Source organism: Plectropomus leopardus, chromosome 7 (assembly GCF_026936395.1).
Source record: "Plectropomus leopardus strain MGB_pleo_1.0 chromosome 7, ASM2693639v1, whole genome shotgun sequence".
NCBI classification, from domain to species: domain Eukaryota; kingdom Metazoa; phylum Chordata; class Actinopteri; order Perciformes; family Serranidae; genus Plectropomus; species Plectropomus leopardus.
This window is the reverse complement of record NC_142182.1, coordinates 28,090,151-29,243,583: the sequence shown is the minus strand read 5'-3', so window position 1 is coordinate 29,243,583 and position 1,153,433 is coordinate 28,090,151. Positions and strand designations below refer to the sequence as shown.

The 1,153,433-nt window shown below is 39.8% G+C and overlaps 44 protein-coding genes, 5 long non-coding RNA genes and 1 other non-coding gene across 107 annotated transcripts in view; 21 read left to right on the top strand and 29 right to left on the bottom strand.

Moving 5' to 3' along the window:
* LOC121949923 (filamin-C-like) overlaps positions 1-7,747 on the bottom strand; it is a 27,259-nt gene extending 19,512 nt beyond the window's left edge. For both annotated transcript variants that reach the window (XM_088080416.1, XM_042495789.2), the window contains exons 1-8: positions 6,978-7,747; positions 4,174-4,422; positions 2,494-2,591; positions 1,240-1,390; positions 939-1,057; positions 728-805; positions 355-517; positions 1-191 (exon numbers count right to left, since the gene is read on the bottom strand). The exon at positions 1-191 is cut by the window's left edge and continues 10 nt beyond it. In XM_088080416.1, coding sequence (XP_087936542.1) covers positions 1-191; positions 355-517; positions 728-805; positions 939-1,057; positions 1,240-1,390; positions 2,494-2,591; positions 4,174-4,422; positions 6,978-7,353 — 1,425 coding nt within the window. In that variant the 5' untranslated portion in view covers positions 7,354-7,747. The remainder of the gene's footprint in view (positions 192-354; positions 518-727; positions 806-938; positions 1,058-1,239; positions 1,391-2,493; positions 2,592-4,173; positions 4,423-6,977) is intronic.
* A 5,132-nt stretch (positions 7,748-12,879) lies between these two features.
* On the bottom strand, positions 12,880-49,733 carry ccdc136b (coiled-coil domain containing 136b). Of its 10 annotated transcripts, none has more exons than XM_088080414.1 (10): positions 49,600-49,733; positions 47,678-47,827; positions 31,715-32,038; positions 27,865-27,939; positions 25,754-26,056; positions 23,834-23,951; positions 21,403-21,676; positions 21,099-21,230; positions 18,468-18,580; positions 12,880-17,041 (listed from the first exon to the last, which is right to left on the bottom strand). In XM_088080414.1, the coding sequence occupies exons 3-10, from the start codon at positions 31,998-32,000 to the stop codon at positions 17,029-17,031; spliced, it is 1,314 nt and encodes a 437-aa protein (XP_087936540.1). In that variant the 5' UTR covers positions 32,001-32,038; positions 47,678-47,827; positions 49,600-49,733; the 3' UTR covers positions 12,880-17,028. The 10 variants fall into 10 exon arrangements, 9 of the variants coding, with proteins under 9 accessions (XP_087936540.1, XP_087936537.1, XP_087936536.1 ...); XM_088080411.1 differs by lacking the exons at positions 47,678-47,827; positions 49,600-49,733 and adding exons at positions 42,360-42,423; positions 45,665-45,739; XM_088080410.1 differs by lacking the exons at positions 47,678-47,827; positions 49,600-49,733 and adding exons at positions 42,360-42,496; positions 45,665-45,737.
* A 5,841-nt stretch (positions 49,734-55,574) lies between these two features.
* Positions 55,575-74,305, bottom strand: LOC121950449 (transmembrane and coiled-coil domain protein 3-like). Its single transcript, XM_042496447.2, has 4 exons — positions 73,998-74,305; positions 59,889-60,859; positions 59,054-59,189; positions 55,575-58,176 (listed from the first exon to the last, which is right to left on the bottom strand). Exons 1-4 carry the CDS (start codon positions 74,061-74,063, stop codon positions 57,874-57,876), a joined length of 1,476 nt encoding a protein of 491 aa, XP_042352381.2. The 5' UTR covers positions 74,064-74,305; the 3' UTR covers positions 55,575-57,873.
* A 3,931-nt stretch (positions 74,306-78,236) lies between these two features.
* nr2c1 (nuclear receptor subfamily 2, group C, member 1) lies at positions 78,237-89,214 on the bottom strand. Of its 3 annotated transcripts, none has more exons than XM_042495740.2 (14): positions 89,060-89,214; positions 87,298-87,432; positions 86,098-86,331; positions 85,861-85,939; positions 85,581-85,760; positions 85,338-85,488; positions 84,347-84,443; positions 83,907-84,094; positions 82,736-82,889; positions 82,476-82,597; positions 81,081-81,223; positions 80,735-80,872; positions 79,259-79,364; positions 78,237-79,100 (listed from the first exon to the last, which is right to left on the bottom strand). In XM_042495740.2, exons 2-14 carry the CDS (start codon positions 87,367-87,369, stop codon positions 78,929-78,931), a joined length of 1,836 nt encoding a protein of 611 aa, XP_042351674.1. In that variant the 5' UTR covers positions 87,370-87,432; positions 89,060-89,214; the 3' UTR covers positions 78,237-78,928. The 3 variants fall into 3 exon arrangements, with proteins under 3 accessions (XP_042351674.1, XP_042351676.1, XP_042351675.1); XM_042495742.2 differs by having other exon boundaries at positions 83,907-84,091; XM_042495741.2 differs by lacking the exon at positions 89,060-89,214 and adding an exon at positions 88,872-89,026.
* An 836-nt stretch (positions 89,215-90,050) lies between these two features.
* On the bottom strand, positions 90,051-110,083 carry LOC121949903 (FYVE, RhoGEF and PH domain-containing protein 6-like). 2 transcript variants are annotated; one of them, XM_088080406.1, is made up of 21 exons: positions 109,733-110,083; positions 106,065-107,910; positions 101,891-102,029; positions 101,544-101,605; positions 100,476-100,506; positions 97,230-97,381; positions 96,046-96,202; positions 95,855-95,942; positions 95,239-95,289; positions 95,060-95,118; positions 94,897-94,968; positions 94,569-94,637; positions 93,985-94,068; positions 93,799-93,878; positions 93,581-93,683; positions 92,547-92,693; positions 91,653-91,758; positions 91,411-91,505; positions 91,206-91,334; positions 90,955-91,094; positions 90,051-90,866 (listed from the first exon to the last, which is right to left on the bottom strand). In XM_088080406.1, exons 1-21 carry the CDS (start codon positions 109,743-109,745, stop codon positions 90,830-90,832), a joined length of 3,660 nt encoding a protein of 1,219 aa, XP_087936532.1. In that variant the 5' UTR covers positions 109,746-110,083; the 3' UTR covers positions 90,051-90,829. The 2 variants fall into 2 exon arrangements, with proteins under 2 accessions (XP_087936532.1, XP_042351672.2); XM_042495738.2 differs by having other exon boundaries at positions 101,544-101,611; positions 109,733-110,081.
* Positions 110,084-110,957: 874 nt separating this feature from the next.
* LOC148189216 (uncharacterized) lies at positions 110,958-124,855 on the bottom strand. The gene is made up of 18 exons (XM_088080405.1): positions 123,020-124,855; positions 122,851-122,945; positions 122,295-122,773; positions 121,010-121,066; positions 120,815-120,914; positions 119,577-119,789; positions 119,297-119,446; positions 118,906-119,026; positions 118,112-118,237; positions 117,912-118,028; positions 117,509-117,653; positions 116,997-117,219; positions 114,058-114,138; positions 113,589-113,928; positions 113,157-113,273; positions 112,439-112,581; positions 111,644-111,760; positions 110,958-111,452 (listed from the first exon to the last, which is right to left on the bottom strand). The coding sequence occupies exons 1-18, from the start codon at positions 123,077-123,079 to the stop codon at positions 111,347-111,349; spliced, it is 2,790 nt and encodes a 929-aa protein (XP_087936531.1). The 5' UTR covers positions 123,080-124,855; the 3' UTR covers positions 110,958-111,346.
* Positions 124,856-124,989: 134 nt separating this feature from the next.
* LOC121950506 (methionine aminopeptidase 2) lies at positions 124,990-133,208 on the top strand. Its single transcript, XM_042496526.2, has 11 exons — positions 124,990-125,208; positions 125,983-126,096; positions 126,325-126,387; positions 127,284-127,386; positions 127,678-127,839; positions 128,091-128,272; positions 128,493-128,587; positions 129,933-130,029; positions 130,123-130,226; positions 132,192-132,307; positions 132,508-133,208. The coding sequence occupies exons 1-11, from the start codon at positions 125,034-125,036 to the stop codon at positions 132,758-132,760; spliced, it is 1,464 nt and encodes a 487-aa protein (XP_042352460.2). The 5' UTR covers positions 124,990-125,033; the 3' UTR covers positions 132,761-133,208.
* A 951-nt stretch (positions 133,209-134,159) lies between these two features.
* Positions 134,160-148,260, bottom strand: LOC121950301 (netrin-4-like). 3 transcript variants are annotated; one of them, XM_042496250.2, is made up of 11 exons: positions 148,127-148,260; positions 147,911-147,991; positions 146,471-147,027; positions 142,723-142,995; positions 140,860-140,986; positions 140,423-140,611; positions 137,862-138,069; positions 137,615-137,727; positions 137,404-137,472; positions 136,576-136,749; positions 134,160-136,156 (listed from the first exon to the last, which is right to left on the bottom strand). In XM_042496250.2, exons 2-11 carry the CDS (start codon positions 147,969-147,971, stop codon positions 136,014-136,016), a joined length of 1,914 nt encoding a protein of 637 aa, XP_042352184.2. In that variant the 5' UTR covers positions 147,972-147,991; positions 148,127-148,260; the 3' UTR covers positions 134,160-136,013. The 3 variants fall into 3 exon arrangements, with proteins under 3 accessions (XP_042352184.2, XP_042352183.2, XP_087936530.1); XM_042496249.2 differs by having other exon boundaries at positions 147,911-148,254; XM_088080404.1 differs by lacking the exons at positions 147,911-147,991; positions 148,127-148,260 and adding an exon at positions 147,748-147,867.
* A 10,193-nt stretch (positions 148,261-158,453) lies between these two features.
* On the top strand, positions 158,454-158,542 carry trnay-gua (transfer RNA tyrosine (anticodon GUA)). The gene is given in 2 exon segments: positions 158,454-158,490; positions 158,507-158,542. It is a non-coding gene; the product is annotated as a tRNA-Tyr (tRNA).
* Positions 158,543-161,136: 2,594 nt separating this feature from the next.
* Positions 161,137-169,891, bottom strand: hal (histidine ammonia-lyase). Its single transcript, XM_042495733.2, has 20 exons — positions 169,596-169,891; positions 169,346-169,406; positions 169,053-169,080; positions 168,895-168,969; positions 168,734-168,806; positions 168,540-168,606; positions 168,416-168,453; positions 168,204-168,329; positions 167,926-168,065; positions 167,700-167,747; positions 166,557-166,704; positions 166,344-166,439; positions 165,893-165,951; positions 164,952-165,032; positions 164,714-164,779; positions 164,444-164,609; positions 164,023-164,157; positions 162,038-162,146; positions 161,840-161,909; positions 161,137-161,710 (listed from the first exon to the last, which is right to left on the bottom strand). The coding sequence occupies exons 1-20, from the start codon at positions 169,840-169,842 to the stop codon at positions 161,579-161,581; spliced, it is 1,965 nt and encodes a 654-aa protein (XP_042351667.1). The 5' UTR covers positions 169,843-169,891; the 3' UTR covers positions 161,137-161,578.
* On the top strand, positions 166,362-181,809 carry LOC121949900 (ETS domain-containing protein Elk-3-like). 2 transcript variants are annotated; one of them, XM_088080403.1, is made up of 5 exons: positions 166,362-166,498; positions 176,450-176,658; positions 177,035-177,808; positions 179,467-179,589; positions 181,064-181,809. In XM_088080403.1, the coding sequence occupies exons 2-5, from the start codon at positions 176,452-176,454 to the stop codon at positions 181,160-181,162; spliced, it is 1,203 nt and encodes a 400-aa protein (XP_087936529.1). In that variant the 5' UTR covers positions 166,362-166,498; positions 176,450-176,451; the 3' UTR covers positions 181,163-181,809. The 2 variants fall into 2 exon arrangements, with proteins under 2 accessions (XP_087936529.1, XP_042351668.2); XM_042495734.2 differs by lacking the exon at positions 166,362-166,498 and adding an exon at positions 172,850-173,338.
* A 28,978-nt stretch (positions 181,810-210,787) lies between these two features.
* LOC121949861 (cyclin-dependent kinase 17-like) lies at positions 210,788-251,407 on the bottom strand. Of its 4 annotated transcripts, XM_088080401.1 has the most exons (19): positions 251,068-251,407; positions 236,748-236,896; positions 231,585-231,602; positions 229,724-229,888; positions 228,719-228,852; positions 223,416-223,541; positions 219,191-219,247; positions 218,938-219,052; positions 217,534-217,628; positions 217,267-217,329; positions 216,715-216,838; positions 215,464-215,584; positions 214,244-214,341; positions 213,979-214,084; positions 213,770-213,820; positions 213,509-213,551; positions 213,238-213,328; positions 212,989-213,066; positions 210,788-212,058 (listed from the first exon to the last, which is right to left on the bottom strand). In XM_088080401.1, exons 2-19 carry the CDS (start codon positions 236,872-236,874, stop codon positions 212,021-212,023), a joined length of 1,650 nt encoding a protein of 549 aa, XP_087936527.1. In that variant the 5' UTR covers positions 236,875-236,896; positions 251,068-251,407; the 3' UTR covers positions 210,788-212,020. The 4 variants fall into 4 exon arrangements, with proteins under 4 accessions (XP_087936527.1, XP_087936528.1, XP_042351603.1 ...); XM_088080402.1 differs by lacking the exon at positions 231,585-231,602 and having other exon boundaries at positions 251,068-251,404; XM_042495669.2 differs by lacking the exon at positions 213,770-213,820 and having other exon boundaries at positions 251,068-251,403.
* Positions 251,408-253,363: 1,956 nt separating this feature from the next.
* ucmab (upper zone of growth plate and cartilage matrix associated b) lies at positions 253,364-257,918 on the top strand. The gene is made up of 4 exons (XM_088080400.1): positions 253,364-253,696; positions 253,823-253,885; positions 253,978-254,073; positions 257,639-257,918. The coding sequence occupies exons 1-4, from the start codon at positions 253,639-253,641 to the stop codon at positions 257,797-257,799; spliced, it is 378 nt and encodes a 125-aa protein (XP_087936526.1). The 5' UTR covers positions 253,364-253,638; the 3' UTR covers positions 257,800-257,918.
* Positions 257,919-259,577: 1,659 nt separating this feature from the next.
* On the bottom strand, positions 259,578-292,964 carry camk1db (calcium/calmodulin-dependent protein kinase 1Db). Its single transcript, XM_042496170.2, has 11 exons — positions 292,333-292,964; positions 275,926-276,057; positions 274,171-274,245; positions 270,912-271,050; positions 270,402-270,528; positions 270,081-270,156; positions 267,853-267,965; positions 266,502-266,580; positions 264,548-264,635; positions 264,268-264,430; positions 259,578-262,483 (listed from the first exon to the last, which is right to left on the bottom strand). Exons 1-11 carry the CDS (start codon positions 292,425-292,427, stop codon positions 262,329-262,331), a joined length of 1,242 nt encoding a protein of 413 aa, XP_042352104.1. The 5' UTR covers positions 292,428-292,964; the 3' UTR covers positions 259,578-262,328.
* Positions 292,965-294,395: 1,431 nt separating this feature from the next.
* Positions 294,396-309,863, bottom strand: dhtkd1 (dehydrogenase E1 and transketolase domain containing 1). Its single transcript, XM_042495623.2, has 17 exons — positions 309,580-309,863; positions 309,211-309,363; positions 307,756-307,967; positions 307,447-307,641; positions 306,987-307,256; positions 305,389-305,560; positions 305,024-305,222; positions 304,364-304,676; positions 304,191-304,275; positions 303,960-304,099; positions 303,678-303,828; positions 303,462-303,568; positions 301,138-301,302; positions 300,972-301,054; positions 300,050-300,216; positions 295,704-295,789; positions 294,396-295,331 (listed from the first exon to the last, which is right to left on the bottom strand). The coding sequence occupies exons 1-17, from the start codon at positions 309,749-309,751 to the stop codon at positions 295,230-295,232; spliced, it is 2,772 nt and encodes a 923-aa protein (XP_042351557.2). The 5' UTR covers positions 309,752-309,863; the 3' UTR covers positions 294,396-295,229.
* A 2,594-nt stretch (positions 309,864-312,457) lies between these two features.
* LOC121949835 (CUGBP Elav-like family member 2) lies at positions 312,458-345,736 on the bottom strand. Of its 3 annotated transcripts, none has more exons than XR_015777053.1 (14): positions 345,517-345,736; positions 332,097-332,293; positions 328,690-328,772; positions 326,860-326,908; positions 326,184-326,318; positions 325,195-325,274; positions 323,835-323,996; positions 321,777-321,840; positions 320,358-320,495; positions 319,590-319,715; positions 318,881-319,057; positions 318,615-318,758; positions 317,014-317,195; positions 312,458-316,081 (listed from the first exon to the last, which is right to left on the bottom strand). XR_015777053.1 is itself a non-coding variant. In XM_088080399.1 (13 exons), the coding sequence occupies exons 1-13, from the start codon at positions 345,627-345,629 to the stop codon at positions 317,068-317,070; spliced, it is 1,596 nt and encodes a 531-aa protein (XP_087936525.1). In that variant the 5' UTR covers positions 345,630-345,736; the 3' UTR covers positions 312,458-317,067. The 3 variants fall into 3 exon arrangements, 1 of the variants encoding a protein (XP_087936525.1); XR_015777054.1 differs by lacking the exon at positions 345,517-345,736 and adding an exon at positions 342,174-342,510; XM_088080399.1 differs by having other exon boundaries at positions 312,458-317,195.
* Positions 345,737-350,978: 5,242 nt separating this feature from the next.
* taf3 (TAF3 RNA polymerase II, TATA box binding protein (TBP)-associated facto) lies at positions 350,979-359,718 on the bottom strand. Its single transcript, XM_042496531.2, has 7 exons — positions 359,350-359,718; positions 358,659-358,901; positions 355,664-357,492; positions 355,494-355,576; positions 353,760-354,030; positions 353,427-353,533; positions 350,979-351,877 (listed from the first exon to the last, which is right to left on the bottom strand). The coding sequence occupies exons 1-7, from the start codon at positions 359,513-359,515 to the stop codon at positions 351,763-351,765; spliced, it is 2,814 nt and encodes a 937-aa protein (XP_042352465.2). The 5' UTR covers positions 359,516-359,718; the 3' UTR covers positions 350,979-351,762.
* A 1,833-nt stretch (positions 359,719-361,551) lies between these two features.
* On the bottom strand, positions 361,552-382,373 carry tasor2 (transcription activation suppressor family member 2). The gene is made up of 22 exons (XM_042495795.2): positions 381,968-382,373; positions 381,530-381,678; positions 381,130-381,225; positions 380,958-381,030; positions 377,530-377,621; positions 377,285-377,422; positions 376,961-377,094; positions 376,843-376,859; positions 376,582-376,681; positions 376,374-376,468; positions 376,170-376,276; positions 375,664-375,736; positions 375,441-375,512; positions 373,024-375,345; positions 371,865-372,618; positions 371,185-371,650; positions 366,375-370,058; positions 364,819-364,941; positions 364,577-364,730; positions 364,376-364,481; positions 363,847-364,028; positions 361,552-363,546 (listed from the first exon to the last, which is right to left on the bottom strand). Exons 1-22 carry the CDS (start codon positions 381,999-382,001, stop codon positions 363,449-363,451), a joined length of 9,069 nt encoding a protein of 3,022 aa, XP_042351729.2. The 5' UTR covers positions 382,002-382,373; the 3' UTR covers positions 361,552-363,448.
* Positions 380,608-392,683, top strand: LOC121949931 (ankyrin repeat and SOCS box protein 13). Of its 2 annotated transcripts, none has more exons than XM_042495798.2 (6): positions 380,608-380,720; positions 388,656-388,855; positions 388,937-389,087; positions 389,877-390,011; positions 391,147-391,338; positions 391,432-392,683. In XM_042495798.2, the coding sequence occupies exons 1-6, from the start codon at positions 380,687-380,689 to the stop codon at positions 391,680-391,682; spliced, it is 963 nt and encodes a 320-aa protein (XP_042351732.1). In that variant the 5' UTR covers positions 380,608-380,686; the 3' UTR covers positions 391,683-392,683. The 2 variants fall into 2 exon arrangements, with proteins under 2 accessions (XP_042351732.1, XP_042351731.1); XM_042495797.2 differs by lacking the exon at positions 380,608-380,720 and adding an exon at positions 386,408-386,766.
* A 3,978-nt stretch (positions 392,684-396,661) lies between these two features.
* LOC121950300 (neuroepithelial cell-transforming gene 1 protein-like) lies at positions 396,662-409,712 on the bottom strand. Of its 2 annotated transcripts, none has more exons than XM_042496247.2 (12): positions 405,944-409,712; positions 403,376-403,442; positions 403,084-403,143; positions 402,325-402,432; positions 400,887-401,051; positions 400,418-400,480; positions 399,873-399,969; positions 399,701-399,777; positions 399,352-399,609; positions 399,071-399,241; positions 398,785-398,971; positions 396,662-397,655 (listed from the first exon to the last, which is right to left on the bottom strand). In XM_042496247.2, the coding sequence occupies exons 1-12, from the start codon at positions 406,087-406,089 to the stop codon at positions 397,324-397,326; spliced, it is 1,731 nt and encodes a 576-aa protein (XP_042352181.2). In that variant the 5' UTR covers positions 406,090-409,712; the 3' UTR covers positions 396,662-397,323. The 2 variants fall into 2 exon arrangements, with proteins under 2 accessions (XP_042352181.2, XP_042352182.2); XM_042496248.2 differs by having other exon boundaries at positions 398,785-398,968; positions 405,944-409,711.
* A 4,269-nt stretch (positions 409,713-413,981) lies between these two features.
* Positions 413,982-425,540, bottom strand: LOC121949709 (uncharacterized). Its single transcript, XR_015777052.1, has 5 exons — positions 425,243-425,540; positions 424,699-424,824; positions 424,302-424,349; positions 422,176-422,326; positions 413,982-419,476 (listed from the first exon to the last, which is right to left on the bottom strand). It is a non-coding gene; the product is annotated as an uncharacterized LOC121949709 (long non-coding RNA).
* Positions 425,541-426,918: 1,378 nt separating this feature from the next.
* chchd3b (coiled-coil-helix-coiled-coil-helix domain containing 3b) lies at positions 426,919-434,960 on the bottom strand. Of its 2 annotated transcripts, XM_042496026.2 has the most exons (9): positions 434,750-434,960; positions 431,216-432,602; positions 431,017-431,131; positions 429,635-429,815; positions 429,499-429,513; positions 429,198-429,281; positions 428,786-428,856; positions 427,614-427,749; positions 426,919-427,475 (listed from the first exon to the last, which is right to left on the bottom strand). In XM_042496026.2, the coding sequence occupies exons 1-9, from the start codon at positions 434,822-434,824 to the stop codon at positions 427,452-427,454; spliced, it is 2,088 nt and encodes a 695-aa protein (XP_042351960.2). In that variant the 5' UTR covers positions 434,825-434,960; the 3' UTR covers positions 426,919-427,451. The 2 variants fall into 2 exon arrangements, with proteins under 2 accessions (XP_042351960.2, XP_087936524.1); XM_088080398.1 differs by lacking the exon at positions 429,499-429,513.
* Positions 434,961-435,616: 656 nt separating this feature from the next.
* On the bottom strand, positions 435,617-441,644 carry slc35b4 (solute carrier family 35 member B4). The gene is made up of 10 exons (XM_042496017.2): positions 441,369-441,644; positions 440,141-440,254; positions 439,931-440,033; positions 439,775-439,824; positions 439,574-439,655; positions 439,329-439,389; positions 438,087-438,196; positions 437,857-437,932; positions 437,704-437,779; positions 435,617-437,471 (listed from the first exon to the last, which is right to left on the bottom strand). Exons 1-10 carry the CDS (start codon positions 441,443-441,445, stop codon positions 437,222-437,224), a joined length of 999 nt encoding a protein of 332 aa, XP_042351951.1. The 5' UTR covers positions 441,446-441,644; the 3' UTR covers positions 435,617-437,221.
* A 1,429-nt stretch (positions 441,645-443,073) lies between these two features.
* Positions 443,074-447,626, top strand: golt1bb (golgi transport 1Bb). Its single transcript, XM_042496361.2, has 5 exons — positions 443,074-443,233; positions 444,361-444,452; positions 444,542-444,720; positions 444,810-444,891; positions 447,099-447,626. The coding sequence occupies exons 1-5, from the start codon at positions 443,209-443,211 to the stop codon at positions 447,135-447,137; spliced, it is 417 nt and encodes a 138-aa protein (XP_042352295.2). The 5' UTR covers positions 443,074-443,208; the 3' UTR covers positions 447,138-447,626.
* A 132-nt stretch (positions 447,627-447,758) lies between these two features.
* LOC121949984 (spexin prohormone 1-like) lies at positions 447,759-451,236 on the top strand. Of its 2 annotated transcripts, XM_088080397.1 has the most exons (6): positions 447,759-448,345; positions 448,930-449,001; positions 449,110-449,155; positions 449,248-449,307; positions 450,133-450,216; positions 450,311-451,236. In XM_088080397.1, exons 2-6 carry the CDS (start codon positions 448,939-448,941, stop codon positions 450,367-450,369), a joined length of 312 nt encoding a protein of 103 aa, XP_087936523.1. In that variant the 5' UTR covers positions 447,759-448,345; positions 448,930-448,938; the 3' UTR covers positions 450,370-451,236. The 2 variants fall into 2 exon arrangements, with proteins under 2 accessions (XP_087936523.1, XP_042351807.2); XM_042495873.2 differs by lacking the exon at positions 447,759-448,345 and having other exon boundaries at positions 448,473-449,001.
* A 735-nt stretch (positions 451,237-451,971) lies between these two features.
* ldhbb (lactate dehydrogenase Bb) lies at positions 451,972-460,251 on the bottom strand. Of its 3 annotated transcripts, none has more exons than XM_088080395.1 (8): positions 460,100-460,251; positions 457,917-458,053; positions 456,898-457,015; positions 455,439-455,612; positions 455,132-455,305; positions 454,896-455,013; positions 454,027-454,150; positions 451,972-453,126 (listed from the first exon to the last, which is right to left on the bottom strand). In XM_088080395.1, the coding sequence occupies exons 2-8, from the start codon at positions 458,043-458,045 to the stop codon at positions 452,959-452,961; spliced, it is 1,005 nt and encodes a 334-aa protein (XP_087936521.1). In that variant the 5' UTR covers positions 458,046-458,053; positions 460,100-460,251; the 3' UTR covers positions 451,972-452,958. The 3 variants fall into 3 exon arrangements, with proteins under 3 accessions (XP_087936521.1, XP_087936522.1, XP_042351925.1); XM_088080396.1 differs by lacking the exon at positions 460,100-460,251 and adding an exon at positions 458,502-458,649; XM_042495991.2 differs by lacking the exon at positions 460,100-460,251 and adding an exon at positions 458,429-458,580.
* Positions 460,252-461,688: 1,437 nt separating this feature from the next.
* On the bottom strand, positions 461,689-467,066 carry tmpob (thymopoietin b). The gene is made up of 6 exons (XM_042496774.2): positions 466,434-467,066; positions 466,181-466,298; positions 465,621-465,776; positions 465,287-465,396; positions 464,102-464,202; positions 461,689-463,681 (listed from the first exon to the last, which is right to left on the bottom strand). Exons 1-6 carry the CDS (start codon positions 466,665-466,667, stop codon positions 463,294-463,296), a joined length of 1,107 nt encoding a protein of 368 aa, XP_042352708.1. The 5' UTR covers positions 466,668-467,066; the 3' UTR covers positions 461,689-463,293.
* A 922-nt stretch (positions 467,067-467,988) lies between these two features.
* Positions 467,989-508,681, bottom strand: LOC148189215 (uncharacterized). 2 transcript variants are annotated; one of them, XR_015777051.1, is made up of 4 exons: positions 508,549-508,681; positions 482,879-483,018; positions 481,387-481,614; positions 467,989-475,189 (listed from the first exon to the last, which is right to left on the bottom strand). It is a non-coding gene; the product is annotated as an uncharacterized LOC148189215 (long non-coding RNA). The 2 variants fall into 2 exon arrangements; XR_015777050.1 differs by lacking the exon at positions 508,549-508,681 and adding an exon at positions 490,789-490,874.
* On the top strand, positions 497,283-499,574 carry pthlhb (parathyroid hormone-like hormone b). The gene is made up of 3 exons (XM_042495374.2): positions 497,283-497,727; positions 497,948-498,066; positions 498,622-499,574. The coding sequence occupies exons 2-3, from the start codon at positions 497,948-497,950 to the stop codon at positions 499,010-499,012; spliced, it is 510 nt and encodes a 169-aa protein (XP_042351308.2). The 5' UTR covers positions 497,283-497,727; the 3' UTR covers positions 499,013-499,574.
* On the top strand, positions 503,277-504,884 carry LOC121950110 (galanin receptor 2a). The gene has a single exon (XM_042496027.2). The coding sequence runs from the start codon at positions 503,277-503,279 to the stop codon at positions 504,198-504,200; it is 924 nt and encodes a 307-aa protein (XP_042351961.2). The 3' UTR covers positions 504,201-504,884.
* Positions 508,682-511,432: 2,751 nt separating the features above from the next.
* On the bottom strand, positions 511,433-542,419 carry LOC148189214 (uncharacterized). The gene is made up of 3 exons (XR_015776893.1): positions 542,247-542,419; positions 542,090-542,159; positions 511,433-514,949 (listed from the first exon to the last, which is right to left on the bottom strand). It is a non-coding gene; the product is annotated as an uncharacterized LOC148189214 (long non-coding RNA).
* LOC121950046 (shaker-related potassium channel tsha2-like) lies at positions 521,452-526,241 on the top strand. Its single transcript, XM_088080394.1, has 2 exons — positions 521,452-523,512; positions 524,702-526,241. Exon 1 carries the CDS (start codon positions 522,051-522,053, stop codon positions 523,479-523,481), a length of 1,431 nt encoding a protein of 476 aa, XP_087936520.1. The 5' UTR covers positions 521,452-522,050; the 3' UTR covers positions 523,482-523,512; positions 524,702-526,241.
* kcna1a (potassium voltage-gated channel, shaker-related subfamily, member 1a) lies at positions 527,888-534,287 on the top strand. The gene has a single exon (XM_088080393.1). It carries the CDS (start codon positions 527,893-527,895, stop codon positions 529,366-529,368), a length of 1,476 nt encoding a protein of 491 aa, XP_087936519.1. The 5' UTR covers positions 527,888-527,892; the 3' UTR covers positions 529,369-534,287.
* A 5,901-nt stretch (positions 542,420-548,320) lies between the features above and the next one.
* cnot4a (CCR4-NOT transcription complex, subunit 4a) lies at positions 548,321-560,361 on the bottom strand. Its single transcript, XM_042496428.2, has 13 exons — positions 560,118-560,361; positions 557,554-557,776; positions 557,062-557,259; positions 556,656-556,742; positions 556,195-556,296; positions 555,818-555,943; positions 555,589-555,713; positions 555,284-555,490; positions 554,886-554,943; positions 554,514-554,769; positions 552,489-552,998; positions 551,983-552,216; positions 548,321-550,276 (listed from the first exon to the last, which is right to left on the bottom strand). The coding sequence occupies exons 2-13, from the start codon at positions 557,725-557,727 to the stop codon at positions 549,945-549,947; spliced, it is 2,409 nt and encodes an 802-aa protein (XP_042352362.2). The 5' UTR covers positions 557,728-557,776; positions 560,118-560,361; the 3' UTR covers positions 548,321-549,944.
* Positions 560,362-561,282: 921 nt separating this feature from the next.
* On the bottom strand, positions 561,283-568,971 carry LOC121949721 (uncharacterized). The gene is made up of 18 exons (XM_042495448.2): positions 568,869-568,971; positions 568,644-568,758; positions 568,135-568,309; positions 567,912-568,023; positions 567,616-567,722; positions 566,557-566,683; positions 566,332-566,452; positions 565,051-565,136; positions 564,757-564,884; positions 564,617-564,676; positions 564,456-564,519; positions 564,266-564,360; positions 564,035-564,163; positions 562,667-562,781; positions 562,442-562,579; positions 562,108-562,274; positions 561,944-562,026; positions 561,283-561,751 (listed from the first exon to the last, which is right to left on the bottom strand). Exons 1-18 carry the CDS (start codon positions 568,945-568,947, stop codon positions 561,556-561,558), a joined length of 2,097 nt encoding a protein of 698 aa, XP_042351382.2. The 5' UTR covers positions 568,948-568,971; the 3' UTR covers positions 561,283-561,555.
* Positions 568,972-570,711: 1,740 nt separating this feature from the next.
* On the bottom strand, positions 570,712-581,918 carry LOC121950611 (interleukin-17 receptor A). Of its 2 annotated transcripts, XM_088080389.1 has the most exons (13): positions 581,782-581,918; positions 577,134-577,220; positions 576,013-576,046; positions 575,885-575,906; positions 575,143-575,283; positions 574,843-574,967; positions 574,628-574,748; positions 573,931-573,978; positions 573,674-573,831; positions 573,444-573,518; positions 573,264-573,333; positions 572,150-572,245; positions 570,712-572,064 (listed from the first exon to the last, which is right to left on the bottom strand). In XM_088080389.1, exons 5-13 carry the CDS (start codon positions 575,261-575,263, stop codon positions 571,196-571,198), a joined length of 1,683 nt encoding a protein of 560 aa, XP_087936515.1. In that variant the 5' UTR covers positions 575,264-575,283; positions 575,885-575,906; positions 576,013-576,046; positions 577,134-577,220; positions 581,782-581,918; the 3' UTR covers positions 570,712-571,195. The 2 variants fall into 2 exon arrangements, with proteins under 2 accessions (XP_087936515.1, XP_042352598.2); XM_042496664.2 differs by lacking the exons at positions 577,134-577,220; positions 581,782-581,918 and having other exon boundaries at positions 576,013-576,126.
* Positions 581,189-583,182, top strand: LOC121950615 (troponin I, slow skeletal muscle-like). Its single transcript, XM_042496671.2, has 6 exons — positions 581,189-581,348; positions 581,430-581,561; positions 581,638-581,727; positions 581,820-581,990; positions 582,391-582,481; positions 582,582-583,182. Exons 1-5 carry the CDS (start codon positions 581,277-581,279, stop codon positions 582,475-582,477), a joined length of 552 nt encoding a protein of 183 aa, XP_042352605.2. The 5' UTR covers positions 581,189-581,276; the 3' UTR covers positions 582,478-582,481; positions 582,582-583,182.
* Positions 582,992-646,835, bottom strand: LOC121950619 (uncharacterized). The gene is made up of 4 exons (XR_006106331.2): positions 646,367-646,835; positions 598,273-598,679; positions 586,996-587,094; positions 582,992-583,506 (listed from the first exon to the last, which is right to left on the bottom strand). It is a non-coding gene; the product is annotated as an uncharacterized LOC121950619 (long non-coding RNA).
* On the top strand, positions 584,843-587,720 carry LOC121950614 (troponin I, slow skeletal muscle). Its single transcript, XM_042496670.2, has 5 exons — positions 584,843-584,904; positions 584,990-585,121; positions 585,542-585,631; positions 586,944-587,117; positions 587,309-587,720. Exons 2-5 carry the CDS (start codon positions 585,005-585,007, stop codon positions 587,393-587,395), a joined length of 468 nt encoding a protein of 155 aa, XP_042352604.2. The 5' UTR covers positions 584,843-584,904; positions 584,990-585,004; the 3' UTR covers positions 587,396-587,720.
* On the top strand, positions 590,219-600,161 carry LOC121950617 (troponin I, slow skeletal muscle-like). 4 transcript variants are annotated; one of them, XM_088080392.1, is made up of 7 exons: positions 590,219-590,337; positions 591,077-591,111; positions 591,385-591,426; positions 591,633-591,764; positions 591,859-591,948; positions 593,406-593,579; positions 593,681-594,888. In XM_088080392.1, the coding sequence occupies exons 4-7, from the start codon at positions 591,660-591,662 to the stop codon at positions 593,768-593,770; spliced, it is 459 nt and encodes a 152-aa protein (XP_087936518.1). In that variant the 5' UTR covers positions 590,219-590,337; positions 591,077-591,111; positions 591,385-591,426; positions 591,633-591,659; the 3' UTR covers positions 593,771-594,888. The 4 variants fall into 4 exon arrangements, with proteins under 4 accessions (XP_087936518.1, XP_042352607.2, XP_042352606.2 ...); XM_042496673.2 differs by lacking the exons at positions 590,219-590,337; positions 591,077-591,111 and having other exon boundaries at positions 591,369-591,426; XM_042496672.2 differs by lacking the exons at positions 590,219-590,337; positions 591,077-591,111; positions 591,385-591,426; ... (2 more) ...; positions 593,406-593,579; positions 593,681-594,888 and adding exons at positions 596,702-597,247; positions 597,377-597,508; positions 598,288-598,377; positions 598,529-598,702; positions 599,572-600,161.
* Positions 601,416-605,902, top strand: bpgm (2,3-bisphosphoglycerate mutase). Its single transcript, XM_042496668.2, has 3 exons — positions 601,416-601,555; positions 602,030-602,652; positions 603,914-605,902. The coding sequence occupies exons 2-3, from the start codon at positions 602,052-602,054 to the stop codon at positions 604,087-604,089; spliced, it is 777 nt and encodes a 258-aa protein (XP_042352602.1). The 5' UTR covers positions 601,416-601,555; positions 602,030-602,051; the 3' UTR covers positions 604,090-605,902.
* cald1b (caldesmon 1b) lies at positions 607,285-640,836 on the top strand. Of its 4 annotated transcripts, none has more exons than XR_015777048.1 (18): positions 620,602-620,759; positions 621,012-621,115; positions 625,680-625,808; positions 626,673-626,940; positions 627,082-627,123; positions 627,206-627,910; positions 628,325-628,360; positions 628,473-628,540; positions 628,983-629,229; positions 629,399-629,524; positions 630,718-630,761; positions 630,851-630,929; positions 632,085-632,216; positions 632,297-632,431; positions 634,730-634,801; positions 634,906-634,928; positions 636,687-636,721; positions 638,782-640,836. XR_015777048.1 is itself a non-coding variant. In XM_088080388.1 (17 exons), exons 2-16 carry the CDS (start codon positions 621,042-621,044, stop codon positions 636,717-636,719), a joined length of 2,190 nt encoding a protein of 729 aa, XP_087936514.1. In that variant the 5' UTR covers positions 607,285-607,366; positions 621,012-621,041; the 3' UTR covers positions 636,720-636,721; positions 638,782-640,836. The 4 variants fall into 4 exon arrangements, 2 of the variants coding, with proteins under 2 accessions (XP_087936514.1, XP_087936513.1); XR_015777049.1 differs by having other exon boundaries at positions 620,603-620,759; positions 634,903-634,928; XM_088080388.1 differs by lacking the exons at positions 620,602-620,759; positions 634,906-634,928 and adding an exon at positions 607,285-607,366.
* tnnt2d (troponin T2d, cardiac) lies at positions 641,283-647,803 on the top strand. The gene is made up of 13 exons (XM_042496669.2): positions 641,283-641,401; positions 643,016-643,070; positions 643,204-643,214; positions 643,295-643,312; positions 643,441-643,462; positions 643,542-643,599; positions 643,689-643,805; positions 643,880-643,957; positions 644,049-644,159; positions 644,629-644,741; positions 644,891-644,981; positions 645,348-645,385; positions 647,618-647,803. Exons 2-13 carry the CDS (start codon positions 643,033-643,035, stop codon positions 647,661-647,663), a joined length of 741 nt encoding a protein of 246 aa, XP_042352603.1. The 5' UTR covers positions 641,283-641,401; positions 643,016-643,032; the 3' UTR covers positions 647,664-647,803.
* dnm1l (dynamin 1-like) lies at positions 647,373-660,538 on the bottom strand. Of its 4 annotated transcripts, XM_042496660.2 has the most exons (20): positions 660,308-660,538; positions 658,667-658,811; positions 657,668-657,697; positions 656,962-657,008; positions 655,881-655,952; positions 655,682-655,768; positions 655,394-655,556; positions 654,977-655,097; positions 654,249-654,380; positions 653,834-654,040; positions 653,587-653,707; positions 653,351-653,506; positions 653,083-653,172; positions 652,905-652,997; positions 652,192-652,245; positions 651,912-651,983; positions 650,231-650,407; positions 649,775-649,884; positions 649,480-649,639; positions 647,373-648,560 (listed from the first exon to the last, which is right to left on the bottom strand). In XM_042496660.2, exons 1-20 carry the CDS (start codon positions 660,407-660,409, stop codon positions 648,504-648,506), a joined length of 2,196 nt encoding a protein of 731 aa, XP_042352594.1. In that variant the 5' UTR covers positions 660,410-660,538; the 3' UTR covers positions 647,373-648,503. The 4 variants fall into 4 exon arrangements, with proteins under 4 accessions (XP_042352594.1, XP_042352596.1, XP_042352595.1 ...); XM_042496662.2 differs by lacking the exon at positions 651,912-651,983 and having other exon boundaries at positions 660,308-660,537; XM_042496661.2 differs by lacking the exon at positions 657,668-657,697 and having other exon boundaries at positions 660,308-660,537.
* A 735-nt stretch (positions 660,539-661,273) lies between these two features.
* dnajb9a (DnaJ heat shock protein family (Hsp40) member B9a) lies at positions 661,274-665,452 on the bottom strand. The gene is made up of 3 exons (XM_042496200.2): positions 665,268-665,452; positions 663,937-664,167; positions 661,274-663,651 (listed from the first exon to the last, which is right to left on the bottom strand). The coding sequence occupies exons 2-3, from the start codon at positions 664,151-664,153 to the stop codon at positions 663,215-663,217; spliced, it is 654 nt and encodes a 217-aa protein (XP_042352134.1). The 5' UTR covers positions 664,154-664,167; positions 665,268-665,452; the 3' UTR covers positions 661,274-663,214.
* A 507-nt stretch (positions 665,453-665,959) lies between these two features.
* LOC121950056 (calcium-independent phospholipase A2-gamma-like) lies at positions 665,960-699,153 on the top strand. Of its 2 annotated transcripts, none has more exons than XM_088080386.1 (10): positions 665,960-666,120; positions 666,615-667,716; positions 669,196-669,345; positions 670,831-670,982; positions 671,299-671,393; positions 672,970-673,141; positions 674,582-674,639; positions 674,910-675,104; positions 691,313-691,508; positions 695,547-699,153. In XM_088080386.1, the coding sequence occupies exons 2-10, from the start codon at positions 666,808-666,810 to the stop codon at positions 695,822-695,824; spliced, it is 2,205 nt and encodes a 734-aa protein (XP_087936512.1). In that variant the 5' UTR covers positions 665,960-666,120; positions 666,615-666,807; the 3' UTR covers positions 695,825-699,153. The 2 variants fall into 2 exon arrangements, with proteins under 2 accessions (XP_087936512.1, XP_042351906.2); XM_042495972.2 differs by having other exon boundaries at positions 666,441-667,716.
* Positions 699,154-716,320: 17,167 nt separating this feature from the next.
* On the top strand, positions 716,321-818,586 carry LOC121949755 (neuronal cell adhesion molecule-like). Of its 16 annotated transcripts, none has more exons than XM_088080370.1 (32): positions 716,321-716,504; positions 764,239-764,317; positions 787,916-788,091; positions 790,203-790,308; positions 792,286-792,479; positions 792,847-792,969; positions 793,511-793,681; positions 794,313-794,369; positions 796,327-796,438; positions 796,562-796,746; positions 796,944-797,078; positions 797,906-798,049; positions 798,150-798,261; positions 798,340-798,506; positions 799,575-799,722; positions 799,890-800,014; positions 800,331-800,360; positions 801,163-801,264; positions 802,940-803,137; positions 804,041-804,111; positions 804,368-804,593; positions 804,739-804,854; positions 804,960-805,164; positions 806,021-806,143; positions 806,544-806,720; positions 808,360-808,395; positions 808,870-808,929; positions 809,168-809,284; positions 811,260-811,421; positions 812,030-812,161; positions 813,218-813,296; positions 816,399-818,586. In XM_088080370.1, exons 3-32 carry the CDS (start codon positions 788,007-788,009, stop codon positions 816,643-816,645), a joined length of 3,945 nt encoding a protein of 1,314 aa, XP_087936496.1. In that variant the 5' UTR covers positions 716,321-716,504; positions 764,239-764,317; positions 787,916-788,006; the 3' UTR covers positions 816,646-818,586. The 16 variants fall into 16 exon arrangements, with proteins under 16 accessions (XP_087936496.1, XP_087936501.1, XP_087936499.1 ...); XM_088080372.1 differs by lacking the exon at positions 716,321-716,504 and adding an exon at positions 729,513-729,532; XM_088080371.1 differs by lacking the exon at positions 716,321-716,504 and adding an exon at positions 756,226-756,341.
* A 5,694-nt stretch (positions 818,587-824,280) lies between these two features.
* cntn1a (contactin 1a) lies at positions 824,281-923,002 on the top strand. Of its 3 annotated transcripts, XM_042495847.2 has the most exons (25): positions 824,281-824,313; positions 827,077-827,331; positions 868,934-869,068; positions 872,890-872,928; positions 884,993-885,119; positions 887,018-887,196; positions 888,728-888,823; positions 889,902-890,108; positions 894,165-894,264; positions 895,066-895,247; positions 895,556-895,680; positions 897,443-897,560; positions 897,887-898,034; positions 899,895-900,022; positions 904,595-904,767; positions 905,655-905,778; positions 911,709-911,870; positions 912,168-912,317; positions 912,917-912,987; positions 915,226-915,460; positions 916,505-916,608; positions 917,621-917,810; positions 917,943-918,055; positions 918,186-918,342; positions 921,416-923,002. In XM_042495847.2, exons 3-25 carry the CDS (start codon positions 869,014-869,016, stop codon positions 921,490-921,492), a joined length of 3,060 nt encoding a protein of 1,019 aa, XP_042351781.1. In that variant the 5' UTR covers positions 824,281-824,313; positions 827,077-827,331; positions 868,934-869,013; the 3' UTR covers positions 921,493-923,002. The 3 variants fall into 3 exon arrangements, with proteins under 3 accessions (XP_042351781.1, XP_087936494.1, XP_087936495.1); XM_088080368.1 differs by lacking the exons at positions 824,281-824,313; positions 827,077-827,331 and adding an exon at positions 829,382-829,526; XM_088080369.1 differs by lacking the exons at positions 824,281-824,313; positions 827,077-827,331 and adding an exon at positions 859,173-859,311.
* A 4,918-nt stretch (positions 923,003-927,920) lies between these two features.
* LOC121950257 (PDZ domain-containing RING finger protein 4) lies at positions 927,921-1,126,565 on the top strand. 2 transcript variants are annotated; one of them, XM_042496201.2, is made up of 10 exons: positions 927,921-928,692; positions 929,751-929,846; positions 998,556-998,657; positions 1,058,414-1,058,667; positions 1,062,217-1,062,319; positions 1,072,677-1,072,775; positions 1,115,518-1,115,580; positions 1,117,623-1,117,724; positions 1,118,562-1,118,690; positions 1,121,949-1,126,565. In XM_042496201.2, exons 1-10 carry the CDS (start codon positions 928,291-928,293, stop codon positions 1,123,419-1,123,421), a joined length of 2,823 nt encoding a protein of 940 aa, XP_042352135.2. In that variant the 5' UTR covers positions 927,921-928,290; the 3' UTR covers positions 1,123,422-1,126,565. The 2 variants fall into 2 exon arrangements, with proteins under 2 accessions (XP_042352135.2, XP_042352136.2); XM_042496202.2 differs by lacking the exons at positions 927,921-928,692; positions 929,751-929,846; positions 998,556-998,657 and adding an exon at positions 1,019,521-1,019,927.
* LOC148189213 (uncharacterized) lies at positions 1,118,529-1,153,118 on the bottom strand. Its single transcript, XR_015777047.1, has 3 exons — positions 1,153,012-1,153,118; positions 1,152,706-1,152,867; positions 1,118,529-1,118,662 (listed from the first exon to the last, which is right to left on the bottom strand). It is a non-coding gene; the product is annotated as an uncharacterized LOC148189213 (long non-coding RNA).
* Between the last annotated feature and the right edge of the window lie 315 nt (positions 1,153,119-1,153,433).

The window sequence follows — 1,153,433 nt, the reverse complement described above, 5'->3', positions numbered from 1 at the left end:
GTTGACAGTGAAAGGGCTCTTGGGGATCTCCTGGCCTGCAAACAGTACGTGGATGGTGTGAGGCCCTTCCAACATTGGACGATAGGTGCAACGGAAAACGCTGTCGCCTTTATTCTCGAGGATGAGCTCAACTGTGTCCTTTTTGCCCTGAGGATCGACGATTACTACGCTGACATCCCCATTACCGGCACCTTAGTGTGACAGGAAAATTACCAGTTATCAAAGGTCAAAGTAGACGCTGTAGCTTTCGTCTCTCTTTATTTGAAAATACTGCAGGCCTCTCATCAGATCACATTCCTGCTGTCTGCATGTGTACATGTCAGTAAGTAAAGTGGTTGAATTATTCATACTAACCAGCTGTGTAGATGTCAAAGTAGGTGGGTTTGTTCGCCACATTGCCTGTAGCATCCAGACCGGGTCCCCTGGCGTGGACTTTGCTTGGGTCGCCCATATCCTTCGCTACATTCACTGTGTAGGGGCTCTTGTCAATGTCTTGACCAGCAAACAGCACTTTCACCTAAGAAGAAAAAAAGCAAGATAACATTAAGATGCCTTTAAATACAATGGGTTCGTTCACAGTGTGCTGAGATATTGTGTGGACTAGGGGTGGGGCGAAAAAGTCGATCAATAGATGCATCGCAATTCTTAAAAGATTATGTCTTGATGCACCAAAGTCAATTATCGTAAAATTAAAAACCAACGGGAAAAAACTGCAGCTTGGTCTTACCTTGTGAACACCCTCAACTTTAGGAACATAGGTGACAGTGTAAGTTCTGTTTTTGTCTTTGTTAGGTTTAACCTTAGCCTGGAGAATAAGATGACAAAGTAAGAGAGAGTTAGATTAAAGATCAAATGCCACACATTGCAAATCTTTGAAACTTAGAAGGATTGTCTTAGTTGGCTAGCAGGCTTAGTGCTTAGATCCGGGTATAACTTGCCTCCTCTTTGTGTCCTTCAGGATCCTCCACATAGACCAGGACCTCACCACTGCCAGCTTCCAGAGTTTCCACAGTGAACACAGCTGGTTGCAGGACCTTGTTGCCATGAGGCTCAATACCTGTATTGTAAAAACAGAGACACAGGGTGTGATGATGATATTCTGCAACACAGCATTACAAACTAAGCAATCTGCCGAACACCATTGATTTGGTATTCAGGACCGAAAAGGTGAACAGTATTCATTATAGATTCATCTGCTGTGAACAGTGCAGGTGTCCACACTACTGTTGGGCTACCCACCAGGTCCGTAAGCTTTGGCCTTGTTTGGGAAAAGCTGTTTGGGCCTGAGAGGAGCTCCGGGCTTCAGCTTTGCTTTGGGGAATTGGGACAGGTAGGTCATCACTGAGTGCTCATCCACATCTGGGTCCACAATCTCCTCAGGAGCAATCACCTACAGCACACAAAGACAACCAGGAAAACAGAGGTCAGGACTTTGTATGCAGCATCTGCAACTAAAATGAAAATTAAAAAACAATTTATGCTTAAAGTGACAGTATTGTCATTTGTAAGACGGGTATGGTAACTCTTTTTACAACTTTCCCTTATTAAGCAATGGGATTTAACAAGGATTAAACTTATTTATTCCCTCTACCTCTGACTCTTCTCCCCCTTCCAGCACTTGTTTGCCTGTCTATCACACCATGGCACAAAGCCATGCACCACGCTGGTTATATTTAACCCCAGGACAGGGTTAAGGATTGTTGCCCTCAATAAGCCGGCCAGGGGGATTTATCCTGAGCCAGACCTTTCCCACATCTCCTTAACACCACCACACTGTACTGCAGCCCCCCAGGCCTGCAGAGCCATGACATACACCCCCGGCTATCTCACCAATGCTAAGCCTCATGGAGAACAGCTAACCCCGTGCCTGAGACAAACAAGCAAACAACCTGCATAGAGCACATTACAATACGGAGACTCAGAGTCTCACAAACAGGACTGGAAATATTGCACTCTGGCTCTGTTCACATTGTTATTCTGATGAGCGCAGGCATATTTACACCTCTGTTTCAGGGGCTGGCTCGGAAGGTGTTCAGAAATCTCACACCTCCACAAATTCACAAATCTTCTAAATGAAACTCCTACAAACTCACTAACTGAGAGCTACAACAAAGTAAATGGAAATATTAGAAGTGAGATGGGTAATAAATATTTCATGAAACCCTCCAGCATGATCTCCTTGGAAAAACACTGGGCTCTGTGGTATATGCAGACAGTACTACCTTTGCCTCACAGGTGTGTGTGCATGTGGTGAGGCATGTTTTCATTTGCAAATGTGTGTCTCTGTGCTTGTTTTAAGCACAGCTTGGAAAACATCGGTGCTGGTCTATCCACTGAGTATAGACTATGTTGTGAATCATAAAACTGAAAAAAAAAAAACCCATAACACCATGATGCTTATCTTACTGCCCTGTGAGAACAACCCCACCCATGTGAGCTGAGCTAAAGCAAACTAAAAAGCACCTTGTGACTGACATCCATCATGCATCTTACCTGAGGCACTCCCAACCAGTCGTCAGCCTGTTGCATGGCTTCTTTGGCATTCTGCACAGGCTGGTTTGGGTCCCACTCTGCCCAATCAGGACACAAACCTAACAGAATGCAAACAGGACGGTTAGATGAATTCAGCACAGACAAATGCAATCAGTGTTACACCGCTGTTGCAATAATAAGGCCACTTGGGCTGTCACTACTATCTGTCTAACACCTCCAACTACAACATGGCATGACCTTACCCCCACACTGATCCTGTGAATCCACTTTATGTGACAATAAGGTCTCTCTCTCTCTCTCTCTCGATTGTTGAAACGCCTGAGACGCTCTGGCACTTTCACTGTGGCTAAACCTAGCCTCTTCCGCGCTGCTAATGCCTAAATTGGATTAGGGTATTTGATGGAGTGGCCACTCACTCAAAAGGCCCATACAGGCACAACATAGAATACAATCATCCAATTAATATAGACACAGGTCCACACTATTAACAGGGTTGAGTTTACATGTGTCTGCAAGGGAGGGGTGTGCTTTAACAGAAAAAAAAAACAACTCTATAGAGCTGTCAGCTGGGAGGCACCAGGGTGGGACTCCCATCATGTTACAATGGGAAATCAGTGCTTTTCAAAGTGATGTCAGCTCTGGAGTAAATCCATAGCCATGTAGTTCATAATGCAACATCTCTGTAATACCAAAAGAGGCAGATGTATGCTACAATTTTATAAGAAAACACTGGATATACTACCAGGAATTGTAACTATCTGCCTGTAAGATATAAATTAACGATGGTTTCTTCCTGTTCCGGCCAGTTAACTTGTTTTGCACATTTGTGTGTGTATTAAAAGCAGAGCTCCTGTGTTTTAGAACAGAGTGAGTTTCGTCAGTTACCCCGCTGTTTGGTATTAGCTGATGAAACAACAGAACCTTGTATGGTCAGCACTGCAGCACAGTGTTTGAAAGATGTGTCTCTGCAGATCAATGGCTCGTATAAACACTCCTCTTGCTACTTCTCCACCTTTTGCTCTGTGAAAACAGCGAGGAGAGGACTCTCTAATGTTCAGTGTTGGAAGCAGAAGCTCAAACTGGCAGTGACTCAAACTGTGGCCTTGTGGTCCCTGGATCTGTGGCTTAGGCACCTCCCTGTGACAGATAACTCTGCATTTTGATGCGGGGCCAAGCATCCCCCTTGACACAAGAGGAGGAATGGTGCCCAAATTTGGGGGTGTTGTGTAGCAGTGAGGCTATAAACGCCAAAGCTCGGCTTGGGCCTCAGGGCCCGAAACAGTGAGAGTGAAAGCTTCAGTCATTGTGGGACAGCTGGCAGGGACGTCCCCCCGGCTATCAGCAGTCCCTCTATAACCCACTGACACTACCTGCCCTCCAGAGACAGATTACACTGGTTGACATCTGAATCTGTGTGTGTTGGTGAGTGTGTGTGCTGCAGAAATGTGTGACAGATATACAGCCGTCATTTCTAGATGAGGAGCAAAGGAGACAAAATCTCGGGAGAAGGTGATACTGTTTCAGACACTCTGACTGACACATGCCTGACCCCGGCCTCCATAGCAACCAAGGAAAACCACAATATACAGCGAGCCTTTTAACATGCACAGCACGTAATCTGACTCAGCACTAGCTCCGCCTGGCCTGGGGACTCGGCCGACGTCACTACACACTTCTTACCGGGTGCACAATTGTCGACCAGAGCTCCCAGAGCTTTGCCATCACGCCAGTCACGGTTGAAGTTGTTGATGGGCAGCTGGGGCACCTTGTTCTGTATCCAGCCCAACAGGCGCTGTTTGGGAGTGAGCTTCTTAGTCTCCTCATCATCCTCATCGTCCCACATGGGCATGGAGATAGAGTAGTGGAGGATGAGTGTCCAGATAAGACCCAGGATCAGCTTTAGATTCCCATCCACAATGGCTTTGCTATCTGCAGTTGGACAGTAGAGACAAAAGTGTTCATGAGGATTTGTAACTTCCAAAAACTTCACATAATGCACCATGTCTGACAGCATTTGGTGGTTTACTAGTTAACTGCATCGTCCATCTGTATCTTCATTGCTAAGTGTTTATTAGCCCTTCTGGGGAGATTTGTGCAATCTACTATCAAATTGGCTTACATTCAGTATATTGTTATCACTGATTAAAGCACCCCAAAGCTGAACAACCAGAAATGAAGATCTATACATAAGTGCATCATATCAAAAGAGTATTCCTGCAGTGTTCTGCAGAGTTGACCAGAAATATAAACAATGATGATTGACTGCTGAGGAGACAAGAATCTAATGCTCCACGCTGCTCACCCCCCCCCCCCCGAGCCCCTTTCTCTCAGACAGCTGTCTGGCTGAGGACCCCTGACAATCTGTCATCTAGTCACAATGGCACTCTGAAGACAGTGACAGCTGAGGATATGTGGAAGTGGATCCCTCTCTGCATAAACACTGCTTGGATTTCAATTACGTCCAAAACTTGTAGCACCAGAGTGCGATAAATCACATAGGTGGAGATTAGATTTCATTGACAGTGAGCATGCAGCTCATTTCCGCAAGTCCTCTGAGGAAAAGTTTGTCAAATAAGCCATTTCAAATCTACCTTAATTTAGAAATGCAGCCATTTAAGCCAAAAAAACCTCAGAGGAGCGCTTCACTTTAATGTTTCATCGACTAATCTTGTGCGATACACTCCGCTTAATTCAGCAAGGCTTTAATAACTGAGGGACGTTGATGGCAGTTGTTTATCACGAGACTGTTTTATGAGACTATTTATCTCTTCATAGATGAGTGCCTCGTATCAGAGGGTAATGTTTGACTGGCACAGGCAGGTGGCACGACATGGCACAGTGTGTTTTTGATCCCGCCGTGTCCGGATTTAAGGGCAACTGTGTGCTCAAAGAGACATCCATCAAATAGTATCTAGTTACACACTGTGACACATGTGCGACTAAGCCTGTGGGGATTTTTTTAGTGTCTCTGGGTCACTGTAATGAGGCTGAGACATTATCTTAAGAGGGCTGCGTTGACCCACTAGAGCTGAATGTGGGGTGAGGGTGCTAGGAAGTAAAATGCCAGGACTTCTATTATCACGCCCTGTTTCTGTCAAAACAGTCTGACCTGGTGTGTGTCTGCACAGCTGGGACAACTGTGTCAGACACACACTGGCATATTAAGTCCAAGACACATTTTCCTAGACAGACTTTGAGGTGATATCTCTAGTAGTGACCTTTGCCCTCACCAGGACCCCTGGGATTAGATCTGGCCATTGAGACAAACTAAAACATTCAGTGTATATCCAGAAGGACACACTGTGGCCTTCACAGTCCGCCGGCCAAAGCCTCAGCCATGCCGGGAATTTCACTCAAGTGTGTGGCTGCATCATTAGTCACCAAAACAGAAAGAAAAACTGTCAGAGTTTTAATAACTTTCCTCCTGTATGAATTGTGGGTTTGTCTGCAGGTGTATAATTAAGCCATAACTCCCCATTTGACAATACTTGTGCTTGTAATATTAGCACAGGTGTAGATTTTTTTGTTTTTGTTTTGAGGGTGGTTGGGGGGACTGCAAGAAATGAAGTGTTTGATGCTCAAGATTTTCTTGTACAGGACCCCCCGAGTCCACCATTTAAAATGTGTCCCCTAAACTGTTGAAACAAACCTACGTCCTTAAATATTAAGCTACAAGTTTTTCTTCAGTGGTTAAACATTTCACAGAGGTGGCATTCTGGTGGAGTGAAGTCCTCTTCTGGTGACAACAATTTATTGTAACTTCAGCTATCTGTACCACAGTCTGATCCCTAAATCCCTCTGGACTTAATCCTCACCTCACAGGAGTTGCTGATGGCTCTGGGCAGCAATTGGCTGTCAGCGAAGAGCCCCAGTGAGTGGTTCTGACCCCTGACCTGACAGAGATGAGTGTGTGTGCCTGCCTGTGTATAGAGGGCTCTGTGTGTGTGTGTGTGTGTGTGTGTGTGTGTGTGTGTGTGACTGCTGTCCACATGTATAAATCGTGTCATTCTCATTAGCACAGTCGTAGTGAATTTCCAGCCCATAGTTCACCACATTGCTGCAGTGGGGAGTAAGTTTAAGTATACTATGAAGTCCTTGGCCCTGACACAAGTGAATGACCTCAGTGGCACCTCTACAATAACTTTCCAATAAGCTGTTGACCCCCCCAGCTCAATGCGGCTTTCCAGAGGCCTGTGAAACCCTCATCTCACTGCTGGCTGATAACATACCAAGAGCGCAGCTTCACAGTGTGTGTGTGTGTGTCTGTGAAGGTATGACAGATATAAAAATATCAAAAGCATGTGAAATGTTGTTGTCCTTGTTCAGTTTTTACATATCAAAGCACTGCATCTTATTAGGATGCAGGTGTCACCATCAACTATCAGAATCATCCTTTTTCTTATCTTGTTCTAATAATAGCAACTTTTTGTGTTTGCATTTTTATTACTGAATTGTTTCCATGTAAGGAGGCATTAATAACTTACCTATTGAGACCAGCTTGATGTGCTCTCTATCCAAGAACTCCAGCGCCACAGACACATTTTCTAGTTTCATCTGACGGAAGTTGGGTCTGGTGTGGTGCTTTCTGTACATTTTCTTCTGGCTCAAAACTTCCAGGAGTGAAATGAGCTTCAGCCCATCAGTAAAATCCCTCTGCAGGTCGGTGATGCTCTTGTTCACGCACTTGAGGTGCTCGTTGCACCACCTGGTGAAGGTGTTCTGCTGGATCTTCTTCCATGGCGCGTCCTCGGCCAGGTCCTTCTCCGTGGCTGGCATCTCGTCGTCCTCCTCTTCCCCAAAGTCGGTGGCCTGGTAGTACTGCGGAGGCAGCTGGTCCTCGCCGTAGTTATTGCTCATCATGGTGGCTTTTTCCGTGTCCACTTTTATACCTCGGTGACACTTATGTGTTGAATTGTGCGCTCGGCAGCGCAGAAAACTTTAGCAGGTCGATGGCAAAGCGCGCTCCCGCGGAGGAAAGTTCAAACTTGGGGGAGTTTAAAAAGCAGCCCGGAGATTTTTCAGATGCACTTGCGAAGAAACTACTTGTGTCAGGACGCTGATGGATTAAATTATCCGGTTTACAATGTGCAAGGCAGCTGGTCGTCCGCTTTTTTTTAATTGGCACCCTCTTGACAAGTCGTTCCTCACTTGTATGGCCCCGAGAAAAGATGTCGCTTTTTGAAAAATGGAGTTTGGTGGCAGGTGAGCTGGAGCAGCGCTGTGAGAGTTGACTCTGTTAAACTTGACTGCTGAGAGAGGACAGAGTTTGGTATATAAAGGACCCGGGGCCACGTCACCCAGCCCTGTGATCATAGTCTATTTGCTAATCCATAAGGATAACGGGAGTCGGGGTCGGTTTACGGGGAGGATGGGACAGTGATTGGTCAGACCCCAGGCAGTTGCGGCATGCTCCTTATTTTTAGGCGCTCCTATTTGGGCGGCAGGGGGCTGGGGCTTAACGATTGTTGAATGTGTGTCATGCGCAGGATCCAAGTCACTGAACAATTGAGCTAAGAAAAGAAAGTGAGAAGTAAAGTCAGTCCATCTGTCTCAATAACTTGTCTTAAAAAATGTTGAGATTTTGCACATTAAATCCCATCACTGAGGCCCCGGAGAGAAACATCTGAAAGGATGAGGTCACCCTGTTAAAGATGAAGCAACTGCATTACGTGTGTTTCTCAGCTATCTGCCACCCCTGGATGAAATGCATCTCTGTGGCGGAGAAACAAAGGTCAATGCAAGCTCAGGGAGTTTCAAATGCACATTTTACCGATTTTCAATCAGTTTTATGGCATAAAAATGAGGGTAGTTTGTAAAAATGAACTGAACATTACCTCAATTTTACCAGCGCCCAAATCTCCCTGCTCATCCCTCTGGTGACAGCCTCGATGGGCTGTGGCTTGAATCCTGTCCGAACTTAGTTAGTCCTGATTTTCGTTATGGAAACTTTAACAAATTTAACTGTAATTCAGGATTGTTTGTTAATATCCGACAGCGATATTATAAACTATACACTTTTTTCTTTTGTAGACCCCATTTCTGTTGTTTCTGGTCTCCATCTGTAGCATGTTTCCTTAAGGCAGTTGTAAGGTGTCTGAGGCCAGTCGCTACTTTTAACAAAGTTTCCTTGTCAGCACACAAAGCAAGTTGACGTTTTTTTCCCAAAAGAAAGTCATAATTAAATATGTTCTAGGGCGCAAATGTGTTCCTTTGAGTCCCAGTCTTGAGAGAAAACAAAAATAACATACGGCCTTTCATGTTGCCATCTTGGTCAAGCTCCGCCATATTGTTTTCTTTCTTTTTTTCAACTTTCTTTATTGTACACAAGTTCATTTACAGAAATACACACAAATGCATTAAATAAAAATTAATGACGTTTACATTTTTATAATGTCAGGGTTTGTGTTCCATGCATCATATTATATTTTTTTTTATAACTTAGCTATATGTCTTGATAGCTTTTTTGTGCTTCACATGAGATAAGATGGTGCTATATAGTTGAAATTCAGAGTGCAGAGAAGCTAGTTTAGTGTCTGACCTTTTTTTCCCAAAAATAGTAAAAAGTTGTATAATATAGGCCTACAATTTGTTATTTTCAATCTCTAGACTAAAATAAAGCATTACATCAGACTTATTTATTTCAATGTTTTTTTTAGAGTTATTTATTGTTATTATTATTATTATTATTATTATTATTATGAGAGTTTGGAGGGGGTTGTTTGTTTGGGTTTTGTTTTTTTTGTTTTTTTTTTGAAAGTTGCCAACATCAATCCAACATATTTTAGTGTACAGCCTATAGCCTACATAAAAAAACTCAAGAAATACTATCTTTTTTCCAGTCCACAAAAATCACATTTATAATCAAAAGGCTTATCAGTTTAAATCGTACTAATACAAGCTGTCTTAAACAAATAAGATGAAACATCTTGATGGATACTTCCTTAAGTTTGTTATTTATACAGTATTTATCATAGATTTACCATGCTACCTCCCACTACAGGCAACATCATTAAATAAACCAAAAACATTTATTTGAAGGGACGCCATATTATACTGTACATCGCCCACCAACGGGAGTGTTTTTTTTGTGTGGCAAAGTACATTCTGGTACTTGTACTTGGTCATGTAGTACCAACACTTTCATTTTCATAGACAGCCTAATTTTAATTAGGATGTGTGTATATATATATATATATATATGTATAAGCTAATTTTACAGTAGTACTTCTGTAATGGAAGGTTGCTTGATAGTAAAGAAAACACTTTATTTTGTATTAATGTTCCTGCACATCAAGCAAAACCATAGTAATTAAATATATTATAGGAAATAGGTTCAGTTACAAGAACTGAGATTTTGCCTTTCAACTCACTCAATTCAGAATTTTTAGCTTAATTTACACTTATAAATGTCTGTCAAGGCCACATAAAAATACGTTTTTCCACACTAAACAAAGAGGACAAACTGACTTCTTGAATTGACTTAAAACAAATTAGTGTCTTCTCCAACTGTGTCAGCGTGACAGCATCCATTGATCGAAGATGAGGCTGTGCACAGAAATACACTGATACACTGAGACAGTCTGACAGCAAGTGTGCATGGTAAGATTGATCATCCATACACAAAATGAGTCATTTCCAATAAATATTGTGTTTGCTGCAGGTTCGTGGGCCGTCATGGTGCTGTGACTCAGCAGTCAGTGACATGGCAGTGACACCAGATGCCAGCGCCATCCTTGATGAAGTAGTGGGAGGTAAGAATAACTGTGACACATGCAGAAGGCATTCTTAGGATACTCAGCCTGGACACAGCCAGGGGTCCTCATGGTGATCTCCCACCATGAAACAGGAGACTCCAAAGGTTTTTCTTGTTTGTTCTTCAACCATTTTAGCCATGTTATGCACACTTGAAGTATGAGCCAGAATATTCCTATATGTTAAAAAATAGGGAATTAAACTTAATTTCCAGTCTATGTAAATCGTGTTATCTCATGGTGTAACAAAAAATTCAATATGAGCATCTCATCCTAAAATTGTGTTGTTACAAAACTGTCATATTGACATCCACAGGTATCATGTTAAACAACATTCACATTTAAAAAAAAAATGGCAATATGTCAAAGTAAAAAAAATCCACTGCAAGTAAAAAGACATTTTACTAAAGTTACAGCCAGCAAAATTTACTTAAGGAATTAAAAGTAAAGGTAAAACAAGCATAAACTATTTTATTATGTTTTGTGATTCTTTATCAATTCACAAAACGCTGAATTGATTTTTAATTGTTTACTTTTTAAAAATTTCTTGCTCTAAAGAATCCTGCAAGCACTTTAATTACAAATGTATATTTTTTACTGATATGGGAGAATGTTAATTCCTTTGCTCAGATTACACAAAATGTAGTAAAAGTAAACTTTATGCATACATTGGTGTGTTCTTTCATATCACCTTGCTTACACTTAAGCAATATTTTGCAATGTCTTGGATTGTAACCCCTGTATTGTTGTAAGTATTGCATCACCAGATTCTTGTCAATACACAGCCTTATTGTCAAATAAGTGAAGTGGAGTAAAACGTACAATATTTGCCACTTAAATGCAGCAGAGTTCAAGTTTATGAAGTAGCATTATTTAAAAATACTCAAGTGAGCATGAACCTCAAAAGTAAACACCACTGTGGGCAAATTAACGCTAGAAAAGTTCAACTGTAACAAAATTGAAAAGATTAGTTATTATTAGGACACGTTTGCCTCAATGTATGGCACATGTTCAACCTTACAAAGTGGGATTTTGAATATCAATATTGTGTCATAATAATATAATACAATCCTCCCCTTTATAGGATGCATGTAATATTTTCTCTCTTTTTTCAGCTTTATTTTAACAGGCAGCCTCAGTAAGGTTTAAGCTCTCTTTTTCAAGAAAGGTTTGAGAACAAGAAACACAGGAGCACAACAACACAGTAAACAAGGGATTAAAAGAAAAGTTTCAATGTAAAAATAACCCCAAACAAACCCAAACAAACCCAAAACATTACATAATAAAGCTTTAAAATCTCCAGGGGGAATTTAAGACTCAGTTGGCAGTTCATTCCATTTAAAATGTGCATCATACCTGAGGCCAGTTCTGCCAACATTAGGGCTCACATGAGGGATATCTTAAGTAGATATATAAGCTTTATTGTCCACCTCAGTGGAAACGTTGTCTTTGGCTTCTCTCAAACACTGCAAAGGTACATGCAAACACATAACACAATACACCAAGAAACGCACAAATATACAATGTAAAAGATACAATGGTGTAAATAGGCATGCAGGAGCAGTAAGTTATATAAATAATAAAAGAGAGCACATCTTATAAAATAATAGCGTTCTCTTATACAATCATTTTGTGCTTGTATGGCCTGAGGAATAAAGGACGTCTTATATTTGCTCTGGTTGTTTTTCGGGACCTTAAATCGACAGCTAGACGAGTGTAATGGATGTGATGAATCTGTAATTATATGTTTGGCCTTCCTGCGTACAGCACTGTGAAATATATTGCAGAGTGGGTACTGGATGGTATACTCGACTTAAATGACAGAAGAGATTTTCAGTATTTTGGAAGCTTCAGCAGCAGAGATTTATAAATGAATATGAGATTACTGGTTCTACTTGACTGTGCGGAAGTCCATCCGAATCTATGAGTGAATTGAGCCAAAAATCAAACCACGGAGGCTCGTAGTTGACCTGAACACTGACATTATATCGCAAGAGACTGCCCATGGCTGCTCTCACTTTCAGCTGTCTGCCTTTTTTAATTAGCTTTTCCCCCGTTAGTCTGTCAGGTGACTATATTAAATATTTAAGAGGGGATTTGGGGGAGAATTTGCTGGACAGATAGGCCCGAGGCCAAGGCCCGCTTGATTAGATTTCACTGGTGATCTGGATCTGACATTCAGACCATTAAAAACACATTTCTTACCCACACAGAATGAGACAGAAACCTGATTCGGAATCTGCTGGGAATATTTGGGGAAACTTATTTAACTTCAAGTGACAGAAGGTTCCTCAGTGAGGGTTAAGCTAACCTTATGAGTCGGTCTGCACGTCCACGCCACTTTTAGATAATTAGACATACTTGAACTTAGCGAACCGTGAGTCGTGGAGTAATGTGCGTAGTTTATGGGCCTCATCAACAACGTTGACACACCAGTTCCTGCCATCTGTAAAGAATCCGTGTCTGTGAGCTCATGTCACGTCTCTGGAGTGAAGGTTATTAATATCCATATACTACCCGTGTAATGTAATCTCAGCAGGGAGACGGCTCCCACTCAGGTAGTCTGCTGGTGATTTCATGAATGAGACTGACGGTGAGGCCACCTTCCAAGAAAAGAAAGTGCTCAGACATCATGTGGGGCGGGTATATTTATTTTCTCAAGTCATTTACAGTACAAAATAGACCTCCAGGTAACAAAATAGCCACAACTATATTGAAAACAACAACGCTGTCAATATGCAAAGCAACAAGCTGAGAAACACAGTGCAATATAGAAACTTGTGGAACTGTGGTGAAGTTAATAATCATGAAATAATGGAAAAGAATCATCTGAATCAGACAACATGCACCATTGCAGTCAATGGGAATTAAACTTCTACTGCAAACTGATAACTTTTTAACAGACAGTGACAACATCTGCAGTCCAGTGGCACATTGTGTCCTTTGTGTGTTTTCATATGCAGAAACAACATTGGTCAGGCATTGCTTATCAAGGATTTGTTTAATGACAAATGTTTCAGAAAAGATTATAATACATTTCTGAATTTAACGAGTCATATTGCTCTATCTAGCAACTAAGGTCAAATGCAATCTGAGTGCATGCGACAACAAAGAGGTACTGAAAATGATCAGCAATGCTAGCAGTTCCTTCTGAATAACGTCACCATAAATAAACATTTACACATATAATCTGGCTATCAAATATACGATGCTCTTTCAAAATAGATAAACTTTCTACAAAGCTAGTACAAATGGATTTAAGAAATTTCTCTCCCATAGTACTTTGTGTCGTAACTATTTACATGAAATACAAAGAAACAGGATCAACATAAATTATATATTGTGCTTCTATGTTTTCTAGCATGCGTTTTTCACACAAAAAAAATCACAAATGTAAACATTTATCAGAATCCTTCCACATATACATATACATTTTTTTGTAATTAATGCTTAAACTTTTTTCTGACATCTTATTTACATATTTTGGAACAATATTGGTTTTTAAAACACCCTCACAGCTAACTAACCCTGATCTTTAGCTTGAGACGGATCAGTGGCTTAATCAAAGTGTGACCGTATGTCAACCGCTGTTTGTCAGATCTGCAGTTTGTCACATAAAACGTGTCATCAGTAAACAAGGGAACGCTGGCAGTGAACACTCTCGCACTGCGTACCTGGAAAAACCTGCAATCACTGTCAATCTAGGCTAAATAGCACACTTGGCGTTTAAATCCTGCTGGAGAGGAACAAACACCAAATTCTCCACATCGAAATGTTAGAAAATGTAAGAATAAAGCTCCATCATCCTACAATTTTCTTCCAAAGTTGCTGTGATATCTTTACTAACACCTTACAAAGCTACAGCAAACCATATTGTTACAACGTGGGTGTTTAAGATTTCAGATTTTCAAAGTGAGCTGTGGGAAGGCAGGATGAATCAGAAATACTGCGCAGACGTTCTGGCGTCTTGGTTAACTGATAATTAGAGAAGAAGGTGGGAGTTGTTTGATTTCAGAGTCAGACACAAGACGGTCGTGAGGCAGGAGGAAGTGACAGAGCCCGGAGCAAAACACATAACTGAAAAACACTGTGAAAAAGAGCTGGCTGCACCCAGGAGGGGTTAAACATCAGCATTATACGCCGAGCTTAGACTGTTTGGGTTATGATAGCATGTCATCTGTGTTTACAGTGGAGAGGATCAATCTAATATTCCAAAACTGTGTAGGGAAAAAATCTATATTAGCAGGATTGTCGGGAATGGCAGGATGATGTTAATTTATTCGTTTTTTTTTGGACATTTAATCCAGTTTTGCAGGATGGGGTGAAGTCAGGTAATGTGGGAGACTTTTTGCTAGATAACAAAGAAAAACACCTAAAGTTCTGGATACTACCTTAAGTGTTACTTTTAGGAACTTGTTATGGATCTCTGCTATATTCAGGGTTCCCACACATCTTCAGGGAGAACATTTCAAAACTTTTTAATGACTTTTCAAAAAAAATGAAAGTTTTTTTTGTCTTGCCCCCGCTTGTCGGGCAGTATTCAAACATATTAAATTCAATCTCTATTCAAACATAATTTCAGCTCGCTGGCATACATAAAGAGAGAGAGGGGACGCGGAGAGAAAATGAAAAATGTACTTGATGGTAAACAAAGGTTGATTGTCGATAGTTTTACCACAATGAATGGTTGAAACGGTTAACCATAACTGCCACCATTGAGCTCGTCAGCCTACTGATGTGCAAGAGAGATATTAATACAAAGATCGAAGTAGAATCGAAACGTTGTCTTCATTTAACTTGTGTGGTTTAAGTGTGCAGGCGTTACTTTTTCCTGCGTGATGTGTGTACAGTTACCCTCCCTCAAACAAAGGTTGTCACACATCGACGCAGATTAGAGCTACGTTATGTCGACAGCTACAGAAAATAAATTTGCCATTATGTTACATTATGGGAAAGGTTATCCACGAAAGACTGCATGGAACCACGTCATTACACAAAACAAGAGTCCATGACTTTCCCAAAACTTTCAATGATTTTTCCAGAAAATATGTTGCCAAGCAAAATATTATGAACATTCAAACACAACAAAAACCCCAACATCATTCAGATTACACAGTCAGTTAAAATGGGACAATAATGTTTGTTTTTTAATTGGTTAAATCCGTTTATCAGTTCAGTCATTAATTCCTTAAATCATCAGTGTAACCTAACTATTTATCAAAATAGATTTTCCATTTTTTTCTGCCATGATTTCTCTTTTCTTTTGCTGCCTTGGTGTCATATTGTCTACAGTGGACATGCGTGTGTGTTCTTTTAACTTTATTACCAATTTGTTCTGATGGCTATTTTTTTAATATTGTGGCTGACATGAACTCACAATGTCATCTTTAATATATTTTAAATGACAAAAATACTAAAAATGTCTTTAATATTACAAGGTGGCACACAACAGTATAAGTTACGTTGGTAGCTTAAAAAAAAAAAACATGCCAGTTTCACTTCGAAAAAGAAAAGTCTTAATTTTTGTCTATTTTTTCATGAATGCATTTTGTTCACTCAAAACACTTTCCCATAAAAATAAAGTGTATTGTGAAAACATTCCGATTATATATTTTTTTTGATTGCAACATCCTACAACCATTTTTTATTTTATACCCCAGCCAACATTTGTATGTGGGGTCCATGTGGATAGCAAATGGGCTAGAAAAAAAAAGGACCCTATATGGGATTGTCCAATGGTTCCATAATGGCCCCATGATGAAAAGCATGTAGCTCTGAACATCAGATTGGTGGTACTTTAATTAAATATTCATGGAAGCAGAGCCTAGTGTGCTCCCCCTGCCAACTGCACACATGGGTAGGTTTACCCATGGGACCCAGATGAGGTTCACAAACCCCACATACAACGGTTGTATGAGAGAGACCCTTATTGTTTTAGCTGCAGTACTCTTATTACCAAAAAGTTAAAATCAACATGACATATAATTTAACAGGGACGTTCTGGGACCAAATTTGTTTTTAATCTCTGGTGTGCCAATCCTGTTTATCTCAGATCAACCGAAAATGTTTTATGTCAAGCAAACAGGTAGTAACAGTTACGGCTGCTAAATATTTAATCCCTTTCACCAGATGCCACAAATTACCTGATTTCACCCCAGAATGTATTAGCAGTATTTTGGGGGAAACAAAAGAAGTAATTAAAATCAACTTATTAACACAAAATGCAAACTCATAGTTTTCAGTGCCTTAAATGTTCAGACTCCATATTACTTATCAGAGACAACTATGAACAATATTTAAACAAACAAATAAATAAATAATATTCAAATAAACTAAATAACCATTTGGTGCACATTAATAATCTTTTTTTTTTTTTTTATCACATTTTAGCTAAACAAGAGAAAAATAATATTCACAGACACAGAGGAGCAGTGACACAACACCAGCATACATTTAGTGGAGATCAGTCCTCATGTGGGCTCTTTGCAGGTCAACTCATCATCTTCAATCTCAAATGAGACTGAGCGCGTCGCTCTCAGTGCACGTGGTACCTTCTCATTAGCGACAACATTTTACACTACGCAGCTGTCAGCTCTATCACATTTAGAGAATTCCAGTTCGGTCTAAAGACATGGCAGGAGGGAACGAGGGCTGGTCTGAAGCAGACGTCTGTCCCTGTGCGGTTGTTGTCCATCCAATCAACATCGGACGAGAGCTCTCAACAAGCTAGTCATCATTAGTAACACTGCCGCGGCTGCAGTGATCGTCAAAATGGAGTTCCAACCTACCTCACTCCCCTGAAGGAAGACAGGAAAAGAGTGCTGTTAAGAGTCTGTAGAGGCTCTCCGTCAGCCACATAAACCACACCGGGCTTCTAGAGGAATATACTGACATTATAGGAATTATACTTTTTTGCTCTCTTACATACAGTGAGATTAGCTGATACCACGCTCATGTCTCTACATGGAGCTGGAGCCAGTAGGTGATTAGCTTAGCTTAATATTAGCATAAAAAACAAGTTGCCAAATTGAAAACTACATGCACACAAATAAAAGCAAACATTTGTGGTTTAAGGGTAGTTAGTCTACATGCTGTCACTATTTTTGGACAGACAACAGTTTATCTGTCTGCCCAGAATTGAAATGCTGTCTCTGCTAGTTGTGGTAACAAAGACAACAACAATTAGCCTAGCCCTAAATACAGCTCTTAACTCCTCTCAAAGACCACAAATAGGTGTTTTTCAATTTTTTTTTGTTCAAAGATTAAACCAACAACATACAATGTGATAATGACAGAGTTTCACATGGGCTGGCAGAGGTATTTTTTTTAATTTAGACAGAGCCAGGCTAGCTGTTTCCTCCGTTTCAAGATTTTAAGCTGAGCTAGGCTAACTGTCTCCAGGCTGGAGCTTCATATTTCACTCAAGTATGAGATTGGTTTCAATCTCCTCGGATAACTCCTTGCAAGAAAGCAAATAAGCACATTTCCCCAAATGTTCAGCTATTTCTGTGAATGACTTTTTCAGTGGCATTCAAAGAAATATTTCATTCTAATTTGCCAAACTGCCCACCCGTCCCATGTCCACTTACCATAATTAAGTTTTAATATCAGTTTTAATATATCATATCATTATCTACCTTCAATAACTGGAGATTTATCCAGGAGATTTTGGCATTTTTGCAGTTTAGACCCTCCCATAACAACCACCACTTTACGTGAATATTGGGCAGTCATTTATATTAAGGTGTCAGTTCACCCAAATAACACAAAACACTCACTTTTAGTATCGAATCATGCAGTTGCTCAGGTTGGAGATATTTCTGACTCCTTTCAAACAGGATAGATAATAGAAGAAATCCAGCAACACGTTTTCAAAGAAACAGTGCCTTAATTCTACTCTTTTTTTTTTTTTTACATTTTTTATTTTTGAAAGACCTCACTGTTAACATTTTATTAAGGCCAAGGTTACGTATATTTGAGGGCGGGGTCACATGAGTAACAGGCTGTTTATGACAGTAACAGGCTGTTTTTGCAAATCATTCAGAGTAAATAATAGCTGTTTTTTCGGGATGAAACTTAATTTTCTGTCTGCATAGCTACATAGCTAGATACACTTTGAGATTAAGTATGTTTTCATGTTATTTGGGTGAACTGACTCTTTAATCAATGTGTAAGAACTGTATGTAGCATTACACATCAGATAGAGATAAGCTCCTCCCATACCTTGCCCTCTGGGACGCCAGCTCCGACAACCAGCACCAGATCACAGCCAATATTACAATCATTCCTATGAAGGGGATGGAGAGAACAGGGTGCTCAGACGCATGGATGAATATCTGAGGAGGGAATAAAAACAAACACAAGGACCATGGGGATGAAGGGAATGAATGAATGGATGGACTGAAGTATCCAAATAATAAAAACACAGATAAAAAGGGTGTGACAACAGCACAAATGGATCACCACAAATCACGAAATTAAAAGTGTGACATGGTCTATGGCCGTGAAATAAAGGGGGGAGGGTTGTGATGGAGTGATTTACATTTCCTGTTGAACAAAGAATGCATAACTTTAAGGTGACATACACATCAACTCAATGTGAGTATGTGTGAGCGGTCCTGTGTGGCATTTGTGGGCTCCGTGTGATGTTATGGTGACAAAGAAAGAAAGAAAGACATACAGCGTGAATGTTGTGACTAGCATATGGTGGTATTTTTGTCTCTCTATCCTCATTTTATTGTTAATTTGTTTTTATGTTTTGCTAAATTTGTCATCGAACAGGCTGAGAGGTCATGGACATTCAGAGAACAAGGACAGCATCAGAGACAGGCACGGGTAGACAGTTTGACACAACGCAGAGACATCTCATCACGGCTGTTGCAGACAAAACACAGAGTTTTAGTTTGTTTCTGACTATAAAACATAACGGATCACATTCGGTACAGTACTTTGCATTGCTCTCAATCAATTTCCAAAACACAGCATATTTTTTTTGTTTGTTCTCCAAAGATTTTTGGATTATTTTCTTTTTTGCTTACAAATAGCCACCGGCATCCATTCTTTTTAAAACTGTATGAAAATCCACTTGCAGAATACTGAGTCTGTCTTTAAGCAGTTAAAACCACAGATTGTCCTAAGGTTGGTGCATTTAAGGGTCACGCTGCGCTGCGTTCCCAAACTGTGCTGTCAAAAAGCCAAACCCAGAGGACAAACAACAGGCAGATAAAAACCTCGCAGAAAAGGGCAATGAATTTGTTATTGTGTTGTTTTGAATTCAGAAGGTTCAACTTAAGAGTTCTGGATGTTGATTTTTCATAACTATCCATGCTTTCAAACACTTAATATTCAAAAATAAGTAGGCTAATGTGACTAAAGTAAAACTGGGAATGCTGTTAATTGTTTAAATTATCTATTTAGACACGTTTCATTTCACTGCAAGTTGACTTTCACACCGTTTTATGCACCTTTTTAAAATGAACAAGATCCGGTCTTAAAAAGACAGTTTAACCCAAAATCCAGCATTTTCCTTCTTTCTGCAGTGCAGTTTATCAGTCTAGATTGTTTTGGCGTGAGTTGCTGAATGGTGAGGATATCAGCCATAGAGATGTCTGACTTCTCTACAATATATTGGAGTGAGATGGTACTGCCTGAGGTGCTCAAAGTGGCAAAAAAGGAGATTTATAAATTCAACAACTGTGTCTCCAGAAATCATGACCCAATTACTCAAGAAAATCCACAAACCTATTGTAAGCAGTTTCATGAAGGAACTATTTTCTTTCTACCGGTTTACACTCGCTAGTCGTTTCACCACACAGATGGAAGCGTGCACCTTGGTTCAATACTTCCAGCACACTGAGCTAGCTAACATTACAGCTCAGCTGAAGAGAAAGCCATTAATATTTATATCTCGCACTGTAAACGAGTCTCTTCCATGAGTAGATGCGCGTTTTCTTCTACATGGTGATATGGTTGGTGGGTGTAGGATGACAGAAAGAAAATAGAAGTATCCAGGTCATGATTTCGGCAAAGAGACAGTGCTGTTCAGTTTTCAAATGTGTCTTTTTTTTTGGCATTTTGAGCACCACAAGCTGAGTGCCATCTAGTTCAGTTATATTTTAGAATACGCAGACATCTCTATGGCCGATATCTCCAACACTTGACAACTCAAACCAAAACAATCTATACTGATAAACAGCACTACAGCTAAGAGGAAAATGTATATTTTTGATTTTGGGGTGAACTGTCCCTTTGAAAAAAAAAAAAAGAAATCTAAAGGTGCAGGGGTCCTTTAATTATGTTTTCTCAATACATTATTCTACAGCTACATAAGATTTAATGAACAAATAGACATTCTTTGCTTGAATGCCTTTTTGCAGATTTTGTGTTTTTGTCCAACAACAGTACAAAAGCATTACTGTCACAGAGGAGTCAGAAGACAGACACAGTGGGAGGGAAGGTTCCCCGGCCCAAAGCACAAAATAAATACTGATATGCGCTGACAGGCCAGGTCAGTTCATATCAAAACATACATTGCTACAGTATGAGACACATAAAAAGTGGGCTCAACAGACACAGGGTACATTAGGTGTGATGTGAAACGTGTTAGTTGACAGTGTGGGTGCAAAGAAAAGTGTTCTTTAATCATGTGGAAATTCTCAAAACTATTTCTAAAAGTTTACATCCATCAAGAAACAACACAACCTGCTCTACGGATGCTTTGGCAAAACTAAGCACACAATTTAAATGTTTGAAAGCATATCATTAATCACTCGCAGGTATATAGTGTTTAAATCAGTTTTGCTACTTGTTATTCCAACTGTATATTATTGTATTATTCATGTGTGTCCCTCTCACCTGAGCCCCCCCTGACAGCTTCTCCAGCTCTGCCTTGCAGCGCAGCAGCTCCTCCTCCAGCTCCGCTCTCTCCCTCTGACTGCTGTCATAAAGTACCTGCAGCTCCTGCAGCTCTGTCTTCAGACTGTCACACTGGAGGACACAGAGGTCAAATCTCAGTCTTTTCCCTACCGCATGATTGCATTGACTGAAATCCATTTGACTGAAATCAATTTGCTCGTAATGGTTGATCCTAAATCTTTCCATGTTTTATTCACATTATCATAAACTCCAAAGGCGCTTTTTAGACACTAGGGCAGCATACCTCTCTCTGAACCTGTGAGGCCTTCTCCTCCGCCTGTTTGAGCTGGTCCCTCAGGGAAAAGATCTCCCCGACGCCACCGTTCCAGCTGGTTGGTGTCATGGGCTTCCCATCGAATGAAATGTTCTTCTGGATGGAGGCATCCACCAGGCGACAGTTCCCAGACTGAGCCATGGTCATGTAGCTCTCTGTCATGACCTCATCCGGGCCGGTCTCCATCTCCTTCCCCTCTGTGCCCTCTGAGTCCTCCTCTTTCAGTGACAGGTAGACGCTGGAGCTGGACAGAAGGGTTAATGGTGAAGAATACAATACAGGGTTGCAACAGTATGAGATTTTCATGGTATGATAACCAGTTATCACGGTATTACAGAATTATTATTATCAGTTAATATGACCCTTAAAGGAATGAATGAACGGTTAATTTTGGTTGAAAAGATGTTTTTTAAAACCTGGAGCGACGTCACATTCCTTGTGATGCTTTCAGATGCCTTTCACAAGTATTTATACCTTTGGACCTTATGCAAATTGGTGCAATTGGTTATATCAAAACCATGGGGAAAAAAAGAGAAATGATTTGGTAATAAATTCGAATTGCAAGAAATAGTAGATTTAGAAAATTATTTTTGTAAAGCTAGGGAAAAATGTCTAGGGAAAAAAGAAAAATGCAAGGGAACATCTATATATTTATCACAATTACATTCTTTAAAAAATATATATATATGTTTGAAATTACGCCACAAAATAATTATAATTTTAATCACTTTGGATTATTTCTTCTTTTGCTGCCCACTGCCTTCTTCCCATCTTTTTGAAGAAATCAAGCCATTTTGCTCAGGTCTCAAAGGGTTAACGAAAGTAGAAGGAGAAGTCTCTCGTTTCTCATCTCTCGATTCTCCATCGAGTTGCATTTTCTTTCACTATCGTAGACAAGCACATGTACAAGGTATGATAACCTTCAGCTTTCATATCACGGTATACTATACTATATTAAAGCCGGCGTATCGCTGCAGCCCTAATACAGCACTCTTTTCATTTCAGCTGAAATCGCAGAAAGCTCAAAAATGGCCTCCATGGGCTGATTAATTACACAATCAAAGTCTTAACATGGTTGTTATGCTGTTTTCTGTGAATTTGTGTTAACACGATAAGTGTGCAGAGATTTCATCAAGTGCATACACAAAGTCTGACTACTACTGTTGCTGTGTTGTCGATGTGCTGGCTAGCTACTTGAATCTGGCCCGTCTGTCTTCTGGTTTTCCGAACTAAAAACAAATACAGACCACTGTCGCCTGCTGCTATGGAGGCTTATTTTCTCTCACGCAGGCGCAGAATATACGTGGCAGTTGGCAGTAGGCTTTGCTTGTGTTTTCAGGCGCAACTTTTTAGCTGAGACAGAGGCGACATCAGGTAATGCAACAGTCAGCTTCTGTTACCACTTTGATGTTGGTTTGATGTGTCTCGGCCTTTACAGACATGCGGTTATTTGAATCCAGCCAGCCTTGTAATAGGACTGAAAGTAAAGATTATTTTAATTTTTGACAAATAAAACGATTACTTTTTTATTATCAGTTAATTGTTTAGTCTGTAAAATGTCAGGAAATAATGAAAAAGGGCCATCATAATATAATTGCTTGTTCTGTCTGACCAGCAGTCCAAAACACAAACCTATTGTATTTAATTAAATTCAAAAAGATGCAAAACATAGAAAAGCACCATATTTAAGAAGTTGGAACAAGAGGCTGCTTGGTATTTTTTCTTAATTAAAAATGTGATTAATCATATTTTAAAATCCTGTCACAAGGTCCGTTTAGTACCTCTTCTGGTCAGCATGCTCATGCAGTTGTGACTTCTCTGCAACATTTAGAAAATCAAAACTTTGTTTTCTTTTTTTAAATAACTTTTACTTTCTTGATTATTTCTCCATGTTGTGTATATTGTCATTTCTGTCTCTTCTAATTCTTATTTATACATTTTCTTCTTCTTGTTAAGCGTAGTGTAACTTCTGCTTTGAGCAGTGCTATAAATAAAGTTCACTTTGCCTTCGATGCATCAGGAGATCTTTCTCAGCAGATGGAGTATGCCCAGCTTCCCATCTGCTGAGGAAGATCGTGGGATGCGTAAAAAAAAAAAAAATCATCACAGCTACTAAATAGATCTCGTCTGGAGATTATTTTCAAGGTCGAGAATGAACTTTTAGTCTCAAAATTGCTGTCGTTTAATCTACCTTTCAATTAATGAACTAATGGTTTCTGCACTTAAGTGTAATCCCTTGTATGATGTTACAGTTTCACTGCAGTGGTTTAACAGGTGGCCAGCCTTTTTCTAAATGAGACATGACGTGAGTGGCTGTGACGAGGGGTAGTATTCCTAAGGGGAACCCCTCCAGCTGATCCAGTAAGCACCGCTGATGAGTGAGCAGTCGTTGACCTCTCACCATGTCCTCTGTCTCTGCAGCAGCTGCAGCCTCTCAGAGAGACGTCTGTTGTCCTCCTTCAGGGTCTGACACTCCTCCCTCAGCATACGGCACTCCTCCTTCAGCAGGTCCACGTCACCTGGCAGAACAAGGAAGGTCACAGATGAAGATGTTAAGAGGAGGCAGGTCATTTGAGCTCATCTTTAATGTAACTGCTTGAGGCTTTAACATCATTACAACTTGTATTAAACATATTAAAATAATACTTTGATACGTTCAGGAATTCACTTATTCGCTTTCTTACAAGATTGATTTAAGAAGCTTGATATCACTTTAATATCTGTCTGTTCAAGGTCCAGTGTGTAGGACTTAAGGGAAGAAATATTTTTTGTTATCTAGGAATGAGCTGTTTATACCTACATATGTGGCAGGTCTTCTTACTCTATATCCGCCATGTTGTTCTACAGTAGTCCAGAATGGACAAACCAAACGCTGGTTCTTGAAAAGGGCCATTTGCATTTTGTGCGTTTTCGCATCAGCCAACATAGTTTCAGTTTCAACAAGTTTCAGTTCTGCAACCTCACCACTAGATGACACTAAATCCTACACACTGGACCTTTAAATATGGAGCTAGTTAGCTAGTAACCAGCAGCTGGTTAGCTTAGCTCAGCATAAAATCTGGAAACAGCAAGCCTGGATCTCTCAGACAGTTTCATAATCCACCTACAAGTGTCTCTAAAGCTCACTAACAAAAATATTTTTCATTTGCACACAAACTTATATTGTTTTTCATAGGGTTATGTGCTAAACTATTTCTTGGCGTGGACTGTTTGCCAGACAAGCAGTGAAGTCTCCAGGAAGTTACAGTCCAGGCCCCCAGGAAAGCAGCTCAGCCTTGCAGACAACTTTTTGCTGGTGGTCCACAAAGCATTTACTTATAAGCCAACATTATAAAAGAGACGTCCGTAAAATTGTTGACAGGACAAATTATGATGTCTTTTACATGTGTGATGTTTGTAAGGATTGATGAGCTTGCAATGCAAGACAAATTTCCGTGAAAACGGACAATATAGCGTTATCTTATCTTATCCTCCGACTTCAAACAAGGTAAATTATGAATTTCTTTATTCTGAATTTTTGAGCCATGGTGGTTTTGCTTTTCGCTTTTGGAGACAGCCATTTGAGGGACTGTACTTTTTGACAGTGTTTAGTGTTAGTGCAAATAGCTGTTTTTCCCTAAAATGTTAAACTACTTCTTTAAAATGAAAGCCAGCTGTGAGTTAGAACCTAACTTGCATATGAAATACATTTTGTGTGAGGTTTTACTGAAACAACTCAACAGTGAAATAATCTGAACTCCCCTCACTCAGTCCCACCCGAGGCTCAGCTGCAGAGCCCAGCGATGATATCATGTGTGAGAAGTGCATGTCCCTCCCCCATCATGACTTCATGTCCCTGGTATCCTCCATGCACACACAAACACACACACACACACGCACACACACACACCATTCCTCTTGCAACACTCAGTGATCACATTTGTAATATTTATTAAATCCCACAAATGATTTATATTCTTGACTGCGAGACGCTAACATGATGTGAGCGTGGAAGAAGAACATCTATAACATCATGCTTTGTTTTCATAATATTAGCCACAAAGACGGATCATGGGCTATTTGTGATTGTTGTACGCTCGATAGATTCCATAGTGCACACAGAGACAGTCCTCTCACTGATGGCTGTTTACTCAAGGTGTGAAGATGAAGTGTAAAACAGCACCTTATTGTATTTTAACTTTGATGTACTGAAAGTAAAACAATGTTGTAGAGGAGAAGGTATGTGTGAAAACTATGAAACATTCTTCCTTTCTGGCCTCCGCTTATCTTATTTTTTCTCTTCTATTACTACAATCTCCTCCTAATGCTCCTCATCCCTCACCCTCTCTCCTCTCGACCTCCCTGCGCTGGCTCTTCATGCTGATCTCGGCTCTCAGCGTGGTGATCTCCAGTTCGTACTCCTGGGTCTCCTCACTGAGGCGCTGCAGCTCGGCCCGCCGGCGACACAGTTCCTCCTGCAGCGAGGCGATGTCGTTCTCCCTTTCTGCCGCTGCCTCCTCCGCCGCCTGCTGGAGCAGGAGCACCTCCTCCTGGGCGACGCGCAGCTCCTCCTGAGCTTCGGCCAGCTCGCTCTCCTTCTCCTCCTCTAGGCTGTCCATCTCCTCCTGCACAGAACGCAGCTGGGCTGTGGGGAGAGGAGGAGGAGGAAGAGAATGTTTTCTTTATGAGGGATGCGTGGGTGAGACTGCAGCATCAGTATGGTATATGTGTGTGTGTGTGTGTATATGATTTTACCTGAGGTTTTGCAACAGTGGGCCTGCATGTGTTTGTGTGTGTGGGTGGTGTGCTTCTGCGTGTGCATATGACTGTGTGTGTGTGTGTGTGTGTGTGCGCTTGCTGTATGTGTGGGTACTGTTTGAAAGAACAGCTGATGTAACTGATGGTAACAGACCTTTTTCTCAGGGTCACATTCAGATTATTAGCTTAGTGTTTCCAGGAAAGGAGAATCTTCTCCACCTCTCACAAAACCACATTAACAGCAATAACAGGAGATAGTGGCAATAAAACCAGTAAGAAGTCAAAGAAAAAGTTAAGACGTAATTGTTGTGGAAAAGGCATTACTTCAACTGACTGAAAAGTAAGTTGCAGCTTAAAAAAAATGCTCTGCTCCTCCTTTTTTGTATCAAATGCACAATTGCGGAATAGGGGGACAGAGTTGCCTTTAGGCCTGCATCAGAGGCAGTAACAGAGCCAAAATGACTTCTGTATAAACAGGACAGCTGGCAGGACAAGATCATGGGCAGCACAGCTGTGTCATTTTGGTGACGTGTTATGTGTGTGATCCACAGTGGGAGATTTAAAAGGCAGTTAGCAGTAATTAGAAGCTAACTCAAAGAAGAAGAGTGCAGCTGAAAATGTCCGCAAATTGGGAAAACAGTGAGATTCGGGATCTCCTAACCAGCCGCCAGATAACAGAGAAGGTAATTGATTGTTATGGCCATGTTATGTCACTGTTGTTGTTTAGAAAGCACTGCCAATGTGTGTGTTATATGTCACATTAGAGGCTGACACTGTTGTGTTAAAAGTCATGTCTCTCTTGCTTCTGCAATACCAGCATGCTGTCTAAAATCACACACAGAGTGGCATGATGGAGCCATTTTTTTTACTTCTTATTAAAAACACAAAGGGGGCATGAAGAAGGAACTTGGTAGTGGCCCTTTAGTGTAAAAAGGGCTAGTGAGGTAAGAAAAAAATTGACAAGCAGACAAAAGACATTTCAATTAAAGGGGCATGTGACCCCAGTCCCATTTTTCATCTTAACAACACAATAGAACACAACAGGTGTTTCCTTTTAGCCCCTGGCCCGCCGTTAAGTTTTAGTTTTGGCCCTCCAGGGAAAAAGTATGGGCACCTCTGCTCTTTTTTCTTTGTCTCCTTACAGAACTCAGAACCATTATTTTCACTATCCTCATTATCCCCGGTTGTACTTTGTTGGTTCTGAGATGTGTTTTATTGACCCGTCATGATTGAGCACAAATCTCATTTAGGCTTTTTGAAGAATAATTGTTCTCTCTGTGTGAATGATTTCTTGTTTTATGTAAGATGTTATTTAAAAAAAAACAAAACAAAAAGAAGACAATGCCCCTGAATCAATAAGCAAAATGGTTGCAAGCATTTAACATGTTGTAGTCAATCACATCCCAACATATTCAGACACACTATAAAGCCAGACAATAGAAATCCATACAGTGGCATACAAGATGTAGATCCTGTTATTAATGCAACAAATTGTTCTTCATCAGCAGCTTACAGAATAAAAGCGGCATTCACCCTAACAAATGACAAACATAAGAATGAAAAATTCAGTAACTGGATTATTGATTGGTCCTTCCTGTTTCCGTTGTTGATAGACCGAATCAAATACTCACAGTTATTGTCCAGGTTTGTTCAAAGGACAGAACTATGGTGCTGATTGTTTAATGATGTTGATACCTTGTAGATTCTGGATCTGGCGTGTGAAGGCTTCGGCCTGATGGGCACTGGCCAGACGCTCATCCTCCAGCAGACCTGGTGGAGAGGTGAAGTGTGGCAAGGAGTGGGGAGTGGGTAGACAGATAAGAGGAAAATGTCAGCAGACCAATAGAGAGATGACAACTTGATAAGCTGCTCAACCTTGAGGCATGACTGAGTGACACAATCAGTTCTGTGTGTCTGTCTGAGTGTTAAATACAATGTGAGCCGGTACATCGGTGTTAGTCTAAGATTTGTTAGTATATACATTTTATAAAGTACTTGTCTCTTCTTGAACATCATAACTAGGTATAGCAGAGAAAGATGATATTTTTTTTTACAGCTTTCTTGATGCAATTTTGGACCTTCTATTTCTTTTTGGTCCCTATCAGTGTGTGATGCCAAGTCATTTCTGTGGCATACATCAGACACATTTGCTAATGGCTTTAATACAGCAACAGCTGCTCGTTAAATACACAGAAAGGTCAGTTGAATCCGCATATTCTTAAAGGGCCAATGCACTCAAATTACAAAAAAAGAGATTTACCACTACCACAGACGCCATCTGACAACTTTGGCAGGAGTTTATATTTCTGTCTGTCTGTCTGTATGTGGACAGAGTTGTCAATGTGATAATGTTGCAACTATGAAGATAGGGTCACCAACATTTACAAGTATGGACTGGAGATCATAATGAAGGTTGAGTTTGCAAGATGGTCTCTAGTCTTTTTTACCTTTACCCTTAGTACCCTTGTTGTTGCAATACTTTGGCTGTTAAAATGTAAATCTAATTTTAACCCACTAGTGGCCTGGCTCGAGGGATGGCACTGTCCCATGACCTTGATCGAGACTGAAATATCTCAACATCTACAGGATAGGTTGTCATAAAAAAATTTCATAGACAAGTCTGATCCCCAGAGGATGAATTTCCTGACTGAAAACTGGATCTTTTTCTCATGTTTTGTCTTCTTTGGTAATTGATTATTTTACCCACCACTTCCATTGTTAGGAGTTGTGAAAGATGGACTAAAGAAACGCGAAAGCAAGCATTCCCTGCTTTATCTATATGGCTATTTTAGTCTAAGCGGGACCATCATATGCAAAAAAAGAGTTGCATTGTGTTACCTCTGACTGCTACGGTGGCCAAGAAATGGTGTTTGGATTAACTGGTCATGTTTAACAGCTAAAATCATTATGACATAGCAGCTCAAGGCTCAATTACCTTGGTAAGAAGTATTTTGTTTTCGGAGTGCTTAAACTTTTGTAACAAGTTAAGAAGACGCCCCCATTCCACAACACAAGATGTACCTGTATATTATCTATTAAAAAGGACTTAAAAATAGTGACTGGGACCATAAATTCATTAGAAAAAAATGACTGAGGTAATAAATTAAGTGAGAAGTAGGGTCATTTTCTTGTAGACTTCTATACAATCTGACTTCCTTTGCAACTGGTCAAGTTGCCCCCTGCTGACAATTAGAAAGAATGAAGGTTTAAGGCACTTCAGCATTAGCTTTACCTTTTAAACCCAGAGATAACCCCCTTGTACCTGCCATCTGCATTGTGATTGTGAGCATGTAAGCATGCTGATATTACCATTTAGCCTCATTACCGCCTCACAGAGCTCCTAGCATTGCTGTAGACTCTTATTATTTAAATAACATTTAACACTCACTATCAACAGTTTTTATGGCTAATCAGCAACATCCTGATTCAGATTTTTCCACTGCTCACATGAAGTCTCCCCCGCTTTCCCCTGCAGTGTACAACTCATGAGTGTAGTCGGACCGGCAAATGGTATTAATAATTAACCATTAACCCTTGATCTTTACCTACACCTCACCTTATGTCATACTCTGACCCTGTTCGCACAGAGCCCCCACCACCTCCGCCCCCCCAACAGCTGTCAGCCTGAGCAGCTGACTGTTCCCAGTGGGGGTTGACCAACAGTGATTTCTCGTTGTGGTCTAGGACACCCAGTCTGGAAGCTTCGCTCAGCATGCACGCAGTTGTCTGAGGAATGTCTCTACCGCTGCCATACAAACAACTGAGCTCACCACGCCATGTCTTTTAGTATGACACGCAGTCACACACACACACACACACACACACTCATAAATACGCACACACTGAACTCACCGTAGCCCCATACCCAAGGCCTTAGTCACCGCTAGTGTCCCTGAACATTAAGCTCATCATTTCCAAGGTATGATGTGATGCTCCATTTAGTGCCTGTGAGGAACTGACCGTGTCAGGGATCGCGGATAAACATTTACGCTTCTACATGTGCGGTTAGATTGTGATGAACAGCAGACATCTCAGAGGAAAAGTTAAGCTGTTCAGGGGGAGGACACGATGGTGTCTTTTCTTAAAAAAATGTGCATTGTGTATCTGACGTTTTTGTGGGTCCGTCAATGCAGCGCAGCAAGGAGGGTTATTTTTTTTCTCATCGCAGCTTAGAGTATCATAGTATCACTCGTGGGGTGGATAACTGATGTTTTGATACATTCACAACTGATCAGAACGATGGGTGAGAGAAGATATTTGCAGATTTTTGTAAATGTAAGAGAGTTTTAGGCCCAGCAGAATGAAAGGTTTATTTTCACTTTAATGCGCCTGATGTCTGCTGCTTGTCTCTGCCTCTCCTGTGCTATTAATAACCCAACAGTATATATGTTCTATTTTTTTTTTTTTTTATTACGGCGGCCCTGTTGCTCAGTCTCAATATAATAAAGCTTGTCTCAATAAAGCTTGTGTTGATGCTTGGGACACACTGTGTAGATTGCATTAACCTGCCACTATAGGATTTAAAGTACAGTGTGTAGGATTTAGTGTCACGTAGCATTGAGGCTGCAGAAATGAAGCTTCTCCCATGTGTCAAGCGTGTAAGAGAACTATGGTGGCCGATGCAAAAACACTAATGGCCCTGTTGAGAGCCAGTGTTTGGTTTGTCCATTACTGTAGACACAATATGGCAGACTCTGTGGAGGAGGACCTGCTCCGTATGTAGAAATAAACTGCACATTCTGAGGTTCCGGCTGTAGCAAATTGTGCTACATTTGCTATGTAGTTCGTTTTAAGAGCTACAGACATTTCCAGAATGTAGAAGCAGATGTGAGAAGTGAGATGTTTTCTGTTTTTTTTTCGGGGAAAGCTGTAGGTTCTTCGGCTAATTGCCCCAATGACTGATTTTTGGCAAAAACTTGCATTTCAAAAATCTCTATAGCAGAGATGGTGAATAAAAGATCATGACCAGGGTGGTAGCAGTTTTATACCAGTGTACTGGTTTTAAGGTATTTTATGATATGAAAGTTGAAGATGATCATACCGTTGACATTTGCTTACTGACAATATTGACCATTACTGACTATATTAAAAATAGTCTCAAGTTTCAATTACAGTGATAAAGCATGTATTCATATAAAAATACCCATTCTGTTTTCATTCCTTTAAGGGATATTCTGACAGAAAATAATAATAAAAATAATTCTGTAATATTGTGATACGGCAATATTTTCCGAGATGGTACCGTGAAAATCTCATACTGTTGCAACCTTAATCATTACTATTAGTCATAAAAGACAAAAACATAAGAAAAAGACACTCATTTTCCTTTAAAATGCCAGAAAATGTGTCCAGGATGACAAGATTTAAGGTCTGTGGAAGACATCTGTATTTTTTTAACAAACTTTTTTTTGAAGCTCCTGATTTTAGGTCAGATGGCTGTTAGTAAATACTGAATAAAAGATTGTGATAGAGGGACATTAATGATTCACAGCATTAAATAATGAATTCACAGTGTAAAATCCAGTCTTAGTGCTGGAGCTCTCACCTTGCAGCTCATGGAAGCTCTCCTGGTGTTTGTTGGAGGTCTCTCTGGCATCGTCCAGCTCCAGCAGCAGCTGAAGCACCTGGGCCCTCAGCTCCTCCAGCTCCTGCTCCTCCGTCAGCGGCTCCTGCTCCTTCTTCCTCTTCTCCTCCCCTTCACCTTCCTCCTCCTTCACCTTCTTCTCCTCCTCCCCCTCCTCCTCCTCCTGACCTCTCTCCTGGTCCATCTCCTCCTTCTCGTTGTTCTCCTCCAAAACGCCTCTCTCCTTCGCTGTTATCTCGTTGTCCATGGTGGGGCTGCACTCGGCTTTCAGATCGCACGGGTCATCTGATGAAAAGATGAGAGCGATATTAGAAAAGGGATGCTTGACAGGGAAGGAGAGGGAGAGACAGGGAGAGATTTACAGGTGACAAACCTCTCTGTCATCAACCCAAATTCAGCCATGCTTTAAACACAGAGTGTGATTTCTTTTGAATCAACAGCACCATCTTGTGATAAAAGATAAAAGCACTGAATCCTTTGTACGCCAACCTCTATTCCACTCACGCATCTTAATCGAACACACCAATTTAAAAAAACATAATTATTGACAAACTTTTTCTGAGATTGGAGCTGAGATTTTGATAGAAAGTAAGAAAGAAATCCACTCAAGTTGAGGATAAAGGTCAGACTATATTCCTAAAATATACTGATATTATGTATTTAAATGAGACATTATTACTCTGTAAGATGTGATGATGACATCTGATTACAATTTTCAGACACAGATATTTTATATTCATCTATCTGCACATCAAATTTGGATTTCAGACCAGTAGGTGGAGCGAGTTAGCCGGCACAATATGGAGAGAGAGGGAGGGAGGAGGGCCCAAATGCTGAAGCAATCACTATGACTCACCACTCAGCAATGCACTTCCAGGTCCACAATAACACAAGCTACCACTCATAGTAAGAGAGATGTGACAAACACACGTCCCTCTCTTGTATTACAAGGTGTCACATTACACGGTTGTCTGCCGCTTTCCTTTGCTTTTTCTGATTTGTTTTCCTCATTTTTGTAGTTTTTTCCGTCGTTCTTGTTCACGTCAGCCTGTAAAACCCAATGAGACATTGCATATGATGTACTAGTAAACTTGATCTGACATCAGAGCAGCTGTTGCTTGCTAGAGCTGCTGAGACAGATGCACAGCAGGTCAGAAAACTAGAAAGGGAGGGCATCATTTACAGCACAACATCATGAAGGCAAATTCCCATTTGTCCGGGAGGAAAAGTCGTTTCCCATTAGTGAGATGAGGTTTGCCGCGAGGCAGGAAAAGCCGCAGCTAAATGGAGATTATACTCGCAATGTTGGTTTGTTCTCAGGTGTAGTTAAAAAGGTTAAAAGATCACTTGTGCGTCAGTTACTGTCTCATCCCCGGATATTCTGCTTACATCACGCACAGGCTTGCTGTCATTTCTCTCAAAAAACGTGCCCTCTGGGGTCAAGCCCCAATCTCAGAAATAAATTGACGTGCAGCATCACATTCATGTTTAAGAGGCCTCAAAATTGCTGTTTGCACTCAGAAATCAGAGTGAGGATGGGAGAGGGGAATAGACGGGAATAGAGAGATGTGACGAAAGAAAAGGTGCAGCAGGGGACACAGTGAGCATTAACTGAAGATCCACCTAATTAAGAGTGATGCTCACCGGTGTAATCTTCACTCGGGACGCTTCCATCTCTTGTGGTAATTATCTCTCTGCCTTGTTGTTCCTCTCACTAGATGTAACTATTTCCATCATAGCCAAGCAAAACATTTTTTAAATCATATCTGTATGACATTAGCAGCAGGGCTGCATCCTTCCTGTCTCATAATAATGTTCATTTAAACAATGCAGCCCCTGAGAGGCGCCTGAGAGGTTTCATGAGCACTGGGCTATTTTGTCATTAAACTTTGATGCTGGTGTAATGAGTTAGTCATAAAGAACAGAGCTAGAGCCATATGACAGGGAGAGAGCCGGAGTTGATTGCATAGCCAGCGGCTGCGAAAGGCCATCAAGATACAAAAAGGCTCCCCGCTAATATCGCTCACATCCGAACCCACCAGGATGTCTTCAAGATGCTCAGGGTGCGACAACTCAGAAAGCTTTGGCTCAAGTGATTTGGGCTGTATTAGGTTTTGTAGATGTGGCTTTCGGACTGTCAATGGGGCAAACTACTGATGATGGGGCCAAGTCATTGGTTTGTAAGTCATAAGTAATGCTGTGTTTACACTGGCGACAAAGCAACAACCTGCTGGTCATTTTCAATGGTAGTCGGTGACATGAAGCTACATACTGATGCCTGACACTTGTCACTGCTGACAGATGTGGCCTGCTACAAACAAGAGCTGAACTGGCCTCAACTTTTTTTCAACACTCCATTGACGCTATTAAGCATCAAGTAGTCGTATGTTACCGTTTCTAGCTGTGGTACTGCTTTATTTAGCTTAGTTAGCTGATGCTGTGATAGCTTTGTGTGCACTGCGATGCATGAGATGACACGATGGGGCCGTGAAATGTGATGTTAAAATAGGACTCTGCCATTAAACCAGAGCATACTTATTTTTTGGAGCAAATACAAACTTTAGATGACTTTCAGTAATGATAATTTTTGGCCACTGGCAGACACACACAAGCCTTTGATGATGTAACTATATTAACAAGCGCTTTTGCAACACTTCAGCAGCAACTCAGCAATAATGTAGCTGGTCACACTGTTGCTTTGTCATTCATAGAGTGAACACAGCTTTAGTCTAAATTCGTAGATCCCAAGTCAACACTGGCAAGTCACATGTTAAGTCCCAAGTACTAAACTTTGACTTTCAAGTCCAAAACAAAATAACAATGCTGACTTAATCAAAATTCCATTTTAAATCTACAAATATCACGAACGGTGGATTGCCCCCTCTGGGTTGGGACAGGGTTGCTGTCCCAAGTGAAGGAGTTTAAGTATCTCCGGGTCTTGTACATAAGCAAGGGTAAAATGGATCATGAGATGGCCAGGCAGTTTGGCGCGGCGTCAGTGGTGATGCAGGCACTGTGCTGGACAAAGGGAGCTGAGCCAAAAGGCAAATCTTTCAATTTCCTGGTTCATCTATGTTCTGACCCTCACCTGCAGTCATGAGCTTTGGGCAGCAACCGGAACAATGAGGTCATGAATACAAGCGGCTGAAATGAGTTTCCTCAGTAGGGTGGCTGGGCTCAGCTTTAGAGATAGGGAGAAGTGCTCAGACATCTGGGGGAGCTCGGAATAGAGCGACTGCTTCTCTCGAAAAGGGGCCACTTGAGGTGGTTTAAGCATCTGATCAGGATCCTCCTGGGCGCCTCCCTTTGGAGGTGATCTGGCACGTCCAACTGATAGGAGGCCCCACAGGGATTATATATCTCGTCTGGCCTGGGAACGCTGCGGGATCCCCCAGGAGGAGCTGAAAAGCGTTACTGGGGAGAGTGACGTCTGGAGTGCTCTGCTCAGCCTGTTGCCCCCACGACTCAGACCCAGATACGCTGATGAAAATGGGTGGATGGATGGAAATATCATGACTGCTTTTTACAATTAGTATATTTTTTTTTAAAAACAAGTGCAACTGAACTTAATCATAAAAAGTAGTGCTGACATTGCATTTTCATAGCACATAGCACCAGTACCCCAATGAGCTCACATTCCCCAAATTTGCTTGTTAACGACAGTAAAAAATAGCAGTCTCAACGTCTTCCCCTGTTCTCTGTGCAACTTCAAATGTCGAACGAAGTTGGAAGTTGTTGCATCCCCATCTGTAACTTTCAAACCGCATGTTTTGCATACTGCAATTTGATTTTTGATGACCGTTGTGTAGTTTTTGTACAAAACTGCCACTCAGTAACATAATGTAAGTTAGGGTCATAGTTCATAGTTCATAGTTCATAGTTCTCTCCTACAACTTGGATGGATTGGATGCTATACGACTGGTTCAAACGGTAGATGTCAGGAATTAAGTGTCGACTTGCTGGGAACGAATGGTGTTAACGTTACTTGATTCAGGAAATAGAGGGAAAATAATTGATTTGTGGCAGACTTTACTTCGGCACTCTAAGCTTTACTAATCTCACTCCTCTTGCCTAAATCTAACCAACCCAACTAACAAAGGCAACGAGTAGTAGCCTTCGTAAGTTGGGCTCATTCTTCGCTATCCTAGAAAACGCAAATCCACTGGGGGGAAAGGTATCAAGTATTTTCAAGTTAAAAGGCTGAAGTCCAAGAGAAGTGACGAGTCATTACTGTTAAAGTCCAAGTCGAACTGCAAATTTTTCATTTGGTCAAGTCAAGTCTAATGTCATCAATTCTGAGACTTTCGTGCCAAGGTCATGTGACTGTCATGACGATTAAAGTGAACGCACTTTCTTCTATACAGCTGTTGGGCGAAATTAAGATGGGCAGGAAAGTCTTTCTCGGCCTTCTTCAATTTCCTTTGACGGCATCTTTGCAAAGGAGTTAGCCCCTATCTTATTATGCTACTTCTCAACATCTAAGTCTGTGTCCATCAACTCTATAAAACCTCCTCACGGAGCCATCCCATATCTGTCCAGTGTTCCCACAATTCTGCCTTCTTAGCTATTCCCAGCAGCTTGTTAATCAGTCCTGTCCTTAAGGAAGCTTTATCACCTCACCTTGTGAGTGAATGTCAAACACATTGTGCAGCAGAATCAGCTGCAGTGACACCTGTGATCACTCCACCGCATACTTGGCACGGTGCTGGTCTTTAGTCACGCAGGGATTGCATTAGACATGGACGCTGCTTGCATACGAGAGCAGGGATGGCCAGGAGAGTCATCTCAGGAGCAGCGTTACAGCTCAGGGGGAGAGGACGGCTTTATCTAGCCACAGCACATTCCTTTGTAATCACACTGCAGCAAAACACATTGAGTATGTCAGTGCAAACAGTGTGCCACTTTGGAGAGGAGACAACAAGCAAGGCTGAGTGTTTTTTTGTCAGCATCTCAGAGATTAAATTTAAACATTAATGTGGCAACACGAGGCCTTTGTTTTGCTTCTGATTCAGTGTTCAGTGATGGAGTGAGGAGTGTAATGAAATTTGCACTTTGCAAAATTGAGCAGGAGAGGGAGGATTTTAGCAAACGGAGGCATGCTGGCAGAGGCGTGGATGTGGGACAGAGCTGCTTTTTACCTGGCACCACAGGCAGGCATTTCTACACAAAGAACCCTGCAGTTAGATTTAATAGTTCTGTATATTAAATATGCAGCGAAAAATGAAATTTAGTCTTACAATGGGATAGAGTAGATAGCAATACACTGATGTCTGTCATTTTATCTTTTAACATGTCTTGACAATCTTCATCTTCATTTTTCATGCTGCTTTATGTAATCAGGTGCTGCATGATTTAAAGGAACAGTGTGTAAGATTTAGGGGGATTTAGTGGAAGATTACAGAAGAAGATTACAAGCAGCCGAAACTTCTTCCTGTTCGAATTCAATTTTCATTGTTGAGGAGGTTTTTGGTGGTAGCAGAATTATCCGCAGAGGACTCTGCCTCTCCAAAACAAACGGACCCAGTGATTTACACACAGAAGAACACTAAATAAAGAAGTTTCATGTTACAAATTACTGTTTTGTTTCTTTTACACAGCTTAGCTCGTTACAGACAGGCACCTAGCCAACACCTGCTAATGTATTTTCACCTCATTTTGGATTGAGATGTTCAAGAGGTTTGATGTTCAACAGGACCTGAATTATCCACAAAACCAACAAAATGTTAACGACACCTATCATTAATATTCTACACCACACTAACATAGGCAATACACCTTTTCCTGACATTGATTTTTGGTCACCTGATGTAACAACCTTGATTCAACCAAATGTTAACGTCTGTAGACGTTGGACAGGAGCTTACTGTATGCTAATGAAAACACCATGATTCTTAATGATTATAAACTAAAAAAAAACATAATTGCTATATTATGATCCATTTCTGACGACATATGCCTCTAAATCCAAAACACTGGACCTTTAAAATGTGGCAGAAATCAAGAGAACTTCTCTGTGAGTCTCCCTTCTCTCTCTCTGACTGCTGGTTAAAGATCTAAGGCACATCTGGAGTCAAATCAGCTGTAAAAAGACATGACGGCTCACTGAAACAGGAGCTGGCGGCTGTCTACAGGTGTAGTGTGATGGCTGCCTTGTGCTGCACCAACCTTGAAAATGGGATTGAGGAGACAGGTGGTGCTGGCGGTGTTAGCATTTCGTGTGTGTGCAGCATTTTTCTGTTTGAATTTAGTGACTCTGTGAATAAACTGTATGAAAATATGCATGAGGTTACAAGTACCTGTGTGTGTGTGTCTGTATACTGTATACACTACGGTGACATGTGCATGATCTCTTAGGCCCGCTTCTGATGAGCCTACATACACATATATAATCACTCACGCCTGCCAGGTTTAAGCTGCATATGCTCAGTGTGTGTATGCATGCCATGGATCTCTGCAGCTGTGTAGGAGGCCATGCATAATGCACACCACCCCCTCCTACCCCAGCTTTGAAGAAAGCCCAGTACTGATGTTGTAGCTTTCCCCCTGCACTGGCACACTTCCTCAGCAACACATAATCCAGAGCAGGGAGGGGGAGTCGAAAACACGGAGAGAGCAAAACGGGAAAGGTGGAGAAGACAATAAGAGAGATGCAAGTAAGAGGAGTACCGATATGGCCTGAGGGTGCTCACTTCCACATGAAACTACCATGAGTCAGGTGACGCCGTACATCTCCATGGTGACCTCCTCACACCAACAACCAAGGGCCTCTCCATGTGGAAAGTTGCCATGGTAATAAAGCTGTTTTGTCCACACTTTTGCTCAGCATGGAAACCTGTCTGTCTGCTATTTGCTTTTCCCCACGGAGAAGCGATCTTATCAGGTGTCCCTCCACGAGGCCCACATGGTGAAGTCAGCATCATATGAGATTAGCTGGCTTCAAACTGTGTGAGACTCAACAGCTGGAGATGGGGAGCAAGCCACAGGGGCAGAGGTCCCATGAGGTTAATGTGAGTTTATCTCTCTCTGTACTTTGAGCCTGAAAACTCAGAGGAGAGTGAGGAACAACAGCGGCAGGAGACGACAAGAAAAGAAACAGGAACCACGAGCACCAAAGAGCTGGACCGACTTAATGAGCCGCTCTGTTATTTAAATGGAAAATCCATGTTTGCACTTTCAAAGGGAAATAAGAGAAAGTGGGTCAACAGGAGAGAGATGCATTGTGGAATGAGTTATAATTTGGCCTCATTAGATGAGCGTGCACAAAAACTGTGTCAGTGTGTACATTCTGTAGGTGACTGATTCAGGAAAGATGCTTCTTTTTATGTGAATATGTGTGTGTGCACATGTGCTATTCCATTAAGGGATATGAATAGCGAAAGAGAACAAAGCATGAAAACAAGTGATGCAGTAACAATCCATTTGATCACAAATCAGCGCCTCCCACCTGAAAGCAATCTCTCTGGAAGGTTTTATATCACTTCAGAGGAAAGAAGGGGTACCACAGCTCACAACGGAGCTGCCAAATCCCAAAAAAAAAGGATGAAGGCCCAGAAGGGGAGAGAGAGGGCGCGCTAATGATAGGTTGACAGTGCCGAGCATTTCTGCGAGGGAGAAGTTTTTAAAAATCCATAGAATGAGCTGCGGGAAGGAGTTCATGAACCTTCTCTATTCACCCGAAAGTTTTCCATTATGCAATCATGAGAGAATAAAAAAACATGTGGCACACTCAATTTTGTCAGTGACCTGCAGTGGGCCCTGAGAGCCTGCTTTAAAGTCTGATGGGGGAAAATGGAGATAGGGTGGTGCAGGGAGAAGGAGCCCGAGGGTGGAAAAACATGGAAGATTTGTTTTCATTCGACCGGCCATATTAAACACGGATGTGAGAATCTCTCACATTGTTGTTTCTCTCAGAGGCCCCCGCAGCGCTCTACAAAGTTTGTCTACGGCTGCTGTTTATTAGTTCCAGAGAGCTCAGAGAAATAGTGTTTGTGCACCCTTTGGGAGTATCACCGCTGATGTTAGGGTACAACACTGGAAAGGGAAAAGTGGGAGAGGATGGGAGAGGAACGCTGCGTGGGCCGCTGAGGCGCTGGCAGGTGCAAAGGTTTATGTATGTGTGTGCATGTGCGTGCATGTGGGCGTGTTGGAGGGCGTGTGGGCGCTGAAGAGAGCAGAGGAAAGAGGGGGAAGAGATATTGAGTGGGAAAGCAGAGAGATATGGCGACTCGTGCGAGTGGGAGGAACAATATGGTGGCCGACGGTTGGAAGATACACGGATGGCTTGCAAATGTCAAAGCAGCCTCTGATGGTGCTTTATCGATCAGAGGGAGCGCGTGTTTGTGTGAGAGCATGTGTATTCCCTGTTGGTGGATGTGCCAAGTGATTTCAGAAGCACTTCCCTCAGTGCAGCGTGGAATTTATTCCAGACGGGACTGAAAAAGTTTTAAAAATAACAGTCACCTTTTTCTAAGAACCCAGACTGATATCTATCTAAAATTGGCCTCAGCCAGAACAGAGCGAAAGTCCATTTAGATCCCCGAGTGTATGTAAGTCAATAAGATATGAGTTAATATTAGCCATCGCTCAATCCACTTTCCATTTGCTGTATGTCTATCCTTATTATGATCAGGATTCACGCTACATTAAACCTGACACTTGCCATCAGTAGACGCTGAATTTCCGTCTTTAAAAGCCCCAGGCTGTGATGAAAGGAAAGAGGTCTCCAGAGTTATGACAACAGGAACAAGCTTGTTAGGGGGGAAGAATTTCTCCTGAGACAGCATCTAGTGTTGTGATGGCCAAAACAGCATAATAAATGTAATAAAGGAAATTACTCACTTCTTTAAGTTTAAACAACGTTGTGGGTTAATGTGTGGTTAGGTTTAGACACAAAAACCACTTGGTTGTGGTTAGGGTTAGGAAAAGATCATGTTTTTGCTTAAAGTAACTGCTTTTGGTGACACAATTCCCTCTCTCTTTAAATATTAAGTGCTGCATGTGGCACTGTCCCTGCTGAAAATGCAGCAAGGGGTTGCTAAAAAACATACACTTTCGGGGCTAGAAAGGCACTCAAAGTGCTTTGATGACTTGTTTAATGTAGTTGATTTTGGTGGCAAAATCCCCACTGGAAATACATAGATGTTTGACCGCTTTTCATGACACTGATTCTGTGAAGAGGAGCGATCGATTTTTGGAGTTAATAAGGGCAATGAAAATGCTACAATATCTTGCCCAAAATACCTGCTTTTTGTGGCACAATCCCAACAACAAATGCAGCAATGTTTTGATTAAAAAAATGATTGCTTTTCATGACACTGATTCTGTGAAAAAACAGAGATGGGTTACTACAAAACACACACTTTTGGGGCTAATAGGTTTTGGAACTGTGTGTCTGGAACAGAAGTCTGCAGCTTGGCAGTACGTCCCGCCAAGTGTCATGCCATCCACCATCCGCTCCATCTCCAGTCTAAAAAGTCAGCCCGTATATATCATCACTTTAGATACACGAATGTAATCCATATGATTACATGTCAACATATTTGTAGAAACATACAATACCAACAATTTCTTTTGGCGACTGAGCTGGTTTCTTCAAAATAAAAAGAAAAGTAGTGCAAGTATGAGAATAGCATTTTCATTACTCTTTATCAAAACCAGCACTGAACACTTAGAGCAAAGTGGTTTAATAAGTCTTTGAAGAGCAGGGGGTCTTTCAGAGATAATCCGCCAAATATGTGTCATTAAAAGTTCAATTTTAGGACAGTACTACACAGGAAAAGGAAGCCAGAATCTGGCAACGTGGCCACAGGTCAAAGGGCTGCTGACCTGTGTCTCTCGCTAAGCCCCTCCACACCAATAAACATCCTCTGAGCGGTGTCCCGCACAGAGCTGCTCTGTCTGCACGCCCATTGAAAACATGAAGAAAACACTCTTCTCCCTCATTGGGACACAAGAAAACATTCCCCACATTCTTTCATTCTGAACGCAATCACACAGCGACTGATTGTGCGATTGTGCCAACTGTCACACAACAACATTCAGTGGTATGAAGTTACTAAACAAGCTTAACAAGCAGCTGTTCAACACAACCATTACATGCAAAGAATTAAGTTTGTGAGCTGAAAACAATCTGAGAGCAAGAAGAAGTCAAATCAAAACGACTCCACATTGCATCAACTCTCCATCAGCCTCAGAATAACATATGCACATCTAACACAGCCCAGACTAATGACTACATTATTGCCTCTGGTTGCCAGCCATCTATTATTACCTGGCAGCATGTCGCCTCCATCAAAATGTCCACAGATGCCATGGCTGACAGTAACGACCACTGTCTGTCAGCTCGACTACAGCTCCTAATAAAGACAGGCTTCCACAATCATCTCCCCACCTCCTACCACCTGACCACCTCTCTCCAGCTCCTCCGCCTCCTCAGTTCACCACCCCATCCCTCACTTTGGGAGTAAACACTCTTTCTCGGCACAGATAAACATCGACCCCGCTACCTTTTCTTGCTGATCGTATCTGATCCGTAGTGCCGTGCTAAAAATAGCCGACTGCACAGAAACGCGGACGCAAACACACTGACAAAAACAGCTGCACAGACCTGTAGAGTCCAAAGCCTCCTCGATGAGTGGAGGTAAACGCAGTCCATCCATAGCCCCCTGTAGCTGCAGCAAAGAGGGAGAGACAGAGAAAGAGAGTGGGCGAGAGAGGGTCAGAGGCTCCACACGCCCACCTCAGCTGCAGGGAGAGAGAGAGAGAGAGAGAGAGAGAAAAACACACGGAAAGTACTGAGCACAGCGTCAAGTACTTGCACACACACGCAGGCTTCGATGCACATTTACACACAGGCACACACACACACACACACACACGCACACACACACACACAAACAGGCTGTACCTCGGGAGAATTTGGGAGGATCCGGGGAGCTGAAGGCTGAGCTCTGGAGCGTGGGAGAGATGCCGAGAGGGAAGAGGGGAGGAGCAGAGTGGAGGGAAAGATGCTGTTTTCCAGACGGCAAGCTCCGTCTCTCTGCGCAGACCTCACACACGCACGCATGCACACACACACACGTGCGCACACACACACACACACACAAGCACGCAAGCACACACACTCTCTCTCTCACTCACAAACACATACACACACAAACATAATCGCTCTCTCTGTCTCTCTCCCTCGAGATTGGTTTACACTTTAGTAACTATTTTTGCACTCTTCTTTCAACTTCTTCCGTCTTTCTCAGAGCCTCTTTCCTCTTTTTTCCCCCACTTTGAACTAATGCAGAGTCAATGCTTAATCATCATTACACTTACATGACAAGGGACCCCGGAGATGGATACATACAAAAAAAACAACATATGCATAGATACACAACAAATTGTGTTGAGAATAAGATCTGCATAATAAAGGAGCGGCGTGTAGGATTTAGGAGGATTCAGTGGCATCTAGCAGTGAGGTTTGCAGATTGCAACCAGCTGAAAGTTCTCCCAGTTGGAATTCCTTCAGTGTCCAGGACATTTTTACTGTGAGCAGATTTTCCACAGAAGTCTCATCCTCTCAAAAACAAATGAACTTTAAAAAAACTGAAGAAAGCAGTTTCATGTTACAAATCTGTGTTACCCCAATGGCACCTGCTAATCATGGATGTATTCAGAGACTTGTATACAGCATCTGAGGCAGGGCTCAATCCTTTAAAAATTGCTCAGTGGCACATGAAGCCAAAATAGCTCTATTTCCATGGTATAAAATTACCTGGATGATTGCTGCTGATTCAGTGTTATGGGTGCAATAAAACAAGCACTATGGAGACTTGCACTGGCCGAGCCGGCTACTTCCGCTTCAGCGCTTTGCTGACTTGAATAGGGATAAACTTATTTAATTTTGCATCTCTTCTAGACTTTCCAAATGTTATCAGACTGAAAGTTTAAATCCTGATAAGGAAACGTCTCATTTTGGAGGGGCTGTGATGCTCAAAACAACTTATCCAATAATTTATATACACCTCTTTTCCAATGTAAGTTTGTGGGGAAAACTATTTTTGGGCATCACGTGACAGACTCTGCAGTTGTAATACCATTGTTTTGCCTGCAGACACACAGAGGTCTCTTACTCTCCTAAAGAAACTGAGTCAGTGATTTAAGCTGGTAAAAACACAGAATAAAGATGTTTTACCTTTAAAAATAAATAAATTAGTGTTTTTTAAACACTTTCATCGTTGAAAAGCTGCTAATTACGGTTTCTGATGTGAAAACAAAACAGAGCCAGTGTTTAGTTTGTCTGTTCTGGGCTTCAGTAGAAACAAGGCTTGGGTATTGTTTCTGATTAAAAAAAACAAACAAAAGATACTTTTACAATGATACAGGTGCCTAAACAATGCCTACACCGATACTTTAAAAAAGCACAAAACTGAAAATGATGCTAAAGAGTAGCTTTTTTTTTATTGCAAAAGAAAGTTTTAACTTGAAATTGTTACAGTATAGTTATAGAAATATGGATAAATACAGAGCATTATTAACAAATTCACCAAAACCGAACCTAACTACCATAATTTAACCCCTACTAACCTAATAACTAATAACAGTTACAGGACTACAAACAGTAAATGAATTTTGATTTGGTATCTGTAATTGGCTCACTAACTCAGGAGAGACTCAGCAGCCAGACCTTTCTTTATTTTCTGTTTAGGAGTGGCTGAGACTGTCACTACAGTGAGAACAGCTGGTCCACCTTAACATCCCTGGGAAGCTAAATGCTTGCTAACTTCAGTGCTAACCCTTTAACACTTTAATCAGCAGGTGACAAGCATAACATTGGGGCTTGTCCTGGGTGTTGAAGAGCTGTAGAATTTAGTCACTGACAAACAGCCTAAACTGTGCGCACGCTGCACTGCTACAACTTCAAACTCTCTGCTCCGGCCGCTGCATCCTCGCCATCGCTGTCAACAGCACACACCAGCAGACATACACGCTCGCTCAGTTTTTCTTGATTGCACATTCTTATGCCATATGATTCAGTCTGCTAAGTACTGGTCATTTAGCAACTGTTGCCATATCGGTACTGGGATTCGGTACCCAACACTAGTAGAAACATTGCAGTAAAACATGGCAATCTCCTTTGATAAGGACCCGCTCCCTATGTAGATATAAACAGCTCACTCTTAGGTAACAAAAACCCAACAATTCTTAAAGAAAACATACTTACTACATTATATCACAATATATCCCCCTAAAATCCTACAGTCTGGACCTCTAGGATATTAATCTAATTTTGAAATAGTTTCTAAATGTTTCCAAAAATCAAATTTTACATGAAAATCTTTTTTCCAATCAATATCACAGTAGACTTTATCAAGTGTTAAATTCTGGAGCTCAATCTACCAGTGTGAAAGACTTGGCAAAACAGTAGATCTCCAGTGAATGGCAATGCATTTAGCTGCCAAATATCTGTATATTTTGTTATTCAGATTCCAAACAAAGACAACAAACAGCAAACAGGTTTCCAAAAGAAGCTAGAGGAAGAGGAACACAACACCAAAACATATGCACACTTGCAGCCATTCAGCTGTCTTTTTCTGGTCACACACACACACACGCACAGAGAGACGCGCTTCCTCAAACACTCGTGCACATTCGGCCTCGGCCCCTAAGCTAAATGAATTTACCTATAATGAGCTCCAGACAGGCTGTTGCAGTGCAGGCTGACAGCTAACACTACCGATTACTGACCATTTCCCCTCCATTGTTCATTTCCCCACCTCGCTGACTCTCTTTCTCTCTCTCTGTTTACTGCTAATGGCTCTTGCGCTATGAACAGCATCCGAAACACATACAGTCATACCCCTCCCTCCATTTTCATCACTACCCATCACACACTGTCTTTTTCTGTCTCTGTCTGCCTCTCACCTCTTTCTCTCCCTCTCCTCAGCCGCCATCACATCTGGCAACTTCTGTGCAGTAAATAAGGAGCCAGAAATGTGAGATGTGCCGTAAAACAGTCTGAAAATATGTTAGTGTAGAGAGAGAGAGAGAGAGGGGAAAGGAGGGCCTGGCTTAACCGCTCGCTGGCCCAGTTGGAGGATATTCCTATCACAGCGCCGTCAGAGAGCAGGAAGTGCACACAGATGTACACACAAACAACACAGCCACACACACGCTCAAGTGGAAGCTGTCGACATCTAAAAGAGGAAATGTAAAAAAAAAACCCTAAGAAGTCAGTGCAGCAGAAATATGGTCTCTACGTGTGGTTGTTTAAACCTGTGACAAACCAGAGGTGGTACAAAATCATTGTTTTACAAGTTACAAGTAAGCCTCGAGTCTTTGCTCTCAAGTTAAGACAGGCAAGTCTCAAGTTAAGACAGGCAAGTCTCAAGTTAAGTGCTAAAGTTCCACGTCATGAACAAGTCATAAAGCACTCTGTACCAAACACCATGCCCTTTAAACATGTTAAATTTACTTTATTTACATTTTCTCCGTCTGTAATTTTCGACCCCTTGCATGCTGAAAGTCATAATTTCTTGACCGCTGCAGTTTTTGTATGCAAATGAAACTATCTTTGGCATCATTTTTTCCAAATGGCCCTTGGTTACGCAACTTAAATTCTTCATGGTTCTTCCCTTCAGCTTGATTGGATGCTTTCATACTGGTTTAAACTAAGTAGATCGGAGGAATTAAAGACATATTTCACTGCTGAAAAGATGTTATTTTGTAAATCTAGGCTGTGTATGCAGCAGATAGACACAAATACTTTTAAAATTGGTGCCAAATGACCAGAGGTAGAAAAATCCACAACCACCAGAATTCACTGCGCCACACCAAACAATCCCAAATCATAGTTAAACGGTGAGCTAAAACGTGTCTCTGAAAACATTCGAGGCAACTCAGTAACAAATTTTGGTTTCATATTTGATCAGTGCTGCTTAGTTTTACTGTTTAATATCAGTATTTTCACATTTTCCATTTTCTCTGTGTAGAAAACAGTATGGTACCCACTTCCTGTTGACAAACTTTTGCTATTTCAGCTAAACAGAGCACTAAAATCTGTTCCTGAAAACATCATAGGACAGAATTAGGCTGTTCACTGTTTAAAACAACTGTTAAAATGTGCTTTGGCAATACTGTTTGATTATAGTCAATATTTTTAATATAGCACCTTTCAAACAAATCAAATGCAAACCAAAGTGCTTTACAGTTTGACTGAATGGATCTTAGAAAAAATATGTAGAGAATAAGTAAAAAACATCAAATTTAATAAGTAAAACCCTTATAAGATAATAAGTAAGAACCATGACATTTTGATTTTCCTACACTGAACTGAATTGAGAGAGAGAGAGAGAGAGAGAGAGAGAGAGAGAGAGAGAGAGAGAGAGAGAGAGAGTAAAGAGAGAGGGGATGTGTGGGTCAGTCTCTTAATCTGCTTTTATGCTCTTTTTGTCCGTGATGGCTGCATGGGTGGTGGGCAATACAAACATGCGGATGTACAGCCTGTAGTTTGAAGCAACAGTCCTAGAGCTAGCCAAACTCCACCAAATCACACCCTTTGCATCACCCAGCAGAGTCCACTTGGACAAGAGTGAAGACATCAGGGCAGTGGTTTGATGGAGGTGAGTTTAACACAGATCCATTACACATACTACCCACATCATTGTGATACAAAGGTGGTTGAAAATCAGCAGTGCCCCTTTAAGCAGTCCAGTCAAAAGGCTCAAGTACAAGTGAAGTGACAAGTCACTGGTGTTAAAGACCAAGTAGAGTTGCAATTTGTTTTTGTTTTTGTCAAGTCCATTGTCATGTGACTCATGCTGGACCTGAGTCCAAGTCCCCACCTCTGTTACAAACAGCAAGTGATTTCTCGGGGACAGACTACAAGTAACAAGTGCTAAAAGGTATCAGACTGAAAAGATTGATGCACGCTTATACCTTCACTTCCATGCGGCTCTGCACAGCTTTCCTCAGGCAGCTATAATCCCCAGACGAGGAGGCCGAGCATGGAGGCATCTTTCAACTGGAAGTCGTCCCACAGTCTCCTTAACACACACAATAACAGCCCCCACACACAGGAAGCCAGAGCTGCAGAGAGAGTTGGCGGACAAGGTGTTAATAATGAGCTGACATATCTGGCTTCAATCCACCCGTGTCACTCTACTGTGGCAGGAGGCTGGCGTTGCAGAGCAGGACGGGCACAGAAGGAATGCAGACATCATCAAACCATGGTTAAAATAATTCTCACTGTTTGTTTCTAACTGCTTGCTGAACCAGCTGGGTAGGATGGAGAGATACTTGCCAAAGTACACTAAGATGATTGTTGGGCTGTTGGAAGCTACACTTTGTTACAATCCGGCCAGTTTTTTTTTTTTTACAGCAAACTCCTCCCATATTGTTGCTTTCCTTTGCAAAAGTATCTACGTGTGACATTTAACCACCGTCAGATGGCTGTGCATTAGGAGAGTGTTAGAGATGAGCTGTTTGTTCTGTAACAGAGAGCTGTCCCACAGAGCGTGAGGTCACACGCAGGGAATCTCTGCAGTCATACTGCAGTCTTTGTTTTGTCCAGATTCAACAAGTCATACGCGAGGCGCCCACAGCGACAGTATAGACCTCAGGAATGTGAGCCTGTAATTGACATGTAACACAAATGAACACACACACAGGCAAAACACACGAGGCCACACAGTTTCAAGTATCTGAAATTCTGCGGTTTTACATTCACCATCCTCAATCCATGTAATCTTGAGTGGAATGATGGTTTCAGTGAGAGTGTTTAAAAAGGATTTGCACAAAAATGTGCATCATGAATATGATTATGTGTGGAATTCATGTGTGTGAGACATGGCTCTATGGCAAGGTCAGTCTGTCAGTCAGTCCGCCACTTTGGTCTGAGTCGACATATCTCAAACGCTATCAAATTGATTGCTGAAAAAGTTTGCGCAGATATCCATAGTCCCACAGAGGATGAATCATACTGAATTTGTTGAGCGGTTGCTTTTTATTTATATTTTTATTTAAACCTCTGAACCCTTAGCAAAAGGGTGCAATTTCTTTCGAAACACAGTGGAAAACTTAAGCAACTTCGTAAGAAACATTCCACAAATTGCATGAAATTAGTACATTTTTAAAATTATCTTGAAAAAGCAAGGGAAAATGTCTAGGTAATGCAGAAAAAAATGGAATTCTAAATGGAATCTAATTATCATCATGAAGTATTTAAATATTATTTAATTAAATAAAAATTATAATTTTTATTCACATTCCAAGATAGTTTCCTGTTCCCTTTCTTCCCGTGTTGAGTATGTGGCCAATTTGCTCAGGGTTTAAAGGGTTAATAGATGAAGCATTGCGGTGCCAAGACCAACAAAATCATATTCCACAGTCTGGAATACAGACATGAGAACATGCTTGTTTGGTACAGACCCAAACTAAAATCACATTATCATCATATTACCACCCATATCTGCCAAAGTAATTGCAATATGATTCTTTTCATATTGTGCAGCCCTACCATGAAATTTGGGACAGATATCCTAATTAGGGTGACCAAAAAAAGGAAGGCTTTCGGCCTCAGCAGAGCTTCCTGTTTATTTAGTGCTACATAGCAAATGTTAGCATGTTGGCGTTAGCATTTAGCTCAAAGCATTATAGAAATGCATCACAGAGCAGCTCTCATGGCTGCAGAATCTTGCCGTAATTATGTCTTTGGGTCTGTCAAGGAGCTCTTGTGGTTGACAAAACGGTTTAATTGCCTGTTTCATGCCGTCGTTGACAGCTGACCTCTCTCTCCTTAACGGCCGGTAGAGGCCGCAAGTTTAACGGAAATCGTCTTGGCTAAAATCAACAAGTCTTACCGTCTGCCACATTTAGGCCTTCACTGAGGCTCCACACTGACGACCGAAGAAACGTTTGGCCCCATTGTGACCCGGAGAATCTGCACATTGATCCCATAACCGATATGTGATTGTCCATGAAAGCTGGGCACGTCCCAAGATGAATTAATACGTAATTTTCTCCGCCATCTTGACTGAAAGGGGTTGGAGGGTACATTTCCACCGCGCGCGTCGAAGGAATGGCCCGCCCCACTCGGCCTCTGATTGGCCAGAACTCCTGATATTCGCGTTTTTACCGAATAAGTACGTAAAAAGTTCATAAAAATCCAGCTATGCAGTGGTGGAATGTATCTAAGTAAATCTACTCTAGTACTGCACTAAAGTACCATTTTTTTTGTACTTCTTTTGTACTTTACTGGAGTATTTTTATTTTCATGTCACTTCATACTTTTACACAAAATTTCAGAGGAAAATATTGATAAAATATTGAACTTTTTTTCTTCACTACATTTATCTGACAGCTTTGGTTACCTCACAGATTAAGGTTTTCATATAAAAAAACGTTAGAAGAGTTTACAAAATATGTTTTTTCATAAATTAAATTACCAAACAGACAGAAAAACATTGCTAACTATTTTGATAAACATTTATTTTAAATAATTTTTAGTTTTGACAGTGGTTTTTGATTGACCATTGATTTGAATAAGTTTGAGTCATTTGGGTGTGGGTTTTATCAAAACTTCTAATAATTTAGAATTAGTAGTTTTTAGGGTGTTTTTTCTACTATTTAAAAATAAACAAAAAAGGTTTTTTCCTTTCTTTTTTCTTCTTTTTTTTGGATGGTTTTGTTTGTTTGGGTTATTGTCTGCATTTTGGTACTTTTACTTTTAATACTTGATGTACTTCTCCCTGAATACTTTACTTACTTTTACTTAAGTAAAGTTTTTAATGCAGTGCTTAAACTTTTTACAGAGTATTTATACAGTGTGGTGTCAGTACTTTAACTCCAATAAAGGACCTGAATATTTCTAAAAATGTGCCAAGAGAAAGTATTCCTGTATATCAAAAAAAGGATATAAAAATAACTAATTTGTAATCACTAACATTTTGATTAGTAACTGTATTTTAAGTACGCTAGTTTTTTTTCAATAACTGTAACTGATTGTAATTACTATTAATTATTAATTTTGTTATTTAATTACAGTAACTAGTTACATGTAACTGGTTACTCATAATTACATCATAGGCTATACTGTGCCTGTTAGCAGGAGAACTCGATCTGCTCTGTGCAACCTGCTGTGGAGCCATCAAAAATAGAGTAGGCCTGTATTTTTATCAGTCTCAAGGCCACAAAAATTGTCTACTGTGGCTGTGATCCAGTTTTTTGTTTTGTTTTTCTTTTAATAAAATCAAATTGCAAATTTTCATCTGCAGTCTGTGGGAAGGAGGTTGATGTTGAGAATTTAAAAAAAAATTTAAAAAAATAAAAAACAACATGCAGGCACATATAATACAATCAAAGCTGAATTACCAAACAGGTAGCACTGGCAACTGCCTCAGGGCCCCTAATGTTTTATTTAATTGTGTTTGCATCATGCATAACCCTAAATGAAATTGTGAGAAAACCAAGCACGGGTAGTACTTGTTGATTACTCTGCAGGTGAAATACAATGCTGTCTGCACTATGCTTTTAGTTGGTGACAAATTAAATGTCAGGAGAGAAGGAGAAACAGGGGGTCACAAGCGGTCCAAAATCTAAGTTTTCTACCAGGAACCCATAGTGGGTTAATCAGACCCTGAGTAGAGAACAGCTTTAAAGAAATGAGACCCAAATAGAGATACAGATCAATATTAAACATAACACATGGCATGCAGACTTTAAATAGATTTCATAGGCACTGATGGACAGGGGGAAATAAAGATATCAAATATTATGCTGGCACTGAAAAATAAATTACCATATGTTGTTTGATCTCTTTGGAATATAATGATCTTTAAGTACTTGTCCATTGGTAGTGGACAAATAGTACAAGGCCCACTGCAACCATTCGATTAACATAATTTGCTTGTGGATGCAGCAGAGGGACCAGCAGTCTGTGTAATTACTCTCCGGTGATAGTGTATCATTGTTGCCGTCAGCTGGCCATGTAATGGAACCTCAGAGCTATAAAAGACAGTGATTCACCCAACAATCCTCTTTACACCACTGGGCTGCCAGCCTTTAACTCTGAGCATCGCTGTGGCGCTCTGCGGTTGCCTAGCAACTAAGGGAAATTGGAGGTGCCTTTGAATTAGGGCATTTTAGGAGGTGATTTATACGAGAACCTTGATGATAAATGTTGCTATAAATCTGTAATTTTCCGCCGGCCGTCTCTGTGTATTCGTCATTGAAGGTTCTAATTCTGGTCTCAGACGACACAGCGTCACAGCTGCAGATCTGGTGCCTGCTGAGGTATGAGACTGTGGCTCTGTGCGAGATGCTGGGTACATTTTTTATGTTATGGTGCAAAAGCAGAGGAAGGGAGTATGGCCTGTTTCCATGACACCATAAACAGGAAATGGGAAGGGCCCGGCACTGCCAGAGGAGTCTAAATCAGCATGGAAGTTGCAAGAGAGGTCAGAACTTTCCCATAATGTGAGTTCATGCAGTCAGAGTGAAACAGCACTCATGAGTTTCACTGACCAACACCATGATGATACAGAGTTAGTTTAATGCATATGGTGGATTACCAGTCTACAGGAAAGGATGAGGGTTAATGGGTGAATGGATGAGGGTTAATGGGTGAATGGATGAGGGTTAATGGGTGAAAGGATGAGTGCTGAAGGGATGAAGGTAGAGGGATGAGTGGATGAAGGTGAGGAATGAAAGGAGGAGGGTCAAGGGATGAATGGATGAGCATTGAAGGGATGAAGGAAGAGGGATGAATGGATGAAGGGTGAGAAGTGAAAGGATGAGGATTTAGGGCAGAGGGATGTAGGCTGAGGTATAAAGGGTTGTAGGGTCCAGGGTCAAAGGGATGAGGGATGAAGTTTAAATGATGACTGGATGACGGGTGAGGGATGAAAGGATGAGGGTAGAGGGACAGAGAATGAAGAAATTAGGGTCAAGAAATAATTAGATGAAGGGTGAGGGGTGAAAGGATGAGGACTGAGGGATGAATGGTTGATAGTTGAGTGATGAGTGGATCTAGGGTGAGAGATGAAGGGTGGAAAATGAAAGGATGAGGGTGAAGGGATGAGGGTCAAGGAGTGAGGGATGAGGGATGAAAGGATTTGGGTTGAAGGGATAAAAGCTGTGTCTCTGGGTCATGGACAGATGTAATAATGGACATGTCGGTCAAACATACGAGGGAACCAGCCATCATACAGTTAATTTCCCCCCACTCTTCTCTCTCTCTTTGTCCTTTGGTGAGTGAAAAAAAAAAGTCCCTCTCACTCCCCCTCAGCAGGAGTGAAGCTGCTGCAGTCCTTTTGGTGGCCTCCTCCATGCAGGTCCCATCCCCTACGGTCACCATGCCAACCTGTGTGAGGAGGAGGCTCAGCCGCGGAGCCCAAAGAGACTTGACGAGGTCCTGGGATAATTAGCAGCTAATTACGGAGCCCAGTGAATAGGGCCAACAAGCTCCAGGAGCCACAAGAGAGAGCGCAATGGAAAACACACAGGATCACATCAAAGGAAAGCGCTCACTTTTCAGATCACATAAAACAGAGGAGAGAGAGAGACTGCATGGAGAAGAAATTATTGCTCTCCATTCACACCTACAAATATAGCTCATAATCCCCATTTTTAAGCCTCTATGTGTGTGTGTGTGTGTGTGTGTGTGTGTGTGTGTGTGTGTGGGCGGCTGTGTGCGTGTGTGTGAGCCAGGATCTCTGCGTCACACCAATCTGAGTATTTCTTCTCCCCCAGAGGACCTTAGTTGCTCCACAAATGCACACACAGACACGACACACACGCACGCGCACACAATTCCACTCTCAAACTTAAGTACTCATAAAGTGCAGGAACACTGTGTGAGAGCCAGAGATCTCCAGTTAAGCTATCTCTCTGTCAATCCTGCTCCTGTATCTCACCGTGTGTCTGTGCCTCTGTTTGGCATGCAGGCAGGCACTAGTCACGCAGACTAAACCGTGCACGCCGCTGTGCCAGGTGACCCATATTGCAGTGCGGCTGAGTTTAATCGTGCATGAGCTTCATTTTGTCTGGATGGGTGTGTTTGTGTGTGGCTCCCTGACAGTGATGTGCAGCTGTAATGTTGATGCTGTTCAGTAAGTGTTATGTGAGGTGATATTTCAAACTATTTGTCCTTTTTTTGTTGTTGTTGTTATTTTGGCTGAGTGATGTTGTTGCTCGAGCTGTTATACCACTTTGGTTGAGTGATCATTAAAGTGTAATTTAACTTAATCCATCTCTGTCTAATAGTCAGCATCCTGGGTACCAAAAGCCACCCTGATGGGAACCACTTTAGACATAGTTACAGCACACAGGAAGCATTCCTGCTCACAGCATGTAATGTATTATAGCCTAGAATTAATATCAATAAAAATTTATGAAAATATGGAGCTCTGCACAGTCAAAAATTGCAGAAATATACAGAATAACTGGGGTTTCTATGTTGATTTGTTACATCAGCAGAGGGCGCCGCTCTAACACATTCCTTGTGATATTGCTACCACAAGAAAGCCTCTGTATTCTGTGATATTGCAGTCTTAATTTTAATAATAATTTGTGAGAAGCAGCAGCAGCATTTATTTTATATTGCAAATGAATAATTTAGATATAAAACAAAGATAAAGCCTGGTTGGTACCATGAGGGTCGTTGAAAATGCTGCAGCCTTTCAATATGTTGCTTGGGCTCTGTTGGGTCAACAGTGCAGCGCCTACACCCTCTAGTGGTGGTGAAAGAGAGAGTGTTTAGTAGTAAGAGAACAGCAAATATTTGTGGTATCCATAGTAATAGGGTGTAACTTATTAGAAACTGTATGCGTGTCAAGTTTTTCTTCTTTTTACCTCTGCAAATGCCCTAAAGCAGAAAAACAGTGCAGTTTTATTAATGAAGAGTGTACACAATATCTTCTTTGAATGTTAGTTTCAGGGAGTTTCAGTGAGTTAACTTCCATTGTTTTTTTTTACATGACTGACACGTGGTGAAATGTCCACACTACTGAGACTCTACTAGAATATGTAAAAAAAAAAAAAAAACCCTTCCATTACTGCCTTGCCATTATATGCCTCTGCCTACTAGTCAAGTTTAAGTTTACATCCACCTCCGTCCAGACTTTAATGTAGACAATGCCTTAAATTAGGATGTTTCTGCAAATAAGCTACATACTCTAAAATATGAATGCTACACACATATCTTCACGCACAGAAGATCTACACATTTAGCAAAGTTTGAGGGTAGACACTGAAGATAGTGTAACCAATCCAGTACCTAATCAAATGTCTCCCCTTCTGGTCCTGAGTTATGGCGTTGAACAACTGCATTATAATTGTTTTTGCAGAACATCATGATGTTACAGTGATTTTGACCTTTGGCCTTTTGGATATAATATCACATTATCATCATGATTATATCCTATTGGACATTTGTGCAAATTCTGTCATAATTGGCATATGAATTCTTGAGTTATAGCCAAAAATATGTTTTGTGAGATCACAGTGATCTTGATCTTCGACCTTCAACCACCAAATTCTCATCAGGTCATGCTTGAGTTCAAGTGGACATTTGTGCCACATTTGAAGAAATTCCCCCAAGGGGTTCTTGAGATACTGTGTTCATGCAAGGTCTCAGTGACCTGTGACCACCATAACTGAATCAGGTGAACGTTCGTGCCAAATTTAAGGAAACTCCCTCAGGGCATTCCTATGGTATCACGTTCCCAAGAATGGGACGAATGGTTAGACAGACAACTCAAAAACAATAAAAAACAATCCCATACCAAACACAATGATAAATTACCAAACAATTCGAATTCCAAACATCAGTCCCAAGTCGATTAAAAAGGCTTGTTTAATTTAACAGAAAGTGTCAGACAAAGGCACGTAATGCATGAAAATACAACTGATTGATCACGTAGTGCACCAGAGATGAATAGAGAATGTAAACCACATCTGTAGTTCTGTAAAAGGTAAAACTTCCTCAAATATGTCAAAACAGGAACAAAAAAAATATGATACAGTGAGACAACAACAAACATCAACACAAACATGTTAATTATGGCAGACAAACATTAAAAAGTGGTCCGTAGCTCATGAGAGTGAGATCATGATAGGCAATGTTCATAAGACAAACATGAAATAACATATCAATCAGTCCCAAAAAATTGGCTCATAGATCACTCAGAGCCTGTAACATGCTCCTCCGTCATCATTGGAGAACTGAAGGCTGTTTGTTGCTTCTTTAAAAAAAGGGAAATGCTTTTTTCTTTAGAAAAAGGCCTTTTATCACAGTATAACCCATCGCCTCTCCATCACATTATTAGTAAAAGTCAGACATCAGACCCATAAGACATAATAAAGAGAGCCAAGTGACAAACTCATGTATGTGTTGTTTGGATGCGTGTGCCTGGCGTGTGTTGATATCACCACACTACCAGCGCGGTAATGCAGTGGGATTGATTTTTTGGCCCTTGAGAGAGGAGACAGCTGGCCTTATCAGAGCCCAGCAGTGGCTTCAGTGGTTATGGATCTCTCATGCCAACATTAATGACACTTCCTCACCCAACCCCCCCCCCACAGCACCCTGTCATTGTAAAACATCGATGTAAATATATCACTCCTAAAAGAAACATTTTAAATACAATGCTTTTAGAAATCAAATATATTGCACTTTAAACATCAGGAACCGTAAACTGAAGAAACTTTAAGAGATGACTGACCACACAGGGCAGACAAGGCGAAAAATTAAATAAAAACTGATGTCAGTTTCTTCTGTGCTTTAGTTTGTAGATTCTTCATTTAATGGAATAGTTCAAATTTGGGTAAATATGCCCCCATACCCCGCATAGATTTAGGAAAAAACAATTGCTACCACTCTCAGGGCTGTACACTGAATATGTAGCTACATTCAGTAGCTAGTAAGCTTAGCTTAGCATCAAGACTAAAAATGGCAAAATAACTAACTGTTTCCCTCTTTTCAGAGTTTATGCTAAACTAAGCTGACTGATTACTGGCAGAAGCCTCAGATTTACCATGCAGATATGAGCGATATTGATCTTCTCATTTAACTTTTGGCACAGCCTAATCACCAGAAGAAAATGTTGCCATTGTACGTTTCTGCAAACCACAGATACATTCGATTTTCACATTTCATACGCATCACATCAACATTTCTAAAGTGATGTAGTTCCGACTACATGTATATGAGCTGACTATGTCACCGGGAGGGGAGAGGATGGTGCATAGCTTGACACTTTTGGTGAGATGGCTGCTAAGCTGCGGATCATTGCAGACCACTGTTCGAGACAACAAACAACAAAACTGGCTGCTTTTTAGCGAGACATTGCACATTTCCCGCCATGATTGTGCCAAAGAAACCGCGTGTTTTAAGTCAAAACATGATTTTTTTCTAACCATAACCAAGTGTTTTTTTATACCTGAAATTAACCACACGTTAACCACAGCATTGTTGAAACTTAAAGTTTCAACATATCTGCTACATAATAACCCAGAGATTTTACATATCCGTGGTTTGCATAAATGCACAATGCCAACACTTACTCTGGCAATTGGGTTATTTGGTAAGAGAACAAATCAGCATATTTACCAAAATGTGCAACTATCCCTCTGAGGGTGACTTTAGCATTTCATAACTGTGGCCGGCAAGATGCCAAGCTTGAGGTTTTGTTTGTGTGTGCAGATTTTCAACAGTCTGAGGGATGTTTAAATTGAGCTGAAGCAAAATGAGAGAGAATAATCATTTTCCAAATTTCACCTTATCTACTGATTATTTTCCCCAAAAACATGGGGAAAGATTAGTCTTGTGTGCACTTCTGTCCACCCTTCTTGATCCTCGTCTTGTGATGATTTCATAGCAATCCTTAAAGAGCTAACAAAATTTACTGTTATATAAATATTATTTTAAAGGTTAAACAAAAAAATGTTAGCAACACACATTCAAGTTCTAGACGAGAAAAAAATCATTTCGGTTGGACCTTAAAAAAACAGTGACCTGTGTAAATGCAAGGTGATCGTGTCTTCTGACGATTGTACAACCAATCCTCACAGACAGTCCTATCCTGACAGCGTCCATGTTTCTGCAGTGTTACTTTCAGTGTGCACTCTTTTTACTTTCAGGCAGGCACCAGCAACCTGTCTATGGTGTACTGTAAACGGTCCCAGTTCTTCCAAAAAATGGTCAAAAAACAAACTCCCAGGAAGGTAGCTACCACATGGTGCCGGCTCCTCATCAGTGGAGCGGCAAACTTGGCAGCGGTGGAGACGCACACCAGGATGACGGTAATGATGGCCAGCATGATGTTGATGCTCTTTCCCAGCAGAACTCGGGCGTCACGGCTCTCGAGCTGGACCGTCTGCTGCTGCTGCTGTTGGAGCTCAAGCTTGGACACTCGCGTCTGACACGACTCCAGAGCCTCCTGAAATAGACGGAGAGAGAGACTTTGAGGGTCTGGATGTTTTCTAAATGGCTAAAGGGCATTTTGCTGACCTTTTACTCCTCAATTATTCAAATTCCCCTTGAAGATTAATTAGGTATCAGCAGAGAGACACAAGGACAGACAGGATAAATGTCAAACAACAAAACAGACTTTGATTTTTTTTTTTGTGTAATCAGAGGAAGGGATTCATTACAAACACTCACCTCTATATGATAATGCCCTCACCCCTTGGAGCGATGACAAATTGCCTTATTAACAGAAGTCAGATAAGCTCCAGACATGTTTTTTTGCCTTAAAGGAATACTTCATTCCCTAAATGACCATTTGCACATCAATTATTCACCCTGGGTTAAATTGAATTCATGAAGGAAATTTTTTTGCATGTCTTCAGTGAACAAAAAATGTAAAAACGGGGTTGGGTTCAACAACAGCAAAACTATATCAAAACATCTGTTTACAAACTATCTTACAGCTCATGCAGTATAATCCAAGTCTCATTTATCCGCTTGTGTGCTCAGCACTTTCTAAAACAAAACTCTTTCTGATGGGAATTGGAACTGGAAGTGAAACTTATTTATACTCTCTTCTAAGCCAGACTCCACTGACAAGAACAGGGATTTAACATCACTGAACAAGGGAGCTGCTTGTCTACTGCTGCCTTGATCAGGACATTTCTTTATGTTATTGTGTGACTTGGCGTTTTAAAGGGTTAGTTCGGATTCACCAAAATCGCACAATAACACAAACTGTCTGACCTGTCTGCTGATCTCACCCTAATAACAACAGGGAAACAACATGGTCTACAGTTTTGAAGTCAAGCAGCACTACGTACAATGACAGATTCACTTTTACATACCTGTATGTCCCGGGCCCTTTCGTGAGCCTGGTAGGCCACCCTCTCTTCGATGCTGGCCAGTTCCTGCTTCAGATTAGTCATCTCATGCTGGTGAAGCTCTGTCAAGTCATTTAGTTGGTCTTCCAAACGCTCGTACCTGGTTGACAATGCAGAAACATTGACGTTATTATTATTGTTATTATTATTATTATTATTGTATTATTGTGATTATATCTGCCAATCTAGTAAATATTTACCTCCAAATTCTCTACTTACCATGACATGCCAGATGACAGAACATGACAAAATGGTGCTGTATTATGTTAGGTCAATGAAGTACTAAAAGGAGCCTTAAATGATATTCAAAGCATTACTATAGCAGCAAAGAACTTTTTGCCATGTAAAGATATAGTGGGGTAATGGCGTACCGAGCAGAGAATGAAGTCAAACTCCCTGTGTGTGCTAATCTGAGCTTCTCTGTTATTTGTTGCAGTAGCTGGTCCGGCTGCACATGTATGTTAGAGCACTGAGTCCCTGTGTGTGTATCCCAACGGCTAGCTCATCAACGTTACCGTGCACTTTGCACACCGATTACCCTTGATAACACCATCCGGATGCATGACATTGTCCTGGAAGCATAGCGCCCACCCTTCTGTCCCCTCTTAGGTTAACACCGCCTGCACATTTGTCCTTTTAGTGGTTGTTAGTACTGCTTATTAAGGTAGCATCGTTAGCTGGTAGCTGCAGACTCAGCCGCCTCCATGTTGAGAACCATGTGCAGTAACCCTGAATCACATTTTGACTCACAGATATGCTCTGCATGTTGTATACAGCTCCTAAAAGTACATAAACATACCTGTATCTCTCCTCCTGCAGTGTTTGGCTGATGATGCCATACTCTCTCTTGAACTGAGCCTTTATCTCCTCCATATCCTCCTCCAGCTGGCTCTGGGCTTCTTTGATCTCCCTCACCTCCTCCAGGGTCAGAGCCAGTCTGCTCTGGGCGTCCCCCCCGGCCTGCTGGCCCGGCGTCTGCCCGGCTGACACTCCTCCTCCCGCTGGGTGCCCATTACTGTCTGCTGATATGGAGGCACTCCCTGAGGAGCACTCGTCATCACTGGGATACTTGGGCTTGCCCACCAGAGAGGTGCTGCTACTCAGCCCCTTTCCTGCACTGTCAGTGGGCAGCGGCGAGGAAGCATCCAGAGTGGTCTTGAGGTGGGCGATGTTGTCAGCACTGCCAAACTTGTTCCTGATAAGGTTGGCGAACTCTCGGGGCTTGCTGAAGAAGAAAGGAGGGGAGAGGGACACGCCTGGGCCGATGGTCTTGATCTTGTCCATGGTAGGGTGTCGTCCACTGCCGGTCATGTCCCTCAGCAGCTCTCTGGGAGACTCCCTGGGTATGGTGCTGTGTTTGTGTGTAGTTGACGGGTGAGGCAATGGGCTGTGGTGGATTTCACTGTCTTTCATCTTTCGATGGTACTGCTCCAGCTTCTTTTGCATCTGGGCGATGTTTTGAGCCGACTTCTGGTTCTTCTTCTCAAACACCTGCTTGATGCGTCCCACTTGAAGCTTGTCCGCGCTGTTTACCAGCTTAAGGTACTCGGCTACGTTCTCGTCCCTGACCGTCTGCTCAATCTTCAGCTGTTCCGTGACTTTCAGTATCTTCTGCTGGAGGTTGTCCAAGCAAGAACGACTACGCTGGACCTCGAAGGCCAGAGCAGGACCAGGACTTCCATCACTCAGATCAAGGTCCAGATTGTTCTCTGAGGAACCCCGACGCATCGACCCAGAGATGCTCAGGAAACTGCCCTCAGTACTCCGGTCCTATGAGTAGGACAAACAAAGATCAGATACAGATTTCGTATTAAATATGGAGCATTTGCAATGTTGATCTTGTACTATGAAAGTCTGTCTGATTAGCGAAACAAGTCATCTTAAAAAATGAAACTACATTTCCAATTTAATTTCCAAATACAAATCAAATCCTAAAGAAAAATGTCACTGTTTTAAATTTGACTATATTTTAAAGTTCTGACTATCATCAAACCAGCTATAAAGTTAAAATGAAAGTGAATATCTTAATCTGTCCCTTACAACCTACAACTGCACTGCAAATCTGTGTGCACAACTATAGGTGGTGTACTATTAAGTAGCTCAGTATATAAAACATTTTATTTTCAGTCTCATTTTCCAATGGATGGTTTTAATGATGGGGTTAAACTGGAGGGATATTTCTATAATTATATATCATATTTTTATAATTATTATGCCTCCCTGCCAGCAATAACCATGGCTGCAGGCATTATGTTTTCAAGTTGTCCGTCCGTCTCATTCTCGGTAAGCAATATCTTAAGAACTCCTTGAGAGGATTTCTTCGAATTTGGAACAAACGTCCTCTTTTACACAACAATGAACTGATTAGATTTGCTGATCATAGTTCAAGGTCAATCTGACCTCGCGTCTGCCCCATTATCATCACAGCAATTTCCCCCTGGGTGAACAATAAATTATTTCTGATTCTAACACAGTGTCTAAGGGAGGCCTTGAGGGAATTTCCTCAAATTTTGCACGACTGATTAGATTTCGATTTTCAAAAGGTCATTCTGACCTCAAAAATATGTTTTTGGACATAACTCAAGAATTAGTAAACTAATTATGACTTAATTTCACACAAAGTCTAATAGGATATAATGATGAAGTGATGACATTTTATACCCCAAAGGTCAACTTCACTGTAACATCATGATGTTCTGCAAAAACTAACTGAAACTAAACTTGAGTTTCCATCTTGAGACTGGGCTGACTGTATAGCTGTTTTGAGCTGCCGGGGTTAAGATGTGTATGAGGCATCTATGTTTTAAAATTTGTAGCTTCTTTGCAGCAACATCCATATTTGAAGCATTGTCGGTTGTCATTTCTACATATAAGTCTGGACAGACATGGATGTGAGTTATAACTGCAACGTAACTGGTTTGCAGAGGCATACAAACTGGAGGCAAAAAATCTAGTTCAAACCCGATCTGCTAGTGTCACTATCCCCCACGGACTCCACTGTGGCTGGGTCTAGTTGCTGCTGCCACATGTCTCCAAACAGCAGCTGGTGCGTAAAATGTTCTAAACTATGACCGAAAAATGAAACTAAGGTCAAAGAAAGTTTTCCCTTAATATTGTTTTTGATGATTCAGGATTTTTGTTCATATACTGCAATTTTACATAGCCTTGCCTCCTCTCATTCAGCTTTCCTACTCTTGCCACAGTGTGACCATCTGGGTGTGTATGTAATGCTCTTATTTGGCACATCTGTTATGTTTTTGGAGCCAGAATTTAATCCCGTTTGTTCACAGTATAGCACACAGATGAGACGGATGACAAAATTCAGATAACAGTTATTAATGTGTGTGAAAGAAGTGGAGCGTGCACATCTAATGTAGGTCAGTGATAATGTCACACAAGGCCACAAGACTCAGGAAATCCCTTTTACAGACATTGTCCCCTATTTTTACAGTAAATTACCATTTTCCTAATAGAGGCTCAACATCACAGTCAGTTTCTGCCTGACGTGTCAATAGTTCACTATCGAGCACAGAAGTCTGCTGTAGACTGTAGAGGAAGTGAAACAGAGTGAATATGGCCCAAGCAAGGAAGTTTAACTACGGCAGGAAACCTGAAGACGTGACATAAAGAGGAAACTGAGGACAGCTGTGAAGACACAATTTAATTAAGTTCAGGGCAGCATTTTCTGGAACAGAGGTTTCACTTCAAGTGTAATGATTCTGCAATGTAACTGTGGCCTAACAAGCCACCAAAAATAACAAGTTGATCACAGTACAACAGTATGTAATGACAGGAGGTGTAAGCTGATCAAGTCTAGAACAAAGTGTTGTACAACAAGCACTATGGGCTGTGCAAAGCTGCACTAATCCTTAACAAATGTAACACGGCTAGTTTCACGCAAATAAACAGATCACAGCTAAGGCAGGCAGACTTAGGGCTGAATCCTGCTTAGCATTTCCACATCACTACGTAACAGCTACATATCGCAAGGGACTAAGTACCTTCACAATTGACCAATGCATCCAAAGTTTACCACAGACTGACAGACTCGACACATGACTGTCAGGTGGAACTCAAAACAGGGTTTAACAACGACATGGTGATTAAGTATGACAAGGCGATCGCTGGTGCGCACACATTGAATAACAGATACTAAAACAGAGACACATTCTCACTCAGGGCTACTTTTCCTTCCTCCAAACCAGTTGGATTCAAGTTATCTAATTACACAATCCCATTTACTTGCTGTTTACACCGTGACCTCACACTCATTCAACTTGTCAAACTTGTTTATGAGGTAGATACAGTCATCGCTCATATTCATTTATTACTAGACTGTGGTTTCACTTTAATATGGACACAGAAACTAAGGGATGGACTGTTATTGTGCAACGGGTTGTAATTTCGCACAGACATTCATGTTCTCTGAAGGATGCAACCTAATAATTGTGGTGGCCCCTGAGTTTTCCTGTAACACCATCACATCATCAAACTTTAAAATTGTCCGCGAATTTGCTTTAATACCTGCAAATGTAATGCAATTCACACTAGCCTCAGTTGTATCAAATATCGGGCACTGTGGAAGCAGAAAAAAGACAGTGTTTGTGTCTGAATACCTGCAGTTATGGTGCTAGCAGCTTTTAAGGACAACCAGAAGGAAAAACTGGGTCTGGGATAACAATCCACCAATCTTCAGACGACTGTAAAAATGGCCAAATACATACAAATCTCTCTCTAGTCATTTCTGTGAATCTGTCGTCTTGCTACAGTATGCAACTACAAGTTTAGTTTGCACGTCCCAGGTACTCAGAGGAACCATGGCAATGCAGTGAAATACCCCATCCACAAACACACATTTCCCATAGACCACCACTGTAAAAGAGAAGTGTGCAAAACAGTACACGTCAAACTGCTACGTCAATTATGACTCTATATTATGTACTTTTAAACCATCGTGGTTCATATTACATTATATAAAACTTCTTTGAGGAGCCTGAAAAGACTAAAAATCTGTTACATCATCACAACATTTTGAGTGGGAACTTGGGGGCGGGGCCAGTGAGAGAAGCGTTACCGCACATGTTCAGGTTGCCACACCTCCAAAGTAATATGTATGTGTGTATGTGTATGCATCTGGCAAACAGTTCGATTAGACTGAAGAGTTGCCATTTAGTCCAGTATCCAGTTATTATACATCAGGGACTGAAGAAGACTTGAAACTGGCTTTTGAGACCATAAACTCAGTATGAAAATATTTACTGATAAGATAATGAAGTGAAAAGTTAGTTCATTTTCTCATAAACTTGTATACAATTGGGCTTCTTTTTTAAATTAGTGAAGTATCCCCTTTGGGCCAATAAACCTCCACACAGACCTGTCTCACAGCAGCCATTGTGACCTGTCATTGTCGGGAAAGCACAGGTGTTACTAACGATGACTCTGTAGTGTTCCAGTAAGACTGACAGTGCCAACATGCACTATGCCAGGAAGCTCAAATCAAAGCTATTGGGCATTTAATTCACTATTTACACCTGTGCGTTTCATACTGTGACAAGTCAAAATGTCTTCTGCAAAAGAAAAAAGAAGCCTACTGGCCACACTTTTCAGTCCCTTAGGTAACCTATTGTGATAAACAATACACCTGTTAAACATCAGCATGTTACCATGCTAGCACTTGCATATGCCTCAAAGCACCACTGTGCCTTAGTACAGCTTCAACCAGCAGCTAGCACCACTGTGAACTCTAGTCATGTTTGTACATGTATTTAAAAAAATGTAGTTTAATATGGTGTGTATAATTATACTGTACATACATACTTATTTACGTAAAGTGTGTAACCAGAGAATGCCATGCTTCTTTCTACGAGCATGCCTGGGGTATTTCAGCCTCTGTCCTCGTCCCACTCTCTCCCCCTCTCTGGCATCTGTCCTTCTTGAACACAGGACTCTTTGTCTAGGCAGAGAAAAGCACACTTTGTCATGTCCTACCTCTGCTCTGTCCAGGACTCTGATGAGCGAGCCACTGCATATGGATTCACTGGCCTGACGTATAGCCCGAGGAGCCCCGCGCCCAATCACAATCCTGCTCTTTACAGAGTACGTGCAATAGCTCCGCAAAACTATCAGGTTCGCACATAAGCTGCTCTTTTGTCTAACCGGTTTGTCATACAACAGAAAAAAAAGGAGCCTAATGAACTCCTTCTTAAAGAGGAAGTGTAGTGCAGGCTTATATGTAGGTTGCTAGTATTACCCAGCCTTTTTAGTTTTCAAACAACAAACACAAAGAGCTGCCTGTTTGACCAGACAGCTTAGGCTCACTGCATGCTATTTATGCAGCACTGGAACTAAGCTCACTCCTCAGGCACTCTCCCACCACCAGCCCTCACTTTGAAATGTTCAATATTCTCTAAGCATGTGGAAAACACAGAACACAGTGGTGTTGGTTTATTACTTCAAGCGGCTGTGATACCATAGATACAGATGAGAGTGAAATAGATCACGTTGTGACCTGGCAACCATTGATGGATTGCTGCTGAGGCCTGCAGCAAAAGCAGAGTGGGAGATGTTTGGAAAGCGCATTGATGCAACTTCCATATTCATGCTTGTGCACCTGGAGCAGTGAATGTCAAGCCAACGTTGTGCTGCACTGCTGGAATGAGGGGCCAATGCTTATAAAAACAAGATGGCCTTTGGCAGGATGAGGCCTCATTCATGAGAGCAGCTCAGATATCACGAATAACTAAACCCAGATGTTTTACACACACTCAAACCCAAAAACGAACATGACATCTGACTGTTTTTTTGATAAGGAATTTAATGAGCCCATTTCCAGCGCGGCTATTCAAGATTTCTACCCACGCTGACTAACTGCTAGAGAAATCTGAGGGTCTCTCTGGATGAGTGGCTGCGCTAAATGAATTAGCCTCACGCTGATGAAAATGTCCTCCCAAATCTGCTGAGGAGCTGCCCTACTTTTCACTCCATTTCTCCCGAACGCTTATGCAGGCGTTCTCCAGGGGTTGTTGAGGTAGGAGGGTGAAACAGGGCCAGGACTGAAGGTCTTTGGGGATGGCTGGAGACGAAGGGAGGAGTGAGAGCTCAGTAACTAGCAGGGAAAAGCTGCTACAACATGACAGATGGCAGCGGTACAGTCTGACAGTTAGGTGGACGGTCCTTAACTGAGAGGTCACAGATTCATCACGGGGTAGAGTTTGATGAGATGGAGTTTCTGTCACCAGCCAAGTGACCTGTAAGTCCTTGAGTAACAGGATGAACTCCTCCTTGCGCTCACTGACTGTGTTACTCTGGAATATAAAGGAGGGGTGTGTGAGATTTAGGGGGATTTAGCGGCATGTAGCTGTGAGGACTGCAGATAGCAAAGGGCTAAAACTCCTCCCCGGTTATAATTCCTTCATTTTTACATTGTTAAAGAGGTTTTGAGCGGGAGCTGAATTATCCACAGTGGTCTCTTCCTCAAAACAAACAGATGATTAAAACAGGTAAAAACACTACATAAATCGATTTCACGGTACAAATCAGTGTTTCTCCGACGCAGAACCCGCAGAACCCGCAGAACCTGCTAACATGTGCTCACCTTTTTTCTCTAAGATCCAGATGTTCAGGAGTATTTTACCAGGAACCTAATCATCAGCAGATGTCTCGGTCTCTCTAAAACAGTTAAATTTAGATTTAATTTAAACCAGTGAAAACACTGAATTAAGTCATTTCATTTTATAAAAATCCATGTTTTTACGACGCGGCTCACGGCGGAGGGACTGGTAACTACAGCGAAGCAAATGCAATAGCCCTATTTAAAGCCACTATTTGGTTTGTCCTTCCTAAGCTACTGTACAAACACAGAAGTTCTACCAAGCCCTTAGGAACAGCGCCAGGCTTTAAAGCCAATATTACAAAGTGATGCCCTGTGGACCTAAAAGACTTTTTACCGCAGACTTACATTGACAAAAAGAGACATCTGTAAATCAGTGGATACAATTTTGTGAGCGTCAAAACCCAGTGAAACGACTCATTTCACTATCTGGATTTGATCCACTCGGTCCGATAACATTTGGAAAGTCTCAAACAGCCACAAGATTAAGTCACTTCATCCTCATTCAAGTTCGTGAAGCACTAAACCAGAAATTAACAGTTTGTGTAGAAGTTAGCCGCTTGGCAGCACTTGGGCGCTGTAAGTCTCAAGTGTGTATGCCCTATGGGCCCCATGATGTGGAAGTTCCAGATAATATTCATACCGCCCCTGAGCAACTTTCCCAGGAAAGAATGGGTCCCTGCCTTGAATGCATGGCTGATTCTGAGGAAAGTAAGACACAACAATTCTTATTTTCAGGTGATTATACACAAAAGAAAACAAACATATATTACATTCCATTTCTGCCAATATATCCAACTGAAACCAAACGCTGGACCTTTAAAAGCTGAGCTGTGTGAGACCCATCTGTCTGATCATATGTTTAAATCTGCTTTATCATTATCAATGTGAGAAAATGTTGTCTTTGAAATTAACGAGCCAGGCAAACGCCTACTGCGGTTTGAATCACACATCGATATTAAGTGTGTCAGTAGAGCAAAGGAGAAGACAGACACAAAGTGGGAGACAAAATAGAGGGAGAGATCTACAGAAACAGATAAGAGGACAGGAATAGAACAAAGGGAGGATGCTCCCAAAACAACACAACTGTGCACATCATCCCAATCATCATCATCTCAACAAACAGGATCTGCAGGAGGCTCTGTGTGCCCCCAGGGTGCCTCCCCTACACCTCAGCCCTGGATGAGCCTCCTGTTCCCCCACGCTGCCCTACATAGCACTCAGCGTCTGTCCAAAACCATGACCCATTTAATATGACCTCGCTAGACAGCATAACATAAAGATCCAACTGCATTAGCCTCAATCTTAACCCAACAACAGAGAGGCATGTGTTGTTCTGTTTGAGAAATCAAATCGTTGCTACATTTTGGGAGCAAAGTCGGGGGGGGTGGGAGTCAAGAGAAACTGCAGATGCTGCTTATCTTGCACTGCAGTGTGCTCTCTCTTGGATCAATGATCTAGTTAGAGATTCAATTTTTCATGCAAAAACAGACCTTGCGCTCATCTGCCCACTGCAGCACCAAAAGATGGAGGCAAAGCAGCGATGCAGCATTAGGAGGTCCAGTGTGTATGATGTAGGGAAATATGAATTTAATATGATAAGTATGTTTTATTTTATAACCACCTGAAAATAATAATCACTATGTTTTCATTACCGTAGAATGAGCTGTTTTACATCTGCATAGGAAGCAAGTTGTCATCCTCAAAGGTTGCCATGTTGCCAAGTTTCTGCAGTAGCCCGGAACGGACAACCCAACCACCGGCTAAGACCATTCATGTTTTCAGCAATCATGGTTAGCAGCCCCTCCACAATGAAAGTATCTTAAAATTCTGATTTTTAATGTGACAGTGCTTTATTCAGTGTTTAGATCACTGGGTCTGTTTATTTTCGAGAGGAGGAGACCTCTGCTGATAAAACAGCTCCTGGTAAAAACCTCTGAACAATAAACACTATAAGAATCCTAACCGGGAGACGTTTCAGCTGGTTGCAATCTGCAGTCCTTACCACTAGATGCCTCTATGTTTCCCTAAATCTAAGTCTGTTCTGATGCGCTGTTTGTATGTTTGCTATGAAAAATAATGCGCCAAAATTTGTGTAAATCCTATAGATTCATGAGCTAGTAAATTGTGTATAATCCAAGTATCTGGGAAGGCTGCAATCACTCAACTAATGTGCTGACAGGAGCAAAGAATAAAGAAGGAAGCGTTCCCAAAAGGTTCGAGCGAAAAGTGGGTTATAAAACACAGGACTTTCCTCAATAAACCGGCGTTCAGAACCACAGAACACCGAGTCATTGTAAGGTATGTTGTCAACACATTTTGTCTCCTAAACTTAACTACAGTAACTTTTCTTGCCTTAACCTAAGCTCTGTAACTTTATGGTAAATGCATAACTTTACTTTAGAAGGACAGGAAGGCTTGGGGTGCCCAGTAGCTCAGTTGGTAGAGCGGGTGCCCCATGTACAGACACTATGTCCTTGCTGCAGTGCCCATGGGTTCAATTCCAGCCTTGGCCCTTTGCTGCATGTCATCCCCTCTCTCTCTCTCCTCCTTTAACTGTCCTATCACCAATAAAGGCAAAAACACTGAAAGACAGCAACAGCAACAGTCTGTTCACCCTGCTGCCATCTGGGAAAAGATACAGAAGTATCCGCTGCCGAACCACCAGACTACAGAACAGTTTTGTTACCCAGACTGTAAGAATCCGTAACTCCTTTTTTGACACCAAAAAAAGGTAGCAGGATTTAAGGGCAAACTTTAATTGAATTTTTTTAACATTGTTTAAAAAACGACTAATAAACCTTGTACTTTAAGTACAAAACATCATTCATGGGGGGCTAATTCATATAATTTCACATCAAATGCTGTACTAGAATATGTTGAAATCGCACACACTGTCCCTTCAAAGTCCTGAAGGGAAGCAAGGTAAAAGCACACAGATTATTGGGTGGGTTTGCAGTGGGTGTGAGCTAAATTCTGAGCAGAATCAGTGAAATAAATATTGGTTCAGATAAGCAGGACGTGCAGAAGCTGAGCCTGTTTCTTGCTAAACTCGCTGTCCCTCCCTGTTTTGGCTGGGTGGGGGGGACTTCATTAAAAAAAAAACACTGACATTTTCTTATGCAAACAGGAAGGCATTGTCTCTGTTACGAGGAAGCAATGTTTGCAAGTGCTGCAGTCGCAGCTCTAATCTGGTGGAACCATCAGTTAAAGTAGGGTCAGGTCATGCAGGCACACATGCAACTACAAGCACAGGTGTTTGAGGTGATCTGCGGAGAGCTGGGTCAGGATGATGCGGCTGTGGTGCTTGATGCATAGAGTGGCATTTATTTAGCATTGCCTCTGTGCACCCCAAATAAATAACACACACACACACACACGGGGCAATAGAGCTGGCACACTCATTGAGATGGAACAAAACCGTCCCTTCAGCAGAGAACAGAGCCACAGAGGGGAAGAAGCCTGCGGTGCTTATTGGTATTCCCTCCAGCTGATCCTCATGGACACAGACGCTCTCCCACTCAGAGCTCACACAGGGAAACGGGAAGAAAACCAGAGCGGGAGAGCTACAGGGAGCACATCTTTGATTGTAGCCAAATAGCTGACCCAACATCTCCTCCTCCCTCTCTCATCTGCATCACGCAGCTGCATCTGCGGCCGCACTTTGATTGCAAAATCTTTCTTTAGAGGCCAAAATAGCATGCATCATCATACTAACAGAGGAAATAAAACTTGCAGCAGAGTTTGAAGTTTCCTGGATGACTAATCCTCTGGAGGTCAGCGGAGTGAATTGCTTAAGACGTATTCGCTATTATCTCATAGACAAGTTGGACAGGGGCTAAATCAATAGCCCATTAACACTTGCTGCGTCTGCTTGCACCCGTGGACTGAGAGTATTGAATGGGATTCAATTAAGATAAATATGCAGCTATATTCAATGCACTGATTCAAAATGAGAGCGTGAACAGAGCCAGTGACGTTGCAAGGTTGGTGAAAAAGTCAAGCAGCTCAATAGGCATGAAAAACATAATAGACGTTAAAAAAGAGAGAATAAAAAAAGGGGACAAGATAATGATTCACAATGTGGAGAACATGGCACATTAGAAGGCTGCTAGTTATACTGTTGTGATGGCTGATGTGTTTGTCTGGTGACAGGTGAAGGTTCACGTGAGGACAGTCGCTGAGAAATGGCACGCACATCTCCGCAGAGCCACCATCCAGCGAGGGTTAAAGACTCATGCTGAGGTGTTGCATCATCTTTGGCCTCTAACCCACTATATCTGCTGCACAATGGCTTTTTGAGGAACAAAACTGGAATGTCATTGGCGGCCAACAAATGGAGGAAAAGCATAATTACACAGTCCAGTGATAACAAACCAGCCAAATTGTCAGATATGCTGTTCTATTATACTGTGTTGATGGTTACACCACAACCGCCCGATTGTTTACTTGAGAAGCTGGCTTGTGTTTTTTTGTGTCGAAGCTCTACTCCACAGAGAAATGTTACTGATTTCATTCATTTAGAAGGGTTAGTGTTACATTTTAATCCAAAGTACCTGCAACTGCTCACATGGCAGTTTTAATAAGAGCTAAACAAGCTGAAGAAAAGCTGCTGGAGCGCCCCCGAGGATGCATGATCCCTTTGACGACTACAGGTGACAGGGGCAGTACGACACCTGACTGACTTTCTGGTTGCACAAGACTCTCACTTGACCGAGCATTCCTCTTTTCAGTATCACTGCGACTGAGAGCACCTGGCTTTAAATGCATACTGCGGTTAATCTGTCACAGCACATTAGGGGATTTTTCTGAGCACCATGCATCAACATTACCACATGGTTGAATGGTGTTCCCCAGTTTTCCCCTAAAGCTTGTTGGCATAATATTGAGGGTTTTTTAGAGGGTTATTTTTCCTTAAGGGCTGCTGATGGTGTGTAGGGCAAAAACTAAACAAGGAGAAGCAGTTTTTAGTCATTATGCACCCAGTAATGGAGCCGATTGCCTGATGGTCTTAGGAGCCTTTGCAGTTATTAAATCCAAACTGAAAATCTTATTATTCTCAAGCACTTTGTCTTATTATCATCACATTATTTTAACTTTAAAATGTTATTTTTAATTATTTTTGCTCATTCTTTTATGTTTTTTGAATTGAGTTATTCTAACATTGAGTTAAATTGTTCTGTTGTATTGTGTTGTTTTTAGTTTCTCTGAACAGCACCTTAAACCTACCACTGTGTATGAAAGGTGCTTTATAAATAAAACTGCTTTGCCTTGCCTTATCTGAATCAGTGTTTTAAGGTAAGAGGAGGTCATAATGTTGTAAAGCAGATGCAGGCAAATTTGTCATTTGAGCACCATACATAAAAATGACTGACTTGACTGCACTTATGCGTGAGAATAATAAATAAGATATACTCTGACCGTGATCAGGGCGTTTCTCTGTGTTTTCAATTTCCTCTTTGCTGCAGTCTTAGAATTACTGTATACATAACATTCACACTATTTACACATTTTACTCATTACGGATTTCTCACACAATTAATATAGTGTGTCAAGTGTATGATATTGTAAGAATCTATGTAGTGGTAAATAAAAAGCATGGGATCACTATGATTAAGTTAATTATATTTTCAGAAAACAAAAAGAAGATCCTTCTACATCTGCTGTAAATGTCAGGATGTACAAAAATATGAGCCACCGCTGCACGTCAAATTAGGCGAGGTCAGGTCTAATGTCTTTTTTTCTTTAAAAACTAGGCCAGGCATTGAGTCATTAAGTGGCCACAAAATAGAAACGCCTTTAAGATGGAGTGCAAAACAGCTGCAACTAATATTTTACTTAATGATTTCAGTTTCTTTTGCATTGTATTGTACTGGAGGAGAAATACTGTGACTATCAGTTTTGATTTGAGGAGGACAAATATCAGAAACGGCTGCAATGCAATACAACATAGCTACAAACTACAGCAAAAAAAGAAAATCACCATACGCATGAATTTACATCCATCGAAATCACAAAACAAAACAATTATTCATGGATTTGGATTGGGACTGGGTTACTGTACTCAGTTACTCTGTGGCACAACAACAGTCAAACAATACCTGCAAAATTCAGCTAAAGACAAAACGTTTAGTAGATCAATCAAATAGTCAGATGACAACAAAGTAATGACATCATATTCGCATGATGGTTGAACAAAACATTTCAAGTATCAGCCTAGGCTCTGAGAACTTTTAGTGTTCATTTTTCACTATTTTATGACATTCTACAGACAAAACAACGAATAATTGATTATGAGGAGAATTTTTTAAAGACTTTTTAATTCCATTCAGTATAAATTCAAGAACAATTTTAGGGAAACCCAAACTGAGGGAAAAATAACATAAACTGACATCAATCAATAAAGGTTAGCTCAAATCTTTATGGGAACATAAACCATGACTTTTTGGTGACCTAATAAGAAAGGAATTTGGTAAATTACTGTTTATTTTTTTTAAGTTACCATTTACTTTTAGATTTTACAATATAACGTCAGAAGAAATATTCATATAAAACCCCAGCCCCAATTTCTCAGTATTTATACAACTTGAAAGATGGATTTGAGACATTTTAACACCAATTTAGGCCTTATTTTTAGATTAATGAATTCAATGCCTTTTAAGACTTTTTAAGGATCTGCGGGAACCCTGTTTTAAAAAGTTTTCTTAAATGTTATGTTTAAATACGCAAATAGACATTGTCTAATTAAATAGGCGCTTTCTTCATGAATTTCCAGAACAGAAATATGAAGTAAAATGAACCTTCAAGTTTATTCGCGGCAGTTTCTTTCCCTTAGTCAAAAAAGAAGACATGTTTTAGAAACAAAATAGCCCCAAATCCCCAAACTGTCCAGTGCATGATTAAGCTATGTTTTCACCTGGGGTGCCTCGCCTTTAATTGTCGATATGGAAAATAACCGTTTGACCGACTTTCGATATACGACGACAAAAAAGTCCCGTTTGAATGTCGTCAAATATGTGGACAAAGCCATCATGTCTCAACCAGGATTTTGAAGTCACAGTTTACAGTGACAGACACTTTAAGACATCCTTGTAGCACCACCACGTCTCCACAAAGACACGCTGTTTCAGTAGCCGGGTTAAAGGCTCTTTGTTCGGCAGAAATGTGCAGCTTTAACCGGCGCAGCTGCTGGCTTCACATGACGTGGAGATGAACAGACAACAATGTATCGCTGGTACAGTGAGGGACCTGCCGTTTATGACACAACGACGCCACAAAACACACTCACATGACACTCACCATCCGGCTGCTGAGGTATTTCTCCACTTCAGATAAACTTCGCACGGACACGTTGGCGCTGGGCATAATAATCCCGTGTTGGTGGTCAGTTAGGAGCTGCTGGTGCTTCAGTTCAAGTCCCGGACTAGTTTACAACTCACGCCTAGTCTCGTTTCCATGTTGAGTCCCGTTTCTCTGCCTCTTTCTTACACACACTCCCGTAAACACACTCACACACACACATTTTGAGTGCCCTCTTCAACATACAAAAGTGTGAACCCAAACTCCGCCTATTTCTCTGTGCAGGGTGGCTGCGCGAGGAGGGGTTAACTCTTTCAACGCACGTGCCTCTCACAGAGATAAAGAAAACAGCCTGGTCATTAGTCTCTGCACTGTTTGTGATGAAGAGGAACTTCCTTCTCAATGATATGCCCACAGCATGTCCATAATGGTTTAAAGTGTGGTTTGAATTTTGGATCAAAAGTGTCACATTTTGGAGAGTTAAAATAAATTCCATCAAAGCATCAAAAGTCTAAAGCAAAACTTAACTGTTAAGTCATTTGGTGTTGGTACCGCGGATCTTTTACTTAAAGGGATAGTTCACCCCCCCAAATCAAAAATACACATTTTTCCTTTCACTTGAAGTGGTGGATGAAGTACTTAACAGTCGTACTTGAATAAAAATACAGATACCTTACCACAAACTGTATCTGGTAGAGGTTAAAGTCACCTATTATTATATTACTGGAGTAAAAATCTTGAAGTATGTGATGTTTACTGTACTTAAAAACTAATTTATGATATTAATGTACTGAAGTATTAAAAGTACAAGTATACGCTGTCAATAAAAAGCATGCAATCGGAATTTTTGGAATGATATTGTTAATTTATTTGTAACATACACCACCTTAAAAGTGTATATATATATATATATATATATATATATATATATATATATATATATATATATATATATATATATTACACTTGAAGAAAAACAGTCTTCTTTACAATTCAAGGGATGTAAAGAAGAAAATCCAGTTATTCTTTCCATTCCTTCATTTGTACATATATCCCCTCCTCCCTTCCTTCCCTATTTTGTCATAAGTACACCTGATTAAAATGCTTGAGTGAAATGTTGTGGAGTAAAAGTAAAAGTTGACAGAAGTATAAAACCTAAAGTTAAGTACAGATACTCCTAAAAATACTCCAGAAATCATGACCTGGTTAGTCAAGATAATCCACAGACCTTGTTGTGAGCCGTTTCATGGAGGAACTATTTTTGTTTTGCCAAAACTACACTCGCTCATCTAGCACCACTCTGTTACAAGCAGTATCAAAATATGTAATTAAATATCAAATAAAACGGTTAATTGGATTCTAATTACTAATGCATTAAGGTGAGCAGCATTTGAACCTAAATCCTGCATTGACTTAAATCTGGGTTCTGCCATGTAAAGCACATTGTAAATTTGTTTTGAAAAGCAATAAATAAAATGTATTATTATTGATATTGTTGTTGATGTTGCTGTTTTGCTGGTGCTTGTGTTTTTTTTTTGTTTGTTTTTTGAGGGAAATTACTCATAATTTATTGACTTGTATGCATGATATAACTGATAACAACACCGGACATGGCTTCGATGTCATTTGCTGGTATTTTTATTTTATTTTTTAGAATTATTATTTTCAAGATTAAATTAAAAGCAAGAGACACCTTGTTTTGCAGCACTTTTCGCAATTTCTCTCAAGCAGTCAACCATAGAGCCCCAAGAGGCTATGGAAACGGTCCAACTGGCCTTTTCATTCACATTCATTCAGCCTGGAATGAGTTAATCCACCTAGCTGTAAACACAAAAGCCCACGTTGCATCACAAATGGCTTAACCTTTTTACAGTTACACACAATAAGTTTTTGTTTTTGCCGTTGCAAATTGTTTGGGCTGTCCCCTTTTGTTTGCAAAGACCATACCACACAGTGACATGCATCAACCCCGGGTTCAAACAGGGTGAGTCGAGTGGAGCAGTGATAGGAAAGGACTGCAGAGAATCACATAAAGAAGCTGCAGGATACACTTGACAATGGATTTCTAAAAACAGCAGCAGACAAGATAATTCATCTGGTCATCAAGTTTTAATGCTCCCATCAGTGATTTTAATTAGCTGGACACATTCACTGGGTATCTGCAACAAAAGAAAGCGTACAGGTGCTCTCCTCTGTTCACCTATATCCACAGAGCACTAATGAAAAATTGATCGGCTAATAACACACGCTGAAAGTCTAGTCCCTTCCACAGCAGCCTGCGATGTCTTCCACCTCCACGTCACTTGACACGAAGTGCAACAGTCAGTCACTGGGGTAGGATACAGATTTTGCATTATTTATTCAGGAGGAACACGTAAACAATCTGCTGTTTCTAGAGACAGGGGAACGCTCCAATAAGCATCCAATGAGCAGATTTTACTTTGCAAATTTGTCCAGCGAAAATGCTTCTAGAACAAGGATAATTAACTTGTTTTTCATTGTTTTTTAATTTTTGCAAAATACTAGGAGGCCAGGGGTCTTTTAATAAATAAACCAACATTAACAATATTTATCAGTACATATAATAAATGAATGACATGTTTTCAACCTTTTGACGTTTGTGGTTCTCGCTCATCTGTACCAGGAGGACAATCCAGTTGCAGCAACTCTGCTTAGGTCAGGTGTACACGGGCCAGGAGCCTTTCTAGGATTTAAGGACATTCGGGACCTAAAGCCCAGACACCAAACTGACATCAAAGAATTAGCAGTTTCAAAGGCTAACTGTTGCATTGAATCTTATTGCCTGTTTTTCTGCCTAAAAGTTGAACTTGAACACCATAAAGACTACAGTTAGATGGCAACTAACACTTGCACAGCCTGTTAGTGCTTTAACACAACCAATATTTAAAGAACAAATTATATTTACCATGCGCCTGCAGCAATAACACTTTAACAAACTATTTTTGCTAAAAAGCTCAAAGACTAAAAAAGAAATATTTGTACGGCTTCCCTGATACTACTGAGGAACTGGAGGCAAAACACCCACCTCCATATGAAGAATGGACTACGACAAAGGCTCAGCTGGCTGCTTATGAAAAGGTGACATACTTTCTATTGAACAAACTTGATCAGCTTACATGGGGCCCTTTCACTGACTGGCTACGTGCAGCTTAAGGGTCAATGCAATAGCCTGATGTAAGTGAAAGCTGGCTGGGTTAAACCTCGGAGATGATGTTAGTGTGTGAGTGTATGTGTCAGTATTATTATTTTTGTTTCATGTATTCTTCTCGTTGTGTTTGTTCCCTTTTTTCCCCAATTTGTAAAATGCACTCGGAAATATTTAAGTATATATGACACTTAGTTGTGATCGATGTTTGATTTGTTGTATAAACTTCCAATAAAAAGAAAATGTGCATCATAAAAAAATAGAATAAAATAAAATAACCGTACCTCAGGGATTCAACTTGCTGAACTGCATGAAAAGGTGACAGGGGTTGACAAGCGATGCTAGTCAGTGGTGTAGAACACACTGCAGAACTAGAGCGGTGAATGTTATAAAAATTATTTAAAAATTAATTAAATTTCAGAATCTCTGTTTGATCTGGCCCATGGGCAAATAGGCCAGTAAACACACGTGAGAAGCTGTGAAATTGTGGTTTAAAACACTGGAGGAAGCAAAAGACAATATGTAGGTCTCCAGTAAATCACCCCAGAATCAAATATTTGTGCGTATAAGCTCAGTTTAACTGGTATCTGGTAACTTTACAAACTTGGGGGGGAAAGGTCAAAGGTCGATTAGCTTGATGTACTTGTCAACTGAGGAATGTTTATCCCTTTTAATAGTTTGAATACTCTGTGAATAGTCTGAATGCTTAACAAACTGATTAGCTGTCACAGAATTTATGTTGCATTCAGAGGATTTTTGCAGTTATGACATGTGTGACAAAATCACTACTGCCTTTTTAATTAGAAGAAAAAACAAAACAAAACCCTTCCCTCTATTTATCCCCACTGAAAGCCTATTATAATGCACTGTTGACCACCTAATTTATCCCAGCATGCCTGGATAATTGTGTAAAAAAAAGCACAGAGCCCAAAATGCTGCACTTGATTCTTGCAAATGTCAGCAGGGCATACAGGGAAGAATCTGGTGAGACAGACATTACGAGTCAGCTCCATCTGTTCTTTGATGACACTCAATTAAAACGAATGCTTGATTTTGTAAATAACAGAGAAACATGGCTGAAATGTGTTTTTATTTTTAAATGACTTAACCATTTTCCATCCACATTAATATGTCCAAAAGATGGAATTCATGATTTACCAAGTGCTGCCCATTTTTAGCCTTCTTGGTGCATTCTATATACAAATCTATATACACAACGACTTCAAGATGTCAAATATTTGACAAGTGATGCTGCACGATCCTTTGGATTGGCAAACAAATAAGAAATAAAGGTTAGAACCTTTTGCGATAACATCTCACAAATCAATTCACATTATGACAAGTTTTTTTTCCTCATAATTTTTAGAAAATAAAAAAAAAAGCAGTGAAAAACAAACCCTCCTGATTCCATCAAAGTAGAAACAGGAACTGCAGAAAAAGGAAAGGCCTGGAGGCGATGAAGCATAAAATACTATGTACAATAAAAAGCGCGATCTAAGATGCAGGTTTCAAGGGTTTGTTCCTGAATGGGCAGATATTGGCAGGCTCACTCGCCACTGGAGTTTATTTTGTGAGTCGTGCTCGACTGACTGGTTACTGAGGAGTCACACGTAGGAGCGAGGGACGAGTGAAAGCAGAATTTCCTCAGGACGCTGTGTCATAAATAAAGTATGTTGTGACCACTTAGTGATCGGTGGATCTGCGGAGCACTCTGATTGGCCGGCTGTCCAGTTTTCACAGTGCAATGTCGCGGTGGCACAGTGTGTCAGACCCCAGAGGCCGCCTGGCTATTATAATCGGTCGACTCCATTTTGAGGATGTAAGGGATGATGCTGTCGATCTGCACGTTGCCGATGAGCCCGGCGAAGAACAGCTCCTCTGTGACAGCTGCACTTATCAGCCTGAGGGCAGGGAGACGCAGCAACAGCTTGGATAACCTGAGAGCGATGAGGGGGAAATGAGACATAAAATTTAAATGTGTGTAGTGCAGCAAGTACATCGTTGGTATCGTCATAAACCTGTCTTGAGCAATTTTGCATATTTATATTATAACCACTTTGTCAGTGAGCTAGCACTATGAGGTAAAGCTACTCACCGGTACGAGTCTTCTGGGTAGGTCCTGGTTACGTAGTCCTGCAGCTCCATATAGGCTTTCTCCTGAAACCGCTCTATCTGTGGAGTATTATCTATGCCTGGGTGATCTGGTACAAAAAAAAGCATATGCACATAATCAGAACATGCACATTTGACCCTATGTTAAGTTTTAGTTCAAGATTTTCCTCTACTGCCCAGTTCAGACCAAAGATACCCGACAAGATGAATAGAACAATGCACAGAAAAGTTGCAGGGGAATAAACTGGCTCGTTTTAGCGACACTCTGGCTGATGGTGTCACCTGTGACAATAGATTCTTTAAATAATGGACGTAACTACTGTGACGTCACCCACTGGTTTGTGGACTCCCGTTTTGGAGCCTCAAGAGCCATCCTGGGTTATTTAGAGTGAAAAGTGACCATAATTGGATGACAGGGTGGAGCTGTGGAGGAGGGTTTCAGGTAGCTGGCATACATGGAAAGAGAGCTGTAACGGTAAAATGGAGAAACCTACGTGACAGTAAGCCGAACTTTACGGCGACAGCTACTGAAAATAAACTTGCAGCTCTGTTACATTATGTGGAAGTTTATCCCCGGAAAATTATTGTAATAATTTCATTAAACACAACAAAATTTTCATGACTTTTCCAAAACTTTCGATGACTTTTACTAATTCCATAACTTTTCCAGGCCTGTAAAATGTGATTGTGAAATTCCATAACTTTTCCAGGTTTTCCATGGCCTCCGAGGATGCCTCTTGCCTGTGACTCAGTTTGTCAAGTTGCCAGATGCTGCTTTTTGAAGATAATGCACATCAACTGTTTCAGCAGCCGATTGGCTTGTAGCAAAGTCCGCTGTTAGCAGACAGCGTGTTTGCTTGATGTGGCGTTCTCTCACAATGGCCCTCTGTTCCCGCCAAACCCGTGGCGATTTGCACATATGTCAGTCTCCGTTCTCACTGTGTGTTGATGTCAGACGTTGGGTCGCTGCTGGTGCTCACTGTATGTGCGTATGTCACACTCACATACTCACTGACTGATTAATCTGTGCTGGTAATTTTATCATTGTGGCATATTTATTATGAATATGGTCCGTCTAAGGCTCCAGTCATTTTGTTCATGTTTTTGCTGTTTCATCACTACTAGAAATGCAAATGCAGCAAGTATCTCACTATCACTCTCCCCATTGATATTTTAATGAGCTACAAATTATATTCAGCGACAAAATAAGCCTGAAAAGCAAGTCAGAATGGAAGTAGAGGGTTGTTGCTATAGAGATGATACACAGTCTCGTCTGTTTGCATTGGTGTAAGCTGGCAGGTTTTCAGAATAGACCAGCACACTGCAAGTAGTTGCAGGTTTCAAGTCTTCTCGTTGTGAATCTTTGGTCTGAACTGGAGTTTGGTATTCTGAGCTAACAGGAGGACAAGAACTCAAGTATGTAATTTTCCTTGAGTAAACTGGCCAGTCGTCTACGCACCAGGACTAAAGAGAACGATGGCTTTGAGGTAGGCATATTCGTAAGAGTCTGGGGACAGCTTGGTCATGCTGTTACAGAACTCCTGCATCCTCCAGATGTGCTCCATTACCAGTTTTACTCGCTCTGGGGACAGCTTATCTGAAAGGGATGTAAAACAAAAAAAGAGGGATGTAAGGGGCAGATCATTAGTGTAGCTTCTTTCAAACTCAAGACAAACTGCGCTACAAAAATTAACATGACAGATCTCAAATTCTACATGGCATAATTTTTCTCCCCTCTGCATCACCGTTTGAAGTTGGATTCGTGTTTTAAAGCTTGTAGGTTACAAACAGCAGAGCCCTCCTACCTTCCTGTAAGCTGGTCTGCAGATGGTTGATAATGGCACTTAGGATGGTACCAACATTCATAACGTTGGAGCACTGTGCCAGACCCAGGGCGAACAGCTCATTCCAGCAGGCTTTCATTAAGTTAATGTCATTGTCCTGACCACTGTGACACAAAATAAGATTCATGTAAGTTCATCACAGAGAACTGTGTGGCCAACAGGGCTGTACCAAATGGCTGTTTTTGACATTCAAAGCTCCTATTTAGTTTTTTTTTTTAAAATGGTGATTCAAAGGTCTGTTATCATATTTTATAACATCATAATTTTATCATGAACAAAACAAAAAACAAACAAACCATGAACAAAATCCTCATTTGAACTGATTCATGAGATTGACTGAGTTAGTCTTTTTTTGTTTTAATTTAATCAGCTTTCTTTGATGAATGAATGTTATTTATGCTGCTTAGATTGCTACTGGACCACCTTGTAAATACAGATGTGTGCCTCCCTTTGTGTGGAGCAGTTTTCTGACCGCAGAAGAAATATTTTTTAAAAGCTGAATGCCGACTGATATGGATTAAAGCTGAACTTTCCCTTTTTATAAAAACATGTTGTGAATTTTGGAAATGATTACATCTAACTTTTTTAAAATAAATTCTGACTTTTGCAGTTTGCAAGTGTGCAGAACTGTGGCGCCGTGGTTAGCACTATCGCCTCAGAGCAAACGGGCTCCAAGTTCGAAACCGCTGGCCAGCTTGGGCCCTACTTTGTGGAGTTTGCATGTTTTCCTTGTGTCAGCGTGGGTTTTCTGCGGCTTCCTCTCACAGTCCAAAGACGTGCAGGTTAGGTTAGTTTGTGACTTTAAATTGGCCGTAGGTGTGTATGTGTACGTGAATGGTTGTCTGTCTGGATGTGTGTCAGCCCTGTGACAGTCTGACGCCCTGTCCAAGGTGTACCCCGCCCGACTCGCCAAATGTCAGCTGGGATATCCTCCAGCAACTCTATATCACGATAAGCAGTTAAGGGAAATAAGTGGATGAATAGTTTACAAGTTCTGGAATTTTGCGGATCACAAGAGTCTGAAACAATCCTACGCAGCCACCACTAAAATCTAATTCCACAAATATTACATACTTATAACATTAACGTAGTCTAATCTTGATCTGAAAATCTGCAAAAATACTGTGTTTAAACAGAATGAAAACACATGCAAAAAATAAATAAAAGCTGCTTAGCATTTGGATTTTGATTTATAAATTGAATGTCAGCACTATGACTGAAGCTTCAAACTATTTGGCACAGCCGCGGTGACCACATAAGGGATTTATAACTGATATATCATGACACAATCTAATGCAACTATTAAAAATCTGTTTTTATTAAACAATTTAAAAAAATCTTGTGACAAAAGCTTACCCAAGGGTTTGAAAGGCAGGGATTGAGCGAGCCCAGTGCATAGAGAGAAAAAGAAGCCGGGAAGCTGACTCACAGATGTAGTTGACATTGAGGTACTCTGGCACAGGCAAAGGCATCATAAGCTGTGGGAACACGGTGAAGTAAAGAGGGAAACGTGACCGCAGTGTTCATCAGAAAAATGTGGAACTCAGTAAAACATAAGCAGGGGTTTTGGTCTCAGCTTTCAGCGCGAGAGTAGGGATCAGGGACAGTGCTTTTACCTTGAAAGGGATATGGCTGTCAGAGAGTATAGGTCCCTCTAACTCCACCACAGGACCTGACTGGTCCCCTGACATCAGCTGCATTGTGGCCTCCAAGGAATCTCCCGCTGGGCCATCATTAGGGTGCAGGACTTTGGCAAGGGTGTCAAAAGCTCTAATTGTAAGTAAAATATGGACAGAAAAAAAGAACATTAAATGATCCACGTTTTGGGTTATTTTTAATAGATACATTTAATAGATTGTAGCTTAAACAAAAAGTCAAATAGGTTTTGTCCACACTGTCATGAAAAAAATAGGTAGAAAAAATTACCTAAATATTTTTTAAAAATACAAAAGCCAATTTTAAAAAAACATCAATAATTATATATATATATATATATATATATGTATGTATGTATGTATGTATGTATGTATGTATATATATATATATATATATATATATATATATATATATATATATATATATATATATATATATATATATATATATATATATATATATATATATATATATATATGTGTATATATATATATATATATATATATCTCAAAGGCATGTTTCCTTTCAAAATCTGCAGTAAAATGAATAGAAGCAGCCAAAAGCCAAAAGGACTTAAAAAATTATTTGACATGCCAAGTGGGCAGACATGAAGAGACAGATTGAACAGAAAATCAAGAAATGCACACTATTAACAAATCAACAGAAACATATTAAAACTTTGTCAGCTACAGAAAATAAATTAACCATTATGTTTCATTGATGTAATCAAATTTATGACACACAAGACATTTTCAATGATTTCTAGTTAGTTCCATGACTTTTTCAGGCCTGGAAGATATGATTATGAAATTCTAAGACTTTTTCAGGTTTTCCATGAAAGCAGGAACCCTGGAGAAAAAACAGGACGCAACTCAAAGTAGCACTGCAGTGCACCCGCGACTTATGGTTCATTTTTCATTGACTTCGGGTGAATCTAATTAAGTCCTTAAGAGCGGAGTCAGAAACCACATGGCCCTGCAGGAAATTCTATTAAAGCGTCGTGACAAACAGAGAAGACAACAGCCCCTGGGTTTCTTTCGAGTGCTTCTGTTGATCTCTAGTATATGTATCAGCAGAAACAACTACCAGTTAGTTTCAAAGCCTCTTGATTCTTAAAGACATCTCCCTCACCGAGTGATATCACTTGCAGTTTGCTCATCCCCTTGGATGTCTGTCATTGAGCTGTCCCCGTTGCTGAGTGTTTCAACTCCCATCAGATCATTGTCGCCGTCGATTGCCTCCCTGGCCTTGTTGAGGTGGGCGAGGGACGTCACTACATTGGCCAGCGTGCCGAGGTCACCTTGAGATGGATCATCCTGCTGAAAAGGCAGCAGTCATTATTGAGTTTCATAAACATGGAAGACTGAATTAGTTTGCAGTTGAAAAAAACTGAAAAAAAAAAGAAACACAAAAACAGAACTGGTCCGTGTTAAACAAGAAATGAGTCATTTCTTAAATATAAGTTATCAATCTAATGTATTTAAAACCCTTATATTTTCAGGGGCTTTAAAATTTAAGAAGCAACAATATGTCAAACTTCTTTAAATATCATTTGACTGTATCAGTGTTACCTTGTCAGGGGATGCTGGAATCAGGATGGTGTTTTCCAGCTTAGAGAAGGGTTGTTGAATGTTGAGCAACATGTTTGACTCGAGCAAACTTGTAGACCTGAAGTAAGAGATTTAACATTTCACGTATATAACTGCATTATGTAACATAGGACCATGCAATAGGATTAAGTCATTACTCAAAGTCTAACTTGTTTATTAGTTACACATGTACAGTCTAATTCAATTCTGTCCAAAGCAACAAATCCCATCTTTATTATACTGGGTAGATAAAGACAATATGTCCAAAAGATGCTCAGACAACTGTGTGGTCATTTTTGAGGCTGTAGTTCAAAGTGGTGTTGTACTGGACTCCATTACATTGAGAGGTGTTTCTAGTTCCACTTCTGAGGTCAGACAGGTCTGCTTTGTGTCCCCAGAGTTAGAACTAAACACGGAGAAGTGGCATTTGGTTTTTATGCACCATACAGTATATCTGGAACAAACTCCCAGAAAACTTCTGGTCTGCTGCAGCTCTGAAGACTTTTCTATTTGCTGCTGCCTCTTATTAAATCAAATAATTGTCCATTGCTAAAACTGCACTGTAACCATTATTCTTGTATTGTGTATGCGTCTTATTATATTTTAGCTTGTTTTATTCTCTGCTCTCTTGCTCTTTAATGACTGTTTTCATTGTATTTAAATGTCCTTTTATAATGTGTTGCTTTGGCACTTATTATTTTCTCTGTGTAATGTAGAGCCATACAAATTGCTTTGTTGCTGAAATGTGCAATAAATATAAACAAGCCATTCCTAGTTTCCATTTTCCCCAAGATTGTCAATAGGAAGGACGAAATTTGTGAAACAACTTTCAATATAATGCAGTCCAATAAAACAGAGAATTATTAGAAATTTCATATTATGTAAAGATGTTTATTGTGTTGCATTAGACTATATTGATGTATGCAACAAACTAGTAAAATAAAGTATATTTTATTGTGTACAGTGGCTGTACCTTGCAGTTTCTTTGTCTGACACAAAAGTGGGTGTGGCAGCCAGAGGGCTGCACAGGTTCTTGCGGATGTAGATCTTCTCAGTGGAAGCGGCACAGTTGACAGATTTCTCTCTGGTGGTCACTTCGACAGGCTTCCTCTCACACTGCACCGCTAAAGACAAAACAAAGACATCAGACTTTAATCTGTGTGAGCCCTTGATAACATACACACCACTGTTTATATAGAATATTACAGTCTCTTACAATCCTGTTTCATGCCCAGAGCGATGCAGCGCTGCAGTCGACAGTACTGGCAGCGGTTTCGGTGGAGCTTGTTGATGGCACACTCTCCGGAGCCCCTGCATGTGTACACCAGATTCTTCCTAATGCTGCGCTTGAAGAAGCCCTTACAGCCCTCACAGCTGACAGCTCCGTAATGACGCCCTGAGAGAGGAAAAGAGACAGCAGGGTCAGGTTGGCCACTGCTTACACGTGTGTTACGGAAAAATAATAAAGTTAAAGTAAAATTAAACTTAATTCCTACCTGAGGCCTTGTCCCCACAGACAACGCAGTACTCCACAACCGGCTTCACAATGGACTGGTCTGACCCTTCAGTCACAAACTGACAAACAAGACCCAAGACAATGGAATAATTTAATACAGCAAACACTGCAATAAGTTTAGACTGACTAAACATATTCGTGCTTCAGTCATAAGACCTTTCAGTAACTTGTTTATCACTACTGGCTGCAAGAAGCCTCTAATATCCTGTGGCGATACCTGAATCTGCTGCCCAGCCAGATCAGGGGAGGCAAACAACAGCTGGTTAACCCCAGAGCCGTCTGGAGTGGTGAGGATGACCTTGTTTGGTGAGCCCTCCTGCTTGGCCAGGATCACCTTCCCAGCAGGGGAATAGTCAGCGTTTGCTAAGATAAACTGCTGCTTTCCAGGGGAAGATGGCTCGAGTGCTGTGACGATCTGGATCTTCTGGCCAGTCTGCTGATCAGTTACAATCTATAAAATAAAAAAAAACCAAAAAAAACACAAAACATAAGTGAGTGCTGACCATATATGCAGAAAAAAGTTGAGCAAGTGAAGCAAAGGAGAAGTTGAGCTAATACTATTAGGGATGCATTACATAAGATTTTATGCTGATATCTGATGTGCCGATATAAAAACAAACCTTCTGGCTGATAACAAATACAGATTGTGATATATTCAGTTCTTTCCCCACCTAAATTTAGTGATCATCAAGTCTCTTCTGTAGTGGAATTAATATCATAAAATGCATACTCTTATCGTGATGGCCCACCAGCAGATGGAGTCATGAAAGCCACTGTTTTTCAGTGTATGTAATATTCATTCATTGTGCAAAATATGAAATATACTTCAACTTGACTTCAATCTTTAATCTAATTTCGACAAAACTGTGTGCCAAATTGTGAGTTTATTTATGGATGCACAATTATATCAGCACGCCATCAATATCAACAGATAGCCCAAAATGACCATGTCTGCCAATATGATGTTTTAATTATGCAACTTTAATTGTTGAAATGGGTCAATTTGCCCTGGTTTTGGCTAATGTCAGGATTCTCTCAGGCGAAGTATCACCCGTACCTGTTAAAGAAGGATGAAATTACATTTTTTTTTAAATGTTACATAAACAAAAATGGCATGTTTTACATAAAACCTAAGTTGCAGTAGTTTTCTGATTTTGCACAGTGAATATATACATTTTGAGAAAAAAAATGTATTTCATGCCAGAGGGCGGTCACAATAAGAGCAGGCATAATAATATACAAATCCCATTACAGGAGAGACTTGATGTTCTCTGCAATTAAATGGGAAGAAGTGCATGTGTTGGTATCTATCAGCATATCTGATATTGTCAAAAACCCCATCCAGTGCACAACTAGGTTAATCACACACATTGAAAAAAGAAGAGAATTTCTGTTTGTTGAAAGGCTGCCACATCACCTGGATTCGGTGTCCTAATGCCATGTTGCTGTCTGCTGACACAAGTTGAATCCTTTGAGTCTGTCCATCCATTCTGATACTGCATGCACCTTCTTCTACTGCTCTTCACATCAGTACCCCATGAGGCTTGAGCACCTGTAGAGTGAGCATATGTTTTACTTTATGTCCTATTAAAACAAACTTTGGGTCAAGTAAAAAAAAAAAGAAAAGTAGAAAAATCCTTTGAGGAAAAGGGTGACTTTGTTCTGTTATTTTCTTTCTACCATCAAGTACCATGAAGAATGCCTTTCGATACATCCTATTTTTTAAAGGCTAAGCAATATCTTAAAACATTCAAATGCTGTAGATTTTTGCAAATGTGTGTGTTCTGGCTGGGGACTACTTTTTAGCAGATATGTAAACATTAGGTGTTCTGGCAGGTATTTACAGAAGTTGACTGTGTGTGGGATTGGTGCAAAATAATTTACAGTGTCCATGTTCAGCGTAATGCAGGAACATGTCACCCAGTGCAACAGCTGGGTTAAATTAAGTGTTTTTAATGCTTCTGGACAACACTGAAGGGTTATTATGAGGAGGAATAAGCTGGGTCGGGCTCACTGTCATTAGGGTTAATTAACTGTTGAGTTACGTGTGTAATGAAGGCCCCTGAAAACATTTCACAAAATTTTTACCATGTTTGACACACTGTACCATAGCTCAGAGATGTAATTAAGACGGCCAGTTACAGCGAGTCATTCTTAATAATTAATATTACAACCATTCCTATCACTCCCATTTATTAGTTTAACGTCTCCTCTCCCTTTCTCTACAAGATATTTATGGCCTAAACAAAGTCGTTATTTCTACATGATGCTAAGACCTAGCTACGCCAAAACGAGCTTGAAATTATCTGTAATGAACCAACTGTTAAAATGCAAACATCTGATTCATGTTATTGCGTGCCACTAACTACTGTTAGGTTGTGGCCTATGCTAACCAATGTAGCCGGCGCTAGCTCGAAACTGTACTATTGGTGGCCTTCATATAAAATACGACTTAATATCGCTGTAAAGTGACAATGAATGAGCGGTAGAGCTGCAGTAGCAACACAAACAAGCTGTTGACAGCCATCTATTCAAAATCGATACGGAAGATAAAGGTATTTCTTTTCCTGTGGGTGAAAGGTCAACATTGAAGGGTTAAAGCATGCTAGGGTTCAGGGCCCATGATGCCGTATCGCAGAGCGAGCGGCGGGACTTCGGTTATGACAACTGGGCAAAAATCGCATTAATTCTCGCAATGGACTTCCACATCAATCGACAATTTAACAAGACAAGTGATGGTTTAACACTACGACGTGCCGCTGTCACATTCCGACTTAGATTAGTGATGTGGCTTTATAGTTTGCGGAGGCTAGTTAGCACCGCTAGCACAGCAGCTAACGGTAACACAGTTAGCTGACGGGGCTAAGCTTGTTAGCTAATTAGCATGTCGGTTAACAATATTACCGCTACTGAATAGCTACACGTAAACACATAACGTTAGATACAGAAATAGGCATACAGTCGCATACACATACCACCATCATTGCATACCTGCCAAATGTATTTTTTTAAGCGCTGAGCTCCGGACGACAGTGCTAACGGGCTAGGCTAGCTGCTGGCTAGCTGGTAATGGTTGCTTCCCTGCTGTAGACTGAACACTCCCTCCCTTCCTGTGTTACTGTCCGCTCGTGTCTCGTCCACGAACCTCTTGTGCGTCCATATCAGTAAATATCTCTTACCTGCCAGTGAGCCGTTGGGTCGATAATGTATAGCCTCCAATAAATTAATATTTTAACAGTTTGTTTCAGTTGGTGGGAGGGTCAGAGTTCGTGACCTTTTTTCATCAATAAACGGCTCACGCACATGCGCAGTGAGAGGGCCGCGGTTCACAGACTGCCCCAGTGCGTGTGTGTGTGCGTGTGTGTGTGTGTGTGTGTGTGTGTCAACCTGACAAACTGTGATGTCTACTTGACTTCAGTTTTTCTTTTTGCATATGAGTTATAGCTTATCTGTAAGATCATACAGTGTATAACTAAGTCACACACTTACACAACAATATTATGACCACAAAGAGGACGGCTATTGGCACTGGTCTTTAAAGGACCCCTTTTCAATAATTGTTGACCCCTGACTAAGTGATAATTTATGGATAATTCATATTATAGTTAAAACAAAGCAGTAACAGTACAGAACAAGTGATAAACTATACAATTAATCCAAATAGTGTACACAATAATTGCAGGATTTAAAAAAAAAAAAAGCTATTGAGACTGATTTTGAGCAGGTTATATCCTGTGAATATGGCATCAGAGATAATTGTTTTTGGCATTTTAAGTACTTTAATTTTCAACAATCAAGCATACTTAATTGGCTTCTTTTCCGACAAATTCGTTGTTTTCTTCTCCCCGTCTCTTGGCTATGGTTCTAGTAGCTCTTTGATTGTTTCAACTGTGTTCCTCTCTAAAGCAAGAGGCGTTTGTTGAGCAGAGTGAATGCTCTGTGATTAGAGCTTATGTTGTGCAATAGAAGTTACATTTTTACACTGAAGTGGATGTGATATCAAAGTCTAGTAAAAATATGATTTATTCAAAATGCAATTCAGTTACAGTACATGTTTATGTAATTTATTTCCCTATCTGCTGACTATTAAACACATTGCTTTTCCATCATTTTAATGTGCAGCCAAATTGTTTGTTGTCCCTACAGCTGACAGATGATGATGACAAAAAGCACAGTAAAACAAACGTTTATTACAGTGAGAGAATTTAAATAACAAAACTGAGATTTGTGGTATTTTGATTACAGTTCATTTACAATCCTCTATATTTACATTTAAGGTATGAGTCTAAGGATATCATCTATCTACAGTTATTTGAGTTACTTAAATAATACACATTATGGTACAGTTCTGTCCAAATAGTGAGCATTCCCCTGATACACCATTACACTCCAGATTAGACTCAGGTTTACAGAAAGGCTTAATAATAGAAAGTGAAAGTTTCTTACAAAAGCATGAAGAGAATGTGTTCTACAGCCAGCTGCATGGGTGTGAAAATTATTTTAACCAAATAAAAAGATCTACATGATTTGTTTTTACCTCTACAGGTGTGTCAAAATGTTATTACAATATTCATTACAAATCTATTTACAATGGGTTTTTATTAACAAGTCTATGCTACAGAGATCCAAGCAGATTACTAAAAACTTGAATTAATATGTAACAAAAAAAGTCTAAAAGAGCTACATATTTTGGCATATGATTCTAAAATTGCAGCCAAGCTGCATACATCCTGATGGAAAAGATTCATGTTCACATACAAATATAACATGACTAATCCTTTTAAAAGAATGAAAAAAGTACAGTATGTCCGATAAAGGCAATAAAATAACATATTTGGATGTTTCAGTGCAATTAACATGAGGTCTCTAGATGCTTTTAACAGAATTCAGAGAGCACTGAGGTAAAAAAAAATGTGTGCTGAACAGCTCCACGCCGCTGTGTACCGATACTAAAGCACCGTGGCTTCTTTGAATGAGTTAATCCACCTGAAAGAAAAACAAAAAATATTATTATTAGTGTTATTATTGCTGTCACCATATGCACCAATATGTGGCACCTTTCTTTATACTGTACCTCTGTGCTGTTTGGACGTCATCAGCCTTAAAAATGTAGTACGGCGTGTTTTTGTGAAAAAGCTTAAACTGTAACTTCTGCGATGAATCAACTTTCAACATGAACCCTAACAGGGGCTGACTCTCTAAGGCTGCAACATCCTGCAGGAAGACACAATGATAGACTTATGTTATACGGACATAGGTCAAATCCCCTTTGGTGTAATTCTAACGCAACACTCGGCTTTTACTGATACAAGTAGGAGATCTTACCTCACTTGCAGCGTATGTGTACAGGACCTTGTCTTTGATAACGAACCACAGCCTCTTCCCCTGCTTTTTGTTGCCCTTTGATCTCTGCAGATAACCACTCATGGAGGAGTTGTCTGTGCTTGCCGACACCTAAAACAGACATTCGATTAGTTATCCGGTCACAATAGCCAACAGCGCATGTCGATCGTGACAGAATATCTGTCACCTCTTTGAGGGCTGCAGGTATCTTCTTCTGCTTCCTGGAGAAAGCAAATGTCGCTCTGCTTCCAGGAGATACTGCTGCTGATAGGACCTGCTCACCTGTTGAACACAGGAACATGCAGTTATTGAATGCACTGAATACCAATCTGTGGAGTCTAATCCACACTGATGTTTCAGGCAAGGAAAACAAAAAAATATGATGATGACTGTGTTTGGATCAGATGTTTAGAGGAAAGCCAGACGTACTTTTCTGCTGCTGAAGAACAGTGAAGCACTGGTCACACACTCGTGCTAACTGGTTCTTTAGGTATTCAAGACAGTATTTGTTGGAGGAACACGACTGGCACACAACCTGATGGCATAAAATATGTTATTTTGTGACAACTGTTTTATTTTACAACAGTTAATTTGCAACTCTGTTCGTACAGTTTAAGCCACCTTTTTTGCATCACACATTTGTTGCTGATTTTTTGACAAACAAAAATTTAAATGCAGCATTTCTGTTTTTGTACCCACTTTTCACAGGTTTAAGTTAAAGATCTAAGACTTTTCTATGCACACTAAATACTTATTTCTCTCACATTTTGGTGGCAAATTTGTTAAAATCAGTGTCAGTGAGCACTTCTATCCACCTGACAGATGTGGCATATCAAGATGCTGATTAAACAGCGTCATTACTACACTGGTGTGTCTTGGGATAGTCACAATTAAAGAACCACTCCTCTTGAACGGCTGTGTGAAGCTGCTGGATATTGGCAGGAATTGAAACACGCCGTCATGAACGCTAAGCATCCCAAACATGCTCACTGGGTGACGTGGGGTGAGCATGCATGTCATGTTGTGCAAACCAATCTGGAGACAGTTTATGGTAGTGAACTTAACATTCAATTCATGGGCAACAGCTTCGGTGGACATTCCTGCAGTCAGCATGCCAATGGCACGAGTGGCCTTTTACTGTGACCATCCCATGTCCCACTGTGCAGAAATTATGTATTTTTATATGCCGCACCTGTTGGGAGGATAGATTATCTTGGAAAAGGAGAAGTGCACACTAACACTTAAACCTGCTAGAAAGGGAAGCAAAAACAATAGTGTTGCATTTCAGTGTACATTTGTTTTTTGCGCTTTTTGTCACTTTACCTTTCCACATGCGCGGCAGTGGTGTCGCCTCCACGTCAGGGTGAACTCACAGGTGCAGATCATACACATAGTGGTCCGAGGGTCAGGGATCCATATGGGAGCTTTGGATCCCAAAGGAGCACCATCATCACAATTTCTCAGCTCAATCTGAATATAAATTGAAAAAAAAAAACAACAGAAACACAGGAGTTAGCAGTGATCACTCACACCAGGGTTCCTATGCATTTTACATTTCAAAATTCTACAGTTTCCAGACCCAAACTTTCACACTTCTTGGTAGGTTTGTCAGACCATTTTTTGGTATCTGATTACAAATAGCTAGCCTTTGGAAAACTTCACTACATTTACCAACTGTGGCCATTCAGTCCAAATTTCTACGCGTAAATTTGTATGACTTTCCACTGTCAAATATCTCTGCCCAAAAAGAAGTAAACGAACCAGTGCTACCTATGCTCTTATTATTTTCCCTTAACATATTGAATAAAAAATATATTACTATTCCCCCATACTTTTTAGTCTGTTACAACTAAGAATGGAAAATGACTTGAAAAGGTTATAATATGTCATTTTCATAGTGTCTGTACAGCCTCGTTTATTCACTGTGTTCATGGAAATGACAATGAGTGCAACCGTAAAGTTAAGGTTTTCTTAAGCAAAAAAGACAGTCTGTTTTCTTTTCTGGTAACAACATCACAGCATAACTCATAAACGTTCAAACGAGCCTAACTTTTGGTTATTTGTGGTGCTTTGTATTTGCAGTTGATGCAATGGACAGATATTGCTGCATTTTCATTCAAAATTGGTTATCAGGCAGGAGTGTGTGGTCAACCGCACGTCATGCTTCTTGTTTTGCCTTTGACGGAATCAAGCTCGCTCTGAGTCACACTTTGGTTATGCTGAATGCTCCAAATAACATGAAAAAAATAAAAATAAATAAAAAATAGACTTGTTTGTTTTCATCACTAGAGCAGCGGCTCATACACACTGTGAACAGGAAATGTTTGAAGTTCGTTTTCTTGAGGTTGCTATCGTACCTCTTCTGGAGGCTTGCCAGATATAAAACTGATCTTCTTCCTAGTGTAGTCACTGATCGCCGTGGAAATGGCCTCGAGCCATTCATCTCGCTCTGTGGCTGAGCTGCAGAGAGAAAACAGTGTGAATACACACCTACACAGTATTCACTGACCTGTGCACTGCAAGGAAAAACACAGGACGACTGCCATGAAACAGGAGATATCTTTTGTTTGATTACCTTGCTGAGAGAATGAAGGAGCGCTCCACGCTCTCAATCTTCAGCTCATTCTGATAGGCCTCCTGGCTTGGTTTGCTCACCTGTAATTATTCTCATGGTTAGCTGTAATGGCAGCGTATAACATATCCTGGGTTTATAAGATATGCATGTGAAAAGATGACAAGTGTGAGGGAGCAAAGTACTCACCTTCATCCCAGCCAGAGACAACATGTTGTTTAACTTGTACTGGCCTGACTGGACAGGAGTCGTGTACAGCAAAGTGTCGTTAAACTATAGAAGAAACAACAAAGGAGCATGAATTACTTTCTCTCCCTTCTGTCTTTTCTGAAAACATCACATAGCGGCTCAGAATGAGATTAAGAAAATACTGTTATAAACAAACTGATTTAAATTTTTTTGGCTTCAGTAACCACCATAATGCATTGATATGAGGTGCTACAAAGTTTGAGGTCGTATCATCAAGGGGCTCGATCACATTTGAGCCTTTATCAGGACAATCAGTAAGTCTCTGATCTATAACCCCCTGAGGATCTTCACAGCAGCAGTAGAAAGCAGCAATTCTGTTTGATACAAGAATAAAAAAGCTTTATCTGAAAGCCAGAAAGAGCTTCTCTCTGATCACAATCAAAGCTTCACACAACACACTCTGGACTAACTTCAGGTAGGAGAGCGTGTAGTGGTTTGTCGTGGGTAGATCACACAGTCACTGCAGAATTATCCTGATTATGTTGTTTGAGAATGAAATAAGAGAAGGAAATGTTTTACTGTACCAAGAAGAACATTCTGGGCTGCATGACCTTCCTGGACAGCTTCTTCAGGATGCCCTCTTTCAAAAAGATCTGCAACAGGAAAATGTTGTACGATCACATCATGTCTTTTGTTTTACATGTGTTTAGTTTGATGAGCATGATGGGTATTTTCTGACTTTTACCTTTCGTGCTTGGGGAAAAAAATTGCATGAAAAAATAATATTTATAAAAATAACTTTTTGTCATATGTGCTTAAATTAAAAAAATAAAATAATACTACTGTGGCTTTCATGTAGAAACAATCTACTTTAGGTAGATTTACAAATGGTTAATATTTAAATGGTCTTACCCGCCCAGGTTGGACTATCTCGTGGTGACCATTCAGACTGCACTGCACCTGAATCAGTTTCTGGAAGTTATCCTTAGAAGAAAAAAAGTGGATATCAGCATCCCATATGGAGCATTTCATCAGCGCATTAATAGAATATGTCTGATCTCTTCTTGATTCTTACCCCTTGTTTCATGATGTCATTGGCATGATTGGCGACCTCTTTGACTATTACAAGGGCAGCTGAGTGGATAGAAATGTGAAAAGTTGTATATCACATTCATGACAGACAATGTTTCCAGTCCACTGACACCATGAGGTGAGTTTACAGGGTGTGGATATTAAAATGCCCTCTTGGTTTACCTTGTGTGTCTTTGTAATCATCTGAGTCTTCAGACAGGTTTTTCAGATAATCTGAAACACAGTGAGAAATATGTAAGTGTCAGCGCCAGCAGTGAAACTACTTTGTCCACTGGGTTACAAGTGATCACTGTTGGACTGTAAATTCCCGGAACATAATCTGAAATTAAAATCCCAGATAAAAAGGTCTGCAGGTGCTTACATAATGCATTTACACAACAGTGACGTGACAAACATTCCTCACATTTTGGTCCTGAGGGATCGACCCTGATCCATTAGACTCATGAAACGCTAAGCTCACTCATGTTAAAGCTTGTGTTATGTCACCAAATCTGATTTGGGCAGCACTTCAAAAATCTTATTATATGAGGATTGAAGGAGCAAGACAGAAATGCCAAACTATTTTTGCTTTGTGTGGACACCAGAGGGCAGCATGATGCCAGTAATGAGACATCGGTCACACACGCAAAGTTTAGGAGCCCACAACGACAATAAAATGATTTTGGAGTTACATAAAACTTGACTTTGACTTATAGACAATGTCAAAAAAATGAAATTGAATATTAACGTGATATGTGATTAATGTAATGCGGTGATAATGTCTCTTTTGCAGATGTACCTGTGAGCAGCAGCTGATACTGAGGAATCCTCTGAACAGGCTTCAGGAGATAATGCTTCAGAGCCAAGTTGGCACAGCGTGGACTGGCCTTGTGCAAAAAAAAAAAAAAAAGACATATTACAAATAACACAACCTCTAGGAACAAAATCACCAATCAAGACACAGAAAACAGGAAAAGCAAGCCTCATTACCTCAAACTCCCGTACCACTGCGCCAAATGCCGGGTTCTTCTTACTCTGCTCTTCCAGTAGAGCCACATTCTTGTCAAACTCGCGGATGTATGTGGAGTACATCTTCAGATAGGGCCCTTTCTTTACGAAAATGTCTGCCAGCCGGGCATTCTCATCCCTGTACACAGTGACAGGATAAAGCAGAATGAAATAAACTAGACACTCTGGCACCTCAGTGATAATGTATGCATAATTAAGCTGTGCAATAACCCATGGTACATTATTCCTGTAGGAGTAATAATAAAGTATACAAATAGTATACACACATACATAAACAGTGTTTACACAGTTATATACTTAACACATTAAGATTTATCTTAAAACCATAGAAAACAGCCTCTAACTAAAGGAGACCGTGCTTTTGTCATTAGAGCCCCTCGACTTTGGAACGACCTGCCTGAGGAGATAAGGCTGGCAGAATCAGAGACATCTATTAAATCACTTTTTTAAACTCACTTTTACATACTTGCTTTTATGTTATGTCACCTTTATTTTTTAAGTAAACCTGGCTTTACTAAACCAAGATTAATCTTTAAGGGTGCGGCAGGGCTCTGCTTAATTTTAAACCTGAATTTTCTCATTATGAACCTAGTTTTACTAAACTCTGATTCAAGCTAATGTTAGATTAAATAATTCCATGTTGGTGCAACCCAGCCATGAAGTCATTGTGTTTCTTAGTGTCTATGTTTTGTCACTATTAAACTCTACTACCATCTTTTGGATTTTATGATGTATGGTATTTATGCATGTGTCAAATGCCCTATCTCGCAATGTAAACAAAGTATAAAATAATTTGTGTTTCCACTCCAAAATTTAACAGGCTCTCCTTTGGCCGCTGCTATGACCTTCAACCATGTATATGTATGTCTAAAAATAGGGACAGGTGTGTCCATATACCTTTGGCTACATTATAGGTAATATCATTTTTTCCCCCCGTTATAGGGTTTTGGGGGGAGTTTTTCGTAGTCGAGGTGAGGATCTAAGGATAGAGGGATGTCGTATGCTGTAAAGCCCTCTGAGGCAAATTGTGATTTGTGATAATGGGCTTAATAAATAAAACTGACTTGATTTGAATACATTGCTAGCAGTAGCACTGATCAAAACACACCAAAGTAAAAACTCTTTTTAATTATTTTTTTTTTTACCATTTGGCCACTCTCTGCTTCAGCTCTCTGAGCAGGTCCTGGTTGAGTTCATAGAGCTGTGGCAGGTAGTACAGAATCTGGTTGAGAAGACGCTCCTCAATCACCGGCTTCCCACTCTGACGAGACGCTGTGGACGCTGCATCACGGAAGTCCTGTGGGTCAGAGAGTCACACAGATAAAGAGTCACATGATCAAATACAGGAACTCAGGCACACAGGGGGGAAACCCAGAGTGTGTCAAGTGTTGAACCTGTTCTCTTTAGGCTTTTGTGAAAATGCAGTACATCAGTATATCAATAGTTAACCTTACTGAAACTCAATAAAGAACAAAACATTAAGCTTTCAAAAATGTCTGATCATGTTTACCAAAACAGCACTACAATGAGTTAAGCTCCAGAAACACTACAGCAAGAGAAGTGGCATTAAACATTTGTAAATTTCCACAATATTGTGAATCAGGACTAAAAGATGAAGAGCCTGAAGGTGCTGTTTCTGCTAGTTTTTCTGATGATGTGGAGTTTTTTTGTGGTTTATGAGGACACATGGCAAATAAAACTGCTGGCAGACTGCGGCGCCCAGTAGAGAGCTCCTGTGGTTAACATGTGTGATCTGATGGTGGAGGAGGTGCGTCATGTGGAAGAGGATTTGGCAGGGAATTAGAAACAAATTGGGATGATTCACAAGATAAGAAAAGATTACAATGCAGACATGGCTGAATCAGCAGTGAGAGGTGATTTTTTTTTCTATATATAAGAGCGAAGTGGACAATAACAACAAGAAGCTGTGGTACTAGTTTGGCTGCTTTTTATGTTGAAATGAAAAGGTTACATATCATTATATGGATTGAAAGTACTTAGACTGTGTAGCAAGTAGATGAAACAACACATTTTCATCATGCTAAAAGCTATCAAAGCTTTTCTTATCTTTCTGTTTGGAAAATGGCCCTTTTGGAGACACTATGTTTTCACCTGACAGCCACAGCACACAGAGCAGCGCTGGAAATATGGGCCGACTGATAACTCAAATAAAAACACACAACAAATGGCATGTGGAGTTATTATCAATCAGTGGGTGGAAAGCTGGCTGAATGCCCAGCAAAGATGGAGAATGAACAAATACTAAGTCACCTCTATATTCTTTTGAACTTGACTGATCCTCATTACTGGACTCCATTCCTCTACAGCCTACAGAGACCTGAGCACTTCCTGTCTGAGCTCTGCAACGAGGAGTCAGTGTTTATGAGTCAGTCCCTCTACAATCTAGTTTAGAGACCTTTGTCTCTCTAAACATCTGGTCACACTCATCCTTTTTTGTGGAAATAAAAAGGCTTAAAAATACCAAAACAAGGCTTTAACTTTCAAGTAAAGGAGTTATACTTTGAAGTAAAGCAACACTGCAGCCATAAAAGGTGGGACACAGCCCCCTCAACAATAAGAACGTGTGTTGGTTTCCTTCTATAAAAGCATTAAAGTAGCAATGGACCTTTATTTTGACATGGTTTGAGACATTTACACCATAAATTGATGCTGAAAAGAAACAAATTGGTGCATAAAAAGTCACCAAAATGCAGAGCATTAAGTTTCTGACACTCAAAATTTCATGCCACAGCAGCCCCAAACCCCTGGTTCATATGTACTCTCCCAAATGTTAAATTGAAACCTATGCTCTTGATATAAGGTTACGTGACAGTCAGCAGTATGTCTGCTCTCTATGTATTAGATATGTCTAATCCCTGTTGGCTGTGATTAAATTACATAAGCTATATTATCATTTTCTCATAAACTGCCTTTTTTTGTGAGCGAACATTTTTGTGCTGTGCTTCGGTCTGTGTGTTTGAAAAACATCAGAAAGTACATTGCAGCGTAACAAAAGTATTTGTATCTATTGTCAGATTAGTATGACTCTAACTGACTTTTAAAGGGACACTTTATTCCAAAATCAAAAACATGTATTTTTCCTTTTCTTGTAGTGCTAATTATCAATCTAGATTGCTTTTGAGTGAGTTGCAGAGTTTTGGACATATCGACCATCAAGATGTCTGCTTTCTCTCCAAAATAATGTAACTGGATCGCACTTGGCTTGTGGTGCTTTAAACAATAAAAAAAAAATACATTTGAAAAAGTCAACAGTAAGGTCTCTTTCAGGAAATCATTACCCAGTTACTAAAGATAATCCACAGACCTTACTGTGAGCAGTTTCATGTTGAAACTACATTTTTTTACCAAATGACATCAACCATGTCACTGTGCAGAGGAAGTATGCATCTGCTGCTAGTTAGCCTAGCACCAATGAGCTAGCTAACGTTATAGCCATTAATGTTTACATATCACGCTGCTACCGTCTGCATGGTGATATGGTTGATGGGTGTAGTTTTGTAGGAAGAAAACAATTCCTACATGAAACTGCTCACGACAAGTTCTGTGGATTATCTTATGCAACTGGGTCATAATTTCTAGATTTCTAGATTGATAAATAGCACTACACGAGGAAAAATATGTATTTTTTTGATATTGGGGTAAACTGTCCCTTTAAAGTTGGTTAGAGTCATACTGATCTGACAATAGATACAAATACTTTGGTTACTCTACAGTGTATCTTCTGACATTGTTTCTCAAATTTATTTTGAGGGAAGTACAGCTTTTCATTTCAGTGGCTTGGATTCATTACAGATTAAATGTCTCAAAACATCACAAAGAGACAACATGAGTCCACTGAAGTCTAGAGGTGTAGTGTTACCGTCAGATCGCACCAGAAAGTCTGGGGGAAACCGTGAGGAATGTGAGCTGTGTGGTCGAAACCGATGGGAGTTAGGTTGTACACGCAGTCTTCTCCTGCATGGGGTGTGTCCCAGTGGCTAACATAATGAAACACATATGAAGAATGTGGGCTCACCCAGTACACTAGCACTAGATAAAACATACGGGGAGCTGAAGTTCAACTTTTTTAACTGTATGTCGTGTGGCTTGCTGCATATGTTTAGATAAGGATGGTATTTTTTGAAAAACAATCATATATTGTTGCCTGTTTAATATTTGTGGTTTTCAGGCCTTAAACCATCACCAGTTCACATGTGGACAATTTCTGAACACTAAATAATACGTTTAAAGTTATCTACCTGTAAAAATATGGAATTTGATTTCTCATTACACTTTCCCCCCTTTTTAGGAGGTTTAAAATATCTGTTTTCTTTCACAGCAAACATAAAGGTGTAAAATGACATTAAGTGGTGATGTTTCAGGGTACTCACAACATGAAGCAGCTTCAGGACATCAACAAACCTAGAAAAACAAATAATAGGGAGCATTAAAGTGATTATAACATATGAGTATCGTTATAGAAAAGAAAGACTCTCTTACCTAAAAACAAACATTTTTGAGATATCTGTCTCCACTCTATACAATGGGTGTGAATTGAATCTTGTCTGTTGCTCACATCATAAAAATATAGAATTTAAACATTCAAGAGCTACGTTTAACCAAAATCAGTGTTATTCTAATGATATGCACACCTTTTTCATGAGTTTTCATGTAACATGAGAGAAAAAGTCCCTGTGAACCTTGTTGATAGCAATGCATGTTTATTATCCAGAGCAGTGTTGTCGTCAAGACGACCTTATCGCGACCAAGTCTTGACTAAGACCAGAGTGTATTGAGATTGAGACCAGACCAGTGTGAGCCCACATACTGCATGACACACTTAAAAGAAAATGTGGACAATGCAAAACCATGGGCACTCATCAAATTGACCTGAAAGATCCACATTCCCATAAAAAACACCCACAGAAAACCAATAAAGATTACTCTCCATTCACCTCTTTTATCACCATACTTTATATAAAAAACGTCTTGATAAAATAATAAAAGGCAAAGCAGAGGTGAATTTTATGTACAGGAAATTTTCTTCATTTTCTGTGAGAAAACAATAAAAACACCAAGGAGCTGAAATTAAAGGAACAGGCTTACACTACACTTGTCTTGAAATAAAATTTGAAGTTCTCTTTGTGTGAGACCAAGACAAGATTGAGCAAACGTGGGTCAATTCCAAGACAAGACCTTCAAAAAGTGGTCTTGAAATCAATCTTGAGTACTACAACACTGATCCAAAGTAGAGAGAACAAAATGAGATGTTAAACTCTATTTTTCTAACATTGTGAGCACCACAAACAACATTCCTTCCACTACAAATGTTCAGGGTGGAGGCAAAAACCTCAAAACCTGGGCAACTAAAGCCAAAACGATACCACACCCCCAAAATGTGAGTGTTTCTTTTTTCATGTTTTGACCGAACATCGTGAAAAACAAATGAAGACTCTTACACACTCTCAGAGCTCATAATTTCTGTGGCGATGTGGTGAATCTTGCTCTTCTTCTGTCCACTCTGTGTCTGACAAAAAAAGGTGCAAAGACACAGACTCAGAATTACAATGCACTATAATAAATCACAGCAAAAGCTCTCACAGCAGATACACACTGTGAATCACAATAAGAGGTCACTGAAAACAAGTCAACGCAGAGTCAAAAGGAAGAAAAGTTCTTCCCCCCGCGACCAAATTAAAAAGTTACCTATAAAACCTTGCAACAAAGGACAAAGACTGAGAGGTGGAAGTATTTCTGAGCACTTCCAGGGACTGAGGTCATAAATCTAACCGGGTCTGTTTCTCACCGTGCTCTCCTCTGGCTGCTCAGGGTCTCCTTTACTTGAGATGGAGCTGCTATCGCCCTCGTCCTCTGAGGTGTTGGCCATGATGTCATCATCGGAGTGGCCACCATCCAGGGGTGTCACCTCCTCATCGACAGAGCTTCTGTCAAAAGGGGCAGAATGCTAAGGTCAGAGGAGAACACAGGCAGATGCAAACTGTACAGCTGTTTTGGAGGAAGCTGTAGTCATTTATTACCTGGAATTAACGCCTTATATGTCGTCACGACAGTTATTAATGCTTCAAATGTTGCTCCAAGGAAGTTACATATTCTAAAATATGGATGCTTTGCACTATTTTAAACCTGGCAGCACAGAAGATCTACACAATCAGCATAATTTCAATCACTGACCAAATGTCTCCCCTTCTGTCCCTCAGTTGTGACATTGAATGAAGACTGGAAAACTGCTTTTGTAGAACATTATGATTTTGCAGTGAAGTAGACCTTTCACCTTTTGGAAATCATATGTTATCACTTTAACAATTTATCCTACTGGATACTGGTGTGAAATTATGACATAATTAGCATGTATTCTGTTTGAAAAACATTCAAAACATGTTTTGTGAGGTCACAGTGACCTTTGACCTTTTAACACCAAATTCTAATCAGTTCATCTGTGACTCAAAGTGGACATTTGTGATAAATTTGAAGAAATTCCCCCAAGGTGTTCATGGGAAAATATGTTAACAAGAATGAGACAGATGAAAGATCACCAAAATCTAATCAGTTCATCCTTGAGTCAGAGTGGAATGTTTGTGCCAAAAATTCAGAACTTCCCTAGAGGTGTTCTTGAGATATCACATTCACAAGAAAGAAAGTGATGGATGGGTGAATGGAGGGATGGACAGCCCACAGACATAATGCCTGTGGCTGGTGTGGGGGCATAAAAACGAAGTCATATGTTATTTATAGAGGAGGTGGAAGAAGATGAGGTTTAAAATAAAAGCACCAGTGTCAGCACAGAATCTGAAGGAGAATGTGTTTTTGAAAGAAAAACTGTCAGTCCAGCAATGTTTGAATCCTGCTCTGATTCAGTGGGAGTCATAAAAAAAAGAACTCGCAGGAAAGGGAGCACTTGACACAACCGGAATAAACATTTAATGATAACCATCAACACGGTCACATGACACGGTCCAGCTGCTTGCTTCGAGTCAGGTCACAAAGCACAAACGACAAACAACTGTAAACCACTAACCATCACACACACACACAGCTTTAATATGACTACAAGTGAGCTGCTAAAATGGAACTGCACCACAGAGAAACTACATATCTAAAATGCCTCTATTCCCAGTGGGAGCAGTACATGTGAAACAACAGCTCCTCCCTGTACAAAACTGCAAAAAAGAAATGGGCCAAGGCCGAGCAGCAAATGCAATAATCCAGAGTCTGTGGGTCTGACACACTGTGGCATGTTTACAATAGCTGCTGCATTCAGCTGTGACTGTTCTCTGTTTGTGAGCCGCTCTTTTAAACATGTGATTGTTGCACAGTTTGAGCTAAAGAGGGGCGACACACTAAGCTGCACAAGGCCGAGCGTACAGTTACACAAACTCTAATCCTATTTTCCAACTGACTTCTGCTCACTGCTCATTCATAATGCAACATATGGCTTCTTTGCATTAAAGGACCATTAAAGACATTACTACCAAAAATGAATGCTGCGGCTTCTCATAGTATTCTAGAGGTTATATTGAGCAAATAAATTAAGCACTAAGCTGAAAACCCTAGCCAAATTTTATAAAATTAGTTAGCCCAAAGGCATAATTTCTCACCTTCCCAAGAGCAACTGTGTATTTGCGCATGTGGCCATCTTAGATTTTGTAAAATTTCTGGCTTGCAGCGTTTAAAAGAATACTTCACTCAAAAAAAAATTATCATTTGTATTTAAATTATTTGTTTTGTTTTATGTTGAACTCCTTAAGAAATGTAAGAGAGGGCCGCGTTCAACAACAGCAAAACTATATCAAAACATCCATTTATAAACTCTCACACAACTTGTGGACTATGATCCAATTATCCAAAACACACACATTTTCACTAAAATCTCACAGCTTAAAACACTTATGCATAACAGTCTCAGCGACAGACGAGCAGCGCACCTAGGAAAGCGTGTACATTGTAACTCTGTGCAGGTATGCTACTCGTATACAAAGCGTTTTGAATAATAATGTTTTAACATTAATGCATGTGTATGGGAAGCACTGAGCATACGACTGTATAAACGAGACTTGGATTATAATGATTATTTTGCAGGAGTTGTGTGATTCGTCAAGAATCTTCTCCGTTTTTGGATTCTTCGTTCACCATGGAGGCATGCCATAAAGACAAAGTTTCCTCGTGAATTTAAGCGACTACTTTGTGAGTAACTGATAAAAGAATGGTCATTTATTTGTGAAGTATTGCTTTCAATATCTAATAAGGAAAGAAACAGCAGTATCTTCATTCACAAAGCTAACTGTTTTGTAGTGACCATTTCTTTGAGTTCATCTAAAACTGCGGACACTGGGTTTTGTGGCTTATGCAAAGTAGCATGGTTTCTAGAAAGACACACTGCTGTTTAAAAGTACTTTGAGCAACATAAACCTGAACAAATAAAACAACATTATCTGCATGGATAGATAACATTAGAGATAATTGAGAAAAAGTGTCTTTTTGTACTTTTAAATGAACTGACCCTTTAAGAATTGCAACATTTTAAGTGCCCTCTATCCTCAACATTAAAAAGACAAAAACAATCCTGGCTTTTAGGCTAAAGGTTGTGCAGTGTTGCCTCTGATTATGACTTCTGGCATGAAAACAATTCTAGATTTATCTTAATCATGAGGTCAACCCACAATCCATCAGCACCTGAACGGCTAAGCACGTGTGCCGTCGTACCAGTATCACCACATTAAACTCACCTGACTGGAATCTGGAACAAAAGACACAGTGACAAGCTTCTCTATGTTCCTCCCTTTTTACAAATGGTACACAGTCACCCTCTGTAATTAGATCTGTTTTTGAGCTTAACATGGCGGCGCGACTGACATTTGCAGCGCCTTGTACTAGTGTCCATTATGCAGTGCAAGACAAGACAAGCACTTCTTCTCTAAATGCTGTTTAATGCATTTTGCTCCAAAGTGTCATTTTCTTCTGTACTAACATATTTTTAGTTGTATTGTTCTTATGTAAAATTTTAGAGAAAACTTGTATCCTGTCTTGTTACACTGCTTTGGGTTGGGAGGGACAGCCTTTTATTTTCATGCCTCCATTATGGCGATAGCCATTGCTGGAGGCAATATATTAGTGGGTTGTCCCATTTTCATTAATGGGATATCTCAAGAAAACCTGGATGGAGTTTTTTTTTCAATTTGGCACAAACATCCACTTGTACTCAAGGATGAACTGATATGAATTTGGTGTTCAAAGGTCAAGGTCACTATGACCTCATAAAACATGTTTTTGTCCATAACTCAAGAATCTATATGCTAATTATGACCAAATGTTATGCAAATTTCTAATAGGTTAAAATGATAAATTGATGACATTTTATATCACAGAGGTCAAAAGTCAACGTCACTGTCACGTCATAATCTTCTGCAAAAACTCCTGCACAAAACAAGAACTAACTGTACAGAGTTGTTAAAGTGGAACGCAAGATAACCGGACCAATGAGCAGTATTACTCAGCAGATCACAGCAGATCCACTGCACCCTTTATGGCCTGAGTATGTGCTCTTACCTTCAGGGCACAGGTACAGCATGGCCAGAATGCAGACTAAAAGAGGCATCCCATCATTTGTCCCACGCAGAATTCAGCTGCTTAACAAGCTCTAATCACAGGGCTGGAACTGTACTTTTGTAACTCAACTTAACAAAACTAGACTTAATTTAATTTACTTAACTTAACATTGACTTAAAATTGACTAAAATTAACTTAATGTCCTAATTATGTTCTTAGTGTCATTATATATCTGGTGATGATGCTTTTTTTATGTCTAATTATGTTGTTTTGTTATGTTTTTATGTTATATTACATTCATACAGCATTTTCTTGTTCCCCTTTAGAAAATAAGGGAAATCCCCCAATATATTCATAGATGAGATCAAATATGAGGTTCTAAGGGAAACTTGACAAAGACATAGAAATAAATCTACCTCTCATAGTCCGTTGGGGTCTGACATTGTTGGCTTCCAGGGTTTTTCTCAAAGGACATGTATGGCTCCTGCTCCTCATATATGCCCTCGTCGTTATACAGTGAGCTCTGCCAGGGTGTAGGCTGTGCGATGGAGGTCCGAGGGGATGCCACATGTACATTCATGTAGTCTGGTATCTCCTCATAGTGAGGCATGTTCTCATAGTAAACAGCAGAGAACTCCTCTCCGTCCACGTTTTGCTCCACTCCGATCAGCGGACAGGAGAATTTACGTGGCGCTCTGAGATGCTCGGGGAAGTCCTGACATCCGTCCACACTTTGCTCGTTCTCATTCGCCGTGCAGTCTGAGTTCTGGCCTCCTTTCACTATCAGCTTGGGAAGCATCTTCACAGAGAGCTTCAAATCCAGCAGTTTCCGGAAAGAGTTCCTCTTCTGTCCATCAGAGCGTTGGAGGTCGGCACCGGAGAAAGATTTGGCCCTCTGTTTGCTGGACCGAGAAGGCTTGGTAATTCCAGGTGTTGAGAGTTTACTTCTCGTTTCCTCATCAGGAGGCAAAGGAAGCTCCTTCATCACTCTCTCCTTCAAAACACAGTCCCGTATCGGAGGGTCCTGCCTTTTTTCATCATCTCCTAACTCTTCTTTCTCCTCAGAGGATTCCTTCCTCTGCATAAACGCCATCGGGCTGCTGTGTCTCTGGGGCTTCTTGGGAGTGACCTTGACCACCCTGTCCTCTGCTGCCACGGTGACGGCAGGAGGCTCCGGTTGATCGAGTAAACTGCAAGAAGGAGGACTATGTGTGAAATCACTGTAGACTCCCTCCCGATTATCCGTTCCCTCTTTCTCCACCTCTTCATCCTCCTTGTCAACCGATACCTCCATCTCCTGGATGCTGCTGTCCCACCCCAGGTCTTCCTCCTCCACATCCTTTGGGAGCGTCAGAGGAGCAGAGGTTGGTGCTTTCTCAGGTGCACACAGTAAAGGCTTTTTCCTGGGCGGAGGCGCCGGCTGAGCGCAGGCTTTCCTCACAGACAGAAAACTTGACTGCTTGTTTCCAGCAGGTACACTGACAGACACTGATGAGCTGCCCTTCCCCTCCACCTTCACCTCTGTGACGTTCACATCCTGGCTCGCAATCTCCGCACTCTCCTCCTCCACCTTTTCCTGGCGGACTATCCTGGGTTTCCGTGGTACAGGGACAGGGATGGGCTTCCTCCAGGCTGCTGGGACTGGTTTGGGCACACAAGATATTTTCTTCGAGCCAAGAGCATCTTCCTCCGGAGCTGCTTCAGGTACGCTCTGAGGGAGGACGTTACCATTTGCCTCATCGCTCCACGTTCTGTGAGGAAGGGACGGCCTAACAGCGCTTGCTGTGTTGATGTCTGTGTTGAGATTTCTGTCCAAAGTTTCTTGAAGAGGTTTTTGGTTTGTGAGTTGAGTAGAAGAGATCATAACTTTGCACTTTTTCTCTCCGCTGTTATCCAAAGTACCTCGGACAAGCTTTCTGTTTGTGTTCCTGATGCACATGCAGTTTTCTTGGCTACACAGACAAATAGGAATGATATAATCCCAGTCTGGCTTTTTGTTCTCTTGCTGCTTTGCATTTTGGGAGTTAAGAAGACCTTCGATTCGCGGGGTTTCTTGGCTCTTTGAAGCTGGTGGTTTGGATTCCACAGAAGTAGTGAGTTTGGAGAGGCAGGGTTTGGGGGCCAGAGCTGGTTTAACCCTCCTCTGTGTGCCAGGAGAAGGGAGCGAGAGGCAGGAGTCTCTTCTGGGGGTTGAGGGGGACATCCCTGGCCTCTGAGGCTGGGCCAGCTTTGGTTTTGGGGCCACAGGTGGCTTTTGCATGCCTGATGAGTGATAAAAAACAAAAGATGTGAACTTGTAATTTAGACTGTCTACTATGAATCAAAGCCTCATGTAACAGGCTCAAAAATCAGATTCAAATCCAAAACACATAAAAAAAAGATTATGGCTATAATCTGACACATTAAAAAAGCACATTCTGAATATCCAGATGGTATATTTGATGCAATTTCAGTAGAGGGGCAGATGTTTCCCTCCTGATCATTCACTCCTCAACTCTTTTGCTTCGCACTGATCCTAACGTAGTGACAGCTTAGTGAAAAAGTGCTGTAAAGTACTGAACCACCTCTCCAGGGGGTTCAAATATCACATGGCTTATGTATGCCACTCCACACAACAGCACTGTAATCCGGCTAATGGTGCGTGTTAACAGGCAGAGAAAGCAGAGGAGGAGCAGATGGGAGGTGATGAGAGGGAGAGAAATGGAGGAGGGGGCGCAGGGACTGGTCATGCAAACTGGTACATCTGGCTGAACTGGTGTCCTAGAATCTTTTGTGGTGGACAAAACAATAACACTCTGACCTGCTGACAGGGACGGATGTTGTTTTTTTCCCTCAGCACATATTTCCTCAGTGAGCAAGCCACAGGTTTGACAACAAACACATCTACAAGGCTATGAAAGTAAATCAAATGAATTTTGATTTTGGAGGTTTTAGGCAAAATCAACTGCTCGCTGACTGATGGGGAAATATGTGGGGCATGTCCAAAATATTATAATAAAAAATTGCATTGAGAGTCATTTACCTTTACAACAAACAGGCTTTTATAGGTACTTTCACTTTACTTAAATACTTTAATCTCATGCCACTTACTAATTCCTCTCCTGTACATTTCAGAGGTAAATATTGTACCTCTACTCCATATTTGATAACTGTTTCTCTTACAAAATATCGGCTGTATTCTTTCAAAAACATGGGAAGCGAAAATCACCCCAAAATCAACATGAAATGAGTAAACCAAAACAAACAAAAAACACAAAAATAACCACAAAATAGCAAAAAAAAAGGAAGGAAAAGAAGAAAAAAGGAAAAAAAAAGAGGAAATTCAAAAACAAATGAGAGAATTATCTAAAAAGTATGTACTATGTATATAATTTTCTAAATCTACTAATTTGTTACCAAGCTGCTCATTGCCTTTTCCCAATGTTTTTGAAAGATCAAATCAAAACAATTTGCTCAGTGTCCAAAGGTTTAAATACTTGTAAAAGGCATCTGAACTGAGCAGTGATGTCAATCCAGGTTTTGAAGGGTTAAACATGAGGACTTGCTGCTTTTCCTTTGCATTATTTTGATTGATTGATTGATTGATTGATTACAATTTATTCGAATGTTTCTTCATTGAGTACTTTTACTTATGAATACTTTATTTCCCTGATTTTTCTTACCTACTTTTACATTACTATGACTTTTTAGTAGTAAGAGATGTTTGTACTTTTACTAAGGGATCTGAATACTTAAATGCTGCATGCACACAGTTTATCTATGTCTCCCGATGTTTGTTTGTTTTTTTCAATCTAGAAAATGTTATTATACTAACTTTTTTGGCTGTTTTAACTCAAACATAGAAAAACATAAGCAGTGGCAGCAGATTAGCTTCAGCTGGACGCCCTACAGTCATAAATCTGTTGCGTCTTCCTGATCTTTATCTGCACTGCCCCTAGGAAATAAATAATTAACCAAAACACACATAAATACATACTTCTCGTCATTATGCTTCCTGATTTGCCATTTATTTGGTCTGTAGAAATGTTGTATTCACTACAAAAAAACAAAAACTTTGTCAATCACCGAGTTTGCAGTCACTTACCTGAGTTCATCATCGCTTCTGTCACTTCGCTTCTGTTTTTGTTACTTCAGTGCCGCGGAAACAAACCAGATTTTGTGTCCGGATGCATCACAATCCATCTACTCCTATCCAAATAAGTTATCCATCCAAAAATATATAATTTCTCCGCTTTTGTTCGAAGCAACACATGTGATCCTGCTGCTGCTCTCAGGTCACTCTCCGCACTGACTGGCTGCCAGCTTCATCAACCAATCAGCTTCCTCTGTGTTTCCGCAAACAATCCACTAGGGGTCCTCAGGGGCCACAAGCTACCAAGACAACCAAAACAAAACCCCAGAGCATAATTAAGTGTAACACTAACGAAGTCAAAACAGCGTAAGAGAAAATATTGAACGCTCTGAAGAAAGGTTATTGATGTGATTAACATCTACCAACTGCATTTAGACTGCACCATCTTTACTCAGAACTCCCCACCCACACATTCAGTATCTTTCCACCTACATCATCATCATTGACAATATTAATATCACAAGTGTGACTAAGAGACTAAACATGAATGGCAGCCAGCTGATGCTTTGTAAGCTAAATTTGATACAGTTGAGGAAGTAAAACAAACAAAAACCCCCGCATCATTTCTGGGTGGTGCTTTCATCATGCTGTAACTGTGTCACCAGGTTGATTCATTAGTCACTGTTACAGGAAACAGCTCTGGATAACAGGAGGGAGTAAAGAAACCGTTTTTTAAAATATATAGAGCATCAATGTGTAAATGACGTATTTCTCAATTAAATAATAGGTTATATATTAGGGTTGGGGTTAAAAATGATACAGCATAGTATCTTGCATTGCAACACTGATACACAAATGCCAAGTATCTATTTTTTTATTTGTGATTTGATTTACTTCAAACATGTAAAAAAGAAAATAAAGAAATGTTTGTACGAACATGCAAACAGACAAAAATGTAATATTTACAGACAATAAAAAAACATAAAGCAAAAGCAATGGTCTATGATACAAATTTATTTAATCCCATCCCTTTTCTAGTCTTTGAATTCTAATTCACCAGCTTACTTATTAATTTAAATCTAACTCTATCTAAACAAACATTTACATTTAAATCTAACTAACTAAACATATATGCATACACCCACATACAAAAAAACAAATTTTTACATTTTATATGTCCAGACATACATATATAAATCTTAAATATGTCTTTATATGTAAAGTTGTATTTTCCAGTATTTAAAATGTATGTGCACCTATTGCACATATATCCAATTTTTGAAATGGGGGAGGAAGGTGAATAGCAGCTTGTCAAGATCCAGAGATATTAGATAATCATAATAAACAAAAAAAATCAGTACTGGATAGTCTGGCGTTTTTATTAAATACACTCATGAAATATTACAGTGAAAACAGATATTTTATGTGAGTAAAGGCTCAAATGAAACGTCAGTGATTGTTCCGCATGCTCCTCAGGATGTCAAAAATCATTTTGCATATCAGGTACAGATTAGACTAATCAGCAGTGCCAACCCACAAAGTCAACAAACAAGATATTTGCATTCTGGTAACACATAAACCTAAAGTACAGTGGACTGATACGGATATAATCCCGTCCTTGCATATTCAGCGTGTGATTACAGGAACACGGGGGAGTGCTGGGTTCTTCTTCGGTTTCATACTAAAGTCTCTCTGATGTTTTTGTGAAAGCTCATGGACCCGACTGTACTTCCTGTTCAGGAAGAAGACACTGAGCTGCTAATTCGACTGCATTCATTAACAACATGGACAGAATCAAATATGGTAAAGGTACATAAGAAGACAACACAGGAATTAAAGAGAAAATATGTGTTGCAAACCACAAAGATACATTTCAGGAGTTTGCAGTTTGAATCTTTTTAAAGTATGAGTTTGGTCACAAACCTCTGATTGACCTTTTCCGTTTCCACTGAGGCAGTCAGCGTTGTGTCATCTCCTCCTTTCAGTCTTGCTACTTGTGAGTTGTGTGCATCTGTGGCTGCAGTGATGTTGTCTGTATCACTGCAATAAAATGACAGAACACTTTGTACACCAGTAGTGTAAAGTACATTTACTCATGTGCAATACTTAAATGAAAGTTTTGAGGTTCTTGTATTTTTCTTGAGCATTTCTGTTTTAAGACATTTTATATTTTTTAATGTGGACTTGTTGGAGCAGTTTATAAAATATGATTACTATTAAACTACCCAACAGTATGAAGCAGATAAAACTGGCTCCGCCTTGACCATCTACTACTACATCATTAATAATAATCCAATGATATAACACTGACAGGGGTGACTGTAATATTTGATGTTTAAGTACAATTTGTTGTTGATACTTCCATACCTTTACTGCAGTAAAACTCTGAATAAAGGACTTCTACTTGTAATGGAGCATTTTAACAGTGAGGTATTGGTACTTGTACTTCGGTAAATTGTTTGAATTCTTCTTACACCACCTTTGGGTTAGGGTTAGGGTTAGGGTTAGGGTTAGCAGTAAACTTAGTTTAAGGACTACCTCACTCACAAAAGGATCATTTGTAAGTCAGTTAGTCGTGCCATTTTACTTTGAATTTCATACTGATCACTGACAGCAGTTTTAAGCTAATCCCCTTATATTCACACAGTATCACTGTGTTACTGACTGTAATGATTGAGTTTCTCACAGTAAATCAGATTCACACTGGTGCAGCAGTACCTGAACTTGTAGTCTGAAGGGAGACTCAGACCTAATCTGTAGTCTCCCCTGGTTCTGGAGATTTGCTTTTGAAGGTCCCTGACTGAGCAGCTGTGACGGCTGAATATGTAGCCCACAAACAGCAGCTTCCCTCTGACGTACATCTATCACATGAACAAACAAAATTTACATTAGATGTGAGAAAATGGAAACTAAAGCTGCATACACTGCAGTTTTCACAATGATATTTAAAAACCATTAGTTCACTCAATTTGGATAATAGAGAAGTGGTTGCACCATTATGTCGATTCAATGTTTTCACAACATCAGTCACGTCAGTCATGTGGATATTTTTAGATTTCACAATTTATGATCCTACAGTGTGTGAGTGCAGTGTGAGAAAGACGTCTGCTTGATTTATGGACTGAAGGATGGATTCTTATCTTACAGCAAAAATCAGTGGAGCAGCTGTCATGACTTTGGGCTAATAATTAGAGCACCCTTTCATAATTAAGAGTGCCATCCCTCACTGCTTGTCAGCCTACAGTACTTTACAGTAAACGTCAGGGTTTCTTGGAAAGGACAGCACCTTACTAGTCCTCCCAACCCCACCCCCTCCATACTATCACCCCCTCTGCTTCAGGGAAGTACTGCTGCTGCCACCCAGTGGGATTCATGAAAACCTGCACCGAGTAGAGCCTGCAGCCTTTTTATCAGAGCCTGCAGTGGATTTACTGACCAGGAGCATCCCGGGAGCTGCGTTGTGCCGCTGCTGCAGCAGGATGTTCTTCCCTCCACAGCTGGGCTCCCCTGTTGACATCTCATACCTCACCAGGCGAAATGAATCCATCTGGCACTAGATTACAAAAAACTATTCCTGAGTTTCCAGAAATACATAGTGCACAATATCAAACTGTAGGATGTCCTTCACTGACCCCTTGTTTTTTAGTCTGTGCAAGTGCAAATTTAAGTACACAGTTAGTGTACTTGCTGATTATGTAAACTGGACGCTATTTTAAATACTAAAAAATGATGCCTACACTGTGAATTTGAGGCTGCAAGGACACCTGGCTGGATGCAGTATATTACAACTAACCAAAATAGTAGAAAATTGCTGCTTATTGTGTTTTTATAATTTTGTCCACCCCTGTATATAAGACAGCATCCACACCTGAGTACACGGCCTTGTTCTGTGCTTGTTCCTGCTCTTGTAAAGCTGCTCCAGCACATCCTGGCCGGGCTGTGTGTTGACGGGAAGAGTCACGCACACCACCAGGATCTGTTGACTGTGTGGAGGCTGGCCCATAACGAAGGCATCGTACTCCAGGTCTGTCACCACTGGCATCAGCGTAGCGCTGCAGCAGCACCGCCTGCGCCCTCCCTCCCCCAGCAGGGCAGCTCTCAGCAGAGCTGGGCACGCTGTGAGAGGGGCGGAGGGGGTGAACGATAGCTGGGCTGGACGGGTGACAGCAGAGGGCTGCAAATCTGCACTGTTTGGAATTATCACTGACCTGGCATAGTAGGGGTAATAGTGAAGCTGTCATTGTAAATATACTCTTGCTCTCATAAACTTCAGTAAATGTCATTTTCTAGCATTTGATTGTGTTTCTGTGCCTGTCAGTGATAAAAGTGGCTCTTACTCAGGACTGATGTTTCCATAAATTTTAAGGGGTCCTATCTGTGTGACACGGGGCTCCTCCTCTGTTCGTTTTTTTCGTGTCCTGGCAACATACAGTAAAACAGTAAAATATATCAATATAAATAACACAAAGCAGTATACATCTGTTCAAAGTCTATCAGAGTTCAAGCACTTGAAACTAATCAATAAAAAGTGTTTGGTACACAATCAATCACTGGCTCCTGTTTAAAGGTTCTGTATGTAACTTTCAAAATCCTTGACAGTGAGACCTCTCTGTGAGGCCGCTGAGTGAACTGAGTCAGCCGACAGCATGTCCATGCAGCATGGCTTTACAGATAGCTGGCTAACCTTAGCTTAGGTTACGGTTAGCTCACAAGAGCCCATGAACAGCGCCAGGCTTTTGAGCCAATTTTCGCAGTGGCGAAAAATAGGATTACACCCTCACATGACGCCATGAGGCGCAGAGAAACGGGTTTCCATAGATTTACCAGGATTGAGTCCTAAAACCTGGAAATCTGTTAGCATTTCAGCACGTCCAGTTTCCTCGTCCAAAAGCTAATGGGCATTTTTAATGTTTTTTTTTTTTGCTTGGAAGCCTTACATACGGTCTGTGGTTAACACAAGCTGAAGGGACTTTCACATCTTGTTTTACAACATAAATATATCAGAAAATACCACACTAGCAAAGTTTGAAGCTTTAAATGTCTTAAAACAGGCGGTAACTGACAAGTGGCCAAATGAGACTACATAACGTCATCATACCGAACTGCACTGAACACAGCCTTGCAGCCTTGCAGCCTTGCAGCCTTACAGCCTTACAGCCTTGCAGCCTTACAGCCTTACAGCCTTGCAGCCTTGCAGCAGTGGCGACATGACGTAGTGTAGTTCGTGTTAGCTTAGTAATAGCTTTTTTACTTCTGGCGTTTACATTCAGCTTAAAAAATCCTGAAAGTGGTTCATTTGTGAATATTATCTTGCTGTGAAAAATGTGTGAGCATCATGAACGTTTGTTTACCACAGAGTTTATTTTCTGCAATAATCCAAAACGAGGGAATCTGGGGGACGTTAGTTTACGGGTCGGCCCGCTCTATTACAAAGCAACTGACAGTATATCCATGCCACGCAGGTTTATGATTACGGTTATGATTACGATTAGCTCATGAGTGCCCATGAAAAGGACTTCGGAGCCAATTTTCGCAGTGGCCAAAAACTGAATTACGCGTGATACTATTGTGCCATGAGAGTGTTTCACTAAAAAGACATACATTTTGAAAGAGACATTTGTAAATCAGTAGATAACCTTTTTTTGCCATCTTTTCTCAGAACTTCCCATCCACACATTCAGTATCTTACTACCTACATTATTTGAAAGAGACATATGACAAATGACTCATATTACAGTGAGGATTTTACTCGTCCGATAACATTTGAAAGTCTGGAAGAGCTGCAAGTTATATCATTTTATCCAATTCAGAGCGCCAAACCATTAATTAGAGTGTATTCTTTATATGACCACAAAAGAGACAAAAAGTTACATATATAACTTTGCCTGGAGCGGAGCATACTGCAGCACCAGAGACAGACCTTCAGTCAACAGCTGTAAACTCGAATTCAGAAAGCGCAAAACCTCAACAGTAAGTGCATCTCTGGCCTGCTGCTGAAAATCTCACCTGTTATATAACAGGTACACAGCATGTGTGGACACCGTGTTTTGGTGGCTGCTTGTCGTTTGTTGACAATAGCAGACTCCCATTTCTTAGCTAAGGTTAGCTGCCGTTGCACACTGTAGAGGAGCTGAAGAGAGATGCAGCATGTTGTTGGGGAGAAGTTTGCCTTGAGGGGTTTCTGCCAGAAATGGATTTTTATTTATAAAATGTGCAAATACCTGGGGGCCAGATTCTTCTCACATCCTGTGGATTATTAAAAAATCCTGCACAAATGAAGCAGACACTATTTCATCTCTCAGTTTAAAGGAATCTGCTGTTTTTAACACTTCTTTGCTGTAGGACTCAGTATTGGCAATAATTTGGAGATACAATACGTACCACAACACAGTATACGATTTAATATATTGGAGTTGCAATGCTTTTAGCAAGGCGATACGTTGTGGTATTTTTAAAATCTAATTTTAAGGAAAACTGTCATAAACACCTCTCTGCTATTTAAAATGGATGTTTACTTTTTAATGCAGTCAGAACATTAGGGATCTGTATTTATCACGGCCTCTGTAACACACTACGATTATGCTGTTTGGTTGGTATGGCAGACTTGTGACTAAAGACATATTATAGCACAGCTATTTGCAATCGGGTGTATAAACTGTATTGATTCTGACACCCCCCCTCTTACACACACACTTTATCACAATCAATTTAAGCATGATACTCAAGTTTATCAATATTGTCCTACGCTTCTGCTTTGCTGTGGCCATGTCTGCTAACTAACAGGAAATGTCTGCTGTTTGATTCGTGGTTTTTTGCTTCTTTGTTGTCTGTTCATGAAAACCCATTTGCCTGCCTGTAGTTCCTACTTGGTGCATGTCTAGAAACTGTGATACTGCCATTGTGAAGTGAACCAAAAAAAGCAAAGTGATTTGGCTTTATTAACCAATAAAGTATCAGGTCTCATATAGTATATCTTGATCAACAAGCCGCGTTCAATATTTGTCTGAGGGCCACGACTGGCCCCAGCTCCGGACTTTGGACATGCCTACTTTAGATTATACTGGAAAGTCCCGAGTCCTTTACATAGCCATCATCTCAAAGGCTGGCAACCGAGCGAGGCAGGAGAGGTAATAATTTTTTTTTTTTTAATGCATGTGTAAAGTTACATACAGTACCTTTAAGGATAGTTTTTATTCATGATTAGTCAATTTACTTTAAAATTATTGGAGTTGCCCACTGGACTCTTTGCTCCTGTGTATGGGTGTAAAGTGTGCACCTTGGCAGCTTGACGCAGGAGTCCAGAGGTCTTTCTGCTGGTGCTGCTGACAGATGTCTGTGCAACTCCTGTAACTCACTCCTGCCCTCTCCAGGCTGGACTGGTTTAGCATCTGCCCGCTCAGGTGGGTTCAGAGAGGGCAGAGCAGCTGACTGTACCTCTCTCCTCAGCCTGGTCCTCAGTGGGGCATCTGGCATCCGCTTCGTGTTGGGACACTTGATACCTGAAGGAGAGGAAGAGGTCACTCAGAAATGCACACAGATACCGAGTGACAGGAGTGACCGTGAACAAGATCCTGATGGAACTATTCAATAATGTTGAGTTTGCAGGATGAGGTGATACTGTAACTTTTTGCTTTACTGAATCACTCTGAAACAACCTTACTGGGTCAGATTGTCTCAATGTTACTTTTATGTGGACCACGTACTTTAATAACTCATGGTGTACAGTACATCACACCCACTGGTTGCTGTGTGATCCCAGCTGGGAAGCGCGCAAAGATAGGTACGTACCGATAGCCGTACGATAATAATCCAGCCAGCCATCCATGATGTTTCGTACTCTTTGCTGAAGCCTCTTCAGCTCCCTGCCAGCATGCCCTCCTCTTCTCCACGGTACTAACGGCTCCTCCACCTCTCTGAACATCTGGAGGACCTCCTGGGAACGCACAGACACCTGCCGTACATCATCACTTGCATGGCAGATTATATGATATAGATCAACAAAAGGCATTTAGCAAGCTGTTTTATACAACATGACTCAGTCAAGGCATCTGCAGAACTTTTAGAGGTTTAAAAAGAAACCAAATGCACTATTGTATTTTTTTTATTTATTGGTAAAATAAATTAGCTTTCAATTGGAACTTTATGTCATGACTTCATGAGGGATGTCATGTAGTGATAAAAAGTCTCTTACAGGTCTTGGTGTCAGGTTCCTGTTGCTCTCTAGGACCACAGATGGATATTTTGTCTTTGCCAGCAGGAGGTCTTGAGCAGAGTCAGAGGTAAAGTTTCCTTCAGTCTGCAAACAAGGCTGTCAATGCAGACATTATTAGAATTGTTTATCAAAAATCGTCTACTTTTTTAATCATCTACATCTTCTAATTTTAATCTCACCGTTTCCTTTGATTGGTTAATGTGCGACAGGGCAGAAAGAGGAAGTTGAACAGTTTCGTTGTTGCACCTGAAGATGAGCATGGCAGAGGTACCACTAAGCAGCCACACGGAGATTAAATCTGACAACTGCAGGAGACAAACAAAACCACATTAACAGCTTTCTTTAAAATAACAACAAAAAAACAGCTCAGTATCGTGACCTCTCATAAATTGTGATGAATTCAGCCACCTGCCAAACCAATCTCCAGAATAAAGCTTGGCATTTTATGTTATTTGCAAACCACGGACATGTTAAATTTGTACATTTCAAATGTATGGGATATGTTAAATGTGGTTAACGTGTGGTTAGGTTTAGGGCACTAGAACACATGGTAATGGTTAGGCAAACATGTTTTTGGCTCAAAATACCCCTTTCTGTTGCTACAAACATGTTCCAAACTCTAGCGACTGGGCTGACTCTGCACACTGTGGATCTGTTATTAAACCTCTCTACGTCCTGTCAGACAGTTAGCGTTCATCTATCAATAGGTCATGCGTCATACACATACACGTCATCACATGCCTTGCTTTGTTTCCCCTAAATGTGACATTTCTCATGTACACATCTCATAGTTATCACACATGACAGATTCCTCTAATATCCCTTACCACTAAATATTTTTCATGTCTGAAGATGACCTGTGGCCTGCAACATGCTGACTCTGTTTATTTCACAAAATCCTTTCATTATCATCAAAATCATCATTTTTGAATAACAGTAAATATGTCACAGGTGATCTGAAAAGTGGCTGCACCTGTATGACAATCTTCCCCCTCACTGTGTGGTCTTTCTGCCAGCTCCACTCCTTAGTTACGTTCCCATGATGGTCATATATGAATCCACCGTCCTGGTCCCACACTGATGTGATGGCAGAACTGGAAGAACATTTAAATTTCAATAATACACACACACACACACACACACACACACACACACACAATTATAGAAAGGTTTTTAAAGGCAAGAAACATTTGGTTATGAGATATCATGGCTTTGTGTCCCCTAATATCAGTCAAGCTCCAAACATATAGAACAAACTCTAGAAAGCTCTCTCCACAGCCACAGTAGACATTATCCTGGTATATTTTCAGTGGAGCACCTCTTTCATTTAGGCAGACTTTGACACATATGTGCAATGAACTCACCTAAGAGAATGTGTAACGGCCCCATGCCCAAATGCTGTGATAGTTGCCAGAATAACGGGACGCTCTGTGTCACTGAACACGTTGGTGTAGAAGCCTCCACAGGGCAGACCTGAATGGCTCTGGCATACTGCGATACAACCAGACAGGTAGCTAAGAGTGCAGGGTCAAAGGTCAAAGGTCAAAGGGTGACACATTAGTAATATGCCGCACACTGTACTTGCTTCTTGTACAGCTACTAGAATTAAAGTAGTCATGAATAAACATAAGAAGAGAAGGATACTATATGAAGGAAGAGCCGTCATTGATCCCGTAGTGTAGTTTCTGCTGTGTCGGATCCTTCTGCTTCACTTGTGGTAGCTGGGGCATCCCGTTGACTATAGTAGCTGCTGGGGCCTTTCTCCTAGGTCTCCTGTCTTTCAGTCTTGCCTTTGCATCACCGTAGTGACGGAGTATGAGGGGCTTGTTTAGGGCCTGTCCAGCTATTTGTGGTTTTCTATGTGAAGATAAAGTAATTATTTTTATGTTTAGTCTAATTAACTGATCTCTCATTTAGCATTTATGAAGAGTTATGTAGATTACAAAATTAAACATACAATTTTTAATAAAAAATGACCACATTTAAAATCCGGTAAGAACTTTTTATGCATACTGAAGCGAGCTTCAGTCATTAAAAACCATTCACTGTGTAGTGTGTATTAAATAGTGCACTATATAGGGAATAAGAAACAAGATTTTGGACACTATGTTGGCATGTAAAAACAACTAACTAAACTAAACTAACTAAAATAACAAACTAACAATTGTGTAAATGACACTACAGAACGTTAACTCACCGCACATGGCTTTAGAGCCTTATTGTGATGGTGACCTTGAGTCATGTAAAAATAATGTCATTCATTTATAGACTAAGATTAGCTTTTTACTTCTTGTGATTGCATTTAAACATCAAAAAATCTAAAAGTGGCATTCATTTGTGAGGATGAAGAAAATGTGTACATAAGTATCATAAACGTTTGTTTGCCACAGAGCTTATTTTCTTCAATTATCCAAAGTCCAGTGGAAAAATCCCATAGGCTTTTTGTTGAAGCAACCAGGGCGACACTAACTTCCATGTTGGCCTACAGAAAAATATCATCTCTGGAGCAGTCTATTCAATTAGGAAAAATAGTAATTCTCATACTAAAACTAACCTCAGTAATTCAAAATAAAACAAGACTAAAAGTCTACAGAAAGCAAGCAGTTAAGTGATACCAAATATTATCGCATTCAATCCAATGACTGTCGAGATATTTCAATCAAAACTGCAAGGCGGTGCCACAGGAAAAGTCTGAATATCACCATAGTCACTAGGATTCATTACCTGGGTACTATACATTTCTGTATCAAATCCATCCAATCAAAGAGTTCTTCAAAGAGATCTAATCATCAGGTTACAAATTTAGGTATGCTTTGCAGTCCCTTATGTGACAAACACTTGCCTCAAGATAAATGCAGCAGCAAAGGTTAATAGCTACGCACTTAAGATTTCTTTCGACCTGGAGTCGCTCCACCACCCACTGACACAAACTGATCTGCTGAGGCTCATCACAGGAGGGCTGCTTTGGCTGGATGATCCAACCTGGACACAAATCACACATCCAGCTGAGGCAGCAGGGCCACAGCAGTGAGACACAGTGGCCACCATCAACACAATGCTTCAGCTCCATGTCTTACCTGGATGACTGTAGCTGTTGGATGAGAGGGTGAGACTGACAGTGGTGGAGTTATGAGCTGTTGGAGAAAGACAATCAATCAATATGGCACGTGACGTCTTATATATTCACATTTTTATTCAATCTGTCGGACAATGCTGGCCACACATCAGTCACCAACAGTGGCATCAGGGAACTTAATAATGTAACTAAATAGCTCTGTAACTGATTAACAGACAGCAGTACATCTGTGCCCAGCGACCAGCTACCTTGTCCTGTCTTGTAAATTAATCCTCTTACTTCCGCAAGCTTGCAACCAAAGCTGTCCTCGTGTTCACTCTTAAAAGGTCACAAGAAATAACATAATAGGTTTTCACTTTTGTCAATCTATACCTACATTAACTATGGCATAGCCTATAGTCAAAATATAGTTCTCACTGTCCTGCCTTACTCTCAGTTTTACATATTCGATGGCCTGCAGTGCAACACATGCATTTTGTAATAATGCATATTTTATAAAGGGTTTGTGCTATAACTGGAGGCTTGATTAATGGTTAATAAATAATTAATTTATACTTTATAAGCCATTTGTAAAACCTACTCCTAGGTTGCAGGTTGTTAAAAAAACAACCTCTTATAGTACTCTTGGAGCATAGTTATATCTTATTGATGTAGCAATTGTCTTAACATCTACAATCTGATGGGTTATTGTAGCAGAAAAAAACCTTTATTAATGACTTAGGCAACTAATGCTTATACCTGCAGACTTGATGACTTCTAAAGTGAGAATTATGTTGAATTTCCAACAAATGATTTTATAACCCTTGACTACTATTAGTTACAACTTATTTAACCTTAGATGATAAGTTTTGCATGTTAAAAAGATAAAATATCCCCAAGTTGAGTGACTTTAGAAGACAATAATAATGATAACTCTCGTTTTTCTGAATTAATTAGATTATCTTGTTTGTTTAGAAAAACGTACATTTTTTTCCCATGAAAACTTTTCTTATGTGTAATTCTGAGATAATACTCTAGGGTATTTCAGACAAACTGAGCAGTTTTTCTAAAGTAAATGAAACAAGCTTCTGTAGTTATAAGGTATAAATTCATTTTTTAATTTAATAACATAATTTGTTTGGTAGTGAGTTAGTAACAGATTTTTAGTAACCTATTTCCCAATTTGGATTTATTATGTCAAAGCCTCCTTCTGACATATGAGTATTTTTCATATTTCAACTCATTAAGTTATTTTTTTTCTGGCATTGATGAGCTTCCACAGAAATGTGACCCAGCGGCTTATTTACCTCTGTTGAAATTGTGTTTGCGCTTTTTCATGCATGGATTTGAGCTGAGTTGTGTTTTTCTCACAGAGGGGCCAACATTTTCCACAGCACACGAGATTGTCTCTCCTGTCTCCCTCTTGTCGTTGGCGGACACCTGACGGGATTCATCCAACTTCACGGAACCTTTGGACTTTCGTCGTTTGTCATTTCGCTCCGGACTCCTCAAGTGCACACATCCTGCAGTCAGATCCTGCCAGGAGTAATTCAGAATATTTACAATCCCGTGAGGAACGCGCCCCTCCTCCGTCCATTTATATTGTGAAAGTAGGCGAGCCAAGTCATTTAATAACTGCGGGGCTGCTCGCTTGTATGCATCCAGCGGATCCTGCATGTTGAGTGCAGCACCGACAGCAGAGGATGGATCAGGTTTACTATCTCCACATGTTTCACCTGACAGCCTCTGAGTGAGCTCATCACTTTCTTTGTCGTCATCTCGATTACTGGGAGAAAAAGGAGCAAATGTATTAGTCGCATAAGAAAAATATAAAAAAGGAATTTGTAACCATAAGGAAATTACCTTTGTGTTGTATCCTTTAATTTCTCTTTTTCATTTGCAACCTTAAATTGTAAAAGGCTGCTTCGTGCACCTCTAATTCTGGTTCGTTTTGTTGGCTGCAGAGAGATTGATAAAATGTTAATGTCTTGCTTTTTCTACAGTCATCAGGCTAAATGAGTGTTACTCCCACCTGGTCAAAGAAATACAAAGGGCCAATTCTGAAGTCCATTAGCGCGGCAGAAGAAGCCATTATTCCTTATAAAAAATCCACTTGAAATTCCTCTGAAGACTATCCACAGGCAGATAACACGCAGTACACATCCTTGCAACAAAATATCAACAAACCCGAACTATATGTGCGTTAAAATCCACCTTTCACTTCTGTAAGTGTGCCTCTATCCACTCGGTGTGCTGGGCTTGTTGCTTGGATACACAGTTCTGCGCCCGTCTCCAAATACTCGCGTTACGCACCAGTAATGATCGACTCCACGCATCAAACTGAGAGGGTATCAAACAACAAAACATTGTTCACAATAGCAGATAAGGTGTTTTCCAATGTGGGCACGCAGGATAAATGACACACAAGTCTCACTGAGGAGCTGCAGTCACAGGTGCGCACAGTAACCTAAAACTCAGCTACGGGATGTTCAGGCAAAGTGGTGATTCTAGCCTGCAGTGCAGCTTTTACAGGCCATTTATTATGGAGATAGATCAGTGACAGTAGGTTTTGGCATTGCAAAAGGAAACACTGGCACTGAAAAGGCTCAGCTGAAATTCATCGACATTTAAATTATTTTTATTACATTTTGATCCTTTTTGCGTTCTGATGTATTTTTCTATCATAACCTTTAGATTTTTTCTTCATGTTACTTTTGAAGATCTGTCCCAGGTAGCCAAAATGACCTGGCCCAACATCAGCCACTGCCTTTACTGGGCTGTTATCAAAAATGACCTGGCTCAATATCGGCCTGAACTTGACAAGCTGAAAGAAATAAGTCAGGCCACATCTAGTTTCCTAACTCGGCTGAGACTAGGGGTGAGAACTGGGCGCCCCAGAATTGGGCACAGCAAACTGGCCCGGTTCCAGCTGCCAACACTGCAATCACTTGGCAGTTGTCAAAAATGACCTGGCCCAACACTTGGCACGGCGGAAGACATAAGTCAGGCCACGTCTAATTGCCCAACTTGGCTGGAACTTGTGATGAACGACACCCCAGAATCAGGCAAAACAAACTGGGCCGATTCCAGCTGCTGATGCTGGCATCACTGGGCTGTTACAAAAATGACCTGGCCCAGCATCGGGCCAAACTTGGCACGCTGGAGAAAATAAGTCGAGCAATGCATGGTTGCCCAACTCAGTTAAGACTCTAGGTGAATAAGGCCCCGCAATCGGGCCAAATAAACTGGCCCAGTTCCAGCTGCCAACACTGCTACACACTGGCTGTTACAAAAATGACCTGGCCCAGCATCGGGCCAAACTTGGCATGCCGGAAGAAATGAGTCGGGCCACGTCTGGTTGCCCGACTTGGCTGGGACTTGCGATGAATGGCACCGCAGAATAGGTCAAAATAAACTGGGCCGATTCCGGCTGCATTTATGGTAGAGTTCCCAAGAGACATTCTGTCCTTAGTATGCAGGTTTATGTAGATTATGGTGTCCTTGCCCCCCCCTTCAAGAACCTCCTATCCATGCAAAAACAGGGACAGAATTAAAACAACAAAAACTGAGTAGAAAAAAACTGTAATATAAAAAAAAGAAAGAAAGAAAAGAAAGAAATAAAAAGATTATTATTGAAAAATATCAATGCAAAAAAATAAGAAAATTAAAATATAATAATTCAAAATGAATGTTTTATTTTTCAGGGGAACCTTTTTTTCAGTTCTAATGTTATTTCCAATGCCAAAACATACTATTCTAACTCCATAACTTATCAGGACATGATGGCCACATAACTAAGCATTTCAGCCTCCACAAATAGACACTGGGATTGTGTTGCCGTCTTATTATAGTTTGTCCCAAAATGTAATTTTCCCTGCAGAAAAAAAGTGATGAGAAATGAAAGTTTGTGCTCCTCAGGACAGAGCAGGATCGTCTTCCTCCACTCGGGTCAAGTAGTTGCACAGAGATTGTCTAATAGCTCATTATTGGCTCAGCTTCCTCCAGCACACTTTTCTGCTTTGACCACTGGAGGCTCTCAGCAGCTTATGCGTCACTTCACCTCTCAGTCGCTGATCATGGCGGAGCTACAGCTACAGCATGAAGTGGAGCCTCAACTTCTCAATGGGGACGACTTGAACGAGGAGAGAGAAGATGCGGACACCTCAGAATCAGTGAAGAAAAAGAGAAGAAAGAAGAAGAGGAGTAAGACCACCGCACCAGGTAAGGGGCATCACTTTGCGGTTTGAGAATCGCTTGAGAGAAAATAGCGCAAAATTGTCTCCTCGTGTGCCACTCGGTGTAGAGCACGAGTATCAAATATGCGGGACAGGAGACTTTTCAACCTGTCAGATGGCATTCCTGTGCAGCTGTCCCAACTCTGAGCGGCTGCCGCTGGAGATAAGGGCGCTCGTATGGAAACGGGACACTCTCTGAAAATCGCAATTTACCATCAAAACTGATGGAAAGCTGTCATTTGAAGATGGAATAAAATTTAATTTTACTCCAGATTAAATATGTTCAAGCCTATAAATCCCCCTAAGCTGCATGAAATTATGTAATAGAAGTATCCACAGTTTTAGTGCAATAAGATGACAACCACTCTAATGCAAAAAGGCATGATGATAATTGCAGCCTCACTGTCTCATAATGGGGAAAAATAACATCCTGAGTTGTTGAACCTGCTATAAGTCAAGTGGTTCACACAGCTCTGCCTATGAAGGGCTAAATGTCATAATGCTGCAAGGTACATATGCCCTTGAGGGTATTGACTCCCAAGGTATAGGAAGAAATTATGCACAGACCCTGCCAAGTTGAGATCGTAGTGGATGCACTTTCTTGAAATGACTGTACCACAAATGATTTACTTCCTCTGTGTGTGCGTGCGTGTGTGTGTGTGTGTGTGTGTGTGTGTGTGTGTGTGTGCATGGCATGTGCATTGGCGTACACGTGCGTGTTCACCTGCACATGCATGCACGAGGGTGTGTGACTTTGCAGCAGGGACAAATGAAGCTGAGGGGGATGGAGAAGCCGGAGGTGTTGGTGATGTGACAAAACAGTTGGAGCAGCAAACACTGGCAGACAAAGAGAGGGAGGAGGATGGAGAAGAAGGTAACTCCTCACCACCATCATCATCATCACCACCATCCTCATCCTCATCATCTGCAGTGGTGATTGTGTTGAACTTTAAAAGCCCCCTGAAAGTGCTCAGTGAAATTCAGCTGGTCATATCTGCAATGTGATATCTGATTTTCAGTAGCACACTGGGAATCGTGCCCGAGCGCCTGTCGATATTTCTCACTTTACAAACTGTATTGAAACTAATGATGCTTTCAACAGATGGAGACGAAGGAGAGAACTCAGCTGGAAAAAAGAAGAAGAAGAAGAAAAAGAAGAAAGGATGTAAGCTGTTTTTTTCTCAGTGCAGCAAATGTGTCTTTACAGTCTGCAACAGATTACCTTTTGACTAAGGTGTAATTTTACAGTGGACAGGGGAGGCATTTTCTGAACCCTTTTCCAAGTCCTGTCTCGGCCCCCTATCCACACTCACTTTAAAAAAACGTATTTTTTTAACCACAAAAATTGTGTGTAATAGGCTGCTGTTTGGTTAGTTGCCATATTCTGACTGAATATGGCCCCCAGACAACTGGTCTTGCTTGAGTTTCTTGAAGATATTTCACCTCTCATCCAAGAGGCTTCTTCAGCTCTAAACTGACTGGTGGGGAGTAGCCGCAGCCTTTAAACCCTCTGTAGGTGTAGACCTTTAAACTACCATTTACATCACAGTGGCAGAATATATACAGTCAAAGAGTCACATCAGATTTTATATATGCACTCACTGTAAGAAGTCTGCATCATTAGGTAAATACAACAGGTGCACAAAAGCAGGTTGACCTTGGTAATTAGTGTCATGAGAGTTACATTATGAAGGACTGAAACAGGAGACGTGGGACAAATTGCTACAGGACCTTACATGCCGTGCAGACAGAACAAAATTAATGACATCATACTCAGTAATGTTACATTGTCAGGGGAGAGAACTGAAAGTGAGTCATACTAAAGGTCCACTATATGATACAAGTGCTTTCATATTGCCACATATTTCTCTAGCAATGTAATTCATTGAGTTTCTTTTACTTGAAGGTGTCTTACTTAATTAGATCTGTAAGTCAGGAGCTGCACTGTGTTCTTCAGCCGGGTTAAAATGTTAATGTCATGGACACGGGGAGGATAACTTGTTTTCTTTTCTCTTTGCTTTCCACTGCTTCTCCTTCTCCTCCTCACTATCTGGGCCACAGTGAAGGGACAGACTGACCCTCCCTCAATCCCTATTTGTGAGCTCTATCCCAGCGGAGACTTTCCAAAGGGAGAGGAGTGTGAATATCCACCATCGAAAGACGGGTGTGTGACCTCCACATCGTCCCTCACACTCAGCAGTTAGTCTTCCACTGCGTGATAGTTTTTATTTAGGTCTCTCTGCTTTGCACTTGTGTGTTCAGATAGCATAATGAGGTGCAATGTTTGGTTTAATTGCTTGTTCAGGAGCAAATTAATTTGGTCATATGTGAAAAAGTAGAAACACGACTTTCACCTGTGCAGAGTTACTATAAGAGTGCGTCTTTACAAGTATTTGTGTAATGAGAAAATGATGAGTTCCTCCTCTCTGTGGTGTGCCTGTCCACCTCCCACTAGGCGCAGTGCAGCGTGGCGGACCACCAGCGAAGAGAAGCGGGCGCTGGACAGGGCCAACGAGGAGATGTGGAGTGATTTCAGGGAGGCGGCAGAGGCACATCGGCAGGTCCGCTCGTATGTCAGGAGCTGGATCAAACCAGGAATGACCATGATTGACATCTGGTGAGACAAGCACTGAAATATTTCCCTTGAGCCCCTTTTAATAGACTTAAATTCTGGCTGCTCGTACCTGCCTGAGCTCATTTGAGGCTGAAATTGATATCAGCACTTCTTTGTCCTCGCCTGCAAGAGAGTGTTTTAAAATTATCAAAGAGAGCAGAAGTGCTTTGTGCTGGATGCATTATCTGTGCTGACAACAGTCTCATTGTTGCTGTCATCCTTTGGCCCTTTGTGCTGCTCTCTGTCTCTGGCAGTGAGAAGCTGGAGGACTGCTCTAGGAGGCTCATCAAAGAGAACGGGCTAAAGGCAGGCCTGGCCTTCCCTACCGGCTGCTCCATCAACCACTGTGCTGCCCACTACACCCCAAACGCAGGAGACCCCACTGTGCTGCGCTATGACGACGTCTGCAAAATTGACTTTGGGACGCACATCAACGGTGAGAGCTCGCCAACAACTTTATAAGTGCTTCTGCTCTGCTATTTCACACTTGGCATTTATTATGAAAGGAATACATTACAATTCTTAGTGCCTGGAATAAACTGTTCTCCAAGATTAATTAACTTTCACTTTTTTTAGATTAATACACGCTGAATGTTTCTGCAGAATGATAACCTCAGAGAAACTTTTGTGAGTGACCAAACTTTCGGGTCTTTCAGGTCGAATTATAGACTGTGCCTTCACCGTTACTTTCAATCCAAAGTACGACAGGCTGCTGGAGGCTGTGAGAGATGCAACTAACACCGGTATTAAGGTAACACATGAATGGGGCTTCTTTGCACTATTGGTTACACTGACGAAAAATCCTGACTACTTACAAAAAAAAGAGAATCATCATATTCTCAGCACATTTCCATTAATGTTCATGTCTAGTTTGCAATTTATTAAAATCAAGTTTGTGTAAGGAGGGTGGTTGAATGGGGAAAACAAACACAGGGCTTTTCCCCAGGAGACAAGTGTTCAGAACTGTGTGAGACAAAGTGAACTTCAAGTTAATTTCATGTGCATCCATTTCTTCTCCTAAACTGAACCTACATAATTGTATGTTGAGTATGTTACTTTCATGTTAGACAGTGATGTCATCCATGGGTGCTAATTCATTAAATATCATACATGCCAATATCACACAGTATTGCAATATATTGAATATTAACTCCCGTATTGTGAAATGTACCTTATCACGAGATTCTTGCCAATTCACATCTCTAATTCTTACATAATTAGGGAGTAATGATAAGGATAAGAAAATTGGAGAATAGAAGTGTCAGCAAAAAGAAGGTATAAGTCAAATGCAAAAAAAGTTAATTTAAAATCCTAAAGTCCAAAAATATAGGCATTTAATGGTATGAAGAATACAGAAAAGATTATTTATATCTTGTAAAATCAGTGACTCCCCTAGCATAAATGAAAAAACTCAAAACCATTTACACAAAAGTATAAAAGATAAATTATATCACTCAGAAAATTTGTAACTACAACGTCTATTGAGAATGTAATAAAGAGTAGAAAATGAAGCTGCAAGAAATGATGAAATACAAAATTGCACTTGATTAGATTTAAGTTTTGTGCCTGTAAGTAACTGGTTCAGGAACGATTCACTGAAGACAACTATTGTCAACTATTCCATTATTTCACACTAATTTGATAATTAATAAATCAGTTTGAGATATTTTTTTGAGGAAAATTTGTGAAAAATCTCTGATTCCATCTTCTTAAATGTGAATATTTTCTGGTGTCTGCACTCTTCTATGACACTAAACTGAATAACTTTTGGTTGTGGACAAAACAAGACATTTGAGGACATTATCTGGGGCTTTCGGAAACACTGATAAACATTTTTCACAATTTTCTGACATTTTATACACCAAAGAACTCGATTGATTGAGAAAATAGTCAACACATAAATTGACTATGAAAATAAAGGTTATTTGTCCTCAATTTAAAGTTATTCAGGAACTGCTGTTTGTGTTTGTGCAGTTTGTTTGTTGGTAACTACTGAGGACTTTGTGTACTTTATAAAATCAGATACGTCACATTAATGTCAAGACTGTGTGTGTGAGCGATGCAATGATGTGAGTGTAAACACCTCTCTGTACCAGTTTGCAGGAATTGATGTGCGCCTGTGCGATGTTGGAGAGACCATTCAGGAGGTCATGGAGTCCTATGAAGTGGAGATAGATGGGAAAACATATCAAGGTAATATGAGGTCATTAATCTCTTTTTTCTGTCATGCACAGGTTCTGCGCTTATACTGATGTATTTAACCTCTGTGTGGCGTTCTCTCTCTAGTGAAGCCAATCAGGAACCTCAACGGCCACTCTATTGGACCGTACAGGATACACTCAGGGAAGACAGTCCCTATTGTTAAAGGCGGAGAAGCAACGAGGATGGAGGTTTGTACAAACAGCTTTCTCCAAATATTATTTCATGCTGGCCAAATGTGGATGTGACTAGATGCTGGAGCACAAACCAACACTTTAGCCTCTTTTTTCTGAAGTGCCTGAAATTAAACCTTTATTAGCTGCTTGACCTTGCATATAAATAAACCCTTTTTAATTCTTAAGTGTAATTGGAAGAACATGTGGCTGGTTAGGGTTACGACGAGGTGTGGAGAAATGTTCCAGTCCGCTGCACTAACAGCTTCTTAGTCACCCTCGTCAGCACTTTAATTACACCTTTAATGGAATTACCAGCCGCATCGAGGCGCAACACGTGTTAAAACTCCAGCCCCTCATTTCACCGTAAGAGCACTGAATTGTGGGCATCCAGAGTTCATTAACAGGCCGGTGCTTCACCAAGGAGGAACATGGCTTTGCACTATCTTACATTTCTGAGATCCACGGCTGCCTCACACTCACACAGCTGCAGTACATGACTGTATTTGGACAGAACTGAGCATTTTAATTGGCAAGTTGCTGAGTGAGGCATTTTACCTGATGGTTCCAGGAGGGTTGGGGGGGTGTTGCTGCTGAGGTGGCAGCTTTGCGTGTTGTATTTTTAGCTGAAGTGTGTTGGTGTAACACGGCCATTACCCTCTTTGTGATCAGAGAGTGCGCGGCTGGAGTGGCAGCTGGGTGTGCCACAGGGCTGCTAGCACTTTGACTGATTATCGGTGCAGCGAGAGAGGGTGTCGCAGTGTTATCAGCTAATACCACAGGGACTCCAACAACAGCCACGCGCTGATAGAGACACAAAACGCCAATGAAACCCAGGCAATCGACTCGCACGAGGCGCTGCTCCACAAAGGACACTAGTCTTTGATAGACTACACACGAATATGTCAGCCCCTGGCTTTTAGAGGTTTTAATTTACTCTCAGTCCCCCTGGAGTGTTTTTGTCCTTTCAGTAACATCATACCCAGAAAAGCATAGTGCTGCATAGAGGTGTATAGATACAGATATGTAGACAGTGGTGGATCTATAGGTGACATAGGCAGCCACCATGGGGGTCACCCAGTGGGGAGTTGGGGGGAGGAGCACTGAGATCCCCCCTATCCCCACCTACCTTTTTTGGGCATTCAAATGCTTGCTCACAAGGGAATTAGTGGGTTGTATGTGGAGAGGATTAGAGTAATAGAAAGTGAAAAGGCAAAAAGGTGCAATTGAAAAACAAAAGACAAATTTACACATAAAAATTATTGTTTATTTCTTATTGTTTGTTAATAAAGTTGTTTATTTGTGTTGATTTCTCAGGCAGTTTTCATGCACCGTTTGTACGTTTTCCTGCAATAGTACTGCACAGAAATTTGTAACACATGTATTTGGGAAGACATTAATGATGTGACCTCCAGTAAGGAGGCAGGTCAGGGTGGTGGATAGCTTGCAAAAATGCAGACTTTCACCAGAAGACTGGTGTTCAGAACCGTGTGGACTTTGAGTTATTTTGAGGTTCATCCTCATGAACTGTTTCTTTTCCTAAACCAAACCCCAGTAATTTTACCTGCCTTGGAGAGGGGCCGGCGGTAGGGGAGGTGGATGGGTCTAACAAACCATGGACTTTTACGCGGGAGCCTGCTGTTAGCTTCTAGTGCTTCTAGTGTGGTTTTAAGCCAAACCACGTTTTTTTCTAAACCTAACCATGTCATTTTGTTGCCTAAACTTAAGGATATAAACGTAAAAAAGGGTTTTACCTGCATTATAAGTTTATTGTGAAGGAGACTGTATGCATGTAACGAGCAGAAACTTGGATGGGTGTTTGTTATGAAAAGACACAATGCAGATAACAAGTGTTACTTAGTGTACTTAGTACTTCATAAAGTCTTTATATAGTATGTATATAGTACATTGTATATAGATACACACTGTCTTAAAAATACTACCTTTTTACATGAAGTGTTTTCGTTTTTTGATGCTTCTCAGGAAGGCGAAGCCTATGCAATTGAGACATTTGGCAGCACAGGGAGAGGTGCCGTCCACGATGACATGGAGTGCTCACATTACATGAAAAACTTCCATGTTGGACACGTACCAATAAGGTTCTGCTGTTTTCATCTCATCTCTATATTGAATTTCAAAATAATGATTCAGAAAAATGAATTATAGTTAGACATTTACCTTATATCCTGCCTTTTAGTCCATAATTCCAATAAAGGAGGTTGCGATTATAATACACTTTTGTTTACTTCTATATAGTCAATGTCCAGTTTGTCTCACTTTTGACTCTACTGTGCTGTAGACTTCCAAGGGCTAAACATCTACTGAATGTGATCAATGAGAACTTTGGCACTTTGGCGTTCTGCCGCCGCTGGCTGGACCGCCTCGGCGAGAGCAAGTACCTGATGGCGTTGAAGAATCTGTGTGACCTTGGCATCGTAGACCCATACCCACCTCTCTGCGACATCAAGGGCAGCTACACCGCCCAGTACGAGCACACCATCCTACTCAGGCCCACCTGCAAGGAGGTAGTGAGCCGGGGAGAAGACTACTAAGCATGCGCCCAAAACTCAAGACGGAGCATGACAACTCAAAGACAACAAACCTCTGCAGACTGATAGCAATTATGCAATATTTCTCTGATCTAAATTTCCACTGCTTGAGCACCTTTAGGTAGTTATTCTAGCAAGAGCAAAGTGTCATGGCAGTAGCTTACTAGTATTTATTTTTCCAAAGGATCGAGACAATAGACAAAGGGCATATCTTTAAGAAATGTAGTGTCGTCATTTTAGTCATATTTTAACATGCTGCTTTTAGGAAATATGCAAAAAATGTATATGCAAAGGAAAAATGCAAAAAAGGTTTTGGCGAATACCTCGTCTAAAAAATGCTTTGCTTCATTGCATTGTTAAGACCTTGTGGGGAAACTGCAATGAAATATTTATATTTATATATTTCTTTGCTTGAGGCAGTTTTATAAGAAATAAATTGTTATAAATCTTGCATCGATTACTGTGCATTTTGATAAAATCCCAAAGGAGCATTGTGTAAGATTTAGAGGTATTTAGTGGCATCTAGTGATAAGGATTGCAGATTGCAACTAGCTAAAGGTTCTCCTGGTTAAAATTCCTTCAGCATTCATTGTTTAGGAGGTTATAACCTGGAGCTGAATTATCCGCAGAGGTCTCTTCCTCTACAAAACAAACGGATTAGGTGATTCAAAGCAGTAAAAACACTGAATAAAGCAGTTTCATTTTACAAAACAGTGAGGAGACCTCTGCAGGTAACACGGCTCCAAGTAAAAGCCTCCTGACCGTCTGGATCAGAAATAAGGTAGGCACACATTGGCCTTCATTTACAACGTACAAACCAACGTAGAAGTGCAAAAATTATCGAACAATAGTGTTTGTGTGCAATTCCGTGATCACAAACAAGATTGAAGGGGTGTTAATAAATGTGTCATTTACATATCCTGCACCAGTATATTCTGGGTTTAGAGACTTCATCCTGAGTGTATGACATGCAGAGACACAATATGGCCAAGAAGAGAAATTTCTCTGAGCTAGAAATTGAAACGCTGATATTCCAGGTCCAATTTAAAAACCACTCATTCTAAGGTAACAAAAACACGATGATTCTTATTTTCAGGGTATTATACACTAAACATACTTATTATAGTATATTCAGTTTCTGACAACATATCCCCCTTAAATTCTACACACTGTATATTAAAGAGTTTAGCATGCTTATTTACACTGCCAATACCTGTTGATGTACAGATGTATTTCTCTCTTTAAACCAAAGGAGGGCAGTACTAAAGCATGGGTCAAATATCAGTCATCAGCATGAGTAGAGATGTTACAGTAAGACACATCAGGTTGCGTGCCTCAGCATTAAATCATCAAGGACGGAAACAGACTTTTTCCAGAAGCATTAAGAATGATTGCACTGATGTGTAGTTAATGCAGTTTATATGAAAAAAAAAACCCAAAACAACATACAGGACACACAACTTTACAGATATCACATTGGTAGCAGAGTACATCCATGCACCCGAAATCACCACTTTGTCCTTTACAAGAAAACTGTTCAGCCCATTTCTCTTATTTTGGTAAAGTCTTTGGGACAAGGACATGGGCGGTGATGTCATGTTTGAGGAATGCATCGTGTCTCCTCATAGAGTTTGTCCTTCTCCTTGGAGACAGCGGACCAGACCTATTCTTAACTGGGCCTGGCTCAAAAATGGCCTGTGGACCCTAGATCTGATGCACTGTGATGTCAGTGAATGCCCAGGCCTTTAATACATATTTATTTTGGGGCCGCTGGAGTCACAGGCCAAAAAGAGGAGCATGTGTTTAGAGAGTGTGTGCTCTTTTTCTCACAGTCACACACACACACACACACACACACACACACACACACACACACACACACACACACACACACACACACACACACACACACACACACACACACACAGGCTCCCACAGGGTTGAGTTCATAGAGTCCCTCTCAAGTAAATCCTCCTCATGTGGAAGCAGAGCGAACGAGGACAGCAGAAAATCCTCACAGAATCAAGTCTGACAGAAGCAACCCGACAATGACCCACTCTTGTAACTGAACCAGCCGTGAGAGCAAACTCAATCCCGAGTGTTTGAGCCGGTTGCATGTACTCCAGAGTGGAGAGGGCGGAGTGTGTTTTGCTCTTGTCAGACAGCAGGCGGGCGAGTTTGCCGGCTCAGAGCAGAGCTGTTCAGATTAAGCCGCCTGATTCCTTTAATGTTTTTTTCATCCTCTCCCCTCATCCAGGAGTTACTTGTTCTGACCTGCACAGTCCCAGACTCCCTGCCAAGGACATCATGCAAACACACACATCCTCGCTCATACACGCTCTGATGTTGACTTCATTCATGATTTATCGCCAATATCTGTGAGACGACAAGGATAATTCAGTCTATGCCTTTGCAAAAATTCAAAGTAAACAGCTCTCAGTGAAATTGATACAGTAGGACGTGACTGGCTCATCAACTCTGATAGCAACGTAGTGTATTTAAAGGGACAGCTCATCCCCAAATCCAAAATGTATATTTTTCCTCTTACCTGTAGTGCTATTTATCAGTCAGTTAGATTGCTTTAGTTGGAGCTACAGAGTGTTGGAGATGTCAGCTGTAGAGATGTCTGCCTTCTCTCTAATATAATGGAACTATGTGGCACTTGGCTTGTGGTGCTCAACATGCCAAAATCTGAAAAACTCAATACGATTGGCAGGTGTAGTTCGGTAGAAAGAAAATAGTTCCTACATGAAACTGCTCACAACAAGGTCTGTGGATTATCTTGAGTGACCAGGTCATGATTTGATATCTCCAACACTCGGCAACTCACCAAAACAATCTAGACTGACAAATAGCACTACAGATAAGAGGAAAATATGCATTTATGATTTTGCAGTGAACTGTCCCTTTAATGTGCATCGTTTTATAAATAATCTTGGAAATAATATACAGTAACAAAGGAATTAACATCAGTTTTGTCTTTGTTTTAGTCTTTATGGCTTTGCTCTCCTTGTATCTTAGGTGGCTGTAGTGTGGTGAGGTATGTGCTTCTTTCTACCACAGCACTGCAGCGTTACAGCTGTGCCTTGGGCTGTGGACTCCACTTTAGAAACAGTGAAATCCTTGTAGTAGACATGGACTTTCATTTTAGTGTCCAAGCAGTGCCTCATTCAAAAAGTCCCTATGACCATTCTGCACATGCATGTATGTCACAGATCATCCTTCATCCCCCTTTCCACTGCAGTCCCGCGCTGCCCTACCGGCGGCCGCAGTCTTTTCTGAGGATGTGGAGGATTTTGCGTCCCAGGTTTGACTTCCATGGTTTAACGAGGCTCTTGGTGTTGATCATCAGTCGGCCAGTCTTCCAGTCCTCATGACCAGCAACTACATACTCAGATCCTGAAGAAGAGAGAGCAGATCATGAACCGTACTGAATGTCAAGTATATAGAGAAAATACAAGAAACAGGAGAAAAATCACTTTATCTAAAAATAGAGTCATTATATGACTATAACAAACCAGTTAAATAGTGCGCTGTTATCACTGGTTTGGATGAATGTTGCCAGAAATGATTATTGTGAAAGTGTTAGGTGTGAAATAGTCTCATAACAGAGAGGTGGCTCTAATCTTTTAGCTGTAAATGTCCAATCTAAATGAGTGATGCTAGGATGCTGGCATTCACTAAAAAGCCTCCGTGAGCAGCGACAAATATCCTGTGTTCAGCACAAAGCTGGCAGATTGTTCACTCGAGAGTCAGTAATTAATAAACTTTTGCATCGGGAGCAGTAAAGTTTCTCTTCTGAGGCGGCTGCAGCTGACCTGGGTTAAGGATGGGACAGGTACAGCCTTGTGTGGTCCAGGACTCTGGGTAAAGGGTGATGCTTCCTCTGTGGATCTTCATCTGAGGGTTCTGGTACAAGACTTTTTTGACCTTGACCTCCACCTCTGCATGGGAGCCTTTATCATGAGCTGACATTACCTTCAACACCAGCACTGCCAAGGCAACACAGTAATTCAACAAATTAGCAGCCGAAAAACCACAACATACAATTTCTACCTCTCAAACATCTGTTTTTTTGCACCACAGATTTGTAAAGATTTGTAAAAATAAAGGGGAATGTCACCAATTTTACACATCCAAATCAGTTTACTAGTCATGAGGAGAACAACCAATACTCTGAAAACAGTTGCATAATGTCTTCTGTGGCCCTGGAGGAGCTAACTGGAGTGATGCCATTGAGACTTTATGGGGGGAATTCAGAGATTGCAATTTTTTTGACGGGCAGCCTGCATTTTACACTGAAGGCATGGAATTTGAAAGATGTGGGCTTGACTAGGCAGAGAGAGGCTATCGAGATTTACGAGATAGACATACAAAAAAAAAAAAGGAAAGAAACCAAAACAACATAAAAGGGGGGTGTACAGTACATTACCTCATAATTTGATTATTCATTTCATTATCATAATTTGTACTTGCCCTGTTCAGAGGCGAACAAGGTTTTGAGACAGACCCACACAGAGCTACTCAGCACTGGTCAATATTATTTGCAAATACACAAGGCTGGATCCCATTCCCAAACTTATCATAGATAAATCTGATGGGTTTTAAAGAGCCACAATCAATTTCCTCTGTCAAACAGCACTTACCGTAGTCATACTCTGCAGCACAGAAGAGTTTAGGGCTGCCGAGGGTCACTTCTACACACTCGCATTTCTCTGCAAAATGAAACATGATGAATAGGATTCATATGAATGCCTTCATCATGATGTATAGATTTCAAGATCAAAACAGCTGCATTTTATCTGTGTGGGCTGATGCGCGTGCAGCGTACTACGTGTGATGTGACCTGTGACTCACCAGAGTGGTGCAGTGCAGAGAAAAGCTCCTCTACCCTAAAGAGTGCCGTCTCACTATTATTGCTGCTGTGTCCCATGTGGCCGGTGGCTGTATAGAAGACCTCCACATCTGAGCTGTGCCGCAGAGGTAAAAGCAGTCAGCGGCAGGGCTCCACTCAGTGTTAATCATCCAGAATGCATTCCACCTCCACACCACACATCACTTAATCCAAGCACAAATACATATGGTACTAAGTGTTGGCTCTCACCCAGAGATGCAGTCACCAGTGTAGGGGTCACAGTCCCCTGTGCAGTCACACGGACGGCAGCCGTATTCATGCAATCCCCAGTATCCTGCCATGCAGCTGTCACAGTGGGGGCCTCCGACACCGGGCTTACAAGTGCACTCCCCACTGCTAGGGTTACAGAGAGGGTTACCTCCTGAGAGGATGGAGCCAACAGGGTGGCAGGAACAGGCTGCAGAGGAAAGGGGTGACGGAGCAAAAGAACTGCATGTTAACATTTCTGTTTGTAGGTCAAATGATGTGTCTCCTTTTTCTGGCACAGAAGCACTCAGTATACATTATCAGCCTGCATGTATGCAAAGGACAAACACACCTGTAGAAGCGCAAACAAACACATTTAGAGTGTACACAGTGAACTCCCGTGGCAATATAAAAATTAATTGTATTTTATCATCCTCCTGTAACAGGCAACAAGCTGGGAGTAGGTACTCTACGTGCTCTGAGCAGCTTCAGCAAAAACAAACAGTTACTCTCTCCCTCTCTGCTCTGGCCCATCGCCTGATGGTCCCTTGTGATGACAGATGATTTTTGTCACAGACTCATTTCATCTGTTTCCAAAAACGGCATGTTTGTTCTTAAAAATGCTTCAGTGTGCCTGACGGGGGGGAAAGGGCAAGAATGGGAAAAATGTGCTCGGATGGTCCATGGGAAATTCCTCCATTGTTTGCAATTACAGTCACATTCCAAAACAGTGTGGCCTCCGTCATTCCTGCTAAGGAGAGGACGAGAGTCATTTAAGGGTCTCATCACTGGGGAAGCAGCAGGGTTGGGGAGTAACAGAATACAAGTAATTAAGTTACGTATTTTAAATACAAAATATGAGTGACTGTATTCTGTTACATTTACACCTTACCTTGGTGGTATTGAAAAGTACTGTATTTAAAAACAGATTTCTTGAGGTGATTGCTTATTTGCTCCATACTAACTGAATGCAACATGAGTGTGCGTAAGTATGAATGTATTGTTCTCTATTGAGATTTTCTCACTGGCTGTGGGCGATGCAGTGCTGCCATTTTGAGCTTAAAGTTTGTGGGATGTCATGTTTCTGTCGCTTGCTTTGGAAGCGCTGCAGTGGACAAGGAACTGCAGATTCATGAAGTTATCATGAAGAGTTACCTACAAGATAACAACTCATTTAACTGCAAAAACCTAAATAAGGTGTCAGCTGGCTGGAGGGAGATTGTAAGGGAGCAGAAAATTTCTGGTAAATGACCATCATTAATTAACAACGTACCTGCTGTTGGCAATATTGTATGACATTTCCAGTAAATATCACAATATGAAACTTGAGTTTTCTGTTTAAAATGTACAAATGTAAGAAGATAGAAAGTACTCAATGATATTTTAAGTGGTTAAATCTCCAGTTGAGCGCAGAGCTGATTGGTGGTCTATGAGGTTTGTTTATATGACGTAACAGAAATGCATATTTATTGGATTCATTGTGGACAGAAAGTGTGTACAGTGCACCTGCCACACAATAATAGCAGATGAGATGCACAGCTAGGACACTATTGTGTTTTTGGCATGAGAACATACGATGCAGGCAAAAGGAGCTCTGCAAGATGATTGTGAATTATTCCTAAGTAATCCAAAGAATTTCGAATGGGTTACTTGGTTTATTGAAATATGTAGCAATTACACTTTACGGCATGTATTTAGTAATCTGTTGTGGAATATGATTTAAAAGTAACCCTTCCAACACTGGTGATGCTGGGGGAAAATGTCATGGCCCTGGCCGTGACGTTTTGTAGTTTTGTAGTTTTGTTCTTTGTTCTTTGTCTGTGTTTGTTCCTGCATGCTGTGTTTTCCCCTCCCCTTTTTCCTTGCTCTCTCTATGTATGTGTGTGTGTGTGTGTGTGTGTGTGTGTGTGTGTGTGTGTGTGTGTGTGGAGATGTGGCCATCTTTGGACCCAGAGGAGCACACCTGTTCTGCATTTCACTGAAATCACAGCTGCTTCATATACCCGGTCTTCCCCCTGCTCCAATGCCAGATTGTTCCCCTCACTAGTGTAATCACTGGCCACAGTGCTCAGCATTCCTAGTGTTTTCACTCGAATGTTTTTTGCCCTTTGTGACTTTTTTGCCTCAGATTCATCATTGCATCTCTGCTTCTCCAGATCGCTCCCTGTGTGCTCCCTGCCATTCTCCTCATCGTCATCTCCACTCATCACCTTCACCTGCTCTGGCTGGCTCATTCCCATACTCGAGATCCCTGCTTCCCCTCTGTGCCATTGTGTCCGCTCCATCTCATAGCTTTTTTGTGTGGCTAATAAATTCTTGGTACTGCTTCGAGTCCGGCTTTCGGCTTCTTTGGGTCCCGCCAAAACACATAACCTAACAGAAAAACCCTTATCAAAGAGATCAATTTGCTTTAATCTAGAGGGTCAAAAGAAAAATCATATCTCCATTACTGTCCTCAAATATCAAACGCTCCCCCTCTTAATTGGAATCCTCTGCTAGCATTCATCCAGACAGTTAGAGTTTAAAAGAAATTCACTCAGCAGTAAAAGATTTACGGGCTTTACCTTTGCAGGAGTCGGGGGCCGTTTTTGGTCGGCTGGGGTCTCTGAAGAAGCCCTTCTTACAGTTCTGGCAATGACGGCCCTCAGTGTTGTGCTGGCAGTCATCACACACGCCACCACTCCGCCGTCCGGTCGCTAACCACAGTCCACGACTGAAGTGACAGCTCTTGGCATGACCGTTACACTTGCACTCTAGGTTTAAATGGACATGTACAATCATACAGACTTTTCTCTTTGCTCGGCTGAATGTTTAAAGCCCTGGTGATGGCAGTGATAACTCTGACAGCAGCCGACGTAAAAGAAGAGGAACTGCTTTGTTATTCATCATGCACAGGCGTCTAAAAGGTTACGTGTGATTTATGAGGCTAAATTCATTTTCGAGATTCGTCTACATGCTGTGTGTCCTACTCTGCATTTGACTCTCTTGCCCCATCACTCACTCTGGCACTCATGCGGAGTCCCTATGATGCCATTGGCTGCCTGCCAGGGTTGGTCATTGTAGAGAGGTGCACAGCGCTCGCAGTGGTCACCGGCTGTGTTGTGTCTGCAGACACACTTGCCGTGGACCTGCCAGGCAATCAGAGAGAAAACTGCTTAGTATTTTGTGTTGCTGCAGACATCTTTTATTTGTTGATTGACTGCCTTTTGTTGTGCTTTAGAACATTGCAAACCTTGCACCATTTTGACAGAAAATGTACAAAATGGTGCAAAAAAAACACCAGAATGTAATAAATTTAGTGTTTCATGCTCTAAATTTTCTGGTGGAGGACCATGAAACCCTTTGTACCATATAGCTATTTCCCACCCAGTACTGAAGGAAACGTGCACCCTTGGCTTAGCGAGTACTGCAGCATGCTATATATTGCATCATATCATACTGTGCACCCCAACTCTTTGTATTTTTGGAGAATTTTCCTTGTGTTCGTCTAGAACTGTTTATTGTTTGGAGATGTTTATTAGCCCGCGCACGTTATATGATTAACAACCCCTGTTGTCAGCTGATAGGATTGGTGAGGGAAAGAGTCCTAAAATGTGGAAATGAAGTAACATTTTACACTTCAGGTTCCCTCGTCTTGAAGTCAATGGCTTTTTTGAACGAGTTTTTGGTTAGGTGCCTGATATAAGGTCTAACAGACTTTAATGTTTTTTTTTATACAACATAAAATACATCAGGAAAGACCCTACTTGTGAAAATTTTAAGCATTAATGCATCTTAAAAAGGCAGTTGCTAACAAGTGGCTAAATGAGACTATATAACATCATCACACCGCACATGGCTTAACAGCCTCACTGTGGCAGGAACGTCTAAGTCAGGTTACCATGATGTAGTTCATTTATAGCCTAACATTAGCTTTTTACCTCTGGCAATTGGATTTAAGCTTCCAAAATCCTAAAAGTGATTTGTGAATATTATTTTGCTGAACAAAACTTGAAAGTACCATAAATGTTTGTTTTCCACAGAGCCTATTTTCTGCAATAACTCAAAATCCAATGGATAAATCCCAATGGCTTTTTGAGGGAACCGGGACAATGCTAACTTCCGGGTAAGCCTATCAAAAAAAAAAAAAAAATGTCATCCCTAAAGCACTCTATTGGTGAATATATGGGTGTGATGATAATTTTAAAATATTTTGTCTTGACAAAGATCAGACTGAGATCCCAACATCATCCATTTAAATTAATTTGTTGTCTGTAGTCAGTCTGCAGGCTCTTTTCATTGAGGCTTGTTTCCAGTGGTCTTACACCTACATGATTTAGGTGTGTACCTGATGCATGTAGTACTTCATAAGTATTACAACATACCACCATCTACATTCACAATCACAGTGGTGACACATTTTGCAGTGTATAGCTGCCTGTGTAACAATCTACACCCTCTCAGACCATGTTGGAGTGACAACAGTGCTCCTATTCTCCATTTACAGTAAAGAGAATAACATGACGGAGACTATGGGTTGTTAAAGCATTAGCTTGAATACCATAATTAAGGTTTCCACATCCTTAAATCCATGTAATGGTAGGTAAAGCTGGGGCCTGATATCCAGTCTTCACTGCAGCCTTCAGCTTCAGTGGCACATACCAGCACACAGCTGCGTAATGAGGGAGTGGTGGGAACAAAACCCTAACCTCGCTACTCCCCATCTCACCACGTAAACAAATACAAACAGAGACAAAATGAAGCCTCCTGCAGACTTCAGCGTGACACAACATCTCAGAAAGTTTTCACAACAAAAGAGCTTTTCTTTGGTGGAGTATCATGCACCTGCAAGCTGTGTGTTAACAAAAGCTAAAAAATCACTCACCATGTTGTTGGTCTTCTGTTGGCTGGGCTGAAAGCCCCCGGCTGGCACACAGTGGTCAGCATGTCCGTTACAAAGGCAACTGCCTTTGACAATGAAATCATAGATGGCGTAGTGATCTGTGGGGAGGTCAGCGGCACCAGGATGTTTGGCCTGGCAGGGACACTGCTGGCGCTGCAGCAGACGGACTCTGAGGTTGGTGATCATAAGCTGGTCCTGAGCGGCTGGTCCGTACGGATCCACTGAGTGCCAGGGAGACAAGGCTCGATAGATCACCTGGAGAATGAAGTAGAGGAGTGTTGCAGAAAAATTATGCTTTCATGGTGTTTAATGTAAGACAAGTGGTTCTCAACTGGTCCAGCCACAGGGTCCAGATTTATCCTTAGTCATTAGTTCAAGGTCCACACATTAGATGAATTGACACATATTCAATTTCATTTCACAAAATGAAAAGAACATGTTAGCTTGCAAGAATGAACAGAAACTGCACTTCAACTAAACAACCAAACTGCAGTTGTGCACCTGAAATTCAATGTACTTCAAATTATTTACTTTTGAATGCAAACTTGACACATTCACAAGTCACTTGTGGTCCATTCAGAATTGGCCCATGACCCACTTTTGGACCATGACCCACCAGTTGGGAACCACTGACCTATGAGGCCTTTTTAAAGTTCTTCACTCTTGTTTTATGTTGGGAGCCTGTGCTCTGGGTGTCTGGAGGTTAAGTTTAGATGTTGCAGATGTTTCTGACTCCCATGGTAAGAATTCTGGACCGGGTTACAAAACACTGTTTAACCTCCTCCAAGGTGGCGTGACTGTACTTGATTCTGTATGTCATGGGATACACTATATGACGGTGAGCCTAATTGAGTTTCTTAAATTCAGAAAAGTAAGTTTTCCACATCAAGAAGAAAATGTCTCAAAATCTTTTGTTATTCTGTTTGTAAAAGGCCACTTTAACAAGTGAAAAAAAACTCACCTTTGAGACATTAACAGACCGTAACGAAAACATAAATTATGTCAGTTTCTCTTTTATCTTGATCAGCAGAATAAGAAACAGGCATCAATCTGTTTCGCTTTTCATGCTCCTCAAATAGCTTTTATTCTAGGAAAATGAGACCAGCTCCAATGTAAACATGGACAAATGGTTCTTGGTCCACCTGGTTAAGTTTAGCTGAATGTTGATCTCTCAGATATACTGATTTAAAATACGCACAGATATCACAACATCAAGAATAAACACATACAATAAACATGGACACAAAATAATGATTATGTTAGGATTTTTATGGAAATCAAACGAAAAAGCAGGAAGCCTGAGAAAATAAGTTCTAAACCCAAAAATGTATAAATATGTACACTCATTCTCAGTGAAATCTTTTATTTTTTATAAGAAAAAATATTGCCATTTTGTGTCATTTTTTGTGCCATTTCTTTAAAAAGAAAATCTTGAATATGACTGAATCTAAAAAATTTAAATGAATTGTGACATTATTTACTATTTTTAAGTCATTACCCCAAGAACCCATATGTAATCTTTACTGAAATACAAAAAAGAAGAAAAGTTTTCTACAATCTGTACAATCAGTCTGTTTGTACTGTCTATCCACGCATGAAAGATTTAATGCTGTAACATCATGAATATATTTTGCACTACAAAAACATGTGGTGAGTGATACAATACATATGTCAATGTTTTACAGTATAATCATTGCACTTGAAAAATAAGCTAATTTTGATTTGCAATACGAAAAAATTCACTTGTGGTGACCATATGTTTACTTTATCTCATTACTGTAAACAGAAACTTTAAAGGGACAGTTAACCCCCAAATCAATTTTTTTCTTATTACCTGTAGTGCTATTTATCAGTCTAAATTGTTTTTGCGGGAGTTGCTGATTGTTGGAGATATCGACTGTAGAGATGTCTGCCTTCTCCCTCAAATATAATGGAACTGGATGGCACTCGGCTTATGCCACAAAATAAATCTGAAAAAATCAACAGCAATGTCTCTTTTAGAAATCACAATGCAGTTACTCAAGATTATCCACACACCTTGTTGTGAGCAGTTTCATTAATTTCCTTTCTACTGCACAACACCTGCCAACCGTATCACTGCACATACATATCCTGCTAGCTCACCTATGGCACCACTGAGCTAGCTAACGTTACAGCTCAGCCAAGGGGAACGCCATTAATGTTTACATCTCGCGCAGTCACAAGTACAAACATCTCGTCCATGAGAAGACGCACACTTCCTTCTGCGTAGTGATACAGTCTGTGGTTGCAGTTTGGTTGAAAGAAAATAGTTCCTACATCTCCATGGCCGATATCTCCAACACTCTGCAACTTGCAACAAAACTATCTAGACTTATAAATAGCACTACAAATGAAATGTCCCTTTAAGAATATGATGTCTGTTACTTTATTACTGAAACTCTACATTTTCACACAACATTTTGGGAATGTCTTTGCATGTTGAACAACAGAGACACTAATTATAAAGGGTGAGGGGCTTACACTAGAGAGCTGACATACTGCAGCAAGACACATACTTGTTGTGAATACACTGCAATTATGAGATCAGACAAAGCCATAAATTCATTCAGACGTTCAACCAGAACCTCCCATCGTGGTCTGAGGCACTTTGGAGCAAAAAAAACCCAAAAAAGAACTACTATCCAGTGAGAGTCTCTCTTTTACACCATCTGTGTGAATGAATAAACACACTGCTCATGAATTAACCATAGCTGGATCTGGCTAAAACCTCCCTGTGATGATACAGCAGCTCCAAAAAAAATGCTTTTGGGGGGAAGCATCAGAGGTAAAAGTGAACATTGATATTCTAGCTGTGCATGTCAAAGCAGTCAGCAGCTTAGAAGGCTGGCCTGACAGAAAAAGGTCTCCCGCAGCTCGTCAGAGGAGGTCATTTTACAAAGCGACTGTTTGTTCAGTGGGTTGTGTGATATCAGCTTATAGTGCATCCTGGTGCCAATAAATGGACAACAAGAGCAGAGCAGATGGTGAGTGTTACTGCTGTGAAGTGGTGGGGGAATGTCTGGCAGGGTGTTTTGATGTGGTCACTCTCAGATCTCACAAATAAAATCACAATCTAATATTGAAATGTTTTCTCTAAGCTGCAGCCCCTCACACATTACTGATTATTGAACTACAATTTTTACAATAAAGTTTTAACACTATAAATTTCACAAGGGCTGGGTGGTCATCTATATTACTGTCCACAAACTCTCCGTTGAATCATTGTGTGAAAATATTATCATAACCTATGATATTGACCTTATGGTTCACGGACTAAATTGGCTCCTATAGGGTGCAAAGTGACCCAAAAGGACCTCAAAGAGACCATGAAAAGCGGTATAAAAACTACAAAGAGATGCAGAAAACCACCACAAAGTCTGTGTTTCTTGCTCCTGTGTAGGAAAGGTGGTGGGGCTCTCTGCATATGTGTGCCCAGGGGCCTTTTGTCTCATAATCCGCCCATGCCTCTATGTCCCTGAACTGTCAAAGGCACTGGCTTAGGCAAGATATAGATTTTAAAAAAATGTATAATTGATAGTGCTCTCCTCAAATGTTTCGAGTGTAGTAATTAACCCTTTCATTTAGTAAAACATGTTTTTATTATCTTCTCTTATCTATCATTTGGCTCCCAACCACAGCCCTCTCATGCTGCACTGTCAAAACCCCTTTCCACCCCTGTTCATTTTTCTAGACCAGCTACTGTACTCACCTCTCCTCTGGTGCAAGGGAAAGCTCCTGAATACTTAGAGGTGCAAGTTGCTCCGCTCTCTCCATCTGGTGACCCCTCTGCCAGGCCAAACAGCTCCTCACAGTCCCTGGCAAAATACCTGAGGGCCCTCCATGTGTGCCCATGGTCCTGTGAGCGCTCCAGCACCATGGCAGCGGGGCGGGGGGAGCGGAACACCAGGATGAGATGGGTGAGGAGGAACTCTGTCTCCAGGTCAAGCTGGAGTATCTCCTCCTTCACCCCTTCTGTAGACTGCCACCAAGTGTCCGGGTAGCGGAAAGAGGAGTCGCTCATGGCAGAGGGAGGGTGTGCCTGGCTGGGGACAGCAGAGTTGCATTTGCTGCATTTTGCAGGAGAGCAGGACTCCCTGCTGCGGGGGGAAGCTGTCTCTTTGTAGACACAGTAGAGCTCCGAGGAGTTGGAGCCGCAGACCGACTGGGTGCTCAGCACTCTGCCCTGGGCTAGGTTACCCATGCGGGGGTTGCAGGCTCGGCCGGAGCAGCGGCTCTCCACAGCTGGAAGTTTGGATTTGGACGTTTCTGGAAAAAAATATTTAGTACAATGTGGATGAAGGTGAGAGAATGACAGCAGTTTTACATTGGGCATTAAACCTTTAAAATCTGAGCAAACTGGCTTGATTTCATTCAAAAACATGGGAAGAAGGCCATGAGCAATGAAAAAAGAAATGATCCAAACATTAGCGAGAAATTAGTTAAAAGTACAAAAAAACAAACAAACAAACAAACAAACAAACAAGGAAATAAAAAAATAAAGTTTAAAAGATGAAAAAAAAAAACAAACACACAAAAAACACCATGCCAAACAAGAGTTGGAAAAAACATTAACTGGAAATTAGTAAAAAGTACAAGAAAATTACCTGAAATTAATAAAAAAAACAGACAAGCAAACAAAAAATGAAAAAGAAAGTTGAAAAATAAAAACACAGCAAAAGTGGCTTAAAACGTGCTTAAAGAAAATTAGAATAATAATTCTGTAACATAATTTTGAAAATATGATTATAATAAGTATTGATATTTTTCTTTCCTAGCTTTATTCTTTTTAACCTAGATTTTTTTGACTAACTTTTTAAAATATATGTTTCGAAATCTACTCGTTTTTTTGCAATTTGTGGAGCATTTCTCACCAAGTTGCCCATTGCCTTTTATTTTGACAGAAATCAAACCGACTTGCTCAGGGTTCAGAGGTTTAAATACTTGTGAGAGGCGTCTGAAAGCAGCACAAGAAAAGTGATGTCGCACCAGGTTTCAAAGGGTTAATATACTTCAAATGTTGTGAATTCAGTTCCTTTTCTTCAAATGTGTGTGACGCTGTGAGGCACGTGGATAAATTACCCAGAATAGCACGCGCAGTGATTGATTTAGTCATTCGTTATGAAGTGCGTCTCACCAAGTTCATACTCACCTGCGGACAGAGGAGAGGATGCGCACACCGGAAAAATGACAAGTAAAGTCCACAGTCTCATCCTGAAGCAGTTTGTTGCACCTGTCGTATGTTCCGCAGAAACAGAAACTCTCAACAGTTTAATTCAAGGATAACCAGACGTTAATAATCCCAAGATCCTTTCCGATATAAATAACTTTTTATAAAATGTTACAGAAAAAGAGAAACTCAAAAGACTTGAGCTTTTTTTTCATGGTGCAGTAACGCCTCGTTAGTCTTCCGTCGTTTTATCTGAGCGCTCTGCAGTCCTCATCCTTGTATTATAACAGCCCACGCACTTCAGAGTTCAACTTGCTGTGGAGAGTTCATTGACATTTGGGAATATGAAGAGGTTAGCACCGCCCTCCTCTTCTTGTCTTCTCCCAGACCCCGCCCACGCTCCTTCCTAAAATCAGGAGCAATATCAAACCCATCTCTGGAAGTCTTGTTGGCATACTGTCTTTTAGAGGGGATGTTCTGATCATTACAGTGACTTTTTGTCATCATCCTTATATATTTTAATCATTAATGAACAATCATCTACCTTACACATCAGACCATTTTTTATCAGCTTCAGACTAATAAATGCATATGTTATGGTATTAAAGGAGCAGTGTGTAACATTTAGATGGCTTTAGTGACATGTAGCAGCAAAGATCGCAGATTGCACCCAGCTTCTCCTGGTTAGAATCCCTTCAGTGTTCATCATTCAAGAAGTTTTTACCAGGAGGGAAATTACCTACAGAGATCTCTCCCTCTCCAAAACACACAGAATTTCAACAGATAAACACACAGAATAATGCCGTGTCACGTTACATATCAGCGTTCCTCCAATGCTGTTCTGCTTGTTGCAGACGGGCCCCTAGCTCAGCACCTGCTAATGTGTGTTCACCTTTTTTCTCTGATAACTTGAGATCCAGACAAGAGGTTTTTACTGGGAGCTGAATTATCCAGTGGAGATATTCTTCTCCCCAAAACGAACAGGGTCAGTGACTTAGAGGTCGAGAGTGGAAGTTTAGGGACGTCTATTGGTAGAAATGGAATATAATAGAATAAGTATATTTTCATTAGTGTATGGTCACCTGAAAATAATAATCATGTTTTTGTTACCTTAGAAAAAGCTTTTTCTTTTTAAATCTACATACAGAGTGGGTCTTTGTCCAAGGAGATCACCACACTGCCATGTTTCTACAGCAGCCCAGAATGGACAAACCAAACACTGGCTCCAGATAGGGCCATTCGCACTGTAGTTAGCAGTCCCTCTGCAATTTAATGTAAAACTGCTTTATTTGGTGTTTTTTTTTCTTGTGTTTTCTGTTTGTTTTGGAGAAAGAGACCTACGTGCTGAATTTGGCTCCCTGTAAAAACTTCCTGAATGTCTGGATCTTATGTCATTGGAGAAGATAGGTAAGCACACGTGCAGGTGCTGGGCCAACGGTCTGTCTACAATGAGTTGAACAGTGTTAAAGACACGTTGATTTGTAACATGAAACTGCTTTATTCTGTGTTTTTGCTGGTTTAAATAACCCGGTCCATTTGTTTTGGAGAGCAAGAGACTTCTGCTGATAATTCGGCTGCCGGTAAAAACCTCCTGAAAAATGAACGCTGAAGGAATTCTAACCTGGAGAAGTTTCCGCTGGTTTTAATCTGCAATCCTCACCACCAGATGCTACCAAATCCCCCTAAATCTGTTTCTTAAATGAGCAATCACCTATCTTATGTATAAGACCGTTTTCATCAGACTCAGACGAACATGTGTCCTCGCGACGAAAGAAGTTGGTTATTATCATTTTTTGAGTAGAAAAGCGCTGGTCTAAAAAAATAAGTGAGACATTTAGATTGCCTCCACAAACAACCCAGGCACTCAAGTGCTGACCGACAAGTATGCCATTGTGTTGCATTCCTTTCATACATCACCACTTATTTCTAACTGCCACTCATTAACCATTTTTTACCTGCCTCATCAGACAGACAACAGCCCAGGACCTGAGGGGTCACACAACCCTTGACCCCAATAATCACCCAGTTGCGTGCCATTTTTAAAAATCTTTAGCCATGACATCAACCTCCGTGAGTCAAAGAGACAAGGGGGAAAAAAAAGGTCATTTGATGCTACAGGTAGCTTTGCCATTGGCTAACATAATTTATCATGATCATTTGATACCATGTGAAAGCTTTAAAGTGTGCGGGACAGGCTGATGAGAGAAGATGAAAAGGGAACAGTGTCACTAAGAACATGCTTCATACCTGTGAATACATGAGGTCATCTGTTCTCACTGTGAATATGGCCTGTCATATGAATCATCCTCTCATTTATGTGCCCGTGTATGTTAAAGGAAAAGAAGGGGGAGGTTATAAGCATTCTCAGTCTTTTCCCTGAAGGCATCCCGGATCAGGACATTCCTTGAATACTGCTACTCTCGTCACAGTGACGGCCTCTCCAGTTTAAAGGGGGACAGGGTTCATGTCTGTGTGTTTTTAGATTTGCATGGGTTATTTCGGTTGTTTCCAGATGATCCGTCGGGGCAAGGGGTGATGCACCTTGAGCTGTTCTCTTTGTACGTCGCTTGCATGTTTTTCGATCCTCAAATCCCAGGAGCCACCGTGAAAAATGCAGCAGAGGAAGGATGTCTAATCTCGGCCAGTCTGTGGTGTTTTCCCCTGGCAGGATGAAAGCAACGCACATGACAAACAATTCCTTTACTCTCTTTAACTCCAGCTGTTTGTTGTTTTCCTCTGTTACACAACTTGAATTCTCCTGGGACAAACGATTAAAGGAACAGTGGGACATTTTTTGGAACGCTGGAGCTAAATCCAGGAGCCAGTTATCTTAGCTTATGAGATAGACTTGAAACAAGGAAACAAAACCAGCCTACGAACACCTCTAAAACTCACAGATTGACATGATATATCTTGTAAAGTAAATAAAGTATAAAATTTGCAGATCTTTGCAGAAGTCACATGATGACCATGGGGCAAAGTTAACTTTGTCCCATATACTTACAATCTGTAAATCATAAAACTTTTTTTCTTTAGCATCACAACTCCTGCAAAATGACTTGTTTCACCACAGAATTTGATCCATTTGATCAGAAAACATTACAAAAGTCTTGAATAGCCACACAACTAAACAATTTTATCCCAATTTAAGTTAGTGGAGAATTAACCCTTTAAAACCTGAGCCAAATGGTTTGATTTCTCTCTAAAACATAGGGCAAAATGCAATGACCAACTTGGCAAGAAACTGCCCACAAATTGCAAGAAGTTAGTAAAAGGTGACAAAGAAAATGACTTGAAAATTATTTTCAAAAAGGGGATTGCAATTATATAAAAAAGCAAGCACACTGGAAACTTCTGCCGCCTGAGCAGCTAACTTACATTTTAAAGGGTTAAAAAGCTCAACCCAGTAATGAGCCTAGTTTCATTTTATGATTAAACAACTACATGCTCATGTTTCTATGCAGGAAAACCACAGGTTAGTGCAGTTATGAATAATATCAGACATTAGAGTACAGTCAGAGGGGTTAGTTCAATAACTCATGAAACATATTGGGATGAAATCCTCCTCTGGTGTTAAGTGACCTCCCTGCCTGTTTCGGTCTGGCTCTGGACCTCCACAGCCGGTGGTGCTGCTGCGGCCTCGTCATCTAATGGCCCAATAAGATGACAGACGTGGGGCCGTTCCACCGCTGCTGGCCTGCTTTATTTCCAGACTGTAAAAGGATATGGTTCCCTTCCCCCCCTCATGGTGCCATGTCACCTAGTACCTTCAGCTCACTGAACTGTCTCAACCCTTGCAAGTAATCTGTCTACTCTCCTGTAAAAGCCAGACGAAAAGCCAGACATGCTCCAGGCAAGAAGGGTAGGTGCCTTGCCCAAAGGTTATAGGCATTAAACACCTTCTGTTGCTGGTCTCTTTGCTCTACGCCTCCATTTTTATGACGTTTATCGCTGTTATCTGTCTGCTTTCTTCCTAGCCATAACATCCCCCTCACCCACATTTTATCAGATGCTTTAAATGACACAAAAATAAAACAGAGTCCGCGTTATGTAAATATTAGTCCTGAAATGCAGCTCCTCCCATGATGTAACTCATCTGGCATTAACACTATTCATATTATGCTATGACTGATAGTACTCAGCACAGCAAAGGAGTCCACACACATTCCCCTCACCCCTCTCCATCCAGACACTTCTGGAAGTTTATACTCTATATTTTACATCACCTTTTGACATGCTCTCTTATTGCACAGGAAAGACTCAACAGATGACCGAGCACAAGCCTGTTTTTTAGTGGACACAGAAACAGAGGGAACTGTGGGAGTTTCACCTTCATAAAAAAAGCCAGGCAGGCGGATGTGTCCCAGTTTTATTTTTTAGTGTTATGGGAGGGGAACGGAAAGCCCACAGAGGGCTGAAGTGTACCTGTGTCATGTCATCTGCCACATGGCATGAATAAAAGCAAGAAAAAAACCCAACATAAAGTGTCATTAACAGTAGGAGAGGAAACAGTGACACATTTTAACATTGTACAGACCACAGGAGTGAGTTCTTCTCCTGTGTAAAGGTGGGGAATACTAATATAGGCAAAACTATAAATGTAGATTATAAAAAGAACAAAAATGACTCTGATGAAAACCACAAAATGAAACATGTTGTTAATTTTGCTACAAGTGTTGCTGGGGTTTTGACCTCTTTAGACCTCTTGCTCCTCTTTATATGGAAATTCCTAATATCACAGATCATGTTTGCATGTGACATGATGTTATAGAGGATGGGACATATGCTAAGTAAGGGTCACCAGTGTATCTCTGTTGAATATCACATACTAATTGTAAGCATTTTAAAGGTTTGCCATGAACAGAAACACTGGAAAATATCAAAAAGCGTACAATTTGAAAACACATTTCCTATTTGCCTCGGCTATATACTATACTGTAGTATTTATGAGAAGCAAGTACAGCTATGCAGTATACTATACAATTATGCGATAAATTAAAGCTACCATTGTCTACATAAATGACACATAATGCACTCATCATACATCCAGTTTTCTGTTTTAAATACCTTTGAAAGTAATGTTTGACATTACTTGTACCTACCCTACATTGTATAAAATAATGGATGTAGCTACTGTGACATTGTGCACTCTAGTTTTCTTTGCAGAAATGACCAAATTTGTACAAGAAGGTGGAGCTATGTAGAGCGTGGGGCGGATCTGACTTATAGACTGTAGCGATGCCTCGCGGACAGCCTATCACTCACAGTCAACCTGCCCTTAATTATCTGTAATTTTAAAACTATTAAAATGTAATTGGGTGAATTATATGAACATTCATGCTGTATTGTTGTTATTATGTTGTCATGTTTAAATTAGCTACAGAGACCTTTACTGTGGTATGGCAATACAACTTAGACAAATTACATGCAATTCTCCAATACACTGTAACACTAGAGCTGGTAGTACTGACAGAGACATTTTGTTTAATTGATTTATGATTGTGATCACATTTTCTATAGATTTTTTTCAGATGGCAGTGCGTGGTTGGCTGTTGTGGCATATGACATTATATAGCATATTGGCATTTTCTTTTAGTATTTATATATTTTATCTATATGTTTTGAGCATATTTGTATATTGGATGTGATGTCCCCCCCTCTACATATTATTATTACTGCCTTTCTTTCACTCCACATGCGGTTGGAATTTTGAAAGTAGTTTTTGGTTGTTTTCTTTTCTTTTTTTTCTATTTTTTCATTAATTAAATATCACTTGTATCATCGCTCACACTATTAGTGGGGAGCTCACATGTTTTACATCAGTAATAATTTTATGTAGCTTTTAAAAAATCATTGGTGTTGTTGTTTTATGTCTAAATGTTGTTTTCTGTTAGGATGTAGTCAAACCCACTGTTGTGTACAATAATAAGCTTGTGGAAAACACATAGAGTTGTTTGGGAAAAGACATTTTAATTGCTATTTGTGAAACTTTAAAATATGAAATTGGCTGCAGTGTCCCACAGTGACAGCTCAATTTACATTCACTGTCACACACATAGTTCTGTCATTTCCCGTCAACATTTAAGTGCACAGTAAATAAATCTTTTGTACACTAATCTCCAAAACAATGCACTATAAAAAATTACTACTCACTGCACACTTTATAGTATTGGCATGCTGTGTGGAAATGGGACACAGAGATGTGGTTGGCACAGAGTGTTATGAGTGTTTGAGCTTCACTGTGCAAGGCTCATTAGGAAATGCCCATGCAACGCAGCCCATTGTATATGGTGCATAGCAAACCACTGTAAGTGTAAGTCTTTCCAAAAAGCCTCATGGGTCACATGGGATAGCCCATGAGGATGTGTTGGACATCGTGACCTTGGAAAGCAGATGGAAAACCGTTGGCTGTTGTTAATCATGAGGATGCCTTTTGGCTGTTTGGAGCTAAAACTCTGCTGAGAGAAAATAGCTCCATTACTTACAGAAAGTTGCACCGACTGTGTCATTTAGTTGTAGTATTTACTGCTTCTAAACACACTTTAATGAAGAAGAAAACCATAAAACATTTGAAAGATGGCGCTACATTGAGGATAACCATAGTGTTTGTGTTCTGAAGCCGTCTATTAGCAGTTATGATTGACAGTCATATGTTCTGAAGATCCACCCTTCAGGTTTTTAACCTCAGGCGGATGAGGTTAAGTAGCTCCCAGTGGATTCTCAGTTGGGGGGCAGACAGGATGATAATCTCTGTAAGGGAGTGCCTGTGTTATGAAAGGAATGTCTGCTGCCTCACAAGCGTGACCTTGCTTTAGGCTCCTCGTCTGTCACCATATTATCGTAATGTACTGTACGTCCGAGCCACTATGCATGTAAAGCGTTGCCTTTCTATCAGACAGGTCAGGATGAGATTAATATGTCTTCATTTTAGGTGAATGGAGATGTTCAGAGAGCACCCTGACCGCAGGCGTTGCTATTTATCATTACAGCCCTTTAATAAACCTCGCTGAATGCAATTATTGTCTTCACTTTGCTGCTCAACAGACTCATTGATTTTTGGTTTACATCTCAAGGACGCGCTCCCAGTGACGGAGGAAGTATTCAGATCCTTTACAAGGTCAAAGTTGCAGTACCAAAATGTAAAATACCACAAGTAAAGACACAAATACAAAAGTGTTATCAGGAAATATACATTAAAACCACTGACAGGTGAAGTGACTAACATCGATCATCTTGTTACAATGCAGTGGTCTCCTGGGAAACCCTCTGAGTCCTGGCATGCATGTGGATGCCACTTGTTTGCAACAGCACTCCCTGATGGCAGGTGCTGCATGTCAAGTGGGATGCCAAGACCAGGGGTGTGCCTACGATTTAAGGACATTGGAGGCTTAGCATAGACCTCTGCAGGAGGGTCCGGGGGAATCATTTCCCCAACAAAAGTTTTTTTTTTTTTTTTGAAGAACAAACTCTATTTTAACACTTTATTATGCACTCTGGGATTTTATTTATCCTTTTTTCCCTTTCCAGAATAACAATGAATATTGATGTTAAGAATATTAGTGGTTGGTAATTACTATTGAGCAAAAAACACAATACTTTACAGCTGCTATAATAAAATATTTATTGACTGGAGTTGGCAATTTATGTTAATGTATTTAAATGTAACTAAATACATTTATTCAAGTACAAGTATGACCGAACAACAGATTATTATATCCAGGGCTTTCTAAAACTATTATGCCTATTCATTTTTTTCGAAGCATATATACATATATATATACATATATACATACATACACACACACACACACACACACACACACACACACACACACACACATACATATACACATACATAGCCTTTATATTTAGATGCAGTTCTTTTTACAAAACATTCTGGGCTGAAGCCTCAGACGCCAAAGCTTTACCATACAACGCTACCTGCCACGACCGAAGGCTTCCTGGCAGGTCATTGCAATGTGAGGAGGTGATCAATGTTATTCACTTCCTCTGTCAGTGGTTTAAATGTTGTGGCTGATGTGGTGTATATGTTAAGTATCAAAAAGTAAAAGTAATTATGATAGCAAATAGCGCTTATTCATAATATTATATTATTGTATGTATTTTTTTTAGATTGCATTATTTACACATCAACTTGTAAACAACATTTTAGTGTAGCTGTTGGACCCATTTCAGCTGTTTAATAAACTGATGGGTGCTACTGTGAAAACGCATGTCACTTTATAAAATGATTCATTGTCTGCAAAACAGCAAGGAACTTAAGCTTTCAAATAAATGTCCTGGAGTAAAAAAGTAATTATTTCCCTCTGAAATATAGTGAAGTAGAGCATAAAATAGAAATACTCACATAAAGTGCTGTTCCTGTGCTGCTGTGCTGTCAGAAGAAGTATTTTTCTGTCACTGATATTCATATCTTCTCTATATTCTATATTTTCCCTTTCTTGTGAATGTACAATGGGTTTAGTGAGTCTGGCTAAGGCCTAATTCTGCAGGTGGCATATCCTTTCCATGATGCTGGCATGTAACAATATGTGAAATCGCAGTTTGTCTCAGTTTATTAATATGGCGAATCATGATGCACCGAACAACAATCACATTACTGGCACGCTGTGGAGGCTGATCTGTCAATGTGACAAGAACATTAGCGGATTGTGATAAAACACCTGGAAAATCCTCATTAGAAAAGGTCCTGTAGTAAAGCATTTACAACATGTAAATGAAATGGAGTTTATTGTTTATTCACACAGTCTGAAAAAATGTAAACACAAACATGATTTTATGTAAAATTAGATGTGTGAAATGGGACACCCTGATAAGCTATTCAAAGCTTGTAAATAGGAGCCCAGACATTTAAAGACATACCAGTTTACAAATATAAATTTCATCCTGCAACTTAACTCTAATCAAAACAGATAATGATTTGACATGACCCAAAATATGAATTTTCTCAGGAAAATTATCATCCCTTGGCATGTGGTTTTAAGGGAACATGGTTAATTTCTTAAAATTGGGGTGATACTGCCACCCAGTGGTTACTACTGGATGTAATAATTTAAAAGACGGGTGTATAGATTTTTAAAAAAAAATGCTATTAGACAATGGAATAATTTGAGCAAAAAATGGCATTATCTAAGAATACAATTTGATTGTATTTTAGACAAATTTAAGGAATACAATTCATCCTCAAACTCCTCAATGCTCGTCCTCTAATATGGAAATAAATCTGTGATGTTTTGTCTCATGTCTCCAATTGCGATTAAACACTTTAAGAATATAGTAGTAGTAAGTTCAGAAGCAGGTTAAAATGATTTAAGTCAGTAAAATTTTAGAATAATAATAGTAAAATATACCATTTTTATGGCAGATTTAGGAAGAGGACACTTTTGTTCCCTATTGACACCAGAGGAACTTTATTAAAGGGGAGCACATGTCTATATTTTCTTTCTTTCTATTGCCCGAATATTTAATTTATGTACCTATAGATTTTAAGCTTTTTTTTTTCTTTTTGCTTTTCTGTTCTCCTTTTGTACTTTTACTATTTGCACCGTGGACATGGAGAGAAACGCTAACTCAATTCATGTATGTCTAATAAACATGTCAGAAGTGACAATAAAGATGACTCACAATGGTTAAATTGTTTTATAGTAGCTGTCAAAACACCAGTGTGCTGAGATGGTTTGTGTGCCCCCGCACCAGCAGGAAACACTGAACTGGGAAAAAGGAAAGAGAAACCCATCCATGATTACAGCTGCGGTGCAGCTGGAGCACGCTCTCAAACTTGTCAAACAGCGTTAGGTTTGTCAATGAAGCGGACGAGGTTTCACTTTTTGACACCTTTAATCACCGCGAGTTGGATCACACCTGTGTGTGCCTCTGTCTTCGTGTACAGAGCAACAAAGGACCGTTGCGTATTTATTGGTTTTCCCATCTGTAGTTCAATTTGTGTCACTTTCTTGAAAATTAGGACGAGTAACGATTTATATTTGTGCCATTCAACCAAATATGTTAAACTGGGATCTTTTCATCTTAGTTTTTACTACAAAAAAAAGCTGGGTTGCGTCGTTTTTACCGCAAGTGGAAACTACGATGGATGGATCACAAAAAACAGGTAAACCAGGCAACATATAATCACCAGGTAGCTAACGTTAGCTTTAGCTGCTTCAGATATAACCGCTAACTTTGGCCCCGTGTTCACCAGACTAATGTATTTTTAAGAGGTTTGCTTGTAACCTCTGCAAAAGGCTGTGAGTTAAACGTTATGTCCTCTAGCGTTTCAGTCGACGCAGTGCAAACTTTTCTTTCACTGAAAGCTAATTCACGACATTAGCTAGCTAGTTAGCAAATATACGCTAATTGACATTAGCTTGCTGCCGCACTTTCGTCATGTGGTAGTTAGCTGTTCAGTTAAAGAGTTCATATCATGTAGACTATAAATATTTGCCATGAATTAATATGTCGTGTGGTGAGATTTATATATCGTAGCGTTACGACTTCTTACAACGTCCCTTCGATAGCTCAGTTGGTAGAGCGGAGGACTGTAGTGGCATTACAGCTGAAATCCTTAGGTCGCTGGTTCGAATCCGGCTCGAAGGAGACACGTTTTCTTTCCTTTTCTCCTGAGACATTAAACCTTTTTACCATTGTGCCATCTCTATAGCGCCATCTAATTGACATCACGTAAAAACGGTTGTTTCTGTAATTAGCGCCAGTTAGCTGTTTTTGCGTATTTCTTTGCCAGCAGTAACATTTTTGAACCTAGTGTTGGTTAAAAAGTTGCTTCTTTTGTGAATAACTATACATTAATGAGACTGCAAGGCTAATATGGTTTATGTATTGACATTGAATGTTAAGAATTTGTTAAGTCATAGCTAAAATGTAGTTCAGGCCTACATCAATGTAACGTTTGTATGATGTGCTTCCAGACATCTAAAACCCTATGATTATTAGTTTGTTTATATTGATTAGATAGATGAATGAAAGATTGTTTTGAAACGATGACATGCTTGGTATGCAATCATTGAGATGTAAGTAATGTTTTGCTCATAAACTCTTTAAACATTGCCCTTAAACAGCTGGAAATAATGTCAATGTTTTTGTTCTGCTGTCCTTTAACAGAGATTTTTTTTCTGCTAATCAGGAAGTTCTAGACTTTAGCCCCTGTTTGTGTAGGCTTCTGTGATTGTGGCTTGCAGAGAAACAATTTTTTGCCTTTTATTCAATTATCAGCATTTGTAAAGTCAAGTTATTGCAGGTTATTGTTATTCGGCTGCTAAGTTTGTGGCTGGATTTGGAAAAGGATGCAACTGCAGTGACACTGGTTTTCTTGTTCAGCAAAGCACACAATGACAAAGTCTTTATTGTAAGGTTAAACTATTGCTGTGCACAACAGGCTTCTGTTCCTCGTGCTCATATCCGTGATGAGTTGTTTGTGTAACCTTTGAAATTGTTGACCAGAAAAAGCTGCCTTTGCGGGTCTGTGACATACCACTTTATCTTCCTCAGGTTTTTCATCACAGCACCTCAAGCATAGACTGTGTATAGTCATTGACCTCAAGGTGGCAGAGTGGCCTCTCAGCCTAAACAGGTAGGTGCTGTTTAAGTGGACCAGGGAGCTTCTGTTAAACTTACTTCCCTAAATATGAGCACACAGAACAAAAGCAGTGTGGATGTAAACCTAAGAACACGTTCTGCTCTGTTTATACTGAGTGATACTGGACTGAGAGACAATGAAATGGTTTTGGGTAAAACATGCTTTGAAAAGACAGGTGAAGCTGTTGTGATCACAGACTGATATTGTTTGATTTTTTTTTTCTCATGGTTTGCTCACCCGTAACTAATTTATTTATAAATGTATACATCACAGATAATAAGTCAACAGAAAATCAGCAGGTGATTATTATTATTATTAATTATTTCCAAGCAAAAGTGCCAAATATTTTGGTGGTTACAGCATCTAGAATGTGAAGGCTGATTCTTTTCTGTGCTGTACATTATGGTAAAATCAATATCTTTGAGTTTTAATCTGATTGTCTGGTATAATAACCTCTGGCACAGGTAAATTCTAACTGTAACGTTTCTAGTCATTTCTGAAATCTAAAGACAAAACAGTTATATTGGAAGTGTATCAACAGATTAAATGAAAATTTAAAGAATTATTAGCGGGAGCCGTATTGATGTAACACTGCACCTATTTTCTAATACCTGTAACTATGCATATGTATATTTAGAAAGTAAATAGTGTTATGATCTATGGTCATAAACCTAATTTCCTAAATGATATTCATCCTAGTCTTCAGCCAGACACCATGAGGAGCTTCAGGTCAAATCAGTTGACGGATAAACCTTCTGACATACAATAGTTCACTTACATTAGGTAAAGATTCATACAATACTTGCTGTGCTTTTGATTCCTGTATTAACAGGCTTTTGTTTGCAACCACTTGTCTGTCATGTAGCTGCCTGTAGTTTTACATTGTACTTTGTACTTTTTTAATGGTTTTCTGTAATTTAAAGCGTGATGATTTTATATCACTTAGGTTTCCAATGGTAGTATTACCCAGTGTTGAAAGAAATACTCATATCCTTTACTTAAGTAAAAGCAGCAGTATTGCTCTGTGAAAGTATGTTGAAGTGTGTTGAAAGTAAGTCCTACGTTCAAGATTTTACTTAAGTAAAAGTACAGAAATTAGGCCTACTTAAAATATTACAGCAACAGCAAAACTATTTTACTACCTAAATACTGTTGGATAGTTAAACATATTGCACACAGTATCCTTTTTAACAGACTTATGTTTTGTTTATAAAATTTGAATCTGCAAATAAGCTTGTTCTTTTAGCTGTAAGATGTAGTGGATAAAAAAATATATTTTTCTCAAATGAAATGGAGTAGAAGTTTAAAGTATGACAAAAACAGTGATAGGAGATATACCACTGCTGTTATTGTAACTACTATTACTACTTCAGTACCTCTGCCACTGCTACTATTAAAGTAATCTCTACATACTGTAATTATAAAACTAGAAATAAGCAGGTGTTACATAACTTCTGTCAACCACAAACATGCTCTAAATGTACAGACATAGTACCAGGAATAGTGAGTAGACAGCAGATTACATAATCATGCAAACCTTTAAAGAATGCAGCTTAAAAAACTTTTGTTGTTGTCTTAGACAGAAAGATGACAATCATTTAAGATTTCATATAATTACGCCAGAAAAAACAAAACAAAATGTTAAATCATAGTTTGCTCTACATCATTACAAGCTTTTTTTTATGTAAATAGTACAGTGGCTGAGGTAGTCATGTGGCAATAAAAACTAAATTAGGCACATTTTATAGGGAAAACAAAAGTTTTGATAAATACTACTCTAGTGCACAGTGGTGTGAGGCAAGTTGTATGCAAGTTCATCCCCCATTAATTACAAGAGAAATACCCAGTATTAAGTTACCACGATATCCTCAAGGATTAAAAATGTCAAATGTTACACTATGATTTTGGTCTACAAAAGTCTAAAACATCAAATCAGTCACTGATCTTTGGGGTAGTTTTCATGCAAATCCACTAAAGTCTCAATAAATGATGCTTTCAATTATAGTTAATCCAAATTAAAAGAAAAGTAGGACGTGTGTTCACTCATGGCGAACACGTTTCCTTGGTGATGCTGGAGACTCCAGAGAGAAGGCAGTAGGGGAGATGGGACGGGACTCTGGGATGTACTCTGTCTGATACTTGTCGATGTAAGGTTTGGCCACATTCCACACCTGAGTTGAAAATAGAAACATATCAAACGTAAACTTTTATCCTTTAAATTCCATCCCTGAGGAGATTGGGAACAGTTTGCATCCACAGTAATATGGCGCGTTCCTTCCTCCATAGGATTTGTCACTTGCCTTCTGGTCAAGTAGAAGACGGTGAACAGCTTCAATGTCTGGGGACATGAATCTGTCTTTAATCCACGGTCTGTTAATGACAGAATAGTTTAGGGTTTTAGAGAGTCAGTAGTGGAACAGTGGATAAATATTAACTATCTTGTACATCATTTCTGTGGACTGAAAGTGGTGTACCTTGGCCACATCTGTTTGACTTACTTGACCACACTGCGCACAAGTTCGTAGACCTTTTCCAATGGAGTGGTGGTACGAAGTGGGCGGAGGAACTCGATACCCTGACAGGCCGCCAGCAGCTCTATCGCAAGAACTTGTAACAGAAAACATGCATTAGATTTGACATAATGCATAACCACTTTTTGAGTTAATTTGCTAAAGGATAGTATTTTTTTAAAAATGTCTACTTCAGGTTAGTCATCTTTTTAGCAGTAGTAATTTCAGTCACCAAGTTGAAGCATTACACAATAGCTGATGTCACTACTTTTGACATGTCAAATGACAATCCTGAGTTTGCAGTAAGGCTTCAGCGCTGCATACTGAACACATCAGAGTGATTAATGATATGTTTGAGGGACTGAACCAAAATTAAGGTGCAACATCACACTGATTAATGTAGGATTATTAAATCACAACTGTGGCTTTAAAAAGGCTTCAGCACTCCTTTGGTTTCCTACATGCATGTTCTGAAACATGTTTTCATGAAAGGTCCGGTGTGTAGGATTTAGGAGGATATATTGACAGAAATGGAATATAATACAATAAGATTGTTTCTTTACTGTACAATCACCTGAAAATGATAATCGTGTTTTCATTACTTTCAATAAGCCATTTATATCAGCTCAAAACGGACAAACACTGGCTCTAGATACGGCCGTCTGCGTTTTCACACCAGCCACCGTTGTTGGCAGCTTCTTGGCAACAACAGTGTCGGAAAAACAGATTTTTAAAAAATAATTCTGTTTGTTTTTAATCAACATGTAACTGCTTTATTCTGTGTTTTTACCAGTTTTAATTACTGTGTTTGTGATGGAGAGCAAGAGACCTCTGCAGATGATTAAAACCACTTAACAAAGAACACTGAAGGAATTCAAGCCAGGAGAAGTTTCAGCAGCTTGCAATCTGCAGTCCTCACTGCTAGATGCCACTAAATCAACCTAAATCTTACACACTAGACCTTTTAAGGAGAGACTGTGGAGCCCATTGAAGATGTGCCACTTCATCTAATCCTTAAATTAGTTTTGCAGCATTATGATTGTACTTACATATTCAAAAACTAAACAAACAAGGGAATATCACATAAATTAGATATTACATGTACAAAACTTGTGAGACTCTTCTAATACAATGAAAAAAATACTTCAAGTTTTAACAGTCAGAAACAGAAATAGTATGTTGAAGGCCCCCTGTACTCTTTATAGCTATTATTGTATCCTTTCTTGTGAATATTTTCCACCAAAAATGAAGAGAAATTTAGCTAGAGAGGCAGGAAGTTATTTATTTTAACATGCAGTTTTATGGATAACCATTATATCCACTCAGCATGCTTTAATCTATTACCATGCAGATGTTTGCTGATGCACTTTTGTCCACATTTGGGGTACACTGGCATGATTTTCAATGCTTTTACCTTTGCACTTTTTTTGTGGCAGAGTCAACAGGAACTGGACGTTGCTGCCTGTTGCTTTCAACGCTTACTAAAAATAAGATGGTTATCAGATCTTTTTAAATAATTGTTGATACAAATGACCATTATACTGAACCAAGTAGCAGCTTGTCTAACTGTGATCTTGTTGTTGCTTTGAAGTTAGCCAATTTTCCATTGGTTAGCCTCTTGTCCACGAGTAGATGCCTGCTTCCTTCTGCACGGTCATGCAGCTGTTAGGTGTAGTTCAGTAGAAAGAAAATTGTTCATAACAAGGTCTTTGGATTATCTTGAGTAACCGGGTCATGATTTCTAGAAAGAAACATTTATGTTTTCTTTTTCAAATGTATGTTTTTGGCACTTTGAGCACCACAAGCCGAGTGCCATATAGTTTTATTGCATTTGAGCGAAGGCTGACATCTCTATGGCAACACTCCAACACTCTGCAGCTCACACCAAAATAATTTATGTTTTTGATTGTTGAATGTACTATCCCTTTTAATAGTTACAAAAAAGTCATACCTGGATCTTTAAAGAGCCTTACCTTGCTCCACATGCTCTATGACCCTCAGGGCCTTCCTAGCAGCCCAGCCTCCCATGGACACGTGGTCCTCTGTGGCAGCACTTGTGGACAAAGAGTCCACAGATGATGGATGACACAAAACTTTATTCTCTGAAACTAGACGTTACAAAAATGGAGATTGGAGTTAAGTTTGATGCTACAACATGAAGTAAAAAAAAAAGTAAATACATATAAATATAATTATTAAATGCAATTTTAATTTATAACACCATTTCTTACTCATAAAAACATTGCACCTAAAATTCATCATTCAGTAATAAACCCATATAATGCCACCAACAAACAAAATCTATTTAATGTAATATTAAAGTAGTAGTAACACATATAATTTAATTTTACTGATATCAATGCTTTATTCAATGTGAGTTTCTTGCACACTGACCCAAGGCAGCAGCGGTGCAATGAGCAATCATGAAGCCTGAGTTGAGTCCCCCCTCGTTGACGAGGAAGGCTGGTAGCTCACTCAGAGACGGGTTACACAACCTTTCGATCCTCCTCTCACTGATGGAGGCCAGCTCATGGACTGCAATGGCTAAAAAGTCCAGAGCCTAATAGAAAGGGAAGAGCAATGAAATAGAGGAGAACAAAATCTATACAGCAGAAGAGCAGCAGCAGAAAATATGTTTTATTAGGTACAAACATACATACATACCTTGGCTGGGTATTCACCATGAAAATTCCCACCTGAAATGGTCTCACCTCTTTCTGCAAATACCATCTGGTGTGTTTGTTAAAAAAAGAGAAAAAGATCTCTGACTTCTAGTACAGAATTTATGGCAAACCTAGAATTGGTGATTGAACCAACTTACAGTTTTGATAGCAGAGACATTAGTGTTGCACCTAGAATTACTAACAGTCTAGTTTTATTATTTTATTCCATGGAAGGATACAGGATTGTCAGTGGCACTGTTGATTTCTGTATTGATGATGTTCTGGACAAACTTTATTGTGTCATTGGCGACTCCATGAACCTGTGTACCGAAACAAAAAGGTATACTCAGGAACAGTTGAACAACACTTGGAGCACAGCTCTACTTCAGTTCCAGAAATCTGAATGCTCTGCCTCAGGACCATCACTCATATGGGATTTATCACAAGAAAATCCAGCACAGAGATTTTTCTTTTCATATTGAGCATAAAGTTCATGGTTGTACAGACTGTAAAGTCCTGGGGCCAAATTCATAAAACTGCAGGTTTATGACTAAAATTGTATGTATGCATATATACATACACATTCTTTTCATCAGATTTGTAAAACTGTGTGTACATCTGATTCTGTTTTGTAATTCTTGATCATAATGGGGCTGGGTGCACATGCACATACCTAATTTCAACTCCCACAGTTTGCCATAAATGGGTGTAAATATGCCATTAACATCTGTTGACATATCAATACTTGTGCCCATCCAGCAGTCATTAGACCAGTCAATGAGCAAGATGGCAAAGTAAGAGCACTTTCAATGACGTTATGGCATCAGCAAGGTTCTCCAACAGTGTTTGAGCAGCTGTCATTACACACAGAGGTCGATATTTTTAAATCAAATTATAACAATAATTACTCAAATTTCCACAAGCCATCATGACTGTAAAATTCCAATCAGCATTATTAAAAAGTGTCAGAGGGACGATCAGTTATTCATTCATGGCGTTCAAGTTGAAACTTACTGTACAAAGTGCTTCACAGGATCAAATCAGTTGATAATTAGGTGAATTAGGGAGGTGAATTTATAACTGCAGTTGTGATTGACATTTTACAGAGAGCTGTGTAGCCTTACTCTGAGGGAGTAACTTGGAATTTGAGGATGCATAAATAAACTTGACTTGAGGTTACCTGAGGACAGCATCGCATGGTGTAGGCATCCTGGACTCTGTCACAGAACCGGTGGCTCTCTGGAAAAACATACCAACAGCAGACGACAATTATTAAGTACTATGTGTTTAAGGGTGCAATGCCGGCTTAATGTTACCAAAATGCTATACTTTATTAATCTGTTTGGGAAGATACACCCTCTGCATCTGAACCGCTATAACTATTTATGAGCTGTGGGCAGCCACAGTGCTGCAGCTCTGAAACCAGTACCTTGATCAAGCGCAGTGCTAAAAATATTCCTGTATGTGTTTTAGTTGGGAGGAAATGCCCACAAACATGGCAGAACTGTAACTCTACACACTGTGGCCCTATGAGCCATATGTTTGAACACAGGACAGCAAAAGCGCTGTGTGATTATGATGATATAATGTTAAGTTACTTGTGTGTTTAGAATATGGATCTGTCCTCTGACCTGCAATCTGGGATGAATGGTGATCAGAATCCAGCAGTGAGCGGAAGCGGAGGGCCACCTCTATCTGTCCCGGGTGGGGCCGCAGTGCATGGATGTCTGCAGGATGAAACCAAAAAACAAAAAATGGAGGAGAAGCAGAATCTTTGACGTTTGAGGTAAATGTTTTCATCTAGTTTTGTGAATGTTTTATTTTTATGTTTTGCTGCTGCTTACCACTGTCAAAGGCCTTGGTGGTTCCCTTAAGTACCTCCAGGGTCAGAGCAGCAATGATGTCTGCCTGCTGAGCAATCGCCTGGGCTCGCTCCACGGCCTCCGCCCCCAGAGAGGTGATCATTTGGGTCCCATTGATCAGAGCAAGACCCTGTGAGGGAAAGGCAGAGTGAGAGGGATGTACTTTCCACAGTGTGCACTACATTGTGATGCATAATTGTAAATATAAACAGTATCATTGTTCTCATCATCTTTTATTTTTTACCACGTTTTCACCTGTCATCTACATGCAAAGAGAGTTCGAGGTCATCAAAACATATTTTTTAAAATGCCTACTAAGTTGCGGATTTTTCAAAATTCAGGTTACCGTGTATTTATACAGTCTGTGATATGGACATGTAAAATGAAGGCGTTTGGTAAACAATGATTTTCAATTCGTGCATGTCAGTTGTTGCTTTGTATAATGAGCTTGTGACAGAAACAACACTACCAACAGCAGACTGCTGGTTTGTAAACATCTTGTCAGCATTGCTTGGTCCAACAAATACTTTACACTTATACTTAGTAATACTGCACCACTTCCTGGAAGAATGTCTACACCACCCGTGTTATTTGGTCCGCCAGAAATTACGGTTTTGGATCGGGCCAGGTTTAACCAGCAGATGATGGGACAATTTTGAGAGCAGGATTGCTGTAGATGAGGAGTGGAAGGACAACTTTTGCATGTCAAGAGCATCACTTATATCGTTGAGAGAGTTTCTTGCCCCTTATATTGAAGGGGCATGAAACTCACAATGTCAATGTCTCACAATGTCAGTCATTGTTTTGATAAAGGTAACGTAAGCATGTGCACTTGGCACCGTGCACTACCTTTACAACAAGAGGAGACTGTAGATGACGGCTGCTGGCGAGCGTTTGGAGTAGTATGAAGATATTTTGAAAAACAATAGTAGTGTAGACCAAAATTAATTTAAAATGGGGGAGGTGGGAGGGGATATCTGTTTTTAAAAATATCTATATGTTTAGATAGAGCCTAAATTCTTTAATTTGGGAGAATTCACAATGTGTCCCTAGTGAACCTTGGGTCACGTTCTTTAGTGCAAGCAAATCAAATATTGGGGAGCATGATTGGTTTCTAAACATTACCTCTTTGGGCTGTAGTGATATTGGCTTCAGTCCATGGGCCTCCAGGACCTGGCCAGAGATGAAAGCAAAAAAAACATGTAAAAGGTCAAGGGTCATCAAAAACCAAACATGTTTTCCTACTGGACCCTGCGACCTGTCACTCTAAAAAGCAAAAAGGCACACTTCCTGCAGCACTGAGCAAGTTATTATTGTTCACCCATGGAAAGCTGTATCTATGAGGTCTTACATATTTGGCATCTGCCCATCCGCTCTTAGGAGACCACATTTTCCCCTCTCCCATCAGCCCTAGGGCCAGGTGAGAGAGTGGAGCGAGGTCCCCACTAGCACCCACTGTTCCCTTCTCTGGGACGAAGGAGAGGCAGGAAGCTGCAGGAATAAAGTGAGTTAGAGATGAAGATTAGTCTTTTGACAGTCGGCTTTCCCAATACTGATCCCTAAAGGAAGTTATCAGCAGTGAGCACAAACCGACAGGTTAGATAAGGTAAAGTGAGACTGGTGGCTCACCATTGAAGGCTTGGATCATGGCATGAAGCGTTTCCAGAGAAATCCCGCTGTGGCCTTTGGCCAGAACATTGATCCTGAGAGCGAGCAGCATGCGGGTCCTTTCTGGGCTGAGTGGGTTTCCCACACCTACACACCAGGGCATAACATTTATAATATTGATACAAATAAAACCTAAAAAAAGACTAATAAAGCTTTGCAAAGAGCTTTACTACCTGCTGAGTGTGACCGCACCAAATTCTCTTGCAGCTCTCTGTAGAATAAGCACACATCAGCACATAAAAACAACTCATTTTCTGACAGAAAATCTAGCAAAATACAGTTAAATATTGTCTTTACTTGAGCTTGCTGACAGGAATGACTGTTCGGGCAAATTTGCCAAAACCAGTTGTGATTCCATAGACAACTGTGGGGAACAGAGAGTGAGAGATGAAGAGAACTTAAAAACTGGATCGCTGATTTCGGAAACTGTATTTTTGCAGTAGCTGGTTAAGATCAGTGCCTTTGAGGTCTTAATCATTAAATATCCAAACCTTTGTTTTCTTTGACAATGGTGTCCAAAAGTTCTCTGGCTTGCACAACTTTTTTTTCCGCCTCCTGATTCAGCTAAAAATGTTGGTGAGAGAAGAGATTGTATTCAGTCAAATATTACACAGACCAGTTGTGACAACAAATACCATTTGTCGATCATTACCTTTATCTTGTAGAGTCCCCTTCCTAAGTTGACCAGATCTGTCGATGTCAGGCTGTTGCCATCCAGGGAAATGTACTGCAGAATGTGAGCCGTGTTACACATAAACAGTCAGTACAATTTGTTTTTTTTAAGTTTAACTGAGAAACACTAACACTTACCTCTCCAGGTTCTTTGTATGCTGCTGTGCTATTTCACATAGTAAGATTAAGGATAACAGTCACCAAAATGCTTAAAATTTTATTAAAGAAATTATTCATTTAAAAAATGTTATCAAATATATGATTTAAGTTCAATTTGTTTTTAAAAGTTGGTGTCATTCACGATTAAAAACAATGTTATGGGGAAAAAAACAAATTTATAAAATGATTTAATATATAGTACTCAATACCAACAGTGCCCACCTACCCTCTATAATTAATATGTAACAAATACTTAATAAATGAAAGGATACAGGTGAGAAACTCCAGGCTCATATGGGATGAAGTCAGGAGACATTGTGTCGCCTTCAATAGCTGTCAGTGCGGGATAATACAAATTGAACAAGTTTTATCCTACTAATCATATTTACCGTCTTGCAGTTTTGGTACACACGCGCAATTACGCACAACCAGTGGCAAAACATTCTCCCAAATGTAATGCATAAAAGCATAATCAACATAAAGTAAAATGAACATTCCTCATATTTTAAATGCACACATTACCGAGCTCGACAAAGTCATTATCCTCCAATACATCGTCGATGCTGTCATCCGCGTCCAGTAAACCCAGACCCTGACACCTGCGCACAACAAAACACGTGTCCTTTAAAGACTTGATGCCACCGTTGTCCGGTTTGTTCTTCATGTAACGTTTAAGGGCTTCGAGCCCGAGCCACTGGATGGTGTTGGTGGTATCCCGGCAGGGCACTGCCAGCCACTCATCTCGGATGTGGACAGTAAAACAAGGCATTGCGCTTCAGTGAGACTCTGCTGCAGTGAGCGCTGCTCTCTGCTCCACAGGGTACCACCTTCAGTCGCCTAAAGTTCAGCCGCCAATCAGACGCACCGCTCGGGAGCCACGCCTCGCCGGTGTCGCACCTCTGGGGACCATTGACCTCCACAGGTCGGTCACTTAGATGTTTGGACACATTGACCCAAAGGAGTTCACGTGATATTACCACAGAGATTTTCCGGCGGTGACAAAAATGGATATGTTCAGGAGTATGAAGGAGCCAAATGTGATTTGTCTGCCGACTTTTTGTATAAGCTGACATACAGCCAATACTCTCCCAAAAAATCAATTATTGTTTAAAAAGTCTTTTGAATCGGATTCATAAAATGTCATAAATTTAAAAACAAACAAAACGTGTATCCAGTTACTACTAGTGCTGTCTTGCTCTCAGACATTTTGAGTGCATGAAATTATATAGAAGGTGGACACAATATTATGAACATTTGCAGCTCCATTTGTTGATTCAGCATTAGGTAGTAGGAATGCAACAATTTAATCGATGGTGTGTTTTTTTCTATAAAGATTTAATGCATCATCACAATCTCACTTTTTTATTTATTTTCTATTTATTTATTTTCATTTATTTATTTTACAATCCATCCATCCATCCATTTTCTTCCGCTTATCCGGGGTCGGGTCGCGGGGGCAGCAGCCTAAGCAGGGAAACCCAGACTTCCCTCTCCCCGGCCACTTCGTCCAGCTCTTCCCGGGGGACCCCGAGGCGTTCCCAGGCCAGCTGTGAGATGTAGTCTCTCCAGCGTGTCCTGGGTCTTCCCCGGGGCCTCCTACCGGTGGGACGTGCCCTGAACACCTCACCAGGGAGGCGTCGTTATTTTACAATTTAATTTAATTTAACCAGATTAGAATACTGAATTATTCTGAAATGTGCCCAGCAATGTAAGGTGTAAAATAATTCAAGTAATACTTACTAAACATATGTCCTTATTCTAAGGCACTCTAAGAATGAAATGTATTTACATGTATTTATCTTATTTTCTAAAAGTCAAAAGGCTTCTGCAGCGTTTTTCATTTGTGTTAATTGCGTGAAACATTGCAATTTGATGCAGTATACCTCAAGTCAACATAGTGTTTTGGACACCACTGTTGGGTTGTGATTGAAGGCTTGCATGTGTCGATAATACCTGAGCAGATTCCACTTCATTTATAAGCATAAAATGGCCTCATTACCCAGAATGGCTTTAACCACATCCCAAATTTTTCAGTAAATTACTCTTTCAGATTAGATTTTGCTTCGTCAGATTTTTGTGAAATGCATCTTGCATCACAGAGTAAACACTAAACAACTAAACAAAGCATACATTACAAAGCAATCAATTTCATCACAGGCTTGCTTGTTCACTGCTTGACTGCAGGCTTTAAACACACTATCTGGGTGTATTACATCAGATCCTTGGTGTAACATTACCTCTGGCCTCCTGAGAGCCCACATTCGGATTTAACCAACAAACAGATTTAGGAACAAATAGTTTATCTGTTCAGTTTAAATTGACAAGAAATCTTAAATGGAAAATTGGTTTTCATATATATATAATAATATAGGATAATATAGGATCTGACGGAATACTAGCAAAGCTTTTTTTAAACTGAAAAATAAATAAATAGATAAATTCTGCCTAAATGTAACCATTGCTTAGTGTCCCCTCTAAATGTAGCCATTGCCTAGTGTTGCCTTGGGCCAAGTGGTCAAAGGTGCATACCATGCATTTGCACTGGTTCAGTGACAGTGGAGGACCTCTTGTTGCATGTCATCCCCTCTTGTCATCACATGCCTAATTAAATAAACACAAAAATGCCTGGAAAAAAACCCTAACTTAAAATATAAATGTAACCATCTAACAGCCTCTACCAAACGAGATTAACGTGTTATGGGCCAATCAAAGTGCTTCGTTCCTGTCATTAAGTACAATTGTGAGGTACTTGTACTTTATTTGAGTTTATAATATGTTATATGTTATATTATATGTTGCCCTCTACTCCACTATGTTTTGGATGTCAATATTATACTAGTGTTGCAATTCTTACTTACCGTACTTAAGTATATTTTGATGCGAAACTTTTGTGTTTATTTATTTGAGAACTGGGGATGCAGGACATTTACTTGTAGGAGAGTATTTCTACAATGTAGCATTACTACTTTTACTGATGGTTCTTAAGTATAGGCCTATTTTGATTCCAATACATTGTTTTTTTTTGAGTACTTAATTATTTCAGGATTGTTAATGCAGGACTATTACTTGTAACAAAGTACATTTACAATGTAGTATTGTTACTTTTACTTATGGCACTTGAGTATATTTTGTTTCCAATACTTTGATTTACTGGTATTTGAGTAATTTGTTTTTGAGAATTTTAAATGTAGGACTATTACTTGTAACAGGGTACTTTTACAATGTGATATTGCTATTTTTACTTATGGTAGGCTATATATATTTCAAACTATTATTTAATACATACATACATACATACATACATACATACATACATATATATATATATATATATATATATATATGAGAGAGAGAGAAAAATTTTAATGCAGAACTTTTAATAAAGTACGTTTACAATGTATTATTGTTACTTTACTTATGTTCCTTGAGTATATTTTGATTCTAATACTATTTTACTGGTATATGAGTATTTGGAGAATCTTGAAGGCAAGGCTATTATTTGTAGCAAAGTACTTTTAAAATATAGTAGTTTTACAATGTAGTATTTTTGTATAGCAACACTACACTAAAGTAAAGAATCGGAATAATTATTCACTGCGGCGGATCACGAAAACAACAACAATAATAATAATGATAATAATAATAATAACAACAACAATACCGAAAATCACGTGACTTCGGGGCTGTGAAAGAAAGTTTCAGGACTGGGGCGCTGGTAGAGCGTGCGCCTCATGTGCAGAGGCTATGTGTCCTCGCTGCAGCGGCCTCGGGTTCGAATCCGACTGGCGGCCCTTTGCTGCATATCATCCCCACTTTCTCATCCCCATTTCCTGTCATCTCTCCAGCTTTTCTATCTAATGAAGGCCAAAAAAGTGTCAGAACTAACCAGGCGCCCCTGAACGCATCACGGCGGCCTGCGGACTGATGATGTCAGTTTACGGGCTGTAGGAGTTTCTTTATCACCATGTGTGCCGACACAAAGTAGGCCCACTGCTGGCCGTCAGCGGGCAGGCAGAGGAGAAGAGGAGGGGAGGAAAAGTGTGTTTACACAGACGGCAAACTGCCTGGGGAATCGTCGGGGAGAGGAAGTCAGCCGGCTCTGTGTCTGCCTGCTCCAACTTCCTGCTCAGAAAAAGAAAAAGCCCAGGATCCTATTTCAGTCCAGCACAACTGTGTAGACCAGAAGCAAGCATGGAAAAACAAGGAATCACACGAGCTTCACCGTAAAGTTTCACGGAGGGAAAACACCGAGTCGGAGATCGCAGGTAACTTAAAAAAATAAACGGACATCTTTCTATGAACAGCGCTTTGTTGTCTTGTAGAGAGAAATAACGCATGATTAGTCCTCTTAGCCATTGTATTTAGCCTTCACGTGAATTATCTTTGTTGAGAGGTTTTCGCATTGTGTAAAACTTTTCAGAGCGCGTGTATATTTAAGTTTTAAGTAAGAATAGTAAAGCACAGATGCGGACACGGTTGTGCCTTCTTCCGGTCCGAGCAACATCTTGAAAATGAGTCAGTGGGGCAGAATAGTGATCCAGACCTCCGTGCGTAACACTGCAACTTCTAACTCCCGAAGACAGCTGTAGCCTTCCCAGAAAAAGAAGCAAACAAAAGACGAGCAATGCACAAACACTCTGCTGTCTAGAGATGCGTCTTTTACGGGCCCCCGTTGAATTTTCCACCGTCTGCGAACAGGAAGAGAGTAGATTTAGTCATGGCTAAGTAATGTCTGCACACACCATCTAATCTCATTAGCAGTTTCCGTTCAGCCAACACTGGATGGCTTTGTGCGTACAGCGAGACTTCTCAGTCCGAGCATCCGCAGCAGGGCTCCCGATTCCCGACCAAAACCACCACAATGCCCCTGTAATACGCCTAGAAGGAGTCGTACCATGTCTGCGGTTCTCACTGACTTTTGGTTGCATTGGATTTTTATCTGTGTGGTATGGATATCACTCTTAATATTCAAATATAAGTAGTGAGGTTACTGATATGTGAAGGAGGTATGTCTGACCTGCAGTGGCTGCTCCATACTTTAAACAGTCTCTGTGCTATTTGCAGCATCTTGCAAAGGTGAATGTTTATAAGTCACATTGGCCTAATTGTAGACCTGACAGGCAAGCTCTGCTTCTTCTTCAAAGTGTTTAAAAGCCAAACCAAAGTATGGGCTCAGATTGGTTAAAAGGGTGGAGCTGTGGAAAAGGGGACAATGATTTGATCTTTTGACCTGCTCCCTTTGGGATTTTGGTGGGAAGTGTGGCCGGAGTGGGGAAACGGTCCCCTGCTGTGGGATCCCCTCTCTTCAACATTTGTCCTTGGAAGTAGAATAGGAGGAAGTCCTGACTTTGACAGGTTTGTAGTTTCGCATGGCAGATAGAAAGCTCAGGGGATAGCTTGTGTCGGAAATGAGTTCAGCCCTCCCGCTGTCGTCTGGACGGAGTCTGTTATCATTGTTTCTGAGCATCAGTCACTAATCGCTCCTCACATCCAGAGATAAGACAGCAGAGAATGCCAGATCAGGTCCATCAGTATGGAATCACTATACTTGTGCCAAAACAGTACCTCAGTGATGCCCTAATGACCCTATTTTTGATACTTTGAGAACTATTATTTCTTTTTAATTTCTATTGAAGAAAAGAAGTCAAACTTATCTCACAGACAGCCAGAAAGTACATTGATAAATACAATTGAGTCTAAATTGGAAAAACTGTCTTAAACACTTAGTGTCTGATTAAAAAATAAGTGAAGATGTCAAATCAGCTACAAACCCCATCAGAGATTTAATCCAAACTTTTAGTATACTATAGTTTTTGATACTTTGTGCTACAGACTCGTTGCACTTGGACTTGGCACAAAAAATTATTGAAGTTTGAGCCCTGTCTATATGCATCTCTCTGGTATTTTTGCCTCTAACTAATGATTACTGTCACTGATTTGTATCTTAAATGTTCAGTGTGTAGGATTCAGTTGCATTTATTGGTAGAAATGGTAAATCATTTTTATAACTATGTATTCTTTGGTGTATAATTACTTGATAATAAGAATTGTTGTGTTTTCGGTACCTTAGAATAAGCTGTTTATATTTCCATAACAAGTGGGTCTTCATCCATTACGTCTGCCATGTTATTCTACTGTAACCCAGAATGGACAAACCAAACACAGACTCTAGATAGGGCATTTGATTACCCTACTTTTCGGATACACTTGGCATACGAGAGAAGTCCTGCAACCTCACTGCTAAATGCCATTAAATCCTACACATTAGACCTTTCAAACATTTCTCCACATCTAAAATGCCAGAAAAGAAAAACACATGGCTACCACAGTTTCTCTGAGCCGGAGGCAATACTTTTAAATTGCTTGCTTTATCTTATCAAAAGTCAAAAACTCAAACATTCAATTCAAAATGATACAAAAAAAGAACAAATTCTTAAATTTTAGATGGTGAAAAACCTCATGTTTTGCCATTTTAACTTAATAAATGACTTAAAGATGAACTGATTTTCAAAATTTTTGCCAACTCCTTACTCATCATTAATCGATTAATAAATCCTTTCAGTACTACTGTGGTGTTGCTGTCTGTGGTGACAGAAACACCCCCCCCTCCACTATTAATACATGGAGCTCCTAGCAGGCAGACAGGAGCTTGGAGGCTGCACATTCCTCTATTAAAGGAATAACCCACCCTGGGCCCGTCATACTTCCTGTGGAGAGAGGGCCAGGTTGAACCGCAGCATATTTCTGGCTTGAGCTGTTGTTCCTCCTTATATTTTTTCTCTTCTGCTGCTGCTGCTACATTACACTACACTCTTTAAAACACACTGTTCTATTCATCAGCAGTCTACTTGTCCTTACACCACATGTTATAGGCCATTCCCTCTTCAGCCAGTAACCTAATTTAGTCTGTATGCAGTAAAGCACACCAGCAAGACAGAAATACTGCAAAAAGAACCTTTAATTAAGATGAATCATCAGCTCTTCTTGTCCTAAACAGTCCTTAAATACACAAAAATTGTTTCATCAGCAGTTATTTGGCACAGGTCTTGACTAAAAAGTAATGAGCTCAAAGTACAAAGAACTACCAGGCGTGTTTCCCTCAGAGGTTTGAGTTTTGTACTTATTCTGTCATTGTAGCATCTGGCAGGTAGTGCATGTGTAGGTAGTTTTGGTGCTTTTTCTGTCAGCTGACACCTCCGGGGGACGATGTTCCATTTTTATCTCGAAGGCAATAAAAAGCCACAGGAGGACAATCTTAGATGACATCATATGATTTTATTATTTTTTTTAAATTAACCAGTTAGGGCTTTGATGTTGAGTCCTTTCCTCTGTCCCAGTTAAATGTTTTCTCTCACACCGATCATGTCTCGCTGCAGGTATGGATAGTGCCATTACTCTGTGGCAGTTCCTGCTGCAGCTGCTGCTGGACCAAAGTCACAAGCACCTCATATGCTGGACGTCCACAGATGGAGAGTTCAAGCTCCTGAAGTCAGAGGAAGTGGCAAAGCTGTGGGGGCTACGCAAGAACAAGACCAACATGAACTACGACAAGCTGAGCAGAGCACTGCGTTACTACTATGACAAGGTTAATATAACCGGCTATGGTTAATGTACAGGAGCTGCTTCTGTGTAACAGTCCAACCAGTCATCTCATTACAGCTTTTGTAACTGATAAGACCTAAAGGCATGTGTGAGGAGTGAAGCACCACGTTGCATTCTTTGTCGCACTTCTCTTAAAACCACAATCTCCCCTGATAGACACTTCCACTTCCTCTTTCTCAGCAAACACACAGTAGAAATCCGGCTTTGATGCAGCACTCTGCCTCAGTGTGGCATTTAGCCTTTGCTGGACTAACAAGCCCCCCCCGTGATGATTGACACAGATTCTGCTTTTATTTTCTCGGTTTATATCCAATAGTGTACAGAGTTCTGCTTATTAATGGTGTTTGTTTATTTTACAGAATATCATCAAGAAGGTGATCGGCCAGAAGTTTGTCTATAAGTTTGTGTCCTTCCCTGAGATCCTGAAGATGGACCCGCAGGCAGTGGAGATGGGCCTGGCTTCTGGAAGGTTTCCCTTCCAAGAGGGAGAGGCCTCTGAACTGGAGGTAGAGGAGGAGGAGGAGGAAGAAGGGGAGGAGGAGGCCCAGAGGAGGACCCTGGCAGCCCTGGGGGCGCAGCAGTGTCGGAATGACTACCTTCGCTCAGGTCTCTACTCCTCCTTCACCATCAGCTCCCTGCAGAACCAGCCCGAGCTGCTCCGTGCTCTGCGGGAGCGCCAGGAGGAGCCACGCTCCGTCATCCGCTTTGGCACCAATGGCAACGAAAGGAGCTCCCCTCCCTCTGCCAAGCCAGACTCCTACATCTCCCCCAGGCCACCTAAACTCCGCTCCCCGTCCTCTCCCTCAACCCAGCCCAGCCGAAGCTGGAGCCCCACAGCCAAGGAGGAAGAGGAGGACTCTGACCAGAGCGCTCAGCCCCTCAACCTCTCCTCTGGGCACAGGGAGCGAGCGCTGCAGCCTCCTGAGAAGAGGAGCAGCAGCAGTGGTAGAAGTAGTTCTACGAGTAGTAGTAGTAACCAAGGAGATGGACTCCCACCAAAAAGCAAAAAGCCCAAAGCTCTGGAGATTTCATCCCCGTCCATGCTGCTCGCAGGGAGCGATATCGGCTCCATCGCCCTCAACAGCCCGGCGCTGCCATCTGGGTCACTCACTCCTGCCTTCTTCACTGCACAGGTGAGAGGATTTATCTCAGTGATACATAGTGGCACTCTGTGTCCTGTGGTCAAGAGACTCTAAGATTGTCAGCACTTTGGGGAACTGGTGACCCATTCAAGGTGTGTTCTGAACACACCTCCTCTAAAACCTCTCTCTGTCTAGTCCAGACGTGTTTACACACCCCAATGCCACCGTTTGACTCATTGTCAAGCTCTCTTATTTCTGCTCCCAATTGTTTAAGGTAGACTAGCAATCATTTTGCTGTGTGCCAGCCAGAGCTGGAGTACAGTGAGCCCAAAAATAATCAAATCTCAGAAAGAAAGAGAATAATTTTGTGATGCTATCTGTGTGTGGTGGCCTGGCTGGCCACAGGGATATGATGGGATCTATCCAGAGTATGATGTCAGTGTGCCTAAAGTGGTCAGAGAGACATCTGACACAGCCTGGCATGTGTTGGTGGAAACTGTACTGCTATATTTATTTACGTAGTCACTTGAGCCAATATTTCCTTCAGAAATAAACAGGGAAAAGGTCTGAAAAAGAGAAATTGGTGTGATTTTGAAGGTAAAATGTGCACAGATACTTTCATGTTGGAAGGCAATTTTATAGTTTTGCACAAATGCAAATTTAGAGTCATTTAATGAGTCATTGTCTGTGTTTGGTTTGGGATTAAACCTTTCAAAATAAACAGCTCTGTGGGGTAAAAGCCAAAATTACTGCCAGCTTGTTTCTGTGCTGCAAATAACAGGCCTTATAGAAGCATGTCTATACTCAAATTTAAGTGCTGGTCAAATGTAAATTTGTTTGGTTAACTGTGGTAAATTCAGTACGAATTGACTGCTGTAAGGTTGATTCAGGTTTTACAGTACAAGTTTTTAGAGTATGTTCTGCTACAAATTTAGAGCCAAATTAATCCCGCTGTGACTTTTTGGTTCATTTTGGTCTTTGTGATAACGCTACAGGCTCTGCTACAAGCATCAACTGGTCTTTAATAATCTGTTTCAGTTATTAATGTGTTTACATTGGAGCTGTTACAAAGTCAAATAACTCCGCCACATCAGGGGTTTTATCCACACGTTGAGAGAGCCATTAATACTACACTCACACCGTCTGTTTATGAGGGCGCAAAAAGTGAGATCAGAGGAAAACAAGCAATTTACAGGAATCTTCTGCAAGTCCAAGCTATGAGAGAGGGGAAGAGGCCCTAAGTGATGCCATATGCTCCAATAATTCCATTAATAATGGGAGCAGGGCTGGGTCCCTCCGCAACACTGGCTCACTTCTCTGAGGTGACACAGGGGGAAAGTCGGGGGAGGGGGAGAGAAGACCAGGGGAGAGAAGGAGAAATTGATTTCATATGTTTTCTCTCTAGTTAGCGTTCCAACAAGTGCTTGAGGACACCCCCCTCCCCCAATCAACAACCCCCACCTCCTCCTCACGTCACCCCTGTATTCTGGGGAGAAACCACAGACTTCCTTCCGGCTCCGTCAGTTTGTTTTTCCAAACGCCAATACACGTCCATTTATCATTTCAGCATGTTTCACATTACTGAAGCCCTCACAGCAACGCTCTCCAACCAGTAGGTCTCTGTGTTTGTATTTTAAAATATGTTGTCTTCACTGGTTCCTCTTATTTACTCGTAGGCTCCCTCCCTCTGTGTTTCTCCCCCCTCGTAGACTCCCTCTGGTTTGCTGCTGGCTCACAGTCCGCTGTTGTCAGGCATCCACTTCTGGAGCAGTTTGAGCCCCGTCGCTCCGCTCAGCCCCGCCCGGCTGCAGGGCCACAGCTCCCTCTTCCAGGTGAGAATCAAACACATGTATAGACACATAAAAATAGCAGATGACAACAAACAGTGTGCTCAAACGATTATTATTTATTGGTAGTGTTTAAAAGCCAAAGAGGAAGTTGGGAGGCTGCAGGTGAAATTTGCACTGCAGCAAAATTTTTGTCCTTCCCAGCAGTAGTTAAAATCAGGTGGCAAACATTATGGCAGGTGACTAAGATGGCAGAATTTGCAAATATTTGCAACAAGTAATAAAAAGATCGGCTCCAGTTTTTACAGCATGAACATATATGAAACAACTTGTTTCTTTAACGCATCGAGTACATTAAAGGTGTACTACCCAGTAGTTTGTGTTCATTGACAAACAGACCAATCTTAGTTACGGCCTCAGTAAGTGAGTGGACACCACTGGTGTCTGAGGCCTGTAATGTAAGTTTTTAACCCCATATTTATCATGCTTAGTCTGAGTCACTGCCCTTCCCAAAACTTCACAAAAGCTGCACTGTTTATTTCTTTGCAAATTATTTGTTTTGATCATTTTGTTGCATCTTTAATGCATTTAAAATTTGCCATTCATTTATTACTCTTAAAGTGTACATGCTCAGTGTTTCACCTTGCTATATTTGCATGCTTTAGGCACTGTGCCTCTTTAATGCCTCCCACTTTAGGTCGGGCACCTGTCCAAACCCAACCTCACCTGATCACTATGGGTGCACACGCCCATAAACAGTTTATGACCTTTTTCAACTGTAAATCCAACCCGAAAGGAAAACATGCTCAGCATCTGTTTTATCTAAGAAGCTAACATTTCTTATTTTAATCATTTTCATTTCATCAAATGTATCTAATGGAGTAGAAAAGCAATTGAATTTCTGTTTTTCTAACAGGCTACCAAAAGTTTAATTTGTAATGCAAATTGCATGTCTTCTGTGTATTAATATTTGTATGAAAATCCTGCATCTTTAAATTTGCAAGTATTTACTTGACAGAAAGCATGTATAACACTTGAAAACAATATGTTTTTGAGTTCTGCAAAATAACAGATACCGGCGGTTGTGAAACTAGTTGAGACTTAGTAAGCAGGTCCAGCAGAGGTGTCCTGTTTCAGCGCTCATGAGAGGGAGAGGAAATCCTGTGAATACTTCCTGTTTGAGCCCAGGGGAGCCAGTCTGAACAGGGTGGACTGGTTCGAGAGCTGCTCCTCATTTGTGAAACACACACAGGCACACACACACACACACACACACACCAGTCACACCCACACAGTCGCGCACACACATACCATACCGGATCCTTTGTGCACAAGTAATGTTGACTTCTCCTTCTGTTGTGGAGGTACAGGGGACAGAGACGAAAAGGAAGAGGCACAATGAATAAAAAAACAGGAAACCAGAGCAGTGACAATGCTGCAGTTCCTCACCGGAAAGCAGCTTTCATAGAGCCTCCGTCCCCTCCTCTCTAACTCTCAGCCCCTTTCTCTTCCTCCACAGTTCCCCAGCCTAATCAACGGACACATGCCTGTCCCCCTGCCAAACCTGGAAGGAACACCCTCCTCCCTGCTCCTGTCCCCCACCACCCACAAATCCTGATCCAGGGTCTGTAAAAAATCTTCATTCATCTTTTGTTCTTACCATCACTATCATCATCATCAGCAGCGATCTTTTGTCCGTCTTGTTAAATTTTACTTCAGAAAAGTCAGACGAGACAGTATGTGACCTCACTTTTTTGCACTTGAGTTGCTTCAGATTCCAGTGGTTGAAAGCACTTGGTAAAAGCCATACGCCGCGATGTCTGTGAGACGTCTGGCTCTTGATAAAGTACAGCACATTTCCACATGACCCTGTCCACGATGGACAGTAGTGACGTTTAGCTAGCGACAAAAGGCTAGCCAGCCGCTCAACCTGCGCAGTTGTTTTAATCTTGTAAAAAAAAAAAAAACAAATCTTTTTTTAGTAAGTGTTCATCACAATGTGAAACTGGTTGTTTCTCTTGTGTGGTATTGTATGTATTGTATGCACTATGCTTCTCAGATAGTACCGGCTGTGCCTTGTTGTTCTATTTTACTTTTCTAAATTCTTTTAATGAAGACGAGATTACAAATCAATGAAAAATCTTTGTAACACTTGTAATGTTCCTTTTTTTATACTGGACTTGGTATACAGTTTGTATTCTGTATAATTTTGTATTGTGAAGAATGTCTTGTCATTTTCAATAAACAAAGCATTGAATGCGTGAACACAGTGCTTTAAACTTTTTACAGTATCTAAAACGAAATACCATACTGACCCTTTTTATGATTTACTGTCTTTTTTGTGAAAAACTATTTTTTTGACGTACAATATTATCACATCTCTTATGACACAACCTATAACATATTTTTGATATACGTTTTATAACATACTATACATGATTTAATGACAAACTGACAATTTTTTGGCACACTATATTTAACTATAACATATTTCTTATAACATAGTATACTATGTCATGGTTATGACTTCACTATTTTATTATTATGCTAATGGATATACTATACAACTTTTTTGACAAACTACACTATAATTTTTTTTTACATGGCTCCACTATAAAATATTATTGAATTACTATGCTATGAATTATTATTTTTTTGCATAGGATACTGTACAATCTTTGACATGTTATACTTTGACTTTTTGACATAATATAATGACTTTCTTTTGATATACCATACTTTGACATTCTGTCTGGCATACTGTATATACAATGACAGTTTTAGACATCCTACTCTATTAAAAAAAAGTCATAATGAAGTTTAGCAGTATAGGGGATAAAAAATACATGATAACATGTAATCTAAAACAGCATAAAAAAGGTATAGTATAGCACGTTGTTCAAAAATTCATAAAAACTTAATTGGATATATCAAAGCATCGCATGTCATCAAAAAAATTATAAAAACATCATAGTAAAGTATGTTGTCCCAATAAATTATCAAAACATACTACAGTAATTCTTCCAAAAATTGTATATTTTATAGTATGTTGTCCAAAAATCAGCTAAAGGTCATTGTATAGAATGTTGGCCAAAAATTCATAAAAACATCATAGTATAGTATATCATCCAAAAATAAATGAAACCGTTATATTTAAGTATGTCATCAAAAAAGGTGTGTTCTCAAAAATTCCTAAAAACGTCAGAGTATAGTATGTTGTCCAAAAAATCCTGAAAAGGTCATAGTAGAGAATGTCATCCGAAAAAAAAATCATAAAATGTCATAGTATAGTAAGTCGTTCATAAATTCATAAAAACGTCATGGTTTATTGTCCAAATAGACATAAAAATATCATAGTATATTATGTCATCCAAAAATTCATAAAATGCCATTGTATAGTCTGTTGTCCAAAAATGTATAAAAATGTCATAGCATAGTTTAAAAAATGTGTAAAATGTATATAATGTATATAAAAAAACCCTCATAGAATCATATGTTGTCTAAAAATTCATAAAAATGAATAGAATAGATTGTCATCCAAAAAATCGTAAAAACCTCATTCACTCATAAAAACGTTATAGTACAGTATGTTGCAGAAAAAAATATGAAAATGTCAATTCATAAAATCATCATCATAACGTATGTTCTCCAAAAATAACAATAAAACATCATAGTAAAGCTTAGTAGGTCATGCAAAAATTCATAAAAACGTTATAGGTGAAGTTAATGGCGACCACAGGAGAATACTTAAGTGTAAGTAGGTTTGCACAGTCAGGCTGGCTGCTCAACACACGCTATGGGAAGCAGTGAATGGAAGTAAAACTTAGCTTTTAAGCAGACTGACGTATATAGACAATCATAAGGCTCAAATAGCCTACAATCTTTAATAAATGCGCTGAATGAACACATTGCTGAAGTTCAAACCAGTGTCAGTGCCACCGAGAATAATATTGTGGATATGCGGTCAAGAATATCACGGGGCTACTCAAAACAGTGGATGATTTGGGAGCAAAGGAGGATTACATGGAAAACAAAAGCTGCAATCTGCTTTGTTTTTTGGCGTAGCCTACTGGCGGGTGCAGAGAAGAATGATACAATTGCGTTTTTGCGACGCTTTTTGCCGTAGGAGATTCTGAGCTTCCAGGACAAGACCTGTCGTCGTGAAGCTCGGGAATTAGCAATAGAAAACTAAAGTGATGAACTGTGCTGGGGAGCGAGGACAGCTTCTTTTCGACTGGAGATGGAAAAAAATCTTAAACAAGTCATAGTATAGCATTTTTTTCAAAAATTAAAATGTCAAAGTGTAGTATGTCATCCGAAATTTCACAAAAGCGTCAAACTAGTATGTTGTCCTAAAATTCATAAAAATGTCATGGTACAGTATGCGCTCCGCAAAATCATTACAAAAAACATAATTGTGTAGTATGTCTTAAAAATCATAAAAGAATCATACTGTAGTATGGCGTCCGAAAAAAGTATCATAGAACACTATGTTGTCCGCAAAATTCACAAAAACATCTTACTATAGTTTGTCATCCGAAATTCGTAGCAGGTTGAAAACAGGACCAAAAATGGCCAAAATGTCATAATATCGCATGTCAAAAAAATGGCAGAAAATCGCAGTGTATTGAAAAATTTCAAATTCTGACATGTGAGAAAATGGCTGAAAACAGCTTATTAAAGCTCGCTGCGATGCCCCTGTGGTGTCATCATGAGGATTCCTGGTAGGAGTAGGGGTGTCTAACCTGTGCTTCCCTTGCAGCTCCATGATTAGTAACTTCAGCACACCTGGGCCCGGTGTGCTGAAGTTACTTATGCTCCTGCAGCCAGCTCTCTTTCCTTCCCCTGGCTGACTCCACAGGGACACCTTGGTTTTGGTTTGGTAATGTTGGTCTGAGTTTTCCCTTTAGTTATGTTTGCACTCTACAACACCAACACACACACACACACACACACACACACACACACACATATATTCCACTCATGCACACCATACACCACTGACTTAACCGATTTTCAATCCCATCATGCAGTTGGGTATTTTGCTTTTTAATTTGGTTTAATTTGATTTAGTTGCTTTAATAAAGTATTGTTTGAACATTTAACATGGTGTGTTCTCCCTTTTTGTTGTGACTGCTTGAGCCAGGTCATGACAAGTGGGTGCTCGTCCATCTCTGTTATGTTACGGCACTTTTCCACTACATACGACAGGCTCTGCTCTACTGGCCTTTTTTTGGTTTTCCATTAGGAAAAAGTACCTGGTACCTGTTTGCATTTAACTTCCATGTTTATTCCTGTTGCAGCCATCTGTGCGTCAAGCTGTGCTGCGCTCAACTTCCTACATTTACATAGTCACCTGAACTCCTCATCATCTGATAAAAGGGACAGAGAGAGAGGAAATGTTACCGTCGAGTATTAGTAGAATCTTTTTCACAGTAATCCTGTTATTAACCGTGTGCTGCTGCACACTTGAATGTTACATGTTGTATTAGTGGTTTACACCGGAAAATGGGGCTCCCCTGAAGTGGGAGTGTCCTATGGCCTCGCTATGATGACTAGCTACACTGAGCCGGTACTATCTTCTAATGGAAAAGGACCCCCAGAAAAGTACCCCATACCTAAGGCGAGTAGTGTAGAGTAGAGTCGAGCCGGTACCATGTAGCGGAAAAGCGCCATTAGTTGTGAGTTGTTTTTGTGCCTTAGGTAACAGACCTCAGGTAGTATGGTTTGGTTTGATTATTAGTTTAAGTTATAAGCTGGTCCAACTATTGGTTGGATTTGGTTGTGCTGAGTTGCCAGGGTTGTTTCTGCCTCGGGAGCTCTCTGGTGTTTCCTTTGGGGAGATATGCCATGTGTTTCTGGAAGCCTTGGTTGGTGAAGTAATTTTGGTTTGTGTGCCATTCAGAAAATAGTTGTTGCTGTTTTTGCACTGAACAGAGATCTCTCCATTGTAGGGCACCTTTCTTTAGGATTTGTGTCCATTTGTTTTCTTCTACTAGTGTGGGGGGAAAGTGGTAAGAACTGTTGTCTTGGGGGGCACATCCGCTGCTGCCGCTGCGGGGTCACATTTTTTATGGTTGCTCTCCTGGGCTGTCATCCTGTAGTCATTGAGTGCATATAATGGTGAATATATATGCCGTGCATAAATACCCACCGTAAGTACCACACAAAGCCTAGGTTGAGTTTTAGCTAGCTTTTGGGTAGGCAGTTAGGAGGAGGTTCTCTGTCAAGGGCTGTCAATTTCCCAGGTGTGAGTCTGACAGCTAACAAATTATATTCTGTATTGGTTTTTGTGATGGCTTCTGTATCTGACTTTTTTGTGACGCCTGCTTTGGCATTTGTGAATACTTGTAAAAAGGCTCAGTTAATGGACATAACTGACCATTTTGGTATTGTTGTTGCTGAGAAGAGTTGTAAAGCTGAGCTTAGAGACACTGTTTTGTTGTCTTTGTTAGAGTGCGGTGTACTGCATAGAGCAGAGCTTAGGGTGGAATCACTACCCATGTCAGTGTCTGCCCCAGTGACTGTGCAGGCGGTGAGTTATACCTTTTGAGAAAAAAAGGAGCTGTTGATGTTGCAGTTTCAGCAGGAGAAGCTTGAGTTAGAGAAACTGGGGCAGGACACTGAGAGGATGAAGTTGGAGGTGGAACAGGCCAGGTTGCAGTTAATCGGAGAAGACAAGCTTTTCCCTGTGGGCTCTGGTATGGAGGATGGTGCCTTTAATAGTGCTGCACCGGGTGGTTTTGATGTTGCTGCTAATTATGTTTAGTGCCAAAATTTAATGAACGTGACCCTGATGCCTTTTTCACTCTTTTTGAACATGCTACAGATGCTAAAAGTTGGCCAGATTCGGATAGGGTGCTCATGCTTCAGTGCGTCCTCACTGTTAGGGCTCAGGAACTGATTCAGTTGAGTTGGGTCCTGAGGCTTATTGCCAGAAGTTCAGAAGTTGAGTAAAGGGTGATAAGCAAACCAATGTTGAGTTTGTTCATGACTCAACGTCTCATTTTCAGCGTTGGTGCTCTGCTGCTAAAGTAGATTCTTTTGTTGATCTCAGTGAGCTCCTCATTTTGGAGCTGTATAAGAATGTCATCCCTTAGCGTATTGCTGCATATGTAAACGAGCAGAAGCCCTCTGCTGCGTCGAAAGCAGCAGAGTTGGCTGATGACTTTGTCTTGATGCATAAGGCCAGTTTTGTGGAGGCATGTTTTGGAGATGGTAAAGGTGCTGATGGCTTGCGTGGTGGTGCCGAGGTTGCAAAGCCAGGTCTCTCACGAAAGCCTGCTTGGACAGGGGGACATGAGTACCAGGGTGTGCAACTACTGCCATAGCGAGGGTCATCAGAAGGACCAGTGTCTGCTGCTAAAGTCAAAAGCAAAGCACAATTTGCCATTACATGCCCCAGCTATGCTTTGTTCCACAGTATCGGAGAATCCTGCTTGTGTGGCTCCTTGTATGAGCTTGAGTGAAGATGAGATGGCTGTTTGAGTAGACCCTAGTGTTAGGTCAGGGGAAGTGTCACGTAAGAAATCTGTTTGTTTGAGTCCTGGCATTGACTCGAGTGAGCTGTCAGGTAAGACACCTGTTTTTGCAGACCCCAACAGGGATTCTGGTTTTGAGCCGTTCATTGCTGATATTGTTGAGTCGTTGGTCGGAAGTGACGACCGTGTTCTGATCAAGCTGCTACATGATACTGGTGCAAAGGACTGTTTTATTTTGGACTCTGTGTTGCCCTTTTCGCCTGATTCAGCAGCAGCACCCACCTGATCTCCCCCCATGTGTGCCAAGAGAAGTTGGTGGCCAGGGAGGTTGTTCAGGAGAGCATGGGGTTTAGCCCCAATGACTTGGTGTTTGGCCATTCTGTGCGTGGTCCTCTGGCCGTGCTGCAGAATGGGATGGTCCAAGGTTAGGCACCTAAAAACGTGGTAGACTATGTTAATGGGTTTTGTTGTTGTTTACATGTTGCTATTTAGGTGGCAAGAAAAAACTTGGAGGGTGCTCAAGTAAATCAGAAGAGAATGTACAACTGCAAAGCTGAGCAACATCAGTTTAGCCCGGGAGATCAGGTGCTAGCTCTCTTGCCGCTCCAGGCATTACCCTTTCAGGCGAAGTTTGCTGGTCTCTATACAGTTGAGAAGCAGGTCTCTGATCAGAACTACTTGATTTCTTCCACAAATCGGAGGAAGTCATCTCAGCTGGGCCATGTAAACTTGCTTAAGTTGTACTATGCTTGTGATGTTTCTGTTACTAGTGACTCAGTTGCCCAGAAAGTGGTTGTTGACCCTAAATTAACTGACAACTCTGTACTTTCAGGTCCTGATGTACCAGGATTGGCGTTGGGCAGTGAGAGGGATGTAGTAGGGCCAGATGATCCCGTCATGTGTGGTAGGCTAAAGAATTCTGCATCATTAAGTCAGTTGGACAGTTTGTTGTGCCATTTGCCTGTGTAACAGAGAACTGAGCCGAACTGAATGGAATTGATCAGAAAGTTCCCAATGTTGTTTGGCGATACACTGACACGTACAGCTCTTGTCGAACATGATATTGCAGTTGGTACCAGTCCTCCTATATGTAATATGTTGGATAACCACATTGCAGTGCCATCTTCTTCCAGCTGGGCCTCAGCCATCTTACTGGTTGGTAAGTCAGATGAGTCCCCACTGCTTTGTAATGACTACCGTGTGGTTAATAAGGTCGCTAAGGCAGATTCCTACCCCTTGCCCCACATGGAGGACAGCATTGATCTGGTTGGTTCTGCTAAGTTTGTTAGCAAGTTTGACTTACTGAAAAGGTACTGGCAGGTTCCTTTGACTTTAACAAGAAATATCTGCCTTTGTGAACCCATTTAGCTTGTTTGAGTACACTGTAACGAGTTTTGGCCTTCGCAATGCCCCTGCAACGTTGCAGCGCTTCATGAACCTAAAGATTGCTGGTCTTGAGGGTTGCACTGTTTACCTGGATGACGTTTTGGTGTTTAGTGACACATGGGTCATGATCATATCCAACGCATCAGTGCTTTGTTCGGCTGCCTGGCTGAGGTGCATCTCACAGTCAACCTGGCCAAATGTGAGTTCGCCAGGGCGACACTGACATACCTTGGTCGGGTGATTGGAGAGGGACAGGCACGTCAGTGGACGCAAAAGTTCAGGCCGTCATGCAGTATTTGGTACCCACAACTAAGAAGGAACTCATTCGGTTCCTGGGGTTGGTCGGGTTCTATCGTGCTTTTTTAAAGAACTTTTCCACAGTGGTTGCACCCCTGACAGATTTGCCAAAGTTTGTATGGTCTGCCAAATGTCAGCTGGTATTTGAGAATGTTAAGACCCTGTTGTGTGCTGCTCCTGTTTTCTGTCCTTTCCCTGGCTGACTCCACAGGGACACCTTGGTTTTTGGTTTGGTAATGTTGGTCTGAGTGCTCCCTTTAGTTATGTTTGCACTCTACAAAACAGGGCCAAAACTGGCCAAAAAGTCACAATATAGCATGTCCAAAAAAAATGTCTGGAAACCGGTTATTATAGCTTGTAGAGAAACATCATAGTAAAGCATGTTGAAAATGTCATGTCAAAAAGTCATAATATAGCATGTCTGTATAGTATGGCGAAAAATCTCAAATTTTGACCTGGCAGAAAAATGGCTGAAAACAGCTTATTATATCTCGTAGAGACGTGTCATAATATAGCATGTTGAAAACGGGGTCAAAAAAGACCAAAAAGGCATAATATTGCATTTAGAAAAGAAGGCACAAAAATGCATAGTATAGTATTATGAAAAATATCAAATTTTGACATGTCCAAAAAACTGCTGAAAACTGCTTGTTATAGCTTGTAGACACGTGTCATAGTATAGCATGTTGAAAACAGGGCCAATAATGGCCAAAAAGGAAGAAAAAATGGCAGAAAAACGCATTGTATAGTATTGCCAAAAATATCTAATTTTGACATGTCAAAAAAATGGCTGAAAACTGCTTACAATAACTTGTAAAGACATGCCACAGTATAGGATGTCTGAAAAAAGTCATAATATAGCAAGTCGAAAAAATGGCCAAAAATCGCATAGTATAGTATGGTGACAAAAAGGGCAAAAAAGGCCAAGGGCAAAAGTCATAAAATAGCATGTCAAAAAAATAGTATGGCGAAAAATCGGTCCCAAAAATGGCTGAAAACCACTTATTATAATAATAGCATATTATTAGCAATAGCATAGCATGTTAAAAAAGGGCCCCAAAAAAAGCAAAAAAGGTCAAAATTTAGCATGTTGAAAAAATGGCGAAAAACCACATACTATAGCATTGGTAAATGTCTCAAATTTTGACATGTCCAAAAAATTGTTGAAAACCACTTATTATAGGTCAGAGAGACGTACAATAGCATAGCATGTTGAAAAAAGGGCCCCAAAAGGGCCAAAAAGTCATAATTTAGCATGTTGAAAAAATGGCGAAAAACAGCATACTATAGCATTGGTAAAAATCTCAAATGTTGACATGTCCCAAAAATGGCTGAAAACCACTTATTATAGCTCACAGAGTTGCACAATAGCATAGCATGTTGAAAAAGGGCCCAAAAAAAGCCAAAAAGTCAAAATTTAGCATGGTGAAAAAATGGCGAAAAACCGCATTGGTAAAAGTCTTGAATTTTGACATGTCCAAAAAATAATTGAAAACAACTTATTATAGTTCATAGAGATGCGCAATAGCATAGCATGTTGAAAAAAGTGCCCAAAAAATGTCAAAAAGTCATAATTTGGCACGTTGAAAAAAATGGCCAGAAACCGCTTACTATAGCATTGGTAAAAATGTCAAATTTTGACATGTCCAAAAAATCATTGAAAACAACTTTTTATAGCTCATAGACTTGCGCAATAGCATAGCATGTTGAAAAAGGGCCCAAAAGAAGGGCGAAAGTCATAATTTAGCATGTTGAAAAAATGGCCAAAAACCGCATACTATAGCATTGGTGAAAATGTCAAATTTTGACATGTCCAAAAAATTGTTGAAAACCACTCATTATAGCTCAGATAGACACGCAATAGCATAGCATGTTATGCTATTTCCCAAAAATAGCTGAAAAGCCCTTAATGTAGCACATAAAGTTGCACAATAGCATAGCATGTTGAAACAAGGGCCCAAAAAACGTCAAAAAGTCATAATTTAGCACGTTGAAAAAATGGCCAGAAACCGCATACTATAGCACTGGTAAAAATGTCAAATTTTGACATGTCCCAAAAATGGCTGAAAACCACTTATTATAGCTCAAAGAGTTGCGCAATAGCATAGCATGTTGAAAAAGGGCCCAAAAAAAGGCCAAAAAGTCAAAATTTAGCATGGTGAAAAAATGGCGAAAAAACGCATACTATAGCATTGGCAAAAATCTCAAATTTTGACATTTTTAAAAAATCGCTGAAAAACCCTTATTATAGCTGATAGAGCTTTGCAATAGCATAGCATGCTGAAAAAGGGCCCAAAAAAGGCCAAAAAGTCATAATTTAGCATGGTGAAAAATGGCTAAAAAACGCATACTATAGCATTGGTAAATGTCTCAAATTTTGACATGTCCAAAAAATTGTTGAAAACCACTTATTATAGGTCAGAGAGACGTACAATAGCATAGCATGTTGAAAAAAGGGCCCAAAAAAAGACCAAAAAGTCATAATTTAGCATGTTGAAAAAATGGCGAAAAACAGCATACTATAGCATTGGTAAAAATCTCAAATGTTGACATGTCCCAAAAATCATTGAAAACCACTTATTATAGCTCACAGAGTTGCGCAATCGCATAGCATGTTGAAAAAAGGGCCCAAAAAGGGCCAAAAAGTCATAATTTAGCATGGTGAAAAAATGGCGAAAAAACGCATACTATAGCATTGGTAAAAATGTCAAATTTTGACATGTCCCAAAAATGGCTGAAAACCACTTATTATAGCTCAGATAGACGCACCATAGCATAGCATGTTGAAAAAAGGGCCCAAAAAAAGGCCAAAAAGTCAAAATTTAGCATGGTGAAAAAATGGCGAAAAAACGCATACTATAGCATTGGTAAAAATGTCAAATTTTGACATTCCCAAAAAATCATTGAAAACAACTTATTATAGTTCATCGAGATGCGCAATAGCATAGCATGTTGAAAAAAGGGCCCAAAAAGGGCCAAAAAGTCATAATTTAGCATGGTGAAAAAATGGCGAAAAATCGCATACTATAGCATTGGTAAAAATGTCAAATTTTGACATTTCCAAAAAATCATTGAAAACCACTTATTATAGCTCAGATAGACGCATAACAGCATAGCATGTTGAAAAAAGGGCCCCAAAAAAGGCCAAAAAGTCAAAATTTAACATGGTGAAAAAATGGTGAAAAAACGCATACTATAGCATTGGTAAAAATCTCAAATTTTGACATTTCCAAAAAATCACTGAAAACAACTTATTATAGTTCATAGAGATGCGCAATAGCATAGCATGTTGACAAAAGGGCCCAAAAAAGGCCAAAAAGTCATAATTTAGCATGGTGAAAATATGGCGAAAAAACGCATACTATAGCATTGGTAAAAATGTCAAATTTTGACATGTCCAAAAAATTGTTGAGAACCCCTTTTTATAGCTCATAGAGTTGCGCAATAGCATAGCATGTTGAAAAAAGTGCCCAAAAAGGGCAAAAAATTCATAATTTAGCATGTTGAAAAAATGGCGAAAAAACGCATACTATAGCATTGGTAAAAATGTCAAATTTTGACATTTCCAAAAAATCATTGAAAACCACTTATTATAGCTCAGATAGACGCATAATAGCATAGCATGTTGAAAAAAGGGCCCAAAAAAGGCCAAAAAGTCATAATTTAGCATGGTGAAAAAATGACGAAAAAACGCATACTATAGCATTGGTAAAAATGTCAAATTTTGACATTTCCAAAAAATCATTGAAAACCACTTATTATAGTTCATAGAGATGCGCAATAGCATAGCATGTTGACAAAAGGGCCCAAAAAGGGCCAAAAATTCATAATTTAGCATGGTGAAAAAATGACGAAAAAACGCATACTATAGCATTGGTAAAAATGTCAAATTTTGACATGTCCAAAAAATCATTGAAAACAACTTATTATAGTTCATAGAGATGCGCAATAGCATAGCATGTTGAAAAAAGGGCCCAAAAAGGGCCAAAAATTCATAATTTAGCATGTTGAAAAAATGGCGAAAAACCGCATACTATAGCATTGGTAAAAATGTCAAATTTTGACATGTCCAAAAAATTGTTGAAAACCACTTATTATAGCTCAGATAGATGCACAATAGCATAGCATGTTGAAAAAAGGGCCCAAAAAAAGGCCAAAAAGTCAAAATTTAGCATGGTGAAAAAATGGCGAAAAAACGCATACTATAGCATTGGTAAAAATGTCAAATTTTGACATGTCCCAAAAATTGTTGAAAACCACTTATTATAGCTCAGATAGGCGCACAATAGCATAGCATGTTGAAAAAAGGGCCCCAAAAAAGGCCAAAAAGTCCAAATTTAGCATGGTGAAAAAATGGCGAAAAAACGCATACTATAGCATTGGTAAAAATGTCAAATTTTGACATTTCCAAAAAATCATTGAAAACAACTTATTATAGTTCATAGAGATGCGCAATAGCATAGCATGTTGAAAAAAGGGCCCAAAAAGGGCCAAAAATTCATAATTTAGCATGTTGAAAAAATGGCGAAAAAACGCATACTATAGCATTGGTAAAAATGTCAAATTTTGACATGTCCAAAAAATTGTTGAAAACCACTTATTATAGCTCAGATAGACGCACAATAGTATAGCATGTTGAAAAAAGGGCCCAAAAAAAGGCCAAAAAGTCACAATTTAGCATGGTGAAAAAATGGCGAAAAAACGCATACTATAGCATTGGTAAAAATGTCAAATTTTGACATTTCCAGAAAATCATTGAAAACCATTTATTATAGCTCAGATAGACGCATAATAGCATAGCATGTTGAAAAAAGGGCCCAAAAAAAGGCCAAAAAGTCAAAATTTAGCATGGTGAAAAAATGGCGAAAAAACGCATACTATAGCATTGGTAAAAATGTCAAATTTGGACATGTCCAAAAAATCATTGAAAACCACTTATTATAGCTCACAGAGTTGCGCAATCGCATAGCATGTTGAAAAAAGGGCACAAAAAGGGCCAAAAAGTCATAATTTAGCATGTTGAAAAAATGGCGAAAAACCGCATGCTATAGCATTGGTAAAAATGTCAAATTTGACATATCCCAAAAATTGTTGAAAACCACTTATTATAGCTCAGATAGGCGTACAATAGCATAGCATGTTGAAAAAAGGGCCCAAAAAAAGGCCAAAAAGTCAAAATTTAGCATGTTGAAAAAATGGCGAAAAACCGCATACTATAGCATTGGTAAAAATGTCAAATTTTGACATTTCCAAAAAATCATTGAAAACCATTTATTATATCTCAGATAGACGCATAATAGCATAGCATGTTGAAAAAAGGGCCCAAAAAAAGGCCAAAAAGTCAAAATTTTGCATGGTGAAAAAATGGCGAAAAAACGCATACTATAGCATTGGTAAAAATGTCAAATTTGGACATGTCCAAAAAATCATTGAAAACAACTTATTATAGTTCATAGAGATGCAATAGCATAGCATGTTGACAAAAGGGCCCAAAAAGGCCAAAAGTCATAATTTAGCATGGTGAAAAAATGGCGAAAAAACGCATACTATAGCATTGGTAAAAATCTCAAATTTTGACATGTCCCAAAAATCATTGAAAACCACTTATTATAGCTCACAGAGTTGCGCAATCGCATAGCATGTTGAAAAAAGGGCCCAAAAAGGGCAAAAAAGTCATAATTTAGCATGTTGAAAAATGGCGAAAAAACGCATACTATAGCATTGGTAAAAATGTCAAATTTTGACATGTCCCAAAAATGGCTGAAAACCACTTATTATAGCTCAGGTAGACGCATAATAGCATAGCATGTTGAAAAAAGGCCCAAAAAAAGGCCAAAAAGTCAAAATTTAGCATGGTGAAAAAATGGCGAAAAAACGCATACTATAGCATTGGTAAAAATGTCAAATTTTGACATTTCCAAAAAATCATTGAAAACCACTTATTATAGCTCACAGAGTTGTGCAATAGCATAGCATGTTGAAAAAAGGGCCCAAAAAAAGGCCAAAAAGTCATAATTTAGCATGGTGAAAAAATGGCGAAAAAACGCATACTATAGCATTGGTAAAAATGTCAAATTTTGACATGTCCCAAAAATGGCTGAAAACCACTTTTTATAGCTCACAGAGTTTTGCAATAGCATAGCATGTTGAAAAAGGGCCCAAAAAAAGGCCAAAAAGTCATAATTTAGCATGGTGAAAAAACTCATGCTATAGCATTGGTAAAAATGTCAAATTTTGACATGTCCAAAAAATCATTGAAAACCACTTATTATAGCTCACAGAGTTGCGCAATCGCATAGCATGTTGAAAAAAGGGCCCAAAAAGGGCCAAAAAGTCATAATTTAGCATGTTGAAAAAATGGCGAAAAAACGCATACTATAGCATTGGTAAAAATGTCAAATTTTGACATTTCCAAAAATGGCTGAAAACCACTTATTATAGCTCACAGAGTTGCGCAATCGCATAGCATGTTGAAAAAAGGGCCCAAAAAAAGGCCAAAAAGTCAAAATTTAGCATGGTGAAAAAATGGCGAAAAAACGCATACTATAGCATTGGTAAAAATGTCAAATTTTGACATTTCCAAAAAATCATTGAAAACAACTTATTATAGTTCATAGAGATGCAATAGCATAGCATGTTGACAAAAGGGCCCAAAAAACGTCAAAAAGTCAAAATTTAGCATGGTGAAAAAATGGCGAAAAAACGCATACTATAGCATTGGTAAAAATGTCAAATTTTGACATATCCCAAAAATCATTGAAAACCACTTATTATAGCTCACAGAGTTGCGCAATCGCATAGCATGTTGAAAAAAGGGCCCAAAAAGGGCAAAAAAGTAATAATTTAGCATGTTGAAAAATGGCGAAAAATCGCATACTATAGCATTGGTAAAAATGTCAAATTTTGACATGTCCCAAAAATGGCTGAAAACCACTTATTATAGCTCAGATAGACGCATAATAGCATAGCATGTTGAAAAAAGGGCCCAAAAAAAGGCCAAAAAGTCAAAATTTAGCATGGTGAAAAAATGGCGAAAAAACGCATACTATAGCATTGGTAAAAATGTCAAATTTTGACATTTCCAAAAAATCATTGAAAACCACTTATTATAGCTCACAGAGTTGCGCAATAGCATAGCATGTTGACAAAAGGGCCCAAAAAACGTCAAAAAGTCATAATTTAGCATGGTGAAAAAATGGCGAAAAAACGCATACTATAGCATTGGTAAAAATGTCAAATTTTGACATGTCCAAAAAATCATTGAAAACCACTTATTATAGCTCACAGAGTTGCGCAATCGCATAGCATGTTGAAAAAAGGGCCCAAAAAGGGCCAAAAAGTCATAATTTAGCATGTTGAAAAAATGGCTAAAAACCGCATGCTATAGCATTGGTAAAAATGTCAAATTTGACATATCCCAAAAATTGTTGAAAACCACTTATTATAGCTCAGATAGGCGCACAATAGCATAGCATGTTGAAAAAAGGGCCCCAAAAAAGGCCAAAAAGTCCAAATTTAGCATGGTGAAAAAATGGCGAAAAAACGCATACTATAGCATTGGTAAAATGTCAAATTTTGACTTTTCCCAAAAATCTCTGAAAACCACTTATTATAGCTCAGATAGACGCATAATAGCATAGCATGTTGAAAAAAGGGCCCAAAAAAAGGCCAAAAAGTCAAAATTTAGCATGGTGAAAAAATGGCGAAAAAACGCATACTATAGCATTGGTAAAAATCTCAAATTTTGACATGTCCCAAAATCATTGAAAACAACTTATTATAGTTCATAGAGATGCGCAATAGCATAGCATGTTGAAAAAAGGGCCCAAAAAGGGCCAAAAGTCATAATTTAGCATGTTGAAAAAATGGCGAAAAACCGCATGCTATAGCATTGGTAAAAATGTCAAATTTGACATATCCCAAAAATTGTTGAAAACCACTTATTATAGCTCAGATAGGCGCACAATAGCATAACATGTTGAAAAAAGGGCCCCAAAAAAGGCCAAAAAGTCCAAATTTAGCATGGTGAAAAACTGGCGAAAAAACGCATACTATAGCATTGGTAAAAATGTCAAATTTTGACATTTCCAAAAAATCATTGAAAACCATTTATTATAGCTCAGATAGACGCATAATAGCATAGCATGTTGAAAAAAGGGCCCAAAAAAAGGCCAAAAAGTCAAAATTTTGCATGGTGAAAAAATGGCGAAAAAACGCATACTATAGCATTGGTAAAAATGTCAAATTTGGACATGTCCAAAAAATCATTGAAAACAACTTATTATAGTTCATAGAGATGCGCAATAGCATAGCATGTTGACAAAAGGGCCCAAAAAGGGCCAAAAATTCATAATTTAGCATGTTGAAAAAATGGCGAAAAACCGCATACTATAGTATTGGTAAAAATGTAAAATTTTGACATGTCCAAAAAATCATTGAAAACCACTTATTATAGCTCACAGAGTTGCGCAATCGCATAGCATGTTGAAAAAAGGGCCCAAAAAGGGCCAAAAAGTCATAATTTAGCATGTTGAAAAAATGGCGAAAAAACGCATACTATAGCATTGGTAAAAATGTCAAATTTTGACATTTCCAAAAAATCATTGAAAACCACTTATTATAGCTCAGATAGACGCATAATAGCATAGCATGTTGAAAAAAGGGCCCAAAAAAGGCCAAAAAGTCAAAATTTAGCATGGTGAAAAAATGGCGAAAAACCGCATACTATAGCATTGGTAAAAATGTCAAATTTTGACATATCCCAAAAATTGTTGAAAACCACTTATTATAGCTCAGATTGGCGCACAATAGCATAGCATGTTGAAAAAAGGGCCCAAAAAAAGGCCAAAAAGTCCAAATTTAGCATGGTGAAAAAATGGCGAAAAAACGCATACTATAGCATTGGTAAAAATTTCAAATTTTGACATTCCCAAAAAATCATTGAAAACCACTTATTATAGCTCAGATAGACGCATAATAGCATAGCATGTTGAAAAAAGGGCCCAAAAAACGTCAAAAAGTCATAATTTAGCATGTTGAAAAAATGGCGAAAAAACGCATACTATAGCATTGGTAAAAATGTCAAATTTTGACATTTCCAAAAAATCATTGAAAACAACTTATTATAGTTCATAGAGATGCGCAATAGCATAGCATGTTGAAAAAAGGGCCCAAAAAGGGCCAAAAAGTCATAATTTAGCATGTTGAAAAAATGGCGAAAAACTGCATACTATAGCATTGGTAAAAATCTCAAATTTTGACATTTCCAAAAAATCATTGAAAACCACTTATTACAGCTCAGATAGACGCATAATAGCATAGCATGTTGAAAAAAGGGCCCAAAAAACGTCAAAAAGTCATAATTTAGCATGGTGAAAAAATGGCGAAAAAACGCATACTATAGCATTGGTAAAAATCTCAAATTTTGACATGTCCCAAAAATGGCTGAAAACCACTTATTATAGCTCAAAGAGTTGCGCAATAGCATAGCATGTTGAAAAAGGGCCCAAAAAAAGGCCAAAAAGTCATAATTTAGCATGTTGAAAAAATGGCGAAAAATCGCATACTATAGCATTGGTAAAAATGTCAAATTTTGACATATCCCAAAAATTGTTGAAAACCACTTATTATCGCTCAGATAGGCGCACAATAACATAGCATGTTGAAAAAAGGGCCCAAAAAATGGCCAAAAAGTCAAAATTTAGCATGTTGAAAAAATGGCGAAAAAACGCATACTATAGCATTGGTAAAAATGTCAAATTTTGACATGTCCAAAAAATCATTGAAAACCACTTATTATAGCTCACAGAGTTGCGCAATCGCATAGCATGTTGAAAAAAGGGCCCAAAAAGGGCCAAAAATTCATAATTTAGCATGTTGAAAAATGGCGAAAAATCGCATACTATAGCATTGGTAAAAATGTCAAATTTTGACATGTCCCAAAAATGGCTGAAAACCACTTATTATAGCTCAGATAGACGCATAATAGCATAGCATGTTGAAAAAAGGGCCCAAAAAAAGGCCAAAAAGTCAAAATTTAGCATGGTGAAAAAATGGCGAAAAAACGCATACTATAGCATTGGTAAAAATCTCAAATTTTGACATTTCCAAAAACTCATTGAAAACCACCTATTATAGCTCACAGAGTTGCGCAATCGCATAGCATGTTGAAAAAAGGGCCCAAAAAGGGCCAAAAAGTCATAATTTAGCATGTTGAAAAAATGGCGAAAAAACGCATACTATAGCATTGGTAAAAATCTCAAATTTTGACATGTCCCAAAAATGGCTGAAAACCACTTATTATAGCTCAGATAGACGCATAATAGCATAGCATGTTGAAAAAAGGGCCCCAAAAAAGGCCAAAAAGTCAAAATTTAGCATGGTGAAAAAATGGCGAAAAAACGCATACTATAGCATTGGTAAAAATGTCAAATTTTGACATGTCCAAAAAATCATTGAAAACAACTTATTATAGTTCATAGAGATGCGCAATAGCATAGCATGTTGAAAAAAGGGCCCAAAAAGGGCCAAAAATTCATAATTTAGCATGTTGAAAAAATGGCGAAAAACCGCATACTATAGTATTGGTAAAAATGTAAAATTTTGACATGTCCAAAAAATCATTGAAAACCACTTATTATAGCTCACAGAGTTGCGCAATCGCATAGCATGTTGAAAAAAGGGCCCAAAAAGGGCCAAAAAGTCATAATTTAGCATGTTGAAAAAATGGCGAAAAAACGCATACTATAGCATTGGTAAAAATGTCAAATTTTGACATTTCCAAAAAAATCATTGAAAACCACTTATTATAGCTCAGATAGACGCATAATAGCATAGCATGTTGAAAAAAGGGCCCAAAAAAAGGCCAAAAAGTCAAAATTTAGCATGGTGAAAAAATGGCGAAAAAACGCATACTATAGCATTGGTAAAAATGTCAAATTTTGACATTTCCAAAAAATCACTGAAACCAACTTATTATAGTTCATAGAGATGCGCAATAGCATAGCATGTTGAAAAAAGGGCCCAAAAAGGGCCAAAAATTCATAATTTAGCATGTTGAAAAAATGGCGAAAAACCGCATACTATAGCATTGGTAAAAATGTCAAATTTTGACATATCCCAAAAATTGTTGAAAACCACTTATTATAGCTCAGATTGGCGCACAATAGCATAGCATGTTGAAAAAAGGGCCCAAAAAAAGGCCAAAAAGTCCAAATTTAGCATGGTGAAAAAATGGCGAAAAAACGCATACTATAGCATTGGTAAAAATTTCAAATTTTGACATTCCCAAAAAATCATTGAAAACCACTTATTACAGCTCAGATAGACGCATAATAGCATAGCATGTTGAAAAAAGGGCCCAAAAAGGGCCAAAAAATCATAATTTAGCATGTTGAAAAAATGGCGAAAAATCGCATACTATAGCATTGGTAAAAATGTCAAATTTTGACATTTCCAAAAAATCATTGAAAACCACCTATTATAGCTCACAGAGTTGCGCAATCGCATAGCATGTTGAAAAAAGGGCCCAAAAAGGGCCAAAAAGTCATAATTTAGCATGTTGAAAAAATGGCGAAAAATCGCATACTATAGCATTGGTAAAAATCTCAAATTTTGACATAATCCAAAAATGGCTGAAAACCGCTTAATATAGCTCACAGAGACAGACAATAACATAGCATGTTGAAAAAAGGGCCCAAAAAATGGCCAAAAAGTCAAAATTTAGCATGGTGAAAAAATGGCGAAAAAACGCATACTATAGCATTGGTAAAAATGTCAAATTTTGACATTTCCAAAAAATCATTGAAAACCACTTATTATAGCTCAGATAGACGCATAATAGCATAGCATGTTGAAAAAAGGGCCCAAAAAAAGGCCAAAAAGTCAAAACTTAGCATGGTGAAAAAATGGCGAAAAAACGCATTGGTAAAAATCTCAAATTTTGACATGTCCCAAAAATCATTGAAAACCACTTATTATAGTTCATAGAGATGTGCAATAGCATAGCATGTTGAAAAAAGGGCCCAAAAAGGGCCAAAAAGTCATAATTTAGCATGTTGAAAAAATGGCGAAAAATCGCATACTATAGCATTGGTAAAAATGTCAAATTTTGACATTTCCAAAAAATCAGTGAAAAGAACTTATTATAGTTCATAGAGATGCGCAATAGCATAGCATGTTGAAAAAAGGGCCCAAAAAGGGCCAAAAAGTCATAATTTAGCATGTTGAAAAATGGCGAAAAACGCATACTATAGCATTGGTAAAAATGTCAAATTTTGACATTTCCAAAAAATCATTGAAAACCACTTATTATAGCTCAGATAGACGCACAATAGCATAGCATGTTGAAAAAAGGGCCCAAAAAGGGCCAAAAAGTCATAATTTAGCATGTTGAAAAAATGGCGAAAAATCGCATACTATAGCATTGGTAAAAATGTCAAATTTTGACATGTCCCAAAAATGGCTGAAAACCACTTATTATAGCTCAGATAGACGCATAATAGCATAGCATGTTGAAAAAAGGGCCCAAAAAAAGGCCAAAAAGTCAAAATTTTGCATGGTGAAAAAATGGCGAAAAAACGCATACTATAGCATTGGTAAAAATGTCAAATTTTGACATGTCCAAAAAAATCATTGAAAACCACTTATTATAGCTCACAGAGTTGCGCAATCGCATAGCATGTTGAAAAAAGGGCCCAAAAAATGCCAAAAAGTCATAATTTAGCATGTTGAAAAAATGGCGAAAAATCGCATACTATAGCATTGGTAAAAATGTCAAATTTTGACATGTCCCAAAAATGGCTGAAAACCACTTATTATAGCTCAGATAGACGCATAATAGCATAGTATGTTGAAAAAAGGGCCCAAAAAGGGCCAAAAAGTCAAAATTTTGCATGGTGAAAAAATGGCGAAAAAACGCATACTATAGCATTGGTAAAAATGTCAAATTTTGACATTTCCAAAAAATCATTGAAAACAACTTATTATAGTTCATAGAGATGTGCAATAGCATAGCATGTTGACAAAAGGGCCCAAAAAACGTCAAAAAGTCATAATTTAGCATGTTGAAAAAATGGCGAAAAAACGCATACTATAGCATTGGTAAAAATGTCAAATTTTGACATTTCCAAAAAATGGCTGAAAACCACTTATTATAGCTCAGATCGACGCATAATAGCATAACATGTTGAAAAAGGGCCCAAAAAAGGCCAAAAAGTCAAAATTTAGCATGGTGAAAAAATGGCGAAAAAACACATACGATAGCATTGGTAAAAATGTCAAATTTTGGCATTTCCAAAAAATCATTGAAAACAACTTATTATAGTTCATAGAGATGCGCAATAGCATAGCATGTTGAAAAAAGGGCCCAAAAAAGGCCAAAAAGTCATAATTTAGCATGTTGAAAAAATGGCGAAAAAACGCATGCTATAGCATTGGTAAAAATCTCAAATTTTGACATGTCCAAAAAATTGTTGAGAACCCCTTTTTATAGCTCATAGAGTTGCGCAATAGCATAGCACGTTGAAAAAGTGCCCAAAAAAGGCCAAAAAGTCCAAATTTAGCATGGTGAAAATATGGCAAAAAAACGCATGCTATAGCATTGGTAAAAATCTCAAATTTTGACATGTCCAAAAAATCATTGAAAACCACTTATTATAGCTCACAGAGTTGCGCAATCGCATAGCATGTTGAAAAAAGGGCCCAAACAGGGCCAAAAAGTCATAATTTAGCATGTTGAAAAATGGCGAAAAATCGCATACTATAGCATTGGTAAAAATCTCAAATTTTGACATGTCCCAAAAATGGCTGAAAACCACTTATTATAGCTGATAGAGCTTTGCAATCGCATAACATGTTGAAAAAGGGCCCAAAAAAAGGCAAAAAAGTCATAATTTAGCATGGTGAAAATATGGCGAAAAAACGCATGCTATAGCATTGGTAAAAATCTCAAATTTTGACATGTCCAAAAATGGCTGAAAACCACTTATTATAGCTGATAGAGCTTTGCAATCGCATAACATGTTGAAAAAAGGGCCCAAAAAGGGCCAAAAAGTCCAAATTTAGCATGGTGAAAAAATGGCGAAAAACAGCATACTATAGCATTGGTAAAAATGTCAAATTTTGACATTTCCAAAAAATCATTGAAAACAACTTATTATAGTTCATAGAGATGCGCAATAGCATAGCATGTTGACAAAAGGGCCCAAAAAACGTCAAAAAGTCATAATTTAGCATGTTGAAAAAATGGCGAAAAAACGCATACTATAGCATTGGTAAAAATGTCAAATTTTGACATTTCCAAAAAATGGCTGAAAACCACTTATTATAGCTCAGATCGACGCATAATAGCATAGCATGTTGAAAAAAGGGCCCAAAAAAAGGCCAAAAAGTCAAAATTTAGCATGGTGAAAAAATGGCGAAAAAACGCATACTATAGCATTGGTAAAAATGTCAAATTTTGACATTTCCAAAAAATCATTGAAAACAACTTATTATAGTTCATAGAGATGCGCAATAGCATAGCATGTTGAAAAAAGGGCCCAAAAAAGGCCAAAAAGTCATAATTTAGCATGTTGAAAAAATGGCGAAAAACCGCATACTATAGCATTGGTAAAAATCTCAAATTTTGACATATCCCAAAAATTGTTGAAAACCACTTATTATAGCTCAGATAGGCGCACAATAGCATAGCATGTTGATAAAAGGGCCCAAAAAAAGGCCAAAAAGTCAAAATTTAGCATGGTGAAAAAATGGCGAAAAAACGCATACTATAGCATTGGTAAAAATGTCAAATTTTGACATGTCCAAAAAATCATTGAAAACCACTTATTATAGCTCACAGAGTTGCGCAATCGCATAGCATGTTGAAAAAAGGGCCCAAACAGGGCCAAAAAGTCATAATTTAGCATGTTGAAAAATGGCGAAAAATCGCATACTATAGCATTGGTAAAAATCTCAAATTTTGACATGTCCCAAAAATGGCTGAAAACCACTTATTATAGCTGATAGAGCTTTGCAATCGCATAACATGTTGAAAAAGGGCCCAAAAAAAGGCCAAAAAGTCATAATTTAGCATGGTGAAAAAATGGCAAAAAAACGCATACTATAGCATTGGTAAAAATCTCAAATTTTGACATGTCCAAAAATGGCTGAAAACCACTTATTATAGCTGATAGAGCTTTGCAATCGCATAACATGTTGAAAAAAGGGCCCAAAAAGGGCCAAAAAGTCATAATTTAGCATGTTGAAAAAATGGCGAAAAACAGCATACTATAGCATTGGTAAAAATGTCAAATTTTGACATGTCCAAAAAATCATTGAAAACAACTTATTATAGTTCATAGAGATGCGCAATAGCATAGCATGTTGAAAAAAGGGCCCAAAAAGGGCCAAAAAGTCATAATTTAGCATGTTGAAAAAATGGCAAAAAAACGCATACTATAGCATTGGTAAAAATCTCAAATTTTGACATATCCCAAAAATTGTTGAAAACCACTTATTATAGCTCAGATAGGCGCACAATAGTATAGCATGTTGAAAAAAGGGCCCAAAAAGGGCCAAAAAGTCAAAATTTAGCATGGTGAAAAAATGGCGAAAAAACGCATACTATAGCATTGGTAAAAATGTCAAATTTTGACATGTCCAAAAAATCATTGAAAACCACTTATTATAGCTCACAGAGTTGTGCAATCGCATAGCATGTTGAAAAAAGGGCCCAAAAAGGGCCAAAAAGTCATAATTTAGCATGTTGAAAAAATGGCGAAAAATTGCATACTATAGCATTGGTAAAAATCACAAATTTTGACATTTCCAAAAAATCATTGAAAACCACTTATTATAGCTCAGATAGACGCATAATAGCATAGCATGTTGAAAAAAGGGCCCAAAAAAGGCCAAAAAGTCAAAATTTAGCATGGTGAAAAAATGGCGAAAAAACGCATACTATAGCATTGGTAAAAATGTCAAATTTTGACATGTCCAAAAAATTGTTGAAAACCACTTATTATAGTTCATAGAGATGCGCAATAGCATAGCATGTTGACAAAAGGGCCCAAAAAAAGGCCAAAAAGTCATAATTTAGCATGGTGAAAAAATGACGAAAAAACGCATACTATAGCATTGGTAAAAATGTCAAATTTTGACATTTCCAAAAAATGACTGAAAACCACTTATTATAGTTCATAGAGATGCTAATAGCATAGCATGTTGACAAAAGGGCCCAAAAAGGCCAAAATTCATAATTTAGCATGGTGAAAAATGACGAAAAACGCATACTATAGCATTGGTAAAAATGTCAAATTTGGACATGTCAAAAATCATTGAAAACAACTTATTATAGTTCATAGAGATGCATAATAGCATAGCATGTTGAAAAAGGGCCCAAAAAGGCCAAAATTCATAATTTAGCATGGTGAAAAAATGGCGAAAAACAGCATACTATAGCATTGGTAAAAATGTCAAATTTTGACATGTCCAAAAAATTGTTGAAAACCACTTATTATAGCTCAGATAGACGCACAAAAGCATAGCATGTTGAAAAAAGGGCCCAAAAAGGGCCAAAAAGTCATAATTTAGCATGGTGAAAAAATGGCGTAAAAACGCATACTATAGCATTGGTAAAAATGTCAAATTTTGACATGTCAAAAAAATTGTTAAAACCACTTATTATAGCTCAGGTAGACGCATAATAGCATAGCATGTTGAAAAAAGGGCCCAAAAAAGGCCAAAAAGTCATAATTTAGCATGGTGAAAAAATGGCGAAAAAACGCATACTATAGCATTGGTAAAAATCTCAAATTTTGACATTTCCAAAAACTCATTGAAAACAACTTATTATAGTTCATAGAGATGCACAGCAGCATAGCATGTTGAAAAAAGTCCCCAAAAAGGGCCAAAAAGTCATAATTTAGCATGGTGAAAAAACTCATGCTATAGCATTGGTAAAAATGTCAAATTTTGACATGTCCAAAAAATTGTTGAAAACCACTTATTATAGCTCAGATAGACGCATAATAGCATAGCATGTTGAAAAAAGGGCCCAAAAAAGGCCAAAAAGTCATAATTTAGCATGGTGAAAAAATGGCGAAAAAACGCATACTATAGCATTGGTAAAAATGTCAAATTTTGACATGTCCAGAAAATCATTGAAAACCACTTATTATAGCTCAGATAGACGCATAATAGCATAGCATGTTGAAAAAAGGGCCCAAAAAAAGGCCAAAAAGTCAAAATTTAGCATGGTGAAAAATGGCGAAAAAAATGCATACTATAGCATTGGTAAAAATCTCAAATTTGACATGTCCCAAAAATGGCTGAAAACCACTTATTATAGCTCAAAGAGTTGCGCAATAGCATAGCATGTTGAAAAAGGGCCCAAAAAAAGGCCAAAAAGTCATAATTTAGCATGGTGAAAATATGGCGAAAAAACGCATACTATAGCATTGGTAAAAATCTCAAATTTTGACATGTCCCAAAAATGGCTGAAAACCACTTATTATAGCTGATAGAGCTTTGCAATTGCATAGCACGTTGAAAAAGTGCCCAAAAAAAGGCCAAAAAGTCAAAATTTAGCATGGTGAAAAAATGGCGAAAAAACGCATACTATAGCATTGGTAAAAATCTCAAATTTTGACATGTCCCAAAAATGGCTGAAAACCCCTTATTATAGCTGACAGAGTTGTGCAATAGCATAGCATGTTGAAAAAGTACCCAAAAAAAGGCCAAAAAGTCATAATTTAGCATGGTGAAAAAACTCATGCTATAGCATTGGTAAAAATATCAAATTTTGACATGTCCAACAACTCATTGAAAACAACTTATTATAGTTCATAGAGATGCGCAATAGCATAGCATGTTGACAAAAGGGCCCAAAAAACGTCAAAAAGTCATAATTTAGCATGGTGAAAAAATGGCGAAAAAACGCATGCTATAGCATTGGTAAAAATGTCAAATTTTGACATTTCCAAAAAATCATTGAAAACCACTTATTATAGCTCAGATAGACGCATAATAGCATAGCATGATGAAAAAAGGGCCCAAAAAACGTCAAAAAGTCATAATTTAGCATGGTGAAAAAATGACGAAAAAACGCATACTATAGCATTGGTAAAAATGTCAAATTTTGACATTTCCAAAAAATCTTTGAAAGCCACTTATTATAGCTCAGATAGACACATAATAGCATAGTATGTTGAAAAAAGGGCCCAAAAAAGGCCAAAAAGTCAAAATTTAGCATGGTGAAAAAATGGCGAAAAACAGCATACTATAGCATTGGTAAAAATGTCAAATTTTGACATGTCCAAAAAATTGTTGAAAACCACTTATTATAGCTCAAAGAGTTGCGCAATAGCATAGCATGTTGAAAAAGGGCCCAAAAAAGGCCAAAAAGTCATAATTTAGCATGGTGAAAAAATGGCGAAAAAACGCATACTATAGCATTGGTAAAAATCTCAAATTTTGACATGTCCCAAAAATGGCTGAAAACCACTTATTATAGCTGATAGAGCTTTGCAATCGCATAGCATGTTGAAAAAAGGGCCCAAAAAGGGCCAAAAAGTCATAATTTAGCATGGTGAAAAAATGGCGAAAAAAACGCATACTATAGCATTGTTAAAAATGTCAAATTTTGACATGTCCAAAAAATCATTGAAAACAACTTATTATAGTTCATAGAGATGCGCAATAGCATAGCATGTTGAAAGAAGGGCCCAAAAAACGTCAAAAAGTCATAATTTAGCAAGTTGAAAAAATTGCCAGAAACTGCATATTATCGCATTGGTAAAAATCTTGAATTTTGACATTTCTAAAGAATATTTGAAAAGCCACTTATTACAGTTCACAGAGATGTTGCACAATAGCATAGCATGTTGAAAAAAGGGCCGAAAATAGCTAAAAAAAAGTCATAATTTAGCATGATGAAAAAATGGCCAAAATCCGCATACTATAGCATTCGTGAAAATCTCAAATTTTGACATGTCTAAAGAATATTTGAAATCCACTTATTACAGTTCACAGAGATGTGCAATCGCATAGCATGTTGAAAAAAGGGCCCAAAAAGGGCCAAAAAGTCAAAATTTAGCATGGTGAAAAAATGGCGAAAAAACGCATACTATAGCATTGGTAAAAATCTCAAATTTTGACATGTCCCAAAAATGGCTGAAAACCACTTATTATAGCTCACAGAGTTGCGCAATAGCATAGCATGTTGAAAAAGGGCCCCAAAAAGGCCAAAAAGTCGAAATTTACCATGTTTAAAAAATGGCAAAAAAAAACCCCAGCACACTATATCATTGGTAAAAATCTCAAATTTTGACGTCCAAAAAATATTTGAAAACCATTTATTATAGCTGACAGAGACGCGCAATAGCATAGCATGTTGAAAAAATGGCCCAAAAAGGGCCAAAAAGTCATAATTTAGCAAAATGAAAAAATCATCATAATTTAGCAAAATGTAAAAAAAAAAGGCCAAAATCTGCATACTATAGCATTGGTAAAAATCTCAAATTTTGACATGTCCAAAAAATGGCTGAAAAGCACTTATTATAGCTCATAGAGTCACACCATAGCATGTATGTTGAAAAAAGGGCCCAAAAAAACGTCAAAAAGTCAAAAGACATCATGTTGAAAAAATGGCCAAAAACCACACTCAATAGCATAGGTAAAAATCTCAAATTTTGACATGTCCAAAAAATGGCTGAAAACAGCCTATTATATGTGTCAGACATGAGTCATAGTATAGCATATTCAAATCGTCAAAAAAGGCCAAAAAGTCATACTATAGCATGTCGAAAAAATGGCACAACACCGCATCGTGTAGTATTGTAGTAAAAATCAAATTTTGAAATGTTCGAAAAATAGCTGAAAACTGCTTATTAAAGATAGTGGAGATGCGCAATAGTATAGCACATCTTAAAGAAATGACAAAAAGGGCCAAACACTCATAATATCCATTGTCGAAAACATGGCCAAAAACTGCATAGTACAGTATGGCAAAAAATTACTAAATTTGACATGTCCAAAAAATGGCTTAAAAATGCTTATTATAACTCGTAGACATGTGTCATTGTATAGCATATTTAAAACGGGGTCAAAAAAGGCCAGAAAGTCATAATACAGTATGTCAAAAAAAAATGGCACAAAACTGCATAGTATAGAACGGCGAAAAATGACGTCCAAAAAATCGCTTATTATACCTCGTAGAAATGCCTCATAGCATAGCATGTTGTAAAAATGGCCAAAAAGTCATAGTATAGGATGTCAATAAAAAGGCCTAAACATCATATAATAGCATGTTGAAAAAATGGCCGCAAACTGCATAGTAGAGTATGCTGAAAAATCTCAAATTTTGACATGTCCCAAAAATGGCTGAACAGCATACTATAGTATAACTTTTTATTTATATTTTGGACAACACAGTGTAGTGACGTTTTTTCTACTACTTTGCGATGACACTATAGTATCATTTTTTGTGCTATTTTGGATGACACCCTTTAGTATCAATCAGTTTGGGGTTTTTTTTGTTATTGTTTTTTATTTTTGCGGCAGCATCCAATCATCTGACTTTTTTGTGCCATTTTTGACATATTTTAATATGACTTTTTTTTATCCCATTTTGATGAAATAACTAGTTTGTCTTTCAAAATAGCATAAAAAAGTCACAGTATAGTATTTCATCCCAAATAGCACAATAAGTCATAGTATACTATGACATCAGAAATTGTATCATAAAAAACATCAATATAATGGGTCATAAAAAAGTCATATTGTGTCATAAAAATGACATGTAAAGTAATGTAAATTATGTCCAAAGACAATGTCATAGTATACAGTATGGTTTGTCAAAAAATGTCAGCATTGTGTGTCATAAAAAATGTACTAGTGTAGTTAGTCAAAAAAATTATTTCATAAAAAGTCATAGTATGGGATGTCATTTAAGATGATAGTAGTTTATAATAAGGAAAGTCTTTAGTGTATTATGCCATGATATTGACAGTAAAGTACATGATAAAACATGACATAGAATGCCATAACCCGAATTACTACCTCACAGTTGTATGCCTTCGTGCACCAGTCAAGTACAACTTACTTTACATCCATGTCTGTGAAAACATGGATGCTTCACACACACACACACACACACACACACACACATACACAAAATTAGCGTCACAAATTTAGAATCTGACCAAATGTGTCCCCGTCCGTTCCTGTATGTTTGACACTGAGTAAGGGCCAGAAAAGTGTTTTGGGTTTTTTCATAATATTATGATGTCACAGTTGACCTTTGACATTGTGGATATAAAATGATTAGACATTTGTGTGAAAATATAGGCATAGAAATTCTTGAGTTATAGCTGAAAACATGCTTTATCGTGACCTTGACCTTTGACCACCAGATTTGAATCAGTTTATTCTTGAGTCCAATTGAATGTTTGAGTCAAATTTGAAGTAAGTTCCATAAAGTCTTGTAATGATCACCTCTCTGTGTACTGCAACGCACGCCGGCGTGAGGACGTAACCTGGACACACTGGGTCAGACAGGAGTCACCCCCTAGATCGACATGCTGCTGTTGCTACATCTGGGACTCTAAACTTTATATCTGTTTCTGCTTTTACAAAAGTATGACCTGTGAAGAATATCTGAGCTTCCCTGCAAACATTAAACGAGCAGTGTGACGTCAACAAGCTGTTTGAGTCATATTTCACTGTCACACTGTCTCTACAGTGTTCTTGAGATATTGCGTTTACAAGAGCGAGAAATACTTGGCCACAGCCACCTTGAACTTCGACCACCAAAAAAAAATAGTTCATCCTTGAGTCCAAATGGATGTTTGTGCTAACTTTGAAGAAAATATTAAGATGTTGTGTACACTATAATGGGTGAACATACTTACAGACAACCCGTAAACATAATGCCTCCAGTCTTATCTCAGTCAGCTGTGATAATCTGCTGACCTGTCTGCCCAATGCCCAGTGGGATGGGCTCCAACGCCTACGAACCTTAATAGGATAAACTATCCAAATAATGAATGAAACAGAATGCTTAGACAACAGGAAAAAAAACAAACCAATAAACATGATTTCCTTTTTAAACTTTAAATTTAATTTTCTTTACTTTGGGGGAAAAAAGCTCAAATATGGGAGGGCATCTTCAACAAAATCCCACACCAATAACAATTATCAACAAATAAAGTTAAAGAATATCATACAAAACATCTCTTGTAACACTGTTAAATAGGCTGTGTCTCATTATCCACTAGGGGCAGGACTATAGCTAATGCTCCCTGATACAGGAGTTCAGTGGCTGTGTGCTTCCTCATACAACAGAGCAGCAGGCATGCAACACAATGATGGAGGCAATCCAGAAGAAAAAAAAATCTTTTTCTTTTTTTTCCTTTTTTCTTTTTTTTTTTACAGTTGATGGAGATGGGAATGGCAGAGAGGAAAACACATTTGTGATGCACAAAGGCAGCAGATTCAAACACCTGGGATACACTTTGCACCTCCTCTTTGTAAAAAAAAAACTGGAGAAGATGAAGTGTCAGGATGAGAAGGTTGTACACTGTAGTTACATATTGGTTTTCTGAAGAATTTAGGAGACGTAACTAATCCGGTAATGCCCTTGTTAATAATCCTATGCTGCCTTTTTCCCTCTTGCATTTGTTCATTGGTCACGACAGAGACCGCAGCATCCTGGAATGATATGCCAGCATCTGACAAGAATGTGATCTATTTTGCACACAGCTTGACAGCACTGCTCTCGTCTTAGCCTCCAGTTAGGATAAAATTATCAGTTATATCAAAGCTGGTTGCAAAAACCTTCAAAGTAAACGGTCACATACAAGTTGCTACAGAAACATCTGTCTGTTTGTATGTGCGCCTTACACACCTACACACACTGAGGAGCTTTGAGGTGGAGATTTTATGCATTAAAATGGAAATAATGACAAAAATATTACTTAAAATACCATCACTTCAAAAAAAACAAAAAAACTTAATCTATACACATTGCATGTACTCATTAAAGTGACTGAGCCAGTTAGAATTCTAGACAGTAGTTAGATTTAGCAGCAAATTCTCTTCTCAATAAATATAGATGTACAGTATATAAATGTCTCTTATAGGTCAGGTTCAGGCCAGACCTTGAAAGGGGGTCGGTCGCACTGTGGACGAGTTTCCCAAGTAGCTTGGGGGGAGTGATGATGATGGGGATGCTCAACGCCAACATCCATCTCGGGTTACTGATCCATTTTGCATGACTGTACAGCTGGGAGATGCTTCCCAAATAAAAAAAGAAATACAGTCCAGAGAATCTAAAACAGCATGCTTTGTCTTCTGCTCTTTCCGTTACCTGAGGGGAGAGAAAAGAAAGGTTATTATTGTGTCATGGTATGCATGTCATTTTTTGACATACTATACCGACATTATATGACATACTGTGCTATGACATTTTTGACACCCTATAACTATAACTTTTTATGACACAATATACTTAACTTTTTTTTCTTTGAAGGTTTTTGCAGCAAACTTTGATATAACTGATAATTTTATCCTAACTGAAGGCTAATAAGAGAGCAGTGCAAAAGAGATCACATTCTTGTCAGATGCAGGCATATCATTCCAGGATGCTGCAGTCTAAGACATTTTTTATTACATACAATACTGTTTTTGACAGTAGTACGATAAGTCATGAAAATATAGTATAGCATGTTTAATTTTTTAAAAAATCATCATATAGTAGACCCTAGAACATGTCATCGTATATGTCATAAAAAGTCATGGTGTGTTCACTTCTCCCCTGTAGGCCTCAATCACAAGCTGACTCCTTAAAATGGCACTCAGTCAACACAAATTTTAAAAAGCCAACCAAACCAAACCAATTATTCATTAATTAAATTGTTTTTAAATGGTGAGTTCAGCTGTTAAGTTTCAGAGAATACCTCCTGAGGGAAAAAACACCAAACCCACCTGGCATGTTGGATCCTAAAGAATACATACATTAAAAACACAAAATGCATATTTACAGCAATATGGTTAAAGTCACCTCAGTGGGCTCAATGAGCTGTGTCATGCTGCTGCTGACCGTGAATGGGCCCAAAAACAATAATTAACATCCTGTTGTTTTTATAACGCTAGCATCAGCTGTCAATTTCACCTCCTGCAGAATCTTTGCCCCATGTCTCCTTTGCCCCCCTGGGAGGAACGACTAACGGTTTGAAAATGTCTGATTCACAGTGAAAACACAAGCAATCACAGCATTCACACGTTCATCATTCCTCACCTGACTCCGGGTACGACGAGTTCCGGTAGCCAGGATCTCTTTGCAACTGGACCTCCTTCAGTGTGAATATGGATATGCCTGCCAGACATAAAGAGCCAGTCAGTGCAACAGAAATCACATCTTGCCAGGAGAATAGTGTCTTTGTTATGAGCCTGTAACTGATCCTCACTGTACGCTGCAATATCCTTCAACTTGCACCTTAGGGAGCCTGCCAAGTCTGCATTACTGCGTTGCCATTTCATTACTCACTCTCTGGCAGTGTGTGCACACGTGGCCCCAGGCTCCTGAAGTACGGCTGTCTCATTGCTTCATCAGCAGAGATCCTCTTTTTTGACTCATACTGAAATTTGGGGCAGGAAGAAAAACATGGTCATTAAAGAACAACAACAAAATGGAGTCAGCAATGTGTGATTGCGCCTTGATGCACTTCTCTCCAAAAATATATTCTTAATATAGCTGCAAAATGTGTCACACTGCTTTTAACATGCCAGTAATGCCTGGCAGATATCGTGAGACTCACTTTTAGGAATGACATCAGCAGGTCGATGCCATCAGTGTCCAACCTAAAAGAGGGGAGATAGAGGGGCAGGCAGAGAGGTCAGGAGAGGTGGGGTGACTCACAGATGCTGGCGAGTATAAGGAAGGAAACACAGTCAACTATTCCACAGGATTTCCTTACAGGAAGGGACAAAGAGCACACACTCTTAACTAAACAAACCAATAATACTAATGTCTAACTCTGAAATCTACAAAGCTCTACATACACTGACTTCTCTTGTACCTGGGCCTGTTTAGAAACATTTGGTCATTTCCATCTTCAATGATAAAAAGACTACAAGAGAGTGGATGGGGGGAGAGTTGAAAACTGTCATTGCCAAATAAAATATCTGAAATAACCTCATTTGATAAGTTGCAGCACACTGTATCTGATGTGATATAAAAAACAATGTAGAGGAGAAGCTGTTCAAGAAAGAAGTTTGCCAGTCTCACCTGGGCGCGTGGTTAATGAGCGGCTGGACCTTGTACTTGGGGAACTTGTAGGACTTGAACTCGTCGATGGAGGATATTCCAGGCCAGCTGTCTTCTGTGGGAGTGCCTATGGAGGGACATTCAATCGACCCTGTTAGTCAGGCTGTACCGTGGCAGCTGGAGGGGCTTTTCACGCTGCCACAGGGGCTACATGCCAGGGTTAATGCGATTAAAGGCTCATATTAAAAGTGTGGGTGCTCCCCTGTCAGCAGGGGGCAGCACTGACCTAACAGCCTGAAGATGAGGTGCAGCTCGTCCTCCACTGTGGAGCCTGGGAACAGGGGCCTGCCGGCAGCCATCTCGTAGAATATACAGCCGACACCCCTGACAGGAAGACACAGACAAGAGGGATTAGATCGTATACAAATGTTTGACTGAAGCTTGATCACTTATTCAAATAAAATAGTATGTGTGTTACCCCTTTGTGGATCAAAACTCTTTTATTTTTCTTTTAAATTGGATTAAACAAACAGAACCAATTCTGAAGTTTTTTTATCTTCTGATTGACGTGAGTTTGCCCTTTCAGTGACAGGCCTCCATGTCGTGTGGCAAGATGAGCCTCCAACACCCAAAATATTATCAATTTGTAATTACAAAAGCAGCCTCCATAATTCACGACCTGGATAGAGACAGAATCAAGGCACTGACAAAACAGAAATCCCAAATACAACCCCAAATCTCAGAGATGCCGAATTACACGAGATTAATATTGACACATAACCTCTGTGTTTGGCGAAATGTGTAAGGTAATTGGCGGTGGAATTTTACTTGACAAATTACGGGCATGGCAGATTGGCACGGGACTAAGATCATTGACTACTTCTGCAATTATTACAAATTACCAGAGGTCCCGAGGTTTACCCGTCCCGTGCAAATAAAGCCTTGCAACAACAGTTTTTGAAATTGGTCCAGTATTGAGAGAGATTGCTGCAGACAGCAGGAGCACAAATGGCTACCAGGTAACAACTTGAGGCAGGTGTGCACTGTCCATTTCTGTTCATTAACAATGCTTGGTTTTGCTGCTAAAACGTTAAGATTATGTTATGTTATATCTTAAAAATAACAAAAAAGGTCTCTATAGAGACTTTTAATACTATTTGCTGATCCAATCTGTTTTGTGCCAAAGTCTTGCAAAAAGAAAACCAACATTCTGAAATCTCACAGATTTTTTTACTGCATCCTTTAGCACACCTGTCTGCTGCTGCACTTCATAAATTGCTCAGCATAAAAGCATCAAAGAAGCTCCAAACATCTGCACTTATTTCACAAATTACTGAAGCAGCAAGAGACTTCAAATAAACAGACAAAAATTAAAAACACTTTCATGGGGGCTATTGCTACTGCACCTTCATTGCGCTCACATGGACATAAATAGAGAGAAGCCAGGAGTCTAATGAGTGTTTTCTAACAGTAGTAATCCCCCCCTGTTGAGCGAGGCCCACTCACCACATGTCTATCTGAGTGGAGTACTCAGAGGAGCCCAGGAGCACGTCAGGAGGCCGATACCAAAGTGTTACCACCTCATTAGAGTATGTTTTAGTGGGCACGGATTTTGCCCTTGCCAGCCCTGTGGAGCAGAAATGAGCAATAAAAACACATCCAATGGGCACGTTTAGGAGAAACTTCATATGAAGGGCTTTAACTTAAATGCCAAATATTCATCCAGTTTTTACATGACTTCCCTGTAGGAAACAGTGCTTGTAATATAGATAAAAATAGCTTCAGAAATGTAATAACAGGTGTCATCTTTCATCCAAGCGGAAGATAATTCATGTCACAGAAGTATCTTAGGGCCCTATCTTACACCCGGCGCAAAGTGGCTCACAGCGCAGTACAACTGTCACTGCTAGTGACAACACAGTGGTCATTTTATCGGCCATGCCCACACTGGATACGTAGTGAACGTACTTGCGCCCACCTTTGTGCACATGGGCATGTACGTTAAATGAAGTGTGGTCAGGCACATTGTTGGGGCATTGCTACTTTTCGCACCACTGACCCAAACAAACAAACAAACCAACCCTGGTCTTAAGTCAGAATGTCACAGTATTTTCCTGCTATTTAAACGAAATCGCATTGTGGATTCATCATATTGGTGAGCAATACTGGCAATACAAAGTGAGAGGTTTTTGCTGAGCGCCCAGACATCATAGCAGTGATCCCACTGTAGCAAATATTGAGAGACATTTTAGCAGCAGAACTAAACACTGCTGTTATAAACTTTACTTTTAGCTTCTGAAGTAATTGAAGTTAAGCTGTTCCTTTTAAAACTTAAAACTGCACACTCTTAAAACAGGAATTGGCAGCAGCTCTGCTCTGCTCTGTTCACATTTTAGAGAATACAATTAATATTTTTGTCATTAAAGATGTATAATTTCACCAACCAGCATCCTACCTACGCCTACCTACTTTCTGAATAATGCGCACATAAAGAGAATGGGACATGACACTGATTGGTGGAATTCATGTAACACCCAAAACAAACCTATGAATAATCACAGGACTAAATCCTGCACTTGCACCTTTTTTTGCATCCAGATTATGCACACTTTATCTTGTAAAAGTAAAGTTGGACATGCCTTAAATTAACTTGTATCATGCACTCTACATTATGCATTATAAACTGTTTAACTAGGACTCTTCAACTTTATATAGATTAATAATTGATGAAAACACTCTTTTTAGTTTTTGTTTTACCAAAATCAGCCAGTTTGAGTTCTCCTCTGTCATTGATGAGCAGATTCTGGGGCTTCAGGTCTCTGTGGAGAACTTTCCGTCTGTGACAGTACGCCAGGCCTCGCAGGATCTGGAAGAGAAAAATCTGGGAAAAGATATCTTTTTCATTAGAAACTATCATCATATCGGCAACATCAGTTTCAGGTAGTGGTGCTTAATAAATGCTGTTGCATCATCACATGCAGTTTATCGATATCTTATTTAGCAGAATAAAATCATTGAGTTTGAAATTATGCTTACAGAAACATAATATTTACATGCACTTTTCAAACAGCCTAAGATGAGTTTAACACGCAGTATTTTCTTTTTCAAAGTGACAACGAATCCAGTTTGGACAAAATAGATCTTTGTGAAATAGTAAGGTCAGGAAAAGTACGTTCCACTTTTCCTGCCACTGTCTACCCTCTACCACCAGGGGGCACACTAACAGTGTTTCTTGCACTGACAGTAACCACAAAGTCATGGCAGTTGATGTGGTTGGCGGTGCCAGCAGGGCCGCCTGCAGAGGCTCACCTTGACATTCTGCATGCTCAGGATGTTCCCACAATCGTCCATGTACTGCTTGAGGTCTTTGTCCTAGACAAAAGGGAGAGAGAGAGACGCTGTTAGGTGAATGGAAAGGCTACAGGCACAGCAACAGTTGTGCTCCTGTATTGTCATCCTCAACTCTGCAGAGGGTCATGAATAATAATTATGTAAAATAAATTCATTTTAGCATCCGTGCACAGAATAACATGTGAGTCACTGAGGAAGTGAAGGTCGAGGTTTTGTTGGTCTCACCAGGTACTCGAAGACCAGTGTGAGCGACTTGTCTGTGTGGATGATATCGTGCAGTGTAACAATGTTGGCGTGTTTCAGGTCCTTCAGTAACGACACTAGAGGAAGAGAAAGAGGTGACAGCTGTAAAAGTGAGGATGTGATGACACTCATTGTCTTTAATGAGATGCGTAAAGTTGACTTTGTCTTATATCTGACTCTGATGTCTCTGGGTTTACACTCATGTCTCAGACTCGTAGATTTAAACAATCAACACAGTCTTAAAACAAAAATATAAAATACAGTATTCAAAGAAAAACAAAACAAAGGACAAAGAGGCCACAAGATACAAACATTGCTCTCGTAATTTTGCAGAACTTCTTTTCTACAATTGGTCTTACATTCTGACTCTAAATTAACTAACTAACTAGCTAACAATGCATTTCTACTAGAAACCTGTCTCAGTTTCAGGCACTTCAGCGATTTATTGAATGTCAGTTTACATTTATTGAACAAAACCTCATTAACACTTTCATGTAACTCTTGTAGATAAAAGTGGAGCATTATGTCCGGATAATTGTTCATAGAACAATGTCCCTTTCCCTCTTTTATGAATAAAATATGTGGAAATGCGTGGGTATGTCAGTGACCCAAGCGTGTCTGCATGTTTGTTTTTTTTATATGCCAAATAAATCAAATCAACATGACAAACTGCCTGCATGAAATACTTTCTTCCTAAGCTGTTGAGAGAAACAAAGAGTGAGACAGCATACTTTTAAAGCCTTTGTTGTTCTACTAGTTGAAAAAGAAATGAGTACAGTATAGAATCATGATATTCTGGTGGCAATGTTGTATTGATACATGGATGCCAAGCATCAATATCTTTATATATAAATTACTAATATTGCAGACAGAAATTAAACTTAACTAAACTATAAAATAAACTGCTTTTTCAGGCCACTATATTCAGTTTACTTTAATAAAAAATGACTGAAGTGAGATGAAATGACTTTTAACTTGTAATAGATGTGAAAAATGTTTTATTTTGGGACCATAATTTGCAGTTGAAAAAAGTAACAATTACCAATATATTTGAATATGTTATCCCAAAACTCATATTCCAAAACGTTTAAAATTGGAATAATATTATGGTGTGACTTGAGTATTGTGATAATATCGTATCATGGTCCTCTGGTGAGTCCCGCCGCTGTATCCTACCGCCACAAAATGTAATATAAAAGAATACCATCAGTAAATGACAATAAAGCTTAATGATTAATTATCTAGAGTTCTGTTTTTCTGTTATGGCAAGAAACTTCTTTTATGCTGTGAAATAAGTGATATATTCCTGGTAAGTTAACATTTTAAAACTGAAGGCGGCTGAGGGACAGGTATGAGGTTCATGGTGCAACAGTGAACCATTATTACCTTCTCTGATTGCTGTGCATGGCGCCCCCTCTTCGTGCTCCAGTCTGATCTCCTTCAGCGCCACAAGGTTGTCCGTCAGCTTACTCCTCCCCTTGAAGACTGTAGCGTACGTGCCCTGGAGGATAAAGGTGAGATAGGCTGTCAGGGGTTAAAAGTAAACTCTATAACTGTGTCTGTATGTGTTGTATCTCAATGAGAACATCAACACCTGTGAAGAAGTGAAGGTCAACAGTGAACACACACTCTTACGTACCTCCCCTAGTTTGTCCAGTTTGATGTAGGTTTCCAGCTTCCCGAATCCTATTTCTGACTGGAGGAGAGAAAAGGACAAACAGCATTAATGAGGGCAGCGTCTTTATTAGCACTGACAAGCTTACAGACACTACGGCAAATCCTTATGACGGCCTCGCAGCGACAGAGGGGGGATGTAAGGAGGTCATACACACCCAACCACCATCATAGCTAATCTGTTGTGACAAAGGACCGTTGGCTTTTGGCTTTTACAATGTGTTTGTTTATAGGGAAGCCAAGGCAAACATTATCTATAAAGCATGCTTAATACACAATGAAAACTCGAATGTGCTTTAGAGCTCCGACAATTATTTAAAGGGCAGCTCCATCATTTAAAAAAAAATGTATATCATCTGTAGCTGAACAATAGTGTTCCTCGTCATCTGAAAATTCAAATTGTGTGTACGTGTTAGCATCAAAATGCTTTTTTCACAAGCACTTTTTTCACAAGCATGCTGTTTCTGCATGATGTTGTTGCCACATGTAAACCCAATTAAAGCTGTGGAGCAACGTTAGTTCAGTTCAGAGTCACACAATAACACAAACAAAACAACTGAGGCGGCAGTACACCAGCAGCTCCTGTGTGTTGTGAGGTAAAATTACGAGTCTAGATGCATTAAAGACAATATAACTGCTTCAGTTCCCTGATGGGGCTGTCTGCTGGCAAGGTAAAGCAGTAAAATACCCTACATTTAGTGTACACTGAAACTGATTTAGATTTTTTTCAGACGTCCTTTCTTTTGGCGGCTAAAATACGTTTTGATTCTGCCCTCGTCCAAAGCCACCAGACTCCTTTGACAGAAACAGTACTTTTACCTCACAGCATACAAGGAGTTGCTGGTCCACCAGTGCAAGGTTTTCCACACATTTATTTGCCGCAGCCTGTCACAATTAAACATCTGCTGCCATGTATTGATTTTACATTTTTGGAATTGAACCGTAAATTAGGAGTGCTACTGGAATATATATATACAGTTTGGTTATCTATTGCACCACACCGTCATCCTTTGATCAGTTAGCTTGTGTTACTGTGTGACTTTTGGAGCCGACCTAATGTGGCGTCCACACCTGTGGGCTACATTGCGCCCTTTAATCAACTATCTAAGACTCATTTTAAACATGAATGGGAACATTTTGCTTGTTCCAGCTTCTTTAATGTTTGAGTTGATGCTTTTATTTGTCATTCGTGATTGTAAACTGGACACATTTAAACAAAAACGACAACTATTTTATCCATCCTATAGAGCAAGACACAACAGAGTTTCTTTTGTGTCTGACTACAATACTATCTCTGGAAGGGTAAAGAACATTACTTAAAAATCCTGGGGTCTTTTTTTAAATGTGATCCTTGTGTGCAGCATATCTCTGCCTCTATGCCAAGGTTTCATTATAAAAGGGGTAAGGATATAAGGGACTTTATTGTGACATCTATGCATAGGGATCCCAACATGAAAACTACCTGGCTTGCTTAAGATGTAATGGGAATTATAGATGTGGTCGATGTAAACATAGCTTTAACACTTGTGATACCAGAGACTTTAAAAAGTAAAAAATCAGAGCATTTATTAAATGTATGTTTACACATTTTAATGTAAGCTGTCAATAAAATGAGTGTGTGTATCCCGATGTGCACTTGAACTTTGAACTTTAAACAAGCTATCTAAATCTATCACCTTGGCATTTGTCACTGTTTTCTGACATGTTACAGCTAAAATAATGACTTGATAAATCAAGACAATACAGCAAATTCACTAATAATGGAAATAATCACTAGTTGCAGTCTTGATGTGATTTAGAAATTAGAAAAAAGTTACACTTTGTAACTGATCAGCTACAAAAAGCCCACATACAAAGTATTTCACAACTAAGATGCTTGGTATGAAAGACAGACTGAGAATCAAAGGAAAGCCAACAACTAGGAGCATGGAAACTAACTTTAAAAACAAACTGGCCCTCTGTACAGCTTGAAGACCAGATGAGCCGAGAGGTCTCGGTGCAACGCGAAGTCTCTTTGCACTTTATAAACAACTCTGCAGGGGAGCGTGTATGCAAATGCAGTGGACTGGGTGAGGCACAGTGTTCTTACTTTTCCTTCGTTCTGCTTTTGACATTCAAAGTAAAACCACAAGCCAATTATTGAAGTTGTTAACAAAGTGAATGCTTGGGTGAAATGTAAAGACTTGACAACAGGCTGAGTGGAGGAGATAAGACAGGACAAGGTGTGAGCTCTCACTCTCTCACTTCTGTTTCTAGCTGCCTTTAAATAAAACACAACTATCTTTATGTGTTGCAGCCTCTCCCTGACAGCCTCTGTGTGTCTATTTCTCTCTGTTTCCGCCTGATTCTCCTCCGCTGCTGATTCTCAAATCAGCACTGCTCACTCTCAGACGTGGGCAGCAAATACTGTGCATTTACATAAGCACAGTTGAGAGGTACCAGTGCTAGAGTTTTTTGAAATATAACATTTCACAGGAAAATATTGAACTTTGTATTCCACTAAATTTATCTGACAATTCAGGCTAAGAACTGCCCTGCAGAATCCGATTTTAGATCCAAAATGTTAGATAAGACTATGGTTGGGAGAAGCGATGTGCCATGAAATGTTGAATGTATTTGTCAAACGTCAGAGTCTTTGAGTTTCTGAGACCATTGCAGGCAACGCTGAAAATCAATGAGACTGAACGAATGTGATGAACTATATTGATATGTCAGATTAATATGAGTTATTAGCCAAAAGCAGACCTATTTGGTCCTCAATTGATAGAGGCATAAGGCATATAGGGCTGCAACTTACCATTGTTATACTGTCAATTACTTTCTCAATAAATCATTTAGTTGTTTGCTCTGTAAAACTGCAGAAAATGGTAAAAAAAAAAAAAGTCAGTGTTTCCCAAGGCCTAAGATAACATCTTCAAATGTCTTGTTCTGTCCACAAACCAAATATATTCAGTTTATTGTCATATAGGAGAAAAGAAACCAGAAAATATTAATATTTAAGAAGCTAAAATCAATGAATTTCTCCCTAAAAATAGCTTAAATCGATTATAAGCTAGCTGGGATTTAATGTAATAGTTGACAACTTATTAACTCATCTTTGCAGCTCTGGGTGAAGACACTGTATGAGTTGAGAGGGGCAGTATGCCAAGTGTATAACAACAGGAAGATAGTTATTGTACTGCATTTTGGCCCACTGATTTCACCTTTTTACCAAAATGGTCAACATCAGCAGCAGCACCAACAGAACAAAGAGGCAGTTAAAAGAGCTGCACTGCCACATATTGCGTAAAAAAAGCACTCATCCTCTGATTCATTACTCAATTAAATCTGAACGATAAGATGTTCATTATATACATATTTTTTAGATTCAGTGTGATTTACACTTTCCATGGCATATAAAAGTTAATAAATCCACTTAGATGTCATAGAAAAAGCTTGAAACTCCTGATCTTGCCTGTTAATCATCAGATTTCTTCATTATCAAAATAATAGAATGACAGCTGTCTGTACATCCATTGGAAACAGGAACTGCTAATAGCTCATGTATTATACTTCAAGTCAAAATTCGTTTTCCACCAACTCCTGACAAAATATCCGGCTCTTTAGCAGCTAAACACTCCACTGTGTTCACCAGCTAGTCATATATTTTGTCTATCATGTGTTTGGCGATTACCATTTGACTTAAGGTTGAGTAGTAAAAACCCAGTGCCAGTGCTGGAAACTGACCGGGGCTCCCTGTCAAGGTGGACCAGCTATTATTGTAATGACAAAATCACCTGCTTCTAAACAGATAATGGAGAAACGTCTGGCTGCTGAGTGTCTCAAAAGTTAAGCAGACAATTATTGATCCCAACTCAGAATTTATTTTGCTGTTAATAGCACTGTAGCTGTTATTTAGTGTTCAATTATTGTGGTTTCGTTAGGTTTTATTGATTATGTGAATGTGTTATGGGAATTTGTATTTGTTTATATCTATACAGTTAAGTATACTGTTAAGAGGTAATATATTGCTCAATTTCAAGTTCAAATTTGCCTTTGTGATTGAAAAAAGGGCAGTTCTTTCATATTTTCATTTTTATCAGGCACTGTTAGACACCAGCATTGCAAAAATCCCAAACTTGACCCAACCCTTTGTTTTTACCACCACTTTGTATCTCCATCCCTCTGTCCCTGTCCTCTCTCTGACTCACCAGCGATGCTCTGCGGGAGCGTCGGCTCAGCGGCTGGTCAAAGGGCGGGCTGCTCAGTTGCAGCTTTTCTAGGTAACCGTCAGGTATCCGGATGTCGGCCGGTAGGGACAGACGTTTGTTCAGGTCCTGCACACACACGCACACACAAATGGATGAAAACAACAGACAAGCTCATTTAAAAAACAGTGTCAACATGATGTAAAACCGTGAAATAACAAGAGCAAACCCTCAGAATACAGTGTAAGCTCTAAATAAACACCAGTGATTGACAACAAAATGGCGTTAACCCAGAGTAAACAAGTAGATTCTGTAAGAACCGGCCAGCTTCAGGCCTCACTGGTCAACAGAGAGGGCAGTGTGTGTCTATATGTGTGTTTGTAAATACATGTGCAGCGTGCGTCTATACTGGCTAGTGTACATAATAAAGGCAGCCTGTGGAGCCCTTTAAGAGTTCGGGGTAAAGTCTTTCCCAGAGCAACAAAGTACTAAAGCATGATCCTAATAACTTGTTATATAAAATCAAACACACTCACAATGCAACGGCTGGATTCTTCCCATCATGCATTTCCTCTATTTGTTAGATTACTGTTAATCCGCCCCTCTCTCTCTCTCTCTCTGTAACTGCTTTCAATCTTTCACTCCCTCTGAGGTAACACTGGACACTTAGTAATGCCCCCTTCCTCACCAAGATTCAACAATATGCAACTCTCCGCATTCCAACAACAAGCTCATTGATTAATCTGTAACTGAAGGTGACTTGTGAACGGGTGAACTGACCCTTCAGCCTTTCACTCAAATCCAACAGTGACCCAGTTTTATGCCTGTGTGTTTGCCTACAGCTGACAGATTCAGACACCAGGTCAGGGTTCCTACAGCTGAAGAAAAGTTAGATTTCACACCTTTAAATATGTTTTTGAAGCAATTTGAGACCGCTTTCGTTGTCTTATTCATGTATTTGTGGCAGCCCAATACAATTAAAACATCAGCTTCGACAAAAAGATTTTCTTCTTTTGGACCTGGGCCTTTCATTAAGAGCACTATTATAAATATATAAATGAGTTATTCGTTTTTTCAGTGCACCACATTCTCGGAGCGGATAGAGAACTCTGGGCACAGATGGAGCAGTAGAACGTCAGGTGCAATTAAAGTGAAATCTAATTGTTCATTCTGCTAGGTCTAAACATTTACATTTGCATCTGCTACTCTCATCCATGGATCTGATCAGCTCTGAACAGATCAACAGATCAATCATCCACCCCTGAGTTACAAACTGCTGCAGAGAGGAAAAAAAATCATGAAGAGCGCCACCTACACTGCATTCACAGACTTGCAAAAACATTTCAGAAATTAAAGCTGCAAGCAGCGATGAAAGGGCCCTTGCTGCCCCACCTATGTTGGGGTACTGGCGAACTCCAGCTAAAGCGGCAATTAATTTCTGTGAAAGTCAGATAATGCACGCAGAGAGGTTGGACCCTGGAGTGAAATATTTCACGTGATGTACTTCCAGTGCCCCCTAGATGGCACTGGAGGGCACATAAATGTACATGTACATCATTTGTGGAACAAACCATACATTTTTTATGTAAATTAATTAATTAATTAACATTTAAACAAAAAACCTCTTTGGAATGTTGAGTTTGAACCTTATCCAGGGCAGGCACGTTTTACAGGCTGCTTGGGGGTGGGTCCAAGGGGCTTCTCTGTGCGTCTGGGCATGATACATAAGTGTACAAAGTTTTGTAATTGTAGGTGAAACTGGACATTGGCGCTACACGTTAGGGGGCGCTGTGGAACGCTTCTGCCACACCCGTTTCCAAAACAACCAGAATACAAAATTTTTCGGGTTGGAGGTCGGGTACCAATTTTCATGAGTTTTTTGGCATGGTGCAACTTCCAAAAATTCGGAAAATGCACAGTTTGGTGCTCAGGCCCTAAATATGGGAATGTTTCTGTTGTAAATTCCCAGAACCCAAGCTGACATCCACAAATTGCTTAATTCGTCTGACCAACAGTCTAAGACGCAAAGATAATCCAGTTTATTGTCATTTAAGAAAAACAAAAGCAGATGATTCTCATATTAGAGAAACAATAAATCTATCATAATAATAGACGCAACATAATTTTCTGTTGATCACCTAATTGTTTCAGCTCTCCATATTTTGTAAAAATGCATAAATAAAGGCATGTAAATAACTGCCAGGCTGCTTTGAAGCCCACCCTGTTTTTTGTTTCTGGATCAGGATTGCTGGTTCGTCCCCAGAGCAAGCGATGCCATCCATCACCTGACCTTTGCATCCTCCTCCACCCCTCCAGTTGTCCAATCAACCCGTCCTAATCTGTTACAACAGGGGCCCATCTGGACCGTATTACAGTAATCCTTGTGATGTAATCCCAAAACAGCACTGCTTCCTCTGCACTGAGAAACGTACAATCCTCTACCTGACCACAGACAGAGGGATTTCCTCACTCTTCTTCTACTGTCCCTCACACGGTGATTTCGCTGTTGGATCACTTCATCAACAACAGCCTTTCAGTCAATCACGCTGTTAGTACCAGCACAAACAATACACACAGTGTTTGGTGGGCTGTGAGAAAGAATCTTTAATATAAATGTGTGCTTGTGTACAACGTGCTTCGGTCCACATAAACGTCCTGTGATTGTGAAACAGTGACAGGAAGTGTGTGGTGCACTGCTTGCACACTCTGTTGATGCACAGCGAGAGGTGATGTGTCATGTCTCTGTGTGTGGGTAGCCCCACATGGAGTAAGCTGCTTAACAACACGTTTAAGGGGTTTTTTTTCTATTCGTGCAGTCTTGCATGTTTGGTTCGTCTGTTTAGCAACTGGTATCTGCTCGTAAATCCCCAGAGGTCCTGCAATCAAACCCACCAATAAACACTGTCAAAGGGCGGAAAGTGTGTTTTCTTCAATCACAAGGCGTTTCCTCGCATGATCACCCAGCAGGTTCTGTGCAACATGTGGTTCACTGGCAAGATGTCAACATCAACCACAGAGCAAAACACACATAACACCATAACACTAAAGTGTATAACCGCTCTTTGTGTTTGTAATATTGTATATTTCTTACATTAAAGTAGCTTAAGTTCTTTTCAGATGTTTTACAGCTACCCATGGAAACCTGCTACTACTGCAGTATTTGGAGTAGCACAAGATAGACATCTCACTTGATTTAATTTTACAGTGTGTGTTTGTGTGTGTGTGTGTGTGTGTGTGTGTGTGTTTACACAAAGCAAAGCATAAGAATAGAGATTATTGAAGGCTCAAAACGACAATGCTAAAAACAGACAACTGAAATAAGAAACCATCCAAATCATAAAATAGGGCACATTTATTTCACAAACAAATCTGTTCTACTGTAAGTTTGAGAATATTCAGCTTTATTTATTTAATATACAACTTATTTATTTATTCAACAGAATTGCGGAAGGCAAGAAGTCACGTCCTTGTATACTTTCACTATGAAACTGGACAGTCAACTGTACACCCTGAAATCCCATTAGAAGACTTTAGGATGGATTGAAAGAATCAGTCTTAGCTTTTGAAGAGAGGAGGAGATAAGCACACAGTTTCAGATATTGTTCAAAGTTCTAAAATACAATCCAAAAGTCATGTAAGAACTTTTTTATTATGTAGATCACTCAACAAATCAAAGAGGCATCAAAAACAGATTTAATTTTGTTCATCTGATTCTGATTAATCACTACTGAAACCTACAAAATAATCTGATGTAAACTGAAGTAAGAAATTATAGAAAATATTGCTAAGTCGATTTTATCTGTTTCCTATATAACAAAGCAGTGTGCTTTCTCCTCTTACTTCACGCTGCCTTTCTTGTGTCCCTATGAGCCGGCAGGATTAAAGCTTTCACTCTTGATCTAGTTCTACATTTGTGTGCACGTCTGTCCTTCCATATGCTCTACTGAATAAAACACTGTAACAACTTTATCTCTGCAGTAACTTGCTTTTATTGCAAAGGCTTGTTGTTAGTTTGCAAATACTTAAACATTATTAATTTGGGATAATAACACTGTGCTGTATTAAATACATACAAAATCACACACCCTGGATTCAAAAGATATTTGTGGTCAAATAAAATTCCTCTTAGACAACAACAAAAATACTAATCATAGTGACAAGTCTTTCCATAATGTGTTGACATTATGAAACCACCAGAGGAACGTCAAAATCTGTCTTTCGTTTATTGACTCTGTGTGTGTGTGTGTGTGTGTGTGTGTGTGTGTGTGTGTGTGTGTGTGTGTGTGTGTGTGTGTCTACATGAGTAAAGAGAGAAGGTGAGGGTGGGTGATGTTGGTAGCGGCTGTGAAACCTTTAAAGAACAGATTTCACACGTATGTTCAGCAGTACAGTTTGTGAAGTCACTGTGTGCATATGTATGTGTTTGTGTGTGTGTCCCCTGCAGAGATTTTGTGGGAAGCTGAGGACTTCAGCGTGTTCATGACACACAACGAGAACACGCCTACGGTGAGTAACAGCATGGTGCCATATCCACCATTCAAAGCGATACTCTGCTGACTTTCAACCAGCATAACAATGTGGGTAGTTTGTGTAAATGAATTGTGGTTAACTTCCCTCCATCTAACCAGTCTCTCCTCCCACAGTGTCGTTAACTCTCGCGCTGTTACTTGAATGACGGGCAATATATCCGCATTTTTATATGCCCATGCCTCCACTGCAGACACAAAGAGTATAGACGTGCTTAAAGAGACAGACCTGCCCCTCTCAGACCCGCCCCTTTTTGGCTTATAGTGCTGATCGACTATAAGCCAAAAATATGTTACTGCACTGCCTGTTTCTCGCCCAGATGTTTCCAGAAACATATTTTAGTTCCCTGTTTAAGTTTAATAGCAAAAATTTGTGAACAGGAAGTGAGCGCCATACTTGATTTGGCACAGTGAAAACAGAGGCCGAACAGTAAAACTAAGCAGCAGCCAAAAAAATATAAACCAAAATTCTGTTACTGAGTTGCCTATTTCTCGCCTGAATTGTTTTAAGAAACAAATTCATTTGCAATTCATTTTTTGTCTGTCGCAACACGATGCATTCTGGTTGTTTAAGGATTTTTACTTCTTGAGCAAAAGTGAATGCCACAGCATTTTTTTCTGTTTTCTCTGGTCATGTTGCACCAGTTTCTAAAGTATTTTTCTTTCTGCTGTGAGACAGCTTAGTTTTATGAAAATACCATCTTTCCAGCAGTGAAATACTTCTTTTAAAGAGAATGCAAGGAAAACAAAGGTCTGAAAACTCAAAGAAAGAATCCCCACCTCTGCAGAGATGCGTCTGTTCCCTCTGTTCCTCAGACATACACCCGTTGGCGACTGCACCTCATCAGAGGAAGTTCCCGACGCCTGGTCGCTCTCCCCATCCGACCCCATCTTCAGGTTCTCATGGACAATATCTGGAGTGGAGAAAGAAAGAAAAATGGGATAAGAGGTTGGAGTTGGAGCAGGTCTGTGGAAACAGGGCAGGGCTTGATGCTGGCTGATGACTTCAACAGGAAAGAAAAACACAACTGTTGGATTTCTTACGAGCCTCTCTGTTCTTATCAAGCTCCTGGCTGTGTCGAGCAGGAGACAAGAAGTGTATTACCTTTAATAAGTTAGACTGATAGATTTAATTTATTTCATTGCCGAGGGGCCTTACTGCACAGGACAAATCCATACATCACATTTTCCCATGCCTAAACAAATCCATACATATAGAGCACATTTCCTCCAGGCTTTATGCTGATATTAGGGAGCGTTGAGAATTTAAATATTGTATCTAGGCTGGGAATCCAAGATGCTGGTTTGCATCTTTTCAAACTCATTATTTTCTGTCTCATTTGTTTTTTTTTAACAAATGGCTTACTGTGTAACTGAATGTAACACGGGAAATACTGTGCTGACATTGATGTGTTTGCACTAATATGCCTCGAGCAGTGGTTTGTTGAGCACATAATATATGTGTGTGTTTGTGTGTGCGCTCAGCTGACGGAAGAAATGTGATGTAAAAGGATTTTACATTTAGTTTTTAAGGATATCCTTCATGAGGACTTCTAATCTAATATCTGGAATACAATCAGCCGCTGCTGCAGGTTCTAGACAGATTTAACCTGGTGACACAAGAGAAATCTCCTGTACTGAACTTCTGTTTAAAGTCACAGAAAAAAAAATTTGCAAAATTTATTTTGGCCTGTGTGACTGTGTGTGTGTGTGTGTGTGTGTGTGTGTGTGTGTGTGTGTGTGTGTGTGTGTGTGTGTGTGTGTGTGTGTGTGTGTGTATCTCACCGAGGCGACTGCCATTGCGAGGCATGACCATGAGAGAGCCCAGGCCTCCTCCAATGACACTCTGAGGCCGTCGCAGTGGAGGCTTTTTAAAGGAGCCTGTGTACTGGTGGAGGAAGGAGTGGACACTGTGGGCCGTCGGAGGACGACCATTCCTCACGATAGGCTCTGTAGAAGAAGATACACAACATGTATTTTTTAAACGATGACAAAAATCTGACAAAAAGTTAGTGAGAAAGCTTATGAGCCTGCCAATGAATTAATGCAACTGGTAACAGAAACCCTAAATCCTAAAAAAACAAAAACAAGGGCTGCCAGCTTAAAGTCAAGGATTCAAAGTATCAGCTGGAAACCCCTCAGTCGACTGAGCCTTCTGCTTAGAAATGGTGAAGTTACAGCTATTGTTTTATTTCTATAGTCTACAAAAAAAGGTGCACTTCTGATTTCTGATGCATTTCTGATCCACTGTTAGTGTAGTTAGCACACATTAGCTTGGAGGGCTAGCTTGGCTTGTTTACTTTTTCGGGGCGGCAGTAGCTCAGTCTGTGGGGACTTGTCTTGGGATCCTGATTTCAAGCTAGCTAATGGCTTAAAAGCTTCCTGATTTAACTAACTACACATTACTGGTTACATAGCATAAAACCATACTGAATACAATAATCACTGTTACATAAGAGGTTTTAACTAGTAATCTACTGATGCATAGTTTGGCATGCTATCAGTTCACTGCAGTGACATAGTGAGATAGTCAAATGCATGCTGAACAAATACAACTCAAGATAAAGCATGTTTGAACAAGGATACTGAATTTAGAGAAAGTTGAGAAAAAAAGGTAGAGTGAGAAACGGAAGAAAACAGCATGTCTTAGAACAAAGAGCTGTGCCAACATCAATGAAAAAAGAAAACCAGAAATAGAGATGATTAAAGAAAAGGACTGATGACTGAAACTGATGAGTTATTATAAGTTATTAAGCCTGTACCATATATTAACAGTTTATAGCGTACTGAAATGTATTTACTTTTTACATTGTCATATTTTAAATCGTCATACAAAAAAATGCAACCCCTGCAAACAGTACTTGTCCAAGTTATTAAAAACACTTTAATGAAACAGTGGCATTTGGCACAGTCTAACTTATATGTGCTATGATTTTCCCATAATATCACATTCCTGTAGCCTCCCACTGAAACACAGGCCTAATGTGTAAACAGAGCTAGGGTGATTACAATGTGGGCTGTTCTCTCATCCAGTTTGACCCTTATACTGTAAATAGCCAACATTATAAGTGAGAAGTTAGACGGTCAAGGATGAAAACAGAATATCTTGTAGTCTCAGCAGTGTATTTTGGTTGGAAAAAAGGCTCTAAAACTGCCTGACAGAGGAGCATTTGTCCAAAAGCAAGAATGGAGCTGACAGAGGTGAAAGATTTATTATGTATAGAGCAGTACCAACTAAAACACCAACTGTGAAAGTGAGGAGAAAATTGAGCCTCAGAGAAGCTGTTTAGCAGTCAGACATGGCTCAGACAGAGGGATACTTAGAGTTCACACACTTTTTCTAAAATCAAATTCAAGCACATTTGCAGCATTTTCAAGTTTTTTTCAGCACCTTACAGCTGTGATAAATTACATATTTATATGCAGTACATCTACCCAATGGCCACTTTAGTATGTGCACCAGTACAGTTTAGTACAATCTGACTTACTTTGTTTTATTTTTCAAATCTCGATAGTCAGAGAGGGATTATGAAAGTAATGCAATGCATGCATGTTCAAGCACTTTTTTCAAAATCCAAGCACTTTCAAAAACCCTAAAAAACACCACATTAAAATGCATGCAAGTGTTTTCAAGGATTTCCAGTACCTGTACGAACCCTGGATACTGTAGGACGACACATACAAAAAGGGCAGGGAAGATTAGGATGAGACAAAAGGCAACAGTTATAGAGAAACAGAAAAGAAAGATAGTAATGAAACAAAAACATTAGTTTGTCTGTAAAAACAGGATCAGAGAATTTTTATGTACTTGATCAAAATAAGGAGCACCTGAGTGTCTAAATTTACCGAAAACGGAAAATAAGAAAATACAGAAGGCGGTATCCAGCAAAATCCAGCAAAGTATATGTATGATATGATGAACCCTCCACCCAAACACAAAAACAGAGGTGGAGAGAGTAGAGTAAGTGTGCAGAGGTTTATCATATCATGTTTGAAGCAGCAGTGGGAACACGTCAAAGGTAACCATGGTACCTATCCCTTTAATATCTCTGGTTTAATTAGATCTTGTGAGCAATGTTTCAATTCAACAGGCAGAACTGACTGATGGCAATATTGAATTTCTGATGCTATTCTTTGCATCGCTATTATGAAATAATTAATTTAGTAAGTTGTCTAATCAAATGATAATTTCTCCATTAGTTTTCCAAAAAGCACTATGTTACAATATATAATTACTGATATTTTATTCATACCTGATCTACTACCCTTATAACAAATCGGTGAATCTGACAAAATTAATCATGCAGACTGAGGACAGGTGTATGCTCGAGCTGGGCAATTTATCAAAATTAATTTTTATTTAAGATTTTGGCTCCCAACGATTATGAAAACAAGGTAATGAAGATAAAATTATTATTTTTTTACATATTCTTTTTTACATATTTTTTTTTATATTCTTCATTCAGTTTCTCAATGATATTCACATATTTTCTTGGGGTAAAAATCCAGCACATTTTACACATTTTATTTGTTAAAAAGTGAATAACAAAAAATTTTGCAACTTCTTTAGACCATCATATAAAAACATACTGTAATTAATTCACATGCATGTTGCTCATGCTTACCAATTTACTTTATTTATCTTTGTTTTTTTTTTACTTTTTCTGGTAAATTACATTTAAAGTTCAATAAAATCCACTATTAAAAAGACAATGTTTCCAAAGTCAATGACTCATGTATATATAGTATATACTATACTTATATACTTACTCATAGTTATTCAATAATGGTAATTTTTAGTTGCAGGTTTTGTAGGTTGGTTTTAGATCCCACATTTCTTTGCATTTTTTATTAACAGACAAATTTAACCCCATACACGTACCTTTAAAGTGTTGTGAGGTCTGAAGGTCATAACAAAAGTAATAAGGTTTTAATGTTTTCCATTAAGAGGTAAAATTACAAAGCCAACACTAATATTTAGTTTCAGTCACTATGGTCTTGCTGGCCTCAATGGGTATTTGTTTTGGGCTGTATAACAGATGACTGAATGTGCTCTCCTTCACTAGAGACATCACAGCAAGCCTTCCCACACCCGATTAGATAAATGCACCCCTGCCTGGGCTGTCATCAACCATTGGCTCTGATTCTCAAGCTGGAAAAACAGGCCGACTGTTCTGTCAAATGTATCTTAAACTTGAATAAAACCGGGGCAGGAAATCAGAGATGTAGTTGCAGAGTCATGCTTCAAATTATTTCTAAATACTTAACAAGATTTGAGGGAAAGCTATACACGTCACTATCTAAACCACCCCCTGTGGCTCTCTGATTTGTCTGGCTTCTTGTTTTCGCGGTCAACTTATTCTCAGTGCAATTTTTAGGCTTCAATCTTATTGATAAAATTGAGCTAAAAAGGTTCAGGCTGCCACTGACGCTGATTAAGAGTAAAGTGGGCGAGCAGGTCATGTTAAGCTTAAAAAACAGATTTCGCTACCTAACAGTTCTTTAAAGATGGCCGTTGAAACTCTGAAACATCCAGTGTGTCCTATATTATAAGCCATGTCATCCAAGGTTTCTCACACATTCATTTATTTTTGGTGACCCATCACAATGAAAACACACATAACACGTCGTCAAAGCACACTCATGCCGCTAATGTTCCCATCCTGCCGGCTCTCTGGTTATACAGACACAGTTTCCACACTCTTTCTACCTCCTGTGACAGCTTTAGGGTGAGACAACTCTATCCCCAAACTCTGTCCCCCCGAAAAGTTTGTATCAACAGATAGACTTTGCGGCTGAGGACCATAGGCAGGATGGGTGTGACAATTTGACCATGGGATGTTTAAGAAGCAGCTGTTAGTAGTTAGCGGCTAACTTAAACAAAAGTCCAGCAATTGCGAAAACAATGACATCCCAGAGCTCCTGTCCTCTGAGCAGACGACCAGATCAGTCACCAGATGACTGAGACGGTAAATTATTATTTCCTTGTTATACCATTGTTATTGTTATGAAAGCACTGCCAACTCGTATGTTATGTGCAACACTAGAGTCTGACGCTGTTGTGTTACACATCCGTCGCACCTCTTTTGATTGTAGGATTCCAGAATACCGTCTAATACTCGTACATTGGAGCGGCATGAGACCACCGTCATTTGATTCTGTGTAAAAATGTAAAAGAGACATAAAAAAGGGAATTTGTAGTAGCTCTATTGCCCGATCTCCGTGTGAAAAGGGCTGTATACAGAATGGCGAGGCAGCACGACAGCGCAATATTCCCGCCCTGAACAGGCAGTATAAAAAGAACTACTATCATCAATTTGCTATTTCATGTTGTATTTTTGTTGCAAACATCAACATTCCTTTTTCACCAATGAGGCTTTTCACAGATTTCCCATAAAAACCAAAATATACAGCCTCGGCATGTAATATCCAGGCCCTTATACCACCTCTCCCTTATCTCTGTGCAGCTGCTGCAGCCGCTGGCCTGAGTTATCAGTGTTACATAATCAGATCAGGACCAGAACGCTTTCCCCAATCACAGAGTTCAGATCACATCTCATCTGGCTACTCCGATCTGTCTCCTCTCTCCCCTACTTACTGTTACAGAGGCTGCTGAAATCCCCTCTCACACAAACACAACATGATTCTGTGCCCCCACTCACCAAGCACAGAACACTCTGGCCAAACCTGGTGTTAATCACTGTACAAAAAGCTCTTTACAAAGCCCAGTTAGTTCTCAGAGGGAGGTGGGGAGAGGGGGGCGGACTTGGACGATCTGATTGATTGAAGAAGGGGAAAAAACTTCTCATTTGGACAAAAGACGAGAGGAAAACTGAGGACAGGCCTGAAAGAAGTCTGGGGGGTGGAGGGGAGGGGGGCTCTGGGTGGTCAAAAGAGAGGAAGAGGAGCAAATAAAAAAAAAAAGAGGGAAAAGTGCATCAAGATGCCTGACTGGTTTCACCACGTCATCCAAGTTGCCGTGGCAATGTCATGGAAACTCTCAAATGTTTCCAGATCCTGAGTGCCATGGCAACGATGTGGTAGCACACCAAGTCACGCTCCCTCCGTCGCTCCCTGCAGATTTTGTGAATATCGGCAGAGATAAGCCGCTGTGCCACTCTGCTTTTATTTTGACGCCTTGAAGGCCGCAACCTTCAGTGGGATCCAGATGAATGTGATGTAACCGACTAAAGTATCTGAGAGCGGAACAGAGTGTCTACGGGAACATAAATAAAGAGTCGTGACGGACAATATAGATTTGTGAAGTTGTTTCTGTTAGTCCTTTTAAAGAAGTAGTTCACTGCTGGAAACATGGTCTCTGAATAAAATCAGGCTGTGTATGCACTAGAAAGACGCAAATACTTTTGAAATTGGTGCTACATGACCAGAGAAAACAGAAAAGGGACACGTATGCACAAGAAGTATAAAACCTACAACTACCAGAATGCGCTGCGTCGTACCTGACCAACAAACGCTCGCACTGGTGGGTGCCATAATGTGTACTCATCCGTTTGAGACAATGGGGACTGGCACCAGCAAGCTAAAACTCTCTGAAAACATTTGAGGTGAGAAACCAGCAACGCAACAGAATCTTGGTTTCCATTTGATCATTTGAGCCTAGTTTTTACATTTGATGTCAGTTTTTTTGGCCTCTCTAAAGGGAAGTTTACCACATTTCATTCGCATATACTACCCATATTTCTTTGATACAAAGCTGGTTGAAAATTGGCAAAGGGTCCCTCTAGGTGACTAAAAGAGGATTCCCAAGGTTTGGACACAGGTGACAGCTGAAGGACAAAATAAACCACGACTCACAAGGTGCAAACATCAAGCTTAAAATTCTGTTGGAGTATCATTAATGGCGAGCTGAAGCTTCCCTTTGTAGAAATCTGATGACATATTCAGCAGTTTAACTCTTGTCCTCTTTCAGATTCTAAGTGTTAGATAAAATTTGGATTTGGCTTTGGATAGGAGTGCTACATAAATATAGTCCATTAAATTCAGCAACTAAATCCCATTTTAGACACGCAGTTCATTACGTAAACCTGCTGGAAAGTTGACACGTCAGTGTGGTGTTTAAATAAATCCCTAAAATCATGGAGGCAATCTTGGTTGCTAATGTTGGTTAGACTGCAGTGTCCATTATACACTTAGAAATGGAGATAAGAAGTTATTCAACTGCAGTTAAAGTTTTAAAATTCATAACTGACGTAGTCTGTCAAAACACTTCTCGGCTTTCATATCATTACTTTTCCAAATCTGTGTAACAGGGGCAAAACATGACCTGAGCAATGCATATGTATCCCCAAATTAGCACCCTGTCATTTTTTGTTTAAATAAAAAACATTTACATAACAAAGACCTATTTTTAGTAGTGGATGATATGTATATAATCCTTCATCGCTGTATATGTCATGTTATGTCGATTAGCAACCACTGAAATTTGAACCGATACCTGTACCTGGAATTTGGTACAAGAAACCAATGTTACCTTTTTTTCTGTACTTTAAAGGGAGACTTTTTACAAATACTTCCATTTTAAAAAAATGGGTTCAAGTCCTAATTATGGTAAAAATAAACTAAAGCCAACCATTTTGTTTTCATTTCTTTAAGGGGTATTCTGACTGATAATACTATGATACCGTGAAACCGATGGTTATTGTACCATGAAAATATAATACCGTTGCAGCCCTAGGCGTAATGCAGGGTCTTTGTTGCAACCCTATCGTGCAATATCGGTATAAAAAGGACTTCTCTTGCTTGGAAACTCAAGACATATCAACTTTTATAAATTACTTCTAAAACTCACCGCTGTCCTTCAGACCGTTCTCCTCGATGGTCATCTGCTCTGCCAGCTCAGACAGCGACTCGTCGATGGTGTGACTGCCTCGTAACGTCTGAGAAAGACGCCTCTTGAATCGCTTCATTTTCTCCATGGAGCTCTCAGGAAGGGGAGGCCTGAAGACGATAAATACAACAGCACATATGTAAGTTGTGGTTGTAAGACGACGATAAGAAAAGATACAGCTTGTTTTAGTTTCAGAAGAACATTTCCACTATCTGTAAGCTGCAGTGTTGATGCGGGCCTTGACATTTCACTGATATAATCTGAAATGTAACCTGCCTTTAATTAAGAAGAATACACCTCATGCGCCTGCAGCCATGTTTCACAATCCCACACCAAGAGTCAAACTGAAATCAAAGGAGCTGTTAGTTCACCAGGTATCTTACTGGGCGAACAATGGCACGGACAAATCAGCACTCTGACGTTAATTATGACTCAGCTCATTCAGGCATATTACTTTACATTCCTCCCCCTGGGAAAACATGACAAGTTGGTGAGAGATTCTTACGGGTGAGTTTAGAGTACGGTCTCTGGCACACCGGACTGTAAAAGCAAATCCTAAACCAGGGGGATTTGCTGCTGAATGGAGCAGGACGAGCCCGGGCCACATCGAGTCCACATCACACATTCCAGCCGCATTTACTGTGTACATGAGAGTGAATGATTGTGAGAGCTAGAGACAGTATGTGTGTGAGAGACAATCTGTGTGACGTGAGAGAAAAAGAGCTGAAATCAAGACATCAGGATATTTGGAAATGTTTGTCAGGAGCAGATTACAAGCAGCCTCTCCCTGTGACCTCAATGCAGAGATCATGACTCTGCTACGACTGCAGATCTGGACATGTGTCTGTCTGTGACGATGATGAGTAAAGTCAGACATGAAAACACATGAGTAGTGCAGCCCCTCAGGGCTCGCTGCCTGTCACCTATTCCCCACTGACAGCCTTGTGTCTCCCAAATATCACTCATAACCTGATTTGTGCCCAGAGATGCAACAACTTACTCACACAGCCAGAGCCAAATAATGAGAACATGGCAGCGGAGCGGTATGCGGCTGAAACTAAAGCTGCCGTTTAAATGTTGATAATTTAAATCATCAGTTCAAGGACAGGCTCTTTCTTAAAACAATACTAACAATGCTACACATACACTGTAAATGTTTTATTCCTTGTCGTGTCCGTACTAGATGCAAAGATGTGAAGTGAGAGACAGAATCCACAGTCCTAAATCTGTGTAAAAATGCATTCAAAGTTCAGTAAAGTAAATATGTGACAAATCCAGTGGGGATTTCCAAAGTAATGGTATTTATATAAAATAAAAATCCCTTTGTGCTTCCCTGGACAGCATTTTTGACAGCAAAATGTTTGGAAAATACCAGATTTCTGTAACTAGGACTGTGGAAGCCTCATATTATCTTCAGCTAAATGTAAGGAATGTATTTTTGCACAAAACAAAGACTGTTTCCCATCATTTCCATTGGAACTACAGCGGGTAGGGATCTCTTCTGCAGTAAATATGGGCAGTATCCCACTGGCTAGCTCATTGCCACTGCTTTACCCCTGTGCTCACACAGCTATGACTGCTGATATCAGGAGAGTGTCACTGCAGAAGCACAGCGACCACCCCCTGGTTTCCCCTTGGTTAACACCATTAGCTCTGTCAGCGTTGTTGAACTTGTTAAGTGCTCTTTATGTAGTTAGCACCATTAGCTGCTAGCTGTCGGCTCAGAGTTATGTCTCCAAATTGCTTACTTTGTCCAAACTAGTAGCTCACAATCTAAAAAGATTCAATTTACAAAAATATGAAACAGAGTAAAGCAGCAAATCCTCACATCTGAGAAGCTGGAAATAAAAAATGTTTGGCCTCTGTGCTTAATAACTGAATACAATGATTAAAAGATTGTTGGTGATTATTGCAGTGGAGATTACACACAACTGCCCAAACTGGAAAATCAGATTTAATTTGGGAAAAAAAGAGTTAAAAAATGGTTAAAGAATTACAACAGATTCGGAAAAAAACATGACAACAGTCCCAGTCAATCAGTGAATAAAACTGGTTTTCAAACATGGCAAGTTGATTTAAAACTTAAATTTCATGTAAACAGCCTACAAAAATCAGTTTGTGAAGATACAGATTCAGCAGCTGTATGGCCTATTTCTCACCTGAGATACTGCAAGTTTGGAGTCGCAGCAGCTGGCTTAAAAAGTTTGTACACATGTACGCAGAGTTTTAAGAGGCAGTGAGCCTGCCCCCGTTCCCCTCCACACAGTGGACAGCAGCACCCGTCTGTCTGACCTGGGCTTAAGGCCAAAGCAAACTGGGACAGTGCAAAGACGAAATATTAAACTGCAGATCATGAGCACTTAAACTGCACAGGGAAACTTCATATATTCACAGCTTCAGATAGCAGTGAGGTAACTGAAAAGTCTTCATACCAAAAAGTAGTCACAAACAGGGCTATCCTGTTGGTCGAGTAGTTAAGTACCATGTAGACGTGATGTTCTTGGTTTGATTCTGGCCAGCGATCTTTATCACGACATGAAAGATTCATTTTCATTCATTTTGGCGAAAAAGGCAATGCCGTGGAGGGTCACAGATTGACTGTTACTAGCAACTACAGCCCTTTTGTTGTGTGTGTATATATATATATATATATATATATATATATATATATATATATATGATATTAATATATATGATAATCTTGTCTTGCCCACATTTATATACACTACACTTCTGTGCTCTTTGTCAAGCAACAATCAGTGTAATTATTTCGGGACCAAGATGAGGCAGGACGTAAACTCGACTGTCATAACAGCTTCACATCAGTCTGCTTCATGACACATCAGCTCCAGCACGGGCAAGCAGCCTGTCGTCTCCTGAACAGCTCGCTGCATTACCCTTACGACATCATGGGCACTACATAGAAAAAGTACACTCATTACACTGATGGAAAACTATTTATTCACCACTGCTGAAGGCTTTCCTGAAGGCTGTTTCGAAGGAGACAACTTCAGAGTTCAGAGTTAAGACTTGGCAGCAACGGTTTTCCAACATTTTTTCCCCACTGCAACTCACTAAAACACAGTCATATACAATTACTACACACAAAATTAATCTTCAACAATTTTGATAACTGAGTCATTGTTTCCGTCAGGCAAGAATGCCAAATATTTTGGGTTTTTGTTATTGTTGGTCAGACAAAGCAAGTTGTTTGAAAAAAAAATCACCTTGGGTTCTAGGAACTTGAAATGGATATTTGCAGTATTTGATAATTAACAAATTAACACAATTATTATTTGCAGGGCTGCAACTAACATTTATTTTTATTACTGGTTAATCTGTCCATTATTTTCTAGAATATTTAACAAAACTAGTAATTATTATATGTCAAAAATGGTGAAAAATGTCAATCAGCTACCCCAAGATGCATCCTCAAATGTCTTGTTTCCTTTATCGCCTCATTTTGCTGACTCGGTATTCCCTATAAAAAGTATGATTACAAAATAGGGGGACAAAGTTTTCTCGTCTTTAAGCTGACAATGGAGGTAGTAACAGCGTTGAAGAGCATCAATGCAAAAGGGACAAGGGTAAGAAAGGTGGAATAATTTGAAGATGCGTTAAAAGGTAAATAAAGTAAAAAGAACAGCAGCCTGTGATGTCTGCATATCGGCAAAACAATAAGGTCCAGGAGCTCCTAACAATCCAAGCAAAGGACGAGATCAGCCGCTGTGTAACAGACAGTAAATGATTGTTATTCCCATGTTATGCCATCGTTATTGTTTAGAAAACCCTGCTGGCACATATGCTATACATCACGTACGAGGCCAAGGCTGTTGTGTGTAAATGTCATACTCCTTACAGCTCTTTTGCTTCTGCGATGCTGGCAGAAAATCACACACTTGAGCGGCATCATGCTGCCGTTGTTTGGTTCTATGTAAAAATGCAAAGGCAGCACAAAGAAGGGACTTTGTAACAGCCCGACAACACAATCTGTGTAAAAAGGGCTTATCTTAGATGAGTAAAGAAACCAGAAAATATTCTCATTAAGAAGCTGAAATATTGACTGCTGTTCTTGAAAATAACTCAAACTGATTAATCGTTTATCAAATTAGTCTGTGATTGAATAAACAGATGATGAATAATCAACTTATTGATTTATCAATTAATCTTTGCAGCTCTAATAGGTTGTAGCCCTGATATTATTCTGGAAAAACAAAATCACCGTGATGTGTTTACAATCATTGGGATAAACTCAAATCAGGATTATCTGGCACCAAAGTTGGGATAAACTGACAGGCCATTCAATGTTGCTTTTCACAGTAAATCTCTCTTCAGTTTCCATGGTAATATTCAGAGGCCCCTCTTAATTTATGAATGTATATGACGGGGATATGAGGGGGCGCATTAACATCTCGTAAATAACCAGGATATGACCTAATATCCAGCAGAGTCTGTGGATACAAATCACTTTCTGAGTGCTCAGTGGAAAGTTAATGGCAGCAATAGAGAGGAGGAGGAGGAGGGGAGGAGGAGGAGGAGGAGGAGGAGGGGGGGGTTGGTCTACTGTGCACCCATATCCGCTGGCCCACGTTCCTGCTCTGGGATCGAGTGCGGAGCTTTGGACATGATCCCTGTTCCAAGCCTTATCCCTGCTCCCCTAAGTAGGCCGGTCTGAGGTCTGAGCTCCAGATCTGCTGGGAGGTGGCCAGAGTGGAGGAGGAGAACAGGGGGTGTAGTAGAGGGGTCCGAGCGCTGCGCTGATTCTGGATTTGTTGCCACAGCAACCCCACTGCTTTTTCCATGTCGAAAATGCAGAGCACGGCAGGAGACTGCATGCATGCTGATTTTCCATTGCACCCTATAGCAACCCCCACCCCACCCCCCTCTCTACTCCTCCAGCTCGCCGTCTGACTACGTCTGCATTTTCATCCCCTAAACCAGCCATCAATACCCACCATAACATCGCCTCAAAGACAATCTGACATCTCTTGCTGTATGCTAAATTGCATTTTCCACCTCTGTCTTCCTGGCAGTACAGTCTGCAGCAAGCAGTGAGGCGGAGATGCAACGAAACAGCGGCGGCGAGGGGGGCGGGGGGTTATGGATGCTGCAGTGGTGACAATAAACATATGCTTCATATGGATTCTGTCCTTTTCCTGCTGCAGCCGCCAGCGAGCAGGGACTGTGCTGATGATGAGCACTTAAAGGGTAGGAGTTCCCGCTGTGAGAAACCACCACCCCCCACGGTATCCCTATAATGCCAGACTAGAGCTCCACAAGCCACCATCACTGCAGAGGTCTGTGCAATTGTCCCACTTGTGCTAGATAGACCAATCACGCCACAGCCACCAACACTGCCACAGGGTGCCTGCTGACCGGGCCACCCACAGAATAAGGAAAAGCAAGGTCGCAACCCCCTGTGACCCCTACAGGGTTCAGTTAACCACCTAACATCACTGCTTTCAGGAAAGCAGGGGTCCTAGAAAATGCCTGCCTCTCCTCCCCTGGCTGCCTCGCACACAGGAGACGACAGAGAACAAGCGTGACTGTTGGCATGATTCACGGGTGAGCTCAGCGTTGCTTTTCTAAAGAGCAGCCTTTTCTCATCCTGGCCAAGACAATGAGGACATGAGTGAAGGAGCTGGCTCCATTATGGGGTCTTATATAAAGGCTGCATTGTGCACAGTAAAAAGTAGGCTGTTTCAGAAGACGCAGGAGGTCGTGGTGTGCTGCGTGGTGCGGAGCTGAGCTGAGCATTAAAACCAGGCAGGCATGCTTCCCCCACACACTGCAGCAGGTGAGGTTTCACTTCAACAGTGTTTGAACTCATCCAAAAGCCAAGCACACCACAAAGTCTCATCAAATTTTCATCTTTCCGTTTGCTCTTTTCCATTCTCACACTGACACACTCTCTCTTCTCAACCTGCTTTCACACTTGTCACATGTGTCACCTGTGTCTGCAGGGCTGAGCGGCGCTGACAGACAGGTCAGTGCTGATGTGTGTGTGTGTGTGTGTGTGTGGGAAATACAACAGACGCCTCGGCCAGAGCCTGTGGACGAAGGAGGCCAGAGAGGTGACGCACAGCCGCAGATCTTACTGGCAATAAGATTCAACACTAGCTGATTAAGACTGCTGCTATGGTTACAACAGCTTGAGTGACAGGCGTGCTCCTCTCTAAGCTTCCCCTGTGGCCCGATACTGCCTGCAGTCAGACAGCACGTGAACAAGTTCAATATTGCAGGTTTGTTGCTGCAGTTTAATAGTTTATTGAGCTATAATATAGTTTTGCAGACTCCAAGAACAGATTTTACTGATTAGCAGCCAACAAATTCTGAATCTGTGTTGTGAAGGCCATGTATGTAGAAATAACAGTCACTTTTACTATTATTATCAATATTCTAGATTAGGGACGTTCAGAACGACTAATGAACAAACTCCCTGGCGTTTAAATGGAAGTTTAACTTGGAAAAAAATACAAAAATTGAGCACAATTTATAGGGTGAAAAATGTCTTAATCATGCAGTTTTTACGGCATCAATTATAGGGCCTAAAAAGCGGAGGGGGGACTCAGAAAGCCTTGAGTGAAAATTATTGTTTTGATTTACCTTTTTATTGCTAAGTAATCTGTGCAAACTAAATTGAAATTGGCTAAATGAATCGATTGAAGGCCTGAACTTTGAATAAAAAATAGTGGAAGCTGTCTGAGGCCCCTCTCACCCCTTAAACGTGCAAATGGTTTAGTCCGCCCCTGCAATGGGTACTGTCTCTAAATGCAGCTAGGGTCGAGTGACACTTGTTCAGCTGCTGGAGCAAAAACATGCACCTCCATGTCTTTCCACCCAAAAAGGAGAAATCAGGGTCCCAAAAATGAAAAGAAATACAACAGAAAAGAAAAGGAAAGAAAGCAAAATGACTTATGCATGGGGCCCAGAATTTGGCGCTACACCCTGACTGGAGCAGTCTTGGAATTGCATAAATTGGGTAAGACTGGAAAGCTGAGACTCTTTTTGATTCAACAAGCCCAAATTTATTCATGTGTGATGATCTCAGTCACCATAGTTGCCATTTCAATGTCGTGAGACCATTTCTTAAAATCAGACATCACTACATAAAATGACCTATTGTGACCTCTAGGATAGTCACAGCTTTGTGTAACTTTGCAGCTAGAAACTAGAGGGAGGGTTTAATGCGGCTAAAATGTGTGTCACCGTGTGCTATGATACTGCACATAATTATACAAAACATGACAACAACTTACACTGTTAAAATTTAATAAAAAAACATTTATCAGAAACAATATTATTAAGGAAAATAAATCTTTAGGAAGTGTGCCTTGTTAACAGCATTTTCATCAGGTAACGCAATCACTTGGCAAAGAGCCTATCATACGTTAAAAAAGGATAAATATCTGTCATTAGAATATATTTGAATATGTAATTGAAATGTGCTCAATAATAAAACAATAATTTAAATATGTTTAACCAACTAATATAAAATTTAACCAACTTTTAATCGACTAGTCTGCTGATCCCGCACATCCTTTTTCCATATTAGGTCAGCTCACATATTTACACAACGTGGGCTCTACTTTGAATACACAATTTCACCAAGTAACACCTAAGTATACCCAAGTAAAACTAATTTAGATTAATTTCCCTTTATAAATACATCATGCATGACTAAACCATGACTTTTAATTTAAACACTCCATTCATATGAAAAATGATACATCTAAAGTACCACTTACACTTCACATGATAGCATAGTTTATGAATGGGATTAAAGGCCCACATGAATTGTGACAGATAAGCCTTGTGGACCCAGCTGAGATCAACAGATAGGGCCTGATTTCATCTGGCAGGCGGCAGACTTGTGTCACTCCAATATAATACATTTTTTCCCCCTTTTTTTTGAGAGACAGACAAAGTTCTGTGGCCTTAAATAAAAAACACTTTATTCTGGACTGTGAAAGTTTTACAGGTATAATATGTAAGGTTTTAGTTTCTCCTCACATTTGCTTAGATATGTTGATACTCTTCATTTATTCTTGGTGAAAGGCAGAATGATAATCACAGGCTTCTGTTTGGCTCATCAGGAGATAATCGCCCAGGCGCGGACTCATCTGATCTGAGCCTGAGTCAAGTCACCTGGCGTCCGTTTGTGAGCAGAGCATTAGCATCAGAGAGAGCGACAATTAGCCTCCCCCTCCCTGCTCGTCTGCGCTCATCGTCACACCAGCAGCAGCCCCAGCAGGTCCTGATATCCTTTCATGGCTGTTAAAAGGGAACAACAGGCCAGGCTGCTATCTAAGTAAGGGCAGACGGCAGGACGGGGGTTATCAGAATATCAGTTTCCATATGATACTGCAAACACAAACAGCTCTCAGCAGCCTTTATAGCATTTTCAGACAGCCTGCACGCTAAGTACAGTTGTGTGTTGCACTCGAGGGACACTCTGCAGAAAGATAAGCTGGTATCTTGTTCATAAACTTTTTTCTGTCTGTGTTAGAGCTGCATGAAACACAGTTATTTTTAGTTAAGCATTTAAAGGGCTGCAACTACCAAATATTTTCATTATCCATTAAACTGCCCATTATTTTCTCAAGCATTCATTTGGAGTCTAAAGTGTGGTCTTCAAATAGCCAACCAACAGTCAAACATCTAATGACACTCAGTCGTCTCTCAGACATGATAAAGAAAAGCAGCAAATCCCCACATTTGGGGAGCTGTTACCAGAGAATGCTTAATGTGTTTGGTTGAAAAACTTCAGAAATAATTACATGATTATCAAAATAGGTGGATACATCTCCTGCCAAATAATTGTTTCGACTCTAATCAGTTTTATCTTGTAAAATGTCAGAAGAGATTTAAAAAAAATACATTCATTTATTTGAGGCAGCCCACCACAATTAAAACATCCACTGCCACAAAGGTATTTTCCATTTTCTGAGCTGGATTGTTCATTAGGGGTGCTGTTGGAAAACATTTGCTTTTTGGTCAGTTATCACAACACAGTTTCAGAGTGCAGAGCATACTGGAGCAGCAGAACGCAGCGTGCATTGAAAGTGAAACTTAACCGTTGATTCTGCTGGGTCTAAAATTTTGCTTTCACTTGCAGCAGCTGCTCTTCTCATCCCTCAATCTTATCTGATCGGCTCTGTATGGATCAACAGATCAATTATCCTCCCCACAATTCACAAACTACTGCTGAGGAAAAAAAGAACTCATAGAGAGCTCCGCCTGCATTGTGCTCAGGGACCAACAAAAACCTCTGAGTTTAGAGAAAGGACAGAGAATGATACAGAGGGACACTAATTTAAAAGACAAGAGCACAATAACACGTTTTCTGTCATCGTCGTTCGTGTATTTTTCTGTAGAGTCTGTGCCCTCTGCCCTTACTTTTCTTATTTTCTTCTTACTTTCTGTGTTCTGGATGCTTTTGGGCACATACCCAACAGTGCTCAGGTGAGGTCAGAGCTTTAAAAAGGCAACGACCAGGTGGCAAACTGTAGGCAGCAGGCATCGAGAGACACCACACAGAAAAAACATAAATATAGTGAGGCCAAATGAGAGTGATCCTGGGGTTGGCTTTTACTTCCACTGGCTAGCGTGTTTACAGACAATAACCGACAATACCGCAAAGTGCACCTTTCACCTTTTGAAAGATGGAGTGACATCGTTTTTCTTGAGCTGCTTTCAGACTCCTTTTACAAGTATATAAAACCTTTAAACTCTGAGCAAGCTGGTGCCATTTTTTTCAAAAACATGAAAAAAAGGCAATGAGCAACTTGGTAAGAAATGTTCCACATACTGCAAGTTTGGTTTTTTAAAAAAAAAAGCTAGGGAAAATGTAAGTTAAAAAAAAAAGCTAGGGGAAAGCCTATATTTATATTCATTATAACTACATATTTTAAAAAGTGTTGCAGAATCATTAGAATTCTTAAGCAACTTTTCCAAGTCTTGTTTTTTTTTACTGTTTTTCAGGTAATTTTCTTGTAGTCTTGTACTAATTTCCAACCAATTTTTGGGTCATTTATTCTTTCATTGCTCATTGCCCTCTTCCCATGTTTTTGTAAAACAAATCAGACAGATTTGCTCAGGTTTCAAAGCGTTGATAAAAAGAAAATATTGTGGCACGGCTTGTTCATCATGCTTCTTTTTCTGTCCCACTTCTAAGTTGTGAGAAACTCACTAAGCTTTGGATTAAATGGAAAATTGATAATTTTATTAAGAAGGGACTTATTTTTAGCCGCTGAACATTGGTCTACTTTCTCAATCCCTGATTAGAAACCTACTGAGCCAAGGTAGAGTGGGCCTGGGGGTTTCTAAATTCAGCTAATTAAATAACCAAACCCATGGATTTAACATGGTCTTTTATTAAACCAGTGAGAACTTAATTATGAACACCTCAGCACATCTCAAATATGTGAAGCTCTGCTGGCTGTAATAACGTTGGTTTGGATAAAGTGTGTGTGTGTGTGTGTGTGTGTGTGTGTGTGTGCGTGCGTGCGTGTGTGCGTGCCTGCGTGCGTGCGCATGCATGCGCTTCCAAATAAAGACCAGACAAGTGTTGAGACAGCTCCTGCAAATCCTGCCAAGAGTGACGGGAAAAACGGCAATATTTGTCCCTCACCTGTTTCAGACATTAATACTTCAGATGACGACCCAGATATGCGGCGTAAGGTATTACAGTATAACTCGATCAAACAGGTTCTCAGCCAGCTGGCTCAGAGGTTGCCGCAGGGTCCTCCCTACCACCAGACACTTCCAAGACTCAGACTGAGATAGAGAATCAGGGAGTGGAGGCGGCCAGACTTGCAAGCAGCAGCATTTGTCATGTGGGGGCAACTGCATGTGAGAGGCCGGAGCTGCATGCCAGTGCCAGAGTTCTTGTGTTAATGCAGCAAAGAAAAGAGGAAGAGTTTGTATTCTTGGCTATCTATAGACAGGAGTGGTGCCTGTGACATAGCAGCTGCTCCCCAGAGAACGGTGACACATTAACCTTCAGCCAGCTGTCTTGGCCTGCCGCTTAAACATGAGCTCACAAACACACACTCAGAGAGACTCAACACTTGTATACCCAAAACCAGAACTAAAATCAGCCAAAAGGTCTATGAAGTTTGGTTTGAAGTCATTCTGCGTATCACTGCACGTTCAACAGTAGAGAATAAATCTCTGGCAAAAACACATCACATTCATGTGTATGCTCCGGTACACACACATACTCACACACACCCATACACATACTGGACCATCATCTGATCTGCACTGGGACTCGAGGGATCAGCACCGCGTGGCTACAGCTGTTTCACAGCGGGTCAGGTTACCCTGCCACAACCATCCCCAAGGCCCTCACCAAGGGAACGACACCACGTCAAACCAACACACACGGGTACACTGTGCCCCAACTGCCCCCTGCCCTCCTGCAGGTAGCGGGCTCAACACCAAGTATTTTGAGCCCAAAAAATGACACACCTCCTGAAGCTTCTGAATGACATACGTCTTTCAAGGAAGCTCTGCAGCTTGCAACTATCAAACTGAAACCTGCTCATAGGAAATGAGAGAAAGTGCTTCACCAGCTTTTTCATTCAGCAAAACCATGTAAACTGTTAAGACTGACAGGTACGGCTGAACCTCAGTACTTTTTTTTTGGTACTGAACAAAATGTTTCTCTAGGACAGTATGAAAAACTGTCAAAAATGTTCACTGAATGCTTGTTTCTTTACCTTTTTTTTTATTTAAATCAGAGAGTTTGTGGTTCTTGATTCTTGGTCAGAAGCTAAACAAAATTTAACATTTGAGAAGTTCAGAAAGGAGAAATATAGCTCTGTAGAAAAACAGACTTTCCTCAAAATATGGTATTGTTTTGGTATCAGTTTGAATATCAGAAAGCAAAACCCAGCCATAATAGTGTCAAAAATATTAACTGTCAACACATACCAACTCTGAATATTTGAAACAGTTTCAATACTCATTTTCCAAAGTATGAAGTGGTATACATCGATTCCAGCTGAGTTTTCTTGCTCTCTTATTGTTAATGTTTACTGAAGTCATTCTGCTCTTCTCTACTTACCAAGAAAATAAATGTCATTTTTGTGATTTCATAGCCTCATTTTATTTATTTTACAGTAAAAAAAAATATTAAATGTCATGCTGTAAATGTCAAAGTTTTCTCTGTGGTATTGAAAATCATATATCATTTCAATATTTTTCAAGACATGATATCGAAAGTAAGAAACTATCGAAGTAAGTATCATCAAGTGACATCATTGGGTCCTATATAAGTAATAACATTTGCTTTCTATGATATGATCTTATGTTACTATTAGTTGCTAAATCAAATAGTCAATCAGCAGAAAATTAATCAGGAACTAATTTGATAATGGTAATGTTTTTAAGTTAAAGTCCCAAAAATCCCCAGATTCTAACTTCTCAGATGTGAACATATGCTGGTTTTCTAACTCCTCTGTGATTGTAAATGGAATATTTTGGATTTTGGACTGTTGATATATATAATTAATCAATAAATTGAGAAGCTAAATACCGAATTAACTGATAGTGAAAAAAAATCATTAGTTGCAGCCCTTAAGTTAATGACATTTTTGTTTTCTGAGCTGCATAATTAATCGAAATATTGTCAAAACTGAAATTTGGCCAAGTGTAATATCCAGGTAAAATGTTTTACAACATTATAAATCATGCACTGTGGTGCTACAGAGATACCCCTGCCTACAAATCATACTCCAGATATAAGGGACATGCTTGTTTGGTACAGACTCAAGCAAAAATCTAATTATCAACAGTATGACGCAATAAATTACCATTGCCACAAAAAAATCTCACGTCACAATTGCGATATCTAAGAATAATTGCAATGTAATTTATTCCAATGTGGTACAGCCCTAACTAAAAACTTACAAACATAGTTATTAAAGTTTCTGTTCTACACATATGGAGGGTTTTCTATGCATAATAGTGGAACATAGTTACATAAACATTACATTTCCCTTATTTGCCCCAAGTCAGTGGACTTAGTATAAGGCAGTTAACAACACAAGTACAATAAATGTGGCAATAAATACGTAACCACGTAGGCTCCTGGGTGTTTTCACACCAAATGAACTTCCTCATCACTTTGCCATGAGCATCCCTCCCCTTCTCCAGAACAATGATGTCTTCCTTTTGGACATCCTGCTAACTGCACATTCATCTCTCACCCACACACATACAGTACACAACCACACAGGTTAACTCCATAAGTGCAGGAATTCATTGAAAGCTTGCTCTTGTGGGCAAGATTCCTAGAAAAAGCATTCTCAAACAGAGATCCATGCAGGCTCCTGTCTTTACCTCCTGGCCTTCCCATAAACAGCTGAGAGAGCTTAGAGACTGTTTGCTATTTATGATAGGGTGGTGCATAAAGGGGATGCATGTCAAATGTGTTTATAAGCACTGGAGAATTCTTGAGTTTAAATTTGTGATCTTTCGTCCAAATCACTTTATTCTATGTCTCATTAAAAATTTGGTCAAAATTAAGACTGTTCGCATGGGGAAGACAAGTGTGAAAGCCTGAGGTGCTTTTTTAAGTCCAGGATTTCATTTTCAACTTTTAACTTTCAAACATCAGGATAAATTTTAAAAGTCTAATATAATTAATGTATGGTTGACATTTTCCACCAGTCACTCTGGGAAGCTCAATAAAAAAAGGAAGCCCCCCCTGTGATAAATAAAGAACAGTCCCTTCGAGCTGATGACTGTGTGTGTGTTTGAGCTCAAAGGCTGGTGCAGTTTTCACGGTGCTTTCCAAGTAGTTTGAGAAAAAATGGACCAGAGAGACATCTTTAAAATGTGGGTCAGTGAATGTTTTGGTGGCAAGTATACAAGACGATACACGCAGAGCAGCTAGCAGAGCCCTCCTCCCTCTTACAAGCAAACCTCGTACAATTTAGTGACAACTAAACCAGCCAACTGCTTGTGCTAATGTGCGTTTAACAACACACACATGTTTAAGGGCAGACACGGTGAAGCATTAGCAACTCTGAACTTAGTTTCATTTATGCTGCATGTAGCTCAGCTCGCAGTTTGTTTTAGTTAAACGCGGCCATTCACCGGTGAATGGGACAAACAGCTCACACACAACAAACGGCTGCACTGAGGGCTGTGAAGTAAACATTGTCAAGCCCGTTTGGTGTCAAAGCAGTGCGGTGTGAATGTGTGTCACCGCCGTGGTTCAACATTTGGTAATTTCACAGAAACTACACCGAAAACGTGTGTGACTCACCAGAAACGATGAGCGTTGCTCCGACCGGAGTCCCCGACCTCGGAGCTTCTTCTCAGGCCGGATGCCGTCTTTCCCTCCGAGCGTAAAAAAAACGAAAAAACAGCTTCTTCTTCTTCTTTGTGGTTTCGGTGTTGTGGTACTTCTGCTCTTCACTGTCGCTTATATCCGCAGGGTTGTAGCGTCCAGCAACATGTTTGTAATGGGCTTTAAAGTTTCACTCTCGGTAAAAAATAGGAAGCACTGTTGTTGGGTTTTCGACCATGGCAGTGTGAGAGACGGTGGTGATTACTGGTTGATCTGAGCGTGTCCTCTGCCTGCTGACGCTGCCTGCTGCCGCCACACAGCTGTGTCATCAACGTGTCAGCGGCGAAACAGCGACACCCATCTGTCGGGACTAGGAACTGCAGGGACTCTGTCAGCGCGGCACCACAGCGGGCCCTAGTGGAGGAAATGCTGCATTCATACTTTTCTTTTCTTTTCTTTTCTTTTCTTTTCTTTTCTTTTCTTTTCTTTTCTTTTTTAATAAAAATATACACCATACAAAGACATCATCACAGTGGTGAATGAAGTACCTACAGGCAATATGTAAGTAAAAGTACAGATATCTTGCCAGAAAATTACTGACACTTTTTTCCCTTTTTATGTCACACTTTTTTCAGTCACACAAAGTTTTTTTTCCCATTCTTTATTTTACTTTCTGTGACTTTTTTTTTACATGGGTAGGGATTGCTTGAGGGAAGGGGTATTTAATCTGCATACAAGGCAGGGAGTATCTCTTTCGGCCTGCAGGTCATCAATAGTGACGTGATTTTTTAAAAAAAAATCAGGAGATTGTAATTGAAACAAACATCAGAGTGCAAAAAATATAATATATTTCATGAAATATTTTTTTGATGCCTGTGTTTTTAATAGGAAAATTACCCAAATTCAAAGCCAAATTTGGTTTCAATTCCATAACTTACTGTCACTATTCTAGCTCCAGTTCAAGTGGGTTTTTCTTGTAATATGATTTAAAATATATAATTATAATCTTATGAAAATAGTTTTGAGGGCATTTTTCCAATTTTTTTAAATGTTCTCTTTAAGAAATGGTTTTCAGGTCTTTTCTTTTTTCCTTATACCAGTTTCTTGCAGTCTGTGGGATATTTCTTGCCAAGTTGCTTACTGCCTTTTAACCCATGTTTTCGAAAGAAACCTTGGTTTAAACATCTTGTAATGTGTGTCTGAATGCAGCAGTTAAACTGATGTTGATCCAGGTTTCAAAGGGTTAACCTGTTAATTAACACACAGACAAACACTTTCAGTTGACTTCAGTGTACTAATCCATTTCTTGTAAGCTATCCAAATGGTACAAATTAGAATGGTTTTCCTTCCACCTACATGTCCTCATCATTCACCTGAAACAAACTTACAACATATATTCTGAAACCCTCCCTCCGACTTCCTCTCTCTTCCCTGAGCAACAATCCCTCCTCCCTGAATTGCCCCACAAAACAATTTAAACATTCAGACTTTTCTGGGGCACAGCCAGAATTCAGGTGGGGAAGAAGAAAAAAAAACCCTAGCAAACAGAGGCCTGCATACTTTACGGCCTGCAGCACTTTATGCAGGAAGCGGAGAGAGAGCGGCCTTGTTGAGGGGCCTCTTTCAGCTGCATCTGCAAAGGAGACATTTGGAAAGGAAAAAAAACAGAGTTTGCTTTATTTATTTATTTTTTTGTCACAGTTTTTAAGCAACATCTGTGTTTTTGCTGTCTACCAACCTATGTGGGTATTAACCAAGCAGGTGGTGCATATTTACTCTTTAAGTTTTCCCTTCTATGGCTGAGCCAGGCCCTCAAGTAGGTAATTCTTTAAAACGTGAGTAAATTGATTTGCTTTCTTTCAAAAGCATGGGGAAAAAGGTAATGAGTATCTAAACAAGATGTGGCCAAAACACTGAATTAAAAAAACAACATAACAACAACAACAACATGAGAATGTACTAGAAAAAGTACTGATGAAAATGGTTTTTTTTTTCCATAACAAAATTTTAATTATAAAATTGTTATAATTATAAATATAGTTTTCAGGACATTTTTCATTTTTTGGATAATTTACTTACAATTCTCCCCTTCCCTTTTAAATCTAATACACTGGTCATTTTCTTGTCACCTTTCACTACGTTTTTTTACAGTTTGTGGGACATTTCTTGCTTGGTTAGCCGTTGCCTTTTTTCTCCATGTTTGCGAAAGAAATCAAACCAATTGCTCAGGTTTCAAGGATCAAATGGCTTGTGAAAGGTGTCTAAACACAGCTCAAGAAAAGTTGTATTGATTCAGGTTTCAAAGGGTGAAAGGACCACAATATCAAGTCAAAATGGAATCATAAGCACCTTCCTGTCACTTAGAAACCCTCTCTGCTGTTTGTGGGATTCAGCCTCTTATGAGATCTGAACTGTCACTCCCCCCTTTCCTCTGACAAGCAGTCAATATTCCTTCAGGCTCCCACCCTACCTTTCACATACTCACCTCTCCCTCCTGGTCGTCCACATTACTCATATCTCTGAACACATTCAAACACAAAGCTGAAGATGTCCTGGACGTATGCAACCATCCTGGCTCTCCTCGGTGTGCTCCTGGCACTTTCCTGTGAGTCTAATGGAGGAGAATATACATCAGGAGTCTTTGAAGGGAAAAAAGTGTTGTTTGTGTTCTTTATTATTCATGCAAAGGTAAGCACCGGAAGCCTAATTCATGTTTTGTCCTCTGACCCAGTGTCTCCAGAGGCCGACTCGGCAGCTGTGCCCAGCAGCTCAGGCAGAGCTAAAAATCCTCAAGGTGAGGACAGAGCTGCATCAGCTGTACCTTCACATCCCCTCTTTTTATCACTTAATGTTGTGAGCTGAACCTCCTCCTGCTCCCCACTGCAGGTCCACAGAGGAAGATCTTCCTGAAGGAGGCAGATGCCTTAAACTTCTTCAGAAGACGCAACAGACGAGGCGCAAAATCCCAGGATGAGATTAACGGTGAGTTCACTCTGGGTTTGTTTGTGACAGTTTGAAGTCAGGTCAGGTCAGCTGAGGTGGTGTGTGTTTGTGGTCATTGTTGGCACCTGGGTCTAATTATGCAGGACATTTTGGCGGCAGAGGTACACTCACACTAACTTCTTCACTGTTACGCATTGACTGACCTCATTATGTTGCAACCAAATTGGTGAAAATATTAACAATTTATTATAAAACTATTTATCCTTAAAAATCAGTTTTTCTCATTTTCAGAGTTATCCTGCTGTTACACTGTTCATTACTTGCACTCACTTTATTTATTTATTAGTGAAATATAATTCTGAAGAAGGACGCAGGGGACATGTGCCCCTCAGTATTAAGAACATGTGCATTTATCTTGTCCTATATGAATATAAAAGTTGCAGAGAACTTTTAAGCAAAATGACAAACATTGACAAAATGTAAGACATTTACATCATAAAGTTGTGCACAAAAACTCACCAACATGCAGGAAATTAAGTGTTTGGTGTTTGAAATGTTCTTGCAAAAGACCCTCGGATCCCCCATTTAATATGTGTCACCCTCAATGTCGGAATGAAACCTACTTCTTCAAGTTGTTTATTTGATCAGTGCTTTGAAAAACAAATGGAAATAAAAATTTGTGTGCAGGTGAGGAAGACCAAAGACGGGCTTACCTAAAATCTCACCTAAAAGAGAAAAACCCCACAAATAAATGACAAAATAAATAAATAAATTATGCAAAATAACATGTTGATTGACATGAATATCATTTATCACATTCTAAATTATAATTAGCTATCAAAGAAGAGACAGCACTATGTTGAAAAAAGAACCCAGATGATTTATTTCTTGATTCTCAATGTAGATATGGACAGGCTGCTATAGATAACTGCAGTAAAGGTGGAAGACAGTATCAAAATTATTCTATCAAAGTAGAGTAAAGAGTAATTTTTGTGTATTTTTTTTGTGTATATAGACAAACACAATAATTCCTGAAACTAGATTTTTTTTTTTAAATGCAGTTTGAATAAACAGTGAGAGCGCGTTATTGACAGCCTGAGTGTTTGTATGACTGCCAGCAGCTGCTAACTGTTCTGTGAACCCTGACTGACCAGAAACCACCTCAGACCTGTCTGATCACACAAGCAGCTCTGCCTCCTCTGCTGGAGGCTGCAGCAGGAGCCACAGGGCAGCATGGAGATCACACACACACACACACACACACACACACACACACACACCTCACAAGAAACTCAGCGAATAGTAACAAGCGTTGAGAAAATTCACATACTGTACACTGTTTGACATTCTCAAGTGATTTACCAGCACTGGTTATGTACAGTTCTGCCAACAGGAAGGTGAGAGCACACACTGCTGCTCTGAGCTTGAGTTGTGTAACATGTCGTGGGTCTGTGTGTGTGTAACAACAACAAAAAGACACTTTGTGCAGTTAAAAGCAGGGATAAAGTGAACACAAAGCAGTAAACACAGTGAAAAGACCGAGATGGACTGAGAGTGAGTGGGTGAGCGGCTGGTTGGGAGTTGAATGTGGAATGTGCCGACACACAGGCAGAAAGGGGTCAGAGAAAAACCAAGTTTAAAAAGTGAGACAGATAAATTGTGCTCACTTTGAAGAGCCTCTCCTGCTGCATAATGACATAAAAGCACAACATCTCGTTGGCAGGCAAATTAAATTTGCAAAGGAAAATATTTGATAAATGTATTACATGTTTCAGTAGGTGGATAAAGTGAATTTGAAAGTATTGACATCAAAATATAGACATCAGTGTCTAAATGCTGGTGTTTGACTTGTTGCGGGAGCTGGTGAGCAATAAGATCTGCTGTGGTGTATCAGGTCAAGAAAATGATGAATAACGCTGCTGTGCAGAGAGAGATAAACTAAAAATAAGGTGCCCTTAAATGTTTTCATCTGCAAGTCAGGATACTGATCTGCAGTTCATCTTCCAATCTGATAAACATTAAATCTTGTAATATGAAACTTAGTGGCTTGAATTCTCAGCACGAGTTTCGGCTCCTACATGCACAAACTTGTGCTGGGAATCCTGGTAAAAGGTCAAAGGTTGTGACTGGACTTTGGAAAGGTTAGCGAGGCTATCCCAAACCTTTCTTATCTTAGCTAATGGCTCTCTGATGTTACTGCAGTCAGTGTGTGAGTTTCACTAACATGACAGATGATTAATGTGCTGGACTTCTTCATATACCCGGTCCTGCTGGCCAGAGGTAACACGCAGGTCACTTGTTCTGTGTCTATATTAGTACCAACTTGGAAACGGATCCAAAATGGAATCCATCTCTACGAAAGAGACTGTCATGTTGGAAAATACACACTTGACTGACTAACAGACTGATGAAGTCTCATAATAGCTTCTGATGAACCCATGACTTCTTTGTGCATACTGTACATGCTTGTGATTTTTGCATTAAAGGAATATTTCACCCCCAAATGAAAGTTTGTATATCATCTTTTTGGGAAGTACTGAGCATGCAACTAAATAAATGAGACTTGGATTAGAATTAATTGGATTATATTTAGGATTATCATTAGTTTTGTGAGAGTTTCTAAATGGTTATTTTGATATGGTTTTGCTGTTGTTAAATGGAGACCACTTTAATTCAATAAGAATTTTCTCATTTTTTTCTCATTTTGTGAGTAAAATATTCCTTTAAGATTGACTTGAAAATTGTAAACTTATTGTTTAATTTTGCTTTCTACCCACGTGTATATTTCTGGATCTGGTAAGAAGGGTGAGATTTTACTCACTAGACTTCTTTCTCTCACGTAGGGGTCCAGGTTTTTGTGTTTATGAGTGTCGGCCTTGGCAACAAGCAGCTTCTGTGAATCACAGCTTCACCACAATGACAGCTTTATGAAGTTCACAAAAAGCAGCTTTTGTTCAGACACAGTGATTCAGTTCTGTGGTATTTTTTGAGATTGTAGTTTTGTGATGTTTAACCGTCATTGTGTTGAGTGTGTGTCTATTCTTGTAGGTGAAAGTGTGCTTCCTCTTTAAATGATGCAGTTTAATTTTCAGATTATGTCATATTAATCGTCCTCTCTTTGATAGAGCATATTCAGAGAAAATTGTTGTACTTTTTTCTGTGTTGTACTTAACACAGAATTTTATCCAGTTACTGAGCTAGATGATATAAATAATAACCCTCCAAAAAAGTCAGGTGATTGTAAGTCATTTTCTCTAAACTTGCTCAACCAGCTCGTTCAGTTTAGATGCCTATTAAGCAAAACCTATTAGAGAACACAAAGTTTTCTGATTGTAAATTTTTGTTAATATGATAAATCCAATCCAAAATCCAATAATTCCACAATATATTTGTTATAAATATTATATCAGCATAATTTTTGAACATCTAGATGTTTTCAATGTAAGTAAAGTCACTTATACAGGTAATTCAAAGGTGATACTGCTAATAACAACAACAATGAATCAATATGTATTAAAAAAATATGACCATAAATAACTGAATCTGAGATTTTTATCATTCTACACTCAGTCAATTCATCCTCCTCCTCCTCCTGTGCTTGCAGTTGAGCAGAGGCTGACTCTGGCTGCGGATGAACGAAAGAGAGAGTTTCACGAGGAGAAGAGGAACGAATTTGAGAGCTACGCTGAAGAGGAGCATGATGGTATATCTGATGTAGATGAGAGCGACGAGCTCATTCACTCGACCTACTCATTCATCTACTAAAATTCTCATGATCTTCCCAGAACAAAACGAGAGGAGCAGAGAGAGCACCGAGCAGTGGAGGGAGTTTCACTACGACGGGATGCATCCTCCTCAAGAGTACAACCGTCAGTCCATCTGAGACAGAGGAGAGTAAGAAAGGAGAGGTGGTGCTGTGAGCTTTTAAAGAAACTTCTACACAATGAGGCTTTTCTCCTCTGACACTGACAGTAAACACATCAGCTACAGAATGAGATATTCAGCTTGTTTTTAACCCTTGTGTTGTTCCTCCTCATTGTTTGGGAGCTGGCAAATCCCACTGCTGTGTGGGTTTTTTTCCCGCCAAACCTTTACCTTTCTTTGAAAATTCTGAGTTTAAACTCAGCATGAAGAAAGGTGTTTAAATGCCTCTCTTTGTCACAAACTGTGCTTACACATTTAATAGAGGTGGCACAGTACAGAAATAAGCATAAAACGTTATTAAATATATATCCATTTTATATAGGGCTGCAACTAACAATGTCATTATCAATGAATCTGCATTTTGCTTTTTAATATTATTTGTCTAGTCTACAAAATGTGCCACAATTTCCCCAAAACCTAAACTGACTTAATTAAACAGCCAAAAACCAAAAATAGTCAACTCTACAATATAGTGGACTAAGAAAAATAGATAATGTCAGAAGGAGGTGACTGTTGCCACTGAAAGCCACCAAGTGATAGCTAGACTAAGAGAAACTAGTCTGGATGTGTAAACTCAACACAGACATCTTCTAGCTTGTAAGCATGTTAATTCTACTACCACGAATACAACAAACATTACTGTGCATGGCGACACGAGCAAGACTCTGTGCTCATCTTCATTTCTCATCACTCTCACCTACCACCTAGACCACCTTCCAGCACCCAGTGTTCAAAATATGATTACAAAAAACCCCAAGAATAATAATGAATACATATATAATGACTGCAACAGAGAAATTGGAACCAGTTAATAATTGGCAGTTTTGCTTAAAAAAAGCAAAAATAACCTAAAAGGATATTCACAGACAAAGATACTGTATGTACTTATGTTATCCTTGATAGGGAAGGTAATAATGTTTGGGAGGAATTAGAGCCCATAAAAGTTCCTGATTAGAACACACTTTTACAAAACAGAAATCCAAAAACACTTTTTCCAGGACTATTGAGGAGTAATGCTGCATAAAAACATCCTGTCAGCTCCAATCATAGATAGAAAACAGATGAAAATCCACTGTATTTAGCAGTTGGAGTCTCTGAAACTCCAAACAGAAGCCTGTGGCCAACTCCTGAAATAGAGTTAGGAAAAGTCATTAAGTGCTGAGAAGATTAAATTTTGTTAAGTATGTTTTTAAGCTGTTAAGGAGGCCTGGGTTAAAAAGATGTGCAATGAGTTTATTCTATACACCAGAAGAAGAATACATGTGAATAAACTGTATTTACTTAAATACACACTGTGTTTACTCTACATTTACTAACTTGTGAAGAGATTAGTTAAATCTTCTAACACTTAATGTTTAGAAATGTGTCCAAACTGTAACTAACCTGATATTTACCTCCTTTCAAGAGGTGACAACTTGTGTAAAAAAATAAAATAAAAAATTGAAAAAAGCCTCTTTTTGTTACATGAATCTCTGAAGCACATTTCTGCAACAACTTTATATACATGCAAACTGAGTGACTTTAAATGCTTCATATTTTTGCTTTCTGTTGATGTTTTTTGTAAAGCCATGGTTGGGGGAAAGGGAAGACCAAAATAAACACTCAAGACCCAAGCTAACTGTGTTGTTTAGATTTGTATTTACAGTAAATATTCAATATTCACCACAACATTTCTAGATAATTCAAGATGGCAGAGCCCTCAATACTGGGCATGTTCTGGTGGAGTGTCATTTATTCCCCATTCATGTTCAAAATCAAATAGAGGTACCACAGAGAAAATACAAAGACAGATCCGTGCTCTTCTCTGTGTGAGAGTCTTTGGAGAGCGAGCGGGAGAGAGAGTGAGAAAGAGTCTTTCTGCTAAATTCAACAGGCTGGTATGAAAGCACAGTGATTAAACACAGAGTGAGTCAGCTGTTCTCAGACCAGCCACTTCATGAGCAGAAGCAGAGCATGATATTACCACTGCTGAAACTGTACACTACTGATTTCACTGATTCTGCAATAGGTATTGAGATACATTTTACATTTTTACTGGAGACATGAATGCACACTTCACTGATAAACACTTTCTTTTAATCCGAATATAATTCAAGGTTTATAAAAAACAGTGTGTAAGATTTAGAGGGATTTAGGGGCATATGAGGATTGCAGATTGCAATCAGTGCAAACTTCTCCCGGTAAGGATTCCTTCAGTGTTCACTATCCAGGAGGTTTTTATCGGTAGCCGAATTATCCATTGAGGTCCCTTCTTCTCCAAAACAAACGTACTAGGTGATTAAAACTGGTAAAAACACCAAATAAAGCAATTTCACGTGATGTTTTTTTTTCATTTCTTCCATTGCTTGTGGAGGGGCTACTTATTGTGGCTGCCGTGAAAACATGAATGACCAGCCCGTTCTCACTCCCAGAGTGTCAAGTACCACCACTTTGTTAGTGGACCCCCAGTGTCAGACACCGATGCACAGAGGCACCCTTCACATCGGAATGATACACATCTGGCATGTGACACCACCATTAACTACCTTAATATGAATAGTAAGAAAGTCAACATAGGGAGGGTGGGAATGGAGGTGTATGGGTCAAACAACCTCGGGACTTTCACTTGGGAGCCCTCGGTTTGTTTTCTGCGTGAAACCAAAAGTCAGTGGCGCTATTTTAATTTTAATAACAACGTATTGTGTTAGTATGTGTAGCATGCAGCAATAGTGAGGTATATCATATGACGTTACATGACGTTTATGGTTACGTTTTTTTTTTTTGTAAACCAAACCACATGTTTTTGTTTCCCAAACCTAAGGAAGTAAACAAGGTTTTTTTTTTTTACCTACCTTCTAAGTTAATTGTTAAAAGACTATATGATTATAACAGAAGTGTATTTTGAAGAGACACAATGCATGTAACAAGCTTGAACATCCAAAATTACTGCATATTTTGACAAGTAGATCCACAGACAAAGCATCAGGATTTGACAAGTTGGGATAAGACTGTGTTGGAATGGAGCCCTATCTAGAGCCAGTGTTTGGTTAGTCTGTCCTGGGCTTCTGTAGAAATAATGGCAGTGCAAGATGACAGACTCCATGTAGGAGGACCTGCTCACTATGTAGATATAAACAGCTCATTCTAAGGTAACAAAAACATGACAATTCTTATTTTCAGATGATTTTACACTAAAGAAAACATACGTGTTATACTATATTCCATTTTTGCCAGTATATCCCCCTAAATCCAACACTCTGGACCTTTAAGGGAAAAACAATCCATTCAGTGTGAGTTACAGTACACTCATACCGTCAGTAATGATGGATTTAAAGAAAGAAAGCATCCGTCAAACTTTCCCAGTGGCACATTACAATAATATGCACAGTTTGGAGGTTTTACCTTTCAGCTATTGCCCTATCAGAGTCCTCATCAGCAGTGAGAGGGGTTTTGTTGGCTTCATGATGGAGCATTTCCCTGAGAACTGGTCACACAGCAACAACACATTGTTGCCCTCCTGTGGTCAAGGAGAACTTCACAGTCACGTCAAAAAAATGAACAGCAATTACAAAGTAACAACTATTAGATACCCTATTTTATCACTTAATAGACAGCTCTTCAGTCCAGTCTAACAACACATTTACACATCCCTTACAAAAGTCAGAATATATTGTAAGAAAATAAATAATCCAATACACTTAGTGCAAAGCACTGGCTCTCTCACCTATCACAGCCATGATTGAAGCCCGCCGTCCAGCTCGTATTTCCTGTCGACACACTTTAAAACAAAGAGATAACACATACTGTCACACTGTTGGGAGCCATTGTAGCAAATACTACAGCAAATTAACAAGAGCTGTTAAAGAAACTACAAGAAGAAGTTCAGAGTGCAGGTGATGTCACATTTTTTTTTACCACAGCTTGAAGCTTAAATTTCACTTGTAAAACACGACTCCACTCAGCAGTTCCAGGCAGGATATTTACACAAGGCATAAAACGGAGTGTCCATCTCTCAACACGCTCGCAATCCAAACTGATAGCAGCTTCAATAAAGAGTTCCCTTTGTGTGGCACTTCCCAGCTGCTTGTTTATCTGCCACTCAATCATGATCCAGCATTAACATGGCTTCCACAACAACAACTTCTGCTGAGCATCATCCCTGCTGTACTTCCAGGTCTGATAAGACGGTGGGGAGGGAAGCAGCCAGGGTGCCATGCTGAGCCATGGTAAATGGAGCTAAGCCAACGCTCCTCAAATTCCTCCCGTGGTTAGCAGAAACAGATGGGAGGATGCGGGATGGGAAAACTGGGCGACGGCGTTGAGGCCTGGGATGGTTGAATCCCGTCTCAAAGCTCGGTGGTCTCCCAGCTTACCTCCCGCGGAACCTGGCGTCATTTAGTCCCAGTGTGGATGACCGTAACAGTGGAGGGTCGGGGCCGTGATGGCTCGGCCACCACAGACGGTTCCTCTCGTGTAGGAGAGGAGGCATCTTCAGAGTCATGATTGTACACTTTAACAGCAGAGGGCAAAGGTGCTATCGGGGGACCTGTGGAAAACATAGTTTCAGCAAAGAGTTTCATGTTGTTAACTTTGTTTTATTTGACAAGCAGGAAAAATTCGAGTTCAAAGGTAGGTTTGGAAATGTTCTGTGCTTTGATTATTGTCAACAAATTGTCCTGAAAAGACCACAACCATCAATGTGTTTTTATTTTATCAGGCCATACTAGAGAGCATAGTCAGATATGTGTTGTCACTGTACATCTAAAAACTAAGCTTGCTCATCTACATACACACCGCCATGAAGGTGATGGGAAGAAGTGAATACCAGCCCCTCCAGTCGATGTCTGAGCAGTCTGTTCTTGCAGTCTAACTCTTGCCCTCTGCCAGATGATACAAATTTCCCCACTGCAAACTCAACCATTTTAAAAACTGATTTGTTCCTACCTCCATCAAACTTTTAAACAAGGCTGCTTAAGACTGGAGGGATTGTGCAATAATGTTATGTGCAGCGGGGTGTGTGCAATATGAGTTCAGTGCAATGTATGTGCAATAGTTTGTATGTGCAATTTGGACTATTTGCTTGATTTGGTACATCTAGTGCTGGTCCTTTCATATGTGTTTTTTTTTTTTTATTGTGACTTTGAATGTATTTATAGGTGCATAATAAAAATTCAAGACAAATTTCCCTATGGGGACAATAAAGTACATCGTATCGTATCATATCATATGGTATCGAGTTAAAGGCACCCATATACGGCTTTAAAAGTGCTCGTTATGGTCAAATAGCTTCAGAGACCCGCTCACTCTGCAGACATTTAATTACATTTGCACCCACTTCATGCTGTCATTGGCCAGCTGTGCAAAGGTGAGAAAGGAGCTAGGGTTTGAACTTCTCTCTCTATGCTCACTTTCTAAAAATGAGTTACATAACTATTTCACTTACTTTTTCTATAAACTATATATACAGATATCTTCAGGCAAAGGTTATGCTATTGGAAGCACTCTGGTGTTCATTTGTAGTCCAAGTAGTATTAAAATTCATTACCAATCACGTTTGATTGATTAAAGAGGGCAAAAGAGGCAAAACGCATTGGCAGAAATGTAATCTTGTGAACCATAATAATGAATGGCCTTTTCATTGATTTAATGAATATGAGAAAAATAGAGCAAAGCACCACACTTTTTCTTTAATTTTCTTAGTTTCATTCTTGACCTTGGAAATAGAATAATACTGAGCTATTTTAATGACAACTGAGCAAACTATTTGCTGACAAAAACCATGAAGTTAAGTTAAGATAAATTACTCAAACACCCCTGTTCATTCACAGCATATGGCACCGACTTTCACCATTAAAATATATAAAACCCAATATACTATAGCAATATACAAAAGCTGATGGGCACATTAAGTCTGCAAATAGTAAAGTCTACTTATTGATTTAACATTTTCTCAAATCTGAGTGTGACTTCTAAACCAAGAGTCCAAAATCCAGTTATTTAATGTAGAATTATTAAACAAAGAACAACAGAAAATCTTCATCGGCCTATTTCAAAAACTGCAACCAACAAACGTTTGCTGGCTGCTAAAGAAACTGACAAAGATGTGTTACTGTAACAGATTAAATTTGATAAATTAAATGGCAACAGAAATGCTGTGACCCCATGGCTCATGTCAAATCACTTTGGCTTGTTTAAAAAGGTCTTGAGGCTTTATTTTTAACTAAATCATTTCCAATCGCCTCAATAAAAAAGGGCAACAGAGCTCGGCTGAGTGCGGCACTTAAAGTTGGACATGTTTGTGTCTGCAGAGACATCTGAAGTGTCACTCACAGTCCGTCAGGGAGAGTGGGGCGCAGTCCACAGACTGGCTCTTGGCCGGCGCGCGGCTCTGAGGGTTGGACACGGAGTTGCTGTTGTGAATGTTGCTGCCAAAGCTGGTGCCCAGCTGCAGGCGCCTCATGTGGCGGATCACAGCCGTCGCATTGAAGGCTTGCTGTGAAGAGAGAGTATAAACAGAGAAATTTAATACCAACGACAGGCACGCCACTGTATGTTTTTGCTATTGAAAAAGATGGATAATATTGTGTTTTTATTTGTCTTGTGTGCTCACCCTCCATTTGCTTTTGGCAAAGTTTTTCCGTATCTGTCGGCTGACCGATTCGTGGATGTTCTTGCAAAGAGCTGTGTCTCCCGCAATCCTGAAAATTAAAGTCAAGTTCTCTCAGATCATATCAATAAAAAATGCACCGTTCAGCCTTGCTTGCAATTTTCCCCGGTGGTCATTCGCGACATTGTGCTAAATATTGCAAACTTGATAAATAGATTGTTGCTTAATCAATTAAGGGCAAATGCAAACAACAGCTTTCAAATGATATCAGACTACATTTAACTCAAAAATGAGACCAGGCTAGAAACTTTTTTGCAAACCTCAAAGAAGCCAGGCTTTGTAGCCAGTTTCATAGTGGCCGCACAGTATAATTACACCATCATGTGATGACCTGCAGGCCAAAAAGGCTTTTTCCCCATTGACTTACATGGTGAAAGAAACCCCCTGCAAAATGACTCAATTCATTCCTATAACATTTTGAAAGCCTAGAACAGCTGCCAGATTGAATCATTTTATCCCTATTCAAGCGTATGGAGCACTAAACTGGAAGCAGTGCAATTCATCCACTAATTTTATATGCAGCAGTTAAATCATTTTGACTTTATGCGCCACTGAGCAACTCTCTGTGAATGAACCAGGCCACGCCCTCAGTGCTGTACCTGAGTCTCTTTTTGGCAGCAAGCAATTCCATTGAAAACCATCAGGAAGCGCACTGGGCACTAAAGACAATTTTCATCGTGGCCAAACAGCAGTACTGCAATGTCTGGGATAGACTGGGGACTCACATTGGGGAAGAGACATCTGAGAATCATAGGATACATTTTTTTGAGTCCCCCCGCCCCCCTCCCAACCCCCCCAAAAGGACTCATTTTTATATCAAGATTTCATTAATTTGATATGACAACCAATGTAAAGTTTGGAAGAGCTGCAAAATTAAATAACTTTATCCCAGTTCAAGTTAGCTGAGTGCTGAACTGAAAGCCACTTCGCCAGTGGATGTAGGCCGCTCTGCTGCACTCAGCCATGCTTGGAGTCTCTAGTGCTCTTGCTCTATGGGCCCCAAAATGCAGAGGATCCAGGTTCCTTTTATAATATGGAAATTGAGCATTTTTGGCTTCATTCACCACTGAGCAACTTTCACAGAAAAGAACAGGGTCCCCCCTTCAATGCTGTATCCAGGTATCGTAATACATCCCAGACTGAAACAAATAGGCACCATCTTGGAATCCATTATCTACTTATGATTATACATCTTTACAATTCACACACACTGCTCTACCCTGAATGGTTTATATTAGTATCTGTAATACATCTGGGAGTTGTCCTCATGCTGTTTTCCTGTGCGCTTGGATGATTTATTTTTATTCTGCAAAACATCTTTGACTGATGAGGCGATGTTTCTGCAGGAGCTCACACACATGCATCACTTTCTGTCACATTCATCATAATATATCTGTATGAAACCTTGTCAATGAAAGCCATTTCTCTCTGTCATGACACCTGTTAGCGCTGTCACAAACCACATATTTGTATCTGCGGGACCACCTGCCCGGGACCCAAAAGGCCCATTAATGGCTAACAGGCCGATTCATATTGGCCACCTCAGCCGGAGACAGCAGCCCACGCCGGCTCGCTCTCGTTAGCACTGGCTTAGGCCTGGGAAGACATCCTAATTGTTCATTAAAGCTTCCACATTCTTCAAGGATCCTTCAGGACGCCAGCCACTAATTGGCAGCCATTTATTCAGCAGATTTCTCTCTGAGGACTGGCGGTGCCAAGCAGAGGTGGGTTCGCGGCTCGGAGCCATGGCGACAGATGACAGTGGGAGGACATGCTCTCCATGAAAATGCGTAAGCCTGGCAATCTGCATCATACTGCTGTTTGATCACAGCAAGATGTGTGTGGCTCCCTGTGATTGTCTGTTTGTGGTGCAGTGTGACAGCGGTAAGTTTCTCACCAAGGGTGCTGAAGAGCCTGGTCGCATTCGAATCTCTTCTCTGGGTCCTTCTCCATTAGGCAGCTGATGAAGTCTTTGGCTGCGGAGAGAATGAACAAGGTCAAGAACATGTCCAGATGAGAACATGTATATTCTTCAACAGTGAAGGGTTCTGGATGGAACTGTGTAATTAAGTTGTAATTATAAAGAAAACAACGAGGCAGCTGAGGTAGCACGCATATTAAATACCAATGTTCCATTAGGCTTGTTTTTAAAGAGGACCCTGGAAACAACAGCTGTGAAACATTCATAAGATGAAGAATTTCTTTCTTTTTTTTTTTAGATTTTTTTGGGGGCATTTTTTGCCTTTATTTGAGAGATGACAGTGAAGAGGCAGACTGTAAACAGGGGGTCAGAGAGTGAGGGGTATGATTCGCAACAAAGGTCTCCAGGCTTGAATTGACCCCAGGACATTGCAGTTATGTGGCATGCACTATAACTTGCAGCCTGCCAGGACTCCTCGATACATTTTCTCAGACAAGGATCTATTTAAACCTAAGAAAATACTAAGGTAATATCAATACAAGGGCTGCACGCAGGCATGTTTCCAGGCTTGGCCATCTGATGCCTCAGCCCTGAGCGTTTTACATATTTTAGGAATAGGCCTAATAATAAAAAAGGCCACAGATCTGATAATCTGTCATCTGTCTCAAAAATAATATATCATTAATCAAAATCTCAACTTTAACCATTTTTGCAACACTAGTCAATACATTTTTGATAATAGCAGTTGTATCATGTTTCTATAAGTACTACTAATTACAAACAACCACTGATGTTTTTAACATCACAATTTGTAGTTAATTGGAAAGTAAAAAGAAAACAAACCATTTTTAAAAGGTAAATAAGATGCCAGAGTGCATAAAAAGGCATATAAAATGGAGCTTGTTCATAAAAAATTGCCAGCCAATAGGATACACACAGGCACTAACATGCAAGCATGGCTGGGCCGGGTAAACACAGCAAACCACAGAGAAGCTCTAATAACAACACACATGGGAAACATGACTTCATTGTCAGGGCACCATTATTCCACTATAGGTTTATACAGCAAATCATGGTTTGCAGCTATATTACTGCTCTGAATGTCACATACTGAACCTTTAACCACCTGCATTTTTTAGGAATGTATTAAATGTATTTCTTTACTGATTTTGCTTATTTTTGGAGCATCACACATCAGTTCCCATTTTGAAAACGGTTAGAAAACAATGGGGCCCCCTAAAAATACTGTGCTTCGAATAATAGTCTCAGAACACAATGTACACATACACACACTTACAGAGATATGGACACACAAATAACTGCTCACCGGAGTCTGATATGTCGTCCCAGTACGGTGCGTCAAACTCATAGTCTGCTTTGAGAATCTGCTCAAAGAGCTTCGAATCATTCTCATCATAGAAAGGAGGGTAACCGCACAGCCTGGGAAGATGAAGATGGAGGATTACACAACAACAGTCTGTGCGAGTGCCGTCATCCAGCTGATGTTAGAAACTTTAACCCAAATCTAAAAAGGATTTGCTGCAGCCTAATCTCATTTACTGGCAGTTAGATTTTTCATATAGCATGCAACAAGAGACGGTTCAGAGGGATTTCAGAGACGACATGAATGCTAAAAGGGGAAAATGGGACATAAACAGTCACATTTTTGTATGATATGGGGGAAATAAATGACATGCAATTCTATAACAAAGTCATGCTTTATATTTAAACTGTAATCTTAATTATGAAACAGTCTGAATCATTCCATAACAACCACCAAGCAGAAAACTCATTTGAGAGGGCTTCCAGTTAATTACCTCAAAATTCCTCACACCAGACAAATGGATAACAAAACGGGGGATTTTCTCTTTGCTAACAGGCAACAGCAATTACTTATTTTGCAGCTTCTTTTAACTGAAAGCTGAAAGCTGAACTGTGGCTTCGGGAATCACTCTGACTACAAAGAGTTGTTCCACATTAAATGGTGTTTGATTCAGGATTTATTTCAGGTTTGATGGTTTTAGACTGATTTAGGTTGTCTTTAATGTAAAACATTGTGTTGTTTTTCATATGAGATCTTTTCATGATCCTTATTGATGGTTTTATATATTTTAGCATTTCAGTCACACTATGGTGTAACTCTGTGGGTGACCTTATCAGTCTGTCAGTCTATCGGTCCGGTCCAGACTGAAATATCTTAACAACCATCATGATGGTTCCCATGACATGTTTTAAAGACATTTATGGTCCCCAGAGGATGAATCCAAATTAATTTAATGACTGTCTGACTTTACAACTAGCACGATTCAGATTCACATTTTTGGTTTTTAGCAAAATAACATTTGCCATGAAATTTGGCACAGGTATTCACGGTCCCTAGATGAAGAATCCTAATTACTGGCAGAGAAGGGCAGATCATGCCTTCACCACATAGAAAAAATAAATGTGTGCCCCCAGAGGCTAATCATCACTGGACGCCTGGCAGATATATAGCCTACTTAACTATTTACAATTAACAGGAAATAATGCAATACGTGTGAAGTCAGCTGTCGATCAAACTGCCAAAAAAACCTCACAAAAATCTTTTTTTCCCGAAAATGTAATAGTACCGTGAATGCACTAATTACTAAAACCTGCTTAAAATCAATATATAGTAGTAGTAGTGTGGATTTGTAATATGGCATATAATAATGAACATGGTACCTGCTTAAAGAGTAACTAAACCACCAAACTGCTTTTTTTCAGTTGAAAAGCAATGTGTATATATATGTATATATATATATATATATATATATATATATATATATATATATATATATATATATATATATATATATATATATATATATATATATATGTATGTATTGTTTTTTGATTCAGGTCCTTACCCTGTCATTTAAGTCATTTACCCTGTCATTTAAGTTTTAAGTACAAAGTATTAAAATTCTACATATTGTGCCCTCTAAAGGTTGAACCCTGACTATGTAATTGAATTGTGCTATTGGCTGATCCTGGCAATAAGAGCCTGCTTTCATCACCGACTGAGCCCCCATCACCGCCCTCTCACCAACAGACTATTTTGTGTGTGTGTGTGTGTGGGCGGCAGGGAGGTGCTGTGGATTGAGAGGTGGCATGGTTGGGTTACTGGGTGTGTCTTAGCCCCCCTCCCTGCCCTGTCCATTTAAGAGACGTTTTTAAATACTCCAGGGAGGAGTCACTCAAGCCAGAAGTGGAGGTTTTAGTTACTTAATAACATCAGCACATTAGCAATGACACTGCTTAAGTACAGCCTTATAGATCTAGCACGGCTATAGACTCTAGTCAATTTTTCAGCTCTAATCTTGTTATCTGTTTCATGATGTTTGTAGCTCTAACTTTCTTGGTAAGGGAACTTTGATTAAAAGATTTTAAATCGCAGTGCGGTTTTCCTTGGTGGTTTTCAGGTTTCCTGTTTAATAATGAAAAAAAAAATTCAAAATCAAGTCAACACAAACACACACATACACTATATAGGCTTCAGTAATTGATCTTGCATATTTAAAGGTGTGCACTTACAGGATATAAGCGATGACCCCAATAGACCAGCAGTCCACAGCTTTACTGTACGGCTTCTGAGCTAAAACCTCAGGGGCTGGAACAATGAAATTCTTATTTTTAAATTGGACAGAAAATACAGTATTCATCGAATGGAACAATGCAGACAGTTTTCAGTGTGACACAGAGCAGGAGAAGAACGTAAATGTTTTGTGTGTTTGCCTGAAGCAGATGGCTAAGGTTGACCTGCAGCTCCTGGCAGATTAGATTAGATCATGTTTAGCCAACTAGTGGATCTAATTATCTCAGAGGAAGTTTCCAGAGCTAAGAGGACGTCCTCACCCACGTATCCTGGAGTCCCACAGGCAGTGGCCATCACGTCACCTGTCCCCTCCATCTTTGACAAGCCAAAGTCACTGATCATGATCTTTGATTCATCGTGGGGACTGAAGTACAGCAGGTTCTCTGGCTGGAAAGAAGAGGAAAACAGTTTAAAAATAACTGTCTGTGTTCAGATGACCTCATGGACTGTCTGTGTGGATTAATTTCTGTCATCCAGGCAGGAAGATATCAGACAAAATATGAGACTAAATCCCCTGGATTTGTCAGTCAAGAGTTAGGGGGGAGTTTTTGTGGCTCATCCAAGAGGCTTCATCAGTTTTACCGAGAAGGAAAATCCCCAACCTTTGACCTCTGCGGGTGATCCTCATGAAGCGTTCACGTAATATCATGCACACAGGTTAAAAAGCGGGGATTTCCCCTTACAGTGCCACTGACGAGATGAGTGGCAAACAAACAACAGAGCTGTAAATTTTGTGAGGAATGTTTCATGAATATTAAATACTGCTGTACCTTGAGGTCTCTGTGCACGATGCCCATAGAGTGCAGATAGTTGACTGCATCCAAAACCTGTCGAATGAGCCGACTGGCGTCCATCTCTGTGTAGAAACCTTTTTCCACGATGCGGTCAAACAGCTCGCCTCCAGACACCCTGTATGCACATAAGACTGGTATATTTTATGGTATTCATCAAGAAATCACTAAATATTTTATATCGAAACACTGGGAATACAAATGATTGATTGGCTGACTGGTATTTAGCATTTGTAGTTGCCAGGTTAACCTACATGGGCTTTTAAGCAAACCATACCTCACTTGCCTTTATTACTGTATCAGTTTTACTTTTGGCAACCAAATTCTAATCAGTTCATTGCTGAGTCTTAATTTAAAGAAATTCTCTCAAGGTGTTCTTGAGCTATCACATTAATGAGAATGAGACGGATGTATTATCACAGTGACCTTGACTTCTGACCACCAAAATCCATTCAATTTATCCTTGAGTCAAAATGGACGTTTGTGCCAAAAAAGAAAAAAATCCCTAGAGTTATCACCGACAAAGAGGCATAAATATTCATTTTTACACACCTGCATTTCTGCAGTAAGTGGTCTTTCATGATTTGTCTGTTCTAATTTATTTGATCAAAGTTAATTGATCAAAACATTTGCAAATTCTCCAAATTTATTTAGCTACTTATTGTTATTTATTGTATGTATTTACTTATTCTTTCTTATTTTTTGACTGAAGCACTTTGTACATTTTTTTTGCAAAATTTTACACAAATAAAGGATTAAATTATTAGTGGGACACAAAAATGAAACTGGTGCATGTACAGTACCAAAAAAAGAAATACCTTATTTAGTTTAGTGCAGTGTTTCTTAAACTGATGCTGTAACACTGAACTTTATTTCACTCAAATTCAACATGGATCCTTTTTATTAGTTTCTTCTGCAGTTATTGTTAATGGTTGATAAAAATAGTGGGATGTGGGCCAAGAAGTTTTTTCAGCTTCTGAACAGGGGCGTGATAGAAAAAAGTTTGATGTCCGCTGGCTTAGTGCAACACCTGATAGAGGATTAAACGTGATCATCATTTTGCAGCTGTAGTTAGGTCAGTCAGTACTGCTAACAAACTTCATTGTTCCAAATGCTTTTTTCTAGGATTCATCACGTCATCTTGACTTAGAGACTTGTCCCTTTGTCACATTATGTAACTCTGAAGTGCAGCTGATGCACCAGCAAAAGGCAAAAAGACTCATAATAAGTTGAGCATTGGTTACAGTGTGCTCCCACTTTCAAGGAAGACTGACTTCTTTTTATAATTGAGACTTCAAGGCAACAGTACCCATCTTACAGAGGTACAGTGAGGGCAGATAATTGTGACTTAATTGCAGGTGCATTAGTCACAAACACTGTGAAATGATGTTGGGGGGGACACACAGGATAACAACTCTGAGGTTTTCATACATAGACCTTCGCAAAAGCTGAAAAACATTTAGCAACGAGACATTTGCCACAAAGTTCAACACTTTGAACTATAGTCTCAAAATGACCATTAAGTGGACTCAACAGCTCTTAATAAAAGCTAAAACTTTAAGGGTTCATAGAAAATATGCTTATTGTCTTTGTTGCTCTCTTGTCTGTGCAGTGATGTAAAGCTGTGGCCAGGAGACAGTTATTTTAGCTTAGGGGCGAGGGAAACTGCCAGCCGAGCCTGAAGTGTAAAAATAACAAGTTGCGGTTTTACTGAGCGTCAGGTGTCAGATAGTGTCCTGTCGAGATGCAGTGACTTTCTCGAGTCTCTGCTAGTCAAGTGATGACAGCGTGGTAGCTTGAAATCATGTGTGCTTTCTGAATTTGAAAATAATTCTCGAGGATATTAATGTAACTTTCTATTAGTTTATATTTCAACAAAAAAATAATGTGTTCATGTATTCCTTGTGTCATAAAAATGTGCAAGCATAGGAAGCAATGTCTGCATTGTAATAGTCGTTTAACATGCCCTTGTTGATTTCTCTTATGCAGAATTCCCACCGTCATCATAAGTGATGTTCCATTTGTCTGAAAAACTACAGCAAACTTGCTGAGATTGACCATCGGTTTGCTAAGGTAGTGAGATAACAACAATAATGGTCACTCCAGAAGTTTGTATCACCCACAATGCACTGCAGTTAATCATTTGACGCAAGAAAATACATTTGTGGTTTGGTGGCGATGATGCATGTAAAACACCAGTTAGATTCTTACCCTATTCAGCTGGTGGGATTTCATGATACAGAATAGTGCTGCACAATTAATCCTACTATCAAAATAGCAATATGAGCAGTGTCATATAGCAAAAATTCACATCATCATCATATCTCATCATCTTCTCTTTTTTCAGAGAAAATGAAATGCAAAAACTTCGCAATATCCATCAAGATAATTGCAATGTGACTTGTTTTGCATATCATACAGCCTTAATCATTTATAACCTAAGAAAATTGTTATGATTTTTTTCAAAATCATGGGAAACAGGGATGAGCAACTACAATAATATAATGTAATACTAATAATTCTTTCTGGACTTTTTTAAATATAATTTCTAATAATGTGCCCCAGCTAATTTTTAGATCATTACCTTGCCACCTTTCACTATTTTTTGCAATTTGAGGGACATTTCTTGCCAAGTTGTTCATGATATTTTTCCTGTTTTCCTTTCCTGTTTAAGAAATAAACCCAACCCCCACCCACTTTCGTTCTGCATGCAACGTACGCTGTTACGTATTACCACGAGCTGATGGTGAGTCAATGAGAGGAAATATATAAGGCAGCAGATGGAATATCATTACATTCAGAAGAGCCTGTAATAATCCTGGAAACACCTCCAGAACAGCAAAAGGTGATTTTAAATGACCTTCTGGGTTTTTCCAAGATCACCATTTTTTTTTTTTTTTTAAAAAAACAGATGCTTAGCTCTGTGACTCTCATCTAATAACAATAATACCTAAGAGGAACAAACTGGGACTAGTACGCCACATGACTCCCGCCACACAGATATGAGAGTGGCATCAATCTTCTTATCTAACCCTCGGATAAACATGCCTCTCACATCCCGTTTGTCTTTAAAGCATTACTGTGTCTCGCTCAGACATTCAGCTGAGGGCAAAAATGCCGCAAGGACATTACAGACGCTTATTCAAGCAAAAAACCACAACACATTATCCAAATGACGAGCCGAATGGGAGACAAAGAGCTGACCTCAACAAACGGTGTGGTGGGCTGATGTACTCACAGCTGCATTATGAGGTACAGGTGGTTTGAGCTCTCGTAGATGTCCTCCAGAGCCACAATGTTCTCATGCTTTATCCTGCAGAGACAGATAGAGAGAAAATTCACTTTGCTTGTCAGGCTCTGTTCATTTCAGCACAGGCCACTAATGAGGTGCAATTAGCCTTTTCCTTTGTTGAAATGAAGCCCTGCCAGCTGAAAATGGACCTTTTTTTGTTTCTACTGCAGCACTTTGTAATTACACTGTGTGTGTGTGTGTGTGTGTGTGTGTGTGTGTGTGTGTGTGTGTGTATGTGTGTGTGTGTGTGTGTGTGTGCGTGCACATGTTTGTTCATGCTTGTCAAAAATAAAAGTGTATCCTCCACACAAGGGAGAAACCTTTTGTGTGTGACGGAGGGACACTAATCAATGAGTCATGAGGGGGAAACCCCAGTCAGCTGGAGCACCTGAAGAAAAGCATACCAGACAGATCAAGATGCTAGGTTTCTGAGCTCAGGCAACCAGAGGAGGAATAAATCTTCTGCAAGGAGATATGCAGATGACAGAGTGTGTTCACAAGGGCAGGTGGCTGAAAAGGAAGAGATGGGGGTGGAGGAGGAGGCGGCAGCGGGGAGAGTCTCAAAGGACTAAACAACCTTCACAACTTCCTTTCAGAGCGAAGTCCAGAAGGAAAATGAGGTTGCAGTTTGAGGGCCGTTAGACTACCGGAGGCGAGTGAAGAGTATGAAGAGAGGGCGACTAAAGGTTGAGGAATAAAAAACAGAGAGAAGAAAAATAAAGGAGGAAGTCAACTGTAACCAGGCGACTACACCCAACAACTGGCGTGCTCACTTCGAGAGTGACTGATAACTGAGCTTCTCAGGGGATTTACCCATCAGGCCCTGAAGGAGGATGGAGTGTCACCTGGTGTGAGTGCAATCCTATCATGAAGGCGTGCAAGTGTGTGTTACACCACAAACACCCAAAATGGTGTATAGAGGGGATTAACAAAGAAATCACTTAAAGGGATACTTTGCCAATTTTTAACCAGCTTTGTATCAAAATAATGTGGGTAGTATATGTAGATGGACAGTGGTAAACTTAAAATTTTTGGTTAGATATCAGAAAAAAAGGTCTGTGGTTAACACGAGCTGAAGAGACATTCACATATGGCTCTGCAATATCAAAAATGTCCATAAATACCCCACCCTTAAGTTTTAAAGCTTTTATGCTTTTAAAAGAAGTGGCTCGCCAAACACGGTTTTATAGTCTTGTTGTGGTGGTGACATTAAGTCATGAAACCATAGTTCGTTTATAGCCTGACATTAGCTCCATTTACTTCTGGCAATTGCATTGTTTCACACATACGAGTTCACATCATGTCACCAACATGCGTGTTAAACATGTGTTTATTGGTCCGGGGTGGCGCAGTGCATTCTGGTAGTTGCAGGTTTTCTACTTCTTGAGCAAAAGAAAATGCCACAGCCCTTTTTCTCTGATATCTCTGGTCATCAGGCTTATTTTTCAAAAATATTTGCGTCTTTCTACTGCATCGATAGGTCTGTTTTATTAAATGGCCATCTTTCCAGCACTGAAAAACTTCATTAAGCCTGACAATGGCTGTTAAATAAACTGAGTGGCACCAGCATCCCCACTCTGAGTCATTACTCAGAGAGACACACACACGAGCTTCCCGGAGGACGCCGCGAGGTGGTGACCCTCTCTAAAGTGGTGTTTTTCTTCTACAAACTCCCCCACGGCTCACTCATGCAGTACCTACTTCCTCAGTACAGCAATTTCATTCTCAATGCTTGACTCCTTCCCCTTCAGCGCTTTTTTCGGGATGCACTTGATTGCGACCATCTTTCCTGTGGCCTTCTCCCGAGCCATCACCACCTCAGAGAATGCACCACTGCAACACAGAGAGAGAAAGAGAAATATGTTAGTGCTGCCTAATATGCGCTCGGCCAATATTGACACAGAAAACCTATCGTCAGAGAGTAGATAGAGGGCACTCACAGGCAGACAGGCCAGAGTACACAAACAGCATATTGTGAGTATTTACTGAGAACTGACAAAGTCCCTCACTGTGGCCAACAGCCGTCTGTGTTGGCTTACGCTCACTGCTTGTGTGCAGCCAAAAGCACGGCAAACACTTTTAAAACCTCTAAAAAACACCCATTTAGGACGGCGGGTAGCGTGTCTTCCTCGGACCATCTGTCTCCATACATGAGAGCCTTTAAAAACAAATACAGAATTAAGGAAATATTTGCTCAAGCAATCTGTATCTGTTGCTATGATACCACAGTCAGTCCACCTTAATAAATCTCGCAGAGCAGGCAGCAAGATTACTTTTTTTCCCCTCTACCCTTCATGTTTTCATTACACACCTTCACAGGCACCGTCTTCCTTCATGCACCCTTCAGCAGAACGCTCAACTTGAAGATGTTTTAAAAAGGATTGTTGGAATTGAACTAATATGATCTAAAATTACGAATATAATCCTCAATCCCCTGACAAACTGGGGTTGTGATAAAGGCTTGTTTGCCACTTGTATTAGAGATAAAATAGTAAACTAAAGCCAAAGTAATGAGATTTTTTTTAGGTTTTATTTTTTTATTTTGTCAGAGTGCTTGAGTCCTAACAAAATTTATGAATTCTTGTTCAACTCTTGCAATGTTCCAATATTATATTTTCCACTGAGGCTATGTAGTTTTGAATTTTCTTTTACTTTATGTCCCTCAGTATTTTTAATCTTCAACACCTGACATAAAGGTTTTCTTTTCTGCAATTTTATCTTTATGAATATTTTCAGGCTAAATGAGTTGACAACATCGGATACACAATACTTACAGCAAAATGGTCTTTAAAAAACATACAGTTATGGATGTATAACGAGAACTACAGCGTTAGAGGCGGAGGCTTATTCACTCCTGTAATAGCTGCTCAGTGGCGCATAAAGCCAGAAATATTAGCCTTTCGCTAACTTTACAATGGATAAAATGGTGAATTTTAGCGGCTCCTTTGATCTTCCAAAATGTCATTTCACAAATGGTGTGTACAAATCATGGAGTTTAAATTATTGAGTTATAAGAGAGTTCACTCCTTGTACAATTACATACAAGAGCTAAAAATGTGCACATCCATAAAACATTGAAGAAGGTGCTGGAACCACATTAAAGTGCAAACACTGAAAAGAGGAACGGAGGGTGAAGTTTGCGGACGTTCCTCTGTTCAGTGTTTCCCCTTGTGTAGTTGTAATGAACAGGTAAAAAGATATATGCTATAGAGACAAAAACCATTCTTTTTACCAGGCTGTAACGGTGTGTACCCACCAAACGCGATGAAAAATGATCGCGCCTCAAGATTACATACAAAGTCAATGCAAAGATGCGATTTGACGCGTCATTTTGCCGGGCGATGTGATGGACGCGCGATTGGCTGGCGCGTTGACGAAATTGCGCGCTGGCCCAATGCCTCGCGTCCAATGCTCGAGTTGAAATAATTGAACTTTTGCGGCGGCGTTGCGTGAAGACGTGCCGCGACAGCCTATCAGCGTTGAGATCGTCATCGACGTGCTGACGTATGGACGTCCTGGTGTTCCCTCGCAAAATCTAATCAAACCGCCAGAAACAATGGAGGAGCAGCTTATCATCGCCGTCACCGCTCACCCAGAGCTGTACGACAGTTGCTGTCCCAGGAACAGGTACAGGGACAGGAACAAGAAAGACCAGGCCGCCTCCGTAGGGTAGCATGCACCCAGAACCGACGTAGACGACGCTGGGAACTTCTCCAGAGCAGGTACAGTGCAGCGATCGTGGTTATCTCAGGCATGGTCAACGAGAGAATGAAATGGCGGAAGAAATGTTGTTGTTTGGGCAGGCTCGACGCGCAGCGCGATTTCATCGCGCGTCGAGTCCCATTTTGGGGTTTTTGTACAGGCGTCAAAACTGGAGCGTCCGGCGCGACGCGATTTCATTTGAGGCGCGATGAAATAATTTTCATCGCGTTTGGTGGGTACACGCCGTGAACATGTTTATTTCTGCTGTAAAGTTGGACATTTCTATACGAGGGTCTCTGGGGATTTACTCTGTTTTGGAGCCAGCCTCTAGTGGCCATTACAGGAAGCGTAGTTTTGGCACTTCTGCATTGGCTTCACTTTTCACACCAGAAGGTTGCAGCTCGTTATTGATGCTTAAAAAAAAAATGTATCCATGGATTAACAGGCATCTCTTTTGCTATGCAAGTCTGGCATATGTAAACAAAAAAAATTAAATAGAAATTAATAAAAAAAGTCATAATTAAAAAATAATTATGACAATTAGCTATAAGTATAGTTTTTCCCTAGCTTTTACTTTTTATCCCTAACATTTACCCTAACGATTTTTTGTAAAATTCTAAATCTACTACTTTGTGGAGCATTTCTAACCAAGTTCATCATTTCCTTTTTTTCCCCATGTTTTTGAAAGAAATTGCACCAATTTGCTCACGGTTCAGTGGTTTAAATACTTGTGAAAGGCGTCTGAAAGCAGCACAAGAATGTTGATCCAGGTTTCAAATAATTAAACACCCTTTTTGTTCAGTGCGACTTTAGGAACAGTTAGTAGGAATAAGCCCTGGGAATGAAGATGATAACTTTTCATGCTTTTTCACAGAATGTAGATCTGTCGTTAAAAAGGAAGCATTTAGAGCTATATATTCATACTGGTATATAGTCATTTTCCCCCAGTATTTTACATTCAAATCACATCACAGTCTTGGAATAAAAGTCAACTTCTGTTTATTTAAATCCAGTCATACTTGTTGGAGCATTTTCCACAAGCATTTATGTGTGATGGCTTTAGCTAGCAGCCAAAATGTATTTTAAGGAAATATTTACACTGTGCCATGAACGTGTCTGTGATGTTGCTAAGGGTATAATATAACAAAAGAGCAATCATCTTCTAATCCATCGTTATCTCTTGAGTAATCTCCTGCCAAAATGAAAAATGACAATCCCGGAGAATATAAAAATGGCAGCCATCTGCCTCCTCATTTGTTTCTTTGCTTTCTGACAAAATGTTTAGTTACTGAAATAAGTCTCTCCCTGGTTCATCATCAGTTATACAAAAGTGAAAGCAATGTAGAGAAATACACCTCAAGTGATGCACCACCTTAAAAAAGCAGAGACGGTCAGCATCAAGAGGTGCATTATGTTGTCAAAGTGTAATCAGTTCCTCCCAGCAGGTTCTAAACTCAGAGCCGATCGCCACACTAAGTCCCACCGAAGCCATCAAATCCACGCTAATCCCTCACTTCACCATCACACAACAGGGGGGGGAGGGTCAGTCAGAGGCACGACACATAAACACTGTGCACAAACACACTACCTGGTCATACACCCCAGGAGTGATGAGGTGGAACACACTCATACAAACAGAGCTGATAGGCCTTGGAGCATACGCCCTTCTGACTTTGACCTCATTGTGACACATGATGTGGGACAATATGTAAATTCAAGGGCTTGTGTAAGTGACGGAGCTCGTGCACCACTTGCTGCCACTATCTTCCCTCCACAGCTGTTGCCGTGAGGACAATGAGCATCATTTCTATTCAGCGCATGCGACCGATTTCCCCAGCTGTGTGGACATTCGGAGAAAATTCCTCCACCAGCACGCTGAGCCTGTCAAACGACTCAGTTGCACGTTTTTCTTTTCAGAGCACGCTTTCTGCTCTCTGCAGCAGGCGACACACAATGATGAAAACCACAGGAAACCTGTGAGCTCACTGAGAGGGTGTTTAGAGCGAGTAGCACCATTTCGGTCCCCCTGCTCACCGCATTGACAAGCAGCAGCATCACTTCCTGTGAGTGACAATGTGACAGGATCCAAGCCTGTGACTTCCATCGCTCTGTTAGTGCATGAAGCATGACAAACTGTGCTGCGAGCATTCAATCTATAAATGCCTAATTCACAGGAAAGGAGAAGGTGCGATGTCTGTTAGAGACATATGGTGATGCTACTGACTGCCCACATGCTGTGTCTGCACATAGGTATACACAGAGATACAGTGACACATCCACCACAATCACACATAATTCTCTAGAGATGAAACATTCAGGCAATCAAAAGGTAATTATTTCGATAATTAACTGAGAGAGTTGTTTTTCAAGAGAAATGCTAAACATACAACAACAACAAAACAAACAAACAACAAAGGTTCCAGCTTTAAGAGCGTAGGTTTCGCTTTAACATTTGTGGAGACACATACTGAGTGGGGAGTTTGGGAGTCCTCTGCAAAAACATTTTTCTTCATTTTGCTGCATTCTGGTGAATGTTTATGCATCAGTTTGTGTATTTTCTGCATAAGTTTATGCTGGAAATGTCTTTGATCCCTCAAAATAAAAGCTCTACTTTCTTTCTGCGCTCTTGTGTTTGTGGATGGGACAAATTCACATTCTCAGTGTTGAGGGACACAAAAATCTACACCTATATCCAGCTTTTCAGATGTAAGAAGTTGGTGTTTTTCTTCATCATATATGATGGTAAATAAAATCTTGAGTTTTTAGACTGTTATACAGTCAAATAAAGAAATATGCTGATGACACTTTTGGCTGTTTTTAATTACTTTTTCATTTTTCATGAACTAACCTAGAATTTCACGATATAATCATTGCAATGTCAACTTGCTTTATAAACACTTCACAAAAGACTGCTATATTGCACTCAGGGAGGATTTTTTTTCTTTTGAGTTAGTTGAAAGAGAGCATCAGTTGATAACTGCACTTTAAAGTGTTACTATCACTCTTTTTTTAATGGGGCCTTGGGTCTTCAGTTTAGTGTTCATTTTTTTCGTTTATATTTTCGCAGTGAACTGAGGGAAGCAGAGAGGCAGTACTGGGCATACTTTGGGGGGACACTTTGGCATTATTCAACCTGGACCCTATTTTCACATATTTTTATGTCTATGTGGCTTGTGGGAAATACCTTTTTTTAAAACTGGCCCAGTATTGAGAGAATGTAACCACTCACAGGGCAGGTGCGCTCCGTTAATTTGCATCCATTAAAAGTGCTTGTTTTTGCCACTGACAGTTATTAGAAGTGTCTGAAAACATTACAGAAAGGATCCTAGAGAGACATTTCCTGTACCTTTAGATTATTTCCAATTATTTATTTCAGATCCAAGTTTCACTAAGGAGAAGTGTCATTCTGAAATCTCACAAGAGGTGACTTGTGAAATGGTGGTAATGCAAGTGAGAGTTGGAGAAAACAAAAACAAGAACTTTTAATGGACGTAAATTGTCAGGGCACACCTGCCCTGAGTGGATAAAAGAACAATTAAAAAAATAGATGTTTCCACAAGTCATTTAGAAACAAAAACATGGGAAAATAAGGCTGACATCGGAAAATAATAGAATTCCCCTTTAATATCTGGTTATTTATCACAAGTGATATAGTCAAGGCAACATTCAACAACTTTATCATGCTTCGCATATATTCCTCATATCAGACAGACCTAAACTAAACAAACAATTCAGAAAATGATCAGCAGCTTGATGAATAATAAAATAATGGTTAGTTGCAGAGTTACATAACTCAACAACCTTGTCTCTAGAATAATCCCAGAGGTGATGTGGTGATGAGCATTTAATAATGAAAGAGAGCTCAGTCTTAGCCAGACCCTATACTAAAACTAATCTCAATCTATTACACAAGATATATACGAGTATGGCTGCAAAATGTTTCTGACCCAGAGTCACACAGACTGCACAATCAACTCAACACTCTGACTCACTTGGTTGAATAATAATATTTGAATTTTTAAGTTCTTCCCAGAGCCACACAGCCTCTTCACAGCTTTTGGATGATGTAATGTGTGTGTGTGTGTGAGTGTGTGTGTGAGCTTGCATTCACACAACACCACCACCGTATGTGCAGGACAGCCAAGCCAAAGCGGCTGACTAATGTGAAAAATGAATGTGGGCTGCACTCTGTGTGAAACTTGCGGCTGATGCAGATGCAAAGTGAAGCCGTGTATCAAACAATCATCTAGAAAACTTTTTAAAGTCGCGACCTCCACTAGTCCGTCTGGTATTATGAAAATGAAGGGTCACTGTTGATGGGAGAGGTTTTTTGATGGAAGTGGTGGTGGGGGTCCCGACGACTGAGGCCGGCTTATTGACATTCACTGTGCTGCAGTGCTGCTGAGTAATCACACTGAACCTTCTTGTGTAAGATGAATTACAGTGGCCCGTTATGCAACATATGGGATGGAAAAGTCAGCCTTGATAATCCAGGTGGAGCGATCACCGGTGTGACCTGCTGCATTCAAAGTCAGCTTTAAACTGTGCAAGACAGCTTTGACCACAAACATGACAGAGGGTATAAACTATGCTTTAAAAAAAAAGTGTTTCGGGGAATTATAATATAGGGAGAGAATGCAGAAACAGGATGTTTTTTTAATTGTATACATTGCATCTAACATGTCTCAATTTTGGAAATAAAAGTTTTGCTGGTAGCAAATAGTTTCGACAGTTACACAAAATACTTCTTATTTTTTAACAGACTTCACACCATCTGCTCAGCTGTGATATGCAACTCTGTCTACTCAGAGTTTTGTAAACTGTATAGTGTCAGCCGGATGAACTATGTGATGACACTGTTTTTAATGTTTCTGCAATATGAATCATCATTCTCATCATTAGCTGGAACATACCAGCACATACCAGGAGCAGTTTTGTTTGCAGAAAATAATTATCATGTGGAGTAAGTGGTGGATCCTGATACTGATACAACAATGTATACTAAAAATGCTACATTATGGTAACCAATTCTGGACTTTTGAGGTCACAATCAAAATTTGGAGTTTAAGAGTTTAAAACTACTGGATAGTAATACATTTTAGCCGATTAGAGTGTCTCAGGGATGATGTTTTCTTGAAGGCACACAGAAGTTAGTGCCATGCTGGTTCCCCTGTCAGAAAGCCAATGGGATTTTTCCATTGGATTTAGGATTTTTGCAGAAATTAAGCTCTGTGTCGAACAAAAGTTTATGACACTTATACATTTTGTTCAGCAAGATATTCTCCACAGATGAACACTACTTTAAGGATTCTTGAAGCGTATACGCAAACACTAGAAGTAAAAAGCTCAAGTTGGGCTGTAAAAAAACTAAATCGTGGTTGCATGACTTATCGTCACCATCACAACAAGGCTGTAATTATGTTAGCCACTTGTTAGCAACCACATTTTTTAAGAGTCTCCTTTGTTGCAGAATTAATATATTATGTATACTCTTATCAAGACAGCCCAACAGCAGATAGAGACAATGCTTTTCAGTTTATGTAACATTCATTAATTTAAAAAAAAAAACAACTTAAACTAAGGGTTGATGTTTTGTATATGTTCACTCTGTCAAAAAAGTAAAAAGTTTGTGATATTGGCAGAAATCAACATGTTGGCTGATTCTTATATTTCATTTTATATCAGCCAACACCGATCAATATTATCATGAAACCCTACTTGAGTTTCTACCACTGCACATGAGTAATAACATCCATTCAGTTGTGGTTTTCATCTCTGCTCCTCACTGCCAGACTAGCCAACTCTTGTTTTGTTCTCTTGTTTTCAATAATACGACTAGAATGAAATCCAGAAACTCTCACAGTCCAAATGACAAAGCTGGAAACCATTACCCACCAACTCATGCCTGGACCCGTGGCTACTTTCCAGGAATGTTGATCAAACAGAGAGACATGGTCAGTTCACAGAGCGATAACAGCTAATGTCGCTCACAATCCACTGAAAAGCAGGAATATCTACAGCTGGAGGGAAACCTGTCTGAAGCCGCAGATCAGCCTGTTGGAAAGAAGCTGAATTATTTTAATGAGGGTGATTATCACGTCCTGTGCTTTGATACAGGGCAGTCTGGTGCACTTCAGCTCCCTGAGTGCAGAGGATAGTACACTGTGGCTTATTCGACATTCAGTGTGGTGAGACGGACAAGAATACAGATGGAAACTCAGTAGCAGAGAACATACTGCACATATTTGACTCTCCGTCGTTATGGTCAATGACAAAGTATCTCCACCCACAGTAAATGTAGCTGGAGGACAGTGGTGGTGGTACATAGTGTCGTCTTCAGGGGGAGCAACCAAGGACTTCCATCATCCTTGTTGCCTAGCTGCCATTTTCACTGCATCAGGGACCCAACGAGTCTCTACATGAGCTGTGTTTCAGAAAATGATCAATGCAGGGAGGCAGTCATTTTAACGCATCGCAGACGGCTTTGTCAAGGTTTAATATCTAACATAGAGGCCTTTTTATTTATCAATATCAACATAAGAAAAGGGTCCTTTTCCTCTTTGATGGCAGAAAGAATCACAAACTGGTGGCTTTATGGGGGCAAATAAGTGACTTGAATGATTCAGCTCAGCTCTGATCACAGAGGACAACACCAATCTCAAAGATGTGGGATTCTGGAAAAAACATGAAAAAGAACTGAGAGGGGATGCAACTGGAAAAGATCATCTTTGGACTGCGCTAGCAATGACATTTATATCAATGAAATATGTGCATTCATTAAACCTTTGAACCCCAGCCAAAGAGGTCTTTCAAAAACATGTGAAAAAGGCAAAGAGCAACTTGGAAAGAAATGTCTTGCAAACTGTAATAAATTAGTATATTAAGAAAATTATTTTTAGAAAGCTAGAGAAAAATGTCCAGAGAAGTATATATCTTTAATTGTCATTATTATATATTTAAAATTTCTATCTTATTATCTTTGGTTTCCTTTTTCTTAACTTTCCTTTTTATGTTTCTTTGTTTTTTTGTATTTTTTGTTTAGTGTTTTGCTAATTTTCAGGTGATTTTCTTGTACTTTTCAGTAATTTCAACAAAGAAAGACTGTAACAGACGTGAAAAATCCAGCACAGAGCCTATTTGTTTGTACAGACAACAGAGTTAGCATTAGCACAAAAAAAAGTTTGACAGCAAACATGGTAGAGTGGGCAGTTTTTGAATGTAAACCAGACCCTTTAGCTTCCTTCCACTATTTACCAAAAATCCCATCATAGCAGATATCATTGTACGTTTCACAACCACTAATGCTGTTTCAGCCACTGCCTAAAAGCTAACAAACAAAATAGCCTAAGTAGGCTAAAAGCTAACTACATTTGCTATCGATGCATCTGATGGTCACTGGCTTTGGTGCACAGCAGACCCCTTACCTAAGTCTGTGTCTGACACCAGCAGCAACTTCAAGGGCTGAAAAATGAAAAATGAAGTCAATGCGAAAGTGTCAAAAACTAAAGTTCACCAAATGGCCACTTAAGGCTGGCTCCAAAGTTAAGTAATTCCCCACATACCTCAAAATGACCAACTTTACAGCAGAAATAACCATGTTTACAGATTGGTACAAAAAAAACAACAACAAAAAAACAGCTTTGGTCTCTGTAGCTAATTTCAACATTCACAACAATCGTGTGGGGGTGAATTTTTTACAACTCACCCATTTACATTTTTTAAAGGCTCAAAGGTACGCATATAAGAGCTCCAGTCTCTGGACCAAATATGGTTATTACTGGCTCCAAAAAAAATGAGATGGCGATGGCCAATATGCTAAACTCAAGGCTTCAAAATGGGATTTCACCAAAATGGTGATGTCACTGTAGCTTACATTTTCATTTATTTGTACAGTCTATAGTCTGACAGAGGCTCACACATGTAAATCTTTCCTTTGTTTCCTCGGTACGCTTCGAGATGGCTAGCATTAGAGAGAACAGAGATTCAGCAGAAGTGCACAGATATCGACCCCTTCATTATGGAGATATGAAAATGCCTCTCTAGTAACAAATTTTGCACAGATACCAGACAGTGGTGACAAGGTCAGACATTTAAGGGGACATCAAAACAATAAACAACAAATGTCCTGATAGAACTAGATTTGAACTATATAATCAGGACATTGTTTCTAAATTGCAGCAAACTTTTTTGGCATTTTTTGTCTGAATTTCTTTTAGTTATTTTCTGGCCAAAATACACATTAATTATGACAATACTGATTTTATATATATATTGATTATATCTTCAACAGCTTTGAAGCACAGTATTGGCCATGATGTGACTCATCCACATTAAAAGGAGTTTCTTTGTTTCTGCCAATGCAGATTTAAGTGGAACAGCCCTTATCTTACCTGGCATAAAATGATGGTAATGAGTGCCACAAATAGTGAAGAACATACATTTTAAATTTATTAAAAACTGGAATCGGAGCAGTGCAGTATTAGCTTTTACTTAATTGGTGCGTCCTGAGTAATCAGTTAGCTCTAGTATGTTGGTAAAACAACACCCTCACTGTGAGTAGCAACCAGTCTTCCCCTGCACATTTCCAACACCTGCCCACTGGGATCTCAGAAGGTGCTTGTGGTCAGGCTACTTAATTTGCTCCCACAGAGCAGCTTAAGGCTCTGAAATTAGCCACAAGGCAAAGTGGCGCTGAGGTAGGAAGACCAGCTTCAGTAGCGAAGATCTCATTAGCTCACAACAGCTACTGCAAGAAAACCCAGGGAAAAAGTGCTGGCAAATGCTTTACGGACACCGCCGCAGGCTTCCTGCTTCCAAAAACTCCTATCACTATCTTATCAGTCATAACGCTCACACACAAAGAGGGTCCGGCCCACAGCTGCTGCTGAAATCAAATCTCTGTGCAGCAGCGGTGGAAAATGTATCCATAACCTGAGCAAAAGTAGCAGTAGCACAATTTAAAAATACCCTGTTACATGTAAAAGTCCTGCATTTAAAATCTATGCCTAAATAACAGCAAAAAGTGCTTAAAGTAAATTGAAATGTAGGATATGTTGGTAAAAATGTACATAAAGAGACAGTTCATCCTCAAATCAAAAATACATATTTTCCTCTTACCTATAGTACTATTTATCAGTCTAGATTATTTTGGTGTGAGTTGGAGTGTTGGAGATATCAGCCATAGAAACGTCTGCTTTTACTCCAATACAATGGAACTAGTTGGTGCTCAGCTTGTGGTGCTCAAAGTACCAAAAAATACATTTGAACTCAGCAGCAGTGTCCCTTTAGAGAAACTATGACCCGGTTACTCAAGATAATCCACAGACCTTGCTGTGTGCAGTTTCATGTTGAAACAATTTTCCTCCAACCGAAATGCAACCACTAACCTTATCATCGTGCAGATGGAAGCACAGGCTGTTCTGATAATTGCAGTACCGCAATACTGTGCTATTGACCAGCTAACTGCAGGAGACAGCAAGCAACTGCCACAGCCGCTATGTTCACCTTTTTATTTTAATTCATGGGAGCGCCACAGATTCACATGCTGCTACAAATGCCAGTAGCATGACAAGGCACTAAGCAGGTTTTTTTCTGATAGCAGAGATTTGAAAAAAACTCTTAAAAGCTGCAGCCGCTCATCATTGTCACTTTTTACACAGCAGATCAATCATAGAGAAGGAGGTCATACACCACAAAAAGTGTGTGTCAGCCTTCCTGTCATCCAGAATAAGTACTCTACCCAGAGCCGACATTTTCACTTCCACGAATATTCCGTATCATAGCAACCAGACGCAACCAAAACGCTCAACTGAAAAAACACTGAGCCTCATTGTCATTTTGTGTTCTGCATTTACCAGCAAACAAGTAATTCATTTGGTTTAAAATAGTTATTTTTGTCACTTAAAAACAGCATTATATACCTAATAATACCCTAGCAATAAAGCTTATATATAAAGCATTAAAATCAGGATAAGTGAAGTAATTTGCAAAAACAACAAAAAATGGCTGAGTCACACTTAATTGCCGCAGGGGAAATTCTATCAGCGCGAAAGCCTGAGAGCGTGCATCTACTGCTAGCTCACCTAGCTCCGCTGAGCTGGATAATGTTTCAGCTCAGCCGAGGAGGAAGCCAGTAGAGATGCAAGATAATATTGGCATGTTATCGGTATCGGTCGATATTAGCTTTAAAATTAAATATTGGAATCAGCCAACAAGCTGATATCTACCAATATTATTGACCGATATATATTTTGTGATAAAGTGAACATGTACAAAACTTCAACACTAAGTCGAAGTATTTTTCTTATTTTGCACATTAAATGAATATTACATACACTGAAAAGCATTGTGTTTCATGTCTCCATCTGCCGGTAGGACGTCATGATAAGAGCATAACAAGATGTTAATTCCACTACAAAAGAAACTTTATGATCACTACAATTAGTTGAGGAAAAAAAGTGTATATAATGATGTCAGTATTGATTACCGGCCAAATGACTTGTTATCCATCAGATAATTGCAAAAAAGCCAATATCCTGCATCCCTAGAAACCATTAATGTTTACATCTCAGACTGTTACAAACACAAACCTCTCGTCCATGAGATGACGCACGCTTCCTTCTGTGTGGTAAAGTGGCAGCTAAGAGGCCGATGTCAGTTTTGTATTGTTTAATATTCCATTATTGTGACTAATTGTATTCTTGCAAGGGGTACAGGTGAGGCTAATTTAAACTCCCTCGGAATATTGGGTACATATAACAATGCATTATATTTCATAAATGACTGCTTCAAATCTCGCTCTGCAAATAGCTGTCAGACAAATGTAGTGCAGAACAACATTTTCCTCTCTGAAATGTAGCGCAGTAGAATGACTAGAAGAATGTCATAAAATAGAAATACTTCAGTAAAGTACCTCAAATTTTTACTTAAATTTAAGTAAAGGTACTTCCACTCCTGGTGTTTCGAGACTAATGAATGAGGACGCTGCAGAGGGATGATCCCTCTTGGACGCTGATGGGGAAACCTGATGAGGAGGCAACAGGTGAAAGGTGGCGCAGCAGGAGGAGGAGGAGGAGGATAATCTGTGTCTCTTCCTCTGACCAACATTCTTTCCTCGTCAATTTTTAATCCTCAGACAAAGCCGCAGGGCCTGTCCGCCCCAGGTGGCCTATTGTGAACCCTGCTGTGAAGCAACAAGGCTTTCCCTGATTAGGACACACAGGAAGCAGTAAATGGGACGTTCCTGAAGTCGACCAGGACGAGTACAGGCTGTGCAATATGCAACATAAGGGCCGAACACTTTGTGGGCGAGGGATGTGTGTTCCTCCAACCTGGCCATTGTGTGGACAGTAAATCACGATGATTCACTCGTGTTATTCAGAGGCGCTTCACACATAGATGAAAGCCTTGGGGAAATCAGAACAGCCTCCAGGTAGGAACGTCTGACTGTTTAGTACAACAGATGAAGTGCAGAGTGCGCTTTATGAATCACCGATCTGTATGAGAATTTTCTGATGCTGCTCCTCAGGAAAAAACAGGTCTGCGGTCATGCCAGGCAGCGCGAAATGAGAAGATGATGAAGAAAACAGATTATTTCACAAGATGAGGCTGCGTGTATTACAACAGCAAACCACAGAGTCCGTTCTATCAAAGGTATAGATGTCAAAGAGGGGACGCAGGTGATATGTCTCCCTCAACTGTCCCCCCAATACCACATTAAAGGTAGCAGAGGACTTTTATTTTGTCAAAATGTAAGATATTTACACCATAAATTGGTACATAAAAATTTCCCAGAAAGCAGAGAAATAGAGTGATACTTTGCTGATTTTTAACAGACTTTGTATCATAACAATGTGGACAGTGTGTCCACTGAACTGCACCCACCAAGCATATCACTGTGCAGAAGGAAGCGTGCGTCTACTGTTCGCTCACTGAGAACCACTGAGCTAGCTGACGTTACTGGCATAACTATATTTCGACAAAATGTGTCCGTCTTACCAGCAGCCAGATCTCCCTGAAATGAGTCACCCAGTGGATTTTTGCATGCTCTTGGGCTGTTTGTCGAACTACTTACGCATTTTTGTAAGCATGCCATGATGGACACAAAGAGTATTAAAGTGGAATGAGAGAGACACCTACCCCCCTCTTTCTCTCAAACTGAGATCAAACGGTAACACTGAGCACTGCTGATCAAATGTAAATCAAGATTCTGTCACTGGGTTGTCTATTTTTCACCTAAAATGTCTTCAGAAACATATTTTGAAATGAGGCTGAGACACGCTCTTTGACCCCATGGAGCAATGGGGTATGACACATGCCTAATGTAACTGGAGTTGCAATGTTGGAGGGTTACAGAAAGCAATGCTACAAATAAAGGGAAGGTGTCCGCACAGTTGCTTCGGGTGTCTTCGGGTACACTATTTTTAGCTTCCTTGGGTGCACTGGGCCTGACAGAACTTATAGCGTACACTCAAATGGATGGCGGCCAAATGCTTTCACACAGAAATTATTGTTCATGGTATTTTATTAAGGCTCTTTTTTTATATAATTGCAGAATTGTAATTTTCACTCAAATCTTTCTGAAAATGTTTTGAACTAAGGTCAACTGCAGACGCCTCAGTGACCCAAATCAATCATCCTCCATGTTCTATGATCATGCGTCAGCCTTTCAGAAAGCGGAGACCAGATTTTACTACGCGTGTTGAACTCCAATGATATGACACAATTTAATGCCATGACTTCTCCTCTTTTCAGCCTCCTTGATTTAAGTGCACTGTTTGGCTGTAATATGAATTTGTAAACAGGAAATGGGCACCATACTGTTTTTGGTACAGTTAAAACAGAGGCTGAAGAAGCTGAGATCAAATGGTAAAACTAGGCGGCAATGATCTAATATGAACCAAGATTCTTTCGCCCGTTTATCACCCAAAATGTTTTCAGAAACAAGTCTTAGTGCACTGTTTAACTGTAATTCAATAACATGTGTCACTCCCCGGCAGTCATATTATTTCCTGTGTAAAAACTTACAAGCTCAAGTTGCCACACCCACCAGCGAGAACAATTATTGGCCCGTTGCGGCACATTGCATTCTGGTAGTTGCAGGTTTTCTACCTTCTGCACTAAAGTGAATGCCAAAGCTCTAGTCCTCTTTTGTCTCTGGTCATGTTGCACCAGTTTGAGAAGTATTCGCATCTTTCTTCAGCACAGACAGCCTAGTTTTGTGAAGAGACCATATTTCCAGCAGTGAAATACTTCTTTAAGTGTTCAATGCTCTAAATTTTCTTTTAGGGGACTCCAAAAATCCCTGTTTCATAAGTGTCCCCCTCTCAACGTTGAAATGAAACCTACGCCCTTGTGTTTTATCATCTGTGAATGACCGAGTGTTCTAGTTAAGCTATAAACACAGTGACAAGAGGCCTTTTTTTTTGCTCAGCTTAACATCAGTTTCTGGGTACGGATAAAAAAAATAAAAAAACATATTTCCCCAGGGAGACCCCTTCCTCCCTGGCCTTCTCCAACAATACAAACACCACCTCATTAAATCCCTCTCACTCAAGGGAGGAAGGACATGTCTTCAGGGGACAAAGACCAGCAGGAAATAAGAGAGAAATATACAGTGTGATGGCACAAGATTGACTGCCGGAGACCTTTAGCAGTTTGGGGGTCATCCATTCAGGGGAACACTTACTCTGTCTGCAGCATAACTTATTCAACATGAAGTCAAGCAGCACTAACAGCAGACCAAAATAAACTCTGGAATTTGTCTGCGCTGTGATCCAAGGGCTAGAGAGTGACTTCAACCCAAAGTGGTCCCTAAACGAGTCTCATCATCAGAGTGTTTCACTGTACAAACAAGTCAGTAAACCCAGACATAATGTTCCTCAGCTGAAGCCTGCCCCTGTGTTTGAAGAAGAGAGATTGAGCACAAGAACATAAAGTCACCACAGATGGTCCAATTAATTTAAGAGCTGGTTTCATCACTTGTGTGTGCAAATAGGCCCTGCTGTCTTTGTCAGAGTTGTATCACGTTGTACAAAAAAAATAAATGGCTGCCTGCTCTGTGGACCTGATCTGTGGGGAGAATAAAAAACACGCTGCAGCTTTTTTTTTTTTTGAATGAACTGTGACATAACAAGAGGGCATCACGCGTGTATGACTTCACACATTATTATTGTGTCTCTCATGCAGCATTATTTCCACTCCCTGCACAATTAACATTTAAAAACATGCCTCTTTTCGGTGTATGTTCAAAAGGCCCTTTCCTCTCTCTGTTCGGCGAATATTCAACAGCTGTCAGTCTGCTTCTCATTTCCGTTCAATCGCAACAATGTGTGATTGTTGTCTGACGCTAATTTGCAACAGCTGGACACAAAGTTTGTGCAGGGCTGCGTTATCTTTGTTACTTACGTCCCGAGGACTTCCTTGAAGTCAAAGATCTTCTTGATATCATCGACATGCTTTTTCCAAGATCCATCGCTGGACTCGCCGTTTTCTTTCGCCATTTCGCACCAGGGGTGGGGAGAGGAGAAGAAGAAGAAGACACGCTGCTGGAGGATCACCACAGCCGTCTCACCCAGACACTCACACACACACACACACACACACACACACACACACAAAAAGAAAAAGTAGTGCACTTCTGTATTTCGTCTCCCCGGCTATTTGTCTAGCTTCCTCAGCCCGTGCATGCAGCCAGGCAGGAAAGCCCAAGGAGGGGAGGTATGTCCTACCCCGAGAGGTTATTTGACTAATCTGTTTGACGTAGCGGATCCCGAGTCTGAGCTTCCCCACTGTTCAGATCACTGTGACGGGGAAACACAGGCTGCCCTCCTCCTCCCCCTTCTCCTCCTCCCACGGGCGGGATTCAGTCAGTCAAAGCGGCGATGAGATGAGCTGAGGTCGGGCTGCTTGCGGGAGGATGACACTTGGCAGTCGCATCCGAGCCGCTGTGTGCCATCGAGTCGCACCGACCGCCCTGTGGTTGTTATAGCAATGAGAGGAGTGGGAGGCTGCTGCTCCCGCCTATCTATCTGACAGCGTGCAACACGGAGCGATTTAAGTGTTCGCATTGCACCAAATCACCGGCCCGGTGGAAACTCCGCCGGACTCAATAGAGTTTCTGCCAAAAAAAAAAACCAACAAAAAAAAAAAACACAGGTGAATGAAGTCTCGTGTTTGTGTCTGGTTGTTACGCAAAGAGATGGATTCATTTAAATATGAGTTGAAATAAAAAGGCAGGGGTGCAGCTAGGAGTATAATAATAAGGGCCCCATGCACAGCAGGTGACCCTTGGCCACCTTAAACTTTCCTCCAAGTTCATAATAATAATTATTATTACTATTATTATTATTATTATTATTATTCCTCAGTCAATGGGATAATGTAAAAAAAAACAAAAAAAACAACAGAGCAAGTCACCTCAAATGAGGGACAACAATAAAGGAGAGCACACCCAAAATGACAATAGTTTTCTTAAACTAATATTACAGCTCAGCTTTGTGTATATGTGTTTAAACAAATCCAGAGACAGCAAGAGAGATGAGAGCTTTCACTGATGTCATGACTATGCATCATCACCCTTTTGCTGAATCTTTTACCATTGCACTTAGTAGTTGCATTTACTTATGATCTTTACACAACTTTTCCATCTTTTCCCCAAGTGTCAAAACTTTTTTTGTAATATTTTGACACTATGGCATTCTCACTCAGTTTTTTTATGCAAACTGAAAATATACATAAGTGTCAGATAATGTACTTGTAGGGAAACAAGATCTCCTCTTCCAGGGAGTCCTGGTTTCACATAAAACACTTATGTGTGAGATCACAAACAATAGCTACATGAAAGCAACAAGGGAAATAGTGAAAGAAGATAGGCGCACAGTCTGTGCAACATGGAAGGAGAGTGTGTGGAAAAAAACATATCTCTCTCTCTATCTCTGGTCCTGCTGCATCAATTTTTTAATTAAAAGAAATTGAGAACTTTTTAAAAACTCTCATGAATCAGATAATGTTGTAGGAGTGTAAAGCTAAATCAGTGGAGACAATGCAACATAACTTGCACTAATTTAACAATATATTTAAAATGATGTACACTTTGTATACAAGCTGTGAATGGACAGTTTACTATTTCCAGTTTGTCCCTGATTCTACTAGTCTTTATGAATAGTCAAAATAAGAAAAACTTAAACATTGTTACACCTTTCTTTGGTTTGTTTGTTTGGTTTTGGTTTTTTTTACAAGTCAATTTTAAGCTTCTCTTTCCAACAGCAACAGATCTTTGAGTCCTTTCACAGCTGTAGACTGGCTTTAACAGCGGAGTTCATGTAGAGTGATATTATGATCTCAAATTGATCATTAAGAAAACAGTTACCAAAAAGTATTTGAAAAAGAAACTTGTATAACATCAAGTCCAATTTAATAGGCTTATATACAAGCATGAAATTTTGGAGAACAAAACAAAACATGATGCGTAAACGTGAAGACAGATTTATTTGAAAATATTTCCATTTCAAATCTACTTGACATGATTTATTTACATTAGCCCTTAAATGCCTTTCCTTTTTTTCATTAAAGTTATAGTGTGAACAATCATTACATAATGACAATAATCCAGCACTTATTAGCCCAAATTTGTACTACGTCATGTTTGGATGCAACATTCAAAATGGTAACAAACCTTTTTTTTTGTTTCTTCAGAAATCTCGTTCTTACATAAGTATTTCAAGGGTATTTCTAAAAATGGACAGCATGTGCAGACTGAGTGCATGAGACAATTTAACAGTTTTGATTCCAAAAATGTGGAGTTCGTACCAGTTTCACAGATACAGTACCCAGCGTTACAAATACCATGGTCAGCCGACAGCGCGTCTTAACGTCACTCCCATTGTAAACATCGTTTCTAAGGCCTCGATTCAGATCCCAACTGCATTAGCAATTATCCTTTTTCTAACAACAGCGCTTTGTAGCTGAACTCATGAAGAAAACACGCACAGTAAATGAGAAAAAAGGGGAAAAAACAAGCAGACTAGAATTCAAACATTTTCTTTAAACCACAAACATAATAATTAAAAACTTGTGTTTCGCTGTAAGAGATAAAAATAATTAACAATACTTTCAACTCTCTCTTTCATCTGTTCTTTATGTTAGTCAGCAATTTATCTTTTGAACCGCACATCTTGTAAAGGTCCCGTGTATCTGCCGTGCAGCACATTAGCAGCGATGGTTTGGCACAGCATATACCAGTACGTTGTGAAGTGCTAATGCTTTCATACTGGTTATTTTAGTTCCCAGTCCAGTTGAGTGTTTCAGGAGAAGGTCGCAGTGAGGATGGCCTCTTGCTGCTGGTGATGGAGGGTCCCGATTCCCACAGCAGGGGCGGGCAGCGCAGGTCGGCTCACTAACCGGAGCTGAGAAAGACAAAAGGGACGGTCTAGTATGTGAAATTTTAAAGGGACAGTTCACCCTAAAATCAAAAATACATTTTTTTTCTTCGTCCCTGTTGTGCTATTTATCAGTTTTTCACATCTGTTTCTTTGGTGCTTTGAGCACCACGAGCCGAGTGCCATCTCGTTTAATTATATTAGAGATAAGGCAGACATCTCTATGGCTGATGTCTCCAACACTCAACACTCAGCAACTCACACCAAAACAATCTACACTGATAAACAGCACAACGTATGAGAGGAAAATTATGTCTTTTTGCTTTTGGGGGTGAATTGTCCTTTTAAGAATGAATTTTCAGAAACAGCTGGCTTTATGTAGTTTGACACCGTGCTTACCTTGCAGGCCAGCTGCTTCTCAAACCTGGGTGCTACAAAAGACCAGGGACCCATGTTCTGCGGCTCCTCCTGACTCCAAACAAACTCTGTGGAGGAATTTATTAAAGGTCAATAACACTGAAAGCAAAAGAGGACATGACTCATCAAACATGTGACTTTTTCATGCAGCTTGGAGAGTTTTGCTCTTTTGCCCTTTGACCACAGAGGGTTTGATCCAGATCCAACTGAAACTGGATTTGCTTCAGTGAGTTTTTGGAGGTGAGAACAATGGAATAGAGAGAGCGGAAGTGAAACCTGAACTTTCCAATGTCATTTTTCAATGACATTTGTATTAATGCAAATGGTAAAAAATCCAGCCTTGGAACACAGAGTACCTTCAGTTAACAGAATACCAAGTGATTCACTCTGTTTATCTAGACAAGGATCACAGTTTTGTTTTTAAAGGATGTAATATAATTGTTTAAATTTTTTTTAATGGTATAATGATTACAGGATTAATTAATTAATTAATTGGTAGTTTTACAGAAAGCATCAACAGCAATTTTCTAAGATATGAATATAAATTTTCTTTTTACTCTTGTATTAAAATTAACTAAATATCTTTGGTTGTTGGAGAGCTGGTCCGATGATATAATATGTCACCTGTAAAATTGTGATGGTCGTTTTAAAGATTTTCTGTCATTGTAGTAGCAAAATTATTAATTGATTGATTCAGAAAGCAGTCAGCAGGCTAATTAGCAATGATAATATAGTGTTGGCGCTCTGTTATTTTGTTTTTTGTCTGCCTCTGACAAACACTGCTTTCGATTAGCTGTAGACTGACATGGACAAAATGTAAAAGGCGAGATATGTGACTGAGCGAGGAGGGCCAGAGAGCACTGATGATTTTTAGACAGACAGATTACACTATAGCTAAAAGGTTGAAAAATGACATCAAAAGAGCGTACTGATGGATATCATGGATGAGGACGAAACATTTACAGTGTAAGTACATGCAGTGTTGTGCTGGTAAAACTTAATTGGAGAAGTTTTTGTGAATGCCAGGAAATATACTGTTAAACTAAATCATGTAACATTCAAACTGCAGTATTAAATGCTGCAGTAGATATGCAAGTCTCTTAGAATATGGATAGTGTGGTAGAACAAAACATTAGACACGAGGGCATGTGAACATCATCAATGTATGATTTGTGTACTGTGTTTTCAGAGGCCTCTGAGTCCTTCACACTTACATTACGTGAGGAGACTCGGTGTGTCTGGAGGTTAGGATAAAAGCAGAAGATAAGACGTTGACGCAACTCCCAATGTGATCTATACCAAGATCTCCTCTGGCCAGATTTATGTCGTGTTAAACTTACACATTAAAGTCAGAGTTATTATAGTTTTCAGTTCAGTTTAGTTTCATTTAGCTTCTAGAGTGGGTTTGCTCATTTCAGTTTAGTTTTTATTGCTGAAACATGTTTTTTCCCCTGTTTTTATTAGTTTCTGTATTAGTTTTACTTTTTTTTAGTTATAATATGGTGGATATTTGTCAGGGGGCAACATTTAAGAAGTTTAGAATAGATATTACAACACAAACACAGCACTATTAAAGACAACTGACTCACAGTGATGTAGACATCCCAGTGTCACAAACATATGCACCAGTGCCTTCTCATGCTGGTTATGTAGACAGACTTGACAAAATTAACAAGCCAAAAATAAATAAATAAATAAATAGATATTCTAAATTTTTTATTCTATTTTAGTACGTTATATTATTAACGTTTGATTTTGTTTGTTTTTTAAGTCTAGATGTTGTTTTTGTTTTCAGTTAATTATTTTTTTTAGTTATTAGTTTAGTTTTAGTAAAGTTTTATATCCTTAATTCAAGTAAAAACAACTGAGGCTCATTGAGTTATTAATCTTGGTGAAGATGGTGAAGTTTTCTACATCAGATAGTAAACCCCAGAAACACATTTCACCTTTTCTAGACTGGTGTCAGAAACCCTCAAAGATTAGACTGAGTTTCAAAACCTCGATGAAACAGCAGCAAACCCAGAAGTGATTTTTCTCTCTTTATGTAAAAGTGCATCCTCCTCATTTGATGTGCAGACGCTGTACAGCAGTTCATTAGAGGAGCTTTAATCCTTTTTTCTTATACAGTCAACAACCCACGACTGCAAAGATGTATGTTTAAAGAGAAGGATGTTGACACTGAAAGCCTTTAGTTCCTCTTGCTCAACAAAGTGAAGCAATCACAGCTGCAGTCTGGATTGACACTCATTCAGCAACAGAGGGTGGACAAAATAACAGAGACACTTTATACAAAAGCCCTGCAGTGAAAACAAGTCTGATGAGATTTTTGTTTGACAGAAACGCTGATTAACCGGCATTTCGGGTTTCTTTTATAAGTTGTCTAATGTTTTCTTTGGGACTGTTTCAAAGTGGCAACTGTCAGACCTCTATTGAAGTTGCCGCTCGCTGCTGAGTAGCATTTAACATACTGTGACTCACTTAAATAGCTGCTTTTGTAATTGTTATTCTGCCCGACACTCAAAAAAGATGGCTGTGTCATAAAGTGGTCCTAAGTTTATTAAAGAAAAATCTCTTTCCTCCAGGTATACAATGACCAAAGTCAAATTATTTTTTGTTGACAATAAAAGGTCGAAGGCCGGTGCTCACTTTGAATCACTTTCACTGAAGACTGAAAGCAAAAGCATCTGAGCCTCATCAGGAAAAGTGCAGGATGAGTGTATTACCTTGAAAATAAAGCGAGGACTTAAGGACATACAGTTTGTCTCAGCACGACCTAAAACTCTTCAGCATATGTATTTTTAATGGGCAAGCCTATTGCTAAGGTGTCTGAGTAGATTTCTAAAGAAAAATTATAAAGGAGGAAGATTAAGAGGATTAAAATAACACAGGGGGAGCTTTTAGTTTTTCTGCACAACATTCTTATCTTAAACAAACTTCCTGAAGATCTGAGTTCGCTTTAGGATCCATTTTTGGGTTCTATTTTTGTCCTGTAAGTGCAAAATAAAACATATTTAGTTGTCCTTTATCTTGTCTTAAAGTGTTATTTCATTTCAATGTTTTAATGCATTTTTTAGGTTAAGCTAAAAAAAACTACACATTGCCACTGTGTGTGAAAAGTACTATATAAATAAACTTGCCTCTTGTGCATCATAAAGACTGCAGTATGATGTAACGTGCACACACAAAGGGAAATACCTCAGAAATCACGACATTATGCAAAACACAGCAAGCATGTCAGCAAAGAGGAACCGTGGACACAAAGAGACTCCAGATTATATTACACACTACCATCTAAAGGAATTACCATCCAGATGACTAAACACCTTTGACTGCTGAAATGAAAATCACAGATATTGTGGACTTACAATCTATCTTACATAATTCATTTTAATGCGTCTTGAAAACGTCCCTTTGGCCTTTGACACTTTTTAGGCGAAAATGTACTGAACTGAGGCAAATAAAAACAGATGAAATTATTCTGTAAATACGTGATGATACAAACAATTGCAGCTCCAAATCAAATTTTATGAGCTTCAGCATATTTGTATTTACTGTGGGGTTATTGTAGTGGCTGTGAATTTGTTCTCTTCTATGGAGCACAAAAAATGACTTTTGTATCAATATATATATAAAAAAAGCCTTATTTATTCATGCATTTCTATGTCTATGTTATTGAGGTTGAAAGTCTTCACATCTGCATTTATTTAAGCATTTTTTTCAGTATTAATTTGAGCTATTGTTTATTCCTAAATTAATTTATTTCTTAAATTATTTATTTATTATAGCATTTTTTTAATTCTTTTTCTTTTTTTCCTGAACTATTGTATTTATTTCTATATATATTTGTGCAATTACTTATTATTTTATTCATTTATTTCTTTACTAGATTGTGATTTCTTTCCATATTCATATATCCCTGTATCTATTTATTTACATATTTGTTTTTGCAATTGTTCATTCTTTTATTCATTTCTGTCTGTGTACATTTATATATTATTAATTTATTCATTGATGGTCATATTTCATGTTTTATTCTCTGCTGTGTTTCTTCTTTGGCTTTTAATTGAAATAAAGGCCAGAGATGGTATCGTATGTTAGGAGCACAGTCTAATACTTCACTCTGAAATTTTCACAACAACAGTGTTGTCACAGTGTTAATTGGTCCACAAAGCGAGCTCTGGTCTGCAGCACAAGGACAAACCTGAATAAAACATACAGTAATGAACTTTTCCTCGCCTACTGGACTGGAATCAAACAATCGGTTGTTCTGATGGCACTTAAACAGTCAGTGTGACTGCCTTCAGTGAGGGTGGAGGTCCCACACATACCTTTGGCGGCGGGATATTTTTTGAGCTCCTGCTGCAGAGCGTCCAGTGGGAACGGACACAGCTCCTCCACTCGGATGAGCGCTGTGTTCTGGTTGGCTGCTGAGGTCTCCTTGTGTTTCAGCAGGGCATAGTAATGCTTCCCAGAGCACAGCACCACCTTCTGGACACTGCGGGGAATAACAGAAAAAAAATTACCGAACGTATGGGTGAAGCTTCTGGAGTTTTTTCAACACTTCAGCAAGTTTTTTTAAAAGGGCTATTCAAAACACCCACTAGAAAAACTTTTTTTAGAAAACAAAAATAAATTACAAAATAACTCTTTAAACAGGCCTTGTAATTGCACCGTTGACTTTTTTGTGACCAAATTGCTTTAATATAAAGTTGGCAAAACCCAATTTACTTTTATATGGATGTTTTTATACAATGTATTTTAGAGTTTTGATTATAAAGCAGTTCTATTAAATTCTATTTTTACTATATAATAATACCATATTTTTTTTTACTAGATTCATTATTATTAGTGTTTATTTTTTATATTTACTTTGTCTATATTTATCCAAATTTTCATTATATTACACTGACAATTTGTTGTTGTTGTTGTTTTTTACCATATATTGTATACAGATTATTTTTACTCTATTAATATTTATTTGTATCTATTTATTTTGTTTGTTTATTGTGTGAATTTACTTTTATTTTCAGATTTCTTATATATATGTTTTTTTTTTTATTCTTATTATATTACATTGACTTTTGCAGTTTTTGAAATCCATCATACCAGGAAAACAATTTTCTTGAGAAATGAATGCATTTTGTTAACATATTCTGCAGTCTATACATTTTTTGCAGAGGTATTTCTTAGTGTGGCTGTTAAAGGGTTAAGAAATCTCAAAGATCCATCAAAATGTTGTGACTTTGTTACCTTTCTGCTGAGACTGAGGTGTCACCCAGCACCGGTCTGAAAGATGTTCCTGGTGCCATGTCAGTCAGACTGGACGCCGCGCCCTGTGAAAACACATTATTCAGCCGCTTGTATGGAAATATCTGAGAAAAGCAGTCGAAATGTTACATGCTTGTATGACGCTTACAGAAAACCTGAGCAGTGTCTTGGGCCCAACCACGATGAGAGGTTTACGGAAGTTACGGATCATTTGTCTCCGCAGCAGGTGGAAGTACTGAGCAGACGTGGTGGGGTTGACCACAGCCATGTTCACATTGTCACCGTCCACACCCTCTTCTTTACTGTCACACATCTGACACACAAAAGACGTGTTAGCAATCATTTACAGACACGCTCTGAACATCATATGGAGCTCCTTTAACATATTCAAACAATAAACACATAATGGACCATAATCTAAACAGTCAACGGTTTCAGACAAACACCATGTCTGTATCACTGCTTACCTTAATAAACAGTTCACTATATTTACCCTCCACCATTTTATTTAAGTGTCCTAATGCTGAGTGTGAAAATTATGTGCCATATAGTGTCTTCAAAAATGACCATAATGGAATAAAAAAAGTAGAGCATATTGCATTTATATTTCTTAAGCTAAAAGTCCCACATTCTTGTGTCACACTTACAGATTAAAAAAAACACAGCTGTGAGTCACTAAAGCTGAGATTACGTAAAATAACGATGATTCCTCAGAGCCTGACGTCTCAATTTACTGCTCACTACAGTGTAATCTACAGGGTGCCTATTATGTTGGGAGTAATGAGTGAGTAAACAAGGAAGTGATGTAGACACAATCTGACGCTGTTTGCTAATGGACAATTAAGAGAGATTATCTCTGTTGATTTGTTATTGATTGACTCCTGTTGGTTGCCTGGTGATTGTATCCTCTGTGGTGAATCACATCCCTTTGTACTGATGAAAGACGACACGTTGTATTCTGCACTAGTGTCAGGTTGTATTTTATTTAAATATGATATGACTTAAGTTTTTTCCCCCCTGTATGCATGTGTCATGTTGCTTATTTAGATTTATGTACCAGCACATGAACACACAGTTTGTCTAAAATAATCAAGAGACAGGGACACGTTTTAGCTAAAATGTTATAAGCAGTAATACACCTCAAAGCTACAAATGGACAGAAGTGAACAGGTAACCTCTGCTCTGGCTGCAGTAAAACATTAAACCTCCATGAAAACTTCCAAGGTTTTTTCAGTGTATCATTAAGCTACGGTGCTCATGTAACATGGGATGCATGACAGAGATGAGAAACATCATGACTTGCGATCGTTCACATCATCTGACTTCTTAAGACGGTTGTATGATGGCAGAGTTGGTTGTATGAGGGATAAGAATACTGTGTGCTGACAGCAAAGCACTGAATTTGTTCAATGTGGATTTCATTTCTGTAAATGACTCTGGCTGACCTGAAGCGTCCATGTTTGTTTGGTTTTCAGGCAGTAACATAATATTAAAAGGGTGATTTAATTTTTTTGAAACCTATTTTCCCATTTTTTGTGACTAATGGGAACAACAGTTTCATCCAGTATTGACAGAGAAGGCTACAGCCAGCAGCCGTAAAACAACCTGCAATGTGACCACTCGGGGAATTTTGTTCTCCCTCAGTGTGCCATAAAAGTGCTTGTTTTTGCCACTTACAGGTTCAGATTGTAATTCTTAGTGTCTCACATTTTGGAAAGGATCCCGCAGAGATATAACTGTTTGTTTAAAATACGACTCTTTTTGTTTAACCATAAACAGCCACAAATGGTCACTGCCAAACACACCAGACTCCTTTTAAATAAAGAGTCATTTTAGCGTGTATAGGTTCCGACTGTTTTTACATCTAACTGGTCGAATTAAGGATTTATTTCAACCAAATCTGAGTTGATGATTGTTGGAACCGTGGAAAGATAAAACCAAGGTGGTTTTTGTAAGTTTTATTTTGTTTTTTGTTGACTTTGAATGGAGTGTGTGTTGAGCTAAAATTTCTGTTTTTTTTGAATGGGGTCTGGTGGGTTTGGCAATAGCAATTTCGAGGCTGGTTAGACAAAAAGGATCTTCCTCTTGAAAAAAAAGGTCTAATCTCTCAGACACTCAGAATAACAATCTGCACATTTCAGTGGCAAATACAAGCGCATTTAGTGGACATAAATTGACGGTGTACAAATGTTCAGAGAGGTTACATTGCCGCTTGTTTTGCAGCTCTTGTCTGCAGTCCTCTCTCTCTCAATACTGGACCAATTTCAGAAATTGCTGTTCCTATCAGTCACTTAGCCAAACCACAAGAAAACACAATCCAGGTTGAAAAATTCAGAAGTTTCCCTTTAAGTGCCAAGTTGGATATATCGCTTCCCATTTTTTAATAAAACTGGGATGTTGATATGAACGCTTTTTACAAAATGAGAAACTGGTAATATACTTTGACATGTATAATATTTCAGCGCCACAGACCTGGAGGAAGCGCTCCATACGGCAGGATGAGTGTTCAGGTCCGGCTCCATCGTAGCCGTGAGGCAGCAAGATCACCAGCCCACTCTGGAGCAGCCACTTGGCTTCACCTGGGGACACAGCAGTTTCACATCTGATGTGTGAAGATTTTTCCATAAATATAAGACAATTAGAGCCGTTGTAAATCTGCTGATGGCGCCAGTGGGGTCAGACGTTTACCTCCAGAGAGGAAAGTGTCAAAGATGATCTGCGCTCCGTTGAAGAAATCTCCAAACTGAGCCTCCCAGATGGGCAGGAGCTTCGGCTGTGCGATACTCATACCGTACTCAAATCCAAGCACCGCCTCCTCAGACAGCGGGCTGTTACACACCTAAACACACACAGACATCACAATATGGAGCAGGAAAGGAGGACGTTGTTTGATATTCAAGAATTGAAGTTACAAATATGAGTTAGACAGATTATGTTCTGAATGTTTCATCTGGTTTGTAAGGATTTTACCTCGAGGAAACCTGTCTGCTGAGGGCTGATGTGGTTCAGAGGGATGTGCATGTCATTAGTGTCTTGACACACCACCATAGCGTGTCTCTGACTGAAAGTGCCTCTTCCAACGTCCTGTCCACTGATTCGAATATTAAAGCCTGAAACAACAACAATTTGAAATCTCTGAATCAACTTCATGACAGCAAAAAAAATTCAATGGCTTTAAAGTTTAATCTGGTGTATTTTGACCTTGGGAGAGGAGGGAGCCGAAAGCCAAAGCCTCCGCGGTAGACCAGTCCAATTTGGTCCCTTCTTCCAACTTGTTCAGTCGAGCCTGAGCTCACACAAGAAGAAAAAAAATCATCAAGCTGCAGCCATGTCAACAGACAATCCAACAGAAAGGACAGAGACGATGGTTGTACCTGTGCGTGGGTTTTTCCGAGGTGGCTGTGCAGCTGGATTTGCTCGGGGATGTCCACAGATTTTGCTCCTACAAACTGCAGCAGGGGAATGGGGACGCCCGTGTCCCAGGTTGTGATTTTGGCCTGGGGTTCCACCAGATCCCCCCAGCGGCCCTGCAGGTTGGTGGGCGGAGGGCTGTACAGGGTCATGTTGGCCAGCTTGTCGTTGAGCATGCCGTAGTGTTTGGACTTGATCTCGTCACGCTCGACGTCGGTCATCAGACCCTCAGAGATCAGCTGTTCTGAGTAGGAATCAGGGACGCTCTTTCTGGATCTGTGAGGACACAACGATGTGAAAATGTTTGTTTCATATACCAGAACACAATATTCACAATATATTTATACAGGAATAACAGTTTTGTTAATGCAGACAAATTATTCACACACAAGTCTCTTTTTTCATGATGTTTTCAGACACTTAGAACAATAATATGAACCTTTCAGAGGCTATAACAAATTGATGGTCACTCTGACACAAAAACTTAGGAAAACAGGAACCTGGTTGAAGAATATCAAAGTTTACTCTCCAAGAATCCTGAGGAATATGCTGAAAATGTTATGGTAACTTTTGAAGTGAAAATGCATTTTAAATAAAAAGTGAACCAGGGAAATTGAACTGACCGGATGATCTTGTACATGGCCGGGTTGGTGAAGAAAGGCTCATCCAGCTCGTTGTGGCCCCACTGACGGTAGCAGATCAGGTCCAGGATGACGTCTTTCCTGAAGAGCCGCTGGTATTCCACAGCCAGCCGAGTGGCCCGCATCACCTCCTCTGCATCATCGCCGTTCACATGGATCACAGCACAGTTCACCATCTTACCTGTGGTGCAAATCACCATTAGTTTCTGATTAGAACAGGATACAGGACGGTTCGGGGTTTACCTCATTTTGGCAGTGCAGACATAAGCACAGAAGCAGAACAATTTGACAGAGTTTTTTCTGCTTTATAAGAAGGCGTCAAATTTTGGATCATTTGTTTGACTGACCGACATCACTACAGTACAGAGAGGATCTCCCTCTCTCGGATGGAGTGGTGTAACCCACTTGGTTGTTCACGATGAGGTGGATGCTCCCTCCGACTCTGTAGTGAGGGAGGTTTGAAATGGTCAAAGTTTCTGGGACGATCCCTTGGCCAGTGAAAGAGCCATCACCGTGGACCTGTGGAGAAGACAACAGAGATCATTTTGCAGTTTTGGCAACACTGCAGGACGGTTTGATAATTACTTCTTAAAAAACCCCGGAGAGGTTTAGTGTGTCATTACCTACTGCAGACCACAAACCCTGGATCAGAAAAGAAGACATTCAGATGTCTTTTATTGGGAATCTATACAAATGGTGGCTTTGGACACATTTGTTTCTTAGTGGATCGAGTTAATGTCTGTGCTGTTTTTGACTGCACGTTCTGTTTCAACTGTTGTTACATCTGATAAGTTTGTGTTCATACGGGCACCTGACAATTGTTTTAAGACAGAAAGCGTTTCGAAAGTACCAAGCATACGACTGGATAAATGAGAACTGCATCATACTGCACGAGCTGTGTGAGAGTTTGTAAACAGGTGTAGTTTTTACTGTTGATTATGGATTCTCTGTCCACTGGCAACATGCAAGAAAAATAAACTTTTCTTTACAAATTCAACATTACACAGGGTGGCTAATGGGTATATAAATGGTGATTTGGGGGTGTGAAGAATTCCTTTAACATAACAAAGTGTATGCCTCACCAAGGCTGCACTATCTTTAAGATGTGTTATTTTAATAAGAAATTTGCTATGTGGATCTGAATCTGCATTAAAAAACACACTTAGTGATGGACAATTATGGAATTAGTGTGCTAAATGTTCTTTACTCTAGTAAGAGCATTGGTTAATAAGAAGACAAAAAGTAAAATGTATCTATGGACAGTGAGGGGGAGATTTACAGATTGGAGAAACAAGGAAGAGCTCCTCTGGGGCAGCTAGTTACTGCATTTACTGTATAAATAACCACACATATGAAAAGAAAGTAATACTAAAAGAAGAACGCTTTATATGCAGTTGTAAATGTATATGCACGCATGACTGATGATTGACAGTGTCTCAGAATCGCTGAATACAATTGCTTCAAAACTTCAAAACCGAAAATTAATACACTGTTTGTTTGTTTGTTTTTTACCAAATTCCCTTCAAATTTAAGATTATTTAGAATTTATATGTAAATTTCAGATTTAAGTCTGTCTGGTCATCCCTATTGGATTTTTTGGGGACCTTTAGGTTTAGGGCACTTGCAGGAATTGAATTTGAACTTGAATTGCAGGCTCTTCCAGTGCTCTCAATGTTGTATGAGAAGAGACTGTTGAGATTTGGTCCAAAGTATACTGGAGCACACAGACTCGAGGCAATAAACCTAATCAGATTGTGATTCTGATAAAGACTGACTTGGCATCAAAACATTACATCTAGATTTGCGCGTCATAGTCCTCTCTTTCTCTCCCCATGTTCCCTGTCAGTCTTTCTACCACCCTTAGCAAAAAAAAGCATTAATCATCCCTTCCTCTTCTTGTAAACTTAAACTTCTTGGCTGCATGTGTGCATCAGGTGTTTCGTACCTGCAGACAGATGACTTGGTCCCCGGGCTGAGCGCTGTCTTCAGGTGAATAGTCTCCTTCCTGCCTGAGCTGCTGCCTGGCTCGGGTTTTGCCCTGAGCCACGGGATTGATGGCCTCGAGGTGAGATGGGTTGGGCAGCATGGTCACATGAAGAGGGTGCTCGGCTCCGAAATCCAGCTCCACTGAGGAGGTGAGGTGGGAGAGGACGTCACCGATGGCAGGTGAGGTCTCGGGGAACTCGCTGAGGCCACGCATCTTACGGAACATGAGCTGGCGAGGAAAAACGATGGGTGAACAGTGTTGGCTGATGGTATCGGCCTTGTTTACAATCTGGCGACTGGCTCAGACTTTCTGTTTACTTGTGCTGCTGATTACAGTCATGCAACATAACAATCTAATCCCATCTGGCCATGGACAATTTCAGGGTGTGTATATGTCTCATTAAATACGGCTGATTCACCTCTGGTGGGAACTTCAGCAGGCCTGTGAGGAGGTTGAGTCGGCCTCTGTGGGGCATGCCGATAACAATGTCAGTGACTCCACTGTGGGCCGCGTGGTGAAAAAGCTCGTAGAAGAAGCCCATCATGCTCTCTGCTCCTTCTCCTCCGTAACGTTTCACAGTGGCAAACTTAGTGGCCAGAAAATGGTCAAATTCCTTCAGGTGGTGAGACACAAAAAAGTAAAGAAACATTAAAAAATACATGACAATACCAAACGTAACATGATAAGATGTGTCAAATATTACAATAGATTTCCTTGTTGGGTCTACCTGAGACTCCAGCATGATCTTGGCCAGCTGCCTCCTCTCCTCAGTGGAGAAACTATTCTTCTTGAGCTCCTCAAAGCGGTCGGCGAACCATTCCCTCTCCTCCAGGCTGCTCAGCTGGCTGGTCTCCACAGACAGGTGGCCACAGTAGGCTCCTTCCAGGTAAGCCTGAACCTCCTCCACAGAGGCCTCTGCTTTGCCGAAGTGTCGTAGTCCTGCAGGAGCACATTAAATGAGCTGTGATATTACTGACAAATGACAAGTGAACAGAGGAAAGAATCGCTTTGGTGTTTTTCATGTTCATGTTTGTAGATTTCCGAGGTTTACTCCTCAGGACTGAGAGCACCAGTGTCTTTGATTCTTATCTCATCTGATCAAGGACTATTTTATCCCCGGTGTGAATGGTTAACACAATTAACTAACTGACCTTTTGTAAACTCATCTACACTTTTTCATCTCAATTGGTAAACCATTCTGCAACTATTTTCATCCTTAGGTTTGTAACCAATCAAATGTAGAACGCAGTAAAATCAGTTCTTTGTAAAGAACTTTGCAAAATACACAGTTACTTGTTTTCTTTTTAGATTTTTTTGGTTTATACCTTTATTTTTTAGAACAGCTCAAGAGTGAAAGACAAGAAGAGAGGGGGTGACATGCAGCAAAGGGGCTGCAGTCTGGAGTCAAACCCGCAGCCGGAGCGGCAGAGATACAGCCTCTGTGCACGGGGGGCCACTCTAGCAGCTGAGCCCTACACAGGCAGGATTAAAGGATCTAAATACAACTTACTCTGCAATCAGTGAATCAATGTTCGTTTTTTTACAGCAATCAATAAACAAAAATGCAAACATAAAAAATTTAAGTTACACGATGTTGCACGTACACAAGTAATAAAACATGATTTGGACGAGACATAGTTATTAACCCGTTGAAACCTAAGCAAATTGGTTTGATTTCTTTACACAAAAACATAGGGGAAAAAGGCAATTATCCACCTTGCAAGAAATTCACTACTAATTTTAATACATTAGTAAAAAAGGGATGACCTGAAAATTATTACCATGGTTATATTTATCATATTTTAGAAAGGGAGGGGTATATGAAAACTATAAACAAGATTTGTTTCCCAGAAAAATATACATACACGTATTATAATTACTCTAATTTTGTATATTTTGAATCGTGTTACACACAAAAAATATACAGCTTTATTAATTTATTTATTATTTTGAGCATTTTGGGGGTTATTTTGTTTTTGTTGCTGTTTTTTGGGTTTTTTTTTTAAACCCCCCCTATTTGTGGGTAATTTTCTTGTAACTTTTTTATTGCTATCTTTTAGGCCATGTCTTGTTAGGCTGCTTATGCCTTCTCGCCACGTTTTTGACAAAAATCAAATCAATTGTGTTCAGGTTTCACAGGGTTAACCAAACTTGTGCTGCACGCTCTCCGCAGCTCATGTACCTGAGGTGTTGAGCAGTCCAGTGATGGTGCCGGTCAGCACGGTAATCTCCGCGACGCTGTCAACAACAGGCTTTTGGGGCAGTAAGGGGTTAATTTTAGCAGCCTTGTGGCCATGTGCTCTGTACGCCTCCACCAGACGGGCCAAACCATGATCTGCAAAGCAACAGGCAGCTGTCAGGGCGAGCTGTCCCGAAAACACACCCCGGTCAGAGGCAGCCTCGGGGCGCACAAACACAAACACCCTGTATCTGAATCAACAATGAGCGGACAGACAGCGTCACGCACGGCCACGCTGCAGTGGCGCTGCCGCTCCTCTCACACGGTGATGTGAAGATGTCCATACAGTGAGTTAACCCCATGTTTACTGACCTTGGTTCAGCGCTGCGATGCGGTCGCTGTGTAACTTGTGCTGTCTCTCGGTCTGTTTGGGTCGGTAACCGTAAACTCCTTTCTCGGTGTGATAACAGCAGCCGACCACCTGCCGAGCGACACTCGGGGGCAGTCTGCTCAGAGACTTGCTCAGTGAAAGTAAAGCCGACATTGTTTGAAAGTTTAAAGCTATAATCTTGAATCTGCACTCACTCACGGCTACAGGACGGCGGCCATACTGGCGTGAGAGGGGCGGTGAGGGCGGAGACGCCGCACCGGGAGCCCATTGGCTGAGCTTTACTGGTTTCACAACACTGTTGCTGCAGGAAGTCATTCATGTTTAATGTTTTGTTACTTTAATCTCACATTTATTAAAACGCCGGGTCTATATTTATGTAGTTAACGGCGATACATTTGGAGGTTCCTCGTGGTTAAGCTAGTTTAAAAAAAAAAATATCCGAAGTACCTGAAGTGGCCCTCGTGACATAGCGCAACCATAAGCGCAACAAGTGTCAAGATCAGTGCGGCGTTCACGAGCTCCTGTGAAGACCAGACTCCGGATTTGAATGATTGAAGGGAGGAGTTCAGGTGGTTAAGTGAATGACCTTTTTCTAATTTTCTCTCAGTATATATATATTTTTTGTATTGCCGTAGTTTTCTCCCGTCTTTTAGATAGCATACAGATGACGACTTTAAGTGATTAAAATGAAGTGGATCATATGCTATGGACACGGGCGCAGCATATTCTGGGCCCTTTGCACAAGTCTTGGGGGCACTTTTAGATAATGTACCTGAAAGCCATACTTGAGTGAAAGTAGGCCAACAGATTTCTTACCAGAAAATAATTTGGTAGAAGTTTAAGCCACCAATAAGAATATTACTTAAGGTCTTAAAGTTGTCCTATATATTATATGATGCTGAAGTACAGTAAATATTATTAATATTTACTGTACTTAAGCATCAAAAGTAATTTTAATATATTAAATGTACTTAAGTATGGAAAGTAAACGTACAAGTAAATACTGTTAATATTTAAAAAAAAAAACAAAAAACAAAAAAAACAAGCAGCCAGAATTTGAGGAATATGAAAAGTTTTATTTTGTTACATTTCAAAACTGCTCTGTGGGCCCCCCGCCTTTCCGCCCATGATCGATCCATATCTCCTTCATACATCTTTTTCATTTTTTAAAAAGTTAGTTTTTTCTTTCTTTCTTTCTCACTCACTCACTTGACTCAAGACAAATAGTGCAGAGACAGACCAAACTATTTTGTGCCTTTAAGGGGTAAGAGGTGCCACAGAGAGCTTCTACTGTTTTTATACAAAGTTCAGTCTTTCAACTGATTTATTCAGCCAATTTTAATTTATCTATGGCACTAAGTCCATAGAAATAAAAAAAAATGCAAACAGTTTCATTCCAGGCTTTTCATTCCCACAGAGGCCCTGAGATTCAGTCTCACTGCCCCCCTGACATCGCTCCACAGTTCTCAGATCTCAGCCAAACTTAACTAACTTACTACTTACTACACTCATTAACGGTTTTTTAGACCAATTTGCTAAAAAGCTCTTTCCACAAACCATCATTAAAATACAAAATGAGGTAATATGTTTTGAAGAAATTGTTTTTTTTTATTCCTAAAGGTACAGAGAATGGGAGAACTCACACAGACACTTAAGACGCTTATTTCTGAACTGAAAATCACTTTTTATTTTCTACAAGACTTTTCTCAAGGACCTTAAAAGATAATCATCTGTTAAAGTAAGTGTATTAGTTTGCCTTATGCTGCTATAATTTGCACAATTTGCTCTAAAACAGCTATATTGTAGATATTTTTATAGTATAAAGTATCTTTATTCTTTTTGTCCTTTTTTGTAATTTTTCTATTTTATTTCTATGTTCTGGACTTTTTCAGTACTTTGCCTTTATATTTATTTCCTCTTAAATTTTTTATTCATTAATCTATTAATCAAATGCCAAGGCATATTCATGTAAGTGAAAACTTGCCAATACTTTTTTCTGATTCTTTGTTCCTTGTACCCAAAAAGCCCTCGAATCTTTTAATGCTTCCACATTATGCTAAGATATGAAGTAAGTCGACCTAAAAAAAGTCTCTCCTATTTTCTGATATAATATAGGATATTTGAAAATATTTCCTTGTAGAAGCATTCATAAAGTCCTAAGTTATGTTATGTTGCTTTCAGATGCTATAGTTAGAATTAGGGGGATGAAACTTCAGCTGTGTGAAGTTGTATGAAAAGAGGAAAAACTGATGAGGAATAACATTTTTGCATCTCCCCCAGATTATAATGCTGTAAATGGGCACTCCTTCATCTTCAAATTACTTGCTTACTTGTGGTAATTAGGACCTCACACATTCAAATTTAAGAATATTTAAGAACATTTAAGGCCCAATATTCATAAAATTAAAGATATTTTGATGACTTTTTACAGACCTGCTGACACCCTGTAAAAGCATTAATTTTCCAGTTTAAACTCAAGGTGTTTACAGCTATTAATTCATCTTTATACTGGCAGGTTATATTTTTATAATGTTCCTTTATTTGTGGAAACACCTTCAGGTGCAGCTTCACAGGATGTATAAGAACCCCCAAGTTAACTCAAGAATGGGGTTTTGTAATTGAAACCCCAAATAATCACACCTAACCCCCCTCAGCCCATCAGACACCTGAAAGTTTCACATTAAGATTGAAATAAACCTAAAATAACCTTCATCTGCCACCGCTCAGAAATAAGCAAAGAGAAGCACAACAAAGAGAAACAAGTTAGCGAGACATGACACACAGGGGAGGGAGGGGTGGTTTGTAAAATGCCTTTACAACACTGGACGAGCACAAACACACAAAGACACACAGTCCATATTAGGGGAAATGGTTTAATTTGGAGACAGAGGCAAAGAAACACACCACACATGAACAAACATTGACCAAAAAAGAACACAGAGTCTTTCGGCTACACACTCCGCTATGGGAAAAAACAGAAAACTCTACACAGGTAAAAAGCAAGGCTCAAACTAAACAGATAGTTAACTCTTCAACTAAGACAATTATCCACACAAGTTGTCGAAATCCTGATGACCATTAAACTATGTGGACAGCACAAATACTAACATGAAACTTACCACGATTTAGAGGATCCCAACCCCCCCGAAACTGAAATTAACGAAGTGAGGAACATGTAGAGATCCAAGTAAAATCAAAATCAGGCATCTTTTAGAGACAAAAAAAACAAACAAAAAAAAAATTGCTTGACACCACCAAGAGGCCAAACTCAAGACCTGGTCAAGGCGAGGCCACATTGAGAGGCCAGACAATTTTTTTCCAATATAGATTTTTTTTCTTTAATTTCCAATATAAAAAGCTTCACTGGTACAAAATACATATGAACAACCAGTTGTAGAAATTGGAAAGCCTGTGTATGTCTTTTTTTTTCTTTTTTTCTTTTTCAAATCCCACCCAGTTTCAAAAAATTGATATTGACTCAACAGAAAGAAAATCTACTGTATGTATAATACAGATCACATCAAGATGCACCCACTTTGGCTTTCATCAAGACAAAACATCTATTAAATTATTGGTGGAACATGAACAAAGTCCTACCGATTATCAGACAAGAAAATAACACAGGAAAAGATTTTTTTTTCCTTCTTTTCTTTTGGATCAAGACAATATCTATAGAGATGCAAAGCTACCACACTTGTCAAAAAATAGCACTTCAGAATATGAAAACAACAGAACAGAGAAAGTGATTGTTAGAGCTTGAACGGGATTTGTGATGGAAGCCCCTGAAGTGAGTCAAGTTCCTGTTCGGACCGCTGTGGACTGTACATTGTGCTTTTTTTTAAAAAAAAATATTCATTCACAGTAACACTTCACCATACACTGCAAACCAACCACAGATCTGCATTTCAGTGTTTGACACACATCATGTAAAGATTTCACTAACATGGCAACCATGTCGTTTTTTTGTTTTTCAACTTGAGTTTTAGCTTCTTTTTTTTTTTTTTTTTAAATTGATTTTTAAAATAAATTCCCCGACACATCCTGGTCTCCAGTTGTATTGCGAAGTGTTACGGTACATGTGTTCACACTCACTAAGAAAGAGGTTTAACCTTCAAATGTATAGGGAAGTTTATTGTTTATCTACAACTTGTTTTAACCAACTGTTCAAATTGAGTACATCACAATACACATTTACCAATAACTCAACACACAGAGTGGGGGGAGGAGAAGGGTGGGGACATGAGCAGGTGAAAAGAGCGTTCATGACACTGGCATAAATAGACAAAAAAGGCGAACTGCAGCAATCTCTAAACCAAGGCCTGATAAGGATGTGTAGGCAGTTTCTATAGACGTATATATGGCACTTTGAATATTGTATTGCATTTGGATAGAAAAAACACACTGTAAAAAGCACATGCCCATATTAAAAAGTGAAATCAGTGGTACCTTGAAAATTTTGGATATTATAATCACACACACAACATTCTGCAAAAGTGATTAGCTCCCACAATTGTGCTTAACGTTTCCTTTACAAAAACAACACTTTCCTCGAGCACTGTTTCAAATTTGGTACCTCTTTTTACACATTTTTTTTTTTTTGGAATATTTATGCATTTTGAGAGAGAAAAAAAAAAAGAAAAATCCAAACCGAAAAGGTCAAATGGTGATAACTGTGCATTTTGTGTCGTAATCCTGTGTGAGTGTCTCGTTTTCACACACAAAAAAAGCCCCTGAGTTGACTACTCTTCAGCGCCATCAGGTACGCAGCTTTAGGGAACCCTTCTTTGGGGGTGAAGTGGTTGTTATTTTACCAGGGTTGTCTCCACAACGTGTACAACAGACAAAATACCACCCCGGTAAAAAAAACGTGTAAACTTTGTGCTGAAAAAATGGAATGTATTTATAAACCAACACTATTTTGTGGTGGATTTAGTTAGAAATGTGCTGTGCATCGACTGAAACGTGCTTCTGAAAGTCACTTAAAAGAATTAACTAAAATAAAAAAAGCAAGAGTGTGTGTGTGTGTGTGTGTGTGTGTATAAAATGTGCAGAGACCCACAGGTCGTGTGTCATGTGATCTCTTCTTCAGGGGCTCCCACATTTTGCAACCACAGAAAGTGTTTTGTGTTTGTGTACATGTGTGTGTAAAGAAAACTAGGTAATATTACAGGAAAAAATGTGTGAATTCAAAAACACTGAGTTTGACACATGGGCACTTTAACAACAACTTAAAACAAAAAGACATTGTCTGGCATCTGTATGATTAACAGACATTGTAAATCACCATCTTTCACCAATATGAGGCATCCAAACTAAACCAAAGTGAAACATCCATCAATTAATTAATGAAAAAATTCACAGAAAGTCAACAAGACGTACCGTGGAAGTTGAACACTAACTTTATCTTGAACGCAGGAGAAAAAAAAAAGTCTACATACTGTGACCCTCAAGGAAAAAAAAAAGTACTTTTCCGCAGAAATTACAATTAATGCAGAGGAATTTTTTGACTTAAAGTGTTTTTAATTTACTAGAAATGACCCTCAAACTGTCACGCTGATCAAACTGATTTTTAGTCCTCTTTAAAAATGTAATACACTGAAGACCCCCCCGACACAGATGACATTACAACATAATCTACAAAAAACCCAAAGTTTTGCCTGGGTTCTGTTAGTTAAACTTCTATAGATTCAATGGTATAAAATATAGGTAATCTAAGTGTGCATTTAAACCACAGATTGTCTATTTGTGAATCAGTTCTAAAAAAGTTGACTCATGTAGGTAGTCATTTCTCTAAACAGAGCAAATGTACCTTTTTATTGTGCCATCATTAGTTCAAAAAAAGGTAAATACACTGGATATTTTTTTTGTAAATGAAAAGAAAATATAGTTTTAAATAGCCTTGGTGTAAATCTTCACACTGCCCGCAAAATGTAGAAATCATTACAGAGCACTGAGAGGGGTTTTACTGGTCAGACTTTTAAAAGTGTTGGAAAGTGGTCTGTAGCATTTTTTTAAGAAGCCAACATATTGCTAATGGCACCAAATAGCACAGCTGTGTGCCAATCCCTGTATTCAACTTTCAAGTGAACTTTACTGAGAGAGGTAAAAAGAAAGAAACATAAAAAAAGCTAAATAAAAAATTAGAAATCCCACAGGTTTTTAAAACATTCGCAAAAAAAAAGGAAAAAAAAAGGTCTCTTAAATGAATTCAACGCAGGTAAGTTTTCACATTGATTTGCTTGACCTCTCTCCCACCTGTCACATTTCTATACAGAAAAAAACCCAAAAACAAAATGAATACACATGCAGAAAAATCAGGTTGAGCTAAGGTCAGGGGTCAGTGGGTGGCCAGGTATTGGTCAGGCGAGCTTAGAGAGACATCACAGACAATGGTGGGATGATGAGGCCAGGAGTTTGGCTTGGCTTTCAACATCATGAAGACATGCTAGGCTAATGATGAGCAAACAGGCATGGAGATTTGTTCTAAAAAAGGAACAAAAACACGAAAGGAAGAGAGAGAGAGAGAGAGAGAGAGAGAGAGAAGACACAGAGGAGAGAAAGTTAGGGGCACAGCACAAGAATCGTTTAGCCGTGAGGCACAAAAAAAAACAACAAAAACAATGCCAATCACCACATACAGTAAGGACAGTGCGGTAAACATTTCCCCCCCCCTCTCTCCCCCGACACACAAAAAAACACAGATTTAAGGAGGTGACACCACCAGGACATATGGCAGAGACTCCAACATGCACAAACTGTATACTTGGCACCCAAGAGATCCATCTAGAGCCAGCCCCCCTGGTGGGAGACTTGGAGGATGGATGGAATGACTGGAAGAGGTTGTTAATAGAGAAAGAGAGAGGTAGCCTAGCTCAACATGGCTTAGATAATGAGGGGAGGAGGAGTGGGTGACAGAAGGAGGAAAGATCGGGGGAGGGGGAGCAAAGATTGGAGAGTGCAAAAGATTTTCACATAAAGAATGACAAACGAACGAGACAGACTACACGTGTAAAGCCAAACGCAGGTTGAAGCTCGGGGCTCGGGGTCTACTGGCTTCAGCCCTTCAACTGATCCTTAGTCAACCTGTCTAGCTTGACCTGAAGGCAATGAAATGGCATGGAAACACACCTGATGCTCTCCACTAATTACAGTGACACAAAATACCTCCAGCGAACACTGACTCCAGTGATAGTCATAAATAATCATATACATTAAAATATTTAATCCGACTCAAAGTACATGATAAAACCGCAGGAATGAAACACAGTAAAATGTGGAAAGATCATTGCAACCATGTTTTTTTTGTTATTTTTTTTGTTTTAGGAATAGAGTGAGTCTCCCTCCTGTGGTGGGCTCCTTTCCCCCTGCCCCACTGAGTCTCTGCTGTGGTGACCTTGGCTGGAGGGTGAACTTACCCTAGCAGTGCTAGCATTAGAGCTGGGGAGGGGGGGAAGGCCCCGGGGCTAGGATCAGTAGGGTTTGCTGTCGTTCTTGGAGCGCTTCAGCTGGACCTTCAGCCTCTTCATTCCGATCTGGAAACCATTCATGGCCTGGATGGCAGCTTGCGCAGACACCGGATTGTCATAGCTGACGAACCCTGAGAATCAAAAAGGGTGGAGGAGACATGTCACATACATTTACATAGCAATTTAACAGCCTCGCTTCAAATATTAAACTGCATTCAGCCCAACTACTGTCTGTCACACGCTATCAATCTCTTTCCCAGATACTGCCCTGTATTTAAAGAGCGTGGTGTATGATTTTTTTTTTTGTCTTAAAGACAGAATTACTGAATATCCTCTGGAAAAGGAAAGCTATTACAATTTAAGAGAAAGTCAACCCCCAAATCAAATATCAATTTCTTCCTCTTCCCCATAGTGCTATTTCTCAAATTAGATTGTTTTGGTGTGAGTAATAAGAGTGTTGGAGATATCAGCCATAAAGATGTCTGCCCTCTCTCCAATATAATGGACCTAGAAGGCGCTCGGCTTGTGGCGCTCAAAGCGCAAACTCAAGATAATCCACAAACCTCGAACTATTTTCACTGTACGTCTTAAATTTGAGAATTTGCTCATTTATTTGTCATCTATGATAGTAAATCTTCTTTGGGAGTCTTTGGGATCTGAACTGTAGGATGGACAAAAAAAGCCAATTGAAGACTTCAATTGATTCGGGGGATTTGAAATCAGTTACAGCCCTAACTACAGGTGAGAGGAAAAATATGCATTAATTTGACTTGAACTGTCCTTTTAAGACTAAGACCAAAAAAATGAGACTACAATGAAGCAACTGAACATATAATTTCATAACACAAGAGTATTTCATGCTCCTAAACACCAGTTAATTTACAGTTTTAGAATATACATGAAATTTACATGGTGCTGATGCACCCGGTCTGCCTAAAGTCTCACTACTGGCTCAGCAGTAAAAAAAAATCCAATACATAATATAAATTGATGAGCGTTTTAAAAAGCTGGTTATGACATCTATTAAGAATAAAAAACTGAAAGCCCCTGAAGCAGCTGGAGTTCTCTATCATATAATCTATATATAAGTTCAAGCCACAATACTGCACTCAATTCAAATTACATACATAACAAATAAAAAAAACACTTATAACTTAAATGGTAACAAAAACAATCCTGGAATCTGTGGTCAATTAAATGAAATATATAATAAATCTGTTTAAACAGAAAATATTTCTGTGTCAACATTCTTGTTTTTACATGAGTATTAAATTAGAGCTGCAAAGATTAAACAAAGTTATGTGCAAACATAAATACACTGCATTTTTAAGTAACATTATTTGGGAAGGCAATGCCTCAAAATGAGCAAAATAAATGAGGAGAAAGGTTTACCGTGCTGCTTTTTTGAGAGAAAATAAGATGTGTGCATGGATATGGTTTACTGTAGGTCTATACGGGTCAGCTTTATTTCAGCGGGATGCTGGGTGGCACCGTAACAGCGTAATATCCACAACACAATGTATCAGGTACATCAGATATAACACACTTACCAAAGCACTTGCTCAGATTGGTCTGTTTGTCAATGAAGACTTTGGCAGAGACCACATTTCCAAAAGGCATAAACATCTGAAGAAGATCCTGGTCCCCAAACTCCTGGGGCAGGTGGTAGATGAACAGGTTGGCGCCCTCTGGCCCTACTCCCATTGGATCAGACAATTAGACACTCAAGTTAAATTTGTTTTAACATTCACACACAGACACAACTACATAATCATGGGAACGGTTTAACGTGGGAAACAAAAGCGATCATGATCACCTTCCTTCTGGCTGCCTGCCATGCTCTGCTGCAGGAGAGACTGGCCGTAGAGGGAGGGCAGGGCTGAGGCTGTGTACTGCTGCATCCCTGAGTAGGCCTGGGTCAGAGCGTCCATGGAGCTGGCTGCTGACCCGTTGGCCATGGAGGCTCCAAGTCCTCCATTCATGCCCCCCATACCTGTAAAACAGAAATAAACAAACACATTGTACACTCAGATTTCAAACCTTTTACTAGTTGTAGGAAATCATTTTGAGGAGTTACATGTTTTTGGCCACCAGGAGGCAGAAAAATAAACTTTTACAATAATTTATTACTATGGTTGTAAGTAGTGGTGGTGCTTTACTGGACTGAATTCATTTCCTATATGCTTCCTCCTTCATGTTTTTTCCCCACTGCAAACTACAACCTCAATAATAAACATACAGCCAAATTAATACCTCTCATAATTCTACATTATTATCTTTGTCAAAGAGGAATTCATGGCTAAGTTGTTATACTGAATTTCAAAACATTTTACAGGTATACCTGACAAAATGGCCACTAAGTTTATGTGCAACACGCAGCAGCACCACAGCAGCATGAGCTTTTTAAGTCTTTCTGCTCTCTAGTAGTAAAAATATCTTAATGCGACATAGACCTTAGTATGCAACTGTTAGCAACTAGCTTTCTTTGATCTTTTATGCAGCCATTAACAAAATGACAGCCTTACCACTGACGCTGTTGGTGAGAGCGTTGAGGTTGAGGCCCACAGAGGTCCCAGCAAGACCCTGCAGGGTTCCAAGAGATGCCAAGGTGTTCATGGCAGCACCCGCACTGGACGCTGCAGTAGAGCCGGCTGTTAAGAGACACAATTAAAAAATAAAACATTAGTAAAAAAGGACATAAAGAAAATCACAAGGTGACTAGCTCATGTTCAAAACACCTCCTATCACTCTAAACGTCTGGCATCTTTGCCACAAATTGTTACGGTTATGAGAGGATGACACAGCAGTGAGGAGGCCAGTTAAAAATCTGTCTCTTAATGAGGAGAGGTCATTAACACAGCAGCAATATGCTAAACTCAGACAGATGGAGCCAATGTATATTTACACAGATTAAAGGGAAATGGGGGCTCTCATAAAATTTTATATGTGGCTGATTAACTCCCATAAAATAAATGAGGAATGGCTGTGGGCCGTTAGGCAAATAGCAGATGAGGGAGGTTTGCAGAGCAGTTTGCTGATACTATCACAGCAGCCACAGGGCGAACATGCATGTTCATCTGAGTGGATCAGGGATTTTTATTTACACTTAGATTTACATGTTATGTGCGAAGAAATTAAGATAACAGACAGCTGAATTTAGCAAACAACACTCAGCAAGCATCAACAGGAACTGTAACTGAACTAAAATAACCACAATCAAAGGATTTAGTCACACTGGGTGCTTTACACTGTATATACAGTACATACACATACTACAGATTGTGCTTAATTACCTGGACTGGCCAGGGCTCCCAGGGCTGCACTGTTTGCAGACAGGGCGCTGGTGGAGGTCGGGCTGCCAGAACTCTGGGCTGCCGCGGCAGCGGCAGCTAATGTGGCCAAGTTCTGCAGCTGAAGGGGGTTTACACCTGCTGCGAGAGCAAAGAAACTCATGTGATTATCAAAGACTTCCAAAGATGTGCTCAAGTTCTCCTAACAGGCACCTTTGCAGAAAGTCTTACAGAGACAAACTTCTAGGAATTGCGAACCAGTTCCAGTTGAGAACTGGTTCCAAACTGTCCAATCCATCAGAATCGTGCGCTCCTGAGCTCATTAATTCCTTTATCAATGCCAGCATGTTTTCTCACAGCAGGACTTTGCAAAATAATGACGTCAAACTTGGGTGTCTGAGCTGCTGGAAACTTAGAACAAGAAGTCGTGGTGGAGAGGAAGAAATGGTGCAAAGTGTAGCTTCATTTCATAAAGAAAGATGACAACAGTGCTGTTTAAACTGTCGTTTAACAAGGGTAAATATCCTGTTATAATAACATTAGCACTGCGCAGGCACCTTAGCAGGTTTTTCATTTGACTAGGAAAACCTAAATGAAAACAGATGCCACACAAATATTTTCTCATTATGTCTTTACTGTGCTCAGACTCTACTCAGAGATACTGAGACAGTTGCGCTGAAGTTGCACCAACACTGAAAACCTGTGTAGGCCTATATTTTGATCAGGAATCAAGAAGGGAATTAATAAAAAAAAAGTAGGAATAAAATCACATCAATTCCCATTAGAGAGTACATATTTGCAGAAGGGATGCCACTTTGGGATTATGTTATCAATTGAAAACACATTCCCTCTCTCAGTCTCTTCTAGCTGCCTGAATATTATGTGGTAATCAGTCTCACTGCTTTCCATCTATTCTTGTTAGTCAAGTTATCATCTAACCCATCCACAGAAAGATATTTTTTTATCATCTATTAATGTTTTGTTCGTAAAATCAGTCATTACATGTGTTCAGTTTAACATTGCTGTACCAAAAACCCCCAAACATTGTGTTTATTCAGTTTCTGTGTTGTATTAAAAAAATGTACTTTTTAAAATACCAATGGGAAAATGGCATATTGGTTTTAGTATTAGACCTGAATTTATATTTCAACATGGAAAACCAGCCCCACTATGGCTATGGTGTGTGCTGTTGCTCACTTTGAACAATTTTCCTCACTGGTCAATTGCTTTTTAATTTGTCTGTTTGTCTTAAAGCAGCCTGCAAAGGCCTGGAATAACAGAGTCATGTGGTTTATGGCAGTTAAAACCATGTGGGCGTCAGGTACTGAGTCACAAGGCTGTCGGCATGAAAAGTGTCGGCTTGTTCATTTACAGAGGGCGACTTAAGAGCAGCGTTCTCGACATCTGAGAGGGTGAACTTACCTCCTAGCCTCTGCATATTATTGAAACTGCCTTGGTTACTGGTAGACGTGGCCTGCTGGAGCAGCTGTTGAGGACACAGAAAGAAAGAAAGACTGAATTCAAGAATTAACAATAAAGGGAACACAGAGTAGTAGCATAATCACAACTCCTTTTGTACTGCCAATAGATATAAGATTGGATGTTGTAATTTTGACCTACATACACTCATTTTTTAGTAAGTGATGCGTAGGTCTGTTTATGGGATGATTATGAAACAGAATTTATTGGCAATTTAGGCTTCATTTTTACTTCCAGTGTCTTGTATCCTGATTAGATCCCAGTAAGATTTAAGACACTTTCATTCACACGTAGCCACATGTAAGCATCTCTCATCGCAATCCATCTTGTTTTTAGTGGGTGACATGCAAATCAGTTCTGATCCAGCCCAGGATGAGGTGAAAATGTACCTGAAGCTGTTGGGTTACAGCCACAGACACCAGAGGAATAACATATGCACTTTGGCAGTTATGTTACACAGTTAACAGTTTAGCTAACTTTAGTTGAAAACTATCCATGAGACAACACAAGCACATGAATAAAATCATATTTATGAAGAAACTAAGTGTAAATAGGGTCTAAGTTTGAGGTGCAGTTACAAAGCAGGGACAAGGTTTATAGAGCAACTCAAACCATCTTGTTAAGAAAACATTACCAAATGTCATGTTTGCTAACTTGCTTTTGATGCTACAACGTCCTTACTGTTTGGATAGACAGATCAAATAGAAGTTCATTTAGTTCAATCCTGTTTTGCCTGTCACTACCTCCAGTTATTCAGCCAGGGACACAAACAGCTCAGCTGTTCATGTTATGTCCATGTTCGAGTCACATGCTCTTTGGCTCCGAATCGGAGTAAGCACATGCTAGTCACATGCCGGTGTCCTTCAGCCAGAACACAAACTGAGTGAAACAAGATATTCCTATTCTGAGCCGTAGAGAATCAGTTAAAGTGTAAAAGCCAGAGCATATGCCGCGTCTTTACCCAACTGGAAAACGCGAGGTTGGACATTTGGTGCTACCGTTGTGCCTACTCTGTGCCAACTTGCAAGGGTGTGGAGGCAGGTTGTGTCTGAAGGGCCCATAACCAGCACCATATCATATCCTTGTTACCAGAAATCTTGAGTTTCAAACTAGTCTTCCTCCAGGTGTTCAAATGTGAATGAGGCCTAAAATACCGTCCACCAGACAGATATAAAATGATCAACTTCTACATATTTATCATAGCATTTCCATAAGAAAGGGAAGATTATCTAGCTGCAATTTTTGGCTGTTCATTAGCATGACATGGGGTGCAGATTTCTGCTTTCCAAAACATTTTCAATCTCCCACCCCCAAAAAAGGCATTTGGGGACTCTTTTGAGCACACCCTCTGCCCTTCTGCATTGAAAACAATTGATTAGAGGGTGCAAAAAACGCAGCATGTGTACGGGCACTAAAGCTTTACTTTATTTATATTCTGCACCATCATACTGTTTATATGCATCAGACATATGATGAGCTTATCTTTTTGATCACTTAACAGTTTGTGCACAGGTTTTAGAGCACCGAGGCAGTCTATATTGTAGACAAAATGGCTGCTGCATTTCCATCCAGAACGGTAACAGTCACGGTTAATAAAACAGCATCACCTGATGATATAATTCCATACAACATATCCCTGAGAAAAAGCCTTCCTTTTTATTAGTTAGTATTGAGACTGTGTGAACATAAACCTAAACACCTCCAATACAACAACCAATACAGCTCCACAAACTACACCCCCAAAATCTCTCTTCTATCTGACTCCAATAACAAAAATTAATTTATTACAAAATTAACTTTTAATGTATTGCCTTTTATATACCTGTTTATATTGTCAGGTAGTTCTGTTATCTTTCTACACTTGAACATTGCAAGTCAAGAGGTCCATATGTCAAACACATGTCTAAACTATAAATACATATTGAAACTGAAACTGTGCCATGTGATATTACATGAGTAATTGTGCAGCTCTGCAGTTTTGCGTGTTTGAGCAGTACTTACTGCCAGGTACTGTGGTGTGAGGCTCCCCAGGCCGGCCAGGTTTCCCCAGGTGGAGGCGCTGTTGAGCTGCTGGATCTGCTGTACTAGCTGCTGCTGCAGGCGCCGCTGCTCCTTATCTCTCTGTGTGTCGGCAAACTTCACCACCAAAGGTGAGGAACAGCCCTGAAGCAGTGAAGAGGTCAGAGGCGTTAGATCGACTCAGCAGCACACTGAAGAATCCGCAGTTTATTCATCAATGCAAAGACACAGTCGTTCCAAGGAATCTCTCAAAAAAAGGGGGGGGGGGTAATCATCTATGCCTCAAGACATTTTTTTATGCCTGTTGCATTCATATCAAAGCTAAAACACAGAGGACATCTGCCATGCATAGCTGGGCCAGGGCACATTCCAAAAAGGGGTACAGGACAATGCTGCAGACAGTGGATTTTTTTTAACACTCTGAGGAACTGATTTGAGTCTACAGACAAGCAAATGACAGATGGAGACGACATTTAAAAAACAGACATTCAAACAAAGATATGTCAGCAGACATTAACAAGAAAAATGCATTACAATACACGCAATCTCACAAACAGACAGTCCCACACTGTTCAGACGAACGCATGGACACGAAGCATGCGGTGCTCAGGTATTTTTGAGAGTTCAGAGCCAGACAGGGACCAGGCTGGACAGGGAAAATGGCTTCTGCACCAGCAGCACCTCCCGTGGCAGCTGAGAAGTGGGGAGGTTATGATATGGGGGAAAGTAGGTGGCAGCACCACTGGAGCCTGCGTTTAATCCGGTAGGAGGAGTGTTATGTTTGGTTGGGCTCCTAATTAGACTTGGTCTGCTGCTTCACTGGGGAGCCTCTGACCTGCTAGCTGTCAAATTACTGCTGCTCCACTTCCACAAAGATAGCATTGGCTACATGATGACATGGACCCAGTTTTTGAAGAAATCTAATAGTGTAGCTGCTCCAATCTGGGTAAATTCTTTGTTAACCTACATCTGATGGTGTGGGCTCTTCTCCCTGTGGTCCAAAATATTGATTTAATTTCGGCAGACTGTGATAGCTAGGCTCAAAAATATGTTCAGAATCGATGAATGAGATGCATTTAGTTCAGCCCAAAATTAGAGATGGTCTTGTTAGCTCCAGATTCAGCAGCTATTGCGAGAGGTAATGTTTCAAGTTTTATTCAATTATTTTGCAGACGACAATGTAATTCTGTAATTAGCAAGAGTGGCTTTGGAAATGACTCATGCTCTGTGATGAATGGACGCCATCTGCTTGGACATGTTCATCTTTCCAACACAAGGGGGCAGCAGAATGTATGAGGGGGGAAGGGGGGAAATGAGAAATAGGTGCTAAGGGGTACAGTACCTCCATAGTCTGAGAGTGATGCATGGTTTTGATTGCATTCTGTGCCATTGCCCTGGTAGCAAATGTGACAAACGCACAGCCTGTAGGGGGGGAACAATAGGAGAGGGGGGGAGGGAGGGAGGGACAAGAAGAAACAAAACAAGACAAAAGGTTTGGACAACTCGTTATGAACCCCAAAAAACACATTACAGTACAGAGAATGGCAACTCCCAAGCACACAGAACCACCCTCACTGGTTAGCACACAGAGAAAGAACACAACAAGGAGAACAGTAACACGTGTCACATGAGCACAGTGATCGACGGATTAAATTGCCACCCAACGAGGCTTGACTATGTGGTGTCATGGTGAAACAGTCAAGGTGATTATAAACACAGAAAATGCACACATAAATACACCCTGAAAGGCTTTGATTCGCTAAAATATGGAAGATCTGCGAACATCAAAGGGTATTTAAGGCATTTCAAACTGTGGTTGCATTTAGTACATTTATTTTTTTTTAAATGTACAACCGTCTCTGCTGTGAGGTTTTATCGCAGAGCCTCGTGCTGCCTGCTATCACAGGCTTTATGCAGTTGAGAGCTATGTAGGAGATGCGACGACAAGCTAATTCCTGCCTTTGTAGAGTGTGATGAAGGAGGCGGTAAAGAAGGAGCTGAGCTGAGCCGAGCCGCCTGCCAGCTGAGCCCACGAACACCAGCAGCCAGCGGTTGCCAAGGCGACGGGCCATTGTGCCGGGCAGCGAGAGCAGTGGCCCTTCACTGTGAGATGTGGAGGCTGAGTGTAACAGTGACGGGAGGATAGACTGTGGGGACTAGAATGGGTGCCACTGTAGGTGAATAGCACTTAATTTTGGAGGTGGAGGGCATTGAAATGAAGAACTAGGGAGGGGCCTGTGTAAATACTCGATGAGAATATGTGCTCGGCTATGCTGAAGGTGGCGGCTGTGAGGCAAAGGAACACTGTGCCAACGCCAAAAGCACGCCTACCTCTGCTCTGACCATCTGGTCCCCGGAGAATCCGACACTCTTCGATCTGTCCGAAAGACGAGAACATCATTCTGATCTCGTTCTCGCCATATTTCTTTGAAACCATGCCGATGAAGAGTTTTCTGTCTTCTACCGCTGCAGAAGAGGATGAAAAGAGGAAAGCTATTCAGACAAACAATTATGGAGCTATGAAAGCGGCAGTTACATCAGGCGTTAAATCTTGCACTTCTCTTTTTCTAGCTCTTTTCCTGTCATGCTGCCACATTTTCTGCTTCTCACTGAAGGTGCCAGCCTCTTGTACAAATCTCTGCAACTTGCAGCTTTGTTTTCCCTCAGTGTCTACTTCTCCAGACAGATGACTGTATCATCCATTTGCGCTCTTGCCCAGATCCTCTGTACCTGCTCTACTCTTCTCCCCTTGGTGCCTTTTAAAGCCCTTAATCCTCCTAACCCCTGACACTATATAGAAATTGTGTATTGCTGCACACTCCCTGAACTAAGTCCCTCTCTGGCCTTCATTTTGGCACTAAACAGTCACAATCCAGTCCCCGCCTTCATTTAAAATCTCATCCCCTATTCATCTTGGTTAAAAGAGTTTTCCTCAACAGAAATCATCTCTGCAACCCCCCCAAACTTGTGGGTGATGTCACCCTACATTTCACACGCATCCACTTACCACTTGTTTTCTCACTGTCAGCGGGTTTCATCTGGATAGGATGATGCATCTGGAAGTAAAAAGGGGGAAGAGAAATGGTTAACAGCGCACCTGTCAATGTTATAAAGTATGCGGGTGCTTGGCCTCATATCTTCACACTCATCCCCTCCATCTTCAAGCATTCCTCTCTGCCTCGTGTTTTGTTCTCTCACTCAAAACACCATCATCCCTCACCACTGCCACATTCAGGAGGAAGCGTCTATGAGCTGATGGCGGGGATCAAATCCTCTGGTATCCAATTTCACTTCTCGCTGTAGCGTAGGCTTGTGATTGAACTTATCGATTCTTCCTGTCAGTATCCCTCATCTTCTTTAGAACAATCTTACAGAAATGGTTGACAAACAAGTCAACTCTGTATTTGCTTTAAATGTAAACTGAATTTTAGTTTTTGAGATTTTTTTCACCGCCCTATACATAATCATATATATATATATATATATATATATATATATATATATATATATATATATATATATATATATATATATATATATATATATATATATATATATATATATACACAAACAGAACAAGGTGTGGCAAACCAGAGCTGTGAAAAATCTCATTTGACTCAGCCTAACATCTCTGAACATGACGCTGTTTCACACACTGTGTTCGTTATGTGAGAAAGCGCTTTAGGATCTGTCACTTCACGCCATTTAATGAAGATGTTTGTGTGAGGTGACTCGCAGAACTTTGAGCGAATGTATTTTTAGCACATTTTACCTGCCATGTGACATGAAAGCGAGGAGATAAATCTAGCCGCGAGATGCCTGAGCAGGTTGTACTTATGAAAAGTGGTGGTTTGTTTTTGACAAGCACTAAAGAGAAGCGGACAGATGGCCTGCTCAGTATGGGTACTGGCTAGCGTCACTGACCAAGGAGAGCGAGGCACAGAAGGGAGAGAAAACAGGAACAGAAACAAGCTTTTCCCACTGTCACGCAAACCAAACTCAGTCACCTGCAGTCAGTGCCAGTAACAGTATGATCAGGGACTGGGATTCGAGAGCTGAGCCGTTAGACCACACTTTATTTGAAATGTCTGGCTGATTGATTGTCCTCCAGTGAAGAGAGCTGCTACAGCCTGCTACACTCATTTATCAACCCAGTCCAATATTTACCTATAACCTCACTGACATTTCCAATAGACTGGGCTATTGATTTAATCGACGGCTGCAGTTGTTTGTTAAAGATTTAATTGATTGGAAGGAAAGTCATTTAGAACGGTGTATAGGCGGGGCAGATTTGTAGAGGTTTAACGAGCAACTGCACTTATTCCAGTTGACTGGGCTTTAATCTCTAGATAAATCAGGTGAGGAATTAAGGGACCACACTCTCTCACCAAGCTTCTTTGTTAAAAAGACTTCACCTCTTTTTATACCTCCAACTTTGGGAAATAAAAATGTAGATGTGCGTCAATGATTCATGAAGACAAGCATTAATAATTTGTTCCACTTTGTGGCGATCGGGTCCTGTGCCTCAGTGAATAACCTGCTGCCTGGTCAAGCACACTTTGCCTGATACCTGCATATGTATGTGTGTGTGTGTGTGTGTGTGTGTGTGTGTGTGTGTGTGTGTGTAGGGTCAGCTGGCTTATCAGTTCAGTGTGTTGAGGTTCAGGGCAGTCCTCTGTGTGGTGTTAGTGCATAGTGGGGGCTGAGATATTTTTCAGGCCAGACAGGCGTTCAGTGAGCCGAGAGCTCATTATCGGCCGGCGCACAGCTCACAGCCTGCACCAGGGATGTAGAGGGTCTCAAGCAGCTAAAAGCAGCCCATACTGTGCTTACTCACCCCACTTAAAGTCTTTATGTTGTGCAGTGCATTCTGGGCCTCCAGTGCAGCTTTTCTTGTATAAAAAGTTACAAAACAGCATCCTGCAGAGAGAGAAAAACAGGGACAAACAATGGGCGGGGGGAAGGAGACAAAAACAGCATTAAAAACGCAGCGCGTACAGACAGTAAATGTGATACCACGACTGCTGCAGAGCAGGAAAGAAGCTAAACGGATGAGTGTATGTTCAGATCACATGTTAGAAACATGTGACAGGATATTCTTAGCACCAACTGTTTGATGGTGCAACACAGCTCATGAAGGAGCTTGAAGCGAGGACACTGAAGTAATGAGATAGCTGAAGGCTGCTGTGTGACATGGCCATAGAGATGACCACAGGGTTAGAGAGCTGTCAGGAGGCACTGATGCACAGTCCATGGGTCAACAGTGCCTGGGCTCGCCAGGGCACTGTACCAACACATTAACAAATCAGAGAGAGTGGTGCCTGGTTACATAAGAATCCAATCACATACAAGCATACATACAGGAGGCATGAAAACAGCACAAAGAACAAGAGGGAGCAGAAGTGAAAGCAAGGAAGAGGAATCATGGGAGGGGAGAGGAGGTGGGGGAGGGGGATGGAGAAAAGAAGAGCGGGGGAGGGAAAAAAAAAGCCTCTCATCCTTCCGTCCCAGCAGACCGCCAGTGGCGTTCCAGCCTGTCAGTTTCACTGGGCTGGGGAAGTGGAGCACTGCAGCGTCTCTGACCTACATAGTGTGTATTATGCTGTTACTGGAGCTCCCAGGCCGCGGGGAGGGCTGTTGAACTCTAATATGCATCGAGCTGCTCTCTTCTCTCTCTCACAACCAGCTGAGCTCTCTCTTTCTCTGCTGCTTAGCCCTGCCTCCAATTTACTGGAGCTAAATAAACCATCCAGAGAGGCGTGATAGTTATCAGATGATTTTTTCATGACCTGCGGTAGATGTGACCTAAAAAAAAGCAGCGAATCTGATGGCTCCTCAATAGATCGGTGGCAAAGTAAACAACCAAAATGGAAGTGGGATTACAGCAATTTCGATGAACAAATCAAACAAAAGCAAGATTGATGACAGAGGAAGGGGTGGAGAGCGTTTAATCTGCTATGCAAATAAACATAAGCCATATATCATCAGGCCACTGTGTTTTCTTAAACTGCCCCCATTTCTCCCAGTAGGAGTAGGACTACTGGGAAGGAGGACGACAGTGAAATTGATGGGCGCAGGGGTGCTGCTGCAACATATTCACCTCACACAAGCTGAGAGAGCCGAAGACCGCTGTGATCAGGCCAGATTATCTATTAGAATACATTAACATTGCATTAACATGTCAATAGGCCATCACAGCTGACACTCCACATAGAACAGGGGAGGGCTCTGCTAAAAAAAAGGGGCTTTGAACTCTTCAGCCTCCCAATGAACTGCAGTGTTGGCTGTGTGTCTGTGTACACGCTGAATATTAAGTACCCTGGAGATTTTCTTGTATACCTTTGATCACACTTACTTTGGTGAGATGTGCGTATATTTTTGTAACAACAATCATGTGAAACAAGTGATGTCCTGGTCACATGGTGTGTTGCCATTAGCGCCCTGACACAGTGAAGGCTCTTTTTGACCAAATAGTCTCTGTGAAGTGAGGAGTACTGGGAACTTAATCAAGATCTAAATCTGGACTCGCAAATTATAAAGCTAATATTCAGGTAAAAGGTAATCGATTTATTATGATGAGAGAAGTAGTGATTTACTGCTGCAAGACTGATGTTTGGATGAATGCAATAAAAAATACACAGAGAAGGGAGAGTATAAGCACTTGAAAAGCAACATGTCGATCTTCAAGTAGCAGCGGCATTGTCAGCATGTCTTCTACTTGTAAAAGAAGAAAGGGCAGAAGCAAAAAATGGAAGGGTAGACTGAGCTAAATGGTTAAAATCACTGATTCACTCGGCTGAACAGCCAGTCGGGCAACACTTTCTCTCAGACTGCCTCGACCAACAACTTTGCAGACTCAATCAGCAGAACAGTGGCTTATAAGGGACGAATAATTCAAATGGTTTTGGACACACCTCAAAACACTACGGGTATCTGTTGGCCAGAGAACCTTTAATGACATCCAAACGGCTTGGTAAGTCAGGGTCGAGAAACCACAGGAAGCCCGAAACTGGCTCCATTTAGACGCAGAGTCCAGCATCAAACACGGTCCCACTGCATTAAAACCCCAGAGTAGATTAATGCCCTTAGCCATAGTGAGTCATCCAACCATCAAGGGAATTGAAATTTGGGTGATGTCGTAAACCCAGGACAGTTACATCAGGAAAGCTGTCGTTTACTTTATTCACCTGCAGTTAGTTACGGGAGACTGAGCACTTCCAGTGGCACTTTGCAGCTCTCTGCAGACAGCAGGCTTCCACTTCACCGTCTCCTCTAATTGGAACCTAAACTGAATCGCTCAGCTCGAGCACCATTTCTAAGGTGAACGCGTCGATAGATGTCTTAATGGAAAATTGCAGTTGAATAACACTTCCTCCATACAATGTTGCTTTTAAGCCAGCAAGGCAAAGTAAAGGAAATGAAATATTCCTATAATGCAGGGTTATGGAAAAAAGGTGGTACTTTTTAACCCTGAAACAAAAGACTATTGAATCATCTAGTCTGTAAGCACAAACATAACTGCATTGCGTGTGCAGACAAGCAATGCTGTGCACTGCCTAAGGCAATTGTGCTGAAATGTGACGGTGGATGACGTGGCAATAACAGGGTTTGTGTATAGTGCTTGACCACCAAAAGCCGGGCAAATACAGGTAGAGGACAACTGCAGCAATATAAAGGTCCGTGTTTCTTTGCGCTTTGAAAGGTAACTAAACAGTATTGTGATGAGCTGATTTATTATGGTTGAAACAAATTAAATCGGTAACATTTAATTTGAGTATTTATAGTTTTAAATGAAACAGAAGATCATTATAGAATGTAAAGAATATTGACGTTCCAGACCCTAAAATCCCTTAAAACTGCTGACATACGAAAACAACCATTCTCTCTTCCTTAAGTGTGAAATGATAAGAGGCTCTGTTCGACCAATCAACATACACTTACGTCTAGTCCAATTACTGTACACTTAATCATTGTCTTATAGTGGGAGAGTACCTACCTGAAATGGGAGCTAAAAATTCCCTCAGAGCAGGATTCTTAATACTACGATCATTCCTAGTTCTTGCAGTGCGAATAAAACAATAAACAGGAGTTGTTATAACTGTGATTTTAAAACTATGAAAGCATTACTTTGGTCTGAAAACATGTATTATATAAAAAACTGTTCCAAGAGACTAGCATTCATTAACCTCTGCGGTATGGTAGAGCTAACGATCACTAAATACAATTTTCGTGTCCTGACCGTACCTTTGCTCTGAGGGGGGTTCTGGGTGCGATCACGGAGGATGTTGATCTGGTGCACAGCTCCGAAGGGCTCAAAAAGCTCTTTAAGTTCTGTTTCTGACCAGGACCGCGGGATCTGGCCCACAAACATCTTGATAGAGTCTGGGTCTGGCTGGTCCAAGTGCTCCAACGATCCGTTCATCTTGCTGCCGTTGCCGTTGCTAAAAGAAACAGAAGAAAACTGTTATTAGTATGCTGGGGTCTGGAGTTCACAGATTTTGTTATTCACCAATCAATTTTAACAGACGGTACAGTTTCCTCCACATGCTGTCAAATATTTTGCGAGTGACATGCTGTTCAGAATCACTGTCATTGTAATGCATTTGACAGCTAAATAAAAACATTTTATTTTAGAAGGCAGTTTTTGAGCCATTTTGAAACCTACTGTGATTCTGGATGGTAGCATTGTCATGATAACATCATTTGTAACTGAGCTGCTGATTAACAGTGTAACAGACTGTGGAAAATGATTTTTGAGACAGTTTCAAATATTCAAAATCAACATATATATAGATAAATTCATGGTTTTGACAACTCTAATGGACAGTAAGAGCAGTGTTATGTGTTATGAATTATTATATTATCAGTTACACGAATAAAATTCTTTTAATCAGACAGATTAGTTGGGCTCCATATTATCCTTTTTAAAACACAAATACTTCTAAATAGCTGATGCAACTTTTCTCATCAATTCTTTCTGACAGTTTTAATGAGACTTTTGTTTCCTAATTGGCCTCTTCAGAGAATGAATGGTCTTTGTCACAATGCAAGCAGACTGTATGTATGGAAACCAATAGTCCACTGTGAAATCAGGCTAAACTGTGATTCATTAGATACGCTAGAGTTTGTGTCTTTATGGAAATCCAGTGTGATATAGTAGTTTTTCTATATTTCAACTTTATTACCAATGAGTCAAATGGGTTTATAGAGCATTAAATCCTTTGCAATGTGACCATTAAAACATACTGAGGTGGTTGCTGAAACAATATATTGTTTAGGACAATGGATGTTGCAACAACTCTGAATTTCATAGTCAACAGCATATCGAGTAACAATCTGGGTGTCATGGGGTGGTAGAGCAATGATGGAGTTGAGTGAAATACTAAATCGTGGCATTTTCCTTGGAGGCAAGCCTTAGGGACAGAGAATCAATACCCACCAGTGTACCTACGACTACAACACCTTTGTCTCACTCACACACACAAAATCAAGCACAAACATTTCCAGACATGTTGAGATGCTGGTAACCAGGACTGATGCAAGAGCTAGAGCCACACGAGTGTCGAGGCAGAGGAATCATGTTAAGCATAAAGCATCACTCCAAATACACAAAGTAGGACCACAGAGGATGAAGAAATGCAATGTGATCTATGCATGGCACACACAGTACCACAATTCTTAAAACAACATTGTAAAAGTGGGACGGACAGAAAGATACACTCATGTAAAAACAATATCGCACACAGACCTTTGGACGCGAGCCATCCATCTTTTACAAATTGAGCCCAGCCGCTCTGCAGAAACACCAAACTCCTTGAGGGACCTAAACGACATGCTAACAAATCACACTTCTGCTTGTCGTCCTCTGAAATCCAACTCCACACCTCAGTATAAATGTTGTTATTCCTTGGGGCTGTCAATACATTCGAACGATGACATATAAACAGTAGAAAAAAAAAAAAAAAAAAAAGAAGAAGCTCCAGTGAAACAAAAGCCTCTCCACCAAAAAGGGGTAAGTGCCCCCCTCCCACCAGCTCCAACAGCTAAAGGAAAACAGCACTGCAGAGGTCTAAACCTACAAGAATCGCTGGTTAGCAGACAGCGATTTTGCGGTACATCTCCTCCTCAGGCGCTTTGGCGATGGTACAGAGAGTAACCTACAGCTTCTTCACCACAGCAGGGGAACAATCACATATTGTTCGCCCATGCTGGAGAACACTATTCACCGTTCCTCTACAGCACAATGGGCCAAGTCAGAGAGATGCTTTGGAACACATCGAAGGCTACGTCTGCTAAGGCCACAGCACTGGTGGGTGACACCATTATCCAGTTTTACCAGTGGCACTCCGACGCCATTTTGCTGAGGGCCCTTTTATGAAATTGCGCCGTACAAACAGGAAACCTCACTTGAAAAAAAAAATGGATTTGTGTCACAGCATTCAAAAACACGACGGCTCAAAATCAACTCCCTTTGACAGTGTCTCCTTAACATTCATTAAGCGCTCGAGCCCCCTGCAGCTGTGCATTGTCTCCTCAGCTTAAGAGACTGCTGAAGAGAAGTGTAACTGCAATAATACATTCTTTGGCCTTCCCACACACCCACACAAAAATGACAGATCTAATTACTGCAACAATGTCTATATAACATACATTTATATTATTCTAGTAACAGAAAGCATTGGATTAAATTGTCTGCCTCAAAGTGTTGTTACATCATGGAATTATAATGTAAAGTGGACGAGTGCATAGAGAGAAAGCACAGTCACATTAAAAGCTGTATCGACCGAGCAAGAACAGACAGTAAGGTGACAATTAAAGTTTTGGAAGCACTTCAAGTCAAAAATGCCCATGATGCTGCGCTAGCCTTAACCAATCATTTGACGTGCTGAGAAATACTCTTCTCTTTCATTTTTTTATGGTTTATGGTAGGGTTTCTGCACTACTGTTTTGAATTTCTGTATAGGGCTGCGTAGTTTGATTGATTAAAAACACACCTAAAACATGACTTCACAGTAACAGTATTAAACACAAATATAAAATTCAGCTCCATTGTAACTCACAAGGTTCACAGACAAAATACTTATCTTTTGCTGGAAATGTTTTCCCTGTAAATACAACATGCTAACATTATTAGCACATTACATTTTACCCTGCATAAAATTGCCTAACAGCTAGCTGACATTCCTCTACTCATATGAAGCCAGGATAATTCACACAAACTTAAAATTCTATTTTGTGGAGCCTTTATCGTTTTCACAATTTCTTGTTTCTTATCTTCGTAATTAAAGTAGATAAAAACTTCATTTCAACAAATGTTTTTTCCTTTATAAGAATAAACAGGAGGTCTGCGTCACTGCAATGTTAGTTACATTTCTGAGGAGGTGCACATCAGGCGACAGTGTGGGGTACCCCCTAAGCAAAGCCTACGCCATAGGTACTGTGTCGATTCATTTCACAAGTATTAATGCCGCTCTAGATGCAAGGACTGACACCACTCTCCTTATCTGTGGGGTAAATATGACGCCGAAACAAGCCAATTAACTTAGCACAAAGCTCATTCAGCACCTCTAAACCACAGGCCAAGAAATAGGCCAGCTCCTCAAATAACTCCTATTAAGAAAACAAATAACACATTTCCCAAAACCTTAAGCCATTTCTTTATATGGGGCTTGTAATAAACTATGGCTAGCCCTGATAACTTAACTACCAGAAGGTGACAGCTGCCCACTAGGATCAGTATCTGCCAGTAGCATATCAGTTTTAAACAACACCTGCTGACATTAAGCACTAACCATCATGGAACTAGACCACCAAGCCTTTCAAGCTGCATGATGTTAAGTCAATACAGAAGTGACATTATGCCAATACAAAGCTGCTGGAATACGCCTTAAACAACACTCAGTTTTCACAGGGGTTGTAAATTTGTTTAAGTGAAAACTGATCACAATAGGTTCAGTGAGGTATGGGGAACCAGGACATTGTTTCAGTAAAGACACAATACTGTTGGAACCAGGGTTGGAAATAACCACCGGCAAAATGAGCCAAATGCTGGTAAAATATAATAGTGGCTGCTAGATTTGCCTCACTCACCTGCCAAAAAAAATTGAGTAGCTATTGAGTGGCTGGTACATTTTTGAGTCCACCAGCCACAGTGGAAAGTGGACCAAAAAGTTCATTTCCAGCCCTGTTTGGGACTTTCTGAAATGCATTTTTATGCAGAATGAATGAAATTTCATTCAGCTCTCTTGTATGGCAGCAACACCAGAAACCTCGAGAGGAACACTGTACCTCAAAAACGAAGCAAACTTTATTTACATGATCTGATACCACTGGGGGTGAGAAATGTTATTTGGGTTAACTAACCCCTTTACATTATTTTAACATAAAGCCTCCATTACAGTTGTGTTGCAACACTGTAACTATTCTACTACTTCAGGATACATGTTATGTAAAAAGCCCAAAGACATACAAAAAATGTTGGCGCATCTGGACAAGGGCAGTGACTTAAAAATACTATAATTGATTTGGCCCTAAGTGCCAAGCTCTGCTTCCTTCACCATCCAGCAGTGTGCTTGCAGACAGGAGTGATGAAGTCTTTTGCTGAGCTTCCACAAAAAAACAACCCTGGGATGTGGCAGCTCATCGAGCTCCGAGACGCCCTGCAGCAGCTGACGAGACATTCACAGCCACGACAGATGCATGCTTACTGCTGCACCACCCATAAAAACAGGTGATTTATTTGGACCAAGTGTCTGTCCTGTTGGTGAGCTCTGACCGGGCAAGTATGCCAGCGACACCTTTGCTGTGCCCATATTAGAAAGCCGGCCAATTTGCCTAGTAATACACAAGATTTTGAAAGCTCAGCATTGTGCTTTTGGACATTACTCATCACTAAACCATCGGGGGTCACAGCAGCAACACATGTCACATGGTTTTGTTTTGTCACCACTGCTAATGGAGAGCAATATTTGTGGTCAGTAAATTATTAAATTCCCATTCTATAATTGCATTTTTATCATGATATGCTATTTGTTATTAATATTATTTGGTACAATGTCAATTAAACTATCACAGTGTTGCTTTAATTAAAATATTGATCAAACAAGTCTTGGTAGGGCAGTGTTACACATAATTCTGAGTGTGTTTCTGCTTTGAGTACTATACTAAAACTCTTTTGCCTTGGGCTGTTTTGGAAACCAGCAGCACACTGCTGTCATTCTTTTATTGGGGATAGAAAAAAAGTCAAAGATCACATGGACACATGTAATGCTTCTGAGAAAAAGAGGAAAATCAGTTGACTGAAACAGCTGTTTGCTAGTAATACCCTCAAAAAAATCATGAGTTGCTTTTTCTTTCAGGAAACCAGTGGCCTTATAAGCTGATTCAACGAGACACAGGATGCCTCTAATGCCTTGGTAATATCTTCGACAGCTGTCAAGCTGAACATGAAGGCTCTCTCTTCTAGCTCAATCTATTTTCTCCACTACTACAAAAAGAGGCAGAATATTCTTTGACAGGTTGAATAGGGTTTCACAAGCTTGGCATATAAATATCCTCCTGACAGGCTTGGAGTTGTAACTTAAAAACTGGTCAAAGAAAACAGCAGCAGGATTTACATAACATTTGTCATAGCACCCCAGAGGAAGAGACGCTCAAGACTCATGGCCCAGGTTTGGAGGAACAGATGAAGACCAAGGATCGATGGCGCTTGAGGCCAGAAAGCAGAAACAGGAGGGCTGTGCGTTATTTGATTTCCATACCAAGTGGTCGACCCTAATCAGCACATTGTGGTCATGATGAGAAGTTATTAAGATATTTTCCTCCTGGCATTGACTCCAATTCAGCTCAATATGGCCTGATTTCATTGTTGCATTTCCCCTGATGAAGACAGACATGTTCAATCAGCCTCTGAATGGGCTGCATGTTAACAGACGGCCAGCATCTGATGACAAGGCCCGCCCCATTAGCTCCATAATCACACCAAGCGTCCCTGGCGGTTATGGATGACGTTGCTAAAGCAAAGCTTGTGTGAACAAACAGTCACACATCTTTTTTAATAAACTCTGCTCACACCTCTTGGCATCAGGTGGAGCATGAATTTAAAACTTCAGGTGGAGCTCACCGGATAGGCAGCAGCCTTACCAATGCATCTTAAATGAAGAGACAAACAACCTTCTAAAAGCAGCAATTATACTTGATTGCTTTGACAGTGTGTGCTTACTGCCCTGACTTACTTAGTCATCCATTATCCTAACCTGTGAAAGGCAAGAGAACATCTTTAATTAATACAAAACTCTCCTTACTTAACATGCAATTTTTTTTTTCTTTTAGTTTATGCTTGCAAATACCACATACAATTTTTAATCACGGTTGTGTCTGAAATCCCTACTTCATTCACTGCTTCCTATTTTATAGACCATTGACTGTATATAAGAACAGACAGTGCATCTCCAGCTCCTTCCCCTGTACAAAAAAGGCTAAATATCCTGGATTCAGCTGCCAACATGCTGCCTTCTTGCGCCAGTGACATCATTTGGCGCTACGAACTTGCAGTAGCAATCTCCACGGTATCAAGTTTCCTGCTGTACACCCATCTGACCAATCCTGAGCAGCGACATTGATCGCGAACATAGTGCATCATACACACAGCTGTCAATCATGATATCACATCCCTTACTGATTGCATCTAATAACTGATTAAAACAGACCTAATCAACCAAAATGAACACTTGAACATACATGAAAGTGATAAGAACTATCTAACATGACAGAAACCATCTTTGGGAAAAATATACTTGATGTGTTCTTTGAGGTTTTGGCCGCTAACATGAACGAGGCGGGGTTTTTAGCATATATTGCAGCCAGCCACCAGGGTCAACAACATGTTTTGGTGTCACATTTGGGGAGCTGTCACATTGTTCATCTTTATATGTAATCTATGATATAGACCCTGAGAAGGTTACTCTATAGTTAGAAAGCAAAGCGGGCGATGAGATTTTAGTCACTTATTGTGTCTCACAACAGCAACTGACACAATTAATTGGGTTATTTTAAGCTGCAAGTACAGTACATGCTACGGAGACTGCTTTTTTTCTTCCATTGCTGCTATTGTTGAGGATTACCTGTAATGCATGAAATACATGTTCAGGCTTTGGTCAGTCAAATACAATGGCGTACATTTATACTAGTAGCCTAAATTATTGCTGATTTCTGATACAATCTACAACTGTGCATAGAAGCTTTCTGCCCCCACAACGCCATCGGTCCAGAAGAGAGGTTCTCTTGTTGTCACATCCTTTCAGTCCAATCCATTACTGCAATCCTTGACTTGTCCCACTCAGAAAGTACTTCTACATGTGTCTACATGTGAACTGCAGACACTGACTTCTAGGTCACAAGGGCTTATTGATATCCAATTTTACTCACACACTAAGTCACCCAAGATTTTATTTTGTAGATTTAACATGCCTTTTGTGTCATCTCTGTTATTAATTAAACAGCCGCACAGTACTGACAATTTCATGGACATAGTGGGTGCATCTGCTCTTATGTAACCCAGTCCCACAATATCTGTTGTTTGCGAAGCTTGCAGAGGAATTTGCTCAACCTTCGATCACACCGCCCCACGGAGGACGTGATTATGAGCGTTCCAAGCGGTGCATGAAGCTCCAGGACGTGTAATTATTGCAGCGCCAAGCTAGCAGCAGGAGCAGACAAACAGGTGACAGGCCAGATCTGAGCCCTCCTACTCTTGGCCTTCAACATCTGGCTGCATGGCGCTCTCCCACTGCCACCGCCGCCATCCTCACAGTGAGCAGAACAGCTGGCCAGGGTAGCGCCCCCCCCCCTCCCAGACCATGTGCCAAGATCTTACACTTTGCACAGATCAACAGCTCCCCAACCACAACAAAAGGGATCACTGTGACGCTTAGCTTACTGACATTGCACTACGGTTGTGTAGGCTGCCAAAGGATCTCGCTTAAGATCTCATAGTCACTCTCACTGTCAACAGTCAGGGGGATAAATCAATCAAGCACAGCTGGGACTAGATCTAATCACCAGCTCAGTATCTCAAAGTCAAACAGATGAGATACTCTCATAAAAATATCCTGTCAGTGCGAAATACTGTAAAAAAAAAAATAAATAAAATTGGATTACTCGTTATACACAAACACCCAGTAATTTCCCCAAACATTTAAATTTGGGGTTATCACCAGAAGGTAGGACTAAAACTAATTATTTATAAACAATTGATGTGCCCCTTTTTTTCTCAATTAGCTGACAAACTGTTAAAAATAGTGACAAGCATCCATCACAATTTCCTTTAGCCCATCTTCAAATTGCTTGTTTTGTCTAACATTCAGAAACATAAAAGATATGCTTCTTAATGACAAGTTTGACAAAGAAAGGCTGCATATCCTCACATCTTCTAAGTTGAAGATGGTACTATTTGAGAGTTTTGATTGAAAAATAACAAATTAGTTAATTATTTTTCTGTTACCCGATTATAATCACAGCAGAAAAAAAATACAGAATAAAAATCCTAAATACAAATAAGCAATTGACCTTGTAGCCATTTATATCAACCATACTAACTCAAGTTAATGATAAAATAGTTTGACCCTTTGAAACCTGAGCAAATTGCCTTGATTTCTTTGAAAACCATGAAAAGAATACAATGAGCAACAGAAGAAGAAATAACTCCAAAAATAGCCAAGTAAATAATTGGAAGTACAAGAAAATTACATGAAAATAAACACACACACACACACACACACACACACACACAACAAAAACGAAAAAGAACAAAGAACAAGGAAAAAAACAAAAAGGCAAACAACGCTTGGAAAAAGTGCTCAAAAATAATTCTGTAACATAATTTTAAATATATAATTATGATAAGTATATCGTTTTTCCCCCTAGACATTTTTTAAAATAATGTGCTAAATCTACTAATTTCTTGCAATTTGTGGGACATTTCTTTCCAAATTGCTCATTGCCCTTTTCCCCAAGTTTTTAAAAAATGTACCGACTTGCTAAGGGTTCAAAGGTTTAACTACTTGTGAAAGGCGTCTAAAAGCAGCCAAAGAAAAGTGATGACGCTTCAGGTTTCAACGAGTTAAAAGAATATTTTATTTTTTTTTACAAAGTAGGAGTAATTATGACATTTCCTTTCGTGCAAGACCATGAAATCAAAAGAGGACCAGACCCATTTTACTGCAAAATAAAGATAGCACTCCTGAAAGTGCAAACATTTAAAATTTAAACAGTCTCGTAAAAGCAGCCTGTGGTCTTTGAAATGTTTTTGTCAAACAGGATTAGCCGGCGATATGTCGAGAGGACAGAGTTATTACATATGGACCTCTGTACTTGGTGAATGTCTCGTCTTCTCCCTTGTGTACATGCTCTGTCACAAGATTTCCATTAATGGCTCAATAATGTAGCAAACCACGTGTTTTCTGCCGTTAAGTAAGCGCCTCTATATTCAACATGGACGGGGGCACCACAGCCTCAGAGGTGCAGCTAGCGATGTGAGCTAGCTCAACAGCTAGCAGAGAGGCAGGGAGGGACTGGGAGTGCGCCAGACAAGCCGAGCTAACAGCCCGTGTGCTGCCTACAAACAAGCTTCACTACTGCTGCTGAGCTTTAGCCAATAAAACCGGACAACCCTCCCGGCGTTAAGTCGGCAACAAAATGTATTATGAGCAAACTTCGCGACAACTAAACACGATAACTCTATTCACTTCCTTTTAACCCGTTGGCCGTTTTAACACCTAAGTTGCCGTTTCGATCAAGCACACGTCAACTTGTTCAACTAACTGTAGCACTTAAAAGAAAAAGAAGGTGGTACTGTTTGTACAAGTACCACAAACAATATGTTTTTAAATGCTAATCTTCTGTGTTTTTCTGGACTGATACCGAAACCTGTGAGGCACATGTCACTTGACTATTGTAGCGCGCCGAGTATCCGATACCGTAGCTACTAGCAAACTGCGTTTTCTCCCAGTCACTTCGACTTAAATGCGTTAGCTCGTACTGTGTGTGCTTATCGGTAGTTAAGAGTCCTGTTGCACCTACTTAACACACTTCTGTTAGGATCAGTTACCTAATTATTTAAGTTAGACAAACTACCTAAACTCCAGGTGAGCGTACCGTCCTTGTTCGTATGATTAGCAACGTTAGCATCAGTTAAGCTAACGGCGGCTAACTCCCAACTCGCCCCGAACTGTGTCGATTTTCCTCCTAAAACGCCCACAAATGTTTGCACTGCTAACAAAGAGAGGCTTGAACGCAACGCAGGTCGATAGTTGGGTTACTTACATTGTGTCGCTCGAAGTCATTAACCGACTTTCGGTGAGAGGGTGGAAATCCAGGTTGTACGCCGAAGTCATGCTCAAAACAACGTCTATCTAACAATGAGACGTCCGCTCACTCGCAAGAGGCTCAACTCTTGCGAGACAAGACGAAGCAGAACAGGTGCAGGGAGGGGGCGTCTTCTTCAAAACTGCATGGGAGAGAGGGCACCGGTATCCGCCTTATTTCTTCCTTCCTAATTTCTCTCTCTCTCTCGTCTCCGACTGAAATAAATTCAGGCAAGCGGCTGTCACACTGCACACCGAGCTGCAGCAAACCAGAGGCGTGGCCTTTTCAACAAAAGTCTCAAACCATGCTGCTGCTGCTGCTGCTGCTGCTCTGAAAGCCTCACAGCGCCTCTACGCCCGATGTAAAATCCCTGTAATGTCCCTATAGGGACAGGCATGTGGTGTCTTATAGAGACTTTAGTGACCTATTTGTAGTTTATGATGTTGTAGTTTATGTAGCAGCCCCATTATATATTTATGATGACTGATATTCTGCAGTCTTTTCAGATAGAAATGGCACATTAGGGAAGGTTCTTTATTTATCAGAAGAGGGGATGGCTGCAGGGGCATAGCACCAAATTCTGGGCCCTATATATAAGCAGTCTCTCTGGGGCCCCTGACAAATTCTTTTTTATTTTTTTATTTTTTACAAAGTCCATTTGCTCACTGTCATTTTCCTTCCTTTCTTTCTTTCTTTCTTCCTTAGGAACCCTAATTTCTTTTTCTTTGAGAATAATATGACAGTAATTAGGCTCCAGCAGCACAAACATTTGGTTAATTTCAGGCTTTTTGAGGGCCCTCCTTCCATTGCAGCCCTGAGTAATCAGTCCCCCTTTCCCCCCTGCAATGACGCTCCTGGATGGCAGGGGTGTGACTTTGGGGGTTTTTCTTCTTGTATTTTAATCCACCTGAGAGACCCTCCCTCACCACCTCAAATTTGAAAATGCAAGGGTAATTTCAGTTTTTACAGTTTCTGACTGTGATAAATGGTGTAATTTTGACAATTTTAATGAAAACATGCCCTCTGCAGTTTTCTATAAAAATCAGTGATAAAACTAATACAAAATACAGCCATTTAAAGTTGTAAGCCCCTCCCCAAGCCAAAATAAAAAATTCGGCCCTCGTCCCCTCTCTTTATTAACAAACAGTCCCCTATAAGAATCAGATCCTGCCCATCTTTTTTTGTCACGCTGTGACTGAGTCAGAAATGTAACAATCCTGATTAGAGAGACATGTAAGAATTTCAAATATAGAAACCGGGTCATTATCATCGAGATTAATAATGCTGCTTTGTTTGCATATTTTCACAGGACTCCAAATTAGGCACACTTTTACTAAAAATTGATTGCATTAAGACTATTTCCAGTTTGTTTATTGCCTTACATTGCGATAAGGTCCATAAATCTCTTCTAATCTGAAGTGGGATGGTTAAAATGCAGTTTTTCCTTGCTGTTTTCAGTCAGGGTCATAGGTCATGTTCCCCTTTGTGCTGGGCTGTTGTTTCCCTGGGGGAGGGGAAGCTTATCTTCTTTTGTTGTGCTGGACTTGCAGGGCGAGGCCTCTACACTTGGTGGGGAAAGGTAGGGGGGCCGTTGTCAAGTGGTGTTTGCCATAGCAGAGAGGAGGGGGACTAGCCTAATTTTCAAATCGCTTGTTATTGCTCCAGCAGCTGCACAATCCAAAAATATTATTCATAGCGAGTGTTAAGAAACATCCCATTCATGAAATCCGATTTAATCCTTGTATCCATAGCAATTTCAAGGCAACTTGGCACCAGTGCAGAGTATGCTCTATTAAACAGTGCCTAAAAGAGGTTTGTATGCATAATGTGATATGCGACCTATTTTGCCATACATGCAGACGAGCCCACTATGCAACATGCACTACCATTAAGCTGGAGGCGTTGCTATAAAAAGCTATCCTAAACCTCTCTGGAGAATCAGGTTTCATTAAAATGGAGGAAAAACACAATAATGTCATCCCATCTGCAGCATCCACATATTTCCTTTGACTCAATTAGATCTCAGGGGATCTTATTGAATAGATTTGTTTGAAAAGGAGTTGGATTCTTGAAGACAGCAGCTCCTCTCGTGTGTATGTACAATATATTTTGTACAGTTCATAATGCCACAGCATCAGTTCATGCATTTACTTGTCTTTTCTAGACGTGTGATGGAGTGGATTCCATAGGCGGACGCCAAATTGCTGGCACCTTCTAACACTAGCCTCCTATTCTTAATCTCAGATTATTACTACTGTAATCTCATCATAATCCTCCACACGTACCATGCTTTTGTTGTTTACATCAAATGTTTTCCCCTCATGTTTGACTCACCCATCATCATCATCATCATCATCATCATCATCATCATCATCATCATCATCACCCAGCGTTTAAATTTGTCCCCCTTCGTGACAAACTGCGCGGTGTAAAAATAGGCTAGCTTCAATCCCAAATGGTCCACATCATGTCTTTTTGAACACGTCGCCTCAAACTTGGAGGCACAATTATTCTTTTTTTATTCATCAGCTCTGCCTTTCATGAAAGCATTTGCAGAATGGCGACCAACTAAAGGGCTCTCAAAATGGAGAGAGAACTTCATTTTATCATGCTTTCTTTCTTGAGGAAATCTGCGGGGTCAAGATGTACTAAGCAGGCACGATAACACTGTCTTATCAGGGACCAGTTCCTCTAAATTTATGCAAATTTCAAGATGGATGTAAATGTATGTTTTGTGCTTTTAAAGATAATGATATCTTTTGTGTTTTTTGACTGAGGGAGTACAGTGAGGCCTGGGTGGCTTCAACTGACAGGCCTCTCTAATGAAACGGGTTTGTCTTTTTCATTCCAGAGACAAACACCTGCATCACTCACACACTGATCTCTTTATTTAGAGTTAATGCAAGTATCTGAACTTTGAAAAGAGGCAGAAGGTAATTGACAACAATGCTACAAGATATTTATTTTTTTCTATTCTGATACAAATAAAAAAACTAATCCTCAACCTTCTGATTTAGTCATTTTTGTCCTTTTTTTGGAAGATTCGATTGACATGAATGGCAAATTTCATTAGATTCAAATACATGGTTTCTGGGATCCTAGAAAAATCACACATATTGGGACACCAGAGGAGCACCACCCTGCCCACAGTCACACACTCACACACACAGCATGACAGAACGCCTCAACTGGAAACAATACATCCTATGACAATATTCAGCCCAGACAAAGAAGCAGTCCAAATACGGGCTGCTCCACAAAAGCTCGCCCAGATTTGAATGAGGGGCCAACCCCAACGTACCTCATAGGCAGGTCCTCATTCCTGACAGAGATCCCGGCCGCAGAGGGGGGACAGCGCATGCTGTTGGCATACAAACTCTGCACCAGGGCCAGCTCAGAAGAGTGTTCCAACATCGGTGCTCTGGAAAAATCCACCCGGTGTAATGGACACTTTCTTCTCTTTCCCTCTTTCCTCTATGTGTTTCTCTCCCTTTCTCTGTCTCCCGCCCACTCTTTCTCCTCGGTTTAGTGCAGCAGAGCGGCGCCCACCCCCTTCGCTGACTGGCGTGGCTGAAATAATCCTCTCTGACAGCTCATCGTGCGCTAATGCATTGTGCTGCCTGCGGCAGCCCAGTTTGCAGGCTGTAAAGCTGTGGCCACAGTAGCACTCTTGCACTAATTGACACCCATATTAGGAAAACTTCAGCAAATTGGACATGGATGATTTATTCCCACTGTCAGATTGGGGGAAATTAGAGGAAACATCGACACAGTTGCCACAAGATCTCATCCACAAGTCCTGGTTTTGTGGCACACTTCTGTGCATGTTGGCATGTATGAATCAGTGAACTGATCCACATAAAGGCCAAGGCGAGGTACACTCCTGCAAATGGTTTTGTCAAGCCTAAAAACTGTCTCCATTACAAGTATTTTTAACATTAAAAACATTCTGCTTATCATCACTGAGCACCTGTACCTGTTGTAGGTAAATATTGCAACCATTCTGTAGTCAGCTCCTGTGAAAAAGTACATGTCACCGCCCCTTCATGAGCTGGCTGATGCTAAACCAGAGGGTGACAGGTAGAGAGCTGACAAGCTCATGTCATTATTATTCTGGAGAGGATAGGGATAAAGATAGCCTGCTGGTATATAAGCATACATAGCAGTCAGTATGAATACTTGTTAAATAAGGACAGGCTACAGTACGGCCCACATTCTTCATTATTTCAAACTGCAGTCAATCTAACACTGAGGTACTTGCAAATACTGTCCATGACTCTGCTACAGGCCCACCTGTGGGCGATATTACAGAGTCTAATGACGTGTATGCAACTCTGTACAATGATCCAAGATAGGAAATGTTTTTCCACATTACATTTAAATGACTGACAGCCTGAATCATCAAGTGATGACCTATCGAACAGCCTCAACAACGGTGTGCTATAAAAAACTCATTCCATGTTAATTTGCATTGGACAGAGCTCATTTGCCTGTGTTCTGAGCAATATAGCTGAGAACACAACCAAGGCAAAGCATGTTCTGCTCTCTCTACGCCACCCGATTAAAAATCTGAAAGCAATTTGTCACCATGATCTTTGCACAAAACCCAGGAGAAATCGAATCTAGGTCTCATTCTCCCATAGGTGCTGTGTCCTGTTAGAGTAATGTGACATTAAGTAGGAAAGTCATCGGAAACAGGGTCACGTTGTAGTATGCTGGTATCATAGCTGCGAAGATCAGCATGAAGGGGCTCCACTTCCTCTGATCATCGTGGTACAAAAATCAGTCCCTGCTCTTTTCTGCTGACATGAATATTTTAAACACTGATGTTGAAATCCAGTTCTTTATGATGTGTTGCTGCTTTAGTATGAGTGTCAGTGCCACAGGCGTCATGTCGAGCACAGAAGCTCAGAGAGCTCTGATCTAACAACATGTGAGAGTTCAGTGCAATCATGTTGTGTGCACTAATGTTTTCTAGTTCATTTAGAAGAGGCTGCAGAAGTAAGATAGCACACATAAATTCTGCATGAGACGCATTTTTGACTTGTGAAAGCTGCAGCAGCAGAGATGCAACCACCACATCCTGTTCACGTCCACTGTGAAGAGAAACGTGGTGTTACTGCATGAAAAAGCACGCGCTCATGCCTGTCACGTCAAACAGCAGCACGTGTTTACGGCACTGCAGGTGGCCTTGAAATGAGTGAAAGCGACCATTACCTTTCCCTTTTTGCCACTTGCAGGATCTCTTGGGACTGATTGCACAAACAAATACTGCCTGTGTTTATGTGGATTAAAACTGAAACTGTCACAGCTCGATGCACATTGTGTTGTGTAGCGTGCACTAATGCACAGCGCCGCACACATGAGTTTTAACCCTGAAGAATTCATCAGAATTATATCCTGTTTATGAGGCAGACTAGGTGCATCTGCACATGAAAACAATTTTGTATACTTTAATGGAAATAAAGTCAAACTTTTTGGGGGTCAGACGTGGCAGAGCTCTATCCTTGCTGGCACCGAGCAGTAAAATTTATGATCCAACAGATGCTAGCAACAAGCTTCAACTGTACGAGACCTGACACCAGCATGTGTGATTGAAGAGGGAGAGAGACAGCAAGTGGAGTTAGCATTTTAGCATTACAGGATACTGCTATCTATGACCTGCTTGACATTTTAATCAACACAAAGTCTAATCTGTCTCTCAACAATAACCTTTTGGTCACAACTTGACTTATTTGCAAGTAATTCAACACTGAAGTGCTGTGTTACACATTTATGTATTAATATGTGTATTTCTGTCCTCTGACTCTGTAATAAATGACTGTTCATGTGGGCTTGCATGAGTGAATATGTCTCATATGATAAAGAGCAACATCACATTGAAATGTCAGCTAGTTTTGCATGGGCACAAGTCATTCTACTTCCCCTTTTACTTTGGCCACACATCACTTTTTCCACTTCCTCTTTGAACTAGTGCTATCGGAAGACACCGTGTAAATTTCCACCAGGGCCATTTATGAGAGCAACACACACAAAGAGAGAGAGGTGAATAAGTTGAAAGACTGGTTCACAAGTTCAGAAAGTGAATGAGCCAGGTGTGCTTTCTAACTCTAGATCATATGAGGCATTCGTATTGTATATAATTAAGGTATCAGACACTTAAACGTAAAGCTTTTAAAGGCCTTAACCAGATATTTTTGACCATATTTAAAATTCAATCATCTTTTTTCTTAATAAAGCATTGCAGGTAAGTGTAAAAGCATGGACGGATTATGAGACAATAGGGCCATGGGGACAGACATGTCAGAAGGCCCCACCACTTCTCCTCTTTGTGGTTGTTTTGTGTCTCGTAGAGGTATTTTTTTGGTTGTTTGTATCACTTTATTGTTACTTTGCATTTATTTGTAGTCATTTTGACCCTTCCTAGTCAGTCCATGTGAAGATGCGTTGCCTTTGTCTCGGCCAAAAAGTTGCACATGAACACACCCCAAATACTACAATGGACAGCCAACTAGCATGCACATTCTGCGTCTGCGTAAGAGGAAATAACTCGATACACTAGCAGATGGCGGCTGTCTGTAATCATCATTAAAAATGGGAAACTGGAAGACCTTCCTGACACCAGTTAGCCAGTTAGCACATCACACTATCCAGTGTTGAAAGAGCAAAGCATATTTACCATGCAGCAGTGAACAACACAAACCATCAGGACATGTTTGTTAAGAGCTCACTGGTTAAAGAAAAGCAAGCTTACCTCAGATAATAAGTTTGTTTGGATTTCACTCCCTCTTGACTTTAGCCCTTTGTTTACTTTCCTCACTTCCTGTTTCTCTTCACATGTTCTGCAGTGCCAATCAGAGTGATTTTATTCACAGACGGGCTCCACTTTCTCCAATGCCAATTCAACATGCTGAATCGACGGGGCAACCGTGCGGGACACACCACACCGACTAGGACAACAGTAGCTCACAGACAAACATTGACAGACGGCCAACTGTCGGTTTGCTGTGTCAGAGCCTTTAATTCGAGTGACATTTTTCGAGTGAAGGCCATGAGACTTTGGGCCCCTGGGCCTGTGCCTGGTAGGCCTGCTCAGTAATCCATTTATGTATTAAACCAATAGGTAAGTATGAAGTAAAAAGACAGTAAAGACAGAAGAGTTTGACTCATTTTGATGCATGAATTAAATTGTTTGCTGCAATTAAGATCTCGGAAATCCATATCTAAGACTACTAAAGGCTTTTTTTCTATAACTGAATTAACGACATTGTAAGACTTTTTAAGGACCTGCAGACACCCTGATCTTAGGGCCTGAGGTTTAATCCTGTTTGTTGTGACTGTTGTCTGTGACTGCACTCACCAAATAAGTCTTTGATTGCGCCACAATTTCCCTCAATTAAATGAGGATGAAACTGAAATAATCTTTTATTGTGCCGAAGAAGAAAGACTGAAAGGCATCCCTGTGTACTCATGATTTAGACCGAATTCTTAACAGCAAATCCAGACAAAAAAATCTGCCTAACATATAGCAGAATGGAGAATTAATGCCAGAACAAGACCGAATTAAACTAATCCATGCTTTTTTTGCTTTTAGTGGGCTGAGAACTACTTTAATAGGCTTTTCTTAATTTTCTCAAGAGCTCGTTCAGAACAATGTTGCACATCACACCACTCTGTCAAACAACTGACTTTAAAATACTGCAACAGATCACGAATCATTAAAAGGTTTTGCACCAAAATACATTTCTGATGTCCCATAATATCAGCCAAGTAGACTCCTGAGGTCGGGCCAGCACTGGTCTGCTGTTTGCTCCCAGAAATAAATAGAAGAACAGAGTGTGATAAACATCTAGACCTTTCAGAGTTCAGTATGTGACCGGCAATAAAACCTTCTGCTATAGATATAACCATTGCAAACTAGAGGCTTCAAAGAATGGAAAAAATGTTACAGCAGACATGCAAAACTCATAAAAATGATATTCCACTGATAACTGCAGAGGCACAATTGACTATCTCAAATTCTCCTCTATAGAAATCTAACTCTAAGTAGCTTCTAAGGGCTGCAAATCCTTTTCCAGTCTGAGTCGTCTATAGGTCTTCTGATGAAGGATTGGCATTTACGGAGCTGGTTTTACTCGCAAGATAAAGATTCCACATGCATCAACTGAGAGACACCTGTCACATTTCTTACATTCCTTTTTCTCACTTATTTGTGAGTATGCTGTGGTGTCTGTACATGACATGACTATGCAGCACGCCACGTGTGCATGAACGATGACACCGTGTGGACATTTAGGGGAAAGCAAAAACAACTCTGCTACAAACGGCACTGAGGACATAATCAGACACGCTTCGAAAAAGACACAAGAAAACAATTCCACGCAATCCACAATCAATCTTTTTGAAATGCCACCGTTTGCAATGTGACTGCCAAGCGCTCTCCCACATATCTCACGTAGGTGAAGTGCAGGATGACAACTCAGCAGAAAAGACCCAAATCTAGGCTAATGCATTGCACAGACTGCTGAAAGGGAAGGACCCTGGATTTGTAACCAGCTGCACAAGACAAATACGTTTGTCATCGAGAGTGAAATGAGCAAGAAGAATCTGAAACTCGTTTTGTTAAAAAGTTTCCAATCTTTTCTATTTGCTGAACAAATGCAAACAATCGTCTACTGGAAAATTGTTTTCAAGATGTCTGTCCAGGGTGAAAATTAAAAAAAGGATGCACAGAAGTGGTTGACAGAAAATTTAGGGGTACAGTTTTGATTGTAATGAGATTTTCATCTTACAGTCTGTGAGCACACAGACCATTCATCTTTAATATTGAAATATCAGCGAAATGAATTACATTACAAGCACAGCTACAGTATTAACTCCAGGACAAATCCATGTGAAGAAAAAAAAAATAAAAATACAAACTTTAAATTTAAAAAATGTACAGAAATTACAGAAAATCATTTGAGTTAAAAACCAATATCTGAAAATGGATTTTTAACAAGTCAGAATCCTAAGAGGAAAATGCACTTGGCTTGAAAGTCGGTATTGACACATTTATACACACCTGATGCCGTCATCCTTATTTACATGACATTTCAATGATACTGCAGAAAACTGGGGGAAGGTTTGACTTGGTGGTCATTCCTTTGGTGGCAACACAAAGGAAACAGCAATAAAGATGGATGTTAGTTGTTCTCTGCTTCGTTGAGCTCTCATCTTTGACAAATTTGTCATCTTAAACGTAACTGTCATGATCTCCGATGACTGGACATCCAAAACAACAGGCAAACAATTTACAGGTGAAGAGGGAAAACCACAGAGCCCATGTGAGAACTAAGGCTGGATATGTGCTGGTTAAAGCCTTTTTTTTCTGACCATCTCACAATGCATCATGGCTGAAGTCATTTAAAAAATCATTGGGTGTTAGTTTCAGCCCAAATTTTAAACTTTCTTTTTTTTTCTTTTTTTATTTTACAGCAGTGCCACAAGGGTTCAGTGATGGCTTCAAGTCCAAAAAAAGTCCAAAATATGTGCTTTTTGCATAGTCTCAATGCGGTTTGTGTTTCCTTTTCTTGTGTTTTTTGTCCTTCTTCTTGCTGGAGCATTTAACACAGAACCACTGCTGGTCCTCAGGAGGGGCTGTAAGGATCCCAACACAAGGCCTGAGCAGAGGAGAGGAGAGGAGAAGAGGTTTCAGGTTGGTGAAAAGAAGCAGAGGATGCAGCTTTTTTTTCTTTTTTTTTTCACATTTCTGTAAGGGGTGTAACATCACATGCATTACCCCAAAACTGTAACAGGATGTTCAGCTCTGTTTGAGACTTTCTTCAGTTCGGGATATGCCTGCTTAAAGGGGCTCTATGCAAAATTCAGAGCTGATGAGTTCTCTGGAGTTCTCAACATGGAGGTGACTGAACTGGCTGCTAGCAGCTAACTGTGCTAACTCCATAAACAGTGCTGAGAGAGCTAACATCACTAACCGGGGGGAACCGGAGGGATGGCGCTATGCTTCAATGATGGCGCTGACCTAATATTAGTGGTAGCTGCTGTATGAATGCAGTGCAAAGCAGCGGCAATGAGCTACACTGTGGAATACACACATGTACCAACACGGCCAGACTGTCTACCACAACAAAGAACAGAGAAGCTCAGATTAGAACAGACACCACTGGTTTACTGTGTCTGTACACAGCAAATAGTTGTTTGCTTCTTTATCAATGCTCTGAATGATGTATAGCGAACAATTCATGAAATCAGTTCTGTCAAATAAGCTCAATGTTTGCTCTTAAATTGGAGAAAAACTGGTGTCCAAACTGTTAATTCATATCTGAAGAGCCTGTCAAGTTGCCGGGCCATAGAAAAGCTGACATATGTTACTAAAGGCAACCTACAAATATTCCAAAAATGTGGGGATGTTTCATGCATTACTTGGAAATAAACCAGTTCTGTACTTTCTGATAATAAAATTCAGCTTTAATATGACAGTATGATTATGTAATGAACCATGTAAATGTTGTTTTATAATTTTCTTTTAACTCTTGGTTGATTTAGTTATCTTAATTGAAATTAGAAATGACAGATCAGAGCTGCAAGATGTTATTTAGAACAATGATTTTGAGGCATTATGGTTTTCCAATTTGATACAGTGACACTGGAAAAAGAGTGGAACGGAAAAACAAGCTGTGTGGCGACCAGCTGGATTGACGTTTGGTGACATTATGTCTCTTTAAACAACCAAACATGATAAACTAACTAACTGAGCATATCATTGAGCAACTACACGTTAAAATGTACTGTTGTCTCTTATGGTCACTTTAACTTAACTATGCTTATCTTTACTAACATTTTACCATCTACATTATTTTTGTCAGTACGCACAATTAAGTCTTTTATTATAAGAATTGTGCATAACCAACCCTGACTTTAGTTTACTTTTTTTGCCATTTGCCAATGTTTCAATGCCTAATTAGCCATCGTTTAAAAATTTTCCAAAACAAAAGACAAAAACAGCCATATCTGCATTTCTTTTGTTGCCACTGCTATACCAAAAAAATGTACCAAACCATGAGTTTTGTGTACCATTACAACCCAAAAACAGATCAGCGAATTAAGGCTAGAATGGTAACAAATTCAACTTCACTGTCAACTAAGCAATACTATAACTCTTATATGAAAACACAATACGAAACGAAAAAGAGGAAGTAAGTCTCTTACCAATGATACCAGTCATCACAGTCGTCACATCCTATCATGGGGCTGCCATCATCAGGTTTGTTGCATCCAGGACAAATCCAGATCTGGTTTCCCCACTCATCCCGGATCTTAAAAACATCGAAAAGAGAACATAAGCAAGCAACCCTCAAAATAGCTATTACATAAACAATGCAGATTAATGAAAAAAAGAAGGAAAAAGATAACATAAATAACAACATTATTAATTTACTGTTCACATAGACTCAAGACAACCTGTGAAAAATGAACCACACTATGAAAGATCTCATATGCACCAATTATCAATAAACACACGTCTAGAGTATGAGCGCTCACCACGTATGTACTGACAGTCTCAGTTACTACGCTGCGGACCGGTGTTTTGAAGGATGCGGCGGGAGAAAGCATCGGCGCCGGGGAGAGTAACGTTGAAGGGGCGGGAGGTGGTGGAAGCGGAGAGGGAGGTGGGGGCAGAGTGGGTACCACTGGGGAGAGCATTGGAGGCGGTGGGGGCGTCCGAGGGCGATTCCCAGGTCCAGACTTGGCAGCGGGGGTCTTGGGTGCTGGCGTCTTGGGCTCTGAATTTGGAACCACCTTGCTGATAACACTGGTGACGGACAGAAAAACAGGAGACTTTAGTATCTTTATGTGAACTCTATCATATGAAGTAAAGCTAAGCAAATATTGATATTCTGATGAGACTAGCTGTAACCCTAGAATTTACACATTGTAATATTTTAAGTGTTGTCTTTTCCTACTTTTAAAAGCTGCATTACAATAATGCGATGTCATTTTCTGAATTTCGCAGAGCTGTTTTATTTTTTGCCTTAACCCAGTTGGTCATTTTATTTACATTACTGATTATTATTATGGGAAACTAATTACCATCAAAAATCTCACTGTGAAAGTATTTTGTGAAAGCACCATTAGTCAATCCTACAGTCTTGTTGCAATATCAACACCTCCATATTTTGACAAAAATATTGCAATATTTTATGTTCACAATATTGCCAAACCCTGATACCCTAAAGAATATAAATAAATGTCACAATAATTTGAAACACTACGTCAATGAAATACATAGTGAAAACTCCCTTAGAATAAGTTTAATCCATTTTGTCAGTGTTTTACAAGCAGTTTATACCTCTGTATTTATATTTCTCATACACATTCACTACTTTCCTGTTTACATTCTTCAGCTTATTCATTTGCAGTTACTGTCTACCACGAGATTTAATAGGAACAAGCTTTATATTGTTAATCTATATTATCAATATAATTTTACATTGGATTTATGTTGATAATTTATCCCTAACCTTTAACTTTAACGCATTATTCATACACTTTTATGTCATAGATTCTCTCTTATTTTTACTTGTGAGATCATTTTTTTTGTATGTATGATAATAAAGAATGTGAACTGGAACTTTAACATTTCTTCACACCAAGTGATGTCTATTTTGACTTATTTCTATTATTTATGTATTTATGCATTCTGTTCTTTTTATTATATTTTCATGATGGCACTCTTACTTTGGGACTTACATGATTTAATGCAGCTTACATATTTAATTGCTATATTAATAGCAATGCCATACCTCAGTTGGCCTTTCCTACAAAATCTTTTTTCTTTTTTAAATGTAAAAGAATTAAAAAAATTAGAATAGAAAATAGAATAAAAAAATTTAAACTTCTTCAAGTGTTAGGCACAAGAGCTTTGCTAAATTAAATCATCTACAGTTGGTAACAATTTGATTTAAATCAGAAACTGAAAAGAAGAAGATACAACTTTGAATAAGTGGATACAACTATGAATCTGACCAGGCATTCAATGTCAGTTTTCTGTACAGTTTTCAGTACTGCTACAATATTTGATAACAATTTAACAAAATAATGCTACAGAAGTCTGATACTGATATCCAGTAATGCATGTCATGATGATGCTGCTGCAGACACATTCATCTTAAATTTTTTTTTTTTTGAGTAGAACAAGAAAAAGAGAATGTCGTGTAACATGCAAAGACAAATATGAGCAGAAATCTCAGAATAAAACATCAATTCAGCTCTTACATTTTGTCCTGGCCGGCTCCAACCCGGAGCGTCAGTCTGGGGATGACTGGAGACGGCAGAGCTGCTGGAGTGTCTACTTTCACCTGAGGAAACAGAAAAGACTTTAGGGTGAATATTAGTGACACTCGACCACAGACACATAATGACATACTGAACAAAAAAGAAGTTACCTTCTCCAATCGAATTCTCTCCTTTTCTTTCTCTTTCTCCTTTTCTCGTTTTTCCTTTTCCCGCTCCTTTTCTTTCCTCTTCTCTTCTTTCTCCCTCTCCTTTTCTTTGGCCTTCTCTCGCTCCTTGTCCTTCTCCTTGTCTTTCTTTTTCTTCTTCTCCTTCTTGTCTTTCTTCTTGTCCTTCTCCTTGCTCTTTACGTCCTTTTCCTGGAGGATTGGGGCCAAAGGAGGAAGCATGGAGGGGATGCGCAGGCAGGCCGCGGGGCTGAACAGTGGTGCGATCTCACCCAGAGCGAAAGGAGCTAATGCAGATTGTTTCTGTCTGTCCTCTTTGCTCCGGTCTTTACCCTTGTCCCTCTTATCTTTGTCCTTTTTACTTTTTTCCTTATCCTTCTTTTTGTCTTTGTGTTTCTCCTTCTCCTTCTTAGGGCCATCTGCGTCTCTGTTTTTTATCTTGATGGAGCCCTCAGGCAGAGTAAAATCTCGCTGAAGGAAGTGCTCATCATCTTTCACCCCAAACTCCTTCCAGGGCATCTTGCCATCCTTGGAAAAGTCCTTGTTTTTATCCCTGTTCTTATCCTTGTTCTTCTCTTTCAGCTTGCCCTTATCCTTTTCCCGGTCTTTGTCTTTCGGCTTGTCTTTCTCCTTCTTTTTCATTTTAGTTTTGAGCTCCTTCTTCAGCTTTTTCTTGACCTCTACTGATGACACGATCTTGTTCTTCTCCTCAAAAACCTTGAGGAGAGGTTCAGGAGTCGGTGGTGAGGCTGATCCCGATGAGACATACTCTCCTTGGCTTGGCAGGGGTGCGGACGGACCCCCTTGGTTGACCTTTCGGATCACCTCATTGATTGAATCCTCCATAGTCCAATTTCCCAGGCCTGGGTGTGCCTGCAGGTGAAGTGGAGTTGACGTGTCTTTAACAGAGATGCTGGCCCCAGTCGGGAGTTTAGGCGTAGACGGCTCCATGATGGTCAGCCTCCTTGGGCTGGAGAATCCATTGCTGTCCGAGTCAGAGCCCGAGGAGAAAGCAAAAGGATCTGGCTCCCGCTCAGCACACGCTCTGGCAATCACAGCATCAATGGAGTCTTCGATGGCTGCATTGTCAGGCTCTAGTTTCTTGAAGGGACTCTCGACTAACTCCCTGTCCTCTATGTTTGGACGCATATGGATAATCTCTTTGCCCATCCTCTCACTCAGAGCAGACAGCGGTAGCTTGTGCACACTGTCTGTCTTGCTCTGGGGTTGGGATGCTTTGGCTGAACCCAATTTTGGGCTCTTGGGGCTTTTTGGACTCTTGGTCCTTCCTGGGGATTTCTTCCTTTCCTTAGATGGTTTTGGAGAATGGATGGGACTACCACCCACCGGAACAGGAATGACCCCTTTAGGGGACTTAGTCCGTTGTCTGCCAGGAGATGAGACCTTGGGCTTTCTTCCTGGAGTGGTGAGGCCCTTTTGATCAGAGTGTTTTGGTACTGCTGGCTGAGGTCTGAAGGAAGGCAGGGCTCCAGAAGGTGTTTCAGGTGACAGGGGGTCAAGGCTATCATGAGAAGGCAGCATGCCCGGGGGAACGCGTTGAGGGTTGAGAGAGGTAAGGGGCTCCCTGGGCTCAACCCCCCACTCTGGGCTGAGGCCAGGGTACATGCGTGGTCTCTTGGAGGTAGGCATCATACCCATAGCTGCATCAGGACTGTCCAGGTGTCTCTTTAGTGGGTGGTTCTCGTCATTAACCGTCTCGTCTTCGTCCATTTCCTCCTCATCTTCTTCCAGTGCCACCTGCATAGCTTCGGCTGAGGTGCCCATGTCAGCAAGGACCTCCTCCTCTTCTTCTTCTGGAGAGAAAAGGGACACAAAATGAGTTGAGTACTGTTTTCATTTAATGTTCAAGGATCCTCACGACCAACAGGCCTGTCTTAACAAGGGGTGAAATGGTTAACCAGTTCATTATTTAATGAAAAAAAAAAAGTAAAATTATTTGATTACAGCTTTATGAATATGAATATTTTCTGGTTCTTTACTTTTCTAGGACAATAAATGGAATATCTTCGGCATGTGAACAAAACAAGACGTGTGGACATTATATGGGGCTTTCAGAAACAATATAAGTATTTTTTTACTATTCTCTAACATTTTATAGGCCAAACAACTAATCAATATATTGAGAAAAATAATCAACCGAAATCAACCTGAAAATGACATATAATCGTCAGTTGAAGCCATATTTTCTGCACATTTTAAATACGCCATGATAACACTGATAACCGTTCTCAGTTTCTAAATATTTTACTGTTTACATACTGCACTGCCCACTATAACTATTCATTTATTTTTATGTATTACTTATTAGATAACTCGGTGTTTATTTATCATAATGTTATTATTTAATTATCACCACGAACTGAGTACTTAATTTTGTTCTCTTCATGTATTGCATGGCTGGAATGACACTTAAAAATCCTTAATTTTGGCACAGTTATTGTGTTATGAAATCGCACTGATTCATCTCTACTTTTAACACATTCACAGGTTGTAAAGGTGGCTAGTCTGAGGTCATTTGCCCTGACCCAGAGATACTGTTTCGTACACTCAGGGGACAGTTTACTGAGTAAGACTAACTAAAGCTAAAGCAGCAGTCTAACACAGAATCGCCCTCACATAAGTTTTGATGTTCAGCTTTTGCTGAAACTATTATAGAGAAATGTCGATTGAACTTTAAGATCATTTTAGAAGATGTAGGTTGTACTGCATTTGAACTGTTATGTAGACAGGCGTGTAAACGTTTAGATCCATGTTATAGATTAAAATGGAGTGCATAAATTATTGGAACCGTGAACATTGGATAAATTGCAGTTTAAGCTAGGTATACCAAGCACTGGCAAGTGAGTGTATTGTAACATTTATTCTATAAACTGTAAAAAAAAAATAAACTCCCAATCTGCAGAAAACACTGAATGCCACCACACTCAGAGATGTGCATGTAGCCATTATCTGCACTGACCTTCTTGTAAGGAGACCAGCGGTGGCATGTGATCTGGAATGTAATCCTTCCTCTCCTCTGCATCTCGGGCTCCAGGCTGGGGAAACTGCAGGACGTTGTTTTTGCTGACAGGAAAGAGCGGTGTTTGCTGGGCGAAGGCCACAGGCTCCATATTGTGGACGTAGTCCTCCAGTTCACTCAGACTCACCCCCAGCAGTCTGAAGGCCTGGCTGACATCGTCCAGGACTGGATCTGTTCTTCCATCTGAAATACAGCATCACAGCAAGCCATTACACCTCAGCACACCACTCTGCATGCCTACATTACACTGCTAGGGTTGAGAACAGCCGGGGACTAAAGTGTGACTACATGCTAGTGCTTGTGCTGGACATACATGGAGGTGTCCTGACTGATGTTGACATTCAGCCTGGAGCATGAAGCAACGCTCAACAGGTTGACAGAGTGACTCTTTACACAGATAAGAGCACCTATGTAACTACCGCATGTGAAATGTGGAGACCACAGCTGGAAGGCATCATAGCCACAATAATAACCATCCACGGAGAGCACTCAGCTCTGTAGCTACTGTACTTTTTGACACATCAACCTTTGCTAGGGGGCGCCAGCTACAGAGCCAGTCAACAACAACGTGATCGACTACTTCAGGTTTATGGGTTAAAAAAGTAATCGGGGAACTAAACGGGGCACTTACAGAGCTCAGAGTACCGATGGCAGACCCTGGCCAACTGCTGGATATATCTGTGCAGCACATCGGACAGCAGATCGCACGCAGTGAGCTGAACCGCATCCCAGCCCAGAGCCTGGCAGATCTGCGCCACCGAAACACGCAGCAGCGAGCGGGCATAGCTCTCGCACATCTCGCTGACTTTGTTACGGTATAAATCCCGGTCAGTTCCTCTTCCAAAACATGTTCCCGGTCTTCATGTTTCACACAACCCCTCGGGGGCTTGAGAAAACCCGCTACCGCGGTTAATTTTGGACACTACTTCAGTAAATATATTGGCGCTTTCGCCAGAGTCGCCATCTTGATTCTATCGATAGACCCATCCCCGAAATCTAGATCGCGCATGCGCACAAATCGAGTGTCTGCCGATACGGCTGTGCTGTGCTCGAGCGGGTCATCACCGGCTGAGGATGCGCAGCACGTCTGTCAGCATTGGTTTACACATGAAGCTGATGCACGGCACAAACGGAAGCAGTTAGGCTTAAAAAAACTTTATCATGCAAAAATATAACAAAAAAAAAATACAATTGAAGGAGTAACAAGGAATAACAAAAGGGGTACAGAGGTTTTGAAAGCATTGTAAGTACCCATAGTCCCGCAGACTTTTGCATTTGTCAGTCCTTGAAGAGTGTCAAAGTACACTTTCATTAAATGGTAACTGGGTTTCCTTTCAGACCATTTGCATTTATGGACAACAAAAGAAAATTAAAACTTTGTACATCTATTTCCAAACAGGTGCGAAGAAGAAAAAGTGTATACATATTCCTGTAAGTTGTTTCTTGTACAATTCTTTAGAAAACAAATTACTTCAGGGGTTCCTATATCACCCCCAGCTTACCAATGTGACCTGTTTATTTTGTCAATTTATATATGTATGCAGTGTTTTTGCTTGATTTATTTTAGGCCTGTCTGGTCTTTAAATTTATTTTTAAAAATATATAATTATTGTTGACTTTTACATATGCTTTCTTAGGTTGATTGACAAATGACACCTGCACTGTTAGACTGCATTCAGGACCTTCTTTTAAAAAGGACCCACATTATTTAAAGTATGCACTCTTGGTAGGGCAGAGGGTAATTGGATTATTGTATACCTTGATGCAGTTTTTTGCCCAGTGGCTTTGCAGAGGCCTTAGGAGGTATTCTGCATGTATTTATCAAGAAGGTTTCTTTTATTCTTTTTCTTTTTTTTTAATTATGCTGAATTTTAAATTTTCCATGTAAACATATCCCTACAGATTCATTTACTAATGCAACCCGCACGATTTATAAATGTATCTCTTTGAGAATACAATTTAACCTCAAGGATTTGTGCATTTAGGCTAATAAAAATTTATTTGATTAATCAGATTTAGTGTCTCATAAATTAGTGGCCTCAAATTTATTTGTGATATAAAGAATACCCCTGATCTCACAGAGTTTGGGTAAGTTGCGCTGTCAGACTTTCTAAAAAGTATTTTAATTTATTTGGTTGCAGTGTTAGGATTTCACCTGCCAGCATTTATAATTTCAATATTTATTTTACTTTCACTGTGCAAGAGGGACTTAAAGGTACAACTGTCTTAACTGTCCACATCCCCCCCGGATCAATAAAGTATTTCTGATTCTGTCAATAACTGGTGCAATAATTAAACTGCCACAATAGTCTTTGTAATTATTCAACAGTGCCATATTCTTCAGTATCCTTTTTTATTCTCACCAGTACAACTCTTGAATATATATTGAACATATGACGCATATCTTGTACTTATTTTGGATTTCTGTTGATGTATTGTGTTGTACATTGTAGCGTAATACATATTTTTATATTTCTGAAACTTGACATACTAGTTTTATACAGTGTCATGTAGTTGAATGCACATTTCTCTATAATTTTTTACACATTACACACTTGGCTTGTTATACTTATCTGAACTTTTATATTTTACAAACATCTTTAATTCTTATTATAATTCTATATGCTTTACATGAGAGCAACTGTAAGGAATCACAATTCTCCAGAGATCAAAAACCAATAAAGTGTTTCTGACTCTGAATCCAACATTGTGCTGCTGCTTTTACTGCGGGAAACTTGTCAGAGATCTTTAGTCTCAGTGAGGCCCTCTTCTGGTAAAAGCTTTTATATTTCCCATTGCATGTTTATTGTGTCAGTTTAACTACACAAAAATATTGCTTTTTTTCCTCTTTATTTCCCAGGTGAGTAAAGACTGTACATTTGAGACTTTTCCCTAACAGCAAGACGGAGGCCACTTCTTCCTTCCTCTGTGAATATTGTGATGGGTCTTAATACTGTAATGATGGTCAGTGTAGTGTGAGTAGCCAGAATCAAAGTGTAGATGCTTCAGCCTGTGTCGATGTTTTCTTGCTTTTGAAGAAAACAATTAAAGAAACTGCTTTATTCTCACTCAAACTGCTTTCAACAAAGTTATGAAATATAAACATATTAAGCACTGAGTAATAATGTTAAATTGTTGAGCTGCAACTACTCAACACTCATGAGTTAATAATCACTGTCAACAACCATAACAGTGTACAGTTATATACTTAAATATATAAAATATACAAATAAGCTAATTTAGCTATGTTTCAAATTTGTTTGTACCTAAAAACAAACACTAATAACGATTGTGCAGCAAATGTATCAAGTCAGGATTGGAAACAAAATATACACAGTAAAAAAACCATTAACAATAAAAATAAAATACAAAATGCGTACAGTATTTACAGTACACCTGCCTGTATATTGGCATCGCTGTCAATACTCATTAACTAAATGATAACTTAGTTGATAAATGAAACAAAAAAAAGTCAAATAATAACTGAATAATTATTGCTCCATTTATATAAGCTGAACTTATGTACTCAAGAAAATAAACAGAATACTACTTGTCCATCAGTTACTCACCACATGTTGCCTTGTATTTGTGAAGAATACTTTGTTTTTCTAACACGCCTGCAATGTGAACCGAGACTCCAGAAATTGAATTGAAGTCACAGGGGACCATGTTTATCAATCAAAAACATTTAAAAACATCTGTTTACAAACTCTCATAAACTCATGCAGTATAATGTTAGTCTCATTTATCCAGTTGTTTGCTCTGTGCTTTCTGAAAACATTCATCTTTGTAAAAACGTACAATTTAAAACACTTTCGCCTTCAAGTAGCACACCCTGAGCGTGCCTGACCAATAGACTGTATTAAATAATGGACGGAGCTAGCATGACCTCCCTCAATGGTTTGAGGACTCATGGTCTGAAGCCTCCAGCTCCATGGAGGAGCGAGGGCTGGATCTGATTGAGGCCGAGGACACATCGGCAGACTGCCTGTCATTCAAAGAGGCCTCACCTTAATTATATGTAACTTTAAGCCTAAAATGCAAACAGGTTAGTAATATAAAATTTGACCCCCTGTACTCTTGTCATGATGGGGGAAACTAGCAACTAGCGGTCTGTGGGGATTTTCTGGCTTCTTGAACTAGGCTCAAGTGGTCATTCAAAGAACAGCCGTTTTGGACACTGAACATGTGAGAGTATAAGCTCCGCCTGAGCAAAATTTAAACACACACCGGTAGTCAGACACACTACTTGTCTGTACATGACATGACTTCTGTACATGACTTCTGGTACTGATATGTTTCAAATTATGTTTTTCAATAATACATGCTTTTGGCAAGTACTGAGCATGCAACGGGATAAATGGGACTCTGATTACACTACAAGATTTGTGTGTGAGAGATTGTAAACAGATGTTTTCATACGATTTTGCTGTCAGACATGATTCCCAATATTTGAATTCATAAAGAACGTTCACCTCTTTTGGATTTTCAGTTTACCATGGAGGAATGCTAGAAAAACAAAGTTTTCTTCACGAATTGAAGGTAACACACAGTGAGCAATTGATATACAAATGGTCATTTTGCGGGTGGAGTATTCCTTTAAAGTAAGTATTTTTGAAATTATCATTACTGGTAAATTGCTGGTTTCTCCTTCCTCAAATCCGATGAGTTTTCATTGCTGTGTTCTTGAATAAGCACAACATCAGTGTGTCCATCAGACTTTTTACAGGTCAGGCTGTAAATGTTTCGCTTGGAGAACACGTCAGGAAAGAGTTGAAAGTCATTGTTAAAATCCCATTCTTCTTGAATTTGATGTCAGTTGTTGTATCTGCAAGAAAAAAAATACCATGTCATCATTTTTTGCACTGTAAAGTAACATAAACCTTTAATTAACCCAAACACAATATAGAAACTCAACCAGTATAATGTGATTTTCGATTATCTTTTTTAACGTTCAATTAACAAAGTTGGCTTTAAGGCACTAAAGCATCAAATGCAATCAATCTTAACTACATTTTAGAGATATTTATAAAATCTTGCATATAACATCTTCAAAATAAACCCCTAATGTTATGTAACCCATTGCATGTAAAGGTACAATTAAGGTGTTTGTGCATTAGTGTCTCACCAGTTATGAAAACAGGATAACGGGCTGATATGTTCTGGACCTGCAAATGGACCAAACATGTGAGATAGTCGGGCCGATCTCTTGACATGAGGTCACACTCGTGATAAGGCAAGACCTCCAATATTCCAGCTTCTTGGCACGAATTTAGGAACTGCTTCTTCTCTCTTGCCTCTTCGCTCAACCTGGATATGGGAAGAAACAAAATGTTCAGATATGCAACGTTTTAAAAGGGAGGCTTTTATGAAGTGCACAATCCGCATCCATCTTGTAGTCAGTCTAATAAAATGAATGCAACCACTCTGTATGGTGACTGTCATAATATAAGTAAACTCTGTGAAAAAAAAATCTGAATTCAAATGTGGAAGAGGATATATGGAAAACATAGTGGTTGATGCTGGAGGATGAATTAGCAAAAACAAAAAAATCCAACCTGAATTATCATAAAAAGACAGCCTTTTAGAACACTTGTGACCCGCTATATTGGGAAGAAACAAGTTTTTGTGGTCATTTTTCTAAGGTTGACCCCTACCTCGCATTTTCTTTTAGACGACGGCTGTCTCTGTAGTGCAGCATCCATTTCCACTTCTCCATTCGGCTTAGCTTTTGCAAGATTTCTGCCATTTTTTTCATGTTGCCTTAAAATTCATATAGAGATACCATAAGTATAAGCTGCTTACATTACAAGATGTCACACATCAAAAAGTTGGTATTCAGATAAAAGTGTACATACAAAGGCTGAGGGGCTCCAGAGCTGCTCTGTCGAACACTATGAAGCCACCCCTCGTGAAGAGCTCCTGATGGGTGAGATTCACGACATCATCTGGTTCGTCAATTCCAGCAAATTGCACAGCTGGTGAATTCTTCAGCTCGAGCAAACGTGGGACCTGAGAAAGCAGTGAGGAGAGTCATTAATTCATGATTATCTATTACAAAAGTCCTGCAATGATGTTCTTCAGCATGCTGATCAAATACCTCACAGATGTGCTCTGCAATGTCTTCATTTCTGAGGATGATGAGTAGAGATGAAGAGCTATCCTCAGCAAGGAAGAACTCGGAGGGCTGTACAGCAGTGTGACCTTCTGCTTCTAGTTGTACCTTTTAATAAATCAAGAAGAAATTGCCAAATCTTTAAAAGCCATTTTTAATTAGCAAAACCTAACCTTCTTTGACATAAAAACATAGTTCTTTACACCATGACTTGCTTTTATATATATTTTGTGACTGAAAATATGTACCAGGGTTTTTAAAGGGCATAATATCCTTGAATTCAGCATTTATAAGATCTTTACGTCTACCCAGTGTCCTCTTCTCTAAAACCAACACCAACACCACAATAACTGGTACAATAAATGTAGTGGGACATTACATTGAAAATCATTGGAAAATGGAAATGCTTTCGTCTTGAATTATGCACGATGGATGTCTGACTCATAATGCCTATAAAACTCTCGTGGTTTCATTTTGTAATGATATGCCAGCATAGGTGCATGTTTTGGTTATGAAACACTCATAAGAAGTTCAGAGGCTGTGATCATTTTTGAATTAAAACCAGTAAAACAGAGTGTATTCACACTTAGCTATCCCTTTTCAAATTTCATCTGTAGTTCTTTTTTTTTTTTAAAAAAAGGGAAGAAAAAAGGTTTTCTGGGAATATCAGAAAAGCTCCTTTTGTTTAGAGCGGATGAGTGAGGCATGTTTGTGTTTGACTGAAAGCAGCTGGCAGGCTAAGCCTCAGCAGGGGAACGAGAAAAAATAAACAAAAAATAAACTTGCTCAATTGATTGCAAGCCATTGGTAGTGTGGTTTTAGTGTTATTGAAGAGTAAGAAATTCACCAGCATCTACATGAACTGAACTGATTTGCAAATAAATCTATATGCAGTTGAATTTGGTGCAGCAGACCAACTTACAAATTGGTGTTAGCAATGCAACTTTTTATCTGGCCAAAAATTGCAGTATTTTTTTGTTATCTTTAATGAGACAAATTTGTAATTTATCTTTACTATATGTGTGAATGTTATTTTATATCAAAGTTATTTTTTTTTTCTTGTAAATAGCAGGTGGGGCATTGGGCTGTAGCTGAATAAGCTAGAAGAGAATATAGCATAGTTCTGGGATAGTCTACGAGGACTGCACATTAAACAGTATATTGAGCCAGATTTTTTTTAAAAATATTACTATGGTAACATACTGATCATACAATTGGATAGCAGAGAAATTGCTTATTCTGCATTAGAAGGAAGACTTAAAAGTTTGCATGAATATTTTTTTTTCTGTTGTGAAAATGCTCTGTGGAAATGTGCCATTAATGGTGGCATGAATCAAAGTTGATTTCCCATCTCCATTTAATAGCAAACAAATTTGCACTGGTCCCTTGTGTTTGGAGAATGTGTGTTACATCGTCAAAAAAACATTTTAGGTGCTTTAGTTCAAGAATGTAGGTTATAAAAAGTATATCTTTGAAAAATTATGGTAAATATAAAGTTAAAGTTAATACTGCAATGGAAGTTTGCTGAAAACTCATCTTACCTTGGTTTCCTCAAAGAAGGCATCATCCGATGTTACTAATATGTAGAATCTGTACTTTGTTTTACAGGATTTCTTCACGACTGAATTCAGTTTACTGCGAAAACTCTCCTCCATCTCTCTCTTCATTTGATCACAGAAGTCGAAATGATTGTTTGGTTCAGTCTTTGGGTAACCTCTATCCATACTGAAGTGCTTAGGCCTGGATGGGACCCTTTTGGCAGCACAAATGTCATTCATCTTTGCTTCATACAGTCTGGCATACTCTGAGGTCACGTCAGATACAGCAGCATGTGCCATTGGGTTCCCTGTTCCTTGTGATGATTTTTGAGGATGCAATGTCTTTTCGTCCTTTGTGATGTCGAACAGGTCTTTCCTATCAGACATGTCTACCTTGATTTTTTGTCCAATAACTGATGGTGTGTCTAAGTGCGCTTTTAAGGGCTCCACTATATCCTCCTGCTCCTCTAGACTAGAAAAGTGCACAGTCACAGGACTGGTACAAGAAAGATGTAATTTGTCATGTGTGTCCATGAGGGGTTCCCTCTTACTTCTTTTCAAAAGTTGTTTCATTTGTTCTGAGAAGATAAGGCACTCCTGCTCCATTGACGCCTCAGTGATGTCATCTTGTAGGCACCTCTGAGACACTTGCTCCAGAAAAGAGTACGGTCTCTTCCGGCTGGTGTTATAGACCGTGCACATGAGTGAACTTTGAGGATCCAGGAGGAGACTGTCATCTATTTTTCCATCATCACTGTGATCCGCACGTGAAATAGATGCGTCTGTGTATTCCCTCTGATCCATCAAAATGCTTCCTCTAGTTGTCTGCCCAAATTTCTCAACTAAACCATATGTCATGAAACCTTTGGTTCCATCGACACATTTAGAGGAACTTCTTGCAGATTCAAAAGACTGCCCAGGGAGAGATAATGAAGGAATCTTGTTGAATTTTAAAATGTCCCTTCCTTGGTGCTGATATAAAGAATCTTGATGCACAAATTGAGCTTTATCTGAGCGAGTCTTACTGTCACCTACATTTGATAACCACCTGCTCTTTGAAGACAGCTCATTGGCTTCTTGCTTGTCATCACTTAGTCTTTCAGAGTGTCTCTGTTTTTCAGTCTTTATCTCCAAAAGCATGGTAGTGGGTGTGGTGTGTGTGACTATAGGGGTATTCTTTGGTTTGTTTTGGGAAAAATTGGACATTGCAGCATTTTCAGTTAGTCTGTCTTTAGAGATGCTATCTGCTTGACTTTCATCACTCTTAGATGGTTTCACTGCCATAACAGGGCGCTGACTGTATGATTGTGGTTCATGGCTTAAATTGGTCTGTGATGTTGTTTTATGTCTTTCTTGGTCAACAATATTTGCCTTAATCACTTGCAAACTTTTAGAAGTGGGAACAGATGCGTAGGGATGGCAATAATCTTGCCCTACAGAGGTTTCCTGTAGTTTTTCTGTCCTTTCAAAATAGTGTTGAGGAACTGATGAGTCAGTTTTCTTTAGCTGCAACTTAACACCAAGTACTTCTTCTAAATTTCTTTTAAAAGGTGTTATGAGAAAATGACCTGTTGATTCTGTGTGCAACTCTTGTGAGGTCGATGCTGACACGCCTGCTGGCGTAGTATTGCTTATTTTCTTGTTGATAAAATCAGTTGAATTATGCCTTGGTGCTAAGCAAGTGGGGATGTACTTGCTGGTGGGCTTAGGGGTTTGATCAAGAGAGTGTTTCATATCAGCTGTTTCAATCTGGCTGGATTTGTCAATGTGACTTGATTTGGAGAGGTACTTGTCTATACTTTGTAGAACTCTTAGAGTCCTTAGCTCAAGATCAGGGTGAAGATCATGGAGAGGTGTGGCATCACTGTTGACTGCAGACTTGTGACAAATGTTTTGCTCAAAAAGCATCTCATCCTTCTGAGATGGCAAGTCTACGTCAAGACATTGCTGAACCATGTCTCTGGAGGTTTCAGCACCACTATAAGCAGAGGCATGAGTACTGGGGCCAGAGCAAATTGAGTACTCATATGGTTTCTCATCCATAGTTGGGGTAGAGCACCGATCTTCAGACTCACTTTCCAAAGCCACTGGCTGTTTTGTTTCACTTATATCAAAAAGCGATAGTGCTATTCTGCCAGCACACAGCTCCACTTTTTCACTGTACATTTGAGATGTACTGCATACCCCTGGGGGAATGAAAGTTTCAGGGTAGGTAGTTCCACTGATAAGTGGTATTTCTTCCTGGCCTTGAACAACTTCTTCAACCTTGCCTTGTGAGTGTAAGTCATGTGGTTGTACTGTACGCTCTTCAGAAGTGTCTCTTCCAATAAATGGAATTACAACCTCACTATGGATCTTTTTTAATCCCTCAGTTGTTTTGTCGATCTGTTTGATATATATGTCTTGAGCCAGTGCCACTTCAACTTCAGACTGATGATGAAATTGTTCTTTCTCAGTTTTGTTATAAACATTTTGCTCTCCCTGAATTGATTGGGTATTCCCATCTTCATGATCACCACTACTTACATTTAAGTCTGCCATTACTTTGTTTTGGCTTCTGGTTTCAACGCCATCATTTGTTTGGGGAATAACCCCATCTGTGTAAGGAGCATCTAATGAACAGTTGCTCTCATCAGATATTGGTAATGGTGCCTTCTGATATTGTGTCTTCTTTGCCAGACAAATTTTATTTTTTGAATTTTGATCAACTGCATGCACATTAGATGTAGGCTCCATTTTTAAGGATTTGGGGGGAGATTTTTCTGAAATAGCTTGTTCATCTGTCAACGCACTGCCCTTTGCACACAGTTTTCTCAAGTGTAAATCATGGGAGGCGTGTTCTTCCTCAGCTTGAGGTGGTTGCTCATCCAAAGGTGGTTCTTGATGACACCCTATAATGCCATCCTTTACTGGGTCTGGGCCATTACACATCATAGGTACTGGTTGAACACTCAAATCACTGTCTCTTTTTACAGGTGTATCACAACTGTTTGTCTCATGAAATCCATCTGCTTTTTCAGAGTGATTTTCATCTTCGATCACTTTAGCTTTGTTGACTGTACAACAATCCTCATCTTCATTTACATTTTCAGCTTTGCCTGGTGAGTCTGCTATAGGTTCCTCCAAAGACAACTGCTTTTCATTTTCCAAAAGACCATTGCAGATTATACCAGATGCTTCATTTATAGAATCATCACTAGTATGAATCCCTTTTAGAGACGGCTCTACATTGTCTTCTTGGCATGGCTTTTCTTTCACCTCCAAGTTTTCCCCCTCTTTGAATTCAATTTTATCATGCCCAACATCATGGACCACATCGGTTGCTCCTTTGTTGGAGTCTACCTCTTCAACTGTCACAGATTTAGATGAATCCTTTTCATGTTTTGTCACTAAATTCACAACTTTAGATTCCACATTTTCAGTTCCATCTTTCATATCAGTCTTCTTATTGTTGCATCCATGTAACATGTGGCCAACGCCTGGAGCAGTCTGATTATTTTCTGACGAACTCGATGCACTTCCAATGTCTTCTTTTTCGAGAAAGAACATTCCACCTGACGGTACATCAGTGTGCTTCAGGCTCCCTGCTGTTGGTGGAGGAGGACAAGTCCTCTTACTTTTAAAGGTGCTTCTGACATCATTCACCTCACTGGCAATCTCTGTGAAGTGCTCCATCTTTGTGTAACACTAGATAATGAAAAAGAAAAAAGAATGAGAATACATATTATCTATTACAAATGTCTTTCATTCAGTGAAAACCATGACTACTGTTTCTCTCTGCAAGATTTTCAATATTTTGAAAATTTCCCATGATCTGTCAAGAACCCTTTTTGCCATTAGTTCAAACAGTAAATCCTTTAAATCACAATTACAAAGATAGCTACTCAGGTGTTATAGTAAGTTGAATACTGACTAGATTTGTTTCAGCATTAACAAAAGTATAACTAGAAGGGCACTTGGACAATACAGACCTCAGTCAAGCCCGAATACCCAATCTCACAATGTTAATGAAAGTGAAAAATAATTATTGTATCTGCCTTGTAATTCAAAATTTGTCCATAGCCCATGCTACACCCTTCCACCAAGTTTCATGAAAACTGAACCTGTAGTTGTTCCCTAATCCTGCTAACAAATGGTGAAACAGACAAACAAATGGAACTGAAAACATAACCTCCGAGGTGGCGGTAAATGAGGTCAGATAATTGTTGACTGACATGCAGGTGCATCAGTCATAAACAAGTGGCAACCACCAAGGCCGGAAAACAAAGCCAACACAGAAGTGCTAAAAACTGTATTGCACTGAATCACCACTTGAGGTTGGCTCAAAAGCCGGTCAAACCTCAAAGACATCCATGTTAAAATGCCCAGCTTTACAGCAGAAATAAGCATATTTTCATCCAAGGTAATAAAAAATAAGCAATTTTGGTCTCTCTAGTTTCTGTCCCCATCCGTAACGTGTACAGGGGGTGAATTCCTATATAACTCACCTGTTTACATTTTTATCAAAGCTTAAAGTTATGCATAACTAAGGCCATGGCTGCATGGCAGAAACAACTATTTGGAACTGTGGCCAAAAGGTCTGAGGGCATTTCCAGAGAGAGCTTGTGACTCCCACTCAGATGCAATATCACTTTGACTGAAAACAGTGGATTGTCCCCTCCAAATCACCCCATTTCTTTCAATAGTTTTTTTCTATTACTTTGTGAAAAGTGCACAAACCTGGTCCCTTAAATTGTTCTATCTGGAAATCACCACAAAAACATTAAATGCATACTAGTTTGTCTTTAATGTAACAGTAACATTAGACCCAAACCTCAATTGTGCTTGTCTCCTGTAGTCCTGCAGATGACTTGGGTGTGTTCAATGTTATACTAGCTGCTTTCCCATCACCAGACACAGAAGCGTCTCTTCTGTTGACTCGTTGATCTGAGGTTACAATCTCTGCATTGGAGTTTCTCAGGGACAAGTCCAAAATTTGACATTCTTGGTCCAAGACAGAGTCATCTTTTTTGCTGAGGTCCAAAACTTTTGAAACCGATGGGTCTGAAGAAGTGTCTGATACACCCGGGAAAGGAGCAAAGGAATTGGCCTTGAGCTCAGACTGATCCTGGGCTGATACCGTTCCACTGGACATTTCCAAGTGATCTCTCTCTTCTGAACATGAGTCTGGGTCAGCATGAAAAAACCTGGCTGTTGACCTGCTGTAGAACAGACCTATCCATATGTGGACGATGAGCCGCACCTCTTCACAAGTGTCTTGCATTGAGAAGTCCCACGGGCTATCGAAGATGTAAGAAGCACAAAAATTAGCTCTGTCAGTTGAATACTTGTGAATCAGAACATGTCAACTGAACTTAAAGTCAACTCTACTGCATATTGCCCACATCTATCAACTAAAGACAAACAATTATAGCACTGAGAATATGGCACAAAAAACATATTTTACTTGTATGTAGTGATTCCTTCTTTGAATAAGTAATACAATCTACATACCCATGCAAGGCTCGGATGATGGCTTTTTCCTTTGAGTCACTTGTAAACTTGCTGTCTAGACTAAAGTCATAGTTTTGTTTCCACTGTTTTGTGACTTGGATAGATCCATCCGTGCCAACAAAGGTACGGGAGTGTCTGAACTTTCTTCTGCGCCCCATGTGTTTTGTCAGGTATTCTGGAGTCCTGTGGTATTGTTCACTTCTGTCTTCTTGATCGACAGAGGGGTGTAGTGTTTGACTTCCATTGCCATACATTGTCTGGTGATGGTGCAGCAGTCTGGTAGAACCACTTAAAGGGGATACCTGGAATGGTGTACCTGGCAAACCCAACAGTAGAGAGGAAGACGGGGGCAATGAGTAAGCATGTTCTTTAGATACCAAACCAACCAATTCACTGCCTCCCACAAGATGGCTTGGTGAAGGAGACTCAAGAGGCTGCATGGGTCTAGCAGGAGGCTTTCTAAGCAGAGCATGAAGAACTGACTCTTGTTCAGCCATGGTAAGTTCTTTTGCAAAGTCACACTTCTTCAAACTTGTCTCAGGCTTTCTCTCAACTGCTGGCACTGGATGTGGTGGAACCTGGTCATTACTGGCACTGAGTGCCAAGTCAGCAAGTAAATTCAAAGCATCTGTAGATGAGCAAGCACTGTTCATTTTTTCCTTAACAGTCTTCCTGATAGAATTATCCCTAGTACACTCTTTGTTTTTGAGTTTTTCACTGGCAAAACAAGCTGGGGTTTGAAAATGCAACCACCCTGTGAAGACAAAACAGAGAAGAAAAAAGAGAAACAGCATGAAAATAAAAAAGTAGCACATTGAAAGCATTTGAAATATACCAGTGTATATCTATTAGGAAACTGTCACCAACATGTAAACTATTCCATTGTTTAAAACAAAGGGATTGGTTAATTATCCAGTAATGGCAGGTTTGGTTGCAAATGCACAGGACTGGCAAAAATGCAGCTCAAGCAAGAAAAAAGCTAAAGCAAAATGACGCCTAGCTAATACTTAGCAAAGTGCAGTGATAGCATGCTGTGGACAGTTGCAGAAGTGACAGATCAAAGGAAAGGGCTGGTCAGTTTCAGTGCCATGCAAAATAGAGATTTTAGATATGTACAAAAACAAGCTTTCATATTTCAGAATTTTAAAATAAGACTTACATTTCTTTTTAACATATTCTGTAGAGATGCCTTGATGTTTTTTTAGCATTTTAATCCTTCCCCGTCTTGGAAAGATTGATGGAGGCCTTTGTATGATTTGAGGTTGTTTGTCTAAAATGGTTTGTGCTTGTGTCTCTGGTGAGTCTTTCATTTGTTGGATATTCTGACCCTCAGTTATCTTTATTTTGTCTGGTGTCTCTTTAGGGGTCAGGCCTAGGGCATATGCAAAAAGAGGGTCAACTGAAAGCATCTTTGAAACTTCCTTGACATACACATTGGTGTCCTGGATGCTTGTAATTGCATAATTAGTCTTCGGCATCCCAGCACCCAAGTCAAATTTGCCCTTCTTGAGACAAGGCTCAGCATCTTTGGTGGTATCTACAGTTGTTTCCTCTGACACAAGATCAGATTTTCTCTTTCCTCTGAGAAGAACTGATTTCAATTTACTTAACAGAAATTCACCCTTTGATGCAAATTTTCCTGGGGAGAGGGTAGTTGTTGTGACACCAGTCTTTGAAGAAGGCTCACTGCTATGTTGATTCAAAGTCAATGAACCATTGCCATCATTTGATGGTCTCAGAACACTGTGTTCAGGATTAACATCACTGAGAGTTTTAAGATGGTTCCCTCCATCCTTGGATGCTGTGGTCTCTGTTTCGTCCACTGCGGTTTCTGGAGCAGTGCCGGATTCTTGCTCCATTTCGGCTGTGCAATAAGCATATACAGAAGCCCTGATCAACGTTTTGTTAGGGCACTGATCGTCCTCTTTTGACTGAAGCTTATCTTTTAAAGACTTAATCTGGTTAGCAATATCTACAGAGCCATGAGGAACCAAGATTCTTCCACATTCGCTGATGACTGGCTTCAAGTCCCAGCGTTCCGTTTTCTTTCTTAGAGGACATGCTTCAAGTTCCATTAAAATGGTGTTTTCCAAACTCTGTTTTCCAGGGTCAGATTTTTTCTCCTTTGGTACCGCTAAACCAACATTTTTTGATGATAGTTTTCCAAATTTGCACTTTCCCCTTTGTACTTTCCTCCCATCAGTATTTGAGGGATTACTCAACTGTGGGTGGCCTGATGATTCCTTGGCCTCGCCTTCCTCCTGACTGTTAAAGTTGTCATACTCCACTGGTATTTTGACTGTTTTCAAACTGGGAGTCTCAACGCAAACTTTGGATACCTTCCTCCGACCTCTGTAATGTCCCCTGCGTAATTTCCCTCGTTCTTTTTTTGTGACATTGGTAACCTCAGGGCAATCCAAGACTAATTTGGTTGTAACAGTCTCGTCATTAAGAGAGTTCACTCCTGCAGTTTGTAATTTGGTTGTTGAAAAACCAGAAAGCTGAAAGTCATTATGCTTTGTTACAGACACAGAACTGATCATACTTATACTCTCATCAGTGACAGTTCGCTCTGCTGAAGTGATGCTAACTATCAGCTCTGCAGGAAGGTCATCTGACGTGGGGGGAGCCAGAAGATTTCTTGCCCCCTTATCAGTTTTTATCAGCACAGTCAGATCAGACTTGCAAGTGTCTTTGGTTGCATCTCCAACTTGCAAATTATCTGGTACAACATTTTGAGGCATAGGTGTTAAGTCCACTTGTGCTTCAGCATTTGTTACGCCAAAGTCCACAGACGTACCGGCTTGCAAACCGGCTGGTACAACATTTTGAGGCACAGGTGTTAAGTCTATTTGTGTTCCAGCACTCGTTGTACCCCTGTCAACAGCTGCTGTACCAGCTTTCAAATCAGCTGGTACAACATTTTGAGGCACAGGTGTTAGGTACTCTTTTGCTTCAGCACTTGTTATACTGCTGTTCATAGATGTGTCCATGTTTACAGAAGATCTCTGGCCTGTCAGCTGGTCCTCTAACTCCACGCTAACAGGATTGGCTGGTGCCTCTTCAGGAGATGACAGACAGATGTAGACATCATCATCAAGGTCTTCTATTTGCTCCTCTTGTCCAGCCGACAGGATTTCTGAAGCCTTGGACACTGGCAGTTGAAAGGAGATTGGTTTACTCAGGTAAGACCTGAAGCTCTGCCATGCCCTTTTAGTCCACTCTGGGGATGAGTAGAGGTGCTTGTGAGCATCTGGCACATCATACTGTTCTGGAAAGATGCTGATTTCCCTTGAAGGACTTGCCAACCCAGGATTTATCAGTGCTGCATAACTCTGCATATGATGTGCCACAACTTCACACAGTTCTTCATCTGGGTCAAAGGGTGATTTCTCAACTTCACCCTCTGCATAACTTAGTACCGGTAGAACTCGCAGGACTTCAGATGACATGGCAGGCTTTCTCTGCCCAAATTTTGTTTCTGAAAAATCAAGAAAGAGTGCTTGTTTAATCTTTTAAAGCTTTTTTCAACATATTAAATGAAAATGTCTATATAATAAAACATGCTGTATTCACCTCTCTGGTTAACTCGTGAGACTGGAAACACAAACATGCCTTGCAGGACATCAGTTGAACTCGACCCAGTATCTGGAAAAAACACAATAATACTGCAAATGGCTGATGTCAAATTAAATTATGGTCATAAAGAAAGATAGAATTCAGTAAGTTTTGTATTGAGCCTGACAACATAGTACTGTACATTTTCACACTGTACACATAGCACATTTACATATCTTACCATCATATGTGAGGAAATGGGAGGAGTGCAACAGGATAAGAAAACCACCATCATTCAGCTGAATGGGGAGAGCCTGTGCATAAATGAGCAGGTTTGTCAGGTACAGTTTTTGGATAGCAAGTAAAATTCTACCAAAAAATATTTTCATACAGTCTAAAATGATATAAAAAGGAAACTTCTTGTTGTAATACATAAGGAATTTCTAGTGTTAAAACTACTGACTAGATAATCTATAGTAAATGACAATTTAACAATCAACGTATTGTTAAGAAAAAAATACCAATTACATTCTGGTTACAGTTGTAAAAATGTAAGGGTTTGCTTTATTTGTTTGCATTTAATGTAAGTAAATCAAATACTTCACATTTCTGACTCCACAGTGAAAATAAACAAAACTTTGAGCTCTGATAAATCGTGATGGGTATTTGAGATTTTTTACATTTCATGATATGACTGACTAAGTCCTAAAATCTCTGATAAAAAGTTTATAATAAAAAGAAACTCACAATATCTTTCTCCTTGATCTCCTGCAGAAGCAGAGAGAGTGATTTGGTTTCTTCTGCCTCAGAAGACACCAGCTCACAAAGACTGCAGTATAAGCCATCCAGAAAGACTGAAAGAGGGCAAAAAAGAAGAAGTATTGAGAGTGTTGAGAAACTTCTTGAAAATACATCTCCCATTTAATATGGCTGTTTTTTCCAAGAGCACACCTTCACCAGAGAAGCAGGTTTCAAAGACTGCCCATGGCAACCGCTGTCTCATATGTAACATGGATATGGCTCGGTCAATTTTCACCACCGGTGGCCTTAAATGGAAAAATAAGACAAAGCACAGAAAAAAGGTTGTATAATCTACATTATCAGAGACATTTAAGAATTGAAATAGTTTTGCATTTTTTATGTGCACATTTTAACTTACAGTTCTGCAGGTATCCAGGCCCCTGCTGTAGACCTTAGCCCAACATTATAGAATTGGGTGCCTATTTGAAGCTGTCCTTTCCATGGAACATAATGACAAGCTGGGAAAAAAAAATCAAATAAAACATTTTTTTTTAAAATGGGGTGCAAATTCATAACAGTCCATCCATCTTCAGTCAATGGATACAAGTGTAAGAATGTTTTTATAATATATAGTATGGAGAAAAACTACCAGGTTTGTTATTAATTACATGTCACTTACTGTGTTTCTTCTTTTCACTGAAAAGAGAAATCATAAAACAATTAATCAATATGTCTTACTTATTCTCAATTTGTATGAATGATATTTCGTTGAGTACATGTGTGTCTGTAGCAAGTACCTTTTCTCCTGTGGTGCAACAAGTGTTGCTTTGGTATCTTTATATGAAAATGATACAATGGCAAAGGGACAGGCAGCACTGGGAGATTGAGTCGTCGCATTTCCTTCATCATCTAGCTGCTCATACATGTAATACTGCGAGGACAAAACAAAAGGTACTTAAATTGCCCAATGTCCCTGCATTTTTTCCTTTTAGACATAAACTCGTGCATTAATGTACTCAACATTATTGTGCCTACAAAGATGCATCTTCACAGAGACAGATAAGAAGGACAAATAGTATCACCATTGTAGGATGTTGATAATCAGTCACGTCTCGTCTTACCTGGGCTCTCTCAAAGGCAAGAAAGGAGCTGGTTTTGGATGATACTGAAGGCAACTGTTCTGAGACATGGCAGTCAAACCCCACAGTGGGCGCAGTGAAATTCTGGGTGTAGTTTTCTGAAACCTTTTTAACTCTACCCTGTTGGTTAAAAGAAATCACAATTATGCTGTTATGGTTATATTTATTTATTATTATTGAGTGAAAACATAATGCCTTTTATAAATATTTCACAATGTTTTCAATACCTTTGTCAGCTTGATGATGGCAATGTATCCAGATTTCCCATGATACCAGCGATTTTGATCCAAACAGTCAGAGTACATTGATATGTAAACACCTTAGTGAACACAGAGAACTTTAACTTAATGCATACTCAATTAAAAATAAATGCAGGTAGAGTCATTTATCAAAGTCTGAGGGAAATAGAAATTTAACTACAAATATTAGCACATGACTTCAAAATACCTTTCAAAACAACTGACACTCCTACAGCAGCAAGGCCACACCTTAACAGATAAATGTGTCACAGCTGTCAAGGACACACCACATGATTATCGACTCTGAATGACCTCATTCACTAATCCTGAAGTCAAAATGTTACATTAAGTTCTTTGCGCAGAATGTTTTTAATAAGCGACAATGCATACCTTTCTCTACACTTACTAACAAGAGACTTTAAGATAAAAAATTACCATTCTCAAGGGGTGAACCCTTTAGATAATTAAGGCATTTTTATCTACACAGATTGGAGCTTGCAGTCATACTCAAGCTTTAATTGTTAATTCCCACAAGAAAATCAATAAACTTTATTGATCCCACAAGGAGAAAGTGTAGTCTCCCATCAGCAGAAAGTACCTCTAATGGCCACTAGATACAAGGATTGTTATATTTACTTTCACCACTTCTAATACAGCTTGGTTATGGTTCTAAAAAGGCATTGAGAGGAGTCTGAAAATCAGGGCTGGAAATTAGCACCAGCCACCTGCCAAATGCTGGTAAAAAATGCAAGTGTCTGCTTGATTTTCTGCACTCACTAGCCAAAAAAAACAATAGTAATCTTTTGAGTGGCTGGTAGATTTTGGAATACAAAAAAAAGTTAATTTCCAACACTGCTGACACCAGCCGGCTAAGGTTTGGACGTTGCTGCTTCCTCGCTAAAAGTCACATTTTTAGGCCTGTTCATGTCTTACAAAAGAGTGTATTTTCTTAAGTTAGGCAATTTCGGCAAAAAAAAAAGAAGAAAAAAAAGTAAAATCAAGTTCTAATCAATTGGGCTTTAGACCTAATCTTACTGAAATATACAAAGTACAATTAAGTCATTATAATATAAATTAGTAAAGATAAGACACTTAAAAGGGCTACTCCGCCAATTTTCAAACAGCTTTGTACTATAACAACCAGTACATTTACATGCACAGAAAAGTCAAGCTGCAGTTGTGAATTAGGCCATTTAATTGGACTTCTGTCCTTGTCCCAGTATACAAGCACAGAGAGAAAATCATTTTATTGACAGAAGTATGTCTGACTCTGCCAGACTCCACTGAGAAAACATTTTACTCCACTGAATGGCAGAGATGCTGGTCTACCGCTGCCTTGATCAGCTACTGTGTAAGGTAAAGTGGAGCCAATATTCAGATATAGTGTACACTTAAATCCATATGGATTTTTTTAGGTGGCTAGAATCTGCTTTGCTTCGGCCCCATCCACAGCAGTATATTGCTTAGCTTCAGTGCCAGTGTTAAAGACTGTTTCCTCGTCTATATTTGTTACCCCTACTTAAACCTGATCCAAACCCTTTAAAGGTTTGCACTTTATCAGATGAGGGGGGTGGCCTGGGGTCCGACTTTTTTATTTAAATTAATAGTAATAATGATACAAAATACTATCATTTAAAGTCGAATGTCCCTAACCTTAGCTAAAATCAAAAACAAGTCCCTCCTCAGTGTTTTTTTGTCAAAATGCCTGACATGTTTCGCAGCACCCCTTCTCCCCCCAAAAATAACAAACACTTTCTATCCTTAACCACCAAGGGAGGCTTGCACAGTGACTAGGAGCTTGCGCAGAACGCTCAGGCCAGTTCAGGACTGACTGAGCTGTTAACACGACGGAGTAGCCTGATATTCAATCGCATTACCTGGGTTTGTAAGTCTGACTTCGAGAAATTCGATTTGGTACAATTTCAGTCAGACTAACATGTTTACATGTATTTTAAAAGTCCAGTGTTAGTCAGACTTACACAATAATCAGCTTTTTTTCTGACATACAAACGTGATGATGTGAGAATTGTGTGTCAACAAACTCTGTCTTCCATTTTTACCAGCAGCCAGATCTCTTTGCTCATCTCTGTGATCAAACAGTAAAACTAAGTAGAGCTTATCAAACATGACCCAAACTTCTGTTACTGCTGGTCCACTACAGCACAGTGCATTCTGGTAGTTCTAGGTTTTCTACCTCTTGAGTGAAAGCAAATGCCACAGCCCTTTAATTCTGTTTTCTCTGGTGACAATCTCTGCTGCATAGACAGCTTAGTTTTATGAAAAGACCGTCTTTCCAGCAGTTAAATGCTTCTTTAACAATAAGCAACATTCAGGTAAGAACTCTCAGGTCCAGATAAGGTCTCTCAGGTTGCAAATCTGAACGTAGGAGGCTAAACAATGAGACAATAACTGGTTTGATGGGTTTGGTGTGTCTTTTATACTCCCCTGTAAGCTTTGTGCTGACAAAGTCAAGGGAGTTACAACATATTATGGCCTTTCCAAATGTCTCTTTCAAACATTAAAATGTAGACATGATTTTAAGCACAAGCGTCTCTGTTATGTGAAGGAACTGAAATATATCATAACAGGCATGGATGTGAGCATTAACGCAGATTTACTCCGTGCAACACTGCTACATTCAATTACATGTGACACAGTGGAGCTCATGTTTTCATGTGCCACTCCAGCGTGGTTTCACACCACTGTACACAGAAAAACAAGGACTTTGACCAATGTTTAAACCTAACTTATCACATTGTTGAGTGGGTGGAGAGACATTAGACTGAATCTCTGAGAGGAAATATTTTAAATGTGAAGTTCTAAAAAATAATCAAAGGAATTCTTGTTACAGATAATAATATTTATGCTACAATGTAGAGTGAAACAGACAATAAAACTACTTTTAAAAGCTGAATTTCTACAAGCTGAATTTATTTTCTTTTTGGCTCTAACACAATTCATATCCTGAACTGCTGTGTGCACCAACTAATAGTTTCTGTTTCTGTTTGAAATTCTTCCACTTTCATTTGTATACATTATTACAGTAGTTTAATTTGCTTTCACTTTCAAATGCAGAGGAGCACCAGACATTCCACACGGACCGTTCCTTCGCTTTACTGCACTACAGATACTACGGAAAGGCTGCATGCATGAACAATATCCTGGATTTGGCCATCAAGGTAATAACTTACTAAAATACTTAAAATAAATAAGAAAGGCTTAGTGGAATGCTTTGCATTTTTTAGACAAGTATCCAGTAAGTTACATGCTACATAAATTCTTGTGTACAAATCTTGGTGTGTTCAGCATAGTATTTTGGTCACAGCTAAGCTATCCAAAAATGTCATTGTGATCTTGCTACTGTTTGACATAATGGCAGTATGAAAGGGGAAAAAAAGCACATCGTAATAATTTACCATGTGAGGGATCTCCCAGAGTTGTGCACGTGCTGTTTCCAGTGAGCACACCAGTTTCTCCCAATGCATTAGCCTTTAAACAAATACAAATATTGATATCAGCTTGATCAACAAGATTTATTGAAGTATGTTTGTTTTTTTCTTCCGGTGTGCCAGCTATCAATATTTTTACCTTGTTGACATCATCAAACAGTAAAAAACCATAGGATTCCTTCAGGTCCTCCTCTGAGTATCCTGCTTCTCTTCTCTTTGCTCGGAAAGCATTATACTGAAGAAGAAACCAGATTGAAAGCCGTCAAATGTTATTAAGATTTCATGTTTGGAGTGCCTATATCCACATTTCAAAAAAATTTCACAGGTTTTCACAATAAAAAGGATATAATAAACAGTCACTGCTGTTGGTCAAAAGATACGGTAATCAAATACATTTAGAAAAAAAAATGAACATTTAGGACATTAAATCCTGTTCAACTATTGATTACATGTGAGCAGATTTAAGGTTAACCATTACACGTGGTTTAATGTTTAAAGGCGTCTACTGCTGGGACATGAGGAAAAAGATTTGGACTGACCTTTTCTTCCAGCGCTGGATTTTTTACCAACACAGCAGACTTGTGGCAGAAAGACTGCTTTGACTCCTCATACAAGTACGCACTTTTAAGTGTAGCCAAAATACTGTTTTGGAAGACGTCAGAAGTTTCAGAGACAGGTACTAAAACACCTAAAAGTGGACACAAATACAAACATTAGCACACTTTACACGCGATATTGCGATATTACAGTATATTGTGTTTTCGCTTTTCTAAAAGGGGAAAGTTTCAAACGCCTGGAACTGTTTGTACTGTGAGACACGACACCTTATCTACGCGTCCTTTTTTGTCTAATCATACAGCGACAGAAGGTCTTTGTCTTGAGTATAGTTAGCAGCAAATATACAAATCAAATCCACGTTGTTTATTTAATCCTGAAGTGAAAGTTACACGAGGACAAAAAAAAAAAAAGCTGTTCACCTTTACTCGAGGCACTACCATGTCCACTTTCCATTGCTGAACGCTTAGGAAATTTGTCGACTTCCCTTTGCTTTTCCTTTAAAATAGTTGTCCTTGGTTTTAAACATTACAGCAAAATGATAAAGTCCCATGTATCCTGAATCCAGAAAACCTTTCGTAACTTGAGCTTTCGCCGCAGTTTCAACAGACATATTAATGCGACAACCAGGAAGTTACAAAATAAGCGACAGTCCGAACACGTAGACACAAAAATATCCACTTGAATCCACTGTTATCGTTTCACGGGGATTAAATCCGTTACATCGCAAACGGATCCTCAGTCTTCGGGCTGAGGCGATCGCCACACGAGTCCGTTTCGAAAAAGAAACAGAAACCTATCGACGCAAAAGCATCCATCTTGAAAGTCTACACCAAACTGTGGTGGTGGGGAGGCAGTTGTTCAAGCTAGTCTGCGCCTGCGGTTCACTTCCACTGTGTGTGTGTGGGTGTAGTGTGTGCCTGTGTTTTCCTTTTCCAACGAAAAATTAATCATAAAAAAACCTGTTTTCAATTCGTAACTTCATACAGCCTGACAGCCTGGAAGGTTATAATGGGTATTTGTATTCTACAATAAACCAGTAGGGTTCAGTGAAGCTAGTAGGGTTGCAGGATCATTGCTAACACACACACTTATTTCCAAACACTTTTGCCAACATTCCCAATGACGCAGCAACAAACTTCAGCACCAAGGTTTTTTCCCACACCTCCATAAAAAAAAAAAATAAAGGTCCAGTGTGTATGTTTTAAGGAGATATATTGCAGAAATGGAAATAATATAAGTATGTTTTCTGTCATGCATAATCACCTGAAAATAAAAAGTGTCTTTTAATTACCTTCTAATGAGCATTCATACCTACACAGGAAGCAGATCCTCATTTATGGAGATAGCCATGTTGTTTCTACAGTAGCCCAAAACAGACAAACCAAACACTGGTGATGAAGCCCCCAGGAAACGTGTCCGGCTCTGATGCAAATTTTACATAGTGACCAAAAGTGGAATTACACTGTCCGGGTTGGTCACGTGATGCCCTCTGATCCCCATTGACTTACATTGAGAAAGAGACGTCCGTAAATCAGTAAATTATTTTTTGTGAACGTCAAAACCCCTGCGAAACAACTCATTTCACTATCTAGATATAAACCGTCCAGCTCTGTAACATTTGGAAAGTCTGAAAGAGCTGCAAGAATACCTTTTTTAGACCGCCAGTCAAGCTAGCAAAGCGCTAAACCAGAAATCAGTTGCTCTGTCAGCAGAAGTTACCTGCTCACACACACTCTGTCATGCTTCGCTGCTGCAAGTCTCTTGAGCGCATGCCGTATGACTCAGTAGATCCGGGTATTTTTATCGTATTTTATACCTGGAAAAGAGCTTCTATTTATTTATTTTCTTCATGTGCCAATGAGCAGCTCTCATAGGAAAGAATGGGGCCTCACCTCAATGTCTCTATCCAGAGTTTCTACAAGACATCCATGCTTTAGATACGATCATTCACGTTTTTGCATTGGCCACTGTAGTTAGCAGCCTATCTGATGCGAGAAACACTGTTTTGTAAAATGAAATTGCTTTCTTTTGTGTTTTTATCTGTTTAAATCACCAGGTCCTCTGTGGATTTTTCCGCTCCCAGTAAAAACCTCCTAAACAATGAACCCTGAAGAAATCGCAATCTGCAATCCGCTATCTGCAAACCTGCTAGGTGCCACTAAATCTCCCCAAATCTTTCACACTTCGTAAAAATAAACTATTAGGCTATTTCTGACCGAATTTGAATTAAAGACCATTCTGCCAAAATCATTCAAAGTGCTCAATAACCTGATATAAGATTAATACGCTTTTCAGTGCTCCATTAAACAATATTTATATGTTGACCTGGAACCTGTGTGTATTATGAAATGTTTACCAGTACTGCCGAACCAATTGGCAACCTCAAGCTGAAAACTGAAGCCACTGCAGAAGTGCCAAAATCTGCAGTTCTTTGAATGGCCACTTGAGGCTGGCTCCAAATTGAGACAGTCCCCACAGAGTACCCCATAGGAATGAGTAATAAAACCCGAAAATAAGTTAGCATTTCAGCACTCACGGTTCCCTCGTCTTGAAGTCAGTATGTTTTTTTATGGGTTTTTGGTTAGATGCCTTGAATAAGGTCTGTGGTTAAACAAGCTTGAGCTTCACGTGTTGTTCTACGACATAAACCCATCAGTAAATACCCCATTCATGAACTTGAAGCTTTTATGGGTCTTCAAAAAAGAGGGTCGCTAATAATTGGCTAAATAATACTACAGGATATCATCACGCTGAACTGCACTGTTAAGTCATGTAGATTAGTTTGTTGAATTTTAGCCCATGGTTAGCTTTTTATTTCTGGCAACTGCATTTAGGTTTCAAAAATCCTTAAAAGGGATGTTCATTTGTGAAGATTGTCTAGTTGAATAAAACCTGTTATTATTATAAACGAAAAAATGTTCGTAGACTTTTTGGGAACCAGGATGATGCTAACTTCCACACTGGCCTACAAAAAATCTGTCACCACTGCAGCACTCTATCATCTATCATCTGTTGCTGGGCAGTTATAACTACCTGAAGTACAAGATCAAGAAATTATCAGTGCCACAGCAGACAATACTATAACTACCACACCTGCCTGATAATTGAATGGACACTACATCAAGGACGGACTATGCTTACTTCCACCTGTTGGCCAAACCAAAACACATTACGCCTATATTTCTAGACATTATAAAGGTTGCCTTCATCAATATATTCAGTTAATTCATATGGCATTATATGGCTCTAAAATTGAGCACATGCACCTCGGAGCTGTGAGACCGCAGGACTGTACCTGCCCAAGCGTTACGGTTTAACAAGGGGAACTCCAGGAGTTTCTAGGCCAACTGTTGCTCCACCAAAACATATTTAGAGGCAGAGTGCAAGTAGCCATTGAAAGTCAGCCACTCTAATGACATGGGGATTTTTGCAATCTTTCTTTAGAACTCAATCTTGATTATTTTTAACTGTTGCTACTGAAAGGTAACACACAACCCAGGGTCTTTAACACTATGCATCTAGATCAGTCCTGAAAGAGTGTTTTTTTAACCTGTATTTTTGAAACATTTAACCACATGACAAACAAATCAAAATTGTAATAGATAAGTACACCGTTTATCAAAAAAGTTCCAAAAAACTTTTGTGATCTACTGTGAGGGATATTTTCAATTTTTGGTGACATTGAGAGAAAAAACTTTACTTAAGAAAGTTTAAGATCATGGCTCTAGAGGGAGAACTGTAGCTAAACGCCAATGGGAAAATGTAAGGTGATCCTTTTTGTGCTCTCTCACAATAGAGTGCTGCAGAGGTTACGTTTTTTGTAGGCCAGGCCGAAATTATAAATCGCCCTGGTTCCCTCGTCAAAAATCCAAAGGGATTTCCATTGGATTTTTGATTATTGCAGTACATGAGCTATGTGGCAAACAAACATTTTGGATACTTACACGCTCTTTACAAATGAACGTCACTTAATTAATACCTGAAGTGTAAATGCAATTACCAGATGTAAAAAGCTAACGTTTGGCTATAAATAAATTACACCATGGTTGTCTGAATTCAACATCAGCACCACAACAAGGCTCTCGAGCTGCGTTTGACGTGATAATGTTTTGTAGCTTATTTAGCTACTTGTTAGCTTTTTTAAGACACTTACAAGCTTTAAATTTTACGAGTATGGCATAATTTACACCCTAGATCAAAACATTACATTATCTAAAACTTATTCTAGACCTTGTTTCTGGCATCTTATTAAAAACACATTAAAAAACCCTTTGACTTTGAGACAATGGAACTGGAAGTGCAAAAATAGGAACTAAATCTCTGGTTTTAGGACTCAGTCTTGCATTCTTTACTTTTGAGTTTGTTGCAATAAATGGCGTGTTCCCTTACAATAAATGCTACATTACCCCACATTCATTTTTGAGTTTCTTTGCAATACAGTGCAAAGTTAGCCTAATTTAGCCTACAGCTTTTCTTAGCAACTTTTTCTCAGTTTAACATGCAGATGCTACTGTTAACCACAATTTAAAATAAAAATAAAAATGCAAAGCTGTCTAAGACACAAATTATGGATTGGCAAGTGTTATGCTAGCTAATGTTAGCCATGTTAGCTATTACAAACAAAAAACACACAAAAAACAATTCCTACCTTTGCACTTGGAGATGTCATAGCCTATATAATTTTGTATCATATTGACTGAGGTAAAAGATATCTTTGAATCATGTCACTTGGTTAGGTTGCCGCAAAGCCGCAACATTAGCTAAACCTAGCTAGCTAGGTAAAACTTTGAGCTAAACTCAGTTTTGTGAGGAACTCAGGGACGCTAACAAGTAAATTAATTTCTTTCTAAATTAACTTCTTCTGCACTGTCAAAAAATACTGTATTTTAAAAAAAAATTTTAAGCAGCAGGTGTCCCTTTTTCCTGTTATTCAATTATTTGTCGTGTGGGAAACCTCGACTGGACTCCATCTTTTGTAGGTCAGCCGCCTACATATCCCAGAATTCCAAGCCATTGTTTATTTGAACTGAACCTCCGCTGCCATCTCTGAGCACCTTGCTGCCCAGTGTAATTTACAGTAATGCAGCTGTTTCAGTCTTTATTCGTTTGCTTTAAAATGAATGATATGTTTGGCTGAATCTACGTGGTTAACGGAGAGGAGAGCGGTAACATGAAATGGAGATCACTCGGACCAGACCGTCCCTGTATGGAGAAATCGGTAAGTAGCTTACATGGTGACCAACGGTATACCAAGAAATCTGAGTTAGCTAAGCGAATGAGCGGATGGGGCTGGTAGCTGCAATGACAAGCTTTCATTGGCTTTAATTTCAATATCAGTTGTCTTCCACTCTCCCCCCTCTCTCACTGTTAGCTGGCATGCTGTCTTTAAGTGGTTGAGGTTAGTTTGAGAGCAAGCTGTAAGCTTGTTAGTGAGGGTAGGCCATCAGGCACTAACGTAACATTACTGTTAGCTTTGCTCTGTAACAGCATATGTGACACACTTTACGATATATATTAAACAACATCGACTGTATTGATATGTATGTGAATGGACCCAATAGCACATACCTTACAATGTAAAGGAATCCAATACACGAGTATTACTGCGATGGTTTGCAACATTAGATTAGATGAGATTCAGCTTAATTGTTATTGCACAGTTAAGTACGAGAACAGGAACAGGTGCAGTATAGGTACTGAGGCAGTAAAATGCAGCTTAGCATCTAACTTGAAGAGCAAAAAGCACTGATGTTCACAATAATATATACTGTATTAGATAAATATTATATGTTGTATTGCATATATTAATAATAGTAAAAACCCCGTGATACACATCACACCAGAGGAGAAAACATATAGCATATTCTGTAAGAATAACATATATACATAAAATAACTCGAAAATGTATACTTCAGTACACTATAAATATGTATTTTAATTTTAGCGTATTTATAGTGTATTATAGCGTATTCTTAATCTTGCATATTCTGTATATATGTTATTCTTACAGGCTATGTCAAGGTTTATTTTTCTATGTGACATGTTTTTTTTTCTCTTGTGTGTGTCACTGTTTTTACCGCTCCTGTGCATTGTCTTAACCTGCATACTACTCCTTGAGTAGTATGAATGTTATAAACAGCGTATGAATACATTACAGACATAGAAAGCAGTGCAGGTGTAAGTGTAAAATATGTAGTAACTACTGGTGATTCTAACAGTAGACATTATATACAGAATAAACAGGTGAAGTTATGATATGCAGTATATGCACTATGGATCCAATATGTACAGAACAGACAGTATACATATGAATGCTCTATAGGACAGTATATACAGTATGGACAGAGGTATAAATATATGCGTATGTGAGTGCAGTGCCCTCATGCTTTAGATGAGTGGTTTTATTTTGCCCTTTTCTGTTCCAGCTAATGTATACTGAACAAACATTTAAATGCAGCACTTTTGTTTTTGCTCCCAGGATTAAGTTAAAGATCTAAAACTCAATAGATAGATCATCATTCAAATTTTGGTCAGAAATCTGTTAAAATGCTTATTTCAAGGTAAGATCCATCCATCTGACAGGTGTGGCATATCAAGATTCAGATTTAACATGGTTATAACACAGGTGAGCCTTGGGTTGGTCACAATAAAGGGCAACTCTAAAATGTGCAGTTTGATCAAACAACACAATGCCACAGATGTCCCAAGTTTTGAAGGCATGCTGACTGCATGAATGTCCAACAGAGCTGTTGCCCATGTACTGAATATAAACTGAATGTTTTTTCACTACCATAAGACTTCTCCAATGCCATTTTCATGAAAATGGCAGTACAACAAACAGGCCTCACAATTGCACAAGTTGGTTATGATGATGATCAGCTCAAGAGCCTGATAAGGATTCTTGTCTCATGTTATATGAGGAACTGTATTAAGAGCTCTGGCTGAAAAAAAGTCATACTTCTGCTGTGTTTGAATGGTTGGAATGACAAAATAAACATGAACTTGAAGAGGGATTTTTGTAAATCATAAGTCAACATGCTGACACCCAGAAAATGCAGGCATCGTGAATAGAAAGGCTCAGTCTTGTTTGGCTTCACATATTTGCAGCTCATGGTCTTGGATTCTGGACAGACCGTTCAGCAGTGCATGAGGCCGCTGCACAGGGGAGGGCCCTCCAGCTGCAGCAGTTGATTGAGGGAGGAGCAGCGGTGAACATCGTGGCGGTCGACTCCATCACACCCCTGCATGAGGCGTGTATACAGGGACAGACTCAATGTGTCAGACTGCTGCTGGATGCTGGTGCACAGGTGAGATGTGACGTTTGGTGACTTCCTTCATTAGTGCATGATTGGCGTGTATTTAATTTATTATTGCTCTTTGTCCTCCAGGTGGATGCCCGTAATATTGACGGCAGCACTCCGCTGTGTGATGCCTGTGCAGCCGGTAGCCTTGAATGTGTCAAGCTCCTTCTGGAGTATGGAGCAACAGTTAATCCTCCACTGTTTACCTTCTCACCGCTTCATGAGGCCTGCATGGGAGGTGCGTCTTGTTACATACATGGAAAAGGAATGCATGTATATGTCACGCCATGTCCATCAAGACATATTTGCTTATCAGTCAGTCCTACATTGCCAGACCTGATTCCACACAGTATTTGTACTTTGTGAATACAGGTGAGAAGTGGTTATATATCTGGGAAAAAATGAATTAATTAATCATAAAGGGTGGGCCTTAACTTCGCTAAGTTCCTCAGTGTTCTTCCTTAATAGTGCTGGGACCACATTTTGCTCATGGCCAATTTAACTTGTGCTGTAACCAGTTGTAAAACATCTGAAAAAGTCTTCTGTGACAGGAAACCTCTCCCAGAGGCAAGGCTGTGGCAGACAAAACAGGAAGGGAGAGCAGAGGAGGAAGCAGAATGCTATACCAGAGCACTTGACTCTTGATTATTAATTAAAAGCCTTTTAACATGCAGCAATTAAACAGAAACCCAATTACACAAATACCAGTAAGACTATGTGACAAAAGTGTTCTAGCTATGCTTGCTAAGGTGCTGGAACACACTCTGATGATTGCAATATTGATTTGAGAACAGATGCAACTACCAAGGAAAAAGCTTTTAAGTGAATCTCCAGCCAAAATCTATTCATGCTGACCAACAGCTTCCACACTCTTTGAGGGATGAAACTACAAAAAAAGGACAGCTCGAGTAAAGTCCACAGGAAATGAGTGTGAGATACTCAAAAGAGACTTCGGCATGAAGTATGTGACTTTCTGCCTCCTTTGCTCTAACCATGTTGACCTCATGTTTCCTGTGTCTCACGATAGGGAATTCAGATTGCGTTCAGCTCATGATTGATCAAGGAGCTTTCATGGAGGCGCACGACTGCCACTATGGGACACCGCTCCACGTAGCCTGTGCGAGGCAACATTATGACTGCGCCAAAGTCCTCCTGCGTGCAGGTGAGTTTGTCCTCTGTACCTTAGAGCTGGATAAAATTAAATTCAAACGAGTATTACACTGCCGGAAAGATGGTCTTTGAATAAAACTGGGCTGTCAGTGCAGTGGAACGACACAAAATGCAAAACCTACAACTACCAGAATGCATCGCGCTGCACTGGACTAATAAACCATCCCTTGCTGGTGGGTGATTTTGTGCAAGCTTGCCCGTTTTTCCACTGGAAATAATATTGCGGTCAGCTAGTAACAAACAGTTAAAGCTAAAATATGTTTCTGCAAACATTTGAGGTCAGAAATAAGCAGAATCTTGGTTTATATTTGATCAGCACTGCTTAGTTTTACAGATTTGACTTTGACAGAGTGATAGATGGGTGGCTCTCTCTCCCAATCTGCTAATATATTCTTTGTGTCTGCGATGGCGGGCCTACAAAAATGCAGAAGTATTATTTAAGTTGGAGCAACAGCCGTAGAGCCGGAGGAAATCTGTAGAGGGTTTGAGCTGGGAGATCTGGGTGCTGCTAAGAAGGAGGGACATTTATCACAGTTCATTTATACATACTACCCACACTGCTATGTTACAAAGCTGGTTGAAACTAAGCAAAGTATCCTTTGAATGTGATATTTTGCTTGTCACTATGTGTGCTTTTGTGTATTATTTATTTTAAGGCAGGCAAAACTTTTTTTGAAGTCATTAGGAAAGCATTTCAGGATTACTTTTGATTAATCAACTGCTTTATCAAGAACTGACATAAAAATAGAAGATTTTATTATGTGATTGCAATCTGCAAAAAGACAGAATTTTAGATATTTATAATGTTATTTTAAGCAATTTAAGGGGGAAAAATGTAAATCACTTCATTTACTCACGTTAATTTAGATTTACACAGTTGAAAGAAGGGTAATCATATCTTTTTTCTTTCTTTTTTTAAATCCTTATTTTGTGTAGATAGATAAGGACATAACTGTGCACATTACCTCTGATGTATGTTGAGCCAACCGCTGGTTCTGTTTTATGCTCACTGATAATGGTATTCTTTATACAGTTATCATTTTGGCATTCATAATTGGTGTATAAACATGCATGCTACAGATGACAGAAGTGCTTCTCTGTCTGATAGTTTTTTTTCTTTCCTATAGGAGCAAATGTGAATGCTGCCAAGCTCCATGAGACGGCCCTCCATCATGCCGCCAAAACAAAGAGCGTTAACTTGATCGATCTACTTGTGGAGTTTGGGGGGAACGTGTACGCCAGAGATAACCTGAACAAAAAACCCATCCACTACACCAGTCGGGGATCTCCTGCTTATCTCTGCCTTGAGTTCTATGAGAGTAAGTCTGTTTATTTAAGTCATGTCACTGCCAGTATATAAATAATCTGAGAGCACAAATAAAATGTCCTCTGTGTTGTTTTGTCTTCCTTAGATACTCCTCTCACTCTACAGCAGATCAGCAGAGTGGCTGTGAGAGGGGCTCTCGGCACAAGAGCACGTGAAGTTGTTTCCAAGCTTGGCTTGCCCAATCGCATTATAACTTTTCTCTCTTACATGCCGCCTCCCGTTATTGAAATTGAATCACCTGTGGAGAACTTAAGCAGCCCGTCGAAGGTTAATTCTAGACCAGTTTTGTCCGCTGACTCTGTAGATCTCTCTCCGGAAAGCCAAACAACAGGATGATGATGTTGGCAGAAGTGCAGCACAGATGAAATGTCTTAACTCTGCCGCACTAATAAGGTGCAGAGAGATTGTTTACCCAAGCAAATTTGACAGTGTTGATTTACATGTACTATCAATTTATTACTATTTTTTCGGCTAATCTCTAAGCACAGACAAACAGCTGTCTTTTTGGAGATTCATGAAAAGGGGGCATCCCACTGGTGTCATGTTAAAGCCTCCTGATGAAGTCCAGTATTAACTTGCATTTACCTCTAGTTTGGTCACCTAACTCCTGAGGAAAATATCTTCACCACCCACGTATTTATGTCACCTCTGCTGTTTCTCTTTAGCAGTTCGCAAGAAAGTAGCTGCTCCTGGTGGTTAAGAGAGATGAGACACAACCATCTTTGTGACGGCCAAAAGACGACTGGCAATTAAAGGCCATGCACACCCATAATTAACCTCACCTGTGTGTCCACAGGTGATGCTAATCATTTTCACTGATTAGACCTCCCCCCAGGACTGTGAGGGCATGTGCAGACTGCCTGTCAAACACCTTATTGTTACTACACCAAGTCTAATGACCTGAAATAACTTCCAGCAGAGCTCAGCCCACCTCATACTGAGTGGCCACACCCATGTAGGTGTGTATGTTTTGTACCAGTGAATTCCCAGAAGCTTTGGCACCACAACAATTTCACATTACTTGGAATCATTTGAGTCATTGTTTATACCAAGAGTATTGCTTTATGGGGCTCAAAATATATAAACATGAACTTGGCTTGCTCATCCAAGTGAATGTAAATGTAAGACTGTCATTTCATCATCATCATCATCATCAACACTTACCTGAACCCAGAGGAAACATGAAGTAGCTTGATTACTAGGATTGTATCACTGTATGTATTTGTATATATGTTATGTATTTATTTTTAATGTAAATTTGTAAATAATACAGATGGTTCTACCTCCTATTACATTTGTGTAAATAAATAGACCACTACAGGACTATTTTAAAAATATTTATTCAGTGTTGCATCGTTTGTTGTGACAAAATTCAACATTAGTTTTTGTTTTTATTTGTTTGGTTAGAATAATGTTGCTTTTAGAAAAATGACTGCTTCAAATGACATTACCTGTCAAAACTAGATTGCTGTTTTGAGGTAATTTAGGCCAAAATTACTGCAGACTATCACTGTCAAGCTAGTTTCAAGAGCCTGCTATATATTGCTCATAAAAGAGATCATCACAAGACCGAGACCCAGTGCGGATATCAGGATAGTCGGCTATAGAGGAACTGATTGAGGATTAGATGAGAGCAATTTGCAACTTCAGCCTCAGATGAAACTTGCACACAAGCACAATCACATCATTCAGTCTCACTTGCACAAAAAAACATGCCTGAACATGAACTGCTGCTACAGAGACCGACAGTTATCATGTGTAAAATGTCTGATGCTGATAGTTGAACAGAACTGTTAAAGATAATGTGACCCTAAAGGTTTTTGTTTTTTTTTAACTATAAGCTCATGTTCTTTTTTTTCTCCAAGGGATTTCAAGGTTTTCGCAACCTGGGGAAGTTGACAGTCTCTCTCTCTCTCTCTCTATATATATATATATATCTATATCTATATATATATATATATATATATATATATGTATCATTGAATAAACGGATGACTCCTGACTAAGTGACATACTTCAGGGATACTTCATATTATCGCCTATTCAATGCATAACAATAACAGTACTGGGAAACGGATTAATTGTCCAAATCACCCAAACAGTGAACACAATAACTGCAGAGAGTCTGTACAAACTGTGATTTTGTATGTATTCAAACTGTTACATGAAGGATTTAGTAGCCTATTACTTCATCAGAATTATGACCTGACACTTCAGATGATTTCAACTGTGTTTAGCTTCATCAACTTGGCCAATTATGTCAGTCCAGTCAAAGGGGTTTATCTCTAGTTTTCACAATAACCTTATCTAACTACCAAGAATAAATGCACAGAAATCAGTCATGCAGCAAAACAGACACTCAAACCTTAATCTTAGAGAAATAAAAATTGACACGATTAAAGAGCAACAGAACTCAAAGGTTAACAAATAAAATACAAATAAATCAAAATAACCGAGTAGACTTAGACTGACAAACTATTTCTAAAATCCTGTCCTCACTGTGTCAACGTTGCTAGCCAAACGTTAGCTAGCTAGCAGCTAAATGATGGCATGGAAAGGGGAAAATAAATAACGAAATAACATCAAATGTAACAACAGTATTGCTCTGAAAAAAACTGCAGTCGGAACAGGGACAAACTGAATGAATGTGAAAACATTAGAGTCGTAATTCGAGGATAAAGGCATTTTTAAGTATTTAGAGTGTGCATCCAGCTAGCTAACATAGCAGCTTGTGGGTCTGCTCGGGCCTGATGCTAATAGTGTGGTGCTACTTCCGATTGAACCGGAGTAACTACAAAAACCTGAAAAACTAGTTCCTACTAAATGAGTCTTCACACCATTATGTCTGGGGGATGGATGAAGCAATTTGACGGCATTTTGTTTCCCTATAGCTCGTATAATATATGTAATAAATAATGCTGATTTTTTTCTTTTTTTTAACGGTTGATAATGCTATTACTTCTAGCTGGCCGGACAAACCGATTTATAATAGATCCATGGGAACAGCATATGCAGGACACATTTTAACGTAACGTATCAGAAACTATGGCAGGGCTTGTTCAAACTTACTCTAAAGCTAGCAACCAGACAGTAGTAAGCAGGTCAGCAAACAAGCCTACAAGCAGAGATATTCATAAAAAAAAGTGTGGTAGGAAACGATGAAGCGGAGCTACAAAAAGATAAGTGAAATGGGTCAGAGAGGCTAACAAAGGATATCAAATGAAAGGCTAATTAGTTATAGTTGATAAAGATGGTTCAAATTTGAGGAGAAAGAAAGACAGTTACAGTCTTTGCAGGTGCTGATCCTTAAACATTTTCACTTTACTAAAGTTTTTGTCATTTGATCTTACCTGAACCATGGTGGCCCATGCTGTTTCCACTGATCACCTGTAGGTGAAGCAGGTGTTTGAGATGAGGGACTGTTGGTTACTAATGAGGGGGGAGGGAGGTGCACAACAGGAGATGCACGCTAAATCATTTTTTTAAGTGCTGGGGAGGGACTTATAGTTATATTTTTTATTTACTTGAAACACCCACTGAACCCCAGCACAGAGGCAGTGTAAGCTTCCACCTTAAAAATCACTTAATTCTACATGCCTCATTTAAAATGTTCCCAAAAAATAAACTGTTTGCACCAGATCCTGTAAAAAACATTAAATTCTGTGCTCTTACATGCATGGCAGATATGGAAAGAAATTAATCTGTTTTTCAACTCTTTGAAATTACAAAAAATGAATACGTAGGATACGTTTTTAAAAACAGATGACATCCCTGCTTAAGTACTGATATTGCCACTGATGTGTACAGTTTTTTCACTCACGTAATGTTTGCTCATTGTTTTGGCTCCACTACCTTCAGTTATGTAAATAAAGAAGAAATATCATTGTTTGTGGTTGAGATGTAATGCATTTTCCCCCAGTCATTCATAAGGCTCAGGGAAAAATATTTGTAGCTTCATGGAGGGTCAAGATTAAACAACAACAACAACAACAAATAAAGTCACACCCTCTTCTGATAAATAAAATACAGTCCCTAAGACTCAGGGATAGCGATTAATTTTTTCCTTGGAGAAACAATGAGCTTTACCAAAAATAATAATCAAAGGCAATGACAAAAGACTGCATTGGCAGGAATAAACTGCACATTGTGTCTTACCTCTACAGAAAAGTACATTTTGAGGAAGACAGTTTCAGCAACGCTGTTGAGAAGTTATTGTTGGCTCAATATGAGAAATAAATACTGTGCGAGAGGCCCCTACAGTAAAATGGGTGAGTGGTTTGGTGTGCAGTTGGGGTTGTGGCAGCAGGACCATCACGAGGAAGGGTAGTACAACCAGGTGTCTTCTACACAAAAAGAAACTTTGAAAAGCACAGGTTGCTGAGGACATGTCGGTTTAACTTTATGACCTTGATCTCGTCACAGACAGTTACACCCTAATTCTTGTGAACCTTGATGCATCTCTTTTCCTCTAAGAGGAGGATGATTAAAGTCTATCTCATTCCAGGTCAGAGCTGATTCAAAAGTTAGTTTCCCGTTTTGGACTTTCAGTTTTAGTTCCTGTGACTGTTTTTATTTCCCAGTTAAACTGCAGTCATTTGTTGTCCTTATGGATTTTAAACGCATTATTTCTGTATTTCTTCTGTAGAGGCAAGTTCGATAAAGTCACGCATGATAAAATGCATCTCCCTCTCTTATCTGAAGAGCTGGCACGTCACTCTTGACACATCAGATGTTGTAATCATCGACTTTACAGTGGGTTACACAAGCATATCAACAGATATTTATGTCTAGTTTGCTTATATGTAAGTCTAACTTAAAGACAGCACTGTTAACGCAAATAATGTTACAGCCTGTTCAGTATTCAAAGCCTTTGAAGCCAAAATCAAACTTGACTGGTATGGTGGGCAGATCTTGTATCAACAAGTTTTACAGAGCAGTTGTCACCTTTTGATAATTACCACAGTGATAAGGTAGAAAATGGTAGTTAAATGTTCCTCCATATTGAAAAAAAAGCCCTTTTTTCTCATGGGTTTTTAATGTTTCAAGACAGTATATCAAATGGTCTGTACACCTGTATCGTACTGAAATGAAACATTAATAAAACTACATTTACGGCATGTACATTTTAACACACTAAGTGGAAGTGAGCAAACTTCTGAGTTTTCTTCTGCTTCTGTTTGCCTTACAAGTGTTGCAACACACTGTCGAACAGCTCTGTCAAAAGCAAAAGGAAGTGGCTGAGGGGCCAAAGTACAGCAGAGAGGACGCTGGTGTGTTGTAACATACAATCTCTTGGTCAATCACACTCAGGACGCTTTTAAAAGTACAAACTAAATGTTTTATCTTTCTTCCATTTAACAACATTTCACTGAATACAGCTGGATTCATTGGATTTTTTTTGTCCCAAGATAAGTTTTTATCTCGTATTCATGGTCAGTGTTCTCACTCGTGTTCGACTTTTTATCTTTTGTCTGATCTTTAACGTGTTTAGGCTCCCCTCACCCAACGGTTTCCTGCACAGAGAGCTTAGGCCGTCACATTTTCTTGATCCCTTATCTTAGCACAGATAACATATAAAACTGCACACACACTGCTTATATGTAGATTTAACTGCGGAAAAAAACAAAACACAGAAAAGCTTAAAAGTGTCAACACTGAAATGAAGTTAAACTAAAAGTTTTGCTATAAGTGGTATAAAGTTGTAGGTAGACACAAAAACCCTAATTCCACACACATTTAGTGGGTGTAAACATACATTTCAGACACATCACTTTTTTTTTGTAAACTAATTACACTTTTTAAAGACTAAAATTTGAAAATACATCTGGACGGAAATGATTGGAGAGACTTTTTCAGTGCAGCCACAAGGACAAAGTAAAAGCGTGAAAACAACGGTTGCATGAAAATTCAATGACAGACACATGATGAAACAGGAATCATGTTGCATTCATGTGTCTGTCCATGCCGGGACAAATGTCTACACTCCAGTCTCCTTCCTCTTTAGTGAGCCTTGTAACTTCTGGTCCAGTCTGGTTTTGGACAGCGTCTGAGGCCTGAGTTTAGGGCCAGAGACAGGCGGACAGTTCTCGTCTGACTCCTCATCAGAGATGGTGGCTGAGATAGTGGGGGAGCGATGCTTGGCTCTGACAGCTTCTTCCTGCTGAGCTCTGGGTGGAGCCCCCTGTTGTTGGGCCATTGCAGTGCGGAGACAGTTGAGCCACTGCTGCTTGTGGTAGACATCGTTGACATGCAGGGTGTGGGACTGACCATGGGATGGATCCATAGAGCTCACACGGAAAACGTTCTTAGCTAGAGGGACACAGAAATAAAAGAAATACAGTTAACAAGATAACAGCCAAGTCAAGGACAAAAGAAATCTAGTGTTATGATACTTTTTTTCAAAAAACAGTTTCTTTCCTCATGCCATCAGGATTACAAACTTTGATCCTGCAACTAGAGAGCTCACACATGACCCAAAATACTGCACATATTCTTTCTATGTAGTATTTCTTTAAATTCCTCCTTTCACTTGTTAGCTATATTTCCAAATGAAGAATGGATTAAATGACTATGTATAATGTGAAAGGGATCTATCTCTTGTACTGATTTACTGACAGTCATTTATCAACCGCGCCTGCTGTTTCCCTGAGCCAAAGGAAAGTAAATACAGATCTCACTTCCATCAGGTCACCTGAAACATCACTCTACATAAAGTATAATGTCCTGTGTCTGCTGGATTTAATAATAACTGTTTGCTAACAAGTTCATCATATCCAACTTCTGTCCCCGTGTAAACTAGCAATGTGCAGATCCTGTGAGTGTGAGTACGGCGACACCATGGCTGCACTTTGCGCATGTGCATTATGTTTCAGACAGACGGTGTAGCCCAATCTTCCCTGGCTCTTTGCTTACACCTTTGTTTCTGCCTCGTCTTTATGAGAAAAATAACGCCTTTTTACATTTTACATTACATTTTTGTGTTCTCTGTATTATTATGCTGATTACTCATGTTCATGTTCTTAGATTCGATGTACGTATCTTTATTTTCTTCTGTATGTCTTTCAGTGTAAAGCATTTTAAGTTTACGTGTAATGAAATATGCTACAGAAATACATTTGCCATTGCTATTGCTCATAGTGAGTCAAGTCAAGTCAATTTGATTTCTTAAGCCTATCATCACAAATCACAATTTCATTCAGAGGGCTTTACAGCATATGACATTCCCCTGTCCTTACTGAGTCAACAACATGAACACTGTGTTGTGGATGCAGTCTGAAATGTAATGTAAAACCCTGTGGATGGAAAATTGCTTTCTAAGTTATTACATATTTAAATTAGGCAAAGTAAAACATTCCATTTACAAAGTAATGTCAATTAATGGGTGACACAACAGGCCTCAGCCACTCTTAGCCAGCAGGTGGAGTGCAACTCAACCCACCTTTTTCTCCATTAGTGAAAGCCCCTCTGAAGGACCCCCCCATGCGGATCTCTCCATCCTGCAGGTCCTCGAGAGCCAAGTCCCGAACTGGGATGGGCTGTCGATAGACCTGGAAACAGCTCCTGTCATTGCGGGTCACCGGTCGGGTCAGAACCAGGAGCTCAGAGAAGAGGAACACGTACAGCTGCTGTGAAAAAACACATTAATAGAGAGTGAAACTTATTTTATTCCAAGACAAACAACTAATGTGGATAGTAATAACAAGGAGAAAAATCGTAATTCTCACAGAGCCACTCTTGTTCCGCAGCTCGCCGTGAATAAGTAGTGTCTTGCAGTTATCTATAAGAGGATCCCGCTGCTTCTCATCCAGATACTCCAGCTTTTCTATGTAATACTGGCACTCAGACTCTCCTTTTCTCACGTTGATATCAGACAGAATCTCCTGGATTATAGCGATCTGGATAAATAAAGATGTATCAGTTCAGGACTAAATGATCAGTGAGATAATACCTATTATTTATTACATTCAACAACTAAACATAACACAACATAATATGGATAACATACAGCTCTCTCCAGACTGGCTATGTCGGGGTGATCAGGAGGAGTGTGTCTTAGGATCTCTCGCAGCAGCAGCGGGTATTTCACCAGGCGCGATCGTGGGATGTCTAGGAAGCTCCAGAGGTCCAGCTTCCTGCTGAAGGGCGACTCCAGACAACGCTGCAGGAAGTCATGGACCCGCCTGTCCTGCTTTTTCTGGTCCAGCAGGGCTTTGGCTGCAAGCTGGTTGCTGCAGTAGCCTTTGTAGGCGTTCAGACCTGGCAGCTGAGAAGACACCGTGACGGTCACAATCATTTTACATGCCGCAGCTGATCATAATAAGGCTAATGTGTGTGAGGTAAACATCAACACATACCCAGTCTATCACTATCTGTCCAATCTGAGCTACTGTTCCATCAGGGCCAGTTCCCTCCGTCAGTTTCATCAGTAAGTCTGCAAATAAATTCGAAAAAAAGCACACATGGTTAAAAACATGTTAAGCATCAGATAAAGCAGTTGAAGTCCTAGAATGATTAGTGGTAACTTACCCTCATGCAAGGGGATGTATGCATCCAGGTCCCCAAATATGTGAGCTAGTTCCTCCTCTGTCATGATGGAGAGTTTTAGCATTGGATCATGGTATGCCTAAATGTGAGAAAAGCAGCAGAATTAGCACAAAAAGAGCAAAAATGATTTGATTTCTTTGTATAATTTTAAAGGTCCAGTGTGTAGAATTTAGGGGGGATATATTGACAGATATGGAATATAATAAAATGAGTATGTTTTGGTTGCTCAGAACAGACAATCCAAAGTGCCATTAGTGTTTTGGCATCAGCCACCATACTTAACGACCCCTCCAAGATTACAGTGCTGGAAAAAAACTGAGATTTTCTTAATGTGTGTTTTATTCAGTGCTTTTACTGGCTTAAATCAGCACGTCCATTTGTTTTGGAGAGAAAGAGATGTCTGCAGATAATGTGGCTCCCAGTTAAAACACTGAAGGAATTCTAATGAAGAGACGTTTCACCTGCTTGCGATTTACAATCCTCACTGCTAAGATGCCACTAAATCCTTTAGAGAGAGATTTTCTTACCTTTCGTGCAAGTTGGAGATCCTCTATGAGATCTTGCTCTCCCCTGTAAAGCTCATAAATTGCCTGAGGAGGAAACACATCAGAAACCACATGAACAGAAGTTAACTTTTTTTTGTGCTGTCTTAACTTTTAAGATGACTGTGTTGTAAACAAGGGCTGCAATTAACGACTATTTTCATTATCATTTAATGTGTCCCTAATATTCTTTATTGTTTTGTCAATAAAATGTCAGAAAATAGTGAATAGTGTCTATAAATGATATATTTTATCTGACCAACGCTCCTAAGTCTGAACTATTCCATTTCAATATAATGTATTACATTGTATAAGCACAAAACTAACAAGTAACAGTTTTTTTCACCTAAAAAATGACTAAAACAATTATTTATTTATTCAAACAGTTGCCAAGTAATTGTCTGCCAATCGACCAATCATTGCAGCTTTACTGTAAACTTTAAAAAGGACAAACCTCTTGTCTTTTGATCTCTTTTGTGGAGAACGTGCTCTTCTGATGGACGTCCAGCGTCTCTGACCACAGCGTGCTGTTTCTGCGTTTCGTGGGGGTGGGACCCGCTGCCTTGCTGACTCTGAGCGACATCCCTGGTGACTTGCTGTCAGCACGTAATGACATTGACTGGGGGGCAAAAATATAAATTTACAGTCAAACACAAATTCTACTCATTTCATTTTCTACATAGTACATGCGTAGAGTATCAGAAGAGTATGCAGGGTTCTCACTCTTTTCTAGAAATATTTTTTGGGTATTTTCAGTGATGATCTAGCTGGTATGACAGACAAGGACTGTGCCATGCACTAACATGCTCCTCTCTGTTAAGGTGTAATTTAAAAGATGTGCAGTCTATGGCTATAATGTATCAATGAAATGATCTCTTACATGCTTAGAAATTATGACAAATTGATTATAGACCCCAAACTCCCATTTATCACTATCAAACTCTGTCAACAATGACCAACATGCATTTGAAACCATTGCTCCTAACCAATTGAATCACTTTGCAGACAAAACAAACTAGTAAGCACATTAACTTTAGCAACTGAACCAAAAATGCTAACCAGTGTATCATTATTTAAACAATTCAACAGCGACTATAATTAACATCTGTAGGATAATGCACTTCACATTAGTCAGAGTTTCGTCCACTTAAAGGATTCAAGGGTATGTATTGGCAAAAATGGGATATAACATAGTTAGTATGTTTTCTTTTGCTCATACTCCTCATCCATCATGTTCCAAAAACTGCCATGTTTCTACAGTAGCTCAGAAAGGACAGAAAAAGAACAGAAAAAATGTTTACTGATTTTTTTTAAGGTGAAACAGCATCCGTTAGTATGTTTACCCGCTTAAATTGCCTGGTCCATTTATTCTGGAGAGGAAGAGACCTCTGCTGATAATTCAGTTCCCGGTAAAAAGCTCCTGAGCGATGAACACTGAAGGAATTCTAACTGGGAGAACTTTCAGCTGGTTACAATTTGTAATCCTCAAAGCTAGATGCCCCCTAAATCTTACACACTGGATCTTTAAGTTTTAGGGTCATCCAACCAGCATGTGCTATCAAACATGTGACATAACTTGGGGGTGTGTTCACAGTGTTTTCACACCATAACAGAGAGCCCTCAACACAAAATAAACTCGTTCATTAATGACCCTTTGAACAATAATATGTTCTTGAACATAACTTTCTGATGGTAATGTTATCTGCTTTGGGGAGCTTTGATAGATCACCAAGTAGTCCACTCAGCAAAAGGAAAATAAGAAAATGATTTTAAAAAAAAATCTGGACATTTTACTGTCTCTCTCATTTACCATTTATTTTCCTTGACTGGAAAATTGTTTAACTGCTTTCCAGGTTCATCAGGACCACTGAGAACCCAGGTACAGCACTTACCTGTATGGTCTGGCCAAAGCGCCGCACTGCTCCATTCTTTGATGGAGATATCAAGTTGACGAGGGATGAAACTTTGGCCAGAGGTCGGACGCGCTTGTTACTCGGTTCCTGGAAATCAAGGAAATAAAATGTCTTCAGTTCAACTCGAATGTACTGAGTGATTGTATTGTAGACAGTAAGTGTGTAACAATACCTTGAAAAATACAATATCATTTAATACAAGGCTCCCAGTAACACGTTATGTATTTGACAACTTATTTTTTTCAACGTTTTATAAACATTATGAGTGTGCTTCAGTCTGATCTACTTTGTCCCTTTGTTAATTCCAATATAATATTTTATAAATCATAAAGCACTACTTTAAATTGTTTTAAAAGTAAAAACTACTATAAACGCAGAAGGAAAAACTCCATTGTTTCATTATGCTTTTAAGTATTATAGCTGAATTTAATTAAATTTAATGAAAATGAAAAATGTAAACTGTATATGTTGTATAGGAAATATATTGAACCACTTTCATAGAGTCAAAACACTGTATTCATACGGAGGGATGATGTGGCTCAGATTTTCCATCACCACTGTACCAGCGTGACGGAGAGCAGGATTATCCTGAGCTCATAACACATGAGAGCGCTCATGGCGGTCTGTGAAGAGTCCCTGAGTCATGCACAAGGATTAAAGTTTGTTGTGAGGACACGTTCAAGGGTGCTATGTAAGACTTGCACCCAACGGACAGACAGGGAGCTGTCTGACTCTCACCTTGAGGTCGAAACTGGACAGACTGACCGTGTCATCCTCCTTCTCTTTGCGTTTTCTCTTCTGCAGCAACAAGAGAATACAATCTGGTATTAAAAAAATAAACATTTGCAGCAACATCACTTATATACTTGCAATGACCACACAACCCCAAAATACTTCTATGTATTTGTTTTACATGTAGAAAATATGAGTAAATAATCTTGGCTTTTCTTTTTTTTTAAAAAAGGTGCGAGGATTTGACCACTGCAGTCTTACAAAATGTTTTTTTTTCTTTTTTTCAGCATTGACTTACTAGACTGAAGTCCCATGGAGTCCCAGGAGTGAGAAAGGTGAAGGAGCTGCCTCTTTGCAGAGGGGGTCTACAGGAAATGAGACAAATAACAAACTATCAAACACAAAGGACAACAAGTTTATATCTACCTCCTTGCACAGCAGCTGTCTACTATGCTGCTTAAGATGTTTCTTTGTCTTATAGTGATCAAGATGTGCAGAATCTGATCATACGTAGGCTGGGCAATATGGAAAAAATCAAAAATCAGTACATTAGACCAAATGCCTCTGTGTCGATATTTCGAAGATATTGTAGGATTTAAAATTGGTGCTTTCGCAAAATACTTACACAATGGGATTTTTGATATATAACCATCAGTAATGTGGATATAATAACTAGGTAAAGGCAAATAACAGAACAGCTACAACAGTCTGTCAGTTCAGAAAATTATGTCACTTTACAATAACACAGTTGTAACCAGGAAAAGAGACTATATAACAATATCAAAAATCTTAGAGGCCATAGATAGTCCAATATTAGGATTATGATACAAGATCAATATATTGCCCAGCCCTAATTATACATAAAAGCGGCTGAAACCGCACAAACAGCAAGTCTAGGCAAACAAAAACGACTGAAGAGAATCTTTGTTTTCATAGGAAATGCATTTCAGCTCTGTTAATATGATGGATGCCTTCTCTGTGCTATTTTTGCTCCAGTCACTGTTATGTTTCAAATATGTCAAACACTGTGGATGACGACTGAAGGGGACGTTAATTTTTAAAACCATACAAGGAGCTGGACTGCTCCCTGCTGCTGCAGAAAAGCCAGTTATGATGACAAAACAGTGAAGCTACAGAAAGTTACAATGTCTTCTTTAAGTGAATGACACCATGAGGGTGCTGTCGAGGCCAAGGTCAGCTGAACACACTGCCACACAACCTACTTCTTGTATTCATGCTGTCAAATCATGTTGGAAATAACGGAAAAATTAGTAGAGAGAGAAAGATTAAAGTAAGTGATGGAAAGTAACTGGTGAAGTTGCAATTATCGGCATCTTTGGGGGGGGGGGGCATCTCAATATGTCGAAAGAGTAAAAAATAAAACATAAAATATTCTTATATGATTTTTGACACAATGTAATCACAAGTTACAACATTCTGAGAAGGCAGTGATATATTTAAAGACACCAACACAAATACTACTTTCTCAACTCTATCTGAGTACTTTCTCAACTCTATATGCAGTTTGCAAGAACAAACACAGGTGCAATACAGGTTTAACTCTGCAGACATGCCCTTCTAGTAATGACTGGGTGAGCCACAGTTGCTCAGTATTGGCTGTATAAAAAATACTCAACCGATAATGATGATATCTGCAGATATTAAAAATTTAATGATTTATTGGTGCATCTATTTTACATAATATTTGAAGAGATAAGTCAATTAATGTAAGAGAGATTTTTAAAAAAAGTAATTCATTGCTTAGAATGAGTACATATATGGATGTGCACGTGTGTATGCACATGTATGTATATACCTACATATGTGTGTATCCTTGCATGTATGTTTGCATGCATAGGTATGCACATGCATTATATTTTGTAGATTTAGTTTTTCTTTAATTAAGCCAGGTGCCCCCAATGTCTTAGTTTTATGTATTTGTTTGATTGATTTTAAGTGTGATTTATGTCCAGCTGACACACACACACACACACACATATCACTGTGGTTTCTGTGTTCTCTTCAAGAACACACATCAACAACAACAAAAAGGTAATTTATTGAGCAAATGAGCCAACCATTAGATGGTTGTTCCAGCTTCCAAAATGTGAATTTGTTGCCATTGTGTTTTCATATTTTCACACATGTAAAAATAATATCTTTGGGATTAGACTAGAACTTATCGTTTTTGGAATTTAATAACTTGTGATGGGCAACCTTTTGACATTTTTTAATTAAAACATGACTCAAAATCTACTTTGATTAATCAATACACACGGTTGGAAATTAGCACTGGCAACCAATGAAATGCTAGTAAAATACGCAAGTGACTGCTTGATTTACTTTACTCACCAGCCATAATAAATCCAAAACAACATGATAATCTACTGAGTGGCTGGTAGATTTTGGAATCCACGCACCCCCAAAAATAATTTCCAACCCCGATAATAAAAGAAAGTATAATTAATTGCAGCCATAATTGATCATATATTCATTTTGAGTTTTACTTGTAGTCATCGCGTTTTAGTTAAGCAAGTTAAGTTAAGCAACTGATAACGTGATGTGGAAATAAAAGAGAGCTAAAACAGACTTTTATTATGTTATAAACTGTATTTAGTTTCTGATTGACATTTAGTGACAACACACGCAGTTTAAAGCATGCCAAATCTTGGCGACAACATCAGATAATATGTCTTCCGAGCTGCACTTGAAAGCACCCTTCGCGAGATACAATAACAGCCCTGCCCGTCAGTTAGCTTCCCGAACAACGCTGGCTTCAAACGTGCTAAAGTCAGATTACATTTGGAAAGGCGGCTTCATAATAAATGAATACATACATATTACATGTTTTATGTGATCTACTTACTTCTTGGAGTTGTTTCTCCGCAGTGTTTGTGGAGAAGGCTCCGCAGCGCTGATGACACTGGTGGTGGAAGTCCTCGATGACATCCTGCGAAGTTTCTGCTTTTTGTTTCCCAACGTCCGTCCACAAACTTCTTCATTTTCTTCCATTTTGCAGGATATTTTGTTTAGATCTCAATTATGACGAAACGTAATTACGGCTAAGTGGACAAAAGACAAAGTCCGGACGTATGAAAACTGGCCTAATGTGTACAAAGAAAGCAGGAGATCGATGACAACAGAACACACACCACGGCGGAAGTTTGAATATGGCGGACCTTGAAAATGGGCCAATCGGGAGAGGGTTCAGAGCTCCGCTGCTAGGATACCAGGAGGTGGGAGGAGCCTGGGAGACTCATTTAAAAAAGACCTTGAACGTAGCGAAATCATGTTTGTGATCAGCGGGTTGATAAAAAAGCCAACAGTGGAACAAGTTATAATTTATAGAGGAATCAAATAATAGTGCACTGCATACAACATGTCTTACTCGGAATTGATAGCCTAAGCACTTATTGCATTTTTACTCAAGATCGATTTATGGAATTTAACAAATATTAATTAATTCAACCTCTGGGACATGTTTTCTTGAGCCAATAATTTTTAATACACATACAAAAAAAATAGGTGATATTGGTCAACAACAGTGAAATTTCGTTCTCCAAAACAGTGTGTAGTGCACATAATCAGTTAATTTATTGATTAACAGATAATTACATGTCAACGTGTTGACTATCATTAACATTGTTAATCAATAGTGTGGGTTTTGGACATAACAAGCAATTGATGACATTATCTTGAACAAATTATGGGTATTTTCACTATTTTCTGACCTTTTACAGGCTAAATTGTTGGTAATTTCTTAAACAAAACAAATAGACAGATGAACATAAATGAAAAAAATTATGGAAAATAATTGAGATTTGATGATTTCCTAAAATTTGGAGTAGATTTTAAAAGGGGGAAAGGGTTTTACATAGAATCATACAGTCATATTAGTTATAGCTTTTAAAATAAAGATAATATGAAAAAAGGTTACAAGCACTAAGTAGCCTATTACTTGTAAGTGCTTGACAAGAGGCACTGGATGGTTCCTGGAGCACAAGGTGAAATAATAATATACTGTACATACACTTTATATGCACAAATGAATGCATATACCACTTCTGTTTATAGCAATACTCACAAGATGAGATGAAACTTCATTTATCCCAAGGGAAATTGTGGTGCAGCAGTTGCAATACAAAAAGTGGAAAGGGTGCAAATAAAGCATGCAAATATACAAAAGACAGATACAAGTAAGGAACCATTAAGGTGCAATCCAAATATATACAATATCTATTCCAGCATTCTTTGCTATTCCATGCATCATTGCACTGTCGACCACATGGTAACAACCAGATTATGACCCTGTATAAACCATGCGCCAAGTTTAGCCACTTTATGCTTGTTATTAAAATTTTTCTTATACTTATCTATTTTAATACTTTCCTGTACATAGCAGCTATATATTTAAGTTTGCTAAACTTTGTTTATCCTTGTTGTTGGTTTATTGTACGCCTAATATTGTGCATATTGTCTGCTCTCTGATTTTTAAATCAAGAGTTTGTATGTGTCAACGCACCTATGGCCACTTAAGATTCAGATTGTGATTATGATAATTCAGCTGATGTGTGAAGTCTGTATAGTAGATACGGCCACTACAAGCTACAGGTCGCATATGCCGACATTTGGTGGTAGAAAGGAGGTCTAACTGTGACTACAGCTTATTTTTGGCCCCTAGTGGATCAATTTTGCCATGACTCAGTTTGTGTGAACTGAACTGGAGGGCTTAAAGTATTCTAAGCCTGTATGACATTGCAGTGAATATAAAACACCAGTTTGTAAAATGTCTCATTTGAATACATTAACTTGTTTGTGTTCAGAGACAGGGATGCAAATATTATGAAAATTAATCTTATCATATAAATATTGCATTAGAATGCCCGCCTGCAGCTTTTTTCATATCATGCATGCTGATTTTGGCAACACTGGAAGAAAACTATAGCCTTGCAATAAACCTTTTTGTTTCATCCATATGAAGATCAGGATCTTGCAGATTCTCTGTGAGCCTGTTGGAACACCCCCAAGAGGACGACCCACCCATCAGTCAAACAGGACATTGTAAACTTCTTCAACCTTACAGCTCTGTCCTTCATGAGCCCATCATCACCTCAATGTGGCCATCTGTCCACTTTAATTAACATAAATGTCAGTCAGGTGAAATATAGTGCCTGACATCACTGCTGTAGTGTCCTTCGAAAGTCAAGGTGGTGAGGACATTTCCCAAAGACTTTTTTGGGGGGGCAAGGTGACATAGAAACCCTCTGTAGTAGCGTGTGTTTATGGTTGGATGATAAAAACAATCCCACAAACACATGGATATATCTGACAAAACAGTTTCACCTCAAAGTTCATTTAGAAGTTTTCATATATAGCTGTCATTATTAGTCAGCAGCTGTTGTCCTAGAATTTAAAATTGTATTGATTTTATCAGCAAAACGTTGAGCAGAAGCTTTTGACAAAACAATCTTACCACAAAGGCCATTCAGCAGTTGTTATGGAATTTTACTCTTACTTGTATGCCCACATGGGCAAAAAGAAAAGTGCACTGACTTTAAAACCTACAATTCTGTGACAATGAAGCAAACTCACATCGTCTGATCAAACAGCTACTACATGGACTTTCTGAGGTCAAGAAAGAACTTTCCTCCATTTAATCCATTAAATAGTTGATGAGCTTTTAAACATTTCTTATGTAATGTATTTTCAACAACTGGGTCTGGTTAAATGAAGCAGGTGGATTAAATGCATCCATTTCAGTTGAATTCAGATGGAGCTAGAAAACCTTGAGTGTGCTCACAAAGAAATAAAGCAGTTATACCTCCAGCTTATAGAGTGCAGGTGAGTGTAAACAGGGACATATGGAGACACTGTTGCTGCACTGAAAAGTTTCATAGTGATTGAGTTACTTTGTCCTTGACAGGTGCTGTGAGGATATATTAAAGACACAAAAAACACCTACATTTAATTTTACAGTCTTATTACTACAAAATACAAGTTAGTTTCATTAACATTTGTAAAGCAATTGGCTTAAATCTGTTAAGCTCACTCACATATATTTGTTTTATTTTGTTTTAAATGATACACTATTTAATCAGGTGGGGAAAAAAAACTTTGTAATGGGACAAAATCATATCAGTAAGTAGCACCAGACTTCAGCCTGAAAATGAACCTTTTAAGTGAAACTATGTAGTTTTTACAAATTAAAAGTTGAGCTCAAAGGCAATACAACACACTGTAGTCAATATGGTCTGGTATGGCCTCTAGGTATAATTTCCACTCCTTCCAAATCCCATGATGACATTCAAATCAGGGAGGACACCCTGACCCAGTATTTTATAGTGCCTCCTCACACATTTATGAAACACTGCACTCAACAAAGAAGCTAATGGGTTCAGAATTTATCAATGGAAGTGGATTCATGATAAAAGTATGTTTGAGTCAATGGGAGACTCACAGAGGGAGAAAAAGATTTAACAAGAAGCAGGACAGCAGCTGTGAACAGTTAGTGAATGAATAGTAATTTATACAAATGTGACCTACTTTGTGGCATTACAAAAACATCTCATATTTCAGTTTGTTCATGTACACAGTCTGTACATGCTGACGGTCCACATCCCAGAACACTGATTTCATATGGTGCTAGAGACTGGGTACAAACATCTACGTCACCAAATGAAATCAGTTTCTGAGTGCAGTTTTCTGAGTTTATATAGACAGTGATTGTGCTTGAGACATGCGGTACAAATCATGTTGGATACATGGACAGACATCCTTGATATTGTGTAATATAGACTGCTGCTCGCCTCGTGCTTCTATTTGGATGCAGATGTGGGTCAAAAGTAGTCGATGTTTAAAGAGGGTGGCTGTCCTGTGTTTGCCCCTCTCGCTGCCCTCAGCCCGTTCTACAATTGAACAGCAGAGGGTGTGGTTACACTGAAAACCAGAGCCAAACCAGCGACCTGGTGGTGGAGGAAAGTTTAAAGTGAACGTCATAAAGTTCAAAGTGATATTTTTGTAGGGATAAGAATGAAGGAAATCCCCGTGTGTCTCCTGGAACTCCACCTAAACAGACCAAACTCATCACAAGAAAAACATTACAGTAAAAACAATCAAATTAAGTTTCAAAGTGACATGGTACTATATATCAGGATACTTCTGGGGAAAGAGAACTCATTATTAAGATGACGTGTTTTTTGGCGAGGGTGTTTTTAAAGGAACAGTTTGACATTTTGGGAAAAACACTTACTTGCTCTTTTGCTTTGAATAGGGTGTGATTGGTATCAGTCATGTTTGTACACTTAATATGAAGCTACAGCCAGCTGCTGGTTATCTTAGCTTAGCATAAACAACGGGGGAAACAGCTAGCCTGGCTCTGTCTAAGGACAAAATAACCCCAAAAACCTGTCAGCACCAAAGTTAACCGATAGGCTACCACCTATATCATGGTTCAAAGCGAGCTGAAACAGTGCTAAAAGACCTGCAGACTATTGATTGGCTAGAGAGAATTGTCACTAGAATCATCACTTGTGTGATACAGCACCTGCTGCACCAACCTAAGATACCGCCAATAACCACTGCAATTTTTTTTTTAAATCGCTTGAGCCAGATTTTAAAAAATGCAGCCCTGCAAAACCATGCTGTGGAGTGCAGACAGGTTGCTGATGAAATGGTGTTGCCAACTCTTTTAATCAATTAAAGTAGCCCAAGAAGTCACTAGAAGTTGTCAGATGACATCATACACTCATTTATACATTGATGATGCCATCGCACATTTGTATATAGGATTAAGGAAGCATTGAAACTTAGCTGAATGACATTCAAAAGAAAAATCTTCAACAAAACACTTGCATGCAATGAGAGCTGCGGTGCTAGTATTATACTGCACCACTTCCTTGTATTTCCAAAAGTAAGCGTCAACATTTCTATTGAAACACACAACAACTGAACTTACGCTTCTGCAGCGAGCAGCTTCTCCTCACGTCCTGCCTGTCCCACACCTACTGCATGATGGGAGAGGAGAGAGGGGCAGAGACCCCATGCTGATGGTTTAAAAGCTGTGGTCTGTCATTACTCTGAGCTGCATCCTTATGCGTCTGCTGTTTACATTCCAGGATGCTGCTACCATGATGTCCACACAAGCATGGGGGATAACGCTTCACATGGCTATGTTTACACAACAGCACAACCAATGCTGGGACGTCAACAAACACGGATGCTAGGCACGGATGTTTAGGATTAGGGGAAGGAGGCACATGGTATGGTGTAGGAAAAAAAAATCACATTCAGACAAGAAGCAAATACTGGACTCCTGCATGAAAGTCCAGGGTTTGTCAGACCCATCCCTGCTGCATTTCATGCGTTTTCATTCTCATTCTCAGGTGCTGTCCGCTGGCATAAAAGAATGCCACAAATGGTTCTGTCCAGCTGCATTTTCCCCTGATGCCGTCCTGCTGTGTTTCATGCAGACGCGAAAGATGGTTTGTCACAGTGGTGGTATTTCACGAGTTTGGAATGGGAACAGGCTGCAGCAGTATATTTCTCACTTTTTTTCCTGATGGTCTGAACAACTACATAGATTTGCCTCTAGTCGCTTTTAGAAATAAAGTTGAGGAAGAAGGACAGCAAGTTAGCAGCACTGCTATGAAAAGATCTAGCAAGGATAAAGCAACATGAGCTGTGTTGCGCTGAAGATGATGTCACAGCAGTTTTATGTAGTGTCGCTAAGCTGACAGGGTACTATCTGCAGTGGTTAACACAATCGAACAAGGACCCTGGTACCAAATGTGACAAGAGTGGAGTCAAGTTCAGCTGAACCATGCAGTGGAAATGAGAGGTACTGGTAACTGACAGCGGCCATTTAGCTTAGCTTAGCATAAAGACTGGTAAAAAGGGTGTTCACCAATATGTGAGCCAATTGCTTTAAGAAGGTGCTGGAGAGAAAGGCAAACTGAGTATGAATTGAAGCAGAAGCATGGTGAACACCTCCACACTGCCTCTCTCATGTATGGATAAACATCTTCTCATCTTAAATTTTAGGACAAATCATCCCTACAGGTCTATAGTCTGTAAGGTTAAACACCTGTCAAAACAGGTGTTTTGTCATCAGTGTTATCTATAAATTACTGCTAATATGAAACAACAGAAATATGAAAGTAAACAGCAGGTATTGCAAAGAAACTGAAGCAAAAAGAGAAATAGTAAAAATACATTATGGTTGAATAATCAGGTCTGAGCTAAGGAAATATTGTTGACATTAAATGTGAAACATAAAGGTATCAGGTCTAGCAGGTCTAATAATAATGCTATGACTCATGTTTGTTCCCAGATGGCTCCTTTTGAACAGGAGCTGAAGGGGGTGAAGGTTTATCGTATGACATGCTGTTCATCACACCTCCTCTTCCCCTTCCTTCCCACCATGCTCATTGGCCAAATCCCATCTAAATGACTGTAAAAACAACACACATACTGAGACAAAAGGATAGATTTCCATGCAAGGAGAAGATTTGTTGCGGTGCAGACTTTGACACATCACACCAAAACAACCCTGGATGAGTTAAGTGAAAGGAAATTAAATTCTGCCCTCCTGTTAGTTTGATGGTAAATGCTCTGCATCACCAAACTGCGACTGATGACTGAGTCGAAGCTCAATGAGAAAGACCCCAGGAGGCATCCAGAGAAACTGTAGTCATCAATTTATCTCTCATCACTCTCAATATTTTTGTCTGGAGTCATCAAGCATCCAAGAATTCAGAGCGGTAGTGAGTCAGTCAGTCGGATTTGAGGAGCAGGAGTCAGTGGAGACTCACGGAGGAGTAAGATATGATTGTAAAATATCGTTCCCTGGAGCTCTTCCTGAAGGTGGTGTGTCTCTCGTTGCAGCTTCATGCTTGTATCAGACCGAATGCTCCTCAGCATGCTGAAGTGAGTTCATGCCCGGGGCAAGCAGAGCAATTATCCTTAATGGCGGAAGGTATAACCCCATGAATATGTGCAATCATGTGCTCATGAGGCAGCAAGATGAGGAAGGATGGAAGGAGTGAATCTAGTTGAAAGGTTTACTTTTCATCATGACACGAGCATGGAGGCTTGTTGACCGGAGCAAAGCAGAAATGACATTTAGGTTCCTGAAGTATGGACTAATAAATCTGATCAGTTTGAAGTTCAGCACATGAGGGGGACATATGCCAGTAATACCTCTAGGTGATTTGTACCAATTACTTACAGGATTTACCCTCTAAAACTTATTTCGTTATCAATAATGCAGAAAAATTACTGTCGGATTATTCTGATGATAATCTGACGATAATCCCAATGGAAAGTCTTTTTCTGTTCATGGCATGCAGACTCAGAGTAGCATCACCACAATCTGAAAACCTGTTGGTCATTAGTCTGGCGATGACAAGCACTTGAAGGCAGCAGGGTTTCGGGAAATTTGGTATAGCAAGCAGATATCAGGGTCAAGACGTCTTCTTCTATGCATCCATCATTTTGGCCTATCTTTTTAAAACATATTTGCGTACGAATTCAGAAAAATCAAACAAAAAAGCGAATAAAAAGTTAATCATGGACAGACAACTCCCAATCTGTTCCAAGACTGCATTCCAGTCAAAGCGTTTCACCTCCCCACACTGTTTACCTGGCAGTCAAAGGTGACCAGTCAACACTACATGCACTAAAAACAGAAACCAGAACACTTCAGAAACCAGTCTTGCTCCGTTGCCTACAGAGTCTGCATATGCTGTTTATAGAGAAAGCGTCATCAGAGACGTCCTGCTGTCCAGTCGGCCACCAGCGCTGTAAGACATTAATATATGACCGAATTTTGGTTGTGATGTCAGGTGAACAAAAATCAATGTCAGAAATCAGATAACGGGTGATAGATGACATTGATATTTTGTTGGTTTATGTTGTGTTGTTCAGTGAACAAAATTTAACATCTTCTAAATGTCCGTTGCCTATACGTCATCTTGACATAGTATAATGTTTATAATTGAGTTGTATGATATGGCAACAAAACCCAGTGTCTGCAAAATGTAAGAATTTAATGTCTACACAATATGAAAATCTAATGTAAGACAATTAAAATATTGTTAACCAAATATTTATTCCAACCAAAATTTAATGTCTGTCTGACGTAAGAGTCCAATGTCTTTTTGACGTCATATTGACATCCGATCATTTGGAAATTACATTTATTAATTTTCTTGCCACTCATATATCTGTTTGTTATGATATGAAGCTATAACCAGCAGCCAAGTAGCTTAGCTCAAAGGCTGGACACAACTGGAAACAGCTAGTTTGCATCTGAATTACCACCTTTACATAAAAACATCTAGTTAGCTAGCAGTTTCCCTGTTTCCCCTTATGAAGCAAAAACACAAATGATCCTATCTAAAGCCAGTGTGATTTGTCCGTTCTGGGCTACTGTAGAAAAACATGGCAGACTCCAAGGAAGAGGACCCGCTCTGTATGTGGACATAAACAGCTCATTCTAAGGCAACAAAAACATGACACTTCTTAATTTCAAGTGACTATAAACCAATGAAAACACAATAACGGAAAATATTTACAATTTCTGCCGATGCCCCTAAATCCTACACAATGGACCTTTAAGAGACATGTGAATCACCAGGACGCTATTAGGATCAGAAACCCAGTAAGGCCAGATGGAGGAAATCCATCCCCAAGTCGCTTTAACTACAGGACACTGAGCTGAAGATTAGTCAGTCCACCTCTTTGTCCACATACAGTGCATGATGTCAACACTTAAACTGCGTCATGTGCAACGCAACAACTCTGCTTCCTTTACATAAAGCAATCAACCTTGTGACAGCTGAGTCATAGACAATATTTCTTAATGTTGAAGACGCAGCGGCAGACAGTCTCCAGTTTATATATCTCACAGTGATGGTTATGTATGAGGATAAGCGCATAAGAGAAGCAGAAACTGAATTACTTTCGTCAAATAATATGGAAATAAAAAATAAAATTGACGTTGCAGGATGAGTAACCAGGGGATTTTAGAAACCTGCCAGTCTGCCGTTAATTAGTCTGGACCTTTATCGCCTCGCCCGAGATCAGTGACTGTGCAGACAAAGGACGACATCATCACAGGCAGTATTTAAATGACAGAATGAGGTTTGCAGGGAGGCTATATATATATACTGTATGTATGCCTGCGTCAATGTAGGCCAGTATCCAGGTGTGGTCACTTGACACTCACATATGCAACACTCAGATGTGAGAGCAAAATAAAGACAGAAAGTGCTGTACGAAGACGCATATAGCCAAGAAAATTGAGTATTAAGGAAGAAGCCTTGAAAATCAATCTCACAGACTCACCAAGTGGCGTCTCATTTTTCTGTGAGTGCAAAGTGACACAGAGAAAGTGTTTCTCTGAGAAGAGACAGCATCTGAGATCGAGAAGACACCTCCATCCTGGGAAAGATTGCTGATTAAATTCCTCCCACCAGCAACGAAAACATGTTCATCTTGTTCATGGCAGAGTTGTTTAGTTATTTCAAGGAAATGCTGATGAAGAAAAAAGACATTTAAGGCCAAACAAGTTTTTCAGGACATGATAGAAACCAGTCCCTCGGCATGGCTACAGGTGACTGACTGTGGTTCAAAAATAGAAAGTGAAACTGCTACATCACTTTCTGCAACACCCTATAAAATTATACATCATTTTAACAGTAGGAATAAAAGAAGAAACATCATTTTTGTGTTTTAATATCCAAACACATTAACATACACATGACGACAGAGATAAACACAAAAACTAACCTGTTGGAAATGATCCGTCACCTACCACATGATGCATTATTTCCTCCCTGGAGACATTTTCACACTTGCTGCTTCGACTGGAGTGTAACTCAGCTGAAGTGTACATTCTGTAGTCCTCAGGGTTGTCTTCAAGCTGTATGAATGTGTGTGTTTCTGTGTGTGTGTGCAAACACACCGAACGGCAGAGGAGTTATGAGATGGAGATGCCAGGGAGTGCACAGCCCCCTCTCCTCTTTCTCTCTCTCTCTCTCTCTCTCTGCTCTTTACAGTCAGCGTGAGTTGTTCATCCAACTGCTCTGCCAGAGTCATTATTGTAACTGTGAGTCAACACGGGCTCCCACACACACACACACACACACACACACACACACACACACACACACACACACACACACACACACACACACACACACACACAGAAATGTACACATGTAGATAGCCTGCACTGTATTAATGTCTATATTTACAGTAAGTTATGAAGGTGTAAACACAGAAGATATTAATGATGTGGAAGCCAGTTTTCACAAGATAATTAACCATACAGGAAATAAAGTGCCCGGTATCAAAGCTCACTCCCTCACACACAAACATTACACACCCAGGATGACAAAGCATCCATGCTTTCACCAACGCAAACAACCAATTTACTCCGTTTACACACTTCATCACCATAATAGTCCTGATTTATTTCCACCATGGTGTAAGCGACCAACTCCAAAATGCTGTGAAATTAGTAGCATTTTTCCTCATTTCAACTCTAATTTAAGACTTGATTAGACTCCTTTAACCCTTTGAAACCTGGTCAAATTGGCAAAAACATTGGGAGAAGGCAGTGAACAAGAATGAACAAGAAATTGGCATGGAATTAGTAAAAAGCACAAACAACTAACTAAAAAATTGTAAAAAAAACCAAACTCAAAACACACACATATACACAGACACACACACACACACACACACACAAAAAGCAAATGATCCGTAAATATAGCTTGAAAATTTTAATATTTCTGTAAAATAATTTTAAATATATAGTTATAATAAAAAATAAATAGAGTTTTTTGGACACTTTTCCCAAGCTTTTTAATTAATTAATTTTTTCTACATCCACTCATTTCTTGCAATGTGTGGGAAATTTCTTTGCAAAGTTGCTCATTGCCTCTTTTTACCCATGTTTTTGTAAGAAGTCCAACTAATTTGCTCAAGGTTCAAAGCTTTAAGGTTACTGAATGCAGCACAAGTCAATTCAGGTTTCAAAGGGTTAAATGAGCAAACTAAATTGTACATAGAGAAAACAGGAACACAGTGTTGTTAAAGTTGAAACCATTACCAGAACAACGCAGCTTACATAAACTCTGACTTCCTCCATGAGTAAAAGCACACAAACTGGGGGATTCCCGGGCCGATGGCGGAAAGGGAAGACAGAAATTGTATCCGTATGGTGACGGCAGGTGAGAGGGCACGACTCACAGGGCAGGAATCTTACCCTGCATTCCTCTGCTGTGACGGGAAACGGAATAATTGTTCCTCTGTTAAACACCAAAGGCTGACACATACGCACATGAGCCCACCCCCACATCACCCAGCACGTGCTTCTCTTCCCAGTATCCGTTCCTATATAGTGAGTCAGCTGACCACACCATGAGTCGCTCCTTTCATGTGTCCATCGTGAAGATGCCAAAGGAAGTGGCTGTAAGCACTGACTCACATCAACTTCTCACCTCCCCAAAATCCCCTCATCACGACAATAACAACATCTTTGATTCTGCTGTCAGTTATCCAGCATCTTCCTGCAGCGCTGTGTGCACCTGCTACCAATCTCTCTATCTGCCTTCTCTGTCACTTTAACATACGCTTCCAGCTGTGTGGGAATCCACAGCCACAGCATCGCAAGGAATGCCTCTCTAGATGTCCACAGTCCGCAGATGGCCTCCGCCCAATGGCCAACATCCTGACCATCCTCACACGATCCCTCATCCATCTCACCAGAGGGAGAACTCAAGACTCTGACACAGTGAAAATATCTCCCCACTCTTCACTCGGATGCACCTTTTTCTTTTTCTCTCTGTTTGTGTTACTCTGACAACCAGCTTACAGACACAAGCTATATCGAGACTGCTGAACTGTCAAATGCTCAGTTTAACTTCACAGTCTGCACTGAACTTTAGAGCTACATCAAGACAGCCTGACTGCCTCGGTAGGTGTCAGCTGTTGTACTTGTTGGCAGAAGCAGAAGTTGAAGTAAAGTGAATTAAATAAATAGTTTGACATTTTGGGAAACACATTTACTCGTTCTCTGCCAGAGTTAGATAAGAAGACTGATACCACTCTCAGAATTTTCCATTTATTATAAAGCAAAAAGCAAGAATTAGACAAAGGGTCTGCATACTATATTAAAAGCCCACATACATTTTTAAATGTGCAATTTTTCATTTAACAGAGATCGACGCTAGAGCCTGCTGCTGGTTAGCTGAGCTTAGCACAAATACTGGAAACAAAGGAAAACAGCTAGCCTGGCTCTGTCCAAATGTAACAAAATCCAACAGTTTCCCAGAAATTATGTTTATATACATCTAAGTTTAAAAACCAAATACATTTGGAGGAAAATGCAATGTAGAGCAAATTCCATTTTCTATTAACATCATGAGGAAATGTTGCTCATAAACATATCTGGCTAGTTGCAAAAATGTTGATACTAAACGTATCAGCAAAATATCATCTGACAATGTATTTCAGCAGGTTGTTCTTACACACTGTTCATACGTTTTCCTATGAAAAGTAGCACACCCAGATCTGTACATATTGCACCTAATCATGAGCCAGTGACTCATGCATATCCCATGTATTTATGAAGGATAAGATCAATCGACAGATGCGCTGACTGGATAAAAAATTAAGCGATTCCTTAGGAAGGCAGGTTATGTTGGTGGATCGGTCAGGAAATGCAGGACTTTCCCCGGGAGATCATTGTTTGGAACCGTGTGGAGTGAACTTCAAGTTAATTTAAGATACCATGTTTCCTAAATCTAATCACAATAACTTTAACTTAAATACAAAAATCATGTAACTCCATTTGTGGGGCGCTAATTCTAAGGATATCATAAAACTGTTGAATGAGGATATATTTATTTCAGCCTTTTTCAGCCAAAACAGCCAATCCTGCAATACAGTATCTAATTACAATGACTACAGCATTACTTTCTTATTACCTATATTCAATTAAAATGTAGCCAAAATCATTTCCCTTTCCTAAGTGCTGTTATTGCCTAAATCTAAGACAGGAGTCTGTACACCCACCATCCTCCTGCAACCACGTCCTTATGAAGCCTACATGAGACATTAATGTAGCGACTGAAAGAAACGTCTCTGAACTGATCCAGGCAGCGATTATGTTGCCAAACAGCATCTTTGAAAAAGCACTGACAAACATACGTTACTTCTTGGAGACAAGTTTAAAAAGCGTATCTACCAGCACCACTAAAGGACAATGATATTTCCTGTTTGTTCAAACCATAAATGACAAGATGTGGTTTGTGACGTGTCTTGACGTCATGGTGAAGTTGACAACCAGCAGATACTCCAGGAAGTTACTGTATGTATCTCAGAGATAACCCTGTGGGACATAACCCTCCCATTAGTTGTTTACACTTTCCTTCTTTGAAATTCTGTATGGCACAGCAGGGAAAGGAAAAGTTAGAGAAGGACGATAAGGATAGTTTTTAGGAAGAATAGATGTAATATCTGGAATATATGTTGAAAAAAATACCAATAACCATTGCAAGCTGCAAACAAGGCACTGTTGCATGATTACAGAATGTGTCTGTGCATTACAAGTAGATTTTGTTGCAGCTACTGTGTAGAAGTACTGTGCCCTGTGGGACTGTTGAAGTAATATCTCATCAGATGTCACACTCTCCCTAGGGTTCAGCAGGCAACATGACAAATCACCAAAAAAAAGAAGAAACAAGCAGCGTTATGTAACAACTCTACTCAAGTAGTCTGCAGGCTTCCAGTGCGTCCTTGGTAACAATCACTGCAGCACCACCAAGGAAAGGACAGGATTGCATAACGACAAACTCTATGACTTCAAAAAGTAGCTATGCAGCAGGTATAAACCCACTGACAGTAATTCCAGGTGATACTGTGAGGAATCTGATGCTAAGATCTTTATCTTCCTCTTCAAAGTAACAATTTATTTTGTAACATGTACATGACGATAAGTTGTGAATTTATGCCAGCAAGTATTCTTTCTGTAAGTGTAATGTGAGTTATTTAATGATGCTGCTCAAAACACTGAGTGGGTGATAAGGTTGCAGTGATGAGCTTTTGTCTGTGGAATGACTCTGGGCACCCACACGCCTCCTGATCTTGTTGCTTTTATTTTATTTTGTCCTCGTAAATACATTCTTGACGTATACCTTACATTCATTCACAACCTCTAATTCTAAAGACCTGTGTCCTTCAGAGAAATCGCAGTGCTACACTTTGATCTGCACAGTGCGCTGAGATTAAAGAGAACAAGATGTGCTGATGTTTGAAAGATAGAAAAAGTTCCCTAAAAAAAAGCAGCTATAATAGAAAATGTATATTTTATTTGTAATGGGAGGTTGGGAAAAATTAATGCAGCATAGTATTGTGAAATTTTGTGCTGCAATATTGTATCAATTGAGGACACCAAGTGTACATGTTTCGATTATATAAATGATTAATATTGCAAATACAAATTAAACCTTTGGTCGCCTACCATATACCACTTGTTACAGACATTTTGCAACAATAAAATGACTGAACTAAGGTTAACAGACTGAAAACTTTATGGATGGATACATTTAATGACATAAAGAAATGGTATATAAAAAGTATTAGCTTATAACCCCAGCCCCTTCAGGTATAGCTGTGTCAGTCAAAACTGATTGTTTCACATGAAAATTATTTGGATGTTGGTAAAACATCCAGAATTCTAACTGGGAGTTTACGCTTGGCACATGGGAGAAGATTCAGCTGGTTGCAATTTACAATCCTCACCACCAGATGCCACTAAATCCTACATACTGTTTCTTAAATGGTCCAGTGTGTAAGAAACGTGGTGTCAAAACGCAATCGTAAACAGGTTATTAATTTCCATGTAAACACACTGTGTGAAAATTCAGAATGTTCAGGTTGTTTTGATTCAAACATAATGTGCTTAATCAAAAACAAAAAAAAACCCCTTAAAAACCCTTAGGCGTCATTTAAATTTGCTCCAGCTGAGCAAAATGGCAGATTTTCCAACTGAACAATTTTTTATGGTAAGACAAGACCGATATATTTTTACACTCTTTTTCAAGTCAACATCCCATGGGAATGAAACTGCAGGTATGTGCAGTGTAACATTTCACATTTTAATGTAAGGCAAATTAACAGGAGGCAAAATGACCCCCGTCAAAAGGTCGTGTTTGTAGTGTATTAGATATATCATTTAAGCATACAAGCCTTTACAAGTATACTTGTAGTTTTGTGCTTAACTTTAAGTATATTTAAAGTAGTATACTTTAAAAAAGTACTTCAAAACAGATGTCATTAAGTTCAACTTGAATGAACTAAAAATAAGTATACTAATTCTGCAATACTTATGAATAGTGCATGATATTTAAAGTGTATTGCAAATTTTAAGTCAGTGCACTTTTATAACTTATATTATATATATGTATATATACGTATAATGCACCAGACTATGGAGCAGCTTCATTCTCCAGGCTGTGAGACTACTCCTTCAACTCCAAAAGATGTAGCAGGATTTAAAGACACATTTTAATAGATCTACTTTGTACCTTGTACCTACAGACTTAGCATGGTCATTTTATATAGGTTACTTATGAGAAGTATTCTTATTTTCACTTAGAAAGTATAATTTGAAGAATATTGATGGTCTTTGTTTCTGTATACTCAAAGGTGGGCACCGTGTGTGGCTAAAGCGAAGGATTATCAGGATGGAAGTGGCAAACCTCAGGTCATCTGATCTGACTCATCAACAGATAGATGCCTTGGCGGCCTGTTTGCCGTCTCTGCAGTGTGGCCCAACAACAGATGAAGAGCCGTTTGACCAAATGTGGTGCCAAGACAGTTTTGATGTGTGTAAATACTATAAACCTTCCCAATTAACTCAAGCAGAGAGGAGGAGGAGGAGGATAAGGCATCAACAGTTACTGCTGGTGACTCCAGTCCACCCAAAGCGCATCGACATACAGGCCCTGGCTAATGACCAGAATCACTTCAACACCGTGGAGTCTGACGGGACTACATTTGTAAGAGTCACTTGTCCTGTTCACTCACCTGATGGATGACTGAGTCCGAGCACATGGAGAGTGTCTGACTACGATCTGGAGGGTCGGATGATCCTGTCTGTGATCTGCAACATGAGGCGTGACAATGTCTGGCCATGAAAACAGGCGGCAGGTAGAGGAGGAGGGCGCAGCATGTCAACCTGAGCATTAGAAACAGAAGAGCCAGAACATCAGTATTCGTATTAAACTTGCATTATTTTTGTCCACTTGAGGGCAGCAGAAACAAACTGTAAGCCTATTATTACATGATGTCAGTTATGAACATGTTAGCAGTGTTTTTTTTTCCCTTTTGGTTTCCACTAACTCCTGAGGTAAAAATGTATCTTTCTCTTTAGGAGCTAAATGCTCCACTCACCAGCAGCTAACTTTGTTTGTTGCATGGTACCAGGCAGTGTTTATAAAAGAGCTCTTAAGAGTGAACTAAAACAGTAAAGATGAGCGTCTAAAACAGAAAAAGCAGAAAAAGCAATAAATAGAGAAAGAAATATCTTATTTCGCCCCCAAAATGGTCATTTATATTTGCATTACTCACCTCGGGTTTTGTTGACGTTTTGAAAAATTTTTAGCCTGTCTTGCATGCCTCCACCGTCAAAGTATTCTAATACAATGGTCCGATATATAATGAATCAGCATCCCACAAATGACATCTTAAAGTTATGTAGATTAGGGTTAGGCAGGTAAAGTTATGTGTACTGAGAAAATCTCAGTTCCTTTGGTTTCACATGGGACACAAACACAGGTCTCTCCTGAGGGACAGTCCTGTGTTTTTTTGATCTATGCAAAACCCCAACCGGCACATGTTATGTGAGAGTTTGTAAACAGATGTTTTAATATGGTTTTGCTGTTTTAAATGTTGATTATTTCAAGAATTTTCATCGTTTTTGAATTCTACTTTTACTGTGGAGGCATGTACGAAAAACTTGGGAAAAAAGTTTTCTTCATGAATTCAACATAACACAGGTTGAGTAACTGATATACAAATGGTAATTTTGGGGTGAAATATTCCTTTGCCTGCATTTGCAGTTTTATCCTCAAGGTTCAAAACTGGTCATGTTTGCTTTTACAAGAAATCCCACTGAGAATCAAACAGTCAATCAACCATTCAGTCAGTGATCAATCCCTAAAAACTGTGAAATTAGAAAAACCAGCAGCTTGTGCTATAATCCATAGCAACAAACAAATAGTATTTCTGAAGAAATTGGGAAACAGTGAGCATGAAGTTCCCCTCTCCCATGTTTGCATTTTACTGCAGTGGATGTTTGTACTACATTTGATAGTAAAAACAGATCAAACACACAAACACACAAATACATGTAAAGTAGAGCTATTTTCAAAAGGCACAAGTGCACTTGGATGCAATTACATAACACACACACACACACACACACACACATACCACTCTTATGCATAAACACAAAAAAAAGCCACAGATAAACACTGGTGTGTTTGGCCACTGCCTCTTCTGTGGCTAATGAAAGATCTTGACGTCAGGTCTGGTCTGCAGACCACAGCTTCACCTCTGCTTTACTTTCCTGGCCCTTTTTGTGCAGCGAGTGCACGACTCTGCAAGCTGCACGGGTAAAACAAACACTTTAACGTCTGCCTCGATCCATCACTGTTTGTGGAAGCCCTTTTCGATGGCATTAACATGAAACAAAATAGTTACAATATCTGATTAAGTAAATTAGATTTGTGAAATTGAAGCTCTGAGACACCAAAATTAAGTAATGTGAGGTCAAAGCAACAGAATGAGTCAACTTCATGCAGTGAAAAAAGGCTATAACTTGTTGTTTCAAAACACAGAAACATTCAAGTTAACTTCCAAAATGTCAAAATGTTAGGAACTGACAGAACCAGCCTTGTTTTTAACTTGTCATCCATTCAATACTCAGTTTATTCTGGAAGCTTTCATGAACTTTCTAAACCTACATAAAAAGCAAATAATCCTTGATCTAATCTCTTGCATGTAATTTGCCAAAATTGGAGTTTTTACTTTACATGTCTTTCTGGATGTCTGCACCCACACACAGCCACACACACACATGCAAACGCTCACTTCCTCTTCATATCAACCAGGACATGGTGAACCTAAAATTAGATGAGACAAACACTCACATGTTAACAGAGACGTAAGTCCTTCATTTAGCTGGACTGTGGCTTTTACTGAAATAAAGAGCAGAGAGGCATGAGATAGGATAAAAAGGCAAGTGCTGGCATGTAACCAACCACATGTTAAAAAGTACTTCACATAAGTATAACCTTGTATTTACTTGTAAGTAGTTAATAGTTCCACTCTGTTATATTACAGTGTTGCAACTACATTTATTTCACAGCTGTAGGCCATAGTTACTTTTCAGAGTTTACATAAAACTGCGCAATCACTTAATAAAATAAGATAAATATACACATTCAAAAATTAAGTTAAACTGCTAAAATTAGATTTCAAACAAATGCAACAGTACTTCTAGCATATTAATACACAATAAAAATGATTCAATAATGTAATACTCACGAGAGGACGTCCTGCAGAATGAGTACTTTTGATATTTTAAGGTGCAGCAGCAGAAGCAGCAGCAGCCTGTAGCAGGAAGAGGAGGACCTCTGCTGGTGTATTTGATGTTTTCAGGGCGTGTTCTGTCTGATGCATTTAAACATGAGGAAGGGGCCAAAGTACAGTTTATTAGCACACCTTACCAATATGACCGGAGCACATGTATTTAAAGATGGCGTCTTTAAATACAGCAAAATGGACTTAAGAGAGTTACAGTATGCAGACCATTTTGTCATATTTTATGACCATTTTTTATTGGTACAGCTCCTGCCTTAATTGGTTTGGGAAGCGTGTAGATGCTATTTTTTCTGTCTGATACATTTGAAAGTGAAAAATTTACAAAGCAATTTAAAATATAAGAGTAACACAAGAGTGACTCAAGTAATTCATAACGTATGTTCAGAGCAGGAAGAGACAATCTCACACAAGCAGTATTCCCAATTCCATACTTTACTTTTGCTGTCTATATTTTGCATTTAGCTTACAAAAAAACAAACATACATACCTGTTTCATGCCAACAGGAAACTGTATATTACATGCATGGATGCATGTTGATCACACATGAACAGCAAAAATTATTTCTCCAAGGGTTTAGCTGATTGTCACTGTTCTGTTTCCTGATGTGTTTCTGCTGCTGTTTCACCTCCATCCATAATTAGTGTTAATTTGTTCCAGCTGGGACCTGCTCCTTCATTTCCTTTGCGCATTGCATTGTGGGACAAAAGAGTGTATGACCAGCACACTTAAATGAAGTGAAGTGTGGTTCTCAAAGGACAAAAAATAAATACATTTGAAAAACTCAACAGCAATATCTCTTTGCAGAAATCATGATCTGGTTACCCTTGACAGACCTTGTTGTGAACAGTTTAATAGGAACTGTTTTCTTACTACTGAACTACAACTGCTAACTTTATCACCACACAGCAGTGCAAGATGTAAACATAATGACTGAACAAAAACAATTACTGATTTTCTTTTGTCACATGAATTATCACATAAAACAGCATGCACGTTATTTCTTATGTCCTGTCTAACTGAGTCAAAATTGATTCCATACGTAAAGCATTTTTTAATATATCTGCATCCACAAATGCTAAAGAGAGCTCAGGATTATTTTGATGGCACAGTGATTCTTAATGAAAATAACTTAATACTGTCTGCTGGTCAAATGCATAATAAACCATAAAAATGTACTTGACTATTTAAAAAACACAAACAATCTGAGATGCTGCAGGAATATTGAGTTTTACAGAGATTTCTTATGACCACAATAATGCTGAAATGAGCTCCACAACATCTGTAAATGATGACCAATAAAGTGAAGGTTGTCTTAATAATGTAATGAAGAAAAATGTATGCTGTGCTTCTAAAGAGAAGATCATTTCCCTCCCTGTACTGCTTTTACAGAACAAATATCCAAAAAATAATATACCATGTTGCAGAAAACAAAATAATTATATCCCTCAAAAAAATATAAGCTGGAGGTTTTTTAGTGTTTGTCCTGATTTGTGGCGCGTGTCATGACAAGCTGCCCTGGCTATTAGACCAGGGTGACTATGGGTATCAGACACTTGGATTTTAGGCTCTTTGATGCTGTTTCAAGATCATTTTAACCAAATTTAAGACTGAATTTTAGACAAATCATCTTTTTCTGATTTAAGCATAGCATGTAAGTATAAAGGGGAAGCACATGTCCCCATGCAGAGGAAAGTTTTAAAGAGCAGGTTCGGTCAATCTACATTTGCCAAAAGGTAGCGCATTATAAAATAAAAAGACAGTTTTAGGGTTAGTGGTTGGTTTTAAGATTTGCAGCTAGACTCATTTTGACAAAAAACAAGTTAAAAGAGATTAGATAAATCAGATAAAATGTTTTGACAATTAAGACCTCACACAATCAAATTTAAGAGTATAGTGACTTTTAAGGTCTAATATTTATAAAGTGAATTTAAAATAATTAAAGACATTTCAGGTCACAAGTTATACATCATTCTGCCCAACTGTCACAATGTCATTTTTACAGTTCTGTAACAAACACTGGTAGTTTTAATCAAAGGTAATAACACATTAATTACACTGATTCCAGCCTCCCAAAATGACTTTGTAACCAAATTGTTCACTCTTCCACTTAATTAACATCCAGCAGCCAACATTTTCGCAAACTGCAAAATATTAAAAGCCCATTGAGTGATTCCACAATAAAGTTTATTGTGACTGATTTTATTTTGTGTACATGCACCAGAAAACAAACCCTGAAATAATCTCTGTACAGTACAATCACCCTGACACACCAACAGGTCATTAAACAGTTCTCTCATGCATCTGCAATCTCATAATTAGCTTTCATAACTTCAAGGCACGCACACACATGATTTATCAGCATCTCGTTCAGTATATATGTCATACAAACTTGAATTCACAAGTTCAACTTGTGTTCCTGTCTTGTGTTTCTCCCCATTTCCAAAAAGAAAAGCACTTCAGATGATTTGATCCATCTGTTATTGTTGTGGCACAAATGGCTTCAAGATGATCCCAAGAACCAGATCTGCTGCAAACATGACATTACCCCCAGAGCAGATGACAAGTCGCTGTGGAGGTAAAATAAAGGCTGGAGATGATTCTCCTGTAACTTGTCTGTTGATTTCTGTCCGTTAACTTTTCTCTGCTGCAGCAGTGAAGCTGTCAGGTCTCGATGTCTTCATTGAGTATTCAGACATTAACCCCCAGTGCTCAATTTATTCTGTAGACAGAGTGAAGAGATGGGTTAAAATGTTACCAACAATAAATTCAAAGATAGTGAAAGAGGTTAGACATCACTATGGATGTTTTAAAAAAAACAAAAAAAAAAACACGATGAGTTTATATATCGCAGTCGTACCTTCTTGGCGTTGTCCACACACTGCATGTAGGCTGAGGCGATACTGGAGCAGGACAGAGTCTTTCCTGTGTTCTCCCTGTAACATTTTAAAATCTGACCCTGCAGGTCACCGCACACGGGCTGGATATCGAAACGCCTGCACAAGACAGGATGCAAAATATCAATCATCATGTTGGTTTGATAGTTAATATCATCATATTGAAAAATGAGCCAATTTGTTCTCTGCACTCTGTAACCTTAACAAACTTCACCCCATAAACTGCAAAAAAATGTTTATATATTATAAAAGATACACTATGATGCGCATCCAAAGACAATTTTAACGTGGACAAATTTGATATCTAAAGGATCTTCTGTCTAAATAAGACTGCTCTGTCTGTGTCGATATTACTCCTTTGTTGGTTGGTGGAAGGGAAAGGGGTATGGAGAAGGGCTGGATTTGGGGGGGCTAGCTGGGTTAAATCGTCAAATGTAATCAGCCATGAGTTATCTCTGTTTATCTGTTTATGTTGCAATAAAAAATAAATGATTTATTCCTATAAAACAATGTATAGACTCACACACAAGTAATAATGTATGGCAGTTTATCTTTCTGCAGATACTCTGCTATCTGACTGTATTTTCATATTTTCTGTGTTTGGGACATTCATGGGCACCCAGGTGAGGTCAGGGCGTTATAATAACATAGTGACAGACCGTCAGCAGCAGGCATCCAAAAGGCACAGCACTAAAAATGCTGATGAAACGAGGCAAAACGCTAAATGAGAGTGAATCTATTACTGGGTGAGTGCAATAGGTGTTGTGTGCAATATGTGCATAATCTTTATTAAGTGAAACTGTGACTATGTGCAGTTGCATATCTGGTGTTCAGGCTGTTGTGTTTTTAATGTCATGGTGTGAAAACTGTTTTTGTTATAAGTGTGGAGACATTATCGCTGCAGCACTGTGTCCAAGACAAATTTTCCCTGCAGGGACAATAAAGTGTATTGTATCATATTGTATCGTATTGTATCAAATTGAATCAAGTCGAATCGAATCGAATCGAATCTGTGTTTGGCTTTTACTTTCACTTCTTCTGAATCCTGCATAGTATACCTTTAACATTAGAATATTGAGAATGGTACATTTGCACTTTGTTTTTGCATTTATACAAACAGACACTCCAAACTTACGCAAAACGTTTGTGAGTCTCTTCTTTGCCCTTCTGGAAACTCTCAGCAGACACTTTGTAAAACTCAGTGCACTGTCAAAAAATAAAAACACCACAAGTTACCATCAAGCTAAAATATATAAAACACATCAAATATTCAAAGCTTGTTCGCTGAAAATAGCTGCAGCTGAAAAAAGCGATGAGTGAACCAAACCGCTGCCAGACAGCTAAACAATGAGCTGAAAGTCACAATAAAGCTGTTAAGTAGAGGGGAGCAGCAGATTCAGGGGATCATTTTTCATCACTACAAGTGACTGCTTTTTGATACGTTGTTATTAAGATATAGATTATAGCTGCTTTAAACTAAATACACAAGGAGCTTTATTGTAACTCAAGCTCAAATGGGAAAAAGGAACACTAAAAATGTTGCTCACCTTTGCTTCAAGTTTTGCGACATGTTCCTTGTAGAGAGCGTCTCGTTTCTTCAGCTCTTTCTCCCTCTCCTCCAGCTGATGAGCCTGCGTGAGTTTAAAATGTTTATCACGACATCATCACTCCTCTAAAACCCAATATTGTTTCAGATTACGTTGACTGATACCCAGACTCTCCACACAGTTAGAAATGATCTTTTTTTTGTGTCATCATCAGAGAAATAACGAGCAGCGAAACACAGCTGCTCTAGATGGAGAAGATTGAAAGTGAAGTCATGCAGGTATAAATTCACTCCCCTCTTACCTTCAGCTCCATCCGCTGAATCAACACAAGAGAGCGAGAAAGAAAAAGAGGCACAATAAGAGGAAAGATTTTCATATTTCACACAGAGATCCTGACACACACACACACACACAGTTACAGATCATGTTTGTCTTACATAAAGCTGCACCATAAGCCTCTGGTCGTCTGTCTTTACTCGCTCCTTCATGATGGCCTCCGTTAGGCTCTCCATGTACGCCGCCCTCTCCGTATCCAGCGTCTTCTTCACCTGCTCCTCCACCTGAGCCTGAGCGGCCGCCTGAGCATCGGCCTGCGCCTGAACCCTCATCTCCTCCAGCCTTCACACAGATCACAGTTTACTACTTCTCCTGCTCACTCTGTGATGCATCATTCATATATTTCAATGGAGTGAATGATTAGTCGATTAAATGATAAGCAGACATTCTATCAACTGCAATTTTGATGTTATTTATCAAGTAAAATTACCCTGAAATATACCTAGCAAATGTGAATATTTCCTGTTTTAGTTCGTCTTCTGTTACTGTAAACTGATTTGACTGACTGGTCAGACAAAAGACATTTAAAGAGATTATCTCGGGATCCGAAATATGAAAATCAACATCTCTCACTTTTTTCTGACATTTTTTTACACCAAACAATTAAATCAATCGATCAGAAGTATTAGGCCTGTTAACAGATACTGAAAATAAGAATTAGTTGCAGCTCAACGGTACACATGGTGCTTTATTATTTTACATTTACATTTAATATTTTTTAAGTTTATAATTTGTAACATTTGTAACATAGATGCACCTTACTGTTAATTGAATTATTGCCTTTGAGATTCAAAGGCAAGAGAAATTCAAGAGATGTTCAAGTCTTTTTGTGACATTTTGTTCTTTCACTTTCGTCTATTTTACTAAATTCATGCATATATTTATTTCACTGCATATCAGGGCTCAAACTAAAGACCATTTTTTACTATCAATAAATCTGTTGATTGTTTTCTAAAATAATTGACTGTAGAGCTGCAATGATTAGTCGACTAATCGATTAGTCCACTGAAAGAAAAGCGATCACTAACTACTTTGATAACTGTTTACAATAAATATATTTCCATGCAAAAATGGCAGAAAATGCCATTTCCAGCTTTGAAAATATGAGGAATTCCTGCTTTTCTCTGCTCATATTAAATTGAATGAATTTGGGTTTATGACTGAAAAACATGGCATTTAAAAACATCACCTTAGACTTTGAGAAAATATTTTTTTCTAGACCATTTCATAGACCAAATGAATAATCAAGGAACAAATCGGCAGATTTATCAATAACTTATCGGTCAAATGGCTGTCACCTGTTTCAGCTTAAATGCATATATTGAGCATCTTATTTTACTTAAGCTTGAAAAATAATCTGCAATTCATCTGTATTCGTTCATTTTACCTCCTCAGACAAAGACAGGACATTCAAACCTTCCCACACAGACACGATGAGTTGCGTCAGAAACTCAGTAAATCACTGACAGTAATTAGTCCTTACTGTCGCTGCAGCTCCTGCCTCCTCTGGTTGATCTCCTCCTCCAGACTCATCTGCATCTCTGCTTTGATCTTCTGCCTCAACTCCTCCTCCGTCACTTCAGCAGAAACAGACAGGGCTGCAAACACACAAATAAACGTGAGAAATTTAGTTGATTTATTTCAAAATGTTGCTACAATCATCATGGTGGTAAACGGTTCACCTGCTGCGGGAGGTGGAGCGGAGGCGACAACAGGTACTTCATCCTCAGTGACAGGAGGCAGAGATGGGGTCAAGGTGGGCTCCTCGGCAGGTGGCGCTGGAGCAGGTGGAGGCGGTGCCACAGGCTCGACGAAGGGTTCATCACTCACAGGTGCAGCGGTGGGAACCACGGTGAGCTCCACACAGTGACAGGGCGGGGAGGGCTCTTCAAAAGTGAGCTCAGGAGGAGGTGGAGGTGCAGCAACTGGCTCTGGAGGAGGTGGAGGTACAACAATCGGCTCTGGAGGAGGTGGAGGTACTACAACCGGCTCTGGAGGAGGTGAGGGTGCTGCAACCGGCTCTGGAGGAGTCGGAGGTGCTGTAACCAGCACAGGAGGAGGTGGAGGTGCTGCAACTGGCTCTGGAGGAGGTGGAGGTACTTTAACCGGCTCTGGAGGAGGTGGAGGTGCTGCAACCGGCTCTGGAGGAGGTGGAGGTACTACAACCGGCTCTGGAGGAGGTGGAGGTGCTGCAACTGGCTCTGGAGAAAGTGAAGGTGCTGCAACTGGCTCAGGAGCAGGTGGAGGTGGGACCAGTTCACATGGAGGTGGTGAAACGACAGCTGAAGGCACTACTACATCAACTGGTGTAGATTCAGCAGCGGGTGGAGGCTGAAGTGTCTCCACTGGTGTTGAAAGCAGGACAACAGATTCCAGAGGTTCAGCAGAGGGAGCTACAGCTGCAGGTTCAATCAAAGCAGGAGGCGTTTCGGCAGGCAAAGGAGGAGCCAAAGGTTCGGGTGGAACTACAGCTGTTTCCACAGGTGGAGGAAGGACAACCGCTTCTGGTACTGGCGGTGTAGATGTGATTTCTGGTTCTACATGGATAAAGCATCCAGCAGGAGGGAGGACTATTGGCTCCACCACAGCAGGCGGAGGAGGAGGTGCTTCTACTTGTGGAGGAGGAGCTGAGACAACAGGGTCGGTAACAGGTGGAGTTTTTGGCGGGGCTTCAGGCTCCACAGAGGTAGCAGGAAAGGAGTGAAACACAACAGGAGGAGGAGGCTCCACTGATGGGGCTTCTTGAGGAGGAGGTGGTGGTGGAGCAGTTTTTGGCTCTGCAGGTGGAGGCGGTGCTGCAGGCTCCACAGAAGACGGAGGCAGGGAGTGAAACTTTACAGGAGGAGGAGGGAGGAGTTTTACAGGAGGAGCAGGCTCCACTGGTGGAGGTGTGGAAGGAGCTTCCTGAGGGGGAGGTGCGATGAACGGAGGAGGAGGAGTCAGAAGAGGTAGTAAGTGTTCGACAGTTGGGGGAGGAAGTGGAGTGGTTGTTCGTGTCTCAGGTGAAGCTGGAGGAGGAGTGACGACCTTCGAGGACTGTCTCATCCGGTTTATGACTTTATCCGACAGCTGGAGAGAAACAAGAGACACAAACTTAATGCTGGAACCTGAACGCCACATTAACCATGTTGGAATCATACATTAGTACATATCAATCATATCATACTTTACATTTGTATATTTTATATGTTGTGGATATACTACTGTGGACTACTACTACTACCCATAATAATCATTATTATTATATCAGACCTATGTAGCACCTTACCGACTCCTCAAAGATGCTTTAAATAGAGAAATATAAAAAAATTAAAACAAAACAAACACAGAAAAAAAGTCAATTAATAGTATACAGTAGTAATAGTAATACAGTCAGTAAAATAAAGTGAATGATTAAGACTCAATTGAGCGCACTCAGGCATAAAAATATGAGGTCATGGTGGTGATGGGGAGTTGCTGAGGAAGGCAAGTCTGGAGAGGGGAGTTTTGAGGGCCTTTATGAATGCATACAAATTATAATCATAATTATTATTCTAATTATAATAATAATACTTTTCAAAGCACTCATGGACACCTCACAAGGCACAGTTAAAACAAGCAGAAATGCATCAACTACACAATCAGGTAATATATTAACCTGACAAAATCATTGTCATAAAAAGTAGAAATAAATCCATCATAATAAAATCATTATAGTGCAAATCAAGATGTGTGTGTCACCATATAATCAGACCGAATATGCCAGTTTGAAAAGGTGTGTTTTCAAAGGGGACTTGAAGGTGGACAGCGTGTCAATGTCAAATGTAACATATCTGTGATTTACAGAATACCAACACTGATTCAGGCGACTGGGCTGCTTATTAACGTGGACTTCATTAGCATTTCTTCTGTAATGGGTCTGAAATCCTGTTTTTGTAGCTTCGTTTTTTGTCAGCTGTAGTTTCTTACTGACGTAACATGAAGTTAAGAAATCCGACAACACACGATGTGGCTGGCCTTCCTTTTCTGTTTTTTTTGAGTCATATCTGAGATCTAAATGTCACCATCACACATTACAGTCTCTCAGCATTAAAGAGGGGTGCTTCACTGTTCAGTCTTTTATTTTAAAGGACTAAAATGTTATAGCGCAACATTCATTTTGAAATTAGATGTAAGTAAAATGTTCATTGTGCTGTGTTTTCCTCTGCACCACAACCTTTCTGCACATCTGACTTCACTTTCTCGCATCAAACATTTTATGAACTCAGCCTGACAGGCTTCCCCTTCCCCTGAGATCCAACACATTCTTGTTTTTTTGTGTTTTCAGGTTAATGAGTTGATAAACTATTTCCACAGTTAAAAGACTGATAGTTCATTCTTGATCTTAGAAACTATAAAGAATTATTAACTTGCACTCGGTCGGCTTTTGAGCAAACCTGAACAAAAAAAAAAGTGCTAAAGAAAACGGAAACATGGGCAAAAGCTCTGAAACAGCGAATGCATCATCGGGACAGAACAGTTTGGGCAGCCAGATATGATGACATCAAATGATTATTATTTATTCAAAGGTTTGGAAATAATAATAAACCATTTTTATCATGATCACAAATGTGTTATTCTATAAACTACCTCACATTATTGTTATTATTGTTGGGCAAAGGGCAGCTACTGCAGCTTTTTAAAATTTTTCTTTTTTTTTTTGCTGTTTTGATGTTACATTAGGTCACCAATAGTGGTCGATACAAAGGTCACAGATTGATAAATGACTGAAAATAACTAGATTACTTTAAGAGACTTCACTCACACACTTAAAACTTATTAAAGTATATTGGTTTTGTTAAGGATTTAGAATAAACTTAACTGCAGTTACATTCATGAAATAACCGATTATTAAAGAATTATGTTAAGTTATGTCATAAGTATTGATTTTTGTGGTCCATGTGAGAGGTGATCATGTTCTTTCTATATTTAACTCCAGCAGCAGTGTGTGTGTGTGTGTGTGTGTGTGTGTGTGTGTGAGGATCCTTTGACTTTGTGCAGAGTGACAACAACAAACATGAGGGCGTGATCGATACTTGATGATTAGGCTATCAGAGAATCAGGAAATCAGAGATCAGCTGCTTTGAAAGTGAAACTGTAAACACTGCTGCACCCTGCAGTGGTCTCCCTTTGACTCATCAGACCTTCTGTGTGAATATCTTCTCCCACTTCATGCATTTCTCAGAGCTTTCACTCACCCGGATGCCCTTCACAAAAGTCACTCCGCCTCCTGCCTCCTCGTGGGAGAAGTGACTCGGGCCGTTTCCCCCCATCCACGCTCCCGCTGCTGCACGCTGCTGCAGATCGGATCAGATCTGTGCGGTTTCTGAAATATATTTAATCCACAGCGTGGATCAGTGAAATCAACACAGCTGCCTGCCCTTCCCACCGCTGAGGCGCCAACATCAGCTGCTGTGATTGGACGGAGCTGAACAAAGCCTCTCCGGATTGGTCAGTTCATTAAAGCCAATGAAGTGCAAAGGAACATTGTGTCCCAGTCTGTAAAAATATATAAAACTAATAAATAATCCATTGTGCTTTTTTACTAGAGGTTAAAGAAGTAGTTGTGCTGAAGTAAAAATAGCAACACAACTGTGTAGGAATACTCGAGTAAAAGTTCTGCAGTCAAAGTTTTACAAAATTAAAAGTACAAGAGTTTTTTTTGTAAGTCAAAATATAAAGTATATAAACGTGCTCTGTATGCAGAATGGCTCGTTTCAGAGAAATATACATTATTCAGTTTTATTCAAATTATTGATGAATGTATCTGTAACAATCACTTAATGTGAGGATAATTTTAACTATTTATTTACTGCTAGGTTGCTTAACCCTTTGAAACCTGAGCATATTGGCTTGATATATATATATTTTTTTAATCATGGTAAAAAACAGTAATGAGCATTTAAAGAAGAAATGACTCAAAAATTTGCAAGAAATAAGGAGAAAGCAAAAGAAAGTTACCTGAAAATTAGGAAAAGTGCTTACTTTCCACCACTGCTTTTTAAACACTGTTGCTATAGATGATTTATTTGTAGCCTAAAGCTACAGAGACTCTTTAATCTATATTTGTAGCCAGGTTGTCATTTTAATTTCATTTGTCAGGGAGTGTAAAGATTTATTGATGTTTCCTGTTGACAAGTACTGGTACATACACCTGAGACAGTTTTGACATTAAAAAAAAAAACAAAAAAAGGAAAAGAAAAACATGTTCCCCATATATGATCCCTCAAACAGTCTGTTTCTACCAGCTCCTTAAACATGAAAGTGTGTCGTCCATTCAGCATCACATTACTGTGATCGCTGTAACTGATGAAACATGGAGTAAATCAGCCGTCACATTCTGAAAATAAATATTCACATAATATTACAGACAAAAGAAAGTTATACCGTGATTTTGCATCTGTGGATGCTAATGAGGTACTAATGTTAAAGAGCAGGGTGGGTGATATTTTATATTTATGTTTTTTAATTTCAACAAATCCTGTTAAAAGACCGAAACTAAATATGAATTGATTCATTCAACAGGTAGCATAAGTCTGTTATATCTTATTCCACTTATCTGTGCCACTGTTTCCCAGAAACTAAAGGAACATTATGCAGATTTTCAGCCAGGTCTGTGTCACACCGGTGTGGGGAGCGTGCACAGATGAACGGTGTTAAGGCATCGATGACAAAACATCCGCAGATGCATCTGACGTACTTTTGCTGGCATGGGTGGCATCTTAACATCATTTATCTGCACACACTCCTCAAATCGCGGGCACACAGATCTTGTTGAAAACTGGCAACTTATCCCTTTAAAGTCTGTTAGAGAGTCAGTTATAAACGGCATTCTGCTGCTGCAGAAACTCATAAGTGCACCAATTGTGTTTTAAACACAGCTTATGCCTGTGTGAGCAATGTTTAAAAACCTGTTTCAGCAAATTATCAAAGCTTTTTAACCAGTTTTTAAATCTGCAGCAACTGAATTTTTGGGCCACTTGGGGGTAGCGAACACAATCTGAGGAGACAACATTAACACAGCTCTAAGCCCCAAAATATTACATTTTCTTTAATGTAAGACAAAATAAATGGAAGCTATTTCTCCCATTTGAAAATCTTTCACTAATTAAATGTTTGGGAATTTGGCTTGAAAAACTGATTATTAATGAATTAGAAAAACAGATGCAGTTCTTTTTGATGGACCGTTGTTTCAGGTCTTGACACAGCATCAAGTTTTTATGTTGATATGATGAAACTGTCAGCAAACAGATGCTTATTTACACGCCCAGATGTGGAGTGACACAATAATTCATCAAACGTCATGTTTATGATGAATTTAAGCTCTGTTTTTGGTCTCTACCAACTCTTAACATAAGCATATGACTCTTCAGTCAGTTAATGTTACGTTTATCAGCTAGCTTCTGTTTCTGTCTGCTGTTTTAGATACAGACTAAATCATAGCTGCTTCTCGGTTTTCCTCTGGTAATTGTTGACAATAATGTAAACATAGAATATCACCAGCCTTATGCTGTTAACCGTGTGTGTAATGGAATTACCACAACCTAAACAAAATGAAATTACAGTATAAAATCGCCGCAGGATAGTCGACCAAAAACAATCTCAGAGTCCAACACAGTGGTTGTTTTTCTACCCGACCACCTGTCCCTTCTCCGCCTTCTTCCTCGCCTTCACTCTGCCTTCTTCTCCTTCACATCAGGTCCACGCAGAGCCGCCAGCACACTGCTTAATACCTCAGTGTACAGCAGAGTTCCCAGGAAGACCACCGCCGTGCCCACCCAGTGCCACGTAGTGAAGGGGTTTTGGAAGTACATGATGGAGAAGATGAGGCTGAGGAACTTTCTCAGGGTCACCACCAGAGTGACGGTCAGCGAGGCGCACTCTGTGGTCAGGATGAAAACACCACGGATGCACACATATCTGAAAGAAGCTGGTTATGGTCTGGAACAAGTATGCGGGAAAAAAAAAAAATGAAACTAGGGACGTCTGAGTCCGACTTTGGGTTGATCAAGACATTTTTTGACTGATCAGGATGGGCTTTATTTAGCTTACAGAGCCATCGGATCCTTTGTTTTATGTCAGCTATCACACAGGTGTTTTTAATTGAATGCGTAGCAAAGACAAAAAGACAAAAAAAACGATGAAAGGATACTGTGTGACGACGTTGATCAGCAGGTAGAGCCACATTATCGGCACCGTCAGTCCAACCACAGGGACCACTGTAGGAGCTGAGACAGAGAGGATGTTTGTTTACATTTGTGGGTGAAGATGCAAAAACGTTCCTGAATGAACGGACGCCACTCACTGCTCTGACTGAAGTAGACACAGTGGTTGTAGATGTCTGTGGAGAGAAGCAGGAAGCCCGGCAGAGGCAGGCAGTGCTGCAAAAAGACAGAAAATCATCAACAGCTGCTGAAGCCACGATTCATTCCCGAGAGAGAATATTTCCAAAAAGCTCAAACGAGGCTTGAATTTTCCCCGAAGACATCTGAATCCTTTTGGGAGCCTCCTTTCATGTCAGAGGGAAAAACTCACATTATAGAAGAGGGCTTCCTTGGAGTGTTTTCCGTACTGCTTGTAAAGCGTCTCCTGGAATATGCCCATCCTCGCAGACATCAGCAGAGCAAAGGTCAACATGCCGATACCTGAATGGACACGAATCAACAACGACAAAATAAAAACACTTTACGGGCATAATGTTAAAATATCCGGTCGCTCATATCGTTTGCGTTAATGCTGCGTTATGCTGAATTTGTAAAGAAAACAAAGAATCTAAATCTGGGAAAAATGCTGAAAGAATTGAAGTAAAAGAGGTCCTTTTTTTAACAACAGCAAAACTAAATCAAAACATCTGTTTAAAAACTCCAGTCGTACGCTCAGTATGCCCCAAGCAGACAGTCCTCTCTGACAGCGAGGTTTACGGAAAGAGAAACGTGATCTATGATCTCTTCAGCACAAGACGCCGTTGACAAAAACCCTGCGGATCTGCTGCTCTACTGCTGCCTCAAACAGTTTGTTTGTGTTTTTGCGTGACTTTGTTGAATCGGCACTAGACCTTAAAACTCTAAAGTCACACAATACTGATTGATGGAGGCAGTAGAGGACCAGCAGCTCCTGTGCTCAGTGACGTAAAATGACAAAGTCTGACTTTGACAAGAGAATAGATAAGTTTTACTTTTTATTCAGTTCCTTGTGGGAAAGTGCTGTCTGTTTGGGAAGTACTTAGCATTCAACTGGATGAATAATTCTTGTTTGGTAAAAGATATAAAGATGTTATTTTTGTTAATTCATTAAGATTTCACTCTGTTTTTGGATTCTTGGTTCACTGTGAAGGCAGGCAAGTGAAACAAATTCACAAATTCAGCGCGACACGGGGTGAGTAGCGGATGTACAAAAGGTCATTTGAGGAAGTGAAGCATTTCTTTAAATCTGACACGTCTACCTCGTGATTATAGAAAGAGATGCTTCCAAATCGACTGTTTATTCAGTTGACAGTTAATCAATAATCATTTTGTAAATATTTTCATTTATTTATCAAGCAAACATGACAAAAACTCTCTTGATTAGCTGATCTTCTCTCGCTCATGTGTTCATAAATTCAATGTCTTTAAAACAAATAACTTGTCACTTTCGCACTGTGGATGATACATTAAACATCTGCACTTATTTCTCTCATTTTACAGACTAAATACATAACAGATAAGACACAAAAACAGTTAGCTGCTGCATTTTTCCGAATGAAGTGTCACTTCAAAGTGTTTGGCACATGAAACTCACCTAAAAGCCAGCGCATGAAGACATAAAAGCCCTGCTCCTCCGATCCCTCACTGGCCACATTCTGAAGGAACAAAAAGGCAAAACGCGTCATAGTATTGCGACTCAAGATTTTTATATTTCTGTGAGAATTCGTCTTGGATTCAAGAAATCGCAGCATAGAAAAATAGACATAAAAGACTCAGTAAATAAAAATAAGCATCGTTATGTGATAAATCATAATGCAACATGTTCTGCGGAGGACTCACCACTTGTTTGGCAGACATGATGGTGCAGATGAAGATACCGGCTGAAACTAAAGCGATCGATAGATATTTACTCGCTGAATACCTGTAGAGCGAGAAGAAGGTGAGACACAATTAACTACAAACAAACTGCATACTGACGCTTTTAAACCTGCAGACATGATTTCATCTATACAAGCTGTGTTTTTTTGTCAGAGGAAGCACCTTTTCTTCAGGATGATTATTCCCAGGATCATGTTGGCGATTAGCGACCCCTGCAAAGACACAAGCCGCAGATCAGACCGATGTGGAGGTGATGGACAGGGGTGATATTTGAAATTGAAAAATAAAAGTGAAAAGCAGAAAAACAACAGCTTTTACCGATCTGAAGATCATGTGTAACGGCATGGCGATGTTGAAGTTGAGAGCGTAGTTGTTGATCACGCTGACTGTGAAGAACATGGTCACCATGATCACATAATTACTGCAAAGAGCAAAAAAAAAAACAACAACCACATAACAGTTTTATTTAGGCGTTTGTTCATCTTTATCCTGCAGCAAGAAGCTCAAACCCTGTCGCTGAGTTTGTACCTCACAGGGATCGCCGGTTTCTTCCTCCCAAAGTTTGCTTCAAAGATGAAACCTTCCAACGCGATGAACAAAAACTGAGCGAAAGTGACGATGTTGCCACATCCTGGAAACTCCCTGAAGAACAAAACAATAATAATTATCCAGAATATAACAGTATGTGATGTGAACCTTTAATGTTGCAAAACACTGAACACTTTCAAATAGGCCAGGGCGATACGTTTATATTTATTCATTTATTTTTTACAATGGATGAATTACTGAGCGGGCCGAGGGCGCAGACCCAGGGGCCAAAAGTGTCAGGAGCTCCCCTGGCCTTCACTGGCAAAATGTGACTCAAATTACCAGACACTGACCAGGAGGAGATTTAAAATGACCACAAATAGATGCAAAAGAACTACAAAGACACACAAAATAACTACAAAAATAGGCTAAACAACTACAAAGTTACAAACCTTTTTTGACCGAGAGATAGATACAAAGAAAGACTTTGCAAATCTGTCCCTCGGCACCCATCATCTCATACGCTGCCAATGGTTATGCAATAATATGAACCTTTTATTAATATTGTTGAAAGACTTGTGTTGTGAATGATGTCATTGTGTTGTATAAAGATGAGCTGCTTTGTTTTTACTGTTAGACTTTTCGGATTATATTCATGTTTTATTTGTACATCTTTTGAAAAATCTTACAGAAAGATTAGCAACTGTTATGGCAGACACTAATAAGGATCCAGGATCCAAAAAACAAACAAAAGCACTTACTTTGACACGTTGCACCTCCCTTTACTGCATTTCCCTTCATTTTTCTTGCAGTATTTAAGTATGGATGGGTGGGTTTTACTTTAATTTTCCATACAGTTTGTTGTATATTTACACTATGAATGAATTTATTTGACTATATATTTTAAACATATTTTGCGACAAAAATAAGCCTAATTCTCTCTTGTCTTATGTTATGAGAGCAGAGCAGCAGTGAGTTTACAGCGCTTCATGGATGTGCAGTTCTGCATGAAACACTCCTCATTAGCACTTACCGGAGTACCTGATTAGTAACTTTCCGCCCCTGACATCATGTTAATGTATCACTCCACAGTTGCTACACTTTGTATTTGGATACAGTGACAAAAGTAGTGCCGTGTGAAGTCCAAACAAATATCGGAGACGACTGTGAAAACTTTGATGCAGTAAAGTCGACACGAGATCGTAAACAGTCTAAGTTTGTCACTGACCTCACGAGCAGCTCCAGAGACACCACATTGCTACAGCATCCGACAAAAACCAGAACAATGGCAAAAGCAGTTCCCATGTTGGTTCACTGGCGACAGAAACGCGGCGCAAACACAGTCACTTTACAAAGCGGATTTCTGATCGGCGCATATTTGCCAATAAGCAGCGATTTGTGTTTGATAGGAGGTCCTCTGCTTCAACACAAACTCCGGTCTCAGTTGAACACGTCTGAATGCCAGATTGAATCGCTTCCTTGCCGCGCGGGCACATGGGAGTTGTAGTTATTTTCTGACAGTGGAAAAGGGGTACGCAGTGTTCTTAGTTTTCTATGTATTCGAGTTACATTCGCGAATTAAATGCATATACAGTATTGAAAAACAATATTAGGAATAATATTGGTGAAATATGCCAAATATAACGAACAGAAAGCGTAAATTAAAGCGTTAACAGCACATTCACTGCGCAATCATGATGCACAGAAACGCTCTAACGCGCATGCGCACATTAGGAGTGCCATTAAAATATTTGAAGAGGTTTCACTCTGTTAGAATTTCTGGGTAGAAGAAACCTAACGGGCCAACAACAACAGCAACAACAACCAAAAACACTTCTGCTTTCAACGGATTCAGTCAGTGAGATAGCAAATGCATGAAGGTCATATTATGGTATCCTATATATCATAAAGTTTTCAAAGACATACAGTTTTGTTAAACTGGGAAGGATCTCACACTTTAAAAAAATGTACCAACAAACTCCAGCTTAAAACTGAATGCAGAAACCCCTGCTGTGATTTCACACACCTGAAACTGACACTTTTATTTGTGCAATATTGAAGTTAAATGCAGTAGCAGATTAATTTGTCAACAACATAATTTCACATGCAAGTTCCCTATATTTTTGTCCTGCTGTCATCTCTCGATCTCTCATTATGAACAATGAGGAAAGTGATCAGATAGGCTATTTGATTGACAGTAAGTAAAAGTTGCAATACCACTACATAAATGCACTAAGTAAAAAAATAAAAGTCTTGCTTTCAAGCTTATTCTTCAGTAAAGCTGCAGATTTGTGGCAAAAGAATCAAAGCAGACTTACCAGAAAAGCGTCGTATCAAACAGATTGGTATAACATTAACATAAACGCAGCATTTAATGCTGCAGCTGATCAGGAAGGACACAGTTTTTACTACATTATATACTATCAGATAGATTATTCCATAATAGTGTATCATACTAGCATCGACGATAATAACTATAATAATTTTAATCAGAAAGACAACAAACCACTGTACCTGTCAGATAAAAAAAAATACGGGAAAACTGCAGATTCATAATAATGTTAAATGCAAAGTAGTTTTCACAAAGAGTTTGCCTTGGTGTTCTGGTGCACATATAAATATGATAGGATTTTTTTTAAATTAAGTACTTTATAAAAAATAAGTCAAGATACATGAATGAAAAAAAAAATGACAATAACCATATAAGTGTGCAAAAGTTGCCGATATTAATTACCAAAAATATGTGCGATTTACTGAATAGAAGAGCAAAAAACACGAGTGTAACGTTAAAAGAAGTATAAAATGAAAGTACGCTAAAATTGTGTTAATAACACTGACAGAGTTTGCACTAAGTAAAGAGCAGGTACATATTTGCAGTTTGTAAAAGCAACTGCATGCATAGACGATCTTTGTTGGAATACGCGAGTACGTCGCTGCGGAGGACGTGGCGTAACAAACCGCTAGCTTCTCCCTCTCCGCTGCTGTTGAATCAGTAAACGGCAGAAAGCAGGAGGTCTGAGTCGATACGAGTGTTGTGTTGTTTGATAAATTATCCCACTGCCGCAAAAATGATTTCACTCACGGATTCACAAAGTAAGACCCACTTATTGTTTTTGTCTTTTTATGTAAAAACCCGGTTTGTTAGCTGTAGGATGTTAGCATCTTAAATACCATTGGCTGAAAGCGTCGTTACGTCACGTAGCGGCACGTCACTGTTTTTTAAATGAAGAAATGCATCACTTATTTTCTTAAAATATATTTCTCTTAACATTAAATCATGGAATCAGCTAGTTTATTTTATCTATTTACACTTTGTTTAAAAACATATTAGTTACAATCAGTTTACATTGATCAACAGGTATTAAAATGGTATTTATATATCAGTGTATTCCATCATAGTGACAGCAAAAAAAAAAAAAAAAGCCGCAACAAGCAAAACTTAAGATTTTCATTCTAATTAAATTACTTTAATGATTACATGATAGTTTCAACGATTTATAATTTAATCAACCTGTTGTTTTGCTCTAGTTTGCACTTACACCACATTAGGAGTTTGCATTATGGATAAAATCATTCACCAATGTGTAAGTGACTTTATATTGACATCTGTTGCTGATGTTGAATTTTATTGCAAAATCATTCAAGAATCATTAGAGATATTATTTACCAGTTCAACAATCACACTGGAATATCTGGGGCTGACCCAGCAAATTTAAAAACTTACAGATCAAGGTACTTTGTCTATAAAATGCATAATTTAAAAAACCTAATATTGTCATTAAGCTGTCTTACTTAGTTATTTGCAGCATTGCCGACAATTACCATAACTGTGCAGCCAGTATGATATTTAAGTATCTGTAGGAAAGAAAAAATATGTAGCCACACCCATATACTTAATATTTAAGTTATTTTTCCTGATTTGGCACAGGTTGTATAGTATCTTTTTTTCCTCAATAAGTTGAATGGAGACCATCACACTCCTAATAAATACTGTAATCCATGTTCATTTATAACACATTTATGCACACACTTTTTAAATTTACATTTTGCTGTTTAACTTTTTTGTTTAAGTCTTATTTTCATAATGTTTTTTTAAATTGTGCCCTGTTTCTGTCTGTAGCTGCTCAGTTTTTTTCATTGAAATTAAAGATTTATTTTAAAAACAATTATGGCATGATGCTACCACATGACTATTGTAATAACTGTTTTGTTTCTTACAGAAATTGGGATGGGGCTGACGGGGTTCGGTGTGTTTTTCCTCTTCTTTGGGATGATGCTGTTTTTTGATAAAGCTCTGCTCGCCATTGGAAATGTGAGTTGATCAATAACACTGTTACCACACCGTGTGACAGTCAAACATTTGCCTCACCTCCGATTGCGTTGTCTTTGCTTGTTGTGCAGATCCTGTTCGTGTCAGGCCTGTCCTTCGTCATCGGCCTGGAGCGAACGTTCAGATTCTTCTTCCAGAGGCACAAAGTCAAAGCCACCAGCTTCTTCCTGGGAGGAGTGTTCGTGGTTCTGATCGGCTGGCCGATCATCGGCGTCGTTCTGGAGATCTACGGTTTCTTCCTCTTATTCAGGTCAGGAAGAAAACAAATCTCTTTGTCATCATTATCTTAAATTAATGTGAATTATTTTTTTGGTCTTACCTTATTTTTCTCTAAAACAGAGGGTTCTTCCCGGTGGCAGTGGGCTTCATCAGAAGAATACCAGTGCTGGGGTCTTTGCTCAGTTTACCCGGGATCAGTACAGTAAGTATCATGACGATCAGGGAATCGCAAATTCAGTTTCCACTTGAGGATATACTTTGCAAGATTTTCCGAATGAACAAGGAAAAACAGATGTAATCCCTCTCAATCATCACCTACGAACCCAAACTCGATGTGTGGTATTTATCTGCAGAAACTCTGCCTGTATTTTCTTAATTTCTTCTAATTTTCCTGTGAAATTCAAGTGTGAGGGTGAGATTGGGATGCAATAAGACAATAAGCAGCACGCAAATCTGGGGTTGGCTTTCACTTACACACGCGATACCGTTTAATAACAGTAACCAGCAACTCCTGCTTAGTATACCTTCCAATTATTGACTTTAAACTTGCTTCAGCGTGCCAATTCATCACACAAAATATTTAATCACTTTTTTCTGTTTCTGTTATGTTATCATAAGTGTTAATGTGTTATCAAAAACAACAGCAACGTCTTATATCCCGAAAGAGGCTTCATTTACAAGCTGCTGACTGAAAAATAAGGTCTTAAAGATAGGGTTTATTTTAAGGCTGCAGCTGATAATTATTATTATTATTCATTTGGTTTGTTTAATGTGAAAAAATAGTTTATTTAAAAAAAAAAAGCTATGATAATGTCTCATAATGTCCTGAGGTGACATAATTATACAGCTAGTTTTCTTTGAAAAAGTCAGCCAAAATCCAGAGATATGACAGACGAAAAAAAAAATCCTCACCTTTAAGAAGCTGGAACCAGATAATTTCGTGAGCATTTTTGAGCAGTTAACTCTAATGTGTCGATTGTCCGAGTTTCCCCCAAGTACCTGAACGCAGCGTCAGTGGAGCCTGTCTCTGCTTGCAGCTGTTACACAGCAAGTTTCAAGCCTTTGCAAGTTGTTTTTTCATACTTCACTGACAATCACTAAAACCAGCGTCTGGCAGGAGAGTAGGAAACACTTCAAAGCTCCACTCAGTATTGTCTGTAATAACAATGGAGCGGATGACTATGTGCAGCACAAGACATTTGGGGAAAAAAAAGGAATACATAAAAAAAAAAGTTGTTTTAGATTTTCTTATTGTAGTACACGTGTGTTAAGGTGTGGGTGGATTTATGGGTTTATGTGTGAAAGATACAGAAAGGAGAGAGAGAGCAAAGGAAGGGGATAGTATCAACCATATAAAAGAGAGATATAAAGAGAGAAAAAAGAATAAAAAAATGACTTTTGGATGGCATTTCTGGTTGGGCCCTAAGGATGAAGAGGCACAGGCTGGATCTGGGGCAGGTCAGGGCAGCTAGGTCACAGCAGAATTTATGTATTTAGAAAACGATCAGAAAACTTCTCAAAATGCTAGACAGTACTGCAGATTTGCTTAAACAGGCATGCAAGTTCAGTCACGACTTTGGTAACAGGAGTTTAACAAAGTGATCTCACTTTCTTTTTGCAGAGAGGAGTTGAGATCATTTAGGCGGTCTGTAGAGTCTGTGTAAAACATCTAGAATAAGTAGGTACAAAGGCTGACAGGAAGGCTGTTGTAGGATGTGAGTGCTGACAGTGAGGACAGCGTCTCTCTGTGTGAGGCCTCTGTGAGTTTATAAAGACTGTCAGTGTCTAGGATCAGTTATCAGGAGTGTGTGGTAAAAACCTCACTGTGTCTTAAGGGAAAAACTTTTCACTGGTTTGAATGAATCTTCTCACAGATATTTTCCTCTTTTTTCTTCCTCTGAGCTTTAAAGGTCCAGCGTGCAGTATTTAGCAGGATATATTGGCAGAAATGGAATATAAGAAGTATACTCTCTGAAGTAATCGCCTGAAAATAGGAATGTTTTATCTAAGAATGAGTCCTTTTTTATCTACATAAGGAGCGGGTTATTTTCTGCAGAAATCAACATGTTGCACCGTCACGTTTCAACAGTTGCCAAGAACAGACGAACTAAACACTGACACGGGATAGCAACATTCAGGTTGTCACGTCGACCACAGAGTCGGTTTGTTTTGGAGAGAAGGAGACCTCGGCAGATGATTTATCTCTCAGTAAAACCTCCTGAACAATGAACATTGAAGTAATTCTAACCGGGAGAAGTTTCCGCTGGTGGAAATCTACAATCCTCACCACTAGATGCCACTAAATCCCCCTTAATCGTACACACTCCTCTATAAACTTTAATTTCATTTTGTTCCAATTCAGTAAAGGTTGCAGCTTCTAAACAATTCTTTTCTCTTCTTTTCTTTCAGCTGGTGGATAAAATCGGTGAGAGCAACACGATGGTATAACAGCAGACCGTTGCTGTATCAGAAGAGAGTTCCAGTATTTATCCTAGTTCCTAATAGTGACTGTATGTATTGGTCAATGCCACTGCAGAGCTATGAATCCAAACAAACTACCTGTGGACATTTGACTGACACCCAGTTTTGTATCTGACCGCCAAGAGATTTTTGTAATTTTAAAAGCTGGAAGCAGGTCTCCCTTTTTGTATCATTCCTGTCTGATATTTATGGACTGATAAGTTGGGACCACTGGATTAACGCCGCGGAGCGTCAGGAGCTCTTTGCAGCATCCTCTTCGTCAGATTGTGTGCCTGAACACTGAAAGCTTTTTTATGAGTCCCTCAATGACGTGTAACTGGAATTTTGTACATTTACAATAATGTTGAGCTAAAGAAACCTAAACTGTTGTGAAAAAAGGTTTAAGATGCTTGTTATGGAAATGTTTTACTGTAACTTTTGTAAAATGTTTTGGAATAAAGTGTGTCTTTTTATAAATTTGTTTTATATTGTTTTAGTGCTGCAGTTTTTATGGGATATTTGATGATAATTGATTGTATAATTCAAAAATAAAATATTGCATGTACTAACTCCCATTGCTTCAGGGCACAAGTGTCCTTCTCAACAAAGGACCTTTGTTTTTCTCATGAATCCAACACTTAAATTCTTGTCTGAGAAACCAGAGATGGAATTTAATTGAATCAAAATCATGTCTTTGATAATTAAAAATTCAGTTTGGCTTGTGCACTGGAAGAGAAAGACATGCAAACAAACTCTTACAGTATGACACGCGATGACCCGCGCAGCTTTTTATGGAAAACATCATCACTCCTCCACAGCCTGCAGGCCTCGTGCAGGTGTTTACACCACGCACTCCACTGACACGCTGTCATCACGTCAGCTTTCATTCATAAAGTCCCACCAGTGTCGTCATCATGCGGTGACCCTGCGAAGAGACTCTGCTACTGCTCATGAGATTCCTCAAAAGTTTGAACCGCTGTCATATGTCTGCGGTTAACGAGTGGTGACAGTTTCAACAACACCTGTCATTCTCATCAATGGAAATGTCACGTGCGATGTAATTATGGTCGTCATCGATGACACTGAATAATGAGGCGATCCTCATTGTTTTTATAATGTAACAGCATCGACGGAGGAAGAAGGAAGCACAGATCGTTAATTAAGCCTGCAGGACAGCACAACACAAACAGTTAACGGTAAGATATTATTATTATTATTATTATTATTATTATTATTATTATTATTATTATTATTATTATTATTATTATTATTATTATTATTATTATTATTATGAGTTGTTGTATTTTGTCAGTGTTTGCATGATTTTACGTTTTCTTAAAAAATCCAAGAAGTCAGATGAATGAAATTTGAGTTTGTTATAATAAAAATGTACATTTCAGCAGAAACACCTTATGTGCTTCAATTTAGCATTAAATTAATAGTTTAAAAAGAATTCATCATTTAAATATGAGTTCAAATACAAGTTCATATATTGGTTACTGCCTTGTATTAACAGACAGTGAACAACATTTATAGTAAAATACTGAAGACAAATGTGTCTTCATAGGAGAAGTTTTAATTGTTTACAAATACTGTATATTAAATAATTAAACTTTGTCCTTATGTCCTGTGTCTTTATATCTGTGTATAACTGCACTATATTGTGTTCCACATCCATTTATTTAATTGTGCTGGTAGTAATGTAGAGTTATTTGTCTTCTACTAATTTCTTATTTTTTAATCATACTATTATTTTTAATTAAACAAAATGCCATTGCAGGGCTCAGTAATGTCCCTAATAGTCACGTTGTTCATGGTGACATTGGTTGCCCAGTGCTGGAGTGCACCACAGGTGAGTGAAAGTAGATTTTTCTCTTTTCATATTTCAAATTGAATTTTAACAAATGCATTAAGAAATATAATCTTGAGATGAAGCATGATCTTTTGCATCACTTTCCAGCGGAGAAACTGGACTCCTCAGGCCATCTTATACCTAAAAGGAGCACGTAAGTATGTTCAGATTAAATTTAAAAATGTAGAATTGTCTGGTTTTGCGCTGAGATTAAGAAAAATAGTGTTGCATGTTGATGTTTTGCAGAGGGACATCGTTCAGTGGTGCAGCGCACCAGCAGAGAAGAAGGGGACACCTTACATATAGGTGAGAAATAAGAAATAGTTATATAAGCAGGGATGTAGTATCATATTTGGGCTGTTTTACACTTTCTAATGAGTGACACTTGGTTTAATGGTTGTGAATGATCTCTGGCTGGTGTCAATGCTTTGATTTTTACTGCAGCCATGTGGACCATAATCAGTTTATTAACTATTTATTAACATTAGAACTTAGGCTCATGTTAAAGAAAAAAAAGATTGTAATTTCAGATGATTGACTAACTTTTGGTTGAACTTTGGTTGGTAATAGATTAAAGAATGACCCTTTTATAATAAATGCTTTCATTAGTGTATTTAACAGCAGAATTCATTATTTTAACAACTTTTCCACAAATATTAAAGCTGCAGACTTGACTTGATTACTATTACGACTCACCAGAAAATGGGATGTTTCACAACCTGGTCCCCAAAAGATGCTCTTTATAATGAGTTACACTGTAACTGCTGTATAACGTATTTGTAAATTATTATTTAGCCATTAGTAAAGCCATTAATTACATTCAGGATTTTTGCACTGCAGCCCCCAGATCAACAGCTCCTTTAGCCTACGACAGCGTTCACACTGGCACAATCATTACACACTGCAAGTGGGCTAACTAGGATTTTTAACCCAAGGCTGGTGGAAGTGCAGTGTGAATTGTAAAGCCCTAAGTTTAGGTCCCCTCTGGGTTAACAGTGTGTGTGTGTGTGTGCGTGGAAAGGGCTCAGGTTCAAGATAAGAACAGCCCTGGGCAAAGAGAATGAACACTTTCATGGCATCAGTTTGATAATTGGGACTTTAACCGTGTCAAATATCTTTACCTCTCTGCAGTGACTCACAGTCAGCGCAGTGATGGACCTGGTCTGTCTTTGTCGTCCATTCTTCTGGAGCATCTGCAGCGAGCTGTGGAAGAAGGTAAAAGTCAACAATTATCACCAACACATCCCCATCATCTGAGCAGTTTTAAGATTTCTTTCAAAATTAAAAAAAAATCTACTTTCTTCCTCAGGTGGAGACATTTCAGATAATTACCCAGATGAACAAGAGCTGAATTTGAACTATTTGTGAAGACAAATGTCTTTTGAGTTTTCTCGTCTCATTGTGGCATTTTCTAGTATTTTTTTTTCCTATGCGTGTTAGTTGTCGCTGTTTATTTGTAATTAATAAAATTGCTTTGCCTTGTCAGTGAGCTGTGTGCTGCACATGAAGGGTTTTCTTTTTATAGTCACAAAAAACATAATCGATTAGGAACAAAAAAGAGGTCTGCTTCAGCTCGAGGCGACAATTAAGTCATTCACACCACACGAGTGATTAACGCCCTGCTAAACACCATTCAGTCATTCATCATCACGCCGTCTGAGAGCGACAGCCCAGTGAGCTTCATTGGAAATGGCAGCCTGAACCAGCCGTGACTGAGTCACACAAAGGTCACAAACTGAGATGTAGAGGAGCTTTAATCATATTTTTTAGTTCCAAAATAAATCAAAATAAATGTACATTTGTACATGTCTTTCTTAATGTTGGAAAATATGCATGTTGGACTCTGGTCCTGACTTGTTTTAAATTTATAGTGTCTTATAGGCCCATATGGGTTGGGGTTTACTGTGTACATGACACAATAATATAAGTCATTCATTCATGTAAACGCAGGGCCCCTAAAAAAACATGTTTCTGTAAAACCAACTTCAACAAGTGTAGGATTTTAAAGAAGGCCGAGTTAATCCATGCAGACCACAGCCTCCCTCTGTCAGAGGTCTTTAAGCTGTTTTCGTCTTGCTGCAAATAAAAATGACCGACCTGTGATGATTTGGCAGGATATTATTGTTTGTTGTATGTCAGTATAAAAGTTTTGCATACTGTCTTAATGGTAGTGCTTGCTGCTATGATGTACTACAAATTGCTCCTTGGGGAAAATAAAGATAACCTTGAACCTTGTGCTATTTCCTTTTAGATTTTTAGGGGAGAAAATATCAAATGACGTGTAATAATACCCTTATATAATGCAGCCATCGTGCAGCAGACTATACCTGTCAAACCAGCCCTACAGTGATGTTTCCACCCATGTGACTGATGTATCAGATATATGACAGGAGCACGCCCTGCACTTAGAATTAAAGTTTCTAACCTCAGGTTCCTGCTTCAGGTAGCATCGCCAACTATTCCACTTTCTCCTTTTTCTTCACTAATATTTTAACTTTTGCCCTCCATGTATTTACCTTTGTATTTATGTACTCGTGTTTTTGTCATGTGTGCTTTAATAGGTTAAGTATATGTGGGGTTTTTTTTAAAATGTATTTATTGCTATGACAGCAAAACCCACAGCCCCTCGGGGGGCAAATAAAAGACCTAAACATGATGTCAGTGTTCCCTTTCAAACCTAGTACACAACTTTTGGTTAAAGTTAACTAAGGAAGGCCACAGATGAAGAATGGACAGGGACGTCATGATATATCACTGGAGACATGTTTGCAGCTTACCTGTTCACAGCTTTACTCAGGATCTCTCCGTCACTCTGTCTTTCTGTAGCAGAAGAACATTATAGTGTTTGTCACCTTGTGAGCAAGAGGAGTGACATAAACTGTCTCTCTCATTCGTGTTGATTTATACACATTTGTTGGAATAGACACAATAAAGGGCTCATGTAATTAAAAAAGACACTTTCATCAGGAGTTCATCCATTGACACAGATTTATGCATCAGAAAGTTTTCTATCTGTGATGATACATTCAAAAAAAAGTTCAGAACAGCACCCACATCCCATTAAACTCACCTCATAAGTGTTTTTGGTTAAGTTACATTTTTTGGGAGCCTTTTAAGATACAATGTGCAGTGTAGGGACTCATGATAATATCTAGGTATATAGGTTTCAGCAGAGAAAGGCAGTAAAATGAAATATTGGCATTGGCTGATAAGATGACGCTTTAAATATCAGACTTTAGTCAGATTTGCCCAGGTTGTGACTTTTGTCAGGATTGTCGCAGGGAGGGCATTATCCAAGCATGTTTAAATATAACTTTACACTTTGAAAATGCTACATTAAAAACGCATGTAACACAAGCTGAAGTCGTCTTGTTATTTTGCTCAGTAATTATATATATTTTGTATTGTATTTTACGTCTGCATTTGCCAGTGGACCTTCACAATAAGGCAGGCAAGCATCATAATATGTTGAATGCACTACAGAAGAGACTGTATGTTCTCTGCAATTAGGTGTAAAAACAAATGTGCACTTATCAATATCAGCAAATTTGGCCAAAATGAGTGTGAGAATACCAGATATCAGCAAAAATCCAATATTGTACATCCCTAGTTCAACGCATCTGTTCACTGCTCCCTTCACTACTGAATAACTGAACACATGCACTCCCCGTTAAAGCAACAACAAACTTGCTTTATTGCACACCGAAGCAACACGAGTGACACACGGTCCCACACCGCAGCACAGCCGAGGACAAATGAGTCAGAGCAGCGTTTCACTCGGATGAGGTCACAAACTGACACCTACAGCTAAATCTGATGGGATTAAACTCCCGTACGCCTGTGAATCTACAGAGGGCAGTGGGCTGAAGGTGTGGAGGGTGGAGCTGTGTGGTGTTTAGTGACTGCAGAGTGATAATACGTCAGGAGGGTGCGGCTACATCGCCCTCTGCTGTCCAGCTACACATCCTGCAGGTCCTTCTGGATGTCCCACAGCGTGTTGGCACTGGCCTGGAGTTGGGCGACCTCGTCGTCTGTCAGGGTCATGTTGACCACGCTGGCCACACCTCCGCTGTTCAGCACGCAGGGCAGACTCAGATAGACCTCCTCACTGATCCCATACATGCCCTGTGCACAGTGAACAACAACGTTACTGTGTGTAAGACGGAGGGAAATGCCAGCAGAGAGAGAATATAAACTGCAAAAATGTGAATAATTTTGCTCAAATTTCAAAAGGCTGAACCAAAAAAAAGTCTGCCTCAAAGGAAGCCACGATTTGAACTTGAAACTAAAAATCATTAGAACTTTATTTTTTAATACCTGTTTAAATATGACACCCAGTGAACAACAGATCCTTTATACAGTATCAATGTATATGTCCTTTATCCTGTATATTTACAGATAATTGGTCTTGAATAAGTAAAACTAGAATTTGAATTCATGCTTAAAGTAAGTAATCGCTTTCAGTTTTGCATTTTGGCAAAAATAACATACACACTACAATTCTAAAACGTAACATGAAAGTACTGTAGTGCACAGGACTATTTTTACACGATGCTGCATGATAATATACTGTAGCTTTTGCAGGCAAAGGCACAGTTTGGTTAATGTACAAGCTATATATTCATGTTCATAACTTAAAGGAGCTCTATTTGGCAATCAGAGCGTATCTGTGATTCAGAGTTTGAGCGTGGATTGTCTGCATATGGTTCTCAACGTGGAGGTGATTGAGCTAGTGGCTAAAGGTGGTAACAGCTCCAACAGTGCTAACAGAGATACCAGAGGGAGTGCGAAATGCTTTCTCGACGACTCGATTGCTGCTATCAGCGCCATATGAGCGCAGTGCAGAGCGGCGACAATAGCGAGCTAGTGGAATACACACACAGGACTCATGTGCACCACCACTAAAGATATGTTTTAGGCTCTGTCTGATGTGTGAAAATGAATCTGTGTGTGTGTGTGTGTGTGTGTGTGTGTGTGTGTGTGTGTGTGTGTGTGTGTGTGTGTGTGTGTGTGAGCAGCCTTTACCTTCACCATGGTGGAAACAGGATGAATCCTGTTCATGTTCCTCATGAGACTCTCTGTCAGGTCAGCTACACTCAGACCGATGGCCCAGTTAGTGTAACCCTTCAGCTTGATCACCTCATAGGCACTGAGAGACACAAGACAGAAAAAAAGTTACTGCTTATTGCTTGGATTTCTTAGAGTTAGCTGATTTTAAAGGTGATGAAGCAGATAGGAAAGGCTAAATATAAACTGATATAACACATTAACACTCAGATGCAGATTCTTCCTCAGGACTGCTGCTTTTGTCCTCTACACTGATGAAAGAGACAGAGAGACGGAGACAGTCTCAGAGTCAGACACAGGGAGAGTGCTGAATGCATAATGACAGTTTTTATGTCTTGTCCTTGAAAATAAGATGATCTCACTTTTTTTCAGTGCCCTCTTTTCATACTAACAGTTTACACGGATGACAGCTGAGGGCAATACGGACAAAATTACTCATCACTGTGTCTCTGTTTTGCTATGTGGCAATTATAAAAAAGTATGAGTATTAAATCACATACTAGTTTAAATTATGTGTAATACCACTGAGACAAAATATTTTTAGTGTTTTACTTAAGTAAGTCCCTATTGCCTTAAGAAAAGGTCAGTTTTAGAGTTATTTAAGGTTTAATGCTGTTACATGATATAAATTAATATGTGAGTTTGTTCTCATTGTTATTTGTTTTGATGAGACCACAATGAAACAAAATATCTAGATATGAGTATAATTACATGGAGAGGCGTTTAACAATGTTGAGTTATCACCCTACACTACAATGTTTATACAACAACACACATAAAAACATCAGATCAGTCAAGAAAATGTGACGAATTCAGCTCCGGCTCACCTGTTCACCACCATCTGGTGCGTTTCCATCCAGTTCTCCTCGTCACAGTCAGTACCGATGTCCGGATTTAAGGTCTGCAGGTTGACTCCAGCCACGTTTGTTCCACTCCACACAGGCACTGAAAAACATGTTGAAACCATCGACCTTCGTCCACACTCTTCGCTCATCACACTGTGCACTATTTTTTTTTGTCTGTGCCGTTATGAAACAAAAAAAGAAATCCCACACATCCTCACCACTGGTGTCTCCATGTTCTCCCAGGATCCAGCCGTTGAAACTGCTCGGGTGGATTCCCAGTTTGTCGGCCATCAGGTAGCGGAAGCGTGCCGAGTCCAAGTTGGTGCCGCTGCCGATGACGCGGTGCTGGGGAAGGCCGCTCAGTTTCCAGGTGACATAAGTCAGCACATCAACTATTCAAAAAGTGTTTTCAGCGTTATTAGAGGGTGAATATTGTGTGTGTGTGTGTGTGTGTGTGTGTGTGTGTGTGTGTGTGTGTGTGAAGACAGAAAACACAGAATGATGAAATGTGTGTTGGGATGGTACCTGGGTTGGAGACCACAATGATGGTGCAGTCGGGGCTGTATCTGACGATCTGAGGGACGATGTGTTTGAAGATGTTGACGTTTCTCTGGACGAGGTTCAGCCTGCTCTCTCCCTCCTGCTGACGGACTCCAGCTGTCACCACAACGATGCGCGAGTTTGCTGTCACAGAGTAGTCTGTGAGAGAAGGAAATGTGTCATAACTATTACAGTGGAGGAAGAATAATTATACACACATCATGTGGGTGCAGGCTTTTTGACCTCAAGAAAACGTCTTGATTAAACTTTTGTGGCATGGAGTTGCATTTTTCCTTCATAATGGTTTAAGCTTCCATGACACAGCTAGCAAAGTGCTATATGATTCAAACATATTAATATGTTTCTTGCAAAAACAGAAAACTAAACTTGTTGTGCATAATGATTGGCGTTCACAGTAGCCAATAGACCCCCATCAACGTCTGATTGACAGTAGCTACCAGCCTGCTCTCTGTTGTCGAGGAGTTCTCGCTTGTGTATTTTCTCGACAAATCTGAGCGATGAAATGGAGGTAGAAGACTAGCATGATGAAGTGGTTTTTAGAGCAAGGCCATACGTAAAGGACACATCTTTGGATGCAAAATTGGTATACGACTCCAAGTACCAAATTTTGAACTTTCTCAAGTGTAAACAGACCTATCTACACAGCACTGTGTCAACACTAGAGAAAGATCTGGAAGCATACATTGTCATATTGGTATAAGAGAAAATGCTCTGGCTTATTTTATTTCTTTAGATCAATCCCAATCATTTTGGGCAGCTCTCAGGATACAGTGATGGTGCCTCTGCAAAACGGTAGCATGCAGACAGCAGGAGGGGAAGAGAATGCTGGTTAAAATGGTTTATACCCTAATTATACCCTCCAGTCTTATCTGGTGAGTCATGACAAACTTTAAAATACCATCGAGAGCCTAGAAAACTATTTTTTCGTCATTGTTGCCAGATTCATTAATTCGTTAATTCATTCAGATTCATTAATGAGAACTTGAGAGCAAGTTCTCATTTACGATGATGTCAAGAAAAAATACATCACACAAAAAGTGCACAACAAGAAGAAAAAAATAATTTAACCAATTGAAAGAAACTGAAACAATACAGTTAAAATAAATTAAAATAATTCAAATGAGACTAGAGAGGATAAAAAAAAAATATTTAAGACAGTAGCAGACTGTGGCAGAATTATCAGTGATCAGAGATCCATCACCTCTACTTTCAACAGATACTGGCACACAGGTGATGATCAGTGCAAAACATTTGTGATAAAAAAGGTTAAGAACCGAAAGTGTCATCACTTTCAGATTCCTATTTAAACCTGGTATCTTTAGACAGTCAAAGATTCAACACCAGCACAGCTGGTAAGAATCTTGACTATTTTTAATGGTAAACAAAAATGCTGCGCCCTGCCGTGTCTGATGTATAAACTTGCCTTTGTCCGCGACTATTTTGGGGGTTTTCAGGAAGAGGCTGCCATGCTGCAGGTCCATCATCTCTCCTTTCAGCTTGTCCTCCATCACGTCCACCAGAGCCAGTTCATCAGCCAGCTCCTGCACACATCAGGGAGATTCAGAGCAACACTGCTTCCCTCACCGTCCGCTCATTCATCAACCTACCTGAAACACTTTAAAACCCCTTTAAATGATGTGAAAGAAAAACTTTATTTTAATTAACTGTGTTCATATCTATTTAAAAGGGATTTCATAGTGTTATGGACTGTTACTAGAATTATGTACACACATTTTTAAGTTGATTACTAGTAAAAGGTCAACATTTTTTTTCCACATTATCTAAAAGGAAAAGTTTAAAATGTTCTGCTGTTTGTTTTGGGGACTAAATAAATATCTGGCACATCCACTGGTCATTTTAAACCAGTTTTATTCATATATCTTCTCCCAGAAGACCACACTGTATATTGCTCTGGCACTCTATTATATAGAGAGCATAAATTATGACTGAAATAGTACTATTTTACTACAAGATTGCCTGATCTGAAACTCAGTTCAGACACAACTAGATGTCTATTTAGCTGTCCATTAATCAAATTAAAACCTTTAACTCAATCGTAAATCTATATTTCCCTTGGCAGTACTTGGCTACTGTGTAAGCACTAACTTGGAGTGCATACAATACAATGGCTGTTAAAATTTCTCATTGTACAGCTAATAAATGAGGTAAAATTTCAGTGATTACTACTTCACAAACAAATAGCTGCCCAGTTTCAGTGGCCATAATAGAGAGTCATCTTTAGGTGTTCCCTTTTGGTTAGAATACATTTTCTCATCATTGTCACACACCTTGACAAGGACAGTGAAGGGATAAGAGATCAGACGCCCAGAGATCAGTAATAATCCGGCGTCAGTCTAGGAGGATCCCGCTTATTACCACGTCCTGTGACACCAGCAGGCATGCAGGTAATCTGAGCAGAGTCAAAATGAGAGGGGCTCTTACCCTGAGCAGGATGCTGATAGCACAGGCCATGCCAACCTGGCCCACGCCCACCACTGTCACTTTATTCCTGGGGGGCTCAGGAGGACCGCTGAACAGTGGGGTGATCAGTTTCTGCAGAATTGAGGCCATGTTCAGAGCTGAGGAGAGAAAAAAAAAATTAAAAAGGGGAGAAAGGAGGGAGTGAAGAGTGTTACTGGTCATGTCGACAGCAGACAAGTGACAAACACCAAGCACAGCTGAGGGAAACTCTCCTGCATCCAGAAAGCAGCCTGCGTGCTCCAACTTCATAAATATTGCATTCAGGGCACCACATTTCATATTCTGAGTGCAGAGGGATTACAAATTAAGCCTGACATCTATCTCAGTAGCACTAACAGAAGAATGACTTCTCTGTCATCTAGACAAAAAAAAAAAAAAAAACACAGACTGAGCTCTGTCCCACACATTATCATCCTGCAGTGTTCACCTTGAAATGACAAGCAGCCAGACACAAAAACAGCAGCAATACTTGCATTGTTTGGCGAGGCTCCGAGCTGCGAGGTATAAATACCAACATGTAATCAGCATGGCAAAGTGAATGGATACCTAAGGTGTGTTCCCACAGAGCTGCGCACCCCCTGCATCCAAAACACTTCCTCACAGTCACTGTTTGTGCAAGCCAGACAGTCGAGGCAGGTATCCGGTCAGCTGCAGCGGCAGCACAGAGCACATGTGACTCAGGGCCGGCTCCTCTCCTCTCCCTCCACTCTCCTCCCCAAATGGAGGAGCACTATAATCTGACTGCAGACTGTTAAAGGAGTTACTGTAATCCCTTAACACTGCCGCCATCTGCTGCACCTGAACTACAGATGAACATTAACCTTGTATCTGACAGGATGTCTCTGAAGAATAACTACTTTTATCATGTATTTTAGAGATTATGTTGCCTAAATTCTTGCATAACGATGCATCATATTAGTGCAATAATACTGCCACAGTTCAATAATAACAGGCAAAAATGTGAATAATTTATGATCAAGCTGCCACTGAATTTTCAGCACATTGCATACGTACAAATTATTAAATAAATACTGACATCTGCAAAAATGTGCCATCCCTGAAGGAGGAAAAAAAAGTCCCACTGATGTTCACTTTTAAACCGTTTATTCATTAGCCCAGAATGAAACTGGATTACTAAGAGAAAGCATCGTGTGAACACGAGCGGTTAATGAGATGACTTAGCCTGCAAGGTCACAGTAGGAACAATAAGCTTCATACTTTTATAATGCAAAATAAAAATATAGTTGGCACCTGAATAAACAGGGCAGCAAAGTATCATCGAAGTATTTGATTTTTTTAATCCAAAATTGTAGACAAGTAAGCTGTTGAATCTTTGTATATGCCTGAAAAAATAGTCACCCTGGAACTTGATGACAGACAGCGCACAGTGCAAAGCACAGACCACAAATTCAGAATCTGAAAACTGCCTATTTTAATTAAAATCATCTAATCTAAATCTACAGTTCAATCAAGTCATTTTTTTGTATGACTACTACACTATGGCAGAGCATCAGGATCACATTGAGGAGAACAAAGTTATAATTTTAAGAAAAAAATTGAAATACTAAAAAAAATAATTGCGTAAAAAAAATGTAACCTTAAAATGATGTTTCACGTAACGCATCCCTTTCATTTCTCTGGGATTTGATGAGCCACAAGGTCCCAAATAAAACTACATTTAATGGAAAAAAACATACTCACACCCCAAAAAAGGAATGCGGAAACTTTTCCTAAATTACTATAAATATATTTTTCTTGAGCATACATTTCTTGTTCTTTATTATTTTTAAAAAGTGTCTTGGCCCCATAGGTGGTGATTGTCTCAGAGTAATGCTGTCAATGATGACAAAAATGTATGCAGATCCACTTATATGTACTGGATAAAAGGATTAAATCTGCAATTCTACAAAGTCTGAAAAGCACCAAAACTTTTGCACAAGGGATACCGAGAGCATCACAAGCATGGAGAGGACACATACTAAACAAATGTCACTTTGTGAATAAAATAATACAAAGCGTAACTTTCCTCACAGTTATACAAATGCACCGCGAACCAAAATCCAACCAAATCCAGTCTAAATTTTAAATATGTGCCTCCTGCAGATATTTCCATTTCCCACATACAGAAAATCATGGCTGTTCACCTGTTGTCTTGAGGGTCCAGTTACTTTGAGAGTAAGTGGCTGTCCGTGCTCCAACTCTTCGGTAAGACTCACCCTGGGTGCGCTGTATTGTGTGTCTGTTCCTCTTCCTGTTGTGCTGCAGCCTTCTGGATTTAATTGGCTAAGCCTCTCCATCCCCTTCAAAGTCTCAGTTTGGCACTGCAAGGGTCACCTCATGCAGCTGGTGCACATTCACCTGCAGCAACACGTTCCCTGTTAGATAATAAAGAAAAAGAAAGCTGGATCAAAAATGTTCTACATGCCACTTAACAGTGTTGGAGAAATCGGCTGGTTAGACCTCTAAAATATAATGGAACTAGATGGCACTTGGCTTTTGGTGCTCGGAGCACCAAAATGTAATTCTGAAAAACTCAGCAGTGATGTCTCTTTCCAGGAATCATGACCCGCTTACTCAGGATAATCCACAGACCTTGTTGTGAGCAGTTTCATGGAGGAGCTATTTTGTTTTGGCTGAACCACACCTGCCAACTGTATCACCACACAGAAGGAAGCGTGCATCTACTAACAGACGAGAGGCTCGACTGAGCTGTAACTAGTTGCAGGTGCACACATCATTCTGCGCGGTGATACGTTTGCAAATGTAGTTCAGGAGAAAGAAAATCTTTCCCACATGAAATTGCTCATGAGGTTTGTTAATTATTTTGAGTTATCAGGTAGTGAAACAGAAAATCACTGGACAAAGGAAACCTCTGCACTCACAACACTGCAAGACAGCAATGTTTGAGATAAAAAGATGTAACTCTTGTTGGATTTTAAAGAAGTTCTTGTTTACAGATGTGTTTTCAGCTCTCACTTCACTGTAGACAGAGTGACGGGTGAAGAGGGGTGTTTTGCCTCGCTGGGCGCAGCAGCAGCTGCTAATCTGGGCTGCTGTCCTCTGTAGGAGCTGCTTCTTAGACCCCCCACAGGAAGGACAGCGGGGTGCTGAAGGGACTTAACTAGTAAAGCTGTCACGATACACACAGGTATAACACAGGCCACGAGAATGGCAGGAAAGTTAGTACGGTAAGAAAACGTTGATTGAAACTTGGTCTCTTCTTTTTCCATTTCCATTTTATGCTACTTCTTACTTTTACTCCAACACATGTATTTGATAGTTTTAAGTTACTGGTTACTTTTCAGATTTAGATCAATTATGATATATTATTATGGATTCAACTACCCAGCAGTATGTAAATTACTGAAACAATAAAGTGTGCACAGTAATTCATCAATAACAAAAATCCAATAGTATAATATACTAATCTGACTTTCTCAGAGGAATACACGAGCCAAGCTCAAACGCACATTCTTGTCCAGTAACGCGACTTGTGTGCTTAAGTGTTTTAAATAGTAAGGTTTTAGTGAAAATGCATGTTTTTAAAGTGCAGAGCCTATAACTCTGGATTCTTCATTCAACTAGGCAACATGGAGTCATGCAAGAAAAAAAGGTTTCTTCACAAATTCAGCATCACACAGGTCAAGTAATTTATATACAAACGATCATTTTGTGGAAGTAGTATCCCTTTAAATGATTTCCATTCAGCACTGCAGAAGACAAAGAAAAAATATCTGGTAACAGCCACGTTTATTTTATGATACACTGCCTACATTATCATAAATAAACAGATCAAAAATCCTTACCCACATAACCCCTGTCGTTTCTGTCTGTTGTGGGAGAGCTGCCGGATGATGATGAATTCACGTGTGTTAAGTCAGTAAGATTCAAATTAAGATACAGTATCACTTTCATGTTTTACATATTGCTTTTAAATGTTACCTTAAAATGTGCTATAAAAAGTTGAACACGCCATTTTAGAAAAATATCAAAATAGAAACAAAGGTGCCCCAGAAATCTTCCCACCCCCAACATCACCTCCAGTGAAAGCTTCCTCCCTCCCAGCAGGTAAACACCCCCCCCTCAGAATAACATACAGTCTCTTATTTGTGGTAATTTGCTCGGGCAGAAGTATTCAAAGAGTTCTTAAGGTAATAAATTGATAAACTGTCCCAAAAAGATTAACTTTCTCCATGTGTCATCTTCGCAGATCTGCCATGTGTGGACACATGCAGTCAGTGAGGTGGGCTATGTGGGGGCACTGCAACAGCCAATCCCGAAATAAAGGACCGAAGGATCAGAAATCTAGAAAAGCAGAACAACAACAACAAAAAAAAAAGCACAACAAAGCACTAAAACCCAAAGCATGTAAACTCAAAATGGGCACACTGGTAGGGCTGGAAAAAAATCAATATTCTATCATCATACACTGCAGTTTTAGTTTCCTTAGGTTAACTGAAAACCGGTTTCATTTAAAATTTTGTTTATAAATTGATGCGGATGCTAATACAAGATCCCGAGAGTAAACTGTCTTCCTCAACCCATTAACAGTAAAAATCAAGATAATACAGAGTGCCCAGAATCATTATTCGTCATAATCACAGAGCCCCATACACAATGATTCAAGCAGTGATCAGCCACTGAAAAACTTTTTATACCTCGACCTGAACGTGGGCGGATTTTCCTCATGCAGTGATGCGACCTGATTACACCATGTGTCTCCTCCCAGCACAGACCACATTAAAAAAGTTTGAGCTGAATCGACCTGAGCACCATAGAAATAATGAATCACTCTACCTAACTATAGCTACAGAGCAATTTTTTTTTGAAATTCATACAGAAACACATGTAACATTCTGGTATTAGTACTAGCACTGCTTTGTGCTTGAAAAATGGGAGGGCACTACGTGCTAAGAGTGTCCAGGCACTTCACCATCAGAAAAACACCTGGCACAGAGAGTTAGAAACTACAGTATGACCTTCAAAAACTACAACCATGCATGGATAAACTGGCCTCTCCATTCTGCACGCGTTTCTACATACAAGGGTTAAATACACACAAAGACACAAACAATTCACAGATTAAAATCAACATTAAAATGAGTCTCTTCTGACTGCCACAAAACAGTGTGATCCAGAAGCTACCGTTTCCTCTCGTGGTACGAGGAAAGCTGGAGTCCACAGAGGAGAAAGTTCATCGGTCCAATTGAATCTGTAACCTTTGTCCATCCGTATGGATGGAGAGAAGAGGTGAGCCAAGTGTACTGCTTGATTTATGGTGTGCTGTGGCAGGCGTCAGGGAGGTGGCGTGGGTATGGTGAGAGACTGCTGAGGGTCTTTACTTTTCGGTGGCCTCTGTGGCACCGTCGCTGCCGATGCCCAGGTAGTTGGCTGCGTTGTTCACAACACCCTGAAGGGGGACGACGACATTGTTGTCCAGGAGGCCCTTGAGGGTGTTGATGTGCTCGGCGTCCAGGTTCTGGTAGGCGTAGAAGAGAGAACCGCCCACCACGACGAGGAGCAGGAGCTTGAGCAAGATGGACAGGACGCCTCGTCGGGCTGGCGCTTTGCTTGAAGAGACGGAGCTGCCCGCTCTGGAGAAAGACTCAGAGTAAGAGCGGGTCTCAGTGTGGAGGACGCGCTGCACACGGGTTTCATCCAGCCAGTAGTCACTTGGTTTTAATGGTCGACCAGCCGCCCCTCGGATCGGACGCCTGCAGGTCGCACTGAGCAGAAAAACAATAATGTCAAACTTTTTTACCTGACACAAAAATATTTCAACTGAAGATCCACATACTACATTTTTGACTTCTCAACAGCATCTCACAGTCTTCTTCAACAAACTGAAGTTGTAGTTGAGACACAAGTCACATCTGACGCCGCAGACCGACCCCGAAGGAGCTCCACACACAGTCCCTGTCTGTGGTCAAAGACGGTCTGTGGCGTTAGATGTGACAGCTACCTCTGGATACCATTGCTGAGTAACGATGTTACAAGGAGCTGAGAGCTCTGGGAAGAAGCTTGTAAGGGAACCTATCTTAAAAATCAAACGAGTGTTTCAAAGGTTGAGGATGTTCTAACGTGTTCAACTTTCAGAGTAATATTCTGGATTATATTTTGCTGTGCATGATTCATGTGCTTGTTACCTCATGCCTGTTGGTGTGCTGATTTCATTGGCAAGGATATCTTCAACAACACTCTCGCTGGCCTTCTTAGGGGTTTCTTCAGTAACAATTTCCTCCACAACCTGTCAGGGTAATATAAAAACAATGTTAACATACTAATAACGTTAAATATAGTCACAAGCAGGGATAAAGTCAACACGGACGTTGAAAATCTGAAAGCTGCAAAGAATCAAGACCTTTAAAAGTTTAAGACACCTGCATTAACGATAACAGCTTTTCACAGAAACTCATTTACGACCAAATCTGTGCTTGGCCTCGCTGCCACCCCCTATAGGTCACACCAGGCCAACACACTGGCTTGGAACTGGTGGCACCTTCTTACTGAGCAATTTCAAAATTATTTTAAAGACGTGGTTCAACTTTGGATGAACAATTTCTAATTTACAGTGATTTGTGCAATGCCATGCCGCCTTTTTTTCTACATTGTTAGCGCACCCTAATGGTCAATTTGTATAAATCTTTCAGGGTATGTTTCAGGTACTTATGTGAACATTTCCTGAAAGTTTTGTGATGAGGGGTCCAATGGTTGTGGAGTTAAATCTATACATGTGCTTAGCCACGCCCTCTGTGATTGTTTTCAAAACAAAATGAGTTATTTTTAATACTTTTAATAAGTTTGGGCGAATAACAAACCAGAGAAAATTTAATACAAAATGAACCTATTGTTCAGGGGGTGTAAAAAAATTTTTTTTTCAAAAACATTTTAATGGAGAGAATTTATTCAGGCAGGCTTTAATTGCTTATGGCAAATCTGTAAAGTGAGAATAGTCGAATGAATGAAAAGTTTTGTGTATTAAGGCATAGGAGTTAAGACTTTTCAAATCTTAACTTTAACTACTGCTCTACCATCTGGCTGTCATATTTTTTGGGCAGCATTTGCAACATCTTCTAATTATTGGTGACAATGTTAGTCTTCATAATCAGAATTACTTTATTGATCTCCAAGGAGGAAATTGCAAAAAAAGAGAAAATTCTACAGTGAAAAAACCAAACCACAACTCTCTCAAATAGCATGTTAAGAGAGCTCACTAAGTTACTAGATAAAAAATAGAATAGAAGTATTTTAGAATAAAATAGGAGAGACCTTGTACCTCTGAATATTCTCCTATCATTAAGACTGGAAGTGAATGACAAAAGGTGCTTCACCTTGGTTTGTCGTCTGCTGCTTGTTCTGACGGTAACTGGGGCTTTGCCTCTGCTCCTCACAGGTTTCTCTACCACAGGAACTGGTTCTTGTTCAGGGGCAGCAATCTCCTCTGAAAAACACACATAAGGTTAACACAACAATGAAACATGGCGATATCTGTACAGCAATCAATGTTTTTAGAACATTTAAATCAGGGATTTTCTGCAAGAAGTACATTTATCAACTAGCCTGGATAATTTCTTTACATAGAAGTAAACACGCTGACATAATTAGGCCATGGTATTTGTCTTGGTGAGTAACGTGAACTGTGGGTAACGTGTGGTCAGAGCTCACCATCTTCCTTGTCACTATACTGATCAGAATTTGTGTTGCCATTCTGGTTACTGTCTGCCTTTGGGAGAGCCGTGACGTCTGTAGGAGCTTCAGGTTCAGCTGGAGGCTGGTCCAAAAGCTTCTGCAGCTTCTTCTCATACAGCTTACGGGTGGAAGCTGACCGGAGGGAGGAAGAGCCAAAATCAAATAAACAATATATACATTACATTTAATAATAAAGAATCTATATTTTTGTCCAATAAAGTCATATTATTTAAACATAATTACATGGACACAAAGGACACTGCTTCGGGAACTAATACTTGCAAATATATTAGTTACATTTTTGTCAAAAAAGCTGGTCAATAGAGTGTAAAAAGAAGATTTAAAAGATTCTTACCGAAAATGTTAATGGAAAACAATAAAATAAAAAAAAAATCAAATTATCTAATATATAAATTCACCTTTCACTTATCTAGGTACTACGTCCACGTATATTTGAATAACTAATATGTTATCATATTTCTCACACTGATACGTTTGTTTCCACACAAGTTTTGGAGAGACCTCCAGGAACTCACCAACAATGGGTCCTGAGTCCACACCATGTTTTGCCAGCTGTTGTTTCAAATCTTCATCCGTGAGATCTGTCACCTCCACTTCCTCTGTGCGAGGCTTGTCTGTCTTTTTGGTAGCTTTCTGCAAAAAGATTTAAGTTGCATATCATACAACTAGTCATCACTTAAACATGCTGTATCATTACACTCAGAGGACCACAGCATCATCACAGTTCTCCACAAATTAAAAAAACAACAACAATTAATCCAAACTTACCCTTCCAGACCGACTTTTGTTGGACACCACGGGGGCAGGTAACTCTTCGTCGCTGGAGAAGGTGTCTGCAGGCGGGCTCTTCTTGTTGTTCAGTACGGTCAAGTTCTTCAGATACAGCTGCACATACACTTCTTTTTTATGCTCTCCGCTGGGAAGTGGCACATTGTTGGCTGTGAGCTCATTCTTCAGCTTATCTTTTGTGAGAACCGACGGATCTTCGAGGAATTCTGCCATGATTAACTTTATTTCAGCTATCGGTGGCTTTCTCTATTTTGCCGCTTGCGCCTAAACGGAAATCAGCTCGCTCGCTCGGCAGCTACAAACAACAACACCGGGAACGTGACCGAATAGCGCTGTTGTCAAACACGACTGGCGCCTAACCCGCCAACTCAGCTAGCAGCACACGCGCGATTTACCAAAATAAATGCTCAGTTCCGCTTCGTAGCCCGGCGGAGGAAATATCCACGGGTAGCTCTGATTTTTCGCTAACAGATGCGCGCCTGTGCTGGAAACGGGACCGATGCAAAAAAATCAAAATTAAGCGGCTGTTATGTGATTGAATTAGCTTAGCTTCAAACCGGTCCACTTGCTTCTGTCTGTCCGCGGTCGCAACAGGGCCAAAGTACAATCAGCCACGCTATTGGCTGGAAGGCCGCAGTAAGCTGCGCTCTGATTGGCTGGCTATGAATGGAACGCTCGCAGGCCGCCACCACAAAGAAACAGCAGGCCGTGTTTTAGATAACGGCCTTACATGACTCCTGCGGACCACATTTACAACATTTGTGACATATATCCGCCTCATTCACCTCATCGCTTTTAATAACTAGAGAATACGTGTTTAAACAAACAATTTGAGTCGCACTGAGTAACGACACAATAACGTTAACGGCGATTTTAAAGCAGTGGGTGTTACTCGCGTGTACAGACCCACAGTTGCAGCCTGTGTAGCATGTTTTGTTGCATGAATTCATGGTTAAATACCGAGCAGTTAATAGCAATACAATATCATACTTTTTTTCTTTTTGTTTTTACGTTACATAATGTGGGACTGAGTCAAATCTAAGCCACTTAGATGAAGTCTGCCTCTGTAACAGAAGAGGGCAGCATGAGCCACAGTATATAAAATGAATATGGCTGAAGTCTGATTTTAGATTTCATGTTGTTCAATATGAGGCCAGCAAGCAAAATTTAACGTTATACAGCACAGATATTAGTTTTCTACAGGAAGAAAATGGGAAAGAGGCAGATGGGAAGTAAGTTCACAACCTATGAAATAATATGATTAAAATTAAGAGGAAGCCAAAGGAAACAAAAGGGTTTAAAGACATATACAGTACACACACACACACACACACACACACACACACACACACACACACGAGGCTGTTCCAGATTTGAGGAGCAACAACAGCATGAGCATGATCATCATTTGTTTTCAACCTCGACAGTAGAACAGCTAGATGTCTCTGCACAAATGTGACCAGACAAACTCTTAAATGTCAAGAGTAAAATTATAAAATCAAGAGCACCACAGGAAAGCACAAACACTGTGAAACTATCTGTCTGGGGGCCTTCCACCAGAATATTCTGGGAATTTTTATGCACCAAGTTATTGTGTAAATATCTCTAATTTTGTTAAAATAAGTCATATTTATTTTATTTTTTAAATTGCTATTGTGTTTTACATTGCTTACTTTGTTTGCTTATTGACCGTTTGTTTGTTTATTTACTTTTTTGACAACATGACTTTTATATCCATATATCATCCATACTATCATCCATTATTGCAAATTGAACATCTTCAGGTTTTAGACTGCTTAAAAAAAAAAAAGAAGACATTTGAGGTCATTAACTTGGGCTGCGGGAAACTGCAGTGGACAGCCTGATAATCAGACTGAGTTGCCATTTCATCTCACTTTATTGAATTGCTGAACAAATGAGATGTGGTCAGCAACTCAAAGGTCTGGGGCCAGGCACATTTTACAATATTGTTTGGCATCTTATGGACTAAATGATTAATTGAGGCAAATAATTGACAGATGAATCAATAATGAAAATAAGCACAAGCTTGCAGCCCTGCGTACATACACACAGACAAGGCAGTGTTTGACCACCTCCTGCCTGTCCTGGGCAGGCTGGTCTCTAACTCTGTGGTGAGGCCTCCCCCCTCCTGCTGTGGGGACAGTGGTTTGAGGTGGCACTGTGTGGCTCCCCACCTGTCCTTCAGACCTGCCTCTCTGGGGCTTTCTGGGATGCTGCTGCAGAAACCTAGCAATTGATCCCCACCTCAGCTCCAAACCACACTAAAATACAGCACTTCAAGTATAGTTCAGCTTTTCCATAGCACATTTGCCAATGGAGTGTAAGCATAAAAAATGTTGAGCCCTTGAGAAACACCTCTTAAGCTTTCTTTGTATGTAATTTATACAGAAAATAAGGCACGGGCCAAGAATCATAGAGAGTGCCTCTTTAAGCATAACAGTCATGGCCTCTGAAAAATGATCAAAGCCCGCTCTTTAATCGTCAACATTCACATTTTCAGAACGAGTTCATTTAAAATGAAACCGCTCCGCCTGATGTCGACCAGTCAGTATAATCGACGACATTTCTTGACAGATGACGGTAAAATAAATCGAGAGAACAAATGAAGCAACTAGAAACGACAATGCATGTGAAGAAAGTCCAGTTACGTAAAGAAAGCAAGATTGATAATTGAATATTTAATGTTATGGAGTGTTTGCAAAAACACGGCACATCTCAAACTAAAACATCCATGTTCTAAAAGTGGATCACTTAGAAAAATGTTGAACACAGTCTCCTCAGTTGAGTTTATCTTGGATTTTAAGCATGTCTAAATCCCAATTGAGCCAACCACAGAAGTAGCTTAGGAAAAGTCAACCTTTACCACCCAGAGGATGTCCGATCCAATTCCACTGACACAACAAAACACATGCTTGAGAAATTAATCAAAGTTATGATATTTCAGCACAATGTATGATCACAGCCCTGTCACCTCATGGGCACACATCTGTTGCCTGGTCCACATTTATATAACAACTCAATAGTCAGCTGTATATAGACTTTCTTTTATAAAAGTGTACTTCTTTTATAAAATTTAGGCTACATTTAAGAGTTTTACACTACCAGAGCATTTTGTTCTGCCATCCAAAACTAAAAAAAGGTGTGTTTTCCTGCACTAATCTATCACAACAATCTCTAATCCTCAGAGGATGTTATTACACGGTGCCAAACTAATTAAGATCAAGTCCTGGGCAGTTTCCTGTACAAAGAGGAGGGTAGGATGCAGGCAGTGGGAGCAGTGTATTTCACAGGAGCTGAAATTTGTGTGCCCTGGCCTAGGGACAGCCATCTAGTAGTACTCACACAGTATGTTTTCATCTGTTGACAATCCAAACTCTAGTTAAAGGACACACGCTTAGTTGTAGACATTTCTGTCAGAAGGAAAAATGAGACTCGCTCTCTGGCCCTTGTTGATGCCCATTTGGCCACCTGCCTGTTTGTATCGTAAGTACTCCTCCATGTATTTGCATTACTATTATGATTTGGGCTTTTCCCGTTTTATTTGGCCATTGAGCACAGAAACACACTTGCTCATGTCCTCACTGAACTTCAGGCAAACATAACTGTGTGTGAACTTTCATGTCATGAATGAAGAAAGAATTTCTACTAGGTCTCCACAGTGAGGCACCCACAGGATATCATGTTGGATCATTGGGAGGAAAGTCATAGACCATCCACCACCTCAAAATGTTATTCACTGACATAAAAAGATCAACTCAAATTTGATCTTTAAGTGCCACCAAAAGTGCCTCTTCTGCAGTAGTTAGTGACCACTGCAAATACACTGCAACGCAACGCAGCTTCACTGGTGTAGATCTTTCAAACTTCACACTTCAGGGGATAACAGTGTCTAAAATCTATGCTCAATTTATTTACTATGAACCATTGATCAGACGATGATGTGTAATGCTGAAGGAGTCACTCATAGTGATAAATCGACATTGAATTATCCACAGAGCTGTCATTTTTAGCCACAACAGGCAGTTGTTGTCAGTCAAAACACCCACTGTACATAATCTGTTCTAGTTTTGTCATATAAAAAAATATCTTGATACTGATACTAAAAGAATACAAAGGCAAAACTCTAAAACATCAGAAATATAGAAATGTAAATGATAGAACATGAAACTTAAAATCCTTTAAAAAAAAAGCCTGGCTTCTGTGCCAAAACATAATAAGAAAAATTTGGGGGGAGTATAGAAGACCAAAAAAACAAACATTGCCCACACAGTCAGAAACACAGCCTATGATTGGCCGACAGACTCAACCCAAGGCATTATGGATGGCTGATGGACGGCTAACAACAGCAACTGATTTGAAGATGGAAAAATGGATAAATCATCAAAAAAGACATTTATCATTATGGATATATACAGTATGTTTCACTAAGTCTCCAAAAAGACACTGCAGCTCAAGGCTGGATTACAAAAGCTTCTGAAAGGGACACGGTCACAACAGAGCCCCCATTGGAACAGCACAACGATTAACTTAGCTCCTGAGCAAAACAAACCCAACATATTTAACGTTAGTAGCATTATGTCTTATATGGCGTCGTCAACCCCCGACTTAATTTCTAATGTGTCCAGTATGTCAGATTTTTCTCACCAGCCCAGTTTAATGCTTGGTGGCGAGACATACTCGCATACACAATTCAGGTGGAAAAGATCCTTTTTAGCGATACAGTAAGCACTTTGTCACATGATGTTTCATAAGACATCACATTTTTTTTACTCTTGCCTGATCAAATAACTGCATGGGGCATCTCACTTGCCTGAACAGAGTTTACTTGACTGGATAAGCGTTAATGTCGAGCCTTCCACAGCTCTGCGCGCGCGCGCGCGCGCGCACACACACACACACACACACACACACACACACACACACACACACACACACACACACACACACACACACACACACACACACACACACACACACACACACACACACACACACACACAAACTGCCCCACTATCACAAATAATTGTAATTCATAAGAACTCATAAGAAATATGACTCTTACTAAAACACTACCATTATTACCAATACCAATAATATTGGTAATTTGTACTGTTTTTAAGTGAATACTGGACTTCACCAGTTGGGCACAGAGAGGTCTAAATGTTGTTCCATATCTGTTGGATGAATAAATAAGCAACTGTTTCCTATCAAGTTCTCAAATATTTATGAAAGTTTACAATGTGTTTTTCAGCTTGTTCCTGTTGCACAGAATTGGCCAAGTAAATCAGTTAATGCGGGTTAAAGGAGAGTGTGCTATTGAGCTACTGTGCGCCAAGCCTTGCCCGAACAGAAATTTATCCACGTTCCTGTGAGCAGACCTGGCTCCCTGATGTCAGGGCCTTCAGGAGCCCATTGCAACTCTACACTTCAACAACTAAGGGAATTTGTTGCAGCCAAAACAACCAGCAAAGTGAAAATTCTCTTAGTTAAGAGACAATGACACGCAAAGCAATATAGTGTCAAAACACTCTGTAAACACTGCAAAATTAAAAAAACACATATTTGACTGAACCCATGGTTCATCAGCAGGTTGGCTTTTTTTTTTTTTTTAACGTGCCTGACATGGCTGAACTGAACGGCCAGTGGCTCGCGACTAAAAGAGAGGGCAACCTCACACAGGTGACTGCCAGACTCTTGAGTTAACAGGAAAGAAATATTTCCGTGCTTAACTTGGCTGAAGCTCTCAACAGACCTGCCTCTGCTTAGTTTTTCTGTCCGCATGGCTGAACACTGGTACCAGACCAGTATGGGAAGAGCCAAAGACTTCTCAAAAGCCTGCTCTGATGTGCTGGTTGTGACACTGCCATGCCCCTCGACTGTTTCCGCTCTTTGCCGGATGCCTGGGCTCTGAGCTCACAGGCCAATCACTCAAGCGAGGAGTCACCGTTCGGGAGCGTCAGCATTAACCATACCTAATGAATGAGCGGTAGACAATCAACAGAGACTCAGCAGCACTCCTGGGTCTAAGAGCCAGATCAGGGAACATGCCAACAGCTCAGTGCATTCAGCATTTTATTGCAATCGTTGGCAGGACTCAAGCTCAATTTTCAATTAAGTACCAAAAAAGAAAAAGGAATGGATTTTATAAAAGCTGACAACAAGAGAGCTCTTTGGGGACCTTTGTGTGAGGCGCTTCCATAGACTGACATGACTGTGTTTGTAATTTCCTTACTGGTGGATTTGAGGTCCTTCTGGTGTCGAGTTATTTTAAGTAATAGCTCTCAGCTCTGTCTCTACTGCAGCCAGGATACATTCCCAAAAACCTGGTACTTCAAGCTGATATGATCTTATTTATTCAATCTTGAAAACTGAAACTTTCAGGCCTCAATCTGCCTCGCCTCCTGAATGGACCACTCTTTAGCTAGACCCACATCAGAACTATTTGGTCAGTGGACGAGGAGGTGCACCGTGTGGAAAAAGCACTTGTCGTCATGTTTACTGTCCTGCCAGGAGGTAGTCTTGATGGTTCGGCTCTTGTAGCAGCTCATAGTTTTGGGTAGTAAAACACCGGGGGCCTATCGATGCTCTGAAGCCTCACAGCGTGGCTCATCCGTGCCAGCGGTGAAGGACAAATGTGCCAAAGTCTGCTGGGTTTGGCTCTTGTCTCACCCCCTGGCTTCCAACACCGATGTATCCAGCTGAGGTACAATAATTTGACACCTCTTAAGCAGCTGGACCCTTTAGCGTGACAACCGCTGCTTTGTTTTATATTCCTGCGTATTTTGAACGCAATCAAAAATTACAGTCAGCAACATCTAAACTGTGTTTTTATCCACTTTGGACTTTTGCCCCTCCACACCCCCTTCAATCTCCTTTATCCCTCCCTTTCCTATGTGGGATTTAACGTACACTTTGTGGTAACCTTGCTAAGTTATCAATTTTTTCTATGTTCTCTCACACTGAATAAAGGCTTGTTTCTCTGCGCCTGCTTGTTACGACTTCAAGGACAGCTCCCTCCATCTGGCATTAAGTATTCCTGGTGCCAGTGTCGGGTTAACTGACACTCCTGCACTTAAACTAATGGCAGCGAGCAGTCATCTCCCATGAGGTGCTCACCTTGGAAAAAATCACCCAGCTCCCTCATCCTCAATCATAGTGGTGCTCTCGCCACCCACTGAATGAAACCATGGGCATGAAAAGAGGGATTGTTTCACTATTCAGGCATATATGAGGGCAAATGAAAACATGTAATACGCATGTCCTGTCTTGGATTTGCCCTCCTCCCGAGTTCAATGAGACGTTGAGAAGTGGGAAGAGTAGAACTGCATGCAAACAGAAAAAGACAGAGTCAGCAAATTGTCACTTTCATTAGGGAGGAAACATGCAACCAGATTTCTGAAGCAAAAAAAATAGTAAAAAGTCAAGTATTGAGCAACCAGCTGCTTAAAAGAATACTTTAGAGAAACTCACATTATAAAGTAAACACCTGGATGTAGGACAGAAATCCTATATTCTGATAATTACGTAGCACAGTTGACAAAAAAAGCCCTCTTTCCTCGTTATTTAGTTATTAACTGTCTAGTTTTGACTATTAAGCTGAACTTTTAAATTTGGTGTGAGGACATATTTCCGTCCCAACACCTGTAACTTAAATAAAACACAGTCTTAACTTAATTTTTTCATCAGATATTGTGTTGTTGGTCTGAACTGAGAGCTGTTTGACATGTCATTAAAACTCCTTACAGACTTAATAATCACTTTCCATGTTAATTAGAGTCAAAGATCTGAAGAAAGTGTGAATTTCAATTATTGTGTAGGTAAAGACATTGGTTGCACTGATATTGTGCTTCTGTGTTTGTCTTTCTCACATATTTTATTTGTCTATTATTCCAGTTTTATTTTGCTGCATTTTTATTTGTTGTATCATGCTGTGCACTACAATGCACTTCTATTAACTGTGAAACACTCTAAAACTACTGTTTAAAGAAAAGCTATTTAAATAAAGTTAGTTATTACTATTATATTGATCTTATAACCATTTTCCTACACCAGTGGGTAGCTGTATTGAAAACAATGTCTCTTTTTGGATTTCCCAGAACCCTTTTTCTTATTTTACCACATGTATCTTGGCTGTCTTTCACAGACAGACTATTTCCTTCCCAGGTAAGCTGTTAACATGAACATCTTTCACAGGTGAGTCCGGGGCAAAGAGAAGCACCTCTCAGACCACATGAGTACAGCATCACCACCCGTCCTCCTCTGAACCCCCTTCTCAATGGAAACCTAAACAGCTTTTTAAGAATGAAGAGGTTTTTCAGTTTGTTGCTAAATATAGGTCAGCCAGTGGGAGGTGGCAGGTTCCAGAGCCATTTTCAACAAAGATGAGCCCCAGGTCCTGCCCAGGGCCCGGCGGGTGGTGTATGCCGGTGGTCCACCTTTCTCTTATGCACCGGCTCTTAAGTAAACACTGCAATCCTGCGGTCAGCTACAGCATGGCAACGGGCGAAAGGACTCACTGTGCAGTTGCACACAGCTATGGTGTGTTGTCTCCTCCAGCCCACTCAATCTTGGCTCCTCCCCGTCACAGAGGCCTCGGCAGGGGTCGAGGGCCAGCGACAGACCTTGATGTGTGATTCCAGAACCCTGCTGGGAACTCCTGGTGGGGGCAGTGTTGGACTTCACCCTCTGGACCCCTCCGACGGACCATTTTCCATCTGGAAAAAGAAGTCTAAATTAAGAACATTATCAGGTTTACTGGCATTAGGCTAATTCATGATGATTTGCAAGTAAAATTTTATCAGGACGGAGGATCTCAAACATTCATGTGCCATGATTCTCTTGAGGCTGTAATGGACATGATTTGATCTTTATCAGTGAATTGTTCAAGATGTAAAGGGTTTAACTTTGATTAATCAAAGGGCAGACAGGGAATATACAACCCAGTTGCCAGGAGAAAATATTGGCAATGTAAGTTTCTGCAAACACCAAACACATTTGCGTGTTTTATTCCTATTATCTAGTGTCTACCGTGAACTAGTACATGACCTGACATGATCATCAGGAGGTGGAGGTGATGGTGGATAATGTGCCACCTATGCGAGACACCTGCCAATCAGCAGAATACTGCAGATCACATTTCAAGACAAAAAAAAACAAAACAACAAAACCGGTTGATTTTTAGCAAGTCATTGCTGCTTTTCCAGCAGCTTTTCAGCCCCCACCATGGACATGTTTCAGTGACCAGTGGTTGTTTTTCCAGCAGGGACAGTGGCATAAAAAGCGGTTGTTTTTTTACAGAGACATCGCTGTGCTTCCAGTGGGGATTAAACACCCCAAACTGTGTATTTAACACAATCTTTTCCTAACCATATTCAGGTGATATTTGTGCCTAACCCTCAACACACATTTTAACGTATCCTCCACATATTAATGTTCAAGTATAACATGGTTTGCAGAAACATACAATGCCAACTTTTTTTTATGACAGTGGGTCTTAATATAATAACCATTACACTTAAATTACTTTGGTCAGAAGAAAAGCTCCCTGGAGTTTATTTTATGTGGAAATAAAAGTTTGTATGCATATTGTACATATTTCTTAGCATGGAAAAATGTCCTCAAATATTTCACAAGTTCAAAGGGAATCAATATTAAACTAAATTAAGCAACTGGGACAACTTGGAAGACAGTGTAAAAGTTGGAATTATGTGTATAATACATTCAATACGATTAGTGTGTGAAGGAATAACAGCCACAAATATCAGGTTTGACCAGGAAATGTCTGAAATCTGAATGTTTTTATCAGAAGGGCAACCTTTCCAGGATAATATGCCATTAATCATCAGGATCATATCCAATAAAGTGCCAGATTAATCAACACAGAGGAAAACTGACAGCCCCAGTCCTTATCCTCTGAGGAAAATAAGGGGCAACAGGTAGTCCTTTATCCATTGAGCTCTGTTCTTGCAATGCTCCCCTATACACGAAGATCATAATTTGGGGAGTCTCAGTGGCTACCTGTAAGGACCACAGGGGTGGCAAATAGCACGGCTGTGGCTTTCTGAGCTTCTTAGTGGTGCGAGCAGAAGGATTTACGGTAACTCTCAGACAAGCGTTCACAGCTTGGACTCTTGGCATGGATTCGATATTGTCCCTGGCTGAGCATCAAACCCACTGAACCTGAGGTCCAAAAGTACCTACACAAAACCCTGGGATGTTTGAATGATAAATCGCCGACATTTAGTGGCAGAACAAAAAATATTGGCCTTGCTGGGGATATCAATTTTAATTTTAATTCACTGTGAGAGCGCATACTGGGTGGCTTGATTGACCAGAGATCGGCTTCTCATTTAATTGACAAGCTCTTCTCTTTTGGGTGAGTTTTCCTGCAAATTCAGCACAGGTGCGATAGTATAGAAGGCAACCCTGCAGTGTTAGAGGTGCAACAATTGCCGGTGGGGGGTGAAATAGAATATTAAACATGATTTGAAGTGCATTGACTAAGCTGTCTTTAAGTTCATGTCCTGTCCTTTCGGGAAAGGTAATTTATTTCCCTCTGTAACTGGACTCTTTGTCTGTGCCTGCTTCAGCCCGCCATCGCCAGCACTTCTGGTTTTGATAAAAGAGAAAACAGCTCCATGAGATTTCCTGAGTTCAATGATAAAACCATGTGGCAAAAATAGTTCGAGAAGTTAATACATCTGACATGCCGAGGAGCATAATGGATCAATTCAGTAATCCGCTCTGTTTTTAAGAAGGATTAGTACTGAAATTGAGGATGTTTTTGAAATCATTGGTATCAATATCTTCAGGTAAAAGCATCTTGAATGAGGTTAATGCCGAGTTTTATTAATGTGCTGACTGCTGACTATGCCAAGAGGTGCTTTATAAAGCCACAGGACTGAATTTAAGGTCAAAGAGGATGCACAGAGCCAAACGCACCAACCGCCACCCTGGAGAAAAAAGCCATGGTGCTAATATTAGGGGGAAGACTGATTACAGTGCTACTATTAGGTTTTGGCGTCAATTTTGGTCCAAAGTAGGAACGCCCTCGGCACTTCTCTTTGGTGTTCATGCCCTCGGTCGTCAATGGCACACTACATGATATTATGAAGAGCCAGACCAAACATGCCGAAGCAGACCACAGGGTTACTCACAGCCCCTGCACATTCTTTTGAGGCTGAAATGTGACCCCGTCCTATTTTTCAGCAGCTTGTCAGACTCAGTGTGGTGCAGGGAGGTAAGCTAGGAGGAAAAACTGTTGTCACCTTTCTATAGCTCTTACTTTTTCTGACTTACAAGATGGCAACCTCGGGTGTCAAAATGAGTCCAGATGGTGGGTTGGGGGAGTGCTGGCAGTTGCCACGGATATGTAAAGCAAAGACACAATTGCAACAGCAGTGGACAGTAAATGGAAATTAGTTTATTGGTGAAGCTTTGCAAGTTGATGGACACACTCTGGTAAAGAAATAAGTGTAGTAACCGCATGCATTAAGACATATAATGCCATATGTGAAACTAAAATTGAAGTGACAACATAATGATTTGGGGTGAATTCAGTTAAAATTTTTGTAGCTGCTCGCAGATGCCATGCATGTCCAGCTGTGTGTAAGATGTTTAAAACATTGCTGTCCCGGATGATGTCTGCTCCATTTCCAAAAACATTTATTTTTCTATTTCCTCCCTCTATACAGCTGGAGAGCAAAGTCTTTGTTGGACAGCATCATCAGAGACTTGGACTGGAAAACACTGACGGGCATTCAATATGTCCGAGGTTGTCATCAGATGAAGCTCATTTTGAAAAATGCTTGTTATGACTGCTGCTAACCATATCCACCCACTCTGTGCCCAGTGAGAGGGACAGCAAAGAGGAAGTCTTTCAGTCAGTCAGGTCGTACTTCATCTCAGCAAGCTATTGAGCTGCTGGACAGTGGACAGGGCTTTAAGTGAAGCTTTGCACACCTGAAACCTGCTGGTGACACGATGCATAGGAGAAAAGCAGCAGAACTGTTTCTGGAAACATTGGTGGTCACCATAATTTAATACTGCACTGCCTTTCATAAAAATATTGTTTTTGACCAGTTAAAACCTGAAAGATATTGGCCTGGTTCCAGACTTTTGGCTAGATTTCTACCTTTTTTTTTAGAGCAAATCAAAAAGGTCCGGTGCTGAGCAAATTGACGGCTCTGAGCCAATCAAAGCTTTGTAGGCTGCATTATGAAAGGCAACATCACCTTTCTGTGCCAAAGCCAGAAAAAAGGGACAGAATAAGTTACCCAGTGAATGACACTGATGCAGCTGTACAGGTTATTGTAAGCCAACCTTAAGAAATAACTTTTAAATGTGCATATTTCTTTTAAAAAATGTCTTTGAAAACAGACTAACTTAGCAGCATGTAGCAATCATTAAAGCAGCTCCTGCACTGACCGAAAACAACAGCCTGGCTTGGGCAATATCACGGTATTACAGTATGCTAGGATATTTAGAAATCCTGACGGTATGATTTTGGTTATGGTCAAAAATACAGATGCTCATCTATTAAAATCATACAGAGATGCTCAGGATGTACTGTATGTAGTACACATCCCCCGCCACCATAGGTCAGTCTCTAATAGTGAAATCGCCAGAAAAGCTGACAAACACGGCGACTTTAAGTGGTGAGGGTGTTTACAGGCCGTGTTTACAGCAGAAAGAGAGAGCGGGGAAAACAGCATTGTTTTACTTTTAACTTGGTGAATTATGGGTTGATTTAGACCAAACCACAGTTGGTGATTGTTAGAACGGTGGACAAACTAAGTAAACAACCAAAAATACTACAATGTTTTTGTTAATTTTAGTTAGTTTCTGTCAATTTTGACTTAAGTGTGTTTCACAATGGGTTAACAAGGCAATTAAGTGAGTCTTAGCTAGGTGAAAGAGGGAACCTTAAATTCAGAAGGTGTACAGTTATATTTCTCTATTTAATAAAAACTATAGGAGCAAGAATATGCTTTCTTGACATTTTATGAGTTTACATTATTTATATCTATTAGACAGAGATCTTGTGAAATGCAGCCAAATCGGCATATGCGTATTGCATCTTGTGGCTGATTAGCGTTCATTTCTGAGGATGTGCTCAACCAACGCAGGACACATGAAGCAACCCTCATGAGCATTCAAACATACAGTTAAATGCAAGTATTTTTCCTGCCTAAAGAGACTACACTGCAACACTACCGGGGCGAGGTAAACAAAACAAAAAAAAAAACAAGAGGCATGTTGGGTTAAAACATTACAAGTCTTGTAGCTGCAATGCATCATGGACTACTGAGGTGGCTGTCAATGAAACATTGTTTAAAACGTTGACTTATATTACTGACGCTTTGACTGACACATTTTGTGCTGTCACACTCCATTATCCAGTCAAATTGGCAGTCAAAGTGACACCCTGCTGGCCACTTGTCTGCAGGAATAAGAATCAAAATGTTTTCATTTTAAACATGAAAGACTGCTGATCAGCCTATATCCTCCCATTATGACCAGTTCCTCTAACTGCAGGTTTCCACCGGCCACAAACCTACACATTTCTCCCTCCGAGCTCAGCCACAAAAGCAGTTCACCTCCTCATTGACCAAAACTCACTGTGCAAGTGTAAAAAAGAGCTCAACTCTCCAAGACACACGGCCAACTTTACCACTAAAATAGATTTCAATAAATTTTAATTTCCGCAGCCACTTTTCCCGGTCTTGTGAACGTAATGAATTAGCAAACAAAAGCCTAGAAAGAATTCCCTCCCATTTCTCTTTACTCAATGAATTACCTTTGACCACACAATGAAAACAAAAGAGGGCAAGTTTATTTTTCTGTGGTGGGGCCGTTTCAACGCAGTGATTATTCACTGACACCACCTTCAAAGGTTTCTCGATCAAAATGTTCTAACACCATTGATAGTACTGAGCTACAGCGGGAAATTTCCAGTACTGTGTATTACATTGTCACGTTATAATTAGTTAAGAACTGGAAGGGTAGGCTTTGGATATTTTTTCACAGAAAAAGTAACATCTGTAAAGTATTTGTCCAGGAAAGCTTTCAGTGCTGCAAGGATGATTGGCATGTTGTTTGAAAGTATGATTTCAAGCTACGAATGTGTTTATTATAGTTGCTTTTTTAGACAGCTGTACACAACGAAGCATATTGTTCATTATGTGATAATAGATAACATTAGATTATTACAGCAGTAAACGCTGCACCTGCTTCCACACCTTTGAACCGATAGTCAGATCTAACTTTTTGTCAGTGATTAGGGGCCCTTTTGCACCAACCTCTTTTGGTTCTCTGACTTTTCTGTTTGATTTGAATGAAAACAACATGTTACAATTACTACAAACAGGTGATGAAAAAAGGTTTTTGAATAAACATTTAAATAAAAAAAATGTAAACAACATTCAAAAATTATCAAACAATAACGTGGGCAAAGGAGTGTCAGTAAAATGCATCTGAGAATAAGTGGGTATTGAGGTGAGATTTAAAATACTCCCACAGAGGGACAGTATTATATAACATTGGAGCCAAGACAGAAAAAAAAACTTAAACAAATGAGGATTATAGAAACACAAACACAAAATGGCATGATAATCAATTCAGAAAGGGTTGAAAAGTGCCACAGAAAACATACTGTAAAGTATGAATAAAGTTTACATGTTTACTTTATATAATAATGTGATGGGAATGTGAAGAAAGCAGATGTGGGAAAATATGTTTGCTGCATTTTGTTACTCTGGCAGAGAGACAGCCGTGTTGCAGAAAATGGTTGTGTGTTTGTTTGTGTGCGCTTGTATAACTGTGGGGGTATATATATATGTATGTATGTGTATGTGTGTGTGTGTGTGTGTGTGTGTGTGTGTGTAAGTGGCGTGTGTGTGGCCAGACTCACTGGGCTGATCTTGGCCCCTGGCTGTTGCTGGCGTTCAGCATGTCTGTAAAGAAACAGCTGGAGGCAAAGCCAACACCAGTCCCGTTCAGGAGCTCGGCCCTGCCAGCAGCGACAGATTCCAGAACTTTCCATGGTCCCACGTCGCCATGCCAACAGGTCTTGGCACGGCACAGCTGTCCTGATCTGCACACCTGGCCCACCAAGAGTCCAGAATCACCTCTCCTGTCACTGTGTGATGAACAGGTCATTTACAACCCAAGTGTTTGTGTGTTTTTAAGAGTTATGGGCCCAGGTAAAGAAAACACCGTGGCAGTGGACCTCCTGTGTGTTGCCCTAATCAAACAGAGCTGAGGACCTTAGCACTGTAGAATAGCCGCGCTTGAATTAGTTCAGACTTGTACTGTGAAAAACCCACACAGAGGGATATTCAAAAAGAAACTGCATTATGGAGATGGAGCTTGATAGAGATTTGTTTTGTTTGTCTTTGATAGTGCCGCTGAGCTTTGTAGTTGCAGCGTGGACACAGAGGAGCAAGAGCCAAGCCAGAGGCAAACAGGAATATCTAATTGCAGTGTGCAACTTTAAGCAGCTGAAGGGAATTATTTCATATTCAGTCCTCAAAAAATTATGCGGCATATTTGTTTGCAATGCTTTCCAAAGAGACAAAATGCCCAGATTTCTCTGGACGGAGAAGTTACTCTCTGGAGAAAGTTAATAACGTTTCTATTGTGCTGTGCAGAAGAGCATGTACCAGTCCATTTTAAGGGACTGGGTGCTTTTCTGAAATGCAGCCCAAATGTCAGATTTAGGATGTCTTCATTACATTATATTACATTTATTTGGCAGACAACTTTGTCCAAAGCAGCTTACATTTTTAAGCGTGCTGGCTCATGAGACTTTGACATGTAGACAGGTCGAGCAGGGAATCAAAACAACAGCCCTACGACTACTGAGCTTTACCACCTGAGCTGCACCCGCCCCATGATGAAAACGGGAGGGATCTACACCATGACATTTTCATGCGATAATTTCCAGTTTGCCACACAGTTGCTTGTTGATATAAGGCAGTGGTCTTAAATAAAGAAAACTCAGAGAGGGAGGTATTTTTGTACTACTGGAGAACAAAAGAGTAGATTATTTGGAACAAATATGAGGAAAACTAGATATTTAGCAGGGGCAAATGTTAGCAAAAAATTTCCCACAGCAGTGCCAGCTCTGCCAAATAAAAAGATCACAAACAACAAAAAATGACATTTTAGTACAGTACTTCAGTAAATGTACTGTGTTACAGTTGTTGGGTTCCGAAATCTGTACTTTTAATGGTACAGACCAAATTAGGTCAGTAATACCAAGTACAGATTCAGTTAAATTAGTTGGTGCCACATTTTGGTTGCCTAATATCAGACAGAATTGTCAACTAGTTAAACTCTGTTACTAACTCTGTGGAATGAGTAGATTCAGAGGTCTTGACCCAAGGCAAATATTTCGGTACCTGAGAGTGCATCTGAATGGAGCTGGAAGTTCTGTGAAACACCCAAAGCCTGGAAGCCAGCCATGGAGCACCTATGTCGGCAGCAGTGCTGCATAGAAACTGCCAGGTTCAACGTCAGACAGCCGAGTCTTGTGCCATTGCTAGACAAGCACACACACACACACACACACACACACACACACACACACACACACACACACACACACACACACACACACACAGACAGACAGACAGACAGACAGACAGACAGAGAGAAAGAGACATTAGATAAGTTTTATGTGCTGTTAGAAAAGAGCTTTTTAGTTTTCTATGTCACCCCTGCAGCTTGTTAAAAAATACATATTTGCTAAAACATTTAAGCTGTTGGGCACAGCCACTGGTTCAAATGTAAACCGTACCCAGCCCTTTGTTCAATTCAATTCAACTTTATTTATAAAGCCCATTACCACAAACCACAATTTGCCTCAGAGGGCTTTACAGCATACAACATCCCTCGGTCCTTGGACCCTTTCAGAGAAGAAAAAACTTTGGCCCAAAAAAACCATTAACAGGGGGATAAATATGTGTTAACTTGAAATTAGGTACTTAATGTACACCATCTTGTTGTTGTGCAAGTTATTTCAACATCAAAAACAGACATTAGGAAGATATATGTCTATCGATCATAAGGTGTCTCATTACATTTGTTTTCCAACACAAGAACAAAATAATTACAGTAACTGTGAGTACTGCATGTATTGATATCATTCTGTTGCATACAGAACGTGAAGACAAGATGACACTGGATGTTTAAACATTTAAAAAAGTTCTGTAATACTCACATCTGCGCCAATAATTTATGCTGAGCTTCACAATGATAAACTCCCGGATGAGGGAGTGAAGGCTGATAGGTTTTGATTTAGTTTGAAGGATATTTTGTTCCCTGCCAGCTGTGCTGAGCACGAACTGACTACAGCAGCTCTTACTGCTGAAACATTACGTTCCTGTGTGGTATGTTGACAGAATATGAACCATGAAACACTAACCTAAACACAGCCAGATTAGTGACAGGCAACATGTGTGGCCCACACAACTGAGATATAATATATCCCTAATCTAATATCTAGTGAAAAGTGATAATTTATTGCAGTTTGGAGTGATTCCGCTTTCAGTCACAAGCTTGAGCTCTTTGAATAAGACAATTTTCTGCTCAGCTACTAGTAGAGCCAAGTGATTCTCTGACAGCATCTGGGCTGAAAAGCTTGTCGATGTGTTCTTAGTTGTGACTAGCCACTCTAATTCAATTACGGAAAAAAACATTTCAAAAACCTGATATTTAAGGAGGAAAAATAAGAGGTTGTGCACATCATGAAAATGCACATTTCACCTGGTGTATCTTGGCTCAACATTTTTAAAAAGGAGCCAAACTTTATTGCCATTGGAGAAAAAGTTGTAATTTTTGAAGTGGTGTGTGTGTATAAGGGGGATTATTTTTTGCTCTGTCTCCGTGGATATAGTTGCCACCCATGATATCTAACTCTAAGCTTACACATAAACACACTCTCACACATTAGGGGTGGAGTACGGAGAAAAAACATGATTTGTGTATGGATGTCCGGCATGTGAACATTTTGATTGATGGGCAGCTAAAGAACACAGGCCGATCCTTATTAGTGGCTAAAGGCTGCCAACTGTGAGGGATGCGTGGGCATGTCCTCTTTGGTAAGTGATCAGGTGTTTGACTCTGTCTGGTAGGAAGGAAGTCCTTATTAATGTTGAGGAGAAGGCTGAGGCTCAGCAACCTCAGGCATGCCCGCCCACACACACACACACACACACACACACACACACACACACACACACACACACACACGAACACACACACACACACACACACTAACACACACACATTCCCATCCAAACAGCACAAGGCTGCTCTCGCTGTGGTTCATTACTGTAGAAGAGAGCTGGTGTGCTCTTACCCGAAAAGTCCTGATTGGGAACAGATATCTACAGCTGTAGAGGTGTTAAAATAAATCCATCAACATCTTTTACTATTTTAACCCTCCATATACTTTTTTCTTCATTTTATCAAAAAACTTTTAACCTGCACTAACTGTCGTAAGGTATAAACACAACAGTAGCTCTGTTTTGGTCTCCACCAACTTTTTAAAGGGATAGTTCTCACATCATTATCTTTATAGCTCATATACTTCATATTATATTATGCATACTCACAATAAGAGTATGCATAATATAATGTTAATTCTACAAGAGAAGAGACCTAATAATCACTAAAATTAGGTGGGGGAAAAAGCTTATATATAAATGTTTTCATCTGTTATCGGCCACATGTGTTATACATTTCCATATAGGATATCGGCATAAAATCCAATATTGTGCATCGCTACTTTTTTTCACTGAAAACAGTGGTAAAGAGGTCAAAGCGGAAAGAGGTAAATGAGAGCAACAGTTAAAGTGAACTAAAAACAGATATGCTGCAAGTGGTAAAACAAAAACAACAAGCTGAAAGATGCTGAAATGCTCCGTAGAGCTGAAGAGAACTGCAGAATTCGGACCCCATTTCAGGTACAAGTATTTACTAATATCACCGCTGCTTTAAACTCTGTACCTTTAGCAAAAACACCATCATTTTTGGGCTGGTGTGGGAATCTCCCTGACCCTTCAGAGTCGTGGACAGAAATTCCAGCGACCTGTGAAATGAACACATCACACCTACACAGCCACTTCACTCCCACCATTAACACTGAACTTTAAAGGTCTACAACAGCTCTTTTCACCCTGTAATCCATCTGCACCACAAAGCTCAACTCTCCCTGGGGACAGTGTAATATAAACACGTTCAGCATGCCTCAATATTTCCAAAGCCACCCACACAAGCCATACCCCATCTGAGAGAAAGGGGATCTAGGTCTGAATCAGAGCCGCTTTATTTACAACTCTTACAAAACAAACTTTTAAAAGCTAATTCCCTTTTGCTCATGCAGTGGCGAGAGGCAATGAAAGCCCAGCCTTATGTTACAGGGTTGTGAGACCGTGGGCAGCACAAAACCAACAGTTGTGAGCTCTGCCTTCCTTCCTTTGCTTTACAAGGGGATGCAGATTGGAGAAATATGTTGGCTGTTGTGAGCAAATCCGCTTCATGGATTTAGACTGTTGGAAAACCACAGTCGGACAGAAAACAAGCCGCATGGCCAGAGCCCATGTTTGAATTACACTCAGTGTTGATTTATCTGCTGCCCAGAGTATGTAATCAAATGTCTAATGGACTCACTGTTCATTAGTGAATTAACACTTTTGAACATTTACATCATCAAGGCCGAGCACGTGTTTTCAATTTAAGAAAGAAAAAGTTATTTCAGAGTTTTCGCTCAGAGGGTGGGGATATTTTTCTCTGCATGAACCCATTCTGAAAAATATAGAATTACAGAACCATTTTCATCAACTAAAGGTCAACACGAGACCAGAACACCACTAAAAACAGTGCCTCGTAAAGATTTTAAGGGAACATTACTAACAATTTTAAAGGACCAAGTCATAAATGTGATACTGTGTTGAAATATTATGATCTGAAACTAATCACAAGCTTAGTGCAGTTTTCTGAGCTCCATGGACAGAACTTTATGTTTGACCTATATATTGTGTGCATACACAGTACATGTTCCTGAGCCTGCCCTATACCTCAAAGTTCATGGTGGCACAGTTTTACAGTCACTTTACTGTCAGACCTTTCGCTCACGAATGAAACTATAGAGTTGAAGAAATTATGTTTTTTATATTTCCCGTCTTAACATTAGCATCAGTCTGATTTTAATTAGTTACAGTACTCAATGTTTTTGTTTAGTGCCTGTTTCTAAGGGCGTTTTCATATTAGGTACAATTGATTTGTACCGGCCCCAATACGATTGCCCCCCACCTCCACTACCGTACCGCTCAGCTTTCACATTACTAATGTTTTTCCGTACCCAAGTACACTTGCGTCATCAGCTAGGTGACGTTTTTATGGTGCTAGTGTAGAAAAAGGCACCATGGACAGACACTGCTGCCTTGGTGACTGTCATCAGTGGGGAATGGTGAAGCGGCGAGGTGAAGCTCTGCTTCTGGCAAGGGGAGGAGCCACTGCTGTTAGGCAGCTCTCTGCCTCTAGCCTGCGCTCTGTCTGCGGGGCGAAGGCGGCAGCAAAGCTGGATCTGAATCTGGCCGTGGTGGGCTGCGCTGCCATCTGATAGAGAGGCATTAATATTAAACTGAGACTGTTTCATAACTGGTAAACAAAAATCTTTGTAGTTGCATTAAATTGTGGTCCACTCACTTCCATGTTATGGCACAGTTGGTATTCACACCTGAGGCGTACTAGAGTACATATGAACCATATACAGTGTTCACACTAATCAAATGAAATTGACTTTGGGCTCATGTGTTCTTGGATCTGGGCAGGGGTCCCTGACATGAAAGTCTTCCGATGCTGTGTTCACACTATAAAGAAACACAGCAGCCAGCTACATCATTGCAGAGCCGCTATAGAAATGATGTTCAAGTACTCGTTAACATGTTCAAGTACTCGTTAGTTACGTTGTCAAAGGCATTTGTGTGTCTGCTGCTGGCCACAGAGCACCTCGACAGAACGTAAACTTTGTTTTTAGTCAAAGAATATCTATGCTTTTTGATCACCATCTGAGCTCCATTTCATCACATTTAACTGCCCCATTGCATCCCCTCGTGCACCGCAATACACAAAAACCTGGCATAGCATCAGCTAACTAAGCTTAATAACAGTACCACAGCTAGAAACCAAAATATATGATCAGTTGTTGTTTCACCGCGTCATTGGAGCGTTGAAAAAAAGTTGAGGTCAGCTTAACTTTCAAGTATTGGGCATCTGTTTGTTGCTTTGTGTCACCAGCTTCCATTGAAAATGTCCTGGAGTCTCTTACTTTCTTGCCTTTTCATATGTAACTATTTTAGCCATCAAATATTTGCTTGTTTTATTTGTTGTTTGCAGAGTCTCTTAATTTTCTTGTGCAGATCTGAAGAGACAGAGATATTCTTTAAACAGTGTCCTCTCGTATTTGGTTGGTTTTTCAGTGCTAGTCGAATTTATTGCGTCTCATACACACAGACACACTTAGATGACCAAACTCTTGTAATTTTAATTGTCTGTCTGTCTGTATTTGGTGAAATCTTCAGTAACAAAAGATGTGGCCTCCTGTAAAAGCGCATGATGTCACTGTTCACCACATTTGACTATTTTAGCCTTATAAACCAACTGGAATGCATCTTAAATAAAATAACAAATCCCATCTTTGAATAACCAGATTTAACGATTCCTTTTACAAAGAAACTGCTGCTAAACGAGACCACACACTGAACTGTACCAATTAATGATATCTTATTGAACATGACATATCCCTTCTCTATTTAGCACCAGTGACTCTGACAAAGTGGCTCCTTCTGAAATTTGCTTTGCTGCAGCTATAAAACTTCATGTGTGCTGTATTTATCTTTGTGTATTCAATTTGATGCTGCAGTGACCCAGTTTTATCAAAGATGATTTATCCAACTTCTGTGGCGCATTAACATCCTGAACATCTTAGATAGGGCTACGACAAACAACAATTTTCATTATTGATTAATCCAGCAATTATGGCTTTACCTGGCTCAGGATTTTGTCAGATCAATCACATTTGGCTGTTCAGTACTAATATTTGACTATTTGTTACTTTTTTTCATCTAGTAACAGGCAATGTCAAGCAACATGTTCAGCTTATGTTCAGGGTGACAGAGGTGTCGATGATATATATTTAATAAGCCAAATTAGCCCTCCAAACTAATGATAACTTTGCTAACGAAATCATCCCCAGAACTGCACACTGGCTGACCACAACAACCCCACCCCCACCAAAAAAAACCCGGCTGCTTGACTTAAAGGCTCTCAGTTGACAAAGGGGTGATGATTCGACTCTTCGAATCTTGGGGGAAGCCCTACCTAATATTTTTTGAATAACTGATTAAAGAAGCTCTGCTGGAAGTTAAGAAAATATGAATTATCCAAACACATTTCTCAACATGAGAGCACTCAACAACGGCAGGAGTGCATGCTAACCAGGGTGGAACCAGATGGTGGGCACTACACATATGCATTGCAGCCATACTGATATCAGCAACAAGTGCTGAATGAGTGCAGTGCGAAGCGGCAGCCATGAGCTAGCCAGTGGGATACACACACAGGACTCACACGCTCAAGCGGCCGGACTGGCTTACCACAACAAACCACAGAAAAGCTCAGATTACAACACACACAGAGGTAGCATGAATTCATTCTCTGCTCAGGACATCATTTCTCCACTAAATTTTTCCATAGCAAATAGTAGTTTGTGGCTATATTAATGCTCTTAATGTCACATACAGAACCTTGCATCATTTGGCCCATAAATAAAAAGAAAATATATTAAACTGTCATTCACTGTTTCCTGAAGCCCAACATGTTGTTGTTAAAAGCATCCAATCACATACAACAAACTAACCAATTTTTAGTTGAAAAATTATCATCTAGTATTTTTTCTGTTGATCAGCTAATCTATTATTTGACTAATGGGTTTAGTTCTAATGCTAAATGAGGAAGCTAAAACGTATTCAATCATTTGGAAACTTCCTATTATTCGTTTGGCCTTGATATCCTTTCATGGTCACACAGCTTTAAAGAGTGCACAGTGTTTTCCAGTTCTCTTGGAGAAGAAGAAAACTGAGAGGTAAAAAGTGAGGCCGGGGAACGCCGTGCCAGTCACTGTGCCCTGGTGAGCACGAAGCGGGTGGCCTCGCTCGATGCAGGATAAAGCTGTCCAGAGGTTGCCTTCAGCATCCGTGTCTGTCTGCCAAGCGCTGCTAGTATGTCCCAGGGTAGGCTGGGAGGACAAGACCGCTCAACAAGGCCTCTGCATTGAGTGCAGTCCATTTAAAATAACCTATGGATAAATAAATACAGGACCTAAGTTCACTGTACAGTAATTGGTCAGGAAACCAACAGAGACAAGCTCATTTACAGTAAATGGATCAGCTTTGAGTCAGTGAAGTGCACTTGGCTCACACCGTGCATTATAACGATTTGGAAATTTCAAGTGAGGCATTTTTTTTCAGTGTTTAAATATTCACTGAAATGTCTCATAGGTGGTTTTTTTCACTGGGAAAACAAAACTGTATCTGTGTGTCAGAGCACAAGTAAATATAGAATGATGTTATATATAGAAACATTACAGTGAGTGCTTATAGATGATGTAAGAGCAAATTAACATACACCAGGAAAATAAGGGAAGTGTGAATAATTCTAATATTACTTAAGTTTCTGCATGTAAACTTTTGTTTTTACTTTTCAAGGACTTGTATAGAACATGTATACACAGTCTTTCTCTCTCTCGCTCTCTCTCTCTCTCTCTCACACACACACACACACACACACACACACACAGTGGTTAGTCTGGCCAACCTTGTTGACCCACTGGCTTAGCTGTGGTTGCACGCTGGACGCAAAGCACTCATTAACGATTTGAGCCTGCTCTTCACTTATGCAAACAAACAGACTCGGCCCGTCATTACCGTAACACCATGTGTGTGTGGTCTTCTCAATCAGACCTCTATTGATTCTCCAATTTTCGCCGAGGCTGGGGCGACACGAAACAGCACGATTTGTCAAGCATGTAACAGACATGAACAAGCAGACTTGTGGCATGTTTCAAAGCGGTTCATACTGGCAGACACATTTTTCATCAGCCTCAAATACTGCACAGTAGTTGTTGCAGCGGGCAGGAGTCTGTTCCACAGGCAATGCAACGGCATCACCACAAGCCACAAAACATAAAACACCACTGTAGGTTTTATGTTGCATGTAAAATGCCATCATAACCAAGAGCTCTTACCCCTCTCCACCAGCTCCACTTTCTTCCCTCAGACAGACCTATCTTTACGTGGACGAGCCGTGCAGAGTCGGACTCTGAGCTCTGCTGTGTGTGTTGCTTGGCAGCCGGGCAGAAATTTATGGTAATGTTTTGGGTGATAGGTCAGGGGCAGGAGGGTGGCGGCTATTGGTGGTGGCTGTGTGGGGTTTCAGGCTGTGTCCAGCTGGCCTGGGGTCTGCCTCTGAGGTCAGGAGAGTGAGAGGGGGGCATCAGACATGGGGCTTGTGGTTTGGGTTTTGGGGGTGGGGGGGTAGTAAGGAGTAAGGAGTAAGGAGCCCCCTCCCCTTCCCCAGAGCCTGGAACACAGGGCCACTGCAGAGAGGCCGGCCACAGTCAGACACCCCACCACCAACATCTGCCAAGAGAGAAATGCTAATGTGGTGGGCACCTCATAAGGCCAGGTCAAAGACTCCGGCTCTGGACTTGTTTTTCTGCTTTTTGAATCACTCTGAATCACATCATGGGCACGATCAAACACACGGTTTAATCATAAGATGAACAACATTTTAGGTTTTCACTACAAACAAGCTCTAACATTGAATAGATGAGTGTAAAAACACTCCAGGTTCAGATGAGAGTAGAGCTGTGCCAGGCAGGAATCATTTCATCTTAGAAATACATTTTACAGGCAAAATGTCCAGTGGCAGATATTTCCTGTCTGAAAAATAATGATTTAATGTACCTGTGCTCTAGACTGAGTCTGGACAACATGCTTTTGTCCAAGTAGGACCTCCCCGACTCACTGTCTCCAAGAGCTTGACATTTATGGTTAACAGTGAAAAAAAATCGAGTTGTAAATAAGAAATCAGCCCCAAAGCGCTACCTGAGGAGGATTATCATATATCAAGAGGCAGAAACAGAAACAGACAAATCTTGCAGCTACTTTCAGATCAAGTAAATGCGTGACGGAGGAGGGCATGTTTGGTTAACCCTGAGCAGGAATTAGGTAATGTTCAGGATGTATGCCTCTTAAAGTGTGGAGCGGTGACCCTTCTCTGACATCCCGACTAAACTGTCCATTATGCTTTGTGGTTCAAAACCGAAAAGTCTGTTTTTGCTGTTGGAAAGACTGACTCAAAACCCGCAAATTTAAATATATGTAATACAACGGATGTGAACATGTTGTACAAAACATTGTTGTTTTAACTGTGAGAAATGTGTTCTCTCAATAGCTCAATGCTACATCTACAGAATCATTGAAATCCAGATTGGTCCCAAAAACAACAAAACTCATAAATACCTGAGAATATTCTTTACACATTCCTCAAGCATTATGCAGCCAAAACTATTGGTAGATTAGTTGATTATTTAATTGACAGTAAATTATTTGGCAACTGTTTTGTTAGTCATTTTAATGCAATCTTTGAGCAGAAATGCCAAACATTCACAGTTGTTTAAATGTCTGTATTTGCTGCTGTAATTTCTTATACATTATGATGCTAAAACTAAACATTTTAGATTGTTCAGACAAATCAAGTAATTTGAGTTGATTAGTTGAGAGAATAATCATAATAACAATAGTTAAACGCAGCCCTGAACCAGTATTAATAAAAATAACTGCTATGGCCAACAGAAATATCAGGATTGCCCATTCATTAACAGAATGAGGGGGCAAAAACTTTCTTTCATACATGTTAACATTATTTTGAATGTTACCTTTAGTTGGATTCTGTATATACGGTGAGAATATATATATATATATGAGAATATAGTAAATAAGCCAAGTTAGCCTTCAGAGCTAATGTCGGCTAACTTTGCTAATGAGGTATCGGAAATGTGCAACATGTTTTGACGATACTAGATATCAAACAGAGACAGTATGTATTAAGTTGCTGTGGGCTGTAAATGCACCACTTCTAAGCCAAAGGCAGAAGATAACCTACCTTGGAGCCAACTATAAGCAAAGCCTCTCTACCTTGGACAGCTGCCTCTGTCTCTTTAACTTTTTCTGAAGCAGTCAACTCTTGGTCTCAAATTATGAAGATGAGCCAAAAATGTGTTTTAATCTCAACAAGTCACACCTCCAAACACAGGTCTGTTTCACCCAACAGATAACAAACAATACAGTAAACAATATTTCACAGCCTCAACACATACAAAAGCAAGGTTTATCTATAACATATGTTAGAGCGGTTAAATGGAAAGCTTGAAAAAATGATTTCCATTTCCAGAGTTTTCCATCTCACCAAATAAATCACTACAAAGCTGCATGAAGTTCACAGCATTTTAACTTTGCTGTGTCCTGAAATGAATTTGATAAAACGCTCTTTTCTACAACCACTGATTTCATCTCACTGTAGAGCATCAGGATTTAATGTGACACATTTTAAGCACCAATAAACCACCAACCGAAAAGAAAACAGTGTGCATCAATTTTAAATTTCATCTCCTGGGCGTTTAAGCGCTGCCTCAGTGGCAGAGCTGTTGAAAATAGCTGAACCAGAAGAAGGTAAGGAGGAATAAAGAGCATTCCTGGGATGACAGTTATGATTGGTAGGTGTGAATGATTAGAAGAAAACTCGTCCAACCGCCCACAATACGACATTATAAAGCATGCCTCACATGAACTGACTGAAACGGCCTGTACAGTAACTCACCGTTAAAAAACCATTATGAGGGGAAAGTAACTCTGCAGAAGTCATTTTTCAAGTGAGGTTTTCCAGGATAACAAACCTAAAGTTCTCATGTGAACAAATGGCCAAGCGATCAAAGTCCTGACTGAATCATAAAGGGACCATTATCAACTTCACTGTAAACCCTCTGCTTCTGTTCTTTGTAGCTAAATATATGGTCACAGATGACATCTGAGGCGTTATTTAAGTTTGTTGAATGTCATGTCTTACATAAACTGCAATGAATTATTTTTTTAAAAGTGAAATGTCTTCACTTTTCACTTTAGCGTTACGTTCAAATTTCACTTAAAGCTGGAATAGTGTTCAGACTTAAAAGGGGAGTGGTGCTGTAAAATAGTAAAATAATACAGAACGCTGACAGCACCAGAGTGTGACTTGTGTGGGAATTAACACTGACTAATTTCCAGTACATGCCGAGTACATAGTGACTCTGAATGTGACTCCACAACAAAAGCAGGAACTGTCGCTGCAACTAAAGCCAGGATTTATGACATAATAGGGTGGGCCAATAATGGGTACAACACATCCAAAAATAGATGCTGAACTCTGAATTTCTACATGAAATGAGGGTGTTTCTCTGGATGCAGTGTGTGTGTGAGCTGGATGCTTGGAACAGGAGGGTTGGTGGGTGCGTATATGTTCTGTATGTGTGAATGTGAAGTAGGTGCAGTGTGAAAAGGATGAAAAACGGACAGGAATACTGCTCTGTGTTGAGAGTGCAATTTAGCATGAATCAAAAGCAGCTTTCCTGGCTCCTGTTCCCAACGCTGCCGTCTGCCAGGAAATGGGATTTTTTCATATTTTTTTGCAGGTAAAGTCTTTGCAGAATGGAATCAAATGAGGTACTTTTTCCCTACCAAATGTTAAAAGTGTTGGAAGTTTGAGGCAGACTCACTGGAAACAGAAGAAAGCTGAGTTTTGGAGACAGCAGGGGGGGTCTGCCATATATTTGTCCCAGCCCCAAACCCCTTCTGGACCCCTTTCTGAATTGAATCATGACTGCTTGTAAAATACTGAGCCCTCTATTAAGTAATTTACCACCAACTGGTCTACAGTCTAGCCTGAAGTGATTCTACTAATCATCACCGCTCACAGAAATAATTTATGGGTTTTATTCATGAGGAGAAATGCGAGTTATTCCATCCAGTAAAACAGTGCAAGTAGGTGCAGTAACCACATAAATGACTCAGGATTTTGAATGGGCTGTATTCATCTTAGTCACCTCACAAACAATTTTCACTATGAATCCCTAAAAAAGGCAAAGACGCAGTGTTCTGTATCCATGTTACACTGGAAAGACAGTTAATGCTGCAGGAGTTATACATTCAGCTAGGACTGGGTATTGTTTAAAAATTAAGATACCACTACCAATACCAGTACCCTTCATAGAATACTTCATTTGATATTTTTTTTCCTACTGTGTGTAGATACCCACCATGTGAAATGTCAGGAAGGTATTAAGGTATTAAAAAATAGACTCCTCCCAACTACTTGTATTCTAGGGGAAAAGACACAGTGGTGCTTTATATTATGCTTTTAGTGGTGCTAAATACTAACATCAGTATGCTCACAATAACAATGCTGACATGTTGATGTTAAGCAGATTAAATGTTAACCTTGTTCACTTTCTTAGTTTAGTATGTTAGCATGCACTAAACACAAAGTACAGTTGAAATTGATGGGAATGCCAGTGCTTTTGTATTTGGTTGTAAAACAGAACATTAAAAATGTGTGTGAATGAGTATGAATCACCAAAATCATTACATATTATCCAGGGAATGGACATAAGGGTGTGTACCAGATTTTATGGTAATCCATGAAATAGCTATTGAGACATTTCACTCAAAACCACAAATGTCGACCCAAAAATCGGAGGATCACCAAAGTATTTAGCTGCATCTTCTTGGAGCCAGGAATATCTGTACCAAATTTTTTCTAGGTATTTGAAAATGCTAACTTATGCACTGTGGTGCAAGAAGAGCCAGTGGATCACAAAAGTCATTAGGATTCATCCTCTGGGGACCACAATTGTGTGTAACATTGATGGCAATACATCAAATATTTGTCAAGACATTTCAATTAAAGTCAAATGTTAACCTGCTAGTGATGCTATATAGAACCAAAGGTCAGTAAGGTTCATCCTCAGGGGAACATGTACGCCTGTACACAATTTTATGGCAATTCAACGCATGGTTCTTGAGATAAGGACAAAAGTAGTGGACAGAAAGGCCGACCTCCCGACAGACCAACACTGCTATCTCTATAGCCAAGCTGCAAGCATTGTTAACAAAGAGGTGTTGAGTATAATAAAGAGGACATTAGTACTTTGTACAGGGGCAGAATTTCTGTACAAATGTACTACTGTGTCAGCACAGACTGTACTATTCTTCTTCAACTTATGGGTCAAGACCCAGAAATGAATCACAGGAAAATTTAACTGGGTTGAGAACACTCTGCTGCCAATCCTTAACTGTTTCTAACCACAACTGAGGGGCTCTCATGAACCCTGAGAACACATACGGCCATGTTCATGTTCTTCTTGTTATCTGTCATTTGAGCCCAATTAAATTTTATGCAGAGATCAGTTTGAACAAACTGTAGAACAACATGTTCATTTTATATCAAACATGAACACTGTGGCCAGAATTTGCCAACGGTGTGATTCAAGATCACAAAGTTTCAAAAGTGAAATCAACATCCAGAGTTTATAGGCCCTGTGTTTAAAGGGACAGTACACCCACAAATACAAAATAATTACCTGTAGTACCATTTAACAATATGGCTTGTTTTGGGGTGAGTTGCCAAGTGCTGGAGATATCGGCCACTTGGCTTGTGGTGCTCAAGGGCCAAAAAGTACATTGGAAAAACTCAACAGCAATTTCTCTTTTCAGAAATCATGACCCAGTTACTTAAGATAATCCACAGACCTTGTTGTGTGCAGGTTCATGTAGGACCTACGATCATTCTACTGCACCCGCCAACTGTAGTACCTCGCACAAGAAAGCATGCAAAAAATGCCCCTGTCCTTGTTGCATATACTACTATACTTGCATGGAGCATGTAGTGCTGTCAATCAATGCGATACTTAAAATACACCCACTTCTAGCCACAGAGCTACCGCTTACACCAGACTACTGACCTTTTATGTGGAAATTTATAACATTTATAGTAAATTTACAAATGTGGCTGGATGCATCAGACAGGTTTCATTGCCTAAACATACACAGTGAATCTGGCAATGTATACGACTACCTCAATGCAAAGCTCTCCACTTTCCTTATTAGCTGGATATGAGAGATACCTCAGAGCCCACTGTAACCATTCAGTGGTAAGCTGGTTTGCTGAGGCAGAGTGAAGGTGAATTGAATGGTCTGCAGTGAGAGGCTGTGGGTTGGGTTTCTCTGAGGTTATGGTCATTCTCCCCTGGGAGAGTGGTTAGGTCTGGCTGTTTACTTTGGAGTAACCCTGCCCCTCCCCTTATACACTCTGCTTGGTAACCCATGATTACCTCCATTGGTGCACACCTGTCAATTCTGACCCCTTTATGATGCAATGATTTATAGGCTTTATGTGGAAAGAAAAGAAGAATTATTTGAAGTTGATTAAAATTTAAGTTTTTTTTCCAAGCTTGTGCTACTCTTTGTTGTGTGGAGGTTTGGATGTTGCATGGGCGCCACCTTCTTGTCACAGCAGGTGTGTGTGAAGGTTTGGGGGGAGGGAGAGAGGGGAGGCTGCAGAGGTTGGGGAGGGTGTTAGAACTGGACTTAATGGGTAGGGGCTAGGGTAGTGCCTGCATCTTCACCCAAAGAGGAGTCTGACTTTCTCACTGTGCCTCTCTCACACAGACTCACACAGTGCTGGACTGTAAAAACCCTCTCAGCTCTGCTCTCCGGCTCCGGCCACCAGAGAAGATGCTTCATCGTTCATGAGATTACGGCAGTACTGGGTGGAGTGGCAGCTCTGCAGCTGATGGGCTGCTGCTGCTGCTCTTTCCATCTTTATCTCTCTTTCAATTGGGACGCTGGGGAGAAATAAATAGCTCAACACACACTGTTGGGAGGCAAATGAATGGAGCAGAGTGACGGGGGGGATTTCCCCAGGCTGCTTTCACACCAATGGATCTGGACACAAGTTTTGAACTAGCCGAATTGTATTGGCAGAATAATTCTTCTGATTACTTTGCTAATTAATTTTTGCAACAAGATCAACTCTTAAGAGCTTGCAGACTGGCATTTTTGCGGATTTTGACTGAAAAGATTCACACCATGTAAGTTTAAGTTTCTTTACTTTATTAATCTGTTTGTTGGCACAAGTAATGCTGCCTGGGAGACCTCACGTATTTAGGTACTGTGTCATTTTTCAACTGTCTACACTGCTACTAACAATCCTCTACTGAATATTAGAATAATGGTTTAGTATAAATTAATAAAACAAAGTTTTGCTTAGTTCACAAAAGTAACTGATATAATATTTATTGTGTTCTTCAGATGTTAGGCTCAAGGATGTGCTCTATTGTCGTGCTTCATCAGTGGAGTCTGGCTGTGTTTTTGCTGTGCTCCCCTGTGACTCTTGATGGGAGACCAGTTGATGCACTTAGTAGCAGAACGTGAGTTATTTCTTTTATTAATTTTGATGACCATAGAAAAGTAATTCAGTGTTATGCAATATATTGATCTTTAAATGACAGACATGTTTATAATTACAAGTGGTGAAGTGGCACATTTTAAATATTTGTATTGTTTGGATTTATAAAACGCACTGCTACTGTATACATGTAAATTAAGGCACAAGTTTTCTCTGATTCAGCTTTTGGGGGTCTGGAACTCAGCTTAGTGATGGCTCTGCTACATGCTGCCACCTACTGTACCGAGATTTCTTACATTTCAGCTGCCACCACTTCTAAAACTGCTCCACACAGAGACTCAACACTGTGGTGTACCATAAAATAAAAAAACAAAGTTAAACTGTGAGACGGAGAAATTCTGGTTTAATTGCGTCACTGATAATATAATAGAAATGAGGGGAAAAAAACACATTTTCTGACAAACTTATAGAAAAGTTCTTGCAGCCCCCCTCTCATGCACAATGCAGTTTTATGATGTTATTAGATTGTATGCACCATTTCTGATTTGAGTCTCTCTCTCCACTTACATGCTTTAAGGAGGAGGTCAGTGAGCCACGCCCAGCTGATGCATGACAAGGGCCGCTCCTTACAGGAGTTCAAGCGACGCATGTGGCTGCAGGAGCTGCTGGAAGAGGTACACACAGCCGATGAGCGAGCTTCACCTGTGCAGAGCAGAACTCAAAGCCAAACCTTCAGTGGGAATGCCCTGCACGAGAAGCCCCCAGGGGCCACCAAGAACCTCCCTGACAGGTTCAGGCTGGACAGAGAGGGTGCTAACCTGCCCCAAGAGACCAACAAGGCTCTAGCTTATAAGGACCAGCCACTAAAAGTGGCTACCAAGAGGAAAAAAAAGGTGAGGTTAGGCAGACGCAGAGAAAGCGACAAGAAGCGAAGGCGGGCACGATCTGCCACAATGCGGGAGCCATGAAGGATGCAGTGCCCTGACTAAGAGACTTCCATTAGCCTTTATATGGTGCTGCACTAAGACACTGAAATGACTGGGAACCGATAGACTCTTCCCAATGCTGACTCGGTCACTTCATATTACAGCCCCGGGGTTGTGCTTGTATGATAACATTTTGCTGTGTTTGTATTTTTGATCTCATACTTCCCGAAGTTTCGTGAACTATCATCATAACATCTTCTTAGGTCCATATTTATTTGGAACATCTGTAGTGCTGTGCAAGTTTGATTTCAAAACAAAGCCATAAGTAGTCATCTCTAACCAGCTGCCTGCACGAGTAGATCACAGGAGGAGCTATTTATTGCCTGAATATAACGTAACCGCAAATAATTGGGAGGCCGAGTGGTCTTCTTTTGTTCGACTCTATATGTGTTGACTACCGTGAACTAACAGTAACATACAAACCGTTCACTGCATACATCTGTCCGAATTGTTCTGCCATAATTTATTTCACTTTGAAAGTGTGTATTTATTTTGTGAATGTATCACGGTGCTGCTGACTAAATTCCATAATGCACTTTAGTTATATCCTGTACATGTTCTTGTGTGGTTGAGTTTTATTTTGATGTTTCTTTTTGATGGTCCTGCTTTCCTTTCCCACCTTAGATCCCTCATGGACTCGTAACTTATTGGATGCTTCGTCAAACCCACTCTCACCGTTTCACATTATAGTTTATTTTTATAGAACAAGCCCGAGTCAGGGGCTGTCAGACTCATTTAATGTTCTTCACTTGCACTGAGGGCATACTGTACAAGTTTTCCAGTTAATCAAACATTAAAAGTGTAGCCATTAGAAATATTTTTGATTCATGGTGTCTTTCTTCACCAGCCATATGAGGCTCAAATGTGCAGAGGAGCTAAAATTTTTAGTCAAGTCACTGATGAGTTGATCAACGGAAAATCCATCAGAAATTGTTTTGATCATCGGTTGATCCTTTAAGTGATTTTTAAGACAATGCTAAGCATTGTCTTGATTTGTTGCTTTTAATTTCCTACTGTGATATCAAATTGAATGTAAGCCCATTTGGATTTTGTTTTGTTGCACAAAACAGCATATTCAAAGGTGTCACTGTTGGCTTTGGAACATTTTTTGACAGGCATTTTCACTTTTTTTATGACATTTTATAGACCAAACAACTAACTGAGAAAAATAATTGGCAAATTAATTGATTAACAGTAGCAAAGACAGCAATTTATTTTACTTATAAATTCTGAGATTTTGAGAAGACGTACGCTGCTGATCATTTTCTAATTACTTTTTACAATATCAGAAAATAGTGAAAATGCCCTCAATTTCACAGAGCCCAAGGTGATCCAGTCCAAAACCTCAATTTATTCAGTATTTGTTCATATATGACTAAAAGATGATGCAACTTAACTGCTCTGGCACAGAAATAAACAAAAAAATTAAATTAGAAAAGCAGCAAATCCTCACATTTGAGAATCTGGAACCAGCAGCGGTTTGTCATTTTTGCTTGAAAAGTAATTAAAAAAACTGACTTTAAAATAGGTTATCAAAATTGTTGAAAGCTTCCTGACAAATGACAAATGGGCTTGCACTCGTACAGCATCTCTCTAGTCTTCCAACCACTCAAAGCACTTTATGCCACAATCACCCATTCACACACACATACATACAGGCTACTATACATGGTGCCACCTGCTCACATTCACACGCACTCACACATTGATAACACAGCCATCGGGAGCAATTTGCGGGTCACTATCCTGCCAAGAGATAATTTGACAGACAGACTGGAAGAGTCTGTAATCAAACCACCAATCTTTAGATTAGTGGATGACACAGCTGCCCTAAATGACTAATCGATTAGTCAACTAATTATTTCAGCTTTAATTTCCATAAAACTCAATGAATGATACATGGTAATCAAAAACTATGGTTGCAAAGCAGACTTATCTGCCGCAAGGCCAGTTAGCCATTTTATCTCTAAAATCTGAAGGTGATGAGGAGTAAACCTATATACACTACCTGCCTCTGAATGAAGGATCAGTGGCTATACATGGAAAAGGGTAGATAAAGGTCAACAGTGTAATGTAACGATCACAGGCCTGAGCTCAAACTGCTGCAATTATCTGTCTTTGAGCAAATCATTAAATGCCTTTTAGTTTTTGAGGTGCTGCTGTTTATATTAACCATGAACTTTACCCTTGCTATATAGACGGAGAGTAAAGAAATATAAAGTGCAACATCTGGGTCAAAACGAGTTAAAAAAATGTACTGTGAAAAGGTGATAATCATTACTGTTTTTGTTGACTTTTAGGCACAGACAGAACACAGTGAAGCTGTTAATGTCCTACTTGAAAACGTGGCATTTTTAACAGCCGCTGACAGAACGGCACAGACACTGGTAATGGAGGGGTTAGCAAATGCATCAGCATCAGCTATATCCTGTGCTAAGAGCAGCAGTGTACACCAAAGGCCATTAGCTGACACAGAGTCATAAACGCTGTGGAAAGCCTGATAAAGCCGCCGTCAGGAGCCTGCAGCTCACACCAAAGAAATCAATCAAACAATGGAGAGAGACATTAATATCTCCATAGAAGGGGAGGAACAGACAACATAATCAATGGACTGGTCTCTTTTTCTTTGGAGAGGGCTGAATTCTAAATTTAATTCATACAGTATGAATGAAGTCCCCATAACAGAGAGGCTTTAACAGGTCGGGAAAGGTCAGTAAAAGTTCCTACAAACAGCAACACAGCCTAAGTCAATGACATATTTCTTTACTCCCCAAAAGACCAACATGCTTGACAAAGCTTCCCAATGTCAAGTGTAGCGGTTATCAAAAATTAAAGTAACTTCAAAAAACTGAAGAAACATCCTCTCACAACTAAAACACAAAACAGGACTGTATAATGCATCATTGTTCCCTGAGCAGCTGGTCTGAGGCCGTTTCTCTTTAAAACAAATCAACCAGAATCAATTTGACCCAAGTGATGTTTGCCTTTCTTCCTTCCACATTCAGCTATCACACTTTGTAATGAGTCCTGAGAGGCTGCCACCTCTCCCTCTGTCAGTCCAGTTTAACAGGATGGACACCAGTAAAATAGACGTTAACATCGTGATGATAGCTCACTCGCAAACATGAACTTGAAGACGCTGCTTTGATGAACAACGATGGTGAGTGCATCTATATGATGGAGAACTGTCACATCTGATATCATTTTAAACCGCAGCGATCTCCGATCAGACAAACACCTGCTACAGATTATTACTCTACCAGTTCAAATATGCAGCAGTTAAGAGTCAAAATGTTACTAAAAAAGTATCTCAGCAGATAAACATACTGCTGTTCTTATGTTAAAACCTTGAACTTTATATTTTGGTGATATTACATCATCTGTATGTTTTGGTGACGTTGTGATACATACAGTATATTTTATACCACTATAGGTCAATAACAGTGGTGGAAGAAGTATTGAGAGCTTTTACTAAAGTGAAAATAAAGGCTGAGCTAATTTTAATTACTTTATATATTGTTGAGTAGCCCATAAATTTTCCCAAATATCAATAAGGCCTTATCTAAATCGATAGAAATGTATCATAACAGATAATAATGTGTCATAATTTATTTCTTGTTATATGTTTTGTATTATCCATCTGAATCTGCCAAGTAAATTACTCAACACATGTAGTGCAGTAAAAGTACAATATTTCCATTTGAACTGTGGTGAAGAAGAGAAATAAATTTGCTTTAAATAGAAATTGTCGGGTAAAGTGAAATTATCTCAAAATTGTACTCAAGTATAATACTTGAGTATATGTACTAAGTTACTTTCCACCAGTGGTCTGCAAAAGCATTTCAGATGCTCTTTGATTAACTAAACTTTCCTCTTTGAATAACATAAATAGGGCTGCAAATAACTTACATTATCTATTACTCTGCCAACTACTACTTGTTTCTCCAAACGATTTCTTTGTCTACATAATATCAGAAAAAAGTAAAATGCCCAGTGTTTTTTTAGCAACGTATTTAAATGTCTTGTTTTCATTAAGCAACGGTCAAAACCCACCAAATATTATGTTTAAAGTTGTATATGAAAAAGAAAAGCATCAAGTCCCTAAAAGCTAGAACCAGCAAGAGTTGGTAATTCTTGCTGGTTAAGTGACAATTAAAAGGTTATAAAAAAAACAGTCACTTATAATTTTTGTCTATCAATTATTTCTGAACATAAATGATTAATGAATGATATTTTTTAAGGTGATATGGCTGTCCCCAATACCTATGTACTGATCTTCGCCTGTACCTGTGGAGTGATCCTGGGCATTGGGCTGTGTGCCAACCTGCTCGTCTTTTCTCTGTTTGCGAAGTACAACACGCTACGTAAGAACCGCCTCGACATCCTCCTACTCAGCATGACCCTGGCCGACTTCCTCACCCTCCTGCTCATCCCCTTTACCTTGCACTCCTCTGTCAGCCACTCGTGGCCGCTGGGTGACATCTCCTGCAAGGTCTACCAGTTCCTGCTGGCCTTCAGCTTGGCGGCCAGCACCTACTCGCTGTGCGCCGTGTCCGTGACCCGCGCCATGATCATCACCAATCCATACCAGCCACCCACCATGGACCTGGTCATCCTCATGTTTGTCCTAGTTTGGGCCCTCAGCTTCTTCATCAGTCTGCCACTGCGTATGTTTGCCACAAAAGAGAGCCTCGGCCCAAGCCTGGCTAACTTCACTTTCTGCCTTCCAACCATTCATGAGCACCACTACCAAGTGGTCCTGAGCCAGTTTGTACTTTACTATTTTGTTCCAATGCTAGTCATCGCTTTCAACTATGTCCGGCTGGCTCTTTTTCTCCACAAGAGCCCTGTAATGTCAGTGTCCAGTGCCAGGAACACCCGCCGTGCCTCTGTCATGGTGTTCTTGGCTGCAGGTACCTTCTCAGTGTGCTGGCTTCCTGGTTATGTCCTGGAGCTGTGTCTGTACCTGGGGCTGTATCGCCAAGGACAGGCTTGGGAGATGTTTTACTTCATCTGTACTGTGCTGCAGTACCTTCACCCATGTATCAACCCTGTGCTCTATGTGCTGCTGTCAAAGCGCTACCGCCACAGGAGGGCAGCCTGGCTCTTCAGCTGCAACAGAAACAGAGTGCAGCCGCAGGTCATCAGCGTCACCACAGACAGCTTGTAAATACAGCTGATTAAGCAATCAGTTACAGGGACACTTTTTTATATTAACCTTTAATACAAATCAAATGTTTTTGTGAACGATAAGATGGATGTTTTGGTGACTACACCCAGAATTCCCCTCTACACTTGATGCATACATGTACAAGTAAGAAGACAGGAAAAAAATAATAGTGTAGCAATAATCTTTTTTTTTCAGGCCTGTCTGCAATAACATTTTCTCAAGATATTCACTGCAAAAAGCAGCAGTAATTGTCAGATTACATCAGATCTTTTTGTGCCAGAATCTAATCATTTTTAGGGAAAATATAATTATCCCATTACTACTACCAAGTCTTACTGCTTTGATTGTCTTTGCTGCACCAAATGTTTCTGTCCCTAAGCTTTTCTCATTTTGTCCACATCTCTTTTGTTTGACATGCTAGTAAAGATTTTATTTAGTATTTGGAGGCCTCTAATGTACCAGTTTTGTCACAGAATTATTTCTTTCATTTCCACACCACCATTACAAAATTATTTTTTAAGAAATGTTTTTAGTCTTATGAGACAATTTCTTATTAACTTAATCTTTGTTATTTTAAATTTTTAAAACTGTAAAAAGTGTCTCAAATGACAAAAATCACAAATGCATGAGAATGTCCTTGTTCTAGCAAGAAACTAAGACTTTTTAACTTTTTTTTTCACAATGGCAGGAATACAACATTTTAAAAGATAGTGATACTGGATTTGTTTTCTAGGCTTTTCTTTTTCCTTTGTGCTATGTTTATATTTAGGAAGTATATGAGTTTCAGGTGTCTTCATTTCACATGAGTTTGATTATGTTGCTCTCTTCATAAGTGCCACCAAGGCAACATCCTTGACATTTACTCTACAGGATAGGATAGCAGGTCTATCTGACATTGTGCTACTGTAATAAAGACCTGGCTCTACTGACAAATTCCTACTCTAGAGAAAAGTTGGTCTCCATTTCCTCACTTCTATTTCATGCCAGTAGTACATTTGCAAACATAGTGTTGCAGTGTTCCATCATATTTGGAAATCCAAACAATCTGAGCAAAAAATAAAAAAAAAATACAACTACTCATATCACAAATAAACTTTTACTGGGTGGTTATTTTTCCAAGCAGCAACAAATCATTCAGTAGGTTTTGTTACCTTGGCAGAGGACGGTCATTAAATATGAGCTATATGATCCCGTGGTATTACACTACATAACTAGTAATAAAAAACCGTGGGGTACACTGCAGCCTCTCCGTCTCCATACTATTTAATAGAGCTGTCAAAAGTGACATTTCAACTGCTGAGAGGCCAAAATCTGATGCTGGACAGAATGACAAGATACTGATTTCTAAAGGTCCAGAAACACAAAACCGACGTCAAAGAATTAGTGGCGACAAAGGCCGTCTGTTGTGTCACCTCATGCCGCCTGTGTCTTGGCCAAAAAGTTGCACATGAACACGCTGCAAAGATTACAGCCAATGGCCAACTAGCACGGATGCTCTGCACCTGCATGAGAGGAAATAACTCTCTATACCAGCAGGCAGAGGTAGCCTGTATTCATTATTCAAAAAGGGACACCGGAAAAGCAACAGAACGGATTCGAGGCATCAGTTAGCCAATTAGTGAATTAACAACATAATGTTGAAAGAACAAGTGAGATTTACCGTGAACAATTACAAACCGTTTCTGCAAAAGAGCTCCATGGCTAGGAAAATAATCTTATGTGATGTAACACGTATGTTTAGATCTAATGCCCTCTTGACTTTGTCTGTTTACTTTCCTCACATCTGTTTTTAAATCTCGTGCATGAAGCTGAACATCCAATCAGACTGATTTCTCTCAACAGCAGGCTCCACTGCTTCTGATGCCGATTCAACATGCTGAATCAGCTAAAAAAACAGGCAACAAGGGCCGAGTATAAAATAGCACACCGCATAAAATAGGGCATCAGATGCTCACCAATGGCTCGGCATTGACCAGCAGCCAACCTTCTGCTTTGTGTGTCAGGGTCATAATAGTATGATCACAATTGTGTCAGTGTATTATTGCAAATTTTATACATTTAATTTGCATTGCTCAATATCCACTACAAAAGCGAATGCTGAATTGGTCTTTTGTAGTGTGATTATAAATCTGCCTGGACTGGACAGGAGCTACAGTTACACTGTTTCTGGACTGTGCTCTTGAAAAGATGCATGAGGGTTATTGCTTTTTTTTTACTTATATTATTTTTCACTGCAGTTACAAATCTTTAGATTAATTTTTTTTTTTGCAATCACAGGTTGTTAAGGCTACACCCGGCATGACATAACACCATCAAATCAGATACAGGGTAAATCATTGCATGCTTATTACACAATCAAACATTAGGGAAAAAAAACACAAATGGAGGGCACATTTTCAACACTAAGTGTTTTAGGGATGACTGCTTCTTTAGAAATTAGCTTAATCTCCCAGGAGCTGTTGCATGTCCCCCGGGTGGATCAACAGTAACACCATCAGCTTCAGCATGCCATTCTTTGCTCACTAGCAGCGCGCACACACACACACACACACACACACACACACACACACACACACACAATCAGATCAAAGCACACACCTGACTTCCCACTTCTCTCTCAGGCAGTGATAGGCCTAAAAGTTGGAGTGGGAGATGAGTAAGCAGAGGGCCATGCGGCAGGTGTTGTAATACAGAAAGCAAAAGGATTGAGAAAGGGAATAACAAGTCCGGCTGAGTGCAGTAATTGGAGACAACCTGCCCCTCCCTCTGTCAGTTCGCCCCCTGACTTTTGGCCTTCTCTTTAGCGTACAGCAAGGGCAGCTGGCCTGACTTGTACAGACCGTCATCTGTGGACCATCAGTGTGTCGGATATGGTGAAGCAATAAAAAACACGTGCTCAGATGCTTCAAGTACATCTACTGAACATACTTCAGAGTGATGAGACGCTCTGCAATCTCTTAACATATCAAGATTATCCAAAAACAATAAAAGCAAATATTAATCTCATACTGCTGAAAATAGCTCTGTGCAGTGCATCATTGCAATATGTTTGTTCCACTGTTTTTTTATTTGGGCTGTCCAGTGTTAATTAGCAGTTTATTACTAACAGACTATTCATTGAATTTTACAAATGTTTTTGGTCAGATTTTACTGTTCATGCTCTACTGACATTACCCAGCTACTATTAGTATATGTGCTAAAATCTTTGTAACATCATCAGAAAAATTGTGAGAAATGTGTTTTTATCCTTACAATTTTATTTTCCTAAAATAAGTGAAATAGCGGAAATTTAAAGTAATGTAGTGATTTTGAAAAATGTAAAGCTCCATTAATAGCGCTCTCTTCCAGGTGCACATACAGGGCACTAAAATGGTGCCTTAGCTCGTATGCCATACAGTAGCAGCTGTGAACACCATGCCATTTCAGAGATGCATTTAACTATTTCTAAATCTATCTACTTACATATGAGTGTGTATATTCACAGATGTACATGGATGTTTCAGTGTGAGTGTCTGGATGTATACTGTATGGATATAGATGTTCTTGAGTTATGGACAATGTCTGTCTAACACTAACACAAGGCATAACACTAAATGTTAACGGAGGTGTAACGGGACGAAAAATACAATTTCTGTGCTATTATATTTTAGACCACTTATTTAGCTATGATGTGGCGTGGAAAAAATTAGGCCACCAGATTTTCTCAACTGTAAGATAATCAAATTTTTGTTTGAATCAAAATGCAATTTTCATGAAATACATGATAATCTCATCTCTTATCCAATTTCTTATATACTGCATATAAAGTACTGATCTGCAGTAAATGTATTAGCCTATAATGACACAAACACTAATTGACAGAATACTTTGAAAAGCATGTTCAAATGTATCAATGTATGATTGAAATATATGACACGCAACATAGCCTTTACAAGAATTATTCTAACTAAAGCTAATAATTCATCAAACCATTTCCAATCTTGGGACAATAAAGACATTAAAACCAAGCCAAGAATGAAAACATTCAAACAAGTCAAGTTACTTGTAGATCTACTCCCCCTCTGCGCAAATTAAAAACAATAATAAAACACACACTGGGGAATTGGTGACAACTGATAACGTGAAAAAATGAATACTAAATTTCCCCAACACCTTGGCAAGCCCTGCCTATGATGCTGAGTCTGTGTACACAATGACAAACTCTCAAAGGGACACACATTACATTTGACTAATTAAAAGCAATATGACCACATCAGCAAGACAACGTCATGTTAATACGGAACATAAATGATGTCAGTGAGCAAAGCCAGAGAGAGCAAAGACAGTAGAGGGGAGGGGGTTGCCCTACCAAAAGAAGACAGCTGTCCCAATGATGGTGGCCACTTGATAACTTCAGGCTTCCCACTGGGCTGGAGGTTTTCCACCACAGTCGACACACTGACACCAACTCTCACGTCCGCTAACTTCATCCTCTTTTCGCAGGTCCTGTTTGGAAGTAACAACATTAGGCCTATTTTCAACCCCCAGGCAGTCGTTTTTGTAGCAGTATTTCCTAAAGTACTGTCTTAGCGCTCACAGTTAGCAATCTAAGTCGACGTTAGCAAGCTGCTAACTGATGGAAAAGTAGCTATTTCAGTTTACGTGCTAACATTAGTTAGCTTGCAGTAGCTTCTTAAATGTTACGCTGCAGTACCTTTAGCTTGACATGAGTTCACCATAAATGGTGTAGTAATGTTACATTTCTCTCTTGAATATGACGGTATGCAAACATGTCACCTTCTCCTCCTCCTCCTTCTTCTTCTGTCGTCTAATGACGGTGCTACCTTCACCTGTTGATTTAAATTGATTAGTTTCTACTGTTTAAGTGCAATACCATCGTTCACCACATCGAAACCCACGGGGGCGCTGTTTCACACAATTAAAAACCGGCATAGATACAAACTGATACAAATAATAGTAAATTAGTCACTTTTAGCTCCATGTTTTGGCTCTTCAGTCTGTCAAAAAACTCAAGCTAGTTTAAGTAGCCTAATGTATTTTTCTGGAGGCTGGTGGAGGCAAATCCAGACTAAGAGGTAAGTTAGTATTGGAAAATATTCATCAGGCAGCCAGAAATATGAATTTAATGATATGCTCATTGTGCTATGTATCTGCTGAGGGTCCGAGCTAAAAGAAGGCATAGTCTGATAACAGGTTAGCCCTGACAGCTAAGCCACTGCTATAATATGTGTGTCAAATTTCCAGAGGTGGGAGTAAGTCACACATGTGCAAGTCACAAGCAAGTCTCAAGTCTTCACCTTCATGTCTCAAACAAGTCCCAAGTTGCTGTGGTGAGAATCAAGTAAATCATGTTGAGTCCCTGCCATAAGTCAAACAGGACAAGTCAAGTGCTCAGGTCAATCAAGTCACAAGGTTACTCTGAAAACACACATTCACTTCTCTGTGGGTTTTTCAGTGATGGATGAAGTCAGATATTGTGGTAGTCATTTAATGGGACTTTTTTGACTGTGACTAAAAACAGTCAAGTCCTTTCAAGTTGTCTGTCTCAAGTCAAGTCTCAAGTCATGACTATCAGGTCAAGTCAAGTTGTGTCTTTGATCAATGATAGTCAAGCAAGTCTCAAATCCTGAAGTTTGTGACTTAATAATAATAATAATAATAATAATAAGAAGAAGAATAACTTTATTTATATAGCACATTTAAAAGTAGTTGTTTACAAAGTGCTTTGACAGGCAAAGACTGTCTGAAGTCTGACTAGAGTCAAGTCATGTGACTCAAGTCCTCCATCTCTGCAAATTTCTGCCTCCTATTGACTGAATATTGCTAGATAAAACCTAAAACTAAAAATGAATTGGTCATTTCAGTATATTCCAGATAGCTCCAAAATCCTAATGAGTTTATCTGCATGAAGGAAGCACCATTTAACTAGAAGAAATGCAAAATGCTTATAGATTTTATTTTGTTAAACTAGACAATTGTTTTCTCTCTTAAAGGTCCAGTGTTTAAGATTTATGGGGATCCAATGGAAAAAAATAAACAGAATATGTGGAAATCACATTTGAAAAAAGTATGTATTATTAACTAAAACAAGGAATCACTGTATTTTTGTTACCTTAGAATGAGCTGTTTATATCGGTGCATCCCGTTCGCACAGGGCGGCCGGAAACTTCCACTGGAATTCTCCCTGAAGTCAGATTTGCGAAAGTTGGAGGAATATCATCAACCCAAACCTCAAAATCCAAGATGGCTGCTCTGTGCATCAACAGTAGTGAAAGCTGAGGTAATACACTGTTCATTAGCACTTCTGTCTTGTTAGTGTCTCATTAAAACAGTAATACATACAGTTCTGTCCAGCTTCTACGTATAAACATATTGCCACAGTGTTTGTAAAACTGCAAAATGCAGTATTATGCTCTGTTATTAACTGGTATTAATAACAGGTAATAACGGCCAACCTGGCCAGAACTGGTATTGCTAACAGCCCCTTGGTTTTATGACTTGTACTGGAGTGAAGTCAACTTCTTAGCTCCAACCTCCGATTTCCGAGGTAAATGGAACGTAGTATATGACCGTATGGACGTGTCCTCTTTCATGGCATCCATCATGTTGTTTGAAGTGGACAAACCAAACACTGACTATAGATAGGACCATTCACATACACAAGAGACGTTTCAATTGGTTGCAATCTGCAACATGACCACTAGATGCCACTAAATCCTACACATTAGACCTGTAAGACTACAGTAGGAATCTAAATGATTTCATCTGCATGAATGACGCACAAATTAAACTTAATAAAATGCAAAATAAATACTTTATTTGGTTTGATAATTATTTTCTCTCTCTTTCTTTAAGTCCTTAATTACACCACTGTCACCATCAGTTGAGCTGGACTCTCATGTTATGGTAATGTACAGTAATTTCTGAAACATAATTAACAATACTACTAAATCTATATTGGTCTACATATATACAGTGTTTTTCTTTTCAAATTATCCTGTTACAACAACATCATACAGCAACATCCATTAACAAATGCATGTAAGACCAATCTACAGCATAGGCTAACTAAATTTTGTGAATTCCTAGGAGACCACATTCTTGACACACTCTTCGAGTTAAGCAACGCACATAGCTGACAGAAAATAGTTGTGGCTACACACTGTAAGATCAGAGAGCTCTTGCCATGAGCTAATCATTCCATGTGCCATATAGGCAAGTGTTGAAGGAGTGTTGCCTGTTTATTTATAGGAGTCTCTAAGGTTCCACGGCAGAGGGTTGCTCTTTGAGCTGGATTCAATTACAGCTCTGGTGAAAGCTGAAAATACAGCATCTATACAGACACAAACATGAGTATAAATTCTTAATATGAATCTATGGGCCCAATTTATTGTTCTGTATATACAGTGTTTGAAGCAAAGAGATGTACGGGTTGTAAATGCAATATTAAACACTATAGGGCTATGGCTGCATTTCCATTATTCAGGTAGCCTTTTTTATTTTCTTTGTATGCTGACTAAAATGCTGACTGAACTTATGGAAGAGAGCTGTTGCATGAAATTAGGTTGTAGATGTTGAAAGGAAATAGCAACCGTGATTGCAACAGCACCCTCCATAATCAGTTCAACTCAGCATGTGCTGTCATCATCCCAAAACCTGTTAACAGTGGCTGCACAGGGAACCCACAAGCCCTCTGTGCTCAAAAACAAAGAGTAGATTTTGAAGTCAAATACACAAGGGGAACGAAACAACAAAAAGAAATAAATAAGTCCTCAGCAATTGAGAATAAATGAACTAAAACGATATAAAGTTATGGAAAAAGCCCTCGTGCATTGAATTGGCCTTGCGTGGGATCACAAGGGCGTAATGAAAGATGTATTGATGAGCAGGCGTAAGGTTAGATAATTTCCAGGAAGCTATGGGTTGAGAAATGCTGTCAGACATGTGGCAACAACTTGCAGTCCAGATGGTCAGCACCAGCCTCGCCCTGACCTAATATCACAGTTCAGCGGTCTGTTTACGTAGTAGAGCTCACTGAAACATGTACGGACATGGCAGGTGAGGTACAAAAAAAGAAAATGTTTGAATTAACGCTGAGTAAACCTCTGAGCTTCTGAACAAGTGAGGCCTTGTAAGTGCCAGTGTAAATATGGTTCTTCCTACGAAGAAAATAATCAGAAAAAGGAAAACCTGCACTTACTCAAATGGAATTATTTGTACAGGCAGAATGTTTTTTGGATGATTTGGCTGTAGAGGCTTCAGCAGCTTGCCAAAAAAATAAACCCGTCAGGATGTATAGAAGAGTATGGAAATCCATTTCATCTATATGTAGAAGTGGAGTTACTGTGTGTGACAGCAATGGCATAAACATGTCAGCAGAAATCAACCTTCTTAGTTGGGCTAAAAGTACTAACATCATGAGGGAGCTTTGGTCTTAATAGGTTTTAATCTATCAGGGAAAAACGCATTGTTATTGTGACCAATGGTGGAGTAGGACATGATTTTATGAAAGGTTCATTATCATGTTTTTAAGGATGGCGTAAATTTAAAAATTGACAAATTAAAGCAGAGTGGGTAACTATATTTGTTTATCTTTTTGGTGATAATGCCCTACAAAGGCAAAAGACCTTAAATCACCAGAGTGTAGAACTGAAGAAAAAAAGAGTTTAAAGTTGTTTTGGTGTTCAGCTAAATGAACTGTAGGCATAATATTGGAAATGTGGTAATTTTTTGTTTTTTTTAAATGAAAGTATTTGTCCACATAACAATCATGAGATCAAATTTGAACTTTGTCCCTTATTTGGAAGTTGAAGTAGCATACTTTACATTATAGATTTAAGATCATTTTTATCTGTAGTCCCCCCCAAAAAGAGACAACACAACAACAATACAAATAAAAACATACGACAACATTATTAAAAAATTAACACAAACATAACACAACAAAACATCACATCATTGAGTTGTCTGCAAAATAACAAGGGGTCCTGCCGAGGCAAAAGGTATTAACTTCCATTTTAAATTATCTATTCTCCACTTCATATAATCTGAATAATGATAAATCAATCGGTTTGTAGGATTTTGTTTTTAAAAGCCACCGAACTTTGATTGTCTTTTAATGGTAGATAAACAGTTCACAACTTAAGGACCAATTTGGGTAAACTAATATTTGTATTAAATCAAAACAAAATCTTCAAATATTATTTTCTTAACCCTCAAAATTGCAAGTTGCAACACCAGTAACTTAATGTGTGGGTACACAAAGCACTCTAAGTGCAACAAAAAAAGCCAGTGAAGCTGAAGTGAAGTGAAGTTGTGGATTTTGCCTTAGTTTCTCTAGAATTTTTTCTTAAGTCAAACAGAACCTATATTTTTCAAAAAATAGCAACATAGGAGATAGGGGATATTTGTCAGAGGAATGTGACGAAGAGCTAAAGGAGTTGACCTGGTCTCCAAAGTCCCCAGATCTTAATCCAAACAAGCATCCCTGGGATGTGTTGGTACCTCAGAGCCAAGTCCGGTCCACAGTAGGGTCTTGGTCCAGACATTTGCTCTGACCTGTCACACCTCTGCTGGTGTCCTGTGGTGTCAGGGTGTTGGCGGTGGATACTTTTAGTCCTGTGGGTTGCGAGTTTGGGTACCAGTACGTCCCATAGATGCACAATGAGATTGGGATCTGAGGAATTTGGAGGCCAGGTTGATGCTTTGAGCTCACATTCCTTGAATGATTCCTGAACATTTTTTGCACTGTGGCATGGTGCATTGTCCTGTCACTGCCATCCGGGAGTGCCATTGCAATGAAGGGTCTGCAATGGTGTTTGGGTGGGTGGTGCATGCCAACATGAATGCCAGGACCCAAGGTTCCCCAGCAGAACATAGCACTGTAACTAGATGACCAGTGTTATTCTCTTCACCTGTCAGTGGTTTTAATGTTGTGGCCGACCGTTGTAACTCTGATTACTGTCATGACCTAGTCATTGAAGTGCTGACCCAAAGCAGCATGCGGGAGAACAGATTTGGGTAGCAACTAATGATTATTTCACTGATAAATTTAGCTGTATTCTTTCATAAATCATTTAGTCTAGAGTGGTATAAAATGTCAGAAAGTTGTAAAAAATGTCCAACATAACTTCCCCAGAGCTCCACGGTGATGTTTTCAAATATCTTGTTTTGTCCAAAACCCAAATCTATTCCATTTGCAATTATTTAAAACAACAAAAAAGCAGCAAATCCTGACATTTGAGAAGGTGAAAACCAGGAAATGTTTGACATGTTTGCCTGATAAATCATACTAAAGGCTAAGAGGCAATCAAAATTGTTTCAAGTTGAATTCTGGTTAGGGCTCAGCACTGTGAGAATGAAGAGGGCTCACACACATAAAGTGATACAGAGAGAAGTCAACAGGAACTCAGTCAGCCTGGTGGATGTGCAACCAAATGCCAAGAGAGTAAAGTCTGAGAGTGGAATTATATAAACATAAAGTTAGCAATAAAGATTAAACTTTGAGACCTTTGAAGTCATCCTTGATTAATAACCCATGTGTGTTTCTCCTGTGAACTGATCCCCCTGCAGTTGCCCCCAGCCTGGATTTTGGACGACACTGTCTACTAAAAAAGGGAAAGGCTCGATCAAGGAGTGAAACGATAATCCGAAGTAGGCGTGGGATGGGATATGCAGAGGTAATTCCAAAGAACCCTGCCCTCCGGATCTGAGGTATCCAGTTTCATATCTCGCTGCATGGCCCGTTACCTATCAGCAAAAACATGAACATCAACTTCAGATGACAGCAGGCTAAAATTGGTGGATATCAAAACCCAGGAACTGGCAAGGAGGTTGGCTGGGGTATCCATTTTCTAGAGTGGAAGCCCTTGGTTCAGACACCTCAGGGTGAGGAGGCTGTGCGCTCCACTCACTTGCAGAGCGAGTAATGGGGATGGCATAAACACAGCTTAGGCTCTATTAGGCAAAAACTTTCACACTATTAATTAGATGCAGCTGCACACGCTCCTCACGTCTCAGCCATATGCACCGGCTGTTGAGTGAAGACAAAAGTGTACACCGTAATCCATATGAAGTTCACTCTGCACACGTTAAAGATTTATAGATGTATTAATTGTCACTGTGTTATTGAGTCAGCAGGGCCGTTTTCACATTCTCATACAGCGACAGCAAAACGTAAATCTTTAAAGGAGCAAATCTAACCCAGCAGCTATGGTGTTGGTAGTTTGCAGGTCCAAAGACCCTCTATAGGACTATACTGATTAACTGGCCAAGGCTGATTTATTGGCCTTTAGTAGTTTATTGCAGTTATATCATAACAGAATATGTCAGCTGATAAACTGCAGCACAGAAATTTCACAAAAAAATGCTTGATGTACAGTATTTTAGACAGTGTCACAATTACAGTATATTCACAGTTTGTTTATTAGGGTGCGCTGTAAAATGTCACGTTATGTTACCATATTGAAGATCGCAAAAAAAAAAAAAAAGTGAGGACACTTCTAACTAGAATTACCGCCTCTCATTTGTATGCCTCTGCGAATCAGAGTTGCGGTTACAGTCTACATACATGTCAGCACAGAGGATCTATACAATCAGCACAGTTTCAAGGTGGGCACCCAAGATTACTGTCACCAATTCAGTGTCTGACCAAATGTCTCCCCGCATGTTCCTGATTTATGGTGTTGAGTAATGGCCAGAAAAATGTTTCTGCAAAACATTATGATGTCACAGTGAAGCTGACCTTTGATCTTTTGGATATAAAACACCATCACTTCATCATTTCATTAGATCCTATCGGACATTTGTGTAAAACTGGTCATAATTAGCATATGAATTCTTGAGTTATGGTCAAAAATGTTTTTTGTAGGGCACAGTGACCTTGACCTTTGATCACAAAACTCTAATCAGTTCAGCGTTGAGTCCAAGTGACCGTTTGTGCCAAATTTGAAAAAAAAAAAAACCCACCTCAAAACAGGACATTTGAGGACATCGCTTTGGGAAACACTGAACGATATTTTTCATTGATTTATAAACCAAACAACTACCCATAAAGCAGTCAACAGATTGATATCAATCAATAATAACAATAATTAGCCATTTGAATTCCTGACAAATCAAAACACTTTATCACAGTGATGCAAAAATCATGTAAAATTTGATTTAGCTATGAAACACTTGTGCAGTTATTTGCAACATGCGCGTGCACACACACACACACACACACACACACACACACACACACACACTCGCGAGCCCACAGTTATAATACATTGAGAGATATTTAAGTGACAGTTCTAGACAGGTTTATGTCATCTCATGGCATCAGGGTGCAAACTACTGGGAAGGCAGGGGGAGCTTGGCTCCTCTTAATAAGACACGAGCTCCCCTTAAAACATGATTTGTGAAATGCGGTGGGCTCTATATTCTACTCTCGCTATGAATTTCTATTTTTCTATACTTCATCATCATGGATCATGCGTAAATTTAGACTATTACTGATGTATGATTTGTGTATGAGGATGATACATCACTAAACCATTTATAATCACAATACCACAAACTTCACTCACTTTGACTCAAAACAGACCACCTTATTGCCGAAACACCATTATTAAAATTTCTAGATCTTTCTGACATTTCATATTGATATGTCCAAAAAAAGGTAAAAAAGTGACCTCCCCTGAAAGCCATGGTATAGTTTGCACTCTGTGACATATAACGTCATATTGTGCAACCCTATTTTTAGCCGTATGGAAGTAATTTGACCTAAAGGTAACTAAATCACCACTAACAAATCGCTGACATTTTGCTTCATCTCAGTCTTAAGTTTTGCTTAAGACTGAGATTTTATTTGGTATAATCACTAGTGAACCTTTATTAAAATTGTAAGTAAGTAAAGCAGCTTGATTTCTGAGGATTCCCAGATTTAGCTCTATCTTTATAGACTCATTCCAGTGTCTGAGACGCTGTCATCACCAGCCCTACAGAGCATACGTCAGACTGGGTCAAATGCCCCCTATTTCATTTCTAGCAGAGTAGTTGGCACTAAAACGATGTGATACGAAGGAGCTGTTGACTAGCAAGGCTGACCTTCTAAAAACCCCTCTTTCAATTTATAACACACTCTCTCTCTCACGCACACACACACACACACACACACACACACACAAACATTATACACACATGCGTTCATTCAGCAATCGTACTAATGGCGAGGCCGGATACACACTTACAGAAATACACACACACACTTTGTAAATACTTGGCCTGGGGTTTCAGGAGGAGGACAGCCAAGCGGAGTCACTAACACAAGTTGCTACTGTGATTACCTCACGTCTGTAATGAGTTAGGAACCTCATTCTGTCTATATTTAGAGAAAGATAAGCTTTAGAGGAAGAAGAGCAATTAATCAAAATGCTAATAAATGTCCAATTTTAAAGAGATATAGAATACCTGGGCAGTGCTAGAACAATGCATTATTAGAACAATTTTCATATAAGAATGAATCACGATATTCTGAATGTTTGCACTGTGCTACTTTGACATTTAGAGAGTGTTTAATGCATTTATAATTATGCTTTCTCAGTCAATAAGTCACAGTTATATCAATATATGTAGGTATAAATATTTGAATTTTAATAGCCACTGAATATTTGTTACTGAAATTTAAACACCACTGAATTTATAGCATTGGAATATTCTACTTATAAAACCATGTATCTGAATTTATTTGTTTTAAATTTACCCCTTTGAAATTAAAATATCAAATTTCTTGATATGCAATATCAAAAGCTGAAGATGCATATATTGATTTTTTTTCAATGTTCACAAATTTATATCTAATAATTCAAGCTTAAAAAAAATCAAATAGCATCATCCAGGCTACCCAGGACAGGCAATTGAGCCTGAATGTTTTGACAGATCAGATATGCCTTTATTTGAAAGGACAGAGTCTACGTGTGAAAGGGGGAGAGAGAGGGGACGACATGCAGCAAAGGGCCGAGGCCGGAGTTGAACCAGTGACTGCTGCAGCGAGAGCTCAGCCTCTATACATGGGCTATACATCCGCTCTATCCACAGAGCTGCCGGCACCTCGTCAAGTTGAATTTTTAGATCTAACTCTGATCAGTCAAACAATTATTTTAAAAAAATAAATCTTAATTTGTGAATTCATGTCATAATTTCAAAAGAAAAATTCAGAAATAACTTCAGATACTAATTTTTAATACTGTAAATTCAGTGGTGTTTAAATTACAATGAGTTAAAATTCTCTATAAATGTCAGTCCAACTTGCTGGATTTCTCAAGAAACTTCTCTAAAAAAATGATGAGAAAGCAGATGTTTTCTTGGCATTAGTGAATCCACAGTATCTTGTTTCCATGGGGGTCTCCTGCGCTCATAGGTCGAGCCATTAATAACGACCGGAGGTTCCTTGCTGTCAGCATTCATGTGCCCTGCAGGCTTTACGGCATGTGTCTCCCAGGCTACGTCTCATTACTGTACATGCAGTCGGAGTAACACGCACATGCATATCTATGTGCAAATCTAAGTGTGTGAATTTTTTAGAAGGCATGGCTTCAAGACCCACGACACGCATGGCAACAAAATGTGCAGTATATGTTGATATAAATAATGAGAACAATGTCAGAGTAATGCACTGTAATAATATTTTTGATCCCACAAAGATGAGATTTACCACTAATGAATTTGAAAGATTATAGGGTTATCATATTTTTTTTTTCTTTTTCGGCCTGACCGAAAGAGTTACGTGTTCATTCCTCAGCTTGTTTGTTATTGTTTGTTTCCTTGGATACGGTCAAGGCCTGACACCTTGGCTTGACCCAGACAGTCATTTGGTGAACGCTATATGCTAACACATTAGCAGCAGGCGGCACTGTGTCCTGACACTGATATCTGACTCTGACATCCAACCCTTTGTTCAGTAATGGAAGGGCCAAAAAAACTGTGGACTCTAGAGACCCATGCTTGTTAACCTGACTGCAAAAAAAGCCTCTCTGATATAAAAGTTTGCGATGGCATGTCATACCCACCCGCATCAACGTAATAATGCAAACCATTCAGGTTGGTTTTAGTAACACTGATTAGCACCCGCAGGCTGTTATTGTGGCGATCCTGCGTCTGTGGCAGTGACTAACTCACCTGATACAGCTTTATGAAGGCAATGAAAGTGGAAAAAAAACAGCTATTAATAGATCACAATGCTGCAGCGCACATTTAACTTTACTCTGTAAACCCGGGCCAAATTATCTTAACTTTTTATCATCTTCAAAAGTGATAGAAATATTAAACTGTAAGTTTAAAGAAATTGGACGCTAATCTTGTGTTGGATGATCACAAGTTTCAGCCTGGTGTCAAGGAAATACACGTGAAATGTGCATGATGTCTTTATGTGGTGGTAGGCACAAAATGTGTTGAAGTTATGTGCTGAAAACAAAACAAAACAAACAAAAAAAACGCCCGGGAAAAGTCAAGGTGGACAAAAGTAGCATAATGAGTTAGAAAGTCTGTGTAGGACGGGCAGGATGGGTGGTGGATGGATTACGCAAACATGGACTTTCAACCTGCAGCCTCTGTTTGTGTCCTAAGTGAAACCAAAGGCCAACCTTTCTGTGTGACTTTACAGATTTTACGTTAACTACAGAAAGTACTTAAAATAGGGAGGAAAGTTTCAGTTAATTTTCTTTCAACAGCCTGACACCCAATAACTGGAAACTAACCAGTTCATGATAACTAAGGAATTTATTTTTCAGAAAATAAAACCAACCCCCAAATACTTTTTTATTTTATGTTCTGTTGGCATTGCTGACAGACACCCGGCTAGCTCCATTAACATGCAGAAACAAAGTGTCCACTGCCCACCCTCCAGTCTCTGCTGGTTAGCTAATGTTGGTCTCGGCCGCTCTGCGCACCACTCGAATTGTGTGGGACCTCACTGGCAGCGTTGCTCCTTCTGAGATTATGTTACTGCTGGTAACACCATCTTGGTGGCAGCATGGTGTTGTGCGATAGTCACCCTCCGGTCTGGTACCAGGTGGCCCCGGTGAGTAAGCTGCTTTCTTTTGAGCCACAAAACCCTGTTAGCAGTGTTAACTATGTTAGCACCACAAGCCATGCTGAAACTGCTGATGGTGCTAACAAGAGCTAACAGGAGTTGCTAATGGGGTTTGCTGCTCAAAATTGAGCCAGTTATTCATCTGAGCGACCTGGGGGGAGACCTGATGGTGGGCACAATGTTTCCTCAGCAACGCTGTTGGGTCAGAATGGCATTACTAGCAGTAAGTACCAAATGAACAGCACTATTGGCTAATTATATCCAACCAGACCTGTATGGTGTGCAGTGCAGTAAACTGAAGAGAAGGAAAATTAACCCACAGAGTGACATACATAACTGGTCAAAAATATTTTTGCCAGTTACCAATTAAAGGATAAATATTGACATCTCCTGTAGGTACTTTACGTAACAAAGTCTGTAAATTTACGTCACTTAGGTTCCATACTTTATATTTTGAGTGTAACCAGAGTCTTGTCCTAAATGTAAATATTTTTTTGTCCTTAAAACCAAACAACAAGGCAACCAAACCATGATTGTTGTAGACTTTGCATTGGCATTGTTTTTATACACATTATATTTCATGTTATATTAACACTTTTTCTTGTCCAGCACCACATAACGTGTTGTTAAGAGGTCGTGTCCATTTCATGTATTTCTGTGAGACTATGTTGCAAGTTTTATCCTAATTACACTGAGGATTTGCAGGTTCTGATAAGGAACCAATAAAACTGGAAAGTATTTGCAGCTGTTTTGTTTTTTTACACCTCTGTATCTCAGTGACCCCGAGACCAGGTCACTTGTCTTTTGGGTGTCCCCGTGTTCCAGGTTGTACAATTGAGCCCTTTAAGTGCTATGAACGGTGAATGTTATTTTGGCTGTGGCTTCCTGAAGACCCTATCCTCTCTGGTCTACTCAAGTGTCAGTCAAGCCAGCAGTTTCCACTGGCTGGATCCAGGAGGGCCCCTGGTTATACGAGGCCCCGTGCTTCAAAGCATTCAGGTTATTTCATCGTATTTATTTCAAGACACCTTTAATATGTCGCTGCCGGGAAAAAAAACACCTTACTACACTTAACAAGCTGGATCTATTTGTCACCTTTGTCTGTACTGCCGGTTTCTAACTATGGGCTGTGACCCAACACGGGTTGGGTCCTGGAGGTTCCCCTTGTGACAAGAATAGCCCCATGATTTCATGAATGAGGGACCTGCTGAGCGAGAGAGACTCCATTTCTGAGTCGTCTCTGGATCTGAAACATGCATTGGACCCTGCTCTGAAGAAAACAACACTGAGGACTTTGATGTGGAATATTTTAAAGACACATTAACTAAAATTAAAAAAAGATTAAATTTGTAAGGCTACCCCTTTACTTGGAAGTGACTGCGCTCCTGCTCTGGTGGATTGAGTGAGTGTGAGAGGGACAGCAGCAGCAGCAAGTGTCATCTGGTCTTCCAACTTGGGGAGGGCTTTGGAGTTTAAAATGGTGTGAATATGATAGCCATAGCCATCGGTATAGCTTATGCAAGTGGAGATCTGTCTGCACCATTGAAAGTTGACAGTTCAGAGGCACTAATCTGACAAAAGGACGGTGTAAATCAACAACTGCACAACAATTTTGGATATTAACAAAGAAAACTGTTTGGGAGCAAAGTAGGGGGACTTTGACTGAGTCTCTGGTGGCTGCATGAGAAAGAGATTAGGTAGGACGCACAGGCAAAAGGGCAAGAGGGAGCCACCAAGGAGGTGAGTGACGGATTTACCCTCGGAGGGGTAAAAAAATGACTGTGGTGTCTCAGGAGAACCACGACGACTCTGTGGTCGTAACTCCTTTGTTGCAAGATGCTGCTGACCTGGAAGCAGCGGAGCAGGAGTGTAGCGAGAGGGTGATCATCAACATCTCAGGTCTGCGCTTTGAGACGCAGTTAAAAACACTCTCCCGCTACCCGACCACGCTCCTGGGAGATCCGCGTAAACGGATGCGTTTTTTTGACCCTCTGAGAAATGAATACTTCTTTGACAGGAACAGGCCGAGCTTTGATGCCGTCCTCTATTATTACCAGTCAGGAGGGCGGCTCCGGAGGCCCGTGAGTGTACCTGTGGATATTTTCTTGGATGAAATTAAGTTTTACGAACTGGAAGAGGAGGTCATAGAGCTTTACCGAGAAGATGAAGGCTTAGCGAGGGAAGAGGAGCGCCCGCTGCCTAACAATGTGTATCAACGCCAGTTATGGCTCCTGTTTGAGTATCCAGAGAGCTCAGGACCTGCGCGGATAAACGCCATTGTTTCAGTTATGGTTATTTTAATATCCATAATTATATTCTGCTTGGAGACTTTACCCGAGTTTAGAGAAGTCACCGCTTTGGACAATTCCATCAATGGAAGTGTGCATGGCAAAGAGCCCAGTCCGTTCACAGATCCCTTTTTCATGGTGGAGACGCTGTGCATCGTGTGGTTCTCCTTTGAATTCACCATGAGGTTCCTCTCCTGCCCCAGTAAAGCAGCTTTCTTTAAAAACATCATGAACCTGATCGATGTTGTGGCTATAGCTCCTTATTTTATCACCCTGAGCCTTGATCTCGCGGAGCATCAGGGCAGCAGTCAGCAGGCTGCGTCTCTGGCCATACTGAGGGTCATCCGTCTGGTGCGTGTTTTCAGGATTTTTAAACTTTCCAGGCACTCCAAGGGCCTCCAGATTCTCGGCCAAACGCTTCACGCAAGCCTCAGGGAGCTGGGACTGCTCATATTCTTCCTGATCATTGGAGTTGTTTTATTCTCCAGCTCGGTTTATTTTGCAGAAGCAGAAGACCCCGAGTCTGGATTTTCAAGTATACCTGATGCGTTTTGGTGGGCTGTGGTGACAATGACCACGGTTGGATATGGAGACATGTGCCCCTCCACCATGGGGGGAAAATTCGTTGGATCTTTGTGCGCCATCGCCGGAGTGCTAACCATAGCTTTACCGGTCCCGGTCATAGTGTCAAATTTTAATTATTTCTACCACAGAGAGAACGAGGATGAGGACAATATTCAGTATGTGCACGTGACGTGTGGACAGCCGCCGCCTTCCATGGGTGAATGTGATTCAAACAAAAGTACCCAGTCGCTCTCCAAAACCGAGTCCTATCAGGAGAGCGACGACTTGGAAACGTTGACATATCCAAACGTGACCTCAGTGGAGACGTATACAGGGAAACTGACAGTTGTATGAAACGCAGCGTTGGAAGACGGGTTTATTTCTGGTGAGTCGTTTTCCAGTGGACATACAGTGTCAGCTCCCTCACGTCGGATCCTGCAGTTGTTTTACGCACACTGTCTACATGATTCCTAAACGTGGAGCCTCAGATATTCATGCTGCAAACCCCACCAATATGAGAATTGCGTTCACTGCACTAAATGGGGAGGTGTAACAAATGGGGTAAAATCAATTAGTGGGGAACTCTGTGCCACAGCTTCAGGGCAGCCCTCACATGAAAACATTTGGGAACCCCTGGGTTACGCATGGAATATTTGAAATGCCACCAGCTGTAATTGAGCCACACGACAACAAACCTCTCAATCTTTGAAGTGGATTAACCAACGAAAATAAATGTGGAGATGTTTTCTTACCTTTAATCTCTCAGCTAAGGCAAATACTTTATCAAAAAGAAGCCCCGAACCAAACTTTCTATTGTTGACAAAATCACGTGGCCTATTCTCAAATTACGCTCGGAATAAGGTAGCTGTGCGTAAAAGCGCACATGACCAGCTCTGCGCAGAGGAGCGCGAGGCGAAAGACAGACACATAAACAAAGACAGTACTTTGTCTGTCACATTAGTCAAAATCGTTGGTTTGTAGACACCTTATGTGTAACTGTGGCAGGCCATACGTGTGTCTTTCAGTCTCCCGTTTCGAGTAGTAGCCCGATAGTAGTTTGTTTGCGTATGTGGACTGGAAGATTGTTGGCTCCATCCCTCAATCCACCATGGATGACGTTCACATGTTCTCCATAATAATGAGATCAGTTTTCATAATAAAAACATAAATATTCTGCTGACACAGGATCGTTTTTCATAGGTATTAGTTTACTTTCTAAAACAAAACAAAAATGACAAATCTCATTCTGTGAGACGGAAAACATCTCCGACTAAATTTTTCTTTAGAGCTTTCTTCTTTAATTCTGATCAGAAAAAGTGAGCTCTGAGCGCCACTCTGTGGATGATAAATATCCCTGCAGACGACACCTCTGCTCCGGCTCTACTGTGTGCAAAATGAACACTTTAACTTTATCTTTGCACTGTTGCAGCTGACCTGAAACTAGTTTAAGCATAAGCCCCTGTGTGGCAGCATCCGGATGCTTGTGATGGTTAACTGAGCTCAGCAGAAGCCTGCCTGCTTTTTCTCACCTCCTAATGTTATCACAGTGAGTTTTGTTTTCTGCTTACTTGCAGGAGGCAGACGATCATGAGAAGCTTGTTTCTCCTTCAGAGTCGCAACAAAGTACAAGCTCTTCTTCTCCAAAGTGTTGGATCATTTTCTCACGGATATTCGTGCATTGCCAGTGTTGTAGCTTTGATGGAAGACACGCTTGGAAACGGTTCAGTCTGCCTTAATGGACAGTGTGTGTATCATCACTAGAAGAAAACGACATTCTTTTGTGTAGGCTTTATTAATGACCACGCTTTCTTTCTATAAAAAGCCTTGTGTATACTGCGTTTTTGTAACTTCCATTTTTCTTATGCATCTTTTAATGCAGTTAGAGTCGCAACTTCCCTCTATGTTCTTACAAACATTCAGATTGCATTGCAGCTCGCCGTAAACAACAGCAACAACGACATAGCGCGAGACATTACAATGCAATGTCTGCATGACGCGATTGCATTATGAATTTTAAATGTAATAAAATATTTATTTTTCTAATTGAAACATGTATGTGAACTTAACTTAATCCTTTTTTTTATAAATAAATTATGAATCAGAAAATATACCACTCGTTATTTTTTTCTATTCTCAGTTTAACACAGATCAGATTTAGGCCAATCATTTAAAACTACAAATCCATGCCTATTAATTAGTTCAATTGACTTTTTTTTTGGTGCTGAATGATTGAAAAAAGGCGCAGAACTAGACATTGCGTTGTCTTGCCATAAAACCAATTAACTTAATAAAATGTCATAGTGATAAATGTGGGAGGGGGTTTATTTGGCTGAAGGCACATTTTAACAAATTAGGCAGAAGTCCGATGACCTGATTTTGTGTTGAATGTGTGTTTTTAGAAAGTCAGAAGACTCTCAATCAATTCAGCTTTGATCCTCACCGTGTTGTTAGGCCCTGAAAAATACATCAGCCGTTGCACAGGCCCCTAATATCAGCAGTGGGTAAATATATTTGCTTGGCTATTTGTTTTAATTCTGTGTCATAATGATTTGAGTATATTCCGGTGTTTGTTTGGGGGATTTGTACATGCAGTTCTCTGTGAGGTGAATCAATCATCTGCGCTGTCCGTGGTGCTGAAAATTATCCCCTGTCCTCTGCAGAGCGTTGTGCCAAAAAAAAAATCCTGCATTTCTATCAGATTTGTTTGACTTCTGCAGCCAGATGTAGCGATGAGTGGAGGCTGAGACGATATTATAACTTAGTATCATAAAGTATCAGATACTGGGTGTGAGCCGTGCACATCTTGGATGCAAGCACCCCTGATGTGATGAGGGCTGCGAACACACTGTGGACGTTTTTTTTAATCTCTTGCATTGCCTCCTAGTGAAATATTGCAGATTGCTAAATATATTTTAGTCTCACGTTGACTGAGATATTGACACGTCCAAGTAACGCCAGTGCAAATCCTTCAGTAATGCAACGGAATGGTGATTTAATCTCTCACCAGTTTATGTCGGGCTTGTTTTACTAAATTATTAAACGTATCAAATGTAAGCCAGTAAATGTAGAGGTTTTGTTACAAGCTGTCCTTTGCAGTCTGATTGCGCCAGTGCTGGCACACAAGCGCTCTTGTTTTTGTGGTGTGTGGAGAACTTCTCACGGCGTGCTTTAGTAGGAGCCGGTCTGCATTGCGTCGAAACCCTCCAACTCCTCCTCCTCCCTCTCCTGCTGCTCTCCCCTCCCCTCTCCTCTCTTTACCCTCACCTCCCCTGCGCTTGCATGTAAAATGCACAGCAAAACTTGCTTGACATTGTGGCGAAAACATTTGGACGTCGCTGCTGCTGCACTTGAATGTCAACTATCCGTTTTTTGAAATTTAATTTTTTACTCATCCCTTCCGAGCCGCGCCGCAACACACCCTGCCCGTCATCTTTGTCTACTCGCAGAAAAAAGCGGCAGATTTCTGCTGATGCAGTGATGTCTGGAAATGTCAAGGGCTCGCTTATTGCCCCTTAATGTATCTCCCCCCTGAATTGCAGCGCAAGATTTTCTCCTGCGGTATACTGTAAGCTGTTCACACCACCGTGCCGCCGCGCGAGCAGCTCCCGACGCTGCAGTTTTGCCTTTTCTCTCTTTTCGCTCCTTTTTCCACCTCAGGCTTTCCTCATTTAGACTCACCTGATTTTCATCTTGTTTCTAAAGATTTGAGGACACTTTGAGACGGACACAGTTAGGATGGCGATGAGAATAGTACGGCTCTAGGATTTTTTTTTTAGGTAGGTGCAATGTAAAGTTGCCACCTGACACCCACTGCTGCCTTGTCGTTGGATGATTTTACTCGAGGATAAGACGCATTCAAGACCTTTCAAGACCAGCCCACGGTAAGCCTCCAAACTGCTGACTTACACAATAATGATATCGGTTGGGTGTTTTTTTTCTTGTGGACGTCTGCTGTTGATGTGAGGAGAACAACTATACCGTGATGCATTCTGCATCTTTTGCCCCCGCAGTAGGCCTATGGGCTGTATGCATGTAGAAACAGTTGGTGTAATATCAGTATCAGATGTTATGCGTCACATCATAATTCAGGCTGGTTAGAGTGGCGTAGGATAGATCATTGCCATGCTCCTTTAAGACAGAGAACCAGAGCATTTATCTGTTAAACTAAGGTAAACAGAAAAATGGGTGTAAGAGAGAAAAAAAGAGAAAAAAAAATACCCGCAGGAATGTTTAAAATACCATGTAGTGCAGGAAGATCATCATACTCACGACTGACAGAGAGGTTATAAATGTCTATTGAACAGAAATGTTGCTTAGGGTAGTGTTTTTGCCGTTACCAGTGGATAACAACACTAATTGCAGGCTGAGAGAAGTAAATAAATAAATAAATAAACTGCAAAAAATGCTGAGCCAGCAAATATCTTGGCTGTTTGATCCCATTATTTCCTCCTCTCTCTCCCTCGCTCTCCCTCTCCCTCTCTCTTTCTCTCTCTGGGTGACAGAGGCAGCAGTAACAACAGCAGCAGATGCACTGGAGAGCAGCAATGGTCAAGTCAGCGAGAACCGCAGTGGAGCCGCACTGAGGCAGAGCAGCCAACCAGCCCCCTCGCATCTGGGGACGTCTCCAACAACTTAAGGGGTGTGGGAAGCTGAGGAGTGGAAAAATTTGCCCCCAAACCTGAATGCCTGCTCGGTCAGACTAATCGGGATCCCAACACAACTCCTCCCCCTCCACCTCCTCCTCCTCCTCCTCCTATTTCCCAAAATGACCGTGGTAGCAGGAGATAACATGGATGAGACCTCGGCTGTCCCGGGCCACCCTCAGGACACCTATCCCCCAGACCACAATGACCACGAATGCTGCGAGAGGGTGGTCATCAACATAGCCGGTCTCAGGTTTGAGACGCAGTTGAAAACTCTGTCCCAATTTCCAGAGACATTGCTTGGCAACCCCAAAAAGCGGATGCGGTACTTTGACCCTCTGAGGAATGAGTACTTCTTCGACAGGAACCGCCCCAGCTTTGATGCCATCCTCTATTACTACCAGTCCGGGGGTCGGCTGAGAAGACCAGTGAACGTCCCGTTGGATATGTTCTCAGAAGAAATCAAATTTTACGAGCTGGGAGTGGATGCAATGGAGAAGTTTCGTGAGGACGAGGGTTTCATCAGGGAGGAAGAGCGTCCTTTACCTGAGAAGGAGTTCCAGCGTCAGATTTGGCTCCTCTTCGAGCACCCGGAAAGTTCAGGAACTGCGAGAGGAATTGCCATAGTGTCTGTGATGGTAATCCTGATTTCAATAGTCATATTTTGTTTAGAGACTTTACCACAGCTTAAAGAGGACCCGAGGGGTCGAATGATTGCAGTTGGGAACACTACTGTTTATTATAAGCCAAATATTCTCACTGACCCCTTCTTCGTCATTGAGACTCTCTGTATAATCTGGTTCTCCTTTGAGTTGATCGTACGCTTTCTGGCGTGCCCGAGTAAACCGGCCTTCTTCAAGAACATGATGAACATGATCGACATAGTGGCTATCATCCCCTACTTCATCACACTCGGCACTGAGCTGGCCGAAGACCCAGAAAACGAGGGAGTCGGGGAGCAGGCAACATCTCTGGCCATCCTCAGGGTGATCCGTCTGGTCAGGGTGTTCAGGATCTTCAAGCTGTCACGGCACTCCAAAGGACTGCAGATTTTGGGGCAGACCCTCAAGGCCAGTATGCGAGAGCTGGGATTGCTGATCTTCTTTCTGTTCATTGGAGTCATCTTGTTCTCCAGTGCTGTCTACTTTGCTGAGGCAGAGGAGGAAGGATCCTTCTTTGGCAGCATCCCGGATGCATTTTGGTGGGCTGTTGTGTCTATGACAACTGTTGGCTATGGGGACATGGTCCCGGTCACTATAGGAGGCAAGATAGTGGGATCTCTGTGCGCCATTGCTGGAGTGTTGACAATTGCACTCCCAGTGCCTGTCATTGTGTCCAACTTCAACTACTTCTACCACAGGGAGACCGAGGGAGAAGAGCAGGCCCAGCTGCTCAACGTCAGCAATCCCAACATCCCCTCTGAAACCAACTCCAGCCGCCGTAGTTCGTCCACCGTCAGCAAGTCAGAGTACATGGAGATTGACGGAGACATAAACAATAGCATCGACAACTTTAGGGAGGCAAATCTCAGAACTGGCAATTGCACTATAGCCAACCAAAACTGTGTAAATAAAAGCAAGCTGCTTACAGATGTTTAGACACTAGTTAGGAACTTTGGGATCTCTATGGGACTGTCATATGTGGAGTAGACCATCAGTTAGGAATGCTTCATTTACCTCCTCAAAGCGCTCTATGGCAATAGGCCTAAAACTACGCTCAGCTATATAGAAAGGAAAATCAAAGCTCTTAGCGTATATGACAGGTAGATAGAATAATTAATTCCTCTGATCCTACAAATATATAGGTTCATCAAAAAGAAAACATTACGCATATCCACGGCTCCCTGGAGGACGCAGAGCACACACCGTCTCATCAGATGATGGCGTGATAATTAAAATCTTATGCATGGAGTACAGATAACATTTCAGCAAGTTGCACAATGCACCAGAAAAGTCTGCAGAGACATGCAAGCACCTGCAGCTGAAGTGGTAAGCGCCATGAAGTTAGGTGACCCCCCTCCCCCCCTCTGCTCCCTCCTTCCTCCTCCTCTCTCCTCCCTCCCCTACAAAGGATATCTACTATTCAGCAAAGCACCTTATAGGAGGAAGACTGATCTCTCTTGTTTGGATGTAAACCGATGGTGATCTACTTGCTTCACGGACATCCGCAATGCTGCTGTTTTCCAGCAGATGCTGTAATTGTGATATCACCAAGTGATTCAATGCCATGCCCTTTAGATGCAACACAGCACAACGTTAAAGTGAGCTTCACACGAGCATGATTAGAGACTTTCCATTTTGATATTGGCATGCATGAGACATATCTCACATAATGGAAAGGATGTTCTTTTGGATACCTGCCTCCATCCCCCCTCCTTCTCATCTGTTTTCATACGAGTGCACTGGATGAGTTCCTTAATTTGAAATACTAATCATTTAGAAGTATAGAAATTGAATGTTAAACCTTAAGGGAACAGTACATAAATGAGATCATAGCATGAAAAAAGTAACCTGCATTATGGTCTATCGACTAAGGTACTTTTGTATCCTGGTATATTTAATGCATGACATGAGTATTCAGCTTGTTGCAATTCAGGCACTCTGCAGTGCCCTTTTGTCAGGGAAACTAAGGAAATCAAATTCTGGATGTTTCTGAATTGCAATCAAATATATCCAAACCCACCTTGAGGATGCAGAGTTTCTAATTTAAAAGTAGTCAAAGAAATAAATGTATCAAAAATGCATATAATTATAATAAGCACCAATTACAGTATTACGTCAATAGTGCAGTGCATGGACCTTCTTTGAACAAGAAAAGTTAACATATCATTAGTCATGCTTCCATTTCCACGTCAAATTTGAGTACACATTGGTTTAATCCACTTCGAAAAGGATCAATACCAAAATTTCACTTCGTATTAACAGAGAATAATTCTGACATTAGTTGCTAGTGCCTTTATCCCTTTCACCAACAGGACCAGTGAAAGTGCCTCTGTGTACAATTGGATTTGTGAGGTTGAGCAGAGATGGTTTACCCTCCGCTCTTGTGTTGATACACTGTTGGTTGCCAGATGAGCAAGGTATAAACAGCAGGTGATTGTGGTCAAAAACAACAAAAAAATGATCCATGGCTGTTATGCACAACCCAGTTTTCATGCTGTCACACACTTAATTATGTCCTTAAGCAGCAATGTATTGTACTCTGCATGTTTACCAATCCAATTCAAAAGGGAATATTCATAGGTTTTAAACATATTTTATTTATGTCTGTTTCTGTTCGTGCACCGTGCATCCTTTCAGGGTCTCTACCTCAGTGAGGTCATTGCAAACTTGCTGCAAAGCTGCAAGCTTCAATGCAGGGCTTCCTATACCATAATGCAAAATGGAACCTTAAGTGTAAACTGCAGTCATGCAACATTGAATGTGAGAGTCCCGAAGCATAGCCTTTACACAAGCACTTAGGACAAAATAGTGTATCACGATCCCACCGCTCCTTTTGTTCACTTAAAGCTACGCACAATCAGAACATTCATACGTTGAGAGTTTGTCGAGATTGCTTGACTCTTCTAACAGGATGAGATTGACTGTTTTATATGTTCTTTGAAACAACGGTACCTAGAGTTACTGTTGTGTCACAGAAACACACTTGAATGTGTTTGAACACGCATGTGTATAAGACGGTGGAGTTTTTAAAAATCTGTCATCCTGCAATCTTTGGGCATTATGACGCACAGCAAAGTGCAGCCCGTCTTTTTGCACAATCATTCCTGTTCTGTTGCTTGAACCATTTGTTTTACGAGTGAGATTTTTTTTTTTTTCACTGTGCTTGCTCATAAGTAATGCATCGTTTCTCAGCATGTTGTTCCAGACAGGCTAACTGCAGATAGATTTGGACAAATTGTACTTGAAAATCTCCAGCTACTGTACATCAGTCTACAATCAGCATTGAGATTAATTCAAATGAAAGTAAGGTTTTGCAATGTACTGTACGTTATTTATTTATTTTTTTAACTTAGCACTCTCCTGACAAGCTCCTGTATAAAAAAAATCCACTGCAGTGCTACTTGAATGTCATGTTGTTTCTGTTGGTGCAATGGCTATCCTTTGTGGTGCTAGTGCAGGACTACCATTGTTGTCTTGTTACCATCACACGTTATGTTGGACAAGACTTTTTCTCATTCTCTAATTATTGTTTTGTTTGATTGGTGGCTGGTTGGGTAATTTAGGGCGCTGTTTGTCATTTTATTTGGAACTGATCTTTGTACTGTGCTGCTGAAGAGTGTCTGCCTCAGACGAGGTAAAAAAAAAAAAAAATCAAGAGCCTTGCTCGATGTCAGTAACTTATGAGAGCAAAAAAGATACACATTTGTGTCAGGGATCTTAAATTTGTATAGGGTTTCTCATATGAAAAGGACATCAATAATACCCAATACCATATATTATATTAGTATATATATAGAGATACAAGAAAATTATAGTATACTCATTAATGCAGCTATCAGGAAATAGCTTTGTTCACGAATTTCTTGTATGACTGATGCTTGACAGTAGTGATGTGTGTAACATGTCCTGCCGGAAAGTGAGGTGAATAAAAATACAAATGATACCCCTCACATGAGCAGTGCTGTGAGGGTGTGTATGGATGGTGCTATGCATTCAATTACCCAACAGAAACATGCATTCTTAACAGCAATAGAATAACAGATAAACTGTTTCTTAGATGCTTTTTTGTAGAAAAAAAATCTATTTTGAATGTTAGAGAAACTGCGATCACTTGACAGATAACTCACAACAGGGCTGTTTATGTACCAACCTCTTACCCTCTGTTCTGTGATTTTGTAAGGTCAGCGGGGTCAGACATCAAGGCTGACATTTTATGGAGAGAAACCCATGAAGAATCCAAATATAGGCTTTGTAACAGTGGCAGTCCCCATTAACTACCTGGTGTGGTTTGCAGTCAGGAACAAAGGCTGCTAAAGGGTTCAGTCGAACCTTTAACACAGTCCCAAAGGAACGGCCCATAATGCACTTAGAGAGGATCTATCATAAGTTCCCTGGACTGATCAGCCGTGTGAGAGAAAGTCAGAGAAGGTGCCTAAATTGTTTTACATATTCATTTGTTTAGCTTAGATGTTAATGCTTCTGCAAACAAACACGAGAGAGATCTAAAAAAAAAAAAAAAAAATGACGACATTAATTAAACTATAAGAAAAAAATGTCACAAGAACAAAAATGCAATTTAGCTACAATAAGATAGAAAAGTAACCACTATATACCGCAATGTATGTATGAAAACCAACTTTATTGTGTTTTTATTTTCCTTTTCTGTTCTGGTGGCACTGATCGATTTAGGAAGAACATGCCATATACTGGAATATCTGTGTGTTCCTCTGGCAAGCCATGATAATGAAACTACTGTATAATGATCAATTGCTATACACTAAATGATATGGACAACAAGTGTACTATTATCAAAAAAAGGTCTTTTTGGATTTAAGAGAAAAAAAAAAATCATTCAGACACCATGTTCACATTTTTCCAGTCTCCACTGCTGAACCTACTGCTATAATGTATCTACAGAAACCTACTAATCGCAAAAAACTGCATGGTCGATGGAAGACTGCATGAGTTTTGCCTTTCAAAACTTTGGATCAACTATAATACAGTTGCATCATTTTAAAAAAAGAAACCCTTGCTTTCATCCGCACCAAGGCTTCCTGTAAGGCCCTGTTCAGAAACGCTGTCGTGAAACGTGTCCTCTGCTGGATTTCTTAAAAGCACCTTAGCGCTGACCTCATCACTAAGACGGCGCTGGGTATCCGAGCCGCGCTCAGTGTCCGCGCGTGATTTTCAGGTTGTGCTCGCTAGGATCTGAATGTGAGCGAGGACATTAAGGGCTAGTTTCTCAAACTTTATCTCTATTCTCAGACTGAAACGCTCTTTCAAGTGACATTTTGCCCATTCTTATCTCAGTCTAGACTGTAGTGATATTGTGTTGTTGGAAACATGCCCGTCATGTCTAAACAGGGCCTGTGCCGCACACCCTCCTCTGTACTACACTGGTTTAAAAGGCATTCTTGTTTGTTAAAGGTGTCGGACTGCTTTCTGCCTGCTGAGGAGGCGCTGAACAGGATCAAATGTCGGGATGTTGTGTACCTCAACGAGAAGATCTTGTGTGTGTTCAAAGTGTGAAGGCTATGAGTTTGTCTTTCCTGTCAAGAATGCACATTTAATCGCTTGTAGGGAAGTTTTGGAGCAAAGCGCAAAAAAAAAAAAAAAAAGGACTGTTGAAATCTTCTGCTCTTCTTTTCATCCACAGGCAAACCAAACTCTGATTGTGTTATCTAATCCAGCCGTCATTGTCATGTTGTGTTTACTAAGGATTATGCTACAATGTGTTTAGTTTGTCAGATGATGACAAAGGCATGGTCTGTGATCTATGCAAGGGTTATTTGTTTTTTTTTCTTATATCACTTATGATTTCATCTTACATTAACTTCAATAAATTTTTAAGGATCTGCTTGTGTATGCTCATTTTGGCTTGGGATGGGGGCTATATCTGCAGGAAGGAAGGCTGAGTCTGCGGATTGATTACTAGGGCTGAGAGGGGGCCCCTGAAAGACTTTGGTTTTGTTTGCAATTTTTTTTTTAAGCAATAAGTGCCATAACTAAATTCAAATTGGCTCACTAAATTGGCTGAAAGACTGAACACTATTGAAAAAAATAATGTCGAAGCTCTCTGAGGGCCCTCTCACTCCTGAAGGCACACAATGGTCTAATCCAGCCCTGCGCGAATTTGTTGCTAAACGCAGCTAGAGCAGCACGAGTTAGAACATTTACATGATGTTAGAAATAGTTGAATTACTGTGTTAGTCCGACTAAAATTGGACTTTTAAAATACATTTAAATATGTTAGTCTGACTGAAATCGTACCAAGTCGATTTCCAATAAATCAATTTTCCCCCAGTGCTTGTATACTTGAACAAGAACCATAGCCCAAGTAAGTGGCCTAATGAAGCTGTAGTGACTGACTGCTTATGCAGCACATTCTCATCTCGACTCACCTATGAACCTACACATCACAATACGCACAGGCTAGCTTCCTGTGTCAGTTTAGGACGTTCAGGAAGGCATGTCAGTTTACGCTATTATCATGTGTCGTGTCTTTTCAAAATACACAAATTGAAATGTAGGTTAAACACTATTTTTAGGTTTCCCTCCTTAGTCTAAGTAACAACTAACTCCGTGGAAATCACACTGACACCAAATGTTTGAAATCTGTCGTTAATCCCGTTGATGAAAAGCTGTGTGATGCTAACAGTTAGCTCAGCCCTGAGTGTGTGGCCGAGCAGACTCGCACAACTTTCCAAGCCTCTTCCGTTTCTTCAGTCACCAGACCTCACAACTTTAATTTAAAAAAAAAATAATCAATGTCTAGCAACGTTGATGGAGAGCTGGGCTGTTTGAAAAGGGTTAAAGAGAGGCGCTGTGTTGATATACCAGGTGTGGTATATTTCAAGTCTTCCTCCTCTCTGTTGTGATGGGAGCAAATAAAAGCTCAGGCTATTAATTGAAGTTATAAAGTACACATACCACTCCATTCACATTATTGGTATCAAATTACGTACTCTATTTGTATCAGTCCCACTTTAAAGGTGCCCATGTCATAATATATAATTTACTAATATATATATCTTATACGATACCCAGCTACAGTTTTTAATATCATGTCACATACCACTAACATAGCATGCTTCACATTCTAGCACACTACATTGTTATTAAATAACTCCATTGACTTGATTTGGTTTAACTCTGCAAAGTATTAGCAGGCTCAAGAGTAAAAGTCCTGAGTTTGTTTGACCCATCTGCCTCTCTTCCTGTCCGCCCTGTAATGACTTTACACTACAAATATTGCTATTGCGTCAGAAACAGCTGCTGCCCCGTGCACATCGTGCCAAAGCAAAGGGTGCCTCTGTGTGTCGGTGTCTGACACCAAGGTCCACTAATAAAACAAAATTTTTTGATAACTTGGGAGTGAAAATGGGTTAGCTCATGAGGCCGGAGCAGAAACATATACTGTCATGTTGTTCCCCAAGAGAGGGAAATCAGGGTTTCTAAACAAAAACTTTTATAAAAATGAAACTTTGTGAAAAAAAAATCAAAAGGTTTGTCATAGAGACATCGATCAAGAGAGGAAGGACAGGGAGTCCACACAGACTGCTTATGCCCATAATTTGGTGCTACACCCCTGTTCAACGACGTGCACAAAAACCTACATCAAGCACCTGCAGAAATTTGCTGCAGTGTCTATTGTTACAGAACCCGAGGTCTCGATCTAAATGTGTCCTACTTCTGTACTACAGTACCCTCTCACTGAGGCCATTAGCGGTGATTCACAGGGCTAAGGTAATGGTTCCACACTAATCCTCCTGTCCCAGGGGAAACCCACTTACCTCTGTCATTCCCTGCAACTTGTTACACACCTCGGGGGCCTGACGGGCTCCCCTCCACCCTCTGCTTCCTCCTGTAGTCACACAGACACTTAAAACCATCAGAGCATGACTCTTGAGGTGTTATGCATTTGCCAAGTGTGGGATTACAAAGTTATTAGGGCTGCAACTAACAATTATGTCATTTATGATCTATAAAAAGAGTGAAATATGCCCTTCACATTATCCTAAAGCCCAGGGTGACGAACTAAAACGACTAAAACCTAAACATATTCAGTGTACTATGACGAGACAAACAGAAGCTGCAAATCCTCTTCTCAATTTAGAAGCTGCTGCAAGGGAATATTGCTTTAAAAAATTCATCAAAATTCAAATATAGTATCAAAACAGTTGCTTCAGAGCAAATCTGAGGCACTGAGTTAAGTTTTTGCCAGCCACTTACTTAAAATATAATCTCTTAAAGCATACTCAGAAACATCTTGTTTCTGAGAGTGTGATTTTGCCAACATGTCAGAAAAAAACCTCATCACGAGGAGGTCTTTTCTTTATTAAATACGCCCAGCTGTCAAGGGCACTAACCCTAAAACAGTGAGCAAACAAACATCCAATCATAGAGGAGTTGAGCGATGAGACTGAAAGAAGTGGGCACAATTTTTCGGGGTGTGAAAATGATTCATTGCCACTTCTGTGCTGTGATGGCGTGAAGCTGAACATTTGTGGAGAACATTGGACAGCAGAGGCATCACGCCGAATGCTGCAGCTAATCTGTCTCTCTATCTGTCCATCTGTCTCTCTCTGTCTCTCTCTCGGTGTCCCTCTCAGTTTCTCTGTCCGCCGCAGGCTCTCTGCTGTCTGCAGCCGGGCTCTGTGTTTGCTGTTTGGTGACCTTAACAGAAGTGAGCCTCTTCTTCTTCCTTGTCCTCTGCATTGCCCTCAGGAAATGCAGCACTCCTCACTCTGCAGGCAGCAGCAGCAAGGGTGGGGTGAGCTGGCACCGGTCCCACTTTATACACACACACACACACACACACACACACACACACACACACACACACACACACACACACACACCCACACACACACACACACACACACACACACATTCTCTCTCTCTCTCTGTCTCAGTGTCTGTCTTTGTCTCTCACTCTCTCCCTGTCTCTCCTGAGTGCTGTGAAGCTCCACTGGACTGTAATAGCACAGAGCATCATACAAAAGGAGGAGCTCAGTCACAGTAGAGGATATCACACCTGCATCTTTGTTGATGTAACTTATGTTAACTCACCTACATGCACACACATTTAACTGCTGGATAACAGTCTACACCACCGACACCACCGAGACCACCGACACCCCCGACACCTCCGAGACCACGACACCCCCGACACCACCGACACCACCGAGACCACCGACACCACTGACACCACGACACCCCCGACACCACCGAGACCACCGACACCACCGAGACCACCGACACCACCGAGACCACCGACACCCCCACACCCCCACACCCCCGACACCACCGACACCACGACACCCCCGACACCACGGACACCCCCGACACCACTGACACCCCCGACACCACCGACACCACCGAGACCCCGACACCACAGACACCACCGAGACCACTGAGACCCCGACACCCGACACCCCTGACACCACCTACACCCCCGACACCCCCTACACCCCCGACACCACCGACACCCCCGACACCACCGAGACCACCGAGACCACCGACACCCCCGACACCACCGACACCCCCGACACCACCGACACCACCGACACCACGACACCACGACACCCCTGACACCACCGACACCACCGACACCACGACACACCTGACACCCCCGACACCCCCAACACCACCGACACCACCGAGACCACCGACACCCCCGAGACCACTAACACCACCGACACCCCCAACAACTCCGTCACCACCGACACCAACGACACCTCCAACACCTCCGACACCAACGACACTTGGGGGTCACTTTTGTAAAATGACAGGAGGCCAGGAGCCAGTCCCAAAAGCTCCATGTTTCTAGGATTTTAGGACATTTATAGGACTTTTGGGCATTTCTAGGATTTTTTTTTCATTTCTAGGATTTTAGGACAATTCTAGGATTTTAGGATGTTTCTAGAATTTTAGGATATTTCTAGAATTTTAGGATATTTCTAGAATTCTAAGAGGTTTCTGGGATTTTTGGACATTTGTAGGCTTTAGGACATTTCTAGGATTTTGGGACAATTCCAGGATTTTAGGACATTTCTAGGATTTTTTTGACATTTCCAGGATTTTAGGACATTTCTAGGATTTTAGGACAATTCCAGGATTTTAGGACATTTTTAGGATTTTAGGATATTTCGAGAATTTTAGGAGGTTTCTGAGATTTTTGGACATTTGTAGGCTTTTAGGATTTTAGGACATTTCTAGGATTTTAGGATGTTTCTAGGGTTTCAGGATGTTTCCAGAATTTCAGGACATTTCTAGGATTTAGAGACATTTCTAGGATTAAGGGACATGTCAATGATTTTAAAACATTTCTAGGATTTTAGGACATTTCAAGGATTTTTGGACATTAGGGGCTTTGTTAGGACCCCTGCCAGGGGGTGCATGGGATCCTCCACTGGCACTTTTTTGATAAAAAAGCTCTATTTTGATGCTGCTTCATGCACTCTGGCATCTTAAAAGTACAATTCATAGTGTGAATCACTTTATTTTTATTGTGAATTAGAAAATGGTTGGGGGGGCCAACCGGCAACCTGTCGGGGCCAGATTTGGAGCATAGGCCGTAAGTTGAGTATCACTGGTCTACATGCTCATATTAACATTTTTTTTTGAAAATTTGTAATATAATCTCAAGTTGCACTAATCAGTGTTTCAATAACCTGTGAAGGGACATTGAGGGCATTAAAAGTGGAAGGCTGCAAAAATAAAGATCTCTCCTAACTGTTTCATTTAGGTCAATAATTTCCAGGTCAGTTCGGCATCATGGAGACAACCACAACAATAGCACACATACCACCATTGGTAAGGAGCCTGGCTCCATCAACACCAATCGCACATCCTTTTTTCCTTACACAGTGCACACGCACAGAGGTATTTTTAAAAATGGGGTTTTCTCCCTTTAATTTAAAAAATCATTCCCATCCACACACAGGCCCACTGTTCTCACAAAATATCAGTTCAAATGAAAACGCAACACCACAACTAAATTGCTGTCAAGAGCATGCCAATCCCACAGGCGGTGCTATAGCAACAACCCTAAAGACATGCAATGCTATCGTGCTCTGTAACTGCTGGTTATGTAAGCAAGTGTCGTCAGGTTGTTTGCCATAAAAACATGTTGTGTCAATGTTGTGTTCACCGCTCACTTTGCTGTTCAGGATTTTTTTTTCTTTTCATAGATTTTTTCTTTTCATGACAACAAGAAAAATACAGAAAATGTATATGTATATCACCAGTCTCAGAAAGTTGACTTCCTGATGAATGTTTATTTAATGTTTCAGGTCAACACGTGCACCCAGGTGTCAGCCTCCACATGCAAATGGGAAACATGTAATTGAAACTGTGGTTTAAGCCACTGTCTTGGTAATCCCTGATCAGCATGTTGGACTAATTGAGGTGCTGTCGGTCAGCGATGCAGTAGCCCTCCATTGAGTTTAACCCCCTCCTCCTCACCTCCTCCCTCTATCTTACAGCTGCCTGGACACAAGTCTGTCAGCAGTGCTCTTACCAAGGAATGAGTGTTTACAGCCATGCCTGCGTACAGATGTACTGTGGCTGCATGTGCTTATTGCCTCTGCCTTTCATTCTGTTTCTCACACACACACGCACACACACACGCACACACACACACACACACACACACACACACACACACAAACACACGCATACACACACGCACGAACGCACACACACACACACACACACACGCACATGCACGCACGCACACACAAAGGATGGCCGATATGCCTGAGTCAGGCCTCTGGCTCACTTGATATTCCCCGATCGATTTCTTTGAAGACAGACACTCATCCCATATCCCTTGTACAAAAAAATGCCATTTCTGTTGACGTCATCCAAAAAGTTTCTCAAGGACCTTTTCATTGTGGCCCAATCAGCTGTGCATGCATGGTATCATATGATTATATCAAATCACAAGTCTCCTCCGGTGTTGGCTTTATCGCTGTGTAAAACCAAATGCACCTCTAACAGCCTCATGCAGGCCACAAAGGCTTCTGAATGTTAACAATGTGCAAAATAGCTTTGACAGCATTATTGGATCTCCCATGCTCGAGCCAAAGCCCTTGGGCCTAACACCACCCCGCCCCCAGGTCCAAGCCCACCAGCCTCTCTCTTATCCCCCTCGATCCCCGAGGCCCTCTCTCAGGCCCACTTCCTCTTTGCATTACCTCCATCAGGCCGAGCTGCTGACACACTTGTTTAATAATTAAGGGCACGTCCATAATTTCCTCGTCCTTGTGGAAGTCCACAAATGGTCTCTGTGAAACTCAGGCCGGTTAAATGTACCTCTTTACCTCGGGCCACTGACAGCCCCACGTCACTGTAGCGATATGGACGAGATGAAGTGAAGGTGGTGTTGGGACGATCCGAAGGAATGAGTTCATCATGAATTACCCACTCATCTTTTTATCCGTTTATCTAATTTCCATTGACGTAGACACACTCACACATCCTGCGGTGGAGTGTCTGCCATCACACCGTGTTCTAGGAATAATGCATGACGGACTGCATTAACTATAAACAAGCATCAAGCATATGTCTGATTGTCCACCGTCCCTCCACGTGCCCATAAAACAATCAGTCTATAAACTGATGAGTCCATCTATTCATCCACTCATCCATGAAAAGAAACAGAGCTGAGAGTCTACAGTCGAGCTCTGTGCAATCTCACAACCCGTCAGCCATCAGTCTGTTTAAAGACATTAACATCGGCACAGCAGTGCTCAGGCCGGCCCATGGAAAGCCCAGTGCATTTATTTCTTTTTTCTTTAAGATTATTATTTGGCTTTTGTCTATATTACATAAAGGATAGCTTAAGCGTAAAAGGGGGAGAGAGAGGCCGCAGGCTTGAGTTGAACCTGCAGCCACTGCGGCGAGGACACAGCCTCTGTATATGTGGCGCCCGCTCTACCAGGTGAGCTTTTGGGCCACTCAGTTTATTTATTTTTTCTAATGGTTGCATCAAACCATTTTCAGGAAACCTGGGTTTTCATTATGAAACAGGCTACATTAGATCATTATCATTATTACTACTATTATCTTTAATTTTAGATATCATGCCAATTGGCCCATCTGACATAGGATTATAAGATGCCAACTTTTTTTCAGAAAAAAAAATGTGTAAAATAACATAAACACAAACAAAGCACAAAACAAAAACATCTAAAGCAACAATAAATAAAATATTTATTTTGTTGTGTTAATATGTAATGATGAATGTTCTGGTTCAAAATAATATGTGGTTATCATTGCTTATTAGGATGAACATTACCATTGCTGGCCTCCATGTTGATACTTTTCATCTAACATTGTTACACGTTTAAAAACACATTTGACCTCACATGTAAATCACCTGTTGTACACAGGAACAGGTTTGATTTTCTGTGTTGTTTCTTTTACCCATAAACTGCATAAATAATGGATGCAGCTATACCATAGCATTTGGGTTGTGGACTCCCATTTTTGAAACCTCAAGTTTGACATTTTGGTTGTCGCCACGTTGGTTTTGTCGAGCCAGAAATCAAAATACTTGGACAAGAGGGTGACACTATGGAGCAGTAAGGGGTGGATCAAACTGAGAAGCTGTGTGTGTGTGTGTGTGTGTGTGTGTGTGTTTCCCTACCTGATATTGCTGTTCAGGATCATTTGGATCTTGGAAGTTGGTGGTCTTCATGTGAATGTGTGATGGCTGACTGAAGGAACAGACAGGGAGGACCAAAATGCAGTCAGCACGCAGGTGGATACAGAAAAGACACTTTAACTGATGAACGCAGACTTACAGGCCCATGAGATGAATGCCAGGTGGGAGAGTAAACAGGCTGCAACAATCAGCAAGAAAAACATGAGCGCAGGGAAACCACAGAGGAACATGAGCAGATGATCTGACAGAGAACAGAGGAACTGGGCAGGCATGAGTCAGGAGACAGGTGAGTTGACTGCAGGACTAGAGAGGGACAGGTGAAAGAAATCAGGGAGGGGCAGAGTAATTACTAAGGCAGAAAAACACACAAAGACAGGAAGTAAAACCAGACATGACACATGAGGAGTGAACCTACAAAATAAAACAGGACTAAACAAGAATGAATACATGAAACAAGGGAAAAAACCCTGAAACTCCCACAAAATAGTCCTCAAGATAACAGAGCACAAAACATGAAATAGTCACCTAGTTATGATCAGGATGAATGAGCAGGTAAAACTCTGATGCTCTGGATGCCTTTGCAGAATTTCCATTCTCTACTTTCAAGAGGTGAGAGGACCATAAGATTGTCCTCACCGCTTCACAACTCTATTTTATCTCATATTGAGATTTTTTTGCAATGAGTAGAACAATAAAACATCAGACTCATTGGCAAGGTTTCTGTGCAAAACACTTGCAAAACCAAGATATAAACAGCTCATTCTAAGGTAATGAAAACTTGATTCTTATTTTCAGGAGATTTTGAAATGAAAACAAAGTTATGAATATTTTATTAAATTTATGCCAATAGACGCCCCTAAATCCTACACACTGAACCTTAAAGTACGGACACTGAACCACTTGGTAACATGGACGTTTTCTTTTCAGCCACTTCTGCAGCCGAGGTAGAATCTGTTGTCAATGCTCCCAGTTTGGACGTGTCCTTGTGGTATCAGGCGATGTGGATCTCAGTTTACATGCTCCTCCTGCTCAGTGTGCAGTGTCAGCGTGCTTGTCTGGGGGAGAAAAATTCAAAACTTTACATCAACAGAAAAACCAGCTCTGTGACCTTCCCGCTTCAATTACATCACGGCAGAGCGCTCAAGGAGGCTGGCAAATACAAAACCACAAAAGGATATCAGCATGAGGCACGAGGGCCGTGCTGAGGTACACATGCTGACTGGAGTCTGAGCCACCAACAAAGGTCACAGCAATGCTGGAGACAGTGTTTATTAGCTTAGACCTTCAGGGTCACTGGTGGGGAGAGAAGTTATTTTTGAAGGAATATTTCCTGCAAATGGGTTTGAAAGGCATGTTTTCTTTAAAAAGCTCCAACATTTCTTACAGCCAGTACCTGAAATATGGCTATTTAAATGCCAAATTCTTTTATGTCATGGGGCCAAGAGGCCTCCACTAGCACCTCTACCCTACGTAATTAACTGGGTGTCTCACCTACAGCCTGAAAGTCATTTATCTCCTGCAGCACATTACTGTAGTCTATTGATTTCTTATCACTTCTTAAACTACTTTTCTACTCCACAGCACTCTAAAAACAAAGCTTAATCTTATATGTCACACTGAGGCATTTTGATGTTAAGGTTAAATATTGATGGCCTATAAATAGCTGTCATGTCCTCTAGAGAATAAAAAAGCCAACAGAGGAAAATACAACATTGGAACATGGAAGGGTATTTTACCGGACAGGACAAAGAGACATTGTTGGACATAACCTGATGTCCATGTTGCCCTTCATACAGATTCCATACAGCAGAGCCATTACATATTGTACGATGATGGAGGAGCATGTCAGTTTTCCTGGCCAGGACACATTAACTGGACTGCTGGTGGAGTTTACTGTAAAGGCTTGTGTGCACACTGTAAAAAATATCCACGATATTGAGTCATTCAATCTTGAAATAAGTCTCTCTAAAAATATATACTTTATTTATTTGGAAAGCAAAAAAAAAAAAAAGACTGTATAATTAAATGCATTTTGGGTATTAATTAATTAAAATTACATGTATTAATTTCTCTTTATTTCTTATTTTCTCTATTGTCAAAAAAGTGGAAATGTTAAACCTACAGAGGTCAATAATTTAGTCCTACCAGCATTGTTTAGTTATGGTTTCAATGATTTTTTAATGATTTAATATATATATATATATATATTTAAAAATTGATTATTTTCTAAATAAATCAATTCATAGCTGGGTTTGTAGAACAATAGAAAAAAGTTCTTAATAGGATGGAGGGTGGCACACTCTCACACTGTAGAAGCTGAAGTTACAAAATAATTACAATTAAGTGAATAATTGTTTCAGCTCTAGTTTGAATATCTTAATATGAGATGACAAAACTTGTCAAAATGGTCATTTCTTGCAGTGCAGGCAGCTCCCCTGGTGAGAGAGCCTGTCAGAGGCTGACAAATGGAGGAGTGCTTTCTGCTGAGAGCCGTCCCTACAGGTTTCCCCTGCAGGCGGCCAGATCAGGGCAGGATATATGTACTCGTTTAAATATTGTCATATGAAAACCACATAACCTCAAAATGTAGGTTCAGTCTGTGATATTTGATGGTTTGGAGATGGATTGCTGATGTGCCTAAAAAACTAAAACTAAAAAAAAACTTGGACAGCCACCAAGCTGGTAGGATGGTTAACAACAATGAAGAAAAATCCCATGATCCTATGCTACTTCACGGCGTCATTGAAGTCGAACAACTATTGGTATAGTTGTTCAGGCATTCGTGGTCACCAGAGGATGAATCCTTTAGACTTTTGTGATTTCCCAGATTTCCTGACTCTCCCTCTAGCGCCACTATGAGGTCAAAATTTTTCGTTTTAAGTCTCAACAAGGTTTGCCATGACCGGTGGTAAAAACATTCTTGTTCCTTCCCCCTTATATTATTTTTTATCTTCTCACCTGTACAAGTTTGCATTTACCAATAAGCATGCAAACTCAAAGCTGGACAGCATTTAATCTGCTTCCCATCAGCATGTTAGCATGCAGCACTGGGTCAAAGCACCAGTGTGTGTGTGCAGTCTTAGAGAGTTGCTAACATTGCTGTTGATATTCATAAAAAAAAGACGTAAAGTCCTTTAACAATCCAATGTCTTAAACAAAAACAACACAGGGTTTAGAGACACACAAAGTCAGCTGTCTAATTAGATTAATTGATGGAGATATCAGTGCTGCTGTATTGCAGTTGAAAGCAAAGGTAAAGAAAATATTAATGAGGCTTGCTCGTTTTTCGTCTCCGTCTCCAAAGCAGTCATTTTCATGCGCTCCCTTAAGAAGACATAGTAGCTTATGCTGCAGTATTTAGTGTAATATCTGTGCTCAGGAGTGTCAGCATGGATCTGTAGTGGCAGGAAGCCTCTTTCCATTTCCAGTGTGAATGAAGTATAGCTACACACCTGAGAATTCTGGTCAACCTGCAAAATGTCACTGAAAAAGAAAAAAAATGACCACAAATAAATGACACTTTATGTATATTATATTATCTCAAAATGCATCCGTGCCTCTCAGCACAATCGGCTCACTCTTAGCAGCAGCCACTGCAGCTGCTGTGCCCTCTCCACATGCCCTCATAGCTGCAGTCCTCAAGGAAAGCGAGATTTCAGCAGTTTAACAGCCTGAACCCCCGCAGAGGACAGAGTGAAAAATCAGGGCTTTTTCTGCTGGTCCCAATGAAACACCTGGACGTACTTAAACACTGTTTGTAGACATTTATCTGCAAATACTCAGCATACTTTGTTTACACATTTACAGGCAGGAATTTAAAGCCTTAATTCCATAAAAAATTGCTTTAAAGCTGTTTGACCCAGCTCTTTGCAATGTTCAAATAAAATGTGATTTGTCTCAGTCAGTTACCTCTAACCTGTTTTGCTTCATCATTCATCCTCACTCCCCTGTCCTCCCCTTCCCCTTATGATAATGAGCATGAATATGCAGTTTCAGCAAAGCAAGCAAATCAATAAACTAATCATTCGTTTTAGGGAACGCTGTCTGTCACAGAGCACTTAATAATTAAGTCCGGCATGCTTTTAGGCAAATTCTGCACCCAGTCTTTTTTTTCCCACTAGAGCAGAAAAAACAGCTGCGAACACTGGAGTTATTTTCTATAGCTGTAGAAAATAAACAGATGCTATTCTTGTCAGGTATGCATCATCACAAAGATACCTCCATTATGTCTCAGTGCAGTGTCTGCATGAGTGTGTGTTGGTCCGGGAACACTCTCAGCAGAGCTTTACCCCCCCATCTGTGCTGCTGCTGACTCATTGTCACAGCTCCTGAATCTGCTGCCTGCCTGCATTATTCACACACACTCACCTTCCTCTGCTAGAGCCTCCTCAGCACCCGGAGCTCGAGACTCCCCCAGAGGATCTGAAACCAGAGGGGGGAGGCTCGAGCCATCCCAGAGAGTCTGTGTTACCCCCGTGACTTTTATTCTTCCTAAACCCTCTATGGTATGCATTATGATGCCAGTCAATAAAAAATGTATGCAATTTTTTTTTGGTCATAAAATACATAAAGTAAACATAATTTAAGGACTTTTTCAAAAAATATTTTAAGTGTACACTTTTGGTTGCGTTACCTTAAAGCAACACTGTACCATGATGACAAAAAAAGAACAGAAAAAGAAAAAAATGTTAGAATCTTAATAAAATTATTTACTGTGCTGTATGGGCAAATATCCAAAATTATTAAACTTATCTAGATTTATTTGCAGAGATAAAAAGAAAATTATTATGATTGTTATGCTATAAACCTGAATACACAATACCAAAAACTGTCATGCTTTTATTCCATAATGGTACAATGTTTTAATGCAACATTTGCATTTTAGTAATTTGCTGCTAATTCATTTTCAAATCAAACACATTAAATACTTCAAAAAATAAACTTTTCTTATCTATTTCTGTGAATGTTTTTTTTTTCTCCAGATTTTAGGATGCGTCGTGTGAGTGTATACAGCAAAAAATAGGTATGTTATTTAGAGGCAACACAGTACTGCAGAGGGTTAACTTTAATTTAATAATATTTTGAATGCAGACAGACTGATGATGAATTTTAATATTAAGTATTCTGGTATAAAGCTACATTTTGATGTAAAGAATCTTAATGTTTTATCGACTGAGATATGTTTAATGCTTTGTAATATGGCCTTGACATCACTGTATTTTCTGCCCCTCTGTACTGCCTCTATGTGTTTCCTCTGTAATTCATTCAGTTGTTGATTGTCAGTTGTTTTACTACCCTGAGGGGTTCAGATGGTTAACCACACCTGCCGCCACAGAGCTCATCAATATATCTTTCGTCTTTTTTTCCTAAACATTTTGACCTGACGAAAATCCAAGTAGGATCAAAATGTTGTCTTCGTTTAACTTTTGTGGCACAGAGTAAGTGTCCAACTGTATCAGATTTAGCCAAATAATTCATCAGAAAAATGTCCTGCAGATTAATCAGTGATTAAATGTCTTGCTCTGCCCAGGAATAATTTTGGATTGGCTTTTCTGGGCACTCAAACAACCAAAGCAGTTACATTTCAAATAATGTGCACGTTAAATCACCTGATTCAGATATCCAGCAGCAGAACTCATGAAGCCGTTGTGTGAGTATCGACTGTGCTCCTCCCTGTGTCTGCAAGAGGACCTACAGGACCAAAAAAAAGCAGTCTCTGCTGCAGGTATCTACTGCTGCATTGGCCGGGGAGAGCGCAACGCTGCAAGCTGAAAGGCTGTGATGTGCACGCATGCTCTGCTCCCACTGAAAGACGGATATATGGCACTCATGATTACACATTTATCTGCAGCATAGTTGCATTTCATCATTTAATGTAACTAATAAATATTTGGAACTGTTGAAATTGTTATTCAGCAGGAATAAGCATGGTGTAATTGAAAAACTGAACTGTAGCATCGGAGAGTCATTCTGAGTAACCTTGTGTGTGTGTTAGTGTGTGTGTGCTCGACTGAAGTTTGACTGCAGAGCTTCATCACTGACAGAAAGCGATCTGCCCCCCAGTGGACGACATTGGAACGACAAGCGAGTGTGATTTATAGTGACCTTCCTGAGGAGTTGTGCAGTTTGGTGGTGAGTACTTTAAAGATTAAATATTCATAAGCGCACGTTTGAATCTGGGTGCTGAGAACATAACAGCAGACAAACACCGGCTCTGAGTTTTCAGTTTTATTTAAGGTTCATTTTTCCAGACCTGTAGAGGACAGTTCACTTCCTTTTAAGCGCCTCAATTTAGTTTTCTCTTTTTTTTTTGTTTCTCGCGCAACATCATGTTAAAACCCACTGTATGACTCTGTGTTGGATCCTCCTGGATGAGTTTGTTCATTTTTGTGAATACTGTTAAATAGGTAACAGCAGGAGAGGGGGGGGGGAGGTGGGAGGGGTGGGTGGGTAAGAGAGAGAGAAAGAGAGACAGAGCGAACATGGATCAGAATTAAGACTTCAAAAAGAAAAAAGGCGGTGGTCATAGAGGCCCATCTCAAATCCTAAAAGGCTGAGAGCTCCTTAAATCACTACTACAGTACTTGGTATTGTCTTGCAGCACCTTCCTTTGGGACACACACTCACCTACAGTTGCTGAAGTCACAGATACTGATGCTGGACTTCCCCCTCCGATCACTCGAGCTCCTTTCTCTCATCTGTCCATGTTAAGGCCTCGTTTAAGCCCTCGTGGGTCGAACAAAGGGACTTGTTAACCCTGTTGCTACCCTCTTTAGTATTTCTGACATATCCTCATCCATCCAGTCATTGTCCTACCAGCTTGGTGGCTGTCCATGTTAGGGCTAGCTACTGTAGGTACCACACAGTGGCACTGTGAGTAAGAGTCTAACCCTAGTGCTCAGGATGTGTGCCACGAACTCCCAAAGCCCTGGCGCCCCGCGGTTAGGCAGTGCTCTATCCTCTGATACAGAGGTTCAGCAAATTTTTTCCCTCCAGCAGGACGCGGCCAGTGGGAGCTCTCCACTAAAGGGAGCGTGGGCCTAGTGGCCTCTCAAGCAGGCCATCTGTGTCCCTACCTTACAGGGAGCCCATGCATAGCCTGTGCCCTCAACTCCCCTGTGTCATCTGCATTCACTCTCCAATCACCAAATCTCAGCTTCTTTTTTAACATTTCTTTAAAAAACCACTCTCAAAAGAAAAAAAAAGCTAACCCCTTTTCTCTCTCTCTCTCGCCTCGCCGTATTCACAACTTAGCTGTAAGGGTTAACCGCTTCACAGTCTCCTGTTAAAGTGGGGAGGATGAGGGTCTTTGGGGCAAAGCTTCATGAGCAGATTCACAGCTTGCTTCATTCCTCGAAAAAACTAATTGTGACTTCAACTTTCAAAAAACACAAATGTTGTTCATGCTTAATCATTAGTTACTTTTAAAAAAGATCTCCCTTCAGCTATTTTGTTTCTTCGCCAGTTTGTGGAGTTAACTCTTGTGTCACCACTTGGCGCTCGATGCTATACTGTTTCTCGTGCTCTCCGTTTACGGCGAGCTACACAACGAACCGTGTCGCGCCCAAAACTAGGTCTAAGGAGTGGTGATGGTAGCAGATAAAAGGTACTGATAACTCGTGTGCCACAAACAAAAAACAAATAGGCCTTCGGAGTCGACAAAAAGGAAGGAGGAAGAGAAAAAGAAGAAAGCATGTTTGTTACTTTGTTAATAATTTTTCATACTCTGCAGATTGGTGTGTATTGCGTTGGGGTGGGGGTGGGGGGGGCAGGGTACAGGATGAGTGGGTATAAAGTGGTGGTGGGGGAATGGATGGGTGTCTGCTGTAGTCTGTGTTCAGTGGCGGTCCACAGCGGCACTCTGTAGCAGCTCTGTGGCGGGCTGTCCCGGGGGTCTGAAGGCGGTCTGGAAGCCGGGGGGAGGGGAGTGGAACTGGCTGGCGGGGTTAGCTGTGGGAGGGGGCAGGTAGGGAGCCCAGCCGCCGGCGGCTCTGTGGTGGAGGGGGAGGTGGGCGTCGAGGAGGCCGCTGTGGAGGGGCTGGGGGGGAGCGGGCACCGCTGAGCTGGCCGGGCCGTCCATCTCTGTGAGCGCCTGCAGGGACTTGAGCCAGTGTGGTGGGTTGTCGTCCTGGAGACAGTCTAAACTGTTGCCTGCTGAGGCCGGGATGCCTGAGGGGGGAGGGGAGCAGACAGAGAGGTCGCACAACATATGAGTGATGACAAACACAGGGGGGAGACAAACAGACACGTTTTGACACAACACTGCAGTAAATACAAATACAAAGTAAAAACACTTTGGGCTATGAGTTACTTTGTGTCGACTCATTCAAAAAAAATGACTCTCGTAAGTCCCGCCCCTTTTTGCTCTGTGCTCCAATAACAGTTGAGCAAGCTTGGTACGCCGCTTCTCCTTTTATGTTAACCCTCCTACAGACTGTGAGATTTTCTTAAAAGTCTTAAAAGTTTAGTGTAAGCTACACTGTGCGACATGGATCTAATAAACTTAAACATCGAGTTCAATGTATGCCGACTGTACGATTGCAACTCCTGCCGATTCACAGGCTACAACATACGTCAATCGATGTCCTTACACAAGAATAAAACGTCATCAGCGTGCATCATCCGTCTACACCGCTGTAGTGGTATGAGAATAATAAAAAACCAACATGACTCGAGTCCTTGCTATATTGGGATTTGTGTTGAAAAGAGGGAGGAGGAGAATGTGGACGTGATCATGGCTGGGGAGAACAGGGGGGCTGTCAGTCTTTAGAGACATTATATTGTATTCAGTCACATGTTAAGTTAGCTAATGTTAGGAAAATGCTGACTACATAGCAATTCGATGTATAGCTACATCAAGATGAGTTAACTGACAGATCGGCAACATCAGCCAGGTTTGTGCTAAACAGATTTGGAAAAAGACAAACAGGTCGGCTGCTGACATATTTTTAGGATGACATGAATTAGCATGAGCAAGAAAAGATCAAGGAAAATGTTCTTTTGTTTAATTGATCTCTGTAGGCCTGACTTTGGATTGCTTAATCAGGATTGTCAGGACTCTGTTTGTCTCAGAAAAATATCATCAATCCATATTTAACATGGTGAGATTCATGTCACCGACTTCAGCGTGGAATAATTAATCAACCACTATTTGACCAAAAAAAAAATAAATAGAAAAACAAACATTCGCTGGTTAAAGCTTTTCAAATGGGTGAATTTGTTTCTTTTTTGTCAATCATAGCAAATTGAATATTTTTAGTCCATAATATTTTCAAATCAATAAAAAAATAAGTGACCTTTTAATCAACATTTAAAATTAATAGTTCTACCTCAAGCTGACTTTTTAAATTGTGATTAACATGAGCTGTTTAATTGAGGGTGTATTATTTGCAGAAACTGCTGCAGGAAGAGGTGTATAACACCTTTTTATTTAAATTTCTTTAAATATAACTAAATAAGGATCAGAAAATAGTGAAAATATCCATCACACACCCCAAGGTCAAAGGGACATTTTTAAAAATAATTTATTTTCTCAAATCCAAAACATTACCTTCTATTTAAAGCTGAAAGGATTCATCATTGTTTATGTCATTCCTACAGATGTCAAACATCTGATGGTTCCAACTTCTCCAGTGAATTTTTCTTTGTCCACTCTGAGGGGCTTTAAAGAAGCTGCAAAGGGCATGTTTAACTATTTTCTTACATTTCTATAAATAGGCAGCATATTAATTTGAAAAGAAAAGAGTTAGGTACAACTCCAATTCACAAATTTACAATTATATAGAAAGAAGCTGGAACCAATAAACGTTTGTCATCTTTGCTTTCTAAATGACTTCAACAACGAATCATTTGAAAATTGGGTAATAGTTTCTAACCTGTGATGATAGCAGGGTCCATCCAACTGGCTGTGCCGTCCCAGCTCAGGCTGTGTGAGATGCCTGCTGGCCCCGCCGGCCCACCGACGTGGTTAACACTGTTGGAGGATGAGGAGGATGAAGAGGAGGAGGAGTTTGGGAGGCCCCCGAAGTTGATATTGATGTTGGGCAGGAGAGCTCTGAGGCCGTCCTGCCACTCTTTCACATTTAAGCCGTCTATAGAGCCACTGTTTTCTGCAGGAGAGGAGAGGAGAGGAGAACAGGTACGTCAGCTCATCAGGTGTTTTGATCAGAGACTAGTGGTCAGCTGCGGAACTGCATCTACCAGCATTCCCTCTGTCAGGTCATTAAACGCTAATCAAAACAAGCACCATAATGCTACGTGGCAGTGTACATATGTTGTGATATTAAATATCTTGATTATGCGACACATCTGCTCTCTGTTTTAACATGCACAGCTCCCGCAGGACACGGAAAGGTGCCACAGTGACCCAGGTGTCTGGTACCTGAGATGGGGATCCCTCCCAGCCCTGTGTTGTGCTGAGGGGGCAGATTCAGGTCCAGGAAATTACTGTGTGAGGCAGCACTGGCTGAGTGGTTCAAGTGTGTGAGGTTATTTCGTGTCGGGACGCCCATCCAGGGGTGTCTGGCTGCGGCTGGCTGCTGCTGCTGACTGGACTGGCTGTTCTGACTGCCGGGGAAACTGAAGGAGCTGTAGATGGCTCTGTGGTGGAGCTGGGGGAGGCGAGGCAGGCCGCTGGGGAAGTGGTGAGAGGCACCAGGGTTGGGGTTGAGAGGAGGCAGGCTGGGACCATGGTTGCTCCCACTGTGGGGGAAGACCCCTGGGGACAAGGGGCTCTGATCCTGCACCGACAGCTCCTTCTCGATCAGATCAGCCAAGGCCTTGCGAGTGACGTCGAAGGGATCGAAGCCGAGATCGTCGTCCTGCTGTTTGCTTGACGAGCCGAAGCCGAAGGCCGCCTGCCAGTCTGTGGAGGAAGACACTGGTATTGTGTCTGTGAGGAAAGAACAGGGACAAGTTACTGGACCGTCCTCTGCTTGTGCAACTCTAAGGCCTTGTCCACACATAGACGAGTAGATTTGAAAATGTAGCGTTTTCTATGTGTTTTGGCCTTTTGTTCACATGCAGACTGCAACTGTCACTGAAAAAAAGACCTAATGTCAAACTCAGTCAAAGGTGAGGTTTTTCAGGACTTAAAAATGGACAGGGGAAGTGGTTTTGTCTCATAATGTCATAGTGTGTGTACTTATCTCTTTTGTGAAGTGTCACAAACAAGACACAATTTGGTGCAATGACCCTTGTCAAAAATAGAGCTGGTTCAAACGTTGTTAACAAGATTTTTTACATGTTCATACAGAAATGTAGAGTCACCCTTCAACTACACTGAGGAGCAGAGGCGTCAGAAAGTGCTACGGAGGTCACGACTCCAGGTAGCCTTCCTGTAATAGTCTTCTTTCAGACTTCTTATGTGCCACTCTCTTCTTCTTTGTGTGGCATCAGGGTTTTGCTTATGTCGCCACCTGCTGGTTTGGCATGCTCTCAACAGAGCTTCAGTTGTGACAGATTTTTCTTGTTTTTTTCATATCAGTGCTTGGTGGGGATGGGAACTATATTGAGAACAAAGGAAGGAAAAGCGTCATTTAAAAAAACACCAGCATCTGTGTGGACGAGGCCTTGGTTGACTAGCTTTAGGATTTTTTTTGACTAATTAATTCAATGTTGACAAGGCACCTTTGAAATAACTTGAGACAAGATAGACTACATCTGTGACCTCTCTTCAGTCATTCTTCCATATGAAAGCACTTGTAAATACTTTGTTACTTATGGTTTCACCTTTCTATACGAATTTGAAATAGTTTAGTTTTCATTCTTACTCCTGTAAATAACTAACTTACAACGACAAGTGCTATACTATCAAAATGTATATTATTGATTTTATGAGCACTGTCTCTCCAAAATGATTGTGCTTCCTAAGATGAATGCTGTTGTGAAGAAGGATCTTTAAATCTGAAGCCCACTGAGGCTGTGTTCACACTACGAGTCACAACAATGCAGTGTGACCTGCTACATTATCGCAGTCTCTGTTGAGGTGTTGTTCACGCGCTCGTTCATGAAGTTATGTCATGGGCTCGTGTGAGTCTGGTGCTTGCCGCAAAGCACCTCGACTGGACATCATGTAAAGTTTTAATTTGGCGTCCATTGTAGCTTCATGTCACGGGCTTCCATTGTAAATGACTTGTAGCCTGTGGCTGTGCCGCTCGAGTGTGAACACAGTGTTGCACATATTTGTCAATGCTACATGGATGCCAGAAATGCAGCAGTTAGTCAAGCCTTATGACTTGCAACAGCACAAAATACCTAAATTAATGAGACACCGTTGTAAGAGTCACTATTAAGATGTATAATGCTGATGGCCACAGCTGAATGAAAAACATTGCAGGCTGCAGGTCAAAAGCACAACCAATCAAGCTCCAAAGACTCACAAAGTTTGATTAAATCTCCACTGTACCTGACGTGAAGAGGCTCTGTGGTTCAGGGGTCATGGGCCAGTCAGAATTGCCGCGGGGGGAGCTGGGGAAGGGAGGCAGGCCAGCGGGGAGAGGGTTAGGGTGTCTGAAGTTACTGTTGTCTGAAAAGAGTGACTGGGACTCAGCTGCCGCTCCCTCGAACGGTGAGCGGGCTGTGAGGTCTGACACGCTGATGGGCACCACCAGGCTGGGCTTGGTTAAACCCGGGGGAGGAGAGGGGGAGTCACTGGTGGGTATCTGGAAGAGAGAGAGAGGGGAAAGAGAGGGACAAACACTTGTGTGAAATTGTACTTGTCAAACCTGATTAACCTTTGTTTATATGCAACTGAAATAAAACAGATGAGGCTTTTTACCTGTTGTAAAGTTTCTCCATTCACCATACCGATAGACTCTGGAGGTTTATCACTGGGACTGCAGACATAATTACAAAAGATGCTTTTTTTTTTATAGGTGCAAAGGGTAGTAAACCATATCAGGGTCATCACATACATATGTAAGATATGAGAAGACAAAAGCAAAATGGGACAAAAAAACCCAAAACCCTAAACTGAACAAAATAAATGAATTAGATGTGACAATGTTGTTGCTATAAATATGCAAACATAAGAGGGAAAATATATAAAATAATAAATATATACTAAATGATAATAAATATAGTAATAATATTTTTTCATGAAAAAAAGCTTACTGAAAGATAAATACAATCATTAAGGATACATTGATGCCACTGCTGAGGAGAAGTCTATATTACCTGTTACTGTCACAGTTAGAGGAGAAGGGGGACAGAGCTGTACGCTGACCAGGACCCAGATCTGTTTCTAGCCCATCTGAAGTAATGACTTCTTGGTCTAGATAGTCTAGCAGCGGAGGAGACTTGCGGTCCTCTGAAAGCCCGTTGGCCAGTTTGTTATGTCCCGACAGCGTTGGCCACCCATCTTTACCGTTGCTACTGTTGGTTCTGTTAAAAAAGCATCAGAAAATAAAAACAATCAAGCTAAGCACAAATGGGAGTAATAAAAGGAAGAAAATCGAAGAAAATAAAATTTAAAAGCCAACCTCTGTGTGGAGTTGGATTTACTCTTTGACTTCTCTGTTCCACATGATGGAGGTTGTAGAAAGCTGGGGTTAATTTTATAGAGGTCTTGGAGGAGTTTCTGCTCATACTCTTGATGTTTCCCTGCCTAAAATCAAATGACAGATGAGTCAGCATTAACAATTTTGCTAAGACACAAAGTAAAGAGCAAGTGCTGAATTCCCATTTCAAAAAGAGAAGCAACTATTTTACCTGCATCTCCTCTTTAGTAAAGCTAGCTGCTTCATCCCCCAGCTCATGTAGATACATACAATCAGGTTTGGGACACTGCATACTTTTAAGAAAGTAACTGCAGTACTTTGTTGTGCCTAAAGAAGCCTGCAACAGATGGACAGAAAGAGGAGAAAAGTATACAAAACATGTTTACAAATCAAAGTAAATCAAAGGTAAGGACTTTTCTTTCAGGCACTTTTAGTTTAACCCCAATATTTGATATTGCAGGTTGTTAAAAAAAACAATGTTTGTGTCTTAGGGAATGGAAAGAAATATAAATTCAGTTATGTTACTTTAATGCAAAGAAAACTTTTCAGCATTGCCATATACAAAATCAGCAGTTGTTTGCTTCTCACCTTGAGTGTTCTGCCATCAACAACCACATTGTTCACACACTGTATTGCTCTTAAAGCGTCTTCAGAGCGGATGTAAGTGACATAAGCGCTGGCACTGGGCCCCTGAAAAACCAGAACATTAGAGTAGACACACAAGTTAAACATCTACTGTGGCTGTTTAATTCTGTTGACAGAGTTGTTCCAGGGCAGCAATGAGCTAATTGTTTTCACTGGTTGCTTACATTACAATAGTGATATCTAAGAAAATAAAGTGTGACTGGGGGACAAAAAAACAAGAACAATGAAATATGTAACTAAAATAACTGAGAGACAAAGCAATCTTGGTTTTTGTAAAATTGTAAACCACACAAGGTTTTAGTAAAAAAGAAATAATTTCTCTCTCTGAAAGAGTCATACAGATGACGTTGTTTATAAACATATACATTGAGAGTACATCCTGTCTATTTGATCCAATCTCTCACCTGTGAACCTGCGTAGGATGTGCTATTGTTGATGACCACTTTATGGATTTTCCCAAACCTCCCAAAATACTCTGGTCGTTTTAGGACCTGCGGGCAAAAAGCAAATAATATATATGACTTATCACATAGTTTTTGGGTACACTGAACTCTTTCATACAAAACACTGAACACAAACATTACACTTTAGGCTTCAGTGGGAGGTTTTACAGAGATAACTTTAAAATTTGCACTAAGATAATTCTGTGCTGGTAGTGCTTATGATTTCCATCTGTAAGAAAAGTTCAAAATAAATCCTGCAGCGAGTGACTACAGTTTGTCACAGCCTTATTCACGCAGGACGGTTCCAATGCTCCACTGTCACAGGGAGCGAAGTCACTGAGCTTTCTGGTGGCGGCACTAGACTCACCTCCGGGTCGGCGAGTCGCTGTGAGAGCCCCACCACAAACACCAGGTTTCTCTGGACCACTCTGACGCTGGCCAGATGCTTTCGGTTTTCTGTCACCTTCTGCTTCTTCTCGTTCTGTTTCTGCTTCTTTTCGTTCTTTATCCTTTGGATCTCCTCTTGTGACAGAGGCTTGTACACGGCGGGGTCCTCTGGGTACGGCTACACAAAAACAAAATAATTAATGACAGTAATTAAATCATATGGCTGTGCAAAGGATATTGAATGATTGAGGCCTTTAGTTATCAATATGGTAATTCAACAGACATCACCAGCCAAACTGCTGAGGATGTAAATTGTAAATGATGAACAAACTGCTTTAAAAGGGTCTTCAAATTAATATTAATTAATATGTCAATATTTGGACACTCAACATCATAATATCCTTCGTTTGTCACTTCAGACAAATCACACCCTCAGTTGTGATGAGTTTCTCTGCTATAGTGTCCATCTCACCTTTCTGCAGGCGGGGCAGAGGCCGTTCTCGTCTGTGCGGATGCGATGCCAACAGAAGCGGCAGATCTGATAGCCGCAGGTGCAGGGGAAGAAGTTGACGTCATCAATCTCCAGCGGCTCCATGCACAGAGGGCACTCCATGGGGTCGTCCTTCATTTCAGGGCTGTGGGACATCCTATGGCGCAGCGAGGGTGAGTGTTGAAGCTGGTCACAGAGCACAGGGCTGAGAAAACACACAGAGCAAAGTTTGAGAGCTCCATCATGACATGATTTAAAATAATATCAAACGGAAAAGAAAATCGTTCTGCTAACTGATCTTGTAACAGAATGGTGACTCTGAAACTGACTTTAAGACAACCAAGGTCACAATATTTGACTTCACACTTCAAAAGATATTTATACGTTCCTTTTTAGCTGCAAAAGAAGCACTGCAATCAGATGCCAGATTATTGAAAAAAACCTAGCTAAACTACTGCAGTCTAATACAATGTATCTTGATTTTAATGATGGATATATTTTTAATTTTTTGATTTAGAATAGAATAGAACAGAAAGCGTTACTGTCATTGTACAGGATATAATTAGATTTGGAGTGCTACTCCTGATCAGTGCAGTTAAAACTTAACTCTTTAGGTAGGTGTTAAGTCAACTGTATGGTCCTTTTGGAGGCTGTTGTTGATGGCACTGGTGAACCACACTGTGCTGTAGGTAGGGCCCAATATTATGATATCTGTACCTTTTAAGTGAAACCAATTCCAACAGCGTACTTTATTTGATACCTTTTTTTCCCTTATTCATTCACTCTATCATGTGAATGGAAGCAGTCAGTTGTGTATAATGCCACCAGACTCCACAGGCGTTCATTGTCACTATGCTTTTGAATGTTTTGATAGCAACTCAGCACAAGAAACTCCATAAATTCACCTCCCTCAACTTCACCACACCACAAACTGTATGAGTCGTAGCTGCCGCAGTAGTGGACTAGTCACACGTCACATTAAACTGAAAAACGCTTGCAGTGATTGGCTGTGAGCAAAACCATATAAAGTCGTTATTTGCTAGATTTGGATACAGAAAGGACTGGCTGCAGGTGTTACTTAACTGGAGAAGTTCAAAACTATTTAGTATTGGATTGTTTCAGTCAATATGTTAAAGACATTGAGTACCAATACCCAGCCCTAGTTGTAGGCATGATGCTTCTAATGTTTCATCTACTACATTTAGACCATTAAGGGGAAACCGAATATTGGAAATTGCTCTCAGAGCTGAAACAATTAGGCGATTGACAGAGTATTTCAAATATAAATTTCTAAGTCATTTTAAAACAAAAAAGTCAAGAAATTCACTGGTTCTGACATTCTTAAATGTGAATGTTTGGTTCCCTTTGTCAATTAACTGAAGAAGTCACCTTGGGCTATGGGAGACTGTGATGGCTCGCAAACTACAACCTCCAAAAAATGATCATAAAATTGAATCAACCCCTTTTTAAAACTGTTTAGACCAAAACTGAACATTATAACCTCCATGAAGGTTTGGGTTATCACAGGACTTAAGACTGCTCTAGTTTAAGCTGTATGTGACTAAGACAAGACAACCACCTTAACATCTTGACATCAAAACCAGCTGTCATCATATTAAAGTGATAATGCGGATGTTGTGGTATCTTTTAAGGGTTGCCAGTACGTCATGATGACCCATACAGGATCACGCAACAAACTGCGATTATTTTCAAGTAAAACGTTTTGAACTGTAAAACACCTGCGCGTTTTTCTACGTGACAACACGGCTGCCAGCAGGTCAACTGATGACAAACACACATTAATAAAACCTGGCAATGTGAAGTTGAATTACACGATAAACGCCAACGTTTCAAATATTTGGCAGCATTTTGCTGACAATTTTACATTTACGGGAGTGTCACGGTTTAGCCGCTTCACTCGCAGATATCAGCTGATTGGTTAAGTCGAGTATGAAGCCAGAATACAGAGTTATTTAGCCAGGCTGGTAACTTTAGCTGCTCTGTCTTCTGGATCGTACATTATGACAGATGTTATTCGACTAACGTTAGGCTATGCTAACATTAGCCGCGAATTGGTAAAAGAAGCCGGTCTAACTAATATCACGAATCCAGCAGCAATTCTAAGTCTAATCGCACAACCAAAACACACAGAGGTGAATATTAACTTGATATTGGTGTTTAATGCTTTAAAATACGCATGACAAAACCGTATGCCTTCTCCTACATATTAAGTGACAGCTTGCTTTATGCTAACCGCTAGCATCACTGTAGCTAGCATGCTACATTATCATGAAAACGTACGGGCTTTGGAGCGAAGCTAACGACGCGGCCTACACAGGCTAAAGCTGAACTGGGAGCAAGTTGTTGGCACTATAAACAACTGTCATTGCTCTCACGACATGAAGATTACTTGGACAGTGATCCAATAAACTCGAGGATACTCTAATGGCAGTCTGTAAAATCGTGACAGACTTGACTGTCCTTTATTTATAAAGGGAGAAAGGAAGCTGGCTAGCCCAACTAGCAACTTGGCTAACGTTACTTACCCTGTCCGTATTTAGCTTAGGATTCCACTCCAAGGGAGTCACACCAAATTGGGCGGGGACTGCGAGCCAATGTGTCTGAAATGTCAAAATTTCTATAGCCGGTCACTTAAGATAACCGTAGTTGTGTTGTTCTGTTGTGATTAAAAGGCTACAAAGATGTTTTGCCCCTTTCTTTTCTTGGTATTGTGGAGACAATTTACGCTCAAACCACCATCTTAGCTAGCATTAAAGTAGGGAGGGGGGAGTGGGGCAAGTGTTCAAAGCGACTGAGTCTGCGCAAAGGGATAGATGCTTTGTGGGAAATGAAGTTTTCAGCGACTTCGTACCAGGGAGGGACACATCATGGACTGCATGTTTGCAGTGCTGAGAGGTTACTTTTGTTGTCAAAGATAAGCCATCAAGTTACCCTGTTAAAATGTAATAAGCAATGTAACTATTTATATAACGTCATAAAAGCAATATAATGTATTACATTCGAATACATTTTAATAAATGCTTTCAACTCAGTATAAAACTGAAAAATGTCAGGAAATAGTCCAGGCAACAATAGGACATCCTGCATGGTGAAAGGATGCAAAGCAGCAGAATGAATGTTATATTCCACATACTTTTTACAAACTTTTTACAGAAATTATATTCAGATGTAACCCCTTTGTAATCACTGCCATTTTGATTAGAAACTTAATTATATATATATATATATATATTTGTACTGTAGCTGATAAAAATAACACACACACACACACACACACACACACACACACACACACACACACACATTGTGAGTCTGCTCTATGACATCATATGGAAGCAGTGCAGATCATTCGAATAATTTCATACACAGCAGTTGAACTTATTTGGCGTCATACACCACAAAGCAACTCTTCTTTATACAGTCATGGCTGGTCCTCTTCCAAGGACTCTCATATTGTTTCTACAGTGGCCTGGGATGGACAAACCATTTTTGGCGCCTTACTTTCTGAATGGGGCCATTTGTGATTTTAGATTGGCCACCATGGTTCTCCTTCATTCTCCTTCATGCTTGGCACACGGGAGAAGTTTCATTTAGCTGCAATTTTGCAACCTCATAGCTAGATGTCATTAAATTCTACATACTACATGTAAATATGTACCTTTTCTATTATCAGAAATCAGAACATCAGAGTGCCTTGTTATAATGGTTCATAATTTATTTAGAAGGATATAAATCACAAACTGTAAATTACAGAAGAACAACATGAAACATCAAACACCATTTGGATTTAGTAGTTTCGGTTAAAATTTGTCATCTTCTTACATTCATTTACTCAAGTCCCTACAGTTTCTCAGGAATCCAATCACAATTTCACGATTTAAAAAACAAACAAATCAAGGTATGACAGACACAATCTTCACACATTAGTAATGCTTCAATTACAAAAAAAATAAAATAAATTAATTAATCTATCCACATGAAGCTTGGTTTGGCCCAGTGCTGAGACTGGACATTGTATGGATCCACAGAGTCTAAGGTGAGGGTGGGGGCTATGGGGTGCGGTGAGGCCAGGGACAGTCGTGCGGCTAAAAGTCCCATCCGAACACAGGTGTCTGTGTCTCGCTGCTGGAGAATACCAGCCATTAAAGCACCTGCCAGACTGCAGAGAGAGCAGGGATGAGTTTCTTTTCGTTTGAATGTTGTTGAGTCACAAATGACTTTGTGAGCGAGAGATGGTGTGACAGCAAGAGAAAGAGCTCATAGGAAGTGAAAAGTGGCTAAAACTGAAGCAGATTGGTATTGGTAAAATAAGAACAGGGAAGAGAAAGTGGGTCAAGTAAATTTTTAGCACCTATCTCCTGCTCCTGACACGTTCATGGTCTCCTCTGCTGTCACAGCCAGTGCTGGGTAGTGGACAGCACACAGCTGCCTCCTCTGCAAACACACAGTTTAGTAAACATCTTTGCTTTCCTTGTCATCATCATCATCATCAGCTTAAATATATGTTGGCCTTACCCTCCTCTGTTTTCTTGGCTGCAGGTTGACGGAGCCTTCATCATGCTCTCCGCACACCAGCACTCCACAAGCTCCCAGAGTCACCACCAGGCAGTGGAGGTGCTCCAGTAGGGGGCGTGAGAGAGCCACAGCAACACTCAGCACCTCCTCAAGAGAAATCGGCATCACTGCCAACCCACAACACAAAACCACATCCTCAGACACTGTCACACAATTTGCATTCTTCACAAGAAGCCCATATGCAACAGCTGTACGTGGACGTATGTGTTAAAGAGACTGAAGGAATTACAAAAAACCCATGAACTATTAAATATTCATTAAAAATACAGTTTACCTTCAGGTGTTGGGATACCCAGTGTTTTGTTCATAGTGCACAACTCTGTCAGGTTTGGAGATGAATATGAGAGAGACTTCCAGGCGTCTGACAGAAAAGGCTTACAAGCCTTATCTGAGTCTGTTGGCTCGTACCAAACTGTGACACACATTGATTACACACTATGAAAATCAATGAAAGTTTCTGTTCACGACCATTCATTATCATTTAGTGACCCATGTTTACCATTGATGTTGTGTTTGTTGGCAATGGAGCAAACATAGTTGATGGTGGAGATAGGAATGTTTCCATCGAGGCACGCAAGAGTGGCTGAGGAAAGCTGCTTCTCAAACTGTGACACCTACAAAAAGATATTCAAAGACAGAATAAAGAAATTCTGATTAAGTAAGTAAACTTTATTTCTGGTCAGAGAGAGGGAGGAGAGCCGGCATCAGGGCGAGGCTGACCCAACTTGGACCGAGAGCTGCTCCTCTACCGAGCCTTCTTCTGGCTAATATCTGCTCGCAGGAGAATAAAGTAGATGAGATGTGATTGAGGCTCACTCAGCAACAGGAGATCAGAGACTGCTCTGCGCACATCTTCACAGAGACATGGTTAACTCCCAACATCCCGGATCAAGCTTTTGCACTGGATAGATGGACCTTGTTGGGAACCATAAGGAAACTAGACTCTGTTGCAAATTTAAAAAATGCACGGTAGGAATTGAATGATGCCACCAGCAACAACATAATCAAGAAACCCAATCGAATCTTTATAGTAGCTGCTGATTTTAATCAACTCATCCTAAAACTCCAAAGATGTAGCAGGATCAAGGACGGACTAAATTTGGTTTTTTAAACCTTGTATAAAGGAATGACTAATAAATCAACCTTCTACTTTCTACCCTCTTGGGATGAGATCACTTCAGCCACAATACAGCTCAGTCCCTGACTTAAAGCGAAGCCAGGGGACGCCTAAGTGGGGTGGGGGCGGGCAACAGTCCCCTCCACACTTTCTACCCCACTCCCGCTTTCACAAAGCCCAATTGTTTTGTTGGGTCAACAGTACAGAGCCGAATTACATTCAGTTCACTATCTTTAGTTAGTAAGAAAAACAGCTTTAGAAGTCTCAACTGGAAAATCTTTGGCATTTTTACTTAAAAAATACTTTTTGTTGAGCAGTGTTGGAGCTGAAACACCAAAAGCATGATGCCCTTTTGCCTTGACCCTGGGACATGATCACTGGGGGTGTTGGTCATGTCATTGTGTCATTATGTGACATGTGAGCATGCACACAAATTATTTTTGATGTCTGTGTGCAGCAGCTCTTGTCTTTAAATTTCCTTCTGTACTTGCATGTATTGTTTCCTCTCTATCACAGCGTAGGAATGGCGTTATTGCAGGTGACTATATACAGAGATAATTGATGAGTGTAAAAATATTTAATCGCTGCAGCAGAACAAATGCAAATCAAAAAATAGCAGTAAGATTTGGGTTTGATGTAACAAAAATTTCCATGATTATATAACTTTAAACACTGAATTTGGTTCTTGACATGAACACAAATCCTGGGCAGTCCCTGCTAAAATTTGATGACTTTGTCAGTACTACTCACATACTGCTCTGTGATTTGCTGATGAACGTCCATGTCTCCCAATCCAAGACTCAGCTCTCCGCTCTCAGTGATAACAGCACAGTACGTTGCTGTGCTCTGCTCTTCTAATCTGGCCACACCACTCGTGTTCTTACAGAAATAAGAAAAAAAAGTTAAAAACTTAACATTTAGATAGTTGAATAAAAGGACTTATGATCATGCTTATGTAATAAACTGTTGATGCTCACATACCATGTGTTTACAATACTGTAACACTGCTTCACTGTGTGAATCAGCTCCAGTAGCTGAGATGAACAGAGGTCTACGGCCTAATCGACTGAGAGAGTCTGGAAGAAAAGCACCAAAGAAGCGAGTGTGAAACAATCTGATCTCAAACACCGATGAAAAACATGTGCACACGCATAATCAGATAAAAACACACCAGCGATGTTCCGTCCTACACCACCAAATGACTGACAGACACTTCCTGGGTTTGTCTGTCCAAACTGAAAGAGACGACAACTTTACTCAGAAGTAACCTACATAACATGAACTTGCACGTTCTGCAGTAGTGTGGCTGAAGATAAAATTAATTCAACTTACATGAAGTGTTTTACTTTTTCCTTTTGCAATAAAATCAACATTTATTCCTCCGATGACAACCTGGAAAAGAACAGCACTGTGGATACTGTATAGTGCCAGTATTTGATTTAAACAAGACCATCCTATGCGTTTATACTCACAACATCTGATTCTGAGTCTGAGGCGTGTTTTCCATGATGATGGGTTGTCTTTCTCTCAGCTGTTTGTTTTGACAGTGCGCAGGCTATCCGACTGCCAACTTTAGCATTGTTATGAATGAGAGCAATGTCTAAGAACACAAGTGGTTAAGGACATTTTAGTTGTAATAAACTGCACTGTAAAATTATCTGGCCTATGAGATCAATGGTCTATGTGCCCTTTTCATTTCCAAAGAATTTGATATGATCATGATTTCTGCTTCAGTTCTCAATAATTCAGATTTTTTAGAAGGATACTGGCTTGAAGGGACTTTCCCGCAGTAAGCTCATTGACCTTTTGAAGAATGAACGGCGTCACATCTCTTCCTGTTATACCTTTAGCACTGAGTACATAAAAAAGAGAACAGAAAATTTTCATTTTACTGGCTGAGATAAACATTCAGTTTGATTCCCTTATTATGATCACAAATAGGCATTTCACACCGTTTTGAGTCTAGGGCTAACAAAGTGTTCACACACAATCCTGACACATTCCAAGCAGGCTAGCCCTGACTTTTGCTCTAGGCCTCCTAGCCCTGTACTGAAACAGGTTTAGCCCCGAGTTTGCAGGGTTTAGCCCCTGAAAATGGACTTGAGACCATTGTAAGCAAAAATATGTCATCAACAGAGGGCGTTGCACAATGCATAATGGAGGTAAAATGTAGCAAACTTGCAGATTACATTATTTACCTGCAATTTTTTGTTCTGTTATTACAGATGCTTTTTTACTACAGATGTTTTTACCCCAAAACAAGCATGGATCACGTCGTGGAAAAATGATTCAGTATGAAAGTATTTGAGTGTCATCATGTATAATAGTAACTGCTTGAATGATTCACCCATGATCATGATTTACCAAAAGTATCTAAACCATGACCATGCTTAAATCATACATTCATGCAGTTATTACAATACAGGATGACATTCAAATACTTCCATATTGAATATGTTTTCCACAACAGACGAACTATTAATAAGACCACTGCATGCTCTATTTTCCCAATGATCTCTCCCTTGACTTCTCCAGTGTACGTCTCTCTCTTTCCAAACTGTAGATTATGAATCGCCCACTGATGTCATCACAGTTCACACTTCAGGTTAAGAAAAACCTGCTACTTTTTGGTTTGACTCGAGAGCCACCTTTTCTGGTTCTGAACCAGTTTCTTTTGGTCAAAATGCTCCGCACAGTTCGAAATTAGGTGCAGGAACCAGAGCACAACCAGTTCCATGTTGATGTAAAAGGGGTAAGTGTGAAACGGAGCTAAGTAAACAAAAGACTTTTAGAATGTGAACTTGAGTTATGTATCTCATCTGACATATAACCGCGGGCTAGTAGGAGTGCAGTGTGTGAATCCTGTAGCCCTGGGCTTAGGTTAAACCTGGGTTATCAATGTGTGTCTGAGGGGGCTGAGTTAGCCCAAGGCTAAGGATAGTGAGCGTGAAAATGGCATAAAGTTACTCTGATGCTATTAAATCAGTATCTGAAGTGTCGAGGAAGAAACAGGGCAACAGATTACAATCCACAAAGTATTTCTGTACCTTGCTTCTGTTACTGCAGCCTGGATGGCCTCCTCTATCAGCTGACCAGTTGCTGCATGCTCCTCTGGGATAGGCACCGCCAACAGGACACCGTTTTGGAGACCCAGTGACAGAGTGCTTGCTGAATGATGGCAAAAGATAGATCCGCATCCACAACAGGTGAAAGTGTTGGTAAATATCTAACATCTGTGTGTTGAAGGTCAAGGACATAAAATGTTGATATACCAATGAGTTTTGCCGCCTCCTCAGGGTTGCAGACTTGGTATGGAGAAGTGAATCCACTTTCTGGAGAAAGGAAGGCTGGGAAATTCTTCGACGCTCCATAAGTGGCCACACAGACACCCTGCGTCTCCTAATGAAAGACACAACGGAAATACATCACAGCTCTGCCCAATATCCATCTGCATCTTTTAATATAATCATTCATTCATTCATTCATTTCTAAATGACAAAACTTAAACACTTTCTTGTCTTTGCCTCTATATATTATTATTATTATTATTAGATTGTTAATACTTTTTCATTTATTTGAAAGGAAATTTACATCGATTTCATACACACATTCACAAACACATTAGCACAAAATGAACAAAGCCTTCTCACTCCCAACTCATCAAAATGAGATGCTCGGTCAGTGGCCCAAAAACGACAAACTACGACATTTTAACGTTGGTTTTGAATGTTCAGGGATAGTGTGTCGATTTACAATTGTTACATGCACTATGTCAACTTTAGTTTTCATAGGAAATGTACAGTTTCTGCTTGTGAAATGCATACAGTCTCATTTCAAAATACAATTGAACGATGGTAAAACAATTTGTTTTAGGTTTAGGCAGCAGAATAACATGGTTTAAGAAAAAAACATCATGGTGTGATTTAAAATAACTCAGTTTGTAACGTCACCTGACTATGTGGGTAGCGTAGCATGGTTCACATACTAGCATAGCAACATTGTTGCAACAGTGTCACCTGGGAAACAAACGGCAGTCTCCAGGGTGAAAGAACAGAGATTACCCCATATTGTGGCGTGTCTCGCTCTTCATTCTATGAAAGTTGCTCAAAACGTCAAAAAATACCACTGCACAGTACCTCTCACACCGTTGCTAAAGGGTGCTTCTTTGAGTTGGTATTTGACACCAAAGGCCACTGACCAAGCGTCTGTATTTGACAAGTTGAGAGTAAGACAGGATTGAAATGAAAAGACTTTCTGCACCATGTCCATTTCACCTTTGACCCTATCTCCTAAGTATTTGTTGTGTAAAGTGTGTCTTATTGTATCCTCACAAGGAACTCCAGGGTGCGACCGATGTCCAGGATGGACTTGACACCAGCAGAGACGACTGTGATGGGAGTCCTGCCAAGCTCTGTCAGATCTGCACTGATGTCCAAACCTGGAGGAATAACCACATTCTCACTGGTGACTAAAGCCTTCACATTACCAGGTGACATGATACTTATTCAACAGTTTTGGCCTTCTTACATATGGAGGCCCTACTCAGAGTGAACTATCCCTTCACCAGGCATTTATATCATGTCTGGACCATATTTGCATCCTAATCTGAGCTCATAAGTCTGCTTACTGTTCTCTCCATCTCTGTGAACTCCTCCGATGCCTCCTGTGACAAACACATTGATGCCGGCTCGATGTGCTGCTATCATAGTGGCTGACACTGTCGTTCCTCCAGAGAGCCCCTGAGAAATGACACAAAGGACAGCAAACAGAGCACCACCATAAGTGACGCACTCGCATAATCGCAATGGATGGCATTGGGATTATTTGAGACGAGTGTGTTGAAGTCTCACTTTACTGATGACGTAGGGCAAATCACGGCGGGACACCTTCAGGCAGTTCTTGCATTGGGCGAGGTAGTCGAGCGCCTCTGAGGATAAACCAACATGAACTTTCCCTTCGATCACTCCGACCGTGGCTGGAATGGCTCCTTCAGCTCTCACAATGGCCTCCACCTCCTTCGCGGTGCTGCATTTAAACATTCATAATTGTATGTGACTTGGTTCACCTATGTACTGAACATACATAACCCATACGTGGCTATCTCTATTTGTCTGGTTTATCTATTTATTATTATTTTTTTCCCTTTTTTCTTGTATTTTGGTAAATTGTGTAAACCTGTATGGGGAGGTCTAAGTGGGTATCTGTGGAAATGACAATCAAGTGTACATGTATTCATATGTCAAATGTTATGTTGTTATATTTTGAAAATATAAATAAAGTTGCAAAAAAAACCATTTATAATTAAAGCAACCTCTAACTGCTGTTAACTCACAGTTTATTGACAGTTTATTTGGTGTACCTCAGGTTGTGTGGATAGGGCATGCCATGTGTGATTATAGTGCTCTCCAGTGCAACTACTGGTTTGTTCTCTGCCAGCGCCTGAGATACAGATGGATGAACCCTGAAGAGACTGTCTAAGAGAAGAGGTGCAATTTACATTTAGAAATCATCATTATTACTATCAATCTGTGATGAACTGTGTGCATGATAAATGCTAAGAGTTATAATAAGAGGATGCACTTACCATTTTTGCACAATCTGCTCTGATAGGTTGTGATTCCTCTTTTCAGGATGAGTGCAGAGGCTCTCTTCAGCATCCTCATTCTACCCAGATTTTGAGGGAAACCCTGAAAACATTCAGTTTTTAATACACTGTCAGCAGATGCTTTTCTTCCAAACACCATCTGCCATTCAATGTTTATTTTATTTTTTTTATTTTTTTTTTCTGATCTACAAAAGGCTACAGTTTCCCCTCCAGTGTTCCCCCTCCTCCTTTAGCATTCATTAGCAGTTGTCTGGGATGAGATGTTTTTTAAGTTTCAACAGCAGTTTTGTACGTGACTCTTTTGGTCTGATTGAACATCACAGTTTCTCAATCAAAGCCTGAATCACAAACAAAAATGCACTACACTATAGGATTGGTTTTATCCCCATTCACCTCTTGTAGAGTCACTTTTTGATGAAAAATATTTCATATATACAATTTATCTAACTTAAATTTAATGCAGACCAATCTTTAAGACCTAACAGTAAATGTAACACACAATGTCAAACCAATGAACATTACCTCAGCTTCTTGAAGGAAAAATCAGATGGGCTCGACACTTGCAACACACCCTGCAGTGTGTTCTCCGTCACTACATGGCTCAAGTCCAACTCAGCCATTGTGAGGATTTTCTTTGCTCCAGTTAGTTGGGACAAATTCCCATCACCCTTCCCCCTTTTGGGGCCACTCCCAGAAACTGACACCCAAATTCCAGAGCTGGGGTCTGTTTGTTTGTTGTCTTTTTTGCCCTAATTCACTGCATTTATGCACATAAAACATGCATGACTGGTCTCAAACCAGGGAGGATAAAACAAGCACTTAAAAACCAAATGCCTCATTCAGGTGCAATCACTTCTACTACACAAAAACTTACATGTGCTGCCTGTCTCCCCGTGTTCTCGCTTTTGGACCTTAGCCATGATGTGTGTTCTTTGAGTCAATTCATTTCTATAATGATTTGATTTGCCTTATTATCACAGTATTTGTTAAGATGTTTTTGGTTTATTGTTAAAGAATTCGTTCTCTCTTTGCAGAGCTAAAACTACACACACAAACGGAAACCAAAGAACTACTAAGAAATCTACCTTAAAAAAATAATAAAACTGCTCTGCATAGATGAAAGCTGCTGACTGCTTCTCCTTCTTTGCTCACATCACTTAAGTCAAGTCCAGTACTTTCCTTAATTTCTCATCAATGACTCTGGGAAAATCAGAGAAACATCAACCACTTAAAATACAATAAAAAAGTTAAGGGGGGAAAAGTCCAAAATGCTGTACCAATCATTTCTAGAAAAACATGCTCTGTGCAGTAGGAGGGAGTGCATTTCCCTGTGGTAGAAATATTGACTAATCAAATGCCCACACATTGAGATATCAAAACGTCCACAGTACACAACATTCAATCAGCTCATTACAAAGAACAAAACATTATCCCACAGACAAGGTTTTGTGCTTACCTTCTCCACTGCAACAAAAATGCTAGAAACTTTGCCCAGAAGGTTGAACTTTGACCCAAACTGTGTTTACACAGCCTAAAGACATCAACCACAGATCTCATAGTCTAAAGCAGCGGTTCACAAGCTTTCCCCCCAAAGGACCCCTTTTCTATCATTGAGTAAACCAATGAACCCTGACTTAGTGACATGTGCTACAGATATTTCAAATTATGTTCAATCCATAACAATAACAGAACAGATCAGCTGATAAACTTTACGATGAACCCAAAAAGTGACTGCAATAACTGCAGTAAAATGAGTGTTTTGGATGAATTTTGAGCAAATTACTTCTTGTGAATATTGCATCAGAGTGAGTGAGTCAGTGAGTTTTCCTGATATTTTTAGAAACTTTTTTATTGGATTCTTGGTATGTATTATCTATTTTTTAAACATGTTAAACAATCATACATACTTAATAGGCTTTTTTTGGACAAATTTAGTGTTTTCCTTTTTTATTGTTTTTTTTCTTACACCCCTTAAAATTAAAAGGCCTCACAACAGCCTAAAATATACACAAAACAAATATACATAAAACATAAAAATGTTAAAGAAAAAATGAACATGTTCAAAACTGCACACATATTTCTTTTTTTGTGAAATGCACATTAAAATGTGGTAACTAACTAAACATCAGCTGATACTTGCTCCAATGAGTTTAACATCTGTATGTGTTCACTGGTGATTTCTCTCTGCAGATTTTTTTGTTGTTCCTTGGGTGTATCACATACAATTTAATATCTAATTGATTGATTTTGATCATTTCATCAAACAGCAGTGAAGATCTTCACTGATGTCTCTAAATGCAATTTTATCAAGCTGGCTGCACGCTCTCAGCAATATGATGATTGAACACAACAGGATTGCTTTCTTGTGTTGTTTGTGTTGAGTTAGCTACACACTGTGCAATGACTTTCATGGTTGCTGTTGCATCGTCACAGATTTCAGGTGAGGTCTCCTGAACCTTCAGCTCTGAGGTTTCCAGTAATTCATCTTCAAACCACTGTGGATGCTCCAGCTGGTATGCACGAAAAGCCTCTATGGCGTCCCGCAGAGCTCTTCCTGAGGGACAGTGACAGTACTCGTCCTCTGAGAGCCCTTTAATGTGATTCATTCTGCCTGGTTCGTGCTTCTCAGTGTCCAGGATTCTGAAAAAGAGCTCCTCAAACTGTTTCATCAGCTTGTATCGAACAGTAATGTTGAAGGGTGAAGGAACATCTTCTTCAGAGCAAACATCATCAAAGTAAGCCACTATGTATTTCTCAAACGATGCAGATCGGATAAGATGGGGGATCATGAGGCTGAGGGCTGGACTGAGCATGTCGCCTGCAGTTGAGCGGGAGTCCTCTCTCAGTAAAAGCTGTTTGCCACCACACATGGCTCTCCATTTGGCTTGTACTCCCTGTGAGCACAGGATTAGTATCTTATCTGAAGAGCTCTCTATTTGCTCCCTGTGCCAGTCCAACCACTGGATCCCTCCCAACACTCCCAGTCTTGTAGAGTCCAGCAGATCCAGGACCACATCAGTGCCACATTTGGTTGAAAGGAAGGCACAAAGCTTGAGTACGATGTGTTTGTATAAAGGATGGTCGAGGGAGTAGATAATGAGGACTCTTCTTCTCTCGTGCACTTGAGGAGGGTCTGATTGTTGTTTGGCAGCAGATGATGATGCGTTCACAGTATCTGAGAGACGGGGAGGACTGTTATTTGATTAATAATTCAAGCTGTGTTTTCTATTCAATACTATGCATTTTATAAGAAGGCAAACCTTTCTGAGACACTCTCCACAGTGAATAAGCAAGAAAACCACAGATGACAAGCAGCCCCACAGTTGCCTTTATGATTAAAGTCCGTGGTAGATAATCTAAAATACAGAGAGACATATGACCAGTTTAATACTTCTACAAAAACAAAAGGTGATTTCAAATAGTGGGTCACTGATTCCCAGCCTGAGGGTCAGGACCGCTCTAGTGGGTCACAAATTAAATCTAAAGAGGAACAATACATTCTGTCACACAAATTTACATTCACTTTTGGTATTTTCTCTAATCTTCGGGTCTTTGTGAAATATGACATTTTTTTTTACCTCTTTAGATCTCAAAGGTTTATTAAAATGAGATGTTTAAAGGTCAAAACTGATAGACTTCTAACACCTGCAACAAGAGGTTCACGAGTGAACAGTGCTTTGTTGAAAGATGTGTAGGATTTAGGGGGATATATTTTCAGACATAGAATATAATATGATGGGTATGTTTTTATTAAAATGTAAAATTTTTAAATTTAAAATCTTTTAAAAACGTTGTTGTGTTTTTGTTACCTTAGAATGAGCTGTCTATATCAACACAGGGAGTGTATCCACGGAGACTGCCACATTGCACCATTATACTTCTACAATAGCCCAGACAAACCAAACACTGGCTCCAGATAGGGGCGTTTTTGCATTTTCGCATTGACCGCAGCAGTTAACGCTCCCCTCCATGAAGAGCCAAACAGCATCAAATAACACTTTTTGTTTTTTTTTAATATTAAACTTATTTTTTCAGTGTTTTTGTCATTTTTAATGACAAATGTCCATTTGTTGTGGAGAGGAAGATACCTCTGCGGAAAATCTGGCTCCAGGTAAAAAAACAGTGAACAATAATTACTGAAGAAATCCTGACCTGGAGTTCATGCTTAGCATGTTCAGCTGGTTGCAATCTGCAATCCTCACCACCTGATGCCACCAAATCCCCTAAAACCCCCTCAGTCCTACACACTGCTCCATAAAGGGTCACAAGTCAAAAAGGTTGGGAACCATTGATTTATGCTCTACACCATATTGTTTTTGAAAACCTAACACACTGCATATATGTAAAAAAAAAAAAAAAAAGAATCATACGTACACTGGCAGAAATTGATTTTTTCCTCATGGCGCCGACAATCATTCTTGCATCCAATGAAAAATGGCTGAATCTTTACACAAAAAAAGGAGCAGAGTAAGAGACTTTTGATGTTGTACCTCTATATGTAAGATTCATTAATCAACTGTCAGGAAAGGGACATTAAATAAAAACGGAACTCACTACTGACACCACTTCACATTGTGAGAGCTGCCACACATCAAACTCAAATGTCACATTCAGGCGTGTTCTGTTTTCCTGTGAAGGAAAGAAATGACAATGAGATTATATGTGCACTCCGCATTATTTCACACTAAACTGGAAGTAAATCATATGATGTCATTCTTATTACATATATAATCATGTTTCAGTCATCGTTATTGATAATGTAAGTGACAAATTCAATGCAATACCTTTGAGACGTTCTTTGAGCAATGGAAACCATGACTGAGGATGGAGACGAGGTATCTCTCTGCATACTCTGCAGCCTCAAAACCCACAACAAGGAAAAACTTTTTAAGTCCCTCATCAAGAGTCACAGTGGTAGTCAAGGGAGGATCCCACAGACTCCCTGAAATGACAAAGCATCCAGAGCTCTATGCTGACATTGTTCTGGACCTCTTAAAATCATCCACTTAAACTTGTGAGATGTAAAGAATGTAAAATGTACCATTTTCCAGACACACCCGGGCCCTTTGGATTTTTGTATCACTGCATCCTGGCCATGACAGACAATAATTCAAAAAGATTATTAGAGCATTTTAAATCCTGACCAGAAACTTGACAGAGCTCTTCAGATGAAAAAAACAAACAAACTTGCCATGGAAATGCGTGCCTAATGTGTAAATATACTCCTCCAAGTAAACACACTGACGTCACTTCATCATGAACAGTGAGGTTATATGACCCTGATGATATTCTCTGTGCTCACCACTCTTAGAATAGAAAAAAATAAATGAGCTGACAGGCTAGCAAGGCCCTAATCGACAATGCAGACTCATAGCCTGATCTAAATGCTCAGAGGAGGCAAAAATAGGGGCATTGCGTGCATACAGGTGTTATGTCAAAGTCTGTTTCTCCATAGGATAGTGTTTCCCTCCTGTTCAAATGTAAATGGACTAAAAATATATTTAATAACCATCTATTTTGACAAGACAATTGAATACTTGATTCAAGGGCACAAATTTCATATTGCTTATTTTAATCCTAATAATGATATCCAAGACAGTTTTCTGTCAGAAGCACACTGTGTCACACACAGAACAACAACAACATAGAAACAATCTAACTTAAAACCTTGTTTATATAGCAAACTCATAAAACTTATCATAAATGTCTCCCTGCTTCTGGATGTGGAAGTAACTCACCTGGGATGGTAATTGAATTTGGAGTCCTGTAACGTAATGTTTCAGGTTCTGGCAGATTAAAAACGGACACCCTATATGTATGCCCAAGCTCTACCATGACCCCATCCAAGGAAAATGTCCACTATTGAGAAAACAAAACAAAAAACAAATCTATAACATCTGTTCTGTTTGCCACTGTTGCAGCAATCGTTAAATAAACAGGTGTACAATCTTACCAGCCCATAGTTTGGATTCTGCTGCTGGTTTGAGTTGAGTTTGTAAGAAAACTGCACACATATGCTTTGATTTGTACTTTCATCCTGAATATTAATCGCTGTTCCACGAAGGGTTTTTACACTTCCTGTGAGTAGAAGAGGATATACCGTATGTAAGAATGTTACCTCTGATGTCTGATTCTCTTTTCAACTTTGATTAAAAAACGGTTTGATCTAAACTTGTATTTGATGCCTTTTAGAATGTAAGTTACAATAAAAAATACTATATTTTCAAAATACATAATTTTAGTGTTACTTTACCATCTGACTTTATTTTCCAAGTTACATTTACAGCAGGAACAGGCCCATCATCGTCCATCCAGACTCCCACACTATGGTTCCAGTCTGGAGGCACAGGAGTACGTTGCCTGGGTGCGACCATGCGTTCATCTGAGCAGTTATCTGACATATAGTCAAAGGTGTATATGTTATAATGAGTATATATTTAACATATGTGTATTTGTATGTGTGGTAGTGTTGTCAGAAATGTTAATTTATGGATACTATGACTGAAATGTATTCAATGCACATTTTCTGCGCTTTCCTGCTTTGTTAATGTTAATGTTTATTGCAGTCATTCTGCTGTTCTCAGCTATTAACTGTGAAATAGAAAGTCGTCATTGTCATGTTTTAGCGTTGTTATATTTATATTTTTACTAAAAGAAAACTAAAAAAGAAAAATGTCAATATTCCCCATGGTTTAAAAATGGTATTGAATATTGATATTTTCAAGGTTTTTTAATAAAGTTAGAAATTCCATATTGTGACAACACTACAGTGTGAGCAGATGAATCACATAAATGTCAAATTAAAATGATACTTTCCTGCACAAAATATTTCTACCACACTAACAATAACACAGAAGCTAAGTTCAAGTTTTGAATTTAAAACATGTAAAGATAGAAATTTACACAAAAAAATAGCCACCCTCAACATACTGAGGTCTTCTCTATATTCCAAAGTTTGAACTTTATTCTTCTAACTTGAGAAAGAAGATACTTACTAATTTTACAGTTATCAAGACCCTGAAGGAAAAAACACAAGAGAGGAGTGACTTGATGAATCTGTGACTGTAAATTCTATTTTCATAAGAAAGGGTGTATTTTGGTTTTTAACAGACTGAATCCTCACCAGCTGATTGCAGTCCACACGTTTGTCCAGAATCCTAAGAGAAGACGACACTGTGAGTCCAGCGGTCAAATAAAAACAGAAAAAAAGAACATGGATCATTCTGCTGTAGCTCCTCAAAACTTTAAAAACTACAGAGTAAACAAAAACAATGAACTCCACTGAGAAGATGGTTCAACGGTTAGTTTGAAAAAACACAGAAAAGGCTCACTGTGATCTCATCTCTACCAGAACGATTTGTTTCAAATTTATCAGGCGCTAACATCTGAATACGTGAGAAGGATGCTCTTCAAATGTGGTTTCCAGTTTCCATTCACATGCAGAATGCTGCATGGGCTGCAAATAATGCTCTTTTAATCTGATTTTTTTTTACAGAATTATGTGAGTAACAGAAGTTTGTTTCTTATCGCCATATGAAGGAGAGCAATTGAGCACATTTACTTCCAGGTGGAAGCACAACATGCTGCGCAAAGTGCGAGGTACAAGTTGCAGGACAAAACAAAGCCAGAAACCGACCATACCAAAATGTCAAAACTTCAAACAGTCACTGGGGGGCAGCAGCGACTAAATCTACAAGAGGTAACTCCCTGTTCACACAGTAAAGTAAGTTTTACACTTAAGTAATGTGCAAGAAGTGTGTCTCATTATTAAAAGTTGTTGAACAAAACATAAAATTCATTGACATACTTACTTTTTAGTGGGTATGTTGGCTCTATTAGACATAAAACAGTATTAAGTCAACAGGAAATAAGGATGGAAAAAGACATGTAACTCGAACCTGGGATGTTTTGATTACAAAATCAGTTTCTGAAACCTTTAGAGACCACTGGGACACCTCTTAAACCCCATTTTAACATTCAGCCTGACCTCCCATAACCCCCTGGCATCATCACCTAAATATGCAGACACCAGAACATCTCGGCCTGAAGGATCAACACATGAAGGCCTGGGATTATGACCTCTTCAGCTACTCCCTGCTTGGTTACCGAGGATTATACTGAATAGGACATAAATGCAGTCGTGGTTAGGCGTTAATTCCTATCGCTACAGTTCTGACTGGACATTGAGCTACTGTTTCACTTTGTGTAATGCTGAGATAGAAAGACATGTGCCACTTATCTGACCAGAATAGACTGCAGAGGTTGTATTTGATCTCAGCTCAGCGGGTGACTGGTGTTGAAGCAATTGTGATTCAGTCGCCATGGTGGCACCTGATCCAAACATAAAAATATGCTTTTATTCAGCCCAGCTACCGTCTATTGTGTTCAGGATTTAGCATCTATCAGCAGCAGATAAACAAATAATAAATGATTTCTGAAACATTATAACATACTATAATGCAGTTGCAAATCATTTATATGGATATGTTCATAAATGCTTGAAATGTGCTTGTATGTGTACGTCTGTTTCTTTTATCTATGCCCTGAATGATGTTACGTCTAGACCATCAACTTGAAAACTTGTTTTCCTCAATTGCTGCTTGAGGGACTAATCAAGAATTTTTGAACTGGATTGGAGAAAAACAGTCAAAAACTGAACAGAGCTAAAACCAAACAAAAAAATAAAACAAACAAACAAACAAACACAAACAACAACAAAAACCCCAAACATTTTGAAAAACAATAATAATTTATTTTTTTAAATGCTTTTTTAAAAAAAACCTTTTTGTTTTTATTTTTTCTCATCTTCCCTTTGGTGGCCCTGCACTTGGAAAATCAGTGCTATAGTCTATTTGTAATCAGTGTAACAGATTGTTGTAATGGGTTTTAAACCAACTGCTAATAATTTGCACCTGTGTAAAAACAGTTAATAAATGCTTTATAATTAACTGTTAGCACTTGTTCATTTGTGTAATTGTATCATATATTATACCTTTTTATCAAGCATTTGTTAATTGTTTATATACCAGTTTCAGATACATCAGAAGGGGTTATAATGGTGGACAAATACATTAAAGAAAGACGTATAACTTTACTTTACTTTCCTTGTATTTGCTTACAACTACATTGTAGTCTATAATATAGAATACTACAAACCATGTATTAAGAATAAATATTGTGTTTATAAATGCCAATCAGGTGGGGCAATATAGTGTTACTGGATACTGAATAGTGGATGACATTAAAGATCTAAAATAAAAACAAAAATCTTAACTGATCCAATGTTTTGGCCTTTGACCAAATCTGCAAAACTAGAAAAATTCCATCAGACTTATCTGTAATTTGTGTTTAGTACAAATTAGCAAATGTTAGCATGTTTACATGGTAAGCTACGATAGTGAGGATGGTAAACAGTATACATATATACATATACACTATGGCCATGTTCCGGCTCACATAATAAACAAAGGCCGGAGACTTCAAGTTGCAGAGAATAATTGTTTAACCGAAACATTTTTAACTTTAACCATTCAACTTTTTAAAACTGACTTTAAAGGGCACCTTTAAAGCACTTGGTCTTTGAAGTTAGCCTCTGCCAGCACACCCCATGACACCTATTCAAAACGCAGACACGCTCAGGGCGCCTGATATCTGCAGAGCGGATAAGTCAGCTGCCAGTTAGGTGAGGGACGTGTGAGGTGTGCCCTTGTGCGACGCAATCACATGTGATAAAAAGGTCACGGGTTGAGGGCAAATCAAAAAGGGTTGCACTGTGACCAAAGCAATTGTCAGGTGGACAGGGGGTCTATTTTAGCGAGCCATTCACACGAGACTTTGAATACATAAATCTTTCACTAATAATCATGAAGTGCTTTTTCTGTTGCTGACTCACTCTGTCACTGCCCTCTCTGATTTCTTCTCACCTTCAAGGTAAGTTTCATATCGAGTCTACGCTATTTACCACAAGAAAATAAAAGTCAATCAGATTTATTGTAGACATTAAAAAGGGCTCTTTCATCTGACATTGCAGGATTAACTTCTTGTCCTGCTGTCATCTCAGTCTCATCAGCCGTGCGTTTGTTTTGGTGAAGTCGAGTCTGGCTTTAATGTAGGAGTAATGAAGACTGCATATCAGCATGCCCCTGAAACATTTACTGTGGCTGGTATTTATGTGAGGGAATCCCTGCTATGTTGCTACTTTTGTCAAGGTCTTAAAGTCACTTTTTGAGCGTGGCTGTCCAGCTTCGTCTTCTATGACACCTCCAGTCTTGATGATCTCTTGATCCTCTAAGTGAAGAAATGTAACCCGAGGCTTGAACTGCCTGCCAAAGTATTGGCGGCTGGTAAAGGCACACTTGACCCGTCATTGTTGCCGAAAAGCTGGTGTGATAAGTGATGATGGCTTGCTCGTATGAACTGGCAACCTCCTGGGTGGAGGGGCAAGGCTGCCGGCTTTCTGATAATGTCTGCTGCTTGGCTTGTTTACCTTGACTTTCGCACCCTGTCAGGCTGGATTAGTCAAAATTGGATATATTACCATGTTGTGTCAGAGGCATTGACTTGAACTACATGTATTAATTGAAATATGTTGTGTTTAAATTAATTTTAAAAAGGAAGTATTGTACTTATAAAGCAAATGTTAGAAAGACAATGTCAAAGAATGTTAGAGAAAAAGTCAGAGATGGAGCTATGATAAAAGGAATAAGGAAAAATAGAAAATGAGCAGTGTTGTGGATCCTGAAGGACATTTTTTTAAGTCTCACAGTCACCATAGCTTTGGTGTTTGTCTCTTGGTTGCCAAACCTTTCTCTGGCACCATCAAGGCAACAGCAGCTGCTGGAACACACCAAAGCATGGTGGAAATGTGGCTAAATATAGCCATGTAACAGGCTCCTCATCAGCTCTTATAACAAAAGGAGGGATTATTTGGCCCTGAAGGAATACTGACATGTATCTAAAAAACGCCCCTGAGGACAATAAAATCCATTAAACTGTGAACTACTTGGATTAATCAATCACTTTAACTGTAGAAGATACCACTGAGACTTTAGTAAACACTCATTATGATTATCTACACTATGTATGGACTTTAGAACTATGTGGAGTGTTAAAGATGCATGCAAGGCATTAAAAAAAGAGTAAATAAAGTCTGTTTCCACTCCAAAGGTACTGTAAGCGGCAGACATGTCTGAGGGGTAAGTATTGAGGAAGCCACAATTTTGTACACTATTTGTATATTCCATGATAACTTGTCTATGTATACTTTGTCTGCTTTTCTTGTCACATGTTGATGAAGACCGGTGAGTTGATTTCTTTTACATTAATTAAAGGTGCCATTGATAACATTTAGCTGCACTGAATTAATGTCACCTCATTGTTGCTGCTCGAACTACAAGTGGCTGCCAGTTTGCTGCACAACCTGCATATTTCCTTATCGAGCAGAGACTTGGTCTTTTCACGAGATTAATCTTTTGTGATAGAGCAATTAATTTTTTTTTTGGAGCATGTGGCTAGAAATTTAGGTTACTTTGTGTGGTTGTGTTTCAAGAATCATGTTATCTAACATTCTGGTAATATTAGGATATGGCTGGCTAACTTAAGCTAACAATGTGTTATGGCAAAAAAAAGTTTCACCCTTATTGGCTATATGTCTTATGTTTTGAAGGGAGAAAGGCCACTATTTTAAAGTGCAAGCAAGGAAAGAAAATGCTTTTATATTTTCCACCCCTGAGTTCTGGGACCAGTCCACTGTAACATTATCCCATGACTTGCCCCGCTCTCGCTCTGTTTATCATGAGATATTTTTTGTCTCCACAAGGACACTCCTGCTGCAGGAGTGAGAACTAATGTAACTCAATGTAACGAGAGCTAATGTAACCTAACAATTATTACTGCATTTAACAGAAGAGTTGAGCCATTTTGTTGTCTGTGTGCGGACAACTTAACGCCTCAGTGTCAGATGTTAGCTGCTGCTGTGTTAGCTCCTGCTAACCGGGTTGATGTTGAACTGACCTATTGTCCCCTCAGACTTGCAACTACGAAGACTCCTGATCACTGACAACACAGATACACGTGATAACTTCTTTATACTATTTACTTACAAGCTAATATTGTAACAGCATTGTAATCAAATGGTAGCCAAACATCAGAGATCTCACACAGAGCAATTAAAGCACTCTTTTTGGACCCATCAAAAATTGTAAAATGATTAATTCATAATAACAACATATTTTATAGGAAAGCAATACTTCACAACATTCTAAAAGCTCTGCTGTAGTTTTTTTTTCTTAAAAGATTTGTCTATATAAAAATCTTATCAGTATCTTACCTTTAATAATTGATATTGATTCATGCACAATTGAAAATCTATATTATTGACTCTATTTGATGTGTAAAGTATTTGTATATTTCTCACAGAGGAAGCCAAAATATTCAGCGACACGCCGACTGCATTTGAAGGTAGGTCTTGTGACCCTCAGGCCACGTGCTAATACCTTTTCAGCTTTCATCCAGGCTTATTATCGCCTTTCTATATTACAGTCCAAGCTGCTGAAAAAGGCAGCTTCTATGCTTGTGGCTGAACGCGAAGAGAGGAAACACGAGAAGGAGAGAGTTGTTAATGAGTGCTTCCCTCCGCTGGCGCTGTCAGGTCTGTCAGTCCAGGAGCTCCAGGTACTGACACAGCAAATCACGCAGATTCAGCCATTATTATTCTACATAGTCTTAACGGTTTTCTTTTTCTTTACAGGACCTTTGCAAAGAACTACATCGGAAGATTGATGTTGTAGATGAAGCTCGTTATGACATAGAAGTCAAGGTGGCCAAAAATGACATAGAGGTACAGTGAAACTCAATCAGGAGGTCATGAATAAGAATTCATACATTTGCTGACCTGTCAGGGTGTGGAAGCATGTGATGTTTGTTGCACAGATCCAGACGCTGAACCAGAAGATCATAGGGCTGAAGGGGGCAAAGAGACCCAACTTGAAGAGGGTTAAGAAAACCACAGACGACATGCTGGGTGCATCCATTGACAGTTCCAAACTCATGAAGGCTGATTTCAAGGCCAACCTTAAGACAGTAAAGAAGGAGGAAGACAAGGTAAAGCTGGTGACTGAAACCATCGTCCACGAAAAAAGAAAAGAAACTGCATCAAAAGGACATTTCACCCTCAAATCAAAAACACATATTTTTCATCGTGCTATGTATCTGTCTAAACACTTTTGGTGCGGGTTGCCGAGTGTTGGAGATATTGGCCATAGAGATGTCTGTCCTCTCTCTCAAATGTAATTGAACTACATGGCACTCAGCTTGTGGTGCTTAAAGCGCCAAAAACTAAATCTAAAAACCCCCCCCAAAAAAAACACTTGCACTTTTGCAACTATCACCAAAACAATCTAGGTTGATTATTGGCACTATGAGGAAAAATATGTACTTTTAATTTTGGGTGTGGACTGTCTCTTTAAAGAAGAAGACTGCTATCTGTCTTTTATCTTCGTAGAGGGAAGAGGTGACTGACTGGCGTAAGAACGTGGAGGCCATGTCTGGTATGGAGGGCAGGAAGAAGCTGTTTAACGCAGCACAATAAGAAGGTGCTTTGCTGGCAACACATTATCTTGCCTAAAATTAACCTTGCAATGCTCAACTTGTTTTTTTTTTATTATTCATGACCATTGTTTGTCTTTCTTTCAGAAACACTGTCCGAATTCAAGAAGTTTCTATTACAGGATGAAATGAAACTAGTTTTGTAAAGATTGAAGCACTTGTAAAAAATGAAATGCATGCATCATTTAGATTATGATGTTAACAGTTTAAAATTTTGATTTAATGCAAACAGTTATGTAAAAAGTACCACTGTGTGCCATGGATGAGAGGGCATAAGTTTTGTTTCATCATTTGGGGGGACATATATGAAACGGGGGGGTTTGGAGGTCCTAGAAAATTTTGAGCATCCCACTCTCGATTTCCTACACTCTGGTAAATCTTAATGCACAAATTTGTGCCTTTTTGGCATGAACTTATGGTGCAAATTTCTTTAATCTTCAATAAATGTTCTATGATACTGCATGTTTAGGCAAATGCACGTTCTAAATATTAAGGGGAAAATCTACACCTATGCATGGATATAATAATATAATTTGTACCCTTTGCATATTTAAATTGTGCCTCAGAAAATGCAGATCAGCTTTATAATTTTGTCTTTTAAAGTGCAGTATTTGTATCACACAGATGATGGCGCTGCCCCAGTATCTGCAATACATGTTATACACATTAAACGACTACAATGACTTTACTGCTTGGCCTCTTGGTTTGTTCAGATTTATTGTGTTTTTTTTTCATTCTATCCAATAACAGACTATCTTGCTGATGTATTACAGCTTTTGAACATTATCTGTCATTCTCTGCTCTTGGTGTTAAGCAATAGGAGTATGGTGGTGGTAAGCCTGTGTATTGGGAGCTGCCATGTAGAAGTGTGGTGATATACAGTAGACTCACTGTCAGGACTGAGGAGGCTATTTTAGTTGGCCACTCACAGAATGCACGAGGAGCTATTAAATTTGACGTGAGTTTTCCTCTGGTCATTCAAAGAGAGCCACTGGTCACCTCAACAGGTTTTCTGCAGAGATAAAAAAGGTATGTTGATTTTTATGATGATGATGATAGTCTGGCTTTATAATACATAAGACATTTAGAGAATTTCATATGTTGCATTTATCTGGAATAGTTCAAACAGATGGAGCAGTGAAAGGCCGATAAAAACATACATATGCAAATGCAGGATTTCATACAGTTTTAAGAAGATAGTTTTAAGATCAAGTTTACATTACCCCAAACTGATAGGAAAAAAGTATATACCGACTCTCAGTTACTTAGTGCTACCATTTACTCAGTCACTACTTATTGTACAAGAACAAAACTGGATTGTTCTGGTAAAGTAAAAATGTTAATTAATCTATTTCAAATACTGAAAATAATTGAACATGTTATAGAAAACAATGAACATATTACATTATAATAAAATTATCCATTTGGTTTGCCTTGAAAAAAACAAAAACGTGTTTTTTGCTATCTGACTGAATTTGGTAAATGTTTCTGGCTGTTGTTGGTTCCTCTGTCCTTATCTTTATGAAATGAACGTGAGAGGCATTTAGGATATTATTCAAGAAATAGATATTACCAATTATTTTAGGATTTTACAATGCAACATCAAATTAATAATATACTATTTCCCATGTCTTAGCATTTTTAAGACTCTTGAAAGATCGATTTAATACATTTAAATACCAATTAAGGCCTTCATTTTAGATGTATGAATTCAATGCCTTTGAAGACTTTTTAAGGATCTGTAGGAGAAATTGTTCTATACAATTCTTTTATTTGGCAAAAACATTCAGATTTAGATTCTGATTCTGGCTCCCTTGAAAATGGATCCTCCTGGGAATAAAAATGGAATACCATTCAAACAATCTGCAGCACTCACTCAAGCAGTGCTGCTAATTTAAAGGCTTAATGTTGGTATGTTACCATACCAAGGTCTCAGTGACTGACTTAGCTCAGTCAACAAGAGGTGAATAAGCAGCATATACAGAAACAGACAAATATACTGGTCTATGAATCACAAAATATTAAAATTTTAATGTTTATACTGTATGTACTGACACTACTGTAGCTACTACTGTATCTGACTTTTGTATAATTGTATAATTTATTCACTTATTTTTTTACAGAAAAAGCCAATCATGTCTGAGGGGTAAGTTTTGTTTTGTATTATGTAAATCAGTATTTGTAAAATTAAATCAAATTCTTTGGATCTTTATCATGTTAATGCTTATCTTATTTCTTTTCCTTTCCAACATTATCACATCCATTACAGACAGGTAAAATATCTATTTAAAAAAAGTATCAATTTAGATACCATATGTATGTTTTGCATAACTGTTGCTCAATAAAACTTTTCACTATGCTTTTTTAGAGAAAGTCAAAGATCTCTGCATCTCGCAGACTGGCTCTTAAGGTATTGTCTTCTTGTCTTTACTACAACTTATAACACACTTAAGACACCATCCACAAGTTCTATCTCACTTTTTATTTCAATTTAGACCAAGCTGCTGAAAATGGCAGCTGTGATGTTGGAAAAGGAGAAAGAGGAAAAGAAGCTGGAGAGAGAAGCCACTTTGGGTGAGAGAGTCCCCCCACTTCAGCTGTCTGGTTTGTCCATGCAGGACCTTCAGGTATGTGCAGGTCACTGCATGAGCCGCCTATCATTCTACTATCAAACAACATTGTTGAAATGCTCCCTATGCAAGCATCCCTCTGATGTACATAGATGACATACATACAGTATGTTCATATGCAGTAGGTGCATTAGAGCAGAGGTGCCTTGCCGTCTACATTTTATATTTGGGGCATTTAGCTGCCATTATTATTTAGAGCAACCTTTACTCAAAAAGATGATTATTCTACACATTACAATAACTGCTCACAAGTGTACAATTAACACAGTCAATTTTTTTTTCAAGGAGAGTGTTGCATCAACACAGAAAAATATAGCCTTTCAGTTTATGATGTGCAACTGTGCAAAAAGCCAGAGGGTTGCAGTGTTCTCATTACTTTGCTCAATAAACATAACACGATCCTCTCTCTGTCTGCAGGCTCTGTGCAAAGAACTGCACCATAAGATCGACGTGGTAGATGAAGAGCGCTACGACATTGACGCTAAAGTAGCCAAAAATAACAAGGAGGTGCATGTTTATGTTCATACATATTCATTTGATTTACGTGTGCATTTAACTCTTTATTTACTTTATGGATGTGTTCTTGGTTTATAATGATGAATTCATCTTTTTAACCAAAATTAACAGACTAAATTGTGTGAATGCTGAGACAGCCTTCAGTGTGTTCATGTTTTTCAGGTAGGAAGAAATTCTTTTTAACGTAAGTCAACATGTCACAGGATTCTTTTTAATGATTGATAAAACCATCTCTAACTTTTAGTCCACGGCTTGGAGCGGCCACCGCCATAGACAGTGCAAGGCGGATCAAAGCAGGCCTCATTGCCGCTGCTTGGTGTGTTTTCAACATTAGACAATTAATCTCAACTTCCAGCTGTGACTGTATTACAGTTAAGCTTCCAGCTTTTCTTGCAGTGACTGACAGCTCCCAGCTCCTGTAGATAATGCACCAGCCAGGTAAGAGGAGCTTAAATTGATGGCCCTAGTGTTGACTGGATTTTCAAAATAAAAGCCCCCCAGATGTAACAGGACTTTATCAGGGGACCCAAACAAAGCTGATTTAAAAAAAAAATCAAATCAAATCCCTCAAGATGGAAAGATTAGTTAATCATGGGGCCCAGAATAAGCAATCTTCCAAAATAAAAGTCCCTAAATGGTAACAAGATCAAACCTAAGTGTAAAATTTCAATAATTGAAGTGAAATGAAAAATATCTTAACTTTAAACTCAAAAATTCTACTATTCAATGCACTTTTGTCTACAGACTTCATTTAAGTCACAAACGACTTACAGTTCCTCCGTACAATTTTGGATCAACTACTGCTTCTGTATAATTTTAGCTACAGAAACCATTCAAATGTAAAAAGTTCTACTCTTTAAGAAAATGTAATATTTACTCTGCATCACATGCTTTGTAAAATAAAAACTGTGTCTTTTTGTAAGTCTTTGGGTTGATTTCAACTTCCACCTCTGACAGCACCACAGTTTAACTTCCAGCTTTTCTAGCAATGTATTTAAGCTCTTAGCTTCTTGAAGTAATGCAGTTTAGCTTCCAACTCTGCCAGTTTTACCCATCAGCTCCCATCTTTTCTAGCAGTGCAGTGCAATGTGTTTCCTCTTTAAGATTCCTGGACTTTCACTGATGCAATTGCAGCGGTCAGCATTCACATGCATTTTCTGCAGGAAATGCATTTTCTAATGTACCTGTCGAATTTAGGACCTTACTGTTATTTAAAAAAATATATCTCATTGTGAGTTATTGAAATATTTAAATATTTAATATGTTGCAAACATTTAACTCATATTTCAAATGTTTCCTGCAGATTGAAAATCTGTCTCTGAAGATATTTGAGCTGAAGGGTAAGATGAAGCGACCTGCTCTTAAGAGGGTGAAGATCTCAGCTGACGCCATGTTGGGAGCTCTGCTGGGAGCTAAAGTCAAAGAGTCTGTGGACTTCAAGGCCAACTTGAAGACTGTGAAGAAAGAGGAGGAGAAGGTAAGTATGGCCGACAACTGTAACGGCAGATTATGTTCTTAAATCTTCAAGATTATATCAGGCTGGGTTGACTCCTTGATTTTAAGCAAGGGTTAGGTTTAAATTATGACATGATTCTGTGGTATTGCTTATGTTATTTTGTTGGTGTGAAAGTACAGCGTCACTAAGAATTCTTTTCTTTTTATGAACAGAAAGAGGAGGTGACTGACTGGCGTAAGAACGTGGAAGCAATGTCTGGTATGGAGGGCAGGAAGAAGCTGTTTGATGCTGGACAGTAGACGTCATATTTATGGACATCTTAAATATGAATGCTGTTTTACAATAATACAAAGGAAAATAAAGTTCCTATAACTGCTAACAAGAGTAAGTCAAAAGCGTGTGTATAGACTTCACATTTTAAATATGCAAAAAATATTCAGGATAAAAGGAATTTTGTTATTTTGCATATAAATGAGTTGCACTCTCACATGAGTTGTTTTGTGGTGTTAGTTATTTTAAAATTGTCTACAATAAGCATGTAGTGAGATTTGCTGTGTGTTTTCATCTTGAAAAGACCAATTTATATCATGATAATAAATATTTCTGATCAACATAGAAAACCAATGCTGCACTTTTCCTTTTGAAATATTTACTTCACTATCTGCTGGATTGGAGCACAGCATCAGCCAGACAGTATTAATAGTTCCCAAATGTCACCAGCAGTGGCTCAGAACAAAATCCCTGAATCATCTTCATAAATCACATAGACATAACATTCACACTAAGAACTGTGAACGTCCAAAAATAAGATTTGTTGTAGGTTCAGGGCTGTAATACACCCCTCAGAAAAGAAACAAGGAAACACCCTGAGTATATAGTACCAACCAACACTATAATTAAAAAACTAGACATTGAAACATTTTTTTCCCTAAAAATTGCTGCTTTCAGATTCTGTCTAATACTATACCAATCTAAAAATCTTCAGTTTTGGGACCAAAATATGCACCTCGAAGACACTGAGTCTCTTGAAACTTACAACACTTTTTTCTGATATTTTCCAAATGATTAAGAAATAATCAGCAGATAATTTAGTAAATATGTGTATGCCTAAACTTCACCTAGTGTGTGAAAAAAAGGAAGGCAATTTAGTAAGTGTTTTCAACTATTGCTCTTCCAATCTTGACTCCAAAATTGTTGCAACTCTCTAAACACGTCTTCTAATGTGACAAATTATACATAACAATATACAAAACAAACTGCAGAAGAAATCAGTGTGACAGGAACTTGAGTAATTTCCACCTAAAAGTCATTTAACCAGTGAAAGTGAGAACCACTTGGCGTACTCAGTCAGTTAGATAACATCAAGTGTTTGCAAAGTGTGAAAAAAATAACATTTGAAGATGTGACAGTGATGTCATCAGGGTTTCTGGGAGGTGTGGGTTTGATAACAGAAAGTCTGTGTTACAAACTGGAGATGTGAGGTTTGAAAGAAGTTTTTTTAGGCAGGGATCTAAAGCGCTGTAAAATTAAAAAACAGTAAACATTTTTGTCAGCTTCAGAATCTGAGATTTCCAGCATTTCTGACAATAGGTGCAAATCCACCATCACTAAAATACACTAAATACGATTAATTCAGAAATTTAAAAGGTTTGGATCTATTTTCACTTGTTAAAGAGCTGCTTAAAATACATAAGATCACAAATATAACAGATATATTTCAAGGATGTGATCATTAGGTGAGCAGTGGGGGGTAATAAAGTGTGAGCACTTTCAAGTCAGAAAAATGGGAGGTGTGTGTGCATGCAGCTTAACAAGCAAGATAAAACTTTATGAATACCAAGAGAAATTGCTGTGCAGCAAATGTAACACAAAGTGGGAAGAGTGCAAATAAAGAGGTTTAAGATAATAGAAATGAGGCACAAATCCATGATGCATGCAAAATGCCAAAATCAAGCTATACAGTATAGATCATAAAAATATACACAAGTTAATGGTTGGGATCACTCTTAGTGAGTGGCATATAGATAGAAGTAGATGCTGTTGTTTGCACTATGGGAAAAGTAGGCTCCGGTGTTCTTGGAGCGTAACTGATTAGAGGGACTAACAGGATATCCTTGCCTCTTCTTTTTCTAAATTGTCTGGTGTGTGGAGCTTCTGCAAGAAGCAATCTAAAATTAGCATTTGACCCAAAGTTTGTACTCCACTATTCTTGTTTAATTGTTCGCTGCCTACCTATCACAGCCCTTTGAGCCATTCGACTCCCCGTTAAAACAATGACGCAGACTGAACTCTGGCTGGCTCAGTTTACGAACCTTCAAGTCCTGACAAGCACCTGTCCTTGTTCCTCTGCTCCGCTATATAAAACACTTTTGGCTTTGTTCTTACTTGCAAGGTGGTCCTGTAATATGTTATCAGGCTATAATTGTATGTCAACACACACATGCAAAGGAGTGGTGATGTATGCACAGTAAGGTGAGTAGAGGATATGTACTGAACATAATAATGTGTCAAGATGTGGTTAGAGTAAGAGAACGGCTCCATTTGAATTGATGCAAGGAGATAAAACAAATTATTCTAAAGTTCTTCCAAAGAGTCAATGTTTCGAGTAATTTTCAGTGCTTTATGCTCTATTTTGTTAAATATATCTGGGTAAGGATGATTCTGAAATCTAGTTCACACGGATTTAATTAGGCCACTAAAAACAAAGACCCGTGATACTGATAGATGCCTATAAATGGATATCTTAAGATGGTCCAGGCTGCCACTTGATCCGCACTGTTTGTTCTATAAATAAGGGAACCAAACAAGTAAATACTTTTGATTTCTTCCATCTGTTTGACTCCTGAACAACTTGATCCGAACTCCAACAAGCTGGCCCCTGGTCAAATGTGAACGTGTGACACTGCCCCGGCGTTAATGCGGGTCAGTGGGTAATGTCTCTTTAAATCCTCACTGTCACTTCCAACAGGTGTTTTCAAAATAACACAAGATACCCAAATGTTTGAGCCTATAAATGAAGTTTTATTACCTCCTTTCCTGTCTGATATTGGCGGGATGCTATGTGCAACAGTAAATGTCACTGTTGGTGGACAGACACTAGTCTATTTTAGTGAGCCACTCACACTCTGCGCTGACACTATAAATCTGATTTTTTTTTCTCTCTCAGAAAGTCGATTGCTGCTTCCTTCACATGCACTTTTCTTCAGTTTGGAGGATCAAACAGCAGGTCGGCTTCAATAAGGTACAGAGCTGCTTATTCTGGTACTTCATGTATAAGAATCGACTTCTCAGCATGCTGAGTTTAAAACAATTACTAACAAAAAGTCTAATTCAAATTTGCGTCCTGTCTTTACTTGGTTGTTTTATTTGAGTATTGTGGTAAATTAGATTAACATCAACTCTCACATTGTCAGTCAACATGCCTGTGGATTATCTGGCCATTCACCTTTTCTGTCACCTATGCAGAGACTCTTGTGAGTTATGTTAACACATTCACTGACCCACTTAAGAACTTAGCGACACACAAGTGCTTTCAGTTATAGTAATCAGGAAAGATTAATCCTGTATTGGTACATGATTCACACATCCTAATACTGTATTAATTATACTTACAATATGTTTTAAAATTTGTGAAATTTTATTTGAATTTCACATGATGAACAAAAGTTCAGTAAAGCAAAATGTGAATTACAACAGAACTACTTGTTTGGTTCATAACGACCTGTACCAGGGGAACATTTGGGCGAACAGTAAATGACCGGGTGCAGCTTTAATGGACAGCTGAATATTTTTTGTGTGCGGAAAACTTTGATGAGGGAGTTTTTAGAGATCATCAGTCTTAAGCGCGCAGCTCAGTTGAACAGGTGTTAAAGTCGAATTCACTCTGTGATCAATTAAATGCGTGGTGATTTAAATTTCACAGAATTACAGCTCATTTTCTGCAGAGACTTTTCACATTTTTTTTACTGTTCCAATTTTAGTGCGGGAATTTAAGTCAATCATGGCTGAACCGTGAGTATGATTGCCTTTGTTTTTATTTAATTTGATTATTGACACCTTGAAATACATCATAAAAGTATGTAATAGTATTCATTATGCAAATATGTTGTGTATTTTCTCTCTTGTGCACCCACAGACCTGTGAGTATCAGCCATACAACATTTTTAATAAGTACCTTTTGTCATTTTTCCATTTATGTATAATGTGTAATACACAATATATAGCCTACAAATTTACTGTGCTCACCAATATGTAGTATATATTTAACCTTTTTATGTGTAAATTGTAGAAAAAATCAAAGATCTCCTCCTCTCGAAGGCTGGGATTGAAGGCAAGTTCTACTTGATTTGAGATATTCTTTTTAAAAATCTATTTATTATGAAGAATTTGACTTGAGACATTTACATGCATAAATATATATGTATTTTTAAAGTATGTGTAATACCAATTATCACTCATGAAAACGTATAACTTTAGATGGTGTGCCTCCCAATAAATTGAGAAAGAAGCAACCTTTTCATCTTTTTCTTTCTTTAGATTAGACTGTTAGCAGTTGCGGCTCAGATGCTGCAGGAGGAGGCGGAGCAGAAGGTGAAGGAAAAAGAAGCTGCTCTGGCAGAAAGAGTTCCTCCTCTTAATCTGTCTGGTCTGTCTTTGCAAGAGCTTCAGGTATTTGACTTCATTCAAGCCTTCCAGTACACTCTCTATTTGAACTTTAATATTATGTTCTGATGAGTTGGGGTTGTATTTGACTTTTATGTAGGATCTTTGCAGAGACTTGCACCACAAGATTGATGTTGTAGATGAGGAGTGGTATGATATCGGCCTCAAGGTATCCAAAAACGACAAGGAGGTGAGCTGTTCAAGACTGAATAGGAAGTGATGCATGTGGAGTTTTTTAAGCTATGGCATCCCGATTACTATGACGACAGGGTCATAAAGGTGCATAAAGTGAACAAACACCGCCTCCATGTGGCAGCAGGGAGACATAACAGAATCTCGTGCATAAAGACCGATGCACCCTGTGAGTGTGTTATGGCCCACAGTCAGCACACATTTAAGTTTTGAAACCTCAGAAGTGAACATGGAGGAAACTACCTGTGAGCACACAACCTGATCGACTGTAATTAATGTCATTTTATAAATAAGCCAAAAGACACGCTAATCAACTGGCTCAAACACAGCAGTATATCACAGATTGCTAATTTGTTTAGAGTCAGTTAATTATTACACTTATATAATGAAACAAAACTCCCATAGATCTACATTTACATTCTAGATTAGGGTTTGATAGGGCTGGCACGATATCAGATTTTCGCTACACAATTATTTTGGCCGAAAGAGTTGGCTAATGATATTTAACAACAACAATCCTGATGCTATGAGTCTAGTTTATCTTTTACTGTGTTTACTGCACATTTTGTCTCTGTTTTTGGCAAATGAATTATACTCAAAACTCAAGTCAAGGCAGGTGAGTCTGTAAGTATTAAGTAATAAATATTTCATTTTTAAATATCATAGTTATCGTCAATACCAGTAAATTGGATCACCCAAGTTCTACCAATGATCAACTGGGCCAAAATTGGCAGTATATCTAATGTGGGGCATGGATCTATCATGTAGTTCACTGGCAAAACAACAGATATCACTTTCTAACCACATAATTTAATGTCTAGAAAAGTACCAATTAATTCTTTTTTTTTTTTGGTGTTGTTGTTTTGTAAATTAGAGTTTCTCTGTCTTTGTACTTGTTGGTTCTACCTTAAAAAACTGTTAACGTTTCATGAACATGACTACTTGAACTGGAACAGTTTTTAACTACACCTAAACATTTTTAGTAAAGTATAGTATACTATACAGTTATCCACATCAAAATCTAAGAATTTTAGGATTAGTTTGAGTAAAACAGAAAATCTTAACTCAAGGTTCTCTTATTAGCTTTATATGGAGCTTTCACCCACATTTTGATTCATCTGAGTCAACCGTAGAATCTGAGGAAGACTGCAAGATTTGGTTAAAAACTCCAGAAAATACTAGTCCTTAACAAGTTTGAATTAATTTAGAGGATTAAGAGTGAACTTTCAGCTCTAAATTTCAAATGATTGCAAGTAGAAACATTGATAAATCCCAATGCTCATGAATCCATATACGGAAGTGAACTGGTGGGGGAATTTTAAGACTCTTGGGAGCTTCCCTCTAAATTGTGGTCATGTAATAAGTAAATAGCAATGATGTTAACATGGCATACCTGACTGACAACAGAAGAATGGCAACGGCACTATCCTTTCTATCACATGATCTCCCGGCCAGATTGAAAACATGAACCTGAAGATCATTGAGATTCAGAGTAAGTTCAAGAAGCCAACCCTGAAGAGAGTAAAGATCTCAGCTGAAGCCATGCTGAGCGTTCTGCTGGGCTCAAAACACAAGGAGTCCATCGACTTCAAGGCCAACCTTAAGACGGTCAAAAAGGAGGAAGAAAAGGTAGGCCTGGCGTTTTCCATATGGTACTTCAGGTAATGGCTATTTTTGGTGCAGAGGATCTGTTTGACCTCGGCTCTATGTCTGTGATATGTTTCCAACAGAAGGAGGAGGTGACTGACTGGCGTAAAAACGTGGAGGCCATGTCTGGTATGGAGGGCAGGAAGAAGCTGTTTGATGCCACCGGCAACTAAAGAAACATTAACTTTTGCTTAGGAGATCTTAATAAATTCTTAACATTACTTACCATATTACCCATATTACTTTGATTTACCAATTGTAGGTAGGACACATACCCTCTTATCCAGGACAGTAGTGCTTGTTATTATTTTATAAAAATAAATAAAAAGCAACAGATGTTTATTTACAGTGGGACTATAGGCTTTAAGTGGTCTTTAAATGATTTAAATCTGAAGTATTGATAATTCAATATACCAGGTTATTTTGTGATAAACTGCTCTATGGGCTGCATTCAGACTGAAGGCAAATCAGATGTGCTTCTCAAACCAGATCTCTAAGACTGACCGTCTGCACCGTTATTAGCAAGTGGTCAGATCGGACTTGTGTATTCCAGACAGCACCAATGTTTTAGTATGGGTTTGCGATGCTAATGAAGTGGCGTCAGTAACTGTGCATCTACGCTGGTGACACTGCTTTCCAATGCAGAAGCATGAGAAATGTGGGCTAACAACAATGACTGTTTCAACATGGAAATTGGCTAAATAATCACAGAAAACATTCAGTGTCGGACCTATCAGTACAATTATTATTTTACAAAGTCTTGGAAAAAGAAAGACTCTGCTGCACTTTGAAATGAGATTTGAGACACATTCATTTGGAATCACATTTCAAACCACCTCAAAATAAGGTTTGCAAAATTTGAATGCGTTATCAGCTATCCAGACTTTGTAAAACCTATCTGGATACAATCTTGACATGCAAAAAACACAGATTTGGACTGGAAGTCTGAACAAGACCTGTGCTGCAGAGACTGTACTTCTCCCCTGCAGCCTCGTGATGGCAGCACAACTCTTTTAAACCACCACTGAGACACTTATGGACTTACAGTATAATACTGTCCCTCCTAAATTGACAACTGCTCGTGCGTTAGCTGTTGTGATAAATTGTCATCTAGCTTGCCAGACACTCAAAGTGTATTGCCTATTAAAGCTACAATGCTTATAAAAAGAATGATTGGGGACCTGGTTAAGGTTATTGCAGTTGGAGTATGTTATCTTCATATTTGGTAAATGAACTTGATGCAAACATGAAACCAACAATGTTCTCTTAATAAAATACATACCAATCCTGCCATCATTTTCCTCCATTGTGTGATCTAATAATCACTTTGGACTGTATGTGGGATCCGCTTACATTTTTACACACATTATACTGGGCTAAAGTTCTTTCAAACTTCGCCACTCTACTCCTTATTGAGAAGACAGAGGACACTCAGAAAGCATCACAGGTGGACAGTCCCAATAAGATTTCACACCTCATACATGTGGGATGTGAGAGACGCAGTTCAAGAATGGTGAGGACAGAGGGTCTATTTTAGTGAGCCACTCACATGAGCGCAGGAATCTATATATCTACCCTCTTTCTGCCCTTCTCGTCTCAGAAAAAGGCGCCTGTGAGTATTTGTCACCTACTGTATAAGGTAAGAAGTTTTATTTTGAAATATTACAAAACATGAAGAGATAAAACAGCAAATGAGGTTTTCTATTACAACACTCTTGCTAAAAAATTGAAAATGTATGCTGCAAATTCATAAGTATTAAAAAAAGCCAAGTTGAAATTTTCTAATTAAACAGCATTTAAGTCAATTACAATTTTTCACAACTGAATGTCATCGTTTTTTAAACCTCAACAAAAGCTATCTCATTTTATAAAAAGGAATATCCTTACATATGAGTTGGGGAGGATAGGTGTTTTTTTGTGATGGTTTGAGATCAGCTGGCTGAGGTTATAAAAAACACATAAGAGTGTAGATTTGATTGATGTCTTCTCTGAAACATATTTCCATTGCTTAAAATGTCATGTCATTTTAATGGTATGATCTGGGATTGAATATTTTTTGCTTAATTAATCAAAAGTTATAAAATATCAATACATATATAAAAAACATGAATCCTGCTCTCTTTGGTCTTGATTGAATACTTGAATACTCTCATGATTATAAGTATTTTTGGCTCTGTTTTACAGTATTTTTTAAGTCACTAAGTCATTGACCTTTAGACAATGTCATACATTGTGTCCTCTGCTATGGGACTGCAACATATGGTGTATAGAAACAAGTTGGGATGATTTTTTTTCCTGTTTGCAGTACATTTCCTGAGATATATGTGTATTCTTCAGTTAAAAAAAAGAAATAGAAAAAAAGATGATTGTCTTTTTTCTTTAGGATTGATTTAACAGGGGAAGACACACAGAACTGCAACCATGTCTGAAGGGTAAGTACTCACGTCTCACTCACTTTCAATGCACCATAACTCTACATTTACTTACAAGAAATTCAACAAAATTAAACAAATTGCACCTTTTCTCTTTTTCTTCTTGAAATATGGACATCACCCTCCTGACTGGATAGGTCTGCGGTGAGTTGAGTGTCAACTCAGAGATAGGATCAATTACCTAATTAGTATAACGCGAGTCAGTTGTGGGACTAAAAGCTCTACTTGTACTGTTGGATAATAAGAGTTCCATGACTACACATGATCTACTTAAAGGTATACTACGCAGGACTGTCAGTTACTGCTTGTAAACACGGCTGCCAGTGAAAAGAAAAGTAAAGTAAAAGCCAACTCCAGATTCATTCTTGTTTGGCAATTCACCTCACTATATTTTACTGTTTCGGCTCTGTGTCTGTTGTATACCTTACCTGAGCGCTGTGGAGGTACACCCCCATAAACGTCTCATATACAGAAAATAAGAAAACACAGTTTCTTCAGATAAATACACCACCACACAACTCTACTGGGTGATGACTGAGAGGAATTACTTCTGTATGAGTCTTTAAATGGTTTTATTTGTTAGGAAATTCCTGCATAGTATGCCTTTAACACTTGCATATTGTATAATCCAAGAAAATATCATAAAAAGAAAAATTTTAGTCATGCTGTCATTTTTTCCATACCATGACTAGTGTGCAAAACATTAGGGATGCACAATAATATCAGCACATCATCAGTGTCGGCCAGTATTGGCTTTAAAATGAAATAACTGAATTGGCCAACATGTCACAAACCATTTTTTAAAATCATTGATTAGGTGAATATGTACAAAACATCAACCCTAAAATTAAGTATTTCTGTTATTTTGAACAATAAATGAATATTACATACATTTAAAAGCATTTTATTTCCTGTATCCATCTGCTATTGGGCTATCATGATAAGAATATGCATAATATACTGTTAATACCACTACAGAAGAGACTTGATGATCACTAAAATTAGGTGAGGAAAAAATTGATATATCAATATCTGTGTCGGTTATTGGCCAAATTAGCTGTTAATTGTGCATCCCTACAAAACACTGCAGAGAGATGAACACTGGGAAACTCACTGTTGGATATTTGAAACGTTTTGCCAGAAATCTGACATGAATATCGTCTCCTTTTACAGAAACCAAAGCCAAAAATCTCTGCATCTCGCAGACTGTTCTTGAAGGTATTTTATGTGTAACTGCATGTTAGTCTTGGAAAGTAATGCTGTTAAAGTCTTTACGATCTTTAAGTGCTATAAAATATACATTATGTGACTAACTGAGGTGTAATTCTGTACATGTGTATGCACCAGACCAAACTGCTAAAGAAGGCCATGACTATGCTGGAAAATGAAAAACAAGTCAGAAAAGATGAACGAGCGAGAACCCTTGCTGAGAGAGTCCCAGAGCTCCAACTGTCAGGCCTGTCTTTGCAGGATCTACAGGTACATTTCACACTAAAGCATTTCCATCCACATGGGAAGGATTGCTTTTGGTTTGGCTCTAAAGAAAGTCAACAATAAATCACATAACTGCCTAAACATTTCAAAAGATTCACTTTCACCACCGACTCCTAGTCCTATTATGCCACAAGGAATTACTTTTGGTTTCGAGGTTTTGAGAGACTTCTCCTGCCACCCAAATACAATCAAGGTGAATGTAATTTAGTCTGTTGTGCTCAAAGAACTGAAAAATGACATTTGAAAACCTCAATAGCAACACCTCCTGCCAAGAACAATGTTTCAGTCAGCCAGAATAAACCACAGACCTCAATGTTTTAATAGGAATGATTAGAAAATATTTCCAATGAAAACTGTCCACAGCTAAGTTCTTGGATTAATCAAACACATTCTACAACAAATGCTGCATGTATTTATACAAATTTATATTATGGTATATTGTATGAGCAATTTATTACATGATGCAGACCAGTGTGTGCTTCAATGCAAGTCCATCAAAATTAAAAACACATTGCACAGTTCTTCTCCAGTCGCCCATGCATTATTCACCAAATGTCTTTGTCTTATCAAGATGATGGGCTGCAAATGTTAGGTGAATAAAGCATCCTAAAGTGGATATTTCATTAACAAATCACAGCCCACACGCATGTTGTTCTGTCTCTGTGAATTGGTCCTTACTGTGTCACTATTTCCACAAAGATATCCAGACCAGTTGCACTTAAACATATTCTAGAAATTAAACAAATAACCGTTTTTGTCCATAGAATCTCTGCAAGGAGCTTCACCAAAAAATCGATGTCGTAGACGAAGAGCGGTATGACATTGATTCTAAAGTGTCAAAAAATAACAGGGAGGTGAGTAATATTTGTGAATAACTGTTTGAGTTCTATCCTTTTTCACACAAATGTAAGGGATGCATAGTGCATGTAAACGATACTCAGTAGGAACTGGAACATTTTGAGGTAATGTTGAGAATGTGTTTGTGTTGTTTTCTGCGGGAAAAAGATACAGGACCTGTCTCAGAAGATCTATGAGCTGAAGGGCAAGATGAAGAGACCGGCCCTGAAGAGGGTGAGGGTGTCTGCTGACGCCATGTTGGGAGCTCTGCTGGGTGCTAAGGTGAAAGAGTCTGTGGACTTCAAGGCCAACTTGAAGACTGTGAAGAAAGAGGAGGAGAAGGTAAGGACCCCAGGATTGAACTAATACATAATGATATGTCTTGGCATTTCAACTACATTCTCTACATTCACTGAGGTTAGTCTGCTCAGTATCTGTGCTGCTATTTTCTGTGTACATTAAATACACAGCACACAAAAACAACTGAACAAAAAACTGTTAAAAGTTTGTAACCATCATGGTAAGAAAGCTTTGGAAGTTTTCATTAAACAGAATACCTCTTCACTGTCATTACAAATTGGTTTCAAACAAGGGTGTGGGTTTCATTTTAGCATCCTCTGTTGCAGGCTAAAAATTCATAAATTCAGACTTCACCTTGGCCCATAAAGTAAAACAACAAAAACATGTTCCTGATTCTTATTGTCTATCAATGTAACACTTGAAGAATAGTATATAGGGATGCAGATCAGCATATTTGATGAAACTGATGCACTTGCATGACTCTTGCATTTTTTGAGGTCATGCCCACGTTGTTAAATGTATTTATTGTCAGTCGATTATGATAATAACATCATGTAATGTTACTTTACTTACCACACATTTGACAAAAATCTAACTGATGACCTAGTTGCAGTCTGGACTCGTGATATTAAGGCAAATGAAGCTTAGGATAGTAAACACACTGATGTGAAACCGTAAGTACTAAAATGCTTTAAAGGAACTAGAGGGTAGACTGACACAACCTGAGAAAGGTTTCTGTTGTTTTAAACGCAGAGGAAGTAAGAATGCAGTTGAACAGTATCTGAGGGTGCAATGTTTAGTGCAGGGATTTTATTCCTCTTTTTACATTCACAAGCATGTATTTCTACATTTTCAAACATTGCAATGTTGTCTAATCTGACTGAGCTGATTCAAACCTTTTCACCCCACAGAAAGAGGAGGTGACTGACTGGCGTAAGAACGTGGACGCCATGTCTGGTATGGAGGGCAGAAAGAAGCTGTTTGATGCTGGGCAGTAGATGTTGTGGTGAATTTCTTTGTGGAGATGTTTGCTGCTATAAAAAAAGGTAGAACCAGAAAATCATGTGACTGCTGTTCACTTTATAAAGACAGTGAATGATGGGAAGAACATGGTAATAAGTAGGTTTTGGAACAGTTCAAGTGTTTGTGTAGAAAAGGTATTTATATTAATTCATATAATACATATGGTTTTTGACATTATGTATGATGTATTAAGACAAACATATGTATAAACTACAGCAATGTATTGCTTTTGTTAGTATCCATATGATTCATAAACACAGTATCACTTTTGGCTGACCAGGTCCCCTGTCGTAATGTTACTGGCTTGCTGTTTGACCTGTGCTATATGAACTAATAAACAGGCAAGTATCAGTGAAAAGGCAGATTTGTCTACAATAATGAGTCCAATTTGGTTCAATACATACTTTGTCCATGTTGCCTATGAAACTGTCTTTTGAATCATGGTCTTAGATAACAGTATAAAACATAAAGAATAACATTTCTGTGTATTCTTGTGTTTCTGAGACAAAATGTGGCTTTTGGGTTGAATGAGTACACATTCTTGGGGCAGCTACTGGCAGACCAGTGTTCATAGAGTCACATAAAGCATAGATGAAAATGAATGTGGCATTAAACTGAAACATTATGATGAGAGGAGGCAGATATATGAAATGTGTTTTAAATAATAAAATGTAAATGACAATGGTCCGGACTGTTCAAGTATGTGTATACTTGTGTTTCCTGCATTAGATATTGTGCTATACTGTTTGTATAGTGGCAGCAAGATTGTTATGGGGAAATGTAAATCTAATGTCAGGACTGTTTTATAGAAATATAATATTTTATTATTTAGGAACATCAGCTTATGTTTTTTTTCCCCATTTTACCCATTAAATATTTCTCAAATGGTTTTCTGGCCTTTATCATTATACATATATTGATATAGTGATATAAAACTATATATATAAATATACCTTGATATTTGATTCAGCCATATTGCCCAGTCCTGTTTTATGGGAAACTGGTCAGTCACATTACAGAAACTCACCTGCTACTTGGAGTGAAGAAGCTATTGCCACCACTGTATTATGCATTACCTTGATTATTTTCAGTCGGATATATATTAATGAAAACATAATTGTGAATATTATTTACCATTTATGCCAATATCCCCTCAAAATTCTACACACAGGGCCTTTTAAAGTTAATGTTAAATTGACATGGGTAAGGTAAGGTAATGTGAAATGATGCTGCAATGAAAGGTATTGAAGTTACACTAAAGTTAAACATTGAACTTCAGTGTAACTTAACATTCAAAAAACTGTTAACTTTTGCCTGAATTATGCTGGAGTGAAAAACAATGTATTTACCCTAATTCGTTAACTCGGTTAACGTTTTTTGTTTCTTGAACACTTCGTCCCATTGACATTCTACCCACTGTTTCCCCTCAAACCTGCATCTGTACAGGCGGGTTTAAAAGCTTACATAAACGGTCTGCTCTCTCTGACTGTGAACAAAATTGTCTTACACTACTGTCCTTCTCTTCCAAACACCATATATTCTCTCTCAACTGTAAACATCAAAGTTCATACAACAAACCATCAACAATTAGCTAGCTTGCAGACCGTACCTCTCCATGGCATCCATCAGCGGTCACTCCCCCTCGCCCCCTCCACTGTGAACGTGCCCGGCCGTTAGTACCACTCCTAATATGGGCATAACATTTGACCAAGGTACCGCCCACTTGGTAGAATACGCCACTCTGATTTGAGGAACAGAGTGTCAATCATCAACGCTCACAGGAACAACTGCTGTACATGGCCGGCCAAATACTGTCAACATCACTCACGACTGTACTAGCTACATTTAGGCCGGATTTAAAATCCACCCAGGGTAAGACGATATTTTCACTATGTTATGATTAATTTGGGATAACGTTGCTACATGTTGTATCGTTTCTTATGCGACGGTCTTGTCTTTAGCTCGGTCTGAGCGTTCATAATATACACCGTATTAACGTCCATTCTCTTAGCACACGCCCATCCATCCTTTGCTTATAAACTTTGCTGCAGCATCCTATAAATTATGTTCATAGCGTAGTTAGCTAACGTTATTTGTCTTTACTTTTCGTCCAGCCTATGAATAAAGCTAGGTAATGGGATAACTGCTGTCTGCGTTTAGCCTGTCACTCTTTTAAGTCGACCTCTAACCTTTTGCCAGCACTACCTTTAACCATTTCAGGTTCAGAGACCTGTGACTAAGCGAATCTGTACACTGTAAGCTGGAGATAAATGGCATTATGTTAATATATTTTTATAATCACTAACTGCATACTTTGTTTTGTTAATTTCTACTGTTTTTGCGCAGGTTTCTGCTGCTGGTGCTTCGGATGTCCAAGTACAAACTCTTTCTGCTGAGGCATGGGGAGGGGGCCTGGAACAAAGAGAACCGTTTCTGCAGCTGGGTCGACCAGAAGCTGAGCCCGGATGGGGTGAAGGAGGCCCAGGACTGTGGTCGGCTCCTGAAAGAGCAGGGCTTCAAGTTCGACTTAGTATTCACCTCCATACTCAGCCGCTCCATCCAGACAGCATGGCTGGTGCTGGAAGCAATGGGTCAGGAGTGGGTCCCTGTTGTGAAGTCCTGGAGACTGAATGAGCGCCACTATGGTGCCCTGATTGGCCTGAACCGCGCGGAGATGGCTTTACAACATGGAGAGGAAAAGGTGAAATTGTGGAGAAGGAGCTACGACATCACGCCACCACCGATTGATGAATCCCACCCTTACTTCCTGGAAATCTACAACGACCGCAGATACACCACTTGTGATGTGCCAAAGGAGAAGCTTCCCCGAGCAGAGAGCCTGAAGGAGGTGTTGGACAGGCTGCTACCATACTGGGACAGCACTGTGGTGCCAGAGATAAAGGGAGGCAGGACTGTGCTCATTTCTGCACATGGAAACAGCTGCAGGGCTCTGCTGAAACACCTGGAAGGTATGCTACTCCATGCTATTATGAACAGCGCTCTCTCAGCTTTTGTGTTTGTGCAATGATAGCATTCAGCTGAATTCAGCACCAGCTTCTGGACGCGACATGTTGCCGTTTTCAGTCATCGGGCACTGAATTGGGAAGGGCATATTTCAGTTCCACAAATGGAAAGTTGAACTTGTGTAAAAAGGCCAGTGAGTTTATGTTACATTTGACTGTTGCTATTCAATCCACGCTGACCTTTCATCACTCTCGTAAGCTGTGGAGGCTCCTTTTCCATAGGACACTCAGTAACTGAACACATATTGACTTACTTAATATTGTTTAGCCCAGGATATGAACATGCAGACTGGATTAGTGTTATTGTCATACATTAGGTAACAGGATTTCATTGCAGCATTCATGCACTTATTTTACTCATTAGTAGAGATGCACCGATTGTAAAATTCTGGGCTGATACCAATGTTAAAAAACTGTCCAATAGCCAATTTATTAGTTTTGTTGTTTATTTGTTTGTTTGTTTTTTAAATCATCCTCTAGTGGCAGGAAAACAAAGAAATGTTCATTGTAAAAGATAACTGAACTGTTTTGAAGTCATTCAGCCCCTCATTACACTATTTTTGAATTACCACAAATTCAGTCATTCACATTCATAACAAAACCTTTTACATATCCTTCCTTTACATGAAAATCATGTTTTATTGATCAAATAACTGCTTCTACAGCCCTTTTACTACATATATCATGATTATCTTTCTAATATCTGTTTTCTGTGAAAACAGTGACACATTTCTCCATTAAAAAAAAAACGCCTTGCCAAAAGCTTAATTTTACAGGACTAAATTTGAACACATCATGCTAATGATTACTTTCACCCACTGCTCATTTTTAGCGAATAGAGCTGGAAGGCTTCATAATGCAACTCAATGCAATCGATTGAGGGCTCTGCTGCTTCCAGCTAACATTAACTAGCTCTCCTCCAGACGATATCAGCACCGATGTCTGTTCATCCCAAACACATTTTTGTCGTAAGTCTTGAGCCCTGCTTTTTAGCTTGTGCAAAGTTGATGTGGTACAACAGAAAAACATCTGCTAATGCCATTGGTGAAAGTCATTGTATATGCTGATAGGCCAATGGTAGTCAATAAGGAGAATATCAGCTGATACAGATGTTTGGACAAAAAAAACAGTGCATCCCTAGCTATCAAGCCTTGTTGTGGCACGTTTATCTAGGGTGATCTTAATATTAGTGTTCTTATTTCAACAGGTATATCGGATGAGGATATTGCCAGCGTGACTTTACCTACAGGGATACCTGTGCTGCTCGAGCTGGACGAAAACCTCAAGCCTGTAAAACCTCGACAGCTCCTGGGAGACCAGGCAAAGATCCAAGCAGCAATTAAAAAGGTGGAGGACCAGGGAAAAGCTAAACCGTCTACTTGAATATGCTAAACTGGCTGTAAGGCTTAATATAGTTCTGTACTGGTTGCCTGTGCGCACTTTTTATAGGCAAAATTAAAACTCTTGAAAAGACTCAAATAATAATAATATAACATCAGACAATAACAAATAACAAATTGTTGTTAATCAGATTTAAAAGGATAGCTGTGAAGTTGCCGTATGTGTAATAGTGGCCTAACCTGGAGACAGAAAGTGTGTCACAGGTCAGACTGGTCCGACAGGAGCTGGAGGAAGTACTGTAAACGTTTTGGTACTGTGTTGAGTTGTTTTATGTGTAAGCACTGATTTTTAAGCTAACTGTCCCTGCTTATGCCTGTATGGTGATCCTTATGGGGTTATTTATTTATTTACTTACTGACTCCAACTGGCAGATTAATAGTAATGTGGCAAAGATGGAAAATCTTGAAATATATTATATGCATAAAGAAAAACAGAGTCTTAAAAGATTTTTTTCTGTTACATGGATAAGCTTTAGGAATATTTCCCTTGCAATTAAAAGGTATATTATGCAGGATTGTCAGTTACCAAATTTAATCTCGTTTGGTGTATTGTCTTGCTAATTTTTGCCTTTCTTGTCGGCGTTGTGTCTCTTGGATGTCTGCTGCTTATGCTCTGGCACCTGGTTGCTATGCTATGTTTTTATAGTGTCCCGACTTCACCTGAGCACTGTGAGGGCACACGCTCATAAATATCCCAAACACAGAAAATAAGAAAATACAGTCAGAGGGCAGAGTCTCTGCAGAAAAATAGTGATGATTGAGGGGATTGCTTCTGTATGAGTCTATACATTGTTTTTGAGGAAAATCCTGCATAGTATATCTTTAAATGTGTGCCTTCAGTATTAACCTAATGCTCAAGTCAGCTACTTTATTAAAAAAAAGCTTATTGTAAGAAGAGCATCAAACAGGTCATTGGGTGATTTTATTACAAAATAAAAGCACTGCATTAACAAATCTTACCTCATAGAAACTGATAGCCAGCCCATTCATAACAAGAATGGGGTTATTGTGAGTCACAGAAATGCTGTAGATATGCAACGCCACTGAAATCATCTATTATCCCTCGTATTTGAGTTACTCATACTTTTAAACTGCCTACTCAGTGAGAGTAAGACAGCTGAAGTTGTTTTTCTCTGAGGTTTACACAGTACATTTACTCTGTTGTGTTGAAAACACTGTGGATATTTGGTATGATAACTGGTTCATGCTTTGCACTTTTTGAGGGTATTTTGTGAGGATTTTTTTTTGTTGAACCCCTTATTACTTCGATGCAACTACTGTAAATGGTAAATACCATTATTTTTGGATAAATAGGAGTTGAATTGTTAAACACAAGCACTATTGGTTTTCATTTTAAATTCTAAATTATAATACATGTGCAATGTTGCTTATGTTATGCTAATAACAGGCTTGAAAAAGTTACAAAGTCATCTTTTGAGTGTGCCCATTATGTCTTGTAACAGCACTGTCTTTCTCGTATGTTACTGCTGTGTGTGACACAGGCTACTTCATTGTATGTTGTATTTTGTCTCTTTTTTGTAGGTGCATCATTTGTTTTGCTTGTGTTTTGTTGTGTTTCTCAGCCAGTGTTATTTTGTACACTGGTCTGTTAGATCAACAGGGGAAATGGGATAGGTTAAGAACAAGCCCTTTTAGATACCTAAGAGTAGAAAGCTGATGTATTTGTAATGTCATGTCAGATGGTTCAAATTCTTCCCTGCTGTTCACATCTCACCATTTGAGAGTCTGCATGATGAAATAAAAGGGAATTTAAATTTTCCTAAAAATTCTTTTTATTTCTGTGTCAATTTTAAACTTCATTTTTATCAGACAGTTGATTTTGCAACAGGAAGGCGTGCTAGATGTCATAAAGTTAGTCATAAATCGTGTGATGGAGCAATGAAACAAATTGCAAAACAAACAATGATGTTATTTTGGAAGTACAATTTGGATTCTTGTTGCCTTTAGCCCACAGAGAACAATAAACAACTGAGTATGTTTGGCTGCTGCGGATGGATCCAGAGGAGTGGCTCCTCATTTCTAAACCATTTCTGTAATTTAGCCAAACCAGAGGGACAGAGCCAGAGAGAAGTCCTCTAATCGGATGGAAACACTCTTTAATCAACATGATAATTGACATGGTTCTTATTCCAAACTATGTGGCAGCAATAATACCGTGTATCCTGGTAGAGACTGTATTGTCTGGATTACAGTGGGCAACATCGTACTGCAGATGTGCATTATCCTGGAAGGCATGTGAAGTGCACCTGTCATTTTACATTTCATAACAGACCTGCATTCACACCAGTAGGGGGATGAGTGTAAGAGGACTTTAGCTTGTTCAATGTTAACTGATATAAAATATATTTAACAATATTTTATCAATAATCCAGAAAGCTTTTACACATTACATACAACAATTTAGTTGTGTAAAATCATGTAGGACAGACACCAGACACAAAGTTTACTATTTTCTCAGAGAGACTTCGATATATACTCACTGACACTTTTATAGATCAAATCCTAATAGAAACCTACATTAGACTGATATTAACAAGAGTTCATTCATCTAAGCAACAATTCAATGTAAAGTACAAGAGTCAATGGACCTTTTTCACTGCAGACTATGACCTGTCATAGGAGGAAAAGCACAGGTGTAACTAATGACACTAATGATGTCTCTGCTCTATTCAAGACTCTCAGTGAGTCAGTGAGCAAGCATGCACGATACCAGGAACCTGAAACCAAAGCAACTAAATGGAATTCAGTCATCAGTTGTTAATTTCATTATTACACCTGTGCTTTTCCTCCTGTGACATGTCATAAAGTCTGCCATGAATGAGGCGTATGGCATTAAAAATAAAGTACGTCCCTGAAGTTAAACTGTGTACATGTAGTATTGGGGAAGCTATGTTGAAACCAAAGCTCTGCAAGATACGAAGTTGAACTAAAGCAAAGCTACCCATGGGGAGAAATCCAGTTCAGTTCATTAAAGCTAATTGGAAAAAGTATTTAAGACTACTTTGTTAAAAATAAATAAATAAAATGACAATGTGCATGTGCTACATAATGTTATAATTCATGGGAAAGTTCACTCCCCGAAACTGTATGCATGCACACACACTATCAGCCCTGTGTGAACATGACTGAGTTGCAGCTTGAGCAGGCGGGGCTGTACGCTGCATGATGTGCTTATAAACTCTGGTTGCTCTCCCTCTGCTGATTTCCAGCAGGAACAGTCACTTTGGTCTGTCAGCCTGGTAAGTATGATGATGATGATGATGATGATGATGATGCTAACTATGATGTGTTTACCTCATAACTTGCAGATAGAGAGGGATGTTTTGTATCTGGATACTTATATGGAAGAATTAGAAATTTGTTATCAGAGCACTGGCTTGAGAAAGGTCATCATCAGGGAGAGGAACAGCTGGATAAGATGGCATGAAAATGTTTACTCAAAAGCTAAAAATACTGACAACTAAGCAATCATTTCTTTACTGCATATGATACATTTTAGCAAAATTTAGTCTCATGAGAAGAATTTGGTAGGAATTTGGATAAAATTATTTTAGTGCACGAACCGTTACTAAACACAGTTTAATGCAATAATTGTCAGCTCTTTTCGGTGGAAAGTTTAAAAACATAAATCTTGTATCATTTTTCTGTCACAATTAGAGGGCTCTTCATCCAAGTTGCATCCATAAAATGGTATTAGAAAGAGAGGACCTGCAGCGCTTTAACAGGATGACAGGAGAATTTCCCTTTCATGTAACAATTGTAAGCTGAAACGTGCATTTTATTGGTGGACTATGCCTCTGCAAATTGGTGTCCTTGACGTGCAGCGCTTGCATCTGCCCTGTCCGACATGCTATAATTTAAATAAGGTTTCTCTTACTCGAACATTGAGCAGACACTGGGTTGTGGAAAAGCTGTTTGCGGTAGTGGACATGCCAAGTCAGACTCCTATTCCTTAGATGGTATTGAAGATAAAGGCTTCAACCACATGGGGATGGAGTGTGTGTGAGTTTATGACCACAGACTCTTTGGGGACTGGAGATGTGTTTGGGTTTCAAAGGCATCCTCTTCCCTTCTTGGTTTCTTAAAAATCAGAATGATTTACTGTGAAATGTTTGTGCATTAAGTGTAAAAGTTATTTGAATTTAAGCACACAACCCTGCAAACTCAATGCAATGAAGGAAAGTTCACAAATGTGTATTTAATGACATGTTTAGCTGTGGAGGACTTATGTTCCCCTTTAAAAAAACTGCATCAAATTATCCTGATCCCTTAATTTATACTTGATCCAAACACTGATGTCTGCATGGTGCCTGTGACAAGAGAGAGTGGGATATGAGCTGACTTGTGTACAAGAGCACAGAGGACTTTCTAAACAATTTCTTTAACTTGTCATTAAAAAAAAGAGTTTGAGAATCAATGCCAAAAGAGAAATGCAGAGGAGATTCAGCTGCTAATGTAGTCATCTGAACACAAATGAGCCTTTGTGGCTTAAAAGCGTTGTGATTGGAAAGAGAAGGAGGCTGTCTGATGTTTAGTTTTACAGATGGGACACCCTAAATAAGAGAGGAAATAGTTTTCCACATGAGCAAATTACAGGAGGGGTAGAGGTGAGTGTTAGTGGCTCTAACATTAATGGAGTCATTCATTAGCCATCAGTCTGCCATCACCGATGTAAGAAGAAATAACATCCCCTTCATTAATAACAGAATAATACAGAAGTTGCATTTAAGGTCCAGTGAGTAGGATTTAGGGGGATCTAATGGCAGAAACGGAATACAATATAATAGGTTTGTTTTTCAAGGTATTAGGTTTGTCAGCAAGAATTGCTGTGTTTTTGTTACTTTAAAATGAGCCTTTTATACCTTCATAAGGAACAGGTCTTCCACAGAAATTGACATGCTGCACCACCATGATTCTATAATATTCCAGAACGGACAAACCAAACAGTAACTCCCTGACAGGGCCATTCACATTTTTACATTTCTGCGTCGACCACTGCAGCAGTCCTTCTGTGAAAAGAGATTTTAACACGAAACTGCTTTATTAAGTGTTTTTTTCAGTTTGAATCACCTGGTCTGTTTGTTTGGAGGGGAAGAGAGCCAGTAAAAACCTCTTAAATATCTGGATCAGAAATGAGCTCACATTAAGTTTTTAGAGAGAACAGGTGAGCAAACATTAGCAGGTGTCGGGCAAGCGGCCCATTGCAAAGTGCCAAATACCATAGCAGAAACACTGATTTGTAACCAGAAACAGCTTTATTCAGTGTTTTTAGCGGTTTTAATCACCTGGTCTGTTTATTTTGCAGAGAAAGAGACCTGCATAATTCAGCTACTGGTAAAAAAACTCCTAAACAATGAACAAGGAATTTTAACTGTGAGAAGTTTAAACTGGCTACAATCTGTAGTCATCACTGCTAGCTTACTTGCTAGATGTCAACAAACCACCTAAATCTCACACACTACTTCTTTAAATACCTGGCTGTTCCTTTTCCACTGTTAAACAAGCGAACTAATTTTATAACAATCACATTCTCACAGCCATCATCAGTTTCGTTTTGTCGGCAGTAATAATGACGATAAGCCTTTCAGTCACGCTTTCTGTCTCAGAGCAGCATTATGGAAACATGATTATTAGCAACCACAATGGAAATAAGTTATTCTTGGATTGCCACTTTGTATAGCAGCAGGTATTTCCTAGAGTAAACCATGCTCACTGTCCATGGCCCTTGCACCTTGCCAAGCTGGGACACTACAACTAACACTGCCTGTGTACTTCCTTAAAAGGAGGCCGAGTACACCATCGCAGCTGATGGGATGCAGAACAGGGAGTGCACATAGCTGCATCTATTTCCATTGACTCCCCACACGAGGAGGAAACTAAAACTCAGTTTTGAATTTGCCTTAATTCATCCTGTTGTGTCATGAGACATATTTTACTGAACCTACAACAATGACTCAGGCTCTTAAGTTGTTATCATAGATGAAGTATAACAAGTAAGCGACAATTTCAAGTTTTCAGCTGATAGTGAACTCCTTGTGTCCCTTTGCTCATTGAAACAAAGCTGAGCCACAGAACACTGTGGAAGGAGCTGAGGAGTGTCCTGTAAACTCAGCGAGATGACAAGATGTTTCTAAATTTTCACTTTACTAGTCAATGGTTATCAACCACAAAGCAGCTCACGCTCCTTTTCTGCCAAACTGCACACAAACATTTTAATGAGCAGCCGAAAAGGTCACCCCTACACTATGTCGTGGCTTCTAAACTGTGTGGAATTTGTATCCTGGTCGGCGACTTTTTCCATATGTGACCATGTTTGGTCATGTTGAGTAAGCAGCTGCTTCTTCTTGATTGATTGCAAACGCCTCTCAGGCAACTGTTTACCTATAACCGTGTTGAAGCACTTTCTTTATCTTTTAAACAAGAGTCTCGTCTAATTTCAGGCTGTCAGAGTCATCTAAGGACCTACATGTGTGCTGAGTGCAAGTTACAATGAGAGCAACATGTGGATCTTTTTCAAATCCTGAGACCAGCCATACAACTGACCAGTATAACAACATCAAAAGTTAAAGGATGCACAGTATTAGATTAAACAATGATTATATATGTTGTGTTTACATATATGTCAATATTACTACAGTATTTACCTGCAGGTGCACAGCTATACAGCGACCAAAACACTCCCAACAAAGGTGGACACCTGTCAGCCTTTGAAGTCTTCAACTGAAGCAATTCTAACACTGTGAAAAGAGTATTGGGGAACAAATTCAATTATAGTGATTGATTCAGAGAAGTATAGACTAACTGGGAGGGTTGGTGACCAAGAAAAAGTCTGGCGTGTAAGCTGTGGGTGATTTAAACATATTGACCCAGGTAAAAACATAAGAATATAAAACCCATTAAACAGGTCTCAATGTGTCACATTAAGATGCTAATAAGCTGGGGTACATACGCTACCTGAACAATCTCTGTTTTTAGTTACTGGTTTTTCTTTTTGTTACGCTCACAAATTGTATTGGAATGATTACAGATTTGTGTGGTTATTAATATCCAGCTGCCTGCATGGCTTTCCTGATTGTTTGGCCTCCTGTAACTTGTCAAACCAAACATAAATCATGCATTACAAACAGTCTTTAACAGAACATAATGCTCTCATCTGTCTCCTTTTGATGTCTGATTAATACAACGGCAAACACTCTATAAAGACGCCATCACTGAACCGGTAATTACAAATCCAGACAATATATAAATAGCACATGGTGTGTGTGCACAATGCTGGGATGTATAAAGACACAAAGAAGTACCAAGCAATTGATGTAATTATGGTACTTTAAGTGGAAGGCTTTTAACTTTCTTGTTGAGTACCGCTCAGTAATGTCTTACAAGACAAATTATGATCTTCAGTGGACCACTTGAGAAGTTCTCAGGCTCCAAGTTGGCTTCAAAGGACTGAGATGTCAGTTTACCTCCTTTTGATTCACTACACTCCCAATTGGACAGGGCTACTTCCAAGAGCAAACTGTTTCATTTTTAAAGATGTGTCTTTTAATCACATTTAATTAACTTCAGTATTCAGAAATCCGCACCTCCATTTTTAGTCACTACCTACACATGGACTGTATTTAGTCCATGAAATTATAAACATCATGTCATTACACATCATGTATTCAGTCTTTGCCGAAATATGCCAGAAACCTGCATAGTGTTAGTAATACTCTTTAAACCTGCCCTTTGTTTGACTTTGCAGCTGGTGCCATTATTGCTCTAGAACGTAGTTCCAGTCTAATCTCCTAATTTAAAAGACCTTATCAGACACACAGACCAAAGTCAGGTTTAGACAATATGTTTTTACCAGCTGCATCTGATACTTGAATGTTAAAAGTTGTGTTATGGCTGGCTCAGAATACTCTAGGTCTGCATACTGTAGCTTATATTGTAGTTACGAGGTTTAATATGTGCTGAATCTTGCTTCTGTGTATGTCTGTCTAAACTATTGAGACTGCAGCATGCTCCAAAAGCAGTAAGAGAGACAGTTCTGTAACATGAGAGTTGCTTTGATGCCATCAAGTAAACATTTTGGGAAATAAGATCATTTAATTTAGCATTCTTTGTGTTGTGTTTGGTAGCATAAAGATATGAAGTAAGAGGAAACAGCAAGCATGACTCTGTGCACAGTTAAATAATTAATGCTGCATTGTGTTTAATTTGTACACCAAATACAAATGAGCTACCTGCTGTAAGTATTTCTCGGTGGAACGCTGGCAGGAAGAGTAATTTGTCAATGGCACAGGGGAGTAGATTTCATTCCATCATTTGGAGGACACATATGAATCTGGGAAGATTGGGGGTCCTCCCCTGGGAAATAGCATATAATAATATAAGACAAATGCACATGTTCTCAATATTGAACAAGCAGTGCCCCCTGCTTCTTCCCCCAAATCTATACCTGTGCATGGGTGGAGGGACAATGGGATGGCACGCAATGAGATAAGTAGTAAAAGTGTTATTTAGTGAGTTATAGATGTACTGGAAGGCAGATTTTTTTTTTATTTAGACCAGGCCAGACAAGTTGTTACCCCTGCTGAAGTCTGACTGGCCCAGTTATCCTAGCTTAGTTATGCTAAGCTAGGATAACTGGCTCTTGCTCCACAGCTAACTCACAGACAGGAGAGTAGTGTATTCTGGTAAAAACAAAAAATCATATTGTATCATAGCGTCCTTGTGTATGAACCTCCAATTAAAATGTGCTCCAGAAAGATAGTTGTGAAATACTTATAAGTAAATGTTGTATTTAGACATTTGACCGAACGCACACAGTCTGGATTTCACAGTCATGCCAGGTGATGCAGCCAGCAGGAAGCCAGAGTTGTTTCCTTGTAGTAGCCTTCTCTTGGCACAAATTAAAAAAATTCTGGATATTCATGAGCAGTGTCTGGTGAGTTAAAGGCAGCACTGTGATAAGCCAATCATGAGTTGCTACTTGCATGCAGAGACCCTGCTGAGGTGAAAGAAAATAAAAGTGCTGCACCATCCCCGACCATAGGGAGAACTGAAATGAGACAAATCAGTTACAGATGTATGAATTAGAAACTGTCCGGGTTCCCGTCATGTGGGAATGATTTGTGAACTTGATACCAATTTATGACAGGAAAACTATAACAACATATAAGCATATAAATAAGGGGATTACAAAAATCTCGTGTAGCTTGAGGAGCTTTGAGGGACTATTTTTGTGTCACAGGTGGGCACAGGCAAAAAAAAAAAAAACCCCACAAAAAAAAACTGCCTAAAATAACCCTTTGAAACCTGGACTATTATCACTTTATCACTTTATCTGCTTTCAGATGCCTTTCACAAGTATTTAAACCTTTGAATTCTGAGCAAATCAGAGAAATTTCATTCAAAAACATGGGAAAAAGGGCAAGTTGGTTGGAAATATTTTACAAATTAATAGATTTAGAAAAGTATCTTTAAAAGCTAGGGAAAAAAATGTGGCAAAATAGAGAAGATCTAGGGAAAGCCTACATTCACAATATCATAATTGCATATCTAAAATTATGTAACTAATTATTATAATTATTATGGCAATTTTCTTTTTTTAACTTTCTTTTTTTTTTAAATTGTCAGGTCATTTTTGTGTACTTTTTACTAATTTCTTGCTAATTTCTGGGTCACTTCTTCTTTTGTTGCTCATTTACTTCCTCCCATGTTTTTGAGAGCCACTTTGCCCTGGTTTCAAAGGGTTAAAATGCCAATATGATCAGTGTTTTCATCTAAGGGGGACTACGTTTTTACATTTGGGTTACTTCTGTGTAAGAACACGAATATTCACACATCTTTAATCCATATTAGAGGTGGGAAAGATGATGGGACAGCTATAGTGAGGAAGTCTGTGTTTGTCTTGCGTGTGTGCATCCACATTTGTGGACAAAGTGAGGGGCTGAAAGGCATTTGTCTTTAGCTGCCAGAATGCTGAGTTTTTAAATGATGGAAATGCAGAACTTTGCTGTTCCTGCTGGACCTGGGCCAATCCAAACAAGCCTGGATCACGACTCTGACATGTCTGTGAGCTGTTAGCCTGCAGGTCAGTCAGTCCTTGTCTGTCTTTCCACAGCGTCTATAATGCTCAGAAACAGACCAGCCTTCGTCATCCCCAAACCTTAATTGTTCCCATGTACAAGCAGCTGTGAGGGAGTGATGGATATGTCTCATGTTTGACTGTGAGAGGAATTATCTCCCACAGATTACAGATAGAAAGCAGAACTTTCAATGTGAGATGTAATGTTTATATAAGAAATGTTGGTGGTTATGAAAATGTCCGACCTGTTCTCATTCCCAGGTCGTCAAATACCAACGCTTTGTCACTCCCCTCTACCAACATACAAGGCAACCTTTAGTGTCAGTATGAGATACACTGGGCTTTAAACAAAGTCTAATGTAAACCCATCCACAGCAATACTAGCTGAGCAACTGGCAGTATAAAGAGCGAGAAAGTCCGTGTAGGGAGGTCAGAGTGAATGGATCGGTCAAACAAACACAGGTCTTTCACCCAGAAGACCGCCGTTTATGTTCTGTGTGAACCCAAAGTCAGAGGTACTTTGACATAGTGTTGCATAGCCAGACCTAGAACCCATAATTATAACTTTAAATAATAACCCATACATATTTCTTTAAACCAATCACAATTGACTTGGGCGGCACCAAGCACAGGATGCAGCAACAATGGCCCTGGTAAAAAGTGTCAGCAGGGAACTTGCTTTGGTGGAGAGGCCAGCACTGGCGTCAAAATGGCTAAATCCTTGCAAAAGAATATGCCACATGAAATATTAAAAGATGTTTTAGCGTGTAGGCTGTTAGCTCGGACTTTGTTTCTTCACGCACAGCATTAAAATGGAGTGTAGAGATAGGTGTGGCTATGAAAGAAGTAGTTTCATGTATAGCAACAGGGAATTTGAAAATGGTGATGTGGCCAAAGGCACACTTTTTACCTACAGTCTAGACACTGTTAGCCAGACTATTTTACCAAACACAATCTGTTCCTAAACATAACCTAGTAGTTTTGTTGCCTTATTTTATTTTGAAAAGACACTATGCATGTAAACAAAAGCTGACATGTCTAAAATTGATGCTAGAGGGATAGATAGATAGAGCATCAAAGTCTGAAGCGTAGGGCCACTGAAGTGCTGATGATGACAATACCAAAGACTGTTGTGGTCATTATAATTGTATATGGGTATGTGAACTACTACTACTGTTAGGACACTAGACGCCCTTGACATGATAGCTGACTGATGTTGATGTTGGCTCGGTGTTGCAGAAACTGTACAGGAGATCAGAGATCACGTATCTGGAATGCCTCCTATAATCATTGTGAGGGACACTTTGTGTAATGAGTGATGTGAAGGATGTGGGGAGGATGTGTGAGTGCCAGTTTAGACACCTGCAGCTGCTGCTAAGTCTGCCAATATTTTGAAGCTGAAACAACACATTGCTCGCACCTGTAGTGTACTTACAATTCTGATTGTAGGCAGAAATTCATTTCTTAACCATAAAACCATAGCATAAATTACCCGATTTTATGTCTTTAAGCTCTAAACTGTGTTTTATATTTTGACAAAAAAACATTAGTCTTAATTAATCCCAAAAATCAGTCACTCCTCTCAACAAGTATATGAGTCTACAGCCTTGCGAACAGCTACTTTATGTAAGGACCTGCAGTGTTTTGAGATAAATGCTAAAGTACATTTGCTAATTAACACAACATATAGCCATGGCTTGGTGGGAATACTATTAGTTTGCAGGTGTTTGGTCATAAAGCAAAGTATTGGACCAATTTACATTTTGCCCTTATGAAAGTTTCACTTCATGATTTTGTCAACCACATTTCACAGCAATCTATCCATTAGTTTATCAGAAATTTAACTCGAAACAAAAAATGCTCAAATGCTGTTAAGTTGGGGTTCTTCAAACCATAAATATTTGTACAAAATTTGTCCCTATCAGTATCACTAGTTGAGCAGATGAATCAGTTTGGACCAATAAGCGGTCTGATTTTTTTTCATAGATTTTCAGGCTCTTTATTCCTGGACTATAGATCATTATGGTTTATACATTTGCAACAACTACTTCTACAAGTGTTTTGTCCAGAAGACTTTCAATAAATCATGTTCCTGTTTTTCAGGAAAATGAGGTGTAAAAGAGTGTCGCTGTTTTCCAGGAAAGCTCCAAGGTCTTGTTACCCATGCAGTGGATGATTTAGAAAAGGCCTCTTTTGGCCCATTCTGTTTGTAAGCCTTGTGACTGTATATGGTGTCGGCCATTGTGAAACCAAACCGATGACCGACTGCTCTCTGTTGGTGGGCTCCTCTTCAGATCTGAGGACACGAATACCCAAACAAAGGGATGATACTCAAGTGTCTGCCTTTGACACAGCATGTTACATAACCTCATATGATCAACACCGATAAAGCTGGCTGTGCCAAAGTGGTGCAGACTTAAATTTATTGCATGTGTGTCGTATCAAAGGGAGGACAGAAAGACACGCGTGGCATGGAGAGAATAAACTGTTATGTGAACTTGAGACTCTGAGCTCAGGTCATCTCCGTGCCCAGGATTCTTGGGTATTTTGTTATAGAAGAGGATGGATGCATGGTTTGCTCTTGAAGCAGGTCAAACACTTTCCCTGTATTATTTTCTCTCAGCATATTCTCAGATGTCAAACGAATGAGTTTGTGTTTTTGGACCTAGATCTGTTTGCTTCACCACAAATTTTCAGTACATTAATGGGACCACCAACAGAAAATATGAAAGTCTGACTAAAAGCAGGGCCAATGTTTCCTGGATCAGGATGAGCCAACCAAAGATTTGGTGTAGCTCTGCTGCAGGAGGACTAAACGGTTTAGTTTTTAGAATATATTCCTCCTGTTTATTCAGAGGGGGACAGACTGTTAGATGTTCGTTTTATCTCTTGGTGTAGTTTGTGGGTAGATATGAAACAGTGACCTTAGTCCGACTAAGTTCAGTACATGGATGATTTGTTTATTGCTGATAGTCACGAAAAACATTACAGTTTATGTCCCCAAAACACAAATTATTAATTGAGTGTTTTTCTAAATACGTTTTCAATGTTGTTTTAACGCAACTATAGAAATTTTAAGTCAATCTTGCATGTAGAGTCCTGACAGAAGCAATGTATCCATCACAGCAGGTATTACATCAGTCACATGCTCCATATTTGTTTTGCACAATGCAAAACTGACACCCTCTCCAAAACTGCAGTCATTTGAGATATTATACAGGGTGTTATCACTGTAAAAAGGAAATAATTGAGATTTATTTTCATCAGATTTACTGAGACAAAATTTTCTCGAAGTCTTTGTTGGTTTCACTTTCCATCCTCCTCTGAGTGGGACAGAATTGCTAAACTTTCTGAAACCACACTTCAGTTTAATTCCTATGCACTGTATCTGTTGGCTGGAGTTACTGACAGGCTTTCTTGCAAAGGTAAATAAAGATGGTTGATAGCAGCTGCAGTGTTCCATATAAAAAAGATTATTTCATAAAGGGTTTATTTGCAGTGGTTTGAATTGGCACTCTTAGCTCAAAGTATCAACATAATGCTTTTCAAACCTTTTAAGATGAATGACTCTTGAAGCTGATATGCCATCCATTTCTATGCACGAAACTTATTCAAAGATTTGATCTATTTACACTCAAGATTATACATTTAACATCATGCTCTATAACCACATGGAGTTTTGCAGATAGTGACTTGGCACAGGACGTTATAGTTTTATGGTGCCAAAATGTAATACTGACAAACTTTGGGAAACCTCCCACCAGTGCAGACAAAAAAACACATGTACTATATCCCAATTAGAGGCCTTCGGCTGTAGATTGATTTGTATTGATCAGCTCTTTGACTTGTAGATTACATAGTCCTACTTATACTAGAATTATCATTTTATCGATTGATGAATTTAACATGCTGGCTTAATTACGTCTGATGTGAGGGATGACTCAGAGAAATATACATGCACAACCAATTATAGAAGAACGGAGATCATTAAACTATTCCTCTCATCTCATCTCAATTAGTAGTTTTCTTCCTCTGCAGATTTTTTTTCAAGGGGTAAGAGGCAGTGAAGTAATTTATAAGGATTTAATGACTTTCCAGGAAGACAGAGGAACTGTCACAAGTGTTTGCAAGACAGAAACAAAAATAATAAGTGTTTTTTTTAATCATGAGACTTATGCACAAATGTCTCTGTTGACTCAAATCCTGCAAGGAAACCGGACTATTTATAGATTATTATCAATTATTATATTATTCAGCATTTGGAGTTTTAGAAATATTTGAGGAAAAACAGATGAAATCGTTTTTTTATTCTATGTTTTATATAAAGCATGATTAATTACAGTCTTAATGGAATAACATAGATCACTTAAAGGTGAAATGTGTGAGATTCAGGAGGGATTTCATGGCATCTAGCCATGAACTGCATAATGCAATCAGCTGAAACTTCTTCCAGCAAGAACTCCTTCAGCGTTCATTATTCAGGAGGTTTTTATTGGGAGCTAAATAGTCCACAGAGGTCTCTTCTTCCCCATAACAGACCAGGTGATTTAAGCCACTTAAAACATGGAATAAAGCAGTTTCATGCTACAAATCTTTGTTTCTCCCATGCTGTATGGCACATCCCAGACAGGCCGCAGGCCCAGCATCAGCTATGTGCTCACCTTATTTCATAAAGGGTTTATTTGCAGTGGTTTGAATTGACACTCTTAGCTCAAAGTATCAACATAATGCTTTTCAAATCTTTTAAGATGAATGACTCTTGAAGCTGATATGCCATCCATTTCTATGCACTAAACTTATTCAAAGATTTGATCTATTTACACTCAAGATTATACATTTAACATCATGCTCTATAACCACATGGAGTTTTGCAGATAGTGACTTGGCACAGGACGTTATAGTTTTATGGTGCCAAAATGTAATACTGACAAACTTTGGGAAACCTCCCACCAGTGCAGACAAAAAAACACATGTACTATATCCCAATTAGAGGCCTTCGGCTGTAGATTGATTTGTATTGATCAGCTCTTTGACTTGTAGATTACATAGTCCTACTTATACTAGAATTATCATTTTATCGATTGATGAATTTAACATGCTGGCTTAATTACGTCTGATGTGAGGGATGACTCAGAGAAATATACATGCACAACCAATTATAGAAGAACGGAGATCATTAAACTATTCCTCTCATCTCATCTCAATTAGTAGTTTTCTTCCTCTGCAGATTTTTTTTCAAGGGGTAAGAGGCAGTGAAGTAATTTATAAGGATTTAATGACTTTCCAGGAAGACAGAGGAACTGTCACAAGTGTTTGCAAGACAGAAACAAAAATAATAAGTGTTTTTTTTAATCATGAGACTTATGCACAAATGTCTCTGTTGACTCAAGTCCTGCCAGGAAACCGGACTATTTATAGATTATTATCAATTATTATATTATTCAGCATTTGGAGTTTTAGAAATATTTGAGGAAAAACAGATGAAATCGTTTTTTTATTCTATGTTTTATATAAAGCATGATTTATTACAGTCTTAATGGAATAACATAGATCACTTAAAGGTGAAATGTGTGAGATTCAGGAGGGATTTCATGGCATCTAGCCATGAACTGCATAATGCAATCAGCTGAAACTTCTTCCAGCAAGAACTCCTTCAGCGTTCATTATTCAGGAGGTTTTTATTGGGAGCTAAATAGTCCACAGAGGTCTCTTCTTCCCCATAACAGACCAGGTGATTTAAGCCACTTAAAACATGGAATAAAGCAGTTTCATGCTACAAATCTTTGTTTCTCCCATGCTGTATGGCACATCCCAGACAGGCCGCAGGCCCAGCATCAGCTATGTGCTCACCTTATTTCTGACCCAGACTTTCAGTAGGTTTTTACCGTGAGCCAAATTATCCGCAGCGGTCTCTTTTTCTCCAAAACTAACGGACCAGGTGATTCAAAGGGTTAAAAACATTGATTGAAAATACTCAGTGTTAGAGATGCCCCCTAAAAGACACTCAGAGTAGTAGTCTGGTTTACTAACAGAATGCAAGACAACAGAGGAATCTGCCTATATATCTTCTGATATATAGGCACAAAGAAAAGTCAAATCTGATTTTTAGTACATCACTGGTCTGAAGGTTTGAGCAAAGACTCTGTTGATGGGGTGCTTAAATGGTTTATAAGTTGATTTGAGATCAATCAGGATGGATTTCACATGTGGTGGCAATGAAGGCTCTTGCAGTACATCACAGAAAAAGAGACCGCAGGATAAAACAAGACAAACGAAAGGAAGAAACAGCCAGAGTCCAAAGTCAGAGATCAGGGAGGGGAAAGTGAGAAAGAGGGAAAGAGCAGGAGTCAGGTTGAGGAGGAGGAGGGAGGCTGAGAGAGAAAGAGAGGGGAGCAGAGAGGCAGGCTTTGCCTTTTCTGGTAGTTAAAGTCGCTGAAAGAACAAGCAGGAATTCTTTGTGCTGCTGAGGGGCTGAGATATAAACCAGGCTGTAGAGGTTGATATATGAAGAGCGGGAGACACTGCTGTCCATGGACTAAACTTCAGCTACCACTGAGGTACTGTAAACCAACAGGAACTGTGTTTTTTATGTTTCTACCCTTGTCATGAAGCTGTCTTGGGTGGTCAACTAAATTCTGATGTGTTACTGATATGAATTTTTTTTTTAGCATGTTAATATTCACCGCAGTGTACAGCGAGGGTCTGTTGCTTAGTATTAAATCTCCCACAGCTGTGATATAACCATGATGGATTGATTGGATATACTCTATTTAGATCGCATGATCTGATATGAAAATTGTGTCTTTCAGTGAGAAAGTGAGGAGAATCTTTTGGGCATCATGGACGATGACTTTGAGCACCGCATGGAGCTGAGGAGGCAGAGGAGAGAACAGATGCGCCTCGAATCTGAGAAGTGAGTCAACCTGAGAACCTATAAACAAATGTGCTAAAAATATGCACACAAGCACACATCTATGGATATGCATACTCAATTAAGTAGAAAAAAGTTCATGCAAATGGTCACAGCATGTTAAATTAAAGCCCCATGAGTTTAACTGGTCTGACTCATGACTCACAAAACAAACCTGATACTTTTTCAGCTTCATACACCATATTTGACCATCAGGAGCTAACACTCCCCTGCATTTATCAATCATAAGTGCAGTCTGTGCCAAAGCTATTAGACACTAGCTGCTCAAAGGGAAGTTTCAGCTATACTTGGTAGTGTGTTTGAATCTATGGTTGGAAAGCCATTTTTATGTTTTTAAATCCATGCAGCTATAGCACAAACTTGACCAAAAAAGGAATGAGCCATTTTAGAGGTGTTGTAGAGTTTTAAAATACTCAATCCTTTTTCCTTTCATCATGCAAAGTCTTGGACACAGACGCTCAGCAATCAAGGCTTACTGTTTGAATTTATATGCATCTGTCTTTGGGTGTGATTGCACTTTTGCATGATGAACTAGTGAGTGCCTGTGTGTCTCCATATGGAGCAGACAGGGGTTGGAAGGCGCTCAGGCGATGACGGCTTAATGATCACCACTGCCTTTTTCACTCATTAGGGAGTCATTCAGCTGTGCTGCTGTTTGGATTAGTCCATCGCTCTCTGTCGTCTCCCTCCCTCTCTCCCTCCCTCTCTCACAATCTCGCTGTGCTCAGATGAACATTACAACACTGGAAGAGTTATTGCTGACTTCCACTCTGGTGGTGTAAAGCTGCAGGTTTGACTCTGTGGACGGTATGCCAAAACACCATAAGAATTCAAGGAATGAATTTTAATAAGAGAATCCTAAACTCTAAACATTAATGAAAGAGAAACATTATTTTAATTAGACTGTTTTAAATCTGAAATGCTCGGCAACCAACAAGTCTGTTTCACACTTAAGAAAAGACACATGAAAACATTTGAACATGTAATATAGTGTCATTCCATCCTAACCTGCATTCGTGAACTTGCTCATGCAATTTTCATCAGTGCAGATATGTGTTGGTAATTTCTGATGTATCTGTATCTCTATGCTGCTGACTTCCATTGTTGTCCAAAAATGATTAAACCCCATTATTTAGCCACACTGTTGCACTGGTTGACATGTTCCTTCACTAAAGCATCAAGTTCGATATTTTACTTTTGTTCAAGCATAATTTACCATAAACTACAGTGCCCAGCTGTTTTTGAAAATCTTTTAGCACTTTTTAAAAAAAATAAGACTATATATTCATGACCTTTTTACTGGGCTTGGGGCTGACACAGACAGGTTGGGGATGCTGTTAAGTGTTGACACGCAAACTAAGAGGACAGTCACACATGAACAAACTTAAAACTCACAAATATTTGCTTGCTGTTTACCTCCATTCAGTGCAGGCGAGACGGCGAATAAAGCTTCTGCTCTGGGTGGCAGAGATTGTCCACGATTGCTGCCATGTTTAATAAATCCACATTGTATGGTTTTAGCCATGAAAAATACAAACTGCCCTACATGAGAGATTCTGCCTGGCTGGCTGTGAGTCGAGAGACAGGCCTGAAACGTAAACACATATTATGTACCAATAACATCATATTTCGCTGGATTTATTTGCCGCAAGCTAACAAATGCGACCATCACTTTTCAGCACTGCGCACATTTAGCTCAAATATTGCCTGTAACTGTAACGTACTGGTTTTGGTCTTTCATTAAATTTGTTAAAAAAATAGAAAATCAACAGCTTTATCTTTGAAGAGATGATGGTAAAAGCATGTCACAACCTGTCCTTTAAATCAAACGCAGCTCAGCACTCTTTCAGTTCAGAAGTCAGCTTCTGTCATATCAGATGTCCCATCAGAGCACCAGTGGAAAAAGGCGTTCCGAGCAATTTTTCTCACAGTCTGCACAGCAGTGCCAGCCCAGCCTGTACCCTCCTGTCTGCAGCCCGACCAAATGCTGCAGACGCTGGAATGTTTTCACTACCATTTTTATTTCAGCACGACATAGTCCGCTCTGAACGCCTCAGTCTCTGACAATTTGAGTGCAGTTTTTAAGTCTCTTGTTCGCCAAGAAAGTCTGATCATTTTTCCTCCTTATATTATTGTATGTTTCATGTCTCTCGGGTTTCGAACTCGACTGGAAATGTCACTGCAACATTTTGACAACAGGCCTCTAGCTTTGTGTGGAGTCAGCCAAATTACCTCCTCAATGATTTCTCGGGGCAACCTGTGCCATGCCAGCGAGACCTCTGCCCAAGGATTTTTTAGATTTTTGCCTCGTTTGTTTCAGAGACAGAAAAAACTCTCATGGTTCCCATCACCGCTTCCTCTCACAACATCTGTAAATCATTGTGTTGTGGATTCAGGGAGAGCAGAGGGAATAATACCCGCTCGCTATCAATGGGCCATTTCAAGCTTTCTCCGCGCCTCATAAAACCTGGTAATACTTGGAAAGATACAAGCCTGGCATGCTCAGGAGTCTCACTGTGGGTGAACTCAGTTTGATGAAGGTCAATGTCAGAATGTGAGTTTTTTGTTGGTGATTTTGGCCCCATTTTGTCCCCATTTTAATGTCTTTATCTTTCTCTTTTTTTCCGTTCTTCTTCCTGTTTGAACTGTCTCTTTCTCTGATTAAATATGTTTCTTCCATTAATAAAAGCTGGGAGGGTCATTCCTTTGGAATTACTCTCCGTTTCTTCGATGTGACATTTTGATCTCAGACACATGTAGAACGAGTGTTTCTTATTATTCTTTAAATCCGTTTTCCCTCTGTTGTGGCAGCTCCAATCTTCATCATGTCTTTATGAGGTCTGCTTGAGGCAGTTTGGCTTATATGGGTGGTTCACAACCTAGATGTGAGGAGTCCTCAGATACTTCTGTTACTCAAAATCATGTATATATATATATATATCTATCTATCTATATCTATATATCTATATCTATATCTATCTATATATATCTATATCTATCTATATATATATATATATATATATATATATATATATATATATATATATATATATATATATATATATATATATATATATATATTTATTTATATATTTATATATATGTCTAAAGATACTGGACCTAGCACACCGTAGAGTGCAGCAGAACCTGTCCAGTCACGGCAGGGTATCTTGGTCTCCATCTCTCTAGATCCAGATAGGAGGGCTTGCCATCTATATCACTGGATTGACCCACATGAAGAAGCAAACCAACGGAAAAAAAACCCTGATCTGTCAACAGACAGGGTCAGAAAAAATGTCATGAGTTATCAAATATCTATAGTTGGTTTTACCTGTTTTTTTTTTAACATCATGGAATCTATACTGACATCAGCTTTGTAAATGATCAAACCTATATTGAAATCTATGTTTTAAATAAATGCACAATACTGCACACGCCCTTTAACAGCAATTCATATACTGTTCAAATCACACCATATATAAGTTAGCTCTCACTATCGACTGAATTACAATAAAGTACATTGTTCATTAATTGTATTTATTACCTTGCTTCTTGAAGCGGAAATAGATTGTGAGCAGACGAGTCTAAAAGCTTAGCACGTTAGCACTAACGAGCTAATAGGTACACGGCAGCTAGAGTCATTTAATTTGCCTTTGTCAAGATAGTTCGGGCGTAGGCTACAGTTCACTGTGGTCTCTCTGCATGAGCGAGCGGACACACAAACATGCTACCAACAGTGCACTTTATCGTCTACCGCATCTACTGGATGAAAATACCCAAATACTATAAAAAATAAAATTAGTAAATAGTAGTAATATGTAAAACTCTCTTAGGGGAGTAGGCACAGTAATTCATAATTTCTCATATGTAGTCCATTATTTTATGTGGGTTACGCTACCTTTCGTGTCAAGATGACACAGCACTAATTGGCGTGAGCTAAGAGGAAGACAGAGCCAGACGAAGTGTTATTATACGCCAGCAGCATGCCGGACAACACCTGCTGTTGCAGTATGATGGGCTGCGCAAATAGGTGGCATCACTTGAAAATGCGGCCAGACTTAATGTGTCACATACGCATGATACACAGCAGGACGACGTCAGGTTGAAACACTAATGTAATGGATGTGCCCAACAATCCAAACCATCCCTACCAGCATGTGCATTTATTGACATCCTGACATGGTTGCCATGTACTTTTGTTGCCAAAACATAACCACGTGCAGCATAATCCCAAAATATGCTTTTGTTGACATCACAGTTGTGGCATCCCAGAAGGTAAAAAGCAGATGCAAAAGGATAGAGCATAATATGTAGGTGCTGAAGTCCACTGCAAAGCTGCAACACGCGACAACTTGGGACAAGAACATGCTGGATAATCCACAGACCTTGTTATGAGCAGTTTCATGTAGGAACAATTTTCTTTCAACCGAACTACACCCACCAACTGTACTGCCGTGCAAAAGAAAGCATATCAAGTTTTAATAGTCATTAATTTTGTTGGGTTTCCAATGGCTTGTTCATTTTGGATGTATGTTTTATATTTCAGTGTGGGTTACGCCAACAATGATGATGAGGAGGAGGCGGCTCGAGAGGAAAGGAGACGTGCGAGGGAAGAGAGGAAGAAGATGAGGGAGTTGGAGGAGTCTGGAACCACCGATGTCATTGAAACTAACAGGTACAATGCAAACCAAGTTTCTCAGTAGAAAGCAGATGAGGGACAAAAGTGTACAACACGAGGGAAACAGGAGGTAGGGACACACGGCTTATAACGATGAAAAAGAAAGCTGACACCTGTGGTTTTGTTCTATCTAAACAGCTGTGAACCAAAGCAGTAAAAAGAGTTGATGCCATTTGTTGGACAGTAGGGAGGTGTTGCCTGGTGGAGATTTCTGCCTCTGAGCTGGCTGGATTTACAGTTTACTGTTCTCAGTGCTTGATTATCCTCAGGTATGTTCAGCACAAGAGCCTGTTGTCTGAAGGACTTAGAGGACAGAAAAGATACAAAAAGTTTACTGTGGCTGTTAATTTGTCAAGCAATCAAGTAAATTAGGCCATTTTATTGTTGTTGTTGTTTTATTTAAAAATTATATGACCAGGAAAAACGTAACTGAAAAACTTTCCTGAAGCTGCACAAATGAACGGCGTCATAGTCAACAGTGAAGACCGCTGTAAAACAGCTGTTTTTTAAATACGATTTAATCAGATGCATATTGTTCTATCCCAAGTTATCAAGTTGAGATGTTCATTAAAACTGAACAAATTCTCCAAGAGTGTAGTTAAAATAAAAAAAAAGGAGGCGGGAGAGTGAGTTTTGGTTGATGCCAGAGAGGAGGGAGTTACAATAGTCAAGTCTGGAGAAGATGAATGTGTGGATGAAACCACCTCTTGTGAAGAAAGTTTCAGTTAGAGACTTACACGGGGGTCATCACTCTTGATCTGACAAAACATTATTATTACAATGTGGATTTTCAGATTTTTCTTTGATAAGACTTGAATTTAAGGCATCATTCATGAACAAGAGGATTTCATGTGCTTACAGTGTGACAGAGACCGACTCCTCCACTGGAACCACCACTGAAGGTGCAGATGATGATCAGGCTTTGCTGGAGCGCCTCGCCAAGAGGGAGGCGCGCCGGCAGAAGAGGATGCAGGAGGCCATGGAGAGACAGAAGGAGTTTGACCCCACCATCAGCACCACCAACGGCACAGACAGCACACTGGAGGAGCAGTCCTCCATCAGCAGCAGCAGGCAGCGACACACAGAGGAAGAGGAGGAGAAGAAGGAGGAGACACCAGCTCAGGAGGAGGTGACAGACACTGATAACAACTCTTGGAGGAAAGAGGAAGAGGCCAAGAAGGAGGAAGACAAAGCAAAGATTGAATATGTAGAGTAAGACTGTTTGGGGTGAGATTATTCTGTTGTCGCTTATGTTTTTTTCTCTCAACAGGAATCTGCTGAGGAATCAAGAACAACAAGCACAAGGAATGAGGTCTGGTCTCCTATTTTTGATTTGTGCTCACTTGATTTTGTCGATACATGCACATAAATTGACACAAAAATGTATTTTACAGGAGGAAACTGAGGAGAAGGCTGCACCAACAACAGAAGAGGTCGAGCAGCCTGATTCAGGAGAGAAAGGTGCTGAAGAAGAGGCTGTTCCTGATGTTGACAAGGAGGAGGAAGAAAGGAAGAGGAAAGAGGAAGAGGAAAGACAGCAAAAAGAATTGGAAGAGAAGAAGAGGATAGGAGAGGAGGAAAGGCAAAAACGGGAAATGGAGGAAAAGCTCAAGAAAGAGGAAGAAGAAAGGCAGCTGAGAGAGGAGGAGGAGAGGAAGAAGAAGGCAGAGGAGGAGAATCAACAAAAGGAGATGGAAGAGAGGCTGAGAAAAGAGGAGGAAGAAAAACTAAGAAAGGAGAAGGAGGATCAAATGAAAAAAGAAGAGGAGGAAAAGCAGAAAAGGGAGATGGAAGAGAGGCAGAAAAAAGAGGAGGAGGAAAAAAGGAAAAAGGAGATGGAGCTAAAGAAGAAGAAAGAGGAGAAAGAGCTAGAAGAAAAGAAGAAAAAGGAGGAGGAGGCGGAAAAGCAGAGGAAGAAAGAGCTGGAGGAGAAGAAGAAAAAAGAGGAGGAGGAAAAGCAGAAGAAGAAAGAGCTGGAGGAGAAGAAAAAAAAGGAGGAGGAGGACAAGCGGAAAAAGGAGGCTGAAGAGAAGAAGAAGAAAGAGGAGGAGGACAAGCGCAAAAAGAAAGAGATGGAAGAGAAGAAAAAGAAAGAGGAGGTATTCATGTGACTTAATGGTCTTTTCACCAACAGCCACTCAAGTAACTTAATACAGACATTTATAACGCAACACAAGTCCTTAAATCCCTCACATTAAGTGACACCCGGGCACCGTCTTTGATTTATCCAGGCTTTATCCGGCTTTGAAGAGATTTATTTTACAATATAATTTCGTGGTGTGGTCACAGATCGCTGTCACAGCTTTTTATTTGGATGAAAGAGGTGGTGGCATTGAGGATGTCACAGTGCGATGTGACTTCAGTTTACATCTGCGTTGCATCCACTGCCCGGCCTTTGACTGCTCCAGTGTTTGACGGCTTTGTTGTGGATTATCCACATTATGCGTTTTGACCAAGCCTGCTGTTTTTTATTATGATATTAATGTCCTTCCATTTCTTTCTTCTGTTTAAAGGAGGAGAAGCCGAAGAGATTCGGTTTAAAGGAAAAGGTGATACATTTGTCATATAAAACTATACTCTTATTCTTATATATTCTTTAAATATTGAAGATGTGAGCAGAAACAGTATGTTTAACACCACCATCCCCCCTTTTTTTGCTAGAATGAACCAGCCAAACAAAATGAGGGGCTTTTTGAGAATAAACTCAAGAAGGCAGAAAAGACGTCAAGGTAAAGATAAAATTTGTCGTTCGTCAGTTTATTTTGAGGAACATTTTTTTATCAGGGGAGAGAATGAAGACATTCAGAAAAGGTGTTACATACAAACACAACATTTTGGGATGTCTACATGACTCAAAGTCATATAGACATCCCAGGCTCAATAAACTCATGCTTGTTTTGTTGACAAATTTGACCAAAATGACAAAGAAAAAAACTAAATATAATTCTTGTCAATTTTTTTTTAAAATTTTGACTAGCTTTTTCAAGTACACAATATTGTTTAAGTTAATTATTGTTTTTTACTTATAGTCTTTTTAAAAATGTTTTATTTCAATTACCTAAAATGTTTTTTCACACCTTTTTGTAGTTCTTCGTTATGTTGAAGTGAACTCTAATAACCTTTGTATAGATGCTTACTGATTAAAGAATAATTGTGTGTGTTTCTATGCAGGGACAATGTTCGCACCTCCAAGGCAGACGACAAGGAGCGACAGGAGGCCGAGCGTAAGCTGCAGGAGCTGAAGCGCCGGCGAAATGATGCAGAAAGCGAGGACGTTGAGAAGATGAAGCAGAAGCAGCAGGACGCAGAGGCCGAGCTGGAGGAGCTGAAGAGGAAGAGAGAAGAGAGGAGGAAGATCCTGGAGGAGGAGGAGAAGCAGAAGAAACAGGAACTGGAGGACAAGAAAGCCAAAGAACAGGTGAGGATGAACTTTACATTCAGGTATTATCGAAAAAAGGGTCGTCATGTGTGAAGCATCAGTTTACTTTGGTTTGATTTGGTTATGTGTCTCTTGTCAAGGACAGAAAGATTCACCTTTGGTGAGGTTGTAACAAACATTTGACAGCAAATTGTGGTTTTCTGGACAGGAGGAGAGGAAGAGGATGAAGGAGGAGATAGAGAAGAGGAGGGCGGAGGCTGCAGAGAAGAAGAAACAGATGGGGGAAGAGCCTCCAAAACCTGCTTTTGCTATCAGTCCCAAAGGCTCCTCAAAGGTGAGTTTTGGAGCAGAGGTTCAGACGACTTGGAGTTATTATTCCTCTGCGCCAGTGATAACTCATAGCTGTGGCCGAAGGCATTATGTTTTTGGGTTGTTCATACATCAACTCATTCTTGTGACCACAATAACCAAAGAGGGCCTTGAGGAAATTCCCTCAAATTTGGCACAAATGTCCTAGTTAAAATTTGGTGGTCAAAGGTCAAGGTCACTGAGACCTCACAAAACATGTTTTTGGCCATAACTCAGGACTTCATATGCTAATTTTGACAAGAAAAAACATGCAGATGTCTAAAAGGATAAAATAATGAAGTGGTGGCATTTAATATCTCAAAGGTCAAAGGTCAACTTCACTTTGACATCATTAAATTCTACAAGAAACCTTACTCAACGTCATATGTCAAGAACAGAAGGGGAGACGTTTGGTCAGATACTGAATTGGTGACGCTCACAGGTCAGGTGATCTGAGCTAATGGCTGTACTGTCAGGTTACCAAACCATGCAGAGATACCGTGATGCAGGAGGCTCTCTTCTGTTGATAGCATCACAGTGGTTTTCAATCACTCTCACGTAACAGCTCTATTTGTGTGTTTTCTCCAGTTCTGAGACATTACCAAAAAGGCATTGTTATCCTCCTTCTCTCCAGTGTTTTTGTCTAATGTGCTAATTTGTTTTGCTGTTCCTATTTTAATCCCTATGATATTACCAATATGTTATTAGTTGACAAGTTTTAAAAAAAGATGTGAGCCGCTGTCTGTGCTGTACTCAAATATGGCTGTTTCTGTACAAGACCATGACTGGGTAATTTTCTTGCCGGAGTATTTTTGGAAGAATGTTGAGAATTATGTGTGTAATTCTGCGCATACACGGGAGGTATAATTCATTTTTAACCAGCTGTACTCAGTGTGTGTGTGTGTGAGAGAGAGCTGTGTGTGTCTGTGTGCCTGAGTTTGTCTGAGTGTGCGTGTGTGTGTGTGTGTGTGTGTATTTCCTGGCTCCCTGACAGCCAAACTCTCCAGCTCAATCACTCAGGCAGAGAGTACAGAGAGACCTTCCCAGGGACCGACTGGTCTGCCTCTCAGTGAGGTCGTCTTGGAGACAGGAACGAGGCCAGGACAGCTTGACCATGTCAGTATTTATTTATGCCTGTCAACCACGGTTTATAACCTCAAACCATGCTGTTTTATACAGATCGGGGCAAAGGCAGAATTCTTGAGCAAATCAGCTCAGAAAAGGTGAGTTCTAAAAAATGAAAATAAGTGTATAAACAGGTACTATATTCGGGGAGCTATTCTAATTTCCCATCTGTTGTTCATCCACACAGCACCCCACCCAGAGTGTCTCACACTCCAATTGTCTCCAAGATAGGCAACAGACTGGAACAGTACACTTCTGCGGTCCAGGTGAGAGTCATTGTGCACCACACTCAGCAGTGGAAGTAGTGCTCAAACAAGCAAAATAACTGTAACTACAATGATGTAAAAATGCCCGATTCCAAGTCAACGTCCTGCATTCAAAATCCTACTTGAGTCAAATCACAGGAGTATTATTAAAAATAAAACTACTTGTTTTGCAAAAAAAAGTTTAGATTTTTATGTACAGTATTATATCGTCACTGTCGATGCATTAATGTGTAAGTAACATTTTACTCTTGTGGCCGCTCCATTAGGTTGTAATTATGTTTTAAGATAAATCGAAGGGGTTGTGTGATGATTAATGAGGCTGGAAAGAAGATAAACAAAACAAGCATATCTAATCATTTTTTGGACTCTGAATCTAATACTTCATTATTTTGTTAGACATAAATAGTTTCACCTCTTTGTGCCTCACACATTTATAAAAATGACATCATCTGAGAAGTTTAGTAAATCTGTTTTTGGTGGAACTGATAACAACTCTGACATCCAAAACATGACAAAATGCCCAAATTGGACAGTTTTTTGTTGTTTGCATGATAAATCTTTAATAATATGTTTTTGTTTTTTTTTATAAGCTTGTTATATATTTTATTGCAAAATCCTGATTTGTAAAGTAATTAGAAACTATAGCTGTTAATAGAGAGCTGTGGAGGAAGATTTTTACACTTGCCTGTGAAATGTTGTTTGAAAAAAAAAACAAGTATAAACACAGAGTGGAAATACTCAAGTAGAAAGCAGGGCTGCAACAACGATTATTATTGTCGATTAACTTGTTGATTATTTTCTCCATGAATCAATAGTTGTTTGGCCTATAAAAAAAGCCAGAAAAATTGTGAAAATTGTCAAACAGTGTTTTCCAAAGCCCAAGATGATGTCCTCAAGATCTTGTTTTGTCCACAACCTCAAAATATTCAGAGAATCAGATAATTTTGACTTTTTTTTCCTTTAAAGTGCTAACCAAACTAATAAATCGATTATCAAATTAATTAGCAATTCATTTAATAGATGACAACTAGTCTGTTCATTGATTAATTGTTGCAGCACTACAATTCCTGGATTTAAAGCTACTTTCCACCAATGACCGTGTGTCAGTGTCCATTCTCATGTAAAAGTAACTAAATGCAGGCTGTACTTCCACAGGGAAACAAAGACGCCAAATCCTCAAAGTCTCCATTGGCAGATATTCCTACAGGAGGCGCGCGCAGCATCAAGAGCATGTGGGAGAAAGGAAACATCAGCAGCTCCTCTGAAAGTCCAGCTCCTACCGTCAAGGTGAGAGACAGACAGCAGGAGGGGAAGGATGGCCAGATTAACTGATATGTGAGTATTTGATATCTTCTTTTTTCCCCCAGGATGTGGCTGGCATCAAAGGCGGCGTTGCCGGACGTGTCAACAGTTGGATGGCGAAGCCTCCAGAGGCAGAAAAGACAGCAGCACCTGCACCTGCAGCAGCAGCAGCAGCATCACCAGCAGCAGCAAAGCCAGCAGTAAGGCCTGATAAATCCTCGTCTTGTTCGCACACATACACACTATTTTGAATTAGACACCAGTGTTACTTCAGTAGAGTAATCCCTTGATATTCTGCACACGCTAATGTGCTCATTTGCACATCAGCATGCCAGTCTTTTGTTGGCTGCAGCCATTATATACTGTATCTGAGCTCCAAGGCTGGACAATGATGCTGTTTGGAGTCTAGTGACACCACATGGACAGTTCACTCAACAACATGTGCTACCAAAGCCCCAACAACCCTCTGTGTGTTTCCTCGATCTGAGAGTTTTTGATGTATGTATCTAAGCCCTAACCAGCGGAAAATCATTGGATGATAGAAGAATTTTACTCTTATTGTTGCCAACAACAGTCCAACCACAAAGCACTGAGCAGCAGCAGTCGTGTATCAGGTGGCTGAATGCCAACGTGCCTTTGTGCACAGCCGTTTCTACACCCCTCCATACATCAATCACTTTGGACTCTGTAGGAATTTCAAGATTATATTACAGCCCATAAAACCCAGAAACCCCACAGTACTCTCAAACAGTCCTCTCACTCTCACTTTTTTTTGTGTTTGACTCACTTAAGCCAAAAAACTACATTTCAATGTCACTATGACTCCATCTTTAAAGTCTCCTTCAGACAAGGGTAAAAGGTCAAGTTCCTTCACATTTGTCTCATTGTTATATTCTACAACACTTACACATAACCGAACAAGCAGAAGCTGAATGATTAATTTGGTTCATTCATTATCATATGGTGCAGACACTTGAAACTGTGTACTTGTTGGACGTTGTGTCCTTTTCTTTAAGTAGGACACCAGCTGCTAATCTTACCAGGTCTTCTGGAGACATTGCGCTATGTCCACATGCAAGAGCACTGCTTGATGACGTGTGACATTGTCCTAACTTGAAATTTATGAGCAAGATATCTATAGTGTCAAATGTCTTGGCCTGCAGAGGAGTTCTTGTAACCTTGTCCTCACTCATGCTGCAACACCTCCCCCTAATGGGACGAGGCTGCACAGCAGACAAATGTCAAAATGTCTGTATGCCTGACTGGATTCTCTTTTGTATGTCCCCTTTGTTATGTAATTGTCTTTTGCCTTTCTTTCCTTCTTCAAACTGCACTTCTTTTCTCAGCTTTCCTCACTCAAACTTCACCTGCTGTTCTTTGCCTCCTCTTCAAAGTGGTAAAGGTATCGTTTTGCATATATTTCAGCATTACTAAAATATAGCCTGCATATAGCCTGTGATGGAGGGTAATTTCACTCGTATAATCCAGCACTGTACTAGTATAATTTTTAGGTTCTTAACATCCATATTTCCATTTGATGCTACTTTACACCTCTGACTTTTCAGAGGGAAATATTGTACTTTTTACTCCACAACACATACATTGACAGATTTAGTCACTAGTTACCTCACAGATTCATTTTACTAATCCAAATAATCAACAGATACATTCTGATCATAGTTAGCTTCCTGGCAATATAGATACTAGTATTACGGTTAATATTAATCTGTAACAGCTGCAACAATGAAATGATGCTTACACATTAACCCTTTGAAACCTGGATCAACAACAGTATTCTTGTGTTGCTTTCAGACACATTGCACAAGCATTTAAACCTTTGAAACCTGAGGAATTTTGCTTTGATTTCTTTTGAAAACATGGGAAAAGGGTAATGTGCAACTTGGCATGAATGTCCCATAAAATTTTGTTAAAGGTGACAAGAAAAAAGACCTGGGGAAAAAAAGAGAAAATCATTAGATTTAAGTAATTAATTAAGTAATTAATTACTGATTAATTAATGAAGTAATTTAAAAAAAAAAACAAGAAAAAATGTCAAGAAAACAAAATTTAAAACATATGTATGTTTTTATTACAAAACATGAGTATTTATTATTATTATCATATAATATTAATGGAAATAATGATTATTATTATTGGTGAACATAATTTCCAGGTGATTTTTTTGTAACTATTTTCTTGCGAATTGTGGGGTCATTTCCTGTTAAACTGACCATTGCCTTCTTCTGTTTTGGAAGAAATCAGGCCAATTTGCTCAGTTTTCTAAGGCTTAAGGCATCAATGATTACAATCCAAATATATATACAATATATGTGTGACTATATATATAATATATATATAATACTTTAACTTTTTACGATTTAAGTATATTTTACTGCTTATACTTGTTTTACTTCTACTCGAGTATTTCAAGTGTTGGTGCTTTTGGTTCACTGTATCAGATTAATAGGGTCGTGGTTGTTTCATCTTATTTGTCTCAGGATGCAAAACCAGGTGACATCGGCAGTAAGCGTGGCATGTGGGAAACCAAGAAGAGCTCTACACCTGCCAAGGTAACACATATATGAACACACCCCTGCACTGTAGAAGAGTGAAGATATTAACGACTGAAAGGATTTACAGTGAAGTGGTCCTGTTTGTTTGTTTCATTTAGTAGACCTAGTAGAGCGGGTGGAAGAGGTAATTTGTGGAGACAACACTCAATGCACGTTTCACCATCACAGTGTGATTGATCTTTGTGGTGTTTACACTGTTTTCATGCCAAGCATATGATTGAAGTCAGTATTGCCAGATCAATTTTCACACAGTAACCAATAACTGATGAATGTCAAAACCAAATGTCATTTCAGTTTATTAATACTGAGTTGAACATTTTTTCCTATTGCAATTATTAATCAGTCATAGCTCTGCGATGAAAGACCTGCAAAAGCTTCTGTTCATATGAGTAAAAACTTTTAACATACAATGTAACACTGTTAGGCCCAACCACTGGGTAGCCCTATGCTGCAAACAAAACATCACTACTGATTGACATCAGTCACATAAGACACCTTTAAAACTATGAAGTTATTAACAAACAACATGCAAATAAGACAATAAAATCCCAGGCTGAGGGGCAGCAAGAACAGCAGTCCCAGCAGCAGAGGCCTCTCTCCTCTGCTGCACCTCGTTAATGCAACACACCTGGGCAGAGCTCCAGGAGAGAGAAAAGGTACAGCAGCACAGAAACACATACAGCCATAAAAATATCTAAAATACCTTTATTTGATTTCATTTTATTAATCCTATTATTTCTCAGTATAATTACAATGGATGAATAATTAACAATTTGGTTTTAGAATCTGATTGGGCTCATTTTTTTTCAGTCCGATCTGGCAACACTGTTTGGGTTGTTTCTCTCTCAGTTCAGTCAATTCACAAGATAAACAACTGAAATAAAATTCATACATTTTCAGTGAGGGACTCTACGAGAATTATTAGGGGTGGGAGTGAAAAAGGTAGCGGGTGAGGGTATTTTGACCTTATTCACATTCTTTTTTTGTGGATGACACCAATTTAATTCTTTTGATGGTAAAATAAATTATTAAAAACTAACACCCTCTCTAGTAACTGGTACTGGTATTGCTGTTTTAATCTTTGTCAATACAGCCCCTCCGCCACCCTAATTATTTTTCATACTGGGCTAACTCGTTAGTCTGTATTATGTTAAAAGTGTATTTTTAATAATTTAAAAACGATCTCTCTTTGAGTTGCCTGAACTGAAGTGGAATTACCGTGATGAAGGACATTGCTGTGTTACTCCTCCTCCTTCTCTCACACATACGTACTGTAATATATATAGTATATTATGTATTTTCTATCAGTAGTTCCCACACTGGGTTTGAGGACATAAATAGCATTCCTCTTATCTGATGTGGTTGTTCATTTGGAACATGGATTATTTTCATTTATGAATGTGATATATATGTTGTTAAGAGACATTTTGGCTGCACTGTGCACAGCTTTAGGAGGACATAATGGTTGCGTGCATGTGGTTATGTTTGAATGCTATTTATGATTTATTTTTAAAACTAGGAGTGAATTGAATTTAGTCTTTTTTTTTCATGTGAGAGTTTCTAACAGTATATAAAGTAACCATCTGTGGTATGAGCGGTATTTTTATGGCATGTTTTTTATATAGTATGTTATATTTTTATCACATCACTCAGTCTTACCCCACCTTTTTTCGGTCTAGGATACATCCATATGTGAGACAAAGCCCTTTCTTTATGAGTTACTTTATTAGGATCCACATTTGTTACAATGAAGCAAAAGCTGTTGACATACCTACACCCAAATTAATCCCAGAGTAAGCCATAGTAAGGATGTGGTTTGCATTTTTTCTTGCTGATTTTTTTTCTTTCTTCTTTGCTTTATTTCATTTCTTATGGTTAACAGGTTGCAGTTGGAGCCAGGAGCAAGTTTCACTAATGGTAAGGTTCTTAAATGACTGTGAAGAGTGGTTGAATGTAACTAAGTACATTTAGTCAAGGATTGTGGTTAAGAACAATTCAGAGGTTCTATACCTTAACATATATATTTTATTTTATTCTACTTTACACGTCCACTTCAAAACATACCAGCAGAAAATATTACTTTCAGCACCACATTTTTTCATTTTCCCTGCCAGTTTCTCTTGATGCAGTGGTAGGTTATATCCTAAACCAAAAAACAAACATTGACCAGTTACAACATTAAAATGCTGCACACTTTAATGCATCAGTGATAAAAATCAAATTATTCAGTATACTGTATGCTAATGGGATAATACTGAAAGGACTTACTTTAAAAGACTGGTTTGACATTTGTGGAAAGATTTATTCATTTTCTTGCCACTTTCAGGACAGACAAAAGACTCTTTCAGACTGGAGACTATTGCCAGTTGGGTGGCTAAATTACAGTCAGGGGCTCCGCTAACTTAAATGGTGATAAAATAATTAAATCATGCAGCTGTTCAAACAAAATGTTATCAGACCGAAAGGATCAAATCCTGATGAATCCTGGGATTATGACGCCAACAAAAAAAAAAAAAAAAAAAAAAAATCTTTCACTGATTTAAAGATATCTCTTTTACAATGTAAGTCTGTTGAAAAAGGCTTTCTGGGGCCCTTGGAATCACATGGAGGACCAGGAAGTTGTAATTCCACAGTTTGGCTATTATGTAAACTTGCCCAGTGCTGTTCCTCAGGGCTTGGTTTGGAGGCAACAATTACAAAGGAGCGTTGTCCCCTGTGCTTCAGCCTTGATCTTGGGACAACAAGGGAGAACTGGTCAGTGGACATGTGATTGGCATTGATCTTCTCATGTATCTCTTGGCAAAAAAGCAAAGCTTTAAGTACATTCTGCAGATGATACTACTTTTTAAGGACTTTTACAAGTAATTAAGTTTTTTTAAACTAAAGTATTTCTACTTTTACTTAACTAAAGGACCGAAACCCTTCTTGTATATGTGCGCATACTACTTGTAAACCAGGGTTTATTTTGATCAGCCCTGAAGGAAGCAGAGTTTATATGAAGTGCGTCTGTCCTTCAAATCATTTTGTGGATGAGGGGGGCGGGCCTTGACTGATTTATAGCCCTCTGTGGACTCATAACCACTGCAACCCACCAACCTTCCTTTGTGCCAGAGTAGCTGCTCACAATAAATCAAACCTGCTGTGGGAGATTTTTGGGCAGCGGCTCAGCTCTGTGGCACTGTGGTCTATGTTTAAAAAAAGACTCTCACCCTGACCTTGTTTCCCAGTATAAAGAACCTTCCAGACTCCTGGGATGGCTGTCGTGTCTCTGCAGTGCACTGTTCACCCGGTGCCACCTGGGCTGTCCAATGCCGCGGTGTTGGCGAGTTGTTAGGCATACCACAGTGCAGCTGCTTGATTTTCACATTACAACTGACTGTTGGAAAGGATTACTAACCGTTTAAGCTGCAAATCGGCCTCGATCACCAGGCTTATCCACTAAGTGCTAACAATGAAGACCCCACATGTATCCCTGAAGTCTGTTGGGACAGTTTAAATGTGTATCAGTCATGAAAAAATATATTAAACACCCACTGATGTTAGTATAGTACAGCTGTCTTCGTGATCAAAAAGTCACATTTCTCCTGACATCAAGCCGTGAAGCCTGAGCCAGAGCGTGAACAATAGGAGTGGAAAAGTGTTTGTCAAGTGTCAGCTCAGACCCTAAATAGCAATCCCTGCGTCTTCATCAGAAATAGACCGCTGAGGAATGAAGTAAAGGGCAAATGACAAAGTTACAGCTTTCAATCACACATAGAAGTGTCCTGGCATGTGTCAGCAACAGTAGAACTTTCTCTGATGTTCAAACGCATGCACATACAGCTTATACATAGAGCAGCACGGATGAAAACGCATTGATTAACAGTCTTGACATTAACTTGCTTCACACCTAATAAACTTTGAGAAGTTATGCAATTTTAAATTGATGTATACATTGACTTGATAGATCTTTAATGTCTGTCTTGCTCTATTAACAGGTGTGAAACCCTAACCATTGACATCCCCATTTAAATTAAGCCTCACCTGACCAGACCCAAGGCTCTGCTACTGTATGTGCATCCATTTCCCTTCCACGTACCATTGTTTGGCACAAAGTTCCCACAGGAGTGAGGAAAAGATGAGGGACCATGATGAGTGACTCCAGCATCAAAGTATCCGGAAATCTTTTCCTCTAGAGTTTGAAAATATTGACGTTTTCATCAGGCTTGACTAGATTTTTTTAAAACGAGAAATTCAAAGATCTCAAAGCAACAAACCAATCACCATAAAAAACATGATGGCATTGAGCGTTTCTGCAAGGCACAGATATGTTACATTTGCACGTCAGTGTATATCCGCAACGTTTTTAAGTCTAAGGTTCCCTAAGAGAGCTGGGACTGCCTACTACATATATTGTATACTAAAATTGAGTTGCAGTTGAGGTAATTCTCTGAATATTTCTGAGTCTTCTCTTGTTTGCGCTTGCCTGTAGCTACTCAATCAGCAGCAGTTCTAACATGTCTACATGTATTAATGTTTGCACCGTTTACGCTTTTGCCCGTGGTTTCTGGGGTGGATGGTGTGAGTTTCTTGCTTGCAGTTACAAAATGATCGAAAAACACCTCTTTCACAATGGAAGTCTATTGTAAAAAGTCTTTTTGGGGTCCGTGGCATCACATGCTGGGCCAGGAAGTTGTTATTCCACAGTTTGGCCATTATGTAAAGCCCTCAAAGCCCAGCACTGCTCCTGGGAGCATGTTTTGGAGGCGATAACTATGAAAACTTGTGTCTCCTATGCTTCAACCTTAATGTTGGGGGAACGATATTTGCTAGTTAGGATTGGTTGTTTGTCTTTATATGACATGCGGTGCACGCTGCTGCATTCCAGAAGTTGAAGACTGTTTATCTCAGGGTGCACCTGTCGCACCTTAGAAAACTGGGGGGGGCTCTTGGCGTTGCTCTCACTTTGGAGCGTACATTCCACACATCTACATTCAAAACAAAGGATTTGAGGGTGCAAATAATGTGGCATGTGTACAGCCCCTAAGCAACACGCCATCCACCATCCCCTCGACCTCCCAATGACAAAGTCAGCTCATTTATTACGTAACTTTAACTTTGATGTGATACGTACAGAATGTGCATAACGACATATTTGTGGTTTGGAGAAACGTACAATGCCAACATTTTCTTCTGGCGACTGGGCTGCTTATACGGATTTACAGAACAAAGTACTACATATTTAATGCTTAACAGATGATGGTTTGTGTAGTATCCATCTGTTTAATCAAGGTCACAAGTTCAGATGGCTGTCATGATGCCTAAATATTATTTTGCCTTCCAGCCACACTGACATGTCTGCTCTTTTTTGTCGTGTATTGTCATGTAGCTTAAATCCAGCAATAAGCATTTGTGTTTTACTGTCATACACACACAGCTTTTTGGGATGCTCATCACTGTTTTGACTTCATGTGCTTAACGTCCATCTCACCGCTTACATTTGAATTGTTAGAGTAAACTGCCAACGTTGATGAACTCCTTATTGGTACCCATAGATCCCCCACCTCAGACCAGAAGATGACATCATTATTGTGTAATACAAGCAACAAAGTTTATGAATGTGTGTGTGTATGCAAAAATCCACTGTAACAACTATTCAGTGACCAAATATGGCAAGCTCTTTTAATGTTTAATCAGTAGGGGTAATAGCAATTGTAGATATCAATCATTGCTGTTTGAGTAGTTAGAACTCCAAGCCAAAATTAACTTTTTAATTACTCAAAATGGTATTGTGACATTTCAAAATGTAATTTCCACCAGTGAGAGCTAAATCTCCACACCTCGGATCCTGTTGATTTTATGTTAAAGGGGCTCGCAATAGACCAAATGCAATTCCATTTCACAGGCAGGTAGCAGTCTTACTTTTCTATCATCAGTTTACAAGCCACTAACTTTGCAGTTTATCTGCAGCAGCAGCAGCAACAGTGATAACGGTTTATCAGACAATATGGCAATATGCACTCTGTTTTAATAAAGCCTGTAATTAACTTTCAGTTGTATCCTGGTGTTCCTGTAGGTCAGCTGTGCACAAGTTGAATCCTGCCAAAATGTCTGTCAGAGGTGGATTGCTTTGTTTGAATGTTTGATATTACTGTTTGTATTTGCTTCAGCAATTAAAAAAAAAAGAAAAAAAGTGTTCTGTTGCTTTGCTTTAAGCCATCGGAAGAAAATGTTGCTTCATGTCCCTTATAACCGCCTGAGAAATTATGGAGTGCTGAAACACGAGTGACCGCTGAAAGCTTGAATGGATAAATGATATCTGACCACAGCAGGAGTGTACCTGCAGAACGTGTGTGTGCACATATGTGTGTGTGTGTGTGTGTGTGTGTGTGTGTGTGTGTGTGTGTGTGTGTGTGTGTGTGTGTGTCTGTGTGTGTGTGTGAGGAAGAGTCAGAGCCCTAATATCCAGCTGTCTAACAATAGACTGATCAGCCATAGGGTGCTGCAGTCACATGAGTAAGAAGGGCCGGACTATGTATCCTTGATGCTCAACTTGTTTGTGGACCTCAAGGAGCTGAAGTGTCGCTCGTCTCTGAGCTCTCTCTGTCTGGGTCACAGGTAAGGACTCTCTAATGTCAGCGTGATACTTTGAATTAAATTTAGTAATAAATCTTGAAATTAATTGCTGTCTAAAATGTTTATTGAAATTATCTGATTAAAAGAGCTATTTTAATTTTTATTATGTTCATAGGCTGCAAAAGATCTTAAAGCCACATTTATTTTGTCACAAAATGTGGCTGAACTGCATCTATAACCACTCGCACAGAGGTTGAGTTGACTTGATTCTCACTATGGTGATACTGCTGTTAATGCATAAAGTAGTTTTTACAACTACCCAGTAAACTCACCTTACTCTGACACAAAGTAAATTTAACATTTATGAACTAAGATGGAAAGTTGTTACAGTCTAACACACACTGTATTTAAGTAAGTTGAAGTTTCTGATTTATTGGAATAAAGTTCTACTTTGTGCTACTTTATAGTACTTCTACACATTTTAGGGGAAAATTTCCTTTTTGTTTCACCAAAAATTTCTGACAGCTGAAGTCATTGGTTACTTTTGAGACAGTGGTGCCCCCAAGGGGGGCCATGGCCAACCCAGTACTATGCCACCCCTTGTGAAAATAATTAGACGTCAACATTAGTGTCTCTAAGAGGCAGTGGCTCATTTTTTAAGCTAGGATAGCAATATCTTGTGACACAAACAAGTGACAAAGCAACAGTAAGCCCAATTGTTTGTCGTTGCTTAGGCTTGCTAATTGCTTAATAGACACCCTGTCTATTAAGCAATTAGCAAGCCTAAGCAGCGACAAACAATTGGGCTTACTGTTGCTTTGTCACTTAGTTTGATCACTGATGCACAGAACACATGAGGACATGTTCACTGACATAATCTCATGTTAACTCGCCCATTTGTTTGCATTGAGTCTAATTAGGAAGAGATGACAGCCAAATTTTAGCATCGGAAAAAAAAAAACGGAAATTTTCAAAGGGGTCCTTGAATTCACATCTCAATTTTTTTGAATAAATCATTAAAGTGACTTTTTGTTTCTGCTGTTCTTCAGTTTTTCAGTGGCTCCATCTCACCACCCCTATGAAACATGTCTGGGCGCGCTACTGTTTTCAGACACTAAATACTTACTGCTCTGACACAAAATACATTAAATATTTCTGGAGTAATACAAGGTGGCGAAAACACAGTGCATTTAAATACTACACTTCAGTACAAATATGCGGTTCTTTATTTTTTGTGGGTTTTTTTTATAGTTCTTCATTACATTTTGGGAGATATCATAATAGAATTATTCTACTTGGGGCTAATTACTTTGCAGCTGTTGTTACTACCAGTAGTTACTTTTCAGATTATGAGTTTAAATGCAAAACATATGAATTTGTAAAAAAGCAATTAGAACCACAACACTGGAATATTTTATTACTGCTTTTCCCTCATAACTTACTTTTAATGCAAGAGTTTGAATGCAAATGATTTTATTGTGAAGTCGCTACCAGAATACTTTTTCCACAACTGCCAGTGACCACAGATATTTGGGGCCAGCGCTGACACTCATTGTAAACTGCATGAGCTGTTGCCATCTCATGCTCTGCTATGTTGTTTAATGATTGGAAATATGTGCCAGTTTAAAAATAGGTTAATAGGGATCCATTTTGCAGAGCTCATCCATAAGAAAATGTCGGACACAGAAGAAGTCATGGAGGAGGAAGTTCAGTAAGTGTATTTTTGCATTTTCAGTATTATATTATGCTTAATATTGATTTTTATTTGTATTATTTATTATTTTACTATGTATTATTTATTCATTCTATTCTTATTCTTTTTGTCAATGCTGTTGATCCTGAAGGGAGGAAGAAGGTAAGAAAGTTACATCTGTCTGTTTTTATGTACTATACCTCCTTTAATCATATTAATCATCCCTGTTTTCTGATCATCAGCACAAGAGGAGGCTACAGGTAAGAAAACTTTATTTTATTTTATTTTTTTTCATGCTACAGTGTTCTAATGATCTCTTATATATATACACTTGCATGTCAATTTATTCATAATAATAATACATTTCTATTATTTTTTCCTTTACCAGATGAGTCAAAGCCCAAGCCCAAGTAAGTGTCTCTGCTCTTTTTAAAAACAGTTAAAACACCATTTATGGCACTTAATCTAATAAAATGTTCACTTCAACAGGTTCATGACAAATATCACTGCCCCAAAGATCCCTGATGGTGAAAAAGTGGATTTTGACGTGAGTCGACCACCTCCTTCTTCATAATTAACACCCCCTTCACATTTGACAAACAGCAAATACATTCTGATTTGTTTTTCTGACGGCAGGACATCCACAGGAAGCGTCAGGAGAAAGATCTGTCTGAGCTGCAGTCTCTGATAGAGGCTCACTTCATCCAGAGGAAGAAAGAAGAAGAGGAGCTCATTGCCCTCGTTAACAGAATCGTGAGTGCGTCAATCAAAGAGGAATCGTTGTGTTTGGTCCAAATCATCATGGCAGTGAATGTCTCATGTTACAGGAGAAACGTCGCGCAGAGAGAGCAGAGCAGCAGAGGGTCCGGGCAGAGAGGGAGAAGGAGAGGCAGGCCAGACTTGCGGTACGATCTCATGAGCCTCATCACTATTGCACATCATACCATACAACATTATCAGTTTCTCCTCTGAATGACTGACCTGTGCTGCATACAGGAAGAAAAAGAGCGGAAGGAGCAAGAGGAGCAGCGTAAGAAGTTCGATGAGGACGCCAAGAAGAAGAAGGCCCTCACAAACATGACTCAGCAGTACACTGCTGGACAGAAGGTCATTCAGCTTCCCATCGATCACAGTGTTCTAATATCAAACATAATGAACAGGGATGGAAAAGTTAAAGAAAAATCTTTCTCAAGTAGAAGCTGCATACATGACTAGCTCTTTATTACTTTCTTCGGTATTTCGAGTCACCAAACAGGCATTTCAGTCCGATTTAATTCTTTTAAAGGTGCAGTGTGTGCTGCACTAATCATTCATTTTGCATTTTAGTAACGGTTAAAATGCAGGATTTTTACTTGTAATTAAGTAGTTTTATAGTGTTTTGTCACCACTTTTACCGAATCAAAGAGACAGCATACTTAGTATGGTGTATATACCTCCATGTTATCATAGTGTTTTTTGTAAGATTGGAGATTTTAGTAGGAAAAAAAGATGAAAACAAATAACAACTATTCTTTTTTTCTACTATTCTGCTGTGTCAGATGGACTTATGTGTCTTTTGGTTTTTTGATGAATACAGAGTGACAACAGAAGAGGAGGCAAGAAACAAACTGAGAGGGAGAAGAAGAAGAAGATCCTGGCTGAACGCAGAAAGCCTCTAAACGTCGATCATCTGAATGAGGAGAAACTCAAGTATGCATCAAATCTCCGCAGGCTTTCCTGCGTACTTACAGTACACTGTGTCTGAAAATGGATGCTGACACAAGATTTTGATTATACAAATCTTTGGGATCACTGGATGTAAAATATTCTTAATATGAGTTCTGGTTGTTTGCGTTTAGGGAGAAGGCCAATGAGCTGTGGCAGTGGCTGATGGGGCTGGAGGCTGAGAAGTTTGATCTCAGTGAAAAACTCAAAAGACAGAAGTATGATGTAAGTTATCCAGCAGCACAAGACAACAAAACAATAGAAATCATTGATTTGGTGATGAGATCCTCTAGGAGAAACAAAAGAGGAAGACCTCCTTCAAACATGGCACCTACGAGACATCTTGAATTAGCCATGTTTTAACATTTATTCTACAAATTTTATTAGCAGCATATTTCCCAGTCTAAAGAATTTGATAGCGAAACAGTCCATGCTTGCAGAAATGAATTAAGTAACATATAAGTACCTGTCAAATGACAGTTACTCAAGATCAACAAATGGCTTTCCAGTTACAGTTGGCAGCCTCTCATGGACTTATCTGGTATTATGTCTGTTATTTAAAAGTTCATCAAAGTTTATATGTTCTTGCAGATCAACCAGCTTCTTGCCCGAGTCCAGGACCACCAGAGGTAAGTGCACAAACCTCTCATCTCCAAAACGTGCTATTTCTTTCCATTATGATAATTCTCACCCTCTGCCATTTCATATTGTCTATTATTAGACATGTAAGAATCACAGAGTGCAATCTCTTACAGTAAATCCTTTGATTATTTAAACACAAAAAATATAGATCAGACACAACCCATGCCAGGAAAGACTGCTGTGCAAAAATACTCGAAAAATATTGCAAGCAAATTACTGCATTCAAAATGTTACTTAACCTTCTGAAAACAGAGCAAATTTGCTTGATTTTTTTCAAAAACATGGTAAGAGTGCAAGTGAAAGACCCAAACTTTTGGAAGAAAGTATTTTTCCCCCCATGTTTTCGAATACTTATTTGCATGTTGAGCCAGGTTTTTAAGGGTTAAGTAAAAGTACAGATGTATCATCAGCTAAATGTACTAAAAGTATTAAAGCAGGCATACTGTAGTACTGCAGAATGGCTCCTTTCACAGTGTTACATTATTATAGAATATTTCATTTCTCACATACATGTGAGGACATATTAATGTTGTTATTTGTCAGTGGGGAATTATCTGAATATTTTTTACACTTAAGCAATATCACACCACAGAAGGTGCTGTCTGTATAACATCACAGCTGTGATTCAGTCCTACAACAGCACAACCTTGACTGTGATATTGCTTTTACACAACAGTTCAACAAGTGCCATTTATTAGTTAACAGGAACAAGGGACAACAGAGTACCATGTCTTTGTTCATCTAATGATTATTTTGCTCTGCCAAATAATTCCTCAACTGCTGGAAATGACATGGCAAACTGGCGTGCCACTTGTGAGTGGTCTACATGTTATACACAGGCCAGCTGCTTAGCACCATGAACATTTATCTGTGTGTTTCCAGTGAATTGAGAGTCTGTTACCTGTAACAGACTGTTGAATATTGTATGTCCACCTTGAGTTGTGGAGGAGAGTAGGAAAAACTCTTACCTGCTCTGGAGTCCCTGTTAGGCAAGCATCTGTCAAAAACCTCTGTGTGGTTTGAAAGGGTCATCGTTTCCGCGCCACATCTTCGTACTGTAGTTGTTCACAGTCTTGAAGCTCTATGCGGGGTTAGCTCTTAGCTAGCTAGCTAAACTAAGGCAGCTAAGCTAATAAACAAAAGCGCGGGTAACAGCTCCACACGTCCACAGAAAAGCCCTCATGAAGGCTTGTTGAAGAACTCCGCCGCCACCAATGTAGCCGAGCGTCCTGGGTTCGCCTTACTGGATAACTAATAAAAACAATAAACGGGATGCAAAACGGCATGACAGCTCCAACAGCAACCGCCCCGCTGCCCTTTCATTTTCCTTAACCAAACTTCACAGCATTGCTATTTTTCCTGCCATATGGCAACTCAAGAGGGACACACAGTAGGCCTCCAGTCACTGCTGTTACACTGCAGTCTACAGTCATGGTAGGCGGCTATCGACCGACCGTTAAGGTACGACTGAAGGATGAAGGGAACAGCGGTGAGGCGGAATGATACATGAAGAGTTATAAGTCCCTGTGATTTACTGTATATCATCATGGCTGTGATTTGGTTGTAGGCAGGAGGCCTCAGATTAACTGTTGTATAATCATGAGTATATTACTATTTTAGTACTGCATTTTTTTTAAAGTAGAAAGTAACTCTAAGTGTCAAATACATGTAGTGCAATGATTCTGAGAGTAGAAAATAGAAAATAGTAGAGAATAGAATAGAAAATAGTTCCACCGCTAGCCACAAACCTCCACACATCTCAAATGCTAACGTATCATTTTGAAGTAATTTCTCACTTTGCTTAAACAGCCATCAAATATTTTATGTTGCATCTTGCTTTCTGTATGGTAATCGATATGTTCTGAAATATCAGCACAGTGTATTCATAACCTTCCTACAGGAGTTGCATTAATATTTATGAATGCATACTTTGATGCACATCTGAGCATGAAGATGACTCTTTAAAACACTACAAAGGAAATAAACAGCAATTTTATTTGCAATATCATCAGAACAACAAATATTTGCTGTATTCCTACAGTTTGAGCCTATTTTGTCAGAACAAGCCTGACACTGCGTACTTTACATCAATACTGTACAAACCAAAATACACCCCCTTCAGTGTTGTTCTGTGTATTGATTTGCTGAGTGCTGCAATTGAACGACCTCCACCCAATCATTGCTGTGCTTGGCATTAAACTCTCCTTGCATCCTTTCAGTGCCAAAGGACGTGGCAAGGGCAAGATGGGTGGCCGGCTGAGGTAAAGGAGCAGCGAGACAGGGACGAAGCAGACCATGACACGACTGATTGGCCCATGTGTCTATGTGTGTATTCATTATTCTGTTGTGTTGGATTACATGTCAATTATCATGATATCAAAACAATAAATAAGTCATTACATCCACTCTGCTGCCTCTATGCAGATTGTTTCTGTGTAATTATGTCCAATATACAGTGCTGTAACACATTAAAACAAAAATGCAAGCAGCTTTCAGTAACAGCTCTTTCAATATACTGAAACTTCTAAAATGTGTAAGAAATCTTGTTGAAACATGTAAAAGATGGGACAAGTATGGGTCTGATGTACAATAGTTTCAAGTCTACATAGAAATAATACTGTTTTAGACAGAAAACAGAAGGATGTCAAGAAATGGCGAGTTGTTTTCCCCAATAAAAACATCTCAATTAAGTGCGTTTTTTTGGTACACATGTCCAATAAAAGAATTGACATGATAAAGAGAGCATCTACATGTTATACAATGTTTGTCATGTCAAGCTTTAATTCAAATCTACATTAAGAACAAACATTCCTCAGCAGGGCTCCACATAGTGGTAATGCATAATATTAACTATTTATTTATTGTTGCAATTACATAAGAAAAATATAATCTAGGACAGAAGCATGTGTGATGCTGATGGTGAGGAGCTGATATGAGCTGTCCTCCCTCAAATCTGAGTCCTTTCTGTATATTAAAACTATGTCTCCATATACACATATCCACACCAGCGCGTTTTCAAGTTGTTTCGTCTCTGTGGTCTGAGGAGTGGGAGCGTTTGGATGGTCCGTGAGAGGATGAAGAGAGCCTGCTGAAGAGAGGCCGTCCTCACCACAGGTGGGTTTCTCTGATCTCTGCGATCACCTGGCTGGCTTTCTGCAACGCCTGGAAACGGAAATTAAAAAGGGTGTCAATTCAAAAGCTATTATTCCTGTTCTCTCAGCTCAAATTTCATGGGTACACACTGGGGATACATTTACATGCCCACAATATTCAAAGTTTGCTCTCATTCCAAAAAAGACTATTTCTACTAAGATGTGGCTACTGAAAATAAATATTCCATTAACGCAGTCTGAACTGAGCTTTATTGTGTTGAAGCTCCTCTAATCTCCTCTTGTCCACAGTGGCCATTTAATGATCCTATCCCAATGAGACTACAATGCAAGTGATAGAGGACAAAATCCATGGTACTCTTTTGTCTTTCAAAAGTTTATATAAAGCCAACAGTAGCTGTCAAAATAAGTCAAATCAAGTGGATGTCCTCTAAAGTTAAACTGCTAAAGCCTCAAAAAAAACTTCAGATAAACCTTTTTTAACCATTTTTAATATCTGTAGATTCTGTCTCTCATCGCTCAAATCTTATAAGGGAAGGGATCTTCTGATGGACAGTATAAACAAGGATGACAGCAAGAAAAAACACTTTAAATGTTTAAATGGGCACCTGACTTTTATTATATGACAGACTTGAAAAATGTGAAGCTATTCTCTGAAGATTAAAATCTCCTTTATGCCTCATTTCCCTTGAATTTTAATGAGGGAAGATGGCTTTTATCTGAACTTACTCCTTTCAGTATACTAAAAGAGCTGAATTCAAGAGTGTATGTTTTTAAGTTGATATTTTGAAAATATGCCTGACAGATGTCACTGACTGAAACCCAGCGGTGACAGTGTACAGGAATTCAATCCTTTTTTGGTGTTTAAAAAATATAAAAGTGACAAGTAAATGTTTAAACGAGCAGTGATCGTATGACTGAAACAGAATCTTGTTTTGGCGATCTGTTGGGACACTCGATGAATCTGTTACCTTGAGCATGTCAGCGGCCTCGTTGCGTCTCTGAGCCATGTCCTCGGACTCTGTCAGCAGGTCGTTCAGCAGGCTCGTTTTGTATAACTGACCCACCAGCTCACTCTGCAGGCAGTCCTTCACGTGGTTCACCAAGAAGTGCATCACGGCCTTTGGTACACTGTGGTCAAACAACAATGACAGAGAAGGAAGACACAGTGCAGCACATAAGAACGAGCCAAACATGCTGATGTTTTATCAATGGTGATGGGAAAAAAAAAGAGAAGAAAAACAGCCAGGCTGATTACACGTCTACCTGTCCTGGATGTTCTTCCGTACAATCAGAAAGTAAGACTTGATGAGTCTCTCGATGACCTCGCAGTCTCTCTGCTCTCGAGCAGACAACTTCCTGGACACTGGAACAGGCTGGCAATGAACATGCATCAAATCAGTAAAAATCTTAACCATCTAAGATGCAACCAGGCAACTGTACACACAAACAACAGTTACAGCAAATATAAAAATATTCAGTGTAACGGCACACTCGCAGTATGCTGACAGCCTACAAGAGAAAGCTGTTTTAAAACTTTGGGATGTTATCGCAGTATGTGAGAGAAACCCAAGCAACTTTCCTTAATTACTTATTTATATTTTCTGTTTATGATGTAGGCTAAAATGTGCTGTTTTGCAGCCGTTGAAAAATCACTCACATAATGTGTCAGGTGCGATCTCTGTGACCTATTCATCATGTCTATTAACGCAGAGTACGCACCACATCTAGCAGGTTGACAGCGTGGCCCTTCTGTGGGCTTGCAGGGAGTGGGGGCTGGATTGTGGTCCTGTCACTAGGTGCTCCATCCTCTCCCTTCCTCAACATGCCCCTCCAGTTCCCCGTCCCGCCGTCCTGCTGCTCGCTGACAGGGCCGCTCTGAGAACCGCTGGCCGCTGCCTGAAGGGAGGAGAGAGACAGGGAGTGAGGACGTGTCAGGCATCCTGCATGAGGACACATGCTCAGGAACATGTAGGGAGATAAGAATGTTAATAAATTTCAAAACAAGTTTCAAATAGCAGCATGCTCCAGGCCTTCTTTGACTTCAGTGCAAAGAAGTTTGATGTACTGTTCATTCTTTCAAATTCGAACTGAACAAGCAGGAGGACTGTTGGAAAACTGACAAGTAGAGAGCTTAAGTGACATAACCAAGGTTTAGGATTGGACGACAGGAAAAAGACTTTACTGTAATCTTTTCTGCTTATGTGCATTGCAGGGAATACTGTAAATATGAAATCTTATGGTAATACTGGATTCACAGAATTTCTGTAGTGGATTTATTTATCAGCTCTCTCATGTACTGGATTAGCATGAGGGAGACTTTCTGGTTTTTTAATTTTAAAATGTTTTTCTTTCATGAAATCTCAAGAAAATGTACGACTATACTTGGGCATAAGTTACAGGAGAGGACACAGGGGACACGTCCCCTGCACTCTCAGAAGGCAGATTTGGACCCTCCACTTCTTTCAAAAGAACATGAGTGATGTCTTCACACACAATCCACATTAAGTTGGCTGACATTCGCTTAGAAATATTTATAGTGACATCATGTTGGAATATCTATATCAGTTTGTAAAATGTCGTCAAGTTACGCAGCCATAAAAAAATGGCATTGCTTTTTTTGGAAATTACTTATTGTGTTTGTCCCTCAGCAGGAACAGCTGCCCCGACAGGTGTCAGTCAGGGAGCAGGGGCTGCGTGTAGAAAGTGGCGAATAAAATTAATTAAATATTCACTTTTCACCTATGGGGAACACATTTATAAGTGTAATCGCTTTTTACTGTATTTTGCTGACTAAAATAGTTTTGTTATGACCATCTGGATGTGTTTTGTTCTATTTACTTTCTACTTACTTTTGAGTATTTGAAAAACTAATGCCCCTTTGAGGATATGTGTGTGTACTAACTGTGTTCCCCCCAAAATCAAAATACTATCCCTGGTACAAGATCATGATATACATTGCTATCTCATTAAATAATTACAAATCCAGTGATAAAATATTTTTTTCCATATCACCCACTCCTACCAAGGCTCATAAAGTTTGTCTTAATCTGAATAAAATAAATGCTAAAAGAGCACTATATCTGACTACATTTTGAAAAGCAATATATTATATTAGTAACATTTCTTCTGACAGAGCAATCAGCATGCAGCAAGAAAGGGTTAGTGAAGTTCAAAGGTCAGATCGGGTTCATGTGGGGGAAAAACTGCCCCCTCAAATCCCACTACAGGACACTGAAGGCCAAACCGCCTGCTGTTGCAGAGGTTTGGGTGAATTTGGAGGAGCACAGCACTTTCAAATTGGATCCGAGCACGGTGTAAACAGGGATATAAAGACGACAGTAAGGGCTTGGGGGTGGGCAGAGGTTAAAATGTGAGCAGGCAGTGAGTGAACGAGACACACCTTGGCAGCCTCACCCTCAAGGGCAAGAGGGTCAGTGGGAGAGAGAGACTGCCCACCGGGGCCTTTAAGGGACTAGAGAAAGACAACATTGAAAAGAAAAGAGAGGATAGAAAACTGGCAGGAGCTACAGGCAGAGGTGCTTCACATAATGTAAAGAGAATAACAGTCTCAGATTTATTACGGAGGAATTCTGAAGTTGGTTAATTCTTCAGAAAAAGTGGACTGAACCTGCAAGAAATTCTGTTAAAACCTGTTACAAAATATTGGAAGCTGACCATACCTTGTCTCTGGGAACTGCAGAGGGCAGGTCTCTCATTCTGTTGCGTCTCTGCTCCTATGAAAAAATTAAGATTTGAGAAATGCAACTCCATCAAACATCATATATTAAGTCTTGCTGAAGCTGCAACATTACGACACGAAGTCCTAATATGATAATGACGGTCTATAATAGGTTTGCTGAGAAGCACAGCGGATTTCTGCTCAAGTAACACTGTAAGACACTGAAAAGGTCCTAATCTTTATTTCTGGAAACCTCTAAAGGAATCTCACTGTTTTGCTTAAGAGGCTTGTTGAAAATCTTTTTTTAAAAAAGATTATTAGGACAGCCTTACAGAGAGGAAATGAGGGGAAGAGAAAGGGGGAACAGCACAAAGAAAAGAAGCAAACTAGTGCCGCTGTCAACACCTCAGCCTGTGGGGCGCACTCTCAATCAGATGAGCTAGAGGTTGCCCATAAATGTAATCCTGTTCAGGATGACCCTGGCTATGACCATTTATTCCAAAGTTATTTTACTGTACAATTTTTAAAAAATATTAAAGGGAAAGTCTGCTCAAACTACATTATAAAACACTGATGATTACCTCATATTTGAACTGTCAACAAAGGAAATGTTGCAAAGGTCAATGTTGGATTTGTTTCATGAAAGAAGGATAAATATGCAAGATGGTACAGCAAAAAATATGCTTTATGTGAAGAAGTGTGAGGCCGTCTTACCTCTATATTATTGTTCATGAGGCCACAGGCATCGGCAAAGTCAGGGTGCTTGGTGTTGATATAGGCCAGCTCAATGGCAACCAGGTTATGAACCTGAGAAAAAAAAAGATTTGTAAATCACTCCTAGGATGCCCATAAATATTCCTAAAAGTGGTATTAAGTGTGAACAGGTGCTGACCATTTCATTGGTGACTGGGAGTCTCTTCCTGAGTAAAGAGGTGACCACTTCTACGATGGCATCGTGCAGCTTTGGAAACCTCAGCAACTCCTGCAGAGATAAACAACTGCCATAATTATTGTTTGTTCACAGTGAATATACCAATAGAACAGTGTCGGGTTTCTCCAGAGTGTAAAGAAAGGTGAGACCGATTTATGGATTTACAGCATGCCTCCGTGCTTTGGTAATTTAACATAAATGTGTGTGTGTGTGCAACCGTATTTCTCACCTGTGTGCTGTAGTTGCTGCAGTGCTGGATAATCCTCTGCATCTCCTCGTGAACCAGCTCCACGCAGCGCAGACTGGGCTCTTCCAGGCGCTTGACCTGCCGCTTCACCAGCAACTCAAAGGAAACCTCAGGCACAAATAAAGCAGGCCTCGGGCCCTGTCGAATACAAAGAAACTCTTCAAAAAGGCGTCATTCAAAAACACAGATCACAAGTTGGAGAAGGAGCAGAAACCCACCGTTGCATTTCTGATTGCTGTGAGCACGTCGATGGTTGTCAGACCGCCCAGAGGATCGACCGACTCCAGTGTGCGACCAAATGTTTCGTGAAATATGTAACAGATTCTCGCCCCACCACATCTAAGAAGAAGCAGAGGAAACTACATGAAGGCAGAAGTTGAACTTGAGCACTCAGGGCAGTTTGGATGCCAGCACCCCTCAGTGGTGTATGAAGGTACGTGCAGTTATGACAGTTGTGTAACTCACAGTTCAGCTGTCTCGATGTACTTGGCCGTGCCCTCTATGGTGTGGCAGTACTCTGCAGCAAACTTGGTGATGAGCTGCAGCAACGTAGCGCTTTTATCCTCGACAGGTTCGCCGTAGCTGTTGAGTAGTGACTGGTATTGCGCGGCCAACACATTGATCCTTGTCTTCAGCTCAGGAAGACAGTCTCTAATGTGGTGCATGAGTAACCTACGTCAAAATTCAAGAAAACAATGTGATTGGCTGATAAGGAGGGAGGTTTGTTAGAAATTACAACAAAACATGACGATTTAGGTTACTGTCAGAGAGGGAGGAAAACTCAAATGTACAAGTCCAACAAGCATCTAAAACCTTTTATTTCTTCATAAAAAAATAAAATTAAAAAAATCTAAGAAATACATAAATCAAAACTTTATACCTGTTCAATGTTCTGGCCAGGTATTTGGTTCCATTTCTGTTTGCAAGGGAGGGGTACTTCTTTTGTAGGAAGGCGTATTCATCACGGATAGCATCTGCCACCAACTTCTTTTGATTAATATCCAACTGACTCCTACGAAAAAGCACACACAAAAAAAACTTTACTCAAATTAGTCAGAGCTCACATTTTAAAAGTCAGTATTGCAGTCAATCATGTTCATTTAATTGTGGGAAGCCAAAATCAAGATAATGATTACAATTCGACTGACTGTGCAGCCACAGTAAAAAGTATTCAATTTTGCAGTACAGTCATGTATGAAAATCTGAAAGCTGGAATAAATTGAAAATAGCGAGTGAGACAGCAGGAAATCCGTATAAGCAACCAAGTGAGATACATGTATATGAATGAGATTAAGAGTGAAGAGTTCCATATTATAAATCCTCTTTAATCTTCAGGGAGGTGCGAAACGTGTTCAGTGAGTCTGTCTTATAAAATTTAATAAGGATACTGAATCCATAGCCTACTTCAATCCAGCCTGCTCCCATTATATTTGACGTTTTTTGTAACTGTGTATCTGCCATTTGCCTTCAGCTTTGCCCTGTATTGTTTATACAGACATAATAAATAGTAAAGTGTATTTGCTTGTTTTTCATTCCTTCCCTCCTTTTTTGCATTCCTTTCCTCCTTACTGACTGACTAACTGGCGTGGCACAAAAATGCACTTTTACCTGTTAACGACTCCAATAATGCCCAGTTTGACAGGAATGACCCGGCCCATCAATACATCCATGGCATCTGTGCCAGCATCCATCAGATCCAGCTTGGTCACCACTGCTAGTGTCCTCCTGCCTGAGGACAAAGACATCATACACATCTGTCTGCAAAAAACACCACTACAAAGACAACATGAAGATGGAAGTAAGGGCATATGCTGATGACACATAAAAAGAAAAGTAATTCAGTTTTCCTTTTATAGCCCAATACAGCAAATTTCAAATTTGCCTCAGGGGGCTTTACAACATCACCCTCAATACACATCAACTAAAAACAAAAAACAAAACAAACTCTAACTGGGAAAAGGTGAAGAAACTTCAGGATGAGCAACGAGGGAAAATGACAAAAAAATAAACAAAAAGGCCATTTACCGTCAGGGTCGACCTCACGGGCCACTTTCAGGGCCTCTGAGGTTGCCATGTCTGTATTGGCAGCAGTCACAGCCAGGATGATGGAGTTGGGGTTGGAGATGTACTTGAAGATCAATTCTCTGATCTGGAGCTCAATGTCTTTAGGCTGGTCTCCCACTGGTACCTTTATTACACAAAAAACAACACAAAAAAACCCTCACTGACTTCAAAACCATAAAATTCATCTGCAGGATCATTTTGAGCTCATAGAGCACTCAGGTTTAGAAGCAAACGGGAACATCATCTCACCTTTGTAATGCCAGGAAGATCCACCAATGTGAGGTTCACAACATGTGGTGAGAAGATTTTCAGATGAATGGGTTCATCACTAATACCCTGAAAATAAAACCAGGCGGATATGAGTTCAGTGGCTGACTCGGGTTAAGGCTGATATTTAGACATCATCCTCCATGGATACGCTTCCTTTTAATGGCCGTAATCATCCTACCTTATTATCTCCAGATATTCTGTCTGTTTCCGCTTCAATTTCTTTCCTGATCTCCTCGAAGTCTGTGTAGATCTGGAAGAGAAATTTAAGCATGTGAGGTAAAAGATTCTAGACCCTTGAGGACAGATGTACAGTAGGCCCCACCACCTCTCCTACACAGCAGCAAGACTCTACAGGTTTTATAGTTGCTCATCCTCATCGGTTGTTTTGAGTCTCTTTACAGTCGTTACTCGCTCTCTGTGATTTTTTGTCTCTTAGCGGTCATTTTGAGTTTCTTTTTGGTTGTTTTGCCCCTTTCCGTAGTCATTGTGAGTATCTCACCAGTTGTTTTGTATCTCCTTGTGGTCTTTTTGTGTCTCATAGCGGTCATTTTGAGTCTCTTTGTAGTTACTCCGTGTCTCTGTGTGGTTATCTTCTTTCTTAGTTTTACCCCTTTTCATAGTCCTTATGAGCATCTGAATGTCTCTTTGCAGCTGTTTTGCATCTCTTTGTGGTCTTTTTGTAGTTGTCTTATGTGTCTTTGAGGTCATTTTTTCCTCCTGGGTGGTACTTGTATTTTTGAGTGACATTTTGTAGGTGAAGGTCAGGTGGAGCTCTGACACTTTGGGCCTCTAGGCCTGTGCCAGGTAGACTCGTCCATAGTAAGCAACATCAATATAAGAAGCAGTTTTTGAAACAACAATAACAACACAGAATGAAAAAATCAGTGCATGACAGTGACTGTTTTTTAGAAGGGACTTCCTGTTTAGTGTCATGAGGCTATCAGCACATAAAATAGCTTCTTTGTTCAAGAACATTGAACCAACAGCGACACAAATATTTTTAGCTACTGAAAGGGTGTGTGCCTGATTTCATTACAGACTAAAGATTTTGCTGTTGTAAACATATCACAAAACCACAGCATGTCCTCCTATAGATAATCCACAAATGACAGCGAATCAATACAGGGCACAAAGCAAGGGTACCTCATCACCGAGCACGGTTGATCAAATATTCAGGTGTTTCTATATGCAGTACAGCAGTGGTGGGAGACTCCACTTTGAGTGCAGTATTTGGGCAAACATGAGGGTGACAACTCTACCTTGTTTTTGGTGTGTAGAAACTTGCCCCATTCCTCTCCGTCGATGCCTGCAGAAATACAAAGAACAGAGGTTTCAATTACTGATGTGACAGATGTGGCCTGGAGAGCAGTGTTACTATTATTACTAGTGCTAGGTCTCATGGGAGGATTTCTCTGGTGGCAAAGATGGGATGGAAAAACTCCTCAGAGCCAAACATTCACAGCTGAAGAGTTTTTTAAAAAAAAAAAGTGGAGCAGTGGAACGACTGCTGTTTTCACATAATAGCCATGGAAGCAAATTAAAGACTAAAGACAAAAAAAATCGTGCATTTTGGGAAGCGGGGACCTAGAGTGTTTAAACAACATAATGATTATCTCAGCTGCAATATTCAGCATTGCAACAAAAACAAGGACACAAGATTACAAGGGTGGAGTCTGTTAGTCATGTTAAAGGAAGCTGGCATTTGAGGACATTGTTGGTGTCATAGGTGGAGTTTTAAAATATGAAGCACAGGAATCTGCTGATTTTCTTTGTCTCACTTCAACTGACAGAGACCAGCCTGAATCAAAGGAGAGTGATTGAGCTGAATAAAGTGAAGCCACATGGTTTGGCAGCTTTGGAAAAGCTACACAAATGCAAGGAAGGATGGGGCAGAATGGGCAAAAGAAATGGGGGAGGTTATGTAATATATAAACACAGAAAAGCAAAGAACAAGGAAAAGGAGACCTCTGTAAAGGCGTCCATTTTTCTTGGATTCTGTGGTTTAAGAGAGACGACAGGAGACAAAAGGGTTAGCCCGACTATCTGCAGCTGCTGCATGACACTCTGCAGCAATGCAGAGTCACTCTGAGGCCATTCCCAGAGGACCGCACTGAATACATGCAGGATCTTGGCACATTTTCTTTTCACTGAGAGGTGGATGGTATCAGTGCTCAGCTGAGCTGTGGTTTCTTTCACAATAAAGAAACATTCCATAGTTCAATAAGGAATCATTATAGCACTGTCGCGGAGAAATCTTGTAACCCAAAAAATTGAAAGCCTCAAATAAATTAAAATCTTATAAACTTATGAAATGTGAAAGTGGCACACAGTGTAGAGGTCAAATTGCTGAATTTAAATAACTCTTTACAGCTTCCTGTCTAAATCAGGTCCTAACTGCCACATCCCCATATGTTCACTTGACTGAGTGGACTGTGGAAGTACGCTAACTGCCATTCATTTCCTGATGTCATTTCACCAGTTATACCACAAGTATAGTCACCAGTATAGCCTTGCCAGGCCAACATTTGAGTCAAAATTAGCTTATTCCAGATATAATATTCGTGTTTATGTAGCTGCTAACAAGACATTGCAGTAAAAAAATGTCGAACCACATCATTTAGAAACAGCATCACTTTTACGTAGTTTGTCTGCCAGAGAGCACTGCCAAGTTATTTTTCCAAGTGTATAATTTCCCGCTCGATATGTTTCTATCACAATTTAAAAAAAAAAAAATCACACCAGGATTGTTTGTTTAATTAAAATACTACGGCCTGATGTGTTGTAATCAGATTTTTTTCAACAACCAAATATAAAAATTAGTATCTGCCTAAAAAATGCAGCACCAGTCTGGCTATAGTGCATGCACAGCATATTGTGAATATATTTAAAAAGAGTGAGTATCAAATGGTTTAGTTTGCAGCAGCTCCACAGACAGAGATGTAACAGAGATGACAGTAACATTACCGTTCTCTTCATTGCTTTTCCTGCGGTCTTCTGGATCGATGTGCACTAGCTGTAGGATAAGGGGCCGACGCGTGACGATGCCAGTACCACGTGGCAGGATGTCCCTGCCAACCAGGCTCTCTAAAACTGAACTCTTCCCGCTGCTCTGTAGACAATAACAACATCATAAACAAAACAAAAAGTGGGGTGATGAAAATATGAATGACTTACTGACCAGAGAAATATCTTCCCACATCGTGCACATACAGACAAAACACACTGAGCTGAGGTTGACTGTATCTGACACTACATCTTTATGCTATCTCTGTAGGTGCTTCTCCAGGGGTCCAGGAATGACTTGAGGAACCTTAGGTGTTGGTGGGAAGGCTGAATGTCACTCAATGATCGAACACAACAAGCCTTGTGACTGCTTCAACCTGTGTGCAGTTTTCATTCGCCCAAACACTGGGTGGCACTAAGCCTGCGTTTTTGGCTTACTGGCATGTGCTGTAGAGTAACTCCTAATGAGATCTGGTGAACTGAAATACCTCACTCGGCTGGTGATTCCTATTTATTGGACCTGTACTGATTTCCTTAGTGGACTTGAAGGCTACATTGTAATCAGCGACTCCTTCTATAGCAGTACATCTAATGCAGTTTTTGCTGATATAGGTAGGCTTATTATGGGTCAGGTCTCAGTTACAGCTGTCCTTAACTGAAGGTCTTTGCAGATCTGGGCCTTTGTGGAGCCATGGCCAGGGCAAACATAACAAATCGGGCATTTAAAACATCCTCTGGCTTGACTTGTCTCACTGTAACACCATCAGATGTCTGCCAAAAGGTCTGAGACAGTCACATCCTATTAGACAAGCAGTGAAAGTAAATGTGTTAGACAAAACCTGCCACTTTAAACCAATTAGGCTTTAATGTGTACACAAGATAGTTAGGTGCACAGTGTGAAAGTGTATCAAATAAGTTTCAGCTTTATGGTCATAACTAGTTTATGGTGCTGAGGAATAGTACTATCAGAGGTGTTTGTCAGATCTTGTTCACCCCATTTATATTAAAGAGGGTTGACAACATATCAACAATATTTTTTAAAATGTCATCAAAAACTCACCATTGAGATCTTGAAGAAGGCATCAGAGGGCTTCACAAGTTATACTATAAGCATGATTCTCTATGAGGATTATTTTAAGCACCTAATTAAATGGCAATCCTGTATAGCTCCTATTGTGCGTGTGAATGGAGAATATTTTTAAGATACAACATTGCAAATTATGTTTTCAATAATTGAAAACATAGGTAGTTTGAATGGCATGTGGAGATGAACGTGTTTCATCTCAAATAATACCAATAAATAATCCGATCTAATATTTAGGATTTGAGGGTTGATACTTGTTTGTTCCCTGTGAGTCAAAACATTGCTAGCTGCATTAGTTTACAAGTGAGCTCACATGTAGCTAATGCTAACTTAGCTGCTCGGTTAGTTAATTTGGATTTAAAAAGACGACCCTTGTGTAATGCCAGCCTACACGGGTATATTGCACCTGCATGAAACTGAAACAAAAACTGAGGTTAACATATCTCAGGTAGACAACACAATAAGTTGGCGCAGGCTAGCTTAACTTGTTAGCCTCAAAGCAAAGTGACGTTTCTCACCTGAGTTCCCACAACAACTATCTGTGGCAGTTGAATAATGTCTGCGCCGACCGTGTTAAATACATCCTGCAGTTTGTTTATGACAGGTATGAGGGCCTCCATGAGCTCCGATACGAATCCCGACCCGTCAAATACTTTCTTTACCCTGCCGCACACGGGTACAAAGTCATTCAATGTCCCTCGGCTAAATGCTACTGGCGTCTCTTTAGATCTTCCAACAACTGCGCACACAGTCGCTCAGAGTGGAATCATGGGAGTTGGAGTTCTCAAGAGTCTGGTTCAACACGCGAGTAAACGCGGTTTTACTTTTGCTGAACTACAGTTTTTAAGCGTGACATCATACTGAACTTCCACCAATGGAAAGGAGGAGAATTACTTTTTTTCCTCTACGCAACCGTAACCAAGGAGGGTATCAAAAATATTTGTGTGTGTAACCCATGGTGCAAACCAGAGCCCTTTTGTTTATTCTGGTGCACTAGTGTAACCCAAGAGTAAAGACGGTCATATACGGTAAAACCGGTTTCCTTTAATTTGTTTTACAGGCAGAGGTTTGCTTTCTGGAATATTGGCTTGGACTTTTATTGAACTTTTTTTTTACATTACACATAAAAATAAATTAGGGACTGAACCTTATTTAACAAGTAGAGGGGTGGCGGGATTGCGACTTTGTGTAGTCATGGCCCTGCCTGAAGCTACACACATTTTTTAAAAAGTGCAAATTGTGTATATAAAATTTACATTATTCTATTTTAATCTAAAAAAAATGTAATGTAATTTATACTATTCAGGACTCAATCACTCACTCATTTTCATTTTTCTCTTGCTACTGATTTTTGAGCTGCTGTAATGTGTGAAATTTCTCAGTATGGGATTAATGAAATCTTGTTTTATATTAAAGATGGCATAACTGATAGTTTTAGGTTCTCTTATCCAGAATATGAATGAACATAACACAACATAACAAAGTTTGGTCTCTAGTTTTTATTCCTCAAAACACATTTTCTACAAACTTGAAAGTGCCATTGACTATTTACAACATCATCGATACAGGAAAGAAATATTGCACACTGCACTGTAAAGGAGCACGTCACTGGAACTAGTTTAAAGGTACGAGGTAACAGATGATATATTAGGGAAACAGCATGAGTATCATCAACCAGTCAGAAACAGATCAGTTACACCCTCACCCCAAACCTGCAGGGCTAGAAGAGACAGTGTTTCCAGATGAAGAGGTAATTTGAATCAGTGGTTCTCAATCTTTTTCTTGTAGACAACCCCCAAACTGATGCACATTTTGTTGCAGATGCCCATTTAATAAAACCTTGACTCAAGGTCCCCCATCTGTAAAGAATTTTTTTCCTAGATATGATAAGCCCAGAATTACGGTGCTGCAATCAATGGAAATTGGAAATTAACACATCTTCAAAAATATTTTACATTCTTGCAAAGCTGAATCACATACCACATAATAAAGTTAACATTATATTTGTTTGTTCAACCTGAGGCGACACTGGTTGAGTTTGACTACACCCTGGTGACATAAATCCAAGCACAGCCTGGCTCTGTGCATCTGGAGGGCCCCCGTCAGCAAACGACTGGCCCCTGCGCAACTTGAGAGCCCTGTGCAGTTGGAGGGCCCCACTCAGCAGAGGTGCCACTTTTTCAAAAACAGCTCCTGGAGACTGTTGAGGAGGAGGGGTCGGTTCCAACCTGCCTGAGGATGAGGATGAACTCTTCCTGAAAAGCCTCGGTTCAGTGTTAAAGAGGCTGCCAGCACCGAAACTTGAAGCTCACCAGGACTTCTATGATGCCAGTTTAAATAGTTAATTAGTTGCTGTTGATTGCCCTCAACTTTGTCTTGGATTTGCATGTTATATTTAAATTGTTTCTGTTGGTCATGATGTTCAAAACATGGACAAAAAAACAAAACAGAGTGGGGTGTGGTTGACAAGGTTGTGAGAGGTGTGTGTACACTTTTTTCCCCTCAAAATCTTATCAGCCACCTCCTGCTCTCACACATGAATTGTTGAATTGAATTTTTACACAGTATATTAAATACATGGTGTAGGGACTGTTGTTGTCCATCACTGGGCAGCTCCAAGCGGCTGCATAAGCATGTATTAGGAAATTGCTTAAATTTATTAAAACATGAATAAAATATTTAAACATTTTTAAATTTGAGTGGTGAATTTAAGTAAGGATCAATATGCATATCCTACTAAACAACACTGTAGAAGAATCAACTGTGGAAAAACTTAATCTGATGGATTATATCTATAACATCATGAGTTTATCATGGTACAAAAACTTCCTGACAACAACATGCTGCTCAGAGACATTTCAACAAGCCAACAAAGTAAAGGGTCACAGATTTTTGTTGACACTGCCGTAAGTAAAACTCGGCTGGCTGCTATCATTTCTACATTCAGTTCTGTTTTGATACCCACAACCAAAACCTATACACATGAAATCTTAAACTGTACAAAATAACAGACTGGAAGTGGTGAACTAGTGATGATCTAACACACGAGTAATCCTGCGCTAAATTCAATATGATTGTTTATTTTTTCCCCCAGACAGTAAACCTAACAAATTACACTATCAACAAAAGGTGCTTAAAATACTGACAAAATACTTACTGTGAGCTTATTTCAACAATAAGTGAAAACCTATTACAATCACATACGAGTTCATGAGGACACACTGGGAATCGCTGGGACACAACATAGCTTAATTGCATTTTGACCTAAGCTAAGTAAACAGAGTTTTCACTGATGCCTGAATGTCAGATATTAATGTTACTGCTCAAATTTCACAGCATTTGAACCAAATGGCTTTCCGTTACCTAATCAATACAATAGTATTGTATCCCCTTAAGGCATTTTGAGTCTGAAGTCATTTTGCATCTTAAGATGCCGTACAGTCTGTGTATGTGGTTACCATATTCCCTCTGCGCTGTGTCACTGTTCTACAGTGTTGTTTCGATGCACCGTGAAACTTGTTGTCAGTTTGTTTGGCGTGTCTGTCGAAGGTAAACATTCGCTCTATGTCGTCATACATGTCGTCAAAGATACCTGCTCCAAAACCTCCTTGAAAGTGTCTCTTATGTCTGCTGTGGGACTCTTTGTGGGACCTGGAGTGTTCGTCGAAGTGTCTTCGGTGACGGGCGTGCCTATTCTGGCTGTAGATGTCAAAGTCCTTGAAAATGTCATCAAAGTTGAAGCTGAAAGGTTGGTGGGCTCCCTGTCTATGTCTGCCTTGTGTCTCGCCGGTGAAGTATGCAGAGGTGTCACCAAAATGGTCATATTCTCGTCTTCTGGTTTCGTCTGATAAAGTTTCATAAGCTGCGCAAAGAAAGACAAGATTCAGTCAAAGCTGGAGAAGTTTAGTACTGTATCTCGTCAACATTTTGAAAAGGCATGGCTATAGTGTATTAATTACAGTGTTCAAGCTCAGTAAGTCCAGGGTTCTTAAATTAAAATCAAGAAAAGCTAAAAAAAAAAACCCAACCAATCACTGATCACCATGTTGTAAAAAATGTGACATTAAAAATAGTAAAATGATTCCAGTAGGTCTGGAAACAAATACATTTTTTAAAATCCAAATGATAAATAAAGACTCAACGATACCTTCAGCAATTTCTCTGAATCTAACTTCAGCGTCCGGGCTCTTGTTCTTATCTGGGTGATATTTCATTGCAAGCTTGTGGAAAGCTTTTTTTATCTGTCGCTCAGTAGCATCTTTAGGCACTCCCAGTATATCATAGTAGTCCTTCTTGGCAAGTATCAGCTCTGTTATCATGAGGATGCACACTGCAAACGTTACAGCAGATTGCGCACTTGCCATGGCTCTGCTGTCCTCTGCATTAAAGAGAGAGAAATGATCAGCTGGTACACAGCAAAAATGTGTTTCATGCAGTAATGCATGTGACGCATCCTGAGAACAACAAGGCACTTTAGTTTGGGCTATTCTTTTTTGATTTTTACATAATTTAAAATGTACAAAATGACAAAAAAGTAACAAAGGACACAGTACAAGGAGAGGCAAAAAACAAGTGGGCTTCAAGTAAGCCTAAAAATAATAATAATAAAAATGAAATAAAATGTTAAAACACACAGTAATTAAAATGAAAACTTAAAAGAGACAAGAGTAGATAGATAGCCATTCGATGTAGAAAAATATGAATGTGAAAAATGTAAATAGCATGCTTGTAGTTATAATATAAGTGAGTTTGACTTAGCTATATGACGCATCTGTTACTGGCTAATATTAGGGACTGTACTTTACTTGAGAGAGGAGAGGGGTTGGTGCAAAATGTGGGAGGCATTTCAATTTTTTTTATGCTCTGAGTAAGGAGTTATCTTTTCTGATTTGGCTTCGGGGAAGGACATTCAACTTAAATTGTCATAATTTGTATTTAATTTACATACCCTCAGAACCCCAAACCTGCGAGTGGGTTTGAAAGGCATTTTTCTTGAAAAATGTCCAAAAACACACAACTTCACCAAGTCACAAACAATAAAAAATAGTTATTTGTTACTCGAGGATCTCAAGGAAAAAACATTTGTAGCTCCATGGTGGGTCATGATATAAAAAAATACATGACGCCACCCATCTACTCTGATAAATAAAGTACAGTCCCTTACAGTTAAGACATGTAAGTGGACACGTTTCACGCTCTCTCCCTTAACGTTGACGTTAGCTTAGGCTGATGAAAACAACCCTACACACAAGACTAACATTTGATTTATGCATTTAATGACTCCAGCAACAAATCGATCTGTGTGCTCCGCAGATAGATATATTACCGCTGGATTGACTTCAAATCTGATGTGAATTAGTTGTATCGTTATATTCGACTGTTTCACCGCCCACATCATCCGTCGCTCCTACCGTTAGCTAGCGTTGCTAACACAAGCTACTGCCCATGTAATCCCCTGACTTTTAGACCCGCACTTACCTTTGTGGGGACACGAGTGCTGCACAGCTGCTGTATTTGAGCTCTGCCTATTAAACTATTCATCCGACGCTGAACATGACAGTGTATGTTTGTTAGTTTAGCTGAATGTTACAGAGATGCAATGATCTGAGGAGCAGCATCGTTTCCATGTCTTCTTCGCCGCTTTCGCTGCATGAGGGTACGTTGACGTTATGAGTTAGTGCGCTTCTGCCCTCTGTCGGTCAATGCCGTTAATAAACCGTCCTCAAGTGTCCGATAGTTACCCCGATGTTACTCTGAGTGTTTACAGCACCTATTTTTTTATAAATGGTTTTATTAGCCACTACTGCCACGTACTAAAACTTACTATTGATATTATACTATACATACTGTGATATTATAAAGTTTTGAGGCATATTTAAGCTGTTTTAGTAATTATGTTTTAAAACTTTTGGGTCAAGAGTAGCGCTTCATTTGTTTATTCGCTAAACCCGCGTGATATTTGTAAGGGTGGGGTTTCATTTTCAATATATGCTGCTGACTCCGCCTGTCCGTGAGAAGTCCGGAGTACGCCGGTATTGAAGTTATTCCTCTGCATTCAACGGTCAGTGGGGAGAATTTTCTGAACCAATCACGAGTCTTCATTCAAGGGGCCAAATTATCGACAGCCAATAGCAGAGCACATGGAGAGACACGTGACCATTGTTTTTCTTCTGACTGACGTACGTCATTGTGGAAATCAAGTGTCAGGTTTAGTGACCGTGCGTGTTGCCATACGTTGTTAAATATTTGTGTTAACGTCAACGGAGAATGGCGACTCAATGAGAACATTAAAAACTTCTTGCTTTTTTTGATACGACGACACAAAAAGACGGTATGGTTTGTTATTTCGTCTGTTGTCATTATGAATGCTGGCGAGTTAGCTAAGCTAGCTGTGCTAACGGAGCTAACAGCTAGTTGCTGATGTTGAAATATGTTATTCTGCGTGGAAGTTAGCTGTTATATTATCGTCGGAATTAGGAGCATTTGTCAAAGATGTTGTGCTTGTGAAGGAAACAGAATAATTAATAGAAATTAGTTTTAGGAGCAGTGTTAGTAGTTTTATTCCATATCTCATGTCATTTTCATTATTTTCTTTCTTAATGTTGTCTTCCATTCACATTTATACCACTCTTTTGTTTTTTATATCACCAGGTTGATGAAAAGGGAGAGCTTAGACCTTATATTGCTGTGGATGTGAGCTGAAACAATGAGTCATAACTGGGCTCCAAATACTTGGGTGAAAGTAAGCAGAGCGTTTCATTTGTGGCAAACACATGCTCACAAGTCAGCAGCGTCACTTCCCTTGTCTGGTACCTCTCACTGCAGGGTTTATGTACAACAACCTTATTGCTACAAGGTTGGCTATTTCAGCTGGAGGCACATCCACCACCTGAGGATCACTAGGCGTAAGGGATGGCTCTCTAAAGCTAACCAGGTCAGACAAAAGCTTGGACTCCACACCAGCACCCTGCGTTTAAACACTTCAGCCTCACGGTGGTCTGCTGGTCTGAGCCAACACATGTCGCGGGTCAGGAGCACACTGGTCACAGTATCTAAAGCTGTGAGTGGGACACATACAGAACTTCTCTCCAAAATCGGCAGACTCAAGCCAAATGCTTTAAAGGGTGGGAAAAAGGCTGAGGCAAATGTTGAGTCAGTGCCAAAAGCTGAGGAGAGCGCAGTCACATCAACTCCTACTCCCAGTGAAGCTGCACCCAAACCTATATGTAACTCATCTCCTGTCAGTCCTTCTATTCCTACTTCTGCTGCTACAAGTGCCACTACCTCCACTCATCCTCACAATCCTTCACAAGCGTCCGTCACTGCCACAGTTCTGACTGTGCGTGAACTGAAGGAGAAAAGGCTGAGACGTGTTGTTCCTGCTGTCAGAGCCAGTTCTGCCAGGAAGCAAGAGGAGCCTAAACATTCACAGAGTGATACTGAGAGCAAGAGCACAACCCCCAAACAAAACACAGCACTTTTCCATCCCAGCACCTTTTCAGGTACCCTGGATGAGACTTACAACTACCTGGCCCATCACATCAACTCATACTTTGGCAGCAGTACAAAGACTCAGGACAAGAAAGTGGACAATGTTGACTTTCCCTCTTCTTCCTCTCAGGGGCAACAAACTAGTGACCTCATGCCAGTGTCTGATAAAACAGTCTCTGTTTCTCCAGTTACCCCACCTTCCCCTAAGAAGGGTTTAAGTCACTACCTATCCTACTCAGCTCCGACTGTGCAAGCCTTTGTAGGAAGCTACATTGCTCCCCTGGTCCCAAAGTTTAGGACAGCAGAGTCCAAGAGTGCAACAGTGGAGGAAAAGAAGTCTGAGGATGCACCAGTCAAACAGATGGAGACAGCAGTTAGCAAGGAACAGAAGGCTGCAGAGGAGAAAGCCAAGAAACTTCTGCTTCAAAGGGAGAAGGTAAGTCTGCAGACAGCTGTGTCAGTGTTTGATTGAAACATAATTCCCACATCAGATATTTCTGAGAGCCTGGTATATTATAGGAGGTTGCTTTTGTCCAGATATTGACCAGAGCTCTTGCTTCTCTATATGTCCACTGGTAGTGTAGTGTGCTGACATGCTGCCTGAGTTCTAGGAATCTGTTATCAAAAATAACCCCCATGTAGCGTTACAGGGCCACAGAAGGCGCGTACTTTCTAGGCCAAGCTATACTTTAAGTTGTAGAGACATAAACACGGCTGACATTTAGTTAATGTCATGGCTGGATTGAGTCATTGAATCAGGATCTAATTCTATGTTTTGTTTTAAATAGCAGAAACACTGCATGACTCATGTCCTTTGGCTGATGATACACAGTAGACTGATGTATTATCTAGGTGGGTTATGGTCCAGTTCATGTTGTTACATTTAATCCAAAGGGGCAGACAAAAAATCAGGGCCATCAAGGTAACATAATACCACTAAAGGTACATGTCTGTTGACAGTATTTTGGAATGATAACAGGTACTGAGTGAAAGCTTTGTCGTGAATCTGTTCGTGATTTAATCACCCTCCACAGTTAATGGGATTTTACAGTAATGCTCAATATCAGGACCTTTTTTTAAGGTCTTATTAACCAGTTTACCTTTAGATGATGGATATATCAATGTGTTGATTACAATATAAACATATTTGCTCTAGCAATAGCTGTTATGCAAAAATATTATATTTACTCATAGCATTAAATAAATAAATGAATAAATTAGGGGGTGCCTGGTGGCTCAGTGGATAGAGCGGTGCCCTGTGTGCAGGGGCTGTGTCCTCGCCGCAGCGGTTGCAGGTTCAAATCCAGCCTTAGCGCTTTGCTGCATGTCTCCCCCTCTCTCTCTTCCCCTTTCTCACTTACATTGTCCTGTCAATAAAAGCCCAAAAAAATAATCTTTGAAAAAAAAAAATAGATTGCTCATCCAGAAATTGGGGGTCTGCACAACATAGCATACATGCTTTAGAAGCAATTTTTATTTTTATTTATTTATGTGATTATTTGAGCCTGTCTCTGTGTTGTTTTTAAAAGAGCGACACTTTGTCTTTTACCGCAAACCAAATATGCCTAGGGGTACAAAGTAATATTACCTTACCTTACCTGGCCCATAGAAGTGAAACGAGTTTAGTGTGTCATCAACACGTCAGTCTGTTTGGGATTGTTGTTCAGTGTTGATTTGTGTGTATTGGACATTTATTAATGTTTCTCACTTACTGCTTCTCCTCTTGGTTGAGGAAGTCAGAAGAAAAAGAAATGAAACAATAATGACAACATTCATTAGTTACTTTTTTTATATTGTAAATAGAAATGAGAGCTCACTCTTAAATGAGTCATGTACTTTTTCAGGTTTTAACTTGGATTCTAGCTGATGCTCAATAACTGGTCCTCACTGGCTGCACTTTTTTTTTCTCTCCCAGATCATTGCTAGAGTGAGTGTGGACAATCGAACTCGGGGTCTGGTTCAGGCTCTCCACAGAGCATCAGATGTAAGAGTCTACATCAACAGGGTGGAGGACCTCAGCTATCATCTCCTGGAGTTTCCAGAGACGAGTGGTGTTGCAGTCAAGGTGAGAAATGTGAAGAGGCTATCATTATTTTTCTCCTTTTTTTCCCAGAATCCCGAGGCTTTGTCAGGAACGTGTCTGATGCTTGTTAGCATGTAAAAAGCATCAACTCTTATGTTTGGCACTAGCTCAAGGTGTCAAGACCGTGTTCACAGCAGCATGTTTCTTATGCATACATAATGGTGTTATATTTGGCATGAATTGTTGAACAGCCGTAGCATGTAATCTAGATAACGTTCCCGTGCTTGTGTTCTGGAATATTCTCATGCCAGGCAAATGTCAGTTTGTCAGCTGTGGCAACAGGTTACATGTTGCTTTCTGTTTCATGTCAGAGCTCGGCAGCATTTATTTATGCCTCTGCCTCATCAACAATGGTGTCAGGAAGTTATTCAGTGCTAACCTATTTCAAACCAAGGCCACTCTTAATAGTGTGAGGAAGGTTAATCCCCTAGAAAAAATCAAGAAACGTGTCTAGCTAGACATAACTTTGAAAGATTTTTTTTTAATGCCTCTGCACTGGCGACAGGCCAGAGGCATCATGTTTTCAGGCTGTCTGTCTTTATGTCCATCCCATTGTCGTGAACACATTATCTCAGGAACACTTGAAGGGAATTTTTGTCAAATTTGGCTGTAATGTCCACTTTGACTCAACGATGAACTGATAAGATTTTGGAGGTCAAAGGTCAATGTCACTATGACACTGCGTCTGTCTCATTCTTGTAAACATGATATCTCAAGAAGGCTGTGAGGGAGTTTCCTCAAATATAGCACCAACATCCACGTGGACTCAAGGATGACCTGATGTGATTTTTTTTCGTTTTTTGGCCATAACTCAAGAAATCATGCGCTCGTTATGACGAAATTTCCGACAAATGTCTAAAAGCACATAATGATGAAGTGATGATTTTATATTCAAAATGTCAAAGGTCAACATCACTGTTACATCAGTGTTTTGCTGTTGTGTCATGCTGTGACAAAACTATGTCCTCTGACTCCTCACAAACATTTGGTCCAATTCTATCATAGATATCATTTTTACTACAGTCTTATAGATGACGTCGGCCTTGAAACACCATATTGCTGTGGTCACACCAATTTTCCCTCTGCTGTCATTGTGAGTTTGATATGCATTCCTATTCCATTGCAAATGATCCCTTCTTAATTCTGATGAAACTATGACTTGCAAAGTTGCAAAACTTGTCAATTTCCACCAATTTGAGAGAGACAGTGAGGGATTGACCCCTTTTGTTGAGGAGGCACTGATCATTTCTGCCCTTGTTACTAGGAACAAGTCTGACTGGTAATGAAAACAGATACAGAGTTTGAAGGTAAACACGCAGGATGTCATTAGCTCCAGCAGCAGACCCTGTCCTCACAAGTTTTAGCCGTACCTCCTGTTTGCCTGGCCGATTCCCATCTGACTGCATCATGTTGGACTGACAATGTTTTTCATTTCTGCCACTGACAGTGTCACTTTGTGTTAATCAGGAGAAAGTTATTCCTTGCCTGCTGCGTCTGAGACAGGCCAGTGACCCAGGCCTGAGAGCAGCAGTTAGAGAAGCCCTCGCTCTGGTTGGATACCACAAACCTGTGAAAGGCCGGGGTATACGCATTCTGTCCATAGATGGAGGAGGGTTAAGGTACAGCAAGTTAAGCTCTTCTTTTTCCTTTTCTTTGTTATAAGATATGAGTCACTGATCAAAGTGGAACTAAAGAGAATTTACTGCAGTCAAGGCCATTGTTAAAAAAGCAATTCACTTCTGTTTGCATTTATAATCTGTTAAGTAGATGTAGTGAAATGCTCAGTTAAATGGATAAGGATTCATTACCCCTTTGCCTTTGTTATTTCTAGTTTAAAATTAATCAGCTGTCACACTTTGTAGCTGTTGGTTTTTATTTTATTAATTTTTCTCTCTCTCTCTCTCTGTGTATCTGTGTCTGACTTTGTTCTTTCAGGGGAGTTGTTGCACTTCAGACGTTACACAAGCTGGAGGCCCTGACCGGCAAACCCATTTATAAACTGTTTGATTATATTTGTGGTGTCAGCACAGGTGCGTTGTGCCCCTGCCCTACTTCTGAATGTGTGTGTGTGTTATATGTGTCTGGATTATGTGAGCAGAGAGCAACATTGCGGGCAGGACTGGCAGTACTGATCACACAGTGACCCATTTGTTGCTCTGCTCTTTCTTTGACCTCAATTTCACCACAGACATCACTCTGCTTTGTACTCAAGTTAGGCCGCAGTACAACAGCTTCACATAATTAAATTGATTATTTATCAATGGTATTTTATTCATTTGACTTTTATTTAGCCAGGAGAGTCCCACTGAGATTAAGATACTCTTTTTCAAGGAAGACTTTGCTAAGGAAGGCAGCAGTTTGAATAAAAACATATAGTTATAGACAAAAATAAACAGAAAAAAATAAAAATAAAAACTAAAAATCAAGCGCAGGAAGCTCAGACTTCAAAAGAGACATTTTAAAAAGTTAATTTTGTAACTAGGTAAATTCAAAACATTGCATCTTAATGAATGTGCCTCTTATTCTTTCATTTTGAATTTGAAAGTGTTTAACAAGATCATGTAATTGAGCGTCATGTCATTCTGCAGCATATTCCATGCAGTCGGTGCACAATACTCAGAAAGCCTTTAGACAGAACAGAGAGCATCAAAAATTCCTGAGAACACACAGAGCATTGCCTTGCACTTTTTTGAAGTTATAAAAAACACATAGGCTGTATAGGAGCAGTCCAGAAATGGCTTTTTATATGAATGTGTATCATTGATAGAGCCGAGCAGTGGACAGAGCAGACCATCCTACCAATTGTAAAGTACATTTGCCATGAATTTACATTGCTTCATTTGGCTTAATTGATTGTCAATAAGGTGGTTTAATCCTTTTTCCTCTGTGTGCTAAATCACCACAAGATGGTGCTGTGGACCATCCTCAAACTGTCTCCTCTGTCTGCCACTTGTTTTTTTCCCATTTTACAGCAGACTGGAGAACTGCGTTTTATTTGCAGAGCACATTGTCCTTTAATCACAGACAGAAGTTTCTGTTTGTTCTCAGTTCCTATCACTTCTCTATTTCTTAATCTCCACCAGTTGGAGGCACTTCATTTTCACATTCAGTCAATGTTGTCAAAGCATTATGTAATCCGCCTGCTAGATCGAATGATGTTCACACATTTAAAACCCATCTGGGCCACATCTGGTGAGTCGTATCACCCACATTATTCAGGTACACCCTGTCTCTGCCCTCATAGCTCTGTAGTGGTTTGATAATCCTGTCAGGGATTCTTAATCATGGAGAAAAAGTAGTTGCCTGTAGTTTAATAGTCATGTTAATCTCATGCACTTCCTGTGGAGGGTTCATCCAGGGGTAATGATACTAATAACAAATAATCCTTCAGGCAATTAGCCTCTCATCAACTCCAGGCCTTGAGAGTAACAACAATGAACTGTGCATTACCTGTGTGCTTGTTTATTACCGTGATAACCTTGCTGCATTCCCAAAGGAGTGACCGAACTTCTTACACTTCCTGTTTACAAAAGTATGCTGTTGTAAGCCTCATTTACTCATCCTACTCAGTCCCTTACTAAATGTTTGTATGTGTTTTTGCCTCAGGTGCTATCCTGGGTTTCATGCTAGGCGTGTTCCAAATCCCACTGAACGAATGTGACGATCTTTACCGGAAGCTGGGTTCAGATGTCTTCAAGCAGAACGTCATCGTTGGCACAGTGAAGATGGGCTGGAGCCACGCTTTCTATGACAGCGAAGCCTGGGAAAACATCCTCAAGTCAGTGCCTTTGTCATTAATTTTGGAGACATGTAAAAAAAATGCCATGAAAGTGGTAAAATGGTCCAAAAGCCTTTTATTTGATTTTTCCTCTCTTTAATTTTTGTAATAGTCAGTACACTATGAAAGTAAACACAGGGATGGAAGTCTTTAAAAGTGAATATTTGCTATTTATTTTTCTCAAGTTTGCTAACATTGTGTGGTAATACAATTAAAAACTGCAAATTTAAAGGGGTTATTGGAATTTTTATTAGCAGGTTTGTATGAGGTACGTATCTATAGTTAGAGTATGACATATAATATGGTCAGCTCATCCCAGCCTGGAGAAGTAGGCAGAAGTATCGTCAAGGAAGCTCAGTAACATACTCCTGTGGACGGGGGCAGCAGCAAACATTTTTTATTCACCTAAAAATGTCTCAAAAAATTTGTATCAGCTTAAGTGTACACAATATTTTGAATATTTTAACCACTTTGCCTTGCTCTCTCAGATGGGGAACTGAAGCCATTATCTATGCTCTCTTCAAAGCCACCAGACCTCCTTGACAAAAACAGCATTTTAAGCTCCCAGAGCAAAGGAGCTGCTGGTCTGCCTCTACCTTGATTGGTTAGTTTGTGTTACTGTGGTGTTTTAAAGGGTTAATTTGGATTCACCAAAGTCAAAAAGTAACACAAATAAGCTAAACAGTCAAGGCAGCAGTACACCAGCAGCTCCGCTGTTCTGTGAGGTAAAATCCCATTTTCTCTCAGTGGAGTCTGGCTTTGAAGAGAGTGATCGAACAACGTCAGTTTCCTGTCGGAAAGGTCTGTCTTACAGCAAGGTAAAGCGGGGTAAATATTCAAAATAAAGCATGCACTCAAACATCTATATAATATTTTTTGAGTGGCTGAAAAACATTTTGCTGCTGCCCCTCATCCACAACAGTACATAGCTTAGCTTGCGTATCACCACTTTTGCCTGCTTCTGTACGCTGGGAGAATGCTGACTGACATTTACTGTGGGTAATACACTCACTATGGATAAGTACCTCTAACAAACACACTTAAAAAAGTCTGAACTATCCATCTCAAACTAGATATTGCATCGCTTTGCAACAATAATGTGCCTTGGATAACCATGAAAGCTGACATGATGTTTACTGTGATGGATTACTAATTTATGCAAATTTCAAGTGTCACACAATCTGAACAGTACGGAAGTGCTGAAAAAAAATCAGAATAAAAATGTATATATAACTATATATAATTGTAAATGGCCTTAAACCTTTAGAACAGTAGAATTTGATGATAATTATGCTGATCACAAATTAATCCAAGTTCCATTAACTGATATGCAGGAGGATTTTGTGAAGCTTGCAGAAAGAAATGTGTAATACTGAGTCATACTACCATCCAAAATTCACTAATCCAGAACATAACATCATCCTATCTTCCCTTCCACAGAGAGAAAATGGGCTCTCACCTCCTGGTGGAGACTTCAAGAAACCCTGAATGCCCCAAGGTGAGCTTTAGAAGATGGTCTGACTCATTCTTCCCTCTTGTTCTGTTCTGGCACTGACCATTAAGCCTTCAACTCACCCTGTTTACTGGAATAGTACAAAAAAAGCTTCTTTCTCTGTCTCGATCTCTGTCCTGCATACCTCTGCAATGACAAGTGGAAGGAAAATACACTGTCACCCCAGATACAGTATTATGTCTGCATTTTATCAGTTTGAAAAGTGCTACCTCATGCTGAAGAAGTCAAGTTGTAGGTCATTTCCTTTCCCTATAGGTGGCAGCGGTGAGCACCATTGTGAACAGGGGCACTCCTCTGAAGGCCTATGTGTTCAGGAACTACAACCTGCTCCCCGGGGTGCGCTCTCACTACCTGGGGGGCTGCCAGCACCAGCTCTGGCAGGCCATCCGTGCCACATCAGCAGCCCCTGGATATTTCCAGGAGTTCACCTTGGGAAATGATCTCCACCAGGTCAGTCACAACAGTAACAGAGTAGTGGGTGGCAGTGATCATGATGAACTTCATAGAATTAATGTCTGAGTTATCTCCTGTCACTGTTGGTTACAGAAGAAGGGAAAGTAATAGGACTCAGGCAGTGGATTTAAAATTCCACATTTAGATTTTAAGCCTTCAGCGGATGCTTTTATCAAGGATGATTGTCATGAGCACAACTGTTACATAAGCCTCAATCCGTAGATAACCATTACAGTCAAATAGAACATGTGCCAGTATGTCAGAACATGTTAAACCGGGTTGCAGTGCTTTTTGTTAAAGTACCAGAGTGAACCTATGGTGATAAAGTTGTGGCTCATGTGGAAGGTTATGCAACCGCTGTTCCTACATTAGTCAACTATAACTATAAAATAACCAAATGTTTTGATGTCTTTTTTTTCTTAACTAGTTAACAGCAGCTATAGAAAGAGAAAAAATAATTGAATTTATTGTGCTGCTTAAAGGCTACCTTTGAGGTAGAATACTTTCTTGCATGTTATTCAGTGCATGAGTTCACTTTGTGAATCAGTCAACACGCCATAAATTTCAATAGGACAACTCTGAAAATTCAATTTTTTGTTGTTTCTTGCATGAGATATACCTCAGTAATGATTAGATTTTTTTTCTAGCATATAAAAAATTACAAATGAATTATAAACAGATGATGCAAACTGCTGATATTACATTTCGTTTCTTTGAGAGAAAACCTGCTTCATTCTGATGCGTTCTGGCAGCACTACACCACCACTCATAACAAATACTCATAATTGTATTAAGCTTTTTTTTCAGAACTGGTGGGTCAGTTTGTCACAGAAAACTGCAATGATGTCAATCCAAGACACATACAAACTGCGTGCATGCATTTTAGGGTCAATACAACATCCGTACTTGACAAATTGATAATTGAACTTTAAACCATTTTATACATCACATAGCTTAATTTTCCAAATTCATCTTTAATACATTTGGTCACAGGAGCCAAAATATATTAAGTCGAAGTTCTTTTTTTTCATGTTCTTTGTAATTTTGTCAAAAACGCACTGCCTCAAATTTGATTGAATCTAGTCCATATGCAAAATGTGTGTCTGTGGGATGCCTTTCTTATGGTTTTTTAACTCAATTTTTGATACTCAACACTGTGATGCGCAAAAGAATTTAATTTTGTAAAGCAAAAAAACAAAGACTTGAGCTGTATCTCTGCGTTTATTTTTGTGACAGTGGTCAAAATTACTAACGGTCAGGTCCCTAACATATCTGTGTGTGTATTAACAAGTCCTCTGTGGCGACTGTCTCGGCAAAGGTAATGTCACATTTTCTAGTCCAGTTAATATAACTTAAGGAATATTTCTGACCCTAAAATATTGTTTTAAAGTGGAAAGCGATAGCTTTTCAACTTTTCAGTTCTCCCCCCACCTAGCGTCTTCAAGTGGTATTACTGTTGATGCCACTGTCGTGAAGACAAGCTGCTTTCCATTTTCCTCAAAGGTTAGCAACTATCTACAGACAAGCGATTGACTTCATCAACTAACACAACATTGAAGAGAGTAGAAACAACATTTTCACGAAAAAGGTAGTCATTTTGTGATTGTTTTAGATAGTTACATTTTATTTTGTTTTAAAATGAAAGAAACCAATAGTTCCTGTAACCTAGCGTCACTTGATTTTGACCGTTGCTATGGACTCTTTTTTGTTTTGCGGATCACCTACATTCAATTCATTTGAGAAATAATTCAGCCAAAATAAAGTTTTGAATCGCAGGGTAGGGGTGTTACGCAAGATGGTTGCAAGATTTTTGCAATGTTGCAGCTTTTCATGTAACTTTGCAAACGATCATGGCATAAATTATAATTGCTCATATAATGTGATGTTCATTTCATATTCCCTACAGTAACTGTTACAGTGACATCCAAACAGATCATTCTATAAATCAATGGACATAACAAAATTATTTTTTCTTACAAAGCTGTTGTCAGACTATAACTTTTCTATACTATAAAATATAAATACTCCCAACTATTTAACTATGATGCATGGAAAGAGTGCACAAACCACTCCTCAGTGAAACAGCGAGTGCACATCTTTTAATACCAATATCAATATTGTGATATTCAATGTCCATTGTACCTGTCAAGGCTTATTTTGCACTCATGCTCTCTTTCACACCATGTACACACGTAGTGACGATTTAACCACGGCCCTCTGCTACAGTAATCTAGGGCTTATTGTTGGGGAGCTGGATTTAAATGCCCTGTACAGTGAGCATTGACGGCTGAGAGTCTGAAGGATTTTGAGGAGCCTAATGAGAAAAATTCTCCGTTCTGCAAGTAAGAGGGAGGAACTCCATTTCCGTGCTGTCAGTGTTTATTTCCAGTCAGTTGCATCTTGACAGGAGAGTGAGTCGCAGTAAGACACTTAAATCCATCTCCACTAAACAGGTATGCATTAGCCATCAGTGACATAACAAACCGGCAGTCCACTCTAACGTTTTACCGATCAATACGTAGTGCTTCTCTGTTTGCCTCTACCTTTTCAGTAAGGGCTTAGTCATTCGAGAGCACGGAAGAAAACCACACTAGTAGAGGTATTGCAGAATAAAGAAAGCAAGTGTGAATTTTATTTTATTCAAAACAGAAGTTACAAAGAACTTTAGAAAACAAGATAAAAAAGCAGACAGGAAAAATCATTAAATGCTCTTTTTCTCTTTGAGCATTCAGTCGACGCATGCTGTGTTTGACCCATCACACCCAGATTTCAATAATTCCTTGAATCGACATTCAAAACACAGATGAGTGTAAACACTGACGAACTCAACATAGACACAGCACACGTGAATGAGCATGTGTTTGCATCAAAGGCAATATCCCGTATCGGCACGTTCCCACACTCTTAATTGGAAGCTGTGTTAGTTCTGTAGGTGAATGGGGGAGTTCAGGGGGGGGAATGAAAGAGACTGGGTGATGAAAACCCACCTGTGGTGGGAGATTTCCTCAGCTTGCCATCTCACAGGTCCTACCCTACTCTAAGATGCATAAATTAGCCCAATGCAGCGCCGCCTTTATCACACACAACTGTTTGACTGCCACATCTGCCTCGTTAGAATGAGAAGACAGACAATCTAATTATGGAACTGTTTTTCCAAACCGTTAGGAAACCTCATGCTGTGAGAGGATGAGACACCATCAGGAGTTAAATATATTTAATACATTTGACATGAATTCAGTTATGTTATGTTTTTACTATCAAGCAATAGGTAAAAAGAAACTTCCACACGAAAACCTGAATAAAATTAGAAAAAAAGAGCATCTTTCCTGATTTAGTAACAAGCACTCTTTTGCTTTTCTCGTGTTTTTCTCAGGCTAATAAGTCTTCAGAGAATATTTTTAGGAGGTATTTTGCCTTGACTCGCAATTCCTGTGTGATTTGAGCGTTTGCTCATTTGTTCCACTTTCTGTCCCTTTTTTTATTTTTGGAACCGTTTTACCCGCGTTCACCATGACTGCAGATGTTCTACCAGCATTTATTTTGCTGTTTTTTGCTCTTCCAAATGAGATTTAAACATCAGAACATTAAAATGCGGCTGTAAACCTCTACATATGGAAAAAAATTCAGTTTGCAGTTTCATATTTGTGCATATGTTTAAATTACCACAAGAGGTGACAGGAGGCAGAATAGGGCTTGTTATTTGTGTCTCCTGAAATAACATTTCTTTTGTTTAAATCAGGAGTCTTACAACTTCTTATCTTCCATAACCTTTGCTTCTGTCGGCTGTTGCTGAAAAAAACAAATTTATTTCATGATCAAAGGTCTTCTATGTGAAAAATGTTTTAAAGCGTTATCAAAGCCATGCAGAGCAATCTACAGAGATGTGAAAGGAATGAAAGAAACTACAAACAAATGCAATGTTAAATTTAATCAGTGCTTACAGAAGCATCCATTGTGTCTTTATTTGTAATTCGCAAGAAATTTAATGTAGAGATGTTGATATTAAAATAATAACCTTGACTTGTTTCAGTTTTCACTGATAAAGCAAATGCTAATTTGAATCCCTATCCATTCAGAAATGTGTTGTCTTCTCATTATGCGTCCTGAGATTAATGACCTTGACTATACTGACTTTTATCTGTGCAGTTTGTCACCAGAGAGGTGTTTTTACATTCCTCAAGTGAAGGGGGCAATGTCTGTGCACTTCCTTTAAATCTGAGATTCAAACACACGCCGGACAACACTTGTATGAAAGACATTCGCTGTCTAATACGAGAAACACATTTTAATGGGGGAACAGACTTTGATACAATAGCATTAGCATTAGCATAGGGAAAATTTTGACATTAAACATGGTAGAGTGTCAAGAATGTAAACCAAAACCTGGAACTTCCTTCAAGTATGCACCAAAAACCCTATTGTAGCAGATATGATTATATGTTTCCCAACCAATAACATTGCGTAACCAACTGCCAGCTAGCCTACAAGCTTAGAAGCTAATAAACAACATCAGCAAATAAAAGATCATAACAACACCAACCATTCTGATACGTCTGCTAGTGGCTGATTTTGGCAAATTCCTAATCCGAGTCGGACTGAGCCTTAAATGTGTACGCTATCTGAATCTCTCTAATGCTTCCACTAGCCATTTTAATGCACACTGCTCTCTCTCAACCTAGCACAAGCAGCGCTGGAGAAAACAGAGAGCAAAAACTTCTGCAAGCAGCGGGGGTGGGCTGGTTTGAGGCCAGATCCAGAATTTCATAATGAAGAAGAAATAGTAGATCTGCTTCTGGCCCTTCTCTGGGTTTATTTTTAACTATTATGTGAGAAAACCATGTTAAACAAAATATTAGTATTATTATAAGTACATACTTTAAAAATGTGTCTGGAGGGAGATTTTAAAACTAGTTAACAAGATGGAAATACTTAAGATATTATTTGAGAGGTGTTTTACATGATTGGACAGTGTAATCTAGGATAAAGTCTAAGAACAGATTTATAAGTTTCTTCTAAGATACATTTTCAGTTTTCAGCTACTTTACTTTCCATTTAAACCTCGCCAGCTTCTAAATACCACCCAGCCTGATGGCTTTATTTATTGGCTTCTTGAGGCACTGAAACCAGTCATGAGCATAACATGCTGTCTGCGTGATGTCAGGATTCCCTGGAGAGAGTCATCTCGCTCTTTTCCACAAACGCCCACAGAGTTTTCCACTTAATTCAAGCCCTAAACAATCGCCCTTTTGTACGGTGAGCGCAGGAGAGTCGCCGTGCCATGTGCTGAACGAATGCCGGAATTCTCGAGCAGCGTTTCGAGAAAGTTGTGATTGTTCGTTGATGTTTCTGCGATTCTGCAGGCTGCAAATGGAAATCTGACGGATTGCCAGAATTTAAGATTCAGGCTGGTAACGCAGGGGAAATTGTAACTTGGAGCAAGACCTTTTGAAGCAGAGCAGCCGTGGTGTTATCAAAGCCTCACACTTGCCACCATAGCCACGGAGAGGATGCCTTAGTGAGGGGGAACAAGGGGAAAAGAGAGGAAAACTGGAGGAGATGAAGGGAGGGTGGTTCCACATTAAAGCTCCCTCAGTTATCTCTGCTCTAAAGAACACAGAAGAAGAAGACTTCAGACGTTTCACAATGGATGCCAGGGCATGCGTGGAATGGCGAGGAGGGCCCAATTTTTTCCGCCTAGTTGCCATGGCGTCTCCTGAGGGGATGGGGAGGAATGGGAACATGTTTTGTGCCCACCTCTGCCAGCATTTGATGGGAGGCATGGGCCACCACCCTCAGTGCAAGCTTGAGAGCCCTTACATGGCACAGCGCTCCGCAGACAGACTTCACACATGCTGAAATGTAGTACGTCACATCCACACTTCCAGATTTTTTTAAGTGTGTCTGCTGGTCCTGACAAAGTCTTTAAATGTCCTAAATTCAGTCATATAAATATTAGGCCTTCAATGTCATTAAATACTCTTAAATTTGAATTTGTGAGGTCTTAATTGCTTCAAATATTTTATCTCATGTTAACAATAATGCTGAAATGTATCACTCATAAATAGTTTGAGATTAGACTTCGATATTTTACAGTTTAAGTTGAAAAACACAGCTGCACATTGTTTTCCGTTCCTTAACTTATATTTAATCTCCCTCTTATGATATCACCTGCAGCTATTGCAGCTAAAACTGTGTACACTTCTCTAAAGAAAATGTGAGATGCACACATTCTCACGGCACATTCCTCCTGGGGGCCAGATGCACATTGTTTGTGCATCTGGCCCCTGCCCTCATCCACTAAAATAATTTGTGGTTTGCCGTCTACCACCTTCCCGATTTCATGTGAACGTATTATTAGAATTCATTAAATGTGGCAAAGCTTAAAAAAAAAAAAAAAAGAGGACTTTTTTGTTGCCGTGTGAGAAAAGAGAAGGAAGAGGTATAGTGTCTCACATAATGAAGTGCCAAAACTGCAGTTCAAGAAATCCTAACCTTGTGGACCATTTTTTTTACTCCTCTTTTTTACCTTGTAAAGGCCACTGGAGGTGAAGTTATTGGTCATAAATTACATGCTCAGCACTGCAGTGCTTTGCAGAGAGGAGGAGAGGTGGTGGATTCAGGGTATAAATCTGAGCTTTTAGGCACTTGCTCATCCCAGTCCTCTCCTCCTATGTTAAGCTCCGAGAGCAAGGCCTGCAGGCTGTTGGAGGAGGGAGCTCAGACGTTTGAGCCCTGCCGCAGACAGCTTCCTCCTCCCAGACAGACTCAGGATCTTTGTCCCCTAGAGTATAAACACATGGATTCTCTCATTGTCACTTTACTTCTGTTTCCTCCACTGACTGCTCTTTTTGTTCTGCTGCATTCATATGTTTTCATTCATGCACAAACACTAGATTGCACAGCCACACTTGTTTGGGGATTAGGCCAGTCCACTGATTATGTTGACTGACTGCAGTGTGAATCTTCCTCTGTCTCTAACCCCCTTTGTCTTCTCACAGTGCACCACACTTAGCAGGCTTCTCACTGCAGTGGCTCCAGATGAGATTCCTTGGAATAAATCACAGCTTTGAATCATGCATTACAATGTATTGATATGCAAGTGTGTGTGCCCAGTCACCTTTCCTGTGTGCAGCGGGGAAATTAGCTTCAAATTGCACAGTAGATGATGGACAGAAAAATTATGCTTTCTAATATGAAGTTGTCAAATATGTACATAAAGTCTCAAGGGAATCCAGACTGAGTAAATATGAGCAAGGGAGTTCTGCGCCTATTTCTATCACTGCAGGAATTGCCATAGTTAATCTGAATAGCTACAGCCGGCAGGGATGATTCATTGTTTCAATACTGGGTGTACATGTGTGGTCACATATTCACCGAATGTGTGGGAAAAGGTAACCATAAACAGTAGATCTCAATTTCTTTTCCTGCCTGGGGCAAAGTTGGCCCTTACACAGATGGGTCCCTCCTCTATTGACAGCTTGGGAAGATGACTTGAACCTCGATGTGACCCTTTGGGCCCAATAAAGCAGAAAGGCAAGGAGGAGAATTGCTTGTCGTAATCGCATAATATGGCATGAAGACCTTTGACTTGACCCTGAGAGGCACTCATCACACTGACCACGTTGTCATTCTCATCCTCGCTGGTGACAATGGTAGCTTTTATGTGGATTGGATGCCATTTAAGCAATTAATTTTCCCTCAATGAGCAGATTTATTTTTCTGATTACATAGAGTAAGAGAGGAAGCTAGCTTTTGTGTGCAAACAGTGGAGATTGATTCTGAAGATTTGTGCAAACGATTGAGAGAACACAGTTTATATATAACTGCCTAAATATCTACTTTATCAACTGAATGACTGTCTCTGGCATGGTTGTAGATTTCAGGACAGATGCAGAAGACATTGCACCCTTGAATATCTAAAACACGTACAGTTGTCCCCCGCAATGAAAACATAAAAGTAGCTGGTGACTTTTATTTTATAGAACTGCTAGAACGTTACATAGCTTTTATTTTGCAGGACTGCTAGAATGCCACATAAGCCCTCTTTACACTATAGGGCTGCAACAAGGTCCCTTCTTTGCGTCACCTTTGCATTTTTATACAGAACTAAACAACAATGGCATCAGACTGCTCCAGTGTATGACTTTAGACAGCATGCTGGCATTGTGGAAGGAAAAGGGGCCGTGGCCATCAATGTGTGTTTCCAACAGAACGACAGTTTATGTGTGGCAGTAGCTGACCACTGGGTGGGGGTGTGTATTTTTTCTGTCTTTAATTTTTAATCATTATCGTATATTCATTTCATTATGTGGACTTGCTCTAAAGTCCAACGTATTTGCTGGTCACTGAATGCAGCGCAGCAGGCACTTTCTTTCCTACTCCACAGCACTTTTACGGGATGTAAAAAAAAAGGACGGTATTTATATTACAGTAGCACTCCTAATCAACAGTCCAGCTTCAAAAAAATAGTTGTAGTGGGCTGTCACAAATATATGAATGTGTGGGAAACTAATTGCAATGGCATAACATTGTAACAGCAATGGTTTACTGTCTCTGATATATAGCATCTTACCTGCCTCTCTGCTCAGACAGTAGCGACTGCCCTCGCCTCATTTTTTTAAATATTTGTGGGCATTTTCGTGTGCTGTTCTGCTTCTTTGAGTTAGCCGCTAACTGCTTGCTGCATATTAAATCACCATTGGTGGATCACATGCATAACAAGTCATTAAAATGTCACACACGTCCAGCCCATGGTCTGATCCTGCCGGCTGTCCCTTAGACACAGATGCTCTACCACCTCTATTGCCAGCTTAAAGGTGAGGCATCTCTGTCCCCTAACGTCATGATTGGGGACTATAGACACAACAGGATGCCACTGGTAAACTAGGTGCTGCTGCATTACAAGTCCTGAAGAGGACTGGAGTAAACACAGCAGAAGCTGCTTTAATGTAGTTGCAAATAAGCAAGACATGCACATTTTAGCATTTCTTGACAGAGTCCATAGTCTACTGTAGACTCCAGTTGTTTTGGCTTGTAAAAGGTTTGGACTGTTGTGTAGCATCTTTCCTCTGTGTCAGTGTCTCTGTGTGTGTCCCAGTGACTCGATGCTGGTTAAGTGCCTGTCTGACGGTGTGAATAATGTGATGCACACCAGACTATAGGGCAGATAGATTTTTTCTTGAAATATCTTGATTTTATCGTTGACTTCCCTGAGAACACAGACATGGGATATGTTTTGAAAGTGCAGAAAGTTGAGCAGAAATCTTGCTGAAACACATATGAGCCCCTAAAGTCCAGAGGTTTATACATTTATTAAAAACATGAATTAATTTATGGGAATAAGTGCCAGTGTGCTACATGCAGATACAAAACAGGGAGGAGGGGAGAAAGCCATCCCTCTAGATGTCTTTTATCAGCAGGGATACCATTAAATGAGAAAAGTTGATCTACAGGAGAAGAAATATTTGAAAGCAGTACAGAATGCCTAAGAGCCTTACTGCATCATTCTCTGTTATACTTTTATGTGCTGTCTGAATTTTGTGTTTTCCTTTTCATAAAGACATCTTTAGCATAAATTGATGTAGAAAAATTCACCAGACTGCAATTAATAAAGTCCTTGACGCTCAAATTTCCCCTTCATATGTGTCCCCCTTAAATGTTGAAACAAAACCTTCTCCCTTGATCCCTGGAAAACAGTCTGGTTATTGTCGCAAGCATAATCAGGTCCACAACTTATGTAATGCCCCCCTAATTAATCATTTGAGAGAAAGGAGCCTCATTGGCAGAGGCTCATAATAAATCACGACACTGCTCAGTGCCCCTCAGTCCAGCCCTGTCAAAGAACCTGAAGAAGAGATCTTAATGACTACAGCTGCTTATTGGGACTGTGATGTGAATGCTACACCAGATGTATGTCGAAGGCTCACCTCATTTAGATTTGAGCAAGCGTTTGTTCTCTTCAGTGTTGTGGCCGCTTATTATGACCCTCACACAACACTGCATTGAAGCGGGTTAGAGAGGCAGAGAGAGAGGCACACAGGCTGAATGAAGAGGAGGAAGTTTGCTGTCCCAGCTAATGGGAGCTGACACACACTGGCGCGTGAAATGACTTTTACTGATCCTGACGATAGCGCCGCTTTCCTATTCAAATCAGCACTCCCCCTCCAAGACAGCTTAAACTAGCACAATGAAGATAAGCTCCCAAAAGTTAATGACAGCGGAGACATTTCCAAACAGCAATGCAAGGGACCTGTAAGTCGTTCACGTCTTAATTTTGTTTATTTATCACGGCTAATATCTTCTCAGTGGTTTTATTTCAGAAAACACTGCAAGACAGGTTTCGTTTTACAACCATATTTCAGTTTAATTGGCCATTGGAAGAAGTGAAACACGCTCCCAAAGGAGTAGGAGCCCTAATTAGTTGAAAAGTTGCTTTGTATGAGCTGCAGGAAAATTAGGAGCTGAATTGTGAATCAGCCATCAGACCCTGAAGGGCAAAGGCGAGGCCTGAGGAGCTGTGATCCTCTGGAGTATCAACAAACTGGCTCTGCCGGAATCAAGGAACGCAGTCAAAGGAAATCATTAAGCCTTTCAGGAAGGCAGATCTTAAACTCGCCATTTCAAAATTCAGCCTCCGTTCAGATTCTGAGGTTTAACTTCCGTCAGATGGTCTCGACTGACAGGGGTGTGCCCTCTAAGGACATTTATCTGTTGACACATGGCTTTTTTTTTCACAGTGAGATTGAGCCATTGCAGCAAGGGCGGCATTACAGCTCTAAATCCACATAAATGGAAGTGACCTTTGCCTTGCATCATGCTGCGCGTTTGACAGGCAGCTTGAGTTTGGCCATTTTGTAAGCAAAGCTCATTTGCAGTTTGTCCTAAGTAGATCATTGTTTCAAACTTAATTCTTCGTCCAAATATGCCCTGGCCTCGAGAATCCCTTGTGTGAGAACGTGGCAGTGGGCCAAGTGTGGATATCTCACTGAAAAGAGACTTTAAAGAGCCGCTGCTCTACCACTGCTGCTTCAGCATCTGCCAAACTGTCCTCAGTGTAGTAGAGCCTGGTACCATCTTCCTCAAGGAAGCTTGTTTGTTCAGGACAGATGTAGAAGGAGTTATGGATACAAATTATCCCCTAAATTATTGATTCTTCACAAAGTTCTGAACGCTACACACAAATACGACCAACCTACTGTCTTCCTGTGGCACCACAAAGCCTCCTCACTGTGAAAACAAAAGACTTTCTGTAGTTGCAGTTCTGTGACAAAAACTCACAAGAGAGAAGGTGTCTGTCTGGTTTTATATTACATTTGCAAGTGCGCACAGTAGCATCAACAGTAAAATTTACAGAGAGCTGTTTGAGGAATGAGCAAAATTGTTGTCTGGGCACACAGATTTTAAGCACAGAGGGTAGCTATAACAGTTTTTTTCAAAGTTATTCTCATTGCTTTGGGAGAAACAAACACCCATTCTTAAGTCTAAAGTAGTACCTTGTAGTAGTAACTGTACATAGTGTTTACAACAAACCTATACAAATGTCAAAGAACTTTTGACCATAGAGATACAATGAATAGAAAATACATCGGGCCTGCACAGAAATCAGTGCTTAACCCATGCATTAAGAACATTTCATGCAGAAAGTTGGGATTCATCAATATCCCAGTGTATGAATGTGTCACGTCAAGTCAATTTTATTTATAGACCCCATTATCACAAAACACAGTTTGCCTCAGAGGGCTTTACAGCATACAACATCTCTCTGCCCTTAGACCCTCACATCGTCTAAGGAAAAACAAAAAAAAACCCTGTAACGCAGGAAAAAAAATGGTTGAAAATTCAGGAAGAGCAACTGAGGAGGGATCCCTCTTCCAGGATAGACAGACGTGCAATAGATGTCGGAAATAACAATTAAATTACAATATAATTTGGATGTGTGTTTGTGAATGGGTGAATGTGACTCGTAGTGTGAAAGCACTTTAAGTGGCTGAATGACCAAAAACACACAATACAAGTGCAGGTCCATTTACGTTGATTTGAATTGGACAGTAAAACAAATCATCAGTCAGAATTACTCACACATTAAACTATAGTAAAATAATTTAAAGTATTCTATTACACTTCCCTGAAAGGGATACTTTGACAGGTTTGTGTCATAACGGTGTGCTACTGTGTTTCAATGAACTGTGGTACCTTTCCTCCATCCCTGTTTGTTTCCTAGCTGAAATCGCTCAACTTTCACTGGCTCTAGGATTGTTGCTTGAACTAAAGATTGTATTTCCTCATTTTTGTATGCTTGCCAGCACAAGTGTGAAGATTATGGAAAGACAGACCCGCTCCTTTTCCTCTTTCTCTTAAACTTAGACCAAAATTTCCATTACTGTATTATCAATTTTTTGCCTAAAAACATGAACGTTTGTGACCAGGAAGTGGGTGTTATATTGTTTCCTCTATTGTGTAAAAGAAAGCTGAAAAAACTGTGCTCAAATGGTAAAACTAAGCAATCTGATCAAATATGAACAAAAATACTGTAACTGTGTGACTTTCTCTCACCTGAAATGTTTTCAGAAACATTTAGCTTTAATATTAATACAAGCTCGTTTAGCCTCATTCCCACTGCACAAAAACCCCTCTAACTCCTGCTAACATCTGGCTTTTTAATGCAATGGGAATTCTTTCGCTTAGCATTCACACCCAGGTCAAATGATTCTGTAGGAATCTCTGATCACCATTGATGGGAATACAACACCTGGGTAGATGGAGTAATTTCAGCTCCTTATTCAGCAAGATGCAGTGACGCAACATCATTAAATATCGTCAACCCCCCCCACCTCGCTGCTGCAACCCTTGTTCACTGCCAGTGGGAATGCAGTCTATCTCGGTCTATCTGTTTGAAGAATCCACATGCACATGCTAATTTTAATGGGAAACGGGTGTTTATTACCAGCTGGCCACCATATCCTTTATGTCACCCACCACTGGGAGCTTCTGTTGGCCCACTGCACTGCATTCTGGTAGTTTTATGTTATCTACCTCTTGATTGATTGCCACAGTCCTTCCTCTCTGGTCACATAGCACGAATGTCAAAAGTATTTGCGTCTTTCTTCTACATAAACAGCTCAGTTGTATAAAAGAGACCATCCTCAAGCAGTGAAATACTTCTTTAAAGGCTTCAACTATGTTCTGAATTGCCCAGGCAGGTGCACTGAAATGGAGACAAGTTATAGCATTCAACTGCAAGCTCACAGGAGCATTGTGCTCTTTGGCTTCTAATGTTACATGCCTTGGTTCTGTGTGCAAGGCCGGTCACTGCGCTTGTGAAACTTGCCCCCAGCTATCGTCACAAAGAGCCCGTGACTGGTCCCAGACTGTTGCCATAATTGCCACTGAGTTCAGAAAATGGAGCCCCTCACAGTGGTGAGAGTGATAAGAAAACTGCTTAGTTGTTTTGTTTCCAGCTGGGTTCGTATGGTGCTCTCCACAGTGCAAGTCCCTCTTAGTCTCCATTAGGAGCAACTCCGATCCAGGCATTTTCTCCTTTTTCTGTGATTCATTTCTTGGTCTGCCAGACACCCTACATGGTGCATAATGACGTGCTTTGGACAAACGGCTGCCTCAGCAGTTCCTCCATGCTTTGTGGCAGAGTGAAACCCTCTTTATGTGACTTCAGTCTCAGCCACTGAGATGGGTGTCCTCTGAGTCTGTGGCTCGCACAGGAAATTCTTTTAATAACTAACTATAAGGCTTTAAATGATTCATACAGTTATTATCATAACAGATTACTTCTTTCATATCAGAGAAAGTTCCTTTATCAGACAGTGTGACTCAGAGGGACTAGAGACATTTGCCTTTGTAATTTCTCTTCATTTCTTTTAGCCACACTAGCGATGTTCACCACTTTGGTCCAGACTGAAATATCAGCTTTTTGTACAGATTTTCAGAGGATAGATCTCGATCACTTTGTTAATCTCCCAACTTTCCCTGCAGCTCCACCATGATGTTGACTTTTCTGTGGATTGGAAAAATTTGATAAAGACAATCATGGTCCCATAAGGGAAGATTCCTAATCACTATGGTAACCCCCTGACATTTTTTATCTAGCAAAACCAGCAGCACCACTATTGTAGACCTTCAGCTAGCAATTATTTTCATTATTGATTATTCTGTCAATGTCTATAAGATGCTAGAGTATTGTGACATAAAAATGTCCATCACAAATTCCCAAAGCCCAGGGTGATGTTATCAAATGTCTTGTTTTGTCTATCAGTCCATACCCCAAAGGTATTCAGTTTACTAAACCAAAAAATGTACAAATTTGAGAATCTGGGTCTAAAGATGTTGGCGTACTTTTGAAAAAGATCAATTGATATCAAAATAGTTGTCAAAGGAGTGACAAACCAGTCAGTATTTCTGAGGGAAATCAAATGTTCTGTTGATTGACTAGGCCAGGGGTATTCAACTAAATATCAAATTGGTCCAGTTGGTAAAATTTCCTCCCAGAAAAGGTCCGAACCTCATACCTAAAATCAGAATCACGATTAATTGAACATTTTTACCTTGATTACGATTAATGAATTTTTTTATTTTGCTTTTTTTGTGGTTTGTTTTTTGCCAACCTAGTTCACTCACACACTTTCATATGACCATGGTGTGTTGAAGTGTAATAAACATATGATTTATTGATATTTATTAAACTTTCCAACACTATATACAATAAGCTCCATCTTAAACAAACTTCAGGTAAATTTAAGCACATTGTGCTGATAATAGACATTTAAGAGTATGTAATTAATATTTATCATTTCACTATCCACAATGTATGTACATTGTGAACTTACCTATTTATTAGGGAAATCTCACTGAATAATGCAAAATATCCAGAAAATACTCCACCATTCTGACTTTAGATTTAGTTTTTGTTGGTTAGTGGTGCAATTGCTATCTGCTGGCTAAAAATAGCACTCTGCTAACAATGTGCCTGACTATTCTTCATTTTAAGACCCATAAACCCATGGGCTGAAGTGAATTTTCTACTTTCTCCGCTTGGATGCTAGACATGAAAATGAGAATGAAAAAACTACTTTGGTGTGAAACTAACAATGACTGTGGGTGTAAGAAAGGGCCCATAGTCTTGTTTGATGATTGTATAATGCTGAATTAGTTGTGTTTAGTGACTTGCTTTGCTGAATTTCCTGTTATTTCTCAATATACCTCAACGGTTTTTAGAAAACTAGCACATTAAAAGCCACAACAAGTGATTCACAAAGCATCTGCTATCATGGGAGCTATTACTTGATGTAATGCCCCCAGTCTAACTACAATAGCCACCTCTCTTTGTAATTCTTTTCTCCTGGTCTTTGGATTGATGATGCAATTTCTCAGTCCAGCTCCCTGGATGATTAGCAGACCTTCGCCTTGGAAGGCAGCCCTCATATTCCCTATCACAATGTGTGCTCTCTCTGATTTGTACAGAACTGTTGTTACACTGCGACACTGCTGAAGTGTGCTGAAAAGATGGGATGTTCCCTCCCCTCTCGTCCCCAAGGCCTAATGCATGTGAATCCATGTGGCATATGCTGTCACAAACACGTACCCACATTATTATATGCATTGACTCTAAGCAGGCATGAGCTTTCGATCAAACATGCACATACACACAGTCACACAAACAAGCACTCTTCCCCTTAGTGTGTCCCCAGACACTTGGGGCCCTGTGGCTCCCACCCCCCAGCCTGGCCTCTTTAATGAGGACTGGCCCCTGTGTGTTTGATCCTGCTGCCAGCCCACAGCCCCGCGGCCCCTCAGCCTCATGCCTATTCAACAATCCCCACAGCCTCTCCAGTCACCCCCCCCCCACCTATTGCCTTGGGTAGACTATGGATCCAAAGCAAAAGCACTCCTGGGCGGCTGTTCGATATCAAAGCCAGTCTGACTGAAACTGTGAGGGAAGAGGAGAAAAAACAACAACAATTTAGCTCTGTTCTTTGTAGACATACAAGCTGCTTTGGAACTGCACATTGATCCGTTCTTTTTGTTTTGTCAGATGTTCCTCAAAAATGTCATCTATTGACGATTAAAATCCATGAAAGGTTTTGAGGTTTCAGATGCCAATTAATTGGTTTCGCTGACTGTGGTCTTGGCATAAACAACGTACACAGCGTTTGAATGAATTCCCTAACATGGCACTTCTTCTGTTTTGTGCACAGGATGGAGGTCTGCTGATTAACAACCCCACAGCACTGGCTATCCATGAGTGTAAATGTTTGTGGCCAAACACGCCCCTGGAGTGCGTGGTCTCACTCGGTACTGGCCGCTTTGAAACTCCTGGCAAGAACAGCGCCACCTACACGAGCCTCAAAACCAAACTCACAAATGTCATCAGCAGCGCCACAGACACTGAGGGTAAGTGACTGTCACTGAAGAATGTTATGTTTGTTATGCTTTTCTTCATTATCTGTCACATATATAATATTACAATATTGGATATACATATGAAACGTGGCCAAAGTTTCAAATAATGAGGTAAATTCAATCCACGTGAGCAAAATCCTCAGACTTAAGACTACATGTCCAACACGTTTTTTTTTTTCTACTTATGAGACAAGCTGACATCAGATTATATATATAGGGTCATCTGCTCCATGCATGCTAGTGCAAGTATTTACATTAGGTAGCCTACATTGCCATGTGTAGCTACATGATAAATTCAGGGAAATGTAATCTTGGCTGCCAATTTTAAATTTTAGTATTCTCGGCTGACAATATTGTTAACTTCTCCCTGATTTCGGAGCATGGTTCTGCTGGAACTTGTCTGTGAAGATTTTGGTTCAGCAATGACGGTGCAGAAATACAGAGATACAGAAGATATGAAAGACCCGGAAATGCTGAGCCATCAGAGCAGACTGAGCTTTTGTGGAGTGTAAAGAGACAGACACCGAAACAGAGTGAATGAATGCAGGTATTCAAGGACAGACAGTATGAGGGGGAAAAAATATCGTTTTTGAACATTAAAGCATGTAAAAATGTTCCAGTAGAAACCCAAAGTACAACTACGAACCTGAAAAAGAGGTGCATTTCGAAATTTAGTTGTTGTTTAGTTGTTTAGTTGTTGAGTTGAGTTTTGTTGACAGTTGACAAATTTGTCAAACTGTAAATGTGTCCCTATATTCAACCTAATTGTATTTTGGTTGATTCTGTATTGTTCGTCTTCCAATATTACATAAAGTAAGTTTTTAAAGTAGCTCTACAGCAGGTAACAAAATAATCTTGATAAATGACTAATTTACTGTAACTTTAAAGGACACTCTACCAAGTTGTATAATGTCTTCTGTGACTGTGAAAGTTGCTCTTTGAAGTCTACACAAATTTATCTGAAAATATTTTTTAAGGCTACATCGTATATGCAAATACAAATGTACAATGGAAACCCTGTATGCAAACTGGAATTTTGTGTGCGTGTTTACCAAGCAGGGGGGTCTGACACATTATGGGATGTGTTAGATTGTGAAGGATTCATCAATATTTAAAGCTTGACCCATATCTGTCTCAGTTCTATCTCAGTTTTCCAAAAAAAAAAAAAACTTGTTTCTATAACTTTGACCATTAATTTGATCATTGGTCTTTCATTGTTTCCCGTGCGGTATATTGCAATACTAAATATTTGGAGTGCTCCTTTCATCATAATAAACACTCCTGCCAAAACGGGGATTTGAGTAACTATAAAAGAGGTCTTCCACATATGGGAGCTTTCAGAGCAACACAAGACCACTGGCACAGTGTCAAAACATCTGATTATTTTTGTTCAAAATGTGGAAACACTTGTTAGTATGTCCCCAAATTCATGACATAATGTGCCAAACACAGACAAGCTGCATCAACAAATAGGACCACTGGTCAAAACATGAAACTCTCCAGCAGGGCTAAGCCAACCTAATGTTACATACCATCTATTTTGGCATTGTTTGCAATGCTGATTTAGCTACCTTCATTTTAATTTGTCTACTCCTGAAGATTAAATTAATACACACTTTAATAAGATCATACAAAGACTTGAAAGCATTATGACCTTTGTATCTGTGTAATTTCTGCGGGAAGGAGTTGGGCTTTGATTTCACTATTGTAGAGAATACTGCACTGCGGGTTGACTTAGTTCTGGATACGTCCCATTGTGGCGCTCTGTAGTGGCAACCTCTTCTGTCTCCTTATCACCTCTGGACATGGGCACCTCTGCTGTGCCTAAATTTGGCTCGGTCCCCTCCCTGTTGCTGCTGCTGTGGTGCAGTGGGTGACCTAGATGCTTCTCTGCACTTGTTCCTCCTGTATTTGGGATTAAGCTTTCCCCAGCTCTCCAACGGGCTTTGTTATTTAGCAACAGCAGATTAGCAAGAGTGTTTATCAGAGATTTTCTCTCTTTCAAAAAGCTTCCCTCCTGTCTCAGTGTTCACAAGCCTCCTGCTTTGTCTTAGGTGTATCAGTGGCGCTCAGTTTGTTGTTGGAGACAGATAAGGTTGATCTAATGGGGGTTTAGATGTAAACAAAGCTCATGATGAAACTGGCTTGTACTCGCTCACAAACTCACTCAGTCGTGTTAACAAGGCCATAAATGAGGTTTTTCATAGAGCGGAGCTGCAGTTTAGACCTGCAGATTTAGACATTTTAGTTAGTTGAGTTCCCAGAAGGTTTGGATATTAGGGTTCTTAAATACCCAATGAAAAACATGGTTTCAGTTCTGTACAATTGCTAGCGTTGTCCCTTTAGGCATAAAACATGCAACAACATACAAAGGAATAATAATCTTTCAGGAAGTGTCATACAAACTGACTCTTGATCTGACATTTTCATGCAGATTCATATGTGCTGCAACTCAGTTATGGTTACGCCGCAGACTTTATTTGAATGTACAATGTACATGAAGTACATAAAAAATAAAGTGCTCTCCCTCAAGTACAATCATTTTGAAGTTTTTGCATTAGTATTTTGTTTACAGTACCTGGAAAGATGATTTACAGATTTTCATCCATATCTGCTGGAATTACCCTCCCCTTCCACTATTTGCTGGCTACTACTTGCAAAGGCAGCTGTTGGGGGAAAGTTTGCCTTCAGGGCTTTCTGACAGAAAACTTCTTATTTATCCGATTTTCAGCCAGGTCTGCGTAACCGCAGTATGGGGAGTATGTTGAGATGATTGGTGTTTGGCTGGCATTCCCCATTCCCGCGATCAAAGGGCAGGAAGCTATGGGAGCTGGTGGCACGTGGTGGGGCCTTAACACTGTTCCTCTGCACACACTCCCCACACCACCGTGACACAGGGCTGTTTGAAAATCAGCAAAATATCCCTTGAGATATGGTGGTCGGGGTCTAAATGAATAGATTTCTGTCAGGTATCTGTTCGAGAGTCTTGAAGGCAAATTTCTCTCATGCGCGCAAATGCACCAGCGCTGCATCTTGGCACTGCCCAAAAAGATTGTGACTGGTTTAGAGAAATACAAACAACCCAGAGTTTTCTTTTCACTATTGATAATGGATGCTATCTGAAACAAATGAATGAGAGACTATTTGATAAGTTAAGTTATTTAGTAACAACCCAGTGTCCGTATATATGTATATATATATATATATATATATATATATATATATATATATATATATATATATATATATATATATATATACATATTGTCGACAGAAAATCTGAATTTTTAACAAGTAGCAAACTTGTTTTTGTCTGCCACTGACCATAGTAAATGTTGTAAATAGAGTGAACTATTACAATTAGACAGAAAAACATTTAATCTGTAGAGTAAACACTCATTTTCTATTCTGTGAGCAGGCTTGTCTCATCTCAGGAATTTTGTAAACACACTTATCTCACTTTTACTCCTCAGTGTATAACTTTTCAAAATATGATAATGTAATACAGCACATTGCCTGGATGTAAAAATACAAGAACTTAAAGTCAATAAAACTCTCCATATAACCTTTAAATAAAAAACTCCTTGTAGACTTGTTCTCCATAGCCTCAAAGGCAACTACTCCTGATATAATCCATGTCTGGACTCCTGCACCGCACAACCTCTGTGGGAACACAGTCAGAAACAACCTCCATCACCTTTTCAGATGCTTCAGGCATATTCAGCCTGTTATTGCTCCCCGCTGCCTGTTTGTATGCATTTGCATGTCGCTGATTTTAAACCTCTCAGACGTAGCATTTGAAAACAACCCTGACGGACAAGCCAGACATTTTCAATCGGTATTACCTCATGCTTTCCCTTTAACACGTCATGCTGTCACAGCTCTGACAGTTTTGACTCTTAACACAGTATTTGAGTGTTTGTTCATATTGAGACTATTAGGAAGTGAATTGTGTGTTTATGGTCTGTATGTAAAATGTCATGTTTATTTTCCGTGTGGCCTCACTCTCACCTCTCATCCTCCCTCCAGAGGTTCACGCCATGCTTGACGCCTTCCTCCCTGCCGGCACTTATTTTCGCTTCAACCCCTACATGAGCGAGGACATCTCCATGGACGAGAACCGGCAAGAGAAGCTCAACCTGCTGCAGGCCGAGGGCGTCCGTTATCTGGAGAGGAACGAGGAGAAGCTGAAGAAAGCCGCTCGCATCCTCACCCGAGAGAAAAGCTCCGTCCAGAGGATGGCAGAGTGGGCCAGGCTCAGGGCTGATATGTATAACGGTGTGTCCTTTAAGTCCTCTAAACTCTAGATCCAATACAAGCAACCTTTACCTCAAAACATGGAGCACTCCCCTTATTCTTAACTGCTTAGATGTCATGTTATGTCATGTTACCATTATGTGTCATAGTCGATGGCGTCGTTGACCTGTAGCTTTGAAAAACATTTTGTAAATGCACAAATAGATACTGTGCCCGACATGCCAAACACTACCTTCCTCCTCACTTCACACTTTGAGTGTGAGTTTAGTGTTAATGTGTTGCATTCTACCAGAAAATGCATCTGGTTGCTGCTGTAGTTTGGCAGCACTCCACTTAGCACTGTTGCATTCAAAGCAAATGTTTCAAATGACATGAGTGTTTTAGAATTCCCTAAATAAGGAATCACTGTTAGCTTTGCTAACAAATGTGGCTTGTATGCTTAAAGTAATTGTTAAACATTGTGGGAAACATGCTTATTTGTTTTCTTGCTGAACTTAAGATTCAAAGATTGATACTAAATAAATAACCGTACGGTAAAAGTGAAGCTACTGCCAGTAGCTGGTAAGCTAGCATGAGGACTTGAAATGGGGAAAAGGCAAGCCTGGCTCCGGTCAAAGCTAACAAAACCCACCTAACTAGCTGTTGGTATAGCTGTGTATTGGCAAGAATCTGGTGATTCAGTACTTGTCATGATACAGGATTGACAATATTGCAATATATTGTGATACTTTACGTAAAGCAGTATATTGTGATTTTTAAATTTAATTTTTGGAGTAAGTGGTGTGCGCTCCATGACTCTGCTTGTTTCATAGGTACATGTTCTCGCCAGTGATATGTTTACATATTGGAGTGGAGGAGTCAAATGGCTGCAGATAGATTATAATACTACTGTCTAGCAGTTGGGAGTTTAAATACAACACAAAAATAACCACAACTCCTTATCTTTGCATGTAAGTTATTAATTAGATGCTGTCTTTTTGAGAACCATTACAGTCTCACACACAGTCTACAGTTTCCCATATCCAGACTTTGTGCTAAGCTAAGCTAGCCAGCTGCTGGCTCTAGTTACATTTTCACCATACAGATATAAGTATAGTCAATCTTCTCTAACTTTGGTGAAGAAAGCAAATAAACATTTTCTAAAATGTCAAACTGTTCCTTTAAAAAGCAAAATACTATAACATTCTTCAGTAGCCAGTAACAGACTGTTTCACCAAGTGAGGACTTTTCAACCACTTGTTTTCCTTTTTTAGATTTGTTATGACAACCAGTATATCCTCACAAATCTGTGTTTATACTTTCACAGAAAAATGTGTAGATGGGATATATGATATGGAAATGCAGTATAAGTGAAGCTAAGCTGCTAATCTGCAACTCTAGAACACCAATGTCAAGAAATGACAGACAAAAAAAATGTATTCTTAGTTTTATTAACGGTTAATCACGGTCAATTTGAGCACTAAATGCGAGTGACATTTCTGTGATGTAACGTCGAAAATTTGCACCTTTGACAAAGCAGCTACTGGTCCACTGTGTAATTGTATACTGATATTAGTAACAATGGTACATGAGGGCTCATTTCAAGCATGACATGTTGTATATGTTGTGTGTAAATGCATGTTATATTTAAGATTTTATGCACAAAGATAGTAAGTATTTAGTTTTTAAAAAACTGCTAAGAAGAGTATTGCAAAAATTTACCCTGATATTTGATTCTGAAAAAAACTATAATAATGAATAATAATGATTTAATGTGTAGCGGATATGTCAGGGTGTTCTCACTTCCAACTTGTCAAATACAGCCACTCAGTCAGTGGTCATAGGCTTTGAATTATGATGCTCTACATGGCTGTAGTCATCACAGTGGAAGTAAAGAAGAAAATCAAGTGACGTTGTATAAAAAGCAATAAAGTGTAGAGGGGAGGTTGAAAAAAAAAAAACAGGAGAGTTTCACCCAGGAGAGCGCTGTTTGTGTCCCATGTGAAACCAAAAGTTTAAATTGACTAATTTTGACTTAAGTACAGTAGTTTAAGTCCATAAGTCCCAGTGAAACAGAAATTAGAGAGTCTGAAGCTTCTGTGCTGTGACATTTTCACAGAATATTTGAGCAGTGTAGCGTTACTACAGGGATTTAAATCACATCCTTCACATTTGATTAAAGCGCCAAAAAGTGGAGCTACAGTGCAGTCTGCTGCTGAGCGGACGGTTTGGTCCACATACACCTCCCTTGGCGTTGGATCAGGAGGACCAGTGGATAGATGACTGAATTAGACCTCTGCCACATTGTTTTGGAAATCAAAGGTTTTTTCCACTGATATCTAAACATGCATCTCTTCTTTGTTCTCTCCACATTGCTCTGTTAGCGAGATGACCTACAAATGGTGAAGTGCAGTGATATATGAGCTGTGTGGCTAGCTAGTATACCAAAGTCCCATTTGATTGAATAAAATGCCCTTGAATGCAGGATGAGTCATCGAACATTTGAAACTATTTTATCTGGTTTTACATTAAGAGAAAAGACAGGGATTTTGGTGTAAAAATACTATAATTTTGATTTTTTAAAACATATAACTGGCATATACAAAGAGGTGATGACACAGGATTAAAGCTATGAAAATGTTTTTTTCAATTCATTGGAACTTTAAATCTAACTGGAAGTTTATTTTGGAAAGATATTGTATGCATGTAACGAGTGGAAACACACATGCAAAACTGGGTTCAAAAAATGGTACGCAGAGCGTCAAAATTTGAAGCCTAGGGCCACTGCCCAAGCTGACGTATTTGATGAGTCATGAGTGAGACCTTGTTGGATGTATAAGTAACCAAATGGAGGCTCTCTGTCACAAAAATGTAACTTTTATGTGTTATTTTAGCCTCTGAGTATTTTAAGTTGGCTTGTTTCAAAGGCTTTTATCATGGTGTGCTTGATTGTTTGGTTTTATGGATTCCCCGCAGGCGACACACATTTTCCACTCTGTCTTCAGTGTGCCCTCTTTCTCTTTGATGCCTCTTCTCAAAAGCCTCTTTCACCCTTTTTACCTTGAAGTGCTGTGTTTCAGCCCCCATTCTGCTGTGCTGTAACGTCTGTTACAACTAAACAGGACACAGCTGAGGGACTGGTTTGAAACAGATTGCTGCTCATTGATTTGTCACGGCTTGAATTATCTTAATGACATGTACAGCTAAAGATGCACTGCAGACATTCATGCCTAACCTCTTCCAGTACTGTATAACTCATACAACAGTGTGTTGGTTACTTCCGAGGACCTGAGGTAAAGTGGACGCAGATATTACCCAGATTAAAATAATTCCACTGTTCTCCTGTTGATCCTATGTAAAGACTGTTTGAGAGTGTATGTAATTAAAACCCATCACTGAACCTCGCTGCATCTTGCCTCCTAATTATAGGGAGATTAACTGATTGTGATCTGAGGGAACCCGCCGTTTCGCTCACAGCTTGCAGATCATCTCAGGAAGGGGAGACGTGCAGATATCAAGTTGGTAACTTGTACTCACAACTGTTTCATTATTCAGACACAGATCTGGACTGATATGCACCTTGGCTGCTCAATATCCAAGGTGATTGGCTTGATTAGAGGTAAAGTCAGATTTGTAATTACTACTGCAGGCGCATACCAGCCTGTTTTCATTCCCAGGGCACCAGATACCGACACTCGCCCTCAGCGTCTGAAGTCAAGGCCAAAGGCACCGTCTTTATGAGATGCACCAGGCTTTCAGCTAACTCCTATGTAAACCCCTCCATAGCAATACCATAGCAACTGACGCAGTATAAAGAGCGAGAAACACATAGGGCAGGAGTGAGATGAAGTGGATGGCTCAAAACAAGACTTTTGCTAAGGAGACCATAGTTTGTGTGGAGTGTGAAACCACCAAAGTATTGTTTTAACAGTTGTCATTCACTGGCGTCACTCACATGATGTACACACACCGGCCACTTTATTAGGCACACCTGTCCAAATGCTCGTGAACGCAAATTTCTAATCAGCCAATCACATGGCAGCAACTCAATGCATTTAGGCATGTAGGCATGGTCAGGACGATCTGTTGCAGTTCAAACCGAGCATCAGAATGGGGAAGAAAGGTGATTTAGGTGACTTTGAACGTGGCATGGTTGTTGGTGCCAGACGGGCTGGTCTGAGTATTTCAGAAACTGCTGATCTACTGGGATTTTCACACACAACCATCTCTAGGGTTTACAGAGAATGGTCCGAAAAACAGAAAATATCCAGTGAGCGGCAGTTCTGTGGGCGAAAATGCCTTGTTGATGCCAGAGGTCAGAGGAGAATGGCCAGACTGGTTTGAGCTGATAGAAAGGCAACAGTAACTCAAATAACCACTTGTTACAACCAAGGTATGCAGAAGAGCATCTCTGAATGCACAACATGTCGAACCTTGAGGCAGATGGGCTACAGCAGCAGAAGACCACACCGTGTGCCACTCCTGTCAGCTAAGAACAGAAAACTGAGGCTACAATTCCCACAGGCTCACCAAAATTGGACAATAGACGATTGGAAAAATGTTGCCTGGTCTAATGAGTCTCGATTTCTGCTGCGACATTCGGATGGTAGGGTCAGAATTTGGTGTCAACAACATGAAAGCATGGATCCATCCTGCCTTGTATCAACGGTTCAGGCTGGTGGTGGTGGTTTAATGGTGTGGGGGATATTTTCTTGGCACACTTTGGGCGACTTAGTACCAATTGAGTATCATTGCAATGCCACGGCCTACCTGAGTATTGTTGCTGACCCTGTCCATCCCTTTATGACCACAGTGTACCCATCTTCTGATGGCTACTTCCAGCAGGATAACGCACCATGTCATAAAGCTCGAATCATCTCAGACTGGCTTCTTGAACATGACAATGAGTTCACTGTACTCAAATGGTCTCCACAGTCACCAGATCTTAATCCAATAGAGCACCTTTGGGATGTGGTGGAACGGGAGATTCGCATCATGGATGTGCAGCCGACAAATCTGCAGCAACTGCGTGATGCTATCATGTCAATATGGACCAAACTCTCTGAGGACTGTTTCCAGTACCTTGTTGAATCTATGCCACAAAGGATTAAGGCAGTTCTGAAGGCAAAAGGGGGTCCAACCCGGTACTAGCAAGGTGTACCTAATAAAGTGGCCGGTGAGTGTATTTACATCATGTTACATTGGTACAAAACAAATTTACTTATTTTAACCCAAAACATGATCTTTTTTCTAAACCTAACCAAGTAGTTTTGTTGCCTAAGCCTAACTGCAACCACGTATTACAATAGCCCCTTTAACAAGGCAGGAAACACTGATATGCCACAGTGCCATTATGTTTAAAAGGTACAAATGTGCAATGGGGGGCAGAGTTGTCTCGCCATTGAGCTGACAATGGAGATCGTAACTGCCCTGAAATAATGTATGTATAAATGGGACAGCCAGCAGGACAGGATCATAGGTGGCATGGGTGTGATTTTTGACAGGAGATTTAAAAAGTAGCTGTTGACAATCATCAGCTAAGAAGTAGAGAAGTAGTAGTAGAAGTAGAACGGCAGCCAAAGTTATCTGCAAATTGGGACCTCATCCTTCAAGCAGAGGATAAGATTAGCTGCCATATAAAGAGATGGTTAATGATTGCTATTGCCTTTTTATGCCATTGTTATTGTTTATAAAGCATTGCCAATGCTTATGTTTTATGTCACACTAGTGGCTGATGCTGTTGTGTTACATGTCATGTGCGTCACCTCTTTTGGTTCCACAATGCTGGCATGCTGTATAAAATCACACACTAGAGTGGCATGATGGTGCTGTTTGGTTCGTTGTAAAAATGCAAAGGCAGCATGAAGAAGGGACTTTGTTGCGATCTCTGTGTAAAAAGAGCTAAATTGTTTGTGGCGTACATCACATAGAAACAACAAAGCATTTGTATTTGATGGCCTGAGAGTGAGAGCAGTTTGCAAATACTGTATCTTGACTAAGCAGTAGTTCCTATGGGTGTATTTTTCTCTCTCACTCTTGCTTGTAAAGGTAGGGATGTATTTTTCTGGGGAAGGTAATTTGAAGGCCCTTCCCTGAGCTGCCTGTCATAAAAGAGAGGAAGGTGAGATGAGATGACTGTGCAAGGCTGTGCTCAGGCACCTGGGTAACAACCCTGGCTGTGATGGATCGCATTTCCCTCCAGCATAAACACCATGCACTGACACAGCTCTCCACCAACAGCTTACACGCATGAAAACACAGCGATGGCCACAGACGGCAGAGGACACAACAAACAGTGTCAACTGTGGTCTGCAGGGGGAAATGATGAAGGATGGAGGTCATGCACATATGTTGTTATACCTGGAGTTTAAAAGTATTACAGAGAAAATGGAAAAAGGAACACATGCATAACGTGGTTGATTTTAAGTAGAGTAAAAAGGGTATATTGTCAGCCAGTCGCGATAAGAAAATGTCACCAATGTAGGTTTCTGCAAACCACTAAAACAATACATCTGAATTTTTCAAACTCACTGTATTAATGTTTCTAAAGTGAGCTGACTTCATCGGGAGGTGGAGAGGATGTTGGATAATGTTTCAACTAGGCCACACTCCTGCCAAACTGCGCAACATTTTGAGACCAACAATAAAAAAAAACAATCATTTAGTGAGTCATTGCTGTGTTTCCAGCAGCTTTTTAGGCAAAAAAGTTTGTTTTTTTTGCTGAGTTGCTTTTTCCTGCTGTGGTGCTACAAAAAGCTTCTTTTTTTATCAAGACGTTGCATTTTCTGCCAGGATAGTGGCATGAGAAGCAGGTGTTTTTGCTGAGATATTGTTCCTTCTTTGGCCAGTATAGTGGCACAAAAAGCTGTAGGTTTTTGCAGAGACATAACTGTGTTTCCAACTGGGATTGTGTCCCCAAAGCAGGTATTTTAAGCCCAAACCTGATTTTTTCTAACCATAACCAAGTGTTTTAAGATAAGATAATCCTTTAGTAGTCCCACAGTACAACGCCGACACTGATTCTAGCGAACAGAACTAGTGAGATGATTGCGGAAATCAAAATATTTGAGAAATTGGTGTCTCTTGCTCTGCAGATTAAAGTAACAGACAAATCAGTAAATGTACTAAATTGTTAAAGAAAATGTGTGGCACGAACATGATCTCACACACTGAACCCCGGTATCTGAATTTGTCAGTCTGATTGTTCACTCAGTAAAATTACATCTTAAACACATCCTGATTAGACTCATTCAGATATTTGGATTTACAGCCAGAAGTATCAGATAACTTAGAATAACACTATCACTGCTTGATGAAGAGCCTCTCTCCAGACAGATTTATCAAGGGTCTTTGAAGACTATTATTTGGTCATCAGTCTGCTCTGTGGTAAGCCTATAAAAGCACAGAAACACTCAATAAAAGAGGAAGCTTTCGTTCCCTGATTCAGTGCTGATTTTCTGACACCAGAGTACTGATGGTGGGATAATCAACATACAATCATCAAGAGGCGCTTCAGTTCCTCAGTACATTTATTTATTTTTATTCAGCAAGTTTTTAAAAAGTCTTTCATCAGAGAGATGTTTGGAAAGAGAAATTTCTTTTCTCAATAAATCAGTAATGAGTACGGCAGCTCGGTACATTTATACAGCAAATTAGAAATCCCTGGTTTTGTCTGTACTGTTTGGCCTGCAACAATTAACTTTATTTCCTCAAGATGATCGATTTAGTACTGATGCAGTCATAGCCGTCTATGATTAAATGCACTGGTGTTCATTTTCCATTTTTCTCATAAACTAGTGGACCTGTCCAGTTTGTGGCACCATAATAACCAAAGGCTGCTTTTGAACGCAGCTTCTCTGGCTATAGAGATTTCCAGGAGGTGTGGGTTTCACCTCTTTGCTGCTAACCTTGTGTAGCCATTAGTGGAAAGTGAGGAAGCCCTCCTGTCAGAGGCAATCTGTATGTGATCCTTCAGAGTGTTTCATGAGGGTTAGTGTGCTGTGAGTCAGTGTGTTCCACAGTAATTTCAGTAGTTAGGAGTGTATGATATTGTATGTTTTGTCACAGACTGTTACACACATCTTTGCTCCACTTATTGCACCCAAAGCACCTTTACACTTTTTGATGACCTTAGTTGTATGCAGCTTCCACTGAAAGAAAGTCATACCTAATAATAAGAAGACTACCTCTTACATGAGAACCGCTGTTAGAAATTGTCAAGGACTTTCCACTGGATTTAAGCTTTTGAGAAAGTGCAAAGAGCATGGATTTCATTTTTGAGGGTTAGTTAACTGTAATCACAAGGCAGTCTCTCACATCCTCTGTGGTTCAGAGTTAATGCTGTAAACTGTCCCTAAACACAAAGCACACTATTTACCTTCTTTACTTCAATGTTCAGGGCAAATTGAATTTGCTCTGAATATTCAATATTACAACACATAAATGAGGATCTTAAAACCCAAGATTTGGTCATTAAAGACAGACCTCATATATTTGGTGCCCAGAGTGAACTTACCCTGGCACTGTTGCACAAACTCCCAGCCCCCCACCACCCAAAATGTTCTTTTTTTTTTTTTGTTAATATGTTTTATTGATTTTCTGAAATTTTTTATCCCACAGGAATACAGCACATGTACATGTTATATCAATTTACACAGTCATCTTCAAAACACAGGGTGCGCTGTTCTTCAATTACATTGACCCATTGAGTTCACCCTATCTTTCTTATCCCACCCCTTCCACCCATACACCCATACACCCAACACCCCATTGGTCCCCACCCCCCACCCATAGGGTCACAGGTTACAGAACACACTTAAGGAATTGGACCTTGGATAAACAAACAAATGAACTAAGAACTTAAGAAAACAAGAGAGAGAAATAAAAATAAATAAATAAAAAAAAATAAAATAAAATAAAATAAAATAAAATAAAATAAAATAAAATAAAATAAAATAAAATAAAATAAAATAAGATACAATAAAATAATATATATATATATGTACACATATACACATACATACATATACATACACATACACACATTCATAGATATAAATGAAATAAAATAAATAGACATATACAAATATGAAATAATGGGAGAGGGAGAATTCCATCAATGCAAAAAGGTCATGTATGTGTTCTAGCCTACTCATTATCAAGGGGTTCTTGTAAAGAGTCATAATAATCAAGAAAGGGCCCCTATACCTTGAGAAATGATTGGGAAGATCCTTTAAGTGTGTACTTGATTTTCTAACTTTAAAGTACATGACATCCCTGACCCAGTGAGAAAAGGATGGAGGTGTGTGTGCTTCCATCTGAAAAGGATCAAGCGTCTTGCAAGGAGTGTAGTGAAAGCTATGACAACATAAGCTTTAGTCGGTAGAGACAGCTCGATTCCTCAGATGTTACCCCAAAGAGGGCAGATCGGGTCGGGACCCAATGGGTTCCAAACATCTCACTGAAAGCTTTAAAATACTTGTCCAAAAATGGAAAGGCTCGGACATAGCCAGAACATATGTATTAAGTCTGCAGGTTGGCCTCTACATCGGGGGCATAGTGGGTCAAGGTTTGGATAAATCTTTGCCAACCTAAGCGTTAGTGAAGTGAACTCTGTGTAATGCGACTTTCAGTTGGATTAGACCGTGTTTAGCAGCGAAGATGATGTATGTATCAAGTCTAAGACGGACTTCCACTGATCATCTCTGAGAACTACTCAAGGTCAGAATCCCAGGCCTTCTTTAATTTTCAGTGGGTGTGGTCAACTTTCTGAATGAGGTCATAGATCTGGGCAACCAGTCCTCTACTGTCTGATTTCAATTCTAGAATACAGTCTATATATGATTTTGTGGGCTTATCTGGAAATGGGTGGAAACGCCTTTTGTACAAGCTTCTAACTTGCAAGTAACGGAAGAAATGGTTTTAGGTAGATTGTAGGCTTTGGGATAGCTGTGAGAAAGAGCATAAAATGTGTCTTCTATGTATAAATTACAGATTGATTTGATTCCTTTATCAAACCATTGGGTAAAATGTAGGGTCTGTACAGGAAGGAGTAAACATGATTTAACTTAATAGGAGAGAGATAGAAGGACCTTGTATTCAAAATGTTTTCTAAATTGAGCCCAAATTCTTATAGAATGGTTAACTATTGTATTTGAAGTCAAGTTGTTACAGACAAGAGGCAAGGCTGCGCATAAATCACTGAGCCTAAGTGATATCGGGCATGATGAGAGTTCTAATTGCACCCAGTCTGCCCTTCCTGTGATTGGTTTATCTTCAAGCCAGTGGATTAATTTCTTGAAAGTTGCATGCCCAATAATAAAAGGAAATTTGGCTTTATAGCCACTCCTAAAGTGTTTTGGTCTTTGGAGGTGGATCTTGCTGATACGACTGGGTTTACTCCCCATATAGAAAGAAACAATGATTTTATCAAGTGTTTTAAAGAAAGATTTTTAATCAAAATTGGGATGTTTTGGAAGAGATATAGAAATTTAGGTAATACTATCATTTTGATAATGTTAACACGTCCAGCTACTGATAGTGGTAGAGAGGCCCACCTATTCATGTCCTGTTTACAATTGTTGAGGAGAGCAGTAAAATTTTTGTAAAAAGTAGTAGATAAAGTGTGGGTAATCTCAATTCCCAGGTATTTAAAGCCATTTTGAATCCTTTTAAAGGGGAGGGCAAGAAGGGTGCATCTGTTTCAGCTCTTAAGGAAAACATTTCACTTTTGCAAATTCAGCTTATCCTGAAATTTTCCCAAATTGTTTCAGAATGTCTAGAATGGAAGGGAGTGATGAAGCTGGTTCAGAACGTATAGAAGTAAGTCATCTGCATATAATGAAACTTTAAACTCCAGGCCGACCGCTGTATACCTTTAAAATCCTTTGCAAAGTCGCAGTGCTATTGCTAGAGAGGTTCAATTGAAATTGCAAACAGGAGGGGGGGACAGAGGACACCCCTCGTCTTGTCCCCCCTTCCAAGAGGAAAATAAGCAGACTGGGTATTATTAGAAATTACTGATGCCAGAGGAGAGGGTAAAAGCAATTTATTAGCGATGAACTCTTCTTTAAAGCCAAATTTCATGGAAGGGGTGAAAATAAGTGGTTCCATTCGACCCGGTCAAAAGCTTTTTCTGCGTCAAGAGAAATTACTACCTCAGGATATTTTGACCGGGCAGTGGATTACATTAAATAGCTTTCAAATTCGAATACGAGGACGGCCCTGGATAAATCCTGTTTGATCAGGTGAGACAATATCGGGAATTACACTCTCCAAGGCGCTTAGCTAAGACCTTAGATAATACTTTAAAGTCAACATTTAGCAAAGAGATTGGTCGATAAGGACGAGCACAAAAGCGGCTCTTTATCTTTCTTTGCCAGTAGGGAGATTGAGGCTTGTCTCAGCGCCATAGGGAAGTCCCCAGTGAGAGTGCTTCCTTAAACATTGCTTGAAGTGTTGGTGCTAATTGCAGGCAAACTTTTATAAAATTCACATATAAACCCGTCAGGCCAGGTGATTGTTATTTTGCATAGATTTTATAGCGTGACAATTTCGGAAATTGAAATGTCCGCACTCAGTTTGGTATTTTGGTCCTCAGATACAGCAGGAGAGTCAAATTTTCAAAGAAATTATGAAGGAGGTCGGAGTCATTACTGCATTCCGATGTGTAAAGGTCAGAGTAGAATCGCAAGAAAGTGTTATTTATGTCACCGTGGTCTGTCAGTATCTCACCCGTATGTGATTGAATCTTTGTAATTGAGCGAGAGGCAGCTGCCTGGCGAAGCTTGCATAGGCTAGGTCTACTCGCTTTGTCCCCAAACTCGTAGGGTGTTGTGCCCTAGCCTTCATAATGAGACGTGTTGCCTCATCAGTAGTTAACAGATCAAACTCAGTTTGTAGTCTTAGGCGGTCTTATACAGATCCGGGGTGGGGCTTTGAGCATATTTTAAGTCAATCTCTGATATTTGTTTAGAGATATCTTGTAATTTGATTTTTTTTCTTTTATAAGTGTGGAGGTGTAGGCTATGATTTGTCCTCGAATGTATACTTTAAGAGTCTCCCATAACGTGGCATGTGAAATCTCTGGGGAGGTATTTGTCTCCATAAAAAGGTCAATTTGGGATGAAATGAATTCTACAAATTTCTCGTCGATAGGAGGGGTTGAGCCTCAAATCCTATTTGAGGGAGGGCGGTTGGGAGGTCCAGGTCAAAGAGAATGGCGCCATGATCTGATATCACAATACTGGTATATGAACACATTCTAACCTTGGGTAACAGTCTATTGTCAAGTAAAAAAATAATCTATCTGGGTGTGTATATGATGCACGTTTGAAAAAAGGAATAAGCTCTGGCGTGGGAAAATTAAACCTCCAAACATCAAAAGGCCTTTTGACCCATAAAGTCTCTCTCACAACTCCCGCTGACTTAATAAGACTTGGGGTTGGTTGATGACCTGTCAAGGGTAACATCCAGTACGAGGTTAAAGTCTCCCTCAATATGAGGTACCCATTATCAATCTTTGGTATTGTCAGGAATAGTTTTGAAAAAATTACTGTAAATGCTTGGTTTGGTGCATACAAGGTTCACTAGAATTACCGGGTTGGCGAAGAGCTGTCCAACAACAATGATGTACCGCCCGTTAGGGTCACTAATTACCTCTTGGGAGTGAAAAGAGATATTTTTGTTAATTAAAATGGCCGTTCCCCTTGCTTTGGTATTAAATTTGGAATGAAACACTTGACCAACCCAGTTTAAGCTTAAGGCTGGAAACATTAGCATTGCAGAGATGCTGCTTTCTTGTAAAATGCAACATCTACCTTCAACTGCTGCAGGTGGATATAACTCTTTGCCTTTTAACAGAGTTGTTGACTCCTTTTACATTCCAGGATATAAATTTAGTGGCATTATTTATCCCTTATTGAGATTGTTATTCATATTTGTTTAGGGAATAGTAAGTGGAGATGCAAAATGGATTAGTGAGAACAAGGTGATGTATTGTCTGAGGGATGCGAAAAAATGGCAGGAAACATTGGTGGAAGGAGGGGGAGAAAGAAAAATAAATAAAAATAGAAAATAAAAATAAAATAAGTAAATAAATAAAAGGAAGAAGAAACAATTTTCCAATAAGGTGTAAACCTTGTAGTCCCTATCTCTCGGTTAGTACCTTTATTCATTTGTGCTTTGTTAAACTCTGCACTTCAAGCTCTGTCTTTGTGGAAAAACATTTCCATAGAAAACATAAAAATAAGGTTGAGTTTGGTGGGCCGCTGTTTTACAAGTATCCAAGCAAAACCATACAAGAAGACTGTTTCTTAGTCAGCGTCCAAATAACTGAGTGGCAGTACTATGAAAAGCGATGCTGTTAGCCTAGAAAGAAAAATTCTAAATAACTGATGAGAGTGCCATCAGATATCATCAAGGTATAAAGGTGCGTTCAAAATAATTCTATAAATTATGTTTCAATCTTTGGGTAATAGGCAAGATAGCTGATTTTCTATATTAACCTCGGTAAACAAACAACAAGAGGTATTAACCTTTAAAGCTGTGAACTCCAAGGTAACTGGTTCTCAGTAAATTAGGTAGTCTGTCCTTTAAAACTTTCACTGTACTTCAAAATCACAGGAGGCAGGGACTATGAACATATATAAACTTATTAGTTTGCCTTCTCAAAGAAAAAAATAAATAAATAAATAAAATAAAAAGTAGAGTTCTGCGTTGTTATAAAAGTCCATTTCCCTCATTCCTCTGGAGAAAGTTTACATCAGTAATGTGTCCATGTAAAAGAAAGGGGAAAAGAAAGAAAAGATATGACCGAGAAATAAGTAAACTAATAAATAAATTTAAAGAATAATAATAAAATAAGTAAATACCTAAAAAAATAATGATGTAATGATGATGTAGATGAAGATTTCAGGTGTTAAATGAGGGAAAGAAAAAAAAAAAAAAAAAAGACCTTGGTATCATGGGTTTATAGTCTTAGCGGGCAAGCCAGTCGGCATTATTTATGAAAAAAAAAAAAAAAAGGGAAAAGCAGCCAGGTCGTTAATCTATGACCCACACATGTTCGCCATAGGCATAAACAACCCCCTGACCACGTTCAACAGAGAACAGCAATAGTAATTGATAAATTAAATATTTCACCCAATTAAGTGTATAGTGTCCAAAGCGATGGTATAAATCTGTATTTGCCAGATACTGTTCGCTAAATGTGGGTGAAATAGGAGGAAAAGTAAATAAATAAATAAATAAAACAAAATAATAAATAAAACAAAATAATAAATAATAAATAAATAAATAAATAAATTTAAAAAAAAAAAAAAGAGAAAAATTGGGCCACGGCCTTTTCAGGTACGAATGACTGTTCAGACTTCAAGTGCCGAACATTTTAGTTAAATCCGTAGTTGAATTCACTCACCAAACAATCAACAAGATCGGGGTAGAAGAGAATAACGTCCCCGGTATTTTCCTTCATCATCGTGGTTGTGAGGGGACTCACCCAGCTGGTTGTCGCTCCTTCAAAAACGCGATGGCTTCAGCTGGTGTGTTGAACTCATGCCGGGACCCATCGGCGACATTACGGAGCTTATGGGGAAGTGAGGCTGAACTGGTATCCCGCTCTCCTCAGCTCAGCCTTGACTGGGGTGAAGGCGGCTCTCTTCCTGGACACCTCAGCGCTTATAATCTGCATAAATGTGAATCTCCTCATGCCTCTGTAGGTCAGAGAGCCTTTCTCTGGCAAGCTGCATAATTCGTTGCTTCACTTGAAAGTGGTGAATGCAGGCTATGAAGGGCCGAGAGTGCGCCTTGTCTCCTTTGGATGGCCAACCTGTGTGCTCTATCCACGGTTGGAGGAGGAAAGCGTCACGAGGATTTCTCCCAGTAGGGATTCAATAAAGGAAGTTGGTTTGTTGCCTTCGGTCCCCTCTGGTATGCCTATTATACGAATGTTGCATCTCCTCGACCTGTTTTCGAGGTCGTCCACCTTTAACTGCAGTTGTTCGTTCACTTTAGCAAGTTTGCAGACTGTGGATTCCATCGATGGTTAGTCTCCTGGAAGTCATTCATTGAGGTTTCAATAGCTTGGATTGTCTGGTCATGTCTGGCGATGGCGGCGTGGTTGGCTGAGATTTGCGCTGTCAGGCTTGTAATAATCCGCTCCTCCATGCCCGCGAGCAGTTTCTGTATGTCCCCAGGGCGCTGCCGGTGGGTTGTCTTCATTTTCGTCTTCATGCGGCTCGTTGCTTAGCTAGTTGCTCGAGGCTAAACGCCATCTTGTCCGCCTCGTTTTCAGCTTTTTGCTTTTTAACCATGTGAATCGAAAAGTTAAAGATAACAACTGGGAAAGTATTTGAAGTGGGTTCACCACGCTCTAAATGAGTAAATAATAGTGCAAATATCAAGTTAATGTCGAATGGTGACAGAGCCCTTTCGACTTGCTGCCTACTCCATTGCTCACCAAACCGGAAGTCAAATGTTCTTTTATATATTATTTATTTATTACAAACAAGAAAAAGAGCTAATAAGAAATTGGTGCAAATACACAACCTAGCTAACAAACAATAATAATAATAATAAATAAATAAAAAGAAAGAGAGAAAGAATATGGTATGTGCACATTTTTTGGGTGGGGTGAGGGTCTATGTCATCATAGAAAGATCCACCACTTGATTATAGAAACTGATTCTTTAAAAAAATACTCACTGCTTTGAAAGTTTTGTTTTTCTTGCATGCCTCTGACAAAAGAAGAATCTTAAAATTGAGAAAATTCTTGATGAATTGAAGTCATAGGGTCTGCCTTTAACAACAGCAAAACTGTATCCAAAATCTGTGTAAAAAGCTCTCACACAACTGGTGCAGTATAACCTCATTTATCCTGTGGTATGCTCAGTACTCCACAAACACATGCATTTTCACTAAAACGTAACCATTTAAAACATTTAATTTAAAAAAAAACAAACAAATAAAAAACAGCAGGCAAACTACTCATCTGTTCCTGAGACTGTTTAGTGTTTCTGATATAAAGATTTTGGACTCTTTGTCCATCGTAAAGGCATGCGAGAAAAACATCGATCATTTGGGGGTTGGAGTATTCCTGTAATTCTTAGGCATAAATGAAGACCTGCTCTGTGTGAATGATATACTGTAAAAAGTGTCACTGGCCAAATTTGTAAACAGAAAAAAAAAAACTGTCTTTTGTACCTCAGCCAAACTGACAGTGATTCATACTCTTCAGTGATGAGAGGTGAGATTTCTCAAGCTTCAGTTTGTCATAGAAATATTGTTAATTAAAGACTGTGGGAAAATAAGCAAAAGTACCTGTAAAAGTATTACTGTTGAAATGTAGAGTGGGGGAAATAAAATATGAATAATGGTTATTCATCAAACATTATCTACTGAAACACATGTGCTTCACATCTGGTCACTGTGCTGTATTTAGTGAATTCATGTCACGCTTTACCCCCTGCATGTAAACACGGTTAGGCAGCCAGTAAAGGCTGCTCCCACTCAATATAGAAAAGTCAAAATGTAATTACACAGCAGACTGGGAGAGGAAATGCATCCTCCCCTGATGTAAACAGATCTGACTTATGAACTTGTCCCCCAGCGGTAATCACATCAGTAATTTGATTTCCTTTGCACCTTTGGCCAAACCGCCAGACTCTGAGTATAAATACGTCTCTGCAGTCCATGTCGGGAACATATCTCAGGGAGCTTTTGACAGGTACTGTGTTCTCCCATCTTTGTTGTGTAACTGTTTATCCTTGGGGTGCCTGCTACTCAATTACACCTCATATTTAGCTGTAGCAAATAAACCCAGCTCATTAGCACTTAATTAGTTTTGGAGCGAGCAGCAGATACTGAGATAAGATATGAAGAGTTTAATTGCAAAATTTGATTGCCACTTCTGGAGAAAAAGTGACAGAAAAACAAGTGATAGAAAAACACATCCTGACAGATTGAGTGGATAATAAATGTGACTTACTGTCTTTGACAAAGTCATAAACTTTCACACAACAGATTTACAACATTGTAAATACAGACTTTTTTTTTAATAACTAGTGCATATAATATTGCTCTGAATTTCTGGCTCATTTAAAGGAGTGTTTCATTACTGTAAAGATGGTCTTTTCATAAAACCAGACTGTCTGTGCAGTAGAAAGACAAAATTAGTGCTAGTTTATATGACCAAAGGAAACAGAGAAAAAGGATTATTGCTTTTTCTCAGGAGGTAGAAAACCTACAACCAGATTGCAATACATCATGCTGAACCAATAACGCTTCTGCTTTTGGGTGACGTAACGCAAGCGTGGCCATTTTTCTCCACAGGAAACAATATGGCTACCAGCTGGTGACATACAATCTCGAATCACAGTTAAACAGTAAAAAAAAGTTTTGAAAACAATCTAGGTGAGAAATAGGCAATGCAGTAACAGGATAATGTTGGGGTTTTTTTAGCACTGCCTAGTTTTACCATTTAATCTCAGTTTTTTCAGCCTCCTATTTTGCAATACAGGCAACAGTATTGCATCCTCTTCCTGTTAACAAATTTGTGTTTGTTCTCACATGTATTTGTGTGAAATGGGCAATACAGTAACAGAGTCTTGGTTTATATTCGATCAGCACTGCATAGTTTTACTTTATGACCTGAATACGTGAGAAGGACAGAGGGTTAGGTCTCTCTTGAACCGCTTCAATACTCTGTGTCCGTGGTGGTGGGCGCAAGATAGCGGCGGCCGTATGTGGAATATTTTGGCTGCATTTTTGTACAGTCAAAGTAAGTGGTGAGACCCTGAGTTCATCTTTATATACAGTTCGTGGCCTAGAGATAAGCAAGGGGATCAGACCGCTGGTAAGATGTAAAGAAGTTTATTACAGTTCATTTAAACACACTACCCACATTGTTATGATACAAAGCTTCGGGCCTTTAAAACGTCATGGCTGTGATGTTGTTTTCGACTGCTGCTTTTGATGTCAGTTCTGACTGAGCCTGCTGATCTGTGCTGAATCTGTTTTAATTAACCATCCCCTCTGATGGGAAGGCAGGTCATTTAATGGTTGGCTTGCTGGTGCTGCATCTGTTACGAAGTTTGCTCTGAAAAGAAGAAAATGACATAACATTGAATCAGTGAATGAAACAGGCTGAGTTGACTCTGTCTCTCCTGCACAATAGCCGTGCCATGTGTCAAGCTTTGCATCTGTCTGAGCCGAGGACTTCAAGGATCCACTGCAGTATAGGCACGATAATTGGAGTTAGCAGTGAGGCAAAGACAAAGTCTTCTCTGGTGGTTTTTGCATTTTCAACACAAAAGACCTGACAAGATTCACTTTGCAACTTTGCAAGTGCTACACTTTGTCTCCATGGTGCTGTATCCTTGAACTTGTGAAAATCCCTCAGAGTATTTTACGGATAATATGCATGAGGGAAATTAAGAGAATATTTTAATGAGATTCAAGAGGTATGCAGACATATCTGGAGGCGGTCTGAAATGAGAGGCGAGAACAATTACAATACTTCCCACTGTGGCACTATCGACAGATGTGGGGAAGAATCCCCTGGCCCCCTTCAGTTGATGATGAGGGAAAGTGGTTCCATTGACTCTCGGGAATTACGTCCAGCAATTGACCTTGTCTGTGTGTCAACCTCTTTCTTTTTCAGTTTTCGCTCACATTTTAATATGCTAAGCTGTTAGGAAAAGCAGAAATGTCTTAGGAAACGCTTAAAGGTCCAGTGTGTAGGATTTACGGGGATATATTGGCAAAAATGTAATTTAATGTAAGTGTGTGGAGTGTTTTGTTGTAGTGTACAATCACCAGAAGATAAGAATGGTAATATTTTGTTACCTTAAAATGATCTGATTATACAAGTATTAACATAGGGAGCAGATCCTCAACCACCATATTTCTACAGTAGCCCAGAACGGACAAACCAAACACTTGCTCTTGAGAGGGCCATTTGTGTTTTCACGTCAGCCACGGCAGCCCCTCCACTATAAGCCAGACAGTAGTGGTAAAACATAGATTTTTAATATAAAACTGCATTATTTAGTGTTTTTGCTGATTTAAATCACTGGGTTTGTTTGTTTTGTAAAGGAAGAGACCTCTGCAGATGATTCGGCTCCTGGTAATAGCCTCCTAAACGTCTGCATCTTAAGTTATCCGTGAAAGTCTGCAACAAACGGAACAATTTAGCTTCCAGTAAAAACTTCCTCAATAAAGAATGATGAAGGAATCCTAACCGGGAGTTCATATTTGGCACATGGAAGAAGTTCAAATCTGCAATCCTTACAGCTGTGGATGGATTACTGAACAGTCCTGCCATGTAAAGGTCCAGGGGCCCAAAGTGTCAGGGGCTCCCCTGGCTTTCACCTGCAAAATGTCATTTAGATTAACATTTAGATTAACATGACCAGGAAGAGATTTAAAACTGCCATGAAGACACATAAAAAGACCACATAGAGATATGAAATAACTTCAAAGAGAAAGAAAATGACCAAAGAGACCCAAAATGACATCAAAGAGACAAAACAGCCACAAAGAGAGACAAAGTGACCACAAAGTGTGTCTTGTTCCTTTCTTAAGGCTTCTGATGAACTGCACTTTGGCCTATTTCCAACTGATTATATATCTATAATAAATTCATTTTTATCTTGCTTGAAATCAGTGCAACAACCTAATTTCGGCTAATCTCAGTCAACCAGCCTCTGGATGGCAACTCAAACCAGAAACCTTGTCTTCTTGCCAAAAAGGGCTTATCGCAGTAATAACTGCGTCACTTGCTCTCAGTGTTAGATTCTATGGCTGCAGATGGCTACCATTGCTAAGCCTGGGATAATGCATGTGTGTAACATGTACTGAGAGAAGAGAGCATGGCTGGCTGGCTGGCAGCAGATTGAACTAAGAGGAAATGTCGCTTTTAGAGTCACATGAGCTCATCCAGCAGAGTCTTGGTTGATCCCAGAAGCTACTGTATGATTATTAGTGCAATCCTGCTCTCAGGGCAAACCGGTGGAGTGTATCAGGACATGCAAATGGCTTTAAGCAATTAAGGTCCTGAACAGCTGGAATAAAGTTCACTGTATAAAAGATGAAAGCACTCACATTGGACTAATGGTCGTGTGTGGATTTGATGTTTTATGTGAATTTTGTTTTCATTTTTTCCTCATTTTGCAGGCCTGATTAATGAAAATGTAAATGATTATTAAGCCTTTAAGGCTGGGCTGAGTTATTATTTCTGCTTGTTGCATGTTGATGCTTAAATTCAATGACAAACTATAATGCAACAGACAAATTATAAAGCAGCTCCCTGCTGTTAAATAACAGAAAATGGCATTGCTGAGCATTAAAGGAACTTTTCCACCCAAAAACTGGTCCAGCTGTTGTCCATCTGTGATTGTGAGCCTGCAGGGGTCTAAAGTACTGTTAATGTGCGTATTTGGATAACAATTTGCTAGAATGGTTCAGTGCCTTGAGGCCACCATACATCGGCAGAGGCGCTGCAGTGCGCGCAATGGGCGTGCGCACGCCCCGGAGTGCTGCTGCGCGCCCCCGCCTGTGTGTATGTGTGTGTGTCTGTGAACCGGTGGGAGAGGAGAGGACCAGTGTGTGACTGAGGCAGAGGAGACAAGTGCACAGAGGCTCGCCGCTGAACGGGACTCCACGTAAATAAACAGCAGACAGTATCGCTGTGTCGCAGGGGACTGAAGATTCAGGACAGGCTTCGCGTTTCGCACCGCCGAGGGAAGAGATAAGGTGAGCCAAATTATACCATTCATAATAAACACGTGTCGTGTAGCTCACAGCTCGCTGTCAGGAGTTAGTGGGGAGAGAAAGCAGTACGTTGAGTTGGATGCTGCCACTGTCCTCTTTACAGCTTCTCTCCCCCCCGCGAGCGCAAAGACACGGGGGTTGTTTTTTTTTTCTTTAAAGCTGAACGTCTGAAAATAACGTACAGTTAGCCTTCAGTTTGTGGTCATCAGTGAGGGCAGGTGCAGGTGTGCATGATCCGGAGCGCGACTGTCAAATCAAGGCTTTGACATATAGCATGCTGAGAGAAATCACCACTTGTCTGCCAATCTGAACCTTTGATATGATGTGCCCCTTGCTTCATGATGCTGACATTAGATCATAGATAGATAGATAGATAGATAGATAGATAGATCTGCTGTGTTTGACAGTTTGTTTTTTTTTACCCTGTGTTAATGAAATAGCTGTCCTCTTCCACAAAATCCCCCATGTCCCTAAGCTGATTTGCTCCCCACATGTTTAATTCCCTTCATATTCACATCACAACTCTGTCTTGTTTTGACTGACCGGTCAGTTTGTTTAGTCTAATTTCCCTTCATCACACAATCTGATTATGATAGCCCCCCGAGATTCGCAAATTACATCCCATGCCATTTATTATACAAGCCAAACAAATGCTTTACTGAAGAAAAAAAAAACCCCACATTCCCACCCAAATCCTCTGCTTACTCCCTCCTCCTCCTCCTCCTCCTCCCCCTCCCTCTGTCTCCCCTTGGTCAAAGCTTCAACTCACCATCATGCAACAACACCCCCCCACCCCCTCTTCCTCCGCTCATCCCCAGACACTCTCACTCATACACACACATCCCTCAGCTGCACACTTTCGCTGCCTGCTCAGATAGCCATATTAATACATGCTAATGACCCTTGCTTTATTGTGTGAAGCTCTTGTTCTTACTTTCTCTCTGAAAGGGCTGACACACTTTCTAGTAATGTTTATTCACTCCGGGCAGACTATTGTTAATCTGTCTAAGTAGATAACAATATCCCCCTATCTGAGACGTATGTCTTGTTTGCATTAATTCACAAACAGGCGGCAAAATATGTGATACCAGTTATGCATATCCCTAAGACTCTGTGTGTGTGTGAGAGCCTTTTTGCCTTCTCTTCAGTCATATCTCCTCTGTATAAGTCAGGATGATACTTGAGCTAAAAGAGCCACTACTCTGCAGCTACTTTAGCTCCACTGACAGGACATTTCAGGCTCATTTGACCAATGTAGAGAAATCGGGACAAGATATTGACCTACATTGTGCTGCCATCTTTACTTTCACCCTCAGCACAAACGGCACTAGGCAGAGAGATTTGCATAACTAAGGGATTATCATGACACACGTTGGCCGGAGTTATTGTGAGAGCACCAGTCAGTCACACTGCTGACCTAAAACCAATGGCAGGCCGCTCTGCTGTGGGGGCTATGGGAAAAGCTTGGGTGTTGGAGGGAAAATGCCACTAATTTCACTCTGTGGGCGGCAGGAACACGCAGACTATTCTGTGAGAAGTGATCAACGCTCCTTCTGTAAGCGGCCGTCTGTGGCATTATGAACTCCGCCAACCGCAGGACGAGACAAAGTGTCTCTTAGATAAAAAGTCTTGTTCTGTGCCAGTTGTTGGTGATAATGATGACATCATTTCTTACAGGAACTGATCTGAACCTGAGAGGCTTTTAATCTGTGATTCATTTCGCCGAGGGCACACCTCACTTATGCTGTAGAAATGTCTGTTTCATGTAAGAGGGAAATATTAAAATAACCCCCAACAAACTGAAGCTGAAATCAGAGGAGACAGTCAAAGTCAGGAGCTAGTCGGCATTGTAGGTATCTTTTGAATGAGTATATGCACCATTTTAAAGGATATTAACTACAACTTTGGTCTTAATTTTGTGGCTTTGACTGTTGTTTCTATGATAATTATTATCTGTGTCTACTCACTCAGCCCTGTGAGTGACAAAAATTCACCACTTAGACAGTGTCACAGGCGTCACTGTTATGGCTTTTAATGGTGTTTTGTGCAACATCTGGAATCTTTTCTTAACCATCACCAAGTAGTTTCTTGTTCAAACCCTAAACGCAGAACCCTTCTTACCGCTTCCTTTGTGCCTCTCAAAGCCAGGTGTTTTTTATGACATTTGCCACCTTTTCTTAATCTTCCGAAGTAGTTTTTTCGCCTTATTCTAAACGCCGACCTCTTACAGCCCTCACTGCTGAACCCTTCTGAGCACCGTGTTTGTGCCACTCAAAGATGGGTGGGTTTTTTTTAAGCAAAATCCACAGTCTTTTCCACACAGTTACCAAGTAATCTGGTGCCGAGAGCTGAATGCCAACCCCTAATGTGACTTGCTTCATTTGACGTCGAACATCGAAAATCTACCCGTTGTCCCTTTCTTACCGCCACACTTGTACCACTTAAAGCTGGCCACTGCCATGTTTGTGCTACTCAAAGTTGGCTGTTTAGTGACATCTGCGATATTGTCCTTACGTAACCAAATGGTTTTCTTGCGTCAAAATACTATGCAAAGGCAAAATATGACGAGTTGGGATGAGATTATGTTGACTCATCAAACTAAAAACCTGATATTTAGAATTAGAATTAGATCAGTGGTGAGCACAGGGTCAGCAGCAGAGCCTCACCCCCATTTAACAGGGTAAGAAATGATAGGGTAACATGTAACTTTTTAAAATAAATACTTAATTTTTTTATAACTATTTTGATAATTTCTCTTATTTTTCAATCAAATATGCCAACAAGTCTTCAATTCTAGCTTCTCTTTGACTTTGTTTTCTCTTCCAAATAGGTTTGAAAAACCTGAGAGCTGTTATCAACCTGCTTGGTTGTCTGATTGCTTGTGTTTCTTGCCTCATCTCAGATCTCAGTGCAGCATTATCATAGGCAGTTATGACCGAAACTACAAAACCTAAGCCCAAGTTGGAGAAAACCCTAACTGTCCTTTAATAAAGTGCTGCCATTTTTCATTGAGAGTGGCAGAGACAAAGTTAAATAAGGCCCCATCACAGGTCATTCCAACTGATTGAGTGAATGATTGACTGTGTTCTGGAGACACGTGTACTCGGCTGAGGAGGCGATCCAGCAGCCGTTGTGAATAGAGGAGCTGTGCTGCTCAGCTGTGATGAGGCCAAATCTCCAGGGACTGATGGAGGCCCATGCCTATCCATTAGTGTCACTGCGGTGAGGGTGTTTCTTCCCAGTGGGCCAGTCACACACAGCAGCACAGCGCACTGTCGTCGCCTGGACCTCCTTGTCACAAGCATGTTCGTCTCATTTTGGGACTGATGAGCGCCTCATTAGAGGACCTCAGAGGGAATGCTGTCCCCCAACTGCTTCACGGCTGCTTGAACACGTGCATTGGTTGTAATTTGGACAAATGTATGCAGGGGCAGATGAGTACATGCAAAGGACATACATGTTCAATATACACACACACACACACACACACACACACACACACACACACACACACACACTCTTTCTGTCTCTGTGTGTGTGTGGGTCCTGTATGGTTGCAAGCTGGTGGGCGCAATTAGAGTTTCACACTCAGTTAGGCAGCAGTCTCTAATGGGGATTGACACATTCCTGTGAATCCACTCCACACAGCTGCAACTGTCGATGTTTACATACTAGACCTGTATCATATTATCAGGAGTGGATAGTGACAGATGACTAAGGAAAATGGATATGTGGTTATTTATGCGTTGCTCTTAGCGAGACCCAGTCTGGTTTTCTGAGTAATTGGATAAAAAGATGTGGGGGATACTTTGCATTTTTGTGTTACCATCTCCTGCGGCAACACAGCTTCAGAGATTTATTCTGAGTTATTGCTCAAGTGATCGCTGGGTTAATCGAAACAGAATTAATCAACTACAGTCAACAATTGTATAATTATTTGAGTAATTAGAAAACTTGGTCTAGTTCCAGCTCCTTAAATGTGAGGTTTTCCATCTTTTTCCTGTATTGTATGATTGTAAATGGACTACATTGCTGTATTTGACTGTTGCAGCCCTATGTTGAAATGATTTGTTAGTTTAAAGGCCCACACACACCAAGGTTACAGTCCACCATCCGTCAGTGTCAGGCCATCTGTGAGCGTCTGTTGTTCTAGTTTTTTTATTGTTCATGAGCTAATAGGCTCACCACGGACTTGTATCTGTCCTGTTGGTCTTCCACTTTCCCTTTTTGAATGATGAATACAGACTACCACCACCTGCTGGTATGGAGAGTTATTTCCTTTCATGCATCCGAGAACGTTAATACTAGTTCGCGTTGGCTGTAATCTGCGGTGTGTTTATTTGCAGCTTTTTGGCTGAGACGTGACGTGGGGTGACACAACGGTTAGCTTTTATCGCCACTAGTTCTCTGATGTTAGTTTGGGTTGTGTCAGCAGTGATACAGCACCTGGGCAGTTGTGCTTATTTCAGCCGGTGCCATGCAATGACGGACTGCCACAAATTGTCATACATATTTGTTTAAGCAATCCTCGAACATCATTCAAAATTTATTCAGCAGCAGATTTGACAGACTGAATAAGTCAGATATAAAAAAAGATGTAAGCAACTTAACATTTTCACAGGCCTCCATGCTGCTTTCTTCTGTCAACTAACCTGTTATCCAGAGCGTTGGTGGTGTCAATGGTGACACATCTGAAAAAAAAGAAAATCATACTTGTTTCCAGAGCTGTGTACTTGTCTCTGGTCTGGGAGCAATAAGAAAGGAGTTTATCCATTTTTAACGGGTGTTCCTGCATTTAAAAAAAAACATGCATACACACATTAATTGACTCTCAGAAATCAAGTAAATCAGCAGAATCATCATTAAAAAATATTGTCAGTTGCAGCCCTAATCTCAAGCTTTATTAAAGCACGTACTGCCCCATTTGAATTAAGGAGCTGTACTGTTATATTAGATTGCATGTTTTGGGCAGCAGGTAATGTGGACAGATGGCGGATGAGTCCCGGTCAGTGCGTATGTCCCTGGATGCCCCACTGTGACCGAATCACTACACCAGAGCTTTACACCATGACAGTCATCAAGCACAATCACTCAAGGTTGCCTAGGGAACGCTATTATCGCCTGTGTCAGGTTATTACACCCCTTAGAGAGAACAAAGCATTTAGAGTTGCTCTTTTCTGTCCAAGGCAACTGCCAGGGAGTGACGGCAATTGGAGCCCCCTTTTGAAGTGGGAGGTTGGGGTAATGGAACGTAATGTTGTGGGTTTTATGTTCCCTTTCTACCCCCAGCAGAGTGCCTGACAGGTTAACTAGCTGCACGTACCACTAGATCTGACTCCCAGTCAACCTTGACTTTAGGGACTTGATATGAACAAATGACTTGAGATGTGCACTCGGAGTGTGTTTTCTGAATGCTTATGAGATGATTTGCTGTCTTGCCGCCCACTAGAAGAAGTGGAGGGAGAAAAAAGGAAAAGCGGGAATGTTTTTGAAGCTTTCAGGGTTGCAGGGGGGAGGAGGGGTGGATCATGTACCTCGGTCGACGCTGAGAAGGGGCAGGGGGAACAAAGGGGGTCTGTTTTCTCTGTCTGTACTGGCGAGGCGGCTGTCCTCGCCTCTTTCTTGCAGTATAGGGGGGGTGATGCAGGGTTATGCCTGAGGAGATCCACAATAGAAACTCTGGTGTTGGAGCCTCTGTCTGAGCACACATTTGTTCCTGTTGAAGAGGACTGGAGAGGCAGTCCTTGCTACCGGCAGCCTCGGGCCTGTTGAAGCTCCGGCCAACTTTGGACGGGCAGCAGATGTTGGAGAGCTAGTTGGTGGCCCAGTGGCATCACATAACAAGGACCACTGCTTCCCTTTCCCGTCCTGAAAACAACAGGAGGTGGGCATCGCTCCACCGGCAGGGTGTAGGCTCGCCAAAATTACAGAGAATTCAGGAAGAGTGTGCACTTGAATGCTTTTTCAGTCGGTTCTCAAGCCTCCATCTTCCTCTTATTTGCATAGAGCTTAAGAGTAACTCGGCCGCACATCCCACTCTCTGTTGGCACAGCGATGCAGCCCACTTGTGTTGCTTAATGGTTCAGCAAATACATCGTCACATTCTGCTTTTATCATTGGAGATTTAAAGACTGGGCCCTGCCAAGAAATCCACCACAAGCCTCCACATTTTCTCCAGCCTGTTGAATGTTGAACGTTACATCCTATAAACTTATAGAAGTGGGGGTATGCAGAGATAAGCAGGGCGAAGGCGTAGATTATCTTTGTTGCCCCAGCACATGATGCAACAGTGATTGAATCAACAGGAAAGCAGGGGACACTTAGCTGTCAGCTCATGAATAAAGTTGACATGGAAACACAAAGTGGCTTTTTCATGGTTCAGGAGGCTCCCTGACCTCGAGGTCTTATTTAGGCCAGGCCCTCTAATGCCCTTACCCTCTGCCCCACCCTCTACCCCCTCCCACACCCGGGCCGAGGGTAAGACACCATGTTAGCAGCTCAGCAGCCACCACTGAAGGGTTCTTAATCCAAGTGGGATGACAGCTTGGCTCTAGATGCTGTTTCTGTGGCGCTGAGACCAATGGGCTTTTCTTTCCCTCTTTTTTCATCTCTTAAACCCCCCAAACACAGCCGCAGGAATCCTGGGAAAAAAAAAATTCTCCCGGGGGAGACAAAGGAATGGGATGGTAAACAAATCCAAGTGTAGATCTGAGATTCCTCCATTCAGTAAAAGATAAATGTGCATGTCCTTTGAAACGAATACAATGCTAGCTTTGGTTGCTTTGTTGTTGTTTTTTGTCCTGATGCCACGTGTTGTGTCAAAAACATAATCTATACGGAGATAATCTTTGTCCAGGCTTCAAAATGATTAGGAAAGATTGAGGTCAGAAAACCATTAAAATCATAAAATTTGGTGCTACTGTCAAACCAGATTCCTTCCTTTACACCAATCAGCTGAGCTGTCCACAGATCACATGTGGTCAGAGGTCCAGACAGGCCAATAGTCATCAGTTGATACAACAATGAGCATCAGATCCGTTTGCCAGTTGACTGAGTGACTCCGCCAGGCAGCTCCAGCAAATTCTCCCTCTCTCAGCGGATCACGCTGCCATGCTGATGTGTAGTTCATACTGCAAACAGTCAGGAGCCACAGTAACATGTTGTTTTTCCTGAAATGTGGGGGTTGTGAAGACTTATTTATTTTAAGTGAGTATTTAAAAAATTTAGTTCTGAAATTTGTCAATTGATTTTTTTAATTGACACACAGTCATAGTCATTTATCAAGTGAAAGTTCAAACATTTGTCGGTTTTAGCATCTTAAATGTGAGGATTTGCTGCTTTTCTTGGTTTCACATAATAATAGATTTAATGTATTTGGCTTTTTGACTGTTGGTCAGACTAAAAAAATTATCATTTTGAACTGGACATTTGTTTTAATTATTTTTTGACATAATACAGACTAAACAAACTGGCAAAAGAATCAGCAGACTAACTGATGATAAGAATATATGAATTTTTGGAAATGTAATGGCCTGTATTATTACTTTGTGGTCAAATGACCATTACATTTGACGAAGAGCACATTATAACTTGTTTAGGACTCGACACTTGTCTTGGGGTATTTCAGTCTTGATTTGGGACTTGAATGCAAAGATTTGAGAGACTTAACTTGTGAGTTGTAAAACACTGACTTGGTCCCGCCTGTGATTCAATATGTGTGCCATGTTGAATTTGCTGTCTGTTTCCTGTCTTAACACAACACAGATCACCAGATTTGAGCATTTTCCAGGACTCCCGTTAGACCAAGGACTTAATTTTTACAGGAAAATTGGCTGCAAATTTGATTTATTAAAAAAAGCCAAGGACATCCACCGTGGAGTTCACTGTGCTCAGGCCCTGTGCCAAAGCAATTTAGGATCAATTGCGAGCAATGGAATAGCAATCAGTATAATCTCCTTGTGGTCAGTCCTTTGCTGGTTTCTCGTCGCTGGGCGTCTTTAGGAGCTGGAAGGATGTAATTGTCACTAAGATAATTCCTTGCTGTGGGCTAGCCGGGCTGACTGAGAGGAGGGGAGGATGGACAAATGGCAACTTCATTTATCAGGGCCGGCTGGCCTGATAACCCAATCAAACGTCTAGTGTGGCTGAGAGCTGTCTGGGCCAACACTGGGCTTTTTCAGCTCTGTGTTTGTCTCTCAGTCTGTGAGGAAATATCAATGAGTCTTTGTCAGTGTGCCATGGTTTATAGCCAAAGCTCCACGGTGTTAAGAGCCTAAAGTCTCCCAAAGCAGAAACAACACCAAAAATCTTTACATTTCCAAAACTTTTTCCAGTGTGCTCCATTTTCAGTATATTTTATCCCCCAGTTGCACCATTATTTATTTGGACCTTGGGGGTGAATGGCATTCCTTATGTTGGTTTTAGTTGGTATTGTTCTGGCAGAGGTTGAAAAGACCCTGGTCTGAAGCAGACCTAATGCTCAGGTCTTCAAGGTTGGTTGGTTTCGGGCCTCTCGGGGCTCGAGTCACAATGACCACATCTCTGTATGAGTGGAGCCGAGGTGGACATGTTACTCAAAGGGGTTACTGCGTGACAGAGAGCACGCCTCCACAGATCCTGTGAGGGAAAAATAGGACACTTTGACTCGCTGGTCATTTGTGAAGTGTCACTGAGGTGGAATTCATACAGCTCCTGGTTCTGAAGTCAGTATCCTGATTGTATTTGACATTTCGGGGTATGTGGAAGGCTCAGCTCGGAGTCAAGGGGCACGCTTTAGATGTTCGGCACGCTTTCATGAAATGTGATTGGTGCGTGGAATAATAGATGAAATTGTTAATGTACTGAGGGGCTGCGATCTGCAGCTGTTCTCACTCTTGGGTTAAATGCATTTTGTCAGCTTTGTGAGCGAAACTTAAGGACATCTGAGGCTTTTATATAATTGTTAAAACTGCTATCCCAGTAAAAATCTCACTTCCCCTTGATTGAATGATCATGATTAAAAATGTAGTTTCAAAGCCAGCCTACGAGATCCTGATATGCACGACACTTATGGAATTATTAAAAACGTGTTTTATAATCTCAGCTTGTAGCCATGTGATTTAAATAAAGGAGCAGTCGCTGCCCTCAGAGCAGATTATGCACTGATCTCTACCTCTGTCTGTCTCCGACTCTCTCTGTTCCTCTGAGGATTTCCTTTCCTTTCTGAGCCTCTTCCTTCCGTATCACTCTCAGAATATATTTCATATCTTCTTTTGCGAAAACTGGCACCAGCTATTTGTTCATCCATCACTGACTTGAAGTCATGAGGTCAGGGAGTACTTCAGCAGCAAAATGACCGTTTGATATTAGCTGCTCACTGCGTGTTAGGCTGATTCTTAAAGAAACTTTCTCTTGCATGCCTCCTCCATGAACAAAGGATCTGAAAATGAATTGAGATAAACAAAGACCACATTGAACAACTGCAAAACTATATTGAAAAATCCCTTTACCAATGTTTACACAATTCCTACAGTATAATGTAAGTCTCATTTATCCAGTCATATGCTCAGTGCTTCTCAAATATGTATTTTTTTGGTAAGCCATCGGAGAAAAAGTTTTTTTCCACAAATTCAGGGTAACACGCTGTGACTAATTGATAGTTGATATCATTTTGTCTGTGAAGTATTTAATAAAGGGAGCAAGCAATTTATTTAACTTAAATAGCAATCCAAAGTATGACATTTATCGATGCATATCAATTCTGAATATTTGAAACAGTTCCAGTACTAACTTTTCACAGTATCGGTGAACCTGTGCTAGCTGCTGTTTCTCGCACACTCTAGTTGATCATTTTTAGGTAATTCATTCTGCTGTTTTCTGCTGCTGACCAAGAAAAGTCAACATTTAAATAAATAAATACAATTGTATTGTTGTATTCATGCATGTGGGAAATCTGATTATGATAATCTAATTTACGTTCTTGTTTTTTTTCTTTGAAATGGTATTCAATTCTCCCTAATTCACAACATATTTAAACAGCTTTTTGATCAAATGTCGAGTCAGATGATTCGACCCTTTCTTATAACCTATTTTACTCCGTAAATGGGTAATGTATTAGCAAGCTGCTGTTGTGTTTTGTCAGTTAGCAGCAGCTACACCTGGCAGTTTCAGAGTATAAATATTTAGTTACTTCTTCATATGTAGACTTTAGTTTGTGTGGTGCAACATGTTTTTATTTAGTGATGCTTAAATCTCCACTCAGTACATTACATTATGACAATGGCTCCCACTGCATGATCAAATCTCAATGAAAGAAGCCTTTTCCCCTTCCTTCGTTCCTTTCACTGGGTTATAGTTAAAAGGGACATTGAACCATATGACTCTGTGTTTTCTCACTCACTCATTAGGGAATTTAAGGTAAAAACACTGTACTATCTTAACCTCAAAATGTCCATATTTACAGCCTACAATCATCTGGGTCCTCGTTATGTTATTATAATTCTGGAATCTTACGTTTACACTGTTTTATTAAGGGGTGAAGCCCTAGGCAAACTACTATAGCATTCGTTCTATCCATGCATATTTAATAAATTTATAGATTTCCCCATTTCCAACGTTGCCTTTAAACGTAGGCGTTGTTCAGTGATATAGTGCCTAATCAGACCAGAATGGGGGAACTACACGGAGGTCGGGCTGATTGGATTCTCCACGGTCATCGGCAGGGAAAAAAAATCTAATTAAGCCTTCGGCGTCCCAAGTCAAACTCCTCAGGATTACCTTGGCCCTGCACCCAAAACCCAACCCTGGGAGAGAGTGATAACTAGACTCCCATAATCTGGAGCGATAGTAGAGCAGAGGGGGGGTTGATGATGAAATAATTGCAAACCGAATCTACCATCTAACCGCAGGGATGGCTTTCGTCACCACAGCTTCAGTAATATGTCAGTCACATCATTCTGGAAGCAGTGAAACATATCAGGTAGGTAAAAGTTTGAAAAAGGGGAGCCTGTTCATGTTCAACACCAGAGCAGGAAACAGTGCATAGCCTCAGTAACATCAGCGTGTTTCGGGGAGATAATGATAGAAAAACTGATTTCATGCAGAGTTATAGCTCACAATCCCCCACGCTTTGAAGTCAAATTAGAAGTGTGTCTGTATGGGTGGAAACGACAGACAGATTAGAGAACAGAAAACATGCTTTGAGAGAGCGTTTAACCCCTCCTCTCGTCCTCCTCACCAAATCTGCCTTTTGTGGCAAAATAAAAACCCTGCAAAGTATCTTTTCCTTTTGTCCCAACTTTGGGATGTGGGTTGGATGTACGCTCTGAAGTTTAGGGTTAGCTATTGACTCCCTCTTTTGTTTTTTAGTGAACATGTTTACTGTGGTCGTTGCATTTTAACGATCCTTGAAAAGAGTCCATTTGTGTGGAGAGAGACTCCCAACAGGAGACTAGCTGTTGATCAGGTGCTTGCCTAAAGGAAGTGGTGATGAGGGGAGGAAGAGGTGAGGAGGGTGAGGGGGTCAGGATGGGGTGAGAGACAGGGAAGAGCCAGTGACCAGGACGTGCTCTCCCTCTCACCAGGATGCAGCCAAGTCTGAATTATGGCTCTTTTTCTTTTTGATCCTGGAAACAATGTGCCCACTGGAGGCCTGAGGATATGTCCTCTCCCCATGTGTCCTTTCCCATGTCTCCAAGGTATCATTGACCTGGACCCATGTGAATTAGGGTTCTGGTTTTCTATTATCACTACATCAATGCTTTGACTTGGACAACAACAGCACAAAAGTTAAAAAGTTGCCTGTCACCTCTGTTTGCCTTCTCCCGGGATTCGATTGTTTGTGAGTTGTTTTTCTCAGCCTGGCTTCAAAAATGCAGCCAGACTGAGAGTTGAATATGCTGTTTTGTCCTCAAAACAAAACTCCTAGAATTTGTTTCACTCGCTCTGTTTATCTAAGCTGTGATTCAACCGAAATGGCACTTTAGATATGAATTTTGAGTGGAAGCCGAGCGCTGGCAGCAGCAGCAGGGCCGCATCCTTGACAGCTCTGTTGAATTAATTCCTTCCAAATGGCTGGTTTTAAGAATAAAAGAGTAGGTTTGAATAAAACCTACCACTGATCTAATACAACGCTATGATGGAGGTCCATTTTTACCCATAACGTCTTGTGAAGCCATCCCTTTTTATCCCTGTGACTCATATTGTGTAGAATCGAAGCATAATGGAGTAGGTGGCCAGAGAGAAAACACCCGGGACAGCTCGTCATAGCACTTCAGTTTGATTGACACAGCACTTCTTTTTTCACATCAGACATGGTAAAATGGTATAAAAGTGGCTCTTTTACATAACATTGGACAATTGCATGCCTAACCTCCTTCATTCACTGCTGGGCCTCTGTGAATTCAAACTGGAGCAACCTCAACATATCTGTGTTTTGTAATGCTAAAATTAGCAGAATCTGAGGCATGTGCTTGATATGGTAATCAGGCAGGAAAACTGTGTTCGAGTGCTGGTTTTCATGTTACCATGGATATCTGCCAGGCTTCTTAATTTAGACTAAATATGTGTTGGTTTTGGTTGGACAATTAATATGGGAAATGTGAGCGGCTGATATGACATATGCATCATTTAAAATCAATATATTGTGATGTAGCACGTTTTTGGAGAAATCATTTAAGACACGTGACCTTTAAGGTTCATTCTTGACCTTGGAAATAGCAGTTTGACAAAAAAAACACCCAGGGTGAACATTCCATTTTTCGCATCATTGTTCCATTCTTCGCATACAATCTTACAAGTTGGCATCTAAGCTTCTGTTGTTATGTGCATGGCTTCTGTTTGTCTGTCTCTCTTGTCCTTTTTATACTGTAAAACTGTGATGTTATGCAATTACTTGTTCATTGTCATCAGGATTGGGTGGTAATAAAAAATCACCCCCAAAAAATTTGTTTAAATAAAAACGTACACCTTCTGCATTCTCTTTCACAGAACTGAGACTAGCATAATTGCCTCAATTCACCCAAATCATCTTGGTAAGTCTTTCTACTGTTCAGCAATCACCAGCTCTGGTTTGATCAAAAAAAAAACAAATAACCCTTGATTCATGTTTTCATAAAAAAAATTGCTGACTCTAGACGCTGTTTTTCCACGCTGTCTGTCTCTGCATTTTGGGGGCAGACCATCGAATTAGCAAAATAGAATCACTCAAAATATCATCCCAAAAAAACTGGCTGATGTATTTCTAATTGGGTAACCTAGTCTGTCTTCTTGATTTTTTTTTGTTTTGTTTTGTATTAATTTGTTGCATTGCACATGTTCTGCTTTTCATCTCTTTTACAACATCTTTTACTTTTTGTTTAGCTGCTTTATGTTTCTCCTGCTTTCTCCTGTTGATGGTTTCACATGTTGTTTGCTTGTTATTTTAATGGCTAATTTAACATTTGGCCAGAAGACAACAGCAGAAAATGAGCCTTTTGGCTTACACTTACATGTTTGCAGTGATGCTGATCACTCCAAATATAGACTGACAGGGACAATGATGCGCACTGTTCCTGCAAGCAAGTAATTAACTAAATAAATATAGCAGTTGGATGCAAATATTTTTTTTTCCCCCAGTCACTATCAGTCCTTTAATATTAGAGCAATGACGTGGAGGTATCCAGTCCAACACCATGACAAAAGCTGGTCTAAATGCTTAAAAAAGGGGGGTTTCAGTGCTACATACATACATACATTGACTGGATTATCCTTTTTGAAAAGAGATAACGCTGTCCCACAGTTCTTTGCATCAGCAAAATTTAAAGCAGCACACCATTTGGCCGTTCACAAAAACAATCAACAACCTTCATAGTGAAGTCATATATTTTTTTTACTGTTTGGTCCACATTTATATTACCTGCATGAAACAACAAAGAACACGCAAAGTATCCAAGATATGTTTTTAGCAGAACATCTCCGGAACATTGCAGTTTCACCACAGCAGACCCACTACAGCTGTTGCAAATGACGTAGCTTATGTAAGTGCAGTCGGGTTCTCTTAGCACCACGGACATCTTCTTCTAAATCCTTATGAATTCTACCTCGCATCTTTCCCTGATCTCATGACCTTTTCCATCAAGGTCAAGGAAAAGTATTTTGGAAGGTTCAACAGCAGCCTACTCATATATAGTCTGATCCAATACGCATATATACTTAAATGTTGATCAGATCTGTATGTGACACATTGAAGTCACACCTTTTTCCTAATCTACTTGATCCAAATTCTGAAGGTCCTGTTTAATATGAATAAATCCTGAAATTGGCGTGATGTGATGAAGGATAGAAGTATCACATTATTAGATTTGGTGTACATAAAAACACTTGAGTTACAGTACAGCACAGTATTACTGAGTAGAGGTTCTTCCCACACAAACAGTCTCTGGCTGAGTACAGTCAGCAGCTAGAGAGAGCACACAAACCTAAAGGCTTTATTTCCATCTTTGTCTTGGCTCTCATGATATCACTGAACTGATCCAATCATTGTTAGTGGGACATTTGCTGAGCCTTAAACGTGGATCACTGTGATTAGCCTAACCACTCTGACCACAGATAGGGAAGTATGAGGATTAAATGTAACGCAAGATAACATCGTATTAATCCCCATGGGCTAACTTAAATAGCTTCTGACGTGGTGCTGCGCAGTTTCTCTTCTGCCTCGAGAAGAAACTACAGCTTTATTAGAGGAAAAACAAACAAACAATGCATCAAAACATCACACAGAATAGTGCATTGTGCTGGATGATTTTTGATAGTGTTGGTAGATTTGGCATAAAATGAACTCGTCTGTGAGGTGTTTTCACACATAGACTCACACAGTAGCAGCTCTCAGCTGTGCCGAGTGCGGCTCTAAATGTTTAATGGAGAGTTAAGGAATGAGGGGCATCTTCTGTCTCTCTGTCTCCGTCTGCATAGTGTCTCATTCCCACCTGGCCGAGCTCCAGTGCTCACTGCAGCATTCTGACCCACTACGCTGCTGCACTGAGACCGGATACAAAGGCTCATTGGAGACTTTTTAGCTCCACTGAAGTTATGCGGTATATTGATGAGTTTTTGCAGCACAGGCTTCTGTTCTCAAACTTGACTCAGTTTATAAAGTTTCCCTGTCACTTGAGACTTGTGCACCAGGGTTGGGCAGGTGTAAAATTTTTCAAACCGGTTTGATGTTTAGAGCTGGACCTGACTGGATGGGTGAGTAACCCACTTGCTATCTTCCTATGTTTGTAATGTTACTCTATAAACAGAAATGCATTGGGATATTTACTGAATATATCATACAGTACAGCCAACAGCATGTAGTCCAGCTTATGATTAGTGATGGTCATTTACCTCCCCAGTAACTTTCAGCTCTATGGCAAACTCCCTCAAGCCAGCTGACATGCATGTTGTTGTTTGTAGTGAAAATGGGAGGCATCATGTAGATAATTCCTCATTTCAGCTTCCTGAATCAGCCGTTCCTCATCTTTTGCAGTACTTTCAAAGTGAGTACTGTGACACCTGCAGCCAGTTGGGACACCTCTTTTGTCAACTTCAAATCCAAAATGTTTTAGTTTTCTTGAGACACTCCAACATGTTTCCTCTCATCATCCAAAAAACACACAGACTTTCTTGTAACCAAACATGGCATGCACAGCTCTGCCCCTACCAACTTGATACCCCTGTTAATAATAATAATAATAATAATAATAATAATAATAATAATAATAATAATAATAATAATAATAATAATAATAATAATAATAATGGTTAGGATGAAAATAAAATGCAAAATGTCAATACAAAATTATAAAAATATATAAAATGAATAAAATATAAAAAAATAGACCAAAAACAACAACAGAAACAAAAAAGCAATAAAACCACAAATAAAATGAAATAAAATAGATTAAAAAGGTAAAAGAAATGAAAAGAAATATAAAGCCATAAAAGAAATAAAAAGACAAACTCACATAAAAGCAAGTCTAAAACATGCCTTCAAGAAATTATTTAAAAGAAGTCACTGATTCTGCCAGCCATATCTCCTCGGGCAGGTCTTTTCAGAGTTGAGAGGCCCGACGGCAGAAGCATGGTCACCTGTAGTCTTAAGCTTCAACTTTGGAACGGCCAGAAGGGCCCCACCTGAGGATCTAAGGCTGCGAGCTGGCTCATGAGGGGTCAGCATTTCTGTTATGTAGCTTGGGGCCAGACCCAAATGAGCTTTAAAAGTGTTCACTAAATTCTTAAAATCAATTCTAAAACAAACAGGGAGCCAAAGGAGGGAAGCTAGGATTGGGATGATGTTTTGTCATCTGTTAAATCCAGTAAAAAGTGTAGTCGCTGCATTCTGAGCTAGTTCTTGTTGCTGGTGCCCTGCTCACAGCCTGACAGGAACAAGTTAGTCCGGCTGTTATCATTTTACTCATGACTAATGCAATACAAATTGTATTTAGCGCCATGACGCCGTCAACACCGGTTGTTGATGTGGGCTATTTTTTAATTTATCAAAACGTGTTATAATGACAAATGTTTGTTCAGCCGGTTTGCATAAAAACAAACCTGTTGAAGCTCGTACACCGGACCGGACTGGCGAAACCGGAAATAGACCTCTCTCTTTTGTGCACCTGCATTTTCTTCACAACCTCAGTGTCAGAGTGTTATGCAGGTCATTTGACCACCACCCACCAGCCTGTGTCACGGTCACAGCCTCAGCATTGGGGAGAAGCCCTGGCTGTCCTTCAATGGCTCTTTCACTGCCGCTCTGTGACAATGCATTTTTTCCATGCCATAAAGCAGATGCTGTATTATAGCAGCACAATGCTGGGCCCATCTGAAACTGTTTACCATGTGAAAGGCACACCAGGATCAGGATGCCTACCACTGTGTGGGGCTTTTTGACTTGCCACTCTATAATGAGTACACACTGGAAGGAAAAAAAGTAGCAGGCAGCTTTAACTGGCATTGTGATCACTGCATAGAGGGAGGAAATGCGGTATAAAGTGCTGATCCAGGCCATTCTTTCAAGGCCCGGACTTTTTTATACTTACTAGAATACAGAGATTACTGTGACATCAAATGAGCTTGTCAGCAGTTGCACCCACAACAGATAAATAGGCAGGAAATTTGCAGTTTAAGTGTTTGTCCACCCCCCCAAAAAAGATTATCTTTCATATAGTTTACTGCTATAAAGATAGTTTAGTGGATTTCTCATCCCTGATACAGCTGCCGCAGGTGTTCTCTGGACGAGGACACTGATCTTTTAAGACCTCTTTCACTGAAAGTCAACAAATCAAGAAGTGAGAAGTGAAGTGAAAACAGCTTGACTACAAAGGCTTAAGCGGTGGAACAGAAAAGCCCTGCAGTTAAGTGATTGGCCTCCTTTGTGTGACCAGTACCTGTCTTTTGTCTCGCTGTTTGTTGCCGTTTGGTTAAAGAGGATGTGCTCGTTCCGAGTTGTCTGCCCTCAGGCCATGTTGTACTATATGATGTCCCCCTCCCCTTATAAAAAAAAACCCAAACAGCTAAAACAGTGATGAACCAGCAGTGCTGTTGGACTTACTGGTAGTCTGTCAGCAAGGCTCTTAGTCACTAATTGAGCACTCAAGCAGAAAGGGACCTTGAAAGGCCGGCGTCACCCGACGAGACAGGCTAGGTTGGTCAGTCACCCTTCAGTCAGACTGTCCCCTCCCCAGAGGTGATTTCAGGCCTGAGGAGGACCTACTGGAGACAGGCAGCACTTAGACCTCATCCTGAAGCTAAGCCCCCCCAGCACCTCTCAGAGGGCTCATCCTCCTCGACAAGAGCTCTCTGAGGTCTCCAGTCCTCCACTCGCCATCAGTCATGTCAAGGACACACATCTGTCATGTCAAGAGCCTGGAGAAATAACAGCAGCACTGCACACATTAAAGCTCAGACGGGGACACGTTTAAGTGCATTACCCCAACTCCAGTCCCACCTCAGAAGAGGGATGTCACGATGGGAAATAAGGAAGTGACTGTGGGTTTATAAAGCAATTGTGTAATTAGATTTCTCCCTGTGTAGCGGACTGATAGCACAGCTATCAGTCCGTCTGGGTGAATGCAGCCGAACTCACTGAGAAGAAAGTGCTGCTGCGTGTGGTGTAATGGAGAACTTTGCAACAATATTTTTCAGTAAGTACGATATATATGTATGTCAGTATATCATACAGCATCACAATGATGACCGGACACGTGCTGTACTGCCATTGAAAACACATAATTTGGGGCACCTGGTGGCTCAGTGGTTAGAGCAGGTTCCCCATGTACCGAGGCTGTGTCCTTGCTATAGTGGCCGTGGGTTCGATTCCGGCCTCAGCCTTTTGCTGCATGTTTCCCCCTATCTCTCTCCCCCTTCCACACTAAGCTTTCCTATCGATTAAAGGCATAAAAGCCCCAAAAATAACCTTTGAAAAAGTAAAAAACACGCAATTTGTTGCAACAAACATGCCCTGAAAAGAGCTGCTTTTGTTGGTCTGGAACTGTGGTCTGTTGCTTTGCAAAAGTCTTGCTCAGATGTCATTCAAACCACCATCACGGCCTCCTCCTGACGAGAAACTCAGCTCATATAAATATATTCTGAACTATGTCATTTGTATGGAAAGTAAAAATGTTATGGTGGTTGGCAGAAACATACAATGCAATTATTTTATTCTGGTGACTGGGATGTTTGTACAGACATTCATAGTTGCTAGAGGATAAAGGCCTCTGACTTTTCTGATCCTCTAACATTTTATCCAGCCCCTTCATCACATTTTTAATTTTCAGTCAAATATCTCAACAACTGTTGCATAAATTGCCATGGAATTGGGTATTAACATTCATGTTCCCCTCAGGATTAATTGTAAAAGCTCTGGGGATAGCTTAACATTTCCTTGCACTTTTTTAAATTTGTGATTACTTGTCTTTATGTGGTGTTTTAGTCAGTTTTCAGAGCAGTGTAAGCGGGCTATTTGTATCAAGCACTCTTTTGCAACACATTTCCATTCTATATGCTGCACAGCATCTGTGAAAGCAGTTTCTTGCATTTGCCTTTTCTTTTCTGCTCAATCTGCCCATAAAGGACATCTGGTGAGGATAAATAAGTGGAAAAACACTTTTAAGCGTGCTGTCAGTACATTCCGCTCTCAACGAATCCCCGCCGGCCAATTTTTGAATTAAAAAAATGTTGATCTATTCACCCAAAAACCCATTCCATCACTTTTCTTATTATGTCGCTGTCTATGCTGTCATCAAAGTTATTTCAGCAGTGAGCATCTGTCCCATTTTGTTGTATCATTTCCCTGAAGAGTACACAGTGTCTTGTCACAACTGCGGCAATGTTAGTTTTGCTTATCAAGAAATGAAGCGGAGGGAACACAGACCACAGAGACTCACACGCGTACAGTGGAAGCTGTGTAAAATCCGTGGTGGTTGTGAATGGCTGAGCATGCAGCACAGATACCAGAGAAATCATATCGCCGAGGAAACTCAGGCCCAAAAGCTTGTAAATGACAAGACTGTTGTCTCCAGCAAATCAAGTGAAGGCATGTTCTCGCAGCTTCTTCTTATCTCCACAGCCAGTTTCTCTGACATCATGCATTCAGGCAGAGCTTGTCTGTCAGCTTCGTTTTGTTACTAATTTATTCATCTAAGCAGCGGCAGCCACATTCAAAGACAATGGTGCACAAGCTCTGCGTTGAATTAACCTCAATAATTATGCAGATTTGGGGGAAGAAAAGCCCAATTGTTACTCACTCCTAAAAAATTCCTGCCCCCTCCTGTGCTCGACATCCAAGTGAATAAATTACTAGACTCAAGAAAATGTTCAAACCTCCCCTTAAGACTCCACTTGGAACAACAGTGCACCACATTATTTGTGTTAGTATATTTAGATCGTACCATCCAAGGTCAGCCATTCTTGTTTGTGTTTGCATTACTGATAATTTTCACATAGTCCTCAGCCTAATGGAGCCGGTGTATCCACAATGAGTGCATTATCCCATTGCCTGTAGTGCAGGTGGATCCATTTTCTCCAAACATTTTAAGGGAATCCACTTTAAGTGTTTCCAATAAAGACCTGGTTCAAAGTGCTAATGGGTCGTTTGATCAATACTCCAGCTTTTCCACTGTAAATACCAAAGCTGGTCGAACACATTTAAAGGAGAGCATGGTGTTTTGAGTGTGCGGCCAGCTACTCTGTCATGAACTAACGTTTTTATCTACTTTTAAAGCGACTTCTTATACTTCTTACTTTTAGATCGTGGTTGTTTTACCTTCATCTTTTAACGAGGTCGAAGATTCGCACGTTTGGGGCTTTAGTTTATCCGGCCTACCGGACTCTATGGACTAGCTTAGCAGGTTTGTTTTTAGCCTGGTGGCTAGGCTAGTCGCTCGCTTCTGTTTAAACTTTTAAGCTTTTAAACTCCGCACAACTTCTGCGGACAAACTAACTGCTCTGGTGGCACAAACGCAGACGAACACAGATGACAAACTAAACAGAAGTGACCTGGAGTTTGGGAAAAATCCGGTTTTGCCCCTCTGTTTATCGCGAGCTACTTAGCTAACCTAAGCTACCGCCATGTCCCCTGAAGACCATCATCTCCAACTAAGGAAAACGGAAAAAAAGATCGCTGACCTGTTGAATGATGTCCGCCGGCTCTCCGAGGAACTGAGGAGTAAGGAAGCCCAGCTGGACCAGTGTATGACCATCGCCCACGAGCAATGTCTCCGGATCTCCTCGTATTCAGCGGCCCTCCAGGACACGGTGCCCTGGGATCCCACCGGTCCGCGGCCATCCTTCTGCTCCACCCCCCGCCTCCAGCGCTCATGGGCTGAGGTGGTTAGCCGTGGCCGAACGAGGACCTTGGCTGGAACCACCCCGCCTCCACTCCTGCTCTCCAACCGCTTTGAGACTCTGTTGCAGTATGCTGGTGCTCCAGGCGATGGTCAGGGTCTGAGCTCCCCTCCAGAGGATGCTGCACCGTCCCCGCCTCGGACCGACGCGGTGTCCGCAGCTCACCACCCTGGAGACACTCCTCCCACCGGCCCCACAGGTCCCTCCTTATCGGCGGGCACCAAGGCAGCGGCGCCCCGCTGCCGCATCGGTCTGTCATTTCCGCTGCAGCCTCCGGGTGGGCCCCACCGCTGCGCCGCTGGAGTCCGGGATCGACAGCTGCCATCCCGGGCCACGTCTTCGGCCACGCGTCTGAGGCTGCTGAAGAACGCTGTCTGAAGATATCCCGGGACCACCCATAGCAGCCGGGATCCGGATACCCTCAACGGGGCAGAGGCTGCCCCCGGCTCCTGCGACCGACACCACCCGGGTCCTGCTGGGTCTGATTTGACCGGTGTTCGTGCTGCCACACAACAACAGCGCTCCTCCCTTGGGGATCACCTGGGGAATTCCTCCATGAGGCACAGAGCCACAAGGCCCCGCTCTCCACCATCCATGGCCCAGTCACAAGTGTGCACTCGGGAGAGGCGCACCTGCCCCTCTGTGCTGGTGATTGGGACCTCCATGGTCAGGCACGTGGCAGTGCATGGCGGCCGGACCTTCTGCCACCCTGGCGCACGGGTCAAGGACGTTGCATCCTCCGCTCTGCAGCTGAGTGCTCAGCATAGCTCAGCGTCTATGCTGGTCCTGGAGGCCGGCATCAACGACCTAAAATACCAGCAGTCGGAGCTTCTTAAACGGGACTTCACCACCCTAATTGACCACCTGCTGGACACGGGGAAGCGGCTAATTATCTCAGGCCCGCTTCCCCCACCTTGTTACGGTGACGTCACCACCACCCGTCTTCGTCAGCTGCACGTGTGGTTGAAGGGATACTGCCTGGGAAAAGGTATCCCATTTGTTGACAACTTTGCAGCTTTTTTAAACAGGCCCCACCTTTTCAAACACGACGGCCTCCACCCAAACAAGAATGGTTCACATCTTTTATCTGTGAACATTGATTTGACTATCCGTTCATGCACCACACCCTCCTCCTGACTCACTAAGGACACACGCACTTACAGACCCCCTGCCTCCCAATTACCTTCACCTCCACCGTCACCCTCCACTATACAGGCGCAGGATAATATTCAGAAAATCAAAACCAGAATTACAAACAACAGACAAGTAAGACCAGGGTCTGTTCATAGAAGTAACTGTATTTTAAACATCCCCCGAGTTGGAGGTGACAAGCGCACGTCCAGTGCAGACATTAAAATAGCTGTCCTGAACGTGCGCTCCCTTTTAAACAAATCATTTATTGTAAACGACATTATTTTAGACAACGACTTAGACATCATTCTCCTGACAGAGACATGGCTTGGCACTGATGCACCTGTCGTTCTCACTGAGGCTTCCCCACCAAATTTTAACTTTTTATTTTCAACTCGAGAGGGCAAAAAAGGAGGCGGAACTGCTTCAATTACAAAGATTACCATGTGCTCAAATGAAGCATTTGTTAACAACTTCGTAATATTTGAGTATCATGCCTTTGTTTTTAGCAACCCCCCCATTCTTTGCTTAACCGTCTACAGACCACCCAGGTACTCATCATCTTTTATCAATGAGTTTTCCGAACTTTTATCAATTATACACAGTAAGTACAATAGAATTTTAATAACTGGTGATTTTAACTTGCACATGGACAACTCCTCAGACACAGTGTCCAGAGAATTTTTAAACCTTTTACACTGCCTAGATTTTAGACAGCATGTCACACAGCCAACTCACAGCAGGGGACGCACCCTGGACCTGGTCATAACTTATGGCCTGTCCATTGGTGCGCCCTCTGTTGTGGATCTGGCTGTGTCTGACCACTTTTGTGTGTTTTTTACAGTCACCAGTTTTAATCAACGGGAGGTCCCTGTGAAATCAGTGAAGAAACGCTACCTAACTTCTGAAGTGGCTGCAAATTTTATCCGGATTTTACAGAGCACTCCAGCAGAAATTTTACCAGCACCATGTGATTTCATTGTCGACAGTTTTAACAATAAATTAAAGACAACACTGGACTCAGTGGCCCCACTTCAGTTGAAGACTGTTAAAACAAAACCTACACCGCCATGGAGAAATATGAACATCAAAAAGCTGAAGAGAAACTGCAGGAGTGCTGAGAGGAGATGGCGAAAGTCAAAGTTAACAGTTCACTACGAAATATTCCGTGAACACCTCAAAACCTACAATAACACAGTCAAACAGGCAAGAATTTCTCACTTTCAAAAATTAATCAACGACCATAAAACCAACCTGAAATTCCTCTTCTCCACAATCGACCTTTTAACAAACGCAAATTTTAATAGACCCTCCAAGATACCAAGTGACGCCCTTTGTGAGGACTTTGCAGACCACTTCAGAAGTAAAATCAATGACATCAGATCGAGTCTTTTACCGCATCAGATTTTAAGTGTTGACTCACCCAGATCATTGATTTTACCGAGGAAACACTGGAGAGTTTTGCCCTGGTAGATGCGAGGACACAAGTAAAGCCCACAACCTGCCTCTTAGACCCAATTCCCACTCCATTTTTTAAAACGTTTCATGCATTCTTTGAGGAACAATTGTTATACATGGTGAATTGCTCTCTTCAGACGGGTGTCTTCCCCACCTCCTTTAAAACGGCGGTGGTGAAGCCCCTTCTGAAGAAGAGCAATTTAGATCCCAACATTTTTAATAATTATCGGCCTGTATCCAACTTACCATTTTTAAGTAAAATCTTGGAAAAACTTGTGTTTAACCAAGTAAATGACTTTTTAATCACAAATAACATTTTACAGAGGTGTCAGTCTGGTTTTAGGATGAATCACAGTACTGAGACGGCCCTTGTAAAGATTTTAAATGACATTAGGCTCAACTTAGATAACCATAAACTCACTGTCTTGGTACTACTGGATCTAACCGCCGCCTTCGATACAGTAGACCATCACATTTTATTAAATAGACTGAGGAACCTGGTCGGCCTCTCTGGTAGTGTTCTGAACTGGTTTGACTCCTACCTCACAGATCGACACTTCTTTGTAAGTATGGATACATGTTCCTCAGGAATCCATGAGATAAAGTGTGGGGTTCCCCAAGGGTCAATTTTAGGCCCAACTCTTTTTAATCTGTACATGCTTCCCCTTGGGGACGTTATCAGGAGTCACGGCATCAGCTTTCATAGTTATGCTGACGATACTCAACTGTACATCGCTGTGTCTCCTGATGACACAGGGCCTATTGATGCCCTTTTTAACTGCATTTCAGACATAAAGTCATGGATGGCAGCAAATTTCCTACAGCTCAACCAGGACAAAACAGAGGTTTTAGTCATCGGTCCGGAAGGCCAGAAAGAGAAACTTTTACCAAAGTTACAGGCTTTTAGAACATCACAATCTGTAATAAATCTGGGTGTGATTTTTGACCCTGACCTTACTTTTATCCCACACATCAAAAACACAACAAAAATTGGTTTTTATCATCTAAAGAATATAGCCAGAGGAGGTTCAGCACGGAGGTACTGATGCATGCTTTTATCTCTTGTCGTCTAGATTATTGTAATGCCCTGCTCTCTGGTCTTCCCAAAAAGAGCATTTCCAATTTACAACTATTGCAAAACTCAGCCGTACGAGTGCTGACGAGGACCAGAGGGCGGGAGCACATTACACCGGTTTTAAAATCACTTCATTGGCTCCCGGTGCGTTTCAGGATTGATTTTAAGGTTCTTTTACTTGTTTTTAAGTGTCTCAAAGGTCTTGGGCCTTCTTACCTAACTGAGCTGCTTTTACCTTATCAACCCTCGCGGATCCTGAGGTCCTCCGGCACTGGCCTTTTAACCATACCACAAGTTAGCTCTAAAAGAAATGGGGAGGCAGCTTTCAGTTACTATGGCCCCCGTCTGTGGAACAGCCTGCCGGAGAACCTCAGGATCACAGACAGTGTTGAGGCTCAAGACCCATCTTTTCAATCAGGCTTTTAACTAACTAACTAACTAACTACTTATTTATTTATTTATTTATTCTACTCTTTTATTTTATCTTATTCCACTGTTTTAGTCTCCCATTTATTTATTTATTTATTTATTTATTTATTTATTTATTAGCGGTTATAATCTTTAAACTATTTTACTGTGCACTTGTATTCTTTGTCTTATTTTACTGTTTTAGTCTCTTATGTTCTTAGCTTTTATGTTCTTTACATTATTTTATTGTGTCAGTTTTTAGCTCCAGTGTTTCCTCATCATTGTCTCTGGTCAGGGTTAGGGTTAGGGTTAGGGTGGTCCACTGTACAGCACCATTGGGGGTGCTGTACAGTGGACTGTTTCGGCCCAGGTGGCTAGAGGGCTCGGCATCTTGGTGCGGGCACTCCTGTCCGCCTGGGTTGGGATGGTCTCTGTGGCGGCGTCCGGCGGTGCTGGACCGTGACCTCTCTCAGTGAGGTTGGCCCCCAAAGGTAGCTTCTCCCTCGCCTCAGGTCTCAGTGCCTAGCCATGTCTCTCTAGCCATGTCTCTTTAGTAACAGCTGGTGTGTGTTGGTGTATGTGTGCGTGTGTGTGGGTGGTAAGGGGGGGTGTTCGGGTGTCTTTGCGAATATGTGTGGGAATATCTACATGAATGTGTGTGTTTTGTTGCGTACGTATATGTAGGGGTGGGAGGGTCAGGCTGTCTGTATTTATCTTTTACTTTGATGTTTTTCATTTCTGTTATTGTTTTTAATCTCTGTGAGGCACTTTGTGTTACTCTTTGTGTGAAAAGTGCCATACAAATAAAGATTGATTTGATTGATTAGAATCCATTAAGTGTTCGCTAGAATCCAGGAGCCATTTGTGCAGCAAAAGGATGTTTATGGATCTTGCATTTTGTATTGAATAATTGATTCCTTCTCACCATGTAATGTCATTCAGATAAAATTCAGCTTCTTAAGTCTTATAGTTTGTTCAGTTTTTGTGTGATGCCAAATATTTGGCCTGTGCCACATGGAATTACAAGGCATTTCTGTATAACATAAACAACAAAAAAATATAACAAGATATTTTACAGTAACAAATAACACAAAACCAAAAGGACGAACTACTACTACTGCTCTACTTAAATTCAAATAATTAGTTTAGGTTTAAAAAAAATGTCAAAGAAAACAAAGAAAATGCTATAGATTTGCAGATTATATGAACAAAATGGGGCCATACTTGTAAAACTGCAACGGGGTCAATGGTCAGTATTTCAGGGGTTTACGGTGTAGCCTCTGGATATACAAGCCAAGACCTCCTCTGCTGTGTACCAGCAGCCGTTGTTCACAGTGCGAAGCTAATATAAAGGTAAATCGTCATCAAATGATAGCCGATGGGATCCCAGATTAAATTTTTCCTAAGATAATTTATCTTAGCCAGCTTTGTCAATTGTTTGTGTTACTGTTGCCTTAAATCAGTTGGCATCACAAAGGGTAACTTCAGCATTTTTTCAACCTTGACCTTATTTTCCATGTTGTTGTGTGTACGTGACAGATGTTACCAGCTTGGTCCAGTGTTGGAGGTGCGGGCTGCAGCTGTGTTACACCAGCAGCGTTGGCATAGGGGGACAGTTGTACAGCATCAGTCTGCGTCCATTAGGAGTGGTTGTTTTTGCCATTGACAGGCTTGAATTTTGTTTTATGTAAATATAATTTGTTCTTTCAACATTGGATTGCATTGTTGTTGTGCTGAGTGGCTAACTAGCGTCTTAAATCCGTCCTGTCGATTCTCCAGTTTCCCGTTTTTGAATGATGAATGCAGACTACCACAGTCTGCTGTTATGGCGAGTTATTTCCTGGCTGCAGTTTTTGTGATGTGCTCAGGTTACAAAGGCGACGTTAGGTGATGCAACAGTTGGCCTTTGTCGCCACTAGTTCTTTGATGTCGGTTTGGTGTGTCAAAGCCGAAATAAATATCCATCTAGTCAGTCTGCTTTCTTCAATATCACATAGTCTATTCAATAGCATGTCTTCCAGTGACCCTCACATCGCTTCCATTCTATATTTCCCAACTGTATTGCATATTTGTCCTATAAACTACTGTGAAAACTTTAAGTTGATTGATCACTTTGATGATCAGCTGAAAATAAATCGCCAGTTGGTTTGGTAATCATTTGTTGAGCTAAAATGCCACATATTTGGTGGTTTTAGCTCCTGAAATGTCAGAATTTGGCGCTTTGGTGCTCTGTTTTATACTTATGTAAATTGAATATCTTTGGCTATTGGATCGTAAGCGGATCAAAAAAGCAATTTGAAAACATAAGCTCTGATTCTGAGAAATTGGGACTTGGCATATGTCAGAAAATTGGCATGATTTGATGATTAAATGGCTGTTAGTATTACAAATACTCCAAGAGAACTTATGAAATCTTCAGTAAAGACACCTGGCCGGATCTAATCGCACAGTTAAGATATAACAAGATCTTGGAAAAAAAAAACCCCAAAAACAACAGACCACAACAACAATAACAGAAGCCCATTTGCATCCTGTACTCAGCTGCTAAAAACAAGGGCAGCTGAAATTCTGCCTAATGCACAACACAGTGGAGGAGATGAAAGCCTCTCTCCAGCAGTGTATCTGGTACTCAGCCCGTCTCAGATGAAGTGTAATGACGGATCTGGAGAATAGGAAGCCCAGGGATGTTTTTTTAATTCAGGTGTTTCTAAGAATAGGACAGCTTGATTCCAGAAAGTCTCCTCGCTGTCTGTTGTTTACATGGCTCATAATTGGCTTAATATCTGTGGTAATTTGCTCTATAATGATGCAGGATCAGTCAGCGGGACACGTGTTAGCCTCTAACCACTGTTCTTTCAGTATCATTGTGTGTTTACGACTCTCCCTCTAAATGCTATCGGTAACTCAAAGACAACCTGCGTCAGTGGTGTGTGTGTGTGTGTGTGTGTGTGTGTGTGTGTGTGTGTGTGTGTGTGTGTGTGTGTGTGTGTGTGTGTGTGTGTGTGTGTGTGTGTGTGTGTGTGTGTGTGTGTGTTTGGGGATATATGTGCAGGTGAATTATTGATGCAGTGTAAATCCAATCTGCTTCATGGCAGGTGCGCTGTGTGCTGTTTGCTGTGTGTGTGTGTTTATGTATGTGTGTGAGGCATCGTCAGAGAAAGAGGAAGGAGCTGTGCTGTAATTAAAAGGCAGCACAGCCTGCAGTCCTGCCCACACAGATTCAGCTGTAGGCACACAGGCTATAGGCTCACTGTAGTTTGCATACACACATGACCACCAGTGTTCACACACATACATGCACTGATGCTACAAAGCAAACTGAGTTTCCTCTTCCTTCCCTTCAGCCTTTGTTTTTGCAGTACAGTTTGTTTTTCTCCTCCTCTCCCTCCCTCTGTCTGTCTCATTCTTTTCTCTCTCCCACAAACTTCACAACGTGCCACACTCGAGCTGCAGCAGTCTGTTATTGTGCAGCATGCAGACAAGCTGCTAGGAGCTGACCAGTGATATCATCCCATTGTCCCAGTGCTGTCACCTGCACCAGAGAGCATGGAGTCCGGGAAGACAAGGGAGGAAAGTGAGCTGGAGGGAGAAGGGAGTAGGAGAGAGGCAGCAGAGGGTGAGGGAGGGAGAGGAGTCACTCCCAACTTGTCAACTGATGCTTGGTCAGTGGCCCTCTGCACCAGACAGCAGCTCACCAGTGCACCCTGTAGCAGCCATATGAGACGCACCGGGCAGCTGCTTTTTTTTGATGCTCTGAACAACAATAGTAGTACAAAAACATATCCTCACAAAGTGGTTCATATGATATCCTACAAATTAGCATCCCAGAAATGACAATATGTACTTAAAGTTTAAATTTTGGCAAATAAAGCTACTGTGATTCGGTTTTAGAAAAAAAAAAATGGTGACATCGTACGTTGAAATGACTCACAGTTCCAACTGTTCCGAACACCTGTCCCCTGGGGGAACGTCCTGTGTTTTGTGACCCATCCAAAACCCCACCCGCCCCCGAAGGGACTGCTTCCTTCATTATTTCCATTAGTCTATTGGCTATGTGATCTCAGCCTTCCAAAATATGATGGTTGTTCACAAATTACTGGCCCATGATTTTGGGCGATGTATACATGTTTTGGTGCATCACGCAAGTCAGACAAAGTAAGAACAGGGCATAAAAACAGAGCGAGAAAGTCTGCATAGGGCGGGCAGGGTGAGACTCTGGACTTTCAACCAGGACAGCACTCTCTGTGTCCCAATTATTTTAAATAACAACAGTGGGTGCCAGTATATATTAGTGAGAAATGTCATAGAATATTGTATTACGTTCGTAGCAAATGTACATGTTTTAAGCTAAACCATGGTGTTTTTTCTGAAAAAAAAAAGTACTATTGTTGCCGAAACCTAACAAAGTAAACTTAAAAAACATAAGCCACACTCTTAAGTTTATTTTGAAAAGGGACTCTAATACTTTAATGAGTAGAAACTGTACATTTCCTTTGAAAATTAGAAGTTTTATTTTGAAAAGACACAATGCATGTAACAAGCTAAAAATGACAAGCTGTCCCTGAGCGTCCAAAACGGACATTTGGAAGGGTAACTAAAGCATCATAGTTTGACGTATAGGGCCACTAGCCAGGTGTCTACTTAACAAGCAGAGAGTGAGAATGTATTGCCTTTGGGCTACAGTTAGAAACACCAGCCTCTGCAAAAACACTCATCTTTTGCGGCAGATAACAGGGTAGGCCAAGCTGTGATCATGTACCTAAAACATGGGCCAGGGCCTGTATTTAGCTTTTTTTAAAACAAGGCTGTGTTCTCCCATAACAATTATACAAGTAATTTTACCAACCCCTCAGTGCCTTTTGCCCAACCTTTATTTGTTTGTCTCGGCTGTTCACCCAGCTGTTATTTGAGAATTTACAGTTCGCACACACACAAATACACACTCGCATCAGGGGATTCATGTTTCAGTGATGTACTTCTATGCCAAACAGACACACAACTTCACACTGGCGGACGTGCAAACACAAACATTTGCGGATTCATGCTGCAGGAACACACACACACACACACACACACACACACACACACACACACACACACACACACACACACACACACACACACACACACACACACACACACACACACACACACACACACACACTCATCTCCCTTCCCACTAACACATATATATATTGTTCAGTCCACACTCACACAGCAGCTAACTAGCCAGCACCTCCACTGGCCTTGACTTCTGCTCCTCTCATTTGCTCGTGCCTTTGGCATACCTTCTTTCTCTCCTATATTTCACTCTGTCTCAGTCCCTGCCCCTGCATTTTTATCACAGCACCTGCAGCAACATAATTGTGTGTGTGTGTGTGTGTGTGTGTGTGTGTGTGTGTGTGTGTGTGTGCATCAGTCTGCCACAGACAGGCTGATTAAACCCTTCAGCACTGTCTACTTCACCAGTGGCTCACCTCAACATAAAGCCACGTCATTGACAGTCCCAACCCGCCAGCTGTCTGCGTCTCGTTATTTATTTTTATAAGAATATCTGTCAACTGTATGTGTGTTGAAGAAGTGAGCAGTTGTTGTTCTTTTTAGTCAGTCCTTTTTTTTTTGCTTTTTTTTTGCTGTTGACTCATTGAGCGCAATATGGATTTCACATCAGAGCAGGAGTAGGAGGGGAAAGATCAGATTGTCAGTTTTTGGAGTCACTAAAAAGTAAATAATTTTGTGTCTGAAAAAAGCAAAGCTCTGAACATGAATCACTTTATGTGATGCAGGTGCTTCAAGGTGTTTCTCCTTGCTTTTGCTTTGCCATCTGTTTTATCTCAGTAGTTCTACCTTGTGTAGTTGTGTATTGGAGGTGAAGCCTGCATAAAGTCTTTATCTGCTTTCTTTGCACATTCAGCTCACTGCAGGCCGGTGTGCTGATGCAAACCCAAGGCCATAGGCTGCATATTCAAAGACACGATGACACATAACCGCATATTTATAGTCTTCTTTCTTTTTCCCTACTGTTTGTCCAGGGTTTTTGGTTCAGACTCAAATATCTCAACAACTGTTAGATGGATTGTCATGATTTTTTTTTTTTAGACATTCATGTTCCTCAGAGGATGACTCCTACTGAATCAGGTATAACCAGACTTTTAATCTAGGCTGCCATTTGTAGTTTTCAGTAAAATGGATGAAGGAACTATTGGATGCATTGCCATGAAATTTGGTAGACACTATCGTGTTCCTCTGTGGATTAATTAAAATCACTTTTGCGATCCTTTGGCTTAGTGCCATCGAGGGCTGTCTCCTGAGAGTTGAAAAGTAGACTCAGTAAGTCCTGCAGCCTTTTTTTTCTGTCGGTGTGCAGTGTACTTTTGGGGAAGTTTCAGTCCTCAGATTGAGTTGGAGAGTGAGGGCTCCCCAATTTCTTGCTGCGCCCTGGTGTAGGCAGCTGCAGACCTAGACCCAGGGTGAAATTGCCAGACACCAACACCCTATATGCACACCATGAGCATGTTCGCATGCTGAAGTCAGCATTTAGCTCAAAACATTACCGTGCTTAAGTGCTTACAGAGCTGCTTGTATGGCTTTAGACTCTTAGTCTTGTTTTGCAATGAATACCTGACAGCACGACTATGTCACCTCAGTTAGACTGTTTGTGTGGATGCTGTATGTGTTTGTAAGGTCTTGGGAGGCTCAAGTTGTGCTGAGGAGACAGGTGGTGTGAGAGCTCAACACACAGCGTGGGTGAGGATGAAGAAGAAAAGAAGAAGGAGGGAAGAAGAGGAATCTCATTCCCCTCCTGCTGCCACAAACATGCACTTCAAAGATGACACCGGGGTCCCTCAGCTGTTGTTGTGGTTCGCTAATGAAAACTAATGAAACGTACATCAGCGATGACAGTCGAGCTGCAAGTTCTGCTTTTTTCCTGTAGTGACGGGTTTATGCTTCAGCACTGCGTTAAATAAAACTGACATCCATCCATCCAGTCCATGACTGGTGTGTAATGCGTCAGTGGGGCAGGTTGTTTGTGCTTATGGCTGCAGTGTTGCCAACAGTAATGAACAGCCTGGACGGCGCGCTCCGTGCAGCATCGATCGAACTCTCTCACACAGACGGCGGATGGAAATTGGTCCTGGTGGGGAAGCAATGGAGGCGCACACATGCCTGCACCTTCTGTGGACACATATGGATGCAGGGATCAGCACACATGTACATACTGAGAGAGTGTGTGTGTCCATGCGTGTGTGTGTGTGGCAGTGTGTGTTTATTGAAGGATGCTCACTGGACCGAAGATGATCTTCTTATTGGTGACAGTATGGAGCATATAGAGGGGGAGACCTGCTCGGTGGGCCCTTCTCTCTCTCTGCTGCAGAAAACTCTGGATCTCTTCCACGTCCCCTCACGTCCTCAGCTGGTGCTCTCTGCAGTTGGATGCAAGCCCCACACACACACTGTATCCAACCAGGCTTGGAGCTTCCTCTCCTGCTTCATTACCACATGAATGGTTGCCATATCGCCATATACTGTAAGGCTATTGTTGGCAAGTCAGTCAAAGTCACTGGCTCGTTCATGGTGAGCTAACAATAGCAAAGAAAGGAGGGGTTTTTGTTTCAGTTGGCGACACAGCAGTGACGGTGGTCTATCTCAAAAGTTAAATTCTTGTTTGGTGAATTTTGGCTTTATTTTTTTATTTTTTTTGCAGTTTTGGCCATTATTTGGATTCCTCAAAATAACAATGTACTCATCAAGTTAATTGTTGAAATCTGCGAACACAGCAACACTGATGATCAAACAGGTTGCAAACAGGCAGGCAGTTACGCAAATTGCTTCATAGTTAAAACTCATAATGAGCACTCTGGAAGTATCAGTGGTGATTCGTCATTGCACGGGGAAGCTGTGCAACATAACAAACAAGAGGAAAACAGACAATACAAACAAACCTAAAGAGACCTCTGGGAACAGCACAGTCAAAAACAAACGTAGATAACTAGTGTATTTGCTTTTTAGTTCTTCTTAGATACAAAACTTAAGATGCCCATCGAATGGAAAGGAAAAATATGGTTTATTACAACTTGGGTCATTAGTTTCCATCAGTTATGATAACACTGTACTCACCAAAGGAATTACTGAGATCTGGGAACTGAGCAGGACTAATACAAACAGGTAGAACTGGGAAACAAACACAAGCTTTCAGATGATCATAAAACGATTCCCCAGTAACTTATTTAAAAGAGATATCGAAGGGGAACTGTAACATAATTTCCCAAACTGTTCATCTGCAATATCCATTACAGTTTACAGATTGATTTTCTGGATAAATGTGAGCTACTTTAGTTGCCGTAGTTGTGCGCAAGTGTGCACTGGTACAATGATGGATAATTAGCTACATTAAGAGAGCTCTTACTTTGAGTTTATTGCACCTTTGGAAGGAATCAGTCATGTTCCAAGATCTCAGTAACACCTTTGGTTGGTGCCATGCTACAATAACTGATAGAACTGATTAGCCTCGCTCCAGACCTCTGAATCACCTCAGACATCTATGATTTGTTGAGCTATTATTATGTCTATTATGTCTAATGTTAGAGAAACAACCGAACAATCAGATATCAGGAGAGGGGATGAGGTCACAGTTTCACATGAGCATTTTTCACACATTAATATTTTTCATGAGCAATATCTTACAATATTGGCTGGTTAAAACTCAAACAAATATCAACGTCTCTTCCAACCATTCTTCTTTGCTTTTGGTTGAGGCTACAACTTCTCCGGTCAAAGTTCACCAAAGTTGAACTCCATGCTGTGCAAACATGCAATTTTGCTTTGCCAAAAAAAGAGTGTTTCTTTGCCCTTCTGCTTGCACCGAATGGAAGGAGGTGAATCTTTGCTGGTGTACGTTTTGCTCCTGTGTGACTGTACATTTTAGATTGGGTTTCTTCACAGCTAGCTACTTAGTTACATCAATGAAAAACAGCAACAGAAATGCCGACATATGTAGATGAGACTGACACATCTGCACAAGGTGCATGGACTGAAATATATCAACTGTTAAAGTGAAAAGAGATATGATTTCAACTTTTTAATTCTTCCACCACTTAGCATCTCCAAGTGGTATTTTTGTTGATACCACTGTTGTGAAGACTTGCAGGATCGCTTTTTGTTTTCCTTAGAGCTTAGCAACTATCCACGGATAAACAATCAACGTTGGACAACATCATCAACACACAAAACATTCAAGAGAGAAGAAAAAGCATATTTTCTGTTACTTGTTACTTACTGATCGAACAGGAAGAATTCCAACTCAGGTTTTGATCCTGGAGCCCCCTCCATCGCACAAATGCCCTCTCCTTTTACCCTGGTTTCTGTCACTCTCTCTCTTTCCCTTTTTTTGTCACCTCCATTAAAAAATGGCCATCTAGACCCAAAGGCTAAAGCTAAAAATGAAACCACAGTTGTAATAAACTACTGTTTTTCTTTAACCACAGAGTATTGAGTGTTAGTTTTGCTTTTGTGCATGCTAGATTTACTGTTTTGTTGGTTTTTTTTAGCAGATTATTCTAAAGTGATTGCACAATGATGAGGATTAATCCAGGATTTTAAGGTTGTCTTGTCAGAGGCCAAAGTTACCATTTGTCCTTGTTTTCTCGAACAAATAACTTGAACAAACACAAGGGTTTGTTTAAACAATGTCTGTCATCGTCTGTCTTGTTCTCTTCCTTGTCTGACTTCTTTATTGCAATTAATTTGTACAGAATTATTGATAGAAATGAAGCTACAAAAATAGGACCCAAGTTGAATTAAAACAGACATCACAGAAACAAAATCAATGTTGTAAACGGTTAGGGGAAAGCAGAAAAATTAGCCCAGTGCTGCCCCGGTTTCTGTTAAATTAAGACTATTGTGTGTTTGAAATTGTGTCACTAAGGGTCTTTCAGTTAGAAAAAAATACGATGCACAACATTACGGGTCCTTAACCTCCGGGACGGTCTGCTGCCTGTGTGTGGTAAATCTTTCCCATTCTACACTTTCTTTGTTGTTTTTACTGCGCTCTCTCTGCCTCTCTCTCTCCCTCTGTCCTCTTCTTTTTCTCATCATCCTCTCTGTTGTCTGCGAGCATGTTAACACTCCAGCCCTGTCAGTGAGCCTCATGGCTCCATGGTAACCAGTCACACCATTCTCTTCCAGTGTGGCTTTGTGCGTGTGTGTGTGTGTGTGTGTGTGTGTGTGTGTGTGTGTGTGTGTGTGTGTGTGTGTGTGCGTGCACACTTGTGTTCTAATGGGCGGGATCGGGGTCTTGTTTAGTTTCAAAAAAGCTGAGGAGAGGTCGCGGCCATCCCTGTGGGCCTCTTGCTGTAATTCATGTAAATTCCCTTAAGACCCCAAATGCTTTGTTTTCCTCAGTGTCAGATCAGATGCCCGTGTCATCATTTTTTTTCTTGTCCTAAATGTGAAATTCCTTCATCTATCCTTTGATAGTTAACCAGATACCTAAAGTCACCATTATAGTCTTGCTACGTGATACCTCTGACACCAAACTCCTCAGCGTTATTGTGTTGTAATGAGTTCAGCCTGAGTTAACAAGGCGAAAATTGATACAGACATGGACGAGGACAAGACGAAGTGATTGCCAGAGGACAGAGATGTTCTGCATTATCAGGGTTATTGTCATGGTGTATTACTTGATGATAGAGAGCCACATTTTAACAATTACTGATTCGATGTGATGCGAGCACTCAAACAAACAAGCATTTAAAATTGATTGTAGGAATAGGAATGCATTAGAAGCAGACTTAGATTATTTAATGTGTAGAATTTAGGGGGATATATTTAGCAGAAATGGAATTTAATATAATAAGCACATTTTCTTGAGTGTGTTATTACCTGAAAATAAGATCTGTTGGGTTTTCGTTACCTTAGAATGAACTGTTTATACCTGCATTGAAATGTTGCATTGTTACGTTTCTACAGTATCTGGACAAACCAAACACTGGCTCTACTAGATAGGGCTATACACATTTTTGCATAACTGCATTATTCAGTGTTTTTACATGTTTGTTTTGTAGAGGAAGAGACCATTGTAGATAATTTGTCTCCCAGTATAAATGGGAGACTCCTCAATGTCAGGATCTGAAGTTATTATAGAAAAAAGGTGAGCGCACATTAGCAGGGGCTGGTGGCCTGTCCTTGATGTGCTGAATAACATTGGTAAAACACTGATTTGTGATGAGAAACTGCTTTATTCAGTGTTTTTACCAGTTTAAATCACTTGTTTATTTTGTTTTGAAGAGGAAGAGACGTGGACTATTCAGTTTCTTGTAGAAACCTCCTGAACAATCAATACTTAAGAAATCCTAACCGGGAGTTCATGCTTGGCACATTTTAGAAGTTTCAGCTGGTTGCAATCTGCAGTCCTCACGGCTAGAATGCCACTAAATCCTGCACGCTGCTGCTTTACGAAGGCTAAATCATCTGTACTTGTCTTGAAGTATTTCACAAGTGTCTCCCCCCACCCTGCCTCAATAGTCTTGTGAACCCAGCCCCTCATTCTCTCCCTGAGCCAATCATATTTCACTCCCATTCACATTTTTGAATAGAGAACTCGAAAGGAGTCCTCACCATGAACACCCACTGATACACACACACACACACACACACACACACATGCAGACAGCGTGCAGCTCTAGTTAGGAGGGCTCGGTCTAGACCGCAGCATGAACTTTGTTCTGTTAAAAGTTGCCATTGAAATATGCAGTTGCCATTGAAATATTGTTATTCTATTGGTGTCGTGACAAAGAGTGGGGAGGGCGCCGCTCCTCTCTCAGTGTGAGTCTGAAGGAGCAATGGGCTGGCGGGGTTCGCCCAGTGTCTCTGCTCAACAGAGTCAGTGTGCAGAAATAATGCCCATTAGACTTGGTCAATCACGCCCCTCGCTCAATGAAATATGGCCCTTTCACTCATTTCATACCATAATGCATACACCTCGGTGCTATCCATCATCTCTCTGAAAGATGCCCGCCACTCTGAATTTTTATTTATGATACATTTTTCTAAATTAATGGCTTCTCATGCAGTGACGCTGGATGCTGAGAAAGCTCAACGTGTTGAGTTATGTTTACACAGAAAATGACTGAAGCCATTCATTAGTGAAATTAAGGTGGAATTTCAGTTCAAAGGCTTCAGGTCTCTTGACCACCATGAAGCTCTGACGGTGTGTAGGCTGATGGTTTCATCATGGTAAGTGGGTGGATGTTATATACTCGCAGTCGCATGCAACAATGACCATGTTGTGAAGCCATTGAGCACGTCCCTCTGGTGCAGACAGAATTCATATGCCTTTGTAGGATTATTAAGTGGCTATTCCCAAACCTGCAAGAACAATACACCAGGAAACAATTGAGCAGCGGTTTAAGAAGAACCCTGTGGGCCTTTCTTGTAAACCAATAAGTTTTTCACTCAGTGTTATGCAGCAAGAAGCAGTGTGCCTATTCTTAAGCTCGAACAAATGTGCTGAATGCATTTCCCTACTCGTAAAAAAACATGTTTACACAGGGCATTGTATATTTCTGCAAACCACAAATACATGGCATTTAAATGTTCCATATGTATCATATCAACGATCTAAAGTGACTTAATATAAGCTGACTTTGTCATCGGGAGCTTAAGGGAACAGTGGATGGTGTGGCACTAAACCTGTGTGGCTTTCACTGACACATTACAGTGTTTCCCAGTGGCATTTGAGCCATCGGACCTGGGTGTATTTCACCGACCCGTGCCACGAAATGTGGGTGTTTAAAGGCAAAATGTTATCTTTTCCATGCACCTAAAACATAACCAAGTGGTTTTGTGCCTAAACCTAACCACTCCCTCATCCTAGGGTTGGTCCATGTATACTTCTAGTGGACTTCTCCCCTGCCTTTGTGGGCACATTTCTGCATATCTCACCGTGTTACCGCCACCTGAAAGCAGAATAGTGTGACACCTATGGCAGAAACGTGTGTTATAAACAAAACATGGACACGCTCATAGAAAACCAGCTCCATTGTGCTACTGCAGGTCTCCAGGAAACATTTAGTATCAAAAAACAATGTAAAAATGCTCCATTGCAAGTTCAAATCCACGTAGAACTCCATACAGCACAACACTGTCGGCTGTGTTGACAGGACATTCAGTGGTTTTCTGTTGCATTTGTTTACTGAGTTGGGTTTTTTTTTTGCATTGTTTCTGAATTTGTAGTGCGTTTGCTCTCACTGTATTTGTTCATTCTTTCGGAACCAAATTTTAACATTTGCAGCACATTTTCATTGTTGTATGTGTTTAGGAATTTTTTACGTGTTTTTGCAACACTGGGTTGGTTTTTGAATTTGCATAGCTTATGAATTCAGCAGCATGTTGATCGTAATGGAAATTGTTTCAGTAGTGCATTTGCCCTCTTTAGCCACTATAGTCGAGCCCCTCCAGTGGTCACAAGATAAATCTGGAGGGTTATGAGGTGATTCATGGGGAAAACAAAGAATCGAAAACAAAATGTTCTGCTAACAGATCTTTTCTGTCAGCATTGCTTATTTGGTTATTTATATGAAACTATGAGAGAAGACATGTCACTTTGGTGGAACTGATAACAATTCTTAGACATCTAAAATGAGCCAAAACTATACAGTGTTTTGGAACCGCTGCTCTAATATTTGCATTTTGTGAGGTCATCATGTTTTTGTATCTATAATGCTTTTAAGTAGTTACTGTTGCTGTCAAATAAGTGTAGTAGAGCAAAACGTACATTACTTCCCTGAAATATTCCTCAGAATTGTGCTTAAGCACAACAGTCAAATAAATGTACTTTACATCCCATCACTGCACCTGAAAGGAGACAAAGTGTGAAAGAAAATGTTTTTTAGATGCTGGAGTCTAAATGATTGTTCACCTTGATGGACAATGCGCTTTGAGGCAGATAATGTTACATTTTCTTTGCTTTTGTAATGAGAGGAGCATTATTTAGGGCTGGGCCCAGAGAATAGTGACTCTTTCAAAGGGATCTTTCCCACCATTGTTGCCCTCTGCAACCATAGCTAACGGACGTCAAAAGACCTTTTTCACATCTATTCTTTTAAAACGGGTTGCAATAATACCAGTGAGGAGTCGGCAATAAATAAGGTTCCCCTCACTGAGTCAACTAGATTAGATTGCATAGGGACATCTGTTGAGTAGGTGAGCACTTTCTCCAGCACTGTATGGGAAAGGAAGTCCTCAGGATGTGCCTTGAGGCTTTTTTCCCTTTTATTCGCATAGCTTTTGCTAGTTTTACTCCACCTCCACCCTCTATTGAACACCCAGAAAGCTGCATTGACTGGAGCACAATCAGTGCAGCTGACAGTTATTCCAGTGTACGCTGGGTGCCATTTGATTTAACATGCAATTACAGTGTCAATGTTGCTTTTATGCTCTGCCAAATTCATACCGCAGGATGTTATGCTCTGTCATCCCCTCATCCCGCTGACAGTTGTGTCAGATACTGAACAAATAACTTGTTGAATATTTAATGCTTCTGTACAAATGTGTTTAAAAAGAAAAAACCCACCCGATAACTTTGTAGATTCTGGTCGCTGTTCATGTGATACCAGGAAATGTTTAACCTCTATTGTGGAGAGACAAAAGGTTGTTTTAATCCCACTGTGAGAGAGGAGGGGGGGAGGGAGGTCAGGGAGGGACGCGGGAGGAGGGGAGGAGGGGTTGTGGGTGTGTTGGGGGGGTGTGATTTTGTAAGGGAATCAGCTCGTCTCTCTTTGCTGTCATTCAGTCACTGCAGACACATCGAGGAATACACAGCCACTGGGATTATGACAACTGAACTCTGCTCTCACACATGCACACACTGAGGGGATTTAATCTGAGTGACACATACAGACAGAAAGGTGAGCTGTTTTCTCTTTTGTTAATTCAGACCATGTAGTCACCTGTTGTGTAGAAAGTGCAGCTAGTAATACTCTTGATCTGCAGCTGATTGTCCAAACTCTTGAAGATGTTTTAGTACTCCTGAACAAATGAAACCTACTGGATGATTGTACTGCTGAAACAATTTATCGATCACGTCATAAAACAGGAGAATTTAATGCTCCTCTCTCTTTTATATCATTGTACTTTAAACATTTTGGGGTTATGGTCTGTTGGGCAAGACATTTGACGATGTTACCTTGAGCTGTCAGAACTTGTGGTGGCTGTTTTTCAGTATTTTATGCCATTTTTCACATTTTTTCAGCATTGATCATGGACTAAATGATAAATCTAATAGTGATACTTCAGTACTTTACTGTCAAATTCTATCTGTTTCATGCAAATACTGATTTACATCACTTTACCTCATATTTTATTAGAATTGACCCTTTATTTTCACTTGCATTACTTTGTATCCCTGGATTCTCTTTTTTTCTTTCTACTTGTGTAATTTTATTATTATTTGTTATTTTTTAAACATATTTAAACTGCATTGCTGCAAGTTTTTCAGTGGCAATGATTGCTCTTTGAACTGTTATAGGCCCACATTTCATAGTAAATGATTTCAAACTTTGGAAAAAAAGAATAGATAGAACAAATTGTAGACTGTCAGAAACTGTATTCAGCATCTACTATGGCACTATGGCACTTGATCAATATTTTCAGTTTTTTTTTTTTTTTTTTAGAAAAAAATACCAAATGGTCCCTAGTTTAAGCTTCTCAGTGAAGCTTTGCTGTTATGATATTTGAGTCATAGACAGCTGTTTGCACAAAGCAAGACATTTGAAGATATTATCTTGATCTTTTAGAATGTGCAATGGACATTTTTCACTGTTTTTCACTATTAATTATGAGTTAAACTAAAATTACAGAGCTGAAATGCCAAGTTGATTGTATGAGAATTTATGCAGCAGCTGCTTGATAATTAGTCTTTTCAGTCATTTTTTTCAGGAAAAACACCAAATGTTTTCTGGTTTAAGCATCTCAGTTGAGTAGACTGACTGCTTTTCATTGTCTTATGTTATAGTCAAGTGAATATATTTGAGTTACAGACAGTTGGTTGGACATAGCACAACACTGAACGATATTACCTTGACCTCTCATGACTTGTGATGGCCATGTTTTACTATTTTTCACTGGTGATTATTGGCTAAACAAAAAAAATGATAGAGCTGATATGATTATATTTGAGAAGCTTAAACCAGGGAATTTGATATTTTTGCTTGAGAAAAGACTGAAAAGATTATTCAAGCATCACATAAGTTGCTGAGTTTCTGACAATCAAGTGAAGATTGATGCTTTTTTTGTCTTATATGATAGTCAGTTAAAATTATCTGAGCTAAAGACTGTTTGAAGGATGTCAGCATGGGATTAAGAAGTCTTTTATACAATTTTATATACCCCAAACACTGAATCAATAAGGAATATAATTGTCAGCTGCAGCGCTGGATGATTCCCAAAATGTTTATTAAATCAGCAGATCCAGCCCTGTAACTGTGGCCTGTGACGTATTGACAGATGAAGATGTGAAGATATTTCTCACAGAGTGGTAAAATTTCTCGAACACAATCTTTTTTTTTGCAGAGACATCCATGAGCGCTTGTTTCCTCTGACAATCAGCTGTCTTATTAACATCCTCATGGACACTTTGCACTTTTCCAGCACTTTCATATCAACACATCATCTTTATTCTGCCCGTTCTCAGCTTGTCCTCAGCATAATGGCATAAGAGCACATCTCTGTCTCAGCAAGCCTCGTCCCCGTAATGTAAATTCATCATAGGGGGAAGAGTGTCTTTCCGGCTCTAATTATTTCTCCCCTCTTTGGCTGTAATGATGCTTCATCGGGAGAGCGGTATCGTCTGCAGCCACACTCTGCCTCTCATTAGGCGAGAGTCTAAAATTAAACCCACAGGCCGCTACGCTGGTGCTGAGCCCCGTTCTCCATCAAAACAACACAGCCTGCAGGAGAAAACCAGCAGACTCTAATTAGAGAAATGTGTGACACCTCACTACCTGGCATTATCTGCAGTGAGCCGCGCTTGTTCAACCTGACGACGTCTCATTCTGCTGGACACTCATATTTGGCATGGTGTGACTAATGGAAATATAAGCCATGTTTTTAGAGTCAGGCTTAAATGCGTTTTCTCTGTCTTTTAAGCAGCATGGATGAATGAAATGAACAACATTCATTCTGTTAAGTCAGCATATCCACATTATAAAATACTAAATATGTTCTTTAAAGCATTCATACTCATAGAGATGTGTTTCATTGAACACACTGTAATAAATTACCCGACCAAGATTAACCATTTATGTTGCAGTTCTGCTTTTTTGTTGCTAACGTGCAGCTTTTTGTCACTTGGAATGGAGTCGTGGCTCTGCTAGAATCTGACGATGGCCAACCAGATTTCTGATGGTCGGTCAGTAGCAGTTGATGGGAACATGATTGCTCTTTGCTCTGCACTGTAGACTCTAAAAATTAGTCCTCAGCTCAAAAATCAGTCAGACACAAACTTGAATTATAAAGTGTATGCATTGCTGTAGCATTCATTTCAAGTTTTGTTACTGGTCCAGTATTTCCACTCCATTTTTATATTTTCTCTCTCCTGGGGTAAATATCTGTGTCTGTGTGATGTGTGGTGGTGGGCAGGTAGTGTGCAGTGGATTTATCTGACCTTTTTTTTTTTGCTGAAAACAGCTTCTTGTGGCTGGAAATGATGCTGATGTGAGCGATGAGAGCGAACCAGTGAAGTAAAGTGGGCTATAAAACCCAACCTTTAACATGAAAAACACTTCAAACTCAGTAGATCTGAGAGGAAGTGCAGAGTAAGATGATAATTCTGTGTTGGGTTCATCAGTATGAGCGACCCCTTTTAGATTACACACAATCATTTGATCCATATTCATTCATGCAACTCTTAAGTTTCAGAATAATTACAAAAAGTTCCTCTTTTCATTTCCTGTAATCCTCCCCCCTTGTTGTAAAATGTTGTGCCATCTATATTCATGAAAGATTCAGCTGTCTGTTTGTCAGCACTCGTGACACGAGAACACTCCCTGAGGGCACCATGTGTCTTTTGCTGTGAGGTGTTTTGTAGTCCTGCTCGTTGCCCACTATCAGCATCCCATCTCAGGCTATTTTCACTCTCAGTTCTGCAGCCCTCTTCTCATCACCATGGCAGCCGAGCCGGACTGAGCCCCCGCTCGACTCTGCGGTGTCTGAGGGCAGAGGTGGGGTGGCGGGACGGCTGGCTCGATGTCATGGGGGAGGCCGCTTTTGATGGGATCAGCCTTCAGCTCATTCAAACAGGATGTGGAGAAAGGTCACATTGTTGTTGTGTTTTATTCATGGATCTCAGCTGTAATCAGATGTTTCACTACGATTCAGCAAATGCACAGTGAGGCAGAAATGATCCCATACTGTAAGAGCTGAACAAGATGATAGCTGAAGTGTAGTTCTGCGTACAGGTATGGTGTCAGCACAGATGTCAGCAATAATGCAGTGGAGGCTGTGGGTGAATAGCATGTATGTCAGTAGTTTTTAAAATCTGGGTCAGAAGGTGCCTCTCAAATTCAGGGCTGTGGAAGCATCAGATTTTCTGTTGTAATATTCTGTAAGAAGTAATATGTTGTTGACTGTGGTACTGAGGCTTTTTGAGTCCTTGAATTGCAAAAAAGGTTGAAGTAAATAAAGTGAGAATAGCATAAAAGAAACACCACAAATGTTTTTAGACAGTGCGCGTGCTGCAGAATCGAAATCTTGGGTGGCGAGACAGAACGGGGATCTTGAGAGAAAACAGCTGAAGAAACCACATCTGTTATTTGTGTGAAACGGAGTTAATGTAAACCTGTAGTTCGCAATTGTATCTGCGTAGCGGTGCAGAAAGCAGTGTTCGTATTTACCCGAGTGGAAACGGCGGCGTCTCTCAATGGGGCTCCCACACTCGTATTTGGAGCAGCAGACTGAAGTCGATAAGCCTTTGCTAGAAGTAAATTGGATTGGCTTCTTCAATCATTTCGCCCATCGATTCCGGTAGGTGTGTCTGTGCTCACTGTGACAGTGTTTGAGGGGAAGAGAAGAGAGGAGTGTGTATGGAATAAAGGAGGGACGGACAGAATAGGAGAAAGTGGGGAAGAGGATAGACATAATGTAAGGAGATTATTAGAAAGGTGGAGGGGAAAAAGGAACATCTGAGCCTTTTTTTGCCTGTGACCCCTGTATGTAACATTCAAAATAAACCATTAATACAGCAGCAAAAAATTTGCTATGTAAAGATATAGCGGATTAAGCAGAACAGAGACTGAAATTTATGCGCTCTCTTATATTGTAATCTGAGCCTCTCTGTTCGGTTTTGTGGTTGCCGGTCTGTGCATGTTAGTGCATGTGAGTCCTTGTGTGTGTATCCCAATCAGGGTCGCCACGTGTTAGTTAATTATTTTATTTGTGAAATAATTTTGCCCTCTGTACGACCAATAATGCCATTAAGTGCCACAATGTACGTTCATTTGAACAATTTGTGATGCTTACAATTGTTAGTTGGTTTTAATCTGCAGTATCTTACTTTTATTCATTTCTTGACATGGTCAGGATAGCAAAATAAGAATCCTATGTCTGTGTTTATATCTTATGTCTCTTTTCTCTTCTCATGACCTCATTCCGGCCAATGCTTGGTGTGTAGGCCATACTGAATGTGACTCATGAGCACAGCTGTTATTCTGGAGCTTGAGCTTTCTCACCAAGATACGCTGCATTTAAGCTGAGTTGCCTTAAATGCACCATTGAACCTAGTTATGTCTGTAATTAGCTTATGGCCCTAACTGTTTTCATGACTAATTTGAATAGGTTTACGGTTGTGCTGTCTTGCAACTTCATTTTGTAATAGTCGGCTATTACAGTAATGATCAGACTGATGAATTTATGGACCTGTTCCCCCTTTCAAGCATTCTATCTACTGACTTTATAAAAAAGATGATGAGGAGGTATGTAGACGTGTCAAATTGTCTAGTATATCCGTTTTTCCTATTTATGCCTATTTGTTCTCATAGATATTACTTGTGTACGATGTTTATCTTCAGAATATGCTCATTTTAAGCCTTTACCATAGTTTAACATTTCCCAATTGGCAACATTGATCCCACTGGCTAACTAATCGTAGTCCATCTGCACTGCGCTCATACGGCGGTTACTGCTGATAACACTGTTCCAACCTTCGGTGCTGCAACAGCAGTGTTGTAGACGAGTAGTGCCCACACTCTGGTCCCCCCTTCAATCTTAACACTGTTAGCTCTGTAAGCACTGTTGCTGTTGTCAGCATGCATTACAACCTTTAGCACTGTTAGCACTGTTGGCATCGTTAGTTGCTGGACTTCGGCTCAGCCACCTCCATGTTTAAAGCCATGTGCAAGCAATCTGTCTCTAAATAATAGACATGCTCTGAATGTGAAATGTTAAAGAGATAATCTGAAAGGATAGGAAATAGGAAAAGGTATCTTAACCTTCTCTGACCCTCGATCCTCCCAAATTGCTATGATCAAAGCAAGGAGTTGTAAAGTTGATGGAGAGCACTTTGTTTTTAACAGCATGTGTTCTGATTTTTTTCTCAATATTTAAAGAAGAACATCTATTTATCGTGTCCCAACACTTGATTTTAAGGCTTAAAATCTCTGGGATTAAACATTGCAGGAGGTTTAAGAAGAGGATTGGGAAAAAAAATACTTGATGGTGTAAAGGGAAGGAGGGAACAGGAGAGGAGAAAAGGTGATGGTAGGAGATGACCAGAGAGGAGGAGAGAGAGGAGAAGAACAGGATAGAGAAATAACACCTTTTCTGGCTCATGAAATTATAGTTTATCTCAAAATCTTTAGTCTTAGAAATTTCCAATGAATGTCTGCATATTATGCCGCTCCACATGAGCTCCTGAACTTAAGGAATCAAAACTCTTAGGATGAGAGAAGGGAGGAGATGAGATGAGAAAGAAGACACGGGGAAAGAAAAGAGGATTGGTTTTGGCAAGTTAGAAAACCGGAGATAACGCAGGAGGGGTGAAGGGAGAGAATAAAAATGAAGACAGTATTGAACAGAGGAGAAGACAGAGGAGGACATGAGGTGAGAGGGGAGAGGACTGGAGTGAGGATGACTTTAGATAACAGGAGAAGGAGGAAGGGAAAGGAGAAGTCTAGAGAAGAAGGAGATCAGGGAGATGAGACAGGACAAGAGTAGAGGAAGGAGATGTGTGTCTCCTGCAGCTCTCAGCAACAGGCTTTTGTGTCTATCAGTTTGGATTACACACTCCTGCTTCTGAAAATACATGTTCACACTTTGGTTTTGCACCGCTTGGATGTTTGCTTTCTTTTCACCATCAAAACTTGTCACAGTTGGAAGTGATTTAAGTACGTTTCCAAAGAGTCAACACACTCAGGGATGATTATGCATTAAAAAAAAATTACTCCTTTCACAAAGACCGAGTGTTTGATGAGGAGGAGAGATTTCACGTCGGGACATCCTGGTGTGTAATCTGTGCTGTGCCTGTGAGAGAGCAGGGGACTTCCAATATGAATAGGACTTTAGCAGATTATAATAAAACCAAACATGGAGCAGTATGCCCATTGTGAAGGCAAATTCATGCACCAGATGTCAGAAAATATGCATACTGAAGCCATGCAAAACTTCCTCCCCAGAAACCTTATTAAGAGAAATTGGATTTTCCTTTCTTGATGGTTTGAAGTCCGGTTCGTCGACATGAAGGTACAGTCAGATTAACCAGAAGTGGACTGTGGCTACTTAAATGAATGAACTAAGAACTAGGTATATTACAGATATCTACACATATTTACACATGCATTTTGTGTGTGACTTTGTATTTAATTATTGGTGTGTATTTATTGACATGCATCTTGTTGTTGATTGGTCACATGGCATCTCACAGTTTATATCTAGTCTGATGAAGAACAGTTGTGCTCGCAACATTACTTTGGTGCATCAAAGAAGTGATAACTGGAGCCCTGCAGTGTGCGAGCCATTTTTTGCCTTTTTACTATGGCTACTTAGACCAGCATTCTCCCTCCCTTCTGCTGTGTCCATGCTACCATTTTTCGAAATCCACTTTGTTACGTGAAACAACAACACTGTCTGAGCTAACAACTTACACCCTAAAAATGTTAAGACAATGATGTGGATCATGTAATAAAGCATGTCTACACTGATTTTTCTTTGAATTATCCTGAAAATCTGCAACAAATAAAACATCTTGTGAGCGCACCTCAGGAAAGTGCAGACTCCATCTCGCAGAACTTTCATGCCTAGTGTTACGCTCTTTTTTGACACGGCCAGTGAAGTTGATTTGCCACATCCTTTGAAACATCTCCAATCAAACGATGAGTGAATTTGATCCATGTTGCACCGGGGGTCTAATCATGGACTGTCCTGACTCCCTGTCGGATCAACAAACTTTCTGTTGCTCTGTAGCGCAAGCTAAACCAGCAGTAGTGCCATTAAAGGGTCCTCAACAAACTCACGATACCAAAAGGCTAAACTCTGTCACATATATAACCACTTGTAGTTAGCTCTGTCAATGTGTGTTTGCCTCCGTTGTAAGACCGCCCAGGACGATTGTGATTGGTTTATAGAAACAAAAACAAGCCAATGCATTTTTTTGCGTCTGTCAGAATAATAATGTGCATTTTTAGCCCTTTCTCATGCACTGACGCAGTGCTGTGAGGATAGGGTTGGCTGCGCAAGACTTCCATAAAGGAAGAGCAGAGAAATCTGAATTATGAGTGCTAAAATTTGTTATTCTCTCTATTTTTGTCTAACCAGATTGAAGAAGTCTGAAGAAGACGAAGACGCAGAGAACTATCCCAGGAGGAGGAGGACAGAGGGGATTGGAGTTTCTGTGGTAAGTTCCGTCAGGCTTTTAAACCCTTTTTTCATTACATCATACCGTCTCCACCAACATCATCATTTTCCAAAACAGCACGAACTTCCTGCCTTCTGAATCAAACGTTCTTGTTCTTCTCAAAGGCATTTCCCCTCCCGTAGGATGTGAACACACACAAATGTCAGTCTGTTTGCCACGCCTGGCAAGTGTCTCCAGTCCAAATATCTTCATCTGTGCTGCTGCCAGAGTGCAAATGTATTAATATTAACACTCTCTGTAGAGCATCGAAGTCCCCAAACGACCGCTACGACTCTTTCTCTTTTTGATGCCTGCTCCTTTTGCTCGAGCTATAAGGCAAAGGTCACCTCTTGCTTGACTGGCATTCGTCCACTGGCAGGGTGTCTTTTTGTGTCGGCCTCTATTTTGGCAGCGAGGCTTGGCAGGGAATAAAAAAAAAAAACCACTGTGTTTTTAGTGTCCAACTGTCTGTTTGATGCATATGGTTGTCATGGTAACACACGCTCTTATCCTCGCCCACCGCTGTGACAGTGGGTGTCAATACTTAGAAATCACAAAATAGCACTTAGAAGCTATATTGTGCCTAGTGCCTCACTCTTATTGACAGATAATGTGTCGTAATGGAGCATGCAGAGGTAGAAAAGTTCCCCTAATGGCAGTTGCACAATTAAGAGTGAAAGTAGCTCCCTTAAGCACAAGATTTCAGTGTGCATTAGAGCCCAGAGAATTGACTTCCAGTTCACACAGGTATTTTTTTTTTTTTTAATGACCCTCAGTAACCTTTGGCTCATCGCCTCATTCGGCTGCACTGAAAGTGTGTCTGCGATTCAGCGGGGAGTTGATATAATGCTCTGTGAGTGGAGGTGACACGGTGTGATGTGTGTCCACAGCCCAGTGGAGTGTGAAGGAAGGATCCCACCTCGGCCTCGTGGCACGCCGAGCCGGGCGGGGAGGCTGCACGCACAGCTGGGTGGAGAGTTAAGGGACTCTGACGGCTCTGAGCTCATCTACCTCTGCTGTTGGTGCCACGCTTGTTTTATTTTTTGCGATTGGTCAGGGTGGGCTCCTTCTCTCTCAGTTTATCCATTTATGTGCCTATTTCAATCTTTGCCTCTGCCAATCTGTCTCTCTGTTGTCTCTGAATCTCTCATTCTTTCCGGTTCTCTCTTGTCATCCCGCTGCAGTGGTCGCTTGTTGTTGTGAATGTGCGCTGCAGGCCAGAGAGGCTGAGTCCACATTTTTTCAATGGCCTAGTCACAGAGGGCCACACTTAGGAGCTGCGGATTGAATTTGTGGTTTGAAACACAGCGAGGCGTGAAGCGTCCATTGTGAGCAGCAGCATTCAGGTCCCCGGCCCTTCAATAGAAGGCCGCAGAGGTTTCTGTTTACCTCCATAGTGCTGTCTTTCACTGGTTTCTCTCACGTGGCCGCCGGGGAGTGTAGTATTATTGTTTGTGTGTTTTAATGCCAAGTGGGGGAAGGTGGGAAAAAGATTGGGGATCAGCCAATCATACAAATAGCTATGAAAGTGTTAACTCCACATGATTGATTACATAACCCGCAGTCAGAAAGTATTTTTGATTTGATGCATTTTCCATTTGACTCTGCTCCAACACATTTTAAATGAAACTGTGACTACGAGGTTAGAGAGCTGACTCTCACATATTGCACGTTGGATGAACAGAAGGATGCTTAGCCCTTTTTAAAAACCCCAAATTTAGCAGCATACTGGAGGACAACAATTCCACAACCAGCAGAAAAGGAAACCAAGGAGTTTTATGGCCAAGCTCTTGATTGTCCACCTGACCTGCGGCCAACTCATCATGTGTTTCACTTGCCTCAAGACCAGACTGAAGGCAAAGAGCCCCTGAAACAAGCAAGAAGTGCAGATGGCTGCAGTACAGGCCTGGCAGAGCAACACCAGGGAGGATGCCAATCCTCTAGTGATGTCTGTTGGCTGCAGAATCCAGCCATTCTTCTGCAAAGCATTTTCAACCAAGTATCAAATATGATGAGATAATTCAAAGAAAAAAGTCCAGCTGGAGCTATTTTTGTTGAGATTCTTCTCTCTCCCCCCTTATTTCCTATTAAATCAATAATGAAGTAAAATGAAAATGCTACAAAAACAGTTTTTTGTTTTGGCTTTTGCCTCTATTGAAGATAGGTCAGCTTAAGCATGAAAGGAGGAGAGAGAGGAAATGATATGCAGCAAAAGGCCAAGGCCGGAATCAAACCTGTGGCCACAGCAGCGAGGACGTAGCCTCTGTACATGGGGCACCTGCTCTACCACCTGAGCTACTGGGCACCACTTGTTTGAGGTTTTGTGCTAGTTTTGTCATCATTTGTATTAATAATGGTAACATGTTACTCATCAGAGTACTTACAGATATTTGGGATCAGGCCAACATCACTCCCGTAAAGGTCAGTGGTCCAATTTTTTTCCCCTGAAGCTGGTAAACTACATATAAAAATTGTTATAATTTCTTCACAGCTCATGTAATGTGGATGAAAACACCTTCGAATTAGAGGTAAAAGTCAACAGTTTAACCTCAGTTAATGTTTAATTTCAAACCCAATGCACAGGAGTACAGAAACCCCCAAAATCTGCATCTGTGTGAACATGTTTTGACCACACTGTACAGAGCAAACTACTTCTAGCATGTGGTTAGTTTTGAGTAACTGAGTTGCCCAATTTAAGCACTGGACTGTGAGCCACTTACTCTCCTAAATAACCTGCTTTCTCTAAATGCCAGCGTACAGGAACAGTGTCGTCAGTGAAGCAGCATGAGGTTAGAAAGCAGTGATATCACGCAGCAGCAGTTCTGAGATCAGACGAACTGCAGATGAGTAAAGGGATTCAAACACGCACAGAGGGCCCCTGGGCTGCTCCCAGCGCACTTCGTTTAAGATGAACGCATCAAGATATTTCTTAGGTATGTCTTTGATACGAGTCTGACAATTCTCTGACGGTTCTCAGTGTCAACACTCCCGTCTGCGCATGTTGTGTTTAAGAGCTTATACTGTATGAGAGAAATGGGCTCTGTATGGACGTGATTGAGTGGATGTGTGTGCGTTTGTCAGTGTCTCTGTGGCCGTATGAGAAGCGGAGACAGGGAGGTGCTGGGAGACACAGCTGAAGTGTCAGAAAGAAGGACATGAATAAACAAATAGATGAATAGATGGATACAAAGACAGTGAGGGAGAGAAAGAGGCTGAGTGATGTGAAAGAGGTTGGTGAGGCCCCTCCTGAGGGGCTTCTGCGCTCCTTCTCCGTCTTCCAAGGTTGCGGAGAAAGCCGGCTTCATGCACAACTGACTCACAAACTGCTCAGCAGACAGCCCGCAGAGTCCGAGGAGACTCCGTTCTATATCTGGATCTGCGTCTCCATCTCTTCTTTTCACGAATCCTCTCACTTTCTCTCACCTGCACAACCTTCCTCCAGGCCTCGTTCTTCACTGCCCCCTCTGTGCAATTATCTGCTGCAGCCTCAAAGATTTTTTCTTATTCGCTCTGTCGAATGCATCGTACTCATCTCTTTATACTTATAGTCAGTTGTTCATTGTGACAAGTTGATTAATTTTGTATTAAATGTATGTTATTTGGGCTTTTTTTGTAAGCAGCAGATTGAAAGTCAAAGTCAACCCCTAGATTCCCTATTTGCATCTTTTTTTGGTGGGGGTGGGGTGGGGGGGGTGGGGGGCATTGTGTCCGCTTTTTTATTTATTATTTTTTTAGCTCTCTCTCACGTATATGCAGCTTACAGTCAGGTCGAAGACCTTTCACTTCTCATCCGAGCCACTTCTTCAGTTCTAACAGTCACAGGAGCAGCAAGTCCAGTTGCCTACAATATAGCATCTAGAACAGGGACACTCAACTTCCTTTTCCTAGGAGCCACTTTTACAAAGTAACAGGAGGCCAGGGGGCCAGTTGCAACAACCTCAAATAGGTATGGGGTATGCAGGGGTGCTTATAGGAATCAAGGACGTTCGGATTCCTCCCCTGGCACTTTTTTTTTGGGATGAAAAAGCTCTATCTTGATGCTTTTTTTAAAATCTTTTTTCATGTGTGAATCAATATATTTGTATTGTGAACTTTTTGGATCTAGTTTTGCTGATGTTACATCTGCTCCCTCTTTAGTTCAATTAATTTGGGATTTTCTCATGTTTTGGATTCTTCATTCAGCGTTGAGGCATGTGAGAAAAACAGTATTGATCACAAATTAAACGTAACACAGGTTGAGTAACTGACATACTAATGGTCATTTTTTTTGGATGATGTACATTTAATGTTCGAGTTTTGGTTCCAAAGATGTAGAATTTTTGGGATTTCTCTCTTGAGATAAAGGAAAAAAAGATGTTCAAACAGAATACTTGACTGACCTGAGAGGATAGATCATTTTTTGAAGCAAGTAGAGCACGTGATCTACTCTCCTTTAGTGTTTTTATTCTTTATATAGACAGAGCGTTTGCAGTAGAGGGAATAGAGCCCACGTTATATTTGTCCAACATGCAGTTCCAAATCCTGACTAATAAAATACCTTAAAGCATATTTTTCTTTAACTTAATTTAATTGTCCATACCAAATTTTCTATCTAGAAGTACAGAATAAATGACTGCGTGATTAGAAATCTTTTTGTGTCATGTTTTTTTTTTTATCTGATATGCCTCTGAATCTGTCTTTACACTGTGGGTAAATTCTGAGCGTCAACGTGGCGTCAGGACAGAGAAGACTGTCCTCATAGCATCATAAGCTGGCGGGACCTGTCTGTTTGGAGGGGCCTCTAAGAGACAAAATGATTTATGTGGCTGTTAGGCGTGGGTCCTGGTCCAAGGCCAAGTCTATCTGCTCATCAATATAAACAGCCTGCTCTCCGGGTGTTGTGCTGGAATACAAATGGCTGAATTTAGATGTAACCCCTCGCTCACCTGCATCACAGCCGATTCTAATGAGAAATCTCTCTCTTTACCTGCAGAGAGAGAGAGAGAGAGAGTAAAGGAATGAAATAGATTTTAAAAAAATGGGAGAGCATATGCTGAAATAACAAGCTATATACAGACTTTTGTCTCTTGGTTTCTATTGCTTGGTAAATTACATCAAGGCTGTCTCTACCAATATTTCATTTTCAGTTTTTTAGATTTCATTTTCACACTATTGGATATTGAATTATTAAAATATGTGCATTTATTTCATATATATTCATGTGCATTTATTTCTTCTTTTATATTTTATGGAATCTGAATCCAGTATAAAATTGATGCTTTTAACCAAGATAATCTGAAGAAACCATCTCAGTAAACCACCACCATTGTTTTTGCTCATTCTGCCGGACTAAACCTGATTACAGACCGAGCTTGACCGACATCCTCCTGAGTCACTTGTTGCTATTGTGGCACATTCAGTTAAAACATTTGCCACATTTTCGCAGCATTTTATTGAAGCAGAGTTCTATTAGCAGCCATCTCAGCAGGAGTAAATGTTTGCATTGTATCTGTCTGCAAACCACAAACAAGTTACATTTGCAGGTACTCATGCACATCATATCAGCGTTTGTGAAGTGAGGTAGTACGTGAGCTGACTTTATCATCGGGAGGTGGAGGTGATGGTGGATGTCATGACACCTCAGCAAGATGCCTACCAAGCTGCCGACCACTCTTCAAGACTAACACACAACAAAACAGGTTGTTTTTTTTGCACCTCCTCGCTGTGTTTTCAGAGGCTTTTTAGCTTTTTAGGCACCAACTGCTGTTTTTCCACGAGGGAAAGTGCCACAAAAAGCTTTTTTTTTTCCTTTTTCTCTTTTTTTTTAACTGAGACATCACTGCGTTTTCTGCCAGGCAAATGCCTCAAAAAAGTGCTTGAATTTTTTAACGATTCATCACTGCTTTTTCTGTCAGAAATGTGCCAAGTAGAGCGGTTGCATTTCACCAATTCATTGCTTCATTTTCAGCAGCCTTTTACCACTAAACGTGTCTTCTTTTTAGTGTCCTGTCGCTGTTTTTTCAGCAGGGATAGTGGCAAAAAAGTTTTTCACTGACACATCTCTTAATTCTCTTTCCGGATTGTGCCCAGAAAATCAGGTATTTTAAGCTAAAACATGATCTTTTCCTAACCAAAACCAAGTGGTTTTTGTGCCTAAACATAAAGATATGTAAAGTTTCAACATATACTTAATAATACTCTTACAAATGTATAGTTAACATGGTTTGCAGAAACATACATTGGGTTGCTGCCATGTGTTATAATAAAATGTAACAGTGAATATATTTGCCCTGCATTGCCCTGAGAGTTTATGCTATCTTTTTTGGTGAGCATAAAATGCATTTATTCGTTCATGTTGTGTCGACAGCGGAGGGTGAGGTGGCCCCAGCAGAGATACTGTACCATTATCTGTTATGGCAGTAATTCATTCTTCTGTCATGTTTGACCCTGAGGGCACAAACACAGCGAAACACCCCTGGACTTCTTTCCTGGAGGCGAGTCACACACACACCAGTCGTGCTGCTCGACCTCCCAGTGCCGACCTTTTTCTATACGCGCACCGAGCGATGGACGCAGTCAGAAAAAACCTCGACTACAGCCTCGCCTAGCCATTATCCAACACTCAGCAGACACTTCTCCTGCATTAGCGACGAGTCTCGTCCCGTCAAACACAGACACGGCACAGAGGCTGTTAGCGGAAGGCGGGTGGACTGTTAGTGTTAAACGGGAGCAATGTTTCCTCCGGAATCACTATTTGACAAATGAGCGCTGATGGAGCAGTTCTTGGCGGGGCCATTATTTCTGATGGGGCCAGATGATCTGTAAGGATGGAGCACTGTTTGTCTGAGCTGTGACAGCCTCCGGGCCAAACACCAAACCCACTCGAAATACACTCAAACTCTCCACATGATGGATGTAAAAAGGAAAATCTTAAAGCTATAACACCATGACACTTTTCAGCCTTTTTTTTTTTGTTTTTTAGAGTCTCTCGTGAGTTTCAGTGTCACATCTTCACTTGCAAAGAGAGTTTTACAGCACATAAAGGGACTTCCTTTATGAGAAAGCTAAATCCTTCATTAGTATCATTAATACTCATTAGCCAACATTTCAGTCATCCAGACCCATGAGACCGATAGAAACATGTTCACACTAAGCCCTGGTGAAATGCCATCAGTCAGTCACTACCATGGGGCTTTCCGTTGTATTCTTTAATCTGCAAAATTCTCTCTTTAATTTTACAAAAAAAACCCAGCGCTTCAGATAAAATGGGGTCATCCAATTACTTGCTGACAAAAAATATACTTCAATTTGCTTAAGGGAGACGTTATCTCTCTCCCTGTTATTTCATTTCTGCTAAAATATCAGAAGTCTCTCAGCCTCCCAACTTAATTAGATCAAATTCCATCAAAACTCTTTGCATGGAGAAGATTTAAAATGAAAAATTCACAGCGCCACTCCTCAATTCAAATACAGTCTTGGGAGTTTACTCAAGGCAATCTTTGATGAATTGTTCACCTCCCCTGAGTTGTTTGTTGAGTTTAGCATATGAAAACCTGACTCGTAAAATAGAGTGGCCATAGCTCAAGCCAGTGTAATCAAAGCTCATTCAGACTCGGCTCAAAGAGAGTGGATCAGTGCAGCTGGCACACACATTATTTTCACATCAAGCAGTGTTTCTGCAAAGTGTTATTTTGGTGTCTTGTGTTGATTATATTCAGTGTGATTCAGTTTTCATAAACTAAAAAGGTTGGAAGAAGGCCGTGGGTCTAGTTTAACATCAAATGTTTTTGCATAAATAGAGTGAGTATACAAGTCATATTTCATGTATCAAACATATTTTGGAGACAGCTTTACAAATGTGTGTTGTTGTTTAATTTGTCAAAAACAATTAATAGCTGCAACTGTTGCTTGTTTTCATTGTTAATTAATCTTTTAATTACTTTTTAGATAAATTGATGAGGTGCTGGGTTTATAAAATATCAGAAAGCGGTAAAAATTAAAAATTGTCAGTCATTGTTTCCCAAAGCCCAAAACGACATCTTCAAATGTCTCGCATCATCCACAACCAAATACTATTACTAGATACTCGATTTACTGTCACAGAGCAGCAGGGGTGTAAGATTTGCTTCAAAGTGAGGGGGACACATTAAACGGCTTGTTTAAGGGTCCTCCCCCAGTGAATTTTGAGTGATTTTTTTTCTGCACCAATTTATGTAGGGAATGTCTTTAATTATATCAAAATAAGAGTCCTCTGCTAGTTTCATATTTTTATTAAGGAAGACAAATGTACATGTTCTTAAGACTGAGGGGGACATTTCCCCTGTGTCTCCCTGAAAACTACAGCTATGTAGAGGAGTAAAGTCATCAGAAAGTATTCACAAATGTAAGAAGCTAGAATCAGAAATTTTTTACTTGTTTTTCTCAAAAAATCATTCAAACAGAGTAATTGATTATAAGTTGGCAAATAATTTAATAGTTGCAGATTAATCAATTAATCATAGAAGCTCTAATACAGTTTAAACCAAAAAGCAAACAAACAAACTAAAACTGTGATTAAAGATATTAGTTTTTTGTAAAAGGGTAAAACTAAATGATGATTTGTCCAGTTTGACAGAAACTGAATTACAGCCTCTGCATGTTTCATATATAAATGATGCAAGTTTCTTAAATACTAATCCAAAACAAAAAGTGTCAGTTCACTTTAGTGCTGAAATGATTAGTCAGTTAATCAGTTTGTCGATCCTCATAGCACTAATTGTTAACTTTGGCTAATCAGTTTTCTATTTTGAGTGATTTATTCAGCATCTTAAATGTAAAAAATTGTTAAGAGCTGCATGATATGCAAAAAAGAAATAAAAATTCACATTGCTATTATTTTCACAGATGTGAACTCTTTAATTCCATTTTCACTGAAAATGGTAATGTGATTTTTTCTATGTGTGTAACCAAACAAGCATGTTACATCTGGAATATGATTAGTAGGCGGGAGCATCTCTGAAGCACCACAGTGCGTCATTTATCACAGTATGTTCTGACACATTTTTCTTTCATCCAATAATTACAGCTCCTACAGTTTGGAAATTGGACTTGATCATATTGCCAATAAGTAAATATTTAAATGGACTGTGCAGCCAGACACATGTTGCTTTTATGGGGCAGCCTTTCTTCCACATCCAATGACGTTTCTCTGCTTTAACCTGTTGCACTTATATGCAGGATTTTACATTTCAGTCCTGTAATGTGCCACCTATTTTGTTTTTTTTTAAAAGACAAATGACTCAATTAAGAAAATAATCATGAGCTGCTGTCATATTTCAAAGCTTTATACTTACTTTATGCTCATACTGTGCGAGGATGTAACTCCGATTCTTTGATAAGTCTTGATGAGAAAAACTCTGAACTCGTGTAGCATTTTGGAGGGGTTAACTCCTGATTGTGTCTTTCATTAAAAAAGAAGGCCATGATTTGATTTTCTCACAATTTGAAAGGACTATTGTTTGTGTCCTCTGTGTCTGAAATTGGATGGTGAGTCCTTTTAGAGAGCAGCGAAGGGGAAATGATTTGTATTCACCTGCCGTATCTGAATGGAGCTGAGGAGGGGCTGGGGGGGCAACTACATAGTGCTTCCTTTATGTGATAATGGATTGCTCTGACATTCACACACATTGTGGTGTGGTGTGTCTATCAGTCAATACTTACTTACTAACCTGTGGGGTGAATGGCAAATTTTAAACGGATGACATTAGAGAGCTGTTTCCAGTGATACCAGTGAACTGGTGACAGGGTTAGGTGTCTGTTTCACGTCCGAGTACGCTGCACCAACACATGCAACATATGTGTCATCATCCAGTCCTGAAAATGAATTCTCATTTTCTTTTTCTGTGTTTTTACGTAACTGCACTCTCTTTTATTGGCCCGGCTGGGCAACTGGATTCTTCTGTCAGCTGCACAAAAGAGACAAAGTAGAACCGGGGACGGGTGGTAATGAGCAACTCCTCTTACAGTGTTACATATAGAGCGGCCTCGGTGTGGGGAAGCCTTCTGGAGACAATGGAGGTTTTTGAGAGGTCTGGAGCCCTCTGAAGCCCCTCTTTGATTGAGTTTCCTGGCACTGGGCTCCAGTGTTGGGGCTGATTGTAGAGTGGGAGCTGTGGGTTTAGGGAGGGGGCGAGGACCCTCCTCTGCGCTGACCTTTCACAGACACAGGTGGGGTGTAGTGGCAGCGGCTTGAGGAGGAGGAGGAGGAGGAGGAGGAGGGGAGCGGCAGGAGATGCCTATTGTGGCACTCTGTGTGAATGTAGAGGTGGCACTCAATAACACTAGACCTCGCTGCCTCTGTCCACCTGCCGGGGATTTTCTCACCACTGCTTTCTCACTGATATAGTACATGTTCTCTTCACCCACACACAGTCTTCAGGGTTTGTTATGTTTCGGGAGATTTTGGTGCCAGCAAAATTTGCTCTTTTTTTAGTCATGCTTATGCCATGGCTCTGGAGATGGCAATGCTGACGTTGACATTGGTCAACTACTTTCATCAGGGACAACCTCAAGGACAAATCCTCCTGAATTTGCAGATCCGTTTCCACTGGTGCCACTATGAGGTTATTATTTGTGATTTATGTAAAATACCTTTAAACTGATGAATGGATGACATTTGACACAGATATCCATGATGCCCAATTAATAAATCCTGAAAACTTGGCTGGTCCCCTAAATTTTCACTCAGTGCCACCATGATGTTCACATTTGTGGTTTTGAGTTAAGTGTCTCAGTTATTGTTAGCATGCTAACTGTGATCCTCTTTACGCCTTGCATTAATTCTTTGAAACCTGATAAAACTGGCTGGATTTCTGTTGAAATCATGGGAATGTGTCATTTCTTGCTGATTGCAATGAAAGGAGAAATGAAAAAAAAATTGCAAGACATTTGTGAAGTACAAGTGCAAGTAAATTACAGTACAAGAAAAGTACATGACAATAACCTGAATAGCACAAAAATAAAAAATGTAAAACAAACAAACAAACAAAAAAAAGAAATGACTTTGGAAAAAGTAAAAATAATTATGTAGCATAATTTTAAATGTTTAATTATGGTTATTATAAATATAGTTTTCTGGACATTTTTCTCAATATGACTATATAACTGATATATAACTGACTTTTTCAATTTGCATGATATGTCTTATCAAGTTGCTCAGTTGCCTTTTTCCCATGTGTTTGAAAGAATGCAAATTAAATTTGCTCAGGATTCAAAGGTTAAAAAGGCGTTTTGGGTGATTGGATTTCAATCAGATAGTGTTTGAGCACATGAGAGTGCAGGAATAAAAGCACCCGAAAAAAACACACAGGACAGATTGTGATCCGATCAGCCAAACCACCTCCACAGGTGGTCAGTGACGCATTCTGACCACATTAAAGCAAAGTTTAAATGCAAATGTGTTTTCAGTCTACATACAACAACTACATGTGCAGAAGCACATAATCCTGAGTGTATGTTTCAAACCAGCGAGGCGGTAGCATCCTCTTTACCTGACGCTGACGCTGCAGGGCACACGCTGGTCTCTTTCTCATCTGATGCTTACTTCACAGAGGTGTCTCCATCATCTGTAATGCATTTGTCCTGTCGATCAGTGTCTTTACAATCAGGCTGGCCTGTTTTGTCCTCATCAGCATCACTGTTCTATATCTTCCTGACTGCTCTGACATAGATAACAAAGAAAACTGTCTAGCAAAGATATTTGTTTTACTTTATGTCAATATTGTATCTGAAAATGCAGACAATATCATGATTTGCACCCTACATAACTGTATTTTTTTAGATGATTGAAACATTTTTTAAAATTCTTATAACTGTGACAGGTGAAGTCATGGCCCATTTGGACTGTTTGGCTCTATGAGCTGGACAAGGCAGTCGAGCAATCTTAGTCAGATCTCAGTGTGAACTCTGGAGACACATTAATAGCAGGTGTAAGTGTAATCTGACTAAATCACATCTAGATAACATCTGAATATATTTTAATGCAAGGTGTGAATAGGTCTAAAATGGTGCACATGGTATGAGCATTATACCTGCTAAACATGAGCATGTTAGCATTCAGAGCATTCAAAGTACAGTGAAGCAGCAATGTTGTAATCCTGTTTTCTGCAGATTAGATGTTTATACATTCTTACAGGTACCTGTTTTTTTTGTTAAGACTGCACAATTAAAAAGCCCTCTTCTTTTATTTCGAAATTTCTCTGAGCCCCTTTCATGCTATGGATGAATTCCAGCATGCTGTTTGGTCTGATTACGATCACCAACATGGCCTCGGGGCAGTGAAGATTGTCCTCAATAACACCTCACCTCGCTGCCTCTCTGTCCACCTGCTACTTTCTCTCTGGCAAATTACATGTTCTGGTAACACGCAGCGGTAAGGGATTGTTCCAGCCCACGGTCAGTGTTCATGCTTTGTTATCTGGTGTTGTCGGCAGATTTTGCTAGACTGAATGGTACCATACAAAGCGTAGATGGCTCTAAATGACTCATCGCTGCCTGCCTGCCCGCCTGTACTGTATCAGCACAATTCAAATTCCACCAGAAGAGTGTTTATTATACAGTCGTGCTTTTCCAGAAAGACCTGGTTGCATTAACTGTTGACTCTGAGCAATCATACACAGACACTGTTTCTTCTGTGTTACCCCGGCCCGCATCGCCCACAGGAGCTCATTTGCTGCAAAACATCACAGGCTGTCAGTTTCTGTGTGTCCGAGGTGAACGCCTCCCTCACTCCCCGTCTCACACGCTCTTATTGTTGTGCCCCAAAGCTTAAAGTAAACTCCACATATTGGCCCCATCATGTGAGACCCTTCACATGTGGAGTAAGCCATCCGGTGCGGACATGGTGGCAAACTGAGATTCTAATCATTCCTCTTTTGTTGAGCTCAGAGGAGGTTGAGATGTTTTTTTGGGGGGCAGAGCAGATGCCAAGCGTACAGTTTCTCTCCAAGGTTACTTACGAGATGACAAATGGGTTTGGGCCCCTTTGTGCTATTTTCCCCTGCTTATATGTGTGTGTTTGATGAGTGGGTTGACATCTTTTTGTCAGTGTGGAGATCTGAGAACAGGAGGGCATTGCCATGGATACAGAGTGCCCTTTTTAGAGAGCAATTTTGAGTGTCTGTGCTCGGCTGAAAGCTGCATGGAGTGTCCCTATATTTAGCTTTGAAACATTTTCCTGCATTTGCTGAAGTATGAGTCTCATGGATTATATTGTATAACTATGATAACAGTATTTTTCTCCACGTATGCATGGGTGTTAGTGTCTGCTGTCTCAAAGGATTTGCTTGTCTTCCCACAGCAGATTGGTTTTATGTTGATTACTTTTCTCAAAGCTGTTATGTTTCTGTAGCTAAAGTGCATATTGTGACGTTGTATGCCTAGGATTTTGAGAGTCCTTTTAGCTATTCAGGGAGCCAGTCGGCATGCATTCCTCCCACTCTCCTGCATTTGCTCATGATAATGAACCTCTGCTCAGCATATGAATGGCCTCACCCATAACACTCTCATGTGGCAGGGCAAGCGGACTCGAGCTCCATCTTGAATGTCTGACGTCCTGCACTGACCCAAAGACTCTGTGAACACAAACAAGGAGGATGCAAATAGATGTAAGCAAGTCTGAATTCACATGCACAAATGCGTGAGCAGGACTGCCTGGAGATATTAAAACGTCCTCTTTTAAGGAGTAATTACAGTGTGGGGATCAGCTATCAAATAAAGGTCAAGTTCAGATCCACAGTTGCTCGTTCAGCCTTGTGCTGCGTCCCCTCCTGATCTCATTTTAATGAATGCTTTTTAAAAGTGCCTCTGCTGACTTAATTCGCCAGTAATGAGCTACTGTATGAGTCAGGTGTCAGACAAGCCTACAAATGTACTTTGGGGACTTAACTTTTGCCACCTCGCTACTTTATTAGCTATTAATTTATAGCTTTTGCTACATTGTGAGGCGGTGAAAAGATTGAAAGACCTCCAGTTTGCCACCAGCAATTATCCTAAGGAGAAAGAGTGGGCCTCCAACACCCATCCAATCACGAGAAGGCTCTCAGAGGGGAGTGCCGGTATAATGCGAGGACGTGACTCACCAACTATATGTCATATTTAGCCGGTCTGCAATGGTAAGATGAAAGCAAAACGCCCTTCGGTTCCATTCAGGTTGAACAGGCAGGGATTTCCTCCTTCACACAGCCGTCCCATCTAGCAGCGCTGCCTCCATCTGCATGCTAAAGAGGAGCTCCCTCTCAGAAGTGCCGGCGCCGGCAGTGATTAGCATTTGGGCAGAGGGGACAGAGAGCGAATCCCGGGGTGTTTTTGGCATGTACACGGAGGAAGCTTAGTGAATGCCAATATGTGGTGCTCTGTGAAAGGAGGAGGTCCAAACAAATTGCCGGACATGTTGCATTAGCAGCTGATGCCCATTAGCATTAAGAGTTGCGGTAGATTGATAACTGCAAGAGAAGTATAGAAAACAGAAAAACATATGTTCAAAAGGGATACGTTTAATGTTGAGCTTCTATCAGGTTTATTGAGAGTGGTCAAAATCTATGCAGCAAAGGTGAAATAAATCCTTATTGCTCAAGCTTCAAAAACACCAGAGCCAACACTTCCCACAATGCAACCCTGTTGCCTGGTAAATGCCCATGTTTTTTAACTCCACACTGCCAGTTTGTTTGTCATGTTTCCTCTTATGTGCCTGGTGGAGTGCCTCTTTTTTAAGCTTGTAGTATTCATCCAACCAGAGTGAGAAGAGTTTTCACACTAGAGCAGATGAATTAAAGGGACAGTTCAAACCCAGTTCAAAAATTTTCCTCTTACCTGTATTGGTATTTATCAGTGTACGTTGTTTTGGTGTGAGCTGCGGAGTGTTGGAGATATCAGCCATGGAGATGTTTGACTTCTCTCCAGGATAATGGATCCAAATGGCACACGTGTTGTGACGCTCAAAGCACCCAAAAAAAAAAATACATCTGAAATACTCAACAGCAGGGTCTCTTTTTGCAGAGATCATTACTCGGGTACCCAAGATAACCAACAGATCTTGTTGTGAGCAGTTTCATGTAGGAACTATTTTCTTTCTTCTTTCTGCACTGTATCACCGTGCAGAAGGAAGTGTGCACCTACTCATGAATGAGTTGCTGATGGTGACAGCGCAAGATGTAAACATTAATGGCGTCTCCCTTAAGCTCTTTAAGCACCACAATTCAGTCATTTCAGTTGAATTATATTGGAGAGAGGAGTATCTCCAATACTCAGCAACTCACACCAAAATAATCTAGACTGATAAATGGTGCTGATAAACGGTGCTAAAGATAAAAAAAAAAAGATGTATTTTTTAATTTGGGGGGTAAACTGTCACTTTAAAGATCCTCACTTTATTGTCTGGCATTGTACAGTGCAGATGAAAGGGCGGCGGTGTGTTTTTGAGCTGTGGGGGTCTCCCCGAACAACAGGACCCCAATTCATATGTTAACCACACCAATTATTTGCATACGGTCCCTCAATTATAAAAGCTAATGAGAAGATTATGGGAAACGCGCGCTGAAGCCGACCCTCGGAATTTGCATTGTGAGCCTGTGGCTGCAGATATAAGGCCTGTGAGAGGTATTAGTGAAAGCCACTGAACATTCAACCTTATATATCATGGCTGTAAATCATGTCAGTGCTAATGTCCACTACATTAGCTGTGAATCCAAAGTTCATGAAAGCAATTAAAGAAAATGTTCTTTTCTGCTTTTGTTTAAAAGGGCTTTCAGAGGAGTATAAAGCGGAGTGATAACTTTATATTCCAAATCAATATGACTGGTAGCTAAATGAAGGAATAGCTTACTATCTTCGGCATCAAAGCCTTTCAAGCGACCACCCACTCCCGCATGGATGTTTAATGGCACAGAGAAATGGGTACGCTGCCCTGGGCATGTGTACCATGCAGTGACATCCTGAGCTGCAGCGGGAGCACCCGGCAGCCGCAGAAAAATAAATTCTTCCAACCGTATCCGTTTTCTCATCACCGCCTTCCTGAGTGCGGAGCCATTCTCATCATTATACCCCCACATTCGGCCGTCTGTAGGGGATCCCTGCTGCTCCATTAAGGCCATACCGAGGCTCACAAACCCCTAATTTCATGAGCCATCAATAGCGCTGATTATAGGAGTTAATTAGTGCTTGGCGGGAGAGAACAGCTTTTCTTTCATCATAAATGTTAAAACTGTACAGTACTGATGCAACAGAAGTGATTCTGTCAGTGTTGCATTGTTACATCACTTTTGTTTGGCACAGACAACGGCAGTATCTTTGCTAGCTGTTAGCAGAAAGCATATGGAGTAGTATTATCTGTTGCTGTAAGGGAGATTCAATTGGGCTTTTTTCCCCGCTGACTGCTATTCATTTACACTCTGGTGTGCTTCAATTCTCAGTGCTCGTGCCCCTGTCAGCTCCATCTGTGCGCTTAGACATGTCCTGACCCTCACGTCCTGCAGCCAGCGTGCATGAATATGTCTTTGCTTGTGTGTGTGTGTGTGTGTGTGTGTGTGTGTGTGTGTGTGTGTGTGTGTGTGTGTGTTGCTCTAATGTGCTACGTCTCTGTCATGTGCACAAAACCAATTAGTTTTGGGATGGTGAAGTAGCTGGCCATGGGAAAATGACAATGGAGTAATTGAAGAGGCTGGCTGAATGAGAGGCCAGACAGCTCAATACAGCTTTTACACAAGTGCTGAGTGTTTTCTCCACGGACAAAATGACCAGAGAGAAAAGCAGGTCCTGAGTGAAGGCAGTCTCATGTAGTCGTACTCAGTAATTAACATTACAGCCTTTCATTTTGCTGACATTGGTTTTTACTGAAGGAACTCAACTAGTTAGGTCGTGTTGTGGCATCTTAAGGTCCCTAAAACTGTTAGGTAGTTGGTTTTGCGTGCTGTTAGTTGGTTTTGCATGCTTTAGCTGATTTAGTACAAATGAAATGTACCTTACATCACAACTTACCATTCTTGCAAACAGTGCTGTTGTGTTTTAGGTTGTTTTCTCAAGACCATTTTAGGCAGCTATTGACTTCCAATACCAGACGGCAGACCATAGACCAGATAAATATAATGTTCGCAGCCAAAGTGACACTACCATAGATATAAATAATACCTGGATACCAGACCAAAGATGGCACCTCATTATTCCCCTGGAGTTGCTCGGCCGGGGCATGCACCAAAAAAGTTTTCTAGTTTTACTTCCACAATATGCTGCCCACTGAATATGCACAGTAGTGTTTCTCCCGCTGGCTCTGCCCAGGAATATCCTCTCGCCTTATAGACTTTACATTGTGACGACATCATGGTTTATTAAATTGCTTTTCTCAGTTTGAGGAAAGTTTCACTATGTATAAAACCTCAGTTGCTCAAAATACAGTTATAATTGACCTTGTTGACAGTTCAAGGTGTCCTGTCAACAGTTTCACAGATGTGTCTTTTATAACAATGGCCTATGGGGAAAATGTTTTTTGGGGTCGCAGGGGATTTTATTTGCTGCAATACTGCAAGTGGCCACTGGGAAAAAATGGCCGCAATGCTGAGCAGCTTTCCTGGGGGCCTGGACACCACCCATGACTTTGTGGACTCAGGTTTGGCATTTTGGCTGTGTAGCGAGAAGTGACCCGTGCTGATCCTGTTTGGACTCAAGGGTGGAGCTATGGAGGAGCGAGGGTTGGATCTGTCACTCAAAAATGACATTACTTTGAGCCTTAAAATATATAAAGGGTGGGTTGCCCAGTAGCTCAGTTGGTAAAGCAGGTGCCCCATGTACAGAGGCTAGGTCCTCGCTGCAGCAGCTGCAGGTTTGATTCCAGCCTCAGCACTTTGTTGCATGTCATCCTCTTTCTCTCCCCCTTTCACACTCAAGCTGTCCTATTGAATAATGGCAAAAAGCCCACAAATGATCTTAATAAAAAAGAAAAAATGTGAACGGATAAATTAAATGAGTTTAAGAGACCAAAACTGTTTTTGGCACCAGGTTGTAAACATGTATATGTCTGCCGTAAAGTTAAACATTTTAACATGGGGGCTGTGGGGATTGACTTGCTTTTGGAGCCAGCCTCAAGTGGCCAGTAAAGGAACTCCAGTTTTTGGCAATTCTGCTTCATTTCTCAACCCTGGAGGTCGCCATGTGTTGCAGGCAGATACAGTTGGCAGCTTGATCACTGAGCAGCTGAAGAGCAGATTACCTTCAGGAGTTGAAGGAGACCAAAAACACAGTTTAAAGGAGAGTGAATTTTCGACTGACATTCACCCAGTGTCAAGAAAGATGACTTCATATGTGTGTCAGTGTTGCTCCATATCAGTTACACTAGTGTGCCAACAAAAGGAGCTTAAACTTCAACACACAGCTTTTGTTTTTTAAGTACTCTTAAAGAATCTGGCTGTTGTCATCATGAGGCCTTTAGTAACTATTGTATTGAGTTTTCCAAGCAAGACAGTGGCTATGTTTATCATCCCCCCAGCCTCATCTATTTTGAAAAATAGCTAAAATTCCTCGCTGGAAGTGTCCGTACCAACCTGCCACGTTTCTTTCTCAGAGACCATTTCTTGTTCGATTTTATCAGCAGTCTGACAGCTTTTGGCACAGCACTCCAAACAGTGCTGTGTTTTTATCTCGGCCTCAGCAGTCTGCGCCGATGTGAGCTTTATTGACTTTGGCTTTTCCAGTTCCGTCAGTACAAGATGCATAGGAAGGTTCAACTATTGTGATGGATATTTTCTGATTGCATGTCCCCTCAAAGAATTGTATATTCAAATGAGAAATGGGCTTTGAACTGTAGTCTCTTCTTTTAAATGCAGGGCTTCTCTAGCTTAAGCTCAAAATGCACTCATGCTACATCTGTAAAGTGAAGATTTTAGAATTGAGAATATGAATACTCCACTACTTAATTTGAAAAGAGCAAAGTCTGGCTGTTTTTAATCATTTCATGCTCACGGTTCTGGTAGGATGTCAGTAGTTTCAGGCCCTGATGGCTGGTTTCACGTCTTAAGAGCCCCACTTGAGTTTTCACTGTCGTCCTACTGTGAGAGGGATGTAAGGGGTTGGTCCCGTATCACTGCAGCTCACAGGGATAATTATGGCACACACACACACAAATGAATACAGACGCACATGCACAGTATGCACACAGAGACACACACATGCTGACCGGCTTGAGCTGAGCTGCTACACCTCATTAAATTGGGAAATGAATCCTGGATGAAGCCTTGGCTCCTTTCCAGATAAAAATCACCAGGCTATTGGGGATTCACCATAAAATTTAAAATTAACACATTTATTCTCTTGCTGTCAGGCTGTCTTTTTTTCACTTTACCTGTTTCTTGCTAAGTACAGGCTGTGTTTTATGTTTTGTTTAAACAATTATTGTGATCTTAACAAGTTTTTTTAAGACATGTATTAAGAAGATAATTCCCTTGAACCAATTTTTTTTCATCCTTAATACAAAAAAATCAGAAAATACAGTACATGAAGCATGACAACACTAATACACTACATAGGGTACACCAAGCAGCAACCCCCAGGGCTGAAAAACAAAGCCAACACCGAAGTGTCAAAAGCTGCAGTTCCCTGAACGGCCACTGGAGGCTGGCTCCAAGAGCAAGTCAATGCCTGTAGACTCCCATGTTCAAATGGTTGACGTCATAGTAGCTATATCAAGCTTTAGAGACTTTCACATTTTTTTACGGCATAAAATACATCAGTAAATACTTCACTTTTGAATTATGAAACCTTAATGTGCTTCTAAAGAGCAGCCCTTGCTACTAACAAGTAGCTGAATGAGATTACAGAATGTCATCAATCCGAAATGGCTTTACAGCCTTGTTTTGGTGACAATGAAGTTATGCTAGCTATAAAATAGTTCATTTGGACCCTTCAAAAATGAAAAAAGGGGTGGTCATTTGTAAATATTATCTTTCTGAACAAAACCTGTAATATGATTGTCACAGAGCTGATTTACTGCAAAATCCAAAATCCAATGGCAAAATCCCATTGGTTTTTTGACAACTAGGCTTTTTGATCAGGGTGATGCTAACTTCCGCATCAACATACAAAAACAAACAAAACAAAAAAACAGCATCCCTGCAGCACTCTATGACATTCACATTCAAATGCTCAAATGGATGTAATAGATAAATGTATCCATACAGGGCTATAGACATACATTTACATGTACCCACACATTGGAAATAATTTTTTTTCATATCTCAAGTATAATTGAAGGAAGAGCAGGTTGTTTGGGGATTTTCCCTGACAAATGATGACAATATAATATGTTGCCAATCACCATGATCTGATTTTACATAAATGGTATCTGATTGTAAATTCCTTACATACTGCAAGTTGGAAATAAATCACTGGTGACAAAAACGTTTGCAGGTTGTATGCTCAGTACGAGTACAGCACCCTTGCCTGCAGCCTACAAATGAGCTTGATGAAACTGCCCCCTTCTTGATCTTTTTATGTCAAATCCCAGAGCTGGAGCTGCCTGATGGCGTACACAGCAGCGTGATTGGCTGCTCTAGGCGAGTGATACAGGCCTTCCCTAGAGAGGTGTAGTGGAAGCCTGGGGCAGCAGACGTAAGCCTTGGTCTCTTCCCAGGCTGCCAGACACTGGCTCTGGGGCCGGTACTGAATCATGACTGTAGGGCAGCACTAACAAATACACCAGTTCCCTACGGTGGACCAGGCCAGAGTCTGACTGCCTAGCCTCTGGTCCCAGACACAGCCCCCTCCACCTCATCTGACCCGCCCCACACTCAAAGGCGGGAGAGCAGCACACGTACGCAGTTCCACCTTTAATGGGCTCAATTTGATTCTTTTATACTGCAACCGGCATTACTATCCCAAATTTGATAGTGCGCTTTTGTGATAACGCAGCAAATTAGTCTGCCTGAGCTCTAAATTAAGCTGTGACATTTTTAATACTGTGCCGGCGGATGCCCTGGGTAAGACAGGCAGGCGAGCGAGATAAAAACAGGTCAGGCTGCGGTTTGTTAAAAGACAGAAAACGACTCCTCATAAGTTCTGTTTCATCATGCTTTATACTCGTCATTTGCAAGCTGCGCTCAAATTCATAGCAAAATAATGAATTATACTGTTCATTTCTATGTAAGGCTGCTGAATTATGCAGATGAATATGAATTAAATTGAGCAAAATCATTATAACTATTCTTTGAAGCTCAGGTCACACTGGTTTTGATGACCCTGGTGGTGATTATTTCAACATTTGCGTTGTGTTATCATTCATTTTCAGCTTTGTCTCGAAAAAATAATTGCTTCTGGTTTTTGAGAAGGTGTGATATGGCAACACTGAGCTGCCTGGCAACAAGAGAAAGATTTCAAACCTGGTATGCTCAGTATAGTACAATAGTACATACCTTTCTGTCTCCAGACTGTTCACAGTCCAACACTATTGTGATGGAGGCATAATTAAGTTATGGATGCACCAATTTATCAGCCACACATCGGTTTTGGTTGATATTTGCCTCCTTGACCAACATAAGCCTATTGGCAAATAGGATGACATTCACTGGCAGTTACCTTTGTTTTTCTGTTGTCACATCAAGTTTATGGAGGCTGAAAAGCAGTGTTTGAAACTAATGGCATACCGTGTTCCTGGGGACAATCGAAAATGGGGCTGTGATAAAGAGATCTTCCCTTCCCCTAAGATGAAAAGATGCAGTAAACTTACTATCACTGTGCCAAGGGAAGCAAGATAATCTTTCCCTTATTTTGCAAGATTAAGAATTAAAAATCCAAACCCAAAGGTGCCCGCTCAGGTGCCTGCTCAGGTGCTCTTCCGGTGCGCTATTTTGAGCCACCTTGGGTGTGCTTGGTCTGACAGAACTTTTTTGGTACGCTCAAATGGGTAGCAGTCAAATGTTTGTATACAGAGGGCATTAGTTTATGGTCTTTTATTGAGGATCCTTTTAATAATTACTCAATTGCTATTCCGATTCATATCTTTCTAAATACATTTCGACCCAAAGCCAACAGTAAATACCTCAGTGAAACATATCAATCATCTCCATGTTCGATGATAGTGTGTCAGCTGTTGAGCTTTTCAGAAAGTGCAGACCAGATATTATTGCACATGTGTTGTCCCCCAATTAAACAATGCAAAATGACATTTTGACTTCTAATAAATAATAATAATAATACATTTTATTTATCAACGGCTTTTACGACACTCAAGGTCACCTCACATTCAATGATAAAACACACAGCAATAAAATTGATGTTAACAAAAAAAAACAAACAAAAAAAACCTTCAGCATAGGGAGAGCGAGTTTTTGATAGCTATTGGCCACTGGTGGCTGGAACTAACTGCTAATGGAGTTTGCATTGAGTTATATTACGATGCATTCAGGCTCTCCTCTGGAAAATGAGTGTTGGGCAAAGTTCAAATGTATGTTTGTAAAACTTAGTTTTTGATGAAAAACCTGAATAAATACAGTTTTTTGAATGAGAAATTTGTTGATGTTTTCGCAGAAAATAGACATTAGAGAGGGAATTCGAATATTGTAGTGTGAAGGTACTGGGGGCAGGTTTTCTTATATTATATTATACTATATTATTCAATTGAGATATGATTATTTTAAAGATTTTTTGTTTCATAACTTTGTATGATTGAATCTGTGCTCATTAAAAGTTGCGTAATGATAGGCTGAAGAGTTTAAAAGCAGTTTGGATATGTTTTTATATTGAAGACTTTTATTTGTTCCCTTGGCACAAAAGGCGGAAAAAACAACAACAAAACAATAGTATAGACTATCAGCCAAATTGTTATTTTAAACATCGGCATGGACCCAGAATTTCACAGCCGTTGCATCCCTAATTAGGTTATACTGTGTAACAGAGGAAAAGAAAATCCTCACTTAATTAACAGTTAATCAATATCCAATTAGTCCTCCACCAGTGTATTCAGACCTGTAAACAAGCCGCCTCGCTTGAACCTGAACACCATGTTGAACTTGTCCTCATTGAATAGTGTCTACTAAGATGTCAGAGGTCTTAGCTCTGCCGAATCACACATGATGTTCCTCACTACACCAATCTCATGAAAGAATGATGGTTGACTGTCTGAAACCTGACCTCATTGCAGATCAGGTTGCTGCAGGCTCAGTCAGTCAGTCAATCAAACTGATAAAGCTGAGAGTGAAATGGAAAGTAAAGTGAGTGTGCCCATGTCTTGTCCCTTGGCATGTCATCTGCTGGCTGACGTGATCGATATGGCAGAAAAGCCCATTGGCATCATGGCCACAGCGGTGATTAACCGAGCAAAGTGAGCCCATGTGGGCTGCGTCGGTCCGTATTGGAGTGCACTAGATCAAAAAGATAGCTTCCAGCAAACTGCACTGCATGGCAACTAACATCGATCTGTGGCCAGAGCTCTATATGTGTCTCTCTCTCTCTCAGCAGCTGATGAACACAGAACAGAACTCAGGTTTATGATTGATTGCAGCAGTAAATGGATGTGCTATTCAACCCAGTAATCTGTGCTCCTGCCTCTATCCTCTTATCTCTGACGCTCTCCCTTTCTGTCTTTCTTTCTCTCTGTCCCTGTAGTTGTGAATGTGCACGTGTCCTCAGACAGTGTGACTGAGCAGAGAGGCGGGGCGTCGCTGTATTTGGGGGCAGACCTTCACGTCACACACCGATGATGGAGAGGAGGAGGATAGACGCAGCACTGCTGGTGCTGTTCCTGGCGCACCTCACCATTGCAGTGGAGGTCCCATTAGACCGTAAGGCAACACATCACACACACACACACACACACACACACACACACACACACACACACACACACCACAACACATTATATTCAAGAGAGTTTTAATGGACTACTGTCACATCTCAGTTTCATCTGAGGAAGAAATAATTAGCTAATGAATTGATTAGTGGATCATATATATCTATATTGGCAAGTCACTTACGAAGCAAAACCTCCTCAAATATGAGGATTTGCTGCTTTTCTTTGTCATGTATGGCAGTAAACTGGATGTGTTTGGTACACTGGCTGGTAATGCGACAAGAACTTCAAGTTTACCAGACAAACAGAAGGGTGGTATTGAGCTTCCCGTTTATCTCCCGGCAAGAAAATGAATAAGAGTATATCCCTAATTCAGATGTACTGATGGTGAAAATAATCCAGCAGCAAAATGAAAATTTGGTCAGTAATTTTTTTCCTTAGATTTCCTCTTCAGTAGCTCTATGGGTCATCTTATTCTATACTGTTTGACAAGTACAACAAAGTAAAATACCGATTTATTGATGTATCAATTCTGAATGTGTGAAAGGGTTTCAATACTTATTTTCCGCAGTATCAATACACCAGCGACACTTTCCTTCTCTCACTTATTGTTAATGTTCACCATAGTTATTCCATTGTTTTCTTCTACTAACCAAGAAAAGACAAGTTGTCCCTTGTCATGTTGAAGCTGTGTTATATTTATCTTTTAAGAATATTTGAAATTTTATGCCCTCAATATCAAATGTTTCTCGTGATATCAGAAATGGTTTGTTAATGTATCATGGCAGCACTAGTTGGTTATAGTCATATTTACATCTGTCTCATATTTTTCCATATTTTTCATCATTAGCCTTGTAGTAACATCCACATTTTCTTTATGATTCAGATATAAAAAATCCAAAAATAAACTTACTATCATAAATAACAAGCAATAGCATTAAAATCCTCACATTTGAAAAGCAAGAACAGGCGTCTGTTTTGCTACTATTGCTTGAAAATTGACTGAAACAGTTTTTTTTAATTATAGTTGCAGATTTATTTTCTGACCATTGAGTAATCAAAAAGTTGTTGAGGCTCTAATCACATTTACTCTAACCTTGTGTCTATACATGATGTACATGTCTGCTCTTACAATGGTCAGATTCCTGTTTTTTAAACAGACTTTTAGTTGTGAAGGACACTTTATGCAGTATGTCGTTGCCCTGACTTTGTAAAGCAAACACTTTTAAACCCAGTGTTCCTACTTTTGACTGATGAGAAAAAGAAAGAGTTTTACAGCCTGACTTCCAGCAGCCTGATGTCGTGTTGGTGCTGTCGTAGTTCTTGTACATATTGTTTGGTTGGAGCTGTTGACCACTGGAGGCTGGCATTTCTCATCTAGGAGCTGGTCGCATTTAAACCATGTCTAAAGCAGAAATAATGCAGGAGGCTATTTTTCATCACTAATGTACGGTTCTCTTTACTGTCACAATGTCTTTCTTGTTTGCTGATTCTTGGGGAACACACTAAAGTTCTGGAAGGATGTAAGTCACAAACAAGTGTCAATTCACTGCAGCAGCTTTTTGTTGTGCATTTGAGGTTATATTTGATTTTTTAAATTTTTTATTATGTATTATAATTTGTCTGTTTTAAAAAGGTGCTGAGTGTGATATGTAGTGGACTTCGTTTTATTGCATGCATTGATCTCTTTGTGTCTTTGTTTGCTGTTTTAGTTTCTGTGTGTTTCTGCAGTGGAAGAGCATTTTCCGTAGAGCGTAATTGCAAAGAGCATGAGTTCTTGTATCATTTGTTTCGTCATAGTCCATTAGTTATTTCCCCAGCACGGACAGGAATACATTAAGCATCGGATCATTACAGTAAAGTGAAATGTACCTGAGCGTGCTGCATGGCCCCTTTTTTCTTTTTATTTTTTTTGCTGTTGCACATGTTATGAAAGCTTTTTGTGTCCGTCAGCAAACAGCCGTCTGGTTTGATTCAGTGTGGTAAGTCTGCATGTGATTGGTAATGAATTACTGCTTGTGTGGTCAATACAGAAACAGAAAAAGGCTTAGTTATGCAGTAAAGGTCATGATTAAATATCACTGTCTTTCTTATCGCTTTTAGTGCCGCAGCCACCGACCATAACTCACCAATCCCCCAAGGATTACATCATCGACCCACGAGAGAACATTATAATCCACTGCGAGGCGAAGGGGAAACCTCACCCCAGGTAGGAATCTGTGAAGTGTCATTTTGCATTTCTGATGCTGTTTTTTTAGAAAGATTTTCCAGGTGTGGTTTCAACCACCACCTGTCAAATTTCAGTTAAAAGCTTCAGCTGACAGCAAGGTCTCAAGAATTTCTGTCTCAAATATGATAAGTAAAGCTCTGGTTTATTCAAACTATAATAAATAAGAAGGTGCTTTTATTCCTGCACATTCTGCCCTTGCCAAAGGCTGATTGCAGCTAATGCTTTTGAATGTTTCTCTACTTTTTCCTTTATCTTTCTCACTGTAACACCTAATTAATTTGCTCGCACCGACACTGCATGCATGCATGTTCTAATCTTGTGAGGACCCTCACTGTAAAAATATATTTCATAGTCCTGAACCTTCACTTTAGCCTAACATAACCTTAACTGTAAAACCAAGTCTTGCGTAACCTTCAAACATCCTTTTGAAGAAGTGAAGCCCGGCAGGTACAAACGAGTTTGAATCTTTTGATTTGCTGTTTTTTGAGCTCTTGAAAACTTTTACATCAAAGGAATTTATCAGTTAAAGTAAAAACAAAAAAAGCATCCCTTTAAAAAAAAAAGATTTTATGGTCAAAACTCAGCTTATCAGGACTTTGTGGTTGTGGTTTGATCAAATTCAAAACTCACCTTTTTTACAACTGAACCCCGCCCACTTCAAACCAGTAAGAGGAGCATTGAGAAAAAAACACAGACACAGGCTTTTCTCTTGCAAAATAACCAAAACTGTTTAAACTCCAAGCATAAATGCATATGTTTATGTAGGACCCAATTACTCAGAGAAAATAGGTTTTCTGGGCCTTAAATGCTAGCGACACAACACATGGGAATCATGCTGATTTTGGGCCCAATTCTCCCCTCTGGACAATGATCAGCAAAGCCCAAATATTTTAATAGTTCTAAAAATCATCTTACCAGATTTTGTGGGTTTTTTCACCCCCCAATATGTTTGGAAGTGTCAATCCTGGCAAACAGTTTTTTTTCCTAGGATGGCAAAAGGCATGACCTACCTTACTTTCTCTCTTAGTACTCGATGTCTTTGTTGGTTAAATTGTTAAGATTTAGGCCAATGGAGTGAGATTGGTTTAGGTAAAAATATCAGGATAAGCCAATCAAATGCCGTTTAGGGCAGGTCATGCCTTTTACTATCCAAGGACAAAAAATTAACTTGCATCCTGGCTGCAGAAATTTGAAGTGCAAACATTAAACATGTTCAGTATTTATGATCTGATACTCTCTCGTTAGGGGGGAACAAAGCGGACAAAAGGATTGCTGGTGGTCCTGATAATCTTTGATGGTTTTAATGCAATATCAAATAAAATTCAAGTCAGACTTTATTAACTCCAGCTCATGCTGTAATATGTACAGTCCATGTTCAAACAGTTTCCATGACTTTGTTTTTCTTTGTGTATTTTCTGTAAAAGTAGTGCAAAAAGTAATAGATGTGTTGTGTTAGATTTGTGAGATTTCCTGTTTTGACGAGTCGGGACTCAAATTTTTTGGAGGATAGAATCTGTTAGTGCGTGGTGTGCTGTGCATTGTTGCTCTCTACAAACTCTTGGAGCAAAACTGTTAAATTATCGTAACATGTGACCTGTGGGGTCTAATCTTTTAGTGTGGGCCAGACTTAAGTCTACATTTTGTTTTTTTCCAGTTATATTACACTCCTGCTTTTGGCTTGAGGATTGACCAGAAGGTTGACTCTTTGAAAAAAAAAAGTATTCTCAAGATCTAAAATTTAAACAAAAAAAACATCCTCACAAAGACAGAAGGAGAGAACACATTCACGCACACATTAACACACACTAAACATTTGTCTGATCTTTTCCCAGTACCTCCTTAAATCTGTATCAAAGATGTGGTGTCTGTTCACTACAACAGATTATCATAACACAGTGTGTTACTAGTAGACATCAGCTATACTGTAGTGACACTGGTGTGTTTTTTTCCCCTCAGTTTCTCTTGGACCAGAAATGGGACACACTTTGACATCGACGAGGACCCCAACGTGACCATGAAACCCCACTCTGGGACCCTGATAGTGGACCTCAGCAGAGCAAAGGCCGAAAATTATGAGTGTGTGTATCAGTGCATAGCAAGGAACAAACATGGAACTGCTGTTTCCAACAACATCGTCGTACAACAGTCCAGTAAGTGCAGCACCGTCTATTATTTCTGCCATTTCTTTTTAATTTTTTCTTTAATGTCATGCATATTTCACATCATTCTTTTTTGCTTTTTCTAACAATTAAGTCGCATTTTCCATCTTAAGAGTGCTCCTGGAAGGTAAAGGTTGCATGTAGAAAGCAGCATGTTTTACTCATAGCAGTCGACAGCGTGAATATCCCTCTGTATTCCTCCTTGTGCATATTGTTATTCAGTCAGGCATCATCCCTCTCATCCTGCCTCGTCACCTCTGTCATCATGTCAGCTACAGCCCATTAGGAACCCATATTTCATGTCAAATTATGACAGTCCTCATCCACTGATGTGTGTATTCCTCTCTAACCCATGTAGGATCCCCCTTGTGGTCGAAGGAGATAATCAAGCCAATCGTGGTTCAGGAAGGCGTGTCCCTTGTGCTGCCCTGTCGACCCCCGGCTGGCCTGCCTCCCCCTATCATATTCTGGATGGACAACAGTGAGCTCTTCAGTCATGGGAGATAATGTTTTAGCTTCAGACAAGAACACACTATAACACACTTTTGATTACTTAAAATATTTCTCCCTGAGAAAAAAATTTGGCAATGGAAAAAAATGGTTCTCTGGGAACCATAAGTCTCCCCTTTACAGACATGCCCACTTTAGTCCCTTGCAGTTTTTTGCGATCATTATTTTCCTTATCAAGACAATCCAGTAAGAATTTTTTTACCTCGTGATTAACTATTGAGATTCTGCGATTAATCGCGATTACAAAAATTGATTGTTTGATAGCCCCAGTAGAAAGTAAAGGTAAAAGTAGAAAAATGTACACTTCTCGAGACAGCCAGCATTCAAACATGCACATTTTGGAAGGAGGCACCACTGTAACGCTGTGTAATGGTGACTTGTTTATATCTATGTCTCCAAAACATACTTAAAGACAACACCAATAATCTTATCCAAATTTTTACCTTTAACTACGAGAGCATGTGTTGACATTGCTGTGTGTTTCAAAATATTAAATCTGCTGTAAATTTCAGACTTCCAGAGGCTCCCTCAGAGCAGCAGGGTGTCCCAGTCCCTGAACGGAGACCTTTACTTCTCTAATGTACTCCGAGAGGATTCCAGGAATGACTACATCTGCTACGCCCGCTTCCCATACACACAAACCATCCAGCAGAAACAACCCATCACTGTCAAGGTCCTCAACCGTAAGTCTCGGTGTGTGTGTGTGTGTGTGTGTGTGTGTGTGTGCGCGTGTGTGTGTGTGTGTGTGTGTGTGTGTGTGCGCGTGTGTGTGTGTGTGTGTGTGTGTGTGTGTGTACGTAAGATAAAGGAGGTCAAATGAGCTTCTACGACAGAGATGACTAGAGTGCGACTTTGTGTGCAATGTGTCCGCACGAGCAGCAGTTCATTCACAGTATGAACAGTACTAGCATGACTGCGTAGGAGGAAAACAGCATTTCCTATCTCTGATCCCATCCTCGGAGACGCCAGTGGTCGTCATCCCACTGAAAAGACATATTGTCAGAGCTCTCATGGCTCCCAGCACTATCTGCCAGGCAGGCGTTCATTTTATTACTTCTGTGAGACGTTTCTGTATACGCGCTCTCCACCAACAACAAAGACTGCTCTCATTCAGCGTAACATTTTGTCGTTGATGTGGCGACACGCTGATCCCACAAGATTCTTCTGACTGTCATTCCTCATCGCTGACTTTTGAGTCATTTTAAAGTTTTGTTTATATTCTGAACACTCCCATGTTAAGTTGTTGTTTTTTTTTCTCCCATGTGCCTGATGATTTCAACTTGTGGCGTGTTTGATTTTTCTGTTGTGTTACAGTGGATGCAATCAATGACACAATGGCAGCTTTTTACAATGACACTGATTTATTTAGTGGTGAGTTTTGGCACCCTCTAGTGTTTACCTCCCCCCCTCAACCTAGAGCTCCAAACTCTAGCATTTACCCACTAACACTAACCCCTCAACCCCGACAACCCAAAGCTTTCTGCTGCCTCACTGCTTCATTTCGGGGTAAGATCTGGCACCCTCTAGTGTTCACCCCCAACACCGAGCTCTAAACTGTAGCTGTTACCCATTAACCCCGAAATCCAAGAGGTAAACTCTGTGTCCCTCTGCCATTCCTGCTCTATCCAATCAAAACCCTTTTGGTAACTTTTCACCTTCTCTTATGAATTGCTAAAACCAGCACTGCATGATGTTTCCAATGTCCATGTAACATCTGCACAGTGTTTAGCTTTAGAAATCTTTTTCTTTTTTTTTTTTTTAAATGAATTTGGTTATAATTTAAACATAGTAAACATGTAATCTAGTTGCTGATAAACAATAAAAAAAAATAAATAAAATTTACACATTTAAGGGAGAGTCCATTTGCGTTATTTTACACATTTTTAAAATGGAATGCAATTTTTAACTCCTTTTGTTATGTGAAGTAAAATTCAATTCAGTTCAAGACGGCTTTATTGGCAAGACCATAATCAAACAGTATTGCCAAAGCATGTTTTAACAGTTGTTTTTAACATGGGACAATACAGAGAAAGAACAACTGTCAGCAACATTATCTAATGCAAGCTGAACATACAGATGGACATCTGCAACAATATAAAAAAAAACAGGAGCAGCAGCAACACATATTTAAGCCTGCTTAAAAAAGGATTATTAAAAAAGAAAACAACATTACTGACTGTATACGCTTTATTAAGATTATTTCACTGCTTTATTTTGGTGTCAGACAGCCCTTTTTCTGACCTGGGAACTGAAGCCGTTATCTGTGCTCTCTTCAAAGCCACCAAACTCCATCATCAGAAATAGTAATTTTACCTCACAACACACAGGAGTTGCTGGTATATGGCCAACTTAGTCGTTTGTTGTTTGTTTTCATTATTATGTGATGATTGAAATCTAACTACAGTGGCATCCACAGTAGGACATGGTTTCATTGAAATATGTAGCGACATCGTGCAGAAACCTCATTACGTCACTCGGTTCATAGGACTACATACATACTTTTACTGAAATTAGACTTTTCACATTTGACTATTTAAGGAATACCACTGGAAATCTACTAGGTGAATTCTTTTTTAAAAATTAATAATTAATAATAATAGAATAGTATCAATAGGCCTATGTGGAAAATTCTCCTTTTTGTTTGCCTTTCCTATGTCAAACAGCCAGCTTCAATCTTTTTCAATCATTTTCAAAATCCCTCTTTCCCTGCTGCCTCCCACCTAATTTTATAGCGCACCTAGTTGTTTACCTGTAATCTCTCTGTCACCAATCATTTTCATTTCACTTCATCTCTCATTGCTGAAAAGATCTTTTGGTTTGTCTTTGCCGTCATTTCCACTCATTCTCTAACCCTGAACATGTGAGCAGTATCTAAACAAACTGCTCACATGCCAGGGTGTTAATTTATCATTGTCACAATCATCATAAACATTTAATCTGATTCTTTTTTAATTATTAGTTTAGCAGATTACCTCTTTGCAAACCCAGCAGGCAAATCTTTAAGTCTCTAATTCTATATTAGCTTCATTTCAGTCCAAGAGGGCAATTAATTGGCTATAAACACCCACAGAAAGAGGTGCAATAAAACACAACATGACAGTGAAATTTATATACAGCCATAAAATATGAGCATTGTGGTCTGTAATGAAGTGGCTCAGTGCCCGTGCATTGCAGACCCATTGTAGAAAAGAGGTTTCATTTTACCACACACTGCAGAGAGGAAAATATTGTGAGTGTGAATGGCTCGGTTCAGGCCTGGATCTTCACTCTTATGCGGAAGAGTTTTTCACAGTTTTCTTTGTGAATCTGTGTGTGTGTGTAACTACAGAGGAGCCAACGGATGAAAGGAGGCCAACCTTCCTCATCCCATCTGGCCCCTCCAGCTCCAAGATGGTGTTGAGAGGACAGGTGCTGGAGATGGAGTGTATAGCCGAAGGACTGTAAGTGAAAGAATCCGCCATTACTTCAGCCCTGAAAGACTCAAGTGCCCACCTGCTCAAGTGTCATCATCATCACTCTCTGTCTTTGTCTCTTCCCTCCCTCCCTCTTTGTTTTGAATTCAGGCCCACTCCTGAAATCTCTTGGACCAAAGTGAGCAGCGATCTTCCAGCCAAGCGCACATCTTTCCTGCACTACCAGAAAACCCTGCGCATTGTGGACGTGTCCGAATCAGACGCAGGAGACTACCGCTGCACCGCCAGGAATCAGCTGGGCTCGGTGCACCACACCATCCACGTCACGGTCAAAGGTGCGTCTGTGATGAAGTGATGAAGCTCCCGGTTTCCCATCAGGCCATCCGTTCACCATGTGGCAACACAGTCGATTCGTCTTTCTGTCTCTTCATTCTTCCTCCATCTCATAATTGATTTATGCACAGATGCCAACAGGGCAGTGTGTTCAGTGATTAATTCTGCAGCCCTCTGCGGCGCTCTGTTCTATTTTCAGCTGCTCCATATTGGATCAGTGGCCCCCCAAGGAACCTTGTCCTCGCTCCAGGGGAGGACGGTGTGCTGACCTGCAGGGCCAGTGGCACGCCCAAGCCCTCCGTCACCTGGACTATGAATGGCAACCCCATAGAGAGTGAGTGCAACCTGTTCCTTTAACTCTAACTAATTCTTCATACGTGATGAGCATTTTTTAATTGGATTATTTGAGTACCTGGGTACTGCGTCTCTTTTTCTTTCTTGTGTGAGGTTAAAGATATACAATGCTACTTTTTCCTCAAAGAACAACGCATAGACTCAAAAATTAATTCCCTCTTAATCATTTATGACCAACTAGAAGTGTGTCTGCAGACTGCCCTCCGTCTGTATTTTCTTATTTTCTTCGTATTTTGCTGTGTTTGGGACATTTATAAGCATGTAGCCCACTGCTAAAAACAACACATATTTGGGCTCGGGACTTCATAAAAGGGTAGACTAGTAGCAGACAATAGGGTAGACTAGTAGCAGAACACATCCAAGAGGAAACAATAACCATATAAGGAGGTGAAAATCATCATGGATCCTGTTGACCTGCAAATATTCAGCAAACAAAGAAAGAGAGAGAGAGAGAGAGAAAGAAAAACTTTTTTGATGCTGAAATTATTAGTTATTTTGGGTGGAGTTGAGAAAGATATTTTATTTTCCCCTGTTCAAAATTCTAATAATTTTCAACATAATTTTAAATATGTAATTATGATAAAAATATATTTTTTTCTTTAGCTTTTTCTTTTCTTACATATTTTTCCCTAGCTTTATAATAATTATTTAGCTCTATTAATTTCTTGCAATTTGTGGCACATTTTATATCAACTTGCTTATTGGCTTTTTGTTCTGTATTTTTTAGAAGTAAGAAGGAAATTTCCTCTCAAGATTCAGAATGAAAAGCTGTAACGTCCATCTGTAACTATTGTCATCCATGAACAGATTCCTTTAAGGATCTCAGCAGAACAGTGTTGGACGACACCATCATGTTCAGAGGCGTGCAGATTGGATCCAGCGCTGTCTACCAGTGTAATGTCTCCAATGACTACGGTTACCTCCTGTCCAACGCTTTTGTCAATGTGCTCGGTGAGTTCATTACTCAAGATCCATTTGTATTAGAATGCTGTTTTCCATTTACATTGATTTCTGTAATAACATGGCAATAATTGCTGCTTCCTCACTGCAGCGGAGCCGCCTAGAGTGCTGACACAAGCCAACAAAGTCTACCAGGTCATCAAAAATCACCCGGCCCTGATGGACTGCGCTTCCTTTGGATCACCCATGCCTAAAATTACATGGTGAGTTATTCAGCTTTAAACAGAGGAAAGTGTTTTGTATGTCTTCAAAAGCTCAAACTGGCCGCCTTTCTGTCTCAGGTTCAAAGACAGTCGGTCCAGCACCCTGGATGGAGATGGTTACATCCTGCATGACAATGGGACGTTAGAGATTCATGTAGCTCAAGCACACAATAGTGGCAAATACACCTGCGCTGCCATAAACAAGTTCGGCATCTATGAGAATCACGTCTACCTGGAGGTCAAAGGTAAGAGTGTTTCTGCTCAGAAGATCCTCATATTATTACTACTATTACAACTAGCTGAAAACTCACATAGTCCTATTACAGTAGGATGTTTGTCATAAATCCTAGTACAGTTTTGGTATTTGAAGTAAAAATATCAAACACTACAGATTATGGGGGCCCAAAACAGTCAAAAGTAGACTCATGATCAAACACAGGAAAATAAATAATGATTTTTTTTGGATAAATTTTATTGACACAGAATGAGCTGTCATGTGTGCTGACATGCTGCGGCATTAAGAGCATATATGACAGCAGTGAACTGTGTTAATGCTGCGATGCTGGAGATAGCTATGGCTGGAGGCATTATGTCTTCAGGTTGTCCGTCTGTACATCCATACAGTATGTTCCATTCTTGTCTATGAGATCTCTCAATAATGCCTTAAAGGATTTTATTCAAATTTGGCACAAATGTTCTCTTGGACTCAATTATGATCTGATTTGAGTTTGCTGGTCAAAGGTTAAGGTCACTATGATCCTGCATCCGTCTTATTTTCCTGAATGCATGAATAGAAAAAGAATTGTTAAAGTATTGAAGTATATAAAACATATTGTAGATATTAAAGGTTTTAACTTCTGGCCATTTAGTGGGACCATTTCTCTAAGATAAGCAAGGTAAGGAGAAGGGATATTGAGAAAGACTGACAATACTTAGTTTGTCAATGTAGCTTTTTTCTCTCTGGTAGACATAAGGTGCTAAAATATTTCTTTGACATGCTGAAATCTAATGCTTTTAGTTAGCTATAGGCACTTTGCTTTTAGTTAGATACAACCCCTTGGTTGCATATTGTGGCGCTGTTTGTGTTCCCCTCCGGTGACATGTTGCGCTGCTAAAAATGGGAAAAAAATATCCCCCAGGCTTAGGCTGAGCCCTGGCCCTGATTTTATAAATGAATCATTAATTAATTGATCAAAAAATATTGTGAGTGAAAATAAGAGTTTTAGCCTTAAGTCGATTCCAAACACATGGTATATGTTTGATCACGCTGGTAAGCCTTATTGTTTTCATTCTTTGATTTTTAAACTCATCAGAGCCAACCCGAATCCTGAAGCAGCCGGAGTACAAAGTGGTCCAGAGGGGCCGGTCTGTGGTATTTGAGTGTAAAGTGAAACACGACCCCTCACTCATCCCCACCATGACCTGGCTCAAAGACAACGGAGAGCTGCCGGATGACGAGAGGTCAGAGCTGTCTCACCATTAAGCCTTTGTTTACACACTCTCTAATTAGCTTAAGTGGATTGAGCAATCTTACCTTTAATTCAATTGCACACTTCTGTTTCTGGTTTGGATGCTTAATATTATGAAAGCAGCTACAGGGCTAAACTGTACGAACGCTTTGTTTACAGATTAATCGTAGACTCTGACAGCCTCACCATCACTGATGTGACAGAGAACGATGCGGGGGTGTACACTTGCATCATGAACACCAGTCTGGACCATGATTCAGCCAGCGCTGATCTCACTGTTGTCGGTATGTTGAGAATCTCAGTTTCACTGACTCATAAAACAAACGCACAAATTATTAAAGTTTAACCTCCCTCCATCTCAGGTCTTCCCAGAAAAGTGAATCTGTCCAATAACGTACACAGCAGATTGCCTTTCAGCCCTTCAAGGTTAACTGCCTGAGAGTTTACTTAAGAGGGCCCGAGCAGATTTAGTCAGCTATCGTGTCAGCAGCATGAATATTTCATTGTTGTCTTCTAAGCGAGCCAGATAATCTTCTTTGTTTTCTAATGGCTAACTGACCACTAAACTCCCTATTTTACTCCTGCCCTCCTACCTGGCAGAGGCCACTCCAACACCAGCTGTTGAAAACGGTAAACCTGCAGCACACATGAGCGCCCGGCTGTGCTCAGCTGACATGCTGACATGAGCTTGCAAAGTGTTTTTTTTTTAGACATCTTTGTGAAATGAAGCATGTTGTGGCCCCATGATTTGCTTTTGGCAATCACAGAGCTTTTTTTTTTAATTTTCATTTTGATTTACCAGCATTTATTTTTTTTTGTCTTCATGGTGTTTTTCTTAAGTCTTTGTATGTTTTTCCAATTTTTTTTGCAAAAGTGCATAACGTTTGAATGCACTGATTCCCAAGCACCAAAAATTTAGACCAAGGGGAAGCAATTTCCACTCACACCTGAATGCAAGATAATTTGTAAAGCTGACATCCCCCCGTTGCACCACTTGGGATCTTTTCAAATGCGCCATTTCCTCATCACTCATTTATTCCAAGCATGCGTTCCACGTTATCATTACAATTCCAAAACATGAGCATCAATTTAACCTCTCTAGTGAGCTCGAGACTCCATTTCATGCAGAGTGATTATAGAAGATTTTTCAGTTTGGCATCAGGCGTTTTCATATGCATGATGCAGTGTCTGCATGTGTATCATGAGGAGCATTGCATTATCTAATGGAACATGTAAAGAAATGGAGGAGTAACTGAAAGGTGTGCTTAGTTAAACTAACATGCTTGGGATTTATTATGATTAAAGTATCACAGAAACACATTTTGTAAGAAGATATCCCCTTTTGTTTTTGTCTTCTCGTGGCACGAATCCTTCATATTCTGTAGTCGTAAATGTGTGTTGATGTCGCTGCCTGTTCTGTTTCTCTCCCCAGAGCGACCCGACCCTCCGACTGACCTGGAGCTGACGGACCACAAAAAGAGGAGCGTTCAGCTCACTTGGACCCCCGGGGATGAACATAACAGCCCTATTGAGAGTACGTTTAAATGTGTGTGTGTATATGAGGGTGTATGTATCTGTATCTGTTAGAGATGTATTTGTCTATGCACCTTTTCCAAACTGTATGTGCTATAACGGTAGGTAGATGCAAGTTTTTTCACCCTTTGAAACCCGAGCAATTTTTTCCAAAAACGTGGAAAGAAGGCAGAGAGCGACAAAAAAGGAGTTGGCCAAAACATTAGCAATAAATTTAAAAAATAAAATCAAACTCAAATAATTGACCTGGAAAAAGTGCTTTAAAAAATGTAAGAATTTTCTAACATCATTTAAAATATGTAATTAGGATAAATACAAATATAGTGTTTCCCCAGCTTCTTTCCCTCAACATTTTTCTCTAGCTTGTTACCTAGTTGCTCACCTTTTTTCCGTTTTTTTTCTTTTTAATCAAATCTTACCAAATTGCTCAGGTTTCAAAGGTTAAAATTCTTTTGGAGGGCATTTGAAAGCAACACAAAAAAGTGATGTCACTCTAGGTTTCAAAAGGTTAATTGCAGGGTTGCCACGGTCATAACATTTCTATTAAAGGTTCTGAAATTAGAAAGATCTTTTTTGAGGCCAGGAAATGATTTGAAATCAATAGACCTTTGGGAAAAAATTGGCTATTGTTTGAAATGCATTCATAAAAAAATGCAATAAGTTTATAACATTACACAAAACTGATTTGTTTAAAAGTATTTTAAAGTCTAGTGCTGCGGTGTGTGGTCACTGATACGTCACTAGGATCACATGATTGGCATATACAGTTGGCTGTGGGAATGTCTAACTAGCAAGTGGAGTTAGCAAGTGCTAGCTGTTTGGTTGTCCACAAATGTCTTGGAAGTGTGTGTTGAATAATTTATGGCTTTTAGAAGACAACTAACCAATCATATCTTCAGCAGAGCGAATGATATTCTGCAGTCCGCCCTAATCTACTAATGGAAAACCTGCATTAAAAAGTTGTGGTGTGTTGACTAAAAAAGTTTGCATGTAGGAGGCATGGACAATCTGATTAATGATGCTTCTGAATTGCATTAGTAGGATTGTAGGAGTCAGTGTTTTTGGATCTTGACCCATTTTTGGGATGAAAAGTTGGAATACCTCAGCCTCTGCTGCTTTGATTTTGACATTTTTTTAAAGAATCTGTCTCTGATGACTCCCAACTTTATGGTCGTGCAAAACTAAATCCCTAGAGTGCACATTTGATTAATAACATTTTTAGCATTCAGCTGGATATGTGAACAAAATCAGAATGATCTACAAATCCTGAGGCTCTATTATTACAATCAACTGATAATATAGTCTGCAAAAGTCAGTGGAAGAATTCCCAAATCTGTCTGTCATCGGCATAGGAGAGGAGGCTGTAGTGGGTTTGTAGTTTCTGCAGTGACAAAGGACAACAGCTAAGATCAGCAAGAAACGGGTTTTAACTGCATTAAAAACTACCAAATCGTCCATTAAAATGCCTCAAACCACTACTGCAGTATAATCTTCCTCTTATGACTTAATTCATAATTTCCTCGAAGCCTGCCAGAAGTATTATTTTGAGACATATTTTAGTAAACCTTTTTTGCTTTTTGAGTTACAGTATCCAAAAATAACTGGAGGGCATTCATTCCCATAATTCCGTCAGGCTGTGTGTAAGTCTTTTTTTTTTTTTTTTTTTCTTAACACAGAATTTCAGATCCAGTATGAAGACTCACTGCACCATCGAGGGCACTGGCATAATCTCACCGAGGTCCCTGGAACCAAGACGACAGCTCACCTCAAACTGTCACCCTACATGCACTACACCTTCAGAGTTTTGGCTCACAACGCCATGGGTTTCAGCCGCCCCAGCTTCCCCTCCAGAATGTTCAAGACAGAACCTGCAGGTAAAGACTCGACCGCCTCATGGAGTTTCTGTTGGCCGTGTGAAATCTCATTATGTACTTTTAATGCTGTCATATTTTAGTAGTAGATAAATTATCAACTAATCTGTTGATGTCTTCTAAATACAAATCATTTTATCTTGGAAATTATAACTGTCCGATGAGTAAACATATTAAAGGTGACCTATTATGATCATTTTCAGGTTTGCACTTGTATTTAAGGTTTCTGTTAGAACGTTTTTACATGGTTTAATGTTTGAAAAAACACTTTATTGTCCTAAAACTGTCTGTGCTCTCTTTAACCCGCACTCCTGACTAAACCTAGTCTGCTCTGTTTGGTCAGCATATCTGGGTCTTGGAAATCTCTACATCTCTGCATTATCATTGCAGCTGGATAATGACTGTGATGGAAAATAGATGCAGTTTCCAGTTTGTAAAAAAATCCCCAATAGCAAGCTTCTAAACACAACTGGACATGTTATCGGAGAGAATTTAACATCAGCAAGATTACTTGTTTCCCAGCCATTAGCACGTAGCTACATGTAGCAGTGTAGGCCACTTAATGTAAACACATGCAGTAGTGTGCCAGATGACTATATAAAAAACTTCCATAATGATTCAGAATGGTCCAAAGCCTGAGGTTTTTGCTTACAGGATTACTTTTACATACATTTATGTCACTATTTGAAACATTGGACACATTTAAAATGAACATCTGACACTGCAACATCATATATATGACAGAAAATTAGGAAAAGCCTTATGGGTCCCTGCGAAATAAGATATGCATCAGCGTTTGTTGAAAAAAAAAAAAAACAGTACGTTGCACTGAGCCTCAGTGAAAGTTTTTTTTGTTGAGACAATGTTTCTTATTGTCTTTGTTGTTGTTGTTGTTGTTGTTTTTAGCTCCAGACGAGAACCCAACAGGTGTACAGGGATTTGGAACCGAACATGATAATCTTGTAATCTCATGGAAGGTAATACAGTTGAAGAAAACTATCTGTTTTAAACCTAAAGCATTAACTGGTGTTTTGGGAGCACCATGAAACATAAAAGTGTCATTGCACTGTGAAGCACAGATTTGTAATTGCCTGATTTTATGAGCTTTTTTTTGCTCTTCTCTCTTTGTTGGCATTTACCAAAGGAAATATTATATTAGTGGTATTTCAGTATTTTGTCTGAAAAAGAAAAGTATTGAAAAATAAGACGCATTTCAAACTTTTTCCTCTGCAGCCACTGACAGGCCTCCAGTCCAACGGTCCAGGGCTTCACTATAAAGTGATGTGGAGGCAGAAGGCAGTGGACAGTGTTTGGACCTCAGTGACTGTGGCTAACAACTCCAAGTTTGTTGTGTCTGGAACGCCCACATTTGTTCCATATGAGCTAAAAGTTCAAGCTATAAATGACATCGGAGTTGGACCTGAGCCTGCTATTGCCCACGGCTTCTCAGGAGAGGACTGTGAGTTAGATAACTTTTTAGTCCCTTAAAAAATGTACTGCTTACAAGAGTCTGGGCGATGCATTCGGCTGTGTAACCTAGAACATTCACCCAGTATGTTTCCTGTTGTATTTACTTGTTGTAATGTTCCTTGCCTGTCATGCAGTGCCAGTAGCAGCTCCAGAAAATGTGCAGGCTGTGCTGCTGAACAGCACCCTGGCTGAGGTACACTGGGATCCTGTGCCCTCTAGATTAATACGAGGACATCTCAAAGGATATAAGGTGCAATGCAAAAGACCACATGGAGTCTAACATATACACCACTTACAACACACATACACACACACACACACTTAACAATTACTGTCTGCTAAACATGTCTCCTAGGTTTACTACTGGCGAGAGCGCAGCCTCCACAAACACAACCCCCACCATGTGGAGAAGCAGATCCTGACCTTCAGTGGGAATCACACCCACGGCATGCTGCCTGGTCTGCACTCCTTCAGTCTCTACTCATTCAATGTCAGGGTTTATAATGGCAAGGGAGAGGGTCCCCCCAGCCCCACCCAGCAGTTTGAGACACCTGAAGGAGGTAGGAAAAAGAATACTTTCTTTTTTCTTCTCAAATTTTCTTACCTAGCTAAAAAAATCTTTATATACACATCTTCTGCTTCTCTCTCATTAAAAAATCCAGTGTTTATGAATATTCTAGTTAGTTCTGCTTTAACTACTGGACACAAAATGTCTTGTACTTCACTGGAAAAAATATAATCTGTGTATGTGCAACGGAGCTTTCAAGTGAACACATCAGGATTATGTTGGCTTCCAAACTAATTGCAACATCATGAAATCAGTGTAGATTGTTTTGGTGTGAGTTGCAGAGTGTTGGAGATATCAGCCGTAGAGATGTCAGCCTTCTCTCCAATATAATGGAAGTAAATGGCACTCGGCTTGTGGAGCTCAAAGCACCCAAAAATACATTTCTACACTTAACAGCAATGGATTATTTTCAGTAAGCTGGTCATGATTTCTAGAAAGAGACATTGCTGCTGAGTTTTTAATTTAGTTCTGTTATATTGGAGTGAGGACAGACATCTCTATGACCAATATCTCAGACTCTGGGCAGCTCGCTCCAAAACAATCTAGACTGATAAGTAACATTACAGGTTAGAGGAAAAATATGTATTTTGGTTTTGGGGGTGAACTGTTCCATTAAATGCACAGTTAAGTTGAGCAAATAACAGATTAATATAGAAATTGTCACCTCAACTGTGTAGAAGCATAATTCTGCACAGTGAAGGTCAAACATCATCAAACTGTGAAATCCCTGAAAAATCATGATTTAGCCTTTTTTTTTTTGCTTTAATCATTCCTTTAAGATATTTTTAACCCTTAGCTCTACTTTGACATATTTGTATAATATTTTATAATTTATGTGTTGTCTACAGTGCCAGGTGCTCCAACATCCCTGGTAGTCACCAACCTCAACCTGGACTCTTTAACCCTTGAATGGAATCCTCCTCATGACCGAAATGGACGCATCACCGGCTACACCCTCAAATATCAACCAGGTGACGAAAACTGATATTTTATATCTTTGCCCTAGTGAATATCACCCTTCTTCATGTAGTTTGTAGTTTTGTATGTCCTCTTTTTTCATGTCACGTAGTGTCATCCTGTTCAGAGATTATAAAACAGAAAGAAGTTAAAAAAAGTCTAAAATAATTTCAAGTTATTTTGCCTAAAATACAACACAAATTAACAAATCAACTTTTGTCACTTCGCCCTCTGTTCCTGAACCCTACACCTCTGTACCACCAAACGTTTTTATTTCCGCCTTTGTCACCATTGACACTCCAACCCCATCTATGACCCCGTCCTCCTCATCATACCTCTGTTCAACTTACCTTACTACTTCCCAACTTCCATCTCCATCCCGTTATTCTTGTCACCCATCCTCCGCTCCTGTAGTCAATAACTCCAATGAGCTGGGCCCAGTGGAGGAGCTGGCCCTGCCTGCCAATGAGACCTCAGTCACTTTGCTCAACCTCAAGTACAGCACTCGCTACAAGTTTTATTTGAATGCGAAAACAGTCAGGGGAGCAGGCCCGGCCATTTCTCAGGAAGCTGTCACCATCATGGATGAAGGTAAGTCAGCAAATACAGACAACTAAATGACCTTAATAGTGCTCATGTTTCTTTAATGGGAAAGCTAATTGATATGAATTATTTCAATAACTCAGGTAAGAGGATCCACACATGCCATTACATCTACAGATGACACGTATGAAGTCCATGCAAAATTAAAACACCTCACACAGCTCTCCAGTACACCATACTGCAGGTTTTAGACTATCTAGCCATCATCAGGAGGCATGTATTTTTAAAACATGATTGCAATGTTATTTTGTAATACTTACTTTTTGTCTGATCTATAAGTGATCTATAGTACATTGATGGACTGTATAAAGAGTCATCGTTCTGATGAAGGCAAGACAGTCAAAAACATTAGAGGAATAAAATATGGTGCTCTGGAGAGGACTAGTGCAATGTGCATCAGCGTAGATCTTTGTCCCCCATGATAAAAATATAAAAGTATCAGAGGACTTTTGCCTTTACAAAATTAAAGCAGTTAACATCATGGGTTTACGCAGAAAAGGCAATAATGGGTACATTAAAAATCACAACAGTGCAAGTGTTTGACACTCAAAATGTTCTGGCAGAGGAGGCCAAAACTCCCTGTTTCATGTTTGCCTCCCCAATACTGAAACAAAACTTATGACCTTGTTGACATGTTTTAAGTTTGGATGGACTCCCATTGAAGCTCACTCTGGTTGTACCTTGCTGCACCTGCGTGTCTTCCTAAAATTAGAGGTGGTTGCATTGAAAAACATTCATCCAAATGCATAATTGCTGTGTATTGTGAAGCATGGTGTTCTGTTTTTGTGTGTTTTCTGTAACATTGGGCAGAAACAATTAGTTGATTTAACAGTTAGCTGACAATCAATTTTCAAAATTTCTGTTGATTGATTCTCGAGGTGATTTGCAAAAATGCAAAAAAAACCCAAACATTATTTGGTTCCAGCTTCTCAAATGTAAAAATTAACTGGTTTTATCTCTTTGTGTCTTTTGAAAATTAAATACTTTGCTGATTTTGACTTTAAGTTGGACAAGACAAGTCATCTTAAACTTTTGGAAATTATGAATTACATTTACTTACTTTTTTCTATCTAGCCCTTAAAGTCCAAAAAGGGGATTTTTTTTAATCTTGTGCACACAAGATAAATATGTTTTTCCCCCAAGGCTATTCACTTGTTCGCACAAAATTACAAAAATAAATTAAAATGTCCCCTTTAGGGACATTAGGGGTTCCATAATTGTATGGCATTTAATGCACTAAAAAATTAATCAATTATCTGGGAAAATTCTCAAGACACTAATTTATAATGAAAATAATTGTTAGCTGCAGCCCTGTTGTTAAGTTGTTTTTTTTACAGTATGATGAGCATTTTTCCAGAGCATTATCTTTTATTTTTAGCATGATCTATAAAAGCTCCTCATCCATTTCTAATGGAACATGCGTATGATCCAGTTGTGTTGTTACACAAGGAGACCCATGTTGTTATAAAACCCACAGAACGATCATCTCATACATTACTCAGCATGACCCACATGAGTGTCTTACTGTAACTGTTACATACAGTGGCACAGATGGAGGGGGGGGGGGTGGGGGTCATCTCATAATGACCCCTGTCCTGTTATTTCTCCGTGTCCTCTTTCTCTCAAGCTCTAATATCACAGCTTGACGTAGATGTGGACACAGGTACCAGTCATATCAAGACTCGTGCATGTTTTACAGATAGCTTCGAAAGCCACCACAAGCATGCACTCCTCATCACTGAGCAATTTCGCCTTGTCGCTATCAAATCCTGCAGCCCGCCAAAATGCTTTGCTGAGTTCAAAGCTGAGTAAAGTTCAAAGCCACAAAGATAAAGATGCTTTGTGACATGTGCCTTTTTAATGTCATGTGATAAAGACTTTTCAAAGCGCTCAGCTGTTTTTTTTTTTCTTCTCTTCTCTGTGCCTTTGGCGACTTTGACCCCTCCTAACTTCTTCCACGGTGGCTGCTAGTGACGCTTCCTGCTGCATGGCGAGCGGTTGCTCAGCATGCCAATGAACTGTGTGCACTGTGTGTACTGACTTCAGTGTCTGTGATGTGTCTGCATGTGGAAAGTGTTTGCGCCACTGTGTCTGGTGTGTGTGGTGCGGTCTTTACCCCTCTCCATGTTGTTCACAGGAAACACGCAAACCCCTCATCCCATTGCACGGTCTCCTCCACGCCGTCGGCCCGACCAGGGTACTGATAATACTGTGATCTTAGTAAACTACATGTCTGATTAGTTACATGATGAGCTTTCTGTTTCTATCGTTTGTTGGTATAGATTTGATTTTGCCATTGTGTATGGCTAGACTGGATGATGCTTAGAGCATTTAATGGGACTATAATTAAATCAAAGCAATTGATTGCCAGATATTGGATTGTCCTTTGACCAAAAAAGCAATCTTGATGGTTGTCTTTTCTCTTGTGTGCTCAGCGCGGCCTGTGAGTCCTTTTGGAAACGTTAGCTCCTCGGTTGGAGAGGAGGGGACCCTGATCAGTTGGGAGTACTGGGGCCCGGAGAAAAACGTTTATGTAGAATACATAGTGAACAGTAAGCAAAGCAACACACCTTTATTCCTGTCAGTTTCACACATAGGTGGCAAGAGACTCCTACTTCATTATTGGCTTGTGCAGGTGAATAGAAATATTGGCAGTCACGTTCATGCTGGCTTCTGCCAACGTGGACCCAGATGTGATAAACAAGGCTGTCTATGATTGGATCTCTAATTACCCACTCCCGTTATTGACTAGAGTTGCGTGCATCTCCCGTGACAATCTCGTTGGAACTTACGTAGACAAACATCATAAAAAGGAGCACAAACACTCTTGTTATGCCAATTGATTTCGACTGAAGCATTCTCCATTGTTTTTATCCACCTGCAGTGAGGATGAAAAACACTGTGATGTTGTAGTATGGCTCTCTCACACCTACTGTTTAATGGATTCAATTAGGAAATATCATAATCATAGATTCCCAGTAATTTAGAAAAATGTCATTATCAAAAAAAAGAGATGGTCTTGTAATCATCGGTCAAACACATTTTATATTTAGCTCATACCTAATTAATTTTGGCCCTCAGAGGTTGATACACTGAAGCTTAAGAAAACACATGCAAATAGACTCAACAAAAGCACATGAAGAAAAGATCTTCACCAATGTTACAACACTCGCGCAGCAACAGATTGACTTTGCAATCCATGAGCCATGCAGCTAGCTACCATGGCTAAAAATGCTGTAAAGTGAAAAAAAAATAGAAATAAATACAGAGAGGACAACTAAATACAGGAAGCACAATCATATTCTAAAACACTGCAAGTTGCACAGAACAAGGGAAATTTCCTACAAAACAATATATGTATTTGGTTGTTTTTTGTGTTTTTGCAGCATGCTGCACGTGTTGTTGGTGAAATATGCCCTCTTAAAGTTTTTAAGTATTTTTCAATCAGGAGACTGTTTTTCCATGATTTTGTGTGTAAGTGCCTTGCAGCATTTTTTGAAACTGGTCCAGTATTGAGTGAGAGGGCTGCAGCCAGCCATGGCAAAACAGGCTGCAATGTAACCACTCTTTGCAATTACGTAGCATCAATGCACATCCATTAAAAGTGCTTGTTTTTGCCACCAACAGGCTACAGATTTTATTCAAAGTTTCCATGACATTATGGAAAGGATCCATAAAGCACAAACCTTTTTATTAAAGAGTAAGATCATTTTTATTTAACAAGTAACAGTCCAGAATTTGCTCTTGCCAAACACACCAGACTTCTTTTAAATGAACAGTAATTTTAGTTTGCATAGAGCCAGCATATTTTCACATCTAACTAGATGAATTGAGGTTTATTTCAACCAAATGAGAGTTGGTGGTTTTTGGAACATTAAAAGGATGCCAAGATGTTTTTTGTGAGTTGTTAGTATTTTGTTCCTGTCAACCACAAATTAAGGGTGTTTTGTGCTGTCAAAAATAACGTTTATTAAATTGAGTCTGGTGGGTTTGGCAAAAGCGGTTTCCTGGCTGTTTTGGGTTAAAGATAAAGGTTTATCTCTGCAGGGATCCCTTTCATAACTTTTTCAGACACTTAGATAATAATCTGAGCCAATCAGTACCAAAAACAAGCACTTTTTGTGGACACAAGTTCACAGTGTGAACATGCCCTGAGCGGTTACATTGCAGCCTGTTTTGCAGCTGTCAGCTGCAGCTCTCTCTCGACCAGAATGACCAGTATCAAAAATTGTTCTTCCCATTAGTCACTTTGACACATTTTCATAGCAAAATTATGGTCCAGGTTGAAAAATACCAAAGTTACCCTTTAAGTTTCAGTGTGTTCAACTTTTGGGGCAATAAATCATTTGTAGACTTAACTATTTTTAGAACTGCATCATCTGATGAATACAGACAATTTAAATCTAATCTAGACAGATTTTTTTTTTCAAGTAATTACATCCCATAATGTCATTTTCTCCATGGCCCATTTGAAGTTGTGTTTTGCTCCCTCAAACGTACCTCTCTTGATGAACGTCCCTCCTGCAGGTGAAGGTGAAGAGGAGTGGCAGAAAGAGCTTGTGAACGGCTCTCAGAACGTTATGCTGAAGGGCTTAAAGGGGGGCCTCTCCTATAGGGTGCGTTTGGTGGCCAAAGGCCACCACAACCAGCCGCTCCATCGCTCTGAGGAGCTATTGGTGTCGGTCCCAGGTGAGGCAGCTCTTGGGTGATCGCCTCCACCGTGGTCTGGCCTTGCACTGTGTCGTGTGTAGGATGTGTAGTAGCTTGTGTCGTTGTGTATTTAAAATCCAGTCAAGCATGGGTTTAACGGATGTGTCGTGGTCAGGCATGTACTCTAGTGATGCATGATTGTGTGGTTGAATTTCAGTGTAATTAAAGTTCTGTAGATTTGGTAATTCTCAAATAGAAGTTTGATTAGTTAGCGGTTTAATCTCCAATCTAATATCACCAACAATAAACCTGCGTGTTCAGTTCATGTGTAATCTGTGTGTATGTGACTGTCTGTGTGTGCACTTGTGAGAGACATATTGATTGACGACATTTTGTACTAATGCAGTTTCAATAATGTGTCCAAATCACCATTAGAGCCTAATCTAGGAGGTTTCTAACTCATCTAACACGAAAGCCGTCTTTTTCGGTAACAATAAACAATCATGACCCACTCATGAACTGAAATCTTTAACAAGTTGATATGAAGAGAATGACTTGTTACACAGCATATGATCATGAATAAATGTGTCCCTTCCCACTGGGAAAAGATTGTTCGGTCATAAATGTTGAGTCTTCCTCTCCTCCAGCTGTGACGAGCAGACAGGTGGACATCGCCACTCAGGGATGGTTCATTGGCCTCATGTGTGCCATCGCTTTGCTCATCCTGATCCTCCTCATTATCTGCTTCATCCAGAGGAATAAGGGAGGGAAGTACCCTGGTGAGTGGAACCACTGGCACATAGACCTACACTTTGGTGCTCTGTTTGCCACCAATCAGTTATGTTTAATAGGAGATCAAAAATATTTGATTAGAATATTGGTTTGTTTTTGCAATGAAAACATATTAAGACAAAACAGTTTTTGCTCGTAATATCATGATAACAGATCTCCAAACATCTTGCTGTACAGCCAAAAATCTTTGGTCCATGTGATCCATTTGATTGTTTGATTCATTCATAACTTTTAAGGGTAGTAACTTTGTCTGTTGGCCACAACACAACAAAATAGGAAATAACATCAACAAACATTTAAAATAGGCCAAAAATAAAAGAAAATTAAATGTAAGCAATTTAAGCTTGTGGCCTACACACTTAATTGGTAAAAGCAGAAATCTAGGAAAAATTACCAAATTCACAAAAATTGAGGGGTGGTATATTGCTCATGACATTAATTTTCAGATTCAGCGGTTCAAAACAAGATCAAACTTTTCTACTGATGTCAGTTTTTTAGCCGTGGCAAAGACCATAATACGGTTTGCAACAGACTGTATGATGAGGAGCAAGGAGTCAGCAGTGAATAATGTTATAAAACAGTCAATAAAACAGGCTCAACGATTATAAATCAATACAAACATTAGAGATCCTTGAGCATACAGTCATAAATGTGCATACAAAATATTAGGCTAATTGTTACAGTAGTTTGCAAGATTAGCAGTGAACAGAGTGATACACACACACACACACACACACACACACACACACACACATAACCTAACCTAACCTAACCTATGATCCCTGCCAGGCTTACACCTGGCAGATAATAACTTGTTATATCATGGGAAGGATCTTGTTAAAACACAAAACTAAGAGAATATTTTTTTTCATGGTGGCAGCAATACTGGACTATAGCTTTTAGTAACATTCAGTTTGAGTGATGATTGCTACTAAGAACATGAGAACAACAACAAAAAAAAACATGTACAATATTACAATACACCCTTATGATTGTCTCTTATTATATGTACTTTTCTAAATTGCCTCCTCCTCTCTCACTAGTCAAAGAAAAGGAGGATGCACACACAGACCCTGAGTTCCAGCCCATGAAAGACGATGACTGTACTTTTGGGGAATACAGGTGAGAGAAAGTGCTCCGGCCTCTGGGGCCCCCAGAGCCCCATTTTACCCTGCCCCGTCCCTGCTTTCTGCCCAGATCTGCTCTCTCTGGCTGGGCTGGAGCTCTGCACTCCCTCCCTCTTCTCAAACCTTACAGCTGACCCAATAACTGACCCAGGATCACCAATAACAGAAATTCAAAACAAGAAGAAGAAGTGCCCCTCATTTGAACTTCTACCACCGCGAAGCACAAGATTTTTTTTTCTTGGTTCTGGGACGTCCTGGATGCTACTTGTGTCAGACTCTGTTGCGTGTGTGCTCAATATGACATTGTGGTGTCATTTGAGAAGCAGGATTCTTCAGGTTCAAGGGATTTAGTTGTTTGGGTGTTTTAAAACTATAAGACTGTCAGGAAAAAAAAAAAAAACATATATAAGCTAGAGTCATTTGCTACACATCCTTAACTGACCCAAAGCATCGAATCCCATTCCAACTAATAAGCTACTCATATACATCCTGTGTACAGTATATATAGTATTAACACTTTGCCTAGTGTATTGCTACTTACATACACAACCCTGATAGTACTGAAATGAATGAATTGATCAGTCCTGCAAACTTACAGCAGTTATCCAGCTATGCTTGTTAGCATCCTCATTCTAGGCTGCTTCTCCAATCGCACGCAAAATACAGAATAATGAAGCACTTTACTTCTGTATAGCTAGCATTTTTGAATTGTTTTTTATAAGTCAATTTATAAGATGGTCTTGCTTTTATATTTTATATTCCTTTTTGTATTAAGTATACATAAATCTGTTCTATGGATTTTATGCTGTGATAAATACATATCGAGATATATATACGTATATGATATGTGACATGCATGGTGTGAAGATCTCATATATGAAAATTTCCTCTAGGCAATGTGTTGAATGGAATTATTGTTCATATATAGATATACAGTATATAGATGCATATGGATCTTCTATGAAATCATCAGCATGTTTGAGGGAAGGAATCATCACTGAGTGTACGCGAGCTGGTTAATGCTGTTTACATCAGGCCAGTAGCCATTCTTCAATAGTAATAATTATTTAAGGATGAGGCTGGTGATAGTCTACATTTTATTGTTGTTAACACATTATTTATATAGACCAAAACCAACAATGTGTAGGTCTGTCTCTCTATACTTTTTGACCTCTCTTTCGGCTCTCTAGTGTGAGCCTATATTCCTACTGAAAACTTGAAGGGATACTTTGCTGATTTTAAACCAGCTTTGTATCATAACAATGTGGGCAGTATGTGAAAGTGGACTAAAACTACCCTCCCTCTTGCCAGCACCCAGATTTCCCTGCTCACCTTCCACCCCACCATCACAGACACAAAGAGCACAGGAGTGGATCAAGAGAGTGACCTGCCCCTCTCTCTTTCTCTTCCTCTCTTTCTCAAACTGTAAAACTAGGCAGTGCTGATCAAATATGAACCGAAATTCAGTTACTTTATTGCCTATTTCTGAGCTGAAACGTCTTCAAAAACATATAATAAGGAAGTTTGTGAACAGGAAGTGGGTGCCATACTGTTTCCTGTACTGAAAAACAGGAGACTGAAAAAAATGAGACCAGACAGATCCAATAAAACTAAGCAGCACTGATCAAATGTGAATCAAGATTCTGTTACTGCGCTGCATATTTCTCGCTTGAAATGTTTTCAGAATCATGTTTCAGCTCACCGTTTAACTGTAATACGAGAACATTTGTTACCATCCAGCCGCCATATTGTTCCTGCCCTTTACTCAGTGTTTGTTTTGGTCTTGTTATAGAATTTGTTGACAATAAGAAAAATGAAGTTTCTCACCAAACTAATCCTTTGAAAGTCATGTAGAGAGACCTATTTACACTGCAGGGGAATCTCACCAATGGACATCAACTCAAAGAACACAGTAGACAATAAATCACAAGGCAAAGTGTACAAGTATGTTAGTGCCTTTGTGAGAGTAAACTTTCTATCCATGCTGTTTTATTAAGCTCAGCTGGAACCTCACAGTATGTCAATAAAGGCAGAACTTCACTCACCTGAGCTGTCGTTGTTTGACTTCAGGGGAGCATACTGTAAGTTCAGACTGTATGCGGCAAATGTGCCTGTTAGAGTGTAATCATCCCTAGGAGTGACTGTTGTGTTGTGTGGGATCTCAGCTGGATCTCCTCGTCTGATCGCAGGTGTAGGTCTCAGGAAAGGTAAGGGTGATGGTTTGGGGGGCTCAGCAGATAGTCAAGTCACTGTGGAGAAAAATGCTTGCTGTATAAGCATCCCAGGTTCTTTCACGGCTGTCATCAAGTTTAATATTCAATCATAAAGCCTTCATCATGTGCAGTGCATTGTCTTTTAAATCTATGGCTTTGCTGTGTGCTAGTTTTATCCCTAATTATGCTTTAGCGATTATCATCTATTCTAAATTTAAAAACATCTCAGCATTATGATGGCTTTGTGATCTTATCTCATCAATGTTCAACTAGTGTATGTGGAATGCTGTCGACTATCTTGATATCCAAAGAAAACTTTCTTTGCAGATTTTTCATGCATTTTGCCAATTTGTGATTATTATCATGCTTGCTTCGGGGGATGTTTGGCTGAAACCACGCTTTCCAAGTTTTTATTCACATCATTGCCTTGGATTTTTCTGTTTTTCATCACAACCTATCTCGAGGGGGGAATGCTTTTGTCAAACAATACATTTACCACTTCATATTTGGTTTCAGGGGGAATTTGAACAGGGTGTGATTGCTTGAGCTGTATTCCCCTGTTGCCTGATGGAAACCAACTAATCATTCATTGCTGCTGTTTTTTAGACATGGAGCAAGCTCAATTCAAATTTGTGTCTCGTGCAAGTGGGCAGGAATGCTCACTGTTGCATATTGATGATCTGAGTTTACATTTTAAAGTACAGACTTAAATGAAGTCAACTTTTCAAATTTGGGAAAAAAAATTTTTGCCATGACCCACCAAACATTATGTTGGTTTTGGTAAAAGTAGCCATCGGTGCTCCATCTAAAAAAATCACTAATCTCCTTGTTGCATCTGTCACATCATCTCACCTGTAACACCTGCATGTTATTTTCTCCTTCAGTGACAATGAGGACCATAAACCGTTAAAAGGAAGCCGCACACCGTCTAATGGGACAGTTAAGCGAGAAGACAGTGACGACAGTTTAGTTGACTACGGGGAAGGAGGAGACGGACAGTTCAACGAGGATGGCTCATTTATTGGTCAGTATAGTGGAAAGAGTGCCAGCAGGGAGACTGCTGAGGGCCACGAGAGCTCCGAGGCCCCGTCCCCTGTCAATGCCATGAACTCCTTGAACTCATTCGTGTAGCCAATCAGTCTGAGGAGCTGCACTGACTGTTCAATCCCCTCGTCTCTATTAGAGGGATGTCCCTACACCGCATGGCTTTATGATCACCTCTCCATCCCCGGTGCCACATATGAACCACACACAACTCATCAAAGACATTTTTGTTTTGAAATCTTTAAGGAGAGCCTTGTGGCTTATTGTACCTAACGCAGCGTTTAGGTATGAAGTACCAGACATTTGATCTTAACAATGCATGAACACTCCTGATATGACCTAAATCCATATTTAAATTAACACTTTGATATTAACAAGTGTTGCATTCTGACCAGGAATCTCTTATGGACTATGCAGTGCTCGTCTGAACTATATTTGTTTTTGTTATTATATTATCTGCTATGTTCAAATAGTAATCAGTGTATACAGTCAAATGAGTATTACTCCATGTATTTTTTTTCCAAACACAGACACTTGTACAGGAATCTGTATTTAACAATCCTTCATCTAATTCCATCAGTCTACAAGGCAGATCATGTACATTGTATATATATATATATATATATATATATATATATATATATATATATGTATATATGTATAGATATAGATATATATATATATAAAGTGAACTGAACCATGTGAATATTGGGAGTAGCGCGCTCGTCCATCACCACTCCGATGATCCAACTGCACATATTAAGAAGGAAGCTGAAATGCTGCATGGCCTGTCATATGACCTCATGACTTTTGCCCTGCATGTACCTTCTTCTTATTGAGCTTGATCTGAAGGCCAGTGGGGCGACGCAGGGTGTGTGACAGCTTGCCTCAGTCCCTGCAATGCTCCTTCAGAAGGTAGTGCCTTTTCTTCAAAACAACGATTCAATTCTGAAGTCTCAAGAGACAGAGTTCAGTGACTGGAACAGAGACAGTAGTAGGGCTGAAGAAGTCACATCCAAGGATGGATAAGATGATAAGATAAGCTTGAGAAGAAGACTCTGTGGAGGGAGGAATAATTCATACACTCCTGTCATCCTTTTTTTTTTTTTTAAAGACGTCCCAATGCCTTGAGACGCAGGACTGGCTTTGATTCCTCCAAGAAGCTAAGCGCACCTACATTGGATCAGACTAAAACATCTTAAAAACCATGTCTGGTGCATTTTCAAAGTCTGCAGTTATTATGTACAGAAGCTGATTGTATTTCTGCAGTGTATGAATGTATGGATATCTGAGTGTGTAGGTGCGTGTGTGTGCGAATTCAGTACATTATTCAATTCTTATTAGGCAAAATTCGTTCACTTGTACTAACCACACTTGTGGGCCTTTGGATGGGATCAAGATTTCTTTTCTCTTAACTTGCATCAAGTTTTTTTTTTTTAAAGACGTGTAGAATATTTGTTGAATTTGTAAATACCTTAATTGATTGTACAGGGACAAGCAGCGTATATGGCAGCCTAAGAGGCAATGTTGTGCATGATATGGTTTAACTTGTTGATAGGACTGTATTAAATATAGAGTACCTGTAGAGAATATATATATATATATATATATATATATATATATATATATGTATATATATATATATATATACTTTTTTTCTTGCTGTGCACAGTGTACATTGTATTGTAACTAACTGGACAGAAAATTGCATATAAATTTGAATTTTCCGATTTGCTTGTCAGCGAGTTATATGACTTTGGTATTGTACAACATGTAGAATATAGCGACAATATTAATTGATGCACAGAATTATATTATTCTGATTTGTATTGGTTCTACGCAGTTCCAATATACTGCCAAAATGATGCTTTTTTCTGACAGTATTGCAAATGGTTTTTTGTATTTAAGAAACAGATTTGTACTAACAGATTCTTTCTTTGTCTCTATTTAAGTTTCTCCTTTTAGTGAAAAGTATGATATTCAAGCTACTGGAAATATAATGAATGAATAAATAATTATCTGCTTTAATTTCAGTCTTAAGACTCCTTACTTAAAAAGTCATTGGCCCTTTCTCAAAGAGATGAGCGATGCACTGATTCAATGAGTCGTAAAAGCCCTGTTATTCAGTCTGTGCATGCTTAATGCACCATAAGGTAACCACAAATGATTCATTACATAACAAAATACACCATGTATAAAGTACTCATTCTGAAATATTGGTCCCTTTGACTTTTGTATGATTCTATATTACATTACAGTTAATGATGCATCAAAGCAGCATTTTACTGTCTTAGCTGCTTGAGTTATTTTGAACTACTTTATATACAGTAAGGATTGCTTAGTCCAGTAGCAGTGGTACCCACAGAATTTTTTTATATGGGTGGCCACTGAAACCCAAAACGGTTACTGAATTTCTGTGATGCTGTTAAAGTATATGGGCTTTTTGAAAACTATCTCAATATGAAGAGTTAGGGAGTTAAGATTTTGAGTTTCAGAACAATCCTGTTTTAATTTGTTATGTAGGCAAATCCATATATACATGTGTTCAGTGATTGGTTGTTCTTCAAGCTGGTTAAAAGGATACAGCTTTTATTTGAAGGATCACATTGATCTTAAGGAACAAAACATTTACTGGGAACAATCCCTCTCAAGTTTAGGAGAGACCAATAACAGCAGTTTTCATTCAGGTATCTTGAGGTGAGAATTCAAGTGGACATTTTTGAAAATGGCCATAGGAATTGTAGCATCACCAAAATGTAGCCTAATTTTGGAGGATTATTTAGCCCTTTTTTCCCAACAAGCCACATGGTTGGTACCAGTGGATGCCTTAAATCGTCTAGTTTTACAAGATACCAATATATTTGCACTGGCTTAAAAAAAGATTGCTTAAAGACAATAATGTCTGCCTCCACCTCATTTCACCAAAGGGGACCCAGCAATTGTATCAGGGAGGCTATGGTCCCCACTGGACCCCTCTTGGGGGCGCTACTGTCCAGTATTTTCCAACCTCTAAAAGGTCACAGGTTCAATTTGAGAGTTTGTGAGATGATTAATGCAGAAAAACAAATTTCCGATACATATATTTGTTGTCTGTTTACATTTTAATTTATTCTTTAATCATCTCTTTAGTCGGGTTGCTAAAAAACTCATAAAACGTAACAAGGACTATTTTTAACCATGCATTGTATTTTCTATGTTTATTATATATTTTTATGTAAAATCTCAATCAGAAAAATACCTAGTAACCTCACCTATCAAATAAATATAGTGGAGCTAAAAACTACAATATATCCCTCTGAACTGTAGTGGAATAAAAATAACTACATAGTGGTATAAAACGGAAACTCTCAAGTGGTGTGCCTCAAAATTGCACTTACATTCAGTACTTGAGTAAATAGCTCTCTAAAGTACTTTCACTACTGTATGTGTGGGTGTGTTGGCATTGGACCAGTTCCATCTACTGCTGCACCTGACTGGGATATATTAGGAGCTAAATCTGAAGGGAAAGATGCCAAACAACCATCAAATTCCAACCATCCAAAGCGTCATTTGAAGGATTAGAAGTAAGACAAATGCACACACAACCACGTATGTGGCTAACATCCACATAAATATACACTCACTAATACACACTGCACTGCAATACCCCACTGTGCAATGAGAAGAAGCTGCAGGCTGTGTACATATCGATGCCTGCACACCTGCCTCAGTCTCATTTAGTGTAACGCAGCTATAGAAAGGCCCGTATGGAACACAACAGTTGGGCTTCATCTTTTTGGCGCTCACTTGTGGCACTTCTACTTCCATTACAGTCATATTGTCAGGGTAATAGCGAGAGAGCAGCTCGCCATCTGGTGCATTATCACACAGCGATGGTGTCAGGAAGTGGGGAAGTCTGGTTTCGAGTGTCTTGGAAATACTTTCTCTCCCTCTGGCAAGGACTTCTGCCTTCTGTTCACTCAGGTATACAAATTCATTTTCTGGGGTAAAGTTGTTTGAAGATATTTCTCAGGATTGCTTGCAGTTAATAACAGCAGTGACTGAAAGTCTATTGCTGCACCTCATATTAGCAAACTGGAGTTGATGTTTTTTCTTTATTTTCCAAAATGAAGCCATAGACTTTTTTTTTAATGACTGATGACTGCACCAGTTTTCTGCAGCTGGTTGGATAAAGGTCCATATTATTTCAACCAAAATAAATGATTCCTGCACTCAGATGCACTGATCTCAAAGACCTGGTGACCTTCAGTTACTGGATGATGATTCATTTGTATTAGTTTGACAGATTTTCCCTCTTGACTTTACTGCCATCTAGTGATATGAGACAATTACACCAATTACTGAAAAAAAGCAACAGGCTTTTAAACACTGAATAAGAAATGCAAGGCTGATGATTTAAACTACCAATACATTTTATTTAGTTCTTACTGCCATCAAATTTCAAAAAGACAACATTGAAAATATCTTATGTAGAAGCCACTACTGAGTCACACCATGAAATAATGTATTCAGATCATAATACCATGAATTATCCTAAATTTGAACTGACATCCTATGAATATGTTTGGCCCTTTGTTGACATCCCTACCCCTCTATAAGAGGGGTAGGGATGTCAATAAGAGGCTATAAGAGGCTTAGCTAATTTTATGGCAACAGAATCATATTGTTTGTCTGTCGATTGGTGATCATTGTGACCAAACAAGCAGCTGCCCCATTACCCTTGTGAACTCCACCCGACCCCCTCTTCCTCCCACTCCTCCCTCCATCCTCTCATTCCTCATCCAATCCTCAGTGGATTCATTCTGTGTCGGCTGTGCGTCTGCCACAGCATCCATTACCCATTCCCACCTCCTCTGCGTCCAGCTCCTTGATTTACTGCTGGGCGGAAAGCCTGGTTGGGATTGATCTATAGCTGGTTTTATGTGCATGTCCAGTCTGCCGTCAATGGGGGAAATGATGATTACACGGTCTTGTAGTGATGTTCTGTTTCCAAACAGCTTTAAAGTGAATCATTTGCATCCCAGATGCTCAATTGAAGGAAATGATCTTATCCAGCTTCCCCTTAACAGATCACAAAGAAAAGATATCAAAAGCCAGTATTAAAAAACAGCCTTATATGGTTTCTGGTATTTGTTAAGTGTGTGCTGAGCTTCAGGGCGTGTGTTTCGTAGATGTAAGTGGCAGAGCCTTTGTGTCTTTATGTAGATTTGCCCTTTTTGTGATGCTCTGAGAGCTGGGGAGGATAATTGTTTATGATTACTCGGTGACATTTCCATATGGTTAATGAACAGTTCGCCAACACACACACACACACACACACACACACACACACACACACACACACACACACACACAGTTACAGACACACACACGTGCATCTGTCAAAACCAAGCTGTTTGGAGCCTGAATGGTAGGTTTGGTTTGCCTGAAATTGAAAACCCCAATTTTAGGAGGGAAATCACCTCCTTCCAGTGTACGGTATCATTTCTCTACCAGTGTTTCTATCAGCCCAAGGAGGCTGTTTTCCCTGAGGGGGGGCAGTGAGCTGATATGATGGCAGATATCAGTGCACTCCTGTTGGATGGATGCTACATAAAGTGAGAGTGCTTTGTTCTATCGATCTGACACTTTCTATCAAACCCCCTCCCCCCCTTTTTTTTATCACGATAGTTTCAGGATTATAAACCTCTCCACACCCCTGATTCCTATTCCCCATGCACCTCCCCACCATGTCCCATGTGCATTTGGACTGGGTGGGTGGTGGTGAGTGGGGGTTACCTTTGCATGAGCCCCCTGTGGAGATCATTGAGGCTAAATCATATTTACCCTCACCCCTCCCTCCTCCTCCTCCTCCTGCCAAGCAGATAGATGACAGCCACCTATTCTTTCCTCCAGACAGCAGGGTGTTTGCCGTTCCTCTTATCCACCCCAGAGACCGGCCTTGTAACAGTGTTATTCACCACCAGGATCCCTCACTATTTGCGCTGCCATGTTGTAAGAGGAACAAAAGTGTTTGTCTGTGGCTTGAATGCTACTAGATCTTGGATAACCCGCGCACAAAATAATATCCTTTTAGGCCTTGTGTTAGGCTGCTCTATTTGGATGTCATGAATTTCCTGAGTGTTACTGAATCCCTTTGGCTTGGCTATTTTCTGTGGAGTGACATATTTTTCTAATACACCCCCTTGGGCTGAAGATAACGTCTTTTTTCTTGTGTATTAACAGTAGCTCCCATCTCAAAGGAAACAATATTTTTTTTGATGAAAAGTCTGAATAATACAGCCTTAGGGAACAAAGCAACAACACTTCACTTGATATTGAGCTATAACCTTCATGTAAAGTCAGTTTCTGATCACATTATAAAAAGAACTTCTTTGATATTTCCCCCCAAAATTCATCCAAGGGGGCTAAGTCCTTCAATTAATTCTACCCTGCTCTTTCTTGAAGATTCCTGCATTATTTATGGGCCGCCGCCACAGCAGATTATTATTTGCTGCGTGGTGTTTACATCCAAGATTTAAATCTAATCCCAGGGGATTGAGATGGTCTCATGTTTGGAATGACACATGGGCAAGGCTTTGTAATTAGTAGAGGTGCCCTTTTGATATCTGCCTGATGAAAAACAGGCTGACGGTTAACATGCAGACTGCAGTCTCACTCATTTCTCATCTCCCCCCGCTGGTGTCTCGTCATGCAAATAGATCTATCGACTTTTGTTTTCAGATTTATTTCCCTGGAACTTTTACCGCCTTCCCCCAAAAGTACTGAAATAAATTTGATTTGCGGTGCTTAGAGGAAAATGGAAAAATACATATAAAAAGTTTTTAGAAAAACTGTTCTTTTGTATAATTAATAAACCTTACTGTTAAGATTTTTATAGGAAGACTTTTTCTTTGAAAGTGGTTCCTAGCTGCACACAGGCCAGGTTAAACAAAACATTGTATTGTCTCCAGCATGCCTTAAATGTAGGCCTTTTTTTTGAAAGTTATGGCACAACAACATTACTGAGTACAATGTTGGCAGGCAGGTCTAAAAACAGTCAAGAGGTCATACACACAAGTAGTGGAAAATTTGGCAAAAAGACAAATGCTAGAAGGGGAGTATTGCTGCCTTTATATTTTCCTGGGATGGTGCTATTTCTGAGCTGGGAAGTCGTTCTTCCGACTTTGCTGGGCTATGAAGCTTTAAATCATAATTTAGAAGCAATATGGGCGCTACAAACAAGATGTGTTTTTTATTGCTTAGACTCAAAGTACTTAAACAACACGTTGACAGCACTCTGGTGCTTTGCATTAGCTACAAAGTGATTTATTGCTGCACCAGTACATCCCTTAAATCTACCTACTAAAATATGCTTAGATGACTAAAAATAATAAATAACTTTTCTAACTAATCTACGTCCCTTTATGTGGACAGAAACACAAGGTTACAAACAAGTAGGCTCTCATATTACATATTGACTTCCTTATAATACATCCATGCATATTATACGTGAGCAAAAGTTGACTGTCACCATGTTTCTACATATAACGCCAACTCGGCAACTCCTGGCGAAATTTCCACCGACTTCTAATTTGAGGGGGCGTTCACGTGAATTTCACCAGTCGGAAAAACTCCTTTTTCTGATTATTTCGACCGCACCTGAAAGCAGCTCCTGCTGCGGGCTGATGACTAAAGGGAAGCAGGTGTGCAGGCAGGAGATTGGTCAGGTGATGTGTTTAAGCAGGAAACACGCAGAAGACAACCGGTGAACAGGTGAGTTAGCAAAACCCGGACATACGTCGAAGAAATGAAGTTAGAAGCAAATGAAATTGATGAAACCATATCAGTTTTTGTGGTATAACAGATGACGCATCAGTGATTTATTGATGTGTGGGCGCAAGTTACACAACTGCAGTTCTGTCCATTTGGTACAAACAACACAGACTCTGTTATGAAGATGTGTCACCATTTAAGACACCTGCGTTGATATTTTTTGGGGAGACTCAGTTCTGCATCTGGAAGGAGGTTTTTTAGCCCGAATGAACTTCACTGCACTTTTAATGTAGCCTGCAGCTAAGGTCCAGCAGCTCTTATCATTAACTGCCATTAGCAGTTTCAGCAACACAGCTCTGATGAACACTTTGTATGGTCCCTGCCCAAGAGCAAAGAGCAGACAAATTCAGTTAGCTGAAAGCCTCTATCAGAGGACACAGATAGGGAGCTTAAGAGGAGACTAACAGAGCTGTAGGACAGTGGATATTGGACTTAAATTCATCAGATGGCCTGAAAGACTTCAGTGGGATGCCAACATCGCGTGCTGGTGTCTATTTCAAGGTGGGCAGCTGTTTACCATCATATTTTGTTTTTTTTTTACTACCCCAAAGGTGGTAAAAATATTGAGTTAGATTTTAGTTGACTTTTTTCAAGTAAAAACCTTGAGTTAAGAGTTGCATAAAGGTGAACTTTATTTTCCACCTTGTCGTTATTCAGCCAAATTATGGATACAGTGTGACGGCATTGGTGCTCTGAAGAACTACAGGCTATTTCAGCTTGTATTTGTTGTTCATGCCTCTGTGTCCTCTGGGTATCCTGTAGGAGGTGTACTCTGGATGCAGTTTATAAACAAATCTTCTTTTTTGTCTGGTATTGCAAACTATGTGTCCACATAAAATGATACTGCCAGCAAAAATGTCAGTATTATTATCAACATTTATATAAATATGATTTAAATTAGTGGTTCCCAACTGGTGGGTTGCAGTCCAAAAGTGGGATGTGGGTCCACTCTAAAGGAACTGCAAGTGACTGGTGACCATGTCAAGTTTTTGGAAAAACTGGCTGTTTTTTTTTTTCTCCGAAAGCTACAAATATTTTCCCTTGAGCCTCCCTGAGTGAACAACATTTTTTCATCCCAACTTGTCACATGGTGCCGCTCTGTCAGTGACCTTCTGCGTCTACTTATAATGTTTTGGGTATCCTTCTGTTTATCCTTCTGAGCTGTTTACGCTCTGGGATGCCCTTACTCTGAAGCCAACAAATGCACATGGTGGGATAACACAGCACGGTCCTTATGTTTACACAACAGTGTGTTGCCGCCTGCACCGACCATCACAATGGTTAGAATTAGGATGGTTAAGTTTAGGCAAAAGAAGCACATTGTAAGGTGTAGAAGAAAAAAAAATTACATCGATGGACCCTGGTGTTTGGCTGCAGTGTTAGTCATATACTCAGTGTCCTTCATGTTATTATAAATAAATAAATAATAATACATACATATATACATATATAATACTTTTCCTCCCCAGAGATGGTTTCTGTCATTTTAGGTAGTTCTTATCACCCTGGTGTTTGTAAGGTGTTTTTTCTGATTTCTTTCCTGAGAACAAAAGGCATTGTATGATGAGTGCTTACGCCTGGAGCACACTGAAAGCACTGTCGGAACCATTTTTTGTTTCTGCGTGATGCACGCTGTTGTCAGCAGAAATAGACAGTGAAAATTGTGTCTTGATAATTATATTAACCCTATACCACCTTTTACTATAGTTTCAATGTCTTTATCTGTCACAGACATGAGGAAATACAAAGATGTCTGTTATACTCAACTTTTCCTGTTTCCATTTCAAAATAAAAGCCAACATTTCTGGTGACAGAATCCCATCAGTTGACACAAGGCATTTTATCATGAAATATTTGCAAGACTGTATTGTTTACAATGCAGGAGCATGCTCGGCTTCATAAATGAGTGTAGTATGTGCTTATAATTTTGGAAATTCAGTACTCATAGCAGCATGCAGCCCTGCAGAAGCATCAAGACGCAACAGTTCGGCAAGGTTGCCAACACGCGCTGCTCGCTCATGCAGTGTGTTCTAGGTGTCAAACTTAGCACAGTAGAGAATGACTTTACTGTACACCCCCCCTTTAAAATGTAAATATTATATTTATAAAAACAAGAGTATAAAAGTATAAAATAAGTGTTTTTTATTAGCAATGGATGAGACCAATAACATAAAATACGGGATCAGCCAATATTGGTCTTTTAGGGTCGACACCGATTATTAGCACTTAATGAGACCGATTACAGATATTTCAAACCAATATGCATTTATAATGGAAATTAAAATCTCTCTATGAATATCTAGCATTTGGAATACAACTCTAACACAAGACTTTGTTTAAATGCCTTTTGAAATTTTCAACATCATATACAGCAAGTTCCCAGCAACTTTTAAAAAATGAATAAAAATAGACCCCGGAGGTTTTACAAAGTAAATGTTCCTCCTATGTCGACACATTCTTTGCACGTTTAATTTTATCAGCAATCATTAAATAAAACGCTCATACAGATAATCAGCAAAGTGCCAAATATTGGCCCCAATAATCAGCCAGGCCGATAATGTGTTGACCCCTACATAAAATATAAGTGTAAACGCATCAAGCTCACATACTGAAGTAAAGGCTGGTCATTTAATTTATTGTAATGTATGTAGACTGAATCATATAAAGGCTTTACATGTATAACCTTGTTAAAATGTCCCTCAGGTCATGTGCCTGGGGGGATAGATCTCAGGAGGAACCTGGCCACCTCTGTGGGAGCCTCTGCTCCATGGTCCTGTGGAAGAAGAAGGTCTAGCGCCCCCCTAAGCTGACAGTCATAACCCTTCATCCAATCCACGGGGACAGGAGCGCTGCTCTGTCAGTTTCTTTCCCCGCTCCGGAGCGCCCGGCGATGCGGTGCTGAGCAAGTGTGAGCATCGTGAAGGACACACGGACGGACGCATTTGCCCGTTACGGAAGGTAAGGACGCTGGGCATATACAGTTAACACTGATTATTTGATATTATTATGAAAAACGCCGGGCGCTGCATGTTGACAGCTGGGAAATCAGTGTTGTTTACAAGAGACTGAGTGGGATGCGCGGATGGGATGGAGCTTATGTCGCCCTCCGCAATGCAGAATTGGACGATAAGGTTACGAAGAAACTGCGTTTTGCATGTTTTGTGTCGTGCTGACAGATGCAGAGAGATACTGTGTGCAGTATCTGACATGTCTTGGCGTGGTGATGATGCTGTTACATGATCCGCTGCTGCTGCACATCCTGGCATGCACTCCCCCAAAAATAAATAGTCGATGCACGGAGCAGATGTAAGGATTTATTTCAGCAACCAGCACATATGCTTTAAAGCATGAAGTCTGATTATTAAATTCTGCATTTATTAGTCCACGCCAGAGGCCATAGCCTGTTCGCGCTGCACATACCGATGATTCAAACTGCCGCCTGCCTTCCAGCCAGAAGATTAGGAAGCACCCGATGACAGTAAACACTTTCATCTGGGGTGGAACTAAAACGCATGTCCCGATGTTAGAGCCGGGATCGGTTGAGACGTATGGTTCAGCTGTGTCATCTTTACTTACAGATTGAGGCGTAGTGCTTAGTAATGGCACATCGCAGGGTTATTCTGTCAGGATGTCAGGTGCTGGAAAAGGTGTCATGGGCGCGTCCTGACTCACCAGACGCTTCAGTGGAGAGAAACTGTTCCTGCTACATGTTGCTAAAGTAGATTTAGGGACTTTCAGAAGTCCTACAGAGATGAATGTTGAGTTATATATATTTATATTAGGTCTGTCATTGATGACATGACAACAAAAGGATGACGGTAACCTCACGCAAATCATGCAACTATGCATTAAATCATAGTGAATTACAAACATCCTATGTTTGATTCGTTGAGTTTTACATTGGTTTTCTGCATGTATGTGGGGCTCATCGGTTGGAGATTGTTTTTGAGGACATGATCTGATTGAACAGCTGTAGCAACTGGAGATGTTTGCCTGTAAGACCACATAATGCGCTGATATTTAGATACACAGTTATGGTTTTGATAATGCTGTTGGCTTGAGTGCACAGCTCCCTGCAGCAGACAGCAGAGTACCATTTAAGCCACCGCAACTCTCCATTGTGGTCTAATGAGCTCGCAATACTTGTGATTAATGATTTAATCAATATTGCCAAGCTAGATGGCAATGATAACGTGTTATGGTCCTCCTTGTTTATTCACAGATCTGCAGTTGTTCTGCTTTTGCGATGGGCAGAGCATGACAGGGTTTTTTTTGGGTCATTGGTCCCAGATTAACATATTAATTGTAGGTTGATGAACAGGTTAAATGGTAGTTTACTCCTGTAAGATCTTACTGTGGGCTTGTGACTCATCCAGTATAATAATGTGTATGTTTTCAGATGATCATATGATAAAACCTGCTTTTGCTCTTGCACACTTTACACACAAATGTTTTTGAACTACGTTTTCATTTCGGCTTTATTTACCACTCAGTTGCCACGTGTGAGAGCCTTCACTTTGTGTTTGTCCTGATTGAATCAGAGCCATAAATGTGGCACAAAATGTCAGAGGGATTCCACAACTGCCTGTCAGGTGGAGCACTTTATGAATCTTGTAAGCTTGACTGCTGCTAATGCATCCTGTGCTGCCCCGTGTACACCCCGAGGACAGTCCCTCTCCTTCATGCTAGGTGAATGAATTTACTCTGCTCGGAAGTAGGCTAACCTATATTGTGCAGCTGTGCATGGCATCATCTTACATTTTATACCCCCCCCATTGCTCTGCAATGAAATATGTCAGAATATAGCGAGTTAAAATTTTGTAACAAGCAGTTCCCTGTCAGCATATTGGCTGTTGGGCTGCAGTGGCTTGAGGAGCCTGCATGACAAGGACGTTTTTACATAACACAGCACCCTGCAGGATGTGGCTGTTCCGTGATGCATTTTAAGGCTCCAGCCTCAGCCTCCATTAGTGTCACAGCCAGATGACTCTCACAGAGTCGTACACTTGTTTCTTCTTTTGGTTTGAAGATTCAGTCACACATCTGCCTTGTATTGAGGAAGACAGGCTAACCTCACCTGAAGCAGAAAATAGAGCTGTCTTCAACATCTCTCCTTCACCTCAGGTCAGCATGTAGCGTATGAACACGAGCAGGTGAGAGACAGATTGCTTTTTCTTATCTGGTGCATGAATGTTTGCTGTCGAATGTATGAATGAACAGTTACTTTTATACCCAGAAAGACAATAATATTGCCATTTTCCAGTTAATTTAATGTCTTTATACGAGCAGCATTATTTTAGGGCTCAAAGCAGAGCTTTGGATGTTTGCCATTTAAGATTAAGTAATTTCAGAGTCGTTTTAGGAGATTAGATTTGTTTCCAGATGTCCTTCTGAGCCCTGGGCGACAAATTCTTGGGCAAAGAGTCAAAGCATTAGTTAAAGAGAGGAAGGCAGATTTTGCATGTGATTTTTAAAAAGACTCTTAACTGATTGGCAGCGTTGGCATTTGCCAGCAACAAGGCTAGTTTGTTCGGCGATGTTTGTTCTGTCACTCTGAGTGGAGTGTCAGTCAGACTGGAGGGGACACGTCCTGCAGACTTGCTTCATTGTTAAATCGAATGCACCAGGAGAGGATATAGCAAGACGAGGCAGCCTATACACACCAACGTTTGTGTGCAGGAACACACACGCAAATGCCAGCCGTTATTGCTGCATGTACAAGTGCTCCTCTCCGTCCTGCTGACGAAACATGTGATGCTCTCGTCCTGATGCTTAGATTGCTCAGCAATTTACGCACCGGCGATCAATAGCGAGATCCACTAATGGTACGGCAGTGAGGCAGAGACATGACGTCGTCTATGTTTGCCTGGAGACAGACCTCTCCTCTGTTCATGCCTGAGGAGCAGAAAGGGCCTCAGTCCCCATCTGCCATCCCTGGCTGTCTGAGTACAGTTTGCACCAGACCCACCATTGATTCCCCCACTGTGGACTGCTCGCTGCTCTCTGCGTGCACATGACCCTATAGATCTTATGTACAAGAGACAGAGCGAAGCAGGAAAAACTCATAGCACAGTGCACATTTGTATCGTACTTGTTGACTATAGTAGAGCCAATAGGTAGAAAAGAGAGCCATGCAGGTTAGAGCTGAACTGACTTGTCAGTAAATTGATTGACAGTAAGGTAATTGTTTTAGGGCTATTAAAAAATGACAACACCAGTACTAATACCTGGATCTTTGAAGTGATATCAATGCCAATAGAGTACTTCACTTGATACCTATTTTTCTACTTATCTTCACATCATGTGAAGCATCCAGTTGCATAAAATGCCACAAGGTGTGTAGTATAGGCATACTTGAAAATGTTTTGGTGGCATCTCGGCAAGCTGAACTTTCATCTCTGTTGCATACACCCCGCTTGACTTCACTGCACCACTGACTGTATGGGCTGTCCGTATGAGCCGTAGCTGCTGCGATAGTGGGCTAATTAGGCGTTGCATTATATAGAAGAATGCTGCGAGCAAAGCCATACAAATAGTCTTTTTTTTCTGCACCAGGGAAAAAAAGGATCAATTGCAGGTATTGTTTGAACAAAGACAGTTTGATTCTACTTGTCTACGGGGCGATTGTGGCTCAGAAGGTAAAGTGAGTCGTCGACGCATCAGATGAACTTCAGTTTGATCCCTGTCTCCGGTCTGCATGGGCGAGATGCTGAATCCCAAATTGCTTTAGTTGGCTGTGCCATTGGTATGTGACTATGTGTGAATGTCTTGTATGGGAGCCTCAGCCACCAGTGTGGGAATGTGTGTGTGAATGGGTGAATGTGACATGTTGTGTTAAAGCGCAGTGTGGTCAGAAGACTAGAAAGACCCACAAAGGTCCATTTACCATTTACTCGGTACTGAGTTACTTTGGTCGCTGCCTTAAAGGTATTGCGTACCAATACACCGCCTTGGTTTGTTTTGATGATATATGTATATTTATTGTTATCAATTAAAAATGCCAAACACTTGCTATCTCTAGCTTCTTAGATGCAAAACATTGTCTCTTTTTTGTCTGATGTGATAGTAAACTGAACTGTGTTGGGCATTTTTCAGCATTTTATTGATTAAATGACGAATAGATAAGATAACGGGCAGATGAAGTGCCTGTTAAACCTTTGTTGCAGCCTTTATGCAGCTGCCGACATCAGTAGGCGGCTGGATCTTTGAAGCACTTGCATGGTCTTATATGTATAGATTTTTTTCTTTCAAACTAGTCACTTTCTTTGACTGAATAAGGTTTTGTTGCCTCTGCTGATGTTCTATTTTTGGGGCCACAGTTGCCTGCTTGAATCTAATGATCTCGAATAGCTGCCCCAGGCACTTCAGCAGGCTAGTTACTTTTAAAGGCGGACCCCAGATGAATAATTATTCAGCCACACTGGATTCAAATTGTTTTAGTGTGTGTGTGCACAAAAGCATACATGTCTCATCTAAGATAAAATCTAAGATAAGATACAATACAGCTTGCATAAATGACCTTTTGTTGATTTACACAAATGCAGCACAATGCTGAAGATAAAAATAGATATATTTGATTTCAACAGCCTGCTTTTTGTCTATTTATAACTTTAAAGCTCTGGTGAAAAGATGTTATTCATTTACTGACAAGATAAAAACAAATGTTTTTGCAGAAATGGCTTGGTTATAAAAACACAGAAAACCAGACTCCCCTAAAGGTATAAGTTAGAGTGCCTTTTATCATTTAATCTGTCCTCCCTTCTCTTTATCAGTGTGATTGTGTTGATAAAGTGCTGAGCTTCCTCTGTGACTCTCGTGGCTCCTACAGTTTGTCTATCTGCCAAAGTGACGTCTCTTTCAAAATCAGATTACTCCATTTCCATTAAGAGCATGTGGACCGGACAAGCAGGTGGTGTTTGGAAATTGCCTGGTATCTTCTCCCGTCACTCATGGGGGGAAATCGGATGACATTGATCAATGTCATCAGAGTGTTATCTTGAAGCGGTACAAGTTTCAGGTTCTGTGACAAAGCTTTGTCAATAGTCTGTTGGGACAACTGAAGAGTTCAACTTTTTAAAATCACAATTCAAGTAAAATTGAGAAAATAAAACATAAGGACCGATTTGTTGATACTAATGAACTGGGTAAGTGATTGATTTACTGAATAATTGACTAATTTACAGGCCATCAGTTTGTGTTTAAATTTAAATTGAATTTAAGTTGCCGAGACATTATTTTAGCTACATGTAAGAACAATTCGAATCTGTAACTAGGTTATATTTGACAAGATTTCACTTCGTTTCAGTAACTCGTAGCTCAAGATATTTTTAGTCTTTACAATCAAAGTAAATCTTTTGGGATTTATGCACTCAATTAGAAGGAGATTACAAATGTGTGCCCTTAGCCTGCTAATTTCTGTTAACAGCGTGATCAGCCTTTTTAATTTTTTTTTTTCAGATAACATTTGACTCCCTTCATTACAATGTCAGCACAGAAATCAGTTTGTTTGCTTATTAGTCCGGGGAAAGCCTTATCTGGCTTTACTGGGATGCTTTCAATTTCCGCAGTAATATCAAGCACTATTTGCTCGTCAGAGAGCTAATTGCATTTGCTTGTTGTTAACTCGTACTAAACAAGGTTTGTATTTAATGATGATAAGAAGTAAAAACGACAGTACTGCAAGGTTAACAAGTTCAGAGGACAGTATTCCCTAATTAAGTAGTCAGCTTTAAGAGTGCTAATGTGAATGGGTCTTAATTAAACCACTCCTCCAAGTGTCAGGTTACCTCTGGTGTATTTGTTCAACATTTCACTGAGCAGGAATATAGTGTTGCACACAGTGGACTGACTTCTCACATGGGAGTCTTGAGCCATCTGTTTTTGCACCTTCGCAGGCGCAGTCAGATACATTGTTTACAGGGTTGTTGAGAAGCAGTGCAGTCAGACAACACCATGAGCTATTTTGGTCCCGTACGAGATGACTTTCAATTTCATGCAATTTGGAAATCAGTGGCGTGTGTCTGATTTGTTCCCTGGGATTTCAGCCAAAGTGTTGCAATACAGAGAACTTCTACAAGTTGTTATTAGCAATCAAATTCCTCATCTGCTGAGAGATTTTTTTGTTCCTTTAATGGTGTTACAAAACATTTTACTCCGATCATAATGAATGACAGGGATTGTTTGTGAAGACCTTTTGAGCAAGCTGTAAAGTTAAGGGCTATCTTTTGTAGAGGAGGATGATGAAAGGTTGAAACAGAAATAACCACCTTTGATGCTGGCCAAACATTACCTATACAACTATATCCCCTCTGACAGTAATTTATTCCATAATCTTCACATGAAAGCTTGTATTTAACATCATTTTAAAGATCAGCTTACCTCTGTATGCTTTGTCATTGATATTCTCAGTAATGGGCTGCATTGTTTTGGACTTAATCCTATTTAATCTGTGTTTATCATGGGATTGTGAAAGCTTACTGTAGTTTCAACCGCTTGCATTGTTATCTTTTAGTGCTGGGGATAAAGAACCAGCCTGATGGTACAGGGAACTGTCCAATTAGGTACAGAAGCATCTTTCTCTTTGGGGCCAAGCCACTCTTGGGGCTTTTGAGCAAGGCCTGTTGCTATGGCGCTGGGAGCATGTGTGGAAGACAAGAACACAACTTCATCTACGTGCTAGTTCAGCATAATCACATTCATCTGCTTATACCAGAAATTGGCAACTTTTACCATCAAACCCCCCCCCAAAATAATGATAATAATAACATGTATGGCTAAAGTCACTCAAAATATTTGATCCTTATAATAAAGGTAATATATGTAGCTTTTTTTTATTGTTAATTTTTTGGGGGGGGGGATTTTTTCCCTTTAATGATAGGACAGTCATAGCATGACAGGAAATGTGGGAGAGAGAGGGGTATGACATGCAGCAAAGGGCCACAGGCTGGAATCGAACCTGGGCCACTGCAATGCCTCAGCATGTCGGGCGCACAGACTAGCAGATGAGCTAGAGACCACCCCATATATAGCTTTTTAAGTCTGTGTCTGCATGGGTTTCCTTCAGGTGCTCCAGTTTCCCCGACCATCAATAACACGTACGGTTAATACTCCTGTTGGTGCTCCTGACCAAGGCACTGGCAGAAAATCTGGAGTCGGTCCCAGAGTGCTGCTCACGGCTGCTCACTGCTGCTTACTGCTGCTCACTGCTCCATTGAAGATGGGTTAAATGCAGAGGAAAAAATTTGCTGTACGCTATACATGTGACAATAAAGAATTATTCTTTCTTTTTTCTACTTCTAAATTAACCTAACAACATTACTCTAGGTGTAAATGAGTATTCATTAATATGTTTTGCGACATATGTGTCTACTTTGCAGTGGGCTAATTATGATCATTTGGTACATTAACTTTGCAGAGTTGGCAGTGAAAACAAACAAATCTGACCATAAGCTATTAAATTCTCTGTTTTCTCAAGACATATTCCAAGACTTTTACTTTTTTGGGTGTGAAATCCACTACCCTGCTACCCAGGCTAGGGATACTTGAGTCTAGCTACTGCTATTAAGGTTCAGGCTAGGCCATAGATATATATTTTAGTTGACAAAATGTTACAAAAAACATGTTGATAACCACTGTTCATTTCCATATGATATTTGTCTGGTTAAGCCACTTGGGGCCATTGCAGAGAAGCTAAAGAGCTGCATGTGGGTCCAGAGCTGCAGGCTGCCTACCCCTGATATATCGTCACCTACCATGTAAACCATGTGTTGTTTTTCATGCTCACCCAGTGTATATTACCTCATAGTGGTGATGCAAGCTCTATATGGTTGACAGCTCAGCCCTGTTACTGCTAAAGCATGCTAAACTGGAGTCACGAACTCCCCACTGGAATATAATGAAAGACTGATAGGTTCAAAGGGGATTCTTACGCTAATCAAAAACGTCCTTGGTGAGAAGCACACTAGTTCTTTAGCTGGCTAACCTTTCGCCCTCTGTTGGAGAGACTGCATGTGTGAGAAGTGTATGTATAGAGGGCTAATCGCAGAAAGAGCCCAAAGGCGAAGGCCTCCTGGCACGTGGAGCGAATACTGAGGGAGTGGAGCTCTTGGGAAGCCTCATTATACATTTAGGGGCGTCCTGTTTTCCCTCTCTCTGGACAGCTGGACAGCTAAATTGTTTGTGGATCAATAGTTTAGCTTCCTACTGGCTCCACAGAGTGAGTGAAGTGCATTTAAACCCAAGAAATCGCATTACCCTTGGCAGAGATGGGAAGCATAGCACTAGGGGCCTCAGCAAGTGCTATTGCTACGCCCATTATTCAGTCTGCCTGTTTGTTTACCTGCAGTGCTTCTGCTGAGACCACCCATAGTCATTTTACACTCATGTCATCAAATTTTCTTCGATTTTCTTTGCTACACAGTTTTGTCCAAACATATCCCACCATGATATTTATATTTGGTGATATTTTTATAATAATCCTTTATACACTGAATTTTTAAATCATTCATTGGATGCTGTCATTTCCTGGAAACTGAGAGATCTTCACTACGATCAATTGAAAGACAGAAGGTTGTGTGTTCAAGCTGATTGTATATTAATGCTTCTTATTATGAGGCTGCAGCCTGTCTGTATTGATTCAACGCTTATTTAAAATGCCTGTTGTTTTTCTCTTCAGCTCTTTGGCTATGTAAAAGGCAGAGAGAGAGAGAGAAAAGGGTAGAGAGAGGGGGGAGGTCAGGGGTATAATGAGAAACGGAGGAGAACAAAACATTTGGAGCTCTCCCTTCATTCCTTAGATCAGTGTAACCACAAATAAAAGCTGTGGCTGATGCAAGCTCTGGGCTATGGGCCGCCGCTGTCCTCTCCTGGCTCTCTCGCTGGGCTGCCGGTGCATTTGTGTTTTACTGGTCAGCCTCCGAGCTCCAGGACCCAAGGCTGCATCTCTACATGAAGAGCCCATTGATGTGGGCGCCATTAGCATTCCCTGTAGGCGAGCACGACAAACAGGTTGGTTTTTCGTTTCACACTAACAAACCTGTTCTCTCTGGATCCTCTCAAAGGGTCTCAAATCAACCTTTCTGGTTGCATAGCTAATGAGTGTGGATAAAAGAGGTCAAAGAATGCTTATGTAGGCCTCTTCAGTCCAAGCAGTGTACCCTTTGTATAAAGCCTCGCCCTGCCAACTGCCACGTCAGGACGGCACTGTCACATCTGGGCCACAAACTCACAAGGTGATGTAACCATCTGCGTCATGTTTTCTGTAAGTGCTAGTGGGACAATACACCAGCACTAATAGCTTCCGACAAACTACCCCTAAAACGTCCCTGAACAAAAGTTGTTCTTTTCGGTTGGCATATCATTATTCAGATCTGAACGCAGCATTCTGAGGGAATCTGGCTGACTTATGCATGAGATTTGTGCACTAATTATGCCGCAGATTTTTTTTCTTCCTTGGCTCTGTTTGTTGCTGCAGGAGCTTTTGTTGCAATCTGCTAATTCACGCTGCTGAAATTATCCTCACAATTTTACTTAGCAACAGCAAATCGCCCCCGAGAAGAAGTGGCTAATATTAACCCATGAAAAGTAACACATGCGAACCATCTCTCTGTTTTAATTTTCATGAGTCAGAGTACTGCTCCAGCAACTCTTCCTGATGCCGAGAGAGAGAGAGAGGGTGAGAGAGAGAGAGGGCGAGAAGGCGAGAAGGATCGTGCGAGAATTAAAGATCTTTTTCTTCTGCCCTTGCTTTAGCGTATATGAATTTATATGAACAGTAAACAAGCAGATAATGAGGATGTGAGTGAAGAAACCACCTTTATTATTCTCATTACTGGCCGTCTTGACTGAGCGAGGTGCCAACATTCACGACATCGACTCCCTGCCTGACTCCCTCTCACATTATTATTATTATTATCTTATTCCAAAGCGAAAAATAGGCCATGTATGCATATTAGTATGGTATTTATTCAGAGTTCACTTGGACATGGCAGTGGACAGCCTCCATACTGTATGTGTGGGCGACTCAGTGAAATGTGTCAGTAGTATAGTGGCCAGTGTCAACGGTTGGATTATTCATGAGGAAGGTGTAATGACAGCGAGTGGAGGAGAGGGCATCCAGAGGTGAATCTGACTGGGAGAAGGAGCACTGAATCCCTTTTTTTTTCCTTTGCTCTTGTCTCTCTCTCTCTCTCTCTCTCTCTCTCTCTCTCTCTCTCTCTCTCTCTCTCTCTCACACACTCACACACACACACACATACACACACATGCACACACATGGCTTGCAGTACTCTCACTCTTATCTGCAACACACAGCTCCACTCATGCTGCACACACAGGGCCATAGTGTGTAGAGGACAGACGGAGTGAAGGGCACCGCGTTGCAGTCAGTCAAGCACACATACGCACCCCTGGAAACACACGCATGTGCACAATGGATAGAGAGAGGAGGGGTTGTGCTTTTCTTAATTCCCCTGCAACAGAGGACAACAAGACAAGGCAAAACACTGCTCCTCTATATGAGCGAAGGGGGGTTGGAAAGTATTCTAGAGCGACTGCCAGTGTACTTAATGTTATTCATTTTGACCCATGACCAACCAGATTATAATTTGACTCCAGCACAATGAAATGAAAAGGTTGCAAAAAATTAATGCCTGCAACCAGCTGTATATATTAGGCATCAAGCTGAATCATTTCTGAATCACATTTTTCCCACCAAAGGATTTCAAACAAAACAAAAAGCAGAATATTTTCAAGAAAGAAAGTATAATAATATTGTTTGTCACTTTTTTTGGGTCCATGTTAATGACAATGACATTTTCCTATCATCCTATGCCTAGTTTGTACAAGATTACATCAGTGCATGAACAGTGCCTCCATAGCTCATAGCTTATTGTGATTAATTGAATGTTTTCTAACTTTGGAAAGTAGCAGATACGAAATACTTTCTTTGCTCTTGAAAAAACTAATATATGTTGTTTCCCTTTGTGGAAACATGCTGACTCTTCTGACTTTTTATTTTGTGTTCAATGGCTTTCTTCCTTTATTGTGATTGTGAAATAATAATAATCATAACAATGATCAATTGTTCCACTCCTTCAGTGTTTTGTGCATTATCTCAACCCTGTCGCCAGGAAAATGTTGGCATTATACCTTTCTGCAAACCAAGAATAAGTCACATTTGCACATTATAATGTTGTAGTGCACATGTTGAAACTTTTGTGTTAATGTCTGAGGAAAAATACTCCTCTTGGTTATGGTTATGAAAAAAATTATTTGACTAAAAATACCCATTCTTTTTAGTACAATCCATGCTGAAAAATCACAGATGTCTCGTTAAGAAAGAACTTATTTTTGTGGCTTTGTCCCCACTGGAAAAACAGCAAAAGGATCTCTGAAAACTACCATGTTGGGGCTGAAAAGCAGTTGAAAAAAGAGCCATGGGTTGCTAAAAAACACCCAAGTTTTTTTTTTTTTTTTTCAGAAACTCACATGGCAACATTTTCCTCTGGTGACTTGGCTGATTATTAACTGTGTGTTTTGAGTATTTCCAGATAATTATTGGCAACCAACAGAGATGCCAGATTACCTCTGGACAAAGACAAGCTAGCTGTTTCCCCTGCTTCCTGTCTCAATACTGAAACTAAACTAACTGTCTCCTGGCTCCAGCTTCATATTTAATGGACAGACATAAAAATGGCACTGATCCTCTTCAAAACTGAAATGACTGAATATTCTGCAATTATGAACAATGTTCTTACCGTCATTTTTTTCAAGTCCAAGAATTTTGAGATTTGCTGAATAGAAAATGACAATTTATTTGTCGATAGTCAGTAAATGTCAAGTAAATGCTGCTAAATTAGAATAATTGGAAATCTTTTAAAAAGATATAAAGCCAATGCTCAGTGCTGTAGTTTTACTTAAACACTGGCAAGAATACAACCCAACGTAATGTGGGCGAAAGGGCCCTCTAAGTACTGTTACGGCAGTCAAGCAAAAGCATCTGTTTGAAGCATATAATATGAAAAGTCTCTTAACCTACTTTAGCTTCCTCGCAGCTTCTGGAGGGAACACAAGCTTGATTGGAAATTCTATAAACTACGTGTCTGCGTGGGCCGTTATCTGAGCTGTGTCGGACTGCGCGCAAACAGCTTCCTAACAGAGAAGAGATGATTTCCTTGTGTAAAGTGATAATCTTGTGATCTGAATGCCAGAAAGCCCCCACACATCTGCACCCCCTTACGCTGACACAGCCAAGTCATGTCAGGATGTACCAGTTTTGCGTTTGAAGTTTTCAGTGTTTGAAGAGACAGCGCATTAGCCTAATCATAGCCGCAGAATTATCTACACAGTCGGTTGATCACGGCTCTGGCATTGTGATCTAAGCGCTCCTTTTCAATACATCTCCTTCTGTTGTCCTCTGTTGTTTAAGTGGGCACCTGTTCTGCCTTATGAGCCTTGATCACATGGTGTGACTTGGCCAAGAGACACCAGATGACTCAGGTCTTTGCCCAGGCTGTGCTCATTGTCAGTCGGCGCACACATTGCTTTCCAGCAGGCCGTCTGACTGTGGCCATGTGCTCAGTGGTAAACACAGGTGACTGGGTCTGTTGACATGGACACTGTGTTCCGGACAGGCTACGTTCACATTACGAGCCAATGTGGCCTCAATCCGATTTTTTTTTTACTCTTATGTGAGGAAGATCAGATTTTTTGCTTTAGAGTGGTGTGGACACAGAAATCTGATTTTTTTTTTCAATCAAATCTTGGCCACTTTCATATGTGATGCTTAATCCCTTTACACATCTGATCACTGGCCATGTGACCAGTGTGAGAACAGTCCCATCAGATTAAATTTGTTATTCCCATAAATCAGTGTTTTATAACATCATAATTCAATGCGCAGACGCAGATCACTGGGCGTACAATTTCATAGCGGTCCATTGAAACTACAGGTGGTTGCTGTAGCGATACTGCTTCAGTCGGCTGCCCCAGCCGCCAGACAATAGATCCCGAGTGCCAGACGCTTTCTGACAGCTTGCCTACATTTTGATGGTGCATGCCTACTATACCCTTGTAAATGTGACCAGAAATTTGCTCCCATTCATTGTGTATTGAAAGCGACTGAAATATGACAGAAAATGTTTTTGTTCTGTTGCTTTTTCAAAAGTAAAATACTCTTGTGTGAGGATGGTGTAGAAGGGGGCAGTGAGATTGACACAAGTGACCGGCGTGGCAGGGCGGACACAGGTTTATGCAAATTGGTAGCGTATAGTGGGCATGCACGGTGATTCCTGCTGTAACAGCATTGTTGTGAGGTGCTGACAGAGATACTGGAAGAAAGCTCTGGATATCTTAAGGTTTGGAAGAACTGTTCCTCTGTGAAACCCTCTACATCACAACCTCACCACACCTGACTCCTCTACCGGCCGCACACACACCTCTCTCCACAGAACTACTGGTCATAGCTGCTAATAGAGCTATTAAAGCCCATTTGTATGACAAAAACGAATGCCCATTTCTCAAAAAATATGCAAGACACTATCAAAAACAAGGACACATGGCTAACTGTTATACAGAATTTACATCACAGAACCTTACTACCATGGCGATCATTTAGGAGATGAAGCTTGCACGATGACGTCATTCATTATTCCACATATGTAACGTTTTTATTGTTCTGTTGTGCACTTGTGTGACGTTATTGGATGCATGTGATGCGTTCTAGGGCAAGTGTGAGATATGGATCATTAATGGATGAGACAAAGAGATCAGATTCTGGGTAAGCAATTTAGCATGAAGCCCTGTAATGTGAACATTGTCCATTGGAGGTCCGGACACGAGAAAAGTGTTTATCCTCTTTACAAAGGCACAAATTAAGTGAACCCTTTAATTGGTACAAAGGAAACAACCAAGAGAGAAACACTAAATTGGATCACGTCTTCACATGCTGTAATATATCAGCAAACATTAGCTTGGCCAGCTGTCCTGCTCAGGTTTCTGGCACTGTGAAGAAGAGCTCATGCTGACTGTTTTTAATAGTATGTGCAGCTTTTCAAGCGAGAACTGCATGATTGCCAAATAACAGAGGAATATTATTTTACACATAAATGCACCCATTGAGAGATACTGTGGAGCTTGCAGTGGCACAAGCAGTGGAGGAAGACTTCCTGATGGGTAGGCATGAATATGCATGGTGCTGCTTTAAAGCACTGGCACGGACTAATACAGTATGGCAGTCAATGGATCCACAGAGCAGGCTTTGTCTCGTGTACTTTCAACTCTGGAGGAGGTGCCTAAGCCTCTTGTTTGCACTGTTCAGCCCCAAAGAGCCTCTGCAGAGGTCTCAGAGAGGGAAATCTCTAAGCCTGCTGAAGAATATCTTTAAATCTTATAAATACATTGAGGAGCCTTATTTTGTAATAATTATATTTCCTCTCTGACTACTTAATTCCTTATTTATCGCTAAGATCATAGGGTGTTTGCATTCCCCTTCCCAACTTCTGGAATTATGATATTTCTTTTGGGATTCAGTTTGAGTTGGTTTAATGAAGTGCTAAGTGATAAGTTACCAAAGTAAACAACTCAGCATGTGTCTGGTGCGCCAGAGATCTTTAAAAGGGCCCGTTAATCTATTCTCCCAAACTCTCTGTGGTCTGTATGGATTCTAGACAGGCACCAACGCTGTTCAGAGAGTATAAGTGGCCTGGGATTTGTTTCTCTCCTTCTCATTTCCTAGAATAATCTGTCATCCGTCCACATCTGCCTCGCAGAGAAATCTGAAAATAGGAAATACCAGAAGTAAACAAATATCTGCAGAGCTCGCTATCAAGTTCTTCAAGCTGCAAATTGGGCCCCACTGCCCTTGGCAGTAGGGCTGCTGTTGCATCAAAGCCACAGTGGCATTGGGAGTTAACAGCCACACTGGCTCCACCAAATTAAATTATCACTCCCAAAGCTTCAGCAAGTCCAGTACATGCATCAGTCTGCAGGCCCTGTCTGCCTTTCCTGTGCCTCTGTTTTCATCTGTTCCTCTACAGTCTTTGTGTTGTTGTGAGGGTTGACACAAGAATGTGAATGAAGCTGTGGCCACAGGATTTCTGCTAAAGAGACACATTCTGCAGAGAAAAATGAAAAAATAACCACATCTGGCTGTTGGGCAGATCCAGACACAGTGTTCTTTTTCAGATATTACTGCTGATTGGGAAGGAGGACATCAGAAGTTTATAATCTGAGTAGTTGAAATACAGGGACTTGCAGTATAATAGCAGTCTGAGACCTCAGTGTAATTACTCTGATCACCCAATAAAAACTAGATTGCCTCGTGGCACAAAAGGCCATTTCTTGACAGCACAAGGGTTGCAGGCTCCGGTGCAAACCGAGTGCTTTTCATAATGGTTATGTAAGTTAAAGTCCAAGGGTGAAATAATGTCCAGGGGATTTTTCTCTTCAGTGAAGTGGCACAGTTGAAAAAAATCACAGTTGCATGAAAGTGGGGGAACTTGCAACACCCATTTTGACAGATGCTAAAGAAGTTAAAGGATAATTCTGGTGATGTTCTTTATTATTCTTATTATCAAAACAAATCTAGCAAATATACTAAAACCAAAGTTATACTGATCCTGCAAACAACTAGCCTGATATACTTTATTCCTCTGTTTCTTAGACCTCTATTGCCAAAAACTATTAAAAACTCATTAATGAGCTAAATTGTTGGACTGGATGACATGTTTCATCATTACCAATAACATGGACATTGTAGCATTGAGCCACATGTACTGTCTTATGCTCATAAGGACACCAAATCCACAGTTGAAAATTACCCAGACAAATGTATTATGCTTTCATATTCATGTAATTGCCAAAATCCTGCATTTTTATGCCTTCCCATCAGTGATAGCTGTGGTCGGAGGCATTATGATTTCCTATTGTCGGTCTGTATGTCCATTCATCCCATTCTCATGAACACAATATCTCAAGAAAACCTTGAGGGATTAAAAAAAAAAAAATTGGCACAAACATCCACTTGGACTCGAGGATAAACGGATAAGATTTTGGCAGGCATAGGTCAAAGTCAAAGTCACTCTGACCTTGTGTCCATCTCATTCCTGTGAACACAATATCTCAGGAACACTTTGAGGGAATTTATTAAATTTGGCACAAATGATCCTTGTTTGAGTCAAGGATGAAATGATTAGAATTTGTTGGTTATTGGTCACTGTGAACTGGTCTGTATCATTCTTGTGAGCATGAAATCATGAAGACCTTTTTTCTAATGTTGCATGAACATCCACTTGGACTTAAGGATAAACGAATTGTATTTTGGTATTCATGGGTCAAAGGTCAAAGTCACTCTGACTTTGCATCCATCTTATTCTCATGAATACAATATCTTAAGAACACTGAGGTTGTTTTTTTAAAAAAAATATTATTATTCTTTTATTTGGCACAAATGTCCACTTGGACCCAACGAAAAACTGATAGAATTTGGTGGTCAAGGGTCAGGGTCACTTTGACCTCACAAAATACTTTATGGCCATAACTCAAGAATTTATATGCCAATCATGACAACATTTTACACAAATATCTAATAGGACAAAATGATAAATTGATGACAATTTATATCCAAAAGGTCAAAGGTCAACATCACTGTGGCATCATAATGTTCAGCAAAAACACTTTTCTTCTGTGCTGTTTGAAGCATCTTGACGTATGTGCGTATGTGTAACTGCAAAGGGCTTCACATTAAAGTTTATATTTTTGATCAGTTTTAAACAATCTTTTCTTAAGTGAGAATGAATATGCTCAGGGCTGAGAGCCACAGACAGGCTGGGGTAGTTGGACAGAACTGAGATGCTGAAAACATTGTTGGTTTCTGGCTTTTCATGGGCTTTGTTGACAATAAGAAAAACAGAATAACACTAAACTTAATTATCTTTTTGGTGGCACATGCCTTTTTGAAAAACAGTGGGAAAGAGCACAAATAGCAGCATTGGAAAGGAGGCTTCTTTTGTTATCATCCTAATTGTGTGGTGCCATAATACCAAGGTATTTGCACAGTATTAACAAATCAGTGTGATTGGACTCAGATTTATCTGACAAACATTGATTTATCTCCCGATGGATTCTGTTTCTCAGGCTTTGCTCTGTGTATCCTAACACATGTGAATTCATTAATACATGTAAATGAGTGGCTGGTGTCTCGCCCACATCCACAAAGACATTGCTGTATCTCACACAGTGAAAAGCATCTTGTTTGGCCTGTGACCATCACTGACTTGCATTGTTGCTCGGTCATTATATTCTCATGTGCTAGAAGGAAAAAAATGTACTGCCATTTTACAATCAGTATAACTGACGGTAGAAAGGTCCACTCAAGTGTTGAGGCAAGGAAACACTGGACTCTTCAGCTGACTTGCACTTACAGTGCAGCGCACACACTACTTATTCATACACATCCACCCACACACTCACTCACCCTTGAGTTGCTGGATTTGTCTGACAAAGCTGAAGAACATGGAGGAGTTTGAGGAGGATTGTTGGGTTTGATTGTGTGTCAAAGCACTGTGGAGGAAGGTAAAGATTACAGCCAATTCACATATACAATAGCTCTGTGGCTGCTAATAGTCCCCACTTAAAGACTCCTCTGCTGAAATCTTCTTACCTGCAGTTTGTTCAAACAGTTGTCTGAGTAGGCGCAGATAATGAAGACACAATATCCCAGAGGTGAGATGTTGCATGTGAAGAGGAAAAGAAGTGAGTGGGCAGTTAGCTGGTAATGGACAGTGTTTTCTGTGATTAGACTTAATGCTTTGATGTACTGCCATAATTAACAGACAGCCTGGTGTTCAGTTCCATACACTATTGTTGGAGGGAATGAGATCATGTTTGTTTATATTGAGCATGTTTGCATCTGAGTGCTCTGCAGAGAGAGAGGAAGTGAGAGGGCGAGAGTGTCAAATCTCCAGGACAGTGGGAGACACAAACATGGGACCTGGGCTCTGTGCTGTGACCTTGTTTGCTAATTAAGTGTCAGACCTATTTTTCCACTCCAGAGAAAAAAGCTCATATCTTAGGGCTTACATTGCCAGAAGGCGATGGGAACCGTCGGCTGGCTCCTCAGGGTCTCTTGCTTTGTGCGTGGGCGTCTTAGGATGTGAATAAAAGTCAGGAGTATCATTAGAGATACTACTATGTGGGCAGCCTTTTCTTATGAATACTGCATAAAGCTGTGAACATAGATGTAACAGCCCAGTATAATGCTGCAAAAATGTCACTGGAACTGTCACCAGTATTGGCTCCAGTGATCTGTTTCACACAGGCCCAGCTTGGCTCAATCTCAATCCTTACACAAATTTGTCACATGGAGGACAATCCAAGAAGTAAAATTGAGCCATAAATCAATATTGTAATAAATAATTCAGTATGGGTATATCTTTAAGGCAGTGTTCTATTTAAATTATAGGATTTTCTGAGCTTATTTGAGTGTTGCAGCTCAGCAAGAGAACAGTGAATCATTCTGCTTGTTTGTGCATTATAATCTCATTTAAAGCAAATCACCAGAAAATTAATCTACAACTGTTTGATAACAATTTAGCAAAATTGAGCAGTTTAAGATTTTCGAATGTGAACACTTCATGCATTTCATATTATATTTAATATGTGATTTGGACTGTTTGTAAGCACAACACAAGCAAAGAAAATAATCAAAAGATGAATCAGTAATTAAATATTAGGGGTGTAATGATACATACATATATATATATATTAATGATATATCAAATAATATTGGATTGTTGATTAATAAATTGATATATCAATCCATATATGTATATATATATGCAAAGTGAAAACCTTGATACATACATATCAGGATCCTTAAGGTATGCCTTTATTTTGAAATTCCAATGGCATGTCTGTGTCACCATCTCTGCTCAAGCACACCTCCTTTCTTATGCCAAAAATACACAAACTGTGGTGAAGTATGACCTGCAGCGAGCTATCATTTTGTTTCATTTCATTTATTTATTGATACAGCAAAGGAATTAAAAGTATAATTAGGTATGTTACAGTTTAAACTGGCCTGACTCAGTTAAAAATGGGTTTTTCTACAGTTTCCTGTTCAGCTGCACAAAAAAACATTACAATACAAAATAAAACCAAAACAATGGACAGAGACAAGATGGCAACAAAACATTAACAGCTACATGTAGATATTACAGAGTAAAGTGTTTATATGTATGTTTGAAGTGAGTACTAGAGGTCAGCCGTGGCTATGGAAAGCTGCAGCAGCTGCCCCAAGCTGCGGCAGTGTGATTCTGCAGCAAAGATAGTTTTACTTGTAGGAGCGCCCAGTATCTGTGTCCTCGCTGCAGCGGCTGCAGGTTTGATTCCGACCTCGGCCCTTTGCTGCATGTCATCCCCACTCTCTCACCCCCTTTCACACTGTACCTGTCCTGTCTCAAATAAAGGCAAACCCCCCCAAAAAAATCTTTGAAAAAAAGAGAGATAGTATTACTTGTAGCAGCGAGTCTTGTGAGTCTTGTGAACACACGGACATGCCTCCTAGCTGTAGAAAAATGTATTTATTACAGGGAGCCGCACTGTACCACTGCATGGTGTGTTTCTGGCGTAAACGCTGAAACAATGCTAGTGGCCATGCAGATAATAAGCAGCCAAGAAAAAAAACAATGAGAATATTTACTGATATTGTCTCATGTTGATTGCAGGCCCCTGAATTGAACTAAATCAAAATCACAATGTGGCAGATTTTGTGATATCAGCAAACATCATGTTGTTCAAAGAATCAATATAGTATGGTATCATGATAAAACTTGTGATTTACGCCCCTATTTAACACGTTTCCAAAAACAATAATTGTAATACACCATGTTATATTTGTCATTTTTATCATGATATTGAGGTAGATATTTAAAATAGTTTGTTTTGTTGTTGTGCAAGTGTTTTGGTTTGCAAATGCTGACCCATGCTTATTCCTGCCTTGTTGTTTTAATCATAAATGGTTTCCAGAAAATTTACTAAATCGCTGAACATATCACTGTTGTAATATAAAGATACAGACACTACATCTATATATCTGACCCCTGCTCATGTGGTCCAACTGTTACAGTGGAGAGACGCAGTATACAAATAGATTATCATGTTATTGCTTTCCACTAACGTCAGTCTAGCTTTGCCTTTATATCACATTCCAGGTTCATCCTACTGGCTTGAAAAGTTGTTTTTTTGACATATTTCCTCTTGTCTCTTTGCATCTAGCCGCCCACTTTACATTGTATGTGTTTTGCTCAGCGAGCATGAAAATTGCCCCATTTAATGACGCCCTCCCATGTTCCTCAAGATGCGATGCCTATTGAAGCACTGAGAGCAGCTTGCTGACCCTTCCTCTGAGGAATCCTAACTCCATAGAAGGTGCTGCTTTAAGTGAACAACACATTTCTGGATTATCCCCATTGTACTGGACATTGTTGTGTGCTAATGCTGCAGGGCATAAGTAATTGTTAGTGCAGTCCTAAAAAGAGCAGCATTGTGTGTGTGTGAGACATGTCAGTCACTTGAATGCCAATATTGACCTATATATGACGGCCTGGGTCAAAGGAGGGGCAGGCCAGCCACAGCATAGGGCGGATATCTAGTCTAATGAGACTTAATGTAGCACCCAGTGGCACAACATGCGTCAGAGTCTGGCAACACACAGATCACCAAGAGGAGACAGGATTTATGCGGCACATTCTTCTAGCTGAAAAAATTGTGTGTTTATTCTGTGTTTACTGTTGTGTAATACAGTCCACTGCCTTCTGGATAAGAATGACACACACAAAAATCTTCACACACATTTACCAGAGACTCCTCTGTATTGCTCAGACTTGCTCCTACTCTCCTTTTTTAATCCCGCATAAATACTTTCAGATACACCCCCAGATTGGCTAATTCCCAATCTTAACCAATAAATCCATTTGTTAATTGGATTTGTTTGCATGTTATGTTGGACAGGACAGACAGCAGAGGACAAGACAAGATGGACAGTCTCCCCAAGGGGGCGGGAGGGAAGGATGCAGAAAATTCAGTGTGACTCTAAACCTTATTATCTTTGCCTTGATGACTCCTCTGGTGCAGGAATCAATACAGCCTGACTGGCTCCAGGGGCACGGGGCCCACTACAGGAAGCGGATATCTCCAAACTATCCATTATGGATGAGAGGAGGAGTGTAAAGATGGAATATAAGAGGAGGAAAAGGACTGGAAGACAAGGCCAGAAAAGAGGGATAAGAGGGTGGAAAACAGGAAGGAGGGGTGAGAAGAAGGGGGAGTGAATATGAGTTGATCCACAAGTAGAATGAACGAGGGGATGAAGGTTGTGAGATTTGAGATTGCAACAGGGCAGTGAGCCTGGCAGCTGTTTGTCTCTCAGCTGCTTCATTGTTGCTAGTTCCTGCTGTTCCTCCAGTGTGGTTGTGATGTTTATTTCCAGCTGAGAGAACGGACGCAGCCCTCACAGCTATCAAAATTAAATTGTCTCCTTCCCTCCCTCTCACAGCTTGTTTTCAACCCTGCAACTTTTTGTATTACTTCCTCTTTTTCTTCTCCTCACAGTGGCATTCCTCCCATGACACATACTGTATGGACCTCTAATTTTTTTCTTCCTTGTTATAATTTAAGGATGCATGATATTTACTCGGGGGCGGCACGGTGGCTTTGTGGTTAGCACTGTTGCCTCACAGCAAGAGGGTCTCTGGTTCGAATCCCGGTTGGAACGGGGTTCGGTCCGGGCGGGGGCCCTTCTGTGTGGAGTTTGCATGTTCTCCCCGTGTCCGCGTGGGTTCTCTCCGGGGTCTCCGGCTTCCTCCCACGGTCCAAAGACATGCAGCTCAGGTTAATTGATGATTGATGATTGTGAGTGTGTATGGTCGTTCGTCTATATGTGTCAGCCCTGCGATAGTCTGGCGAACTGTCCAGGGTGTACCCCGCCTTCCGCCCGATGACAGCTGGGATTGGCTCCAGCCCCCCCGCGACCCTTACGAGGACAAGCGGTTACAGAAAATGACTGACTGACTGATATTTACTCAGCTGATACAGAAGACCGATAATTACCTGCTTCTCTGATATGGATAAGCTAACCAGTAATTTCACTTTTTATTTGATTTTGTTTTGTTGTATGTTTAAAAAATTATTTTTTTTATTGATTTTTAAAATTTTAATCAACAACAACTGAAAGAAAAAAAGGAAAAACATATTAAAAGAAAAAAAAGTCCAACCCAAAAATCAATATTTTTGTTTTTTTATATTCCATAGCCCTGACCCTTGCACACTTTTGTTAACATGACAACTACAAAGAATAGTTAAACACTTAAATTAAGTCCCTCCGGGTTCCACCAGAGACACTGGGAGACTACTGCTGCAGGTGTATGGGTTCTGTGCTGGGAATAAGTTGTCAAGAGTCCGCCCGCACTATCTGTCACACGGCTAGCGTTACCTAGCAGTTATTACTGGGTTTAGTGACAGAGTCGGACCTTTTTGGTGTGACTTTGTTGGGACCGTTTAAAGGCTTGGTGTTGGATATGAGCTGCTCATGTGTTAGTTCATGCTAGTGCTCCAAGGAAAGGTCCTTTAGTGCTGTGTCTACCCTGTTTATTGGCAGAAGAAAGTTTGCTGATCTAGCGGGAAGTTGGGGATCAGAACCTCGGTGCAATCGTGTCTTCTTCTGAAACTGTAAAAGACTTCCACACCAGCGATACATGTTTCACTCTGTACTCAACAAGCTGTGCTTGTCTTTTTTTTTTCTTCTCTATGTTTTTTGGTGGCTCTCAAACCAACTTTAAAGGTGTACCTTCACCTACTGTATCATGGTGTGTAGATGCTGCCCTTATAAATAAAAGCTTTGTATTATTGGTGCTATTTATTGGCTAAAGTTTCAATATCGTAATAATACATAATAATATAAATTCTTCATTACTGGCTGATAATTTATTGAATTTATTGGTTGGATATGCTGTATATCATGCATCCATACTATTTATTTTTTTTCCCTCCCAAATGTGGCCGCCACGCTTTCTGGCCATACCCTCTCTTTGCTAAACACATATGCAACCCCAACCCCCCTCCTCCCTCTCTGTATCTCTCTCTCATCACCCTCATGCTTTCTTTCCTCCCCCTCCACTGTGATGTGAGGTCACAGCTGGGGAGCCCTACGATTTGACAGCTAAATGTTTATGTGAGTGTGCATTTGTGTGTGTGCATGTGATGGAGGGGGTTCCTGTGCCACTGAGTGCCTGTGATAGAAGGGGGCAGGATGCCATGACAGCGGTTGCTAACCAGCTCGAGCAGACTAGCAGTTTATCCTGAGGCACACTGTAGCAGAGAGATATACAGCTGGCTCCACCGCTGCCAAGTCAACGCTAAGGGGACTGCGGCTGCAGGCGTGTTGGGCTGCGTCTGCAGGCACCTCAGGGCTGTGTGCTCGAGAACAGAGGTGGGTGGCAGAGTGGGCTCACTGTTTGGTTTGTGTGTGTGTGCTGTGTGGAGGAGCCAGAGCAGGGCCGCGAGTTAAGAAGTTTGGTAGCGCCTCTTGGGTTATTATAAAGTGTGTGTGTGTGTATGTGTGTATGCTGTATGTATGTGTGTGTGTTATCTCCAGCACAGCTCAACTCTGCTGGCTTCGTGATTTTGTCCTCTGCAGAGGGAATAGCTCATTATCTGCCTCTCAGAATGAAACGTCCTACCTCAACACTGCAGTGCTGCACACTGGAAGGATGAACCTATTGAAGCATCGTGTGTGTGTGTATGTGTGTGTATGTGGTCCCTCTACTGTACATATGTCTGTTACTTTGTAGGTCGTTATAAGGACGGGGTGGTGGATATTATAGTATTTGTGTCCCTGTTGATGTTTCCTCTTTTCTGTGTGTGTAAGAGCATCGTGCAAGTGTTTCTGATTCTTGTCATGTTGACATTTTCCTTTCTTGAGGCGTTACTTGTACATGTTTGAGCCACTGAGGCAGCTGTCGGTTAAATATTCATTGCTTGTTTTCATTCTTTTTTTGTGCCTTACTTCTGTGTCAGGTGTCTCATGTACTGTGTGTGATTTATTCATATCAAGCCTCAACTCTGAGGGATTTGTCCTATATGCCCAGTGTAGCCTAGTAGAGCAAACAGTAGATGTCTAGCTTCATTACATATGCTGTGATGATGTTGTGCCCTATACATATATATATATATATGTGTGTGTGTGTGCGTGTGTGTGTGTGTGTGTACATTGTTCATCCATGTATGTTGTGTTTGGAGACCTTAAGTGTTCGAACAGGCTTGGAAATGTTGCTCGGGGTGAGTGCTTTTCCAGCTCAGAAGCTGCTTCACACAGTAACACCATATGATGTGAGTCTCTGACCTTTATATAATGACTTTCTGTGCATAATTTTATGTCATTGGACTTGTACCATCAACAGCAGCATGACATGCTCCCCCTCTCCCTCAGAATTCAGGCTCACTCTCTCTCTGTGCTTTTGGAAAATGTCGGGAAAGCCCAAGGTGTTATGATCAGTTGGCTATGATAATCGATGGATACTTTTTAAGCAAATGAGCAAAGTGAATATTAAATAAATTACTTTGGGGAAAAAAGTGAATTCAATGGTAACCCAAGGTCAAATAACTTGAAATTTCCAAATGTGTGTGCCCATTAAATGGCCTGGAAACCTATTTTTTAATTAATCATCTTTATCATCTTACTATAAGTAATGGGGTGTGGGGGGGGCATGCTTTCCTATGAAAGTTGTTCAGTGTTGCATGAAAACTAAAATGTTCAACTGCTGCATATAAAATTACCCGGATGATCAGCACTGCTTCCCTATCATTGGGCACAGTGCACTGGAGACTTCCGCCAGTTGACTCCCCTGTTAACTGAGATGGGAATAAAATTATTTAATTGTGTGGCTTCTCTAAACTTTTGAAATGTTATCAGACTGAATGGATTAAATTTGATGGTGAGGTAAGTAATTTCAAGAGGGTTGTGATTCTCAAAAAAATGCATCCATTAATTTACAGACGTCTCTTTCAAAATGTAAGTCAATTGGAAAAAGTCTGTTTTGGCCCAATGGCATCATGCGACAGACTTGGAAGTTGTTATGCCATTGTTTGGCCATCATGAAAACTGGCTTCAAAGCCTGGTGCAGTTCCTGTGGGCCTGGCTCTGCAAGTTGTTACCAACTACTTTTTACCTAGTCAGGAAAATGTGATGTGACTTAAACACCAGTAAGTGTTTAGCAATATTTGGATCTAAAACTGGTAGTTTTGGGGATGCTTGCTAATGTCACCAGATAACTGTCAATCAGATTTGATCAAAACACTTAACACATGCATGCATGCGCACACACACACACACACACACACACACACACACACACACACACACACATACACATACACACACACACACAAACACACACACACACACACACACACACACACACTCACGATGAAGGTGATCATAGTAATAATAAAGTTACTGTTTAATTCTTAACAAGTCTTAGCCATGCTTTTTTTTTAAACATTTTTTTCTCAAACTAATATCAGGATTATTTATAGATGTCATGAAATCAAAAGACATGCTTAAGCTTTTTCTTCACCTTTGACACCTTTTTCGTCACCTACTATATGGCACTTAAGTGACTCAACAATGACAAACAAGTTGTTTAATTTGTAGGTATTTCTTTGCTTTTCTTCATGTGAGTCATTTCCTGGAAATGATGAAAAAAAAAATGTTGGTAACTTATCTTTCACCCAGAAGTGTTTATTGATTTTTCCAGTGAAATGCTGTCTCAAATTGTTATGTCCCTTACCCATGACTATAAATTCAGCCAGGTACTGACCAGTGTGCAGTTATGGGCTGTCGCTGTGTTTCTGGTTGTACCGAATTTGGGGGTTCCTGTGGATATATAGTGCCCACACCTCCTCTAGTCCCTGTCACCCTTGAGGCTGCCCTGGTGAGTCTGAGCTAATCTCCACTGTTACTGCTGTGAAAGCAAAACACCTACCTCCCCTCCCTCAGACCCGATTGGCTTGTTTGCACTGTTAGCATGCACTAGCCTTTAAGGCTCAGCCACCATGTTTGAATGTAATATCATATTGGCAACTACATTTATACTGTCACCACAAAAAGCTTCCTGTTTTTACAGAAAACATGTAAATGTGCAGAATCACATAGCACTCTGATAGCTGTCTCATTGGGGATTTTGTTGGAAGAAAAACTTGAGGGGCTTTGATAGATGTTGTTTGAATTTGGTCTTTCCTATCAAGTAATCAAAGTCCAATTGTGCTGTACTCCCTACCTCATTCCCCAGCTGACATACAAAAAAAGCGCTGGCCATGAGAGCTGAACGCCTTTCAAGGTAGCTTCATTCACTCAAACCTCTCAGCTCTACTCATATTAACGTGCACACAAAAGCTCTTTTGGGCAGGTTGCGCCCAAATGGGGCTCTTCTCCTAAGTCACAGGTTTGCCAGCTTGTTCTGCCTCTATTCTCTTCCACTGACTCATTGAGCAGCAATAAAAGGCTTAGACAAAGAAAGGATCAGATCTGGACAATCAGGGGCAATTTACTTTGGCTTTAGCTCGAGCCTTTAAGAGACTCTAGTCGTGTCTGTCCTATTAGCAATCAACCATAAACAGCAGCAGTAAAGCCCTAATAACATTATGCAAGTTAATTTATTCATGCGTGAATACATTCAGATTCACTGACCTGTTCTTAACCTGTAGTATAGGTTACAGTTCACTACATATTGATCAGGACACATTGCACTTCCACATCTATATGAACCATCTCAGAGCTAAAACAAAAGAGGATGTTTTTGAGAATGAAAGCAGTTAAACATAGTCAACAACTGTATGTTGAACAATGGATGAAAGAAGGCAAATGAAAAGATTGAACAAGACGATTGTAGACCCCCAAACCTCTGTACAGTAGGAAGTCTATGTGAGTACAGAAAATTCTTCATAAGAGCTATGAGCTGTGTCATTGAATATGTATCTCTGTTCTTCCTTTCATGCATGCAGTCTCCTCATTATACAGCCGACATGCAACACCACATCAAATGTGATCATAGGGGGCAGACACCAGGGCATGGCAGATTTCTGAAGGCTAAAAGATTTATCATAAATGGGGCTCACATGCTTTCCATCAGTGTTAAATAGTTTAATCTGGTTCATTTTATCAGCAGATTTAGTTTAAACTGTATTTACATTGGAGCAAAAGGTGTGTACAATTTAGAGATTTATTTATCTGCACAATGAGACGCACAATCATTTGGCAGCTGATCTTAATTTTTCTGATAGATCCTCTAAATAGATAATTGATGAATGGTGGGTGATTTTCAATTTCAATGCTTATGATCTCAAATTACAGCCTGTTCAATATTTTGAACAAAAACCCAAGTTGAAAAACTCCTCATGCACATCAAGTGTGATATTGGAATCTTACTGTTTATGCTTTCTGCGCACTTTCACACAATGTGCTGCTGTTAAAATCTTTATTGTTTATTTATTCATTATTTTTGCGACCATGCTGCACAGGTGTAGGGCAGCGATAGCTGTTGCTTACTTTTCTCTTTCTTTTTTACTGTCCATCTTATGGTCAGTATTCCCGTGAATGTGATATCATAAGAATGCCTTGAGGGATTTTTTTCACATTTGGTGCAAACTTCCACGTGGACTCAGTGATTAACTGATTATATTTTGGTGGTCATAGGTCAAACTTCAAGGCCACTGTGACATTGCATCTGTCTTATTCTTGTGAATGTGATATCTCAAAAACACCCAGAGGGAATTTTTTTCAAATTTGGTGCAAATATACACTTTAACTAATTGATAAACTGATTAGACTTTGGGGATCAAAGGTAAAGTTCACTGTGATCGCATCCATATCTTACTTTTGAATGCAATATCTTAAGAAGGCCTCGAGGGAATTTCTTAAAATTTGACACAAACGTCCACTTGGACTCAACAATAGCTCACTGTCACCTCACAAAGGTGTTTTTAGCCATAACTTAAGAATTCATACGCAAATTATGACAGAATTTCCCACCAATGTCTAATAGCATATACTGTAAAGTAATAACACTTTATATCCAAAAAACTAAAGTAATTCTAGTTTTGATTTATAAATTGTTTTAGGAGATTGTATGCAGATTTAAAACTGAGTGTATATTCCTTTTATGAGTGTGTCCAGTCTCCTTTGTGTTCTGTTCATGTGCTCAAATTAGATGGGGAAAATTAACTACAAATCAAATTTTTGTCCAAACTAAAATTGGTCACAAAACAGAAGAGAATATGAGAAAAACATAGCACAACCCACTTATAAAAGCTTCAGCTTTGCTGTTAGTCTGAGAAAATCCAATCAGTCCTGCTCTAAAATCTAATCTAAAATGCAGCTGATGTACTGTAAGCTCTGAGCTGCAGACGCTCCAAAAATAAAGCAATCTCTACCCATCTGGTACTTCAAATCATATATATCCAAGAGCTACGTCTAACTGAAACAAACACCAACATTTACCTGTAAATGGTGTTGTTGTCTGTCATGGTCAGAGTGGTTTTGTGAAACAGCACAAATTTATCTACCCACACTGCGTGTATTGCAGCTCAGTAACATAGACAGAAGGGAGGAAATGATCCTCTTTTATTCCTGTCAGTGGTGGGATTTTGCTGAGTCAGTAGTCTTGGGCAAATCACATTGGAAGAAAAAAGCCAGAGCAATGAAGCCAGCCAGACACAAGCCTTATGCTCTGCCACTGCACTCTGTGCCCTGCTCCACATGCTGTATGCTTCTGACAGATTTGCATTGGTTTTGATTAGCCAGGAAGCTCGTGGTTTATGAACACTAGTTGAGTGCTTGCTTAAGGGGAGAAATTGTACTTCTTTGCACAAATTCACCTGACTTTTAAGTGTCCTATCCGGCTGCTCTAAATGGAAGCCATTAGCTTGGATTTGGTCTCAAGCATCATCTGCAGCTCTCTTGACCTAATCCATTAGCTGTGATGACTTGGAGGTTAAGTGCAGACATTTGTACTTTCCAGATTTCATGTGGTACATTTTTAGTACAAATGCAACAACTTTATCTGCTTTCACTACTGAAACACGCTGCTCTCACCACTTGCTCTCCATAATCCCTTTTATTTTCTGTAATCACTTATGTAAGTTGAATGACCCACAAAGTTAATGTTACTCACAGCTTTAGATAATACTAGAGGATCTTCTTTTTACTGTATTTTGTAATTCTTCAGTCCTTTCTGGGTCATTCTTAATCCAACCAGGACATAACTTAAAGGTCCCATATTGTTTGAAGTTAGATTTTCACGTATTTTTTAACATGTGAAGCAGATAAAGGGACTAAATAAATAAATTAAAAGTATTAAAGTATCAACGCACACAGTCTGTATTCAGAGACTGAGATTTTAAACAATAAGGATTTCTGTAAAGTTGTGACGTCACAAATATAATATATGGGCTGTTTAAAACTCTAAACATAAACATTCTAAATGGGTCCCTTTGTATTTCCAGTTTGAATGTTTTGTCATTTGGCTAGCTGCAATGATAGTGCACAGACACCAAGAGTGCAGATGTGGAAGACCCAGAAAAGCAGACCGAACAGACTGTTTCCAGCAGGAGGTCTTGAAGGAACAGATGCTAAAACGAAGCAATTTAGATAGAGGATAAATACAGGTATACACAGGCAAACAGTGCGAGGAAAATAATGTGTTTTTTCAATAGTAAAGTATGTAAACAAGTTCTAGTAGAAACCCAAAATACAAGTATGAACCCAAAAATGAGCATAACATAAGTGGGACCTTTAAGTCTTATATAGTCAATCAAGATCAATTCAGATGTATTTTCTTCCCTTAGAGTGTCAGCGGGATGTTAATGTCCCAGTAAGATAGATAGGGTATCTAGACCTCTGCATGATTAAACACCATGAAATCCAATAATTTTTAATCAATTCATTGCTCTGTGTTTTGTTGTCCCAGCACAAAGCCTTTTTAGTTTCTTTTAGCCTGATCCCGTAATTTATCATGGTGTCAAAATCTGGCTGCGCAGGGCCCAAGCAATACAAAATCATTTGCTTAAAAAATGCTGCTCCATATGTTAATGCAGATCTAAAGCTTATTGAAACTCAGCCGAATTTGTTGTGAAATTCATACAAGGCCTCAAATCTCCCAAATCTGCTCTAGTGGCCCCTCTACCAAATCCCTGCAACACTTGCTCTGCATTTTTGGAGTTAATGCAATCCAAAGGCACTATGGGAGAATCTGTATAATGGTGGCTGCCTCCTGTCCTCAGAACAGAGCAGACGCCACTTAAACCTCATTTTAGAGAACAGGATAAAACTCACAACTGTGAGCAGCTGAATAATATATAATTATTTTGCTGTTAGAAAATAAGTAGCTCCACTAGAGAGAAATAGGCTTCAGTGTCTTGTTTAATGGCTCTTGAGTTCTCATTTAAGCTTTACTCTAACTCTCTTGTTTTATAATTTAAAGGTCCAATACTGTCAAAAGTCAGATTTTCATGTCTTTTTTTAGCATACAGCAGGTATAGGTGCTATATAAATACTGTGGAAGTACCAAAATGTTCAATCCACAGAGAAATGCAGACAGTCCGTATTCACAAACTGTGCCTTTAAATGAGGCGTCAGGACTTGAAGTTGTGATGTCACAACTATACTTTATAAAGGCATAACCTGTTGCTGTTACAATCATTTCCTAGGCTGCAAAAACTGTTGCAGAGATGCCAAGACCAGAAAACACTGACCAATAAGAGCACAGAATAGTACTTAAAGAAACAAGGTGCTTAAACAGAGCATCTCAGACAGACACAGACCCAAGCTATATTCAGGCAGTTACTTTAATGCAGTAACATTAAAGTATGTAAACATGTTGTTGTAGAAACCTAAATACAAGGATGAACTTGAAAATGAGCATAATATGGGACCTGTAATGGTTAACTGTCTTTGGTTTACCTTTCGGGGACAGATTGTTACTTTAAGAACTGAAAGCTTTGATATATCCAGTGTGTGCATTTTTAATAAAAGTAACAAAACATAAAAGTAGACTTGCTAGTACCTTTTATTCAAGGAGATGAGATAAACGAACCTAAAAAAACCCCAATTATTGTTGGCTTTCTTTAGTAAGAAGGCGAGAAGGGAAATACAAAGACTGAAGAAAATTAACTTCAGAATGTGTTTTGGATTTGAACCATATCAACTTTCATTTTAGCAATCCATATCACAGCAACAGCCTTATCGTAACTTTGATGGTCTCGGACTGAATTGCATGGTTTTTGCAAAGCATGCATATTGTTGGCTCTTTCAGCTCCTCAGAAAATGGGCATCTTTTCCAGGAGAAAATAGCTTTCACTGCGACAGTAGAAGATGATTATGACAGTACTGATGATACATCTGGCCCCCTGCCAGGCTAATGATGAGAGGGTGGGGTTAACGTTGGGGTGGAACAGGGGTGCTATTTGTGAAATTTTGTGTGTGTGTCTTCATGTTGGCTTTTCGGGGCTGGTGTGTTTCTGCATGTGTGTGCGAGTGGGGTGGGAGGGCTTAAAAGATTAAACCCCCAGCCTGGCCACAGTGACGAAAGAAGACCCCTCTGTGGAGCTCTCTCACTGCGGGGAGGCTTCTTCAGTGGCGTCCCATTTGCATGGTTCCTTGTCCTGCTTGGGGAATTAGCCTTTTCTTTTCCCATCCTCCCTCCCTCCTCTTTTGCACCTTGGAGAGAGTGCTTCCATCCAGCAGCACTGCTAGTTTCGGAGGCAGACAATGGAGCGGAGTATTTAGGACACTTGGCAGGCTAGGCATGTTGGAGGGGATAGGGACACGGGCTGCTAAGTAGCTCATCTTGTCACATAGCCACTGGCATGATAGCTCTTCACAGCAAGGTAAGCATCATGCAGAGTTGCAACACACTCTCCATGCCCTGATTGTTTGAACTGTAGCGTTGTGTGGTGATGGTTTCCCACTAATTGGTAACCTCCTCCTCTTCTTGACTGTACAATTAAGCAGGATGTTTGTGGCTTATTTTCTGATTACTTTTAAACGTTTGTCAAGTTAATCTGTAGCCTAATGTTGGATTCACACCCTTTAATCCAATAAGGGGATGAATGGGAAATGTTGTGGGGAAGGCTCGACTTAGATTAATCTTTCTATTGTTTGCTACTTATTGTAGCTACCCAGTGCAGAATAAATGCATTCACACTTTCCCTCTGAGACTTTTCTTTGTGCAATCTGAAGGTATTGATTGTTTCTCAGTATATTTCCAGATGCACTAATTGCAATATATATATACTCTTCTTCGTTATCTGTACAGCTTTGCTATCAAGTGTAAGCTGCACTCTGTCACTTAGCAAGAGTGTAAGCCCATCAGTGAAAGCATGTCACGACTCTCCTATAGAGGCTAATATCTTCATTGGACAGATGTGTTATGAGGTAATTAGACTGAGCACTCTTTCTTTATAGAGAGCAAGTCTCCTCTGACCTTTGCCTATATGGCACAATTAATCATGTGACACACTTTCCATACACGGAGACACATATAGTATTTCACATGTGGGAGCTTTCTCTTGAGTATCATCCCACTGTAGAATGTATCACACTCCACTGTGGCTGTTGCACTGAAAGGTCAACGTATTTCTGTGGTTCAGTTAATCACCTGACGCATAAAAATAAACTGCAAACTGATTTTATGTTGTAACAGAGATTTCGGTGATACTGTGCGAATGGCAAACAGATGAGGGCACTCTTATACCCCTTTCCCACCAAAATAAACTTGTACTCCGGAGTTTTTCAAACACAGGTAACCTGCTAAAAAATAGGCTATAGACCGCTTTCCCATTGCTAGTGGAGCAGAGCTTGTATCTGCTTGTTGCAGCAGATGAGTGTGCCTTCTGTATTTGTTTGTTTTAATATATATGGTAAACATAGATTGACGAAACTAATCAACCCACTCACCAGAAAAAATGTTAGCACTGCACATTTCTGCAAATCATTGAAATGTAGCATTTGGAGGTTATTATGTAGCAGATATGATGAAACATAACATTTTATTACATTTCAACAACACTGTGGTTAATGTGTACTTATGTTCAGGCTCAAAAATAAATTGATTATGGTTAGGATAAGATCATATTTCGGCTTAAAATACCTGCTTTTTAAGGCAAAATTAATGCTGTAAATGCTGCAGATGTCTTACTATAAAAAACACAGGGTTGTAATTCTGCCAATGTCTTGGTAAAAACAACTAGTTTTGCTGGTTTTTGGTCTCAAACATAGGTCTGCTGCTTGGCAGCAGTCTTGCCTATAGATATCACACCATTCATCATTTCCCTCACCTTAACAAAGTTAGGTCAAATACATGTACCAGAACTACTTTAATATAACGTTGACATGGTAAGTATGAAATGTACAAAACCATTGTGTCATTGGAGTGCAGAGACAAACTATACCAACTTTTTCATCTGGTGGCTGGGCTGGACCAATAGATCTCCGCTACCTTAAGAGATTAGTTTTGGTTTGGATTTTCATGGCAGGCTTATTTTAGAGTTGTATGTTCTCTGTTTTGTTTTTAATGTTAGGGCAAGCCCTTTGGTGAAAGATTTAGGGGGATTTAGAGTTTATACAAATAAATGTTAGATTTTCCTCCTATTCTTTTCATTCAGTTTACTTATTATTTAATGATATTTGGGCATATCTACATTTGTAAATGAATATATATCATATTTCCTTAACTACATTTTTTTTCTAATGACTTTTGCTGTGACCTCTTTCTTTTAAGTACATCACTTAGTTGTGAAGACTAACCAACAAGAACATCCAGTGGGTGAAAATGAGGCTCTCTGCTGTGTGGTTTGAGCTCAAAAGTGGTTACAGAAATGGAAAAAGCACTTTAGATAGCGTAACCGTTTACTGACTTCTGATATCAAATTTAGCAGCTGTCATTTGGTGTTCTCTGTTTGTCATCAAATGATGGTTTCCTCATTTCCTGCCAGTTAACAAGCTATGTGACATTAAAGACAAAAGTTCTGTTTTTTTTTTTTTTTTTTTAGGATTTAAGTAACATGTCTTTTATTGCCCTTCTATCTGTTAGTTAGTTAGACACTGCCTGATTTTAGGTTAATGTAATTCAAACAGCAGTCCAGCTCCAGATTTCATGGATTAAATGACTGGTGTCATTGATATTCAGGTCAGCTGAGGATGCTGAGCCTGTGTGGCCCTAGGGGGCATTGTGTTGACTGCAGGGGTTGGGATAAATGGCTTACATTAGCACGACTGTGTCTGTTGGGTGAGAGAAAGAGAGAGGATGAGGGAGGAGAGCGAGACTGACACAGTGAACGAGCCATGACTGGATCATCTGCAGCTGGATTACATCATGAATAATACTGCACTTCATACTGAGACATACTCTCTATCCTGGAGGCACTGAGGTGTTTTTTTTGCAGGACAAAAATAAGCATTAGATTGCACAAAACACAACAAGTAACAGCATGAAAAATTAATGCATACTTGATTTCACAGCTCGCTATGGCAGGTGGACCAGAAATTTCCAAAAATGATTGCTTGTTGCAGGGGTCTTGCATTTGACAGCAACATATTTTGAAGTGTACCTGTCATTCATAATTGCTAAATCTGACTGTACAATTTTCTTAATTAATGAAATATAATTTATTAACGGGCAGTTTCTCATTTAAAAGAAAAATAAGAACTGGACTGGAACTGGAACATTTTAGATGGCTCAGATTTTTACTGTCCTATATTGCTGAAAGGAAGAGGTGAGAAGTGAATTCTGACTGCACACCAAATCAAGCTGTTACCGTCTGAAAAACTATTTTTTTCCCTTAAGTGCTGAACCATTTCCTGCTTAGCAACAGGGGGCTTGTGCAGCACAAAGCGTGCCGATCTTTTTCGGCAGGTGTTGGTTCTGTGTGTCTTGGGGTTACTGCTTTATCTGCTGTGTAATAGGCTTGGGTAGCCTATGTCTGTATCCTTTATTTGATTGAATCATTCCGTTGGTCTTCTGGGAGATATAAACCTGTTCGTCTGTAGCCAAGTCCAGTCTTATTTTCCAGATGCAGTATAGAAGGAGTGCATGTTTCTGAGCTGAGACGCACCGGCTGTCAGTGGGCACATTTTGGAATCAAAATCAATAATTTTGTTATTAATAATTCACAAGTTGGACTCAATATATATCCACTGCTTTGTGGTAAAGTAACACTGATTCAGCATAAAAATTGAAGGGATCACAGCTTGTGTTTCATCCTCGGATTTATGTTTAAACACAGTATGTAGTCATATCAGGTGTCTGATCTCATCAAATGTGAAACGATTTGTGCTTTCTTCTTTTCCTGGCTTTCCATTTAACAGAAAATCATGTCAAACTACATTTCTAAAATTAGCATTTTGAACACTTTGGCTGTTTCCACACAGCAGAATATTTTGTAAAGAAATATGTAGAGGCTGTTAGTGTCACTATGGCAGATATTTGCTTCTTAAAATAGAGCTGCCTGGAAGACAGAGCTGCTCTTGTGGCAGGTTTCAAGTGTGCTCATCTGAAATCTTTCTGGAAAAACAAAACTTCCCAGTTGCTCCCGTGGACCATCAGTGGACCACCGGTGGACTTGGTTATACTGGGCAGCTGTGAGGCATTTTGTGTGTAATTTCATGAATTTGAATCAGAAAAACAGCAACCGTTCTCAGCAGGCTCAGGATAAGAGAACCTAAAAGAGATTGCACAGTAATGCCCCTAAACCAGACTAAGTCACTGTGGCCTCTCTCAGATGATGTCAGACCCAGTGTCTCACTGTTTCATCTTCATTTAATCTGGATCAATATTCCTGTCCCTGTCTCTTGTTTATTCCCAGTAGAATTTTCGTAATGACACTAAATCCTATCTGTTGTATCACATAATGTGTGATTTTAGAGGGGGTAGTCATCAGATACCTTATTAAGATTGGATTCCACAGCTTGTGCCTAAAGCAGCAATACACTGCCCGGGGATGGGGTAATATGAAAAAATAAATAAATCCAACATTAACCAGCAGACTCTCTCCCAAATACGCTTAGTAGCTTACTTGGTGAGAGTTTGATGAAAACTGATCTTATTTTCACCTGTGTCTGCTAAATATGAAGCTAAACAGCTGGCCAGCAATGTAATTAGATGTTGATATTTGGTTAAATTTAGGGTGTGATGGCAGGTGACCAAAATTCAGTGTGAGAATGTCTAATGCCAACAGCAATTTTACAAAGAAAACTAATGACAGATGCCAATGATAATTTGTTGGTTTTAAGCCGTTTTGTAAAGTAACCAAAATCCACGTCTTCCAAATGTCTCATTTCATCATCATCTTGATATAAAAGAAAGACATGTAGTTGTAAGGTACAGAGAACAAAACTCAGGGTCTGCTAAACTTCATAATGTTTACAACCACACAATGTGAAGTTCTAATGTCATTAGACAATTTATTCTAACCAAAATTAAGCAAGCAAGCAAAGTTTATTTATATAGCACCTTTCATCAAAAAGCCAGGCTAGCTGTTTCCCTTTTGTCTCCAGTCTTCATGCTAAGCTAGGCTAACCAGCTGCTAGCTTTAGCTTCATATTTAATAAGCAGATATGAGATTGGTATCAGTCTTCTCAGTAGACTCCAGGTCAGAAATCAAAGGAGAACATTTACCAAAATGCCCACCATTTCATCTTTTAATATAGGCCCAAAGAATATCATAATATGATGTTTTTGAAGTGAAATGAAACTGGCACATTTTATTTTGGAGATGGTATTTTAATATTACACAACAAATTGTAGCAGAAATAAACTTGCTCTTATCTACTTTTTCAAGTTTGGACAACAAAGTGATTCATAACATGAGGAAATCCCACAATAATGGACAACAACTGTCAATTTTCATTAATTAATTGCCCATCCTTGCGCTATTTTTTTTTTTACGTAAAAGTAAGACTGCAACACAGTATGTAGTCATATCAGGTGTCTAATATCATCAGGTGTGAAATGATTTGTGCTTTCTTCATTTTCTGGCTTTCCATTTAACAGAAAATCATGTCAAACTACATTTCCAAAAAAAAAGCATTTTGAACACTGGCTGTTACCATGCAGCAGAATATTTTGGAAATATGTAGAGGCTGTTAGTGTCACTATGGCAGATATTTGCTTCTTAAAATAGAGCTGCCTGGAAGACTAAAACTAAGACTGCAACCGGCATTTTTTTTTTATTCTGGATTGATTTGTTTATTGTTGTCTCCATTAATTGATCATTCAGTGATCAGTGTTCATCAAAGCCCAAGATGATCAGGTGTTCTGGTTTTGTCCACAACCCATATATATATATCTATATATCTATCTATCTATCTATCTATCTATCTATCTATCTATCTATTTATCTATCTATATATATGTATATATATATATATATATATATATATATATATATATATATATATATATATATATCTATATATATACATTCCAGCTTTACATAAACGGACAAAACAACAACACTAGAGCTTCTACTGCATTTATTTTTATTATTTCGTTGTAGATTCATAATCTGCCTGTTATTTTCCCAATCAATCGTCTTGTCTATAAATTTAAGGAAAATTGCAACAATGTTCACTTACAACGATAAAAAACAGAGAAGCGCAGGAAAACAGCTCTATGTGTCTCTACTGGTCGAGATGTTTGCATCCTCGTGGCATTCAGACAAGACTGTTTCTAAGCATCGCTCATCTGCGCTTCTCCAACTGATTAAGACCAATCCAGCTTTAACCCCATCTTGGCTTCTCCTTGCAGGATTACTGCAAATCTGTGGTTAATGACTGATTGGGGTGTTGATTGTGTTTGCATGTGAAACGAGTGATGGTGGTGGTGGTGGTAGGGGGTAGGGGTTGCAACATCTTGTTTTTGAAGTCTACTGCTCTGACCGCTCCTTCATCTTCTTCTCCATCCTCTTTCCTCTCTCCTCCCCCCACATCACTGGATCTGCCCCAGCTGATAAAAGAAGACGTTTCTATTAAGTTTCCCACTTGATTATGCAGCACACATCAGGTCGAGCATGGAAAAGGAGGGGTTTCACTCACTCTCACTTATCCTATGGCACCCCAAGGGGGTTATGGGATCAAGATAAAAAGTGCAAATGACAGTATTGGCCAGTAGTAAAATCGCAGAATCTGCCCCCAGCAGCCTCTGTGCGTGGTGTAATATGATTTCAGAGCAATGAAGCTGAGAATTCTAAGGGGAGTAAAACAGGAGAGGAAGAGATTGAAATTCAGCAGGCAAAGCAAAGCTGGGAAAGGGGGGTTAAAAAAAAACCTGAAGAAAAACCAGAAAAAACAAACCACAAGCTGTAATAGCTCTGGCACTGTCCAGGGTGTGATTTATGGGGGAGAAGAAATGGCCTTGTTTGAGGGCTGTCACGTCTGGGTCTTGTGATTTACCATGAGTGCTCTCATCTCGTGCATCCAGGCTGCTAAGGTAGGACGGCCCCATTAATACTGATTATAAGAGCATGCTGTCTTTCTGTGTGGTGCTGGTCTGATGTGTTTTACAGTATATCAACTCAGTGACAGCCCTTAATGGGCTAGATGGGATTGGTTCTTTCACTATGTACTGTGACGCTATAACGAGGCTCCTTGTCGTCTACCCTAATCTCCTAAGTGCATCTATTAAGATCATTTATGATTTATGAGTTGCTGAAATGATACAGTGGTAGTATAGCTGTAGAGTAAAGTACATGGAAGAAAGGTTGGGTGAGTTTTCTAAACTTCTTTTTTCTTTTTTTTTTTTTTGTCTGACTCAAAGAGATGAATGTCTGTAATAGATGAGCACAGCAGCCTATAGGTCTTCGTTCCACAACAGCAGCGTTGTTCCACATTAAAAAATGGTGTTTGCATAGTTTCACTGCTGGTCACAAAAGGCCCCCCGCAGCACACTAAACTGCTCCTTTTGAAAGGTGTTGCTAGGATACAGGCCAGCGTGAAGTTGAAATCTCCTCTGTATTGCTTTCCTGCAGCTGTACAGCTTGGACATTATGCCCAACTTATTGTGCATGTGGTGTACAGTGCCCGCTTGTCTTAGCTCATTTTTGTATGTCAGCGCGTTTGGTTATTTAGAGGTAGGTTTTGTTCGTGTCATGCAAAAGCCGGCCCATTACACGCACTCTCTTCTGTCATAATCCATTTTCTGTAATAAGACTCCATTTGTCCACTGGGCATTTAGATCTCAATCCTGCTGTCACACCTCTGAGTCTCCGCCAGCTGACACCTCAGGCTGTGCACAAAGAATCAATAGTGTCTGCCTCATGTTCAATTACACTCTAATCAACACACCCCAGTCCAGCAAGACCTGAGAATGAATGGACAATATTGAATTGATGCTCAGAACTGGAATACCTGTAAATGAAGATATGAAGGTGTTAGATTTGTCTGTGATTCTTTTTCAGTGTTCGCTGAAGGAGAGTGCAGGTTGCCAAGCACTGGAAAGGCATTGAAAGCAGGAATGACTGGCAGTGAAATAAATCATGGTGCAAATGAGATTTTTTTCTATGTTATTTAGCTGTCAATTGAGCTCTTTGAATGTCAAAAGATTTGGTAATGATGGTATTAATTTACACACATTGTTGTCAACTGCAGGCTGACATACATTTTCTTTCTATGACAATACGTCAGTAGAAATGATCAATTTGGTTAGTTAGATTTGTTACTGGTCCATTGGAAGTACTGTCATTGTGTATAAGTTAATCTACAGTCTGAGCATCTCTGTCTCTGTGATGGAGAACCTATGCCATTAAATTCAACAGATAATGCATGAAACATCTTCAATCTAATCTAATTTGGAGTATTAATAATTTGAAGCAATGCATTAATTCCAAATGAAATTTTCTAAACCGTTATGGAGGAACAATCATTCGTCCTCCTGTCTGGCGGCGCTCCTCACTCAGACAGCTGTTGATTGTCATGTTGTGTTGCTTGGCGTGAGGCTGAGAGCTGGTGCTGCGCTGGCGGTTCCTGGTGTGGCATTAACGTCTTGGGGGTTGGTGAGTAAGCGGCGAGGTGCCTGCTCAACTAAACCAGCAGCGCTTAGGGTTTTTTCTGGCAACTGTCGAAATGTCAATCATCGGGCGTCAACATATCAAGGGGCTTGTGCCTTGGAGGCTGACAGGAAGCAGAAGATGCCAAGATGTTAAGATGTAACAATGCGGCGGCACCGTCTGCTTGTGATCAGCATGAAGGCAGGGATTGGCTGCTGAAGCCTGTCATGTTCTTCGGCACAGGTTGATTCTAATATGGCATCCACATCACACATGCAGAAAGGTGACACTAAGCAGTGACATTTTTATGCCTCTGCACAGACAATAGCCACGACCAGAGGCATTATGTTAATATCTGTCAATCCGTCACATTCTCGAGAATGCAATAAAATTTGGCACAAACGTTCACTTGGATTTAAGGGTGAACTGATTGGATTTTGGTGGTCAAAGAGTGATCTTGCATCAGCCTCATTCTGGTGGCTGTGATATCTTAAAAGGGCCTTGAGGAAATTTCCTTAAATTTGGCACAAACGTCCCCTTGGACTCAATTATGAAACAATTAGAACTTGGTGGTTGAAGGTCAAAGGTCACTGTGACCTCAAAACATGTTTTTTGCAATACCACAGGGATTCATATGTAAATGACAAAATGTCTAAAAGGATAAAATGATGAGGTGATAATTTATATCTAACAGGTCAAAGGTCAACTTCCCTGTGAGATCATGAAGTTCTATAGAACTATTTCTTCTGGCCATTAGTCCATATCATAAGTCAGGAACAGAAGGGGAGACATCAGATGCTGAATTGGTGACGCTAATCTTTGATGTCCATTTCAAAACCGTGCTGATTATATAGATCTTCTCTGCTGCTGGGTGGAAGATGTGTGTGTGAAGCACCCATGTTTTAAAATATGTGACTTCTCTGCATCAACATCCATTGAAGCACTATCAACCATGTATGCGTTTGGACAGACATGGATATAAACTGTGTTTTTTGGAGTAAACAATGGATCAAATATTTGATAAAATGACCAACTGAATCACTACTGAGAGTAGTTGTTAGTTGCAGCCCTGCACATACACACAGTAACTTTCTGTGTATGATAGGGAAAATGGGAGTGTATTTCTGGCTTATTCATGCAGATTCCTGACATTTTATTCCAATTTTATGCTGTAAGAAAATATATCCAACAAGCAAATACTGGTTTTCATTTTAGCATTTGTATACTTTTTCCATGTAACTTAAGCTGAGCAAAAACAGACCCCACAGTTAATTGCTCAAGAGGTTAAGAGCCTCTTTTTGCACACCTGGTGCAAAATTTTGTGACATTGTGATAAATACTCCACGCTGGAGGGCAGTGGATATTTAGGATATTGCTTTAAATTAACAGATAACAAATAGATTTCCCTTTGTGAAGAGTTTTTCATGTTCTGACGGCCTCTCTTTCTATTTTCTTCTCTCTCCTTAAGGAAAACCAGGCAGTCCTGCTAATGTTCCATCAGCTGAGCTTCTAGCTGTAACCCCACCAGGTGGTCCTCACTTCAACATCATGCTGCACCTCACCCTGCTCTTCCATCTCCTGGTCTTCTCTCTCTCCCCTGCAGGTCAGTCCAACATTCAGCTGAAGGGAACAGCTAAAATCAATTGACAGGATGTGTATTTTGAGATACTGCATCACTGCTGTTGTATGAAAGCAACCGATTTCTTAAAAAAATTACACTTTACACTCAGCCTTGTTGTTGTAATTAGTTCAGCAGTGATCGCCGTTTGCTCTCTGAGAGATTTCTTTTCAAACGCTGCTGGTGAGCAGCACTCAGGAATCAAAAGGACTTTGCTCATTTAATGTAACTCCATTTACTCATATGTCCTTCATCTTTGAAGTATTACCATCCTAAATTCATTTGGCGTCAACAAACTGTCAGTGCAATGTGTCTCCTTTACTCATACAGCAACTACAGAAATATACATAAACTTTGATTTGTGGCTCCAACTGCAGAGCAGGAAATTCACACAGGTGGCAGGCAGCTGATTGAAGCAACCGTCAGAACTGGGTTGTCGTAATGATTGGGGCACAAAAGAGACGAGGTGTTAACAAGCTGCTAACTGTCAGCTTTAAGAACATAGTAAATATAATAACACTGGCAGTGATGTGTGCCTCAGGGAAGAAAATAAAAATCTGATTTAACTAACTATAGTAAAGATGCTTTTTAATATCAGATGTAAATGCAAACAAATTAAATCAGACGTAGATACACCTCAGATATGAAGCACATGCTGAGCCAAACTGTACACAAAAGCACACATTTTAGAAGAAGCTACAAAGCTTATATACAGTATATCTCATAGGCTGTGAAGCATGTGCCTATGAGGGCCGACACTGCAGGTTTTCACACCTTTTTTTATGCTGCTGACCTGCTGTGCAATCAGCTGTGTTGGAAACAAAGCAAAGTGGTCAGAAAGCAGCAGGCCTGAAAATGACCTGCCAAACAACCTCCTCTATGTTCCCATACCTTGGGCTATTCTAACTTGTTTCAGATTTGATTTAACATGAGCCAAAAAAAAAAGGGTGAATCTTGGATTGGGAATTCTCCTGCCATCCCACCACATCTTTCTCAAACAGACTTTGATGAGTTTTATATTTCTTTTTTTCCTACATAGTAAGGTGTATTATTGTAGCTCAGAGTTCACCAAAGGCAGCACTGCCGCTGAAGCTTAGATTCTTAGCCTTATACAATATCTTGACAATGTACTCACACATCTACAGTAAAGGAACAGGCAGATAAATGCTCAAAAACACCACATACATGGCAGCACTGCACTCATACACTCAGTGTATGGAGTTCACCCACACAGTGTTGACCTGTATGGCTGCTCTATTGAAACGGACAGCAGCCAACCAACAGACTCAGGTTGTTATTGATGGGACAGAACATTGGCTTGACATTTTTGTTTAGCCCCAACAAGAGTAAACTTTGATGGTTGATGTGAGATTAATGCTATGACAGCAGAAGAAAAGTCAAGCACGCACTATCCTACAGCTAAAGTATAGTGTCTATCTCAGTGTGTATTTGTGTGTGTTTGTTCTATATCTATGGCTCAGCTGGCCCATAGTAGGGTTGCAGCAGTACGAGATTTTCACAGTGCAATAACCGTCCAAGAAAATACTGTGCCAACGGAATCACGGTATTACAGAATAATTATTATTTTCAGTTAAAATGACCCTTAAATGAATCAAAATGTCTTATTACTATAATAAAACATGAAACCATTTTTTAATGGAAATATGTTAAAAAGTCTCCCTTTGAACTAAAATAAAGGTAAATTATCCATCCAATATCGTCGATAAGCAAATACACACAGTATGATAATCGTCAACTTTCATATCACAGTATACCTTAAAACTGGTATATCGCTGCAACTGTAGCCCATAATATAACTTATTCCACAACATACAGTATAAGCAGTGTTAGGGTCATTACTGAAAGTAATGCATTACACACCACTTATCACTTTTAGATATAGAAATGCATTACTTAACTTATTTACTCCCTGTAGCGAGTAATACATTACACCTCTCAACATCACTTGAAATGCATTGTCAAGTAATTGACCCTTCACTAAGCCCCACCTGTTGGTGATGGTCCGTTAAAGTTTTGGAGATAGCATGGAGCCCACACTTACACACTTTCACCAACTGCACTCCCCGCAGAAATATTATCAAACATTTAGGAGAAAAATGTGATTTCAAAAAACGTGATTTCAGAGTACAGCACATAGAGGTGTCAACAATATGCATTTGAGGGATATATCCAGGATGTCAGTGTGACTCAACAGCAAAAACAAGTTAAAAAGATAAAGATAGAAGGTCAAGCCTAACGTACAGATCATGGTTTACAAGACAATGACATCACCTGGCAGTTTAGACAGAAGAAAATCAAACCAGTAGGAAACTGCAGATTTTCAGCCAGCTATGTATCATCATAGTGTGGAGATGAACAGTATTTGGGTTCCTCTGTAGCTCCCTGCCCATCTGCTGGTGAAGGTGCAGCCGCTGGCGGCAAGGAGGGAAACCAAACACCGTTCATCTGCACACACTGCGAAGACACATAGCTGGTTGACAATCTTCAGATTTTCCCCATTTCTGTTTTCTGTTTTTGGATGCTATACTATGATTGGCCAGTTGAGGGGCGCTTGCCAGTTAAGAATCTTAAACCTTAAATATGCTGACATATCAGCACAAAACCATTAACACCATAAGTTTACGACAGACTTAAAAGAGAAAAAAATGTGTTTAAATGGCATGTAAACTGTATTTAAAGGGCTAGATCAGGTTATTGAAGTGGGCTTGTATGAGGTACTCATCAATAGTCAATGTATGACATGCAGTAGATGACGGTCGGCATGCACCCACTTTGGAGAAGCAGGCTGGAGTCTGACATTGAAGCTAAGCAATGTACTGCTTTGAATGTGTCAGTAACAAAATGTATTTTAGCCACCTAAAAAACCTGAACCTGACTGTGTTTTGTTGCTGACCCCCATCCACAGCAGTACATTGCTTAGCTTCTGCGTCGGACTACAGCCTGCCACTTCAAACTAGGGGCGGGCAGACTATCATCTACTGAATATAACACATTGACTATGGATTAGTACCTCATACAACGCCATTTCAAAAAATCTGAACTATAGCTTCAATGGGCTAAAAACACAAATTCTCACTCGCTTGATAGTAGGTTTGTCCAGCTTATATGATGTGATTATCACTAAAGCAGTCTCCTAAATAGTTCATCAGTAAACCTGTTTCCCCTCATCATCATCACTCTCAATCGATGCACTAGATTCTATATTGTTATTTTCTATCTTCCCATTATGCAGGTAATTAAAGGATTTATGTAACTCAAGTAATGACATAATTGTTTGATTAGTAACTTTTATCTTATTGCAAAATTTAGGAATTGTAACATGTTACAGTTCAAGATGTTTATGTGTATAAGCCATTTGGATTATTTCCACATCACCAGGTTAGTGTGATTCTTTTCTCTCTTTTGTAAATGAACATGGAAGAACATTTGAATGCAGCATCAATGAGTAATTAAACACTTAGTCTCTCAAGGAAAACCACTGTTTTATTGTGAAGGGCAGGATGCAGTAAATTCCACAGAGATGGCTCTCAGCCAAAGGCAGTCTTTCAGTCCAAAGCAGGGTCTCCAGCCATTCATCACATTCTCAGCAGCAAAAACAGGGGATCCTATCAAAGACCTGAACCTCTCTGAAGAAACTCCTATGATGATGCATGATGTGATGATGTTGTGTTTTGATCCATTTTTCTTGCTGTATCCTTCAAGAAGTGAGAGAAATACATCTACAGTTTAGGAACACAGGAAGTCCCTGTTCAATATGTTGACATGATTTCCTTTCACTGTTGCAGATGCATCAATGCATGGGGAGGTACCCGACTTCTATGGAGGTAAGACTGATTATAATAGCAAATAATCATGGTTACTTATTCCACTGCCATAAAAATGTCTTCCTGGACTCTTCATGGAGATTCAATAACGATGAAAATAGATGCTTGTTGGTTTTGGCCAGTGTTGTACCATAAGACATTCAGCATTGATACATACAGTCACACACACAGTCTCTCTTTTTTTTCCTCTCTTTCTCTCTCACACACACACACACGCATACATACACACACAAGCATACACACATTTAGTTGACACTGCCATTTCTGTCTGCTGAATGTTGAAATGGCAAGCTTGCCAATACCACCAGTCTAGCCAAAAGACTCCGCCACTCACTGCGTTTGATGTGAGAGAGTCTAATTGAAATGCAATTTTGAGATTCCAGCCTACATCCATGCACTTTTAAAAAGAATTTTCACTCATCTGGATCTAAAATGTTCCTTTGTGGGACATAATTAAGCTGTAATCTTTTCCCGCACAAAATACTTGTAAAATGTTGCAGAAGTGGTGGTAAGGTTTTGAGACCATGAGGTTACAGAAAATGTTCAATAACCTTAAAGGCTGACAGGCTTTTATGAACATCTATATGTTATGTCGAATTAACCGTGAGGATTTCTAACTGCTCTTTCATATCAGGACCATATGCGTAAATAACTGAAATGAATGAAAACAGGATGTGTTTCTATTTGATTTATTGTCTTCAAACCAGAAATGAACAAGCAGCAGCTGTTTACTGGCAGGATGATGAGTTTGTGGCCTTTGAGTTCAGAGAAAGAAGCCAGCTTTTACTTGTGCTCAGTGCGGCACCACTACATCTGTTTGAAAGACCTGTGACTTGTTTGTCGAATTATTTTGTCGAAATAAGTCTTACACAAGAGATGTTTCAGGCATAAAGTTAGAATTCATGTTTATTCCAAAAAAAGAAACTCACCACTTACAATAACTTTGTTGTTTGTTCATGGACATCATCATATGGCTTTGATTTCCATGGAAAGACAACTGCCAAGAACAGGGACTGGTTTCACTTGAACAATTTCCTGTTGTGAATATCTGTTTGTTGGACTGCATTTTCACAAGTACAAACCAAGGGTTCAAAAAAATGATACATCTTTATGTAAAGAGGACACGCCACTTTTTCAGCTACAGTAGGCACAGTATTGACCTAAGACAGAAATTGTACTTCCTCGCATATTATGTAATAAAATATCTTCTGCTCAGTAAACTATTACAAAAATCACTGAAGTGCATGAAAACATATTATACAGATAACCGTGCAAAATATACCACACTATGTGTGCATGTGAGTTCACAGTTTACACAAAATAGCAGCGACACTCAGCCTGGCTCCAAGTTGTTATATTCTACAAAGCAAGGACTCAGCTCACACACACACACACTTAAAGCAGCAAAACTAACTAACATTTACTGAAAATATCACACTTTACAATCTTGAAAAATCTCGACATGTTAAGATATTATTACAGTCATGTTTACTTTATTTAATAATAACAAACTAGCTAGCAATTGATCTCAGGATCTTAGGTTTAGACTTATATAGAGCTGCAACACGTTCTCATACCAACTCGTCACATGGTCACTCTGTCAGTGACCTTCTGCGTCTACTTATGACGTTTTAGGTATCTTTCTGTGTCAGCTGTTTACACTCCAGGATGCTGTTACCGTGATGTCAACAAATGCACATTGCTCTAATGTTTACACAGCAGCACAGGGAAATCCAGGCGCTTGGTTGTTGGTTGTTTGCGGGACCCATCGACCTCTCCACCCTCCTGCCAAAAAGCGCGCATGCACATCATGCACATGCGTTGCATGATGTGCATATAATGACAACGCCACCAGTTCTGTCCAAGCGGGTTCTCATCTGAGCCATTCGGCCACGTTCTGGTTGGACGCAGAAGGTGGCTCTTGGCATCACGCTTGTACGCTGAAAGCACTGAAAGAGCGGATTTGACTAGTTTGGAGTGAGAACGGGCTGAGCACAAATAAAACACTTTTAAATCTTAAATCCAATAAAGAGGAATAAAGTAAATGACAAAATATAGACAACTGATTTTTAGCGTTTTAACCATTTTCACCATCTAACTGATTTTAACTATTTCAGCTAGTTTGTTACCCCAAAAATGTATGTTTTTAACCTTAGTACACATTTTAACATACATATCATGAACTTGCAAGGCTTTGTATAAATAGTCTGTGAGTATTATTTTTCAGCATGCCGCGTCTCTGGTAGCTCACTTTGTAGAGCACATACCTTTAAGACTCAGTCCTTTTAGCAGCAGCTCAGGTTTGATTCTGAGCCTCTTTTCTGCACATCACCCTCTCCTTTTCTCCCGCCTTTCCTGTCTTTCCCCAGATTATACTATCCAACGAAAGTAAAATGTCCAAAAATAAATTAATGATGATAATCTTGGAAAAAAAGGAATCTTGGAAAAAAGAAAGAAAAAGCCTACAGTCTTATGAAAAATAAGAGACATAATACATCTTTGGAATATTCATCACCTCCTAAATTCAACCCACTATTCAAGCTTTTGTACTGTAGTTTGATGCATTTACTGAAATGCAATGAAAACCAAAGAAAAGAACTATGTCAGATGCAAATGGGCCTCAGTTGCAACTCTGCCCATCATCTGTCCACTGCAGCCCCGAGGTAGTAAAACTACATTAATATCAGCCTGTCTGGATGCGTTAAGGGACAGGCAGTGACAGACGGCTGCCTTTCTCATGGTCTACAATAGGACAGGACTAATGAAAATCTATCTGGAGGTCATGTTTCTATCCACGGCTATTTCTGGATTTCTCCTACTTGCAGATGGACGTTAATCCTAATAGAGATGGTTAAATTCCAAGACATTGCCCTGTAGTGAGCAGATGAATGTAGGATAGTCATTTGAGCTAGAAACTGTGTTAGAGCTGCCATGCCGCATTGTGGGGTTTAAATTGGTATGATGGATGATTCAGATGAATGATATAATGTGGTGGTGTGATTAATTGAAAAAACCCTCATATGTAGATATGAATTTTGATATTTTGATTTTGATATTGATATTGATATTGATTTTCTGAATTTTTCTTTTTTTCCTGTTATTTCCATGATTGTTTGTCATTTGATTTTCATATAATCCTTTTTTGCTGATTATCCTTAAATATTAGGTGACAAATTTAATTGTTAAAAAGAATCGTTCAACATTTTGGGAGCTGGGCTCATTAACTTTCTTGCCCTGAGTTACATGAGATGATAGATTTCCACGTCTGTTGCTTTTTATGTCATGTACGGTTAAATATGAAGCCACATTCAGCCGCCTGTTAGCTTTGCAAATTGGAAACAGGGATATAGTTTTAACCTGGGAACATGGCAACAAAATCAGCAAAACCAGCACCTAGAGGACAGTAATTGACATGTTTAATCTTGTTTTTTTAAATTTGCTGAGTGGGGTCATTTCAGGTTTTGCCAATCACGTCCATTGTGATTTTATGCAAATCAGTTGAATTGGCATTATGACAATTCTGGCAAATTAAAAAGTAGCTGACATCAGCGACCTGTGCAGTTGGCAGCACAAAACTAAATACACCCTGAATTGCATTCGTAACAAGCAATATTGCTATGTTATTAACATAATATTTTCTTAAATGGACTAACAGAGCCACTAGTATCTGACAGCCCTTAAACATTTAAGCCCCTGACGACAACATAGAGATTTTTTTAAATTATTGTTAAAGATTTGGAGGAGACATGACAGAGTCAGTCTCTCACAAAAACAAAAACTGGACCAAAATGACATCATTATGAATTTGAAACTGATGAAGAGCTGTCCAAACTAGCTGCAGGTCATTCTGAGTTCAACTTTCGCCAGATGGCGTTTTTATATATATCTTTCGCTTGCTTTGAAAGCGCCACAATTGATCAGTAACGGCTAATTAATTTAGTTGAACTGCTGAATTACCAAAATGATACCTCCTTATTTGACTACAAAAAAACAAAACAAGTTGGCAGCTAGCTGGAGGGATAGCCGGTGAACTAAACGTTTTTGGTAAGCTTAATGACCATCGCTGATAACAAGCAAGGCTTTTTGCTGTTGGCTATATTGTATGTAGTTTCCAGTAAATATCACAATACAAAAAGTGTTTTTTGTTTAAAAAAGTAACATAGCAAACAAAGGAAGTTATCAAGTTGGCTTTTCACCCATCTTTTAAGTGTTAACGTCTATAGTGTAATCCTGAGCGCATAGCTGATAGCTTCATGATTTGTTTATACAGTGTAACAAAAGTTCATGTTTAATGCATTCTGTGTGGATGGAGAACTCGGATGTTATGTGATGCTATGCAATAGTCAGATGCTCGTTTTCTTTTTGGACACTTTCATTATGTTACACTCTAGAGCATCTGCTGAATTAAGTGGGATTCAGTAAACCGGTCCAGTTGCGCGTTTGGCTTAATATCAAATCGGTTTAAAAATGTTCACACAGGCCCAACCCTATTAATCTGTACAAAAACCAAAATGTATAAAGCACAAGTTTAGGTTTTACAGTGGGATATGTGCCAGACTATTTCTTGGTGGGGCACAGTCACACTGAGGTTGCCAGGCAACCAGCAGAGGCTCCAGGAAGTCACAGAGTGTGGCCAAGATTTAGTCCAGAAATAGTCCCTATTGATCTTTACATCGAACACCCTGCAAGATTGTAAATATATATATTTCGCTAGTCATTTCTTTAAGTGATTTGCGTTGGCAAAAGAAATATCAACTCATCCAAGCACAACTGTGATTTTCAGAGGAAAACCTTTAAATGAAAAAATTCCAACAAAAAGCTGGCACTGTCTTTTTCCAAAAATACCGACGTTCTCTATTGATAAATAATAAATTGAGAGTTTCTACTATGTAGAGCAGGTTGTCATTTACTGTACTGTCAATGCGCACTGCACAAGGTACCGTGTGTTATTCTCTGGGAGAAAAAAAGTGGAAGAAGACTGTCAGCAAGGGGTAAATTGGAAAAAAAGGAAGGCTTGCCGATTCGTTGCTTGGGAACATGTTGCGATGCTGCATGCAGGTGGAATTGTTGATGGATTCAGTGAGGAGAGGAATATTATTTTCTGGTGGTCTCTTTCGGTCGTTTTTATCAATTTATTCTCTTTTCTTCTGCTTGAAGCATCGACCATAACTTTTACCATCTGTGTGGCTGTGTGTCACCTCCTGGACATTTTTGACATTATCTCCATTAGTCTGCAGAAATAACACATCGTGATGAACATAGGACTCTGCTGAATGTTTTTGATGCTGCACACATCAGTTCAGTACTATATATAGACTCCAGTTTTTTTAGGTCACTCAGCACTAATAACTGTGAGACAATGATTCTTATCATTTTGAATGCTTTGTCAAACTAGGGCAGAGATGAAGGAGCAGCCATAAGGGAGCAGAGTTGACCTGCACTCCTCGAAGGTCAGAACATTGCGTAGGTGGCCTTCCAGCCGGGATTCAATACAGAATCCCTATTTTTACTTATACTTACTTATACTTATACTTCACCAAGACATGGCTGAGTAAACCACTTCCATGTCAATTCTTGTTGAGCTTTTGAGTGGGTGTTGGTTGGAGTGCCTGCCCTGCAGTTTATTCAAAGTTTCCTAAACTTTTGTGAAAATTAGAGCTGAACAATGGTTTTAAGATAGTTTTTAATTTTATAATTGTTGTAGTTATTTTTTTAAGTGAAAAAAACAAAAAAAACAAAAAACCTTTTTGTAGTTTTTCAATGCTGCTTTCAGATTTTTTCAAATGTGATTTAAGCCTTTCTTTGTTGTACTTTATAGGCTGCATCTGACTCTGAAATATGAAACTGGAATTGGATATGGCTGTTCAATATGTATATTCAAAAATTTTTTTACCCTCTTTTTCCATATTGAGTTTGAAAGTTTGAACAAGGGATCCTAAAGGTGACTGCGACATTTACATAATGTTGTAAACAAGCCAAATAAGCCCTCCAAGCTAACGCATGCAAACTACACTAAAGACAGATCGGAAAAGTGCAACATTTTTTTTTTTTTTTTTTAACTGACACTAGATATCAACTAAAAGCTGTAAACTGTATCGTATGAAGTTGCTGTGAACTGTAGATTCATGACTTGTAGGCAGAGTGCAGAAGATGACATTATCTCGGAGTCTAACTCAGCAGAGTCTCTCTCCCTCTGGGCAGCTTCCTCCGTCTTACTGAGACTCCGTCAGAGAGCAGCATGAAAGCAAGGAGTCCTCAATCTACAGCTAAATCTGGGGACCAAAACACTTCACACTAACTGACAGAAAGAAAACAAACAACGAATAAACAAAAAACAACTGCTCCACTTGAAGGTTTCTCAGTCGACTGAGGGGTCTCCAGCTGATGATTTGTATCTTTGACTTTCAAGGGGCAGCCCTATGATGGTAAAAGTATTATCGTTGGGTTTTTGGACTGTAGGTCAGACAGAACATGACATTTGAAGATATCACCTTTAGCTGTGAAAAAATTAACTGCCACTTTTTAGGACTTTTGTTTTCTAGACAAAAAAATTAAGAGAACAGTCGGTCGAACAATTGATAATGAAAACAATTGTCGGCTGCAGCTGTCGAAAGTAAAAGTGATTGAATACGTTGAACTTCAGATGGACAGCTGACAGTGGAGGATGCTGCAGAATTCTTCTGAGAAGTGTGGGCATTTTAATACTTTTAATGTAGTTAAACTTGTCACTTTGGGATACAGTTTTAAGCAAGTCAAGGCGGCTGTTTTCCTTGAAGGCTAAAAACTTTAATAAACTAAAAGTGGAGCAGCTCCATACATTATACTTGAAGTTTGAGACTTGGTTTCTGGCTTTAAGAGAGAGAGATGTTTATGTTCACAAATAATGATTGAGCATTCCTAGATCATGGGATTAACATAATGGAATTTCTAATTTATGCTGTGTTCCCTTTAAAATCAACTATCACCTCAACTGATGAGTGTTTGATACTCTAAACGGCAGTGATCCCACTGAGGAACTTTTAAAACTGCAGTCATCATTTATTACCATAGCAGACTGTGTCTCACATTAATATGTGTTACGGCCTTTGAACACATCTGGATTCAAATCCACCCTCTCACATTTTCTTTTCTAATAGCTCTGCTCTGTTGCAGCCGTCATTTCAGAGAATAATTTGTTTTGACAGCAGTTGTGATTGCACAGCTGGCACCACACAGAGCACTCACTGACTGACACTGGCACTCTTATGTCTACACTTCTGAAAAATAGCTGGGCTGGCAGTGAAGCAGGATAATTATTTATTTAACATATGAAATTAAAAAAAAATTGTTATGCCACCACGTTCATGGTGAGGCTCAAGGGCTTGTGGGTAATTATTGCTACACTGTGCTTTTGGTGCCTCTAGGAAACAATATGTTATCTGTCCCACTTGGACACTCTCGGTCATGCAAACATGCCGTGCTGCAGATGTAGCCGAAACGCACAGCTGTGAGTAAAGTTAAATTCATCAGAGGATTAAGTGCTTGTGGGATTTGGGGTAATTATGTGACTATTTAAATGTGAAACAAACACAACGTTTATTTTGGTAAATGGGAAGAGCAACCCATTAAACAGCTGGAAATTTTGACAATAAGCAAGCAATTTAACAAATGGGGGAGGCTGCAGTTGTTTTATCTTCACACGTATTACACTGTTAGCATCTAAGCACCTAAAATTCTACCTGAAACCTCAATGAATAATTGATGTCTCATTAGAAACTGATGCTGCTCTGCAGCTGAAAAGGAGAATGTTTGATAATGAAATTTGTCCAGAGAAGATCTCTTCCAGCAAGCCCAGGAGACAACTGCATTTGACTGCTGTGTGTGTGTGTGTGTGTGTGTGTGTGTGTGTGTGTGTGTGTGTGTGTGTGTGTGTGGGGGGGGAGGGGGGGTATCTTCTTCTGTTACTACAGACGTGGTCTTCCCTGATTGTAAGTTCTGTCTTTGTGTGGTTGTGTGTGTGGGAAAATCTCTCCACTGACTATGCAAATAATTACTCGCTTGTTAGAAAGGGCAACACAGGGCATCCACAGTGAAGTGATGTTAAAAGATGAAACAGAGAAAGTGTTTTATGCAGCAGAAAAAGAGAAACTGAGACACACATATACAGAGAGAGATTGAAAGAGGGATGCAGCTTTGGAGAGTTGGGAGGAGATTTTTCTCAGTTTTGGACAAAACATATAAGGCATGTTTTTTGGCATGAGGGTGAAAAGAGTTTATGTTAGAATACACTAGGCATCTGAGGGTGTGAGGCTTTGAGAGATGGAGACAGAGAGAGAAAGAATGATGATTTGAGAAAAACAAGGCTGAGTCTACAGCCATGCTAGCAGCTCTCTGAGGCTGCAATTACACACAGCGGTGCTTTGAGCTCACAATGACAAGGCTGTCATGCTGAGTTTAACAGGTATAATGTTGACAGTTTCTATTGAATATTGACTTATTCTTTTGTGTTAGTGTTCTAACATTTGATGACACACAAACAATTTGAGACACAAAGTTAAGTTGAGGCTGACGCGAATGCAATTATTCGTCATAAAACAGTCAAAATGAAAATTTGACTTTAAGATGTGCCAGATGGGTTATTGCGGTTAATCATGAATGTCTGGACTAATTTCCATAATGATCTTTTTAAGTGTAGTTTCACTCCCAAAATGACAAATGTTAAACCAAAGACTTGAGGGTTCATCCTTATGAGCATTGTGATAATCTGAATCAAATTTCAATGAAATCCATCCAGTTGAGACATTTCACTCAAAAAACAGTGGTGCCCCTTAAAATGTTTAATGGGTGGCCTAATGGGGCCATTGAAAACTTTGGCATGGCACACCAAAACCAAAAGCCATTACTAAATTTCAGTAATTTTCTTATGCTGTTGTGGTATATATAGGCTAGTGGGAAACTATGTCATTAGATAACCTACAGTACATGACACCAGGCCCCGAAGCAAGCAGTACTGACACAGAAGCTCAGCAGCGTACTGTTGCAGAGGGGTCAGCTACAAAACCTATTTTAGCCGCCTAGAAAAAAACTGTATCAGTTTAAGAGTATGTGATATGGAGAATATTTTCACTGCTTTACCTTGCAGTCAGATCGCCCCTTTCATTTGGAACAACATTTTCTCACCATAGAACTTCTGTATCCTTATGCATGAGCACAACTCTGTTGCACACTGTATTTTGCGGCAGATCAGTTGTTTGGGTTAAACTCTCAGCGGTTTACAGAGGGAGACAACAGTAGGCTGAAAGAAAGAGATGTCTCAGAGTAGAAAAGTTACCGTTGGCTAAAATATATTTTGTTGCTATAACACCTGTCCACAGCAGCGGTTAGCGTCTGTGGTGGTGCTCCTGTCTGCTTCTCCAAACTGGAGGCGGCAACTGACATTAACTGTATATAATACACTGATAATAGATAAGTACCTCATACAACCCTGCGTCAGAAGACCTGAAGTATCCTTTTAAGGAATCACATACTGATCTTCGTTTGTTTCTTATTTTACAATATATGTTACTTATCTGATGTGCATAGACTAATAACGGCACAGTTAATATTCTGATTTTCACAACAATCCTCTTTTAATGTGTTGTGTCTTTACATGTGTTAGCTAATTCAGTGTTCTTCAAATAGGCTTGTTGTTTTTTTTCTTCCCAGAAATGACAGATATACAGCTTTTAAGGAGCACCCTAATAGTGAGGAACGAAACATTCACTGTTTATCAAGCCTACTCAAATTTAAAAACACCATACAGAGGCCTCTAATTATTATTTTTTGTTATTTTTACAAGCTGGGGCCAACTATTGTTCATGCTGTTTGTGGCCCTCCTTGATGGCGCCACTGTCAAAAACACAAACATCAGCCTCATGGTGGCACTAGAGCATCACTGAAGTCAGTAGAATCGATTGTTGATACAAAATTTCATGAGAATCCATCCAATAATCATTTAAATATTTAAGTCTTGCCCAGAAGCGGTGGACTGACTGACTGACACTGCGATTGTAGACAGAGTTAAGAGATCTTTAGAGTGGAAGGGAAATCCAGCAAAGGTACAGAGAGATGAGCAGAGCGTGACAGTGGGATATACTGAGCTAGAGAGATGAGGTGAGGACACAGGGAAGCCAGAGAGCGTTGGAGACGGATAGACAGAGAGAGCGAAATGAGGCAGAGAATGTAAGAGGCCTGTGTGTGTCTCCAGGCAGTGGGCCTTATGTGGCCTGCTTCAACACTCCCCTTCACCATCTGTCACAACCCACATTACAGGGAAAGGATAGGAACAGCACCAGCGCTCATCTCTCCGAGTTTCGCTCCAACTGCTATTTCAGCACTGCACCAGAGCCTCGGTGGCTCCCCTCCTCCTGCCCAGCTCACATTTATATTTCATATTTACATGCAAAGCATTTATCTGACACTCTTGCAGGGCAATCCAAGTGCAACAGTAGAATAGGGTCTCTGTATTCCCTTTACTCAACCGTTTCTTCCTCTTTATTTCTTCACTCTGTTTTTGTACTCTTATTTTCCCAAAACACAGTTTCCCACTCAATTTGCCTTCCATCAGCCCCACAGTACCCCATTGTCTAATTCTCTCTCAGCCAGCTGCAATTCTGAATCCTTGGGATTTACATCAATGTCAAGCATTCACACACGGTTGGCTGCTGGAGTGTGTGAGTGGGAGTGTGTGAGTGGGAGTGTGTGAGTGGGAGTCTATCCTGTCTCCTAACGTCTTAATTGCTGCCTCCTGGTTGGCCATCCTGGTGCGAAAAGGGAACAGCTAACTTGCTGCTGTACAATTCTGTCATCGTACTGGTTAGGATTATAAGATTTTTAATTCCCTCTGCTTCCTTGCAGCAGATAATTATGCGTCTGGTTCAGTGATTTTTAACTGCACATATTCAGGATTGCTATGCATCGATGTCAAGCGCTCACACATGTTTAACGTCTGGAATGCATTTGATTACTGCTTTATTCTGCACAAACATTTCCTGTTTTTGTTTGGGTAAATATTAGTGTAAATGCATCTTTTGTTCATGTTTCTGGAGGTTGCTCACTGTCAGTCACTATGACATTTTCAGAGTGACTCCTGAGTGCCAATACCAGCCTAGTTAGAAGAATCGAATAGAAACAGGATATTACTGTCTGAAAGAGCGAGCTTCTCCCCATTGAGGTGTCAGCTGTGCTCTCAGAACTCAGAGACGCAGGGGAATAACACACGTGTGCACACACATTCGCCTCACATTTGTATTCCTGCAGTCACCTACACACTCTCTTGATCTCAGAGAATAATCAGCGTTTGGGAACATTTCACCTCATTGCTTATTCATAGCCTGGCATTGTGTTTATGTCTTATTCATGCCTGTGTTCGTGATGTCTGTCAGTTCTAATGAGTAATTGGGGCTAATTGTACGTGTGTGTTGATGGTGTAAAAGGCAGATTGAACCGCGAAAGGCATTTTCATCAAGGAGTCTCTTCTCCCTGGATTTGCTTGTGCAACTGCTTCACAGCACAGAGGATGACACATGCAGTATGAAAGGGGTTTGGATTATGCTAAGTCAAGATAGCATATCCAGCTCCAGGATTTGTATTAGTTTGTAATAATATCATATCAACTGGCAACAGATGAATGTGTCATTGTGGTTTGGCACCTGAGTGAGCACATCTCTGTCATAATTAGTGTGATGTTGTGATTTGGATGGAATAAAGCAGGGTCTTATTACTCTGCATCAAGCTTGAAAGAGAGCGTTTTGAGAAAAATCGAGGATGAGATTAGTTACAGGATTTCTCTGAAAGTAGCTACTAAGCACTAGAGGTGTGTGCATCTGACTGAATTATCAAAAGGCATGTCTTCACAGGGGCAAACTCACAGTCTGGTCAATATGTTTTTTTTTTGGTCTTACATCTAAACCCTGCTGTCATGTTTTTGATTGAGCTGCCCTAGAACTGCCAGACAGAAGCTGAGCTCTTACACCTTGATATTTCCTGTTTGTAAATCTGACCCAGCTTGTTGTTTACCCCGCTCTTGTTTGTTTGCTGTCGGCAGACGAAGCCACAGGTTACGGGCCAGTGTTTGAGGAGCAGCCGGTGGATACCATCTACCCCGAGGAGTCGCCCGAGGCAAAAATCACCATGAGCTGCCGGGCTCGGGCCAATCCACCTGCCACATACAAGTAACATATGTTCCCCATAAACTCAGCCTCATTACTACCCACTGTGCATTCTGTGAGCCTCCCCTCGCTCGCCATCTCTCGTATTTCCTGAATTCTGTTTTGTCCTGTTTTAGGACGTGCCTGTGAATAGCAAGGTCACAGGGTTGTTTATCTTAAAGGGACAGCTCAACCCTAAATCATAAATACTATACATATTTTTCCTTTTACCTGTGGTGTCATTTATAGATCTAAATTGGTTTGGTGTTGTTGGTAGAGATGTTTTCCAACCTCGAATATGGAATGCAGTGGAACTAGATGGCACTCTACTTGTGGTACTCAAAGCACCCAAAAATACATTTGAAAAACTCAACAGAAATGTCTATCTCCAGAAATCATGATGCGCTTACTCAAGATAATCCAGAGACCTTGTTTTGAGCTGTTTGTGGTTACTTCTCTTCATGTAGGAACTTTTTTTTTTTAAACAGAACTACACCTGTGAATGGTATCACTGCTGAAGAAAGCATGCACCTACTCATGGACAACAGATTTCTGCTTTTGCAGTGTGAGATGTGAACATGAGTGGCATCCTCCACAGCTGAACTATAATGTTAGTTAGCTCAGTGTTGATGGGTGAGTAAGCAGTAGATGCACGCTTCCTTCTATGCAGTGATGAAGTTGGCAGGTGTAGTTCAAATGAGAAAAGTTCCTAGAAAAATAGAAAGAAAAAGGTTCCCACATGAAACTGCTCACAACAAGGTCTGTGGATAAAGAAGAAAATAACAATAACATAAACCCCAAACTCAGCCAAGCGAGATGCCATTCATGTTCACATCTCACGCTATCACAAACACCAGCCTCTTGTCCATGAGTAAATGCACGCTTCCTTCTGTGCAGCAACATGGTTGGCAGGCGTAAGAAAATAGTTCCTACTTGAAACTGCTTACAACAAGGTTTGTGGATTATCTTTTGAATAATGATTCATGATTTCTGGAAACTGACAATGCTGTTGAGTTTTTTAAATGTGCTATTTTGGCACTTCGAGCACCACAAGCAGTGTGCCATTTAGTTCTATTATATTGGAAAGAAGGCAGACGTCTCTACAGCCCATATTTCCAACACTCAGCAACTCACACCAAAAACAATCTAGATTGATAAACAGCTCTACAGGTAAGAGGAAAAATATGTGTTTTTGATTTTGGTGTGAACTGTCCCTTTACCCTCTGTGCACTTTCAAGATTTATTTTGTGTGTGACCATCCAGCAGTCCATGATTGTGTTATACATTTTCCCAACATACTGTAACTGTGCTGTCGTCAAACAATCTGGAAAACTCATTTTGTGTGCCGTAGATATTTGTTTTTTCCCCATACTAACAATAATTTATATTCCCAAATATGACACGCTAGAAAAAAATGAATAACAAATAAGACGTTGTTCCTGCAGCAGCAGCAGCACAAACAGCACTGCCATCATGTCGCCACCTCATTTTACAGCTCAAAATTTAAAGCGTTTCGCATGATCCATTTCAATTTGGATGTAAATGTATCTAAATTATATTGCTTGGCATCCCCCAAGCTGGTTTCACTGTCAGACAGCCCAGAATTAGATGTCAGAGGGGAGAGAATTAGCTTTGACCACAGCTGATATTAAGTATTTAAGAGGGTTCATCTACAGTACACTCTGTTATGCCTTTCAAAACATGAAATTTGTTTTTGCTTTGATATAGAACGGCTCCCTGGTTTTTAATTCTTACAGAGTGTGCAGACATTAAATGCAAGAAAAAGCAGCTCTAATGCAGACTCTGGTCAAATTTTTCCCTGCTGTGAGGGGCCAAATGCCATTAAATATTTCCAAATCACATTTGCCACTGAATGTTTCCACGCAGCAATACTCTATTGACCCTATGTGTTTTCCTTGCAGGTGGATGCTGGACGACATGGAAATTGACTTGAGTGCACAAGGAAGCCACTACAGTTTAGCAGGAGGCAACCTGGTCATCAGCAACCCCATTAAAACCAAACATGTAGGACGGTATGTCTGTTTGGCGACCAACATGTATGGCACGGTCATCAGCCAAGAAGCGTCAGTCCAGTTTGGATGTAAGTAGCCCAAATGTTAATCCCTATTTGGGCTGTGATGATGAACAGTACCATGCAGAATTTTGAGAGAACTGCCCTGGAGCTGTACTTTCATGCATATTAAGCGTACTGAAATTGCAAGGGCAGCAGGAACAAATCATAAGTGGTGTGGAAAGTGCAATTTGTGAATGGTCTAACTTCATAATCACAGTGTGGCTAATGCACTTTTTTAACTGTAAACTACAGCTCAGTTCAAAACAGTTGTTGAACTTTATTTAAACCTTAAAGGAACAGTTCACCCCAAGAACAAAATATACATATTTTGTCTCTTACCTATAGTGCTATTTATTTTGGCATGAATTGCAGAGCAATGGAGGTATTGGTCATAAAAATGTCTGCCATCTCTCCAGTGTAATGAAACAAGATCACACTGCTCGTGGTGCTCAAAGCACCATGACATGCATTTGAAAAACAGCAATGTCTCTTTCCAGGAATTATGATCCGGCTACTCAAGTGAATCCACAGACCTTGTTGTGAGCAGTTTCATGTAGGAAATATTTTCTTTTTACAACCACCAACCTTCTCACCATGCCAGAGGAAGCATGCATCTTCTCATGGACAAGAGACTTTTGGTCATGACTGAACGGGATATAAATATTAATGGCTTCCTCCTCAGCTGAGCTGTAATGTTAGCTAACTCAGTGGTGCTAGATGAGCTGGCAGCGGTTGCACAGTTCCAGCTGCATGGTGATACGGTTGTCGGATGTAGTTGGGTAGACAGATAGTCGTTTTTACATGAAACTTCTCACAACAAGGTTTATGGATTATTTTGAGTGACCAACTCATGATTTCTGGAAATAGACATTAATGTTGAGCTTTTCAAGTATAGCATTTTTGTGGTGGTTTCTGGTTCAGTTTTATTAAAGAGAGGGCAGATATTTCTCTTTAAGCTAGATATCAATAAATATTTCTGAAAGTAAAAGGAAAAATATGCATTTATGATTTGGGGGTCACAGATTCTTGTTAGTTGGGGTCAACAGATTATCGGCCTGGCTGATTATGGAGGCCAGTATTTGGAATTTTGCCAGTTATCTGTATCAGTGTTTTATTTTAATGAGCGCTGATAAAATTAATTAATTAATCAATTAAAAAGTTCAAAGAAAGTGTCAGCGGGGGATGAACTTTTACTTTGTAAAACCTTAAGGAGATGTTATTATCTTTTCATTTTTATTTTTATTTTCACTAGATTTTATAAAAAAAAAGTTGCTGGGAACTTTCTGTATATGATGTTTCAGTTTTGATTAAACATTTGCTAAAGGCATTTAAACAAAGTTTTGTATTGGAGTTTGTTGTATTTAAAATCCTAGATATTGACAGACAGATATAGATTTTTCATTATAAACTCATATGGGTTCCAAATACCCGTTATCAGTCAAATTAACTACTAATAATAGGTATCGGCCCTGAAAAACCAATATTGGTCAAGCCCTACTCGGTAGCTCTCAAATCAGAAACTATCTAACGACTGATTTTTTGTCTCTGTCTCTCTTAGACCTTGACCTTTTCTCGTCGGAGGAGAGGGAGTCTGTGTACGTCAAAGAGGGACAGGGGGCAGTGCTGCTCTGTGCCCCCCCTCCACATTATCCAGGTACAGAATGTGATAGCTGAGTGTGCTTCTGCTGAAGTGTTCCTACAAAACTGTGTGCAACCTCATCATTTTGCAGCAGCAACGGATTGATTGAAGTGGGCGGATGTAACAGTGGCACAGTAGTTAGCACTGTTTTGATTGCTGGTCTTTCCTGTGTGGATTTTTAACCTTGCGTCCTTGATTGTGTGGGTTTTTCTCCTTGGTGCTGCAGCCATCAGGTGGACTGAAGATTTTTCATTATCCAGTGCAATTTGACTGCTCTCATTAGACATACTTTAGTGTGAGTTTTTTTAATCGCATGCGGGATTTTATGACACTGATGAACCGATTATATGAAATGAACCAAAGATATTTTGTCCCCTGTCGGCTTGAGATTCAATTGCCCTTCTCAGTGTCCTCTAGGATATAAAAATAATGACATCACCGACTCTTTCACTGTCTCATTTATGAGTTTTTAAGCTTTTTTTACTTCAGTTTGTAGTCATTCACATGCTGGGTTAACTTTCACTCACGAGTGGATGTAAAAGAGAAAGAACACAAAATGTTTTCATCAGTCTCATATCTAGTTCAAATGAATATGTCATTATAAAGACTGTTGTTTGTTTTCCCCTTTGCTGTTCTGTATGTGGCCTCATTTTTATTGTTTTTCATGCTTTTGGAGGCCATTTCATAGCACTGCAGTTATTTAGCCACAGCCATCAACCCCCAAAAACTGTACACATATTTTCCATATTCATGCTTATGCAAATCGGTCAAACACAACAGTCTGAAAGCATTGTTAACTCCGCATACTCCACAGCATTACAATTACCTCAAAAAGCCAATGTGCTCACAGCATTCCTCCATTATGCCTCTCAGCAAAAAGACTTATAAGATTTCATCAGAAAGGTCAATAGATGCTTGAATAATAAATCCCCCCCTCAGCACCAAAGAATTGTGCTATTTTTGTTTTGCATGTATTCAGATTATTCAAAGTGAGACAGCTTCACATCTAATTCCCTCTGCTCTTTACAAAGCTTTTGCTGTGTGTCCAGGGTCTTGATTGACGGGTGCCGTTTTGTTGTGTCTCTCTGTGCAGCTGAGCTGTCATTCCGATGGATCCTCAATGAATTCCCCACCTTCATCCCACTGGACAAGAGGCGTTTTGTCTCCCAGATAACGGGCAACCTCTATATCTCTAAAGTGGAGTCCTCAGACAGCGGCAACTACTCCTGCATTGCATCCAGCCCATCCATTTCCAAGAGCGTTTTCTCCAACTACATCCCACTCGTACCTCTGGCTGAACGTTAGTATCTCACTTCCTCCAATCAACTGTATTTCCAGTTGCTTTTTTTATACCTGTTCATGGTTTCTTCAGTTTTACAGCCAATAATCTTAAATTACCCATATAAAAGCCACCCCTTTCAAATGTTATCAGCCCATTAAATGGCCTTCATCAGACACATCTGATTTACACCTTACGTTTTAGTTTCAATAGGTTTAGGCACCAAAACTACATGGTTAGGTTTCCAAAAAGATCATGGTTTGGATTACAATAAGTATGTTTGCTATGTAACATGACACACTTAAGAAAAGCAGTATTCTTCAGTATCCCAAATAATTCTTACCAACACCGCTCTTGAATGTACAGAATATATGATGCACATTTTGTATATATGTATCTTATGCCCCTTTCCAAAGTTAGTGCATACATGCAGGTTTTTTAAACACAGGTAACTCACTAAAAATAGGCTATAGAATGCTTTCACATTGACAGTACAGCAGAGCTGTGTACACAGACATGTGTGCCTTTTGTTTGTGTTTGGGCTGTTGAGGTGTGTCTGTGCGACGTTACAGACAGGCTGGAGAACATGTGAACAGTAGAAAGCAGCATGGACAGAGATCTGTGAAAACTGAACGGTGGTTTCTTCTCTTTGTATAACTCTTTTTATTTAGTCACTATCATACTTGGTGCAGACTCATTTGGATCAATGTTTTAGCGCTACTTAGGTTGAGAGGAAGGGTAATTAGTGGCAGCACATCATTGCATCTCGTGGGTTAAGGAGCTGAAATTAATGCGTTCACCTGGGTGTCGTTTTTTCATCAATGAGGCGATAATTACCCAGACTACTGCACAGTAATTTGACCTGTGTGTGAATGCTAATTGTAAACTTTCCCATTGCATTAAAAAACAGATGTTAGAGGGTGTTAGCAGGTTTTTCTGCAGTGGGAATAAGGCTTTATTCTTATTTTTAATAATGTATGTATTGTGTCAGATAATGCGCATATTTTTAAAGTTTTGTGCATTGTAATGTAGCATAAGGCACCCCTGTGTTTTTTTATACACTTTACATACTGAACATACTATACGTATTTTACATGAGGAAATATTTTACATACTGGTGTGAAATTAAAGCATAATGCACACATTTTTATTTAATATTTTCAAAATAAGTGTGACCCATCCACTCAACTTGACCGTCTCCTTATGGGGACTTTGTCGCTCTTTATACATCAACACTTGACTGTCTCCATGGTTCCCATCATAATTACTATGGCCACACAAGAGGCCATAGTGCAGTGCCAATGTTATTGCCAGTAACATTGGCACTGCAGTCAATGCCTCACTTCAGTATGGAATGCATTACATGTTTAAAAGTATACCATGTACTTAAGCTGAATGCAATCTTAAAATGCAACAGAGAGATTGAATTGTGTCTCTATAAAAAGCAGGAATACTTAAGAAGTGTTCGATAAAGAAATAGCGTCCGGGCTGAGCTATTTTAACCATAAAATGAGGTGTGAGTAATAGAGCCGGAGCTAAAGTGTTTCTTAAAGAGATGAGTTTCGAAAATAACCCCAAAGATGGGAAATAACTCTTCCTGGCTGCAGCAAAGTACCACATTGATTTCTTTCACTCGTCCATATTGAAGTGCTGTGTTTAATCACAGCAGAGCTTGTTTTAAAAGTGATAAGGTCACGCCATTGTTGTTGACTCTTTAAATCAGATTTAAAGGAACAAATTAGCTCAGGAGTAGATGAACACACAAGAACTTAAAGACAGTGCCAGCATGTTATGAAAAAAATGAACTGGAACATGAAAAGCCACAAAGATCGAGGTCTCAAACTAAAGCAGTGTACTTAGGAGTAGCTAATAATGCTCTGTGTGTTTGCACGACCATATGTGGGAAGTACAAACACACCACTAAACAACTATTTCAATATTTTCTTGTGGGAGCCTTTCTAGAATCCATTAGTCATACCACTGTTTGATATTGACTTTTATGATCATGTAACTTGTGGCCAGTTTCACCTGTGGCAGATGTGTTTTGAATGACGCTGAAGTTACTCAGAACAGACTAGAATGTCGTGTCCTAACAAAGAGGTCAAGACTAGAGCGCAGTGGTTGTTTGGGCTCTCTCATGCATTATGTGTATTATGAGATGCCCCCTGGGTGTGTTGTGGCCTGTATTTAACTCTAACTAGTTTGCGTGTCTGTATTTGGGGGGGAAGGCATACCTTTGCATTTTGTCAGGGTTTGTTAAATGTCACATGTATGTGTAAATAAGACACAGTGACTGCATTTTGTCATGACTAGTAATTCTCTGAGTTACGTATCAACCACATTTTTACATTGAGGGCATGCACATGTAGTAGTACCACAGTTATGATCTGGTCTGCAGTATCCTTGTTATGTTTTTAGCATGTAAACACACGATTTTCAGAATGATTGATTTCATGATCTTGTCTAAAAGTTAGGAAACATTCAAAAAACAGTCACAATTGAGCAGAATTTAATCCATAAGGTCAATAAATATTGTCCAAAAAAAACGTGTATATTGTAAGAGCCATTTTAAATCGTAAATCACATTTTTAATTATCATGTAACCAAATCCTATTTCAGATTTAGCTGAAACTAGTGGCACTTTATGCCATGCATTTTGAACATCACATTGTCCTACAAAACATGACAACTGACTGAATAAAAGTCAACAGATAACGCTTATTTACTATGTATTTAACATCCCAAGTCATTCACATTCAGACACACATTTATGCTGTAACTCTCTCATGCATGGGTGTGCACACAAATTAACACACACACAAACACATACGTCCAGGCTTCTCAGAATCTCCTGTGCATCCAAAAGCACCACTCTCTAGAGAGAAGACAACCAGCCTGGCAAGTGTGTGTGAAGCTCGAACATAATTTTCTTGCTGAATGTTGTGAAGTTGTGGGGATTCATATGTGGTTTCATCCATGAGAGCACACGTGTGTTTGTGTGTGTGTGTGTGTGTCTGAAAGAGAGAGAGGGATAGCCATTGATGACTAGAGCCACTTTTTACTGTAGCATGCAGATCCAAACTCCAGGTATTCCTTTGTAGTGTTAATTTGTAGTGTTAATGTATAAGTTTAACTGACTAGTATTTCTGGGGTGGACTTGTGAAGGTTACAACCTTCAGTGACCTTCATAACCTTCATGGTGGACTAATCATGCAGATCCCTACACCATCCTCGTTTCAGAACCCGGGAAAAGTCCTATACCGTAGGTTTTACCCTGATTGAAACTGAATGTTAACACATTCTCCATGGTTCCTTCATTTCCAGGTGTTTCATCAGTTGGAGTTATGTTATTACTTTGTCCTCACAACAAAAAATGAAGTTCTATGCTGAAATAAAACGAGAGAAACACAAAGGATAATTTTGTTGTTGCTCTTGTCTCCTGCTTTTCTCTCTTTCTGCTGATCAGATAACAAATACTCCGGTCCTCATTCTCACCTGCTGAGGTAACTCAGTTGGTACAGAAAAAGCGGCTGAGGTGTTGAGAAATCAAAGGCACCACCAGATCCAAACAATGTAATGCAAAATCTGGACGGTGACACACCACCGAGGACATCAAGTTTACAAGTTTCATCAATAAATTACAGAATATAGTGACCGAGGCTGCAAGAGACAAACTGAGCTGAAATGAGCCACTGTTTTGGGATTCTACGAATCCAAAATCCTGCATGCAGGGAAGCAAATAATGTTCCATGTAAATGTCGGAAACCAAATGTGCATGTGTGCATGCAAATGTAGTCATTGTGTCGCTAACCTAAAAAGCCTTTCTTCTGCTTTTTGTGTGCGCTTCAGGAGGACATCTGAGTGAAAAACAACATTTACAAAGAACTATCTTTTGTTTGATTTGACCCACTTAGGTAATGACAGAGGAGGTTTTTAAAGAAAAACTAAAAAAAAAACAAACACTAAGATGGTTAAAATGAACACTCACTTTTGAAACCATAATTTCTTTCAGGCTGAGCAGCAAGAAATTGGTTTAGCACCTGAGTCATGATTTTGATCTGTTGTTATTCCTCTCAGGTCCCATCAGAAAATACCCAGCTGATCTCAAAGTCAAGTTCCCAGACACCACTGCTCTGGTGGGGCAGAATATCACCTTGGAGTGCTTCGCTTTGGGGAAGTAAGTGTGAGAGATCATTTGTTACCTCTGTTTGAAAAGTGCACTGCTTGGACTGAGAGCTTTCATAAAAATCTGTTATCAGCCAGTTATATCTTTTAAGTTTCAAGTGTGTCGCAACAGCTTTTAAGCAGAATTAGTATAAATATAGATGAAGTTTCAGAAGTTTTTGTGCTCAGTCAGTAATATAATACAGAGAAAATGTTAAGTCTGTGTTGCTATTCAGGCATGACATACATTAATTTAACCCTCTGAAACCTGAGCACATGGGTTTGGTTTCTTTTGAACAAGATGAAGAGAATGCAATGAGCAACTTAACAAAACATGGCCCAAAAATTAACCAGAAATTAGTTAAAAGGTACAAGAAAATTACCTGAAAAAAGGCAGAAAAAGTAAAGTAAAAGAAAAAAAAACAAGAAAATGGCCCTGGTTAATTTCTTGTCACCTTTTACTAATTTCTTGAAACTAATAGCTTGTGAAAGGTGCCTAAACACAGCACAAAGAAAACTAGTGTTGATTTAGGTTACAAAGGGTTAAATGGTGCAGCAGTAAATATATTTTGACAATCAACAACTAAAGTACAACATTTAGGTAACAGGAATGGATCAATCTCTCTAAAGGCCATATTTCTTCTCCTTTAATACACAGTAAAATGTTGTTAACTGTAGCTCAGGCTGTCTTAGATTCACCTCCTTCTCTCTGAGCTTTATCATTTATAAGCGTGTTTCAGAATGATGAGTGCAGCGATGCATTTCAAGCTAGATCCTGCCTTGTGTATTATTTCTTTCTCTCTGTCTTTCCCAGTCCCGTCCCTGAGATTCGCTGGAAGAAATTAGACGGACAGCTGCCACCCAATCACGAGGTACGGATGGCAGGGGCTCATCTGCACCTGTACAACGTGCAGTTTGAAGACGGCGGCAACTATCAGTGTGAGGCGGTGAACTCGAGAGGAAAGGACTACCATGCTGCACGTGTGTCTGTCGAAGGTAAAAAGTGTGTTGCATGTCATGTGAGCTTTCTTCTCTTTTCAGACATTTTACAGAGAATCCACACAGTCGTCAAATGCAAGTTTCACAGAGTGTTTACCAGATGAATTAATGCTCTGCTAGACCTTGCTGTGCTGTGTTTATTCATCTGCCCTTTGTTCTGATCAGTACCTACTACATTCTCTCAAGTTTTTTCTTTTAGATCTAACTCCTACTGTAATACCTCAAGTATCATATCAAATACTATGATTCTGAGCAGCTTTGTAGTTTTCTTAGATTTACTCTAACTGTTTTTTTCTCATTTGCAGCTTTTCCTGAGTGGGTGGAACACATAAGCAGCACAGAGAAAGACCTCAGTAGTGGTTACACCATGTCCTGCACAGCCAGTGGCAAACCGAAACCACTCATCCGCTGGCTGAAAAATGGAGAACTGGTAATATTCAAACTCATAAATCTTTTATATATCTAATATGCACTATACTTACATACTAAAGCAGCACTTTTATGTTTGCTCCCATTTGTTGTGAGTTAAAATAAAATTCTGGCACTTTTTCTGTGGACACAAAAGACTAAATTCTCTCAACTTTTGTTCACAGATTTGTTAAAATCAGTGTCAGTGAGCACTTTGATTCATCCACCTGACAAATGTGGCTTATGAAGAAGCTCCTCAAAAATATCCAGTTTCATCACATAACACAGTGCCACAAGTTACAAGCTTTTAGGGAACAAGGCACTGACATGCTGGCTGGCTCATTTCATTTCCATGAGCCGTCTCCAGTGTTGTTTATTTGAACTTAGCAGTACATCTAGCTGTCCTCACAACAGTGGACCACACACCAGCCCAGGACCTCCACATCCATTGTTTTCACCTGCTAGCTCATGTGAGAACAGCCGCATGGACAACTGATGTCACAATTAGTTTGTGGACGAGCTTCTGCACAAACTATCAGAAACATTCTCAGGGACGCTCATCTTAGCGGCTGGTCTCTTACGATCATGCAGATAAAGAAGCTGGATACAGAGGTCCTTGGCTGGCTCACTAGATAGGTTGGATGTACTGCCAAATTTTTTAGAAACAACATCGGAGATGGCTTCTGGCAGTGAAATGAACATTCAGTTCATGGGCAGTGTCGGAATTTATTGACCATTAGTGTGAACATTATTTCAGGGCTTCCCATGAAGCAAGTGAATATCAGGTCCAAGACTTCCACTGGTGTGCACTGTTCATTTTGTGAATGCTGACAAATTAAAAAAAATACAAAAACCTAAATCATGGGTTGTGAGTTTGCATTTTGACCAATGTGTTCTGCTTCTTTTGCATTTCACACGGACTGTTTAGTTGCCACTCAGACATGATTAGTCAATACTATTTGGACTACAAGGACTGCAACACCAGAATATTTCTATTTGGAGGTCGGAATATCTCGACTTCCGAGTTGTCTGAAACGCAGCATAATTCTAAGGCAACAGCTCTGGTGGACATTCCTGCAGTCAGCATGGCAGTGACATGCTTCAGTGAAACTTGGGACATCTATGGCATTGTGTTGTGTGATTAAATCTGACATTTTATTGTGACCAGCCCATGGTACACCTGTGAAGCAGTCATGCAGTTTAATCAGCATTTTGATATGCCACACCTGTCAGGTGGATGGATTATCTCGAAAAAAGGAGAAGTGCTCACTAACACAGATCTAAATAAAATTGTGAAAAAAGTGAGAGAACCACTATAAGTCTTTTGTGTCATGGAAAAAAGAGTGAAATCTTTCATATCAACTCACTGAAAAATAGAAGCAAAAACAAGTGTTTGGTTATATATTTTTGTTAATCTATTTATCTATCTATATAGGTAGTACAGATATTGCCTCATACTTTTGAATGTAGCTATTGCTGTTATATATGCATGAGTGGGTGCCAGCATGGGTTGTGTCACACTCCATAGAAACAACCGTCACTAGGCCGGAAAAATCCCCCAGAGAGTAACAAGTAGTGACACCCAGCAGAGTGGGGGAGGTTGTTTGATACATGCAGCTGGATACATCATTATGCATTAATGAAATCCTCGCCCAGCCAAATTAACTAATTGTCATCTGTACCTCTGTGGTTGTCAAAAACCAACTGTTTGATATGAATTCTTTTTGAACAGCGTGAAAATGTAGAATGATGAAATGTAACTTCCCACTCCATATTTTCCACAGACTGACAGGCAGGAGATGAAGTTCAGCAGCTTGACGTTTGACGACTCAGGGATGTACCAGTGCATAGCAGAGAATCACCACGGAGTCATATATGCCAATGCAGAGCTGCGTGTGTATGGTGAGTCACACTTTGGCTACAGTCACAGCACAAATGGCTGCATCAGAGATTTAAAGGTCACGTTTCAAGCTGACTAATTTGAGCTCATTAGGACTTATGGAGTGCAGTGTCAGATTTTATACAGAAAAGCAACTTCTGCTTGGCTGAAAAAAAACCCAGAAACTGAGATGTTTGCAAAAATGGACTTTGACCGTCCAAAGTAGCATGCACAGTATGTTAGAGCAGCACCCTACACATTTTTATGAATGTAAAAATGTGTCATTAATGTATGCATGCAGTCAAAGCATATTCTACTATGATGAATAATCCAAACTGTCTCTCCTCAGCCTGTGCTCCAACGTTTGAACACAATCCAGTGAAGAGAGTCATGGCAGCTAAAAATGGCCGGGTGGTGATCGAATGTCGACCTAAAGCTGCTCCAAAGCCCTCCTTCTTCTGGAGCAAAGACACCGAGCTGCTTCAGAACTCTACCAGGTGAGCAGATTGGCATTAAGATGCCCCTGTATCCTCTGATCTTCAAACATTGTATGGATATTTATTCATTCAGAGGCTGGTTTATCCAATGTTTATCAAATATGGCTGCCTTAACTCGTTAAATGCATTGCGTCTTTTCAAAATACACCTTGTTTTCACAGATGTACAGTTTTGCTCATGAAATGCATACAGCCTTTTTCAAAATAAACTTACAGTGTAGATTAAACACTTCGTTTTTAGGTTTACCTCTTAAGTTTTGGCAACAACAATATGTGGTCAGTTTTAGGCAACAGAGGTGTGTGGTTAGAAAAATACCCTCAAAATTTGGGTCAAAATAAGTTCAGTTGTTACAAATGCTACATCATGTCAAGTGACATACATCACAAGCATTGCATGCTACACATACTAACACAATTTGGATACATTTGGAAATACTCGCTCTGAGTGCCGAAATGCACTCTGACGCACACTGGACCGTTTATAAAATCAGAACGCTGTTGGAATGTACTGTGTTGTTATCAGAACGCCATCTCTCGGAGCAGCACAGAACCAAACGCAGTGAATGTGTGATTAACTTAATCATTCGTTTATTTGTGTAAAAATGAAACACATTTCTTCATACAAAAACACCCTTATTTTGGTGTAGAGCATCAGAGTAGATTTACAAATGCAGCCTATGTTCATATTAAAATAACTCCATTGACTTTTGGTTCCCAGCTGGAAGTCCACAGTTTGTTTAGCCACATCCACCTCCCCTTCCTGTACACCATATATGGACTTTATCGCTCTTTATACCACAGCAGTTGCCAGCGGCAATACAAACTGCTGCTGCATGGTGGGTTTCAAGCCAAGATCCACTGAAAAAGCAGCGATATATGAAAAGTTGGGTTATTGCCATGGAGTGTCAGAAACAGCTGCTGCCTGGTGCGTGTCATACAGCCACAAAGGCTGTCTCGTTGTCTGTGTTTGACTAGTGTGGAGTGAGAGCAGGCTGCTCTATGATGGCAGTTCTTTTGTACTGAAGTTTTTCATGCAAATATTCATTAACCTGTTTCTGTGACTGTGAGACACATCTGGGTCATATTGAGGACATGCATTTGAGTTTGTAACGTCTTACTGCTTTTAAGGGGATGTTGACTCTATCCCCTTTAGTAGCAAGACACATACGTTATAGTGATTTTGGGGATCTAAATAAGCTCTAGATCCCCTAAATTTACCATGTGCCAGACAAGTCTTGTTGTTTGTCAGTGATTGCTGAGTGCTGCTCCGCTGTCTGTCAGTCGTTGACATTAAGCTCATTCTCAAGCTCATCAGTGTGCACAGACTGGTGTAAACCCCTGTCTTGTGCTCCTCACTGACAAAACAAGCCTAATCTGTGAGCTCTAAGACCCCCAACCCTTTCCCCCCACCCTCCACACCCACCCTGCACCACACTGGGGACTCACATAGAGGAGGAGCAGCGGCCAAATTACTATGCAGCATATGCCTCATAATAATCTCTATGGTGGCTGTCTGCGTGAAAGAGGGTGTGGAATAGTGACGGGGCAGCTGGCAAGATGCTATTTGTCATGCATGAATATGAAATATGCAGAGAAAAATGAATCAAACACTGCCGCCTCGTTTGAGCGCAATTTAATGTTGCAGAATAGTTTTCAAGTTCACATACTTGTCCTTCTTGGAAAACCATACATCCCATTAGGGAACCAGCAAACATTCAAAGCGCTTTCATCATTTTTCATCATCCACATATCCATGGAATAACACACGCTGGACTCTTGACCTTCATATTGTGCTGAATATTTTATATCACATAGCTCTTTCTTGTCAGTGTGTGAAGAATTAATTCTGGTCTGTCCTCAGGGTGTTCATCTGGGAGGATGGGAGCCTGGAGATCCTCAACGTGACGCGAGCAGACGAAGGCAGATACACCTGCTTTGCCGAGAATGACCGGGGCAAGGCCAACAGCACGGGCTCTCTGTTGGTCACAGGCAAGTTCCAGCTCAATCGATAACTCTCTCTAGACCTCTTTTTTGAAACATTTCCAGGAGAGTCTGTGTTGCTTTGACTGATGTTAACCTTTGCTGGCAATCACTCCTGTCACTCCGGGTCCCAACCTAACAGTCCCGACCTCCAAATGTCTGTTGTTGAATTATGGCCCTGTGAGCAGAGTGACAGCATACAGGCTACTGCTGGATATTCAGTCATTCCCCAAGGACGGAGGCGAGGGGGGATTGCTTTAGATCAGATCTGATGAGACAAGGGCTTCATCCTAACACTGTTCAATAAAAAATGAGGGGTGGACTTGAGTTATAAAGTTGTTGAGATAGTTTGATTGAATAGAGAATAACAACAATGATATGGGGTCTTTTTGCTTGTGATTTCGTTCCTGTAGACATGCAATCTCAGCTGTCAAACATTGTTAGTCTCTTCCAGTTGATCTCCAGTGGCGCTTGATGTACAGCTCTTTTCTGCCCTCTTCTGGACATTTGCACACATTGAACATTTCCATCTTCTTAAAATTTTAGTTATCTATTTTCTTTTTAAACCATTTTTTTAACATAGATCAAATGCTCAGAACGTCACTTAAACATCTCAGCCAGGAAATTCTTCACAAATAGGAAAATAAATAAAAAATACATACACAGCAATAGGTTTATTGATACACTGTCATTTGTCATTTATTTTTTAATAAACTCTACTTCAATTTTCCCATTCAGAGGAAAAAATGTGAGTTACAGGTGATGTCTCCCGCTGAACCTCCTTCTCCATTCCCACCTCCCCTCCCTCCCAACTCAACATAAGTAGATGTACATTAAAGTAGCAAACAGTAAACACCGTCTTAAACAGACTGTTCATGCTGAGCAGGGGCATAAATATAGATCGTGCAGGCAGTGCTGTTGCATTGGGGTCCATGAGTTGAACTCGAAACAGTGGACCCCAAAGCAATGTGTAGTAAAATTATATGCTTATTTTTTGTCATACATTTGTCCAATGCCAAGTCTTTTTATCATATGACAAAACAATAAGATATAGGTGGGGTCTGTGTGTGTCTCGTAGCTAATAACTAATGCGCCATAGGGCCCGTCATAATACCATGCACTGGGGCCCATATTAACTACCTTAGGCCACTGATGCAAAGACAAACAAAACAAGACAAATAGGGGAAAAAACTGTGCGAGATGCAAGTTTACAGAATGGTCAGACTGTGATTTTTTTCTATAGATATATTTTTTTGGCTTTTTCAATGCCTTTATTTGATAGGACAGATATGGCGTGAAAGGGGGAGAGAGAGAAGGGATGACATGCAGCAGAGGGCCAAAGCCAGACTTGAACCCATGGCCACCGCAGCGAAGACACAGCCTCTGTACATGGGGCGGCTGTGGTTCAGAGGTAGAGTGGGTCGTCCTCTAATCGGAAGCGGTTCAATCCCCAGCTCCTCTGGGCAACATGTCGAAGTATCCTTGGGCAAGATACTGAACCCCAAATTGCTCCCGATGCTGCGTCATCGGAGTGTGAGTGTGTGTGAATGATTACTGAGTAGCAGTGTGTGAATGTGTGTGTGAATGGGTGAATGTAACATGTAGTGTTAAAGCGCTTTGAGTGGTCAATAAGACTAGAAAAGCACAATACAAGTATAGTCCATTTACAATTTACCATCTACCAACTGAGCCACCGGGTGACCCCAGACTGTGATTTTTAAAAAAAAAAAACCAAATGTTTTCACGCTGTAATTTTTGTTGTTAAAGGGCACCAGGTTATTTTTGCTATTGAAGGAGGAGATTTAGTTTAAGCAAATGATAGAATACCTACATATTTTTTAAAAGGGCACCATGTTGTCTAAAACTACTTCTGTGATTCTTCATACTGAATTTCTAACCTTTTCTCTTTTGAGTGGCATGAACTCTCTGACCCCGGCTCATGCTATTCAATTTTCACACCGTGCTGTATACTTTAGCCAAGGCCAGTTTATTTATGTAGTACAAAGCAATTCAATTCAAAGTGCTTCACAGGTGAGCAGATACGAGTGGTATAAGAATAAAACAGTTAAATAAAGGCAGGAAATTAAAAGATTAAACAGGAAGAGTGCATTAGATGAGCTGAAAGAGCAGACAGCAGAGTTTATTCACTCACCAAAGGCATCTGAAAGCAGCTGGATTTTAAGTCTAGATTTGAAGCTGGCTACAGTTGGAGAACCATTAATACAGTCAGGAAGATGTTTACGGAGCTGAGCAGCATTAAGTCGCAGCTCAAAGCTGCTCAACATGTTTAGTTCTGACAGAAGGTTGTAGCAACAGATTTTTTTAAATCCTTTATTTAGCCAGAAAGGTCTCATTGAGATACAAGACCTCTGGTTACTGAGTCATGGTTAATAAGGCAGCATACTTTGTTTCACATAAAAAACAATTCTGCACAGTAGAACATACACTATTAGTAAGAGCAAAAAAAATATATATAGTGAAAGAAGACAGGCATTCAGGCCATACCAGTGATATATATGGCACCTAAGCCAATGAGTATGTAAAGCAGCAACATATTTCCCTCTTTGAATACTTTAAAAGTATTTAATCCTTTGAAACCTGAGCAAATAGGGTTTTTTTCTTTCAAAAACATGGCAAGAAGGCAATGAGAAATTTAACAAGACATGGCCCAAAAATGAGCAAGAAATTAGTAAAAAGTTAAATGAAAATTTCCTGAAAATAGGAAAAAAAAGAAGAAGTAAAAACAAAAAAAAGAAAATGACCCTGCCAAGTTGGTCATTGTCTTTTCCCCACATGTTTTTTTAAAGAAAACAAACCAATTTCAAACCAGGCTAACAACTGGTTAAACAGCTTGTGAAAGGCATCTGAACCCAGCACAAGAAAACTGATGACCCAGGTTTCAAAGGCTTAACGAAGGTAATGACATTTTGGAGCTCACTCCATGCCCAGAGTGCACAAAGAGGAAGCAGTTTTGTCTGCTCTGAACGCACCCGGGGAATATTTAAAGGAATCACACTGAGCATTTCAGTTGATGCTACGAAAAGATAAAAGGCTGAAGTTATAAGGGGGGAGTTAAATGCCTTTGCAGTAAATAGCAACATGTGTCATTTGTCTTCTCTGGTCCAGAGTCCATCGTAAAGATTCATAATAAATGTGATGATGAGTGTGTGAGCTTTTGTATCGAAACATAAGGCAGCCTGATATTAAGAGTCCAGTTTTTTTAAGTCAGGATGAGGCTGCATGCATGTAAATCACATAATCATAGCTAAATATAGATAGAAATAAGCACAAATTTCCTTCTGGTGTTAAATGGAAAGCTTTTATTAAATTGAAAAAAGGCACTGTTTTGGTGTAAGCAATTCCAGTATATCATCACTATGCACATCAAAGTCATCAAGTGCATCAAGTCATGTTCCCAGATATATGTAGGAGGAGACTCTTTCTTTACATGTGCCTTCTAATGCCAAACAGTGGAATCAGTTGCCTTGGGGTGAGACCAAGAGAAAGGCATATGTTTGGTCTTTTCTTATTTCACTCTGGTAAACTGAGAGGTCTAGCAGGTGTGCACTGCTGAAACATATCTGAGAGGTATTTCCTGCCCCGTTTAGTGATTTTAACAAGCAGCAGTGCTCTCAAGTCAGTTATTTGACTTACCAGACGCCTGTGTGAGGACTTAAGTATCAGAGTAATGTGGTCACTTCTTTTGGTTTTTATAAGAACTCTAGTGGCTGTATTTTGTACAACTGAAGTAGTTTGGTTGATCTTTTTAGGAAGGCCTGTGAAAAGACTATTGCAGAAATAGACCTTGCTGGAAATAAAAAAACATGAATAAGCTTTTCAAAATCATGTTATGACACTAAGTCTGTGTTAGGGTTCTGAGATGATAAAAAGCAGATTTAGTTACTGCTTTCACATGTTTTTTTTAAACTGAGATTGTAGTCTATCAAGACACCGTGCAATGTTTTCAACACTGGCCTTCGCTTCAAGTCCTTTCCTGTTGAGATGAGTTGCAATCATAAGTATTTCCTCATTTTTCCCAAATCATATTATTTCATTTTTGATATTATTCCATTTCACTGTAGATCTGTCTACTCTTTGACTGCTCAATATTCCCCTTTTCATTTAAGGCGAGACACCCCGAGTGAAAACATAGTTCTTTTGTGCGCTGGTCAAATCTGAGATCTTGGGCTATTTTACCAAAAAGTCCCCAAAACACATTTAAGTATATTTTGGTTCAGAATTCTATCCTGGAAATTAATGCAAAAAGCACATATTTAATTAGATAATGCCCTACTTGCATATTTATATTGCATACTTTTTACCGTTGTGTCTTAGTTTTTTGTGTAAATATTTTTAAAAAACATAACTTTAAAGGCAGATTTCTCAAAATCCCCCCACTTAAGAAGCCCTTACATACACCAGTCTTTACAGTTTTATTCCTATCTAAATTATGTAGGTGTTTTCTAATTTATGGAGTGATGCCTCATTTATTAAATCAAATTTCAAATAAACTTAATGCAGCTGGACTGATCTCTTCCTCATCATCACTGACTCCCTCGCTCTTTTGTGTTTCCCCCCCAGAGTCCACAAAGATCACCTTGGCACCGTCCAATGCTGATGTTAAAGTGGGAGAGAACAGCGGGATGCAGTGCGCCGCGTCACATGACCCCTCTCTGGACATCACCTTTATCTGGTCCCTGGACGGCCGTGTCATTGACCTACACAAGGAGAGTCAACATTATGAACGCACCCTGGTGAGACATCATGTTGTTTAATTAAGTATTTTAAAGACAAATTAACATAAATTATCAAAGTTTAGCTCAATAGCTCCAACTTTTCCCCAAATCCTTAGCTCCAGCCTGAAGTTCATCCACGTCAAAGGTCAAGCTCATGTCTGCAGTATTTTTATTGGAGCACCTGAAATGGAAAAGTACAGCCTGCTTTAAATGAATACGACTCTAAAAGCCGTTTCACATTCCTTCCCTGTGTGGAATAGTGCATTATATATCAGTTTAATAGCAATTGCCGCTAACATCCATTATTGTTGACATGACCTACTCTCTCCCTCTCAAGTGCAGCCCTAACCGTAAGTTAGCGGTTAGCATTTCTCCTTTGTCACTCTGCCCACTAGGCAAACACTATTATGATTGTGATTGATGATACCCCATTTTTGTACACAAGAAGGATTTTCCCCTCGTAAAAAGGGGGTCCAGTTCCACTTAATACTGTTTGTGTGGTATTAGGATAAGCCAGTTTGACTCTCAGACAGGAAGTTCAATGCAGTCATATATTTTTAAAGTAGATTTTTGCGATGGATTCACTGTTCTACAGTGAGCGTGCTGAGTATAGCAAACACTGTGTGCAGCTTGACATTTCTTCACAGGAAAATAAACGAAGCCCTTTAGCTGAAGCCCATGTCCAGTTCACCTAAACTGATGCTCAGGTTGGATATCTCTCTCCGCAGGGTTATTTTAGTGATTGAAATAATATCTCCTTTTCCATATTCCGTGATAGGTTTAGTGAAAAAATATCTAACATGATGATTTTGCTTTGAAACACACACAGTGGGAAAGCTTTACCTCACAATGTTTGATGTTTTGCTCACTCCTCAATTAACTGTCTGTTGTGTTGTTTTGTGCAGAACGGAAGCTCAAACGGCGAGCTGCTTATTAAGAACGTCCAGCTGAAGCATGCGGGGCGCTACACCTGCACTGCGCAGACCCCCATTGACAATGTTACCGCCTCTGCCCACCTGGTTGTCAGAGGTGAGTCACAAATAGTGCAATTACACAAATGCATGCAGCCATGAATATAAAATGCCTTCAAGGTCCAGTGTATAGGATTTAGGGGCATTTATTGGCAGGAATCGAACTATAATATAATAAACATGTTTTCTTTAGTGTATAATCACCTGAAAATGTGGCGCCTGCTGACTCAGTGGATATAGTGGGCGTCCCATGTTTAGAAGCTGTGTCCTGGCCGCAGCGGCCGCGGGTTTGATTCCAGCCTCAGCCCTTTGCTGCGTGTCATCCCCTCTCTCTCCCCCTTTCACACTCATGCTGTCCTATCAATTGAAGGCAAGAACGCCCTAAAAACTATCTTTAAAAAAAAAAATCACCCAAAAATAAGAATCAGTGTTTTCATTACCTTAGAATGAGCTGTTGTGACAAAGCAAAGTTAACAGCGCCCTCCCCCCTGATGAGGGTGTCGGAAAGTGTGACAAAAGATTAGCGCTAATTAACTTCCAGTAAAAACAAAACAAAATTGAACACTGAAGGATTTCTCACAGGAAGATCACACTTTGGACACAGGAGAAGTTTCAGCTGGTTGCAATCTGTAATCCTCAAAGTTAGATGCTACCAAATCCCCCCAAATTTACACACTGCTCCTCTAAAGGTTAAGATTTAGGAGAGCTTTGTGGAGTCTACCAGTGAGGATTGCAGGCTGCAACCAGCTGAAACTTCTTGGCACTTGAATTTCTTCAATGTTCTGTATTCAGGAGGTTTTTAGCGGGAGCCAAATTATCCACAGAGGTCTGTTTCTGCATGAAACAAATGGCCCTGTGGATTTAAACCTTTAGAAACACAGTATAAAGCACTTTTACATTACAAATCACTCCTGCTTATTGCAGTTGGGCTTCTACAGTGGCCGACGCAAAAACGTGAATATTTGATTGGCTCCATCTAGAGCCAGTGTTTGGTTTGTATGTTCTGAGCTACTGTAGAAACATGGTGCTGCAACATGGCTATTTCCATTTCTGACAGTATATTCCTCTTAATCCTACACAGTGGACTTTTAAGGGCTCCTCTTACTAGCTTTGAGATCCACACTGCTATCCAGACACTATTTTTTCATTTACATGAGATATTTCTGTATTCTGTGGGGTTTTTTTTCTGTGTTCTTTTCGCTGCTTTCAAGTGGATTTTTTGGATACTGTCAATCAAATCTGATCAAACTACACCCACACAGTCCTGATGATTAGCTGATTTTTCTGAGTGTCAAACTCTTTATAAATAATACCTAACCAAGTATAATGATGTTTTTCAAACTTGGTTGCTAATTTATGAATATTTAATGTTGTAGAGATTCTAAGATTTGCAGCCAAGTTTTCAGGGGGTTTAATTCCACAGAGCTTATTAAACTGAACACAGGACAAGAGGAATCCACACTTCATCAGACACATATTCCTAAACTACTCATTAAAATTTTTCCTCCACTCTAATTGTCAAATCCTATGTGTGTGAAAAAAGAGAGAAGAGACAGAGAGATTACACAAGCACTGTATCCAGCGCACGTTCAAACAGAAGTAAATCTCTCCATCAGACCGTAGCCGATTTTGTCGAACACAAGACTCCACACGAAGAAAAGCAAGAAAGAAAGTGTTGGAAAAAGCTATGGAATGAGCACTTCGTGTCTTCACAGAGGCGACACACACACACACGCACACCCAGGGAACACTCGCTCTCTACCACATACCACCCAAATAAAACTCTGGCTGTCTCCCCAAGATAATGAATTTTGATACCAATAACTTGCGATTACTGCCTGTGTCAGCCAACCAATATAGCCTTTCTATAGGTGCAAAAAGTAGTGAATAAGTCAAGCATATCTGCTGCTAGTGCCTTACCTCAAGATTAGATTGTTTGGTTACAATATACTGTATGTTGGCACATTGCAAATCATATTTATCCAAAAACTTAATCTCCAGGCGGGAGAGTTACACAGAAAATAAATAAAGTTTTTGCAGTAAAGTTGTAATGGGTCCTAAAATTTCAGTGTGTATGATTAAGGGGGATATATTAGCAGAAACGAAATATAATATAATGTTTTCTTTAATATGAAATCACCTGAAATAAGAATAGTAGCTGTTTTTATCTACACAGGGAGCAGGTCCTTATCCACGGTGATCGCCCAGTTACACTGCCATGTTTCTACAGAAGCCCATAATGGACAAACCAAACACTGACTTCAGACAGGACCATTCATGTTACCGCATCATCCAATGTAGTTGGAAGCCCCTCAGTGACAAGCAGCCATAGAAAAATACTGTTGTTTTTTTTTGGTTTTTTTTTAACTTGAAACTGCTTTATTCAGTGTTTTCATTGGTTTAGATCACCAGGTTCGTTTGTCTTGGAGAGGAGGAGACCTCTGAGGATAATTCGGCTCTCTGTAAAAAACTTTTGAACAATGAACACTGAAGGAATTCCAACCAGAGAAAAGTTTCAGTTGGTTGCAATATGTAATCTTTACCACAAGATGACAGTAAATCTCACATACTGTTCCTTCAATACTTGGCTGTTACTATGGTTGTACTATTAGAAACAGTAGATTTCAATAAATTGATAGGAGGAATCAGTGCTTTACGAAGTGTTTTGAATAGTATCAGCTTACATTTGTCTTCATTATAACTGAATAAAGTCACATTTTTTATGGAGCCGTGGGGGCCGCTGTCATTACAGCAACTTGTATATTTATGGTTATGTGATGCTGTGTGATGAGCATTCGATGACTAAAGCATGTAGAACATCATATTTATATCTCTCACCACAATATTTTGATAAGGAGAGCTGCTGATTTCAGTGCTTGTTCTTCCACCCATCTACAGATATCAACACGCACAACATAAACACTGCCACTCTTCCACATTTCTCTGTCTGTCATTTACTGTATTTCGTCTTCAGGATGAATCATCAGGCTTTGTTTTCACCCTCCACTTCCCGATGAGTGAGAGCTTGCCTTACAGCCCTCCCCTCGGGTCTTGAAACAGGCCCAGTGTTGGCGGACAAAGGGTCTCTTCAGATAGGAACCCAAGAACTGTAGCAGTGATCTGGTTGCCAGTGATCCCTGTTGTGCCCTGGGTGTGCTGCCACCGCTGCTGCTTTCTTAGCAGGTGTTGACAGATGGCCAGGTGAACGCACAGCAGCTGACTGTAACGTTTCCCAGAGTGGAACCAAAACACAGGCTCTGGGCCGCTCCTAATGGAGTGCCAAATGCCAGCAGTCCGGGGCGCAGCGAGGAGAGATGAAAGACAGCCATTTATCACGGCAGATGAGGAAGCAGATCTGCTTCAGGAGATTGTCCCGAGCTAAAAACACAGCTCTGCACCTGTAGCTTGTTATTAGTAGGGATTTGAGATAGGGAGACAAGCTGTTTTCATATGATGGGTGTGTGTGTTTTTGTAGCGTAATATTACAGTCTCTCCTGGAATGGTGTTGAAATGCAGCTGTGTTAATGTAATTGTCTGTGAATTCCAAAAAACTATTCATAAACTTTAATAAGGGATACAGTACATCAGCAAGTAGAAAAAACACATTTTTTCCTGATATCAGACTGAATTTCACTGAATTGCAAATAACTACTAATTTAATTGATGATTAACTTATGATTGTCTTCTCAATTAATTGATTAGTTGTTTGGTCTATATAATGCCAGAAAATGGTGAAAAATGTTGATCAGTGTTCCTACAAACCCAAGATGACGTCTTGAAATGTCTTGTTTTGTCCACAACCTAAAGATATTCAACTTACTGTCATAGAGGAGGGACGAGACCAGAAAAGGTTTGCATTTACGAAGCTGGAAGCTTCAGAGAATTTAAACTTTTTTTCATCAAATAATGCTCAAACCGAATAACCAATTCTCAAACTAGTTGGTTATTTATTTAATTGTTGGCAAGTAATCAATTAATCAGTAATCATTAATGCAGCTCTAATTGTCAACTCGTTACATTCCTTTCCCATCTTTAGTCTGCTCCTACATCCACTCTAAATGTTTTCAATGTGGGAGGATTCAGTTTCCCAACCAATTACTGTCCACCTGAATCTAAAATCATTTAAAATACACACTAATGTGTAGCCATGTCAACATGTTGTTCCTATTTTGCTTGGGTTTTTACAAAGCAAAGTTAAAAACAAAAACAAAAACGATGCAGAGTAGACTTATCACGGGCATATCACGGTTTTATGTTATACTAGAGTTTTTTGAAATCCCAAAGGTATCTTTTGCAATACCATCATAAATACAGGTGCTCCTCTTTCTATTAAACTCATTGCATGTAGTGCACAGCATGCACCACCAGAGCTCAGTCTCTGGTCTCTACTGGTGGAACAGGAAGCTGAGCTGCGAGACACTGCGACATCCAGTGGTAGAGGGATTGTAAACAGCCAGCAGCCAGCAACGTTAGCTTTGCACATTTATACTATCATACTGTATACCACAGTGAAATTCCAGGAAGGTATGAAATATTACATACTGCCCAGGCCTAATGCCAGGGGATATTGAGAAGACGTCGATTTAAAACCGATAGCAGTGATAGATAGCAGTATCCATCTTGTCTATAGTTATATAAATATTATTTGTCATTGGTTACAGCACACCACTGAACAGTGTTTGACAATAGCACTATTCGTCCTGCAGCGCTCATAAGTTGTTGTTTTTTTTAAGTGGCGCAGCCACTTTTTCATTTCTACAATGCCAGACAAATCAGCCAACTTGAACCATGGCGGCAACCTCCGTGGCTGAAAAATGAAGCCAACACAGAAGTGCCAAAAACTGCAGTTCATCTTCATGAGGCTGGCTCCAAAACAGAGTCAATCCCCATAGACACACACATTAAAAAGCCCAGCTTTACAGCAGAAACAAACAGCTTGGTACAAAATGGTTTTGGTCTCTATAGCTAATTTCAACTTTACAGGGGATTTTTTTCAACTCATTTACATTTTATTAAGGCCCCAAATTATGCATATTTATCCAGCCCTCGCTGCTCCACAGCTCCAACCTCTCGTCCAAAAATGGTCAATTCTGGTTCCAAAACAGCAGTCCAAGAACTAATGGGCTACGACCATTATTTTTATACAGCTCATGACCTGAACTAGGGCTAGACCAGCTGACGCAGCTGATATTTATTAGTTCAAACACATCGAACAAAGCAACAATATGACACAGGCAGATATTTAAATATCTGTACAGTATGTCACCCTTTACATTGAATTGTACATTGATTTTTCACTACTCTGCCCTCTCTCCTGACTCATGGAGGAAAGGGGAAGATTAAGGGCTGTCCAGCCTTGGCTGTTTAATCGCCTTACTTGTCTCAGCTCATATTCATGACTTGGAAAAAGTAAATCCTGGCTGATTTCTGAGGCTGTGGGTTGGGAGGCTAACCTTGACACAGTCTGGGTTTTCTATTAGGCCATTTTTATGTTCCAGAGGAAGAATCGAGGGGAGCAGGAGAACCAAGAGAAACACTGGATTCAAAAGCTTTTGCTTAAGCTTTAGTTCATATATGTCAATGGGCTTTAAGCTCTAATGCCTTAATCCATCAGTCCTTGCTGATGTCTTTCAAAGACAACACTAAAAAGAGAAAAATCTCAAGGCTTTGATGTGCTGTGCTTTATATGCATCAAACAGTGGTCTTTCTGGAGACTGCTGTTGAAGTATAAATTTGTTAAATGGCTCAGGACTCTTTGCCCATGAGCATGAATAAAGATAAAGCTCTTTCAATAACACTGTACCCTCTTTCTGTCTGTCTGTTTGTGAAGCAAGTAGGACGTTCACTTTTGGGCTCTTGTGGGGATTTATACTTGTGAAAGCCAAGGGACAGTGTCACTAATCTCAACACAGCTGCACAGCCACACTTGTATTCATCATCCATCAAATAACACTTTTAACTTGTCTCTTACTCTCCCCTTCACCTCAGGTCCCCCCGGTCCCCCAGGTGGGGTGAGAGTGGTGAACAAAACTGACAAGAGTATAACGTTGCAGTGGAGCCGTGGAGCTGACAACCACAACCCCATCTCCAAATATACCATCCAGTACAGGGACTCCTTCTCTAAGGATGTTTGGAAGAATGCCACTACATGTGAGAACTCCAGCACACTCAAATAAACACTGCTGCTTTGAGCTTGCTCTGGCGTTATAATAATTTGGGTCATAGCACATAGTGATAGTAGGCCTACATGGTGGTCTCTTAAAGATGGCTAAAATATAATTAAGTCATGCCTCAAGGACTTAAATATAGAACTCTACTGTTATTTTAAGGATATTTTTTGTTAAATTATGGGACAGCAAAACCTGTGCTATATAAAGTTTTAACATATGGTGCTATAGCCCTGATATTTTGGCAATGTAAAATGAAATCTGTGTTTTTTTTCTGCAGCTCCTGCAAATGTGGAGGGGAACACAGAGGTGGCCACAGTGGTGGATTTGTTCCCCTGGGTGGAATATGAATTCAGGGTGATTGCGACCAGCACTCTTGGGACAGGCGAGCCAAGCAGCCCGTCACCTAAAGACAAAACCTTGGACGCAGGTAAGTCAATGTCCCAACTTTGGTCTAACATTTGCTACATAAGACTTATGATATAAAGACTAACTTAAAAGGTCATGTGGAAATTTGGTCCCAGAGTCCAGTTTTCCATTGTGACATTTATTCTTCATCATTCTATTATAGTACTGTTTACTTGTGCTAAGTATCGCTGTAGAAGTGAGTCAGCACAAATCCCATCAGTGCGTATTTCCTACAGCAGAAGCACGCTGCCAGACTCACCACACAAACCTCTACAAATGAGCACTTTGCTGAAACTGTACACTGAAATTCAATTATAAAATGGAAATCACAGGCTTACTGTAACCTCTCTTTAAAAAAATAAGCATAATTTGAGAGTGAGCTTCGAGAGTTGAAGCAAAACAAGGGAACTTTTGCCTGTCTGTCTCCATCCATGGCAGAGTTCCCACATTGACATTAAGGTGTTGCATTTGGCACAGGTCGAGACATTGATATTGTGTTTGCAGAGGAAGGATGTTTCAGTACTGCTGCCAGGGGAAGGTTACAGCCTGTGTGGGTTGGCGTTGTTTGTGTGGATTCTTAGCATGTGGGCTCATAGTTTCTCTGTTGCTGTCTTGTTGTAGTTCCTGTGGTGGCGCCCTCGGACGTCGGCGGCGGTGGAGGGACAAGCAGAGAGCTGACCATCACATGGACGGTAGGTCTGGACTTTCCACTGGACACAAGGGTCAAAAGGGTCATAAGCTTTTGTTAAGCCAACTTGAACCAAAAGCTCACAGAAAGAGACGTGCAGCTGTTATATCACCTTAAAAGGATAGATTGGTCTTTTGAAGTGGGTTTGTGAATCTGTAGTCAGTGTATTAACTACAGCAGGTGTCAGTCAGCACGCCCCCACTTTGGAAAAGCAGGCAGGAGTACAGACAAGGAAGCCAAGCAATGTACAGCGCAGGATGGATGTCTGTAACTGCTTGTCCTATAAAGAATGTTTTTATTATTTTTTGTACCCTGCTGTCAGACAGCAACTACTAGTGGGGGACTGTAGCAGTTATATAGTTGTCTTTAAAGCCAGAGTCCACTGAGGAAAATAGTCATTCGGACCGGACCGGACTGGACCGGACAAAACAGGACAGGACAGGGCAGGACAGGACAGGACAGGACGGAACGGCTAACATATTTAGGCAGATTATAGGTTTTTAAGGTGGCTAGAATACAATTTGTTGCAGCAGTACATTGTGTAGCTTCCATGTCAGCACTCCTGCTGCTTTGCCAAACTGGAGGTGTGCTGACCACCATCTGCTGTATGTTTTACACTGACTTTGGATAAGTAAAGTTCAAAAGTTCAGAACTATTGCCTCAAGCTCATTTTAAGTGAGGGAGAATATTTTCCATTTCTCATCATGGTAACATTTATTTAGAGCACTTTTCAAAAACAAAGTTATAAAATGCTCCCCAGAAAAAAACCAATAACGTGCTAGATCGATATAATAAAAGATGAAATCATCTGACTGTAAAAAAAAAAATAACAGGAAAAATACACACCTATTCCAGTGAGTTACTGGTTTGCAGTTGCACATAAAATGAATAAAATGGATAGTCGCACTCCACCCTCTTTAGTGCATCTATGAAGATTGACAATTTGGCAAAATAGACTTTTTTTTAATAAAAAAAATTGATAAGACAAATAAAAAGAGTTCAATGAGTCAAAAGAAGCCAATGATAAGTTTTCAGATGCTTTGGAAGAAAATGTTGTGGTTCATCAACAGGTCAGACATATGAGAGAGACAGAACTGTCAAACTTTAGGCAACATAGAGGAACTTAAGAATAACCGTTGGATATTTTCCTAGTTTGTACCAGACAAAACAATCACTATCATCAAAAATCAATGACTGAACTGAATCATTACCCATTTCCCCAATGCAGCTGTGGATAAATTAGCACATAGCGGTAAATTGCCTTTTGCTCGGCTGAGGCATGGCCTTTCAATTCCAGAGCAGCTGGAGGATTAGACGATGTGTTTAAAGGTAAGCGATGCCCTAATGCAGGCATGTCTTACTGGACATATGGTGTGAGGATAGAGCCAATGGAGGAAATGAGGCATGGGGACAGATCGAAGCCACAGAGTGTCACAACTCTGTGCATATCACTCACAGAGTGCTGTCATGTTAATGAACAGTGTGTAAACATCAAATGATCAGTGGAATTTGCCCTATTTATTCCTTCATGCCAGCGATAGTAGTAGCAGAAGGCATTATGTTTTTAGGTTGGTCATCCGTTTATCTTTCCCTTTATCGTAAATTTGATATCTCAAGAACGCCTTGAGAGAATTTCTTTAGATTTGACACAAACATTGATTGAGGCTCATGGATGTACTGATTAAATTTTGGTGGTCATAGGTCAAATGTCAAGTTCTCTATGACCTCTTCTGTCTCATTCTTGTGAACATGATATCTCAAAAACACCTTCAGGGAATTTCTTTAAATTTGGCACAAACATTCACTTGGACTCAAGGATAAACTGATTAGATTTTGGTGGTTGAAGGTCAAGGCCACTGTGATCTTGCATCTGTCTCATTCTCTTAAAAGTGTTATGTCAAGAACACCTTCAGGGAAATTCTTCAAATTTGGCACAAACATTCACTTTGGGCCATGGATGAACTTATTAGAATTTGGTGGTAAAAGATCCAGGTCACCGTTGTGTTCTCGTGACCACAATATCTCAAGAACACCTTGATGGAATTTAAATACAGCCAGAAGGCAGTTATTGTAGTTTGAGTCATGCTGCTAATTCAAGTTTATAGCACAAGCATAAGTGGATGATGCATGATATTCATAATGCAAACTCTGACACGATTAAGGCTTGAATTCACACCTGGGACATAAAGGTGCATTGGATAAAACATTTGCCACATTAATTATTTAATGTTTCTGTCATCAGCCCGTTCAGCCACAATACTACTATGGGCCTAACTTTGGCTACATCATAGCCTTCAAAAGACACGATGGATACGAGTGGAGCAGGGTGACTGTACCCGACCCCAAGGCCAAGCGCTACATCCACAGAGACTCCTTCATCCCTCCATCGACAGAGTTTCACGTCAAAGTCAAAGCGTTCAACAGCAAAGGAGAGGGACCCTTCAGCCTAACCGCCTCCATTTATTCCGCACAGGATGGTAAGCACTGTGGAGATTCACAGCTCTCAGCACTGAAGCATAAAAGGGGAAATGTGCCACACTGATCTCAAAACAATGTCACAGATCAGCCTGGTCCTGTTTTCTCAGTATCACACAGAATGAGAAATTCCTCAGTATGCCAACACTCTGCTATTTCAATCTGTCAGTGTCAGCTACTTATCACTAGCAGGGGTTTTTCAATGGAGAAGGTCTCATTTAATAGGAGCTCTCATGTATAGTTGTGAGGAATTTTAATACCCCTTGAAAGTGAACCCATCTTCCCCTCTCTCCGTCTTTCCTTGCGGTGGGATTATCATGATCTATGTAGCATGAACCAGAAAGCTGATAATTCGCCCAAGGATGCAAAGCATTTAGCCTAGTTATTAACTTCCACTGACAGACAGTTGAGATAACCACCGGCAACCCAGACATGATGGGTAACAGAGATGCTCCGTTTCCATGGTAACCCAGAATTGGGAGCACTTGCTGTTCGAGTGTCTATGATTTTAATAGCTAAGCCTGCAAAAGCGCCCTGCCTCCACTGGGGTGTGACCATTTTGTGTTTGTGTGCATGCTGGCTATGCTGTATTGTTTTTTTTTGTGTGTGCAACTTAATGACAGTATGTGATGTGTCGTTGGTTCAAGGCCCAGCATGGCAATTTACCATCCAGGGACAGTTTCCTGGCAGGGAAGGAGCACACACTGGATTAGTGGCCCATAAGTCACGGAAAAGTGTCCGACGGCCCAGTGAAGGAATATCGGCCAAGAGAGATTTCTGTCACTTCACTCGCTCCTCACAGTGATGAATTCACATCGCTAAAATGATGCTTGAGCATCACTGAGAGAGAAATGGCATCAGTGAGGCCAAAAGACAGAGAAGGAAACACCAGATAGTTTATGGTCAGGGTTATGGATACATTAGTGTGAAAATATATTCACATATATAAAATATGCTATATTATAAGTCAAGATTACTTCTTAAGAACTTGTCCTGAAAATGATTTTCTCTCTGTAACCTCTTTGCCAAACTGTGTCTCTCCTCAGCGCCATCTGAAGCCCCTGTAAGTGTTGATGGCAGAGCTCTGTCTGCCACAGAAGCCATCGTGTGGTGGTTGCCACTCTCACAGAGCAATATAGATGGATACCAGGTCAGTGGAAAGTTTCACTAAGGCAGAGCTACTGCATGTGTGAGACAGACTACAGCTCCGGTCTCGCAGAAGTTAAAAAACATGTTTCAGCTACAGTTTTTAGACACCCATGCCTTGAAAAAAATGTCATTAAAATTTCTTGATTAATCAAGAGTTCACCCCTAAATAAAAAAATACATATTTTTTACTTCCCTTTAGTGTTTTTTTATCAATCTGTATTGTTTTGGTGTGAGTTACTAAGTGTTGGAAATGTCGGCCGTAAAGATGTCTGCCTTCTCTCCACTGTAATGGAACAACATGATACTTGGCTTGTGGTGCTCAAAGTGCCAAAAAAACAACAACAAAAAATAAATAAAACAGAGCAATGTCTCTCCAGGAATCATGACCCGGTTGCTCAAGATAATTCAAAGACCTTGTTGTGAGCAATTTCATGTAGGAACTATTTTCTTTCCACTGAACTACACACACCAACTGTATCACCTCACTGAAGAAATCCTGCATCTACTGCTAGCTCATCTAGCACCACTGAGCTAACTAATGTTTCAGCTGAACTGAGGTGTAGAAAGAGAAAAGTTCCTACATGAAATTGCAACAACAAGGGCTGTGGATAATCTTGAGCATTTTGAAGTTTTTTTGTGCTTTAAGCACCACAAGCCAAGAGCCATCTAATTCCATTATATTGGAGAGAAGACAAACATCTTCACAGCCGATATCTTCAACACTGTGCATCTCAAAAGGTATTTTTCATTTAGGGTGATCGTTCCTAAAAATGTTGTGTTTTAAATGTCTTTTTTGAAAGCACTACTACATACTGTAGATGTTGCACAAGATATTAAGTAAAGTATAGACACTTTTTTCTAAAGATCTTTTTGTTCCAGTACCTGTTATCATTATTGACTTATTAAATAAGTGCTTTTTATGACATTTTCCCCTCTCCTCATGCTTTAAATCAGTCCCTATATGTGCTGGTGTTGGATCCCATCCATCTCACCTCTGTCCCTCTGTGTCTCAGGTGAAGTACTGGAGGAATCAGGAAGACGGCGAGGGAGGGGCCCAGAGGGTTGTGGTACCCGGCAGGGAGAACCACACCAGGCTGGAGGGTATGAAACCTAACTCCCACTACCTTGTTGAGGTCCGAGGCTACAACTCCGCAGGTTACGGGCCAGCCAGCGAGCACCTCCAGATCCACACCAAGAAAGCCCGTATGTTGTTCTTTAAAGCACTTTAGTGATGACCAGCAGGGACCTGCATGCAAAACAAGATCTCAGAGCCATAGTATAGAATGTGTAATTTTAATATAATTGTTATTCATTTAATTTTTTGTCTTTTAATAGCTCCAAGTCAACCTCCCAAAATAATTGGTAAAAAGTTAAAGGGCCAGTCAGTAAATATTGCCTGGGAACACGTGGAACCGCTGGCTAACGAGGCGTCAATAGATGGTTACAGAGTGAGTACAGCTCTACGTTTACTTTTATACAGATTATAATCTCTCTGAAGTGAAACAGTAGCTGCAGAGTACTGTACATTTCTGTGAATAAAAAAATAATAAGAAGTAAATAATCTGTGTGTATATCTAGGTGCTGTACAGGCAGCAGGGCCACTCCACAGGCACTCTGTATACAACCTATAGGCGGTACATAGACCTTCCCCTGCCCACAGATGGGAACTACGTGGTGGAGGTCCGGGCGCATACAGAGGGGGGAGACGGGGCTGTGGCAAAAATCGACATCACAGGTAACGCACAGACCTTTCATTCACATTTCTTTTTTTTAAAGATTTTTTTTGCCCTTTAATTGACAGGACAGTGTGAGCGTGAAATGGGGAGAGAGAGAGGGGGAGACATGCAGCAAAGGGCCGAGGCTGAACTCGGACCCGCGGCCGCTGCGGCGAGGACACAGCCTCTGCACATGGGGTGCTGCTCCACCCACTGAGGCACCAGGCGCCCCTTTCATTCACATTTCTGAATAATGTAGTATTATGTCAACACTGACACTAATAACTTTGAAAGCAGGAGATTAAATGGAAACGTTAAAGCAGGAAATAATTCATTTTTATATCACTGTAAGTTGCTGGTTGAAGTACTGGTATTTTAATTTGTCGTCAGGTCAAAGAGATTTAATATTCACTTCTCTTAAACGTTAGTGAGCTAGCTTTTTTGTGAATGCTCCCTTCGCCTCCTTACTTCGCTCGCTCAACAGGGGGGTAGGAGCCGGGCCCAACAACCCTCTCTTGTTGGTTTCAGTTTATGAAGATTAAATGAAAAGACACAGACAGAAACTAAACCAAAATACTTCAGTGACTTCTCAACACCATTTCATCTCCACTCGTTGCCTTTTGGCTCATATTAGAAAAGACCTTCCTGAAGCTTTAAAGACAATCAGAAACAAATGACGACCTGTGACCGTGACAGAATCAGAATAGTACATGGTATTCATCTGGAAGTTATATTAAAAGCCGTTTTTATCTTACTACTTAAGGCAGAATAAAAAAATATATAATGCTCTCTTAATTAATTATCTATTCTGTTATCTTTTTACCCAATATTTAATGATGAATCATTTGAATTCAGATTTAATTTATCAGTTGATTAATAAGTCAGTCAATTGAGCTGTGAATACACCGAGCATATTATATTTAGAGTAGCATAACTTTATTTGTGTAGAGACAAGCTGATGTGTGTTTATTATTCACATTTTCAGGGATTTACAGATTTTTCAATGGCAAATTGAAATAAAATCACTACATGTAAAAAGACAGGTACATAGTATTATTTCTTAAATGTTTCTGTTATATTTGTACATATAACTTTTTTTTACAACTGCAATCTGTTCTTTAATAATATTTTTAGGGATTTAAAACATTTTTATTGTTAATTTTTCATGACTTTTGAACTCCTGGCAGCTTTAAGTTAAACTGACTTATCTAAAAGTAAGACTTTGTATGCATTCACAAAAGTGAATGCATACAAAGTCCTCAAAATGAACAAAAAACAATTTGGACTCTTTAAAATCAAAATGGTTAACATTTTCAATACACATGCATTCTCACTCTGATATAAAAGCTAAAAATGGAAAATGTGACTTAATGACTAACTAATTTATAAGAATGAAGATTCCTTTCAGTTGTGTTTTCTGTTTGATGAAGACTGAAATTAAATGTAGTGAGTGAGAGTAATCTCTTGTGACAAACTACTATTGCATTCTGTCTTCACTCAGGTTTAGTTTCACATCAGTGGAACAAAAATGAAGAAAGTCTTCTGTTATCTAATCGCATTTTAAAGCCATGGTGCTGAGGCGACACCCTGTGACTGTTCATTCCTGGCCTGCCATTTGCTAGTGAGATTATACAAGGTTCAAAGTTGGCGGTAGGTTATCATTTGTCACAGCTCAAGGGTTTCCGTGGGCCGGAGCAGAGCTGTCACTTCAGGTTTCATACCTTAGATTGGAGGGTTAAGATGGGAAACTTTACGGTGCGTGACTAAAGCCTTGATAGCCCCCTGACTCGATCCTCTCACTGGCTGATGGACTGACAGGTAGGCTGACTGGATAGAGGAGGCCTTAAGCCTCTGTAATTGATCTTGATGAGTTGAGGAAACCCCTCCTGTGGTTTTCCTTATCCCTTATCGTTCAGGCCAGACCCACCTGACAGCTTGATTTCACAGAGCTGGGAATTTAAGCCGTGGGGGATTTCAAATGCAGGGCATTGACAAATGGAGGGGCATTTAAGGTGATCTCCAGACATATGGGGTACAATATCACACTTCACACACCAAACATGGTCTTTAGCTTGACAGATGTGAGTTGGACACTCAAGGGGCGTATATTTTTTGTCCCTTAAATAAGTAGCAAATTTGACTGTCAGTCTAGGAGGGTTTTTTTTTGTCTGTTAGCCAGAAACAGCAGTGGCAGAAGGCATTATGTTTTTTGGTGTTCCGTCCGTATGTCCTTGCATTTGTCCGTCTATTCTTATGAATGAGATGTCCACCAAGAACACCTGGAAGAAATTTCTTCAAATTTGGCAGAAATGTTCACTTGCATTCAAGAATAAACTGATTACAGTTTAGTGGTCAAAGGCCAAGGTCCCTGGCACTAACAGATCTGACCTGTCTCATTTTTATGAACGCAATATCTCAGGAACACCTTGATGAAGTTTCCTCAAATTTGGCGCAAATGTTTAGTTTGAACTTAACAATGAACTCATCAAATTTGGGTGGTCAAAGGTCAAGGTCACCACGACCGTGTGTCTGTCTCTTTCTCGTGAATGCAACATCTCATCAACACCTTGAGGAAGTTTCCTCAAATTTGCCATTAACGTTGTCTTGGACTCAAGAATAAACTGATGAAATAAGAATGGTGGTCGAACGTCAAAAGTCAAGTTCACAAAACACATTTTTGTCCATAACTCAATAGTTATGGACACTAAAACTTGCAAATGTCTAATGTGGTAAAATGATGATGTGATGACATTTTATACCCAAAAGATCAAAGGTCTACTGTGACATTACAATGTTCTGCAAAAACACTTTTCGGGCCATTACTCAACATCATAACTCAGAAACAGAAGGGGAAACGTTTGGTCAGATACTGAATTGGTGACACTGATCTTGAGTGTCCACCTTGAAACTGTGCTGATAGTAAAGAACTTCTGTGCTGCCACTGGAAAGATGTGTGTAAAGCATCCATGTTTTTACAGACACAGATGTAATCTGTAAGCGAATATTCACTGGTTTGTGGAGACATACAACTGTTGAGCAGTAATTCTAGTTTAAGCAAAAACTGACATACCTTCATCTGTGTGTGTCTCTCAGGTGGAGGCGTCATGTCCGCCACGTCTCTCAGCGTACTCTCCCTGCTCCTGGTGGCTCTCCTCTGCCTGAACCTCTGAATGTAGCGCCATCTTTGTCTTCACTTCCCGTGAAGGAGACTCTTTATGGTTGACGCCTATAAGGACTTTGGGACTCTTTCCACAATCTTTTGGTTCCACCCCGCAAAACCCGGGACGTCATATTCCAACTCTTCCCCTCTGGAATATGTTTGTGGAAATAGACACAGAAATGGAAAAATTGGAAATGGACAAAGACATCCCTTATTTATCCACAAAAAGCCTCTTTGGAGGAGTGTCAAAGGAGTTCTGTCAACTTTTTAAATATGCCTTATATAAACGACTGCACCTATCTTTCACAATAACTTGTTTTAAAATGGATCATGACTTGAAAGTGTGGACATCACACTTTAAGTTTGGCTGTTAAGTCTTTTTACATCATGAAGCCGACCTTTCTGATATAGATAAAGATACTGAAATGTGGGCTTCATTTGATTTATATTTTGGAAAATCTATCCTACAGTGCATTCCATAGTAAAAGGTATACAAGTAGCTGTGAAGGATATGTGGATGAGTTTATAAAAATGTCTTTTTGTCTTTTCTTTACTTGCAGTTCAGTGGCATTTTCCTCTATTTTAAAAATGAAGCACACCCTTTGTTACAGAGATACAGTCAAAGCAAATCTCATCCTTTCATACTTGATTTTATATTAACAAACATCGTAGAGGAAAGAGCAACTTATGTCATGCTGATATAATATATCCAATAATTGATATTGTTTGCTATCTAATATACTATGGATGTTATTTGAAGAAAAATAGATTTGACCTGCAATCATTTACAAATCATAACATGAGCTCGATTGGTAGAATACCACTTTCAAATTGTGTGCATGTTGACATTGTAACATGGAAGTTTGAAATGGTTCAACAGCAAGTTTAGGCACATGGATCCAAACTAGTGGAGCTGAATGTAAAGCAAACCACAGGAGCAGGAACTGAACAACATATCAGACACGCAGTTCTAAATGTAAAACTGCAGCAAACAACATGTGACGGTGGTTATTTTGATTGCTTGCCACCTCTGGTTCTATTTGTACAACTGTGACGTCTTTGCCATAACATCTGGGTTATTGTTGAACTAAAGCTAAACTAAAAAAAAAAAAAAAAGACCTTTTTGTTTTGACTGTATCATTAGGACCTCAGTGGTACCAGCTGGTGCTTGTAAAGAATGTTGGCATTTTTATTTTGTGTAAACATTTTCATATCTTTCTTGTTTATGGCTTTGTGTGAGAGTCACTATTAACAGTTATAGTGAACAGTAGCGACGCTCATACCCTCCAATAATTGTGCAATGTATGACTCATCTGTGGCTACTTTATATTTTCTAATAAGACAACTTGCCTAGCTCCTTTAACAGTATATTTCTCATTATCTGTTATAAACAGAAGAAGAGCAAAGCCATCCATGTCAGTGGCAAGAGCCCATTGAAAGCTCACGACATTGTTTCCATTGCATTATTTTTGTCTTTTTATTAACATGCTATCAGAGATATATAAACATTATCAACTGCTGTCGTTTTTTTTGGTTTGTTTATGATTATTATATTTGTATGTCATGACCCACCTCTAGTTGGACAGTTTCAAAGTTTATTTCCCTCGAATGGAGGAAGAAATGCTGCGTTTTGAATTCCTCCTGATTCATTTCTTGTGTGACTGATGCTGGCCGTGCTTCTACATTGTGACTAATATATCAACATCCACCACAAAGTGCTTTTCCCAGTTTTCCTTCATGCGACAAATCATAAAAAAAAGAAAAAAGAGTTGCCAAATGCATGAATGCCTTGAACTTTTGGACGAAGCAGCGGCTCTACATTCTAACATGCATGACATTGGAGACGACATGGTACATTACTTTGCAACAAATCAACATCATAGCAACTGTTCAACCTCTCAGCTTCGTATGAAATACATTCCATTCCTGAGTGACATCCCTTTACGTCAGAGACACAGTAGATCTAAAGCCTGATGTGTGCATTAGCTGCTAAGCTTCATTAAGCTAGTCATCTCAAACGAAGTCTTGGGGATTTTTAGAGAGAAAATGTTAAACTGACTTTAAGGAATCTCACTCATTCAAGTTCAGAAATGGTCCTGCAGTCTCGCGCACACGATGGTGGGGATTTGATAGCATCACTGGTGGCAGTGGCGGCATGTTTGGCAATTTGCTGGAGGTTCGGTGCTTCGTTGGACTTGAACGGCACTTATGAGGGATGAAACTGGAACCTCTCATTGGCTGGACAAGGAACAATAAAAGTGTAGTTAACTATTGAAGTGCTTTTGCGTTTTCTCTGTTGCTTTGATTTTTCTGACAGATATGTTCTCAAAATTGTGAGTTGCAACTAAAAACAGTCTCAGACCCCTATGGCTGAGTTCTGTGAGTCAGGTTTACAGTCCTTGGTGGAAGAAGTATTCAAATTCTTTAAGCAAAAGTAGCAGTACAACAATAAATAAATACTTAATATAGGGGTGGGCAATATATCGCCAGTATTTCAAGATTGTATCAATATCATGATAATCGACTAGATATCGTCTTCGAATTTGGATAGCGTAATATCTAAGTGTTGTCTTTTCCTGGTTTCAAAGCTGCATTACAGTAAGGAGATTACATTTTCTAAACTTACAGGACTGTTCTAGCTGTTCTGTTTTGTGCCTTTACCCAGTTAGTCAATAAATCCACAGTACTAATGATTATTTATCAAAGATCTCATTGTGTCAATATTTTGGGAAAGCACTGATAGTCAAAGCTACAATATTGTCACAATATTGATATCATGGTGTTCAGTCAAACATATTTTGATATTTGATTTTCTTAAAATAATTCAGCCCTAACTCCATATATTTAAAGTTAAAGTGCATAGTTTTCAGCAAAATATGTTTAAGTATCACATTTATTAGTATTTAAAATGCAAAATGTCGAAGGAGGAATATACCAGCTAAATAGTGTGTATTAGTCAGACTAGATACTTTCCCAAATGCTGTTGGTAAGTTTGTTGCATAACAATGCACCATATTTTATGGGGTCCTTACATATTTTATATAGAAAATATTAATCTGCAAAGTATCTAGTAACTTCAGATGTCAGATAGATGTAGTGGAGTAGAAGTATAGAGTAACAAGAAAAGGAAATACTCAAGTAAAGGCACTTTAAAGTTACATTGTTCATAACTTCAGCACAATGATACAGCTGGTGAGTGTACTTCGGTAGAAAGAAAATAGTTCCTGCATGAAACTGTTCACAACAAGGTCTGTGGATTATCTTGAGTAACTGGGTCATGATTTGTGGAAAGAGACATTTCTGTTAAGTTTTTTAGGTGCATTTCAGGGTTTTTTTGGGTGCTTTGAGCATCACAAGTCCATCTAGTTCCATTAAATTTGAGAGAAGGCAGACATGTCTATGGCCGATATCTCCAACACAGCAATTTACGCCTAAACAATCTAGATTAATAAATGGAACTAAAGATAAGAGGAAAAATATGTAATTTTGATTTTGGAGTGAACTGTTCCTTTAATATACCTATAAATACAGCCTAAATTTGAAAATAACTATCTACCTTTGCTTTGATAGACCTCTGTAAAACAATGTTAGCCATGGACAAACAATCTTACTGGCATGTCTATGTATTATTTTTTCTGGACCTTTCAGTCAGATAACATGATCTTCATGTTAAAATTTTCATTTTTTCTGAGCACTTTAAAGGGTTCCTCTTGTTAGCTTAAAAGTGGATGAAGTCCATTGTTGACTTTGGAAATGGCAGTTGACAAATAAAATAAAAAATTCTCACTGGGTGCATTTAGTGGCTGGTCTGGAGATTTCAGTCACATATTTGCCTTTATTATATAACTTGAGCAGAATAAGGATTGTGGATTTGTGCCACATTTTTTATATTGCAGCATACATTAAAAAGCGGTAGCTGCTTACCCTGGAAAGTAAAATATCAGTGGGCTATAAATGCCATGAAAAAGGCCCAGTTAAAAGTTACAGTTCAAAGTGAACTCAGCCTGAGTTCACTGGTGAATGAATTATTAATCTGAAATACTGATGTTACTGCAAGATTGGAAGTCCATCCATGAAAGCCAAAGCAATGCAGACACCCTGGGAGGATATTTCCTGTCCGCCATGTCCACTGTTTCACTTTAAACACACACACACACACACACACACACACACACACACACACACACACACACACACACACACACACAAAGCAAATGTGTCAAAGGTTGTAAGTAGTGCTATCAAATTCAGACAGATTCTCCACTGGGATGGACAGCAGGTGGTCTCAGGTGCCTTTCACTCTGCTCTTAGATGTGCCGACACTCCGGAGGTGGATTTAAATAAAAATTCAGCAAACGTGTTGGGAAAAAAAAAGAAAACAAAACACTTGATCACTTGTGTTCTCAGTCGTTGCTGCCTTGGGATTAAATTTATACAGTAACTGTGACTTCAGATGTATGAGTGAAATATTCATAACAGTGTTTCAGCTCTCTCACACACCAAATAAGAGTCTTCTATTATCAACTCAAGTATTTTCAGCAAGTGCTTAACTTATGTGTGGATTTTTCCTTTTGTCTTTCTCCAGGAAAAATCTTTTCTTTACCAAATACATCAGAGATAGCGTTTCAATCCATCCTCTACTGCAGATAAGGCCGACTCTGTCAATGTCTAGTTTTTCAGGAAGAAACAGCTGTTGGAGTTTTGTCTCCTATCAGGTATCCAGCAGATGAAAAGCAGATTGATATCACTTCTCCTCGTGGATTAGAGCAGACAAAATGAATCAGATTTTAGATTCTTATTGAGCTTTAGGTCATCCCTCCATTTCAATCACGGGTCTTAAAGCTTATTCACTGAAATCAGCTCAGAGAGAGAGAGAACAAAAGAAGGAGATAACTCTCCTTTTTCAGTGGCTTATCGGTCCAAGCATATGGCCTGTGTGATAGGTCTGATCCCAGGTGACTGTGTAACACATTTCCCCCCCAAAAAATACACTCTCATAATCATCAGGCTGTGGCTTGGTTCAGTCTGACTGCTCCTTCATATGTCATTATGTTCTGGAAGTATAGTTGTTTTAAATGATTTAATTTAATATCACATCATTAAGTAACACAAGAGCCACTGTTTCATTTTCACTGATTGACAGGAGGAAAAATACATTCCTCTGACCTCCTTTTGCATGTGTTTTTGCAGACAGGTGTGCAGTCCCAGGACGGATCGTGCTATTGTCTTTGTAAATCTACACCTGTTCTCTGACAGCTCAGACAACACAAAACATACTTTAAAGTAGCGAACACAGCAGACTAGAACCAGATTTCTTCGCTGGGAGACCTGAAATGTGACGCCCGCTCTGAGATGCCTGCAATATGTCATGCTGTGTCAGGCAGTGAGACTGGCCCGGATTCATGCAGGAAGGCTTTATTAGTCAAAGTCTCCATGCAGATATTTTGTTACAAGCCTGTGTTTCACCACTGAAGGAGCATCATTCCCTTGAGACAAGTTTCACTGACATGTCATCACTGCAATAACCAAATTAATTTAATAGGTTTAGGATGAGGCACAATAAAACCCCACCAATAATGCCAACCATGATGTGAGCTGTTAAACTGAGTCCTTTCTGTGGCAGTGTGAGGGCCCTGCTGCCAAGTAAGGGACCGTTTGTTATTTATGAGGGGGGTGCAAAATGGGGGAGACACTTCAAATATTTCTTAGAAAAAAAATCAAATCTACTCTAATAGATAAAGTGCAATCCCTAAACCAATGATAGCCTACTCAGCTTGCTTTCTTTGGTGGCCACTTTTGCAAAATGAAAGGAAGCCAGTCACAGCAGCGACTGGCCCCTGTGTTTCTAGGATTTTAGAATGTTTTTAGGATTTAAGGACATTTCTATGATTTTAGGAGCTTTTTGGGATTTGGAGACATTTAGGATGTTTCCATGATTTGATTTTAAGAAGTTTCTTAGGACATTTCAGGAATTTAGAATGTTGCAGACATTCCTAGTGATTTAGGACATTTCTAGAACTTTAGGACATATCGGAGTTTAGAAGATTTCTAGGAGTTTAGAACATTTCTTGGACTTTAAGATGTTTCTAAGATTTCAGGCCATTTGAGGCTTAGCAAGGACCTCTGTCAGGGGGTACTGGTACTTTTTTTGATAAACAAGCTCTATTTTGATGCTGTTTAAGCACTCTGTCACTGTATACTGTCACAGCCTGTCACAGTGTGTGACAAAGCGGGAGACGAAACATAGTTGGCAAAGTTTAACAATATATTTTAATTAAAAGCAGAAACACAATGAATCACTTTATCTTTATTGTGAATTAGAAAATGGTTGGGTGGCAACTCAGCACTCTATCAGGGGCCAGATTTGGCCCGCGGGCTTCAAGTTGAGTATCATTGCCCTTTAAACCACTGCAAAGTATGTGTGAGAATGAGCGACCTCTGCTGGTGAGGCGTCATAGCACACATCAGGGGCAGAGCACCTCTCACAGCTGCACTTCATTAAATAAAACCGCAACAAACTGAATTAAACTTCTCCAGCAAACAGCAGAAATGGAAGGAAGGTTCTACAACTGAGGTTAAATTATAGCTGAATGTATGAGAGCAGCAGGAAACCCAGGATGACCCTGACCAGAGAGAGCAGAAGTGAGTCAGCAGGGTGAAGTTTTCAGACACTTCTCGCGTCCTGCGTCAGGTGGCGCAGCGCCTCAGCTCAGCGTGAGCTGCTCAGACCGGTCAAACTTTTTTGGTGCTTCCATGTGCTCAGACCTGCAAAATAACTTTGTCCCAACTCATTTTCCTGCGCCAAACTATGTGCGCTGATTGCTCAACTCCCTGCGCGGAAAAGGAGCCAATCTGTCAAGTTTTAACCGCAGGCGAGATGGAGTCGCAAACTAAAGTACCGACGGCTCTCCGCGGTGATGAAGGTGTTTGTAAGAAAGGATGCGGGCTTCTGCTGTCCGGTGAACCGGATCACTGCTGTATGGACGCCCTCCGCACCGTCACCGACGCCCTGGAGGAGAGAAGCGCCGCTTTGGAGCACGAGACCCGGATGGCGAGGCTCAGGTGGAACCGGAGGGAGCAGTCCCTGTTAGCTCAGGTGTCCACTCTGCAGAACGAGGCCCAGCTGGCGGCTCTAAAGTACCAAAGCAGACTGCATCAGTACATGCTGCACATCAACAGCATTGCAGAGCAGGTCACTGGCTACTACAAGGTAAGAGGGGGGAATTATTTCAGCAGCTGACAGCAGCCTGTGCGGTTCATGCTCGAGACAAGACAGTGCTGTGTAGAAGTCTGAGGCAACCCCAAACTTTGTTGTTGTAGCAGTGTCATAATGATAACATTTATTTCTCTTCATTTCTCCAGTGATTCAAGCTGTCACACAGTGTGTATGTAATGCTCATAAAATAAAATAATAAATAACGGATGAAGAGCAAACATGGAGTCGCACAACCATAACAAACAAACAATACTGAGCTGTAGACGAGTCTTGAATGCAAGCTGATGTAAATACACCGGGAGATTAGTTTTGTAGATGTCATATAGTCTGCTCATGAGAGTTTAAGACATGCTAAGTGGAGAGGGAGGCAGCTTCAGTTTGCTGAAGTTGTTTTATTCTGAAATATTTGTTTTTTTCTGAAATTTTTGTAACCCGTTGAAACTTGAGCATATTGCCTTGATTTCTTTCAAAACATTGGAAGACGGCAACTTTAAAAAAATGGCCCCCAAACTGGCAAGAAATTAGTAAAAAAGTTACAAGAAAAAATTAAAAGGCTAAAAGGGAAACAAAACAAAAAGAAAATGAGCTCAAATAAACTTTTTTTTGCAGTAACATTATTTTAAATATAAAAGTACAATAATTACCCTATAAATATAGTTCTCTGGACATTTTTCCTTTTCTTTTTGGATAATATCTAATAATCTCCCGACATCTTATTTTCAAGTCATTTTTTTTTCAACTTTCCAGACAATTCTTGTGTTTTCAAAAGAAATGAAATCAGTTTTCTCAGGTCTCAAAGGTTTAAATGCTTGCGAAAGGAGTCATGACAAACAAAACCAATGTCAATCCAGGCTCTCAAGGGTTAATACTGTATTGAATGAAAGACACTACTTAGAAATAAATATGTATGATCATTATAATCTTGCTAAAACAACAAAATTTAGGATGGCCTAATAATTTTGCACAGCATTGTATGTCATGTAAAACAAGGCATGGACAAGCTGATTAAAACAGTTCTGTTTGGTTGTTTGTTTGTTTGTTTACTGAATTAGAGAGACGTGAGGGCAGCTGCGGACATGCAGAGCCAGATATCAGATGAAGCAACATGTGCAGAGGGAGAGCCACGGGAGCAGCTCCAAACACCTCAGGTAAGAGACTCGCTGCTCGCAGCTTGTACCTGCTGACAGTTATGGCTCATTCATAAAACTTTTTGAGCAAACAAAGCTTTATCCATAATGCCCAGAGGCAGCGGTGCAGTTTCGTCTGTCAGTATAACTGTTGGTGCCCACTGAGACACTTCCCATTGTTGTTGATATTAGGATTTGGGTGTTTTGAAGTCAGCCTCTCGTGCAGCAGCAGGGTTTTCTTCCTCCTCTGTTTCACCTGCTGCCTCAGCTCAGGCTTATTCCTTCTGCCAGACGATTCTCTGTGTCAATGTTGACTCTGGGATCACAGCGAATGCTATGGCGGAGAAAACTCTGAGTGAAGACAGTTTATAGAAGATAATCTCTTCTTACACCCTGTTGTTTGTCATTTGACGGCGTGGTGTGGTCTCTTTTTCTCACAGTGAGAGTGTTTATTGACACAGGACTTTATTTCATAAATGCCGCGTTGAAATGTTGTTGGCATATATATAGATTGCAGTCATTGTTGTTTGCCTGTTTGTCAACAATATATGATCATCTCAGCACCACATTTAGAGAGGAATCTGTTCGTGCCCTAAGGTTTGGACTTGTTCCGTCCATCGCGTGACTTCTAAAGCGGTCTTTGTCCTTTTGTTTTGGTCTCAGCTGATCTAGTGTCTTCGTCTGGTTAGTGTCCTGCCTATTTTGGAAAGTTTGAGGCCAGAACACCATATCAGATTTCTCCCAAAGTCACTGCAGACTAACTGTAATCCAGTTTTACAAAGAAAAAAAAAGAATTGCCTTTGGAGAAAAATCTGATAATGTTTTTTTCTACATTGTGCTCTATATTAAAGGGAAATAATTTTTTTTGACCTGGGTTGAAATTTTGCCGTGTTTTTGTGATAAATGGAGACAATTTTTAAAACAGGTTCAGTGAAACAATTGTGCACTGTCAATTTCCATCATCTAAAAGTGTCTGTTTTTGCCGCTGACAGGCTCGGATTGTTATTGAAAGTGTCCGACCAATTTTCAGAAAAAGCCCCCAGAGAAATTGAAAGTGTTTCCCTACTTGTAGCTGGTCTGTTGTGGCCAAATCTCAGTCAAATCTTACAAGATGTGACTTGTTGCAGGAAAACAACATTGGAAATGTCCGTGAGATTGCTGGAGAAGTTTGTTGTGTTGGAGTACAGAAAGTGTAGCTTAGTGTTGTCTAAAAGATGTTTGTTGTCATGGCTGAATATTTAGCATATTTGGACATTTATGATTTCAGATGAGATTTCAGAAGAAGACTTCTCTTGAGCAAGATTTGGTTACACACAGACCAGACTTGTGAAAGGAATGGAAAAATGTTTAATTTCTCCAAGCGAATTTTGTTGTTGATGATGTCAAGTAAAATTTAGATAAAAAACAAATATGAAATAGCTCCCTAAGGTTTTTCAAAATAGAGATTCCTCCCATGCTGACACTTTCTTTGCACTTTTTAATTAATAACATTTTATCAGCGATCATTAAATTATAATGCAGATACAGATAATTGGTAAAATGCCAAATGTTGGCCCCAATAATCTGTCAACCCCTACCTCAAATGTTTTGTTTTGTTCACAAATTGAAGATATTCAGTTTAATGTTATAGTAATGAAACCAGAAAATATAAATAAATTCACATTTAAGAAGCTGGAATCAAGAGATTTTTTTTTATAAATGGCAGATTAATCAGCCATAAATTAGTTGCAGATTATTCTAATAGTTGACAACTAATTGATTAATAATTACAGCTTTACCATGGTGATCACATTGCAGCCTGTTTCATTGCTGTTGCTGCAACACTCTCTCTCAATACAGGACCACTTTAAAAAAAATGTTGTCTCCATTAGTCATTTAGACACAAAAACATGGGAAAATAGGTCCCATGTTCAAAAACACCTTTAAATGCAAGTAATGGATAGTTTATTTATACATACAGTATTTAAGTGATCTTCAAGAGGTGCTCCTAGAAATGCCTTCAGCCCATTTAGACACTCTGTGGTCAAGTTAAAAAATAAAAAATACCAGAGAGCAAAGTACTCTCACTTTCATTTTTAACAGTGTTAATTATCACCTGTTTGCATCTTGATTTTTGCAAAATGCACTTGAGTATTTATTTATTTTGACACTTTTACCCTTGTACTTACCCCTGTACTGCTGCAAACTATGGGGATTAATAAAGGATTATTATTATCAATCTAAAATGTGCTGCATATAATTGATGCGCTAAACTATCTGGATATGGTTTCTAACTGCTGTTGAGTCTTTGTTGCTGCAGCAAATCATTGATCAAACCTCCACAAGTTGCTTCCAAATCTAATAACAGTTCTTGTTTTAGTAAACTCATAAGGTAGCCTAAAATTTAGTGTTATTAAACCCCCAGCCAGAGACTCTGTTGTGTTTGGGCTGCTGCTGAGTGTGGATGTGTTTAATGGAGTCGACGGTCATATAAAGTATCTCTCTAATTGCCTGCAGCATGCTGTTAGTGCGACAGACTCACTCTTGATTAATGTGGAAAACTGTTCGGTCTCCTCTGCCAGTGCCAGGCAGAAACGCAGCGAGCATCTATTTTCAGCTCTCTTTCTTTTCTCGTCTCAAATCTCCGCTCTAATGTGTCTTTAATAGTTTTCTCACTGTGTGTTTTCTTCTTTTGCTTACCCAAATGGATTTTCCAATACTTGAGAGAGCCGGGTTTGTAGTTCATCAAAGTTTTTACAGTTTAGTGGAAATCAGCTTTCTTTGAAACGTGATGGGATTTTCTGTCTGCGGGGACAATAGAGTTGGTGCCTGGTGAACACCCCAGTTGCAGTTATGGATTGTCCCACTCAATGTCCCTTTTTGTGGTCGGAAAGCCTAATTAGCCTTTTAGTTACTGTTATGCTGGCGAAGCTCTCCATTGCAGCATGGAACACATAGAGGGCTAGAAGGGAAATGTATTTTTTAAACAATGGTTCACTGATTTCAGACAGCGATGGGCAAGAGCAGGCTTCTCCTCACTACTCTGTGACCTTTTAAAGGGTTTGATGTCCTTAGCGATGCTTTAATTTTTCCCTGCTGCAAGTCATATCTTGAGTACATGTTTTCTGGGTCAGTTATGTTGAAATCAGCCGTATACTGTACAGCTTATAGCCTACTGATGTTATACTCCTCTGAACTTATGCCTATGGCAGTGTTCGTCACTTTAGACATTAATATCTCCACAGGGGGTTTATGAATTTTTACCATTCATTCAAGTAATGACAGCTAGTGCGTTGGCTGCAATAGTTGCCATGCTTCTTGGAATGTTATCACGGGGGGGAGAAGTCACGAAGGAAACGCAGTCATCTCACAATTGTGTTTAATTGACATTTCTAAAATATTACTCAAGTTTTGCACAAATCTGCAGTGGAAACCCTCCTATTGAAATAGAGGTGCAGCATTGTTATTATATTGCAGGGTGCCTAAGTAGCCCTCATGTTGTGTTTCATTTGATAATGATATGGACTGCTTATAGACACGCATACAAGCAAACGCTTAGTTCCCATGTTCATAGTTTGTTTCACTTTAACAAGAGAAAATGCCTGTGTGGATTTATTGATGTAACATAATGCTAAGTTGCCTAACGAGTTTGTCTGGGTTTGCTGAATAAAAAGCAGGACAGAGCTGCTAACATTACCCTAAACTCTGATAGAGTAACTTTTCTTCCAGAGCCTGTTCCCACAGTGGTGTATTACGCAACTGTGCCAGTTCTGAATGGGACTTTTTTTTTTAATGCAACCCCTAAGTAATGAAGTCTGCTAGTTCTAAAGATATGCTCCTTGGTTTTGAAACTACACTTTTTATTGCATGTAGTAAGCTTGGCTTGCTAAAGTTTGCTTGTTATAAATGAGCAGAGAAATCAATTTTTTATTCCATTTGTAATTAGTTTTAGTTTTGGAAAAGCTAACTAATGACACCGGCCTTGAAATTCTTTGCCTGCTTCTTCTTATACAGCCCCATTCTGCTTTATTATGTGGAGAAATCTGAAGCTTTGCAGGCCTGCCGTGCCAGGTTACTCGCCAGGTTGCTCAGCTATGATTGGACCATCACTGTTGAGGCTTAACTAATTGAGCTCCACCCTACCTAATAGTTTCATGCTTTTTGTATTTGAAAAAAATTGCTCCACTAGTTTGTGGACAATGACATTGTTGTTAAAAACATGGACAAAGAAGCTTTTGAGTCTATCGTTGAAGTGACTCCAGTAACTGAGCAGTTTCACAGATGCCAGTTGTTCTTTACTGTCAACGATCCCGACGGCTGCTCTAGAAAACGGCTCGCTGAGAGCTTGCTCAGTATTGTGTGTGAAATGAGAGAAATGCGGAGAGGACTGAATGCGATACACAGCATAGTTTTCCATGACTGTGCCTCAGAGATGTACTGATGTAGATCCAGCTGATCTGTTCTGGGCTGACTGTGAATGCAGTTGGTGGCTGTGGGTGAGTCAGCCCGTTCTGCTATGTTGGAAAGGGATAATGGAAGCACGACGCAGCATTGAGACGTTAACAGGATTAGTCACCGCTGCAAAAACATACAGTCGTCTCCATGTGTCCGTGTAATTTGCCTGCATGTTTGTTTAAAACCAGATGAATACACAAATGAAACCACAGTTGAGGTAAAACAGTCCCACTCCCTGAAACATCCCCCCCAAAACCACGACGTGGAGTCAGGAGGGAAACTAAGGAAATAGTTCCATGTGATTCGCAATGGATTGTTCTTTTCATCATCCATTACCAAAGCTGCTGAAAGCGTCTGCCTCACAGGAGAGTAAGAATCTATTTCGTCGTCATTGACTGCGACACTTGAGCGAAGGGCTTATTGACAGAAACAGCGAGGCCTTGTCACCTGTCTGAGAGTGAGAGCGCAATAACTCCAGCTTTTTTTTTTCTTTTTTGTGCTCAGATCAAGAGAAAAGCACAGGGAAGGGCAGAGGGAGGGAGGGAGTGGATACGCAACTCGAGTATCGTTCTCATCAAAATCCAATCTTGCATGACAGGCGGGGACGAAAAAGCAGGCCAGTTTGTTTGCTTCCATAACAAAAGATGTCGAGAAAAGATTGCTTCGCGACAAGAAAAAAAGATAGATTTATGACCTCTGCTTTTATGTCACTTTATGTCATTTTTTTCTTGCCCAGACCAAGCTCCAAAATAAACACGGTAAACAAGTGAATATCTTTTTCCCATTGAAGCAGGGTGTTGGTGTGGTTGGGGAAGAAAAAAAATCTAATTTAACTACCTGAGAAATACGGGAAAAAAAATGTTTATATGTTGCTGCAAACAAAGGCAGATGTCTAATGGTCAAATCAGTTGGGCGCACAGTTGTACACATCTTTTTACTGCTTGTCTAGACAGCTTTATAGTCTGTTTGTGCTCCAATTCCCCACAGCATTTTGTTGAAAATGGAAAAGAACGCTTGTATTCAGATGAAATAGCATAAAGTCACTGGTTTACAGCTCGCTGTCTGTTTCGCTCACAGCTGACAGATCAAGAAAATGGGACTGGTGGGTATGGAAATTGAGTCGATCAAACAGTCCCTTTCACTCTCTGCTTGTCGGGTGTAAATATGGAGTTGTCATGTCCTGTGTGTTTTAGCCTTCTGGAGGTGTTTTTTGGTACCTGTTCTGCTCTGTTTGGGACATCATTTACATGGCAGCTGTTTATCCTTCGCCTGTGAGAGAGGGACCGCCCTGCTCACCATTTCCTATTTCCTCTCCAATTCCACACACACACACACACACACACACACACACACACACACACACACACACACACACCCAGCTACTAAAACAAACTTCAGCTTGCATTAATTTAGATTTATCAGTTTAGAAAAATTAGATAAGCAGCTAATTATTCAACGGCTCTTTAGCAGCTTTTAGGCTCCTTGTTAAATGTCTTAGTGCTGCTTATCTCTGTGCATATTTATAGGATTTTGTTTAGTTTCATAGGTGTTGGTTTGGCAATCAAGATGCTTTTCCAAAGCTTTTGGCTTGCACTCGTGTTTGCTAATAAGGCAGATATTGAGATTAGGGTATTCCAGGTTCCAAGGTTGTGGATTTGGACCAACCAGGAGCAGCGGCTGCAGAGTACATCATGCTCCTTTTGTGAGTTTTGTCCTGAGCTGTGAACGTCTGTTTGTGTGTGTTTGCATGTATTTACTCAAGTAGTCCAGGTCTGTTGTTTTAGGCAGGAGGTGTGAAAAAGAAAACTGTTCCACTAAAGACCACCGTGCTCGTAAAAGAGGAGCACTCTGGGTAAAATTGTCCCTACCTGCTGAAAGGCCTCTTTTGAATGTCCGTGGGATGTTGGTTAGTTGGGTCTGCGGGAGGATGGAGAGTAAATCATGGTGACGTGAACTCAGATGAACAGTTTTGATTTTCACACTTTGATTGTATTTAATGTTCCTGATTGGATACATTAGTTAAAAATCTCTGCAGAGTGAAATATGCAACCAGATTACAGAGCAGCTGCTCAGCTGCCAGAAGAAAATGATGGTATGGTACATTTCTGCAAACCATGAATACGTTGGTTGGGTGCGTTTCATATTTATTATCATATCAACATTTCTTAAGTGATGTAGTAGATAACTCACTTTGTCATCTGGAGATAAAGAGAATGGTGGATTGCATGTTGCCTAGGCGAAATTCCTGCCAAGCTGCAGACCGCTGTTTAAGACCAACAAACAACAAAACTGGTTGTGATTTAGCAATTGCTGTGTTTCTAGTGGCGTCTTAGCCACTAAATGTGGGTCTTTCTGACTTTTCCTAACCATAACCAACTGTCTTTTGTGCCTAAACCTAACAGCATGTTAACCACATCACTCTTGAAATGTAAGGGTTCAATATATCTGCTACATACTAAGGAACAATTGTAATCTATTGGTGGTTTGCAGAAATGTACAATGTCATTTTTTTCTTGAGTAGATAGCAGCTCCTCCGTGGATATGTGCCTGAAGTTGCTGGTTTATTATTATAACTATAGCTAATACAGTCTGATACAGCAGCAAGCAGTATGTACTCTTTTTTATGAAGGTTTTGTTGATGTGCTCCTGTTAATTATACTTGCCAAACTATTAGAAATCAGTTTAATGCACTACAATTCAGTAATTCATAAAGAATTAATAAATGAAATACAATAAGTCTAGTCTTTGGAAGTACAGCACTTCATTTATCCAAATACTAATAGTGACTTTTGTTTGCTTAAAAATATGTGGGGATTACGATTTACTAAACAGCTGAAACAGACTATCGATCAACAGAAAATTCATAATCCACGCATTAATCATTTAAGTCCTTCTAATGCCTTGCAGACAGCGACTGCTGAGGCCAGCGGCACTTGATTTTTGGGGTATCTGTTCACCTGCCTGTGCGTCCCGTTCTTGAATGTAATATCTCAGGAGCGCCTTGAGGGAATTTCAAGAAATTTAACACAAACATCCAATTGGACTCTTGGATGAACTGATCAGAACTTGGTGGTCCCTGGTCAAAGATTGAAGACATGCTTATTAGAGCTGCTCCTTGAAAGTCAGGGATTCAAATCATCAGTCAGAGACCCCTCAGTCAACTGAGATGGCTTCAAGTCAAGCTGTCATTTTGTTGTTGTTGTTGTTGTTGTTGTTGTTTTTTAATGCTCGTCAGCGTACTTCTGGGTCGCTTTGGTCCCCAGAGTTTGCTGCGATATGAGTGCTCTTGACTTTCATGCTAGTCTTTGATACAGAGCTGTGGACATGCAGCCTTTTGGTACAGGGAATGAGAGGAGAGACCTTCTGCTTAAAAGTGGTGAATTTCCAGCTCACAGCAACTTAATGTTACACAGTCCCTGGCTTTTGTTTGATATCTGGTGTCGGCAAAAATGTTCGCGACCTGTCACTAGCACTGTTAGGTTTCTTTACTATATTACGTGAATGCCGCTGTCACACTCAATGTCCTGCTGAGTCCATTCAAACTTTAAAACTTTTATTTTTTTCATTTGTATGACAAAAATACCTTGAAACTGTGCTGATTGTGTAGATCTTTGCTGCTGGGTTTAAAATGTGTGTGAAGAGTCCATGTTTTAGAATTTCTAGCTTCTTTGCAACATCCACATTTGAAGCATTGTCTGCTGTCATGGCTACATATGTGTCTGGAGAGACACGGATGTAAACTGTAACTGAGACTTGACTAGTTGGTGACAGCCTTACAACTGCGAGGCAGTAATTGTAGTTTCTAACAGAATGCCCATTTTCAGGTTTCAGCAGCTCAGTGTTGAGAATTCTCTGCTTTGCTATATATCTGTGTAAACTAAATTGTTTTGGACTGTTATTCAGACAAAACTAGCAATTTCAAGACTTCAGATTGGGCTGTGGGTAATTGTTATAGCCAGGTTTGACATATTTCTGATTGTTTATAGACTGAACAATTAATCAATTAATTTAGAAAATAATCACTTTTATCAAGGATGAACATATTTGTTAAATGGAGCCTGTACACACATTACAATCCCAGCATTTGACAAATAATGGTTACTGTATTTTATCTTTTGTGACGCTTTAGTGTGTTTGCATCTGGCACATTTTTTTGTGTATATAATGTATACACATGGGCTTACTTTTTGTTACCTTTTTGTCCCAGTATCAACTTTTCTCTCCACCTGTGTGCAGTTTCTATGCTGCTGTGTCTCGAAACAATGTTTAAGCAGATGTTCATGTATTGCAGCTCAGTCCGATACTTCAGCTCCGCTCTCAGGTGTACTGCAGGAAGCACTCGGTGACAGGAGTGATTGATCATTGCAGTTACTCTGGAGGAGAACTCTTGACTTTATTCGCACCTTAATGACTGTAGCCCGCCGCTCTCTGCTGCTTTTCTGTGAACCGAAGCGAGAGCCTTGAGTTCAGGATTCATCAGCCAACATCTGGAAAAGAGCCTAGTGTCAAAGAAGCTGTAAACAGGGAGGCTGAACAGAAACTGATGAACTTTCCAGGTCACGTCCTAGTGTGGTATTTTAAGGGATCCCACTGCGTACATGTAACTGCTTATTTTCATTCGGGCACATGCACAGACAAACATACATGTATGTTCCGACAGAAATATATATATATACACACTATTCTAACATACACTGTTTGACCCAGCTGGCACAGATGATATATACCCCCTCGGCCATTTATTACTGATGTCACGGAAAACTCCACTGTGCACAAGAGCTCTCGTGCAACCAAACGCTCTCCTCTGTCTCTTTTGTGATGAGAAAATGGCTTGTTGTGAAGTTGATTCACCAACTAAACATCTGTGGTCCGATCTAAACTCAGTCGCCCCCTCTGTTCCCATCTTTACCACCGCTGGGGGGTTCGGTTAGTCAGTGACCCTGATGCCTTTTGAACTCACACGGACCTACTGAGCTCCTCTAGTCTTGATAAACATGTGGTTTAACCTGCAGCTGTTACAGGGAGATTACAGTGAAAGCCTTGAGTCAGCATGTACACACGTGTACACAGACAGCTGCACACACACACACACACACACACACACACACACACACACACACACACACACACACAGAGCAGTAACCACCCTATCATCAGGGCTCTCCGCAAAGCTTGTAATGAGTGTGTAAATGAGGTAAAGTTGTGGCTAGACCTTCCACAGTGAGAGCACACAGCCAGTTTTCTCCCACCAAGTTAAAGCCAACATAGGTAACGAGGAGGGGTTATGTTCATAATCAAATGTTTTCCGAAATTTTTTGGCTAATTAAGCACTAGGGAGACAAGAGAAGAAAAATCTTCATCGGATTGTTTTTTTTTTTTTTAGAACCCAGTGTTGCCAACTCTTTCCCAATGAAAGTAGCTTCGCAAACTTAGCCAAATTAGATTCAACAGAAAAATCATTAGCAACACATTTAAATAGCATGAGAGTGATGACAGTTACAATTTAGTGACCATTTTCTTGTGCTTCCAAACCAGAGAGCGAGACGGTTTCTGTTATTTAAGGTATTTCTCATCACCCTGATGATTGTTCAAGTGATCAGGACCATAGACTGTAGAAACATTACGGACATTGCTACCATGACGTCACGCACTGGCTGTAATGCCATTTTGAAGCCTCCTTTGGCATTTCCGCAGCCGCCATCTTGGTCTTTTGGAGCCCTTTTTTTGGATGAGAGAGCAGAGCTGTGAGGGAGCGAGGGTTAACAGTGAACATTGTTCTGACTCATAGACTGAGGTGATGCCTCCCAGATACACACCCTTAATTAATTAGGGTATCTTTAAACCTTGATACAATGTAAATGAATGAGTCATGTAAAAATGTATCCTCCATTTGAGTGTCATGAAAGGGAAAATTAGCAGGAGACCCAAACCATTTTTGGTACCAGGCTGTAAACATTTTTATTTGTGCTGTAAAGTTGGGCATTTAAATATAGACGTTTATGTGGATTAACTGTCTTACAGTGCATGCCCACCATATGCGACTACACGCGACCAGAAGTCAGCCCCCATTGGTTTTGTATTGAAAGCGACTGATACCCTGTCCAAAGCATGCTGGGATACCTGTGACGTGGACCAAGTGGGCAACGCGAGGAGAGGAAGTGACAATTTCAACATTTCAAATGTAGCTCACATTAGCACAGGCACTGAAGCTGCAGCTTCAGTGGCTTTTCAAACAGCCGTGTATAAATCCAGAAAATAAAGTGAAACTTGCTCTCTTGCGGATGGATATAAGCACCCGATGGAGCAGGGCGGATGTGAATAGAGGTGACTTGGTCACATATAATGCATGCACCATCACAGAGCCATATGAGGAGCTGCATTGAGGAGGAGTTTTTTTGCCGTCAGCGTTAGCGTCATTTTTCAGGAGGTTGCTGTTTGGTCAGGGCTTTTAAAATGAACACTGGTCACTGGTTCTCTTGATCAAAAACAACAAATATTTTTTTACACGAAATTCTAATCACATTAACAGTCTGTGCATTTGCCCATAAAGCTTTGATTTGAATCAAAGATTTTCATTTGTTGTGGTCGCACATACATAAAACAACTGCCAGCTCTGAGCTGTCTGCATGTTTATTGTCAGTTAAGCCTGAACCCATAAAAACTGGGGCCTTATACTGTTGAATCCATTACAGATAATCTGCAGAGTTTAAACCGCCTCTGTGGATCATGTTTGGCTGCACATCATGGCCTTTGTCAGAGAGGACCGTGACATTACCTTTGGCCTTTCACTGGAAGTGCAGTATCATCAAAGCAGCATGCCTGCAGACTGTATTTACTGCACATTCATCTGCGAACTGAATTAAGGCTGCCTCTGCTTTTGTCGACAGGAGGATTAGGACTTAATTACATCTGGACAGAGGCTGCCATATAGTTGGAGAAACAACTGTACAGTAGTAGACTGGTGCAAGTGCATTAGGGAGGTGTTGAGGAGAGGGATAAGCCGGTGTAATATGCCAGGTGCGTCCAGGGTATTAGCAAACACTGGCACGGCACTGTGCGCCTGCCAAGACAAGGGATCAAAACAAGCCTAGTCCTTTGAATCCTCTCATTTCATCTTGAAGGCCAGCACTCGCCTGTGTCGGGCATTGTTGAGGGGAAGAAAACAGCACAACATTTTGTTTTAGATCTCTGCACAGTAGCATACGAAATGGTGACACAAACACACAGGCCGATTTTGGCAGAAGTTGCGTTGGTTTATCAGTCAGTTACTTAGTCGTATCTAGTCATGCAGATAGTTTTGGTTTTTCTTTGTCTAGATAGATATCCATCGTTGAGATTTCTGCTTTCATCCCAGTACAAAGGAGGAATTTTTTTTGTGGTCCACGAAGCACCAAAAAATGACATAAAAAAGAATTAGTCCTCTCTCCTTTGGAAAACTCACAGACCTCACTGTGAACTGTGTGCTTTCACCATGATGGTTTATTATAGCAACTGTTTACAGCAAGACAATACCTAAACAAGCTGAACCAACTATGTGTGTGTGTGACTAGAAACTAGTATAGGTAAATAAAAAAATGTTTTTTGTGATTTGGGTCAACCAACCTTTTAATAGTCATTTATAAATGAGACTAATGCCATGATTATACCTCTGTGTAGCTGTACTTAGCCCCAGTGATGCTTTGAGCTGAATGCTACAGGGTTGTGTCATATTATTTTGTAATGTAGTCAGTTACTGAATACAAATTACATGGCGATTTTTGCATTAGTATGTTATCTACTGGATCACAAAAAAATGAAATGAAATATTGCACGTTATGGTAAAAGAAATGCACTCAACCACAAAAATGTGATACAAATGCAAAGACTGCTGCTACTTGAACCCTCTATCTTGACTGTAGAGGGTTTTTTTGTCTTCCTTCAGGTTTGCCACAAAGTGAAACACTTGTCTAAGCAGCTCTTTATGAATTCATAGAGCATCGCCATTATGAAAAAAAGTTTCATATTTAATAATATTATTAATACTTATAATTGCCATATTGTAAAGTCATAATAAAAAATGAATCAAGCAATCATTGACAATGTAAAATCTAAATACACTTTTTTTTTTCAAAAGCATGCTGATTATAGTTAATTATTTTTTGTTATCTGACTACATAGTCCTGATAACATGTAATTTGTTTACTACCCAACCCTGGCATTAACACATTTTCAGTGTGTTTACATGCTAACATTGACTACTTAGCACTGAACACAGTGCAGCTGAGGCTGGTGGTAATTTCATTATTTTAACAGGTATTTCATCAAACAAATGTAGTCAAACTTTGACCTGATATGGCACCAGATGAGAAATTAAAGGATCATCAAAGTTACAATTCATCCCAAAGGGGACCATCAATCTTTGCACCAAATTTGATGGCAATCCATTCAACGGTTGTTCCCAATTTTAAATGTGAAACTCAAGGTGGCACTAGATGACAAGCCATTGCGATTTATCCTCAGGGTACTGTTAATGTTAGTACAAAATGTCATACCGATGACAAATAAAAGTGACCAACTGACCAATATTGCCGTCCGAAAAATGTTAAAATAAAGGGACAATACAAATTATCATGCATACTGGACAAAGTGAAATTCCTTCCTATAGAGATGGCTATTTTGAATTTTACCATCCGTCTTACTTGTCTTTACATTTTTTTTAATACCGCAGCAAAAATAGCTTTCTTTGCCTCTCCGTTTCTTCCTCATAGAACACAGGCTTTCTCTTCCAGAAATGCTTCCTCGTGAATATTAATTTTGTTCCCATATTTCTGGCTTAAACACTAATCCCATTATTCGATAATATTATTTGAACAACAGCAACATTAACTCTCAAGCCTTCCCCATCACAATGAATGAGTGGGCTTCCTCCCATAATAGCCAGAGAGTGGTGTTTGCCTGTTGTAGTGTGACCTCTTAGGAACTAGCTGACAGGCTCAGAGTTTTATTTTTGCAGCCAGATGAAGCTGTTTAATTCTGTTCCAATAGCCGCCTTCATGTTATTGCTGGAACTTAGAAAGGAAGCCCTGACGGATGCATTTTTAATTAGCAAAATGGGCTCGCAGAGAAATTGAGTATGAATATTCATTGTGATCACTGTTGTCCTACAGATAGAGCTGAGTTTTAATCATCATAGTTTCAATATCTTGAAGGAAACTGTTTCACATAAACGTTTGAAATGTTCGTTTTCTCCAGTCAGGCAGATAATTGAAAGCTTAAGCATTATACAGTCATTTCATCACCACTGACTACATTATCTACAGTATTTATAGTCTCAAGGAACATCATGTGTGCCTATTGATAGCTCATTCACTTACAGGCACTTAAGTTCAGTCTCAAATCTTGTAATAGCAAGTTTCATTTGAAGTCTCAAGTCCATATGGAAATGCCTCTAGTTACAAACCAAAGACAGGTCTTTAATTGTTGACAATTAGAATGACAATAGAACTGGAACATTTTGTGTTATTTATTCATTTTTTTTATGTATCGCAGACATTTCAGCACATAAGTCATTTATTTTTGTCAAGGAAATCATCAAATTTTAACAACACAATTCAAAGACAACTGAGAAAACTCAAGCTGATGCTGCATAAAAAGTGGACCTCAAGATGGAATTGTTTTTCCAATTGGTTGCTACATTTATTACTAGTATGTTTTATCATTTTGGGAGTTTATCAGGTTGAGACCTTTAGACTTGAATGTTTTTGCTTTCAAGTCTCAGGACAGTGAAGTCCTGCAGCATTTAAAGTAAAGTCAAGACGTTTTTGTGAAGACCGACTCAATACTCAAAGTCTATATGCTCGTGCCTACAGGTGTAGATTGTATAATATTAATTTACTATCATGTACCACTTGGAAGCTCAATGTCAGTCTTCTTGCAACATGCTGCCACTTTGTCACCATGTCAAGTACGTTTACATAGAGCATAATCCTTCGCTAGTAATCAGAATAATAGTCCAATCAGAATAAAAATGCCTTGTGCAACCACCTAATTCAGAAGAGACTGGCCCAAACTAGTCAGATCTGAAGGAATTTTCCATTGGGTTGAGAGGGATGGTGTAAACCTTTGGTAATTTGTTCAAAAGGAAATTTTTAGCGCCTAAAAAGAAAAATACATAAAAACATTTTTTATCTCTCTCTGTTTGGATTAAATATATTCTTTCAGCGCAGGTTTGCTCCACATTGGGGTGAGAGTAGATGTATATACGGCAACAACTGTTTCTGTACATATCCCTCTGCTTATTTTGACTGAGAATCATTTCTTCATTAAAAAAATAATTCATGCTCTGCTAGGCATATGCTCTTATGTGAGTGAACTGATAAGTAAATGTGTTTTTCAGTTTTAAAACTTTAGCTTTATGTAACATTGCTGTGTCAGACTCAATTTTCATGGGAAATTGTTTATCACTTAAGAGCCTGAGAAAAAAAGTTATATTTTGATTAAAGACTTTTGGGCATGAAAATGCACATCTTATTAAATCACTTTATATAGCATTCATGTAAATAGTTAAGTAGTTAAAGTTGAATCTTTTAATTACGTGACTTTTTCATGTGAGTTTTTTACTTAAAGTTTATCTACAATTGTATTTCCATTTAGTATTTATGACCAAAACAGATAATAAGTGTTCCTTAACTTCTTGCAGAGAGGCTTGAGAGCAAATTCTTTAAGAGGGACTAATGCCAGTGTTTTCCCTCAGAGGGAGTATCACGACAAAAACCACATGCTCCTTCATCAGTAAAGCATTGTAGCAGCCTGGATATGCGTGTATGAGCTTAAATCTGCAGTGTGTTTTTCACAGGGCAACACACATACGTCAGCTTTTCTCTGCTTCATTTCCTGCTAATTGATCTCCACCACGTAGAGCAGGAGGCAGATAGCAATCTGCGCGTGTGTTTATGCATGTGTGTATGTGTGTTTGTGTACCGCCAACAGTGAGCCAGATCTATTGGACCACAGTACAGCTGGTGGTGTTGAGTCAGCATGTTGAGGTCACAGCACTGGTGTTGGTACCAGACCTCCATCTGGTTGTGCCAGCAGAGTGCAACGCCAATCTCTCACTACATCTGATTCTATCTCAGCGTTCCAGATCGGCTTTGGCTTCACTGCAGCCTCCCCACATTGAGAACACATTGTTTTTGCACGCCATGTTTTTGTCATTAAGTGGCGTTCGTTTGGCAGGTCAGGTAGAAACCGAGTGCAGCAAGTGCAGGGGGGATATCTCTCTTGTGCACTGACTTCAGATCAGTAAATTGCAACCTGAGTGCTACGACAGTTGAATGCAAAGAGGGAGTGTAACAGCGCAAACTGACCAGCAGATGGCAGAAAGTACACGTGTGCGGTTTCATGTTTATTTGCAGTGGGCTACAGATGCTGGCAGGGCTGTTGGTTAGTAATTAATAAACTAATTAGAAACGATGGGAATTGATTGCTACATGAAAAATTGTTTAGATGTTTTGCTGCACATCTGACAGCTGTGTGTATTTCATTCTCATAGATGTGTTTTTGTGGTAATTGTGCTCCTCAGTGACGACATATATACAAAGTGCTGAATATTAAAAATGTTTGAATGTTAAAAATGGGTACATTTCAAATGATAAGTGGCATTATGACAACATTTTAATGTCAAATTTAAAAAATATATACTATTTGTAGGGCAGACACTCTGTAGTTTAACCATTTCTTTTAACAAAAGAGTGCTGATGGACACCATGTGATACATGCAAAAGCTCCAGAATAGCCTTGAATTGAGACAGTTTTTCTGCTACTTACAACTCAGGAGTTACATCCAGTCCATACCAATATATGAGTGGCTTGTGTATGAATGATTTGGAAAAATTACTACTTAAAGCTACATCTCGAAGGACAAAACTTATATTTATTGTAAAAATGTTTGTGAAAATCCCTACAATCAATATTAGTCCATCAGTCCAAAGCAAGATTAAGAGAGTATTTAATACAGATAAACCTCTAAATCCACATTTTCAATTTGAATTAAAAGCCAACTATGAATGTGGGCACAGGTGCATTTTTAGTTTCTTTTTGTGCTGCTGCAGATGAAGAGCCCCCTGGTGTTTTAGAGTGGTATGAAATAAGCATAGCTGTTGGTAAATGAATAATGCTTATCCATTTCTTACTTCTTTTATACTTTTTGTGAATATTTTGGTGCACAAGAAACATGTCTTTTGCATTTTTTCCCAATTTTACTTTAGAATTGGAAGAGTTTCTGACACATGCAGATTGCTGACTATACTTTGGGATGTCATCATCTTCATGCAGCAGGGAACAACATTTAGATGCACAAAGCAGGGCTCAACGTTAATGTTTTTTTTTCCACTTGCCTGATTGGAAAAGTGGGTGTAAAAAAAAAATCACTTGCCCATGTAGAGTTTTGCTTGCCCCTGTGCAAAGGCAAAGGCAAGGCAGATAAATAAATAAATAATGACAAAGAATGAAATGCTCTTAATTTGGAACTCTGGTGATGTTTTTCAAAAACTTGAAAAATGAGCTTGTTTTATCCACCTTGCTCTCAAACTTGCAGCAAACGGCATTATACATTATACACAATTATACCTACCTAAACTCCTGTTTCCATGATAATTGAAATGTCAGCTTGTGCTTCAGCTACTAAACTTTGTCTTTACCTGCCACCATTTCTCGTGAGTGCCTAATCAGCACTGCATATGTGTATCTCTTAACAGATGAGATGGAGGCTCTTAACTATCCCTATCATCAGTTCAGGAAAAAATAATGTGTTAATTCTTTTATGTGCCCGATCGAGCGAGTGAGTTGCTAGATTTTCTGGCTCAAAGTGGCATTTTACTTGCCCCGGGCAATCTGGCAGTCCTCATCGTTGAGGACATAAAAATCCGTGCAAAAAGTGGTTAAATAGATCTACTATTTTTTCCACTTACTCATGATTTCTTTTTTTTTTGCGAACTGATAAAAACTGGAAACGAAAACAGCACATATGCATACACAAGCCTGCGTGCGCTCTCACACCTTTGTGAAATGCACTCCTCTGAGCTTCCTCTGTATAGGAAACCTCTTCAAGACAACAGAATAGAACAGCACCATCTCTCCAACACTTTAAAGGATTCGGTGTTCTTGTGCAGCTCTGCTCTCCGTCATCTCTCGTCTTTCTCTCTGTGTGACTCATCTAAGCCATGCACTCTGTTGTTCTGTGCACTCGTATGAAGTGGATCATATAGAACACCAACCTTTCATGTTATATATTCCCCAGAAAGTGGGTGTATAGACGGTGCTGTGTGGCTCGGAACGACACAAATAACTGTTGTGAGAAACTCTCCACAAAACTCCCGAACAGATTATTGATAGAAAACACTTTGGAGTGTTGATTGTTAGTTGTTTAACAGCTTCCACCGACCAGATTGACCCGCTGGGAGAACCAAGACAAACTCGCCTGTTGTTCTCCCCATTACCCTGCACCAGTTGTTGATTAAGTTTCAATAGACTCTCACTAGTTGGTTTCCTCCGCTTAGCCTCCTAATAAATGCCAGGGACGATTTGGTTGCGATTGTCTTCCCTCATCACTGCAAATGACCGCTGAGTGCTGCTGCACTGTGAAATCAATAGCCTTGGACTATCAGAGCCTCGAACACTTGCAGATTACTGATGAGAGTGATTTGAGGTGTTTAGCCGTGAAAGCGTGTATATATGTGTGTGTGTGTATTTAGCTGGATATGTGTGGGAGAGAGAGTGGGAAATAAAGAAAGATAATGATTGTGTGTGTGTGTGTGTGTGTGTGTGTGTGTGCAAAAACAGCTAGAGACACAAAAAAGGAAAGAGAAAATGAGGAAGAATGATTGAATGTATTTGTCCGAATGCTTTTTGCCTACATGCGTGATTGTTTCCTCCAAGATAATGCCTTGGCTTCTCTTTGAAAATCTCCCTTTGTACAAATGACAGAAATTTCCTCTTCCCAACAGAGCGAGGACTAAAATCAATGTCAGCTAGCAGTCTGTGGCTAATCAAAGTGAGTAGTTGCCCCCCTGTTGCAGGAGGCAGCTTTACTCCTTATTGTTTTTAGGGGTGTGTAATTGGCTTGAGCTGATACAGGCTGGAAAGAATGGAGAGACGACGCGTCTTTTTGTCCATAATTCAGTGTTGTTTTGTGGTACATAAAATTCACCCGGCCCGTAGCGGATGAGGATGTCAGTGAAGAGAATGAGACTTTATTTCTCCCTCTCATTCAGTGCATGATATTGAGCGATTCTATAATTTGCTATTCTCTTTGTCTTGAGTCAGCTGCCTGTGGACGGAGAACTTACCGTGCCTTGCAAGGCTGAGGCAGCGTGATTCATCATTTTGGTAGCACACTTATAGAATTTTTATTCCAGTTTCACCCCTCTATTGCTTTTTTTCCCTTTCTGCATTAAGAAGCTGCGTTACTTCAAAGATCTTTCCATCTTATCAACGTGTATGTTTGTACACAACAAAAGGCCATAAATCAGACCTGCATTTGCACTCTGCATAATGTATCTCGCGTTTGGATGAGGAAATGTGGGTGATCTTATGAATAATACAAGCTGCTCAGTCTTCGATGCCAGTGCAGATAATAATAAAGCAGGCTTCTATCAACGTGGGCCAACCAGGAGAGCCAGAGAGCCTGGTACATTAGCTGTGGATGGCTGGTGATAAATCAGGCGTTCACAGAGAGGATTGCTTGGCACAGGGAGCTCCCTCCGGAGGCCTCCCGGAGCTGTGCCATACGGTGAGGCAAGGCATTCAGGATGCCCTCCTTACCCGGCACCACAGGTCTCCAGGGTGGCTTTTAATCGCCACAAATGGGCGGCGATAACAACTGGCTGTATTTCACGTGCTGTCCGATAGTTACGGCCTCCTGTAGCTTTTACGACAAGTAGATGTCAGGTTCCTGGCATAATTGGCTCTTCTATGGGGATTTTATGAGTCTGTTTACTCTGGGAGGAGTACTAGTCTCTGGGATGCGATGCTCTCCTAAGGGCCCACTGTGTTGGCTGGTTGATATACTCTGAGCTTGTGTCTGCGTAGGGGGGAGGGTGTCTAATGATCAGATACTGTATCGCCTCCTGATTGATGTGCCTAGGGCCAAAGCCAGGGGTGGTTGCAGTTATCTGAGCCCAAATCTGACCGTCTTCATTCTCATGCTCAGAGAGGGGGACAATAGAGTAGGAAACTCGCCTCTGCCACCGTGGTGATGGATGGCCGCTGTCTGGGCCAATCCAGGGCTATTTTTCATACATTTCCATACAGCAGTAGCAGGTGGGGGAGGGGCTTGCCTCACCGCCTTGGCGTGAAGCATCCTGGTAGAGTGAGTGAAGTGTAAGTAACCTCTTTTCTTGTCTTTGACTCAGCAAAGCTTGTAGTTTATCCTCCCCGCACATGTTTCTGTCACAGTGCAAAGCTCCTACAACCCAAGGCCATGTACACACAAGTCTCTTGGCATGTTGTAATAATTTATACGCGTCAGCGTTGACCTGCCGTGCACGGAAACATCAGGAGCAGATGAGGAAACATTAAACATTATCTGCATCTGTGGAGTAAATTGCGGTGCATCCCTCAGCCCAACGAGCCGTGGCAGAATCAGCTTTGTCTTCCGATTTCTCGTTTGATGTTTAAGTGTGATGATATGATAAGAGCTCATCTTCAAAAAGTAGGGCTCAGAAGTGAGCCAGGTTATTATCTCAGATTTCTTTTAATCTCAAACTCTGTCAGGAAGATTGTTCCTGCTCGGGATGAAGCCTCAGGCCTCACAGCCGGTTACATGTGACAAGTACAAGCTAATCAGTGCAATGAAAGACTGTAGTGGGCCACAAAGGAAACCAATGATGGCGAGAGTGTTCGTACTGGAAACACTGCAGTCCAGTTATCACCATCTTATGAGCAGAAAATCACACATAGGCTGAAACGATTATTCCCAGAACTCATTAAAGTAATAAAATGTTTAAAACTCTCTAAGCTTCATCCATGAAACAACAGAAGAGTGCAAAGATAATATTCATTGTTGCTCTTTTGTTGCACTTTCTCAATCAGTGTTCTTGCCTTGTGTTTTAATGAATTTGTGAAACATCAGTCTTGGACATACTTTTCCAGTTCAAAGTCCTCATTCAGCAATGAATGGGTTCACTGTCCACGTGTGTTCCTTCTCACCAGTTTTAGTGAGGATGCTTTAGATGCACTTTGGGTTGATGAGTATTTCTGCATAATGGCAGCAATGGTGGCAGACAGCCAGTTCTTGTGTTACAGCTCTTACCGTCACCACATTTATTTGAGATTTCAGGCAACAAAATAACCATTTACATGTCAAGTGTTGGTTAGTTTATCAAGAAACTGCCAACTTAAAGGCCTTAAACACTGCCTGTTTGAATTTGAAACAAAGGAAAGAATAAAAGAGAAGAGAGAGAAAAAAGATGTAGTAGAAACATCAGTATGTATCAACTTGATTCAAAACGGGCTTTATTGCTGTGCTAGCCTCAAAGGCCTAATCCTGCTAGTAGGGCTTGGTATTGTAATTTGATATACCTTTATGGTCTCGACTGACATAACCGAGTACCAAGTTGTATTGAAACTTCTCCAAACAATACCTGCATGTGAAGCTTTTTCTACCCAAATCAAGAAAATAATGAGTATTTGTATGGTTTTGCTTGCTGATAATCACCACACGTGCTCTTTGATTTAATGCAACTTGTGATTTTCTGGCTGCCACAGCAACTATGACCCATACAGTCTGTGATATGGCGAATTCGACCGTGGTGTGTTTGACAGAGTTGCCCATTAATGTGTTGAGATGTTACCAAAATGTTTGAAAGTATGGTGGCATATTGCACAACTAAATGCCTCCATTTACATAATGGGTATTGAAGGAAGTAGGAAAAGTAGGAAAAGGTATCAGAAAAAGTACTTTATATCAGTACGATTTTCAGGGTACACATATAATTTTTCCAAATGATACCCAGCCCCACCTGCTAGCGCAGCCATTGGTTGGCCTTCTTTTACTGTCAACAAATTGGAACATTCTTGGTGTCTACAACTGTATTTTTTTATTACCACTAGATGACACTGATCTCAACAGTTTGATACACCATTAACATATAAATATATATATTGTCAAGAACACAAAATAACTATGAGAAACACACTAATTTCTCAATTGATTAGGCACACCTTGCCAAAGCTAATGCAGCAGCCTAATAAAGCAGTTTGATTTGTTGATTTTAGAGGTATTGATTCAACTTTAGTGTCATTTTGGAGGCTGCAATTTGTGGTGCGGTTGAATAAATTGGATTAAAAGTGATTTTGCTGTTCAGCTTTCTCATTGATGTAAATGGGATGGAGAGTATGGTCCGTATAACGCAGAACAATTCAAAATGATCATAAAGTTGAATCAACATCTCTCTAAACAACAAATGAGTAAAACATTATAACATTATAACCTCCATAAAGGTCGAATTTATAGCTGGACTGTTACATTAGACTGCATTAGTTTTATCTAGGTGTAACTAATAAACGGTGTTTATCTCCTGCTCTTTAAAATACATATTAAAAGGACTTGAACTATAAATGTAAAACTAAAATTGATTATGAAAATAATTAATAGTTGCAGTCTTACTTACAGGTTCAGTCCTTGTTTCTGTCCTCTGACCCCTTCTTCTCATAAATTTTGTAGGCCACATGTTCATAAGTGTACTTGGTTCAATACCCATTCACAGTCATTTCCTTTTTCTCTCCTTTTACTTTCATTTTTTTTTTACAACTTTGTTGTTGTTTTGCCCGAGCGAGCCTCTGCAAAAACACGCCTCTGCACTCCGCTCTAATCTCCAGCATGGTAGTGCTTTGGTAACCGCACAATCCCAGCGCACCACATTAATTATTTATGGTGATAAATCTCCATGATGTTGGAAGAAAGGAGTGTGTGTGTGTTTGAGCATATCTTTGTGTTTGTGTAGACGTCTGTTTGTGAGATGACGGGGTGTTCTTGGCTTGTCAACTGCGATCACTGGAGACCCTGGCTGATGCCACAGAGCAGACAGCAGAAAGACAGCACATTGTTCTACAGGTAGCGGTGCAAGGCTGTTTGTTTGTGTGTGTGTGTGTGTGTGTGTGTGTGTGTGTGTGTGTGTGTGTGTGTGTGTGTGTGTGTGTGTGTGTGTGTGTGTTTTTATGTGAGCCAAAATAGCTGTAAAAAAATGAGCCCCAACACTCCAACAGCAGTCACCCTATTGTCTTCTTATTTCCTCACACCCGTTTCCCAGCATGACACCATCAAACTGATACTCTCCCCTGTGCTTTGTAACACACAGTTGTCTATCAGTGACACTGGCATGTGTATGTGTTTACCCTCGTGTGTGTGTGTATGTGTCAGTGTCTGTGGTCACATGCTGTGCTGTGGCGCCGCTGCACCTGTTTCATGTGTCTTAACGTGCTCATCATTTCACGAAGCCTTTACAGATCCCAGTGCCCCAGACATAAACACACACACACACACACACACACACACACACACACACACACACACACACACACACACACACACACACACACAAACACCTTGATGAATAATTAAGAAGGCAGCCACGTAGATAAGAGGCCAGTGTACCTGAAGGAGCGTCTCACCCACCGCCATCGTGTCGAACACGCTTGGATTAAACGTTCTTTGTTTCCTCAGTCATACGTTTGGCTTCTTGTCTGTCAGCCGCGCCGGGGTTCAGGAAGAGTCACATATTTTTTTAATGCAGCCATACACACACACACGTGCGCTGCACCCCATTATGGCACACTGCTTGACAGTCAAAAGGCATGTGATTAAAGTCTATATCACTTCATTTGACATGTGACTATATACATTCAGCAGTGCTATTTAAAGGGTTGGCTTACCCAAATTACTAAAAAAGTAAGTTTTAAATGCAGATGGTTTGATTCTCTATGGCCAGGTTACAGATTTCACGTGAGGTGATACTTGGTACCAAGTTAATTAACAATTTTTAGTTTTTCCCAGTAACGTAGGTACCGAGGGTGCAATCCCTCTGGATCTGATGGGCAGCATAAATGCCTGCAAATGTTCTTGTCTGCTAGTAAATTGCAGAGGAAGAAGAATGCCTTCCAGGCCCTAATGAAGTGCAAAGCCAATTTTTGTAGTAGCCAAACAGTGGGATTACAACTCCCAGGTCAGTTATGTGATGACATTGGCCCAATAAGACTTTTTCCCATGGACTTACATTGGGAAAGAGATGTCTGAAAATCAGTGGATACACTGTTTGAGCGTCTGAACCCTCCCAAAATGACTAGTTTTAATATCAGGATTAAATTCATTCAGTCCAAAAACATTTGGAAAGTGTCGAAGAGCTGTAAGATTAAATCATTTTTTCATCAATTTAGGGAAGCGCCAAACCGGAAGTGGCCATCTTTGCTGGCCAAAGTCTCTAGTGCAGTTCCTCAAATTTCAGCCCATAGAAATAGAGCTTTATTGGCTTCAGTGCTACTGAGCAACTTTCATATGAACGACCAGGGCCCAGCTGCAATCCAGGTCTCTTAATACACCCATGACCAGCACTGTAGAACAATATGTGGAAAACTGCAACAAGTGCAGCTGCAGCGACAACTCCACTTTGACTTGACAAAAAGAAAAACTTCTCTTCCTGAGGCCAGCGTATTTTTCAGTGCTTTGCAATAGAAGCAAAGCATATTTCCACCATGCCACAAATGCCAGCTGCTTGATGAGGTGCTGAGTGCTGCATTTTGCTTTTTTTGGGTTACAGAGAGTTTTACTTTGGGTAAAACGCTGCCCTTGTCACGATACTTTACCAGAACTGTGGGGACAGATAGCTTACCACAAAAGACCAACTGTCACATCAAACAAGTGCTGAACAACAACAACAATGGAGGAGAGATTTTATAATATACTGTAGGGTTTATATTAATATATGTTACCTAGCCCACAAAAAATCATGAACCCACTTAGACAAGTACTTTGAATTCGAGGTGGATATTCAGGGATTAATAATACAATTTTAATTAAATTTAATTCAAATGTTTTCAATGAAGGAGAGTATATATTTATGTAGATGAGATTCATTGTTTTGTTTTTGTTTTTTACTGTGTTAACAAGAATTGTGGAATTTCACTAGTAATGGTATCGACTTCTAAATTTCTGGGCTCGTGACATGCCTTGGCCAGATTTTGAGATATCCATCTCATCTCTCCCAATTCAATGGAGGTGGCTAGAATTGTGTTTTTGGTGCTGACAGTGTTTGGAAAAATGACATCCAAAAATTTCAGTAGCAACATCTCTTGCCGGAAACAATGTCATGGTTACTCCGGATAATCCACAGACCTCACTGTCAACAGCTTTCACTGGAGCCACTGGAACAGTGTTTCTGGTAAACAAGCTGCTTGTATGTTTTCTGAATGTCATTTTCCAGTACTGTGAGTGCCACAAACAAATATTTGTGTCTGGGTGGTGGCAGAGAAATTCCACTCATCTTTTTCAGACTATCTCAAAATCTTGACAAATAAAACAAAAGTATCTGCATGCTTCAGTACCACAGCGTCAAGTGAGGAAATGTGGTTATGTTGTCATTTTGGGTGGAGCAACCCTTTAACTTTTTTTATTCTTATTAAAATTAAAATGCTATTTCCCCAAATCCCACACCATAAAATGCATAATTACAATAACTAATAAATGCAAAGCTGCCGTGCTGAGACAGCGGACATTTCTAAGGAAATCTCAGTGTGTTTGCATATCCAGTTGTTGCATGTCGTCAGTGTGTAATTGAGGATGCTGTTATCATGGCAGTCAGAGCACTGAGAGCCATTAACAGGCCAGTCTTTTATGACATTCTGTATTATGGATGCCTTGTGCATGCAGTTTCATCAGAGGCCATAAACATTGGCCCAGTCAGCAAACTCCACTCATTAAGAGACATTTAAATGTAATTATTTATTGATGCCTCTTATGATCTATTGTCCTGGCTGCACCAGTGTGGGTTTTTATTTTTCATGTCATGAGGCCTGGTCGCTGAGATTGCCGAGGTTAACAGCTGTCTTAACTGTTGCAGGGCTAATTAACGTGTCCTTTTTGGCAATCTTCGAAAGGGCGAAGGGAGAGGATTGTCTGTGAAACAATATGGAGAAAAACTGGGTTTTTTTGTTGCCTTTTTTTTTTATAATATTTGATGTTCTCTAACAAGCTGCAGTCTCCTTTGGAAAACTCTCACTGGCTGTTTTTGTCCATGTTTGTGAAAAGATTTTTTGTGTAGTTTGTCCGTCTGACCTCCAACAACACCACGGATTGAACGAAAGATGATGAAAGCCTCTTGCAATTCTTAAATAAGCGTGGAAGCTGAGATTTTAAATAATTTCTATGAACTGTGTACTGCTCAGTAATTCATGAAGGGCTTAAGAAATCAACACACATTTGACTAGTGTAACTACATTCCTAATAAATAGATGATTTCATGGTCCATGTAAATTTTTATTGGCCGTTTTACGAGAGACTTTGATAGAGTGCCAATGAAACTCTCCCATTTGACATTTGCTACAGCCAGAATGATAAAGCTGTTGAACCGACACATTTTATGAAAGGCATTTTTGCTCACTTAAGGTTTTATTAGAGTACAGAAAGCCACAGGCCGGCTCACACAGCCACGAAGGGCCGTGAACTGGAGCTGAGGGAAAGTCATTAAGAGTTCAAGAGGTATCGAGGGGATAAATTAGACCGTTTTTCTGAGAAGACGAGCTCATATTCCCACTTGCTGTCATGCCAAACCTACCCTTGACATTTCAACTGGCAGTGGCACTCTGTGAGGACTAAGACATTCTTGCTGGATGTGTCTGCAGATAGCTCAGTGAGATTGATTTTTAGGGGTGCACTGTAGCTAATGATATGTATATGGTGTCACTTGTGCAGTTTGAAGATTTTGCCTTTGTGACTCTCACGACCTGAGTCAAATAATCAAATAAGACTGTCTAAAGCCATGTAAGCAGCTCTGTGAAGAACAGCAGGGATTTGACTGAAATGTTAATGCCAGCATGCTAACATACTCAAACTGACCATATTAACATGCAGATGTTTATCAGGTTCACCAATTTAGTTATTAATTTTAGAATATTGGCATGCTAACATAATCCAACTGGCACTCAACACAAAGTACAGATGAGGCTGTTGGGAATGCTGTTGGTTGGTTGGTGTATGAACAAAAGTGTTGGACATGTTAACAGATTTACTTGATTGCTCTATATGAAAAGTTAAAGGGATAATTTGCCATATGTGTAAATGAACAGTGGCAAACAGTGTCCAGATCTCACTGCTCATCTCTCATCCTCTTTTCTCAAACCCATACCAAATTTAGATCAAATTTTAAAACTAAGCAGTGCTGATTAAATATAAACCAAGATTCTGTTCCTGTTTTGCCTACCTCTTGCCTAAAATGTCTGCTGTAAAATGAGAATTTGAAAACAGAAAGTGGGTGCCATATTGTTTCTTGTGTATAGAAACAGAGGCTAAAAATACTGAATTAAAAGGGCAAATGTTAACTGTGCTGATAAACTTATGAACAAAGATTCTGTTACTGCCTTGCCTATTTCTCAGCTCAAATGTTTTCAGAAACATGTTTTAGCTTACCACTTAACTGACTTGGAGATGGTTTGTTACCAGCCGGCAGCCATGTTGTTTTCTTTGTCAAAATGGCAAACGTGCATTATTTCATCCACCAATCCACAAGTGAAAGCATGTAATGGTCCATTGAAGCACATTAAATTCAGGAAGTTGTAGGTTTTCTACCTGTTGAGGAAAAGCAAATACCACAGCCTTTATTTCTCTGTTTTCTGTTGTCACGTAGCACAGTTTGAAAAGTATTTGCATCTTTCACTGCATAGAAAACCCAGATCTACAAACAGACCATCTTTCTAGCAGTGAGATACCTGTTTAAGGGATTACTAAAGTTTTTACAATTCATCCTGAGTGGGACATGCGTGGCTAGTATGTTTGAGGAAAAGTCATGGGACTTATATCAGCTTTATTAAGATACATCATGGGGAACCATGTTTGTCAAATTTTAGTGGCAGTCTATCTGCTAGATTTGAGATATTTCACTGTAAGTGTAACCTGCTGTTGGCACTAGATAAAAAGTCAGGGGAGCACCAAAGTAACAAGGATTTATCTGCAAGTGACGATTGATTTCTGTGTTAAATTCCATGGCAATCCATCCAGTAGTAACTGAGATATTTTAATCTGGATTTAAGTTACCGGCTGAAAGACTGACAGTGTCATCCTTAGAGGCACACAGCTAGCATTGCTATAAACAACATGAATAAATGCAAAGAGAAGACTAAGGTGTCAAAATAGGAATTTCTGTTGGTGTGAACTAGCTACTTAATTCCAGGATCAACAGTGGCACAGTAGTGATGACCAGAGGCACTATGTTGCTGCCAGCAGAAGCCTCCTACTGATCCTCATGGTGCTTGAGGTTTAGATCACCAAAGTCCAAACAGCAAAGACCTGCTGGATCAAAAATTAGATAACATCCTGCAGGCACAGGCATGCTCTAATCCCTACTCTCACTTCTAAGAGCTTGCAATGTCTCCTAGATGTATGACCACACCATGTTATCGCAGGAAAATCAAGCAAAGGTAATCACAAACACAATATTGATCAGATTTGATTAAACCTTTTCTTAAGGCATTTAAACAAAGTTTTGTGATGGAGTTTATTATATTCCAAATTCAAAATATTTACAGAAAGATTTTCATTTTTATTGTAACTACATATTGGTTCCAAATATCAGTTATTGGCCTCATTAACTAGTAATAATTAGTGTCAGTATCAGCCCTGAAAAACCATTTTCGATCGACCCCTACTCCCCGCACCTCCCTCTGGTGCTATATGTCATACCGGTCACCAACAATAGCAACTCTATTTTTAGTCTCTGTATCGTCTATCAAGGTTAAATAAGCAATCAAATCAATCAAAAAACCATCAAAAACGTGAAAAATACTCACTCGACCTGGTTGGAGACCTGTAATTTTTCAAAAGAGCTCTACATACACAGGGCTATATATTACACAAACAATTTCTCATCTGACATTAAGCATGAATAGATGTGAGGTTGGGGCTCTTGTCGAGGATCAGAAGGGGTCTAGCTGATTATAGGCGGATCCAGAGGGATTGGCCTGCCTCAGCAGATAAAAGAGGTTGGCAGTACAGAGACAGGCTCCATCCATCAGACACAGAGGTGGCACGTCAGCCACTTTTGCGCAGCACTGCAGGCTGACGGATGGCTCCGCCGCTGACATGAAGACATCTGAGGGGCTGTCATTACCAGCGCTCCCCCGTAGCCAAATGTGGGGACAGTGGCTAATCAAAATCAATGGGAGCAGGTAGCCAGAGAGAAGCTGGACAGACGGGCTCTGAAGTTAACCTTGATATGCCAGGAAGTTACTCTAAAGTTTGTAGCTGGAGTTGTCTGACGCACACTGCTGCTGGAGGAGTACAGTAAATCCCCATAACAGCCTGTCAATGCAAGCAAGTCAAGAAATCCTAAGAGACCTCCTCCTTACTCTGCTAAAGAATCAGTGGATTATTATGATTGTGTATAGACACTGTGGTGTGCGCTTAGCTGCGTAGAAGCAAAATAATGGAAAATAATATGGGTGTTATGTTAGAATTCTTTTTAATTAGGCAATCAGTGGTAGCGCACGTCCATTTGCCATCTGTGGAGTGCGTGGATCATTGCATTACTGTGCCAGATTTTGTCATAAGTCTGAATAGAGACGTAGCCGTGCAAAATACCTCACGTGCGATAGTCTTAATGCACTGCCTAATTGAGATGGATATGTTTTTAATGACTGGCATCGTTTGGTTGCCGGCTCTAGTGATATTATGCGGAGAGAGAGAGAGAGAGGAAAGCATGCAGCGCTAATAAGGATGCTGTGGCCGAAGGTTACCGTTAAAGCTCATATTTGTATTTCATTTGATTTCTGCGGCTGAGTCAGGGACCATTTTTTCTTCTTTTTAATGGGGGATGACAGTAATTGCGAGTCTAATGGCGGTTCACTCTCCAGCTAGTTAGCTCGGCAGCAGTGGCTTGCTGCTCATTTATGGAGCTAAGGGAGGGCAAGGGTGTTCATAGTTAGAAGTTGACATTAGGAGCTAATTTCACTGTACGCTGTTTGATAGAGGTAACCCTTCTTGTTATTGACAGAGCTGGAAGCCCAGGAGTATTGCTACTAATTCTTTCGGGGGCATGCACACGGCTCCATTTGAGGATTAAAAGATAAACATAATTAATCCTCTTTGGTTCGATAAATTGCAATATTAATGTTGATAGTATCTCACCCAGTGCTAGGCGCCAACAATCTGCCATCATGAAGGAGTCTGAGCTATTGTATAATCAATGTGTTGTGCAGAGCTGCTTGCAAAAACACTAGAATTATTATTATTATTATTATTATTTTTGTGGGGCACCATAATTGTGACCTGCAGAGAAATGGTGGACCCACAATGTATAGCTGTGCTCTGACCGATGGACCGGGGCATCAAGTATGTCACAGGGCCTCATGTACCACAAGAGATATGAGAGTGTGACGGCTGCAGATCATTAGGATCCCACAGCTGGGAGAATAGCCTTCAGTCAAACATTTATCTCTGCTCGTAGGCACCACAGCTGAAAAGTCTTTGTTCGTCCTTAGTACCACTGATGGAAGCCATTCCTTTTCTGCGTCCTCTGAAATCAATGTAAAGAATGATTCTGTCAGGCTCGTCTTTTCATCTCCTTCCATGTGAAGAAAAAAAAGGACAACTCTTTCACCTTCCCATTTTTAAAAAACGATCCAATTTTCCTTAAAAACATTCCACCTTAGCCTCATTACAGATGCGCATATCCTGTCACTTCATTTCCGAGCCTCGTCTCTCTCACAAACCACCCCTCAATTAGCTCTGTTATCAGGAGTCTGAGGCTTAACCTCAGATAGCGACCAGACAGCGCTTGGCCATCATTCCAACAGACCTTGTTGCGTTCGAGGATCCCCCTCCTCTCTCAGTTCTGACAGAAGTGACACAAGGAAACGGTTTAATTTAAGACGGGATTGTATTATTTTGAAGTCCTTGGAGAAATAACACTTGTCTACAATGGAAATGTCATTGGTTTACCCTTTATGTTTATGGATTGGAGGCCATGCCGTGAAGGTCTGTAACAGGGATACTGTCACTTGGAGTTATTAGATGTAAGAAACTGCAAATAACAAGCGCTTTGTCCTCTGGAGGTTACACTGGAAATATGCGTCATTATACAGTTTGAATGGTGCTTTAAAAATGACTTTGACAGATGTGCTTCAGATGACAGTAATCAACACAGTATGTATCCTAAGAGTAATTGCATTCTGTATAGAGTTGTTTCAATGACTAAATCACAATGTTTATTTACAATAACTTTGAAGAAAACTCACTTACATATAATCAAACGGCACTGAGCAAACTCTACCATAATTGATTAGTTTTAAGCCACCTAAAAAATCAATATCAGTTAAGTATACGCTCTATTTAGAATATTTTCACTCCTTGCCGTAAGACAGCTCTTATGGACAGGGATTTGATGCCATCGTATCAAAAACACCAGACTCCATTGAGGAAAAAGCCATTTTACTGCACTGTAGGGTAGAGCTGCTGCTCTAATGCTTTCCTTTTTAATTTTTCATCTTGACTCTTCCAAAACTAAAAATGTTCTTCCCAATTAGTCACCCTCCCACCATTATAAATAACACCAGTAATTGTTTCACCCGTTTTGAACCCCCCCCCTTCCCGCCTCATAAATAACAAACAGTCCCTAACCCTAAATACCTTAAGGACGCACATGCAACAGGAGGGGGGGGTTAAAAGAGTAGACAGTTATCAATTGGGAAGTGACTTTTGTTGTTAGGGTGACACCACAATAATTCTGTATTCCGATACCAGCATCGGAAAAGCTTCTGATACTGCCTAGAATACTGGATCAGGTACTAGGGAGCATGCAAGTCTATGCATAGGTAGACAAGTCATCAATAAACTTTAATGTAGTTTCACTCAAAAAATAGAATAGCAGTTCTCCCAGAAAACAATTCTTTGCTGCTGTAACCTACACAGCAAGCTGTGCTATGCAGCCACTGGCAACTACCGTTTCAGAGCGGTGAAAGGAATTGATTTATGGTAATTGGTGAATAAATCTGTTAGCAAAATGTAAAAAAAGTCAGCAATATTTTACACTGAAAAGTCGCTCTGTTCATCATATACTGTTTTTTTTACTGACAGTCAAGTTAGATAATGATGAAAGTTCCATGGCATTCATTTACTGTATGTATTTGTTCATGTTTTGCAAAGATTTAACCTGAGCCATGCCTTACAACACTGATAACAATCATCTCAAATCCATACAGGGTTAGTTGTATACAGCTGTTTTTTAACACAGTGGTATGGTATAGGATGATAAGCATTTTCTGTTATCTTAATGGGGAAGAAATGGTATCAGCACATCTCTAATTGTGTATGTATCATTGTGTTTTTTCCTGTTGCAAGGCTTTGTTGCTCCTTTTTAAAGTTGTATAAGACTTAGTGAGTCTGTGTTGAACTCCCTTTTCTGCTCCCTGAGAGAGAGAGTGTACATCTGTTTGCCTGTTTGTCTTTTGCTGATAATTACAATATTATACCAACTACTTCGACATTTATGCCTCTTTTTTGGCTGTCCGCAAACAATAAAATATGCACATGCATTGCTGGATTGTAGCACACTATTATTCATTTGTTACATTATTTAAGTATCATTTGGGAGTATCTGTGCTTTACTTGAGTTTTTATATTTCTTTCAACTTTTACTTTTACTCCACTGTATTCCCTAAATAAACTGTATACTTTTACTCCATTACATTTCCCCCAGCATTTTAGTTACTTACTACAATGTAGGGAAGGAAAGGGGGAAGTAAGCAAGGGATGAAGGTATAGGATGGAAGGAAATGCTGAATTTTGTTATTTAAATCCTTTAAATTGTACAAAAAAGGACCTAGTTTTTCTTTAATTGTATTATATGCTCCATTTTTAAGGTAGTTTATGTTACAAAGAAGTAAATGTCAGAATTCTGACCGCTTTCTTTTTTATTTACATTTACTTTTACTTTTACTTTTAATATTGAAGAATTCAAACATTTAAACATTGAAACAATTAATACCATAACATTACTTTTGATACTGAAATACAGTAAATATACAATACTTTATGACTTTTATTCAAGTGATTTTCTAATAGGTGACTTCAACTACTACCAAAGTCCATTTCTGGTAAGAAATCTGTACTTTTACTCAAGTATGGCTTACAGGTACTTTATCCACTACTAAACATTAATTTTGATTAACACCACTTGGCTTGGGCACTTGTGGGGCTAACTGCAGATGCCACCTGTGCTGCATTTCCAGCCAGGTCTCACTATTTCTTTCACACACCCACTTACATTTGATGCTACAGAGTAACTAAACACTGATCAAAAGATGGCTGCCAGTCATGCTCATAACACTGAGATACTCTGAGATGTCATGAGGTTCAGGGAACCTGTTAGCAGAAATAATGGGAACAGTTGTCGATTAAACTTGAATTGTGTAGCACAAACCCTAAAATACAAGAAATACACACTAGATGTGGAACACATTTATTTTTAAGAGCCAGTGGAGCCAGAATTTGGAGGCAAGTCTTGTGGAAATGTGGATGTTTGACATTCCAGATAGCGAATGCTATCACAGCTGTCTTGTTACAGAAGCGCTGGGATGTATCAAGTTTTGTTGTGTAAGATTGTTCAGTGAAGTAATGCGCAACAACTGTATCCATGGGGACAATGTTTTCATCTTTGCAGCAGTATCTGGACAGTATTTGTTCCTATTCTGAAGTTGCCAAACAAGCAGTTACTCTGATACAGAATATGATGACAGGAAAATAAAATAAAAAATCCTATCATATAGTCACCTATATTGGGAGGTTTTGGTCAATAATAATTCCTAAACAATCTCTGCACGCAAGATCGCAGAATTTGCATCCATGGTCCACCTGCATGTTATTAATTTAATTTCAGATCTCATTTTCATGAGTGGGTAGGCCGGCGTGGAGGGTGGGTATCATTAGATATAAATTAGATTGCTGGGGGTTGCCACTGGTTGCCATGGAGGAGACCTATCTGTGGGGTTATTAGGCAGGGGAGGCAGTGTGCGCTGGTGCTGGGTGGGAGGAGTAGATGGGTGAGCGGGAAGGTTAGAAGATATGGTGTTGATTACTTTGGGTCGCCATGGCGGAGGAGACTTATGCAGCAATATCAAGCTGGTTTTCTTTGACCACAGTGCTCTGTGAATGGGAGAGTGACAAGGATCTTAAAATGAGGATTAGATTGGTTTCATTCTCCAAAAGTGGAAAGCCATCTGCTAGCATCTGATGGCTAGTGAGCTTTTTGTCTGGTTTTGTTTTGTTGATCCTTCTTGATTTTCAATTGACCCCCTAGTTAGATGCATATTTGTGCAATAATCTATTCGGCTAAATGAGATTCTCTCACGGTCTTTCATTTTCTCCTTTTTTGATTACCTCTCCGTTCTTCCTCTCGTTCAAATACTTAATTTCATGCTGTTTCTCCCCCTCTGCCTCTTCATGTTTACCTGCAGTGCTGTTCCCTCTGATTGTCTCTCCCAGCGGCTGATGAGAGTGCTGATTGGCTGGAGGTGGTCTCTGGGGTGGGGTCAGGAAGGCTGCCACTGAGCCATCCCGTCTCACTGTGTCACAGCAGCCTGCAATCAGGCGAGCAGGATGAGACGGTGCCTTCTTACTTGCTCACCACTGTTAAGGACCTCCAGACACACACACGCACGCACGCGCGCGCACACCACACACACAAACTTTTTCATTACTGTGGTGCTCAAACACAGAGAAAAGTGGGATTGAGGTGGAAAGAAAGGAACAAGGAGTGAAAAGTGTCAGACACAGCAAGAGAGGCAGAAAAAGAAACCGTAAACAAGCACTTTAATAGAACATGATGGCACTGAAAAAAAATACCGTCTGACAAAGCGGAAAAAAGAGAATTGATAAAAATGAGAAATATAAAGAAGAAAAAATAGAGAGTGAGAGCGGAGTGCAGAAATATGAAATATTGGCCCATCCTTTGAATAATATCCTACCTCTCTGATGTCCAGCAAGATAATAGCTGCCAGGGAGGCGCAACAAAACACCCATGATAGTGTCTCATGTCCACCGCCGTGTAATTAAGCGATATCACTGACAGATATGTATATAATAATATTACCGATGCCATCAAAGGCGGAGGCCTCATTTCCCAGATGCGCAGAGGAAGAGAAACAAATATCAGCCATGCGTTTGATTTCCCCTCCTTTCTCCCAATCGACTGCAATCCTATCGCAGAAAGAAGAGGGAGAGACGGAGCTCTTTATTATCCATCAGCCTGGGGAGCGCATTAACATAAAAAAACACAGGGTTATCTTCCAGAGCTTAGTTAATTGAAGTTAATCAGAGGCAGTGTTTCCGCATGTCGCAGTCGTTGCCGGGGTGGATTGGTCTTTGTTCCCTTCAAACACCTAAGGTTCTTAATTAACCATCCTGACACTCTGACATGGGACCTCTCCTCCGGATCGGCCTTGACAGTTAATTACAGTCAGAGGGAGGGAAGTGTCTGGGAGGCAGAGGTACTTCACTGGCACTGACCCGATCTGATAGCACACCTCCAAAAGAATGAAATACAGTAGCAGGGGTCTTTTTGTCTCTCTTGCTCTCTGATGAACTCAAGTAAAGCTGATGAAAGGATGTGAGTACGGCATCCTGCAGCTCACAACGCTATCTGGACTTCTTCTTACTTGGGTGTTTTCAGATTTTGCCACATGATCAATTTACTCGCTCTGTTTATGCAAGGTGGACACTGTATGGATTAAGAAAGATTTTTCTTTTACCCTGAGCTAGTTGCCACTGAATAAACTTAGAATTGAAAACCGGCCCGGTCAAAAGAGCCGTATAAACTGTAGTGAAGCTTGTTTTGATATTATTGGAACACTACTGAAACAAATATTAAAACAAACCTTTGTCACGGTGGGGATGACTGGAGGTAGGGACTCAGTGTCATGGATCTGGATCTCCTGCTTACTCTCATGGCACCAAAGCATCCTGTATAAGTGTCTGAATTGATCCCAGTAATGCTGGCATCTAAACTTGGGCAGGGTCCAGCAGGCCTCGCAGGCTGGCGGTTGCTGAACCCCGCTGTCTGCATAGTCTGCAACGAGGCACTGTTGAAGCGGTGACGCCATCCGTGGTGAAAGATGATCAGTGGGCCAATCGCCGTTGCTGAAAAGAACAGGATGACAGATAGTGGTAGATTGTGGTACTTGCTTTTGTTTATCTACTTTGTGTGATCTTCACATATAAGTGGACTAGTGCATGCTTGTGATTGGAGGAGTGTAATACCCACAGAGTAGAGAGCGGAGCCTGTGCGAGAAAGAACTGTAGTTTTGACTTAGACTTTTTGTTGAAAGGTGATCACAATTGTCTGCATCTTCCCAACCATCTGGCTTCATATTTTTTATTTTTAACTTGCTACCAGTTTCTAACAGAATTTTAAGTAGTACCTTTCTCTTTTTAGTGTTAAGGACACAGCGGTCTTGTTTGAATGGACTTCATTTGAACCGTAAATGGACAAAACTGGTCGGGGGTTCAATGGGCAACATGTTGTGGCCGATTGATCTGTCCAGTGTAAGCATAGAAGTTGAAAGTTTAGGTTGTGTAGAAAGACAGATTCCAACATGTAGGAGTCGGCGATATGGCCAAAATCTTCGTACGCTATCTGTAATTTTAGATAGCGGTGTCTCACAGCACAAAAATTGAAAAAGAAATGGTTTTAAAATAACCATACTGTACTACATAACATTTGATTTTCCTCTTTTATATTGAACTTCCATACAACAAAGAAGTGCCTCACATGAAACAACACTTGAGTTAAAACCAAATGACTCAAAACAGCAAAACTGTAATTCTTTCAAAATGGAAGCGCTTAGGTCGCTGAGAACAGTGCAAGTTAATATGACTTACAAGATTAATATGTACGTACACACCTGCGGTGTCTTCCAGCTGTATTGTTATTGATCAATAGTTTTTTTTGTAACTAAATATGAGAAGGGCCTTTGTGTTGAGATGTTTTTAGAAAGATAAAGCTCTGTGCTGAAGTCGTTGCTGCAGATGTGTGCCCTCACTGGCCTGAGATGAAATGCTGCAGGAGCTTCTCTTCCATCTTCTGCATGCCTCTCCTATGTTTCTTCTCCCACAATTCTTTGCCAGAGTTCCCAGTGGAATTTCTGGGATGTTACAGAACTCCCTGAGGTCTACTCCAGAAGGCCAAGTCAGGGAATTTAAATAGGTTATCTGCAGGAGTCAGAAAATAGCAGGTCAAGTCAATAAATGTGTCACTTTCCAGAGGTACTGCATACCTGAATTTATGTACTATACCGTGAAAGGATATTTAGGGTTTAGGCTGAGGTTTTACTTATCAAATTTTTATCGGCAATGCTGTGAAAACAAGGGGTTTCTTTTTCTTTTTCTGTCATTGTTTCATTTCCCAGTGCAGGGATTTCTAGCACAACTGTCCCGCTTTGAAGGCGGTAGTATAAAGACGGTGTTTTGTCATATAGGCCTCAAACAGGTATGTCTGCTATTCTTTATACTTAAAGAGTTGCTGTATTTTTAGGCATTACGTTGTTTTTCTCTCTTATATTTAATATTTTTTAACAGCTCAGTGTTTTGTTTGAAACCACAGTTATTTTTATTGTGCCTTGCAACAACGATACGGTGATCTTCAGGAGCTAATGTTACTATTACACGACAGTGGTTGCTGTCACTACCACATTAAAAGAATGTGTTATTGTTTCAAATGATATTTGGATATGTAGGAAACCTCTTGATCATTAATCTGAATTGCTTCAGATTGCTTAAAGTTTTCTTGTAGTCCTAAAGAAATGTATAGAAAGTAAACAAGCATGTGCGTGAACACTGATCTGTTAAATTCTATGCATCTACAGTTATATGACTTTCTATCAACTGAAGTTGCTGTTCATCTTGAACTTGTTTAACATTATTTAGGCTACCTCCACCAAGAAGGTTATGTTTTCAGTTCAGCTGGTTTGTCTTTTTGTCAGCATGATTTCTGGCCTGATTTTCTGAAAACTTGGAAATGGTGGGCCAAGGATGAATCCATCAATTTTGGAGCAAATTTGAATCAAGTGGCAGATACACAAATTATTCTTCACTGTTAACATCACGTATAGCAGTTATTCGTCAAAATGTCATGCTAACATCTTAAAATCAAATAGATGGAAAAAACACAGCCAGTTGTGGAAATTCGATGATTCTGTATCGGAATCCACCTTCACAGGTACCAGTTGTCCTCCGAGGCCTCTTGCCAGTAGTTTTGAACATATATCCAGACATGTAAAATAGTTAAGCCTTAGGGCTGTGACGGTTTGGATTTGTCTTAGCGTGGTGAAAAAGCAAAGTATCACCACGATCTGGCGATTATTATTTTAGAACTTCACTGAGGTTGTGTAAGTTTTGTAACTTCTGTGTATGAAATTGTGAAGATTATTTTAACCTCAGTAATAAGCGTGGTGACTGCAGACAGAAATTTAGGGCCAGAGTTGTGTTTTTGTTTTTTTTTTAATGAACTTATTATATTGGCTCCAAAGACTGGAAAAAAAATTACGTATTGATGATATTTCCATATCATAGAAGAGTAGACTATTGTCGTTGGTGGAGCTCTTTGCTCTTGGAGTTCCCTTCTAGCTGCATGTGGTTTTATACTATATTGTCTCAACATCGCTCCAAAGCAGGGCCTGGTAAACAGACATTTTATTCCCCTTTGTGACATGCCCGTTTACACCTGGTGTTAACATGCGTTTCTGTGACTCGAACATAAGTAGACAGCAAGACACATTACCATCCATACCTGTGTCTATCAGTTGTGTTCAAATTTTGCTACTGCCCGGCACAGTTATTGCGTCCACACTTATTCTTAGCTGCTGTGTAACATGCTTGCTACTCATGTTTGCGGTTGTGTCTGTACAGCTGGAGATATCGCTGTCAGCAGAATTAAATGCGTGTCCTTCAATAAGGCAAAACAAGGGACGGTCAGGCAACACTTTGTCCAACCCGACATGAATTGACTAAGTTCAGAGCATTAGCACACTGTCACTGAAATAACCACTAAGTACCGCACTGACGACGTAGTCCTTGTCGGGGATGCATCATGACAGTACTAGTGTTTTTTTTAAGGATATGTGGTCAAATGTGTCCTGGACCACCTCGGCAGGTTGTTTTTTAAGTGATGGGATTACAATGCATCGTGGTAGCAGTTTACACCTGTATCTAGTGCTATCCAGTTGTGATCAGGTCACCTGAGATGTATATTAGGTCATGGAAGCACTCTGACTTACATGTCAGGTCATAGACATTTAGGGCCCAGTAGGACTGCTGACTGTCCATGAGAATAAAAAAACTATTCCTCCTGTTTTCTACAAAGTAAATAGAGAATAAAGTTACACTGACCTGAATTCTATGTGGCATTGGCACTACAATTGATCCTTCACTAATCCTTGCATATAGTTTACTCAGCAAATGTTGTTCAAAACTGCGTTGTATGCTTAATAAACCACGGACGCCATGTTTTATTACTGCACGTTAGATCTGCAGGTCAGCAAATAGACCCAATGGTGCAAAAAATCAACATAAAACAGGGACCATATGCAGTGTCCTGTGCCTGGATGTTTATGAGCCCTGAGCTGAAGATACACTAAATCAACCCTTATAATCAGGGCCATTGCCATTGGTCGTGTATAAGATGAGTTATATGAGCTATATTCCTCATATCGCTTGGCTGTCATCCCCTTCATTCAGTCTCCTCCTGCAAACCAATGCGGGGCTATCAGCGGCGACCTTGCCACTGCACTCCAGCTCCAGGTGGAAGTGATAGATACTCACTCTCCATGACAGCAGGGTCTTTTTGTATAAGAAAAGCCATATTGATTCATGAGCCAATAAATACAGACACAAGAGGTTATGCCTGAGCTGCTCCTCCCCCTCTATTTGGCTTCCTCTTCTCTTTTTTTCTTTTCGTCCAATCAAAGAGAAAAACAGCGGTAAAGTTCTCGTCCTTATCCGAGCATCAGCACTGTGCCAGGCTTGATGGCAGAAACAATGGAGGGTCAGTGGGAGGCGCTGCATCAGCCACAGATGCAGGGGTCTTATCATGGCGTGCTCCATCAGTGGCTGCCAATCAGGCGACTCTCAGGCCACCCGCAGAAAGAATGGCCTCGGCATTGTGCTTCTGAGATAACCAGACAACCCTCCTCCTCCATCCTGAAGGCTCCCTCCGCTCAATGGATTAAATATCGACCATAACAATCCTGAAAATGGAGTTATTATTTTCTCCATGTGTCATTACAGAGGTCTGTGCTACCTCTCCTGTGTGGTGGATGGACACTTTGGCAAATTTATATTAGTGTCATAAGTCACGATGAAAGAATAAAATGGCTGTTTTACCTGCAGGCTTTCTTCTTTTGTATTAAAGTCTCATCGATTTTCTCTTTAAAAGTAAGTCATTTATCGAGGGTCCGTAATTCAGCCAGCATTCGTTCACAAATTCCAACCTTTTTTGCCATCATCAGTTTGAAAATAATCTGACCCTCAGTCCCCACTGAGTTACTTTTAATGTTTGTTGTGGTTCATCTCACCAGTCTTTGAATAGTTTCAGTCTGCACAGTAGTGTCATAAACCAACATCCTGTTTGATTCCGAAATCAGAAATTCATAGAATTATCTTTGCCTGAGCAGCACTGCTCACGCCAGTGTCGCTGCTCAAACCTGTAAACATGGACGATGAAAAAAATCTGCGAGGTTCTGCGATACAAATGTGCTGCTCACATAGGCAGTGTGGCCTGGGCATACCTAGATGACACGCACGTTTCAGTTCAACCATGTTATTTATTTATTTATTTTTAAAATATATTTATTTACACAAAACTGCACTTGTTTACACAAATGTGTTATAATTTATTTCAATTAATATATTAATTATTATTAATTAATTCTATCATAGCGATTCAGAGATGAAAGTGACATCCTCAGTTGACCAATGGTCATGCTAACCAACAATAATAGATTAAATATTGTAGATATAACAAAGAAAAGAAACAGATCCTCTAATTTAAGAGGTTGCAGTCAGAGATTATTTAGCATTAACAGTTTTTGCTTAAGAAATGTCTGAAATGATTAATTGATTTCGTCAATTTGTGGCTGATTATTTTTTTTCTGTTGATTGACTTATCCGTTAATCAATCGATTGTTTTGTCACTAGTAAATCCTTTCTAGAAATAATCACTTCCTGTCAGCCTGCAATGTCTTTTTCTTCTTCTGTCATTGATTTCCTAGAATGCCAACCCCATAAATTTTTACATTAACCTGATTGTCTTTGCAGTTATTTGTTAAAAACTTAATTGATAATCCACCTTTGTATTACTGTGTTGTAAAGTACACAAACTGGCACAATAACTATGGATCTGGTCTCATGAGAAGGGCCACATGTGACTAGATGTTGCACAGTGTGAAGTTAGGTGGGATACAGATTCTTTTAGGCTGGTATGTTGCCTTTTGGTTCCGCCAGTTAACCAGTTTGATCAAGTATGTGCGTATGCCATTACCACAGTAACCTATATGGATTCACTAGGTTAATCATGCAGAATAGTCAGGCTGCACAGCTGCTCCTGGAAATCCCAAACAAATGAACTTCAATCAAGATAGAAATTTTCGTCATACATTTTTTAAAATATATCATAAATCTTGATTGGGAATATTTCACCAATTTACCGTCCAGATGCCTTATAACCGAGCAGAAAGACAGAAAATTGCTTTTTTTTCGATAGAATGTGCCTTTGGGCTTGCATTTTCCTGGTTAGCATACAATCTCTTTTTGTGGATCGCTCCATGGTCCCAGAGACACTATTGATTTCCAGAGCATTTCTCATCAAATAATAAAATAGGCTGCGCCCAGCATGTCATACATTACATTTCTCACGTCCTTATAGTGACCTTTGATTGCAAACACGATAGCTGAGAGTAGCTATACCTGAGCGTCACATTTATTAGTATAGGATGCTGTTGCTTTGCATGTTTTCTTCCAGTGCTGCTTATTGGTATAATAAGGCAATGTCACCGACAGGGACAGCCGTCCATCATGATTAGTGTTTTGCAGTTTCATCACAACAGGATGGAAGCATGCTGAGGTAAAATATATGTGTGCCTGGCCAATCCATAACCTGCTTGGGCATCTGAGTAGAAAATATCACAGGTGTGTTTCCCGCCAACCTTGAGCTTGCCAAGAGTTCAATCCATATGTAAAATGTTCCTTCCATGACTGAACATGTTTCCCTTATATATGATTTATTTGTGTTTATTTCCAGTTATTTGCGCATGCACTTTTTTCCTTTGCAGTTGATCATATTTAGATGTCATGGGTACATATGTTAATACAAATGCAATGCTTGTTTATTTCTTGCATTAATTCTTTTTTTATTGGTTCTGCTACACACTGCAGAACATACAGTCAAGCTGTGGATTTAATCTAGAATATTGAAAAGCCATGCATTTGTCTTTGCATGGTTTTGGTTTTTCCTATATTGGAATCGTTCACTGATTTATCCTAATGATATTGCTTGACATTATCTTAACCGGGTGACTGTAACGTTCCATGTCTGTGGTAGTTTCAAAATCGAATTATGGCTTAACTGCAGCTAACCCCAACACAACAGGAGCATATCCAATCACATTTGTGTGAAAAATGAGACAGGCCATATTTTCAATTACATTTCAGTATAAAGGGATTGTTAATCCTGTGTCTCGTGCTGCCAGAAGCCGTTAATGAATTTGCTTATCCTCCAAGATACTGATGTGGCTTGCCTTTGCATGGGAAACAAGAAAAAAAGGAAGCAGCCTTTTCTTTGTCCTCCTCTCACAATACTGTGTCTGACTGTAATGGATGCAAATCTATTCACAGCAAGGTTAAACAGTTTGTTTTGCTGAAGCTGCCGCTCTGTTTATGTACAAAGTTGAATCCGATGATCTCATAAAGCCTCGAGCCATGATTTGCAGAACGCCGCAGCCTCCTCTGCCGGCTTTGTCTGCTTAGTGATTTATTGGATTGAAGATATTTTTCTCATTCAGATATATATATATTTCACAGCATTTACAACAAGGGCCACAAGAGCTGGAGCAGGTGGATCAAGGGTTTTTCTCAGGTATTTGTTGTGATGAGTTTAGAAACTTCTCCAAAACTTTACAGAATCTCTCATAGACTGAAAATGTGTTGGTCGAGTCCTGTGCTGGTGACAACTTCAAAGACAGCAAAACATATGTATAGCATTTATAAACTTTCTTCTGAAGTGATGTAGGTGGGTTGTAAAATACCAAAGACTCAGTTAAAAATGGCTGTCACAGTTCTGACAGCCCATGGTGACATTTTCAGATCCCTTGTTTTATCCAACCAGCAATACAGACCCCAAAGATATTCCATTTAGAATAGTATAAAAGCAAATCTAACAAAAATATTTATTTATTTTTTTTGCCTAAGAAGCTATGATTAATCAACAGTTAGCTTCAACAAATTTAACAAGTCAATATTTTTTTGAATGAGTTTTTGGTAAGATGTCTGATTTAGGGTCTGTGGTTAACCCAAGCACAGAAACTTTCATGTTTTCTGTCATATAAAATTTGTCAGTCAATAGGCCTGCCCCACTCACAAACTTTGAAGCTTTTCTGTGTGTTAAAAAGGTGGTTGCTATCAAGTGGTCAAATGAGACTACAGAATGCCATCACACTGAACCACGCCAAACATGGCTTTACAGCCTCGTAGCGGTGATGACACAATGGTAGTGTCGTTCATTTGTAGTCTAACATAAGTTTTTTTTACTTCTGGCAACAACAATTACGCTTCAAAAATCCTGAAAGTGGTCTTCATTTGTGGATATTACCTGGTTGAACAAAATGTGTAAGTATCAAAAAAGTTTGTTTACCACAGAGCATATTTTCTAGACCAATCCAAAATCCAATGGGAAAATCCCATAGACTTTTTGACAAGGTAATCAGAGTGAATTTAGCTTCTTGGCTGGCGTACAGAAAATTGTCATTATTTATAATTTCTTTATTGTAGAACATATCTGAACTTCAAAATTGTAAATTGAATGTCTACCCAATGAACAAAAAAGCAAGTAGTCAAATATTTGGGTTTAACTGTAGTTTGTACCATAAATAAATACTATAAATGCCTTGTCCACCATTAGTCAATCTCCTCAAGAAAATAACAGCCAATTGGACAATTAAACTGCTTTTTTTTGTCTTTAATTTAAATCACAAACAGCCGATCCACCTACTGCTTGGAAGGCACCAGGTCTGGTTCACATTAGGGGTCTGGTCTGTCCGAGGCCTGAACCAGTCAACAGTTAGCTTGATGATTGATGGTGTATTAATGCTCTCAGTCTCTCTCTGTTGTCACTGTGCATTACACAAATTAGGGCAAACAAAAGCCCCAACCCCCCAGTCTACCCACCTCCCACACACACACACACACTCACACACACACACACACAGACACACACACATGCACGCACGCGCATTCACACGTTCCATACACCATTGTGCTCTGCCCTTGCTCACACTGCTAATAGCCTTGATGTGTTACCTTGTTGTTACCTTGATGGTGAGCTAAGTTCCATTGAATTAACTCCGACGGATCTACAGACGCATTACGTCATCACATGTGGCTTACATCACCAGCCCCTCTCATTTCTCCTTAATGACAAACTAGGTCTTCATCGCCAATCCCGTCTGCGCCACTTTCCCCTTTGTTCTCCTCTCTTCTTCACTGGAGTGACTAATTCAGGGTCTGTGAAATCGATGAATAAGATGACTCTTATAAAGGTTTTTTACCGTGGGTGTTTTTTCACAGTCTGGTGTGTGGGCGCATGTGTGGGCCGCCTGTCTGAGCATCATGCATGTGCATATAGACACACACACACACACACACACACACACACACACACACACACACACACACACACAGAGGTGACACGGTCACCGTCATTAGACCTTCACAGGCATCTGCTCATGCCTGCAACATGATGTGATCCTTCACCTTCTACATGACAGTTGGCCATTTAGCACTAAATTTATGCCGCCCATGCCCTTTATCAATGCATTCTGCGGAGGGGGGGGGCAGATAGAGGACGTCACTCAGCGTCCTAGCTTTGATTTGTGTTACTGCTTTTACTCAACCAGACATTGTAATGACACATTGGACTTTTGAAGGCTCTGATGGATGCCTGAGTAATACAGATGTTATGTATGTACATTATCTGAATACATACTGGGAGAGGAACTCTTTCCACAAAAAAACGACTTAATTAGTAACCATTTTAGAATGTTAAAAAATTAAATTAAATGCAGATCTAAAATAATGCTTGGCTGAGATCATACTGATATTTGAGTTTCAAAAGCCTTACAGCATTAACCATTTTTTACATGGATATATAATATAAATCACAAGTTTTACCAAGGATGCCTTAACTTTGGGAATAAGTTGTGAATAAGATGCAGAGCAGGACAATTTACAGTTTAACCTTTGAGCTCTGCAATAGAAATGGTCTGCCAGTGCCTACATTGGTCTTTATGCTTCTTGTGATGTCATTTTGTAGAGTATCTTTAAATGTTTCATATCCCTAAAATCTGTACAATCCAAACTGAAAGTTATTTAAGTCTATAAACCATAATTCAGAAAAGTATTAAAACATGAATGCAAAGTGATATGTTTTTTTAAACACAAATTACAACAACAAATTAAACACACAAAATATTGATTCCAAACATGAACAAAATATTTCTAAACACTTCGTTTATTATTTTAACCATGTACATGATTTTGTTTTGGAGATATATGCCACCGCACCTGACGTGATGGCGTCAAAAAGAGCGTACAATGTGATGACATTAAAGACAGATGCTTTAACTTTCTATTGCAAAAAGAGCAATTACTCTAGCCATTATGGTTTAAATTGGTGTATACGGGATTATGCAAACATCAATATCCCCCGCAGGCATTACGGGGAATAACCAGCAGCACTGTGCACTGTTACCAATGGTGCAGCTCGTCTAAGGCAAGGTAACGGACCTTCGACAGCAGCCTTAGCTTTCTGCTACAAAAAGAGCTATTAAGGTTTTTATTTTAGATTGAGACTCATGGGATAACCCCTTTAAAAGGCTTACAAATATCATGCAAAATAAACTGATGCATCACACTCTAAATTACCTCAAACATATATTTGACATTTCTGCACTGCAATATCTGGTTACCCATTGGCCAACATATCTCTCTCTCTCTCTCTCTCTCTCTCTCTCTCTCTCTCTCTCTCTCTCTCTCTCTCTCTCTCTCTCTCTCTCTCTATGTTGAGGACTAAATATGTCTAGGCTGGCATCATCAAACTGAGCCATCCCACATGAGCATCTCTGAGAACTCTGGGCACCATCACCGACATCAGCTCCTCCAGAGTGCTGGGGAGGATTGTTAAGGAAGTCTGACAGTCCCTAAAAATCATGCTCTAGCTGACCAATGGAATGATGACAATGAGTACACCTCTCCCTCCCCGACTGTCAGTCCTGCTGTTGGAGACTAGTGAGAGGGGAGTAGAAAGCTTCTCTCCTTGGAAACACCAGTCCTGAGTGTTTTCTGCTTCTGGTGGAGGAAGAAGCTCTTTCACAGGTGTGTGAAGATGCTGAACTGTAGCGCTCTGTCTGAAATCACACAGCCAAGGTGGACTGAGGATGTTGCTTTAGAGTGTACTCCTAAAGGCAGGTGGAGGGTCCTGTCGAAGCCTCCTGTTGAGAGACAGATGGCTGACCTTCTGTGGAGAATATACATGGAGCAATAGCTACGGACAGATACGGAGCTCACCTGGACACAAGCAGTGGGGAGGGATGTCCTTTTGGGAAACACTGCAGCATCACATGACCTCATTAAATGTGTTTTTGGCCATAACTCAAGTACCTTGGGTGCTCATCTTGAAACTGTGCTAGCTGTATAGATATTCTGTGCTTCTGGAGGAAGATGTGTGTGACGCATCCATGTTTCTTTGTCTAGATACTTGATGTGTCATTTGTGTGTGTGTATGTGTGTGTGTGTGTGTGTGCTTGTGTGTGTGTGTGTGTGAGACGGAGGGTGTGATCGTCCCCCTTGGCGATGTAAAATACATCATTTGGAGGAGTTTTGCTGACTCTGATTGTTGCTTGAAATACAAGCTGTATTTCTGCATTTTTTTATTGCCTACTAACAGTGCAGACAAAGAGTATACAACTTATCAACAGTTACTCACTCTCTCTGTCTTTCTCTTTCTCTCTCTCTCTATCTCTCTCTATCTCTCTCTCTCAAACTCAGACTGATATGCAATCAAACGGTAAAACTAAGCAGTGCTGATTCAAGGTCAATACAAGGTGATGTTACAGCACTGCTTATTTGTCTGCTAAAATGTTGAAAATGAAAACATATTTAAACATCCTGGTTAGCTGTAATAGCAAGAGATTGTGAACAGGAAGTGGGCTGCTTCCTGCAAAGTGAAAAAGGACGCTTAAAAAACAGAGATCAAACGTTAAAACTAAGCAGCGCTGATCAAAAACATGTTTTAGCTTACTGTTTTACTGTAATACAAGATTGCCGGCTGTCAGTGTTTTACACGGACAGTCTGGTAAGGCGTAATGCATTCTGGTAGTTGTAGGTTTTCTACTTCTTGAGCAAAAACTCTGTTTTCTCTGGTCATGTAGAACCAACTCCAAAAGTGTTTGCATCTTTCTACTGCAGAGACAGGCAGCTGGATGCAGTAACTTCCTTGATGCTGTGATGAGGTTGCCAGGTAAAACGTAGAGATGCTGCTCTGAAGTATGTGAAGAAACAATTCCACTCCATCTAACATGACAAGTTGTGGGTTTTGAGTTTCAAAGTCAGTCTCCATTGAAAGAAAAGATCAGGAGGAAAAGGATTAGTTCTTATTGACTAATGTCTCAAGATTTCACAAGCAAGTTCCTTGATGGAGGCAGTGGAAGACCAGCAGCTCTTAAGTTCAGCAATGTAAAATTACTGTTTTTGCCTATGGAGTCATAGCATAGATTCACTTTCTATTGAGTTCCCTGTCAGAAAGGGCTGTTGTTTGGGAGGTGCTGCGCATAGAACTGGATATTGAGACTTGGATTATACTGCACAAGTTTTGTTAGAGTTTGTAAATAGATGTTTTGATAAAGTTTTGCTGCTGTTAAATGTAGACCCCTATAATTTCAATACATGAAGAATTTTCTCCGTTTCTGGTTTCCTCATTCCTCTCACTGGAGGCATGTGAAAGGATTTTGACAAATTCAGTGTGACTTGGGGTGAGCAGTTGATATACAGATGGTCATCATTGGGGGATGAAATATTCCTGTAAAGTCAAGAAAGGTTCAGAGGTTAAAGAGTAACCAGTAAAGGCCAGTTTGAGCAGCACATATAGGAGATTTCAGGCTTATCAGATGCCTTAACACTGCACAGTGGTTTGTAATTATAGATTCATAATTATATCAGACTCTGGAAAGTTATCATGGTGACAATCATTTTATCTTCTCCCTTGTTATGATTGGAGGGTCCTCTGCATTGTGGGAACGCTTAAAGTAATCACTGCATTGCCAATATTAGTGTGAACACAGCCTAAGTTGTGGGAGAAGTTCAACAGAGGTTCAGAATTGCCGTGTGATCGTTGCTCACTCCTTCTCTTACAGTTTTCCTCACGAGTAGTATATTTGCTTATCCAACGGTTAACTTGGGTGAGACACTCGATGACAGCAGCTATCCTTGTGGATGAGTTTGTTTGGATTTGTTTTGCTTCTTTGGGAATAGGTCTGATCATTATTCAGGGAAAGTGCTGGTTTGATAGGATTGAGAGATGAAACAGTAAAAGGGAAAACAGACACCTGATGAGGCCGTATTATTTTGTTATCATCATCGAGTCTATTGAGACACAGCAGTGCATTTTGTGAAATACTTTGACGTCTGAACAGACACTTTTTAAATTTCCCCGGTGGCTGGAGAGACTTCCAATCATTCAGAAAAAGGCTGTGAATAATATTATGGGCTGCCTATTTAGAAAGGGTCACCTCTCTGGTTTGATGCCCTCTGAGCTGTTCACTTCACTTAAAGGGTCAGTACTCCCAAATCACCACACAATATGTTCCCACTTAAACCTTATGATATCTAAACATGCAGATAGTCAGTGGTGGAGGAAGTATTCAGATCCTTTACTGAAGTTAAGTACCAATACCACACTGTACTTTACAAGTGAAATGTCACTTATGTAAAAGTATTAGAACTAATGTGAGGAAAATGAACTTACAAAAAGCAAAGGTATACAGTGCTGAAAAATGGCCCATGTTTTAATTTTACTATTGTGTAGTTCACCAGGACTCATGCATTAACATGTAAGCAGAATTCTAATCTTGCAGTGTGTTGAGTTGGACCTTTATTTTTTTAAGTAGGGCTGCAACAGACGTTCCATTATTATTATCAGCTGCGACAACTTGTTGTTTTCACCTGTTGAGTGTTTGACTGTCATCCTGGTTACAACTATTGTTTCAGGAAGTACCACAGAAGCTAGTTTGAGTATTTTGCCAGGTGATTATTTGTCGGCCTGTCTCTGTGTGGAGAGATTTTGTCACCATGATGACACTGCCACTTTGCAAGATGCAGTTAAGAAGTTGAAATCAAAATGAAGGCCATGTTCAAAGGTACAAGGTCGATTTATTAGTTTTTTTTTTAAACATAGTTTAAAAAATAAGATTCAAATTTGTCCTTCATCCCGCTACATCTTTTTAGTTTAAGGATGAGTTGATTAAAATCACCAGCTACCATGAAAACTCCATCCGGTTGCTCGGGCATGTTGCTTCTGATGGCATCATACAGTTCCTGCAGTGAATTTTTGGAATTTGCATCAGAGTCTTGTGTCCTGTTGGCTCCGAACAAGGTCTAAACACCCAGTACGACAGCTTGATCGGGGATGTTAGGGGTTAACCACATCTTTGTGAAAATGTGCGCAGAGCAGTCTCTGATCTCCTGTTGTTGAGTGAGCCTCAATTATATCTCATCCACTTTATTCTCCTGCAACTGCACTTTAGCCAGAAGAAGGCTTACTAGATGAACAGCTCTCCGTCCAAGTCCTGTAAGCCTTGCCCTGATGCCCGCTCTCCTGCCTCTCTTCATCCGGTGCTTTTGGTTTTGTTTTTCCACTCTGGTCTGACCACTCGGCATATGCCGTTGGTGGGGATCGTCTCGCAGTCTGCTGCATTCAGTCCAAACCCCACACAACTCTTCCCGATGCTAATAAGTGCTTCTCTATCATAGAAAAGTTGTGCTTCAGCAGAATGGGCTATGGAGTAAAAAAATATTTTAAAAAATATTGCAAAAAAGAAGCAGGGATTTTAAATATATATATATACATATATATATATATACACATATGTAATAGAAAGTGTCACAAGTTAAGTACAGTAGAAGTATATCAAATCAACAGTACTTTGGTAAATGTACTTAACAGTTAACTCCCTTCATTGGTCCCTAGACACTGAATATCTTAACAGATTAACAGACAGCATTTTTTTTCTGCCCAGTTTCTCTTGAGCCACTACACAAGAATCTCATTCATTAAAATGGAGACATTTCCAAAATCAAATATTGGCTTAAATATGCTTCATATCAAAGTGATTCTCGGTAGAAGACATTTATGCACTGTACTTCACTGTTATTGTTAGTAGTTTTCTTTTTGTATTAATTAATTCCTTAAACATCAGATTTATAATGCTATGATAATGTGTTATAATTAATCAAGCCACATGAAAGCTGTACTGTCAAATGGTAATGAGCTCCATGTCTCTCACGCCACATAAAATAGATAAAGCAGAGCTGTAGTGGACTAAAACACTTGATTCTGCATGCATTTTTAATTAAGATTAGTCGATAATCAGCCTCAGCCTGTGACATTTTAGAGGCGTTTCCTGCTGTAGCATGTTTTCAAGTTTCAACTCACATGTTGAAAATTGTGCCTAACTTTCAAAGGCAGATTTTAAAGGTCAAGGGAGTTAATGTCAGGTAAAACTGTCCTTCGTTTTTTTTCCTCCACCCTGTCTGTTTGGAGCCCTCTTCACCTCTCATCTGAAGGGAAGAAAGTGTGAATGGTAATAGGGACTGACTATCATTGCAGAGTAACACTGCCATTACCCAACCTCAGATAGATGAAGCCATTGGAGGGTGTTATCAGAGCCAGCTGTGAGGGCTGGGATATGCATTATACATGGGCAGTAACCCTGACACTGAGCAGACATACACACACACGCATGCACACACACACACACACACACACACACACACACAGAATTGCAAATATGTGTGGCAAATCAGGCTGTAAGACAGCTATGTGTACATATCTGAATATTCACACAATTAAAGCCTGCAGACAGTGAGTCAGAAGCAATTAAAGCACAAGACACAGTCAGGACATAGTTTGACTAAATGCTAGACCTGTTGGATAATTTACTGAGGCATTATTGTTGGCATCAGACTTTTTTTCAGCCTTGGGTTCAGGGCCCAAAGAGTGGGGCATGAAGATATCATGCCTGTATAGTTGGTCCATGTTCTACGCATGTGCGAGACGTCTGATTTCCAGGTTCATAAGAATTTTTGGAGCTAAAACCGGGTTCACAGCCCACAGAAGGCTTAGAAATCCTGCACTTATCAGACTTTTAAAACACCAGCAGCGAGCTGACTTTCTGAAGGAAAATAAAGCATTTCAAGTGAAAAAAGAGTTGTTTGCTTAAAAGTATCTTTATTAAATAAGTGTTGACTGCATAATTTAATGACTAGAACATAATAACACCATTGGCATATATGCTTCGTTTTTACTTTTCAATTCTGTCTGCCACAATTTACTCTATCTCCCGCCAAATGAAGACTTAATTTATGGCACAGAGGACGCAAATTATCAATTGATGAACCGAAACTGGAGTGGATAGCTCTTTTCTTGTCCCTGATAGCTATTGTCAGGTCTTCCTATTTGCTAAAGAGTATTACTGTAAGTTCTTTGCAGTAACTATCCCCAGTAGCTGAAATGGCAGATGGTGGAGCAACCAGACTCACCGTGGTAGTTAGGTTTGGGCTGATGGACAATTCTATCGTTCATTTCTCATGACAGTCTGTCATCAAATGACTTTAAAGGCCCTGCTCCCCATCCACACCAACACCAGCGCTGGGGTTTGTGGTGGTGTTAATGCCATTCACTGCAGGCTGTTGATTTATTTACCAGTTGAACTGAAGGCTGCCAGATGAGCAAAGTGGCACTCTTTTTACCAAAAGTGGTACTCTCTGTCACCAAAAGTGACAAAGCAGTATTCCGAGTGAGTTATTGATCCCCACGCCCCTTGCTGCCCTGCCTTTAAACAATGTTGGCTGCACGGTGGTATAGTGGTAAGCACTGTCACCTCACAGCAAAAGGGTCTCAAGTCTGAACCGAGGTTTGGACCTTGGGTGGGGGGCAAGGGGGGGGCTTCTCTGCGGAGTTGGCATGTTCTAGGTTGTAGGTTCTCCGGCTTCCTCCCACTTTCCAAAGCCTTGCAGGTCAGGTTTATTGGCAATTGGCCGTAGCTGTGAATGTGAGCTTGACGGGTTGTCTGTCTATATTTGTCAGCCCTGCGATAGTCTGGCAACCTGTCCACGGTGTACCCTGCCTCTTGTCTAGTGACAGCTGGGATAGGCTCCAGCCCCCCCGTGACCCTTATGAGGATAAGCACTTACAGCCAGTGAATAAATGATGTTTCACTGTAGGCATCATTATATGATACTTCTCTAGACATTGCCCCACCTTAGTGATAGTTGCTAGGCTCTTAGGAAAACAGAAAGCGATCAGGTCATCTTTGCAACAGCAATGCCACAAAAATACTCTTGGAAACGCTAGAGGGGGAAAAATGAAAAATTGTCCATTTCCACTTTAATTGAGAAGTTGCTAATAAAAGCATGCAAATAGTCAAATAGCAATGGCAGTAAGGTGAACATTTAGAATGAAAGCAATCTGTTGACTGATCTTGCTACACTGCTGCCAGCAGTCAGTTGTTGCAGGGAAGTTGTTTTGTGACATAAAGACATAACATTATCATTTCTGATGAGAATCTTTGATAAGAACATGTACATTTGGTTAATAAAGGCCCTACACCCCTTGGGGCCCCGCACAGGTGTTTTCACTTATTGTGCCTGATTGAGCCTCTTCTGTGGATGGTGAGGGGGGTACAGACTGTGCTTGATTGACATCTCATTGACTATACTTGACATGCACTTCCAGTTGCACCTGAAGTTCAACCTTTGTTATTCTCATTGCTTCATGGAGTTTACTGTCCTCATACAAAGGATAATAACTGAAAACACCTGTGTTGGTGTCACAATGGTGATTTTTGCATATTAGTCAAATGCAAAACACTATTCATGCCTCGGGCACTATATTTCTTTCTTCCATAGAAGGATCTCCACAGGACATTACATAGAACATACATTTTACACTCAGAATTCAGACACATAAATAAAATGGTGCAAGATAAATATGAAGCTTTACGTAGTAAAAAAAAAGTTCTTTTGGGATGAGGTACTTTATAACCTGAGTCAAAGTAATCTAGTCAAATATTACTCCAACACAAGTGAGAGTTGCTGAGTCAGATTATTACGAGTTAAAGTATGGGAGTACTTGGTTTAAAAAAAAAACTTAAGTCTTCTAATTACTTGACTCAACACGTTGTTTATTATCACTGAATATTTACAGAACCTAATGACTAAAACAACCCACTGAATAGACTGACTTTCTTGTGTAATCTGTAGAATGAAAAGCTTTTTGAATATTCTGCAATGCCTATAGAAGTGTCCATAGAAACACAAGTTGACATGCTTTCTCGGGTTGGATGGAAAATTATTGTAGGCTGTGATGACGTTTGTGCACGCTCAATAGAGCAAACATTTAAAACAGTACAAATCATTTTTCATCTAAAAAACTTCAAACATGGACTTGGGGTATGGCCATAGGTGAACTTTTGCATTTTAGAAAAGAAAAAGAAATCATCTTCTGACTTCAAATTAAATGTAGACAACATAATGAGAAGCTTTATAGAAATGTTGTGGAGTCAAAAGTACAAAATCTGTCTTTCAAATATTGTGGAGTCAAAGTGATAATTATTATGATAATTATATGAAGTGATAATTATACTCAAGTTAAGTACAGATACTTAAAAACTGTACTTAAGGAAATGTACTTCGTTACTGTCCCCCTCTGGTCAAGGATTTGAATGTACCATGTTGAATATACTTTATACCTTTACGTATTCAAGCAGGAAGGTAATAAGGTGGCCCTACCTGATATTATCTGGTTGTACCTGATGAAGTGACTTGAATTACAAGTAAAGAGGTTGGGGCTGCTCTTTGTTATTCAGTGAAAGCAAATGCATAGAAATGCACATATGCACAGACTGAAGGAATTTAATTTTCTGACTAATATTTTGTGTTTGATAAAGTCTCATAGTTAATTTTTTTTTCAGAAATAAGACCTATTAGAAAACCAGGTTTCATGAATATGTCCTTTTTATAAAGCACTCAAATTAAGAGTTGAAATGTCAGAATTTCCTGAGTGTAAAAAAATTCACACACACAGTTTTTCATCTCCACGTTTTGAGTACCCCCTGCTGAGAGCTCTCAACCTCCAATCCTGCTTCTAAAGGCTGGAGTGGTGAACTGGGAAGAGTGATATTCAAATCAAAGCTGCCTGAGCGTAATATGGAAATGAGGTCCAGTCATTGACAGGAATTCATAACCAGGCTGACGTATCAAACACTCAGTGGTATCCAGCACATCTCACAGCATGGGAACACATGGGCAGAGGATGATTAGGAAAATGTAATCAAATGTGACAACAAAGCTACAAATGGATGCATGGGAAATAGGGTTTAAGCAGTATACTGTGAAACCGTGTGCTGTGGTATGAACATTGACTGTTATCATATTGTGTATATTTACCTATCCGTGGCACTTTAAAAAACATAATGCAACTGGACGGAGAACCTCGTCTGCTTTCTTCTGCGACTGCATGGCAGACCTTTTACTTGATAATAACAGGATTTCTAATTTCATTTATGATTTAAAATAAAAAACCCGTCTGTTTTCATTTCTTTGAGGGTCATTGTAACTGATAAAGCATGATTGATTTAAGCATTAAGGCATAGGGGACTGTGACTATAATGATGTAAAATAAGTCTAATGATTGTGATCATATGGGGTTATTGTTGTTCACTCGAAACATGGCTAGTTGTTGTGTGAAGAATTTAAATAGAGCTTAAGAGAGAACTTTAACCTTACTGTCTCATCTCCACACACCTCTGCCACTCAGTTTATAAAGGCCGTGACACACCAAGCTGACATCTGAGAACTAGCAACGATGAAAGCCCCCTGCCACATTGCCTCACTTTACCATGTCTCGGCCCAAAAAAATTCGCAGAAACACACCAAACCGACAGCAAACCAGCATGTACATTCTGCACGCGCATGAGAGGACATATCCCTCCATGTCAGCAGACGACAGTCATCTGTAATAGTCACTCAAAATGGAAAAACCTGAAAAACGCCATTTAGCCTTCTAATTATAATTAACCAGTTGGCATATTAACAACACAACCCAGTGTTGAAATATTTCCTGTGCACGAGTGATCAACAACACAGCCCATCAGGAATCATTTCTGTTAAGAAATCAGTGGCAGAAGAAAGACAATCTTACTTCATATACCAAGTTTGTTTACTTCACCCCCTCTTAACTTCAGCCACTTGTTTACATTCTTCATGGGGCCTCCACCGCCCATTGAACATGCTGAATCAGCCAAATAAGACCCAGCGATGGTCGACGAGAGCGAATGGTGCGGGACACACCCCGATGACAAGGGCTGCCGGCGTGTGCCATCGGCCCAACGTGAGCTGATGGCCGACCATCAGCTTGGTGTGTCACGGCCTTCAAGAAGGCGAGGTTTTTGGGTTGACTGTGTCGGAAAGTTGCAGAAATTGTTGAGCGCAGCCCACTGTAGTCAGCATATAGAAAGCTGTAGGTGAAGGGGGTTTCAGTAGCTGTCTGACCATCTGACACTTTGTAGTAAATTGGTGCCTTGAGCTTTCTTGCAGTGAGATCTGAACTCATAACTCGGGTTATGAGAATGTGCTACTATTTCTTCCTGGATGTTTTCTTGTTTTTTTTTATACACATAAATTATTTTAGAACATTAGTTGTTGAACATTTTGCGATTATTTAATCTGCATTAGTTTATGTAATTTATCGAAAGGACAGCGTGCAATGACATTGATCATTTACAAGAAATGAAAACATGGTTGCATAAGATTTAGCAAGACGCACATCTCCATCTGTCGTCTACACTTAAAAGGCTGACGCCCTACATACAGTAACAATACAAAGCACAAGAAAAGCAGATGCCTCACACAACAAAGGACAATAGGCACAGACTGGACAGCATGAAATACAGTATAGTATACACAGTAACTACGTTTATTCATCTATTGTCAAGTCGTCTCTGCCAGTGTCAACAGCAATTACCACACTTTTTTTACAGAGCTTTAATAATTGTCTCTTGACTCCAGTCCTTGGATGTCTGTTTGGAAGCTTTTTATACAGCTAACTCGCGAGTTCAAAAGCATTTTGAGTTGATCTATGTTGTTACAGAAGACATGTTCAGCCTGTCTTTCATTTTTATCCTCTTTTTTTGCAGTGGTTCTTCTGTTCCACCTATGTGCCCCCCTGGCATCAGCCCATCTGACCTGTTAATTTTCAAGTGTGGTCATGGGTGAAGGACAATGTTACACAGAAGTCTGTAAGCTGTCACAATCCATGACCCAGCTGCCAAAACTTAACCATTAAACTCACAAACCTCGACAATTTTTCAAGGGAGTCTCTTAGTGGGTCACAGTACCTGAACAAAAATACGGTCAGGTGCTCCGTTCCACTAAAAGGTTCAGTGCTGGTACGCAGTATCAAGAAAAAAGGACAGCAGCTGCCTGCCTCAACCAACCAAGTTGGAGAGATATTTACAGATTCAAAATTCCTGTATTAATAACTCATTTGTTATTGTTGTCAAAACACAAACTGCGGCTCTGTTTAACTGTAGTAAGGCAGACAATGACCTACAACCTAATTTCTTCATAGCTTCACACTTCAATGTAGTGTCCCCCAAGTCACTCCACATATCAATGGTCTCCTGCTGATTATACTACAATATTTAGTTGGAAAATGTGCTTTTGCATATATTCGGGAATTTTTATTTGAAAATATATTCAAAAACTCATTCACTTATACAATACATTGCCCCCAAAAATTCAAAAACTTCACTCGAAGTAAATAGCTTTATGAGACTTGTACATTGTTCGACTTTTTCCAGTGAATTTAGTTGTTAACCAAAAAAAAGTTACAATTGAGCTGTGATCTAGTTTCACCACAACCGGGCTGTGATACTTGGCTTGCCAGCAGGTCATCAGGAACCTTATCTTGACGTCCTATTGTGCTTGCAGAGACATGTCTAGCTTTGTTCTCGATGTTCCAAAAGCTCTACAAGCCCCGGCTATACTGTGATTCACTTCCTCGTCAGTGTTCACTTGTCTGGAAAGCGTACCGGCAACGTAGATGAATGTTTCAACAGCGCCTGAGAGTGTCCTCACTGACAGTAATGCCCAGCTTCATAAAAGGTTTTCCTCGAGCAGGATGGTACATAACATCAGGTTTTAGCAGGACTTCAGCAGGGTGAATTTCTTATCGTTATTGCCCATTGTGAAAATGAGTCTCTCAGTGAAGCCCGGCACATTTAGGTTCATTCAGGGAAACCATTCAACAGTGAAACTGTGCAGCAGACTGAGGAATATGACTCTTTAGAAATGTCACCTGAAATGTGCAAGAAAGAGAGAAAGATTTACAGAGAAAGAGAAAGGTTTACAAAGATTTGTTTGAACAATGAATGTGTGTGAGATGCCTGCATCGTTCAGTGCTCCAAGGACCCAGAGGCCAGGGTCATGCGTTGCTAGATAAGAGGGTCATGTGTAGTTGAAGTTAACCCTGGGGTGAAATGGTCCAGATGGAGTGCCCCAAAATCCCCTATTCCTTTTTGTTTCAGTTAGCTGGCATTAACGCTTCAGTGACCAACTTCAAGATATGTCTGGTGGAGGTGTACACAGCTTCAGTTCAACCCATTGAATCCAGACTTCTACTGACCAAAGTTGATGTGTTTCCCTTGTGTGATATATTTAAGATTTAAAATGCTTGTTTTGTCTGACAAAAAGTCCAACACCCAAATGTTTTTAATTCACCAGGACTGTAGTCAACCAAAGTTCTTGGAAATTCTACCAACTATTAAACCAAACCATTGGTTGATGAGGGAAAAAAAATTGCACGTTATCTCTAGATTAATAAAAATAGACCACAGTGGAGGAGAAATTAAAACTGCTGGCCACAGGTCCTCTCTCCCTACATGCTTCAGCCTTTGCCTGTTTCCAGAGCAAGAACCCAAATTTGTGCCAACATTTTTATTTTGGGTATACTCAAATCACAGCAGCCAGACTAGCAGTTGACCGGCTGATATAGTAATGGTAGTTTTGAACAGAAAAACCCAATTGCCGATGAAATGGCCAATATTATTCCCCCCAGTATTAGTCTTTGTGTGACTGGTGGATGCTGAGCCATTGGCCACTATAATGATAGTTTATAAAGCATCCTGTTGGAGCTGATTAATCATTTAAACTGATGAATCAATTGATCTCTGGACCAAATGCACCCAAATTGTCTTAGCTAAAAAAAAAAACCAAACTTTTTCTTGGAAGTGCTCTTGCAATCCCAGCTAGCTGTTTTCTGAAGAGAGACTGAAGTTTTCAGCCAGGAAATACAATTTGGTGGAGACATAGCCTTATTAACACCAGTGATTGTCCAACCAACGAGAATTTGGTCACACAAGAGCATATCAACCAAACAATTGCTCAACCCATCACTAGATCTCAACCCTACAATTTACAATGATAGGAATCAGGAAAAATAGCAAGTCTTCACATCTGAGAAGCTTGAACCTGCAAATGTTTAGCATTTTTATGTCTCGGCACTGTGGCCAGAGGCATTATGTTTTCAGATTGTGTATCCCTCGCATTCTTATAAAGGAGATATGTTAGTAATTTCTTAAATTTTAAAAAATCATTCACTTTGACTCAACAACGAGCTGATTAGATTTTTGTGGGCAAAGGTCACAGTGACCCTGCATCCGTCCCATTGTTGTGAACGCAATGTCTCTAGAACACCTTGAGGGAATTATTTCAAGTTTGGCACAAACGTCAAGTCAAAGTCAAATCAAGTTGACTCAAGGATAAACGGATAAGATCTTGGTGTTCAAAGGTCAAGATCACTGTGACCTTGCATCCATCTCATTTTTGTGAAAGCATTATCTGAATATGGCCTTGAGGGAGTTTCCTCAAATTTGGCGCAAATGCCCACTTGGACTCAAGAATGAATTGATTAGAATCTGGAGGTCAAAGGTCAAAGGTCAGGTTCACAGTGACCTCATAGTCATACAACATGCTTTTGGCCATAACTCAAGAATATTGGATGTCCATCCTGAAACTGTGCTTATTGTGTAGATCTTCTGAGTGTGAAGCATCCATGTTTTCACAGTCATAGATGTAAACCGTTAACGTGACTGGTGTGTGAAGGCATACAACTGCGCGGTGGTATATCTGGTTGTTGATAATACTAAAAGGACTAGTTGATTATCACGATCATTGTCAATTTTCTGTTGATCGAGTTATTGAGTCATCATATAATCTTTTCAGCACATCTTTTTGTATAATTATAGCACTAACACTCTGCAGCTTTGGAAATCATCGTAGATGTTGGGTTCAGTGTTTGGACACACTGCAAACCTTGGTGCAAAGTCATTTGAGAATTAAAAATGCAAGCATCTGTTTTTTATCAGTTGATGAATTGTTGAGCATCATACCATCATCCCAGATTTTTAACAGATCTACAGCATCTTTATTGACCTCACAAATTCTATTTACAGTGATAATATATAGCTCCGCATGTTATTGATCAGGGACTGTGACAGAACGGACACAAAATGGCCGTTAAGAGGGCCCATTCACCATGGAAGGTCACCAGGTGGAGGAAAAAGACCCAGAACGGCTGCAGCCTGTAATCATCTGTATTAATTCTGTGTGTGCTGTTACCAGAGAAAACACATCTGTCCAAAGTGACTTATTGATTTCATAAGACTGCCAGTAAAGCCAGCGTTGAAGCTCAGCAGCAACAAGCTGCAGGTCCCGTGACTGAGACGAGCAGTCGTCTAGAAGAAAAGGACCTAAGCAGAAGCGTGAAACCTTTCAACGATTCTCAATCCCCTAATGCTCCAAGGAAATCCAATTTCACATGGCCGTAATTGAAATTTATTTTGTCACCACAATGGCGAGTCGACATCATTTATTGAGCTCTGTCTTTCCCGTGCCGGGGGACATGTCTCGCTCTTCTACGGTGCTGAAGCTGTAACTTGTGTTAATACACGCATAATTGAAAAAAGAGGCATTTTAACATCTTTTTATGAAGTTGTGGATGAATTGTTCAGATAAAAGTCAATTTTTAAGGACTATAAGATATCCACAGCCATGATAGATTCATTGAGGTTTACTGTGTTGTAAAATGTTGTAACATGCGTGACAGATAATCTTTATCTATGTAAAGCATCGGCATACAAAGTCTAATACAACCATCACAGTCTTTCATAATAAATCAACATTAACATTTCTACTGCTGCCTTACTCTCTCCGGCTCCTGGTGTGTGATGTAGAGGCAGCCATAGGATCGCCCTTCATACCTCTCAGCCATGGTAGGAACGCACAGCATGAAGAGGTCCATTACCTCTACACCGCCCCTTCCCCTCCTCCACCTCCCCTTCCACACAGCTCAGAAACACGCCAGCAGAAATAACGTGGAGAACCCGGCGAGTGTTCAGCCTCCCTGAAAACAAGCCCAGACTCACAGGGTTGCGTTTGAATAATGCTGCAGATTAAAAAGCGAATGAATCATATTCAGAGCGTATGGTGGTGAAGCAAAAACGATCAATCAAATTAGGGTTGAGATGCTTTTCAGAGGAGTTATTACATATTCTAATATGGCTATTTCCAATCAGTAATTGGATGACTTGGTTAGCAAGCAAAGCATGAGGGAAAGAACTTATGAAAGCAATTTGTATGTTTGAATGTGTGTGTGTGTGTCATCCAGCTTATTAAAATTGTTTAGACCATGTTAACCTTATGACAACTTTTGCACAGTACAATTTAAATTTCTGATTTCGTTTGCACAACCTCCACGCCCCACCCTTTTAATTAGAGTTGTTTTTTTGGGTACTACGACAGCACCGGCTCCGAATGCTCTTCTTTTTCTCAGACTAATTGAGAGTTGCTGCTTCGGTGTGCATCCGGTGAAACCGTGGAAAGGCTTGTGGGTACTTGACAGGTGGGCTCATAATGTCTGGCCCCTTGGGGGATAGAGAGACATGTGAAGTTGTTGCTGTAATTGCTCATGCTGTGAGGTGGCCTTCTCTTTTCTTTCTTTCTTCATGGGTCCGCCAGAGACAGTGGGGGGGCTTCGGTTCTTTGTCTGCGCTGATAACTTCATGGTTAAATCGCTGTGCTTTATTTTCCACGGCCTTATTCTGCATGTGGGGTTTGGAGCATTCAAAAGTGGCCCCTTGTGTTTCCACCAGACTTGTTGTACTATCATGAATCTTGAGAATAAGTCCTTGAATTTAGACTTGATCAATTTTATCTTAAAATGCTGTGTCCTCTGTCTTTGTGAGAGGAAAAACACAGTATATATGATTTTGCTCATGAATCAGTGTGTACATTTTGAATAACAATAGTGTCTTTCTGCATATGTTTGAGTGTCAGGTTGTTTGTTTGTGTGTGATTTATGTTTGTGTGCGCGCCTGTGTGTGTGTGTGTGTGTGTGTGTTGGGGGGGGTGCAGGCAGTGCTTCGGCTGTAACATCTGGCACTTGTGTGATTGGTGTGGTGAGCCCTCAGGCCTTTTCATAGGTGATAGATGACACCTATCACAACCTGTCAGCAGGGAGCCAGCCTGCCAATAGCCAACCAACCAGCAGCCTGGCCTCCTTTATCTTCACCCCCAGTTTTTACTGCTGAGAGAGATGGAGAGATGGCGGGAGCAAAGAGAGTGACTTTTTGCCTTTTATTAATATAAAGATGCATGTAACATTGTGCAACTCTGTAGCATTAAGACCCAAATATGATACAAAATATACTGTATGTGCCTTGTTCCCCGAGCAGGTTGTCAGCAGGTTGTATCGTTAAAGTGATGGATAAAAGTTGCATTAATTAGATCAGGAAGTGCAACTGTGGTTGAGGGGTTTAGATGGTGCTTAGTTTAGTGGTGGACCCACCAGTTTGTAAGCTTCCTGGAGCTGTTGTATGTAAATCCATATCACAGTGAATGTGAACGAGAAGCCCGTACAAAGAACATTCTTCGTTCTCCAGATGAGCCGTTTCACTGGTGTCCAGGAACAGGTTGTGTTTTAGCACAGTCAGAAAAGCTGCCAAGCAGCTTCTCCTCTGCTTCTGTAGGCTGAGACAACAATTAGAATCCATCTGTTGTTCTATTTTCCTTTTTTATCTCCTTTTATTTCCTCTGTTATTTCTAAACAGTAAAATGATCAGAGGCGCTGGTAGGGCAGGGCAGAAATATGACCACATTATGTCATCATCGGCCTCCTGGTGATATTATTTGTTGCTCAATGTTCTTATTTGGAGTGTTTCGTTGGGACTAGCTTGATTTGAAGTAATGTTTGGCTGCCATAGTTGATGTGAAGCTTTTAAAAACTTTATCATGTTTGTTCCCAGCTGGCTACAGATATACTCCGTGGAGCCAAAACGAAGTGTTACTAGTCAACTGTAGATGCTTGTTTTGGGTTTTTGTCTTGTGCATGTTTCCAGTGCTGGTGAAGATTGTTAAAAATAAAGACAAGCAAGGTGAGAGACCCAGTGTGCCTCCCTCGGCTCGGCGGCAGACGACTGTTTTACAGGCCTAGCTTGTAAAGTTAAAAAAAACTCTGACAGTTATGGAATACAATAATCTTTGTCCAATGTTCTAAATTAGTCTGTTACATTTTTGTGTGTCTGAAATGTGTGTTCACTGTGAAAAGTTTTAAAATTTGCATGCTCTATGAGCTGCAGGAAAGTCCTCCACTTGGGGTGAACTGCGGCAGGGGCTCAAGCATTTTATTATCATGGAAAAATTACTATAGACCTACAAATTACTCATAATTTGCTGACAAAGCCCTGTAAAACAGAAGCAGAGCATATTAACACCTAACATTTAAGATGTATTTATTTATTTTATTCCCACCAACAATTAAATAATTATTAGAATTATATATGTCTGTCCTCTGCAGAACAAGCAAACAAACAAAAAAAATGAAAGAAAAAAAGAAAAAATAAAACTTCTGTAACAACATTAGTTTTTTACCTCTGCCTTAATTTTTTTCATTGCTGTTTTTATCGTTTTTTTTGTTGTTTGCCTTTTCGTTTTAAGGCAAACCATATTTGCTGCCAAGATTGTTTTATTTATATGCAATATCTTGTTATAATTGAAAACCCCAATAAAGATATTATTAAAAAATAAAATAAAATAAATAAGTAAATAAATGTATAATAAATAAATATCTGAATCCTTAAACTGAAAACCGAATACCTACCGGGTTAAAGAATATTCAAATAGCAAATATTTGGATCCATCCCAACTATTTAATGATTAGGCCAAGAAAAATTGGAAAAATGACACAACTTTATTAACATTGTAAATGAGAGGATTTCTGAGGGAGTCAAAATGACAGCTAGACTTGTGATTGACAAGACACTTGTAAACAACCCTTTAAACTGAATATGCCAAAGCTCAGTGGATATATTTTAATGTTATATCTTATTAAAGCACCAACCTCACATACACTCGAGCACATACGCGGTAAAGTTCACACACACACACACACACACACACACACACACACACACACACACACACACACACTGCTAAAGCTCACACATGTTAATGGATTAACCAGGGAGCCCTGGACGAGCTTTGACAAAGTGCCGGCTCAGGGCCGCAGTGGCTTTCCTTGTGCCTGATAATAATTGATGGATGACTGTGGTGCAGGACACTGACAGCCTGGTTGCCTGGCCTTTACCCTCTGCCAGCTCAACCCTTACATGTGTGAAATAGCCAATTACTCCAACGCCTATTGAAAGTAATAGGCTGATGAGCAAATGGCTACTGTGGGACATTGGGGAGCGTTGTAGAGGGAGGAAGAAGGAGATAAAGTTCTACCAGGAACAGCTGCCGCCACCGCTGCCGGGCCTGCTGGATACCGAGCAGTCAGGAGACGAAAGGGTCAGTTAGGTATTTTCTCCCTCTAACCACGGTATCCCCATGCTGTATTGACTTAAAGTTTATGATCCATGATACAGTCATGTTATACAGGAGCTAATTTACGGGAATAAATCCTCCTTTTAGAGGCTGTTAAATGGATAATGGAAACAGCAGCAGCCATACATTCTCAGGGAAGCATTAAACACCATTTTTGCTGGGGAATGGAAAGTCATATGCCGCATGGCGAGCTAACGCTAGACAGCCATGGGATATTGACAGAACAATCCATCTTTATAAAAGACAGTGAACAATTCCAATCTATTTTCTGGAATCACATTATCAGAGGCAATATATGACGGCATCTAAATATATACAGCAGATGTACATATGAGGGAAGAGAGTGGGGGAATGAGACGGGGTGTTCGTCTGCAGTAAAGCATCCCACATAGAAGGGCCAGCAGTCTCTCTTCATAATTGGACAGGTTATTTTTACACAATGCTGACATCTCGGGCTGCTTGCTGACATGTGTAGCCATATTTCTCTCAAATACTCTCTCTAGTTCTTTTTCACTGTCTCACCACGCCACCTCCATCTCCCCGTGCTCTGTACGCGCTGCCCTCCCTCCATCTCATTCATCCTCACTCTCTCTGTCTTCCCTCCAGTTCACCCTCATCTGTTTGTTTTTCCTCTGCCGCATTTTCCAGTGTCCTGCTATTCAAGCAAAGCGTAATTGACTGATGTTTCGGAGCGTCTGACTTGGACGAGAGACACTGATTGGACAGGGCTTGTTCTTCATGTAACCAAAGCCATTCACTGTGTACTAATTCAATTCCAGCTAGAATCCCACCCTAATCTATTGGTGCTTCAGTTGGAGGCAGAAGAAAATTGAATCTGGACGTGGATATAATGTAACTTTTTTTTTTTTTTTAATGGTTCTTGTTTACTTGTCTTGCAATTAATTCATCATGAAACCGACTCATTACTGTGAATATCTCTGTGTTTTCTTCGTTGTCTCATTATCTCTCAGGTCTTTATAAGGTAGACTCAGATGTGCTTTCAACAAAATAAGCTTTTTAACTTCATTTCCCATGTGCACAAACTCCTGGAGGCATTTCAGGTCTAATTCAATCATGCCAAAATGAGCCCTGTTACCTCCACTTAAGAGTTCAAAGACAAACCTCGCCTGCCCTTGGCGTATGTCTGACACATGGGTGTACCGGGCCCTCCCTTGGCTCACACCAGCCAATGGTGATGGATGACCTGTAATACATCACTGAGTTGGCGCTTGGTGGGTGGTGGAGCTCATTGTTAGGGCTCTTCTCAACTATCGGTCTCTCCATAAGTAATTGAAGTCTTAAAGAAATGAGCTCACCACAGTGCATCAATCCTACTGTGAAGCTACTGCATATTGTGATGCACAGAATGAAGGAAGTAATTTTTCTAGTGTGGGTGAAAAAAAAGATGCATGTAGCACATGATAAAGAAGAACAAGCAGAAAGAAAAGTGTCTGTGATAGGGCTACATAAAATGATCTGAAATCTATATCACAAAAAATGATTAATAATAATTAATGATACAGTAGGCTATTAACTTGTGGGGGCAGGGGAAGAATCTGTAAATGCAAGACGACAGAGGCAAACTGCCTAAATACTTTGCTAGTTAGTGCAGAAAATAACTATGCAAGATATTATCGGCATGTCATCGTACAGGCAGAAATCGTCTTTAAAACGAAATCTCGGAATGGGCCAACATGCTGATTTATGCCAATATGACAAACTGGATATTTAAGTTGAAGGTCTTTTTCTTATATTGCACAATGAATGAATATTTCATACATTAAAAAGAAATATATTTTATGTCTCCAGCTTCTGGTGGGCAATCACATATAGAGTATGCATAATATGTGTTAATTCCACTGCAAAAGGAAAAAAGTGGATATGTCTATCAGTATTGATTGATATGACTTGTTACATATCAACATATCGGATATCAGCAAAAAAAACCCGATATTGTGCATTCCTAAAAAATAATTAGCTCATTAATTTTTGACATTTAAGCAAAGCAGACTACAGGACAAGCAGGCTTGTTAAAGCTGCAACAAAATTTGTTTATATATGTTATGCTCATAAGAAAAGGTTTAGAAAAAGTTTGTCCTCAGCTCTGTTTTTTTTCTTTTAGATGTGTATAAGCGTTGTTGTTTTTTTTTAAATTTCTGTTAACCCTCACATTGCCCGTGTCTGACCATCACCTGTTGACATTACTTTTTTACATGAAAAAATAAGGTAGCCACTGGTAACAGAACAAACTATGAATGCATCATTGACATATTATCACCTCATAAAGTTGATTTGGCAAATATGCTGGTAAATGTTTGCTTATGTCAATATCATGTAGATGCAGCAACATAGACTTGAGTTATGTTAGTCCTGGTCCACTGTTCACTCTTCATTTAGCTCTGTTTTAGCACCCACATTTCCTGAGAAAAATATCTGGCTGTTTTGACGATGTACACCAGCAACGGTCTAACTCATAGACTAAAATCTAAAATAATGGATGTAGCTACCATGATGTCAACTATTGGTTAATAGTTGAAGTGACCATATTTGGATGAGAGGTTTGGGATGTGGATGGACTTGGAGCTCAATCGTTAACATCCAGTTAGGTTTTAATGATTCTTGTAGCTTTCCACATTTTAATAAAACAGGATTCACATTTTTATTTAATGTCACAGGAGTAAATTTAAGTTAAAGATTCATAACGTTGGAAATGTGAGTCGGTTTGTAGTCTTCCCTTACTTTATCCTATCAAGACTGATATCTGTAGTCTGATAGCCTTGTAAACAAACATGACACAGTGCATTAGCCGAAGCATGATTTCACTGGCCAGAGTGCTGTATGTTTTGATGGCTTGTAGGCCTCCTGGCAGTGTTAGGCTGTACCACACATCTATTACTGATGCTGTGATTGACACAGGCAATGGGGCCTGGGATTGGAGATGGCTGTACAGAGTATTGGTGTGAGGGAGAGTTGTGTTTCCTTCATTAGACAGGCCGAGGGAATGCCCTGCTGACCCCACACTGACCCCTCCAACACAATTACGAATCACAGGCCTGGCGCCGGTTATTGATGCCCATCACTGACATGAACAGCTGCACAGGGTTGTGGTCTCAGTCACTAATGTGAGTCAGACTCACTCAACTATGGAAACACGCATTAAAAAGAAAAAAAGTATACATCCTGTGTGACTCTCTGATTTGGAGTCTGCTACTAAAAGGTTTTGGAAAATGAGCACATATTTTATAATTAACACTTTATACATTCTTATTAGGATAAAAAAAGTAAAGTGTTAAAGATGTAGAGCCTGTCATTTACAGGGTTTTTAAGAAGCACAATCAAAGAGGTTAAAAAACTAATAGCAACAGAGCAACCAATATTTTTTTTTTTAACAGTGACATTTTTGACATGGAGCCCTTAAATTTGGATATTAAGGAGTTAAAACCAAGATATGCACTGTATGACAGTATGACTATTGAAAAATAAACTTGTCACAAACTTGGCAGCAAACCCTCCTTGCAGTCACCCTGCAGGTTTAATTTGCATCAATGTAAGAACTGTGAACAACAAAATTATTTTAAGTTTTGGATGTTCTTTTTTTGAATTTGGGGATGCTGAAATAATATTCTTGTTTTTAAAAATGCACTATATAAAACTTAATAAGAATGATAAAGAACAGAACTGTGACACATATTAAGAATCTGTGGTGTATTTTTTTTAACAGTTTAAGAAGTCAGAAGTCTTTTTTTACTGTCTATGTAATGCAAGTTTTTTTTTCAACCATTATTTATGTCAAAAAATATATATCTCTTGAATTTCCAAACTGCAGTTTCAGCCCACATACTTTACACTGATACAGATGTATTTTCAACAAGCTAAACCCACCCAAAAATATTGGCTCAGGTAATTTGTTGTGATGAGGAAAATTAGATACTGTACCCAGTACAATTTTTTTGATGTAATCCATCTGCGCTAGGGAGGTGAAATTTACCTGAAATTTCAACTGAAAACTCCGTAACCCTGAAGTCAGATTTTCGATTCTGAAAGTCTTTGCCAAACTTAACCTCAAAATCCAATACAGCTGCTCCGAGCATTACAAGAAGAGAACGCTGTAGTAAAATAGTGTTTACTAGCACTTATTTCTTATTTATGTCTCATTAAAACAGTTGTATACACATTACCATTTAAATTCTAACTTAAGAAGTCTGTTAAGGTGTTTCATGTGCAATATACAAAGTTATGTGTTGTAATAAACTGGTGCTATGGCTAACTTGGATTGAAATGGTAATGCTAACATCTTAGGTACTTCATTACCAACTCTGACCTCTGACTTTTGAGTTAAAGGGAACTCAGCATTAAGGCCTAACGGGCCGCATCCACCAAAGTGCCATGTATTTATGCTGCGCTACAAACCGCAGCAGCACAATAAGATGCTGGGTGTGTATTCTGCGCCACTACACACTGCAAGTGGAGCTGGTTGGGCGTTGTTTTTTTTTTTTTTTCTTAATTTGTTTTTTTCAAAGCGCCAAGATTTGAAAAATGTGCAACTATGAGTAAAAGCACTGTATTTGTCACTGTCATTTCAGCCGCCCAGTCACAGTGGAGGAGAGACAAACAGCCTACTGCAAAGACAAACTGTCACATCTGATGTGTACAAATGTTTAACAACAACAGTGGAGGAGAAATCTGTGAGTAACGGCCATATACTTTATATTGTTTCCTCTTATGAACCCAGAAAGACCAACGGGCCCATCCTATCTCCTAGCTGGCTTCAGTCTTTCTCTCATCCAAAGCAAGTACTCTACCTTGTGCTGACAACTTCTGCGTATATTCAGTATCATAGCAACTAGACGCACCAAAGCTTCTCAGTTAAAAAAACATTGTGCCTCCAGAACGCTCTCAAATGCTCCCATTTGTGCATGTTCTGACGAGTGCTTGGCGTTTTCAGTCTGAAAAAGTTTTGATGGACACGGGCTCTTCGGTGTGACATCTACGGATTGTTTGTTTTGTCCATCCAACAGGAAAAAAACCCAAAGGTACTCAATTTATGATGATATACAAAAATGGAAAAGCAGCAAATAATCAATAATCAATTTAGAAGCTAAAACCAGTGAATGCTTGGCATTATTGCTTGATTAAAAACTTAGTCTGACAGTCAAATGTTTCTGTTGATCACCAATTACTTAATCATTGTTTGAACTTTTATTGTGCAGTATGAATAAAATCAGAGGTGCCTTTGGAAATTGGATTGTTAAAGCTTTAGAAAAGGAGGATATTGCAGCATAATTGGAACAAACACCTGTGATATGGCAGAGGATTCTCTAAAACAAGAAAAAAAAAGTGCTGTTTGTTTGATCAAGCCTCTCAGAAATGAGCCTCTCCAGCAGCTATAAATGTGTGTGTGTGTGAGTGTGAGCGTGGCTCAGCTGTGCATTGTGTTGTGTTGTGATGTAATATCCCAGGCTGTGACTGTGGTGTAAGGGAGGAAAAAAAAAACCCTCTACCTGCTGCTGTTGGTTATCTTCTCATTTTTTCCCTCAGCAAGTTGGCAATAAGCCAACACTCAGCCTATCGATTTTCTCCACCTCCTCTTGTAAAATGAAACTTGAAATTGTTTCCCCCCCTTCCTCTCTCACTTTGCAGGTTGTAGCTGTGGACAAACTTTGCAGCCTGTGATTTATATAATGTTTCTCTTTTGAGCCTCGGGAAAGCAGGTCTATTTCCACTGCACAGTCTTGTTTTGTATTGTTGTATCTTTGGCTTGGCGCCATCATACCTGCCTCGTTTGCGCGCTGGCAGCACCTCTGCATATCTTATGGCTCTTGATTCTAAATTGACCCGAGGAATCCCTGTTTTCTACCTCTCAGGGGGTGATGGTGGGGAGGCCCCATTAATGAGCCTTTGTCCCTGCTCAATGATGGAGGGCGCACGGCTCTGGGAAAGTGGCCTATGTGATTAGTAAATTGTGGTTAATTAGATAGATGGAAGGGTCACCAGAAGAGATAAAGTCAAGGGAATCACTGAATGATGGGGGTGTCAGCTGATGCTAATAAAGGGAGAGTGCTCAGAATAGCATCGCGTCCGTAGTAGCCTTTAATAGGTAGTCATTAAGGGCTATTAAAAATGACCAGACAAAGGCAAAACTGTGCTTAGCTGTCAGTTAATCCACAGAACCACTCCAGTCCGTGTAGTAAAATGGCGAGGAGTGGACTGATCTGTTAACTCTTCAACGCCAATAAGAGGAGTCAATGAGGTGGACAATGAGATATAATAATACCTGCGTGATCTGCTGGAAATGTTAATGTGAGAGGAGGACTTGTTCATGTTTCCGGAGCAGCTGGAGATTGCCAGGAGGTTATTTAGGAAGACAGGAGGCTGATGATATGGGAGGAGGTAAAGGAGAAGATGAATCACGAATATGATCCAAAGTGAAGAGATTAGATCCATATCGAGGAGAGCATGCAGCGGATCTATCTCCACTATCACACATCCGCCTCTTATCTGACTTTGATTTATGTTCCAGCAACGTACAGTTGGAGGGAAAAAAACGATTTGGCACTTCTTTATCTCCAAACAACGCAGCGCGGTGCGAGTGATTGCATCTGACAGACCTTATTCTAGACAACTCAAGGAGACTCCTGGTGTGGTGCGTGGTGCGTCCTGCTGTTTGAGGGGTTTCACCCTCTGTCTGGTTTGGCTTGTATCAAGGTGTGTGAGCCAGCTCCCTGTGTTGGCTATGGCTGACCTCCCTGCTCTAGGACTGGGCAATTAGTCCACAAAATGGCGGACTGTAAATCTCCCGCTGGAAGGGTTTGGCAGGAGCACCCTGAGGTGAGCTCCGCAACGAGGAATTAAACACACAGTATTAGCTAACAGCAGTTTTATGATGTGAGGAGCAGAGCAGGGTGAGGAAAGGGGCAAGGATGCTCCTCTGCTGAAGCACTGAGGGAGCTGCATACAGTGCGCTGCTGTTGTGCTTTTTTTAGGATCAGGGTGTCTGTGTTATGTACAGGAAATGTACCATATAATGAGGTTCATTATAAAGACTGAGCACAGGACCGGATGGGATTTATGAGCCAAGGCAAGTAAACAAAGGTGAACACAACATGAACTATTTCGATTTAATGTGGAAAATACTGTGTGGTTCAACAGTGTTGTTGTTGTTAACATGCCAGAATAATACACTGATTATAATTCATTTAGATGATGACATTCCCGCTCTTCTGTGTTGAGTTTGCATGTTCTTTGCGTGTCAGCGTGGGTTTTCTCCAGGTTTTCTAGCTTCCTCCCACAGTCCAAAGACATACAGGTCGGGTTAATTGATGACTCTAAAAAGTGATCATAGGTGTAAATGCGAGCGTGAATGGATGTCTGTCTCTATGTGTTGACCCTGCGATAGTATGGTGACATGTCCAAGGTGTACCCCGCCTCTCGCCCAACGAAAGCTGTGATAGGCTCTCCCACAACCCTTGAGATGACAAGCGGTTAGGCAATTAATAGTCTTATTTATTGATTAGATTTTAAGGCTATAAAATAAAAATAAACAAATAGTGAAATGTCCATCATGATTTCCCAGAGCCCTCTGAGATTTCTTTGAATTGTTTGCTTTGTAAGTCAAACACCAAAAATATTAAATTTGCTATTATCCAAAATGCAAAAAGCAGCAAATCATCACATTAAAGAAACTGGAACCTGATAGTTCTTTTTTTGACATTTTAGCTTGAGAAAAGACTTTTTGACAATTACTTGATTATCAAAAAAAGATGCTGATCTTATTTTCTGTAAATGAAACTGAATCAATCTTCTAAGTCTTTCAGCTCTGCACACATACATGAATTGACCCACTGCTTTGAGACCCAGACACACCAAACCGACATGAAAATGCTACTGGTGACTACGGTTGACTGTTGCATCTTCTCATGTCGCCTGTGTCTTGGCCAAGAAGACACAGGCGAAATGACCGAAGAGTGTGAAAGACGCGGGACACAGTACACAAAGCTTGGCTTGGTGTGTCAGGGCTACGTTTAAACACAATGTAAACTTTTTTTATTTCACCATCTCAAAGATCTCCTGACCTGCACACTGCTTGATTTGGTTGGCTTTTTGTTTGATGTGAGTGACTTTGCTGTAAACACAGGTTAGTTTTCATGAAGCCTTTTTTTATCATAACAAAATTGAGATTTTTATCACACATTGTTTTTTACCAGTGCAGCTTTTGGTGCAACTCGTAAAATGTATTTCTGGCTTATTTTTCCACCACTCACATAGTCACTCTGCAGTTATCTCTTGGAGGTTTTCTGAAATTTTTTCTCCAACTTCTCAAACTGTCATTTTGGGACTCATCACCTTCTAATATGACATTCAGTGACGCTATATCTCTCGGCCACTTGGCAGATGAATGTCAGTCTGTCCATCCTGTTGTCTTCTCGCCTCTCTGTGCAAAGAGATGTCAATAGTACCTTTACACTCATTACTCGTTTCTTCTGTGGCAGCAACATGACGTTATATGACCCATCAGAAAATAATCATGTGGGTTAGACTGGGCTTACTGAGGATTTTTGGGGCTGACTAATTTTAGCAGAGACATAGAAGTTGGGGAGAGAGATGCTTTACAAGCCCATACTGTAATACAACACTATCCTTATGAAACAGACTCACTGCTCACTCCTTCACAGAAAACATCTACCCTTTGGAATATGGATATGTATACATAAAAAATACCTACTTGCCTTCAAACGTAATCAATGGAAATGAAACATATCTTACTTTGCAGCCAGTCTGAATAAACAAATCATCTGAAATTCAAATGATGCTACAATGTTCAATATGCTGCATATATGCATTATAATAATTTAATGGTCATGCGTTGAAACAATATGTTTCCACAGGAACACTTCCATCTATTAGTTTGATAGATGTTTAGTTTATTAGTTTGATATCTCCTGCCTTGTCACATGCATAATGTCCCCTGTAAGAAGTATTGGGGTCCTTCCAACATATCCAATGAAATCTAGATGGTTTCTGGGGACATGAGAGTTTGCTGTGAGCTCATTGAGGAGGGGTTAGAGAGGACGGAGAGGCCTCTGACAGATAGTGTTGCCTCTTTCCTCATAACCATTGGCTGATTTGTGAATATTGTTCCCCTTTGGTTTAATCTGCCGTGTGCTGTGAGGTGGAAACTATTCCCAGAAGGCTGCTGGAGGGGGCTGTTAATTTATCTCCTGTGTATTAACAGTGTCTGTGGCAGGAGAGAGTGCACCCCGACCTTCTCCTCACCAAACTAAACGGGGGAAACGTTGACCCGTGTTGACCCAAAACCTTGAAATGGACTCTTTTTAAAGCGATGAGCTGTGCGATGTGAGGTCACGTTTGAGTTTTTTATGATTCCCCCTCCTACATTTCCCCGCTGACATTTATCCAGGGATACACAGCCAGTTATCCCCTTGAGTGTTGCTTGGGGTCACTTTTGTAGGTTCGATACAGCAATATCTGATCAACAATACGCTGAGGTGATTTCTCGAGGGTGTGCCGGCGGACAAAAGACATATTTGAGAGAAGTCGTGTGGTGCTTTGGTTCAGGGTCACAGCAGATTTGTTGTCCCACATGAGTAGCGAGGATGCCCAGCGGCTATTCGAGGTCCATCAAGCATAACAACGGACAAATCAATAAAACACCACGTCCAAGATGTATAATCTCATTAGATGGCCGCTACAAAGAAATACAGCCTCATATGATTATGCAGTAGTTTTTGTCCGCAGTGTAGACCTAGAGCCCTGACTTTTATTGCTTGTTGACCCTGGTTTGTCGGCCCTGATCGATGCTTTGTGTGAAATGTGTTGATGCTTTAGCTGTTGTACAAAAATGTGTAACTGCATATCTTTTTCAAGGATTTTTGTTTTGATATGAAACTTTCTCGTAGTCAGTTGTGGGTAAAGGTCCAGCTTTGTCATTCAAAGAAGTGAACACTGTGAGGCTCTCTGAAAGGGTCAGTAGTGTGTGTGTGTGTGTTTGTGTGTGGGCTGGGGGGATAACCTGGCTGTGCCTCCAGCAAAAAGAAATTTTTAAGATGAATCTGTGCAGAAGAGTTCTTTGTCATCAGCTCTATCAAACAGCCGGGGTTGCCATGGTGACACGATGAGGTTCAGAAAACCCATTGAGAAGAAGTGCCTGCGGACCCCTGACACTTTATCGTCTGACATTCAATAATTTTGGTGTTGATTATAACTGGAAAATCAATGGTTTTCCTTTGGGATAAAGAGCACTGCATGGGGAGACGGACAGTGACGGTGAGAAGTCGACCCTGTTCATTTGTTTCGGCATCTAAGACCACAAACCCACACAGACACTGACATTTTACTTGATTGTATTTATGATCAGGTGCAAGTGAGGACACTCTCTGCCAAAAGTTTTACCTGACACAATCTAATTTAGTGTTTTTCACGGTGAATGAATGCAAGAAGTAACTGTGTCAGGTCTCAATTTGATATTCTGATTGTGAATCTTATAACCGGCGCAGATTATTTTCCTCATTTTGTATTCTTTGATCAAGATTTTTAAAAATCCTTATAGACTTGGATATGCAAACAGCACTGTTTGTTCTGTCGGCGATAACAGAGGGGGAAACAATCAGAAATTTCAGTGGTTTGTGAAATTGCTTCTTTTCCCTTTTCTTTTGTGGACATCCCTCTTAAAAAGACTCATTTTTGATCAAATTGTCACTCCTCAAACACAAATGAACCACAGTGACTTTGTTCAAAGCTACAAAGAATGGAGTGCATTGTGTGTTGAAAATTATGCAAAAAAATACTTATTGTAAGCTCCGAGAAGCCAAAGTGTCATCTTCAAATGACAGAATTTATCCACTTTTATCAGCCGAACAGTCCAAAACTCCAAAATATAATATAGTCCAAAATATTCAATATATAATCATGTAGAACTGCAAAATGCAGCAAGTCATCACACTTGAGAAAATGGAAACTGTGGATGCATTTTTGCTTAAGGGATACTTGGCTTTTTTAGCCAGCTTTCTATCAAAACAATGTGGTTAGTATGTGCAAATGAACTGTGATAAACTTCCATCCATCTTACCAGCACCCAGATCCCCTGCTCATCTCTCAAATATCTAAATATCTAAAATATCTTCAGAAAAATTTTAGTGCACTGTTTGTAATGTGAAATTTGGTGAACATGAAGTGGGTGCCATACTGTTTCCTGTATTGTAAAAAAGTAGTCCAAACTCAGGTCAAACCATAAAACCAAGCAGTCCTAATCAATATGAACCAGTATTATGTTTCTGTGTTGCCTATTTCTTGCCTCAAATGTTTTCAGACTAAATTTTTGTTTGCTGTTAAACTATAGTATGACATAGTGCCTTTTGGAAGTAGAGAGCAAAAAGAATGCCACAGACCTTTTCCTTTGTTTTCTTTCTCATTTAGCACCAATTTCAAAAGTATTTGCATCTATTGCACAGACAGTCTAGTTTCATGAAAAGACCATCTTAATAAAGTAGAAACTATTATTTGATTATAAAAGTGGTTGTCAATTATTATTTTTATCCATCAATCGACAAGCTGTTTTAGCACAAAGTTGTATTTTTAGAGCAAGTTGTGAACATTAGTTTTTAAAACTTTATTATTTGGAATACTGACTTATCCAGCACCAGACAGCTACATGAGCAACCAAGTATTTGCCTTTTTTTTTTTTTTTTTAAGAATAACAACAAACCAAAAGTGCCACCCTCCCAGCCTCCTTCCAACTCACATTTAGATGAAACTTCAGTAGAAAATTAGCATGAAATAAACAGATAAGCATAACTAAATCGAAAATATAATTTTAAAACAAACAAAAATTGTCTTTAACAACAGAGAAGACAGCATTTATTATTGTTGAATTTCAAGTGATCATGTCTATGGGACAAAGGATTTACATAAAATAAACTTCAATTCCCATTTTTCTATTAGTTTGGTCTTGTCTGTATTTAATTAATTTTGAGTAAAAAAAATTGGATCTTAGAGCCATGAGGAAAGGGAGGAAAGTAGAAGATTAACACACTTAGAAAGATAATACATGTCTTCTATTAGGAAACTGAACATGCAAAAGCTAAAGCATCTTCCCTAATTGCTGTGAGGCCCAGGACTCCAAAAATAACTTTTAATGACAGGTTTTAAAGGGACATTGTGGCAAAACATTGACCTTGATAGGTTTTTTTAGTATTGAACAAGAAAGGGATATATGTGTGTGGTTTGACCGACAGATGTTACTCGCATTACACACGCACACTTATCCAGATGTGTTATGTATGTTTTAAGATAACAGCACGTAGAATCAAACATAGCTTTATGAAGTGCCAAATGGATGCAAACACAACAGACACTATTATGCTACAGGACATGAAGCCATATTTGTTGTAGTCAAAACTGAAACATTACCCATCAGACGCTATCTGATCCAGTCCCCTAAATTAGAATGCCAACACACCAGCATGCAGCACAGCATGTTAAATCACACACATCTCCCTCTCCCTCTCTCTCCTTTTGGTTGTCGTCTGCTCTTGTTTTCTTATCAGGAGGACAGAAAATAAGATTCCTGCCCCCTGGGCATCATCATAATTCCAGACTAATCTGTGTGCAGGAAAAAAAAACCTGTGATCCATCTGCAGGTCTGTTATTACAATCGGATCAGTGGCCATTCTCATTCTGGAGCGGTGCAGTTTAGGTGAAGGTTTTAAGCTGATCCTCGGGCGCAACGATGACTTCTGCCATCCAGCACACTAAGGAATAGAAGTCACCAAAAAAAATTTTAAAAATGAAATAGCATATAGGAAATGGAGGTGTGTTTGAAGCGCTTGGAGGAACACGATGAATAAGCCCATCACAGCACAAATTATAGAGTACATGACAGGTGGCGGTGGTGGCCCACTGCTACACTGATGTAAAGCAAACACAAAATTACTGTGCTGCCGCCAAAGTCTGATGAGATTGAGATGCACTTTGTTTTTTTTAACTTTTCTAAATCTCATTATTTTTGCCTCGCTGCTTTGGAACAATTTGCAAAAATTACATCAGTTGATTTTAGTAAACCTTAATACCAAGGTCACATTACCAGTGCACACCGAAGATTGTGCTATTACTTTAAAATTACAGATTGAAAATAAAATGACAGTTCAGCGGAAAATGTTTGTTTTTTTTTTTTAATCTTTTCCATCAACATGCAATTTTTATGATTAAATCTCAGTGCCAGAAGCCCAGAAAATGAATTTCTTTCTTTCTTTTTTTTTTTTTTACTGTGATTGTCACCCTTAAATACTTCATGGCAAAAATCAAGGTTTAGTCTTACTTAGCAGACAGGCATGCATGAGTTGTTGTCAGTGACCTGAGCGAGTCAGAGTCTGACAATGCACTCCATAGACCTAATGTCAGCTGGCTGATTGGATGAATGTTAAAGCTGGATGAAAAAAAAAAATTAAAGTTTTTCCACAGCACAATCTTAAAAAAAACCCACAACATTTGATGCATTATCAGCTCATTAAGTTTTTATGGCTAACTTTTTAGCAAATGTTCACCTATTTACTCATCAAGCAGATACTGAGCAACATTAGCATTCATTTTAGAGTGGTATTTTTGGCCACCTATAGAATCAACATCCAATGTTTGCTCTCCTTTCTTTTCAGACAAAGTATTATGGCCACAATTAGAAAAAAAAAGAATTTGAGAATAAAATCTTAATATTACAAGTCTTAATTTTTTTAGACTAAATTATACTACTGCAAGAAAAATAGCCATATTATAACATTAATAAATTCATAAATGCATGTGAAAAGGATAACTACACAACCGAAAGCTAGACAACGCAACTTTATTTGTTTAACAATCTGACTTTTTTCATAAAAAATTATGAATTTATTCCCATCTAATAACATCTTCATTCTTATCTTACAACTTTTTTTCTCACGCATTGTGTAACATTGGGCCCATATTATTATCACTTTATTCTTAAAATCTCTGTTGTTTTTTTCTCAATGTGGATCTTAATTCTCTGTTGTAATTTTGGCCTCCACCAACTCCTGAGACAAATATATGGCTTTATAGAATTTGCAGTCTGGCAAAACAAAAGAACAAGCTAAAAGGTGCTAAAAAGTGAGTAGAAACACATAGATCTGTAGAGTAAGGGGATGAAGTTCTCTGTGGGTTTTCTGTAACATGATTTTAGAGATAATAATTATACCCATAGGTGCAAGACTATCAGAAAGAAAATAATAATGCCTGCACACAATGCCACACAAATTTAATGAAGATGTTTTGATCCTACTTGGACCTTTTGACCTGACGAAGATCCAAGTAGATTTAAAAGAGTTTCTTCTATATAGCAGATGATAATTTGATCCATTGTTGATGTTAGAATATTTGGTAGCGCAGCTGTAAGGTTGCTGAGATGTGTACTTGACAGTGTTTGCCCCAGCCTTTACTGAAGTGCTTTTTGTGACCCTCTCTCAATATGACATTGGGAAAGAACATGAGGACACTGGTATTGTGTCCCTGAAATGAGATGACCTGTTGGTGACATTGCCTGAAAAGGCCTTGCGTAGGACACAAGAGATTGCAGGTTTTTCTGTTTATGCTAGAATCAGCATAAGACTTGAATAGATGGAGCAGCACAGGATGGTATGGAGTCTAACCCGTTTGCCCTCTGAGCTGATTGTCCCTATAGATTTGCTTCTTCTCTTCAGGAGCACAAAACTCTCATCCACAATCAAAGGTATATTGACCGTGTATTGACGAGTACGCAGCCAGCAGTGGGCAGTGTGTGAAATCAATGACATGCCTGTTGTACATGTTTGCTGCTTGTCGTCAGTGAGAATTGCCACCTTGAGCTTCTGTGACAGTACACAAATTGATTAACCCTCTTTATTTGCTCCTGACCATACATGTTTTAAAGATTAAAACATGAAAATGAAATATTTAAAGTTTTAATTATGCTTGTGGGCCATCTGTTTTTTCATCTCCAAACGTGAAACCCCGAACTGACATTTCATCCAGTATATAATGTATGACAATATATGTGCAAAAAAATACCACAAACATATGACTGTGAGTTCACCACACTCCACAAGTTCTCTTCATTTTTTTTAAGTCTAGTTCTCCCACAAAAAGTCAAGTAGGGAAACGTCTACTTTAATTTTCAAACAAAAAAATACCACGATACACCTTCTACATTTAAGTTTTTCTGCTACTGAAATAAGACCAGCTTAATTGCCTTAACTCATCGTAAAACACACTTTATTAAACATTCCTCCATAAAAAAGAAAGGTCTTAAGTTGCATTAATTATGATAAAGCATTTTTTCAACCAAAACTAACCCTTCTGTTTTCATTCCTTTTTCGTTTTTCTGACTGATAATAATAATAATTCTGTAACACATTGATAACGTAAAACTGCAATATTTTCTGAGACGGTTATCGCATTGCCAGTATCTCATACTGTTGCAACCCTTCTTGCGCCTATATAGGAGAGGTGGTTGGGTCTTTGCCTGTCTGTGCCCTGGGCTCATTATCTCATAATCTGCTGAAATTTAACCAATCTAACCAACAAAGACAACAAGTACAAGCTAATCAGAGGAGTAAAGCACGTCGAGCCTTCACCATTCAAGGAAAAGGAATTTGGTGTCCTGTAGTGTTATCCCCACCACTCACATTCGCCATCTTTTTTACCTTAGCTGCCTGTTCTGCTAGAAGAGACTGACCTCTGGTGGTGCCTGCTGTGCATTGCAAAACATTGCCTCTATACAGCATCTCTGTATGAGAATAGAATAAGGAGTGTCTGTATTTTTGATGGTATTGAAAATGATGAGCTCAGAATTTTAATTATTCCACTATACCATAATAGCATCATATTGCCCAAGGCTACTTCTAATTTCTGTGTTAATGAGTTATTGGAATTTGCATGTACAGATAAGCCATTAAATATGCAAGTTGAGTTGATTGGATTTTTTTCTGAACACTAAGACAAAGTAAGATGCCTGCTCCACTGTCTGCTCCATTTGAACATGGAAAAACAAGATTAGATTCCCTATCTTGGCAGGCGTATATGAAACACCAAGGAACTCTGAATTTATCACTTTATGCCCTTCATCATAGTATTTATTGTAGTATATTGTAGTAACCTTTTTTCTTTTCTTATTCAGTGCCATCCCATAATCAGGTGGCTTTGTAATCCCTTCAGTGCCCAGTGGAGGTTTACACCATGGGGGATCTCTCTGGCCTTGTTACTGTATGTCACATAATATAATAAAAAGGGTGGAGCACAGCACACACAGCGATTGTATCTGGCCCCAAATATCATTAAACACCTCAGGCAACAGGAGCAGGCTGACCTATGGACCTCTAATGTGTCTCTGTTAGATTAACAGATATACAGTGCATGCTTCACAGCTATACTCGAGTGCTTTATGCATCCCAAATGATTACTATTCATCACAGAGTGGCAGGTGGAAATTTAACAACTATTGAGGCTAAATATGAGAGAGCTAATATTTTCGCCTTTGTTTCCTCAGAACTGCAGGGCGGCTGGTGCAGCCATAGTGCAGGATGTCCTGAGGGTCTCCTGCCACACGGGTGGTGTCGGGGTCACAGTGTCACATGGTTGTGAGTGTTTTCATGGTAGCAGTTAGTGTAGGCCACACACTCTTCAGCCTGGGGTTGAGTAAATATGAAAGCAGACAGAAGCACCCAGCTGAGAAAGTAGTGGGAACGCCTTGTCTTTCACTTGCCGCTCTCCTTGTTCTAGTCTTCTCCTGCAGCTTAACGCATCAAAATGTTTCCTCTATGAAAAGGTCACAACTCTCGCATGTTTAAACCAATGTTGTTTTTATTGCTCATTGGCTGAAAACACACCCAATTCACACTTGACAGACATTTCTTACATGCTTGGAAAATTCGAAGTATGGCCGCAGAGAATAGTGTGCCGCTAAACTGTGATAAAAATGATTTTCCAATAAAGGGTTGGGCGATACAGATAAAATCTTTTATGATGCCTTGTGTAGTTTTATATTGAGATATTGATATGCATCTACTGGAAAATTTAATTAAAGGGGCAGGTAATACTCAAAGGGCATTTGCTAGGCAGGGAGGGTCTAATGAAAACATGTAATTGTTGCATTGTGGTGCGCCAAGGCTGTTTATGTGCATCCCTACGTGATATCAGATATGTAGGCAAAATGGAGAAAACACGTGTGTACCATTGTTTGTTCATGTCTACCACACATTTTTTAGTAAGAAGTGGGAGCGGGGGGTTATCCTTTATTTTGACAGGACAGTCATTGTGTGAAACGGGATAGAGAGAGGGTATGGCATGCATGAAAGGCCCGAGGTTGGAATTGAACCTGTGGCCGCTGCGGCAAGGACATAGCCTTTGCATATACTCTACCAGGTGAGCTACTGGGCGCCCCGATCTGTACTTATTGATGTAATTATTGACTCAACCTAGATTATACACCTGAGTTGAATCATGAGAAGTCTTTAGGACAATATGTTTGTTTTTGTTTGCACCCCACATTGAGTATTACCTGATGAAGATGTTGATATTGCACCTGGTCAATCATATTTTTTGGGAGCATCTGTTCAGTCTGCGGATTCCTTTTCTCTTGATGATTCTGTACTATGGGTGTGCTTTTGGAGCCTGACCTGAACAGTAGGGTCTCAAAAAATGCTTTTTAAACCAGTTTGTTTTGAACCACCCAATATTATGGAAGTGCGATACTTTCAAGAAACCATCGATCATAAATCACACAGATCAGAATGTCTGTTTCTGCATAATCTTACAAAATTAGGCCTCTCTCACCAATAAAATGGGACCTCTTAGGTCAGCTGAGCAGGCAGGTTAGGTTTGACCCATTCTTATGTTTATTGTGAGGTGGCATGCTCTGATAGGTGTAGTAATCATTACAAGAGTAGAGACTTCTTTTAATAACAGCTTAGCATAGTTCACTAGTATGTGCAGCATGCCGTACATATGAGGTATCATATGTAGCTTCCCTTAGTGACAAAAGTACTCATTTAATACCAAACCATGATGTTTTTCCTAAACCTAACCAAATTGTTTTATGGCATAACTGTTAGAACAGTAATATATGTCTTTGTGGGGCCAGCCACAAAAGTAGATTTGAAAGTCAGTGGAGACTGACCCATTCTGTCTTTAAGGTATGAGAGGTTGTGAAATAATTCCTGGAAAAAAATCATGGCACTTTACCACATTGTTCTCCAGATATTTTCACATAAGTGCAGAATCTGTAGGTGACAGGACAAGATTTTGATATTGGATGAATCCTGGTTGTAATTTGTTTTTAGTCTGAGCAATAATGATCAATCACATTTACGCACTCTTTGGTTGCATGCAAGTAATCAGTCTGTGTGGAGAGCAAAACAGACAGAACTCATCGCCCAAAATGCATTCTCTGCACCCATCGGCTGTTGTCCAATAATGGTGATAATTGTGATAATGGCTTTTTAAAAATGTATTTGCCTTCATATGCAGATATCTCTTTATAAGGCGTCATGAGTCTGTATATTTAGCGTCTCAAGGTGCCAATCAGACTGTAAACAATAACCAGTGCATGGAAGATGAAGTCTTGGGACTTGGATACAATTTATCTGGATATCCAGTGGCTACACCACAACCTCTGCAATATTGGCCATTGCCCCCAGAGGCTAAATCATCGTCAGATCAATAACCGATGGGTTCCAAGATAGTAATCACATTGATGTGAAGATCTGGTTATTCTGATATTGCCTTTAAACATTCTGGCATTTTGATTTATAGCATTGTCTGGAATGTCCTAGCACCGTCAGTAATATTAAATAAATAGTTAAAATATAAACTGTAATGAAAGATCTCATACTGTTGATCCATTTCTGTTATGTCAAGGCATACATAGTGTTGTATGATGCTCGACCTTATTTTAGATCATGCATATTTCACCCAGATTCATACACAATCTCTGCTCTGATACTGTTGGTATATGCAGCATCCATAGCTGCAACACTCTGATCCTGCAGATGGACAATTTTCTTTTGACTCTTTTGCTTTTCTCCTGACTAAACTGAAACCTTTGCATGTGTCACCTCCACAGCAGTTTCACAATCAGATAGTTAAAAGCTACAAGGTTGTTGTGTGATGTGCATTTTGTTTGATCTTCATGCAGATGGGGCTCCCAGGTTAACCAGATTTTATGTAGGATGTCTCCATAGCGTGGTGTGTGTGTGCAGTGTGTCATGTACTTTTTGTTAAAGTGTTGGGAAAACTCTGGTGGTGTGATGTGTCAGTGAAGAGGCTCATTAGCAGCAAAAGGAATTTCATAGCAATATCAGGCAAGCTAAGCATTGTTAGAATTTACCGTTACATGCCACTATTCATTTCTAAGAAGCAGTATGGGGAGTTTGAGCTTTGCTCCTAAAAAATGTTGTGGTAACAGATACAGTATCTCTTTACAGCTTATTAGTGCGGTAGGTACATAAATACAGTCTTATTATTATCCAAACATGTTAATCACAGGGTCAAATAACCCAATTTATAATTAATCAGTGTAATTTGCATGTTTGAAAGTAAAACTGCAGATGTAGTGTGTGGGCAGAAATATGAGTTAAATTGCTTTTCAGGCTTTGAATTAGTTGGCCATTATGTTAATTGCTTGAACAGCAACATTGCATGTGTTATCACTGAGAGGCAGCCGACAGCATGCTATTTTTATCCATGGTCATGTTCCCACATGAATTAAAGATTCAAGCCTTTTAAATAATTTATTGTCATTGAGGAAGATGTTTTGGTTGGCTTCCCACGGTCTGGACCGGCTCTGAAGCACCCACCTGTGCGTTTGTTTGTACACGTAGGACTATTTCCCATCAAAGCTGTCATCGCAGAAGTGGACTATGCCGATGATTCATTCACAAAAGGGCCTCATTTAATTACTCCCAAATCAGGTCACATGGATACCCAGGAGGAGCGACAGCTTTGCAGCGGCAGTGGGCGATCAAATCTGAGCCACGCGTCACATCACAAACCACTCTGCTATCCCCACGGCTCTCCTTTCACGTGAACAGGATTTCAATCTTCACTGCTCGCACCGCAGAGATTTCCACCCACCTGGTGTGTCAGAGCTGGCCTAATAAACCTGTTTATGTATTAAACACTGTGGGGACACTTGATATTCCTGACAGACATTGCCATAGACAAGTAATCATAGCAGTAACAGCTTCTTATTAAATCTCCAGCTATGTTAAGATGCTTCATGTTTGTTGTCAAGGTTACCATAAGCTTACACAAGTGCTGGGATACAGACATCTCCTCCAGTGATCCCCCACTTTTCTATCCCAAAACCTAAGATTTGTGTCTTTTAGATTTAAGAAGGCCATCTCATATTTGCGATACGAGAAAAATCAGCTTTTCAGATGACGAGTGTCTTCTTCCACCTAAGCTGCTGCCAGGAGCTTCCCTGACAATAGCAATGATTGGCAGCCACATTCGTCTTTAAAAGTTGCTGTCAGAGACTGGAAATGAAAAATACTCTCCATGTTTTACCTACTTTAAAAGTCATTCAGATAGCATGCGTGTCAGGGTGTTGAAAAGGATGCAGTGGAATATTGAATTGATCCAACTTCTGTGCTCTGCTGAGTGACGGACGGCGGTATTTATCCCAAGACAAGAAATCAATACAAATACAGTTTGTGGGCACTGATCGTGATTTCATATTCCGCACTGGCAGCGCCCTGATCAGTTGTGTTTTTCTTGCTCATTTTGTATGAGTGTGCTGTGCATATGTGTGGCAAGACAGACAGAGGAAAAAGGCACATTGGCTGTGTGAGCATTAGGCAGGCACATGTGAGGGTGTGAGGGCTTTACTGCTCGCTCATATACCTGCATTACACACTTGGCTGAAGGTTATAGCGCCAGGTTTGAGGTGAGCTCAAATATCAGTTTGTCAGAAATGCAATTGAAGAAAGCTCAAAATACACCCATCACAGTGAGGACAAATCGCTTCTCCATGCCCAGCGATGTGAGGCCCATTAACTGAGAGAATGAACACGATTGAGGGCCTGTTTCTACCCGAGCAGGCAAAGGGCAGACCGGATGATAAACGACCACTGGACAGTAGGAAAGGACGGTGAGGAAGTTGAAAGGACATGAGAAGGAGACAGAATCAGTGGTCATCTCATGAAATACAGACACATTAGCTACTTTCATTTTCTGAATGTTTCTAAATGTTAAAAGGAACAGAGTGTAACATTTAGGGATACGGAGTTGTATCTGGTGAAGAAGATTGCAGATTGCAACTAGCTAAACTAGCTAGCCCAGTTAGAATATTTCAGTGTTTATTGTTGAGGAGGTTTTTATCAGGAGCCCTATTATACGCCCATTCTCATTCTGAACTCTTAAGATAGCGCCGCTTTGACAGTGGTGTAAGTTTGCAGTACCCAAAGTTGCCTTTATCATGGGCATGAAATGCCAATGGACAGCATCAGGTGAGAACCGGTTGTGGTGTCGTTATATGCTGGTGGACAGCTGGACGGAACCTGCCATGTCCACACAATATGTGCGTGGGCAGTGTCACTTGAGAACGCAGCTAGAAGGAACCTGCTGCATGCAAATTAAATGCGTCAGGACAGCGCCAAGTTGAAACGCTGTAAAGTGGCTTACATGTAATCAGCTGAGATGAGAACATGTTGTCTCTTCCTTTTTTTCCTTCTCTCCCATTCCTTCAGTCATCTGTTCATCCCTTCTTTAATTCCCCTGTTCCTTTACTGTTTTGTAGCAAGTTACCAATATGCTTAGGGGAAATGTATTGGAGTAAAAGTACACTGAGTATCTAGGAAATGTATAAAAGTGAAAGTTTTAAGAAATATAAAAACTCAAGCACTGATACTCCCAAATAATATTTAAGTAATATAACAAAGTAGTATTACATTTTTACATTACACCACTGACGAAAACACAACACTTCTTCTTTTAGGTGATCATACTCTCAAGAAAACATACTTATTATATTATATTCCATTTCTGCCAATATATCTCCCTAAATTCTCTGCACTGAACCTTTAGACAATAAAATGTATTGCGTAGGTTTCTTATTTTATTAACATTGGTCATAACTTCCACATAAAAAGTCTACCAGGGACAGGCAGGGAGATAAATCACACATCCAGTACAGCCTCACCTTGTCAGCAAGTAAATGGATTTACTAAATGTATCTATAATGTGCCAATCCTGCCCCCAGGTCGTGTTGGAAATGCAGTCTCAGGTAAATTCACCCTGTCACAATGTAAAACTCGCAGCCATAAAGCACCTCGGGAGAGCTTTTAGCAGTCTTAATGTACTCTTCAAAGAGTATCCTTCACTCTGCATGTCCCATCCAGAGGTGCTGCTTGACCGCAGGCAGAGGCTACTGTATCAGTCTCGCTGCGCTGATGATGAGAAAGACCATTTGGGTGACCGATGAGCATCTTAACCTTAAGGGGTCAGCAAGAGCAACATCACAGAATGATGGTCAGCCAGACCTGAGCCCTGAGTACGCTTCTTCACGTGTACTAATATTGGATACTGTCAGCACATTCTCCTTGTAATATTTGTCTTTCTGTGCAGCGAAGACATTGTATTCGACCCTTGATGGTGTTCTGTCCCTGCTGACTATAGACAACTGGACAGGCAGTCCCTCTCGCTCACAAGCACTTCATAGCTTTCAGTCCTCGATATACAATTTCAGAGGACTGCCTTTGACTCATATTTTCCTCACAGTCCATTGTACTGCAAGCAAACATGGCACCCCTGTTCATCAAATGCAATATTATATCCCTGCTCCCTCGTCTCCCAACAAGACCCTTTGATGTCAAATTGACACTTTAGTGAACAGCACTTCATGGATTTGATATTGCCTGGCAACTGCAGAAAACCCACTCCTTGTGGCTTCTTCTGGATGACGAGCGGATGGTAGCATGGATGGTTTGGGTGTAGCAGAGACGGAGAGGGAGGACGGTGGTGGATGGTATTAACCATAATGGTGCTGTATGATGAACGCGTGTGTGTTTGGCTTTCCTCCAGGCAGTGGAGCAAAATTAAAGCCTAGAAAATCGGATTATGGAGTCCCCAAGGGTGGGATGCCCAGTAGCCAGCTGATGAGCGCTCATCTAGACTTAGCTGTATTCTGCACAGTGAGCTCCACTGTTGGCTTGGAGGCCAATTTGTTAACAATTATTGCTCGTTAGTGAAGCTTCCTGCCAGCAAACGAGGGGTTCCATGGTGGAGACAATAGCCAAGTTCTATTGTCTTGCAATTATCTCAGTTTGAAGGAAGGCAGTGGTTGATATATTGTCTCTGAAGTCTCTTGCTTTGTTGATTGCCAATTTGCTGTGAGGACTCGTGTTATCAATGACACCTGTAGTGCCTACTGAGTTATAAATATGCAATGAATTTGCGTCTCCACTTATATTATGCCAGTCTGTGTCAATTTATATTTCACTCTTAAGATAGTTGGGCACTGCAACGTCAAAGATTAAAAATGTGTACTCCTGAAACTCTGCACATGATATTGTGATAATGAGGAAAGATTTTTAAATGCTGAATTTCTCATCTTTTCATCAGGAGATTTATCTGCAGTTTATTTTCTCAGTCGATTGTCGGTGTATAAAATGTAAAGATATAAGGAACCGTACATTGGACTACAACTTATGATTTTTTTGATCATTTATTGAGCTTTTGATTCTTTTTATCAGTAAATGTATTGTTTAGTCTAAATAAGTGTAAAAACAAAATTGTAAAAAAAAAAGAAAAAAAGCCAAAAGTGAAGTCTTAGGGCTGATGGTTGTCTGTCAATGTTGGGCTGTCAGAGACACATCAAATCGACTGCACCTTGAGTAACATTAGGAAAAGAAACAAAGAGCTAAGGGCGCGGAATCGAAACAACGTTGTTATAAGTGGAAAGATTATTTTTATTCAACCACTCAGCTCTTTAGCAGAAGTGTTTTCGGGTGGTTTGTGTTATTGTAAATATCCTTTTTTTATCTGTGTTGTTAATGTACTAACCGGCTAACTAATGTTTCTAAGTTATTGTCTCTCTTGTGGGCGCAGAATGTATGCGCCTGTTGGTCCGTCAGCTGTAGTCTTTGCAATGTGTTCATGTGCAACTTTCTGGCTGAGACACAGGAGATATGAGGCAATGCAGCAGAGGGCTTCTGTCACCACCAGTACTCTGATTGCGGTTTGTGTCTGGGCCTTTAAACTGCTGACAAGCAGTTCAAAACACATTACACAATATATAGATATATTCTTTGAATAGTGATATAATATCAGGAACAATTTTATTGCTGATTAGGTTTGTGTAACTGCACTTCACTTGGCTGGTTCAAGCAACACACTCCTCTTCTGCTGCATGTGGAGATGCCACCATTTATTTTCTGAATAGGAACCGAGTATGTACTGGCTACTCATACAGTTAGCTTGTTAGAGGCACCTAACAAACAGCATGCTACAAAACAACAAGTTATTTTCAGCACAGAGGCAATAGCTAGATGAGAGAGTGCATTGTGCCATTATAAGAACATTTTAGCATTTACAAGGAACAGTAACCAACTTGTAACTCTTCTCATTAATGTTTTCATAACTTACAGTGCACATGATGTTCATACTGTGGACATATGGACATTAATACACAATATTTGTACATGGAGTTGCACTCAGAAACTGACCTCAGGCTTGTCTCTCAATAAATTAAATTTTTGAAACATTTCAATGTTTCAAAGACACTATTGAGCAAACACGTCTGCACAGAAACATGATAAATACACTGCAAAAATCAAGAGACAAAGTAGATAATTAAAAATATGTATTTTATTTTAAAGTGCCAGATTTGTGCAGTTTTGTGCAAAATTTTGGCCAGGGGGAAACAGAACAAGCAGCAAATCCTTGCATTTGAGAAGCTGGAAATCAGCACGTCAATCATTTTAGCTTGTTAAATGCCTAAAGCAGTGAATTGGTTATCAGAACTCTTGTTTATTAAATTTATGGGTATCAGCTAATTGATTAATTAATTTTTTTCAGTACTAAATCTATTGCCATGCTGTAATGGTATTTACCGCTTGATCTCCCCTCAAGCAGTGCCTTCCTTATTTATCAGAAGTAAACATAACATAGCAATACATCTTCCATTCATGAACCACTTTAACACTCAATGAATAGCCTCAGATGCAGGTAGGTTACCCATAAGCCTCGGAGAACCCCCTCTGCCCACAGTGTGTCGTCTCGTCTCGGCACAGTCAACCCTGCCCAGGCTCCTCACAGGAGCTGCTTACACAAAGGAGCTTATTGTATAACTGTGCCTCAGTGTTAATGAACCAGTGCTCCTGCTCTCACACACTCCTCCCTCTCCATCAGTCTCCTCCTCTGCTCCTGCCTCCCTCATGAATATCACAGTGCTTTTTCTCATTATTCATGAGCTGGTACCAGCGTAGTCATGTGCGCTGACACCGAGGAGGAAAAAGGGGGGAGTGTCTCAGCCAGTGAGAGTCACAACTCTGGCGTGTGAGTGTGTGCATGTGTGTGTGCGTAAATCTGTGAAAAAGAGGAGAGCTGGAGAGGAGAGAGGAGACACACCGGCTGATGCTGCTACTTGTGCCACTGCCGAAGCTGCTGCCACACTGTTCACATCTGAACCTTCCTCTGTAAGACTCAGCTGGAGCTCTTTGAGCCGGGGTTGTCTCTGATGTTTCTGTGTGAATGGGATGGCTGAGAGAGATGCTTGCCTAAGGGGTGACTGATGAGAACCGGCGTTCCGGTGTGGAGGGTGACCCCCTGTGTCCGTACCGCCACTGCTTGGGGAGAATTGGACGCCTGGCGTTTCCACAACGACTATAATGGGCTGCAATCTGTGCACTTTACAGAAGCGAGAGGAACACTACAAGCTGCTGTATGAGATTGCACAGGTGAGCAGAGGCACAGCCGTCTCTGGCATTGATTGTGTGTGTTGCTGTGTGTGTATTATTATTTGTGCTCCTGCTTGTTTTTGGAGAGAGGTTCCTTAAATTCTCATATTTTAAGGATTAATACACAAACTGAAAGTGAGGCAGCATTATGGAGAAAGGGGCTTCTTACTTGCCAGATGTGTTTCGAGTAATGAGCACCTGCTTGGAGAGCAGCTAGTGTGCAGCCCATTCATCCTGCGGGATGAGTATTTTTAATAAAATAGTAGCATGAAGAGTGTTTGAGTGACATATTTGTGCTGATTTCTGAGTCCTTGGATGATGATCTGAATGTGTCATACAACATATTTTCATCAAAAGTTTTCCTTAGCTACTTTTGTTACCATGAGACAGTTGAGTGTTGTGCCAGGAGATTTGTTTGAACTTCTTGATCTCAGACACAAATGCAACATACATTTATGCAACAAATAATAATGCATTTTTCTGAGTAATTAATACTCTTGCTTTTTTTAAATTTTACATTCAATTAATTGTGGGCATTTAGTCAGTTAACAGAAAAAAAGGCAAAGGACAGTTGTCTCAGGTTGTGGGTAAGCAGAATGGATAAACAAACATCCACCTCACCACCTCCAGTCTCTCCATAAGCCGTCTTCCTGTGACAGGATAATAACTGTGGAGCTCAGTGTCTCCTGAAAGTGAACTAGTGCTCATCCCCCTTCTTCCAGTAGTGCCTGCCTTCACGCCACTGTGATCACAGCCTCATTAGCCATTTTATACAACCATCCTGTGCATTAATTAGACGTGAAATGTGTCTCTTTACCCTCGTGAAAAGACGGGATGAGAGGAAGTGGGGGAGGTAAACTAGCTCTGGTTAACCACTGCCTGTAGCTTTTACCTCGCGTGTAACTTGCGATGCTGCCAAACTCTGGTGTTGGACATCAGATTTGGAACTGCGTGAATGATCGGAGAAAGCTGTGCTGCAGGCTTCTAGATCAGCAGTGAAGGAGGGTAGCATCCACTAATGGTCTGTTTAATATTAGCAGACAGACAGAACTGTCCAGGGACCATGAAGGATGATAGGAAGCCACTGGAGTGCCCGCCTCTGCTCGGGAGGACCATAAAAATAGTGCTGTCTCTGTGCTTTATCTTGGCTTTTGCGCCTCTCTCTGCACCAGTTGTTAAGAAATAGCACTGACTCCTTTTCTCGTGGTTTAGTAGAGGGGATCAGTATCCGCCAAGTGGGCCAGTCTCCAGGGCACACTCACTGTTGACAGGAGGCTCTCTGGCATGTCTGTCCACCCACTGATATACTGAGCCAGTTCAGGCGGGAGCTGCAACATCAGCACCTACTTTCTGATCACCACTGTGGGAGGGAAGGCGGGAAGGATATAGAGCATGGAAGATAAAGACTAGGATGGGAATAGAGAGTAAGCTGTTAAAGATGCAGTAGTAAGAGGAAATGCTAGAGAGGAGAAAAGGGTAAAAGGGAAATTAAGTGAAAGAGCAAACAGGTGAAACCCAATCCATAAAGAGGAGGAGAAAAGAGCAAGGGAAAGAAGTTATTAAATAGACTTTTTAGGCTTGAAATGCATTTTTTTTCAGTAGAAAAAACAACATACATCACAGATAACTCTCTTCTCACAGTCTTGCATGCACAATTTCATGCACACACTCTCACATGTCCGCAGAGACAACAAAATAAGCAGCACAGCCTCGGCAACAGCACAGCAAATACATAAAAACAGCAACACAACTGGCAGAAACGAAGAGGGAGGGAAGACAGACTAGGAGGAGTGTCTCCTTCAGGTAGCAGAGCTCTCCCTGCAGCTACAGAAGTGTGTCACCGTGTCTTTGTGGTCAGGAGAAGTGTGTTGTGACAGCAGGAAGCTGCACTCACACCGCCGGCATCCTAATCCTCTTTCTTACATATCGTCTCATCTGTCCAGCTTGCTCAGCTCTCACCCTCGCCTCATGTTTTTTTTCTATTATTCTCACTCCTCCTTGCTCAGTCTTTTTATCCTCTCTGTCTGCTGTTCAAAAACACATACACACACACACACACACACACATACACATCTCGACCTATATGCACACTCGCCGCTCCACTCCTGTGATTATACAGTCGGCAAATGTGTGTATGCAAATGAGATAGAAGTGGTTTGCTGGTGTCACAGCGTGACTGACCGGCCTTGCAGCAGGTTGATTCGAGGAGCAGGAGTCAGTCACAGCGGTTGGTTAGCCACCTTCCTCCCCTTCCCTTCACACCCAGAAACAATTTTGACACTCTCCCCGTCTGCCTGACCCCACTAGCGGTGGGAGATTTATGACTAGCTGGCTCTCCCTCCATTCCCCCTTTTCTCTCTGTTCTCACGGCTGCGAGTGTTCTGCATGGAAATGTGTTCACCTTTCTCAGCTGGCCTGCGAAGCTATCTCACAGGGCTGACATTTTTTATTTACTGTATCAGCTTTCTTGCCTGGACAAGAGGGCACGAGAATCTTCCTGTAGCCTTGCTCTTTTTCTCACTCTCCCTATGACCACTTTCTTATTTTTATACCCACTGCTGATCATCCCTTGTGCATCGCTCTTTTTTTTCTTCTCTTTTTTTGATTCCTCTTATCGCTCATCTTCTTTGATTACATTTGTTTTGACCTTTGCTCTAGCCTGCTCTTTGCTGGATTCCACTCCAGTTAACCTTCCAATGATTGTACTCTCTGCAAAGTAGGAAGTTTTTTTCTCATTTTTGGTCAACAAGGATGAAACCTCATTGAACCCATTGACCTGAGGTTCAGCAGCTCTCAAGCTCACAGTCATCCACTCTCTTCCATTCTTCCATTCTTTACCAGGGTGCTGCTTGGGCCATTTTTTTCAGACAATAAGGTACTGTAGTTGATTCGCTCTGTGATCTGGCAGAGCTTTGTAATTCCCATTGTGTCCGTGAGCTACCCTCGTGAGTGTCACACATTGTCTGTGCACTGCTGAAACCCAGTGATGTGTGGCTTTTTTGGGGCTAATTAGCAGGATGGCAGATGTTGATGAGAGGAGCAACGCAGCATAGCTCCAAGTTATGTCGGTAGGATGAGATTTCTGCAGTGTGCAGGCGTGTTTATGCATTAATGGTCTGCATCGTCTTTTGACAAAAGCCTTTATTGCAAATAGGGTTGCAATCAAAACAAAAGGCTCCTCTGAGTGTCGACAGTTAGCGTTGATGTTGAGCAACCACAACCAGCCAGCCACTTTTAATGTTGTTGGATGATGAATTAAGTATAGTGTCTATATTTTCAATATCAGTTTTGTAATTTTACAATAAGCTAGTCTTTCTTTTCTGTTACTGGAAGTTTTGAAAGCAGCATAGCTAGTTTTATAAGTTTTATTAGAGAGCAGAATAACTCACCCCTGCATTTGAGAAATAAATGGAAAGCAGCTTCCCAGCTCAATGAGGCACAGCAGTCCCTGATAACTTGCTGATGCATATGAATGAGAATGAGTCACACACACACACACACACACACACACTGTATGAGTCTACAGGAAAACAGTCTTAGTGAATATTCTAACTACCAGAAAGCTGTGTTTATGAATTTTAGAGTGTGACAGTAGCGCTCAGGAGGGCACTGTGGAATCTGTCATAGAGTGTAGTGATGTCATATTGAGCAGTGTCACCAGGTTGACAGAAGGGGACAGACAGAGAGACAGACAGACATGAAACGAAGCAAATCTGGAATTCATTTGGTCCCAGGGTGAATGCCAATTCCCAAGACTTTGGTCCTGCAGCAGGTTGGAAATGCTATTCTGTGTGGTAGCGCCACATGTGAAACCTGTGGACCGGAGAGAGTTTAAGGAGGACACAGCTGACTTGCTGCTGCTTCTGCGACTCCACCGGCCATGTGTGTAATGGATATGCATTCAATAAAAGGTTGAGCAACTATCACAGGAGCCAGGCTTTCTGTGAAAAGGGTTGACAGGCTTCACCGAGCTGCATGGATCATCACATACAGAAAACCAGCACCAGACTGTACATTTATGTCATCTGTGTAAGCAAGGGTATTAATTTGCAATTTGTCCATTGCATTGTAAAGTGAGAGAGGAGTAACCCTGTGTGTCTAAAGCTCCAAAAGTAAAAGTTTTTTTTTTTTCTCTGACAATGTAATTAAAACACTCCCAAAGCCTGAATGATCTCAGAACACTCCTGTTGGATCAATCAAGAAACTCAGGTGACTTTGTGTCATAGAATGTTGATATTAATTATGGTGTTCTTCAGGGAAGCATTCTGGGCCCTATTCCTTTGTCTTATACATGCTCCCTCTTTTTGTTTTCTGCCTAGCAGTGATTTAATCATTCTTTGTATAGTTCTTTGAGATGAAACTTGGCATTCATGGTGCTATATAAAAAAAATATTGATATTATGATTAAAAATATAAACCTGTGTATATAAAAAGAAAGATGGTCAACTTTGAGTGACTTTGCAGTCTGGGATAAGACCCCCAGTACAACAAGGATCAAATTCAGGCACTGTTTGACTGGAGATGTTTTGAAAAGTATGGCAATTCAACTCACATTGACTGTGGCAGAAAATGGATCAAATTTGGGCATGAGATTCCTGTGAGACAGAGTCTAGGCGTTTTCAAGGTGCTTTCACAAGTTGTTTTACTTGTAGATCTTTGCAACAATTCACAGAAAGAACGGAGCAAACATGCCTTATCACACAATCCAAATCTTTGTTAAAACCTACCATTTTCAGCATCTAGGTTGTTTGCTTGGAGGTTTGCTGTTTCCCATGGCAAAGAGGATTTTGAAAACGGTAACATACAGATGGCAGAAGGGAGGGAAAATGCTTGTCTAAATAGCCGGCCAATGGCAGGCTTATAGCTACAGTCTCCATCCGGTGAGTCAGACTAACCTCTTACTGACCAAGAAATCAATCAACTAATTGACAAAATCATCAGCAGATCAATTATTCTAATAATGGAAAGCAATAGTTAGTTGCAGGCCTATATATATTGGAGGAAAATACTCCTGGAAGCAGCAGTCCTCCCACTTCACTTCAATGAGTATACAAACTGCCTGTGATGGCTTTGATGGTACATTAAGGCTGCTGAACCTTGCTCTCACCCCCACCACATCTCCAGCTCTATCTCCAGACAGTTAGCTACAAATGTTCTCATCCATCTTCTTGTCCCATTATGTTTTTTGAAGGATGTCCCTCAACCATTAAAATTGATAGGAGTGAAGAAAGAGGGGGAGGAGAGAGAAAAACGTGCTGCTTGATTGATCTCATGTCCACCGAGGAAAGATTAGCCAGAAATATAATCTGGTCTTTCAGCACGGCGAATACAAAGGTCCACTTTTTTCGAAGCTATCATTAGATACCTGGACAGACAGATGGACTGATGCATTTACACACAAATCCTTCTCATGCCTTGCTAATATTAAGAACCATATTTCTGTGTCAACCCCATTCCCCATCAACAGTTCCAGTGCTCTTTCTGTGCTTCATCCTATAGCCTCTAACCAGAAGCCAGATCTGTCAGCCAACCATGTTTGATTACAACACAAATGGATGTCTGCGAGCTCCACTGCTGTCTGTCTCTGGGTTCCCAGCAGCTGAAATTGAGATCTAAATATGCTGAGATGATCTTTTTTCATTCAGGCTGTTTACAAAGGAGCAGTATTTATGTACTCACTCTATATAGCTCCCCTCTCAGCATCTAATGCTATTCTTATCAGGTTGAAGACACTGCAGAGAGTGTTGCGTAACCACAACCTCACACTGACTTGGGATTTCACAGTCTCATTTTCTGTGAATAACACGTTACATTGCAACATTTTAAAAAGAAATTAAAAGATTAGGGATGGCAGCTTTGGTTAATTTTCCTTTTGATAGCCCAAACCCATAAGGGAGTAACTAACTGCCTAAGTTAGGCAAAAACAACAACAGAAAAACAACCAATGAAATACAAGAAGCCTTTCATTTTAGTCCAGTGCTCCATCAACTCAATGAGTTTTAGCACCACTTTTCAAAGCCCCATACATTTAGCGATGGCCAAATTTTGTGTTGTAAATGTCTGTCCTTGAAATTGATTTTTTGTTGGCTTTGCTTAGTGTCAGCCGCTAGTTACGTTAATCATGGTTGTATTAAGAAAACCTGGATATAGCATAGAGGCAGGGCCCCATTCATCCCTATGAGAGCTGCTCAGTACCAAATGAAGCAAAAAAAATCCTTTATTTTTGCAGTATGAAATTACCCAGATCCTCCGCATTAACGGGCCCATAGAGCATACGCACTGTGCTGTAGTGTGTGCGACTTACTTTGGGTTTATCTCTTTGCTAAATTGAATGGCAATCAAATAATTTAATCTTGTGGCTCTTTTAGACTTTCCAAATGTTATTGAACTGAATGGATTAAATCTTGATAATGAATGAGTTATTTGGCTTAAGTTTTGATTCTCACAGAAATAAATCTGCTGATTTATAGACTTCTTTCATTAGGCTATGGGAAAAAAGTCTTTCTTGGCCCCATGGCATCACGGGAAGGACCTAGATTATGTAAATTCCACTTTTGGCCACTATTTAAAATTTCCTTCAAAGCCTGCCGCACTTCCTGGGGGCTTCTCACTAACATGTGTAGCGGCCACTGCCCAACCTTTGGTCTCCACTGGTTAGCTGACTTTAGAGAGGGAGAATAGAGGGTGGCGTTACTAGTGGTAATCGCCGAATGAGCTGCACCACCAGTTAACTAGCTCCCACCAGACCCAGGTGCATTGAAATAAATTTAAGAATGGCAAAATTTACCAAACATGCGTCTGCGGTCAACAATATTCTCTGCAGTTAACCGATTAGTGGTTAGCTGTTGACATCTCTAATCCAGATCACACATTTTGCATATGTGTGCTGATGACGCCACACTTGCCACACCACATGAAGTCAATGGGTTTTATCAGTCAGTCCACTAAATCTCAACATGGAGGAGCAGACCGGATTTAAGAGGGAGTTGATGAATTGACCTTTTTCTTTTCATCTGTTTCTTATCTCAGTAAGAACCCAGCTGACCTTTTCAGCCACGTATCTAGTCTGCGGACCCCCTTGTCCCCCTTCTGCCTCTCCAACCCAACATGAACATAGCTCCTCAAAATTAGTTTTATCTCCTGTATGCGCTTCTGTCTGTGCTGATTTCTTTAATCTCCCTCCCAGCTAACGCCAAGGAAGAGCTGCACAAACAAACCATGACATACCATTTCCCTCAGGGGGCTAAAGCTGTTTATCAGTGAACAAATTTCTCTACATTTCACTGCTGGGTGTCGGATGTAGAGATGCTTGTTTTTGGCTGTTTGCTGTTGTCGGGTGTTCAGACAAGGGCTGTGATAGGAGGTTATCGTCTAGTGTACGTGCATAGAAACAACAAGAAACCAATTATAGCGGAAAACAAAGTCCTGGAGGTCATTACTCTCATTCACTTTTCTTTTTTTAAAATATTTCCATCACCTCATTAATTCATTTGGGATAAAAGTAATCTTCCGCAGGGTAAATCTCACTTTAGCAGATGAGGATGACATCAGCGTGGCGTCATCCACGACTAACTCCGAGCCTTGTGTTAGCGAGTGTTTTAGTTTCACATGCTAATCAAGATCAAAGGGCGTCAACTTCAATCAGACTGGAGGAGCGACGGAGAAAATGAACTACATGCCTGAGTATCTCAATGCCAATCCCCAGTGAACCAGAGCGTCTATTTAATGAATTGAACCCTGTGTAAGATGACTCAGATGTTGTGTGTGTGTGTGTGTATTTGTGTGTGAAGAGCTGGGAAACAGGATGTTACTGTGGCTTGGGGGATATAAAATATTTTCTGACCTCTTCTTTTTGTTTGTTACCATATCTGTGCCAGTAAACAAAGGACAAAGGAGCTGTATTTCCTGCCCCCGTTATGATTAGCCATGACTTGTTGCCCTCCGTATAACTCAGAACATGACATTATGCATTTCAGAGCAGTTATTTTATTCCCTTTACACGCCATCTCTGGTGTGTGCAAGCATGGTTTTTTTTGGGAAATATGCGCACGTGCATAGATATGTATTTGTGTTTAAGTTGGTTTGCGTGATTGCTTCAAGTATGTATGTGTTTGTCTGTGTGCATGTGGTTGCTTTTTATGTGAGACTCTGGACTGTTAAATTCTCAATTTCTGTATGTGTGCCAGAGTGTGCATGGTTGTGTGTGTTTCTCATGTGTAGAGTGAGAGCAGACCTGACAGCTTGTGCTTTTCCACTACAAACATTGGTGAAAACAAAGAGCGATGGGGTACACACAGGGGGTTGTGCATCTGCATCCAGGGTGCCTCTTAGCCGATTATCGGAGTTTAAGTAGACAGACGGGCCCTCATTAATTTATAGCAAATCACAAGAACGCATCTTTACTTCTCCTCCCAATTAGTGGGGATTGTTTGCAGGGAAGGAAAATTTAGAACTGTGCATAAGAATCGTAATGGCTAAGAGAGATTGCTGCGAAAACTTAAAAAAAAAATCATTTGAAACCAACTTTAACTATGAGTGGTGGGGGTCCATGATGAACACACACAGTTAAAACAGTTTTGGTTATTTCACGATCTGTTTTTGAGCTCTTCTCACTGTTTTTGTCAGCAAGGTCTTATTGGAGAAATGTCCCAGTATTTTTTTGCACCAGTCAGATTTAAGCAATTTATAAACTAGAATTGCGTTAGTTGTGGGTTTCGTTGCCAGTGTCACAGCATAGGTGCTGGAAGAGTTTTCTGCTACTGAGCAGCAGGCCGACTGCCTTGGCATTTAGTTTCTCTCCTCTCCCTGTGTTTGTGTCTGACAGCCTCATATTAAATATGAACCTTGCTTTTGGCATTCTACAAATACCAGGCAGATCCCACCATCAGTGAAATCTGATTAAACCACAACACAGTCCTGATGAAACACAGTCTTTAAGTATTAACTCTTCATAGATATTAACTAAGAACCTGTCTTTCATTTTGATTATTTCTCTTTATCCTGTACATTTAATGCCGTATAGAAATAATAAAAAAACAAAAACTTTATTACTTGTTCTTCTTGACTCTTACCAAGTGATGAAATAGTTCCAAATACCAGAGCTAGTTTAGGGCATATGGTTGAAATCTAAATCATGGTATTATTTTTAACAATATGATAAACAAAAATTGAAATATATTCAGCTATTAAAATCATGTTAGGTGTTAAACAGAGAATATGCATTTGTAGAGATTATATTAATATAGACTATTTGTGCTTTTACCAAATATTTACACAAGGGGATTTCTAATAAATAATCCTCAGTAATTTGATGGAATGACAAAATAGGTCTAGCAAGTCTGGTAAGTTGAGAAAATGACATCACTTTTCATTTAATGCAGCCTTTAAAACCAATAAAAGACAACATTTATGATATAATGACTCAACAATTCTAAAATAATACATAGTCTCATCACAATGTGATGGTGAATGAAAACCATCCATAAGTAATTTAGTTAGTGGTCAGTCACATAAACTCAAAAGACGTGTTCATATAATCAGGATGTAGTATCACTGAGACTTGTTATAGGGTAATGTTGACTAATTGCTGAGCTCTTGAAGGCCTTATAAAGTAATAATAATTAGAAAAACACAATATATTGTCTTCATTTAGTCATGATTTAGAGACCTGCATTTTTGTGGCTGTTTTTAGTGCTGCTGCAAGGTCCTTCTTTTACTGCTGGTGAAATGACAGAGGACCTGACAGAATACACAGGCTTTCTCTTATCTGTACGATACAATGTGTTCAGCGTCCAGTCTCCCCCTCCCAGCCGCATGATATCAGCTCCAACATCGCCGCTGACATTTGGAGAAATAGGATGGTGTCAGGGCATGGGCTGTCTGCGTGATCTATAGTCGATAAAAAGAGGTGACAAAGCCTCGAGTTCTTGTGGTGGATGCCTTCAGTCACCCTTTGTCTGTCTTTTACTCCACCTCCTCTCTTTTTTTAAAAAACAAACACTGCTCTTACTTTAATACTGTAACCTGTGTGAGGTGGCTCAGAAGGTGTGGATTGTGACAGGTGTGTATGTGTGCGTGAGAGGATGACTGATGCAGGAGTAGGTCAGAAGATCAGTCTGTGTGTGTTGGGGGTGGAGGAGGGCTGGCGCCGAGGGTCTCAGGGTGACACAAAGCCCCCCGGGTGAGGCAGCCATGCTGGGTGTCACTCCACAGGTCAGCGGGCTCCCCCTGCGGCTCCCATGATAAGCCTGGCCTGACAGCCGTTTGATGGGAAGGGTGACACACACTCACACCTCCGTGCTCCCTGGCTCGCATGGCATGCATGCCCTGGGAAAGAAAGCGATAAGAAGCTCTATGCATACAGCGATGATATTAGCTATCTAACAGTCATTCCTGAGGGCTCAGATTCAGAGAAACACGAAGAGCCATATCAGGGATTATTAGCCAGAGTACAAAAGAAGGACAACAAGCCTTTAGCTCTATTTTTTAAACTAAAGATTGAGGGTTTCTGCTTTCAGATTGCAAAGTGGCTGAGTGTTAGAGTCTTCAGTAGCAAGTGGAGCCGTGGCTTTATTGTTGCCGCTGCTGTCACACTGACACACTGACACAGTTCCAAAGGCCTTGCTTTTTAATGAGCTGCTTCGGCAATGAGAGCATCACAATGGCTTTTTAAAACTCCGGCCTTTCTCGAATGAAATCAATGGCGCATCAATGTAGGGTGAGTTTCAGCTGACACCCCCAGTGCAAATGTAATTTAATTGGATTGCAAAATCTATTTAAAAGTCCAATCTTATTAGAATTTGAAGTAAGCAGGTCTGTGGGTTAATTGATTTGCAAGAGCATTGCTTCATATAAAGTTTGTTAAATGCTAATCATATGATAAATCATGGTTGTTACAGAAGGAAGCAAAATGCATTTTGAAATTGAGGCACACTTCATTTTATATGCATCAATATGAGCATGGTAGAGGAAGAAACTATTTTTACAACACATTGTTGTGAAACAGCAGCTAGCAGAAGTTCACAGTAGAAAGTAGATGCAATCTTTGCGAGGTTGGAATAGCGACCGTGTTTTCTCCCCCGCAGCACTGCAGTCAACCCAGCACCTCCCACACAACCCAGATCCTCTCACAGTCAGACCTCCTTCCTCACAGCCTCAACACTAGCAGGCAGACTGGCACACTGAGGAGGGGGCCACCTGCCTTATTCAGCTCCTTGTTCTCTAGAAACATGAAGTTGCACTCAGAGATTCAGTTGTAAAAGCTTGAAAATGTGTTGCTCTCAACTCATGAAGCATTGTTATTTCACAGCATCATCTTAAAATGCATTGGTTTAATCCAGATTTACAATTTTGTCTCCATGTCATAGTCCACCTATTTAACAATATATGACCCCAAAATACAAAAATGTAATTTTTTTGTTTTCTTACAATAAACTCCAATCATGTTTTCTTCTTGTAAAACAAAATATGACATGTGCTTATGTTTCTACCAACCAATATCTATCATTATTCTTATCGTGTCAAATGACATTACAGGAAGTATGCGATGGGCTTCATCTCACCCTCTCCATGGCGCAAATTTGCAAATCGTAGGATAGTGAAGGAATAGCCTGCCCTACTCTCCCTATGAGTAGCTAATACTCATTGTTTTTTTCAGATGGATTGGTTGGGTTTAAGATAGAGGAGTGGGATTAGTTGGGGTTAAGTTAAGAATGTCCAAATAAGCCAATCAAAGACAGAGTAAGGGAGAGTAAGGATTTGCAAAAATTCTTCTTTGACAGAAACTACTATCCCATATATTGGCATATGGGATATCAGCAAAAAAAAAAATCCAGTATCGTGCATCCCTGACACCAATATACATTGTTTTATAATTCCAGTGTTTCTGAAAGCTGACCCTGACAGGACCCTACAATTGTCTTGTTTTTTGGGTCAAAACTGACCAGGGTCTACTGGTTCAGACCCATCCACCCAGGAGCTCCAATCACAAGCCTGGCTTGGGGCCTTGGTTTCCTTACCTTGGGCCAGTTACTCTTTTCCATCTAAGCCAATTCATAGTGTGAATTGTTCTTAATCAGACCGTTCACTGGGACCAGTATTCATAATTCTGTCCCAAGTGAAGGAGTTTGAGTACCGTTGGGTCTGTTTACAACAGAGTGCAGGTTGAGGTCGTTTAGTGTAACATCTGTTGTGATGTATGTTTTTCACTCGACTGTTGAGGTGAAGAGAAAGCTGAGCCTTTGCACCTCCATCTGGGTGGACACAGCGGGCAGACCCAGAACATGCTGGGCCAATTACTGTACTCATCCTCTCTGGCTTCAAGTTGCCTGAAAAAGAGCTACTGGAGGGGGTTATCACCTGGACCCTGACCTGGAAAAGTTGCCAAAGTGAATGGATGGGCAAGTGTACATTAATATATGTGCACCTGAGCTTTGAATTTTTTGACACATAACTTGTGCTTTCTTCAAAAGGCAAACCTATGGCTGTCAATTTGTAAAAACCAAACTGTTAATACATGCATCTCAGTCTCAGAGGACATGCAGACTCCCTCTTTGTCAATCCAGTTCTCCTCTGGGCTGAATTGTGCAAGCGAGAGATAGACTCAGATCAAGGCAGATGAGAGACAGGGACTGGATATTGTTGGGGGAGTGCTGAAGTAACAGTCCATTAGTGTCACTGGCACATCACCAACTCTGAGTGTCATCGTTCTGTGTCACTTTCTCTCCATTGCTTGTCAAATGTGAGGTAGGAGTGGCTGCTGTCATCACACAGACACGCTGAGAGCATCCTAAAAAAAAAAAAAAAAAAGACAATGACGGATTGGTGCCAGAAGAGCACAGCGAAAATCTTGAAGCACATACTCACTCATACTCACTCATACTCAAATTATGCTAACCGTAAACAAGGTCTGCAAGTTGTGTTTGGTTATATAAAAGGTCTGATATTGATGTGGTATGGCCTCCATTTTTATAATAGCAACTGCGAAACAAAGTGAATTTGATTTGGAAACAGTGTTTTCCCCAGAGGCGTGCCTTCCGAACTGAGGGAGCCTGAGGGAATATTGCACAGAGGTGATCAATACAGGGATGTCTGTTTTTAGACACTGAGTACATTTTAGACTGTTTGTGAATTAATCAATAGCGGAATATGTTTTGAGATGGATATGGGGAGGAGGGGTGGAATGAGGATGGGCTACTTCCCCTACCTGAGGGCTGCCATTCATCAGGGAGCTGACAGAATGGCGTTAAAAAAAAGGACGCACGCAGAGAGCTCCCACTTGACATTGTGCTTCTGTGTTTTTGTGTTTCAGTACGGGGTTTATGCAAGTGTGTGTGTGTGTGTGTGTGTGTGTGTGTGTGTGTGTGTGTGTGTGTGTGTGTGTGTGTGTGTGTGTGTGTGTGTGTGTGTGTGTGTGTGTGTGTGTGTGTGTGTGTGTTTCTTTGCGCACAAAAACATCACATCATTCTTTTCCAGCTCTCCACTAAATTTTCCTACACTGGGGAGAGAGTTGTATTTCAGGAAACACGCAGTCTGGAAATATCCCGATTGCTTGGGGAAAATCTATCACGCTCGCTTTATACAGGAATGAATTTGGCAGTCACACGACTGAGGGAGTTCCTTTTCTCGCCCTGTCTTTGTCTGACAAGTCTACACTGTGAGCCTGCACCTCAGTCAGGGCCCCAGGTGAATCTAAGATATATAGGTCTTCTTATGCCAGAAAATGGCCACTCAGCAGTGGACGAGCACTCCGTCTCACAAACACTATTGAATACAGATGTTGCTTGTAGCCGTGATTTACTGATGATGATCAAAAAAAGCGAAATATGTTTGTAACAAAAGCAGGCGATATAAGTGTTTAACATAAATGCACAGTGGCATCCAGGATAATTCACGCTCGGAATGCAGGTCACTTGGGTCGTAAATACAAACCAACAGAGGTAAAGGCATTCAAGTTCAGCCACTGTGTTAGCAAACCAACAATAAAGTGAAAACTGATCCTTCTGCATGATTATAACAGGCAACACATGGATGCTTTTCTGTAGGTACAACACTAGAGGTGACTTTAAATTTAGATGGTGGTTGAGAGAAGAGGTGCTAAATCATCTGTGAAGTGACAAATCCAGGCTCTAGCGTGTTTTGGTAAAATTGCTTAAGCAGCATATTTATAATGAATGCTGTTTGGCGAACAGGTGGGTTCATTTGAAAGTCAGTTACAAAGAGTTCTTCTGTTTAATCTGATATGTCCTGAAAAAAACATTACCTGAAAGACAGACCATATGTTAGAGTAGAGGTAAGATACAACTCTCATGTTTATATGTTTACTATAATGTAATTGCCATTTAGTGTTACAACGGTATAAGATTTTCATGTTACAGTAACCGTCAGGGAAAAATATTGTTGTTTCACAGAATTACAGAATTATTATCAGTCAGAATGTCCCTAAAAGGAATGAAAACAGACAGGTTTATATTGGTTAAACAAATGTTTTATCACTAAAATTGAGACTTGAAACCTTTTTTGTAAAAGTATGTATAAAATGTCTCCCTTTTTAAAATAACTAAACTAAAGGCGTGATTTCTGTCCAGTTCCATTTTTAAAAAAAAATAATAACAATAAGCAAATGTATGGTATGATAATTGTCAACTTTCGTACCACAGTTTACCTTCAAACTGGTGTATTGCTGCAATGCCACCCTAGCTAAGCATTTTGTAAGGAAAGGGAGACTGCACCTGGTTTGCTTAGGTAAAAAGAGAAAAATCTGCCTCACCACTTAACATCATAACATTTGTTTAATCCATCCTCAAACAGCATTATGATACAAAGTTATGATTCTACGGGCCTAATGTGATGCACTGTTTCTCGATGTTGCCAGGCAAAAAGTGGAGACTCCACTTCACTCCCACCATCCAACAAATCGTTAAGCACATAACTCCCCATAAATTTGAACAGAGCTAGGCTAGCTCAAAGCTAAGCTAATCATCTGCTGGCTCCGGCTTCATCCTTAATGAACAGATACTGCATGAGAGTGGTATCTCGCCTCTTATCTAACTCTCAGCAAGAGAGGGAATACGGACACTGTACGTTCCAAAATTTTAAACTCGTCTTGAAAGGAATACTTCACCGGTGACCATTTTGATATCAATAACTTAAACTTTGTTTATCTTGCATGCCTCTAAGGGGAATGAAGAGTCCAAAAAAGGTGAATATTCATTATAGTGAATGTTATCCAGTTAAAGTTTATCCAGTCGCACACTCAGTAATTCCCAAACATGTATTTTTCCTAAAACATTATGCTATAAAACACTTCTCCATGCAAGTAGTGCGCTCTGCATGTTAGCTCTGCCTGAACTGTCCAGGCACTCTACTTACACATGTATTAAGGTGTTTGAACTGATGTGTTTTAAACTGTACAGTTTTAGCACCAGTCTCAAGATACCAAGCCCGTACAATGGAGTCCACCCTACATTATGCACACACTTTTTTTTCGTAGACAATGTCGAGAATAACCCTCTCACCTGCCTTCCTACTTTTTCACCCATGGCCCTTCAGTTCAGAGAATGAGATCGGCACATGCTGTGCACATATGGAGATTTTGGAGGAGACAGGTGGCGTTGAGAAATGCTTTTGCATCTGTACTTGTCGACTCTTATCTAATTTTGATATCAGTCACTTCTGTGTTTTGTGATCTGTTGAGAACTTTACCAAGTACACATGAATCACGCTTAAAACCACTTTTACAAGTGTATGATACACAGTGTTTACACTTGTCAAACAAACTGGACATTGGGGTCAAGTGTACACTGATTCGGGCCCCTGTTCCTATAATGTGAAAGCTTCCAAAGGGTACGGAGGTTGGTAAACTTAACATATTTTTCTTCAAAACTGCAGTCTTAAAGGGATACTGAGGGATTTTTGAAGTGGGGCTGTATGAGATGCTTGGTCAATACATTATATACAGGAGCTGGTGGTCGGTGTGCTCCCGGTTTGCAGAAACAGACAGGGCACGCATCCCACATAGGTTGATATCAAAATGTTTTTTAGCTACTTTAATAAAGGCCTACCTAAAATGAATCAATATCAGTCTAAGTGGATGCTGTATATAAAGCATTTTTGCTGCTTTACCTCACAGTCACACAGCTTTCCTTTGGCACTACAATTCTCATCCGCCGCCAGTCAGCTGTCTTGGTCAGAAAGTGCTGTTACTTGGGAGGACTGAAACAAAACTTCATGTCAAAAACACTATCGATACAGCGTCCACTTTAACCGATTGTATTTTTTAACCAGGGGATTTATTTAAAATGGCTGAAACACGTTTTGATATCAACCCCTCTATACAGCGTGGCAATGCTGAGCTGTTGGGTGCGCGCCCCGTCTGTTTCTGCAAACTGAGAGTGTGCCAACCACCAGCTACTGTATGTATTACACTGACTATACATAAGTATCTCATACAGCCCCACTTCAGAAATCCCAAACTGTCCTTTTAACCATATTTAACTTTTAGAGGCGACAGTTTTAGAAAACTTAAATGGGCCATTTTGTGTTGGTTGTGGATTATGGTGTTGCTTTATGATGTAATTGCATCCTTATATGCTTACATCATGCATATTTGTTCAAAGCTGCCATGGTATGTACCAGTCAGTACTGACCTTAGCAGATTTTGATATATTTAACACAGGTGTAACTGATAACATGAATATCGGCCGCACTCCATTCAGATGCTCCAGTTCAGGGGCCCTGTTAGTGAGCATGCTGACTCTCCAAAATGATTTACTGGCACAACTGAACTGTCTTATTATCCTGAAAATACACTTTGTGTGACTTAAGTATTTTTCATGAATCAGTGGGAAGGCTCTTTGTTGAGTGTCGTGCTGTCTTCACATGGACTCTATTTCTGCACCCACTGAGCTATTATCCTCCTGTGCTAAATGTTGGTGTTTGGCAGAGAATTAAATGTGCGAAACAGAGAAAGAGAGAGGGGAAACCGAAAGTGCCAGATGTGAGCAGGCTTTAACAGGTTGCCCTACTGCTGCTTAGGGCCAATTAGCATTTGTCATAACCAAATTCCACCCCTGCACCAGTCTGTATGTTTTGAACACAGATTTCTTTTCACTTGCAATATGGTTCATATTTTATTAGTCTCACTAATTGTCTCCGTCTACAGCAGTCCTCCGCCTGTTTCCAAGTCATGGAATTGTTATCTGAAAATCACAGTGGAACAGACGCTTTGCTCCCAAGCAGTTGCGCTCATCTAATTATAAAACACTAGGTAAATGTTGAGCAGATGCCCTCCACCAATACACCCACCCTCCCCCTTCCTGCCTTCCAATTGAGAGAGCCATTTGGTCTCATTCTAGTGTTACATTGGCTCCACATGGAGTGGTGATCCTTGCCAAGTGGTTGCCGCAGTATAAATGAACCTAATTGCTCGCCAACTCTACACACCGTCCGGCAGACAAGAACAAAAGAAAAACTTCCACTTCAGCTAAAGTGGTGCGCTACACCCTGCTGCGGTGCCTCGCTGCTCAGCTCATGGCATTGAGTTTAGGAGTCTGCAGTGAATATTGTGACAGTGTCAGAAGATGCTGCACTACCATCTAATTACTAATAGCTTCAGTGTCCTTGTGCCTTGCATTTGGCAGGGCCGACACAATTAGGCATCTGTTCTTGGTGAGATAAATAAGGAAAGTAGACAACAGGGGAAGAGAGGAAGATGGAAAGAAAAAAATAGACTTTTATCAATTAATACAGCAAACTGTGATCTGGATGTCAAGTAACTTAAAAGGATACTTCACTGATTTTCAGCCAGCTTTTTATGTGAATAGTATGTGTAGATCAACTGTGGTATACTTCCCCTCATTTCACCACTGCTGAGATAACTGACCCCCCAGCAAATTTCTGCTGGATGACATATTTTATGTAATTTGGCAGGTTTTGTTTTGTTCTGATTTTTTTTTTTTTTTTGCTGACTCTCGGGCTGTTGCTCAAACTACAGGCTGTACTACCGCTTTTCCATACTGTCTGCCACCTGTGCAGCAGACACAAAGAGTATAGAGCTGGATCAAGAGACAGACCCGCCCTTCTCTCTCAAACTCAGATCAAAAATGATCAAACAGGCAGCGCTGATTGAATATAAGTAAAGATAATGTTAGTGAGTTGCCTATTTCTCTCCTAAAATGTTTTCAGAAACATATTTTAACACCCTGTTTAGCTGTAATAGCAAGAGATTGTGAACAGGAAGTAGGTGCCATACTGCTTCCTGCACAGTGACAATAGAGGCAGAAAAAACTGAAATCAAATGGTAAAACGCTAATAAGTAACGCTGATCAAATATTAACCAAATATATTTGGTTAATATTCCGCCTCCTGTCTGAAGTTGAACCTGGTGGTTCTGCAATCTGTGGCTGGCTTTGAAGCTCAATGGCAGGTTTGGGAGTGCTCTGCGACACTTCTGCCTCTTGTGTAAGGTACCAACATTTGGCACTGATGGATTTAAAATTAATTGGTTCTCTGTTGTACCAACATACTTTGGTCAATATCCTTAAAAGTACTAAGTTTGATACTCTACCCTGGTCTTTGAATAACCTTTAATCTTGTTTGATTTTATCTTTCTTTTCCCTGTATTGTTTTGCCACGTATTTAAACCCCAGTTCTCCCAAACAATAAAACACACACTGCTGCACCTTCTCATTTTTTAGATTGGATGCCATCTCCCTTATCTTCCCACATGCTTATGGTTTTTTGGTTGTTTCTGATGAATAACTTCATTGTAGACGCTGCAGTAATTTCCAAATTGCTTGACCAGTTATGATGAACAGCATTGCCAGCACCGCCTAAATATACCTGGAACTTTTACAGAGTATAAACTTTTAAGTAGGGCCAGAATTTAGTTCCAGGAGTCTCTTGCCAAAGCGTGCAGAGAACAATAGAACAGTGGAAATAAAAGCCTATGAAGATGGCTAGCACCACTTTGAGTTCCTGTAGTGGAAAAGTAGGATTTGTTTATCAGGCTTCAAAGTTGGATACCATGCTGTCCCTTCTTCTTCACCTCCTCCAGCGTTCACATCTTTCTCCTGGCCTCATTACCCCTCATACCACGCACCCTGTGCTGGGGAGGCAGAGCAGCTGTCACTTCTGTCTGGCAGGAGTTTCTCTCCTCTCCACCACAGCCACAAGTGACCTGTTCCTGTCTCCGTGCCAGGACAGATGACAGCCCCTCTGCAGCCTGTATGGTCCAGGTGTGGGCTCTGGGTATAAGCTTCATTGGGATCCAAATCATGGCTGTGATTGCACTTAATGGCTGATTAAAATTTAATCTTGGCCCTGCAGTAGTCTGGATAAAGCCTTGTAAAACAATACTGACTTCGTGCACAGGGTGGTGTGTTTGAAGTACACAAACACGCAGAAACAATCACATGCGTGTGCTCACGGAGCATCCATTACACAGCCAGACTATAAATCTGCCTTGGAATTAACCAGTGAGTAGTGGCTGATTGCTGCAGCGGTCCCCTCTCACTCTCAGGAATGAGAATAAATGAGCGGACGCTGGCATGAACAATCCTTTATTACACCCATTAGCCAGAGGAGCCCGAGCCTTATGAAACAGGGGACACCAAACACGCAGCCCAGTCGTCACATACGTGGCCTACTTATGGTTCCCATGACAGTGTAAAGACTCCCCCCTCAGCCCCCATCATTGCCACTACCACACATGCATACCATTACCACATTACCCACCGCCCCCAATCACCCATCGGTTTGCACAATCAGTGGATGCAGCACAGCCGTCTGCGCACTCCTTGTAATGTCAAAATATTTCTGAAGTGCCGGCTAATAAGTGCAGCTCTGGAGTGCCTCCACAAGCTCAATATGTTCATCAACACATTTTTTTTTTCTTTTGGAGAAACTTCAAGCGATGGCAGAATCATTAATCAGGAACTTTGCTGTGTATTGCTTGTAAATCATTGCGCTCATTCCTGGATGCTCTCTTCAAACAACAACAGCGCCAGGTGTTCTTAATCAAGATTGGTTTGTTTACTTGTTTTTTTTTTTGCATACATTAAAATTGCCAGGTGGACTATTTTTTCATTAATATATTCTCCATCAAGAGCAAGGTAATGTTACAGCTCATTTACTGTGCAGAGCTTCAGGTCATATAAACATGTTTTGACAGCTGTTTCATTACATTCAGAATAGACTGGCTGACATTGTTTGTTGTGTTTTCTATTAGAGGTTACCTGATCTATGCTAGTAGGTAGTGATGTTGGTCTTTGTTCCATACGCAGCATTCAGCTGGGTCAGAGAAATCTTAAGTAAAGCAGTTGGCCTGTAGTGCCTCTAATACCATGTAATTGGTCGTAATATTCCCCGTCAAATCTCTGTTTTGTCTTTTTTGTCATTGCCTGTCAGTCACTCTGAAGTAAGCTTTCTTACACTGTTTCAAAATACATTTTGCTAATGGAAATTGAAATGAAATGCTTGGCTCTAAAAAAAAAAAAAAAACATCTGGATAGAGATTCATTTTTTGGCCCAAGTCCAGCCCAGGGACGACAAAAGTTGCCCTTTGCCAGTAATAAAATTTGGACAGGTTGCGAATCTTGCCGTCTTGATGAACATGGACATTGGTAATGTTGCTCTCAACTAGGTATTTGTGAGCCAGTCAGAGCAATAAATGAGCAGAGACTTTAGATATAAACAAAACAAAACTCACCACTTTCTCTGAATATGAGACATATTTGGCAGCCTAGGGAACACTCACAGGGTTGAAGCCCTGGTAGGACCAATTGACTTGCAAAGTACTGTGCTGTCTGCACTGTCATTGGCAGCCGTCATATATATAGAGACGGTGTTTCCTATAGCCCTGAGACTACGTTCTCTATTGTAAGAAGGTATGTTGCTGGCTCATGACTTTGTCAATGTACTATACTGCACCTTTAATTTATTTGTTTCCTTGTTCCCATTGTTTTCTATGTGGACACAAATAAATTGTTAAATGTGTGCAGCAGGAGGTTGAACATTAATTTTTGAGCAGTATGATGCTGGTGTAATGATGCATAAAATAATCAGACTGCATTATAGTAATTGCAGGTTTTTAATCTTTAAATTTGACAGTACTTTATAGTTATGTTCAAGTGAAATTTATATTTTAAGTCTGCACCTGTTGCAGTATATACACTTTACAGTGTGCCTGATTAAGTTGTAGAACTACATTTTTTCTACATAATTCCAAAATCAGTATAAATGACAAATTCTTTTATATGTCCGTTGTTTAAATGTTTAAAATCTATCAAATGTGAAAAGATATTTATTACTGAAGGCCCTTAAAAAGAGTGACTTACCCAATTTTAATTGTATTTACCACTGGGAGGCTAGTTTGAATGTAATTTTATGGTCAGTTGTTTGTGATCGAAATATGGCAAATATTTTGCCTTCTGAGAGTAGAGCACTAACAAGGTTTCTTATCCTCATTTTTGTTTGTATGATATCTAACAAGTTAGCGCCCAACAAATAAGCGCACCTTACGGTAAATCAAGAAAAAGAATCGCTGGTGGCCTTTGTCATGTTGCATACTTAATGTAAAGCTACCGAAGTTACGTTTAGGGAAGTAATGTAGGTTAGGCTTAGGAAAAAAAATCATTGTTGGGCATCATCAGGTTTTTACTTAATGCAAAGTGACAGGTTGACGACATACCTTAAAATAACTCACAGGACACAAACGCTGGTCTCCTAGGGGATAGTCCTATGTTTGTTTGATCGACACACCATCCAACCTGTGGACTTTAACTCTTTATACTACTTCCTTCTTCACTCTTGTCTGAGCATTTGTCAGGTGGTTGTAGCCTCAAGGGTTATGTGGGTTACATATGAATTACTGGTGATATACACATTTTTGTGCATCACTTTCATAGGTGTAAATACAAACAGTGCATGGAAATAGCCTGGATAAGGCTAATTGGACTGATAATGGTTTCATGTCTCTCCCTGGAGTTTTGCTCTGACGTAAACAGGTACAGTATTGTTAATACAGTAGTTCTACTGATCATCATTTCTGCCTCCACTGTTCCAACTGTGTAATCAGGACACAGTGGGAAGCACAGAATTGCATCCAATTTCCTCTGACTTCCCTTTGTTTATTGACTTGGGGACCTGACAAGGAGTGAGACTTGAGTGGGTTGAGAGAAAAAACCACAGACATCGACTCCTCCTAACCTCTCGCTGGCATTTTCGCTATGCCATGAACAACACGGCAGGGCGCCTTGAAGTAGATTGATTACACTTGTGATCACTCTTCTAAGATAATGTCCTTCCTTTTAATCATGCTTTGTGCCGCTGCTCTTTACAAGGATAAGATTATCATCAGCAACTTCATCAATGTCTCATTGCAAATGCCGTCCTAATTGGACAGCTCTGCTTTTCATTGGAATGTTTGATCTTATTTACTGTGTCCTTCAGCTGAAATGGAATCAGTTTAGGGTCCCTGTATTGTGTTGTTTTCTTACCTATGTGCAGTTTTCTCCATCATACAAAGAAGCCAAGTGTGATGTCTTGGTTTTCTAAGAACTACATTTAAGGATTTTCACTGCTGGAGTGTAGATTGTTAGTTGTTACGTGAACGTAATTACTCCCAAGGACTTCTAAAACTGCTCTTTGTAAAATCAAAGAGTTGGCAGTATTTGCAGTGTGTTAGCTTGATCCCTGTGGCATTGAGCTTTGCTGAGTGCTCTGAAGTCAATAACCTTGTATTTACTCATTGGGCACCAGAGAGGCCTTATAATCCTGCGACTCCATAAACCTGACATTTCATCAAAACATGCCAGCCATTTAGTTGCGAGACGTCCTCCCCCAGCTTTGCTTTCTATAAAACATTTCCAGTGTTTGAATTAAGATTCGAGGATGAATTTGGTGCAAAGAAACCGTGAATGAGAGTTCAGCCCTTTGAGCCCCAGGCTATCATCAGTAATCTTGTCCTTTTGTTCTCTTTGACGTTGGTGCCATCGACCAGACCTGCTTGCTGTCTGTCCAAAAGGCACTCTTGATTTTTACCGGTCCGCTCTCTTGTCAAGTCCTTTGTGGTGGTTGACATTTGTGATGGGACACTAATTACTCTATTTGCCTCAGGAAGAAGTGTTAAAAACAGCAGCCTCAGGCACAATATACCCACGATAACATTTTATGCCGTGACATCTTTTTTCTTCAGCAGGAAAGCTAGAATTTGAAGGACCCTCTAGTTTAGGTTTTTACTTCCTCCTTCCATTTGCCTCCTCCTTACCCTTGCCTCTTTCCTCCATTCATTCTTTCTTTCCTTTCTTCCTTGACACCCTACCTGACCTACCTCCTAGTTAATGACTAACAGGCAGATCAGTGGCCAGCTGCAGGGGTCTTGACTGACCTTTCTAACACTCACAGTTTATTATTTGCACTGTCAAAGCTCCACGTGCCGCAGTCTGACCTCTGCTCTCATTCCTAAACCAGCGACCGTGCGACAACCTCACAGACAAAGAGCCGGTAGGAGAGAGGAGAGATGGGGAAGTCAGACGAGACGCCTTTGTTGTGATCACGAGTGTGTCTGGCATTATGTAAATAGTGCTTATCCTGTGGTAATTGCCTCTGCTGCTAGGATGAGCATATTAAACGTGAAAGAAACAATTTACCGCTTTCAGAGTCTCCCCAGGCCACCGTGAATAAGACCAGTCCTGGCATTCAGCAGTGTTGCTAGTGCCATCTGCTACCTGTGTCTTCTTATCTGCACCCTGAAACTTCACGGGAAAATGTTGATAATAAAAGATAAATCTGGTTTAAAACTTGTTGAAACTGGGGTCTTATTTTTCTGATTTATTTTGCCATTATTTGTCCCAGTAATAAAAAAAATTGTGATCAAGTTGATTACTGAGATCTGGGATTGCTGCAAACGGGGGCGAACAGCCAAGGAGAACAGTGCAAATACTACCTAAACTGTCCATAGTCCATAACAGATTACAGACCAACTTCCTGATTCAACTTGGACCTGCTGTTCTATATGCACCATGGTGGTATGCACACAGTTTTCCTGTCTTATGAGGGATTATAACTGATATGTCAGGTGCTGCCTCTTTATGTTATACCTCAAAATAAAATAGTCCAAGAAGTAATTGTAGGAGACATTTTGGACTTTTTAACTTTCTTGCTAAGAGTTAGACAAAAGATTGATACCACACTCATCTGTTTGTGAAGCTACTGCCAGCAGTTATTTAGCTTAGCTTGCCTGGCTCTGTTTCAAGCTAAGAAAAATCTGCCCACCAGCTTCTCTATTGCATACTAACATATTACATAGATATTTTCCATGTTACACAGAGATCAAATTAATTGAGTCCAAGTCAAGTCCAAGACTGGGTCCAGTTGAAAATTACTGAATAATGTTTAGAAAGGATGAATAACACAGGCATCTGTCAGTATCAGTCAGTCATAATAATTTGCCACCTTTTAAGATACATGTAAAATCAAGCTAACCGGTTGGACTGTACACAGATGCTGTATTGACTATTTCAGCCCGTTGCTGCAATATGTGTTTGCAACAATACACTGTTAGCTAAGCCAGCATGTTGTATGCTTGTGTAAAGTACAGCAGCAGTGAATGAGAGAGTCCAGACAGAGTCAATATAAATAGCCTGAGACCAAGACAATGCCAAATCCAACAAGGTACAAGACTGAGACAAGTGCAGAACTTCAAGTGAACTTGAGACCGCTCTCAAGCAGTACAGCCCTGATATTGCGACTTATTTGTATAGTCTGTACAGAACATGAAGTGCACATGTTCCTTGTCTGGGTGTAAAACAACAGACTGGCTGTGCTTAATCTTTAAAGGACAGATATGAGAGAGGTGTTGAGCTTTTCATCAAACTCTCAGCAAAAAAAACATGTTTCTCAAAATGGCTTATTTACAATCCTGTCATGTATATGTGGTAATTTTTCTTGCCCCATAAACTTTGTTGTTAATGCATTTCCAGCCCTTTCCCCTGATCTTAGCAATTACTCTGGTGCATAGGTGTCATATTAGGGGAGGGATGCAGGGGACATGTCTCCTTCAATTTTTACAACATGTGCATTTATACTCCCCTAAAGAAGACACAAAAGTAGCAGAGGAGTTTTATTTTGACAGAATTAAATGCATTTCCACCTTAAGCTGATGGATGAAGAACACATATCAGTGCTTAAAAATTCACCAGAATGTAGGAAATTAAGTGTTTGATTTTCAAAATTTCCTGAGGACCTCCAACCCTTTTTTAATGTGACCCACACCTTTGTTGAAAGTGCTGGAAAAGAAACCTATGTTCTTGCTTTGGTGAGTATAACATTATCATTGCCGATTTAAATGATGGTCAAAACTAAAAATAAAACCCATATTGTAGTAAACCAGAATGTTCCTTTAACATTGAGGGTTTTCTGTAAATTGTGAAATATTGTACACAGAAGACCACAGTAATGTGCTAGAGACAAGTAAAATGGGAAAAGAGCAGTAGTGGCACTTTTGTATGTTTGGTGTGTATTTTGTGCCTTTTTAGTGTTGAAAATACTCCTGGTAGGCACCTTCATTTGTCGTTCCTCCTTTCTGCCTCACTCTCAGCACATTTCGAGTTGTTCCATGACAGTACCCACTTGATTTTCTTCAGTCAGCATATGGATGGCACCATTACTCCTTACAACATCTTTTCACGCCAGCCAGGCCATTTTGCTGATCTGCACTGCACATAGCATCATCCGACTACCCCCTGTCTCCCGCTCCTTTTCCGCACCCCCAAAGCAATTACCAGTTATCACCAAGGAGGAGGCTGTTCATCCATTAGTTATTCATCCACCCAAGTGCCGCTTTTACTGTAATTCGATTTTCTCCCTCCATTTTACATTAAAACTCACTCCAAGATGGTAAGATCTTAAAAGTTAAGCACAGAGATTAACTGCGCATCTCTAAATCTCTTTAACAAATATACCCTGCATGTACCATTAACCTTGAACAAGCTGATTAACTTAGCACTCTGTTTCCCTTTCTAGTCCCAAATCATATTTAGAATCGCGCTGCAGAATTTCATAATCCAGCCAAAATACAATAGTACAATTATCTCGCACTCAGCTGTAATCTGTTAGTGATGAAGATGGAGTGTTGTATTGATCTGATTTCATGGGAAAGGGATCCTAAGCAGAACAGGAGGATGTTGTGGATATTATTACACAGCGCATCTCACAAAAAGAGCCAAATACAATATGAAATGTGATGAAATGTTTACCCAACAATCTCTCATGTGTAGCATTTGAGCACCGCTTTATGCATGTGGGTCTTGCCTTTTTCCACCTTGACTCTGTACTAGTGCTGGGCATAGATTAATTTTTTTAATCTAGATTAATCTCACTGCAATCCTGTAGTTAATCTAGATTAATCTAGATTAAAATTATAGATTTGAATTTTGCCAAAGACATTCAAAATAATATCTATCTATCTAAATGATGAAAATGCATCACAAACTGCTTGAGAAAGCTGTTCTACTATAATATTTGGTAAAGAAAAATAATGTCCCATAAGATTTACTTTGGTGTTTAACTTTTTTTTATTTTGTCAAACACAGACATTTAGGAACACAGGTTCTGTCTCCATGTGGAAAAAGCTTTTTCCTGCTAACTGGAATGAACAGCAGAGGGCGCAGCCTCTGATAACATGACCCTAACTGAACTGTGGGCCTACATTGGAGGTCATGAAGAAGACCATTAACAGTCAGCAGCTTTGTGACACGGCTTGAGCCTAATCACTCCAGTCACTCAGGCAGACCAGCTTCCGCCTTGTTCACGCCCCCTCCGCGTAATTCAACCAGGTATACATCCGCGCTTAAACAACAAAGTGAAATTGGTGCCTTGCTCACTGTATAGACCCAACTTAGTGAATAGTTTATCGCGCGATAATTTCCTTATCGCGCGATAAGAATCCCGCGTTAACGCAGCACGTTAACGCCATTAACGGCCCAGCACTACTCTGTACACATTTGTGTGTGTGTGTTTTGGTCATGCTGTGGGTTTTAATAGGGCTGAAGAAGCTGTTGCCAGTCTAAGCACCATAAATGGTGACTTAAAATCAGTGTTACTTGAAAAAATGCAATTACTGATTACATATTACCCAACAGCAAAAGTAATTTGTTACATAACTCGATACATTTTATTAATCAAAACCAGCAGCTAATTCCCAAACATCTCCCCACATCTTCAGCTCCTGAACCAAGCCAACATCACCCACTGGTTTGTGGGACGCCATTTTGAAGCCTCAAGTTTTGCATTTTAGCCATAGACATCCTGGATTTTGGGAGCCAGAAGTGATCATATTTGTACTATAACTTTGTAGCACTAGCCTCTAGCTTGGTCAGTGTGGTGCATTTGCAGCTATGGTTAACTGTGATCATGCTATATATTTTTTCTTGCTAATAATAGGTTTAAAACCATTAATGCAAAATGTACTTTCATTAACTTGCACTAAAATAGCAGCAGCCACTGCTATGCCTATACTTTGTGAATCAGGGGTTACGCCATGGTTACATTATCTAACAAACATTGTAAATGTGGTAACAACTTGTCAGTGCACAGCAACCACCTGTAATGCAAAGCATCTATGCCCTTAATTATGCATAACTTAAATAAAATATTATGTAATATATGTAATAAAATGTAAATGGGTGAGTTCACCCACCCTTATAAAAGTTCACCACCCGTACAGTTGTCGTGAATGTTTAATCAAGCCATACAGACTAAAACATTTTCTTTTTTTTCTTTAAGCATGTGTATTTCAGCTGTTAAGTTGGGCATTTTAACATGGGGATCTATGGGAACTGGCTCGCTCTTGGAGCCAGCCTTAAGTGGACATTTGAGGAATTGCAGTTTTTGGCCCATCTTCACATTGGCTACATTTTAAAGCTCCAAAGGTTGCTGCTTGCTGCAGTGTCATTTGTCCCAGGAATGAATGCCAATTGTTCCTTTCCCTGCAAAGACGAAGGCTTGTATTAAATGGGGGTTAGTGGGATCTTTTGTGCAGTAGGAAAGGGGATTTATTTGGATTAGTAATGTGATTACTGCATTTCAAATTCTAATCCTTTAAAATACTTGTCACCAAAAAAGTAATGACGTTACTTTAAAACATTATAGAGTGATGTGATACTGTGCAAAATAAAACAGATAAGGAGAAGTGTAAAGGAGAAAGTGGAGGCAATGGCGTTGGCAGTAGATGATGACATTAGGTTTTGAGCTTAGAGTTTTCTCCACCTACTCTGCAGCTCAACACTTTTGACATTGAGTGTTAGGAGAGGTCATACTCAGATCTCTTCTCTCTTTGTCCTTTTATAATAGTTGTCCTTGCGCTGAGCGATTACAGCACGAGATTGGATAATAAACGTATGTAAAAAGGAGGACCATGAATTTTAGAGCGGACTGAATGAGCTGATACACTTTGAATGAGTTGCGCAGTAAAGGGAGTACTCCACACAAGATTGGTGCTCAGAGAAGAAAATTGGCAGAATTCATCAAATGTTCTGCGGGCATAAAACCTCAGCAGCAGTGTGTAGAGCCTTTAATGTGAAAAATAACCCAGGGGCCTTGTGCAGTGTGTTTTATGTGGTTGCAGGGGTTAAAGGAGGCCTGTACATTGGTTCATGTAGAGATGTTGGGGAGGGATTGTCAGATTTCCCCAGTGGCATGCTCTCTCTCTCTGTCTCTCTCTCTCTCATGTCATTGGAGCATTGCTTGAGTCGCTCAGACAGTAGAGCTGACAGTCAGGGAGTGATTTATGCAGTCATAAGGGGTGTACTGTACCAGGCCTTGGCCTGTATTTTACTCTGACACTTATTATTGAAATGAGACATTTGGGCACAAAGAGGAACCCAAGCCGTTCTCTCACCGAACGGATGAGGTAGAAGTCACGCTCGTATCCAAACTCAGCCTTGCAGCATTTGAAGTTACATGAGGGAGTATTTAATTCCGTCTCTCCACTGAATGTTCCCGTTCTCACTTGTACATAGTCTTTTTATGTTGGAAAATGCAAATTGAGTTTCACAGGTTGAAAGATGGAATTGCAACACATTGATGTTGAGCTGCAGTGTAGCGGCTGCTCTTCAGGTGCTTGGAGCTGCAGAGGAGGCATTCTGCAGCAGTCAGTCGGCAGCAGTCTCACCGTGCTCCGCTCTTTAGTATTGTGTAGACTCCGTTGGGAAAATCAACAAACAGTAGAGTAGCAAAGTGAGAAGAGTTTTTTTCAGGCTCCTGGAAGTGTAAGTCCAGTTTATTTTCTACATTGACAATGTTACATGAGTGGCAGTTGGAGCATTTCTGAAGCTTTTTTTGGCATAAATTATCAAAAGATGAGCCACTGCTTTAAAAAAAAATCTAGTTTTGTGATTAAAGCCAGTCCTGCAGGCCTGGATACGTAAACACTTAGAAGGGAAGTCAACTACAACTTCCAAGGTGTGCTCTGGTGGCCAAGGGGTTTAGGGCACCCACTATGAACTGCAACATCCCTAGTTTGAGTCCAGCCAGAGACCTTTGTTGCATAGCGTTCCCCCATCTCTTTCTCCCCTTATGTGCTGCCATCACTCTACTGTTGTCTCACTGATAAAGGCGTGGAAGGCACTCCAAAAAACTGACTTCCAAGGAGCATTTTGGCAGAAATATCCAATCAGAAATGCTAAATCCTGCCCCTGTGGCTACTTCGTTAGAATCCTATCAAAAGAAAAAGTTCCACAATTTTGGGAATAATATCATTTGCTTTTTTTTGCCAAGACTTTGATGAGAATATGATAACACTCTGTCTGAACACTCTAATTATGAAGCTACAGCCAGCAGTCGGCTAGCTTAGCCTAGCATTAAGACTGGAAATGGCAAACATGGCAAACATGTCCAAAAGTAATAAAATCCAACAACCAACATATTCAGTGTTCACTTATTAGCATTATATATCTTGTTTAATCTGCACACAAATAAGAAGTGTGAAAACAACAAGGTTTTCTATTGTACTGGAGACTTTCGTGCCTCTATGTTGAGAAACATTGATAATAGAATTAAAAGTTCAACTTTGAAATGGGTGTCTACAATGGAGAAAAATACTGCTTTACCCGTGACTTTCCAACTCTGTCACCAGGCTTATCCGCTAAATAGCTGTGGTTACATGAACAATATTTCTTCATTTCGATTAAAATTGTACTGATTAGAGATTCCATTGCAAAGTGGTTCTGCTCTCTGCGGAGCATCTAATTTTCCAGAAATATAACAGAAATAGACTTTTTTTCCCCCAAATTTATTGAGAAAATGTTATCAGTTCAATCATTCATATAAGACAATTGAGGAGTATGTAATGTAAGTGTAACCTAGGTTGTTTTTTGTAGCTGCAAATTACAAATGCCCTCTAAACAAAATCTGTAGTCAGGTTGCAGCTGTATACCAATTTCAGAGTAAAACGTAGTATGACAATATGACACCTATCAAACCATGTACATTTGGTATGGAAAAACAATCACTGTAACTTCTGATAATAATAACAGTTGTGTAAAACTGTATACGGTCATACTGAGAAACCAGAAAATTTTGAGATGGATAGTGTACCGTAAATATCTTATATCAATGCAACCCTTACCAGTTGATGGTACAATCAACAGATGTTCCCTGAATGTCTTATATGCAGGCTACTGTTAATGATAGCTGACAGTATGTTCCGATTGAGGTGGTGACATGAGGCATTTTTATTCTGATTGGTCTATTCTGATAACAAGTGGAATATTAGGGTCCATGCAAACACACCTAATGTCTAGCCATGTCTCATCCACAGTGGCTTGACCTATCCACACTTTAGGAGTTCTATCATATTTTGTCGGTTGTGATGGTTGCCCAGTAGCAGTGCTCCCTCTAGTTGCCATGCTTCCTTTGCCTTTCCTCTAATGTACCTCTGGTACTGTCACCACTCCTCATCCTCCTCTAGCTCTTTCATCTGAGGCCTCCACAGCACTGACAGGACCTTAATGCTGACAGGTTATGTTGCTTTTCCCTCAAAAGATGAGGAGCTAGAACAGGCGTGTAATAGACGGCTGTAAGTGCTACACTCCCGAGGCTGGACGACCTACATGTTACACTTTCTCCATCTGCCTGCATACACTTAACACCCCACAGGCTGCCACTCAAACCAGCAGGTGACAGCACACTGGAGATATGGACTGTGTGGAACAGAGGCTCACTGCATGTACAGATGTTAAGCACAACATCCAAGGTTACAGGCGCTGGTTAAATAGCCTTTGATGATCTTTCTTCTGCCGCTGGATGCCTTGTTTACTTGCCTGCTTGGCTGAAGTAGAAAGAATGACCTTCATATCATTTAGAGGATTCCCAGTTTATAGCCAGGATACGAGTGAAGATGCACACTTTCTCCTTGTGCACAGCATACACTCCATAAAATTAAAAACAAAAACATTTCATTAAGATTCAAAGTGCTACATGCAGGCCATAAAGCAATGTATGCAGTTAATTCAAAGGCATAAAAAAGCTAATGGACTATTAGAGTCTACTGCCTGGGGCTGCCTTTTCTCCTCGCAGAAGAAGTACATCAATCACTTGTATCAGTAATCCCCTGCAAGCTGCCGGCAGTGTCTGCGCCTCCTGCCATAGAAATGGTCCCTCAGCAGAGGCAGCATCAGATGTGGCTGAAGTTGACATCTTAACAGATAAACTGGCCCCACTTTACTACCACTGTCACTACATTCTGCCCTCGGTCTTTGGAGATATTGATGGGAGGCAGCAGTCAATGAGACAAAAGCACTGACAGAGGAGACGCCCGAGGAGGCGAGCTAAGCTGCTACGTGTTTGTTCTTCCTCGCTTGTCCTCATACCTGGAGGATGCGTGATAAGATGGGACACAGATGAAAGAACCTTCAGGATTGTGCTTTGCTATAGGCGACTATAGGCTCATAGTTGTAAAAACAGCAACTTCTGGTGAAGTTTTTTTTTAAGTAAGTCTGTTTGTTTGTGCATAACAGCTCAGAACAGCTTAAAGTGATGTGTGATATTTACTGAAGCGGAGACTTAATGCACTCAGCTGCGCCACAAGTACACAATTTTTGAATGTCTTTGTTAATAAGGGACTGTGCCACAGCGAAAAAAGAAAGAATAGAAAAGAGTTTTCATCCTTTCGCTACACTCCACTAAGCTGGTTTACTGCATTTGTTGTGGGAAAGGCTGGTGGTCGTCTCAGGGGCTTTGAATGAAAACACATTTCTCTTCTGGCTACAGCTGCTACATATCCATGAGCAAACAGCCAGCAGATGTGTTTTGGTCCAGCTACTCCATCCCGCTGCTTCCGTTCGTTCCAACTTTCCAACTTTTACCTGATCATCTCCTGGCCCAGTTGCACAGTGAATGATCTCTCATGAATAATCACCCTTTGTTGTGTTCCAGACCAATAAGATGATTCATGTTGACTCTGTGCATATGGAGCCGTTTTGGCCTTGAAGAGCTTGCAGAGCAGCATTGGACTTGATAAACGCTACAGCTGCTAAATAATTTCTTGCAAACAGACTTTGTTTACCAGCATGTGTTTATAAATGAATATTTATTTGCATATTTTGCATGCACACTTGAAGAGGATGATTTATGCCACATCAAAATATGTGTGAAGAAACTTTAAGAGGCCACAGCTTGTGCTGAGCGTAAGGCACTGAATGAAGAAAGCAGTGGTGTTTAAATTTGATAACATTATGGCTATTTAAGAAGAAAGACAATTACAAAAATTATTCCAATTAAAGGTCCAATGTGTAGGATTTCAAGAGATATATTAGTAGAGATGGAATATAATAGATTTATGTTTTCTTTAGTGTAAAATCGTCTAAAAATAAGAATAGATGTAAGACAACAACAGCAAGTTAACTATACTATGCTATGCTACGCTATGCTATGCTATGCTATGCTATGCTATGCTATGCTATACTAAACTATACTATACTATACTATACTATACTATACTACATGGTGCTCCTAATGAATGGTCCATCAGTTTGTGGTGGCTGATGTTTTAATTGTGGCAGGCCGCCACCAGTAAATGAGTATACATCTACCGTGGGTCCTTGTCCATGAATTATGCCATATTGAACTGGCATGTTTCTACAGTAGCCCAGAACGAACGAACCACATTGGCTCTGGACAGGGTCATTACTGTTTTTGCATTGGCTACTGTAGCTAGCAGCTACACTGTGACAAGCCAAACGGCGTTTGAAAAACTTTTGGCATTGAACTGCTTCATTCAGTGTTTTTACCAGTTTGAATTCCTGTGTATGTTTGTTTTGGAGAGTAAAAGACCTCTGTAGATGATTTGTCTCCGGGTAAAAACCTCATTAAGGAATCTTAAATGGGAGTTCATGCTTCAGTTGGTTTCAGTTGGTTGCGATCAATCCTTACCACTAGATGCCTCTAAAATCTACACACTGTTCCTTTAAAATTCCACCATATAGTCACCTTCAGCATCTCAGGCATTTTAATTGATAACGCACTTTTGCAGAGCTTTCCCAAGACATCCCAAGGACTGGGCTAAAGGCAGATCCTCAGTTTAAGCATATCTGAGGATATCCAGGAAGCTGCAGCCGGGCTTACAGAAACCCTTCCCATCTGTCAGATAGGACTGCAGATCCACACAACTAACTGAGACAGTGTGTTTAGCTGGAAAGACATCAGCCAAAGGGACACCACAGGGATGGCAAAGTCCCTCATGCGAGAGAGTTAAGGCTACTTAATATTCTTGTGTTGATTGGGGATTAATTGTTCCATCTGGCTCTCATGAAAACCAGTGAAGAGAATGAAAAAAACAACACTCCCTCCTCTTTTTTTCTGACGTGTTTCCTCTTGTTTCATTATGGTCATGGAGTATGGCTAGCAAGCGCTGGAGCTTGGAGGAGGAGCCTGGGTCTGACAGGCTGAACCAAAGGGAGAGCTGGGAAATTTGATCATTTTTCTCCGGGACTGTCATTCGCCATAGGCTGCCTCATTTGTCTGCTCCAACTCCTTTGTTTCCACAAGGCTCCCTGTTCCAGGATTAGCCTGCGGAGCGAGACACAAGCAAGAAAAAAAGAGAAAAAGACATTCAAAGGAACTATATAAGCTAATTATTATAGTGCCCCATGTTTCTTTAATTCAGTACTTAACTCAAATGTACATGCTGCAGTATTTAAAACCTGCTGACTGGCCGAAAAATCAGAATGAAAGCAGGTTTGGAGTGTGAGTGAAGGGGGATGAGGGATGCTGCCTGCACAACGGCACTTTTATTTTTCCTACAAATTGCCCTGCAGTTCCACAGGAGTGGTGTTGACCCACTTTATCTCCCACTCAGGTGATTAATGCCACATCGCTACAAACAAAGGTCACGTCAGGAGGCAGGGGAGCAGGCCAGAGCACAACAAGAGCTAAGGGAGGTGTATGTATGGCTACTGTTAGGGCTGAGAAAGAATAACTTGTTTGGTGTTTTGTAGGGCATCACTCAGTCTCTAGAGATGCACACTGAGCAGTGAAACACACACACACACACACACACACACACACACACACACACACACACACACACACACACACACACACACACACACACTCACTTCAAAGCAATGTGTGAATATGGGAATGGAGCAGGAATGAAAGTAACATACAATTATTGTATTATAACCATTATTACATTGTAAATATTTTTTATGTATTCTGACAGCGAGTAATAATCTTAGCTATATGGAAGAGCTAAATTAAATGAATAAATTAAAGAGGGTATCCCCTGATTATTCACATTAAGATCAGCTTACCTAAGAGCTGTGTAATGCCTTCTGAGGTGCGTTCAGAGCTTTGTAAAGTTGATAAATACTTGTAGAATTGCTGTGCCAAATTGTTGAAGGAAGTTAAGACACCAGCTGTATGACAAAAAGACCTAGATGAATAGAGTTTGTGTATGTGTTTGTGTAAGTGTGAGCGCGTGTGTGACCCAGCATGGCATTAGAGGCCCATTTTGGTATATTGCAGCTGTTTTTGCTTTCATCTGTTCACACATAATAGTGGTTACTCACTTTGGGGTTGGGCCTCCCTTTAAAGGGTTGGCAAAATCAATCTGGAGGGTCAAGAAATGATTAATTTGTGCTAATTTTCTTAGCTTTTCCTTACAATGTTTGGTCTTATTTATACTGGATAGTTTAACCTTTTTCTAGTTGCTAAAAATTGATTACATTTCAACAATTGTGAACAATCTCCTCTAAAAAAGGTTTTCATGCTTGGATAGGTTGGAAAAATAGGTTTACCAGTAAAAGGTAAATGCAACTTAGTGCAAAGGAAACAGTTTCAATGACTAAATGATGGGGTACCGCCATGATAAGCTGTTATTGTAAATGCCACTGCAAACTCTCTTTGTCGTCTATGCACACAGAGCTGTTACCACAACTCATCCAGGAGCACATAGCCGTCATAGTAGTTGTTAAAAACGTAAAAAATTAGTCACCTAATGCTAGTGAATGGAGAGGCACATACATCTGCATTTTCTTTGGCTGATTATCTGAAAATCCAATCAGACTATACACTATGTTTGGATAGAAACCTTACTGTAGGCATGTTTACAAGAGACACAAGTAGTTTTTGATAAAGAGTAAAATAAGTGGGGACTATTTTGATAATGAGTCAATTTTTAAGTGAATATATTGAAAAAGATGCTTCACATTCTCAGGTTTCAGCTGCTCGAATGGAATGATTTGCTCCCTCTTTTTGTCACATACAGTATAATTGGCTGATTATCTTCGTGTTTTGTTTGAGTCCATGTTTCTTGGTTGAGGTAGCTTGGGAAATGTGGAAAAAAGATGATGATGAAAAACCTCACAGCAACACACTGGCAGTGGTTTTTCCACAATGCTCTTCATTTATTGCTAACATACACATTGACTATACCAAGCCTGGCTCTACAGCTACTGTCTTATCACACGTAACCAAACATCATGCTTGAGCTGAGAGGCAAAATGAAATAGGAGCCCAGCAACAGGCATAAATCCACAACACGAAGCACTGTCTGATGACGTCATCTCTCTTGTATCTAGGAAACGCAGCTATGTCATCTATGTACATTTCACATTTCCACTGCTATACGACGTCACCCTGGAATCTGGGAAGTTGTGATGTATCATTTTTTCTCTATTATCTATAACATTTCATAGCCCAAACCATTAATCAATTAGTGTAATAAGAGTCAAAACAGTTGATGTTGACCTGCTAAGACACAAACTGACTGACTGTTCATCTGTATCTCAGAGGGGAGGCATATCAAGAGAAACATAAAATGCAGACAGAAATATTTATTATAAAAAAGTAAAACATCCACGCTGAGCCTGGCTTTACAGAGCTTTTATGCTGTCACGTTCTATCAATACTTCAGTGCTGCTTCAAACATGTCTAGTCATTTCTGAAAATATACTGTGTCAAATTCAGCGAGATGTGTCATATAACATGCACAAGTGGAGACTTTGTGGTGGAATATCTGCGGCTGAAAATATCAGCTCTCTCTGTACAAGTTCCCTGGTGGCTTCTGCATCTTTAATTTTCATTTAGAGTCACCACAAACACAAACTTGACCGCTCATGAATTGCAGTCATTTTGTTAGAGTCTGAAGAAGGTCTTTTTATTTCTAGCACTGCGTTGTATTTTAAAGAGAGTTTGTGATGCAAGCTTTGAAAAGCTGCTATGTTTGAGTTTCCTGGCCTTGCCATATTTTTTCTACAGCTGACACTTTCTTTTACTTTTCTAGTTATCATTTAAATTCATTCCATTTTGCCGTGTGAGCAAAATGCTCCACTCCAAAACCATATTTAAATACAAAAGCAAGTGTAATTATGCTGTGTCTACCTTTTTTCTTTCTTTCTGCGGTTATCTAAATTATAATCTCCGGTTTCAGCGTTTATACCAAAGCACATTCTCTAAGGTATTCCACGGCCATGGTTTCACTTCCAGAGAAATTACTGGTGTTAAATGAAGCAATGATTTTCTTTATATGTGCCAGCTGCAGCGCAAATGGTTTTCAATCTGCCAGAAAATCCAGTTCATTTTGTGAAGATGTGGTTGAAGATGGACTGAGTGAACAGGGGCCATTTGGGCTTTGATCTAACATTCAGATAATGTTGCATCAAAATGTGCTTTTCAGTGTATGTTTTCCAATATTATCTTCATAAAGATTTCCTTTTGATCATCTGTTGAGGAGACTTTCAGGGAATAATGTAAATTTCTATCTGAACGCATTCACCCTGAACACAACTGTAGAGCTGTAATGTGGGGAAATGGCCCTGAGGGCACAATGTTGTCTTTATACATTATGCTGCATGTTCACACTCTGTAGAGGTGGTTTTGTTCAGATCTGATGCGAAAGTTTTCAACAAAAGCTTGAGACAAACTTTCCAGGAAAAGGTTCCTATACACATCATCAAATAAACATTAAATACTAAATACTTAACCTGCATAATGACTGTTTGTTTATCATTTGTCTCCTTAAATTCATGAAGAAAACTTAGTCTCACATGCCTCCACAGTGAATGGAGAATCCTAAAAGAGGCTAACATTCTTCCTTAATTGTAAGTAAACGTGCCCATGTTTAAAAACAGCAAATCTATGTCAAAATACCCATTTACAAGCACAACTTGTGCAGCATAATCCAAGTCTCATTTATCCATTCATATGCTCAGTACTTCCCAAACACATTTTCTCCAAAAAGTCACAATATAAAAACACTTATACCTTTGATTAGCCAGGCATGCTAGTTGTCCTCACATGATATTTGTCTTGAGTTTTTAAATATTTGTGAAAATGCACGTGTTCAGGAAGTACTGAGCATATGACTGGATAAATGAGATTTGGATTATACTGCAGTTGTGTGAGAGTTTGTAAACAGATGTTTTGATATACCGGTAGTTTTGCTGTTGTTAATGTTCCCCAATAACTTCAATTCATGAAGACTCTCCGTTCTCTGTGAATTACCATACTGTACCAGCTGTTGTGTTTTCTGCCTTTACCCACGTCGTCATATATCCACATTACTGATGGTTATTTATCATCAATAGTCAACCCTACAATATTGTTGCATGTATTGATATAGAGGTATTTGGGCTTTTTTCATATCACACAGCCCAAGACTCCATTCTATTGAAGTTTTATACACATTTCCCAGATCTGCTTCTTTTACTTAGTATAAAGAGCACGATAAGAGCAAGAATAAAAGCAATATTAGGTGTATCTGGGCCTCCATCAGGGCTTTTTTGCTGGCTTTTAGTCTAAAGTCACTTTGCCAGAAAACTCTGGTTCTTTGGCTCTGCATACAGAGATTTAGTTGAACCAGTAAGTCAATCTCAAAAAGTTGTTTCTATAGCAACAGTCAACAAAAAAAAATAAAAAAAGAACTCAAAAACATTTCCATATCAGACACAATATATATTGTGAGTATTTCTCCCTGTTCTCCTCAGGTGAATGGGAAGGAGTTGTCTAAGTCCAGCCATGAGGAGACTGTGGAGGCCTTTCGTGCTGCCAAGGACCCCGTCGTGGTGCAGGTCATCCGGCGGACCCCCAGCGGCCGCCCCCATGGCCTCCCTCAGGAAATCCATGTGGTGGATGTGTGCACTCAGACCGACATCACCTTTGAACACATCATGGCGCTGGCAAAGCTCCGGCCCTCAACCCCTCCTGTGCCTGACGTCTGTCCCTTCCTGCTCTCTGACAGGTAGAACAACAGGAAATAGTCATTTTAAAACATAGTTTCAACTATGCTCACTATTCTAAGGCCATGTAAATGAGCATCTGTGATTCAGAACAGGAAATGCAGTTTGAAGGAGGTTGTTGATTTGATATAATTTAATATATTTGTACTTCATTTGATATAATTACAAAGCATTTTGCTTTAGCAACACAAGAGTTTGTTGTCGCGTCCTTGTTTTGACTTTGGCTGGGACTGATAGTAATTAAGACGGGAGAAAAAAAGTAGTGTGGAATGTTATTGAGCCATGAAGCAGAAATACCAGTGTTTGCGGGATTAGCATTACAAGAATGCAAGGCTCCTGTAAAATATAAATGAATTGTCTAACCATCTGCATAGTCTGACAAATATAGATTTGCTTGATAAATGAGCTTCTCTATGTCCTTCACGTCTTCTTGTCACCAATGGAACACAGTAAATGTAAAAAAGAGAAATAAAGGACAGGGCTAAGTGGTCCTAATTAATCATTAATATAGACTGTATGTGTGAGGTGTGCTCAGCATGTTGATTTAAATGTATCACTTGGATGGAAGTATGAAAAAGTTGAGAGTAAATATCATAAGCTGTTTAAGACCTCTAAAAATGTAGTCATGTATGATAGTCTCAAGTGACTTTATGATCAGTTTGACTCTGGTTTCCCTGGTCACTACATAGCACTTGCAGTCTGTCCTTTTACAATTTTAACCCTTTCTATAATTTTTACTTGGCCCCTCTCTGTGTTAATAAATATGCACAAAAATATAACTCAGCTGTAAAAGTAAATATGGTTTTTGGTTTTACGTTTCTTTAGTCCGAATAACATTGTTTCTAATAACTTCCAAATAGAAAACACCTACGTCACGTACATAAAATGAAACAGTGCTGAGCAAATACTTCAATTGGTCAGTTTATAGCTTCCTATAAAAAAGTCGCACAAAAAAAAAGCAACATCAGTTTAATTGTATTTAATATGTTTTTATTGCTTTAGCTTGTTCTTAGACAGTCCTTTTTGACAGTGAATTAAAGCTGTTATCTGAAAGTCACCAGACTCCATTGACAAAATCGTGATTTTATTAAGCAGAATACAGGAGATGCTGGTCCACCGCTGCCCTGATTGGTTTGAGGTAGTGGTTCCCAGCCTTCTTTTCTTAAGGGGCCTCTTTACTTACAGTGAGTAAACTGATATCCCCTCATTAAGTGAAATATTTTACAGATATTTCATATTATAATTATTGCATAACAAAAACAAAGAGTAAAGAACAACAGGTAAACGGTAAAGTGAACTAAAACAGCACAATAACTGCAGGAAGTTTGTGTAAAATGAGCAATGTGGATGAATTATTCCCTGTAAATATTTCATCCCAGATGAGTCTTCCTGATAATTTTACGAACTTTTTATATAATTCTCTGTTAGCTTTTTTTTTTAATGATCAGACATAGTCTATAGTTTTCTTTTTCAACAAATTCAGTGTTTTCTTCTCCATGACTCCATAACTGTATACTTTTTAGTGCAGGATGGGGTTGTTTAGCAGCGAGCGAGGGCTCTGTGAATACAGCTTGTGTTTAGATCTTCACCCTGAGATTTTTTCGAGTGAATAATAATTAATAGTAATGAATAATAATCTGAACTTTAAAAATCACAATTTTATGTATTTATTTGATTTCTTCACAAAGTTTTCTTATAACTCCTAAAATCAAGAGGGCCTCACAACCCCCCCAGGACATTTTAGTGACCTCCAGTGGGGGTCGAAACCCTCAGGTTGGGAGCCAGTGGTTTAAGGTACAGGTAATGCAGAGAAAATATTCAAAATATTGTGTACACGGAAACTAATATTGGTTTTTTTTAGGTGGCTAAAATATATTTTGCTGCAGTTCCCATTCACAGCAGTACATTACTTAGCTTGTGTGCTGAAAAAATTGTTAAAGTTGTTTGCAAAGCAAGATTTAGCGAAGATGAAAAGACATATTAGGTTTCTTTGTGTGCAAAGTAGCTCAAAACAACACGTGTGACAATGACTAGAAGTTTGATCACCACTGGATGCCGGGTCGTACAATACCTCAAAGACTTGTTGTTTAGTTTTTTATTGTTTTTTATTGTTTATGTGGGAGAAAAACATAAAAATATGCACACCAAAAAAGATTTGTGAGTTGAAAGTATCAACAAGAGATTTTCCTGGAAAACAACAAAAGAAACAGGGTTCATTATTTCCTCTTCTGCCATTTAAGTTTATATTCTGTTCATCTCAAAGGAGAAGTTAACTGTGAACAAGAAGATTTTTGCATAAAGGAATATCTGGGTTTCACCTCTTGGGAATGAAACAATGGCAACGCAGGAGCTTCATAGCACCGAACTGGGAAGTCAGGATGGTCTCAGTGAACCGTGTGTGTTTGTTATCGTACATAATTAATTCCAACAATCATTAACATCTTGAATTCCTTTTTGTTATCATTTGTTATTGGAGACTTGCGTCAACCATCAGTGGCGCTCATTATGGAAAACTTTTTTTTTTTTTTTTTTTTAAAGTGTGTGATTGTCAGTGTTACACACTAGGTATAAAGTGCTCTACATGACCTGATCAGAATCATCACCATGTATATATATCTCACACAATATCACTATACTATCCCCCAAGGGGCCTTCTCGCCATAATTGGAGCTGCTTGGCATATCCATTTTGACTCATGGAAGGTTTACAAGGTGATTAAAGCAAATGGGCTAATAAAAAACTAGGCAACACAGTGCAACGTGTGCTTGTGGGCTACTTACAGCCGCGGGCCGAGCCCAAATGTAATCAATGTGTCCCATAAAACTCACATTTTCTTCTCTTCAACAGAGATCAGGTGCACAATCCAATATACAGCAGATTTTATAGATGTAACAAATGTTTGTCGCTCTCATTTCTAAAGGCGAGATTGTAAATTTATAACTGTGTTCTTTGCACCTACTGCCAAATATTGTTATGTGTAATATCAAGGCATCAAAGTATAAAGCATTCTGACGTTTACCAGTCTGGTTTTGTGACTGGAAGATTGTTTCGAGACAGTTTTAGAGGGCGGGGTAGTCTGAGAGTCAGACAGCCCCTGAAAACATCACTCAACATGTTCAACAGAGAGTCTTTTTGAAGTTTTTGTCCACCGTTATTATCTTGTGTGGCACTGAGGCTGCTCATCTTGTTAGGCCTTCACAATGCTGTTTTGTTCAGTGACTGAGGGAAGCATAATAGAATTACACTGTACAATGTGGGGGGTTTAGTCTGTCAAGAGTAGGAAGCAAATTATGTGGATATGCTGTTATTAACAAGGGGCTGTATTTTTATCACACACACTCCAGTGCCGCTGAAAGCCCTTGACAAATCCTTTATTCTTCAGATTCCAGCAAAGACAAAGGCAAGGGAATCTTGTCACTTAGAGGTATTGAACGTGTTTAAAAGAAAATAAGAAGAAAAAGGATCTCGCTCACATCCAGCTCACCCCCTCTTTCTGCCTTCTTCCCGCTCTGTCTCCCCCTCTTTTTTCCTCTGCCTGTCTCCCTCGACAGCTGTCATTCTCTTCATACAATGGACCAGGATTACTATGAAGGGACAGACTACCTCTCCCCTGTTCCAGCTGATGGAGAGAGGACGGAGGAATTCGAGTATGAGGTAGGAATTGCCCCTAACATCACAGCTCATAACAGCCTGACAGAGGATCATGGTTTATATTATGCTATATCTCCCTTATTTTGTCTTAACTTTCTGGTGCACACCACTTGTCCTAAGGGTCAAAACAGACTTGCCTTCACTAAACTCCTAAAATAAAGCAGCTTGATTGAATTTCAAACCCCAAATCTATAAAGAAACAACCTGTCATTCATCACAAACTTTGTGATATCGAGATTTTCCCTCTGCACGGTGCAGAAAGACTTCATTTGATCAGTGGAATTCACTTGCTTTTATTATAACACACCTAATACCTCATAAGTGTTTTTTATACTGAAGTAGAGGTTTATTATTTTTTTGCTAAAGGTACTGCATAGGTGTAAACATAACTTTTTAGCAAGATAAATCACCTGTGTAGCCTAAGAAAGTAGAAGAAATGTGCAAAAAAATAGTTTTGAATGCATTTTATTAAAGGTAAACAATAACAGTCTTTAGCAACGTAACCATGTTATAATGTGCAATGAGGACAGTATATAAGTTTGTGTACATAGACTTTGCAGATGTATTTCTCTCTCCCTCTGTGTGTGTGTGTGTGTGTGTGTGTGTGTGTGTGTGTTTTCTTTGGTATGAAAATGATTTTATAAATGCAGGGTCAAAAATGACTCCTAAGACAAGATTTTTACCCTGTTGTACAGCTTCCATGGAAATACGAACAAAGGCAATGTTTTCTCATGGTAGGGGTATTCTAGGAAAGGTCATCGAATTTCAAGTTGAAAAAACGATCATTTAGGGGGTTTTCCTATGGTGTTAAAGATAGTGGTGATCATTTTTGACCCTAAGTTTTTATACCAGAGAGCACTGACAAGTTACACGTTTAAATGTAAAGTGTTAACTCACTATCTATCTTTGTCACAGTTCTTAAAGAAGCAGTTAAACATATTTTGTCCTTCTGAGACTTGGATGGGAAGATCGACTTTAATGCCTGTTAAGTATGAAGCTATAGCCAGTGCCTGTTAGTTTACTGGGAATCAACACTAGAAGCGGGATGTCATCAAGGCGCGAGCAGCTCATAAACATCCAGTCATCCATTACGCACTGACTCCATCCGTAACCTCCTGAGTGGACAGCACTAATCTGCTTTTAACATGTTGACTGATGAGAAATTTAGTAAACCAAAATATATTTTATGATGGCTCCATGGGAAAAAAATCAACAGTGTTTATGTATTGATTCACTGACTTCATTTCCCTACCCAGCATAGCGACTGACGGGAATTTCTCCTCAACTGAAACAGGCAGGCTAACAGACAAACTGGGAGCCTTGTTTAATCAATCTATATCTAGTTATGAAGTTCATAACACATAAACAGTGGGAATTTTTGTGACTTAAATTAGCTGCCTTTGCAGATTACGCTTCACTGAAAGTGACAAAAACCAACTTGAAGCATGCTAAAACGCGGGTGATCTCGAGTCATTGTTACCACATTACTGTAGACTATACATTTAAGAAAATAAATGGGTGCAGTAACTTCCTTCTGTGTTTTGTTGTAGCCGTGGGGTTACCATAAAACCGAAACTTGTCATTTTTACCATAATGTGTTAATTAGTGATTCCATTTTTCCATTTATATTAGTAAATTTAATTTTACCTTTTGACAGAGCCAGGCAAGCCATTTTCTTCTGTATATAGTGTTTTTTCTAAGCTAAGCTTATTGTTTCCTCGCTCCAGTCTCATACTTATTGAACTTATACTTAGGTATCAGTGTGCTGTCAGGCTTCTATTCCTACACTCTACAAGAGAATTTGATATATTTTCAAAAATTGCAAACTTTGCCTTTGATTACCGAAATTTAACCTGCACAGCGACACAGCTGTCTTCAATTATCTTGTCTAGTTAACTGAAGCTATGCTGGGAATTACATGATGTCACCCAGCTAAGAACAATAACAATGTAGGGTTTTCCGCCCTGACAGGTGCAGGAAAATAACAGGAGAATCAGGGAGATATAATCAACTGCACTTTGTACATCCACACATTTAAACACCAGTGTGAATGGACTTTTCGACTGCATGGGCATAAGGGATCCTAAAAAAATATTTGTTGATGATGTGTAAAGTATTTAAGTTGAAATGTGAGTTCTGGCCCATTTATCATTGTCAGATTTTTTTAAACTTTCACTTATTGATATGGACACAAAAGTCCAGTATCAGCAAGGTTTAACTGCTAACAAACAGTTTTAATGCTAAAATGCTGAAAGCATCCATTTACCCATTAAGCACAGAAGCAAACACACATCTGACCTCTCCCACACACAGACACACACTCCTTCAATGTTCCATATTTAATGATGCTTAGCAATTGGTGGAAGGACCCAAACACTAATTGACTCTACAGGCAGTTCCCAGGGGGACAGTAGTGACAGATGATGAGCCACATTGCAGACAGTTTGAAAAAATCCCCTGCTTCCACTGGCAGTGATGACACGCCTTAGTGTTTTTGCTTCTTTTTCTCTACAAGGCAAAAAGAGAGAAAGTTGAAAACCTCCAGTGACTGTGTTACCTGAGATTTGCTAATTGTTTTCACAAGTCTGGAAGAACAAGCTAGCAAGGTGGTTGACTCTGAGCTCGATCAAAGCCAATTAAAGTGAGGTGTGTGTGGCAGGTGCTGGTTATGAAAAAAAAAGATGGAAACACATTTCTTTCCTGCTGCATCTTTTCTGTGTTAGTAAGAGGAGCAGTTGGGTAGGTGATGTTTCTTAGACTGTTGATCTCTGACACATACAGGCGGATACATACAGATGCACTGATCCAACTGTGACGGGAAGAGATAAACACACTCTGTCTTTGCTCTAATATTCTTTATTTCCGAATCACTGAGGTGCAAGCATATTACTAGTGAGGGCTCCAACTGGTCTGATGTATGATGATTGCTCACCCCTCCCTCTGCATATTTGCTTCATTTGAATTTGTTCTGAATGCTTCCACCCACTGAGCTTGAGCTGTTTCTTCACATCCTAAAGAGATTTGTGCACCCGCTTGGATCCCAGTGTCAAATCGCAACAAATATAATATATTAAAGCCTCTCTTTATGCCTCATTGCTATTAACAAATCCTATTATTCTGTTGATGCTTTGTGGCCTGCACCGTTTTTTTATTTCATGCTCGGGGAGTTCGATATCAAGCTAATGCGGCTCCACTTATTGTATGTCAACTGAAAACGCTGTGAGGGGGATGTAGGCAAAAGCCGAAAAGCCACTTTCAGAGTCGACCTGATCCCTCACTCCCTGCTGAAGGAGACGAAAGAGAATGAAGGGAAGGCGTTTCTTTAAATTACCTTTTGTTAGATGAAAACGCTCAGCAGGAGAGAACTGTTTGCCATCACATCACAGAGAAACCATCTAAATCTAATTCACCTTTCTAATACACCAGGACATTGATGTTTCTGTTAGGGTAATCAACATGTGAGAGTCCTGGAGTACAGTGGTTGATGAGGTGGAGAGATGCCAGATGCTACACAAGTACACATCCATAGTATACTGTATATTTCAAAGCTGCTTGTTCGTGTGAAAACACAGGATTTTCATTTTCCTAGACTTAGTACTTAATAGATAAGTGGCTGCAGGATGCACCAAATACCAGTAGTTTCCATGCGATTCAAAGACTGTATTCAGACATCTGACTTCCAGCCACAGCAGGCAGTTGATTTTAGCTAAACATTTTTGATGATTCCTCTGTATGCTAGCTGTCAGGCACCAAACAGCAGGCAGACAAATTTAGCAACCAACAAAGCTTTTCTTAGGCTCTTTGGACACGCTGAGTAGGGGCCGTCACCAAACTTGGTACTTTTAAGGGTAACAACAGAAGTGCATCTATACCACTTAGTACCGATTCTCTAAGTACCAGATGAGAGCACATCTGGGTGAGAACGTTGGGTTTAGACAAGAAGCTGAAGTGCTACAAAGGCCCCTGAAGCCTGGAAGAGAACTGTCACGGAGCTGCTGGGTTCAACTTCAGGCAGGAGCCAGAAGTGCCTTTTTGTTATTCCATAGAAAGGAAAGATACCAAAAAAGGTAGCTTTTGGTACCAGAACCTTTATCGGTTCAAATGTGAATGGTCCCTATCCCTAATAGTGAGTTAAGCCATGCTGTGTTGATGTGCGTTTCCATTATGAGTTTAAATGCACCCTGCCTCTAAGGGGGTTGCAGTGAAGACAAATGGGCTTTGTCATCATTATTTAGTGTTAGCATTCAGTGACAATTCAGCAACATGTTCGAATAGCATCCACCACTATTGCGAGACACAGCAGATACATCATCCGTTTCAACTGCATCTCAGATAAAGCAAGAACAGCAAGTGCTTGGTCTGCAGTTAAAACATAAGTCCTTCTTGCAATTTGTAGCAAGAGGACCATGCGGGCAGGAGATGGGCATGCAGTGTATATTTGTGTAGTGCCAAGAGAACATTTTAAAACTCCGAGTACATTAAAAAGTTGTTAGCCATGATAAAACCAGTGGGGCAGCCGTTCCTTTAGCTAACGGCATTAACGTGTCATCAGTTAAAGACACACCTTCAAGTTGGTGGCCCTGTGGTATGAATCTGCAAATCACTGTTGCACTCGGCCAAGTCAAGCCAGCATATGTGTATGGAGAAGGGCCGTAGCTGGTGAACAGTGGAGCATTAAGGGAGCAATATATTTTACAGTGTGCAGCTTGTTGCTGTCTACATTTGGCCAAATGCTGGTTTATAGAATCAGTTTACTGGCAAATTGATTTCTTAAACATTATGTAAATAAGAATTGGAGTAAAAGATTAGAGAAACCCAGTTAGTGCAGCTACACTCCTGAGTACACATGCAATAACATAAACTTGATTTTTACAAGAGCACTTGTCCAAGACTGCAGGCAGGGAGACTGCCTATGCAGCGGAATCAGAGGAAGCACCACATTTGCATCCAAAGTAATTAAGTGCAAGTCTGAGTCTGGCTGAAATGAAAACAGACAAATCTGTACAGTCGACTACCTGTGAAAGTCAGTTTTGATTTAAGGTTTTCGCTACTGAGTCTTATGCACTGCAACTAAGCCAACGTTGATTTAAAATAAAGTCGGGGAAAGCGGGTAGAAGAATCAGACTACTATTTCGTTTAAAACCTCTGGGAACCCAAATCACCATAAACTTTCTTAATATGTAACTTACGGTCTTACATGCATAATAGTTTTCAGACTTTAGCCTCAATCCAAATTTGAAATATTGTCATTTTAGTTTTTTCACAGTTTCCTGAAGTTGGGTTGATTTGGGTGAGACCCAATCCATATCAACTAATAAGGATAAAGCCAATCAAAAATGCTAAGTCAGATGTCAGTTCATACTAATTTTACATGCCAAATTGAAATCCCTCAACACCTTTCAATTAGATCTGTTTGCATTGGAGCGCATTTAGCCGCAAACTAGACCGTTCTTAAATTCGGAGTGCTGTTGGGATGTACTAACATTCGGTATACTGTTGGGTAGAAGGAGAAGGAAAGCGCCGAACAGAGTTAATGTGTAATGAACTTAACCATTTGTTAATTAATGAAGGAATAGAATGCTCTGTGGCTGCAAACAACTGCTCTCTCATTTTAGATTTAGAAATGCAGCCAGACTCATAGGGCTGGAACAGATACGTAGACGCCGACTCTGCTTTGCTCCATAGCTGTCATGGAGATGGGAGACAGTTGACAAAGGTGGGATCCAAGGAGGTGTCACTCAAAACGTGATGTAAAACACCCACACAGTCTGGAGAAATGCTATTATCCTCATGAGCTACTTTTAACTTGATTTTCTAATTATTTTCTAGTTATGAATATTTATTTTTTACTCAGATTTTTGTAGATGCTAAATGAGACACTAAACTTTGATATAATATGTGCATCCTTACTATTTCAAGCCAGATTTCCAAAAGCTCTCAAATTTGTGTAAACTTGTTGCCCAGCTTTACTACTATATTCTGATTCTACCAAGTAACCGTTAATTATGTACTGTGTATCTATTCAATAAGGACTGAGGGTCGAATTCCACTGTAACATTTGCCACCGCATCTCCCTCCCTAACTATGTCTCCTTTTTCTGTCTCAAAAACCTCTTTAAAATAAGTCCTGCTTCACTTAACAAGCTAGGGAATGAGGATTTGTGTGGAACTAAACATAATGTTGTAGCTCAGCTAATTTAATTGTTAATCCTGTTGGAAAGGTGAGGGAGAATTCCTCTGCCATCCCTCTGGTTAAACCTGAACTCAGCACAGGAACCTAACGTGAATGTGCTCTCTGATGGTTGGCTTGTTTGGAATAATGAAAACACAGGCCATGCCTTATAGCTAGGATTTTGCACAGAAATATCATAGATTTCCTCAGGTCTCTTGATGTATATATGGCCACAACATCATGTAAGTAACCATTCCTTTGATTAGTTTTGGTGAGTTCTGAAGAGGCACGTACTCTGAGCTCATATACAATCTCCTCGCTCTCCCTGCCAGTGGTAGCCATCCATGCATTTGTGACTGCTTTTTCAATTACTGGTAATCAAAGGCGCGATTATTATGACGGCATCCTATGTGCTTTGATGGTGGGCGGCAATCTTTCCCCTAATCACGCCATCGCAGTCATTAATTTACTGTCAGCCCTCGTCCCTATGTCACGCTGCAATCTCCTGCCTGAGAGGCAAAGAGCTCGCATGGAAAGTGAAGGGAAAAAAAATCAAAAGGCAAGATGAGAGATTGTTGAATGTGTATTTGATGGATCAGGAGACAGCTTCCTTTTACTGAGGCATCTGTGTGAGTGGGTGTCCTCTCCACACAATATTGCCCTAAAAGGAAAAAAAAAGGAAAAGAACATGTGGTTAAGGAACAGGGTCAAATATGTGTGCTGCACATAGTTACGTACATGCAGGGTTGTTTCATCCAACATGCAGTAATTGTAGCAATCTATTTTCTCTGATCATTTAGCCACAGGTCTCCAGCACTATATCTACCCATTAATTAGTCAGAGGTAACTTTAGGCATGTTCCACAGAGCCACACAGGGATGATGTAGTACCTGCTCACACCTCCGTGTTGCCTCAGTCTCAGCAATTAATTCATGTGGTTTATTTTTAGACAGATGTCTCCAAGACATTGCTAGCAATTTCAATATTTCCCACAGATATCCCACGACTTCTCACATCATATTAGCATGCAAGATGTGCTCCGTCTCCGTCGCTCCCATTACCTCAGTGACTGCTTCGTTGCATCAGATGTGCCGCTTTAATAATATCTTTACCAACAGTAATGTTGGTAGCACATTATTAATATTTTTAATGTAGCTAATGACTGATTCTAGCGGCTCACTTTGTTCAGGTAGTCAGCAGCAAAGCTTCCTCCCGCTCTCATGCTGTATCCTTACATATCAGGAGGGGTTTGAAGTTGTCATCGCTTCTGAGACAGTCAATTAAAGATCTGAGCTCCCCGTCAGGTTGGAGGCTGTCGAGAAAGATAAAACGACAAAGCTCAAATGATGCTTTTTTTCTTTGGCTCTTTTTCTCTGTCTGGGCGGATGTGTGTGCTCTGCTGAATACACCTGTGTGTAAGCATTATACAGGGAAGCAGGAATTACTTTTTTGGTGTGTGGAAGTGTGTGTAGCCCAGTAGAAGCAGCATGATGGTCCAAAAACACCTCAATGATCTGTCAGTGAGAAAAGCAGAGAAGTGTAAGAAGAAACAAGTGACAGGGGAGAAGGAGAAAATGTGTGTGTGTGTGTGTGTGTGTGTGTGTGTGTGTGTGTGTGTGTGTGAGGACATGGGGGGTCATGAACAGCTTAGGAGGAGTAGCCAGAGGCAGCAGCTGGCGGTTCTCTGGCGGTGGTATTGGCCTTTTCTCCTTTTTCCCCTCATCTCAACATGGTCAGACCCCCCCTTCACCCCCCTCCCAAAGCCCTGCTACATCTGACACGTGTAACCAGCCAACCCACACTTGTCACAGAGGAAATGAATCTCTCTGTTTCTGTGCGAGCCCCACCAGAGCCCTCGCCACCGCCTCCATCCTCCTCTCCACTCAACCACCTCGCTCCTGCTGCTGAGCGTCGGTGTGTTTCTGCTCTAATGAAGACTTTGGGAGGAGAGGCCATTTCACACTCGATTCCCTCCAACACCCTTGATATGTTTCAGCATTTAGGGATGGAGCACAGGCGTGTTTGGTGTTTGGCTGCAACGCTGTTGTGGGAAACAGGGTGCAAAGTAGCTTATGTACATTAACTATCTGCGAACTTGGGAGAAATTTCAAGTTGTTTGGTTCCATATTCACAAGTGCTACTCACTCAAGCTCTAGCTGTGGTTAATCAAATCTCACTTTCTGTTTGTTTGTATTTATGAACTTAAATGAAGAATTCATGTCGACGCCAGGGTCCTTTGGTACATTCCAAGAGGCTTGTGGGAAATTTGACGACCACTGATTTGTAAGTCAATAGTTTGTTGATCTCTCCCCAAGGGAAGATGTGGAATACTTCAGTGCTGCGGCAAATATGTATATCTGCTAGCATTAGCATAATTATAGTTTATTTATAGTCTAATATTCTACAACTTGGCAAAGGCTTGAAAGAAAAACACTTGAGGTCCTCTGGCGCTTATCAAAGCCCCCACCGATCAAACTCTACGAGCTGAGAATGTCTTTCATGATCAAACACTTTCTGATTCAAAAACCTCAGACGAGAGTTGGCAATCCAGACTCAAAAATAAGTCGGATTTTGTGCTGAAACTTGAAGAACATTGTTATTTGATCTTCAGTGAAGCAGAAACGTTAGTCTTTGTGAAACCATTGTTGTGCATCAAGATTTGAGCTTCATAATAAGTGTACAGAATTTATTTGGGGTCTCAGATCAGTTTCTGTTTTTTCAGTCGAGGTTACAGAGGTCCTCTTTGTTGGCAAAACAAGATCACCTAAGGTTATTTTAATCATATCACTCCATCCTCAGCAGATGGGCATTGTGCACTCGAATTGTAGATAATTTATTTTCTGAGCACTTCAAGGATTTCTCTTTCATGTTGGTTTCAAGTGTTAAGAAAAATCTGACCATCAACAATTCCACTACAAATGGAAAAACTCCATCTACCAAGAATGATTGTGAGCCTTTCTCAAAACCACCCTCTCCCTACCTTCTTTCTCTCTTTTCATACGGAGGATCTGTCACAATAAGTGCCATCCCAAACCAACTTGGTGAGGAGTTGAGGTTGGTTATAAAAGCTTTCAACAACAAGCCTGCATTAATGCCGACTTATTGACAACATGCAATGGCGCATTGTGTTGGTCATGCAAGCTCAGTACAACTGACGTTCTGTGCAATCACGCTTACAAACATAAATTGGTCAAATAAAAATAGATATTTAATATTGTCATTCAGATGTTAACAACATAAAGGTAATGCTGTACTTAGGATAAAATAAACCCTTCTTTAGTCTCTACAACAGTTTAATTGTAAAAGGTTGTATATTATAGGGGCTGCTGCAAATTCTTTAAAAAGAGCTGATGAAATGTGACCAAAGTAGCTGAGGGGTAAATTTTATTTGTATTTACTTATTTATCCATCAATTTATTCACACAAGGATAATATGCAAAAAATTCAGGTAAACAATAGCAGCAAATATAGTTAAAATATAAGTGATAAAAACATATTAAGAATGTAAAATGAAAATAAAGGTACAACAGTTGCTTTTTCCGAGAGGAAGGTTTGTCCCAAAGCTTGCTGCTACATTATACCGCACACCTTAATGAAGGTTGCTTCGTTCAGCTGTGAAGGTGATTACGAAGAGAGTTACCCAGAGTGGAGAGGGGAGGTTCCAGTTTGGTAAAGAGCCTGTGTGATGAGATCAGAAACTTCTAGGACAGCTACTGAATGGATCTTGTGGTGAGACTGTTCTGCCAGCTGCTGTTTTCAAAGTCAAAGGTGATCTTTCATTGTCCTCTAACCTGTCCTTAACCATAAATGACATGACTAGACACTAGCCATACAACGATATGATTTATTCATGCCATTTTTAGGACATACTATTCTAGGACCTTTTAATGCCATTTTGGAAGACATGCTTAATTCTGACTTTTTCAGGCTATTTTGGATAACATACTATAGTGTGGCTTTTTTTAACGCTATTTTGGACAATATACTATACTACTTTGTTTACTGTTTTTAAGCCAATGATTGCATGGTAAGATGTTTAACTAAGTGTTGAACAGAATTTTATCCCGCTAAATATAAGCATTGTCAGCATGCAGACAACTTTAAGCTCAGAAAGCAGTGCTGAGCCTTTCTTTAATGACTGTAAACTCTATATTTTACATTTTCTGTATTTTCTTTTGTATCTGCATAGGAAGTGGAATTGTGTCGACTTAACAGCCAAGAGAAGTTGGGGCTAACTCTGTGCTACAGAACAGATGAAGAGGAGGATGTGGCCATCTATGTCAGTGAGGTGAGTAGATAACTTCCCCGTCAAGATGAAAGACTTGAATTAGTTGTGTTGTAAGGTTTATATAAATATATATATATAATTTTGAACCACATACTGTACTACTCTATTTTTTGGGCAAAAAATTGTTGTTTCACTTTTTTGAGGTATTTCGGACGACATATTAAATCCTATGACATTTTCATTATATTTTATACAATGTAGTATATCATAACTTTTTTATCTTACCTTTTTGAGGTATTTCCATCCATACTACACTATGACTTTTTTGTGCTATTTTGGATGACACTCTTATATCTTATATTTTATACTATTTTGGTTGACGTACTATAGTATGACTTTTTTGAGATATCTCTCTCTCTCTCGATATATACTATGATTTCTTTGTGGTAAGTTATTAAACAATATTTTTTATGTTATTTTGGACAAGTTATTACACAGGGATTTTTTATGGTATTTTTGACGTACATACTAGAGTATGACCTTTTTGTGCTACTTTGGATGACATACTGTACTATGACTTGTTTGAGGTGTTTCAGATGACAAACTATACTATGACTTTTTCATGCTATTTTGGAGGACATGCTACTGTCTGACTTTTTTGTGGTATTTTGGAAGACATGCTGAAGTATGAATTTTTCTGCTATTTTGGAGGACATACAATAGTATGACTTTTTCAAGCTATTTTGGACAACATGGTATAACATAACTTTTTTTTTTTTTAGGTATTTTGGGTGACATACTATACTATGACTTTTTTTGGGCCATTTTGGATGACATAATATAGTATGACTTTTTTATGGACTTTTTTGAGGTATTTTGGACAACAAACTATAGTATGACTTCTTGATGCTATTTTTGAAGACATACTATACTATTACTTTTTTTCTGCTATTTTAGACGACTTACTATTCTATGACTTATTTGAGGTATTTTGGATGACATACTATACTATGATGTTTTTGGTTCATTTTTGATGACATATTGTGCTATGACGTTTTTGGATAATTTTTGACGACATACTACATTATGAAGGTTTTGCCACGTGGGTTGTTTTTGACGACATGTTAAACTGAGTACTTAATGGCATTTTAGGACATTTTTGAAATTATGTTATACTATGATGTTTTTGTGGCATTTTGGGTCGTTTTTGATGACAACTACACGATGATGTTTTTGAGGCATTTTTGACAAAAATCTTTCCAATGATGTTTTTGTGGCATTTTTTGTCATGTTTGATGACAACTACACTTTTTATTATGGTATTCTTCACAACATACTATAGTATGACTTTTTATGCTGTTTTGGAAAACATATTATATACTATACTGTGACATTTTGGGGACATGCTATTTTATGTGATGTATTTTTTTGGAGTTTTTTTTCAACATTTTTCAATGTTTTTTTTTCAACATTTTTCAACATTCTATGCTATGGTGTGTCTCAGAATGCTATATTATGCGGTTTTCAGCTGTTGACATGTGTTTTTGGGACATGTCATTTTTTGACATTTTTCACCATACTGTAGCCTTGCTTTTTAAGTCATTTTTTCATCATGCCATATTATGTAGTTTTTTGCAGTTTTTTCAACTTTCTATGCTATGGTGTGTCTGAGCATGGTTTTATGCATTTTTCAGCTGTTTTTGGGACATGTCATTTTTGACATTTTTGCTGTACTATGGCCTTGCTTTTTGTGTCATTTTTTCGACATGCTAAAATATGTTGTTTTTGGCCATATTTGCACGTTTTAATTCTATGGCGTGTCTAATGACACTATTTCATGCATTTTTAAGGTATTTTGAGCTGTTTTTAGGACATGTCAAATTTTGACATTTTTGCCATACTATAGCCTTGCTGTTTTGGTCATTTTTTCGACAAGCTATATTATGGTGTTTCTAGCCATATTTGGACGTTTCAATTCTATGGCGTGTCTAATGACACTATTTCATGCTGTTTTGAGGTATTTTCAGCTGTTTTTGAGACATGTCAAATTTTGACATTTCTGCCATACCTTGCTTTTTTTGTCATTTTTTCGACTTTCTAAGAAATGTTGTTTTTGGCCATATTTGCACGTGTTAATGCTACGGCGTGTCTCAGCACGCTATTTCATGCTGTTTTGAGGTGTTTTCAGCTGTTTTTGGGACATGTCAAATTTTGACATTTTTGCCATACTATAGCCTTGTTTTTTTAAACATTTTTTCGACATGCTAAAATATGTTTTTTTTGGCCATATTAGCACGTTTTAATGTTATGGCGTGTCTCAGCACACTAGTTTATGCAGTTTTGACGTGCTTTCAGCCTTTTTGGGGAAATGTCAAATTTTGACATTTTTGCCATACTATAGCCTTGCTGTTTTTTGTCATTTTTTCGACATGCTAAAATATGTTTTTTTTTGGCCATATTTGCACGTTTTAATTCTATGGCGTGTCTCAGCACGCTATTTCATGCGGTTTTGATGTGTTTTCAGCTGTTTTTGGGACGTGTCAAATTTTGACATTTTTGCCATACTATAGCCTTGCTGTTTTGGTCATTTTTTCGACATGCTAAAATATGTTGGTTTTGGCCATATTAGCACGTTTTAATGCTATGGCGTGTCTCAGCACGCTATTTCATGCTGTTTTGAGGTGTTTTCAGCCTTTTTTAGGACATGTCAAATTTTGACATTTTTGCCATACTATAGCCTTGCTGTTTTTTGTCATTTTTTCGACATGCTAAAATATGTTGTTTTTGGCTGTTTTTGCACATTTCAGTGCTACAGCGTGTCTCAGCACACTAGTTTATGCAGTTTTTACGTGCTTTCAGCCTTTTTTAGGACATGTCAAATTTTGACATTTTTGCCATACTATAGCCTTGTTTTTTTTGTCATTTTTTCGACATGCTAAAAGATATTGTTTTTGGCCATATTTGCATGTTTTAATGTTATGGTTTGTCTCAGCACGCTATTTCATGCTGTTTTGAGGTGTTTTTAGCTGTTTTTTGGACGTGTCAAATTTTGAAATTTTTGCCATACTATAGCCTTGCTGTTTTGGTCATTTTTTTTGACATGCTAAAATTTGTTGTTTTTGGCCATATTTGCATGTTTTAATGTTATGGTTTGTCTCAGCACGCTAGTTTATGCAATTTTGACGTGCTTTCAGCCTTTTTTAGGACATGTCAAATTTTGACTTATTTGCCATACTATAGCCTTGCTGTTTTTTGTCATTTTTTTGACATGCTAAAATATGTTGTTTTTGGCCATATTTGCATGTTTTAATGTTATGGTTTGTCTCAGCACGCTATTTCATGCTGTTTTGAGGGGTTTTCAGCTGTTTTTGGGAGGTGTCAAATTTTGACATTTTTGCCATACTATAGCCTTGCTTTTTTTTATCATTTTTTCGACATGCTAAAATATGTTGTTTTTGGCCATATTTGCACGTTTTAGTGCTACGGCGTGTCTCAGCACGCTATTTCATGCTGTTTTGACGTGCTTTCAACCTTTTTTGGGACATGTCAAATTTTGACATTTTTACTATACTATAGCCTTGCTTTTTTTGTCATTTTTTCGAAATGCTAAAATATGTTTTTTTTTTGCCATATTTGCATGTTTCAATGCTATGGTGTGTCTCAGCACGCTAGTTTATGCAGTTTTTACATGCTTTCAACCTTTTTTAGGACATGTCAAATTTTGACATTTTTGCCATACTATAGCATTGCTTTTTTTTTTTTGTCATTTTTTCGACATGATAAAATATGTTTTTTTTTTGCCATATTTGCATGTTTCAATGCTATGGTGTGTCTCAGCACGCTAGTTTATGCAGTTTTGACGTGCTTTCAGCCTTTTTTGGGACATGTCAAATTTTGACATTTTTGCCATACTATAGCCTTGCTTTTTTTTGTCATTTTTTCGACATGCTAAAATATGTTGTTTTTGGCCATATTAGCACGTTTTAATGCTATGGCGTGTCTCAGCACGCTATTTCATGCTGTTTTGACGTGCTTTCAGCTGTTTTTGGGACATGTCAAATTTTGACATTTTTGCCATACTATAGCCTTGCTGTTTTTTGTCATTTTTTCGACATACTATATTATGGTGTTTTAGGCTGTTTTTGCACATTTCAGTGTTACAGCGTGTCTCAGCACGCTAGTTTATGCAGTTTTTACGTGCTTTCAGCCTTTTTTAGGACATGTCAAATTGTGACATTTTTGCCAAACTATAGCCTTGCTTTTTTTGGTCATTTTTTCGACATGCTAAAATATGTTTTTTTTGGCCATATTTGCATGTTTTAATGTTATGGTTTGTCTCAGCACGCTATTTCATGCTGTTTTGAGGTGTTTTCAGCTGTTTTTGGGACATGTCAAATTTTGACATTTTTGCCATACTATAGCCTTGCTTTTTTTGTCATTTTTTCGACATGTTAAAATATGTTGTTTTTGGCCATATTTGCATGTTTCAATGCTATGGTGTGTCTCAGCACGCTAGTTTATGCAGTTTTGACGTGCTTTCAGCCTTTTTTAGGACATGTCAAATTTTGACTTATTTGCCATACTATAGCCTTGCTGTTTTTTGTCATTTTTTTGACATGCTAAAATATGTCGTTTTTGGCCATATTAGCACGTTTTAATGCTATGGTGTGTCTCAGCACGCTATTTCATGCGGTTTTGAGGTGTTTTCAGCTGTTTTTGGGACATGTCAAATTTTGACATTTTTGCCATACTAAAGCCTTGCTTTTTTTTATCATTTTTTTGACATGCTAAAATATGTTGTTTTTGGCCATATTAGCACGTTTTAATGTTATGGCGTGTCTCAGCACGCTATTTCATGCTGTTTTGACGTGTTTTCAGCTGTTTTTGGGACATGTCAAATTTTGACTTTTTTGCCATACTATAGCCTTGCTGTTTTTTGTCATTTTTTCGACATACTATGTTATGGTGTTTTAGGCTGTTTTTACACATTTCAGTGTTACAGCGTGTCTCAGCACGCTAGTTTATGCAGTTTTTACGTGTTTTCAGCCTTTTTTAGGACATGTCAAATTTTGACATTTTTGCCAAACTATAGCCTTGCTTTTTTTGGTCATTTTTTCAACATGCTAAAATATGTTTTTTTTGGCCATATTTGCATGTTTTAATGTTATGGCGTGTCTCAGCACGCTATTTCATGCTGTTTTGAGGTGTTTTCAGCTGTTTTTGAGAGGTGTCAAATTTTGACATTTTTGCCATACTATAGCCTTGCTGTTTTGGTCATTTTTTTTGACATGCTAAAATTTGTTGTTTTTGGCCATATTTGCATGTTTTAATGTTATGGTTTGTCTCAGCACGCTAGTTTATGCAATTTTGACGTGCTTTCAGCCTTTTTTGGGACATGTCAAATTTTGACATTTTTGCCATACTATAGCCTTGCTGTTTTTTTGTCATTTTTTCGACATGCTAAAATATGTTGTTTTTTGGCCATATTTACACATTTCAATGCTATGGCGTGTCTCAGCACGCCAGTTTGTGCAGTTTTGAAGTGCTTTCAGCCTTATTTGGGACATGTCAAATTTTGACATTTTTGCCATACTATAGCCTTGCTTTTTTTTTATCATTTTTTCGACATGCTAAAATATGTTGTTTTTGGCCATATTAGCACGTTTTAATGTTATGGCGTGTCTCAGCACGCTATTTCATGCTGTTTTGACGTGTTTTCAGCTGTTTTTGGGACATGTCAAATTTTGACTTTTTTGCCATACTATAGCCTTGCTGTTTTTTGTCATTTTTTCGACATACTATGTTATGGTGTTTTAGGCTGTTTTTACACATTTCAGTGTTACAGCGTGTCTCAGCACGCTAGTTTATGCAGTTTTTACGTGTTTTCAGCCTTTTTTAGGACATGTCAAATTTTGACATTTTTGCCAAACTATAGCCTTGCTTTTTTTGGTCATTTTTTCAACATGCTAAAATATGTTTTTTTTGGCCATATTTGCATGTTTTAATGCTATGGCGTGTCTCAGCACGCTATTTCATGCTGTTTTGAGGGGTTTTCAGCTGTTTTTGGGACATGTCAAATTTTGACATTTTTGCCATACTATAGCCTTGCTTTTTTTGTCATTTTTTCGACATGTTAAAATATGTTGTTTTTGGCCATATTTGCATGTTTCAATGCTATGGTGTGTCTCAGCACGCTAGTTTATGCAGTTTTGACGTGCTTTCAGCCTTTTTTGGGACATGTCAAATTTTGACATTTTTGCCATACTATAGCCTTGCTTTTTTTTGTCATTTTTTCGACATGCTAAAATATGTTGTTTTTGGCCATATTAGCACGTTTTGATGTTATGGCGTGTCTCAGCACGCTATTTTATGCTGTTTTGATGTGTTTCCAGCTGTTTTTGGGACATGTCAAATTTTGACTTTTTTGCCATACTATAGCCTTGCTTTTTTTTGTCATTTTTTTGACATGCTAAAATATGTTGTTTTTGGCCATATTTGCACGTTTTAATGCTACAGCGTGTCTCAGCACGCTATTTCATGCTGTTTTGACGTGCTTTCAGCCTTTTTTGGGACATGTCAAATTTTGACATTTTTGCCATACTATAGCCTTGCTGTTTTTTTGTCATTTTTTCGACATGCTAAAATATGTTTTTTTTGGCCATATTTACACATTTCAATGCTATGGCGTGTCTCAGCACGCTAGTTTGTGCAGTTTTGAAGTGCTTTCAGCCTTATTTGGGACATGTCAAATTTTGACATTTTTGCCATACTATAGCCTTGCTGTTTTTTGTCATTTTTTCGACATGCTAAAATATGTTGTTTTTGGCCATATTTGCATGTTTTAATGCTGAGACACATGCTTTAATGCTGTGTCTCAGCACGCTATTTTATGCTGTTTTGAGGTGTTTTCAGCTGTTTCTGGGAGGTGTCAAATTTTGACATTTTTGCCATACTATAGCCTTGCTTTTTTTTTTTATCATTTTCTCGACATGCTAAAATATGTTGTTTTTGGCCATATTTGCACGTTTTAATGCTATGGCGTGTCTCAGCACGCTTGTTTATGCAGTTTTGAAGTGCTTTCAGCCTTATTTGGGACATGTCAAATTTTGACATTTTTGCCATACTATAGCCTTGCTTTTTTTTTATCATTTTTTCGACATGCTAAAATATGTTGTTTTTGGCCATATTAGCACGTTTTAATGTTATGGCGTGTCTCAGCACGCTATTTCATGCTGTTTTGACGTGTTTTCAGCTGTTTTTGGGACATGTCAAATTTTGACTTTTTTGCCATACTATAGCCTTGCTGTTTTTTGTCATTTTTTCGACATACTATATTATGTTGTTTTAGGCTGTTTTTGCACATTTCAGTGTTACAGCGTGTCTCAGCACGCTAGTTTATGCAGTTTTTACGTGCTTTCAGCCTTTTTTGGGACATGTCAAATTTTGACATTTTTGCCAAACTATAGCCTTGCTTTTTTTGTCATTTTTTCGACATGCTAAAATATGTTGTTTTTGGCCATATTAACACGTTTTAATGTTATGGCGTGTCTCAGCACGCTATTTCATGCTGTTTTGAGGTGTTTTCAGCTGTTTTTGGGACATGTCAAATTTTGACATTTTTGCCATACTATAGCCTTGCTTTTTTTGTCATTTTTTCGACATGTTAAAATGTTTTTTTTGCCATATTTGCATGTTTCAATGCTATGGTGTGTCTCAGCACGCTAGTTTATGCAGTTTTGACGTGCTTTCAGCCTTTTTTGGGACATGTCAAATTTTGACATTTTTGCCATACTATAGCCTTGCTTTTTTTTGTCATTTTTTCGACATGCTAAAATATGTTGTTTTTGGCCATATTAGCACGTTTTGATGTTATGGCGTGTCTAGGCACGCTATTTCATGCTGTTTGGACGTGTTTTCAGCTGTTTTTGGGACATGTCAAATTTTGACTTTTTTGCCATACTATAGCCTTGCTGTTTTTTGTCATTTTTTCGACATACTATATGATGGTGTTTTAGGCTGTTTTTGCACATTTCAGTGTTACAGCGTGTCTCAGCACGCTAGTTTATGCAGTTTTGACGTGCTTTCAGCCTTTTTTGGGACATTTCAAATTTTGACATTTTTGCCATACTATAGCCTTGCTTTTTTTTGTCATTTTTTTGACATGCTAAAATATGTTGTTTTTGACCATATTTGCACGTTTTAATGCTACGGCGTGTCTCAGCATGCTATTTCATGCTGTTTTGACGTGCTTTCAACCTTTTTTGGGACATGTCAAATTTTGACATTTTTACCATACTATAGCCTTGCTTTTTTTGTCATTTTTTCGACATGATAAAATATGGTTTTTTTGGCCATATTTGCATGTTTTAATGCTATGGCGTGTCTCAGCACGCTATTTTTGTGCTGTTTTGAGGGGTTTTCAGCTGTTTTTGGGAGGTGTCAAATTTTGACATTTTTGCCATACTATAGCCTTGCTTTTTTTATCATTTTTTCGACATGCTAAAATGTGTTGTTTTTGGCCATATTAGCACGTTTTAATGTTATGGCGTGTCTCAGCACGCTATTTTATGCTGTTTGGACGTGTTTTCAGCTGTTTTTGGGACATGTCAAATTTTGACTTTTTTGCCATACTATAGCCTTGCTGTTTTTTGTCATTTTTTCGACATACTATATTATGGTGTTTTAGGCTGTTTTTGCACATTTCAGTGTTACAGCGTGTCTCAGCACGCTAGTTTATGCAGTTTTGACGTGCTTTCAGCCTTTTTTGGGACATGTCAAATTTTGACATTTTTGCCATACTATAGCCTTGCTGTTTTTGGTCATTTTTTCGACATACTATATTATGGTGTTTTAGGCTGTTTTTGCACATTTCAGTGCTACAGCGTGTCTCAGCACGCTAGTTTATGCAGTTTTGATGTGCTTTCAGCCTTTTTTGGGACATGTCAAATTTTGACATTTTTGCCATACTATAGCCTTGCTTTTTTTGTCATTTTTTCGACATGCTAAAATATGTGTTTTTTTTGCCATATTTGCATGTTTCAATGCTATGGCGTGTCTCAGCACGCTACTTTATGCAGTTTTGACGTGCTTTCAGCCTTTTTTGGGACATGTCAAATTTTGACATTTTTGCCATACTATAGCCTTGCTTTTTTTTATCATTTTTTCGACATGCTAAAATATGTTGTTTTTGGCCATATTAGCACATTTTAATGTTATGGCGTGTCTCAGCACGCTATTTTATGCTGTTTTGACGTGTTTTCAGCTGTTTTTGGGACATGTCAAATTTTGACATTTTTGCCATACTATAGCCTTGCTTTTTTTTTTTGTAATTTTTTTCGACATGCTAAAATATGTTTTTTTTGGCCATATTTGCACGTTTCAATGCTATGGCGTGTCTCAGCACGCTAGTTTATGCAGTTTTGAAGTGCTTTCAGCCATATTTGGGACATTTCAAATTTTGACATTTTTGCCATACTATAGCCTTGCTTTTTTTTTTATCAATTTTTCGACATGCTAAAATATGTTGTTTTTGGCCATATTAGCACGTTTTAATGTTATGGCGTGTCTCAGCATGCTATTTTATGCTGTTTTAAGGTGTTTTCAGCTGTTTTTGGGACATGTCAAATTTTGACATTTTTGCCAAACTATAGCCTTGCTTTTTTTGTCATTTTTTCGACATGCTAAAATATGTTTTTTTTGGCCATATTTGCACATTTCAGTGTTACAGCGTGTCTCAGCACGCTATTTCATGCTGTTTGGACGTGTTTTCAGCTGTTTTTGGGACATGTCAAATTTTGACTTTTTTGCCATACTATAGCCTTGCTTTTTTTTTATCATTTTTTCGACATGCTAAAATATGTTGTTTTTGGCCATATTAGCACGTTTTAATGCTATGGCGTGTCTCAGCACGCTATTTCATGCGGTTTTGAGGTGTTTTCAGCTGTTTTTGGGACATGTCAAATTTTGACATTTTTGCCATACTATAGCCTTGCTGTTTTTTGTCATTTTTTCGACATACTATATTATGGTGTTTTAGGCTGTTTTTGCACATTTCAGTGTTACAGCGTGTCTCAGCACGCTAGTTTATGCAGTTTTTACGTGCTTTCAGCCTTTTTTAGGACATGTCAAATTTTGACATTTTTGCCAAACTATAGCCTTGCTTTTTTTGGTCATTTTTTCGACATGCTAAAATATGTTTTTTTTGGCCATATTTGCATGTTTTAATGCTATGGCGTGTCTCAGCACGCTATTTCATGCTGTTTTGAGGTGTTTTCAGCTGTTTTTGGGACATGTCAAATTTTGACATTTTTGCCATACTATAGCCTTGCTTTTTTTGTCCTTTTTTCGACATGTTAAAATATGGTTTTTTTTGCCATATTTGCATGTTTCAATGCTATGGTGTGTCTCAGCACACTAGTTTATGCAGTTTTGACGTGCTTTCAGCCTTTTTTGGGACATGTCAAATTTTGACATTTTTGCCATACTATAGCCTTGCATTTTTTTGTCATTTTTTCGACATGCTAAAATATGTTGTTTTTGGCCATATTAGCACATTTTAATGTTATGGCGTGTCTCAGCACGCTATTTTATGCTGTTTTGACGTGTTTTCAGCTGTTTTTGGGACATGTCAAATTTTGACTTTTTTGCCATACTATAGCCTTGCTTTTTTTGTCATTTTTTCGACATGCTAAAATATGTTGTTTTTGGCCATATTTGCACGTTTTAATGCTACGGCGTGTCTCAGCACGCTATTTCATGCTGTTTTGACGTGCTTTCAACCTTTTTTGGGACATGTCAAATTTTGACATTTTTACTATACTATAGCCTTGCTTTTTTTGTCATTTTTTCGAAATGCTAAAATATGTTTTTTTTTTTGCCATATTTGCATGTTTCAATGCTATGGTGTGTCTCAGCACGCTAGTTCATGCAGTTTTGACGTACTTTCAGCCTTTTTTGGGACATGTCAAATTTTGACATTTTTGCCATACTATAGCCTTGCTGTTTTTTTGTCATTTTTTCGACATGCTAAAATATGTGTTTTTTTTGCCATATTTGCACGTTTCAATGCTATGGCGTGTCTCAGCACGCTAGTTTATGCAGTTTTGAAGTGCTTTCAGCCATATTTGGGACATTTCAAATTTTGACATTTTTGCCATACTATAGCCTGGCTTTTTTTTTTTATCAATTTTTCGACATGCTAAAATATGTTGTTTTTGGCCATATTAGCACATTGTAATGTTATGGCGTGTCTCAGCACGCTATTTTATGCTGTTTTAAGGTGTTTTCAGCTGTTTTTGGGACATGTCAAATTTTGACATTTTTGCCAAACTATAGCCTTGCTTTTTTTGTCATTTTTTCGACATGCTAAAATATGTTTTTTTTGGCCATATTTGCACATTTCAATGCTATGGCGTGTCTCAACACGGTAGTTTATGCAGTTTTGAAGTGCTTTCAGCCTTATTTGGGACATGTCAAATTTTGACATTTTTGCCATACTATAGCCTTGCATTTTTTTGTCATTTTTTCGACATGCTAAAATATGTTGTTTTTGGCCATATTAGCACGTTTTAATGTTATGGCGTGTCTCAGCACGCTATTTCATGCTGTTTTGACGTGTTTTCAGCTGTTTTTGGGACATGTCAAATTTTGACATTTTTGCCAAACTATAGCCTTGCTTTTTTTGTCATTTTTTCGACATGCTAAAATATGTTTTTTTTGGCCATATTTGCACGTTTCAATGCTATGGCGTGTCTCAACACGGTAGTTTATGCAGTTTTGAAGTGCTTTCAGCCTTATTTGGGACATGTCAAATTTTGACATTTTTGCCATACTATAGCCTTGCATTTTTTTGTCATTTTTTCGACATGCTAAAATATGTTGTTTTTGGCCATTTTTGCATGTTTTAATGCTATGGCGTGTCTCAGTAGCTATTTTTGTGCTGTTTTGAGGTGTTTTCAGCTGTTTTTGGGACGTGTCAAATTTTGACATTTTTGCCATACTATAGCCTTGCTTTTTTTTGTCATTTTTTCGACATGCTAAAATATGTTGTTTTTGGCCATATTAGCACGTTTTAATGTTATGGCGTGTCTCAGCACGCTATTTTATGCTGTTTTGACGTGTTTTCAGCTGTGTTTGGGACGTGTCAAATTTTGACATTTTTTGCCATACTATAGCCTTGCTGTTTTGGTCATTTTTTTGACATGCTAAAAGATATTGTTTTTGGCCATATTTGCATGTTTTAATGCTATGGCGTGTCTCAGCACGCTATTTCATGCTGTTTTGAGGTGTTTTCAGCTGTTTTTCGGAGGTGTCAAATTTTGACATTTTTGCCATACTATAGCCTTGCTGTTTTGGTCATTTTTTCAACATGCTAAAATATGTTGTTTTTGGCCATATTTGCACGTTTTGATGCTATGGCGTATCTCAGCACGCTATTTCATGCGGTTTTGAGGTGTTTTCAGCTGTTTTTGGGACATGTCAAATTTTGACATTTTTGCCATACTATACCCTTGCTTTTTTTTCATTGTTTTGACTTGCTAAGAAATGTTGTTTTTGGCCATATTAGCACGTTTTAATGCTATGGCGTGTCTCAGCACGCTATTTCTTGCTGTTTTGAGGTGTTTTCAGCTGTTTTTCAGAGGTGTCAAATTTTGACATTTTTGCCATACTATAGCCTTGCTGTTTTGTCATTTTTCGACATGCTAAAATATGTTTTTTTGGCCATATTAGCATCGTTTTAATGCTATGGCGTGTCTCAGCACGCTTATTTCTTGCTGTTTTGACGTGTTTTCAGCTGTTTTTGGGAGGTGTCAAATTTTGACATTTTTGCCATACTATAGCCTTGTTGTTTTGGTAATTTTTTCAACATGCTAAAAGATGTTGTTTTTGGCCATATTTGCACGTGTTAATGCTATGGTTTGTCTCAGCACGCTATTTCATGCTGTTTTGAGATGTTTTCAGCTCTTTTTGGGACTGTCAAATTTTGACATTTTTGCCATACTATAGCCTTGCATTTTTTTGTCATTTTTTCGACATGCTAAAATATGTTGTTTTTGGCCATTTTTGCATGTTTTAATGCTATGGCGTGTCTCAGTAGCTATTTTTGTGCTGTTTTGAGGTGTTTTCAGCTGTTTTTGGGACGTGTCAAATTTTGACATTTTTTGCCATACTATAGCCTTGTTGTTTTGGTCATTTTTTCGACATGCTAAAAGATATTGTTTTTGGCCATATTTGCATGTTTTAATGCTATGGCGTGTCTCAGCACGCTATTTCATGCTGTTTTGAGGTGTTTTCAGCTGTTTTTGAGAGGTGTCAAATTTTGACATTTTTGCCATACTAAAGCCTTGCTTTTTTTTATCATTTTTTTGACATGCTAAAATATGTTGTTTTTGGCCATATTAGCACGTTTTAATGCTATGGCGTGTCTCAGCACGCTATTTCTTGCTGTTTTGAGGTGTTTTCAGCTGTTTTTCAGAGGTGTCAAATTTTGACATTTTTGCCATACTATATAGCCTTGCTTTTTTTGTCATTTTTTCGACATGCTAAAATATGTTGTTGTTGGCCATATTAGCACGTTTTAATGATATGGCGTGTCTCAGCACGCTATTTTATGCTGTTTTTACATGTTTTCAACTGTTTTTGGGACATGTCAAATTTTGACATTTTTGCTATACTATAGCCTTGCTGTTTTTTGTCATTTTTTCGACATACTATATTATGGTGTTTTAGGCTGTTTTTGCACATTTCAGTGCTACAGCGTGTCTCAGCACGCTAGTTTATGCAGTTTTTACGTGCTTTCAGCCTTTTTTAGGACATGTCAAATTTTGAAATTTTTGCCATACTATAGCCTTGCTTTTTTTGTCATTTTTTCGACATGCTAAAATATGCTTTTTTTGGCCATATTAGCACGTTTTAATGCTATGGCGTGTCTCAGCACGCTATTTCTTGCTGTTTTGACGTGTTTTCAGCTGTTTTTGGGAGGTGTCAAATTTTGACATTTTTGCCATACTATAGCCTTGCTGTTTTGGTAATTTTTTCAACATGCTAAAAGATGTTGTTTTTGGCCATATTTGCACGTGTTAATGCTATGGTTTGTCTCAGCACGCTATTTCATGCTGTTTTGAGATGTTTTCAGCTCTTTTTGGGACTGTCAAATTTTGACATTTTTGCCATACTATAGCCTTGCATTTTTTGTCATTTTTCGACATGCTAAAATATGTTGTTTTTGGCCATTTTTGCATGTTTTAATGCTATGGCGTGTCTCAGTAGCTATTTTTGTGCTGTTTTGAGGTGTTTTCAGCTGTTTTTGGGACGTGTCAAATTTTGACTTTTTTGCCATACTATAGCCTTGCTTTTTTTTGTCATTTTTTCGACATGCTAAAATATGTTGTTTTTGGCCATATTAGCACGTTTTAATGTTATGGCGTGTCTCAGCACGCTATTTTATGCTGTTTTGACGTGTTTTCAGCTGTTTTTGGGACGTGTCAAATTTTGACATTTTTTGCCATACTATAGCCTTGTTGTTTTGGTCATTTTTTCGACATGCTAAAAGATATTGTTTTTGGCCATATTTGCATGTTTTAATGCTATGGCATGTCTCAGCACGCTATTTCATGCTGTTTTGAGGTGTTTTCAGCTGTTTTTCGGAGGTGTCAAATTTTGACATTTTTGCCATACTATAGCCTTGCTGTTTTGGTCATTTTTTCAACATGCTAAAATATGTTGTTTTTGGCCATATTTGCACGTTTTGATGCTATGGCGTGTCTCAGCACGCTATTTCATGCGGTTTTGAGGTGTTTTCAGCTGTTTTTGGGACGTCAAATTTTGACATTTTTGCCATACTATAGCCTTGCTTTTTTTGTCATTTTTTTGACATGCTAAAATATGTCGTTTTTGGCCATATTAGCACGTTTTAATGCTATGGTGTGTCTCAGCACGCTATTTCATGCGGTTTTGAGGTGTTTTCAGCTGTTTTTCAGAGGTGTCAAATTTTGACATTTTTGCCATACTATAGCCTTGCTTTTTTTTTCATTTTTTCGACATGCTAAAATATGTTGTTGTTGGCCATATTAGCACATTTTAATGATATGGCATGTCTCAGCACGCTATTTTATGCTGTTTTTACATGTTTTCAACTGTTTTTGGGACATGTCAAATTTTGACATTTTTGCCATACTATAGCCTTGCTTTTTTTTCATTGTTTTGACTTGCTAAGAAATGTTGTTTTTGGCCATATTAGCACGTTTTAATGCTATGGCGTGTCTCAGCACGCTATTTCTTGCTGTTTTGAGGTGTTTTCAGCTGTTTTTCAGAGGTGTCAAATTTTGACATTTTTGCCATACTATAGCCTTGCTTTTTGTGTCATTTTTTCGACATGCTAAAATATGCTTTTTTTGGCCATATTAGCACGTTTTAATGCTATGGCGTGTCTCAGCACGCTATTTCTTGCTGTTTTGACGTGTTTTCAGCTGTTTTTGGGAGGTGTCAAATTTTGACATTTTTGCCATACTATAGCCTTGCTGTTTTGGTCATTTTTTCGACATGCTAAAAGATATTGTTTTTGGCCATATTTGCACGTTTTAATGTTATGGTTTGTCTCAGCACGCTATTTCATGCTGTTTTGAGGTGTTTTTAGCTGTTTTTGGGACGTGTCAAATTTTGACATTTTTGCCATACTATAGCCTTGCATTTTTTTGTCATTTTTTCGACATGCTAAAATATGTTGTTTTTGGCCATTTTTGCATGTTTTAATGCTATGGCGTGTCTCAGTAGCTATTTTTGTGCTGTTTTGAGGTGTTTTCATCCTTTTTTAGGACATGTCAAATTTTGACATTTTTGCCATACTATAGCCTTGTTTTTTTTGTCATTTTTTCGACATGCTAAAAGATATTGTTTTTGGCCATATTTGCATGTTTTAATGTTATGGCGTGTCTCAGCACGCTATTTCATGCTGTTTTGAGGTGTTTTCAGCTGTTTTTGAGAGGTGTCAAATTTTGACATTTTTGCCATACTAAAGCCTTGCTTTTTTTTCATTTTTTTGACTTGCTAAGAAATGTTGTTTTTGGCCATATTAGCACGTTTTAATGCTATGGCATGTCTCAGCACGCTATTTCTTGCTGTTTTGAGGTGTTTTCAGCTGTTTTTCAGAGGTGTCAAATTTTGACATTTTTGCCATACTATAGCCTTGCTTTTTTTGTCATTTTTTCGACATGCTAAAATATGTTGTTTTTGGCCATATTAACACGTTTTAATGATATGGCGTGTCTCAGCACGCTATTTTATGCTGTTTTTACATGTTTTCAACTGTTTTTGGGACATGTCAAATTTTGACATTTTTGCTATACTATAGCCTTGCTGTTTTTTGTCATTTTTTCGACATACTATATTATGGTGTTTTAGGCTGTTTTTGCACATTTCAGTGTTACAGCGTGTCTCAGCACGCTAGTTTATGCAGTTTTTACGTGCTTTCAGCCTTTTTTAGGACATGTCAAATTTTGACATTTTTGCCATACTATAGCCTTGCTTTTTTTGTCATTTTTTCGACATGCTAAAATATGTTGTTTTTGGCCATATTTGCACGTTTTAATGCTATGGCGTGTCTCAGCACGCTATTTCTTGCTGTTTTGACGTGTTTTCAGCTGTTTTTGGGAGGTGTCAAATTTTGACATTTTGCCATACTATAGCCTTGCTGTTTTGGTAATTTTTTCAACATGCTAAAAGATGTTTTTTTTGGCCATATTTGCACGTGTTAATGCTATGGTTTGTCTCAGCACGCTATTTCATGCTGTTTTGAGATGTTTTCAGCTCTTTTTGGGACTGTCAAATTTTGACATTTTTGCCATACTATAGCCTTGCATTTTTTTGTCATTTTTTCGACATGCTAAAATATGTTGTTTTTGGCCATTTTTGCATGTTTTAATGCTATGGCGTGTCTCAGTAGCTATTTTTGTGCTGTTTTGAGGTGTTTTCAGCTGTTTTTGGGACGTGTCAAATTTTGACTTTTTTGCCATACTATAGCCTTGCTTTTTTTTGTCATTTTTTCGACATGCTAAAATATGTTGTTTTTGGCCATATTAGCACGTTTTAATGTTATGGCGTGTCTCAGCACGCTATTTTATGCTGTTTTGACGTGTTTTCAGCTGTTTTTGGGACATGTCAAATTTTGACATTTTTGCCATACTATAGCCTTGCTTTTTTTTTTTGTAATTTTTTTCGACATGCTAAAATATGGTTTTTTTGGCCATATTTGCATGTTTTAATGCTATGGCATGTCTCAGCACGCTATTTCATGCTGTTTTGAGGTGTTTTCAGCTGTTTTTCGAGGTGTCAAATTTTGACATTTTTGCCATACTATAGCCTTGCTGTTTTGGTCATTTTTTCAACATGCTAAAATATGTTGTTTTTGGCCATATTTGCACGTTTTGATGCTATGGCGTGTCTCAGCACGCTATTTCATGCGGTTTTGAGGTGTTTTCAGCTGTTTTTGGGACATGTCAAATTTTGACATTTTTGCCATACTATAGCCTTGCTTTTTTTGTCATTTTTTCGACATGCTAAAATATGTTGTTGTTGGCCATATTAGCACGTTTTAATGCTATGGCGTGTCTCAGCACGCTATTTCTTGCTGTTTTGAGGTGTTTTCAGCTGTTTTTCAGAGGTGTCAAATTTTGACATTTTTGCCATACTATAGCCTTGCTTTTTTTTTCATTTTTTCGACATGCTAAAATATGTTGTTGTTGGCCATATTAGCACGTTTTAATGTTATGGCGTGTCTCAGCACGCTATTTTATGCTGTTTTGACGTGTTTTCAGCTGTTTTTGGGACGTGTCAAATTTTGACATTTTTTGCCATACTATAGCCTTGCTGTTTTGGTCATTTTTTCGACATGCTAAAAGATATTGTTTTTGGCCATATTTGCATGTTTTAATGCTATGGCGTGTCTCAGCACGCTTATTTCATGCTGTTTTGAGGTGTTTTCAGCTGTTTTGGGAGGTGTCAAATTTTGACATTTTGCCATACTATAGCCTTGTTGTTTTGGTCATTTTTCAACATGCTAAAATATGTTGTTTTTGGCCATATTTGCACGTTTTGATGCTATGGCGTGTCTCAGCACGCTATTTCATGCGGTTTTGAGGTGTTTTCAGCTGTTTTTGGGACATGTCAAATTTTGACATTTTTGCCATACTATAGCCTTGCTTTTTTTTCATTGTTTTGACTTGCTAAGAAATGTTGTTTTTGGCCATATTAGCACGTTTTAATGCTATGGCGTGTCTCAGCACACTATTTCTTGCTGTTTTGAGGTGTTTTCAGCTGTTTTTCAGAGGTGTCAAATTTTGACATTTTTGCCATACTATAGCCTTGCTTTTTGTGTCATTTTTTCGACATGCTAAAATATGCTTTTTTTGGCCATATTAGCACGTTTTAATGCTATGGCGTGTCTCAGCACGCTATTTCTTGCTGTTTTGACGTGTTTTCAGCTGTTTTTGGGAGGTGTCAAATTTTGACATTTTTGCCATACTATAGCCTTGCTGTTTTGGTAATTTTTTCAACATGCTAAAAGATGTTGTTTTTGGCCATATTTGCACGTGTTAATGCTATGGTTTGTCTCAGCACGCTATTTCATGCTGTTTTGAGATGTTTTCAGCTCTTTTTGGGACTGTCAAATTTTGACATTTTTGCCATACTATAGCCTTGCATTTTTTTGTCATTTTTTCGACATGCTAAAATATGTTGTTTTTGGACATTTTTGCATGTTTTAATGCTATGGCGTGTCTCAGTAGCTATTTTTGTGCTGTTTTGAGGTGTTTTCAGCTGTTTTTGGGACGTGTCAAATTTTGACTTTTTTGCCATACTATAGCCTTGTTGTTTTGGTCATTTTTTCGACATGCTAAAAGATATTGTTTTTGGCCATATTTGCATGTTTTAATGCTATGGCGTGTCTCAGCACGCTATTTCATGCTGTTTTGAGGTGTTTTCAGCTGTTTTTCGGAGGTGTCAAATTTTGACATTTTTGCCATACTATAGCCTTGCTTTTTTTTCATTGTTTTGACTTGCTAAGAAATGTTGTTTTTGGCCATATTAGCACGTTTTAATGCTATGGCGTGTCTCAGCACGCTATTTCTTGCTGTTTTGAGGTGTTTTCAGCTGTTTTTCAGAGGTGTCAAATTTTGACATTTTTGCCATACTATATAGCCTTGCTTTTTTTGTCATTTTTTCGACATGCTAAAATATGTTGTTGTTGGCCATATTAGCACGTTTTAATGATATGGCGTGTCTCAGCACGCTATTTTATGCTGTTTTTACATGTTTTCAACTGTTTTTGGGACATGTCAAATTTTGACATTTTTGCTATACTATAGCCTTGCTGTTTTTTGTCATTTTTTCGACATACTATATTATGGTGTTTTAGGCTGTTTTTGCACATTTCAGTGCTACAGCGTGTCTCAGCACGCTAGTTTATGCAGTTTTTACGTGCTTTCAGCCTTTTTTAGGACATGTCAAATTTTGAAATTTTTGCCATACTATAGCCTTGCTTTTTTTGTCATTTTTTCGACATGCTAAAATATGCTTTTTTTGGCCATATTAGCACGTTTTAATGCTATGGCGTGTCTCAGCACGCTATTTCTTGCTGTTTTGACGTGTTTTCAGCTGTTTTTGGGAGGTGTCAAATTTTGACATTTTTGCCATACTATAGCCTTGCTGTTTTGGTAATTTTTTCAACATGCTAAAAGATGTTGTTTTTGGCCATATTTGCACGTGTTAATGCTATGGTTTGTCTCAGCACGCTATTTCATGCTGTTTTGAGATGTTTTCAGCTCTTTTTGGGACTGTCAAATTTTGACATTTTTGCCATACTATAGCCTTGCATTTTTTTGTCATTTTTTCGACATGCTAAAATATGTTGTTTTTGGCCATTTTTGCATGTTTTAATGCTATGGCGTGTCTCAGTAGCTATTTTTGTGCTGTTTTGAGGTGTTTTCAGCTGTTTTTGGGACGTGTCAAATTTTGACTTTTTTGCCATACTATAGCCTTGCTTTTTTTTGTCATTTTTTCGACATGCTAAAATATGTTGTTTTTGGCCATATTAGCACATTGTAATGTTATGGCGTGTCTCAGCACGCTATTTTATGCTGTTTTAAGGTGTTTTCAGCTCTTTTTGGGACATGTCAAATTTTGACATTTTTGCCAAACTATAACCTTGCTTTTTTTGTCATTTTTTCGACATGCTAAAATATGTTTTTTTTGGCCATATTTGCACATTTCAATGCTATGGCGTGTCTCAACACGGTAGTTTATGCAGTTTTGAAGTGCTTTCAGCCTTATTTGGGACATGTCAAATTTTGACATTTTTGCCATACTATAGCCTTGCTTTTTTTTAATCATTTTTTCGACATGCTAAAATATGTTGTTTTTGGCCATATTAGCACGTTTTAATGTTATGGCGTGTCTCAGCACGCTATTTCATGCTGTTTTGACGTGTTTTCAGCTGTTTTTGGGACATGTCAAATTTTGACATTTTTGCCAAACTATAGCCTTGCTTTTTTTGTCATTTTTTCGACATGCTAAAATATGGTTTTTTTGGCCATATTTGCACGTTTCAATGCTATGGCGTGTCTCAACACGGTAGTTTATGCAGTTTTGAAGTGCTTTCAGCCTTATTTGGGACATGTCAAATTTTGACATTTTTGCCATACTATAGCCTTGCATGTTTTTGTCATTTTTTCGACATGCTAAAATATGTTGTTTTTGGCCATTTTTGCATGTTTTAATGCTATGGCGTGTCTCAGCACGCTATTTCATGCTGTGTTGACGTGTTTTCAGCTGTTTTTGGGACATGTCAAATTTTGACATTTTTGCCATACTATAGCCTTGCTGTTTTGGTAATTTTTTCAACATGCTAAAAGATGTTGTTTTTGGCCATATTTGCACGTGTTAATGCTATGGTTTGTCTCAGCACGCTATTTCATGCTGTTTTGAGATGTTTTCAGCTCTTTTTGGGACTGTCAAATTTTGACATTTTTGCCATACTATAGCCTTGCTGTTTTGGTAATTTTTTCAACATGCTAAAAGATGTTGTTTTTGGCCATATTTGCACGTGTTAATGCTATGGTTTGTCTCAGCACGCTATTTCATGCTGTTTTGAGATGTTTTCAGCTCTTTTTGGGACTGTCAAATTTTGACATTTTTGCCATACTATAGCCTTGCATTTTTTTGTCATTTTTTCGACATGCTAAAATATGTTGTTTTTGGCCATTTTTGCATGTTTTAATGCTATGGCGTGTCTCAGTAGCTATTTTTGTGCTGTTTTGAGGTGTTTTCAGCTGTTTTTGGGACGTGTCAAATTTTGACTTTTTTGCCATACTATAGCCTTGCTTTTTTTTGTCATTTTTTCGACATGCTAAAATATGTTGTTTTTGGCCATATTAGCACGTTTTAATGTTATGGCGTGTCTCAGCACGCTATTTTATGCTGTTTTGACGTGTTTTCAGCTGTTTTTGGGACGTGTCAAATTTTGACATTTTTTGCCATACTATAGCCTTGTTGTTTTCGTCATTTTTTCGACATGCTAAAAGATATTGTTTTTGGCCATATTTGCATGTTTTAATGCTATGGCATGTCTCAGCACGCTATTTCATGCTGTTTTGAGGTGTTTTCAGCTGTTTTTCGGAGGTGTCAAATTTTGACATTTTTGCCATACTATAGCCTTGCTTTTTTTGTCATTTTTTCGACATGTTAAAATATACTGTTTTTGGCCATATTTGCACATTTTAATGCTATGGCGTGTCTCAGCACGCTATTTTATGCTGATTTGAAGTATTTTCAGCTGTTTTGGGGATATGTCAAATTTTGACATTTTTGCCATACTATAGCCTTGCTGTTTTGGTCATTTTTTCAACATGCTAAAATATGTTGTTTTTGGCCATATTTGCACGTTTTGATGCTATGGCGTGTCTCAGCACGCTATTTCATGCGGTTTTGAGGTGTTTTCAGCTGTTTTTGGGACATGTCAAATTTTGACATTTTTTCCATACTATAGCCTTGCTGTTTTGGTCATTTTTTTTGACATGCTAAAATATGTTGTTGTTGGCCATATTAGCACGTTTTAATGCTATGGCGTGTCTCAGCACGCTATTTCTTGCTGTTTTGAGGTGTTTTCAGCTGTTTTTCAGAGGTGTCAAATTTTGACATTTTTGCCATACTATAGCCTTGCTTTTTTTTTCATTTTTTCGACATGCTAAAATATGTTGTTGTTGGCCATATTAGCACGTTTTAATGATATGGCGTGTCTCAGCACGCTATTTTATGCTGTTTTTACATGTTTTCAACTGTTTTTGGGACATGTCAAATTTTGACATTTTTGCTATACTATAGCCTTGCTGTTTTTTGTCATTTTTTCGACATACTATATTATGGTGTTTTAGGCTGTTTTTGCACATTTCAGTGCTACAGCGTGTCTCAGCACGCTAGTTTATGCAGTTTTTACATGCTTTCAACCTTTTTTAGGACATGTCAAATTTTGACATTTTTGCCATACTATAGCCTTGCTTTTTTTGTCATTTTTTCGACATGCTAAAATATGCTTTTTTTGGCCATATTAGCACGTTTTAATGCTATGGCGTGTCTCAGCACGCTATTTCTTGCTGTTTTGAGGTGTTTTTAGCTGTTTTTGGGACGTGTCAAATTTTGACATTTTTGCCATACTATAGCCTTGCTGTTTTGGTCATTTTTTTTGACATGCTAAAATATGGTGTTTTTGGCCATATTTGCATGTTTTAATGTTATGGCGTGTCTCAGCACGCAAGTTTATGCAGTTTTGACGTGCTTTCAGCCTTTTTGGGGACATATCAAATTTTGACATTTTTGCCATACTATAACCTTGCTTTTTTGTCATTTTCTCGACATGCTAAAATATGTTTTTTTTGGCCATATTTGCACGTTTTAATGCTATGGCGTGTCTCAGCACGCTATTTCATGCTGTGTTGACGTGTTTTCAGCTGTTTTTGGGACATGTCAAATTTTGACATTTTTGCCATACTATAGCCTTGCTGTTTTGGTAATTTTTTCAACATGCTAAAAGATGTTGTTTTTGGCCATATTTGCACGTGTTAATGCTATGGTTTGTCTCAGCACGCTATTTCATGCTGTTTTGAGATGTTTTCAGCTCTTTTTGGGACTGTCAAATTTTGACATTTTTGCCATACTATAGCCTTGCTGTTTTGGTCGTTTTGTTCGACTTGCTAAAATATGTGGTTTTTGACCATATTTGCATGTTTTAATGTTATGGCATGTCTCAGCATGCTATTTCATGCTGTGTTGACGTGTTTTCAGCTGTTTTTGGGACATGTCAAATTTTGACATTTTTGCCATACTATAGCCTTGCTTTTTGTGTCATTTTTTTGACTTCCTCAGAAATGTTGTTTTTGGCCATATTTGCACGTGTTAATGCTATGGCGTGTCTCAGCACGCTATTTTATGCTGATTTGAAGTATTTTCAGCTGTTTTGGGGATATGTCAAATTTTGACATTTTTGCCATACTATAGCCTTGCTGTTTTGGTCATTTTTTCAACATGTTAAAATATGTTGTTTTTGGCCATATTAGCACGTTTTAATGCTATGGCGTGTATCAGCAAGCTATTTCATGCTTTTTTGACGTGTTTTCAACTGTTTTTGGGACATGTCAAATTTTGACATTTTTGCCAGAAGCTTCAATCAGCACATATTTAATATGAGTAAAAGTACAAGTATACAATTTTTATTACAATTACAACAAACATGAGTACAGTTAATGAGTACAGCATATATGAAAATGAGTACCATGACAATCTAAAATGACTACTACAAATGAGGACAAGTACAACAACGATGAGCGCTTGGTTCAGCCCAGACAGAGACAAGACTAAACATAGACTAACTGACACAGAACGTAGAAAATTGGCTGACACCGATCACTTAACAAGGCAGTATTATTTATACAATGCTGTGACGTAGATGGTAGGTATCAATTACTAACATGTGAGATACTAGACTTCTTTTGAGAAATGAGGCATGTATTTGGTTTGCTTAATTAACTGGCACTGATCCAGCTCAGTTATCCATGGTCAAGCATAACTTATAGGCACTAAGACTTTGCCATATATAGATAAGTATTTTCTGAGGGAGAACTAGAGTCTTTAAGTAACTATGGAGGAAACATTAAAAAAAAAAAAAAAGATACTATCACCATATTATGGTATTTTAGGCCGTTTTTGCAACATTCTATACTATGAAATGTCTCGGCACGCTATTTTATGCTGTTTTCAGCTGTTTTTGGGAAATGTAATATTTTGCCATTTTTTACCTTACTTACATGCCATATTATGTGTTTTTTGCAACATTCTATACTTGTTATGTCTCAGCACGCTATTTTATGCAGTTTTCAGCATTTTTCAGGTGTTTTTGTAACATGTCATTTTTTTGACAACTTTTGCCATACTATAGACTTGCAGTTTTTATCATTTTTCCTACACGCTATATAATGTTGTTTTTGACCATATTTGCATGTGTTAATGGTACGGCGTGTATACGCACGCTATTTCGTGCTATTTTAAGATGTTTTCAGCTGTTTTTGGGACATGTCAAATTTGGACATTTTTGCCATACTATAGGCTTGCTTTTTTTGTCATTTTTTCGACATGCTAAAATATGTTGTTTTTGGCCAAATTAGCACGTTTTAATGCTATGCCGTGTCTCAGCATGCTATTTTATGTTGTTTTGACGTGTTTTCAGCTGTCTTTGAGACGTGTCAAATTTTGACACTTTTGCCATACTATAGCCTTGCTTTTTTTGTCTTTTTTTGACTTTCTAAAAAATGTTGTTTTTGGCCATATTTGCATGTGTTAATGGTACGGCGTATATACGCACGCTATTTCGTGCTGTTTTAAGGTGTTTTCAGCTGTTTTTGGGATATGTCAAATTTTGACATTTTTGCCATACTATAGCCTTGCTTTTTTTGTAATTTTTTCAACATGTTAAAATATGTTGTTTTTGGCCATATTAGCACGTTTTAATGCTATGGCGTGTCTCAGCACGCTATTTCATGCGGTTTTGAGGTGTTTTCAGCTGTTTTGGGGACATGTCAAATTTTGACATTTTTGCCATACTAAAGCCTTGCTTTTTTTGTCATTTTTTCGACATGTTAAAATATGCTGTTTTTGGCCATATTTGCACATTTTAATGCTATGGCGTGTCTCAGCACGCTATTTTATGCGGTTTTGACGTGTTTTCAGCTGTTTTTGGGACATGTCAAATTTTGACATTTTTGCCATACTATAGCCTTGCTGTTTTGGTCATTTTTTCAACATGTTAAAATATGTTGTTTTTGGCCATATTAGCACGTTTTAATGCTATGGCGGGTCTCAGCACGGTATTTCATGCTGATTTGAAGTATTTTCAGCTGTTTTGGGGACATGTCAAATTTTGACTTTTTTGCCATACTATAGCCTTGCTGTTTTGATCATTTTTTCAACATGTTAAAATATGCTGTTTTGGCCATATTTGCACGTGTTAATGCGACGACGTGTCTCAGCACGCTATTTCATGCTGATTTGAAGTATTTTCAGCTGTTTTTGGGACATGTCAAATTTTGAAATTTTTGCCATACTATAGCCTTGCTTTTTTTGTCATTTTTTCGACATGTTAAAATATACTGTTTTTGGCCATATTTGCACATTTTAATGCTATGGCGTGTCTCAGCACGCTATTTTATGCTGATTTGAAGTATTTTCAGCTGTTTTGGGGATATGTCAAATTTTGACATTTTTGCCATACTATAGCCTTGCTGTTTTGGTCATTTTTTCAACATGTTAAAATATGTTGTTTTTGGCCATATTAGCACGTTTTAATGCTATGGCGTGTATCAGCAAGCTATTTCATGCTTTTTTGACGTGTTTTCAACTGTTTTTGGGACATGTCAAATTTTGACATTTTTGCCATACTATAGCCTTGCTTTTTTTGTCATTTTTTCGACATGCTAAAATATGTTGTTTTTGGCCATATTTGCATGTTTTAATGATATGGCATGTCTCAGCACGGTATTTTATGCTGATTTGAAGTATTTTTAGCTGTTTTGGGGATATGTCAAATTTTGACATTTTTGCCATACTATAGCCTTGCTGTTTTGGTCATTTTTTCAACATGTTAAAATATGTTGTTTTTGGCCATATTTGCATGTTTTAATGTTACGGCGTATCTCAGCACACTATTTAATGCTGATTTGAAGTATTTTCAGCTGTTTTGGGGATATGTCAAATTTTGACATTTTTGCCATACTATAGCCTTGCTGTTTTGGTCATTTTTTCAACATGTTAAAATATGTTGTTTTTGGCCATATTAGCACGTTTTAATGCTATGGCGTGTATCAGCAAGCTATTTCATGCTTTTTTGACGTGTTTTCAACTGTTTTTGGGACATGTCAAATTTTGACATTTTTGCCATACTATAGCCTTGCTTTTTTTGTCATTTTTTGGACATGTTAAAATATGCTGTTTTTGGCCATATTTGCACGTGTTAATGCGACGACGTGTCTCAGCACGTTATTTCATGCTGATTTGAAGTATTTTCAGCTGTTTTTGGGACATGTCAAATTTTGACATTTTTGCCATCCTATAGCCTTGCTTTTTTTGTCATTTTTTCGACATGTTAAAATATGCTGTTTTTGGCCATATTTGCACATTTTAATGCTATGGCGTGTCTCAGCACGCTATTTTATGCTGATTTGAAGTATTTTCAGCTGTTTTGGGGATATGTCAAATTTGGACATTTTTGCCATACTATAGCCTTGCTTTTTTTGTCATTTTTTCGACATGTTAAAATATGTTGTTTGTGGCCAAATTAGCACGTTTTAATGCTATGCCGTGTCTCAGCATGCTATTTTATGTTGTTTTGACGTGTTTTCAGCTGTCTTTGAGACGTGTCAAATTTTGACACTTTTGCCATACTATAGCCTTGCTTTTTTTGTCTTTTTTTGACTTTCTAAAAAATGTTGTTTTTGGCCATATTTGCATGTGTTAATGGTACGGCGTATATACGCACGCTATTTCATGCGGTTTTGAGGTGTTTTCAGCTGTTTTGGGGACATGTCAAATTTTGACTTTTTTGCCATACTATAGCCTTGCTTTTTTTGTCATTTTTTCAACATGCTAAAATATGTTTTTTATGGCCATATTAGCACGTTTTAATGCTATGGCGTGTCTCAACACGCTATTTCATGCAGTTTTGACGTGTTTTCAGCTGTTTTTGGGACATGTCAAATTTTGACATTTTTGCCATACTATAGCCTTGCTGTTTTGATCATTTTTTCAACATGTTAAAATATGTTGTTTTTGGCCATATTTGCACGTGTTAATGCGACGACGTGTCTCAGCACGGTATTTCATGCTGATTTGAAGTATTTTCAGCTGTTTTGGGGACATGTCAAATTTTGACTTTTTTGCCATACTATAGCCTTGCTTTTTTTGTCATTTTTTCGACATGTTAAAATATGCTGTTTTGGCCATATTTGCACGTGTTAATGCGACGACGTGTCTCAGCACGCTATTTCATGCTGATTTGAAGTATTTTCAGCTGTTTTTGGGACATGTTAAATTTTGAAATTTTTGCCATACTATAGCCTTGCTTTTTTTGTCATTTTTTCGACATGTTAAAATATGCTGTTTTTCGCCATATTTGCACATTTTAATGCTATGGCGTGTCTCAGCACGCTATTTTATGCTGATTTGAAGTATTTTCAGCTGTTTTGGGGATATGTCAAATTTTGACATTTTTGCCATACTATAGCCTTGCTGTTTTGGTCATTTTTTCAACATGTTAAAATATGTTGTTTTTGGCCATATTAGCACGTTTTAATGCTATGGCGTGTATCAGCAAGCTATTTCATGCTTTTTTGACGTGTTTTCAACTGTTTTTGGGACATGTCAAATTTTGACATTTTTGCCATACTATAGCCTTGCTTTTTTTGTCATTTTTTCGACATGCTAAAATATGTTGTTTTTGGCCATATTTGCATGTTTTAATGATATGGCATGTCTCAGCACAGTATTTTATGCTGATTTGCAGTATTTTTAGCTGTTTTGGGGATATGTGAAATTTTGACATTTTTGCTATACTATAGCCTTGCTGTTTTGGTCATTTTTTTCAACATGTTAAAATATGTTGTTTTTGGCCATATTTGCATGTTTTAATGTTACGGCGTATCTCAGCACACTATTTTATGCTGATTTGAAGTATTTTCAGCTGTTTTGGGGACATGTCAAATTTTGACATTTTTGCCATACTATAGCCTTGCTTTTTTTGTCATTTTTTTTGACATGTTAAAATATGCTGTTTTTGGCCATATTTGCACGTGTTAATGCGACGACGTGTCTCAGCACGGTATTTCATGCTGATTTGAAGTATTTTCAGCTGTTTTTGGGACATGTCAAATTTTGACATTTTTGCCATACTATAGCCTTGCTTTTTTTGTCATTTTTTCGACATGTTAAAATATGCTGTTTTTGGCCATATTTGCACGTTTTAATGCTATGGCGTGTCTCAGCACGCTATTTTATGCTGATTTGAAGTATTTTCAGCTGTTTTGGGGATATGTCAAATTTTGACATTTTTGCCATACTATAGCCTTGCTGTTTTGGTCATTTTTTCGACATGCTAAAATATGTTGTTTTTGGCCATAATAGCACTTTTCAATGCTATGGCGTGCCTCAGCACACTATTTCATGCTGTTTTGAGGTGTTTTCAGCTGTTTTGGGGACATGTGAAATTTTGACATTTTTGCCATACTATAGCCTTGCTGTTTTGGTCATTTTTTCAACATGTTAAAATATGTTGTTTTTGGCCATATTTGCATGTTTTAATGTTACGGCGTATCTCAGCACACTATTTTATGCTGATTTGAAGTATTTTCAGCTGTTTTGGTGATATGTGAAATTTTGACATTTTGCCATACTATAGCCTTGCTTTTTTTGTCATTTTTTCAACATGTTAAAATATGTTGTTTTTGGCCATATTAGCACGTTTTAATGCTATGGCGTGTCTCAGCACGCTATTTCATGCGGTTTTGAGGTGTTTTCAGCTGTTTTGGGGACATGTCAAATTTTGACATTTTTGCCATACTATAGCCTTGCTGTTTTGGTCATTTTTTCAACATGTTAAAATATGTTGTTTTAAATATATTTGCATGTTTTAATGTTTTGGCTTGTTTCAGCACGCTATTTTATGGTGATTTGAAGTATTTTCAGCTGTTTTGGGGATATGTCAAATTTTGACATTTTTGCCATACTATAGCCTTGTTTTTTTTGTCATTTTTTCAACATGCTAAAATATGTTGTTTTTGGCCATATTTGCATGTTTTAATGTTATGGTGTGTCTCAGCACGCTATTTGATGCTGATTTGAAGTATTTTCAGCTGTTTTGGGGATATGTCAAATTTTGACATTTTTGCCATACTATAGCCTTGCTTTTTTGTCATTTTTTCGACATGCTAAAATATGTTTTTTTTGACCATATTTGCATGTTTTAATGATATGGCGTGTCTCAGCACGCTATTTTATGCTGATTTGAAGTATTTTCAGCTGTTTTGGGGATATGTCGAATTTTGACATTTTTGCCATACTATAGCCTTGTTTTTTTTGTCATTCTTTCAACATGCTAAAATATGTTGTTTTTTGCCATATTAGCACGTTTTAATGTGACGACGTGTCTAGGCACTGTATTTCGTGCTGATTTGAAGTATTTTCAGCTGTTTTTGGGACATGTCAAATTGTGACATTTTTGCCATACTATAGCCTTGTTTTTTTTGTCATTTTTTCAACATGCTAAAATATGTTGTTTTTGGCCATATTTGCATGTTTTAATGTTACGGCGTATCTCAGCACACTATTTTATGCTGATTTGAAGTATTTTCAGCTGTTTTTGGGACATGTCAAATTTTGACATTTTTGCCATACTATAGCCTTGCTTTTTTTGTCATTTTTTCGACATGTTAAAATATGCTGTTTTTGGCCATATTTGCACGTGTTAATGCGACGACGTGTCTCAGCACGGTATTTCATGCTGATTTGAAGTTTTTTCAGCTGTTTTTGGGACATGTCAAATTTTGACATTTTTGCCATACTATAGCCTTGCTTTTTTTGTCATTTTTTCGACATGTTAAAATATGCTGTTTTTGGCCATATTTGCACATTTTAATGCTATGGCGTGTCTCAGCACGCTATTTTATGCTGATTTGAAGTATTTTCAGCTGTTTTGGGGATATGTCAAATTTTGACATTTTTGCCATACTATAGCCTTGCTGTTTTGGTCATTTTTTCGACATGCTAAAATATGTTGTTTTTGGCCATAATAGCACTTTTCAATGCTATGGCGTGCCTCAGCACACTATTTCATGCTGTTTTGAGGTGTTTTCAGCTGTTTTGGGGACATGTCAAATTAATGACATTTTTGCCATACTATAGCCTTGCTTTTTTTGTCATTTTTTCGACATGCTAAAATATGTTGTTTTTGGCCATATTTGCATGTTTTAATGATATGGCATGTCTCAGCACGGTATTTTATGCTGATTTGAAGTATTTTTAGCTGTTTTGGGGATATGTGAAATTTTGACATTTTTGCCATACTATAGCCTTGCTGTTTTGGTCATTTTTTCAACATGTTAAAATATGTTGTTTTTGGCCATATTTGCATGTTTTAATGTTACGGCGTATCTCAGCACACTATTTTATGCTGATTTGAAGTATTTTCAGCTGTTTTGGTGATATGTGAAATTTTGACATTTTTGCCATACTATAGCCTTGCTGTTTTGGTCATTTTTTCAACATGTTAAAATATGTTGTTTTTGGCCATATTAGCACGTTTTAATGCTATGGCGTGTCTCAGCACGCTATTTCATGCGGTTTTGAGGTGTTTTCAGCTGTTTTGGGGACATGTCAAATTTTGACATTTTTGCCATACTATAGCCTTGCTGTTTTGGTCATTTTTTCAACATGTTAAAATATGTTGTTTTGGGCCATATTTGCATGTTTTAATGTTTTGGCTTGTTTCAGCACGCTATTTTATGGTGATTTGAAGTATTTTCAGCTGTTTTGGGGATATGTCAAATTTTGACATTTTTGCCATACTATAGCCTTGTTTTTTTTGTCATTTTTTCAACATGCTAAAATATGTTGTTTTTGGCCATATTAGCACGTTTTAATGCTATGGTGTGTCTCAGCACGCTATTTTATGCTGATTTGAAGTATTTTCAGCTGTTTTGGGGATATGTCAAATTTTGACATTTTTGCCATACTATAGCCTTGCTTTTTTGTCATTTTTTCGACATGCTAAAATATGTTTTTTTTGACCATATTTGCATGTTTTAATGATATGGCGTGTCTCAGCACGCTATTTTATGCTGATTTGAAGTATTTTCAGCTGTTTTGGGGATATGTCGAATTTTGACATTTTTGCCATACTATAGCCTTGTTTTTTTTGTCATTCTTTCAACATGCTAAAATATGTTGTTTTTTGCCATATTAGCACGTTTTAATGTGACGACGTGTCTAGGCACTGTATTTCGTGCTGATTTGAAGTATTTTCAGCTGTTTTTGGGACATGTCAAATTTTGACATTTTTGCTATACTATAGCCTTGCTGTTTTGGTCATTTTTTCAACATGTTAAAATATGTTGTTTTTGGCCATATTAGCACGTTTTAATGCTATGGCATGTCTCAGCTCACTATTTTATGCAGTTTTGAGGTGTTTTCAACTGTTTTTGGGACATGTCAAATTTTGACATTTTTGCCATACTATAGCCTTGCATTTTTTTTCATTTTTTTGACTTCCTCAAAAATGTTGTTTTTGGCCATATTTGCACGTGTTAATGCGACGACGTGTCTAGGCACGGTATTTCGCGCTGATTTGGAGCATTTTCAGCTGTTTTTGGGACGTGTCAAATTTTGACATTTTTGCCATACTATAGCCTTGCTTTTTTTGTCATTTTTTCGACATGCTAAAATATGTTGTTTTTGGCCATATTTGCATGTTTTAATGTTACGGCGTATCTCAGCACACTATTTTATGCTGATTTGAAGTATTTTCAGCTGTTTTGGTGATATGTGAAATTTTGACATTTTTGCCATACTATAGCCTTGCTGTTTTGGTCATTTTTTCAACATGTTAAAATATGTTGTTTTTGGCCATATTAGCACGTTTTAATGCTATGGCGTGTCTCAGCACGCTATTTCATGCGGTTTTGAGGTGTTTTCAGCTGTTTTGGGGACATGTCAAATTTTGACATTTTTGCCATACTATAGCCTTGCTGTTTTGGTCATTTTTTCAACATGTTAAAATATGTTGTTTTGGGCCATATTTGCATGTTTTAATGTTTTTGGCTTGTTTCAGCACGCTATTTTATGGTGATTTGAAGTATTTTCAGCTGTTTTGGGGATATGTCAAATTTTGACATTTTTGCCATACTATAGCCTTGTTTTTTTTGTCATTTTTTCAACATGCTAAAATATGTTGTTTTTGGCCATATTAGCACGTTTTAATGCTATGGTGTGTCTCAGCACGCTATTTTATGCTGATTTGAAGTATTTTCAGCTGTTTTGGGGATATGTCAAATTTTGACATTTTTGCCATACTATAGCCTTGTTTTTTTTGTCATTCTTTCAACATGCTAAAATATGTTGTTTTTTGCCATATTAGCACGTTTTAATGTGATGATGTGTCTAGGCACTGTATTTCGTGCTGATTTGAAGTATTTTCAGCTGTTTTTGGGACATGTCAAATTTTGACATTTTTGCTATACTATAGCCTTGCTGTTTTGGTCATTTTTTCAACATGTTAAAATATGTTGTTTTTGGCCATATTAGCACGTTTTAATGCTATGGCATGTCTCAGCTCACTATTTTATGCAGTTTTGAGGTGTTTTCAACTGTTTTTGGGACATGTCAAATTTTGACATTTTTGCCATACTATAGCCTTGCATTTTTTTTCATTTTTTTGACTTCCTCAAAAATGTTGTTTTTGGCCATATTTGCACGTGTTAATGCGACGACGTGTCTAGGCACGGTATTTCGTGCTGATTTGGAGCATTTTCAGCTGTTTTTGGGACGTGTCAAATTTTGACATTTTTGCCATACTATAGCCTTGCTTTTTTTGTCATTTTTTCGACATGCTAAAATATGTTGTTTTTGGCCATATTAGCACGTTTCAATGCTATGGCGTGTCTCAGCACACTATTTCATGCTGTTTTGACATGCTTTCAACGTTTTTGGGGACATGTCAAATTTTGACATTTTTGCCATACTATAGCCTTGCTGTTTTGGTCATTTTTTCGACATGCTTAAACATGTTGTTTTTGGCCATATTAGCACGTTTTAATGCTATGGTGTGTCTCAGCACGCTATTTCATGCTGTTTTGACGTGTTTTCAGCTGTTTTTGGGACATGTCAAGTTTTGACATTTTTGCCATACTATAGCCTTGCTTTCTTTATAATTTTTTCGACATGCTAAAATATGTTGTTTTTGCCGATATTTGCACGGTTTAATGTTATGGCGTGTCTCAGCACGCTAACTTTTGCTGTTTTGACGTGTTTTCAGCTGTTTTTGGGACATGTCAAATTTTGACATTTTTGCCATACTATAGCCTTGCTGTTTTTTGTCATTTTTTCGACATGCTAAAATATGTTGTTTTTGGCCATATTTGCACGTTTTAATGCTATGGCGTGTCTTCGCATGCTAGTTTATGCAGATTTGACATGCTTTCAGCTGTTTTTGGGACGTGTCAAATTTTGACTTTTTGGTATACCATACTATAGCCTTGCTTTTTTTGTCATTTTTTTCCATATGCTAAAATATGTTGTTTTTGGCCATATATGCATGTTTTAATGCTATGGTGTGTCTCAGCTCGCTATCTTATGCAGTTTTGATGTGTTTTCAGCAGGTTTTGGGACATTTCAAATTTTGACATTTTTGCCATACTATAGCCTTGCTTTTTTTTTCCATTTTTTTGACTTCCTCAAAAATGTTGTTTTTGGCCATATTTGCATGTGTTAATGCGACGTGTCTAGGAACTGTATTTCATGCTGATTTGGAGCATTTTCAGCTGTTTTTGGGACATGTCAAATTTTGACATTTTTGCCATACTATAGCCTTGCTTTTTTTGTCATTTTTTCAACATGCTAAAATATGTTGTTTTTGGCCATATTAGCACGTTTTAATGCTGTGCCGTGTCTCAGCACGCTATTTCATGTTGTTTTGACGTGTTTTCAGCTGTCTTTGAGACGTGTCAAATTTTGACACTTTTGCCATACTATAGCCTTGCTTTTTTTGTCTTTTTTTGACTTTCTAAACAATGTTGTTTTTGGCCATATTTGCATGTGTTAATGGAACGGCGTATATACGTGCACTATTTCATGCTGTTTTAAGGTGTTTTCAGCTGTTTTTGGGACATGTCAAATTTTGACATTTTTGCCATACTATAGCCTTGCTTTTTTTGTCATTTTTTCGACATGCTAAAATATGTTTTTTTTTTACCATATATGCATGTTTTAATGATATGGCATGTCTCAGCACGCTATTTTATGCTGATTTGAAGTATTTTCAGCTGTTTTGGGGATATTTCGAATTTTGACATTTTTGCCATACTATAGCCTTGCTGTTTTGGTCATTTTTTCAACATGTTAAAATATGTTGTTTTTGGCCATATTAGCACGTTTTAATGCTACGGCGTGTCTCAGCAAGCTATTTCATGCTGTTTTGACGTGTTTTCAACTGTTTTTGGGACATGTCCAATTTTGACTTTTTTGCCATACTATAGCCTTGCTTTTTTTGTCATTTTTTCGACATGCTAAAATATGTTTTTTTTTACCATATTTGCATGTTTTAATGTTATGGCTTGTTTCAGCACGCTATTTTATGTTGATTTGAAGTATTTTCAGCTGTTTTGGGGACGTCAAATTTTGACATTTTTGCTATACTATAGCCTTGCTTTTTTTGTCATTTTTTCAACATGCTAAAATATGTTGCTTTTGGCCATATTTGCATGTTTTAATGTTATGGTGTGTCTTAGCACGCTATTTTATGCTGATTTGAAGTATTTTCAGCTGTTTTGGGGATATGTCAAATTTTGACATTTTTGCCATACTATAGCGTTGCTGTTTTTGTCATTTTTTCGACATGCTAAAATATGTTTTTTTTTCCATATTTGCACGTTTTAATGCTATGGCGTGTCTCAGCACACTAGTTTATGCAGTTTTGACGTGCTTTCAGCCTTTTTGGGGACATGTCAAATTTTGACATTTTTGCCATACTATAGCCTTGCTTTTTTTGTCATTTTTTCGACATGCTAAAATATGTTGTTTTTGGCCATATTAGCACGTTTCAATGCTATGGCGTGTCTCAGCTCGCTATTTAATGCTGTTTTGACATGCTTTCATCCTTTTTGGGGACATGTCAAATTTTGACATTTTTGCCATACTATAGCCTTGCTGTTTTGGTCATTTTTTCAACATGCTTAAACATGTTGTTTTTGGCCATATTAGCACGTTTTAATGCTATGGTGTGTCTCAGCACGCTATTTCATGCTGTTTTGACGTGTTTTCAGCTGTTTTTGGGACATGTCAAGTTTTGACATTTTTGCCATACTATAGCCTTGCTTTCTTTATAATTTTTTCGCCATGCTAAAATATGTTGTTTTTGCCGATATTTGCACGTTTTAATGTTATGGCGTGTCTCAGCACGCTAACTTTTGCTGTTTTGACGTGTTTTCAGCTGTTTTTGGGACATGTCAAATTTTGACATTTTTGCCATTTTTGCCTTGCTGTTTTGGTCATTTTTTCAACATGTTAAAATATGTTGTTTTTGGTCATATTTGCACGTTTTAATGCTATGGCGTGTCTCCACACGCTAGTTTATGCAGTTTTGATATGCTTTCAGCTGTTTTTGGGACGTGTCAAATTTTGACATTTTTGCCATACCATACTATAGCCTTGCTTTTTTTGTCATTTTTTCGACATGCTAAAATATGTTATTTTTGGCGTACTTGCACGTTTTAATGCTATGGCGTGTCTCAGCACGCTATTTCATGCGGTTTTGAGGTGTTTTCAGCTGTTTTTGGGACATGTCAAATTTTGACATTTTTGCTATACTATAGCCTTGCTTTTTTTTGTCATTTTTTCAACATGCTAAAATATGTTGTTTTTGGCCATATTTGCATGTTTTAATGTTATGGTGTGTCTCAGCACGCTATTTTATGCTGATTTGAAGTATTTTCAGCTGTTTTGGGGATATGTCAAATTTTGACATTTTTGCCATACTATAGCCTTGTTTTTTTTTTGTCATTCTTTCAACATGCTAAAATATGTTGTTTTTTGCCATATTAGCACGTTTTAATGTGACGACATGTCTAGGCACTGTATTTCATGCTGATTTGAAGTATTTTCAGCTGTTTTTGGGACATGTCCAATTTTGACTTTTTTGCCATACTACAGCCTTGCTTTTTTTGTCATTTTTTTGACTTCCTCAGAAATGTTGTTTTTGGCCATATTTGCTCGTGTTAATGCTGCGACGTGTCTCAGCACGCTATTTCGTGCTGTTTTGAGGTGTTTTCAGCTGTTTTTGGGACATGTCCAATTTTGACATTTTTGCCATACTATAGCCTTGCTTTTTTTGTCATTTTTTCGACATGCTAAAATATGTTGTTTTTGGCCATATTTGCTCGTGTTAATGCTGCGACGTGTCTCAGCACGCTATTTCGTGCTGTTTTGAGGTGTTTTCAGCTGTTTTTGGGACATGTCCAATTTTGACATTTTTGCCATACTATAGCCTTGCTGTTTTGGTCATTTTTTCAACATGTTAAAATATGTTGGTTTTGGCCATATTTGCACGTTTTAATGCTATGGCATGTACCAGCACGCTAGTTTATGCAGTTTTGACGTGCTTTCAGCCTTTTTGGGGACATGTGAAATTTTGACTTTTTTGCTATACTATAGCCTTGCTTTTTTTGTCATTTTTTTGACTTCCTCAGAAATGTTGTTTTTGGCCATATTTGCTCGTGTTAATGCTGCGACGTGTCTCAGCACGCTATTTCGTGCTGTTTTGAGGTGTTTTCAGCTGTTTTTGGGACATGTCCAATTTTGACATTTTTGCCATACTATAGCCTTGCTTTTTTTGTCATTTTTTCGACATGCTAAAATATGTTGTTTTTGGCCATATTTGCTCGTGTTAATGCTGCGACGTGTCTCAGCACGCTATTTCGTGCTGTTTTGAGGTGTTTTCAGCTGTTTTTGGGACATGTCCAATTTTGACATTTTTGCCATACTATAGCCTTGCTTTTTTTGTCATTTTTTCAACATGTTAAAATATGTTGTTTTTGGCCATATTTGCATGTTTTAATGTTATGGCTTGTTTCAGCACGCTATCTTATGCTGATTTGAAGTATTTTCAGCTGTTTTGGGGATATGTCGAATTTTGACATTTTTGCCATACTATAGCCTTGTTTTTTTTTGTCATTCTTTCAACACGCTAAAATATGTTGTTTTTTGCCATATTAGCACGTTTTAATGTGACGACGTGTCTAGGCACTGTATTTCGTGCTGATTTGAAGCATTTTCAGCTGTTTTTGGGACATGTCAAATTTTGACATTTTTGCTTTGCTTTGGCTTGTCTTGGCAGCTAATTTTATTTGTTTTTCAGCTTTTTTGGGAAATGTACTGCCATTTTTGTTATATTATAGCCTTGCTTTTTGTGTCATTTTTTCAAGACACATATGTAGTTTTTTGCAACATTTTATGCCAATGCGTGTCTTGGCACGCTATTGTTTGTGGTTTTCAGCTGTTTTAAGCTTTTTTGAGAATTGTAATTTTTTGCCATTTTTTGCCATACTATAGCCTTGCTTTTTAGGTCATTTTTTCAACATGCCATATTATGGTGTTTTTGGCTGTTTTTGCAACATTCTATGCTATGGTGTGTCCTGGCACGCTATTTTCAACGGTTTTCAGTTCTTTTCAGCTGTTTTTGGGACACATCTGTTTTTGACATTTCTCATACTACAATATTGCTGTTTGGGTTAATTTTTTTTGATATGCCATATTATGGAGGTTTTTTTTTAATGTTTTTGCAACATTTTATGCTATGACGTGTTTCGGCATTTTGGGCATTTTTGGTCATTTTTGATGACATGCTACTACTTTGATGTTTTAGGTATTTTGGACAACATACTATAGTATGACTTTTTCCTGATATTTTGGAGGACACACTTATGTTTGACTTTTTCATGATATTTTGGAAGACATACTATACTATGGGTTATTTTAGGTATTTCTCATGACATACTATGCTATGACTTTTTGGTGTTCTTCATGCCCAGCTTGCTCAAGAGCATTACAAAGAACTTAGGCTCACACTAACCATTTAAAGTGAATATACATTTATTGTAGGTCCAACAGCAAAAGCAAGCCAATGTGTAGGTCAATAGTCAGTTTGAGCTGTGGGTGTTGCTTGTGGGTGGCTTTTGTGTGGGTGCTAACTGAAACCATAAAGAAACAAACAGGTCAACAAACAAACCAAACAAAGCCATTTTGGGTGCCTAAGAGGCACCAGCCTTCCAGGAGGGAGAGAGGAAGAGCAATCTTGAAAATGGCCAGTCTTAAATAGACTTGTGGCAAGTGAGATGAATCCCAACAATGAGGTGGTAGGAGCTGAGCAGGTAGGGAGATCCTGAAAGAAACAGAACAGGTAAGCCAAATGACACAAGTGTGCCAGGGGCATCACATACCATGGCTTTTTCATGGTGTTTTGAACAACATACTTTAACATCAATTGGGAAAGACATAATGTTTTTAAGTTAACAATAAATTTGAACAAAATGCACAATAAGATGAATAGTTAAAATTTCTTTGGTGATTAAATCTCCGTAGTAACATTGTGTCTTTACAGGTTAGAGATGTCGTCATTATAGTCAGAATATTACCCTCAATGGCGTGTAGACGCTGGAGGTCGAGGTGACGAGATTGTTGGCTGAAGGATAGGGATGATGGGATGAGGATCAGGACTAAAAAGTGGATGAGCTGAAGACTGGAGGTGAATGGGGAGGAGGAGGTTTGCATCCGGTTGTCCTGAAAAGACAAAAGACAGCAGCAGAGGAAAATGGTTTGATATTTGACAGTAAAGCTGTGATTGTTTTAGGGAGATTGTGGCAAACTCTGGTTGGATCATTTTCAGGTCACATCCATCGTGAGCTGATATGAGTGAGTGAGTGTCCGAACTGCCTCTAAGCGTCAGGACTTATTTTATTTTGGACAACATACTATCCATGACTTTTCCGTGTAGTTCTGGACAGTGTATTGTACTATGACTTAATTTGTACAGTTTAGGACAACGTACTTTACTATGCCTTTTTTTCATGCCGTTTTGACGACATACTATTGGATGACTTTTTCATTTTGGATGACATACTTTATCATGACTTTTTGTGCTGTTTTATGTTTGTCTGGATGACATACAATACTATGATTTTTTCATGCTGTTGTGGGTGACATCCTTCACCATGACTTTTTATGGTATTTGGACTACATGTTGTTATGACTTTTTCATCATTTTTTGGACAAAATTGTAAACTGTGACATTTTTAAGGTGATCTGGACAACGTGCTTTACTGTGACTTGATTTGGGACTGCTGTGGCTAAGAGTGGGTCATCCTCTAATCGGAAGGTCAGCAGTTCAATCCCCGGCTCCTCCGGGCACAAAGGTCAAAGTATCCTTAGGCAAGATACTGAGCCCCAAATTGTTCCAGATTTTGTGCCATCAGAGTGTGCATGCATATAAATGGTTACTACCTATTAAATGGCAGCTTGTACGGTACCCTCGGCCACAACTGTGTGAATGTGTGTGTGTGTGTGTGTGTGTGTGTGTGTGTGTGTGTGTGAATTTGTGAATGTGATATGTGCTGTGAAAGCGCTTTGAAGGGTCAAAAAGACTAGAAAAAGCGCTATACAAGTACAGTCCATTTCCCATTTACTTTTATTATAATATTTTGGATAAAAAGCTTCACCATGACGTTTTGATTGCATTTTAAGAAACATCCTGTACTATGACTCTTCTGTGCTATTTTGAATGGTATGCTATGCAGTGACTTCCTTTTTTTGTCTTCTTTATTTTGCTGTTAAGGACATTATAATATCCATTACTTTTTTTTAAAATAATACTTAGGTCAACATACTATACTATGATGTTTTTAAGTCTTTTATACTCATGTTTCAGTTTTGTGGCCTGTTCTGCAAATCTTTTAACTTTGTAGCTCCAGTGCTGTGTGCAAAAAGTTTATGTACAACCCTCCTATTTATTTATTTTTTTTATCATCATGTTGTGCAGCTGTACACTTTCAAAGAGCGAAAAAAAATCTCTTTGCATTTTAGTCTGATCACATTCTGTTTTTTGTCCATATCGCCCAGCCCTATCTATATTGTTCTGACTGCGTGAGTATCCTGTCATCAACCAACATCAGAATAAATGCCAAGACAGAAACAAGCAAACAAAAATGCTTTCATCCTTTTTGGGACCCAAAGTCCTTTTAGAACACCTGACACTAATAATCAAGCTGTGAGGTGCATGTTAGCAAAAATAAATGTATCTCCCACTTGTTGGAAGCTTTGAAATACTGTTCTCCATTCTGCTCAACTTTCTCTCCACTTCGTTTGAAGTTGACTCGGACCCTGTAAGGTGTTTGCTTTGAGAGCTGAGCAGAATATAAATCACCTTGGTCCATAGCTCCTGGCAGAATTGTTAAGTGTTCGCTCTGCAAAAAAGTAGAGCTTAAAGGAGCGTGCTGCATTTAGATGAGGTGGCTGAATGTCACTGTATACAGGATGTGTTAGAGGAGGTGTTACTCTGATCATGCATAAGTAGTGAGAACACAACATGGAGTTAAGAACAATGCAAGGTCGTTTTGCAACAAATTTAAATTCCTAACTTTGTGGCATTTGATGAATGGCCACATTGTTTTTTACTCTCTGTTGCTAGTTAGGTTTATTTCCTTCTGCTTCCATTGTCTCACAGTATAATGGTTAAGTAATGCAGAGGAACAAGAGCACAAGCAGTACATTTTCTTTGTTCCATCTATACTACACTAGTATTCTCTTCAGGTGCACTGGGAGCTGAAGTCCATCCCAGCATACATAGGGCAAAATGGCAGAGCCCATCCTGAACAGGGCCAACAGACACACAAATTCACACAAGAGGGAAATTCATTTTTCAGTCTATCTTCGCCCTCTTTGAATATCTTTCCTCCAGAGAAGGGATGTCAATTATGTTTAAGGTAGCTTTCGATAGTACAACACTCATTAACAGGCAACTGACCAGTTCATTTTAAAGAAAAAAAACAACAAACTGCAAAATGATGTGAAGACACACAAAGTGCTTTCAATTAAGGGGTGGTGAAATTTGAATGTTTTGTAAGGTAAATGGCCTACTGTTCATTATGTTTTCTGTGGGCTTTGCTGATGGACAGACACCCAGCTGGGTCAACATGTGAAAACAGAGTGCCCACTGTCCAGTCTACTAGCATGAAAGCTAGGTAGCGACGCAGCTCATTTGGCAATTACTGCTGGAAACATCGTCCTTACTGCAGAAACAAGCAGGTTTTTTTGAGCCACTAAACCCCATTAGCACTGTTAACTATATTAGCACCACTAGCCAGGCTGACACTGATAAATGTGTTAACAAGGACTACATGGGTAACAATGCTAAAGGAGTTTTGCAGCTCAAAACTAAGAAACTTACTCACTGAGGCAACCTGGGTGGAGACTGGAGGATGGACACAGTGTTTCTACAGCAAAGCTGTTTGGTTGGGACGGCATTACCAGCAGAAACTGTAGAAGGAACAGTGCCGCTAGCTAATTTGCACCCACTAGACCAATGACTGTATTTAAAGAAGAACCAGACCCGCATGGTGCCCAGTGCAGGAAACAAAGGAGAGGCAAAGTAAACCTATAGATTGACACGAATAACCAGTAAAAAATATTCTCAGCAGCTAACCAATTAACGATTGACTGCTGACATCTCTACTCAGGGTCAGTTTTCTTCCCTCCTCTCCCCCCCCAAAACAGTAAGAAAACCACATAGAAAAGGCCAAGGCTGAGACCTGAACCCTAAACCTTCAACAATCTCCCCATAACCGCAGAAAAATTACCTCACATTTCCTATTTTCCTCCATTCCTGTCTAGTGACCTTCCTTCCAGTTTATTGAGTGTTCCTCCATGTAGGAGGGGACTATCATGAAGATAGAGTGCCTGAGCACCTCACCATCTCCAGAAACCCCGCCTGTTAGGAGAGAGTGAAACGAATGGCCCCAGACACCGATTGATTGGCCGATGAAAGAGTGTCCTGCCCCCTTGTTCACTGGCATTAGTTACAGGAGGAGCAGGTGAATCGTGCATTGAGGCTGAGTTACAAGCTGTGAATGACAGGCTTGTGAGAGGCTTGTGCTACATTAACCTGCCAGAATAAACCAACTAACAACAATAAAATGGAGGCCTTAAATGATAAAAAAGGTGATGCTCAGGGTTAAAATGGCTTTGGCAACTCACAAGGCAGCTGCAGGGAGGCCATCTGAAATCTTCTGATGCTGGCATACCTATTGTGTGTTTCTCACATTATTAATAACAGTCTACACATGTCCACCTGGGTGATGTCTATGTAATGAGTTAAAACATTTTCAGACGCTTCTTGATTTTGTTGAATGAAGATTTAAAGTGTTTTGGAGGCATTATTTTGTTTTCTCTTTCTTCACAGATCAGTCCAAACAGCATTGCTGCTAGAGATGGACGCATTCGAGAGGGGGATCGCATTTTACAGGTACAATAGGACACACTCTCTCACCGGCCCCCAGTACACCAGCTCTCATTAGATTCACCATAAAAACCTGCTTTTATTTTGTCACACTCAACCACTGTCTCCCTGCACGAGAGCCCATTCATTTTTAATGGCAGCACATTAAAGGGGGAACTCTCCCCCGCTGTGACTGTTAGAGGGGTAGAAATGCCCCCCTGGCTGTTTTAGTTACCGACTCAGCACCAACAGGGGTTTTTAAGAGTTCTGGTTCAGGATGGCGCTGTGCTGCAGCTCACTACCTCCTATGGGATAGCTGAGAGGCTATGACTGTTATTAGCCCCAAGCTTCATCTTCGGGGCTGAGATGCAGAGGAACTCTGCTCCCGACGAGGAGCAGCAGTTGTTAAGGCTGAGGGCTCCATAGTGTTGCCTCTGTGGGTCAGATGGGCCATTACTGTTTTTGTTTATACAAGTAATAGCTCCTAATTGTAATGTCAAGTATACTATCACCGTATTAAATTGTTGTATGGCAAACAATTGCCTACTCATATACATATATCATACATCTGTATTAAATAGATAGAGAAACATTTAGCATTTACTTGGAGCTGTGTGTTTAGCCACTTGATGAAAATAAGTCTAATGTTTACTGTTTTTGAGGTTCGGTTTTGGTCACCGCCTGAAGGAATAATAGGCCTCTTTAGCTTAATAGATGTTACCTACCTTTCGATTTTACTGGAAACAGTTGCCTGCTGCTGCTGGAAACACGGATGATGAGAGTGGAGTTCGCAGGTCCAGATAACCTAAACAATGAGCAAAAAGAGACTCAGTAGAGCTAGGGTCATGGCAAGAATTTGGCAATAGGATACAGATCACAACATGGTTATGGTTCATTATATTGCAGTAATGTAACCAGGGCACCATACACAAGTGTATCAGTACTTTTTTACAACCAAAAGTAGAGCTAGGGGGAACAGTAGAGTTGGGTGTTGATTATCTGTTGGTTCATCACAATAAAACAATTTCTTTCAGACTACACATTTAGCTGCAGATTAGCAATTGAAAGTAGTGCACTGGGACAGGCAGGTACAAATTTAGCACCACCCATGCTTGTAAAATATGCAAGTGGCTGGTAGATTTGCTTCAGTCAGCAGCCAAAAAACAATAGTATTCTATTGAGATGTTGGTAAAATTTGAACATTTACTAGCCATTTGGCTGGTGGACAAAAAAAGTTAATTGTGCACCTTGGGGATAGGTTATCTTGATACCACAAAATGTAATGTGAACTATTTAAGTGAAGTGAAGGTTTATAAATTGAGAAACACAGCAGTTCAGTTTTCACTCAGAAAATGTCTTTTAATCAGTACAATAGAACATTATGAGAGGGGAAATGGGAATAAAGTCACAGGAGAAGTAAATAGTCTGCGCAAGTGATTATTTGATGCGTGGGGTGCATAAGCACTGTTTCTAATTGTCTACCGGTGTCTACCATGTGTTGTGTGACTGATTTGAGCCAGGAGAGGGAGTGTGTGTGAGTGTGTGTGTGTGTGTGTGTGTGTGTGTGTGTATATGTTTGTGAGGCAGACCAGTACTCTGGCACTATTATCCACCAGTGACAGGGCCATTACTCTGCCTGCAAAAAGATGGACGCCCCCTGTCAGTGGCCAGTTAATTGTATGGCTAGATGCATGTGCGCTGCCGGATACCTTGGTGAACACAACAGCTCCGTTGGCCCATGGCCACTGTCCCATTCATAATCACTGCTGGATCCTGCTTCATATTAAAGAGCATCACAGAGTGTTTACAATTTCCCCGGGAAAAAAAAGGCATTATTGTGCAGTTCCACTTTTATTGTGGTACTTAGTTTTTCTTAAGGGCTTTTGTATTGGAGAAAATGAAGTAGGCCTGTGTGTGTGTGTGTGTGTGTGTGTGTGTGTGTGTGTGTGTGTGTGCGTGCGTGTAGGTGCCTGTGTTCAAATATTTTAGTTGCGTAAACAATACATGTTTGCTTGCTTGCGTCTGACTTAATAGTAAGTGTACAAATCATGTTTGTATGTTATCTTCAGATTAATGGCCAAGATGTACAAGACAGAGAGGAAGCAATGGCTGCACTCTCCAGTGATGAGAGCAGGAACATCGTACTGCTGGTTGCCAGACCTGAGATGCAGGTTAGTAATTACCACACCGTTACCTCACACTGACACACTGTATTTTTCAACCACTGACTAAAACACCTACTGTGGGCCTTACGTGGGTAAAGGAAGCATGCATTTCACAGATTACAGCCCTGAGGGTTTGTCATTTACATTAGATTTGTTCAGAGTAAACCTCAGCAGCCTGGGGTAGCCAACCCTCACAACCGCCACAACTACTCCTCGTGGAAGCCACCACTGAGACACCTCATCATGTTTTATTTTTATGTAGCGCCACTGTAATTGACTTCCAACGGTAAGCCATAAAAGCTAATGGCATGCTAATGTGGAGTGAGTTCAGGCCCAAGGCCGATGGCAAATAAGTGAAAGGACTCTGCCGCAGTGCAGATGAGCCAGGAGCAATGGTAGACTCTTTGTAATTAAATGTGTCTCTCAGTACTAAATCTGAAGTCCTCAGATATGGATCCCATTTGGTTCACATAGAGCAGACAAACAGATGATGGATGGTGTGGATCAAATAGGTCAGAGGTGGCCCTCTTTTGTCCATTTTATTGTATTAGCCTGATTTTAAGGTTATAATGCATGTTTTAAAGATGAGGGGTGGTGTTGTGTTGGCCAAGAAAGAGGGAATTGCATATCTGTCAAACACCACATCATATCAGTGCTTGCAGTGTCTTATTTCAAAATCACATTGAGTGTTTTTTTCCAAGAAAATCCTATTTGGTCACCCATTTGGAACACCCAACTATTTGTTTCTGAGACACCGTGTCGCCACAAGCTTTAGCCCTTGACAAATAACACTCACCCTTCTCTCTCTCTCTCCGTATGCTTTCCTTCCTTATTCACCCTTAGCTGGAGGAGGCCTGGCTGGATGATGAGCACAGTGAATTCCTGGAGCAGTTGAAGATGGAAATGTTGGAGGAGCAGCAGAGGGAGGAGATGGAATTGGCTGCCTTACAGGAGGAACAGGAGAATGAGCAGGTCAGACAGCAGCAAAACATGCTTTGCGTAACTGGATTAACAAGTCAATAACAAAGCTTTGTTATTAGGATTTAAGAAACTCTGAAAAGCTTGTTTCTTTTTATTTGCTCAATGGGAATAAAACTCCTAAAAGCTAGTGAGTCAGAAAGCAGTAGATTTAAGTTAACTTTCCTTCTGTCAGGCTGTAGTACCCAGTGTGTTATGAATATCATAACATCAGACTCACCAATAATCTCTCTGACAGTATTAAGTCATTATTCACAGTCAATATTAACCTGTTTCTTGAAATAACTACAGAACAAACTGCCGGCAGAGAAGGAAACTCTTCATTAACTTTCTTTTCAAAACACTAAAAACAAGCTTTGCCCTTTGAAATATGAATATGAAATATTGATTATGAATATTAATGGAAGGGGACCATTAAACTATTTAAATTCCAAAAATTAGTAATCATAATTTAAAATTCTGTTTTGTTGAGAGGATAGCATGCTACAAAAATCCATATAAATGGGTATAAATAACTTCAAAGGCATGGCAGAGAGAAAACAATCCCTGAAGTAACAGAGCTGCATAACAGTTATGCACAATCCTTGAGGAGAATGCAGAACAGGGTTGCACTTCTTGAACTTTCAAATGCTGTAGCTCTCATAACTTTTCATTGTTTTGTGTCCTCATTTTATTAAAGAGCAAAGAAGCTTGTTTCTGCTAGTGTGATGGAAAAAAAAGATCCTGCAAGTCATTAATATGACTTTGTATCTTAAAATAATGAAGCCATCTCCAAATAATGACAAAGCATTTCAAAATAGTGTCTTAGTATCTCATAAACGTGTGAAAATAATATGAGGCTTTCCTAAACTACTGACTTAAAATAATGCATAGCTTGACTCTATACAAATTCTGACTTAGTATATTGATATTATGACTCTGGATCATTTTTAATATAATGACTTGGTGTCTTAAACTCATAAGAAACTTTTCTAAACAACGCAGTATCTACAAGCAATTACTTAAAATCTCAGAAATAATTAACTCATTATCTCAAAACAATGGCATAGCATATAAATAAAGCATAAGACTCTCCTTTAAAATGGCTTGGGAACTACAAGTAATGACTGAGTATCTTAAAATGACTTAATATCAACATGAAAAGCTCTTTCAAAATCCTAACCTAAAATAACAAGAAGCTTTCTTAAAACAAGTCTGTATTTTCAAGAAATGATTGAATGAAAATGACTTAGTGTCTCAAAATCATTAGTTTTTCAGAATGACTTAGTTTCTACAAGTTATGACTTAACATCTTAGGTAAAAAATTAGTATCTCAAATAAAGGACAATGTGTCTTACATTGAGAAGCGCTCTCAAAATAATGACCTAGTGTCTCACAATAATAAGATGCTTACCCAAGATAATGGCTAAGCATATTGAAACCATGAGAAGCTTTCTCAAAATGACTCAGTATCTACAAGTGATGATTTAATATCTCATAATAATGAAAAGCTCTTTAAATTATGACTTTATATGACTTGGGGCTTTCTCAAAATGAGTCAGTATTTACAAGAAATGACTCAGTATCTCAAAATAATGAGAAGCTTTCTCAAGATAACAGCTTAGCATATCAAAACGACTCAGTATCTCCAAGTACTGACTTTGTATCTCAATAAAGACTTAGTTTCTTACATTAAGCTTTCTTAAAGTGAGATGAGCTGTCTCAAATCAATGACAAGCTCTGAAAACTATGACTTAGTATGACTTAGGAGCTTTCTCAAAATAATTCATTATTTACAAGAAATGACTTAGCATCAATTAATTACATTACACTTTCTCAAGATACTCAGTATTCAGAAGACATAGCTTTTCAACATAAAGACTTAGTAATTAAAATGACCCTGTATCATAAAATATAGACATTTCTCAAAACAATGACTTCATATCTGAAACTCACAAGAAGCTTTCTCGAGATGACCCAGTCTCTCAATATAATTAAAGGCTCTCTTAAAATAATGACATAGGATCTGAATGCAATGACTGTTTTTACACATTATGACTTTGTATTTTAATGTATTGGCTTAGCATCCTGAAAAACTAGAAGCTTTCTCAAATGATTAAGTATCTACAAGTAATCATAGTTTCAGAAAATAATGACATAACATCTGAAAACGATGTAGTAACGTAAAATAATGAGAAGTGTTTTCAGATAATGGTTAGCATATCAAAGCATAAGATTTGTCCAAAACATGACTCAGTATCTACAATTGATGACTTCGTATTTCAAAGATGAGAACTTAGTATCTCAATTATGTGAAGCATTCTCAGCATGACTCAGCATTTACAAGTGATGATAGTATCTGAAAATCACTTAACACCTCAAAATAACGAATCACTATCTTAACATCTAAAGAAGCTTTCATGGAATAATGACTTTGTATCTGAAAATAATGAGAAGCTATCTGAAAATAATTACTTGGCATCTTGAAAAAATGACTTAGCATCTCAAAATAATGAGAGGCTTTCTCAAGAATAACAAAGCTCCTCATTCTAAAGTAAATGACTTAGTATCCCATAATGATGTAAAGCTTTCTCAACGAAGCATCCACATCGCAAAAACTGCTCAGGAATGGCCCGAGGAATATGACAAAGAGCTCAAAGCATCCACCTGGCCTCAAAAATCCCCAGGTCCCAAAATAATCAAGCTTCTGTGGAACATGCTGGTACCCCACTTCACAACCCAAAAGACTCAAAGGATCCTCTGCCAGTGCCCTGGTGCCAGGCACCACAGGACAACACCAGAGGCCCTGTGTCTAGGCAGCCCCACTGTTGATTGGAAGTAACTCAGGAATTGGCACATCCTGCAAATTTTGATCAGATTGGGATTTTGAGAATTTAGAGGCCAGGTTAAAGCATTGAACTCTTTGTCATGTTCTTCAGGCCATTCCTGATTAACTCTCTTAAATTATTGACTTAATAAGTCATTACTTCGAAATGTTTGCATTATTTTGAGAACGTTTGTCATTGAAAAAACTTACAAGATCTAGTAACGTTCAGAGTTCATTGCCAAATGTAATATTTTTAAATACAACACATATTTGCAAAGTATAGTAAGTATACTTGCAAAAATGAGGTGCCATCAATCTATATGATGATAAAAGTATAGCCTTATGTGAATCATAAAAGAAAGAAGCATATCATAATTCTGCACGCGTTGTGTCATATATCTATACAAAAGTATTTCAGGATTTCTTTTTCATCTTATTCGTTTCAGAGAGTGGACGACGACAGGCCCACCTGTTCCACACTCCCCCATCATAAGGATAGTGTACTGAGTAGAAAAGACAGAATGGAGAGCTCAGAGCATAATGTCTTGGCACACATCCAGAGACGTTTGTCCCAGTGCCTAAGAGACAATCGGGACACACACCATACCACCAGCTCCACACGGCTGGAGGACAAAGAGGATGAGGATGATGATGAGATGGAGGGTGATCGTTTCCAGCAGCTCCTGGAGCTGAAGTGTCAGATACGTAACAGCGGTGAGTACGACCTGTTCTACAGCCGCCGCAGCACTATTGAGTGCAGCATGGGGGAGCAGGGTGGAGTACAGCATGAGCTACGAATGCTCAACGAAGAGCTGCGCAGCATCGAACTTGAATGTCAGAACATCATGCAGGCCCATAACCTTCGTAAGAGCCAGCAGTCTCCCTCCATGGGCCACTCTGCACCCTCATCCAAAAACCAAAGCCCCCATCGAAGTGACCCTACAAAAAGTAAGCTGGCTGACATAAATGAAAGGCTTGAAAAATCAGACAAGGACAGCTCTAGTGCCTACAACACGGCAGAGAGTTCACGGAGCACCCCTCTGGCAATGGACCGCTCCCCAGAGCACTCACTCCAGAGGATGGTTAGTCTCACCAACCAGAGAAACCTCTGCAGTGGCCTTGCCACTGGCCCCTTACTTAGCCCAAGCCCCATCCCAGCATGCCGTGCTTCAGTCCCAGGGAAAAGCAGCAGCCCCGACCACAGCAGCCGTTCTCAATCGAACCAGACAACTCAGGCTGAGGAGGAGAGCAGAGGGAAATTAAAACAACTTGCTTCCCAGATTCCTTACTTCTCTCCATCCCACAGTTCCCAGCAGAGGCAGGTCAACATCCCAGCTCATGCACGCCACTACCAGAGCTACATGCAGCTGATCCAGCAGCGCTCAGCTGTGGAGTATGCTCAGAGCCAGCTCAGCCTGCTCAGTGTCTGCAAAGAGCCTCAGAGGCCCATTAATGAGCCCAAGATGGAGTGGAAGGTCAAGATCCGCAGTGATGGTACACGCTACATCACCAAGAGGCCTGTGAGAGACAAGATCCTGAGGGAGCGAGCCCTAAAGATTAAAGAAGAACGTAGTGGGGGGATGACCACAGATGATGATGCAATGAGTGAAATGAAGATGGGGAGGTACTGGAGTAAAGAGGAGAGAAAGCAACACCTGGTCAGAGCAAAAGAACAGAGGAAAAGACGAGAGTTCATGCAGCGTAGTCGGCTGGAAAGCTTGAAAGAGAACCCTCAGAGCAGTAGTGAGGGTCGCAAGGAAGTCAGCATTATAGAGCTCAGCCAGAAGAAGATGATGAAGAAACGCAACAAAAAGATCCTGGACAACTGGATGACCATCCAGGAGCTGATGACTCATGGTACTAAGGCCCCTGAGGGAGCCAAGGTGCACAACGCCTTCCTATCAGTCACTACTGTATAAAAAAAACACACACATTCTACCCCATGCGGTATAATATACTTGCCTCGTTCAATGTGGCGTTTTTATGAGGACAATAGGAATATTTTTCACACTTTGTAACCCAAAAAGCATTTTGTAAAGAATTTATCAGCGGTATCACAGCATTTTCTTCATGTTTTTCAGTATTGTTTTTCACATCACTCTGCGGGAAAAACATTTTTCTATAAAATTATGACAATATAGTTATTTTATTACTTCACTCTAAACATTTTTATCTTTTCAATTCTATTTTCATATTTATGTTGTAACCATAAAACTAGAAATGGTTGTATGAATATCTTAAGAAAATGATTTCATTTTGTGTATTATGCACACTTGCCAATTGCAACACACAATGAATCAGTGCGTCTTTCATTTGCTTTTTTTTTAGTGCACCTTTCATTAACAGACCCACTTATCCTCTAAAGCTGATATTAATAACTCTTAGTTTTGGCAAGATATAGTTAAAATTATGTTTCAGACTGTTGGTGCAAAAACACTGGCACGAAGTTCCAACTAGTTACCTAACCATACAGATAAATGAGCATTATGATTGCTGAAGTATGTTTCACCAAAAAAAAGTTCAAATAAGGCACACATTTAAGCTTTACAGGGAAATAAATATCTTACATTCCAATCACAGTACTGTATAACCCACTTCTGACAGCAGATTGAGTATAATTACAGCAAGAATGTGATGAACTTGAAATAAATCATATGACCTGGGGGCTATTGCACAAAAGTAGAAGTTAGAAATCCAGGATAGACGGAAAAAGCGAGGCTTGACCTAGTCCAACCAGTGCTTCCTGGCTTAATCCACTGCACGTTTGCCAAGCCGGGATGAGAACGTGCAACTATGTCAAGCCAGGTGTAAGTATTGTGGCTTAAGGAGCGTTCACGGCTGTCATAAGTAGACCACATCACAAATCCTCGTGATGCAGACATGGAGAAAATGCCGGCAGCAGTTTTCAGCAAGTGAGCAGCAGCTTCTTATGGGAAAGTATAGGCAGGTAAAGTATATAATGTGTAAAAAAGGGAAAAATGGGCATTCTAATAAACTGAGAAAAAATAATAAAGATAGCGGACTGACTTAATGCATAAGCAATGAGACACATACATCAGTGTACAGTAAAGAATTGCTGGTAATGCATTGCAGTGGATAATCATATCGTTGTCTGTCCAGGGGTCTTGGGTTCGAGTCCCCATCAAAGCAATTTTTGTCTCTTTAGATTAAAACTTACATTAATTACTCATTACCCTTAACTTCAGCTGCACTGACACGTTGTAATTAACATGCAAGGGGATGCTTCTTATTTTTACAAATCAGCTGGACACTTTGCCTTAAAAGTTAGCAGTGGAAATGAATAATTAATGAAATGTACTATGAAGATTATTTACTAATACGTATAAAGGTAATGAGTATTTATGCCACACAGAGCATCTGTGGGAGGGTGAGAGTCTTATCACTGACTTCATTGAAACCACCTTTGCAACTTAGTTGGTCATTTCTAATCATATCAACAAATGTAATAATAACCTAGTGGTATATATTAAATATTCACTGAACTTCTGACAGTAACATGATCAGGAGGACAGGTGTTATTTTGGACAGGAGTGCTGACTTTAACTGTTTGGCCTTGGTTTAAATCTCCTTTAGTGTGCACGTTACCTTTAACTTTACACTGAAAATGATAATACATTCATTAAAGGCCAACTTTAATGAATTACAGAGTGGAAGTCTATTTTAATGCAGTCTTATAAAAATGAATTTAAATAAAGAGACCAAAAAGACCACGAAAACATATTTATTTATGATCAGAGTGACAGCTGAATGATCAAATCAGCCACCAGGATTAAACAAGTCTTGCTGTTAGCCTGGTCAGGAGCAGGCTAGCTGTACAGAATAAATCTCCATGGTAACTTATGTGCCTCTACTTTCATGCTGCCAAGTCAAGGCTAAATTGGGCCTGGATACCTGGAAAATCCTGGCTTAATCCGCTCTCCTAATTTTGTGCAATAGCCCTCTGAAAGGGAAGCAATCTCTTGTGTTTCATCGCAAACTGCCATATCTGTTTTTGGAGAAAAATTCTCAACATTTCAGATTACTTAACATTGTAAATTGTTAATATGGGAAAATGTTTCGGGTCAACAATTCAAATACCTTTTGCTAGTGTCATTTTAATTATCAGCAATTTTATAAATGCTTCTTTAAAAAAAAAGTTTAATACCTCATGTAATAGTAAAACTCTTCAAATGTTGTTTCTGTGATTTCAAAACTTGAACCACTGTTTTTTTTGTTTGATTGGTTTTTACAAAGCTACAAACAACTAAACAATACTTTAGTAGCTCCCACACTTTGTGGGAACAGGGAATATGTACTATTATACTTCTAAAATAGTTGACATTTTTTTCATCCCATGAATCCAAAATATTCTGATTCATTGCCAGTGCTGCAACTTTCAGTAAAGATGATTTTGTATTTAAATTTTATTTTTGCTTAATATTTTTAATTTTTACTACATATTCAACAACAGATGGACCTGTGCATAGCTTTTACACACCAGTATTTTCACATCTGCCAGATCCACCTTCACTCAGCATAGCCTTAACAGCAAAAACTGAATCAATGATGCATTTGTGTGGCAAACTTATTTCATACACAAAAAGTCTCTGGATATCTCTGTACAACAGAGAGGTATTATTCAGCCTTATTCATACATTGTATAATCTGAGTTTTTAGTAACTGGAAAATATCATAGATATATAGTCGTTCATGAATTATGTTTGCGGTCAAATTAAACGTGTTAGGATGATTGCCACTGAGCAGGACTCAGAACACAACATATTAGATAGTTGAAAAACTAAACTGGTGAAATGAATGGGTTGCCATTCATCAACAGACTTTATAGTACAGTTACGTGTACAGTATACTCATTCCAAATGCCTCATTTTTATCTGAAATATTGTAAATTTGAAATTTTAAACCGATCCCTGTATTGCTTTGAGTCAATGTCAATGGTCTAATTTCAAGTAATGCGTAGTTGGCACATTTGTAGCCGGGTAAAATGTGTGATAATGGTGATCTTTGCAAAAGAAATGATAATAAATTATTGTTTTTTGGTATAACATTGCATCATGTTTCTTTAATTCAGACATTTGTGAAAAAGAGGAAACTCTTCTGCTGATTTGCAGCTGCTGCAAGGGGCCTGGACTGTACAGTAAAACATTCAGTGGGTAAACAACAAACCCTGACCATGAAACTATCAATAAAGTGTTTTGGGGAACTCAGTAAGGTTACAGCATGTAAATGAATTTATGTCTCTCTCAAATTTGTTTAAAATTTGACTTTCTGTGAGGTGGTCACTGTGAGCAGCATGAAAGAGTGCTACAGTAACAATCTGTGCTGTTCTTTTTGTCTGCCGTGATAATGCTAAATTCACGATGGATAAAGGAGAGATGGGGAGGGTGTAAGGAAATAGTATCACCAGACCAAATCAAAAATATGAGTTAGTCTGTTCCTTTTCAATTTCCAAGGGTCGTTATTAAGGCCATGGATCAAAATACTTGTAATGTAGCTCTGAGCAATGAACAACTGTAAAGACTACAGCATGCAGCGATGAGCTGTGATGGTGTAGCATCAATGTTGCCATTTTTGCCATCAGAATTTGGTAATAGTACTTTCACAGAAAGTTACACATAAAGTGCAGCCATGTCGGTTGTTTTTAAAATATGCATTAACAGCGCTCCTCATTACTAAGCTACGGACAGGACAAATTAAAGGGAAAAACCTAAATTCAAGACTGGAAAAACATCAAATGCAGATGCTTCCAGGGCTGAATCTATAAATCTATACTATGCAGTGATACTTGCCATTGTCTGGCTGTACTCAGGTCTCTCTTGCAAAGATCTCAATGAAATTACTTGACTTAACAAGCAAAGTGCAATCAGTCGAGTGCCGATCTCTGCCAGGAGGCCGCATTTAAGTTGCGATGCAGCCGCCTGGGCTGATCACAGCCACTCTACACATTACTTCATCAGTTTTGTAAGATATGATGTAATAATGAGTATTAATGTACAATAACTTAAATAAACCCATAAATCTTTGAACTTTGGCGTTCATAACTGTCAATTGTATTAACTTTGTCTGTAGACTACAACACAAAGTACGATATCACAAGAATAATCACAACAAATTGCCTTGAATTGCCTTTGTCTCTTACATGCGGTATTTATCTGCAGATTCCTCAGCCTTGGCAAGGAGTATTGAAGTTGTTCTGGAGGCTCATGCTGGCCTGCCTCCATACTAAGACACGTCATGTTGGTTCTACCTTTAATTTGTCACCAATCTATAGGTTTATGCTCGCCCTGATGTCTCCAGCACAAAGGTGGAAATGACATCATCACATATTTTGCGTAGATTGGGAACGCTCCGGACGTTGTCAGTCATCGTCTGAGACATGCCGCATATTAGATAAGCAGCTGTGATTGGCCTGCCCCAGGCCAGGCTGGCTGAAAGTCTGTCTGAACTGGAGGGGGACAAGAAGTCTCTGCCAGAGCAAATAAAACATGAGCTCCCATATTCATCTGGTTCCCAGGATAAGGAAATATCTGTCATACTGGAAAAGTTAACAGTGCAAACAACTGCAACAAAAACTACTTCAAGTCACTCTGGAGTAAAGATCAGTCTGGTGAAGTGAAGCTGAATTACTTGTTCACTGAACACACCTTCACCTCAGATATCTCCTGAGGAGTGACTCTCTTTTTTCCGCCCTTCTGTGTTAAGTGATTTAACAGAAGAAGATTTCAATTAAAATCACCTTCCACGTGGATGACTTTGTGTTCATTAAAATGTTCCAACCACTTAATCATTACTATGGCCTTGTCATATGCAGGTGAGCGCTACTGGGATACTGTCATCTCTGTATTATCTTAAGATGTCAGTGTGCTATAGCTGAAATTGGAGTGTCACAGATGCACTACTGCCTGAAGACTGTTCTGTACTTCTGTTTCCATTTAACTGAAAATCTATTCAATTTTAAGAAAGCAGTGAAATATAAAAAGGAACAGAGTCTTCCTGATATTATACTTGTGCTTTTGAGTAGATATTGTTCTGAGTTACTCATAAGCATTCTGTCTATGTTGTTGTTGCCAAGCCTTTATTTCACGGGTTGGTTTTCTTTTAATATTTTCATATTTCCAAACACTTTATGTGTTCAAACTGGCCTGTAAAAAAACTCTGTCCAACTCCTTTCAAGACAAAAAGGCCATTGTTCAGGCTGTGAGTAACAATAAACGCACTTCCTGCTGGCAAACTCTACTTCATTTACATACAATGCTGTTTTATAACGCCAAGGTATCACATTTAGTGTGATTGTAAGGTTTTACTCTCTCTCTATGTCAGCGTCTTCCATTTCCATTATAGACCTTGGCACTTAAAAGCATCGCCATTTACATGGAGACCAAACATTAACATCCAAGTTCGTGTTGAAAAGTTGACTCCTGCCTTCCCCTGAGCCCATTTGCTCTCCTCTCATTTGTTAATTTGCTCACTCTGTATAGAAGGGAGACCATTTAAATGCCAATGAAAAGCAAAAGAAGAAAAAGCGGTGCGAGTTGTACCAACCAAAGCCAGAACTGGCCCGAGTGCTCACTAACTAATTAAGTTCATCCCTGAGCCCCTGAAAGACCCAGTCAGGTGTAATTAAAGTCGAGCCTGTGACAGCCATGGCATTTGTCAGAGCTACCCAGCAGTTCAAATACCAGCACTGACAGAAATGTCAAACAGATAGCAGTGGCTCATCTCCTCTTCAGTGCTCCACTCACACAAACACGAGCAGCCATCGCCTTTATTATGAATGTTTGCCGATAACCTTTAGGATTCCCTGAACAGCAAAAACTACAAATTCTCTCCCATTATTCATCCACGGAGGCCCGTATTTATTGACATACAGATCCACTTGACATGTGATGGTGAAATCTACTTCATTGCACCTCCTCTCCCTCCTAATCTCAGAGGCTTGTAACAAACTGGTAATTGCCTCGGATCATGCGTCTCTTGATGTCACTTTAGAAATTGATGGCAGCTTTGATCTTTGATATCATAACCGCTGTGTTGTGATAATTGGTCCTATCATGCCAGATGTAGCGGTGTGTATGCGGGTGATATGGACAGACTGCTACTGCTGAGCCAGCTGTTCTGAATTTATATGCCTTAATCAAGCAGAAGACAATGGGGAGTCTGTTGATAGAGGATTATGGGGCATGGAATCACTTAACATCTCCTCCAAAAGTCACTACACTTTATCCTCAAGGGGATGGTGATGTCTGTACAAAAGCGCATGGCAATCCATCCAGTGGATAAGATATTTCAGTCAGGACAAAAGTGGAGAATGTGGAAGTGGAAATTAACGTCCGCCAAGTGTCAAATATGGGTAGATTTTCCATTTGGTAAGTAAATCTCAGAAGGCTATCCGCAACACTGTTGGGTAAATGTTTGATCCAAAGCAGTAGTCATGTATTAAACTATGCTGAAAGTCTGCTGTGTTTTGATGTTAGGGTTGTACTGCTCTGCTGCTCCTAAGCTGTCTGTGTCACACACACACACACACACACACACACACACACACACACACACACACACACACACACACACACACACACACACACACACCTGCACCAGTGCGGCTAAACCTGACCATCTTGAGAGCTCCTAGTTCTGTGGCACTGTGTACTGTACAGGACATGAGCTGATCCACTAAACTATTACTTGCTGCAGGTCCACTGCTAGCTAATGTTGTCCGCATACTTACAAAGGTTATTAAATATAAAGACAGAAGCCCTATAGTTTGATCCAAGACCCACATTTGCATTGCTCGACTTCTTCTATTCTTACCTTTCACAATAAAAGCTTAATTTTCCTTTAGGGAAATGGTTTTCAGTTTACAAAAATAAACAGTAGGTCTGCATCGCTGCAAAATTTAGTTACATTTCTGGGGAGGTGCACATCAGGCTACGGCTTAAGGGCTATGGCGTAGGGTGGGTGTCTATGCAGAAACAACGGCATTGATTCAATGCAGAAGTATAAAACCCAGTTAACCAACAGACCATCTGCCATCCATACAGTCATGGCTTAAAAGAACAGTGTTTAAAACTGCTGCTGTGTTTGTCTGACCTTTGGACTAAATGTTAGACACAGTAAAAATGGACAGTGGTGACATTTTTGCTCAGATATTCTTTCTTTACATGTAGTACGAACTGAAGAAAAGCAGAAAGCAGTGGTGTGTTAATCACTTCAGACTACACTAAGTTGCCTCATATTGCAATACTTGAAAAGATTCACGAATGCCCGCGGTGGTTGGCATTGCAGAAAAACTCATGCAAACACTTTGAGGGCCTCTGCAATTTCAGTTATGCTGAAACAAACAAGTTTGCTGCTTCACATTCAGTTCCCTCTTCATTTCCAGCATCACAACACCACGCAGCAAACCTGGTTCACAGCCAAGTGTTTACAGCCAACTGTGAATGTAACACACAACTTACACAAGTTAATAGTTTTAAGAATTACTTTAAAAGTCTAATCTTGTGTCGTCTCACCATTTGCTTCATCACAGCTCTGTGTATTCAAACTCTCTGCTGGATATGTTTGTGTGTCATTACTGGCAGAGATCTTTTATTGCTTCTGTGAACCATTTGGACTTTTTTTTCTTTCACACCCCCTGTTTTATGTGCCACTTGTTGTTTCATTTTCACCCCTACCAAACGCATTAGGGGACCTATTAAGCAAAAACCTGTGAATATTTCAGAGCATAATTAGAGCTCTAATTACAATTCATTATTCATAAAATGGGTGAACCAAACTGCAATACATACTGCAAAGGTCTCAAACATGTACTATTTGGATCACAATTAGAATATGTATACGCTCCCTAAAACATATGGTATTACTGTTAACCCTTAATAGAGATATGCTACTATATTATTCATGGACACATATAGCAGATTTTGAGAGTGGGTTAATACTTACTGGTGGAAACATAATCTCTTTGCAACATCCAGCTCACACTATTACTCAAATTATACAGCAGGTTTACTGCACCGTATTCAAACAACCAAATGGCTTCAACCTATTGTTGCTTGACTAACTCATCTATTCAGTCATTAAATCCTGAAAGGCTTTAAAGCTGGGGTAGGCAATTAATGTTGACTTCACTGGGCAAAAATCCCACAATAAATTTGTGCATATTGAAATTCAAGTGGACTGAAAGAACTATAGAGTTCTGCACATCTTCTTGACTTTGTTTTCAGGCTTTAGAAAATCTAGGCCATGACGGGAGATTTGGACAGTCAGCGCATTTCAAAGGGACTACTGGCTATCTACTGGCTGTTCTACAAATACAGATGTCAGTATAGCACAGTGTGCATGTCCCTTTGGCAAAAGCCTGATTCAAAGGCTAAGAGTCCAGCAGGTAATGTTGCCATTCCAACACTGGCAATAACTGCCAACACTGCAAAGGAACAGAAAACTAAGACAGACTAATCAAAAAGTGAGTCTAGATGAAACACATTTTGATAAATGCAAAGCGTTTCAGAGACTGTAAGAAAATGTTACTAATAGTTAAGTCCTCTTCTAACCAGAGCCAAAGGCTCACAGCTGTGGCTTCAAGTTCACAGTATGTAGTGTTAGTTAACGTGAGTGAGACCCTCGAATCACAGTGTGTACCCCACCAAATTACCCCCTCCCAGCTGGACCAGTAAACTTTCAGTTGCTGCCATTACACAGGTGACACCTTGCATTGGGGGGTTTGCGCTGGCTGAGTTCGAGCTGCTACAACAGCCAACTGAAGATCCATCTCCCGAGCTGCTGCCTGCTTTCCTCCAAGGCAGCAGCGGGGACCGTGGAGCAGAGACCCTAGAGCGGCTAACAATAGCTTCTGATAAACATCTGATAAACAAAGAGGGAGACAGCGAGTAGCAAGGAGGGCGTGAGCAAATGAGCTGCATGAAACTGTACGGTAAAATAAGATTAGTTAAATAATGTATGAGAAACACTGGGTTGCTGTTTAAGGTGCATGCATTTGCCTGTGGTTGTGCTGCAGGACATGAGTGTATTTTCAATTTCTGCCGTTATTTTTTTTTCTGTCCTTTCTAGATTCCTGCCAACACCAGTTTTTACTTGGGATAAATGCAAGTCTTCAGATCTAAACAAAATTAATATTTTCACTGCCCACTCAGCCCTACATACAAAATACTAGCACTCAGTCAGAACCAAAGTTTAAATCCTCCAAAACATTTTATTTAAAAAAAAACATGAATTACACCTCCCAACTCTGAAGTAGAGCACTGACTCACCCTGGTAATTTCACTAACCTCCAAGGTGGAAGTGATTGACAAGTGTGGTCAACCATGCAAACCCTATGTTGTATACAAATTTAACACTTGCCCCTTTGCACATTCATCGTCTCTATGAATGCTATTAGCATTCCCGCAAAGTTTCCTTTTTTTTATTCATGAGCTGTGGGTCAGAGTCCGTATCCAATAGAAATGACTAATATGATTCTGAGTCTGTGATTGCCTTGCTAGGCTTGAGAATTAATAAATAATGGCTGGCAGTCAGTGCATAAGGTCTGTTTCACTTTTATTACACAATGTAAACATTGATCCCCCTTCCCCCCTCCCATGTTATTTCAGTGTCAGCACAGTTCCTGAGGAGAAAGCTCTTTCATTAGTCATGGTGAGCTCATCAGTTGCTGTTTCATATTCATGTGTATTACACTATGTCGTCCTGTCATGAAGAAATTTCATAACTGGACCTGTCTTCACATTGATTTAATTGGCTCCTAGTGTGTTTCATAATGAAACTGTAGCTGGTAGAGTGTGAAGCGAACTCATATCTCTGCACTTCTGCCATTATATAAGCTGATACAGTGCTGCGTCAAGCGGCAGGAGATTTCGCTTGTACAGTTGCATTCTAGGTAGCGGGACACCTGAACTGAGAGTAATGAGATTCTTGCCAGGAGGCCTTGCTGGTCAGAGCTCAGCTCTCCACTGTTTCCAGGCTTTGCCACAGGCGAGTCAAGCTGGGAAGGATCCACAATGCATCTGCAGAGAGCGGGCCAGAGAGTAATGACCTCGCTATAATGTAGACAGCGCTTCCTTTGGATCATCGACATGTTGCAAATAAGTCGGCTTACTCAAAGTTACATTGACCAACTTTACACATTTAGAGCTCCCCAAATGGCAGTGAAAGGAAACGGTTTAAAGATTTAAACCTCAATATCCTCCAAGCAAATGACATGACATCTGTAACTGCACATAGCAGCATTTTAATAGCTCAACCAATGTGTGCAATTTTTTTTATTATTAACAGAAAGTGTAATTTCACTGTTATATTCTTCCCTTCTGCAGCCACACTTAGTGATTAAGGCTGTGCGAGGTAACTTTTTACAGAGAACAAAAGAAATCAGTGGAGCCTGATTTAAATAATTTTGTGATTAGGAATACATTTTGTCTTTAGGGAAGGTCAATATTTCCCAACATTACCTGCTTCCTTTCCAAATGTGTGAGTGATAGCCTTATGATTTTCTAATGTGGAAATGGTAATGGCCCCATCTCATCTGGTGCTTTGTTTTGAGATCAACTGGGAAAATAGTGCACATCAAAGCTTAACAGTGCCTTTTATCAATTAACCACCACAATTCTGCAACTCAAAACATGCTCTCTATTTTAGTCATTAATTCATGCACCTTTCTCTTCCATTATGATGTGCATTTACAATTTTATCTTTTTTTTTAAATCCTTTGAAGTATCATTGATGACTGCACAAGAAAAAGATGGTGTTAAACCTGTAGATGATAATCTGCCTTTGAAGTAAGCTGAACAAGGTGTGCTGCTGTCCAAAGGAGGCTGGTGAACAACGGAGGGATTAATGGTAAAGGGAGGCTGATGTAGCTGACTGCACAACAGTGAGTCTTTCTCACAGTGACTGACCTTGAGGCTGGAGTGCACCATTATACTTTATTACAGTAGGTTACAGAAGTCTGTGCAGGCTTAATGATTCATGGCTACTGATTTCATAGTGCTTTGCAGACCATTTGACAGTGCTGAGTTTTATAATGAAAAAAGACTACAGCGGAGGAGTAGCTGAAGATAACTGCTTTTATTTCAAATGGCCTTTGGTGTCAAAAAGTAAAGTTAGATGTGACTTGAACTAGTCAGGTAAGCAACACAACCACCTTACAATAGCGCACGCACGCGCACACACACACACACACACACACACACACACACACACACACACACACACACACACACACACACACACTGACAGAATGGGTCAGAGTCCCACATCACAACAAGCTATAACTATTCCCCTGCCCTTTCTTGGCCATGTCTTTACTTTCCTCTCTCCATTAGTGGAAAAAAGTTGGTCCTATTAAGATACCCCCCTGGTACATTTAAGAGAAGGTCACATTTTTAAGAGGATATGGAGCCACACATACATCATAGATAGGCTGCTGCTGAAATCCTGCTATTAGTTTTAATATCAACCCTTACAGTCTATAGTGCAGTTTCAAAAAGTGGAGCAGCAGAATACTCATTGGGAGCAACATGCACCACAAAATGTACCAATGCTCCCAATGGCAAATAGGCTATACATCACTGTCACCTGGATGCTCCTTTTTGAATATCCTATCTGCATGGCTCGCTCGTTTAAAAGGATTTGTCTCCCGTGTATTGCTTTATTGTTGCAGGGGAGCAGCGGTATGGTTGGATTCCAAATAGATGCGACTTTGCTGATAATTCTGTATACCTGCTAAACTAGGTTAAGGAGACACAAGATATATATTTGAGATGGATCATTATATGATGTTGCAATGAAGATATTTGTAGTATCAGTAGGAGATTCCAAGCTTCAATTGTGCAATATGCTTATATTGGCAATATGCTTTTGGACATTTCAACTTTGCTTTTTTGGGTGCAATATGTAAAATATTACTTTAAATCTTAAGCCGTTCATATATTAAGCTGCAGTGTTTCTTTTTTAGAGAATAATTGCACCCTTGGGCTCAAAACTCTTCAGGTGTGCCCTCTGCTCTAAGGCACCTGGGGATTTAAGCACAGAAAGAACAAAGACATCTCATCATTAAGTATGTAAAGTTATGAGCATCACTGTTTTGCTGCACTGCAATCAATTAAAATAACTCATGGAGGGCAGTATTAGTCATAGTATAAGTCATGTTTTAAGGCTATTGGTGCACAAGGTATTTTCATCAGCTTAAGTGCATGTGGTTTTGTTTATGCCAGCATTTTTAGGAAACAGGAAACATCTTCTATTGGCAAATCTGCCCGTATGAGCATCTAAAAACATGCGTCAGGCTCTGATCAGACATCCTTGGTGAGGAGTCACAGATTAGTCACAGTTGTACTAAATTACCAGCTAAATAAGACCGCAGCCACAGACAGTTTTTTGTCCTTGTATTTATGTTTTAAGCCAGACATTTAGATTCACTTTGTCACTTTGATTACCTATCCATTATTCAATCTGATATTGCCTTCAGTGAGCTGCTTGCTAGGAGAAAAAAATGTAATTGTTCCATAACTAATATAAGTAGCGTATTCATCTGCTCGGAAGCCATTTCTAATCACCTTGGAAGCTCAGTGGTAATTTTTAGTCACCACCGAGACTGTGTTAGCCAGCTTACAGTTAGCATATGACAATATTTAGAGTATGCATTGTTGTAAAGATAGTTTGCTTGTTAGATAAGAGATTACACACAATGAAGTGTTCCTGTAGAGATGCCTGTCCACAGTGCAAAGTTGCTTTTGCGTTTCAGGATCAAAGCAATTATTAATAGTGGGTATTATTATTGTGACAACATGGATACATCAAGTAGAGTGGAGCATGTGTTCAATTAACTAAAAACTGAGGCAGTTAAGATGTACTGAAGAGTGACTGACTTTAAGTTAAAGCAGAGCGAACTACTGTTACCAAAAGCAAACTTTTGAGCTACTGGTAGTCTGACTTCTATCAGGTTGTTTTCCATAACTAAGAATAAACAGGCATTTAACCGATTTAACGATTCTGATAATGAGGGATGCAAGATAATAACAAATCAAAAATGATTTGTCCAAAACACTGTTATTGCTGAATGTTAATTCATATACTATAACTTTACACAAATTGAAAATCAGTTACTTCTTTTCTTATTTTTTTTAGATTTCTCTTTAAAAAAGCCCCAAATAACCAATAAGAGTACCATTTAAGTACCAGATTAATAAGCAGAATCGGTTAAGAGTTGTAGTACTGTTGAAATCTAAACAATATCAATCCCCAGTCATGTGTAGCATGTGTACACATGAGGCACACAGGGCCAGTAGTCTATGCCAAACACTTTGAGAGACTCCTTTAGCAATACTCACCTCACCACTATCTCACTCTGATTTATATCAGACCAGGAATCAGTTTGCTTGGTAAACAATTCAGTAATCAGTAAGAGATAAATGGTCACCAGCTGGTAGAGGCTGAGTTGGGAAGTCACACACAAGCCATAAGCATGGGCCATTATCAAAATTAATGCGATACTTCTTAGAGTGCTTTTTAACATTTTCTTTCCCATAATGGTGCTCAAATTAAATTTTACAATCAAGGGTTTTCAGATAGCACACATAGTAGACGCAGGTTCATTTTAGGCAGCTAAACCTGCGGTGAAGATGAGTCTTTGCAAGTTTAAAATGTTCAAGCTCCAGCTGTTGGTAACATCATTTCAGAAAAGTTCATTTGGGAATATCTTGAAAATTTAACAAAATGAGCATAATAGGTATTAAGAAAAAAAAAAGGTGCTTTTTTTGCTTCCTGATTTCAACATCAGACTGAAATGTTTCTTGTCCTGCTGTTATAAATTTCCTCACACTTATTGCTAGGTGCTCTATTCCAAACCTCCTGCAGGGGTTATTGCTTCTTAATGTATTTTGTTTGTGTGTTCATTTCGAAAATATGAATCATACTCTCTCAGGTTTCTGTTCCTTTAATAAGCACAATGGGCAGCTACTATTGTACTGGACACAAAAAAAAATCTTGTTGTTTTAAGCAAAATATAATCATTTTGTATTTCAATGCATTTGCCAGGCACCTTTCAACACTGGTATAACATAATGATTCTCAGACAAAAGACAAGTGGGTGCGCTATCGCAGGCTTTATGGCTCAGATTGGCTTTGCTCCCAGTTCAACGTCCTATTATTTGACCAAATAAGCATACTGTATTGTGACGTGCAAATGAATGGTGGCCCTCTCTGATATTCTCTTATTTTATTGCATAGTCCTCTTCCTCTCCGTCACACATGCACATGCCCACCTCATATTATTAAAAAAAAGGTCTTGTAGGCATATTGTAAATTAGATTCCATTCAACAGTGGAAGCTGAATAGCTTGGCTAATATTTCTTTTGATGATCAGAAACACAGAGGGGCCTGATAGTCATTCATGTGTGGTCATATTGTTGGACTAATGCATTGCATTAATTCTACCAATGATCCACAGGGCTCAATATTTTCTTTCAAATATGAACACCCTGTTTAATTTCCTATCTTTGGAGGTTTTTGATGAAAATCAGGGACCAGTGAGCACAAAGAATTTCTGCACATAAAGGTACTGGTACTGGTTCTGTTGAAATAAACAAACACTGATATCAACATAAGAAATATGAAGAATAAAAAAATCAGAGATGTTGGCTATGCAGGGTGTCTAAAAAGGTGCATCGCTGGTTTTCCATGTTTTATGGTTGATATAAATACAGATCTAGATAGATATTGGTGTTTTTGCGATTTGTTGGTGTTGCCTAGTGACATGGGGCTAAACAGGAAGGGATTCGCAAGACAAAGGAGATTCGCAAAGGAGATCTGAAACCGGCAGAGAAATACAACATTTGCAGAAGGCTCCCAAAGATAACATTTCTTTATCTAACATTACAGTAAGCCCTGTCTCTCTCTCTCCCTCTCCCTCTGTCACAGACACACATACAGGTTGCACTCTCGCTGTCCATGTCCCTGTCTTGGTCGCATTTCCTCTACAGTCGTCTGTCCTTTCCTCTGGAGCTGTCCCTCAGACGCAGGCTACAACCTTCACCATGGCTACGGTTCCCTTCCTCAGTTGTCATTTCTCCTCCTAATGTTAAGTGGTTCGGGCATCCTGAATCATGCAAACATGAAACATTTCTACACTGAACAAAAATATAAACTCAACACTTTTTTTTCACGAGTTTAATTTAAGATCTTGACACTTTATCTTTGCACATGGGAGGCTTATTTTGCTCAAAAATTTAATCCATCCACTTGACAGGTGTGGCAAAACAAATGCTAATCAAACTGCATGGCTATTACGCAGGAGTGCCTTGGGCTTGTCACAATAAAAGGCCATTCTCAAATGTGCAATTTTACCATAAAACAGACATTTATTATGCAATCTGAACTATGAATTCACCTGACTAGAGCTACAGATATGATTTTTTTTTTTGGTTATATTGGATTTGTCCTTTGTGATTGAAGTTGATTATTGCACTGAAAACTCCAGTTAGGTTAAGACAAGCATGCAGATGAGCTTGTCTGTGACAGTTTCTGACATTGTGTGCAGACATTGGAGGCAGCTTATTGTAGTGAAAGGAGTCAGTTCATGGGCAGCATGTCTGGGGGACATTCATTCAGACAGCATGCCAATGGCTAACTACCTCAAAACTTGCCACATCTGTAGGATTTGTTGTGTGATATAACTGCACAATTTAGAACGGCCTTTTGTTGTGACCATCCTATGGCACACCTGGGTAATAATCAAGCTGTTAAATCAGCATCTCAATATGCCACACCTGTCAGGTGGATGGATTATTTTAGAAAAGGCGATCTGCCATTTAACATGGATTTTAATAAATTTGGGACATAAATTTGAGGGAGAAATTAACCTTTTGTGTGCACTGAGAAAGTCTTAGACCTTTAAGTTTTTCTCATGACAAATGGGAGCGAAAACAAAAGCATTAAATTTCTACTTCTGTGTAGTGTAATATAATTTGTGCAGTTCTCGCTGATAAGTTATTTATCCTATATTCCTTTTTTGTTACACAAGTAACATTATCCTAAAGCTCTGTAGCTATATAAATTCTTACTTATCCCTAATCCTTCCTTTGTACCAACCTTTATGTACAGTAGGTGCTGTTACGCATTTTATTTATAACCCTTCATCTATGACACAGTTTGAAAACAAAATAACAATGTCATTTATGGCCTGTAACCTACATAAATAAATTTGTCAAATACACCACTGACAGCCATTTAAGAAAAACTTTGTTGTGTGTCTGAAATAAAACTACAGAGATAAGCACATTTAAGGCCATTCCAAAAGTGGAGAGTGGATGTAGTGAGAGCAATACGGTGATAAACAGGTGTGATAAGGCCTATGAAGTGTACCTCAGTATGGCATTATTCCGCTTCTACAGCTTCTACAAACATCCACAGCAGACAGCTTGACATCCGCCTGTGTCTTTTAAGAGAATTATGGACATTGTTCCATCTCATGCCCCATTTACTCTAATGTTCACTATTTATCTCCTACAGGCCTTGAAACTATTGAAACCTGGCGAACACCAAAAAGGTCAAACTTGAAATGTGTGCACTTAATGAAAATGTTGTAATAGATTACATTATACAAACTGAGAGATCCTTAACGTCAAAGACAGTCAGAGACAGTTACAGACAGAGGTGATAGTAGAGAGATTCTCTTGGTTAGGGTATACTAAATGAAGGGGTGCCCAGTAGCTCACCTGGTAGAGCGGGGACCCCATGTACGAAGGCTATATCCTTGCTGCAGCAGCTGTGGGTTGGATTTCACCCTTTCCCCCTTTCATGCTGAAGCTGCCCCATCTCTAATAAAGGTAAAAAAAAACCCTCTTTAAAACAAAACAAAAAACAAGGATGTACAAAAGAAAAACTATCAAAACATCAGAGCATCTCTACCATATCACATCTGCAGTATGCTGCTGCATTGCTGTATGCATAATGGGGTTCATAGTGTGGTGAAATGAAATGGATTTGGCAAATAAAAAGCAGTGAATTCTATCTCCTGTTGTAACAACGTGAACATGGCGGGTGATAAACAATTCTTGCAAAGCTGTATGACCTTCTGCTACACTGAGATGGAGCCTGACATAACCGTGTATCACCACCCGTCACCGGCTATTTACATTTGGCCTCATGCTCAAATGCCAGGGATGCTATGCAACTATAATGGCTTACATTTCACAAAGCCCTGTCATAGGGAATTGCCACATCTGCAAAAGAGGCAATTATTTTTCTGTGGTGACTGTTTAGCCGGTTATGCGGATACGGTATGTCAAACGTGCATCCTGTCCCCTAAGGTTGGGAAAAAAGACATGTTACCCTGCTCTACCATGACACCTTTGGGGCTTTACTTAAACAAATCCATTGTCTGCTTCAGAGAGGAGATAAACCTGGTCTATGAGATGTCTATCAGCAGTGACTTCCCCATCTTTTTGGGTGGGAGTGCAATTGGCAGTGGAAGCTGATATGTCTGTCAGATATCAAAATCAACACTCAGGGCTAAATGAGGGGGAAAAACTTGCAAATTAAATTCACCCGTCAATCCACATCTGTTTGATCCTGTCTCACTGTCAGTCTACATCAAGATTCCTCTCCACAGCATTATGTGAAGACTACAAACAGGGCATGCTAACCGTGTTCAGGCGTGTTAGTCTGCCTTAAGCCTGCTGTAAAGTGCAGAGAAAATGTGTTTCCTTTTGTTGGAAAGGATGCAACAAAAGTTATGGCTGCCTCTGAACATTTTTTTGAATTGTATGACAGCTTATTATAAACTTAGTAATATATCTTTATCAGCATATAAATCATTCCTGACCTCCAGTTGCCCCCTCCCATTCCTTCCTGGCTCCTCGGATGTTGCTGCCTTGCCTTGCTTGTTTTGGCAAACTTGGCATCCCATGTGATTAAAATAAAAACTACAGGCTTAGGCAGTGATGTTTACAAAAACAGTGTAACTCTTTGTATCCTACATAAAATATTTCATATTCTCTCCCTTCATGGTACAATCTCAATCTCATTATATAGTGAAAATGACAACTGGCACATACTTTCAATGCACGGGCACTCCAGTTTTGCCGATATAAAGTCAACCACGTTGTGAAAAGCGAAATCCCTCCTTGCGGTCTTTGATGGAGGGCCATAAAATATTAATTTCACAACAGCTGTCTAGGGCGCTCCGTTATTTGACGTGGGCTGTCAGCCTTCTAATAATCTTCCTAGGTTTTGTCTCATTTGTGCGTCCCCATCGAGGTGCCTGTAATCTCCTTCATTATTAATCTCACAGAGCAGAAATGTCATGCCGGCAGCCTCGGTGCACACTCGGCATCATTTAATTCTTGTTTACCAGGCTTCCTCTTTCGCCCCAGTGAAGCCGCCCGCTGCCGCCACAGCAGCATGCTTTCCCCTAAAGAATAGTCTTTTCATTCTGTCAGGAGACAGAGAATTTGCATTGAGATCTATAGTCGTCTCCCTGCCACCCGCCCCTCTTATCATTCCCCTAATGGATCACAACAGCCATTGTGCCTTGCATCTGTGTGTGAGCGTGTGTGTGGCAACCGTTTGTGTGAAGGTACCTTCAGAGCCCCTTGAGGAAATTTTCTAAGCTGATTTTACCCTCTTGTTGCATGTCCTACTTCCCAATCTCTTTTCCAGATCCCCAGACTCTCGCAGCTTTAATGTGACATCACAGAGTTGTGTACCTGGCCAGGACCCCCGGTTGGAGTGAATACAGATGCAGCTCGGCTGTTTGTCTGTGGTCTTTGGGTGATTTATCTGGGTATTACGAATTGAGGCTGAGGGAAAAAACTGGAGCAGAAGGTGACGGATGGAGATATATGGTTTAAATAAGAAATGACACTGTGTGCTGCTGGATTTAAGCCTAGTTTTAGCCTCCATTAAAAGAACATTTTTATATTTCCTAATATGTTAATGCAAATAGGTTTTCACGGGTGTTAGCCATGTCTCGTCAGTCATATTTAAAACTGGATTACTCATTATTAACAATGGCTCAAATGACTGTGTGATGTGAAAGGGGTGAGGAGGGCACAGACTTGTCAGGGCACACAACACACTGTTTTTAATCAGTCGCACCACTCACTGTGACCTGGTTTCTAATAGTAGTAGTAAAAAAAAGCTCTTAATCCCACAGTGCACTACCTCATCGACACCAAACAACAGACAAAGTCAGCAAACCCATCGGCTATCAGTCTGACGATGATAAACCTCTGGAGGGCAACAGCCAATATTTCCAAAGATCTGGTGTAGCAAGCGGATATCAGGGCCAAGACGTCTTCTTCTGTGCCCTGGTCTTTTCAGCTAATCTCTATAAACAGGTATCTGAATGCAGATATATTAAGCTAATACATTACGCCTCTTTTGGTCTCCAGACAGACTGCCACTCAAACGTGATTGGTCCATATTACTCGGACTAAACACGGAAACCAAAACACCTCAGACACCAAAATCTTGTCCAGGTGCCTACAGATTCTGCCCAAAGATGCCAGTAGTATTTATATATAGAGATTAGCAACTAGCCAGTGAGCATTACATACTAAAGCATCTTTGCTGCAGAGCCAGATATTATTCTCAGGAGATGAACAGACCAGAGCTACAGAAAGAGGGAATATTGGACTTACAATTTGTCAGGAGGCCACAAACACAGCTCCTAAAAAATGCTAATGTTGCCACTGGATGCTGCTGGATGTGTCAATAGGTAACTGTTACACAACATGTTTGTCTTTTCACTTTATAGGGTGACAGTAATTCAGTGTCAGCTACATTCCATAATTGGTACATATACAGCAGTATCTAATAGTCTCTAATACCACATTATTTTACACTTACTACAACAGTTTAAAAAAAAAAAACGCTTATTTATTTTTTCATCTTTTCTATGTGCAAACACCATCACTGCCAGAAATCATTCACTGTTATCGTGCTAGTCCTCCACAACCAGAAACATTAGCTCTTATTGACGTCCACAGTTACCAAATTTTCCTCATTTGTCAAAATTTGGCTGCTGAATAAATTATTGCCTCATGCTGTCCATCATACGTTAGCTGTAGCTGTGTTTTTTGCCTGAACTGGCTTTTGGATGAAAGTACGGCAACACAGGTGGTGGAGGTATGAACCCAGATTCAGGATTAAGACAGCAAGGCTGTCTGGGGGTCCTGAAGGGGTTGAAATCTGAGGTTAAGCATGTCTCTGAGAGTACATATGTGTACCACAGAGGCCTTGGCAGTTCACTGGGCCTGTATATTAACACTCACCAGCTGTTCTTCCCTCTATGCCAACTCCTCTTTTGTTTGCTGACAGGCTCACTGGCAGCTGCATGTGGGATGGGGAAAGGCACCTGTCAGAATTATACATGGGGCACAGCAGCACTACAAACAACCTCACAACAGATGGAGAAAGCAAAAAATGTGGCTTGTGTGTATCAAATCTCTTATTTTGAAACGTGTTCTGCAGGCACAGCATTGGCACGTGTCACATGGATCTGGGAAATAAAGTTTGCAAAGTGAATCAATGAGGTTGATCTGGAGTCAAGCCTCTGTTATGGAGTATACTGGTTCTACTGTAAGCAGTTACTGATATCAAAGAATCTACAGCTCAAACGTGAGATGCCACTCTTCCCCTAAAAATCTTTGCTCTTCTCATCTTATATCCCTAAAACAAAGCTCTGTGTACTGTCATTGCCTGGCAAAGGCGGCAATGTCAGCAGCACGGCACAGAGGTCCCCAGGGACCACCGACAGACAATAACCATATATTTTTAGGTTTATAAAATGTACCCGTATTCACGAATATGTGGGATATTATTACCTTACGTCGAAACATCTGCTGTGACTGCTGTGACAGCAGATACTGTATTCATCCTTTGTACTGAAAAACAAATATAAAAAAATCTTAATAAAGCCAGGCTTTTCAGGTACTTCAAATGGCATCATATCCTTCAATATGAAATATGCCAGTGCTCGACTATGATCTTTTGCATTTTTTTTTTTTTTAGGTAAGTATGTATGCAGCAGGCTTTTGTTGCTGGTTGCCCAGCGGTCTTTTCAGGTGATGCTGGACATGATATTCATGATTTTCCCAATGGGAATTCACCACAGTCAATGCATTGAGTTTTTTTTTTTTGTTGTTTTTTGTTTTTTTTTATTGCTATCTGTGATGAAATTGTACAATGTCCTATCCCTATAAGGGTTTCCCACACATTTATCTATTTGCGGCAGGCTGCCACAAATACATTTTCTATTTTTGGAGCTGGACCGTTCATTAAGGGGCACTATTTGAATGTATACACTATTATGCACCACACTCTTAGAGCACAGTCCATACTGTTGTCACAGACGCAGCAGCAGAAAACCAGGTGCAGTGAAAGTGAAACTTAACAGTTCATTGTGTTGGGTCTTTAAGTTTGCAAATAACTCATAAGTTTCCCCTGCCCTACATTCACGGACCTGCAAAAACATCTGAATACAGAGAGTCCACAGAGAATGATTAAAACGCTGACACCATCCATCATCTCAGCCATCCGATAACACAATAATGGAAATTCGCTACAATCAATTTAAAGTCTTTTTTAATTCCAATCCATTAAACTTTGTACATCATGCTATCCCTATATATAACCATATAACATCAAACACACGTTTAACACTACAATTTCTCTGAGGGGATCTTAAAAAAGAGGATACCCACTCAATTTTCAATGTACAGTCCCTGTGACCCACTGGTGGTCATCTAAGTGAACCTGAAGGACTCACTGAAAAACTGTCACCATCACTGGATATGAGCACATAAAGTGACAAAAATGTATCCTACCAACATGAAATGAAACATTTGTATGATAAAAAAAATAGCACGGTTTAAATTACACTGAAAAGAGTAAAAAAGGAGGTTTTCATTTCCTGTATCATATCAAAAAGATTGAATGTAGCAGATATCTTTAAGCTCACATTTTTTCTTTATTGAACTATGATTAATTCATGTATGTCATGCAAAACCCGTCAGGTGGCCATTGACTGACACCAGCAATCTCCCGTTATGTTTGACGCCTGTTCATTTAATTTGGAAATATCAAATTCTTCTTGTATCTACACTGCTACATGCTGTTGCTTACTGCCTGCACGTCCACACACTTTTGTTACTGTTTGTACTGCTGACTCTCATACACAGCTGTTTGTAGCTGGGTTCATTTCTCGCTCTACCATAAGCCTGCAGCCTCTTCCTGTATGGTTTCTTATTAACCATACTATCGCAGCATCTCTTCTGCAGTATGTATATTCCATATCTCAATGATATGTGACTGCAGGGCTCTGTTCTGAAAATCTCTGGGGAGTTTAGTTGCAGTCTTCATGAATGTTTGAATGCTGCTTGGGTTAATATTGGGAGCGCTACAGAGAATGGAACCTGTACCACCAAATGAAACTGTATTAGCATTCATACTTGGTGATTTAATTTTGACAGGGGTGTTTCCTGACTGACAGTTTCTTTTAATTGGTTTTAGCATTGTAAATTAAGTCAAATATGTAGTTCATATTTGGAATTTAAATAGAAAAAAACTGATTATCTGTGAACTTAAATGTATAATTTGTTGAAACAAATTAGTAACACATGCCCACAATTTAATAAAATGTTTTCGATCTTGATTTATACAGCCCGTTTCAAAAATGATTTCAACCACTTGCCAATAGTTGATTTTTCCTCAATGCATTAATTAATGTTGTTTATAATTAGCCTGCAATTTTGTTGAATAAATGCATAATTAAATAAGGCTTTCAGAAACTGTATAATGGATCAGGATTTGTTAATCAAGTGTTACTTCAGGTAAAAAGCTCAGGGGAGGAGTTATTAAGGCACTGCCTGCTGACAAGGCTTGTGATGTAAAGTGCTACTGTCAGTACAAAACAGTACACAAGGATAATCAGCACTCAAATCAATATGCAGATTTGAGTTGCACACTTTGAACAGACCTCTCCAACACCACAACTCAGAGAAATATTATACTCACTCTCTCATTTTCACATAAAAGACATGCAACTTGCCAGCTTTGTATGCATATAAACTATTATATGTGGGTGAACAAATTGGTGCTTTGTTCCCACAAAATGGTTCATAAAGTGTGTAAACCTGTCAAAAATTAGTAATACCAGAGAAGCTTTAATGTAAATCTGTGATTTGTAACCTGCAATTCAAATGATTGAAAAGGATCTATATTCTTTTTACAACATAAATATCTAGACCTTACAGAAAAACTTTTACGATTTTCAACCAGCTTTGTATCATAAAAATGTTGGTAGTATTTTTAAATCACTGAAACTTCCCTCAATCTAACCAGTGCCTAGATCTCCTGACTGACACAAAATAAATTTTTATTGCCTCTTGGGCTGTTGCTCAATCTACAGGCTGTACATTTTCATATTGCCTGCCACTCATGCCACCAACACAGATACACAGAGGGAAGAAGTGCCTCAAGAAACAGAGCTACCCCTTTCTCTCTCGCTCTCTGAAAAATCAAACCAAAATCTGATCAGATGGCAAAGCTAGGAAGTACTGATACAATATTAATCAAGATTATGTTAATGCACTGCCTATTATTTACCTTACCTAATACCCTGTATAGCTATAATAGTGAGTGTTTGTGCACAGGAAGTGGGTGCCATACTGTTTCCTGAATAGTGAAGACACAGGCTGAAAAAAACTGAGACTACGCAGCACTGACCAAACATGAACCAAGATTCTGTTACTGCATTGCCAATGTCTAGCCCCAAATGTTTTAAGAAACATGTTTTAGCGTACCAGTTAACTATAATACAAAATTGTTTGTTATCAGCTAGCCACCACTGTACCAAACAGACACGTTTGCGTTATGCCACCTAACTGCAGAAACATTTATTGGTCTGTTGCACTGCCGTGACTTCTGTTAGTTATAGGTTGTCTTCCTCTTGATCAAAAGCAAATGTAGCACCAAATTCACAATATCTGCTTCTGGACAGCCTAGTTTTATGAAAAGACCATCTTTCCATCAGTGAATTACTTCTTTAAGGTGACTGTTTGGAAGGCATTAGCTATATATATATATATATATATATATATATATATATATATATATATATATATACATATATATTCAACTTTCAGTTTTGAATGTTTTTAACAAACAGCAGTCACAGCCAAAGAGAAAATGTAATGTAAGTGTCCAGTTATCCACCACTATCACAAAGGTGTGTTTCCACAAACAGGCAAACTTTTATTCATGTCTCTATTACTGAATTCCTTTTCAGATATTGAAAAGAGCATGCTTTCATATGTATTTACAGCATATTCTGTTGCTCTTCCAACTGCACATCAGCTCAGTAAAGGCCATCTATACATCTTTTGGTTTTAACAGATAAATAAACCTTGTATGAAGCATTCATAATGAACTTCTCGTACTTACTTTTCAAGTTGTTATTCAATCTCTGTGAGAAACATACAGAGAAACTACCTTGTGGGTTGGCCTATAACAACACCATTATCCCATTAGAAGCCTCTGAACTGGGTTTGTTGACTATGGATAAAAGAGAAATATTAAGGCCCTCATGAATAGGTCTGCCACTATTTTAACTGACTGCAAGACAGCCGAACGATACCTCTTACACAAGGAATGAAGCAAGGGAATGAAGAAACGGCGCAAATAATGAATGTACCGAAATTGTCTGGGATAATGAGCCTTTTGATGGGGAGATACGCTATCGTTTGTTGTCAGCCGTGGCCCTCAGACAGAGGCACTATCCAAAGATATCATCATTTCATTCAACCTGTCTATTCATATTCAGAAGACCCAGGAGGCGAGGAGAGCAGGGAACATGTGTATGCAGTCGAATATGCAGGGGTGCCATTGTCTGAGAAGCAAATCTTTTTCCAAATGCATTCTCTGTCAAATTACTCAGATATCAGAATGTAATGAGACAGATAGGCAGTGCAATAAAGCTCAGACAATAAGCAAGTCACATCAGACATCTTGGTAGGTGCGCTTAAGTAAATATGGTAATATGAAGGATCTGATAATCTGAGACCTGCACAGCAACAAACTCTGTGCTTTGATATCAGTGTGCATTGGAAGAGCCATGCATCAGATAAAATGAGCAGAGCAGAGTGCTGGCCTATAAACTGAGCGGTAATCCTTCGAAAGGTAGCGCTGATGATTCCACGGTGAGCCTCATAGATGGTCTGCTACACTCCATCCCCGTGAAGCCTACAGAAATACGAGCCGTTAATGAAAATGAATGGCCAGGTCCAGGCGACTTGATTGCTAGAGCTGCTTTCATCAATACATCTAATAAAGGAGTCATACCTCCAAGTGGGACAGAATGGACCCGTGATATAGAAACAATGACAGAGTTTTTATCTTATCTGCAGCACTACAGACTACTTCTTTCACCCACGGTGAAGCGGTTTATCTCAACCAAAGGAGCATGATGAGTCATATGGGACTGAAGTGAAGCAGCTCAATATGAATTAAAGAGTAGGTTGAGTCATAAAGTTTGAAAATTTCATAATTTTTGAAATTTTCTGCCTCACCAAATATAATCTCTCAACTGCAATAAAAACATGGCAATTATGTATAAATTGTTTTTTAATTCATATCCAGTAGCAGACCATAATAAAAATTAATTGGATTGATTTAATTTAAACTATGCGTCTATCAGCTTTCCCCGCGGGCAAAATATTACAATCAAATCATTCAGGCTTTGGATCTGCTGTACATTTGCTCGAGTGTTTACAACTGGAGCCTCTGCCAGCGCAGAAGCCTGATTCAATGGCCATCCACAGAGATCTCACTTAGGCCAAAACATAGAAGCTGGATTGGCTCTTTTCAAGCTCATTCATGTATTTAGTATGGAAGCACAATCTAAATGCAAATTGCTGGCTGATTTTGTTGTACCTCTGTCCTTGGGCATTATGAGGTGAACTTAATAGGTTAAAGGTTGTTTTATTGCCGAGAGGAGTAATTGGAGTCGTCCCCGTTGTTCTGATATGTCAGCCAAGTCAGAGGCAAGCATCTGAATGATCATGGACCCTGTCTTATATGTTCTAAATGATCATTGGTGTGATCCAACAATACAAGGCAAACACAGCTGCCGTGATGCACTAAACACCTGCGTAAAAAAATGACCAGTTCATTGTTTTGCACAATGCTTGCCGATTTAATTCTTAGCTGCCAGTCCTTATGAGCAGAATATGTCAGGACTTTTTCATCATAACTGAAGTCATTAAATGTGCACACTATGGACAACCTTGTTACTGTGCGCCCTTTCTTGGACATTGTTATATTTTGGATATATGGCACATGCTGTAGGACATATAATTGTCATGTGACTGGCCACAAATGGACACAAATCAAATCATCTCCAGCTGTACTAATGCCCTGCTCTGCCCATAAGGATATACAGCCCCTCATTACGCTAAACACTGACACGATTGTCAAACTGTCTGAAAACAACAACTGCCTTATTTTCTGACCAACTTGGAACTCAGTTACCAGTTATAATGACAGGGAATAGTGGAGGTGACTGAGGGCTAAACTTCACATCATTATTACTGCATTCTGAGAAGATATGAATAGCAGAAATTGACATTTGTCCATCTTATTTTTAAATTCTGATATTTCATATGGGTGTGTCTGAGGCCTCACCAAAAATAAATAAATAAATCCAGAATCAGCAACAAGTTTCTTGTGACCAGAGGACAAAAGGATGAGTGAAAAAAAAAATGCAATCAAGTATTATTTTTTTTTTTTAAAGTGAAGAATTTATTTGTACTACTAAATATAGGAGTTGATTTACCACCTGGCAAGATGAAAGAGTGGTCTCTTTCTGTAAATGCTTCACTCTAAATTTGTTGCTATTCTGGGGACTTGGAAAAGCTGCTTCTGGGAGTTGCTGGGGATGAAAATATTGGATAAATGTTACATCTGAATGACAGACACAGATGACTTACTACTGAGATGAAGAGCTATGTGAAGAGGTTGGAGTGGGACTTTGAGCCTGAGACGCTCATTTGTTTAAAAGGACTTGCTGTCAAAGGGAAACACCCAAAACCTGTTTGTGATCACTAGATATTCAAGTGTACCCATCTGTCTGTCCATCACCCGTGGTTTCCTTTCATTTTCTGGTAAAATGGCTCCATGAAATGAGTTTCCTGTCTCATCTGAGCATTTCTGTTGTTGCATAAGGTACTTGTCATGACCCATTCAACTTAATTACCTTTCCAATCAATATGAGGCTTTAACCTTTGTGACCTCTATGTTGTTGTGATTCCATTTAAGTTAAACTCTGGGGAAAATAAACTTATCTGAGGAAGAGGGTAATTACTGTTCTCAATATGGAGAAAATTGATTTCCTCTCCAGCTTAAGTGTTCTGTCTAATTAATCCACAATCTAATTTTTGCTTAAGAAGCATGTCTCAACCAGACTCTAAAAATGACGTTTTCAATTGTCACATTTCATTTGTCTCACAAACTGACATTTCACAAGTACCTCAACAGTCCCTACAGTCTTTATAGATTGATCTAAATAGTGCCATTTCATCTTAAATATTGGAAGCATCCTGAATAAGATCTGAGTTTTTCAGTTTTCTATAAGAAAACTTGAAGGTAAATTAATATCAATCACAGTAAGTCTCCAAAGATCAAATCAAATTAACTTTTCAGAGAAGTGGCTCAGGCATTTAAAAGTTCAACAGCATCTCAATTCAAGCTCTGGCTGATTTGAGATAGCTTAGTGATTGGTTCTTTGATTAATTCCTCTTCCCCAACTCCCCCCAGAATAAGTATACTGACTTCATGCAGAAATATATATTAAGTAGTGAATTACTGTTGTACAAATTGAATTATGATTTCTATTAAAGGAAGGACTAATGTTAACTCAGAAAGTTAAAAAGTGGTATTGGTTCATGTTGATAAAGTCAACAGACTTTGTGTAAAGAGTTGCCAAAGAAATCACAAAAGATGAGAAAAGTAAAACAAATACTGAAAAACATAGCAGTTAATTGCCACAAAGAAGTTAATGCACACATGGATGTATTACTGAATGGACCTACAGGGCACATGCCCAAGGGGCCAAAGGTGTCAGGCCCCCCTCTGGCCTTCACCTCTAAAATGTCACTTAAGTTGACACATACAGACCAGGAAGAGACTCAAAAATGAACACGAAGGGATGTAAAGAAATACAAAATAACTACAAAAAGAGGAAAACCACCACAAAGAGACACAAAACAACTATGCTGAGACACAAAACACCACAAACCACATAGGTATTGGAGCCTTTTGCAAATCTGTGGCCCAGGGGCCCGTTGTCATATTCTGCCCATGCACAAAAGGACAATTTAGGGCATATGCAACAGATAAGGTCTGAGTACCAAAAAGTTGTAAATACATTGAGTACACACATTTCTTGCTTCTCTCATAAATGTAAAAACTAAACTAAAAGTGAACATTTGAGTCTGGTGGCAGTTGTGATCTATAAAAACCGAAGGGGTCAGACCTAGAGGGAGTTGAAGTAAAAAAAAATGAAATAAAAAATATAAAGTTCTCAGTAGACTGTTTACAAGTCAGAGGTCACATGTAATAAATCAGTGTTCTATGTAAGCAAACATACATTTAACATGTACTATAGCTTATGCTCTCATACAGGAACAGACTGAACACTAGCAACATTCACAGATCTAAAAAATAATGTTTACAGCAGTATAAAAATATAAACCCATGTTAGCCTATCAAATGGCCCACATGACTTGCTCTTATCTTTACGCTTGGCATGCCAAAGGACAGCCTGTACAATATTGTAGTTAGTCAAGCAAGTGACTCACCGCACAGCACAGCTAACATGCTAAACGAGAATATGCGACATTCCCACAAGCATCGAGCAAACATTTAGCATGGGCTCATTCAGAAGTACAACACACAACAGGTGACTGAGCAGCCAGTGAACGCAAAACTGCACCAACCCCAAATTATTCAAAGCAGGCTCTGTCCCTGCAACTCGTGTCTGTGTTCTGTGACAAACACATGCGATATAACTTCAATGACAAGCGTTGCAGCAAGACAGTGATAAGACAAGCAGGGACATTAACTGTTAATATCAGGAAACAAACAAGCCGGCAAAGAGACAGGTTGCATCTGACCCACCTTATCTGACATCGAGGTCTATTTTCTTTTCTGTTGTGATGAAGTCCATATCCAAGTCACGTAGGTCCCTCTGCACTTGTTGCTGCAATGGTGATTTAGTTTTTTGTTTTTCCCTCATCGCTCCTCGTCTCCGCAAGCTAAGACGCGATGGTCCAAAACACCCTAGCGGATATGGCGGATATCGTTAGCAACTCTGGAAAACAAGCTAGCAATTAGCAAACATTAACTCTCCGGTTGTGTCATTTAAATGTTTTTGCTAGCTTGAAAATGTGAATATACGGTAGCAGCAACAATTTAACAACTTACGGTGGTCGCTGTTTTGAATGGTTTGGGTTTTTGAAATAGTTTGAAATAGTGCACTAGAATAGTAAAGGGCTTTGCTTTGAAATGCGTAGGCTCTGAGCAAACATCCGGCAACTGGCCAATCAGGAGGCGGCTAATGACAGTCAGGTGACCAGGTGTAAACGGGGAGGGGGGGTCACAATACATCCGGGGGGCTTACAACTTAAAATGATTGTGTTTTGTCTATTTTTTAAAAATCTTCTGAATTGTTGGTAGGTTTGACAAGCATTTTTCATTTGAAAATCGCCCAAATCACACCATTTATTATAGCCGGAGACTGTAAAAATGAATTTGAATTTGAATTTCCAACATCCTAGAAAATACTATGCACAACAAATGTTTCTGTCAAGAAACATAACCAAGCCAAGCATAGTGATATTTCATCA

Bases quoted from the DNA above. Each gene is read 5' to 3' on its own strand.
- LOC121950614 (XM_042496670.2), top strand. From the start codon at position 585,005: ATGGCAGCTGTGATGTTGGAAAAGGAGAAAGAGGAAAAGAAGCTGGAG. The intron at 585,122-585,541 runs GTATGTGCAGGT...CTCTGTCTGCAG, and splicing joins TGTCCATGCAGGACCTTCAG to GCTCTGTGCAAAGAACTGCA. The intron at 587,118-587,308 runs GTAAGTATGGCC...TTTTATGAACAG, and splicing joins TGAAGAAAGAGGAGGAGAAG to AAAGAGGAGGTGACTGACTG.
- bpgm (XM_042496668.2), top strand. From the start codon at position 602,052: ATGTCCAAGTACAAACTCTTTCTGCTGAGGCATGGGGAGGGGGCCTGG. The intron at 602,653-603,913 runs GTATGCTACTCC...TTATTTCAACAG, and splicing joins TCTGCTGAAACACCTGGAAG to GTATATCGGATGAGGATATT.
- LOC121949900 (XM_088080403.1), top strand. From the start codon at position 176,452: ATGGATAGTGCCATTACTCTGTGGCAGTTCCTGCTGCAGCTGCTGCTG. The intron at 176,659-177,034 runs GTTAATATAACC...TTTATTTTACAG, and splicing joins TGCGTTACTACTATGACAAG to AATATCATCAAGAAGGTGAT. The intron at 179,590-181,063 runs GTGAGAATCAAA...CTTCCTCCACAG, and splicing joins GCCACAGCTCCCTCTTCCAG to TTCCCCAGCCTAATCAACGG.
- LOC121949755 (XM_088080370.1), top strand. From the start codon at position 788,007: ATGATGGAGAGGAGGAGGATAGACGCAGCACTGCTGGTGCTGTTCCTG. The intron at 794,370-796,326 runs GTGAGTTTTGGC...GTGTAACTACAG, and splicing joins TGACACTGATTTATTTAGTG to AGGAGCCAACGGATGAAAGG. The intron at 798,050-798,149 runs GTGAGTTCATTA...TCCTCACTGCAG, and splicing joins CGCTTTTGTCAATGTGCTCG to CGGAGCCGCCTAGAGTGCTG.
- chchd3b (XM_042496026.2), bottom strand. From the start codon at position 434,824: ATGGGGGGAAACGGCCCGAGTCACTTCTCCCACGAGGAGGCAGGAGGC. The intron at 431,132-431,215 runs GTGAACCGTTTA...GTGTGTTTGCAG, and splicing joins CGCTCCACCTCCCGCAGCAG to CCCTGTCTGTTTCTGCTGAA. The intron at 428,857-429,197 runs GTGAGCAACATT...ATTTTTTGACAG, and splicing joins TCGCAAAACTTGAAGCAAAG to TGCACTGAGTTTTACAAAGT.
- LOC121950301 (XM_042496250.2), bottom strand. From the start codon at position 147,971: ATGAGACTGTGGACTTTACTTGTCATTTTTCCGGTGTGCGCATCCTCT. The intron at 142,996-146,470 runs GTGAGTACAGTA...TTCATTCTCCAG, and splicing joins TCCCTTGCACCAGAGGAGAG to GTGATCTATCGAGCCTTGTC. The intron at 140,987-142,722 runs GTGAGTGATTTT...ATTGCCTGGCAG, and splicing joins AACAGAAGACCAACAACATG to GTCCACGGCAAGTGTGTCTG.
- LOC121950506 (XM_042496526.2), top strand. From the start codon at position 125,034: ATGCGTCACTTCACCTCTCAGTCGCTGATCATGGCGGAGCTACAGCTA. The intron at 125,209-125,982 runs GTAAGGGGCATC...GTGACTTTGCAG, and splicing joins GAGTAAGACCACCGCACCAG to CAGGGACAAATGAAGCTGAG. The intron at 132,308-132,507 runs GTTCTGCTGTTT...ACTGTGCTGTAG, and splicing joins GTTGGACACGTACCAATAAG to ACTTCCAAGGGCTAAACATC.
- LOC121950056 (XM_042495972.2), top strand. From the start codon at position 666,496: ATGAGTCATAACTGGGCTCCAAATACTTGGGTGAAAGTAAGCAGAGCG. The intron at 669,346-670,830 runs GTGAGAAATGTG...TGTGTTAATCAG, and splicing joins CGAGTGGTGTTGCAGTCAAG to GAGAAAGTTATTCCTTGCCT. The intron at 670,983-671,298 runs GTACAGCAAGTT...TTGTTCTTTCAG, and splicing joins ATAGATGGAGGAGGGTTAAG to GGGAGTTGTTGCACTTCAGA.
- LOC121949903 (XM_042495738.2), bottom strand. The intron at 101,612-101,890 runs GTGAGAAACAGA...TTTTTTTGTCAG, and splicing joins AGCAGCCAGAGGAGAGCACG to ACACAGAGTGGACAGAAGAA. The intron at 97,382-100,475 runs GTGAGTACCCTG...TCTGACCCACAG, and splicing joins TCCTGAAGCTGCTTCATGTT to GACTTCCGTGATGCAGCGTC.
- nr2c1 (XM_042495740.2), bottom strand. From the start codon at position 87,369: ATGGATGGACAGACTCAAAGGATTCAACTTGTGTCAGCAGACAGCAAC. The intron at 82,890-83,906 runs GTGAGGGAGATG...ACTTACAATTAG, and splicing joins ACTGCAAGTGATATCACTCG to AGCTTTTGACACCCTTGCCA. The intron at 81,224-82,475 runs GTAAGCTTTTGT...TTTGTGTCACAG, and splicing joins CCTGCCTTTCAAACCCTTGG to TGGTCAGGACAATGACATTA.
- LOC121950046 (XM_088080394.1), top strand. From the start codon at position 522,051: ATGACTGTGGTGTCTCAGGAGAACCACGACGACTCTGTGGTCGTAACT.
- LOC121950611 (XM_042496664.2), bottom strand. From the start codon at position 576,111: ATGATCCATGTTCTTTTTTTCTGTTTTTATTTGACCGCTGGACTCACA. The intron at 573,334-573,443 runs GTGAGTTCCGTT...TTTTGTGTAAAG, and splicing joins AATGTGAAGTGGTGTCAGTA to ATTCAGCCATTTTTCATTGG. The intron at 572,065-572,149 runs GTTTGCCTTCTT...CCCGTCTCTCAG, and splicing joins GTGGAGAGTGTCTCAGAAAG to ATACTGTGAACGCATCATCA.
- cnot4a (XM_042496428.2), bottom strand. From the start codon at position 557,727: ATGTCCCACAGCCCTGAAATGAAGGACGACCCCATGGAGTGCCCTCTG. The intron at 557,260-557,553 runs GTGAGATGGACA...GTTTTTGTGTAG, and splicing joins TCTGCCCCGCCTGCAGAAAG to CCGTACCCAGAGGACCCCGC. The intron at 555,944-556,194 runs GTGAGAAGCAAA...CATCTGTTGCAG, and splicing joins TTGATGGCAGAACACTCAAG to GCTTCTTTAGGCACAACAAA.
- LOC121949835 (XM_088080399.1), bottom strand. From the start codon at position 345,629: ATGTTGGAACACTCTTCTGAGCTGGCCCTGGTGCAGAGTTTGTATGCC. The intron at 321,841-323,834 runs GTAAGTACTGCT...TGTCCTCAACAG, and splicing joins TCACACCACAGTACCTGGCA to CTGCTCCAGCAGGCCACGTC. The intron at 319,058-319,589 runs GTAAGGCTGTCA...TCTGTTTTACAG, and splicing joins TCTCACCAACAGCGTCAGTG to GTATGGGGGGCATGAATGGA.
- LOC121949721 (XM_042495448.2), bottom strand. From the start codon at position 568,947: ATGAGGATGCTGAAGAGAGCCTCTGCACTCATCCTGAAAAGAGGAATC. The intron at 566,453-566,556 runs GTATATCAACAT...GCCATCATTCAG, and splicing joins GGAGGCGGCAAAACTCATTG to CAAGCACTCTGTCACTGGGT. The intron at 561,752-561,943 runs GTGCTAAAAATT...CTCTCTCTGCAG, and splicing joins GTGTCAGGAGCAGGAGATAG to TCTGGCAGGTGCTTTAATGG.
- LOC121950615 (XM_042496671.2), top strand. From the start codon at position 581,277: ATGTGTAAAGTATTTGTATATTTCTCACAGAGGAAGCCAAAATATTCA. The intron at 581,349-581,429 runs GTAGGTCTTGTG...TCTATATTACAG, and splicing joins CACGCCGACTGCATTTGAAG to TCCAAGCTGCTGAAAAAGGC. The intron at 581,728-581,819 runs GTACAGTGAAAC...TTTGTTGCACAG, and splicing joins TGGCCAAAAATGACATAGAG to ATCCAGACGCTGAACCAGAA.
- kcna1a (XM_088080393.1), top strand. From the start codon at position 527,893: ATGACCGTGGTAGCAGGAGATAACATGGATGAGACCTCGGCTGTCCCG.
- LOC121950449 (XM_042496447.2), bottom strand. From the start codon at position 74,063: ATGCCCAGCGCCAACGTGTCCGTGCGAAGTTTATCTGAAGTGGAGAAA. The intron at 60,860-73,997 runs GTGAGTGTCATG...TCCTACTCATAG, and splicing joins AATACCTCAGCAGCCGGATG to GACCGGAGTACTGAGGGCAG. The intron at 58,177-59,053 runs GTATGTAAAAGT...CGTCTATTTCAG, and splicing joins AAAGGGCCCGGGACATACAG to GAGGCTCTGGAGTCGTGTCA.
- cald1b (XM_088080388.1), top strand. From the start codon at position 621,042: ATGGACGATGACTTTGAGCACCGCATGGAGCTGAGGAGGCAGAGGAGA. The intron at 630,930-632,084 runs GTGAGAGTCATT...GTACTTCCACAG, and splicing joins AGTACACTTCTGCGGTCCAG to GGAAACAAAGACGCCAAATC. The intron at 634,802-636,686 runs GTAACACATATA...TATGGTTAACAG, and splicing joins AGAGCTCTACACCTGCCAAG to GTTGCAGTTGGAGCCAGGAG.
- dnm1l (XM_042496660.2), bottom strand. From the start codon at position 660,409: ATGGAGGCCCTCATACCTGTCATAAACAAACTGCAGGATGTATTTAAC. The intron at 657,698-658,666 runs GTAATGTTACTG...CTTAAACCACAG, and splicing joins GAAAAGCAATGAAGAGAACG to AATCCAAGAAAAATGGACGC. The intron at 654,041-654,248 runs GTATAAAGTTTT...ATTTTGACGTAG, and splicing joins CTGGCCAGAACATTGAACAG to GTTACTCATGCACCACATTA.
- slc35b4 (XM_042496017.2), bottom strand. From the start codon at position 441,445: ATGGGAACTGCTTTTGCCATTGTTCTGGTTTTTGTCGGATGCTGTAGC. The intron at 438,197-439,328 runs GTGAGTTTCATG...GTGTCCATTCAG, and splicing joins CTTCATGCGCTGGCTTTTAG to GTATCGGCATGTTGACCTTT. The intron at 437,472-437,703 runs GTATCCTTTCAT...AGCTTCTTTCAG, and splicing joins CTGATCAACGTCGTCACACA to ATATGTGTGCATCCGTGGTG.
- LOC121949861 (XM_088080401.1), bottom strand. From the start codon at position 236,874: ATGGAGAAAATGAAGCGATTCAAGAGGCGTCTTTCTCAGACGTTACGA. The intron at 219,248-223,415 runs GTGAGTCAGAGA...TCTCTCCTCCAG, and splicing joins GCTCCCGCAGAGCATCGCTG to TCAGAAATAGGATTCGGGAA. The intron at 213,067-213,237 runs GTGAGTAATGAA...TATGTCTGGCAG, and splicing joins TGTGCACACACTGCCAGAGA to GCATATCCATATTCACACTG.
- cntn1a (XM_042495847.2), top strand. From the start codon at position 869,014: ATGCTGCACCTCACCCTGCTCTTCCATCTCCTGGTCTTCTCTCTCTCC. The intron at 885,120-887,017 runs GTAACATATGTT...TTTTCCTTGCAG, and splicing joins AATCCACCTGCCACATACAA to GTGGATGCTGGACGACATGG. The intron at 900,023-904,594 runs GCAAGTTCCAGC...TTTCCCCCCCAG, and splicing joins GGGCTCTCTGTTGGTCACAG to AGTCCACAAAGATCACCTTG.
- dnajb9a (XM_042496200.2), bottom strand. From the start codon at position 664,153: ATGGCAAGTGCGCAATCTGCTGTAACGTTTGCAGTGTGCATCCTCATG. The intron at 663,652-663,936 runs GTATCGTTGAGT...TTCTTTGCGCAG, and splicing joins ATTCAGAGAAATTGCTGAAG to CTTATGAAACTTTATCAGAC.
- golt1bb (XM_042496361.2), top strand. From the start codon at position 443,209: ATGATTTCACTCACGGATTCACAAA. The intron at 444,453-444,541 runs GTGAGTTGATCA...CTTGTTGTGCAG, and splicing joins CTCTGCTCGCCATTGGAAAT to ATCCTGTTCGTGTCAGGCCT. The intron at 444,892-447,098 runs GTAAGTATCATG...CTTTTCTTTCAG, and splicing joins GTTTACCCGGGATCAGTACA to CTGGTGGATAAAATCGGTGA.
- taf3 (XM_042496531.2), bottom strand. From the start codon at position 359,515: ATGTGCGAGAGCTATGCCCGCTCGCTGCTGCGTGTTTCGGTGGCGCAG. The intron at 355,577-355,663 runs GTAACTTCTTTT...CTGTTTCCTCAG, and splicing joins AGAGAATTCGATTGGAGAAG to GTGAAAGTAGACACTCCAGC. The intron at 353,534-353,759 runs GTGAGCGCTCAT...GATGTTTTTAAG, and splicing joins AGACTGTCAGTACATACGTG to ATCCGGGATGAGTGGGGAAA.
- LOC121950300 (XM_042496247.2), bottom strand. From the start codon at position 406,089: ATGGAAGAAAATGAAGAAGTTTGTGGACGGACGTTGGGAAACAAAAAG. The intron at 403,443-405,943 runs GTAAGTAGATCA...CATTTCCTGTAG, and splicing joins CGGAGAAACAACTCCAAGAA to ACCCCCTCTGCAAAGAGGCA. The intron at 402,433-403,083 runs GTGAGAGTCAGA...CTTGATTTCCAG, and splicing joins TGTCCAGTTTCGACCTCAAG to GAACCGAGTAACAAGCGCGT.
- tmpob (XM_042496774.2), bottom strand. From the start codon at position 466,667: ATGGCAGAATTCCTCGAAGATCCGTCGGTTCTCACAAAAGATAAGCTG. The intron at 465,397-465,620 runs GTGAGCTCTGAC...TGTGTTTTTCAG, and splicing joins GTATAGTGACAAGGAAGATG to AGGAGATTGCTGCCCCTGAA. The intron at 463,682-464,101 runs GTAACAAGCACA...TTTTCTGCTCAG, and splicing joins AGCACACCAACAGGCATGAG to TGCGACCTGCAGGCGTCCGA.
- pthlhb (XM_042495374.2), top strand. From the start codon at position 497,948: ATGTTAGGCTCAAGGATGTGCTCTATTGTCGTGCTTCATCAGTGGAGT. The intron at 498,067-498,621 runs GTGAGTTATTTC...ACATGCTTTAAG, and splicing joins GATGCACTTAGTAGCAGAAC to GAGGAGGTCAGTGAGCCACG.
- ldhbb (XM_042495991.2), bottom strand. From the start codon at position 458,483: ATGCTGATTACATGTTGGTATTTATACCTCGCAGCTCGGAGCCTCGCC. The intron at 455,613-456,897 runs GCAAGTTTATAC...CTTCTCTCACAG, and splicing joins CAAAATAGTCGCGGACAAAG to ACTACTCTGTGACAGCAAAC. The intron at 455,306-455,438 runs GTACCATCCCAA...CTTTTTGAATAG, and splicing joins CATTGTGGTCTCCAACCCAG to TTGATGTGCTGACTTATGTC.
- camk1db (XM_042496170.2), bottom strand. From the start codon at position 292,427: ATGGCGAAAGAAAACGGCGAGTCCAGCGATGGATCTTGGAAAAAGCAT. The intron at 271,051-274,170 runs GTGAGTACATCA...ATGTGCATACAG, and splicing joins CTGTACCTCATAATGCAGCT to GGTGTCTGGAGGCGAGCTGT. The intron at 266,581-267,852 runs GTGAGCAGTTAT...TTCTCTCCGCAG, and splicing joins GGACGACATATCAGACTCCG to CCAAAGACTTCATCAGCTGC.
- LOC121949984 (XM_042495873.2), top strand. From the start codon at position 448,918: ATGCCATTGCAGGGCTCAGTAATGTCCCTAATAGTCACGTTGTTCATG. The intron at 449,002-449,109 runs GTGAGTGAAAGT...ATCACTTTCCAG, and splicing joins AGTGCTGGAGTGCACCACAG to CGGAGAAACTGGACTCCTCA. The intron at 450,217-450,310 runs GTAAAAGTCAAC...TTTCTTCCTCAG, and splicing joins GCAGCGAGCTGTGGAAGAAG to GTGGAGACATTTCAGATAAT.
- tasor2 (XM_042495795.2), bottom strand. From the start codon at position 382,001: ATGGAAAGTGGACATGGTAGTGCCTCGAGTAAAG. The intron at 371,651-371,864 runs GTATGTAGATTG...CATCTTCGATAG, and splicing joins ATCATCCGAGCCTTGCATGG to CCCGTGGGACTTCTCAATGC. The intron at 364,482-364,576 runs GTATGTACACTT...ATGAATTTTAAG, and splicing joins TCTGGAGCCCCTCAGCCTTT to GCAACATGAAAAAAATGGCA.
- tnnt2d (XM_042496669.2), top strand. From the start codon at position 643,033: ATGTCGGACACAGAAGAAGTCATGGAGGAGGAAGTTCA. The intron at 643,958-644,048 runs GTACGATCTCAT...TGCTGCATACAG, and splicing joins AGAGGCAGGCCAGACTTGCG to GAAGAAAAAGAGCGGAAGGA. The intron at 644,742-644,890 runs GTATGCATCAAA...GTTTGCGTTTAG, and splicing joins CTGAATGAGGAGAAACTCAA to GGAGAAGGCCAATGAGCTGT.
- LOC121950110 (XM_042496027.2), top strand. From the start codon at position 503,277: ATGGCTGTCCCCAATACCTATGTACTGATCTTCGCCTGTACCTGTGGA.
- LOC148189216 (XM_088080405.1), bottom strand. From the start codon at position 123,079: ATGGCTTCTTCTGCCGCGCTAATGGACTTCAGAATTGGCCCTTTGTAT. The intron at 112,582-113,156 runs GTCAGTAAATCC...TTCATGTGATAG, and splicing joins CAGCTCCCGGGATGCTCCTG to ATGTACGTCAGAGGGAAGCT. The intron at 111,453-111,643 runs GTTTGTGACCAA...CTTCCTGAACAG, and splicing joins ACGGAAAAGGTCAATCAGAG to GAAGTACAGTCGGGTCCATG.
- LOC121950257 (XM_042496201.2), top strand. From the start codon at position 928,291: ATGTGCGCTGATTGCTCAACTCCCTGCGCGGAAAAGGAGCCAATCTGT. The intron at 1,062,320-1,072,676 runs GTAGGAATTGCC...GTATCTGCATAG, and splicing joins CGGAGGAATTCGAGTATGAG to GAAGTGGAATTGTGTCGACT. The intron at 1,117,725-1,118,561 runs GTTAGTAATTAC...ATTCACCCTTAG, and splicing joins TTGCCAGACCTGAGATGCAG to CTGGAGGAGGCCTGGCTGGA.
- hal (XM_042495733.2), bottom strand. From the start codon at position 169,842: ATGCCTTGTTTTACTGTCCACATCCGAGATGAGTGGCTGGCAGTGCCC. The intron at 164,158-164,443 runs GTCAGTGTGCAA...TGTAACGTCTAG, and splicing joins TTGCACCGCTGCTGCCTTGG to TTTCAGAGAATAAAGTTTTG. The intron at 162,147-164,022 runs GTAAGGCTCTTT...TTCTGTTACAAG, and splicing joins CATAGAGCATGTGGAGCAAG to TTCTTGCGATAGAGCTGCTG.
- dhtkd1 (XM_042495623.2), bottom strand. From the start codon at position 309,751: ATGTCGGCTTTACTTTCACTGAGCAAGTCTCTGAGCAGACTGCCCCCG. The intron at 307,257-307,446 runs GTGAATCAGCCG...TTTCCTCGCCAG, and splicing joins TGCTGAAGTTCCCACCAGAG to CTCATGTTCCGTAAGATGCG. The intron at 305,561-306,986 runs GTACGAAACACC...TCTTCTCCACAG, and splicing joins ACCAAGTCATCTGTCTGCAG to GTCCACGGTGATGGCTCTTT.
- LOC121950617 (XM_088080391.1), top strand. From the start codon at position 597,368: ATGCACCAGACCAAACTGCTAAAGAAGGCCATGACTATGCTGGAAAAT. The intron at 598,378-598,528 runs GTGAGTAATATT...TGCGGGAAAAAG, and splicing joins TGTCAAAAAATAACAGGGAG to ATACAGGACCTGTCTCAGAA. The intron at 598,703-599,571 runs GTAAGGACCCCA...TTCACCCCACAG, and splicing joins TGAAGAAAGAGGAGGAGAAG to AAAGAGGAGGTGACTGACTG.
- ccdc136b (XM_088080407.1), bottom strand. From the start codon at position 42,818: ATGCGTGCGTGTGTGAGGTCTGCGCAGAGAGACGGAGCTTGCCGTCTG. The intron at 42,424-42,659 runs GTACAGCCTGTT...TCTTTGCTGCAG, and splicing joins TCCTCCCAAATTCTCCCGAG to CTACAGGGGGCTATGGATGG. The intron at 18,581-21,098 runs GTGAGAGGGACA...TTCCCTCCTCAG, and splicing joins AGCTGTCAGGGGGGGCTCAG to ATATTCATCCATGCGTCTGA.
- LOC121949931 (XM_042495797.2), top strand. From the start codon at position 386,724: ATGGAGATCACTCGGACCAGACCGTCCCTGTATGGAGAAATCG. The intron at 388,856-388,936 runs GTGAGATGTGAC...TTTGTCCTCCAG, and splicing joins TGCTGGATGCTGGTGCACAG to GTGGATGCCCGTAATATTGA. The intron at 389,088-389,876 runs GTGCGTCTTGTT...GTCTCACGATAG, and splicing joins TCATGAGGCCTGCATGGGAG to GGAATTCAGATTGCGTTCAG.
- ucmab (XM_088080400.1), top strand. From the start codon at position 253,639: ATGTCCTGGACGTATGCAACCATCCTGGCTCTCCTCGGTGTGCTCCTG. The intron at 253,697-253,822 runs GTGAGTCTAATG...CCTCTGACCCAG, and splicing joins TGTGCTCCTGGCACTTTCCT to TGTCTCCAGAGGCCGACTCG. The intron at 254,074-257,638 runs GTGAGTTCACTC...CTGTGCTTGCAG, and splicing joins ATCCCAGGATGAGATTAACG to TTGAGCAGAGGCTGACTCTG.